Source organism: Penicillium nucicola (assembly GCF_028828085.1).
Source record: "Penicillium nucicola strain IBT 29836 chromosome Unknown utg000002l, whole genome shotgun sequence".
Lineage (NCBI taxonomy): Eukaryota > Fungi > Ascomycota > Eurotiomycetes > Eurotiales > Aspergillaceae > Penicillium > Penicillium nucicola.
In genome coordinates this window covers 11226-869348 of record NW_026643126.1, presented here as the reverse complement: position 1 = coordinate 869348, position 858123 = coordinate 11226, and the positions used below count along the sequence as shown (strand labels likewise).

At 49.6% G+C, this 858123-nt stretch overlaps 312 protein-coding genes across 312 annotated transcripts; 171 read left to right on the top strand and 141 right to left on the bottom strand.

The window, feature by feature from the left end:
* Positions 1-709: 709 nt before the first annotated feature.
* Positions 710-2684, bottom strand: N7511_002080 (gamma-glutamyltransferase family protein; the record flags this gene model as incomplete). The annotated part of the gene is made up of 4 exons (XM_057124505.1): positions 710-1987; positions 2039-2388; positions 2444-2462; positions 2520-2684. 4 exons carry the CDS (start codon positions 2682-2684, stop codon positions 710-712), a joined length of 1812 nt encoding a protein of 603 aa, XP_056986664.1.
* A 431-nt stretch (positions 2685-3115) lies between these two features.
* N7511_002079 (uncharacterized protein) lies at positions 3116-4461 on the top strand (the record flags this gene model as incomplete). Its single annotated transcript, XM_057124504.1, has 3 exons — positions 3116-3312; positions 3373-3691; positions 3748-4461. 3 exons carry the CDS (start codon positions 3116-3118, stop codon positions 4459-4461), a joined length of 1230 nt encoding a protein of 409 aa, XP_056986663.1.
* A 778-nt stretch (positions 4462-5239) lies between these two features.
* On the bottom strand, positions 5240-9333 carry N7511_002078 (PE repeat family protein; the record flags this gene model as incomplete). The annotated part of the gene is made up of 3 exons (XM_057124503.1): positions 5240-8670; positions 8724-8987; positions 9078-9333. 3 exons carry the CDS (start codon positions 9331-9333, stop codon positions 5240-5242), a joined length of 3951 nt encoding a protein of 1316 aa, XP_056986662.1.
* A 4600-nt stretch (positions 9334-13933) lies between these two features.
* Positions 13934-14497, bottom strand: N7511_002077 (uncharacterized protein; the record flags this gene model as incomplete). The annotated part of the gene is made up of 1 exon (XM_057124502.1): positions 13934-14497. The coding sequence occupies one exon, from the start codon at positions 14495-14497 to the stop codon at positions 13934-13936; it is 564 nt and encodes a 187-aa protein (XP_056986661.1).
* A 611-nt stretch (positions 14498-15108) lies between these two features.
* N7511_002076 (uncharacterized protein) lies at positions 15109-15396 on the bottom strand (the record flags this gene model as incomplete). Its single annotated transcript, XM_057124501.1, has 1 exon — positions 15109-15396. One exon carries the CDS (start codon positions 15394-15396, stop codon positions 15109-15111), a length of 288 nt encoding a protein of 95 aa, XP_056986660.1.
* Positions 15397-15769: 373 nt separating this feature from the next.
* N7511_002075 (thioesterase family protein) lies at positions 15770-16700 on the top strand (the record flags this gene model as incomplete). Its single annotated transcript, XM_057124500.1, has 2 exons — positions 15770-15883; positions 15936-16700. 2 exons carry the CDS (start codon positions 15770-15772, stop codon positions 16698-16700), a joined length of 879 nt encoding a protein of 292 aa, XP_056986659.1.
* A 294-nt stretch (positions 16701-16994) lies between these two features.
* On the bottom strand, positions 16995-18199 carry N7511_002074 (RTA1 domain-containing protein; the record flags this gene model as incomplete). Its single annotated transcript, XM_057124499.1, has 2 exons — positions 16995-17090; positions 17114-18199. The coding sequence occupies 2 exons, from the start codon at positions 18197-18199 to the stop codon at positions 16995-16997; spliced, it is 1182 nt and encodes a 393-aa protein (XP_056986658.1).
* A 1407-nt stretch (positions 18200-19606) lies between these two features.
* Positions 19607-23581, top strand: N7511_002073 (uncharacterized protein; the record flags this gene model as incomplete). Its single annotated transcript, XM_057124498.1, has 7 exons — positions 19607-20084; positions 20147-20380; positions 20440-21158; positions 21211-21373; positions 21427-21754; positions 21991-22881; positions 22945-23581. 7 exons carry the CDS (start codon positions 19607-19609, stop codon positions 23579-23581), a joined length of 3450 nt encoding a protein of 1149 aa, XP_056986657.1.
* A 593-nt stretch (positions 23582-24174) lies between these two features.
* Positions 24175-25487, bottom strand: N7511_002072 (fatty acid desaturase; the record flags this gene model as incomplete). The annotated part of the gene is made up of 2 exons (XM_057124497.1): positions 24175-24498; positions 24561-25487. 2 exons carry the CDS (start codon positions 25485-25487, stop codon positions 24175-24177), a joined length of 1251 nt encoding a protein of 416 aa, XP_056986656.1.
* Positions 25488-26212: 725 nt separating this feature from the next.
* Positions 26213-44941, bottom strand: N7511_002071 (uncharacterized protein; the record flags this gene model as incomplete). Its single annotated transcript, XM_057124496.1, has 5 exons — positions 26213-33142; positions 33199-36696; positions 36746-41122; positions 41221-44481; positions 44537-44941. The coding sequence occupies 5 exons, from the start codon at positions 44939-44941 to the stop codon at positions 26213-26215; spliced, it is 18471 nt and encodes a 6156-aa protein (XP_056986655.1).
* Positions 44942-45976: 1035 nt separating this feature from the next.
* N7511_002070 (cytochrome P450) lies at positions 45977-47275 on the bottom strand (the record flags this gene model as incomplete). The annotated part of the gene is made up of 2 exons (XM_057124495.1): positions 45977-46629; positions 46687-47275. 2 exons carry the CDS (start codon positions 47273-47275, stop codon positions 45977-45979), a joined length of 1242 nt encoding a protein of 413 aa, XP_056986654.1.
* A 2273-nt stretch (positions 47276-49548) lies between these two features.
* N7511_002069 (uncharacterized protein) lies at positions 49549-55937 on the bottom strand (the record flags this gene model as incomplete). The annotated part of the gene is made up of 4 exons (XM_057124494.1): positions 49549-49602; positions 49664-50053; positions 50104-50708; positions 50762-55937. The coding sequence occupies 4 exons, from the start codon at positions 55935-55937 to the stop codon at positions 49549-49551; spliced, it is 6225 nt and encodes a 2074-aa protein (XP_056986653.1).
* A 929-nt stretch (positions 55938-56866) lies between these two features.
* Positions 56867-58242, top strand: N7511_002068 (uncharacterized protein; the record flags this gene model as incomplete). Its single annotated transcript, XM_057124493.1, has 6 exons — positions 56867-56903; positions 56971-57003; positions 57058-57171; positions 57226-57252; positions 57310-57929; positions 58000-58242. 6 exons carry the CDS (start codon positions 56867-56869, stop codon positions 58240-58242), a joined length of 1074 nt encoding a protein of 357 aa, XP_056986652.1.
* An 834-nt stretch (positions 58243-59076) lies between these two features.
* Positions 59077-64101, top strand: N7511_002067 (uncharacterized protein; the record flags this gene model as incomplete). Its single annotated transcript, XM_057124492.1, has 3 exons — positions 59077-59135; positions 59195-59697; positions 59762-64101. 3 exons carry the CDS (start codon positions 59077-59079, stop codon positions 64099-64101), a joined length of 4902 nt encoding a protein of 1633 aa, XP_056986651.1.
* Positions 64102-65765: 1664 nt separating this feature from the next.
* On the bottom strand, positions 65766-79847 carry N7511_002066 (uncharacterized protein; the record flags this gene model as incomplete). Its single annotated transcript, XM_057124491.1, has 1 exon — positions 65766-79847. One exon carries the CDS (start codon positions 79845-79847, stop codon positions 65766-65768), a length of 14082 nt encoding a protein of 4693 aa, XP_056986650.1.
* A 4571-nt stretch (positions 79848-84418) lies between these two features.
* N7511_002065 (uncharacterized protein) lies at positions 84419-84841 on the top strand (the record flags this gene model as incomplete). Its single annotated transcript, XM_057124490.1, has 3 exons — positions 84419-84470; positions 84532-84687; positions 84744-84841. 3 exons carry the CDS (start codon positions 84419-84421, stop codon positions 84839-84841), a joined length of 306 nt encoding a protein of 101 aa, XP_056986649.1.
* Positions 84842-85306: 465 nt separating this feature from the next.
* N7511_002064 (uncharacterized protein) lies at positions 85307-86703 on the top strand (the record flags this gene model as incomplete). The annotated part of the gene is made up of 2 exons (XM_057124489.1): positions 85307-85677; positions 85731-86703. 2 exons carry the CDS (start codon positions 85307-85309, stop codon positions 86701-86703), a joined length of 1344 nt encoding a protein of 447 aa, XP_056986648.1.
* Positions 86704-86979: 276 nt separating this feature from the next.
* Positions 86980-88789, bottom strand: N7511_002063 (MFS transporter; the record flags this gene model as incomplete). The annotated part of the gene is made up of 3 exons (XM_057124488.1): positions 86980-87276; positions 87338-88347; positions 88402-88789. 3 exons carry the CDS (start codon positions 88787-88789, stop codon positions 86980-86982), a joined length of 1695 nt encoding a protein of 564 aa, XP_056986647.1.
* Positions 88790-89761: 972 nt separating this feature from the next.
* On the top strand, positions 89762-90667 carry N7511_002062 (putative thiol methyltransferase; the record flags this gene model as incomplete). The annotated part of the gene is made up of 2 exons (XM_057124487.1): positions 89762-90259; positions 90308-90667. The coding sequence occupies 2 exons, from the start codon at positions 89762-89764 to the stop codon at positions 90665-90667; spliced, it is 858 nt and encodes a 285-aa protein (XP_056986646.1).
* A 131-nt stretch (positions 90668-90798) lies between these two features.
* Positions 90799-91758, bottom strand: N7511_002061 (deubiquitinase OTU2; the record flags this gene model as incomplete). Its single annotated transcript, XM_057124486.1, has 1 exon — positions 90799-91758. One exon carries the CDS (start codon positions 91756-91758, stop codon positions 90799-90801), a length of 960 nt encoding a protein of 319 aa, XP_056986645.1.
* A 301-nt stretch (positions 91759-92059) lies between these two features.
* N7511_002060 (short chain dehydrogenase/reductase family) lies at positions 92060-92961 on the top strand (the record flags this gene model as incomplete). The annotated part of the gene is made up of 3 exons (XM_057124485.1): positions 92060-92089; positions 92142-92376; positions 92438-92961. The coding sequence occupies 3 exons, from the start codon at positions 92060-92062 to the stop codon at positions 92959-92961; spliced, it is 789 nt and encodes a 262-aa protein (XP_056986644.1).
* Positions 92962-93675: 714 nt separating this feature from the next.
* On the top strand, positions 93676-96093 carry N7511_002059 (alpha,alpha-trehalase; the record flags this gene model as incomplete). Its single annotated transcript, XM_057124484.1, has 5 exons — positions 93676-93798; positions 93857-93929; positions 93990-94111; positions 94160-95901; positions 95964-96093. 5 exons carry the CDS (start codon positions 93676-93678, stop codon positions 96091-96093), a joined length of 2190 nt encoding a protein of 729 aa, XP_056986643.1.
* A 2534-nt stretch (positions 96094-98627) lies between these two features.
* On the top strand, positions 98628-100401 carry N7511_002058 (isocitrate lyase 1; the record flags this gene model as incomplete). Its single annotated transcript, XM_057124483.1, has 4 exons — positions 98628-98831; positions 98886-99041; positions 99093-99435; positions 99488-100401. The coding sequence occupies 4 exons, from the start codon at positions 98628-98630 to the stop codon at positions 100399-100401; spliced, it is 1617 nt and encodes a 538-aa protein (XP_056986642.1).
* Positions 100402-101229: 828 nt separating this feature from the next.
* On the top strand, positions 101230-102956 carry N7511_002057 (hexadecenal dehydrogenase; the record flags this gene model as incomplete). Its single annotated transcript, XM_057124482.1, has 4 exons — positions 101230-101372; positions 101422-101652; positions 101721-102520; positions 102562-102956. The coding sequence occupies 4 exons, from the start codon at positions 101230-101232 to the stop codon at positions 102954-102956; spliced, it is 1569 nt and encodes a 522-aa protein (XP_056986641.1).
* Positions 102957-104082: 1126 nt separating this feature from the next.
* On the bottom strand, positions 104083-106091 carry N7511_002056 (putative AP-3 adaptor complex subunit mu; the record flags this gene model as incomplete). Its single annotated transcript, XM_057124481.1, has 3 exons — positions 104083-105523; positions 105581-106000; positions 106048-106091. 3 exons carry the CDS (start codon positions 106089-106091, stop codon positions 104083-104085), a joined length of 1905 nt encoding a protein of 634 aa, XP_056986640.1.
* A 195-nt stretch (positions 106092-106286) lies between these two features.
* N7511_002055 (uncharacterized protein) lies at positions 106287-106637 on the top strand (the record flags this gene model as incomplete). Its single annotated transcript, XM_057124480.1, has 2 exons — positions 106287-106389; positions 106456-106637. The coding sequence occupies 2 exons, from the start codon at positions 106287-106289 to the stop codon at positions 106635-106637; spliced, it is 285 nt and encodes a 94-aa protein (XP_056986639.1).
* Positions 106638-107042: 405 nt separating this feature from the next.
* N7511_002054 (uncharacterized protein) lies at positions 107043-107828 on the bottom strand (the record flags this gene model as incomplete). Its single annotated transcript, XM_057124479.1, has 1 exon — positions 107043-107828. The coding sequence occupies one exon, from the start codon at positions 107826-107828 to the stop codon at positions 107043-107045; it is 786 nt and encodes a 261-aa protein (XP_056986638.1).
* A 648-nt stretch (positions 107829-108476) lies between these two features.
* On the top strand, positions 108477-112062 carry N7511_002053 (uncharacterized protein; the record flags this gene model as incomplete). Its single annotated transcript, XM_057124478.1, has 4 exons — positions 108477-108587; positions 108778-108912; positions 108968-111910; positions 111961-112062. The coding sequence occupies 4 exons, from the start codon at positions 108477-108479 to the stop codon at positions 112060-112062; spliced, it is 3291 nt and encodes a 1096-aa protein (XP_056986637.1).
* Positions 112063-112578: 516 nt separating this feature from the next.
* N7511_002052 (pepsin-like aspartic protease) lies at positions 112579-113981 on the top strand (the record flags this gene model as incomplete). The annotated part of the gene is made up of 3 exons (XM_057124477.1): positions 112579-112923; positions 112981-113853; positions 113901-113981. 3 exons carry the CDS (start codon positions 112579-112581, stop codon positions 113979-113981), a joined length of 1299 nt encoding a protein of 432 aa, XP_056986636.1.
* A 154-nt stretch (positions 113982-114135) lies between these two features.
* N7511_002051 (NAD(P)-dependent alcohol dehydrogenase) lies at positions 114136-115494 on the bottom strand (the record flags this gene model as incomplete). Its single annotated transcript, XM_057124476.1, is given in 5 exon segments — positions 114136-114168; positions 114220-114336; positions 114397-114879; positions 114894-115268; positions 115318-115494. The coding sequence occupies 5 exon segments, from the start codon at positions 115492-115494 to the stop codon at positions 114136-114138; spliced, it is 1185 nt and encodes a 394-aa protein (XP_056986635.1).
* A 426-nt stretch (positions 115495-115920) lies between these two features.
* Positions 115921-117696, bottom strand: N7511_002050 (RNA methyltransferase, TrmH family; the record flags this gene model as incomplete). Its single annotated transcript, XM_057124475.1, has 1 exon — positions 115921-117696. The coding sequence occupies one exon, from the start codon at positions 117694-117696 to the stop codon at positions 115921-115923; it is 1776 nt and encodes a 591-aa protein (XP_056986634.1).
* Positions 117697-117932: 236 nt separating this feature from the next.
* On the top strand, positions 117933-122542 carry N7511_002049 (uncharacterized protein; the record flags this gene model as incomplete). The annotated part of the gene is made up of 3 exons (XM_057124474.1): positions 117933-118253; positions 118308-121989; positions 122085-122542. 3 exons carry the CDS (start codon positions 117933-117935, stop codon positions 122540-122542), a joined length of 4461 nt encoding a protein of 1486 aa, XP_056986633.1.
* A 2639-nt stretch (positions 122543-125181) lies between these two features.
* On the top strand, positions 125182-126859 carry N7511_002048 (uncharacterized protein; the record flags this gene model as incomplete). Its single annotated transcript, XM_057124473.1, has 3 exons — positions 125182-125625; positions 125684-125753; positions 125811-126859. The coding sequence occupies 3 exons, from the start codon at positions 125182-125184 to the stop codon at positions 126857-126859; spliced, it is 1563 nt and encodes a 520-aa protein (XP_056986632.1).
* A 2031-nt stretch (positions 126860-128890) lies between these two features.
* N7511_002047 (mitochondrial 37S ribosomal protein mS35) lies at positions 128891-130116 on the bottom strand (the record flags this gene model as incomplete). Its single annotated transcript, XM_057124472.1, has 2 exons — positions 128891-129495; positions 129552-130116. 2 exons carry the CDS (start codon positions 130114-130116, stop codon positions 128891-128893), a joined length of 1170 nt encoding a protein of 389 aa, XP_056986631.1.
* Positions 130117-130336: 220 nt separating this feature from the next.
* alg13 (N-acetylglucosaminyldiphosphodolichol N-acetylglucosaminyltransferase catalytic subunit ALG13) lies at positions 130337-131025 on the top strand (the record flags this gene model as incomplete). The annotated part of the gene is made up of 3 exons (XM_057124471.1): positions 130337-130625; positions 130713-130851; positions 130902-131025. 3 exons carry the CDS (start codon positions 130337-130339, stop codon positions 131023-131025), a joined length of 552 nt encoding a protein of 183 aa, XP_056986630.1.
* A 465-nt stretch (positions 131026-131490) lies between these two features.
* Positions 131491-132751, top strand: N7511_002045 (actin-related protein ArpA; the record flags this gene model as incomplete). The annotated part of the gene is made up of 3 exons (XM_057124470.1): positions 131491-132258; positions 132318-132632; positions 132689-132751. 3 exons carry the CDS (start codon positions 131491-131493, stop codon positions 132749-132751), a joined length of 1146 nt encoding a protein of 381 aa, XP_056986629.1.
* Positions 132752-135428: 2677 nt separating this feature from the next.
* On the bottom strand, positions 135429-135917 carry N7511_002044 (DUF3602 domain-containing protein; the record flags this gene model as incomplete). The annotated part of the gene is made up of 1 exon (XM_057124469.1): positions 135429-135917. The coding sequence occupies one exon, from the start codon at positions 135915-135917 to the stop codon at positions 135429-135431; it is 489 nt and encodes a 162-aa protein (XP_056986628.1).
* A 2334-nt stretch (positions 135918-138251) lies between these two features.
* N7511_002043 (uncharacterized protein) lies at positions 138252-138467 on the bottom strand (the record flags this gene model as incomplete). The annotated part of the gene is given in 2 exon segments (XM_057124468.1): positions 138252-138307; positions 138326-138467. 2 exon segments carry the CDS (start codon positions 138465-138467, stop codon positions 138252-138254), a joined length of 198 nt encoding a protein of 65 aa, XP_056986627.1.
* Positions 138468-138955: 488 nt separating this feature from the next.
* Positions 138956-139870, bottom strand: N7511_002042 (ATPase AAA-type core; the record flags this gene model as incomplete). Its single annotated transcript, XM_057124467.1, has 3 exons — positions 138956-139006; positions 139458-139712; positions 139781-139870. 3 exons carry the CDS (start codon positions 139868-139870, stop codon positions 138956-138958), a joined length of 396 nt encoding a protein of 131 aa, XP_056986626.1.
* An 89-nt stretch (positions 139871-139959) lies between these two features.
* Positions 139960-140172, bottom strand: N7511_002041 (uncharacterized protein; the record flags this gene model as incomplete). Its single annotated transcript, XM_057124466.1, has 1 exon — positions 139960-140172. One exon carries the CDS (start codon positions 140170-140172, stop codon positions 139960-139962), a length of 213 nt encoding a protein of 70 aa, XP_056986625.1.
* A 306-nt stretch (positions 140173-140478) lies between these two features.
* Positions 140479-141325, bottom strand: N7511_002040 (uncharacterized protein; the record flags this gene model as incomplete). The annotated part of the gene is made up of 2 exons (XM_057124465.1): positions 140479-141009; positions 141065-141325. The coding sequence occupies 2 exons, from the start codon at positions 141323-141325 to the stop codon at positions 140479-140481; spliced, it is 792 nt and encodes a 263-aa protein (XP_056986624.1).
* Positions 141326-141640: 315 nt separating this feature from the next.
* Positions 141641-142255, top strand: N7511_002039 (uncharacterized protein; the record flags this gene model as incomplete). The annotated part of the gene is made up of 2 exons (XM_057124464.1): positions 141641-141860; positions 141900-142255. The coding sequence occupies 2 exons, from the start codon at positions 141641-141643 to the stop codon at positions 142253-142255; spliced, it is 576 nt and encodes a 191-aa protein (XP_056986623.1).
* Positions 142256-142313: 58 nt separating this feature from the next.
* Positions 142314-142931, top strand: N7511_002038 (uncharacterized protein; the record flags this gene model as incomplete). Its single annotated transcript, XM_057124463.1, has 1 exon — positions 142314-142931. The coding sequence occupies one exon, from the start codon at positions 142314-142316 to the stop codon at positions 142929-142931; it is 618 nt and encodes a 205-aa protein (XP_056986622.1).
* A 777-nt stretch (positions 142932-143708) lies between these two features.
* On the top strand, positions 143709-145593 carry N7511_002037 (cytochrome P450; the record flags this gene model as incomplete). The annotated part of the gene is made up of 8 exons (XM_057124462.1): positions 143709-143814; positions 143867-143911; positions 143964-144050; positions 144095-144217; positions 144271-144689; positions 144740-144812; positions 144870-145326; positions 145386-145593. The coding sequence occupies 8 exons, from the start codon at positions 143709-143711 to the stop codon at positions 145591-145593; spliced, it is 1518 nt and encodes a 505-aa protein (XP_056986621.1).
* A 274-nt stretch (positions 145594-145867) lies between these two features.
* On the top strand, positions 145868-147162 carry N7511_002036 (putative U1 snRNP complex component Yhc1; the record flags this gene model as incomplete). The annotated part of the gene is made up of 4 exons (XM_057124461.1): positions 145868-146135; positions 146360-146461; positions 146524-146781; positions 146861-147162. 4 exons carry the CDS (start codon positions 145868-145870, stop codon positions 147160-147162), a joined length of 930 nt encoding a protein of 309 aa, XP_056986620.1.
* A 1052-nt stretch (positions 147163-148214) lies between these two features.
* On the bottom strand, positions 148215-150518 carry N7511_002035 (transient receptor potential ion channel family protein; the record flags this gene model as incomplete). Its single annotated transcript, XM_057124460.1, has 2 exons — positions 148215-150091; positions 150152-150518. The coding sequence occupies 2 exons, from the start codon at positions 150516-150518 to the stop codon at positions 148215-148217; spliced, it is 2244 nt and encodes a 747-aa protein (XP_056986619.1).
* Positions 150519-153195: 2677 nt separating this feature from the next.
* On the top strand, positions 153196-155081 carry has1 (ATP-dependent RNA helicase HAS1; the record flags this gene model as incomplete). Its single annotated transcript, XM_057124459.1, has 2 exons — positions 153196-154755; positions 154827-155081. 2 exons carry the CDS (start codon positions 153196-153198, stop codon positions 155079-155081), a joined length of 1815 nt encoding a protein of 604 aa, XP_056986618.1.
* A 1692-nt stretch (positions 155082-156773) lies between these two features.
* Positions 156774-161593, top strand: N7511_002033 (uncharacterized protein; the record flags this gene model as incomplete). Its single annotated transcript, XM_057124458.1, has 3 exons — positions 156774-160968; positions 161000-161388; positions 161450-161593. The coding sequence occupies 3 exons, from the start codon at positions 156774-156776 to the stop codon at positions 161591-161593; spliced, it is 4728 nt and encodes a 1575-aa protein (XP_056986617.1).
* A 2593-nt stretch (positions 161594-164186) lies between these two features.
* On the top strand, positions 164187-166245 carry N7511_002032 (uncharacterized protein; the record flags this gene model as incomplete). The annotated part of the gene is made up of 2 exons (XM_057124457.1): positions 164187-165149; positions 165208-166245. The coding sequence occupies 2 exons, from the start codon at positions 164187-164189 to the stop codon at positions 166243-166245; spliced, it is 2001 nt and encodes a 666-aa protein (XP_056986616.1).
* Positions 166246-167194: 949 nt separating this feature from the next.
* N7511_002031 (uncharacterized protein) lies at positions 167195-168193 on the top strand (the record flags this gene model as incomplete). Its single annotated transcript, XM_057124456.1, has 1 exon — positions 167195-168193. One exon carries the CDS (start codon positions 167195-167197, stop codon positions 168191-168193), a length of 999 nt encoding a protein of 332 aa, XP_056986615.1.
* Positions 168194-168766: 573 nt separating this feature from the next.
* On the top strand, positions 168767-170018 carry N7511_002030 (putative haloacid dehalogenase-like hydrolase; the record flags this gene model as incomplete). The annotated part of the gene is made up of 5 exons (XM_057124455.1): positions 168767-168915; positions 169225-169257; positions 169324-169533; positions 169590-169752; positions 169824-170018. The coding sequence occupies 5 exons, from the start codon at positions 168767-168769 to the stop codon at positions 170016-170018; spliced, it is 750 nt and encodes a 249-aa protein (XP_056986614.1).
* A 244-nt stretch (positions 170019-170262) lies between these two features.
* N7511_002029 (zinc knuckle domain protein) lies at positions 170263-172065 on the bottom strand (the record flags this gene model as incomplete). The annotated part of the gene is made up of 2 exons (XM_057124454.1): positions 170263-171075; positions 171136-172065. 2 exons carry the CDS (start codon positions 172063-172065, stop codon positions 170263-170265), a joined length of 1743 nt encoding a protein of 580 aa, XP_056986613.1.
* Positions 172066-173219: 1154 nt separating this feature from the next.
* Positions 173220-174054, top strand: N7511_002028 (ORMDL family protein; the record flags this gene model as incomplete). Its single annotated transcript, XM_057124453.1, has 3 exons — positions 173220-173526; positions 173587-173945; positions 174004-174054. 3 exons carry the CDS (start codon positions 173220-173222, stop codon positions 174052-174054), a joined length of 717 nt encoding a protein of 238 aa, XP_056986612.1.
* Positions 174055-174895: 841 nt separating this feature from the next.
* N7511_002027 (uncharacterized protein) lies at positions 174896-176718 on the top strand (the record flags this gene model as incomplete). The annotated part of the gene is made up of 2 exons (XM_057124452.1): positions 174896-175022; positions 175097-176718. Coding segments are annotated over 2 exons (1749 nt in total), but the record flags the coding sequence as incomplete, so codon positions are not given.
* Positions 176719-177223: 505 nt separating this feature from the next.
* Positions 177224-179234, bottom strand: N7511_002026 (calponin homology domain protein; the record flags this gene model as incomplete). The annotated part of the gene is made up of 2 exons (XM_057124451.1): positions 177224-179009; positions 179068-179234. The coding sequence occupies 2 exons, from the start codon at positions 179232-179234 to the stop codon at positions 177224-177226; spliced, it is 1953 nt and encodes a 650-aa protein (XP_056986610.1).
* Positions 179235-179556: 322 nt separating this feature from the next.
* Positions 179557-180294, top strand: N7511_002025 (uncharacterized protein; the record flags this gene model as incomplete). Its single annotated transcript, XM_057124450.1, has 3 exons — positions 179557-179623; positions 179672-179788; positions 179903-180294. The coding sequence occupies 3 exons, from the start codon at positions 179557-179559 to the stop codon at positions 180292-180294; spliced, it is 576 nt and encodes a 191-aa protein (XP_056986609.1).
* A 1123-nt stretch (positions 180295-181417) lies between these two features.
* On the bottom strand, positions 181418-184496 carry N7511_002024 (argonaute family protein; the record flags this gene model as incomplete). The annotated part of the gene is made up of 3 exons (XM_057124449.1): positions 181418-183087; positions 183153-184282; positions 184333-184496. The coding sequence occupies 3 exons, from the start codon at positions 184494-184496 to the stop codon at positions 181418-181420; spliced, it is 2964 nt and encodes a 987-aa protein (XP_056986608.1).
* Positions 184497-185408: 912 nt separating this feature from the next.
* On the top strand, positions 185409-185668 carry N7511_002023 (uncharacterized protein; the record flags this gene model as incomplete). The annotated part of the gene is made up of 2 exons (XM_057124448.1): positions 185409-185526; positions 185586-185668. 2 exons carry the CDS (start codon positions 185409-185411, stop codon positions 185666-185668), a joined length of 201 nt encoding a protein of 66 aa, XP_056986607.1.
* Positions 185669-186128: 460 nt separating this feature from the next.
* Positions 186129-187664, bottom strand: wetA (developmental regulatory protein WetA; the record flags this gene model as incomplete). Its single annotated transcript, XM_057124447.1, has 1 exon — positions 186129-187664. The coding sequence occupies one exon, from the start codon at positions 187662-187664 to the stop codon at positions 186129-186131; it is 1536 nt and encodes a 511-aa protein (XP_056986606.1).
* An 870-nt stretch (positions 187665-188534) lies between these two features.
* N7511_002021 (uncharacterized protein) lies at positions 188535-188774 on the bottom strand (the record flags this gene model as incomplete). The annotated part of the gene is made up of 1 exon (XM_057124446.1): positions 188535-188774. One exon carries the CDS (start codon positions 188772-188774, stop codon positions 188535-188537), a length of 240 nt encoding a protein of 79 aa, XP_056986605.1.
* A 2022-nt stretch (positions 188775-190796) lies between these two features.
* Positions 190797-191930, top strand: N7511_002020 (uncharacterized protein; the record flags this gene model as incomplete). Its single annotated transcript, XM_057124445.1, has 1 exon — positions 190797-191930. The coding sequence occupies one exon, from the start codon at positions 190797-190799 to the stop codon at positions 191928-191930; it is 1134 nt and encodes a 377-aa protein (XP_056986604.1).
* Positions 191931-195901: 3971 nt separating this feature from the next.
* On the top strand, positions 195902-199627 carry N7511_002019 (uncharacterized protein; the record flags this gene model as incomplete). The annotated part of the gene is made up of 1 exon (XM_057124444.1): positions 195902-199627. One exon carries the CDS (start codon positions 195902-195904, stop codon positions 199625-199627), a length of 3726 nt encoding a protein of 1241 aa, XP_056986603.1.
* A 723-nt stretch (positions 199628-200350) lies between these two features.
* On the top strand, positions 200351-202660 carry N7511_002018 (WD40 repeat-like protein; the record flags this gene model as incomplete). The annotated part of the gene is made up of 5 exons (XM_057124443.1): positions 200351-200563; positions 200664-200790; positions 200861-201106; positions 201681-202154; positions 202233-202660. 5 exons carry the CDS (start codon positions 200351-200353, stop codon positions 202658-202660), a joined length of 1488 nt encoding a protein of 495 aa, XP_056986602.1.
* Positions 202661-203039: 379 nt separating this feature from the next.
* On the top strand, positions 203040-204578 carry cpcB (40S ribosomal protein RACK1). Its single transcript, XM_057124442.1, has 4 exons — positions 203040-203154; positions 203229-203355; positions 203496-203813; positions 204076-204578. Exons 1-4 carry the CDS (start codon positions 203075-203077, stop codon positions 204499-204501), a joined length of 951 nt encoding a protein of 316 aa, XP_056986601.1. The 5' UTR covers positions 203040-203074; the 3' UTR covers positions 204502-204578.
* A 403-nt stretch (positions 204579-204981) lies between these two features.
* N7511_002016 (TPR domain protein) lies at positions 204982-206460 on the bottom strand (the record flags this gene model as incomplete). The annotated part of the gene is made up of 1 exon (XM_057124441.1): positions 204982-206460. The coding sequence occupies one exon, from the start codon at positions 206458-206460 to the stop codon at positions 204982-204984; it is 1479 nt and encodes a 492-aa protein (XP_056986600.1).
* A 270-nt stretch (positions 206461-206730) lies between these two features.
* Positions 206731-208061, top strand: N7511_002015 (SOS response-associated peptidase; the record flags this gene model as incomplete). Its single annotated transcript, XM_057124440.1, has 3 exons — positions 206731-206757; positions 206804-207338; positions 207400-208061. The coding sequence occupies 3 exons, from the start codon at positions 206731-206733 to the stop codon at positions 208059-208061; spliced, it is 1224 nt and encodes a 407-aa protein (XP_056986599.1).
* A 1147-nt stretch (positions 208062-209208) lies between these two features.
* N7511_002014 (uncharacterized protein) lies at positions 209209-210144 on the bottom strand (the record flags this gene model as incomplete). Its single annotated transcript, XM_057124439.1, has 5 exons — positions 209209-209284; positions 209347-209377; positions 209429-209508; positions 209573-209991; positions 210049-210144. 5 exons carry the CDS (start codon positions 210142-210144, stop codon positions 209209-209211), a joined length of 702 nt encoding a protein of 233 aa, XP_056986598.1.
* A 463-nt stretch (positions 210145-210607) lies between these two features.
* N7511_002013 (RNA polymerase II mediator complex middle subunit MED1) lies at positions 210608-212885 on the top strand (the record flags this gene model as incomplete). The annotated part of the gene is made up of 2 exons (XM_057124438.1): positions 210608-212215; positions 212265-212885. 2 exons carry the CDS (start codon positions 210608-210610, stop codon positions 212883-212885), a joined length of 2229 nt encoding a protein of 742 aa, XP_056986597.1.
* A 3921-nt stretch (positions 212886-216806) lies between these two features.
* Positions 216807-218218, top strand: glnA (glutamate--ammonia ligase; the record flags this gene model as incomplete). The annotated part of the gene is made up of 5 exons (XM_057124437.1): positions 216807-216809; positions 216860-216898; positions 216991-217083; positions 217220-217724; positions 217779-218218. 5 exons carry the CDS (start codon positions 216807-216809, stop codon positions 218216-218218), a joined length of 1080 nt encoding a protein of 359 aa, XP_056986596.1.
* A 693-nt stretch (positions 218219-218911) lies between these two features.
* On the bottom strand, positions 218912-220776 carry N7511_002011 (putative MFS transporter; the record flags this gene model as incomplete). Its single annotated transcript, XM_057124436.1, has 4 exons — positions 218912-219505; positions 219613-220207; positions 220269-220580; positions 220670-220776. The coding sequence occupies 4 exons, from the start codon at positions 220774-220776 to the stop codon at positions 218912-218914; spliced, it is 1608 nt and encodes a 535-aa protein (XP_056986595.1).
* A 1929-nt stretch (positions 220777-222705) lies between these two features.
* On the top strand, positions 222706-223107 carry N7511_002010 (uncharacterized protein; the record flags this gene model as incomplete). The annotated part of the gene is made up of 1 exon (XM_057124435.1): positions 222706-223107. The coding sequence occupies one exon, from the start codon at positions 222706-222708 to the stop codon at positions 223105-223107; it is 402 nt and encodes a 133-aa protein (XP_056986594.1).
* An 874-nt stretch (positions 223108-223981) lies between these two features.
* N7511_002009 (uncharacterized protein) lies at positions 223982-225047 on the top strand (the record flags this gene model as incomplete). Its single annotated transcript, XM_057124434.1, has 2 exons — positions 223982-224586; positions 224654-225047. 2 exons carry the CDS (start codon positions 223982-223984, stop codon positions 225045-225047), a joined length of 999 nt encoding a protein of 332 aa, XP_056986593.1.
* Positions 225048-225304: 257 nt separating this feature from the next.
* N7511_002008 (sugar porter family MFS transporter) lies at positions 225305-227224 on the bottom strand (the record flags this gene model as incomplete). Its single annotated transcript, XM_057124433.1, has 6 exons — positions 225305-225617; positions 225689-225825; positions 225873-226633; positions 226686-227023; positions 227080-227097; positions 227151-227224. The coding sequence occupies 6 exons, from the start codon at positions 227222-227224 to the stop codon at positions 225305-225307; spliced, it is 1641 nt and encodes a 546-aa protein (XP_056986592.1).
* Positions 227225-229003: 1779 nt separating this feature from the next.
* N7511_002007 (uncharacterized protein) lies at positions 229004-231095 on the bottom strand (the record flags this gene model as incomplete). Its single annotated transcript, XM_057124432.1, has 12 exons — positions 229004-229173; positions 229228-229376; positions 229430-229490; positions 229544-229620; positions 229676-229826; positions 229881-230088; positions 230146-230244; positions 230296-230557; positions 230613-230681; positions 230745-230819; positions 230903-230974; positions 231034-231095. The coding sequence occupies 12 exons, from the start codon at positions 231093-231095 to the stop codon at positions 229004-229006; spliced, it is 1455 nt and encodes a 484-aa protein (XP_056986591.1).
* Positions 231096-232022: 927 nt separating this feature from the next.
* On the bottom strand, positions 232023-232763 carry N7511_002006 (DUF846 domain-containing protein; the record flags this gene model as incomplete). Its single annotated transcript, XM_057124431.1, has 4 exons — positions 232023-232171; positions 232225-232511; positions 232579-232624; positions 232676-232763. 4 exons carry the CDS (start codon positions 232761-232763, stop codon positions 232023-232025), a joined length of 570 nt encoding a protein of 189 aa, XP_056986590.1.
* Positions 232764-233405: 642 nt separating this feature from the next.
* Positions 233406-234532, top strand: N7511_002005 (HpcH/HpaI aldolase/citrate lyase family protein; the record flags this gene model as incomplete). The annotated part of the gene is made up of 3 exons (XM_057124430.1): positions 233406-233445; positions 233526-233746; positions 233822-234532. The coding sequence occupies 3 exons, from the start codon at positions 233406-233408 to the stop codon at positions 234530-234532; spliced, it is 972 nt and encodes a 323-aa protein (XP_056986589.1).
* A 334-nt stretch (positions 234533-234866) lies between these two features.
* N7511_002004 (CCCH zinc finger and SMR domain protein) lies at positions 234867-237177 on the bottom strand (the record flags this gene model as incomplete). The annotated part of the gene is made up of 3 exons (XM_057124429.1): positions 234867-235422; positions 235473-236201; positions 236249-237177. 3 exons carry the CDS (start codon positions 237175-237177, stop codon positions 234867-234869), a joined length of 2214 nt encoding a protein of 737 aa, XP_056986588.1.
* Positions 237178-238400: 1223 nt separating this feature from the next.
* N7511_002003 (TVP38/TMEM64 family protein) lies at positions 238401-239743 on the top strand (the record flags this gene model as incomplete). Its single annotated transcript, XM_057124428.1, has 3 exons — positions 238401-238861; positions 238917-239336; positions 239401-239743. The coding sequence occupies 3 exons, from the start codon at positions 238401-238403 to the stop codon at positions 239741-239743; spliced, it is 1224 nt and encodes a 407-aa protein (XP_056986587.1).
* Positions 239744-240333: 590 nt separating this feature from the next.
* Positions 240334-243639, top strand: aof2 (putative lysine-specific histone demethylase Aof2; the record flags this gene model as incomplete). The annotated part of the gene is made up of 1 exon (XM_057124427.1): positions 240334-243639. One exon carries the CDS (start codon positions 240334-240336, stop codon positions 243637-243639), a length of 3306 nt encoding a protein of 1101 aa, XP_056986586.1.
* A 603-nt stretch (positions 243640-244242) lies between these two features.
* trr1 (thioredoxin-disulfide reductase TRR1) lies at positions 244243-245457 on the bottom strand (the record flags this gene model as incomplete). The annotated part of the gene is made up of 3 exons (XM_057124426.1): positions 244243-244370; positions 244431-245330; positions 245436-245457. The coding sequence occupies 3 exons, from the start codon at positions 245455-245457 to the stop codon at positions 244243-244245; spliced, it is 1050 nt and encodes a 349-aa protein (XP_056986585.1).
* Positions 245458-246673: 1216 nt separating this feature from the next.
* Positions 246674-250949, bottom strand: N7511_002000 (uncharacterized protein; the record flags this gene model as incomplete). The annotated part of the gene is made up of 3 exons (XM_057124425.1): positions 246674-247889; positions 247950-249555; positions 249620-250949. 3 exons carry the CDS (start codon positions 250947-250949, stop codon positions 246674-246676), a joined length of 4152 nt encoding a protein of 1383 aa, XP_056986584.1.
* Positions 250950-252221: 1272 nt separating this feature from the next.
* On the top strand, positions 252222-254785 carry kexB (kexin kexB; the record flags this gene model as incomplete). Its single annotated transcript, XM_057124424.1, has 2 exons — positions 252222-253984; positions 254035-254785. 2 exons carry the CDS (start codon positions 252222-252224, stop codon positions 254783-254785), a joined length of 2514 nt encoding a protein of 837 aa, XP_056986583.1.
* Positions 254786-255161: 376 nt separating this feature from the next.
* On the top strand, positions 255162-256759 carry N7511_001998 (sorting nexin-4; the record flags this gene model as incomplete). Its single annotated transcript, XM_057124423.1, has 2 exons — positions 255162-255455; positions 255572-256759. 2 exons carry the CDS (start codon positions 255162-255164, stop codon positions 256757-256759), a joined length of 1482 nt encoding a protein of 493 aa, XP_056986582.1.
* Positions 256760-257023: 264 nt separating this feature from the next.
* N7511_001997 (putative ubiquinone biosynthesis monooxgenase (Coq6)) lies at positions 257024-258609 on the top strand (the record flags this gene model as incomplete). Its single annotated transcript, XM_057124422.1, has 3 exons — positions 257024-257189; positions 257245-258156; positions 258200-258609. The coding sequence occupies 3 exons, from the start codon at positions 257024-257026 to the stop codon at positions 258607-258609; spliced, it is 1488 nt and encodes a 495-aa protein (XP_056986581.1).
* A 633-nt stretch (positions 258610-259242) lies between these two features.
* On the bottom strand, positions 259243-261059 carry N7511_001996 (histidine--tRNA ligase; the record flags this gene model as incomplete). The annotated part of the gene is made up of 2 exons (XM_057124421.1): positions 259243-259518; positions 259578-261059. 2 exons carry the CDS (start codon positions 261057-261059, stop codon positions 259243-259245), a joined length of 1758 nt encoding a protein of 585 aa, XP_056986580.1.
* Positions 261060-263414: 2355 nt separating this feature from the next.
* Positions 263415-265890, top strand: creB (uncharacterized protein; the record flags this gene model as incomplete). The annotated part of the gene is made up of 3 exons (XM_057124420.1): positions 263415-263453; positions 263521-263658; positions 263716-265890. 3 exons carry the CDS (start codon positions 263415-263417, stop codon positions 265888-265890), a joined length of 2352 nt encoding a protein of 783 aa, XP_056986579.1.
* Positions 265891-267133: 1243 nt separating this feature from the next.
* N7511_001994 (YOS1 family protein) lies at positions 267134-267692 on the bottom strand (the record flags this gene model as incomplete). Its single annotated transcript, XM_057124419.1, has 3 exons — positions 267134-267447; positions 267550-267609; positions 267659-267692. 3 exons carry the CDS (start codon positions 267690-267692, stop codon positions 267134-267136), a joined length of 408 nt encoding a protein of 135 aa, XP_056986578.1.
* A 36-nt stretch (positions 267693-267728) lies between these two features.
* Positions 267729-269578, top strand: N7511_001993 (dolichyl-P-Man:Man(7)GlcNAc(2)-PP-dolichol alpha-1,6-mannosyltransferase; the record flags this gene model as incomplete). The annotated part of the gene is made up of 3 exons (XM_057124418.1): positions 267729-267783; positions 267831-268106; positions 268173-269578. 3 exons carry the CDS (start codon positions 267729-267731, stop codon positions 269576-269578), a joined length of 1737 nt encoding a protein of 578 aa, XP_056986577.1.
* Positions 269579-269815: 237 nt separating this feature from the next.
* N7511_001992 (uncharacterized protein) lies at positions 269816-271379 on the bottom strand (the record flags this gene model as incomplete). Its single annotated transcript, XM_057124417.1, has 3 exons — positions 269816-271165; positions 271228-271287; positions 271341-271379. The coding sequence occupies 3 exons, from the start codon at positions 271377-271379 to the stop codon at positions 269816-269818; spliced, it is 1449 nt and encodes a 482-aa protein (XP_056986576.1).
* A 315-nt stretch (positions 271380-271694) lies between these two features.
* On the top strand, positions 271695-272610 carry N7511_001991 (uncharacterized protein; the record flags this gene model as incomplete). Its single annotated transcript, XM_057124416.1, has 3 exons — positions 271695-271748; positions 271804-271845; positions 272047-272610. The coding sequence occupies 3 exons, from the start codon at positions 271695-271697 to the stop codon at positions 272608-272610; spliced, it is 660 nt and encodes a 219-aa protein (XP_056986575.1).
* A 307-nt stretch (positions 272611-272917) lies between these two features.
* N7511_001990 (CoA-acylating methylmalonate-semialdehyde dehydrogenase) lies at positions 272918-274786 on the bottom strand (the record flags this gene model as incomplete). Its single annotated transcript, XM_057124415.1, has 3 exons — positions 272918-273334; positions 273388-274025; positions 274075-274786. 3 exons carry the CDS (start codon positions 274784-274786, stop codon positions 272918-272920), a joined length of 1767 nt encoding a protein of 588 aa, XP_056986574.1.
* Positions 274787-275771: 985 nt separating this feature from the next.
* N7511_001989 (NuoB/complex I 20 kDa subunit family protein) lies at positions 275772-276449 on the top strand (the record flags this gene model as incomplete). Its single annotated transcript, XM_057124414.1, has 2 exons — positions 275772-275944; positions 275999-276449. The coding sequence occupies 2 exons, from the start codon at positions 275772-275774 to the stop codon at positions 276447-276449; spliced, it is 624 nt and encodes a 207-aa protein (XP_056986573.1).
* A 467-nt stretch (positions 276450-276916) lies between these two features.
* Positions 276917-279548, top strand: N7511_001988 (uncharacterized protein; the record flags this gene model as incomplete). Its single annotated transcript, XM_057124413.1, has 10 exons — positions 276917-276969; positions 277019-277064; positions 277115-277265; positions 277319-277520; positions 277572-278142; positions 278201-278239; positions 278293-278361; positions 278423-278682; positions 278736-279382; positions 279430-279548. The coding sequence occupies 10 exons, from the start codon at positions 276917-276919 to the stop codon at positions 279546-279548; spliced, it is 2157 nt and encodes a 718-aa protein (XP_056986572.1).
* A 604-nt stretch (positions 279549-280152) lies between these two features.
* N7511_001987 (uncharacterized protein) lies at positions 280153-280468 on the top strand (the record flags this gene model as incomplete). The annotated part of the gene is made up of 3 exons (XM_057124412.1): positions 280153-280167; positions 280218-280401; positions 280452-280468. The coding sequence occupies 3 exons, from the start codon at positions 280153-280155 to the stop codon at positions 280466-280468; spliced, it is 216 nt and encodes a 71-aa protein (XP_056986571.1).
* A 564-nt stretch (positions 280469-281032) lies between these two features.
* N7511_001986 (uncharacterized protein) lies at positions 281033-283322 on the top strand (the record flags this gene model as incomplete). The annotated part of the gene is made up of 5 exons (XM_057124411.1): positions 281033-281046; positions 281106-281198; positions 281303-281854; positions 281910-282964; positions 283024-283322. The coding sequence occupies 5 exons, from the start codon at positions 281033-281035 to the stop codon at positions 283320-283322; spliced, it is 2013 nt and encodes a 670-aa protein (XP_056986570.1).
* Positions 283323-283861: 539 nt separating this feature from the next.
* Positions 283862-284162, bottom strand: N7511_001985 (uncharacterized protein; the record flags this gene model as incomplete). Its single annotated transcript, XM_057124410.1, has 2 exons — positions 283862-284070; positions 284153-284162. 2 exons carry the CDS (start codon positions 284160-284162, stop codon positions 283862-283864), a joined length of 219 nt encoding a protein of 72 aa, XP_056986569.1.
* Positions 284163-284269: 107 nt separating this feature from the next.
* On the bottom strand, positions 284270-286120 carry N7511_001984 (uncharacterized protein; the record flags this gene model as incomplete). Its single annotated transcript, XM_057124409.1, has 1 exon — positions 284270-286120. The coding sequence occupies one exon, from the start codon at positions 286118-286120 to the stop codon at positions 284270-284272; it is 1851 nt and encodes a 616-aa protein (XP_056986568.1).
* Positions 286121-286351: 231 nt separating this feature from the next.
* Positions 286352-287069, bottom strand: N7511_001983 (uncharacterized protein; the record flags this gene model as incomplete). The annotated part of the gene is made up of 2 exons (XM_057124408.1): positions 286352-286675; positions 286785-287069. The coding sequence occupies 2 exons, from the start codon at positions 287067-287069 to the stop codon at positions 286352-286354; spliced, it is 609 nt and encodes a 202-aa protein (XP_056986567.1).
* A 389-nt stretch (positions 287070-287458) lies between these two features.
* Positions 287459-289347, bottom strand: N7511_001982 (uncharacterized protein; the record flags this gene model as incomplete). Its single annotated transcript, XM_057124407.1, has 8 exons — positions 287459-287677; positions 287739-288146; positions 288198-288461; positions 288520-288778; positions 288827-288951; positions 289007-289053; positions 289109-289155; positions 289208-289347. The coding sequence occupies 8 exons, from the start codon at positions 289345-289347 to the stop codon at positions 287459-287461; spliced, it is 1509 nt and encodes a 502-aa protein (XP_056986566.1).
* A 546-nt stretch (positions 289348-289893) lies between these two features.
* Positions 289894-290854, bottom strand: N7511_001981 (uncharacterized protein; the record flags this gene model as incomplete). The annotated part of the gene is made up of 2 exons (XM_057124406.1): positions 289894-290349; positions 290396-290854. 2 exons carry the CDS (start codon positions 290852-290854, stop codon positions 289894-289896), a joined length of 915 nt encoding a protein of 304 aa, XP_056986565.1.
* N7511_001980 (Zn(II)2Cys6 transcription factor domain-containing protein) lies at positions 290855-291795 on the bottom strand (the record flags this gene model as incomplete). Its single annotated transcript, XM_057124405.1, has 2 exons — positions 290855-291675; positions 291735-291795. The coding sequence occupies 2 exons, from the start codon at positions 291793-291795 to the stop codon at positions 290855-290857; spliced, it is 882 nt and encodes a 293-aa protein (XP_056986564.1).
* Positions 291796-292065: 270 nt separating this feature from the next.
* N7511_001979 (uncharacterized protein) lies at positions 292066-293729 on the top strand (the record flags this gene model as incomplete). Its single annotated transcript, XM_057124404.1, has 2 exons — positions 292066-293453; positions 293513-293729. 2 exons carry the CDS (start codon positions 292066-292068, stop codon positions 293727-293729), a joined length of 1605 nt encoding a protein of 534 aa, XP_056986563.1.
* Positions 293730-294154: 425 nt separating this feature from the next.
* clxA (calnexin) lies at positions 294155-296001 on the bottom strand (the record flags this gene model as incomplete). Its single annotated transcript, XM_057124403.1, has 4 exons — positions 294155-295303; positions 295355-295485; positions 295548-295827; positions 295885-296001. 4 exons carry the CDS (start codon positions 295999-296001, stop codon positions 294155-294157), a joined length of 1677 nt encoding a protein of 558 aa, XP_056986562.1.
* Positions 296002-296509: 508 nt separating this feature from the next.
* On the top strand, positions 296510-297361 carry mde1 (methylthioribulose 1-phosphate dehydratase MDE1; the record flags this gene model as incomplete). Its single annotated transcript, XM_057124402.1, has 3 exons — positions 296510-296656; positions 296711-297186; positions 297250-297361. 3 exons carry the CDS (start codon positions 296510-296512, stop codon positions 297359-297361), a joined length of 735 nt encoding a protein of 244 aa, XP_056986561.1.
* Positions 297362-297785: 424 nt separating this feature from the next.
* On the top strand, positions 297786-299808 carry N7511_001976 (sorting nexin 1; the record flags this gene model as incomplete). The annotated part of the gene is made up of 5 exons (XM_057124401.1): positions 297786-297819; positions 297874-298484; positions 298551-298931; positions 298988-299590; positions 299653-299808. The coding sequence occupies 5 exons, from the start codon at positions 297786-297788 to the stop codon at positions 299806-299808; spliced, it is 1785 nt and encodes a 594-aa protein (XP_056986560.1).
* A 1019-nt stretch (positions 299809-300827) lies between these two features.
* N7511_001975 (uncharacterized protein) lies at positions 300828-301811 on the top strand (the record flags this gene model as incomplete). Its single annotated transcript, XM_057124400.1, has 4 exons — positions 300828-300897; positions 300969-301110; positions 301159-301376; positions 301444-301811. 4 exons carry the CDS (start codon positions 300828-300830, stop codon positions 301809-301811), a joined length of 798 nt encoding a protein of 265 aa, XP_056986559.1.
* Positions 301812-302267: 456 nt separating this feature from the next.
* On the bottom strand, positions 302268-303000 carry N7511_001974 (mitochondrial 54S ribosomal protein bL31m; the record flags this gene model as incomplete). The annotated part of the gene is made up of 2 exons (XM_057124399.1): positions 302268-302918; positions 302980-303000. 2 exons carry the CDS (start codon positions 302998-303000, stop codon positions 302268-302270), a joined length of 672 nt encoding a protein of 223 aa, XP_056986558.1.
* Positions 303001-303127: 127 nt separating this feature from the next.
* N7511_001973 (flavin reductase family protein) lies at positions 303128-304054 on the top strand (the record flags this gene model as incomplete). Its single annotated transcript, XM_057124398.1, has 2 exons — positions 303128-303182; positions 303243-304054. The coding sequence occupies 2 exons, from the start codon at positions 303128-303130 to the stop codon at positions 304052-304054; spliced, it is 867 nt and encodes a 288-aa protein (XP_056986557.1).
* Positions 304055-304557: 503 nt separating this feature from the next.
* N7511_001972 (uncharacterized protein) lies at positions 304558-307609 on the bottom strand (the record flags this gene model as incomplete). Its single annotated transcript, XM_057124397.1, has 3 exons — positions 304558-305864; positions 305927-306807; positions 306858-307609. The coding sequence occupies 3 exons, from the start codon at positions 307607-307609 to the stop codon at positions 304558-304560; spliced, it is 2940 nt and encodes a 979-aa protein (XP_056986556.1).
* A 3457-nt stretch (positions 307610-311066) lies between these two features.
* Positions 311067-311438, top strand: N7511_001971 (uncharacterized protein; the record flags this gene model as incomplete). The annotated part of the gene is made up of 1 exon (XM_057124396.1): positions 311067-311438. One exon carries the CDS (start codon positions 311067-311069, stop codon positions 311436-311438), a length of 372 nt encoding a protein of 123 aa, XP_056986555.1.
* A 568-nt stretch (positions 311439-312006) lies between these two features.
* N7511_001970 (uncharacterized protein) lies at positions 312007-312678 on the top strand (the record flags this gene model as incomplete). Its single annotated transcript, XM_057124395.1, has 1 exon — positions 312007-312678. The coding sequence occupies one exon, from the start codon at positions 312007-312009 to the stop codon at positions 312676-312678; it is 672 nt and encodes a 223-aa protein (XP_056986554.1).
* Positions 312679-313386: 708 nt separating this feature from the next.
* N7511_001969 (glyoxalase family protein) lies at positions 313387-313839 on the bottom strand (the record flags this gene model as incomplete). The annotated part of the gene is made up of 1 exon (XM_057124394.1): positions 313387-313839. One exon carries the CDS (start codon positions 313837-313839, stop codon positions 313387-313389), a length of 453 nt encoding a protein of 150 aa, XP_056986553.1.
* Positions 313840-314134: 295 nt separating this feature from the next.
* N7511_001968 (uncharacterized protein) lies at positions 314135-314575 on the bottom strand (the record flags this gene model as incomplete). The annotated part of the gene is made up of 1 exon (XM_057124393.1): positions 314135-314575. One exon carries the CDS (start codon positions 314573-314575, stop codon positions 314135-314137), a length of 441 nt encoding a protein of 146 aa, XP_056986552.1.
* A 381-nt stretch (positions 314576-314956) lies between these two features.
* N7511_001967 (uncharacterized protein) lies at positions 314957-315740 on the top strand (the record flags this gene model as incomplete). Its single annotated transcript, XM_057124392.1, has 4 exons — positions 314957-314998; positions 315053-315145; positions 315199-315439; positions 315502-315740. 4 exons carry the CDS (start codon positions 314957-314959, stop codon positions 315738-315740), a joined length of 615 nt encoding a protein of 204 aa, XP_056986551.1.
* Positions 315741-316125: 385 nt separating this feature from the next.
* On the bottom strand, positions 316126-317293 carry N7511_001966 (thioesterase family protein; the record flags this gene model as incomplete). The annotated part of the gene is made up of 3 exons (XM_057124391.1): positions 316126-316479; positions 316538-316707; positions 316981-317293. 3 exons carry the CDS (start codon positions 317291-317293, stop codon positions 316126-316128), a joined length of 837 nt encoding a protein of 278 aa, XP_056986550.1.
* Positions 317294-317638: 345 nt separating this feature from the next.
* On the top strand, positions 317639-318002 carry N7511_001965 (electron transfer flavoprotein regulatory factor 1; the record flags this gene model as incomplete). The annotated part of the gene is made up of 2 exons (XM_057124390.1): positions 317639-317903; positions 317986-318002. The coding sequence occupies 2 exons, from the start codon at positions 317639-317641 to the stop codon at positions 318000-318002; spliced, it is 282 nt and encodes a 93-aa protein (XP_056986549.1).
* A 474-nt stretch (positions 318003-318476) lies between these two features.
* On the bottom strand, positions 318477-319646 carry N7511_001964 (class I SAM-dependent methyltransferase; the record flags this gene model as incomplete). The annotated part of the gene is made up of 1 exon (XM_057124389.1): positions 318477-319646. The coding sequence occupies one exon, from the start codon at positions 319644-319646 to the stop codon at positions 318477-318479; it is 1170 nt and encodes a 389-aa protein (XP_056986548.1).
* Positions 319647-322078: 2432 nt separating this feature from the next.
* Positions 322079-324387, top strand: N7511_001963 (CCR4-Not complex 3'-5'-exoribonuclease subunit Ccr4; the record flags this gene model as incomplete). The annotated part of the gene is made up of 2 exons (XM_057124388.1): positions 322079-323139; positions 323199-324387. The coding sequence occupies 2 exons, from the start codon at positions 322079-322081 to the stop codon at positions 324385-324387; spliced, it is 2250 nt and encodes a 749-aa protein (XP_056986547.1).
* A 1135-nt stretch (positions 324388-325522) lies between these two features.
* N7511_001962 (acylglycerol lipase) lies at positions 325523-326781 on the top strand (the record flags this gene model as incomplete). The annotated part of the gene is made up of 4 exons (XM_057124387.1): positions 325523-325582; positions 325690-325744; positions 325810-325879; positions 326007-326781. The coding sequence occupies 4 exons, from the start codon at positions 325523-325525 to the stop codon at positions 326779-326781; spliced, it is 960 nt and encodes a 319-aa protein (XP_056986546.1).
* A 147-nt stretch (positions 326782-326928) lies between these two features.
* Positions 326929-328402, bottom strand: N7511_001961 (tRNA (adenine-N(1)-)-methyltransferase; the record flags this gene model as incomplete). Its single annotated transcript, XM_057124386.1, has 4 exons — positions 326929-327912; positions 327976-328046; positions 328106-328252; positions 328303-328402. The coding sequence occupies 4 exons, from the start codon at positions 328400-328402 to the stop codon at positions 326929-326931; spliced, it is 1302 nt and encodes a 433-aa protein (XP_056986545.1).
* A 182-nt stretch (positions 328403-328584) lies between these two features.
* N7511_001960 (putative Phosphoserine phosphatase) lies at positions 328585-329652 on the top strand (the record flags this gene model as incomplete). Its single annotated transcript, XM_057124385.1, has 6 exons — positions 328585-328672; positions 328719-328732; positions 328782-328858; positions 328928-329230; positions 329288-329436; positions 329501-329652. 6 exons carry the CDS (start codon positions 328585-328587, stop codon positions 329650-329652), a joined length of 783 nt encoding a protein of 260 aa, XP_056986544.1.
* A 390-nt stretch (positions 329653-330042) lies between these two features.
* Positions 330043-331808, top strand: N7511_001959 (metallophosphoesterase family protein; the record flags this gene model as incomplete). Its single annotated transcript, XM_057124384.1, has 3 exons — positions 330043-330057; positions 330110-331491; positions 331544-331808. 3 exons carry the CDS (start codon positions 330043-330045, stop codon positions 331806-331808), a joined length of 1662 nt encoding a protein of 553 aa, XP_056986543.1.
* A 294-nt stretch (positions 331809-332102) lies between these two features.
* N7511_001958 (FAD-dependent oxidoreductase) lies at positions 332103-333523 on the bottom strand (the record flags this gene model as incomplete). The annotated part of the gene is made up of 3 exons (XM_057124383.1): positions 332103-332568; positions 332651-333036; positions 333263-333523. 3 exons carry the CDS (start codon positions 333521-333523, stop codon positions 332103-332105), a joined length of 1113 nt encoding a protein of 370 aa, XP_056986542.1.
* Positions 333524-334373: 850 nt separating this feature from the next.
* Positions 334374-335450, top strand: N7511_001957 (uncharacterized protein; the record flags this gene model as incomplete). Its single annotated transcript, XM_057124382.1, has 3 exons — positions 334374-334612; positions 334663-334962; positions 335021-335450. 3 exons carry the CDS (start codon positions 334374-334376, stop codon positions 335448-335450), a joined length of 969 nt encoding a protein of 322 aa, XP_056986541.1.
* A 594-nt stretch (positions 335451-336044) lies between these two features.
* Positions 336045-337238, bottom strand: N7511_001956 (GATA transcription factor LreB; the record flags this gene model as incomplete). The annotated part of the gene is made up of 1 exon (XM_057124381.1): positions 336045-337238. The coding sequence occupies one exon, from the start codon at positions 337236-337238 to the stop codon at positions 336045-336047; it is 1194 nt and encodes a 397-aa protein (XP_056986540.1).
* Positions 337239-337722: 484 nt separating this feature from the next.
* Positions 337723-341955, top strand: N7511_001955 (MRX complex DNA-binding subunit; the record flags this gene model as incomplete). The annotated part of the gene is made up of 4 exons (XM_057124380.1): positions 337723-337775; positions 337949-338039; positions 338122-341895; positions 341947-341955. The coding sequence occupies 4 exons, from the start codon at positions 337723-337725 to the stop codon at positions 341953-341955; spliced, it is 3927 nt and encodes a 1308-aa protein (XP_056986539.1).
* Positions 341956-342311: 356 nt separating this feature from the next.
* On the bottom strand, positions 342312-343133 carry N7511_001954 (mitochondrial 54S ribosomal protein mL61; the record flags this gene model as incomplete). The annotated part of the gene is made up of 2 exons (XM_057124379.1): positions 342312-342893; positions 343095-343133. 2 exons carry the CDS (start codon positions 343131-343133, stop codon positions 342312-342314), a joined length of 621 nt encoding a protein of 206 aa, XP_056986538.1.
* Positions 343134-343643: 510 nt separating this feature from the next.
* N7511_001953 (leucine--tRNA ligase CDC60) lies at positions 343644-347196 on the top strand (the record flags this gene model as incomplete). Its single annotated transcript, XM_057124378.1, has 4 exons — positions 343644-343727; positions 343788-346291; positions 346341-346539; positions 346594-347196. Exons 1-4 carry the CDS (start codon positions 343653-343655, stop codon positions 347194-347196), a joined length of 3381 nt encoding a protein of 1126 aa, XP_056986537.1. The 5' UTR covers positions 343644-343652.
* A 617-nt stretch (positions 347197-347813) lies between these two features.
* N7511_001952 (uncharacterized protein) lies at positions 347814-348662 on the bottom strand (the record flags this gene model as incomplete). The annotated part of the gene is made up of 1 exon (XM_057124377.1): positions 347814-348662. The coding sequence occupies one exon, from the start codon at positions 348660-348662 to the stop codon at positions 347814-347816; it is 849 nt and encodes a 282-aa protein (XP_056986536.1).
* Positions 348663-349584: 922 nt separating this feature from the next.
* Positions 349585-352111, bottom strand: N7511_001951 (beta-glucosidase; the record flags this gene model as incomplete). Its single annotated transcript, XM_057124376.1, has 2 exons — positions 349585-351869; positions 351940-352111. 2 exons carry the CDS (start codon positions 352109-352111, stop codon positions 349585-349587), a joined length of 2457 nt encoding a protein of 818 aa, XP_056986535.1.
* A 1026-nt stretch (positions 352112-353137) lies between these two features.
* Positions 353138-353923, top strand: N7511_001950 (DUF3632 domain-containing protein; the record flags this gene model as incomplete). Its single annotated transcript, XM_057124375.1, has 1 exon — positions 353138-353923. The coding sequence occupies one exon, from the start codon at positions 353138-353140 to the stop codon at positions 353921-353923; it is 786 nt and encodes a 261-aa protein (XP_056986534.1).
* Positions 353924-354023: 100 nt separating this feature from the next.
* Positions 354024-355958, bottom strand: N7511_001949 (uncharacterized protein; the record flags this gene model as incomplete). Its single annotated transcript, XM_057124374.1, has 1 exon — positions 354024-355958. The coding sequence occupies one exon, from the start codon at positions 355956-355958 to the stop codon at positions 354024-354026; it is 1935 nt and encodes a 644-aa protein (XP_056986533.1).
* A 297-nt stretch (positions 355959-356255) lies between these two features.
* Positions 356256-357158, bottom strand: N7511_001948 (telomere maintenance SDE2 family protein; the record flags this gene model as incomplete). The annotated part of the gene is made up of 1 exon (XM_057124373.1): positions 356256-357158. One exon carries the CDS (start codon positions 357156-357158, stop codon positions 356256-356258), a length of 903 nt encoding a protein of 300 aa, XP_056986532.1.
* A 158-nt stretch (positions 357159-357316) lies between these two features.
* N7511_001947 (40S ribosomal protein eS10) lies at positions 357317-358159 on the top strand (the record flags this gene model as incomplete). The annotated part of the gene is made up of 5 exons (XM_057124372.1): positions 357317-357501; positions 357558-357607; positions 357678-357838; positions 357895-357914; positions 357967-358159. The coding sequence occupies 5 exons, from the start codon at positions 357317-357319 to the stop codon at positions 358157-358159; spliced, it is 609 nt and encodes a 202-aa protein (XP_056986531.1).
* Positions 358160-358503: 344 nt separating this feature from the next.
* N7511_001946 (M20 family metallo-hydrolase) lies at positions 358504-359985 on the bottom strand (the record flags this gene model as incomplete). Its single annotated transcript, XM_057124371.1, has 3 exons — positions 358504-359443; positions 359500-359814; positions 359870-359985. The coding sequence occupies 3 exons, from the start codon at positions 359983-359985 to the stop codon at positions 358504-358506; spliced, it is 1371 nt and encodes a 456-aa protein (XP_056986530.1).
* Positions 359986-360739: 754 nt separating this feature from the next.
* Positions 360740-361500, bottom strand: N7511_001945 (uncharacterized protein; the record flags this gene model as incomplete). The annotated part of the gene is made up of 3 exons (XM_057124370.1): positions 360740-361176; positions 361228-361330; positions 361384-361500. The coding sequence occupies 3 exons, from the start codon at positions 361498-361500 to the stop codon at positions 360740-360742; spliced, it is 657 nt and encodes a 218-aa protein (XP_056986529.1).
* Positions 361501-362578: 1078 nt separating this feature from the next.
* N7511_001944 (uncharacterized protein) lies at positions 362579-362947 on the top strand (the record flags this gene model as incomplete). The annotated part of the gene is made up of 1 exon (XM_057124369.1): positions 362579-362947. The coding sequence occupies one exon, from the start codon at positions 362579-362581 to the stop codon at positions 362945-362947; it is 369 nt and encodes a 122-aa protein (XP_056986528.1).
* Positions 362948-364812: 1865 nt separating this feature from the next.
* N7511_001943 (uncharacterized protein) lies at positions 364813-365829 on the top strand (the record flags this gene model as incomplete). Its single annotated transcript, XM_057124368.1, has 1 exon — positions 364813-365829. One exon carries the CDS (start codon positions 364813-364815, stop codon positions 365827-365829), a length of 1017 nt encoding a protein of 338 aa, XP_056986527.1.
* A 554-nt stretch (positions 365830-366383) lies between these two features.
* N7511_001942 (oxidoreductase, short-chain dehydrogenase/reductase family) lies at positions 366384-368132 on the bottom strand (the record flags this gene model as incomplete). The annotated part of the gene is made up of 3 exons (XM_057124367.1): positions 366384-367616; positions 367665-367747; positions 367808-368132. The coding sequence occupies 3 exons, from the start codon at positions 368130-368132 to the stop codon at positions 366384-366386; spliced, it is 1641 nt and encodes a 546-aa protein (XP_056986526.1).
* A 1926-nt stretch (positions 368133-370058) lies between these two features.
* Positions 370059-376638, bottom strand: atg2 (uncharacterized protein; the record flags this gene model as incomplete). The annotated part of the gene is made up of 3 exons (XM_057124366.1): positions 370059-371063; positions 371114-376336; positions 376477-376638. The coding sequence occupies 3 exons, from the start codon at positions 376636-376638 to the stop codon at positions 370059-370061; spliced, it is 6390 nt and encodes a 2129-aa protein (XP_056986525.1).
* Positions 376639-376953: 315 nt separating this feature from the next.
* N7511_001940 (putative CECR1 family adenosine deaminase) lies at positions 376954-378726 on the bottom strand (the record flags this gene model as incomplete). The annotated part of the gene is made up of 2 exons (XM_057124365.1): positions 376954-378554; positions 378612-378726. The coding sequence occupies 2 exons, from the start codon at positions 378724-378726 to the stop codon at positions 376954-376956; spliced, it is 1716 nt and encodes a 571-aa protein (XP_056986524.1).
* A 1169-nt stretch (positions 378727-379895) lies between these two features.
* Positions 379896-381912, top strand: N7511_001939 (NupC/NupG family nucleoside CNT transporter; the record flags this gene model as incomplete). The annotated part of the gene is made up of 3 exons (XM_057124364.1): positions 379896-380215; positions 380296-381562; positions 381628-381912. 3 exons carry the CDS (start codon positions 379896-379898, stop codon positions 381910-381912), a joined length of 1872 nt encoding a protein of 623 aa, XP_056986523.1.
* A 589-nt stretch (positions 381913-382501) lies between these two features.
* N7511_001938 (putative ubiquitin conjugating enzyme (UbcK)) lies at positions 382502-383160 on the bottom strand (the record flags this gene model as incomplete). Its single annotated transcript, XM_057124363.1, has 3 exons — positions 382502-382601; positions 382654-382986; positions 383054-383160. The coding sequence occupies 3 exons, from the start codon at positions 383158-383160 to the stop codon at positions 382502-382504; spliced, it is 540 nt and encodes a 179-aa protein (XP_056986522.1).
* A 756-nt stretch (positions 383161-383916) lies between these two features.
* Positions 383917-385578, top strand: N7511_001937 (uncharacterized protein; the record flags this gene model as incomplete). Its single annotated transcript, XM_057124362.1, has 2 exons — positions 383917-384002; positions 384060-385578. 2 exons carry the CDS (start codon positions 383917-383919, stop codon positions 385576-385578), a joined length of 1605 nt encoding a protein of 534 aa, XP_056986521.1.
* Positions 385579-386097: 519 nt separating this feature from the next.
* On the top strand, positions 386098-388153 carry N7511_001936 (uncharacterized protein; the record flags this gene model as incomplete). Its single annotated transcript, XM_057124361.1, has 2 exons — positions 386098-386140; positions 386190-388153. 2 exons carry the CDS (start codon positions 386098-386100, stop codon positions 388151-388153), a joined length of 2007 nt encoding a protein of 668 aa, XP_056986520.1.
* Positions 388154-388738: 585 nt separating this feature from the next.
* N7511_001935 (3,4-dihydroxy-2-butanone-4-phosphate synthase RIB3) lies at positions 388739-389688 on the top strand (the record flags this gene model as incomplete). The annotated part of the gene is made up of 3 exons (XM_057124360.1): positions 388739-388802; positions 388906-389023; positions 389169-389688. The coding sequence occupies 3 exons, from the start codon at positions 388739-388741 to the stop codon at positions 389686-389688; spliced, it is 702 nt and encodes a 233-aa protein (XP_056986519.1).
* Positions 389689-390138: 450 nt separating this feature from the next.
* Positions 390139-391020, bottom strand: N7511_001934 (transcription factor TFIIE subunit TFA2; the record flags this gene model as incomplete). The annotated part of the gene is made up of 1 exon (XM_057124359.1): positions 390139-391020. The coding sequence occupies one exon, from the start codon at positions 391018-391020 to the stop codon at positions 390139-390141; it is 882 nt and encodes a 293-aa protein (XP_056986518.1).
* Positions 391021-391569: 549 nt separating this feature from the next.
* On the top strand, positions 391570-397597 carry N7511_001933 (putative filament-forming protein (Tpr/p270); the record flags this gene model as incomplete). The annotated part of the gene is made up of 2 exons (XM_057124358.1): positions 391570-391861; positions 391914-397597. 2 exons carry the CDS (start codon positions 391570-391572, stop codon positions 397595-397597), a joined length of 5976 nt encoding a protein of 1991 aa, XP_056986517.1.
* Positions 397598-397921: 324 nt separating this feature from the next.
* Positions 397922-398668, bottom strand: N7511_001932 (transferase hexapeptide domain protein; the record flags this gene model as incomplete). Its single annotated transcript, XM_057124357.1, has 1 exon — positions 397922-398668. The coding sequence occupies one exon, from the start codon at positions 398666-398668 to the stop codon at positions 397922-397924; it is 747 nt and encodes a 248-aa protein (XP_056986516.1).
* Positions 398669-399120: 452 nt separating this feature from the next.
* N7511_001931 (Mg-dependent acid phosphatase) lies at positions 399121-399850 on the bottom strand (the record flags this gene model as incomplete). The annotated part of the gene is made up of 2 exons (XM_057124356.1): positions 399121-399568; positions 399657-399850. The coding sequence occupies 2 exons, from the start codon at positions 399848-399850 to the stop codon at positions 399121-399123; spliced, it is 642 nt and encodes a 213-aa protein (XP_056986515.1).
* A 712-nt stretch (positions 399851-400562) lies between these two features.
* N7511_001930 (WD40 repeat domain-containing protein) lies at positions 400563-402065 on the bottom strand (the record flags this gene model as incomplete). Its single annotated transcript, XM_057124355.1, has 3 exons — positions 400563-401738; positions 401800-401965; positions 402028-402065. 3 exons carry the CDS (start codon positions 402063-402065, stop codon positions 400563-400565), a joined length of 1380 nt encoding a protein of 459 aa, XP_056986514.1.
* Positions 402066-402652: 587 nt separating this feature from the next.
* N7511_001929 (putative spindle pole body component) lies at positions 402653-405553 on the top strand (the record flags this gene model as incomplete). The annotated part of the gene is made up of 4 exons (XM_057124354.1): positions 402653-402712; positions 402779-402987; positions 403058-405455; positions 405515-405553. 4 exons carry the CDS (start codon positions 402653-402655, stop codon positions 405551-405553), a joined length of 2706 nt encoding a protein of 901 aa, XP_056986513.1.
* A 1458-nt stretch (positions 405554-407011) lies between these two features.
* Positions 407012-407836, bottom strand: N7511_001928 (60S ribosomal protein eL8; the record flags this gene model as incomplete). Its single annotated transcript, XM_057124353.1, has 2 exons — positions 407012-407722; positions 407789-407836. 2 exons carry the CDS (start codon positions 407834-407836, stop codon positions 407012-407014), a joined length of 759 nt encoding a protein of 252 aa, XP_056986512.1.
* A 745-nt stretch (positions 407837-408581) lies between these two features.
* On the bottom strand, positions 408582-409217 carry N7511_001927 (putative AP-3 adaptor complex subunit sigma; the record flags this gene model as incomplete). The annotated part of the gene is made up of 2 exons (XM_057124352.1): positions 408582-409067; positions 409149-409217. The coding sequence occupies 2 exons, from the start codon at positions 409215-409217 to the stop codon at positions 408582-408584; spliced, it is 555 nt and encodes a 184-aa protein (XP_056986511.1).
* A 5-nt stretch (positions 409218-409222) lies between these two features.
* Positions 409223-410397, top strand: N7511_001926 (translation initiation/elongation factor MRX8; the record flags this gene model as incomplete). Its single annotated transcript, XM_057124351.1, has 3 exons — positions 409223-409225; positions 409274-409878; positions 409968-410397. The coding sequence occupies 3 exons, from the start codon at positions 409223-409225 to the stop codon at positions 410395-410397; spliced, it is 1038 nt and encodes a 345-aa protein (XP_056986510.1).
* A 605-nt stretch (positions 410398-411002) lies between these two features.
* N7511_001925 (F-box/WD repeat-containing protein) lies at positions 411003-414330 on the bottom strand (the record flags this gene model as incomplete). The annotated part of the gene is made up of 3 exons (XM_057124350.1): positions 411003-411125; positions 411178-413859; positions 413920-414330. 3 exons carry the CDS (start codon positions 414328-414330, stop codon positions 411003-411005), a joined length of 3216 nt encoding a protein of 1071 aa, XP_056986509.1.
* Positions 414331-415747: 1417 nt separating this feature from the next.
* On the top strand, positions 415748-416149 carry N7511_001924 (uncharacterized protein; the record flags this gene model as incomplete). The annotated part of the gene is made up of 1 exon (XM_057124349.1): positions 415748-416149. The coding sequence occupies one exon, from the start codon at positions 415748-415750 to the stop codon at positions 416147-416149; it is 402 nt and encodes a 133-aa protein (XP_056986508.1).
* Positions 416150-416605: 456 nt separating this feature from the next.
* On the top strand, positions 416606-419613 carry N7511_001923 (uncharacterized protein; the record flags this gene model as incomplete). The annotated part of the gene is made up of 12 exons (XM_057124348.1): positions 416606-416761; positions 416829-416870; positions 416936-416958; positions 417009-417535; positions 417593-417764; positions 417836-417910; positions 418052-418109; positions 418312-418705; positions 418755-419033; positions 419082-419275; positions 419333-419537; positions 419591-419613. 12 exons carry the CDS (start codon positions 416606-416608, stop codon positions 419611-419613), a joined length of 2148 nt encoding a protein of 715 aa, XP_056986507.1.
* Positions 419614-422043: 2430 nt separating this feature from the next.
* On the top strand, positions 422044-424469 carry N7511_001922 (uncharacterized protein; the record flags this gene model as incomplete). The annotated part of the gene is made up of 2 exons (XM_057124347.1): positions 422044-422562; positions 422637-424469. The coding sequence occupies 2 exons, from the start codon at positions 422044-422046 to the stop codon at positions 424467-424469; spliced, it is 2352 nt and encodes a 783-aa protein (XP_056986506.1).
* Positions 424470-425667: 1198 nt separating this feature from the next.
* Positions 425668-432708, top strand: N7511_001921 (uncharacterized protein; the record flags this gene model as incomplete). The annotated part of the gene is made up of 14 exons (XM_057124346.1): positions 425668-425736; positions 425811-425840; positions 425918-426907; positions 426983-427231; positions 427318-427414; positions 427642-427989; positions 428037-428171; positions 428236-429235; positions 429293-429474; positions 429526-430214; positions 430265-430840; positions 430894-431143; positions 431190-431721; positions 431769-432708. The coding sequence occupies 14 exons, from the start codon at positions 425668-425670 to the stop codon at positions 432706-432708; spliced, it is 6087 nt and encodes a 2028-aa protein (XP_056986505.1).
* A 687-nt stretch (positions 432709-433395) lies between these two features.
* N7511_001920 (uS17 family ribosomal protein) lies at positions 433396-434112 on the bottom strand (the record flags this gene model as incomplete). The annotated part of the gene is made up of 1 exon (XM_057124345.1): positions 433396-434112. The coding sequence occupies one exon, from the start codon at positions 434110-434112 to the stop codon at positions 433396-433398; it is 717 nt and encodes a 238-aa protein (XP_056986504.1).
* A 744-nt stretch (positions 434113-434856) lies between these two features.
* N7511_001919 (glycosyltransferase family 20 protein) lies at positions 434857-436559 on the bottom strand (the record flags this gene model as incomplete). Its single annotated transcript, XM_057124344.1, has 5 exons — positions 434857-434956; positions 435014-435353; positions 435401-435771; positions 435820-436192; positions 436253-436559. 5 exons carry the CDS (start codon positions 436557-436559, stop codon positions 434857-434859), a joined length of 1491 nt encoding a protein of 496 aa, XP_056986503.1.
* A 709-nt stretch (positions 436560-437268) lies between these two features.
* On the bottom strand, positions 437269-438338 carry N7511_001918 (uncharacterized protein; the record flags this gene model as incomplete). Its single annotated transcript, XM_057124343.1, has 4 exons — positions 437269-437705; positions 437771-438130; positions 438188-438200; positions 438255-438338. 4 exons carry the CDS (start codon positions 438336-438338, stop codon positions 437269-437271), a joined length of 894 nt encoding a protein of 297 aa, XP_056986502.1.
* Positions 438339-438999: 661 nt separating this feature from the next.
* On the bottom strand, positions 439000-441618 carry acoA (aconitate hydratase ACO1; the record flags this gene model as incomplete). The annotated part of the gene is made up of 4 exons (XM_057124342.1): positions 439000-441222; positions 441272-441349; positions 441444-441461; positions 441583-441618. 4 exons carry the CDS (start codon positions 441616-441618, stop codon positions 439000-439002), a joined length of 2355 nt encoding a protein of 784 aa, XP_056986501.1.
* Positions 441619-442505: 887 nt separating this feature from the next.
* Positions 442506-443001, top strand: N7511_001916 (putative C2H2 finger domain protein; the record flags this gene model as incomplete). Its single annotated transcript, XM_057124341.1, has 3 exons — positions 442506-442546; positions 442624-442803; positions 442884-443001. The coding sequence occupies 3 exons, from the start codon at positions 442506-442508 to the stop codon at positions 442999-443001; spliced, it is 339 nt and encodes a 112-aa protein (XP_056986500.1).
* Positions 443002-443390: 389 nt separating this feature from the next.
* N7511_001915 (uncharacterized protein) lies at positions 443391-444537 on the bottom strand (the record flags this gene model as incomplete). Its single annotated transcript, XM_057124340.1, has 4 exons — positions 443391-443474; positions 443529-443856; positions 443972-444311; positions 444375-444537. 4 exons carry the CDS (start codon positions 444535-444537, stop codon positions 443391-443393), a joined length of 915 nt encoding a protein of 304 aa, XP_056986499.1.
* A 239-nt stretch (positions 444538-444776) lies between these two features.
* On the top strand, positions 444777-447343 carry N7511_001914 (DNA-dependent ATPase RAD54; the record flags this gene model as incomplete). Its single annotated transcript, XM_057124339.1, has 4 exons — positions 444777-444808; positions 444835-445492; positions 445542-445625; positions 445673-447343. The coding sequence occupies 4 exons, from the start codon at positions 444777-444779 to the stop codon at positions 447341-447343; spliced, it is 2445 nt and encodes an 814-aa protein (XP_056986498.1).
* Positions 447344-448400: 1057 nt separating this feature from the next.
* Positions 448401-451644, top strand: N7511_001913 (VAC14 family protein; the record flags this gene model as incomplete). The annotated part of the gene is made up of 8 exons (XM_057124338.1): positions 448401-448468; positions 448541-448703; positions 448757-448927; positions 448978-450462; positions 450509-450613; positions 450667-450785; positions 450842-450921; positions 450971-451644. The coding sequence occupies 8 exons, from the start codon at positions 448401-448403 to the stop codon at positions 451642-451644; spliced, it is 2865 nt and encodes a 954-aa protein (XP_056986497.1).
* A 722-nt stretch (positions 451645-452366) lies between these two features.
* Positions 452367-452776, bottom strand: N7511_001912 (uncharacterized protein; the record flags this gene model as incomplete). Its single annotated transcript, XM_057124337.1, has 2 exons — positions 452367-452566; positions 452749-452776. The coding sequence occupies 2 exons, from the start codon at positions 452774-452776 to the stop codon at positions 452367-452369; spliced, it is 228 nt and encodes a 75-aa protein (XP_056986496.1).
* A 1064-nt stretch (positions 452777-453840) lies between these two features.
* Positions 453841-456294, bottom strand: atm1 (ATP-binding cassette Fe/S cluster precursor transporter ATM1; the record flags this gene model as incomplete). Its single annotated transcript, XM_057124336.1, has 7 exons — positions 453841-453917; positions 453975-454209; positions 454241-455287; positions 455334-455602; positions 455653-455767; positions 455824-455883; positions 455935-456294. 7 exons carry the CDS (start codon positions 456292-456294, stop codon positions 453841-453843), a joined length of 2163 nt encoding a protein of 720 aa, XP_056986495.1.
* Positions 456295-456660: 366 nt separating this feature from the next.
* N7511_001910 (AIM24 family protein) lies at positions 456661-458162 on the top strand (the record flags this gene model as incomplete). The annotated part of the gene is made up of 7 exons (XM_057124335.1): positions 456661-456823; positions 456891-457009; positions 457071-457142; positions 457205-457375; positions 457424-457542; positions 457593-457812; positions 457866-458162. 7 exons carry the CDS (start codon positions 456661-456663, stop codon positions 458160-458162), a joined length of 1161 nt encoding a protein of 386 aa, XP_056986494.1.
* An 809-nt stretch (positions 458163-458971) lies between these two features.
* On the top strand, positions 458972-465122 carry N7511_001909 (uncharacterized protein; the record flags this gene model as incomplete). The annotated part of the gene is made up of 4 exons (XM_057124334.1): positions 458972-460992; positions 461047-463339; positions 463476-464939; positions 465000-465122. The coding sequence occupies 4 exons, from the start codon at positions 458972-458974 to the stop codon at positions 465120-465122; spliced, it is 5901 nt and encodes a 1966-aa protein (XP_056986493.1).
* A 258-nt stretch (positions 465123-465380) lies between these two features.
* N7511_001908 (alpha/beta fold hydrolase) lies at positions 465381-466118 on the bottom strand (the record flags this gene model as incomplete). The annotated part of the gene is made up of 1 exon (XM_057124333.1): positions 465381-466118. One exon carries the CDS (start codon positions 466116-466118, stop codon positions 465381-465383), a length of 738 nt encoding a protein of 245 aa, XP_056986492.1.
* An 807-nt stretch (positions 466119-466925) lies between these two features.
* On the top strand, positions 466926-468496 carry N7511_001907 (MCT family MFS transporter; the record flags this gene model as incomplete). The annotated part of the gene is made up of 4 exons (XM_057124332.1): positions 466926-467211; positions 467262-467368; positions 467420-468003; positions 468064-468496. 4 exons carry the CDS (start codon positions 466926-466928, stop codon positions 468494-468496), a joined length of 1410 nt encoding a protein of 469 aa, XP_056986491.1.
* An 894-nt stretch (positions 468497-469390) lies between these two features.
* N7511_001906 (uncharacterized protein) lies at positions 469391-471236 on the top strand (the record flags this gene model as incomplete). Its single annotated transcript, XM_057124331.1, has 10 exons — positions 469391-469518; positions 469576-469589; positions 469651-469723; positions 469781-470112; positions 470171-470314; positions 470367-470581; positions 470634-470831; positions 470887-470914; positions 470985-471100; positions 471153-471236. The coding sequence occupies 10 exons, from the start codon at positions 469391-469393 to the stop codon at positions 471234-471236; spliced, it is 1332 nt and encodes a 443-aa protein (XP_056986490.1).
* A 317-nt stretch (positions 471237-471553) lies between these two features.
* On the bottom strand, positions 471554-473916 carry N7511_001905 (kinesin family protein; the record flags this gene model as incomplete). The annotated part of the gene is made up of 3 exons (XM_057124330.1): positions 471554-473116; positions 473172-473581; positions 473640-473916. The coding sequence occupies 3 exons, from the start codon at positions 473914-473916 to the stop codon at positions 471554-471556; spliced, it is 2250 nt and encodes a 749-aa protein (XP_056986489.1).
* Positions 473917-475134: 1218 nt separating this feature from the next.
* On the top strand, positions 475135-477992 carry N7511_001904 (COPII subunit SEC24; the record flags this gene model as incomplete). The annotated part of the gene is made up of 3 exons (XM_057124329.1): positions 475135-475662; positions 475718-477364; positions 477417-477992. 3 exons carry the CDS (start codon positions 475135-475137, stop codon positions 477990-477992), a joined length of 2751 nt encoding a protein of 916 aa, XP_056986488.1.
* Positions 477993-479519: 1527 nt separating this feature from the next.
* Positions 479520-480821, top strand: N7511_001903 (mitogen-activated protein kinase; the record flags this gene model as incomplete). Its single annotated transcript, XM_057124328.1, has 5 exons — positions 479520-479659; positions 479705-479900; positions 479962-480343; positions 480398-480745; positions 480793-480821. 5 exons carry the CDS (start codon positions 479520-479522, stop codon positions 480819-480821), a joined length of 1095 nt encoding a protein of 364 aa, XP_056986487.1.
* A 255-nt stretch (positions 480822-481076) lies between these two features.
* On the bottom strand, positions 481077-482187 carry N7511_001902 (uroporphyrinogen-III synthase HEM4; the record flags this gene model as incomplete). The annotated part of the gene is made up of 2 exons (XM_057124327.1): positions 481077-481762; positions 481881-482187. 2 exons carry the CDS (start codon positions 482185-482187, stop codon positions 481077-481079), a joined length of 993 nt encoding a protein of 330 aa, XP_056986486.1.
* A 389-nt stretch (positions 482188-482576) lies between these two features.
* On the bottom strand, positions 482577-484195 carry N7511_001901 (complex I NDUFA9 subunit family protein; the record flags this gene model as incomplete). Its single annotated transcript, XM_057124326.1, has 8 exons — positions 482577-483014; positions 483065-483223; positions 483274-483415; positions 483466-483557; positions 483612-483706; positions 483757-483819; positions 483870-483883; positions 483942-484195. Coding segments are annotated over 8 exons (1257 nt in total), but the record flags the coding sequence as incomplete, so codon positions are not given.
* A 1014-nt stretch (positions 484196-485209) lies between these two features.
* On the top strand, positions 485210-486236 carry N7511_001900 (HIT family protein; the record flags this gene model as incomplete). The annotated part of the gene is made up of 6 exons (XM_057124325.1): positions 485210-485249; positions 485391-485473; positions 485611-485679; positions 485878-485970; positions 486024-486038; positions 486120-486236. The coding sequence occupies 6 exons, from the start codon at positions 485210-485212 to the stop codon at positions 486234-486236; spliced, it is 417 nt and encodes a 138-aa protein (XP_056986484.1).
* Positions 486237-486491: 255 nt separating this feature from the next.
* Positions 486492-488207, bottom strand: N7511_001899 (CRAL-TRIO domain-containing protein; the record flags this gene model as incomplete). Its single annotated transcript, XM_057124324.1, has 3 exons — positions 486492-486958; positions 487009-487108; positions 487164-488207. 3 exons carry the CDS (start codon positions 488205-488207, stop codon positions 486492-486494), a joined length of 1611 nt encoding a protein of 536 aa, XP_056986483.1.
* Positions 488208-488541: 334 nt separating this feature from the next.
* On the top strand, positions 488542-489348 carry N7511_001898 (DASH complex subunit DAM1; the record flags this gene model as incomplete). The annotated part of the gene is made up of 4 exons (XM_057124323.1): positions 488542-488853; positions 488909-488960; positions 489016-489067; positions 489135-489348. The coding sequence occupies 4 exons, from the start codon at positions 488542-488544 to the stop codon at positions 489346-489348; spliced, it is 630 nt and encodes a 209-aa protein (XP_056986482.1).
* Positions 489349-490248: 900 nt separating this feature from the next.
* N7511_001897 (uncharacterized protein) lies at positions 490249-492070 on the top strand (the record flags this gene model as incomplete). The annotated part of the gene is made up of 7 exons (XM_057124322.1): positions 490249-490300; positions 490349-490585; positions 490634-490741; positions 490809-491131; positions 491186-491614; positions 491675-491884; positions 491954-492070. The coding sequence occupies 7 exons, from the start codon at positions 490249-490251 to the stop codon at positions 492068-492070; spliced, it is 1476 nt and encodes a 491-aa protein (XP_056986481.1).
* Positions 492071-492933: 863 nt separating this feature from the next.
* On the bottom strand, positions 492934-493602 carry N7511_001896 (40S ribosomal protein uS14; the record flags this gene model as incomplete). Its single annotated transcript, XM_057124321.1, has 4 exons — positions 493490-493602; positions 493390-493413; positions 493232-493274; positions 492934-493155 (listed from the first exon to the last, which is right to left on the bottom strand). Exons 1-4 carry the CDS (start codon positions 493525-493527, stop codon positions 492934-492936), a joined length of 327 nt encoding a protein of 108 aa, XP_056986480.1. The 5' UTR covers positions 493528-493602.
* A 635-nt stretch (positions 493603-494237) lies between these two features.
* On the top strand, positions 494238-494423 carry N7511_001895 (uncharacterized protein; the record flags this gene model as incomplete). Its single annotated transcript, XM_057124320.1, has 1 exon — positions 494238-494423. One exon carries the CDS (start codon positions 494238-494240, stop codon positions 494421-494423), a length of 186 nt encoding a protein of 61 aa, XP_056986479.1.
* Positions 494424-496478: 2055 nt separating this feature from the next.
* N7511_001894 (Ytp1 family protein) lies at positions 496479-498420 on the top strand (the record flags this gene model as incomplete). The annotated part of the gene is made up of 4 exons (XM_057124319.1): positions 496479-496737; positions 496798-497759; positions 497815-498183; positions 498247-498420. 4 exons carry the CDS (start codon positions 496479-496481, stop codon positions 498418-498420), a joined length of 1764 nt encoding a protein of 587 aa, XP_056986478.1.
* Positions 498421-499627: 1207 nt separating this feature from the next.
* On the top strand, positions 499628-500573 carry N7511_001893 (dienelactone hydrolase family protein; the record flags this gene model as incomplete). Its single annotated transcript, XM_057124318.1, has 4 exons — positions 499628-499715; positions 499786-500114; positions 500199-500316; positions 500371-500573. The coding sequence occupies 4 exons, from the start codon at positions 499628-499630 to the stop codon at positions 500571-500573; spliced, it is 738 nt and encodes a 245-aa protein (XP_056986477.1).
* A 533-nt stretch (positions 500574-501106) lies between these two features.
* On the top strand, positions 501107-502171 carry rbd2 (rhomboid protease family protein RBD2; the record flags this gene model as incomplete). Its single annotated transcript, XM_057124317.1, has 6 exons — positions 501107-501299; positions 501353-501490; positions 501547-501628; positions 501678-501743; positions 501793-501914; positions 501963-502171. The coding sequence occupies 6 exons, from the start codon at positions 501107-501109 to the stop codon at positions 502169-502171; spliced, it is 810 nt and encodes a 269-aa protein (XP_056986476.1).
* Positions 502172-502842: 671 nt separating this feature from the next.
* N7511_001891 (GPI-anchored transamidase subunit GAA1) lies at positions 502843-504513 on the top strand (the record flags this gene model as incomplete). The annotated part of the gene is made up of 3 exons (XM_057124316.1): positions 502843-503092; positions 503142-503962; positions 504028-504513. 3 exons carry the CDS (start codon positions 502843-502845, stop codon positions 504511-504513), a joined length of 1557 nt encoding a protein of 518 aa, XP_056986475.1.
* A 307-nt stretch (positions 504514-504820) lies between these two features.
* On the bottom strand, positions 504821-506094 carry N7511_001890 (proteasome regulatory particle lid subunit RPN9; the record flags this gene model as incomplete). The annotated part of the gene is made up of 3 exons (XM_057124315.1): positions 504821-505462; positions 505516-505751; positions 505830-506094. 3 exons carry the CDS (start codon positions 506092-506094, stop codon positions 504821-504823), a joined length of 1143 nt encoding a protein of 380 aa, XP_056986474.1.
* A 983-nt stretch (positions 506095-507077) lies between these two features.
* Positions 507078-507921, top strand: N7511_001889 (class I SAM-dependent DNA methyltransferase; the record flags this gene model as incomplete). The annotated part of the gene is made up of 3 exons (XM_057124314.1): positions 507078-507121; positions 507189-507375; positions 507430-507921. 3 exons carry the CDS (start codon positions 507078-507080, stop codon positions 507919-507921), a joined length of 723 nt encoding a protein of 240 aa, XP_056986473.1.
* A 632-nt stretch (positions 507922-508553) lies between these two features.
* On the top strand, positions 508554-509183 carry N7511_001888 (putative cell surface protein; the record flags this gene model as incomplete). Its single annotated transcript, XM_057124313.1, has 1 exon — positions 508554-509183. One exon carries the CDS (start codon positions 508554-508556, stop codon positions 509181-509183), a length of 630 nt encoding a protein of 209 aa, XP_056986472.1.
* A 771-nt stretch (positions 509184-509954) lies between these two features.
* N7511_001887 (Zn(II)2Cys6 transcription factor) lies at positions 509955-511919 on the bottom strand (the record flags this gene model as incomplete). Its single annotated transcript, XM_057124312.1, has 5 exons — positions 509955-510541; positions 510593-510876; positions 510927-511637; positions 511698-511778; positions 511825-511919. The coding sequence occupies 5 exons, from the start codon at positions 511917-511919 to the stop codon at positions 509955-509957; spliced, it is 1758 nt and encodes a 585-aa protein (XP_056986471.1).
* Positions 511920-512517: 598 nt separating this feature from the next.
* On the top strand, positions 512518-514725 carry N7511_001886 (uncharacterized protein; the record flags this gene model as incomplete). Its single annotated transcript, XM_057124311.1, has 6 exons — positions 512518-512572; positions 512630-513435; positions 513657-513753; positions 513804-513889; positions 514375-514449; positions 514519-514725. The coding sequence occupies 6 exons, from the start codon at positions 512518-512520 to the stop codon at positions 514723-514725; spliced, it is 1326 nt and encodes a 441-aa protein (XP_056986470.1).
* A 917-nt stretch (positions 514726-515642) lies between these two features.
* Positions 515643-519820, bottom strand: N7511_001885 (uncharacterized protein; the record flags this gene model as incomplete). Its single annotated transcript, XM_057124310.1, has 3 exons — positions 515643-516432; positions 516598-519636; positions 519702-519820. The coding sequence occupies 3 exons, from the start codon at positions 519818-519820 to the stop codon at positions 515643-515645; spliced, it is 3948 nt and encodes a 1315-aa protein (XP_056986469.1).
* A 1897-nt stretch (positions 519821-521717) lies between these two features.
* N7511_001884 (glycoside hydrolase family 55 protein) lies at positions 521718-524404 on the top strand (the record flags this gene model as incomplete). The annotated part of the gene is made up of 5 exons (XM_057124309.1): positions 521718-522057; positions 522117-522575; positions 522628-523813; positions 523872-523964; positions 524023-524404. 5 exons carry the CDS (start codon positions 521718-521720, stop codon positions 524402-524404), a joined length of 2460 nt encoding a protein of 819 aa, XP_056986468.1.
* Positions 524405-524672: 268 nt separating this feature from the next.
* Positions 524673-525816, top strand: N7511_001883 (uncharacterized protein; the record flags this gene model as incomplete). Its single annotated transcript, XM_057124308.1, has 4 exons — positions 524673-525006; positions 525068-525145; positions 525205-525719; positions 525769-525816. 4 exons carry the CDS (start codon positions 524673-524675, stop codon positions 525814-525816), a joined length of 975 nt encoding a protein of 324 aa, XP_056986467.1.
* Positions 525817-526172: 356 nt separating this feature from the next.
* Positions 526173-526973, top strand: N7511_001882 (SDR family oxidoreductase; the record flags this gene model as incomplete). The annotated part of the gene is made up of 1 exon (XM_057124307.1): positions 526173-526973. The coding sequence occupies one exon, from the start codon at positions 526173-526175 to the stop codon at positions 526971-526973; it is 801 nt and encodes a 266-aa protein (XP_056986466.1).
* Positions 526974-527579: 606 nt separating this feature from the next.
* Positions 527580-528500, top strand: N7511_001881 (oxidoreductase, short chain dehydrogenase/reductase family; the record flags this gene model as incomplete). The annotated part of the gene is made up of 1 exon (XM_057124306.1): positions 527580-528500. The coding sequence occupies one exon, from the start codon at positions 527580-527582 to the stop codon at positions 528498-528500; it is 921 nt and encodes a 306-aa protein (XP_056986465.1).
* A 361-nt stretch (positions 528501-528861) lies between these two features.
* N7511_001880 (uncharacterized protein) lies at positions 528862-530988 on the top strand (the record flags this gene model as incomplete). The annotated part of the gene is made up of 5 exons (XM_057124305.1): positions 528862-528911; positions 528961-529050; positions 529101-530108; positions 530161-530727; positions 530787-530988. 5 exons carry the CDS (start codon positions 528862-528864, stop codon positions 530986-530988), a joined length of 1917 nt encoding a protein of 638 aa, XP_056986464.1.
* A 421-nt stretch (positions 530989-531409) lies between these two features.
* Positions 531410-536086, top strand: N7511_001879 (uncharacterized protein; the record flags this gene model as incomplete). Its single annotated transcript, XM_057124304.1, has 5 exons — positions 531410-531472; positions 531522-531827; positions 531875-532388; positions 532440-534707; positions 534756-536086. The coding sequence occupies 5 exons, from the start codon at positions 531410-531412 to the stop codon at positions 536084-536086; spliced, it is 4482 nt and encodes a 1493-aa protein (XP_056986463.1).
* A 196-nt stretch (positions 536087-536282) lies between these two features.
* N7511_001878 (SCP2 sterol-binding domain-containing protein) lies at positions 536283-536818 on the bottom strand (the record flags this gene model as incomplete). The annotated part of the gene is made up of 3 exons (XM_057124303.1): positions 536283-536446; positions 536544-536753; positions 536803-536818. The coding sequence occupies 3 exons, from the start codon at positions 536816-536818 to the stop codon at positions 536283-536285; spliced, it is 390 nt and encodes a 129-aa protein (XP_056986462.1).
* Positions 536819-538259: 1441 nt separating this feature from the next.
* On the top strand, positions 538260-541879 carry N7511_001877 (DEAD/DEAH box helicase; the record flags this gene model as incomplete). Its single annotated transcript, XM_057124302.1, has 4 exons — positions 538260-539506; positions 539560-540316; positions 540376-541788; positions 541859-541879. 4 exons carry the CDS (start codon positions 538260-538262, stop codon positions 541877-541879), a joined length of 3438 nt encoding a protein of 1145 aa, XP_056986461.1.
* Positions 541880-542716: 837 nt separating this feature from the next.
* On the bottom strand, positions 542717-543769 carry N7511_001876 (Ran family GTP-binding nuclear protein; the record flags this gene model as incomplete). The annotated part of the gene is made up of 5 exons (XM_057124301.1): positions 542717-542848; positions 542914-543119; positions 543172-543325; positions 543398-543490; positions 543710-543769. The coding sequence occupies 5 exons, from the start codon at positions 543767-543769 to the stop codon at positions 542717-542719; spliced, it is 645 nt and encodes a 214-aa protein (XP_056986460.1).
* Positions 543770-544292: 523 nt separating this feature from the next.
* On the bottom strand, positions 544293-545197 carry N7511_001875 (putative 26S proteasome non-ATPase regulatory subunit Nas2; the record flags this gene model as incomplete). Its single annotated transcript, XM_057124300.1, has 4 exons — positions 544293-544424; positions 544482-544849; positions 544906-544978; positions 545036-545197. 4 exons carry the CDS (start codon positions 545195-545197, stop codon positions 544293-544295), a joined length of 735 nt encoding a protein of 244 aa, XP_056986459.1.
* A 380-nt stretch (positions 545198-545577) lies between these two features.
* N7511_001874 (putative Rho guanyl nucleotide exchange factor) lies at positions 545578-548269 on the top strand (the record flags this gene model as incomplete). Its single annotated transcript, XM_057124299.1, has 6 exons — positions 545578-546078; positions 546138-546455; positions 546508-546708; positions 546757-546975; positions 547030-547255; positions 547305-548269. 6 exons carry the CDS (start codon positions 545578-545580, stop codon positions 548267-548269), a joined length of 2430 nt encoding a protein of 809 aa, XP_056986458.1.
* A 509-nt stretch (positions 548270-548778) lies between these two features.
* N7511_001873 (SBDS family protein) lies at positions 548779-549240 on the top strand (the record flags this gene model as incomplete). Its single annotated transcript, XM_057124298.1, has 3 exons — positions 548779-548942; positions 549001-549124; positions 549184-549240. The coding sequence occupies 3 exons, from the start codon at positions 548779-548781 to the stop codon at positions 549238-549240; spliced, it is 345 nt and encodes a 114-aa protein (XP_056986457.1).
* A 461-nt stretch (positions 549241-549701) lies between these two features.
* N7511_001872 (mismatch-specific DNA-glycosylase) lies at positions 549702-550679 on the bottom strand (the record flags this gene model as incomplete). The annotated part of the gene is made up of 1 exon (XM_057124297.1): positions 549702-550679. The coding sequence occupies one exon, from the start codon at positions 550677-550679 to the stop codon at positions 549702-549704; it is 978 nt and encodes a 325-aa protein (XP_056986456.1).
* A 512-nt stretch (positions 550680-551191) lies between these two features.
* N7511_001871 (uncharacterized protein) lies at positions 551192-551734 on the bottom strand (the record flags this gene model as incomplete). Its single annotated transcript, XM_057124296.1, has 3 exons — positions 551192-551248; positions 551305-551621; positions 551677-551734. 3 exons carry the CDS (start codon positions 551732-551734, stop codon positions 551192-551194), a joined length of 432 nt encoding a protein of 143 aa, XP_056986455.1.
* Positions 551735-553973: 2239 nt separating this feature from the next.
* Positions 553974-555795, top strand: N7511_001870 (putative NADPH oxidase (NoxA); the record flags this gene model as incomplete). Its single annotated transcript, XM_057124295.1, has 4 exons — positions 553974-554086; positions 554137-554391; positions 554446-554855; positions 554906-555795. The coding sequence occupies 4 exons, from the start codon at positions 553974-553976 to the stop codon at positions 555793-555795; spliced, it is 1668 nt and encodes a 555-aa protein (XP_056986454.1).
* A 608-nt stretch (positions 555796-556403) lies between these two features.
* N7511_001869 (uncharacterized protein) lies at positions 556404-559873 on the bottom strand (the record flags this gene model as incomplete). Its single annotated transcript, XM_057124294.1, has 2 exons — positions 556404-557516; positions 557570-559873. The coding sequence occupies 2 exons, from the start codon at positions 559871-559873 to the stop codon at positions 556404-556406; spliced, it is 3417 nt and encodes a 1138-aa protein (XP_056986453.1).
* Positions 559874-560238: 365 nt separating this feature from the next.
* On the top strand, positions 560239-565776 carry utp10 (snoRNA-binding rRNA-processing protein UTP10; the record flags this gene model as incomplete). The annotated part of the gene is made up of 3 exons (XM_057124293.1): positions 560239-560615; positions 560679-565273; positions 565334-565776. The coding sequence occupies 3 exons, from the start codon at positions 560239-560241 to the stop codon at positions 565774-565776; spliced, it is 5415 nt and encodes a 1804-aa protein (XP_056986452.1).
* A 498-nt stretch (positions 565777-566274) lies between these two features.
* On the top strand, positions 566275-567006 carry N7511_001867 (uncharacterized protein; the record flags this gene model as incomplete). The annotated part of the gene is made up of 2 exons (XM_057124292.1): positions 566275-566805; positions 566866-567006. The coding sequence occupies 2 exons, from the start codon at positions 566275-566277 to the stop codon at positions 567004-567006; spliced, it is 672 nt and encodes a 223-aa protein (XP_056986451.1).
* A 2018-nt stretch (positions 567007-569024) lies between these two features.
* Positions 569025-570578, top strand: N7511_001866 (glycoside hydrolase family 18 protein; the record flags this gene model as incomplete). The annotated part of the gene is made up of 6 exons (XM_057124291.1): positions 569025-569168; positions 569233-569604; positions 569658-569717; positions 569766-569835; positions 569883-570418; positions 570480-570578. The coding sequence occupies 6 exons, from the start codon at positions 569025-569027 to the stop codon at positions 570576-570578; spliced, it is 1281 nt and encodes a 426-aa protein (XP_056986450.1).
* A 363-nt stretch (positions 570579-570941) lies between these two features.
* N7511_001865 (sodium:solute symporter family protein) lies at positions 570942-573626 on the bottom strand (the record flags this gene model as incomplete). The annotated part of the gene is made up of 12 exons (XM_057124290.1): positions 570942-571190; positions 571244-571752; positions 571812-572130; positions 572193-572363; positions 572411-572461; positions 572516-572702; positions 572750-572833; positions 572885-572984; positions 573040-573226; positions 573285-573342; positions 573408-573471; positions 573521-573626. 12 exons carry the CDS (start codon positions 573624-573626, stop codon positions 570942-570944), a joined length of 2085 nt encoding a protein of 694 aa, XP_056986449.1.
* A 705-nt stretch (positions 573627-574331) lies between these two features.
* Positions 574332-576176, top strand: N7511_001864 (LLM class flavin-dependent oxidoreductase; the record flags this gene model as incomplete). Its single annotated transcript, XM_057124289.1, has 8 exons — positions 574332-574392; positions 574455-574595; positions 574658-574868; positions 574924-574936; positions 574998-575057; positions 575111-575667; positions 575718-575895; positions 575949-576176. The coding sequence occupies 8 exons, from the start codon at positions 574332-574334 to the stop codon at positions 576174-576176; spliced, it is 1449 nt and encodes a 482-aa protein (XP_056986448.1).
* A 396-nt stretch (positions 576177-576572) lies between these two features.
* N7511_001863 (arrestin (or S-antigen), N-terminal domain protein) lies at positions 576573-578149 on the bottom strand (the record flags this gene model as incomplete). Its single annotated transcript, XM_057124288.1, has 2 exons — positions 576573-577891; positions 577945-578149. 2 exons carry the CDS (start codon positions 578147-578149, stop codon positions 576573-576575), a joined length of 1524 nt encoding a protein of 507 aa, XP_056986447.1.
* A 1548-nt stretch (positions 578150-579697) lies between these two features.
* N7511_001862 (DDB1/RSE1 family protein) lies at positions 579698-583744 on the bottom strand (the record flags this gene model as incomplete). Its single annotated transcript, XM_057124287.1, has 4 exons — positions 579698-579724; positions 579780-581064; positions 581255-583328; positions 583501-583744. 4 exons carry the CDS (start codon positions 583742-583744, stop codon positions 579698-579700), a joined length of 3630 nt encoding a protein of 1209 aa, XP_056986446.1.
* A 472-nt stretch (positions 583745-584216) lies between these two features.
* Positions 584217-585608, top strand: N7511_001861 (ubiquitin domain-containing protein DSK2; the record flags this gene model as incomplete). The annotated part of the gene is made up of 2 exons (XM_057124286.1): positions 584217-584675; positions 584730-585608. 2 exons carry the CDS (start codon positions 584217-584219, stop codon positions 585606-585608), a joined length of 1338 nt encoding a protein of 445 aa, XP_056986445.1.
* An 842-nt stretch (positions 585609-586450) lies between these two features.
* Positions 586451-588687, top strand: N7511_001860 (transmembrane 9 family protein; the record flags this gene model as incomplete). Its single annotated transcript, XM_057124285.1, has 4 exons — positions 586451-586484; positions 586556-587904; positions 587950-588402; positions 588448-588687. The coding sequence occupies 4 exons, from the start codon at positions 586451-586453 to the stop codon at positions 588685-588687; spliced, it is 2076 nt and encodes a 691-aa protein (XP_056986444.1).
* A 2712-nt stretch (positions 588688-591399) lies between these two features.
* Positions 591400-593223, top strand: N7511_001859 (putative choline sulfatase; the record flags this gene model as incomplete). The annotated part of the gene is made up of 2 exons (XM_057124284.1): positions 591400-591810; positions 591868-593223. The coding sequence occupies 2 exons, from the start codon at positions 591400-591402 to the stop codon at positions 593221-593223; spliced, it is 1767 nt and encodes a 588-aa protein (XP_056986443.1).
* A 1265-nt stretch (positions 593224-594488) lies between these two features.
* Positions 594489-596297, bottom strand: N7511_001858 (uncharacterized protein; the record flags this gene model as incomplete). The annotated part of the gene is made up of 2 exons (XM_057124283.1): positions 594489-595555; positions 595601-596297. 2 exons carry the CDS (start codon positions 596295-596297, stop codon positions 594489-594491), a joined length of 1764 nt encoding a protein of 587 aa, XP_056986442.1.
* Positions 596298-597003: 706 nt separating this feature from the next.
* On the bottom strand, positions 597004-598226 carry N7511_001857 (MBL fold metallo-hydrolase; the record flags this gene model as incomplete). The annotated part of the gene is made up of 5 exons (XM_057124282.1): positions 597004-597450; positions 597505-597757; positions 597805-597935; positions 597989-598019; positions 598066-598226. 5 exons carry the CDS (start codon positions 598224-598226, stop codon positions 597004-597006), a joined length of 1023 nt encoding a protein of 340 aa, XP_056986441.1.
* Positions 598227-599221: 995 nt separating this feature from the next.
* On the top strand, positions 599222-600259 carry N7511_001856 (zinc-binding alcohol dehydrogenase family protein; the record flags this gene model as incomplete). The annotated part of the gene is made up of 1 exon (XM_057124281.1): positions 599222-600259. One exon carries the CDS (start codon positions 599222-599224, stop codon positions 600257-600259), a length of 1038 nt encoding a protein of 345 aa, XP_056986440.1.
* Positions 600260-600745: 486 nt separating this feature from the next.
* N7511_001855 (peroxiredoxin) lies at positions 600746-601418 on the bottom strand (the record flags this gene model as incomplete). Its single annotated transcript, XM_057124280.1, has 2 exons — positions 600746-601317; positions 601415-601418. 2 exons carry the CDS (start codon positions 601416-601418, stop codon positions 600746-600748), a joined length of 576 nt encoding a protein of 191 aa, XP_056986439.1.
* A 1476-nt stretch (positions 601419-602894) lies between these two features.
* Positions 602895-605072, top strand: N7511_001854 (acetoacetyl-CoA synthase; the record flags this gene model as incomplete). The annotated part of the gene is made up of 3 exons (XM_057124279.1): positions 602895-602999; positions 603050-604517; positions 604582-605072. 3 exons carry the CDS (start codon positions 602895-602897, stop codon positions 605070-605072), a joined length of 2064 nt encoding a protein of 687 aa, XP_056986438.1.
* Positions 605073-605498: 426 nt separating this feature from the next.
* Positions 605499-607411, top strand: N7511_001853 (glutamate decarboxylase; the record flags this gene model as incomplete). The annotated part of the gene is made up of 7 exons (XM_057124278.1): positions 605499-605718; positions 605770-605820; positions 605883-606170; positions 606253-606263; positions 606321-606364; positions 606417-607247; positions 607303-607411. The coding sequence occupies 7 exons, from the start codon at positions 605499-605501 to the stop codon at positions 607409-607411; spliced, it is 1554 nt and encodes a 517-aa protein (XP_056986437.1).
* Positions 607412-607927: 516 nt separating this feature from the next.
* Positions 607928-609118, bottom strand: N7511_001852 (RNA-binding protein; the record flags this gene model as incomplete). The annotated part of the gene is made up of 4 exons (XM_057124277.1): positions 607928-608573; positions 608629-608800; positions 608850-609006; positions 609050-609118. 4 exons carry the CDS (start codon positions 609116-609118, stop codon positions 607928-607930), a joined length of 1044 nt encoding a protein of 347 aa, XP_056986436.1.
* A 2542-nt stretch (positions 609119-611660) lies between these two features.
* Positions 611661-612461, top strand: N7511_001851 (6-phosphogluconolactonase; the record flags this gene model as incomplete). Its single annotated transcript, XM_057124276.1, has 1 exon — positions 611661-612461. One exon carries the CDS (start codon positions 611661-611663, stop codon positions 612459-612461), a length of 801 nt encoding a protein of 266 aa, XP_056986435.1.
* Positions 612462-612829: 368 nt separating this feature from the next.
* N7511_001850 (uncharacterized protein) lies at positions 612830-614389 on the top strand (the record flags this gene model as incomplete). The annotated part of the gene is made up of 2 exons (XM_057124275.1): positions 612830-612877; positions 612923-614389. The coding sequence occupies 2 exons, from the start codon at positions 612830-612832 to the stop codon at positions 614387-614389; spliced, it is 1515 nt and encodes a 504-aa protein (XP_056986434.1).
* Positions 614390-614936: 547 nt separating this feature from the next.
* On the top strand, positions 614937-618274 carry N7511_001849 (WD repeat-containing protein; the record flags this gene model as incomplete). Its single annotated transcript, XM_057124274.1, has 5 exons — positions 614937-615094; positions 615141-617743; positions 617790-618040; positions 618092-618211; positions 618266-618274. The coding sequence occupies 5 exons, from the start codon at positions 614937-614939 to the stop codon at positions 618272-618274; spliced, it is 3141 nt and encodes a 1046-aa protein (XP_056986433.1).
* Positions 618275-618675: 401 nt separating this feature from the next.
* N7511_001848 (putative MYND domain protein) lies at positions 618676-620340 on the top strand (the record flags this gene model as incomplete). Its single annotated transcript, XM_057124273.1, has 1 exon — positions 618676-620340. The coding sequence occupies one exon, from the start codon at positions 618676-618678 to the stop codon at positions 620338-620340; it is 1665 nt and encodes a 554-aa protein (XP_056986432.1).
* Positions 620341-621287: 947 nt separating this feature from the next.
* On the top strand, positions 621288-622070 carry N7511_001847 (uncharacterized protein; the record flags this gene model as incomplete). The annotated part of the gene is made up of 1 exon (XM_057124272.1): positions 621288-622070. The coding sequence occupies one exon, from the start codon at positions 621288-621290 to the stop codon at positions 622068-622070; it is 783 nt and encodes a 260-aa protein (XP_056986431.1).
* A 273-nt stretch (positions 622071-622343) lies between these two features.
* N7511_001846 (pre-mRNA-splicing factor CWC22) lies at positions 622344-624921 on the bottom strand (the record flags this gene model as incomplete). Its single annotated transcript, XM_057124271.1, has 2 exons — positions 622344-622949; positions 623044-624921. 2 exons carry the CDS (start codon positions 624919-624921, stop codon positions 622344-622346), a joined length of 2484 nt encoding a protein of 827 aa, XP_056986430.1.
* Positions 624922-625173: 252 nt separating this feature from the next.
* On the top strand, positions 625174-625533 carry N7511_001845 (dolichol phosphate-mannose biosynthesis regulatory protein; the record flags this gene model as incomplete). The annotated part of the gene is made up of 3 exons (XM_057124270.1): positions 625174-625176; positions 625225-625305; positions 625351-625533. 3 exons carry the CDS (start codon positions 625174-625176, stop codon positions 625531-625533), a joined length of 267 nt encoding a protein of 88 aa, XP_056986429.1.
* A 1169-nt stretch (positions 625534-626702) lies between these two features.
* N7511_001844 (uncharacterized protein) lies at positions 626703-630035 on the top strand (the record flags this gene model as incomplete). The annotated part of the gene is made up of 1 exon (XM_057124269.1): positions 626703-630035. One exon carries the CDS (start codon positions 626703-626705, stop codon positions 630033-630035), a length of 3333 nt encoding a protein of 1110 aa, XP_056986428.1.
* A 583-nt stretch (positions 630036-630618) lies between these two features.
* On the bottom strand, positions 630619-631308 carry N7511_001843 (HD domain-containing protein; the record flags this gene model as incomplete). Its single annotated transcript, XM_057124268.1, has 1 exon — positions 630619-631308. The coding sequence occupies one exon, from the start codon at positions 631306-631308 to the stop codon at positions 630619-630621; it is 690 nt and encodes a 229-aa protein (XP_056986427.1).
* Positions 631309-631812: 504 nt separating this feature from the next.
* N7511_001842 (uncharacterized protein) lies at positions 631813-632478 on the bottom strand (the record flags this gene model as incomplete). Its single annotated transcript, XM_057124267.1, has 3 exons — positions 631813-631973; positions 632030-632311; positions 632364-632478. The coding sequence occupies 3 exons, from the start codon at positions 632476-632478 to the stop codon at positions 631813-631815; spliced, it is 558 nt and encodes a 185-aa protein (XP_056986426.1).
* An 842-nt stretch (positions 632479-633320) lies between these two features.
* mph1 (3'-5' DNA helicase) lies at positions 633321-636632 on the top strand (the record flags this gene model as incomplete). Its single annotated transcript, XM_057124266.1, has 1 exon — positions 633321-636632. The coding sequence occupies one exon, from the start codon at positions 633321-633323 to the stop codon at positions 636630-636632; it is 3312 nt and encodes a 1103-aa protein (XP_056986425.1).
* Positions 636633-636865: 233 nt separating this feature from the next.
* On the top strand, positions 636866-637993 carry cap2 (F-actin-capping protein subunit beta; the record flags this gene model as incomplete). The annotated part of the gene is made up of 5 exons (XM_057124265.1): positions 636866-636894; positions 637037-637416; positions 637496-637765; positions 637820-637867; positions 637920-637993. 5 exons carry the CDS (start codon positions 636866-636868, stop codon positions 637991-637993), a joined length of 801 nt encoding a protein of 266 aa, XP_056986424.1.
* Positions 637994-638256: 263 nt separating this feature from the next.
* On the bottom strand, positions 638257-638830 carry N7511_001839 (mediator of RNA polymerase II transcription subunit 11; the record flags this gene model as incomplete). The annotated part of the gene is made up of 2 exons (XM_057124264.1): positions 638257-638697; positions 638753-638830. 2 exons carry the CDS (start codon positions 638828-638830, stop codon positions 638257-638259), a joined length of 519 nt encoding a protein of 172 aa, XP_056986423.1.
* Positions 638831-639167: 337 nt separating this feature from the next.
* On the top strand, positions 639168-639374 carry N7511_001838 (uncharacterized protein; the record flags this gene model as incomplete). Its single annotated transcript, XM_057124263.1, has 1 exon — positions 639168-639374. The coding sequence occupies one exon, from the start codon at positions 639168-639170 to the stop codon at positions 639372-639374; it is 207 nt and encodes a 68-aa protein (XP_056986422.1).
* A 783-nt stretch (positions 639375-640157) lies between these two features.
* Positions 640158-643045, top strand: N7511_001837 (WD repeat TAF5 family protein; the record flags this gene model as incomplete). The annotated part of the gene is made up of 5 exons (XM_057124262.1): positions 640158-640688; positions 640858-640996; positions 641052-641095; positions 641145-641959; positions 642010-643045. The coding sequence occupies 5 exons, from the start codon at positions 640158-640160 to the stop codon at positions 643043-643045; spliced, it is 2565 nt and encodes an 854-aa protein (XP_056986421.1).
* A 743-nt stretch (positions 643046-643788) lies between these two features.
* On the bottom strand, positions 643789-645268 carry ppe1 (putative ribosomal protein/carboxylic ester hydrolase (Ppe1); the record flags this gene model as incomplete). The annotated part of the gene is made up of 5 exons (XM_057124261.1): positions 643789-643970; positions 644034-644287; positions 644335-644425; positions 644478-645016; positions 645087-645268. 5 exons carry the CDS (start codon positions 645266-645268, stop codon positions 643789-643791), a joined length of 1248 nt encoding a protein of 415 aa, XP_056986420.1.
* A 547-nt stretch (positions 645269-645815) lies between these two features.
* N7511_001835 (uncharacterized protein) lies at positions 645816-647060 on the bottom strand (the record flags this gene model as incomplete). The annotated part of the gene is made up of 2 exons (XM_057124260.1): positions 645816-646832; positions 646893-647060. The coding sequence occupies 2 exons, from the start codon at positions 647058-647060 to the stop codon at positions 645816-645818; spliced, it is 1185 nt and encodes a 394-aa protein (XP_056986419.1).
* A 578-nt stretch (positions 647061-647638) lies between these two features.
* Positions 647639-648522, top strand: N7511_001834 (uncharacterized protein; the record flags this gene model as incomplete). The annotated part of the gene is made up of 3 exons (XM_057124259.1): positions 647639-647688; positions 647739-647973; positions 648034-648522. The coding sequence occupies 3 exons, from the start codon at positions 647639-647641 to the stop codon at positions 648520-648522; spliced, it is 774 nt and encodes a 257-aa protein (XP_056986418.1).
* A 1069-nt stretch (positions 648523-649591) lies between these two features.
* N7511_001833 (NAD(P)/FAD-dependent oxidoreductase) lies at positions 649592-650851 on the top strand (the record flags this gene model as incomplete). The annotated part of the gene is made up of 2 exons (XM_057124258.1): positions 649592-649820; positions 649869-650851. The coding sequence occupies 2 exons, from the start codon at positions 649592-649594 to the stop codon at positions 650849-650851; spliced, it is 1212 nt and encodes a 403-aa protein (XP_056986417.1).
* Positions 650852-651709: 858 nt separating this feature from the next.
* On the top strand, positions 651710-653366 carry N7511_001832 (uncharacterized protein; the record flags this gene model as incomplete). The annotated part of the gene is made up of 3 exons (XM_057124257.1): positions 651710-651765; positions 651817-651858; positions 651908-653366. The coding sequence occupies 3 exons, from the start codon at positions 651710-651712 to the stop codon at positions 653364-653366; spliced, it is 1557 nt and encodes a 518-aa protein (XP_056986416.1).
* Positions 653367-653627: 261 nt separating this feature from the next.
* On the top strand, positions 653628-655276 carry N7511_001831 (DUF2417 domain-containing alpha/beta hydrolase; the record flags this gene model as incomplete). Its single annotated transcript, XM_057124256.1, has 2 exons — positions 653628-653786; positions 653849-655276. The coding sequence occupies 2 exons, from the start codon at positions 653628-653630 to the stop codon at positions 655274-655276; spliced, it is 1587 nt and encodes a 528-aa protein (XP_056986415.1).
* Positions 655277-655600: 324 nt separating this feature from the next.
* On the top strand, positions 655601-655921 carry N7511_001830 (uncharacterized protein; the record flags this gene model as incomplete). Its single annotated transcript, XM_057124255.1, has 1 exon — positions 655601-655921. The coding sequence occupies one exon, from the start codon at positions 655601-655603 to the stop codon at positions 655919-655921; it is 321 nt and encodes a 106-aa protein (XP_056986414.1).
* A 387-nt stretch (positions 655922-656308) lies between these two features.
* npl4 (nuclear protein localization protein 4) lies at positions 656309-658450 on the bottom strand (the record flags this gene model as incomplete). The annotated part of the gene is made up of 4 exons (XM_057124254.1): positions 656309-656590; positions 656644-658099; positions 658152-658282; positions 658352-658450. 4 exons carry the CDS (start codon positions 658448-658450, stop codon positions 656309-656311), a joined length of 1968 nt encoding a protein of 655 aa, XP_056986413.1.
* A 280-nt stretch (positions 658451-658730) lies between these two features.
* Positions 658731-660866, bottom strand: N7511_001828 (uncharacterized protein; the record flags this gene model as incomplete). Its single annotated transcript, XM_057124253.1, has 3 exons — positions 658731-659169; positions 659229-660235; positions 660309-660866. 3 exons carry the CDS (start codon positions 660864-660866, stop codon positions 658731-658733), a joined length of 2004 nt encoding a protein of 667 aa, XP_056986412.1.
* Positions 660867-661178: 312 nt separating this feature from the next.
* N7511_001827 (uncharacterized protein) lies at positions 661179-663289 on the top strand (the record flags this gene model as incomplete). Its single annotated transcript, XM_057124252.1, has 5 exons — positions 661179-661287; positions 661343-661559; positions 661609-661671; positions 661716-662671; positions 662727-663289. The coding sequence occupies 5 exons, from the start codon at positions 661179-661181 to the stop codon at positions 663287-663289; spliced, it is 1908 nt and encodes a 635-aa protein (XP_056986411.1).
* A 192-nt stretch (positions 663290-663481) lies between these two features.
* Positions 663482-667198, bottom strand: N7511_001826 (uncharacterized protein; the record flags this gene model as incomplete). Its single annotated transcript, XM_057124251.1, has 8 exons — positions 663482-664997; positions 665051-665113; positions 665166-665349; positions 665494-665633; positions 666025-666559; positions 666635-666869; positions 666918-666942; positions 667017-667198. The coding sequence occupies 8 exons, from the start codon at positions 667196-667198 to the stop codon at positions 663482-663484; spliced, it is 2880 nt and encodes a 959-aa protein (XP_056986410.1).
* Positions 667199-669061: 1863 nt separating this feature from the next.
* N7511_001825 (uncharacterized protein) lies at positions 669062-670115 on the top strand (the record flags this gene model as incomplete). Its single annotated transcript, XM_057124250.1, has 2 exons — positions 669062-669476; positions 669538-670115. 2 exons carry the CDS (start codon positions 669062-669064, stop codon positions 670113-670115), a joined length of 993 nt encoding a protein of 330 aa, XP_056986409.1.
* Positions 670116-670611: 496 nt separating this feature from the next.
* Positions 670612-671373, top strand: yth1 (cleavage polyadenylation factor RNA-binding subunit YTH1; the record flags this gene model as incomplete). The annotated part of the gene is made up of 1 exon (XM_057124249.1): positions 670612-671373. The coding sequence occupies one exon, from the start codon at positions 670612-670614 to the stop codon at positions 671371-671373; it is 762 nt and encodes a 253-aa protein (XP_056986408.1).
* Positions 671374-672181: 808 nt separating this feature from the next.
* N7511_001823 (Flavodoxin/nitric oxide synthase) lies at positions 672182-673039 on the top strand (the record flags this gene model as incomplete). Its single annotated transcript, XM_057124248.1, has 5 exons — positions 672182-672208; positions 672266-672351; positions 672409-672698; positions 672778-672884; positions 672944-673039. The coding sequence occupies 5 exons, from the start codon at positions 672182-672184 to the stop codon at positions 673037-673039; spliced, it is 606 nt and encodes a 201-aa protein (XP_056986407.1).
* A 973-nt stretch (positions 673040-674012) lies between these two features.
* On the bottom strand, positions 674013-675955 carry N7511_001822 (transcription factor domain-containing protein; the record flags this gene model as incomplete). Its single annotated transcript, XM_057124247.1, has 3 exons — positions 674013-674987; positions 675038-675799; positions 675866-675955. The coding sequence occupies 3 exons, from the start codon at positions 675953-675955 to the stop codon at positions 674013-674015; spliced, it is 1827 nt and encodes a 608-aa protein (XP_056986406.1).
* Positions 675956-676167: 212 nt separating this feature from the next.
* On the top strand, positions 676168-676968 carry N7511_001821 (enoyl-CoA hydratase/isomerase family protein; the record flags this gene model as incomplete). Its single annotated transcript, XM_057124246.1, has 1 exon — positions 676168-676968. One exon carries the CDS (start codon positions 676168-676170, stop codon positions 676966-676968), a length of 801 nt encoding a protein of 266 aa, XP_056986405.1.
* Positions 676969-677121: 153 nt separating this feature from the next.
* N7511_001820 (PIG-F family protein) lies at positions 677122-678071 on the bottom strand (the record flags this gene model as incomplete). Its single annotated transcript, XM_057124245.1, has 3 exons — positions 677122-677278; positions 677330-677616; positions 677667-678071. 3 exons carry the CDS (start codon positions 678069-678071, stop codon positions 677122-677124), a joined length of 849 nt encoding a protein of 282 aa, XP_056986404.1.
* Positions 678072-678807: 736 nt separating this feature from the next.
* N7511_001819 (uncharacterized protein) lies at positions 678808-681717 on the bottom strand (the record flags this gene model as incomplete). The annotated part of the gene is made up of 3 exons (XM_057124244.1): positions 678808-681107; positions 681166-681318; positions 681567-681717. 3 exons carry the CDS (start codon positions 681715-681717, stop codon positions 678808-678810), a joined length of 2604 nt encoding a protein of 867 aa, XP_056986403.1.
* A 782-nt stretch (positions 681718-682499) lies between these two features.
* On the top strand, positions 682500-682951 carry tim9 (protein transporter TIM9; the record flags this gene model as incomplete). The annotated part of the gene is made up of 3 exons (XM_057124243.1): positions 682500-682507; positions 682592-682661; positions 682757-682951. 3 exons carry the CDS (start codon positions 682500-682502, stop codon positions 682949-682951), a joined length of 273 nt encoding a protein of 90 aa, XP_056986402.1.
* Positions 682952-684518: 1567 nt separating this feature from the next.
* Positions 684519-686048, top strand: N7511_001817 (bifunctional alcohol dehydrogenase/S-(hydroxymethyl)glutathione dehydrogenase; the record flags this gene model as incomplete). The annotated part of the gene is made up of 5 exons (XM_057124242.1): positions 684519-684539; positions 684696-684710; positions 684772-684886; positions 685006-685141; positions 685196-686048. The coding sequence occupies 5 exons, from the start codon at positions 684519-684521 to the stop codon at positions 686046-686048; spliced, it is 1140 nt and encodes a 379-aa protein (XP_056986401.1).
* A 581-nt stretch (positions 686049-686629) lies between these two features.
* N7511_001816 (putative 1-aminocyclopropane-1-carboxylate deaminase) lies at positions 686630-687700 on the top strand (the record flags this gene model as incomplete). Its single annotated transcript, XM_057124241.1, has 1 exon — positions 686630-687700. The coding sequence occupies one exon, from the start codon at positions 686630-686632 to the stop codon at positions 687698-687700; it is 1071 nt and encodes a 356-aa protein (XP_056986400.1).
* Positions 687701-687831: 131 nt separating this feature from the next.
* On the bottom strand, positions 687832-689433 carry N7511_001815 (inositol-3-phosphate synthase INO1; the record flags this gene model as incomplete). The annotated part of the gene is made up of 1 exon (XM_057124240.1): positions 687832-689433. One exon carries the CDS (start codon positions 689431-689433, stop codon positions 687832-687834), a length of 1602 nt encoding a protein of 533 aa, XP_056986399.1.
* Positions 689434-690817: 1384 nt separating this feature from the next.
* On the top strand, positions 690818-692801 carry N7511_001814 (uncharacterized protein; the record flags this gene model as incomplete). The annotated part of the gene is made up of 6 exons (XM_057124239.1): positions 690818-691477; positions 691540-691801; positions 691860-692297; positions 692366-692472; positions 692521-692620; positions 692671-692801. The coding sequence occupies 6 exons, from the start codon at positions 690818-690820 to the stop codon at positions 692799-692801; spliced, it is 1698 nt and encodes a 565-aa protein (XP_056986398.1).
* An 863-nt stretch (positions 692802-693664) lies between these two features.
* Positions 693665-695878, top strand: N7511_001813 (LIM domain-containing protein; the record flags this gene model as incomplete). Its single annotated transcript, XM_057124238.1, has 3 exons — positions 693665-693764; positions 693819-693917; positions 693969-695878. 3 exons carry the CDS (start codon positions 693665-693667, stop codon positions 695876-695878), a joined length of 2109 nt encoding a protein of 702 aa, XP_056986397.1.
* A 502-nt stretch (positions 695879-696380) lies between these two features.
* Positions 696381-697546, bottom strand: N7511_001812 (glycerophosphodiester phosphodiesterase; the record flags this gene model as incomplete). The annotated part of the gene is made up of 4 exons (XM_057124237.1): positions 696381-696974; positions 697029-697208; positions 697256-697443; positions 697492-697546. 4 exons carry the CDS (start codon positions 697544-697546, stop codon positions 696381-696383), a joined length of 1017 nt encoding a protein of 338 aa, XP_056986396.1.
* Positions 697547-697941: 395 nt separating this feature from the next.
* On the top strand, positions 697942-699112 carry N7511_001811 (zinc-dependent alcohol dehydrogenase family protein; the record flags this gene model as incomplete). The annotated part of the gene is made up of 3 exons (XM_057124236.1): positions 697942-698080; positions 698138-698593; positions 698643-699112. 3 exons carry the CDS (start codon positions 697942-697944, stop codon positions 699110-699112), a joined length of 1065 nt encoding a protein of 354 aa, XP_056986395.1.
* A 265-nt stretch (positions 699113-699377) lies between these two features.
* N7511_001810 (cupin domain-containing protein) lies at positions 699378-699941 on the bottom strand (the record flags this gene model as incomplete). Its single annotated transcript, XM_057124235.1, has 1 exon — positions 699378-699941. One exon carries the CDS (start codon positions 699939-699941, stop codon positions 699378-699380), a length of 564 nt encoding a protein of 187 aa, XP_056986394.1.
* A 724-nt stretch (positions 699942-700665) lies between these two features.
* N7511_001809 (putative MFS transporter) lies at positions 700666-702290 on the bottom strand (the record flags this gene model as incomplete). The annotated part of the gene is made up of 4 exons (XM_057124234.1): positions 700666-701461; positions 701509-701923; positions 701986-702048; positions 702095-702290. 4 exons carry the CDS (start codon positions 702288-702290, stop codon positions 700666-700668), a joined length of 1470 nt encoding a protein of 489 aa, XP_056986393.1.
* A 707-nt stretch (positions 702291-702997) lies between these two features.
* N7511_001808 (SDR family NAD(P)-dependent oxidoreductase) lies at positions 702998-703960 on the bottom strand (the record flags this gene model as incomplete). Its single annotated transcript, XM_057124233.1, has 2 exons — positions 702998-703552; positions 703601-703960. 2 exons carry the CDS (start codon positions 703958-703960, stop codon positions 702998-703000), a joined length of 915 nt encoding a protein of 304 aa, XP_056986392.1.
* A 486-nt stretch (positions 703961-704446) lies between these two features.
* On the top strand, positions 704447-705918 carry N7511_001807 (SGNH/GDSL hydrolase family protein; the record flags this gene model as incomplete). Its single annotated transcript, XM_057124232.1, has 4 exons — positions 704447-704626; positions 704685-705121; positions 705169-705279; positions 705333-705918. The coding sequence occupies 4 exons, from the start codon at positions 704447-704449 to the stop codon at positions 705916-705918; spliced, it is 1314 nt and encodes a 437-aa protein (XP_056986391.1).
* A 244-nt stretch (positions 705919-706162) lies between these two features.
* N7511_001806 (purine-nucleoside phosphorylase) lies at positions 706163-707407 on the bottom strand (the record flags this gene model as incomplete). The annotated part of the gene is made up of 2 exons (XM_057124231.1): positions 706163-707242; positions 707291-707407. 2 exons carry the CDS (start codon positions 707405-707407, stop codon positions 706163-706165), a joined length of 1197 nt encoding a protein of 398 aa, XP_056986390.1.
* Positions 707408-708532: 1125 nt separating this feature from the next.
* N7511_001805 (nuclear transport factor 2 family protein) lies at positions 708533-708919 on the top strand (the record flags this gene model as incomplete). The annotated part of the gene is made up of 1 exon (XM_057124230.1): positions 708533-708919. One exon carries the CDS (start codon positions 708533-708535, stop codon positions 708917-708919), a length of 387 nt encoding a protein of 128 aa, XP_056986389.1.
* Positions 708920-709758: 839 nt separating this feature from the next.
* Positions 709759-711237, top strand: N7511_001804 (uncharacterized protein; the record flags this gene model as incomplete). The annotated part of the gene is made up of 4 exons (XM_057124229.1): positions 709759-709849; positions 709902-710147; positions 710210-711010; positions 711059-711237. 4 exons carry the CDS (start codon positions 709759-709761, stop codon positions 711235-711237), a joined length of 1317 nt encoding a protein of 438 aa, XP_056986388.1.
* Positions 711238-712135: 898 nt separating this feature from the next.
* On the top strand, positions 712136-713529 carry N7511_001803 (FAD-dependent oxidoreductase; the record flags this gene model as incomplete). The annotated part of the gene is made up of 2 exons (XM_057124228.1): positions 712136-713122; positions 713170-713529. The coding sequence occupies 2 exons, from the start codon at positions 712136-712138 to the stop codon at positions 713527-713529; spliced, it is 1347 nt and encodes a 448-aa protein (XP_056986387.1).
* Positions 713530-713828: 299 nt separating this feature from the next.
* Positions 713829-715035, bottom strand: N7511_001802 (pectate lyase family protein; the record flags this gene model as incomplete). Its single annotated transcript, XM_057124227.1, has 5 exons — positions 713829-714293; positions 714346-714431; positions 714485-714570; positions 714618-714844; positions 714925-715035. The coding sequence occupies 5 exons, from the start codon at positions 715033-715035 to the stop codon at positions 713829-713831; spliced, it is 975 nt and encodes a 324-aa protein (XP_056986386.1).
* A 1553-nt stretch (positions 715036-716588) lies between these two features.
* N7511_001801 (FAD-binding oxidoreductase) lies at positions 716589-718091 on the top strand (the record flags this gene model as incomplete). Its single annotated transcript, XM_057124226.1, has 3 exons — positions 716589-716708; positions 716766-717921; positions 717973-718091. 3 exons carry the CDS (start codon positions 716589-716591, stop codon positions 718089-718091), a joined length of 1395 nt encoding a protein of 464 aa, XP_056986385.1.
* Positions 718092-718177: 86 nt separating this feature from the next.
* N7511_001800 (putative aldehyde dehydrogenase) lies at positions 718178-719840 on the bottom strand (the record flags this gene model as incomplete). Its single annotated transcript, XM_057124225.1, has 4 exons — positions 718178-718462; positions 718529-719234; positions 719289-719739; positions 719786-719840. The coding sequence occupies 4 exons, from the start codon at positions 719838-719840 to the stop codon at positions 718178-718180; spliced, it is 1497 nt and encodes a 498-aa protein (XP_056986384.1).
* Positions 719841-720237: 397 nt separating this feature from the next.
* Positions 720238-720476, top strand: N7511_001799 (uncharacterized protein; the record flags this gene model as incomplete). Its single annotated transcript, XM_057124224.1, has 2 exons — positions 720238-720259; positions 720310-720476. 2 exons carry the CDS (start codon positions 720238-720240, stop codon positions 720474-720476), a joined length of 189 nt encoding a protein of 62 aa, XP_056986383.1.
* A 218-nt stretch (positions 720477-720694) lies between these two features.
* Positions 720695-721568, bottom strand: N7511_001798 (YoaK family protein; the record flags this gene model as incomplete). Its single annotated transcript, XM_057124223.1, has 3 exons — positions 720695-721281; positions 721333-721362; positions 721418-721568. 3 exons carry the CDS (start codon positions 721566-721568, stop codon positions 720695-720697), a joined length of 768 nt encoding a protein of 255 aa, XP_056986382.1.
* A 1456-nt stretch (positions 721569-723024) lies between these two features.
* On the top strand, positions 723025-724116 carry N7511_001797 (isocitrate lyase/PEP mutase family protein; the record flags this gene model as incomplete). The annotated part of the gene is made up of 3 exons (XM_057124222.1): positions 723025-723234; positions 723288-723435; positions 723494-724116. The coding sequence occupies 3 exons, from the start codon at positions 723025-723027 to the stop codon at positions 724114-724116; spliced, it is 981 nt and encodes a 326-aa protein (XP_056986381.1).
* A 79-nt stretch (positions 724117-724195) lies between these two features.
* N7511_001796 (uncharacterized protein) lies at positions 724196-724903 on the bottom strand (the record flags this gene model as incomplete). Its single annotated transcript, XM_057124221.1, has 2 exons — positions 724196-724620; positions 724723-724903. The coding sequence occupies 2 exons, from the start codon at positions 724901-724903 to the stop codon at positions 724196-724198; spliced, it is 606 nt and encodes a 201-aa protein (XP_056986380.1).
* A 1239-nt stretch (positions 724904-726142) lies between these two features.
* N7511_001795 (beta-N-acetylhexosaminidase) lies at positions 726143-728251 on the bottom strand (the record flags this gene model as incomplete). The annotated part of the gene is made up of 1 exon (XM_057124220.1): positions 726143-728251. One exon carries the CDS (start codon positions 728249-728251, stop codon positions 726143-726145), a length of 2109 nt encoding a protein of 702 aa, XP_056986379.1.
* Positions 728252-728605: 354 nt separating this feature from the next.
* On the bottom strand, positions 728606-730841 carry N7511_001794 (uncharacterized protein; the record flags this gene model as incomplete). Its single annotated transcript, XM_057124219.1, has 4 exons — positions 728606-728862; positions 728920-729395; positions 729453-730127; positions 730183-730841. The coding sequence occupies 4 exons, from the start codon at positions 730839-730841 to the stop codon at positions 728606-728608; spliced, it is 2067 nt and encodes a 688-aa protein (XP_056986378.1).
* A 287-nt stretch (positions 730842-731128) lies between these two features.
* On the top strand, positions 731129-733877 carry N7511_001793 (acyl--CoA ligase; the record flags this gene model as incomplete). Its single annotated transcript, XM_057124218.1, has 7 exons — positions 731129-731247; positions 731296-731406; positions 731949-732075; positions 732134-732271; positions 732326-732760; positions 732838-733262; positions 733319-733877. The coding sequence occupies 7 exons, from the start codon at positions 731129-731131 to the stop codon at positions 733875-733877; spliced, it is 1914 nt and encodes a 637-aa protein (XP_056986377.1).
* A 1866-nt stretch (positions 733878-735743) lies between these two features.
* N7511_001792 (fungal specific transcription factor domain-containing protein) lies at positions 735744-738482 on the top strand (the record flags this gene model as incomplete). The annotated part of the gene is given in 7 exon segments (XM_057124217.1): positions 735744-735848; positions 735873-735923; positions 735941-736366; positions 736418-736498; positions 736560-737176; positions 737237-737425; positions 737504-738482. The coding sequence occupies 7 exon segments, from the start codon at positions 735744-735746 to the stop codon at positions 738480-738482; spliced, it is 2448 nt and encodes an 815-aa protein (XP_056986376.1).
* A 72-nt stretch (positions 738483-738554) lies between these two features.
* Positions 738555-739988, bottom strand: N7511_001791 (uncharacterized protein; the record flags this gene model as incomplete). Its single annotated transcript, XM_057124216.1, has 1 exon — positions 738555-739988. The coding sequence occupies one exon, from the start codon at positions 739986-739988 to the stop codon at positions 738555-738557; it is 1434 nt and encodes a 477-aa protein (XP_056986375.1).
* A 414-nt stretch (positions 739989-740402) lies between these two features.
* N7511_001790 (GNAT family N-acetyltransferase) lies at positions 740403-741119 on the bottom strand (the record flags this gene model as incomplete). The annotated part of the gene is made up of 1 exon (XM_057124215.1): positions 740403-741119. One exon carries the CDS (start codon positions 741117-741119, stop codon positions 740403-740405), a length of 717 nt encoding a protein of 238 aa, XP_056986374.1.
* A 1888-nt stretch (positions 741120-743007) lies between these two features.
* N7511_001789 (oleate delta-12 desaturase) lies at positions 743008-744349 on the top strand (the record flags this gene model as incomplete). The annotated part of the gene is made up of 3 exons (XM_057124214.1): positions 743008-743049; positions 743128-743893; positions 743979-744349. 3 exons carry the CDS (start codon positions 743008-743010, stop codon positions 744347-744349), a joined length of 1179 nt encoding a protein of 392 aa, XP_056986373.1.
* Positions 744350-744973: 624 nt separating this feature from the next.
* On the bottom strand, positions 744974-746010 carry N7511_001788 (YoaK family protein; the record flags this gene model as incomplete). The annotated part of the gene is made up of 3 exons (XM_057124213.1): positions 744974-745581; positions 745644-745748; positions 745797-746010. 3 exons carry the CDS (start codon positions 746008-746010, stop codon positions 744974-744976), a joined length of 927 nt encoding a protein of 308 aa, XP_056986372.1.
* Positions 746011-748543: 2533 nt separating this feature from the next.
* Positions 748544-751635, top strand: N7511_001787 (hybrid sensor histidine kinase/response regulator; the record flags this gene model as incomplete). The annotated part of the gene is made up of 2 exons (XM_057124212.1): positions 748544-749053; positions 749110-751635. 2 exons carry the CDS (start codon positions 748544-748546, stop codon positions 751633-751635), a joined length of 3036 nt encoding a protein of 1011 aa, XP_056986371.1.
* A 6919-nt stretch (positions 751636-758554) lies between these two features.
* Positions 758555-761101, top strand: N7511_001786 (DUF3435 domain-containing protein; the record flags this gene model as incomplete). The annotated part of the gene is made up of 5 exons (XM_057124211.1): positions 758555-758850; positions 758946-759180; positions 759255-759577; positions 759628-760016; positions 760068-761101. 5 exons carry the CDS (start codon positions 758555-758557, stop codon positions 761099-761101), a joined length of 2277 nt encoding a protein of 758 aa, XP_056986370.1.
* Positions 761102-762474: 1373 nt separating this feature from the next.
* N7511_001785 (uncharacterized protein) lies at positions 762475-763594 on the bottom strand (the record flags this gene model as incomplete). Its single annotated transcript, XM_057124210.1, has 4 exons — positions 762475-762591; positions 762636-762850; positions 762898-762997; positions 763043-763594. 4 exons carry the CDS (start codon positions 763592-763594, stop codon positions 762475-762477), a joined length of 984 nt encoding a protein of 327 aa, XP_056986369.1.
* Positions 763595-764408: 814 nt separating this feature from the next.
* N7511_001784 (uncharacterized protein) lies at positions 764409-764912 on the bottom strand (the record flags this gene model as incomplete). Its single annotated transcript, XM_057124209.1, has 1 exon — positions 764409-764912. The coding sequence occupies one exon, from the start codon at positions 764910-764912 to the stop codon at positions 764409-764411; it is 504 nt and encodes a 167-aa protein (XP_056986368.1).
* Positions 764913-766702: 1790 nt separating this feature from the next.
* N7511_001783 (uncharacterized protein) lies at positions 766703-767235 on the top strand (the record flags this gene model as incomplete). The annotated part of the gene is made up of 2 exons (XM_057124208.1): positions 766703-766840; positions 766894-767235. 2 exons carry the CDS (start codon positions 766703-766705, stop codon positions 767233-767235), a joined length of 480 nt encoding a protein of 159 aa, XP_056986367.1.
* A 1535-nt stretch (positions 767236-768770) lies between these two features.
* Positions 768771-769821, bottom strand: N7511_001782 (hemolysin III family protein; the record flags this gene model as incomplete). Its single annotated transcript, XM_057124207.1, has 3 exons — positions 768771-768941; positions 769008-769238; positions 769324-769821. 3 exons carry the CDS (start codon positions 769819-769821, stop codon positions 768771-768773), a joined length of 900 nt encoding a protein of 299 aa, XP_056986366.1.
* Positions 769822-775389: 5568 nt separating this feature from the next.
* On the bottom strand, positions 775390-776425 carry N7511_001781 (uncharacterized protein; the record flags this gene model as incomplete). The annotated part of the gene is made up of 3 exons (XM_057124206.1): positions 775390-775731; positions 775790-776130; positions 776179-776425. 3 exons carry the CDS (start codon positions 776423-776425, stop codon positions 775390-775392), a joined length of 930 nt encoding a protein of 309 aa, XP_056986365.1.
* Positions 776426-777265: 840 nt separating this feature from the next.
* Positions 777266-777643, top strand: N7511_001780 (uncharacterized protein; the record flags this gene model as incomplete). Its single annotated transcript, XM_057124205.1, has 2 exons — positions 777266-777402; positions 777466-777643. The coding sequence occupies 2 exons, from the start codon at positions 777266-777268 to the stop codon at positions 777641-777643; spliced, it is 315 nt and encodes a 104-aa protein (XP_056986364.1).
* Positions 777644-779348: 1705 nt separating this feature from the next.
* N7511_001779 (DUF2841 domain-containing protein) lies at positions 779349-780151 on the bottom strand (the record flags this gene model as incomplete). Its single annotated transcript, XM_057124204.1, has 2 exons — positions 779349-779533; positions 779587-780151. Coding segments are annotated over 2 exons (750 nt in total), but the record flags the coding sequence as incomplete, so codon positions are not given.
* Positions 780152-796255: 16104 nt separating this feature from the next.
* N7511_001778 (uncharacterized protein) lies at positions 796256-797112 on the bottom strand (the record flags this gene model as incomplete). Its single annotated transcript, XM_057124203.1, has 2 exons — positions 796256-796834; positions 796930-797112. 2 exons carry the CDS (start codon positions 797110-797112, stop codon positions 796256-796258), a joined length of 762 nt encoding a protein of 253 aa, XP_056986362.1.
* Positions 797113-799220: 2108 nt separating this feature from the next.
* N7511_001777 (uncharacterized protein) lies at positions 799221-800321 on the top strand (the record flags this gene model as incomplete). Its single annotated transcript, XM_057124202.1, has 1 exon — positions 799221-800321. One exon carries the CDS (start codon positions 799221-799223, stop codon positions 800319-800321), a length of 1101 nt encoding a protein of 366 aa, XP_056986361.1.
* A 1764-nt stretch (positions 800322-802085) lies between these two features.
* Positions 802086-803137, bottom strand: N7511_001776 (uncharacterized protein; the record flags this gene model as incomplete). The annotated part of the gene is made up of 4 exons (XM_057124201.1): positions 802086-802190; positions 802244-802425; positions 802481-802580; positions 802631-803137. The coding sequence occupies 4 exons, from the start codon at positions 803135-803137 to the stop codon at positions 802086-802088; spliced, it is 894 nt and encodes a 297-aa protein (XP_056986360.1).
* Positions 803138-804012: 875 nt separating this feature from the next.
* N7511_001775 (uncharacterized protein) lies at positions 804013-804920 on the top strand (the record flags this gene model as incomplete). Its single annotated transcript, XM_057124200.1, has 3 exons — positions 804013-804044; positions 804091-804514; positions 804567-804920. The coding sequence occupies 3 exons, from the start codon at positions 804013-804015 to the stop codon at positions 804918-804920; spliced, it is 810 nt and encodes a 269-aa protein (XP_056986359.1).
* A 1682-nt stretch (positions 804921-806602) lies between these two features.
* On the top strand, positions 806603-807317 carry N7511_001774 (uncharacterized protein; the record flags this gene model as incomplete). The annotated part of the gene is made up of 2 exons (XM_057124199.1): positions 806603-806800; positions 806856-807317. 2 exons carry the CDS (start codon positions 806603-806605, stop codon positions 807315-807317), a joined length of 660 nt encoding a protein of 219 aa, XP_056986358.1.
* Positions 807318-808353: 1036 nt separating this feature from the next.
* On the bottom strand, positions 808354-809095 carry N7511_001773 (uncharacterized protein; the record flags this gene model as incomplete). Its single annotated transcript, XM_057124198.1, has 2 exons — positions 808354-808585; positions 808647-809095. The coding sequence occupies 2 exons, from the start codon at positions 809093-809095 to the stop codon at positions 808354-808356; spliced, it is 681 nt and encodes a 226-aa protein (XP_056986357.1).
* A 443-nt stretch (positions 809096-809538) lies between these two features.
* Positions 809539-812315, top strand: N7511_001772 (uncharacterized protein; the record flags this gene model as incomplete). The annotated part of the gene is made up of 5 exons (XM_057124197.1): positions 809539-810538; positions 810584-810672; positions 810695-811112; positions 811173-811567; positions 811716-812315. The coding sequence occupies 5 exons, from the start codon at positions 809539-809541 to the stop codon at positions 812313-812315; spliced, it is 2502 nt and encodes an 833-aa protein (XP_056986356.1).
* A 1049-nt stretch (positions 812316-813364) lies between these two features.
* Positions 813365-813736, top strand: N7511_001771 (uncharacterized protein; the record flags this gene model as incomplete). The annotated part of the gene is made up of 1 exon (XM_057124196.1): positions 813365-813736. The coding sequence occupies one exon, from the start codon at positions 813365-813367 to the stop codon at positions 813734-813736; it is 372 nt and encodes a 123-aa protein (XP_056986355.1).
* A 210-nt stretch (positions 813737-813946) lies between these two features.
* N7511_001770 (uncharacterized protein) lies at positions 813947-814672 on the bottom strand (the record flags this gene model as incomplete). Its single annotated transcript, XM_057124195.1, has 3 exons — positions 813947-814447; positions 814485-814585; positions 814645-814672. 3 exons carry the CDS (start codon positions 814670-814672, stop codon positions 813947-813949), a joined length of 630 nt encoding a protein of 209 aa, XP_056986354.1.
* A 40435-nt stretch (positions 814673-855107) lies between these two features.
* N7511_001769 (uncharacterized protein) lies at positions 855108-857913 on the bottom strand (the record flags this gene model as incomplete). The annotated part of the gene is made up of 5 exons (XM_057124194.1): positions 855108-855622; positions 855674-856427; positions 856481-857608; positions 857660-857720; positions 857870-857913. The coding sequence occupies 5 exons, from the start codon at positions 857911-857913 to the stop codon at positions 855108-855110; spliced, it is 2502 nt and encodes an 833-aa protein (XP_056986353.1).
* Between the last annotated feature and the right edge of the window lie 210 nt (positions 857914-858123).

The following is an 858123-nucleotide window of genomic DNA, read 5'->3' as shown; positions in this document are numbered from 1 at the left end:
CCTCATGCAGGTCGATATCTAAATTTATTAGCTGATATTCTTCCATTAAAAACTTATCTAGTGGTCGGGGATTGAATACATTGCCAAAGGGAGTTGATCTTCGCTTGAGATATCGAATGGTTGGACTGTTGGGTCGATAAATAGCTGCCTAGCTTGTCTGAAATTGATGATATAGTGACAATGACTTCAGTGGCTTCTGCTAAATCCTTTTGTGTCTTTCCTGATGTCATGGACTTTGAAGAGATAGGAACGGTGACACTGCACTCTTTACGATGGGTGGTATTCGAGAGGTTTTGGTCCGCGAAATTTTACTTTGAGGGAATTAGAGTCGGCAGATTGACTCGAAATTCTGGAATTTTGTGTAGTATCTTATTTTTTTGACCGTTGTGATGGTCTTCGGGTTTATTTGTTCCCTTCAGGGTCTCCAGGACGTTTTCAATCACTATCCACCACCTTAAACCAAAGCAATCGATATAATGTAGACATCAAAACTTGATACATAGTTCTGCAGGGCTTTAATAGTCTGCGTAAACTTATGTTGTCGGGTATCGTGATTGCACGGTTGGAAGTAGTGATACCAAACTGGCGATATATATTCTTGCAATGGTATCGAAAGCCACCGCGATATAACGTTATGGAGTGGAGGGAGTCGAAGACGGAAATAATTGATAATCAAGATTAAAGCACCAAGAGATTACTATGGAGATATTCAAAGTAAAGGGTACGCCATTCCATCACCTCTCATATCACTGCCAGCGCCATAAACAAGCTTGCCATCATCATAGTACGAGCGAATGATCTGCCCCCGACCAAACGCAGCACGCTCCCAGCCAGTGAGAATCTGAATCTTGTGACCAAGGCGACGCAGACCCTCCACAGCCTCATTGCTAATACCCTCCTCCACCCATACGGTGCGGTCAGTACTCTCGTCTGTCGGGGCAGCAAGACAGAAGCGAGGCGAGTCCAGTGCAGCCTGAGGGTGGTATCCAAAGGCAAGCATATTCAGCATGACTTGCACATGGCCCTGAGGCTGCATGAATCCACCCATAACACCATAAACAGAGTGCAAAGAACCATCTGAAATATTGGTTATCAGGGCGGGAATGATTGTGTGATAAGGGCGCTTGCGAGGTGCAAGGGCATTTGGATGTCCCTCTTGTAGCGAGAAGTTGGCACCGCGATTTTGCAGAGTAAAGCCACAACCTGCGGGGATGATGGCTGTACCGAAGCCAGCATAGTTACTGTTAATAAAGGAGATTCCATTACCCTCACTGTCTGTCACGGCGAAGTAAACGGTATCGCAGTGGTTGTGAGCGGGGCTGCCATGGTCCATAATATCTGCGGCGCGGTCTGGCTGGAAGAGCTTCGCTCTTTCGGCAAGGTATTCACGTGCGAGCAGACCTTGTGAAGGCACGCGCTCTACATCTGGGTCTGTCACCCACCAGGCCGCATCGGCAAAGGCAATCCGCAGACTCTCAATCACGGCGTGCAGATACTCTGCCGAGTTGTGCTGAGCTTCGGTGAACTTGGGGATCTTGCCTGCCTTTTCAAGTTCCTCCATGATACCGAGTGCAATGAGTGCCACAATTCCCTGTCCGTTTGGCGGGTGCTCCCAAATTGTGACACCCTGGTTGGCCTCGCCGTCTGTACCAGGTGTTGCCTTGGAGACGATATCCTGGCCAGTAAAATCAAGTGAGATTGCATCAACCTCTTGGGTTCCTACTTTGGAGTGATAGGCAAGATCCTCGAGTGTCATGTAGCCACCTAGATCCTGTACTACTTTGACGATCTGCTCAGCAACTCGGCCCTCGTAAAATCCTTTCTTGCCCTCGGCAGCCAAAACACGGAATGTTTTTGCCAGGGTGGGATTCTTCATAATCTCACCCGGAAGAGGGCTGCGCACACCGTCTTTTGCGGAAGGGTCAACCTTGAGCATCTCTCGGAAGTTGGGAGATGCATTGCGGATGTCTTCTTCAGCCCCAACCCACTGTCTTTTGTTAGCTCCTCGAACAATTCAAATTGAGAGCTAGAGACTCACGCCGTGCGAGGAGAGTTCGGACACAGGGAAGCCCTCCTCACCTAGCTCAATAGCAGGCTGTAGAACTTGTTCTAGGGAGAGCTTGCCGCTACCAAACTTCTCAATAGTATCGACCCACCCAGCGGCCGCACCAGGCGTAGTAGCGGCCAAGGCATTCATCATAGGCATGTTTCCCGATGCACCAGGAGCAAGCCCCAAATCCTCGCGTACCTTATTCAGCGTTGCTTCTCCGGGATACCGACCCGAACCGTTCAGGGCATGCACCTTCTTGGTTTTGGCATTATAGAAAAGACAGAACATATCACCTCCAATGCCAGTAGAGCAAGGCTCGGTCATGTTCAGTCCAGCGGCTGTTCATACAATCAGTCTGTTGCTCTGCCCGTTGTTTCTGAATCCGGTACATACCTACGGCAACTGCGGCATCCTGTGAAAATCATCATCGGTTAGTAACATCTGATACAACAGAGATTGGGCGACATACAGCAGCATTTCCACCTTGACTCAGGATCCGATGACCGGCGGCGGCAGCCAATGGCTGCGAGCATGACACAATACCCTTCGTGCTGTGAACGGTACTTCGTCGGCTGGGGAATGGGACGTAATCCGCATTTCCGCGAGAGTAAACGGCTTTGGCGTTCAGTGGCATTTTGACGCAGACGTTGAATATTAGATCAAGTGAGAATACGGGGAATTCGAGTAGTTATAAACCCCCACCGAAGGGCGTGGGATATCGCGAGAAAGACGGGCTACCCCGCCGCTATATTGGAGAAATTGGAGTCTATCTTATCGGAGTGTGAATTGACCTCCCCGTCGGCCGAGGTTAGCCGTTAGATTGGCTGTGGGAAAGTGGTCAAGATATCTTCAAGTCTGCAACTATTCAGAGGTTGACATCTGGAAAGTCGAAGTAAACTGTTCCAACACTCAAACCGTGGCTCTCACCGCCCCGGAGGGTCCATTCCCGCCATCATCCCACCTCGGGACCTCACATTCTCTCCAATAGCAGGCCCCGGAGGTATAAAAAGGGTCTCTCCCTGATCTTATCTGATGTGCTGATTTATCTAGGCCTCTGATGGCAGAATGGTGGTTTTTGTCGACTTGGACGATGCCTTCGAGCACGGATCGACACTGGAGAAGCCCTTCCCCCAGTTGAACCCCATCGCGTCGGAGCCGGCCGACTTGACCCCATCCTCTGTCTCATCTTCCCGTGAAGAACCGGATGAAGGGAACTCCAACCTCAACCGAAACGGATTCTCGGCGGCTTTGAGTTGTTATCCGTACGTCTGAGTCAACTTTGATGGCAAGACGATCTCTGGCTAATTACCCCTGCTTTCTAGTATCGTCAAGGAGATCGCTCGAGCCGTTGACCTCAACACCCTTTACTCCCTCTCGACTACGTGCCGCCAGTTCCATGTGAACTTGGCACCGTTTCGTCACCAACTCGTGCGGGAGACCCTCCGGTGCGAGAATGAATATGTCGAAACATTAGCAGAAATGCTCCACAGCGGTGCTGTCCTCCCAAGTAGCGTGAAGTCAGTCCTGCAGCTATTAAGTCGCGGTAGCGGTGAGCCAGGACGCATGACCCGCGGAAAAGTGGCCAAATGCGCGCGCGACATGGTGGCGGAATGTCGACGCTGCGCGAAAGTTGTGTGCAGAGTATGAGCTTCCGTACCCGCAACTCATTGGTTATGTCCCTAATGCCGAGTCTTTAGAATTGCACCATCAAACCACCTTCCCAAACAACTCTTAAAAATCGCATTCGTCGCCTCTGCCGTACCTGCGGCACTGCACCTCTATCCTCCCACCTCTCCGCAGATCCACACAGCCCAGCCCCCGACCCGGACAGTGTCGCTGCAACTGCATTTGCACACAGCCCATGTACATGTACTGAATCTGTATGGCTTTGTACGCAATGCGGGCAAACCCTGCGCAGCAATGACACGACATACAGACGCGTCTGGGCCTGGCGGACGAGGTATAGTACATACCTTGGCGGCGGGTTAGGCACCGGTATTGGTGAGGGCTGTCAAGGCGTGAAGTGTGGGCGTGGAGAGAGGTGTCTTGCGGCACAGGGTATCGAGCTTGAGGTTGATTGTGAGGCGGATGAAAGCTCCAGTGATACTAGCAGCAGCCATAGCGCTGGGCATAGTCCTGCGAGCCATTCGTCCAACTATAATGAAGCGGCCATATTGACCGACAGTCATGATGACGAAGAGCCTGGATATTTCCGGCAGGAGGTCATCGGGCTTGGTGGGGTTGTCAAGCATAAGGCCAAGAAAAGAGTCAATGTTGGCGCCTGCGTCGTTGAATATGAGGATGAAAGAGAGACCGGAAACTATCTTGTCCGGGAAGAAGATGGGTTACATCGTGCCTGGTGTGGATGGTGCTCTAGAGTGATTCCTTCGAAGAGTGAGGCTGGCTGTTAAACCCCTCGAGTAAGCTTTTGCTTTTCTGAATTAGCATTGGGAATTGGTGTTTGCATTCGCTGTGGCTGGTTTCCATTTTGTTTGCTTTATATCATACTAACTACACGATTTTGACAAAGTATTCACCTAGGCAGGTAAATACGTTTATGCAAAAGTGTGCATAACCACTCTGATGACGACGGCAAGGAAGAGGTCAGAAGAAGCTTATTTTCAGAGTTGTCGCTACCGAACTGTCTAAATCGACCACACCCCGAGGTCCTTTCTTCTTCTTTGTAGGATACATATGCCTGTCGAGAAGATTATGTCTAGAATTCCGAATCGAACATCTCGACGAGCATGTCTGTGTAGCACCTGGGATTTTGCACAGACCTGACAATTATACGATGATATTGTGGACTATTTTCATTACTCAGTTCCCCAAGAGTCAAAGTAGTACTGATTCCTAATGGAAATAAGAAGAGCTTTGAATAGCATGGAATAGTCTCAAATGAGTTATGTGATTGTGACATTCCGAAACACGATGTCAAAATCCTAGATACTTGTCTTGTATAAATGCACATCTTGTCAAATTCTGGCCATAAACAACATATTTCAAATACTCCTGCAATGAATCGCTCCCCAATGCAACAAATTCGTCGTCAAGCATACACTGTCATATCATATCGGGCATTCTGTCAAACCACAAACCACCCATTCAAAGTAAAAGACAAGGTTGAAAGTGAAGAGAAAGTTAAAAACAAGCAAAACAGAAAAGGAAAAATGAGCTATCTCAGACATTTCAATGGACCCCAATGGCCCTGAAAAGGCTCTTCAGTTTCGACTCCTGAGGGGGAGGGGTCTCTTCACGTTTGTGACGGCGATGAGAGCGGCCATCACGAGTTTCAGCGCGAGTCTCACGGGAGCTCTGGTAGCGACGAGAAGACCCTTCAGTCTTCGCCGCGTCCCGTTCCCGCTCCTTCTCCTTTGCGCGTTCTCGTGACTTGGCTCGATCTCTCCGCTCGTCCTTCTCCTCCCTGGGCCGATGTTCAGCCGTCGACGAGCGCCGCAACCTTCTCCCTTCGGATCGAGGAGCCTCCTCTTCACGTCGTGCTTCGCGCCGCTCTTCACGGCGGTCATCACGGCGGGAACGGGAGCCTCCTGATCCAGTGGATTGGGCACTTGAATGTCTCTCGTCATGCGATGTTCGTCCCTGGCTGCTGCCGTGGCTGTGGCTTGTCGAAGATCGGCGCAAAGGCTTCTCAACTGGCGGAGCCGCCTTGGTGGCATTCACACGCATTATGTGATTAGGACCAGATTGGCCCTCAGTCATGTAACGCAGAAAGGCACGAGGCTTAGCAGTTGGGGCTGAAGTTGCCTGTGACGAAGATGTCTTGGTTGAGCGAGATCGCTCAAGAGGTTGATCAGATGGCGTCTCAGAGGTGCGTCGTTCAGATGGACGACGTCTGGGTCTGCCTTCGACAGGAACAGGTATGGCAACTGGAATGGCGACAGGCGCGGGGGCAGGAACTGCAATTGGTTCCATCGCCCTGGCCTTCTCCTTGTCCTTCGAAGAGCGTCTAGGCTTTTCAGAAGACGGGATACCACTTCGCTCTCGCTCCTCAACAAGGGCACGCTGCCTCCGTTGGATCTGTGCTTTCTCGTCGTGCTGTCGCCGAGCTTCTTCGAGAGCTTTAGCCCAACGGTTAGTCAAGACATTCCGCTCGCTCTTCTGACGCTGGAGGCTGTCTTTGGGCGAATCAGATAACGTCTTGGAGTAACCAGGGTCTCGTGTTCTAGAAGACTCGTAGTCCTGTGTCCTGGAAGACTCCCGTTCTCGTGTCTCTGGCGAGCGCTTCTTCCGGCGTCGTGAACCGTGTCGGGTGGTTGGGGGCTCGTCACCCTCAACTGGTTCATCACGGGGAGCCGCATCAATCATGATAGGATCCGGCGATGTATCCGCTACGGGTGGCACAATCTCATCGGGCGCAACGTCCTCATCAACATGGGCTGATTCGGTTAAAGCTTCAGGTGCTGCTGGGGCAGCATCAGTGGCCGGTGGATCCTCCATAGGGATATCTCTTGCAACCTCTGCGTCAGGGGCAGGTTCATCTGGAAGAGTTTCAGCCGGGGCCTCTTCCGGCGTTGGAGTCTCGGCTGGAGCTGCAGCTACATCGGGCTCGGGTGTCTCAGCTGGAGTATTCGGAACTGGTGGTTCAGCCGGAGGCTCTTCGGGTGGAGGAGTGTTGACTTCAGGCTCTTCCATTGGGGCTGGCTCTTCAACTGGAGCTGGCTCTTCAATTGGGGCTGGCTCTTCAACTGGAGCTGGCTCTTCAACTGGAGCTGGCTCTTCAACTGGAGCTGACTCTTCAACTGGAGCTGGCTCTTCAACTGGAGCTGGCTCTTCAACTGGAGCTGGCTCTTCAACTGGAGCTGGCTCTTCAATTGGGGCTGGCTCTTCTGGAGTCACCTCAACAGGTGCCATTTCAACAGGTGGTTCAGCCGCGGAAGGCTCAGGCTCATCAGTAGCAGGTGACTCGGGCACAGGAAGCCCGGACTCTTCGGCGGGATCAGGCGCAACTTCAGATGGGGTTGGCTCAGGTGCCGCAGGTTCAGCAACTAGCTCAACAGCCGGCTCAGGTTCATCCGTAGGGACTTCCTCAACTAGGAGGTCCTGAACAGCGGTCTCTTCAACTTGTGCTTCTTCAGGAGGCACATCTTTCGGCGATTCCTCGACAGCAGGCTCAGAAACAGGCTCAGAGATAGGTTCAGGAGCAGGGGTTTCCTCAGCAGACGCTTCCAGTACCGGCTCCTCGACCACAACGGGTGATGTAGGGGCATCAGCAGCAGGCTCAGGCTCAGCAGCGGGTTCCGGAGCGGGTTCAATAACAGGCTCAGACTCAGCAGCGGGCTCAGGCTCAGCAGCAGGCTCAGGCTCAGCAGCAGGCTCAGGCTCAGCAGCAGGCTCAGGCTCAGCAGCAGGCTCAGGTTCAGTAGCGGGTTCCGGAGCGGGTTCAGCAACAGGCTCTGGCTCAGCAGCGGGCTCAGGCTCAGCAGCAGGCTCAGGCTCAGCAGCAGGCTCAGGTTCAGCAGCGGGTTCCGGAGCGGGTTCAGCAACAGGCTCTGGCTCAGCAGCGGGCTCAGACTCAGCAGCAGGCTCAGGTTCAGCGGCGGGTTCCGGAGCGGGTTCCGGAGCGGGTTCAACAACAGGCTCAGGCTCAGCAGCAGGCTCAGGCTCAGCAGCGGGTTCCGGAGCGGGTTCCGGAGCGGGTTCAACAACAGGCTCAGGCTCAGCAGCAGGCTCAGGCTCAGCAGCGGGTTCCGGAGCGGGTTCAGCAACAGGCTCAGGCTCAGCAGCGGGCTCAGCAGCGGGTTCAACAACAGGCTCAGGCTCGGCATTCGGTGCAGGTTCGGGTTCTGCGGCCGCGGCCGCACCCTTACCCTTCTTGCCCTTCTTGCCCTTCTTCTTTTTCCCGGTTTCTTTGGGTGTCTCTGCAACATGCTCGGGTTCAGCTACTGGCTCCGGAGCAGGTTCTGGCTCCACTGGGGGTTCAGGCTCTGACGCAGGTGACTCCTCAGGCGTATCTGCAGCAGGTTCGTCTGCCGGCTGCTCGGGCTGAGGTTCAGGATTCGCTGTTGGTTCGGCTGGCGGCTCTGGCTCTGATGGTGCCTCTGGCTCGGCTGGCGCCTCTTCGGCTGGCGTCTCTGGCTCCGCTGGCGTCTCTGGTTCGGCTGGCGGCTCTGGCTCCGCTGGCGTCTCTGGTTCGGCTGGCGGCTCTGGTTCTGCTGGCGTCTCTGGTTCGGCTGGCGTCTGTGGTTCGGCTGGCGTCTCTGGCTCCGCTGGCGTCTCTGGTTCTGCTGGCGTCTCTAGCTCTGCTGTCGCCTCTGGCTCTGCTGCAGCGGCCTTGTTTTTCTTATCTTTCTTCTTCTTGCCCTTCTTGCCCTTTTTGCCGGTAGGTTCTTCGGCAGGTGGCTCGGGTGCTGCTGGTTCCTCCGGAATGGAAATTTCTTCAACAGGGGCTGCTGCTTCTGGTTCTAGAGGAATATCCACAGCATCTGCCGCATCCGACTTGTCTGAGACAGGCTCTTCAGCAACAGGATCATCTGTCGGTGGACTACCCTCGCTTTCCTCGGCCTGGGCGGCCTCTTTAGCAGCCTCCTCAGCAGCAGCCGCTTTCTCGGCTTCTACTTTGTCAAGGTCCGCCTCTGGATCGCAATCTGGAAATTCGTCATCTACATCGAGAATTAGCGACGTGGTCAACATTCAACCCACTAGAGATACTTACCATTCTGGGCGTTTTCGTCGTTAGCCTTTGTGTCCTCACCTGCGGGTGTTGTTTCCGTGTTTTCTTCGGGAGTTGCGCCTTCTTCTACTGCATCTTTCGGAGCTTCATCTGGGCTAGTTTCGGCTTCTCCTTCTGGCGCAGGCTCATCGGCGGCGGGTGCCTCTGCTCCAGCCGGGGCCTCTTCTTTTGAGTCTGGCGCGGCATCAGGTGCTGGCTCCTCACCTGTAGCAGCTTCATCCGGAGGCGTTACAGCCTCTGCATTTTCTGGAATTGTGTATCAATACATAACCGCAGAGGTAGTACGAATATAGTGCTTGACGATAAACCTCATCGTCTATGAAAATAACTACTTACCTGCAACTTCAGGGGCTGGAGCGTCATCTGGTGAGCTACTTGGTTCAGCTGGCGTAGCTTCATCGGGAGCAGCGCTCTTCTCGGGTTCGGCACTGGGCTCATTGTTGTCCTGGTTTTGGCCCTCGGTCAGATCGGTCGATGAATAGGTGACGGGGTAATTCTTGAATTCAGAAGTGGCATAATCGAAAGTTTGGTAACTTCTTTGAACTTTCTGATAACAAAAATCTGGGACCGATGCATACGTGTAAGAAGACATCTTGAGCAGCTCCTGCCGCCTCGTCGGGAGAAGGCTCGTTGATGTGGTTTGTGCTCTCAGAATCTGGAGGATTTTCTGAACCAACGGGAAGGCGGTTGTTGGCGTTATTCTTATTCTTCGCCTTGGACTTTTTCTTAGCCATTATCCTCGATCAATGACGTATCATATATCGAGGCGTGGGCAATGCTGACTGGCGCGTGATGCGACAACAGTGGAACAATCGGAGATTGACAAGCCTCTTGTCAGGCTTGCAATGCAAGGGAAGTACCGGATACCGGGGCGACAGGGCAAATAAAAAGAACAAAAAGATACAAAGATTGGAGAATTGAGGAGTATGAAACTGGGCGAAGTACTGATGTATTAGAAAACCGAAAGGGAAAGAAGGATATGCTTGTTCCTCTGGAGACACCGCATTGGACCGCCATGGTGAGGCAGCGTATAATCGTTCGACTGGGACAACAAACTGCACTACGGGCCTTGGGCCCTGAACGTCATCAATGAACTGCCCGATGTCGCCAATTGTCATTGGGCCACGTCGGTCCTTGGGTCTCCATTTCCGTTACCGATATGGGGGATAGCGAGGCCGGGTGCTTGATTAGGGCCGGGTGAGAGCAGCAGAATCCCCACCCGCAGGAATAGCTGCAGTAACCGGCAGAAATGGAGGATTTGGATTGGAGATCGGGAGACACATCGGTCAAGAAAGGAAAGGCCAGCGCTGCACCGACATGGAGAAGATGGGTCTGTTGAGGTGGGGGTGCCTCGGGTTTGAAATTTCTTTATTGGGTTTGTTTAAGATTCGTGTCCAGTACGGGGGTACGGGAATAACTACACAATTGGCGAGGCAACTGAAGTTGGGACAAAAGAATTCGACTTTGGAACACACGGTCACCGCCAGTAGAGGATGATCCTGTGTCTCAGTTGCAGGGAGTCGAAGCGTGCACACGAAGGGATGCAGTCGAACTGCCCATTTGTGCCCAACGTCCGGCAACAGCGGCAAATGAGACGTCTGCAGGGAGTGGGGAGACCAGGGCTATTCCTGTCCCTTTCAACGTATAGACCGAATACTTTTCGGTCACAATTTGCCTTCAATTTTGCGCCCGGAGTGCGTCCAACGAGGCGAAACGAGTGGATTTAGTGTCTGGTGTGGATGAATGAAATGGAGTCGTGGGCCTGTCCCAGTGTGAAGGTCCACTTTTTTCGACACCGACACTTCAGTCGCCCAACCTTTCTGTAACCTCAGTGTAAGGAGTTGGACAAAGACAGTTGGACAGGACGGTTGGGTTGGTGATGTAATGCATGGTCCTGCCTCGTCGCAGGGCGTCGTGCGTGGAGAGGAAGAGGGACCGAATTCGAGTCGGTCAGGTGATTGGGCTTCGATCTCCCGTGGACATTCATGATCTTCCCAGCCACTTGAAAATCACCACGTCCATGAACAAGTGGCTTGGATTATCTGATGAGTCGCTTGTCTTTAGTCACTATCACTAGGGTTCATCCCCCAAAGTAACGTTCGAGTCCAAAAAGAGATGCATGCATGTCCATTGGTGCTAACGGAACAACTCGGTGACAGTTCCATATGCTGTACTCCGTACTCATTCTTGATTCCAAATTGGGTCACTGAATATTCCCCCAATTCTATGCAACGGGCCGAGCATCCATGTCATAGTTGGTCGCTTCTGGTTGGCGAATGGCTCAACTGGTCAGACTGGTCAATTTGATTGGTGGCACTGATACTATCCTTGGGTGTCGGCAAGCCTGGGCTACCATGGATCCCCAGGAATGTGTTGTAAGAAGCATGAAGATCAACGACATCGGGTAAGCGATATGACCACGCTTGGAACACTTGGCTGCCTCCTGATGATTGATCAACGATGTGACCGACCAAGCAATGAAACCAAATATTACAGCAATGTCATGCCCAACGAAACCTCTTTTTGAATCGTTAAAGGGGATCACTGAAAGAAATACCACCTGTCGATCGGAGGGTTAATAATACTACGATTGAAGAGTCTCGCCAGGGATTACGCGTCTACATAGTAGACCAATTCAATATTCGCGTGGTTCTACTGTACTGTATCAGGACCCAATCAATCCAAGCCTTGATGGTCCCGGAAAAGACGTGCCGGGAGCCAAAGGAGTGTCCGTGTCAACCAAGCAGTGAAACACACCCTTGATCGCGATCCCGCGACAATCGCCTCTAACAGGAGATCGGTACCTTCCAGTACTTATAGCCCTGAGCCCCGAGGAACCCCTCTCCCCCTCACAAGAACGCCATCGAAGGCGTATAGAAGCGCCCGTGATGTGTCTCTTATTGGCTGGCCTGCTTGTGCATGCAAGCTAGTTAATACCTGCATCACTAGATATGAATTTGACTTTCGTATGTCTACGGCCAATGGAATGCGTAGCTTCGGAGTGTCTCAGTCCGGATGTCGATGTATGTGAGTCGTCTTTTAGCCGGATATCTGATGTGTAAGTAAGTGAAGGAGAGTACAGTAACTAGCAGCTGCACATACATTTGTAGAGGTCATATATTAAGATCCGATATTTACATGCTGGGAAATACGGTTGATACTCAAATCTCGTGAAGTGTCCCGGAATACCGATAAGCCGGGTCTCCCCGATACATCATGCAACTGCTCTAAGCTATTCACGGAGAGGGAGGGGTTTGAGACAGTAGAACACCTTTGGAGATATGTGCCGTCGACATTGAGATTGACTTGGATCATTGGTGCATCAGACCCTGATAGAATATTGACCAATTGACTGCTTGCACATCAAAGGAGCTTTTCACAGAATCAATAGTGAGAACGGACTGAAAAACACTACTTGAGTCAGATTGTTCACCTGATAGGATTTATCGAGGAGAACCTCCGGTTATAGTCAATGGGCTCACTCTACCGGCTCACATGCAGGGCGATCATTGCAATCAAGTACAGTTTTATCTGATCGGGCATTACTGAGCTCACCGGACTTCTTGTTCTTTGTATGCAGCTCCTGAAGAGCCTACCGCGGTTGACTTGGGTGACCGAATTGCTCCATTCAACACCTTGGCCGATTGATTGATCCAAGAATTTAGGGAACAGAAAGTTGGGAAAATGATTAGGCAATGATAGGGGAACTTCAGGCTTAAAGCAGGCATAAGACCAAGACCAGTTGACGGGCTTGGACATGAAATACCAGAAAGCAATCAAATGGCACATCACAGGAGGCTTGAAATCATGGCAAAGTGGTATCCAGTCCCCTTCATGCTCAATATCTGAGCACACAAGGTCTTGAACATAGATACATACATTCACATCGCTATACCGAATCCGACATAAGATTTCAATTATAAGTATGGAACACCAAACTACGAAGAACTGTATCCTTAGTGATCTAGAGCCACAGAGAGCTTCGACGTAGACAATTCAACCATTTTCCTTTCTCATCCTTGATCACTGGAGTGTTTCCTCACGAAGGAAATTAAGCAATATATTAACCAGATCAAAATACGAAGTTTTGACATCATCCGATCTTTGTTCTATATTGTTGGCCTTGAGTTACTTGAACATGTTATGATTTTGAAAGAGGCACAAGAACAACAAACAGAAAAGTAAATGAGCACAGAGTAGCTGATAGAATATACCGAGAAAGTATGGGTAGCTGTAGAAAACCAGCCTATAGATTCTTGATCTCCCCCGAGAGTTGAATCAAATTTGTTAATTTTCTTGTAGACTTCGGTAGATAAATTCAACTTTCATCTTTTCGAAATTCAATCATACTCTTTTAGCGCCTGCCAATATTGACGATGGATGCCCTCGAATCCCATCGTCGTTGCCATCCATGCTTTCGTAATATCTTCTATCGCCCGGGGCCATATACAATCTACCCTCACTGTGGTTACCTATATTGATCTCGGAGACAGAGATGTGATAACTATGGTATATTTTCTTTGAAATCTCTTTATGGAAGAAAATTCTATATTTCCCTGGAGAGGCGTTTGCTGAAAGCAATAGAGGTGATGTGTTTAACTGACAAATCATCTTGTACAAGTCAGCTCAATAATTTTAGGGATCTTGAAATCATATTATCTGGACATGAGTACTCTGAAAATGTATTCTATTGCTGTTTTTTGGCCTGTAGCGCAATATAAGCGGATAGATGGCCGATGGATGTGATTAGGGCTTCCTACCTGAAGGCAAGTTCTACTTTGATTTTATCTTTGACGTGGATAATATTGACCAAACACCATTGATCATTTGGACAAGTGCAATTCAATTTGATTAATCTTAAAATTCTAGATCTAGTGGGCGATTTACATTTATTTAATACATGTAATTGACCCGAAACGACTGCTTCTCTAGTCGAGAGAAAGGTCTAGTCAATCATTGAAGCTGGACCAAATGATGGGAATAAATCAATAGAATAGCATACCAGGCAAAAGGTTGCAAGTCATAGTTTCAGACTTGGACGTAATTGTTCAGGGGTCCAACAGAGACATCAAAAATTGAGTAAATAAATCGTCAAATCCCTGCGAACACCAGTATACTTCTTCAATGATCGAATTTTGATACCGGTAATAGAAGACCGTATATTGAGTGAGAACTCTTCATTACAAGCAAGCTCACTGCAGCATCAGATCTCTCACTAAGTATACCAGTCGCGACATTGAGCCTCCCCACGGGAGTGCGTTTGAAACCCGTGCTGCTCTCATCGCATCACTTTTGTAAATGAGCTGCCGAATTATATTTCCCAAGGTTGCTATGACAGCGTCAAGCCAAACCTCTTCAAACAGAATATCCAACAAAGACAATTGCACTGTCAGACAACCGTCTCCGCCAATAGTCAATGTAGCTGACAGATGAGCACTAGGTTCAACGCCAGTGTTCCTTTGATGAATATTCTCAGTTTGCCAGCCTTGCGACTGCTGGGAATCGAGTTGCTTTTTGTCTCGGAAGTCCCCCATATTTGACAGCATCAAGTTGATTCCCTGGGTCTTCTTTGATGAGTCTTTTGTATCAGCCTTTTTGTGACCTCTCCGGTTCTGAGCAGATTCCATCTTAGTGTTGATTTTCGTCCGAGTCAGCTCTGCCTGAATGGCTGAGTGCATATTCTGAGCCTCGTGCCAGACAGAAGCTGTCGTGAACTCCTGCCTTGAATAAATTCCACAGTATGTGAATCCGGGCATGCTGTTGGAATCTACCATTGCCCCGCCAACGGATTGGAACTCTTGGCGTGAAATGCGGCTTTCGACATTGAGAGTTATGATTTCTGAGGGTAGATTGGCAAATAATGACGCCACAAGAGCCGCTTGACAGATAAATGTCAAATTTGTCCTATTTGAGGAGGAAACATCTAGAAGGCGGGTGGTTTCCGCGGCTCCAAGTGCTAGAAATTTGATTGAAGGTTGACATGTTAAAGCTCCGGTGGTAAATGTGGACATCTTAAACAAAGATGACATTTAGCTGAAGTAAATGTGATATTGAGATTGCTGATATGATGAGTTGACCTCATTGACAAAAGACAATGCAGCCAAGAACAATAGACGAAAGGCGAATCCCCCGCAAAATTCGATGTCCAAAATCCTCGAAGAAAAAAATGCCGCGTCAGATAAAGTGCCTGGCTACATGCGTATGCAATAAGCAGCGGCCAAAATAGGTCAGATGGCCGCTCAAACCCATATTCGGTTGTTCCTTACGAGCGTGTCCACCTGTTCATCTCGACCGTCCTGCAGCCGAACAAAACAAATCTTTCTTTCTAGAGTGGGACCCATTTGTGGATGTTGTAATGTCGCTTGGGTTACAGTTTCAGGGACCAAACGGTCCAGCCCTTCGAGCCGGAATCCCGTCGAATAGTGCCGATTAGCGTCAGTGACGAATTTGCCTGAACAGTCAAGCGGATAGCAGGCTGTGCCTTCAGCTGAGTCCATTGGGATTGAGTTCCCATGATGAGATCAGACAAACTCAGACTGCTGATCTCGCTAGCGCTTTTCATTGCACGCACCCCAAAGCATGATGCTACCCAGTCATCAATTGTAACCTTGGCAAGACGCCCAGTACGGCCAGACTTTTGAAGATGCAAGGTCATCGGGGCTCGTGAGATTTCTGCTCCACTGATTGCTGTTATTTCCTGCACGAGACTATATCGCATCATTTGAATTTAGACGACGTTAAGATACATCCATACACTCGATACGAACATTACATACAAAGATACCGTTACATGCTGGTACGCCATACTTTAAAATACGCTACTAGAAAACGTCGAAATATTACTAGCTGTACCTGCCTCCCAAAACCAAGAGACTTCTACAAATTACTTGTATTTTAAAGATTGCAACCGGAGGTTGTCCGGTTTAATAAGCCAGGCGCCTACCTAGCCTAGATCCCTACAAGTGTTCGTTAGTTGCTTGTGATCTAGCAATTTTTCCAGTTTCAGCTCCTGAGTTGGTGAAGTTTCAATGACTGTCTTGAGCACACTTGGAGTGGATGATGGCTACATGCAGTATGCCCTTCTCGCTGCCATTGCAGGAGTCCTCTTTGTTAATCTCAAAGCACTTCCGTTTGTGTGGCATGTAAGTAGGAATCCTCTTATTCTGTGCAATCGGCTAATGCGGACTTTTCCAGTTACGAGTGATCAAGGGTCTCTCTACTCAATTTTTCGGATCCCGACTTTATCCCCGTCAACTTACTTCTAATGGAGTGCTCGTCGACGATGTATCTGGGGGAATACCTCTCATCTTTTCCTACATGGTGACATCGCACCAAAACGCTCTCATGGAATGCGACTACAATATGCACAAGTCGAACAGTACCTTCTTCTCCGACATGGACATCAACCGCGCGCAACTTCTCCTGAGCCTGTTCCCTCGTCTGCCACGCTGGGCACCTGAAGTTGAGACGGATAAACTCAACACCAAAAAGGCTGAAAGAGTCGTTAGCGTTGCGCTAGGTGGAACGTCTTGTGTATTCAAGCGTGAGATTAAACCTTTGCAGAAATATGAGATCTGGTCCCGGGTATTATCATGGGACTCCAAGTGGCTCGTGCTAGTTACCTACTTTGTCAAGGCTGGAACACATAAGAGGGTGATGAAAGGCTTGCGAAAGGGGGAGGAAACGAAGGACGGATCTGAAGCTCAGAAAGCAATTCTTGCTGTCGGTGTGAGCCGGTATGTGTTCAAGGATGGGCGGCGGACGGCACCTCCGGAGGAGGTTTTGAAGCACATGGGCCTGTATCCTTCTACTACTGCAGAGGGTGACGAGCATGATATATACTCCACCTTGAGACAACCGGGGTCAGATGCGGTTGGGTTCTTTGGTTCTTTAGATTCGCTGCCCTCGCATTTCGGCGATGCCAGTTCATCAATCCTGGGACACTACAGTGATCTTTAGAGGTGTGATTAGAGTTGAAAGCTTATAGATTTAAATCTCTTGGCGCGATTTGCTATATTGAATTTTCAAATTGGAAGTGATAGAATGATTGCTAGCTCAATTCGGTATATTTTCGAGCTTTCTGAATAGCCCGAAAGTCATCTAGTTCTCCCAGAACGCCTCTTCCCCATGCTTATTCACAAAATGGCTTATTTGATCAAGAAAGGAACCAAATGAAGACGAGGAAGTATATACAAATAAAGAATGGAATCATGAGAATGTAAAAAAACTCGTAACAAAGATTGAACCCCATTTTCACCGACCCGAAGAGTATCCCGTGTCTCTATATGGTGATGCATCTCGTTGGTGGAGTGGAACATCATCTCCGTAGAAGTCGTTATCGGGTAGTCTCTGCATGTCCTTCTTCCCTTTACCGCGCTTCCGACAAGTTCGACAGCAACAACCTCCACAGCAGCCACAGCCGTTACAACAGAGAAACCTGCCAATTCCACTGGAGGGCATCTTTGCATCTGGACCTTGAAGAACAGCCCCAGGGGGGCAAAGTTCCAGACGAGAACAGCAAAGGCCATTGGAATGCCGTCAAACACGTACATATACCATTCGTGGTATGGAATAGGATTGTTCTCCCCGTAGCCAGATGAGAACTCAATTAAGCGGTAGAAGATACGCACGGTAATGAAAAGCAGACTGGCATACAGAACGTAAAGAAGTTTCCTCCAGTTCTGCTTATCGCCGAATAGTCGACCAGCTCGATCGAGCTTCAGCATCAGTCGATGGAATTGGAAGGCCAGCACTAAAAAGCAGACAATGAAGAATTGTTGAATGCCAATCCCAGCCATGTAGACGTGAATACCGTTCATTTGCTGTTCGGAGGTCCCGGTTGCCATGAATCCTCCAATCATTTGGATCACGAAGGAGCCAAAGTCGAGAATCACGAAGATTTTGGCCAGCAATGAAGGCTTGAAAATGCCAATGCGACGTTCGGGAACGAAGAAATTGATCATTCGAGATAAAACAATATAGTCAAAGGCGTTGACCCATAATGGGGCCAACAGAATAAACATCTGCGTGACGGTCGCGATTGTGTTGTCTTGTTGCTTGCGAGTACTCAAGGCGCGGGTTGCATAGCCCACAGTCTCCCATGCGGTTCCCATGAGTACAACCCAGACAAAGCCAGCTTTGTAAATCGTTGCTTGCACGAAATGTGTCACTAGGATGAGCCCAAAAATCACGGTGGCGGCGATCGCAGCTTTGAAAGACGGGTAATAGAGGTATAAGGCGTCACACTCTGATGGCGGTACATAGCCGTTTTTGTCTGGCGCTATAGTTGGCGTACAGGTGTCGGAAGGCAGATCCAAAGTTAACGACAATTGAAACTCTGTCGCTGTTGTGGTGGTCGCCGTAGTGGCTTCGGCATTTGTCGCCGACGTTGTGGTGGCTTCCCGTCGGACTACTCCTGCCTGAGGAACAGCTGTTTGGACTGGAGTTGCCCTAGCCATCATGGCGGACAAAAGCACCAAAAATAGGGCTAGAAACTTCATTGTCGTGAAAGGGGGCACACTGTGAAGAGAAAAAGAGTGTATCAGACCACACAATGAAGAAGAACGTAAAAAGAAAAGCTCCCACTCGATAATTTTATTCCTAAACACGAATCAAGAGTGGAAATCCAGTTTGTTTAAATCCAAGTCTGGCGCCTAAACAATATCCCTGCTATTATGGTTGCCTGTACGGAGAGATGAACAGTGTAGTTACAGACCACAATTTAAAAATAGCCCCCAACAAAAAGAGACTAGATGAAACAGATGTGTACAGTGAGTACAGTGAGTACAGTATAGCGACAGGCTCTCGTCTCATAGCCTAAACCCCTTTAGGTATCTGCACTAATACACCAAATACGGGCTGACTTACGCCTAGTCCACTCGTCGGGCGAGTAATAATACGCTACAGCTGCAAGTGAACTAAAAACCCGCCGACCCGCCCACTTTCTTTGTTCAGCACAAAGGAAAAAGAAGGCAGCAATGTGTGATATCGCTGTACAGGACGTTTTTGGTCCTACAGTTAGCGCTGGCTGTCGCAATGGCTTCGATTTCACTCTGTTGTTCGAAGAGTCGTTCTTTACTATTCTGCCTTGTTCACTGTTCTTGTTATGTCTGCCTCTGCAGCTGTATCGGAATCGCACCCCTCAATCGAGTCGCCGGGGGCTTCTGTTCCCGGGGAAACTGGTATACCAACCTCCCCTGTTTCGATCGTGCAGGACTGACTGGCGTCTAGATTGCCCATGTTTTATCGATCTGCGTGAAGATTACGTTATTGGTATTGGTGCTGCTTCCCCAGTTGCAGATCCCTAAAACACGTACCACAGTCGCAGCAGTGGCTCTAGATGCTGCGACCACACTGTTGATGGTCGTCATCTCCTATAGCCAGCACTACCGCTCTCCGCGACCATCAACACTGCTTCTCTTGTTTCTGAGCATATCACTGCCACTGAATGGGATCCGGGCCCGGACAATATGGGCGGCACAGACGCATTTATTCTGTGCCGTCTACATCGCCGGTCTCGGCTTGGACCTTGTGAAGCTCCTGCTTGAATCGGTGGAACAGAAACCCTTCCTCACCGATGAAGCGATAAAGTCACCCCGAGAGACCATTGCAAATGTATTCAACCGAAGTCTTTTCTGGTGGTTGAATCCTCTTTTGATCGAGGGATTCAAAGACGTTCTTCAAGCGGACAAACTTCTATCCATTGATGAGCGTGTCAATGATGCGGCTGGCGGAGACCTATTTACACGGAAATGGGATGCAGGTATTCATGCCCTGTCATCTGAATTGACCCCTATTGTATGATGTATACTGACTGTCTCTTGTCGCATGATGCAGTCCAGTCCAAGTCATCCTCTGCGTTGACAATGCTGTTGATGGTTCACCATCGATGGGCTATTGCCTCCGCTTTTCTACCTCGACTTTGCATGTCAGGATTCACGTTCGCGCAGCCCTTCCTCCTCACGCGCGTGGTAAGCTTTGTCTCCGAGGCGAGTGATCCTGTCAGCCGGAACTATGGATACGGGCTTATTGTCGCCGCCATGTTGATCTACTTGGGGCTGGCTATCACAACTGCTAAGAGTCAGCACAAGACATTCCGTCTGATTACTATGATTCGTGGTAGCATCGTGCCACTGGTATACCGATACACCATGCGCTTGGATGCCGGTGTGGCACGGGACTCGGCTGCATTGACTCTCATGAGTGTGGATGTCGAGCGTATTAGCTCTGGTCTCCAGTATGTTCACGAGGTTTGGGCCAGTCCAATCGATATTGGCCTAGCCCTCTGGTTGCTAGAGCGACAGTTGGGTCTTGCCGTCGTCGCATTTGCTTCTGTCTTCTTGTGTAAGTCAATTGGGTGGCTGAAACTTGTTGAGTTGCATTTTTACTTACAATCAACGTTCTAGTTTGCACCCTTCTTGGTCTTGGGGTGGCTAGCACCATGGGTGGTCGACAGCAAAGGTGGCTTCAAGCCATTCAAAATCGAGTGCAAGCTACATCAGAAATGCTCAAAAGCATGAAAGAGGTGAGACTAGGTGGTTTGCAGAATCTGATGGCCGACAAGCTCCGCGGACTGCGAACAGTAGAGATTTCAGAGTCGACGCCGTTCAAACGAGCCTTAACATTGATCGTTACTTTGTGTTAGTACTACTACATAAAATTCCTTATTCTGCAAGAATATATGACTGACTATTTACAGCTTATACTACAACATCCACGGGCCCGCTGCTCGCGTTTACAATGTACAGTCTCTTGGCAAAACGAAATGGCTCCACCATGCTCAACTATGACAAGGCCTATACCGCGCTATCGCTCTTTGCACTCCTGCAAGCGCCTATGGCTTTGATCTTGGATGCTATTGCGGGACTAGTCTCTGCATTGGGGGCATTAGCTCGCATAAGCGAGTACTTGTCGAAACCCACGGGCAAGTTTGGCGAGAAGGGCAAATTTGACCACTCTCAAGTCTCTGGTGTTCTTGAGTATCCCGTCTTCGATGAAAAGAAATCTCCTGTTATGGTAGTGGCAGAGCAATACAGCGCTGGGTGGGATCCTGAAGGCTCAATGGTGATCAAGGATCTCAGCTTCGAGATCCGACCATCAAGTATCAACTTTGTAGTTGGGCCAGTTGCGTGTGGTAAGACAACTTTGTTACTAGCCATACTCGGTGAAGTCAACCACCATGAAGGCCGCCTGGAAGTGGCAGTGCCTCGAGTGGGATACTGCAGTCAAACTCCGTGGATAACTAATGGTACAATTCAGCGAAACATCCTCGGCACTACAATGTATGATCAAACATGGTATGACAAGGTTGTGGAGATGTGTCTCCTAAAGGATGACATTTCCAGCTTCCCTCGTGGACATCAAGAATGGGTTGGAAACAGTGGTATGACTTTGAGCGGGGGTCAGAAATCGCGACTGGTATGTAGAAGCCTGAAGCTGAGTGATTAAGGCGTGTTAACTCTCTTCATAGGCCATTGCACGAGCTGTGTACGCCAAAGAAAAGATTCTTCTTCTCGACGATGTCTTCAGTGGTCTCGACGGGAACACAGAAGAAAGCTTGTTCCACAACCTGTTCGGTCCAGATGGGCTTCTGAAGGAGTCAGAGGTCACCGTGATACTTGCTACTCATGCAGGTAAGCCAAGGGTGACTATGCAATTGCATCAGCTGGAATACTAAAATCGACAGTGCAACGTCTTGTCTATGCAGACAATGTTATCATCCTGGACTCGGAAGGTCACATTGCGGATGAGGGTACTACAAACGAAGTGATTGCAACCGCTAAAGAAGTGATTTTCAGCCCATCGAAAGTCGCAAAAATTGGTGAACCTTCCGATAAGGCAGAGGAAGAGCTTACAAGGATTCTCTCGACCGAAGAAGCGCCCACAGGGGAAGACCGTCGTACTGGGGATACAGCAGTTTACAAATACTATATACAGACGGTTCATCCCCTCAGCACAGCGATATTTTTCGTTGCGTGCTCTGTTTTTGTCGTGGGACTAACCTTGCCGCGTGAGTACTATATTCCTTTCTAGAATCTTCTTATTAACAGATTTACCATGCAGAATTCCTGGTTAAATGGTGGCTGGCACGAAGTGATGAGTACACTGTTTCCCATATGAGACTGTATCTCGGCGTGTACGGGGGTCTATCAGCAATGGCAATTCTTGCACTTCCTTTCGCAGTTTGGTAAAAAACTCCTCATGTCATCTGCTCAATTGCAAAATCAACTCTGCTAACTTTCATCTACAGGCACCTTACCGAACGTATGTTGCCACGAGCGTCGATTAAATTCCATGCGTCTCTCCTCACCACCATTATTCATGCTCCATTGCAGTTTTTCTCAACGACTGATGTCGGTACTACCCTAAATCGTTTTGCTCAAGACCTTCAATTGTCCGACATGGAATTGCCGCTTGCCCTGTTCAACACTTCAGTGGAGTTGTTGCTCTGCACAGCACAGTTGATAATCATTGCGATTTCCTCAAAGTGGATTGGCATCGCTCTACCAGCACTCATGGCGGTCTTTTACTTGATCCAGAAATTCTACTTGCGAACCGCCCGACAGCTTCGTCTTCTTGATATTGAAGCTAAAGCACCTTTGTTTTCCACATTTTTGGAGCTGATTGCTGGTCTTACTACCATCCGAGCTTTTGGTTGGCAGACTGAATTCGACAATCGCAACCGTGAAGTGTTTGATCGATCCCAAAAGCCATTCTACTTGCTCTATTGTGTGCAACGCTGGCTAAACCTAGTTCTGGATTTGGTGGTCGCAGCCGTGGCTATCATGGTCGTGACCATCGGTGTTCAAACTCAAGGAGAGGTTGATGCAGGATTTATGGGAATCGCCTTGGTGAACATTGTGCAACTAAGTATAAGCATCAAAGCTTTCCTTTCAAATTGGACTCAGCTAGAGATATCAATCGGTGCCGTGTCTCGCATTCGGGCATTTGTTTTGGATGCACCTTCATCCGATTACAATGAGACTGAGAGTGCTCTTCCCTCAGAATGGCCCGAGAGAGGGCAGATTGAATTTCGAAACGTTACTGCCCAGTATGAAGGCTCCCCCCAGCCGGTCATTCGAGATCTCAATCTGTCGATTGCACCGGGGGAGAAAATTGCCCTCTGTGGACCAAGTGGAAGGTACACACACTATCTGCTTTCTTGTGGAAACACGTTTGGCTAATTCATAACGTTTGTTTACAGTGGCAAATCATCCATCGCTTCCAGTCTGTTCCGTCTTCTCACTCCAAGTGAGGGCACTATTACGATCGATGATGTCGACATCTCTACAATCGCTCGCGACACACTTTACAGTCGGCTAATCTGCGTGACACAATCACCTCATTTAATCTCCGGTTCGATTCGAGAAAATGTTGACCCCTTCAATGCAACAAGGGATGACCCAACAATCGAGCAGGCGCTAAAGGAGGTGCATCTTTGGGACACGGTAGCCTCAAGGGGGGGAATTCATGCTCAACTTTCGGAAGGCATGCTGAGTGTTGGACAACAGCAGCTACTATGTCTAGCCCGTGCCATGATTCGTACCGGCTCAGTGGTTGTGTTGGACGAAGTCACAGCCAGTGTGGATCAGGAGACTGACCGCCTGATGCAAGAAATTATTCGCCGTCACTTTGCATCACGTACAGTGATTACAATTGCGCATCGCATTTCCACCATCCTCGATGCGGACCGAGTCGCCGTGGTCTCGGATGGGCTCATTGTCGAGCTGGGCCCTCCAGCGGAACTCTTGGCTCGTGAGCCTCGCAGTCTGTTCCGTGGCCTTTTTGAGGCAACCACAGCCTCCAATCTATCCTGTGAAACACTGCTAGAGGTGCAGTAGCGGATTTAATTGGCCATCTCCAATATCTGCGCATCTCCGTCGGTTATACGTTTTCATTTGTCACGGAAAATTGTAATGCATTCTGCATAAATTACTGCGCATGATTCAGATTTTAATAATAATATATCATTTTTATTGTCATAGAAATAAGCAGTAATATAGAAGATGGCACCATTGCAACGTCAATCAACCTAATAGGGGGATGTCAGCACTAAGGTTGGGGCTACTTACCACTAATGCGAGTAAGCATGGATCTCCTAATACACCCCTGGTCAAACCCCGGTATCGGGTATTTTACGGGGTATGCTTGGTATTGTAATCTATGCTGACAATGCTTTGCGTGTCCTGGAAATACATGAAATATGACTGATTACTTCAAAACTCACGTTCCAAAAGCGACATACGGCCGGTACGCCAGTAATTTAGCCACGAAGATGCTTGTCATTACCGTGTACGTATGAATGTTTGTCACACATACTCGATCTGTATCAATAAACAACTTAAATTAGAGAGAGGCGTACTCTCTGCATCGGTCGATAGTATGCACCGGATACCCCGAGACAAAGAAACCTATTACTCCACTCGGCTAAGCCTCATCGCTTTTTCAAACTGTGTTTCTTCAAGTATGCATCGGGCAAGCGTCGGGTCCGACTCCGTAGCATATTTGCGCGTTCCTCTAAACTCATCTTTCTCTGTTCGGGACCAATCGGGACCATGCATCGAGCCAGGTGCAGGTAGTCCTTCTGCAGCAATTTCACCGTCAGCATCATGTAATCCACATTTCGAAATACCAGCGCCCGCTCGTCCGCATATCGTTCTTGGTCTCGCAGAAGCGCTAGTGGGTGTTCCCTCCAATGGCGACGAGGATGGAGATGATGAGAGGTATGGTATCCGTCGTTGAAGCAAAATCGATTGCTCTAGAAAGCGATCAGTAATGCGACTTCTTCTGAATTGAATGACGCGGACAAGGTAGACCTACAGCTACATCAATCAAGGTCACACTGGATCGGAAATCGGACGAAGGATCGCTAGGATCCACAAATGCGTGCTGGCCCCAGTTTCCAGCCATTAGTCCTGCGCGAAGCGTCAAGAGTGGCAGGACAAAGACACAAAACGTGGCCTGCGCATGCCCGTATTGGTACAACAGAGCAACGGCGGTGTAATTGCTGATTTCCCAGAAAGCGGTCCTGAAGGCAGTGAAGTATTGCCCCTTCCCTAGGAAATAAATCGGAAGATCAAGCCAGATCAGAAAGAAAAAGCGGCCAACATAACGGGCAAAGTCGGCTATCGAGTCTCGATCATACCACATTGTTGAATTGAGATCTCGAGGTCCATTTCCTTCAACATGGTGCATCTTCACATGGTGGTAGTAGTAAGAATTCCACGTGTGGCCGACAAAGGGATCAACGACATACGGAAAGAGCGTGTCGATCAGACCATATTGAGGCGCCAAAACGCCTTTCATGTGGACATATTGATGTTTCATGAGCGTGTAGCTGCCTGCATACCAGACATGCACAATCCAGTGGAGAAGACCATGGATCCAGCTAAAGTGGTAGCAATAGAGGTAAAGTGCACTGGGGATCGAAGTCGTCAGGTAGAGCAGAAGATGTGTGATCATCACTACGTCAGCTGGAAAACGTGCGACTTGCTGAGCCCAGCGAATATAGGGCTCTAACAAGTACTGTCGGATGGGACGAGGCAACTTCTGGCGAAGGAGGTGTGTCTCCCAGAACTGAAAGACCGTAGGATCAAAGTCTGGGTCCGTGACATCGTTCAGAGCCTTCAGTCTTTTGATAGCTTCTTTGCCGCTGCTATTCTCTTGGGGGTGCTCATTTTGTCGGAGGAGTTCTTGAGCTACCAAAAGATCCGGGGTAGTCAATTGAGGATCCAGGGGGAGATCCATGGCCAAATTTAAACAATTGCAGAGCGGTTGGATTTCTGATGTGATATTTTCTCAATTTCAGATAGGCCAAGGCTATATATAACCTAAGACAAGGCATGTCAACAGCTGCTAAACTAGGGAGCATAGGGTACTAGATTGAGAATTTTTTAGGCAGTCAAATTTTAGTGTGTTTGTGCGCTATACCGACCAGGATTAGACCAACTATAATAGGTAGACATGTTTCAGGTAGATCTAAGCTTCATGCCGCGGGTCAGTGTTTAAAGCTGGAAATCAGAGGCATGCTGAACTCGACACGAACGGTGGATGTGTAGGCGTCAAAAGGAGATGATATATTCCGAGAAAAGCTTGGCGTCGCTTTGACCCAAATAAAGGATTGCCGCTCGGCTTGCCATTTGAAGTTTGGATTTTGACCCAAAGGTTTGCAGAATTCATATACTTTGACGTTCCAATGCTAACGCTAAGAATAGCCAATGGGTCAAAATACCACCTGAGAGAGTATCAGAGAGATCACCCAACAGCGCATGAAAGAACAAAAAAGTGTATGGTCATAAGCGAACCGATTCGATGGAGTTGAGAGTAAAAGATAGCAAGATGAATTCGACAAATTACATACATCCATTCTAACAAAAGTAAAGAATATAACTAGACACAAAAAACATAGTAAAAACAGCCGATGAACTCCAGGAAACGCCTAGAAACCATCCAAAATGAGCAGAAAAGAAAAATCAGCAACGCGCTTGAGTCAACACTTCCAGCATTCCACGAACAGATGGATGATTCCAGAGATTTTCCACCGTAATCTGGTAGCCCCGACGTTGCCACACCGCGGTCAACAATGCAATGGAGACCAGGTCACCACCGACAGCAAAGAAGTCGGTATCCAGGTCCAATGACAGTTCAGGACTGCTCAGAACCTCTCGCCAGCTGTCATACATGACAGAAAGCAAGTTGAGGTCCGCAGCTGTACCAGCGGAGTCAACTGCGAAGTGACCGTTCACGCGGTCAGAATCTGAAGGACTCTGCAAGGGGAGAATAGATGTAGAGTGAATGAACTGCGACAAAGGCATTTGGGCGTGTGTAGAGTCAGAAATAGCCTGAATCGTAGTACAGAGTCGATCCAAAAGAGTACTTGCAATGGGCTCCCCAACAGAGCGCGACGAGCTGATGAAAAGAACATCAATCTCGTTGTTATCCAAGGGTGTAGTTTTGATAGCAATGTCTGCTTCGTCGGCCGCAGGACAGAAATCACCAATAAGGTAGTTCTGTTTGTTGAGGGTCACGGTCGCATCTTGTTCAATATTCTGATGTTGAACAATACTGCTCATGCGAGTAGACGGTCGCCAAGGGCTACACTTTTGAACGATTGTGCGGGTGCCCAGCGATTCATAGGCCATGTGAGAAATATGCTGGGCTTGAACGGTTTCAAGAAGATGGCTTAGAATCGTAGTCGGTTCAATAATCACTCGAGTCGGAAGCAAGTTTAGACAGGGACCAATGACCTCGTCTATGTTAGCCTGGGGTAGATTGCGACCGGAAACAACATGTCCAAAGACCACATCGTAACTGTCAGAGCATGAGGAGAGGACAAGAGCCCAGGCAGCCTTTAGAATGGTGGCAAAAGTAATTCCAGAGCCAGTTTGCGGGGCGATGCTGATTTTTCGTGTCATGTGCAAATCATACACGTTACGGTGTTGTGGTGCCGGGTGTGCGACAATCTCAGTCATACTAGACCCTGATAGGACGCTCCGCCAGTGTGCTTGAGCACCCTGGCTAGCAGGATAGATACCGGCGATGAAGTGGGAGAATGGAACCTCTGGGGCAGGTGTACGACCGGAGAATGCATCTTGGAAACTCTGCCAGATCCGCGGGAGACAGACACCGTCATATTGAGCGTGTGAGATTCGTAGAACGAGTCGATGGTTGTTCTCATTGGTTATGACCGACAACTGGGTGAGTACACTACCCAAGGGAAGGTCAGATTCGACGTCCTCGTTGCATAATTTGAGACAGAATGAGTCAATCTCTTCATCCGTCCGATACCATGCGACCTGCTGCGGAGTGTCTTTGAGTACTACTTGATAGAAGCGGTCTCCATACGCAGCAAATACAGTCCGGAGAATTCCATGGGTTTGGAGGAAACAAGTCCATGCTGTCTGAGCATGGGCCAGAGTCCACGGAACCTCACCTTCGGCATCAAGGAAGAGATAATTGACCATACCGTGAGTCTTGAGCATGGAATGGGCAATGGCGGAGGATTGGAAGTCTGATGCAGGAAGAATGTCTTCGATATTTGCAGACGGTGTTTGTGCAACCGAGGCTACCAATGGAAGCAAATTGGCAATGTCGTCGACAAGTGAGAAGGGAGAATAGGGCAGAGAGACCGGCTGGGCAAGGTCTTGCTCTGAGTTACGGATTATAGCAGCGGCCATTTCCTCCAATACAGGAGCCTTGAAGATATCCTGGACTGTCAAAGTCAAACCAGCCGATCGGGCATGACTAGTGAGCTTCATTGCGCTGATCGAATCACCTCCGGAGCGTAGGAAATGGTGATTCTTGCCCAAAGTATCTTCTTCAACATGCAAGACCTTGGCCCATAAAGCGCGAAGCTGTATTTGCATTGGCGTGGTTGGCTCCAGCTTGATACTACTGGACAAGGAAAATGCCAGAGCATCTTCCCTCGAGAGAGAAGTAACCAGTTCACGTAGTTGACGACGGTCAGACTTGCCATTCATAGTCAAAGGTACTCGAGATAGGGGAATGAACATGGATGGGATCATGTAAGACGGAAGCTGCTGACTGAGGGTTTGTTGCAGGGCAGCCAACTCATCATGCACATCGGAAGACATCTCCCTGATCTCGACTGGACCACTGCGGTTGCTATAGTGTAGGAATGCAACAACGACCTGGCGAAGGTGGGTGGGATCTTGGACGGCATCTACACTCACATGGGAAAGGGTAGGCATTGCAAGTCGAATGGCATGCTCGATCTCGCCAAGCTCTACACGCTGACCACGGACCTTTACTTGAGTGTCCTTGCGTCCCACAAATCGAATCGTGCCATCCTGGTTGTAGCGAACCAGATCACCGGTACGGTAAAATCGGGAACCCGGACGCGTTGTCCAGACAGGGTTCGTGATAAAGGCTTGTGCTGTTTTTTCAGCATCATGAAGGTATTCACGCGCAATTGTTGGACCTTCCAGAAGAAGCTCTCCAACACATCCCAGAGGTGTAAGACGGTTGAAATCTTGAGGGTCGGCGATCCAGTACAGGGCTCCAATAGCCGGGCCTAGGTTCGCAGGATCACTGGTGGCAGTAGCTGGAGGAGCACCGCTACAGTACACGGTTGTTTCGGCCGGGCCGTAGCAGACAATGAGATCGAGCATATTGTGCCATTTGGCAATGGTGTCGCGCGTAGACGCCTCACCTCCGAGTACAAGCTTCTTCAGGGAGGGTAAACCATCTGCTGGTAGTAGAGCTGCAACAGTGGGAGTCATAAAAGCCCAGTTACACTGGAACCTGTTGATTGCTCCAGATAGATCGTTCATACGCTGCTCTTCCGATGGTACACAGATACACCCACCACGCTGTAACGTGGTGAATATATCGGCACAGCTCACATCGAATGTATAAGCGGCGAACTGTAGCAATCTTGTCCCGGGACCAATCCCCCACCGTGTTCCATGTGCCTTTGAGCTTGAACAAAGAGATCCATGCTGAATAACGATGCCCTTCGACTTGCCCGAAGTTCCCGAAGTAAAGAGCACGTAGGCCGCATTCTGGGGAGTGAGAGTCGGCAGATCAAATGTTATTCCTGCGAGACTGGATATGAAGTCCTCTGTCACCATGACTGTCCGTAAATGAACTGAACTGGCAAGGATGTTGGCATGCCGTGGATTAGTAAGAAGTACTGTTGCTTGCGTATCTTTGACAATAGTCTCGAGGCGAGCTTGGGGGTGGGCAGGGTCAAGATTGACACAAGCACCACCGGCCTTCATGACGGACATTTGTGCTACAACAGCCCATCTGGACTTGTCAAAGCACATAGGGACCCGGGTCTCAGGAACCACCCCTAGCGAGACAAGGTGGCGAGCAAGAGTGGTCGAGAGCTGGTCAAGTTGATCGTAGGTGAGCTGACCGTCCCAAGCATCGACAGCTAACGCGTCCGGCCGTTGTGATACTTGATCAGCGAAGATAGTCGGTACAGTTGACTCAACGGTTTCCGGATACTCTCGGTTCCATTGGATAATTTGCTGCAGATCTTTATCACCGAATAGTTCGACAGAATTGATTTCAGATCCTAGGTGTTTTGCCGATGCAATTTGCTTTAGAATATGCTCGAAATGGTGCATCATAGTCTGCACCCGCCAGGCTGAGAGGACAGTTTCATCGTGGCGTGCTTCAATGACAATTTTATCGTCCGCCATGAAGCATTCAACAACCAGTGGATAGCTATCGAAGTCTTCGAGTGGCATTTCGACCTCTTCCACACCAGGTAGAAGGTCTCCAGCTGCATTGGCCTCTGACACCGGCTGGATGACGAACAAGTTCTGGAATTCGATTGCCCGGGAACAATCCGAATTGATGCCGGCAATATTCTGCAAACCGAAATGCTCATGTAGAATCATATCTGTCGACTGTTGCTGTACTGTCGCCAAGAATTCACCTACTGTAAACCTCGAAGACATTCTCATTCGCACAGGCACGGTTGTGATGGTTGGACCAACTATGGCATCGATACCAGCCACCGCACTGTTGCGACCAGAAAGAGTCATTCCAAATACCACATCCTCACTGTCTGCATAGCGAGAGAGAAGCAGACCCCAAGCAGCTCTCAAAATTGTAGTTCGGAGAATTGTTGAGTCTTTAAGGTTGGGAAGGGGAACTTGATGCTGCACTCTACCGCGGACAGATGGCCGATATGACGGCGAGGGGAGTTCGGGGAATGTGGATGGCCGGGGTCCGGAGAGCTGATCTTCCCAGAAGGATTGAGAAGATTGGGCGTCGGTAGATTGCAGATGTTTGATAAATGCATGGAATGGAGTCGAATCAACACAACGGCCATGCTCATAAGCAAAGCGGACATGGTTTAAGATTAACGGTAGCGACCAACCATCATAAGTAGCGTGATGCGCAGTAAAGATGAAATGACGGTCTTCAGTAAGCCCGAAACGCAACGGCGAAGCGCCGTAAACCAGTCCTTCATTCGAGTCGTGCTCCAGATACTGCGTCAGATCCACTGCAGTTCTCCAGTTGATACTGTCTTTGACCACAACTTGAACAAATCCGGCGTCAGGAGTTGGTACAAAGCGCGTGCGCAGGATGGGATTGGTTTGGACAACCAACTGCCAAGCTGATCTGAACCGAGTGACATCCACGGTCGGTCCCAGACTGAGAATCTTTCGTAGCATGTAGGACTTGGGATTTATCATTGAAATGGCGATCATGCCCTCTTGAAGAGGACTAGCAGGGAGCACATCTTCGATTGAATCCGGAGGGATTGAATATTGATGGCTAATGCCATCCAATAACACAGAAACATCTGAGACTTTGTTAAGCAATTCAAACGGCACCTGAGGCAGATCAGTCTGACCGGTGATTGAGGTTTTGTTAGTCATCGCGGCGGCCAAGTCACACAGCACTGGATGCTGGAAAATATCAACGACAGTGACGGGGAAGTCCTCCGGCGTGGTAGCAGCCATCTTCATCGCTGAAAGTGAGTCACCTCCGATTTGGAAGAAATTGTCATCGGCTCGGATTTCATCCATGGAAATCCTGAGGATGCGATGCCAGAGCTCTTGTACCCTCTTTTCCAGGATGCCGTGTGGTACACGGCGACTATCTTCCCGAAGCGAGTAAACTTTGAGCTGCGTCTCGCTCAGTATTGCCACTGAGTCTCGTAGCAATTTCCGGTCAAGCTTTTGTGCGGAAGTTGTGGGCATCCAGTTTGTGGGAATATACAGCGATGGTTGCATATATGTCGGGAGAACTTTAGCCAGGTGGGACTTGAGATCCAAGGCCCAGGCTGTGGACTCTTTTGTCACTTCCCCAAGAAGGTCACTACTGGCTAGTCTGACAGGATTAAAGACAAAGACCGCGAGAAGGGCCTGCTCTTGCTTTCCATGGGGGAGTACAACCTCAACTGCAATTTGTTGATCAGAGCTCAAATGGCGGTTTACTTGATGCTCAATCTCCGAGAGCTCAAGTCTTTGACCGCGCAGCTTGATTTGTGTGTCTCTGCGACCCAAGTATGTGATCGTTCCGTCGAAGTTGTAACGAACCAGATCTCCAGTTTTGTAGAATCGCTGGATGGCACCCTCGTCTGTAGGATTGAACCCTGGATTGTGAATGAAAACTTCATCAGTCTTCACATCGTCGTGAAGATAACCTCGTGCCAATGTGCTTCCCTGAATCAAAAGTTCGCCGATAGCACCAATAGGAGCTAGCTGGTCATGTGCGTTTGGGCGTGTGATCCAGGCAAGGGAGCTCACAGCACGACCAAGAATATTGCATCGATCATTTTCGCTTTCAAATGTCTTCATGATCGCAAAGACACAGGTTTCAGTGGGTCCATACCCATTCATGAGACGTAGACTTCCTGCCCAAGTTCGGATATTATCTTCATGCAATGCCTCGCCTCCCAGTATGAGAGTTTTGAGAGTAGGGACTTGCTGTGGCTTGAGGAGACGCACGACTGAGGGAGTCAAGAAGGAAGTATTGGCCGCCAATCGAGTCATTGAGCCGGCAATATCACTCATTCGCTCAGTATCGGATGGAAGACAGATGCATCCACCGTAGGTGAGGGTTGTGAAAATCTCAAGAATGCATGCATCAAACGTGAATGCTGCGAATTGATACATCCGCGTCGCAGAGCTACATCCGATGTCTTGTCCATGGTGAGTGACACTAGTGCTCGCTGCTGTATGTTCCATTACCACGCCCTTCGGGGTTCCTGTTGAACCAGAGGTGAACAGAACATAGGCAACACTGTGGGGAGATATCGGGGTACTAAGCGCATGTGTCATCCTATCATTCCAGGCATTGGTAGATTCCGAAACCACCAGGACCTTGGGTACTAGCTCAGTGAACAAAGTCAGCTTCTCCTGAGAAGCCAACACCAATGACGATGATGTCTGCTGAATGATCAACTCCAGTCTGTTGGCAGGACTAGAAGGATCCAAAGGAACAAAGCCTGCTCCAGCTTTCAAAATAGCAAGCATTGAAATGATGGCCCAAGATGATTTTCCAAAGCAAATCGGAATCAGGTCACCAGTGGTTACACCCATTTTAACCAAAGCATTGGCGAGCTGAGAGGCTTTCTGTTCGAGCTGCGAGTAGCTCATTTGTCCATCCCAGGAAGCAATGGCTGGTGCATCTGGGAAGCATGTTGCATTTTGATCAAATGCTGCCTGGAGGGGCTCACAAACAGCTGGAGGCATGGATGAATTCCACTTGAGGACTTGATCCTTGGCTAAATCGCCGAAAAGATCAATCGAATTCACTGTGGCGGAAGGATGCGAAATGATGCCATCCAACGCTGCTGTGAGACTTCCTGCAACGTGAGCCGCATATTCTGGGGACAACTGTGAAGTCAAATAGCCTATATCAATGCTGAAACCGTGAGAGTCGGTGTCTGCAACATTTACAGTGATGTCGTACTATGAAACATATACCGTATTAGTGATCAGAAAGTTCTCAGTGTGAGTAAACTTACCTCCGTCGGATCGAGTCCATCTAGGTACGTCATCTGCAAATCACCCACCACCAATCTCTCGACATCACGACGCTGGAAGCTTACAACAGAGTTGAATAATGGCTTGCCTGTCACGCCTAACGCATGATGAATTTCTGCCAGCCCAACATGTTGATACGGAAGCATCTTGAGATACTCATGATGCAGGTCCTGCAACTCAGCAACTACAGACTTCTTGCCAACTTGCGTCAAGTTGGTCGCACACACCAGCATGTTGATGAAAGGACCAACGGCGCTCTCCAACCCCTCAATTGGAACCTCTCGTCCAGCCGTTAGATATCCAAAACAAACATGATCTTCACCGGAGTATGCCTGGAGAACCAAGGACCATGCCAAGCGAATGACATTGGCGAGAGTTATGTTATTCTCTTGACAGAATGTGCGAACCTGTCCACTGTCGGGGACAAGCACACCTATACTCTTCAACTCCGCTTCGGCCGCACTTGAGACCACCAGCGTAGGGAAATGACAGGGCTTCACATCAACAAGGTGCTTCGACCAAAAGTCCAGCCCCTCAGCAGCCGGCTGCGATTGGATATAGGCAATGTAGTCACTGTATGGAATGGCTGGTAGGACTGAGAGTTGATTGCCGTATGCAGACACGAGATCATTGATAAGTACCGTCATTGCAGTCCCATCCATCAGAGCATGACTTATGTCAAGCCTGAAGTAGAGCGATCCGTCATCACAATGAACCACGAGTAGTCGATGGGGCGGCTCAGTTGTCGATGGTTCCAGGTTATCGAAGTATTGAAGGAGTTCAATAGCCTTACCAGCCGACGCGGCTTGGAGAATCTGGACAGCTGCATGATGGCGACCAAGGACCATCTGATCAAACGGTCGCTGGGAGATACCTTTGAGAAAGACTGTCCGTAGAATGGTGTGGCGGTCAACGACTTGCTGCCATGCTGTAGACAGGCGCTTAGCGTCTAGAGAGACACCTCCACAGGAGTCAATCCGCATGATGGCGTGATAGAGATAAGCATCCTCAAGACGAAGTTGACTAAGTAAGATACCCTCTTGAAGTGGTGAACAGGGGTAGAGATCTTCGATGTCATCAAGAGTCAACTGGAGGTCAGGCAGTATCGAATTCTGCAACTTGTCCAATTCGGGATAAGAGATTTCAAGGAGGGGATAGTCGCTTCTCGTGAGAGTCTGTTTCGTGCTAACCAATCCCTTGGAAATATTCTTGAGAGAAGTTGCGTAGTTCTCGACCCACTTGTGAATAAGGTCAACATGCTTCATATGACGATTGAACGTGAAAGAGATGTGGGTGGATCCGTTGATCACATAGACATTTATCTCGAACAGAGCATAGCGTCGAACAGCCCGTCCAACGTCTCCCTTGTTGAACGGAACTAGGTGGAACATGCCATCCGAGCGCTCTAACCCTTGATACAAGCCAAGATAGTTGAACACGATCTCAACGGGCATATGATCAGCGAAGGCTTTCATACCCTCTTCGTTCAAGTACCTCGATGTGAAGTAAGACCACCCGTTTGAGGGAAGCGCGCGTCTCTGGTCTTTCACACCACGAACAGCATCTACGGAGGAAGTCTTTGAGTCCAGATCTGATAAGTAGAAGGGAAAAACGGTGGTAAACCAGCCGACTGAGTCGGACAGATCGATATCGCTGGTCCAAGGCTCACGACCGTGTCCTTCGTTGAAAATCGCAGGCGGGGCTCTTTGGAACGTTTGTGCATAAGATGTAAACAGAGCTGCAATGAGTATATCAAGTGGTTCTGTTCCCATTGCTCGATGACAACCGGTGAGCAAGGCTTCGCTCTCTTGCGGCAAGAGTACGACATTGATTTGCTCGGTGTCACCAGCGAAGTTGGGAGTATCTTCCATTTCCCAATAGCCATAGTCTGCTTTAGGGATGGTATAGGGCAAGGCCTGGCTTGGCGGGAGATGCTTGGCGGCGTATTCTGCTTGTACTTGCTGCCACTGCTGGAATGAGAATGGCGGGGTTTGGGGGGTTTTTCCTGCAATTGAGTCTTCCAGTTCTTGGAAGATAATTCTCCAGGATACCAGGTCAATGACAAGGTGATGAGCCACTAGGAAGAAAAGAGATTGCTGTCTGGGAATCGTGAAGTGCTCTACAGCAAACACAGGGCCCATCTGGATGTCGAGCTCCTCTTGCGCATCTTGCGCTAGCTGGAGAGCATGTTCTTCACCCTCCACCACACGTTCTCTGAACCGATAAGCAGAGGCACTATGCCCGATGACAATTTGCTTCCATTGTGAGTTGTGTGACTGGCGGAACCGTGCACGTAGACTAGAATGACGCTGGACAACCTTGTCCACAGCGTCTCTCAACTGTTTCACTGGTACCTCCGATGCCAAGCGGAACAAGAAACTCTGGTTGAACTGATTGGACGACGCGTCTAGTTTACCTTGGGATATATTTTGGAAGTAGAACTGCTGAATCGGAGTCAAGTCAAAGGGAGTATCCAATCGATCAGGCCGCTGATAGATATTGCTCTCGATCACCGCTTCCGCAAACTCGGCCAAAGCTGCAATGCTGGTGCTGCGCATCACATCCTTGAAGAGAAGCTTCAGGCCTTCGTTTCGACAGGTGACTACCAGCTGCATCGCAGTGATGGAATCGCCACCAAGCTTAAAGAATGATGACTGGAGAGCGACCTTGCTGATTGGTAGATTCAAAACGCGACCAACAATGATCTGGAAGCGCTCTGTTGCATCGGATTTGCACTCTTCGGTGGGATCGGCCTCGTCCTGCTTTTCGGCCAGGGCATCAAAGTAGGTTTCTTGCTGCAGGCCTTCAACCCATCCCGTGACCTGACGCCTGTCAAGCTTTCGTGACAATGTCAATGGAAGCTTATGACACAAGAGCCAGACTGATGGTATCATGTAGTTAGGGAACATCTCCGCCAGGTGATCACGAATGGATGTGATCTCCTTGATAGCCTGATCCTTGTCGGTGTCCTTCCCGAACGGAATAACCCCTTCTTCAGAGATAGTCTGAGTTGAAAGATTCTCAAATGCTACTAGAGCAACGAGCTTCTTCTTGCAGAGACCATGGCTGGGGAAAGCAAGTGCTGTCTGAAGGACAGCAGGATTTCGGCCAATTTCCTCTTCAATGTCCCATGTGGGCACACGTTGTCCGTTCAATTTGATCTGTCCATCGGCGCGCCCGAGGAACAACATGTTTCCATCCACTAGAAGCCTGACAAGGTCTCCCGTCCTGTACAATCGGGTCCCCTCTTTCACATCTCCCCTCCACCTCGGGGGATAAATGAATGATTTGGCGGTCAGCTTCGGATCTAGATACCCGCGCGTGACTAGAGGGCCTTCAATCAACAACTCTCCAGGGCAGCCGATAGGAACCAGTCTTTGGCTGTCTTCGGGATCAACAACCCAGAAAAGACAACCGTGAGCACGTCCAATGCTGTTTGCTGGCATAGAACCTCCTAAGTCAGCGAATGAGGCCATGACCTAAACTCATCAGTAACATATCATCATTTGCGTAAGATTGAGTACCCACAGTAGTCTCAGATGGCCCATACGAGTTGATTATCCGAACGTGGTTTTCCCATCTACCTGGAAGATCAGTAGGAATTGCCTCACCAACAAGCGCCAAGGTCCTCAAGGTTGGTAGCGCCTGTGGAGAGAGAGAGAGGGCGAGAGAAGGGGTGAGGAAGGCATAAGTGACCCGGAGTCGAGTCATTGCGCCCGCAAGATCATTGACACGCTCTTCCTCTGAAGGAATACAAACACATCCTCCGACACATAGAGATAAGAAGATCTCCCCGTTGCTGGTGTCGAATGTGTAAGCCGAGAACTGTAGGACACGGGAAGATTGGTCGATTCCCATATCTGCATTGTGAGCTACCAAGGAGCGGACTCCGCTGTGCTTTACAACAATACCCTTGGGAGTTCCAGTCGAGCCGGAGGTAAAGTTCACCATTGCTGCGTTGTCCGGCGAGACCTTTCCGAAGGGTTCTAGACTGTCGGCAGGTAAGGAAGAAAAAAGGGCGGACTCAACGACAATGACATTGTCAACCAGATCGCCTACCAGCTTGCCATGTTCCTGCGATCCTGCCAGAATGACCCGGCAGTTGGTGGCCAAGATGACTTGTTGAAGGTGCGATCTTGGATGAGTGGGACCCATTGACGTATAAGCACCGCCAGCCTTGAGGACTGCCAACATTGCCACTATGGTCCATGCAGATTTATCAAAGCAAAGAGCAACTATCTGCTCTGGTCCAACCCCAATGTTGGCGAGTCTGACGGCCAATCTGTTGGATAACGAATCCAGCTCCGAGTACGTGAATGACGCGTCCCAGGCTTCAACCGCGGGTGCAGATGGATTTGCCAAAGCCTGCCGACGTACTTCGTCATGAATGCATCCTGAGATGGTCTCTGGAACAGTTCCATTGTTGTTAAGAGCCATCAGGTACTGATATTGCTGATCATCGAGCAAGTCGAAGTCGCGGAGGTCTTTGGTCGGCGATGCCAGCAAGTTGGTGAGAATCGTCTTGAAGGTTGAGCCCAACATGTTGGCCTTCTCGTCAGACATAAAGGTAGTCCAATAGTTGATGTCAACATCAATGTCGCTGTCGCCGACTGTAATGCTGACGCTAATGTCATATTCGGTGGGATCAGCACCCCCCATGTACTGGACCGAAATGCTACTGCTTCTCTCATCTGATTCGATCATTGACCGTTGCAAAGAAAGTGTAGTATTGAACAAGCGCTCCCCGGAGAGGCGCAAATGATGCTGAATCTCTGCCAAAGAGGTATGTTGATATGGCAGAGAGTCGAGGAAGTCGTTGTTTATCTGTCGCATAATGTCAATCAACTTGGAAGAGTCGTTAACTTCAATGCGACAGGGCAGCATATTGATAAATGGGCCAACGGCATGATCCAAATCAAGGTCTTCGGCATCGCGTCCCGAAGAAAGGTAGCCAAAGGAGACGTCCGAGCTTCTGGTGTATAATCGTAAGACGAGAGCCCATGCAGTCTGGAAGACGTTCGCAATGGTCAATTCGTTGTCCTTGCAGAAGAGTTGGAGAGCAGAGATCATATCTGAGACTGGTATATTGACCACGCGTAGCTCTTTCTTGCATGCTAATTCGTGCAACAGTGAGGGGAACATGACTGGCTGCATGTTATACAAGTATTTTGCCCAAAATGATGTGGTTTCCTCGCGAGGCTGGCGCTGCCAAAAAGCGATGTAGTCACTGTATAGAGGCCCAAGGGGGATCGGATTGTCATATGCCGCTCTGATATCACCAAGAAGCAAGGGCATCGATGCGCCGTCAATTAAAGTATGACTGAGCTCCAGATTGAAGTACAGTACATCCTTGTCCTCAAACACAGTCATTCGATGTGGAGGAACAGGTTCATTGTAGTCGACAGGATGTTCCTGATCATATTGAAGCAGACTTTCGAGGGTCATTGCTCTCTCAACTCGAGGTTCATGCTTTTTGAGTACAACCTGACTGTACAAAGCATCCCCAGAGAGTCCTTCAATGAAGAAAGTACGCAAAACAGGATGACTTGCCACAACACGACTCCAAGCCTGGAGCAGCTTGTTCAAGTTGAGTGACTGTGACGTGTCTACTGTGCGAATGGCACAAACAGCCGAAAATTTGTACGTCTCTGGGGCTTGAGCTTGGCTGATTAGGATACCGGCCTGCATCGGCGAGATAGGGTACGCGTCTTCGATGCTAGACAGGCCCGCATATCCCAGTTTCTTTACATGCTGATCAAGATCAGATGGATGCATATTCGGTAGCAGACGGAAAGCTGACCCCTCGGTTTTGGCCAAAGAAGCGGAGTTCGTGATGACTTTTGCTTCTTTTGCAATCTGACGAAGTGATTTGCTCTTCAAAATGCTCTTCACTGCGCATTGAATGCCACGGGATCGAGACCGCGATGAGGTTTGCATTGCAGTGATACTGTCTCCTCCTAATGACAGAAAGGAAGAGTTCATGAGTACTTGGGATACTGGAATATTGAGGACTGAGCTAACAATCTCTCTAATTCCTGTCTCCATCGAATCCATCGGTAGATTGTCGGTGTCATTGACAGAAACGGTTGACTCGAAGTTATCCGCGGTCTGTTCCAACTGTTGAACCCAATTGACAACCGACGGGCGATCTGATTTGCCATTTCTTGTTACAGGAATGGAGTGAACGATAAGCCAAGTTGAAGGTATCATGTAGGAAGGCAATCTTGTTGTAAGCCATTCTCGGATGGGGGATATATCAGCATCAATATCATCCCGCAACTCAATACTTGTCTTGGACATATCATGGATCTTGTCATTCAGGCTTAGCACCGCAACGAGCTTCCCAGCAAAGCGGCCCTTTATAGGGACTATCGCCAGTGCATTCTGAACCTGCTCATGCATCAGGATTGTTCGGTCAATCTCACCCATCTCTACACGTTGGCCATGCAGCTTCACTTGGTGATCCCGACGTCCAATAAAATGACAGGATCCATCCGAATTGTAGCGCACGAGATCTCCAGTACGGTAAATTTTGAATTGTCGAGCTGAATCAGACTGGTATTGCGAGAGCCATGCTGGGGCATCAATGAATGCCCCCTGTGTTTTTTCCTCGTCTTTCAAATAGCCTCTGGCAACGATTGGACCTTCTATCAGCAGCTCGCCCACAGCGCCAACTGAGCAAAGCTTGTCTGGGTTCTCCGCGTGCGTGATCCACATCCTGGCACCGAGTCCATATCCAATGTTGCGCGGTGAAAATGAGGATTGAACATTTTGAAGCCCAGTGCTCCATACCGAGCATTCTGCAGGGCCATATATGTTGACAAGGTTGGTGTGATCGGCCCAAGTTGCGATGTTATCTTCTCTCACGGCCTCACCCCCCAATGCCAAGGTCGAAATACCAGGAACATCAGACGGATGTAGCAGGCTAACCACCGAAGGTGTTAGATAAACTACTTTCGCGTTCATTCGGTTAATGGCACCAGCGAGATCATTCATTCGCTCTTCCTCGCTTGGAATACAAAGCGTTCCACCGCTCATTAAGCAGGTGAAGGTCTCACCAATACTGACATCGAATGTATACGACGCAAACTGAAAGACTCGAGATCCCGCGTAGTTCATTGCAGGGCCGTGAGCTCTGGCACTGCTGCAGATTGCGTGATGTTCTAAGCAAATTCCCTTTGGTCTTCCCGTCGAGCCGGACGTGAAGACGACGAATGCGGGATTGGAGGGCTTGACTGTGGATGAAGAGGAGAGGCCCAGTGTTACTTTTCGGCGCTGAAGCAAGGCACCAATAGTGTTTGGTCCGAGAACGATCACATCTGGCACAAGTCCTTCGAACAGCAATTCGTACCCCTCGGCAACAATAGCAGTTTGGGCCTCACACTGATGTACCATCTGCTCACGGCGGCTCCGAGGATGCTCAGGGTCAAACGCGACACATGCACCGCCGGCCTTTAGCGTGGCCAGCTGGGCAACGACTGTCCAACGTGATTTAGAAAAGCCAATTGGTATGTAGGACTCTGGTTTCACGCCCATCTGAATCAGCAGTTCTGCCAGGTGGTTGGTCATTGTATCCAGCTCCTGATAGCTCAAAGTGCCATCCCAAGCATCAATAGCGATTGCCTGTGGCTGACTGATAGCTTGTTCAGAAATCAAGTCATGAACACATGCCTCAATGTCATCCCACTGCTTATTGTTCCAACGTGCAATTTGTGATTGATCACGATCACTTGTCATTGTCACATTGGCTAGTTTGGATGAATGGCTGTGAATCACAGTATTGATAGCCTGACGGAAGGTGGCAAGCACGTTCTCTGCCATTCCGTCACTGAGGGATGCCCGATAATGGCGAAGATTAACTGAAACCCGTGCCGGGGAGACGAAAATGTTTACAGAGACATCATACTAAAAGAGGTTAGTGGGTCCAATATTGGGAGAAGTGCTGCGAAAAAGGACATATGTAAAGCCCCGAGCAAAGATGAGAAATGAACAGTGAAATTTACCTCTGTTGGATCCAATTCCGCAACAACCCTGAAGCCAATGCCGCCTTCGGCGCTTTCGCTAAATATATCCTCGCCCAGGGCACTTTGGAGTGACATTATGGTGTTGAACAACGGCTTCGAAGTACCAATCGCATGTTGAATCTCTGCGACAGAACAGTGTTGATGAGGAAGACCGTTCAAGAAGCTCTGTTGGGTTGCTTGTGTGATAGAGGCTATAGTGGCTTCAGGAGACAGCTGCATCCTATAGATCATCATGTTGATGAATACACCAACTGCGTCACTGATTTCAGCCACAGGCATCTCACGACCTGCGGTCAAGTATCCAAAGAGCACATCATCTTGCCCCGTATAGGCCTGAAGGACCAAGGCCCATGCTGCTTGAAAAATGGTGGCTGGTGTGAAGTTCTCAGCAGCACATAGGGTATATAGAGCATCAACTTCCTCAATATCCATTTTGACTTCGCCCTGCTGACCCTCAAGCGCTAGATCGTCGTTCAGAATGGGTAAGTGACAGGGTGTCGCATCCTCCAGGTTCTGAGTCCAATATTTCAAGGAAGAATCCACAGTAAGTTGCTGAACGTAGTCGATGTAGGGAGAGAATGCAACCGAACGGTTCCTTGGAAGACTGCCATCATATGCTTGACAGAGATCACGTAGCAGAATCAAGATGGATAATCCATCGACTAGTGCATGGCTAATGTCAATAGTAATGAACCATTTGCCCGTATTCGTGGTGGACACCACGAAGATTACTGGTGGCTCGAGGGCATTGTCTTTCCGAGTGAACTCCTGTTGCGCTTGCCAAAATGCATCTTCACTGCTCGTTTTCCATTTTTCAATCCGAGGATTGCTTTCCTTGAGAACAAGCTGGTCGAAAAGTCCATCCTCTGTCTCACTCTCAATCATAATGGTCCGCAGCGCAGGGTGCCGGGCAGTGACATGCTTCCAGGCATCCAACAACCGCTGCCCATCAATCTCTAATCCTGGAGAGGACAGCACCTCGCATGTGATCCGAAGCTGATAGCTTTCGGGGTTCAGCTGTTGGCTTAGAAGAGTTCCTCGTTGTACAGCAGAAAGTCCGTACACATCCTCCACCAAGTTGATATCGAGGCCGACTCGTGATAGTCTTGCCTGGTCTGACGCAGGCGAATATTTCCGAACCGCATGACTAGCGAGGGGGGTAACTGAACCTCGAGTCTCAATTGTCTCAGCGAGCTCAATCAAGGTCGCACTTTGCATGATGTCTGTGAAGACAACGGAAACACCCTGTCGACGCAACTTGTCCAGAAGCTGTGTGGCCTTGATCGAGTCACCCCCATTTTGAATCCAGGATCTATTCAACCACAGGTCCTCGGACTTGCTGAAGCCTAGAATGGAATAGCAAAGCTGTTCCATCTCATGCTCTCGGTCGTTGGATGGGCCAACTCTCTCAAGGTTATGGTCTTTTCCCATGAGGAAGTTATATGTTTCTATGGACATGTTCTGGATGTACTTGGCAACTGCCACGCCATTCTGCTTGCCAGAGACGGTCAAAGGAATTGACCAGACCGGCACCCACACCGTTGGAATCATATAATTTGGCAGTTGCTTGGAAACCGCTTCTGCCACTGCTTCGAGTTGTTCTTTGGCAACGCGATAGTGTTCCTCGGCGAGCAATTCAAGTCCCAATGTCTGAGATACGAAGTCCTTCAATGAAACCACAGCTGTCAATGTGGCCTTGCAGGGGCCATCCTTCGCGAGTATGACAGACACTTGGCCGACCAATGAATGACCAGCGATACGATGTTCGATATCTCCTAGCTCGATTCGAAGTCCACGCAACTTGACCTGGCTATCCTTTCGTCCTATGAAATGGATAGTGCCATCTGGATTGAAGCGAGCCAGATCGCCAGTCTTGTACATTCGTGAAAATGGTGTGGGACTAGCTGTCATCCATTTGGTCGAGTCCAGGAAGGCTGCTTTTGTCTTTTCGGGCTCATGGAAGTAGCCCCTCGCAACGATAGCACCCTGGATCACCAACTCGCCAGGAGCGCCAATTGGAACGAGGGTATCATGATCATGAGAGCTCACAATCCAACACGAACCTCCCAACGGGTATCCAATATTCATTGGATGGGTATCCAGTGATAGTGGGACATTGGCTGTAGCTGCAATGGAGGCCTCGGAAGGACCGTACCCGTTTGCTAGACGCACATGTGGCGCCCAAGTCTTGATGTTCTCTTCCAAAACGGCCTCGCCGCCGAGTACCAAAAACTTGAGGGTTGGAACTTGACTCGGATGCATCGATTTTACCAGTGACGGGGTGAGGAAAGCCCAGGTAATGTGAAACTGCTGAATGCAGAAAGCAGGCCCCTGGGATCGCTGTTGGTCGTTTGGAATACACACGCAGGCACCAGCAATCAGTGAGGTAATAATCTCAAGGATGCTCACGTCAAATGTGAATGATGCGAGTTGCAACACCCGGTCATTGGAATCCATGCCTGAAGCTTTCTGCTGCGCACGAGAGCCAGTCAGGAACTGTTGATGTTCAATGACGCAACCCTTTGACTTTCCGGTTGATCCAGATGTGAAAATGATGTACAATGTGTTTGAGGGACTGGCTGTTGAGACTAAAGTCTGTCCTTGGACAATTGGCCCGAGACTGTCCACAAAGTCACGGTTGATACCAATAATCTCACCCTCGAACCACTCCATTTGCGCAGCGTACTCTGGCGTGGTCAAAATCCATTTTGTGTTCACTTGGTCCGCAATTTCTTGGTGCCGAGCAGTGGGATGTGAAGGATCCAGAAACAATATAGCGCCACCAGCACGTATGACAGCCATCATGGCCACAATGGCCCAGGCAGACTTTGGGAAACATAAGATTACGACGCTTTCCGGTTCTACTGCCAGAGTCTGCAGGTAGATAGCAAGACGTTCAGTGAGGCGATCCAAGTCTTCATAAGTCAAGACGACCTCGGCTGTCCGCACTGCCTCATTCAACGGTCTTTGTTGAATTGTCTCTTCAAATAGATGACCCACACAGTCTTCTGCTGCTTTAGGAAGGTTGCTGCCCCAGGTCTGGAGTTGCTTTCCAGTCTCCGGGTGGATGAGATTGATCTGCGATATTTGTCTGCTCGCATCAAGCTCAAGCTCGCAAAGCAGCTGGCTGACTGCGTAGGCAACATGCCTTGCAAATGATGGTGCAATATGAGATATTTCGTGAACGAGAGACAGTTCTATCCCATCACGCCCATCCACGACTTGCAAAGATACTTGAAACTAGCACGCAACGTTAGTTTCTAGCCTTGATCAACAGAATTGTAGCCGTACTAACTTTTTGAGCAATGTTGAAGTTTACTTCGCTGGTACATGCGAAGTAGACGGCCGAGTTGCAGGGAAGCTCCGACGTGCAATCTTTAATGGGCTGCTTTCCATCTGCGAACAAGCGAACCAATTGGATCATTGTGAAATCCCCGTCTACATCTCCAAATACCAGGTCAGAATCATTCTGGTCGACTATGGAAGCCATGCAAACAGCTCCATTTCCAGTGAAAGTTTTCAGAATTAGGCCCCATAAGGCAAGAAAAATGTCGGGCAGAGTGACATTATGGTTGCGACTGAATTCGTGCAGCCACTTTTGGAAATCTTTCGATGGCAGATCGATGGAAATATTTGCATTCACAATTGGGGATCCATCTCCAAGATCCTCTGAATGCAGTGCAGGAAACTTGCATTCCATGGCTGAAAAGTCGACTGTGTTGATCATGGTAACCGATGTTGTGAATGTCGGTTCAGCTCAGGATGTCTAGATACAACAGCACTTTTTCTCACTGGCTTCGCCCTTGGAGATTGTAGTCTGTCTCAAGCGAGGGATGTATATAGAAAATGTGGAACTAGTTCCATAAGCCTCTCTCCTTCGGTCTCTGACCTCGTGGTCGCTTGCCTGTCAATCTGGCTAATTCTAATTTTCCCTTAGTTCCATTTACCTTGCATTAGTGTGATTGAAATTCGCCGCGTCCGAAATGAATTGTCCCCATTGCACTCCCACTAGGTGGTCAAAGTAAGCAGCAGACAGTCACAATGGCTGTTATGTATGGGTATTTGTGCCGACTAGTTGAAACTTATTACATGTAATTGATACGCGTATGAAAACGTATTTTAATCTCTTGTTTTGATCTCTTGTTTACCACTAGTATTATTGCTCGTATTGTGTATTTTATAACCATTAATGTTACGTTGGGTAACCATGCTATAACTTACGGTCATAATAAGCTAGTGCAGTAATGCAATATGCACAGTGCCTCAATAAAAAATAAACTGATTACGTGATTCAGTGCAGCAGCTGGAACAGTGGAAGCGGCAAGTCTGACTGCATGGAAACCTCGGAAAGCCCTGGCACGGACTTAATTGAGATGAAGTATTCACTATCCACAGCAACAGTAGCTCTGGGTCTTCTGTTTGACTGTTGAACGCAATACACGCTCCGGGCATTTTTTATTTGTCCTGAAATCTTGAACTACAGTGGGACTTATTTGGCTTATATAACCTCTTCTTTTTCTGAAGGAGGAAAAGAAAGTAGCGTACTGTAGAGTTTAAAAGTCTAGAAATTTCAGTACAATTTTATCGATAAGCTGTACAACCGGCCTCAATCTGGCTGTTTAATGATGCTGCACTTCTCAACCACTTCAAGCAGAAACAACAATCTTTCTGAGCATTTGATGACGGCCTTAAAATGACGCGACGGTAGCCAGGGAGCTCGTTTGACCTGCGCCACCTATACACGGGGTTTGAACTGCAGGAATGGTCCTATCTTGGCAGCTGTTAGATGATCGAACAGCTGGAACTCATTGACCCTTTGTCGCCCAATAGGACCATTTTCTTTGCCCTCGCCAACCTGACCCAACTCCCCTGGTGCGCGGCGTACATCAAATGCCCAGAGAACATGAGATAGTACTAGATGCAGTTCCACATACGCCAGCCCTTTGCCAATGCAGCTCCGGGGTCCAATAGAAAAAGGATTAAAGGCTGACCGGGCCAGCTCAACGTCGCTCTGGATGAGCTGGGCTTCCTTGGGAATCCATCTCTCAGGGCAAAATGTGAAAGGCCTAGGATAGTAGACGGGATTGTGATGAATACTGTAAATGCAGGTACCCACGTCTACTCCGGGTGGAAGATATTCACCGTCCACCTCAGCGCCATTATCGGTCACCTCTCGCCACAAAGCACTCGCTGCTGAGGGAGATAGACGCATACTCTCCTCGATACAAGCACGCAGGAACACACATTGATGCATTTTCGTGCCCATAACAATCTCATCCGGAGCGTTGAATACGCTGCGGACTTCGGCCATGGCCCGTGTAAGTGCATCGGGGTGGTGTGTCAAATAGAAGAAGCAAGCAGCCAAGGCTGTTGAGGTCGTATCAGTGCCTATTTTTTAGAACTTGATTAGCAAAAGATTCAATGATATCCCTGCTTTTTGCTTACCAGCAACGATGAGAGTGGCACTTTCTCCTGCTAGTTCCTTCATCCGAAGAGGCAGGCCAGTCTCGGGGTCGATCGCTTTGCTCAATGTTGCGAAAGCCCCTTTTCCCGACTTTGTTGCTGCTTGAATTCCCTGGCGAAGCATTTCTTCAACAAAATGAATGAACTTATCCCGGGCTTTGATTGCCTCTGGAAATAAGTACTTATCAAGTCTCAGAATGGCTAGCTCGGGCGCCTGGGACAATGCGCCGACGCGCACGTTAGATTTCTCAATAACATCTGGAACAAATCGATATCTCGGATCTCGCTGAGAACTCCAAGGAACTCCGAAGATCACATTGCTCATCACATCAAAGGTGAAATAATCGCTCAGGTGGCCAAGATCCTTCACGGGCGAAAATGAGCCAACTGAAACTGGTTGACTATCACTGCCCTTTCGCAACGCGTTACACAAATGTTGAACTTGCTCAAGGATTACACCCTCGTATGATTTGAGTGTGTTATCCGAGAAGGCCTGGCTAATGACTCGTCTTTTCTTGCCGTGCTTCTTCTTGTCAATCACCGTCAACGTATTGGGTGCTCGATGAACCATCGCTGCATATTTCTGAGACTTTTGGAAATTTTTGCCATGGCCGTATACATCTAATTGTTTCCACTTTGATTAACATACAGTCTTCATTTCCCAAATCAAAGTACATACCATGGAGTCCTTTGGCTGTATTGACCAAAATGCCATTTGGTGCATATCGAACAAATTCACCATATTCCTCGTGACATCTTAGCATGTCCACATGAAGGTCACCTCTCCATGAGTGATATCCGGCGTAAAGATTGCTAATCTTCGCCAGCTTTGGTCCTGGATACTTTGCCAAAGGGTGAAAGAATATTCGATAAGTTATCACAACCACGACCTAAATGAACATATTAGTCCTGGTCAATATAGCAGCGGAGAGACAAATCTGAGGGAAGTTTACATGAATTATCAGTGCCGCCAGCCCCAGGACCAGGATCCGGATGGCAAGCTGGGAGATCCATTGAGGAAAGACCATCATGAGGACCAGTACAGACAGTAAATGACTATGATCGTCAAAGGCTCGGAGAATAAATAAAAAGCGAGGGGAAGATCGAATGCACGCGGGCCTCTACTTGGTTCATGCGCACACAATGCAGGTCAATTAGAAATACAGTCCATAATACTACTCTCTCTCCACGTGGATCGGTCTAACCGATGGCTACAGGGATATAAGTTAGTCAATTCGTTCTTTTATTTAATAATTCTTTCTTTTTTTTTGGCTTCGGATCATACTACTTCTCAAATCAATGGTTAATACCCACATAGTTAGCTTACGACGAGCGAATACACATGGTATTGTCCACGGTACACAAATTCTACGGTATATAATACACATTATGGTACCACAATACATCCAATACGATTGATACAACTGTATATCAAAAAATATATCGTGGAAGATAGTTTATGTCAGATTGTTAGAACCGTAATCAAGCCAACATACCCAAGCGTGCGAGGCTGAAACATATCAGAAAGGCCAACGTACCATTCATTGTGGAACGATCTATATGAATGGCGAATGTATCCAGAATCCAATTAAGGCGGCCCTGGTATAAGCACTAACTCTTCAGCAAGGCGCATTTAGCAGCTTTAGATTGCTCTGCTCGTCTGAACTATACGTTATAGGAAAGAGCAGCCTCGTATCGGCTTGCGAAATGCCGCATACTCCAGGTGACTCACTAAACTCATCCACTGTCCTGCATATGGTCTATCCACTTTCTAGAACCCGATCATGCAATGCCATATGGAATGCCGTATGCAATCAAACTACGCCCCCCTTCCCACGAGCCAGATCGTTGGCATCACTGAGCCGATGTCACCCAGAAGAACCACCTCGTGTTCTAAGTGGGGAACGCGAAACGAATGAGTCTTACGAGAGCCGGGCAACAGTTCCCAGGAATCTGGCTATCTGCATTGCATTTGTCTCAGCTCGGGCTTCTTCGGAATATGGTAGGGTGTAAGACTTAGGAGCGAGATGTCAAAGGGATTTGTGGGTCTTGTTAGATTGAAAGCTTTTTGCTGCTAACTTCTGGGGGCTGTAGCTTCTTAGGCCCTGGAAGCAATAATGGATTGGACTTCGATGTTCGGAGGTTGAACACGTAAGTTTTATTGAAGCATTATTTTTTGTGTCCGATGGAGTTATGCTAATGATACGGCTACTGGTATGACCTGCTGTTGTTAAGGTTGAAAAGCTCCTACTGTATGTAGATCTCCAAAATCTATACCTTCAGAGTAGCTCTCGGAATTTATTCATCGGTTTTTGGAAGCCAAAGGAGCGTTGATAATAATAATGGAGATATATTTTGGTAGCCCGAAAGCTCGAGAACGTAATGTCCTGGTCCTAGATGAAAATCAAAGTTGACTTTGAATGTCCTGAACACCGGAAAAGTATCATTTGAATGAACTTGTGAAATTTGAAGAAATATATATCGGGCCTAACCAATGATAAGGACGTGGCAGGCAACCAGGTGACTCTTCACGTATATCCCGCGGTGGCAGAGTCATTCTCAAGATCCATATAAGGATAATTATAAAATGTCTAATATTTCTTTGTACACATCACTGATGTTTGGTCTACCATTTCATGCCTGATTTTCGATTTAGTTCAATTTCTGTGTCGAACGCTCCTTTTGCCCATCCTTAAGTAGCTTCAATTTCAACCAAGGTAACAGTGTTTACGCTGTATGGATAGCTATACGTTTCCTACAGGAACAATAAGATGGATTTTAGATTCAATTTTTATTATATCGCATGTGCACTAATAACAGGAAAAAGAACACATATGTTAACTTCTACCAAGGAAATAGAGACTTTTTATCGTATTTTCCATCAATCATGGATTCCCACTACAAGTTGAAATCGTTAGCAACAAGAAGAGAGAGCTGTGGCAGAATAGAGAAAACTCACATTGCAGACGAGATTCTCCAACACAGGACTGTCAGTGAGAGCAAGTACACTTTCAACGTACGGTTTGGACAGTTCAAACGGTTTCGCAGTGAGATTAGGAATGTACTTATTTACCAGTCGCTCAGGCTCGATGGAAGACTCGGCCAGATTGCGACTCAAGAACTGTCGGAAAGACTGGACACCAGGGCGAAGAAGGCTGCTGTGGAATGGTACGTTCACCTTGAGGGGAATAGTTGCCCGACCTCGTTGGAGAATCACTGGTCCTGTTCGGCTGTCCAATACTTCTAGGGATTGCTGGATGAAGTGCTGTAATTCCGGCTTTGACTGTGTACTCATCGAATGCGACGCCAATGCATCCATGAGCTGTGTCAACGTTGCCAGTCCCCGGAGCTTTTGAATTGTTAGCCGACGTAGAAAAATGACAAGGAGTAAAATCTTACATCACCGGCACATACATACTGGAGGTGACTGACATTGTAATTCACAATCTCCAGTAGCCCTCCAGTCTGTCGCGCAATTTCTGCCACGCACCATGTAAGGTCATTCTGGGTAAATGTCTTCGACACTCGAGTGGGGTTAACAGCACACATAGAGTATTGAGTGGCTCCTTGTGAGTCCTGCTGGACAGCATTTTGCATGGTGAGACCCCGATAAAAGACCAAGCCAGCAACCTTTTGGATCGAGAAAATACGTCCCATGGCCGTTAGAGCTACATATTCACCTAGCGAGTGACCGGCAAAATGACTCCTTTCTTCAATCACTCCTCGGCTTCGCATGTCTTCGAAACGTGCAATCTCCATCAAGGCCAGCGCTGGCTGTGTGAATTGAGTTTCATGGAGCAGACCATCGACTGACCGGAAGCAATGGGAACGAGTTGCTCGGGTAATATTGGGGAAGACGGGCTTGCACGTAGTCTTGCCGTCATCATCTACCGCATCGAACGTGAGGGAAATATAGTTTTCTCGAATTGCGCGGCCTCGTGATCCACCGAAGTGTACAGTTAGAGTTTTAGGGTTGTTGCGCACAATGTGTGTGATAGAAAAGCCTGGTAATTTCTCAGTGGTGAAAAACACAAAACAGGTTTCCATTGCAGCTTACCATAGATATTCTCAAAGAACTCGTCGGCCGTCCTCCAAATCTCTTGTGCCGCCAGGCTGCTGTCATTCAAAGCCATACCCATGTTTGGCTGCTGACTGCCCTGTCCTGTAAAGACATATGCTGTCTTTGGTTGCTCAATGGCGGCTTGCGCGGAGAGTACTTTGATCCCAGTGAGCACATTATGCACCTGGATACTCAAGAGCATCTTTCCTTCGTACATTCCAGTGTGGTTCATTCCAATAGATAACTGATCCCCAGCACAGACCTTGCTATCAAATGTGCACGACCAGGATCGCATGCGGGAAACATCGTTACGGGCGAGATGCGATTCAACAAGACTGCGCACATACCCACTAGTGAACATTCCATGGGTAACTCGTGAGTCGTGGCCTGCATAGCTAGCAAGCAAGCTGGACAGATGAATAGGATTGCAATCACCAGATGCCTGGGCATACTGGACGCCAGCGTCAGGAATGGTGACCAAAATGTTTTCCATCAGAGCTTGAGGTGAATCAAAGAGACATTCCTTGTTTGAAGTCGAGGACCCATGTCGTTCGAAGTAGTCTGTGACGGGGTTTCGGGAACCCATGGCCGGAGCAGAAAAATTGATCGAACCGAGAATTTCAACTTCCGATGTTGAACCTGATTTCCAGATTATCTGACCCTCAACCTCGAGCCGAGGGGCGGAGTCAGCGGCTGTATAGCAAATGCGGCTCGTTGTATGAACATCCAACGTGTGGTGGACATGATCCAGCAAATCGACTCTGCCTTCCGCGTGGAACCAGGGTCTTGATTGAAGAAGAGCTACATGCTTCTTCAAATCTAAAGGCAGCCGCCACTTTTCCTCTCGAATTTCGAAGGTTTCTTCATTTTCGGGGTAGGACCCAAGTAAAATGAATTTGCTCTTCAAGCGGACTACCGGTATGCATTCACGGTAGATGGTTGCTTCTGCCTCCACGACCTTACCAGATCCTGCTTTCACCATCACAGAGACGAGACGACCGTCTGATGAAAGACGATCTCCCTCCTGCAATGGCGCGACTCCATCACAAAGCTCAAACCCTGCACTGAGGTGAAGCAAGCGAAGGAAATCCCCGGAAGCGACATCAGGGAACACGCTGCTCATGAGGGGCTTCCAAGCTACTGCAATAGCTAGGTCCAGTGGAGCCATAATTAAACCATTTGAGCGAGAGTTGTAATAGACAGGGTTTCGATTTGATACGCTTTGTGCAAATCGACAAATTGTCTTCCGGTCTAGAACAATGTCTTCACCCCGGAATACAAAGTCGGAAGTAACCGGTAGCTCATGCTTTCCAATCCAAATTGACTGATAAAATTGCTTGATACGCCGGTTTCGATCCGACGTCACCTCATGAATAGCGAGGGCACCACCGCAAGGCTGGTAGTTGAACATGAAGACCAGATCAATCGGCATTCTACCGGAAACCGTTCGATCAGACAGAGTCAAAATAATCAGGCCCTCATGGTTACAGCGAAGTGACGCAACTGCTAGCAAGTTCTCTGCTCCATTGACATCAGTCTGAACCTCTTTGAGCAGAATTTCAGTTTCTCTTGGGGATTGTAGGTTGCGAAACTCAACAACCAAACCTGATTTTGCCGCAAATAATCTCAAGAGAGGATTCTGCACTACTGTTCTGTCCTGGACAATATTCCGGTCGGTGAGTATAGCACGACACCATGGCGAAGCAGCGGTATCGGCCAGCAATTCCAGCCAAGTCTCTGAAGCTGGCGGATTGTTGGTGACGATGAATTTCACTGTCTTTCCATCCGGCTCTGCATCCAAATGAACACCTGCAATAGGCCAGCAAGGGCTGTTAGGGTGCTCTGCCAAGGGAATCCGTGCAAGATCCCCCAAATATTTGTCGCGAAGGACCCAAGAAATGTGCTTGTCGTGAATGCCATCGAGAATAGCTTTGACAGGCTCATCGACAGACTGCGTGTATTGAGCAGCCACTGGCCCATGCAATATACAAACGCGACCGACATCCTGTTCAACGACAGCTTCCAAGCGCTCCGACTGCCATAGGGAGTCTTTCTTAAACCAGTATTCAAAGTCTTCGTCGAAAAGTGTGATAAATGGCACTGGTTTCTGCCCTCGTCGACGAGAAAGCAAGTGGATGTACTCCACATCGGCGGTTGTCAACACGTCGACACACGCCTGAGGATACTGGGCGAAAAGGACTTCCCGGAATTGTTCTGGATCGTCCAGCTGCTCTAGACGGCGGAGAAGGCCAGGCTGGTCCTTTCCTCCAAGTCTTTCCTCCAGCCGGTGAGTGTAATCCCATACCAAGGTTTTCCATGAGAGATCGATGTATTGTTGAGACACCCTGAGGTACAGCAACTCGATCATGCGTGAAAAGACTTCAGCGTAGGTCATTTCGTGCAGATCGATCACTTCACCATGGAGATTTCTGCCAAACCACACCTTTTGGAAATCTTCATTGAGACACTTGATGTAGTAGGATTTGCGGGCAAGCAGAGCGGCCTTCTGTTCGTTTCGTGGCAGAGAGAATACCGACTTATCCAATTCGGCCCACAACATGACGCCGCGGGTTGCCAGCTTGTGAATTGGCTCGCCCATCTCAGAGCGAACGCTGATAATTCCACCGGCATTTCCCTGGTAAGTCTTTTGCCAGTCTTCATTCGCAATACCGGGGGTGGCTGCAATAGCTTCTTTCACGGCCGCGCTGGTTTGTGCTTCCTTCGCGGCCATAACACGGCTACCCAGCAAGATGCCATCAACCGGCATGGATGCACACCCGAATTTTTGGGACCAGGAACCGGTCAAGTAGGGATAAGTCTGATCGGCGTCACCGAAGCCACTTCCCACAACGAGAATCACGTTGTGATGCGTGCGGATCTGTGCGTATCGGTCCAAGAGCGGTTCATGGAAGTCTTCAGATGAATGATGACCACCACCCCGACCGCCTGTCCACTGCAAGATAATTGGGAATGTGGGATTTGCCCGGGCAATGGCCAAAACACCATCAATGCCTTCTTTGGAACCTGGCTTGAGGGCCAAATGCTTCAATGATAGATCGGCCAAATATCCTTCAATAACCTCCACTGAGGGAATTCCTGCACCGATGGTCAATCCCGTGATAGGAACACCAGAATGGCTGAGCTCCACTAGAAGGGGGATCTGCCAGGACATGGCTCGAGGGTTGGCGTATATGACATTGCAAGTGATATCGCGGCCGGGGACAATCGCAGCTGCCGTGGCTAAGATCCCACGACGCATGCTGTCGGGGTCTGGGAATCCTCCGCAAGCCAACTCAACGTGATATCCAGCGTTCATAACAGCTGCTGCAAATTCCGAGGAAGTCGTTGTCGGGGTCATGCCGGCAACCATAACAGGTGGAACTCCTAATAGCCGACTGAAATTGGTGTCGACCAAGTGAGATCCACCAGTAAGCTGCATCAGGCGCGGCGAATAGTCGTCTCCCCACACAGAGTTGAAGATAGTTGGTTTGTTGTGGGCATACAGCTCACTTGCAAATCCCACAACAGAAGAGTCACCGTGAGTGACTCCTCGGGCCGCACTCAGAACCAGAGTTCGTAGTCCCGTGCCCTCTCGCTGGTAGTTCACTAGACTTCCCATGCCAATCTCTCCACCTGGACCAAAGTCAAGGACATGTGTTACTCCGGTCAAGTTGTTGTTGATGACCTTTTCAAATTGAACTCGCTGGGTACAAATCATCTTGATTAAGTGGGGAACAATATTATCAAACGTCTGCAGGTTCTCTGCAGTTTCGGTGTGGAACACAGGGAACGCCAGCTGTGAGCCAGATAATGAGAATTCAGCAAGGTCAGTCTGAAGCTGAGTCTCCGCTCCTTGGAGATAAGGTGAATGAAAGGGAGCCGTGATGGCCAGAAGTTTAGTGTGTACTACCGGTCGAAGTTTGCTAGAGGCAATTGGCTTCACAGCCTTGGCTTGTTGTTGGCCTGAGCTGATCTTCTGCTCCAAGGCGCGCAATGAGTGAGGTAATCCAGCGACAACGAACTGTTCTGGTCCATTTACCAAGGCCAGGTAGACTGCCTCTTCATTTGGCAAATGAAGGTTGAGTTGATCTAGGTGACGCTGAAGATCAACTTCAGAGAGACCCTTGACGCTGAGCATGCAGCTGGATGGAATCAGAACAGGACATACACCCTGCAACTGCTGCTGGCATCGAGAGCCAATCCAGAAGAGTAACTCCACCGCCTGTTGGGCTGCATTGCAGAGTGAATCCCAGGAATCGGCAGCGGCAATGAAAGACGAAACCACAATTCCTTGAGAGTGACCAATAGCGCCGGAAAAGATATGGCGTAATTCTGCCGGTGACTGATCCAGGTTGACACATGCAATAGCATACTGCAGGAATTGAGAGAGCCCAATCAGCGGAAAACTCACGGAGGCACTGGTGAGGTAAGAAGAACTTGGACGAGATTCCGGTTCTCGAAGCCATTGCTCTACATCTAATCCGTGTGGGAACAAAGCATTGAATCGAGCATCACGGGCCAGATGTATGAGTGGATTGGAAACCGTGTGAATGAAAGAAGCTAGCTGGGGTTGATAGACGTCGTAAGCCGCCAGCAGCTCGTCAAAATAAGACTCGACGCCCTGTCCGTTGAACAGAGCAAAGATCTGCGCACTCCCGCGATCGACATCGGCCAGGAGACTACTGATCCCCACAGCACAAGGTGACCTTGTTTCCCTGCATGCTTGGAAATAAGCCTTCAAGATGAGTCGATCTCGGCTCTTGTCCTGCTTCATCAACGCAAGGAAGGTGTGGATATTCTCATTCTGCAGGAGATCGACATGCACCGTGTTTAAAGCTTGGTGGAGAACAGATATGTCCAGATCTCCGTGTCTGCCCTGCGTGATACCTTGCATGATGAATTGCATGAACAGGCAGCACAATTCCAAAGTAGACAAGGGATCCAGAGCGGCCGTCGTTGAAACGAACTGCTGCACGAGCTCCTGGCCCCTGCGAGCAACCCCTCGGGGCATTTTTAAAGCACATACGATGTTATCCACGTGGAGAATGACATCCTCAAACACCGGGCAACATGGCTCGACTTCTTCCCATGGGGTTGGCGGAGTCGATGCCGGCGACACTGAGGCTGATGCAGACCATTGGCACTGCGTAGCTTCAAGCTGGGGTGCATCCATTTGAGGTATGAATGGGGCTTTGGAATTGAAAAAAAAGACAGAATGGCCCAAGGAAGTGATATTGAAGAGATATTTCGAGTGCTCCAGTGCAATTTACTACCACAGTAGGGCGAAATGGGGATGGATATGTCTTACTGTGCATGGATCTCCGGCTCCCCCAGCTCGATTTCTCACCCTGCACGCCGTTACAGGGCTGGGAATACTAAATTAAAATTTCTGCCCCCATCTGACCTTCTCCTTGTCTGATGCTGTTTCTCCTGTCCTGCTTACGTCCTGTGTACTCTGTAAGTGTACCGTCAAGTTAAACACGTACAAATGAAATAAACGGCATACGCTCGATCAGCAATCCTGTATGTATCGAAATGTGTATGGTAAGCAAAGAGAGTCATACGAATACCTTCATCTATTTTTTTTTTCTCTTTTAATTATTTCAAAACAAAAGTTCCATGTACGCTTGGCTTTTTAGGGCTGATTCATATTGCTTACGGAATTCTCAGCCTCAAGCTGCAAAGCCCGAAGGTATTGACTGGTGGAATAAAATACAACCCAAGAAGAGTCTCCACTGCATAATTGCAGATGGTATTCTCGTGCCATGTCAGCTTAATGATCCAACTCCAAATGTAATTCTTAGCGCTTCAATCAAGATGTAGCGATGTAACATTGGCTGGGGCTGTGCATTAGACTATCGTAGATGGAGCGGCGCGAATATCTTCATGATGTGCTAGACCGAGCTAACACCGAGCAGGCGAATATACGCGAATATACGCAATTGATTCTAGAATAGGAAAATGGACCATAAGCAAACAGATATACGGACAGTCACGTCTTCCTATTGCGAACTGTAAGTATAATCGGCATCTTCGTCCTCATATTCTTGAGCCTCCTTATTCCTTTTTATCCCAATTTTGCTTGACCAGCATATCGTTTCAATGGCATCTTTTCCCCCACCCCCTCTTGCATCCATAGGTACGTTTCTATTTGGTGTAGATGCACTCTGGGTTGTCGTTGGTACTAAGTTGCTCGGACGTTGCAGAATGGAACAAGCTGGGTGTTGCTCCCATGGACGGTTCGTCACTCAACTGATTCTCCCTTTGTGATCTTTACTGACCCCGAACTCAAGTCTATGGTCATGTTGAGTCAGAGTATTCAATCGCAACTGGAGAATGGTCAAAGCCACATTTCGTGGAAGATCCATTTATCAAAGTCCATGGGCTCGCACCAGGTCTCAATTACGGTAATTGCCCGACTGCAAAGACCACATTTTCGGTAACTAACTATTTTGATGAAGGCCAACAAGCCTTTGAAGGCATGAAAGGTTTGATTTTTCACATTCCGTGCTTTCCATTTCATCGCTGATGCTTCCTCCCTGCAGCATACCGTGACCCTAAAGGCCAGATCCAAATTTTTCGACCGAAGGATCATGCAGCTCGTCTAGCTCTGTCTTGTTCGACCATCGCCATTCCCACAATCCCCGAAGATGTTTTTCTTGCTAGCATTAACCTAGCGGTCGCCCGCAATGCCGAGTATGTTCCTCCTCATGACTCTGATGCCGCGTTATACATCCGACCCTTAGTCTTTGGCTCTGAAGCCTTCTTTGCCGTGTCTGCGGGTACCGGTTATCGGTTCTGTGTGTATGTGCAGCCATACAAGGCGTATCACGGAGTCCAACCATTGCCTGCGCTTGTGCTGGAAGAACTAGATCGAGCTGCACCTCAAGGTGTTGGTCACGTTAAGGTCGGAGGCAACTATGCGCCTGTGTTGAAGTGGAGTGACAAAGCCCGCGCAGAAGGGTTCCACATCACCTTGCACCTCGACAGCCGAACGCAATCGCAGATTGATGAATTCAGCACTTCAGGATTTCTGGGACTGAAAAAGACTGGAGACTCATTCACTCTGGTCGTCCCCAGCTCTCCATCCATTCTGAAGAGTGTCACCAGTACATCGTGCGTGGAATTGGCACGGTCATTTGGGTGGGCTGTAGAGTTGCGACCGGTATGTTGTTATATCTCCCTGCTAAAATTGAAAATTTTCCATGAGTTACTAAATCCTGTCTTTTGTGCAGATTCCATACCTTGAATTGCCACATTTCATAGAAATATTGGCTGCAGGAACAGCGGCGATGGTGGTTCCAATCAAATCGATCACCCGGAGATCTACCGGAGATGTATTCACTTACTCTGTGGACGGACCTGGTGAGGCTTGCCAACGTCTTTCAAGTGCGTTATTGTCGGTGCAAAAGGGATTGACTACCAATGATAATGACTGGCTTTGGCCCGTGGCGCCAGTGGCCGATGCTGAGGAATGAGATCGGGGGTAAAAATGCTCGGGCCTTTCGCTTACATACTGTCCACTGGTCAGGGGGTTAATTTAGAAAGAAAACAAAAGGATTTACACGTTTATGCTTATGTCCGCGATGTAAGCTGCAAAATCTGCACTCTGCGTGCTTTAGCGCAAAGCCACGATAAAGCATTAGTATATTTTAGATGACACGATTGTTCCTTCGGGCGTTGAAAAAGAGAATTTAAGGGAAAACGATATGACCATCATAGATTCTCGCAATTGATCTGACATAAGTGGGACCTTTGTTTGATTTCAGAATTCAGCATAATCCCTCAAAGGAAGAAGGGGAAGTCAGAGTACACTTGCGGGCGGCCCGCTAGCGCTTTTCTTGGCTTTTTGGCCCAATGCTCTAGCTTAAACCGGAATCACTCCGGATTCCCGAAGAGTCCACCATGGCTTATAGGCGGAATCACTAGAATACGGTGCTAACCGTATCAGGTAAAAGAAGACTTTTTCGTTGATAATACACAACTATCGATACATGAGTATAATACATGTTTTGTTACATATGTACCGTATAGGATTTTATTACATACTTACCTTACACTTGCGTCAAGTAACAATACACATGATACCGCAGCTGGAGGAACAATGGCTGTTTCCATGTGGAATACTTTGGCCAGAATTATAGATTAATACTCGGCTCTAAACAGTATTTGGACCAGCTGTCCATGCGTAAGCCGCAGATAGCTTGCAGCAAAAGAAGAGGCTCTCCCAACGAACTTTGACGACAGGTTCCCTCCGCAGTGTTTGCAGTCCAGTCTCTGGAACGAAGGAAAAGGAAGGCAGATCTACGAATATGATTGACGCCGATACAGAGCGAAAGCTCGCCCGCACACTTCTGATGGAGTTGATGGTGTGAGTAGTTTTGGTTCACCAGTAGACAGAGTTGGCTAACCGGTAAATCACCTCATCAGGTACCAATTTGCCTCTCCTGTGCGATGGATCGAAACTCAAGATGTGATTTTATCTCGAAATGAAGGCGAACGCATCATTGAAGTTGGTCCCAGTGCAACACTGCTCGGCATGTTCCGCAAAACCATCGACACAATTTATCCAACACAAGAATGCGCTTTGCCAGCTCCGCGACAGCTTCTTCATTCTGAGAAAGATATAGAGGACATCTATTACAATGAAAAAATGGATCAAGCTACACCAGTACAGACACAGACACAGCCAGAAGCGCAAACGCAAACGCAAACGCAAACCCTCTCACCCACACTAGGAGAACCAGCCCCCACGGTCACTGTGGAGGTGACAACAACAGCTCTACCGGCACCAAGGGTTCACGTTGAAGTTGTGAGCATTGAAGACCAAAGTATTCAAGTCCAGGATATTATTTTCGCAATTGTTGCCAGGGCATTGAAGCGAGCGGCATCTGATATTGACGGGAGCAAGTCCATCAAGGCTTTAGCCGAAGGTATATTGCTGAAAACTTGTCCATTTGCAATCGAAATGCTAATCAATATATGCTTTCAATTTAGGCAGGTCGACTCTGGAAAATGAAATCATTGGCGATTTGCATAGCGAATTTGGCAACTTGCCAGATCGTGCCGAGGACCTGCCCCTAGGTCAAGTTGGACCAGAAATTCAGTCCAGCCACAAGGGTGTCCTGGGAAAGGTCACATCTGCCATGATCAATAACCTTTTTACTACTAAAATGCCTAGTAACTTTACTGCGGCTACTGCTAGGGAACAGCTGGGCACCCAGTGGGGACTGCAATCAGGTCGCCAGGATGCCTGCTTGCTCTGTGCCGTCACCTTGCAACCCACAAACCGGATTGCCACTGATTCCGAAGCGCGCGATTTTATTTCCAATGTTGCTCAAACATATGCTAAACGACAAGGTTTGACTCTGGTCCAGCCTGATGCATCGCATGTCGTCAGCGCCGGCAGTGGCGTCATGATGGACTCAGAAGCGGTCCGGGCCGTGACCGAGTCCCAAGAAACTTTGTCAAGACGCTTGCTCGAGACGTATGCGAAGCACTTGGGAATTGATCTAGAGGCAGACCAACAGGCGCTGGAAACCTTGCGCGAAGAAGTCGTTACCGGATTACAAGCCGACCTTGATCTCTGGAACACAGAGCACGGTTCAGACTATGCGAATGGTATTCGACCACGTTTTGATGCTAAAAGGATCCGAAGCTATGACTCTGCTTGGAACTGGGCACGACAGAGCTTACTGGAGCTCTTTGAATATACAACAACCATCGAAGATTCTAGTACGCTGGATCATGATGCTGTAGTAAAGCGGTGCTATCATATCGCCAATGCTGCTGACAAGACCATTTTGCCAATGTTGGATGAGATGATCTTTCGATTGGAAGATCGCCGCCTCACACAATCAATCTTTGAGACATTGAAAGTCGATTGTACAAGTAACTTACTGTCAGGCCCGACATTCAAAGGCGCCCCTCGGCAGCTGGTCCCGTTCACAACCGTCGATAATCAGGGAAAGCTTCAGTACACAGAAAGACCACGACAAGATTCGTCCCATTTTGCCAATCTTGCTCTTCCCAGGTCGGGACTCGTCAAAAGCCCTTTGGTGAATTCTGAGCCATACCTCCATCTAAAACAAAGAAGTGCCTCTCAATGGGACTACTCCGAAGGTCTTACTCGTCACCTTTACCAGGTCCTTCATGATGTAGAGATACAGGGCGACACTTTTAGTGGTCAAACGGTCTTGATCACAGGTGCTGGCATTGGCTCCATCGGAGCCGCCATGATTGTTCATTTCCTCCAAGGAGGAGCTCGGGTGCTTGTCACGACTTCGTCCATGTCTTCACATGTAGCGGCAAAGTATCAAGCGTTGTACACTGAACATGGAGCACGTGGATCAGAGCTTGTTGTTGTGCCATTCAATCAGGGAAGTTCCCAGGACATCTCTGCCTTGGTAGAGTATGTATACGACGAGAAAAGTGGACTTGGTTGGGATTTGGACTATCTTATCCCTTTTGCGGCTATCAGTGAGGCTGGCCGGACGTTGGACTCAATCGACTCCAAGTCCGAACTAGCGCATCGCATCATGTTGACCAATCTGTTGCGGTTGCTGGGCACTGTAAAGACCAACAAAGAGACCCTCGGTCATCGCACCCATCCCACCCAAGTGCTATTACCGCTGTCCCCCAACCACGGCACGTTCGGAGGAGATGGTCTCTATAGCGAATCAAAAGTGGCTTTGGAAACCCTCTTTAACCGCTGGCATTCCGAGGATTGGCAGGATTATCTCTCCATCTGTGGAGCAGTGATCGGCTGGACTCGGGGCACGGGACTCATGAACCAAAATGATCTCGTGGCAGCAGGAATCGAAAAGGCTGGCATGCGCACATTTTCTCAAGAGGAAATGGCCTATGCCCTCGTTTGCTTGTGCGTTGGTGATATGTACGATCTCTGTCAGCAGGCTCCGGTCTACGCTGATCTGACAGGTGGTATGGCTCAGGTTGCCAACTTGCCAGAAGCTTTAGGCAAGCTGCGACGGGAGATGAAGGAGGAAAGCGAGATTAAGATTGCTATGCTTCAAGAAGATCTCATCGAATCTCAGTGGTCAACCCCAGGAGAGCAAGCTGAACCTGTGTCTGAGTTAGAGGAGCGAGCGCATGTTCGGCTCGACTTCCCTCAAGTCCTCGACTATGATCGCGATATAGCGCCCCTAGGTGATGATCTACGGGGAATGATCGATCTTCACCGAACAGTCGTCATCACGGGTTTTGCAGAGCTAGGACCGCATGGCAATGCCAGGACACGATGGGAAATGGAAGCTCACGGAAAGTTTTCGCTAGAAGGTGCCGTAGAAATGGCCTGGCTGATGGGCTTCATTCGTCACTTCTCTGGTACTATTGACAACCAACCATATTCGGGCTGGGTTGATGCCAAAACCAAACAACCGGTAGCTGACAGCGCGATCAAAACAACTTACGAAGAGAAGATCCTGGCTCATTCTGGAATTCGTTTCATTGAGCCTGAGCTTTGTGACGGATACGACCCTAATAAAAAGCAATTCCTGCATGAGATCATCCTACAGGCAGACCTCGAGCCTCTCTGTGTACCGGAGGCGCTTGCTGACCAAATGCGTCGCGAACATGGCGCACTTGTCACGGTGCAAAAGACATCGACTGCTGATCTGTATCAAGTTCAGTTACGTAAGGGAGCTCGACTGTTCGTTCCTCGTGCGATGCAGTTTGACCGTACTGTCGCCGGTCTTATTCCTACTGGCTGGGATCCTCGAACCTATGGTTTGCCAGATCAAATCATATCCGAGGTGGACCGACTGACGCTATACACACTCGTTTGTACGGTGGAAGCGTTGCTCTCGTCGGGTATCACGGATCCTTACGAGCTCTATCAGTATATCCACGTCTCTGATGTTGGCAACTGCATTGGGTCCGGCATGGGAGGTAGTACCTCTCTAGGCAAGATGTTCAACGACCGATTTACGGGGCAAGAAGTGCAAAGTGACATCCTTCAAGAGACCTTCGTCAACACGATCAGTGCCTGGGTCAATATGCTTCTGCTTTCGGCTAGCGGTCCTATTCGAACACCTGTGGGCGCCTGCGCAACAGCTGTTGAGTCTGTTGAGCTTGGTTATGACACAATTGTGACCGGAAAAGCCAAATTTTGTTTAGTGGGAGGATGTGACGATTTCACGTCGGAGACTTCGTATGAGTTTGCCAGTATGAAAGCAACAACCAATTCACTTGATGAGACCGCACGAGGGCGTGCACCTAGTGAGATGTCGAGGCCAACTACCACAACTCGCAATGGCTTCATGGAATCCCAGGGTTGTGGCCTGCAAGTCTTGACCACCGCGGATTTAGCACTGAAGATGGGGCTGCCAATCCGTGGTATTGTTGCCTTTGTTAGCACCTCCAGTGATAAGGCAAGTCGCTCGGTCCCGGCCCCTGGACAGGGCGTACTTGTAAACGCTCGACGCACTCCGACAGCTTCAAATGTTGCGTCTCCTTTGTTGAAGTTGGCCAATCGTCGACGCCGCCTCGATTTCCGACGCAGACAGATCGCCGAGGCCCGATCAGTGGCATTTGAGCAGCTAGACTTTGAAGTTGATACTGTACTGGAGCAAGATCCGGACGTGGACGTGACTGCGTATCGCAAAGAGCGCCATGAACAGATTCTAGCAGACTTTGTTCAGGAAGAACGAGATGCTCAATACGCTTTGGGCAATGATTTCTGGCGCCATGATTCATCAATTGCACCGCTCACTGGAGCTCTCGCCACCTGGGGTTTGACTATTGATGACCTCCAAGTCGCTTCGTTCCATGGAACTTCGACGGTGATGAATGACAAAAATGAATCCAGTGTTTTGCAGCAGCAATTGAATGCGCTAGGGCGACGCAAGGGCAACGTCCTTCTTGGTGTCTTCCAGAAGTACCTCACCGGGCACTCCAAAGGTGCCGCTGGAGCCTGGATGGTCAACGGGGCATTGCAAATGATGGATTCGGGTCTAGTCCCAGGCAATCGCAATGCAGATAACATCGACCCAGCGCTTCAGAAGTTCGAGTTAATCGCCTATCTGAGTCGGCCGGTGCGCGTGCCCGACCTCAAAGCTGTATCCATCACGTCCTTCGGTTTTGGCCAAAAGGGCGCGCAGGCTATTTGTGTGCATCCGCGGCATGTCTTCGCCACCTTGACACGACAAGAGTATGAGGCTTATATGGCTCTTCGTATGTCTCGCCAACAGCGTGCTGATGCCTATTTCTACGAGGGGATGAGTTCCAACTCGTTGTTCCGAGCCAAAACTGCTCCGCCATTCCCGACCGCTCAAGAGAATGAAACATATCTCAACGCGTCTGCTCGTTTTACTCCGTAATTTAGTGTCAGGTTTTCTTGTTTCGTCGCGTTCTTACCAAGGGCATTATGTCATGCATTATTTATATTTCAATTGGCTCTTTTCTCGCCTTCCTTTGGTGCCTTTCTTCTAATCTTGAGTTACGGTCATTTCAGAATACAATCGGTTGTGTATACAAAGTAGGCAACAAGATCTGACGGTATGCATATAAACTTGTATATAGTATCAAACGTTATATAAAGCACATTGCGACAATTAGAAGCGTTCAAAAGAAACCTTTAGCCAGTAAGCTTCTTGCCAGTCAAACACCTACACTATATGTAGTGAAGTGCTACAAAGCCACCCCTCCATAATTAAATCCAACTTTGGCGCTTTTTGGGTATTGGAATTTACATCAAATTTTACCTCAAATATGGCACCAAGCTCTTGGCATTTCAATAAATCGGTTAAATCATTGGGGGTGGCTTTTCAGCAATTTGCCTAACATTGCCATCACCGGCCCAGAAACCCCGCGGGGCTCTGCGGAGCCAACGCCTACGTTTTCCAGCTGGAAACCAACAATGCGCTCACTGTTATAGAGCGGTTGCTATTCAACTTTGGAGAGTGATAATTCTCATGGTCGTTTTCATACTAGGCCTGTCATCATTGCTATGCTATCGCTAGGTTGCGAAAACCACGGATAGGAAGAAGCAAGAGTCCTTTGTTCCTAGGTAAGTGGAATATCATCATTCCCCCAGATCGCTTTTCAGAGGGTCTTCAGGCGATTTGGCTAAAACGTTTTGACATAGGGATTTACAGGCCTCTCTAACGAGACGCTGGTTAGACAACCGCCAGCCTGCGGGTAGGTCGTTTATAGAGATCTCTCATTGTTCCAAACGGCTTACAATTTTGGATCATATAGATGAACAAACACCCCTGCCAATAATCCTAGAGAAACTTCCAGTCATTGAAGGCGAAGAGCCACAACCAATATCACCGACTGAATTAACCGTCGGCAATGCTGTTCGGTTCGTTCTTCCTCTCATTGGCACTAAAATCAAGGACCCTCCCATCAATACGACATAGAACAGCGGCGGCGAAAAGCTCGTCAGTAGCCAACATGACCCATAACGTATCGAGCTATCTGCTGTCGGCTGTCAACCCGGGGTCAACTTGATTTATCGGCGGCGCTCCTCTTGTTTTGTTCTTTTCTTCTGCCTGAGAACCTTAGCAAGGCGAGTAGAACGAAAACGGACAGACGAATCCAGTATTCGCTATAGTGATTCTATTATCTTACCCGGCTGTGCCGTATAATAACCTCAGCGAGGTGATCGGTGCTGTGTTCTACATTATGTGCTCTGTGGTAAAAAAAGCATCAGGAGTATCCAACTGTGCAGTGTTATGATTATATATCCGTCAACATCCTCTCCACGGCTAAATATTCATAAACTACTGAGCGGCTCAGGGGTCTATATTCTTCTAATCTTGACAGTACATCAACACAGACCCCACAATAAGAACAAAGATTTGGTTATAAGAAATTAAGGAAAACCAGATAATTTACGACATGGAAATTATGGGTCTTGGCGATCGAGATATAAATTAAAGAAAGTAAAAACTCAATCAATTTAAAGGATAACAAGCCAATCAAGATGTCCTTGGACATATGGAACTGTGTAAACAAACTTTGACGGTTGTGTCAATCATTATGTGCGAGTCCTTCCACCGCCGCGAGCGAAGACAAGGTCTGTTTGCACAAAGGATTTACCGCCAGTACTGGCACTCGATAAATACCCAACATCTCTCAAATAGGCAATGCTTCTTCTCATAGAAGCCTTCACTTCATCGCTATGCTCGTCCTGCCGCAGATCGACCGGCAAAGGCATACCCAAGCTTCCACCAGTAGCTTGGAGAAGGTGGAAAACTGGCCACAGAGAATGGTTCTCCCCTTTTAACTCCACCTGCGCTCTTAACCGGGCCAGCCATTCTGTGCCATCAATGGCTTCTAGCTGGTAGCCGAAATCATCACGCAAGATGTTCCATAGGTCCTCGACGGGGATTCCGTACCGGATCGTTGTCTCAATGCTTTGTTGTGCGTGCGGCTGGGGGGAAAGAGAATCTGCCAAAATAGCGCTGGCAACCTGGTGAGAACCAGAAACCAGGATATAGTTGTCTAGTCCTGTGCTGTTGAAGGCGCCGATGTCGATGACGCTTGCCACCACTCGCCACAAAAAGTCATCGGTATTCGACACACCGGAGTCTGCTGTTCCGACAATCAATCCTGGTTTCACAATGGTTGCAATGGATGTGGTGTATCGCCGAGCAAACTCCTTCACGACCTGATCGGCCACATACTTGGTTTGTGCGTAACCGCCAGCTGTTTTCATCATCTCAGTGAAGGCTTCTACTTCATCAATGTTACTGTCATCCCCAAAGAACAGCTGGCCACCTGAAATGAATGTGAAACGAGGCGGTCTTGGTGAGCGGGTGAGAGAGGCAAGGAGCGATACGGTACTGGTGACGTTCACAGCTTCAAGCCCCCGGTAGTCATATCCCCAATGAACAGCGGCTCCATTGTGAATTATTGCATCTATGCAAAATGATGATTCCGGCTGACCCTCGATGCAGCGCCATTGAGCGGCATCCAGTCGTAGGTCGGGCTGTGACAAGTCGCCGACCCAGACCTCGAGTTTCGAGGCAAAGATATCCCGCCACCATTTGCTTTTCTTGGCAGAGTCAATCACTTTGAAAGTAGCTTGTTGATGATCTGAAGCGCGCACAAGGGTAACCACTCGTTTTATATGAGAAAGTTCCAACAGTTGTCTGAGAATTTGACTACCCAAGAACCCTGTAGCACCGGTCAACAGGACTGTTTGGGGATGCTGCGGTATAGTTGTTTGGAGAATCTGGACTGGCCCCGGACTGGCTTTTTGATCAAAGTCCGCAAGCGCTTTGCCAATCTCCACAGACAAGTCCAAAACGGAGGTTGCGTTAGAAACAGCAGCGTCACCCCTGGCACAGTCGATCATGCGAGCCACACCACATACTGTCATTGATTCCTCTAGCAGACTACCAATTGACACACCAATATCGAATTCCCTTTTCAAGTAGGCTGCTAGGGAGACAGCACTGATAGAGTTCAAGCCTGCAGGTGCCAATGCAATGTCTCGGTCGCGGATGGCCATCGCATAATCCTCGTCGTCCTTTGCAATAAGCTGCGTAATCTTTTTGCTCAAGTTAAGGGCAGTTTCCTGATCGTCAGGAATCAGAGATGCGGTATGTGCCGCCGGTATGTAGACCTGAGCAGAGACCCGGTCCTGCATGTCAGCACTCATATGATCCAGCCACGTTTTGATTTTGGTGCGATTGATTTTGCCTGAGCTCAGTAGTGGAAGATTTTCGAGCACGATGAAAAAGCTGGGTAGCATGTAGGGTGGCAGATGATGATTGAGGTATGAACGGATCTCTGGAATAGATTGACGGACTCCATCCAGGTGTTCGCCAGAGGCCGGTACAAGCTCATTGTCTAGATCACCAGAAGAAGAAGAGACTATCCCACGCAGTGAGATTACAGCGACGAGGCTATCTCGGAACCTGCCAGATCTGGAAAGTTCAACTGCAGCATGCTTGACGGACGGGTGGGCAGATGTGTGATGTTCAATGTCGCCCAGCTCGATTCGCTGCCCGCGTAGTTTGACCTGTGTGTCTTTGCGTCCAACAAAATGCAAGGTTCCGTCATCATTATATCTAACCAAGTCTCCAGTCAGGTAAAGTCGATCTTGTGAGCTGAAATTTGAACCGAAACGATCAAGCCACACAGGTGAGTTGATAAAGACAGCATCGGTCTTCTCTGGCTCATTAAGATATCCACGACAGACAACAGGCCCTTGGATCAGAAGCTCACCCACCGCTCCAATCGGCAAGAGAGAATTAGAATCGTCCGAATCCACCACCCAGGCATTGCAGCACATCGTACTCCCGATGTTGGCCGGATCAGTATCCACAGTGATGTTTATGTTGGCTGTACAGGCAACAGAACATTCACTTGGCCCGTACCCATTACAAAGATGGACGTCTCCGGCCCATGTCTCTATATCAACGCGTGAGAGAGACTCTCCACCGAGAATGAGAGTCTTCAGACTGGGACAGTCCTTGGGGCTGATTGTTCGGGCGACCGAAGGTGTCAAGAAGCTCCATGTGATCTTCAAATCATTGATGATTTGGGAAACCGGAGCATTTTGATGCTCCGCCCTCGGTAGACAGACACAAGCACCAGAGATAAGTCCTGTGAGTGTTTCCAATATACTCACATCGAATGTGTATGGTGCTATCTGTAGCACCCGAGCTTTTGAACTCAATCTACTCTGTCGAGCATGCTGAACAGCGCCACTGAGGAAAGATGCGTGTTGGACAACGCAACCCTTGGGCGTCCCGCTTGAGCCAGATGTAAAGATCACGTAAAGTACGTTGTATGGCTTCACATCAGTCAACAGTAAATGTTGCGGCATGGCAAGGTCTTCCATAAACCTTTCCGTGATTTGAAGTGTTCTCAGAGATGTGGGATTCCATGTGGATGATAGTTCCGGGGTTGTGATAATGAAGGTTGCGTTGACTTGCCGGGAAATAAACATCAAACGGTCCATTGGATGTGCAGGGTCCAGGAAAACAAAAGCTCCTCCAGCCTTCGTGACGGCGAGAATTGAAATTATGGCCCAAGCTGACTTGCGAAAGAAAAGAGGAACGATTATCTCTGGACCGACCTGATGACACTCTTGGAGATAATAAGCAAGCTTGGTGGAAAGAGTATCCAGTTGAGCGTATGTGAATTGGCCTTCCTCTGAATCAATAGCTATTGATTCAGGTTGAATCAGTGCGCGCTTTTGTATCAAATCATGCGCACATTTGTCGATGCGCTCCGTGTTCCGTGGTCGATTCCAAACCATCAGTTGTCGCAAATCGTGCTCCCCTACCAACTGGAGGTCTTTCAATTGAACAAGAGCACACTTTGGATCTTTAAGCTGTGTGAAAAAGTGGCTAAACTGCGCCAACAAAGTGTTCATCGACTTTTTGGATATTACTTTGGGGTCAAAGGCAGCCTGGAGCATGACTGCGCTCTCAGTGAGGTCGCACACCAGGACAATTCCGTAGGATAGAACATCATTCTCTACCACATCAAGACGTTTGAGGTCCAGCGGGAGCTTTCCCTGTTGCTGATGCTGCTGCGACTGGATCACGAGCAAGTTCTGAAACTTGGATGCAGATTGGCAGTCGGCATTGAGCTGCGCAATATGTTGAAGACCAGCATGCTCGTGGGGGATCATGGCAATAGTTTCTTGATGGACGTTCTGTAGAAAGTTGGCGACCCGGCTCTGCTTCTCTACCACGACTTTGAAAGGCACGACGGTAATCAGTGGTGCCACAATATCCGTAATATCGGGTACAGGGGCGTTGCGACCTGTCTGAGTCATTCCGAATAGTACATCCTCTGAGCCGCTATTTAGGCTGATGGTGACAGCCCACGCTGCTCTGAGGAGGGTTGAAATGGTGATATCACTGGAGCTCCTCGTTGGGGATATCAAAATCGAGTGCTTTGCAACTGCCGTGGCTCGAGAACGATGTCCTGGCACAGAGCGAGGGAATTCCATGGCCCCCAAGCCTTCAAAACGCGACTTCCAATAATTGTCAGAGGCTGTCGTATCGAGAGAACACATCCATTTGATAAATTCTCTGAACGGCGGCGTAGGAGGTGGCTTTTGCAACAGATAGTGAGACGACATGCGGTCCATCATCAAAGAGATAGACCAACGATCTAGGATCGCATGATGGGCGCTGGAGATACAGTATACTTTGGACCCTTGTTTGGCGATGGCAAAGCGATACAAAGGTGTCCCATACCCAAACGGTAGTTCCTTGTCTTGGCTCAGGTAGTCCTCCAGTGAATCAGCATGGTTCCACTGAATAGAACTATGCTCTGGTCTGACAATGATTTGATAGGTGCCGTGGTGGTCCATTTCAATCAATCTTGTGCGCATGATGTCTAGCTCGTCCACCACCGCTTGCCATGCTGCACAAAATCGATCCAAATCGACAGTTGCAGGAATTTCGAGAACGTCTTGCCAACCATAGGATCCCGCATCCCGTGTTGTCAGTGCCATCATACCCTCTTGTAATGGTGTGCAAGGGTATGCGTCTTGAATCCAGTCAACATGCATTTTGGCCTTCTCAGCGGCAGATTTCAGAAACTGCGAGCAGTCTATTCCGGGCCTTAAAAGGCTAAAGTTCATCACAAGCTCTGGACGAAGAGTACCCTTTTTCATCTCCGAAATGGGAATATTGGCAGCCATGTCAAGCAGGTTGGGATTGTGGAAGATATCGGCAACCGAAAGTCGAATTCCTGCTTTGTGTGCTGCTGAGGCAAGTTGCATTGCTGAAATGCTGTCACCGCCGAGCCTGAAAAAGCTATCTTCTCGACCGATAGAAGAAATGTTGAGTACTCGTTGCCAGAGATTTGCTAGATTGCGTTCTGTCTCAGTCGATGGTTCTGCTTTGGATCCATTGCTCAATGCATATTGGCTAATCTGGCCTTCTGAGAGTGATGCACCCCACGATCTTAACACCTTGCGTTCTGTTTTTCCAGATGTTGACAAAGGCATCTGGCTGATTGGAAACCACAGTCGAGGAATCATGTATGACGGCATAGCCTTCGTCAGAACCGTTTCCATCTCAACCATTGTCTCGTAGCGGCTTTCTGTCATAGGCAAAATATTTTCAATTGCATCCTGAGTCAGGTTTTCAGATTTCTCCAAATTGACGAACACCGAAAGTAATGACCGCCCACCGAGGTACTCTGGACTCACCACATCAGCAGCAACCTGCAGGGCTCCCGGGAAAGAGGCTTTAATATGGTGCTCTATCTCAGTGAACTCAACGCGCTGTCCGTTGATTTTGAACTGCGTATCTTTCCTTCCGATAATCATGATGCTACCGTCTGAATTTAGACGGCCCAGGTCACCAGTCTTGTATAGACGATGCTGGAAGCTGCCATTGTACTCCGACAACCACGTGGTGTGCGACAAAAAGCTTGCCTCTGTGCGTGATGAATCGTTGAGATAGCCTCTACCCACGATTGGACCCTGCACTATTAGTTCTCCCACGGCGCCTACTGGGACTAGTCTGTCATGATTGTTTGGATCTGCAAGCCAGACCACTGAGCCCACGGGATACCCGATAACCTCTGGCCGGAAGTCATTGGTGCTCAAGGCGTTGTAGGTCGAATAAACGGTGCATTCACATGGCCCATAGACATTAAAGAGATTCACCTTGCTTCTCCATATATCCGTGGTGCCAGTGCCTACGAGCTCACCGCCAACCATCAGGGTCCTTAGCAAGGGTACATCCTCTGGTTTGAACAGTTGAGCCAAGGTCGGGGTCGTAAACATCATGTTCACACGCATCTTTCGCATGGTATCCGTCATACGGCTCATTCGATCATCGTCCGACGGTATGCAAACGCATCCACCGTGATAAAGGGTTGTGAAGATTTCGAGAATGACGGCATCAAAGGTGTAGGAGGCGAATTGGAATGTGCGAGTCGCGGGACCGAATCCCATCACTGAGCCGTGGTAGTAAACCGAGGAGCACGCAGCGGAGTGATCAATTGCCACACCCTTCGGTACTCCGCTCGACCCAGATGTAAATTGAACATACATGATGTTCTGAGGAGTGACTGCGGGGGATCTTGCAAGTTCACTGGGATCACCATCTGACAAGGAGTCCAGCATTGCCGGAGATACGACAACAACTTGCTCAATCAACGTTGCACAGTACTCTTGCGTAAGTTCCGATGCAATTATGAACCGTGCGTTCAGATCTTTCAACAATCCTCTGAGGCGGTCAGCTGGATGCTTCGGATCAAGCAACACAAAGGCTCCGCCAGCTTTGAGAACAGCGAGCAGTGCAATAACAGTGTAAAGAGACTTTTCAAAACACAGCGGGATGCAGTCATCTGGTTTGATGCCATAAATAGCCATGTGTCGAGCTAGAAGAGTTGATGCGCAGTCCAACTCGGCATATGTATAATCACCTTCCCAAGAATGTAGAGCTGGTGTATCTGGTGTACTGCGGGCTTGCTCCGATATGACATCGTGCATGCATGAATTGATCGTGGGAGGTACTTTTGCTGTCCACTGCTGTATATTGCGTTGGCTTTCAGTGCTCATCACGTTCAGTTCTGATATCAGCTTTTGCGGGCTGGTCAAAATTGAGGCAATCACTGTTCGAAAGACACTTGAGATGTTATGGGCCTGTCCACTCGAGATTCTAGAGGTCTGATGGGTAAGATGGATTTCTGTATGACCAGGGCCCATGAGTACATTTGCAGAAAGGTCAAACTCGGACGGGTCATATTCATAGACGGAAGTCAGTGTAAGCTCCATTGGCTCGTTGGGTGAAGACCGCCGTTGGAAGGAAATGGCTGTATTGAAAAGCGGCTGGCCTGCCATTCCAATGGCATGTTGGATATCCCCAAGTGAAACGTATTGATGGGGGATACCTTGCAAGTAATCGTCCTGGAAGGTCTGTAGAGCATCCAGTGCGGAGGTTGAATCGTCAAGGTCGATTCTGCAAACCATCATGTTGATGAAGGTCCCTACGGCAGTTTCAATGCCTTCTAGTGGAGCATCACGACCAGATGTCAGATATCCATAAGCAACGTTGTTTGTGTTTGTGAATGTTCGCAGAACCATCGCCCAAGCAACTTGCACAACGTTGGCAAGTGTCATGCCGTAGGCATCTGAGAATCGGCGTACAGCAGACTCAGTCACTTCCGGCACTTGCATCTTAACGGTCTGCCACTGGTGGATCTGAGAGCGGCCATCATCCAGGACAGGAAATTGACATGGATGAACTTCCTGTAGATATTTTTTCCAATATTGCAGAGATGCTCGCTTTCGTTGATGCTGAAGAAAAGTCACATAATCTATGTAAAAGAGCGGCGACGAAATCTGCCCGAGTCGCCCGCTGAACGCAAGTTTCATCTCCTTGAGGATGATTTGCATAGATGTACCATCAACCAGTGCATGGCTGACTTCGAGCTTGAAAAACAATGCGCCTTTGGTGCCGCAGCACAAGGTGAGACGGTGTGGAGGGACACCTTCTATGGGTCTCATTGGCTCGATGTTCTTCAAAACCGAGACTGGATCTTCACTGATACCAGTGATGTGACAGACCGATGCTTTCACCTGCCTCAAAACAAGCTGTCCCCATTGGGCATCGGACTCACTCCCCCGAATGAAAACTGTTCTCAAAGTCGCATGACGGTCCACAACCTTTTGCCATGCCTCGAAGACCTTTGCAGCATCATCGTTGGAATACCCAGCCCACTCTGCTTTCTGGATAGTAAAGAGTTCATATGCACCGGGTGACTTCATTTGGCCCAGCAATATTCCGAGTTGCATGGGTGAACAGGAGCCGACACTCTCCACTTGTTCAATGTCTGGGACGTTGATAGAAGGCAAGATCTCGTCCACCAGTCTGCGAACACCTGAAGAGGTCCTCAACAATGTATGGAACTCATCAAGATTCACTGCTTCAGGTTGCATCAATTGATCAATGCCGTCCGCTAAATCACGGTAGCACTGCGTCACCCAACGCTGAATATTGGGCTGATGTTGCATATGCCTGTTGATTGCAAAGTCAAATTGCAAGCAACCATCATGGACAGCTGCTGAGATTTCAAACAATGCATAGCGCTCCATAGCCGGGCTGAAATCCTGGAGAGCTTGGCCGGAAATGCCTGACGGCTGAAACAATGAGTCAGGCCTCTGAAATTGCTGATACAGCCCAATATAATTGAACAAAATTTCCATGTCGGAGGTTTCAACAAGATTCGATGCCTGAGGATTGAGATGCCTGGCTGTGAAGTATGACCAGCCGTTGTGAGCTAGCCTTCGACGGGTATCTCTAGTTTTCTTCACGGTCTGGAACCAGTCATCGTTATCTTCAATCTCAACACTGACCGGATACATGGTTGTGAACCATCCCACTGTACGTGTGATGTCAATGGCTGGATTCCAAGACTCACGACCGTGGCCCTCCATGAACACTGCTGGGACCTGTCTATCATGGAAGACCTTGCTAAAGGATTGAATGAGGGCTGCTACCATCACTTCAACTGGCTGAGTGCCTAGAGTCTCCTGGCTGTCTCCTAGCAAAAGACCGGTTCTTTCCTTATCCAACACAAACGACGTCTCGATAGCATCAGCTACAAGGTTCGGTTGCGTCAGCATACCCCAGTAGTCAAAGTCGGCGATCAGAGCATCTGCTTGTAGTACATCCTCTGGGGAGAGGTTGCTTCTAGCATATTGCGCCTGTAGACTTGCCCAGTTCGCATAGCTGATGCTAGGCTCTGAGTGAACCGCCCCGTGAGTCAACAACTCTTCCAGCTCTTCCAGTATGACACGCCATGATACAAGGTCAACCACCAGATGGTGTATTGTCAAGAAAAGGTATTGTTCCTCGCCTACATGGCACATCATCCCAGCAAAAACTGGTCCTTTCTCTATATCCAGCAACTTTTGCATGCCACGGAATTTCTCTGCCATCTCATCATACTTGAGTTGTTGCGAGGGTAGCAAAAGTAGTGATTTTTTCGGGTCAGATGAAATCTTCTGTCGCCAAATTCCATCTGGATCGCCTTTGGTGTATCGACAGCGAAGCATGGGGTGTCGGTCAACAAGAGTCCACAATGCCCGGTCAAGCTTGTTCTGCGAAAGGAATTCTCTTGGGCCATTTCTCAGATTGAGTTTTGAGTCATGTTGTGTTGCAAGCTTGAGCGCAAAGCTCTGGTTGAAATGGTTCTGGCCATTGGGCTGTTTCTCGAAGAACATTTTTTGAATCGGAGTGAGGTCAAACCAATCATCAATTTCTTCAAAGACCAGCTCATTATCATGTATGTCTTGAGCTATGTGTGCATGAGATGCTAGTGCCTCCACAGTCCGAAAGCGCAGAATGTCCTGCACGCTTAGGCGTATGTTGTGTTTGGTGCGAAGGCGTGACATGAGTTGCATTGCTGAGATAGAGTCGCCACCCAGCCCCAAGAAGCTGTGTTCTAACCCAATGGATTCAACTGGTAACGCTAGTATGATGCTGATTGTATCGCAGATAAGTTTTTCCAATGAGTTTGTTGGTTGTCTGGTTGCCTTGACATTGGACACATCGGCAATGGAGCGATATGTACTTTCATCAACTGTCTCGAGCCATGTCTTTAAAATCTTTCGGTCCAACTTGCGAGAGGCATTCATGGGAATGAGTTTTAAGACAGCCCAGATTGCAGGAATCATATATCGGGGCAGCTTTTTCTCCAGGTAATTGCGCGTGTTTCCAACAACTTCAATGGCTGCGGCTTTCCGAGAACCATCAATCAGTTCAATATCATTCGATCGTCTGCATGTCTCAATTCCTATTGGCTCATGAAGTGACAACACGCAAACAAGCCGTCCAGAGTAAAGCCCCGATCTGGGAACCGCCAATAGCGCATTCTTAATCTCTGAGCTGTGGGAGAGATGGGCCTCGATTTCCTCAAGCTCAACCCGTTGTCCATGCACCTTTACTTGAGTATCCTTGCGTCCAATGAAGCTTGTGGTTCCATCTGAATTGTACACAACAAGATCCCCGGTCTTGTAAAGTCTTTGGTGCTCTTCAGGATACCCCATCGGTAGCCACGCTGGATTTTCGATGAATGCAGCTTTCGTTTTTTCTTGGTCGTTGAGATACCCGCGAGAGACGATTGGACCTTGGACCACGAGCTCTCCAATGCAGCCGACAGGACTTAGCTTGTTATCATCAGATGGGTTGACCACCCAATTTATCGATCCAACAGCGTGGCCTAATATGGCTGGATCACTGTCGGAGTTCTCAAGACGATATGCGGTGCAGTACACGGAGCACTCAGATGGCCCATATGTATTCCAAAGTATGACACGATCTGCCCAAACTCGAACATTTTCTCGTGTCAAAGGCTCTCCTCCAAGTATGAGTGACTTCAGGGTTGGAACTTGATCAGGGGTAAACATGGCGGCGACAGTCGGAGTAAGAACGGCAGAATTTGCTCTCGTTCGGTTGATTGCTCCTGTAATGTCATTCATTCTTTCCACTTCAGACGGAATACAGATGCAAGACCCTCGAATTAAAGAAGTAAAAATGTCTGCAAAGTTCACATCGAAGGTATACGCAGCAAACTGGAAGACTCTCGAGTGTGTTCCAAGTCCTAGAAGCTCACCATGAGCTGCGGCACTGGTAGCAAACATGCTATGCGATAAGACTGAGGCCTTCGGTTTACCCGTACTGCCGGAGGTGAAAGGAATATAGAGTGCATTCCCAGGTTGAGCTCGATGAGGTGAAATCGGATCTTCTTTGGTGATTTCTCTCAAGAGGACTTCGCTCAGAGGCACGATATTGGGTACAATTCCTTTGAATTTGGTGTTTAGGTCGGTGGTGGTGACGACGACTGTTGCTCCGACATCTGCAATAATGCCCATAGTTCTTTCAGGAGGGTACTCGGGATCTAATGGCACACCGGCACCTCCAGCCTTCATGATGGCCAGCATGGCAATAATTGTCATGGCCGATTTGGGGAAGCAATATGGCACGAAGACTTCCGGTCCGATTCCCAAACCAATCAAATGGTGAGCAAGACGAGTTGACAGTCTATCAAGCTCCTGATATGTCAGATCCCTATCCCAGGAGCATACTGCCGGGGCGTGCGGCTGTTCGCGCATTTGGACATCAATCAGGGCAGTCACAGTCTGAGTCTCGATCTTTGGGAATCGGCGGTTCCAGTCCAACACTGTCATCATGTCTAGCTCACTGATGGCATTTATCTCTCTCACTGAACGTGATCCATCCTGACAGAGCTGGGTCAAGATAGTTTCAAACTGGCTGCAAATGTGTTGCACCTGAAATGAGTTGATCAGAGAATTATCAAACTCAACCTGCATCTTTATCTTGTCGGTACTTAGAAAGCACTGTATACTAAGCGCATAGGCATGAAGCTCAGTGGCTTGAACTGATGATATTCCGGGGAAGATCTCTTCGGTGTCATATCGTTGCTCTGGTTGGATAACAAGGACATGTTGGAATTCACAAGCGAGACGACATTCAAGGTTTATCTTTGAAATCGTTTGCAACCCAGCCTGTTCGAACGGAATCATATTTATTGCTTGGGTTTGCAGTCTATGAAGGAAATCTTCCACAGACTCATCAGGATCTATCCGCACGCGGAACGGCACTGTGGTGATTGTGGGCGCCATCATCTCGCCAATGCCGAGAACATCGGCGTTTCGTCCGCTTGTCGTTAATCCATAGGTAACATCGTTGCAGCCCTCATGGTACTCATTCATCAGGATCGCCCAAGCAGCCCGGATAATTGTGGACCGTGTTACTGCATCTCGGCCGAAGGCTGAGCATTGATGTATAAAAGTCTCGTTCACCTGCGGCCGATAACCCATAAGATATTTGTGAGGAAATCTTGACGGCGTGGAGCCTGACAGCTGCGTTGTCCAGAACTCATCCACCAATGATTTGTCCATTGTTTGTATGTGTCGAATGAAACGGCTGAATGGAACAGTTGGCAATACTCTTTGAGATAATTGAACACCGGATTGATAATGGCGTTGAACCCTCTTCCAGATCAAAGGTCGAGACCATCCATCATACAAACTATGATGTGCCGTCCAGATGAATTGCATGGATCCATCGGTCCCTTTGAAGAGAGCATATCGCGCGAGAGGGCCGCCATAGGCCACACCCTTCTCCAAGTCAGATTCCAGGTATGTCTGCAGATCAGATGGGAACTGCCAGTGGATTTCTCGTGTCGTCACAATTTGACAGGTGCCTGCAAATCGAGTTGGAACAATGGTTGTCCGTAGAATTGCGGTGTCCTTCACGGTGAGGTCCCATGACTTGCAAAACCTCTCGACATCAATGTTTGGTGATAATTTATACACGTTCTGGGAGATGTAGGTACGCGGGTTACTTTGGCTGATCACCATGAGGCCCTCCTGCAAGGGGGTGCAGGGATACACATCTTCGATCTCCGAGGCCTTGACCGCCCAGTCGCGCGGAATCTCTGCCAGGAGTTCTGAGACTTCAACCTCGACCAGTGAAAATGGATCAATCTGTATGTCTTCTTTGTCAACAAATGCGATGGCTGTCTGTGCCATGTCAACCAGCCTGGGGTGACCAAGAATCTCCGACACTGGGAGAAGCAATCCTGCTTGCCTCGCCGCCGAGGAAACCTTCACGGCCAGAACAGAATCACCCCCGAGGCTGAAGAAGTTGGAATTGATATCAAGCAACTCGTCGTGAACTTCAAAGATGTTGCACATTACACGATGAAGAATCATTTCATTTTCTCCTTTTGGTTTCTGTCCTTTGGCATTGATGATCGGAGGACCTCTCAATTCTCCCCATTTTCGGTCAGGCTGCGAGAATTTCGATGGGCTCCGGGTTGTTAGGTCTGTGTCTTGCTCCCTTACTGACAGTTTTTTATTGAAGGTAGAGTGTTCTGGTCCATCAAATATCCAGTTCGGAACTTTTGCCAGGACTTGTGAATCGGTCGCTGGAATCGCTAGCTGGGGGCTCACCAAGACTCCTTCAAGGAACAAGATCCTCAAACTATCAAGCAAACACGCCTCGGCATCGAATCCTCTTCTCAGAGTTCCAGTATAGGCTATCTCAAGGCTGTTACTGGAAGAAACCTGGAGAGTCTGCTTGATAGGTTTGTCGAGTTGAGAATGAGGACCAATCTCCAATAACACATCAACTTGATCCAAATCGTGATCTCGTTGGCACAGTGTCTTAGTTGCCTCCATGAATTGGACAGGAGAGATTAAGCTTTTCACCCAATGGTCTTTCCCCAGTATCATTTCTCCAGTATCGTCCCCTGTCAAGCACGAAATCATTGTAACAGAAGCATCAGCCCGAGTTCCCCTGATATTTTCCAACTCCTGTGATAACTCAGTTGCAATCTGAGTCATTTGGTGCGAATGATACGCTGCACCACCTGTGTGCAACTTTTGATTGAAAATTCCCTGTTTTTCCAATTCCTGCTGCATGTCTAGAATTGCAGTGTTGTCGCCAGAAACCGTGACACTCAGAGGACTGTTGATGCAAGCTATCTGAATCGTCCCACTTGTGGCTGCATTGGCGGCAGGTTTCATCAAAGCGCTGACCACATCGTAGGAAGCGCCAACGGCAAGCATCCCACCAGGGGGCTGAGTTCCTTTCACTTGCATCTTACTGACCAGGCGACCAGTTTGATATGCCACCGTCACTGCATCCTCAAATGATAATGCCTTTGCACAGTACGCAGCCGCCAATTCACCACTCGAATGTCCCAAAGCAAAAGATGGATGTACTCCAAGTTTGGTAAAGGTGTCTATGAGGGCGAGCTGCATAGCTACAGTCATAGGATATGAGAACTCTGGCTCATTCACCTGAGAGCTTTGGGGGTGCTTGGTAATTTCAGTCACCAGGTCCCACGGGCAGCCGATTGTCGCCAGATGCTGAGCAGCACGAGCGATTGAATGTGCGTACTCGGGACATACATCGATCAATGCTTGGCTCATCTGTGGATGCTGTCCACCCTGACCGCTGAAAATGAAGGCCACATGGACAGCATCCTTTTTGTTTTGTCGAGCTATAGGTACTTGGTCCAGTGTCTGAAGTTGTGCCACCAAATCATCCAATGCATACGCCAGAAATGCCACCCGATATTGGAAGACAGGCATCTGGCTCAGTTTTCCAGATAGCTGATCGAGCAAAGTGTCGCCATGGGCAGATTCACCTTTCTCGGTGACATAAATTTCGATCCTCTTAGCCAATTTCCTGCAATCATCTTCACTCTTAGCACTTAGAAGAAAGAGTCTGGGCCGCAGAGCTCTTTCTTCCGTGGTAACTGGTGATGCATGGATTTTGGCCGAGTCTACTGGATCAGATGATATGTTGCCTTTTCCCTCATCTGCTTCATGATTAACCAAAAGAAGCTTTAGACTTCAGGTCATTGACATACCATTTGGTTTAGCCATTGATGCTACCATTTCGATATCATTTATCCCCTGTTGGGTGTCTTTCTGAACTCTCGACGACATATCAATAATAATGATGAATCTTTCAACCGTTTGCAGCAATAATTGAAGGAAGAAGCTCGGTTTAATATATCCAAAACAACAAGAGAATCTCTTTCAATTGATGAGTCTATAAACCGAATGGAAATCCTGTTGAGACAGGCTACAGCAATACCTTCATCTATCTCCCATCTTCCCTGCAATGTACCACATTTCGAGTCAGCATTTAGGCCTCTGTGTTTCTCGTACACATTTTCTGCGTTTACTAAATTCCACTTTGACTCTAGTCAGATGTGTGGTAGTACCAATCACCCACAAAATCAGCAATGCTTCCTCGCTGCATAGCCAAGAGAAACAACGATCCACTTTACCGTCCATTTAAAGTGGTGATGAAGCATCGTGAGCATCGTACAGTATGCTAGTTGTTTGCTGAGGCAGAAATTCCAAACACCGGCCTCATGCGGTCAAAACTTAGCCCCGTGGTGCAAGGCGATTTTACGGGCGTTGATTAGCCAAGCGAGTATGATGTTCTAATTATTCGTATTACATCTTCTATTTTGAACATGTACTGCATTTAATTCTTCTTGTCCTCAGACTCAGCTAAATCCCGTCTTACTCGTGGCTGTCCCAGTGCATGATGCAGTGGATCGCGCAATGAACATCGTGATCTAGCCCTCTGCATTGCTTATACAATGGCGCTATTACGTTACACTTTTAGCTATGTAAATCCCTCAAGCCAAATCAAAGCCATCAGCACTAGAAAATTAGCTCAAATTTGATCTGGAATTAAAAATACTAACAGCGGATGGCTCCGGTACGCTGCATCATTCACCATTCTGTATGTATGGACGTATGCATGTATGGTAAAGTACGGGTACACATTATCGTTACTTGAGCTGTTACCATACATACATAACGTGGTAGTCCCATACGACGTATTGTGTATTGGCTGGTATTTTCAAATATTGAACACGATTCACTCTCCACGGAAGCGTCTCACACGTATTTGGTATAATTACTTGCTGGTATGTACACCAATACTACATTACGCATACGACATCAAGTTGGATACATATACCGTATCCAAAACCGTGTACACTTCCGAAATACAGATTAAATGTCTCACCTCACTCCTCAGGACGCGGATGTGGATTGTCCAAGCATTGGAGGCGAAACGTGGCACCCTCAAGGTTTGATTCGCATCTAGCCCAATGGGTGGCTTAGTGAATCTTACATGCCCAGGTATGTACTTGCGGAGAATCTCCCGTTGCAGAATATGGTCAATCCTTCTGCAGTGTTTCAGTGGTTAACGCTCCTTTGCCCCACAATTCAGCACACTAGTCAATAAACAGATTCAATTTCTTGCTAGTTCGCTAGCGAAGCGATCATGCAGTATGATTTACCTTACTGTGCCTGTCAGCTGAAGGAGTGGCTTTCTGTAATATACTTTACTTTTGACTCGCGGGTCCCCACATAAGCCAAAAAAAAAAAGGCTTGCGGAAAAAATATTGGCCAACCATGCGTGTTCTACATCGACAAAACTGCCTAGATCGAGCCAAGGGGTTTCATTTCCCTTTTCATTTTAAGGAACACCGACGGGTTCTTCGATTAAGAACAGCATAGCGTCTATAAAATACGCTAGAAAACTCTAGTTTCGCCCCCAATATCGAAGTCTCACTCTGGGTACCTTGCCGGTGGCATGAGGCCTAACGCTGAATTTTCAAAATAATCATGAGGCTCGAGCGGCTTTTTCGTGAGAGATCAATCTTCGATGGTCTAGTCTTTTTGCTGAAGTTTCTGCTGGCCAGCTGACTTGCCACGCAGCTGCGGAATGGCGGACCCATCTACGGCATGGTCTTCCTACTCTGATGTCCAGAACTCCATGGTTTATCGGAATTAATTTGGCCGACGGACAAGCGGAAGAAATGTCTGTCTCGCCTTTTCTGTGGCACATGTTCACTATACTCAGTCCACGTCAGATCATACCATTTACTCTTTATGGTTGATATATTGAGCATTGGAAAGTCTTACCAAAGGGAGGAGAGTAATCATTGATGTTTACCCTGTCTAAGTGTGCTCTAATTCATGAATACGTACCATTTTGGCCCAAACTACGTTACCTAGCTATCTTATAGATTAGGCTGGTCAATACTTGGATTCTTGAAATACAAGATATTCTATTGGGCGAACTACTTACTGCATAAAATGTGCTCATGTCAATGGTCCGCGGTTCATTCAGCATTTACAATGTAGTCTAGGTGACGGTAAAATTGCCGCCTCGGGAAGTGATCGACGGCTCCCAGAGCATCTGCTGAGTTAGTCACGGTGCCACACTAAGCAGCTCACTGAGCAACCTGATCGCTCATCCCGAGGCTCAGGCTGGTTGGTCCATTCAATCCCGTCTTGCCTCTGTATCCATTCGATTGACCCGATAATAACCAACCTACTACCTACTGATCCCTAGGAGCGCAAGCTAGAAAATGACATGTCCTCGCGTTGCTATAGTGTAGCTATCAATAGCGAAGGGTCTAAATAGGGCTATTCCTCTCAAAGAAAATGTAGTAGCCTCGCCTTTTCCTTCTTAAACGCCTCTCTTTCTAAGGCAGTTAACTCCTATCATTCTTCCTCGGTGACCGGAGTATTATTGGTTATAAGGACTAGGTTAGTTCCTATACCCTCTTAAGGAGGAAGTATAGTTAATTATTCAACTAGCATAGTTGATAGATCTTCGCTAGACAAATTACGAACGGAGCGGCGAGGTATCGGCGATAGTAGGCTCTATCGGGCAAACCCTAGTTAGTAGAGCGTTTAGAATTATAAGACTACGGTAGTCTTAGGGTAGTAATTACGTAAGCAAGATAGATACCCAAGTTGACGTTAGTATAGAGTATATGATAGGAAGAATATATATTGTAAAAAGTGGTCTAAACGCTGATTCCTAGTCAGCGTAGGCTTACTATTTATCCCCTAAGTTTATATGACCCTATTAGGTGGTAATCATGTGAGTAAACATAGCATCATCTTGACATTATCTCGAGGGACTGGCCTAGTCCCTCGAGTCTTCTGATACTCAACCAGATACCTCTTCATTACTGGATCTCGACAGCCTCAGCTGGTCGTGGTCCTGGCATGAGGCTTTGCAGCAGGATACTCATTCGGAGAGACTGGCTCGGTGGTGAAACAATGTCCTCTAGAGTTGACATGATTCTCTACGAATTAATTTAATATATGACGGAATATGACACGTTTCTCTGGATTTACCAATCAAGTGGCTACCAAAGTCTGCTTTGGCGTGAGTCGATTCGTGTAAGAAGGTAGCTTCGGGCGAAACAGACAGCAAAGCGTCCAACTTTCTCTCCAATCCAGCCATTGCTTCGGCCTTCATCCATCGAGGGAAGACGATCCTTCTAAACTTATCCTCCGGTAGCGTAACCTGCTATAAAGTCTTTATCATTCTTCAGGGAATCTGTCATAATGGCTGCCAGGGTTAATACATCTAAAAGGCCACCTCACAGTGAGGATCTAGCACGGCAATTCTCTACCGAAAGCAACAACGTGACCTTGATTCAGTTCCTAACATGGAATCCTAGCATTCTGGGGTCACACGGCTTTCTTAATGATATCCAGCGATTCTGCAAAATGTGAGTTCTATTTTCGTTCAGGTCTACCATATTGAGGTGAGAAGCTGTTTCTGGTGCCATATACAGCCCGCCTGGAGGCCACTTCTCGGGCACTGGCGTTATCTATGCTCCTACTACGGCAGGCCCATACTATTCAACCGGTAATTACCCTTGTACCCTTTCAACTTTATCGCTTTCGAGTACGGACTCTGACGAAATGGGCATATTATTAGCTACCCCTGCCGAGCCAACCCAGCCAGGAACTACAGTCTATACTATGATGTCGTGTCGGGGGACACTGCAAGTCAAATTACATGGTGCAGATATTCAAGAAGGCTAATACTACTGTAGTGTAACTCCATCGCTCTACATTTGTAATTACTTTCTGTTTTATCCATCCCTTCACCTCTCTGATTTTGACTAACGCCTTTTTTTTGTGAGATCACAGTGGCTAAGCTCCAAACACTGAACACTTTCGTTAGTATCGCCACATAGGGTTTCAAGAAGAGAAGACATTTCTAAAACTCGGACTCTAGCTATGTGCTAATTGCACAAATCTCTGGCTCGACAACTCAGTCTGCGTTGCGGAAGTGACGACAGTGCATGTTTTGACTAATGGTGCGTGCGGTCCCACAAATTGGAACGCGGTTTGTGAAGGATCAGACAGGTATGCAGAAACCTCATATAATCTAAATCGGGACTGTGCTGATTTTCAATCCTTGAAACAGTTGCTGTTCAATCAGCGGATACTGCGGTACAACATCTGAATACTGCAGCGCAGGAAACTGCATCTCTGGTTCTTGCGAAACGACTGTCACCACGACAAATGGTACTCGTGGTCCAAGCTGGGGTGAAACAACATGCACAAATCCACGCTTTGGCTCGTAAGTCATCGAGATCCATCCTTGTTTGCCTGGACACTGATTCGAATGATGTTTAGATGCTGCTCGATCCATGGTTTCTGTGGCTGTACGACCAATTATTGCGGTCCAGGGCATTGTTACTCCGGAGACTGCGACGGTGCCAACGGAGTACTAAGTATCAATGGACAATGTGGTCCTAGTTTCGATGGTAACAAAACTTGTGTGGGCACGCAGTTTGGTGATTGTTGCTCTACCTCGGGCTATTGCGGAAATATGGCAGATTACTGTGGCTCCGGAAACTGTTATTCGGGGGCGTGTTTGTAAACTGATTGTTGATATTCAGCGTACAGCATAGATCGGATAGACTGTCTGCATACGTACCCTACATTTAATTAACTATAGGTGGCTCTCAACTTTCATTTACCAGAACTGTTGGTTATTTTTTTTTCGCTATATAGTCAGATGTTCAGAGATATCATTTAGTCCATGCCTGATAGATAGACGCTGAACTTTGTCAGATCCTGGCTCGGGGCTCTGGCCCGGCTTGTGCTGCAGATTGTCCAAGGCTTCCAAGGACGCTAAGTTGCCCACCCAAATCCCGAATGTTTTTTTACTCCCCCATGACCGAGTTGAGTCCTGCATGTCGTACTCAACTTTCGACCCTCAGCGATCGGCTGAACTTCATGATGAAATCCTGCGGTATGCATGGACTGGTGCCGGTCATGATATTGATTCGCTCCCGTCCACAACTTGGTGGGAGGAGTGTCGCCCAGTCGGCCTCGAGTCACGCTTAACTTCCAAACTCGCTCAGTTCCTCCGTTCAGCTAGATCTACTCCATCACGGGCATGGTCAGACAATGATCCTGGGTTTCACTTGTTCTACTTTCTTAGGGGGCTACAGATCGGCGACAATATGCTCCGGTACCCTTTGCTCGATGATGAGAATGACCGATTCGTGTATCTATATGAATCTACAGGCTGTTACAGTTGTGGTGAGGAAGTTGGCATAGTGTGAGCCCTTCTCTAGAAAAGGAAATATAACCAAATACTAATTCTCACGCTAGATTTGACCAAAAAACTGAGCTAGCTGCCTATATCCCTGACTGGCAATTTAGTAGACTTGTCATCGATAATGCAGGATGCTGGATGCCACTCCAACAAATACTCGGGGCTTACCTAGAGATGATTGAAGAGGGAAAAGTGAAGACGTCTACTGAAATAAAGGAGGCATTTTCCCAATTCTTCCCATGGGAGTATCATCAATACACGCAGCGAGATGTCGACAAGTCAGTCACTGCGTTCACTCGCCTCCTCGATGCAATTGAATGCAGAATGCCATTTCAGTCGGACAAAATAGATATCAAGTATCCGCAGTCTGTGCTTGATGAAGCTTTCACTCCCCAAAGGTCCTTCGTCAGGTCATTTCTCTCTGCACTTCCTCCGCGTCAGGTTCATTTTCGCTTTATTGCTCCAGGAATTTGGTTACAGTCTATCGACGAATTAAAGATTCAGCCCTTTGCAGTTCACAATGCTGGCAGTCAACGTGGGTTGGACGACGAAGATGAGCATAATAACGAAGACGAGGAAATCCCATTCCTTCTCTTTCGAGCAGATGGATCCAATGTTTCACCATGGGATCATCCATTCAACAACGTTGATTGCCCCGCTGGTTTATACATTGAAGGAATCCAGAAAGATAGAGCACAGGACTTCGGGAATATGTCTAGACTGCTTCTTCCTTTTGGTATTGGATCGAAAGGACACGCTCGAGATAGCACGGGGAGGCAGATTGGATTCTACGGAAGTCCGATAAAACTCAAAGACAACTCCCATGAGCTTTATCAGGTTTGCGATTCAAATGGATTTTTGGAAAATCATGGTGTCCAGCTTCATAAAGTGCTAGTGAATTGGGCGGAAAGAGTTGAGTCGGGCGATTGGGAGGTGGACGAGAATGGGGTTGCGGGCGAGATTGAGAAGTTCAAGGATGCTGATACGCCTGAAAATTGGGAGAAGTATCAAATTCTGCTGTCGTGGTGAAATTACCTACTTCTACCTATAGGTCATAGTGCACTTTTAAGCAAGGTATCATTTTCAACTATATAGAGGATTGGGCCTACGAACTGGGAACAGCCGACTGGAAAAGCTGTGAGCAAAAAGAAGGTTCAGGTCCTAATGTTATGAGAAACACGTACTGTGCAGAGAAACCAGGCCATGGTAGCAGCATGTCCTAGAATAATCCAGATATCTTGGGAATGCATAATTATAAGTTTGGAACGCCGGGTTTTGAATGCGAGATGAAAGGTATAAAGCGCATCAGCGTATGTGTTCATCCATAGTCTTTCGCCAGCGAGGACCGTAGATTCGCATTAGGTAGATAACAGAGCTGCTTGCAAAGCCAACAATACCAAGAATGGTAAAGAGCCAACCGTTACCTATGGCACTGATAATTGGGGCAGTGACAAGAGATCCCACGCACGAGAAGATATTTCGCACGAAATTGTTGAGGGCAACACCCTCGGAAGATTTCTTTGGCATGAACTCTGTGAGCATAGTTGTGACCATACTGAAGATGAGCATGGAGCCCACGCCGAAGAAAAAGTTGGCGATCATCTATAGAATGGTTGTTAGGAAATTCTGAGAAGCAACGCGCTTGGAGTCGGGCCTGACATACCGGAACCAGCCAGAAAACACCTTTTTCCGCCGCCCATCCATACCAGAGAAATGCCGCAGGGTATAAAAACGCACCAAGCCAGGCATTTTCACGCATGCGATCCTCTGGGCGAAAAATTAGTCTACCCTTTTCATCGTATCGGTTTGCCTTCTTCGCCTCGCGTTGCATGATTTTATCGGTCCATTTTCCACCGAAGGTACTAGTGACCATGTATCCCAGTGAGTTCGGGATGTAAAGTAAGCCAACGATGATGGTAGGGAAATTATACGGCTCCTTGCCGAATGTTTCTTCGATGCTAACATTGAGAACATAAAGAGAGCCGAATGTGATACTAGCATAGTAGACAGTCAGGAGCACAGGAAGGAACCGTAAGTAGAGAATGATTTTGAGTGGGTCAATGAAGACCATCTTCAGCATCTTTAGCCAGCGAGTAGTAGACCTAACTACTTGTCGTGACGACACCCGACTGAGCGGACGACTAATACTTGGGTCTTCGTTGTCGTCCAATGCAGGCAAAACGGGCTTCTGTATCACCAAGGTTTCTGGAAGCGCGAAGAGGATGAAAATGAGAGTCACCGCACCGAAGACTGCACTGAACCACATGGTACTGCGCCAGCCCCAGCGCTGGGCCAAGAGACCACCGATGATAGGTGCCAGCAAAGGACCACATAGCGGGCCCAGGTAGAAAATTCCCATGGCTCGCCCTCTCTCCCGTGGCTCCCATAGATCAGCGATGGTACCAGCACCGACTGCCTGAACGGACGCAGAAGCACCACCACTTAGCATACGCATGACAATTAGCATCGCAATAGAGCCAGATATGGCACAGAGACAGTTGAACACCGCGAATAAAGTGAAGGAAACCAAGTAGATTGTCCGTCGCCCGAGTCGCTCACTGAAAGAGGACCACCAGAGAGGAAATATAGCCATGGCCAGCATATAAAGCGCGATTGTAAGGTTTGCGATTGTAGTTGTCGTCTTCAATTCATGGGTTACTTGTGATAGTGATGCTGATTGATTGATTAGATATGATCCATGGACCCTGGACAAAGTGGAGAACTTACGAAAGAAAATCGCGCTGCCCAGCGGCGCAGTAGATCCAGCCAAAGCGACAATGAATGTGATAAACCATTTCATCCTGCGGGTATATGTCTTTGGGTTTTCAACCTCAGCCACCAGGGCAAGTTGGCCGAACAATCCGCGACGCTTCCAACGCGCGACTTTGATAGCTGGACCAAGCTTCGTTGAGTGGCGTTGGAGACGAGGAAGTGATTCCTCCGGGTCGTCATCTCTTGGTCCATCATGAAAGCTGGACTTTTCCGATCGAGAATGAGGGTCATGCTTGAATTCGGATTCGGGTCCGGCTGATATGATTGAATGTTCCCCACTACCCGCTGAGGATGTCGGCAAAGTCGAAGCAACAGTGCTTTCCTTCTCGGAATGCACATGCATATTGAGTGGGTGTCTTGGTGGACGATACTGTTCAATTTTCCAGGCCGATGCCGCGATTCAAATAGGAAATCCCCGGGGGCGAAATCGGAGGCATCAACCAAAGGAGAAATAGGGTCCTGACGATCACTTGTCTGAAACGTCGCGAGCTGCGATCAACAGCAACAAATCTGAAGTTTGCTTGAGTGAGGGGTGATTTTGATGCAAGATCAAAACGAGTCTGGGTTGACAAGAGAGCAAGAGCCACTTTGCGAGCCTTGGAAAGCTGAATCCTCGTGGATTCTTCTCCTGAAATGCGCCCGACTGAATATCAGAACTGCAAATTAGGCGATGATGATCGGCAGGATAGGTTCAAGAAGAAGTTTCTTGGCTTTCCTAGAGACATCAGAAATGCCTTTGTCTGCATGCGGAGCGAAACGCAAGACCAGCACCGGTAACGAGCTAGAGAAGTACCTAGGCATTTTGGGCTGGATTCTTATCCGTTCACACTTCTAGACTCCATGTCGCAGTGTCGATTGACCAGGGCCAGTCAACGTGGAGAGCTTGCGTGCCGTTCTTCCGTCGGCAAATATGAAGCGGACCATGCCGCCTTGGGGGATCTTGAAGAACCCCGCGAGCAGAGCAGAGATGGCAATTCAAGTCATAGACTGGAGCTTTGGACAGCTATGGAGGGAGATTCTATCGTCCCTTGATTGAACATAGATGCTCCGCCCCTCGTTGGCCTCTCCCTTGATAGCTTGGCAGGGTCCAAGACAAGAGGGAAACACCATTTTATACATCACAGACCTTCGACCTTTTTCATTCGCACACTGACAGTCCGTGACAGTTACTGACAGTTACTGACAGACACTGACAGACCTGTAAGGCGGTGATGAATCATCCTAAAGACGGTGTAAACTCCAACCCCTTGAATCCACTCAAATCTCCCCCGACACCTCTCCCCGCACACAATCAGTTATCTCAACATCCCACAATATGACCGCCCCAACACCAAAAGATCCAAAAGAGATGCAGGCTCACCTTGCACAGCCCCAATTCGAGGGTGACAAATATATCGAAGGTTGGGCGGCCCTCTGGGATAAGGGTGACAACCTTCCGTGGGATAGAGGCTTCCCCAACCCAGCTCTGGACGACACCCTCGTGAAGCAGCGGGGGACTATTGGTGGACCCTTGGCTACAGATGCAAAGGGCGAGTCGTACAGACGCAAGGCTTTAGTTCCGGGCTGTGGGCGCGGGGTGGATGTCCTCCTACTCGCCAGCTTTGGCTTTGATGCGTATGGCCTGGAGTATAGCGCAGCAGCAATTGAGGCGTGCAAGAAGGAAGAACAAGAGAATGCCAATTGGTATAGGGTTCGTGATCAGACGGTTGGGGCTGGCAAGGTGACTTGGCTTCAAGGTGATTTCTTCGATGACGCTTGGTTGCAGAAGGCCGGGGTGGCATTAAATGGGTTTGATATCGTTTATGATTATACAGTAGGTCCTTTGATCCGTATTTTCTGCTCTCTTCTGACTAGTATCTAGTTCTTTTGTGCGCTTTCCCCATCACTTCGTCCTAAATGGGCACTCCGTCACACCCAGCTTCTGGCTCCCTCGCCATCGGGCAACCTGATCTGTCTGGAGTTCCCCCGCCACAAGGATCCTCAGGCTGCCGGTCCCCCATTTGCTTCCCCTTCGGAGGCATATATGGCGCACCTGAGTCACCCAGGTGAGGAGGTGCCCTATGATGCCAAGGGTGCCGTCAAGTACAACCCCCTGCAGCCCAGCAGCGCAAGAGGCCTGGAAAGAGTAGCATACTGGCAACCTGAGCGCACGCACGAGATGGGCCAGGGTGAGAACGGAGTGATCCACGATCGAGTATCAATCTGGCGCCGCCGTAACTAGAACCTGCGCACATTCCACCACTCCACCAAAACATATTATAGAACCAGATCTGCGTGTGACAAACCTCCATAATCAGACCGCGCACAAAGGACCAAGACGAAATGCAATGACATTATGAGTTTCCTCGTGACCTATCCCTGTTTCGTCAAGGCGTTATAGTGCTCCCCAAGGCCGTATGAATGTATGTAATAAGCCAACCAAAGAACCCTCTTCGCCTTCTCCGCCTCGTCAAGACTTTTCATATCATCCCCAGATTCAATCTTCTCCATCCGCCCATCGCTTTGTACAATATTGATCTCGACCCCATACGCGCGTGCAATAGCTTGCAACTCCAAATGCCCACCCCACTCAGCAGTCAATTTTATCTTGCGCGTATATGAATCAATCGGCTCCTCCATGAATGCCTCGAAATCCTCTTTGTGTTCGTTGATGAAATCTGCCGTTACGGCCCGTACTGCTCGATAGCCGTCATGTTGTGGCGATGCAACTGTCTCGATGCGCGATTGTGTTGAGGGCTGCAGAGTCATGCGACTTGCGTCAGGGCGTAGTCCTAGTCCGGATTCGTCGAGTTGTTTCGCGATTGCTGAGTAGAGGCAGTGCCCGTCCGGAGTGACTTCTACTTCCTTCAACTTGAGCTTTTTGAATGCGGCGTCCATTACTTCTTGTTCGTTACCGCGGTAGTTGACTTGGGTTTTGGCTTCTTCTGCGGCGGCAGCTGAGGCGGCTTCTTGCTCTGCGGCGCGTCGAGCGAGGCGGGCTTTTTGGCGATTTGGTTTCTTGCCATTTGAGGGGGCAGTGGGTTCCGGTGTTGGTTCGGGAATTGCTTCTTTCTTTTGGGGGCCTTGGTCTTCAGTAGGCTCTTCACCTGTTGTTTGATCGTCTTCCAGGTTGAGCTCTTCAAGTCCTTCGACTGGATCTCCGTTCAGCTGGGCGATCTCTGTCTTGTGTTTCTCGGACAGCTCCTGCTGCATTCGGTCGCATTCATCGTTGACGCCCTTGCGAGTTTTCTTGGTGGCGGACTTTTTCTTTTGCGTGATCTTTCCCTGAAGATCTTTTTGCTCTTTGCGGTGCTTGAATAGGAGTTCATCCATGTTGAGGAACGAGAACAGCAAACAAAAACTTCAAACACGTCTATCGGGGTATATACAATGACAATGGACGACAACAAGAGCAACTCGAGACCCCGCGAAACCCTGACTTTCCTGCCCTAAATTACGCCCATAATAGGACTAGTGTATTTGGATCGGTATCACTATATTCCGATCCCGGGAGCCTCGGCTGATCGAGCTCGGCCTTCGGGTATGTCCAACAAGAGCTCCAAGTCCGTTGATATATTAAAAGTAGCATCTGTTCTTTCGTACTGACTATATTTCAAATCAAAGCACACTAACCATGGATTCTCAAAGTCTTTTCAACGTCAAGGTTAGATTTTTGCGTACTGTACTCTATCCCGGCAACCACTAACACGGTGCAGGGCAAAGTGGTGCTGGTCACCGGCGGAGCCAAGGGCATCGGGCGCATGATCTCTGAGGGCTATGTGACAAACGGTGCCACGGTTTATATCTCGTCCAGAGACTCCAAGGCCTGCGAGCAAGCGGCCAGCGAACTCAATGCTCTGGGCAAGGGCAAGGCCTATGCCATCCCTGCCGACTTTTATAAGTATGAAGACGTGAAGAAGCTAGCCGAGGAGTTGGGCAAGCGCGAGAGCAGTAAGAGATGACCTGGCTAGTTGAATTGCGCACGTGAACTAAACTCCTTTGTTTCCTGCAGAGCTCCATGTCCTAGTCAACAACTCTGGCTCCAACTGGGGTGCTCCCTACGACGAATATCCTTCCGAAGCCTTCACCCGTGTTCTCACCCTTAATCTGCACCGCGTGTTTGACCTTACTCAGCTCGTGACACCATTGCTGGAGAAGGCCTCTGCGCCACATGATCCCGCCCGCATTATCAATATTGGCAGCATTGACGGACTCCGTGTTCCCTCGCTCGAGACCTTCGCCTATAGTTCCAGCAAGGCCGGTCTGCACCACCTCAGCCGCGTCCTTGCCAATCATCTCGGCAAGCGTAATGTCACCTCGAATACCCTGGCCTGTGGTCCTTTCGAAAGTAAGATGATGGCTGCTACGCTCAAGTCCTTCGGCGAGACAATCAAGGCCGGTGTGCCTCTGGGGCGTATTGGAACCCCACAGGATGTGGCAGGTGCTTGCTTGTTCTTGAGTAGCCGTGCCGGAGCATACATCAATGGCGCGACCATTCCAGTTGATGGTGGTAGCGCTATTGCCGCCAAGCTGTAGATAGTAGCTTGTGGCGTTTTCCCCTTTTCTTTATTGCAGATAGTTTGTAAATAGGAGTATGTGTATATATATATTTCTCTCGGTCCCATGACCTCTTCAAAATCTCCCTTTTCGGATACCAGATATTCCAATCCCATCTGATTCGTGGGGTGCATATCGGAATCGAATCCCTCACATTCCACCGCATGGCCGGGCGGCACATCGACCGCAGTAAGAACCCCCTTGAACTTGAGTCATTCCTAGACGGCATCCGGGGTAATTTGTAGAGAGTATATGTCAATAAAGAATAAGGGAGAGCCACAGTCCATCGAGCTTCAGTAGAATTCTGGTCTTATCACCTTATCGGCGGCAAAAACAGTGGAGCGGCGACATCATCGGTCTTGCCGTCATTGTCCCACTTCTTCTGCCAGGTTCATACTTTCATACTCGACTCTTTCTTTATTTTCATCTTCACATCTGGCATCTTTCAAGGTTACAACTACAGCTTATCATTGTTATATACTGTCAAAACTGGACTAGACAGCAACCCCCCTGACTGTGATCCAGACCGCACGGTACACAACAGCCACATCCCCCCCACCACATACCCTGTACGTGGCTGTCCTAAGCTTACAGCTCGAGCCTCCAGCGGTGTGAACGCTTTCTTGCGTGACGCACAATCTCGGATTTTTGCCTTTTGACTTTTGCCCTCTTTTTATCATTACTTCATTCACCATGAGCTCGCCAGAGGACCGCCCCCGGACTGGCTCCGTTGACCCTTTTGCCAACCCGGATGTTTATTACGGAAAGGAAGACCAAGTCGATCGTTTCAAGTCCCGCAGACGTGCTTTCTCTGCTGTAGGTGACTGTTGTATACCCTAAGGAGGTGCATCCGGCTTATTTCGGTATTCTGCAGAGCTTGAACAATTATACTCGTGACGATATTAATCAATTCTTTGGCAATATTCCCTCGCGGCGAGGTAGTCACGGTACGTCAACCACTTCTGTATGATGATTGTGTTTGTTCTAGCAGCTAAGTTCGAGAACAGATGAGGCGTCGGGACAGCCTAGAAAATTCCTTATTAATGTGGAGGAGACGCTCGAGGCATTGCTGAAGCAGGAGGATACAGACAGCAATATGCAGATCACAATTGAGGACTTGGGACCTAAGGTGCGCTACTTGATCTCACTGATCGAGAACAATCGCTGACAGCTGCAGGTACTCTCCGTCGGAACTGCGGCATCATCCGGATACAATCGAGTTGATGTGCGAGGCACATACATGCTCTCCAACCTTCTACAAGAGCTTACAATTGCTAAAGACTACGGTCGGAAGCGTCTCATTCTGGACGAAGCACGTCTCAGCGAGAACCCAGTCTCACGGCTCTCGCGTATGATTAAGAACTCTTTCTGGGATGCGCTTACTCGACGGATCGATGGTCATAACATTGAAGTAGCTGGCAAGGATCCGAAGGACTGGACTTCGGATCCTCGTCCTCGGGTCTATGTCCCGCCAGGTGCTCCAGAACAATTCGAATATTATCAAAACATTGCCAAGAATCACCCCGAGCTACGTCTCGATGTCCAGCTCCTACCTGCTGAGATCACCCCAGACTATGTGATGAAACTCAATGACAAGCCCGGCCTCTTGGCGCTGGCTATGGAGAAAAAGTTGAACGAATCAACTATGAAGGAAGAGCTTGTGGGCGTGCCGTTCGTTGTGCCAGGTGGTCGGTTTAACGAGCTTTACAACTGGGATAGTTATATGATGGCTTTGGGACTGCTTTCTAATGATCGTGTTGATCTTGCCAAGGGAATGGTAGTCAACTTCTGCTTCGAGATCAAACACTATGGAAAGATCCTGAACGCCAACCGATCTTACTACCTGACTCGTTCACAACCTCCATTCTTAACAGACATGGCCTTGCGCGTGTATGAGAGAATCAAAACGGAGCCCGACTCGAAGGAATTCCTGCGCAACTCCGTTCTTGCCGGTATTAAGGACTACAACAGCGTCTGGGTTTCCGCGCCTCGCTTGGACCCCGAAAGCGGTCTTTCACGCTATCGCCCTGAAGGCTGGGGAGTGCCACCAGAGACCGAGCCATCTCACTTCTTGCACATCCTTGAACCCTATGCTGAGAAACACGGCATGACATTTGAAGCATTTGTCAGGGCATACAACCACAGAGAAATTGTGGAGCCCGAGTTGGACGAGTACTTCTTGCATGACCGAGCGGTCCGTGAGTCCGGCCACGACACCAGCTACAGACTCGAGGGTGTATGCGCCAATCTTGCGACAGTCGACCTCAACTCTCTCCTGTACAAATACGAAGTGGATATTGCGCGTATCATCCGTGTTCACTTCAACGACCGACTCGAAATTCCCCACGAATTCCGCACACCCCTCACAAGAGACATCGAATTCGAGACTTCCGCAGTATGGGATAGGCGTGCACGCAAGCGCAAGGCGCGTATGGATCAACTCTGCTGGGATGCTGAAAAGGGCATGTACTTTGACTACGACACTGTCAAGAAAGAACGCACAAACTACGAGTCCGCAACCACCTTCTGGGCAATGTGGGCCGGTCTCGCATCCCCAGCCCAAGCCGCAGCCCTCGTTTCCAAGGCTCTGCCACGCTTTGAGGCATTCGGCGGTCTTGTCTCCGGTACGGAGGAGTCTCGCGGTGCTACCAGTTTGAAGCGCCCAAACCGACAGTGGGATTATCCCTACGGCTGGGCGCCGCAGCAAATCCTTGCCTGGACTGGTCTTCTCCGCTACGGGTACCAGGAAGATGCTGAGCGGTTGGCGTATAAATGGGTGTTCATGATCACTAAGGCCTTTGTTGATTTCAACGGCGTTGTCGTCGAGAAGTATGACGTCACCAGGCCTATTGACCCGCACCGGGTTGATGCCGAGTATGGTAACCAGGGCACAGACTTCAAGGGCGCTCCCCGTGAAGGGTAAGTTTCTACAACAATGACACCTCATTGATTCTTCTGGACTGGTTGCTAATTGTTTACAGGTTCGGCTGGGTCAACGCCAGTTACGTCTACGGATTGGAAATTCTCAATGCCCATATGAGGCGCTCTCTGGGAACCATCACTCCGTATGAGACGTACCACAAGGCAGTTGTGGCTCAGGATGCCTACTAGTTGAGCAATTGATCTTCCATGACATTTGGCGTTTGGCTTTTTCGCACAGAAAAGTGTGGGGTTAATGAAAATAAAATGCAAGTAGATGCACAATTACATGATGATCTGTGATTCCGAGAATACATTGTTATCATGGGCATGGTAGCTAATTGTTTAGGTGTAGATTTTCATGGTGTAGATAGTATGTGGGCAAGCTCGTGTTCAAAGTAAGAGAGAACACGGCTTGCAATGATAGCTCTGTTGATAGTTGACTGGTCTCATAAGCAAGAGCTTATTTGGACCTCTCTGTCCTCTTACTATAAGAAAGACCTACCGCTATTCATTGTGGCGTGAATTGCAAAGAGAAAAGGTCAAGATGGCATTAAAGGTCCGGATATAGCAGATGCATTTCTTAACAATGTCGTTATTCATCCTTCGGTAGGATCTTGCTTGATATCTTGCACGGCTAACTGAACCTCAGTGAATAAGTGTGAGATCGCGTGCAGTCCCTAATTTCCAATAGCTAAGCGAGATAGAAGCGTTAACATTATCACGCGAAATATCACCTTGGAACATAGGTCATATTATATAATAAGGCTAAACGCTAGTCCCTCCAACGAACTAGCAGGGATCCTCTCCTGTATCTAGTAGTCAACCCTGTTATAGGTCGAGCTGAGCTTATTATCTGATCTGGGTCAGGCAGTGGTCCTGACGGTCCTGGGTAGCAGCTATGCCATCAGGTGTCTCATGTCAAGCGATTCGAAAATTTTCGAAACCCACAGGGGACACCTGGTTCGATCGAAAGTGAGGCAGGGACTGCCACCAACTTTGGAAAAAGTAAAGGGGAGGAAGAAGAAGGGAAAGGTATCTTGTTCTGATTATCCGCTGGCTAAAGGAGCACCCGCGCCTCACGTGTGTGACGCGCGAAAATAACTCGGCGCACGCCTCGGCAGAGCAACCAGTTCGCTCCGAGGGGATCCCGACTTGCATACAAGTCGTCATTGCAAGACTCTCCACGGGTTGCGCTTCTTGTTACTTGGAACTGGAGACGGACTGGAACTCTGTCGAGAATTTGACGGGTGGGGTTTGTTCCTGGTTTTCCCGAGACGTTCTCGGGCTTGATACTGCCCAGCAGTATAGTCAGACTGAGTCGTTGTGATCTATCGAACACTATAACAAGGTGCTCATTCAATTCAGTAAGTTGCGCATTTTATTTCAAGTGGACGTGTATCTATGGGGTTTGTAGAAAGTGGAATACTGTAAACATAGACCACGCGACAATTAGCCTTGGGGAAGGGGTCAGGCACCGGAGATATTTCCACTCGATACAAGGACGAGTCAGCTGGTCCCAGGTTCCAGACTGCCGTTTCAGGTCTGAGATCTCAGACGAATCTCTAATCTATAGAATTATCCCTAATACAGTTAGATTGAGAGAGCTGAGTTGTGCCGAGGTTCAGCTTCGCGGCGGTTTTGAGTCATTTTCTGGAATTTGATCGCTGAGTGAATCACTGTCATTGGATAGATGCATGTGCTGGTCTTCATTTGTCGCTTTTGTTCCGGTCTGATTTCGTGCTTGGATTCAGGGTGGCCTTGTACGGAGTATTGTATGCTTATGATACACGGACAAACAGATTCGGCAAATGGATTATGATTCTGCAAAAACAGTGGCATGAATCAAGGAGTGAGCTACTTGTAGTGTATGGTGATACCGCGGCCAATCCTGGATCTATATCTGCATCTCTGATTCTCTGTAGAACAACGATCCAAATGGCGAGGGTGGAGATCCGAATACCGGGGCATGACAGAACGCCTTGATGACTCAGGCATCCAAAGTTTAATTTCATGTGTCTGTACCTCTCAGTTTTAGCGAGTATAAGCCAGGAAAGTGAGATCAAACGGTTGCACAGATATGAAACTAGCGTGGTCGTCTGACATGAGAGATATCTTGTAAATCCAACCCCATTGTGGCCTACTACCAAAGAATGTGTGTTATGCACGTGAAAATTACTGGTATTTGTGTATTGTCATGTGCGTTCATCGACGTCACCGGCTTCCCGGTAGTTTCCCTCCATATGTTTTTCCTTCGCTTCACGGCGCTGTTAAAATGTGGAAGATGAAGATTGAAAATTGAAGTGATGAACTGCATCCTGTGTTCCCTTGAGCTACCGAGAGTTTCTACTGTAACCCAAGATGCTTGCAAAGAGCAACAAATCAGCCGTGGCAAAGCGTCCATTAGACCGAGGATCTCCAGTCTCCCGAACCAATGTACCCGCCTTCCGCCTTTCGGAGCGATTACCCCGTGGTCCATAGAGGATTCGCAGCAGAATATGCCTAGGCAGTCGACATTGGCTCAGTATTGTCCCGCCGAGCCGAGCGTTTACCGAACAGCTGTGACGCATTCGAAAGAATAAGTACCCCGGGTTTCCTGGCTTGTGATAATCTTGGACTGCACAAACTTTCTTTTCTTTCCTCTCCTCTCCTCTCGTCCTGGTCTATATTCTGGGACAATATATTTCATTTCCTCTCTTAATTTGTATTATACCACAAAAGTCATCATGGGTCTACACGAAGATGAAGACCGCAAGTACGCCGAGGAGGTTCAGGCTGTCCAGACCTGGTGGAATGACTCCCGGTGGCGCTACACCAAGCGACCCTTCACTGCAGAGCAGATTGTGGCCAAGCGCGGTAATTTGAAGATCGATTACCCGTCCAATGTGCAGGCAAAGAAGCTGTGGGGCATCGTGGAGTCGAACTTCCAGGTATGCCAGACAAGAATTACTGCCAGTTGATAGATACTGACTATATGGGGACAGAACAAGCAAGCTAGCTTCACCTACGGTTGTCTCGAGCCTACAATGATCACCCAGATGTGCAAGTTCCTCGACACTATCTATGTTTCTGGATGGCAGAGCTCCTCCACCGCGTCATCTACTGACGAGCCTTCTCCCGATCTTGCCGATTACCCTATGGTACGTGGATTCATGGAAAGATACTCTAGCGCCTACTAACAATTCACAAAGGATACCGTTCCTCGAAAGGTCAACCAATTGTTCATGGCACAGCTATTCCACGACCGGAAACAGCGCGAGGAGCGCGTCACTACACCCGCTGGCCAGCGTGGGAACGTTGCCAACGTTGACTACCTGCGTCCTATTATTGCGGATGCCGATACCGGTCACGGCGGTTTGACTGCTGTCATGAAGCTGACCAAGCTGTTCGTCGAGCGTGGTGCTGCTGGTATTCATATCGAGGACCAGGCCCCTGGAACTAAGAAGTGCGGCCACATGGCCGGTAAGGTACTTGTTCCTATCAGCGAGCACATCAACCGTCTGGTTGCCATCCGTGCTCAGGCCGATATTATGGGTAAGTCAATGAAACTAAGTATCTATTGTGAACCAATTCTAATACCAACCAGGCTCCGACCTCTTGGCTATTGCCCGTACCGACTCTGAAGCCGCTACCCTCATCACCTCCACTATCGACCACCGCGATCACGCCTTCATCGTTGGTTCCACCAACCCCAACTTGCAGCCCCTCAACGACCTCATGGTTGCTGCCGAGCAAGCCGGCAAGAACGGCGCTGACTTGCAGGCCATTGAGGACCAGTGGACCAACCAGGCCGGCCTCAAGCTCTTCAACGAGGCCGTCATCGATGCCATCAATTCAGGCTCCCACGCCAACAAGAAGGGTTTGGTCGACCAGTACCTCACCTCTGTCAAGGGCAAGAACAACAACGAGGCCCGCGCCATCGCCAAGGGCATCACCGGTACCGACGTCTACTGGAACTGGGATTCTCCCCGCACCCGCGAGGGCTACTACCGCTACCAGGGCGGCACCCAGTGCGCCGTCAACCGCGCCGTGGCCTACGCCCCCTTTGCCGATCTCATCTGGATGGAGAGCAAGATGCCCGACTACAAGCAGGCGAAGGAGTTCGCCGATGGAGTGCACGCCGTCTGGCCCGAGCAGAAGCTCGCCTACAACCTCTCCCCCTCCTTTAACTGGAAGAAGGCCATGCCCCGCGACGAACAAGAGACCTACATCAAGCGTCTCGGCGCCCTGGGCTACTCATGGCAATTCATCACCTTGGCCGGTCTCCACACCACCGCCCTTATCTCCCACCAGTTCGCCAAGGCGTACGCCCAAAACGGGATGCGTGCCTACGGCGAGCTGGTTCAGGAACCGGAGATGGAGCAGGGTGTCGACGTTGTCACCCACCAGAAATGGAGTGGTGCCAACTACGTCGATAACTTGCTCAAGATGGTTTCTGGTGGTGTGAGCAGTACTGCTGCTATGGGTAAGGGTGTTACCGAGGATCAGTTCAAGCATTAAGGGTTGAACCTTTTCGCTTGATATATACCCTTCTTATGATGAATTTGTTTTCTGCTCCCTTCCTGCTGTGATATATCTTGATTGTACTGGCGTTTTCGAGTTTCTTTCTTTCGTCTCCTTGTGACATTTGCAACCTTGATTTGGATTCCCTGTTCTTTTTGTCCGATAGGGCAGGAGGACCGCATTAGCATTTTGGACGTCACCGCAGCTTTGAATTCCATGAATTGACAAATTGCTGATCATTGTATTGTTTCCTCCCATAAGCAGACTCTGCTACTTTCCAAGGTTCTCATCCAACACTGCCAACACTGCGGGCTTACTGTATTGTCGAAGTCTGCATTAGTCATCTGCTTCCCTTCTCCACCTGCCTGTGACAGCAGAACAAACTTGGTCGGCCTGCGCTCGGCCACTCATACGCCGCTAGCATAAAACCTATTGGCCCACCTTTGTCCGAATGCTGCTCTAACCGTAAGGAATCCCTGCGAGCGCCGATCTTTCTCACAAGCGGGGCCTGCAGATCGTGTGAAGCCGCGGCTTTTGGAGTCAGGGATACCATGTACAGTAGAAAGATAAGTCTACAGTGGGAGGGTAAGGAGCTGTAATGACTGCTAGAAAATGCCAGAGAGTACTCTCGAACGATATGGCTCATACTATCAAGCCAAAACTGCTGGGAAAATCAAAGTAGAAGCGAAGAAAGGGGAAAAGTAAACGGACTTCAAGCCCAAACCAGAAGAGGCCGAAAGCTCGGAACATGTGGATGCGACGTTCCCCTTATTCTTTAACCTCGCGCCCTTTGTCCTTGTAATAAATCTCCTACACACATTGAAAATGGGCGTTGAACTACCAGAACTGCAATTTACCTCGCTGGACGAAATCCCTGCGCGCATCTCCACTGCGCGCAAGGCGTTCTTGGAGCACAAGACTCGTGACGTCGAGTTCCGTCTGGTCCAGCTCCGCAAGCTCTACTGGGCGTAAGTGGCCGTCGAGTCTATAACTCAACCCATACTGACAGCATCACAGCATCAAGGACCATGAGGAGGAGATCTTCGAGGCCTGCACTCGCGACTTGCACAAGCCTCGGTTCGAGACCGAGCTCGCGGAGCTCGGATGGATCTTGAACGACATCGTGTTCACCACGCGCAACCTGCACAAATGGGTCAAGGACGAGAAGGCCCCCGATATCGATCTCACTTTTAAGTTCATGAACCCCAAGATCAGAAAGGATCCGCTGGGATGCGTGTTGGTCATCGGGTATGCAAATGCAATGCACCTCGTGCGTTGCGCAAAGACGGATACGCTAACATCTGATTCCCTGACAGTGCCTTTAACTTCCCCTTCCAGTTGACTCTTGGCCCTGTCATTGGCGCTATTGCTGCCGGTAACACAGTTGTGATCAAGCCTAGTGAGAATGCGCCCTATAGCGCGGTCGTGATGCAGAGGATCATCGAGGCTAGTCTCGATCCCTCCTGCTACAGTATTGTCCAGGGAGGAGTCTCCGAGACGCAAGCTCTCCTGACCGAACGGTGGGACAAGATCTTCTTCACCGGCGGCGCCAACGTCGGCCGCATCATCGCCAAGGCGGCTGCCCCGCATTTGACTCCTGTGGTGCTCGAGCTGGGTGGTATCAACCCAGCTATCGTGACCAAGTCCGCCGACCCGCGTCTGGTCGCTCGCCGCATGCTGTGGGGTAAGCTCGTGAATGCTGGTCAGCTCTGCACATCGCAGAACTACTTGCTTGTTGACAAGGCGCTGGTCGGCCCTGTTATCGAGGAGTTCAAGAAGGCCTACAAGGAGTTCTATCCTAATGGAGCCAAGGGCTCTGAGGACTACTCCAAGATCATTAACGAGGCCCACTTCCACCGTCTCAAGACTATGCTTGATAACACCAAGGGTAAGATCCTAATGGGTGGTACTATGGACGAGAAGGAGCTCTTCATTGAGCCAACCGTTGTTCAAGTGGAGTCTGTCGATGACTCGCTCTGCACAGCGGAGAGCTTCGGTCCTTTCATCCCTATCCTTGCTGTTGATAACTTGGATGAGGCCATCCAACTGGCCAATGGTGTGCAGAGCACCCCTCTTGGCCTCTACCCATTCGGAAACAAGGCCGATGTCCAGAAGAGTAAGTTCAACCCCCATCCCCCTTCATGCATCTGTAGTCAGCACAATATGATACTAATGGCGCTTCAGTCCTCGCCTCCACCCGTTCCGGTGGTGTCTCCGTCAACGACGCCGCTCTTCACATCCCTACCCTACCCTTCGGTGGTGTCGGTGAAAGTGGCAACGGCGCCTACCGTGGCCGTGCCAGCTTCGACGTCTGGGTCCATCGTCGTACCATTACTACCAGCCCTAGCTGGCTCGAGGCTATCCTCGGTATCCGTTACCCGCCCTACGGCAACAAGATCAAGACCTTCAAGGCTGCCAGCGCACTCACACCAGACTTCGACCGTAGCGGTCGTAAGTTGACCTTCGGCTGGCTGCGCTATTTCTTCACCCTTGGTGGTGGAACCGCCACAGCCGGTGCCGGTCGTGCTGTGGCCGTGGCTGCCAGTGAGTAGATCCTTTCTTCCCTTTCCTGGTTGATATATGAGTGGAATGGTGGATCCACATAATCATGCCCTCGATTCCCAATGCCTATACCCCATATACCCCCATCTTCATTTCAACTGGTTTAAACCTATTACATTCTCTATGACCTTTTCTTTTCATACCGTTACACGGAATTCTCCCTCTATTTGTTTCCTTTACTTCCTACAAATCCCTTCATTTTCACGAAAAAGACTGGCGAAAGTCAAGTACCCTGTCCCTTATTTTGTGAATATTTATGAATCAGGCCTCTTGATCCTTTCTTATTCTGTCCCGTCTGATTTGATTTCCCCAACTCCTATTCCATCCACAAATCAAACCAAACGAAAACCAAATATCCAAAAAGAAACCCCCTCTAACACGTAACGATAGTGGCCTACATCGTCATCCAAGTCCTCGAACGCCGAGCCAAACTGTGAAACCCGCAAATCAAACAGAAACGTGAATATGCCCCATTTATTGGAAACGCTAAAATGAAAATTTGGTCAGATCTACACACTCCCGAACCAGTCAGCCTCGTTTACGTTGACCTCGTGCTGATCACCCCCCTGTCTCTTACCTTTTGGGTAACCTGGTTGGTTGATCTTTTGCATTTTATGGTTTGCTCTTCGGGGCTTGGCTCGGTTTGGGTTGGGTTTGGTATTGATTTTTGGGATTTATTGCGATTTACTCCGTGCAATACTTTGCTACATATGTAGCTTTTATTTGGCTTGATAGTGTACATGTAATTGACTTGAGCCTTGAACGCTTTAATTTTGCTCGTATTCTATTTATTCCCTCTTTCGACTTGTCATATTAGTTTATATCGTGTGTATTTCGCTGCCGCCGCGGTCTCTCTTCACATTCTGTCCATGTCTTTAGTCGGGGCTCCGAAACCGGCCACATTTCAATAGGCTATGTCATCTTCAACAGTCTTATGCTACGGTATACAAGTTATACCGTTCTTGTGAGAAGTAACAATTGGGGAGTTGCAAAATGTACGTATGTCATGATTCATATTCATGCTATCAAATGCAAAGTTCATCGAACACGCTATCCAACCCAGGCATATGCATCGATTCTCAGTCCAGAGAAAGCCAAAAAGGAAAGTTACATTGATCAACAGCGTCGTTCAACTCCGCGTTTACTCACACACAGATACTTGACGCCCTTGTACGGCTTGACACTCTCGCCCAAGCCCCGACTGCGGCGCTGGTCAATGTTCAAACTATCAACCTTGATACCGGACGGAAGCCAGCCTCGCACAGAGAAAGAAACCGACGCTGAGTTTGGCATTAGGCTTGCGTTCAGTTGGGCTTTGGTTCTGCGGGTAGGACGGGATGTAGAGGATGGGTCGAAGAAGGTGGGGAGGGCAGATGCGTCTGCTTGTAGTCGAGGTGAAGGTTGGGGCTTCGGTGTGGGCGTTGCGGGTTTGGAGTGGTCTGGCGATGGGGTAGTAGCAGTAGCTGTAACCACAGTCGAGTCTTCGGTATCCTCGGATTTTAAAGCGGTTGAGCGGGATGATTTCTTTGATGACTTCTCCTTGTCCTTCTTCTTCTTCTTTTTGCGTTTCGATGGGTCGGAGGACCGGGTTTTCTTGGTTGTGCTGACTGAAGGGTCATTGTATGATGCAGGGGCCTCATAGTAGCCTTGCAGGAGAGTAGCATTCGCGTCCTCATCTGCATCCTCGAGGCTGTCATCGAAGTCGTCGTCAGCCGACGGATAGCCTGATACACTACAACGTAGCGTAGCAGTACCCGACAATGTGCCAGCGTCCTTGCCAGTCGGAACCCGCCATTCCAGAAGTCCGGTTGAGTGAGTGAATTGGGCATCACCACGGCTGGCCTGCATGTCCGTGATGTGCCTGACGGATTTTGATATCGGTACAGTGACGACGACTTCTTCTAGAGCTGGCGCATTTGATCCGCTGCCGCTGCCACCGAGGAATGATGGTGTTGATGAACCGGACCCATTCCGGCCAACCCCAGGCCGTGATGAAGAGCTTTGACCGGGGAAATTCGTGTTCAAAGTCAAACGGACCTCAAATTCAGAGCCCGATGTTCCTAGTGATTTGCGAATATCCACAATGGCAGGTAAGAAGAGCTTTTCCATGTGGCTTGGTGGCTCATCCAAGTCAGGATCAATGGGAAGGAGGTCGACATCGTATCCAGCCAAAATGAATCGTCCATCCGGAGGAATGAAGCTTAGTTCTCCGGGCCTCTCTTTCCACTTAGCCAGTCTGACACACGGGTGGAATACTGGTAGCTCAATCTTGTGGCCAATGGTATGCTGTCCACCCGGAGTCGATAGTGATAGTAGCAAGTCCGGGACACCTGATATCTTTGCGGTAAAAGCAATTGTTCCGGAGACTAATGCCGAGAGAAGTCGACCAGAAGGCGCCATAGTCACTGAGAGAGACTCGATAATATCCACATATAGTTCATTTGAGGTGTGCCGTACACCGGGCCGTCGCCAGGGAATGGCAGGGCCCTGGGATGCGCTGGCAGCTGGCAGTGATTGCTTCAGAGAGTTTGTAGATCCCAAAGTCGGCGTCGAAGTTCTAGTACCAGGCCAGTTGATTAGTACCGTATCACCAATGGAGCCAATAATCACTCACCCAGGTACTCCGATTCCGCCGAGCAGCTTATCCACCCACCCCGGAACCTCCACAACCTCCTGCAATGCATTTGGCTCGGTATTGCATACCACCCCACCATCGCACATCTCATTCAGTAGCTGCGCGACAACATCGTAATTGGCATTGATCTTGCTCGAGAGTAGCGGCGCTCCAACAAACTCCTCGAGAACATCAACCACGCGATGCAGGAACTCAAGTGCTAGTAGCGGTTCGGTGTCGACTTCACTGATAGCGAGGAACAGCAGATTTGACTCAACAGTCGAGAATACTGTCACCGGCGGTGAAGCGGTAGCTATGTACAGCAAGGAGGGACGTGGGGCCGCATGAGCAAGGTAGAGGGGCAGGATGGCGGAGGCCGAAGGCGGGCGGGATCGGTATACATGCTCGACAAGAGGGGCACTGATGAAGATTAGTTTGCTGTCGAAAGTCCAAATGGGGCATCCTACTTTTGCTCGTCATATATGTAGACGGCATTAATCTCGCCGCTCATGGTGGCAGTTGGTCTGATGATAGGAACGTTCGGCGGTGATTGCATAGCTATCAAGCTGTGTTTTGCCGCCGATTCCCGCCTTATGTTGACTTTGGACGACGGGCATCTCTCAACTCGGGATATTGCTCGGATACAGGGATTCTGTGCGCATTTGCTTCTCTATCGCTACCCTCTATTGACCGCATCAAATACACAATGGCCTCACCTGAGAACCGTGTCGCAGATATCCCGACAAAGAATGCCAAACAGGCCTTGGCCGAGGATGGGTTTGACGACTGCATGTCCTGCAGAGTGACTGGTAAGTCCTTTATTTCGATATCCCGGCGCTGTACGAACTGAAACTTACACTGATACTGCCCGTCAGGATCTGCCGCTTTCGTTGGCCTCGGTGTCTACAGCTACTACACGGGAATGAGCAATCTTCGCAAACAAGAAAAGGCAATCATGGCTGGCCCTTCGAAATATAAGATGGGTTCAAGACAATTGGGAATTGCAACGATATCTGCAACTCTGGTCGGCATGGGATTGTGGCGGGCATTCAACTGAGTGCATAATCTAATGAAGTCTAGCAACACAGCTGTTGACTAGACTAGATGGAATCATACTGTAAAGAGCAAGATGTATGTAAGATAATTGGTCATTAATCACAAGCCAATGACAGCTGCCACTCCGGGTATCGGGTATCACCACCAGGCATATCCGTCTATATGCTAATTCACAAGGGTAAGGAAAAATAAAGATAAAAAAGAAGAAAACCCAGTGAAACAGAATAGAAAAGGGAGAAAGAAGAAGAAAGAGAAAAACGCAAAAACAAAGCCATATGCAATCCTTTCCTTGTTATGCATCCGAAAAGCTCCTCCATACCCGAAAGCTCACTCAACCGCTGTGACAATCAGAATGGAGGATTCGTCACGTCGTCGTTATCATATCCATAACCAAAGGGCCAGAGACCTATGTAAAGCGGCCACGTTTCCCTCCGCCTCCTCCAAATGAATCTCGTCCGTTGTTGAGTCCCGATAAGTCGAAGAAGTCCGGGAACGTGAATTTCCGCTTCGAGCCAACAGTAGCAGGTGACTCCCGCGCTGCGGGTCTAACGTTAGGTCTTCCGTGGTTGTTGTGGCGGTGATGAGGTCGGGGGTTGCGAGACATCACCGAGACGCTGACGGGGGCACCGTCTTGTGTTGGTGCAGATGAATGGTCGGGGGATTGGACATCCATGTCGAGCTCTTGGGGATAGTTCGGACCAGCGGAGAATGTGAAGATTGCGGGGGTGCTGAGAGGGCTTGGTTCGGTAGGTTGTGTGGGAAGAGCGGTGGTGTCTGGCTTGGACGTAGGGACAGGTGCCGAGGTGGGGGGCTGACGGACAGTATGTTCAGGTGCCTCTTTGCGGACAGTGGAGGGGGTGGCACTTCGACCACGGTGGTCGGATTCAGCTCGATCATCCTCGTCGTTGCTCTGAGATGCAGTCCCATCACACCTTTCAGTTGCCCATTGGCGAACTTTCCACCCCTCTCCGTCTCCGAGGCCGAGATTCTCACGGTCAAGGAAGTGAAGGAGATCCTCTACCGCTTCCTGGTAGCCAGCCTGCTTTGCTGAAGCTTGCTCACAAACGGCATTTTTGTACAGGTTGGTAACGGACAACGCGGCCGCCTTGAATTGTTGGAGGAGTTGTTCCGGAGGTTGCGGGCGGGGTGTTGAGCTCGGCAAAGAGGTGTTCAGAGATCTCATAGAGTCCATGGCAGAAGGTGCGTGAGACACCTTGTCAGGTGACCTTCTCAATGAAGAAAAAGAAGTTGTTTGCTACAGCTTCCGTGCTGCGCGGTGATCCTTGTTGGACAGGACAAAGGTGATGAAGAAGGGATCGTTAAAAGAGACTTAGGAAAAGTGCTAAATATAGTGGCAGCAAACAGGCAAAAGCTCTTGTAAGGCGAGGGCTCCCCAAGAAAGTGACGCCGCTCGTATAGGCAGGGGCAACGATATGATTCAACTCGGTCAGGTTGGTGCAGATGATCTTCTTTTGCATCTTTGCGTTTGGCCCGGTAACGTGACCCCACTTTGCGGGGGAACTGAATATCCGAGCTGACTGAGATCTTATGTAAGGCTTGCTACCGCGTTCCCATTTGCCCTCCCGCGCGTGGATGGCCTCCATCCTAACTAATTATTCAATCCCGGTCATTCAATGGGTTTAGTTCATTGAAAGAATTGTGATATTTTGGAATCCTGTCAGCCCATATCTGCTTCTCTACTGCTCTCATCACACTTCTCATACAAAGATCAGCTCGCTCTATATCGCCAGTACGCGATTAACCCAGTCGCGAGTTCTGATACAGCTTTAACGTGATCAGCATCCGACCGCGCTTGCGCTTTGTGCGCTGAGGACTGACGATGGCTCCTGTCCTCGCGTCTGACCCTGTGTCGCAGGCCGATACACCTATGACTGATGCAAATGACGACACTATGCCTTCGGTGCCCGTGGATAGTGCCGATGCGCAGACGGTAAGTGATCATAGCTTGACTCCCGATCATTAGCATTTTTATGTTAAGACCAGGTTGAAGTAACTTTTCGCTTTGAGCTCATATCAAGTGCTAACCTTTTCTTGCAATTAGAGCTATCAGGACACCCCGGACTATACTGTACATGCCCTTTCGAAATATCTTCCAATATCAGTCGCTAACTTAGTTCAAGGACTCCGATACAAACCCGAATACTACAGCGAGCAGCGTTGCTGGTGACGTGGATGGCCGCCGGCGTAGGTCAGAGGCGAATACCCTGAGAAAAAGCATTTTGGGCAAGAAGCACGGCCGTCTAGATGAATCGAAGGTATGGATAACTGCTTGGTTTCCACGAATTACTTATTGATACCAAAGGTCTATAGGAGAATGACTCAATTCGCCGATTCCGATACCTTCTCGGTCTGACAGATCTATTCCGCCACTTCATCGAGACCAACCCCAACCCGCAGATCAAGGAGATTATGGCGGAGATTGACCGACAGAATGCAGAGAGCGAAGAGAAGGCCCGCAAGGGATCTTCACGCTCAGGTGGTGCGGGTGGGGAGCGTCGCCGCCGGACAGAGCAAGAGGAGGACGCCGAGCTTCTCAGAGATGAAAAACATGGCGGAGGTACAACTACTGTTTTCCGAGAGTCGCCCGGTTATGTTCATGGTCAGCTGCGTGATTACCAGATTGCTGGCTTGAACTGGCTTGTTTCGTTACACGAGAACGGTATCTCGGGAATCTTGGCTGATGAGATGGGTCTCGGAAAGACACTACAAACCATCTCTTTCTTGGGTTATCTGCGGTTTGTTATGGAAATTACCGGTCCCCACCTTGTCGTTGTGCCGAAGTCAACACTCGATAACTGGAAGCGCGAGTTCGCACGCTGGATTCCTGACATTAATGTTCTTGTCCTCCAGGGCAACAAGGAGGAGAGGCAACGTTTGATCAACGAGGAGCTGCTCGAGGAAAACTTTGACGTGTGTATCACGAGTTATGAAATGATTCTTCGTGAAAAGTCGCACTTGAAGAAGTTCGCCTGGGAGTATATCATCATCGACGAGGCGCATCGGATTAAGAACGAAGAATCATCTTTGTCACAAATCATTCGTCTCTTTAACTCCCGCAACCGATTGTTGATTACCGGTACCCCGCTGCAAAACAACCTTCATGAACTGTGGGCCTTGCTCAACTTCCTTCTGCCAGATGTCTTTGGCGATTCTGAGGCATTCGATCAATGGTTCTCCAACCAGGATTCCGATCAGGACACTGTGATCCAACAACTCCACCGTGTCCTCCGTCCTTTCTTGCTTCGCCGCGTCAAAAGTGATGTCGAAAAAAGTTTACTGCCAAAGAAGGAACTCAATCTGTATGTTCCTATGTCTGAGATGCAAGTGAAATGGTACCAAAAGATTCTGGAGAAGGACATCGATGCTGTCAATGGTGCTGCAGGAAAGCGCGAGTCCAAGACTCGGCTGCTGAACATTGTCATGCAGCTGCGGAAGTGTTGCAACCACCCTTATCTGTTCGAAGGAGCTGAGCCAGGTCCTCCATACACTACTGATGAGCACCTTGTCTTCAACTCTGGAAAGATGGCAATTCTAGACAAGCTTCTGAAACGCATGAAGGCAGATGGCAGTCGTGTGCTTATCTTTTCCCAGATGAGCCGTGTTCTGGATATTTTGGAAGATTACTGTGTGTTCCGCGACTACAACTACTGCCGTATCGATGGTACCACGGCTCACGAGGACCGAATTGCCGCCATCGACGACTACAACAAACCAGAATCTGACAAGTTTGTTTTCCTTCTCACCACCCGTGCAGGTGGTCTTGGTATCAACTTGACCTCGGCCGATATTGTGGTGCTGTTTGACAGTGACTGGAACCCGCAGGCCGATCTGCAGGCAATGGATCGTGCGCATCGTATTGGACAAACTAAGCAAGTTAAGGTCTTCCGATTCGTCACGGAGAATGCTATTGAAGAGAAGGTTCTCGAACGTGCAGCTCAGAAACTGCGGTTGGATCAACTTGTCATTCAACAAGGTCGGGCTCAACAGCAAGCTGGCAAAGCCGCTTCCAAGGACGATCTTCTTGGCATGATTCAACATGGTGCTGCAAACGTCTTTGGCACTAAGAGCACGGGTGGTGCTGGGGATGGTGTCTCTGAAGATGACATCGAGACTATTCTGCGCAAGGGAGAAGAACGAACTCAGGAGCTGAGCAAGAAGTACGAAACGCTCGGCATTGATGATTTGCAGAAGTTCTCGTCCGAGAGTGCTTATGAATGGAACGGAAAGGATTTCACCGAGCGCAAGAAAGACATCGGCGTCAGCTGGATCAACCCAGCCAAGCGTGAGCGCAAAGAACAGTTTTACTCGATTGACAAGTACTACCGGCAGGCTTTGGCCACTGGAGGCCGAACTGCCGACACAAGGCCCAAGGTCCCGCGGGCTCCCAAGCAAATCACTGTTCACGACTGGCAATTCTTCCCACCAGGCCTCTCAGATCTCCAGGATAAAGAGACCGCTTGGTTCCATAAGGAGATTGGATACAAGGCTCAACTTCCCGAGACAACCGCCGCTGGCTCCACAGAACTCAGTGACCGAGAGGCTGACCAAGCTCTTGAGCAACACGCCATCGATAATGCTGTCCCTCTCACCGAGGAGGAGCAAGAGGAGAAGGCTCGCATGTCCGAGGAGGGCTTTGCAAGCTGGAACCGACGTGATTTCCAGCAATTTGTCAACGGATCTGCCAAGTTCGGTCGTACAGACTACGTCGGTATTGCTACTGAGATTGACAGCAAAGAGCCAGATGAAATTGAAGAATACGCCGAGGTATTCTGGCGCCGGTACACTGAGATCAATGACTACACCAAATACCTGCGAGTCATCGATCAAGGTGAGGAGAAGGTGCGCAAGATGAATCACCAGCGGAAGATGCTTCGCAAGAAGCTAGAGATGTACCGTGTGCCCCTCCAACAGCTCAAGATCAACTACACTGTGTCTACCACCAACAAGAAGGTCTACACTGAGGAGGAGGATCGATTTTTATTGGTCATGTTGGACAAGTACGGTGTCGAAGGTGAAGGACTATATGAGAAGATCCGTGAAGAGATTCGGGATTCGCCTTTGTTCCGTTTCGATTGGTTCTTCCTCAGCCGTACGCCCGTGGAGGTCGGTCGGCGCTGTACCACCTTGTTGAATACTGTTGCGAAGGAGTTCGAGACCAACGGTGAAGGCAAGAGCCGTGGTCGTGATCGAGAGGAGGACGAGGAAGTCGAAGATGCTGCGCCTGCCAAGAAGAAGGCCAAGAATGGGGCTGCTGTAAGTACCCGTCGATCAGGTGCGGTTCCATGATTCTAACCTTGTCGCAGCAAAATAAGCAAGTCAAGGCTACCAAGGGTGGCAAGACTGGCTCCAACGCAAGCTCCCGTGCCAGCACTACAGCGCCCAAGTCCAAGAGTCGGAAGAAGTAATGTGGCTTGTGGCTTGACAGGGGTGTGTACGTTTCCCAGTTTGTGTTTCTCGGAGATTCGGATTATGGAGGGGTTTCGTCAGGATCGGCGTTAGCAGATGATCGCAATGTACTTTTGTAATTCAAAATAAAGTTCCTTTTCTCTTTTTTTAAAATGCTTATCATCGACCCCTGCAGACTTATGCAGAACCCCCTCTCGTGATAACCGGACATGACCGCAGCGGATGCCACCTCGAAACAACACTAACCCTAAGTCGTCCGCCTATGACGAAAGACACACCATCTAGATTGCGACCCGATAGCACATGCACTAAATGACTTGTCCAGCCCAGTCAAAGCTAGTGAGGATATATAAACCACCATGACGACGCGTGCTTCAGCCGCCCCACCAGATTCCCCATTGCATGGCACCATCCTGCAATCATCACAAACATAAATAACACCAGAGACCCTGCGGACAGATATGTCAATTTTGAAACTCCTCAGATCGAAACTCTCCCGCAAACCACCACCCAACATGACGTCCAGAATCAAGATTACAGCTAACCCGCGCTACCAGAAGTCCGGCACGAAGTCGTACTTGTATGCCATGCGCAAGTACCGCTTCACCCCGACACAGGGTGGGCCATACACGTATGGAACGACCATGCATCAGACTGGCAGACAGTACACCGATAAGCCTGTCGGAGGCCGTGCCCATTTGCAGCAGGTCATGCAGAAGAAGAGCGTTGACAGTGACCAGGTTGGTCAAGTTGGCGCTGATGATGTTCAGAATGATGCCATGTATTTGGCGGAAGTTGGTATTGGAAGTCCGGCTCAGACCTTGAGTTTGGACTTTGATACTGGGTCCGCAGATCTCTGGGTGAGTGTACATTCAGGCTGTGAGGCGTGGGGAAGTTGGACTAATTTGGGCTTGTAGGTCTGGTCGACGAAATTACCTTCTCAGACCCTGTCGCAATACACGAATCATACTGTCTTTGATCCGAGCAAGTCGAGTACCTACAAAGTGAAGGATGGTTCTACTTGGCAAATCTCGTATGGTGATGGCTCTTCTGCGTCTGGTTTAGTTGGCAACGATGATGTCAACATCGGTGGACTGGTTGTGAAAGGCCAGGCTATTGAATTAGCTGAGAAGCTGTCTACTCAGTTTGCACAAGGCGCCGGCGACGGACTTCTCGGACTCGCTTTTGGAAATATCAACACCGTCCAGCCCAAGGCTGTCAAGACACCCGTGGAGAACATGATCACCCAATCCGATATCCCTAAGTCGGCTGAACTGTTTACGGCTAAGCTGGGATCCTGGCGAGACTCTGATGAGCCGGATAAGGGCGAGTCATTCTATACATTTGGATATATTGACCAGGATACCGTCAAGGCGTCTGAGGCCGATATCTATTACACGCCCGTCGATAACAGCCAAGGTTTCTGGACCTTTGACTCTACTTCGGCAACTGTGAATGGAAAATCTATTGCTCGGTCCGGAAACACCGCCATTGCTGATACTGGTACTACTTTGGCGCTGGTTGATGATGACACTTGTCAAGCCATCTACAACGCCATTGAAGGAGCGGTGTATGATAATGACAGCCAGGGTTGGATCTACCCGTCTAACACCACGGCTGATAATCTGCCTGTTGTCTCCTTTGCTGTTGGCGATCAGCAGTTTGTTGTGCAGAAGGAGGATCTTGGCTTCGCTGAGGCTAAATCTGGTTATGTCTATGGCGGTATCCAGAGTCGAGGTACTATGACTATAGATATTCTTGGTGATACATTCTTGAAGGGTGTCTATGCAGTAAGTCTCACTTTTCATTCCGTGGTCGCCTTGACTTACGCTTTTAGGTCTTCGATGTGGGCAATATGCGCTTTGGTGCCGTGCAACGAAAGGAGCTGCACCAGAATCTGTCCGTGCCTTCTTCTTGATATTTAGACATGACAACTGGTTGCTTTAAGATTATTTGAAACTATAAGAGGCTCATGATGCTATGTTACAATTGAAATTTCGTGGTTAAATTAAATGTTTTACTTGCTTGATCATCTCATAGCGACTTCATTTACTACGTTCTTAAATAAATTACTAGTCAGCCCACTTGATGATGGGCTTGATCACCTGGAAGAGTATGTCAGCATGGCCTTGAACAAATGTAATCGGCATACATACAGTGCCAGCGTGTAAATCATGTATGGCTTCGTCGAAGTTATCCGTTGTATAAATCTTGGCAAGCTTGTCGATGGGGAATTTTCCTTGTTTGTATAGATCAACCAGCTGAGGAAGAAGCTAACCACACACAAAAACGTTAGTCGAAGCACATATAGGCAATCATGAGAAGGTAATTACCTGAGCAGGATCTGCGCTGCCTTCGATGGCACCAACAATCTTCTTGCAGCCCATCATAAAGGACAGGGGGTCGATATTGAGATTTGAACCAGGACGAGCCACGCCCACAATGGCCAAAGTACCCTCATGGCCAAGCGAGTCAATTCCTGCCTGAAGCAGTGCGATCACACCAGTTGTATCCAACACACATTGAACCCCCTGAGGGAAGAGCTCAAGCAAATGATCCTTCAGATTGGAGATGTTCTTTGTGTTCAAGGTATGCGATGCACCCAGAGACTTGGCCAACTCAAGCTTAGCATCAACGATATCAACCGCGATAATATTCTCCACGCCCTGAGATTTTGCAGCCAGCAAAGCCGCCAAGCCAACAGCGCCCATACCAAAAATGACAAATTCACTCTTCGGCCTCGGTTTGAGAACATTGAACACCGTGCCAGCACCAGTGAGATATCCACATCCCAGGGGAGCCAGGACAGCCATATCCTCAATGGTAACACCGGAACTAGGGGGGCCTTGACAACAGATCTCTCAGCAACAATGGCCAACTTGCTCATAGATGATTGACCGAAGAATTGGCCGCGCAGTGGGCCCTTGCCACCCGGAAAGGCGATAGGTGAGTCGGCGGCATTGGGGCCTCGAACGCCAGCAAAGTTGAGAATCGTCATTTGATCACAGAAGCCATTTCTACCGTCATTGCAGGGATTGCATGTTTCCCCGTGGCAGGAAGTGAAACTTAGGAAGACAAGGTCGCCTTCGCGGAGGGACTTGTCTTTGACTTGACTCCCGACGCGACGCACGACTCCTGCGCCTTCATGGCCTAGCACCGCTGGGAAGTCACCAACTGGTATAGTGCCTTGTTGGACGACGATATCCTATTCATTTTAGTATGTCGAAGGGGCATTTCGTGTGGCTCGTACTTACTGTGTGGCACAGGCCTGTATACTTCATCTCAACAAGAACTTCATTTGATCGCACTTCGTCTAGAACCACATCTTGAAGTATGAAGGGGGCACCGGCTTCTTTGACCACGAACGCCTTTGTCGGAATTTGCTTCTGTGGGATCGTGGAAGCCAAAGGAGTGGTTGCCACAGGGCTCATTGTGGAAATAAAATATACAGTTGATGTGTAGCTGATTGATTTCAAAAATGCCCCAGTATCGAAACAGAAACCAACGTTGCAAGTGAGTAGTTGAAAGAGATCATATCCGGGGAAACCCAGGGTGTTTTATGGACAAAGACCCAAAGTTGAGATCGGATTTGCGCCCCCCCCCCGCAAGTCCGATCTGATCCCCACAAAGTTTCTCTTCGGCGACGAATCTCGGTATATCGAAGTCGAACCCCCTGAATCTGGTTCTACTTCATTTCATTAAGGGCTTACCTTTGAATAGGTGGTTAGAGTACCAGGGGCTCTAGAAGTGGATAGTAACATGACCAAAAAATCAGACTCCATGCAAATGTAGAGGTATCTCGTGTAAATGCTAGTTTTAACTTATAGTACAGGATAATTATTACAATGGTCACCACATCACCACATCTTAACAGTCTCCTTCTTCTCTTTCTTTGGGGTTTCCGCCACTGCGAGTGGAGTTCGTAGGAACTTCTCCATCAGGAGTGCCGCTGCAACACTCACATTCAGACTGTCGATACGGGCTGGGTCGGACTGAACGCCAAGCACAGGGCTATGACGAGCCCCCGGAATGCTAACTGTCGCATCGGCATGCGACTTGATATGCGAGCTTAATCCAGACCCCTCACTGCCCATCATCACCACGCTGGGGGAGGTCATGATTGGCAGATTGCCATCGGCCCCATCCAGATAGACAGAGCCGGGCCCGGGCGCATCAGCGGCGTAGAATTTCCAGCCATTCTTCTGCGACCGTTGAATGAAATCGACTTCGTTTCTCACGTGTAGAATGGGCATATTCTCGGCTGCACCGGCAGACGCCTTGATGGTCACAGGGGACAAAGGCGCGGAGTTTCGGCCCGCCAAGACAATAGCATCGATCCCCAGGAAATATGACGAGCGTATGATAGCACCCATATTACCAGGATCGACGACTCCATCTAGCAGAAGTGCAACGGGGTATCGCCGATCTTCATGCGGGGGTGAAGGTTGATGAATCGGGACGCGATCATCGGTGCCATTTACCGCAGCTTCTTCCCGAGTTTGGGGTGCCAGCTCGACTCGGAAGCTCTCTTCGGATATAGAGTCGACGGCCTGGAAACCACGCACGGGCAGCTTGGGCAGGGGTGATGCCTCTAGAATGCATCCATTGTGGGGTCGTCCTGCGCTCATCTTGTCCATGAGGCGATCCCATCCTGCAAATGCCATCTTGACTTCAACGTTCTTGGATAGTGCCAGTTTGCGGATTGTGACCTTTCCTGCGCTCAGCTCTTCCTCTACCGCTTGGTAGATGTAGAGTTTGTACAGTTGACGTCGGCTACAACGCAGTGCTGCTTCCACGGCACTGGTTCCATAGATGAACTCGGACGCTGGTGTAGTATAGGGAATCGTGTCCGGAACCTTGACGTTCTCCTTGACTCGTTCAGGCATACCGCGAGTCACCTTGTGCGCTCGCGACTTGGATTCTTTCTCCTTGGGTTCTTCGGGCTTGACTCGTGATAGTCTTTCGAAGTCTGTATCTTGACGCCGGTCGAATCTTGGCTCACGGTCACGAACCGAGTATTCACGTTCTCGGAAATTAGGCTTGCGTTCACCAAATGGGGTATCACGGTCACGGCGGGGTTCGCGCTCGCGGAATCTTGGCTCGCGGTCATGAAATGGGTTTCCATGTTCTCGGAATGTAGGCTTGCGGTCACCGAATGAGGTATCACGGTCACGACGGGGCTCGCGCTCGCGGAATTGTGACTGGTGTTCACGAGGTAGGGCTTGGAAACTGCCAGTTCGAATAAACTTGTCTTCATCGAACTCAGTGTAAGCAGGCCTGTCTTGGCGCACAAATCGTCGACCTTGATTAGATGAATCGGGGAACGGCTCAGATTGTGCTCTTGGTGTGAAAGGGGAATCATTGGATTTCCGGAAATTTTGCCTGCGATTGGAGTGTGCATCATTTGATTCCCTTGATTGTCGTTTCCCATATTGTCGTGGCTCGTACTGATCTTTTGAGAATCGGGAATCGCGGCCTCTTCTTTCGTTCTCTCTTCCATCCCTCTCATCTGAGTACCCTGCTTCCCGGCGGATTCCTCTTCCAATAGCCGAATTCAAAGACACATATCGTACAGACGGACTGAGTGTCCGCAAGGGTGATTTCCATCCCAATCTCGCGATACTGGACAACATCTTCGTTTGTTTCTTGAGACTCGTGAACTTTTTCGGAGATATCAAGTGCGGTGTAACGTTTGTCCGCTTATCGTTATCGTGTCGCGCGGCGCGCTCTTCTTTCCAAGGTTCTTGAAGACACACAGCTCGCTCTTCGTGTATGTTACTGATGCATCAATCTACTCTCTTACAGTCTTGCTTGAGCCGCTCAGCGGCTCCTGTAGCATTCTGAGGCTCTGTGAGCCATACACTTCACAATGTCTTCTGTCGACAGATCCGCTTCTTCGGATCCCGAAGCGACTACTGCTGAATTGCTGGGTCCTTTTGGCGACTCCGCATCCCTTACTCCCGCAATCGCTCTCAATGACAAGCAGACCGATCTCACGGCAGAGCTCGCCGGAAGCTCAGCCAACGACAATACAAAGATGTCTTTTGAAATTGTCCCCCCTAAAGTTGACCATCCCGAGCAGTATGAGCACTTGCCTGGTCACTTCATCGCGCACCGCATTCTCGAAATTGACACAAGTTTGAGCGAGCAAAGGCTCACAGTGCGGATGAAAAGTGGCGAGCGTCTGACGGTTTGTTTCAAGTATGCTTGCTTGAATTACATTGACTGACCTTTAATCTCATAGATGACCCTCGATCGTCTCATGAGTCAAAGCAATGGCTTTAAAGCATTGCGCGACTTCCAACAAACGTTGCGCGAATTCAGACATGCATTGCGCGAATCACCCGATCCTCTTTCAATGGAGGAACCACGCACCTTGAGTCACTTTGGCGGTGATGCAGCAGATGATGATCGTGATTCTGGCATAGATTGGTCGATGGGCTTCGGATCCAGTGCAAGTGACAGGCCCCGGCGAGCGGCAACAGAAGCCTCGTTCGCGGCATACTATCGCAGCGATGATGACGATAACGACGAAGCGGACAGATATTCTACCGAGACTGGCTTTGAATCAGATCAAATATCAGATGACGGTGATGACGAAGATCGAGAACCAAGTGATAGTCGTCGCCACAGGCTGAAACGGCGCGCAAAGAAAAAAGCTTCTATCCGGTACTCTTCCGAAGAGTCAATCGTCTCCGCGAATGGAACACGGGTCTCAAGTCGAGTGCGAAAGTCCACCCGGCGCAATTTACAAGAACGAGGCGAAAATGACGACTATTCAGAGTTCGAAGAAACACCAAAGGCCCAAAAGTACTCCGGCGCGAAGGAAACCTTCCATGCACTTCCGGAACACGCAGAATTTAGAGTTCGGCATAATGAAGCCTGCAAGCATTGCCATGGTTATGATGATGACTCCGAGAAAGGCCCATTGGTGTTCTGCCAGGGTTGCACCTCCACCTTTCATCATAGTTGTCTCGGACCTCGATCAATGAGGGCCCATTTGGTGACCAAGGTGGACGAGGGCGTATTCGTTCTTCAATGCCGCTACTGTGTGGGAGCTGTCACAGAACGACATGACCTCTATCCTCACTTGGGTCACTGTGCTGTTTGCAGGAAGGCAGGTCCCATGTCAAAACCTTTGCGGGAGCGGCGTACGCCTAAGGAAGAGCAAGAATTGCGGCAAGCCAATGGTGGCAACGATCCAATCACCCCCCTCGATATGTCCCGTGTGAACAACATTGACAATATCTTGGTCAGATGCACCACATGCGAGAGAGCGTTCCATTTCGACCACCTTCCAGGTGATGGTGCGCAGAATCAAAACCAATTTCCTAGTGATGGCTGGAAATGCAAGCATTGTTCTGATGCCCCTGCTGAGATTGGTACTTTGGTCGCGTGGCGGCCCATTGACCCCAATTCCAAGAACAACCAGGTCGAAATGAACGCAGAGATTGATAAAGAATACCTAGTCAAGTGGAAAAGCAAGTCCTATTTCCGGGTCACTTGGATGCCCGGAGACTGGGTCTGGAAATTGTCCCCTTCTACAATGCTCAGCTCATTTTACCGGAATGCCAGGTCAACCAAGCCCAGGTGGACCACCGAAGAGGCTGTTCCTGAAGACAATTTACGGGTTGACATCATTTTTGAAGTGAATTACTTGGGTGAGGCCAGCCTCCCTGAAGATGCTACAAATCCCAAAATGATCAAGTCTGCATATGTCAAGTACAAAGGGTTGCCTTATGAAGATTCGGTTTGGGAAATCCCCCCAACTGATGCGGAACAGTTGGAAGACTTCAAAGCTGCTCTCGTTGACTGGGCTCTCCGCGATGAGATTCGTCCTCCAAAGCCAAACGAGCTCAAGAAGCGACTCTCGATTGCCCGTTCCAAGAACTTTGAAGAAAGTCTCGTTTTGCGAACACAGCCAGCGCTTGTTGTCGGTGGTGAACTCATGGAGTATCAAATGGATGGTGTGAACTGGCTTTACTACATGTTCCTTCGACAGACAAATGCCATTCTTGCTGATGACATGGGACTTGGAAAAACCATCCAAGTCTTGACTTTCTTTGCGGCGTTAATTGAAAACCATGAATGCTGGCCATTTTTGGTCGTCGTCCCCAATTCAACGGTCCCGAATTGGCGGCGCGAAATCAAGGCGTGGTCGCCCAAGGTTCGAGTTGTCGCTTGGTACGGATCTGCAATTTCTCGGAACACCACCCGGGACTTTGAGATGTTCAACGATAAAAAGGAACTGTGTTGCCACATCGTCATTGCATCATACGAAAGTATGATTGATGATGATGCAAAGCGTGTTCTTGGAAAGGTCAATTGGGCCGGTCTCGTAGTTGATGAAGGACAACGACTCAAGAGCGATAAAACCATACTCTATGATCGCCTTTCCAGAATGAAGTTCACCTTCAAGGCTCTTCTTACCGGAACACCCCTTCAGAACAACATTCGCGAATTATTCAATCTGTTGCAATTCCTCGATAGCAGCAAAGATGCTGAAGAGCTAGAAGATCAATATGGAGAAAACCTCGACCAGGCGGCCATTAGGGAGCTACATAGCATGATTCGACCGTGTTTCCTGCGTCGCACCAAAGCAGAGGTCTTGCCTTTCCTCCCTCCAATGGTACAGATCATCATTCCAATTTCCACGTCGGTTGTCCAGAAGAAGCTCTACAAGTCGATTCTTGAGAAGAATCCGCTACTCATTAAAGCCATCTGCAAGAGACAATCTGGTCCAGTTCCTAAGAAAGACCGACAGAACCTGAACAACATCTTGATGCAGTTGCGAAAGTGCCTCTGTCATCCCTTCGTGTATAACGAAGATATTGAGGAACAAAGCCATGATGCCGAAAACACCCACAAACATTTAGTCGAAGCGTCCGGCAAGCTTAAATTGTTGAGTATAATGCTTCCTCAGCTTCAGAAACGTGGAAATCGAGTCCTCCTCTTCAGTCAGTTCTTGCGGAACTTGGACATCGTTGAAGATTTTCTCAATGGCCTTGGGCTTAAATACCGTCGTCTGGATGGACGCATGGCCTCGAGAGACAAGCAGAAGCAGATTGATGATTTCAACGCACCTTATTCCCCCTATTTTGCTTTCCTGCTCTCCACGCGTTCTGGTGGTGTTGGTATCAACCTCGCCACCGCAGATACTGTTATCATCATGGATCCTGATTTCAACCCGAAGCAAGACATGCAAGCTTTGTCGCGTGCCCACCGAATTGGACAGAAGAATACGGTTCTTGTATTCCATTTGGTGATGCGTGCGACTGTGGAAGAGAAAATCATGCAAAAGGGCAAGAACAAGATGGCCCTCGACCACGTACTCATCGAACGTATGGACGTTGATGACGAAGAGGAAGACCTAGAATCTATCTTGAAACACGGTGCTCAAGCTTTGTTTAGTGATGACAATTCTGCCGACATTCAATACGACGCAGACTCTATTGACAAGCTTTTGGACCGAAGCCAGGCTGAACAGACAGAAGAAATTGCTGATGAGGCAAATTCAAATTCCGATGCAAGGGAACAGCCACAATTCAGTTTTGCTCGTGTCTGGCAAAAGGACGGCGGAACTTTAGATGAAGTGGTTGAGACGGAAGATCTGCCTGTGGATACCACAGCATGGGAAAAAATTCTTCAGGAGCGAGAGCGTGAAGCTCAAGAGGAAATCAATCGTCAAGCTGAGGGGCTCGGTCGAGGTAAACGAAAACGTGCCAAAATCAGTTACAGCAATCGTCGGGAGGACGAAGACTTCCGGGGAAGCTCCAGCCCTCCTCCTGCGCCACCCTCCAAAATGCGCAAGTCTACCGTCGAGGAAGACACTGATTTCCAGGCACACGACAACGAGAGTGACTCTGATGTAGGCATGGACTCGGTTCCCGACGCTAACGATCTGGATGTTGCTCCAAAGATGCCATGTAAGAACCTCCTTCTCCCTTTATGCATATCTTTCAAACTTTGCCTCATTTGTCTACCTATTGAATACATCTTGCTCACAAATTTGACCATCCAGCCCGCAAATTTTGCCGCGTCGAATCACCTCCCGTTTCGATGGCTACCGATGGTGCATCGAGTCCATACCACTTATGCGTTGCCTGCAAGCAGAGCCACGCCCCCGGATATTGTCCACTGCGCCGAGCAGGCTTTGAATACTGTGGACTGTGCGGGGTGGCGCACTTCTCGTTCCGGCGGGTGTGCCCGCATCTGCAGTCCAATATCCAGGTCGAGCGAATGATGACCGCATTGAAAGCCAGCAACGAAGATCCGAGCCTTGTCAGTCTTGCTCGAAATTACCTCGCTGGGATTATAAACTCCAACGCGCAAAAGAATCGTATCAAAGCGAAGATGAGCAAGACTCAAGCTGCTGGGCTTCCAAGCCCTCGGTCAACGATCAATCCTACCGTTCCTCGTCCAGAGGTCGGGTCACAGGTTATTGACCTAACCGACCAGGGTACTACCTTCAACAATTGAATGGTAAGGCTCGTTTTTTTTTTTTTTTTTGGTTTGTCTTTCTGGGAGGGTTCTGTGTTCACTTCGGTTATGAAGCTCTATCTCAACCGGTGTCGATTCGTTGGAAATTGGACCGGGTGAAGGGATCAGCGAACAAATTGAATGCCCTAGTGGGGGTGGAGGTGCAGCGTTCGGGGCAGATATGCCCTATTCAAGATACCCCATTGTTTTCGAGTAATGAAATGTTCAAATGCCCAGTTCAATATTCCAGGTCCACCTGATAAGTCAGTTCTTGTACTGTCAAAGTTTGTTGTTGGGCAAATTTGACCAATAGCCCAGTAAGGAGCCCGGTCTAATATATAAACTTGGCTACGTAGCGGGTGGCCTACGGGTCGGTCACAAGCGTGTCGTAGTCGGTTGAGCAGTCCTCTCGCTTACCCACTATTTCTCCCACCGCTCCTGAATACGCGCTGGAACCGTACGCATGGCGGCTGTGGCGAGCCGGATGGTCGGTCGATCCGTTCCGGGGCTGCAACCCTCACTGATCGCACCTCCCGCATGTTGAGAGCCGCGCACTTTGCACTGCTATCAGCAGCTTCGTGGCCCGGCACACCGACATGAGCAGGGATCCAGCAGAGGGTGATGTTAGTTGGTCTTTGTGGGCCGGACCGAAGAGCCCGTACGTGATCATAATTGTGACTGAGGAAGTACTGGCCCGATGGCCGCTGTGGGTTTTGGACTGCCTGGATAGCAGCCTCGCTATCAGAGAGACTGGTCATCTCTTGAGCCGTATCGTGGGCCACATTGTGGAACCCCTCTGCCAAGTCGGCACGTCCGAGACAAGGATGGAGTTCATACTAGCCAGCTAGCTTGAAGCTCTCAAATTATATCTCAGGATGATCATGATGCCTATTTCTCTTCTTCTGTGGGATTTAAATGGGGTCAAAGTGCCTTGTTTCCTACGTTGTGCGATTGTTGGCTTCTGAGAGCACGGAAATTAGGTCAAGGCAGATCACGTGATATTGGGCTACGACCTCACTGTTTCCAGTGCGTCAATAACAGTGGGAAAGAGTAGTATGAAATGGATTTTGTAACCTCTTTGTGTCTTCTTACCAGTCAATGTGTGTTTGGTATGAGTTTGGATGTATATAAGGAGAGAATTCTGGGGTTTCGGCAGAATGGTTGCTTTGGTATGGTATGGTATGGCATCTATTATCTTCCGGCGGCAGCTGGGCACCAAATTGGCTGCTTGTAGCCTCTGTTGGAATATGCAGATGTGCCGAGCTAGGTATTTATGTAACTGTGCTACCTGCGAAATCAAATCTAGCTCAAAACGTGCGGCAGGTCGCCAGTTGACTGTGCGTCAAAGAGAGACTAGTTACTAGCTCGACATGAATGAAAATCTCACGACCCAAAACATACAAGTCTGGTGTCATAGGCATCCATGTACAAAGAGCGCAGGCAGATGCATAATCTTCCCTTCCAATCCTCCATGTGATCCCGATCTCTCCCTCATCGTCGAAGGGTCTTTGACCAGCTGTAAAAGTCGGGGTGAAATCAGACAGTTGGCATGCCTTTCCTTTTTCTTCTTTCCATCTGTCAGTGTGAATCTCACAGCCGTGTTGGTTCCTATCCGCGCACAACACACAATTGAAACTACTCAACTTCGCAGTCTGCGGAACCTGGGTATGTCTTTTGTCTGCCAATTTAGAATATTTGAGATGGTTTTCTTCCTGTTGGAAGCAGGAATAGATATTCAAACCTGTCTTTTGTGGAACTAGTCAGCAAAACAGGAATGTATGCTACTTCAGCGGACTTTCAAAGGCATAAAAGATCTCGACTTTCTATCTAAGCCCTAGAGATACTACCGGCATATCCAGGTCAATGTTGCTGCTTGGAAGCATCTCGGTTCCATCTTTCTCGTTATACTCGGTTGCTTTGCCGGGAAATGAATAGTGCTCATATCAGCTCAAGACCAATCTGATACAAAGGAAGACCAAAATACAATGGGGATAACGCACACATATATCCCAGCACTGACCGGGGTCGGCCCTGCGAGCAAGATCTCATTGGCGGAATTAAATCGCTCATATCACTGCCCCGGCAAATCCGGGGTTAATCGGAAGTCCGGGGGGAATTAAGCAGCTTGGGTTGAGATTAAGGTTTCCAAAATGTGAACTCGAGAACTGCAGTCAGGAATCCATGGGCCAATGAGAAAGCCTGCTGGTATATCAAGGTTCAAAAATGTGAACTTTATTTGCGCGGTGGCGAATTAATCCGAAACCTTCGGAGATTAAGCTCATCAACCCTGGTATTGTTGGAATCTGGAGAAGCAGCCTCACCTTATATTGACCGTCTCCGTCGCGCATGTCAATTGCGATATACATTCGCCGGCTATGTCGGCTTTTTGGGTAATTTAGAAAATGTCAACTAAACTTAAATTGCGGTCCATCATCGTGTTGCTGCCTTCTATAATCTCTCACCAAATTGTTTTGACATAAATATCCTCTTCTCGTCTACAATCTCTCTTTCTTTCCTTCTTCTCCATCCCTCTCTCTTTCATCGTCTGTCTCCTTTCGTAACTCGCACTTCACGCGAAGGGCGTTGTTTTGCTTCGTTTTCCTTGCATTTTTTGTTAGCTACTTTTTATCTACTTCATCATGATGCCTCTCACTGCACTCGCCCAGCACTTCGTCACCCGCGGGGACGGAACTGCGGCGTTGATGATTCCAGCAGATGAGCTCCCTACTCATCTGTCTATCCGTGGCGTTCCTCGCACCCTGCAGGCAAGTGACACCCAAGGCATGATCAGCTGTGGTGTAGCTCCTCGTCGAGCTGAACCATGGATCATTGATGGGACCGTAGCTGGACTCCCTTTCGTCAAGACTCCAGAAGACCTTGCTGAGTTGACTGCGACTCTGGGTCGCATCGTCAACGATGAGACTGTTTCAGCCGACTTGCGCAAGTCGGTTCAGGAAGTCCTCTACAAGGGTCTTGCTCTGGCTGACCAGGCCCCCGCTCCCACTAACGCCATGGTCCCACACGTTCTGATGGCATCGGCCCCTGCCTTCCTGCCTAAGAATCGAACATCGGGTAAAGTCAATGTATGTTCAAACTCTGATCTGCGAGTGAGCGCTCAAATTGCTGACATCTCTCAATTAGCACCCAATCAGGAAGAAGGTGTACTGCTCTTACTGGGTACGCCACGGAGAGTGTGACTACTCCCAGCAAGGTATATCAACTCGCACACATGGTATCTCAAATTCGAGACTGACTCTTTATATCTTAGGCTGCTTGTACAAGCATGAGATGCCTGAGGACATGGAGATCCTCCACCGGATTGGGCTCCGCACTTACCCAAACTGGTGGCTTGAGCACCTGGGACTGCCCGTCCCGAAGAATAACCAGCGCGGCCAACAGCGCATTGCGGCAGCTCCTTATGCCATCGGGGCATCCGCCCATGACACTGCCACCGTGGCTCAGCCCACCGTCGCCTCGAGCACTGTCGGCTCCCGCGGCCCACGCGGCAACTTGGGTTGGAAGGACCGCACTGCCAAGGAAAAGAACTTGGCTTCCACCGAGAGTGGACCCGTACGCAGCCCGTCGGTGTACGGTCGTCCAACCCAAGAGGGTTTCGCTGGGTCCGCTGCCTTTCCCCAGCGCCAGGCTATGGGAAGCCCAATGGCTCCCGCGATTACCACTACGCAGTCGGTCACACGCACTGCTTCCAACAACAGTGCCGACCTTGTGAACACTGGTAGCTCTGGCGCGTTCACATCTACAGCTGCTGATAACCGGGCTATGGCCAAAGGTCCTTTTGAACACGGATTTTTCGGTGCAGCCAACACCGTTGACAAGACTCATCTGAAGTCTAAGTCTCGTCTTGCTCACCAACGCCACAAGGCAAACGACTCCTCCATCGATGGTGGAGTTAGACTTCCCACGGACCTGTTCAGCCACTTTGGCACATACTCTGTTCTTGCCGACATGGATGACAATGAAGACTTCACTGCTGATACTGAAGCTTCTTCTCAGAGCAACATCGCAGCTCGCTCAACCTCCAAGTCCCCTTTGAGTGAGATTCTGTCTGAAAGTGACCCCCTGGAGGGTGATAACATCCGCGACGCCTGGGGCCCTGTTGGTACCCCTGTCAGCCCACACGCTGTGCGAGCCACTGAGTCTCAGACTGGCTCTCCTGTTCCTGTCGTTCAGTCCGCCAACCATCCCGCCCCCGTCCAGGCTGCCACCCCTGATTCTGACGGCTACCAACACCAGCGAAATGTCACCGCTATCCGTGGGTTTCCCACTGTCTTCTCCAACGTCCCACGCCCGAACTAAATGATACCATCACTGCATTCACATGGGCAATGACTTCACTACTACTTCGTCATGTGAAGCGACTTTATTGTCCACGATAATGGGTACATATCAAAGTCATACTATTTTTAAAATGGGTGTTCTTTTGACACATGTATTCCTTTATCGAGTGAGACATGGTTGGCATCGATCAACCATGATGTGACTATCTATCGGGATAGGTGAACAACGGTGTCATGTTTCTAGGGTTGTGTTTTTCTTTTCTTCATATTTTTAGTTTCTTTTTTGTTGGGCTGCCATGTACCCAACCCTGTGTTAGCAAGGATATGTTTCTGTTGTTTGTTTTTGTACTGGGTGGTAATACCCCCAAGTCTGCGAGTGCTCTAGTGGCATGTGTTTTTTTGTTTTCTGTTTTTTTTCTTGCGTTATTGTACTGGGCGATGATACCCCAAGTCTGCAAGTGTTTCAGCGACAAATCTGTCGCTTTCTGTATCAATGGTTGCACGGAGGTGATGGAACTGGCCGTGGGTAAGGAGGTGAAATGCCCCGGTCTTCGTGCAGAAACCAAATGATAAATTTTTATCTATTATTAATTTTCTCGCCTGGCTTGTAGAGGTGTTTTGCGCCGTTGTAAGAATGAGGTAGCAGTCATTCGGGAATATTAAACGATATGATATCTACCTTATAAGGATCCATGACGAATAATAGATGGTAGGCGTGGCCAATTCCAGGAAGAGCATCGTTGCCTGCATTGAAAGCCACAACTAGGCTTCCATCGCCATGGATGTATCCATAATCTCTAGTTATAATCTCTAGTTCATATGCCTTTCTTCCTACTGAATCAATCAATCAAAGTTCAATTAACCTGTTGCATCCTAACTAGTGTTGCAATGGCCATGCAGTTGCTTATCCAATTAAAGCAAGAACTTGCCGTACGCCTGATAAAGTTAATAACAGTACAGAAATGGGCTGGTCCTCAGCGAGAGACTAGGTACTAGCTCGACATGGATACAAATCCCATAACCCAAAACACAAAAAAACCGGCCTTTAAGTTGGCTAAAGTGGTAGTGTAGGGAGACTTTTGCAACGATATATACACCGTCTATCTTTCTAACCTCCCACTTCTATATCATCCACCTCTCCCCTACAAATCCTACATCGTTATCAATAGAATCCGTTCTCTATCCTCACATCGGCCTCAATTGCTATTCTAATTGTTCATAGCTGAAGTAATTTTGTCCAATTCGGCACCGTGGATTCGAAGAACGAATCGAGGGTCTCTCTACCCTTGACCGTTCTCGTAAGTAGTGGTGAGTGTCCAGCGTCTTCAGGACTCTGCTCCCTAGCCTCTTAGTCTTCTGTTTCGTCGTCGGATTCTAGCTCAGCGTGTTAGAACTAAGCAAGGAGGCCGGTTTGGTGCATAAACTTGGCCACGTAGTTAAGAAGCCGTTTGCGCGCAGATCCCCGTACGTTTCACATTGGAGCAAAACGAGTTTGAGGGTTTAACAGCCCTCTCTGTAGGGGCTTCGGTCAGTTTCTGATTCCTTGATTTTAATCAAGAAGTGCCGAAGCGCAATACGCATCGACCGCATCTTAAATTAAGATCGAGGATCTCGACCTCGAGAGGCATTCATATAGCCATAATACCCTCTTTTTCGGCCAATCCAGTGGGCTGAACAGCCTCCTCACTTTCCCACTGCTTCTTCCACCTGAGGTTTGACCAGATCTGAAATGCATTAGCTGCATGTCTCTTACAGGCTGTAGTCGTCCGTTTCTTGCCTTTTGGTTGATGTCATTGAATTGTGGATCATAGCGCTGGAGCAAACACATCCTGTACGCCTTTCAAGAGGCGGCCTGAAGCCGTCATTCTCAACATAGATCAGCTACAATGGATGGGTAATACAGCGAGTCGCCAATGCATGGAATAAAATGACTATAGTACATTTGAATAAATAATGGATGCCAAAGATCCGAAATATGCGCCCGCGCCTCGCAAATGTCTGCCAACAGCTTTTCAAACACACCCAATATACAGTCTACAGTGTGGTTCTCCTATCGACGACCCACCACCTTCTTGCGGGCACCGGCACCAACCTTGACGGCGACGCGTTCCCGATCTTCCGTGGCCTTAGCGGTGAGTGCGGGGTTAAGCGAAGGCAAGACCTTGATAGCATCGGAGACGATGCTGTTACCATCAACGAGGGCCTCACGGGTCTTCTCGGCAGCAAGACGATCCCTGCGGCGAGCGGCGAGTTGCTCCCGACGGGCATCATTCATTTTCCATGACTCCGGGAACTGGAGACGGACCTTGGGCTTGTGGTGACGGAGGTCGAGGGGAATATCAGTGAAGGCGTCACCTTCCTTGGCCTCCTTGATCAGGGAGTTGACCAGATCGGCTAGGTAGCGCTTGTTCTGGGCGCGCGAAACGTACTTCTCACTGGACATGCGGACGATGTCAGTCTGCGGGTTGTACCGCGTGCCGGCCAGCTTGAGGAATGTTTGGCGCTGAGCTTCGGTGAGGTACTTGGGAGTCAAATCTTGGGAGGCGAGTTCCATGACAACCTTAGGCTCGGCTGGGTGCTGTTCGCCCATGTAGGTGGTGTAGCGGAATCGGAGGATGTGGTTGGAAGGAGGCAGGGAGAAGGGCTTGGCGAGCTCTGTATTCAACATTAGAGGGCGGAAAGACAGGGCTGTCCAAGAAAATGTAACTTACTGCTCAACATGGGCATATCCCATGCCGTAATGCGTGCATACTCTCGCATCTCGCGGTGCAACTCTAGCTCTGTGTATGCCATCGATGTAATTTCATCATCGTTGACTTCCTCGTCACCATCTTCGACCTGGGCGAATTCATCGGGATCATCCTCAGCCCAGAACCCAGCCCTTCGGGGGTGAATATCCTCGAAGCGCATGTCGTCGCGCTTTTCGAGTTGCTGCAATTCCTTCTCAATCAGCGCAAAAGCTGCCGATCGCTTCGCAGGGTCATTGAACTCGGCGGCCATGCGAGCGTTCTCCGCATCGAATTCCGTACGCTCCTCGGGCGACATCAAGTCGTACATGGATTGAAGCTCTTTGGGCATCGTACTGGGCGAATATTCCGGCACTGGTGGCAACTCGTCCAGTGTGAGGTCTTTCGGCGGAGGAGGTGGCACAGGGTCTTCCTGGGCGCGCCTGAATGGCGAAACCGAAAAGTGTCGGATGGGGGAAATTGAAGGGGCAATGAGGCCCCTTCGCACCATGAGTCGGGCAGGCTGAGCCATTGACCGGATTGAAGCCATTGTTGCGGGGATACAGTGGATTAAGAGTTGTCGACCTGTGATGTTTTTTGCGAGGTTCGGCGGCGCAGGATGCACTAGCCAAATCGGGTTAGCTCGTAAACGATCACGTGACGCCGTCCTCATATTGACGTTGCGATATGTAAACGAACTACACTTTCTCTCCAGACATGTTTTGTTTACTGTTAGGTTAAGACCCCTTGGATCTTTAGGAGTCGTCTCCATGAAGCTGTGCTTTGTTACTGTGGGGGCTACGGCTCCATTCGAGAAGCTCGTTGAGCAGGTACTGTCTCCACAGTTCCTGGAGACTTTGGCCCAGCGCCATTACACCCATCTTCTTATTCAATACGGAAAACATGGCAGTGAAGCGTTCCATTCATTTGCTATTGGCAATCAATCAGACTATGGTCTCACCGTCGGAGGCTTCGACTCCAAGCCCAGCATTGACCAAGAGCTATTGATGACAACTGAACGAGGTCCTCAAGACCGGGGTCTCATCATCAGTCATGCCGGTATGTCAGTCGTTTTACACGGATGTCGTTTGAAGATATCGTTGCTTTGTTGTTCGAATGTATGACCGGTCACTGACATTACGATAGGCACTGGGTCTGTTCTTTCAGCCCTACGTTTGGGCACGCCTTTAATCGTTGTTCCCAACCCTGATCTCGCGGATAATCACCAGGAGCAGCTTGGTCAAATTCTGCAGAAGTACAAATATGTGATTTGCAGCTCTGTTCAGTAAGTCACAACTTTGTATACTTTTGTTCCATTTACTAATAATGGGCCAGGGAACTTGGAGTATTGACCGTTCAGCGTGCTGAGCTTCAAAAAGCCGAGGCTTACGATTCACGTTATGGAAGAAAGGACGGATTTGTGGACTGCATGGCTGATGAGCTGGGGTTCCTTGATTAGGTATTGCTTCAATCGATTTTCCGTGGCCTGAATTGCGATATTGTCTTTTTCTTACGCATGGCGTTGTGGTTTCATGATTCATGACGGAATTCGTTTGGGCGTTTGATAGCAAATTCAATTACTGAATTACTCTTGATCATAAAATTGACTTGTAAACCAATTTCATAATAAAAAGGTCAACTCGAGTGCCCATAATTACTGTGAGCTCAGTTCTCGAGGTCGTTATACTCCGAACTACTAAGCATGGCCAAGTGGCCCAAGCTCCTTGTTGACTCCCGACGCGAAGCCGCAAAACCTCCCTGAATCAGAAACACGAACTACGACGCCCAACCACCAACCTCATTAAATACGCTAATCCACCAATTCGACTCCGCTGATCCCTCCCGAGTCGTTCATTCTAGGCCGAGGGGCCGTGACACTTTCGCCTCCTTACCCGACTTCACCCTCCCCCAAACACTCCCCGCAATGACAGAGGCCACTCTCCACAACGTGCCAATTGTCATCGACAATGGCAGTGGCACAATCCGAGCTGGATTCGCTGGCGAAGAAATTCCGTCATGTTACTTTCCCTCATTCGTCGGCCGTCCCAAGCATCCACGGGTGATGGCCGGTGGTCTGGAAGGAGACTCGTTCATCGGTTCACGCGCACAAGAACTCCGCGGCCTCTTGAAGATCCGCTACCCACTGGAACATGGCATCGTCACAAATTGGGAAGACATGGAATCAATCTGGCACTACGTCTACGAAAACGAACTCAAGACCCTCCCCGAAGAACACCCCGTCCTCCTCACGGAACCGCCGCTGAATCCACGCGCCAACCGTGATATCGCTGCCCAGCTCATGTTTGAGGCTTTCAACGTGCCGGCTCTGTATATGTCTATTCAGGCTGTGTTGTCGCTGTATGCGTCTGGTCGCACTACAGGTGTGGTCTTAGACTCTGGAGATGGCGTTTCTCATGCCGTCCCTGTCTTCGAGGGTTTTGCCATTCCAAACAGTATTCGGAGAATCGATGTCGCTGGTCGCGATGTTACAGAACAGATGCAGTTGCTGCTGCGGAAGGCTGGCCATGTCTTGCACACCAGTGCTGAAAAGGAGGTCGTGCGTATGATCAAGGAGAAGGTCTGCTATGTGTCCTTGGATCCCAAGCGAGAAGAGAAGGAGTGGATGAACAGTTACCACAAGTCGGATGCAAAGGCCGTTGACTACACTCTTCCGGATGGACACAAGATCAAGGTGAGTTGAGACAGGTCACTCGTCGCAAGGATCGTGACAATACTGACATTTTCCTATAGATCGGTCAGGAACGCTACCGCGCGCCTGAAATTCTCTTTGATCCTGAACTTATTGGTCTTGAGTATCCGGGTGTCCACCAGATCGTTCAAGATGCCATTACTCGCACAGATCTTGATTTGCGCAAGTCGTTATACCTCAACATTGTTCTTTCTGGTGGTTCAACATTGTGCAAGAACTTCCCTGATCGACTGATGCGTGAGATCAAGAGATTGGCCGTTGAAGACATGAAGATTCGAATCTCCGCGCCAGCAGAGCGCAAATATACCACGTGGATTGGTGGTAGCATTCTTGCCGGACTAAGCACGTTTAGAAAGGTATGTTGATCCCCCTAGATCACGATCAACCCGTCCAACTAACCCGATACCTGTAGATGTGGGTCAGCGCAGACGAATGGCACGAGGACCCCGAAGTCATCTTCAAGCGATTCGCATAAGAAACCAGTCCCGACCAAGGTCCTCTATGCCACAGTCACCATCATTCCACGGGCAGCCATATTGGCTGTCGTGGCGTGGGTAAAGGTCCATCTCCGAATCTCGAAACAAGCATTCCTCCACGATACAGCGAAATCCGTCCACATCCTGTCAATATGATTCGATCATCATGGATTGCAATTGCAATCGGTAGTCCATGCTAGAAATGATCGACCAATCCGAGTCCCGTGTTCACGCGACTTTTGATACCCCCGTCTCTATTTACCTCTGCAGTTCATGTCGTCTTGGCATTGGTTCTGACCTTATCTGTGCAAATACATACTCTTCTTCTTGGGACTCTGCTTAACACTTGCAACTCGTAAGTTGTATGGAGCATATCATCTATCATCCTTCACCTCGTAGGATATAAATTATTGCGTTGAATCAAGTGACATCGTACTATCAATAAAACTTCTAAATCACGAACAAGTAATCCATTCCAATTTCCAAGTTGCCATGGCCACCCAGCATCCCTCCATGACATCCTGACCAGCCACTCACTAAGACACCGTCATGAAGCAGACCTTCAACCGAGCCAGCTCAAAGATAAAGAATAAAGTCGGCACAAGTGCAGCCACACCCCAGATGCACATCAATTGCGATCGATTGCCCCGCACATTTCCGTACTTCTGCCACACCAAATATGCAGGAAGACATTAGCGCAATGCTCTAATTTGAAGACACCATGAAACCGCAACATACAAATGGCGACACGGCATCACCGAGAAGTGTATTTACCACATGATCCAAGTACAGCCGAGATCCCATCCAGACACTGTACAGTACATCCCGCAGAAGTCGACATCCGCCCTATGAGAGTCTCCAGATACTTCACATGGACAGTACACACCGAGCACGGGCGTGTACAGTCCAGTAGAAACAGACATACAGTACAGTACAGCGAACCTACAATCATACATCCTCGCCTTGTCTTCGCCAGCACATGTGTAGATCGCACTGTACCTGCGAGTTCTATAGTACCCTATGGCAGTCTCCAAGCTCTCCACATGCGACACGTGAAGCAACACGTCCGATCTACTGTAAGCTGGCAGTACCCCGTGTCCTTCGTACGTGGATTTACGTGTCAATCGTACAGTAGATGTGGACCGGTCCCTGGACCTGGACTTGAAGGTGGAACTTGTGGGTTTCCATTTGGATTCTGATGCTGTTGATGTGGGTCGTGGCACGTTTCGGGCGTGCGGGTTGCGACTGGTTCGACGGGTCGGTTGAGTGTTGAGCGTGTTGGGTTTTTATTTGGACATGTGTGCGTGATTTTTGAATTGAATGGGGAGGTGGGAGTGGCTTTGTGGTGGCTTTATAGAGTAGGTTGAGGGTTTGGTAAGTTGACTTGACTTATTGGGAAGTATACTTCTATGGTGTAGTTGAGATTCGGGGAATACAGGAGTACTGCGGTTGCCTCGGATACACGTATATTGTCAAGAGTCATAATGATCATACTATTCGCAATGGACTGGTACGTCTACAGTATGCAAGTCTTTGGCAAGATGACATCTGGACCTAAATATCTCCAGGGCTGGCTCCGACTTATCCGGAGAAAGGGTTAAGCGAATTGAACAAGAGCCCCAAAGTCTAGACCAGAATATACGAATAATCAAACCTGAATACGAAAATAACCAGAATAAAAACAGAATTAAAACCAGAATTCACTAAGAAAAAAACAAGAAAAAAAAAGTGAAACCAAACGTGAAAATTTTCAAGGTCGACCGACTGGTTCACCGACGCGGCTGGAGTCGCCTACCCGCGGCCGGCGGCGTGACCCAACAATGCTACAAGGCGATGGCGATGGCAATGTCGCCATGAGTCAAAACGGCCGAGCACGAAACTTGAAATTGGCGTCATTTACAATGTACCAATAAAAATTTACAGGCAATTTACAGAAGAAAATAATGGAAAGACCAAATCGGCCTAGGCAAAGCCCAGACATGTGTTCATTGTAAAAGTCGACTATAAAAAAGTAGACCGACCAGCGCGAGATTGGGGGGAATATGTATGTTGAGACACAAAAAGCAGCTAGACAAAGAGACTGGTTGACTCGATGATGAGACAGACACATAGGAAATGAAACAGAAATCTCAAATCAAATCAAGTCACAAACTCCCGAGAATGATGTTGCCAGACCCGTGGGTGCGATGGCGCGAGATCAATTCTTGAACAGCGTGCATGTGAATATGATGTATGGATGTTGAAAGGTGACCACCCGGGTTCCAGAACCTGGCGATATGCTGGTATGGAAGGTCTTGCTTTATTGCAAGGGATCCGAGGATCCGAAACAAAGAACGCCGGTTGTCCATGATGTGAGAAACAGGTCTCGGTGTAAGAAAAGAAAAAACGTGTTGGAAGATGGAACACGGAACATTGAAGATTGTTGAGGTCGCGGGAATTGGGTATCGGCGACTCAGAAAGAAACAAACGGGTATCAAATGTCTTGTAGAAGACTGAACTTTTGGATGTGATTGAAGACTCGTGTTTCGGTCTGGGTCATCGGTGGACGTCCCGCTTTGTTGATATTAAAAAGGGAAATGGATTCAAAAGGAAACAGAAAGACAAGAACTTTTTTTGGGGTTGTCGTAATTTCATAATCTCGTCCAGGACGAGTGTCGTGGTGTTGATGCAATGCATCTAGGCAGTGCCCTTGAGCTTGCCCCAGCCCTTCTCCAGGCCACGGCGAGCGATGTCACGAGCACGGTCAGCGACAGAGCCCGTGCTGGAGTTGGTTGCTGTGCTGGCAGCCGAGTACTTGCGGCTCAGGCTGGCGCTGCTGGAGTCGTCGCTGCACATGGTGTTACCGGCGCCGCCACGGCCAACGTGGTAGACGGGGGCGGCGCGGCGCAAGTCGCGCTCGAGCTCTTCGTCGAAGCTGAAGATGGCGCGCTCGCTGCTGCTGTGGACGTTGCCGGCGCCTCCGCGGCCGGCCATGAAGGTTGTCGGTACGCGAGAGTCGAGACGGGTCAACGAAGCTGGACCGGTGGCAGTATGCGAAGGCGTTGTCTTGGTGTTCTTGAGGCTGACAATGTTGCCAGCACCACCACGGCCGGCGTAGACTGCTGGGCGGCCTGCGCGCGGGACCGAGGGGTGCGGTTCAATAACGTGGTAATTTGAGCCCGGCATGATGAATAGTTGTGAAAGCTGGAAAGTTGTAGAATTAAAGGTTGTAGTGAGTTGAAGGTGCAGATGTATGAATCAGACTAGCTGCGAATGCTATAATGGCAAGTCCATGTGAGGCTGGCAAGATTTTCAGTGTGAAATACTATGGGGCTCTCCCTAGCAACAGCGGGGGGCAGAGAATTATATAGTCCAAAGGCCCAAGAGTCACGATGTTCCACCAGGGACCATCCACGGGTCACAAGGTGCCTGTGGAGTATTTTTCGTTTTTTTTTTTAATGACCCAAAGCCTTTCGTCATCGAGTTTACAGCGGCCAGATGTGTTGCCTCCTTGGGTGCTGTGTCAGCCCCTTGTGACCAGTTCAGGGTCGATCATTGGCTGTGCACCTCTCCACCTGGCAGCCCTACCCATTCTAGTGCCTGCCGCTTTAATCCTCTTGCCGCCCCAGCTGGGCAGTTCCAAGTCATCTGACTGGGGCGACTCCACCAGTCCCAAGTGGCAACACGTAAAAGAAACTTCACCATCCAATCATCATTTCCATTACCCCCAGGAAATGCGAAAAAAAAAAACCTCTCATTTCTGGGTCGACGTCCAGATCGTAACATTCTTTCACCGCATTCTACTCGACCTGGAATCACGTCAGGTGTTGCGATTCTCTGCAATAGATTGTATAACGTTATATGGTAGATATTGTACATCCGATGCCAAGCCTGATACTGCCCTATGCACTCAATGTCTATAGCGTGATATATTTCCCCCCTGATAATCCAGTAGTTGCAATATTTTCAAAGTATGTACTCCGTATTCTGTATTTAGACCTGACTCACATAAAATACCAGAGAACCGGTGACTGTATTTTACTGCTCCAACCCATTGCATCATTTGCCGAGGTTCCACTTTCTATTTCCAAATTTGTACACAGCTTATGAAGCCATGTCTATTATAGTCCACGGGGATGGCGATGCTACGGATCTGGCGGGCTGTGGCCTGCCGTGTAAAGTAGCGCGATATCGAAACTCCTGGCCTCGAAGGCGCATCGCAACAGTTCATGACTAGGATATATGCAGGCCGGTGTTCAAGGAGTCGCAGATCGCAGCACAATGACTCCATCGCACTGAAATTTTGCGGGATAACTCCCCCTTAGCGCATCGTCGATCCGGTCTAGTTCGCGCTTCGGTACCTGAAGAGGGCAGATCATTCAACCTTTGCAAGAATTCACGCAATCCCTGCCCAGACCGCCGAGAAAATGGTGATACAGCAATAGCGTGCTACCATTATAGTTCAGTGCCATTCTCACGCCACTCAGAATGTTCTTGAAGTCAGGAGAGCCGAGTAATCCGAGGACGCCATACTAAACAAAAAAACGGTCAGGGGACATGACGACAAGCCAAGGCCAACAGAGAAAAGGAAAAAAAAAAGGAGAAAAAGAAAAAAATTTTCCCCCCCGTGTGATGTGAATGGCCGAGAGATCCGACGCGGCGTCTCAGGCAAATGAAACGCCACAGTCTGTGCGGTTTCCCCAGATTTTCGGCCCCAGACTGCATCTTCTTTTTTCCGCTGGGACCTGCCGCTCGGGCTTTGTCATGTCGCTCAGACCCGTGACCCCCAGACTCACCAGCCTCGGCTTCCCTGTCGAAGGAACCATCCTGGGATCCTCACGTGGGGGGAAAACGCCTCGTCTACGTGGCTTTGCGGGGGAGTTGTTCTTCTCCTGCGTTACACCAGGTCAGGTACAGACCCTAGAAGACAGACAGCAACATCCCGACATCCCAATTGGAAGAACAGAGAATAGACTTGTCAGCACCTGACAGGCCACACCCCTGCGTCATACTCATGACACCACAGTAGACCGTACGTGTCCCTCACGATCCCTCGCATAATGCGCGATTAAACCATACATCCGAGCACGTAATCCGCCAGTGCGTCGCCCAGGTGTATACACTGTACTGCCTATTGTCTACTGTCTACATTATTGCCGACTTCTACTGTCTACGGTACTATGTGGTCTACCCCAAATTGTATCAAACATGCATACACTAGCATCTCCCCCCTCCCCCGCTCTTCCTAGGGTTCCCCATCGTATTATCTAATGGTGCAGACTGATGACACATGAATATCACGGCCGCCAGGTCTCGACCGGCAAAAGAAACCGGTTACTGGTCGGATCAGGGGAACGAGTTGACGGATCAAGATGGATTACATTATGATACATGGCTGTGTGGTTAGGGTCTAGATGCAAAGTAAGTTTATACCTGTAGCCTGTCTACAACTATGATATAGAATACGGAGTACATAGGTTAACTCTCATGTCTAGGGTTACCGTTGTAGGGTCAAATTACCTAATTGGGGTTGGGGTCGGGGTTGGGGTTCTGGTTCTGGTTACCCACGGATTGGCCTGGGAATAAGTTCCTACGTATCCGATCCGGCTTAGGGTCGGATGTCAGCCCGGGTGGGCGGACCGGCACGGATTGAGCTGGGGTGTCAAGGGCAGCAAGTCCTTCAGCTTTGGAGGCACTTTGTCTGCGTTGTTTTTGTACTGGTCGTGGGTTGGACATTATGTTATGGATTGCATTCCCGGAACTGTATCTTGCATATTTGGCTCGTCAGCTGTGTTACACTGACAGTCGATGCGTTGTTGGGGTTGGAGCTGATTGGCAGCGTAGGCTCTTGGTGCATGTTGGGTTGAGTTGAGGAATCTGGAGGCCTGATGTTGTCTATGTCGTGCTTGATGATCAATTTTTCGTATGTTACTCGATTCGGTGTTAGGCTTGTGTTGGGTTGTTTCTTTGTTCCTTTGTCCGACTGTGTCCGTGGCACATCATCTATTATAGATTCCTCCAAGGTTCCGTGTTCAGCTCCGATACTGATATCCTGTCTCCCTAAATCGAAAACACCTTTCCCGGTCGTGTGGTACAGAGCAGAAAAACAAGAGTTTTGAACCTGGCTACCAGTCATTCCTAGAATGCTTGTTTGAAATTTGTGAGACTTCAGTGTCCTTGTAGAACCCCGTGAGAAGTTATTCTTAGCTTCGAGCGCGACAATGTCATGCGGCAGCATCCAAGATAGACATGGATGTCGACAAGTAAGCGGGAAACTGATATATAGTAACGCAATATTTCCAGAACAGAGGTGCGCATCCATGCTCAGCCCTAAGGGGAGCCACAGTCTTGGCAGGACCTCAGAACTTGGGGGAGATGAGATGCTTGCAATACCGAGGAAATGCTGCATAAGGGTAGCTAGAGCCAAAAATTGTAGCATTAAACACGTTTGATTGATGATTTATCCGATATATTAAAATTTCAAGAATTTGATGCCCTTAGGGGTACACTTGGATGTAAACATATCATCCCTAAAAACGCTTACATATTAAAGGTTTATTAGAGGCATTCTATTATGGGGGACTCGACTTTTCAGGTCCGTATTACCTCTGTGTCAGGGATGCTAAGTCAATAATTTCCGAGCTGGGCATCGGAAACCCAGTGACTCCCACCAACACATCGATACCCGCCGCTTTGATGTATGCATGGGTAACCTTGAACACAAACTCCCATTTTCTGCAGCTTCGCTTGATGAGCCTGTTCCTTCTGTCGTGCCTCATTCTCAGCCTCTCTTTTCCTCTGAAATTCATCCAGCAGGGCTTCTTGCAGTCTTTGTTCAAATTCGTGTTGCAGTCGAGCTTGCTCGAGGCGTTCTCTCGCATCGTAATCAGACTTCTGTTTTGCATATTCTAGCTCTTTGGCAGCTTTGCTCTCTGCCTCTTTCAATGCCGATATAACCTTCTGTTGGGCCTCTTCTTCCTGCTGCAATCGCAAATATTCATTCTCTTAGTCTCTGCCAAGGCTCTGTCCTTCTCAAGCTGATTCCATACCACATCTTCGACGCCAAAGTCACGCTGAGTGATAGCTCTGCTCTCCTCTGCAAGGGTCTTGGTGACTGCATCCTTGCCAGGGTTTGCCATTTTTTCTTGTGACAAAACTCGGCCTTCCGCTGACGACACTGGCTTGCTAAGAGCCTTAGTGCAAGCTGCGCCTTTTTCTGTTTCTTAACTCAAGTGGAGGTCTTTTTTAGAACATTTGCTCGACGGGTCCGTTCAAGTATCATGGAATCAATGGCCTCAAGCATCGTTGTTTGGCTCAACTGCATCTCTCGTCCACCGGATCGCTCAATTGTCTTCTCAAAGATCGTCTTTGTCAAAGTTCCGACGTCTCGGGCATTTGCCCAGCCTTCAGTTTGTGTGAGGGCATCAAAGCGTTCAACCATGGCTTTCGTGAAGCCAGATTCAGGGCTTTGCAGGCACGTGATAGTAACCTCACTTGAGATTTCTCAAGAAGCTTCTTTTCCTCTTTTGATAAAAGCTCCAAAATCAGCAGAACACAATCATTTGGTGACATGGAGGCAAATTTTAGAGACTCGGGGAAGCGACTTGTCAGACCAGGATTCACAGACATGAGGCGGTTGATACCCTTTCAAGGCCCGACTTGCAAGTGACACCGACAGCACACGGCTGAAAACGCTTTCTTTCATTTATCAATGAAGAGCATTCAATCTGAACTAGGGAAAGACCTTTCAAGCGAAGGGCTGGCCGTTTCCCTTTTTGGTTCCTTGTGCAATTTGAAAATCATCACGAAGTCCCGAAAGTATGTCCTCTCGCAAAAGTCGAAACTGGTTGTCAATATGACCTGCAATACGCTGGGTACCCGTAATCTGCGTCAGGATCTCTGCTTGTCGGTAGAAGGGTTTCTCGGGGCATCCTATCTCGTCTGCTGTGGGAAGAATAGCTATCGAACTAAAACCCGCAAAATCATTGTCGTGACGACCGCCAACTGTGTGCTCGGAATCAAAAGTCGTTTGGGGTGACGATTTCATCTCCAAAAGGTGCTTGATCTTGTGTCCTAGCTTGCGAATTTCAAGCAAAGGAGACGAGAAGATTGAATCATCGCTTAGCATGAGTTGAGCATCCGCTCGAACATCCACACCAGAAGAGTTAGGCAATGCCAGCAACTCAGACATCGTCCAACACAACGCAAAAATTGCATGGTCTTCCAATTTCCGGGCACGAAAATGCCTCCAAGAATGAGTTCCACAGTGTTCGAGGCTCTAGGATAATGATCAAAAGTTCCTCAAGGAATGATCCATGACAAAGAAGCTTCACTTCGCGATGGTTCAAGTAGAGAATGAACTTCGCTGTGTATTGATTGATGAATTCAGGGGTGATGTTGAAACTGATACCGTTTCGCAGCGCCTTCAATGCATTTCCACTAGCTATGACTCGCTCGACCGAAGTGCAGGGGTCTGACTGGGCCAAAATTGCCTCCACAAAGCGCTTGAAGTTGCTGAGGTCTTGGACTTCTTGTTTTCCATATACCACAGAACCAAAGTATCGTGCGAGTCTATCTAATCTAGCATCTGACATAATCGAGTGGTGTTGGAATTATCTGTAGACTCTTGTAGTATGGGAAGTGTAGACAAGGAATAATTGGCAGGGGCTGGCGTTGGCTTAAGAAAAAGTTGGCAAACGCGGTGATGTGGTGATGCAGTGTTTGATCAAATAGCCAAGCAGCAAATAAGGTACAGGCTTTGTTCACCGCGTTATATTCTTTGAGACTCACATAATTACATTCTGACTGCAGCGTAATTGGAACAAGCAATTCTTTGTTTCTGACTAACTGCGGCCAGATAGTTCATCATCTCCTCTACTCGTAGGGATTGACCAGTCAAGCTACCGGCCATGTATTGTCGAAGAAAAGAAGCAACTGCAGTGACGACGACTCCATCTCCACCACTGGGAGATCTCCTCGCAGCTGTTCAGCTTGACGACCTTCAAGAGCCTACAGATCAGACGGATGGCCTTGCAATCATCGCTGATAGTCAGTATCTTACGTCCTACAACTGGCTCTACAGTGTAGAGCATCAGATCTTCGTTCCAAATAGGAGTGTTTTCATATACAGTAATTCTCTATGATCATGAACTGATGCATTCCTGCAAGGTGAGCCACCGGCCTGGACACCTCCCTCCAAGCATCCCAAGCTTCAGGAAGACTCCGGTCAATACTATCGTGATTTGAACGCTGCAAGATCTCCCATCTACCCAGTGGACCCAATGATCCAAGCAGTCTTGACAGATAAATCCGAGTTTTATTTGGACAGCTTGGACATTGTTGGGTGTAGTAGCATGATGGGTAATCTCCCTCGCTTTGTGCGTGAGCAAAACAGACCTTTCAGAATGCTTGTGGGGGTCATTGGGAACACCGTCTTCTTGATCTGGAGAGAGAACTCACCCACCGAAAAGATCATCGGGGTGTTTGGATATGGATATGCCTTTCCCGAGGCAAATACCACATGAAGAAAAGAGGTCAAGGGATATGTCTCATCAACGCTTGATACAATACAATTTTGCGGGAATGAAATGTTTGATCAGGTTTGAAGCAGATGGATATTTACCAGATATCTCCAAAAGTCGAATTTCCGAGCCGGCTCATGATGATATGGAAAGCATCTCAGCTTCCATCGGAGAAGCTAGTATCTCAGACATCCCACTATCCGCCACACCTCATGATGGGGGCAGGCTTTGCATCGAGAAAAGGGGTCGTTATATCCCACACGCCGCGGTCTATGACTTGAAGACTCGCTCTATCAATAAGAAAGGTGTTTCTGATACCCTAGGGGAGGAACTGGCTCGATTGTGGATTGCACAGATCCCTAACTTCATTCTTGCGTACCACAAGTTTGGCAAGTTCGAAGATATCCAGGTTCAGGACGTGAGCGAGAAAGTGAAGCAGTGGGAGACAGATCACCAATCAGAATTGGTCAAATTTTCCCGCCTTCTACAAACTATACTGTCTTTCGCTCGAAGCAGCGAAAGTGGTCGGTTTGAGATCGAGCGCGAAGAGGGCGGAAAGTGCTTGAATCTGAGAGAGCAAGGTGGAGTTGTCAATAGGGTATTATCCCCTGCTCTGAGAAAGAAATGTGATTTGGGACATCACTGGAATGATATTGAGAGTATTCATTCTTCGGAATGATCGGTAAACAGGTAGAAACTAGCAAGAACATTGTTCGATTTACTGGTGGATAAAAGTCTCCGATCTAACTTAAATTAATCAAACTCCAGTACTAAAAAATTCAATTTCTCTAGTAATTTCGAGTAGCTACTAACTCTAACCATATTTTACCTAGCGACTAGATGGTGATCTCCCGCCCGGACAAGGAAATATCACAAATTCGATATTGGGCTCGACATAGTTCGGAATTCAAAGTAGATAGCTGCAATCACCTATGACATACTCTCAATTTCGTATATCTCCAATACGCACTTCCTACGTCATGACTCTGAACTCCTTGGGCTCCTCAAATGGTGATCTTGGACGAAACAGGAACTAGGGCAACGGACTGTCCCGCCCATGCAGCTTACATACATTAGGGCCGTGATGTTGGCGACAGATCTCCCCTTCGATCGTATATCGAGCCTATCATTGCCTACCGATTATGAAGTTCCACTTCGAGGTCCTATGCTGCAGACTCATGGCGTAGGTACGAGGGTATCATTCGAGCGCTAATTCCACTTGAACGTGACATGTGAAAGTGCTCGAGCAATCTCGCTAATACAGTACTTATGTGTAAGGATTATTGTAGATCAGTCCAAGGATTCTCTGGTTGCCTATGTGAAGATCTTTATGCAATCCATCCTCGTGGTGGGTTGAAATCAGTTATGGAGTGAGGGGGGGTCGGGGATACTTAAATGCTCGTCTTTCATCTCGGAATAATTGACCCTGATAGTTCCAGGCTACAAAACGAGTATCATGTTCTTTTCCCTTACTTCAGTGCCAGGATGGCTGAATATCAGTCCTGTTGTCCTTCTTCTCTTGGGATATAGTGCCTATCTTGTCGCACTGGGTATCTATCGAGGTAAGAAAGCGCATTGCTGTAATACATTGGACACCACTTACTCTTTTTGCAGTCTATTTCAGTCCTTTGGCAAAATTCCCAGGTCCCAAGCTAGCTGGTATGTAACTTATAAAGCATTCGTGATGTTAGCTATCTACTAATCCATATAGGCCTAACGACTCTTTACCAGGCGTACTATGATATTTATCATGGCGGAAAATTTTTCAAGAAGCTAGAGCAGCTACATGAAGTTTATGGTCGGTTCTCCCCTGCAAGGGTTAACAGACACTTATCAAATCAGGCCCAATTGTTCGCGTCAACCCACACGAACTCCACATCATCGATCCGGACTTTATTGAGGTTCTTTTCACCGGAGCCACCAAAAAGCGTGAAAAGTACAAATGGCTCGGACGAGCTCTCTTGGGTGAGGTCCCTGGCTGATAGAAGAAGCATATCAAAGCAACTAACACACTGTAGCACCAGATTCTGTTGCTAGTACCACCGGCCATGATTGTCATCGCATGCGCCGGTCTGTGTTGAACCCCTTCTTTTCCAAATTAAGCATTCGTCGCCTCGAAAACCGCATTCAAAATACAGCGGAGAAGCTCATGGATCGCCTTTTGAAAGCGGGTAAAACTGGTGAAATCTTGCCGATAAAACTTCCTTTCATGGCGGCAACCTGTGATATTATCAGTGAGTATTGTTTTGGTGTGTCTACAAACTATGTGGAACAAGATGATTACAATCGCGGGTGGTTCGATGCCGCTGATCTCATGTTCAATATGGCATGGCCGATGACTTATATCTCCTGGCTGGGACCATTGATGGAGAGAGTTCCACAGTCTGTCTTGAGCATAATAAATCCTGGTCTCAAGTCTTTTCAGGATATGCATACTGTACGTTTCGATATTCTCTGACCTGTACACTTGCTTACTTCATGATTTAGCGATGGATCGACCAAATTGAAACAACTCGGAGGAGTGGAAAGCCTGACGATGTAGATGTTACCTTGTTTCACGGTATTCTAAACAGTAAACTCCCTCCAGCTGAAAAATCTACCGACTGATTGCGACAAGAGGCACAAGTAATGGTTCTAGGAGGACAGGATACCACTTCATACATCCTCACGTGCACTATTTTCCAGCTTCTATCTCATCCAGACATGCTTAGACGGGTCAAGGCAGAGCTGGAAACTGTATTGCCAGATTCAAACAGCCCACCTTCACTGGTTATTGTTGAGAAACTTCCTTACCTTTCCGCTGTCATTGCGGAGAGCCTGCGTGTGTATCCAGCATCTCTGGTTCGGATGACTCGTGTGGCCCCGGAGGATACTATGGTCTATCATGACAAGACTTCTGGCAAATATTGGGTCATCGAACCTGGGACTCCTGTCACGATGACTGCTCTGGACAACAATATGGATCCTGGCAAGTTCCCAGATCCATATAAATTCGACCCCGAGCGATTCATTGAGAACCCGCGTCTGGATAAATACGTCTTGACATTTTCCAGAGGAACAAGGATTTGTCTTGGGTCAGTATTGAGAGATTCGCCTATACCATGATGTTACATTCGCTGACAGTATTCTGCAGATTGAATCTTGCATATGCGGAGCTCTACATCATTTTGGCCAGAATCTTCCGCAAGTTTGACCTTGACGACGGCACGAACACGCAATGTGGCCCAACTATGGCTTTATATGACACTAATCGAGAGCGAGATATCGATCCACAGAAAGATCAGTTCCTACCTATCCCCTCCAAGGGTAGCAAAGGTGTACGGGTGCAGATTAAGGCGTAATATGACAGCTTGTATCCAAACACACACATGTCAATAGTTAGAGGGGACATTCATGGCTGTGAATTTTGGGAAAGATATAGACGCCATCGTAGCCAGATGAAATTTCAAGACGTTTGTGTATACTTAAGCTGTGCGAGATACCTCCTCGTAGATACAGCGCTTTCGTCTCGTATCTTGGGTGATACACCGTTGCGAACTATGATATCTAGATAATATCAGAGTTCAATTATGTTACTTTCAGTTCGTTCCCAATATATCTTCACGAGATCAAAGGATGTGTGCACTGTTAGGAAACCCTGAAAGCAGATGCGATAACACTATTCTGCCATGCTTGACCGCCCGTACCTCCCTCGCCATCGAGCTCCGAGACCTGCCAGTCTTGCTCGGTCACTTCCTCCTAACTGACGAAAGCTTTACATACCCCGAGATTCATCTCAAACTTGCATTGGAGGCCCAGATAGCCTCTGTCACCCAAAGCTCTCGCCCCTTGAGCAACACCCATCCCGAACGGGAATTTTCGTCTTTCGCGCGACAACGGCAAAGTACTTGCTGAAGAACCTGCCAGAATGCCCAAATATAAGTACACCTTGAATCGGTTCAGTTGGACTGGAAGCTAACTGCTATGTACTCTTCTGTAGGTATCACTCAGACCTGAAGTGCAAGTGGACAACGCCGAGTTATATCGAGCTATTTCCGGGCGCGCTTCGACTCCCACGATAACTCCCAAAATCATGGCCAGATTGCTGATCCAGCTCTCATTACACAGGCGATTACTGCGATGTCTACCTCACCCACGACTCGATGAGCGTGCGCAAGGCGCACAACTCAGGCCGTAACCACCTGAGAAACGTCGTCGAATACTATCAACGTACGCTCGCAAGACAAATCAGCAACAGATGACAGAATAGCTAACGATAGGAACGCATACAGAAATTGGTCAAGAGAAAGCCCAATCCGTCATTGACTCGATCACCTCATCCTACGCCGCTGAGGGCCAACCTCTCCCCAATCCCGCAATGGTCCCTGGTGCTTTCCCGCCGCCCTTCGGCTTCCCTGGTATGGAGCTACACTCTCACTTCACTCACCAACCCATGACTTACAATATTCAAGGTCGACCGGGACAAATGCCCCCTCCTCCCTTCGGAATCCCACCTCCAGGAGCCCCCGGCGCACCTGGCATGCTACCTCGTACGTGTACCCATACCCTAACCCCAGGTCAACCCCCTCAATTCAAGGTCCAGAACTAAACTAACGTTATGAACAATAGCCCCCGGCGCCCACGGTGGCCTCCCCTTCCCGCCACCCTTCAACGCAGCAGGTACACCCCCAACAGGCGGCTTCCCCCCGCCTCTCCCCAACATGCCCCAAGGCGCAGGCCTGCCCCCTCCACCTCCAGGCGGCTTCCCCAACATGCCTTTCCCACCTCCTGGTGGAGCAGGATTCCCGCCTATGCCGGGTGCCCCGATGGGAGCTACGCATTCGCCTATTCCCACTGGCCCCCGTGGCTCCGAGGGGTACCCTCCTCCCTCCGGTGGTGGGCCTCCTTCTGGCATGGATTCTAGGTGGTGATTCTGTGAATTTGGGGTTTATTGAACTGATACCTTTCTATGCTTTCTCTGCTTTGGTTTGTTGCGAGTGAAGTTAAGGTTGGGTGTTATCGAATGTGATGCTTTGCGTTGAGTTGCATTGCAGTCAGTATCTCCGGTATATTGGCATCCCCTGTCCTCTCTCTCTTCATGGGTCTTTGTCTTGTGTTTTTTTTTTCTTTTCATTTATGCTGTTAATGTAAAATAGCGCTTTTCTTCTTATTTCTCTGCTTTTTTTTATTCATATGAAACACTACGGTTACAACAAGCCCCGCTGGCTGTTGTTAGATCATGAAATTGAATTGTCACGAAATCCTCAAGACTACGTCTATCTAAACACATAAGGAACCAACTCCAGTTAAGAAATGGAAGATCAAGAATCGGCAGGCTCATCGTAATCGTAGATTGAAGTGCGTTTTTCGAGGGTACACAGTACACAAGACAAAATTGCAGGCAAGGAATTCTCGTTTTAGACACTAGGATTACTTTCCAACAGGTACAGAGAATCAAAAACCCAAAAAATGAAAAAAACGGAATTGAAACTTCGCAGACAGAAGCCAACGAACACCACAAAAATAAAAGAGGAAAAAAGATTCAAACACGAAACCGGTGTCACCATATCCAGAATGCATCAAACGCCGAACAAACAGTCCAAGATAAGGAAAATACAAGTCGATTGCGGTGTCTCGACTAGAGAGAGAAAGATAAAGAGATCAAGTGTAGGCAAGAAAAAGAAGATGGAAAAGGAAGGAAGGGACAGAAGAAAAGAAGTGAATATCACACCGGTTATGCACCGTGAGGTAAATAGGTAGGTGGATTGAGACCAAAAAAGAATAGTCAAGGTAAAATACAAGTCGCCAGCGAGGAGTGTATAGCGGACTTGGGAAAGAAGCAGAAGAAAACCAAACAGAAACAGAAAAGAACCGAACCCAGAGGATGGCGATTGGAAAAAGATCAAAGACCATCGGTATCCCGCGCTAATAAAAATCACATATCTTCATCTCGGAAGCGAACAAAATAAGAGCACTGGCTTTTTTAATGATCGTAACCAGCTCCTCTTTGCCATGGACTGGCGTTATTTTGGGCTCGGTAGGTGGTCGACAAAGCAGATTGGCCAATTGGGGCGTTGTCATAGCCCCGGGCGGCGGGCGAGGGAGACCGACCGAATTGGTCGTATCCGGGTGGTGGACCGCTGTGTCCTGTGTTGGTAGGGAATAGTGGCACTGAGGGGTCGACTGGTGAGGCGGGAGCCTGGCGGACACTGGGGTGGTGCTGGTTGGTGGATTCCATCTGTTGGTGGTGTCCGATACTGGCGCCATTTCCGCTTGAGATGGAGATAGCATCGTCGTCGAAGGGGTTGTTGTGGTACTGTCCAGACTTGACATCACCGCGGGCGGTGGCACCGAGAGCGTCCAGCTCGGTGGTCAGCTGGGTCTGAGACTTGATGAAGGAGCCACGGTCGTCACGCATGGGCTGGTAGCGGGTATCGGGGTTCTTTGACACGATGGCGTACACTGAGGCAATCAGTACGAGGATCAGAAGAACCAAGGCGAAGACGGCGTTGTAAACGAAGAAGATGACACCCATGACACCAATCATCAGACCAGGAGGGTTGAACACATCGGAGAAGACCAGCAGGAAGATTGAGTTGAGGAAGTTGATGACCGCAATGGAGATGTTGTAGATGTTGGTCTTCTTGTCCATCCAGGGACGAAGGACGCAAACAGCGATCAGCATAGCGAGTTCAAGGACCACAAGAGCCACGGTCTGCACGACTGGTGCAGGTTGGCTCAGACCAATGAACATACTCTTGATCAGTGTGTAAATCAGGACAGGAACAACGAAGTAGTATGCGGTGGCGCGGTACTGCACGTATAGGAAACCCCACTTGTTTAGACATGAGGGATCGGAGTAAAGGATGTAAGCGGGGTTCTTGTGCATAGTGACTGAGCGCTTTGCCAGACGAATAACCTTCTGCGCGGCCCATCCAAGAGAGACGAGCATGGAGAGAATCATAACTACAGCCAGAACCACTTCAGCCGCGGAGTCGCGCTGAGTAAATTCCCAAAGACACAGAACACACATCTGAGGGAAACCAATCAAAATGAGACGGAAGAGGATTCCACGAAGAACAACCTTCCATCCGTTGCGGAAGTCCTGGAAACGGTCACTCTTCATTTTGCCGTTCTTGACGAGCAACTCGGTAATACCCTTGAATGTTGCGACAATGATGACGACGAAAACAACGAATACCGCGAAGAAAATCAAACCAGTGAGGAAGATGTTGGTTTCTTCAATGCTGGAACGGAAGCCGACACGTTCAATACCGCGCACAACAACAAGCTTTTGGCTTGAGCTGTCTCGCTTGAGCAGACTAGCTGCGCGCTTCATAATTGTCGAGTTGGAGGCTCTCTTCAGCAAATTGATTGCGGAGTCGGGAAGGTCACGCTTGCGACGCTTGAGGACTTCAACGGAAGTATCACCAAGCTGGGACAGGAGGGTCGAGGGGGTTCCACCGGTTGCTCGCTGATACCAGGTCGCAATGGTCTGGATGAATCCTACGCGGATAATGCCCATACTCCATTGGAAGTTCTGAGTCCATGCCTCCACAATAGGGGGCATATGGACAGAGGTCATACCAATCATCGCTTGCGATTGCATAAATCCGAAGAGAGAGAGCGCATTTGCTGCAACGTGCGCCGCAGTATTCGAATGACCAAGACCCGAAGTAATAGCTGATGCGGCAAGACCTAGACCGGATATCACAGCAGTTGTCCAAGCGACTCCGACTTGGTCCACTGTTTTACCGTTTGAAAGTGAGGCTTCGACACAAGCAATCTTTTCCTTCGTTTCCTTTGTCTTAATAACAATGCGGACTGTGGCGTCAAGATCTGGAACGGTGTAGGCGATACCTAAGTCGATTCGTTTAGCAAATCGAACATCTCTGTCATCGATCGCATCGGATTACTCACCTGGAATGTTCGCGGCAGTGTCCGAGGGTAGATCAAGAGACAGGGGACCCAAGTCCATCGGCCCAGCAGCCATAGGACACATTCCCATGCCCGAAATGGAACAAGGATCAAGAGTCTTGGTCATGATCTCGTAACCATAGGCGGTAATAATCAGATCTGCAGTCACTTTGCCGGTGATGTATGAAACACCATCAAATCCGATTGTTAGAGAGTTGTTACCCGGGTAGAATACAACGTTCAGGTATGTTGCCGTGAAGTTACTAGACTCCATGCACACGTTCAGAGCATTAGATTCAAGGAGCTTGACAGCGGAAGCCAACGGCGCCACGAAGGCGACGAGGCATGTCAGAAGCGATATTAGTCGCATGTTGGCGTATAGATGTCAATGAGAGATTTTGCAACAATGGGAGATAATCGGAAAAGATAAGGGAAGTGACAGCGGTTGTGTCAGCGGCACTCCAGAGTACCACGTTGCCAGCCGCCGGATGCGGAAGTCTTCAGACGGTCAAGTCGTTCGCCGTGGGGCCGAAGTATGTCCCAATGGATGCCAATGCTGTCACTGCACCGGCTGTTTGTCGTAAGTTGTTTGAACGAGAGATCTGCGATATGGCGATCGAGCGTTTACTGGTTCATTTGAAGGTCGGAGAAGCGGAGGGCGAAAGCGGAGTTAAAGGTCGCAGTCGAAGTCGAAGTCAGAGGCGCAGAGGCGCAGAGACGCGGATATATTGATTTAGAGAGGTTGAAAGTAGACACAGAGTGATAGTCGCAGAGGTGACCAAGTGAGGTCAAAGAAGGAAAGTTGGTAGGTGCGGACCTGAAGGAGTGAATAGAGCGGACTCAAAAGGCAAAAGAAGTCGAGGAGCGAATGAACTGGCGATACACAGTATTACCGGGAAAGAAAGGAGAATAGAGCTCGAAATCAAGGGCAATAGAAAGGGAGATTGAGCACCGATTCCCGTGAGAAAGAGAGAATGGAAGAGAGGGAGTCTTGTCTCAGGGAGAGAAGAGATGGCGACGGTCAGGTATGTGGTAATTACGGTAAAATGACAGGGGCGGTTAGTGTGGGACCAATTAGACGTCTGTATTTCTGTTTGGACTCGTACCCCTTTCCCCGTGATGGCAATGACATTCTCTTCTGTGTATCTGAACTCACATCTCTTCCTTGTTATAGTCTCTGTTTCCACTGTGCATTGCTCTGCTCACCATTCTACACCTGGTGTTGTGGCCAGAACCAGCCGTCATATTTATGGCCTTTGTTAGCAATTTACTGAACCAAAGGAACTGTTGCCCCCAGCTGTGGAGTGCCACCCGAAAGTGCCATCCGCTGTGGACCGTTACTGCATGTACGTGAACGGAGGCACATGGTTAGATTTCGTCTGCCTGATCCATGGACTAACTGAAATTAGGTCATTCTTGGGTATAACTCCCTCAAACGAAAGACCAAGGGGCCAGAATACTGTACTATTGTATAGGTCCACCCTCCTGGACTATGTTCCTTGGCTAACCCTTCTTTATTCGGGTGCCTGTCGAAAAATAGTCTATAGATCCGGGGGTATTTCTTCCCGAGCTAGACGCCTGGTCTGACTGGGTCTAGAGCGGGAATTCGTCTTCGGATGTGTCTGTAGACAGTGATCTGGATCAGATTCTCATCAGCATACTTGTGTCTGGACAAAGCCATACCAAAATCTGGTAGTGTACGTGTTTGCACAATAAACTTCCACTGTATAAGGATCGCCAAGTCCCCCCCCCCTTGGCGTTCGATTGCACAGCCTCAATAATAGATAGTCATCCATCGCACACTCTGGATCAGACATGTTTCAGAAATAACAGAACCTCTAGCATAGACCATTTCTGGGCTTGACACAGTTGACCCCCCCCCCTATTCACTTGACGTCGTGTCCAGTACTATATACCCTGTACAGCATATAGCCCCTGATCATCGTGGAGAGTGATGATCAGGACGATCCCTCACTCGCGTGCTATGATGACGTTTTATTGTGCCGTCTTTATAGAAGCAGTTGCGCACACTTTGCACTTTACAATATTAAAATTCTCGTTGGTGTGCGTAGTAAAAAGGGGTCCGTATTCGTGTATGCGACCCGGTATTTCTCTCTTCGGGTTAATTTTGGCTATTTTTGGCTCAGGGTTTTCACGGATTGCCTGTTTATTGGCCCATCCCTTTCTACACTTGCTGTTCTTCAATGTGATTGGCAAGAAATCTCTGTCTCTGCAACAGTCTACATTGTCTTCATTGATATGTATTGTATTTTGACTGAGAGCTCGACGTCTACAGTATAATTTAATTATATTTGATCAGGGTTAAATATTCAGAATGAAGCAAAGATAGAATATTCTCCGTGACGCCATCTCAGGAAGAAAAGTCCGGTCTGAACACAAATTGCACTGCTTCACTCCGTACTGTAGTCACGGAATATGTTCGCATCGCCTATAGATTATATCTAGCTAATATCTGTGTTTCTAGTAAAGGAATCCTTGGTATTAAACAACTTGAAAGCTTTGCGCTTACACAGCCACCAATGCACCTGTCAATCTGCAAGTCATCGGTAAGATTGTGTCTGCCTAAGTCAGGCCAAGATCGCGGCGCTTGCGTAACTTGTCTTCTAGTATACATCCAGACCGAGTGGGTAAAGCAGGAACCCACTGCAGTGCAGGTAGACAGAGTACTGTACTGTATGCCGTCTGCTGGTAAGCTGTGTGGTCAAATGACAGCGTTCAAGACCCAAATCCTGAAACATAGGTTGGTCTCCATGATCGTCAATTATACAACTGAGCAAAAGCACAGCCCACCTTCAGTTATCACCTGGGAGTTTTAAAGTGATTTGGTGCCTGAGGCCACAAGTGCCTTGATAATATGGCAATAATCAGACTATCAGCACGTGATCTTGATGTGGAGTTCTGCCCTGTCTCACCGACCAGAAAAAAAAAAGATGCAGAATGATTTCCGCTCGCCGACCATAATAATCTAGACCTACAAACTCAAGGTCCAAGTGATACCAAAAAAATCCCAATCGGGTTCCACCAAAATGCCAGGCCCCGTGGACACCGCAAAGTCCATCAACAAGCGGAAGAGAAAGCACGGCTCCCGCGCAGAGAAAGAAGATGCCGTCAAGCCCGTCGAAGCCAAGTCCCCTTCAGTGACCCCGAAAAAGAGCAAGAGTGCTGCCTCAACCAAGTCTCCCGCTGAAAAGTCGACCAAGAAGCGCAAGGTCAGCCCTTCGCCCAGCGCCGAGGAAAGCGCCTCTGAGGAGGAGGTCGAGGATGTCGAGGTGGATGCACAGGAAGACAGCGATGCTGAAGAATCAGAGGAAGCCGAGGTCAAGGATGCTGGCGCAGATCTCCCAACCATGGACGATGTCCGTTTGCCACAGACTGAGGGTGAGCTCCAGAAATTCACTGAGCTCAACCTCTCCGACAAGACTATGCAGGCGATCAAGGAAATGGGCTTCGAGACCATGACCGAAATTCAACAGCGTACCATCCCTGCTCTGCTTGCTGGACGGGATGTGCTTGGTGCTGCGAAGACTGGTTCCGGAAAAACCCTGTCCTTCTTGATCCCCGCTATCGAGATGCTGAGCGCTCTGCGCTTCAAGCCCAGAAACGGTACCGGTGTTCTCGTCGTGTCCCCTACTCGTGAGCTCGCGTTGCAAATCTTCGGTGTAGCACGCGAGTTGATGCAATTCCACTCGCAAACATATGGTATTGTCATTGGAGGAGCCAACCGCCGCGCCGAGGCGGACAAGTTGATGAAGGGTGTCAACCTGCTCATTGCGACCCCCGGTCGTCTTTTGGATCACCTGCAGAACACGCAAGGATTCATCTTCAAAAACCTGAAGACCCTAATCATTGACGAGGCTGACCGTATTCTGGAAGTCGGATTCGAGGATGAAATGCGTCAAATCGTCAAGATCCTGCCCAAGGAAGAGCGTCAGACCATGCTCTTCTCCGCCACACAAACCACCAAGGTTGAGGACCTGGCCCGTATATCGCTGCGCCCTGGACCTCTGTACATTAATGTTGATCATCGGAAAGAGCACAGTACCGTCGCCGGTCTCGAGCAGGGCTACGTTCTCTGTGAAGCCGACAAGCGTTTCCTACTTCTCTTCTCGTTCCTCAAGCGCAACCTCAAGAAGAAGATTATTGTCTTCTTCTCCAGCTGCAACTGTGTCAAGTACCACGCTGAGCTGCTGAACTACATCGATCTCCCCGTTCTCGAGCTTCACGGAAAGCAGAAGCAGCAGAAGCGCACCAACACCTTCTTCGAGTTCTGCAATGCCAAGCAGGGCACCCTGATCTGTACCGACGTTGCTGCTCGTGGCTTGGATATCCCCGCCGTCGACTGGATTATCCAGTTCGATCCCCCCGATGATCCCCGTGACTACATTCACCGTGTCGGACGTACCGCCCGTGGTGCCGATGGCAAGGGTCGCAGTCTGATGTTCCTCCAGCCTTCCGAGGTCGGCTTCTTGAAGCACTTGAAGGAGGCCCGCGTGCCTGTCGTCGAATTCGAGTTCCCAGCCTCCAAGATTGTCAATGTGCAGTCCCAGCTCGAGAAGCTCATCGGCCAAAACTACTACCTCAACAAGGTTCGTTCCATTCCTCCTCTCCCTATCTCTCACGCCCTCTTTTGGCGACCTCCATACTAACTCCTTTACAGTCCGCCAAGGATGGTTACCGGTCCTACCTCCAGGCCTATGCCTCCCACTCCCTTCGTTCCGTCTTCGACGTGAACAAGCTGGACCTCGTCAAGGTCGCCAAGGGCTTCGGTTTCTCTGCGCCTCCCCGTATCGATATCCAGCTGGGCGCCAGCCTGAGCCGGGATAAGAAGCAGGAGCAGCAGGGCCGTCGCACCTACGGCAGCCAGCCTAAGAACGGTGCCGGTCTGAAGTTCAAGCGCAAGCACGATGATTAAGAGGATTCTGTATGAACATCAAAAGCGATCGATTGTCTCTGCATGTCTATTTTAGGGACTGGAGTTCAGCAATGTGGATATATCTATTTGGGTTTCAAGATGATCTCGTAATTTTAATCCGTATCCGTTGACCCCCAGTAGTTTGCAGAGAGTTTCCTAAGGTTCCTTCTGTATGCTTAGATCCCTTGCCATCATCATCATCATCACTATACCGTCGATTCTCATCTTCCGCAGTCCCCAAGGGACTGATCTCGCATTCCACGTGTCAACCATGTGGAAATGGCGTAGGTGATAGAAACCGCCCGCCAAAGAATGCCAATGACACCTCATCGAACCGGCGCAGCCTGAATTGGATTCCGAAAGCAAAATCCCTTGTTGCAGATTACCGGTAGGATTTTAACCTTCTACAGGGTTCCATGCACAATGCACAATCGCCCGGAAGACAGGTTTCCAGTACGAAGTACAGCGTTTGGGCCTCACCAGAGGCAGTAGTGTTTGACACGCATGCTGTACCGCCAGTATTGTATAGTACAGTATACTGTACCTGCCATGCAACTCCCCACCCCTAATACAACGGTAGATCGGTAAGGGAAGAGCCCTCTGGATCTGTATGAGTAGCCTCAATAGGAATGGAGAATAGCCCCTTGCTACAATGGTGCGTGTCACCCGGTCGTCATAGCCACAGCCATAGATCCTCCGCTGCCGTAGTCTACGGTAGGGGCGTGGAGGGATCTGAGAACCATCGGTGAACACCTCAACTCTCAAGGCGGACATTTTACCAGCCCGACAACTGGCCGGTATATGTCAGTCAATTATAAATGGACATGTATGCCCAATCCAATCTGAGCCCCCGACCAATAATCAGCCCCAGGTGGGAGATGGCCACAAGTACGAGTGTGATGAGCTGGCAGGGAACCAATCCGATTTCTAGGGTTTGCTGTCGTCCAGGCGACGGGTGTTTTTTGGGGGATGTCTGTCCGTTTCGTCTTTTTTTTTTTCCTTCTTTTTTTCTGATTTTGGGTTTCTCCCTTCAGCTTTTCCAGCTGGGTGTTTTTCCTCGACGGGGGACTGCAGGTTATGTGCGTTTGTTCTGTGTGACTGGGAGGGCTTACCGCAGATTGTAGCAGTTGGAGGTGGGGAGGGGTTAGAAGGGAACTTAGTGTAGGATAGAAGTTAACTTATATGCTCAATAAGCAGACAAGAACAGAGAATGGATACCGTAAAAAAACCCCATGTATAGAGCCTCCGATGAAGTCGAAATAAAAAACCCCAAGAACCAGAGGATCCCGAGCGGATCCGTTCCAAGGTTTCGTTTGTTGTTCTGCTCCAGCCTCTTCTCTTTTGTCCGGAGGCTGGGCATTTTCAACTCTTATTACCCCGGCTCGACCCTTTCACCCTTGGGATTCTCTCCCTTCTTTCAAACCCAATCATATTCCCTGGGATTCTTGAGATCGACCCCCCTCCCCCAATATCTCCCTCTTCTTCCACTCGAGTGGTTTGCGCTGGTACGCTTTTACTCCTAATATCTATTCCCTGGGAACTGCTTTCGACCCCCTCCCCACCCCAAAAGTGTCCCAAGTGTTCCATGGTCTTGTATCAACAGCACCAACAGTGACACAACTCCTCCCCCAACAGTCTCATCTGATCCTATCACCTAGAGCATGCGATTGGGTTGACGGACACCGCTCCATCATGGGGGTCGACACCCGCAGACCGATTCTTCCCGCCCCCACAGAGTCCATCATCGATACGGAGAGCGCGCTGGGGACAGATTTGGCAACTGACATTTCTCGCCGAACAGACAAAACGTCGTACTCGATCCCAGACGACGGAAGCCCGGTGACTGTCTCTACCAGGGATCGCGACGGGAAATCATATTCACACTCCCGCCACGACTCTCACACCTCGCTTCTCATCGAGTACTTCGAAGGGGAAAAAGGCCCCGGCGTCACCTCTCGCCCCAGCGTGCGAGTCCGCGTCACCCCCTCGTCGGCGAGAAAGTCCAAACGGGACCGAGACCACGTTCAGATCACCGAGTCCAGTGGCAGTAGTCGCAAGCCGTCCTATACACACCGCATCTCCCTCCCATCGCCATCCTCCAAATCCAATCGGTTGGAAACGGGGGCGACGGATGATCAAAGCCTCGATTCAGGTTCAGCGGAGGAGGGCCACCATTCCTCTAGTCGCCGTCCGGTAGAAATCGACTTTCCTGGCTTCCCTAGCAGTGAAATGTCGACCCTGTCATATGATACCCGGTATATGCCTGTATCCTCCGACATTTCATCCATGCCCGCCGACAGTATGATCAACGCGTCATCGGCAGGGCCGCGGCGAAAACGCAGCCAAAGTCTGGAGCGCGGGTCGCCTCGTGAAGACAAGGATTTGCTAAAGACACCACGTCGACAGCGAAGTCGCAGCCTAAGCACCGAGCGAATCGCGCATCGTGTGGCCGAGAAGCTGACCGAACCAGCCAAGGAATCGTCGGGCAGAAATCGAAGCAAGTCTGGCAAGGATTACCTCGATGCCGAGCCCAAGTCCTCTCGCCGACGGAAGCATAAGTACGCCGAGGATGACTATATCAGCCCCGAGTCGAGTCTCCTCAGTACCTCGGCGGTTTCTTCAAACCGTAAGTCGGATCAGTACTCAATTCGGTCGGGTGCATCCAAGTCCTCCATCAACAACCCGAAATTATTGGAGACTGTCGAGGATGCCATTCGGCGGTTGATACTCCCCGAGCTCAAGGAGCTCAAGAAAGACCAAAAGGTGATGACCAACACAGGCAAATTTGAACGGGACATAGCACGAGACATGGCATCTTATTCATCCGGGACAAGCTCTCGGGATGAGCTCCGTCGAAGTCTGTCCAAGCACGCCAGTGCACCCGATATCATCAAGCCCAAGGTTGTGTTGAACAAGGACAGCAAAGATGAAGGAATTGTTCTCTCCGGAGGGTCGGGTCCGCAAAACAAGGAGCGCAAGTCCAGCAAAAGCAGTGAAGTATCCGAGGCAGCCATTCGTTGGGGCAACCGACCCGACTACTCTGAGCAAGACAAGATCCGAAGGCAAAAGAGCAAGGGTCTGCGCGATGCTCATGCTGCTGCACGAGTGGGTTCTGCTCTCACCGCCGCTTCCTTGAAGCACCATGATTCCAATTCCAGTCTTGGCAAGTCAGAGCATCGTCGCCGTAAGAGTGGCTCTCGGAAGAGTACTGAGAGCATCAAGTACAACGAAACCGAACTTGTTTTCCAAAGGCATAACGTTGCCCCCATGCCAATGCGTAGCGAGATCGATTCCGAGTTGACCAGAAACTCGTTGCTCTCTGAACGCACGGCTAGCCCCCCTCCACAGAAGAAGAGCTCCCAGGCGGAATTCTCTCGTGGATCTCCCAGGCAGCTTGTATCTCCCACCTCTCGCACTCCTACTCGCAACTCTGTTGACTCCCTCGGCATGCGTCACGCCAACAAGTCACAGCATAATATCTCCCTGCACAGCACCTCGGACCGTGATCTACGGGCCAAAAGCCAATCTCCCGGAACTGACACGGGCGATTGGGCTATCGCTGCCGCGGCCGCTGCCAACCTTCTTGATGCCGCCCACCCTACTCAATACCGTGACGAACTGCATGATCGCGGTCTGAGCCCTATTCAAAGTGTTGCTAGCGACAACACCGAGACCCACCACGCCCAATACCCAATCCATGAGGGCCATGTCCAAGGCAAGCACGAGATGGAGCCTCGTCTCTCCATTGACTCCCTTTCATCCGCACCCAGCACCAACCTCGCCAGATCTACCCGCCAAGGTACCACCCACAGCCACAGCCAGAGTGCACTTTCCCAGCAGCTTAGCGAGGATTCGCCCGAGCTCGGCTACGAACGGTCGCGCCAGCTCGAAGGAGATGAGATCTCCTATGGATACGATATAGAGAGCAGGTTGACTGCCGGCGATGATAACAGCGATATCGATTACATGGAGAAAGTCAAAGAAGGCCAGCATGTGGGATATGGTGTCGCTGCTAACCCTCAATTCCACCACCCAATGGGCGTTGAATCCAATGTTGCCTCCTTGATGGACCCGTCTGTCCTTGAATCACAGATCGAATCCCAGCTTTCTTCCATGAACCGCTCCCAAACCGATCTAGGTCAACGATCTGAAAGTCGCAGTCCTGAGAAGCAGGTCGGTGAGGCCTACCGTGGAAGTCCCCTTAAGCAAAGACAGGATGCTTCCACTGCGGATGAAACTTCGTTCCCTCGACGCATGGGTGCGACGTCGCCTCCTCAGAGTGTTGCTCAGTCTTACGACGAGCTGGACGACTCGGCTATCATGGGCGCCAGTGCTCCGCGTGGACTGGAGAGTCCCATGGCCGATGCGGAGAGTCAAGAATCCGAATCTGAGATCAATACCAATCCCTCGATCATCCAGGGCCCTGCCGGCGGTGTTGCTCAAGGAGACCACTGGGCTTACAGCTCGCGCTCTCCTCCCGTTGATCAATATTATGATGATGATGCTGCTTTATCTCAGGGTCTCAATGATGACCAGCAGCGTGGACTTGATGCCGAATACTACCAGACTGCCAAAAACATCTTTGGCGGTGACGACGTTTATAATGCCTCCGTCGACAACCAAGCTCGCCAGCTGTTCGGCACGCCTCCTGGAGCCAAGGACGAGGGCTATGTCTCCGCTGCCAACCCCATGTCTCCCAGTATTGGAACTCCGAAGCAAGGGAGCCGAAGTCTCGCGGGCCCAGATGCCGCAGGTGCTGCTGCTTTTGATGGTCCTTCTCCGGATGATCCTTTCGGGCCCGGTCACCAGCGTCACTTCAGTGGCTATTCTCACGGCGTCGGATCACCACTCTACGACAGTGCCACCGGCCGGGGCATCGAGAGAATTCAGTCCCAAGACATCGTGGCTCTTATGGACCACCTGACTGTACGCGACGCCCAACGAAATGCCCGAGATACTGAGATTTTGGTTACTCTGGTTCGCAGTGCAGCAGAGATGCGCACCTCTTTCGAGCAAATGAAAAAGTTCATTGCCGATCAAGATGACCTCATTATGGACAACACTGACAGGGGACATGAGCGCACCCACAAGGCGCTCGGTGGACCCCGGCCTCTGCCCCCCAGTACTTCTCGCAACCGTCAATTGAATACGGCTGAGGAAGACGACAAGCGCAAGAACATCTTCAAGCGCGCTCTTAAGGGCTTAAGTTTGAAGTCAGGCAACGATCTTACCAAGATTGAGGGCATGCTCGAGCAGCTTCTTGAAGAGGTTGAATATCTGCGCTCTGGTCAGGACGGCGTGAGCCCACAACGCCTTACGCGACCTGCAAGCATTGATTCAGCCTATGAGCCAACTCAACACGGTACACCCGTCGAGAACAGCAACGCTGCGTTTATTCCTGCTCCCCATCAGCGCAGAAACTCCGATCAGCGGGTAAGTACCGTGCACGAAGTGGACGAGGAAGATCTCGAGCTCGACGAAGGTGATGATTTTATGACTGGACATCTCCCTGTGCGCGAGCTTCCTCATCACGAGCGCGCTGGCTCTTTGCCCCTTTCCACGCCTCCTCGCAAGCCAGTTGCAGCAGGTGCTCGCAGCACCGAAACAACCCCCAAGGCCGACAAGAATGAAAAGGCTCGCAAGCACAAGTCGAGCAGCTCCTCCATCTTCCCCAAGATCTCTCGCTGGTCCAAGTCTACTGCGACCTCCATGGGCGACAACATCCGTAACAGCATCCAGCCCAACCGCAAAGAGCGCCCAACTTCAGACCTCTCCCGCTCGGGTTCCGATCTCGCTGAAGGCGCCTACAAGGGCGACTACTACGACCCCCAGGGCGACGACAGAATCCGCTCCACCTTCACCTTGGATGACCCCCAACGGGAGAACCGTCCGCCTTCCCCCCCTTATCCCATCTCAAGTCTCTGAAGCCCCCAAGTACCGAGGCCACCGCGGAAGTCTTGAGCTTCAACACCCCCAGCCTCGCCAGGGTCCCACAGGCCGCTACCAGTCCCGCCTCGAAACAGAGGCCCAAACCTACGGCGGTCCAGTCTCCCCCACAGGCTCAGACCAGTGGGAATCAAACCCCAGCCTATCTGCCGTGAACCCCAACCAACAACGCTTCAGTGGTGCCAGCCGGCTATCTCCCATCTCCGACGCGGGCTACTCGCAGACCAGCTCCCGAACTCCAGGCCCGCCGCGTCCTCCCAAGGTCAAAGATGAGGGTCCTCTGATCCCAGAGCGTCCTCAGAAGGTGCCAGAGGATGAAGAACCCACCTATGGCGCCGGTGCTGACCGTGCCGTTTCAAGGGTATGTACAAAACCAATCCCGATTCCATTAATGAATGATCAATCACTAACAAAGTCTATAGAGCTCCGCAATCCGCTCCCCACCCACACGCAAACCAACAGGCCCGCGTCCCCTCACCTCCGGCGGCGCCTACAGCCCTGGTAAAGTCAACCGAACTCGCTACAGAGGCAGTCCCATGCAGGTCGACTATGATGATGAGTATTGAGAATGGAATGCCATGCTGCTTTGATCCCCAGGGTCAGCTTTACAATTACGCTGGGGTGTAGGCTTGGGTTGGATCCTTTTTCCCTTTTCCTATCTAGCGTGCTTCTTGTCTGGTACATTTTGCGTGTCTTCCCTTTCCCATGTTTTTTTTTTTTCTGCTTTCGATTCCCTGACGAACGTTATGACTTCAATCAATGTCTTGATTTGATATCCCCCTTTGTTTGGCCATTACATGTCCTCCCTACTTGCTACTACTATTATTATTATCTATGAGAAATATGTGTTTCGAAGCTGAAATCTTCTTTTTCCTTCTCTTGTCTACTTGCTTTGTTGTTTATGACTTGTGGTTTCGGCGGTGAAAACATGCTGGAGGTTTTATGACTTGTTGGTTCATTTGTGAGGATACTGCTTATCTTCTTTCTCTTGTGTTTTTATTGCGTTCATTCTTGAAAATATAATGGGCTTTGGATGTTCTGTGATTCGTGATCATAGTTGTGACCATTATGTGATGTAGATACAAAGATGAGGCTAGTATAATACCGTTCTTATTGCTTCCATGGTTCTAGTCTTTTGTCTTTTTCATTTTTCTTCTCTGTGGTGGGGATGTTCTGTATATGCTCTTTGCCAGTCTCGTGTAGATGATTCTAGTTCACAGGGTAGGTGGCAGTGATCTTCCTGGACTGTCTGTCTCCTTCGGGTGTCTATAATCCCTGGGTCACTCGACGAATATAGAAGCCACTACCAAATATCGTTTCTCGGGTCTCTGTAATCTAACTGCATGTTATTCTAGACAGCATCTAGATGTCCCTCGTGTGGTATTCCCTAAAAGCTACCTTGACTTAGCCACAATTCTTTGTCGGCTGAGTGCTTTTGATTCCTCGTTTGTATACTTTGCTGCGTACTGTTCCTTCTATGTATTATCAAATTCTTCTTTGGTCGGTCCGAGGTTTCGTCGTTGAGCGAGTACTTAAATTGGGCAGTTGATTTTAGCTTCGGGGAGGGATATATATCTATGCTCGAGACATGGTTTCGGGCTCCTTGTTCGGAATTTCCCTTGTGATTTTAATTCAAATCGATATTCTTTCTACAAATTTAACCATTGGAAGCCGCTGAAACAAGAGGCCCCTGTCAAGACCATGTATGGATGTAAATGTTGCGTCGAAACTAAGTCCGATGAGGCTCAAAATAACCTTAATTTGCAACTGAGTTCTTGGACGAAGGTGGTCCAGCATGACTCATCAAACACGGTTGTGTAGTGTAATGGTTCATCACTCCAGATTCTGATTCTGGCGATCCCGGTTCGATCCCGGGCACGACCTTTCCCTTTTTGTGTTTTGTATAGTCCATACTATACAAAATCTTGCATATTTTTCGATTTTTTGTATTGTTTCCTGATGATACTCTTGCAGAAATAGCTACTGATCACGTATCACTGGCCTAAGTTATCCATAAGTCAGGCTTTATCCCAATAAGCCGAAATCCTGCTGGAGCTTAATAAGACATGCAATTGTTCCGAGGTCTAGTGTACCCGGGAATATCTATAGTCCGCCCACGTAGTTAGGGCCGTAGCCCAGAGCAGACCTAGCAAAAAGTGGAGAATGTGGACTACCAAAATATATCATTTGAACCATGTAAAAAGTAATATCAAAATCGCAAAAAGAAAAGGTCGTGCCCGGGATCGAACCGGGATCGCCAGAATCAGAATCTGGAGTGATGAACCATTACACTACACAACCAATTGATGTTGTGAGCGGGATTAGTAGCATCTAAGATCTGTGAAGGGAAAAAATTATGATATTTTTTAGCGTACCGGCTGGTTTATACCAAGCAATTTGATTGATATCTCATCAATCGTACTCGGAGTTCAGCGGAATACAATACGTAGTCATTTGTTACATAACTGTTGGCCCTAATTAGCACTTCGAACATCAGCAAAGCATACTTACAGATTTAATGCCTGTTATTGCTGTTTCTACTTCAAGCATCGAGTTATCCTGTGAAAGGAAACTTAGAGACGTGTCTAGGCTTTGGGCTTAGAACTTCTCCCTGGCGAGGAAAACATTACCTAGTCTACCTTCTCAAGTGCTCTACAGTGCTTAGATAGATTTACGGGAGTCCTAGAAATTGTACCAATCCTATTACAGATACGAGTCTACTCCGAACATGCGTATGCTATGGGAAAATCTCCTAGTTGTGTTGTGTGGGACAACGTTTGCTTGAATTAATCCATGGATGCATTAGATTAATTAGACATCAAGGTGACCGGTGCGACTTGGCTTCCTTCGGGTCAAAATATCCTCCATAGAACCTCGTTTGTGGTTTACACCAGACCACCGCTCGACTTTCCAATCACTTCTTATTACGACAGGGCTACCTTCCCACGGCATTCAAAACACACCTTGAACCGTCTGTTTCAATTCAATGAGATACAAGGCTCCATAATGCTTCGACTGTTTGGAAATTTATGGCTGGATGACCCACCAGATGGTATGTTGGCGACACTCGACGGTATACTACCACTTGTCCAGAAGTTGGAGCAAAGCATCACCCACAGTAAGGAACTCTGAAGATACCCAAGATCAACATAAAAATCCATGACCAACATCACATTAGGTATGCACCAACCTTCTACCTGGTCTATGGATGCTGCTTTCGAGCATTACCGGGAGGAAGAAGATGCCTGGTGGAAGTCACGCAACGTCAAGCGTCCTCTCCATAATTTTGTCCGCCCATCTGGCCACCTTGATGCCACAGTTGCATGCCATCTTTTCAATCCAACATTTTCAGTGGATGACCCCCGTGATGGCGAGATAGATGACCCATCGAATCCGTGTATAGCACAGCTTCACGACGTGGGCCTTTCGGCCGACAACTGTCTGATGTTCGACCACTCAGCTCGAAGAGAGGACAGCAGGCATTGCAGAGTGCTCTATCCACCGGAACTCTGGGATATTCATGAAGCATTCGTGTCAGCCCTTCGCTCCAATATGAAAGCAGTAGTGGAAATCTGCTGGGGGGTGAATGTACGCGAGCGAATGCTTATGTGTCTACAGAATAAACTACGCAGCTTACCTCTGTGGGGTCGATACGAAGGTGTCACTCTGTACCTGGAGCTTGACGAGGACAATAATGCTGTGCGGCGCTTCATCATCTTTGTCAACCATCCGCAATTTTTCATGTTCATGAAAGGAACAAATGTTCGGGCCCAGGCGTTCCGAGCAGAGCAAGGAGGAAGACAGGACCTCCAGCTGGAGGTAGCTTCTTACCTAGGTAACATTGTTATCAATGAAGACTTTTACAGACTAAGCCCTCGACTACTTCGACCATTTCGGCCAACCAAAGCTATTCGTGAGCTAAGAGACACCTGGAAAGGGCAGGCCTGCGAGGAGCTCAAAGCTGCTTTTCCAGGGGCGGCACTCATCTCAGTCAAGGGAACTTTAAATCTCTCTCGAAAAGACCACAACGACCTACAGGGTACCGAGTTGCCCGTGATCAAATATTCTTCGAAGGTACATGATACAGTGATCGATGATGATATTGCAGCTGACAAGGCTCTGGTATGAAATTCTATTTTACTTTAAAGTCACTAGTGTTTCTGTTATTAACATTGCACAGGAGCAGACTCGTCTTCAGACTGTTACCCGCTTATGGAAAGAGTTGCATGACATAGCTGTTATTCTTATGCCTGAAACATCCTTCAATTTTGCCGACAAGGTCAAATGCGAGAAGCTGATTAACACCATTGAAGCATCAGAAGGGGAACTTTATCACTGGGAAGAACTTCCAGTCAGCCTAGCTGCGTTCATTCAAGCCCAAGACGGACTTCGAATTGACCGTCACCCGATAGGCTCACGCAAAGAAGCTGAGACTGCTTATCGCCTTCTTCATTGCAAAGGCGATCCAGAAATACTCAGCATTGTTGGGCTTGCCTTCTCTATCCTGATCGCATACGCTTGGAATGTCCGTCGCACACCCAGAGATACCGTTAACGACTTAATGGTTCTGAGAGCATCACCCAACCGCATTATTCCTCGAGCATGCTCTTCCTGTAAAGGAAGAGTTTTAGATGACCCTTTTGCGTATTACGCTAAGAAGAACCAGACATATTATGTCGTCAAAAGTTCTCAGACAGGCTGTGGGCTCATTGACTGTACGGGAGGTCGTGTTCTTCTTCATCCTATGGAGAGATATCAAAACTACGTGCGTGCACTGAAGAAGAACTTGGAAGCCATCCCCAATCCACGTGTTCGTGGGGGTGCTGAATGGGAAAAATATTTTCTTCGTCATGGTGAAGCTGAGCTTGGAGATATCCCCCGGACCATTGAGCTCCAATGTCCACACGAAGGGTGCAAAGCGATTCTAGAGGACGTCATTCCAAGGTGGACTATTCATCCAGTTCCGACGGTCGTGCTTCGCCAGTTTAAGTGCCACAATTGCCAGCGCAAGGGCGACTGGACGCCTGTGAATACCGCGATCAAGTACATTACAAGTGAAAGTCTAAGCCGCACCTGGGGCCGGTTCAAGAAGAAAGGATGCGATTTAGCGAAGTACCCCCGACGAGCAGATGTGTACTTTGCTCAGAGCCACATAGCTATTAGAATTGCTCAACTTCAGGAGGCTAAGAGGCTTGCAGATGAGAGTAATGCAAATTAGCCAGCTCTAGGCCAAATGCCTTTCACCTTTTGTTGTTTCTTGTTGAGATCCTTGTCAGTTGGATTCATATGCATAATTGTCAAAAAATCGGGCCTGCATTATTTTTCTTCAACAAGAATGAAAATTATTCAAGTTGTAGATAGACTGGTCAAAAAGCAAAAAGATAGGTCGTGCCCGGGATCGAACCGGGATCGCCAGAATCAGAATCTGGAGTGATGAACCATTACACTACACAACCGTGCTTGTTGAATGGAGCCAAATATTAGTAAACTTGAGCCTACAGTAGATTGCTGTATATTATTTTTTCTCCATGTTCATACCATTCTAGTCAATATGAGAAGAATACACCACTATCACTGATATCGGAACATCCATGGATGTTATAGTCTGGTGACTAAGTTAGTTTATAATGTATCCGTATATCTAAAGAAACACCCAAAAAAACTAGGTCTCTCTCTCTCGTTTAGAAAGACAAATTTCAGCTAAGTTACGGTAATAGGGTAACAACTAAGACCTAGGACAGTGTCCAATCTTTGGAACATCAACTTAAACTATTATAGCATTAGCAGTAGATGTACTCCAACAAGCACGGTTGTGTAGTGTAATGGTTCATCACTCCAGATTCTGATTCTGGCGATCCCGGTTCGATCCCGGGCACGACCTATCTTTTTGCTTTTTGGCAATTTTTATCGAGATTCTTATACTTCCATGTCATGTCACCAGGTGAGATGAGATATATATTTTTCGAGTCAATCGCCCATTCTTTTTTTTAAACCAGTGGTTTTATGTCTGTCTACTGCCACAAGAGTGGAAGAAGCAACAAGTCGGCGTAACGCCGTGTATCTAGATCTATAGGAAAGGGCTATCAACGCCCTTTCCCACAATATTACCCTCGTCCCCTCTTCTCACCTCAATGTGAACACTTGAACATCTTCTAATTGATGGCGACATGGACCACAAGCCAATGTCAGCGGGATGCTTCCCAATATCCCTCTCCCAAACGCTCCAACTCATTGGTGCTTTAGTTTACCTCCAGCTGCTCTACTTGGTCTCCTTCCTCGCGCGGCCACTTGCAAATTCTCGACACGAGTTTCCACCATTCAGACGACCTATCGATCGTATTGAAGCTGCGATTATCGAATCCCTCATTGGTGCCGTCCCGCTGTCAGCCTACAGCTCCGCCACAGCTACAGTGCAACCGTCGCGTTTCTCTCAAGGAAACGGCCTAATGGGCCAAACAGATGGGCGCGACTCAACCTATCTTGCTCCTTCCTGGCTAAGGGTTATTCCACCTGATAGATACAATTTCTCTACCCACGAGCCCAATAATCCAACTCTACCCCCTCAGACCCATCCACGACCTGGCTCCTCAGTCTACGACACTGTACGCAAAATCGGCTCTAGCGCCCGTGGCAGTATTTCCTCCATCGCTAGTTCGACAATGGGACGGATCTTCCGTTACCCAGCCCCAGCTGCGGCACCGCAGCAGATGTCTAGTGTTGCGCAGAACCGGAATCTGGATGGCCCGCATTCGGATGTCGAGAATCAGATGCCCCAAGAACATTTGGCCCAGCCTGTGCGGACATTGAATCCATTCGTACGCATGGAAGAGAGAATAGCCTTTCCAGTATCTTCGTCTGCGCCTGCTCGCATCGCTGATCATTTTAGCGATCCTGGTCCAGCGCCAGCTATGGGCTTGGGTGGGCGATGGAAGGGCAAGGGTAGGGCTGTACATGCTGATTCTGCTCGTCTTCCTGTTCCGTTCGGTCAACTTGACGAAGCAGACTTGGACACTGTGCAGATGAATCGCTCGCCGAAGTATCACTCTATTGAGAGCTATCCTGGGAAGTTTCCGGTCAGTGATCATTTGAATTACAGTTCTCTTGCTACTGCTTATGCTGTTCGTGGCCGTGGGACTACAACTGTTCGGCCTTTTTCTGATTATTAGGGAGTTGTTGATACTTTGGGCTTTGGATGGGGGACTGCATGTTCCTGGGCCATCGAAGGTGTTTCTTGGGAAGATCTCGGGAATAAGATGACTGCTTTGGCTTCGATGATAAGATGATTCATGTTTTGATTGAACTCTACGAGTTCTTTGTTGTTGTGCTGTTGATTCATTCTGCGTTGGGTATCGGACATTGGGGGTTATTATATTGGATTCTTTTATGTATTACAACCAAGCCTGTCATTCATGGATTTTGATATTTGAGGGAATGGATGACGCTGAGCGTTATATTTCATAGCAGTGCTACTAATGCAGTCATACTCCATGAGTTCTTCGTCCTCACTTTGATACAATGTAGAGGACTTGGCAGGCCCTGGAAGCAGCCTCTACAGAACACAGAAATTATAAATCAAATTGTATTTACCAAGGCTCTAGAATTTCTTAGTAAATGTTGTTTTCTTGCAAGGCTGGCCAACCTACATAGAGCTTGGTTGGGGTGAAATTGCCCGGCCCACGGCTCGGCCCACCCTTGAACTCCGTCTCCATCTCCACGTCAACTCCAACTTCATCTCTTCCATGTCTCTGCCCCGTGCTACTCGGTCCATCATGTCTGCCATTGAATGTATGCATCTTCGCCCGCGCAGGTTTGCACCTCTGGATCCAGCCCGAACATCAAATGCCCCGCTCTTGAAGGGAATCGTGTTTGATGTGGATGGTACGCTGTGGTAAGTGGTCTATATCACAGGTTGTTCATTTTGGTGGATTGTACTGCTTTGCGTTGTCATTTCTACGACATCTCTGCCTTGCCCGATCCTACTGCTGTGGTTTTCCTGCAGATTGATGCTGCAGTGGCAGTCTACGACTGGATATTCAGGCACTAACTGGATATCCACACGTGATGTACACGGGATCTTCCTGATCGGGAAGTATACTACCATGCAGCTCATGTATCGCCTTTTGGAGACAACAAGAGCACTGCCCGTCGATGTATAACTTTGTTCGACGTTGGATGGTCCTCGCTAACACCACAAAAGTCTACCACAGCACCACATGTTCAATGAGATGAGGTAGGCACATCGAATATCAACATTAGTCACCACAACAACCCAACCCAAACTAACACGTGCTCAAAGGGAAGCGCTAGGAATCGACCGCTCAATTGACATCCTTCATCACATCCGAGAACTCCCAACACCAGAAGACCGTGCAGCGGCAGTATCAAAAGTCCAAGATGTAGAACGGCGAGCAATGGTAGACCAACAACCGCAGCCCGGTCTCCTCCGACTTATGGACTACCTTGAATCACGCGGCCTGCGACGAGCCCTTTGCACACGGAATTTCGAGTATGTGGAACTTCACTGCAGCCTCTACATCAGATATATACTAACAGTTACACTAGAGCACCCGTCAAGAACCTGGTAGACAATCATCTCCCAACGCACATTTTCTTGCCGATCATCACGCGTGACACGCCCAATCTCCTGCCAAAACCTGATCCCGCTGGTATATTGCATATTGCGAGTGAATGGGGATTGGGCAATCGGGCTGAGAGTATGATCATGGTGAGTTTGACTGCTCTGTCGTTGTAGATTGTGAATCGTGTATATATGCTGATTGTTGGGATGTTTATTAGGTCGGTGATAGTATTGATGATATGACGTCTGGGCATATGGCTGGCGCGGCCACGGTCTTGCTTGTCAATGAGCGTAATGTGCATTTGAAGGAGCATGCCCATACTGATCTTTGTATTTCGCGATTGGATGATTTGGTGGATATTCTGGAGCAAGGATTCTTGGGGACTCGGGAAAATGATGATTCTCCCCAGTAGTGGTGCTGCATGTGCTGTTTCTGTCTAGTGGAATAAGTGATAAAACTTATGCTTCTCCCAGATAGCGGAGAATGTGTCATACGAGGTCTCTTGAAATATTCAATTAGAGATATGTGTAGCAAATTTCTTCTCATCGTAAAGGCGTGTTCAGCTTGTTGCTGCTGACCACAATTGATCAATTGGTATTTCCTTGCGCAAATGTATTGACAGTTCGCTTCTCCCCACTCAAATGCAATTTCATCCATTACCGTCCTCGACCTCTGCCACCACCGCGTGACCCACGAGAACGTCCAGGACCTCTCGGGGGCCCACGACCCCGGCTACCACCCCGTGATGGAGGCGGATTCCTTGCACGTGGCGAAGGCGAGCGACGTCGATTTCCGTTTCCAGGAAATGGGGGGCGACCACGAGGGGCTGGAGGCGGCCCACGAGGAGCTGGAGGTGGTCCCCGAGACGCACCACGACCAGTGCCAACATTATTGCCGAATTTAATATGGCCACGGCTGTTGTTGCCACGGTGGACGGGGGCAGGACGGCCTCGTCCTCTTGAAACGCGGGACATTATGTCATTTTCATCGGAGGACGAAGAGCGGGACCACTCTGCACCACGAGAACCAGGTTTGCCAGCATTGCCGTGAGAACGCGGCGGTGGCGGCGGTGGTCCTTGACGACCGGTGCGTCGAGGTCCATCGGCTGTGTTGAGGTTTGTAATCATATCCGGATCCAGGCCTTTCGTAGTAAATGATGATGTGCCGAGTTGGAGATATGGATCCGGACAGTCTCCTACTAGGTGCTTTGGGCTGGAACAGTTGGCGCAGGAGATTGATACGGAGACTTGGTTTGAGTGTAGGTCGCGCGATGGGAACTTCCAGAGGAAGTCGCATTCTGATTCAAGGTGCTCGTGGCCGCACATATCGCATGGCACTTCTGACGCATGGCTTCGTAGCTTGGATATGCACTGTGGCTCGTCATGGCCTCGTTCGCGACATTTTTGGCATCTTCGCCATGTTGGGCAGACGACGCTTGCATGTTTATTCCAAGCACCACAGTGTGAGCACTAAACGAAAGTTAGTACAAGTTTTAAAAAAAAATCTACGTGCAGCCTCGAGAATCTTACCTCTTTTGTAGGGCAGATGTCGGCCATGTGACCCTCAGTCTGACACTCAACGCAAGAAACGGGAAGTTTCAAGTCAAGGTCATGGATATTGCGGTCGAAGTATACGTAAAGAGACTGAGTTTCGAGATCTTTCTTGTTCAAGTCCACCAGAGACGTAGGCGCAGAGGGGTACTTGAGTGCGAAGCGGCGGAAAGCGTCTTCTTTGGATTGAGAGCCAGATGTCAATTCGATCCCGCTCGAATTCGATGGGGCCGTTGCACTCTGTATTCCGTTCTCGGGCATCAAACGTTCTGGGTCGTAATCTTCGCCCTCCAATCCATCCTCTTTAGACCCGATATTCAATAGGATAGAATCATCGGCTTCCGAGTCAAGTGAATCTGAATCGTCGGATTCGCTCTTGGAGTCTATTTCTCCCTCTTCCAAATCTTCTTGGGTTCGAGGTTGTTTTCGTGCTCGAGCCTCACTCCCAGCCGATGAGGCCGAGTCACTGCGACTGCGCCAGTACTTGTCATTCACAGCATTGAATTTCTCAGAATTCTCGGTGCTATTCTCGATTGGTGGGGATCGCTTCCCTCCCAGAGTTGTACGGATTGCCTTTTTCTTTGCTTGGTTCCAGCTAATGGCAGGCGCAGTGCTTCCAGCGTGTGGGTTCGCCGCATCGTTCGCGTTGGAGGCCGAGTCGGAGTCGGAGTCTGAGGAACCAGAGCTGGAGGTGGCATCGGAGTCTGTCTCAAGGGGAGTAGCAGTAAATGCACCGCCTCGGGGGACGAAGTCCGCATGGTCAGGCGCATCCTGACTCTTGTATTGGCGCTGTCGCTTTGCTGGCCGCGTGCTATCGCGCGAGGCGGAGCGCGTGGAACGAGGGTTCTTTGCACGCTGTGCGCCCACCGATGCAGTCCGTGAATCGGCTTCTTCGTCGGAGTTTCCCATTGTTTCTGTCCGTAATGGGTGTGGGCGAATTAATCGGTCGGAATGGAGAGATCTTCAGTAGAATTCGGATCAAATTAATTCACGGTGGCCGATATTGACCATTCGCGCAACTATCGCGTAACCATCGTGAGAGGATATAGATCGGCCCTTGGTAATGGCCATTTTGGCCATGTCTTGCTGATTTGGTATTTTGAATGTGTTTCAGACGGTAATAACGTTCACCTCGCTCTCAAAATCCCTTATAGAAGAACTACAATTATGTTCTGGTGAAAATATGTGGGGATCGCGCCGAGTCGCGCGTTGACATAGATCAAGTTGTAGATGTTAGAAACGCTGTCAGGGATGCTTTGACAACATCAGATAGCTATATGCTGGTAAGTCTTTGACATTACAGGTGCTACTGTCTATGATAATTCCAGCATATCAGTCTGTGATGATATATTCAAAGTACAAAGTATCCAGGTCTATGGCCATGATTTAATGCAAACATAATTACAAAATTTAGCGAGAGTAACCAAATATTCTGAGTACCAAACATCTCACAAGTCTCTGTTTGATGCTCGATCTGTTCTCCCAACCTGGTACGATCACAACATAAGTTTCAAGTATTTCAGAGTCTGAAACGACTGTACAGAGTAAATTTATATAGAAACGGGCTGATGAAGCCATTCTGAATCTGTTGGAGAATGATCTATTGTATTCCAAAAAGGCATGATATAAATAAAGGGGCAACTTTTCGGAGATAATGCTGGCTGTAGAGTAGCCAAGTCTGTGGCGGCTATCGCTATAGTAGCGTCGGAAATATTTCCACTCACCGTGAGCAAACCCGGTGTCAAAATAAGTCTAGAAGAAGGGGACAGTATACTGTACCATATTGTGATTCAATAGTAAGACGGAGAGCATTCCAGTTCAATATGAGCATAGAACTAGACAAGACGGTATGGAAATGACCCCTTTGCGCCCTATTGGTAACTTGCAATTAGGTTCCGCACCTGCAAAAGACCAGCATAAACCCCCAAACCCTCCAATAGCCAGTTAAAAAAGCCACCTTCCAGTATAAAAAAAAATCTAATTTTAGTGGAAGAATAAAGTCGTGAATCAGAGAGCTCTTCCGCACCCCGTGACCCAAGCCGATCCGACCGGCAAACTCCAGTCTGGGCCGTGCCACCTCATCCCCACGCTCCTTTTCCTCTCTCTTTCTCTTCCATCTTCATTTCTTTTTAGCAACCGACAAGCTGGCGTCCAATTCAAAAGTTTCTTCCCTGCTGGCCCCCCGTGGCATCTCCTTTCCTCCGGATGTTGACACGGCGCCGCAGCGGCTATCTCCAAGCATGAACCAAAAACAAGGCCGACGGAGGCGATCCAGCAGTCTGATCTACCAGGAGCCAGCTGAATCAATCGAGCGCACAAGTGATCAGGCAGCTTTGCCAAACCTCAACGCAGATTGGGTGAACGCCAAGGGTAAGTGGCGAGCTGAGACCACGCAGCAGAGATCGGGGGCTGACTTCATTCGCTTTCTAGGTGCTTGGACTATTCACTTTGTCTGTATCGCTGCCCTCAAGATTTTCTACGATATCATTCCTGGTGTCTCACAGGAGACATCGTGGACCCTCACCAACATCAGCTACATGTTCGGATCCTTCCTCATGTTTCACTGGGTGCGGGGCATCCCATTCGAATTCAACGCCGGGGCCTATGATAACCTCAATATGTGGGAGCAAATCGACAATGGTGACCAATATACGCCTGCCAAAAAGTTCCTACTCAGCGTCCCTGTTGTACTCTTCCTCATCAGCACCCACTACACCCACTATGACATGACCTACTTTACCATCAATTTCCTCGCCACATTGGGAGTGGTTATTCCCAAGTTGCCCTTTGTACGTCTTCAAATATTTGCCAAGTGATTTGGATTTCTTGCTAACATTTTGTCTACAGTGGCATCGATTGCGGATAGGCCTCTTTTCCGAGATACCCGAGGAGTCATAGTGCCTCCCAACATTTCCTTTCTTATCCAATTGCTATCCATGTTGGCGTCTTTCCGGCCCTTTTGATTTCCCAATCTCTCTCTCCTCCCCCAGGGCCTTTGCATTGCGAACTTGATTGACGGAATTTGACCCGTTATTGGCTATCGCGTGATTCTCCTTTCTTTGGCAAATATGAAAACGCAGAAGTAACTGCCAGTCCAAATTCCTATCTTTTTTTTTTCCGGTGCTTTGTCTAGATTTTCTATGAGACCCTTGCATCAACACGTTTCTAGGGGACCAAGAGCCTGATAAACCCGAATAGAGTGAGTGCATAGAATCTCCACAGGTAGGGCTGCAAGTTGATCTCTTGGCTGGGTCCAAGCGGGGCTTGCATGTGAAGTTAAAGCAACTTGAGTTTGATCTTGACTCTTCTGTTATATAACATTGCTTGATTGGAAGTTGAGATTTGAATGCGATATTTCAAGATCTTGAACCTCGTTAGCCTACCTATACTCACATTACCCGGGTTGGCCACCGTAAGCGCAACATAATACAGTCGAACCCATTGTAGTTTACTAGATCTATACAGTATTTGCGGACTAATAAGTAGGATCTCATTCGCGTGCATTTTTCTTCCTGGAAGATCTATGGCGCGCTAATGAACAGGCTATAGACTACGCTCTCTCTACTTTGTTGCTATATTCTTTGTTGAATCCAGTTCTGAATTTCAAATCGAATTATCATAAAATACCATACTTAGTAGCTTCTTTCATACAACAAGTCTGGTCTCTTTGTTCCGAGTTGATCTATTCTGCCGGACATACTCCGGATCCCAATGGCATCTCCCCCGCTTATCGATAAGCGCGTCGACATCAACTTCCTTTTCGCAAACATTCCACATGGCGACAGACGAGATTCCCTACCGTTCACCGGTGCCGCTGGCATTTGAGTTAGTCCAGCATGTTGGTATATTCTTTGAAGAAAACCTCTGTACGTCCTTCCACCTCGCACGACGCGTCTCAACTATGAAACAAGAAACTAACATTCCAATTGATCCATGCTAGACACACAAGCACTTAGTCTGCTCTACAACACCCTTGCCTCTGGCACAGTATCCTCGGCCCAAGCAGTGATCCCTCAGCCGCAACATTTAGCCGTCGCTGCCACTATCCTCGTTCATCCCTCCACGACAACACGCGCCAAATCGGCAGAAGAGAAAGAAGCCGCCAATGCATCGCTCCGTCTCCTTCGACTGACAAACTCGCTGATTGGCCCTATTGATGCAAAGTTTAATAAGGCTTTTGCATTTACGCATTTCGAATCCTCGCGCCAGGGCTTACGGCGCCAGGATAGCCCAGAGGCTACTGGGCTAAAGAACAGCGACACAAACCTTTTGAAAACAGCCATCGGTGACTCAGACTCGGTATGGCAGCGAGCAGAGGACTTCTGGCATGCTGTCGGGTGGGCTTTTCGTTGCTCAGTGCTTCACCCAGAGCGATGGGAGCGCTGGCAGATCTGGCTGCAGTTCATGTGCAACGTTCTCGAAGATGACTGGAAAGAGCGCGAGAGGAAATGGCTAGAGGCGAAGCAAAACGAACCCAAAATTTCACCGGACGCCGAGCCTAAAACGAGAGGAACACGCAAAAATGCTCATAAACTGGACGACCTCGAGATTTTTCGCGAGAGTTTGATCTTTCAATATATTAGCTCGAATACTACCCACGGAGGGAACCGTCGAATCCTGCGTGCTATATTTGCGAATGGCCTGCGAGAGGAGTTCAAGGAGGTATTCAAAAAAAGGGAAACTGCCAAGATCTCGAAAGCAACCCAGAATACCAAGAAGAGAGAAGTCGAAGTCAACATCGAAAAGAATGAATACGGCGACTATCTAGACGACTCAGACGAAGAACCTTCCGGCGCAATCGACACAAACTCATCCTCATCCAAAGCAACCGCCAAAGAAACAAAGTCCCGCCGCAGCAAACGCACAAGACGAGGCACAAAAACCGACCTGGACCAATCCACAACCACGAACCCCATCAGTCAGCTACAAAAGAAGACCAAAGCCCGGGATTCAGAAAGCGATCTTTCTTCGCTGGGCGGCTACGACTCCCTCGCCCTCCGCCAACAACTCCTAAGCATCCTCTCCAGCGTCTCCCACCGCCTCCCAAAAGACTTCATCCCCCTTGATGAGCTCTACCACATGTTCGTCGAAAACATCCGCGACCTCCCCCTCCCAATCTTCCAACACTTCATCAGCCCCTCAATCCTTCCACACATGAGTCCAGCCGCGCAAACAACCCTCTGCGAACTTCTCCTCTTTGTCATGCAGGAGAGTTCGGCGCCAAGGTCTGACAATGACTGTCTCCACCAAGATAAGCTGGAGGAGTGTTTCTTACCCTATGCAGCGGCGAATCCTAGTATTGAGAATAATGCCAAGGTTTCGATCCTACTAGAGGCGCTTATGGCTTTGTTGCACAAGAGTGACATGTTGTTTGTTACACCGAGGCTAAGGGAGGTTGTTGAGCGTGGGGTTCTCAAACGTGGGGAAAGGGCAGAGGAGGAGAGGAAGAGGGCCTTGGATAAGAGGGTGAAGGTTTCTGTTGAGTGTTGTTATTTGCGTGAGAGTGGATTCAGGTTGTTGTTTATGGTTCAGCATCTTTTGCCAGTGGCAGATGGTAGTTAGTTGTGATGTATTTAGGTTGTTTTTACGATGTTCATGATTGTTATGATGAAATGATAAAGTTGCATTAGGCAGTTTGTTTAGATGCGGCTCTGTGTTTCGGATTTAGCCCTAATATCGTTCGGACCGAATCGTAGTCGGGAAACTGGAGCCTGTTCATATTGGCAAGTACTGGGAAACAGATCTCAATCTATTGAAGATTTTTATTTCTCTTGTAGATTTTTATTGATAACGATGCACCAGTTGCTATCTACAGTTGCAAAAACATTCTCAAGGACAAAAGAAGACAAAAAGGCCTTGAACGGGAATCATAGAACGCAAGGAAAGAATTAAACCACAGACGGCATGCAAAAAAGGAGATACTTCTGCTCCAGTGATGATACATGATAGAGCAGCAATAAAGAAAGGGAAGTAAACAGCAATGAGAGGGCAAAAAAAGTAAGTAACAATCCTAGGTTGAATAGACACCAGCTTCAACAAGCCAGCAGAAGCCAAGTTGCGAAGCAACTCACCGAGGCGGCCGGGGCCCAATAATCTGACGCCTGGCACCACCAACACCAAGTCCAACACCGCCGCGGTTCTGATTATCACCACCCATGTACCCATACTGGTGAACATCCCATGACTGACCGGGTCCGGAGCCATGAGTGGGATCGTTAGCACCACGCTCGGCAGCGGCGACAGTCTGTTTCTGGTTTTCTTCCCACTCTTCCTGGCGGGCACGTTCACGCTCCATCTCGCGCTCAAGCAGGGACTTTGATGCCCATCCGCCAGCCTTGGTCTTTTGCTGCGAGGCTAAGCGCCGGGCGTTCTCTTCGTCGACTTCGGAGGTTGTGCTGTAGTCCTGGGGCCTGTGTGCGGCTGGAGCTGCGGGGGCAGGGGCTGGGTTTGAAGAGAGGAAGTTGTCTACGCGGCTTTGGCGGTTGCGGTTGGCGTTGTAGGCGACTGGGTCTGGGAGGGGACGAGGGGGTTGAGGGAGGTCTCGGGGTGGGAGTGTTGGCTGCATAGAGAGGGATGATGGCTTTGGCTCTGGGAGAGGGCGAGGAGCTGGGGGTGGTGCTTGTTGCTCGGCGGCTTCGGGTTCTTCTGAAGTGACTGGCATTTCTTGGTTGTTCTGCCATTCGCCGCGAAGCAGTAGTCGTTCTTGCTCAAGCGACGAGAGACTGTAACTTGGCTTAGGAGGCACGGGGCGTGGACGGCTGTGAGACCGGGCTTCACCAGTGGGTTGAGGAGACTGCATCTCCTGGCGTCCAGTCTCGTACTGGCGCTCCCGCTCCTTCGCTTGCTGAAGCTCCCGCTCGAGCTCTTTGATACGTCGGCTTTCGGGTGTCTCCTCGGCGGATCTTACTCCGCTGGAAGCATCGCTAGTTTGAGTAGCCTGGTATTGGCTCAAGAATTGACCATTAAGACGGTTGTCGTTCTGACTGCGTCTGCGTTGACGTTCCTCCTCCAGGCGCGCCTCGACGTCTTTCTCTTCCGCGGCGCGGCGCGCCTCGTCTTCTTCCCACTGACGCTTCTCCTCGTCCCAACGCTTCCTCTCCGTCTCCATCTTGATCCGCTCTTCCTCTCTCACGCGGGCAGTTTCTTCTTCCCATCGTCGCTTCTCTTCCGCCTTGGCCCGAGCCTCCTCTTCTTCGATCTGATGCTGACGAGCACGCTCAGCCTCGTCCCTCTCTGTATTCTCTTGACGGATTCGGTCTTCTTCCTCACGCCTGCGCTTTTCCTTCTCCGCAAGACTTGGAACAGCAGGTCCGGGTGTCGTGATCTGTCGGCGAGCACCAAACGCAATTCCTTGGTTGCCTTGACTAGCCCCACCAATGTAGCCATATTGGTGGATATTCCAGGCCGGGGTAGTTGCCTGTTCATCTCCCTTCTTGGCCCAAGTACTATAGGACCCGGAAGACTTTGTCGGAGTGCCTGCCCGAGCGGGCAAGGGAGGATTTGCGTCCCCTACATTGCTAGAAGAGCGTGCTGACCGGGGAGTATATCCCCCGCCGGAGGATCCCGTCGCATTGGGGCTGATCACATTGCGCTTGCTTTGGGGGCCAACTGTACGAGGGAACTTGCCGGGCTCAAGGGCATTAGCCCGGCGACTGAATGCTGCCAAACATTGTAGGACTTGCGCGGGATCCTTGGCCTCGTAGAGATCCACCGTCAAGAAGACGTCGTGCGGAGGGAGATTGAGAGGTGGCAGTTGGCATGCGCGCAAGAAATGCGAGATGTTCTCCATCTGTACAAAGGGTGCAGGCAACGATTTATACTTCACCCCCGGTGACACGGCGAGGTTTACTAGTCTAGATAGGAGTCAATCAGGGGTCCAGAGTTTGAGAATCCAATATGACCACAACTTACTTGCAGAGAGCAACACCGCTCTTCAGACCTTCGAGCAAGTCTTGCGACGGCAGCTTCTCATGAAGCATTTCCTCAATCCAGTCTTGCACCTCCGCGGCTGCCTGCGGGGTATAGCGGGACAGGCGCATATTGCGCAAGTCTTTATCGAGAGAAGTCACTGAAGCCATGGTGTGTAGTGTACTTCAGTTGGAGTGTAGAGAGCAGTAAAAGTGTTTGGCCACTGCCTGGGGCTATGTATCCCTTTGCCGCCTAATCGGCCCCTATGGTGGCGGAGGGGTTGGGTAGCGGAGGAGGATATTCCGTGATGCAATTGGAAATAGTCAGTGAAAATGCACCGAGAGCTGGAAATCACAAAGCCTGGGAAAATTGGAGGAAGAAAAGAAGAAGGTTGCAAGAGAAGAGGGAGAGAGGATGGAATGCTCGGCGATGTTTATCCCCGATGACGTTCCGCCTCACAATTCTTTTCTCTCTTCTCCTTGCATCGCAACTATGGTGAACAGCTTATGGTTCAAGTGGAAGGCTCTGCGTCTACCCTGGAGGAAATCTATCCTGGTCGGTCAGTATCTGCTTTTTCTGCATCGCAACTGGCGCTAACTGCTCCCAGGTCAGGATCTCGCCGGCAACACCTTCTGGGAGTTCAAAGATGTCTTGAACGCAGCCCGCTACCGCCGAATCGTCCGATTTGATCCCAAAACACATTTCAGTGATGTTCAAGTGACACGTGAGTCTTATTGGATGCAGGGAACATGCAGGCTCGGTTTGGTCGGGCTGGCTTCATGCCCGGTAACCCGACCAGAATGCGACAGAACTGAGACTAACACTCTACGCAATCTAGCACAATGGCACCAATGGCTACGGCATGTCCGACAAAACCCTCCGAGTATCGAAGAACAGAAGCAGGATCTCGTCCGCCAAGCGCAAATGAAAGAACTCGCTCGACTCGCCGACGAACGCTGGGCCAGCAAAGCCTCAGTGCTGGATAAGCCCAACACGCAACCTGGAACAGCGAATCAGCATGGTGGGCCCAGTTTGAACTATCCTACTGCCAACAGCCAAGCTACACAGGATGCGCCGGCACCCGCCACCTCACCCAATCTGCCACAGCCAGAGACTGCCTCTACACAGCCAGAGACGAAAAAGGAAGAGAACCCATGGGCCAAGGCCAGCAGGAATAACCCAGGCGAGGAATGGCAGCCGGAAGCATGGTCTCCTAGTTCCAAGCGGTAAATAATGATATCGACATATCGGTCAATTGTCGCAAAGGAATATAACCACGGGGTTAAGGAAATTGGAACTCGAATTGCAGGATATCGTTTGGGTACTCCATATCTTGATTTCGGTCTATTGGGAATACACTACAGGGACACCCTGGGGCCATGATTGTATCAGACAGATCACACGCCAAGTCCTGTCTCTAAACCTTTCTTTGATTTGGTGCATAGAGACAGAGGTTCTTACACACTCGGTCTCTTTCGTATGGGATTGAGACTATTGACTGTCCTGTCATTTCAAGAAATGTTGTCCTCTCTGTCGAAAAGCCAAAAGAGCCACGGCTCATTAAACCCAACTGTATAATATGTTATCTGGGGCTCGAGAATACAGTGTTTAATTTTCTCCTCTCATATTTTAGCTTCCCTAATGTTCTTCTTTTTTGGGTATTGCAATGGCATGCTGAAGAAGTCCAATAGATCCCGAGTCATGTTTTTCTATTACAACATGGCTCGTAAATATCTATACCGTCCCATGAAAATATGAGATCATCGACACAATAGCCCCGAGCAAGTGTCCTGTTCGATCAGTATCATTCTATTTTGCTTTGGCTTCTCTGTCGCGAAGTCTTCTAAGACTATTGTTGAGTTTCTTGCGTTGATCAAGTAGTCTATCATATTGGAGGGATGAAAGAGTTAACGACTTACAACTATAGAAATAGAGAGGAGTTTTTTCTTTTCCACATTCTGTATTTGAATAATAATAAAGCAAATGGAAAAGAAAGAAATAAGCAAAAAAAAAATAGCTAAGTCAAGCAAAGCAAAGCAACACGCAATGGGGGTATCATCAATTTCAAAAACCAACCATCGCGAAACACCATGTAAGAAAGCAATTTGATAAAACATAAAAAAAGATAAAGGTATTTGCCCACCCACCCACCCTCACCTTTATCCTTTTTTTTTTTTTTGATGTTTTGCGTTATTTTTCAGCAAACGAAATATCATTGATGTCGGCAAATTTGAGAGCAACCGATCGAAAAGCAACTCAAAGATTCCTAAAGGAGCAAAAAGCCAGCAACGCGTCGGGGGTATCCGTAAGAAACATCAGTAAAGGTATTTCCAGAAAACTGTAAGTGTGAAAATCAGATGTAAGCCATTCTGGAGGGGATTGCCCGATGCAGTTGCCCAGTATCAGCCGGGGGTGGTGGAAACTTTCCATCACTGCCAGGCCCAGCTGGTTGCGTTTCAGAGAAATAGTGTGCCAGCATGTACTTGCGTCCACGATCGCACATCTTATCAGCAAGGAATGCGGGCGTGGCGTAACTGATTGACCGAGTGGCACGGCCCATCATGTAACAAATGTTGTGAGTCAACTCCTGCAGCGTATCGGCAGCCTTTCCTTCAGGGTTAGTCTTGGGGTTCTTGAAGATCTCGTCATAGATGACAATGTAGTGAGCTGGACGAGCGGAGCCTTGGAGAGGTGCCTGAGCCTGCAAGTAGAAGTCCCAGAAGATAGGGCGAGTGACAATACGATCAACGACGCATCCATTGATGGGATTCTGGGTACGGTCTTGATCCTTGTCAGTCGTGGGGTAGAAGCGCACATTGTGACGTTTTCCGCAAACAACAATGGTGATGTTCGGCTCAGTATTGTCGTAAAACCTCTTGCACGCTTCCTTGACCAGGGGGAGTTCATATTTGAGAACCATGTCGTACTGGCTTTCGCTGACACCATCACGGTAGACAAGAATGTTCATTGGCAACTTTCCATTGACTTCCTTCCACAATCTCAGTCGTCTTTCCATCAGAGTCTGGAGAACCTCGACATGCTCCACACGGCGGCCTTGAATCATGATCTCGCCAGGCCATTGAGCCATACGACCATCAATCGAGGCGACAATTCCTGCAACACTTGGCCAATTCATGTGATCTGTGGTAGTTGGATGAGTGACATCCAAGCCAACGACCATGGTGTTTCCTTGTCCGACGAACTTGGAGTGGGATCCGTCAAGTACTTGATTAGTGCCACCGAACTTCAGATTGATCTTCATAGCATTGTTGCTAAGGTATTGGTCTTCAACCTTGCCCAGTTTCGCAGCCAGCATGCAGTGGGTAAGGATGCCGGTTCTGACATCTCCCCAATACTTGATCCAGTCGAACACGCCACTGTTTGAATCGGGGAGGAGAACGACTGCAAACTTGACATTCCCATTTGAAATACGGGAAAACAAATCCTTGATCTTCTCGCGGTTCTCGACCTCGGTGTTGGGACCCGTAGAAAGTGATGTCTGCAAGTTCATCGTAGAATCTGGCAACTTCAGACCGTGGTCTCGGAGCTTCCTAGTGAACCTGGCCATGCACACACCGGGGTTTTCGAACGGGTCTCGACCCTTCCGAAGCCAGACACAAGCCCAAGTTGGAATGGTGGCACCGCTGCAGAATTTGGTGTTTACCAAATTCCAAGAGCCAAACCGGGGAGTGGTCTTTTGAGTACCATACTTCAACATGGGGGTGTTCAGGATCCGAGCTGGGACAGTGATCATATTAGGAGCGACCTTGATTCCTCTTTCCAGGGTCTTGCCGCCAGTGATTCCCATGATATCAAGACCATCGTTGGTGATCGAGTCGTAGTTCATAGGTGGTCTGCGGCAACTGTATTTGATCATTGCTTGTCGCTGAGAACTGGACAGCTCTCCGTTAAACCCTTGACCAGGAACAACTTCACAGACATCGAGCGGTAGATAATTGGGATGTGCCAAGTTACCGACGTTCACAACGGGCATATCATGGAATTTGATCTTCATGTTGTAGGCTGGGTATCTGGTTAGCATATTCTGAAAAGCAAAAGAAAAGAAAAAGTGAGAAAAAAGGACACACTTTTCTCAAAGTACTCAAGCACTGTGATATACCGTGAAGGTCTATCTGTTTGCTTCAAGAAGAATTCAACGTTACCCGGCGAGGAAGCAGGACGTTTGACACGGGGAACCTCCTTGGGATCGGCGCCTTTGAATTTTCCATCCTGCGGAGTAGCAACACCAGAAATCGACTTTATGACATACTGTAGCTGACCGAAAGCATCCTCACGCTTGGGAAGATGAGTGACGTAGATTTTCAGCCCCTTGAGGTAGCGTCCAAGGCGGTCTCGATCCTGACCAAAGACAGTCATGAAATCCTTGATCAGTGTGCTCAAAGGAACGGGCATGTAGAAAGAGCCATGGTTGACATTCAGGTTCAACAGAATCCTGCCTGTGCCAATGCGAACACTGGAGAAGTAGCCACGAGCAGCCTCAATACCACCACCCATTATCTCAGAGTCTTTGCCTGGGCCCATCCGGAAGAACTTGGTACGTCCTCTACCAGAAATGTAAATGCCAGAGTCCTTGTACGGGTGCGCACTCATCACAATGTTCAAGACACGCAGCATCATGGTTTCGTTCTCCATCGTTCCCCGTTGCTTAGGATCGTGCAATAGGTTCACAAAGTCAATCGGCTTCAGGAAACCTTGGTAGATGAGGGTGAGTTTGTAAACCGGCCGTTTGTCGTCAACAGAGATAGCCCTGTCACCAATGCGGCGATAGAAGGTCGAAGTATCTTTCAATGGTGCGTTCACAACAATCTCAGTGGTTCCATCTGTGGCAGTACCAGTCTTTCCCTGAAAGCGTGGTTCTTGCAAGAGAGCGTCCATCAAAAATTGGCGATGCGCCTTGGGGAGCTTTTCAGCATGCTTGAAAGAGGGGTCATTGTCATCGAACTTCTTTCTGTCGCCCATGTTGTCGATGTCCTTTTTAACAGCAATGTCCACGCGGTAAGAGTGATACTCCTGCTTCGGGTTGAATGTCATTTCAAAAAAGTTGGCCCGGAACACCATGGCTTTGCCTGCGGTTCCATAGCCGGGGCGTCGAGCAAGTTGACCAGCCTTCTGGGTATCCTTTGCGGTGTCCTTGGCATACTGATTCTCGAAATTGATGCAGTTGAGATCAGGAGGCGGTGCCGGAGTGGTGGTCATCCTTTCCACAACTGTTAGAAGATGCTTTCCTTGTAGATCATATCAACTTACTTGGATGGGCCAGATTGGTGTCCGCCACGACCGCCACGACCACCACGGCTGCTGTAGTCACTGCCAGAACCACGATCACCGCTGAAACCACGTCCGCCACGAGAGCCACGGTCTCCTCCACCACCCCCGCCACGATCACGATAAGGGATATTATGGCCAGACATTTTAGCGAATGTTCTGGTTAGAAATGTGGGATTCGAATGCAAGGGTAAATTGATCAGGTGCTCTGCTGGCACCTGAAACGTAATCCAAGGTTAACTGTCCGGCGTTGGAACTATAGAATTCCAATGCACCAACACGAAAGCGGAAAGAATGAGGACCTGAACCAGAAATTGCTTTTCCTAGGACAGCGGAGGTAATTGAACAGGCAACGACACCGGGGGAATGCTTCAAAGGGAGGGTGTGAAGTATGGGAGTAGCCAAGTTCTTCGGTCTTGGACTTGGGTGGAAATTCGGACGCTTTCGTCCGAAGAAAGGAGGGTGAAAAGAGAAGGGGCTCAGGATCTTTGATCCTCAAGCCGAGAGAAAGGAGTGAGTGGCTGTTGAGGGGGCGTGCTTCGCCCGGTGTTGGAAGAAGAAAATCTTGAGACACGTAACAGCAACACGTCAGCAATGGATCGAAAAGATGGTTCAAATGTAAGAGGACAAACTCGAAGAAACAGAGGAGATGTTACGGGAAGAACGAGATAATGCAGGTGTAAGTAAGATAAGATGAAGAAATTACAGGAATGCGTGGTGAGACGAAAGGCTCACTGGGGATAGGCAATTGTAAGATGATGAGGAGATGAATAAGAAAGAAGATAGGGTTGTAGTAATAGGTATTAATGCGAGGATGACAAACGGGAAACAAACAGTGTGGTTGTGGAATGAAGTCCGGAGTAAGATTGAAACGAGAGTCAAAGTGAGATATGAACAAGGAGTCAAGTGAGAGATTGGTGAAAGCCCATAGAGTTTTAAGATCCATGTGAGGCTAGGGTGATGGGTAATCCAACCAGGAACTCACGGTAATGCTGTTGGAGAGCAGGCGGTGCAAAAAAGTGAGACAGCTAAAATGATAGATTAGTAGGTGTAGACAGATGAAGAAGATGAAGATGATGAAGAAGAAGAAGAAGAAGAAGAAGAAGAAGAAGAAGAAGAAGAAGAAGAAGAAGAAGAAGAAGAAGAAGAAGAAGAAGAAGAGGAGGAAAAGGATGAGTAATGCATACATGATTTCAATGGCTACGAGCTAGAATAAGGCTCAACGTAGAATGCAGAGGGATGTCGTATGAGAGAGGAAAAAAAGAATGACGAGAATAATGATGAGAAGAAGGATGAGGAGAAGGGTGAGGGAGAGTAGTGCACAAGTTATATGATGAAGTGCAAAGGCGATCATGGGTTGAATTCGAGAATGAGACAGCACCAAGTTACAACCTGAAGACTGTATACTGGCAAGTAAAAAAATGATCTGGGATGATGGAGTTAGTACTGCAGAGTATGGAAATGTTCAGACTCGGACTCACCAGCTTGAAGAGACGGAAGAACAATACAAGAGAACCAAATTTACAGCAGAAGCCCAAGAGTCAAGTAAATAGTATGGAATTATATGTCCACAAAAGAGTCTAAACATTAGAAATATCTAATATTTTGGAGGGTGTGTCGGTCACCCCGGCCATACGGCCTAAAACAAAACCAAACACCTTTAGCAATCCAGATATTCCCAATGATATAAGCCAAAAACACCGGCTCAAGAACGCAGACAAAAAAAAAAGATAAAACAAAAAAACAGGCAAATAGATCAAAACAAATTAATATTAAGTTTAACATAGAACGGCTTCGAGGGCTTCGACGTCACCGCCGGCGCTGCGCACTGCCCGAAGTGCGGCCTCGCTCAGCTTGCGACGTCGATCACGAGCCTCTTGCTCACGACGAGCCTTGGTTTTGGAGCTACCAGAAGGAGCAACTCCAGTCAGAATCTTTTTGCTGTCATGAGCGGTAAAGTTGACAAACGATACGCTGACAGACTTGTTTGAGCCTCGGGGAGAGGAGCCCGATGTCTTGGCCGGCTTGGGGCCGGTCACACTCTGGCCTGAGAGCTTGCGGCTGTGGGGGCGGCGGTTGTTGGCCCTTTTAGGTGATGTGTCGGCCTTGGGAGAGAGAGATGGGGAGCGGGATGTGTTGTGGACCTGAGAGGTTGTGAAGGGAGTAGTGAACTTTTGTGTGGGCATCATGTTAGATGATGAGAATGAAGAATCCGCTGACATGTCAAAGGAAGGATCGAATTGGATCATGAGACCGCCTTGCATCATGTCACTTTGGCTTCCGACACTTTGCATGGGGCGGTGGGGGGTGGGAGATGCGAGGTAGGCAGCTTGTTGCTGAGAAACTCGAGTAGGCATAGGAGACCACCAGCTTGAAGCATCTTGGCTCTGAAGTTCTGGGGTAAATGTGAGAGAGGAAGCGTGCATAGCGTCGGAGTGCCACGAGGAGAGAGATTGAGGATCAGACGAGTGGGATGAAGAGAAGATATCATCTGCAGAAGGAGGGCTGGAGTTGATCAAGGTTGAAGAGCTGGGGTGACCCATGTATTGCGGGGGTTGGCGCATGGCGGAGTTTGGTGAGGGCATGGAGACAGCAGGAGAAGGCTGGATCATCCGTGTGTCAAACTGAGGAGGCATCTCAGCGGAGTGTCTGGGTTGGTTCATAGCTTGTTCGGTAGACAAGTTCTCGTGCTTAATAAGAACATCTGATGGAGGAGGGGACAGCGGAAGACGATCGTCTGAACCATGAAGAGCGAAGTTCTGGATGCGCTGGGCCCAAGCTTCGGGATATGCCATTCTTCCTTTGGAAAGGTTTGAAGAACGCATCAAACTAGGAGAGAAACTTTGCTTGCGCAAAAGTGCGCGGCGGTCGTTAGGGCTGCGATGGCGGATAGATTTGGGAGTAATAATAGCGCTCTGAGTGGTCTTGCGTCTTGGAGTAGCCGGGGGAGTGGATGGTGAGGTAGAGGCACCGATGGTAGTTGTAGGGCGAGAGGAGACCTCAAAGTTGTTCTGTCCAAGATCTGAGATGGCAGAAGGGTGGACGGTGTCATGAAGAGTAGCAAAATGATCGACGGCAGCTCCGTCATCCTGCAGGGACCACTCTTGGCCCCAAGGTTGCGGTGATTGATGGCGCTTGAAAGTGGAGACAGTGGGTGAGAGATCGCCACTTTCACTTGATAGTGAGTCCAGTGCGAAGAGCTGCTCGAAATCGCCGGACAGCGAGTCTTTGTTGCCATCAGCGGCAGAAGTATCCATGTTCACGTATTGGTTGAACAAGTCATTGAACGAATGATCGTACTGTTGAGCGAACATCTTGCGGGATTTCCGTTTGCGGCGAAGAAGTGAAGTGTAGTCAGCGACTCGAAGTAAAGTCAAGACGTGATTGGACAACCACAAAGAAGGTAGCAGATAGAGATGGGAAGGTTTGGAATAGTTCGGGGGATCGACCCGGGGATCCGAAGAGTGCAAATGGTGCAAAGAGTGTTTGATGTTTGATGTTTGATGGATTGTCAATCAAAGAAAACACTGCAGATGATGCAAAGAAAGCAAAGCAAACAAACAGGCGCAAGCCCTATTTGAATGGCTGCTGGGTTACCAGCCTCATTATTTCTCGAGGCATTCCAGTGCTCTAAAGATGGCTAAGGAATGTGCTGCTAGAGACCCGGTTGGCCCAAGGGAGCTCCACCAGCCTCCCGAAAGAATGATTCAAGACTCCGCAGAGCTTCCCGGCCAATTGTACGCTGTGGAGACATGACTGGGTGTCAAATCCCCAAGAGGCTTCGTGCCGGACAGTCACCCAGTGGAATGTAACCCTCCATCATTAAGCCAGAAGCAGCGGGTCAGGTATCAGGTGAGCTAGCAGAGCGGGTCTGGGGAGATCCCGAGCATGTCGAATCGATACCCTTGGTTGGAGATCGGCATACCCCCAAGGAGCAAGACCGTTAGGGAGGCTGGTCATGGATCGGTACGCATGCCGGGACGTCAAGGATTGGTCAAGGAACCAGGACAATCCATAGAGCGAGACCGACACTGACCACCTATCAAGCTTGTAGCTTCAGTGTAAGCGTCATGCTAGATGTAATTCGATCATTGACCACCCAAAGAAGACATGGTTTGGGCGACAGTAGGATTGGCGGTAGACTTGGCCACTCTTTCCCTCTCCCATCACTTTAGCATTATTTGTCAATACACCTCAATTGGAGTGGGGATGATAGCACTGAATTGGCCAATGTCCTGGACGTGATAAGGCGCTGGAATGTGGTCCGGAATGTAGAGGCTGGGCAGAATGTCAAGCCCGCCGCAGCAATGCACGGAATAATTTTTGACATTCGAGAAGGACAGATCTGCCCTAGACGCCGTGGAAGCATCGGGGATCAGGGTCGGAAGTTTAGAAACCTTGACCTGCAGGAGATCGTCGATCATTGTTTGGTGTGTTTGGCTTGACCCCATGTTCTATATTTGGACGCATCAAGGAAGTCGATCATGATAAGGATTTGGTTGAATGCGGACAGGAACAGTCTTTGTTTCTATCTGTGGAGAGGATCTGACACTCTGACACTTTGTTCCCCTATTGGAACCCTCTGGAAGTCGTTGACTTGTCAAAGATGATTGTCGCCCCAATGACGTGCAGCTAGTCCCTTTGTCTCTATAATAAAAGCATTAGCCAAGTGCGTCTCAGGTATTATTCAGTTCACAGGCCCAGAGTCCACTGTGGAGGTACTCTGATCCTCCTTTGTTGGTTGCTGATAGCCGGATTTGGACCTAAGTGGCCTTGGGTCACAACAAAGCCATAAGCTATCGGCCATTGAGACAGCAGTATCATAGTAAATTATAGCCCTAATAGCCTGAGTAGAGGAAATTTTCAGGTGACGTTTTTGCACAGCCGAGGTTCAAATTGGTATTTTGGATGGCCTCTGATAGGCATGGTGTCTGTCAGCTGGCAACTGTCACTGGGCAGGTATCCATGCCTAGTCCTTGAATCAGGAACTAAGGCGCTCATGCATGAGCGCAATCGGCCGTCCAAAATTCAATGAATCAAATGAGAAAGATGAGGAAATGAGCAAGGCATTGAATGACGCTCTTGCTGCCCTGATCCGAACCAGTTTCAGGGATGACGCAACTAATGTTAAGCCCAAGGCGCCCAACTTGATCTCCTAGACTGCAGCAAAAGGTGAGTATTCAGTAGTCAGCAGATATCTATTTCAAGGTTGTCACGATACTGCATGTTAGTAAATCACATTGTTCGTATTGGAAGTGGCACAAAGCCAGGACCAATGTGGTCCGCTGACTATTCTTCGGCCATCTGGCTTAAGCCGACATTATCAGCAATAGAATCATGAAGACAATAGTCAATAGAGATTGGAAATACTCTAGTTCGAAAGCCATTCAAAGGCTTTGAATGTTTCGAATCATCTGGAAATCAAAGAGGAACAGCATGGAACAGTACGAAGCCATTATTCAGACACCCGATTAGGCTTAGCTCGTCCACATTGGGCTGAGTCAGGATGACGGCGAGAAACCCGACTCTTCACTTCTTCCCTTTTCTCTCCACAAAGGGCTCCAGACGGTGACCTGAAATACTCCAGCTCTCCTCTCTCTCTGCACTCACACAGTGCCCAAATTTTACATCACTTCGCCTTTCGTGTTGCCGTCACTTTTACACCGACGTCGACGTGACTCAACCCGGATTTGCCCCTCGTCACACCCCGCGCAACGTGGGTAACGTTTCTCCTCTCTCCTCACCTGTCCTCGTTTACGTCTCTCCGGAGATCTTCGTCTCGACTTAAACCTGCGACATATCCCTCACTCGAAGCTTTTGGCTAGTCGCGACATATTAGGATTCCGCAACATTCCGGAGCCGTTTGCATCGCGTCGCGCCAATACCACAATTATCCCGAGAACTTCGCCTCGATTTCCTCCATACCCTACATGCATCTCGACAAGACCTGCTGCTTCTCTACAATTTGCGACCGAAATCGGATCCCAACCTATCACCACAGCAACCAGCTCCTCTTGACCTGTCACTTCGCACCTCAGATTGGAAACAAAGGACAACTCAACATTTAAACTGCAAGCCTACCGTGAAACATGTCTTCTTACTACATTCTTGCTGGGGACGCCCCCGTCAAGTGTGTTTAAATCCTACACGTTTCACGTGTGTCTGTTATCATGGACTTCCTTCTGTGCTTTGCAGGCCTTCGATGCCCTTGCCCCATTTCTAACTCACTTTCGATCCACTGATCGATCTTCGACTGATTGCTTCTGCACTTTCGAATACCCACAATCCGCGACTGATCGCAACTCACCCGATCGTACCTCTCTATCTTCGTTCTCACGCTCTCATCCCGCCCAAGAGTTCCCGGTTACGGGTACACCAAAGTTTTCAGAACTTGCCAGCTTGGGCAAATTGCAATACTACAACGATCAAATTCTCTTGCTGTGAAGATGGACACCACAGACGTCCCTCGAATGGGAAACCCAACACCCCACAGAGATTCGTGGGGCTCTGCATCGTCCACTTGCTCCCATCTCGAAATGTCTTTTTCTCATGATAGTTGCTATGGCTCGGACGAAGTCTCAGTCACGTCCGCCGGTACCAATCCTGCGCAATCTAGCACCTCAACATTTCCCGCCAAGCCACCACTTCATCCTTTCTTGAAATCTATCCTCAAGAACTCCTCTACCGCCATTGAATCCGACGAAGAGTCGGACTCGGAGTCTGGGTACAGCTCCGAAGGTGATTTCGAGTATGATGCGCTTTCCGACGAAGAATATGACGATGAGGATGATGGGGATGCATCTGACTTCTCAATCTGGGATGAGACATGTCGTGATGCCCCCGAGACTCATGAGGATCACACCGAGTCTTTTGACGATGCATTCATCTCCTTTGAAGAGAATGCGGTGCGATTTGCCGCCGATGTGCAGTACATTGACTCGACCGAAGTCTCCGACGACGAGGAGACTCTTGATACCGAGATGACGTGCCATGAGATGATGCTGCTAGCTCTCAAGTCCAAGCCAGAACATCCTCTGGAAGACTTCGACAGCATGGATATCAATGATTCCGATGACGATGAGGATCCACATGAGTTCCTGAACAAAGTCGCCACTAGGCCAGAAGAGTTCTCACGCGATGCCGTGGAGCTGGACAGAAGTCTTTTCGTTGCCTACATCAATGGCATGCATGGCATTGCCGACAAGAACTTCCGGTCCTACCTTCGAACTCAGGTTGACCACATTCGTCTAGGCCAGGAGGCGGACACCATGGGTCCTGACGGATCGTCCTCTTTGTATCTTGACATGATCTCAAGCCACGTTATCGGCACCTTTGGCAATCTTCTCACTCCCGACGAGTTGAATGAGTTGATTCTCTTCCGTGCGGAAGAGGAGCCCAGCAAGACACATCATTCGGCCATGGACCTGGACCACCACAATGTACTCCTGGACCGAATTGAGAAGATCCTTCTGGATAGACTCACCAATGGTCGCGTTGATGTTGGTCCCGATGAACTCAGCTTCTTTGCCGGCGTGATTGCCCACGACCTCGGCACCAAACCTCTGCCCGCGCAAACCTAAGTCACCCTTTGCGCCTCGACGGCAACACTTCTACGATTTATGATTACGACAAAGTTTATATTTCGGAGTCGCCCAGGGTTGGGCGACGAGCACCACCGAACGGCTCTTCAGCCAGGAAAAGTTCTCAAATTTCTCTCGAGTATTACGAGTCGGCATTCGACCGTTATGTACCTTCCCGATCTAGCACTTGAATTTCAAAAACAGTTTCAAAGTTTGAAGTGGTTCCAGTTGTAAATGACGTAGCGTGCCCACGCAGCTCTCGATATTCGTATATGCCCCCAGGCAGCCCGTCGCCCGATCAGTCCTCCAGCTGCTACCCAAGTCCCGCCTAAGCAAGACAACCCACAACTCGCAGCCATAGCCCCCAAAATAGAAATAAGCACCCGACCTCGACACCCTGTGGCCTATACCACAACCCTCCATGACAATGCAGTACTCCCAATAACAATCTAGATCCTTCGGGACGTTACACCACACAGCTCTCTACCCGAGTCTAGTGCAACATGCTCATACCCAAAGCACGGAAAGCCCCAAATCCAGACCCATACCGTACAGCCAGCACCCAAATGACACAGCCAGCCCAGTGTTTCATCCATTCCCGTCTTTCTCGCCCCTACCCCAACTAACCCAACATGAATGAATCGTGAAACAGAATGCTCTTCCTTCCTTGTCCATTTGCATCGGCAGTGCATAAAGCATAATCTTAATCTCCCGTGCATGGTTTCCTTCTCTTCACGTCGCACCACTTATTCAATTCTACAGTACTTTATTTGCCCAGTCATTCACTCTACACATAACTTAACACATCTGATACCGGACTTGCCGATGTCTCGTTTCCTGTCGGGGACGTGCAGAGTTCGAGGCCTGAATCGAGATCTAGACTCTATATTGATTCAGCCGGTCTCGTCTATAGTAGATGCATGATCAGGATGGAGACTGTGTCCGTGTCTGTGCCCGTGCTCTTAGTGTAGGCTTGTTCGTGCACGTTACAGGTAAGTTGTATTTGTTCTCCGGGTACCTTAACTTATACCACGGGCTAACAGCCCGGACTCCGTTTTGCTTCGTTTTGTTACTTTCCGTGTCGGGTAGGGATGGACTGTGGCGTTGCCTGTGCCGCTTTTCAATTGCGTTGGTGTAAGATTGATGTTGGAAGGTAGTTTTGGCTAAAACATACGGCAATGGGTATTGGGCTTTCCCGTGGCTATGATTGTAGACGTGTCGTGTGCTTCGATCTGTGATTGTTATACAGTACTGCAGAATATTACTTGCAGACTTGAAAGGTTCCGCCTTACTCCATTTTGTATATAGTTTGTGGGACTGCTTCTATAGCGGGGAAACTATTCTGTATCCACTGCGGTCTGTCAGAAGATGGACATTCTGTGCAGTTTGTGGCTGCGATGGAGAATTCAGGGCCATCGGGTTATCTCCGGATTGGATTCTGTTTGACATGGCCCACGCACTGGACAATACTACAGTACAGTATTCTAGTACTGTAGAAGGGACAACAGTGCTGGTGCAAGTTATCCATCACAATATGACTTGGATCTATAGCAAAACACACTCCATCATCGATGCATGATAAATCCACTACTCCGTACATGATACAGTACATGGAACTATCACAGACCAAGCAAGCTAAACCTGCACGATTTTCACACAGATATCTCCCCCGCAGGGGAGAGAACCGCACGACCCAAATGACAGATCATAATACCTGTACCTCGTGCAGGACCAAGAATCGAGGCGTCAACAATCGCCGTTTTTAATTAACACGTCGATCCCCAACGGCGTGTGCACAGACAGGTACGAAATGGATGTGCGCATCTCCAGCCCATACACCTCGAGTTGGACAGGTCCGACTATCGACCACGGGGTAAAGTTTAACGGGGACTGCTGGAAGAGGCGTGTGCACATGCGGTGAGAGCGAGAGAGTCATGGAAACTGAATTTTGGAGTGCCAGGTTTCGTTTTAGAGTCAGTTTCTTCCAGGTTCTTGTTCTGTGTTCCCCGTGCATTGCCCAGTACCGATACTGGAATGATGGGTGGATCTGTCGATCTGGGTTTCTATCTTTGGGACTGTAAGGGGCTGCTGTTGTCAGTAATTTAGCGTCATTGCATAGGACTTCATACAGTACTATACTAGAGTACTCTATCCTACAAGCAATCGAAGCCGAAAAGAAATTCCATAGAAACGCCAACGGCACCAAAACCCGCACACGCCGGAGACATTCGGCCAATCCACCTCGCGCCCGATGAACAAGCGAGACGATCACGGCTGAAATCCGTGGTTGGAGAAAGTCCCCGTACACTAGTGCGTGGAGCCGAACAGCAATGCCATGAGGCTTTTGACAGCCAGGGACGGAGTGGACCGTCCTTCTTGCCGCATGGGGAGAAGATCGGACTGGATCCGAGTCATGATGAGAAATGGAGTTTGGGTAGGGGGGAAATCCGTCAGGGGGGGCGTTGATATTCGAGGATTTTGTCGATCCTGCCACGCGTGCTGCGATGTGTGGGGTACTGTCCTCGTATGTACAGTGGTGTAGACGTGAATTGGGGGGGGGGGGGGGTATGTTGCGAGGTTGTATCCCAGGAGATTTTAATGTTAGGGGGACAATGAGACTCGTCTCAGAGGAGATGAGATGAGATTCAGTGTACGGAGTAATCTACTCGAGAATGTTGCATATCGGACTAGCAGACAATACCAATAACATCACGGCCAGCCCCCCAGTGCCAAGAAAGCACAATCGCCATTATATCCAGTGCGGAGTACAGTAGCCGGTGAACATCGCGCTTCACGCCACATGGCCCCGTCGAATAGATTGCCCAAGTTCAGCTGTGAACGCGAGATGGCCGTATAAGCTTCCTATTGGAGCAGCGGCGGGAACCAAGGAAGTCGATTTGGTGGGAACCACGGGAAGGCCACTTCTGGTTCAGATCCAGGTACACGGGCACAGTCAAAGAATCAGGGAATATATTAACCACTCCATCGATGTCTCAGATGATTCGATTCTTTCCCTACCAGTGTGCTTAAACACCCGAAAACTCGAAAATAGGGACCGGCCGTTCCGTAGTAAAAGAGGCGTTTTTGCCTTGCCTCGTGGGAACCCTCCCCCCCCCCCCTGGACCCATGGAACGGGATCAAAAGAAATGCATTTGCGCTAAAAACTACACTACACAGCGCCCCGTGCGGGTCAATCAGGATAGTCGGGATGCTATTAGAAATACTCAGAACAGGGGTATAAGGCACAGAAACCCGTGAAACAACTCATTCATCGTGTGTGCAGAATTCCAACAAGCGGCAAAAATCAATAATTATACCAAAGCGGCAAAGCGTCAAAGACTAACTGAGTAGGGATCCACTGGGACTTGGCTGTGATTGGCTGACAGCAGTCAATTGGGCCTGAAACGAGGGTGTGGGGCCATTTTAGCGTGTCGATCGAATGTTCTGTTCGGCCAGGGGAGAGAGAGAGTATACAGTAGAGAGATGAACAGAGAGAAAGAGAGAGTGTGTGTGGGTGAGAGTTGATGTATGGGTAGAAAGGAAAATGCACAGTACATACCATATACATATACAAAGTCAGAGATCTACACCCCATTCCTCTGGTTCTTCTTATACAATTGTTATCCGTTCGGTAGTGGCCTCCCGAATGATCCAAGTTCCCCACTGTTGCCGATGAGATAATTACTCCTGATCCCTACTTTTCTTTTGCAAGCTCTTTCTCTCACACACACACCTTCTCTCGCTCGCTTGCTACACTCCCGGATGCTCCCAGATATTCAAACGGGTAAGTTGGAAATCCACCGATTCTGCAGAGGACGTTGCGCGTTGCACGAAATGGCCCCCATCCAGCTGATCAGGCTGACTCTCGGGCGTACAGGATGATTTAGAAATTCCAGTTCAACCCAGCTTCCCTTGATCGAGGGTCAAGGACACATACAAGGCAGCGCCTGTAACCGACAGATCGTTCAACAATGCAGTCCGTCAAAGCACCCGACTTCCTGGATGCCGGGGCAGTGTCCCGTTCTCGCAGCCCCAGTGTCGTCTCGACCGATTCGCAGTTTTCTCGAGTCAACCTCATGTCCCCACCGTCGGTGATGCCGGTGCCGGCGTTCATTTCCTCTTCCGCCGCCACGGACATCATCTCCGCCGACCAGGAATTCAATGCCGCCGATTTTGTCGCCGAGGATGAATCGGGGTCCAGCGCCGCGCTGGTGACCCCAGCCGCGCTCTCTCTACTGAACGCATTCCTGGATAACCTGCTGTTCAACATTCTCGCATCCTCCAAATCTACGCAACTGGCAAGCATTCGACCCGCCATGGCCGAAGTACTGAAGCCCCGCCTGGCGAAAGAAGTCGTGGCGGCGGCCGAGGAGGAACTCAGTGAATACATGGGGGGCGCGGATGACGAGCAGACCGAGTTCCGGGGAGGCCAAGAGCCCGGCGGCGACTTTGATCTCGTTCGTTCGTGGAAGTTAACCCGTCTACGATGCATGGTCTACACCCGACTGGGCGACATGGAAGAAGACGACGAGGATGAGTTTATTGCGCAGGATGGCCTTGGCGAGAGCGATGGGGCCCCGCGCAGATTTACGAGTCATGTCGACAACATCACCCCGGCCGCCTCCATTTTCCTCACCTCAATTATCGAATGTATTGGAGAACGGGCGCTCGTCATTGCCGGCGAGACGGCGCGCTCGCGACTGCTCTCAAAGCTGAACGATGGCGATGAACTCCATGAAGCCGGCGATGAGCGCAAGAGGATCGATCGCCTCGTGGTGGAGGATCTCGATATGGAGAAGCTAGCCCTGAATCCGACCTTGGGCCGACTGTGGCGAACGTGGAGGAAGCGCAGACGCGGAACCACCCTTACGCGCACCATGTCTCGCGAATCTTTCAGCCGTCGTGGACACCCTGGCATCAGTCGCAAGAGCAGTGTTGCCACTATCGAAGAACCGATGACGCCTCATGAACCTCTCCCTCAATCCCCGCCACTCGACCCCGCCTCGGTCCCCCTGCCAATGAGCGACTACGATGTCCAGGAGATTGAAGTTCCGGGTTACACTGGCGATTTGGAGGGTGAGGTGCAGACGATGCAGGCCGTTGTTGCCCACAAGGTGCGACCGCGCAGTCTCATGGTGTTCTCCTCGCCTTCACTCGCACCCAGATCTCCTGGCGGCGATAACTCTCCCGTGAGCGCATCAGCCATTGACCCTCCCAAGTTGGTCCGTCATATTCGCTCCTGGTCCCTACCATCTGCGGCAACCAATGATCCAGCGGAAGCGGAAGCGGAAGTCATACTGGACCAACCCTCGCCCACTGCCTCGGAGAAAAAGAAATTGGAGACTATGTATGAGGATGACGAGTCCGCAGAGTATGTGGATGCAGCCGAGACTGCCCCTGGCGTTGCGATCACCACACCTCACGAGACGTCACAATTGCCGGAACATGCAGTCGAAGATTCTGAGAAGGCGAAGATGTCTGTCTTGCATGAGGAAGAGGAGGCGCCTTTGGCGGTTAACGAGATGGTCGCGTCCTTGCGCGCTGGCAATGACGAGGATCTGACCGATCAATCCAATAGTGCTCGGGTCTCTGTCGCATCCCTGGGCGATCGATCGAATCAGCAAGATCCGGAAGTCATCGAAGGCCATGGCTTGTGCGAAAAGCCTAAATGGACCTCGTCGATTAATCGACCCAAACGGAAATCATCTAGGGATGTCAGTCTACTGAATGCAAGGTCGATCTCTGCACAAACTAGTGGATCTGAAATGCAAGCCGTTGCGGAGAATCAGCCTCCAACGCAAGGGGTGGAGGCCGCTCAACCCGAGGCACCCAAAACACCCGTCGAGGCTATCGATTCTTCTACTGATCAAGATGCAACCGATGGCGATCAAAATCAAACTACCATGGCTTCTACACCCCCAACCCTGAATTCTGACGGCGTTGAAGTCGACAAGTACCAAGCCTTCCTCTCATCTCCCGATACATCTCGCCCTACTTCTGCTGATAGTGAGCGCTCTCAAACCTCGAAAGCTCGCCCTAGACCTGCGCCATTATTGGTACAGACCAGCAACCGAAGTCCGACCGCCAGTGAACGGGCCGCTGTTCAGCGCATGAGCACCCGGCCATCGACATCCGTTATTGCCTCCGTTCAGCCCAAAACCCGCCGCTCTTCAAGCTTTGGAAGCGCACGCGAAGTCAAGCGCCCAGTGACTGCTGGATCTACTACATCCCAGGTGTCAACAAAGTTGAAGGGTCTCATGGGCCGACCACAAGGCGACTCTCCGTCGCTTCGCCTGCGCAGCTCGTCTGAAACGAGCCGGGCATCTGGCGGAAGCGGAGATTCTGACAACGAAATTGCCGATTTGGACAAGTTGATCAACAGCGACGAGACTATTCACTTCACCCTCACTCCCCGAAGCGTGAGGGAGATGACCTTCCCTGATATTCCCAATCGACCAATTCCTCGTTCAGAAACAACAGACACCTCCGACCTGGCTGATTTCCTGAAAACTACATCTCCGCCAGGCGAAGAGAAGCACCGTTCTCGCGCGTCTGTTTCTTCCAAGACCACTGGTGAAATGATTCCGGTCTCCCGAACCAAGTCTACTGAGTCGTCCAAGCACATCCCACTTTCCACTCGCCTGACCAACCGCCCAGCGAAGCTTAGCAAGACAGCCCAAGCTGCACAAACGCGGGATGCGCGGGCTCCTGCGGATACCACGCGCGACTTTGCGGACTTTATCAAGGCACCAGGTGCCCCAAGCTCACCACCTACAAGTGCGCCAGCTCAGCCGAAGACTTCTATATCTATGGAGCGCCCGCAACCTGTCCGCCCTCCATCCAGTTTGTCGACTGCTTCTCGCGGAAACCGGCCTAGACTCGAGGCTCGCTCTGCTGATACCAGCAGCTCTCAAACATCCGAGCTCATTGACTTCATTCGCGAGGGTCCTGCCACGCCAGGTGCTCATCGCATTCCTCGAACGGTGGCTCCTTTCCGGGACACCATTGACTCGGATGATCTCCAGATGGATAACACTCCGGAGCACACTACCTCGAGCTCAATTGCCAGCACCAGCAATGGCTCTGTTCCCAACAAGTCCATGACCTCTCTTGGCTCCCGCACAGCGTTGGTCGATTCAAGCCGACCCAAGGCCTCCGCATCAGGAAGCGCAACGGCGTTCGAGGATCCCGCTCCTCAGCGCAAGCAACGTCGTATCAGGGACCCGTATGCCATCGACGACGACGATGATGACGAGTACCTCGAAGAGCTCCTAGAATTGGAAAACAAGCCCAAGCCCAAGCGTGAGGAAGAAAGTCTTATGGATTTCCTCCGCAGCGCCCCTCCTCCCCCAGAATCCGATAAATCCCCTGTACCATTCACCGTGAACACTGCCGCTGCCAATGCGCGCGTGAGATCGGGTATGGTTCGCTCCTCCCAGAGCTCTTTGCGCTCCCAGGGCAGTGTCCCAGGCAAGGTCGTGAACAACTACGCCACCAAGGTCGGCATGGAGCGGAACAACGGCAGCATCCCATCTGCTTCCAACCGCAAGACCGAAACTGGTGACCTGGCTGACTTCCTGCGCAACACTGGACCCCCAGAACCGTCCCCTCGAGCTGTGTCCTCTCCGACAACCTCGAAGATGAGCAGCGGGGGCTTCTCCCGCTTCTTCACACGCCGAAAGAAGGTCGAGTCGTAGGGATTTGATGTTCAATTCCCGACGACTTTGACTAATGAATTGCTTTGCTAAGCGTTTCTATCTAACGATACACATATCATGCCCACCACTTTGATTTTATCTTGTCTGTGCACAAACTAGCACTGCCCTCGTTCACAATTTCTTTTTTCAATCTGTCAAAATCTTTGTATAGAGTCATGTATTCTCATATTCTCTTTCCTCCTTTGCCTTCTCCATTGTTTCTGGAGCTACGATCAAGTGGCTTATTCCTTTTACATTTCCTCGCACTTGACATGCGTCACTTTCTTTCCTTGCCTTTTTATATGGCAGTGAATGATTAATATGGGATTCGACCTTCTCTTTCTCAGAATCTTCTTATTTTATTGACTCGGACGTCTATTGATTGTTTTCGTGGATTTCGAGATACCATGCTTTTCTGTACTTGTGCCATTGTTCAAAGACTTCACGCGAAGACATTATTTTCTAGCTTTCCAAATGCAAGTAACATATATCCTCGCTTCAATCATCACAATTAAGCACACAAAACATAAAAGATAAACACATAACTTAGCTTGATAATTATCGTGATCCCCCGCCCAAGTGTAAACACAGCTCGGCCGAACTCATAGTTACCACGAATACAACCGGAACAACTATATTCCATCCCCCTTACCAGGTGTCATCAAACAACACCGCGACAACCAACCCCAATCCCAGCACCGTTCACCAATTCCACACGGCGCAATGCCCACCTCAACCTTCACAATGAGGACCATGCTAGCCATGGTCTTCATGTTCGTGCAGCTGGCCACCGCGCTGAAATTTGACCTCGTTGCTACCTCCGGCCACGGCAAGAATGAGCGCTGTATTCGCAACTTCGTTGGCAAGGATCAGCTTGTTGTTGTTACTGCTATTGTTGGAGGCACCAAGGGAGATGGCCAGAAGGTCAATATTCATGTATGTGTTGTTCTATCCCTGGTGGTGGTGGTTTGGATTGAATGAAGTGGATTCGATGATCTGAATACAGTGCATTATGGCTAACCTATTGTTGGAATAGATCAAGGACTCCATGGGCAACGACCACGGCCGGCCAAGAGACGTTGTCGGCGAAACGCGCCAGATCTTCACTTCGCCTGCCGATACTGCTTTCGACGTCTGCTTCGAGAACCAGCTTACTGGCCACAGTAAGTCAAGCTAGCTCCCGACGCAAACCTTCGTCTCAATTGAACACACACTAATATCACCACTCCACAGACGGCATGTCAAACCCCTCCCGCCCAATCGAACTAGACGTCGACATTGGCGCCGATGCCCGCGACTGGAACAGCATTCAGAGCCAGGAGAAGCTCAAGCCTGTCGAGACAGACCTCCGCCGCATCGAGGAGATGGTCACCGACATCGTTACCGAGATGGAGTATCTGCGTGCGCGTGAGCAGCGTCTGCGCGATACCAACGAGAGCACCAATGAACGTGTCAAGTGGTTTGCTTTCGGCACTATGGGTATGCTTGTTGGGCTTGGGGCTTGGCAGGTCGTTTACCTGAGAGCTTATTTCAGATCCAAGCACCTTATCTAGATACTTTGCTTTACGGTACTCGGATAGGTCCCACGGTATGGATGATATGAATATGGCTTGCATCGTGGACGATTTGTTACCTTTTTTTTGGTTTTTGAAGCCCTTGCATTGCAATGTTTCTTTTTCTGCTTGTGTCGACTGGCATTCTGTTTTAACAGTCATGATCTCAATGATATAAAATGTACACCATGCTTTCTGCAGCTTGGCGCTAATAATATTTGGTCGTTTCGACCCTAGTTCTTTGTCAGTGGGGTCACTTACCACTGGTAAGAATGATCTAGTGTTTGTGTAAACCAGTGCCAGAGCTAGTGGGCCATAGAAGAGAAACACTTAGCAAAAGGCCGAAACATTAACTGTGTAATGGAAGGCCTTCCAGTGGAATGTTGGTTGCAAACACTGCAAACTCCACGGGCATTGCAGGAGCTTCGGTTCCCCGGGATGACCACCGGATGATGTCAAGGCCGGCAACAGTCTCAACCTCCTCACATCTACCTGAACAGTCGCAAGATTTCGGAGGGACAATTATAGCAAGATGACCATGGCACGCAGCATCCATCGCCTTGCGCGACCTATGCCAACCTCTTTGAGCTCGATCTCAAGAGTAAACGGTCAATTCAGCACATCAGCTCTACGCCTCAAAGATCGCAGCACCTCCACAACAGATGAATACCGCGCGAAGCAGTCTCAGAAGCCGTCCAACCCGTTCGTGCCCAACACTACTTCCACAATGACAAAGGATTTCCCCAATGTCGGCGAAAAGCCTGCGCCTCCCGAGATGCTGAACTCTGTCAACCCTAACTACCGGCCTGCGGATCCCTATCCCGGACGGATTGAACATTTCACCGGCGGACGTCAAGACAATGGTGCGCAGAAGCCCGAGCTTGGTGTTGGTGAGATGGAGGGTATCACCTTCAAGGTTGAGCCGTTGAAGAGGACCGGGGAGGAAGTCGCGACAAAAAGAGCGCGTTTATTATGTTTGTCACCCCATGCATTCAATCAACATGATATCTCGGATACATCACATTGAACAAACCCAAGCTAACAAGCTCCAGACCAAAGCCGCAAGCGTGGAATTCTCGAGTCAGACTTGCTCTTGTCAACCTTTGCCGACGCCAACCTGGCAAATATGGACCACGACCAGCTTGTCGAGTACGACCGATTCCTGGACGAGAACGACTGGGATATCTACTACTGGGCGACACAGGATGCCCCCATTGAATCCACTCCTAAAGAGGATCAAGTCACCGAGAACTGGAAAGAGACTGGTGCTAAGAGTGGTGAATGGGCGCAGACTATTGGCGCTTTCAGAGCTGCTTACCGGCCTGTTCCTCAGCGTTGGCAGGAGTCTCAGGTGCTGGAGTTGCTTAGAGAGCATGTTCGTGATAAGAGTGCCACTGGCTTTGAGAAGGCCAAGAATAAGAAGACTGGAGGTGGTCAGGGTTTGGGCAGAATGCCCAATGTTCAGGTGTTCAAGTCTTAACTTCTGGGTATGGAATTGAGCTTGAGAGGCTGAAAGACTGAAGAACTATTTGGTCTGATCTGTACTATAGTCACATTGTCCGGCAGGACACATCTATTAGAATGTATATTGGGTGCTGCATTGATGTAGAAAATGAGTGGAATTAAATAAAATCACCCAGACGTTCTCAATAACCCTTGAAAACCCTTTCAACTCATCCAGTCGTTGTCTATTGCAATGGACAAGTCCTCCGTAGTATAGATTCACGTGATCTTCGCTTAGTGTTAGGGCTGCGCGGAACCACACAAGGGCAGCGACAAAGCGGCTTAGGGCTTGAGCGGGCACGTCTGCCTCCCATCTCGATTTTACTCCCCCCCAGAGTCAACGACAATCTCCGCCCATCCTCCTCTCTCCTTCCCATCACTCATTCCCATCATGGCTGAGCAGCTGGTTCTTCGCGGCACCCTTGAGGGCCACAATGGCTGGGTTACTTCCCTTGCCACCTCCCTGGAGAAGTAAGAGACGACCTATCCCGATCGGGGATTGAATTTTTGAAGAACCAATTTCTGACTTTGATGCGTGATGATAGCCCCAACATGCTGCTGTCGGCATCCCGCGACAAGACCCTGATCATCTGGAACCTTACCCGTGATGAGCAGGCCTACGGTTACCCCAAGCGCAGCCTCGAGGGTCACTCCCACATCGTCTCTGACTGTGTACGCTTTCCCCCTCCCGAATGAACTACACCAAGAATCCACTGGATGCGACAGATGGTGCAATTGGATGGTGCAATTGGAATATGAAAAAAAGAAGTGTTGGAATGGTTTGGCTGACCGTCGGTCTTGTCTGCGTATAGGTGATCTCCTCCGACGGTGCCTACGCTCTGTCCGCCTCGTGGGATAAGTCTCTCCGTCTCTGGGAGCTGTCCACCGGTAACACCACCCGCACCTTTGTCGGCCACAACAACGACGTCCTGTCCGTCTCTTTCTCCGCCGACAACCGTCAGATCGTTTCCGGTTCCCGTGACCGCACCATCAAGCTGTGGAACACCCTCGGTGACTGCAAGTTCACCATCACCGACAAGGGCCACACCGAGTGGGTTTCCTGCGTTCGCTTCAGCCCCAACCCCCAGAACCCCGTGATTGTCTCCGCTGGTTGGGACAAGCTCGTCAAGGTACGCTCGATTCCCAATTTTTTCTTTCTCACAATCCTCCCTTACTCCACATTGTTATTCCCGCGTGATGTTTGCATAAACGTATTTGCTACTTCAGAGCCCTTACCGGCCATGAGACAATTTTCACCCATTTTGCCTGATGGGCATAACAATATCTTGTTTTCTTGTTTTGTTGGAGAAAAGGAGGATTTGAAAAATTTTCAATCCTCATATCACTTGACCCTTTTACGTGGAACATGACGCTGACATATCCGCGTTACAGGTTTGGGAGCTCGCTTCCTGCCGTCTCCAGACCGACCACATCGGTCACACCGGCTACATCAACACCGTCACCATCTCTCCCGATGGATCCCTCTGCGCCTCCGGTGGCAAGGACGGTACCACCATGCTCTGGGACCTTAACGAGTCCAAGCACCTCTACTCCCTCCACGCCGGCGATGAGATCCACGCTCTCGTCTTCTCCCCCAACCGCTACTGGCTGTGCGCTGCCACCTCCAGCAGCATCACCATCTTCGACCTCGAGAAGAAGAGCAAGGTTGACGAGCTCAAGCCCGAGTTCGTTGAGAAGGGCAAGAAGAGCCGTGACCCCGAGTGCATCAGCTTGGCCTGGTCCGCTGACGGCCAGACCCTGTTCGCCGGTTACACCGACAACAAGATCCGTGCCTGGGGTGTTATGTCGCGCGCATAGATGATTTGTGTGTAAACGGAGCCGGAGGAGCCTCTTTTTGATCTATTGACAAGGGAATTGAAAAAAAGTTTCAAAAAAGGCCAGAAGAGCATTGGTTTGGGATGTATGAGCCACGAGCAATGAAGCACTTCGAGCCGGGACCGAAAAGTCCCTGGCCTGGAGGTTTTCTGACATGTCTAGCTTACTTGATCCGCTTTTAAATATGATGGATTCTTGTGAACGGCGTGTGATGTTCTAATACCAGTTAAGGCATCAAAATGTTTCCTATTTTTCATATATATCTTCTCCTGTAAATCAACCCCGTAAATCGTGTAGTCGTTCTGTTTCGCTGTCGTCTGTTACAGTATAAGAGATGCCATATTCGACTAGTTGACTCGAAATGTCTGGCACCGTGGTAGTTCAATGATATACAGAGTAGGTTGAAATTTTCGTCATAATGTACAGGAGGCTGCATGCCCTAGTCTTACAGTGGATCCATCCTTATTTCTTGCCGAGTCTCTTCAAAGCCTCCTTGGCCATTAAACTCCCCTCCTCATATCCAATGCCATCAGCCAACGACTTGGCCTCGGTGTACCGCTGCTTGGCAACCTGCGGCTTCTTCTGTAATTCAGCCAGTTCACCCAGGTTATACGTAGCAACGACACAAGTAATATCGCACTCCTCGTCTCGCACAGGAGGCTGAATATGCGCCGCAACATCAATGGCCTTTTGCGCCCACTGCCGCGCAGCCTCGACAGTCTGGTCAGTCGCAACGGGCTGCTGTGGCTGGGACTTGACTGGCAATTGGGCATGTCCAACCATAGCAGTGGCGACATCGTTCAATAGCACGACCTGCTTGCAGGAAGGACTGTCGCCCTCTGCATTGCGGATCAGATCCAATGCCCGAAGGTACAGTGGCATGGCAAGCTCGAATCGCTCCTTGGCAATATAGGTATTAGCCAGATCGGCCAAAGCAGTAGCAATCTCCGTCAGATTCAGCCACGCCTCGCCATTCTCCTCACTGCCACTGCCCGAACTGCCAACGGGCAGACCCAGTCTCTGGCGACGGTGCATCTCCTTCAAACAGAGCTCCACAGCAGCGACCTGCGCCTCCTCTGCCTTTTTATCTTCCTGGATATGATCACTGGAATAGAGCTCGCCAAGCTTCATCTGTATCCCAATAACCTTCTTGAGCGCCTTGTCCTGCAGAAGAACCTCATTCTCAGCCCGCGCTTTCAAATCCTCCTCTGTCTCTTGCATAACATCGGTATTGATCTGGACATTCTCCGCGGCGATCTTCGCCTGCGTGGATGCAGACTGGGGAGCCTCCTTCACGGGCCCAGCTCCAGCCCCAACCCCAGCACTGGGCACACCCTCCATAGCCCGCCCCTTCTCAATCCAAACAAGAGTCTCGCTCTTCGTCCGCTCCAAAACATCAATGGCAGGCTTGACAAGCCCGGCCTTCTCAAGCATCATAGCAACCTGAATCTTAATACCAAGCACCTCGTCCGAGAACGGATGAACACCCAGCTCAGAGGCAATCTTCAACGCATTCTTATAAGCCTGCAGCGCCTTGGGCGGGTTGAGGTCAATCTCGGTGTAGTACACCGCTGTGCGGAGCGCATCAGCCACCGGCGCCGGGAACTTGTGGTACTGCGGTGCAACGCGGGTCAATTCCACGTAGGAGATGAAGGCGAAGGAGATGGCTCCGCCGACTATGGAGGCTATTGCTAGTGGTAGGAGGATTGGGTTCTTGCGCCAGATTCCTTTTGATGCTTCGCGATACTTGCGTCGGATCTTTTCTGCTGTACTGAGGTTTCGGGCGCCGCTTGTATATGGCGTTACGAGGGGTTTGGCATTGCTGATGCGTGGTCGGGGGGTAGGTCGGGTGGTGTTGTGTATTGAGCGGGTGAGCCTTTGCCGTTGTGCTTGGAAGAGAGTTGCGACGCGAGCGCTTGTGCGTGATGCTGCGCGGAACATTTGGGTTGGATTGTGGTTATTGGATTGTCTGGGGTATTTCAATGGACTTGTGGCTAGGATGCAATGTCATATAAAGAGTACTTCAAGAGTCGAGTTTGGCGATGACAGACGAGAGCCTCGTTTTTCTGCTGGTCCCGAGCTCCGCTCCGCCTTATGACGTCGCCCGTTCTACATCTGAGCCAGTCACTCTCTCTCTTCTTCTTATTTCTGTAAGATACAGATTCACATCTAGTACTAGTACGATAGGAGTTTATCTGGTTTCTGTTGACAATGTGTGGCCGGTACGCCCTGGGCGTGGTATGTTCTGATTCCCCGATCTAGAGGTCTAACTAACGATTCGAAGCGCTTGGCGTACATCCGGCAACGCATACAAGAGCAAGGCATGCAAGTGGACGAAGCACCAGATGACGATGAAGTCAGAGAGACATATAACTTCGCACCAGGAAATATTGGTGCTGTCTATCGTGCCGATATCCCGGACCAAGGGCGCTCCCATGTTGCCGCGCATGAAGACCAAAATAAAGACGTGGAGAAGTCCAATGATGATCATGATGAGATGCATAAGCCTGCAGACAAGAAGGCAATTCGATATAAGCTTCAAAGCATGAAATGGGGTCTCATCCCATTCTGGACCAAGCGGCAACCAGATTATGGATCCATGATGCGCACGATCAACTGCCGTGACGACTCACTGATCGAAGACCGTGGGATGTGGACAACTATGAAGCGACGCAAAAGATGCATCGTCATCTGCCAAGGGTTTTATGAATGGCTGAAGAAAGGCCCCGGAGGCAAGGAGAAGGTGCCGCACTTTGTCCGGCGCAAAGACGGGGAGCTGATGTGTTTTGCGGGGCTTTGGGACTGTGTGTCCTATGAAGGTAAATCATGACTTATATTTGGTCTTTGAGCAAGACTCAGACTGGAACTGACATTGCAAAGGCTCGGATCAGAAACTGTACACCTACACTGTTATCACGACTTCGTCCAATCCATACCTGAAGTTCTTACATGAGCGAATGCCAGTTATCCTCGAGCCGGGGAGCGAGGAAATGAAGAAGTGGCTGGATCCTAATACAACGACTTGGTCGAGGGATCTCCAGTCCATGCTGAAACCATACGAGGGTGATTTGGAGTGCTATCCTGTCCCCAAGGAGGTTGGTAAGGTGGGAAATAACTCCCCGGACTTTATCGTGCCAGTCAACAGCAAGGAGAACAAAAGTAACATTGCGAACTTCTTTGACAATGCTAAGAAGAAGGAAGAGAAGCCAACAGCTACATCTAAGACATCTGGGCCTGCTCCGAAGTTGGAACCTGTGTCTCCAGAATCAAAGGCTGCTACAGAGGAGCGTCCTACCTTTGATGATGAGTGGAGCGAGGATAATGCTCCAAAGCCATTGCCTGTTGCCAAGAGAGAGTATAGTCCAGAGAGTCCGAGCATAGCAGAGGAACACAAAAAACAAAAGATTGACTTGAAGCCTGGAGCGCCATTGCCACAGAAGAAAAAGTTACGAAGTGCTACCCATAACAGCCCTACGAAGAGATCCAGTGGGATCAAGACAAAGGATGGCTCGCAGAGGATTACCAATTTCTTTAAGAAGTAATGAGAAACAATGAGTTATGTCCCTACATCTATCATTTATCCTTGTGATCAAGCCACAGAGGCCAAGGCCAACATGATGTGGTATTTCATTTGGAGATATATCCATGTTCGAGATAGAAAAATGTACATCATGGATCACCAACAGAGGCCGGGGGCATAATGGTAACTCGCACAGTGTTGCCGGAGCTCGCTCTCGGCCATCAACTGAACCATCAAGGATGTGCTTGAGATCCGTAGTGAAAGCCTGTGAAAGGGAAGGGGAAGGGGAAGGGGTAATGTACACCGTGGATCACCAACAGAGGCCGGGGGCTTAATGGTAACTCGCATAGTGTTGCCGAAGCTCGCTCTCGGCCACCACACCTGAACCATCAAGGATATGCTTGAGGTCCGCGGTGAGAGAGCCTGTGAAAGGAAAGGGAAAGGGATAATGTACACCATGGATCACTAACAGAGGCCGGGGGCGTAATGGTAACTCGCACAGTGTTGCCGAAGCTCGCTCTCGGCCACCACCTGAACCATCAAGGATGTGCTTGAGATCCGCAGTGAGAGCCATCTGAACCCCACGTAGCCAACAGCCATCATCAGCAGATCCCACGGACCGCTAATGTATCCTGCGGTGGCTCTGTGAGCAGACTCCAGGAGCTACTCTGAAAGGCTCCTTCACTCACTCACACAGTATGGGGTAAGGGGAATGGTTTAACCTGGATCAAGTCATCTGGACCATGAAGGATTGAAGCCTAGAGGGTTTCAGTGGCAGACCACGGGGGCAGTCCCCAAAGAGAGGGGGGGAGAGAGGGAAAGAAGAAAGCGAAGAAGGAAAAGAGAGAAAGTTGGGGTGATTTATACCCAGAGGGCAGGCGTCCCAATTAGGAAGATCAACCCAGCAGTCATTGGTCGATCTGGAGGTGTTTGCTTCTCATTGCGCTACAGCGTCATGTGTTCTTGGTGATTCTGAACATCCCTTTGTTGACATCCCAACATGAACAGGCTGACGGCACATCCTAAGCTGAAAGCTAATCCTGATGGACTGCTTCATATTCTACATGTTACGATAGCGATGAGGGTCATTTGAGATACAAGTTGGCTTTGAGTAGAGCTGTACAGATCAATGAAATTGGATTAATATACAAGAAGATCGGATCATGATCTTAAGAGGACTGTTTGGTCTCCAGCTCCCGTAGTCTCTTAATCAACTTTTCTCTAAGGAAAGGGCTCAGCCCGAAGCTATATCAGGAGTCAGCATGAAACCATCCACGAGTATTAATCACTGCCTCATGAACACTTACATTCCGTCTCGGGTCACCATGCGGTAAGTACCTATGATGTGTCAGCTTGGGGTGTCAAGTCTCATCTCTTTGGAAACCATACCGCTAGGCTGATAATTGCCGTTGTCGCCGACGAACTGGCCATTTCCATCCACCTCAAGACTACCAAACATATCCTCTGGCCTGCGAACTGTCAGTTGTCATCCCGTACGAAGCGATGATACCATCCGTGCACCAAGACACCTACCATGCAATACGTCCATAGTCAGGAGGCCGTCGGCTATCTGACACATGAATCCAGCCACCACGACCACCAGATCCAGCACCGCCTTGGCCACTAGCACCACTGTTAGAATCACCAGCTTCTCCCCGACGTTTCCTTCCTCGCTGGCGATTTCCAGACAACAGCACGCCGCCTGAGTTCAGGTTCGCCCCGGCCATGGAAACCATGACCTGTGCTTGAGACATGGCATCGGGATCTTCGTGAGCATGCTCTGAACACACTTCCTGGACTATATCCAAGAACTTGGGGTTTTCCCTGAAAGAGTCTGTTGTCGGTGGCAGTTGACTGGACAGTCCGATGGCTAAATCTGGGTTGACTGGCTCTGATGGCAGCAGTGACAGTATGTGTGACCCAGCTGTTGGTCCAGCATTCGGGAACACGTACTATCAAGCTGTCAGTATTCGACCAGGCTAGGGCCGAGAGCAATCAAGATCACATACAATATACGGGTTCCCTTCTAGGGTGGAAACATAACGGAATTGTGTCCACTTGGGGAGACTCCGGGCCTGTCGGCCAATAACTCGTGCTGCAAACATTGCCACGGTCTTTGGATGGGCCACTTGGGGACTTTCTTGATATAAATCTAGCTCGGGAGCTGTGAAGCAACTGGATCATGACCAGCAGAAAAGGCAGGCGGTGTTGAAGGCGGTGGAGATGTGCTATGACGATGCGGACAAACAGTGTAAACTCACCTGATCGACCCAATCTTTGACGGCTGCTCGGATTGCTTCGAGCAACTTTTTTGTTTTGGTATTGTCAATTGCTGTGTTCAACGGGAACGGGGAAGCTTTAGATGGATCAGGATACTGGCTTGTGAATTCAATTTACTGTTTTGCCCTTGCGCATCCTCTCAGCTGGCACTCAGCGGCGGCGCATTCAGAGATACCCGACGACCCTGCGTGTTGTGCATCAATCTATTTGATACCGTTTCTCGAACAGAGTTGAATAATCTTGATTCTTCATAGCCTCACGTCGCTTCTTACTATCTTTCTTCTCACCATGGCGACGCCCTCAGCCAAACCTGGCACTACACCAACCCATCTCTCCTCACCTCACCCAACCTCAGCTCCTCTCTCTCGCTCAATTGCCCATAAATCGCCTTCCATGAGGACACCAACAGCTTCAGGATCGGCGCATGCGCCACATGCCAGCGTTTCCTCTCATCAATACTCTACACCCCTCGCCGTAACTAGTGGGGTCGACGACGCGGTTAATTTCAGCTCCCCTTCAGCTCTTCTAGCACTCGGTGGATACACGGGTATTAGCCCATCTTCTGCGGTACATGATGGTCTAGGATCTGGAATGAACGAAAGCGATATCCAAAACCTCGGCATGCAGGGCATCAAGCTTGGAGTCGCACGAGACAATGACGAAGAGCAAAGACACCGCATCAAAGAAGTCGTTCAGCTTCTACGTGCGCGAGTTGCTGGCAGAGGCGTGTCTCGGGAAAGCATCGAAAGATTAAGTCGCCTTGAAGGATTCGAATCGATTTGGGAAGATGACAACCTCAACATTGCTGGTAACTTTGTCGACCTGGAAATCGACTTCCACGATGGACATGATGTTGTCAAGGATGTCAGTCTGCGATATGCTACTCCAGAATACACAGAAGGCGTGCGACGAGAAGAAGCAACTGCGGTTCTGAAACGTACCCTCGCCCAGGACCCTGAGGATGCTTTGAGTGGAAATTGGAGATCACTTCAACGTTTCCGCGAAAACTTACATTGGCTTGCGAAACTTGATAAGCTTAGCCAAGAAGTCAACTGTTTTGAGGCACTGGAAAACCTCGAAGAGAACTTCAAGCGCATCTGGATTGAAGAAGGGAAGAATGGGAAGTACGGCGGCGACTACCAGCATCTTTGCGCAGGTGTGATTGGCCGCCCCAGCATGCACAAGGGAACTAGAATTGGCCTCGGCTTGGAATACTGGGTTGAACAGGCTATGGTCTTGGATGCCAAGAAGCAACAGGCTTCTCCAGATGATATGGAAGTTGACCGACAAGACTCGCTTTCAGATGATGAGATAGATGATCAACGCAGAGTGTGGACTGTCATGATTGAATGTGAAGAGGGATATCCGTCACTACGCATTTCGAAAGAGTGGGTTGGAGCAGAAGCCTTTCCTGCCGGTGAAAGCAATGAGTCGCTACCTTCAGATAATGCCGTGGGATCTGTGAATTGGCTTGATCCTCCTCAGACCATGCGCTTGACGCACGGAAACCATGATCCCATGGCGTTGGACTCCAGTATGCTTGAATCATCGCCACCGAATCGCCGCTTCGTCGCAAAGCTGGAGCCCGGGCTCGATGTTCCGATTTTCGCTGCCTCTGAGATCTACCGCCATCTTGGTATGCAACTATCGCAAGAATTTAAGGTTGACACCTATGACATGCTGTTGGTCTCAGAAAGGTCGGCTGTGACATCCCCAGACCCTGCCCCTCAGATTGGCCGTCGGAAGCGTCGAACTTCAGTGTCTGCTGTTGACTCCAAGGGCGAGTCATATACAAAGCACCACAACTACACATTCCAAGCATTCGAGTCTACTACCGGCCGAACCATTCGTGATCTGCCATTCTCTCATCCCCGGCAGCTTGCAGACATTCTTCCGGTATGTATTTTGGCCGGGGTTTTTTTTGGTTCTGTACTAAACAACTCAGATTCTCCGACAATACGCCCTGTTAGCCAATCTGGTCCGGAAGACCTTCCACATTCCTTCAAACGAAACCGACAACACATCTCAGCCTCCCAAGACCAATCCCCAAAACGCCCCTTCTGATAATCTCCACGATCTATTTGCCAACCAAGATGGACTCGTCATTTTAAACAACGACGATCCAAATGAAACCCGTCTAAACCTACTCCTAGGAATGAACGGCAACGGCCAAACTGAACCGGGTCACTTGACATCTTTCACCGATGGTCATAGTTCACAGGAACTCTCCGTGACCGACGTCAAGGTAGACGTCACACTACGTACTCCCCTTGGCCAAGCACCCGCTCTCATGCTGCTTATCACCGAACCCCAGCACCAACGAGAACCAAAGCAAATTTCACTATGTTTTGAAGTCGGGCTCAATGGTCATGTTTCCGTTGTTGAGACCGCTGGATTATCGAAGGAGAACAGTGCCGATACTGAAATGCAAGGGGCTGATGGCTCTGACTCTGGAATACGGGATGTACATAAGAAGATTTCTAGGGTGCTGGAGGTCTCTCAAGACCTTGGGATTCTAGTTGAGTGGGTCTTGCGTTGGTTGCAGCAGCGGGCTGGTCATGCGTGAGAACCTAGTGTTTGGGATACTTGCGATATCATTACATACCCCCATCTAAGCCAACACTTCTCCAGTTTTATTCCCACGTCATAGTCTATTTCTTGATCATCAGGTGGTCGTGGTATAAGTTACTCGATACAATACTGACGTTTCAGTAGAGTATCTGGAGGGTTGCATGTCGGCTTTCCTAAACCAGCTAGTTCGGTTATGATTATGTCTTCCAGAAGCACAGCCAGGTTTACTCCACCAACAAACACGTGGGAAACAGCTTCCCATGACTTGGGCGTCTACTTCAGATCTGCCCGAAGTAGGGACCGTATATCACTACTGCACACATCATGATCCACCAATTAGCCATTTACTTCACCAAGAGTCAATATATATTACCTAAAACCCTTAGCACATAACCCCCCTTAACAGACATTCTCAAACACTAAACCCACAGCTCCAATGCAAGAGCACCCAAATAGACACTTTTGCATACATCAAGCCCCGTTCCAAGTCGATCAGATAAGTCCAGGCCCGAAGATGAATGCGGGGTCGCGGACCGTGCTAGAGATGTGCGTCATATCCGAAACAGAAGGTTGCATACATCTAGCCAAGCAGGGTTACGATTGGATATATGACTGCATAGGTCAGGTGAAAACCGGGCAGAGTCTGTACCATGTAGGCGCGTTGGCGGTTGTTCCACGATCTAACAGGCACATCTACGTCTTCTATGACCGGTCGGGCACAGAAAGGGCCAAGTGGACGAGACACGAAATGTCGATCTGACATAGCATTTTCATATTATTTATTATTTATTTTATTTCATTGTATTCAAAAATTCCTCTCTTGATCATGTTGTGTTATTTGCTTTCGCGTCTACGGTGTGCTCTAAGTAAATAATTTATCTTTGATACGGCACCGGGCCGGGACCGGTTATGGACTGGATACTGGATGTGTACAATGAGAGAGGCATTATAGATCATTTACCCGGCCAACGGATCTGTCATGCGTAAGGGATATCATGCCAGTACCATACAGTATTGTTCAGTATATGAGTCACATACAGCAGTGAACATTCGTAATGATCAAAGGTTAGTATGAGCCTTTATCAGAGCCATTCATTTTCCAGACCCAAATAGTAGGTATGCCCCTCTATTGTATGGAGCTATGTATGTCATAGTGCGACTAGTCCACTAGAACAAGGAATCACATCACGTTTCTGCCCCTCCTTCCTCTTCTCGACACTATTCAGAGAGACTTGTCTCTGTACTGTATTTTGGCTGAAAATGTAGTCTGGTTGCGGGATTTATTCAGTGCCTCCTAACCTTTAGATGCAGATGTGCCGTGAAGTCGGCGTTCGAGATGTCAAAATAAAGTCTTGGCGCATGACTCTAGTCCCCGTGAAATACTGTCGGTGCCTGATCTGTATCATACCCGAATTTCGAGCCTGAAGATCCAAGGTATGTGTCATGTTTACAATACTCACATTCTGAGGGATTTTGCAGCATTCTGGCGGACAGACTGCAGATCAGGGACTCGGCCTTGGTCTTTGAAACCGACTGAACAAATGGGAAGAATTCAATTACGTGAATATCAGTGGCATCGGTGCCTTTTCAGTCAGCGTCGTTAGTCACTTGAGCCATGGGCCAATGAGGCAATGGCGATAAGAATGGATGATCTATGGCTTCTGATCTTGCTTTTTTTATGTGTGCGTTTTGGGGCTTTGCCATTCCACCCTTTGCACTGGACTCTTGACGTGGATTTGAGCAGGACTGGACTGAGCTGAAACCGAGACTGAAACTCAGGAGTCTCACTGTGATCGAGACACAGCCCCGGACTTGACCGGTGACTAAGCCCGCATCCGGATGTCTCATGCTATTAATACACGAGAGACCCTTCCAGTTGCTAGTTGCTCGCTAATAATTCGGAGCTATATCCCACGAAAACGAAAACCTGGAGAAAAGAGCTTAGACACAGGGCTGAAGATCGGAACATCAGCCACTCACTGTGATTCCTGAAACTCCCGAATTTCGACGACCTACGGAGAAAATACGGGGGACAGATCTGGTCGCCACTTTTCGTCTGGAGAATCCCTGTCTCTTGAAAATTTCCATATCAAAATTGACTTTGAGATCCTTACCTAACGCACAAAGCAAAAAAAAAAAAAGAAGCCAGACGCGTGACTCTTACAATACATAATCAAAACTCAACAGATGAATAACATCCAGCCCAACAGCCGAGCAGTCGAATCATTTCCTTATCCATGGCCGACACCGGGGGTGGTACCAGCGGGTCTGATTGGTGAATCACCGGGGGTTTCGAGAACGTTTTGCCACGTCCCCACCGGAATGACTCTGAGTGATCGATCCCAGTTGCGGCGTGGCGGGCTTCTCCATTCACAATGGGGAAGGCGGAGCTGGTGGTATTACACTGGTATATCCTTCGTACCGGTTGGACATCGCGGTACCTGTCTATCCTATCTGGATGCATTTGGTCTACAGTACTGTACATCCCCCTTGGGATCTAACGTTGTCCTGCAGGAACAGAGACTAGCATTCAGCTCAATCGGTACTGTATCGTACTTTGGTCGTGTTCTAGACATCTCGATAACGAATTGCGCCATTATCATTTATAGCTCCGCCGCGGAGTCCTTAGCCGGTGCATCCACACCGAGTTTTTTTTTTTTTTTAGGGATGGGTTCGCGACGCGCGCGTGATTCAATATATATAATTTCCGTAAATAAGTTACCGTGATAGCGAGAGATAGGTTCGGATGGAGTATAGATAAAACAGGTAAGATTCATATTGCTTTTGCGGTAATAAAGTATATGCCACTTGCATACACATTGACGGTGGTATCTGTTGGCCCTGGCGGTACTGCAAGTGGCACTGATATGCCACCAGTTCCCTGTCGGATATTTCTACAGTCCAGTGTAGTTGCAGATGGGCTAGCTGACTAGTATGGGCCCGGTGGCACGGGGCATATGTTTCTATACGCTATGCACAGGGTTTGATATCCATATCAGGGGGGCTGCACCGATAAGACTTTCTTATACCGAATGTGACCGGGGAGAAGGCCGGATAAGCCCAGAAGTGGGATGGGCGCTCTGTATTAGCTCTCTACTATAATATACTACTGCGTAGAGCCCTGTGATCCCAGTTGACCTCGTTATCGGCCCAACGGGAGTGAAGGGATTGATCATACTATTGGGGGCGATTACAAGGTCCGAGTGCTGATTGGACTTGGGGTTATCATGAACACTGATCCAGGCATGATCAAGCGCATCGTTCGTATTTGATACATGTCGCCGTCGAAAGTCTGGAGAAACAGATTATACTTCACATGTCCGGTGCATCACTCTTAGTGCTCGACCCGGGACCTTGGATCCCACATCACCAAGATCAACATAGATCAGTCGGCGGAGACCGGGCCTGCCAAGTATGAGAGTCTGGATGATGCGACGATGATGACACGGAAGCGAGTGGCGTGAAAACATGAATAGGCGCTTCCCTCGGCTGTTTCGATGAAGCCCAAAAAAAGACTCTCCAGATCAAAAAGGGGATGCAAGTGCACAGTCCAAAGCTATAAAAAAAAAGCATGAGCTATTTACAGCGAAAGATTAAAATAGCGTGAGGCCTTTTTCGGATTTCCACGTAATGTAAAATTGTTCGTATCGGGAGGGGCTTACCATACCAATACCAGGCTAGGCCTCTTTCGGAGTGGCTGATCCGCGCCTGCCTCTTTCCCATTTTTTCCCATTTAAATCTTTATTCCCTTAAAACCTCGCATCTCTCCCCTCCTTCTTTCTCCATCCACTTTTGCTTCGTTTTCTCTGTTTCCTTCCTTCGGGAATCCTTTGAAAAAAAAACCTCTAAAATCCATTCTTTGCTCTCTCGAGCTTGTTCTTTTTTTCCCGTCAATACACACACACCCATATTCACTATGGTATGTCACTCTGCTACTATGACTCAGAACGTCCCACTAATGATCTCTAGGCTGCTGAAACATCAACTGTCGTCTCCAACACGGAGAATGTGCGTTTGATTCTTGATTGATTGGATTTCCGCAATGGCCTTAGAGCCAGCGAGGAAAGACATTTATACTGACTTGACATGGGGATGAATAGCTCATGAAGTACATGAACCTTGACCAGCGTGGTCGTGTTCAGGCCGAGTACGTGTGGATTGACTCCTGCGGTGGCACTCGCTCCAAGACAAAGGTATGATGAATATGCTCCCTTCTCCCCACACTCGACTCCATACACACGACACACGCCCCCGCCACTGTTATCGTTGCCCCTCGTCTTATCGAGGCCATTCACACATCACGTGAGATCCCGACTAACATCCACACAGACTCTGTCCAAGCCCGTGACAAGTGTTGACGAGCTCCCCGAGTGGAACTTCGACGGTTCCTCCACCTCCCAGGCCCCCGGTGACAACTCCGATGTCTACCTCCGCCCCGTCGCTTTCTACCCCGACCCCTTCCGCCAGGGTGACAACATCCTTGTCCTCTGTGAGACCTGGGATTCCGATGGAAGCCCCAACAAGTACAACTACCGTCACGACGCCAACCGTCTGATGGAGACCAACGCCCACGAGGGCTTCTGGTTCGGTCTGGAGCAGGAGTACACCCTCCTCGGAACCGATGGATGGCCTTACGGCTGGCCCCGTGGCGGTTTCCCCGGTGCCCAGGGTCCTTACTACTGTGGTGTTGGTACCGGCAAGGTCTACTGCCGTGACATCGTCGAGGCTCACTACCGTGCTTGCTTGTACGCCGGCATCAACATCTCCGGTATCAACGCCGAGGTCATGCCCTCCCAGTGGGAGTACCAGGTTGGCCCCTGTGCCGGCATTGAGAGTAAGTGAAGTTGCGCATTCTTCTCAGCTTTTGATCTTGACTAACCGAAACCAGTGGGTGACCACCTCTGGATGTCCCGTTTCCTCCTCCACCGTGTCGCCGAAGAGTTTGGTGTCCGCATCTCTTTCGAGCCCAAGCCCATCAAGGGTGAGTGGAACGGTGCCGGTCTCCACTCCAACGTTTCCACCAACGGTACCCGTGCCGAGGGTGGTATGAAGGTCATCGAGGCCGCTATGAAGAAGCTCGAGGCCCGTCACGCTGAGCACATCGCCGTCTACGGTGAGGGCAATGAGGAGCGTCTCACTGGTCGCCACGAGACCGGTAACATCGATAAGTTCTCTTACGGTGTCGCCGACCGTGGTGGCTCCATCCGTATTCCCCGCCAGTGCGCCAAGGACGGCAAGGGTTACTTCGAGGACCGTCGTCCCGCCTCCAACGCTGATCCTTACCAGATCACCGGTATCATCGTCGAGACTCTGTGTGGTGGCCTCTAGATGGATACGAATCATTTGGTCTTAGCGCTCCGATACCCTTCGGCATCAACCTGGGAGTCGGTCCAGAGCCTGACTCTGGTGTGAGGGAGCTTCCCATAGATGTTCCAGTCTTTCTCTCTCTCCTGCGTTCCTATTCGATCTTTTCCGGTATGAGTGCCTCGCGTGACTCTGCCACTCCCTCGTTGCACTAGCCGCCCTCACCTTTTTTTTTTTTTTTTTTCTCTCTTGACTACCCAATGTTGGGTAATGTGACACGTACAATAGCATAGAATTATTATGGATGGGAAAATCATACCATCGTTTATCGAGAGATATCATTTTGATATCATTCTTCTGGAGAATCGACAACTAATTCCTGAAAAGTGTGCACTGATCTTCCAGAGTAATACCAGTATTCCATACGTCGTTCTGGTTCTAGATCTGGCCATTTGTTAGATCTGACAGATGGTTAGATCTTGAACTTAATCTTGTCAGACATGAGTGTCCAATAATTGTATGCCCACACTCCATCACACTCCATTACAGTAAAGCGCCGTTTCAGCCTCATTTGCTTGATGTACAGAATGCCATACTCAATACGAACAGAGCTGCATATAGCATGAAATCTTAAAGAGCCATTATGCAAAGAAGCATTCCATCTCATTATCTTTAGAAAACATCATTAACCAGACACATTACCGCAACAGCCAACCCCTAAGCACCTCCCCTCAACCCAAACCTCTTAAATCTGCGTCCGAGCCCATCCAAACCCCTCTGCCGCACTTCTCTCCGTCCAGCCCCATCAACCTCCTCATTGCCATTGCCCTTCCCATTATCATTCTTATACCGCCCATCAACAACCCTCAACATAACCTCCATCAGAGCAGCAGCAAGAATACTCCCAATCAAAATCCCCACCATCACAAGATTACTCTTGCGATACTTCTGCCGTCCAGGAGCCTCGTAATCACTCTTCCACCCAGAATAAAGCGCATAAGTAGTCAAAATCGACCCCAGATTCCCCAACCCAGATACCACAGCTGAGGCAGCAGCTACGCCGACTTCGCCATGGCGCGGCTGGAAGATCTCCGTCGTCCAGGTCATGGTGATTGGCACCGTCGGCCCAAGACCAAAGCCTACGATCAACAAGCCGCCGTAGCGAGGCCACGGGTTTGCATCGCTGCCGGCGTAGCTCGTTAACAACAGACCCAAGATCTGGAGGAGAACAGGCACCGAGAAGAAGATTGCTCGGTGGCGATGGAACCGGTCCGAGAGCGGTGTCACGAGGAGGATTGCGATGAGATCCATCTAAGAAGGGAGCATTAGCAGGGACATTTCAATGATAACCGAACCACGCATGGTCTTTCGCAACAAGACTGAAACATGACAATAAGGAGGGAGAGGAGAAACCATACAATCCAAATAGGCGCAGTCAAAAGACTCAGATCAACACCACTCAGCGTTGGGTTAATAGCCTGAATAATCAAGTTCGCATACAGCTGCACTCCAATGCCGACGCCCACAACGCCGAAATACATCACGAGCAACGGCCACAGACGCCAGTCCGCAAAGACCCGACCCAAGTCCCTGAGCGTCCAAGCAGGCGAATGATAAACGCGTTTCATATCGCGATAATGGACGCGCGCATCGCGACCACTCAGCGCGGGCGGGGACCGCGGAAGCCAGCTGAGGAGCTTGGGGCGTGGGGGGAGGGCCTCGTCCGGTGGGGTGGGCCGGTCTGGGAGCCACCAGAGGAGGGCGAAGCCTAGGGCTACGGTGATCACGCCGTAGACTAGGAACATCCATTGGAAGCCGACGAGGCCGTGCAGTCCGTCCATTTGTTGGAAGCCGGCGGAGACGAGTCCGACGACTGCGGCGGAGACTTGCGATGCGGTGAAGTATTGGCCAATTCTTTTGCCGATTCGGCTGGGTGGGTAGAAGAGGGTTAGGTAGTAGGTCATTCCGGGCCACATTCCTGCTGTTACGATTCCTAGGAGGAGGCGGAGGAGACTGCGGTGCGTTGGGTTAGGGTTGGGAACTTTTGGGCTGGATGGTCTGGGTGGGGACGTACTAGAAACTCCAGGCTGCTTTCATGGCTGCTAGACAGGAGCCGATGAGACCGACGCTGATGACGATTCGGCTCATCCATACGTGTGGACTGAGCCGGGTCATGATCAGGTTCGAGGGTAGATCGAAGACCACGTAGCAGACGTAGAAGAGGGCTAGGCCGGTTGAGATTTGGTGGGGGGTTAGGTGGAGGACATCTGCTAGGTTGTGGCCTGTGTCTTCGTTCATGGTCTGCGCCAATCCTACGTTGGAGCGGATGGCCGAGCAGAGGAAGTAGAGGACCCAGAATGCGGAGATGATACGTCGGTCCAGTTTCCTGTATACTGGTTAGATTTGGTATGGCTTTGTTGGTGGTGGACTTGCCTGTAGATGCGTTCAATGTTGGCTACGCTTTGCTCGCCGGACTCCACGTCTTCCAGGGCTATTTGGTCTTGTGGTGTCTCTGTTTGCTCGGAAACATCCTGGGATGCTGAGTGCTTGTCGCCGTGCGAGACGACGTGAGCATCACTCATTTTGACGTATTACTATTATATAGTTTTCTTCTCTCTGGAGATTCACGCCAGTGCTCGAGGCAGAAATCAATTGGCATCAATTGTCCAGTATATTAATACTGATGAAGCGTCGCCTGCAGATTCTGAGTCAGTGGAGTTCATCATCTTCCAAGGTTATATCGGAAGCTAAACCGTGCAAGGCGAGAGTAGCCGCTTTACCGAGGTCATAGATCCCGTAGTCGCACGAAAGGAACAGACACGAAAACTTACCTCGAGTCTAGATTTCTCTCCGTCTAACCCCTATCTATTTTCTGGTCTTTCTGGTCGTCAGGAGAAAGAAAGCGGAAAAAGAGTTGCCCGTTTGCGGATCTGATAAAGCTGAAGGGGAAATCTTGGCGGAAAAAAACACAGACCTCCGATCGGCACAACACTGACACGACGAACTAAATACTCCCAGTGTAGACCAGGTTGATATCGCGTGACTCACACAGCTGAAGTTCCGAGGAAATGGGTGAGCCGTTGAGCGGAAAAACCTGCCGTTTCCCAACGCGAGGTTCACCGAGGACAACCTTATTTTCTCCGTTTCCACTTTCGCACTATGTTTGCTGGAGACCGGAATATGCCAATCTTCTCTTTTCCTCGAATGTTTGAATACGCGATAATCAGGTGGACTGCCACTCTTTATTTTCCCGCATTCAGCCTTCGGTATCCAGCAGGGAACTCATTTGTTCACCGATTCCTCGTTTTGCATGCCAAGTTGTTTAGCTTCTTCAGGGCCAGCCTGATCACTGGATCGCCGATTTCGGGCATATCACGTGTCGGCCTATCAGATCAAGTATTCCAAAGTAAAGAAGCCCTTGGGAACAGGCAGCTATCAGATCTCGGGGGAGGCAGAAATCTTGGTCATGTCAAATCCCAACCACTTCAGCCCCAACAGTATACCGGAACTCTACTCTCCATCTCTCGGAACCCTTGCCGTTGGATTCCCAATTCCTGCCCAAGTGCAATTCCATGGGAATAATGGGCTTATTGGATCAACACGATGAATGTATCCGTAGAAATTTGGTACGAGGTCGCTTCATAAGATTAGCGAGGGGTTTGGTGTATAGATTGAAGTCGCAGTGAAAGTGGGATATAGTAGGCTTCTTCGTATAGCCAGGCAACAGTATCTACTCCGATCAATAAAGATAAACCGATTGCGATGTTTCTCCCATGGTATTGATTTTAACAGAATCCAGATCCGTCAAGGGAGCTCTGGCTAATGGCATTGATTTCTTGGGAAGTCATCTGTATCGACGGGGTTGGAATATTGGCAAGAATGATGCTATGGCTTTCAGGTGACTTGTATGGCCATGATACGTCGATGAATGTATTTTTTGTCTTTTTGATGCTCGAGACTTGCCTCTCTTTTTCTGTGTCCATTGAAACCCCTTGACTATGTGTAGTTCTGGATCATGCCCCTGTTCCAAGCTCAGAAGTCTCCTACTGCCAGATATCAGATAGATAATGTCAACTCTGTACACTGGTAACTTAACTGAACCGATTCCAGGAACCAATACGGAGAGGATGGTCTGGTCTCACACGAACTAATGAAATTGCGTTATCTCTGCCTGTATTGTCAGCACGGCTTCTTTCTCTAGAGTTGGTGTCTCTTCACAATGTCAGACGCCTGATTTTTTTATGTATACCTTATGGAGAAGACAAGGACCTAGCTGGACAGTGCTGAGCCTATTTGACGTATGTAAAACAACAACCCAAGGTCATTTGCCGCCGAATGAACTCGATCAAACGCGACAAACGTTTGAGATCGAACCCGGACAGTCTCACCAACCTTTGACACCCTTTCATCCCAAATGTCAACAGGACCTTTCCTATCTTCTATTCCAATCGCAAGACCTGCGTGGGCCCCAAACAACGACAAGTTTGTCACCTTCTGCGATTGAATACACCATGGACAGACAGCCAGCTGATGACGCTCACACCAAGACAACGGAGAATTGGACACCTGCATCCGTTCGCTCCGATGGTTCGGTTCGCAAATCAATCCGTATGCGCCATGGGGACAGATATATGCATCCCCGAGCTCGTGAAAGCGATACAATTCAGACCAATTCTCCCCTCCCTGAGTCTGCCGACTTGATGGACTGTACCAGCGAGCCTTTGACCGCCGAAATGACCGACTTGATCTCTTCTAACAACAACATCACTGAGAACACCAAGTGCCATGATGATGCCCAGGAAGGCAATGGCTATAAGAAGGCGACCAAGCGTGAAATAGAACTCTCCCTCGTGGAGCTTAAACGGATCAAGCCTGAGAATGAGGCAGACCTCATGGATCTTGATGGTCCATAGGAGGCTGAGAAGACCAAGCGTGGGATTTTGTGATTATATCCAGAAGTATATTCACTCAGACGCTAATATGATGCAGAGTCTGTGAAGCCTCACAATCGCTAAGAGAAATGAATGCCCTGGGCCGGAGGTACAAATGTGCAAGTGGACGATCACACTTGCCAAGCAAAGTGACGATAGGAGTGAGGCCAGCCAACAAGCATTCAATCAATGCGGTGGCATCAAGTTTGTCTCGGATGGGGGAGACCAGATACAACAAGGAGGGAGGGCGGACATCGATCTCAGAAGGGCCTAGGGGTCTCAGGCGAGGATAATGGAGACTAGCAAAAGAAGAAAGAATGAACAAGGCTACATGAGCCATTCCTTTCTAAGCAATTCTCCCCTCCATCCATAGCGGTGAGGTAAAAATTCAAACAGCAGCCTGCCCGAAGCCGTTGCCGCTGGTCACGGGGGCCTCGAGCCCTAAGCCAAGCCGCACCTGCGCCCAATATCCTACAATAGCTTGATCTGCACCAATTGAGAAGACATCCAAAAGGCTAGCTAGCCCGAATAGATCATAGCTTCCCAGAAACATCGTATCCAAATCTTGGATAACCCAAAAAAGCGGCTCGAGTCCACGCCAAGCACAACAACCTCGTATTACCAGCGACTGCGACCGCCACCGAATATCTCCTCACCCAAACCCCCCTAATACCACCCAAGGAGAATGCCCCGAATACGAAGCGCCCAGGTGATTTCTCGCATGGAACTTTGATATGTGGTTGAGCCGCAGGGGCACGGGAGGGGCGGCGGGTATATAAACCCGTCCCCACCCTCGACCAGATCGCAGTGACCCCAGGAGGCAGACAAGAACGACCAGAAACCCAATTAACCCAAGATGAAGACCCTAGTTCTACCAACCCTCCTGCTACTGAGCAGCCTGGGCACAGCAACCAGCCTCCAAGACGAACCGCAGCTCTTCTCAAATGTCTCCGTCGACCTGGCCTCGGAGAGAATGCTCTCAACCCGAGACCTAGGACTAGGCTCCGACTTCCATATCCTCGACGCGCGCGCCAGCGAGTGCCGCGTCGGCTACAGCGAGTGCCCGAATGATCCAAACTACTGCTGCCAAACGGGCAAATCGTGCTGCAGCGGCACCAGCTACTGCGCCAGTCCGGGTTCAGTCTGCTGCGCGGACTATGGCACCTGTCGTAGTGGGTGGAAGTGCTGTACTGGGACTGGTTGTGCACCTATTGGTGGAGAGTGTTGCAGTGGGGGCTATTATTGTCCGGCTGGGAAGCAGTGTCGGATTTGGAAAGGCGAGAACGTCTGTTGTCCTTCCACGGGCTGTATTGGCGAGTTTGATACTGGTGGTGATGAAAACACTGTTGGTGGCTCGGAGGCTACCGAGACAGAGACGGAGACGGCGACTATTACGAGTGTCTATAATGCGCCGACGATTACTGCTCTTGATTATGAGTATTACTATACGACTGTTTATTGGTACGTTGGTTTCGAGAGTTGGTGATTGGTGGCTGTTGACCAGGGACTGTTTGCTGATACTTGATAGGACTTATTGGTTCTATTTCTGGACTTCTTTCTCGCCTTATACTGTCCGGACGGTTACTTCGACTACCACGACTACTCATACTGTCTGGTCGGTGTACATGACGGATAGTGAGGAGGCAAGTGCCTCACTGTCGTCCAAGTCCTCACGCTATTCCTTCTCTACGCCGTATTCGGCCACCTCTTTGAAAAGTTCATCGGACCCTGTCACAATTTCCACGGCTGATTCTACCCCGAGTGCTACTTCTGTCTCATCAGATGGCACTAGTGGTTCATCTGGCTCGGATGTCACGTCTCCATTCGGTGGCTCGGCCATTGCTAGTGTCAGTGTTAGTATCACTGGAGTCATGGCTGCTTTCTTGGCTGCTGCTATTGGTGGACTGGCTTTTGGGCTGTGAGTTCTTCGATAGTTATGCCTTTGAAGAAAATGTGCGTCGCAGTATTCCCAATGATAATGAAGACCTTTTTTTTTTTTACTTTGACACTCTTGATTACAACATTCCTATTCTATATTTGAAATTAAAACGGACTACTATGATTATGTCCCATGTCAGTATGTGCTTGAAAGTAGTATAGATTTGGGACTTAAGATAGGAAGGAAGCCATAAGTAACCAGTGAATATATTCAAAATTCAAAATCCCGAGTCCCAACTTCTCAGTTACTATCTGAAGAACTATCCTTCCGATGTTCAAGGTGCGTCCCCTTCCCAGTCTCCAGATCAGCAACATTCTTAACCTTACCCGTCTGCTTATCCGAAACAAAGCTAGCACGACGAAGATGCTCCTCGGTATCTTGGTAGTTGATAAGAAGCTCGCCGTTCTTTCCGTAGCGGTGGGGCTCGTTGCGGGCGACAGAGACGGCGTCGAAGATGCTGGATGTCTTGTGGAAGATTGTGTCCATTTCTTCAAGGGATCTGTAGGCTGTTTCTGGGTAGAAGAAGTAAACAACTGGGAAGATGAATGCGTTGCTATTTGTTTTTGTCAGTAAGAAAGATGCGATATATTTGATATTGGATTGGATCGGTGCAGTGTTACTCACATGACAGCAAAGATAATGTAAGTTCTGTACTTGATCGAGTCGAATGCGACAGGTGTGATCATCACAACTAAGAAGTTGAAGATCCAGTTACCGGAAGTTGCCAAGGCGTTAGCAGGGGCGCGAATACGCAGAGGAACCTGTGCTTGTCAGCAGATGCATCACTCCATCGAGGCGAAAGACTTACAATCTCAGCGGGATACAGCCAAGTCATGCCCAACCAGCCCAAAGCAAAGAAAGTGTTGAAAACAAATAAGAACACTGCTGCCGCAATGCCGGTCTGGGTATTGCCCTCGAAGCTAGTGGTGACAGCCAAGACAATCATCGACATAGACATGCCGGCAGCACCAATCAACATGAGTGGCCGACGTCCAACCTTCTCAATGATGAATATGGGAATGAGAGAGGCGAGGAAATACTCCGTTCCATTGCAGGCTGCCAGGATGCGAGACGTCAGACTGTCCATTCCAATGGACTCGTAGATTGTAGCAGCGTAGTATGTAATCAGATTGATACCGGAGATCTGTTGGAACATCTGGTTGACATATGCCAGGACGACACGGTGGAAGTGGCGGTCTTCATCCATTGTGAACAGGTCGCGCATGCTGACGCTCGAGGCTTCCATGACGGCATCTTTTATGGCGGAGAACTCGGAGAGGACATATGGGTCAGTTTCTTCCTTGTCGAGAATTGCAGCGAGGACTTCTAGGGATTCTTCTTCGCGGCCCTTGAGAATGAGCCAGCGGGGCGATTCGGGTAGAGGAAGGACGAAAAAGAGGATTATCAAGGCGAAGATGTTTTGGAAGGCAATTGGGAACCGCCATGCTACCGAGCTGGGGTCTAGGAAAGAGAATCCAAGATCGATCCAGTAGCTGATTGTGATTCCACCGGCAATCAAGGCACCTTCGAGCATGACTAGCTGGCCGCGGTGGTGGGACTTGGAGCATTCTACTATTATTAGTATTTTTTTCCATTCCATATCAAGTGGTTGAATACTCACCAGATTGCCATGTAGGAACAGTAGATGTGTTCATACCATTGCCGATACCAGTTACGATACGACCGACAATAAGGTGTGGCAGGGAGTAAGCGCAGGCCTGTAGAGTAGCGCCAATGACCATGATGATCGAGCCGGTGAAGATAGTCTTGCGACGTCCGAGGTAGTTTCCGATCCAGATACAGAAGATTGCGCCGCAGAAACAACCCAAGTTGTATGAAGCAACAGTAATGCCCTGTGTAGTGGAGTTGTTACTTGTTGACGAGCTGGATTTGGTAGTGTCGATTTCCGGGAAAGTTTTAACGAAGGAGTTCAAGGTCAATAGACCTCCCATAACACCTCTGTGAGATTTTAGTAAGGGACACGGGGTTGATGTTATGAGATCGCGGTGGCATACTGGTCGTATCCGAACAACCTGAAGAGTAGTATTAGTACCTAGTGTATCTTGAAGTGATGTATCCAACGTACAAGAAATCAAGACCAGCAATTATACTGATCATAATATTGAGGTTCGTACCTCGAAGTCCAAAGTATGACTTCATGATGGCGGCTTGGGATGCGATGAACAAGACGGGATCAATTTGTAGTTCAAGCCAAGATGTATATATAGTCTAATCTGGCCCCAGTCCAGATAAGACAGTTCAAGCACAAAAAGCCAAGACCAAAGAGTGGCTATTATACTCCAAGAAACAAAACCAAGCACATCCAAGCCAGGGCAATGACTCGGGTTTATGAATCCCAGGGCCAACCTGGGAACTCAACGCTATCTCGGGATCCACTGCCAGGTTTTCGACACAAACCGGAGTCCAGAGCGAGTCAGTTGCAGGGTGACATCGGCACGATCAAAGCCGGATTGAGGGAATAAGAGGCACTGCAACCCCTTCGGGATTAGGGCCCTCAGGGCCGAGACAAGACGGGGACTGGTGTCGAGTCGGCATGACTTCGGGCCCACCGAATCTATCGGCTTCAACAAGTAATGGGAAACTGTTTCCGTCGATCACTTGGAGTATATGACGAGTATGTGGCTCGCGTGGGGGAAGTCTGGAGACCCCAGTTCCCTCCCCCAGAGTCTCCATTTTTCTGGACTTCAATCCACATTGCTCAGTGAGACATGGACGATACAATTCATGGGCACGCGATATCTTCTGAGCTTGATGTTACTCGGACTGCCAAGCTCGGGATAAGTCCAGCCACAGCATCGGCTTCTAGGAATGACGATTTTCCCGAGCGTAAAAAGCCTCCGGGTTCCTGGTGAGCAGACCGAAAACCGGCTTAGGGCAAAGGAGTGATTGCCCCGATGACGTCATGAATATATGACTACTCTCACGATTACTATCACTAGAACTAGTAGAATGAGAGTGAGAATGAGAATGTCTAATGTGTAGAATATGAACACACAACAGCAGCCCGGTCCTGTACTCGGCTTGGGCCGAATCATGGGGTTTGTGGCTGATCTCTAACACCAGGGCCTCGACTCTCATGCCAAATGCGGAAGCGCGGTTATCAACTGCAACTCTGAGTCAATGCTACTTGATTAGGTACAAGATCTGAATTTAATAGGATTTCCCACATTTAGAAGCGGAGACTTCTTATTGGTGAATGAATTTCGTAGTCTATAGTCCAAGGGGTGTACATTACCGCGCGAATGCAGACCCGATTAGGGTACTGGGGGCCGGATTGATAGTGCATCTGATTCCTCTCGTTCGTTCAATTTAAATGGCAATTTAGAACCCGTTCATGGGATATATATATCCATACGCATTCACTATGCACGTATAAACTTAACCAATCCCGTAACATCTTCATTGCCATCTTATCGCCTGGTGCTACTCCTTTAAGATCTAGTGCCGGCGATCAAATTTACAATCTACCATAGAATATCGTGCATCAAATAAAAATGGACTGAGTTGAGATTTCCACTGAAACAACAATGAAGATCACCAGGAACATAATCAAGATCCGTACTTTCCATGCGTCACCCATCGTCTGGAGGCAAGAGAGAACAAGTAATTCGTATTCACTTCCTCTTTCAACTGCGTCGGTCAAGCATGTACAGCACATTCCCTGAACATGGTCCCGGCACAACTTTCAGAAAAACAAAAAAGAAATCAACAGATAAGAAATAGAAGTTGGTATGCGCACGGCACCATGTAAGACCCTCCAGATTGCACCACGTTGAATCACCATGAGCTTATTAGAAAGAGGTCAACAACCGAAAGAAAGTCTTGTATGGTGCTGAAGAAAAGGGAACAATTAAAAATATGTCATTGTGTTGTGTTGCTGTATCCGGGTTCCCTTTTCTTGTATCGCGGCGTGGTTCTCTACCAGCCGTAGTCCGTGGCCCGCGAAGGCTCGGCGTCGAAGTTGGAAATATCGGCGCTTTGGTCGACAAAGTCACCGGGGACTGGAGTACCAGAGGGCGAGTGGTGAGCATAATCATCGTCTCCAGATGCCCGGGGAGCCTGGGTGCAGCGACGGATGGTGTGTCCCACTGTAAGGTAATTAGTTCGATGCAACAAATTAGGCACGCAAATGATTCGCTCACTCTCTCCACAGTTGTTGCACTGAACCTTGGACCAGTCCTTTGGCTGGTCACAGTCACGAGAGAAGTGGCCGACTTGGTTACAGTTGCGGCAAGTGATAGTAGAAGGATTACGGGGCTCGGTACATTCACGCGCCTGATGATCCTCCGAACTGTATACAAATTAGCATATCTCTTGCTAGGTCAGTGACAGTTGAATACTTACCCGCAGTTGTGACAAGTACGAGCGCCTCCACCAGTGGGGCAGTCCTTTGCAAAGTGGCCGACTTCAGCAACTCGGTTAGTGTGTTTAATAATTATCAATCGCAGATTGACATACCTTGGTTGCACTTGCGGCATTCAACAGTTTCGGCAGATCGAGGCTCGGGGCAGTCGGCAGCCTGGTGATCGCCGGCACTTCAGAAAGTTAGCTTTCTCCGTTTCGAGCTTCTTCGGAATAGAAGTGGCATACCCGCAGTTGCGACATCCATGCCTGTGCTTGCGCTTCTGGGTACAGTCACGGACACGGTGGCCAACCTCCTCACAGTTGCTGCACTTGATTTCAACGCGGTCAGGGTTCTCAACGCGCTCGGCCTTGCAGTACTTGGCGATGTGGCCCATTTCTAAAACACGGAATTAGCAGATCACCGGTTAGTAAAGCAATCTTCAGTGCTTACCTTCACAGTTGTGGCATCTGGGAATCTTGCGTTCGAAGGGCAAACCAGCATTGGCAAGACGTTCAATATTCTCTTCGGGGGACTCAGGCCAACGGTCACGAAGACGACCACGCGAAGCCTTGGGGCTGTAGTAAAAGCCCACTTGGAACTCCCGGTCCAGAACCCCTTGAAGATCAATCAGGGTCATCACATCGTCGACTTCGGTTTGCTGGAGTTGAAAACATGTGAGCCGTTGACAGCTGAGGCACCTAAGCAGACCACTTACCAAGCCAATGATGAAGATGTTGAATCCCTCTTCACGCATCTTGTTCTCAATATCGGAAAAGGTGGCATCAGGAACGGCCTTGGAATAAATCTTGAGAGCCTGAAGCGGGATCAGCCCAAGTCAGCCATTGCATAGTGCGGCGTCACTCACATCACGGAAGTCCTCAAGATCCTTCTCGTCGCTAGCAGCCTTCATGCGAGCCCAGGCCTCCCCAGGAAGCATATCGGCAACGATGTTCAAGTCAAACTTGCGGTTACCCTTGCAATCAATGGTCTTGTGGCCTTCGAGGCAGCAATTCTTGCAAACATCCGGAGCACGATCGGGGCACTCAGCAGCAGGGTGGCCCTCCTTCTCACAGATGCGGCATGTACCAGTGAAGATACGGGGGTTGGGACAGTTAACCTTGGAGTGTCTGTTCAAATCAGCGTGATCAGCAATCAATGATAAAAAAAGGGATAGCCACTCACCCCTCCTGGCCACAGTTGAAGCAAGCTCCCATACTTTGACGGGACTCGGGGCATGTTGCCTTGTTGTGGCTTTATTATAGGTATTGCCATGTCAGTCATTATACCTGGACCTGGAAGTCAACAATAGCATACCCTTCCTGGCCACAGGTGAAGCAAGCACGATTCTCGCTTGAGCCGCCGTAATCAATGAGATCGCCAAAGGTGTCGCTGTCGATGCGAGATGGGTGCTGTGTGAGAAGAAGAACTTGCAAGACACCAAGATGGTGTATTTTGACCACCGAAAAACTTACTTTGTTCCCATGGACTTCAGAGCAGTACCATCGTTAGGGCATTGGCGGGTCATATGGCCCGAGTCACCACAGCTTTGTCACGGTTAGTGACTGAGATCCCGGACTATATGTTGGAAAAAGAAGGAACTTACTTGCCACAGGCAAATGCATCTCCCCCGACCTCGGGTGGGCTGCCAGTCTCCCAACCGGACATGTTGGACGTTAGATGGCTGCTCCCTTAGTCAGTCAGGCGTCGTGATGTTGAGGAGCAGGAACGAGAGAGGAATGAGAGAACGAGTCAGACACAGAGTGCGAAAAGCGCCCAAGGGTACCACGTCTATACATCACCAGGATCGTGGTACCAGACCTATGGCCATTGGCATTCTGAATGATACTCACCGAAATGGAAAAGAAGAGCGAACGAACGAGTGATGAAATTGAGCTGGAAAGAGAACAAGAGGAGGAAGGGGACAAGAGAGAAAAAGAAAGATAAACAAAGTGCGAAGCCTCAGAAAAGCGAGCCCGAACAGGCAACTCCCAGTCAACCCTCGCTTTGCAAACAAATCAGGTCCTTTCTCTCATCTTGACCTTCATCGCTGCTGTCAAAGGATAGGATTGATGGCTACTTATATGCTCTTGCTTCAATACGTCTATGTTGTCAAGGGTTCCACTCTGCAAACAATCTGGATTGCGAATCATGCTCACGAATGGACGTCTAATGATGATTATGAGGGCTCTTATATTTCACAAGGTGGCATGTTTATATCATATGAAATGAGTTGTTTACAGCACGAAAAAGCAAAGATATCGACACAGGCTTATATTGTTACTGCCCAGGTCAATAGCATCATATGTATGTTTCAGTAGAAATCCTTAGACTGGACAGTCCAGACACCAGGCTGGTAGGCAAGACAGGGAAGCCCATACATCAAAGTCAAATTTAAGCCTAGAGGCCACAGTAAATGCCCAGCATAAATCCACCAAAGAAGTATGGTGCCATATAGCACATAGTCATAAGCTGTCCTGGGAATAAATTCATGTATTTCAAAAAATGGTTAAGAGTCTCCGCTATAGATACAGCACCCAGAGTACAAAATAGCCCATGCAGGGTACTCAATCTAGTCACCAAATCCCAGCCGCATTACCGGAATAGCCTGCCCAGCAGGCCACCAGCGATATTGTTCACAATACCACCACCCAGCGCAGAGTTAGCAAAGGTCGAGGCCTGACCAAACTTGTCACAGCGAGAGAAAGCCATAGTGTTGGTGATGGTCAGAACCAAAGCAATAACTAAATCCAGTCAATATCCAGCGCCGCAACAATTGGAGTATAGAGGAACTCACCAATCAGACTCAGCCAGATTGGGCTAGCCAATCTCACAATGGCGAGAATTGCAAGACCAACCCACAGAGCGGGTGTCACGTACAAGCTGAGCCAGAAGAAACGCTTGTCGGTGGCTGTCACGGTGCGGACATTGGGGTCGGAGGATTCGAAGACCCAGTGCGAGTCGCCGGATGTCGAGTTCACTTCGTTCCACCAGCGGAGACCGACCAGCCGGCGTCCAGCAATGTTCTTGAGGTAGTAGAAGTCCGCAGAGAGAAGGAGAAGTGTAAGGATGAAGACGAGGATACTTTGTGTTTGTTAGTTGGAGTTGGAGCTGGAGCTGAGCAGTGGGTAGTCCATTGCAGGGTCCATACAAGTTAGAGATAAACAGGAGACCAAACAGGTACATCATTAGCGCGCCTGTTCCTTGTGTTAGTGACATATTCCTGCAGCTCGAGGGGCAGCACAAACCGATCCGAATGCCCAAGAAGACAAGTAGCGTGATCGGGTGGGCACTGAGGCGCCAGTTCAATTCGCCTTGGGTGTTGCCTTGATCCATGATGTGCAAGGTGAAGACTCCAATGCGATCTGGATATTGCGACCACTATGCTTGCGCTGGCTTGATCCAGGTATGTTGTTGACTGGCGATGATCCCTATGTGGCCGAAACACGGGTTGGGGCGGTGTCTGTGGGCAGAATAATTGGAGATGACGCGGGCTGCACGTTGCGCATTGAAGTCGACTGGCTGCTGATTTGGGCTTGGCATATAATGGAGGCTGCATGTTAGGTAGTGTGGGAAGAGTTGGTTGAGTTTTGCACACTCATTTGGTAGGTAGTTGGAACAATGTTGTTACTAGCTCTACCATATTTAACGTTCATATAGAATTCAACTTATAGTTTTGGCCTTTCATAGCTAACTTATATGAATAAGATAACTCAGCCTAATGGAACATGGAAACCATACAAGAGCATCTAGCAGCAATACTAAAATAAGAGACTAATATAAGTTGAGACCCAATGCGCGCAAAGAAGACGAGATAGATCGGCCAAACGCAGCTCCGCGGCTCTACGGATAGCCGAGTCGGCTTCTTCACGGAGACAACTTCACTTCATAAATTCCTCCTCTCGACCTCCCTCTACACAGGTCACCAACATACCCATAGCTGGAGAACCCACACCATAACGCCCGAGCTACTCAACAATGGCAGCCCGCAACACCCTCCGCCGTTCCCTCCTCTACGGTCCGCTCCTCCCTTCCCCGCATTGCATCCGCAAGCTCCAACAGACCAAAAAGAATTCACATATACTAACAACCCCCCAGTCCCGGGCTCATCCCAGCGCTTCCTGGACAAGTCGCGCTCACTCACAGCCGACTGTGTCGCCTACGATCTCGAAGATAGCGTCACACCTCACATGAAAGCAGAAGCCCGCGGCCTAGTGCGGAGAGCACTCGACCAAACAGCACCAGCAGGAATCCGCGAACGAGCCGTCCGAATCAACTCTGTAGACAGTGGTCTCGCCCTGGGCGATTTGACGGAAGTCGTACGTCTATAATCCCTGCTCTCCCCATGTCGGCGCATAAGTGAATCGTGAATATACGTTACTAACAAAGTACAGCTCCAATCCCCAAACCTGTCAACAATCGTCATTCCAAAAGTCAACTCCGCTTCAGACCTCACCTTTGTCTCGGATGTGATAACCCACACCCTCTCTCAACAATCCGCTGCACAGAACCAAACACCCAGGCCACCAATCTCCCTGCTAGCGTTAGTAGAGTCCGCCAAGTCATTGACAAACTTATCCCAAATCTGCGCCGCAACGCCCCTGCTTCAAGGTCTGATCTTCGCAGCTGAAGACTTTGCCCTGGATCTAAGTATAACACGCACACCATCACTTCGAGAGTTCCTCTTCGCGCGCTCTGCAATTGCAACGGCGGCACGGGCTGCCGAACTGCCTTCTACCATTGACTTGGTCTGCACTGCATTCAAGTCGGAGAGTGCCGATGGGAGTCCGCCGGCTGTGTTGAGGGAGGAATGTCTAGATGGGCGGCGGCTTGGGTTTAATGGGAAGCAGTGTATTCACCCTAGTCAGGTGAAGGTTGCGGATGAGATTTTTGGGCCGGATATGGCTGAGACGGAGTGGGCTGTTCGCGTTGTTGTTGCTGATGAGAAGGCTGCTAGGGCGGGACGGGGTGCTTGGACGCTTGATGGCAAGATGATTGATGTTCCTGTTGCTATGAAGGCTAAGGCTATTGTTAAGAAGGCCGAGGAGTGTGGGGTTAATGTTGGGGAATTGAGAGGGAAGTGGGAGCATCAGGAGCCCGAATAGGTCTATATTGTTCTAGTCATGCATGATATTGGGCTCTTATGTGTAGCTTGGCCTCACGTATTTGTAAGATTGAGTAGAGAGCTGTCTCAATAGGCTGAATTCAGTTCTTTTTGTTTTCTTGCTATTAGAGATACTTGAGCATGTTATGCTTGAATAGTGGCAATGAAGCATTGGCTAAACAATGATTACCTGACTTATGCTGCGTGTTTGAGCCATTTAAATCAAAGTTGAGATTGAATATCCAAAAAGTTCTTATTTCAATAGAAAGATAGGTACTGATGGGTATCATGCCGCTTGGACGCATCGAATCGAATGGCATGCCAGGCCATCGATCTTAAGTTTCTATGTCTTCGCGTTTGAGTAATTGAATCTTGCCCATAGTCAGAGTAGGAGGATCCCCGCCAGCGTTTGCCTCCAATTCTTCCCTGGCCAGATCCTTGGCTAGTGACTTGTCATAGCTGGTGGGATCTATGCCGAGGATGCCTCCAACATAACCGCCACGTTCACCGGGGACGCTGAACTCCCGGAAGAGATACCGCCACTCATTGAGCCATGCTTTGACCGCTTTCCCAATTTTATCTTTGCCGTTCTTTGAGTGATGCCCTGTGCCCGTGATGGCATAGACGACCTGAAGACCCTCTCTTGCGTGTTTGAGGAGGATTTTCTCTAGGTATTCGATAGCTTCTTCTGGATGGAGACCATGCAGATCAACATAGAGTTCTTCGGAAGATCCATCAAGGCCCTTGTTGGTGAGATGCGCATTGCGCTCCTCGTAAAGCTGACGTGCAGCCTCGCGATGGCACCTGCGCATCGCATCATTCTCCGCTTGACCTCGTAGCGACAACGCTTTTGCAGCTCGTGCATCGTTTCTATTCCACGCCTGAGCAGCACTAGTAGATGTCAGTCAAGGCGCAAGGACAAGTGGAACTGTCAGACTTACCTCTGGAGGAACTTGTTTCGCACAGTGCCATGGCGAATTGCCTCTGTTCGATACTTGATGTATTGCTGATTGGCCCGACTACCAGTCTCAAGCCACGGGATGTTCTGCGGAGGCAGAATCGACTGAGCTGCGGCGCTGTTCTCACGGCCTTTTAAGTCTTTATTTCTGTTGCCGGATTTCTTCCCTGGGACAGGAGAGGGGATCATGCGAACAACGTCGGCCAAGGAAGAGGGAACGTTTTCTTTGGTAGAATTGGCATCGCGGTTATGGCCTCCTCGCTTACCGTGGTGTTTCTTTCCGGCATTCTTTACACTGCCGGCGGCAAGCGTTGGGAACGCATCCGGGTCGTCTACAGATGGAGCTGCAGGATTCAATTCCCGGTGCTGATGACGACTATTTGGACGAGAGCTGGGGCGACCAAGGTGGGTTGCGCTTCCAGTTCTTCTGCCCATTCCGGGCAGTAAGCCTGGCGGAGCATATTTGTTTGCCTGATAAGCCGAAAGATGATTGGGATATCTTCCGATATACTGGTTCGCCCACTGATCGCCTGAATCTGCAGGCCCCAGGGGCGGAAATGCATCAGAGCCGCTGTCTACCTGGAATGGTGAGCCATTGAGTGGCGAACTGGGCCGACTGCCATCTGTGACGCTGAGATTGGTGATGAGCGCCGAAGGATCGTGCGAAAAGGGACAGCCATCACCAGCCAGACAATTTCCCATGACCCAATATCTAGTACTGTTAGCTCAAGAAACAATCATCATTGATCCAAAACTTACTTGCACACATGAGTGGTCAAGTCATGGCTGAACCGGCAATCTGCTCGTAGGCACTGGCCTGTGGATAGCCAGTACTTACAGACAACAGGACTGCGACTACCACCTAATGGAGTGACTGGACGTACTTGCTCCATCGTCATGGACTTGCCAACCAAGACACGGCCATCCTCATGCTGCTTTGCGATTGCTTCAGTTTCCAAGTCCTGCGAAAGGGACGCAATAGTGGCTCCGAGATCATAGCTATTGGCTTCCAGGGCCGCTTCGATTTCATCGTTTGATCGCTTGTCGCCGAGCACGGTACGCAGGATATCATGCGGGCTCATATCGGGCACGAACTCAACTGCAGTGGCACTGAGGGCCCCAGGTGTGCTGAGACCACCCGCTGAAGAGGTCGTGCTGTGGGCATCATCAGCGACTAGCCAGTCAATATTGCTATCGCTCCCGAGATCACCGTAGAAATCGGAAATCTGACTTTGGTCGGAAAACTCGTAGGCATTTAGACTTGGTGAGTGAGGTATGGGCTGCGCAAGGGCAAGCCGGGGTGATGGTCGTGGGGAAGTAAACGGAGAAACCGTGGAGGAGAGCGGGGGCCGCGCAAATGCCCCGCGCGAGCTTTGCACCCACGAGGTACTCCCAGGACTCGTTCCGAGGTTTGAATGAGGCGATAACGGCGTCGATGCTCGCGCCATCTGCCATGGAGCAGGTGATGAGCGGCGAATGACTGTATGCCGAGCGGGTGGTGATGAATCTGGCTGGTTGCGATTCCGATGCCGCCAGAGAATGTCCAATACCGCGTTCTCCAAGGGCGGACCTGACAGTGTTGTGTTGGCGCGCAAAAAGTCCTCCACTTTTTCAACCTGTTCTTCTTCATCTAGATTCAGATCCTGGAGGATTGGGAGACATTTCTCCAGTAGCTCATCGGAGACCATGGTGTGTATATTGTGCTGATGCGAGCCAGCGAGGTCTAGTAAGCCGGGGATTCCAAGCGGAGGGGAAAAGTCCTGGAGGGGAAGCACAAAGCGCAGTGCGAATTGGTGAGCTTATTGACGAAACTGGGATAAAATGTCAGAGGCCCAGCCCCATGCTCTGATAAGCTGACTTTGTTGTGGTGATAAGGGGGGGGTTAATATCCGGCTGACGAGTCGCGAAAGAAATACAGGGCGATGTCAGGCATTACATCGCATCGCGACCCACAGATCTCCGATGAAATGGAGTTGTCGTGGACGTGCAAAAGTGGCTGAAATCCAAACAAAGGAGGGGGGAAAGTGAGGGCGGAGAAAGGGATCAACACTGGGGATGCACCTGAGCTTAGCTTAGCTTCATCTTCGCTACTAAGAGTTCGGTGGTAGTGCCACTTATGCCACTCTTCCACTATGTCACTCTAAGCATCTGATACACCTGATATAACGGGATCTGCTTGTCAGGTTAAAACAGGAAATAATCACTTCATTGGCTGTTAATAAATTCTGCATAGGTGTCATGTTTAGCCTCCGGTCACACCCAACGTGGATGATAAAACTCGATTTGGCCAGAAGCATTGAAGCTGAATAGTTGAAACATACTAGAATCTGCCGAAACCCCTGAACTCTCCAATTTTGGGACCGCAGAGTCTATTGTAACTCATAAGAAGCTTACAAATCTGAATCACTATGGATATTGCCAGCAGAAACTACGGACCCTTGGCTTGGCATCGCTGAGGGAGAGGAGCAGTAAGAGGACTGTGGAAAATACCAAGGGTCCAGATATTGTGCAAGTAGCTTAATAAGAACATAAGAACAAGTATCAATCACAAAACCGAGCCCAGACAAGGTGAGAAAGGGAATCCTGGTGCCTGAAGCTGGGCCTGGATATTCCTAATCAGGAGGCGGTGAATCCATAGATTGGGCGGTGGGGGCCCTATGAGATACTGCGTGTCGATCAGGGTAAACACCCGAGTCCGGCGGATCCGTTTGGAAACTGGTCTTGAACTGTCAGCCTTGGCTTTTTCTGCTTTTCTTCTTTTCTTCCATTTTCTCTTCATGTTTGGTCCTAGTCTGAGGGCATCATAACGCCCTTTTTCTTTGTTGGGCTTTTGGAATTGTGCCGGTCGCCTATTTCCCCTCCCCGGATTCAGATCGTCCCGAAACCCAGATAATCAGTTACACGCTTCACCATGCCTGCAGACTACCAGTCCACCGTGAGAGCATTGTCTCTGTCGCCTAATTCTCCAGACCCGATAGCGTCCCCCAGCAGCGATGTCCATCCGCCTTGGAGCCGCGCTGGCAGGCACACTTCGGGCAGATCCAATGCTCAGCCTGCAAGCGCTTGGGGCCAAATTGTCCATCGTGGAACAGAGCTGTATCAACGTATGAATACAATGTGGGAAGAGATGAGTCTGCCGAAGAAGATTGCCACCGTTGTCGCATCATTGTTCGTCGGCGCATCAGGTATTGCCTTCTTGGTCTTATCAGGGAAGCTGTTCGTCTGGCTTGGCTCGGTCGCGGAAGAGTGGGAGAAATCTTGGCTCGCGGCCTTCGTTCTATGGCTATGTGTCTTTTTTGTCTCTTTCCCCCCGTTGGTGGGTTGGTCGACTTTTGGAACAGCGGCTGGTTTAATCTTTGGTGTATGGAAAGGGTAAGAGGCGCTCTCTTCACAGGAAAGACTAAAGGCTAACTTGCGATTTTGATAGATGGCTTATCTATGCCTCCGCATCAATTCTCGGATCAACTGCCTCCTTTTATGTTTCGCGGACCATCCTATCTGGATTCGTCAATCGCCTTATGGAACGCGACAAAAGATTTGCTGCGCTATCCCTGACACTGAAGTATGATGGTCTCAAGCTCCTTTGTATGATTCGTTTATGTCCCCTGCCATATTCAATTTGCAACGGAGCTGTGTCCACATTCCCCACAGTGCAGCCTTTGATGTACGGGCTTGCCACAGCGATCATCTCTCCCAAGTTGTTGGTTCCTACGTTCATTGGAAGTCGGATTCGTTTGCTCTCTGAAAAGGGCGAAGAGATGAGCGCGGGATCGAAGGCCATAAATATCTGCAGTATTATCGTTACAGTCAGTATTGGAATATTTACCGGCTGGTACATCTACCAAAGGTTGGCATCCCTCCATCAGTTATTCTCGAGACCCATGCTGACTCTCTGTTTCCTTTTCCATTAGAACTTTGGCTCGTGCCAAGGAGCTCGAAGCCAAGGAGCGCGAAGATATTCGCAATTCTCTTGAAGCTGACCACGCAGCACATCGCCCGCATCACGCATTCTCTGAAGATCCTGATGTGAACAAAGCGGCCACTACCCTTGCGCTCGACGAGGAAGAACGCATTGGATTCACCGATGACGACAATGTCGATTTGGTTTTGGGTGACGATAGTGATAGCGACCAACCGGGTTGGAAGAGCTCGAACAGGCGGTCATACCACGACGAGTTCACTGATAATGACTCGGATGGATTTGCCGAAGGAAACGAGACGTATGGTCTGCACACTCATGTCCGATCTAGCTGAACATTAGTAAAGAAATAAATGGCTATAGAATGAAGTTTGTAAAGTGTGAAGAAGTGTGAAGTTGCCCGGACTGAGAAATACGCCCCGCTCCCGAGTCAAGCCAGGGTTTTCTACTCTGTCATCACTGCGCTTCATCAGGTCTTGCGATTCAATTCATACAGAGCGCCGTGTTTCATATCGTTTATAACGTTTGATGCGCTTCGATCCTTCTCCTTCGCTGGGTAGGGTTTGTGGGAAGGGGTAAATGTATGTCCGGGCTTCGATCTTCATCTTCATACCTCCATACCTGCATACCTCCATACCTCCATACCACGCATCCCCCCTCATTGATCCTAAGATCTAATGCATTTCTAGTCGTCTGTCCAGCCCTGTCAGTGCAACTCCAGCCTGCATAGATCGTATTCCTTTACGGACCACATCATGGGTGTCAGCCTCAACGTATGATATCAACGCAGTCTACGGGATAGCACGATCTACGAGTGGACAATTGCGCCTTGTGGGCGTAATTCTTTCCTTCCTCTCTTTGTTTCAATTTTAATCGACACACTCCTTTGAAAAGGGAGTGGCTCTACAGATATTCGTGTATGAACATGCATGGTGCGGAGATGCCGTTTCATTCAGCCGGAATGCCTTCGGAGCAAGATCCATACATGAATCAATATGTTCCAGCTCCTGTGAACACACTACAAGACCAAAAAATCTGGACTTCTGCTCATTCAAGTTCCCAATCGTCCGTGAAGCGGCCGCGGCTTATACACAAAACCCTCGAAGCGGATGCTCCAACTATCGGCTGGGGTAATCTGGCACAAACTGATCCAAACACACCCTCATTGCTATCCGATGGCACTCAAAACCCAGGTGCGGCGGAGAGGTTATATACTGGAGGCAGTAGCACCACGCCGAATGATTCGACCACCTCTACCGATGCAACATCTTCATTTGAACCGAAGACATCAGTGTCTCCTCCTCCTGTGTCCTTACGATCAATTCCCAATACTTCGGTTATTTTTGGGCCGAACGTGTTAGAAAGCGGGAAAGTCGATTTATCTAAATGTCGACCTCGAGCGTCCATTCCTCCCAAAATCCACCCCTCGGTGTACGGCAGGCAGTGTATTCAAGCGGCTTATGCATCTCGGCTCAATCCTTATGCCCTTCATCAAAAAGAACAAGAATTCTTACAAGACCACCTTTGTCACGTTCATGTCACAATTTACCTCAACTTACGAAATGGAATATTACTGCTGTGGGGAAGAAATCCAATGGTGGCCGTTACAAGGGAAGAAGCACTCGGATGTGCAAAAGATTATCGTTGGATGAACCTAGCATCGTTTGCTTACGACTGGCTTGTTCGGAACGGATACATCAACTTCGGTTGCGTAGAGGTACCGTTGGCCCCAATTAAGCCCAAGCGTGGAAGACGAAAGGAGGGACCGACAATTGTTGTAATTGGCGCTGGAATGTCTGGGCTGGGATGTGCGCGCCAACTGCAAAGTCTTTTCCGGCAATATCGCAATGAAAATGGGCTACCTCGAGTTATTGTCCTCGAGGGACGTCGCAGAGTTGGCGGTCGCATTTACTCACACCCGTTACGCAGTCTAGAGTCAAGTACTCTGCCCGATGAGCTTGTTCCCAAGGCGGAAATGGGCGCACAGATTATTGTTGGTTTCGATCACGGCAACCCATTGGATGCGATCGTTCGTGGCCAGCTTGCTCTTCATTACCACAAAATTCGAGATGTTTCAACGATTTACGATACCGATGGAACACCTGTGGATGAAGTACAAGATGCAATGGCAGAAAAGCTCTATAATGATGTACTGGAAAGAACCGGGGTCTATCGCCGTAAGGCAGTGATTATGCCAACTGCCGAAGGCGATCGTGACATGATTGATACGGGTCGCGAGTCAGTGGTGGATGACGGACTCACTGTTAGACAATGGGAAGAAGCAAGGGCAGCCGGAACAACCGACCTTCTCGTGCCCACCAAGCGAGTTCGCCGCGGGCTAAAACACAAAACTGCAGATATCAAACCAATGACTGACCTAGCTGCTGATCTTGTGGGACTTTCCGACGAGAATCCAGCGGCTTTAACCTGTCAGCTTACTGGATGGAATTTAAACCCTGGCTACACCGTGAATGATACCCTTGAATTGGATGAAATTGCCAAGCAGAAGCCTGAGCAGACGCTGGGTGCCGTTATGGACGAGGGCATTAAGCAATATGAGCGCATGCTTCCGGTGACACCCAAGGATATGCGTTTAATGAACTGGCATTTCGCCAATCTCGAGTACGCCAATGCATCCAATGTCCACAAGCTCAGTCTATCGAGTTGGGACCAAGATATAGGAAATGAGTTTGAGGGTGAACATTCACAGGTTGTCGGTGGGTACCAAGAACTACCATTTGGACTGTACATGCTCCCCGACAAACTTGATGTCCGCACCAATAAGACTGTTACCGACATCTCCTATAATGAGCATGGTTCCGGTAACAAAAAAGCAGTCGTTCAGTGTGCGGACGGTGAGAGCTTCACGGCAGATCACGTTGTGTTTTCAGGCTCCCTCGGTGTGCTGAAACAGCAAAAAATCAATTTCCAACCTCCTCTTCCAGACTGGAAGCGCGGTGCAATTGACAGACTGGGATTCGGAGTCATGAACAAGGTTATCTTGGTGTTCGAGAAGCCGTTCTGGGACACGAAGCGAGACATGTTCGGCCTTCTACGTGAACCAAACAATTCCGGCAGTATGATCCAAGAAGACTACGCAGCAAATCGAGGCCGCTTCTACATGTTCTGGAACGTCATGAAAACCACAGGTCTCCCAGTCTTGATTGCTTTGATGACCGGTGATGCAGCCCACCAGGCCGAAGCCACACCAGACGAAGAAATAATCAGCGAAGTCACCAGCCAACTTCGAAACGTCTTCACACATACTTTCGTACCCGATCCTCTCGAGACAATCGTCACACGCTGGGGCCAGGACCCTTTCACCTACGGCAGTTATTCATACGTCGCCGCCGCAGCCTTCCCAGAAGACTACGACCTAATGGCCAAACAAATCGGCAACCTCCACTTCGCCGGAGAAGCCACCTGCGGCACACACCCGGCAACCGTCCACGGAGCCTACCTCTCAGGAATCCGCGCAGCCTCAGAAATAGTCGAGACAATAGCAGGCCCAATCGAAATGGCACACCCACTAGTCCCAGACAAAACCGACAAAACAAAACCAGCCCGCAGCAAATCCTCCTCACCAAACGGCGGCACAACATCAGCAACCAGAAAACGAAAAGGAACCTCCTCAATTTCCTCCACCGAAGCACAACCAAACCCATCAACCACAAGCCAAGCAAAACCCTCAACCTCCTCCTTCAGAAAACCAATCCCAGTAGAGAAATCCCGCAAAGACGCCTATGATCAGGCCCTCTGGATTACCATCTACTCGGAACTCGGACCCGCACCACCACGCCCTACAAAGTCAGGCTTAAATCCCTTCCTCTTCTACCAAAAGGATTACTGGACCGAATGCCGCGAGAGCTGCGACCAAGCCCGACGCACATCGTCGAAGAATCCAAACGCCAAGGCTCCGCGCGACGAGATCCGCGCTGCGTTGGGCCATATGTGGCGTACTGCCAGTGTCGAGGTTAAACAGCCGTACCTTGATCAAGTGGAGGCTAATCGTCGTGGAAATGCCGAGGCGTGGGAGAACTGGAAGGTTACTGTTGCTGAATGGGAGAAGAGGACGTTCGAGGTTAAGGACCGGTGGTGTAGGGCTAATCCGTTTGAGGGATGGGTTGTTCCTCGGGGGTTGGGGGAAGAGGGTTCTGTCCCTGTTCTTGCGACTGCTTTCTCAAACGACTCTTCTGCTGCTGGAGCTGCTGCTGATGGCGGTGAACGCTAGCAGGCTAGCTGGCTCGTCGTTTGTTTCCTCATTCCCTTTATTTTTATTATTACGATACGATTTATTTGGCGGTGCTCTGTTTAGACAGAGGAGTTTGGGTTTCGAGTATGTTCAAGTTCGCTCCTGTGCAGACTACTTGGCTGTATTCATTCATTTAGCCTCAATGTTAATGAATGAGAAATGTTATAAAGTAGATGCTATTCTCAACCTGCTACCACGAACCTGACACGTGGCTCTGTAGATGGCTCTGTAGGAGATGGAGACTCACAAGTGAAAAGGATATATTTCATCTATATCTATCTCTATGGATGATAAACAACCGGTTGACTTCTCGCTCCAAGATGTTATGCATGGTATGCGCAAAGAACGGAGGGAACATAAGCAACATAGGAAGAGTGATATAACAGAGTGTAAATCCCATAATCTAAGCAAGATCAAAATGTATTGTGCATGGGGAATTTAATATGAGAGTATCGCATAAACAATAAGTCTAGAACAAGGGGAAACCCCATCAAGTTGATGAATCATGGTTCATGTATCATGACAATGGAAGGGAGGAAAAAGGTGGAAATGGAGTATATGGATGTGAATAGGCAGGGTGTTTTAAAGCAGAGGGTTGGACTTGTACTCGGCAGGAGCATCGGCAGGAGCGTCGGTTTCCACGGCAGGAGCGTGAGTCTCGGTCTCTGAGAGGAATTTCTCGGCCTCCAGAGCGGCGACACAGCCAGATCCTGTGAGAGAAGTTAGCAACTGCATTTTTGGAAGTATTCGGAATTTAGAGAATAACATACCGGCACTGGTAATGGCCTGGCGGTAACGCTTGTCCTGGACATCACCGCAAGCAAAGACACCCTCCACGCTGGTGAAGCTGGTGCCGGGCTGGGTCACAACGTATCCATCCTCGTCGAGGTTGACCTGGCCCTTGACAAGGGCATTGGCGGGGTCGTGGCCAACGGCGTAGAACAAACCGTTAGCATCAACGACCTCCTCCTCGTTGGAGACAATGTTCTTGACACGGAGGTGGGTCATGAGGCCGTTAGGCTTGTTCTCACCGAGAACCTCAGTGGCAACGGTGTTAAAGCGAACCTTACACTTGGGGTGAGCGAGCAGACGCTCGGCCATAACCTTGGAAGCGCGGAGCTTGTCCTTGCGGACGAGGACAGTCACGTCGCTACCGTACTTGGCGAGGAACATGGCCTCCTCAGCGGCGGAGTCACCACCACCAATCACGTAGAGGGGCTTGTTACGGAAGATGGGCACGGCACCATCACAGACGGCACAGGCACTGATTCCGTTCTGCCAGTAGGTCTCTTCACCGGGCAGGTTCAGGCGACGGGCGTTGGCGCCGGTAGCGATGATGACAGCGTCGGCGGTGCGGGCGGGTGCGTCGTTGGGGCCGTCGCTCCACTCGGTCCACATCTTGAAGGGCCGTTGGGAGAGGTCCAGCTTGGAGATGGTCTCAGTGATGATCTCGGTGCCGAAGCGCTCAGACTGAGCGCGCATGTTGTCCATCAACTCGGCGCCGCCGATGCCACTGGGGAATCCGGGGAAGTTCTCGACGTCAGTGGTGGTCGTGAGCTGACCACCGGCCGCGGTGCCGTTGGCGAGCATACCCTCGTAAAGGACGGGCTGAAGCTCGGCGCGGGAAAGGTAAATGGCGGCGGTGTGCGCACCAGGGCCGGAGCCGATAACTGTAGAAAGTTGTTAGACTTCCGGAGGATCTTGGAAGGCATTGGAGAGGGGTGATGAATCGAGGAATTGAGATGATTCGTTTTCCCCCTCGTCATGGTACTTACTAACTACTTTAGAGTGCACCATTCTGGCGGAGTGTGTGGAATTGACGCGCAACGGCGTCGGAAGAGACTTGGAAAAGACCGAGGCCGAAGGAGGAGATTGTTGGTGTAGAGTAGTAGCGGCGGCGGCAGTCAATCCGATAGAACGGAGGGCGGACGGGAATCGACGAAAAGTTGAGGAAAACAGCTTGGGTGGTTGGAATGCGAAGAGGGAGGGGAGGATCTAATATCTTTTTTCGGAGGGGCAGTGGAGACTTGGATTAGGTGATGAACGATTGATAACCAAGTGCAACCAGACTCTTTGGACCAGTACTGGAGAGACAAGAAGAGACAAGAAGAGGCAAGAGACCAATGGAGAGCAGAGGACGAATGGATTCTGTGGGCTTCCGAGGTATCCAGACCACGCGAACTGAGTAACAGGATATGCGATCACTGGGTGAATTCGGCTTAATCAGGACTTTGCGTCCAGACTCGCTTTCTAAGCAGAAGGGCACGTGAGTGGCCGAGACCGCTGATGTCAGCATCAGTTCACTCTGCCGAGTTGTTTCCGTTGCCGAACTTTATCCCGCGAGGTGTGTATAGTTGACTAGTAGATAGTGTATCTACGAGCGCTCGTAGATAGTGTATCTACGAGCGCTCGTAGATACCTTTTTATATTTTAGGCTATACGATTTATATCTATGTCGAGCTGGTCTCTCTGTTATGGACCAGCTCATTTTCTATATTGGCCTTATCAGGCGTGTGGACAAGTTGTTTTTGCAACTAGATGAAGCGCCTATATAGCCATTCCGATACTAGTTAATTTGCAGTAGATCAATTGAACTTGGATTGATTGATATTGAACTCAATAGCGATGATTGTAAAAGCCAAGTTTGACGGTATTGATACTGTAGTCTCTTTCCACCCCCGATGTTAGTCGCCAAAAATATGATGTAAATTACATTACTCAAAATGCGCTACAAATCGACTAACTTAGTAGCGCTGATAATATGTTGGAGGGTGGCTTTTTAGCAATTCACTTAACTTATCTCGTATTCGCTCAGTTTGACCTGATTTTACAGTAGTCGTTGTCTTCTGGCACTAGACGAAAACGCTCATGAATTCGGGGAATCATCTAACAAACATCTTCAAGAGTCATTCGAAATCTTGAAGTTATAAGAAAAAAAAAATCATAATAACAAAAGAAAATGCCTCCACAAATAGCCCATCATGGGTCAATATAGTACATCCCAATTTGAAGGTTATATCACCCCAAACCACTTTTTCTTCTTAGGACGCTGCTTCATCTCTTCTTCCTCTTCGTCTTCTTCTTCTTCTTCCTCATCATCCTCCTCCACCTCGGGCGACCGCGAAGTCGTCTGCGGCGGCGCCATCATCTGCGCAGGTAACCGCTGAGGAACCTCGTCCTCAGAATCCTCCTCTTCACTTCCTGGATAACCGTCGTACTGCTGGTGTGGGTGTGGGTACTGCGGATGACTAGTAGCAGCATTGGCACGTGTATTATTGATAAGATCATGGTCCTCGTAATCATCTTGTTCATCATCATCGCTGATATCGTCGTTGTCGTGTTCATCGCCATCGGCGCGCTTCTCGGTGTCGCGCTTGTTTCGTCTGGGTAGGAACTTGCGCCATCCCTTGACGATTTGGGTTGGTGGGGGGTCGTATTCGGTGCCGTTGTACCGGAGTGCTGGCACGAGTAGTTTGTACGGTGCTGTGATGCCTGCTGGGTCTGCTGGGCTGATTTCCAGGTTGAGTGTTATAGCTAGTCCGCCTTCGAGGTTGATGAAGGTGCCTGCGCCGTCGTCGCCTGTTTTGGCGGATTTCCTGGCGGCTTTGAGGCTGAGGTTTGTTGGCCTTCGGTGGAAGGTTCCTGGCCGTGGGGGTGGTGCGGAGGGGAAGTAGCTGTCGCCGTTTTCGACGGGTTGGGAGTGGCTGTCCACGCTGGCGCGGCGATTGAAGCCAGCTTCATCGCCACGGTTAAAGCTCATTGTTCGTGTTGGGGGTGGTCCGCGGTTTGAGAGTCGGCGGAGAAGACCTGGCTTTCCAGGCCCAGGTCCTGCTTTATCTCCTCGGCCCAGTGACAGAGTTCGCTTGAGTACACCGGGACGGGACTCGGGGGTTTCTGTCACCTCTGACTCGGGCGTATCGAGGGGAGTAGAGCCGGGCTTATACTCGCGGATTGAGCACCAGTTTCGACGGGGGAGTAGTCGCTTGTTGTTTCGAGGCTTGCCATTCACATCCTGGGTGAAGATGGGAATGATGTCCTCATTTGTGTTGGAGTCCATGTGGTGAACTGTGTTCCGCTTGTTGAGCATGTCCGCAATGAGATCAGTTTCAGGAATGTCTGCAATGGCAGAGGAGATGACATTGGGCATATAACGGTAATCCTGGTCCTTGGGAACATCCATCTTGGGATTCGAGTAGAACTGTCCAATGGCAGCAAGATGAACATCACCACTGAAGGGTATCAGGTTAGCGTAAGTTTTCCAACATGCAGGGAGGGGAGGCAAGTCTTACCTTAGAATCGTCACCCGGATGGACTTCTCTGCAGCCAAATCCTGGAGGTCCTCGACCAACCACGTTCTTTCCGACTTCAAATGTTTGCCAGCCCAGTGATCATCGAAGACCTCCACATTTCCGCCAGATCGATTGACAAGCCCACCGAGAACACCAGACTTGCCAAGAGATTTGCGACTGTTCATATAGCTCTTGAGCATTGCCACCCGAGGGTACGCAACAGGAACACTCGAAAGCACAATCAAATGCTTCGTCTCGCCCTTCATAATCTCTCTGTGGCACCGATCCCACAGAAGATCACAGGTCTCTTCACTGAGAACCTCATTGCTCCGCCGCTCAGTACGACAGTCAAGGCCAAGGAATGCAACACCCTGACCAAGAGACATGAACAGATTCCTGCTCCTCTGCTCAATATACGGACCAGGATGCGCGCCAAGAAGCCAGCTAGGCTCGTCCATCTCGGTCTCATCAGGGACACTGTGATGCTGGAAAAGCAAATAATACTTAAAAGCAATCTTGCCTAGTCCAGAAATGACAGAAGTCTGCATGAAATCATCATGATAAGATCCAAAGCCCTCAAATATTTCATGGTCATTCCAAATATTGACCATGGGAATCTGAGAGCTAGCTAAAGAAAACAGACCCTGCGAGAACCACGCCGCATACCGGTCAAGATAGAACTGTTCAATTTCAGCGCGGAACTCAGGTGTGAACGGCGCGCCGTATCGCTCAGCAGCATTCTTGATCTTAATCCATTCTTGGAAGAACGCGGACTCAGTGATGACGGAGTCATTGAAGATCTGATCTCCGCCTCCGATCATAACATGGAACGGGCGGGTCTGGTGTTCGTTGAGGATATCTCGCCATAGGGGATCAGGACCGCAGACGCGGTCTGAGTCTGCATTTGGACCGAATCCATTGCCGCTGTGGAACATTATGTTCATTGATTCCCCGGCGGGTGGGACCCAGAAGCCTAAGGCTGGGCCTTGGTTGATGCGGTAGGCGATTCGTTGTTGGCTTGCGGCTTGTTCAACTTCTAGGTTGAAGCGCCAGAATGTCACGTCTCTTGCGGTATCGGCGTATAGACGAACTCCTGGGATATCTCGGTGTAGTCCTGCTGTCTCGCCATCTAGTGGGTGCATTCGGTTTGAGGGGATGGGCTGCTTCATGCCCTCGCTTGTGTAATCGATTAGGCTGGGTGAAAGTTCGTAGATGCCGTCGTCGTTTTCGACGAATGAGAGATCGGCTTGTTCTTCGATGTGCTCGACTGGCTTGACGTAGAGAGGTCGTCCATCTCGGCCGACTTTCATGAGACCGGCGGTTGGGTCCACGTATTCGGGGGCTAATTGGACACCGTCTTCGCGGCTGATTTCCACTGGTGGAGGGGGGAGGAGATCCATCGGTTGGGAGAATAGTCGCAGTGTTGGTGGAGTGTCATAGGAGGAGCGGGAATCTTTGGTTACTATCATTATAGAGCCTCGCCAGATATGCTTGAAGATAGGACCACTGGCTCCATCTATTGGAACCTTGTGGATGCCGGTGTATCGAAGCAAAGGACCACATCGTAAGAAGAGACGCGGTTCAAAGGTCTTGTGCCCAGTTACTCCTGCTGTTCGTTAGTAAACCCACTTCATCTACTGGGGAAAGTATCAATAAAGGAATTTTCTTACCGGTCAACTTCTGAGCAGGAGTCTGGTAATTCTTAGGAAGAGCTCTGCTCTTCCGGCGATCTTTATTACCACCACCTTCCCACCACGCCTTACCACGTTCCATATCAACATGTTGGAAATCAAAGTCAGAGGCCTCAAGCCGACCGGGCTGTGCGTTCCTCCATTCGAAGATAGGCGGGGGTGTAGGTGGCGGGACATCAAATGACACAGATGCCTTCTTTGGCTTGGTCTGTGACTCAGCGCTCTCTTGAGGTGTTTCGGACGCTGTGAGAAGCTCATCTGTTCTCTCAGCTCTTAGAGTGGGTGGCATTGGCCGAGGACCTGCTTGAGACACTGAGCGGCTATGGCTCATAGTGTTTGCAGGTGCCGGGTTTGGTGCAGGTTTCGCCGCAGGTCCGCTCACTGTGACCGATCTCTTAGGCACGTTTCCCATCTTTACTGCTGCTGGGATCGCAGCTTCTGCACGAGCAAATTGGGGATCTTCAGGACGGCGAATTGCTGCATATTGCGGATTTGAGGAAACCGCTCTATTATGGCGCACTGCGGTGTTTCCGGGCTGAGGCTGTCTTTGTGGTGCCGGTGCTGCCATGGCAGCAGCTGGAGTGCGCACAGGCTCCTGCACTGGGATATCCCTGTGCTCTCCTCTCCTGCCAGGGCCAGAAACTGGTTTGGGCTCTGGCTGCGGACGTTGCGCTGGGACATCTCGAGTCACGGCGGCTGCTGAGTCGGCTTTCTCCTTTTCAGCTTTCTGTCGCGCAATGCGTTCCCGGACTTTCGCCTCAGCCTCTTGAACCCTCAATCGCTTTTCTTCTTTGCTGATTCCGGTCAAGGTCACTTCCAGCCTTTGGAGCGGTGAACGGTCTGGTGCCCAATCTGTTGAGGTTTTGGTTGAACGAGTTGTGTTTGACCTTTTCGGGGCTGGACCCAAGCCTTGAGCCGGCGGCGAGACTGGTTGCTGAATCTGGATCTCTGGCATACCAGCGCTCAGCCCTGGGTGATACTCTCCAGTCGGGAGATTCCGTGGTGTCGTGGATTCTTCAAGTTCTTCTGATGCCGAAGAAGGAACTGGTTTGCGAGTAGTATAATTCAAATTCCCCTCAGGGTAATCTTGGGCTCTGGTAGAGAATGATCTGCCTGGCCCTGGTGCACCGGGATCTTTCGTGCTCTTGTAGTGTGTGTCTGGGTCCCCTTGCTCATCGTATTCATAGTTCTCGTCGGAGGGGGTCGCCGTTCTGTTTTTGCGGCTTCCGGGGGCTCTTCGTTTCCCGTTGGCCCTGTGAGATGAATTGGAGCCATTCGCCATGTCGGGTGATTCGCGCATTGTCGCCATCTTTCGATGTCTTTGCGCCCTAGATCAAGGCAGGATGGAACGAAAGGTGCCCAGTACGAGATGCAATTGTAAACCCAACCGATGAAATCTGTTCAACTGTTGGTTGTACAGGCAGTTGCGCACGTTGGGAGTCGCGGTCTAGGGTCGAGATCGCATGGATTGAGTCTGATGCCTGACGCAAGTCACAGCCACCGCATTTCCCACGCAGGCAACAGGTTTATTTAGGCTGAAAGACGACGGTGACGGTGACGGTGAAAATGAAAGGGAAAGGGTATACTCGAAACAACCAAAAGTGTATCAGAGAAGAAAGAGATTTTAAGGTGAGGTCTATACAATAACCCGGTGGCTGGTGTCCCCAGCCTTCGTGGGGCCGAGCATTAACTTACGAGGTTAGGCTTACATTACAGTAATGTGAAGATAGATTACTAGTTGTTAGTTGTTAGTTGCTAGCTGCTCCAATTAAACTTAGTCCTGGAATAGTCGACTGTTAACTGTAAAGAAAACAAGATCACTTCACGTTACCCGCTTGGGATAAGTTAGTTGCCGTGAAATGGTCTTCAGCGTCCCTTTTCTTCACCATTTCAGATCCCGTCAAGACTCAGTTTCAGGACTCGATCAGTCATGGTTTCGATCGGGTTATGCAAGGACTGCTTATATTGATTGGGTTGGATTGGCGCCTTTGACAGTTGATTCCCAGGGCTGTCAACGTTGCCTGCAGTGGCCTGGGCCTCAGCAGTCCATAGCAAAGTAGCCTATCTTTCTCCTGTGTTCTCCTTTCCATCATCTTAGCACTCACGTTCCAGGGTGAAGAAATGTTTCTGGGTGAAACACCCGCGACTTTAACTACCGGAGACGTCGATCCCGAGACCTTAGCCCCCAACTGGAGTCTGACGTAGGGTACGTAAGCCAGCCTGGAGAAACCGTGGCCTTAATAGCTTAGCCTCAACAAAGAAGACCTGGGGATTAAATTTTGCATAGGTGTCAAAGAGAGAGAGAAACAAGAGAGTGTGGAACACGGTGAATAGGCGCTCAATAAGATCCCGTGGCCTCTGACGATCCTCCTATTCATCGAACTCTCCTCGACTCTCAATTCTCATCTCGCCACTGATTCACTCCGTCAACGGCTACTATTTGTTGGAGCATTGTGACATTTCCTAATACGAACCGCCTAATTACTTCGGTTCATCCATGGCAGCCGCTTGCTAGGGACACTGACACCTCGATCTCGATAGTCCCCTCGACCTCCGCAATACTCCCTTCATCCGGTCCACCATGCGCATTGTCGGTGGCATTGCGGCCACCCTGGGGTTGATAGGCGCAGTCGCTGGAAGCCTGCACCCACGATCCCAAGAAACCCGCGACTTCTTTGCTCTCCACCTCGATGAGACCGCGTCGCCCTCCCAGGTCGCCCGAGCTCTCGGTGCTCGCCACGAAGGCCAGATCGGCGAACTCGACGGTCATCACACATTTTCCCTACCACGAGAACAAGCTGCACAATTTGATACCGTGTTGGATGATTTACGGAGCAAGAGGAAGCTCCGGCGGCGTTCGGACAATGACGTCGGCTCCGAGGGGACGAGTGATGACCCCTTAGATGGGGTTTTGTGGTCGCACAAGCTGGCGCCGGCGAGACAGCGGCTGCAGAAGCGAATTCCGCCGGTCTCGGTGCCTTATTCTTCACAGGGAAAACGGGTGAAGAAACCGGCGAATGCGAAGATCGTGGACGTCCAGAATAATGTCATGTCAACTCTAGGCATCAAGGATCCGATCTTCCGGGAACAGTGGCATCTGATGAATACCGTGCACCCCGGTCATGACATCAATGTGACCGGAGTGTGGTTGGAGGGTATCACCGGTGCTGGAATTGCCACCGCGGTGGTCGACGACGGGCTGGATATGGATAGCAAGGATCTCAAGCCCAATTACTTCCCAGAGGGCTCATTCGATTTCAATGAAGGCACCCCGGAGCCCCGTCCAAGACTATATGACGATAAGCACGGTACTCGATGCTGCGGCGAGATTGCAGCCGCCAAAAATGACGCCTGTGGTGTTGGCGTTGCATACGATAGCAAAATTGCCGGTATCCGCATTCTATCCAAGCCCATTGACGATGTCGATGAAGCCGCGGCTATCAACTACGCTTACCAAAAGAACGATATATACTCCTGTTCATGGGGACCGCCGGATGACGGTGCCACCATGGATGCTCCTGGAATCCTGATCAAACGAGCCATGACCAACGGTGTCCAAAAGGGCAGAGACGGGAAGGGCTCTATCTTCGTTTTTGCTGCCGGTAACGGTGCCCAATTCGGTGATAACTGCAACTTCGATGGCTACACCAACAGCATTTACAGTATCACCGTTGGTGCAATTGATCATGAAGGCAACCACCCGACTTACTCCGAATCATGCTCTGCTCAACTTGTTGTCGCGTACAGCAGCGGCTCGGGTGAAGCGATTCATACCACCGACGTTGGCTCCGATAAGTGCTATGACGGACATGGTGGTACCTCAGCAGCCGGTCCACTCGCTGCGGGCAGTGTGGCTCTTGCTCTCAGCGCACGTCCCGAGCTGACTTGGCGTGATTTGCAGTACCTTATGGTGGAGACCGCAATTCCTGTGAGCGAGGACGACAACAGTTGGCAGAAACTGCCATCTGGTCGCAAGTTCAGCCACAACTGGGGATTTGGAAAGGTTGATACATACAGCTTGGTGCAGCGTGCTCGGACCTGGGACCTGGTCAAGCCACAGGCGTGGTTCAACTCACCATGGCTACGAGTCCACCATGAAATTCCTCAAGGCGACAAGGGTCTTCTCAGTCGTTACACCGTGACCAAAGAGCAGGTCAAAGCCGCCAATATGGCTCAACTTGAGCATGTCACAGTGACTATGAATGTAAATCACACTCGCCGCGGCGATATCAGTGTTGAGCTGCGCAGTCCTGCTGGCATTGTCAGCTACCTTAGTGTTGCCCGCGACCAAGATGAGCACCCGGGTGGCTATGAGGATTGGACTTTCATGTCTGTTGCTCACTGGTATGGATTTCTCCGTTCTGCATGTGGTTTGTTTGCTAACTCGTTCCTAGGGGTGAATCTGCCATAGGCGAATGGTCAGTGATTGTGAAAGACACCAATGTGAACGATTTCTCGGGCACATTCATCGATTGGCGACTCAATCTCTGGAGTGAGGCCATCGACGGAGGCAAGCAACCGCTCCACCCTCTACCAGACGAACACGACGACGATCATCCTTACGAAGATGCTCACGTTGCCACGACCATAGTCGAGGCCGCACCTACAAAGACCGAGGCACCTTCCAACGTGGATGATCACCATGACAGACCCGTGAATGCGAAGCCGCAAGAAACAGGCACAGAGTCGACTCCGGAGCCTGTCGAAGATGAAAAGGAACCAACCACTACCGGAGAACCTGCCTCTCCGACTTCCACCTCATCTTCTAATTATTTGTCCTCCTATCTACCTACTTTTGGTGCGTCAAAGCGTACTCAAATCTGGATCTACGCCTCTTTGACCATGATCATCGTCTTCTTCATTGGATTGGGTGTTTACTTCCAGCTCCAGCGAGTCAAACGTCGTCGCACCACTGCACACGATGACTATGAATTTGAAATGATTGAAGATGAGGATGAGGCTCAACCTATGACTGGATCATATGGTCGCACACAGCGTCGTGGCGGTGAGCTTTATAATGCATTTGCCGGTGAAAGTGACGAGGAAATGTTCAGTGATGATGATGAGTCGTATCGTGATCGCTTGGCCAATATCTCTGAGAAGGATGGCGAGGATGAACCTCTCCATGGCCGTGAAAAGCCCTGATCCTGTGTTGATAGTTTGCATTCGCTCGGTGTCAATAAGCTATGTTGTTTCGGGAGGATTTAGAAGGGTAATTACGATAGACGGAATATCATGCTCTTTTGTATATCTACAGCTAGATTAACAATCAAGAAGTAATGGGGACGAGAGTACTACTGTAGTATAAAATGCGCAAACAAAGCGAAGAATCTCCGATAAAGCGATGACGTCCCGCTTCGGGTCTCCGCCTTGACGATCTCCCCAACCTCTCCCCTCCACTCCACCTCTATTGGCGCCTTGATCACTTTTACGCATCTTCTGCAAATACCCCCTACTTAATATAGCTGGTGCTAAACAAGTGTCAGCGGGGCGACCACAGCCGACCAACACCATATCCACGATGGATCAACATGACGACTTTGATAATGTTTCCTGGAAGCACGATCCAGAGAGCGATGTCTCACGACCGACAACAGCTGGCACTGATGCCGAGGAGCCCCGTGAACAAGGACATGACTCCAATGGCAAGCGGAGAATGAGCTCTGCTCAAGAGGAACCCCAGGCCGGCCCGCTGGCCGATGCCGTCGACTTGGCGGGTATCGGTGACGGAGTTCTGGAGTGCCAGGTTGACACCCCGCTAAAGGAGAACGATGGAACAAAGGACGCTTATATCTCATATCTCGTTACTACACACGTATGTAGATGTACTCTCGTTGACTCCGTGGCCACTGACTCAGAGCTTGGGGGCCTACTGCTGCCTGGCATCCGAGCCCTGAGCATCCGGGACATGCAATAACTAACACCTCATAGACGGATTTCAAATCCTTCCAAAGACCCGAATTTACTGTTCGCCGGCGATTCACCGACTTCTACTTCCTATACAAGACTCTCTATCGCGAATACCCAGCATGCGCGGTTCCGCCCCTCCCGGACAAGCACAAGATGGAGTACGTGCGCGGAGACCGATTCGGACCTGAATTCACTTCGCGACGAGCTTGGTCGCTGCATCGCTTTTTGAAGCGCCTCACGCTCCATCCCGTGCTGCGACGGGCACCGCTTCTCACTATCTTCTTGGAATCGGCTGATTGGAACGCTCACATGCGTCTCCATGGGACACGAGTCACGACGAATGCCGGATCGGATGGTGCTGCCACGGGGATCTTTGATAACTTCACCGATACTTTTGTCAACGCTTTCTCCAAAGTGCACAAGCCGGATCGGCGATTTATTGAGGTGCGCGAGAAGGCTGACAAGCTAGACGAAGATCTGTCGCATGTGGAGAAGACGGTTGCGCGTGTAGCACGCCGGGAATCGGATCTGGAGACGGACTATTCCGAGCTAGCCATGCAGTTCCGCAAGCTTGTGCCATTAGAGCCAGCTGTTGAGGCGCCGCTACAGATGTTTGCGGCTTCGGTGGAAGAGACTGCGTTCGGAGTGCGCGGGCTGAAGGAACACACTGACCAGAACTATCTTGGTTCGTTGCGTGACACAGAAGCATACATCTTGTCACTCAAGTCGCTGCTCAAGACTCGCGAGCAGAAGCAGCTCGACTTCGAGGCTTTGGTCGAATATCGTAATAAAGCTGTCACTGAGCGTGACTCGCTGGCTTCGAACCCAGCTGCCTACTATGCTTCCAACCCGCTCACCTCCTCTCCTGCCTCCTTCATTCGCTCCAAAATGGAGGACATGCGTGGTGTCGACCATGAACAGTCTCGCCGAGAACGTGTTCGGAAACTGGAACTTCGCATTGACGAGTTGACCCGCGAGGTTGAGTCTGCCAAGACCACATCTGAGATGTTTGACGAAGAGGTCGTCCGTGAAGTGGCTGACTTTGAACGCATCAAGGCGGTCGAGTTCCGCGATAGCCTCGGTTCATTTGCCGATTCGCATATTGAGTTCTATCAGAATGTGCTCTCTACATGGGAGAGATTTGTAGCCGAAATGGAAGATACAGAGACCAACCGAGAGGAAGATTCGGCTGCTCTTGGGGCTGTTTAAGCAGCTTTCGTGAAATAATCCACGCTATTCTCGGAACTGGGCTTGGTATAGCAGTTGGTTTCATTATTTGCTGGCTGGTTTTCATTTTTCATACCCGCAATACCATCATATCTTTTTATTTGGTTCATAATGATCATATACACTTACCTGTTCGAATATGAGTAACTAGTAGATCCATAACAAAGTAAATGTTGCTGTTTGTCTTGTTTGCACCGCGCATGTCTATCTTCGATCATCCGATTGAACCTCCAAGAATTATACACAATGCGTCCAATCTCCAAAGCCGCTCTCCGGCCATACGTCTGCCCATCCTGCCGGCATGTTGGTGCCGGTCAGCGCAGATTCAGCTCTAAGCCATCTGCCCCCGAGCTCTATGATGTCGTTTGTGTTGGCGGCGGACCTGCCGGTTTAGGTTTACTGGCAGCACTCCGTATGTAGCTCGCAATGCATGCAAAGAACCAATTGGCTGACAATATACATATCAGGAGCGAACCCTGTCACATCAAAGCTCAAAGTTGCTCTCGTCGAGACCCAGGACCTTCGCAAGGCCCAGTCGTGGAACCTCGAACCAACTCAGTTCTCAAACCGAGTCAGCAGCCTGACTCCCTCATCTGTGTCCTTCCTGCGCAGCATTGGCGCCTACGACCACCTCGATGTCACCCGCGTTCAAGACTACCAGGACATGCAGGTGTGGGACGGCCAAACCGGATCCCGAATATCGTTTGACTGGTCCATGGAGACCTCCCCATTCGAAGATATGCGCACGGTAGCAACAATGACTGAGAACGCGAACCTAGTGCGCGCCCTCCTCCGCCGCATCACCGAGTCCGGAGACGAGAATCTCTCCCTCTTCTCCAACTCGACCGTCGCCTCCATCGACAATGGTTCCGATCTCCAACCCGAAGGCCCGGACCTCTCAGCCTGGCCCGTCCTCTCCGTCAAGCCAACAGACCCGGCCTCCACAACACCCCCAAAGCAAATCGCAGCCCGTCTCCTCGTCGGCGCAGACGGGATCAACAGCCCCGTCCGCTCGTTCGCAGACATTCCCACCCACGGCTGGGATTACGGCCGCCATGGCATCGTCGCAACCCTCGCCCTAGACAGCCCAGCAACCCCACCTTTCCCAGCCTCAACGCGAACAGCCTACCAACGCTTCCTCCCAGCCCTAGGCGGCCCAATTGCCCTCCTCCCACTACCAAACAACCACGCAACCCTCGTCTGGTCCACAACCCCAGAGCACGCAGCCTACCTCAAGTCCCTCCCAACCAAGTCCTTCCTGGCAATGGTCAACGCAGCCTTCCGTCTGGACATGACAGACCTAACTTACATGATGGGCATGGACACCCCATCCTCCACCACCGCCTCGGACTCGTCCCACGAAGACGAGCTCACCTGGCGTATCAAGCACACCCCCATCCCAGCACACATCCCCCCCACCAGCAACAGCCCTCCAAGAAGGCACAGTCGCCTCCTTTCCCCTGCGCTTCCGCCATGCGGCGCAGTATATCTCGCCGCGCGTCGCACTCGTCGGCGATGCAGCACACGTCATCCACCCGCTCGCAGGCCAAGGATTGAACCTGGGCTTGGCGGATGTGGCGTCTCTCGCGCGCACCATCCAGTATGCTGTCTCGCATGGCATGGATGTGGGCGACTTGCTCACGCTGGAACGTTATTCGTCGGAGAGATACCTGCCCAATGCTAAGATTGGTGGGGCTTGTGATCTCTTGCATAAGATGTATACTGTTCCGGGGTCTGGGCCTGTTGCTTGGGCTAGGAGTTTGGGCTTGGAGACTATCCAACGATTGCCTTTCGTGAAGGGCTTCCTCATGAAGAACGCTGAGGGGTATTAGGTGGGTGTTGCTATGTGCGTCAGGTGGGCAGTGAAGGGAAGTGTATATGTATCTATTCTTTTATTTTGTTTCGTGTATTTCTAGTCTTGAATGGCTTTGAGCCTTTTCCTCTACCTTTACCTCTCCACTCGCTCGGCGGGTTTGGATCACTACAGCACAGCAATGCTCATGGATCCTTTCATGTCCCAGCTTTAGCATCATTTTATTGATTTGTTCAATATACTCGGAAATGAACAGAAAGAATATAGATAAAGATAGGCATAGTGGGAGCATGGAAGATACATGGCATGATATTCATTACGAGCATCTCGTATAGTTGTATAATCCTTCATAGGACTGCAAGCAAATCTATGGGACCTACAGAAGGGAAGCCATTCTACTTAGAATGCACCGAGATCAAAATGCAATAGATGGGTATTGTATAAGCGACTCCAACTCACAGCAAAAAGCCGAAAGCCAAAGTCGAATCTTTTTCTCAAAACAGAACAAGACAAGAAATCCTTTTTGTAGGCCATCGAGTATTCCACTCGAAAATGCAAGATCTATTTATTTTGGAAAACAGAAAAAAACCCTCTGAAAAACACGCTCACAGATAAGGAAATAGACAAAATATATAAACCCAAACACATCTTTTTAGACGGAAGCACCCTGCAGCTGCTGGGCCAGAGAGGTAATAGAGCCGTCGGACTTCTTAGCAAGGCGGGTCTTCAGCTCTGAGACCAGAGAGTCAATCGTAACTTCGACACCCTCCTTCTCGGCGTGGCCCTCGGGCAGACCCATCTCCTTGATGCGGCACTTGCCCGCGGCGAGCTCTTCCTCGCCGAGAATGATGGCGAAGGGGATGGCACCTTGCTCAGCGGCCTTGAACTGCTGAGGAAGCTTGGGCTTCAGCTTGTAGTTGAATTCGGCCTGGAAGATGATGTTAGTAGGTGTTTCATGTGCGAATACAGTGGCGGTGGAAGTCATACCCGGATACCAGCGCTCCACAGCTTCTGGCAAATTTCCATTCGCTCCTTGAGCATGCCGGTGAAGCCCTTTCCACCGAAAGCCATGACATAGGCATCGACCTCACTGCTGCGGAGGGCATCGTTATTCTGCTCGCGCTCGATACGGGCCTTGGTGATGGAGAAGATACGGTCGACACCGAAGGAGATACCGACGCAGGGAATCTGAGCCTTGGGGAGGAACATGCCAACAAGGTTATCGTAGCGACCACCAGCAGCGACACTACCAACACCGAGAGTGGGGTCGTTGGAGCGGTCGTCATCCTCGGAGTTCTTGGGCTTCTTGCTGGACTTCTTTGCGTTCTGGGCCTCGGGGGCATCGGCCTGCACACCAGCAGAGCCCTCGGTGACAACCTCGTAGATGACACCGGTGTAATAGTCCAGACCACGGGCCAGGGACATGTCGAAGGAGACCTTGTCCAGGACGCCAAACGCCTCCAGGTAGTCCATCATCAGGGCCATGTCCTCGAGACCAGCCTTGGCAGTGGCATTGGCGTTGAGAGTCTCGTCCTTGAGCAGGGTGTCGAGGAGCTCGCGCGAGCCCTTGTTCATAACGTACTTCTCGATCCGGTCCGCAACCTCACCATCAAGACCCTTGTCATTCACCATCTCCTTGCGCACATCGGCCCATGGCATCTTGTCCAGCTTGTCGACGGCACTGGAGATGGGGCGAATCTTGTCCTCCGGCACACCACAGACGGCAAAGACACCATCCAGGATCTTGCGGTGGTTGAGCTTGATAGTGTAGCGGCCAGTCCAACCCAGCTCCTCAAAGACCTCGCTGACAATGCGCAAGATCTCGGCGTCGGGCACCATCGGGTCGAAGGTACCGGCGATATCGAAGTCACACTGGTAGAACTCGCGCATGCGGCCCTTGCTGACGGCGGGCTGGTCACGACGGTAAACCTTGGCGATGTGATAACGCTTGATGTTGCGGACATCGCTGTTCATAGCGAGCCAGCGCGCAAAGGGGACTGTCAGGTCGTAACGCAGCGAGCAGATCTCGCCGCCCTGGTCCTGCAGGTCGTAGATGAGCTTGGAGTCCTCGCCATACTTGCCAGCTAGGATTTCGCGCAACTCAAAGACTGGGGTGTCGAGGGCAGTACCACCGTGGCGCTTGAAGACATTCGAGATGGTGGTGAAGATGCGGTCCCGGAGGAGGGCGTCAGACCCGGACCAGTCCTTGGTGCCCTTGGGGGTCTTGAGTGTGAAAGTAGGTCCTTTGTCCTTGCCCATTGTGTTTATCGAATCGGAGTGTAGGGAGGAAAAGTGAGTGCGGCGGGGATAGATTTCGTGGTGGGGGATGGTGGGGGCACGGCAATTATTTTTATTCGAGGTGACCAGAGGTCTGAAGGGATGACTCAGATAACAACAACGGCGAATTTGGCCAATGGATCTGGCAATTGCTCGTTGTGTAGAGCTTGACGAAGCAGAAACGAACGTCATAAAACAAGAAGGCCCTCGGCGCAAGAAATTCTCGAAAACTGTCACGAGGTGTGTCGTTCTGTCCTGAGCCCGGAATTTCCAGGCGTTTAGGGTTTATCCGGTAGTCCGAAGTTTATCCGAAGTATCAGACTGGGCTCTCGATGTTATTCGGACTATTCTAGGACTCTATGGCACCCAATGCAGTGGCATGGATATGACAAGTCAAGCCACAGACATGAGCAATAGATATAAGCATAAGTGACTACCTTTAGGAGCCCGAAAATACTGTTGGTGTACAGTGTGAATCAAAGACTCCCCCTTCACCAGATCACGACGACCACCAGATCAACACATGTCATGGCATTCAGTCTATATTCTTGCAAACGATCAGAAATCTATATAATTATCCGCCGCCGGGAACGTTCATCCCTTCTCCGCCCAGGGTGGAATTCTTGGCGCAATTCTAGGTGCCTGAGATCCAAACCTATCTTTAGGACCAGGACGATGACTTTCAGGAATATCAGTACTGTAACACTCCCTATGGATTACAAAAATGTCTATTATGGAGTTGAGCCTCAAGTTTTCGGAGGCGCTGCGTGATTGCTGCGTGATTTCAGCACCAGAAGTCTGATGAAACGGTACTGCACTCCACATAGATATAGCCACCCGCTGAGAAGTAACGTCAGTTACAGTAATGTCCTTCCCGAGAACACATCAAGTGCTCGAACTTCTCTACAATATGATCCATTCAATTTGGAATGAGCGGAACAAGCCCGTGTCCCTTTCCGAGAGCTGAACGTCATACATTGCGCATTGACGCGCAACCCACCTTTGCATACCACATATTTCGAGACAAATGTGAGCCCAATGCCCCTGTTCATGAGCCTTGAAGAGGTCAGCCTCCAAGGAGGCGACTGATATGATGACCCCGATGCGATTGTAATAACGATAACCAGGGGAGCGATACGGTGAGACTTGTGGATATTCATGTGTTAAGGTTGCCTTTCAAAAGAGCCAGGGAGTGCATCTCCACTGTGTTGCCGAGTAGAATGGGGACTCAAGGTAGCTGCTATATTGAACCTTATATCTCTATGGAGCCGTGACCGCCTGGCCATAGTAGACTTGCCTCAATAGCCGACCATAGGGGGAAGAATTGAGATTCACGTTGGAAGCAGTCATTTGGAGGGCAACCTGTGATTATCGCATATTCCAGTCCCTGCGAACCGTCCATACTGTAAGTTATGGTAGAGCAGAACATGATTCAAGCGTGTAAATGGCTCACTTGTCGACCCATCTCCACTAGTCAGAAACAGGTAGGTCGCTTTGAAATGCCGGTAAACTTAACGGTGAACTTAACATGCGCCTTTTTTTGCTTCCCCCCATGTCTCGCCACCCCCACCATGTGTTGGTGTACTGTTCACACTGTCTCTCTAATTGGGGCGGTTAGCTTATGAATGCCATGCGCGGAGGCACCGGCTAAAGCGCCCCCAACCAATGGGGGAACGAGTTCCATATTAACATCTGTGCTTAATATCCTGATCTATACAGTTACAGGATGTACATAGGATTGGAAGCGGTACATGGCGCATGTCCACGGGTATGCCATGGAATCCCTTGCTTCATACTTGATCTGTACTCCATACTCCCCATAACTCGACGTAAGGAACATTCGAAGGGGGGGCAGATTACCCCACAAGTTAGACGATCATTGGCCGTTAAGGTACGCCATGCGAGGGACACATGGCCCGTGAGGGAAACCGACCAATCGTAGTTCCTCGGGGGGCGTTTTATGGCCCAGCCCCAGCCTCCGGAGAGGAGAGCCTTGGGGGAGACTCCCTCCGCTTGGGGGGGAATGGACTGGCCAATGGGTGTCTCTAAGGGGGGGGGGCCTTACCCAGTTGGGAACTCCGGTACGCCCGGCACACACAATGAAGCTGAATTCAAGAGATACAGATGGGTAGAAATGAGTAGAGATGAGACAAGAAATGTAGATGTAAGAAGTGAAGTTAAGAAAGAAAGAAAAGAAAGTAGAAAATCGGCGATTGGACGAGTACCTGCCTTAGGTCTCCACGTGGAAGATGACTGTTATCTGCCCTTGACTCGTATTCCACTCTTCTGACCTTTCGACTGTCTGCCTTCGACCTGCTACCCTCTGCTGTCTGCTATCTTCTGCCTTCTACTCTCTCACTTCGCTCTTTCACCATTCACAGTCCACAGTCCACAGTCCACAGTCCACCACCTCTTCCCCTCTCGCCCTCTCTCCCTCGGTCTCTCCGCTCTCCGCCCGGACCCCAGAAACCTTAGTGCCTACCCCGGACCTCTGCCTTTCTCCTCTTTGCCTCCAATGCAGAGTGTGACCGACAAGCCTCAGCCATCATGAAGGGGCTCTTTTCCAAGGGCTCCAAGAGCAATGGGGTGAGTAGTAACACTGCATTCTCTCGTGAGATCATTCCGATTAGGACTGTGACTGACGCTCGCGCAGGCTGCCACCGCCCCCTCGACCACTGCGGTGCCCGTCAAGAAAGAGCTGATTCCCCAGATCTCCCCGTTGGAGAAGCGGTTGCAAGATATGGGTTCGATCCGCGACGATGGCAGTGACAAGTTCTTTGGCATGGAAAACGTGAGTCTAGCTCGGAACAGCCGCGCAACTCGACCGACTGACACTCACACGCTGTAGTACGGAAACACATGTTACTGCAATTCGATTTTACAATGTCTTTACTACTCCGTTCCCTTTCGCGAAGCCGTGATTAACTACCCGCAACGAACGCCACTGGACAGCCTCGAAGCCGCACTCGCCACCAACCTCCGATACCAGAACCCTAACGCACACCTGGAAGCGGAGGCACTTGCTGCCAAGCAGAAGGCTTCGTCGCCACCATCAGCACGTCAGGCTGGTGTTCCTCCGAACCAACCTCAGAAGCCCGAAGACAAGGACTCGCCGGAATATAAGAAGAAGGTCGCCCTCCAGACCCTTCCGATCCTGGAGACAAAGAATAATGCGACCAGCTATGGAATGTCCGAGTCGCTCTTCACCTCGCTCAAGGACATCTTCGAGTCGGTGGTGGGCAGTCAGTCGCGAATCGGAGTGATACGGCCTCAGCAGTTCCTGGATGTACTGCGGCGGGAACACGAAATGTTCCGGACTGCCATGCATCAAGATGCGCATGAGTTCTTGAACTTGCTACTCAATGAAGTGGTGGCCAATGTCGAAACTGAAGCAACCAAGCAGGCTTTCTCTGAGAAGGCTTTGCCACCTACAGAAAGTGCCGACTCGCTGGGAATGTTAACATCCAGCACCGGATCTAAATCACCAAATACAACGCGATGGGTTCACGAGCTGTTTGAGGGAACTTTGACATCTGAAACCAAGTGTCTTACATGTGAAAAGGTCTCACAACGAGACGAGGTATTTTTGGATTTGTCTGTGGATCTGGAGCAGCATTCATCTGTCACATCGTGTCTTCGGAAATTCTCCGCAGAAGAGATGCTGTGCGAGCGAAACAAATTTCACTGCGACAACTGCGGTGGACTTCAAGAAGCTGAGAAGCGTATGAAGATTAAGCGCCTGCCTCGTGTGCTGGCTTTGCATTTGAAGCGGTTTAAGTACACGGAGGACCTGCAGCGATTGCAAAAGTTGTTCCATCGTGTTGTCTATCCCTACCATCTTCGTTTGTTCAACACTACAGATGATGCCGAAGACCCAGACCGATTGTATGAATTGTATGCAGTTGTCGTTCACATCGGCGGTGGACCATATCACGGCCATTATGTCGCTATCATCAAAACAGAGGACCGTGGCTGGTTGCTGTTCGATGATGAGCTGGTTGAGCCAGTTGACAAGAGCTACGTCCGCAACTTCTTCGGCGATCGCCCGGGACTGGCATGTGCCTATGTTCTGTTTTACCAAGAGACCACCATCGAAGCTGTTATGCGTGAGCAGGCTGAGGAGGATCTGGCCTCCGCTACTGGCGCCGCTGAGACTGGTGAAGCGAAACAGAATGGCTCGTCCATGTCACCACCTCTGGCGCACGTTCAAAGCGCCAGCCAAGTACCTTCTCATGACACGCCTCTCTCGCCTATCAACCGAATCCCAACGGCTCCTCAGTTGTCCACCCACAACGAAGCCCCAGAGCATGAAACCCCTCCACCCCTACCAGTTCAATCACCAGCTCAACCACCTCTTCCTTCGATCCCCGATGAACCTATCCCTTCGTTAAGCCCGAAGAAGAGTGACTTCCAGCTTCGGCGGGAAAAGGCGAAAGAAGAAAAGGAACGTGAGAAGGAACGCCGTGCTGCGGAGAAGGAAAAGGACAAGAATGAGAAGCTTCGCCAAAAGGAACAGGACCAGCATAACCGAGAAATGCACAAACGCGAGGCCGAGGAGCTGGAAAAAGCCCTCAAGGCTAGCAAGCTCGAGATCAACGAACTCGGCGCTGAAAATGGATCGCCTAGGAAGTCAGGCTTCGGTTTCCTCCGACGAGGCAGTCGCAGCATCAGCCAACGCCTGAACAAGGAGAAGGAGCCTCGTGTCTCGACGTCAGATATCTCAGTTACAGCACCTGTTCCAGATTCAGTCCCAGAAGCCCCAGAGGTACCCCGGAAAGAGGTCCCTCGCAAGGACGTGCCCGTACCACGCAAGTCGGAATCACTTCAGTCACCGATATCTCCAATGTCCCCCATGTCCTCAATGTCCTCAGTGTCTCCCAAAGACATCCCGCTATCCAACAAGCAACCACTCCGGGGGCCAGATCCCCTAACCAAAGACCACAACGTCAGCCACGAGAAGACCGGTTCTACCCACCGGTGGAGGTCCTTCAGTTTCAAAAAGAACGTCAACGGCGTCTCTTAAGCGCCGAGCAGTCTTTTGCTTTGCGTCCACTACCTTACGGAGATACCCCCTGCACATACGATTGCAACATTTTGCTCCTGCACATACTTACTCGGATGTACCATCACGTTCTCACGATCTGATCTGCGCCCTTTTTTTTCCCATTCTCCTGTGGATGTCCTGTTTTCGACTGGACAATCCACAGATGTCTTTCTAGACTCTTGGATCATTTGTTTCTCATGCTTTCGGATCAATTTCCGAAATCTTTTCCCCATACCTTTTATTCTTTTCGTCGCTGCCACTCCATTTGTATCATGTACAGCGGGAATGACACGTCTGCCATCACAAATTCGGCAGTCCAGCGGAAAGAGGCGTTAAGGATTCCATTCTACTTGCTATTCCCGCTATCTCCATTTTCAATTTTCTACTTCTGCTATTGCTTTACTGCCAAGCGTGGGAATCTGTCGGTCTGGGCGTTTCATTCCAAATCTGTTCCATTTCATCCACTTCATTTCTAGCTCGATCTGTCGCGTGTTTTATCTCATCTCTCTGAAGTTATGAGCGAATCGTCTTTTCAGACTCTCTTTCCTGTTTCTTTGCATGTGCATTTTCTGTGTCCAGCCGAGTATTTCTCTTGGCTTTGCTCTGCCGCTAAACTCACTCCGCCGCCTCGCTGTCGTACATATCTTGTTTTTGACTCGGTGTTTTATGTCTCGTCGTTTCTATCATGTTACGCGCGATAGACTTCGCTGTTTCTAATTGCGATGCATGGAGGCAGCTTGTGAAAGGATTTGGGTCCTGGGTTCTGGCTGCAGTATGGATGTAATCTGAGGTACATGTACTCTTAGTCCTAGTCTCATATGCTTTCTCTCATCTGTGTCTGAGGTATACCCAAGAACACGCAGAGTATGCCGTAGAGATGAAATCCATCTTTTCAACCAATTTCTGTTGGCTACTGTCCCATCCTCCACGCTCAAACCCAAACCAACTCTCATATTCAGCCTCATTTTCAGCTTCATATGCAACCCAACACTCGCAGGCCAAACATCACATCCTATGATCCCATTTACCCATCGTAGCATACACCTCTCCCCTAAGACCAGCAACGGGTATCCAAATATTTCATTTTGATAGCAGTGTAATACATGTATAAATCGTGAAATAGCGCGCACCTCTCCGAGAAGCAGACACGCCCCCATCCATCGCATCCAATCCATGACATCGAAATCAACCAGAGCCGTTAAAACGCAAGGATGGAATGTGTTTATCCGAGGATCAGTTCGTACACAATAATGACTGTGTTTATGACGATCAAGGGTACTAAATTGGAGGGACTGTTAGCTAGTGAACTTCCTCGCCGGGATCGGGATAGCATGTCGCGCGGCGCTGGGACTGCTCGACCGAGGAATATAGCTTGAATTGGAGTCGGAGGCGGGACTGGGAATGGCGCTGGCGGGGTGTACGTACTTCGCATGACTGTTCGCACACTGGCGATCAGGTTGATGGTCTTGGCCTTGACGCTTGTGCTATCGTGGGCCGAGCCAAAGGCTGGCTCTGCTTGTGTGCGACCCCATCCGACTGGTTTCTCTGGTGATTAGCTTTCTTTCTTGGGTTCTTGAGTTCTTGTGTCTTCTTTGTAGATGGTGGGTGGTATGTGGTGGGTGGATTGGAGGGACGTACTGCGAGCTAGGAAGCGATCCTCGGAGAGGACGGCGATGGCGTTGATGATCAGGATGATCACTGGGAGAATCAGTATTTTTCACCGAAGAGAGTGTAGGACAGGACTCACCGTAGACCAGCTTCCCCAGACCGAAGAGAAACATTGCGTGTCGAGGGGTTGAGGAAGTTCAAAGGCGAAGATGCGGGAAGCGCCAGATCTCCGGATCAACACACTCTCGGCAGCCATGAGATATGGTGAGTTCACCACCCAAACACGAGAACCACAAGCTGACTTGGGATAGAATTGGCGCTTCTCATTCCACTGGGCTTGATAGTCCTACATCTCCTCGCTTCGCCCTATACCAAGGTCGAGGAGTCGTTCCATGTTCAGGCCGTACATGACATCCTAGCCCATGGCTTGCCATGGGGATTCAAGGACCCGACTCTCAATCGCACAAACTATGATCATTTCAAATTCCCAGGTGCTGTGCCCAGGAGCGCTGTTGGTGCTGCGTTTCTCGCGCTGCTCTCCAAGCCGGTGACGTTGGTCCAGGATGGGATCAATCAACAGCTATTAGGTACGGCGCAGAGCTGAACATCCCTCTTCAAATCAATAGCCACAGCGAGCTCACATCCTTCTCCAGCTCGAGGCATTCTCGGCCTTCTCAACGCCGCCGCCATAGCATACTATGCAACCGGCCTCCGCCGCGCCTTTGGCAAGACAGTCGCGATATGGTACATCCTCCTCCAGAGCAGCCAATTCCACCTGATCTACTACGCCTCACGACCGCTGTCAAACATGTTCGCCTTCCCCCTAACAACAACAGCACTGCGCCTACTCCTCCCATCCCCAACCCCAACCAACAAAACAACCAACCAAAATACAGGCAAAGCCCTAGTCCTCCTCACCTTCGCCGGCGTGATCTTCCGCTCCGAACTCGCCCTGCTAGTAGCAACACAAACCCTCTTCTCTCTAATAACCCAAAAGATCACCCTCAAGACGACAATCCTCTCCGGCCTAACAGGTGCCCTAACAGCCCTGACCCTAACCCTCCTCCTAGACGGCGCCTTCTGGCAACGCTTCCCCCTCTGGCCCGAACTCGAAGCCTTCCTATTCAACGTCCTGGACGGGAAATCCGCAGACTGGGGCACAGAGCCCTGGCCGTGGTATTTCACCAATGCCCTGCCGCGCCTGCTTCTCAATCCGCTCGTGTATCTCCTCGCTATCCCCGTTGCGTTGCGGCAGCCTGCGACCCGGACGTCGGCGCTGGGCTTGCTGATGCCGGGTCTGACGTTCGTGGCCTTGTACAGCTTCATGCCGCATAAGGAGTGGCGGTTCATTGTGTATATCATCCCTTCGGTGACGGCTGCTGCGGCGCTTGGGGCGGGTTACTTGTGGACGCATCGGGATCGGTCGGTGTTGATGGGTGTGGCTGCGAGGGGGTTGTCTCTTTCGGTTCTGATTACGGCTTGTTTGTCGAGTTTCGTGCTGCTTCCTGCTTCGACTGTGAATTATCCGGGTGGGAGGGCGCTTGATGCTTTGCATTCTTACCATGTCCGGTCTGGATTGGGCATGGAGGGTGTGAATGTCTATCTTGGTAATTTGGCTTGTCAAACGGGTGTTACTCGTTTTGTGCAATTGTCTGATGAGTCTGGCTGGGTTTATGACAAGACTGAGGATGAGGCTGTCAAGTCTACTGGTGACTTTTGGGATCGATTTGATTATGTCCTGGTTGAGGCTTCGGGGGAGACTGGGTATATGGACAGTGATGAGATGAGGTTTAGGACCATTCTTCCTTCTTCTTTGTGGGAGAGTGTTTACGTTGCTGATTCGTTTGCTGGTATCTCTATTCTGAGACCAGGGACTCCTGCTACCGGAGCTGCTGAGAAGCGTATTATAAGCGCTGTTGGAGGATCTAAAGCTGTTGATGTTTTTGAGAGTGTGCGCGAACGTGTGAGAGGAAATTTGTTGCGTGGGTGGTGGGTTGAGCTTAAGATGAAGCCTAGGGTTCAGGTCTTAAGGAGGCTTAGAAGCGGAGTAAAAGGCTAATATTGCAATAGATCTATAGTCTGAAATGTGCGAAATATATGAAATATGTATTGTATTAATAGTCTTAGGACCATCTGGTGGAACTGATATTGACATTGACATTGGAATATCGACTCCAAAAAACTAACTACAGAATGCCCAACATTCGACAAGAAGGTACAACGTACATCACAGATGCAACTGGGTATTATTCATCAAAGCACTGCCAGGGGCAGTCAAAAGGTAACAAGCAAACGGCTACAGTCCACCAGGCGGACCTTCAAGACGCCCAAGACGAGCCTCCAAGTCCCGCACCCAAGGCTCGACAGTCTCGACGTTTGAGCGGAGGGCCCCTTCGCCCTGGCGCATCTTCTCCTCGACAGTTGTCAGGCCTTCGCGCCACTGCTCGATCTCAGAGGCCATTTCGGCATGACGCTTTTCGAGCTCGTTCAGAGAGTCTGCGGCGTGGGCTGCGCCTGCGTGACATGCGCGCAGAGAGCGTAGACGCTCAAGAACACTGGGAAGGAGAGGGTGGAGGGATTGGATGGTGGGAAGGGTGGCGTATAGGGCTTGGATCTTAGCTGCGTGCTCATCATCCGCGGCCGGGACAGGCTCCGAGGCGGGTGCGTCGGTTTCGGAGCTTGCCGAGGTGATTCGCGCGTTGTGAGCGGCCTTTGCGGCGTCTACTGCGCGTCTGCGAGCCGTTGTCAGGGCCTCGGCGTCTGTGGTTAACTTCCGTACCCGTGCAGACAGCGCTTCAAGGTGTGGGGTTGTCAGGCCTGCCACTGAGCCAGGTGTAGCTGAATTTCCGGATGATGGGTTGCCCACAAGGAGGCCTGTCAATGCTGAGAGACGGGAGGTGAGCTGGTCCAGGGATGGGAGGACGGGCTGCAAAGCTGTCTGGCTGAAGCCGTCTGCGACGAATGGGTTGGAGGAACTAGAAATTCCCATGGATGATTCGAGAAGAGCGAGACGACTGTCGAACGCTGCGGCGTGGGAGAGAATCCCTGACGAAGATGCAGCCGCTGCCGGTACTGTGGAGACTGCCATTGTCGAGGCATTGGCCGCTTGTGTCTTTCCATCTGCAGGCGCAGCAGAACTGGGATCGGATACCAGCTTCTGGGTGAGTGCTGCTGCAGCCGAGTGCGACGGAGTCACTACACCCCGCGAGGCGTGGAGATTATCCAAAGCGCGACTCAGCTCCGCAACACCATCACCCAGGCTCTCTTCTGGCTTGTCTGTGGATGTACCCCGTGGCTCATCGCCGTTCTCCTGGCCCTCGGGCCGGTTGGCCATTTCCACCTTGAGCTCCTCGACCTCTCTGCGCAGCCGTGCAAGTCTCCGCTCCACCGACTCATCCTCGCTATCGCTTAAGTCGCCGACCTCCTCGGTGCCATCTTCACGTCTGCGTCGGTGACGACGATGCTTATCTTTGCTTCGGTATGCCTGCCGCTTCATGGAAATGCTATCTGAGAAATTCGCATCGCGGGCATCCACAGTGGCGCCCATGAAATGCATACGGGCCTGATCCGCGTTGACGCCTTCACGGTCAATGTCCGAGCTGGAACCGGCATCATCATGATCGGAGTCTGTGCGAAGAGTGGTAGGCTAATCTGGATCAGTGTCTAGACTCAATGCCGTTTCTATTCTCGTAAATTGAGCGGACTTACAGGGACAGTGGATGCTTCGTCGGTCAAGTCGGGGGTCTCATAGATATCCGGGGAAGGGTCCTATATTAAAGTCAGTGGAATCATCGATCAACATCAGCAATGCTCAGACCCACCAGGTCAGGAAGACCGGCGTATTTCTTATTGAAAGCCATAGTGGACTGGGGTAGCTCCGATAGTAAACACAGGAGTTGATAGACTGATCACGTGTGATTAGCTCAGCAGAAGCACGTGTAAGCCTCGGACGAACACATGCAACGCCGTTGAAGCTCATCAAACCCGGGGTATATATTCAACTGCAAGGGACGTCTTTTTCCTTTCTTGCTTTCTTCCTCTACAATCGAGTCAATTCAGTTCTCACGTTTGCCCCCTCGACGCTCCCGAGCTCCTACATCTTATACTTCCCCCCACCACCCCGCATTCTACTTGATCATCTCCAACTTCAACTTCATCTGCTACCAACAGTCAAGATGGCCGCCCCAGCTGATATCACTATCAAAAACCTTAGTGGTGAATGGGTGATGGTAAGTTCATATACTGAAATGAACCAAAGAAGTAATACTTACAACGGTGTAACAGGATTCTACTCTGTCCAACCCAACAGACCCCATTCTAGCTCTGGTATGTACTGGAGTTCTCAAAAGTCCCAAGCCCAAGCCTCAATCATACCCAACGCTCCATAGTACCAATAGCTTCAAGAAATCCAAATTCGAAGCACACCTACCCTATTCCCTATCTACCCGATACCCCCAATAGCCAAAATCGTACCATAGCTATCATTACCCACCACCACCACAGAACCCCCAACTAACCAACAAACAGCAAGGAATGGGCTGGCTCCTCCGCAAAACCCTCGGCTACGCAACCGTAACCCTCTACATCCACAGCTACCCAGACACCGAAACCCCCACCATCCACCACGTGGACATCCAGCAAGTAGTCACCGGCGGAATCCAAGGAACAAAGGAGTGCCGCGTAACCGACTGGACAGAACGCGACCACACCGACAACATCTTCGGCACATTGCACGGCCGATCCCGTCTACTAGAGGGTAAGAGTGAGGAGGGTGCCTTGCGCCCTACTCTCGAAGTGCAGACTGTGGTTGGGGAGGCGGAGGCCGATGCCAAGAATGGGAAGTTCTTGCGTGGTGAGGTTCTCGTGGATGGATCTAAGAGTGAGGGATTCTCTGGGGAGGATGGGGAGGGGGTTTTCTTGCAGAGCTTTGTGAGGAATGATGAGGCTGGTTGGACTGCTGAGCAGGTTTGGGGATTTGAGCTTGTGGAGGGCGAGCGTCGTCATACCCGTCGTGTTGTTGTTACCAAGGATGGCAAGGTTGAGATGGCTCGACTTGTTTACTCTTTTAATGCTCGACGTGTCGAGGAGTAGGTGTTGCTACATGTCCTATCAGGAGCTGGTTTTATTTGGGCTTGCTATTATTACCCCTAGATTAATCTAGCGTTTGCTTTATTGGGTTGTTTGTAGGATATTGTAAGTGGAATATATTTGGAATCGTCCAGCTTGCATACACGTTCCAATTTGGAGATCAATGTTTAGAGTAATGTCGTATGAACATCAAGAATATGTTTGGGATAAAATCATGAGACATGACGCAAATTTTTGTCGAGCACAAACAAAAATCAACAGGTCAATGATGGCTAAAAGGAAGAAAGAAATCATTATAGTCACCCAAGGATTAATGGTGAGTGGGCATCACCACGCTAGCCTTGGTGCTGGTGGCATCCTCGCTCTTCCATAGACTGGTGACAGTCTTCTGCTGGGTATAGAATTGCAAGCCGGGCTTGCCGTAGAAGGTGTTGGCACCACCGCCGGCAATACTCTTCTTGTTACCGGTGAAGGAGAACATGGGGAGTGGGACGGGAATAGGGACGTTAATTCCGAGCTGACCAGCCTCAATCTCCTTCTGGAACTTGGAGGCGGTTGAGCCGGAGCGGGTGAATACAGCAGCACCGTTGCCGTACTCGTTGGCGTTAATGGTGCTGATAGCATCGTCAAGAGTCTCAACGTTCAGGCAGACAAGGACGGGGCCGAAGATCTCCTCCTTGTAGCACTTCATATCGGGGGTAACATTGGTGATGATAGTAGGGCCAACCTGTCAGATAGGGTTAGTTTGTGAAAGGATGTCATCATTGTAGGAAGACTTACGAAGTTGCCGTTGGGGTAGTTGGCGGGCTTGTATCCACGACCATCCAGAAGGATGGTAGCACCCTCCTCCTCGGCACTAGCAATCAGGTCCTCAATGCGCTTCTTGCTTTCGGGGCTGATGACAGGGCCAAGATCGGCACCCTCTTCAAAGCCACCGTTGACCTTCAGGGCCTTGGCACGTTCAGCGATCTCGGGCAGCCACTCCTTGGTCTCGCCAACCATAACACAAGTGCTCAAAGCCATGCAGCGCTGTCCGGCAGCACCAAAGGCAGCACCGACAATGGCGTTGAGAGACTGGTTCTTGTTGCAGTCGGGCAAGACGGCGGCGTGGTTCTTGGCACCGAGGTTGGCCTGAACACGCTTGCCATTGGCAGAACCGCGGGTGTAGATGTATTCACCAGCACGGTTGCTTCCAACGAAGCTGATAGCCTTGATGGCAGGCTCATCAAGAATGAAGTCCACAGTGGGAGCGGAGCCGTGGATGATGTTAATGACACCGGGAGGGAAGCCGGCCTCCTGGGCGAGCTCAGCCAGAATCATTGCGGCACCGGGATCACGCTCAGATGGCTTCATAACCAGACAGTTACCGGTAGCAGTAGCAATGGGAATACACCAAAGAGGAATCATGGCAGGGAAATCTAGTGGGGGTCAGCATTGAGCGTGGAAACACATCTTAGTTCAACTTACTGAAGGGGCAGATGGCAGCAACGACACCGAGAGGCTCACGGTAGCTTCGTGTCTCCATATCCTTGGCTACCTCCAGGACCTCGCCGGTCATCTGGGTGGTGATGCCACAGGCAGTCTCCGCGACCTGGAGACCACGGAGAACATCACCCTTGGCATCTGCGAAGGTCTTACCCTGCTCCAGGGTAATGGAGGCAGCCAATCGGTCCCAGTGGGTGCGAATGAGAGCAGTAAACTTGAACAGAATCTGCTGTCTAGCAATGATGCTGGTGTTCTTCCAGGCAGGGAAGGCCTTCTCGGCCGACTCCACGGCGGCCTTCAACTCCTCATTGGTGCTCTGGGGGACACGAGTCACCAGGTTGTTGGTGGCCGGGTCATGGAGATCGATCCACTTGGTTGCCTTGGATGAAACAAACTCGTTGTTGATGAAGTTTGCCGTGTCAATGGGGTTGGCAATCTTCTGGTGGTTAGTCGGGTATTCGGTAGCTGTGGAGTTGGCCGAGGTTGTTGCAGGGGTGAATTTGCCCGCGGTAGCGTGCAAGGCACGAGTAGCAGTGAGAGAAGGAGCAGCAGATCTAAGGGAGGCCATTCTCGCGATGGGTGTAGAGGTTGTGAGAAGGGATCGAGTCTGAGATGCAGCTCTGGCGGTCACCGTCACCGTGCGGGGAGCGCGGAGAGCGGGGATGGATCGGGCAACAGACCGACAAGCGGCCATAATGAATTGCAAAGATAGGAAACGAAAAGGCGGATGTCTCAGACAATACGTGTCACCAATCAAGAGAGGAAGGACAAGATGCAGTCGAAACAGGAGGGGAATGGAAGTACAAGTAGTTTACCCCAGCCCGAGGTCAACCGCCTTAGTCAGTTTCCCCATACAACCGATATTCCGATAAGATATGCTCGGCGATTTGAACCAATCAGAGGGGACGGATCCCCTGGAGTGCCGAACCCTATCACTCGCGGGTTAGGAAGGGCTTTCCGAGGAGAAAGCTGGGGCTGTGAAGGTGTGGGAAAGGGAATGGGTTATGAGCAATGCCAGTGGTCAATTCAATCTGCCAGTGCACGCTAGCATTGTCTCTCTTGGACTTTGGAGGTGCTGCGTCTTGGCTGGATAGAACCGTCGGAACCCTTCCCGATCTATACAAATCCAGATGGTGAGATGCCTCACGAAGAGTTGATATTGCCGTATGCTTCATCTGAAGGTGATTGTTCACCGTATACCCTAGGGCCGAAGCTACGATTAGTCATGCTAAACAGTACCCTACCCTAGAGTAGAACATGAGAGTTCTGTGTCTATTGCGAGTGTTGAAGTGTCTTCCATTATTACCGGTTGACAACTGAGAAGAATAACCCGATGGGTATTCGCTGTCTGGTCTAAAAGTTTAGTCCAAATTATTATAGAGACTCTGGCCCAGTGGTCAGGTCCACCTTACAGTCAGGAATTACGGCACTTGGAGCACACGACACTTTGACTGCGATGGTATCTGACCTGTGACCGAGATGAGGGACAACTGTGACTTGATTGTGTAGCAGAAATTGCAAAGGTTGATGGTTTCAAGTTCGGCAGGGCATGTGATTGGTTCGAATATAGATGTGTCCCAACTGGCAAGAGCTGAATATCATCGACAGAAACGACAGAACTTGCGATGGAACTAACTCTCTTCTACGCCTACTCATGCCCAATATCTTCGCCATTCATGATGATGTTTCGGAAAGCCTTTCCCATGTTTCGCCGCGCCAACCCAAATTGGCTACAGTCTCCATCCTCGCCCACGCTTGCGATGACCCGATGCCTGCCTCGAGTCTCCAAGAACAGCCCTCCTGCGCCCAAGCGGCCCCAAAACCAGAAAACTGGAAAGACTGGCTATATTGTGTATGTTACCAGTACAATGTGATTGTATCAGTTTTAACTTGTTGTGCTACTCAGGGCCAAAGCCGACGAGCTTGTCAACTGGGCACGGCAGGGGTCCCTCTGGCCATTGACCTTCGCCACTGCCTGCTGTGGAGTTGAGATGATGCACACTTCCATGCCTCGTTATGATCAAGACCAACTGGGCATCTTTTTCCGAAGCTCGCCACGACAGGCTGATGTGATGATTGTAGCCGGCACAATTGTGAACAAGATGGCCCCGGCTTTGAGACAGCTGTACGACCAGATGCCTGACCCTAAGTGGGTGGTTAGCATGGGTAGTTGCGCCAATGGTGGAGGGTATTACCACCACAGCTACAGTGTGGTTCGTGGTGTGGACCGTCTTGTACCAGTTGATGTTTATGTCCCTGGATGCCCACCAACTGCAGAGGCTCTTCTTTATGGCATTTTCCTTCTTAAGAGAAAGATGCGGCGCACACAGATTGTCAGGATGTGGTATCGACGCTGATGAAATGGGAGAGCTTCTTTGCTCATGTTCGTGGTGTTTCTCATTTTTTATGGATCGTGATACTTAGGGTTGACACAGTCAATATCAAATTACTCCACTTTTACTATACCCTTTCATAGAACTCTTTCATTGTGTAATTCTAGAAAGGCATTCCATATTCTCATGTATGTTGGCCGCGATAAGGTGTTCAATGGAAAGCCACTATAAACAAGACACTCCAACAGGTAACGAGGTATAGAGCAACCCCACAAGTACCATCTTGGCGATAAAACGTTATCCATAGCGATCGCTTTCACTAGATTATCTCATTAGTCCATGAGTGGGTAGAAATTCCAACTTGACAAATCGACGTCATGATCCCAGGGGGCGGATAAGCTTAGTTTTAGCCTCCCCCACTCTGACTGTGGCATGATTCACCCAAATGACTCGCCTTTGCTGTGGTTGTCGAACCATCTGCGCTCCACACTATGCTGGGGAGGAAGTTTGCCAAACCACCGGTCAAGGTGGCCTGTCTGAATTGGTAAGTGTCCAGTCTCACTGTCTCTCCCATGGCTAAACTCAAAACACAGTCGGGTTTCGAGGATCCGATGCGACGGGCGGAAGCCCTGTAGCCTTGTAGGTGGATCAATCCCCCTGTATCGTGTCGACAACTCACATGAGTCCAGTGTACATCCAAAGGCAAAGAATGCTCGTACGTTCCCAGCAGACGTGGAGGCCCCCGCAAAAAAAGGCCTCAAAGCCATTCTCCCGAACATTACACACCTCACGATGATGCGCATCACCCAGAATCGGTGTTTGACACCGGCTTGGAGAAAGGTATGACTTTTCTCTCCAGAAATCTTTTCAATGCATCACTCTGATCGCTCAAGGCTTCATGTTTGACCAATTCGATTTCTTATCTGTACCAGCGGCGGGCTTGCACGCTTTGGATCCAATGGATCTCTCTCCCCCTTCTCAGCCCTCCGACACTGCCGAAAGTGATCAACTTCTGATGCAAACTGATTCAGTAGCATCACACTATAGCAATTTTCCGAAGTTCCTGGTAAGAACTTACGGGAGTGAGCCACAGATGTAAGATCCTCTGTCTCGTAGATTTCCACGGTATTCTAACATCCAAAACAGACTCAACGCGTATTACGACTTCATCCATAACTACTTCCCTATTTTACCACCCAGGGTGTCACCACCCATGCCTGATCAGCCAATTGAAGACCATACTCCGTATACTGTATTCCCCCCTAAAAGCCCAGCAATGCTCTATGTGCCTCAATCCCCCTTGAGCCTCGCTATATCAGCAATTCTAGCTTTGATTCCGCACCCTGAGGACCCGGAGCCACTCTCTGAGAGCTCCGTTATTCAACGAAGGGCATATGCACACACATTTGCTACTCTTGCAAGCTCGAAAGCAGAAGAAGATTTGGACTATGAGTCCTCATGCGATCTAAGCCAAGCGCTACCCAACCAACAGCCCTCGATTCCTCGGGGAAGATTCCATGATCACACATCGGTGGAACTTGAAAGTCTTTTGGCTTTGCTAGTACTTTCGGTGTACGAATATGCGCAGAGAGGAAATGTCTTGAAGATGAAGTCTCGCGCTGGCCAAGCCTTGTCTATTGCCATGGGTAAATCCCTTGATCGTTGGATGGTCGAAGATGGAGATTCAGAAGCTCGAAGAAGAGCTTGGTGGATGACGGTTCGAACTTTCAATTTCTTTTGCATTGTTGACAACACAATCCTAACAATTCTCGTAGTACTACTGCTTCGTCCAATGCTCCATTGTCAACGCTACTGTGAGTATTGCTCTGGAAAGCGAGCAATCCGTGTCATATGACTGACAGAACAGCCTCTTACCATCACGATCAACGACCCTGAATTCAAAACTCCATATCCAACGTTTTCGTCAGATAAAGAGGTCAGTCACTCTTCCGGGTCAGTTCCAGCCATCTTTGACATGACTTGCCAACTATTTCTAGGGTTGGTCAATCCTGATACAAACACAACAACTGCTGGTCTCTGCCACTCAGTACATCACCGACCTCGACAGAGCAATTTCGTTCCGAACAAGCCTCAACCCTGTCTTCCAGGAAATGCAAAGACTTGATACCTGGGCAAAATCCCTACTCGTGCAAGTCGACCAGCTTCCAACTCTCGCAGACAAGCCCGACGGAAGCGAATACCACGAGATCATCACAGCCAAAAGCGTTCGCGCGATGTCTCGAATCAAATTAAGCAGGTATGCACGCACGACATAAACCACGCTGAGTTCAGATCTGACCAGTCCAACAGTGCCCATATCAAGATCCACCGATTCCGAGCCTTCTCTGATATCCCAATTTTCATCAAGAAGCACTGCGATCTCGCAGTCGCTTACACAGACGATTCAAACACCCAAACAGATGGAAACGCTGTGGTATCTCAGGCCGAGACAGAAAACCCGTCATGCTCATGCAGCAGTTTGAAGCCATTCCAAAATGCCTCTTCTGTCGAGTCATCCTTCCAGTCTGTCCATTCGAACCCGGTTTCTTCGACTATACGGGGGCCTTTCCTGCCAGAGTTCCCTTACAGCGTCCAGGAATCCACGAGGATCTGTTATCGAGCTGCAATTACCATTTCGAAAATGTTTGAGAGTCTGCCCATCCCACATCCTTTGCAGAAGTCTTATCGGCAACAGCTCATTGGCGGGATGCTTCCTCGAACAATGCCGTCTTTTGCCTGTTGTCTCATGCAAAGCAGCTACGCAATGCTCATGTTGTTCTATAAAGCTCGTGTGGGGTTGGGTGTGAATTTCGGTTCAGGATCAGATCAAGGAAGTACCGTCCCTTCACATGCAGAACACATAACTGAGCTTCGGAATGGTCTGCGGCGGACGATCACTGCGGCTGCGAATTACTCGCAAGCCTTTGAGGCGTTGAATGGAATGAAAGGCAAGTTGGGTTATGGCGGGACAATTTATCTATTGTTGTTACTAACAGCTAAGCAGATGAAATTCGGGGCGCATATGAGACTGCTTTCCCTGAAGACTTTGTGGACGAAAGAGATGCTGGTGCTATTTCTGCGAATAGTAGTACAGTGGCATGGGTGTCAGGAGCTATTGGATAAGGCAATGGACAGTGACCTCATTATTATTCAAATTGCCTTGCTTTGTATCTATTCAGTCACAAAATCAAGTTTCGATCTTATCGGGGATGCCAACTGAACAATCTTGGCCTCGGGTTATGCTACTGACCCTCGGCTATGGACTCTCTAATCATGAGTAACTTGCCCATATAGAATGATCTAGACACATATACCGTACAGTACTGTCCATTGAAGATCATATCATGGTCATTGGTGAATAATCAGTTAATTTAGGGCAGAGTTGAGAGTTGGATAACTTATGTCATCTGTAGAAAGTTGGAAGTTTACTACAGTATGAGGAACAAACATTGGTTATTCTTGACATGACCAGTGAATGTAAACCAGAACATGCTGTCATTATTATATCACAGCCTTGAAAACATGTTACTATTCCTGACTTCCAGCCATAGGGGCCGGTTGTGGGGGAACTGGGTATGACGATCCAGGATGACGTCGTGTGCTGTCCAACCTTTGGGAACATCCTTCGACAACATAAATAGAGCCACTTCCCAGCAGATTAATTCTATACAAACAAACAAGCTATCCACTCATATTACCACTTCATCTTTACTTTTCACTCATCACAATGGAGACCGTCAAGGTTCGTGGCCGCCATTCCCCCTGTCTTGACCTTAACTGACCTGACTCCAGAACGCCGCCAACTACGTTGCCGAGACCGTGCAGGGCACTGGTGCTGAGGCCTCCAAGGAGACCAACAAGCACGTCGCAAAGAACGACGATGCCAAGATTTCCACTCGTGCCACCGCAGCCAAGGATGCCCTCGTCGACAAGAAGGACGAGACAGTGCACGACACCAAGGCCGATGTCCACAAGGGTACGTTGATCATCCTACACCCAATTGACCAATGGCTAACAATCCTGCAGAACAGGCTAAGCAGTGAACTTCACCATGACGGACATGATATCATTTGGGTTGTCGCAATGGCTTGATGTCCCCGCCGGTCGGGCATAGGTTCACGATTTGTCCATATACGTATATATATACCACACACTTGTCTACAGTATTAGTTCAATTAAGATCTATTTCTCCAGAACTGCGCGACCAAGTGCTTCAAAGAAATCCAAGACAAACTATATGACGTCACGACGGTCGGTGATAAATCGGCGACCAGTCACAACCGTTGACTGGCCCGTCAAATCTCCACCGATGTCACATCAGGGGAAGTTTCGAAGAACGAACACCACCGAGCATCGATGAAGTGGAGAAAAGTACCGTACTTTGGGCCTCCGACAGTTCCATTGGACTTATTAGACTTGCCCAAGGGGTAAAACACGCCCCACCAAGCTTTAACTGGTGGGTGTGACTACCGATGTCCCCGTTTATGGAGCGGCAGTCTATGCAGCTGCTCAATTTTGGTATACTCGGGACAGACGCGTAGACTGCCCCTCGTCTACTCTACTCTTTGGAATTCTTCTAGTCCTGCGTTTCGATTTCACAGTAACAAATGTTCGGCAATAGGTACGATATCCTGGACATCACAGGAGAGCGCAAAACGATATACTAATTATTCGATGCAGGCGGAATTCCCAGAAGCCCGACGAGGGCCTTATTAACAAGTTCCAGGCAACATTTTCTGACATTGTGCGGCCGACCAGATGTGATCCTCCTGGGTATGTTTCATGCTGTGTGATATCGACTACATCTTTTCCCATGATTTCATCACACCCCTGGACTCCCAACATTCATGGGAATCAGCTGACATGCCGTGTCTCAGACCCACGGAGAACAATGAGAATTCAAATTATCGGTCTGCTCGGGGCACTCCTGGTCTGCGCTTTACGCCCTTGTTGAACGACCAGTCTGGTCTTCGATTCTCGCCGTTTCTGGATGATCAGTTCCTTCTCACGCCAAATGCAAATCACACTTACCAAAATTACAATCCGAGCAGTTCCAATACCGTCTTTCATGGCCCCGCCGGCGACTTGCACACGCCCCTCGTGGACTCCAGCTTGATGACCCCAAAAACGCTTCTTGAACAATTCGCGGTCACTCCACTACATAGAAATAACATCGATCCATTTCAGGATGTTGCAAATACGCATTCCGTGGCGCAAGAGCCTCAAACCATCGCTCCTGTGTATCAGCACGATGCATATCCGCCCTCCGCATTTGATCACTCCCACTTAGCCCATAGTACTCTCGATGGAACGGAGGAGGCGATGTTTCCCAGTGCTGTCAATAATCAGCAGACACGGAATCCCCAGCTTGTCACCCCGCAAGATAGCCATTCACCGGATACGAACCACTCAAGCCATAACGACCAGCAGTAAGACTTATATCCTGATTTGCCGGGTAGCGGGGACGAGCTGACTGTTCACTAGATTCAGGTATCAGGTGACATTGAATACGCCCACGGCCATGATGAATGATCCCAAACATCCGCCTATCACCTATCTCAACAAAGCCCAAATATACCCTCTATCGATTGTGGATTCTGCCCCACCGTTGACCAACGACATTGTCAGATATAAAAGCTGGATCCGGGTCACCTTTGACGACGACGAGCAGGCATCGAATCCGGCCGCTTCTTGGGCGTTATGGAAGGAGGCTCGAGGGCATGAGGCATATCAGAAAGATGGAAACTTATATGCTATTGAGTTTGTGGGCTTGTTCCCAGAGAAGGAAGGCCAAACCTGCGATCATATCCAACTGGAAAGCATTGCTCTGGATGGATTTTGCGTGTCATGGTACTCGGACCCAGCTTCCGGGAGGCGAGGTTGCTCGATGGGGGTCCGCTTCCACTTCCTTTCAACGGATTTCAGTCACATAAAGGGTGTGAAGGGAGCTTCTATCAAATTATGTGCTAAGACCGAGACTATCGGCAAAGAACCTGCCGAGCTAAGCTGTTGCAAGGTGAAACTATTCCGTGAGCATGGAGCGGAACGAAAAATGTTCAATGATGTCTCCCAGCTGAAGCGGGCCATTGAACGACGGAGACATGATTTTGGAAAAGTCGAAAACGGAGGTGATAGCCTTGGAAAGCGAAAGCGAGGAAGTCGGTTTGCGAGTTATAAGAGCGACAAAGAGCTCGAGGAGGAGAGGAGAGATCAGCTGCAAAAAAGCTTGGATGATGAGTTGGCCATGATGCAAAAGCGATTCTATTCCAACCGGCCTGTGACTGTTTTCCATCTGCCGGGCAACAGAAAGGATGACCCGGAGCTGTTTCCGATCAACATGGCCGACAACGTGAAGCAAGAAGATGATAACAAGGTGAACTTGCAGGCATCAACTGTGGGCAACATGTCGAGCAAGCTGTCAATCAACTCGACAGATCACCGAACACCAGGACTCCAAAAGGATGCAATTCCACCAATTCCAGAACCAACTACCGGGCAAGCTGACTCGAAGCCTGCCGCTAGCGTGCATAAAGCACCTGGTAAGCCCATGTCCCATGTCCCATATCCCTCATAGAACCTATTCTGACTCTCCAACCAGTTGCTTGTTTCTATCTTCGATTCCAGAAAAGCTACACGCAGCAGGATGATTACCACACAGCGGTATATCTGACGGAGCGTACCGCAAAGGAACTGATGACGAAAATATCCCAAAAGCAACGCTTCACCCAGGATCACATTCTGCATCTATTCCAGGTCAAAAATGGAATGAAAGTCATCATTGACGACGATGTAGTCCAGCGAATCCCGGATGGTCAGGACATGATTGCTGAGATTTCCGAGATCAACAACACAGCCAGTGGTGGAGGTTCAACTGTCGAGGTCAGGCTCGACTTCTGATGTCAACCTCCTATTTGTCAGTTAGCGCATTTTGTTTTGTTTTTATTTTCAGCCTCCATGGTAGAAATGATGGTTTTCTAGCGCTTGGCCTATTGTCGATTAACGATTTGATACTGGTCGAACTGTCGATTGTTACGATCATCCTAGATGCATTATATATAACAGCTATATATCAGGTCTCAGGTGGTTACACATGGATTGACTGAGTAACATGACTCGGCTACTGGTTCGAACACCAATATTATCTATGATATTTGACAGCAGATGCCCACGTTTCAAAGCCCTTCTTACACTTCTAGTACCAACAATAATCGCTTAACCCTTCCTCGAATGCCCATGAACGACGCAATATCTGCCATTCCCTTCTCAAGTAACCCGTTAGCATGGGAGCCTACTAGTACCAAAGACAGATCAAGAATTACTGGGAGCATGTATCACAGCAGCACGTAGGTAATGTACGGAATAAAATATATTTCCCGATCGTTAGGTTTCCAAGTTGGAGACAATTGGACTTGATAAGTATATATCCATAGTAGCCTCTATGTTTTTATCAACCAGCCAAGTGGTCGAGCAGTAACTCGGTCATTCAATCTTCCTTGGTCTAGTGGTGATGATTTCCGCTTGTCATTAATACCGATAAGCGCGGGAGACCGGGGTTCGATTCCCCGAGGGAGAGTTTCTTTTTTGCTTTTGCTTTTTTGGGGCTTGTAAGGACCGCCTAATAGTGGGGTCTCATTGCTACAGTAGACTTGAAATAGGATGTGCTATGGGCTGTATCGCTGCAGAAGCAATATAGTGACTAACATATAAGTTATATGTGAAGCCCTAACTCTGGGACATCAGAACCAGGGACCGCTGAAAATATGCCGAACTTTGGTCTCCACCGGAGTGTTATATAGAAAGCTTAAATCGATATCTCGACGTGAATGTATGTATGTAAAACATACTTATTTGCCATCGACGGAACTAGAAATATAAGGCTTGTTATCGGCGAAGCAATGAACTTCCTGCTCCTCAGGAAGAGTGCCATCTAGAATGTAAGCTTTGGCGATTTGATCCGTGCACTCGGAGCCATCACGCCTAGAGCTATGCCCGTAAGCATTATGGACAATGAGACGGGCATTGTGGCCCATCTCCGCTAGGAGTCTTCTTCCATTGCGCAGGGGTGTTGCAGGGTCATATGGAGAAGCGATCAGTAGGGTGGGTGTCTTGAGCGTGTTGTTCAGATCCCCGCGGTACACTTCCGACGGGCGATCCCAATACTCTCGGTAATGTCGACAAGGGAGAACGGCGAAGAAGCGAGAATTTCCGGCGATCCAGCTGCGATCGGTCATGCTTCCCCACAGTCTATCCCACCAGTCGAGGCCATCGGGAAGAGGTGCATCATATGCATCGGAACATATCACGAGAAGTTCTAGTTCACTAGATGCTGGGTTGTGGGGATCGGATGGCTTATCAGGGTGGTCACTCCATGTGAGGTCTAGCCACTTCGCTGCCAAAGTTGCATTCCCTGCTTCGAGCTCAGCGAGGATTTGCGCCGTCCGGGGCCATTCCATCGGCCTGTACATAGCCGGGTAGAGGATCCGGTCCACGAGCGCTGAATACGTGACCAAGGACGGACCGCTCAATTCCGTGTAGGCAGACTGAGGACGGACTTTGAGCGACTCGAGCAGCTGGTTCATGCGCGCTTCCAGCTGGGTCAGTGTGACGGGGTCATCCTGGCTTGAAACTGGTTTGGCCAACGCACACCATTCCGGACCGGCGTTGATACATTCCCCTAGGAATCCATCATTCCAAGCATCCGTCGTATTGTCCAGAGCTGTCCAGCCGAAACCGCCTAGGAGGCGATGGTCCCTGACATATTCTGTGCCATCGAGGATTATGCGACCAGCTCGGTTGGGAAACATGTTGACATAGGTCTGCCCAATTCCTGTGCCGTAACTGACTAAATATCCGGTGACTTCGTCTTCACCAAGTGCTTTTCGGATCTCGTCTAGGTCGCGGGCCACCGACGCCGTGCTGACGAAGCGACCGAAATCACCCAGGCGTTGCTGGCAGGCAAAGAATGTGGCATTATTTATGGCATCCACCGTCTCTAGCTGGGACTTTGGGGCTTCCTCGCGGTACCAGAGTGATAGGAGGGACCACCTGTCTCGCAGGCTATCCTGAGGGAAACATGCCGCGGCGGGGAGAGAGAAATTCACCCCGCGAGGGTCCCATCCCAGCACATCCAATTGACCGTCACTGAAGCGGTTGGTCATCTCCTCTGCCGTGTCCCACAGGAAGGAAGTTCCACTACCTCCTGGGCCTCCCGGATTGATAATGATAGTGCGCTCACTTTTGCGGCTGTTTGGTGACAAGCCGGCATCGCTGATAGGGGCCAGCCCGGCGACCTGAAACTTGGTCACGGCGAGGCGGACAATGCGATGGTCTGACGCGTTGTGGTAATCCAGAGGGAGGTCAAGATACCCGCACAGGTAGATTCCGTTCGTGCTGCCCCAGCTCCAGTGATTGGGATTGGGATCGAACAGAGCGGCCCATGATTGCGCTGCAGCAGGGTCGTCAAGTGGCGGTGGCCGACTGGTGTCGGTACATGGAATGAAGTGGAACGGATCGTTTTCTTGTGGAAATCTTCCGTAGGGCAACTTTGGGGCTTGATGATCCGGGCAGGTCCAGCGCCCCAGGGGTCGAAATGCACCGAACTGCCAGAGGCCCACGCCAATGACAGCTGCCCAGAAGATGGTTCTCCAGGGCGATGCTCTCTTCTGATATGACATGGGTTGTCTCTTTTCCTCCATTGCTGAGATAGGGAGATGAAAAGTTGAAGTTCCCACTGACGCGATCACGCTGGCTGTGCCACTGAGCAGCTTAGTGCTTAGGGCCGGGGATGTCGGACTCCGATGCGCTTACTTATGAAGATATCGTCACTTTCCGAGGTTATGAGGGGATTCAATTCTAGGTTGAAGCATATTCTCATGACTCACTGATTGAGGTGCCTACTTTGACTTCACATAGAATATATCCTCCCCTCACAGGGATTCTTCACTCCGTATCTGCTTGACTTCCACCCCTTTAATCAAGCCCTCAATCTCCCTAAATCCCTTCAATCCCTCAGAATCTACAATTCCAAAGTAATCATCAACTTCCTTCCAGCCGCTAAAAAGCACAAATTCCTCATCCTCGCCATCCCGATCAATACGCCATCCACCACAGCAGGGAAACGGCGTAGATACAACCAGATTAGACCCTCCCGCCCGTAAGATATTTTCAAACTCTTCTTTGTTCAGTGAATCAACAAAGTACCTGCTTATAGCCAGCATCGGAGCGTCGAGGGGGATCTGCGATGTTGATGGCTTGGACTGTTAGCTTGTGCGCTACTCCATTACACCCTATGATCTCTTCCAAGTATGAAGACCCGTGGACCTCGAAAGAGGGACTTGCGAGATCAGAAATTGGACTCACATCCAGATCCAGATGGAACATCCACTTCACCTCAAGGTCCCCTTGCAGTTGCTGAAGCAAGCGTTGATTGGTCGCGGACGGAATCCAATCGTTCATGTGTTTTTCAATCGACTCCCATCCGCCTAGCAAGTATATGCATGCTGCATCCTCTACCTGGCGCAGAAGATGTACTTTGTGATTGGATTGTTCGGACTGTGCCTGCTGGGCTTCTAGGAGTCCTGCTTTGGTGGATGGGAGGAGACCCTCGGTTTTCAAGCGGAGGAGGGCGATCTCCGTGACTGGCATCGTGAATGAGTGTAAAAGATGGACTTGAAACGATATAAATGACGAAAGTTAAGATCTCATAAGTTTCGTGTTGGAAACTCGGGGGTGAAGGTCGAGGGGGCTTTTCAAGGATGTTTGGGGGATTGAACTCGTCAGCAGCTGCCTAAAGTCTGACTTGGATAGTGGAAGATCCCTAACTTCTGAACTAAGACCCTCAGAAGCAACACTGGCAATATTTCCAATTGTATGCTCTTTAAATTCTTGCTTTACGCAGTGAATCATGCAATGATCGAACTACTGCTTCCTATCTGAAACCGTGCTATTCTCACTATCCTTGGAGAGCACCCAAGAAACAAAGTAAAGAAGATACATGTATAACATGAAAAATACGTTTCACTTGTCCTAAACACTTAAAGGATGTATCTGAAACTCCGATTCTGAATGTCTGTTTCGTCCACAGTAAGCACATCCTCATCCTGACTTGGCCTGATATGACGAACTTCTTCAGGATCAATCTTCACTCCCTGCTCCCTATCCCGGCGAGCGTTCTCCCGCATAAGATAGAATCTAAACCCGATGAGGAGACCGATGGTAATTGCGTAGCAGACCAAAATTGTAGTATAAGCCGTCTAGGGAAACAGATTGTTAACGATGAACGGAACAATGCAACCGGGAACGACTATTCCATACTTTATAATTGGGAGCTTCCGTTGAAATAAAGAACTGCGGGCCACTTAAATTTCCGGCACAGTATCCCAAGAAAATAAAAGCCATAACGGTCGACTTTTTGGTGAAGCCGGCAATGTTACTGGCTGCCAACGACAGCATCAAAGGGAATGCCGGAGCGACCGCTGTGACAAGCCAGAAACCAGCAAGGCGGGAAATCTTCTCATCGGCAGGCAAGAGCTTCACCATGAGGATGCCGGTCATGGCCACCAAAAAAATGCCGATGAGCGTCACCAGCCGGGATTTTCGAATCGCCGATGTGAGAACGGCTGATAAGATGACCGTGACTAGTTGAAACCCAGATGCTGGCAGTCCCATGAGAATAGTTTGGAATTTATCGTATCCGAAGCCGTTGATGATCAGAGTACTAAACTGTGGATTTTGTCAGTTGTGAATCCCCCATGTGCAAGGAGTGAGTCTCACGCTCGTTGTACCTCCATTTGGCACGCAAATGACAAACGAGAAAAAGAAGAACCACCAGGACTTGATATCCGTCAGGCTCTCAATGAATTGTGCGCGATCCCACGACTTGGTCTGGGTAGTCCTTTGGAACTTGTACGGACGTAGCGCTGCGAACTCGCGCTCGGAGGGCGAGAGGAATTTGGCAGTTTGGGGAGAGTCAGGCAGATAGAAGAATGTCACGACCGACCACGCGATTGTTATCAGGCCGAATAGAAGGAAGAGAAGCTAGGATTGTGAGTCTTCAAATCGTCTTATACAGTTGAACTTCGGGATGATATCGAACCTTCCACTGAGATATGCTTCCCTCATAATTGAGCAGACCGTACGCAATGAGGGAGCCAATGATACTGGCAATCGCGTTTCCTGCAAACCAGATGGAGTGTCGCGAAACATGCTCGCGGGGGGTATACCACATTCCTGTTATGAGAGAGAACCCAGGACTGATGGCACTCTCGAAGATACCCAGAAGTGTTCGGAGTGCCATGAGGCTTGCGTAATTAGTGGTCACGGCATGAAGTGTCAGGACAATGCCCCAAAGGAAGCTGTACTTGTGAGCTTCGCGGAACTCAATGGTCAAGATGTGGACTTACATTAGTACGCTGAGGTATTTGCCAAGTGGGAATCGGACAAACCCCAACGAAATGGGATAGGAGGCCACTAGGTAGCCGATGTAAAAAATGCTGGATGTCCAACTATACTGTTGCCCGACGAGACTCTGTTCGGAGTTAGCTCGTAGCCATGGGGGCTTTCTTCATTGTAGATGAACGAACTAGGTCTTCTCGAACTCCGAGGATGGCACTGTATGCGAGGCTGGTCTCTGTTTTGCGTAAGTCAACTTTTCTCTACAAACACCCGGTGAGAATTGGACATACTATCAAGGTACTGAAGACCATAAGCGGTGATCAAGATCGGCATAAGGCTATAGGCCAAGTCAGTTTGGGTTCCATGCAGAGTAAGAGGGATCGAATCACTGGAGATCAATCTTCCTGATCAACTTCTTCTCTGCTGCCAGATCAAGAGCGTCTGTGGTGCCGGATTCCACAGCGGATACATTCTCCTTTGCTATATCCGATTTGGTCTCACTTTCATTGCGGGGCTCCTTTGCGCCCATGATGAAGAATAAGAGTATAATTCAAAGTCACACCAGAAGTAGCAAACAAGCAACAAAGGACCGAGGCAGATCAATTGTGATGGTAAGCAAGGGGTGGCATGCAAATCTTATAAGAACCCGGGGAACACCACAGGAGCCAGATAACGGGGAAAGCATTCACAACCAACGACTCCTAAGAACAGATCGGCTGGTAAATCTGGACTCCGCACTTGGTTTGTCGGGGATCTGGTCTTGATAAATCGAACTCAGTGATTGGTCACATTAATCGAGTGCCAAGAGGACCTAAAAAGCAAGTAGACCATATCGAGTAAGTATTGGGTTCATTAGTGGCCAAGTGCTTGAAACCTAGACACGGCCATTGTACATAGTAGCTATTTGGTAGCAAGTCTAGGCACTGGCAACTATGCGTGTATCGGGTTTCGGGTCGAGCCCCTTGTACTCTATACGAGTGCGGCGAGGCAAAGATAGACCTAATCCCTCGAGCTTGGACTGTCAAGCCCCAAATATCGATTGATTCTCTTGGCAGCCGCATAAAGTATCCTATCCCTAAATTACAGGCATTTCAAGGCTGCCTTCAAAATGTTTGTGGGACATTGTGCCGATGAGATGCCTTATTTCCTCCATCGAGACGCTGTGTAACTTCTGCATCTCCTTAACCAGGATGAAAATATTACTCAAAACAGGATCTGAGATGTTTGTCGAAATCCAATCAAGATGGACTGGATCGTGAGTCTCAAGTCCAGCTACGAGAAGAGACCATTGGAACCGCTCAAGAAGCTGTACTGGCCCTGCCGCGACAGTATAGTAGGCTGCTGCGATCAGCTCTGATAAGATGCAGTGAAGTTCAGCTGTGATAGGGAGCTGGCCAAAGCATGATTCACGGCTGCGATAGAAGTATACTTGAATGGCATGGAAGAACGTCACCGTGACCAGAGCCATGAGAGGAGGCGAAGACCTTTCTCTCCTACAGCTTGGAATGAGATGCCGCAGAAACTTATGTTGCTAGATCACATTAGAAATGAGCCTCGGTTGAGAAGTCAGAACTTACTTCTTGAATCCAGGCAAGGTTTTGTTTGATTTTTCTCAATACCTCAGGTGTTTGGGCCTCAGCGGCCTGGCTATATCGGTTAATGTCATGGTGTACGGCAATCAACTCGAAATAAACGCTCAAAACGTCGGATTTCGGGGGATCTTGGATGCCAGGCATGCGTAGAGAAATTGTTTGCTCATTCGGTGGTGTGAAGATGGATCTCGACAATTGCCAGATCCTCCATCGTTTGTTAAAATTCTCACTAACATAGCTGGCGAAAAAGCCCCCGCAACCGAAAAATCCACAGAATCCATCTCGGTCGTAGAGATACGTGAGGATCCGTGACAGTAGCATGGCATCAGGTACTAAGGAGCCGGGAGCTGCGCATAATCCATCTAGATTGTAGCTCTTGACATAGGCTAGAACCGAAGCACTCAGTTCCTGTAGCTTTTGCAAGTGAAGGGGGTTGCGGCGCATTCAGAACATGTACATGTATAGGAAAGACAACAGGGTGCCTACATGGTTCAAGGGAGCCAAAGGGTTGAGAGCCTGTAGAAAGATCCTTGAGCCGTGTTGCAGATGATTCCATGCCTCTTGAGGCGGTTGCCTGTAGGATCCTAGATGTAAAGCCAGCTCGTTATGGGATACGGCGAGAAGAAAGTGAAGGCTCATGGCATTTCGTAGTGCGAGGCTAAGGAACAGACAGTGTGCCGATGAAGTGGCTTTTCGGGTGGACTTAAGAGCCGCGAACACGGTGCGATGGAAAAGTAGAGCTTGTGAATCACTAATACCGAGAGAAGGGGCGTGATTGACTGCTCCGTGACTAGGAAGAAGAACAGCACCCGCACCTGCTAGGAAATGGTGCAATGGAAGTGACTGTATAGGAAACACGATTGGGTATTCCGCATACTGGTCATGTATAGCCGTAGCTATGGGTGTGCTCAAGAAATTTGGTTGATCAATACCACTTTCAACTGGATCAGGTGAAGATGGATTTGCCGGATTGAAAAACAGGTCTCGACGTTGACATTGGGTAGTTGCCAGTGGTGTAGATGTGTCACCGCTCGTCTCATCAGCCTGAGGGAAGTGGCTTAAGCTACTTTGATTGGGTGATTTTGGAAGGATTGTTTGAGGAGCCCAAGCATCTCTAGTCTTGATAGGGCCGAGGCCCCGTCTCCTAGAAGATAGGGAAGGCGGCTGGATGGGCCATTCACACTCTAGTTGGAGGCGCACGCAGCGATGACATTGCGGACGATTCTCATCACATTTGACCTTCTTCAATATGCATGTACGGCAACCTGAGGTAAACAGTCAGACACAACTGTGACGAGGTGTGCGGGGAAGAATCCATACATACCGCTTTTGGACCGTGGTCCACGCTCAGTTCGACGACGACGGACTTGAGCAATCTCAAACATGAGCTGGCAGTGATAATGGCAGTACAAATTCCATGGTCAATCTTATCATGTTTCGCCTCCGTGTCAATGTTATCAAAAGATGAAAAGAAGTGCGGAGTCACTTGATTTATCTCGTCGATTAATCTGACCAGTCACACGTGGTATCCACTTTACCCTCTTCGGAGTTAGCCCTAACTAGTCACTTGGTGAGTGATATTGTGTTTTCTTATGTAGAAGACAGTCCCCTATCATATCTCTGCTCTTCTCTTCTTTCTATATACAGCTGCTATCATGGGAAATTCCATCTCTTACACCACCACGGACTGTCAAGTCGTCATACCCAACCGAGGGTGTATCAAAGGCCTTCAGTTTGATGACAAGTCACGGAGATTTGCAGGTATCCCGTACGCAAAGCCCCCAATTGGTGATCTGAGATGGAAAAAGCCGCAGCCTTTGGCGGACACCTATAGCTACTCATCATCTGATGGGGTCAACCCGTACGATGCCACAGTATTTGGTCCTGTGTGCCCTCAACCAAATTATTCAAAAGTGGTCAGCGAACATGTCCCGGAGCATGTCTATGATGAGAACTGTCTTCGAGTCAACATCTGGACCCCGGTTGCTGATCCTTCCGATCCAGACAAAAAATGGCCAGTCATGATCTGGTTCCATGGGGGGTGGTTCCAGGTCGGAGACCCTAGCCAGGAGGCCAGCATGGATCCGACGGAGCTTATTTCTACTGGAAAGCTCCAGGCCGTCTTTGTTGCGGTGGGATACCGACTCAATATCTTTGGTTTCCTGGCGGGCCATGCTCTTCTTGAAGAGTCAAATGGGGAATCAACGGGCAACTATGGACTGTGGGATCAACGTCTAGCTATCGACTGGGTCCATAAGCACATTGAAGCTTTTGGGGGAGATGCCAGCAAAATGCATTTGACAGGGCGTAGCGCAGGCGCTTATTCAGTTCTCACTCAGGCTTTGTATGATTTCAGGTCTGCTGGAAGTGATCACTTTCGATCTCTGGTTGTGTATTCCAATGCCATTCCAACGCAGCCAAAAACCATCGCAGAATCCGACTCCCAGTTTGAGGAGGTTTGTCGGCACTTTGGAGTGCCTCCCAGTTTGAACACAGTTGAAAAGCTCCAATTTCTGCGTAAGATAAGTGCCAAGGATCTCTGCACCGGAATAATGGACCTTGACAACCACACCTTCCGTCCTGTGACAGACAATATCTTCGTTCAACCTGGAATCTTTGAATACTACCGAGATGGCTCTTTTGCGGAAGTGTTTAAAAAACGCAACCTGCGCTTATTAATTGGTGAGGTGCTCAATGAAGATACCCTGTACGCAGTCACGAACGGCCCAGAGCCAAATTTGGCATCCCTCCAACAGCAAATATCAAACTACTACCCTCCCTCAACGACTCAACGTCTCCTTCAGCATTATCAGCCTCCAACCTCAGAGAGCAAAGAAGACTGGGGGAAGCTATTTGGCAAGATAATTGCCGATGGCCAGGTCAGGGCTCCATCGCGTTACCTGGTCAAAATACTTACAGACAATGGGGTTGATATGGCAAATATCTGGCGCTACAGGATCGCCTACCGACTTTCATTTATCACGGACAAGGTCGCCCCGGCTTCCTTTGGAGTCACTCATGCTATGGATCGCCCTATCTGGAAGTAAGTTCTTGATCAATCATCCCATTTTGTCTTTCTGTCTTCTGACATCTACGGCATAGCTACTCTCTCACGCATGGCCCAACTCCAGCGGAGCGGAACTTGATGTCGGAATGGATAGGGGATCTTTGTGCTTTCATTCATGGCACAGAGGGGCATTCATATGGAACCTCTTCTCCCGATGAATACAAGGTCATGACCGGGGAAGGGAGGATAGATGTTCAGAAAGATCCCTTGTGGGACGAGTTGACAAGGGCAATGGAGTTATTTTCGGGGTAATGAAATCACCATGTCCCGCTGTCATGAGAAAGTTCGTGGACTATACAGCATGAGCAAAGCATCTGGGTTACCGTGTTTATATGTTGTCCACCAATCTATGTTTTCAATACAGGTTTGCTCGATATGATCTAGATAGAAGCATTGAAGATCGTCATCGATTCAACCTTGGAAGGTTACCTACTGACATACCAAGTTGAAAAACAAAACAGTAGCAATTGTTTCCGAAAGCTGACTAGAAAAATAGAAAGATGGATAGAAGTATACAAATCGGGCCTCCATTTAGTTTCCTCCGTAAACTTTGAAAGTACAACGGCCAAGAAACAAGGGGATCACTGCGGCTAAATGCAAATATCATTCGCTGATTGGGCTATGGAGGGACAAAGTCCTTATCTCCGGGTAATTGGGTTCGTTTTCCATTCTCGCATTTACTCAGCAGAGGAGCGGGTGGTGCGCTTGGTGGCACCGCCCTTGCCGGTGTCGGCAGAGGAGCTGGAGGCCTCTTCCTTCTTCTCCTTGGGAGCAGCAGCGGCGGCCTTGCCCTTCTTCTCGGGGGCAGGGGCGGGGCTGCTGGCACCAATGGCACCGAAGATGATGAGAATCATGGTCAAGAGGAGAGCACCAAGGCCACCGGCAACCTCAGGGAGAGCCTTAATGGCGTTGATGGGGTCCTCCTTGGCCAGGTCAACAAACTGGTTGACCTTCTGGCGAACGAATTCGACGGGATCCTCCTGGAAGGTGACGGTGGGGCCATCCTCCTTAACCTCGGGCTTGGGCTTAGAAGCCTCCTCCTCAGCCTCCTCGACAGGGAACTTAACATCGAAGGTCTCCTTGCGGAGCTTCTCGGCATCCTCAACGGAGTGACCAATGTAGACGTTGTCGAACAGAATGTCGCTCTGCATAGTCCAGATCTCGAAACCAATAGCGCCCATAGGCTCAAGGTTGGAGGGGGTCTTGTCCTCGAAATAAGCGGGGTTGTTGATCTTACGGGGAGCCCAGACGCCCTTGTAGGCAGGGTTGTCGATAAGAGGAGCCTCCCACTTGCCCTTGTAGGCGGGGTTCTTGATCATGGGGCGAGTCCACTCGCCGCAGCCAGAAACCTCAGCGCACTTGGCGTTGGGAACAGTAGGGGCAAGCCAGTCTCCATCCTCCTCCTCATCCCAGTCCTCGGGCTTCTCGGCCTCGGGGTCAGGAATGCTGGTGGGCTCATCCTCGAGCCAGTCGGCGGGCTGAGTGGCCTCCTCGTCGAGGATCTCGAAGGGAGCCTCCTCATCCCAGTCAGCAGGCTTGGCAGCCTCGGGGTCGGCGATCTGGACCTCGTCAACCCAATCGGTGGGCTTCTTGTCCTTGGGATCGTCAATCTCCTTCTCGGGGTTGACGGAGGGGCTGAAATCCTCGAGAAGGCTGCCGGCCTTGGCAGACTCGCCGTTGATGAGGATCTCGAAGGTCTGATCGGGCTTCACGATCAGGGTGTAGAGGGAGGTGACCTTGTTGGTACGGGCCACGGGAGGAGTCTTGAGGTGCTTCTCCTCGTATTCGCCAGTCTTGGGGTTCTTGTGGCGGAAGATAAAGTGAACCTAGCAGCAATTAATATCTGATTTGAAGCTCAAGGGTATAGATCATCGTACCTTGTTGGTGGCACCGCACTTATCAGGGCCAAACATGATCACGTAGGGAGTGCCGTTAGAGAACTCCTCCTGGTGGAGCTTCTTGTTCTCTTGCAGAAGCTTGAGGTATGCACCGCCGCAAACAAGAGAGTCTAGAAGAGACAATGGATTTAGTGCATGCTAATACAAGCAGATTCTCATGTCAATGACTTACTCTGTGGCTTGACCTCGTATTGAACAACCAGAGTCTTGCCCTTGTTGTCAATCTTCTTGGGGAACTTGGCGGAGATGGCGTGGTGGGCAGCGGCGTTCTTCACGACCAAACCCTTGTCACCATCGATACCCTTGAAGACGGAGGGCTCCTCAACAGCCCACTCGCCAACGTAGGCCCACTCGTCCTCCGACTTGTCATCCTTCTTCGCGTGGGAAGGCTTCCACCGCGACTCCCAGTCGTCCGTGAATTGCTCCAGGAAGGGGGCCTTGAGGCTGGTAGGCTACAATGAAGTCACATCGGTTAGTAGTGGACAGATAGGAATGCATTGACGACCTACAGTGAAGGTAGGCTTCTCAACAGCGACGGTGGCATCAGCTTCCTCCTCCGCATGGGCGTAGCCCATGAGGCTGGCGGAGGAGACCAAAGCCGAAGTGAGCGCGGTGTTAAAGCGCATGATTGCAGACGATAACAAAACAAAGAATGAGAAGTGGAGAGTAAAAGAGGAGAAGGTTTTATAGAAGCGGACAGTTCTGGGGGAAGGTCCAGGTGGCCTCTTCACTAAGCTACCCAATCGGGACTAGGGCGCGTACACATGGGGTTCGATGTTGTTCTATACTTCATTTTCGACGGACTGGCAGGGTTTGCATGCTGTTTGATTGATTGTTTCAAGTCTAGTTAGCTAGTTCGACAATAAAACGAATTTGTCTTCTATTCGGTTTGGCTCCCAAATTCAATTGTTCCCCATTTGCGCGCAGATCCCGACTCCCCGCCCAATTTTGTGAGTGGAACCTCATCGCAAACCTCGTCCAGCCCTCCGCAGCGAGTCCAGTCCATAGCAGAAGACATCCCAAGTCTGAGGTGAGTCTGTCGGTCGCCAATGGTTGCACATTGCATTGCAGGGCCTAATTTGCTCCCCTTGCATTCCTGAGCTTGGCTAATTCGTCGTAGTCCTCCAGCCCACCATGTGCCCTACCGACAAGGCTGTTGCGCCGGCCGACAACAACGACCACCTGGTCCAGTCAGAGGACCCCGAGCACCCTGCAAACCTCATCCCCACTCTTTGCCGCAACTTTTACAACTGGGGATGGGTCACTGGCACTGGAGGTGGTGTAAGCTTTGACCCGATCCCCCCGCGCATCGGTGCCCCGCTGATTGAAAAGTAGGCTTCGATCCGTGAGGGCGACCACATCTACATCGCTCCGTCTGGAGTTCAGAAGGAATTGATCCAGCCGCACAACATCTTCGTACTGGAATGGCCCACCCCGAAGTATCCCGCTTCGGACCGCAACTATATCCGCAAGCCCCTCAAGCTTAACCCCTCCGCCTGCACCCCGCTGTTCCTTACAGCCTTTGAACAGGGAGCTGGGTGCTGCATTCACACCCACTCGCAATGGGCCGTCCTGGTGACTCTGTTGGTGGAGCGCGAGAAGGGCCCCGACGCTTGCTTCGAGATCAACAACATTGAGCAGATCAAGGGTATTCCTCGTGGCAAAGGAAAGGGTATGCTTGGGTTCTTCGACACTCTCAGCATTCCCATCATTGAGAACACCGCATTCGAGGAGGACTTGACCAGTGGCCTAGAGGCAGCGATGAACAAATACCCCGACACATATGCCGTGCTCGTGCGCAGACACGGAATGTAAGTGATAACCACTCATAGATGCGGAATTTCGATCAATATGCTAACGCGCTGTTCCTGCAGCTATGTCTGGGGAGACAATGTTGCCAAGGCTAAGACCCAGTGTGAGAGTCTGGACTACCTGTTCAAGCTTGCTGTGGAAATGCACAAGCTGGGTCTTCCCTGGATCAAATAGATCTGCGGATGTTAATGACGCTTCGTGTTTACTGTATGTGTGATATGAGGCAACACTGTGTATAGCGCAGCAGTAGGAGGCTTCAAATAGATATGATGTGACGTATTGCCGGGGCATTAGGAACGTGGGGACTGTAGATTGACCTCGAGCCGAAGTATAACCCAGGTAAATATGTAGTCCAGCATTGTCAACAGTCATCAATGCCAACATAGGGAAAGGTGAGATGTCAACAGAGAGGACGGGACACCTTGTGGGCTGGGGATCCCGTGAGTGACTAAGGGATCGCCCTCTCCACCTCCAACTACCACAGCTCCCTCTCCAACTACAAATTGGGAACTTCAATCCAACATTGACGCCAGTTTTTTGAACACTCCTTTGGCTATTAATTCGTTCCTTTTGCGCTTCCATCATATTACCGGTTTCAATGGATCTCGACTCGGGAGACTCCCCGTGGGGCGGTAGGCAGTCATGATACCACAGCTCTTTGGATTGCGGTCTGATTTAGCATGCAGATGAGCCCTCACAGTTCAAGCCCACCCAAGATGCAGCCAAGAAGGATACCCAGGATGATGGTATGCCTCCCTCTCAGCTACCTCAGTCTCTCCGTGACCCCTCATTAAGCGCAGTCCATTCTACAGCAGCCGCACAACCCGCCGCAACAACCAGCTCCCCCACTGTCCGCACACCAGGACGACGAGGCCCCCGAGGCACCCGCAAGATTAGTGCGCAAGCCACAAAACTCGAATCCGTTGATGATTCTATCGATCCTCTCGGTCCATTAGGTGAAGCCCCAGCCGAGGCTTCCCCGACACCCGCGGAGGAGGCCCCCGTGCCGCCTCAAAAAGAGCCATTCGCTGGACGCAGTGCGCGCCCGCTCTCTTCGCCCTCTCAAGTCAGCGAGTCAGGATTAGATCAATCCGCCAATCTCGAAGATGAAGCTCTGGGCTTCCGGGGTCCCCCGCCGGTACAGCCACCGGTGGAATCGGACGGACCTCAGAGACAGACGCAGCCTAGCATGAGCGTGGAGCAAGCTGCCAAACCGACTTTCGAGATTCATGTGGGAGACCCACACAAAGTAGGAGATCTGACGAGCAGTCACATTGTTTATGCCGTCCGGACAAAGGTAATTGGACATCGAGATTAGTGCTTTCGAGAAGCGATAAATGCTGACAACAATTGACATAATTAGACATCATCCAAAGCTTACCGCCAACCCGAGTTTACTGTTAGCCGTCGATACCGTGATTTCCTTTGGCTTTATAATTCCATGCACAGCAATAACCCGGGAGTGGTTGTTGCCCCTCCACCTGAGAAGCAAGCCGTTGGCAGATTTGATACAAACTTTGTGGAGTCACGAAGAGCTGCTCTGGAACGCATGCTCAACAAGATTGCCGGTCATCCCATTCTTCAACACGACGGAGACCTGAAAATCTTCCTTGAAAGTGAAGCTTTTAATGTCGATGTCAAGAACAAGGAAAACCGAGAGCCAGATATTGGTCAAAGCAAAGGAATGTTGAGCTCTTTTGGTATCTCAGTCGGTGGTGGAAGCAAATTCGTGGAGCATGACGATGTGAGTACTTTGCTTTGGTTTTATTCCAATGACTGCACCTGCTAACATGAGTACAGTGGTTCCATGACCGCAAAGTCTACTTGGATGCATTGGAGAATCAACTGAAGGCATTGATGAAATCAATGGACACCGTGGTCCTGCAAAGAAAGGGTCTTGCCGATGCTGCAGGTGACTTTTCTAGCTCACTACATGCTTTATCTGCTGTTGAGCTATCTCCAGCTCTTTCATCTCCATTGGATGGCTTGTCGGAACTTCAACTGCGCATTCGAGAACTCTATGATCGCCAAGCGCAACAGGACGTTCTGACGCTGGGGATTACAATCGACGAATACATCCGTCTAATTGGCAGTGTCAAGATGGCCTTCACACAACGGCAAAAGGCCTTCCACACCTGGCATGCCGCCGAGTCCGATTTACAGAAGCGCAAGAATACGCAGGACAAGCTCCTCCGCCAGGGCAAGACCCAGCAAGACCGCTTGAACCAGGCCAACGCCGATGTCGCAGACGCCGAGCGCAAGGTCCACCAAACACGACTTCTTTTCGAGGACATGGGCCGTCTCATGCGAAATGAGCTGCAAAGATTTGAGAAAGAGAAGGTGGAGGATTTCAAGTCTGGCGTTGAGACTTTCCTTGAGAGTGCTGTCGAGGGCCAGAAAGAGGTAAGATCTCTCCCATCAATATGCGATTATTCAAGTTCGACTTGCTCACTAATGGCTCACAGTTGATTGAACTATGGGAAACTTTCCTACTCCGTCTAGACGCTGGCGAGGAAGGCCTTCCATATTACGTCCCTCAATCCGAGACCGAAACAGGCGACGCAGCTCCCCCAACGGAGAACACAGAATCGACCCCACTGATGGCCGAGGATAACGCTTGATATCAGCCACCTGTTTCCGATATTTGAATGCTTGTGTAAAAAATCGAAACTCGTCCCCGCGTTACCTAGTCTCGTCTTGGATTCCTGGCGGAACAACTCTTGATTTTTATCGTTTTTATTTCATGTTGCAACTGATGATGGTCCTCAGCGAGCTTGATGGGCTTTGTGTTTATTTCTTGTTTTATGTTCGCTTCATCCGAATACCACTGTTCGCGTATTGTAGCAGATATAATTCATTCAGTCAGCTGCATTGTTTTGATTTGGCAGGTCACTTTAGATGACAACACCATATATGCCTTCCAATTGCGAAGATGCAAGATAAACCACGTTGAGCAACCTAGACAGTCCCCTCTACCAGATCGATTTACCACTGCATCACTTATTCTCGAATACCTTATTGCAACTGCAGCAATCACTTTTTATATTTCGCTACCAGGCCATAAAGAAACAATACAGCGGATCAGTCAAATGCAAAGTGACCGGACTTCTTACATCAAGGCGATTGTGCAGAAAGGGTGCAGGGTAATACATCTACAACGGACCGCAGACGAAAGGTCCAACAGTCACGCTACTGCAAAACCCTAACCTGAAACAAGCCAGGACCCCAAACAGAGAGGACCGAATGGGCGCTTCATTGGCCATGCCGGTTGCATCCTTGCCACAGGGGTATTCACTACCGCTTGAGGCTTATTTCGAACGTATCAAGTCCTAACGAAGGCGTGTACAATTGCCATACACACTCCGAGAGTGAGATTTGCTTACTTTCGGCCCCCAATCTCTAATTTTAAGTGCCCGTGCTTTCAGCAGTGCTTACTCGTATCAGGGCGGCTTCGCACTTTTAATAGGTCTACCAAGCCCAGTTATCTAAAATGGCTTAAAGCCAGTGGAAAATAACTGGTAATTCTGCCTTGCCCCCGCTGACAGGAAACTGCTGTGAGATTCATAATCTGTCGCACTAAAATCTCCGACTTTGGCTTCTGTTGTGTTGCATCCAGCCCTACATTGTGAACTCGATCAGGATGACTTCCACCAACTATGGGAGCTATTCAACCGGCACCGATTTTATAGGATGGTATATTGCAGCAACGCGTACGTCTCGGACTTCAGGCATAGCGGAAAAGGAGATATCTCTGACCTTCTGGCTAACTTCCATGTCACAGCCGAACCAATTATCTGTACGTCAAACGGCGCGTTCACGACGAGTGGCACTATCGGTGACTGTAGCGAGTCGTCCGGAGATCGTCTAGCCACAGGGTGCTATGCCGGTTCAAGTATTCTGAGAGGCTCTTCCACCCAAGCTTGGTATGTCTTGTTGCGAACCAGATCGGTCACTGGCTGACGAGAATCCAGTGGGACCGGCTCGACGTGCGACTACTACCGAATCTTTAACACTGTCGGTCAAGATGGTCTAGGTGCCTTGACGAGATATGCATGTGTGGACAATTGGGCTGCCAACAGTCTCTATCGAACACTGCCGGCGGAATACCTGGCTACTACTACATCAACGTCGGCTGCATCGACTTCTGCTACAACTACTACCAACACAAAAACCACACACACTTCATTCTGTATGGATCCCCCATGATCGGAATAGTTTCAGGGCGTGCGTGCTAATCTTGTTTCGCTATGACCCAGCTACCTCCGCTTCCTCAGGCACAACATCTTCAACTCCAACACCAACCAACGGCGCCGGCTCGTCTGATTCTTCCAGTTCTGGTCTTAGCAGCGGCGCAATTGCTGGAATTGTCGTAGGATGTGTGGCAGCTGGTGCTATTCTGGCCTTGATCATCTTCCGCCGGAGGCTCATGGGCTGCCTTGGATATCACAAGACAACGGATTCCCACGGACCCTGGTCTCCTGTCTACATGCCACCGCAGACGCAGTCGGTGTCCCAGTCGAACGCTCAATCTCAGCAGATCTCAGAACTCTCTGCGCAGCGAAATGTTTATGAGATTGGATCTTCGCAGGTTGGGGCTGATGCTGTCCCTGAGATGAGGTCTTGATGCTTTGTAAACTTTGATCGATATACCCATTTTCTGCTGATTTCTGTTGATTTCTGATGCATAAAGCTTTGATATACGTATAACCTGCTAATTAATCTATTTTTTCGTTGTTGGCTGTTCTTAATAGCAAGTGTTGACACGCATAGGCAAACTATACGTATTTATGATGCCGAACGAGCAGCGTAGACAGAAGGCTGCATATCGAGCCGCGAATATCTAGAAGAAACAAATATAGGTCATATGGACTAGAAATAAGATGAATTCTTGGTATACAGCAGGCTCATACCAGACAAATGTATATTGTACAAGATCAATGCAACAGAAAATATAAAAAAGACAAGAGAAGAATCCCAACTCCACCCAAGCAGCAAAGAAGACCCGACACAGAAAGTCCAGTCCCCAAACCGAAGGGAATAATCAATCACAACATCCTCCGACCATTTCTGGCAGAGAAGCCTATTTCTTGAAAGGCTTCTTCTCAGGCGGAGGAGCCTCATTCTGACCGAAAGAGCTAATCAAATCAAGCAGATTATCTTCTTCCTCCTGCTCAGCATCAGCCTGGGCCTTGGCAGCAGCCTCCTTCTCCTTGACCGCAGCGGCATCCTTGGGATCGACCGGCTCAGCGGGCGTGTTGACATCGTACCCGCGACCGAAACGGGCACGGAAAGCGGCCAGACGACCGGCCTCATCGTCTTCGACATTCATCAGCTTGCTGCTGGAGGGGTTCCACAGGAGCGAGTTGCGTGTGTCGCGTGTGGAGCGGTAGATGGGGGCCGGGGAGGTCGTGCGGTGCGTGAATGTGCTGCCATCGCTGAGAGTGATCAATTGTGTGAAGGTGTAGGGGCGCTTAGGACGGCGGAGAAGGGTGGCGTGTCGACATTGAGAGCAGATGAAGGTTGTTGCCGTGGGTTGGGTTGGGAGTCTTGGGAGGATAGTAGTTGTTGAGTTGGTTATTGTGGCCGCGGTGCGGCGGAGGAGAGGTGTGCATTGCCATTTTAGAAGGATAGAAAGAATACTGATGGGAGGATTGCACGGGAGGATTGAGCCGAGCGGGAATTGACTGGTGCGCAATGCGTTCGGGGAGGATGCGGAGGTTGGAAGTTGATGCTATACGCAGGAGAAATTATCGCGGATTATGTAAGCAGGATGTTATTTTCCGGATGTTCACTTCTCGGCCAAACGATTGCATATTGTCGCTGTGTCCGGTGTCTTGAATTGCTTTGCTGGCTTGCTGGGAATACCTTTAAAGTGGTCAGTTAGCTCCGATCGTGTACACCGAACCCCTGAACGCCGTTTAATCGCAACTTCCAGGCGGGATGAAGCTCGCATTTCCACAAGTAGCCCATGCAGCTACTCGAACAAGCTTAGGAGGTAAGGCTGTCTCAATCCAGCCTCAATGCGTCTATCCAGAATACTAATGGCTCCAATCAGAATCACTATGCAATAAGAACTATACAGCACGATCCCTAGGGACGTCCCTCCTCCGAAGATCTCCGCTTGTATCATATCACCAGCATCGATCCCGGTCACTATGCGCCAAACGACACAGCAGCAATGCAGCAGCACCTCAGCTAAAGAAATCCAACACAAATACAAATGAACCCCAAAAATCAACACCCATCTCTATATCCGATCAAGTCCGTCTCCTCATGCGACGAGTCCCCTACCCAGTCGCCATCATAACAGCAACAGACCCCTCTGGTCCGGCTGATACCTCCTCTTTCCGTGGAATGACAGTCTCATCTTTCAGTACTGTCACTCTCACACCACACCCTGTCATATCGTTTAATGTGCGCCGGCCGTCAGAGACGCTAAATGCCCTGCTTGCCTCGGGCCGGTTCCTGGTTCACTTACTAGCTCCAGGTCCTGCCACAGCAACACTAGCGAGGGACTTTTCCAAGGGGAATACTACGCTGGCTGCTATGTTGAGTGGACATGGGGAGTTTGAGTTTGTGGCTTTGGATGCTGGGGCTGAAGGAGACCAGAGACCACTTCCTGTTCTAAGGCGGAGGGGCGAGGCGCTGGCATTCGAGCAGAAAAGTGCTGATTTCCCTTTTGTTTTCGAGTGTGAGCTTCATCCTAGTAAGATTGAGGTTCATGATCACTCTATTGTGCTCGGCACTATTGTGAGAACGATTGAGGGTTCGGATTCTGTTGCTTCGGACTTGGATGAGCAGTCGCCTGACCGGCTGTGTCTGACTTATGCCAACACTAAGTTTTGGAAGATGGGAAGTGAGGTTTGAATTGGGAAAATACATAGATTTTCTAACCTGTTGCAGAGCATGTGTCCGAGAGCATGCCATTGTATATAAATCGGAGAATTGGGTGTCTGTCCCATACATACTTAATTAGACCCACGCTATGCCTAGTGACGATATATCCCAAGAAGTAAAATGGAAAGTCCGAGATGACAATGCTTTGATGGTAATAATGCGTCTACGGCTTGTCAGAAGAGTATATAGAACACTTTTGTTGTTTTGGTGTTAAGCACGGAACTGCCATCCATCTTCAATCGGACCAATCCCCTGATCTCATTGCGAGATCCTTGCACTCCACCACAATGATTCAAGAATATGAGCCATCACAGCATATGCCAATGAGGAGAACCTTTGACTCAAGGCGAAGATCCAACCAGACGAGAATGAAAGTACGAACGTAAACCCCAAGACCATAGAAGACGGACACCGAAGACGTAACATGCATGCAACGCAGGCACTCGGCATAATCAAAGTCCCGCGGCGGGGGTTCAATCGCGCGAAGAGTGTGGACTGCCGGTTCCACTTCCACTGCCACCGCTACCACTACCAGTCCCACTGCCTCGACTTGCTGCTCGCTGGAACGGACTCAGAACAGGACGGGCGCCTTGGTGAAGGAAACCATTCCCTGGAGAGCCAGGCCGCGGCTTGTCAGATAGTAGCTCAGATAGGTCAAGCTGGAGAGGCGGCATGCGGTTCAAGTCCAAGAAATCAGAGCCGTACTGGCTGCTGCGAGTGGAGCGATTGGAGAATGAACGATCTCGGTGATTGATGTCTGAGCCGAAATAAGAGCCCCCAACTCCAGCCGGAGAATTCGGAAACTGTGGAAGGAATGGAATGTCCTGAGACGGGCTTGTTGGATGAGAAGCGGAATCATGGACTGGAGAAGACGAGATCTGCAGTGGACTGGACCTCGCAGGAGGAAAGCTCAGACCCAACAGAGCCCGGGCGCTGGGTGCAGTGGATATCGATGTGTTCAATGGCATTCCGCTGATCTCGGAGAGAGGATTGGTACCGGGTAGGTTGCCTTCTGGTGTCAGAGGACCGGAATCAATGAGCATTTGTTGCTGTTGCTGTTGGATAGACTGTTCAATCGCAGACGCCTGCTGCCAGAGTTGACTGGTGCGCAGCTGGAAATCCTGCACGGATTGACTGATGCTCCCGAATTGCTCATGGAAATTGGCTTCCATTTTCGACTGATCCTGTTCCCTGGCAAACTGTTCAGCTGCGCGGCGTTCTCTCTCGTTCAATCCTTGGGCATTGGCTGAAATGATGCGCTCGTACTGCTCATTCACCCGAGTGCGGCGACTCTGGAGACGCTCGCGCTTCTGGATAGCCTGAGTCAATTCCAAATCAAGGGTGGCCACATCTTGAGCTCCAGTTGCACGAGCAGCTGTTACCTCCTCCTTGACAGCGTTGAACAATTCCAACTCATGCTCAAAGTCCTTCTTGTGTGCGTCCCATTCTTCCATCTCCTCCTCTGGGACAGTTTCCATGCTGTCTAATTGTGTTTCCAGAGCCGCGGTGGCTTCCTCGGTTTGGCGAATGTTTCGTTCTAGCTGGAACGAACGCTGCTTTTGCCGATTCTCGTCTGTTCCGCTGTGAAGGCGTTGGTTGAAATTGTCGAGCTCTTTCCGGATTTTCGAGATGACAACTTTGTGGTCGTTCTTTGTCTTCTTGAGGCGTGAGCGTTTTTCGTTTAGCTTAGATTCCGCATTGACAATGGAGTTCTTGAGCGTGGTTGTGGGGGACGATGGTCGATATGGCGGTTGCGGGGGAGTCGATACCGCGGATATAACTATTAATTTAATGAGATACGTGAACAATAGTAAATGGAAAACGCGGTCTGCGTTAACTTACCTTGTTCTGTGTCAGTCGTTGCAGGCGTCTTGACACTCATGACACATATTTCCTCGTCGGTATTGCTTCGCACAAATGCACATGTATAGGCGCAATTCGGAGCAAGTCCGGAGATTTCACCCCGCCAGTGAACCGCGTTTGGTCCTTTGACATCCGAAACCCTGTATATAGTGGCAGTAGCCCAGAGTGCACCGTTGACACAGACGTAGAATGGTTCCACGTCTCCATCCAAGCGGCCTCCTTCAAATGATCCCGATATAGCGGGGTCATCGGTAAACTCACCCGCCGCATATTTGATTGAAGAGCTGTCCACATCCGTAATCCATACTAGTCCATCGTCGAGAGAAGCACCCTGGAGGTCTTCCTCCGTCATAGTAAGGTTTCGTGCCGTTTTAGATATAGCCCGTGAATGCTCATATTCCCGCATAACCGTAACCTTTGTACTCGCAAGTGCGGCCCAAAATGGCTGCCGACTCCGAACTTGATTTGCCTGCCTTCTGCGTTTCTTAGCCGAAGTAAATCGGTCCTTCCCATCCTTCAGTTGACCATCAGGTCCAACAAAAGAAGATGAAACGCTGGCAGCAGATTCAAGAGCGGAATCGGCTTGGCCCTGGGACCCCGCGGAAGCTTCTGTATCCCCGCGTTTTCCCGTCCGTAATGGGGTGGGTGACCTATTCTTGGCCATAGATCGTCGAGCCATGGCGGTTCCTGCCTGTGCCAAAATATGTACAGCAAGAAGGCTGCGGAGCCAACTAGGGGATGTTTGTGTTTCTGTTCGTCGGAACTCGGCGGGTAGCAGGTGCGAATATTGAGAGAGAGCGTCGGGACTGATAAGTTTAGTAGAAACGAGATGACCCAGGACAAAATCCTGTATGCCTTTGCTGCGAACAAGATGAAGAAGCAGAACAATCCCGACACAGAGGCCATTGACCCCGCCGTTCTTCCCAGACCCCCGCCACCCAAGGTGATAGCAACCTGGACATGCGCGAGGTCGATGGCAAAATTCTGCGCCCAGGTCCACATAAAGAGGCCCCAGAGAAGTATACAGAAACCATCCATCGCAATCATCGTCCCGAGCGACGGGGTTCCGGCCGGACCCTGAAAGATATCAAAATTTGACGACAGAGAACCGGCCGCAGCGCCGCTGGGAGGCATGAAAGTCAAGGAAGCGAATAAGAACTGAACCAGAGTCAAGACCATCGGAGGAAGTTGAAGCAGAAAAATCAAGATGGCGATTGTATCGTACATCGGGCACGATTTCAGAATGGTAGAGGCGAGTTGGAGCGGATTAATTGACGCATTGGATCCGGATCGTTTCGAGTTTCCATTGCGAGAGCCATGAGCTGCCACGGCCCCATTCTGGGGCACAGCACCATTTGACTGATCACACGCCATCTCCTCACCCTTGCTGTGTCCATTCACCGCATGCACATTGCCATCCGCCTTGATCGTCTCCCCTTTACCCGCAACAATCGGAGAGGTCAGGGCCGTGTCGCTTGTAAGACGTACGGAGGATAGATCGAAGTGAGCGGACGCGCCCGGACCGGTAGCAGAGCCGTTGCCCGAGTTGCCGTTGAGTTGACTGCTGGATTTTTGTTTGGTTACTTTCTTGCCGGGACCGACGAGGCCATTCTCCTGCCGATTGCTCTGGTTCTTCCTAGCCGCAGCTGATGAGCGTGGCATGGACGGAGCCCAAAACCCAGGTCCGAGTCAGCTTGGCAGGATAAAGCCAAGGACTGGGACCAGGAGAAAAGGGAAATTGAGAGATTATAAAAGGAAATTGATGTAAAGAGTGAGAGATATAGAAAAGTGGGAAGGAATGAGCGGCGGGACGTGAAGGGGAGGAAGAGGAAAAGAGAATAGAAAGAAACGAGTTGGTACGGTACGGTAATATGCCGTCGATCATTGTTGCCTTTTGGGTAGGCGGTACCTTTTGCAATACCATGTATTATATTCTTTTACTTCCTTTCGATATCTTCATTCCTGTCTTTCTTCTTTGGCTTCTACTCTGTTCTCTATTCTTCTGGCTGCTGATGTCGTACTCGTATGTCTGACCACAGAGGGCTTTCAAACTCTGCCAAGTCATGCAATGCGGATACCTACACGTCAACCTCTTTGCCTAGCTACATGTTAGGAGGTTTCGGCTGAGTCGGCCTAATGCAGTCATTCTTCGAACCGGAGGCTAAGTTGCTTCCACTAGGCTGGCGCAATTGTGATCCCGGCCCAGGTCAACTTCCAATACTCCGGTCCTTCGCTCCTATTTGTTCCCGTCTCAGACCGACTAGATGTACTCCGTAACTGGATTGACGATCGACCGTTGTTTAGCCCATTTACTGCGGGGTCATCCTTACCTCTAATTGTGCGGTGCGACACAAATCCCCAGAATTTAGAAGGGAGGACTCCATTGAGGGGGGAAGCCACCTGCAGGCTTGACCACGCCACACAAGACAAAGTGCGTGTAGACGGAAGATCACCAAGCTTGTTATGTGTCAAAATTGTTCACATTCTTTCCAGGAGCATCACATGCTCGGCTATCTCGTGCATCGTGAAGGCTCCGCACAATATATCGGATGATCCACCGATTTCCTGTGAGTATGGGCCTGTGGATCCGCCAAACAGAGACCATCTAGAGCCAGTTTCTGCAGGGCCTTCAAGACAAATTGAATACACAGATCCCAGGAGACAATACCCAATCCTGGTGTAGAAGCCAAGATAGACACTACAAACCCCCTCTTGTACCCAGTCTTGGCAGGGTTTCGTCGATCCGCCACAAAGTTAGTTAAGATCGGCACAGGCTTAGTTATGGCTTGGTGATTTTGATGCATGCGGTGAGCCCTACGATCATACCCAACTGCTCATCTTGAACGTGGGGTTAGTTTTCGAGTCACTAGTTCTTTTCAATGTGTTTCACTTTCTTGTAATTGAATAGGTGGCTTTTTTCCCTTTTTTTTTTAGCCTGACGATCATTGCGCTTTTCCTACTTGATCCGGCCCCTCAGAGCCTAATTCAGTAAGGCGTCCGAAGTCTTCCTATGCCTAATTTAGGGCAATCTTCTCGGACACGGAAACACACGAAGCTTCCTGTCTTCAGGCCTGATAAAGTCTGATGGGGCTTGGATTTGGTTCCTGAGGCCCACGTGCAACCAATCTGATCTCCAAGGTGGTTTTGCTTGGTCGATGGTAGAACTCGGTTTGACTGTCGCATTGCCCCGAAATTGCCCTTCGATCCGTTGGACACCTAAGAGATACGCCACACTATTGAGAACCCCGCTTATTCAGCATCGGTCATTGTATTCCTAGCAGAGAGCAGAAGACAAAGCAAATGTCGATGGTGCGAGATCCATGTAGTGATTTGAAGTAGTCGAAAGATTGTCATAGCCACAAGGCATTGGCATCGCTGCGATGGTGTTGAGATCAGGCCATGAGGGGGGAACATATGAAGGTTGCTCAGACCCCACCAGAGAAGAACATTGCGGTTTGTTCCGATTAATGTGTCCTGTTCTATCAATTATAAAAGAATGCTGGTCTTCCATCCATTTCATCCAGTGTGGGCGTTGAGAAGCGGGACCAGGTTGGATCCAGCACATGGCTGCACATGGCTCCAACGGGACAAGGACTCCGTGACGGACAGTATGCTAGTCAATAGTTGCCGGGAGAGTGGCGGCTCGATGTCCCAGTTCTGTTGTCAAAGATGATAAGGCGGATAGGGTTTCGGAGGTTCCTCTCATACCTTTCAACAGGGCCACCATTCTTGGGCCTAGCAAACTACCGTGTGTGGGCAGTAGGAGTGTTGCACAACGATTGCAATCATATTGAAATGGGGACATTCGGGGTTGTATAATGTTATTCACATCCTGTCGCTCATTGATCAACGCTGAAGCTAAAACCAATACTGGCTGGAATTTTGGGATATTTGCGGTACTCTGCCGCGCTTAATGAGTTTCATCGACTGGTTACAATACTTCGTTGCCTTGATAATCGTCATCTGCTCCAAACCGTGAAATGGAGGTAACTTTCAATGTGAGATCTTGCTGAAGCAAAGACTCCTTCCAACGCCAAGAAATACGGCTGGCGATCAAAAAGACGATAGGCAAGGCCCGTAATAAATTTAAGAACTTGGGGTTTTTTTACAGGAATTGTATGCCTCAACCTACTCTTCATGTCTTGGGAGCCCTGACGGATAATTGTGCTATTGTCGCCAATGGCCGACTATGCTTGTGTACTTGAGCTCAGATTTATCTTGCCGGATGTTCACATTGATGACGGCGCCATCACTCTCAGACTCCCTGCTGCTCCATTGGAAGCGGTACATAAGACATCTAGAACACATTCTGGCTATTTTTAGGATTCAATTTCATGTTGCATTGCGGTGGATCTTAAGGAACATTTCTCCCTCTCCTTCCTTAGACTTGAATAGTCCCAGCATACTTTGCCCTTCTTTTGAGTTCTTCATCCCGGCACAATATTGCCATTCATTCCTTTATATATTATACAAGCTTTCTAGTCGTAAATGATGCTCTCGCCAAGTAAGCCCTGGAGATGTCGATGTCATGATGAAGATCTAGAACGGCCCCTGGTGGGACCCACCACCCGAGGAGCCGCAACGCCCAAAGCCCTAGTTGGGTCTAGCACTGGTCAACTAGCCTGTAACCTCGCATCTGGGTAATTCATCCGCCTGTCATCTCATGGCAAAATAATAGGCAAATAATCAGACCTCAATCACTCATGATGGTGATGCGGTCGACCCCAAGAATCTGGCCAGATCTAGTAAGCCGACCGGCTCCAATTGACATTCCATCCCGACATTCCGTCCAGTCAATTTGCAACGCCAATTGGACGTTAATTGAACCTCGTATTCCTGCTCATGACTTTCGATAAACTACCAAATGCGGCGAATTTTCAAGATCCAGGGTGATGGCTCCCATGGTAGTTCTGTTGTTCTATGCTAGGACCAACACAGATCAATCCGCACTTGGAACGATCTTCGCAGTCTTGAAAACTGAATGACAAGCTCTAACTACCAAGGTGTTGCGGATTCAAAGTATTTAAAGGGCCTTGATACTTTACATTTCTGATCAGTTTCAACAATCAGACTCATCCTCCAAACAATCTCCCAATAATCTTCTACCATACCATTCAAAATGAAGGTCTCAGGACTCGCTGTCTTCGTTCTCTCCTACCTCTCCACCGCGGCCCTCGCCGATCCCAACTCCGGTCAAACAGTTACTGTCCAACTGTCCAACGACCAATCTGGCGCAAATGCCAACGCTGCTGTCCCTGCCGATGGCCAAAAGCACTCCGTCGAGTCCATCTGGGGTCATACATCCGTCGCAAAGGATGGCTGTATTTACGTTTCCAGCGCCCAGCTTGTTGCATTCCAACAAAATACTGTGTGTGTTCTCTTCGGTGAAGGTGATCACGCTATTTTGACTTCCCGTCAAACTTGGGTCTCGCTGAAGGGCGGCAAAGTTGTCAACTTGAAAGACTCGTGGATTGTCTGCGATAATATCTAGATTTATGTACTAGCATATCACTAGCTGGCAAGCTTTTGGTGACTTTGCACGTCTTCAGAAGCTATGGCTTAGTGTCAATGATGGTATTTCGATATCGTGTTTGTGACTATAACTTTATATAAAAAGTAGAGAAAATTATAACTCTTTTCCGTATATTCATTCTTGACATATCAAATGTGTATATTATCGAACGTTCATTGATATCTAGCGCCCAGCTAGACGATATGTAGCCTTAAAATTGCACTCCCTCATTGACGGGAACAAAAATAGGACTTTTGTTCTGCTTGCATTATGTTTTACTCGACAAAGCGAACAATGAACTCAACAAAGCTTTTTCTTAGGTCTCGCTGATACTTCTTTCACTTATTGTCTTCGGTTATCGTTTTCTTTTTACTGTATGCCCTTGTCCTCCCGGTGGCATCTAGTATATAAAGTGGACGCATCCAACGAGTCATATCCTCAACCCACACTCCATCCTTACAATCTTCTACAGAATCACTTACAAATCTAGCAACAAAGCCACGCGCAACATTCCACTCATACTTGAAATCTCATTTGACTCATAACCATGCCGCAAGATTTACATCCATGGGAAGAAAAGGGAAAGACACTCCAGAACTGGCTTGAAGGTTCAGGTGAAACCAAATGCCCCTACCCCAAATCCACCCTCGATTTAACATGGCGTAGTCACCAGCAGGACTTTCTTGTCAAGCAAAAGCCGAAACCTCTCAAATTAGCACTGCGTAATGCTCTTGAGATCAGCGAGCCATATTCCACATTTCAGTCCATCGAGATCAACCAGCGCAACGAAGGGCCCGCAATCTGGTGGATCGGACGCGTTGGACAAGGAATGATCATTGTTGACGAAATGTTCCGATCTACCAGGTCTGAAGACCCGTTCATGTCAGAACTCACCAAGGCTGCCTATCAGCGGGCATTTTCTCTGGACACTCTCAAGTCGGTTGTCGTGGCTGAAATTAACCAACGGGATACCCTGCAGGCTGTCAATCATGTTTACAAGTCCCAGCGGCTTTCGAATCCGTCTGATGTACAGCATACTTGGTACCCGTCTTCACCGGAATATCAGATTCTTCTAGGTACTGGTGTTGGTAGAGTCGTTGCTGCCTTTGTTCTGTGTGCATATGGCCAACGCGCCAAGAAGATCGTCAGCATTGTTACTTTTTTTATGAGTTCTGATGTTCATAAACTCTATATTCGGTTTGAGGTGGATGAGATTTGAAAAATAAGGTTCGTAATAGCATTGTTTGCATTGATTTAGAGCTGATGTTGATTACTTGAAATTATCGGTAGATGTGACGGAAATAACAGAATCTGACAAGTTGGTCCAATATGACCTAGTTATCTTTAATATTTTGAAGGACAAAATTATTAGTGCAAGAAGATTCATGATAGTGATACTGTAAATATAAGTAACAAAGGCGACAGAGGTGAGCATGCCCAGTCGTTACATTGGGCTTATAAAACAACACCTTGGATATTGATACCAAATAGTCAAGTGGCTTGAATGTAGTCCAATAAGAGGTTCACAATATTCATGATTTGAGTGTGAGCCATTCAATCGCGATCATGCTGATAGTAATTCGTTATTAATTCCCCGTGAATTCTCCAACAGAAAACGACCGGTCTTTCCATTGTGGTCAAGCTAGCCGTGAAATACCTGCAAACGAGCTCTGATAATTTCCAGAGTGGCAGAATCAACACAGCACTTGGCTATTTGGGGCTTTGGCCAAGTAAGTGCTGCTTGACCTTAGCCCCGCGTCGGAAAAGATCATGGGCTGCTACAATCACAGTAAATTTAGAAAATTCCAGAATATAGGAAGAGTATGCCATACCTTCTGGAGGAGGCTCCATAGGCTCACCAACCGGGACTTTGGCGTATGCTAGACACCCAGAAGGGATGGAAATCTTTTCAAAATTGAGTATCAGCTCATGATTCCCGTGGGGGGAAGTGCTTTACATTGTGAGCCTGAAGCTCTGCATGAACCAATTCTGCAGTACTCTCGATGTGCTTCAACTGACTCTGCAGGTCGGCCGTTTGTGATGACATGGAGAAAAGTGGGAGACGGTATTTGGAGGCGAACTGCTTTAAGCTGTACCATTTCACCGACGTTGCTGGAATGGTGTAGTTGTTTCGTGATAGCCACGATATAAACTCCATATGAGTATAAGCTAAAAATAGGCCACGGTTGAGCGCTTGCGAGTTTTGTCTCGATGCGTAGATCAGGTGGCCATCTGACGTTGCTCGATGGGAGTAATCGAGAAGGAGTTTTTGAAATTTAGTGCGATCGAGTCGATTCGCTCGAAGATTGGTTGCGATGGTTTGTATTATTTCTCCTAGTTCTGTCAAGACTTCCACTGCGGTGACTTCATTATCAGACATTATGAAAGATATGGGATATTTGCACTGTCAAACTAAGGGAATTCGGAAGCTTGAAAGAAAAAGAAATTCCCAGTCAAGTCTTAATAGGTGAACTGGAGCTATCGGAGGACTCACCGGGTTGAGACATCAGGCGACCAAAGAATGAATCATCATCGAAGAACTCTACTTGGCTATCAGACATTTCCCTCGGTCTCCGCACCAGCGATCCATGGCACACCAGGGAGCCATGTGACTTGCAATTCCAAATGGAGTCAAAGGTCAATCTGATCTCTTACTTTGCTCATGCCTCACTTCTTCATTGCCTCTGGTTTGGACTATCAAACAGTACAGGCTGCCGAAACAGGGGGAAAGCCATCAAAACACCCTCTGAGACCCAGGTATACTTTTGCGGTGGACCTTTGAAGAACCCAAACTTGATAGCCTGCTCCAAGTCTACAGGCTGCTCCAGTTTCCATATCTTGAGGATTTCATATGCGTAGTTGGAGTTCTTCATGCCCGCGTTGAACTCTGCATTTCCGATACCGCCATCTTCTGGAACTTGGCCAGGCACTTTCCCCCGTGAAATATAGACAACATATTCAATTCGCTGGATTGGTTTTGTAGTGTAGAACCAGATTCGTTGCACATCAGATGGCAGGAGGTAACTGCGATATTCATGGTTCTTTGTAAGGGAGACGATGTTGTTCATATGTTCGGGCTTGATGCTCATGAAGACATCCATACATGATTTCTCCATGGCTTTCAGTTGCGCTGGACCCTGTACAGGCTTCGTAAAGAGATTGGTGAGAAAGAAGAAGATCAACGCAGAGTTCGAAGTCGACAGACCGCAGGATGAGCGGTGAAAGCAAGCGGTTTCTCTCACGTGTCTCCAATATCGGCCTGCCCCAGTCGCAACTAAGCGAGATTGAGCATTTGGAATCCTAGATTGCGTAGCAGTGAGATTAACTAAATTGCCAGTATCAACAGTTGCAAGCCCCAAGCTGTATAAACTGCCCAGATTTCGGTGATAAATTAGTCATCCGCGTTCCCGCAGTTCCAACATTCCAACCTTGGAAGCTTGAGACCAAGATCCGATATCAACTCGGAAATTCTGACTGTTCATTCGATCATTTCAAATATGCCACAGCTTCAGTCCAAATTTCTCTCGAGGGAACCCCTGGTAAGCAAAGCTGACCAACATCTGACTCATCATGCTTATCGCTCTGAATTCCAGGATTCCAAAGACGCTCGCTGGAAGCGCTTAGTTAAAACACATTACAGTGACCCCAATGGAGTACAACGGGACTGGGAGTCAGCCGAGCGTCAGGTAAAGAGATGTCAACAACTCACAAACAATCAGTTTTCTGATCAATCACGCAGACAAGACCTAAAGACTCCCTTGTGGACGGAGTCAACATCGTAGCCTTCTTGAATAAATCCACTGGCTCGGAACTACTTCTCGAAAAGCAATACCGACCACCAATTGATCAAGTTGTCATTGAGCTTCCGGCGGGTCTGATAGATGCTGGGGAAACCGCCGAACAAACGGCAGTTCGGGAACTCAGAGAGGAGACTGGGTTTGTTGGTGTTGCTACGAAATGTACTGGGATCATGTATAATGGTTGGTATACATCTAGAGCGTATATTATCCAGATCTAGATACTTACTGACATTGATCTCTAGATCCTGGGTTCTGCAATGCTAATTTCAACATGGTATATATCCAGGTTGACATGTCGCTTCCGGAAAACCAGAATCCGAAGCCCAATCTTGAGGATAACGAGTTTATTGAATGTTTTACGGTCCCGGTTGAGCGGCTGAGTATGGAGCTTAAGAAGCTTGAGAAGGAAGGTTATGCTATTGATGCCCGTGTTGGATCTATAGCTGAAGGGATTGAGATTGCGAGGAGTTTCAAGTTTTGATTTCTTGCTGACGAAGTTAGAAAATGGGTCTTTTGTTTTTCTTAGGATGCTTTCTAGGTGGTATATAGATCATAGAATAATGTTTGATGACATTTTTCCTTCTTAAAGACTGCAATACATACGATCGTGGTTTTTCCTTGTTCCGATAATTTGTTAGCATCTTCATTTTTGAGAGCGGATGGAAAGTCAGGTCTAAATCACCAGCCTGTATTATCGCAATGCTTCTTCGTTTTGGGATGCATTCTCCAAGACCATAATTCCACTCGCCAAGTAACCCCGCGGCGAGCCATATCGACAATATGTACAAAGCCGACAACTCAATACAAACGAGTACGGTACTCGTAATTTTCAAATTCAATACTACCTCAGGACACTGGAGCTTCAGTTAAGAAGACCCATTATCCTCAACGGCATCCACGCGGTCCCAGCTCTCAAGCTCAAGAGTCCGCACGCGGTTCTCAATCTCAACAATCTGCTGCTGCCATTCCTTCTGGGCCTGTTCCTGCAGTTCATAGATTACTTTGAACTGGTCCTTAATAAAAGGAGGGAGATGATGCGTCTTCTGGTTCTTCTTGTAATCATATGTCACGATATCCTCGTGGCAACGGGCAGCGGGACGCTGTTTTGCTTCTGAAAGAATCAAGACCTGCAGCTGGAATGCAGATTGTCTGGCGAGGAATGAGTTTGAGTCGGGGACTAGCCTTTGGTAGACGGTTATCTTGTCCGGTGATGTCATAGGCTGCTTGATGGTTAGCTATCGAAGGATTGAAGAGAGCTTTGCTTCGGAGTTGCTGTACAAATTTATAGTCCACCTTGATGCTTCGCAAGATGAGTCCAATTCCTGTGGAGCCAACCAGATTATTCCATTCCTTCTTATTTGCGGGATCGATATGAGTTCCGATGTTTCGTGTCCAGTTTACTCGAGCTGTCTCGGCATATCGAACGTAGGTGACATTGTTCACATGGCCTATGAGCCCGTTAGGTTAGTACATGGACCTTCAAGTACTGGAAACCATCCAGAATTAAAGTTAGAACATACCCTACCACCACTGTCAGTTGTTTCTCAGATATAGCATAGCCAATGCAGCATGACACGTGAAGACAGAGGATCTTACCATGATGTCCTATTGAACCACCAAAGACAAGAAGTCAGCAGCAATCCAAATTTACTCTCTAGATCTCAAGTATAGACAATATATCCATACCTGTTCCCCCCAGACAACATTATGCCGGAACAAACCACGCCGTTTATGATCGGTCAAAAAACCCTCACTGCCAGCAATCAATTCACGCCAATCCTTGGCCAATTGCTGCAGAATTTTCCCTCCCTCATCGATCTGATCTGCTTTCAATCCAAACATCATGCACTTTCCGATCCGTCGCTTGATCATTGTCAGCCATCGCGGGTCGATGCGATGTGGCTTTGCCGGCGCATTTTCCGAGGTCGAGGTGCGGGGTTCCTGTGTGGGAGAAGTAGTCGACAGTAGACGAGGCGCAGGAACCAGGGAGACAGTTGGCGCAGCGAGCGGCGTTCGAAGGACTGGTCGTAACATGGTGTGTGTATGTGTGGAGAAGAGGAAGCTACAAGGCGGAGATCGAGTTATGTCCAGAGCTTGGGCCAGTTCGGACTGAACCCCGATGATTCAGGTCATTTATATGTGTGAGTATGGCATTCTAATGATGTGGGTAGAATTGATTCTGGCTGGTTTTGTTTTAGAATAAGAAACAGATTGTGTAGAGAGAATTTGGGCTTGAAGCTCTTTCGACAACTTCATACTCGCAGTATCTCCGGGCGACGTCACCGATAACACCCGAAGCATTTCAGCTTTCTGCGCCTCCTCACTTCCTCAACACCCAGCACCAACTACCTCCCCATTTTATATATATATGGAGCAGCTATGGTCAATCCAGAGCTGCGCCGGCAAGTCATAAATGTCTACAAGGGTATGTCGGCACACTCAGGAGTGACGTTGAGTGTGTTGGAATGGTCTCGTGAGCCTCGGGCTAACAACAGCAAAGAACTCTTATTCCTAGGGCGTGAATATCCTCTAGGGTATCAGTACTTCAGAGATCGATTGCACCGCGCATTTACGAGCCAAGCTCAGATTACGGACGATGAGCAGATCCGCAAGGGAATCGCGAGAGCGGAGTTCGTGAAGAAAGGTAAGCTTTGTCTTGTTTCTCATCTCCATCGAGACAATACTTGACTCCACTGCCATAGCATGTTGCTAACTGCATTTTACAGAAGTTGAAGCACTGTAAGATTATCCCTTTATACCCACTCCATCTTTATTTCTCCGCATATCGCATAAATCGTCTTCCTCGGTGTTCCCAATCTACAATTCAATGACTACACAACGGATGCGGGTTATTCATACAAGTCATTCTTCTATACATTTTGCGCATATGGCGGCAGAGTCTGGCTAGATACACCATGCATCCACTCCTCATTATACATCATACCATCATGCAAGCACAATTTTGAACTCGTTAGACCTTTTGCAACGATGACCAACTGACACGATAAAAAAAAACAGGTACTATTTGAAGCGGTACCGGACGCTGAAAAAGCGGTATGAAAGTAGCTGAGGTCTTCTTTGGCGCTCAACTCCAAAATGTTCAGATATAGAAACCCAGAAAGACAGAAAATAAAATCGGGGTATCATCAATACGAAGTGCAGAATGGTCTCTGCTTGATTTTCGTTCGCCAGAACTCCAAATTGACTCGAGAGGGCTTCATTTTTTGCGTCCCCACCAGGCACTCACTTCAAGACATTCGCCGCTAGCAAGTCCACCTTTTTGCAGGAGGTCGGCGGTCATCGCGGCCCACCATCGGTCCCATTCATCGCGGCCCTTTCCGCTAGATTCCATGAGCATGGGCTCGAGGCCCTCGATCATCTGGATCGTCGTGAGAAGCGCCGTTCGTCGAATGGAGATTTGCTCTGGGGTCAAGGCTTTTCGGGGACGGCCCTTGGAGTCCTTGCCTTGGCCCTCGCGCTCCCATCGCAGTTCACCCAGTGGGATGGCGACGCGGCGACTGTCGACATTTTCCAACAAGTCGACCTCGGAATTGAACGATAAGCCGATTGTGGCGCACGGAAGCGCTGTCAGCTTGCGCTGGTCGAACGACTTCTCCACCCACGAGTTATAGTCCACCAAGTATTTATTCTGCGCTCGTGTGAATGGCGTCGCCGAGGAAAAGGTGTAAGTGGCCGTCGTATCGGCATTCTCCTGTTCCTTCGAGGAGGTTTTGCGGGCCGGGGCTGGATTAGGGAGCAGTGACCGGAAACTCCAATCGGAATCCCAGACTTCCAGAATGCCCCCGGATTTTAACACCCGCAGAGGCTCGCTCAACCCGGACGCTGATTGCGCCGGGCTGGAGGGACACATGCCGGCATCTTTGATAAACACGAAATCGAAATAGTCGTCCGGGAAGGGGAGGCGGGGTCGGCGTAGGTCATGACGTTTGAACTGCCAATTCATGCCCTGCTTGCGCAGATCGGGCGCAATAGAGACGACATCAATTCCCGCAAAGGCGACGTTGGGGTGGCCGCGGCGAGTGAAGTATTCGTGGCATAGACCGGACCATAAGCCGGACCCGCATGCGATCTCCAGGATGCGTTTGGGCGGGCGATTGGCCAAGTGGGGATTGCAAAACGGGCCGCCTAAGACGCGCAGTAGCATCAACGTGCGCAGGCTCTGGCGGTGGATCTCGGGCAGGTCGCAGGGCAAAGGGTAGGTGTTCTCCGGGTCGCGGAAATAGGTGCGGTCGCCGTGACGGACCAGAGGGTATGTTGCATAGTCCGTGAGGGAACTCAGGGAGGAGGAGGAAGCTGCCAGTGTCGAACTCAAATTGGAGTGCAGGTCGGTCCCGGAGGCCGTTGGTGTGGTGAAACCGAGTGCCATTGTGTCCATCACTCTCACGTTGTCGCCTTATACTGGATCGGTCGCATTCTCGGCGCGAAACAGGAGCTTCATGAGCAGCGAGACATGGCAAGCAGGGAAGTCCGAATTTCAAGGAATTAAAATTAGAGTCGGCACAATGACGGCAGTAAAGCGGGTTCGGAAAATATCCTGAGTGCAGATGTGCAGAGATTTTGATCCACGTCCCAATTCCGCGAACCCTTGAAGAGATTCACGAGTAAAAAGAAGAAGAAGAAGAGAAGGGGAAGAGAGAAAGCAGGTCGACCCCTGGATCAAAGTGGCATATTGTATCCACTCAAGTCTAGTTTCTCTTCACGTAAGGTCAGTATAGTCATATGGGGTAACAGTACGGAGTACTCCAATACTACAATCCTATAACTTCCGGTAACTGTTTAACTACTGTATCAAGATGTCCGCTTCACATATGGTTGACATCATGAGTCCCGCCAGAGCCATGGCTGCAATGACCGGAAAGGGAAATGCTGGAAAATATGGCAACCCCCCAATTGATTCAATAGATCATGAACTATAAACTTTATTCCCCTTTGCTTCTGCGGACATGCAACATACCAATTTTCAGCCCAGTGTTCCTCCTATACAGTTGGCAGGGTTCTCTGCCCGGTGCGTGCGTACGTATGAAACCGGGGTGAACTGATCTATAGACCCTCAGACACACTACTTTGGGGAGATACGTCTCACACAAAAGTACATGTACTCGGTGCCTCTCGTTTATTGACCCAATCGTATCTAATAGCACTCCAGTACGGAGTACATTCAGGGTAACTCCAACGGCTGTAAAACTGAATACAGAAACGCCGGAGATCCTTGCCCGCCATGTCCATAGCGTCCATTGTCCACCCGCCAGGTACCGGGTCTGGCCATGAGAAAGAAAAAAAAAACACTAAAAAAAAAACTAGAACAAAACTAGAAAACCTGAGACGGTAGTCTGTCTTTCTATCTGATACTTGCCCCGTGCCCTAACCCGAGTCCCAAACACCTGGTTCAGCGGCTTAAGATACGAGAAATTCCGGACTTGTTCTGGGACCTGGTTGTGATCTGTGCCCCCTGATGTTTCCACTTGTTCGGTACATAAAAATGAGACTAAGCGACTGACCCCCCTGCAGGATACACCTAGTGGATTGAGACCATATAGTCTCTGCCACGTACTTTGGTCGTGGAGGTGTCGGATTGTGTGATTTTGAGACATTTGGAGAGGCAATTAATGGCGATAGGAATGTGGGAATGTGGCCAAAGGGGGAGGGGGCGAATCACTATTGCCATGTGTTGTAAAGTCGCCTTGTGTGATTATGCATGTATGGTGGGCCTGTCCTACCGGTTATACATGCTCATGTCTGCAGTTGACGTGAACGTGAAGTTAAGTATCAAAGACTAGGGGGCTGTACGAAGTATAAGTTATGCAGCAAATAAGCAAGGAACTAGAAGTCCGAGAGCCAGGGGTTAGAAGGATATGTGGCTCTTCAGGCTTACTTGATTTCGGATCAATGGTTCCAATCAGGGCATGTCTTATCTTATTTGACTACACGATCTCAAGAGACTAAATAGCCTGGGAGACCAAGTCGGATGTTCGTTGAACTCGCTTGAATCTTAAGGTGTTTTTTCTCTTCCCCTCTTGTTCTCTCCTGATCTCATTCTTTCATTTTCTCCCTCTCCCCCTACCGTCTTCTACTGTTTCCTTGTCATTCATATAAACTTTGAGACATTGATAGTTCTACCTTCCGTTCATGACTAGGGTCAAATGCTTTACCCAAGGGAGGTTTAGCAGTTCCAACCCTTCTCAGACAGTTACATGAACCTGCACTGGAAGTGAACATCTGGCAGCATATCTTCCCATAGACCTAACTCAACACTCACCATACACAGATATCTCCAGACACCTGTCATACCCTCCGTATCGTGTAGAACATAAAGACTGCGATCTCTTGGCGCAAAGCTGCAAGCTAGAGACTTGGCATCACGTGAACCCTGGACACGTGACGACCGCCTTCGATGCAGACCACCAGTGTCATCTCAGATCCCGTCCTCATCGACCTAGAGACAATCGTGTGATTTGCCCCATCTTTGCGACCTCAATCTTTGCCCTCGGGCTCCCCTCGACCTGTTGGCTCCTGATCAATTTGAACTCTTCAATCTCACCTCCTTTTGACGTTTCCGATCCAACTCTCCGCCCTTTAGGTCCTCCGGTTCCCAACTGCTGCCAAGGCTGTAGTGACCCCCCCAATCCTGCTCTGATTTAAGAGCTTTCACGAAAGGTCTCTATGTGGAAGAAGAGAAGAGACCGTCTCCGATCCTCTACTCCTCTCCTTGTTCTCGCGGTCGACCTCCATCTAGCGCCGCTCGCCCACCAACCGGTTTTCCACCAGGGAAACAACACACGGTCTCGTCTGCCACGTTAAATGGCAGATGGTACCTACAGGTTCCAGCAGCCTGGGGCCGGGCAGTTCTACTTCCAAACTCAAGCGCAACAGAACCCTCATCAGCGACACATTGTTCGAAACGGGACCAATTCTCCGACGGGTCGACTGAAATTCAACCCCGACACCCCCTCCCCCTCTCGTTCCCCTGCCCTGAACCCAGCTGCTGCTCTCGGTTCTTTCAACATGTATGGTCAAACTCATCAGGGCCAGCATGTCATGATGAATGGCGGTCAAGCCCACCAGCGGTTTGGCATGCAGATCCCCAAATTCCAATCGCAAACCCACCACTCCCATCACGCACAACAGCCGCACCACCATGCCCACCACACACAAGCCACTCACAACCTCACCCACCAACACAATTTTGCTAGCGGCGCACTGGCCTCAACTACGACCTCCCATTTCACTTCGACTCATTTGCAGAATGGTGTACCGGCTGCCGTTGACGACGACATGGACGAATCGATGAACGAACATTGGCAACAACAACTTCAGCTGGCAGCTGAATCGAGACAGGCCACTTCCCCACATTACTACGCCCGCGTCATTGCACAACAGTCGAAAGGGATCCAAATCATCAGTCAGAACGAGGATGCTGGGGCAGAAGGACGTAATGGTACACCCGGGTCAAAGCCAGCCAGTCGACAAGGCTGGAATGCGCTTGATTTCGGTGGCCAAGGACTACGCGCTTTAACTACGTCTTTGTTCAGTTATGACTTCATCGAGAAGCTTTACCTTAACTCCAACAAGCTCAAGGCGTTGCCTTCAGCGATTGGTCAACTTCGGAAGCTGAGCCACCTGGATCTTTCAGGCAACGACTTGACGGAGCTGCCAGAAGAGATTGGCATGCTTTCAAACTTGAAGAAGCTATATCTCTTTGATAACAACATTCGCAACCTTCCTTACGAGATGGGCTACTTATACCGACTCGATACTCTGGGTGTTGAGGGCAACCCCCTCAACGATGTTCTCAAGTCCCAGATCATGAAAGATGGCACAAAGGCTCTCATCAAGTATCTAAAGGAAGAGATGCCAGGTGTGTCAATGATGTCCTCAACGTGAATTTGTGAGAACATGCTCGCTAACCTTGACTTTCTAGTTCACCCCCCCCCCCCGATCGCGATTGGGTCATTCTTGACGAAACCTCCAGCTCGAGCAACAGTCCCACGGAAAAGATCACCGTTCTGTCGTACAACACTCTGTGCGACTCTTCTGCCACCCAATCGCACTATGGCTACGTTCCTTCCCGCGTGCTGGCTTGGGAGTACCGTCGCGAGCTTATCATCAACGAATTACGATCTCACAGCTCCGACATCATCTGCCTCCAGGAGGTGGACCAGGGCAGCTACAACAACTACTTCCGAGAGCAGCTTGCCTACAATGATTACAAGGGTGTTTATTGGCCAAGAGGACGTGCAATGGGAATGCAGGAGGAAGATGCCCGGTCGGTTGATGGCTGTGCTACTTTCTTCAAGGGAAGCAAGTACATCCTGTTGGACAAGCAATTGATCAACTTCGGCCAGACCGCTGTCCGACGTCCTGATGCAAAGGGCCAGGATGATATCTACAACCGACTGTGGCAGAAGGACCACATCGCTGTTGTGATCTTCCTAGAGAACCGCCAGACCGGTGCCCGATTCATTAGTGTCAACGCCCATCTGTATTGGGATCCCGCCTTCAAGGATGTCAAGCTCATCCAGACCGCTATCCTGATGGAGGAAATCACCAAGCTCTCAGACAAGTACTCGAAGTGGCCTGCTTGCACAGATAAGACCGCTTTCCGCTTCTCGGAGGCCGAGAGTGGCTCCGAGAACGCTCCCGTGGTAGAACCGGCTCCGTCGATGGAGTACTCCAGCGGAGATCAGATTCCTGTTCTCATGTGCGGTGATTTCAATTCTTCGCCCGGTTCCGCGGCTTACAACCTGATTTCCACTGGTCGACTGCCCGAAGAACACCCTGATCTCGAGAAGCGACTGTACGGAAACCTCAGTAAGGTGGGAATGACTCATCCCTTCAAGCTGAAGTCGGCGTACGCCTCGATGGGGGAGCTCAGCTTCACCAACTACACTTCGGACTTCACGGCCATCCTCGATTACGTTTGGTACTCGTCCAACACACTCCATGTGTCGGCATTGCTCGGCGAAGTCGACAAGGAATACCTACGCCGTGTCCCCGGATTCCCCAACTTCCACTTCCCGAGTGACCACGTCGCATTGCTTGCGGAGTTTACGGTGAAGGGAAAGAAGGGCAAGGTGGTGGAGGCAGACTTCGGACCGCAACGGCACTAACGAATTGGAGCATTTGAAGATGGGTGTTTGTGCAATCGGTTTCCTTTCTTGTTGTTTGTTATCTCGGAATCTTTTTGGGTGGTGGCCTTGCAGCCAACCGTCTTATGGTGTTTTTACGTATCTCTTTTATTCCGTTCTCTGTGTTCTCTCTCCTGTTTATGAACGTCCTTGATCCTCTCTCGTGTTCCTTCTCTCTCACTCTTATCTACTCCCTCTCCCTTGATTTGCGAGCGGAGCATTCGTTCCACGCGAACAATGCCCCTGGCCTTGTGCCTCGTGTCCCTTGGATGTAGTCTTTGGCACGGCAATCTTGCATCTCTTCTTCCACTCTCCTGTATCTTCCGCGTTCCCTCTTTCCTCCTGCCCCTCCCTCTCTGTCTCTCTCTATCTCCTGTGTCTTTATGTTTCCTGATTTATCTCGGTTTCATCTCACCTAATCTCTAACGTCATCTGAGACGGCTTCACGACGCTTAGGATGGGAGGGTGGTTGGTGTTCGGGTGGAACAGGTGGCTGAAGGGTATGGTTTTTTGCCCTGTGACGAGGTTGCTTTTTTGTCTTCTGTTTGGGCGAAGGGCGTTGTCTATTCCATGTACGTTTGTTGATTTCATCTGTCCTACGCGAGGGACCATCGAGAATAGAGCATGGCCTTGTTCCTTTCTCCTTTTCATTTTGGTTCTCTTTTCCACCCGTAGAAATGTATAAAGAGGCGTGCCGTAGGGCTAGATCCTGGTTCCTAGTTCATTGTGGCACAACAGGAATGTCCACTTGGCTCCTTGCATTACTTGCACTGCATGTACGATCACATAGCCCAAGCGTGGAAGCCTTATCGTCGAAATGGAAACTTTGGTGGTACCGTCGGAATTTTGTTGTCGTCCAAGGTTGAGGCATCACTTGGTTCCTATAGCCCTCTCATACCCGCGGTATAAAGTGCAAGAGCAGCCACAAAGGGTTATATAGCTCTAGATCTGGAATGGATTGTTTCCTCAATATCAACTGTTGTAGAAAATCCATACCTGATTGATCTATATTCGCATATCCGAAGTGCTCGGTGCAAACATCGTCCGTGCACCGATCACATGTCGGTAAGATCGACTCGACTTCACTTCTCCCTTCAGTTTCTCAGCATTTCACAAGATGACTGAGGGAACACTCTCCTTACCCGACGGCCTTGAGCTGTACACCAAGACATGGCAGGTGAGTTGACTGAAACCTAGTCCGGGTTGAGCTTCGATCGAGCTTGCCTCGAGCTATACGAGCTTGTCTCTCTCGACGTCTTTCGCGCAAATATTGACAGATCCTAGACCAGCGAATCTCCGCGTGCCATCTTGGCCTTTATTCATGGCTTCAGTGATCACTGTAAGCTCCCACACTGGATGAGCCGGCAGAGCAAATCTTTTTTACAAGTCAATAACACATGCTAGGCAATGCATACTACGACATGTTCCCGAACCTGGCGATTGCAGGAATCGAGGTTAGGTCTTTCGATCAGAGGTACGTAGATCTTGATCAGAACTGTCTATTTCAAGTCATCAACATCGACCCTTTCCACAAGATCATTCACGAAACCCCATGTCATTATCAAAAAGAAACAACAAACAACAAACTAACATGACAACAGAGGCTGGGGCCGCAACGTCAAAAAGTCAAGCGACAAGGGAAACACAGGCCCAACAAGCCAAGTCCTCGCAGACATGCACTCCTTCCTACTCACTCTCCCATCAGAGTCCAGCGTCCCCATCTTCCTAATGGGTCACAGCATGGGCGGTGGCCAAACCCTCAATTACATCTTCCATCCCGAATCCCCATACAACAAAGACTCCAACCGGCCCAAGCTAACCGGAGTCATGTTATCCTCCCCACTCATTGCCCTCGATCCAGCCTCGCGCCCGTCAAAGTTGACCGTCTCCGCGGGCCGCCTTGTTGCCAAGCTCCTCCCGCACAAGCAGCGGTATTCCCCACTTGACTATAACCTCTTGTCTCGAGTTCCGTCTGTTGTGGAGGATTGCATGGCTGACAAGTTGTGCCACGATACCGGCACCCTGGAGGGTCTGGCGGGCATGCTGGATCGGGGATTGTGGCTTGAGGCGATGTTTGAGACGGATGCTTCGTCTGGTATGTGGGTTGATAGTTCATTGCCTTTCTGGTTTGGTCATGGTGATGGGGATCGCATTACTAGCTATCCTGCTACTAAGGCGTTTGCTGGGGAGTTGACGAAACGCGGGAAGGATGCTACTCTTGTTACTTATGATGGGGCTTATCATATTTTGCATGCTGAATTGCCTGAGACTACCACCAAGTTTGTTGCTGATATCAGGGATTGGATCTTAACCAAGGCGGGTGGCGTGTCTGCTCAGGGTGAGGATGTTGCTGAGGCCAACAAGGCGAAGCTTTGAGGTGTGTTAGTGTTTTTTTGTTTTTGTTTTCAATATCCTTTCGGTTCCTTCTTATTATTATGTTAGTGTTCTATCAGATATGCAATAGTATACAGACGCTCTATGTTACAGGGACGGGTATGTTTTCAATATACACGGAGTAGCGGGTCACCGAGAAGAATCTTCGATACGCCGCCAGATCCCTACGAAGCCGCCGCCCTGGATGCGAACTCCAACCTTGGGCCGGCAGACCAGAACAGATTCTCCCCCTCTCGGGGATTCCTCCGTAGACACCTCAGAAGCAGCATCGCTAGCGCTGGCTTCTTCGGCATCAGCAGCAGGGCTAGCGCCCTCCGCATCAGACGAAACAGCCCAAGACGATGGATCCGCGCCGGACTTCTTAGTCGCGAACCGCACATCCCATAGGCGACCACCGCTGATGCCGTTACCAAGCTCAACGACGCGCTCTTGGACAAGAGGCAACCGCTGGTCCTTGATCAATTGCAGACACTCGCCAATTTGGGTGATACTGGGCATGAAGACCACGAGGTATCCATTGCGCTTCAAGGCCGGTGTAACGTGCGGAATTCTGAGGTTCGAAGAAGGCATGTCCAGAATAACGTGGGACAAAAATGGCTCAACAGTGCCGTTCCCAGTCAATGCAGCCAGCCCGGTCTTTTTCCGCTGCTGCATCTGCTGCGCAATCCACTTCTCAACAGGTCCAACGTAGAAGTCGGTGTCGCCGGCGTAGATTCCACGGCGGAAGCCTCGCACGTTCTTCTCGGCCAATGCTGAGAACTTGGGCGAGACGTCCACCGTGTGAATCACAGCATTGCGTTGCGCTCGCCACGCATCCCATTCTTCCTGTACCGGGTCCACAGCTGTCTCGGCTTCTTTCTCTTTGGATTGGCCCGATTCCGTCTCTCCTGGCCTGTTGACTCGACCCTCTAGGTAGGTGATCTGCGATCGGGATGGGTGAGGTGGCGGTGTGCTGTTGGCTGCATGAATGGCACGCGCCAGATGTAATGTCAAAGACCCATGGCCAGTTCCGGACTCGAGAATCTCCAATGAGGGTTGGTTTTCGCCCGCAGCAGGGGTATTGGGATGGACGTCGAGGAGGGAAGCAATCAAATTGGCATCCTGGGGGTAGATCTACGAGGATAGCATGAGTCCAAGGCATCTTTCCATGCGTGGCTGAGACAGGGATTCGCATACCGGCGTGACCAGACGAGGAGTCAGGGCGACGTATTCTTCCAGTGTGGGGAGGCTAACTCGAATCGAAGCACCTGTGAATAGCATTGAGGTCAGTGGCAGCTTGCAATGAAGGACCGGCGTGTTTATTGACCTTTGCTTGACTGTACCGTATCCCAGATACGTTTGCTGAGGATCGTGTCATGGCTCACAGTTCCCCGATGGGTCTGTAGCTTCTCGCCCTTCTTCAATGGCTTCGACAATGAGGGCTGCTTGCCATGTAGGACAATTCGGTCTCCCTCTGCGCGAAATGTTACTGTAAGGTCGGGGAAGTGACAGGGAGGCACTTACCTCTGAAGACGGAGAAATTGGTGTCAATGGCTCGAGACCGTAGACCAGGTGACGGGGCAGCCCCTAGGAATCTCTGAAGGACCTGACGCAAACGAGACATGATGCAAAACCCAAGTCGGAGCTCAGAGCGGAAGGAAAATCTTGCTCCAGATAAAGCCGATAACCCAGATGAACCCGCACTGACCCACCCCCAGTTCGAGGGGTCAAATCTTTCTTTCTTCATTCTTCGTGCTTTGCTTGTGCTTCTCAGTTGTTCTATATATCTTCTGCATTGCTCTCACAATGGGGTCACACTCGCTTCCGTATATGGAGACCAAGCCTAAGCTCATCTTCTTCACCGACTTTGATGGCACAATTACCGTCGACGACAGTAGGTGCTTCCCCGCAAAGCGCCACTTCAAGGCTGACTAGAACAGGCAATGACTTCATGGTATATCGCATTGATGGTCCTTGTGTGGCTCACTCCTGACATTCTCTAGATCGACAACCTTGGCTTCGGCAAGGCAAACCGCCTTGTTCTGAACGACCAGGTCCTGGACGAGACCCTGAGCTTCCGGTACGTCGATCATGTCGAGACCCATTTCTTTTCGGAGAACACAATCTAATCGGCCTTTTATGCCTGCAGTGATGCTTTCCGCGAAATGCTTGGATCTATCAAGACCCCCTACAACCAATGTATCGAGATCTTGCTCAAGAACATGAAGCTGGACCCGGGCTTCGAGGCGTTCTACTACTGGGCTCGTGATAACAACGTCCCTATTGTCATCTTGTCTTCTGGCATGCGCCCTATCATCAGCGCCCTGCTGGAGAAGTTCCTCGGCCACAAGCCCGCCGAGCACCTGACCATCATCTCGAACGAGCCCGTGGGCCGCGACGGCAAGGATATCAACGAGGAGGGTGGCTGGGGTATTGAATACCATGACGACAGGTAAACTAATACAAATCAATCATTGGAAAACCAGCGTTACTAATAACCCTGTCCCAGCCACTTTGGTCATGACAAGTCTTTGGAGATCAAGCCTTACGCCGCATTGCCTGAAGGCGAGCGACCAATTCTTCTCTATGCCGGAGACGGTGTTTCAGACTTGTCTGCGGCGGCGGAAACTGATCTCCTCTTTGCTAAGGAGGGCAAAGGTAATGATTTACTTCCACTTCGTTGGACTTGAGCCACTGATACTAAGCTTACCTCTTCTTGCAGATTTGGTTACCTACTGCCAGCGCAGACAGATGCCTTACACAACCTTCAAGGACTGGCGTAGCATTCTCGAGACTTCTCAAGCCATTTTGAGTGGCAAGGCAACTACCAAGGATGTCTACGAGGGACGTTATAAGCCTACCAACTCCGAATAGATATAGAAGAAATAGAGGATAGAGCGAGATATGGATGATGATATTTCGGGTATATTAGACACGGAGATATTTGACAATAATGAAAACTGCCCTATATTTCATACATGAAAAATAAGCATAAACGACTAGTTACCTGGTAGGCTTCCTCAGCCCCTCGAGTAAGCATTCAGAAAGAGAGGGCTGGACCCCGTCAGGAGTCGAAAAGTCAGTGACCGCCTTCAGGGTCCAAGCGTGGCCACCTTCGTCCTTCAAACATTCCCTCCCTATATATATTCCTCTAGAGCTGAACGGTGTTCTTCTCTACATCCTCCTTTTTTCGGCTCGTGGGCACCATGCGACACTGCGCCACGCCTTTTTTCAAGTCCTTACCAGGGTGATCTCCATCTCATTATGGCTCGCCGACTAGTATGACACGACACATTGACTGGTGTGAAACGTTTGGCTAACATCTTGATAGGTCCGAGCGAGCGTACAGCTCGGTCTAGTCGCTACATTCATACTACTCGTGATAGTCGTTCTCGATAACCGATTTCGTGTCCTTCCTTCCTCTATTCACGGCCACCTCCCGTCGCATTACTCTGGCTACGTGATCACCGACGTAACCGTCACCACATGTAACTCAATCAATCCTTTCTCCAGTTGTAAACTGGATCCAGATCACTGGTATCGCATCGACAAAGATCTTTACCTGCGCACGGGCTGGACCTCGAGCGCCTACGTCCAATTCAGGCGAAAGAAGGAGGAGGAACTCGGTCCTGATGACAAGGTGGTCGTCGACTTGAAGATCAGCCGTATGACGCCGCCATCCGACTATGTTGCGAAACAAGAAGCAGACATTGGGGCTTGGGAGCCCCGACCGGGCGGCCTCTGGCTTAGGCGCTCGTCTTCCCGTCATGCCAGTGACTCTGAAAGTGCTGTCACATATGTCGATGTTCTCTATGGTGCAGATGCTGTCGACCCTCGTCCAAATTGGGAAGTCAAAGACACTCCCATTCTTCTGGATAGTCGGACGGAGCAGCTGGAGACCCGCCTGAGCATTCGAAGAGGCCACCCGACCAAACCCAAGAGACCGACCCCCAGAATCAACGAGAACGGAAAGTTCAAGGTGATGCAGCTGGCAGATCTTCACTTGAGCACCGGTCTTGGCCTATGCCGTGACCCTGTTCCAGCGGAATTGGTCCCTGGTCAGAAATGTGAAGCCGATCCTCGAACCTTGGAGTTTGTTGAGCGACTTCTCGACGAAGAGAAGCCTGACATGGTCGTTTTCTCCGGTGACCAGGTCAACGGCGAAACCGCCCCCGATGCACAAAGCGCTCTTTTCAAATCCGTGAAGCTTTTGGTCGACCGCAAAATTCCCTACGCAGCTATCTTTGGAAACCATGACGACGAGGGCGACTTGACCCGCGCACAACTCATGACCATATATGAAGAACTTCCCTATTCGCTTTCAGCCGCCGGCCCCGAAGACATCGACGGAGTCGGAAATTACATCGTCGAAATCCTCGACCGGGGCAAGAGCACCCATTCTGCTCTCACCTTCTATCTCCTTGACACACACTCTTACTCCCCTGACGAACGTCAGTTCCGTGGCTATGACTGGATCAAGCCAAGCCAAACGCGGTGGTTCAAGAACACTGCACAGAGTCTTAGAAGAAAACATCTCGAATACTCGCATATCCACATGAATGTGGCATTCATCCACATCCCGCTTCCTGAGTATCGTACTGCAGGAAAATATTTCAAGGGTGCTTGGATGGAAGCCCCGACCGCACCGGGGTTCAACTCTGGCTTCAAAGACGCTCTCGAAGAAGAAGGTGTCTTGTTCGTCAGCTGTGGACAGTAAGATGCTTTATACCCAACTTCTGTTCTCGCAAAGCTAATTTCTCACTAGTGACCATGTCAACGATTATTGCATGCTCGAGCAGGACGCTAACGAAAAGCCCTCGCTCTGGATGTGCTACGGTGGCGGCGTCGGTATGGGCGGGTACGGAGGCTACGATGACTTCGTCCGCCGCGTACGATTCTTCGACTTCGACATGGGCCCCGGGCGAGTCTCCACATATAAGCGCCTTGAATGGGGCCAGACCGAAGCCAAGATTGACGAGATGATGATCGTGGATGGCGGCACTGTCAACAGCCCGAGTGAAGCTTCCTAACAAAGTCCGACTTCGACTCCTTTTTTCCCTTTTTCTCCATACTCCATTGGGATGCAAGTATCACTGTACTTTGCTCTTCTCACATACTGTCATTTCCGTTGGCAGCAGCGGCTTTTTCTTCATCTAACTGTATATATATCTTTCTTTCTGCGCCTTGCCTGCAACAGGTCGGCGTCTTGGGGGAGTTTCCTTAATTGAATACTCAAGCATTTCTCATATGCTCATATCTCAACTCAAAACTGTCGTAGAAATGCTTTTGGATATGTGGTCAGACTGCGTTCAGCAACTATTCTATCACCACCATTTCTCAAAGAAAATCCTCTTCTCCCTTCCCTCCCCAAGCATGCCGCCCAATACCTCGACTATTGAATCGGTCATAGCAGGTGGCCCACAAACGTAGCATACTGTATCTCCCAAATCTTTCGCCTCACTCGAATTAACTACCACATCATGCAAATAAGACTCGCTGATCCGCCCCCTATTAATAGAAAGACCTGCCTCATGAAGCTCAGACCAGTCCGATTCCACAGATAGGCCGGTCAAAAAGAGATGTAAGTGGATTTCGGTTCGCCGGGATTGTAGTTGGGACAGCATGATCTGCCGTAATCGAGGCAGGAAAAGAATCTGCTCGAGTTTTTCCTCCAGTGAGAGGTCACCATGGCCTTTTGGTAGTCGCGTTGAGTAAAGGATATGAAGTTTATGTGGCAATGTCGTGTTTGGGTCGTTATTGTTTAGGTGGGATATGATGGAGATTAGTGGACTGGGATTTGTTAGTCTTCGTTGGAATGAAATGATTGTACTGTCCAGTAGATGTGATAGGCTCAGGAAAGACAGCCACTTACTTGATACCAACGCCCCCGGCAATAAAGACAGCATTTTTCACATCTTTGCTATCTACCCCGGTAGGCGGCCAGGTGAAGCTCCCGCCTACACGGATACTCAGCTCTTTGCCTAGTATATCTTCTTTGGGTCTCCATAGCCATGCAGCGGCTGGATTCCCTGGCGAGTCTTGCACGGCTAATTCCACGTACGGTAACCGGCCTTGGATATCAATAAAAGAGGCCAGGGGTTCCCCAGTCTGCGAGACTGCGGATGCCTCGGGTGATGGCAGTACTTGTGCATCTGCTGGGGTGGAGGTGATGGTGAACCCACCCGCTTTGGGGATGGAGGGGATATGAACATCTAGCCATTGTCCTGGAAGGAAACTGAATGCATGCTGGTTACTATTCTGTAGATTTGTTAGTCATAAACATTTAGAGGGAATGTGTAGGTTGAGGGATATTGGAATCCGTAGCCGCGGAGCATATGCTCCGATGGCATGGGGACATCCAACCGGATGGTAGCCGGGCTCGATATCTGGTTACTGGTGTGGCGGTAGGTGCAGTAGATCCAGAGACTATTTTCAAGGAATACTGTACTCCAAAGTATCAAGAGTATTGAGAAGAGTATCATACATTATTCTCTTGGGTGGGCAGGGCCAACTGCAGCAGTCGCACAGAGGGATTGACCTGCTCGACATGCGATAGCCGCACACGATGGAGTCTGTTCTGCCGGGGTTCTGCAGCTGTGCGGAGCTCATGGGGAATTGAATCCTCTTTTTGGGAACTCATTTGGCTGCTGGCCCTGGACATCGACCGTAGTTGGTTAGCCCGCGTGATGAACGGGGATGTGATGGGTAGCCGAGGGATGGACGAGTAGAGGCGGAAGCACTTCATCAGATAAAGACGCTACGAGGTTGGATTTGAGTGAGTTGGAGATCAATTCACGTTGAAGAAGCAGTTGTAGTCTGAACAATTGAAGCAGTGATCTTTGCTGTAGTTGACTCCCGACCACATGACCATGACTTCCTCTCTACGACTTCCTCTTTACAACCATCAACTTACGGTTCGCTCGACTCGGCAACTGGACAAAGTACGACCCTGGAGAATATGACTTAGTGCTGTAAAATAACTCGATTTCTCCTCTTTGTGATGGGATCCAACATGGGAATCAACATGGGTATATGTACTCTGCAAACCCAGTCACAGCGACATCCATCAATTCAGCATTTCGCCAGGCGCTAAAAGCTGCAAGTTTCCAGCCAAAGCGCCAAGAGCAGGACGAACGAGTGAGTTCTGTGATGGCTATGGTGCAGATCTGCCAACCCCATCACACCTAGTGTGTGACCGGCAGCCAACCCTCGATCCTGGCCATTTTATTGGTGTGATGACCCTGGGTTACGACTTGCGGCGCTTTGCCGCCCTCAAGCATTGGTCAAATGCAACTCTCAAACACACATGAGCTGCCATGCATGTCCCATGCTGATTCGTGCCCCTCTCTGCATTGCCATGGAGCCTGCCACTCGGCCTGGAGCTCATATCTAACGCTCGTCGTCCGGATTGCCCAGACTTGTGCTTTTCTGACTCTTTGAAACTCCCCAAGTTCAAGCATCTGCTCTCCTGCGCCTATGCCAGCCGGTCTGGCAGAGTTGTATTGTACACCTCTTTAATCCCCCGGCGCTTCGACTGAACGGTCATCCTCAGTTTTCAGTATCAGCTACCTCAGCGCACCGCATCTACCGCCACAATGCCGTTCTTTTTCCCTAAGAAGCATAAGCATCATAAGATCACTCTTTATTTGATGCTGGCCGAGTTTCCGATCACTATTGTCATGCTCACTTTGACTGGTATTGCTTCACATAATCTATACCGGACATTACTATGGCAAGACGGTGCAGACAATGGGTTCAACAGCGCTCCAAACGAGGCGCTCTACGCAGCATCAAATTATAGGCCATACACCACCCCGATGGTATGGTCTGGATTGTAGGTTGTCCAATATTCCCATATCAAAAAGGCAAACTAACTGAAAGCAGCATTACCAACTACAACCTTGTCCTCGGAGTGCTAAGCACATTCTTCCTGATCGTTAAGCTGCCTGTCCACTGGATGAACCTACTCTACCCTCCTGTCGCAACTGGCATCCATCTGTCCCTCATCGTCCTCTACATCGTGGCAGCTCGGTTCCAAGGTGGCTCTGACATGTCGGATCCAAGTCACCCCCAACCAGGAGCGCCATGGTACATTGCGAAGAGTTGCAGTGTGGCCGCTCATAAATCCAATATCCCATACTGTATGCAAGCGAAAGCGCTGTTCGCCATTACGGTCATCATCATGTTCGTAGACCTCCTCCCCTTGATTTTGTGAAGACACAATCCGTTAACATACTCACAGTATTTACTACTGCGTGATCCTCGGCTTCAATATTCATTCGTGCTTCATCACACGCGAGGAACGTGAGGAGGTTCTGGAACGCAGGGAGGAGCGCCGAATCGAAAAGGAGTTCGAAGAAGAGATCATGAAGTCTCCAAGCATGATCCCCATGACTCCGGGCTCCATGCCCCGAGGCCCAGGCATGGTCCCTCGCACCCCTGGTATCCCGCCAATGGCGGTCGGAGGAAACATCTCGCCATTTGCTCCGCGCCATCTGGCTTTCAACCGTCTTGGGAATGGAAGCACTTCCTCAGACTTGCCCCTGCGAAACAATTCTCAGTCCCACGACCAATATCCATCGCCGCCCCTACAGTCGCAGGCAGTGAGCCCGGAGAGTCAGGTCGGTTCACCGATGTATTTCCCACCTCCACCGAAGAAGGCTAAGACTTGATTGGTGTGCGAGGAATCGTTTGTTGCTTTTTGTGATACCATTTTTTGTCACTCCTCATGTCGCGTTCATTGAGGAGCAGAACGGTGTTCAGCGGGTTGAATTTCCTTTCCACTCATATTTTTTCCAGGCTCATTCCGACATCTTATGGATTCGGGCCGATACGTTTGTTCTCACACAAAATCCCCCCCCTGCAAGTACAGTCAGTACTCAGTACTAAGTACATATTACCCTCATCTTTGGCGTTGGGCTCTAAGTTACACCGACTATATGCACGGTCGAGAATCGTTTAATTCCCCATAAATCAAGTCATTTCAGGTATCAAAGAAAATAATGTTGCATGTTCATGTAGAGCATGCGCAAGGTAGATTACAGCCCAAAAAAAAGATCAACTATTTACATTGAACCAAAGAAAGCTTAGAACCATAGGGCATAAATCATCACCCATGCAGATGTTCATGGGGCTTTAAAATCAAAAACTCAACCTAGAAGCCCTTACCCCAAAATACGAGCGCTAGCAAAGAAAGAAGCATAAGAGAAGCACACAAAAGGATCAAGTCGACTCCTGACGTTTCTTTTCCTTCTTGGACCAACGCACTAAAAGATGACAGGATTAGCTTGTGCGCCAAGAGTGGATAGGTAAAGCGAGTCAACAAGCGGTGGGAACTTACAGCCACAGGCATTACATAGAGTCTTAGGCCCATTGGGCCCTTTTCTCCATTCTGGCGAATCAGCCGTTCCGCAATCACCGCAGACATGCTGGCTTTTGAGTCGCTTGCGGCGGTCGCCTTCCTGTGCGTTGCGCTCCTGGTCCGCTGCGGTTGTTATATCGATATCACAGTGGACGAGACGACCGCGACTGGTTCCTGTACTCAAACCTTGGGACCTCTCGCCTTCGCCGTAGTAAAGACCTGTCATGACTTCGATACCGTCAATGTGCGAAGGGTACTCGCTGTGGTTGTTCTCTGGGTAGTACTCGACTGATGGGTTTGCATCAGAGTCATCGGATGTCTGGGCGACGGTGTCTGTGGATTCCTGGTCGCTGGATCCGCCTTCATGTGCCGATGTTTGACTGTGAGATTCGGATATCTGGGCTGGATCCTGCGTCTGCGGGGGAGGTCGACTCGTGCTCGCCTCTTCGTCTTCTTCTTTCTTCAACTGGGCAATCTGTTGAATCAGACGCGCATTTTCAATCTTGTGTTCCAGGAAAGAGTCGAGGAGTTGCGAGATCTTGTTGGGGTACGGTCGGCACATTAAGAAGAAGCCCGTGCAGCGCGCCGCGGTAGGTGATGTTCTTCCAGTCTGGCGCTCGCCTTGGTTGGCAATATGTGGGTGTCCGCATGCCTCTATGAGGCAGTATGTGCTGTTTGTCTTTTGGAATCGTAAATGGGTGCGGAATGACTGGTTCGAGTCGACAGCATCATCCATATCTTTCTGGAAGATTGCCTGGTCGTCCTCGTGGATGAACCGTGTTAAGAGGCTTCCCTCAAGTTGTGTTGGGGCACGGCCGGTAATATTCTTGCACGATGGACTGGCATAGGAGATCCGACCCTGTGGGGTAAGGAGAAGAAGCATGTCCTTCATCTCATCGAGAACTCGCTCTGTCCATCCTGGTTCGTTTCGTGCTTGGTTACCACCATACTGGGGACCTTGCATTCCATAGTTTCCACCATAGGAGACGGGCATATTTTGCTGATCCATTGCGTAAATCGGAGGTCCCTCATTCGGAGCGGAGTAGACTTGTGCAGGAGCGGGCCTGCTCTCATATGGTTGTGGGCGACTTAGAGCCATATCGGGTCAAGTAGAACTGGTGATCGTACTTCGTGATGCGCGTATTCGGTGATAGTCATAAAGAGAAATCGCATTCCCTCAAGAGGTGTTCGGAGATATGTTTATAGAGCGGGAGAGGGAGTGGGAATGACCATGATCCAGTACAAAAGACTGGAATTCAAGGGGTCAGGGGGTGTCAACGCATACGCATTGCCAGCCTGGATCTTGTCCACAAGAGCAAAAGGACTAAAGGACAAAAGGACAAAAGTTCAGGAAACTGGCCTCGGTTGACGCCGCTGATCCCAGTGGAACTCTCATTCGGACCCTCCACGTGACTTCGTGTTGCCTCAACGCGGGACTATGTGATCCATCACAAACGGGCCAGGCGATCTGAGCACTTTCACTCTCTTCTCTCTCATCAGTTCGCTAGTGGATGTCAACTTCCTTTCTGGGACTGAGTTAACGGGCGTCACCGCACCTACCGCAGCTCTCCACTCAAAATGTAATGTGCGGATCGTTCCCCGAGCCCGTGTCGCGATGGCTAACTCGCTTCCAGGTGTAAGTGCAACCATTTGCATTCTCGGCATGAACAAAAGTCCCAACGGTCAACTAACATGTCGCAGCGAAGATCGATAAGCTATCGATCCTGGGGTACGTCTCAACGCTTATGATCCGCGTGCAACTTCCGCGGAGGACTATTGCAAATGCTAATCAAAAGAATCATGTTCTAGAGTTCGCTCCTTCGATAATACGCGCAGCGAGACAATTCAATTTCATACCCCTCTCACGTTGATTGTCGGGTACAATGGTTCAGGAAAGACGGTACGAGGCCACCAAGCGGTCACGCTGAAAGCTCTAGACAACTAGCTCAGACCCCACGATGGTGTGCTAATGTTTGATATAGACCATCATTGAGTGTCTTAAATATGCTACGACAGGTGATCTTCCGCCAAATAGCAAAGGTGGTGCTTTTATCCACGATCCGAAGCTATGCGGTGAGAAAGAGGTTCTAGCCCAAGTGAAGCTCTCGTTCAAAAGCACTTCCGGGGCTAAAATGGTTGCCACGCGCAGTCTGCAGCTCACAGTGAAGAAGACAACCCGGCAACAGAAAACGTTGGAAGGACAGTTGCTCATGGTGAAGAATGGTGAGCGTACCGCTATCTCATCACGGGTAGCTGAACTCGATCAAATTATGCCACAGTATCTGGGTGTGTCGAAGGCCGTATTGGATTCGGTCATTTTCTGCCACCAAGATGAAAGTTTATGGCCCATGAGTGAACCTTCCGTGTTGAAAAAGCGCTTCGACGAGATATTCGAGGCTATGAAGTACACCAAGGCCATTGATAACATCAAAGCTTTGCGAAAAAAGCAGAACGAGGAGCTTGGAAAGTACAAGATTATGGAACAGCATTCAAAGGAGGACAAAGACAAGGCAGACCGTGCCGAAAAACGATCCGTCAAGCTTCAAGATGAGATTGAAGCCCTGCGCGAGGAAACCCAGCAGATGTCGAAGGAGATGAGACGGGTTGCTGAACTTGCCGATAAGGCCTGGACACAATCAGAAAGTTATGCGCAGGTTCTTGGTGCTCTTGAGGGAAAGCGGATCGAAGTCAAGAGTGTAAAAACTACTATTGACAACCTTAAGAGGCATCTTGTTGAGCTTGAGGAGTCTGACGAATGGCTGGAATCTACTTTGGAGCAATTTGAGATGAAGCAGATTCAATACCAGCAGCAAGAGGAGGCCGAGAAGGAAAATTACATGGAGATCAAGGAACGCATCGAGCAGACTCGACACCGGCTGGGTCTGAAGCAGGCCGAATACGGAAAATTCGAGAATGACAAAGCCAATTTCGAGCGTCAGGTTCAAAGACGTCAGAATATGATCAACGATATTGGTCGTGGGAACAACATTCGAGGCATCGACGAAACAATGGATCAAGCCGAAATTGATGCCTTTATGCAAAAGATCAAACGCCTTCTACGGGAGCAAAACCAGTCGCTCGATCGCGTCAAGCGTGAAGCGCAGAAGGAGCTGCGCGAGATCCAAGATATCTTGAATGAGATCGGGCAACGCAAGTCTGCACTCCAGGAGAGCAAGAACTCATCTAAACGTCAGATTACGGCCAATGACAAGGAAGCTTCCAATTACCAAGGAAAACTCAATGCCATTGAGGTTGATGAGGGCTTCCAGGCTACTCTTGAGTCGAATGTTGAAGATATTACCTCGAACCTAGAGAAAGCAAAAGAGAGAGCCAACAATGCTTCCTGGGACCAAGAAATTCAGGATACTAACACGGAAATCCGTCGTCTCGAAGATGAAAGTTCCAGGTTGAATGCCGAGTTGATTGAGTCGACGAAGATGGCTGGTGAATTGGCTCGCTTGGACCACCTCAAGAAAGAATCCAAGGACCGAGAACGCAGTCTACAGACGATGAAAGGTGCTCATGGCGATCGCCTTCAGAAGGTCATTGGCGTAGACTGGCAGCCAGAGACACTGGAGCGTGGGTTCCAACAAGCCCTTGATACCGAATCAAAACAGGTGTCCGATGCTGAACGAGACCGTGACGGCGTCAGTAGAGAACTCGAGCATGTCGAGTTCAAACTTAAAACCGCTAAGAAAACCATTAAGCAACGCCAGAAGGAACTTGATGAATGCGTCAAGGAACTACACGAAGCAGTTGATGCTGAACCATCCGAGTACCCTGAAATTGTTCAAGAACGACAAGCACAATATGACCTTGCTCGCAAGGATGCTGATCAATATGCTGGAATGGGAGAGTATCTCACCAAATGTCTTGACGCTGCTAAGCGGACTAAGTTGTGCCGGACATGCCAGCGGTCATTCAAGAATGAAAACGAACTCCAAACATTCACCAGGAAGCTTGAGGCTTTGGTGAAGAAGGCTGGTCTCGATGCCGAGGATGAGACTTTGAAGAGTCTAGAAGAAGACCTTGAGACTGCTCGCAGTGCCAGTGCATCCTACGATACCTGGGTTCGTCTGTCAGAGACGGACATTCCAGAATTGGAAAAGGAAGAGCAGGCATGCGAAGCGCAACGTGATCAACTCATGGATAAACTGGAAGCCCATGATGGAACGGTCAGTGCGAAGACGGAAACAAAGCGTGAGGTTGAAGGACTTGCAAAGACCGTCAATACCATTGCCCGTTATGACGCTGAGATAAAAACCATCAAGCTTCAAATCCAAGAGCTTTCCTCTAAACAGCAAGATACAGCCAGTGCCCGCACCCTGCAGGACATCCAAGATGAGATTGCCGCGATCGGTGAAAGGTCCCGGGAGTTGAAAAAGGTTCTAGCTAAGGCAACGAATGAGAAGGACCAGACCCGTTCTGAAATCAATCAGCTGGAGCTTGAGTTCAGAGACGCGAAGAGCAACTTGGACAATGCCAAATTCCAACTCGAAAAGAAGGCTGACCTCACTCTTCGGATGGAGGAGTACAAGAGGCTCAACACCCAACAGCGAGAAGCAATCGAAAAGGCAGATCGAGATATCGAAGCCCTTACACCAGAATTGCTCCAAGCTCAAGCCCGTTATGATGATATTACCCAACGGGCCGACGATCGTGAACGGGATCTGCAGCATGAAATCACTCGCCTGTCTGAGAACATTCATCAACTTGACCTCGCCAATGATGACATCAACTCGTACAATGAACGAGGAGGTCCGAATCAGCTTGAACAAAGCAAGCAAGAGCTTGACACGATCGAAGCAGAGATCGGTCAGCTTGAGTCTAAACAAAGCGAGATTACAAAGCATATCAACAAAATTTCGACTCAACTCAAGGATAGTGAGAACACAAAGCGGCAATACTCGGACAATTTGACATATCGCCAAGCCACTCGATCTCTAGACACAGTCTTGGAAGAGGTTGAGCAACTAGAGGCACAGAATGCCGAAGTCGATCGTGGCCGTTTCAAGCAAGAGTCGGAGCGCTGGACTCGCGAGCACAATGCCCTGGCTGCTAAACAGGCGAGCAAAATGGGTGAAATGAAGTCCAAGGACGACCAATTGATGCAACTACTGGCCGACTGGAACACAGACTACAAGGATGCGGCTTCTAAATACAAGGAGTCACACATCAAGGTCGAAACCACCAAAGCTGCAGTCGAAGATCTGGCTCGGTATGGCGGGGCCCTTGATAAAGCAATTATGCGCTACCACGGGTTGAAGATGGAAGAAATTAACGCCATCGTTGGCGAGCTGTGGCAGAAGACCTATCGCGGAACGGATGTTGACACAATCCTCATTCGGTCCGACAACGAGAACGCTAAGGGCAACCGATCCTACAACTACCGCGTGTGTATGGTTAAGTCAGGCGCAGAGATGGATATGCGAGGTCGTTGCAGTGCAGGCCAAAAAGTTCTGGCTAGTATCATCATCCGTCTTGCCCTTGCTGAGTGTTTCGGCGTCAATTGTGGTCTTATCGCTCTCGATGAACCCACCACAAATCTGGATCGAGACAATATCCGCTCTCTGGCTGAGTCTCTGCATGATATTATTCGTACTCGCCAGCAGCAGGCTAATTTCCAATTGATCGTCATTACCCACGACGAGGAATTCCTGCGTCATATGCAATGTGGTGACTTTAGTGACTATTACTACCGGGTTTCACGCAATGAGAGACAGAAGTCAATTATTGAGCGACAATCTATTGCTGAGGTATGTTTTTGCTGAGTTTGCAGATTTGTCTTCATACTAACTGCGGTCTAGGTCATGTAATTCAAAAATCCGTCATTTGTCTTTTTCCCAGATATCCTTTTCATAGCTTTGCGTGGAGTGATTTCTTTCTCCAAAACTTCTATTGCCCGAGCGTCTAACCAAGCATATCTAGCGTTGCTATCACGGGAGTATTTATCTATATTTTACTTATATTGTTACTTAATTAAGCTCAATCTAAGCGTTCCTGGGGTAGGAAGAAGATGCGATGAGCGCATTATAAATATTCTCAAGAAATACATAGTTGTAGGAAAAGAAAGATGCTATGCTACAGACAGCCGGTTCCTCGAAATGAAGAAGAAACCAGAAGGATCAATCACTCGACTCCAAAGACAAACCCAGACCAAAACTGCTCTATCTTACACTTGCTTAGCCTTGTCCACCTCACCACGAGCCACGGCAAGCATGCGCTCCTGGTCCTTCTTCGCCTGGCGAAGAGCGTTCACACGGTCCCTATCCTGGCCAGACTTGTCTTGGATAGCCTTCCACCGCTTCAACTGCTCCTGATCCTCCGCGGAGCCAGAAACTTGCTGCGCATTGGTAATCGCCCTCACGCGTTCCCAGATTTGTTTGTATGGAATATCTTTGATGTCCAGAACAATGGCTTCCTCGCTGGTCTCGGCAGCGGGTGCATGAGAGTCTTCGATTCTCTTTTTGTTTGCGACGACTTTAGCGGCCTCACTGGCCTGCTGGGCAAAGTAGATTGACAACGCGGCGGGTCCTTGTTGATCGGTCGTCTGTCGTACTGTCATCGGCACACCCGGGTTGTGATACTTCAGTCGTGGGAGGCACTTGCGCCAGAACTGCCGTGCGCCCTGGTGGCCGCCTTGGATGCTTTGCGCATATGTGAGGTGAAGTCGGGTAACGGCTGGGAATTCTTTTGATGCGGAGGCAATGGTAGGGAAGATTGCAGCACCGGTACCGAGTCTTGTGTCAAGGAGCTGGAAGAAAGGAAAAGGTTAGTATATCCTTTATACCTCGATAAAGTTCTTGAGATGGCCGACGTTCGGCTTCGGAGCTCGAAGGGTCGGATATCTCAATCAGGAACCAAGGGTGGGCTTACTCTCTATTGGCAAGAAGATGTATGTCAGTCGATCAATTCCAAAACAATTCAAAGCTGAAGATTAATGTGCTTGACGTACAGTTTGCAACTTGCGGAGCCGCTTCATCAGGTTGACCATGGTGCAAGGCTGTTTCGCACAGGGACTGGCCCTTGTGCAATTATGTGTTGGCGATAGGGAGCAAGGTGAGAGTGCGAGGTCAATTGACAACGCTGATACCGACAGACAGGTGAAAATAGGCCCGAAATGTGAGTTTGATAATTGGGTAAATTTATCGCGGATGCTCTGGTCGGCGAAGAAGTTGCTCCGTGATGTGTCACGTGAGCCATGATCTATAGAGGTAATTTATACTACAGACGAATGATGCTATATCTCGGAGGGAACACCCTGAGAGTATCTAGTCATATGGTGTAAGATTTGGCTATATCTATCCTCCGCAGTATCATGACAGCCATCACCTTGGTATCATGCTGTCTCGTACTTTTTACTGCAAAGTGCAAAATTACCAGTGGAGCTGGCCATTACCATACCATACTTGACTCACAAACCGAACAAACATCGATTTTATATCTCGCCCCGCCATCTTTTGTTCCCCTCCGATATCCAAGGGCAATTCCGGTCAATTCTGTATCAGAAATCATGGCCGCTGCCGCTGCTTCCGCAGCTGCGCTCGATCCGAGCAACAGCACGAAGAACACCCTCAAACTCGAAAACGTTGATCTGCCCCTCCCCCTCCATCGAATTTCTCTTGCTAATTGATTGTCCACCCACCAGACCGAAAAGCGTGACACCTTGATCGCCATCGAGAAGAAGTACCAGGCGCAATGGAAGGAGAACAAGGTCTTCGAGGTCGATGCGCCCTCGTTCGAGGAAGCCCCCCAGGGCTCCATGACCCCCGCCGAGCTCCGTGAGAAGTACCCCAAGTTCTTCGGTACTATGGCCTACCCTTACATGAACGGTACCTTGCACGCCGGTCACAGTTTCACTGCCAGTAAGGTTGAATTCATGGCTGGTTTTGCTCGCATGGAGGGCAAGCGTGCTCTGTTCCCTCTGGGTTTCCACTGCACTGGTATGCCAATCAAGGCCTGTGCCGATAAGCTCGCCAACGAGGTCAAGAAGTTTGGTCAGAACTTTGAAAGATATGACGAGGAGGCTGAGAATGCTGAGGCTGAGGGCAGCGCCCCAGCTCCTACACAAGAAGTCAAGGCTGAGGCCGAGAAGTTCTCCGGCAAGAAGAGCAAGGCCGCCGCTAAGACCGTCAAGATGAAGTACCAGTTCCAGATCATGCTGGCCATTGGTGTTCCCATTACCGAAATTTCCAAGTTCGCCGACGCTAGCCACTGGTTAGATCACTTCCCCCCTCTTGCCATCCGTGATCTTGACAGCATGGGTGCCCGCGTCGACTGGCGCCGTCAATTCGTCACCACTGACGCTAACCCCTATTACGATGCTTTCGTTCGCTGGCAGATGAACCGCCTGCACGAGCTCGGCAAGATTATGTACGGTAACCGTTACACAATCTACTCTCCCAAGGACGGCCAGCCTTGCATGGACCACGATCGTACCGAAGGTGAGGGCATTGGCCCCCAGGAGTACACCGCCATGAAGCTTCAGGTCAAGGAATGGTCTCCCAAGATGGAGGAGCTTGTGAAGGGTAAGATTGAAGACGACGCTAAGGTCTACTTCGTTCCCGCTACTCTGCGTCCCGAGACCATGTACGGCCAGAACAGCTGCTTCCTCGGCCCCAAGATCAACTACGGTCTCTTCAAGCTCAAGGAGAAGGAGTATGTTGTCGTTACCAAGCGCGGTGCCTGGAACATGGCCTTCCAGGGCCACTTCTTCGGCGACAAGTTCCCCAAGAGCCAGGATGAGCTCCCCCAGGTTCTGGAGGCACCTGGTTCCGCTTTCGTTGGAACTCTTGTCAACGCCCCTCTCTCGTTCCACACCGAGGGTATCCGTATCTTGCCTATGGACAGCGTCTCTGCTTCCAAGGGTACTGGTGTTGTCACCTCTGTGCCTTCCGACAGCCCCGACGACTACGCCACCCTGATGGATTTGGCTAAGAAGGCCGACTACTATGGTATCAAGAAGGAGTGGGCTGAGTTGGAGATTTACCCTCTTATCGACACTCCCACCTACGGAAACCTCACTGCTCCTGCCCTAGTAAAGGAACTCAAGATCAACTCTCCTAAGGACACCGTTCCCCTTGCCAAGGCCAAGGAATTGGCCTACTCGGAAGCCTTCTACAAGGGTACCATGCTGGTTGGTGAGTACAAGGGTGAGCCCGTTAGCGCTGCCAAGGAGAAGGTCCGCAAGGCTCTCTACGACAGCGGCGATGCTTTCCCCTTCGCCGATCCCATGGGCAAGGTCGTTAGCCGCAGTGGCGACGACTGTGTTGTCGCCTACCTTGGCCAGTGGTTCCTGAACTACGGCGAGAACGACGCCGAGTGGCAGCAGGAGACCCTCAACCACGTTGTCAACAACCTCAACACCTACTCTAACGAGTGTAAGCACGGTTTCGAGAAGAACCTTTCTTGGCTCAACCGCTGGGCTTGTGCTCGTACCTACGGTCTTGGATCCAAGCTGCCATGGGACAAACAGTTCCTGGTTGAGAGTCTGAGTGACAGTACCGTTTACATGGCATACTACACCATTGCTCATCTGCTTCACGGTGACCGCTACGGAAAGACCACTGGCTCCTTGAACATCACAGCCGACCAGATGACCGATGAGGTCTGGGACTACATTTTCACGAGACGTGAGATCAGCGACGAGCTTGTTTCCAGCACCGGAATCAACAAGGATGCTCTGCTGAAGATGCGCCGTGAATTCGAATACTGGTACCCTCTGGATGTCCGTGTCTCCGGAAAGGATCTGATCCAGAACCACTTGACCTTCTTCCTGTACATCCACATTGCGCTCTTCCCCAAGGAGTACTGGCCTCGTGGTGTCCGTGCCAACGGTCACCTGCTTCTCAACGGTGAGAAGATGAGTAAGAGTACTGGAAACTTCCTAACTCTGAAGGATGCTGTTGACAAGTTCGGTGCTGATGCTACCCGCATTGCATTCGCCGATGCTGGTGACAGCATTGAGGATGCTAACTTCGAGGAGTCTGTTGCCAACAGCAACATTCTTCGTCTGCACACCCTGAAGGACTGGGTCGAGGAGATTGCCAAGGACGAGACTCTTCGTACCGGCCCTGCCGATGCTTTCGCTGACAAGATTTTCGTCAACGAGATTAACAGCCTCGTTCGCGAGACCCAGAAGCACTACCAGGAGTAAGTCTCGATCACCTTTCATTGATACCGGTATCTAACTTTTATCTAGCACCGACTTCAAGCTTGCCCTGAAGTCCGGCCTGTACGACTTCACCAGCGCCCGTGACAGCTACCGTGAAGCTTCCAATGCCGCTGGTGTTGCCATGCACAAGGAAACTATTCTGCGCTACATTGAGCTGCAGACCCTCATGCTGGCCCCTATCACTCCTCACTGGTCTGAGCACGTCTGGCTCGAGGTTCTCAAGAAGGTCAGTGATTTCACCCGAGTATTTTTTTTCCCTCCATAATCTAACCCCATGCAGCCCGAGTCGGTTCACTTTGCCCAGTTCCCCACTGTGCCCGAGCCCTCCCCCGAGCTCACCGCCGCTCAGAACTACGTCCGCAGCATTGCGTCCAACATTCTGTCCTCAGAGGCCAACTTCGGCAAGAAGCTTTCCAAGGGCAAGGCTGCTGCCTTCGACCCTCGCAAGCCCAAGAAGCTCACTATCTACGCTGCTAAGAAGTACCCCGTCTGGCAGGAGAAGTACATCGACCTTGTTCGCGATGCCTTTGACTCTCTGAACATCTCCATCAACGACAAGGAGCTCAGCGCCAAGGTCGGCAAGCTCGGCGAGATGAAGAAGGCCATGCCCTTCATCCAGACTCTCAAGCGCCGTCTGATTCAGACCCGCGAGGCTCCCGAGACTGTCTTTGACCGCAAGCTGCCCTTCGATGAGTTGTCTGTTCTGTCTGAGATGACCGTTGGTCTCATTCGCACTGCTGGCTTCAGAGAGATTGAGGTCATCGCTGTCAACGAGGGTGGCAAGACTGGTGAGGTTGTTGGCTCTGGTGAGACCCGTGAGGGTTTGAACGCTGAGAACGCCGTCCCCGGTCAGCCTACATTCCTGTTCACCAATGTTGAGTAGATGACATCTTGTCGTTTATCGAAAATTCTTTTCATTTGCTGGTTTAAGAATCATGTTTGATGAGTTTATGTTGGAATATAAAAAAATAAAGCATGAAGCATTTGTTGATTCACACGTCTTCTGGTCTATAATCCTTAGGTTTGTCGTTCCAAGCAGGCTTTCTCTTCATTCCAAATAGAAAGTATTACGTGCCCTGTACCTGAATTACTGTATCCGGTTGGGTCTGCCTTTTGGATTTAGCCCTAACATACTTTCACGTTACCTCCCTTCCATCTCCGACATGAAAGACCCGTCTTCACTGCTCTTCCCCTTCTCTCACTTTTTTATTCTTCCTACCCTCTATCTTGCCCTCACCGCCGCCTCTTTTCTTCTACTATAGCTGGATCAGGGTGCCCTCTACGTAGACACATGAATCAAGTGCAAAGTGCAATAATGCTCTCCAGAACCCTTAAATATTGATGCAAAGTCACTATATAAAACCTCACATAGCCTCTACAATAATAGAGGATATACGGAGAGAAGTGACCTCATGCAATTTTCATAAATAACATTATATACTATATCCTTTCCAGTAGCTTGGTCAGCCGAGCAAACAACCGATACAAACAAGGGTATCATCAAAGGGCATGCCACATTAAAGCAGCGGCGCCTAGAGCCAATGGATTAGCGAGCGAGGGGCCGGTAGGCGCAGAGTTCTTACTGCTAGTAGATGAGGCCGAAGCCGCGCTAGTAGTGAAGCCCGAAGTAGTGGCTGCAGTTCCAGTGGCACTGGGGCGTCCCGTAGCCGACGATGAAGAAGAGGACTTGGGACACGGGTTCTTATACACATACTGCTTAGGAGCGCCAGTACAAGTGGTCGCAGACGCAGCGTTGTAGGTGCCATTAGGAAAGACCCAGCAATTGCCCGCGCCATACGGCGAGCTTGTATCCGCCGGGTTAAAGACCGCATAGCTGCAGGCATCGGCACTGGCACATTCGCTCAGGCAGTTCGAGGGACCCGTGCTGGCAATGCAATCGTCAAAGCAGTCTTCAGGCGCTGGGTACCCGCAGACCGAGGCAATGGCAGAGGGAGTGCGGGTGGCGGCGCAGGCACCGGAAGTGGTGGTTGCGCTGCTGCCAGCACATACGGGCTCGGCGTAGACGGTCAGGTAGGGATCCGAGCAGTTCGAGCTACCTTTGCTCGCATCAAAGGTTTGCCCTGGGTACAGCCAGCAGGTGCCGTCGCCTAGGGTAGGGTTGCCGGGAACGAAGATTTCAAAGCTGCAGGGAGGGTGGGCGTTACAGTAGTCCCAGCAAGATGCCCTACTGTCGATGGCGACGGCAAACTCGGTAGGCTCTGGGTAGCTGCAGAGACTGGTGATGACGGAAGCTGTACAGCTTGGTGTGGCAGTAGTTGTAGTGGGCGTAGCCGCTATGGCCCGTGGAACTAACAGGGCGATAGACACCCCAAAAGATGCGATCTTCATGGTAGCGAGCGTAAGGAAACGAGTGTGTTTAGTGGGAGAAGTATGAAGATTTAGAATTACTCAGGAGTCATTTGTACGAGCCTGCTTATTTATAGGCTGCGCGAAAGACAGCCCCCAAACAACATAAGGCCGCTAATGAATTAGCGGCTTGTTAGCGTTCCAGAAATATTTTATTTTCCAGTCTTGAATACTAAAATGGCATTAGATGCGAAGCAATTTGAAGTCGAGGAACAATATTCACTCGTTCAGCAGCACATAAAAACGTGTTCCAAATGAATACGGGTACCTCCGCTTACTATGTCAACCCCTAGTTACATAAAGTACTATCTAACTCAAGTTATAACTTAAGTTATGCATAACGTGTTCGATGAACAAGAAGCAAAAATGTACAGTGGGGTTTTCAGTAATTGTATGAAAAAAGCTTCTATTGATTCCATCTGCTACTGTAAACTAGACTGCCGAATGAGAAAATACTGGAATGACTCTAAGATGGGCTAATTCTTAAGCGACGCATTCATTTGTGGGGTTTGGTTTAGTCAATTGCCGATGTATGGACAGAAAGGTATAAGATTATTACTTAGACAGAATTAGTCAAGCCGAATCCAGCCCAGGTGGAGGGTTAGCGTGTTTTATGGACACGACGAGTCTTCATCACTTTACTATCTTGGGAATAGCTTAAGCACACGCCTGGTTCTGGGTGGGTCTTACCGCGAGGGAGTTCTCAGAGGAAACCCAAGTCCGCGGAAAGTACTCTATATGCATCCTAGAGATTGCATTTGACTGGTGATCCATTTCACATTATTGCAGTCATGAAATATCGTGTGGTTCGGTCTTGAAAAAGAAAAATAAAATCGTAATTTGACATTGCTAACGTAAAGTAAAAATTGCTTTTATACCAGACTGCTTTCAAGTCATCTCAAAATCATGCCTTGATCAGCGTCGCAGATTTCTTCGCGTGGAAGTCGCGGCTACTGAACCCGGCCTTGAAAGTGAAAGATCCGGTAGGAATACGCCAGTCCTGAGCAGTCACATCCCAGTAACTGAGATCCCGACGCATCAGGTCAAACGTGACAGTCTTCTTCTCGCCAGCTGTGAGGTGGATCTTGTCAAATCCACGGAGCTGGTTTGGTGGGGTGCCAGCCGGTGTCGAGGCAGGGAATTCAATATATAATTGCGGCACAGCGAAGCCATCGATGTCGCCGGAGTTCGAGACCTCCGCCTCGAGGGTCACGACTGTCTCCCAGAGGGCAGGGTTACCGCCTGGCTGGGTAGCCTGCTTAGCAGGGAGAGCAGTCAGATTAGAGGGGGCGGAGCTCTTGGCCTTGAGATTCTTCAGGTCGAAGGTGGTATAACTCAAACCGAAACCAAACTCATAGCGGACGGAGATATTGTTGGCATCGAAGTAACGGTATCCCACTTCGAGTTCCTCGTCGAACCAGCTCTGCCAATCCCAGGTGCCGTTGGTCTCCACGGCGGTGGTTAAAGGAGCATTGTAGTCTGTCTCGTTGTAGGCAATAACATATGGCAACTTGCCAGATGGGTTGACATCACCGTAGAGGACATCAGCGATGGCATTGCCAGACTCCTCTCCGGCGTAATGCTGAGCCAGAATAGCAGTCACATTAGGGTGATCGGCGAAGGGCATCACGTTGATACCACCAGAGTTTGTGACAACAACGGTGTTATTGCAGACGTTGGCGACCGCTTCCACAACGGCATTTCCGTTCCAATCGAGGTCCAATGAAGTCCGGTCCTCACCCTCAGCAGCGAAAGACTTGAGGAAAACAAGGCAGACGTCGGGCTGTTGGGGAATCCATAATGGAGGTTCTAAGGTCTCTGTGGTGAGGAGAGTGTTGTTCAAGTAGGATTGGACTAGAGAGCCGTCCTTGCGGGCTCGGGCGTTAATTGCGTCAAGAGGAGTTGACAGGAATGAGAATCGACAGGAGCCGGAGCCTGAAGAGCCTGCCAGGTGACCGTATTCGAAGTCGGCCTGGAGGTTAGGACCTTGGGTGAGGGGGCCGGCATCGTTACCGGCAATCACGATGTTGCGAGGCTTGCGAAGGGGCAATGCATTGCGTTCATTCTTGAGCAGGACTGTGGAGGATGCACCGTGCTCGCGGATCATAGCACTGTGGTTAGCCCGAACGTCACGGTTGGTCTCGCCGGTGAACTTCCAGTCATAGAGCCATGTATCAGGAGCCGAGTCCACGTTGAGCGGGCCCACCGAAGCATCAACGCTGGGGTAATTCTTTTCTTGTCCCAGCCAAAAGTACGGGGTCATGATGCGTACGATCATGTCATTGAGACGAGATACTTCAACGGTGCCATTTTTAATGGCCGAGGTCAGGTTCTTGCCTAAGAAAGATCCTTCGGTCCATTCCTCGCCATAGAGGGTGAAACCTCCGGGCATGGTCATGTCCATTCCGCTTTCAACAGAAGCCACGCCACTGTGGGTAGCACCCCAATCGGACATGACATAACCCTGGAAGCCAAGCTCGCCCTTGAGAAGATGATTCAGAAGGTAAGAGTTCTGGCACGAGTGGGAGCCATTGACACGGTTGTACGAGCACATAGCGCTAGCCACCTTAGCACGGACGGCATTCGCAAAGGGCCACATGTAGATCTCATGGAGAGTACGGTCATTGATGTTTGCCGAGACGGAATCCTGGATGTAGGTGGTCTCATTGGCATCCGGGGCATAAGAGGGGTTTCGTTGGGTTTCTTGCTCGTTGGCAATGAAGTGCTTGGCGTTGGCCTGTACACCCGCGTCTTGCATGCCGTTGATCGTCTCTTCCATGCAGACACCGGTGAGGTATGGGTCTGCCGCAAAGCCTTCCCAGGTGCGAGAATCATAGGGACTGCGGCCCAGTGGTCCACCAATAGGTCCCAAGATGACATGGGAGCCCTTGGCCTTGTGTTCCTTGGCCATGGCATTGCCTCTATCGTACAACAATTGACGATCCCAGCTTGCGGCAGCTGAGACACCACTAACAAAGATACTGGAATAGTCACCTTGCTGGACACATTGAGGGCCATTCTGGAGACAAAGACCAGTGAAGTTGAGACGCGGAATGGGAAGAACATTTCCAACACAAGGACCAGGCTGACCCGTTGCCATCCAGGACTTTTCTTCAAGGGTGAGCTTGTTCACGAATCTCTTGGCCTTTACCACAGCTGCTTCCCAGCCACCATTGCCCGTTATATTTGCTGTCTAGTGTCAGCGGCTGAAGGTTTCATGATTCAAAAACCGATATATCATTGGACAAGCATCACTCACGCGAAGGAAACACAGCTGGAGAGTGACCATCAGCCAGAATAGTCGTATTGCGAGGCTGAACATAGCTATAAGGCTCTCCCGGGTGGTTAATGGGTGCCTTGCACGTATCAGCCAGGGCCGAGGGCACAGCTGAGAGCAGCAGTGCTCCTACAAGAGCTTGTGGCGACAACATAATGAAGTCAAATATAGAGAGAAGATGGTTGAATCAGCCAAGCGAAGCCAAGATGTCGTCTGGATCTTCCGGATGGCAAGATCTCTCCCTTTTATAGCTTGAGTAGGAGCATTCCTTGGACATGCCACCCCGCATACTCCCCGGGAAGAGACTCGGTTGAACTCATGGATCCACTCGCGGAGGGCTTTGGCCTCGCAACGAGGGAAGAATACCCAAGTGGAGTCCGTATTGACAATCCCCGAAGTCAGCATACGGAAAGTCGCCGGATCGACGCAGTGTACGGTATGCCGATATGCCGAAAAGCGTGTTTTTGTCATTTCTGTTTGCCCATTGCATGTTGCTCGTTGTTCTGGGGCAATCAAGCAGTATTGCTGAATCGGCATAGATGGAATGTGAGCCCCCATATCAGGAAACTTGGAATAGTTCGGTCCAACTTCGGCTAAACCCCCACACATCGGCCCATCGTCATGTCCGGGACTCCACGGGGAATTCGGCATGATGCCAATGCGGTTCTCCACAGAAGCATTGCCAAGAGAAAGAGAGAGAGAGAAGCTCTTTGGCCTCTTCCCACCTTCCATTTCGGGGTTTGTATGGCATCATAGCCCGACAAACTTGCCTCGGTGGGCAGTGATCGTCTTCGTGAAAAACAGGGTGTTTCGGCGTTCAACGGACTCGTTCGGCTTCGGCTTTCTTTCTGTGTTTCTGGCTCCGGGTGTGGAATTGTCCGGTTGCTGGAGTCTGCCCGACTCCACGATATAACGTTCTCGCGGACATGAGGCAATTCGCACGCCCTGAAACATGTTGATTTTCACTCCTCAAAAGCTTTGGAAAGTTTGCAGAGAAGAACCGAATATAAAAAACTTGCTTTGTGTCCAACTGATTAAGTCGCGCCAATGATATCACCAAGTAAAGGCCACATGGGCACTAAGCCGAGGGGTAGGGACTGAAACCCGACTAGTTCAGTGTGAAGATACACCTTTCCTCACAGTACAATTGCTTCCATTGAATCAAATCAACCAACTCAAAATGTCCGTGACGACCGATGATATGCACACAGCCGAGCTTGCCGTTCTGAAAGACCTCTTCAGCGACAAGATATCTGCCCAGAATGCAGCTGAATCCTTGGCCTCAATCCAGCTATCAAGCACAGATCTTGAATCCAACGTATCCTCTCTATGGTCCTTCATCATCAAATGCGCATATGAATTCCCGGATCACCAGCCTCAACTGGTCGATTCGCTGGTACAGCTGTCCAAACTCCCAGACGCAAAGGCACCCAACGGAGACCCGATTCGCCTGTATGATATGTGCGTTTGGAAGGATCTCCCGATGCTAGGTTGGCAATTTCGAGAGGAATGGAATCTATCTATACCGACTGAGCCCACTGATCGACGAGTCTCGGCCATCGCGCAGATGATCAACCGGGATAAGTTGGCGGCGCTTTTGATGGCGACCCAGGAACCGGTGTTTGACTACTCGTGGTTTGCACTGGTGACTTTACGGGAGGCGTTGGAGGACGGTGGAAGTCAGAAAGTAGGGCCCTTGAATGGTCTGATTCCCGCTGCTGCGATCTGGATTGAACTCCTTGGCGTGGAGATGTATGGGTGGGATCAAAATTTTGGCCGCAAGGGTAAAGGTGGAACACTGTGGGAAGGAAAAGAGGGCTTTTGCGTGGAACGCTGGCACCTTTGGCGGGAGAGATTTGGAGAGATGGCTGAAATGGAGGGATTAGATGATAGTGCGAGAAGGGCAGCAGGGGAGGCTGAGCAGATGATGCGGAAGATTGAGAGTCAGTCTCAAAGTCAGTATTAACTTATAACGTTATATGGAATATACATAGAGCGGAGTAACGCCTGGCCGCAATGCTGAATAGAATAGTGTACATGTTTGGATGTGGCTATTAAGAGCCCGATCATTGGTGTCTGGTGCGTGTGCGTGGGTGTTTCCGCTTGTCCTTTTTTTGCTTATCCGCAATGAATTGCCAACACTCCATCGGACGTCGGATTCCAATGTGTTTGCCTTTCGGGGTGAACACTTCGATCTGTGGATAGGATGCTTCGTCCGACTCAGTATCACGCTTGCTGCGAATTTGAATGCTCAGCTCGATCCAACCACAGCCTTCAACGAGGATATCGGCCGACATCACTCGATAGGGCAATGAAGGAATTGGAATACCCTTGTCCGCAACTGCCTTGGCGAGGGATGTTGGTAGGTGTGACTTGGTAACATCCCACTTGATATCAAATTTGCCAGCGGAAGCCATCGTGCTGCCTGTGCCTTCTTTCATGAGAACGGTTCCCCGGTATGGTCGCTCCTCTGCCTGTATTTCGATTGCTTTCTGTGTATTGGTGATGTGGGACTCGATAGGTAGGAAGCTGGCGACCATGACCGTGTCTTGAGGGTTAGTGGGAGTGATTCGAATGAGACCACCGCCAAGCAAGAGAGACTGGCCTGGTTTGACGGTGGAACGCTCTGGTTTGATCCGCTTGGTCATGATCAGATCCCGCTTATGCTCATCTTTGACGTAGTCTTCCAACAGACCACGCTCGAGACCCGGAAGGTCAATAACCTCGCCCCTTCCGCGACCAAATGGAATGCGGATAGGCGAGACAGTAGTACCTGGCAGTGAGGAAACGACTGGGAGGACAGGATACAAATCTTCTTCCGGAGCAGGGGGTAGAAGACTGTTGGGATCATCCAGAGAGGCTTGCCGTTTGTTCGGAATCTCTTCCTCCCGACGGCTTCCAATGTACTCCTCGATTTTCTCCAAACTCTTTGTATCCTTCGGGAAACAAGCTTCGATGAAACTACTTTTTCCAACATTGGCTTTGCCAACAACCCAGATGCCGCCACCGTGATCTCTAATCTCTTCCTTGACGTCTTTAGTCCACCAACCACGGTGTGCACTAATCATATGCACGCCACCAAGGCGGGCATCTTTCCCGGTCCTCCCCAGGGCTGCGCGAAGCTCTGTGCGAATGTACTCCATCTTGGAGTCAACTTGTTCCTTGGTTGCTGCCAAAAGATCCGAGCGCGTAATAATAAACGAGATAGTTGGTAGTCTCTTTCCACGCAAATATGACTCATGTGTGGCTCGTCGGTTCTGCGAACGCTGCTGCAATGACAATGCCCAGTGAATCCGTGGCACGAGGGACATAGGAAAATCGGCGGCATCAATGATGTGATATACACGGTTCCATTTATAGGGTGACTCTTCCAGGTAGTTTCGTATCGACAAGATTGTTGGTTTAGGCGAAGCAACTGCTTTGTTATGATGTATCAAATCGTGACAACGATCGCATATATGGACGATGCGTTTAGATGAGTTAAGATAGTCGTCGGCGGGTGCAATGGCGTTATCTGGGAAGGCTCCAACTTTTTGTTTCATTAGCGAATGTCGTATACCTACTCGATCAGATTTCTTACCTGCGATGGGACGCGGAGGTTCTGAATCGGGAATGTTGTCATTTTCATATCCCTCCACAATGTCATTGTTATCAGGTTCGGGTGTTTTCTTGCTTGCGGCCAGTAGCTTCCGTGTCTGTTTGCGTGATGCACTATAATATCCTGGTTCGTCTGCTTCAATCGTTTGCGAGAATGCGCCGCAGCCTGGACAGCATACGGGTAGGACCTCAGTCACTGGATCAACTGGTGGTTCCACTGATTGGTACCGTGTGGTTGAGAAGGTGCAACATTGGCTGCGAAGGTTCGGTACGATGAGCTGCGGCGCGACAGGAGCTCGGGAAAATAGCGTACGGGTTCGCAATCGAGGGGTCGCTTTCGAGGTCAGGCGTAGCAAATTCAGCCTCGGGCCTCTGAGTATTGCGCCCCGGGAGCAGAGCGACATGATGGGCGTGTAGCTTTGCGGAGTCTCGGGGCTTTTTTTCTTGGGAAATGTGTTATCGATAGCGTCCATGGTACTTTCCGGTCGCCGTAGAAGTATATGATGCCCGACTACTTTTTTTATTTGTTTCAGACAGACGATACGCTATTTTGGAATTGATCGCAATATTTTTGCATTACTATTGTGGGATGCTGGAGCGATTTGACAATGTTGGAAACCAGATGCGCTAGAAAACTTCAAAAGGATATCGCAGATGAACGCCGTCATGAACCGTGAGATGAAACATATTAATGTACAAGCTCAAGCACGAGCCTTTCCTTTGCCCTTGTTGGTGACTTCCGCCTCCTCGTCTTCGGATGAGCTCATAAAGTCATCGTCATCATCGAATCCAATGAACTTCCGGGGCGCTGCCTTTTGGGACGCAGATGGGCCCGCAGCAGATGAGGACTCGCCGTTTCCTTCACTCTCATCCTCAGAACTGGATGAACCATCGTCCTCACTGCCCTCACTGGCACTGGTACTGGATCCACCGAGAATAGCGTCGCGGAGGCTATCCGTCCATTGGCCATCCTTCATGGCCTGCAAGACTGCTTCGCGAGCCTTTTCGTTCATTTCATCCTTATCTTCCATCCACTGACCATCGATCTTTGCCTTGCCAGTGCCGTTCTTTAATTCTTCTTGGCGCTTTTCCGCGATGTCAACGACGGCCTGCCATCTTTTCTGGCGTTCTTCTTTCTCCTTCTTATCCATATCTGGCTTCACGGCAAGATATTCCGCGAGGGCCTTCGCCTCGTTGACGGTGCGCAGTCGACGGCCGTCCAAGTTTCGGCTGGAGCTGTTGTTATCCCCTTGGTTGCGCTTGCGCTTGCTGGACATGCGGCCACCTGCGGCACGCAGCTGAGATCCGAAACCACCCTTACCACCTCGCACTGGTGCGGTGAGACGGAGGGGAAGGAGAGTAGAAGTAGACAGGCCATCGCAGATAGAGAGTATCGATTTCGCGGATTCTGAGGGTGCGATTTGCTTGTTGCTTGTGGTGGTAATGGAAAGAGACTCTAGTGGGATCGATGATGGAAGGTATGAGGCGACTTTCTCTGTCAAGTCGAAGATACTGGATGTCGAGGGGAGCGTAAATGACAGGGTCGATGGAAGAGACAGTCCCGGAAAAGACGTCAATAGGACGTTGATATTGGAAGAGGCCATCTTGAATGAGCTCTGAGGATTCGATCGGCAGATTTTGGTATTTGGGTATGAGAACGAAGCTATCGTAGCTGATTGAGGCCTCGCAGAGATGTTGCGATAAGATGGCGAAGTGAGTTACGTGATCCACGTGATGACCCGAAAATTGAGCTCAGCCATGGATGACTCAGCAAGACCTATCACATGACCCGACCCAGACTCTGGTTAGGGCTCAAACCCTGCGCTCGAAGTGGCCGGTCGCACTTTTCCGCAGCGAAGCTCCACTTTCAATCCATCATTTAAATCTACCATTATTCCGGCCGTTGTCAAAGCGATTCCCCGAATTGCAACAGGAACTCGCGACAATGTGAGTATACATGTCTATCGCGCTTATTTTGGACCCTTTTACTGACAATGACGCAGGCTTATCCCCAAGGACGACCGCAAGAAGATCCACGAGTACCTCTTCCGTGGTATGTAGCGAGAACCCTCGTCGACGCCTCGCGCAATTCACATGGACGGATTTACTAACCTGCCTCTTAGAGGGTGTTCTCGTGGCCAAGAAGGACTACAACCTTCCCAAGCACGGTGACATTGACACCAAGAACCTCTTCGTCATCAAGGCCCTCCAGTCCCTGGACTCCCGCGGCTATGTCAAGACCCAGTTCTCGTGGCAGTACTACTACTACACCCTCACCCCCGAGGTACGAACCATCCCAACATGATACACAATCCAAACAGCATACTAATCGAACATCAGGGTCTGGACTACCTCCGTGAGTGGCTCCACCTCCCCGCCGAGGTTGTCCCCGCCACCCACATCAAGCAGCAGCGTTCCCACGCTCCCCCCCCGCGGCATGATGGGCGGTGAGGAGCAGCGCGGTGAGCGTCGTCCCCGTGCTCCCCGTGAGGGCGGCTACCGCCGTCGCGAGGAGGGTGGCAAGGAGGGCGGTGCCCCCGGCGAGTTCGCTCCCTCTTTCCGCGGTGGCTTCGGCCGTGGCCGTGGTGCTGCTCCCCAGCAGTAAATGCTGAGACAAGAGGTCTTGGTGTCCTGTCATCCACTTCTCGGTCTTCCTAGGGGCTTGTTGGTGTGATCGGTTTCGGTTCGGAGTAAGATTCCTTGAAACGAACTGATCCTCGGTACATCATGATCCCGTCCCAGCTTTGCTGGGACTTGGGGATACAGGAAACAAAATAAAAATACAAATCTTTGATTCCATATCTTTTCATTGTAGATCCTGCCAGGGCAAACTCTGCCTTACTTTTATGTCGATTTTTTACGTAGTTTTGAAATCCTTGATGTCTTTTACGGTTGTTATATTGATCTTGCAGCCAACTAACTTATATACAATCCTGTTGGTTTAACCAGCTACATGAACCTCTTCCGGTCGTAACGAACCACAGCCTGCAAGATTACAGAAGCTCCAGTGGCACAGTCCTCAGCAGTGGAGAATTCCTCGGGGTGATGGCTCAGACCATCCTTGCAAGGAATAAAAATCATACTCGTGGGAACACGCTTTGAGGTGAACACACTATCATGGCCAGCACCGCTCATGATAGATCGCACAAGCGATTTGGTGTCAGCAACAGGCGCATCGGCAACAACTGCATGTGCCGACTGCTGCACGCAGTCGATACAGTCTTTGTGGAACTTGACAGCTGGCGAATCGAAGTCAAGAGTCCACTCAACACGGCAAGGTTTGCCAATGCCAGCGCCCTCAGCTGCTGCGATAGCATCAAAGTCGGACCTCAGCTCTTTCTCAACCTCGCTAACAAGTGCTGTTTCGGGGCCACGGATGTCTAAACTGAAGCTCACCAACCCAGGAACTGTGTTTACACTACCAGGCTTGGCCTCGACGATACCAACGCTAGCTAGACAGCCCTTGGCTGCTGCGACCTCGCGTGCTCGCACCATCATACGGGAAAATGCGTATAGGGCATCTGCGCGGTGTTCAAATGCCGTCGTGCCGGTGTGTGTATCACGTCCGATAACGTTGAGTCTGAACCATTTGTATGCCTGCACAGCTGTCACCACTCCCACACGTTGACCTGCAGAAACAAGATGTGGGCCTTGTTCAATGTGCAATTCAAAGTGGGCTGCCATTGGTGTCGACCTGTATGAGCATGGAACATCGCCTAGGAAGTCGATCTTCTCCAAGGCGCTCTTCATGGTCTCGGGTGCAGATGCTGCTGTCGGCAGCGAAGCAACGGTTGGTACCTCCTGGAGAGCATGCGCTTGCTCCAATGGAATACTCTCAGCCCACACACCACTTGCAATCATACTGATTGGGAATCGAGCTCCCTCCTCACTGTGGCAATATCGTTAGCTCGCCGATTGAAGAACATGTGCTGGTGTGGATCTCACTTGGTCCAGTTAACCACACCAACTCCACCTTCTGTTTCCAGGCCCATATCATTCATAGTCTTGAGAGTTTCAATTCCAGATAGAACACCCAAGATTCCATCGTACCGTCCACCAGTGGGCTGTGTGTCCAGGTGGCTGCCGATGAAAGTTGGAGGTACATCGGCTCTCCGGCCAGGGCGCACAGCAAAGATGTTTCCCATTTGATCCACCGTGACATTACATTTGAGATCTTGCATGGTCTTGATGAACCAGTTGCGGACACTCTTGTCTTCTTCCGAGAGCGCTAAACGCTGCATACCTGTATCAGTAGGACCTCTATCAACCGCCTTAATTAGCGGCCATATCCCAACAAGAATTTTTAATCACTTACTCTCCCCATCTGATTCCATATCCCCATTGACAGGAGTGGTGCAGGTCTTCTGCTAGTCTCTCTTTGTTGGCTCTGAGGGCAGAGACCTCCGCCTCGGAAAGCTCCGTGGTCAGCATAGCTTGAGCTTTTGATGTAGAGAAAGTGCGAATAGGCTGGAAAATGGCAGAGTTCGGGAGCTGAATGCAAGGTCGGATATTACTGCGTAAATTGCGAGGCCACATCATGCTGTCAAGTCTGAGCCCTTTATAGAGGGGAAGAGCGTTGATAAGAGCATCGGACTTTGGTCCGCCAAGTCTGCGATAGTCGACTCCAACCCCGCATGGAACGTCGGCAATTCTTCGACTTCTCCAACCGGCTTTGACTTGCTCGATTTGCTATCTTCATTGCTCGCATGTTTGATGCTTTTGTTTCGAGGTCGGCTAGTTGTTCATATGGCTCGTTGATCCAAGTTTACTTTGGTTCATACTGACTTCCAAGACCTCATTTCCAATGATAGTCTCTGGCTCGCGAACTCCAGATTAATGCAGATTCTGGAGTCTTGAGATTAGCGGTTGGGGTAAATATAGTGCCTTTGATTTTGGAGTCGTCTAGTGGCTCAAGCGGTGTTATCGGGAACTACATGCTGAGTTTTGCTTCATAGCCCTTCAGAATGTAACTATTCATAATAATTTCCTTCCAATATTACAATAAGCTGGAATGAACAGAAATGAACAGGAGAATGATCGTAACAGAAGCTTAGGCAAGATTAAGATCGCCAGCTAGGGCCTCGTTTATCACGTGATTGACATGGACCAAGATGGCTTGAAAAGAAGGCCTTGTGCCCGAAGTGTAAGAATATGAATGTATTCCAATTGACAGGGTTTGCAAGGTCTATCTCTGTGCTTGATTTTGATTTTCCTTCATCTTGCCGTCAAAATCCCGGTTCCAATCCTGTAGTTGAGATTCCCACTCATAGTCTGCGGACGAAAAAATAGACTCCTGGGGCTCGCGGACAGACAAATGACTAGACAGGGCATCAACCGTATTTGAAGGGTGGTTATCGCGCGAACCCAGTGTGGGTGAAACCGAAGCAATCACGGAATCAGAGGTGGTTAGAGTGGTGAAGGCCATAGATGGCTGTGTAGTAGGGATGACAGCGGCATCAGAGCTTCCAGAAACAGGCAATGCTGGGAGAGTGGGAGTACTAGTACAATGGGCTTCATCAGGTTGTTTGAACGAGGGCGCAAGCTCGTACTCCGAAGGGCTCCCCTCAGCAATACCGGTGGCCGCATCGACACGCTGGTCAGCCGTCGAACTAGCAGTAACCTCTTCCAAAATATCAGCATCCGTCCAATGTTAAGTAGAACAATCTCACGTACTATTTTTCTTCTTTGCGCTTTGCTTGCTGGGGTCTTGCGGGCCCGCTTCTTTTTGGGTGCTAGCACTGCATCTTGGGTCTGCTGGGGCACCAACAGCTATGAGCTTCAGTATCCAATCTTCTAGGGATTGAATCAAATGGGATATGGTTTACTTACAGCCCGTTCCTCCTGGCCGCAGAATACCTCGCGTGTTTTGAGACTCTGTTTCTTCTTCTTCGAAGTACTTATCGCAGGTGCAGGATCCTCGGAGACCTTAGTGACTGATTCAGTCATGTCGAAGGATTGAGGAATTGCATCTTGATGGGGAGAGCTGTGGTGAGAAGACAAAGTGAGGTGAGAAGACAGAGTGAGGTGAGAAGACAGAGTGAGGTGAGAAGACAGAGTAAAGCAAAGGAAAATAGCAGAGATGCTCATGTGAGGATTCTTGATGCTTGACCTAATGAGCCGCTTCAAATAAGCAAAATGCCTTCCCGGCTACGCTCCATGTTAATTCTACTGATACCTACTATCGTCTCTAGCCAACGATATTCTGTCGCATCGTAGTTAATGATAGAGAGTGGATCATTCCAATGCACGTGATGCACCTTATTGACCCGCTAACCCTTTTTGGTCTCTTGGCACAAATATATACTTGCGATGTATCCTTCTATCTTGTATTTTAAACGTTTAACGGATACCATGCTGATCGAATCGTTTATTGAGCAGCTCCTCTAACACTGCAGAAGATGGCCGGAGCTTGAGGTCATCCTCTCAGATCTTGAGGTCGCCGCGGTTAGACGTTTAGATCACCTCGCTATTGCAGACACTATGATTGGATCAACTTTTTGGAGGAAAGCCCCGCTTTCATATATAACATTGCCCCAAAAAGTTGAGCCTGAGTCTCAACTTTATTACCCCTTTGGGAGAAATTGGGATACCGTGTAACGTGGAGGGGCCCCCGACGATAGGAGGATTGCGCGCTAGCGCACCCGAAGGGGTTAGTACCGGGTAACGGTACAGTATTGCCGCTCGTATGAGCGCGGTCAGAAACTGACCGCCCACTAATCAGGCGATTCTTGGCAAAAGCCTGTGAGTCTGGTATAATTACCAGAAGCAGTAATTCTTGGCATTTTGTGCCAGATTGACATCAGCACACATATGTGCCATTGATTCTTTAGTGTACTTGGATACGCCACGTTACTAGATGGTGATGTATAAAGTCTGCGTGGTCTCCTCCGTAGGGTAGGAGTCTGTTTGTTTTCAGGCTTTACTGCTGAAATTCTCGACATTGCCCGCCGACTGAAGGACAACAGTTTGTGCACTGTTGAGGCTTTTTGTTTTCTCATATCGAGATCGGATTGTGAGCCTCACAATGTCGTGTAGAGGCACGAGCGGTGGGGAAGAGACCAAGCGGAAGAATTCTGGTGAAGTCGATCTTGATATAGAAGCTTTGGCTCAGGAACTTTCAAGATTGTCTCTTGATGATACCAAGCTTGATAGTACCCAGCTTGGTAGTTCTAATGTGGTGGTCGACTTCAGTCAACAGCAACAGCAGGAAGTGCAGCAGCAACAACCTCAGTCTGTGTTTTCGACCGCACCGGCAGATCACAGAGCTACAGGCTATGTGTTGGAGAACTCCATCATTTTCAACGATCGTCGTGTTGACTTAAATCTTGAATGGATTGGTGGAGTCGGAATCAGTTCAGTGCTTAAGGCACCGGTTTCGAGGATTGATCCGTGATTTCAGGATATCAATTTTGAGGATAGTAAGCTCACTTATGAGTGGCAACATTAGTCTCTATGCTAACGGACTGTAGGTTGTAAAAACAAGGAAGGACTATCCATTCCAACGAGAAGAGCAATCCTGAGGATTTATTTTAATTGCGAAGTGGATTACTTGGTCGAATTGCACAGTCAATTTGCGATGATGCTGGACTTAGCTCTTGATTAAGGTCCGCACTGTGTTCCTATGTCACATTTGTCGTTGTGTGACGATCAAGGTATTGATAGGCATCGTTAGAAAAAAAACTATTGGTCATTGTGATTAATGGGTGTGACCTGGGTAATACTGTAAGGCGTTGGCCAATCAATCATGGCATCTAACAGTATCCGAAACCATAGTATACGTGACTTTAAGGTGTCAAAGAACAGAGAAATAGATAGTAGGCATATTTGGATTTTCTAATACCTGCAATCCACCAAAATCGACGAACAGCACGGATATCTTAGCCTCGAATCTATCTAATATATAGTGCAATCACGACTGACCATCAGCTCTACAGGTCTCTAGATCTATGCAAGTATCTAAAGGAGATGGAAAAATATCAAGAGTAAGTTAACGATCTGTTTGCCTCAAAAGATACCCACCAACTGGCGGGCTGGTAGCTAGGCCCGTGTTTCAAAGATTTCGGACTGGACAATACTCTGATTTGAGAGAGCTCTTTGAAGACCAGGGTAGACAGTTTGAAAGTGGTGTGAAAAAATGTGTAAATCAAGCGTTGACATAGAGACACGAGGATAAGCAAGAGATCTTTCCTAGCACAGCCTGGTGCTAAGTCCAATTCAGGCCTGGGATCATGAAAGAAGTATCTCTAAGAAGTTCTAACCATATTACCCGATCTATCTAGTCTTATTTACTGTGCTGGCCTCCTCAGTCACGCGAGATTGATCTGCCTATCCAACTCTAGTCAGGTCCATTATTGGCACCTAAATAGTATTCATTTGGGTAATTATTATCAGTTCCAGTCGTTGGCAATGATGATAGAATTCGTTGGCTCCTCGTTACAGAAAGCTCTAAAGACGATTGCATTAAAGAGAACCTGGTCTTGATACTTCGCTGAAACCCCAGAAGAAGTCTTTTGTAGGATATGTCATATCTTGAGTCAAATTGGACTGACTAGATATAGTTCAACGCTGGACGTTATGATATATAACTGATGATATATCTGCTGAATGTGCATGCAGTCAGAAGCGTGGTAGAACAGAAGCCTGCATGTCAGATAAATCCATCAAACAAATTACCGAGACATTGAATGATATGTTTCAGCCTCAATTCAATATCCAGCCAATTGGTCCAGTAGTTCACACTAATTTCACCCCATGCCTCGCCTGGAATGCAGATCAACCTAGGGCTTAGGGATCCACTCAGGGGATCGACATGCACTCTAGAAATGGGGATTACAGGATATGCTAGGGGATTCCTAAAAAAGGATTCTCTGTGATCAAACCCAATCATTTCAAAATAAATCAGTAGAACATAGTCATGAAAGATCAAAACAAAGGATGATAGACTATAGTATGTGGCACAGTCTGGTGCCGATCACGTGCAATTGCCTCCCCGACCACTGGTCGACACTTGATTTTTTTTCGCCGGAGGCAAAATAATCTGCATGAGATCTTTGTTTAAGAAATAGAGAAACAGGCCTGCCAGCACCCGCAATACCTTGCACCAGTGCATTCTAGCCCGGCACGAAACCCTCGACACCCTCCGCACCAAGCCGCCTCAGCCTCCGGTCTCCGTTCTTCATTCGCAGATCCTCGACAACTCTATAACAACCACATAGACCAATCCGTCTGAAAGTCCAGCTATTTCAACTCAGAGCCACCATGTTTGAAAACTTCTCTTTCACATCACCGTCTTCACGGCCTGCCCGACTAGCCCTGGACCCAGACGACCGCCTGATGGTCGACGGCGACAGCAACCTCATCTCGCCTCTTTCCTCCCGCTGCCCATCACCGCAATCGCACCGCTTCCGCAATATATCGCGCTCGCGCTCGTCGCACTTCCACCGCTCCCAACAACCCCCCACCTCCGTCCCCTTCCCCTATGACGCAGACCACAAGCGGCTGTCCATCTCGACACTGACTCAGAAATTGCACGAGCATACCCTCGCTACGCCGACTAGCGACAGCTACTCGTTTCAAACCCCCAATCAGCGCTTTGCTCAGGGTCCAGGACAGGGTGGTGGGGGCTACGGCTACGACGGACGATATACGCCCCGCTCCCGGTATGGCGGCTACAGCCACGGACTCGTCCTCACTCCACCGGAAACAGACCATTCAGATGACTCTGGTGTAGACGGCTTCTCATCGCCATCTGCGTCGTCAAACCCAAGTCCGACATTTATGCCGCCGGATCTCCTGTCCGATCTGCCCGAGTTCGGGCTGGATAGTCACCCACACCCGCTCCCGGGTCCGGGCCATGGTCAGAGTCAGAGCCAGAGTCAGAGTCAGGATATCAGGATGCAACGGCAGCAGATTTCCAGGTTACAGTGTAACCAATCTGAAGTGGAAGCCATGCAGCGGAGTCTATTAGCAGAGGAAGGGACTGTAGGAGGTGGCGATCCATCGCGTGAAGAAGACGATTGCCACCCGAGTGATTTACCGCCACGATTGTCGCCGCGGCGGAGGGCTGTTACGCTTGCCCGATCGAGGTTTGGACCGGAGACGGCGTCGGATGCGAGGGCTAGGAGGAAGAGTAGTTGTGGGGCCCTTTTGTCGAGTCGTGTTGATAAGACTCATTTGAGTGGGTATGCTGGGATTGGGAAAAAGAGGAGTGATAATGGGCTTCGACGCAAGAGCCTTGTTAGTGCTGCTTTGGCTTCTATGGTTGAGAGGGAGTGAGGATGTTGTTTATATCTTTGTCGAGTGATACCCTTTTCTTTTTCTGGATATTGAATATATTATAACCTTAATGCCAGAGATATGTACAACTTCTGCGCATTGTCTTTTTTGTAAGCAGCGAGCAAACATCCATGGATTGCCCAGACCTGATCACATAAGATGATCAAGTTCTGTTGGAATGGAATCAATCTTTAGGGACGTTGAGTCAAATATATGAAGCAAGTAATATTTTTAAGGAAGAGAGCAAGTGATATATGTATACAACCTGAGTCTCAGACTCGGGCAAGAAGTAATAAAAAGTGTCTCGTAGAAACAACAAACAAGAAGAAGAAGAAGAAGAAGAAGAAGAAGAAAACAAAGGAAAAGAGTCCAGTCCAGTCCATCAATCCAAACAATCTGCGCCATATCCATATCCCTCTCCAACCCCCATTCATAAGTCATGCATTCGCAAAAACGCAAGTAATGAACCAAGAGACTCCCAGAGCCAAGTAATCGAATTCCCAGAATCCGATAAAATCCAACAAAACCCAAACACCAGCAGCAAAGAAGCCGATCTAATTCCCAGACCTCCAACTGAAGAACTTCCTCAGCCCCTTCCTCTGCGACAAAGACGTTTTCCGCTCATCGCTCTTCCGTCTCTGAAACTCAAACCGGGGACTCAAGTCCCGATCCCGCTCCCCAGTCCTGCGCTGCAGTTCTTCCAGAGCGCGCGCGGATCCACTCGCACTCCTCAGCCCCATGGTGTCTGCATTGGCGGCTGCGAGGACAGACTGCACGTGCGGGTCTAGGTAGATGGGGTCGTAGCTGTATGGGTCTGAGGGGGAGGGAGGGTGTGAATAGGAGGTTGGGGTCGAGGGTGTTGAGTAGTGGTTGGTGTGAGTGAAGGGGTGGGGCTTAGGGTACGGGTATGCGGACATGGTCGAGGGGTTGGTTGAGTCGAAGGGGGAGTAGAGGGGGGAGTTGATTGGTGTGGCCAGGGGTGTTTCTTGTGGAGTGTTGAAATCTTGTTCGAGTTCGTAGAAGATGCCTCTATCGCGCTCGTTTACTTGGGCCCATTCGCCGTTGGCGTAGACTGGGGAGCCTGGTTCGCCGATCTCGCTTTCTTCTGAGAAGGTTTGTTGGGAAGGGGAGACGGGGCGGGAGTCGGTTTCTGTGTGTGAGAGGGCTGGTGGGTTGGTTTCTGAAGATGGGGTGGTTGTTGAGCCTTCGGTGTATGTGGTTGAGTGGTGGGTTTGGTAGTCGTCGTTGTCGGCGTTGGTGTCGTTGTCTGTGTCGGCGTCTGTATCTTGGATTAAGTCGATGTATGAGGCGGGCTCATCTTGTACAGATTGGCTCCAGTGGCTGAAGTGTGGGTTGTAGGGGAATTCTGATAGAGAGCGGACGTGGTCGCGGATCCCAGGCGAAGACGAGGGGATATCCGTTGCCTGGGGTTTGGGGGTAGAGCAATCCGGTTGCATAGAAGCGTATAGCGAGTTGGTAGAGTAAAAGGATGGCAATGAAGCATCCGTGAGCTGGGACAGGGACACCCGGTCGAGTCCTTGCTCAAGAGAGAATGCCGAGTCTCGGTTGTCGAACGGGGCGTGTACATCGACATCTTCAATGTATGAGACGATCCGAGCAAGATCCAGCGACTTGCGCGGATTCAAGATCTCAAAGCAGGCACCACCGTGCGAGACGGTGGGAGCGGCCTGCGTGTGAGCCAGCATTGAGTCTGACTTTTGCTGATCTCTGGCTTTCGCTTCAGCCTGGGCCAGGGCGTTCTTTTGAAGCTTCTCTCGAAAAGTGTTCTGTTCTTGTTAGCTCGTTGCCTTGTTATGGTGTTTCAGGCCACTCACCAATCGCTTCCTATTATTAGGCCGGACACGAGTCCCGTTCTCTGAGACAACCGTCACTCGTGGGGATTGCGGCTGGAAGTGAACTGCGTAGGGATGTCAATAAATAAACCAAAGTCAAAATTCCCTGTGATCAATCCACTAACCTGGCTGAGCTTTGCCGATTTCGGGCTCTTCACTCCAGGTTGAGATCACACTGTGCGAGTAGGAAGGCGACAGTGGAGGAGTCGATGCGCCGGAGGAGATAGAGACAGAAGAAGGAATAAGAGCAGGCGAGCTATTCAAATGCAACGCCGCGGTCTTTCGCTTCAATTTCCCACTTGCATGATCGACGGGATCCGCAGAAAGTAACTTGCGGCAATCATGGAGTGATAATGACCCCGTGATAGATCTGATGGGTCTCCTCGCATCCAGGGGCGTACATGCATGCACATAGCTGTCCGGCAGCTCCCAGTTTTCAATCTCGTTCATGATCTGACGAGTCTTTCTTTTCTTTTTTAATCGTACTCCTAATAGCGCTTGTTCTCTGGAGGTGTTCGTCGCTTAGACTAACATATCGTAGATCGAACCCACTTCTCCACACTAGAAGTGATTCGTCAGATTGGGGCTGCAAGGGGAGGGAGGGGGAATTCTTACCGGTCACAAAATGCAAGGTACAGAGATTTGAAATGAAGAGATTCACGAGGAGAAACAGGATAATTAAAGTCTGAGAATCACAGAATGCGGGATGAACGGAAGTGCCTGGCTTCACCATGTCCACCTTATCCACGTTACCCAAAACCCACATGGAAAGACCAGAACTAGAAGCCGACAGACCCAATCAGGCCACAAGGGTTTCCCGATCAGGACGAGTCCAGACTCACTCAGGAACACTGGGTCTGGCGAACCGTGGTTGACTTCTTCATGTAGACGTCATGATGTGAAAATTCAGAAGAGAGAGAAAATCGAGATCCGAGTTATCAAATAGTGGAAAAGTCGGTGAAACGGGGATATCCAAGCACACGAGAAAAAAACAATGATAATAGTCCAGAAGAACAAAGAATAGCTTTGTACGGTCCGTACGGAGTCCACAGCTCACACATCACCTGCATGGATCTAAGATCTCCCTCCAAAAGGATTTAGTGCGCCCCTAACCCTCTTAGTGCCACACCCTCCCGCAGTCCTCCCCCCAATCACCGTCCACAGACACCACATTGACATGAACGACGACAGAATTCCATGATCCAGTCGGCGTCCAGAGCGAGCACCTGTCTGACCAGGCTGAAAGCGAGGCAAGAGGCGAGCAATTGGGCAAAAACCAACTTAGCCACCCTGATTGGCCACACCCTCGAGGACGGATGATGAAACTACTCTATTTGTCTCGGGCACTGGGCCCAGTGGCGAATGGGAATTTTCTGCAAATACGCGCACTCGATCCAGTTCCCAGCCTCGGAGCCTGGGACAAGGGTGTTGGGATGCAGGCTCTGGAGTACGGAGTACGGCATGTACGCATCATACCCTAACTTGCTCGCTGCATGGTACTTGCATGAGGTCCATATCGTGAAACTTGGTACCTGAGTCGGAGGTAAGGGTTAGACTTTTTTCCCTCTCGTCTCGTTCGTGGTTTCCTGGCGGTGTTGTCCGCCGATGCCCTATGGGGTATGCTCGCATCTTTTCATGAATCGGCGATCCCGTTCATCCAGACTTGTTTCATGATTCATGTCCGCTACCGCCTGGTTGGTTCGGAGGGGTTTGGATCGGTGGTACGGGCTTTGGAATTGGCAACTGGTCCTCACAGAGGTCTTCGGTCCCTTGTTCCTTGGGTAGGCACAAGGCACTCATGCATATCCTCAAGCCATTCGCAATGGTAGTACGACTGCATCCCCCAGTTGAGAGATCGTCACACATGCAGAGACGTTCTTCGTTTTAACGGGTGGGTTTGGTGATCGCCCAAAGTTACTTCTATACACAGTCCACACCCTCTTCTCGCAACACGAAGTGGCAAAGTGCCCCGTTCCGTGACCATGCGATCGGGTTCAGTTTCTATTTCTGTAGATTGATCGTTGGTCATTATAGGGCGGTTGACTTTGATGTCCGAGTTTAAACAAGTTTATTCAAGTTTATTCACAACACTCCGGGACTCCTCAGTCATGCAGACTAAAAACCGAGAGAACAAGCAATTTACAAACGTCAGTGTGGTATCGATGCGAATAAGCAACGCAATAAAGAAATCAAAGATCAAAAATAAGAAATAAGAAATAAGCACGCGAAGAATCAAACTCAAATCGGTCAGCATCGGCCGAGATGCTTCATGTAGGGGTTCCTCGATCCGACAAGGGCAAGCCCAGCCACCTTCGCCGGCACTCAGTGACGCTTATACTTCTGTGGGGGTGAAAAAAAAAGATCAGCCACATACTCTTAACTCGTAACCGTTAGGAACACCCCTGCCAGCCCCGGAGTCGGGACCAGTCGGGACGGTCGGGAGTTCGTGAAACCACTTACATCTTCCATTTTGCGCCGATTACTCGGGTCCAAAGTATTGCCCGCACCAAGCAGAGTTTGTCCCACAGCCCTGGAAACGCCGATGGCTGGTCTGAGAATGACCGTCGGTGCCCGTTTCAAGACTGCTTTTGCTGCTGCCTTGGCACTGCCGCTTTCGACTACTTCGCCTGGTACGGCGACGATGGCGTCGCGTGCGAGGAGGAGATCGCGCTCTAGTCCGCTGAATGCTCCCCGTAGACCTTGTACCACTCCGACCGGTTGATCCGCGTACAGGGAGATCTTCTTCGCTTCGTCCTCGTCGGTGTTGTCATCTTCGGGTAGGGCGGATGGGGTCGTGAGGAGGTCCTCGGCGCCTTGAAGGACGGTCTGGGTGCCTATGGCTAGTTTGGCGCCGAGTTTGACCAGCTCATTAGAGGTGGTCTTGGCGAAGGCTAGGGCGCCCTTTTGGAAACTGCGGACTATCCGGCCATCCTTTTTGTACTCGCGCATTGGGACCACGACTAGATCACGGACGCCGCTGCCGACGTTTACCAGGGACCGGATTGGGGCGAGACCGGCTAGAACGCCTGGGAGTTGGTTCTGCTTCACGTCTGGCATCCAGATGTCGTTGAGGGTTTGGCCCATTCGGTCGAAACCGGAGATTCCGTAGATGATCACATGTCGTAGAACCATGTCGGCGCCGTCTAACACAAAGAAGTTCATGAATTCGGTTGTGCGGCCGGATCGGAGGCCTGCATAGTCAACCCGCTTGGGTTTGAAGTCTAGTTTGACTTGCACGGCGTTGATTTCAACGCGCTGGAGGAATGGAACGTCGCCGGGTGTGCTATTCTCTTCGATGCCTTCATCTCTGAACTCGAAAAATCTGCTCATGAAGTCGAGCGCATCTTGATCGACATGTAATCGGAGTGGGAGAACGGTAGCCTGTTAAAATGAGCCGTTGGTCTGGACAGTAAATGCTTTATGTAACTTACCTTTAGAACGATTTCAGACGCAGCTAGCTCTGGAATTGGTTTCACTGTTAGGATTTCAAGGTGAACCATACTCATTCCGCTCTCCTTCTCCCCAGCTTCATGCATGTAGGTGGCAAATTTCTTCCACGTCGAGGTTGGAACATGATCGTATATCTCCAAGTCCTTGACGCGGACATCCAGTGAGCTTTGTGTTTCCTCTGAGTCTGGCGGAAAGAGAACTAGATCGGCACAGACACCTTTCAACTCGAACGTCATCTTATGGTGTTTGCTCCGGTGCAGACGCAGCTTTTTCTCCCTCTTGGAATTTGTTCGACCCTGGCGGCTGGAAGCGCCAGTGATCGTGGTGGATGTTGCATAACTGCCAGTTTCGCTTGTCAGATCATCAATGTCGTTGTTGATCTCTCGGTGAAGTTCCCGTGGATCTTTGTTTGCAGGAATGCCGATATATATCGAGTTGAAGAGGAAGTCACCGATGACAGACTCCTCTTCATCGTCCATTGAAGGTGATACCCGAGAACCCCTGGCACGCCGCTCTGTAGCCTTGGTCTCCACATCTTTGACAGCTTTGGAGATTGTATCGCGGGTGCGTTGCCAGTCATATCCATCAAAGAGATTCCAAATGACATGCACATCTCGTACTCTGACTCGAAGTGGACTCCGCTGGAGCTTGGTGTCGTTGGAAAGACCGTATGTATTCTGGGTGGAATCCCATCGATGCGCAGTTCCACCGACAGCGGACTTCTTTGCAAAGTGATCATCTTGGAAATCTAATTCCCCAATGCTTGAAGAGACTTGGTACTGGGAATGGAAGCTGTCCAGAAGCTCATGTGAACTCGTCTCCATGCTTCCACCGGCAACAGCAAAGTCCCGCTTGACTGGATAGAAATCGCTGACGTATTCAATCTCATCATTTAATTCATCTTCCTGGTATGGCTCTTCAGAGATGGTTGTCAGGTCATCATGGTCATTATCGGGATGAGGATCAGCCGCGAAAGCATCCCCAGTAAAGGAAGCAAACATGTCTTGAATAGGCATGACTTCTGTTCGATATTTGACATTGACGTTGGGTGGTGTCGGAGGCTGAAGTCCATTGATAATACTGATGAGCGTCTGGGTTGAATCTGCACATGTCTCTAAAATCAAGAGATCATCTCTCAACTCAACATCGAGTGACTTCGTACCATCCTCGCCAAGACGAGCCAACTTCACGCCAGCTGTTGCTGATGAAATGGACGAAACAGGAACGTAGCCATTGTCTATATACGCCTGGGCCTGACTGCTTTGAGATACAGCAGATTCACGCTGGTGGAGATTCCCAGCGTTTCCGTTGTTGGATACATCATCAATTATCATCAATGATGCCTTCCGGATATCCAACGATGCTTCGGCAGATTCCTCTCCATGCATGCTGCCTCCGAATTTGGCGTTGGTAAGGACAGCAAGACCCTTCGCAGGGGAGTTACGAGGATTCAGGCCGAGGACGCAATCTCTGAAGACGACGGAGAGTTTTAGCGGCTTTACTGGTGACTTGGATTTGCCACTCATGGGTGACCCTGACAATGGCGATGGCATAGAATGCTCCGCGAGATTGGCAATAGAGTTGGCCATATCACTAGCCAGGTCTCCACTTGTTTTGTCATTGCCGAGTCCGAGGAAGGCCACGACAGATGGTATCCTGTACTCGACAAGCAGATTGTGCAACTTGATCCGGTACGTAGGATCCATCTCATCAGGTATGAAACGTGCCATAAGAACAGGCGGTCGTGATTTGAGTGCCGCTTCAAAATTGCTTGGTGGCCACAGTGCCTCTCCAACCAGCTCTTCGTCGTCGTTCCGCTTCACGGTAATTGTTCCGACTTGAGCTGCTGTCAACGATGGCATGGTAATAATTGCCACTTCAGCGTCAGTAAGGTGACAGTTAATGTCACCGACCTCGCCACCAATGTGCACATGCCCAGTCAACTCGCGAATCAACACGAGGGTAAGAATACCAGGACGGTCATCTTCTGGGAGATATTTGGTAACATTCGAAAGACGGCTCAGCTCAACGCCGAGGGATGAGAGAGGCTCTAAACCGCTGACATCAGAGATCACAGCCTTGACTCCTGTCACTGTGACACGAAGAACAGAGCCTTGTCGTCGCTGTCGTAATAGAGTATCCAGCATGATATCGTCTTCTTCCTCATATTTATCCTTTGACGGAGTAATCAACTTCAAAAGACGATCAAGATCAGGCTCCTTTGGTGCAAAGAGGAACTCAACGCGAATGTTGTTAAGGGTAATCTTGGCCGGAGCGTCTGCTGAGTCGTTCAGGAGAAGCGGTCCAAACAATTTCGCCTTGTCTACTTGAATGCCAATGCCTTCAAATCTGCTAACGACTTTAACAGCGGTCGTGGTTAGTTGAAGACAATGTGTTTCCCCAATAACGTCCAGCAATATCCCACCGACTCTAGCGTTGACCTTCCATAGCGGTGAATCACTCTTCACTTTGTCAGGAGCAGGAGCAGGTGTTTCGAAATGTACGCCACGTCTCTTCGGAGGTGGCTGACCACCCTTGACAGTTGAGACCGATGAGATGGAACTTCCAAGCTCAAGAATTGTACTCAGGCCACCCATCCATCCCAAGACTTCTTCCAGGCGCTGCAAATTCAGATTTACATGGAGCGGCAGTGTCGAAATATCAACCTTGGCCAGGTTGGGTGACTTGACTAGAGAGATCGTGATGTCGCCTGAAGAAGCCGCAGTATCACGAGTAGATTCACGCATCTTTAATGTCTCGTTGAAAGAGATGAGGTCTTCAGAGGCAAATCCAAACGCAAACTTCCACACATCAATTTTCAACTTCAAGGCAGAGTTTTGAGATTGAATTCGACCATTAAGACCGGATGCTGTGATACGAAGGATGACATCTTCCATGCTGTACGGAAGCGGCAGAGGTGAGCCACTTCTCCCCGGCGAATGGACATACCCGGTGACATGTTCAAGAAACTTGACTGAAATATTATGGATGACCAGATGTAGAGGCGGCATGGGTAGTGGGTTTTCGGGCAACTGCTTCTCAGAAAGGTCATTTTCAGCCGGGCTAAAAGCATGCAAGACCTTTTGCCCTATCTTTGATACGAGCCAGCCAGTTGCAATATCAAAGTGCACAGAGGCTGAAAACACTTCAACGGCGATTTCATGAAGACTCGTGCTAGAGCTCGTTTGATGTGTCTCTGGGGTCTGATGATCTCTTCCAGATGCGGGCGAATCGGTCGATCGCCTCTCGGCCCTGGTAGAGGCATATGCCTTGGAAGCGAATAGGCTATCTTCCACTGCAGAATCACGGAAGCTGACGGTGGAATCAGTAAGATCGCTATCTGCTCTCTGTCTGGATGGATTGGGTGAATGATAACTGGACACATCTTCCTCGGGAGGATCGAAAGTAGATGGCACCCAGACCAATATTCTGTCAAGACTGAAGACTTGTTTGTTGGTTTCATTGATGCGGTGGATTTCAGGTGAAGATGGAGTTGATGCTCTATCTCGGTGCACAAAGGTCTGCTCTTGGTGCTCTAGAGCTTGGTCGACAAAGTACTCCTGTGACGGAACGGCGATCTTCGGGGTATCTGAATCATTGGGCTTTGGAATTGATTTCGTATTGCCTGAGCCAATGTTCATAGAGTGATAGCCAGATGCGCTGCTCTGGTCTCCTGCGGAGTTGTATGATTCCCATGCTCCAGGCATGTTTGGCATGAAACTCTCACTCGGCTCTTGTCTGTTGGGTTCCTGACTAATTGCACTCATATAGAGACTCTGTGCTTCATCATGAGAGAAGTACTTAGACTCCATGAGGTCGGCATTAGGTGTGACATCTTGTGAATCTGTACTGCCACGTTCAGAGATTGGAGAAGAGGTATGAGAAGGCTGTGGCGCTGCGCTAATATGAGATCTTTCATTATATTCGTTGTCGTCGTAATCGTTGAGATCGTGCACGGGCTGCACTGTTTCGTGAGGGTTTGACCCCGTCTGGCTCTGACCTGAGTCATAAAGATGGCGCACGTGAAGACTCTCTGGTCGAAGTGAAGCTTGTGAATAGTGTTCGGCATCGTAGCTCAGATTCATGCTTTCCGGTCTGGGGAACGAGTCACTTCTTGCGCTTTGTGCTAGTACATCTTCGCGGGGTTGTATAAACGGCGGCTGCCCGTCGTTAAAGTCATCGAATTGATTGTCAATGACCGAGTCAAGATACCCCGGATTGTCTTTGAATGGATCGTCTCCAAAAATCTGGGAGTCGTCAGCATATCCACCATGCTGGCTACCCTCGGAATCTGCATCGGAGAAACGGCCATGGGAGAAAGTAGATGCTTCCAAGCTATGTCCAGTAACATTTGAACGATAAAGATCTTGCGGTGGTTCAAATATAGTGGATTGCGTCATGGATAGGGGTTCCGGGTCCGACTGATCCAGTAAAGGATGTGATGGTGATGGCGCTCTGCTTGACGGCTGACTCTCCTTTGAACGCGTTGTCATCGGCGATGGGGGTGCTGCAAATCGGGAGTAATTCGAAAATACCATCGGGTCCGAAATCAACCCAAAATTTATGCCCGAGATCGATATGAGTCGTTTCCCTTCTCGTAAAGGAAGTCCCTCCTCCGGACTGGCTGTGTGCTCAGATACCCCGTGGACATCGAGTTCTCCGACACTCAACAGACACGCAACGGGGTCTGGTTTGTTTTCCGGTTGTCTTTTAGACATCCCGTCCTGTTTCAGCTCCATATCCACCCGGACAGCAATATTCTTAATCGAGAGCTGTAACCGGTCCACAACGCCCTTAACAAAACCGGCGACAAAGCTCGGTAACGATGTCGTCTCACTTCCGAGGCCAAGCTCATCCTCATCGTCATCACCGTAAGCCAGGGGGTCATGCTGTAATACTTGAGACTGTGACGAAATAGCAGCCTTCAACTCATCCCGCTCCTCCTTCGGCTCAGACTCAAGGAACGACTGGGCCAGATCAGTCGCCGTAGGCACAGCCGCCGAAGCAGACTTGGATCCTCTCTCCTTCCCGTGTTTCCCGAGACTCGACTCGTCTGATAATAACCGAATATGCACGTCGATACCACTGGCTTCGCAAATGACCCCGCTGCTGTAGATATCGGCCGGGATGGTTATTCTTAGGAGCTGGATTCTCGCCTGGAGCATTTCACACGATGGCGGAAGGTTTAGAAGCGAGGCTAGTTTCTATTCAAGACAGAGTCAAACGTCAGTCCACGCGTTTTCCACTTCATAGTTGATGGTCAACAAATGGGTCCTCCTCCCCGCGGCCCGCACCCGACATCGAACACCACTCCAAGCTCTTCAACTTGTGACTTCACACTCACCTCTACTTTAAGCCCAACATCTCGGAGCTCGACTGTACTTCTTTGGCCCCAGCGGATGCCCAAGTTGTCCAAGTCCAACGCCTCGGTGTCAACCAGTCCGACGCGGGAGAGGGCATACTTGAGCAGCCGCTTCTGAAAGAACGACGGTAGGAAGTAGCCCATCGTATGTGAAGAGCCTTGAACTGGCTTCAAAGGTTGGAGGAGATCATCGAAGAAAAGAAGCCCCGAGGGGAGTGAAGGGAGGAGAGTTCGATGACGTTCCGGGCAGCTGATAAAGGCGATAAGTGACCCGAGTCAGGCGGCGACCGTTTGTTGACCCAATTTCTCTCTATCTTGGCCGCTTTTCTTACTTGTTCAACTATTTGCAGGTTTAAAGTCCAAGACTGTCAAATGAATAACGCCATTCATGTCTGTTCTTAGGTGACTAGATATATGTTGTCTTCACATCCCGTGATCGCCGTGATCACCGTGCTCAAGCTAATCGTCGGCATCAAACTCCGCAAACTCCAAGACAATCCACTCGCAGAACTTCTCAAATTCAGAGCCAAAGTCCCGCAGTCGCTCAGATTTTAGTCCCTTGCCCATAACCCCATTCTGAATGCCAGCCTTCCACTCAGCTGCCGATTGATCTTCGTAGCAGCTCCACCGGATGGAGTTCTGGGCCATCATCGATAAGCCAACCAAATCCACATTTTCCAGTCCCTGCAACGCTTGCCAGAAATCATGAGTCAGTCCGTTCCGCCCATGGCCAAGAATAGCGGGATCGTCGTTGCATAGTGAAACGGGGACACCTCTAGACAGTAATGCGGGGAGAGGGTGGGATTTGATCGAGCTGGCGAGGCGGAGGACTTCGTTGGAAATTGGGCAGCACTCAACCAGGATTTTCTTCTCTTTGACTAGGTCAATGAGCAGAGGGTGTTTGTAGAGGGAGAAGCCATGGCCGATGCGTCGCGTGCCGAGGAGAATAGCATCGAATAGGTTGTGATCGGTGTCATCACCATCACCTAGACATTCACCGGCATGGAAGAAATAGGGGATATCAACCCCTTCTTCTGCACATTGTTTTCTGAACCAAAATAGGATAGGGACCAGGTCAACAAGGGGTCGTCCTGCATCTTCCTGTCCGACGAGATCGAACCCGCAGAACAAGTCGGGGAATGCCTGTTTTGTCTCAATGCACTGCTTCATACTCTGGACAATGAGATCATTGGAAAAGCGCCGGAGCGTAGTCCAGATCAGTCGAGCGTCGTAAAAGTCCTTTCCTTCCTCGGACTCCTTGAACTGATCTACCACCTCCTCCACCACGCGAGACCATTCAAAGAAGTCCGTGTCAGGCTCATCGTTGCCTTGTCTTCTGTACTTGAAGTTGAACCCAATGCGGAACTCCACGTATCGGATCCCATCTGCAGCCAATTGTCCCAGCATACGGGCAAAACAGACTCGGAAAATAGGCTCATACATAAGCAGGGAGTCGATGATGGGGAAAGTCTTCTGAAACAGACCCCAGATCGCATCTACGCCATGATGGTGGTGATATGAGTGCTCGGGCATGAGCACACAGCGACTAGTCAGCCAATCCCGGAAACCCTTCTCTCCTCCATTCGGGAACGACGACGCAGCCTTCTGGATTGAGATCAAGGACGCCGGCTCATATGTCTGGGTCCAGATACTGGGCTTTTCCTCTGAAGCACTTGGTGGCTGCGATGAATACTGGAACGTGAGGGGCGCCGAGTCCAAGTCTTTTTGAGTGACCAATGGACCCGGGGCCGTCATGTGTATCCCTGGCGTGGAGAAAGCCTGGTCCAGCAAGAATTCAATGTCGAACATGGCATCCATGTGCGCGTGGAGAAGGGAGCCTTTCGGCATCTTCTCCACGATCTTCCACAGCTTGGTTTTTTCCATGCGCCCTTTGGCCAGGTTAAACATCACGCCCGGGTAGAGGATCTCATCTGACTGGTGGGCGGCATCTTCGTCCAATCCACTCGTCCATAGTTCGTTCTGCTCCTGAGCTCGGATCTGCGAAACGATCTTCGATGCCCGGGCGGCGATAGGCGATAGTGATTTGCGGAGGTTTGCATCTAGGGGAGATCAGTTTGGGCGTGCACGAGGGGCACTCAGAGGGAACGGAGCACTACCATGACGTCTTTTGTGCTCTTCCGCAATCAGAGCATCGCGACCGTTGAGATATTGCTGAATAAACGGGTCGCCAAACTGGGGAATCCCCTCTTCGATTTCCCATTCGTTCTCCATGTTGTTTGTTAAGAAGAAGTTCGGAGGTGGAGGGGGCAGAGACTCCCCGCCTTTCCCTTTCCGAGTGTCTGAGTCTTCTTTGTTCTCTACTTCACCTCCTGTTGGCTGTTTGGACTCTATTTTCTGTGGCGGTTTTGTGGTTTCTGTGTTTATTTTTTTGATTGGACGGATTTACAGCAGTCAGCCTCATTGAACCCTGTTATAGTTCATTCCGCTGACCGACGGTCTACGAGAGAGATTGACCCCGGGGCTCGCCGCTGATCTAGAGGTATCAACATCATGGTATCAACTGCTCAATTCTGATATCCTGTGCTGGCGAGTTGAAGATAACCCAAGTGGATGCCAAGCCAAGCGTGGATATCAAGTGGACTCTCGGCCCTTTACCGCTTATCGAGGCTCCAGTTGCTAAATGTTAATTGCGAGATTCACCCAGAGAATCTTCTCTACTTTCCAGGCTCTCCTTTTCCCCCGGAGTTTCAGTTCGAAGAATCGGCTCTAGTGACCTCGGTCTAAATACACTGCAGCGCACACTCCGCAAACGCGCAGATTCACCAGTGCGGAGACACTTTCTCACTGTTTAGTCTGATCTACACGCGACCAATCACCCATCTCGACATGGGTCGACATGGGTCGACATGGGTCCAACTGGGTCCAACTGGGTCGGTGGCAAGATATCTCGACCTCAATAGAGCTAGGCCACCGAGATAGTGCAACACTCTTATCAACAGGCTTTACATCTACGGTTACATGTGGCTCCTGGTGGCACTAAGATGCTTGGAATGGCTCTGTATGGCTCGAGGTGAGACGGGAGCCCCGTCGGCCTGTCCGTTCATTGGCGTGCAGACCCCAGCCCTGGACGAGAATGGGTGAGGTCTCCGACGGCTAGTGCACCTTTTGACCTACTTTATTTACTTGGACTATAATCGGTTTTTTTTTTCCAGAATCCCCGCACAGAGAAATGCCTCGTGTGGTAAAAAAAAAATAGAAATAAAAAATCAGTCATGAGAATGATAGGTGCGAGATAACGTGGGCACTGAACTTCTCTTATAAAACCCGGTTCTCGCAGATCTTCCCTTGCTGTTTGGGCGGGTCTTTGCTTTGGCAGTCTTGAACTCTTTTTCTAAATAAGATTGTGTGTGTGTGTGTCTGTTGTTGAGTTCCTCTGGACAATGGAGAAAACACCAGAGGCTACGACAGCCCCGACTGTCCCTCATGATCCTGTGTTGGATCCAGAGCACCAACATCACCATACCCATCAACACCATACTACCTTCGCCGAGGAGGGTCGCACAGATGAAGTCGTCTATTCCAATGATGTCCAGTTCGAGAAAGGCGTGGTCCCCGAACCAACACCACTAGACCACGGCAGCAAGTCGAGCTCAAGGGATGAAGAAGCGGGCGAGAACTATCCCCAGCGAACATGGTATCGACGCGCGATGAAGCAATGGAGACATGCCGTCCATCTAGTGATCTGGCTTCTGTTTACCGGGTGAGTTCATCGAGTCTAACTGGAATCGGGAAATACGGGTATCAACACCCTGGAAAACAGAGACTCATGCTTCTTTTTAGCTGGTGGATCGCGGGTTTGATCTTGCATCGACATGACCTCGGATGGCTCATCCCATTCCTGCTCTGGCTTGCTATTACCCTACGCATGATCTTCTTTTATGTTCCCATCACCATCGTGACGAAGCCGATGAGCTTCGTATGGACACACACGGCCCGTGTGATCGTGCGTGCTATCCCAGAGAAACTGAGGACGCCCGCCGGCGCCCTGGTATGCATTGCAGTCATCATCATTGGAGCATTCGCCTCCCCAGAGACCGAAGACAACACACGAGCCAGCCGTGCCGTCAGTCTCTTCGGTATGGTAGTCTTCATTTTCGGTCTGTGGCTCACCTCCCGCAACCGTAAGAAGATCGTCTGGCACACCGTCATCGTCGGCATGCTGTCGCAGTTCATCGTGGCCCTCTTCGTGCTCCGCTCTGGCGCCGGCTACGACATCTTCAACTTCATCTCCGAGCTTGCTCGTGACCTCCTCGGCTTCGCCATTGACGGTGTCACCTTCCTGACCAGCGATGACTTCTACGCAACCACGACGCCCTTTGCCCCGGCAAACTTCTTCCTGATCAGCGTCATCCCAGCCATCGTCTTCTTCGTCTCCATTGTCCAGCTCTTGTACTACACCAGCATCCTGCAATGGTTCATCGGAAAGTTTGCCGTCTTCTTCTTCTGGAGCATGCGCGTTTCCGGCGCCGAAGCCGTCGTCGCAGCCGCATCCCCCTTCATCGGCCAGGGAGAATCAGCCATGCTGATCCGCCCCTTCATCGCCCATCTCACAATGGCCGAATTGCACCAAGTCATGTGCTCGGGTTTCGCTACAATCGCCGGAAGTGTCCTGATCGCTTACATTAGTATGGGTGTGAACCCACAGGCCCTAGTCAGTTCCTGTGTCATGAGTATCCCCGCTTCGCTGGCCGTCTCGAAGCTGCGCTGGCCAGAAGAGGAAGAAACCCTCACCGCTGGCCGTGTCGTCGTCCCCGATAACGAAGAGCACAAGTCTTCCAACGCCCTGCACGCTTTCTCCAGCGGTGCCTGGCTCGGTCTGAAAATCGCTGCGATGATCGGTGCCACCCTGCTCTGTATCATCTCCCTCGTCGGTCTGGTCAACGGTCTCCTCACCTGGTGGGGCAGGTATCTAAATATCAACGATCCCCCTCTGACCCTGGAATTGATCGTCGGCTACATCTGCTACCCCATTGCCTTCCTGCTGGGAGTTTCCCGTAACGGGGATCTCTTGAAGGTCGGCCAGTTGATCGGTCTGAAGCTCGTTACCGTATGTCCCCACTCCCATCCCAACTTAGTCCTCGTTGTTCCTTGATCATCATCTAACTAATACAGAATGAATTTGTCGCCTACAACGCCCTCCAAAATGACGCCGCTTACGCTGATCTCACGGATCGCTCCCGTCTCATTGCCACCTATGCGCTTTGCGGTTTCGCCAATATTGGATCCCTGGGTAACCAGATTGGTGTGCTGGCGCAGATCTCGCCCGGTCGTGGTGGTGATGTGTCGCGTGTTGCATTCAGTGCTATGATTACTGGTGCCATTAGTACTTTTACTAGTGCTACTATTGCTGGTCTGCTTATCACTAATGAGCAGCAGTACTTTAGTAAAGCTACTTAAGTGGTTTGGTTGAGTCTAATGAGCTAGTTGTCGATCTTGTATTTGTTACAATCCAATAATATATCTTTGAGCAAGTGGTATATGCTGAGACTTGATTCAATCTGGATGACAGTAGATCTGTTGGTCTTAATGGCACACTTAAGGTTAATTTTAGGGTCAAGTGCTTACCTTCACACCAGTTGGTCTATATCAGCTCTGCGTGAAACGGATAGGAGTATTTATTACAAGATATGCATAATAACACAATTGTACACCTCCCTTCAACAATACATTACACTAAGCTAACAAATCCAAGACAAGAGGGCAAACCATTGACCAAAAAAAAAAAACAAAACTCAACATAACCCGGCATCGAATGTTCGAGTCACGGGCTTCTAAGAACATGCCATGCCTGTGATTGAATGCATAACCCAAGCGAGTCAGGGAATAGGCATAGAAAAGACATAACAACCGAAAACACAAAACTCCCAGGCCCATGGATGTGACCGTTATGCATGTGCAGCACGTTCCCAGACCCCCGGATGGGTACCTGGACCAACCGACGCCAATGCAGAATGAAAAGAAAAGGACATGCTATGCAATGTTCAATTTACTCGTCCAGATCGCGGTGGCGGGCCAGGACGTGGCGCTTGAATTCTTCCTGGTCTGAGTCCCAGAGCTCGGCGGCTTGGGCGTTCAAGGGGCTCGCGCTGGGGTTGTTAGTATGTCTAGTGCAGTGAAAAGGGTAAATTATATGCTTACTTGTTAGGTTCCCCCAGAAGGCTCTGCAAACTGAGTAGCACACTCTGGACATTGTAGACGGCACTCCACTTGTCCTTGAGAATATCGAGACAGATACGACCGGAGAAGTCAAAGTTGGGGTGGTAGATTGGGGTCTTGAAAAGGACGGTGGGGGGCGAGTATGGGTAGTTGTTAGGGAAAGCGAAGGAGAGCTTGAGGGTCAGGCCTTCGTAGGGTGTCTCAGTTGGGCCGGTGATTGTTGCTGTCCACGAGAGGAGGTTGCCATCTGCGTCTGGGAAGGCGGATATACCGGGTGATGGAGAGAGCATAAGCTGCATCAGTTCGGCCTGGAGACTATACATTTGACAGGGATCTTGTCAGTATATTAGGTTTGCAGCCCATGTGTGTGGAGGAGACGAACCGCTTGGTCACGCTTGGCGTGTCGCTTCTCTGGCCGGTGGTGTTGAGCTTGGATTGCTCCAACGCGTCGGGTGTCGAGTTCTGAGTGTCTTCCATGCTGTAGTCCATGTTGAAGGTTGAGAGAGTCTAGGATTGGAGGTGGTATTAAGGTAGCCTGTGGAATGCTAGAGTAGCGAGGTTGGAATGACGCCGGATCCGTCAAGTGATCCGCTCGAGAACGTCGGGGACAAGTAAAGCCTGAGAGACTGAGACACCAAGAGACCGAGAAGAGGTGAGGAGGCGATGATATAGGAGATTATCGAATGCAGGAGTGTAGTTCAAGGGTTCAAGTCCGAGTCAAGAAAGAAGTCAAAGAAAAGCCCAAGTGGATTTGTTTACTGCTAAGCGCCCCAGCAACGAGACCCCGCTACGAACTTGGTAAGCACAATATAAGGCACGCTCATTCAGAGTCCATATCGTCACGACTTTCTATATAATAAGGTCAGGTAGACCAGCTTGAAGGGTTTTTATATATATCGAAATCGGTTTCAACGTGACCAGCAGGGAAATGCAGGGCGATCTGGCAGTTAGTGCGATCGGAGTCCATGGTCTGTGCAGTTTCAAATCTATAAATCGAGAAATGAACTAATTCAGGTCATGCAGAAGATACAGAAGAAACATATCCAGAGACCAGGGAGGCTCACGTCTGCTAACACAACATGGACTGGCTCTTGGCCGGTCAACACACTTCCCGATCAGGATAAAGTGGCCCGCGTATCCCGCGTCCCTTGCGCGTTCAGCCTCATCCCTGCTCCAACCTCTCAGGCCCTTTTAGTCTTGAGTTTCCCCGAGCTCATCCTAAGCTAATGGTGAGCTTCCTTCACAATGCAGCATTCGCAGCTTGCTCCGCTCCCAAACGATGTGCCGTTTCGCATCGTGTCCAAGACCATTGGCCAAGGTGCCTATGCGTGGTAAGGCATCTTCTCTTCGTCGCAAAACAGTTCTAACATGTATTTGCACCTTCATAGCATCAAGAAAGCATGCCCGCTCGATTCGGATAACCCCGTCTTCGCAGTCAAGTACATTCACAAGGATTACGCCGCACGCCACGGGAAGATCAGTGCAAGACAACTACAGTTGGAAGTGACGGTTCACAAACATGTCTCCGGCCATGGGAATATTATCAACTTCTATCAGACAGGCGAAGACAGCGTGTGGCGTTGGATTGCGATGGAGTTGGCCGAAGGCGGGGATCTCTTCGATAAGATCGAGGCCGACGAGGGCGTTGGCGAGGACATCGCCCACGTCTATTTCTCGCAGCTCGTCAGTGCGGTGAGCTTCATGCACTCCAAGGGAGTAGGGCACCGCGACATTAAGCCCGAGAACATGCTGTTGACGGGAGACGGCAACCTGAAGATTGCGGACTTTGGGTTGGCTGCGCTGTTCGAGTACAAAGGGACGCGCAAACTCTCCACTACATTTTGTGGGAGTCCTCCGTACATTGCGCCTGAGGTGATTACTTGCAGTACTCGGGGCCAGAACAAGGGAGCTGGGTATCATCCTGATTTGGTTGACATTTGGTCTTGTGGGATTGTCCTGTTCGTTCTCTTGGCGGGCAATACACCTTGGGACAGTCCCACGGACGATAGCTTCGAGTATCACGAGTATGTAGCGACAAATGCACGAACAACAGACGAGCTTTGGCAGAAGTTACCATCCGCCACACTATCACTACTGCGAGGCATGCTGACAGTTGACCCTAAAAGTCGATTCTCGCTGGAGGATGTGCGAAGACATCCTTGGTATACACGTGCGAACAAGTTCCTTTCTGCCGATGGCAAACTAAGGGACCCCATCAATCTTGCTACGTCCATGTTCGAGTCGCTTCACATTGACTTCAGCCAGGATCCTCTTTCCCAACCGCGGAAGGGCGCTAGTCGCAGCTTTGACCAGATGGATATGGATATGGATGACGGTGTAAATGCGGGAGGATTGTCCTCAACGCAGCCGGAGATGCTAGGAGGTGGTATGCTGATGGACTGGGACAATCCCCAGGAGCCCGATGTCTTCTCTTCAACCCAGCCTGCCGGGAAACAGTTCGCTTCGCAAGATGCAGCCATGGCCGGCCATCTTGAGGACGAGCCTTCCATGTCTCAATTCTCACAGCAACCTTCAGTGCCAGTGAGTCGCACTCAAAATGCACAGAAGTTCCAGGATATTGTCCCCTCGCGCCCAATGACCCGGTTCTACTCTGCATGGGAGCTCAAACTTCTCGTACCTCTCATCTGTGAAGCACTTCATCGTCTCGGAGTCCCCGTTCCGAGTATTCCTGCTGTTACTGCTGGGGACTGTTCTGCCATGATCCGGGTGATTGCCAAGGATGGCAGGATGTGTCCGCTGCAGGGTAAGGTGCTCATTGAGTGTGTCTCAGAGGGCCTGTTCGAGGTCGAATTCATCAAAATTAAGGGTGATCCTCTTGAATGGCGACGCTTCTTCAAAAAAGTGGCCATTCTCTGCAAAGAAGCTGTCTTCCGGCCCGATGAGTGACCAGTGTTGCTATGATACAATATACTGTCACCTTGTGATCTCGCTCTTTTGTTTCTTTTACCCGATGTGGATTTACTGTTGCTCTAATGTACGAATTATGACTGATTGATGGTGGGAATATTGGGACAGGCTGGAGTCTGTAGGAAAGGAACACCTGATGTCTGTTTATGTTAAATATATGCACATAGCTTTGAATCATAGACTTGATTTCCTCTGTGAGCCATTTGCGCCATTTGAGTTGCGGCTCAAAACAGTAGTTCGACCCAGAGTTGAGCAGGAGCTTAATCTACTACCTACAACGTCTGTTTACTTCCATGCACTTATCCTCACGAATCGGATAAATCATCCGAGCTGACTCTGTCTCACATCCCAAAACGTCACTAGCCCATCAGCTTGTATGCTCAAGCCCATACATCCACGTGACGGTCTCGACTCGCAGATCATCGCGGGGGAGGCAAACACAACCTCATCAAAGAACAATCCACCCCCCCTTATCCCCAATGCACTTGTCCCCTCGGCATGGATAAGCTGCCGGTAGAGATTCTATCCAAAATCATCGACCGTAGGAAACCTCCCTGAACTTCCCCGGCGCAGAGCTGATCGGAAATCAGTCCTCACTCCGCGAGAAAAGGTCCAGCTCCAATGCATCAATAAGACATTCTTTGACCTTGCTCGCGATAATAGCCAGTGGCGACTACACTGCTATGATCAGTCTTTGGCTGCCCGCCGGGCTTCCCGCCCGGCTCCGGTGCCCGAGAGTTTGCTTTCCGATGCCACGGCGTCGCTGACGAACTTGGGCCAGGACTCGCTGCGTGATCTGATTCAGCCCTCTGGTTCAGGATCGAATGATCTGGAAGATCGCGACTGGTCTTGGAGTGAGAGGGCCCGCGCCGCAACTGATTGGGATTCTTCCGCGAGGGGGGAGCATGTCGATTGGTATTCCGAGTTCATTGCTCGGCAGGGTCCTATCTCGTTAACATGGACTCAGCAGCCGTTGGTGTGCAATAGTGATGGAAAGAATGGGCAGGCCTGCGAGGTTAAGGGTATGGGCCTGCTGAAGGATTGGAGTTCTGCCAGACAGAATAAGATCGTCGCTCCGCTTGACGACGGCAGTGTTTGCATTTGGGATTTAAACCATTCGCATTCTGCTGACTCGCAGGCAAGCAAAGGCAAAATTTTGGGGATGAGCGAGCCCGGATTGCTGATGAAGAATCTATCTGGGCGTCGTGATCATGCTCCTTCGAAGTCTTCGTTGGACTTTATCAACTTGGGAGAAGGCGTTAGTGTTGATTCACTACGGCAAAGAGCATACCTTGCAATTGGAAATATCCTGAATGAGGTCGACCTGGAGACATTGAAGATAATATCTCAGCAACGCTACCCATGGTCAATCTTCGCACTTTCACAGGAAACTGATTACTCCGTGCCTCTCACACTAGCCACAACTCTGAGTCTACAAATATACGACGCCAGATTATCAGCCGTCGAGGAAGAAGAAGCAATCAGCTTGCGATGTGAAAAGGACATCCGTCCAAGTGTCCTGAATTCAGGCATTTTTGCTCACTCCGATTCGCCATTACTCCAACTCCAACCCAATGGACAACCACCTAGACGCATTCGCAGTCCGGAACCCTCAGAACCAGGAGCCAACTATGCTCCCCTCTTCCAGCCAGGTCCTCTTTCCATCCTGCATCCGCCAGCTCCTCATGTAAATACCATTCTCCTGGCAGGTCGCTTCCCCAGCATATTATGCTACGATCGCCGTTTCTTCCCGCGCCTGCAGACCACAGTCCACTCCGGAGGGCGATTATGTGGTCTTGCTTCTGTTCCAGCGCCACGGTTCCCTGTCTTCTCGGATACCACTTACCCAGAATCCCACTCCGTGGTGGCATGTGGTGAATATAATGGCCGCGGCTCATTAGAGCTATACAGCCTGGAGTCAGAATTAGAAAAGAATAACAGCCCTTCAGACATGAGATCAAATCTCAACTCAGAGCACAAAAACAGGCAGAGCGCTGCCAGTTCCAAATTGCTTTCTGTTGGCTCGCACGGGAATCGCATCGTCTTCTCTGATGCCGAGGGCAATATCAAATGGACTGAACGGGATGGCCGCTCAGAGGTTCGTCGGTGGAATATCAACACTTCCCACCCTCAAATTCCATTCTGTCGTCGCAGTCGACAACCAACATCCGGACAAAATGATCAAGACGATGAAGCCCATGGTCTCTGGCCGGGCTCCAACTCCCCAGGCAATAATGAGGTCGCCCGAAAGGTTCTACCGACGGGTGGTAATCTCACCGGAGATGAACTGCTCATATGGACCGGCGAGCGTATTGGCCGACTCAAATTCTCAATCCCGGCGGACTATGAGATGGGGCTTGATGACGGCTACGCGTCCGACGACGATGTATTCATGCATGCCGAAGTCGACGAGGCTACTCGGGAAGCTATGCGACACAAGCGTCGTGATGATTGGGAAAAAGAACAAAGATATGAACATGCTATGCGGCGTGCACTTGAGAGACAGGCAGATGAGGTGCGCTGGATGGGCACTCGGGGATTGGGGCTTGGTTGATGCTACGTCCTTCAATTTATTCTAATACCCTACATTCTGATTTTCCCCTCTTTTTTCGTGTTTCATACTAGTTAAATGATCTTGTAGGTTGGAACATGTATACCGTAGTGGTTCAACCTTTTGAAACACCGGTTACTTAGACCGACAGTTCTTGTGGGCTAGGTACGTATCCCGCACATGTTATGAACCAACCTTGGAAGTCCTGAGAACTACACTGTGAATAGTTCCATTACCTGAAATCGAGCCCCAAAAAACACCCAAGACCCCAAATGGACCTTATAGACCTCGGAGGAAGAGATTTCCCCATTCGGTCCCGAGGTTTAACAATTCGCCGGGTCTCCCGGCATTCGCGGGCGCATCACGAGCATTTCTAATGCGCTGTCATCCGTTGACTCAGCGAGTCTTCTTTCTATTTCCTAGGGTTTCACACTTCGCCATTTGCTTTTCTTCCAGTTCTTAATTTAAAGTCTCGGTTTACAGTTGCACTTTGCGTCGTTTTTGTGCCATTCCCTTCGGTACTATCTATCTATCATCCTTGCAATTGCGCAGTGAGGGGCGAAAGTGTCAATCCATACACCGATCATAATGCCTTCCCCCGTGGACATCGCACACCAATTCGACTCAATTGAAGACACAATTGCAGCCTTTAGTGAGTGCTTTGTCTCCTGGGACAACTTCCTCCCCTTTCGCGGGCTAAAATCCGCTGGCGGGGTACTCCAATTCGACCGGAACACTGACTGTGACGCATATAGAGAATGGAGAGTTCATCATTGTCCTTGACTCGCAAGATCGCGAGAATGAAGGTGACCTGATCATCGCCGCGGAGTCCATCACAGCCGCGCAAATGGCCTTTTTGGTCCGCTATACGAGGTAAGAGCGCCACCCACCATCGAGATGTGAGCGGGATGCCTCATAAACACAACCCCTCCTACTCATTTCGCTCCCCGCAATGACACCCAAGCACTATAAATGCAGCGCTTCAGTTACACCAGATTAGAGGAACTAACCTGTGCAGTGGTTTAATATGCGCTCCCATCACCCCAGACCTTGCCACCCGCCTCGCCCTCCCGCAGATGGTCATTGAAAACGCCGACCCAAAGTGCACAGCCTACACAATTACAATTGACTCCAGCGACGACTCCGTAACAACAGGAATCTCTGCCGAAGACCGCGCATTGACATGCCGAACACTCGCCTCGCCCACCGCGCAAATCGACTCCTTCCGCCGGCCGGGCCATATCATCCCGCTGCAGGCGCGTCCTGGCGGTGTGCGCGAGCGTACGGGCCACACCGAGGCTGCGGTTGACTTCTGCAAGCTTGCTGGAAAGGCGCCTGCTGGTGTTATTGCTGAGCTTGTTGAGGATGGGGAGGTTGTTGAGGGGGTTCCTGAAGTTGGTGGAAATAACGGTATGATGCGTCGCGACGGATGCTTGCGATTTGGTAAGAAGTGGGGTATTAAGGTGTGTACTATCGAGGATTTGGTGGACTACTTGGTCAAGACTGAAGGGCCTGGCGCTGCTAATGGGAAGCATTGAGGGTGAAGCTCTTGTCTATTGAATTTGGACTGCCCTTTGCTTTGGGGGTGTCGTGTGTTTGGGTACCATGTACATCATTCTGCCTTCTCCTTGATACATTTCGACGAATAAATGCATATACATAGAGTCGTGCTTCATATTCATGTAGGTTGTAGAACGGGCAGTGGTTGATCGCAGAAATGGCATTTACTGAGTTATTTGGGTATCTATCATTTTCGGCGTGTAATGTACAAAAGGGTGAATGCCAGCCAGATCAGAAGTGTAAATGTCAAAACTGAGATACCATGCGGGGGCAGCAGTCACGCATGTTCTCTTCGAACGCCAATACAATGCAATAGGCCCACGTTGATCGGGGGTTGCTTCCCTAGAATAGAGGAGCAATGGAACAGGCTGGGGCTGGGGGAGCAAACGAGGCAGACATGGGCCTTGTAGCTATCTGGGCTAGGTCCACTATCGCTTGAGGTGCGAGTAGTCTCTGAGGATGCCCATCATGTGAGTGTTGGTCGTCTTGCCGCTGCGTCGCGGCTTCTTGACCTTTTTATTTGATACTGCGACTCGAGGTCCAACTACCTTGTTTTTGTTGGTGGGCGTGATGCCCGCCTTTTCGAGTTCCTCCTTGACGGCTGTCGCATCAGGAACCCTGATCTTGTACCAGATTTGTTTGAACTCATCATCAAAGTGCTCGATCAAGGACGGGTCGTTAGCCCAGACCATCTTGGGATGATCGTCCTTCTTGTTGCGAGTCACGAGTAGTTTCCCTTCTTTCTCCAGTTGATTGATTTCCTCTTCGACGGTTGGCCATCCCTCCTTGAGCTCCTTAACACTCATTCCGGCGGCGGTAGTTTGGGTCTGAAGTTTCTGAAGCAGTTGCTCGGCGTTTCGGATGTTATGGAGAGGACGGAATCTGTAGGTGCCTTCGCCGTTTGCACCGCTAGGGTCAAACTCAACCTTTTCGTGATTCGAGAGAATGCGCCGAAGAGCATGAACGTAGCCTTGATCATGCGCACGGTGCTGAAGAGAAAGATACGATACAATATCACCAAACTTGAGTGGGATATTCTTAGACTTCATATGCTCGATCGCAAATAGCACCTGGGTCATGATATCCTTTCCCGTACCGGTGTTCGCTGGCTGAGAGTAGACGATGTCCACATCGTGGCGCTTCTTTTTGACTTCGCTAGAGGACGAGGGAGTCGGCGTAGATGATGGGACCTGGGAGCTGCCGCCAGAGGCTGGCTGGTTATTGACCACACGTCGCTGCTGAGGCATCCTGTTCGCCGACTCCATCACACTGGCGTTGAAGTTCTTCAACTGATTCTGAAGGTAGGACATGGCGGCGATGGGTGATCGGAGATCAGCAAGACCGTGAAGAGGAAATCAAGGGAGATTGGCTAGCGGCCAAGATTGCCTCGGGTTGACCTAGATCAATATCGAGGATTTAAAGAAATTCCAGCATAGGAGAAGGACCTATGAGTTACGTCCAAGGATTGGAGGACAAGGAGACACAAGATTGAACCAGGCGCAAAGAACCCTGTTAGACCAGAACTGACTAGAAGTCGAGGCAGAAGGCAGACAAAGAGAGTCACGTGATCTGAATGGCGCTAACCTCCTTTGACGGACGCAACCAAAGCGCGGAACTGGACGCCCTTGGCCCATCTTTCACATCACCCTTTCATTCAATTCCCTCAACTCTTAGTCGTGCGGTCCAACTTTCTTTTGGATCGTCATGACCTGAGGTTTCTCTCGAAGCGCTGTGTGTACTTGTCTCTAAACGGTACACAGCGCGTCCATTGTCGGAGGCTCAGCTGTAGCTTGCGCTGCGTCTTCATCGTTCTTGATTTCGCCACTACAACAGCTGGTTGCTGTTAAAACTTCGACACCATGGCTGACACCGCCATTCAATTGCCATATTTGGCATCTCACTACTCAGTTCCCGAAAGCACGCTTACAAGCTTGACAGAAGCCCCAACGGTGGAGCTTGTCAATCAGCTTCTGCAGTCCATCACCAAAAAGGCCCATGAATACGATGAGCTCAAGTCCGATAAGGAGAGCTTGAGTGTTGAGCATGACACTTTCAAACGCAACACCGAGTTGAAGGTTACTGCTCTCAAATCCAGCGTTGACAAGGAACACAAGGAAGTCGAGGATCTTCGCGAGAAACTACGTGACTCTGGTATGAATGTCTTCTCACGGTGTCTCAGAAGCTGTTTGCTGACATTGCACAGAAACCACCCGCGCTTCATTGGAGAAGGAAATCTCGACACTCACATCTTCATCCACCTCGAACGAATCCGACATTACGTCCCTCAAATCTCGCATCTCGACCCTTGAAACCTCGAACAGAAAATTACTTGAACAATTCGAATCCAAATCTTCTGCCTATGACGAATTGGCACGGGAGCTTTCAGTTCAGCATGAGCAGACCATCGAGCTCCGACGCTCACTCTCTAAGGCGGAGCAAAAGGTCCAGACTCATAATTCGGATTCAAGTCATGCACGTTTCCGCGAACAAAGTCTTCAGCAAGAACTGGATCTCATCACCAAGAACAACGAATGGTTTGAGACAGAATTGAAGACGAAATCTGCCGAGTACATCAACTTCCGCAAAGAAAAGACTGCTCGGATCTCGGAGCTCCAACGTGAAAACGAGGAGGCAAACACCACTATCGACCAGCTCAGACGCAGCGAAAATTCACTCAAGAGTCGTCTGGATGAAACAGAGCAGCGGTATGATGAGTCTCTTGCTACCATCCAGAAGTTGGAGGAAGAGGCGATCCAAGCAACCGAGTCCTTCCGCATCGAGCTCGATAGCTCCAATCGACTTGCTGAGTTGCAAGGATCTGCTGCTCAGATGGCCAAGCAACGGGCGCAAGAGTGTCAGCTCAACCTGGAGAAAGCGAAACATGCCGCAGCTCAAGAAGTCTCTCGTCTTCGTGTGGAGCTTGAGACCGAGACAAACGAGAAAAGCACTGCGGAGGCTCGTATTTCTGAGCTTGAGGAGGTGATTGCGCAGATCGAGTCTGAGACAGCAAGAGGCAGATCTGCAAGCCCTGCTCGTTCTTTGAATGGAGCTGGACCTAGCACACCGATGCGTTCCAGCACCATGCGGTTCGGCACCCCAGGTAGCACATTCTCACCTCGCGCCTCGCGAGGCAAGGGTGGTTTGACAGTCACCCAAATGTACTCTGAGTACGACAAGATGCGAGCTGCCTTGGCTGCGGCGGAGAGGAACAATCAAGAGTACCGGGCAACCATTGACGAAATGGTGTTAGAGCTGGATTCCACTAGCCCTGACATCGCGCAAAAGGATGCAGAAATCAACCGTCTGAACCAGGCTGTTGTGGATATGTCCACACTGAACGATGCAGCCAACAGAGAAAAGGATCAGTCGCTGAAGGAGGCACGGAAGTGGCAAGGCCAGGTCGAGGGCTTGGCTCGTGATGGCGATATCCTTCGCCGTCAGCTTCGGGATCTAGGCTCTGAAGTCAAGGTTCTTCTTTTGGAAATTGCTCTTTTACAAAAGGGCGAAGAATATGACCGCGAGGAGCTTGAGAGAATCGCACGTGGTCAAATTGAGGAATCCGATGCAGACCTCAATGCCACTGGCCGCTTTATCAGCCAGAATCTGACAACTTTCAAGAATCTCCACGAACTTCAAGCGCAAAACGTCAAGCTACGACAAATGTTGCGAGACCTTGGTGACCGACTGGAAGGCGAAGAAGCACGTGAGAAGGAGGCTACGAGATTGAACGAAATCGATGAGCTCAAAGAACTTCGGGTCCGAGCCCAGACGAACTCAGATGAGATTGCCAACCTGACCGCGCAAATGCAAAGCTATGTGAAGGAGCGAGACACCTTCCGCAGCATGCTTATGCACAGGCAGAACGCCACCGAACAGTCTGTATTTTCACAGTCAATGCCGCTCGGCGCTGCTCCCGGTGCTGGTGACTTGGGACAAGATAATGCCGAGATGCTTAACAAGGTCCAAGCTCAGTTCGATGCCTACCGCGAAGACACCAACACAGAGCATACTAAACTTCGCCAACAGGTCAATGAACTTGCTCATGAGAAGAGTAAGCTCCTGTCTGAGATCAGTCGTCTCAATGGCGCAATTACTGCCTCCTCACGCCGCGAAGAGCTACTTCGAAGTGAGACGAACATGCACCAAAGCGAAAAGGCTATACTACAGGAGCGCAATTCTCAGCTCTCTGAAAATGCCATCCGCCAAGGAAACCAAATTCGCGAAGCTGCCGAGAATCTCATTGTTGCCGACGGCAAACAAGAGGAACTTCAGAAACAGTGCACGCAACTGAAATCTGAAAAGGATCGTTTGGAAATGACTGAGAAGAGGTACAAAGAGGAGGTGGAAAATCTCTGGGCTCAGAAGGATGCTTTGCAATCATCGAACACCGAGCTTCAAGTTCACATCGCTGAACTCAAACAAACGGAGCAAAGATTCGAGGCCCTTGAATCGAAGTTGAAGGAAACCAAGCTCAAGCTGAAGAACAAAGAGGAGGAGTACGAAAAGCATAATCTCCGCAGGGATTACGAGCAAGAACAATCCCAGAAGCAAATCAACGACCTAGTGACTAGCCTGAGCTCCGTCCGTGAACAACTCGTTGCTACAAAGACAACGAGAGATCATCTGCAAGCCCGCGTCAACGAGCTCACCGTCGAGTTGAAGAGTGCTGAGGAGCGCGCGCGAGTGTTGCCGGCACAACCTGCAGGCCCCGCCGAGCCTCCCGTCGTCGTCCCAGAATCCGGCGAAGGCAACGACCTGACCCCAGAGGAGGAGCTTTCGCTTGAAGTTTCCAAGCTCAAACGTGAACTAGAGTTAACAAAGGCCGAACTTGATCACGCCAACCAATTGGCTCAAGATTACCAGGCGATCAGTCAAGAGACCGAGGAACGCCTGGAGTCTGTTACTGAGACACAGGAGCAGTATCGCCAGGAAACCGATGCTCTTATCAAGGAGAAAGATGAGACGATTCAAAGTCTCAAAACCCGAATTGAGGAGATCTCGGTTGAGTTGACGAACGCCAATTCCGAGATTTCTCAGCTCAAGGAAAAGGAAGGCGAGGCCACTCGTCACCAAGAAGAACGAGAGGCGCACTTCGAATCGGAGATGAGTCGCCTGAACCAGACCATTGAGAGCCATGCTGCTGCAGTACAATGTCACGAAGAGGACATGAAAGCGCAAGCAGAAATCTCCAACCTTGCCCAGCGAAACTACGACCAGGCTCAGCAAAATTACGATCGAGAATTCCTCGAACATGCCAAAGCCGTTGAGAACCTCCAAGCAGTTCGTAACGAGGTCAACGATTTGAAGATTCAAATTGTGACATTGACAACGCAAACCGAAGCCTACAAGAATGGCCTTGATCAACAGGTTGAGACTATGAAGGAAGAACGGGCCAAGCACGAGGTTGATGTTCATGAGCTCAAAAAGCGTCGCGATGAGATGCAGAAGGAGAACGACCACCTTTACACGCTGATTGAAAATCACAAGAGCCAGAACTTGGCACTGCGGCGTCGGACTGAAAGTTCGGATGAGGTGTTGGAGGGCAATGATGTAGCCCCCGATTCCCAAGCTGAAGAAGACATCATTGCCTCTTTGCGGAATCAGCTGAAGATCGTTCAAAACGAATTTGAAGTTGCTGCCTTGGCAAAGGGCCGACTTGAAAAGGAGATCGGAAGAGTCAATTCCAGATTCCTTGCTCTGCAGTCTTCATATGACACAGCACGCGAGGATCTCGAAAAGTTCCGCTCCGAATCTGACACTCAGGCTCGAGAGGCGAATGAAAAGCGTCAAAGAAGTATTGATGAGCTGAAAGAGTCCTGCGACAAAACCACCCGCCTCTTCCAAGATCAGGTGAAGGAGAAGGAAAACACTCTTCAACAAAAGTCAGCTCAGGTGGTTGAACTTTCGACGCAAATCGCACGCCATGAGTCCAGGATTGGCGAGTTGGAGGATGAGGCCGAGGCCAAGAACAGAGAGCTACAATTGCTACAAGAAAGCCACGATCATTATGCAAAACTCGTGCAGAACAACTCTAACGGCGAACTGGAGCAAACGCTCGCCACCCTTGAAAATGAGAAAAACACAGCTGTATCTGAACGAGATGCGCTCATTGCTGAACGCACTGGCCTTCAGGCCCAGCTAGCCGAGTCATCTCAGAAGTTTGATCAGGCCCAAGAGCAGTGGAAGAGCAGACGAAACGATCTTATTGAACAGGCCAAGGCGCGTTCCAAGGACCAAACGAATCGTATCAACAATATCTCAGCCGAACTCAAGATGGCCTTGGAGAGCAAGGAAGTCATTCAGCAGGAACTTCAGATCACCAAGGATGAACTGGAGAAAGTTAAGGCTAAGGCCTCAGTTGCGTCACCCGCATCTGCATCTGCATCCGCGCCTGCTGAAGCAACGGCACCTGCTGAAGTAACAACACCTGCTGAAGTAACAACACCTGCTGCCGCCACTGTCAACCCTACTCCAGCTTCACAGTTCCCCACCGCCACTGTATCAGTCCCCGTTCCCGTTGATCACCAACGGGTCCAGGCCCTCGAACAGAAAATTCAAAGCCTCGAGCAGAAGATCCAACGCCTTGAAGCTGCCCTTGCCGAGAAGGAACGCGAGCACGATGCTAAGATCCAAGAATACAAGACTCAGCTTGATAATGCCGTTGCCGCTCATCGACAGGAGGTTGAAAAAATGGCTAATGGTGAACAGCCTGTTCCGGATGTGGCTGGTGGTGTTCCTGATCAAACACCTGCAACGCCCTCCAAGCCAGTGGAAACTCCCGATATTACCTCCGCCCAAATGACCGAGGCCTTGGCCCAAGTGACTGAGGCTCAAGCGAAGCAGATCTGTCAAAACACCAAACCCTTCCGTGAAGTCCTCGTTAAATTCCTCCGCAACAAGGTCGACCAGAAGGACAAGGAACATACACAAATCCTCAGCCAAAAGGACGCGGAATTCACACAACAGCTTAAGAAGAAAGACAATGAAGTCAAGCTGGCTGGACAGAAGCCACTCGTGCAGATAAGCATGCTCGAGAAAAGACTCAGCAATGCGAATGCCAAGATCGAGGTTGTGAAGATAGCTGCTACAGAAACCCCAGAAAAGGCCGTAGCTCAAGTCTGGGAGGTCGCACAGAAAGCCCAGCCTGTACCTACTGTCAAACCAACAGCAACTACACCCTCGGCCCAACCTGCCTCTCCAGCACCAGTCCCGGTCCAACAAGCGCCGGTGGCCCCTTCTTCGGCTGCTCCTGCCCCTGTCCCTGTTGCATCCGTTCCCGCTGTCGTTCCAACTGTTGTTCCAGCTGTCGCCCCAGCTTCTGCAGTTCAAGTCTCCCCTAGTCCTGCATCCGAACAGGGACAGGTTCAGCCCCCCCAGAACCCTCCCGCTCAATTCGGTCAATCGCAACACGACCAGAGCCAGCAAGCTTCCAATCTGCCAAACAAACCTCCTGCAGGCAATCCACCAGGATTGATGCGCGCTCTGCAATCAGGACTTCCAATTGCCAGAGGTGGACGTGGGGTCCGCGGTGGCGGTCAGCAATTTGGCCACGCTCAACAAAATGACCAGCAAGGTCAAAATCAAGCTCAAGTCCAACGTGGCGGGGGAGCTCAACGAGGAAGAGGTGGCCGTGGAGGACAAGGTCGTGGTGGTAACCAAAACACCAACGCCCAGTCCCAAACACAAGCCCAACCCCAACACCAACACCCAAATCAACCGGTGAATGCCAACCGGGGTAACCTCAGCGCCTCGGCTCGCCAGTTCATTCCGCAGGGCAACAAGCGCTCTCGTGATGAAGGCTCTGACAATGCAAATGAGGCCGCAAACGCTGGCAAGCGACAGAGAGGTGGCGGTGGACAACAGCCTCGCGGTGGAGGCTCCTCTTAAGCAACCCCTTTACGTTCCATTTTGCACTTGCCATTTGTTCCTATCTCCTTTCTGATCAATGCCGCATGAACGCTGGGCTTCCTGTGCTTTCCATAGTCGGTGTTGTGTTGCAAAGAGCACAATCTTTCCTTTTGTCATGTATCTACTCCAGTGTATGGCGGCGTTAATTGGACTTTACTTTTTAAATATAGTTCTCAAGGAATCGCTAAATCCTTGTAGACAGCCACAGGCGTGATAATTGTAACGTAACAGGGGTATCATTCTCTCGCAGACAAATAAGTTATACCTTGACGAAGTCAAGATCCAACAACACCCAACAACACCTCATTTCTTTCTTCCCCCAGCCGCAGGAACAAGCATCCTCCCCAGAACCTCCCTCTCTTTCTGCAATACCATCAACCTCGCATCCTCAATAACCCTTCCTTCTGGTGCAGGCGCAGGAAGAGGCGTCTGTGTGATCTGTGACGCGCCAACCACAGCAGGACTCATAGCTTTTACGCCACGCGCTCTCTTCCTCCGCTGTCCAGGCCCAGAGCCCCAGACCACAACCCATTCACCGACAGGACCGCTAGCAGCAACTTCAACACCTGAACACACCTTCGCGTGAGACCCAATCTCGGCACCACGGCGGATTATCGCGAGAGCCTCAATGGTCGCAGCAGAATGAACATGCGCACCCGGTTCGACGGTCGACAACGGTCCAACCGTCACGAAATATGAGATCCGCGTCGCTGTTTCCTTCTTCGGGTCCGTTCCTGTTGTTGTGTTTGGATCAGCGGTTCTGGACGGCGACGCCGATCGACTCGACGGACTCGGCGCTGCTCCAATTACGGCTTTTTCGCAGATGATGCAGCTGTCGCCGACATAGATCGGTCCCTCATAGGCGTAGAATCGTGCGCGCGGGTGTACCACTGTCCCTGCGCCGATGATCACTGGATGCGTGCCCTGGAAGACGACTGTGTCGGCGATTGTGGCGGTTGCGTCGGCTTTTACGGGGGCTTTGGGTGGGCCGGAGCTGTGGGATGATGACGAGGAGCGATGTGTGTTTGTTGGTGGTTTGAGTGTTGCCATTGTGGTTGTGGGGAGAAATGTGTTTCTGTTGTGTTTCGGCGGAGTTCACGATAGGATAGCTCCTGACGTCCCCTGGGGATCATTTAGTCAGCTCTATCGCGGTCTCCCTAGGTAGTTAGTTTGCACCCATTCCATATGCAAGTGTTGGTAGGCAGCATCTACTGTGTCATTTCTTGTCTATTGGTGGGAAGGGGAAGTCCTATTGAATACCAAATGGAGTTGGTCAACTGTAAGCAACTAATCAGCCTCGTTCACTACTGCGGCTATTAAAGATCAGCGAGATCTCTATTCACAGAGCTTCAATGTAAGTATGTATTGGCCTGTTCCCGTTATGCGAACAGTAAGCGCCGTATATCTACTCAAATTCAGGCTGGGTATCCAAATCTAAACGCGACATCTATAAATACAACGCTAACACAGCCTCATGTATAGAACCTCCTGGGACAAGACCGTCACTCATCCTCCACAATCTTGTTCTTGATGCCATTCCGTTTCCTCCAAGCTCTCACTCCACGATCGACCTCTTCTCTTGTCATCCCATCCCTCACCAAGCAAAACGTAACCCCTAACTCCGTTTCCACATTCCGGTTCCGCGCCTCATCATCAAAGAACAGCATCTCCTCATAAGCAACCCCACTCGTCTGATGGATGCGTGCAAAGTGCGAGGTCTTATTCCCCGGAAAGATTTGGATATGATCGAAGTAATCCAGTGCGCGGATGGTTTTGGCGTTGGCGGCGGGGTTATCGGAGAAAGTGGGGATGACGTGCAGGGCTTTGAGCATATCGCGTGCCAGATCAGGGGCATGTGTCCGAGATGCCAGGGCTAATGGGATTGAACGGTGTTTACAGGCGTAGATTATCGACGAGACTGCTGGATAGAAGGCAAATGACTCCCCCCATCTGTTGGATGTGAAATGCGCGGGGTTAAAAGTTGGTTCCGGGATTGGGAGATCGTTGTGAAAAGAAGAGCTAGGTGTATCAAGCATACCGGTCCACTGTGCGTGAGTTGTTGTCTCGTGCCTTTACCGGGGCACTGACGTGTGTATCTACCCAGAAGGGCCAAAGTGTGTAGTCGAGGTCAAAGGCAATCAGTTTCGGCAGTGGGAGGCCATCGGTGAAAGTTTCGGGCGCCACAGAGGAATCCTCTAGAGGCTGGGTGTTTTGGCGCTTTGCTCGGAGCATTATGTGAGTGTAGAAAGAAGATTCAGAAACCGAAGAGGGATGAACCATGGCGTTGGACGCGGGCCGGGGTTGAGGCTCGGGTAGCACGTGCTATGATATCATGTAGTATACTATCAACTTACATCCATGGATTGCCTCAAGACTTTTAAGCTGGTCTATGCTAACTTAGATTATAGTATACAGTACATGAACTGTGGCACAGATTGTTCATGTTCGGGTCGACTGTACAATAGGCTATAGGGCACTCCCACGTTGGTGACAAACACCCCTTCAAGACTGTCAAATAACTAGAAGATCAAATATGAGTCCTTATTTTTGATTGTTTCCATTAGGATACTTGTGCCCCTTGGCTATCTTGGAGCAGAGGTCAGTGTAAAGCATGTACGAGAAGAGAACAAGAGAAAGATCACTCGTGAGTGTCAAGATACAAAGTTGCCAGCGGCGTATTCGTCCAACAGGCGCTAAAATGAGACGCAGTTGTCCTGCTCAGTGCCCAAAGAACTTGCAAAAGAGAAGAATGTTATTGATATCAAAAATGAAAACCCAACTCCTTTACCCAGAATTGACAGACCGCGTCGGTCACACTCTCGAAGCCTACCCATCAGTTCGAAATATGGTGGCGTTCCATGAGGAATTCGACTGGACGCAGGCTCCCTTGAAAAGCAACCGCTTCCACCTCACTTGACTTGGGTCCATTCATATTTTCGGTACCTCATGATGCAAAGACACGGACTTTGAGATCAACGCTACCAGTCGCCAGCACGCATCTGATAGACATTTTGGTTGCATTGGGGTCTTCTTTTGCACTTGATTTGCCAGTCTCCGTGCCGTTGGCATCCTCGGATCCGGTGTCCTTGATTAACGGGGGTGCCCATCGAATCGAGCTGACGAAATGGTCGTGAGCAGGAATGGTGCGCACACACTTGCATTCTTGTGTAAGATCCCAGCAGCGCAAGGTCTTGTCATCGGAGACAGAGAGAAGGTACTTTCCACCAGGGTGGAAAACCAATGCCCGAACCCAGTTGTCGTGTCCAACAAGAGTTTTGATTAGATTTCCACGGGCGTCCCAAAGGCGAATGCTCTTGTCACGAGATCCTGTGGCCACGAATTCGGCAGATGACGATGCGGCAGGGGGCTTTTTCAGTCCTGCAAGAGGGGCGAGGTGGGGATAACTCGTTGTCGGGGCAAAGGCAACACATTCGATAACATGCTCGTGGCCTAGGAAGGTAGATTTAGTTTCACCGGAAGAAACATCCCACAGGCGGGGGACTTGGTCATCTCCAGCTGAGAAGAGGAAGCGACCGTCGGGGGAGGGTGCAACATCTCGAACCCACGATGCGTGACCTTGTAGGGTCTTGACACAATATCCAGTTGTGACATCCCAGATCCGTAGAGTGTGATCGCGAGACGCTGAGACTAGCAGGTTTCCTGACATTGGAGATCCCGCGGCACCAGATGGAATGAACCTCACTGCTGACACGCTGTGGTCATGTCCTGGGAGGGTTCGGATATTCTTGTATTCGTCGGCAGGATCCCATAGCTTAATCGTTAAATCCGAAGAACAGGACGCAAGAAGGGTTCCTCCACGTGGTCCTCCATAGTCAACGTCTAAAACTGCCCTCGTATGTCCTTTGATGGTCCTCTCAAGCTCACCCAATTCCCAGTCCCAAATCTTGATTGTGGTATCTTCTGAACCGGACGCGAGGGAGGAAAATATGGGGTGAAAAGCGACACATGTGATTGGCGAGCGATGTGATTCGAGATCATGGCGCGCTGGGGCTCGGGGCAGCCAGGATGCTGGGTCTTGATTTCGTCGAGAGAGAGATGTGGGGGTCGCCGTGTCTAATTCGGCCTGCAGTGAGGCGCATCGTGATTCTAAATCCATGATCTATACTAGAATGTATCATTAATAAACCGACGTTCTTGTCCTTTGTGGTCTTCACACGCACCTTCTTTTGTAGGCGGACCACGCTCGTCCACTTCTTCTCCAGCAGACCCTCATACTTCTTGAGTGTGCTGTCGTCCACGGTAATCGAGTCGCCGAGCTCTTCTCGTAGAGCAACCGAGCTCTGAGGCAAATTCGCCGATGCTAGATATGCGATGATACCTTTGTGCCTGTCGCAAGAAGCGAACATCAGCAATCAGAACCCCTAAATGAGCCGAGATGGGTCACCTGCAGCTCCTCCGCCTGGCGCGAAGTGAGAAATTGGCTCATAATTGCAGCGCCTGTATGTATATTCCAAGCGATGTGCGCCAATTTCCCCGCGCATGTAATTCAGGCGTTGTGTCTGTATTCGAGATCGGAAAAGTGCGAATTGGGGGGGGGGGGGGTTGGAAGCGGTGTCGGAGACGGAGGGCGAATTGGGATGTTGGGCACGAACAAAAGGCAACAAGCTCAGTAGGCGGACCAGTCCAAAGACAACTTCGACCAAATCATTCAACAAGACCAGTAGTAAGAGAAGAGGAAAGAGAGAAGAAAAGAAGAAGCCGATCCACCGCGGGGTCACAACAAACCCGTGCCAAGCCGCTTGTTTACTTCCCGATCTCCAACTGTTTATTTCTTCTCTCCACCTCCCTTTGATGCTCTCATCGCCAGCCTGAGACAATTCGATCATTCCCTTTATTCAAGTGTAGGCTGCTCCCTGATATCTCTGATACACTGGTGCGCCTGAGTTCTCGTTCGTCTTTCTTCTCTTTCCGACACCTTCTAGTTGAAGCGCAGGACACCCGCAGCAGCGCTGACATACGTCCGGTTTCCAGAGATCGCAGTGCCTTTGCAGCCGCCTAATAATTGACGCCAGGATGGCTGACGGCGAAGAGGACTTCTCCTCCTTGCCTCTGGAGGAGCGCTTCGCTCATAAGGTTAGACACATGCTCCGTCTCCAGGTTGTTTGAACCCCATGACAAGACTAACGGCGTGCTATATAGATCTGGAAAGTTCGCAAGGAAGCATACGGGGTTGCTAAAACAACATTCGAAAACACCGCCGATGAATCAGACCCGGCCTTCGTGCCATTCCTACAAAACCCCGACTTGTGGAAAGGGGTGGTCACAGATTCCCATGTCGCCGCACAAGCCGATGGTCTTGCAGCATACTGCGCGTTCCTCAAGTTTGGAGGAGCCCAGGCGTGTATAAGGTACGTGCCATGTTCTTTCTCTGCGGGACGGATCAGTTCGAGCCGGGTTTTACTGACAATACACAATCAGGACCCGTGGATCTACGATTAATTCAATCGGCGAGAAATGTCTGCCCGCGCCAAAAGCCAAACCCGGTGCTATAGAGGCGATCTTGTTATTCGTGAAATTCGACAAGGCCGATCCCGTGTTCGAGGCATTCGTGCCCCAAGTCTCACACAAACTGCCTAAAATGGTCGCCGCTACATTCTCTGCCTTCACTGCCATACATCACAACTATGGATGCAAGACCGTCGACCCGAAGCAGACATTAAAGACGCTACCAATCGGATTTGCCCATGCCGATAAGAATGTCCGTGCTGAAGTACAAAACCTTGCAGTTGAGCTTTACCGGTGGCTCGGAGAGGCCATCAAGTCTTTCTTCTGGGCTGGCCTTAAGCCCTCTCAGCAAGCCGATTTGGAAAAGCTGTTCGAGAAGGTGAAACAGGATCCATCACCGCAGCAAATAATGCTCACCGCAGCACAAGAATATGCCTTGGCCAGCGCACCTGCCGCCGAAGAAGGTGGAGACGCTACCGGCGAGGGCTTTGATGATGAGGCCGAGGAAGAAGAGGTTGATGGATACAATTTAGCAGATCCGGTCGATGTTATGCCGAAAATTCCCAAGGACTTCCAGGACCAAATGGCCTCCAAGAAATGGCAAGAACGCGTGGAAGCGTTGGAAGCTCTTCACAAGGCTATCGATGTTTTCAGGATCAAACCAGGTCCCTTCGATGACATTGTGCAGACCTTGGCCGCGAATGTCAGCAACGTCAATATCAAAGTCATGAGTGGAGCTGCGAACTGTATCAGCAAATTGGCCAGTGGTCTCCGCGGTGGCTTCCTCGCAAAGTACCGTGGTGAGGTCATGAAGCCTCTCTTTTCTCGTCTGAAGGAAGTAGGTGAAAAAGCAAAGCCTTGTTTTGGCGCTTTGGTAGCCGTCTTCGAAACTGCCACGCTTTCGGATTGTTTAGAAACAATTCTTGAATACATCAAGGATAAGAATCCACGAATCAAGCAGGGTACAGCCGACTTCCTGGTTCACTGCTTGGAAAAAACCAAAACCGTACCATCCAAGGCAGAACAGAAAGAGATCGCCGACGCAGGCGGAAAACTCCTGACTGATTCGGCTCCGGCAACCCGTGAAGGAGCTGCTAAAATTTTGGGCACTTTAATGAAGATCGCGGGCGAACGAGCTACCTACGCGTATCTTACCGGCGTGGACAAGCTTGACAAGTACAAACCGAAGATCGCCGAATACCATGAAACTGCAAAGGTGCTTGCCAAAGAGCGCCCCAAGCCTATAGTGGCACCCCCAAAGCCTGCGGCTCCAGCTGGCAAAAAGGTTGTTGGCAAGAAGCCAGCCTTGGGAATGAAGAAACCGGCTCCTGCGGCTGCTGCACCTCCAGCACCCGAGTCTCCAGCTAAGCCTGCGCCCAGAGCTTTACCTTCGAAGCTCGGCGGTGTCCCCAAACCTGGCGGCCTCCCTACTCCTGGGGCTGGTCTCAAGCTTCAAAGAAAGTTGGCTGGCCCAGGAAGCACTGCTTCGCCATCGAGACGACTCGCTGAGCCCCCATCAGAAGATAGCGCACCCCCGCCAGCTGCCCCCAAATTTGGCCTTGGTCGCGGTCTAGCTGGACGCCCCATTGCGAAGCCTTCAGCCCCTGCTGAGCCCGCCCCAAGTCCAGTTTCCCCCGCAATGAACGCAATGGCTGCCGCTGACCGTGCTGAGCTGGAGGAACTTCGTATGGAGAAGGAGAACTCTAGCCGAACAATCGAAGATATGATGTCAGAGCGCTCGAGGCTTAATTCAACAATCACTGAGTTGCAAAACCAGAATGCACAGCTAATCGAAGACCACACGCGAGATGTTCTGGGTATCAAGGCCAAGGAAACTCAGTTGGTCCGGGCACGAAGTGATGCTGAAGCTGCAGAGGCGAACGTCCAAAAACAACAAAGAGAGATCGAACGCCTGAAGCGTGAATTGGCACGAGCACTTCGTTCATCTGCCATGAGCCCACCAAACGCAACATCTGAAAATGGCAGCATTGGTATTCCAGAGACCTCTTCGATTTACCAAGAACCCATGGGAAGCGCACACACCTTTGCACGAAACGGGCTTCACGCCGGATCCCGCTTCGAAAGCGCCCGCTCTCGCAGCATCGTATCTGCTAGTCCAAGCGAAGAGAAAGAGAACACTGGCCTAGAGTCCCCCGGGTTTGGCAGTCGAGAAGGCCTCGGCCGACGCAAGTTGAGCCCTACATATGGCTACTCGGGCATCGGCAGTCCGACACGCTCGTCCGCCCGGAACTCCAATACCAATATCGCAGAAGATGACCAATACCAACCCAGGTCTTCTGAGCCTGCTGAGAACTGGAAGCGTGCGGCTGAAGTCACCAGCCAACTTAAGGCGAGAATTGAACAAATGAAGGTAAGCATGTATCCTTTGTCCTTGGTGATGTACAAGACTGGTATCTAATTTGAATCCAGGTACGACAAGGGCTTTCACGACAACCCGCCCAACGTTAATGACCGAATGACCTTGATCACGTTTATGCCTCTTGTCATTTTTATACACCCTTGTTTTCGCCTGTCTTGATTTGCTTCAACTTGTGTTTTTAGACGGGCTCTCTTGATGCTATCGTCTCTTTTGCTAAAACCGGCGATGAGTATTGTTTCTTCTATGGTCGTCTGGGAGCACAGGGTCGGATTTCTGGGTTTCTTTCTTTACTTTTCTGCGTCTGCATTACTCATGGACTTTTGATCCCTGTAATTTCATCCTAAAACCCCTGCCTTCGTCGTTTATTCTTACTCTGATCCTGGTCGCTGGGACAGAGTATCCGTCTGACGGGATACGAAGACCTTGGTTCGCCATTGTTATGTTTCTGTTATCACTTTCCATCCGTTCTTCAATCTTGATATGTACAAATCTCGTCCTGTAATATTGTTAGTCGCTTCTTTGATTGTCTTACGGTCACTGTCTGTCTGGCATTGACTTGGGTCCTCTTTCATCACTCCCTATGGGGGCTTGTGGTTAAAAGGATGGTTGCATTATGTGTCTTTGAATACCCGGTTTGGGCAGTATGGGTTTCGGTTAAGACGAGCGATAAGAAAAATGATTTTTGAACAAATAATTCTGTTTCTTTTGCTGGTTTATATATGGTGGATGTATATATCCGCTATCTCATCGACGTATAAAACCCATATTTTTATACCATCGAAGTAGCCAGATGAAAGATAATCACAGGTAATTGATCGTTTTTGCCTGAATAAATCCATACGACATATATATCACCTTTAAGCGTGGTGCTTGATACTACAAGTAATCTTTGAACAGCGAAGCTTCGGTTATTGAGAGCGTCAAGCTTGCCAATGGAGGAAAGACATGAGCTCTTAGCGTTACAGAAAAGAATAGATATCGTCAAGGGACCTGCTTCGCAAAGCTCTGTATATAGTATGTATTTTGTGAGTGTACCAAGACGTCTTGATATATGGGGATGTCTAACAGAACGGGCCTGGCCTGGGCTGATAGTGCTTCAGGATTGGACCAAGACCCGCCCAGAAAATCGCACGAAACTTGAAAAATTTGCACCAGTTGGCAATGTGCCCCAAGGACAAACAGGTTACATTTACAACTACACATACGAAGCAGACGACATGAATGCCTAATTCAGATGGGACTGTAGAAGCCATCGATAGAATTGAACAGGTAAAAATGCATTCATGGGTATCTGCAGAAAGTTGGTACATGGGGGCCATTGGAGTTCGTAAGAGAAAATATTTGTCTTTTTTGTTAGAACAGGATCCCAAAAAGGCCCAAGGGCTCTTTCGCACCCATCTAAAGCTAAAAAAAATCGGCCGTCAATAAGTCACCTGGAGCCTTGAACACCTTAATAGTTTCCCATTAAACTTTTATGAGAGCCGAGCGCTTTTTGAAAAACGATCCCGTCAAACAGACATCTCGGATCAAGCTGTAGTTACACGAGCTTAGACCTTGATGGCAGCATCGATAGCCTTCTGCTTCTTCTCAATGCGGGCGTTGGCCTTGGCACCCATGATACCACCACCCCAGTGGCGGCGGGAGTCCTCGTACTTGTCGGTGTAACCCTCCTTGATGGCGGAGAGGAGCTTGGCGAACTCGGCCTTGTCCTCGGAGCGGGTCTCGGTGAGGGCCAGGACGGCGGAGGTCTTCTTGTGGACGACTGTGCCGAGACGGGCCTTACCCTTGACAATGGCGTAGGGGACACCCATCTTGCGGCAGAGAGCGGGGAGGAAGACAACCAACTCAATGGGGTCAACATCGTGAGCGATCAGGACGAGGGAAGCCTTCTTGTTCTCAACGAGTCCGACGACGTGGTTGAGACCGTACTTGACGTGGTAGGGCTTCTTGGAGACATCCTCCTTCTTCTTGCCCTCGGAGACGGCGGTAGCCTCCTGGACGAGACGCTCCTTCTTCTCGGCCTTGGTCTCAGGGCGGTACTTGGAGAGGAGCTTGAAGGTCTGGGCAGCGGTGTTGCGGTCCAGAGTGGCCTGGAACTGAGCGATGGAAGGAGGAACCTTCAGACGCATGTTCAGGATCTTCTTCTGGCGCTGAAGACGAACATACTCGGGCCACTTGACGAAGCGGGACAGGTTGCGCTTGGGCTGGATGTCCTGGCCGATACCGAAGTTGCGGGTACGCTTCTCGATGAGAGGGTTCTGTGGTGGGGAGGGGGTTAGCGTCTTCGAAACTCAATGCGCTCCTAGTGGAAAGAGAAAACTAACCTTGGCGGCCTTCTTGCCAGTGCCAGCCTTGCCCTGGGGGTAGGGCATAGCGGCGGTCTTCTTTCCGGACTTAGGAGGCTATCATTGAGAAAAGAAGATCAGCGTGCTGTCCACCGAATGCTGCATCTTCTTTGAACTCTAAGGAGAGCGATGAGCCAAGCCGTGTTACGGGCATTGGACTCATGCTTCCAGCCAAATCATCACACGATGCAACACATCTCTTTCGAGGCTGTGAGCGATCGGCGGAATTGCTTAGATATCAAATCTGAAGCAGTGCAAATGTGTTTTACGACATTGCAGGAACTAGAATCTCTGATAAAACATCAAGAGATAATCAGGTACTCACCACCATGTTGTCGACTGGGATCGTTGCGCTGGTTGACGATTGACGGATGAGAAAAGGAAAAAGTTCGTGTGGATGCAACTTATGCATTTGTCGTGGGTCGCGCTAGCGCAGTCAGGTGACAGGGTTAGGGTTAGCGCTTAGGGCAGATCCACTTAGTCCGGTCGGGGTCACCTGATATCAAATTGGCAATTCCTCTCCGGGGAACAACGGAGGAATACAGTTGTTATCTGGGTATTTGATTACTCTCCCTCTTGAAGGATCTTTGTCTCCATTGTGCCATATGATCACAGCAGACAAAAATCGACCCCTAAGCCACAATCCCCCCGAGTCACGCTAAATCAAGTCTAATTACATACAACTAAACGCCAAAGATAAACCAAATCAAATCAAATGATCATCAAAGTTTACATATGCAACAAATCCACATCTAATTCCAGGGTCTTCAAATCACCGCCAAGCCCCCAGTCCGGGCAAAGCACCCCGTCCCAAACCAGCGCTAGCAGCTTGAACAGCCTTCTTCTTACCCAGCGAACCCTCCTGGGCCCGAACACCAGCAATGATCTTTTCAATATGCGTCTCAACAACAACACCACCCACAATCATTTCACCCAACACAGCATGTAGCGTCTCATATCCAAAGATCAGATCCAATTCGCAGACATTTTCAAACATCCGGTCTAATGACTCGACAAACACCTGGATCAAATCAATAAGAGCAAGTGGTGACTCTGTAGAGGTAGAAATCATAATAAATGACAGTGTTGCGTAGGTGCGGTACGTGATCTGAGTGGGGGTATCAGAGGGACCGGTGGCGGAGGAGCTGGCGCCTTGGGAGAGGAGAGGAGGGAGCGGAAGGAAGTTGCATGCGCTTGCTGGACGCTGTGCGACGAGACGATATATTTGCGCGATGAGGGATTGCTGGGTTTGCGTGTCCTGGAGGGGGCGATGGTACTATGTCAGTTGGGTGCTTGGCGCGGAATGCGCAGAGTCGCAGGTGTCAACTCGAGGACTTACCAGCTGTGTGTAAAACTTGGTCAGCCGAGGCTGGCCATTGTTGTTGAAGACCAGGACTGCGTTGATCATCTTGAATGGTGAGGGAGAGAAGTGGTAGCTCTGATGCGAGAGTGGCTTATCGATAGCTGCGGGCTTGGCTCGACTTGCCCCGTGCGCCGATCTGGAGAAATCGACTTCTTTTTTTTGTTCCGAGTCTTGTTTGCAGCGCAAGAACAGACATGATGAATTCAATATCGCTATGCAGGCGATCTGCGCCCCAGAAAACAATCTATACGACCTTACGAGCGCTGTCCTCGACCTCGAATACACAGAAACGCGAGCTCAAAGACCTCACCCCGTCCGACCTCTGCTACTATTGGGATACGCAGCCTCCCCGGCCTGATCAACTAGCCTTCGCCGACAAGGTCTTCACTCCATCCCGTCATTCTCCTTTAAAACTATGGTCTGCGGCCAAGTTCCGCACGACACCACTGTCATCGACAGACCCCGAAGTCGCATTCCTTGGCCGGTCAAATGTCGGCAAGAGCTCACTCTTGAACGCAATAATGGGACAGGAGGTCTGTTGGACGTCGTCGAAACCAGGACGGACGAGGGAAATGAATGCGTTTGGAATTGGCGGCACAAAAGGTGGCGAACATAAGGTTGTCTTGCTTGATATGCCGGGTTATGGAAAGGCCAGTCGAGCTGAGTGGGGAGCGGAGATTATGAAGTATCTCCAGGGACGAAAGCAGTATGTCATACTTCCCATTGATCTGGTTGTACGAAAAGCATACGACAATCAGGATATGTTGTTCACCGGTTAATATTCACTCCCTACAGACTTCGTCGAGCATTCATCCTCATCGACAGCACACACGGCATAAAACAAACGGACGCCGATATTCTCCAAATGTTCCGACACTACGCAATTCCACACCAAATAATTCTATCCAAAGTCGACAAGTTCCTTGCGAAAAAGATCAAATTGATGAAGTGCGGCGTATCACCATACAGCCTCGAACGACTTCGAGTTTTGTTACAGGGCGTCAAACCGATCATTCAACCTGATGCTCGAGTTTCCGAAGGGCCTGGCGCCCTGGGGGAGATCTTGACTTGCAGTTCTGAGGTGCAGGTTGGTCCTGGTCGAATGTTGGGAATCGATGCTATTCGCTGGTCGATATTGTCTGCTGCTGGTATTGATGGAAGTTTAGAAGGGGTTCGGCCTGCTGAGCCGGTGGCTGCTGAGGACAAGTCAAGTTCTATTTGGTGAATACCTCAAAGTTCTTGCTAGTCGTTCAGGATCTAGGCCATCGCTTGGCTACCATAGGCATTGAAATACCTTGTACAATATTTATTTACCTACTGGAGGAACATAACATACAATATACCCAAGATACAGTCTGCAAAATAAAGATCATAATCAATCTATTACAGTCCAATGGAGACAAAGCAGAGCATAAAAATATGTAAAAGAATCCACCGGGCTCATCATACCGACAATGCTGCCGTTATGGCGAAAATATGACAAGTCACATACGCATCAGGGAAAGACAAAAAAAAAACGTATCGTGGCAGATGCAAGGGTAAGAGATGATATTTGAGGAAAGACAAGGATAGAAACCCTCAAATAAGATAAGGTTGACATGAGAAAAGGAAAAAAAAATATAACGCCTGGCCCCCATCATAATGCTGCAAGACCAAAGAATGCCGACCACGCTATGCAAAGGTTTGTTCCGATGGAAGACGAGAGCTGTAAGGATGGGTATCGTGAATTGAGAGTTTGGGGTATTGAGAGAGCACAGAGGAAAGTAGGAAACGTAGAAAGGATAGTTTGTCGAATGTGGTTATGTGTCAATCTTGGAATGCAAGTCTGCTTCAGTCGGACAAGTCGTCATCGTCGTCGAGATTTTGAACCTCATGTCCACGGGCGTTCACAACAATGCGGGAAGCGAGTTTGCTTTCTGGCACTCCATCACGCGCGGCGCCAAAATCAAGTACCTGGTGAATGATGTTAGCAAGAGAGCGTCGAAAGATAAAATTTGTAACTTACTTCAATGTAAGTCAAGCTGTCACGCTGCACTGCAGCGACGCATCGTCGGTCATTGAATTTGACCTGCCACACGCCACTGAGATCAGATAGAAGATCTCGCACGCAGTCGCCTGTTGTCACATCCCACATTTTCAAGGTGCGATCGGATCCGGAAATGACCTTCTGTCCGTCGTGTTGGAAGCAAGTGATGGCGCCAGTATGTGCAGTCAGCGTGTTTTTGCAGTGACCGTGGACAGAGTCCCAAATTCGCAGAGTAGAGTCTGCGGCCGCGGAGACAAGGAAATCGTTCTGCAAAGCAAGTAGACCAACAAGAGAGGTGTGACCTTCTAGGTTATAAAGAACAGATCCATCTTCAAGGGACCACACCTTGACCATATGATCCATTGCTCCGCTGATACAACGATTGCGTTTGTGGTCAAGAACAACACTGTATACCTTCATGGAATGCCCCTGCAGGGTATGCAATGTTTGCCCGGTGGAGATCTTCCAGACCTTCACGGTGCAATCATAGCTACCACTCACAAGGGTATCACCATGGGCTGCAATAGCACGAACAGAATGTTGATGTCCAGTGAGAACCCGGAGGAAGTAGGGGCAGTCGGTGTCATCGACAAGAGGACCACCTTGGTAATAGACTGGGTCTCCAGACTTTGGGAGTTTCCAAACCCGCAGGTTTGAATCACGAGACCCAGTGATAATCAATGGCTCTTTCGGCATCATTTCAGGCTGGCCATGTATGTTTTTGCCCACCTCAGTTGGAAGGACGATCTGCAAGCACCGAACGGTGGATGTGTGACCGTGGAAGATCTGAGTACATCTGGCCTGCTCGATATCCCAGACGCGAACTGAGCGATCTGTGGAGCCGGACACCAGTGTGTTACCATAATATTCAAGAGCCCAAACACCACCTTCGTGGCCCTCCAGGGTTGCCTTCAACGCGCCTGTTTTAGTATCATAGACGTTGATGTTGGTATCATCACTTCCAGTAAGAACCTTGTCGGCATCAAACTGCAAGCAGGTGACAACATGACGGTCATGGGCCCGGAAAGCTATGTGTTGTGGCTTTACTTCCGGTCTCATCCAGCCCTTGCGAATAGCATCGTGGCGACGGTAGAGGACTTTATAAAGATAAAGCCCCCGAAGGGAGGGGCTGCCAACTTCCGCGTAAGGCACCGCAGCGGCTGCAGCACTGGCGGCGGCATAAGGAGCCTCAGAAGCGGCAAGGTCTTTTTTCCAACACGGATCAGTGCAATCTCCCCCACTGGATGAAATCTTGCGTTTAGCCAGCTTGCGGCTTGTGGCACGCGTGTTGGCCTTGCGCTTGGGTCGTCGCAACGAAGAAGAAATGGATGGATAAGAAGATCGACTGCTTGAATCTACGGCCAATGGAACAGGAGAGACCTCTCTATCAGCCCTGAAGAATGCCATGAGACTGAGATCTTGCTCAGGCTCTTCAGGGCTGTGAGGAAGCTGCCATCCCCATCCCTGTCTGATGGCCCGCTCCAATTCACCATCCGAAAGAGAATATCCATCCTGGTCAATGAGATGCTTCCAGGATTTTTCGTCTGAATTAGTGATGTGTCTCCACCGCTTAGACACCTGCGCCGCACGGCACATGCTTTGAACGTCGAGGTATTTGGTGATGTTGAGACTGAGCTCAAGAGGGAGGAGAGCGAGAAAGTCGCACTTCAACGTTGGGTTCACCACATCTGCTACAAAATGCAGGGTGGGTTTAGGGCATCGTCGAAGGAACTGGTACATAAGATAGGTCTTCATTTCCTCGGGCACCGAATCAAAGAATTCAAGTACTTTGGGCATATCCAAAAGAGAGGGAGGCGACCGTGATTTTGGCCCATTAGCTGCATCCTGAAGCCGCATGGCCTTGGAAAAACGGGACACGTTGTGATCAAGGCTAGAATCTGTGTCAACGTCGGGTTCTTCCGAGTCAAATGAGGACTCGCCATGGAGAGCGTTCATTGCGGCAACCGGAGAGAGGCTAGGGCTGGGCAGGCACATATCTTGTGCCATGGCATTATCAATTGCGGAGAGTTGGGAGAGGTGTTCCGGTCTGCTCTGTGATGCGGATTCTTGTGTTCCATATGTTGTATCCTGACTGAAAGAAGATGATTCATGTGCATGTGCATTGGAGCAAATCTGGTTCGCCTCAGCTACTTGAGGCTCCTGCGTTCCCGAACTAGAGCGAAGGCCCAGTAGTCCATTTTGTTGTCCAGCATCTTGATTGACTTGCTGCGGACCTTTGGCTTCGATTTCAGAAGACAGAGGAGACGGCAAAGGAGGCTCTCTGCGAGGGAACACTGCACTATGGATTCTTTGTCTCGGCGCTACTAGCTCGCCAGACCCACCGAAGTTCGCCTCAGTATCGGGCGTGGCCAGGCCAGCGGCAAGATGAGTTGGTGCCACGCCACTTTGACGGGTGCGGCGTGTAATGGGCTCAGAGGGAACGCGAGATGAACGAGTACGGGGGAGAGTCGAGGATCGTGGCTCGGGAATCGAAACGGGGGATACGGCGCGACGACGGGGATTGAAAGGATGGCTGGAGGGTTGGCTCGCAATCCTATGAGGGGCCAGCCGCCGGGTGGGGTTATCACCCTCAGATATGAACGAGCTCACAGAGCGCAGCTGGCCGTTGGCCGCCCTCAACGCCTCATTCTTCTCCTTTGTCTACAAGATGTTAGTATTCCAGTACCCTCCCAAAAAAAATCCGACGACGAAAAACCTTACCTCGTTAGCAGCAGTTTTCGTGTCCTCGGGTTCGTTGAAGACTATAGATCTGTCGCCAATCTTGAACTTGAGATTCCTCAAAGATGCTGGAGTCGGGGCTGAGGCGAGAGGGTATTGTCTGGAGTCCAAATCCTTGACAGAGCGCGGGGGTTTGATGACCAAAGGAGGAAAGGAGGTAGTCGTCGTAGTGGTAGTGGTCACCACAGTGGTTCGAGTCGCTGGAGCGAACGAAAACTGCCCGAGGGCATCATCGGATGGCCCTGGAGCCGGTTCATCTCTTTCCGGCTCGTCCATTCTATATCGTGGAGCAGATCGTGTGTCTGGAGAATGGGCGACATGTGATGAAAGTATCGAGTTGTTGTGATCGGCGTATGTCAAATCAGGGATTTGGGCAGTAGTGTTCGAGGACATGGTGCCTCAAGAGGGGAGCATCGAGTACGAAAGAAATCACCACGATGTCCAGGTGTCAGGAAGTCGCCCTTGCAAACCATGAGAAAAAGATCAGAGCATAACGGGGACCAAGTGTAAAGGGGATAGAAAGATGCAAGGAAGTCAAAGGAAGGGGAGAAACAGTGGCGGCTGACAAGGAGTTGGGGCGGAGAACAACAATTATTCCGACGATGTCATGGCCCAACCTTCATTTTTGCACCCTTCTTTGTTGGCTTGGATTTCTCTCTCACAGAGGCTGTTTGGATATGTTCTACTCCTCTTTGTAATCCTATGATTCCTCTTGACTTGTCTATCTCTTATTTTTCTTCTATTTGCCTCTTATCTCGACGGTTAGACGGAAAAAACATCAACCCTGTTAGCCTCTAGGCCTAACCAGTGGGACTGGGCACGTCTGAGCCGTTACATCCAGTCTAGCCTTTTGGCCACTTTGCCTGCACCTAGCCTGTACTTGGCCTGCACTGGGCCTACTTTGCCTGCACCGGGGGGGGGGGGGATATTTGCCCTTGAAACCCATGATCTTTTCTTCCCGGTTTCTCCAGTCTCGCCACATATCACGTGAAGTGGGGGCGCCTCTATAGTTTTCGGTTAACTGGAATTTTAGAAGATTGACAAGGAAGAATGCCTTGGAGGTGTGATTCGTCCCCCTATCATCTTCCTTGAATGCTTTACTTGGTCGATCTCTGCAACTTCCAAGGCGGAGACTTCCCCACAATTCTTTGTGAGGCTTGGCCCACCTCTGGTTACTGTGGAGGTTTTTATAGAAATTAATGTCCACACGGGGCTTGTCAAATTAATATGATAGTGCTCAGTGAGGACACGGCAGGTACAGTATCGCCATGCATATAATCCTGCTATATATTTTGCCGTAGCGTGGCTGATCAGCCACGCTAGAGATCAAAATGGCACTAAACACTTGTCATGATTTGTTGGACGATGATGAAGCTATGATTTGCTTTTAATTAGTTCTTAACCTTGCGTGGTCTTTTCTGTTGACAAGCGGGCCACAGAACTGCAATTTGGCCGACGATAGTATTGTAAAAATTAATTATACCTAAATGATACAGTTATTCGACGATTTGAGCAATATACATGTGTTCATCAGGGCAGATTCATCTATACTCATAGTCGAATGACTATTATTTCTGCCACAATACTGTCCATCTTATGTTGCATGAGTTACAAACATAATAAAGGTTATTGTTTGAATCGCCTCCTTGTTTCCTGTTTCACATCCTTTGATTCCTTCTTTGGTGGCGCAGCTTCATCAAAGGAATGGCGGACCCAGCTCATCTTGGTTTATCATCAGTATATATTTATATATAGAAACCGTATCGTGCCCTTGGTCTAATCCCCACAAGCTTATTGTCAACACTAAAGCATGGCCGAACGCAGCTCGTTTGAAGTTTTTGTAGAAGCTCGCTTCAAGCTCCAGGATCTCATTCAACGGATAATCTTTGACCTCAGAAACCACTACCCATTGCTTCGCAGGGAAATCAAGGCAGGCTTAGCTTTCATATGCATCTATGTGGATATTATCCGAGGACTCGAGCGTTTAATGGCTCCCGAGTCTCTGAGTTGCAAGGCCGTCTATACCCCTGATACCTGCAAAGACGCTCAGACTGATCTTGAGCGAACTTGTCGTTTGACCGATGAAATGGTTCACGTACTATCGCAGGACCTAGAATTCGGTAGAAATATCGACCCCGTTGTTCATAGCCTGGAGCTTCTGAACCACCGCTGGAGTTTGAATGTTTCCTTCCTTTATGAACATATATTCTAGAGACTTTCAAGACTCGGAAAAAGAAGTTCCCCAACTATTGCTAGATTGCGAACTAAAGATATTCATCGTGGTGTTTTGGCTCTATGGGGGCAACAGCACCCTTGCGTATCTCCTGGATACATTTGGAACTTTCTTATACAATGAATTTTGTTTTCTAGTGAAATATTTTCAAGGCTGACTATAATGCATCCGCTGCTGTAACTTAGTATTCAAATTCCGTGGAACTATTGATCTTAAGCTTTCTTTGAATACTCTGATCCCTAACAATTTGAACAAGCATACTTTCTGAGTCAAATCCAAAGAGCACCTTTCCAAATGACTTAACACAAAGAGAAACCCTACTCGCCGGCATATTTAATGCTTTGAAATTCCCAAACCCGACCTTCTTTGTTTGCTCAACCTTCATATTTTTATCTTAGTCCCCAAAACAATTTACAAATCTCACCAACCTCGAAAATGATCAATCTCGCCAAAGCTATCCTAGGGCTTGCTACAGATACTTCAGCTGCTCCAGTGGCAAGCAAGCCTGAAGTTGTCAATGTCGCTGTAACCACTGAAAACAAATCAATCTCCAAACCTCCCATCGAGGAAATTTTTAGATTTCCCGTTGTCGTGAGTAGCGACCAAAAGTGCTCCAGAATATAATCAAACAGCTCAAGACTTCCTCACACCATTGTAGGCACATAGCTTTGATTTGACGAAGATCATGCTGCACATGACGGTAAGTCCATTCAGTCTCCAGGATCCTTGCTCTCTGCATTCAGTAACAGTCATCCATGTAAACAGATCGCGACACTATTCTACATGCGGTTCGAGATACCGTATCATCTTCCCTCTCCACAGAACTGACCATGAATAGCGCCTTATTACCAGATACCGTCTTCAGCGAGCGAAACCTCCGAGGAGCATCTTTTGAAAAAGGCTACATCTATTCCCAGATAATAAACGGCAAAGGCGTCGGGAAACTCAGATCCCACCGAGCAGACTACGTTCCAACAAGGATCATCGAGAGAAACATGAACGACGTAGCAGATCACTTTCTCAAGCTCCTAGTAAGATGCAGAATATACCTGTCTACTATGCAATATCACACTAATACCTCTCAAGAAAATGGAATCTTCGAAGCTATTCGTCAAGGAAACCTTCATGCCGTCCAGTTCACTATCTTCGACAAAGCAGATAAGCCCGAGGAAGCCCTGGAATCCTATACATTCACCTTTGACTACAATGGCAATCGGGGCCCAGCAGACCGCAGAAAATTGTATAGCAGGATTGACATTGTGGATATAGTGGGAGACAAGAAGGCGTGGCGGGATGTGATTAGGAGCGGAGAGGCGCTCATTCGACAACTGATCACGATGTGCGCGAGATTTCCCACTTTGCCTAGTATGTCTACTGTGGTGATCAGGATTGGTATGGTGTAAGTGCTAACAGGAGAGGTAGATGAACGATTCATGGGCATACATGTCTTCTACAAGGATGAATGCGATGATTCCAATGAGATTCCTGGTTTCTCTCGTACTGCTGTTCATGATGAGCATATCGGATACCCTTCTACTGAGAATTGGAAGAAAGTGTCGCAGTTCTGTGGGACCCTTGATAGTGGTTACCATACGTATGTTCTCGATCTGTTTGTCGTTAGGCTACTGTGGCTATGTCTTGAGAACTCAGGCTGACTTGATGAAGTTCCGGATTGCGAGTGAGCCATCTCACACCCCAGATTATTGACCTGGAAACTCCCCTGGAACTGCTAGATGCGAGGTACAATGACCAAGTATCTCGTGTGGGCGACCTGGGATTCAAGAGGCCCCGATTTCGAATATGAGAGATGAGCTTTTCTCCACGGATGAAAGTACTTGCAGTGAAGGCTCTCTCGACCCTTCTTTGGTTACATATCCACAGCAAGACCAAGACGAAAGTGAAGATCAAGACGGAAGTGAAGATGACCAAGGACATGTCGGTATGTATATCATGAAACCAAGCCTATTTCTGATTTTATGAACGCAAGCTAATATGTCGGTACGATAAAGTATGGACTTACTACCACAACACCGAGCGGCTGCGCACCCTGGAAAAAATAAAGAAAAACCATAAGAGAGGGCGTCCAGTAAGCTGTGCTTTTATATACAAGAGAGTTCGAACCGCTAATAATCCAACCATAGAAAATCATGGCAAACGAAAAGCCAGGGATCCTAACCCCTTCAGCGAGAGGGCTCTCCGCTCAACGCAGAGCTTACAGAGCGGCGCTTCGGTTGGCAAATAATATTGACGACGAAGAAGTTGATATATCAGTTGCACGAGCCAAGTTAAAGAGGAACTCACAGACGCCTGAGCCAAATGAGCCCGCAGACCGCATATTGGCTCGCAAGGCTGCTGGCCAGCGGGCTTTGGAAGAGATCCTGAAAATGCAAGAAGCAGGACAACGACCTACTGTCTGTAAGCGGACGGTGCATTATGTTGAAAACCGAGCAGTGCCGATTGTCAAGCGCCCTGATCTGAGTCCCAACGGGGAGAGTTCGTCGCATCACGCCGTGGATCAGATCGATGATACCCGGTGTGAGTGTAATACCCATAATGAATATAAGCCTAACCTTATGGTATTAAGTTGCGAAGATTGTCACCCGATATTCGACGCTGATTGAATCGTTACAGATCAAATGTGTCGGCTGCAACTTCACTCAGCACGCCGAGTGCTACGGCTACCGAGACGCCAAAGACAATCGCCTTCCCAAGATACGCTACTGCTATAGCTGTCTGATAGGTGACTCCTTTGACAGTGAGCTAATGGAGAAGTTGAAAAAGCTCATCAGGATGCGGAGAGCAGTGAAAACAATTCTCTTCGAGGGTATCCCGCCATCGAACGCCATCCTGGCTGCTCATCTTGGTAAGACCTTATCAGACAATCTCGAATGCCCGATCTAATTTGACACAGACTGCACTAGAGACGAAGCCCGAGATCTCGTACATAGTTTTCGGAAACTCGGTCTTCTGACCAGTGGTCGTGGAGGGAAAGCCCAAGGATTCTACAAGGGCAATGATCCCGAGTTCACGTTTGCTACTCAAGGATCTAGTGTTCGAACTCTGGTCAATGAAGTGCTTAATCCGATGTTGTTGATTTGTCAATATGTACGTGTTCACGCCTACGCCTAGGAGTGTGGGTATGGTCTACTAACTGCTCAGTAGTATTACATCCCCATTCGCGTGCCTCCTTTGCCTTTCGGTTCGACTTTCTTTAGGACAAGTATCCCTTACGGTCCATCTGGTCCATCTGGGATGAAGCGTCGGGCTATGGCTTTACCTGAACCAAGCAAGAAGCGCAAGATTGGGAACGGGGTTATGTTTCAGCAGTCTGATGATGGTGATGATGAGCATGCAATGGAGACGAAGCGTAAGTCTAGAAGGGCTAAAAAGTTTGAAAGGCTAAGAAAGTTAAAGTCACAGAAGAAGAAAGAAGGGAGGATTGACAGGAGTGTTTGAGATACTTGGAGTATGTTGCTTTTTCTCGAGTCTGAAACTCCCTACGAGCAGTGTTTACAGCGCAGTCCACAATCTCAAAATTTGGATTTGGTCATGTTCCAAAATCTGCCCTAGGTATGATTCTTTCTTGGTACCATTCTGGGCGCTGGACATGTCCAATTCGTCTCTTGAATCTCTTCTCCTTTTCCATTGGGCTTGAACTACTCGAGTGCCTAAATTAAAAAGCGTATTTGAGCTTCAAAATTTTAGCTATGATCGACACACCTGGGGAGATCATCAAAGAATAACGCGTTTCAGAACCTTGGTAGGGCACCAAGCTATTGGAGTGGACTATTGGCCACCATCAGGGGTTACCCGCGACTATTTCGCAGGACGCACCTGTCAAACCAAATGTTTGGGTTCAATAGTGTTTCCAGTTGGCTGTTTCCAGAGAGGTGGGAATGTCCAACACAATTGACTAGAATATGAGGACCCATGGAATCGACGAAAGTGACCACTTTCGAGGCTAGTAATAGTCGCCTTTCCACTCTCGGCCACCAAGATTAATTCTCGGCTCCGGAGATGTACGGGAGAATAGCGGCCAATCTTTCGTTTCTATGGAGTATTTGAATGCGCAGACTGTAGAGCAAGTGTGGGATAAGCTGGAACCTAATAACCGCGTGTAGGTAATAAATAGGTGACACTGCACAAGATCCTATACTGTATATGACAGGGCATTCCACGTCGAATCTATGTCCGAAGCAGGGTTTTAGGTCATGAGATGTTGAAATCAAAGCAGCGATGTAACTTATTGCAATTTGATGTCTTCTCGGCATCGCGTAAAATCAGTACGGCGTCGGAATATCATACCGTATTCAATAACAATGGAAAGGAGAAATCCCGTAGCGAATATCTCCACCTTCAGTGATGGGACGGAATCTTAGGATCAAAGGGGTTGGGGCTGCGACCGGTCGAAGTACCGTACTGTACTCTGCTTGCATTGGCTGGTTAGACCAGGTGTTCGATCCAGACAGGCTTCAGCGTCATCGCTTGTCCACGGGCGCTGGAGCACGGGCTGGCGCCATGATTTCCCGATCCCAGATCTTCTGGACTATTGACTCGATTGGGCATTGAACACCGTGCCGTGCAAGATAATGCACGATATATGTCCGTGCCTCCGTCTGAAACGCTCCTCTCCAGGCCGAGAGTCCAAGCCAGTCTCCGCACCTCGAGGCTGTCAACCTGTCAGCTCCATCCTTGGACCCGTGTCTCAAGCGGCCCTGCGCGAGACATGCCGCATTGCAGCACTGCAGCGTCGCCGGATCGGAGTTATTTCTTTGACTGGTGTGATGGCCATCTGCATATCACACATGGACCGCGTCGATCGTTGCCAGTTCCTGTCTGTTCCGTCGACGTACGTTTAGGCGACACTTCCACAGGATCCAGGACGGGATGCGGGACGTGTATTTGTCACAGCCCGCAGGTGGAGTGAATCTGTACGCCTGAAGCCACGATCGAAAGCCGAGCTGCCCGACACGCTGGGTCGATGTGAGATCGATGTGCCGATCTGCTCTCGGACGCGACTGTGTGTAATTTTCATGGTCATGGCTCTCTCTTAGTGGATGCTCCATAGATCCTGGAACCCACACGCGGCTAACGCACGATTTGCAGAAGAGCACATCCGGCGTACATGTACAGTACGCACGGAGTACCTGGACATGGAGAATCAGATCCAGGAGATCCCCGGGCCAAGGGAGGTGGGCTTGGGGCGGAAGATAATTCCAATTAGCCCGGGACATACAGGATTGGCGTCAATAGCCTCGTCTTTAGTGTAAGTTTTCTGCACCCCGGTTTCCAGAAGACCTTCACGTGTATTTTTAGGTTCAGGGGTAAATATATTCGTACTCGGCTTTAGGAGTGAGAGTATATTAAGTGATCTCTGAAGTATGGGGGCCGATGGGCGACAGTCAATGACAGTCAATGAGAGTGGCTGATAGTAGACGACCATAGACAACAGTAGTGCACCGTAGTAAATAGTAGCGAATAGTGTGCATGTGCAGTATCATACAACTCCGTCACCTCTCCATCTCCAATGCCTCGTCGATCCCTACTAGCTTCTCTCCCAGCTACCGATCCACAATTAATGAAATGGAAATAAATGAAATGGAAATAAATGAAATGGAAATAAATGAAACGTGCCACTCTCGCGCAGCCTATGAGATGTCATCTTTCCACGAAGCCTACAATCCACTGCGCTGTGGAACTCTTTCCCCCTTTAAGGCCCTCTAAACCAATGATCTAAACTCTCTCGCTCTCTACAAAAACAATTCATACCCTGCAATTCTCTCTCCCCCCCCCAATCTGGATTTCTTTACGTCCTCCACCTCTAACCTCCCCTCCAAGTTTGATCGGATTACTGTGGTATGTGCATATAAATCATGAACACACCATTTCAATTTCACACCATTGACTTGTGGAGTAGATCGACCCCGGAAGCGAAGACTCGAACCCACTCAGCCCGCAGTTCACACGCCGAGCTCAAGAGCTCAGTCCATGCGCTGGAGCAATTAAACGTGTATCCGAGGCTGGCCAGAGAACGCTCCCCAGTCCACATACCATTGCGCACATCAAGTCGCCAAATGGAGAGCCAGGAAGACCTCGGGATGGACCGCAAAGCGTCGAAAGCGCAGCGGTTCTTTGGAACAGAGCTGTCACTGCCCGAACATACACAAACATGGGAATCGAAGAAACAACGCCGACCGAGCTATAAAACACCGCCCAGCAGCTCCCGCAGCGGCCCGAGACAGAGCATGGGCTTAACGCCATTTCCCTCGAATACGCCCCTCCCGGATCAGAACTTGCGCGTGCGAGCCTCATCGCCTCTGCTGGGCGTGGACTACCGATCGCAAGAGGAGGTACCACCGCTGCCCAAGCCGTCGAAAAAGTCCATCACTCCGGTTCGTCGTCGACGCTGTTTTCATACTTCAGTTCCAAGGATTCGTCCAAGTCGGTCAAGACCGAATCACTGCAGCCCAGAGTGCGGAATGGCTTGGGTCTGGAACCGCAAGTGACGTTCAGTGAGGTGCCGAATCCGCCCAAGGAATCGAAGCGGAAGATGCGTCCTCCCCGGATTGACCTCTCGGTGTTGTTCCCCAAGCCTCGAAATTCTAGTGCGCCTGGCGGTCTGTTGTCTCCACAACGCATGACCAATTCTCCTTCCCCTGTTTCCACTGTGGTGCCGGATTCCCCTGTCAATCCCATCATCCAGCATCAGCATCTTCCGAGTTCAATTCCCAGCAAGACAGAAAGGACGACTGGGCATTCAAGCATGAGATATCCGGAAGCACCCCCTCGTCGGTCGTCCCTGCAAAAGAACGAGTCCCACAAGCACGAGTCCCACCAGAGCCAGTCATCCAAAAAACAAGTTGACAACTCGGATCTGCCATCGATCGCTGAGACGAAGAATAGCGAGTGGTATGACCAACCGTTCGGCCGGGTGGTAGGAACTAGCGAGATCGACCTGGCCTTGGACAGATACGCAGGCCGGCGTTCGCTCTTCAGTCGCTCCAGTGTGTATTCCAACAGTCGGGAGAATTTGCCATTAGAACGGCAACGAACCCCAGAGGCTAAACCGCCTACGAGGCGTGCTCACAGTCCCTCTACCAGGACAAAAGATATGTACTTGAGCCCGAATGCTCGTTCAGAGACGGTCCGCCCTCGGGGTATGAGTGCCTCGCAGGAATCCGGGAAGACCAAGAGGAGCGAAAAGAGCTCGACCTCGAAGAAGAGCAACAGAAGTACTTTGAAGAACAAGGACCTGCAGAACTCCAGTGTTCTTTGCCTTTCCTCGTCATCTGAAGATGAGGATGAAGAAATCACTCCAACCGAGCCAAAGCGCCATGGAAAGAAGAACTACAGTGACAGTGTCGCCACCTTTGACGACGATGAATCCGAGATCTTCATAGCTTCTACCGCCAAGGCGGCCACAGTCACAACTCCCACTCTACGGCACTTTGATCGTCAGCCATCAACTGGCAGTCTCAAGTCGCAACCTGAAAAGGCCCCGGTTCGTCGCAAGGCTTCGCACTCCTCCACTGGCAAGTCTTCTACGGGCAAGTCTTCTCAGACAACCCGCCGCACTACCCAGACTCGTCGCTCGAGTGCGGTCCCCACCATCGAGGCAGACCTTCTTGCACAATTCCCCCAGCAGCCTCTTCGCTCTCCTGCAGAGCTGAAGGAGCTGAACCGAAGAAGTCGCGTCATTGCTGTAACCCGACAAGAACAAGACCTTCTCGAGGCCATGCGCATCCGCAAGGGCAAAGTCACCCCGAGCCTTTTCAACTATGGAAATCTCCCCGAAGCAGACCGACGCTCAATCCTCTCTGGGCCCTCCCGTGATTCCTTCTGTGGATCTGATACCTCCTTCCTACGTCTCAGCAACGTTTTCCCGCCATTTAATACTCCATCAGTAAAAGGTGCAGCCCACCCATACAAAGACGGCACACCCTCCCAAAGCTCAGGCTCTGATACTGAACAGAAAACCGGTAACTCTGTTGTCTCTCCAGGCTTCAGTGCCAATTACTCCGAAAGCCTACCCTCTCCCGCCACCAGTGGTGCCTCGCCCCTCACTCCCACCCTGCCAATTCATCGCTTCTCGCCGCTTCCGTCCCCCAAGCCGCCCCCAAGAGGACCTCCGCCTGCCATCCCCGAGGATCAGAAGCGACACTCGCGCCGCCGCACTGATAGCAGCGGAGCTATCATGCTGGACGAGAGCTGCGACCCCAAGGGCAACGGGGGCATGCCTCTCTGGTCATTCAATTTCGATTGGGATCAGGAGCACGCCGGTATTGCTACTGTGCACTGAATCGTGATCTGACCTGGAATTGCTCGTCCACATTCACTCGAAACACATTTCCTAATTTCCACTCGCACTTTTGTATATCTACACGTCTTCACTTTCCCAGCGATTTCCTTGCCTCATTTGCATCTCGGGTTTCTTATCTCGGGCTTTCACCACACAACCACACAGACTTCCTGTCTCTTTCTTACACCTTTCTATGATCTTCTCACTCATGTCTTCTTATCGCGTTCCAGTTTGAGTTAGCGTCAAACTGGTTGACAAAACCTGCTTTCATGTTTCACCCAGAGTTGTTTCAGTACTCAACATTCATGTCTACATATCTTACCATAATATTCCTCGATTGATCCACTCTCATTTACAACTGATCTTTCAATTCTCCACGTAAACCCATAGAAGGACGCTCCAGCTTCACCGATGTTGCACAGGGGATGTACAAGTTGACAGAATGTGGCTGATATACTGCAGCAAGCCCAATCAGACGGTGGCTGGCTGGACCACTGCCGACTGGACCAACACGCAATGCAGCAACTAGGCTGTACAGTACAGTACAGTTAGGTGAACATCATACATGTACCCCGTAGCAGATGGAGATATACGAGAATACGAACGAATGGCAAGCTCTTAACAACGAGGGGGCAATCAGACGTGGGCCCGACGGCAGATTTTGACGTCACATAAGGCCATTGGGGCTGGGGGGCAAACGAAGATCGAGTATTTGAAGAATGCCCAAACGAAACTAACGAAGCTTGCCCAGTTTATACCCAAGTCGAAGATCTCCAAGTCCAAGTCACTGGGGGAGAAAGAGAAGAAAGCTCAAGCTGAACTCAACCTTGGTCTGGACCTGTGACCCACACCGCCCAATCTCTATAACCCCGGATTGACTACTTGGCTTTGTTATTGTGACGCTCTCTTGCTCTCTCTTCACCTTCCAAGTATTGACCGCCTATTCTCTCCTTTCTTCTCTTCCGTGATCGTCCTCTGGAGCCCTGACATCAGGCCCAAAGGGGAAATCCTCAAAATTAGCCCCTGGTTCGCAGATCGCAGCTTGCTCGATACCTTGCCCCCCCTCCGGTTCCCTCAGTTTGTCACGAGTCTCACTTTGGCGACATATCTGGAACTTCTCTATACCTTTCCCTCGAAACATAACCTCCGCCACGGTTTATAGCCCCGGAACTTGCGATCGCGATCTACGATTTTCGTCATGGCGGATCGCGCACAACGTCAGGCCTCTGGGCTACGGGCTGTGGCTAATAACGCGCCTTGGGTTCTGGTATGGGATATCCAGTAGCATCGCACTGGTGCAGTCCTGGATCTATGTTCGTCGCTAACCTGATATTCTTATAGCTGACCGCGGAGTCTACAGTATTTGTGCTGGTAAGTGGTTTGTTTGCGCGCCGACGGGATTCTTGTAAAAGCATCAATGACTGACCTCTATTTTTACGGTCCTACAGCTGGCCCATTATTCTCGAGTCATGCCCCCCGCCGGTGGAAAACGGTACCTTACATCCACGGCTGTCTTCCTTGTCGAGGTCGTCAAGCTGGCCATCTCCCTCACAATGGCCCTCTATAACGTTTCGAAAAGCGCTCCTCCCTCCATGCCCGCCACATCCCTATTCTTCTCCCTAACTAGCGCGGTATTCTCGGGAGACAGCTGGAAAATGGCTATCCCGGCTAGTCTAGACGTCTTGTCTAACTCGCTGCTCTACATCGCGCTCTCGAACCTGCGTGCTGCGACCTTCCAGGTTACCTACCAGCTGAAGTTCCTGACAACGGCCATATTTGGTCTGATGCTTCTGAGACGGAGCATCCCAGCCCGGAAGTGGGGCCTGCTCCTCTTACTCGTGGTTGGCGTGGCTTTGGTGCAGATCCCCGATGCAAGCACTGAGAAGATGCTGCAGGATGACCATGCCAATCACTACTTCCCTCGTTCGCTCGAGGAGTGGAAGGCTGTCAAGCAAGGCTCTGGATCTGGCAGCTCTGGCAGTAGTCTACACAAGCGGTCTGCGACGTATGAGGGTATCGAAGAGGATATCCTTACTGCTGACCCGCATCTGAACCCAATTATCGGCCTCCTTGCGACTATCGGTGCGGCTTTGGTCTCTGGGCTGGCTAGCACTTACTTTGAAAAAGTACTCAAGGATAGCTCGAGCCACATCTCGTTGTGGGTTCGCAACGTGCAACTGGCTATTTACTCTATCTTCCCTGCTCTCTTCATTGGAATTGTTTTCCGTGATGGCGAGAAAATCGCCGAAAATGGCTTCTTCCAGGGTTACAATTGGGCGGTGTGGTCTACTATTGTTATCCAGGCTCTTGGTGGCATTGTCTCAGCCTTCTACGTCAGCCATGCACAGAAAGATGCAAGGAGTCTGGCCACGACCGTCAATATTATCTTGAGTACCATCGGAAGTATCTGGCTCTTTGAATTTGAGCTTACTGCAAGTGTGAGTTCTTTACCTATTCAGTTTCTTGGTTTTTGCAAGGCCTCACATTTGACCATCAAATACTGACTGTATTAGTTCCTTCTGGGCTCGGCTGTAGTCCTGGTAGCAACCCACTACTACGGAAACCCAAGTTTCACCTCTGCAATTAGTGGCTCTCGCCCACCTCCAATCCGCGTCGACAGCTACGAAAAGGATGCCGAAGGACCCGACGGCTCGCCAGTGGTTCCGTCCAACGATTTCTCTATCAAGCTTCCCACCTCTCCATTCCTATCAGACGGCATGTCATCATCTCGTCCGACTTCCCCAGCGCCAGGCCACGCTAGGGTAAGCTCCAGCCGGAATGTAAGCACAAGCACTTATTTCGACGAGAAATAACTGTTTGAACCTACATAACTGGTTTTTGAGATCAGAGTGACATGTCTCTTTTCTTCACGGGCAATGAAATTGGATACCCGATAGAAGCAGAATCAAACGCGGTGCTCCTTCAATCGCTACAAAACCACCCTTGTAACATTCCTTGGTGTTCTGTGCTGGCCCTCTTGGAGCTGGCTGCTTGCTCTTTGCTAGCCTTTTGCATGTTCTCTCGCCGTCCATAACTACGATTTTTTTTTCTAGGTCGGTTTAGCTCATGTATGCATATATACGAAGCAATGAAATTCTTTCATATACCCCAGGCCTTGCACAGTTCTCACATGGCAGATGTCCTGTTGAACCTGTCAGTAACGTGAAAATAGGGATGCGTCCACGTGCCATCACATGGTCACCTCCCACAGACCAGCCTTACAGCCCTACGCCCTCCGTAGTCCAAGTTCACCTCATCAAAATTACCCCCCATTATCCAGAGATAGTCACAATGCGAAGGAACCATCAGCCGCAACCCTTTAAATCTTTCCGTGTACCCTCCCAACGAATCCCAGCTATATCTGATCAATCCTCCCCCTCCCAGAGTAGAACAGAAGCCATCGACCACAGACTCATTGAAGGCTCTCAGCAACAATACTACAACAGTCCATCTCCTCGACAGTCTTTCGGTGCCCTGGAATTGCCTGCTCAAAACCAAGACCCGGAATTGGATGCTTTTGGTAGGTCTTTTATCTGAACTCTACATCAGCTACTGATATATTTCAAGATCTGGAATTACTAGCCCAGAATGACCGAGAGATGGGCGTGAAGAGTGCAGATCTAGGATTTCGACCGGCCTCTTCCTTTCAAATGCATTTCCAACGTGATCCTCATCCGGAGAATATCTCTCGTTTCTTTCTACGTGAGTTTGGTTGAATTGACTGCGAGTTGAGCTTTGGCGTTCGTGAGATATTGACAGACAATAGCGACTTCGAGTAATTCTCCTCACAGTGGTGATGCATCTACTTCATCGGATCTCAGTTCGAGATTACTGTCGAGCCCTTCAGTGTTGTTCCAGCAAAGAAAGGAGGCCAGACATGAACAACGAAGTCTTCACATCAACAATGGTTCGTACCATGAGGATGCTACAGAATCCTCGGCCCGGGCTTTATCTACCCTTCCAGGCCCTGGAACGGTGACTATAAACCGGCAACAAGGGCCTTTTAGTCATATTCCACCGTCTGTTCGAGGCATCATACTCGTTTCAGTGAATGATATACCAGATAATTATCGCTCAATGTTCCCCTTCCCGCTGTTCAATGCCATTCAATCCAAATCCTTCCACGCTGTCTACAACAGCAACGAAAACATTGTCCTCTCGGCACCAACGGGCAGTGGCAAGACAGTGATAATGGAGTTGGCAATCTGCAGACTCCTCAACACCCTCAAAGACGAACGATTCAAGGTCGTCTACCAAGCGCCTACAAAATCCCTATGTGCAGAACGATTCAGAGACTGGCACTCCAAATTCTCAGCCCTGAAGCTCAAATGCGCAGAATTAACCGGTGACACAGATCATATGCAACTGCGTGCTGTGCAGGGTAGCCAGATCATAATTACAACACCAGAGAAATGGGATAGCATGACACGGAAATGGAAAGACCATGGGAAATTGATGCAGCTCGTGAAATTATTCCTCATTGACGAGGTTCACATTCTCAAGGAAACGCGCGGTGCAACACTTGAGGCGGTGGTATCCCGCATGAAAAATATCGGGTCCAATGTTCGCTTTGTGGCGCTCAGTGCTACTGTTCCCAATTCAGAGGATATCGCTACTTGGCTTGGGAAGGATGCCACGAATCAACATGTTCCTGCGCACAGAGAGCATTTCGGGGAGGAATTTCGTCCTGTCATATTGAAGAAAGTTGTTTATGGGTACCAGTCTACTTTGAATGACTTTGCTTTTGATAAAGTCTGCGGGTCAAAGTAAATTTCGTTTTTTCTGAGTTGAGGGTGCTTCACTATACTGACGAGCTTTGAAAGGTTGCCCGAGGTCATTAGGATGCACTCTTGCCAAAAGCCCATTATGATTTTCTGTTGTACACGAAACTCGTCCCTTTCAACGGCGAAGGAGCTGGCTCGTCTTTGGACGATGACGAATCCGCCAGCTAGGCTTTGGAAAGGACCCGTGAGACCTTTTGATGCTCATAACGATGATTTGAGGAGTATGTCTCTCTTTCCATTGAATTTTCTATTCCATATCTAATGTCAAACAGCAACCATCGCGGCCGGCGTCGCATTCCACCACGCTGGCTTAGGACCTGCAGACCGCCACACAGTTGAAGCAGGGTTCCGAGATGGTCACATCAGCGTGATATGCTGCACATCGACCCTCGCAGTGGGCGTAAATCTACCATGTCATCTGGTGATTATGAAGAACACTGTCAGCTGGCAAGAAGGTGGCTGCAAGGAATACTCCGATCTGGAGATGATGCAAATGCTCGGCCGCGCAGGACGCCCTCAATTCGATGACAGTGCAACGGCAGTCATCCTCACCCGAAAGGAGCGCGTGAACCACTACGAGAAACTTGTTTCTGGGTCTGAGAGCTTGGAGAGCTGCCTGCATCTGAATCTGATTGATCATCTCAACGCTGAAATTGGGCTGGGGAATATCTCTGACCTTGACTCCGCTGTTAAATGGCTTGCTGGGACTTTTTTGTTTGTCAGGCTTCGTCGAAATCCTACGCATTACAAGCTCAAGGAGGGCGCAAACCAGGAGGATGAAGATGAGCTCTTGCGACAAATTTGTGAGAAGGACATCCAGCTCTTGAGAGATGTTGGGCTTGTTGAAACTGATACCCTCTGTTCGACTCAATTCGGTAATGCCATGGCTCGGTACTATATTCATTTTGAGACTATGAAAGTCTTGTTATCGCTGAAGCCACAGGCTACACTTTCGGAGACCGTACGATTCATCTCTTCCCGGTTGGTTCCATACTGACAATAACATACTAGCTAGCCGTGATCTCTCAAGGCGACGAATTCCGCGAAATCCGCCTGAAAGGAAGTGAAAAGTCTCTTTACCGCGAAATAAATCGAGACCCTGCCATCCGCTTCCCGATAAACGTCGACATAGCGCTCCCATGCCACAAAACATCCCTCCTCCTCCAATCAGAACTCGGCGCCATCGACTACCCAGACATTGATCAACTACAGAGACACAAGTTCGCCTTCAACCAAGACAAAACCCTAGTCTTTGCCCATGCAAACCGACTAGTACGTTGCTTGATCGACTGTCAGATCGCGCGTGGCGATTCAATCGCCATTCTCAATGCCTTAGAACTTGCACGAAGCTTTGGTGCTAAGGTCTGGGATCATTCTCCTCTCCAGATGAAGCAGGTTGAACAAATTGGCGTCGTGGCTGTTCGTAAATTAGCTGCTGCCGGTATTACCAGCCTCGAAGCTCTGGGGGAAACCGAGGCTTATCGGATTGACATGGTTCTCAGCAAGAATCCGCCTTTTGGGGCGAAGTTGTTGTCGCGATTAAAGGAATTCCCTCAGTTGAGGGTTTCAACTAAGATGTTTGGAAAGGTTTGTGAATGACTCCGGATCATGCTTTGTCTCTCTCTGATGTTTTGACGCAGGAGGTCAAGAATGGAGGTGTGGCTCTTCAATTCAGAGTCGAGGTTGCATTTATAAATGACAAGGTTCCGACAGTCTTTCAGCGCCGGTCTATCTATGTTTGCTGTTTGACTGAGACATCTGATGGCCGCTTAATTGATTTTCGACGGACTGGTGCAAGCAAGCTCCAGGAACAGCTGGAGATTGATCTTTCTGTGGATTTGGCTAGTGCTGAGCAGTTCGTTGTTTGCCATGTTATGTGTGATGATATTGGTATGATTGTTCTCCGATATGCGGATTTCGGGCTAATTATTCAAAGCTGGAACGGAGAGGATGGCTGAGCTTCGACCTAAACTTTCGCCTTCGTTATTTGCCCCGATTCGAGAAGGGGGCTTGGTTTCTACGGGTTCTGGTCGCCGAACAGGAGATGTCCAAGAGATGGTTGATAGCAGCACGATGAGACCTCACCGAGTTGCACAGGAACATTGTCAAGAGCAACCCACTCCCACGAATGCCTCAGTTGTGGTGAAGAATGCTCCCAAATCCAACCGAGACGTTGACGATCCCGATTTCGATGGTGATGATCTCCAGCTGGCAGACTTCTTGACCGTCAGTGGTCGCCCAACCAAGCCAAAGCATCCTTCCAAGCCAATGTTTTCACCAAATGATGAGATTGACTGGTTCTCGATTGACACAACCCCAAGTCCATTGGAGCGAGGGATGAAGGCCTCAAAGCCCCGAGAAGGTGAATGGATCGCTGACATGGGTGAACAAGAAGGCGAGAACCCGGAGCCAATTCGACTTGCTAATGGAAAATGGGCATGCAACCACCGGTGCAAAGACAAAACAAGGTTTGAAGCTTCCATTGTTGTAGCCAAGTTTAGACTGACTGTCTCAGTTGCAAGCACTTCTGTTGCCGTGATGGCCTGGACAAGCCTCCTAAGCCTGCCAAAAAGCGGGCTATCCCTGCGACTCAAAAGGATGATGACCTTGGCCAATTGAAAATTTCAGACAGTATCACGAAGATTAATCCTGGGATCAATGGCAATACAGGGAGGAAATTGTCGAAGCAGCACACCATTGAAGCCAAAAGAATTGACAGTTCCTCGAAGGCAAAGAGCCTCACGTCTCAGGTCGAAAAAAAGGCTTCAAAGTTCGCCCTATCAGACAGAAGCAGAAGCATATTTTCAACCAAGACCAAGAAATTGTTGAGTCCAATGATAGCCCATTCAAGTGACTATGGTGAAGAGGACTTCAGCGATCTAATCTCCCCATCACTCCTTCTTGAAGAACCAGGCACCGATCTCACAGGAATAGACTCTCCAATGACATTCAAACAAACACAAAGTACCTTCACAGCTATGAATGATACCACAAAGAAGTATTCAACAAGCTCAGTGCCCTCTGTTCCCCAAGCTGAGTCGTCCCTTGGAAGCCAGACCAAACCATCAACCCCCCAGACTCAACACGAGGTAATCGAAATACAGGACGACACATCCCAAGATTCTGCAAAACAGCCATCATTATCACAGCGGAGATCTGCAAAGCAGAGTAAACTGCCAACAACACTGGAAAGAAGTGTGGCTCACCTAAAACGAAAGGCAAGTCAAATCGAACCCCGAAACGAAGGATCCCCAAATTACTCCAGGAGCAATTCTTCCATCACTTCTTTCATGATGCAGCCTCTGAAATACATGGGTATTCAAACCCCGGTCCCACCCCGGAGGGAAGTGTCTTCTTTCCCTATGGATGAAGCTAGCACGAATCTCCTGGTTGCACGGCAGGATGATACTTCTGATTTGCCCAATATCTTCAGGGATATCATTGATTTTGACTAAGTGATGCATGGCTTGTTTCTTTCTATCTTTCCTGTTTTATTGCAAGGGAATCTGTTGTACGGTTTTATGGACTATGGCTGGGATTAATTCTGTAGAGATCACTCGTATAGTGTTAGTATATCATAGACATGAGTTGAGGTAGACACGCAATTATCTGTTTACCAACTGGATTGATTCCTTTCCATCTTTGCTTTTTCATATGACGTTTCACTCTTCATATCGATTCCTGAAACTTGGTCGTCGTCTTGGTCAGCTACGTGTTTTAGTCTTAGCAACTGAACATGAAGGTAACAAAAAGAAGATCTTGTTATTTATGCAGTCTCATGTAGCGGGAATAGCTAAATGCTCAACGCTTGTATCATCAATATAACTCTTGTCTCCTGGATGCTAGTATATCTTATTGAACAAGGACCGCTGCGATATACCCCGGGTAAGCAGCCCTAAATCTACATAAATGACACCAAAACCAGCGCAGGATTCAACCAATGACGACAATGCAAAGAAATAAGTTAAAGCGGTATAGTACAGTACATTGAATCCGACATGCAACCCCAAGACGGAACACAAACGAGATATGACCACAAGGGACACCCATGGACATCTCCAATACAGATATAGAACAAGCCCAGAATCAAATGAGCAGCAAGCACCAAGCCCCAAGGGAAGAGAAAAAAAAGAAGAAATAGTCTACTCCATCTCCATTCTCTCCCTTACAAGCTTCTTAATCTTTCCAACACGCTCCTGATCCCCATGATACTCGCGAATCAACTGAGCTTTCGACAACTCCCCGAAAGCAGCCTCATCGACAGCCTCTCCCCTCTTAGCCAACATCTCCAAGACCTCAGCCCGGAGATCAACCTCGCGACCGAGAATCCGCTCCTCCCGTCGCAGGTACTTCTCGGCCCAGCGCGCCTCACGCTCAGCTTCACGTTCAGCACGGGACATCACAGTCGGCCGCTCGGAGATAGCACTGCCGAACGGGGTGATGATTCGCTCGACGACGTGGTGGACGTGTTTGCTCTTTGGCGCGCCGGACGAGAACTCGATGACATCGCCGTCGCGGAGACTGTTGCGCGGGTCCGAGACTAGGTAGTTCGTTTCCTTCGGATAGTACTTGCCGATGTGGCGGTCGTAGGTGTTGTGTCTGTGGCAGACGCGGACGGTGCGGTCCATTCGGCCGACGGAGACGACTGTGCCTGTCTTCAGGACCGAGGCGTAGTTGCGCAGGCGGGACGGCAGGGTGAGGGTTTGCGGGGTGTTTTCTGGCTTTGGTTGTGTGCTTGTTGTTTTTTGGCGGTGGGGGACTGTGATCTTGGAGGTTTGGAAGAGGACTGGGCGCGTCAGGGCCAGTGGTGTCATTGTTCGGAGTGGCATCACGGCCCGGAGGAGGTGGTTTGGTGCCATTGTGTTTGGCTGGGCGCCTGGGTGGCTGCTCTATCGATGGATTTGGGTTGGAATGGAAAGGGAGGTTGGATTGAGGAGGCGGAACACTCGGGAATGGTTATGGCGGTGATGGATGGTCTCCCAATGGTTGTGAACTTGAGGTGTTTGCAGTTGAGATTTCGAGAATTTCTCGGGGAAAGCATGTTTGCAGTGTTTGCACGGGAGTATACAGCTCTGGAACTTCGATCAACATGGTGAATTGGATTCTAAATTGGATTCTGAATTGTTCTGTTAAATTATTCTATGGCTATAACTCTCTAGTGTTTCTTGTGAGTTTTATTTGAAATTAATTAGTCTTCCTAGGCTGTCCAAGCCATCGAATAGTGTCAACGTCAATAAGACGGCAACGCCAATCTAAACTAACTTACAAGGAATAACACAGAAACTAAACTCAAATCAAGTCAATGGAGTAGTAGAGAGCCTGAAAATGCATACAAGTGTAAAGTAAAGTCTAAACCGAGCAACCTAAACAGTATAGGCAATTATTCCTAGAGACCCAATTCAGAGCCGAAACCCCAATGCATCCCGTACAAAAAATAAAGTAAAAGTAAAAAAGTAACATAAAATAAAGCGCAGGACAGATAAAGGAGTCAAGAAAACCCCCAAGAAAATAGCATTCGCCTCATCCATGTTCGTGTATCTAAAAGTTCGAAGAATCGTTTCAATGGCCAGAAAACCGGTACTGGCACAGGAAACGATGAACTATTACGTGGCCTCGTTGACATTGTTCTTCACATGAAATTTATCGGCGGAATGGATGGAGATGCGGGTGAGTTCGGTGACGAAGGATTGGCCCCAGAAGGCACTGGGGATGGTGGGTTAGTCAAGTTTAGAATACAGACTGTGGCTAGGAACAACAAACCTGGTGTACTTGGACACGTATCTGTCCAGCTTGGCGAAATTTAGAGCTCGCTGTTCGTCACTCATAGTCACAGCTTCTTGGTAGGCACCTGCAAGCTCTTCGGTGTTCCAGGGGTTGACAATGATGCTGCCGTTCAGACTTTGGGCTGCCCCAGCAAACTCGGAAAGGACTAGGACTCCGTGGCGCTTTTGTTGTGTTGCGATGTATTCATATGCCACCAGGTTCATACCATCCCGAGTAGATGATACAATGCAGGCATCTGATACGGCGTAAAGAGCAATAAGTTCATCAAAGTTGACTGACTTGTGCAGGAAATGGATAGGTTGGAATTCGACCGTGCCTGGTTCAATTAGTAGTTGTTCAAGCTTGAATTAACAGAGTACTCACCAAACTTTCCGTTGATCCGACCAACCAGCTCATTTACTACGGCTCTCAGATTCTGGTATTCTTCGACATCCTGTCGACTGGGAACAGCCACTTGTACCAGAACAACCTTTCCAACCCATTCTGGGTGGTCGCTGAGGAATACCTCAAGCGCGTGAAGTTTCTGGGGTACACCCTTGATGTAATCCAGACGATCAACACCGACCATCAACTTGACGCCCTGGAATTTCTGTTCGAGGGTGGCAATGCGCTTTTGGACCTTCTCTTTCTTTAACCCCTCCTTGAACTTCTCCGGATCAATGCCAATGGGGAAAGCACCGCAGGTGATTATCTTGCCCTGGAATTCAATTCCATTAGGTGTCGTCGCAAGCCCACTACTTCGGTTAGTCACAGCCTCCATAGATCCGCAAGGATATACTTACAGCAGGCGCGAACAACTGCTCAAGAAATGACGGGTATAGTCGTAAGTGTGGAAGCCGATAAGATCGCAATGTAAAACACCCAGAAGCAATTCATTGCGCACGGGTAGAATTCGATAGATCTCACTACTAGGGAACGGAGTATGTAAGAAGAAGCCGATTTTGACATTCTTCTTGCTGTCCCCGATCTCCTCGCGCAGCATCTCAGGAAGCAGCATGAGGTGGTAATCATGAACCCAGATCAGATCGCCATCCTCCACTTCCTTGGCGATGGCTTTTGCGAACAGCCGATTGGCTTCTTTGTAGGCCTCCCAGGCAGATTCGTCAAAGGTGATTTCACCGGGGTGGTAGTGGAATAGCGGCCAAAGAATGGAGTCTATGGAAAAGTTGGAGTATCAGTATCTATGCGGCTAGCTCTGCGGGGATCAGCACTCACTTGAGAATCCATTGTAGTGGCGGTCTGCGAGTTCATCATCAATGAAGACGGGAACAGCTCCATATTCTTCCTTCAGACGCTGTTTAACCTCTGGGATTTCCGGCTCGGGGACCTCCAAGCCAGGCCAGCCATACCACTGGAAAGTGGTGGATTTGGATAGGCCGCTCAGGCCGCTGACCAGACCCCCAGAGGACATGGAGAAGTCATACTTTCCATCCTCAGATCGCTTGATGGTGATCGGCAGGCGGTTGGATACTAGAAGCAAACGAGCCTCATTCTGTTTCGGTTCTTGCTCAATGGAAGTCATGACGGAACTTGGGGGGGAGGGGGGAAATGCGAATACGAAGAGATGAGTCGGAGCCGGTGAACCGGTGAACAGGTGAACAGTTGCCAGGTCAAGCGAGACTGGACTGCTAAGAACGATCAAACCCTTTGAGTGCTCAACAATGAAGAAAGATCCAGCTATCCGTAGCCTCAAAAAAAGTCTTGGAGGGGAAAGGCGGAAAGTCAGCAAGGGCGGGGAGCCGAGTGAGGTCACCCCGAATAAACTGGGAAATACGGTGGAGATTCTTCAATAACGATCACATTAGAAAGTAGAGAGAAAGCAGGGAAAAGAGACACATGAATACGGTCTGGTCCTTTTCGTTCTGACCATTTCAGGGCAACTCAGCCCAACCAGTCACAGGTCACCTGCTCTCTTCCAATGACCGAGCGCTGACGTCGCCGACCTTAGGTAAGCCGATCTATAAGATCATTCCTAAGCTTGATGATCGGACTTCAAAGGATGAGGGTACAGATGGAGGCATAAACAGTTAAGATCAGATCAGGCAGGGCAGATCCAGGGTCCAAGAGTCTATTTTTGGCCAAAGAAAAACAACATTCGCCTATCAACAAAGAGTGGCTAAACGTCATGATTCAGAGGCTGAGGCCCTCGAGAACCAGACCTATACAGTATACACACACACACACACACATGTGATGGCCATGAACCAAGGGTCTCGAAAAACAATCCAAATCTACAAAGCAGACCTCTCACTTAATCTCCACCCCTCATCACCAGCATCAATAACCTTCCCCTCTCCCTCCAACTTCCCAAGAACCTGCAACACACCCCCAGAAGCAGGCAAATGCAAACTCTCAGAGACATCCCGGTATATCACCTTGACTAGCTCAATAGGCGTCCACGCCTGCTTCCGCTCGCCCTCATTCTCACTCCCACTCCCACTTTCCCCATCTGAAACATCAAGCTTGCCATACCTTAGGACACGCAATACTTCATCTTCCCGCTGCTGTCGATGCTTGATATACTCCGTAATGCGAGAGCCGGTGTTTTCCAGAACAGCGCCGTGTCCAGGATATCCGCGACCACCGGAGACGCGCTCGCGCATTCGGTGGAGACTTGATAGGTAGGTTTTAAGATCTTGGAAGACGGCTGTGCCGTGACCGAGGACGTCTGGTTCTTGTTAGAGAGACATTCTAGAAGATCCATAAATTGGCATTTGACAATTGGTCACTTACTATCACCAGTAAACATAGCCGCCTCCTCTTCAAACCAAAAAACCATATGATCAGTCGTATGGCCGGGCGTATGAATCGCCCTTAGGGTAACGCCGTCAACGGAAAAGACTTGGCCATCGGTTATATCGGCTTGGTCGGTGTTTGGATCGTTTTTGAAGATCTGTGCATTGGGACAGATCTTTCGGAGGTTCTGTACGCCATTTACGTGATCGGGGTGCCAGTGTGTTAGGAGGGTTTGGGTGACTGTGGCTTTTTCTGTTGCTAAGAGGTTTTGGAGGGTTGCAGCCCAGCTTGGTTTGCCTTCGCCTGTGTCTATTAGGATTCGTTGGGGGCCATGGCCTAACAGATATGTGTTTGTTCCTATATTATATTAGGATTGGATTACAGAGGTGCTGGATGGTTGATGTTGGTTGATACCTTGGAGGGTAAACTGCAGTCGTGGTAAGCTTGGGTCCAAGTAGTCTATGTACGTATATCTACTCACCTTCCCCGGGTTGCCACCTAGGATTCGAATGACTGAGGCACTGAGACGCTCCACTTCGGGAAGCTGGACGAGTTGCGTGGCCATGTTTGATATCAATGAGAGCCTGTATACCCTGGTCAAGTGGCGAGTAACAAGGACCAATAGTGGACTAGATTTTAGTCAAGCTGTCCAACGAGACTGTCAGGACTGTCAGAACAATGAACGAATATAACGAGACTATTTCTGCCGATGGCTCCGTTTCTGGGTTTATATGAGTGCAGCGCGGGGTGTGATGAGCCTCGGCAGCTTATCTCAGCTTGTCCGAGGCACCTGGGCTTAAGTTGCAAGTTGGCCGGATATGTCGTTATGAACAAAATACAATCTACTGTACTTTAAAAATCTAATTACAGTTGCAGATAAGTTACGGTTGCGAAGAGTGAACAGAAAATTGTGTTGCATGCCATTCCTAACATACAAAAACTGAAATCAGAGTATATCCATTGAACCCACCCAAATATCGGGAATCAACGCAGAAAACACAGGATCATTCATAATTTTTCCCAGAGCGCAACTCCTCATACCGTGCTCGAAAAGGGACACGCGAACCACAGGCAGCCCATGATAATGGACCGCCGCGTCACACCGTATTTCTCGAAGCATGTATCTGAATCGTTCAACACACAAGAGAAATGTAGTTTACACAGGTACCGGGGTAATAACCCAGGTACTTGAAGGTTTTATTGTTGAGTCATGAAAGATAAACCATTTAAGCCTTGCGGGCCATGGTGTTAAGGGCAGAGCCGTCGTGGAACCACTCCATCTGAGATTCGTTGAAGGTGTGGCTGAGGGAGATGTCGAAGGCGGGAGCGCCGGACTTGGGGTGGACACGGAGAGTCATGGGCTTGCCAACCTCGAGCTGGGTGCACATGAGATCGACCTTGTCCTCAGGCTTGATCTTCTCGTAGTCGGCGGGGTCGGAGAAGGTGAGAGGGAGCATACCCTGCTTCTTCAAGTTGGTCTCGTGGATACGAGCGAAGGAGCGGGTGATGATGGCGAGACCACCAAGGTGGCGGGGCTCAAGAGCAGCGTGCTCACGGGAAGAACCCTCACCGTAGTTCCAGTCACCAATGACAACCCACTTGATGCCGCGGGCCTTGTAGTCACGGGCAGTGGCGGGGACAGCGTCGTATTCACCAGTGAAGGCGTTCTTGACCTTGTTGGCCTCACCGTTCTCCTCGTTGATGGCACCGATCAGCATGTTGTTGGAGATGTTGTCCAAGTGACCACGGTACTTCAACCAGGGGCCAGCCATGGAGATGTGATCAGTGGTGGTCTTGCCCTGGCACTTGATGAGAATGGGGATGTCAGTGGCGTCCTTGCGGTCCCAAGCGCTGAAGCCAGCGAGGATCTGAAGACGGTCACTGGAGGGGGAGACAGCGACGTTGACGGAGGCACGGTCAGCGGGAGGAGCCTGGTAGGTGTCACGGCCGGCATCGTAGCCACGGCTGGGGAGACCGTCACCGGTGGGAGCCTTGAGCATGAAGTCGTTGCCATCCTTGTCCTTGAGGGAGTCGGTGATGGGGTTGAAGTTGAGGGTACCAGCAACGGTCATGGCGACGACGAGGTCGGGGGAGGCGACGAAGGCGTGGGTGGCGGGGTTGGCGTCGTTACGACCAGTGAAGTTACGGTTGTAGGAGGAGATGATGGAGTTGGCCTCGCCCTTCTTCACGTCCTTACGGTCCCACTGTCCAATGCAAGGACCACAGGCGTTGGCAAGGATAACACCGCCGTACTCCTCGAGGGTCTGGAGCTGACCGTCACGCTCAATGGTAGCGCGAATCTGCTCGGAACCGGGGGTGATGGTGAAGAGAGACTTGGACTTGAGACCGTGGTCAAGGGCATCGCGGGCGATGGAGGCAGCACGGGACATATCCTCGTAGGAAGAGTTGGTGCAAGATCCGATCAGACCAACCTTGAGCTCCTCGGGCCACTTGTTGGCCTTGACAGCCTCCTTGAACTTGGACAGAGGGGTGGCAAGATCGGGAGTGAAAGGACCGTTGACGTGGGGCTCGAGCTCAGACAGGTTGATCTCAACGAGCTGGTCGTACTGGGCACCCTCATCCTCACGGAGCTGGGCGGCGTACTCGCGGGAGAAGTCACCAATGTGCTGACGCTTGGTGGCCTTCAGGTAGTCGTACATGCGGTCGTTGAAGGGGAACATGGAGGTGGTGGCACCAATCTCGGCACCCATGTTACAGATGGTACCCATACCAGTGCAGGACAGGGAGTCGACACCGGGACCGTGGTACTCAATGATGGCACCGGTACCACCCTTGACGGTGAGGAGACCAGCGACCTTCAGGATAATATCCTTGGGAGTAGTCCAGCCAGACATCTGGCCAGTAAGACGGACACCAATGACGTTGGGGGCCTTCAACTCCCAGGGGAGACCAGCCATGACGTCGACGGCATCAGCACCACCGACACCGATGGCAGCGGTAGCGAGACCACCAGCGTTGGGGGTGTGAGAGTCAGTACCGATGATCAGACCACCGGGGAAAGCGTAGTTCTCGAGAACAATCTGGTGAATGATACCGGAACCGGGCTTCCAGAAACCGATGTTGTACTTGGCAGTAGCGGAGGCAAGAAAGTCGTAGACCTCCTTGTTGATCTCGTTGGCACGAGCAAGATCCTTGTCACCACCAATCTGGGCCTCAATCAAGTGGTCACAGTGGACGGTGGTGGGGGTCTGGACGGAGTCCATACCAGCGGACATGAACTGGAGAATGGCCATCTGGGCGGTGGCGTCCTGGCAAGCAACGCGGTCGGGGCGGAGCTTGAGGTAGGAGGCACCACGCTGGATGTCCTGCCCATGGGGATCGTCAAGGTGAGAGTAGAGGACCTTCTCGGCGTAGGTGAGAGGGCGCTGAAGACGGGAACGGACAATCTCGAGGTTCTCGGACATCTTCTTGTAGTTGATGTAGTGGCCCTATATTGGGTTAGTCGATTGATAGTGGAACTTCCGGATAGCCACTCACAGTTTCCTGGTTGGTCATCTCGACCTTCTTGTCGAGGGGGTCATTGCCAATGGTAGCGTAGGCCCGGCTCCCGAAAAGCTATTCCGACTGTTAGTATCTGCAGGGTTGAGACAATCTTATGCCGACAGCTGTGCGTGCCACGTGCAGCTGGGAGCTTCTTGATAAAACTTACAAGACGGGACTTGGGGGCCTATTCAAAAAGCGAGTTAGTTTGATTTTGATCCAAAAAGGAGTTTCAAGGTCGATCGAGGTTGACAGATGCCAGCCTCGCCGCGATGAGCCGAGGATATAGGGATATAGGGTAGACTTACCAGCGCACCGGCGCGCGCGAGGCGGGTAGTGATCATGATGGAAGCTCTAACAGATGATATAGTACATCCAAGAGCTAGTTACCACCTTCAAAGTGAGAGTGGAGAGTGAAGAGGGAAAGAAAGGAAGGAAGAAATGGATAAAAGCTTGCTTTTGAGTGGGAGAAAGATTCTACGGGGTCCGAGACAAGAGCCGTAACCGCTTGTTACCCCGGCGATACAGTACGGTATTGGAGCTAAACCCGCATGCGACGGCAAAAGGATTACAAGGAGTATGGCTGTTTCCGACAATTCTTGAGTTGAGGAATGGACAATTCCTAATCCAGCTATTTGATTTCTCTACTCATTCAGCTCTTATTCTCACCAACATACGCGCCAGTATCTCGAAAGATAAATTGAATATACTCCCATGTGAATGTAATGGCGATACCAGACATGTGACGGGTATAATTCGGCCACCAATCAAATGATTTCCAATTACATCCCCAGTTCGGACCAAAGGCGAAGGTCTAAACTCGGCCTGTTACCCCGGCATGTGGATTCATCTGATACACGTGTACCCTAGCTCTCTCTGCCACTCACAATACAGCTATATCCAAATCTAGAACATAAGAATAATGAATATAGGATCTAGGATAGGATATTCGGAGCATCATACCGCATGCAGACGTCATCCAATACAGCGTAAACCGGTGACGCTGAGCCGAGGCGTGCCGACGGCAATCCCGCATCGTCGCCGCCTTTGTCAACCAGCCAATCACAGCCCAGGCGTTTCAATCGGGCCCCGTGACCCACAGTCAGCGGAAATTTCATCGCTCAAACTGAACAAATGGGACCCGCTTCGCTTTCTTTCACTCCGGAAATCGGTAGTATCTTTTTTTTCACTTGCATCTACGCTGATCGGCTATCCGAGGTTATCGGCAACAATGGGTGCTCTCAGAAGAATCAAGACCAAGCGTCGCACCAGGTATGTCTCGATGCACAGTATCTGGTGTCCCTTAGTATCGAGTCAAACGATGTGTGGTGTGCTAACTTACCCTCCAGAGACTACGACCAAGTCCTGCGCGATATCGACTCTCCCCGTCACCTTGAGCTTTTCAAGGAGTCCAAGGATGTTGAGGACCTCCCTGGTCTAGGCAAGCACTACTGCTTGGAGTGCGCCAAGTGGTTTGAGAGTGATTACAACCTCAAGTCTCACACCAAGGGCAAGAACCACAAGAAGAGGTGAGTACATATATTGCGGTCGCATGCTACATATCTTGCGTCACGATCCCAGATCGCATATCTAACGCGTCATTTCCCAGACTCAAAATTCTCAAGGAGGAGCCTCACAGCCAGGAACTCGCCGAACGTGCCATTGGACTCGGTGTCACCGACAACGGCAAGCGATCCAAAGAGAACCCCGACGCGATGGAGGATTAAACAAGTTTGACTTCGACCGGGAAAGAAATAAAAGAAGCAAAAGAAGCAAAGAGCTACCTCTGCTACGCGACCACGACTCTCAATTCAGCACTGAACACCGAACAACAGTTTCCATCTCTAGATTGTTGATCTAGAGTCACGTGCGGCACTTTTTTTTATATTGCCGATGCTCGCCGGGTTTCCACTCTTCCGGTTTGCGGGTGACATGAAACCGCCGACGGTCGGCGAAAACGGCCTGGAAATTTACCCCTTGGCAATACTTCCGAGTAATTCCAATAGAAATCCCTCAATACCAAATAGAAACTAACCTGAATGGGCCTTCGGTATGTTCGTGTAGTCTTCACATTGTGTGGGGGTTCTAAATTATTCATGGATGTACACCGCTAGCTTCAACCTTGGGACATCCCCGATTGTAACTTCGCTTGTGTGCCCAATTGGTTAAAGTTCTTCATTAACCATTCATATGTCGCCCACTGTATCACATTAGTTCCGTGTCACATATGCCAGGGGCAAGAAAAGGACCCTACCTGTACAGCATTCACAATGAATGCCCGAGCACTGCAAACCCCCAGACCACGGTAGAATGCCTTGAGACCCTCGGCCCGATATGTCTCCTTGGCAATCTGGCAAGAGCTCAGTGTCCGATGTCCTAGCAAAGCCTGGCTCTCAGATATCCGGCCATGATCCCCAATAGTTTGCGCCTGCAACCTCGTCTTAATCACGTCCAGAGGGAACACCGAACCCCAGGTAACAACCCCAGCAATCCCCCCACATAGCAAAATATTCATGGCAGATTGATATGCGCCGTCATTATCAGAAATCATAAATCGCTTGCATAGTTCATAGGACCAGAAACTGTCAAATATTAGTATATCAACCAAACCCATACATCAAGGTATAGAATATATGAAATATGGAATATATATTTCACCGGGAGAAGGGTTCAGATCCGGGGGTGGCGTGGACATACTAGAACCCATAGCCAATTGCATCCCTAGCGCTAGTAATACCTCCACCGAAATAGAGACCCCTCCAGCCGCGCGTGCGGATGATATCCTTAGCCACGGCCCACGACGATGCCTCGGCTCGTGGATCCAGCTGCGCGCGACATTTGATGAATTCTGTGGGCGAGGAGATCGTCCAGCTGGCCAGTCCGCCGGCGGCTCCGGCTAGCCAGATCTTGTATGCTGAGACGTTGACGGGGTTTGTTGGATCTGTTATGGAATTGTCTAGGATTGTGAGAGTGCGGTTGTAGGCCACGAAGAGAATGGCGTTTAGGGCTCCATAGCCTAGGATCGGGGCTGCAGCGCCTATATACAATTGAATATTAATTGTGGTGCTTGAGGGTCATAGTAAGGTTGTGTATCACAGACCTCGGACTAGGGAGGTTGCTTTATCCAGGCGGCTTAAATGTATCGGTGATGCAGCTGCATGCACATCCCCCGCCTGCAGCCGGACTTTGATCACATCCAGTGGGTTGCCGATTATTATTCCTAGTGCACCACTTAGGTAGCCAGCCCAGAAGTCGGAACCCATGGGATAAGACGCTGAATATAGATCTGAAGAGGAATGTCCACAGTTCCAAGTCCAAGTTCATGCCCGAAGCTCCCCCGGCTTTCTAGCGGGGCTGCCCCTCGGCATATCACGTGGGGCCGTGTCGATTTGGTGTAGGCAGACGCGAGGATCGCGTCGACTTTGACTCATCAACAACAATCGACTTTGGGGGCCGTGTACAGCTGATTTTGACTTGTTGGGTTCTTTGTTTGGGTCAATGTATGGCTAGGCCGATATTTATTGACTTCTTTTGGTTCACTGCTAATGCTGACATCCCAGGTATCGACCACGACCCGCCGGTGAGGGCACGCCCAAAACACCCCTACAACCCAAATCTGTGAATTCGATCGATCGTCTCGCAAGGCCCTTCAAATGTCCCGGCTCGGCAACACCGACGCGCGCATCTGAGAAACCGTCTAGGAAGAGGCGGAAGGTGAATTATGCCAATGCTGATGGGAGTGTCGAAGATGGGGCAGAGAAACCATACACGAACGAGGATCGGCTCGCGTTGGCGACAAGAGAGGTCAATAAGTTCCCTGTGTTTAAGCCGCGGGACAAGGATATGGCATTTCGGTCGCGATTTCAAATTCCGTTTATCAACAAAGCTGGAGATGGATACAACGCTGGCCGAGCTGCTCCAACGTTGGGCATGAGGCAGGGTGCGACGTTTGTGGTGAAGCCACTACATGATCCCAGTGGAGAGTTTGCAATTGTTCTATACGATCCAACGGTTGACGATGTTCCTGCTGAGCCTGAGCCTAAGGCTTTGGAGGCCCCGACCGAAGAGAAGCCGGAATTGGACGAACCCATTGTACACAAGAGCTTAGCAGATATCCTTGGACTGAAGAAAGATGTGGATGAGCGACCAAAGGTGCCTGTTGTCATTGATCCGAGACTTTGCAAAGTGCTACGGCCACATCAAGTGGAGGGTGTAAAGGTAAGGTTTCATTCAGGTCATGCCAGATGAGAAAGCTGACACGTTGTAGTTTCTTTATCGATGTACCACTGGGCTGGTGGATAAGAACGCAAATGGATGCATTATGGCAGACGGTATGGGTCTTGGAAAAACAGTACGTTTTGATCGCTTGATTTCCTTGTCTAGTACTAATCGATACAGCTGCAATGTATTGCATTGATGTGGACACTTTTGAAGCAGTCCTCTGAAGCTGGCAAAACAACAATTCAGAAATGCGTCATTGCATGCCCGTCGAGTTTGGTCGGCAATTGGGCCAACGAGTTGACAAAATGGCTTGGAAAGGACGCTACAACTCCTTTTGCAGTGGATGGAAAGGCTTCAAAGACCGAGCTAACTGCCCAGATCAAGCAGTGGGCCATTGCATCAGGACGTGGAATAGTCAGGCCTTGTCTCATTGTGTCTTACGAGACGCTCCGAATGTATGTCGATGCATTGAAAGATGCACCAATTGGACTTCTATTATGTGACGAAGGCCATCGGCTCAAGAACAAAGAAAGCTTGACATGGACTGCTTTGAACAGCTTGAACGTTACTCGCCGAGTGATCCTTTCTGGAACGCCCATTCAGAATGACTTGTCAGAGTATTTTGCTCTACTTCACTTTGCCAACCCGAATCTTCTCGGCTCACAAGCCGACTTCCGCAAGAGATTTGAGCTGCCAATTTTGCGAGGTCGAGACGCAGCAGGTACCGACGAAGAAAAGAAATTGGGCGATGAACGACTCTCAGAGCTATCCGGCGTTGTCAATAAGTTCATTATTCGCCGAACGAATGAGCTGCTTTCCAAATACTTGCCAGTCAAGTACGAGCATGTCGTGTTCTGCAATATGTCCCAGTTCCAACGTGGTCTATACGACCATTTTATCCAGAGTCCTGAGATTCGAAGCCTGCTCCGTGGAAAGGGTAGTCAACCGTTGAAAGCAATTGGCCTTTTGAAAAAGCTTTGCAACCACCCTGATCTTCTTGACCTTCAGAAGGATCTTCCAGGGTGCGAGCATACATTCCCCGAAGACTATAGCCCTCCAGATTCCCGTGGCCGTGATCGAGAGATCAAAAGTTGGTATTCTGGAAAGATGATGGTCCTAGATCGTATGTTGGCACGGATCCGACAGGATACAAACGACAAGATTGTTCTCATCAGCAACTACACTCAGACGCTGGATCTGTTTGAAAAGCTTTGTCGATCGCGTGCATACGGTTGCCTGCGACTTGATGGAACCATGAACATCAAGAAACGCTCGAAGCTAGTGGACAAATTCAATGACCCCGATGGTCCAGAATTTGTGTTCCTCTTGAGTAGTAAGGCTGGTGGGTGTGGTCTGAACTTGATCGGCGCCAACCGCCTGGTACTGTTCGATCCTGACTGGAACCCAGCTGCTGATCAGCAAGCGCTGGCTCGAGTGTGGCGTGACGGACAGAAGAAGGACTGTTTCGTGTACCGTTTCATTGCAACCGGCTCTATTGAAGAGAAGATATTCCAGCGCCAGTCCCACAAGCAATCGCTATCATCATGTGTCGTCGACTCCGCAGAGGACGTTGAGCGCCACTTCTCTTTGGATTCCCTACGTGAACTCTTCCAGTTCAAACCCGACACGCGTAGCGACACCCACGATACATTCAAATGCAAACGATGTCGACCAGACGGAACACAATACATCAAGGCCCCAGCTATGCTATATGGTGATACGAGCTCGTGGAATCATTTGATCAATACTGGAGAGAAGGGTCCTCTCAATCAGATCCAGGATCTGTTGTTAAGACAGGAGACCGGGGAACAGGATGTCTCTGCTGTTTTCCAATACATCAGTCATTAATAGTCTAATCAGCATACTCGGCAGTTTGGAGATTTTGTCACAGTTATTGGCATTTGAACTTTCTATATCTTTTGGAGCGTATCACTTGGAGCGAGCAATCATGATCATACACGACTTCGAGTTATTATCTCAATGAATTTTCATTATGTGTACGTGGTTTCGACTAGTCCGGAGATATCAACACCGAAATCTTCGTCAGTCATACAACCAATGGGTAACAAAGCCGTAAGCTAATGTATCCACACTCGATACCACTACTTCTGGCATGATCGATGAGGCACAAGAAAAACAAGCTACCGGCAAAACATCGGACGCAGGGCCACGTTTTGCGTATAGGAAGATTTGTTCTTCGCCGATAGCTTCTTTTCTGTAAGCTTCATCACCACAGCGAGAGGCAAGCGCCTTGAGTGTGTACGCATTAGATTTCCAAAGTTATTGCGGAATGATTATGGCTTTGTAACTCTGCTGCTTCACGACAGACGTGAAGGTTTCGTTGTAGTTGATATTCTCGACTCGTTCCAATCCACATATCACCATTGTATTGCTCATTTCGCCTCCCGTCCCTCTCTTGATCTTGTAAACTCTTCGCAGATTTTTCTGTGGCGGTGAAGGTCAAGGGGCTGAAAGAAAAGCTAAGTGGACCTTGCTGTCCGATAGCTTGCATACGTGGCGGTCGAGTTAAGTCAACATTCTAGCTTGTTGAATGACTCGAGAATGTAGCGAAGAGTTCGTCAAGACCCTCAGAGGATCCTGATGAAGGACTAGTGCCCATGAGGAAAAAAACAAAGGTCTGGGTTGAAGGTAAAAGTGAAAGGGAAAGAAGAGGCAGCTGTCAGAAGATAAACAAAGGCGGTCAATGCAGCTAAAGTCAGGGCTAGACCCACTGCTGACATCACAATCTCCGCGTTGACAACGCATCTGTCTTCAAACACTTTGACCTCACTCCTCAATTTTGGCTTCTGGGCTTCGTGGCAGTAAAATCTCAGAGTGTCTCTTCGCTATGATAATTGCTTAGCCTTAGCTGGAGGAGAACCCGTGTCACACGCGATTCGGAGCGATGGATCAAACAATCCAGCGGTTGCTGAACGATAAGCTCTACGACAAGAGGAAACAAGGAGCTCTAGAGTATGCCACTTCTGAGACCCTCCCATCCATGGCGATGATCCTGAACGTATACTGACCGATTATTTTTGACAGGCTAGAGAAAATCGTCCGCGATGCCGTTTTTCAAGCGGACCAGGAGAAAATCCAGAAGATCGTTGAACAGCTTTGTCACGACTACGCCTATGCTGTACACCAACCCCACGCTCGGAATGGAGGGTTGATCGGTTTGGCGGCTGCCTCGATCGCCCTGGGGTCGGTGAGTTCGAGATAACCGTGCACTGCGGGGAAATGTGCTGATAATGGGTTCAGGAAGGGGTTGCCCCGTACCTGGGAGAGATTGTTCCGCCTGTGCTGGCGTGCTTCTCGGACCAGGATGCGCGAGTTCGGTACTATGCTTGCGAGAGCATGTACAATATTGCCAAGGTCGCCAAGGGAGAAATCCTGCTTTTCTTCAATGAGATATTTGATGCCCTAGCTAAGGTGAGTACCGATATGTGAAGTGGGGTTCGCAGGGCTAACAGGTGGTGTAGCTTGCGTCAGACTCGGAGTTGTCAGTTAAGAATGGCGCGGAGCTGTTGGATCGACTGGTGAAAGATATTGTGGCTGAATCGGCTGCTTCCTATGTTTCCATTTTACAGCTGTCCGAGAAAGATCGAATGGATCCGGATGCTTTGGATGACCCAGAGCTTCCGACTGCTTTCTCTCTCGCGAGATTTATTCCCTTGCTTCAGGACCGCATCCATGTGATCCAGCCGTTCACTCGCAACTTCTTGGTCTCATGGCTTACTCTTCTAGATACCATTCCTGATTTAGAGCTCGTCAGCTATTTGCCGGATTTCCTGGAGGGCTTGATAAAATTCCTTGGCGGTCCCAACAAAGATGTTAATGTTGCGACTCAGAACCTTCTCGATCGATTCTTGGCGGAGATCAAGAGGATTACAAGGCTGAAGAAGGGAATTGAAGAAAGCCGGAAAGGGCAGAAAAGCAACAGAAACTCGACCGCAAGTGACGGCATGAGCGTCTCGACCGAGCAGAATGTCAACGCCGATGGTGCAAGTGATGACAAGGGTGATATCGCAGTTGGGGACTCAGACTCAGATTCAAATTTCGACGGAGAAATCATCCAAGCTGACGGAGACTGGATCCCCGGACAGGATGTACAAATCGATCACCCCAAGATTCTTGGTATTCTTGTTGGCTTTGTCAACACCACTTATGAGGAGGAAATGCAATTGACAGCCCTTCGTTGGATTGATGCTTTCTTTGAGATCAGCCCAGAGGATATTCTGCCTTTTGTTCCGCGTCTTCTGACCCAGGTGCTCCCAGCTATGTCGAGTGGCTCGGACGGAGTACGACAAGCCGCAAACCAAGTCAACAAATCACTTCTCGAGTACATATACTCTTTATCGGATGATACAACGGAGGAAACCTTAGCCTCTTCGAAGCTTCCATCCAACACCCCTAGCAAAGAGATCATAGAGCGCAGATCCTCTACTCCCGGAATCAGGCCCTCGACGGAGACGGCGAGCTTTGACGCCAGAAAGCAGTCAGCGCAAGACGCTTCCGTTGCAGCAACACCACGAAGTAGTGTTGTCTCCACGCCTTTGCCTACTGCCGATCTTGATTACGCCGCTGCTGTCAACTCCCTCACCCTGCAATTTCTCAACGAGAACGAAGCCACACGAGTGGCAGCTCTTTCGTGGCTCATTATGCTGCACCACAAAGCACCACGGAAAGTCGTCGCGTTCAATGATGGCACCTTCCCGGCACTGCTGAAAACGCTATCAGACCCTGCGGAGGCTGTTGTGACCAAGGATTTGCAGCTTCTTTCACAGATTTCCAGAAATAGCGAAGATAGCTACTTCACATCCTTCATGGTGAATCTACTGCAGCTGTTTTCTACGGACAGGCATTTGCTTGAAGTACGTGGAAACTTGATTATCAGACAGTTGTGTTTGAATTTGAGTCCGGAACGTATCTACCGAACGCTGGCAGATTGTCTTGAGAAAGAAGAAGTAAGTGCGCTGACCTCATTTCAACGCTTTATGCTAACATTTTCAGGATCTTGAATTTGCCAGTATCATGGTGCAGAACTTGAACAACAATCTTATCACTGCGCCAGAATTATCAGAGCTAAGAAAGCGCTTGAGAAATCTCGATTCAAGAGTAAATTTCCCGATGTGTTGTTAATTTGTGCAAAAGGCTTACCCAATTTTCAGGATGGACAAATGTTCTTTGTTGCTTTGTTCAGGTCATGGTGCCACAATGCTGTGTCCACCTTTTCTCTATGTCTTCTCGCTCAAGCCTATGAGCAGGCTTACAACCTACTTCAGATCTTGTCAGTGCATCAAATCTCGAATATGGTCTTTTGTGGTCCTACTAACACTACCATAGTGCCGAACTTGAGATGACAGTCAATATGTTGATTCAAATCGACAAGCTGGTTCAACTACTCGAATCGCCAGTTTTCACATGTATGTCTCTTGTACGCTTTGAAGAAATCCAAAACTAATAGCCACAAAGACCTCCGCCTACAACTCTTGGAACCCGAAAAATATCCTTACCTCTACAAATGTCTCTATGGTGTCCTCATGCTCCTCCCCCAGAGCTCCGCGTTCGCAGCCCTCAAGAACCGCCTGAACAGTGTCAGCAACATCGGATTTCTCCACAGTGGCCCCCGCAGGTATGGATCCCAGGGCGTTCTACGCTCCCCTCTGTCCCCCACGAGACTGACCGAGTTTCAACCCAGCACCGCTCAAACCGCCCCAGCCTCATCCTCTTTTGACCGATCCTCCGGTCCGCGCCTCAAACCCCGCGATGAGAATACCATCCGCTGGGTTGACCTCCTTGACAAGTTCAAATCCGTCCAGGAACGTGCTCGTCGTTCCCAAGCTTCACATCGCCATTCCCTCAACCCCTCGGATACCCTGCTTAACCCTACCCTCACGGCTGCCCTTTCTGCTGCCGCCGCTGACAGATCCAAGGATCGACCCGGTCTCCCTGACGCACCACGCGGTACCCCGGCCATGCACCAAACTGGCAACGCCGGAGCTAGTGGCCCTGGAATTGGCAATGCTGCCGGTCGTGGGCTGGAAAGTGGAGTGACGAAGTCTGTTATTCCGGGTCCATCCCATAAGCACAAGTCGAGTCTTCCGAATCTAGGACGATTGGGTATTGGAGGCCGGAAGAAGAAATAAGAGGATAGCGGGTGCTTTCTTGTGCATAGCTTCCTTGTGTCTTGTACTTACTTAACTGGATATACCCAGCATCCGAGGTTTCTTTGGACAATGGAATCATTTTTTGAAGGAATGCTTGTATTAGATCTAAGCTGTAGCCGTGTTTGATGTCTACGCCCTCGAGAAACAGAAGGTCAACTTATAGATAAAATATATCATAGATATTGCAAACATAAAGTCCTAAACAGACTATAGACGAAGGGAAATTCAAAGTATAAATGCAATGTGAACCAAAAGCACATCCAACCCAAGCGTGACAGTTCTTGACTTGCCACTTGGGAAGGAAGAGAACGCTTTTTTTTCAATTCGGTTTCCTGGCACATGGAGCACATGAGACAGACCATAAACAGTCCCAACTGGTGAGAAAGAAAGAAGCAAACAGACATGGAGACTATACAAGAACCCAGGATTCGTCGAGACTCCGCGGAAGCATCACGCGAAGAGCGAAAGGAGCAAGAAAAGAAGCAAAGAAGCAAAAAATGAAGAAAGAGAAAGAGAAAGGAAAGAGGCAAATGCTAAAAACCAAAACAGAAACGCAAAAAGACGGCGCCAATAACCCCGCGCAAATCGAACTGGCCCAGGCAGTTCACAGAATAGAGGTCCAGAGAGAGAGAAAAGAGTGTCACGTTATCAAAAGCCCAGCTCAACTCCGCTCAACTCCGCTCATCTCCGCTCAATTCCGCTTACCGTGAGGATTGGCTGCTGCCACTCCCCCACCCCGAGGGCCGCCAGCTGCCCGTCGAATGTTTGGAGACAGTACTGGTGGGTGAGTTTGCACCGGTGGAGTAGACATATTCGCCGTCGACGTATTGTGCGCCCGTGGAGAATGTGCTGCGGTGCTTACGGCGAGCGTAGCGTTGTTCGAGGCGGTAGAGCTCAAGTTCTGTTGTTTGTTAGTTCGATTTTTTCCAACTGTGTTCTGGTAGAAGATTGGCGACCGAGCCTCAAGGGTTCTGGTCGTTCTGCGGGTTTTGGTGTTTGTGCATTGACCGAGTTCGAGGTTTGTTGTGTTTCAGGGTTGTGGGGAGGGGAACTTCGCGAGGCGGGGATGGGAGAGGCACGTACTGGCTTGTAGCTTGTCCATGAGACCCATTGTGAATTGTGTAGAGATCAGAATTGATCGGATGAAAATTCTGGGTTTGCGATATTGGAGGTTCAGAACGTGCGGAAACGGAAATTTGTTGGCGACAATCGTTCCCCGATGTAGCAATTGGGAACGTGAGCGGTTGGTACCGGAAGTTGACGTCGCTGAGGAGTTGTTAGTTACTGCTATGCATAAAGCCACTGTTTTGCGTCGGACTGTTCGGATGGTCTGGATTGTCTGGATTGTCTGGATCTGATCGGGGCTGATCTGATCCGGATCTCGGTCCCTTACCTTGTTTCAGGAGGCGCTGGGCTGTCCGGAGAATATACGCGTGGAATGATTCTGGAAGGAATGTGTGAAAGAGAGAGGAAGGGGGTACTGGTCCCCGGTAAAGAGTGAATAGCGATTGGATCGAGAAGATAGAAGCAGAGAAGAAGAGAAAGGGGTGGGGAGAGAACGTGGGTTGTGGAGTTCTGGAGTTCACTAGTCAGGGCCGATGACACCGCGTCGTCGTTTCAGATTTATCACTTGGAGCTCCTATACAGTACAAGGTTCTAATGGGAAAGAAAAGAAGCTCACTATCCAGTAGAACAGGGTAGTTCTAGAAGTATTCTCTTCCGTCTTCTGAGGATTCTGATCTCCGATATATCACATCTATAGCTTGAGACATCCAAGTCTAGCCCGCGCACGGATAGCACTAGATTAATCGCGCATGGGCTAAAACCGGTTTAGGGCGAAGGAACTATTGAGCTTTGTTCAGAGCCAATAGGTTAGCGCTAGTTGTGTATCAATCTGAACGTAGTATAAGGAACTCCTATCTTTCCGCGTGTTTAGGGTTTGGACTGCTCAGGTGCGTTGGAGGGCAGCAAAGGACATTACATAAGCTGGAGCAAGGGTCATGTCACGTGCCTCATATGGGAGATGGCCCGATTAGGCATATGGCCCACTGGACCTGGTCTGGGGATAACTACCAAGCTGTGTTCGCTGCAAAAATATATGACTTGACAGTGCGTCAGAAATGTACCTCTATCCTTGGAATCCTATGTACTCCTATCAACCATAACTTGTATCGTTCACGGCTTCGTTTCAATCTCATCTTCGCCTTGGTTCCGCTCGAACTCCAAATCCTGAGCCATGGACAGTTCCTGAGCTGCAAAAAAGTTAGCAATCAATAACTCAAACAAGGAAGACTGCTTGGAGTATTTACCATTCCAGAGTTCTGCATAGATTCCATCACGATCCAGTAGTTCACGGTGCGAGCCCGTCTCTGATACGTGACCGTCCTTCAGGACCAGGATCTGGTCACTATCACAGATAGTGCGCAGACGGTGCGCCACAAATACACTAGTGCGTCTCCGTTCCTTGAGGATGCTGTTGATATTCTGGAGGAGGGCCTGCTCTGTGTAGGTGTCGAGGGCGGATGTCTTGGTATAGGTGAGTTGCTGTTCACGTAGTGGGGAAATAAGTACTTACTGCCTCGTCGAAGAAGAATAATTGAGGGTCCTTCAGAATCAAGCGAGAGATTGCCAGTCGCTGCTTCTCACCACCAGAGATCATCATGCCGCGCTCGCCAACGGCGGTCTCGTAGCCGTCCGGTAGACCTTCGATCAGCTTGTGGATGTGGGCCCGCTCCGCAGCACGGCGCACTTCTTCGTCAGATGCATCGATTCGCCCGTAGCGAATGTTATGGGCAATTGTGTCATTGAACAAGGGTGTATCCTGTGGGACCACGCCAATGATCTTGCGGAGACTGTCAAGGCTCACATCCCGGATGTCTTGGCCATCAATGAGGATGCGGCCAGATTGGACATCGTAGAAGCGGAACAGGAGACGCAGAATTGTAGACTTGCCGCAGCCGCTAGGGCCAACAATGGCAAACTTCTGTCCGGCGGGAATAGTGAAGGTGGCATTCTTCAGAATTGGGCGCTCAGGGTGATAGCCAAAAGTGACATTCTCAAAGCGGATCTCGCCGCCCTGAATAAGTTGAAGAGGTCTGGCGTTGGGGCGTTCGGTGATTGTGACATTGACCTTTTGCAAGTTGAAGAGAGTCTCCATATCCAACAGGGACTGACGCAACTCGCGGTAGACAGAGCCCAGGAAGTTGAGGGGGACAGAGAGCTGGAAGACCAGCTGGTTCACCATGACCAGGTCACCGACAGTCATGGCGCCGGTTGCAACTCCATCGCAGGCCAGGTACATCATTGCGGCCAGCGCAGAGGAGAAGATCATATTCTGACCAGAGTTGAGGAATGCCAAGGAGGTGGTGACCTTGATAGATGCGTCTTCATAGTTCTTCAAGGCCTTTCCGTATCGCGCAACTTCAAATTTCTCGTTATTGAAGTACTTGACAGCCTCATAGTTAATAAGTGAGTCTACAGCAACAGTTGCACCGCGGTTGTCGGCTGCGTTAGCCTGCCGACGGAACTTGGTTCGCCACGCAGTGGTAGTGATAGTGAATGCCGTGTATGCAATCATGGTTGTAGTAGTGATTGCAGCAAATTGGAGACCATATTGATAAGTCTACAACGTTAGTGGATTCCGCGTGAATTTCAGCGTCAAAACATACCAGAATACCGCAGACAAGTGAGATTTCCAGTGCAGTCGGTACCACGTGAAAGACCATCGATGTCAAGAGGAAGCTGATGCCTTTAGTACCACGATCAATCGCACGGGTTAGACCACCAGTCTGTCGAGAGAGGTGGAAGTTGAGATCCAATCGCAAAAGATGTTCAAAGACATTTGAGGCCACTTTTCGAATTGCTTTCTGCGCAACACTAGCAAAGACTGCATTGCGAAGTTCCTGAAACACTGTAGCTCCAATTCGTGTCACACCATCTAGGTAACAGGTTAGCCATGAGTCTTTTCTTGAATAGAACTTCTCTCACAAGCAATGATCATCGACCCAGCTACAGTGTAGGCGGTACCGCCAACGGAAGCAAAATCCACGTTCATCGAGTCGACAATGCTCTTAAAGTAGAAGGGAATCTCCACATTGAGAATCTGGATAAATTATATTAGTATAGCCGAACGCATTTCCATCTCCAGACAGAACAAACCTTTGCACCAACAAGCAACGATAGTGCGGATCCAACGCGGAGCTTCGTGCCCCAATCGTCCTATAGCTAATCAATACCCGATCATTGTATACAACAGCACTCGGGTATTACCTTTGGCCACAGATACTTGGCCATTTCCCTCATGATCGCCCAATCTGCCTTTCGTTGGTCCTTGGCTGCAGCCATCGGCTCACTCAGCAAGTCCTTCTTTGGTGTCTTCGCAGCGCCATCTTTCGGCGTTTGGACAATGTTGACGCTAGCTAATTGCGACGGGGCCGGGGTAACAGTACCATCTTTCGTAGATACCTGATCTTTTTTCTCGGTAGATTTGTTCTGCAATGGGCTGCCATCCGATGTGAATACACGCAGTTGCGTTCCATTAAGTCGCGTGCAGCGTGGCCGGCCGGCGAAGCTCGGATATGCGAATTGCGCCGTGCGCCAGCACGGCAAACGTGCGGCTCTGAGCAGCATGGCTGCTTGGTCAAATATGGATCAGTCTCTGGGAGAAGTTTAAGTCACTGGAGAACCCAGGGGAGCATAGTGAGGACAAGTGAGGTTGTCGGTAGCTGTCCCGATAGCTCGTGGGGGGAAAGCCGCCGGGTTCGGAGAAAACTATCGGGGTCCCCAAAGCCGGAATAGTATGAGCAGAGCAGAGCAGAGTAAAGATGAGAAACGCAGAAATTGGGAACTCCTGCGCCACTTTATCTAGAAGTCGTCCAATGTCGCAAATCGGAGGATCAGTTGCGTACTTCGTAGGTGTTCGGCGCCAAGATTTCCCGACTCTCGCAGTTTCCTGACGTAAACTTCGCACTTCCTCCGTCTGCGCCCATACACAACATGCGTCCTTCTCTACAGCAGGGCGTTCGGCCTTTGTCCTGGACACGAGTCATTCCTCGTAGGCAAACGCGCTATGTTCAGATTCGCGCTGCGCCTTCCGGGGTGCCTTCGGTGAACGACCACCTGCCCCTCGCTAACACGCCCAGCTCTGTTGAATCACGAGGTAATTGAGCTTCTCTCGTCGTCAAATGATGAACATGGAGGCATAAGCTAACAGCCATGAGAAATAGATGCGCGATTCGATGTTGTTGGTGCTCCATATTCGCTCCTTTCGGTTTCGCTTTCGGCGTCGCAAAACTTGTACACACGACGAGGAACACTGGTTGGCTTGAGTGGAAAGGCGGACAATGTGAGCCATGATTCCAGTGTGATGTCCTAGGGAACAGCATGTGCTAATGCGACATTTTCAGGTGATTTCGACATTGAGCGTTCTAGAACCTTTCCGTAGGGCTATCGTTGGAGTGCCCTTCCTTTACCAAAAGGTATATTGAGCCTTTTAAAGCACGCGGAAGTCAATGAGCCAGCGACTCACATATAGACATAGGTCTCCTCCGCAACTCCAGTCACTGCCCTCGTCTCCGTTCGGTCACCCAACACCTCCTTCGCCGTTGTGAATGTCAATGGATCCGTGGACTGGATGGTTGCCCAAAGACGGGCTTTGCTTGCATGGACCGGCCGGTCTCTGTCTATCAAGCCGACTATCAATGCCAACATGGTTAGTGGAACATGGCTTGCCCGCGAAACACGAGGCTAATTGACGCAGAGCTTGTCACATTGGGGTAGCTCCGAAGTCACCGGTCGAGGTTTAATAGCCCTGGTTGGTAACGGACAGCTCTATTCGGTTGAGTTGAAGGAGGGCGAGCAGTACATTGCGCATCCCAGGTATGTTTCGATTCTAAATGTATGCGTTGCACATCGCTAATCTTTCCTAGCAATGTCGTCGCCTACACCATGTCCTCTAACCCGCCCCGTCCCTATCGCTTCAAATCCACAACCCTTAGCTTCCAAGTCCCCGGACTGAAGGCTCTGCCTAGCCTCTTCCAAAAAGCCAAGTTCGTGCGTGATATGTCCGATTCGAAGGCATACAAGACCTCTATGGCATGGTTCCACAAGCTGCGTACCTGGTCTCGCATGACCATCTGGGGAGACAGAGTATGTAAAACCCTGCTTTTATCGAGGTTCATCAACTCACTTTCTCAATTTAGCTCTTTATGCAGTTCGATGGACCAACAACCATCCTTATCCAATCTCGCGGTCCTCGTCTCAATGACGTCTTGTCAGGACAGGAAGTCAACGAGATCGCCGGCACCCCTCGGGGTCTGACCTCCGCCCCTTACCAGGCCAACGAGACCGAAAAGACCAACTCCCAGTCCACCGGCAATGCCTCGGATCTTGAGCGCTCGTTCGATCAACTGGAGCAGGAAATCCGGGGAACCAGCGAGAGCGTTGCCAAGGCCCGCAAAGATGGCAAAGCGGACACCGAGGAAGCTGGTCGTGCCTAGATATAGACCATAGTCTAGAGGAGTTCTTCGCATTGGGTTCTGTAGGGCTAGGGCGGTCTCCATTGAGGATAGGTATTACGTTGCATCCTGTACAGTATGGGCATTTCTTTTCTCTTGGTGCCACTTGATTTGATCAATCTCAATTTCTTTGCTTCTAGGCATCATTCTTTATTATCGCGACAGTAGTCTACGGCGCAGCGATATCTCCCTGCGCCCCCCGTACAGTACTTTTGGCTGGCATCCATCGGCCACTGTCTATTCTCTGGACTTGGTACCGCTTGTCTCTCGTGCCTTCTATCTCAAGAATAATTAAAAAGGGTCTTCTGTTAAGCTCAACCCGATTTGGTATCAGGGGTAATGCGAACTGATGGTTCTTTATCTCTTACGCGCCTCACAATGCACGAATGGTCTCACGATGAGTTAGCCTCGACAAGGCTGACTTTGGCGCAGGAGGTACTTTTGGCGGGGTGTTCATAGGTCAGAGTCGATTCTTTGGACTCATTTCTGCTTATCTATTTTGCCTTCTATGGATGATGGGCTTCATCCCTCCAGGTAACCTGGATTCACTGGCTGCAAGTTCACTTCGCTCATTGTGGCTTTGCACCACCATGATGCTTGCATATGGCAATCCCTTGTATGAAGCTGTTGCCTCCTTGTGCTTAGCAAACATGAACACTCTACTATAAATGGACATCTTACCCAACTCTTCTCTCATCAGATATACGACCAGCAAACCTCTCATTGTCTATACATTATATTTTTCATCTACCTCTCATCTTGATATCATCTACATATCTGGATACTTCGCAATGTCTGGTCGTGGGAACCGAAACTGGCAGTCTCGAAGAACAAGTAACAGCATCAGCTTCGGAAGACACCCACAGTCGGACAAGATATGTATGCACTTCCAACGTGGAACTTGTCGTTATGGCTCAGCTTGCAAATTCTCCCACAACCTTAACTCTTCCGATGGTTCTCAACTCCATCCAAGAACAAGAAAAGACAATCCCATGGACAGCCAGGATGCTCAGCGATACCTTGACTGGAGGCGAATCCTCAGAAATGGAACTTCTGGGTCATGGCTGTTTGCTGAACATATTCTCCAATTATGGAAAGGCGCTCTTGATATTCTTGACAGTGAGAACAGCGAGAATCATCAGCGTCTCGCAAAGGACCTGGTAGATGACAATCTTCAAGGTCAGAAGTTCATACTGGCAAGTACTCAAAACATGAACCTGAATGCGTCTGGCGCTATTCCTCTCTATGTCGAGCCGTTTCTCCAAGTCATCACTCATCTGTCCCTCCTGAACTGTCTTAGTGTTGATTCGTTTGTCGGGACCATGTACTCATCCTTCAGTGGCCCGAATGGAGATCGAGCCATTGACTTTCTCAAATGCGTTTGTCAGACCCTGGGACAAAAATTTGAGCAGCAAAGCAAGGACGAGACATCTTTCAAGACAAATATCATGAAGCTGTTGGTCAATGCTCTTTATCAGCTTCTATATCGAATTCGCCAAGCGCGATTGAATGATGGCCTTCCTTTACTTCTTGACTTATTGGATGAGCTGGTCGGCACACATCTCAAAGCATGTTCCGTCGCTGATCTGGATGCTTTTTCTAGCAGGTTGGAGATCATGCGAAACTTGGTCACAGCTGCAAACGACAGCCTTGTTCCAGTCCTGCAAACTGAGAGCCCGCAAGGTACTAGGGTAGTCGAATCATCTTTCCCCCTGGATATGGAGCTTCCTGGAGGTAGACACGACAATGATCTCGCCGACATCTCGATGATCAGACTGATTCCGACCTACGGAGAGATCGTTAGCGACAACGCGGAATATCTACCATCCACTAACTTCTCTCGGTCTCAATTCTTGCAAGATCCATTGCTCAGATACATTGACTCTACATTTCGACTGTTACGCCATGATATTTTTGGGTCTGTCAAAGATGTACTTCGAGATTTGATACAGCAAGATGACTTCACACGCCCTTACCTATCCGACAAATCGAGCCAGACACATCTCTATACGGAGTCACGGATTGGACATGTTTTTATCAACGAGAAACATGAGCTTGAAGCAACACTTTGCTTCTCAACCCCGCCGCAGATCCGCAAGAAATCAACTGCCGAGAAATGCAAATGGTGGCAAGATTCCAATCGATTTGAAGAGGGTTCTCTGGTGTGTTTCTTGGCTTTTGACGGTAGACAAAAGCATGTTCTCTTCCTTGAAGTGACCGCCAAAATAGCATCCAAGGATCAAGCAAACAAAAGCAAGAGCAGTCTTATCTCCGACAAGCATCAACCTAGCATTACGGTCAAACTTGCAGCAAGCTTACCAAAAGAGCTGAGATTGCTGCTCCAGCTATATTGCGAAGAGGTTTCTGGTGTTCTAGTTGACTTCCATGGCCTGATCCCTGCCACATTTGTCCCCATTCTCAAGAACCTACAGCGAACTCAGCAAGAACGAGAACTGGCATTTCAACAATGGATCTTACCTGCTCGCTACCATGAGTATGACAGCTCCAACATGCCACCGCCTGCATATGCCCGGCACCCAGGATTCGTCTTTCCGCTTTCATCAATTACAAAGCATGGTGCTCACAATCTCACCTTGAATCCCAATGCCCCAGAGTCTATTGATATCTTGGAGATGGAGACTCTGACCGGCCTCGACCGCGGCCAGTGCCAGGGACTGATTTCTGCTCTGACACGAGAATATTCTCTTATTCAAGGCCCCCCAGGGACCGGGAAATCGTACTTGGGTGTCAGACTTGTTCAGGTTCTGTTGGCTATCAAGAAGAAAGCAAAGCTAGGCCCGATACTTGTAATGTGAGTACTCAGTGGCCCCTATTTTCAGAGTTCATGTCACTGACAAAGTCAAAGATGCTATACAAACCATGCTCTGGATCAATTCTTGAAGTCTCTTCTCGCTAGCGGCATCGAAAAGATCATACGTGCTGGCGGACGCAGCCAGGCCCCCGAGCTCGAAGGAAAGAATCTTCGTGTGGTAAGCAAGGACATCGGCAAGACGGGCGTGGAATCTCGAACTCTTGGTGCATCGTACGGCAAGATCGAAGAGTATATGAAATTAGCCACTCGTTCCTTGAAGCCTCTTCACCAGGCCCGAAAGGGTCTTATTTGGGACCGAATTCAGTTGTTCCTCAGTCGCAATTGGCCTGAAATTCACAGACAGTTGGAAGGATGTGATGCGGAAGGATACACAAAGGTCAGCAAGGAGAGCGACCCTCTATTTGATTGGCTAGAGACAACATCGAGAGATTTCTGGAAACCGAGGAAGGAGAAAGAGGCTGAAAATGTCCAATTGAGCGAACTGACACGCATTGCGAAGCGAAATATCTTCCACCTCGAGATATCACAGCGTCGAGCTCTAGCGAAGAGCTGGTTTAAGCAGTGGTATGAGGAAGAGATTGCCTCACTCTTTGAAGCGGTCGATAGCGCTGAAGGCCTTCGGAAAGACATAGGTGCCGTTTATGAAGATATCAACCGCAGAACCTTGGCTCAAGCTGATGTGATAGGTATCACGACCACTGGTCTTGCAAGGCATGTCGAGACATTACGTCGTGTCGGCGCAAAGGTCGTCATATGCGAGGAGGCTGCTGAGGTTATGGAAGCTCATGTCATCTCAGCCCTCATGCCAGGTGTTGAACACTTCATCCAAATAGGTGATCATCGTCAACTACGGCCTCAAATTCAAAATCACTCGCTTAGCCTTGAGACAGCATCTGGCATGGCCTGGCAACTGGACCGAAGCCAGTTTGAGAGAAGAGCTGTCGGAGAGCCGGGTCTTCGTGCCATTTCTGTTGCGCAACTCAATGTTCAACGAAGAATGAGACCTGAGATCTCGCGGCTTATTGGAAGGGTCTATCCAAAGCTCGAGGACCATGAAAGTGTCCTAAAACTGCCTGATGTGGTCGGAATGCAAAACAACCTGTTTTGGCTAGATCATCGACACAATGAAGATGGAAGAGATGATGGCAGTAGGGTGAAATCACACAGCAATCAGTGGGAGGTCGACATGGCCACTTCTCTTGTGCGTCATCTTGTTCGGCAGGGCGAGTATAAACCTGAAGATATTGCTCTTCTAACCCCCTATACCGGTCAACTCCGAAACCTCAGGGCATCTCTCAGCAAGTTTTTCGAAGTTTGCCTTAGCGAGCGGGACTTGGAGACCTTGGTAGCTGATGGCTTTGAGGAGAGTCCCGATGAGTCTTTGACATCCAATTCTCAGAAGCCAATTGAGAAAAAAGCACTGCTCCAGACACTCCGCCTGGCAACCGTGGACAACTTCCAAGGCGAAGAGGCGAAAGTCATCATCGTCTCCCTAGTTCGCAGCAACTCAAACCGCAAAGTTGGCTTCCTCCGCACGGAGAACAGAGTCAATGTCCTTCTCAGTCGAGCGCAACATGGGATGTACCTGATTGGAAACTCGGAGACGTATCTCAATGTTCCGATGTGGGCTGATGTTCATGCTCAACTTGCCAACAGAAACGCGGTGGGTACAGAGCTAGCCCTCTGTTGTCCCCGTCACACAGCGGTACCTATTCTCTGCTCTGAGCCTCATGATTTCGAGAAGAAGAGCCCTGAAGGCGGCTGTGATCTCCCGTGTACTCGTCGACTTGAGCCATGCGGACACCAATGCCAAGCCAAATGTCATGCATCGGTTCTGCATGACGCTTTCTCTTGTTGCAAGCCTTGCCCTCGGATTCGAAAGAGCTGTGATCATGTCTGTCCCAAGTTCTGTGGTGAGAAGTGCGGTCTTTGTTTGGTCAAAATTTCCGATGTGACGCTTCCCTGCGGTCATGTCAAAGAAAAGGTGTCTTGTCATCAGATGGACAATCTAGCAGCCATCAAGTGCGACGTGAAGGTTGAGAAAACCGTTCCGAGGTGTGGCCACACCCTTCAAATCGGGTGTTTTGCAGACGTCACATCTGAAATCTTCCGCTGTCCAACGCCATGCACTCAAATGCTCGGCTGTGGACATAAATGTGAGAGCTCATGTGGGAGATGTCTTCAAAAGAGCGATGGCGAGGAGAAACTGTTCGATCATCCTGTCTGCAAGAGGAAATGTGACCGACCATATGGGACATGCAATCACAAGTGCCTCAAGGTGTGCCATGATGGTAAAAGCTGCGACAGCTGTGAGGCAAAATGCGAGGTGAGTTGTACATTTCTCTTGTTCTCGGTTACCCTCACTTCATCTTTACTTCCTCACCTGACATATCCTTGGCCTTAACCTCCCAACATGTCTTCTGTCTTCTCCTTGTACATGTTGGTATACTAATAATATCCAGGTTCGATGTTCGCACTCTGCATGTAAGTCCTTGTGTGCAATTGCATGCGCACCATGTATCGAAAAATGCACCTGGTCCTGCCCTCACCAAGGCTCCTGCTCTATGCCTTGCGCAGCGCTCTGCGATCGACTTCCTTGCGATGAACGATGTGATAATATTCTCGGCTGTGGACATCAGTGTCCAAGCCTTTGCGGAGAAGATTGTCCAATTGATCTCTGTCAAGAATGTGGCAACAAGGGAGATGCTCGTGTGGACTTCTTCGAGTCAAAACTCTACTCCGAGATCAACCTTAACGAGACTCCAATTGTACGGCTTGGGTGTGGCCACTTCTTCACTAGTGAGTCTGTTGATGGCGTGGCTGGTCTAGATGGTGTGTATACCAGAGACAAAGCTGGCAAGTTTAACGGCCTTCGGGATGTGTCTACTTCACTTGCGAGCACCATGCCCTCGTGCCCTGACTGCAGAGTTCCTATTCGTCAATTTGTGACAAAACGGTACAATCGAGTCATCAATCGTGCGGTTATGGACGAAACATCGAAACGTTTCCTTACCAAGGGACAACTTGATCTTAGAACCCTTCAATCTCGTCTCAACGATATTGAAAATCAACTTTCCTTGTCTCTACTGAAAGAACAAGAAGCGACAATTCCAGGGCGCCGCTTACAGCCCAACTCTATTTATACGAAGGGTGTCCAACTTTCGAAAGATGCAACAGCCCTAAGCCAAAGAATGGGTGCAGAACATCAGCCAATAAAGCGACTTACGGACGCCATGGCTCTATCTCAGAAGCCTCAGACTGATAGCATCATACCACTGTCGAGTCAGATGATGAAACTGAAGATAGCCACCCCCGAACCTGACAACCGGATCTCTCTCGGGGCACGATTGATCAATATCAAGGCCCGGGGTGTTATTCTTCAGCATAAATTTGGTTTCAGTCAAATGTCAAAACAGGAGCCAAATAAGATGCCTCTAATGCGGCTCGTGCAGAAAATTGGGCTTCTGCCTCACGACCTCAGTCAAGATACTGATCGCTTCCTCAGAGACTGTCAAAGTCTGATCAATCAGGCTCGGGATGCGAGCCTCTCCCGTATTGTTGTCAATGCAACGCTCGTGTTTGCCATGGTGGTCCAATTGAAGGGATGGTCTGACCGTGGCTCTTTAGAGACCACCAAAGATATTTCTGGTAAGGGAGAATTGAAAGGCACCGGCTTGGAAACGGCTGCAGATCGCATCAATATCACGCGGGTCTTGCTAGAAGATGCCCTACATCGATGTCAGGAACTAGGGAATTGCGAGGAGCTTCAGGAGAAGACCAAAGAGATGACTCGCTTATTTGAGGGTCCTCGCTATGAGAATGTGACTCCAGAGGAGCTTGCGTCTATCAAGATAGCCATGGTTGGTGGGCCAGGCGGAATAGCTACTAACTCTGGGCACTGGTACAATTGTATCAATGGGCATCCAGTGAGTGCTCTCTTGGCTTTGAGACTCTTTCTTTGTGGAGCATGAGACTAATTTCAACAGTTTGCCATTGGAGAATGCGGGATGCCGATGGAGCTTGCTAAATGTCCTGAGTGCGGAGCGGGCATTGGAGGAGAGCGTCACCAGGCTGTAGCGGGCGTATCTCGTGCAGAACAGATGGAGTAAGGGTGTGAAGTCACGATTTCACTCTGGACAGTTGGTTTTCTATTTCATTGGCTCAGCCGTAGAAATGATCAATTTGGAATAATGGTTCTCTGTCGTGTTGTCTTCCGCTGCTGTTCCAGCTCTATACCAAAAGTCTATATTTCCAATCGAGGCTCTTGATTACGGTCAAAAGGGAGTCGTGAAATGGAGAAAGTGGAACCAAACAACGCATAAAGGATTAGACTTAAACTTGCTCGTCGTGTCTTTATCAATGCACATCTATAAGTTCTCAAATCCTGCGGGCACTTCAAACCCTCCAATCCAAGCCTGAATCATCGAAACAAACAGATCCGGATCTTGCTGATGCCAAGGATGTCTCATCTGAGGATGCACAACAGCAAGCGTTTTATCATTCATCTCACGGCCAATGGACGCCAATTTCCGCGCATCTTCCGGGTGATCATACGAGGGAATCACTCCTCCCCGACCAGCAGCGACGACGAGTGTCGGTGCAGGCCAGGGCGCGGGGAACGTGGCCGAATTCATCGCCTCTGCGACTTCTCTGCATGTCTTCATGGTCGGATAAGATCGGCCGATTGGTGTGCCGTCCATCAACCACCTGATTGCCGGGCGAGGAATGAGGCTTTCCACGCGATTCATGGTCCACAAGGCTCTAGCTAGCCAGGGGGTCGATGGCAATGAAGGGTAGATTTCAAATCCTGATACTATCAGGGTTTTGATAACGTCGGGGTACTTTTCCGCTAGTCGGATCGCGACTTGAGCCCCCAGACTATGGCCGACGATATGGGCCTTGCCGCCTGTTGCGGACTTTTGGATCAATGTCTGAACTGAATCAGCGGCAGTTTCCATGGTGAATCTTGTTGCTTTGGCGTCCCCATGGCCAGGTAGGTCTGGGGTTAGGACGTGGAAGGATTGGTCCAGATCTGAAGCTATCTGCTGCCAATCGTTGGACGTCGTGAAGGCGCCATGGATGAGAAGGATCGTCTCCTTTTCCATCTTCTATGAGGCTATCTTGTTGTTCTGGTCGCTTTGGGTGTAAGGGAGAAGAGGGACAACTTCAATACATTAGGATCAGACTTCATCACGGGGTTGTTCACACCATTCAGTTCCTATCGAAGCTTTTCACTCGGACTTGTCCTCGCTGAAACTCGTCCCGTGACCCCCTAAGCCCCCTCTGAGAACGAATACTATGAGCGCCCCCCACTAACACATACCATATGCTCTCTCTTACCTGAAATTTATCTCTTTGTCATGATATCGAGAAAAAAACAGGAACGTCAGCTCGGCCTTGCGGACTCAACCAGAAACATCCTCGGACTCTCCTCGGACCAGGGTTCAGACCCGCACACCGTGGGCCAATAACTGTGAAGGCGCTGGCGGATTATGGCTTAGCTCCAAATACAAGCCTGGCATTAAGCACAGCTCGGACTTAGGGAGACGCGATGGCCGAGATTACTTATATTGGGTCTTTCTTGCTTTTTTCCCTGGGTTTCATCTCCACTTTCTGGATACGTGAAGGGTTAGGGCTTGCTTCGCTATCAAACCCTCGAATCTCGGGATCTATGCGCCCAGACTGAAATTTCCCCGTTTGCCAGTTTCAAGTGAGTCGCATTGCATTTCGATTGAGGCTATTGCTTGGTCACACGCCGTGTCTGCATTTTATACTTCTTGCATCTATCAGTTTCCTTGAATAGCTCAGCATTCTAATGCGACTGATCAAACAGCTCTCGATCTCTCTTGTATACTCGCGCAACCCGTTTCAGGCACAATCATATAAATCTCACGGAAGCGCTCCTAAGAATAATGGCCAACGCGCGCTCGGTTGATAGTGCCACTACTGATACACCCCCATCCGTCAATTCAACCCCCGACATGAGTGTCCAAGGAAATGAGGACCCCGAAAAGGGAATCCAAGGACCAGAAAATACAGAGCAGACAATCGACACACAACCGTCTGAAAAGTCCATCGCTGCTGGTCCAGCACCCGCAACACCAGCAATTGGCCCACCGCCGGATGGAGGTGCAGAGGCATGGCTTGTTGTTCTGGGAGCATTTTCCGGACTGTTCGTTAGCTTTGGCTGGATCAATTGTACGTGGCACTTGCTTATACAACTTGAAGTCACGCTAATCTCTCATCAGGTATCGGAGTCTTCCAGACATACTACGAAAGTCACCAATTGAGCGAGTTCTCCACTAGCACAGTGACTTGGATCACATCTCTCGAGACATTTATGATGTTCGTCTGTGTACGTATAATATCCATTGCCAACCCACCTCAACAGCTAACAATCTCATAGGGCCCAATCTTTGGGACACTGTTTGACAGCTATGGTCCTCGTTGGATCCTCCTGGCAGGCACATTACTCCATGTTTTCGGTCTGATGATGGCCTCCCTCTCAACAGAATACTACCAATTCATTTTAGCTCAAGGAATCTGCAGTCCAATCGGCGCCAGTGCAATCTTCAACGCCTCCGTCAACGCTGTCAGCACATGGTTCGCCAAACGCCGCGCCTTCGCTTTGGGAGTGACAGCCTCCGGATCGAGTCTGGGGGGTGTCATTTTCCCCATCATGGTAACCCGTCTGATTCCTGAAGTCGGATTCCCTTGGGCTATGCGTATCTGCGCATTCCTCATTCTGTTCATGTTGGTAATTGCCAATGTGACCCTCAAGTCCAGACTGCCGCACCGTCCCAAGCCTTTCGACATCCTCAGTTTCGTGCGGCCATTGGCAGAGTTAAAGTTCTCGCTGACGCTTGCGGGCGCTTTCTGTTTCTTCTGGGGAATGTTCTTGCCTTTTACTTTTGTGATTACTCAGGCAGAGAGATATGGCATGTCCCCTGGTCTGGCGGGATACTTAATTCCCATCCTGAACGCCGCGAGGTAAGTGCCAGTTTCTCTACTTTACCGATTGTGATTTCTCGATCTAACCAAATCAATTAGTATCGTCGGTCGTACCCTCCCGGGCTACTTCGCCGATAAAGTCGGCCGTTATAACATGATGGTCGTCACAACCTTCTTCTCTGCAATTCTCGTTCTCGCTCTCTGGCTTCCATCGCGAGGAAATGTTCCTGCCATTATTTTCAGTGCTTTGTATGGTTTCGGCTCCGGTGCTTTTGTCTCTCTTGCCCCCGCGTGCATCGCGCAGATTTCGGACCTCCGCCAGGTCGGCGTGCGGAACGGTACTTTCTTTGCTATCATCTCCTTCGCGGCTTTGACTGGTACTCCTATTGGCGGTGCTCTTGTTCCGGATGTGCTTCATGGCTCTTATACAAAACTGCAAATCTTCTGTGGTGTTGTGATGATTGCTGGGTCCATACTATTTGTGTTGGCGAGAGTTGTCGTTGGTGGTGGGTTCAAGCTGAACAAAGTGTGAGATGGGGAAGCGAACTCCCTTGGATGACATTAGAGTACATTATATCATAGCAAAGCTAATTAGTGGATAATTTAATACTTACATATCTCCTCTCCATGCTCTCCGGAGATGCAAAAGAAAGCTTTGCTTAGAGTTGGAAGGTGGCAGCACCAAGGCGACCAGGAAGTAGGAAGAGTATAGGGCACATTTTAGATCACCAGTGAATATCTTCTGCTTCTTGGAATTGAGTCATATTCAATTTATCATATTCAATTTCCAAACTGGGCGTCCATTGCGATTGAGTCCGGTAAACACCATTGTAATTTCCAAGTTGAGATCTATAAAATAATGGTGGCCCGATATTTCAGGTGTCAATTCTACCAACAATCAACATGGACTGGTCACGGCTTGATCTGTGCTTTCAACTATAACACTATTTCCCTGTCCACAGTGTCAACAGCCTCAATATGATTCATATCCAAATTTGTTTGTTTTCATCAAGAAGACCCAAATCGGGAAACTGGCGGGAAACTTCGGCATGCCGAAAACGGAATCTTCATCGTTCCCGCTACTTTTTTTTCACCCACCTCCTTGTCAGGCATAAATACACGGTCATTTATTGTACATCCCTTGGTCTGCAACAATTCACAATAGCTTCAATCCGAATATCAAACGAGGTGCAAGTCAATTACCGGTTTCGGCCGACATTAGACACGGGAAAATCTCAACGGCTCCACTCAGTTCCCCGGGCTTCAGATTTTTTCTTGGCTTTGGGGTAAATTTGCAGTTACGAAAATCTGATCTCTGAATCATCTGCGCTATCAAGGCTGTCACTGTTGCTTTGGCTTTTCCTTCGGCCTGCTTTTATCCCTGATCTTTCGGGAAAGGCGCCGAGTAGGACAAAATCTGCCCGTCATGACTGTTCAAGACAAGGTTATTGATGAACCTTTTCAAAATGACGAGAAGCCTTTTGACGCCAAGGACCTGGAGCCTTTTGGCAATGAGGAGACTGCGGAGGTCAAGTATCGGACTATGAAGTGGTGGTAGGTTCTTCTTTCTGAACTTGGATCTCAGATGACATGGCTAATACTTCTTATTAGGCATTGTGGCATGTGTGAGTATCCAAATCGACATGCATCAACCTTTCAGCGTTGACATCTAACATGGACGTGCAGTGATGATTGCTGAGAATGTCTCAGTTGGTATTCTCTCTCTTCCGTCTGCTGTGGCCACCCTGGGAATGGTTCCGTATGTATCAATATCCTCCATTGTCCTTCAATGGTCCCGTGAACTAACTTCAAACAGAGCTGCTATCATGATTTTGTTCATCTCTGCTCTTTCATGGTATACGGGCTATGCCATTGGCCAGTTCAAGCTCCGTCATCCTGCCATTCACAGCATGGGAGATGCCGGTGAGATCTTGATGGGCCGTTTCGGCCGCGAGCTACTCGGTATCGGTCAGCTTTTGCTGCTGATTTTCCTCATGGCTAGCAACATCCTCATGTTCAACATCTTGATGAATGCATTGACTAACCACGGCACCTGTACACTGGTCTTTGGTGTCGTTGGTCTGATTATCTGCTTCTTGGGCGCTCTGCCTCGCACAATGGACAAGGTCTACTGGATGTCTGTTGCTTGTGAGTATTCATAGCGTCTATTTGCCTGTCACTGCGACTGAGACTGACGACTTTCTAGCATTCCTGAGTGTGCTCATTGCCACCATCATTACCATGATCACCGTGGGTGTCGAGAGTGAGGGCTGGGTCCCTAACGAAGTCACCACGACTGTCAGCTTCCGTGAAGGTTTCCTGGCTGTGACCAACATCATTTTCGCCTACCGTAAGTTACCAAAGGATGAGATATTCAAGGCACGAGCTAAATTGAGATATAGTCGCTCATGTTGCATACTTTGGATTCATGTCTGAGACAGAGGACCCAAGAACCTTCAACAAGTCCCTAGCCATGCTTCAGATCGTCGACACGGTCCTCTACCTGGTCAGCGCGCTGATTATCTATCACTACGTGGGCCCCGATGTCAAGTCACCTGCCATTTCATCTCTGAGTCCCCTTATGAGAAAGATCGCCTGGGGTATGGCAATTCCAACCGTGAGTCTATCATTCCCTTTATATTTCAATCACACCTACTCATCATAAATAGACGATCCTGTCCGGTGTCGTCTTGGGTCATGTCGCCTGCAAGTACATCTACGTCCGCATGTTCCGTGGATCCGACAACATGCACAGCCGAAGCTTCCTGTCAATCGGCTCCTGGGTTGGTATCTGTCTTGGAGTCTGGGTTATCTCGTGGGTTGTGGCTGAGTCCATTCCCGTCTTCAACGACTTGCTCAGTCTGATCGTAAGTTTCCAGATCTATCTTGGTGCAAGGGAATTCTCACTAACCCTGTTTTCAGAGTGCATTGTTCGGCAGTTGGTTTAGCTGTATGATCTCCTTCTTCCCTGATATATATGTTTTGTGCTATGGAAGGAATGCTAACTCCAGATTGAACAGTCGGTCTCCCTGCTATCTTCTGGTTGCACATGAACAAGGGTCAATACTTCAAGAACTGGAAGAAGATTTCTCTGACCATCATCAACATCGGTATTTTAGCTATTGCCTGTGCTATTGTGAGTCTCTTCCATGGTTCCAGCCTTTCAATCCAAAACTAATATCATCTAGTGTGGATTGGGTCTCTGGGTTTCGGGTGTTGCGATTCACGAAGACTCAAGCAGTGCCAGCTGGTCTTGCGCCAACACTACCTAATCCTTTAAACATCTGTCCCCAAAAAAAAGTTTGCAATCTGTCAACTATGTTCGACCAAATTAACGTTTAGCATCAAGCGTCATAATGTCTTAATGTCTGGGACAGGAATTATATCATTGAACGGAAGAATATAATGTATCATGTACTCCAAAAGATCATCAATTCACCAATGCCAAAAGAGCTATCAAAAGTACACTTGGAAGTAAAAAATGTATAAACACGAAAACGCCATAGCACCGTCGCTGAAGAATGGATGATGCATGAAAAGACCCCCATTATGCTCGAGTATATGCCCAAGGGCTCAAAAAATGCAGCAATCAAGCCAAAACTCCCTGTCTCATGTTCTCCACTGTCTTGACTCCGACACCCCTCAGCTGGCTCAGCTGTGCCAGGCTGTTTACCTGGAACTGGGGCTGGTCTGAGATCGTCTCACTGTCGTTTTCATCGGTTGTCGTTTGGTCCATCTCGCAGAGACAGTCTACAAGTGCCTCTGCTTTCTTAGCTCCTACTCCCTTGAGCAGCTTGATCTGACTGACGTCCCTTGAGTTGATGATGGACAGCAGATGCATCGTACGAGGAGAGACGGACGGATCTTGGTTGTCAAGGAAAGTGATTTCCTCATTTTCGCTAGGACGGGCCTTAGCTGGAGCACGCTTCTTGTGTCGCGGACGTGTGATATCTTCGTCGTCGGAGAAGGCAGCGCCTGTCTGGTCCATGTAATCATCGTCATCGTCGGCATGGCGTTTCCCGAGGGTCTTGGTGGTCTCCTTTCTAAGAGAAAGCATGCTACCAAGTCTACCTTTGGGTGGGGAAGGTGCTTGCTTCTCCCAGGCCTTAGCATGAACACGGTCCTTCAGAGCGGCAATCTTGCCGGCTAGTTTCTCGTTGTGTGGGAAGTGAGGAGCTGCCAGCTGGTACATTCTCAGTGCCGAGCCGTCCTCGCCGCGTGCTTGGTGTTGTTTAGCCATGAGTAAGTACGAAAGACCCTCGGCTCGCGCATCCTCGGTACCCTCAATACGCTGCTCTAGCTGTTCTAGTCGTCGTTGCAATTGCTCATTGAGCTCGCGGACTTGTGATTGCTTTGATTGCTCGCTCACAGCGCGTGACGCCAAAATCTCTTCGACCTTCTTCTCCACCATCTCTTCGATTCGAGCAGCTGAGAGATCAGCTGTTCGCGCAGAAGCCTGTGCACCTAATGGCTGACGAGTTGGCTTTAATGGAAGAGCTGAAGGGGCGTTAGAGAGAGAGGTCCGCTTAGGTGCTTCCGGTTTCCGCAGCTGGCTAATGAGCTTGGTTTGTGGCTTGTCGGAATATACACTGAATGCCTTCACAGGCTTGGTGTCATCTTTCTCTGCTGGGTCCTTAGCAGCAGGGGCTGGCATATTAACATTGACAGAGGCCGTAAGTGGGCGCAAGGGTTGGCGTGCACTTGCAAGAGAGGGCCGAAGAGCAGGTCTTGCTGGGCCCTTGAACATAGGGTCATTCTCTACTTCCCGAACCTCGATTTTCCGGGTGCGGTTCGCGACATTCAAAGAGCTGATGGTGTCCAAGTGATAAGATCGAACTGGAGCGAGGTTCAGAATCATAACAGTCAACCCGTTATTTTGTCCCAGTGACAAAATTCTGGTCATCTTCGACTCGCGGTATGGGATGCGGTTCTGTTTCTTATTGATGGCCTCGACACACTGCGCCAGGACGAAAAGACTTTTGTTTATACTGGCTGATTCCACCATGCGCTCCTTGTCGTTCTCCGTCCGCCGATTGTCTTCGGAGCCTGCAAGATCAATAGCGGAAGCGGTGCTCACGCGCGTATGCTCAGGCGTGCAAATGGTAACCTTGACGCCAAGAACAGCGTGTGATCGTGAGGAGTGTGCATTGAGCTGCAAATAAGTTCAGCAACAGATTCTACTGCTTGTCTTTGTATCGCGATCTTACCTTGGTGGCGGAAGTCGACCGATTGGTATTGGCCTGGTCATAGAGCTGCTCAAACTCCTTCAAAGTTGTACATGGCTTTTCGCTCAATCCGCACACGACAGTCTTTCCTCCATTGTCGCGAAGGGGAAGACCAGCCAATGTGCGCTTCTCAGGTGGTTCGAACAAGTCGTACACCTTGTCGTTGTAAATCTCATAATAGCTCAGATCTACCCGCACCGTTGTCTCTCCTTCACTATCTTTTTCAATCTTCTTAGCCCGTCTGTAAATACCACTGAGTAGTCGAGGGATCACACCCCTGTCTGCTAGGGTTTTGCCGCCGCGCATAGTGTGTGTTTTGCCAGTGCCGGTGACACCGTACGCGAATAATGTCACATCGAAGCCATTTAACAGATGCTTGATTGTCGGCGCCACTATCACGCGAGTCAATATGTTTACCCATGCTGGTTCCCGGATCAGCACGCGACTCACCCTCGGCATCGAACAGCTCCTGCTGTGAAACTTCCGCATCGTACACCCCATTGAATTGAAATGCGTATTCCTCGCCCTCATTCTTGGGGTTCGGAATCCGCACAACGTTGTCCCTATCCCTCAAAGCTGCCAATTTCTTGTCGCTCTTGTCACTTTTTTCGCCGATGGTGGAAAGACGCGATTTGTCCGAGGCAGATGATCCTGTACGCAGGATCACATCAAGATCCCGTTCGGACTTGAGAAGAGGGCGGACACGTGCGACGACTCGGACACTCATTGTGGCGTGGTGGTCATTCAATCCTTTGTTGATAATAATCCAGTGCGAGGCAGGAAAGGACAGACGGTAAAGACAAATCAAAAAGAGAACAATCGAATCCCCCAAAGCAAAGAAACGAAACTACCTACTTGTCGACGGTGAATGCAGAACTTGAGATTGGGGAACGTGTGGAGGAGTTCTCTTGTGGTGTGTGTTGTTGGCAGGGCAACCATTGGTGTCGTCCTTGGTGGGCATTCTAGAGTACCACCTCGGATTATATATGACTGGAGATCAGCTTTGAGGAACAAATACCGCCGAGTCAATTCAATGCATTGCGGTTCTTCAATTGGCCACGGAGTATCGATCCAGTTCGGTGCGTAGGGCTTTATGAACCAATTCTAGTACAGGCGACCAGACCGTATCTACTACAGAAGTGTGTGTATCCTTGTTCTTGCACACATCTCAATCAAATATTTTAATTGGTGTTCACCAGTACACAAGTGTTGCTTTTTGAGACATTTTGGTTGCCAGGTTGGTATCAAAATGAAGCGTAGTCTTTGGGGTAACTGGTTGGAACCGAGTCGAGATATATATCAGTAAGGAACATCTGTTTCGGTTCCAATTTGCTCCAGTCAGGCTCAAAAATCAGACCTAAGACAAAAGAGAAACCCTACTAGCCATTCCGTGACAGTTGCAGCAAGATATGCATAGATGCATGGTTACTTGTAACTCAAATCCACCCAGGTAGCCTCTAGGAGGAGCCTGCCAACAGATCATATCGAGACCAAGCTCTCTCTATTGGACCAACTCTTGACAATCCACCCCTTTCCACCTGCAAGACCATCCTCAATTGCATCTACTCAGTCTCCAGCACAGTGGCACCCAATCGAAGTATAAAAAACAAGTCGCCAACCCCTCGTCACATGGTATCTGGCCTCTGATTGGCTGGAGCAACACAACCTAAAGGCCACCGTAGACCATCACCGCCTCTCCCACACTCCCTTGGCTTCTTTTAGTGAGCCTCTAGTCACGTCTTTTTTTGATCCCTGATTTCGTTGGTGTAGCTTTCACTGTGCGTAAGCTCTTCACTTCCCCAGGGCTGTTTGGTTGACCAAAAACTGATTGTGGGGGTCCAGGAGCTGTAACCACCTCGTATCAACACCCCCGAGTCCGTGCCGGGTGCGATCTCTCCTTCTCCCAAAACTACCAGTCTACCTTCACACACCCTACCCGAACTCGATGGCAGCACCACAAGGGGGTTACCCTCCCCAGGAAGGGTATGGCCAACCCGCCTACGGTACCCCGGAACCCACACAGTCCCCCGTCCCTGCGCAAGATGCACCTCAACCAGCAGCCGGTGGAAAGAAGAAGAGAACCTATGCTGGCGAAGCCTTTGACTTTGGCTCCGGAGCCAATGCCGCACTTGGTGGACAGCAGACGGCTGGGGGTGCTTACGGAGCTTATCCCCAGCAGCCACAGGCCGCAGGATACCAGCAACCCGTCTACGGTGCGGACCCCAGTCAGATGCAGGCCGCAGCCCCAGCATATGGTGCGCCTGCTGTTCCCGATGTCTCGCAGATGACACAGCAGTTTGGCGCGATGGGTATGAGCGAACCGCACCACATGCCACCCCCGCAACCCGTGGCCCAAGCCCCTATGCGCCCTCAAGTCCAGCTCAACCAGCTCTACCCGACAGACCTTCGGTCTCAGCCTTTCAACGTTGCTGAACTGGACTACCCTCCCCCACCAATCATCCTGCCTCCGGGAGTATGTTCTGTGTCCTGCGCCCAGTGCAAAAGATCGAGATGCTGACAATTGACAGACCAGTGTTTACCCGTCTCCCGAGGCTAACTGCCCTACGAAATATATGCGCTCTACACTGAACGCAGTGCCAACAACTAATTCACTCCTGAAGAAATCCAAGTTGCCTTTCGCTCTCGTCATCCAACCCTATGCTTCTCTTCACGACGCCGAGGACCCTATTCCTGTGATTCCCGACCAAGTGATCTCACGATGCCGCCGCTGCCGTTCTTACATCAACCCCTTCGTTACGTTCCTCGACCATGGTCACCGCTGGCGCTGTAACATGTGTAACCTGACAAACGATGTGCCCCAGGCCTTTGATTGGGATTCTACACTGCAGAAGCCTGCTGATCGTGCGCTGCGCGCCGACCTCAACCACAGCATGGTCGAATTCGTTGCGCCGCAAGAGTATATGGTTCGCCCACCGCAGCCTCTCGTCTATCTTTTCCTGATCGATGTGAGCTATTCAGCTGTGACAAATGGTCTTTTGGCCACCACCGCACGCACTATTAAGGAGAGTCTCGACCGCATTCCCAACGCTGACCGACGGACACGCCTTGGCTTCATTGCAGTGGACTCAAGCTTGCACTACTTCAGCATCCCCCGAGACAACTCAGAGACTTCAGACCCCCGCATGCTGGTTGTCAGTGACTTGGATGAGCCTTTCCTCCCTATCCCCGGCGATCTCCTGGTGACACTGAGTGAGTGTCGGGAAAACATCGACGTTTTCCTTGATAAGCTGCAGGAAATGTTCCAGAACACCCAGAACAACAGCTGCGCCATGGGTTCGGCCTTGCGCGCCGGTTACAAGTTGATCTCTCCCGTTGGAGGAAAGATGACTGTTTTGAGTGCGTCATTGCCTAACATTGGCCATGGAGCACTCACCATGAGAGAAGATAAGAAGGTGCTTGGCACTAGCAAAGAGTCCGGTCTGCTTCAGACAGGAAACTCCTTCTACAAGAGCTTTGCAGTCGAATGTTCCAAGGCACAAGTTTCCGTGGACATGTTCCTCTTCTCGTCCCAATACCAGGATGTGGCGTCTCTAAGCAACTTGCCTCGCTACACCGGTGGTCAAACCTACTTCTACCCTGGCTGGAGCGGTGCACGGACAGAGGATGCTATGAAGTTCTACCGTGAATTCTCTGATTACCTGTCTTCAGAGATCGGCTTGGAGGCTGTTCTCCGTGTGCGTGCCACTACCGGTCTACGCATGAGCACTTTCTACGGTAACTTCTTTAACCGCAGCTCAGATCTCTGTGCCTTCCCGGCCTTCCCTCGTGACCAGGCCTACGTCGTCGAAGTGGCCATTGACGAGACTGTCACCAAGCCTGTCGTTTGCATGCAGGCCGCTGTGCTCCACACGACCTGCAACGGTGAACGTCGTATCCGTGTTCTGACCCTTGCCCTGCCCACTACCACCACTTTAGCGGACATCTACGCCTCGGCCGATCAACAGGCCATCGCTACCTTCTTCAGTCACAAGGCTGTCGAGCGCACATTGAGCAGTGGCCTCGAGCCCGCTCGTGAAGCTCTCCAAGCTAAGATGGTGGAGCTCTTGCAGACCTACCGCAAGGAGCTCGCCGGTGGCAGCGTCAGCGGTGGTGGCCTCCAGTTCCCTGCCAACTTGCGAGCCTTGCCTGTCCTGTTCCTTGCCATGATGAAGAACGTGAGTTTCTCGTCCAGTCTCTCGTTTCAATCCATATACTGACTTTCTTTAGCTTGGTCTTCGCAAGTCCGCTCAGATCCCCACCGACATGCGTTCCGCCGCACTCTGTCTCTTGTCGACGTTGCCTTTGCCGCTCCTCATTCAATACATATACCCTCGGATGTACTCTCTCCATGACATGCCTGACACCGCCGGTGTGCCCGACGAGCAGACCGGGCAGATCGTCCTCCCCCCTGCCGTCAATCTGTCTTCCGGCCGCATTGTCCCCTATGGTCTCTATCTCATCGACGATGGCCAGACCCAGTTCCTCTGGGTTGGTCGCGATGCCGTTCCCCAGCTCATCGAGGACGTCTTCGGTGTGCCCGATAAGACGCAGGTTATGGTGGGCAAGCAGATTCTTCCCGATCTGGACAACGAGTTCAACCAGCGCGTGCGGGCCGTGGTGGAGAAGAGTCGGGATCACCGGGCCAAGGGCGTCGGTAGCATGATTGTGCCGCACCTTTACGTGGTGCGGGAAGACGGCGAGCCGGGCCTGCGCCTCTGGGCCCTGACCATGCTGGTCGAGGACCGTGCCGACCAGAGCGTCAGCCTGGACCAGTGGATGGGTACTTTGCAAGAGAAGGTTTGAGTCTTTTCTTTTGCTCTGGCGGTTTCAGCCAGCACTGACGATGACATCAGGTCGTGCAGTAATGTCCGCCCTATGCTCTGTCGCTGCATCCCTGTACCATCACCTTTGGGGGAAAATTGAGTGGTCTGTTTGGATTTATCTAGTAGATGGGGGGAGAGTTCCTGCTGTCCACGCTCTGGTCTTATCTAAGAGTCTAAGAATCAATGAGTTTTCATGAGATTTCAGTCCCCGTGTCCTGTGTGTATTGTGTAGTATTTGGTTCATAGATCAGTGGATCAGTGGAGATGATACCAGATCCAGCCTCTGCACCCTTAGGTAATCAACCCTAAAATACAAAATGTCTCTATTCTGGCCAGTGTGACCGAGTGGTTTAAGGTGCCAGATTTAAGATTCCTCCGAGAATAAAACCCTGGTGGGGCAACCCGCGCGAGTTCGAACCTCGTCGCTGGCATTTTTTTATTTCTCTCAGATATAAGTCATGTTATAAGTGATCAATATAAATATAGATCTCTCTCTACCTCCCCCCTATACCTATCCGTAACCTAGACTGTTTGACCAGGATCCTAGTGTCTCCCAGTGGCTCTACAGTGGCCCAATCAGTGGGGTTCCCCTTGAGACTAGTGAAACGACTTGGGTCTCCAATCAGAAACCCACCAAGGTTGTGATTGTGACCAGTTTCGTCTCCCACGCAGTAGCGCCCTGAAACCGAGCCATATGGAATGCGACAGGAAGAGTTGACGCTGTGGCGGGGATGACTGGCAGGCTACCTGCAGGGTACCCCAAGGTGTGGTCTGGATGGTCGGTCCCGTCAGGTTCCCCTCAGGTACCCCTCAAGTACCAAACACCCGGCGGAGGTGATCCAAGGTTCAGGGGGAGACCAGATCGATCATTCTTTCTTGAGCATCACAAAGCATCTCTCTATCTTCATCTTCATCTCTCTATCTAGTACTCCCTCTCTCTCTCTCTTCCCCCTGCCCTACTAGTACTCTTCTGGTTAATTCCAAATTGTCTTAGCCTCCACAGCTATTGCCCCACTATCTCTCCCGTGAGTTGTTTCTCCAGCTTCACTTCCTTTCTTCTCTGTCTCTCCCTCTCCCTCTCCTGTCTCTCTGCCTTGCCCACATAGTAAGGATTCCTGCATGAACCCCCCGCTTTGAAGCGTTTGGGCTGAATCGCACTAACCCTGCCACGTTGGTAGACCTGCGAGCTTGTCGGTCTGCACCTGGACACTACCCGGTATCTGCCTCTACAGCTGTCGAAACTATCATCCTAGCCTGTGAGCGTCAATTCACCTGCGCAAACAAATGTAAGATCTGTCCCTCGGTGACTGCTGCGGTTGCGCAACCGAGCTCGGGAAGTAAGCTCGGGACTGTCTATCAGTGCTTGAAGTTCTTTGCGACGGCCCTGTTCGTGTGCTCCGCGTGCACCTTGTTTCTCTTGCCCCGGTCCCGGTCGTTTCCCATGGATTTTCTGCGTTCCCTTCGATTCCCGTGGATATGTCCTCAAGACCCCAAAGCTAATACGGATATGCCTCAGTCGCAGTACAACCCAGTCGATATGGGTCAGCAGAACCCTCCCGCGGGAGGATCGCGAAAGATCTCTTTCAATGTGTCCGATCAATATGAAATTCAAGATGTCATTGGCGAAGGCGCCTACGGAGTTGTCTGGTAAGTGGTGCGAGTCTCTCTCCGGAGCTCCTCTGACATATGCAGCTCTGCCATTCACAAGCCCTCGGGTCAGAAGGTCGCTATCAAGAAGATCACACCATTTGACCACTCTATGTTCTGTCTGCGAACACTCCGTGAGATGAAGCTACTGCGATACTTTAACCACGAAAACATCATCTCCATCCTGGATATTCAACGACCCCGCAACTACGAGGGATTCAACGAAGTTTATCTGATCCAAGTACGTTGAGCGAGGAGGATCAGAGGCATGCATGAAACTGGGTACTAATGATCCACTGCAGGAGTTGATGGAAACGGATATGCATCGCGTTATTCGTACACAAGATCTTTCCGACGACCACTGCCAATACTTCATCTACCAGACCCTGCGAGCTCTCAAGGCGATGCACTCCGCCAACGTCCTCCACCGAGACCTCAAGCCCTCCAACCTCCTGCTCAACGCCAACTGCGATCTGAAAGTCTGCGACTTTGGTCTGGCACGTTCAGCCGCCTCCACCGATGACAACTCCGGATTCATGACAGAATATGTGGCTACGCGCTGGTACCGTGCGCCCGAAATCATGTTGACATTCAAGGAATACACCAAGGCCATTGATGTGTGGAGTGTCGGCTGTATATTGGCCGAGATGCTGAGCGGGAAGCCTCTATTCCCTGGAAAGGATTGTACGCTTGACTGACCCTTTGCTGCGCTGAAGTGGAACTAACCACCCCTTCCAGATCACCACCAATTGACCCTCATCCTGGACGTCCTCGGCACACCCACGATGGAAGATTACTACGGCATCAAATCCCGCCGTGCCCGTGAATACATCCGCTCCCTCCCCTTTAAGAAGAAGATCCCCTTCCGCGCCCTCTTCCCCAAGAGCAACGACCTCGCTCTGGACTTGCTCGAAAAGCTCCTCGCGTTCAACCCCGCCAAGCGTATTACCGTCGAAGATGCCCTGCGCCACCCGTACCTCGAGCCTTACCACGATCCCGATGATGAGCCAACTGCGCCACCTATTCCCGATGGTTTCTTTGATTTCGACAAGAACAAGGATGCGCTAAGCAAGGAGCAGTTGAAGGGTGGGTCGTCCATTTTCTATATCTGCAGCATATACTGACCGATTTAGTTTTGATCTACGAAGAAATCATGCGGTAAATTCCGATATCCGACGATCTATCGAGAATGTCAGTGTATTTCCATTTTCTTCTGCACGCACTTGAACTTGATAGCGTGTGATTTGATATCATGTTAGAGGTAGCAGGGCCACTCCAAATATGATCATTGAAATAACTTCCCGTGCAGAGTATGATGTCCATCCTTAAACCAAGCCCAAGGGACATCTTACTCACACAGTTTAAATGTTCTATTGTTTTTGCATCTACTATACAACCCAACCCTTAATCTCAACCCTCACAATCCACTCATAAACTTCTCAATCCCCTCCACAACACCTTCCGGGCTAGGCTTGGGAGCACAGACGTGCGCCTCAAACCTGAATTCCAATCGCAGATGATCCCTAGTCGTCGGTCCAATCGTAGCAATAAAGACTCGCCGTGCAGTCTTGCTTCCCACACCCACATCTACACCTACATGTCCCGATCCAGATCCAGAAGAAAAAGGCCCTAACCCCAAAACTCGCAACATAGCCTCACACCCCGTCGGCGAGAACACAACCACCCAAACTACCTCTTCTTGAATCCGCTGTAAACAACCTCTAAAATCGCCCTCGAAAGAAGCCATGACACCTGTTTCATACACAACCAATTCTTCCACTTCGATCAGTTTACTGCCTAGAGTGGGATCCATCAGTGTTTTGGGGATGATATCCCTCCGAACATCGCCGACGAGGAAGAGTAGTGCTGGTTTGGAAGTGGAAGTGGAGGTGGAGGTAGGATATATAGAGTTGTAATGCTCCAAAATCATCCGTGCGAGATTCTCGCCTGTGCCTGCATCTGCGCCGTAGATCGTTGCGTGGGGGAGGTGTTTGTTTCGAAGGGTTGTTAGGCTGCGGGCTGTTGCTGGTCCGACTGTGTAGAGGAGTAATGGGGGTGATGTTGGGGTTTGGGGATTGCATTCGGTTGGGATGTCGAAGTTGGCTTTTGGGTTGTTAGTATTCATATCGATATATATAGACAGACAGATATAGATGAAGATATAGTTGGGCTGGATATTGTTTGGGGTATTGGGTAGGGTAGGTCGGTATCGTAGTCTTACCATCCTTTTCGGCTTCAATCATCTTCGCGAACCCTTCTACGGCGCGCTGACTGGTGAAGATTAGACCGCCGTATTTGCGAGCTTGGTTTCCATTTCCAGTTTCATTTTGCTCGCCATTGGATGGGGAGGCGGAGGTGGTATTTCCAAAGGCTCCGGAGATGAACAGGTCCCGCACTTGGTTCAAATTCTCGGTGTGGAAGCGATGTTCGAGGACGGGGACGAAGGTTGGATCGTAGTTTTGCGAAAAGAGGTCTTGATACCCATCGTGAGGAGTGGATTTCGTCTTGAGGAGGAGGATTGGAGCCATGGTGGGTGCTGGAGTGAAGTTGGAATTGGGAAGTTGGATATCTTATCGGCTGCGGGGAGACTTGAGGCTCTTTTCTGTTTTTGATATTGGGCTTGTTTGTGCTTGTTATGCTCGATTCTGTTGGGGGTTTCTTTTTCAATTGGTTTAGGCATTTAAATGGGATAGATTCGCTCTGTTCTTCTGTTCTTCTTGTCTTCTTGTTTTCTTGTTCAACTTGCGTCGAGTAGTTTTACTAGGAGGACCAGCTAGACTCCCACCTAGTCTTCCCAGATGCTATTGATGCAATTGACCTTACAGTTTAGGGCTCACTACTCAGTTTTCAAACACCAAACACAAGGAAATCAGATTGAGTCTAGGAATCGGCTTATATACACATTAAAAAACACAGACTACTGATCGTCCAGCACGTGCAGGTACTTCTTCTCCTCGCGAGTCTCACGCTCCGTGGCAGGAGGAAGATCGTAGTAGGAAGCACTGCGGTAGCCCTGCAGGTAGTGGAAGGTCAGGTTGGCCAGATCGGCGGTCTCCTCCATGCCCAAGTCCTGGAAGGTCTTGGCGGTGGGGTCGATCACCTGGTCGAGGAACTCGCGCTCGATCTCGTCGGCGGACATGGTGTGCCACCAGAGGTACTTGTTGAGGTAGTGGGCAAAGGGCTTGAGAACGGACTTGGGGACGTTGATGTGACGGCGCTTCTTGATGATTTCGCGGTCGACCAGCTCGGCGATCTCGGCGGTGGAGTAGTTCTTGGGACCGTACAGCTCGAATGTTTGGCCGGCGGTGGTGTCGTCGTGCAGCATGCGCTCCAGGGCGGTTCCCACTTCAATGGCCTAGGGTATGTTAGTAGACCTTTCGGTGCTGTTCGGGCGGGTTGTCTTACGTGGACGGGCCAGTAGCGCTCCTGCATGTGGTTGGCAGTGAGAACGTTGCCAACCTTGGCCAGCTTGTGGAGGAGGTTGTCCTCGAAACCGAACATGGGGGCGGGACGGACAATGGTGGTCTCGGGGTAGATCTTGCGGGCGATCTCCTCACCCCAGGCCTGGATGGATCAGCACTATTTCTATTCCAGTGTTTCTGGTAATCACGGACCTTGGTAGCAAAGTACTCGGAGGGCGAGTCCCGGCGGGCATTGTAGGAGGAAACGTGAACAAAACGGTCGACATCGTACTTGGCAACAGCATCCGCGATGCGCTCAACACCGTCGACGTGGACATCCTCATAGGTGAAGTTCCTGTTCTGGTCAGCATTGCTCCACAATACAATACAGATCAATTCACTCACTTGGTGGGGTATTGACGGCCGACCAGGTTGTAGACAATGTCAGAGTGACGAACGCTCTCCTCGATGGACTGGGTGTTGCGCAAGTCGTATTCCTACACCAATCAGACACTTCTCTCTCTCTCTCTCTCTCGCACAATTAAACTTACCATGAACACAACACGGCCGAGATCACCAGTGACCTTCAAGTGTCTCTTTGCCATCTCCTCACGGTAAGGAATGACGACAGTGCATCCCTGGCGAGCTGCGGGCCATCAGTCATGATCCAATTGCGATCTTGTAGCTTCCACCTACCGAGCTTGTTGACAATGTAACGACCGAGGAAACCAGTAGCACCGAAGACGGTCGCGGTGTGACCTAGAAACGAGTGAGCAAAGAGCCGAGGATCACAGTGGAAGACTAGCTACCTCCAAGCGAGGAACTATACGCGCGTTAGTAGGCACGAACTGCAGGCATCTGAGCTTCAATTGATCACTTACCGGCCACCCTGGACCTTCACCAGAGGCTTGCCAGTGCGGGTGATGGCCACATCCTGGAGGCTGCGGCGCTGAAACTGAACCTGGACCCGGGGCGCGAAGGGCCGGGCGAGGGCAGAGTTGATGGTACGTGATTTCTGCATGGTCTCTGGTGGAATATATCTCTCGAGACCAGCGAATTGGAGCGGAGTGTTGCCAAGAAGGGCGTGGTGATGTGCGATGGGCTTTCGCAGCGTCGAGTCGGAAGAACCGCACGGGACTATTACGCTAGTCCAGATTCGGAATGCACACTTGGTGTCGAATCGTGAGACTCTGTCAATTCGGCTTCAATTGATTTGATATGTGGTCTGGGGCTTACTGACTGTATTGGAAATTGGTTGAGTCTGGTTTATCTTTGCAAATATTTCCTGTGATGTCCTGAGTAGTAAAATCACCGTTTTGATCTGACAACACGAGGCCTGTGATTGGATGTTCCCCAGCTTTACATACTCTGCGGTATATAAGATGGCTTTTTCGTCCACATTATTGATCAGATAGGTATATATATATATAATCTCAACAAGATTAGTGATATAGTAGTCGTTTGAATTCAAATATTTACCTATATTTAACATCCATATGGGTTGACATAGAAATTTGGCCATTGACGCACTAAGAAGTTCAGTGTCTACAAGGCCATGACCATATATGCCAGGCCAAAGTCCAGACTATGCAGGTTGTATATTTCAATAATGTATTATTAGACCACTGGTATACCCAGCTGGAGCACCATCAAACACCTTTCGAATCCAGTGTAGCCGAGTCTTGGGAGACCATCCATCCTTTAGGGACACATCCATTTCCTAAGTCCACGCACATGGTACTCTCTCTTTTACCTTGTTACAGGCAATAAAAACACACAAAAAACTGTAGAGCATATAGCGAGGGCAGTCTCATGTCATCCCTACCTTCAAAACCAAAAAACAAACGACTGCTGTGTCGCGTTGTGGTTCCAAAGATTGAGAAGAGGAGTTTTGTGGGCAAACCACGGTCATCTCTGGTAAAAGGCAAGAAATGAGTTCTGAACTAGCTTGTCCCACTCCTCAAATGCGCTTCCCCATTGCGTTGCTTATACATAAAAAGGTCCCGTTTGGTCAGTTCCGGTTCACTTGGAGGTCCGGGGTTCGAACTCGAGCTCCGGCGGTTATTTTATTTTAGTCGACCCCGCATAACCAGCTTCACCCCCAACACAGACAGTTCAATCTCGCAATTCATTCCCCCTCCATTCCATCATGGCTTCTGCTGCTTGTATCTTTTGCAAAATCATCAAGGGTAGGGTCATCTCATCACTGCTGCCATCACTCCGCCCCCTTCCTACTCGGTGTTCGCGCATTCGCCGTGAAGAAACCAGACGTCATCGATTGCAGTCTTTGAATTGATTGAATTGACTCGACTGACACGCCCATTGAATAGGTGATATCCCTTCCTTCAAGCTCTTCGAGAGCGACAAGGTTTTTGCCTTCCTTGATATCCAGCCCTTGAGCCGTGGCCATGCGGTACGCATTTTCTCCCTCTCCCCGCATTCACTGTCCATGGTGAAGTTGAAGCTGTTTCTTATCCGACTCGACGACAAACATTTTCCATTGGTGGATATCGGGTCAAGACGAGGATGATTTCACTGACAGGATCTTAGCTCGTCATCCCCAAGTACCACGGCGCCAAGTTGACTGATATCCCCGACGAGGACCTGCTTGAGATTCTGGTAAGTGGTTCGAATCATAACCCCACAGAGTGAGAGGGATAGATATTCGCGGAATGAAGGCGTATAGGAAAGGAACAAACAGAAAGAGAATATATATTGCCCACTCGGCTTGTGATCGACGCGGGGTTGTATCACTGGGGACCTTGACCTCCAAGGTCCCTGGGCTATGAAGAAAGTGACTAACCAGATGGTGTTCAGCCCGTTGCAAAGAAGATTGCCCAGGCCACTGGTGCTACGGATTTCAACATCCTTCAGAACAATGGCCGCATTGCGCACCAGGTTGTTGACCATGTATGTTTGAATCCCGTCATCTGATGTTGTGCTCTACTGACGCCTTTATGTAGGTTCATTTCCACATGGTATGTCATATATATACTGAATCAAAGAATCCTACGAGGCCCTGTGATCAATGTTGGGTTGCATACTAACGAAGTATATAGATCCCCAAGCCCAACGAGGAGGAGGGTATGTCCATTGGCTGGCCTACCCAGGCAACCGACATGGACAAGCTCAAGGCTCTTCACGAGGAGATCAAGTCCAAGATTGAAGCTCTGTGAATTTCGGATTAAAAGCCAATGAATGACAGACTGGAAGTTTGAAATCCCAGTTCGGTTATACCCATTCAAGTCGCAGTGTAGACAATGTCTTACTCGTAAACAACACCAATTAAAACCATGTATATTCTCTAGTCACCCAGAAATCATATCTGTATCTGTATATACTACAAAAATGCCATACTAGATTCTAAATATCCAACATAACAAAAATCCAAGACATCAACATAGCATCAACCAAAGCCAATCTCGACCCAACTATGCAGATGCATCCTTCTTAGCATCAGGATAGAACTCGATCTTCCCATCTCCCTTCACAATCCCAGTTCGGTCATACAACGAGCGAGCACGCACATACGGGTCAATCACCCAGTACTGCTTCCGGAGCTTCTCAACCAACTCATTACGCTTTTCCTCGGCAGCCGAGACAGCAGCAGTCTCCTTTTTGAAGCTGGCGCGGATCCATTCGATGGTGATGTCCTGAATCTCCTTGGCCAGCTGTTGACGCTCGGCTTGCAGGGTGTCGTGGGTTTCCTTGTCGGCCATCTTGGGGTTCTCATCACCCTGGATCTCGACGTACTTGTATTCCCAGTCTTCGTCGCCTTCGAGTTCCTTCATGATTTGGCTAGGGTGGATGAACTTTTCGAGATCTTGGCGGTTCTTCGTGAAGTGGATTTTGGCTGCGACTACTGGGTCGAGCCAGCCTTTGATCACGCTCCAGATGCCTGCGTAACAGTTAGAATAGGACTGGGTTGGATGGAGTGGAGGAACGAACTCGAGAAGAGCCAGGGTGCCTTGTGGATGAGGACGGCACCAAGGGATTCGGGGTAGTTGGCCTCGAAGCACTTGATCATGAACTTGACAGGAGCATAGTCCTAGGGGATGTCAGTATCATTGCCATACCAAACAAGGGCAACGTAGGAATCATACCATGTTAGCAAGACCAAAGTCCGTCATATCAAAGACAATCGTAGCAGTCTCAATCGGCGGCGCAAGCAACAAGCGCGCAGTCTCGATCGTGTAAACCGTGAATCGCTCCAGACCCTCATTATCCTGATCACCAGCCTTATGCAACCGGACCCTGACAACACAAATAGGTCGACCAGCCCGATCAACCCCATGCAAGAAACTCTTTCCAAGACGCATCTGCGTTAGGAAATCCTCTCCCATCTTCTTCTCCTTCGGGTTCGAGCCCTGTGCTTGCTTCAGCGCAAGCGCCTCGCCGTTGAGCATGATATCATCGTCGACGTGCATCTCCTGCAGGCGCCAGCGCATCGTCGAGATCAGCATCACGAGCGCCTTCTTCGTGTCCCACTTGCGCGCGCGCAGGAAGCGCAGCAGCAGGCTGTCGGGGTTGTCGCCTTTCACCATGCTCCAGAAGGCTGTCCGGATTTCCTCTGGCTTCATGTCTTCCAGGGCTTGCTTGTACTCCTTTGACTGACCGTACTTGTCCTCGCCTTCGGGTGTGGCGATTGGCGAGCCGCCAGCACTGTCATCTTCATCTTTGCTGCCCCAGATTGACCACTTGCCCTTGGACTTCTTCTTGTCTTGTGCAGCCGGGGCGGCGGCTTCGCTGGTCGATTGACGGCTGGGGGCTTCGATGTCGCTGAGGCTGAGGCCAAAGACTTTCAGTGCGAGGACCCAGAATTCTTTCAACTTGATCTCTTGTTCCGGGGTGAGGTTTCCCACTGTTCCGGGGGCTGGTTCGGCGGGCATCGTGAGGGTATCAATTACGCCAAGGAAGTTCTGGGATTGTTCTTGTCGAGGGAGTCTAGGCGATGGAGCGTCGACTGTCTTGGGGTTGTAGTATCTGTCCTGGAGCCAGGCGCCTCCTCCAACTGCAAGAAGGGTGAATGAGATGGTCCAAAAAGACGAGGCCTTCCTTGGTTCTGGATAGGTGGAGAGTCGAAAAGAACGTCGAGGGAAGGGTTTGGCCGAGGAATAAAAACGGCAGAGAGTCGAACCAGCACGCATATGCAGGGTGAGGGTGTGGCTGCGGTGTAGTGTATAAGTGAAGAAAGTCCGGGATCGAAGGAGGCAAATCAAGAAGATGACGATGCGGGGGAAGATCTTGATGAAGTACGGACAATGACTTGGAATTCCTGTATAGAAAGATCCACGGGGAAACTTCCTTAACAAAAATACAGATAGACTCGACTTCAACACCGAATCCTACTCAGTTTGATGGTGTCGTGTGTGCCCCGATTACTTGATCGTCCCCTCCGCAACTCACCCCCAAGTTTGACGAAATTCGTCGCGTTCTACACTCTGGCCTTCAACCAACTCACAATTTCTCAACCCATACAACATGGACCGACCACGATCAACCTCACGCCCTCGACCCTCCTCACGACCAACAACACCCCTCCGCCCAAGCTCGCGCTCATCACTACGAGAAGCTCACGGCTATGGAAGCAACATCGGCTCTGCAGGATACACACAACCAGCCATTAACGCCTTGGAACCTCAATTTGCCGAGCTGGCCGACTCCATGGCCGATCTAGAGGCCAATTTCATGCACCTACAGCTGATGCACGAGAGCTTGACGCGTTTCAGCGAGAGCTTTGCGAGTTTCCTCTACGGATTGAATATGAATGCGTTCTGTGTGGATTTTCCTGAGGTATGAGCGAGGCTTGGCTGGACAATGCGCGACGTGGTACTGATGCTTTGGGTAGGCACCTATTGGTGATTCGTTCAAGAGAGCCCAGCAGCAAGAGGAAGAGAAAGGTAAGCAGGGCATTAGAACCTTGTCACGGTGAAGTCTTGCTCATTAGTTCTACAGAGGAGAGAGAAGAACCGGTGCGACCGATTGATGACGGCGAGATGACTTTCATGTGAGTTGGCCGTTGAACTAGACGAGGGAATAAGTGACTCTTGCTGACTGCTGGTCATCTTCGACAGGACTACCGATACTACCTTTGTTGAGAATCCCCCCACCACCGTGTCGAAACCCACTTCCAAGTACAGTGCAGGCGGGCGCGTCGCAACGCGCGGTACTGGTAGTGCTCGCGGCGGCGCGACTAGTCGGTACACAACCCGAGGGACAGCACGCGGGGCTGCGCGCGGTGCTCGGCCAAGTGCGCTGCCTCGGGGCAGAGGAATTGGGACGAGGTAAAACAGCTACCTTTACGATGTGACGAGATGTGACCGTACCATAGATGTCGGAGCATAGCGCAAGTCATCCATATGACAGGCCATGCGCATGATCCAGTGATAGTCTATGTGATGTTGCGAGAGATGCGATAGATCACCTATACTGGACTTGAGCTTTGCTTCTATGCCTTGTGCCCTCTGCCCTATGCCCTCTGTCCTCTAGAGACCATGTATCTACAAACTTATGATTCCCGCTTAGCCAGCATTATTTAGCCCTATATCAGTAACTGCAGCAGGCTGTACAGCATAAGAAGAGACTATTAGCGAGTCAAATCCATCTGCGAGTCGAGAGTATGCACGACTCTTCTACTGCCTGTCGACTGGGCTTCTGCCAATCTCCGGCGGTAAATCGGAGGGGCGAAAAACCACCGCCCGCAACCTCCGACAACCCCAGACATCAGACCTCCATTGTGTTGTCCATTGGCATAGATTGTAATTTGTTTGTGGACGAGACTGCTATTCACCGGGATCGGATGTCCATTACGACAACTGGACTCTATTCATCCGGCTATTGTCTCTCCTGTCGTTTGGCCATTGTGAGCCCTTTGGTCTATATTGTATGAATCGCAGCTGACATTCTCTAGTTGCAATGCTGGCCCTATTCAGGGGGAGTCCTTGAGACCGTACTGGGTTGCTTTTGATCCCTCTCCCTTGGATCTGGTATCGTCGCATTAAGCCTCTGAATAGCGGGAGCTTGGATTGGCCCTATTCGCATGCCATTGCATATCACTTGTTTGCTACATCTGATTCTATCCCTATCATCTGTTTCTCTCCGTCCTTTCATCTTTTCATACTTCTATCTTTTCTTTTTTGCCTACGGTTTTTCCTCCTGCCCCTCGATTGCCTGCGCCGTATCTCCAATATGGCGACTCTCGATTCGGTGCAAATTCTCTCCGAGGCGGCATTCGGCTGTGGTCAGTACTAGATTTGGTCTTGATTCACTTTCAAGCTGACTGTTATAGAACATCTTGCTGCATTTCTCTCCAAGGACGAGAAGACTGCTGGCCAGTTCAAGAATGAGTTTCGCAAGCATGACAGGATGCTGGCCCCGTACTCCAAGACCGAGACGGTTGCCGTTCCAACTACCGGCCTCCGAACAGTCGAGTCCTTGAAGCCAAAGTATCACTGCCTGAGCTGCTCAGAAATTTGCTTGAGTACAAAACGAAAGGCTCATACCTCGGAGACCGGACATCAGTTTTGTATGCTAGCACCACTCTTCACGGCTGTTCTTTACTAACGCACAGCAGATATGGAATCACGCAGCCGCTATCTCTTCTGTGAAAGCTGCAAAGATTTCATTTATGACCATGGTCTGGACAGAATCCGCGGTCCATCAGGAAAGTTTGAAATCGGTGGTGAGTTCAGACAATCCCACAATGTTCAATATACGGGGTTTCTCAGCAACTGACTTTCAATTCCAAGGTCGAGCTATTTGGGCCGAGGACTCGGCCTCCGAGGTGTATGTCAAAAACAACGCTTACAAGAACCCATGCATGAAACGAGGCGCTCGTGGCGTCTGGAACATGGGTCAGACCTGCTACCAAGCCGTCATTCTCCAAGCCCTCCTCCATGATCCAAGTCTCAATGCCTATTTCCTAGCGGGTGGACATGACGTCCACACATGCCAGAGGCCATCTTGTCTTGCCTGTGCGACCGCCGAGGTATTCACCGATTTCAATAGCGGCGAGAGAGCCGAGGCCGTATCAGCTGCCACCCTTCTTTACTATGGTTGGGATATGTCCAAGGTATGTAACATCGGATGAACAGATAGAGTAAGCAGCTGATCTCTTTCTTCCCAGGAAATGGCTGGATACCGCCAGCAAGATGCACACGAATACTTCCAGTTCCTAGTCAATGGTCTCCACTCCTGCACGCCCGGCCACGCCGAGAGCTACGACAAGAAATGCACCTGTTTCTTCCATCAGATGTTCTACGGCGAGCTGCGCAGCAGCGTCATGTGCCACAAATGCGGCCAGACAACTAATACCCACGACCCAATGGCCGACCTAAGTCTGGACGTCCAGCTCCAGACTAAGAAGCGCAAGCTGGGTCGTGCCACTGCTGCTTCTACTGCTACTTTGATAGGATGCCTCGAGAGCTTCACGGCGGCTGAAGATCTCCACGCCGATGCACCATATCACTGCGAGAAGTGTGGCAACACTCCCCAGCGCGCTTCGAAGCGTTTGCAGATCCGCAAGTTGCCTGTCATACTGTGCATGCAGTTGAAGGTTCGTGCTATATCAATGTAATTCAGTCTCGTTTCTTTTCATGCTGACTTGCTTCCACAGCGCTATGAACACACTTCAGCCTCGTCCGAGAAGATGGATGGCCATATTGATTTCCCTCTGACAGTCAACATGCTACCTTATACCGTGAAGAAGGATAACCAGCCTGTTGACATGTCCAAATACATTTACGACCTCTCGACCGTCATCGTTCATCAAGGAACTATGGACACCGGTCATTACTTTGCCTATACTCGTCTTGGCAGCGACAAGGTTTGTCACACGCCCCCTTTTTTTCTCCTCACATCTATCGAGGGCATATACTAATATTCTCTGCTCCAGTGGGTACTGATGGATGACAACAAAGTCACTGTCGCCAGCGTTGCGGATGTCCTTCGCCAGGACGCTTATCTCTTGTTTTATAGCATTCGTTCTGTTCGCTCTGAAGGGCGACGGTAGGCGCTGCTTTGACAAGAGGCATACTAACAGATCCCTGCAAGGCTGGAAAAGGGAAAAAGAAACCCCCAGGAGAATAATTATCATCAATATGGAACTAAGGGATGGCGTTTTTTGGCTTCAAGTTGCATTGTACAGCTTTAGAACCTGGGGTTTATTTTCGATGAAATTGATTATGCTTTTATCATTTGATTTAGTGGTGAGCATTCGTGGCGTAGTCCGACAGTGTAGTAAACCAAAGTCTTGACAGTTGTGTCTGGAGAGCATTGAGGCGTACTGCAGTATATAGACCCACGGACGCTTACAGCCCTACGAAGTGGCATGCACGGACACAAGGCACAATCCTATGGAATGTCCATCCGATGCGAGCCAGTATCTACAATCAAAGACCAGGGTGAGGCAGAGAAGTAGAGCATCACTCCATCCTCCCAAATCCAGACCCCTGCAATCTCTCATCTCAAATCGAGCCAAGTGAATATATCAGAAATGGAAGAAATCCCAGAGAAAATTCCGTCATTGAAATAGGATAAGGAAAAAAAACCAGGATTCGGGAATAACATGACATCCTCGTTTTTCACGACTCTTGACAACAACCCCCAAAACCTCCACTCGAGCCAAATGTGAATTTAAAAAAACGAAAATCCACATCCGAGACATCGTCTCCGACATCTTTCCATTGCATCAAAACATCAAAGAAACATCAAAGACGCCATTTTTGAGCTCGTCTGAAACATTCCTCCACACTGGACGTTTTCCCGTTGTCGACCCGGGCACGTAGATGATTTCGTGGATGTGAACGGTTCGAGAGGAGGGTGTCGGTGGACATGGTTTTTTGGTGCACTTAGCGGAACTGTTGGGGTACATTATTAGTTTTGGTCCTTTGTGAACATGTGTGGACATGGATTTGTGTGTAGTGGAGGGCGATATGGTTGGATTCCACGGTCGAAGTCTCGGGTCGGGGACTTGTGTAATGTGTATTCGAAAAGGGATTGGGATTGTAATTGGAATTGTCGAATGGAGGGTAAACGAACCTTGGTGAAACCGATGTCTGTGGACTTCTCACGGAAGCACTGACGGCAGATGTTCATCTTGAATCCATGTTAGTCACTGGGCCCCAATGCCACATCAGACATTCAAATTGAATGTCGGGAAGGGTATGCATACACCGTACTTGCGGATGAGACCGGCGCGGTGGGTGCAGACACGGCTGTTCATCGAACACAAGTTAGCAAATCCCATTCCATATCCTTGTTCGCTTCGTCCATTCTCTTTCGGTGTCGTGTCTATTTCCATGCTCGGGGATTTATATAGGGTGAACGAACCACTCGCGGGAGCCCTTGCCGTACCTATCGGGAACCAGTCAGCTTGATCTTTTTTTTTTCGAGATTGGGAGTGCCTGTGTGCGCTTGAGGGTTGACTTACTTGCGGGGGCGGCTGTACCAAACGCTGTCGTGAGTCATCTTGAGGTTTTGAAGGCGGGACCTGGGAGTTGACGGGGTTGTTGACGAGACGAGAGTCGGCGGCGCTGGGTGTTGAAGAGTCGAAGGCTTAGATTCAATTTTGCGTTGTGTGCTTCCCGAACGGGGAGGGCACGGGCCACCCGGACTCGCTTATGGGGGTGATCATGTAATCATGTGCCTCAGGCAGGATTTGTATACTTCGCATGATGAAGTTTTGCTTTGAACCTCTTTTTCTCTCTCATTTTATTCTTGAAATCACTCTTGGATGTAACAATTAGCCAGAGGAACATAACAGACTGAAAAAAAAAAAAAAAACCTATCAACTGAACTGCTTTGAAGGATCGCCCCTTTCGATGCAAGGTCGACCAGGTTCAATGAAACATCTCAAGAAAAATAAAACAAAAGAAAAGCACCAATCTTTTGTCCAGTATAATTTCATCTTTCTGTACACTCAACTTCAAGGTAGGGACAGACTCGGTCGACAATCTCAGGTTCTATTGCCCGTGCGATACCCTGTCCTATGTTGAAACAATGGGAAGATGGATGATCCTCTAGACAACCAATCGTCTTGCATTTAATGCCCCTAAACAAAGTACAGAGTCCAAGTAAATTTCCGGACATCCAGTCTAGTGACTAGTCAATTACAAGTATCCGGGGTAAACAAGCCATTCTTGAAAATCACAATTATGCACATAATAGCATTCATAACCATGCCGAAATGCACCGGTGCTGATCAACACGTTCAGGCGATGCTTTGGGCGCCAATTACCCCTGGCGAACGGCTTGACAAAACCCGAGACTCGGAAGTCGTAGTGCCGGGCTTCCGTAGCTATGCCCTTCATGGAGATATCCTTCGAATCTGTGGGGATGTCGATCGTTTGATGTTGAAAGTATAGCGGCTTGGGATCGCTCTCCGTGACAAGTCGGATTCCGTATTTCTCACTGGTGCTATTCTACTGTACATTTACATGGAGTGCTGTAGGATGTTGATCTTGGGTGTAAATATCGGGTACCTCTGGTCTGATACCGTGTACTGTAAGTCCGTACACGTCCGGTAGTCATCAGTGACTGCAAGCTAGCCACAGTGCAGTTCCATGTGCTTACTACCTCGAAGCCATTGGGGACAAACAACATGGATGACAATGCAAGGCATGCAGAGTGGCTTTAGGTCACACCGTATGATCTATAGCGCTATCCGTGCAGAGCAAGTCTACCGTGCCCGCAGACCAGTCGAGTAGGCCGTCGCCAGCCACTCCTGAAGCAGCGTGAGTCATATGACAGCTCAAAAACACGAGGCATTCGGAAACTGGTCGGTCTTAGCCAGCTTAGTTGCAGATCCGGTGCGTGGCTATACCAGCCTTTCCAGTTCTAGAGCCGGATGCCCGCGGATGCCGATCGCCAAGACCCGCGGGTTCGGATTCGGGCTTGGCCTCGACTGTACGAGATCTCTTCAGGGAAAAAAGTCGTGGATTTGGCACTGCGATGCACGCTCGCACAGGCCATGAGCGCGCTTATTGAGGTGATCTGGTATCGATGAATGCCACCTGATGCGATGCACATGCCCGAATGTGCAGCTATTGAATTTGTCATCCATGCTGATGGTGAAGGATTCACTTTCCCGCTACAGTATATAGAGTATCCCACAGGTGCGAGCTCCAGCTAAACCCGAACTGACTAACAGGTTCGCGAATGGACTCCGTCTTGGGTAATTATCGTAGTGCCATCCTGCCGACGTCCTGCCGTTCTGCCGTGAGGTCCGTCCAATTTCCGAGTTTGTCGTTGATATATCCGGAGAGACCGGTTCCTTCCATGTCCACTAGTCTGGAACTTCAAAAGTGCGGCTCGGAGGGCTGAGAGCGAGGGCCGAGACAGGGATGTGAAAGGAGCAGCTGACAAGGGGGTGTGATTCATACGCTAGGAATCTCTCGCTCCATGCTGATTGGGGGAACAGATCCCTACATTCTGGTGCCTTGAACGTCATGGGTGGTTAGTTCGATTATCGGATTGTGTAGGGCTAGAACTGGACGTTGCATGAACTAGGTTCAACCAAGTTTAGGGGCTATCCACGTCGATCCACGCAAATCCACGCCAATCCGCCCGGACGAGAGAGGGAAAATCCGTCAAGCGGTGAATCCAAGTTCTTTCGGGGGATCGACTACGTCACAGTCCGATACAAAGGACAAGGGTAGCGTCTACTGCACAGTAGACTTGGACCAGTGGTCAATGCAGTCATGCAATCAGGATGAAGTCAGAGAGGCTCCCGACGCTCCCGAAGCTAAAATGATGAGTAAATTCTATCGAGACGTTATCGTGTCCAGCCCTGTACATTCTTGTGGTTTCATTCTACACTTCAAATTGTAAGGGGGAGAGGAGGGGGAGGAACTAAGATCACTCTGGCCGTTTCAAACCGCCTCCGAATAAGCTGGAGATATTCAATAGCGAAAGATAGTCACTGAAGATATAGAATCACGGATCCAGGTATGGAGACAGCGAACTGCGGGTGCGTGGAAAAAACGCACCCTTTAAATCCGAAGCATTGGAAATCAGCTTTTTTTCTGATTAATTTTTAAACTATTTACCTGGGTTCTGCATTGCTTTATATGTATAAGCCCCCTCCCCTCCCCACCTATCTTTGTAGACCTCGCATTCCCTCTCGGACCCCGTCGCTGTATACTTCTCAGCCCTACCAGTACAACTCCATCTTCCAGCTCTAGCTCCAGCTCCCAGCTCTAGCTCTAGCTTCACCAACATACGTGCATGACATCAAGTCCGTCATAGAGCACTATACAAATAATCATAATTGCGGGCCCTGTGACCGGGTTTGGCAGCATCTTTACGTCACGATTCAATAGAGCTTCGACCCTCTGGTTGGAGCTCTACCTCCCTGATCTTGCATTTCTGCACATAGCAGTCGAGCGGTCTTATTCTCCCCTGCATATACAATCTTCTCGATGCGGCACATAGCTCCTCGAGTCGCCTGGGCGGCTATTTGCCTCGCTGCACTTGCGACCGCGATCCCTCATGGGGACGATGAATCAACGGATATGGGAATGGACATGGGTGCCAGCACGGCCGTGCCACAGTCTTCTCCGACGGCACATGTCACCTCCAGTGGTCCGATGAGCTATTTTGCGTATGGAAAGCACTCCAGCTCGATTATTGCGCATATTGCTTTGATGGTTGTGGCCTGGTGCTTTGTTCTTCCAGTTGGTAAGTCGCTTGCGAACCCGGGATAACGAGATGAAGATGAGACTGATTTTCGGGGTCTAGCGGTGATGCTCAGTATTGCGCGCTCTCGCATAGCGCTTCCGTCTCAGCTCCTCTTCCTGGTGTTCAACGCGTTCGGTCTCTTGTTCGGCATCATCTATAACGACCAGACACCCGACCTTTACGAAAATAACGCTCATCACAAGATTGGGTGGGTTATTACATCAGTGATCACAGTGCAGGTCATCCTGGCGTTGATCTTCACTTGTGCTGGTCGGGGGCAGTCCACTGTTGCCAAGTATGAGCATGCTAATTTCCTGCCGGTTTCGACTGACGAACACGAACACGAACACGAACACGTTTACCCCAACGGTGCTGTGCACGAATACCGCTGGTCTCGTGACAGTGGCCAGGGAACGGACAGCAATTCACCTTCCATTCGGGGTCCCGGGTCGCCGTCTTGTGAATGGTCTGGGTATGATGATGGGTTCGAGAAGCCCGAAGAGCTGCCTCCAAAGCCCTCGAAATCAGGTCACTGGTTCCAAAAGACCAATGTTGGCCGTTTCCTCACTGAACATGTGCCTGATATGATGTCCAGCCGCGCTCTCCGTGGCTTGAACGTCGTGTACAATATTATTGATCGTATCATTCTTCCCTTTGGCTTTGCCACTCTGGCAACTGGCGCAATTGCTTACAGTGGTATCATGAGAGGCCATGAGATCTTCAACGGACTTGCTCACTGGATCAAGGGTGGCATTTTCTTTTGGTACGGCCTTCTCACTCTTGGACGTTATGTCGGCTGCTGGGCGGATCTGGGCTGGGCCTGGAACGAGAAGCCCTCGGCGTCTGTTATCGGTGCCTGGAAGGCTAGAATCCCCACTGGCGAGGCAACGGAGTCTTTTGTCATTTTCCTCTATGGAGTGACCAATGTCTTCTTGGAACATATGTCCAATGCTGGTGGTGAATGGTCTCCTACTGATCTCGAACACGTTTCGATTTCCGTGCTTTTCTTCGGTGGTGGTCTGGTAAGTTCTTGGCCGATCTCTTTTACATAGCGACAAACAACTCACACAATCATAGCTTGGTATGCTCTTCGAGTCAAACACCATCCGCGACTGGCTCAACGCTACCATTCTTCAAATCCCCCGCGGTTCATCGGATGAAGCCTGGCAAGCACCGAAGACTCAGCGTGTCTCCCTGAACCCAATGCCAGCCCTTGTCATTATGCTGCTCGGTATGATGATGGGCTCACATCATCAAACCAGCATGACCTCGACAATGGTGCACAAGCAATGGGGCAACTTGTTAGTCGGTTTCGCGATAGCCCGTGGCATGACATACGTCCTCATGTTCCTCAAGCCACCAACTTCATACCTCCCCGCTCGACCCCCAACAGAAATCATCGCATCTTTCTGTCTGATCTCGGGGGGTCTCATTTTCATGATGAGCGTAAGCCACTCTTTCTCTCTCCCTACCTCCATTTTGCACGGTGATACTAACCAATCCCCCCAGACTCGCAATGTCATTGAAGCAATGGAGTACTACTCGATAGACGCAATGTTCACCTTCACCGTCGGCCTGGGCTTCAGCGCCTTCATCATGGCCTACGGTGTTCTCTGCATTGCTCTCAAAGCCTGGGCCATGACGCGTACCCAGCGCTCACAGCCCACTTTCCGCTTCCCGTGAATAATCTGCCCTGGCTTTCGTTTGATACCCCTGTTCCAATGAGGTTTTTGTTTTTGTTTTTCTTTTGTTCTCTTGTCCGGGGAATACGGAGTCCGTGCGTATGATTTTGCATATGTTTCCTGTCCCTGATGATATCATGTTTGTTTCAGACATGACAGTCGACGTGATATGTTTGATGGTCTAATGTGGTAATAAGAGGGGCTTTCCCCTATATATGTGGTACAGATGTTGAAAAATAATGCAATGTCACGTTTATTTATCTGAAGAATGCCGTCTATTGGATGTGGATTGATCCACTTGGACGTATAGTTTGACTCCGCTGTCTTTGACTTGCATGGGCTTGGCAGTCCGCCCGAATCATATACCTTCTATAGGGCTACTGTATATCCAGGATGTATATGACTATCGCAAGTCATCAGAGCATTTCTTGAGCTCTGCGGTATTACCAACTTCACCAGCAGTTTACAAACTCGACTATGAAGTAAGTTCATTGGCAAGAAAGAGTATGGTTTATAATGAATGTCAATGTGAAAGGCCCAAAAGGGTTCAAGAGAATAAGATCCTCGGGGGGGAGTTTGGTGGCAACAAGTACGTCTCCGTGGCGCAATTGGTTAGCGCGTCTGACTGTTAATCAGGAGGTTGGAAGTTCGAGCCTTCCCGGGGACGTTTCTTTTTTGTTTTTATTCAAGATGATTTTGGAATACGAGATGTAACTGTCATTTTGGATTTAACCGTGGTCCTCAATACGAGAATACGAAATTACGAGAGCTTCTTTCATTCCGGTCCCTCAGTATGCCACATTTGGGCTGAAATTTTAAAGATGCGGAGTTAAAGCTTAACGCCGTGCCGACTGCCGACCAGTAACTTAACTTAATCAGGGCTAATCAAGGCTTACGGCTCAGGCACAGACACAGTGGGACGCCATTGACCTAGCTTGGTATTGCTTGCTCGTGTTCAAAATTGAGTACGAGAATAACATTCCAAATCTTCAGCATGACTATATCTTGTCCAACTCTGCAATGAAAAGTGTTTACTTAGGGTTAATCTAGGAACGTTGAATGGTTTCTAAGACTTAGTCATGCTACGAGGGGCAAGTGGAGCCCCAATGATGAAATGCTGCAATGCGACGGCTAAGCGTTTATAGGAGGGGCTGTCCTACTTTAGTTTCTGATTCTTCTAATCTCTTACTCCCCATACAGATTTCAAAATGGCCTCCAACCCCCCTAGCACCTGCTGCGCCTCTGGCTTCAAGCACGAGGGTACTCCCGTCGGCGAGACCAAGAACATTGACGGCGGTAAGAGACCTCCCTCCAATGCAGAGTGCCGATGTCGGGTCTTTTCCAAACAGTCACTGATGGTCCGCAGTCGACACCTACGTGGTCTACCCCAAGGACAACAAGACCCCCGAGAAGGCCATTGTCTTCCTGACTGATATCTTCGGTATCTTCAGCAACTCCCAGCTCCTCGCTGACGAGTTCGCCAACAATGGCTTCCTCACCGTGATCCCGGATCTTTTCAACGGTGACCAGATCAGCGTTGCCGACATGGACTCTGGCAAGGTTGACTTCCCCAGCTGGCTGCCTAAGCACCAGCCTGAGGTCGTGGGCCCTATTGTGGAGAAGACCCTCAAGTACGTCCGTGAGACTCTCGGCGTGAAGAAGATCGCCGCTGTTGGTTACTGCTTCGGTGGTAAGGTATGTGTAGTCGAAATCTGAAGATCCAATTTCTGAGCATTGAAATGCGAATCCGTGAGTTGTGGTCGCTAATCTCATTGTTAGTACGTCGCCCGCTACCTGAAGCCCAACCAGATCGACGTTGGTTTCTCTGCCCACCCCTCTTTCGTGACCCGCGAGGAGCTCGGCGCTATCCAGGGCCCCTTCTCCATTGCTGCTGCTGGTAAGTTTTTGTGTTTGAATTCACAAGAGAAGCACCCGCTAACTTGTTGAACAGAGGTCGACTCCATCTTCACCACCGAACTCCGTCACGAGTCCGAGGGAATCCTCATCAAGGCTGCCCAGCCTTGGCAGATCAACCTGTTCAGCGGTGTCAGCCACGGCTTCGCTGTGCGCGCCGATCTGAGCGACCCCAAGCAGAAGTGGGCTAAGGAGCAGGCCTTTGGACAGTCTGTCGCTTGGTTCAACCAGTACCTGTAAAGAGAGAACACATAGTGAAACTCCAATAGCATACTCCGTACAGTACGAAGCAAGAATTCTCGAGGCTGCATAACTTCCCCATTTGATGTACTGTAGATCAACACGTGACCGACGCTCGCGTCCGAAGAACAAGTCATTCGAATTGGCCCGACATCCTCGACCTTGTCCTCGCCAGTCTTTTTGAAGGCTGCCAAATCCAAGTTTTATTCGGTTTTGCTTCGTTTCAGTCTCCTTTCCTTTTGACAGCCTCCGATTTTAGAGATCGTGTGCGCTTCGTGAGTTATCCCTAGGATCTCCGCATGTCGACCGCTGGCGTGCGACCTGTGAAAGCAACGAAAATTCTAACAAGCGACACATCTGACAGACATCGTTTGAATCAGGAGTCAATTTGTGAACCATTGCCCTCTTACATTTCCCGATCGCGATCGTTTCACTCCAATCGCGCCAACTTGCCACTTCCGCGTGTATCAAACTCGTTCGTCAGTTTGGACCGGATAGACTATATCTCATTTTAATTGCAGTCTTCAAACAACATGGTGACTCCGGCCGCTTTGCCCCCGCTTCCCTTTAATCCGGGTCGGGTCCGAACCTATCTCGTCCGGTTGCCGCTGTTCACTCGACTGGTGTTGCTGATCATCCTAGCCTTCTGGGTGCTCGAGTTGCAAACTATGTGGAGTGTTGTGCAATGGGGAGCTTTGATACCGGATGAAATCAACCTTGGGACCAGTATGTTTGCTCAGAGCTTGAGGGCGCATTGGATCCATACTGACTGACCGAAGTGTACCGACTTAATACCTACCCTTTCATCCATACCGGATTCTTCCACGCTCTGTTTAATGCTCTCGCTGTTGCCCCTTTGTTGGAGCGCTTCGAGGCTGAGCATGGAACTCTGACTGCCATTGCTTTGTTTGTTGGACGTGAGTGCTTCAGAAAAGCAATTATAAAGTTAAGGTGCTAATGCTGGGTTATTTAGCTCTGTCGACGGTTCCCGCTGGTCTTTATATCTTGATTGAGAAGGTTCTACTGCACAGGAATACCTCGGTAGTCGGCGCCAGGTAGGCTTTGTTTGCTCCTCCTGAGGTTTCCTCGACTAATGATGATTAGTATTTGGGTTTTCCTGCTTTTGGGTTCCGAGGCCATCAAGACCTACAAGTCTAACCCCAACTTCAGGTACAGTCTGCCGACCAACAATTGCAGAATTACCACTAACAATAATCAGTCTCGGTCCCTACAAGATCCCCACCTGGACTACACCTCTGTTGGCCTGTGTCGTTGTGTCAATCCTGGTGTCTAACGTGAGCTTCCTCGGCCATCTCTGCGCAATTCTCGTCGGCTATTTACGTGAGTTTCTTCTCCTGTCCATTCTACCCCCATCACTGACAGCCTCAGTCGGTCTTGGGTACCTCAAGATCTTCGTTCCCCCAGAGAAGGTTCTTCGCTGGATCGAAGGCAAGCTGAACCTTCTTGGACGTCTTCCTCACTACGTCTCCGTCGACCAAAAGACCTATGGCCGCTACGGAGTCCTTCCTACCACTAACCCAGCTGGCGAGCAAACACCTCTGAGCTACCTGGGCCCATCGCAACGTCTTGGAGCTTAATCTTTTATTCTTGTATATATTTTTTCACCATAGTCTTTTTATTTACAGGATCTGGGGGGGGAGGCATTGGATAATAGCATAGCGTGTGCACAGTCCAGTCCATAACTGCGCAGTTGGGTTCTGCCGTCGTCCGTAAATTCCCCTTCTCCATAAACATCGGAGCTCCAGGTATCTCCACCCGGTGGCTTCCAAGGTTATACCCTCAAACATTCAATTTGCTTTATCGGGCTTGCCTTCGTGGCACAGAGATCCCCCGATGTTCAGAAGCCAATGGCGTTGAAATGTGAGTCCTGCAGCTAGGATACCACCTGTCCTCCGCGGCAACCAGCTAACACCGTGCCAGCCGCAATCCGCAATCTGCGGAATAACCCTCACACTCTCTTCGTTCGCCTGCCGAATATACTTTCTTTCCTTTGCATAATTGTCGGCGTGGTCTGGCTACTTCTTCTACCTCTGAACGAGTACTCCCGAAACACCTACATCTCCGAGAATGCGCTCCTACCAGGCCAGGTACATGCCTATTTTACCGGCAGCGAGCAGAATGTCTTTCGTGGATATAAGCGGGAGCTGGAGGGATTGTTGAATGAAGGACAGAACCGGGGTGGGTCAAAGGATGAGGCAGAAGTGACCGCGGCGTAGGTTGATCGCATTGGGGGGTTGAACAACTGCTGATGCTGGATAGGGTCTCGGATAAAGTGCAGTCTATCTTTCAAGCGGCTGGACTCAAGGTTGCGACGCAAAAGTACGAGTATACTTCTGCTGGTATCACGCACCAAGGAGAGAACGCCTATGCTATTATCCATGCGCCGCGTGGTGATGCCACAGAGGCCATTGTTTTGGTTGCAGCATGGCAGACGGCAGACGACGAGCTGAATCTGAATGGTGTCACTTTGGCCTTGACATTGGCGAGATACTTCAAGAGTAGGTTCTATGCATATGCGCCTCGGTTACAAATGCTAACAGCTCTCAGGATGGTCATTGTGGTCAAAGGATATCATTTTCCTCATTACTCCCGACAGCAAGAGCGGCACGCAGGCCTGGATCGATGCCTACCATGACATGCACCCAGCATCGGTGCAGCCTCTTCCCTTGAAAAGTGGAGCGTTACAGGGAGCTCTGGTAATCGAATACCCATTCGAGCACCGATTCAAGTCCCTTCATATCGTCTACGACGGTGTCAACGGCCAACTACCCAATCTCGACGTGTTCAACACCGCCGTCGCCATTGCAGGAGGTCAGATGGGCATCGGGGCTAATTTGCAAGAGATGTGGACCCACGACGACAGCTATGAGCATCGCCTACAGACCATGTTCCGCGGTATGACCAAGCAGGGCCTTGGGTATGCCACTGGCGCACATAGTAGCTTCATGCCATATCATATTGATGCTATCACCTTACAGACCAAAGGTGAGGGCTGGGAAGACGAAATGGCTCTGGGCCGCACGATCGAGAGTCTCTGTCGCAGTCTGAACAACTTGCTTGAGCATCTGCACCAGAGTTTCTTCTTCTACTTGCTCATGGCTTCTCAGCGTTTTGTCAGTATTGGAACTTACCTTCCAAGTGCCATGCTCATCGCTGGCAACTTCACTATTATGGCTATTGCCTTGTGGATGCGCACTGGCTACTACCCTGAGACCAAATCCAAGATCGAGACCAAGAAGTCTTCAGATGAGAAGGTCAAGCCCACTGCCATTGCAGAACGCAAACTGGCTCTTCCCCTGTCACTCGTCGTTGGTCTCCATCTTCTTGGTCTTGCTCCCCTTTGGATCTTCAACAATATCTTCCACCAGGTGAGTCTTCCCAAACCCACTTCATACGAATACTGTCCCAACCACTAACACTACCACTACCGCAGTACTTCAAAACAACAACCTACATCTTCATGATAGTAGACATCACCCTCCCATTCCTCCTGTCCACCCTTCTCTCCACCTCCCTTGCCCTCAAATCCCCAATAATCCCCCAACAATATCACCTCATCAAATCCTTCTCCCTCCTTCTCCTAGGCCTCTCCCTCTCAACCCTCGCAACCCTCAATTTCTCCCTCTCCTTCATGATCGGCCTCATCTGCGCCCCGCTCACCTTCGTGTCCCGCATCCAGGGCTCAGGCCCTTTCCGCCGCGTTACCGCCGCGCTTGGCTTGGTGCTTCTTAACCTGCTTTCTCCACCGACGGTGTTAGTCGGTGTTTGTTGGTATGCTGGTGTTGACGTTGAGACTGTTCTTACACAGGCGGCGTTTGGTTGGGATGTCTGGGGGATGTGGACTCAGGTCGTTATTTGGTGTGTTTGGTGGCCTGCTTGGTTGATTGGTTGTGTGCATCTGGGGTCGTCGATGTTTTGATTTGCATTTTGATCCCTAGGTCGACTTGTGTCGGTGGACTTTGGCACGATGCTCATCATCCTATAGTACAACAATATCATTTCAATTGATCTTCTTTCTATTGACTACATGTACCAGCCCTGGAACCTATCTACCATGACCGGTGACATTATCACCAAGTATATATACTCTACTCATTCGTTTCATACTGCTAGCATGGTTACATCAATTTTCATGATATCTAGCAATCGTCAAGTACTGATAAAAACCATAGACTACACCATTGTATTCATTATAATAGTAATGTAATGGTTCACAAATCAAAGATCTATGCAGCCCAAACATCCTTTCCAACACCCTCGATCCAGTGACCAAGCTGGTTAACACCAGCATCCCAGTCCTTAAGACGGTTACGCATACCATCAATCTGCTTCATATCCAAAACCTTAGGCTGGACCCAATGGATCTGTGCGACACCAGCAACCTGGTCAATTGATCCACGCAGCAAACCAAGCGACAGAGCCTTCATGACCAAGTGCTCGATCTCATCAGGCTGAACCTTCGTCTCGGAGGCAATAGCCTGGAAGGAGAGCGAGCGGTCGTGTGGTGGGCGGCGGAAGACCATCTCCGTCAGTGCAGACAGGGAGATCTTTTGGTAAAGGAATACGCGGTGCTCTTCCAGCAGCTTGTTCTTGCTGATGTTTCCGGCTAGAACGTCGTAGGCTGTGAGGTCACCCCGGTTGAAGGCGAAGAGGAGCTCGCGGAGCCAGTTATGAGGGGTCTCGGTCAAGGAATCCAGGATCGGGTGCAGGAGTAGTTCGCCAAAGTTGTAAATGGTTTCGGAGACTAGAGCTGCCACACTGAGGTGGTAAGCCCGTGATGCGCGCTCTTCCTCGGTGAGTTCTTCCAGGTCTATGCAGGCAAGGTAGAGAAGGGCGTTTTTGTAGAAGGAGGCGAATTCTTGTTTGGCCTAATGAGCTGGGTTAGCTACGCATGTTTCGACCAGGTGGTGGCTTCACGTACGTTGTAGTAGTCCGCGTTCACTTTGTAGAATGAGGCGTGCACGACGGTCTCCACGGAGTCGAAAGTGTCCAGCACCCGCTGGCAGGTTGCCAGGTCCTTCTGTGCTCCTTCCAAATCCTTCAATGACAACTTGACATTGGCCACGTCGGCGAGCGCATAGACGTATGCATCTTGTGTATCGGCTGTGTCCACCTTGCTGGCGAGGGATGTGAGGAAGCTAAGTCGTTCTTGGTCATCTGAAGAATGGTCAGTATTAACACGATCAAAGCGGTTTATCGATAACCGGCTTCCGAGAGACTCTGAGAAAAACCGACCTGCGCATTCTGTTGCGGTCATCAAACCCAACGACACAAACTTGAGCTGGTTGATCCGGTCGGCAAAGCTGAGCACGAAGGTCTTAAAGATGGCTAACCGCTGAGGACCACTCTCTGGCATGCGGAAGAACTTGACCAACAAGTCTGTGAGCTGATGCCATAGCTTGCGATCCCAGAGGTCTTCAAAGGTGAGGAAGTAGGGTTGCGTCTCCGGGCTGCCTTGTGCTTGCTGCTCAGCCAGGAAATCGGGGATCTTGGACTCCATAGCGGAGAGCTGAACTGTTCGTAGAGTCACGGATAAAGTTTGATGGATTGAAGCTCGCGAAAAAGTCGGGGAGAATCTCGGGGGATGCGGGAATTGAGGTGTTGATGCTGGAGAGCTGATATGATGTCCTCACCTGGGCAGTTTGGGAAGCTCACTCACCGCCCCAGGCGCTTGGCTTCGACGGCCTTCGACGACTTTACGTCTGTCTATTTATTACATTCGGTATTTTACAGCGGATTCTTTTGTCTTTGGGTGTCTGACTGCTCATTGCTGGAGCTTTGGACCGTTGGAAATACAAAAGTGATTATAAGTTAGCTTATGGAACCGATATATATCTGCGTGCTGGGAAGTATATGCTATGACATTGATCATGCCTAGGTCAAATAGTAAGACCTCTAACAAAAGAGTCAAGGCTTTGACCTCAGAGATTTGAGAGCAGGTCACCTTGTTGAGGTCAGGACATATCGCGCGTGGGGGGTGAATGCTGCATGCTCGCGCTTGCGACGAGTTGTGCATGGCTGAGAAGGCGAGTCGTGATATTCCAGGCAAAATCAGTCCAAGCTGTCACATGTAATTAGTATCTTAGAGATGAAGTTGACCTACATATACTTTGCTATACGCACTGGGGTGGCGTGGGCTGTCCGTTTCAACGTCTAGACCCTAAACAATCTCTATGAACAAATATCCACGCAAGCGAGTTGACTCATAACCTGCATGTAACTCTACAAGATACAACATGACTCCGTGTCTGACCACTAACATAGATCAGGAATGCCCATGGTCTAGCCCAGTCGTCAAGTTAGACAATTTGCGCAGTCGTCGGTTAGGGCCAAAAAAGTATCCGAGTATGTCGCCGAGCCACATATAAAACGAGACACTCGACCAGGACTACTCTTTTAATCCCAATCACTCATCAACTCCTATATTTCAAGCTTGCTCTTGCTATTTCACTTCTCCCATCGACTTGACAATCTCGCGCCATCATGTCTGATACATTCCAAGAAGACGTGATGCAAAAGTACTTCGAGTAAGGCCCAGATCCCATTCAGAACCCGTTGCATCCAAGAAATCTTACACAATCTTGCTACTTACAGAGATCTGGCCCCCATGTACAAGGAACGTTTTGCCGAAGGTCTGCGAGTCCTTACTGAGCAACTTGTACTGAACCGCATGTGGCTCAGCCAAAAATGGACCGACACCCAGGCCGGTTCGGCTGACAAGAAAGACGGAGAGGGAGTGAGTATGCTCGATTATGCCTGTGGAACTGGGGCAGTCTCACTAGTAAGCACATCCATCATCACTGTGCTCAACAAAGCCTGACAAACCAAACCCTAGGCACTGGCTCCGTTCCTCACGCATATCACGGGGATGGATACATCTCCAAGTATGATTGTGGAATATGAGAAGAATGCCCAAGCCGCTCATCTCAGCGAGAAGATAGTCGGCCGTACAGGGGATTTGCTCGCCCCTGTTGTCGAAGAGAGTTTATCGGATTTGCCCAAGTTCGATATTGTTGCTGTCAGCATGGCATTACACCATTTTGAAGATCCCGCACTGGGCGTTCGACAACTGGCGAGGTATATCAAGATGGGTGGTGTCTTTGTGGCCATTGATCTTGTTGTCCAGGAACGTGGTCCTCATGGGTTTGGAGGAGCTGAGGGGACAGTTAGTACCCATGGCTTTTCGCGCGCGGATATAAAGAGGATCTTCGAAGAGGCTGGATTGAGTAACTTTGATTACAAGGTCATTCCCAAACCTGTCAAGTTTGTTCATGGTGGGAAGGCTATTGAGAAGACAGTGTTCATTGCTCGAGCCCAGCTGGTTTGATGGATATGCCAGTAATTGATACCTCATCGAATCAGTGACTGTATGACACCAGGACAATTAGCATGTTAGTGTTTAGTTTGAAATCATGAGTTCTGCTTGCGATCAATGAAAGATGCTTTAGATCTCACTTAATTGGCTCAAATTCTACCAGTCAAGCGATACCACAATACCACACCCTTTTCTTGTTCAATCAAGCCTTCAAAATACCAGATCTACTCAAAGTTGCTTCAGAAAAGCACACTCTTCATACAAAACGTCGAAAAAGGGGGCTATTTTTAGGCCTCGGAAACATCGGCGACAGTTCCAGGGGCTCCAAAAGCCCAGTGCAACACGCTAAATACGCTAAATCTGCTAAATCTGCTAGAAACCACCCAAGATCCACTAAAATCCACTCAATCGAGCTAGCAAACCATAACAAAAACCCTGCGGCTCTTCTCCGTCTAGGGCTAATTTCCCCCCCAGGCAGCTCAAAGCCGGTGGCGTTGGACTAAAAAAACAAGGGACCCTACAAAAGCCATGGCGTTCCCTGCTCCCCTGTCAGCTTGTAAACTCCTTCTTTTCCTCTTCGCTCGTTAATTATTTGGACTGGTGATCACTCGTTTTCAATACCAGTCCCTCTGTATCTCCCCAAAATGAAGTCCTTCACCCTGTCCTTCCTTCTAGGCCTAACCAGCCTCACCAACCTCGCAACAGCCCGCACTGACCTGGAAGGCTGCGTTTCCTCGGAAATCGTGATTGACTACTACGCCAGTTACCTCTGGTACGTCCAAGACACTGGCGAAATCTGCTCGTTTCTCGACTGTGGTGGTGGTCGCGCGCCTCCGAAGACCGACAAGCCCGGTTGTGGAGGATACCACGGCACCGCTACGGTCACGCCGGATTATATTTCGGGCTGGGGTCCCAATGGCAAGCAGGCTGCTTCTACGACGACTGTTGCCGCGACAACTTCTGCTTCTGCTGTGACTGCGACTGCGATTACGACTTCTGCTTCTCAGTCGGAGGAGTCGGACTCTTCGTCCTCTTCGTCTGGTTCTTCGGCTGCCTCTGCTTCCGCTACTGGTTCGGAGACTCCTGGTATCACTGCTGCGCCATCTAGCTCGACTGCTGCTTCGATGACCACTGCTTTGTCTAGCTCGGATGCGAACTCGACTTCTGCCGCGGCGAGCAGCACTCCTACTGGCAATGCTGCTGTCATGCCTGCATCCAATGTGCTTGGCGTTGTTGCTGGCATGGCCGCTATGGTCGGAGCTATGGCTCTGTAATTTGAAGCGTGCAAATACGTTGGGGGATTTGAATGGATGTCATGTGCAATATCAACTACATACTGTAATAAAACCATGTCCAGTCAGTTCCAGTCCCCCACCCAAGCTCAATCTCTTCGCCTCGTTCCTGAGCGCCCAGCACTTCATCAATGGTCCATGTTTTGAAGATATGCCCAGGAGGGATGTTGGAATTGGAGAATGGTGCACCTTCAACCAAATGGGCAAGTGCTTTCTCGTAGTTTTCGATCACGTAGCGTTCCGGATCATGCCCCCAGATCCAAGCAGCGAGCAAACGCTTAGATTTCGAGTGTGAAACGTTTCCCGTCAGTTGATAGATCTGATGATAGGGCCATGGACTCAACTTGCCTCATAGTAGGCGTGTAGAACTTTTCTCAATGATTCGGACTTCATGTCCCTTGCGCCAGCATTCTAGGCTGGCCATAAGGCCCGCCACGCCGGCGCCGACAATCAAGACAGAAATTCCTGATGGAGATGATCTTGTTGGGATTCTACCCTGCAAGATATTGATATCGGTGGCATCATTTGAGGTGAAGTGTGAGCTACTTTGATGGATAGTCATGATGAGAGATGTAAATTGTATTGCACGCAATGGTTGATGATACCTTGAGAGAATTGATCGTATTAGAAAAGCATAGTGCCCTGGTCCCGAGTCACCTTTATAGATCGAGATAGAGGAAAGAGGCTTATATATACATGCGGACGGAGTGGAGGGTGAACAGAGTCCGTTTGGTCCGCTCAAGGCATCGAAATTCAATCAATTTGCGTATAGACCGGCATCTCACCAAACGGGAATAGGATATCAAAAGGTGCATCCAGCATGAAGTTGAAATCGATAGGATTCATAATTTCTGGGGGCGTGGTTTGCTCTAGCGTGTCCTTTCTTTTCTGATGCATTGACTTCATCATGCGCCCTCGAAGTGACATTCTTTCGAAAATTTCGGGTAGTTCAGTTGAACCAGACTTCTTAGCTAGAACCTCCTCGAAGAAACTTCGACTAGCTTTCAATTTTTCTCCTATTGCGTTGACCATTTGATTGAAGTCCACCGTGCTTTCGACATAGGTTCGGTCCCAACCTGGATGATCAAAAAGGGAGAGCTGGGACAGTGTGATCATTGCCTTTCCAAATTGACTCATTATTGTGAATGGGAGGTATGGGAAAAAGGACGCGGGGACAGAGAAGACGCTTTTGAAGAAGGAACTTGTTGCTTCCAGGGTGCGGTACAGGAGATCCAATCTTGCTAGAGGATAGTCACCGTAGTGCGAGTCGGACTGATTGGGACTCAGGGCTATCCGATAAAGGTGGATCTCCAGTGTGTTGCAGTGAAACGAGATAATGGCTATTATACCCATTAATCTTTGCCCAGCTGGCTCATGCTGATATCACTTACTCGAGTATAGTTCCTCGGAGGGCATGCGAGCTCTGAGTTGTTTAAGCTCAGCCTCGAGCCACCGTATGCTCAATCCAAGAGGCGTGGATGGGGCCGATGAGAGATGAAATTCGGTCCGATACAAAGTGTTTTGAATCTTTTCAGCAAGATTCATAATTCGAACCAATTGAACTAAATAAGCGTCGGAGGGATATTCTGAAGCCTGCTCCAGAACATTGCAACAATCTTCGGTATATTTTGTAAAGCGAATGATTGTACCCAAGTCTTTCGCACACGCAGAGAGCCTTGAGTGGATTAGCATAAATTTAGCCTGGTTAGGTGGTTAGGAACATACATCGTCGTCATATAAAAGCATCCCAGGTAAGTTCGACGCTCTTCTAATGTGCGTATGGGATTGTGATTATCCCCCTGTATAGTGTCTTTTATATAAGCCAATGGATAGTTGAGTGGTCTCTGAGAGGCAGGTTCCTGGTTTAACCCCAAGCCCACTGACTGAGCCACAAGGAGATGCACAAAATTATCAATCTGAGAAGTGTTGCGCATAACATGGCGAGCATCTAGCTCAAATTTCAGCCCATCAGGATTATTTTCACAGCAAGCAGCGTTTCGCGGAAAACGGCTGACAGTTGTGAACCAGGTCACGTTGAGAAGAAGACCTTGTAGTAGATCTAGATTTTGTTCTCCTTTGATTATGATGTGCTTGGCTACATATTCTTGTATTGAGTCAGCGATTTCCCGTTGACGTGAGGCATTTGGACACGCAATCATTGAGATATTCATGCACAGAAATGGTTTGTCTCGGCGTAGGTCTTCCACGGTGATATGTGCGGGGATGACCAGGAAAGGGAAAAGAGGAAGCATTCTATTGATGAACACTTCCACGAAAAGCTGGTCGTCGACATCACTGGGAGACGCGGCCCTATCTTCCCTAGCAGAATAAGAACTTGGAGTCGAAGCTGCCTCAACCCGTTCTCGAGCAGTTTGTTCCGAGGCGGCCAGCATAGCGACCATGCGGTCAAGTTTCGCTTCCAGTACAGCAACATCACTAATTTGCTGTCAGATGTTGTCGATCATTAGCATTCCACATGCTCCTAAATTAACTCACGAGCTGCTCGTTTTTGATTGTTTTGTGCGCCGATGAGCACCAGGGAGTTGATTCCCACATTCTTTACCCAAGCGACGGCACCTGAGAGGCTTTAGTATATGCACTAGTAACACGCCACTTGACTGACCGTTGACACGGCCCGTTGGCCTCTGGAGAACATCGGACTTTGGCCTTGGCGCAGGTCAAACATGCTGTCGGATGGCGGCCAACCGAGTCTTCCATGGTGGAGTCTTGGCAATATACTCCACAGATCGGAGGAGATGCATGTAGTATTGGCTCTAAAATAAGTTATAAGCTGGTGGCTGCTCGAGTGACTCGGAGAAAGAGAGAAAGGAAGCGGAGTCCGTTCTTGATCTTTTGGCCCCAATCATGTGATGAGATTATCTACTTGTTTCAAGTCGAATTGATTCAGTTAACTTATACAAGGAACTGCTGTGGAATAGCGAGGACAATTCGGATGCTCTGATATTTGGATCAATTCTACAATTCACCTAACGTTAGCGGAAATTCATTGAACAAGTCTATAGAGTGCTTTGCATTCGTATGCCAGTGGAAACCTGTCTCAACAGGCAATGCCTGAACCAAGACATAAAATCCATACATAACATTCAATCAAATATTTCGCCTCAAACACAATTACAATCATAAGATCATCCAACTAGAAAATGAGCCCCAACCTCGGGAGAGTTGCTGGAGATTTGTAATCTGTTGGAGTATCGGAACGGCGAGTCGGAGTAAGCTTATCGGCGCGATGACCGCCCCCCGCAGCCGCATTGATATCCGACTCTCCTCAACTTCTCTCCTTCATATCCCCCCAACAATGGCTACATTCTTGAAGCAGCCCCTTAAGCTGGCTCTAGTGCAGCTTGCATCAGGTATTCTTCCTAGACTCTGGGTTAGCACGGTACTGTTTGGCTAATTGAGATATGTAGGAGCGGACAAGGCCGTGAACCTGTTGCATGCCCGGAGCAAAGTCCTAGAAGCCGCGAAAGCTGGCGCACGATTGATAGTCCTTCCCGAGTGCTTCAACTCGCCTTATGGCACGGGCTTCTTCCCTAAATATGCCGAGACTCTTGACCCTTCTCCTCCCACGAAAGAGCAATCGCCCTCGTTCCATGCGTTGTCTGCGATCGCCATCGAGGCAAATGCATACTTAGTTGGAGGAAGTATCCCCGAGCTGGAGCCGTCAACTAAGAAATATTACAACACCTCGCTGGTCTTCTCTCCATCGGGTGAGCTGATCGGCACCCACCGCAAGACCCATCTGTTCGATATTGACATCCCGGGCAAGATCCAGTTCAAGGAGAGTGATGTACTGTCACCTGGAAACCAATTGACCGTCATTGATCTCCCGGATTACGGCAAGATTGGGTTGGCCATCTGCTACGATATTCGATTCCCAGAAGCTGCCATGATCGCCGCTCGCAAGGGCGCTTTCCTGCTCGTCTACCCCGGCGCCTTCAACACCACCACGGGTCCCCTCCACTGGTCTCTGCTTGGTCGTGCCCGCGCTGTTGACAACCAGTCATATGTGGCGCTGTGCAGTCCGGCGCGTGACCTGGATGCTTCCTATCATGCCTATGGCCACAGCTTGGTCGCCGACCCCAGTGCGAACATCCTCTCCGAGGCTGAAGAGAAAGAGACCATTGTCTATGCTGACTTGACCAATGATGCTGTTGCCAACATCCGGAGTAGCATTCCAATCTACACTCAGCGACGATTTGATCTTTACCCGGATGTGAGTGCCGGCCAAGAATAAATTTGATGAACGATAGGACGTGGGATATACTATCAACGAGCCCAACGAGATCAGTATATAGACTTTTACAATGAATGGGGATCTACGATTCGAACATATCACCACAGTAGTATACGGCACGTGATGACGTAGTAAGGTGATCTGTGCCTTAATTTACAGGCAAAAAATGAATTAAGTGGACCCAAGTCCGCCAATCACAGCCCACCACCGGTAAGCGAGAGCCACACAACGACAGAAGAAAATCGACCAGCGAACTTTTGCTTTCGATCATCCACCCTACGTCGACCAACCCCTTCAGTCAGTCTCTCTCAACTCAGCCTCCGTCAACTCGTCTAACCTCATCGCAGAGATGTCCAACGTCAAGACCGGTAACAAGCGCTCGGCCATCGCCGACGTGGTGTCGCGCGAGTACACCATCAACCTCCACAAGCGTGTATGTTGAAACCCTCCCCCCCAAGTCTACCTGCGAACGATTCGAATGAGAATGCGTCCCTGGAGGCATAATGGACAGAGAACAAGACCTTTTTCCTGAAACATGGAATTTGTTACGGATCAGAATGTGTGTGTGTGGTGTGGTATGAGTGTGTGTGGGGAGAGAGAGAGGGGACAACCCCCTCAATCTCAATCGACACTATTCAGCCTCGCTATCATCTGCGGAGAAATACTGCAGTGAAGTCATGACTCTCGACTTGGCTACGTTGTTATTTGTCCTTGACAATACAGACAAGCACTAGAGAGAAGAACTTGAAAAAGCCTTCGCTCGCATCCACACATATCCGACCCGGGAACACAAAAGAAGAATTAGTTTTATGAAGTCCACTATGGCCGAAAGACCACAAACATTCATCGCGCAGAGTTTTCTCTTGCAGATGGCATTCGGGCGGAAGACTGATTGCAACTTCTTTTCCGGAATTATAGTGCCACGGTGTCTCCTTCAAGAAGCGTGCTCCTCGTGCCATCAAGGAGATCCGCGCCTTTGCCGAGCAGGCTATGGTAAGTTTTCAATTTACCCCATCTCTTATCATTTGGTGAGAGACAGATCGCTTACATCGTTTGATATAGGGCACCAAGGACGTCCGCGTTGACCCCCAGCTGAACAAGAAGGTCTGGGAGGCCGGCATCAAGGGTGTCCCCTTCCGTCTCCGTGTTCGCATCTCCCGTAAGCGTAACGACGAGGAGAACGCCAAGGAGCGCCTCTACTCCCACGTCCAGGCCGTCAACGTCAAGGACCCCAAGGGTCTCCACACCACCACCGTCGACGACGCTTAAATGTGTGCATGTCCGTTGCATCTATGATTCCATGTTCCCAGCTGGGGTTTGGTCGGGGTTTTACAAAATAAAAATACCTTTTACCCTTTGGGGCATCCTTGAATCTATTCTATATTGTAATTGTCGTAGACATGTGTGAATAGGAGACAGAACGTCATCGGACTTATTGGATTGTCTAGAACGTGGTCATTTGGTCCAGAACCACAGTAGTTTCGAAATGGCACCAGAAAACCCTCGGTGCTGATACTTGCATAAGTTTTGAGAGCGGTAGGCAGGATCAACCATGACCACAATCATCTTTGATACTTACACAGCCCAATTTTCGCATCTGATCATCATGAATCCATCGCGCGATGAAGTACAACACAACCTTCTACAAAAAAAGCTTCGAAAAGAGTGTACCATTTCATGCATTATCCGTTGCTTTAGCGGTGTGAGCAGAGGACTTAAAAACCGCTACCTCGAGTAACTATGGGAGGAATGGAAGCCATCTTCTACGTGCCGGCGAGTGTTTGGGCGGAGGGCTTGAATTTGTTAGGATCAAAGCTGGAAGCGGAGGGCGTGTAGGTCTGAGTGTCAGACAAAGATGTAGCAAGGGGAAGAGCTAGTAGAGCTACAACTGAGGAAAAATTTAGGCTTGGCCAGGTAGTTGAACATAAAAACTGGCAAGATACTTTCCCATTTCTTTTTAAACTTTTTCTTAAGCCTCAGTTGAAGTCTCAGTTGAAGATGAAACTGGCCTTAGGAACGGAAGTTGATCTGACTACAGCAAGAAGCGAGGAGAGCACGAAGAAAAGAAGATAGAAATACAACATTTTTAATGATAATGTGAGAGGCAAATTAAACCAGGGCCATGCTTGGACATAAACATACACTCCCTTTCGGGAGGACAAGATAATAGTGAGATACTAAGAGATCTAGTTCTTGATCTCTTGCACTAGATTGAAAAACTCATTGAGTTTCTCTCGCTTTACGCGGACAGCCCATTGTGTGGCCTTGCCACCCTCGACTGGCACCATCAACTGAACACTGTTAGTGGTCATTGAGTAGACCAACTCCTTCTTCAGGAGGGTGTTCAGCACCACGTTTCCGCTGGGCTCGGCACGGATAACAATGCGGGCACGCCCGGTGACGGGGTGCTTGAGCAGGCGGACAGGCCCAGTGGCCTGGGATGTCCAGCCAGTAGTGAGCTTGAAAGCTCGGCATTTCTCCTCGAAGACGACGGTCTCATCTTCTTCACCGCCGTTGCCCTGCGCAAGGTCGAAAATTTCACCAGGCTCACCCTCTTCGTCATCAGCGGCGGCAGTGGCGAGCTGCGGTGCAGCGGGAGCGGGAGTAGCAGCGGGAGCGCCATTTGCAGGCTGTGAGTTGCCAAACTGAATTGGCGTGTTAGGCTTCCATGTGAGGTTTTGACCCGTGCTTGATGGAGGTGGCGCTGAGATGCGACCAAAGAGACTGCCAGCAGGAGGAGCAGTAGGAGCAGAAGGAGGCGAAGGCTTGGGCTTCTTGGCCGGGGAGTCATCCTCGCTGTCGCTATCGTCGGCCTTGCGCTTGGGTGATGTAGGCTTCAGTCCGCCGAAGATGTTCTGAGTAGAAGGAACTGGCTTGGTAGAGCCGCCAAAGATGGACGAGGTTGAGCTGGAAGGAGCATTGCCAAATATGGACGAGCCAGCGGAACTGTCGCCGCTAGCAGGGACGCCAAAGAGACTAGAAGCCGCAGCATTGGGAGGTCTTCCGAACAGCGAAGAAGAAGGAGCGGGACTCGCAGGGGGAGCAGAAGCGGGAGCAGAAGCGGAAGCAGGCGCAGCGGAAACAGTTGAAGCAGTGGGGACAGCAGAGGCAGCAGGGGCAGCATTGGGAGGTCTTCCGAACAGCGAAGAAGAAGGAGCGGGACTCGCAGGGGGAGCAGAAGCGGGAGCAGGCGCAGCGGAAACAGTTGAAGCAGCAGGGGCAGCAGGAGCAGCTTCATCAGCTGGGACGGTCTTGAAGCCCTCACCAGGAACATAGATAGTGCGCATCTTGGACTGAGCAGCTACCTTAGCTTTGAAAGCAAGATCATCTTCATCTTCAGAGTCGGAGACTTCAGAGTCGGAGTTTTCAGACATGGGATCGTTGGGCATTTCCGAGATTTTTTGGGAATCGGCAAGGGCCTGGGCGGAGGGTCGGAAGCCGCCAGCACCGAAGCTAGGAGCCGAGGCAGTAGCTGGAGTTGGGGCAAGACCGTTAGCGGAAGCAGAAATGGCCGGGGTGGCAGAGGTAGAAGAAGTGGCAGTAGGAGCAGTGAAAGCCGCAGCAGAGGCAGAGGGTCTGAAGCCACCAGCACCGAAGCTAGGAGCCGAGGTAGTAGCTGGAGTCGAGGCAAGCCCGTTAACGGAGGCAGACATGGCTGGAGTGGCAGAGGTGGAAGCAGTGGCAGTAGGAGCAGTGGCGGGAACAGGAGATGAGAAAGATCGGGCGAAAGCATCGACAGTGCTGGAGGTATCATTCACAGGCTGAGGCATAGCCGGAGGAGCAGTTGAGGCAGCAACAGGAGAACCAGCCCGTGAGGTGGTAGTGGCAGTGACAGGAGCAGCATCCTGAGCGGCGGTGGCAGCAACAGAAGAACCAGTCTGTGAAGTGGTGGTGGCAGTCACAGGAGCAGCATCCTGAGCGGAGGCGGCAGCGGCACGCTCAGCCGCAGATTTGATGTTTTCAGGGTGAGTAGGGTCGGGACGTATCGAGCCAAAGGTAAGCTCATGTTCAATCAGGTCACTGGAGCCAATTGGGACACCAATGTTACGGCGCATTTCAGCGTAAAGCATGATGATATCATCGGGACAGTCCTGTTCAGGATCAAGCTTCGCGATTTCAGCCTTGAAGGCATGGGTCATGTAACGACAGTAAACAAGGTTGTTGATACGCTTGTGGTCACCCCACTGGGAGTGTCCGAGAGGCATGTCTGCGTTGAGATCAGGAAGATCAGAGGTAACAGGTGTGTCAGGTTTTGGTAAAAGACTGTCTGGGTTGGAGAAGTCCAGTGGAGCAGAAAGAATATCTGGTGGAAGAATGTATGGCGGGAGAGAAGAGGAAGAGGAAGAAGAAGAAGGAAAGATTGATGTTGGGGTTCCAGGTAAACAAGACGTGGACGCGCTCTGTTTGGAAGAAGAGGAGGAAGGAACACCGGAAGCTGTCACGGAGGAAGGAGCGGCTGGAGCTGAAGTTGTGTTCTGCGACACAGGACCAGTGTTGTTTGGGGTCTTCTTCTCTGCATTTACAGTATCATTGCCCTCTACACCTGTTTCCTTTGTCACCGGCTTTGCAACCGAACTTGACCCGAAGAGAGATTTGAATGGAGATGGTTCGGGGGTTTCAGCTGAAGTTTGCTCCGAAGATACTGACTTAGGCGCAAATGGATTCCCAGCAGGTGTTTGTCCCGACAAGTTCGCAAATGGATTGCTAGGCTTGACTGGAGTTGTCTGTCCCTCCTCAGGCTTCGACAAGCTGGAAGACGCACCGAACAATGACCCGAACGATGGAGTCGCTGCAGGCTTTGAGGCAAACAAATTACTGGATGCTGGCTTTTCCTTCTCGCCCTCTGAAGGCTTCGGCGTCGCAGACGCACCAAACGTGAAGGGTGTCTGCTCAGCAGGCCTGTCAGCCGTATCAGCAGCCGGTTTGGGCGCAAACATATTGCCAAATGCCGACTGACTTGGCTTTTCTTTTTCAGCATCCGCAGGCTTCGATGTTGCAGGCGCACCAAACATTGACTTGAATGGACTCTCAGCCACAGGCTTTGCAGCACTCTCAGACCCATTGACCTTTGGTGAGGACAGACCACTCAATGAACTCTGACCTGATAGGTTCGCAAATGGATTGCTAGGTGCCAATCCGTCACCAGCAGGTTTGGATGCAAATAAGTTGCCAACAGGCTCTGAGGCCTTCGGCGTTGTGGTTGCCCCGAATAAGGACCCGAAAGGCTTAGCTGCCTCTGTGGGCTTTGCGGGTGTTTCTTCTGTCGGTGTCTTCCCGCCAAATAGGTTGGTGCTGGTTGAGGCCTGAGCCGAAATATTCGCGAATGGATTGCTCGCTGTCGGTTTCTCCTTCTCTCCCTGCGAGGAATTCGATGCTGCAGCACCAAAGAGAGGCTTGAAAGCCGGAGTTTCAGCAGGCTTGGTAGCCGTCTCAGCTGTGGTGGTTGTCTTGGGCGCAAAGATATTCACTGCCGGTGTCTCTTTCTCTCCTGTTGAAGGATTCGATGCTGCAGCACCAAAGAGAGGTTTGAAGGCTGGTGCTTCGGCGGGCTTGGAGGCCGTCCCTTCTGTGGTGGTTGTCTTGGGCGCGAAAATGTTGGATGCTCCCTGACCTGAGAGAGTTGCGAATGGATTGGTAGGGGCTGTTCCTCCGACAGCTGGCTGAGATGCGAACATCGACTTTGGCTTGGCATCCGGTGAGGTTTGCATGCTGTCATCGGCAGGGGAAGCAGCAGTCTGCTGCCCGAACATCCCAGATTTCGTTGGCGTGCTTGTGTTCTGTTGAGCACCGAAACCGGGGAAGGACTGAGAGCCCTGACCGCCAGCATTGAACCCCCCGAAACTGAACCCATTGGTGCTCGGCTGAGTGTTTCCTCCAAATGATGTGCTCACAGAGAACGGATTGCTCGGTGGCGGGGAACCGAAAGAGGTAGGACCAGAGCCGAAGCTGAAGCCAGATGAGCCGTTCGCCCCCGATGAGAACATGCCACTCTGAGTAGGCGCAGGCGCTGCGCTTGCGCCGGGGAAGCTCTGACTTTGTTGACCAAATGTGAATCCCGCGGATGAAGGAGCCGAGGCTGCCGGCGCAGCTGGAGCAGTGGAGGCGAAGGGGTTGAATGAACCTGTATCAGATGCGCCTCCGCTTGGCGTGGGAGCGCGACGTTTACGGACATCTTTGATCCTACAAAGCGCAAGTACGTCTTTGGTCAGCTTGTGGTATTTGCTTGGCAAGGCCGTTTCACTCACTTTCTACTCGCCAGCTGGGCTGCAGTCGCCCTGGAGGGCTTGTCATCTGGCGTGCCCATCCCAAATCCACCGTCACCATCCTTGGACCCCTGAGGCCCCTGGGCATTGCGTTTCAACATCTTCCAGATGTGTTAATCGTCACTGACAATGTCCGGCAAGATGAAAATGACACACAACTTCAATATCCTGGATCTTGATACTGTTCGTGATAAACGAGCGCAATGCAAGTTGATTTCCGATGGAATCTCGTGAGGACTTTCCTCACTTATGCTCACTTCTTGCCTCGGCGGGATGATTTCGGTTACCGCGCCAACTAAAAAGCAACCCACGCGATGCCGAATAACCTCTAGGTGATCATTCACAATCTTCCAGAGTACGAATCTCAATTTATCTCTGAGACTCTTCGATGCGGTTGCACGGTGATCTTCGCGGTTCCGTGATACGTTCGCGAGCCGTCGCGCAGGAAGCTGACAGTAAAGGAGCGTTGAAGTCTGATGATGGTGATCCGAGGATAGAATGAGGATCTCACTTGAACGCCTTGTTAATACAAGTCTCGAATGTCGAAACACCGCGATGGAGTTCTGTTATTTTTTTCCGAGTGTCGCAAGGCGGTAAAAATGCGGTGGTCACGTGTCGTGTTCTTGGCTCAAGCTCCGTACTATGAAGACGATCCAATACGTGTATTATGGGAGGGTTAACCCTTACTGAACCCTAATACGTGTATCGTATGGAAAGCAGCAAACATCATCCCGGGGCAACCAAATAACGTTGTCACTTCTAACTTATATACTTCGGACGACCTTGCATCACCTCCTATTCTGGCAGCTACCAGAGGAAGTCAGTTCTTGAGGAATATTTAATTTATCATCTGTGTTTTGGGCCAGCGTATCTCAAATAGTGTGTGTTTTTTGCGCGGATTTCCACGGTCTTCATATGCATCATCCTTCCAAGTGTAAGGCAAGAGCGCAAATGTATCTACATCTCTTCAACTTGTGGAGATGACAATCACAGAAGCAAGCTGTTCAGTGTTTCCTTGGCAAAAACATGGTTTACATCGGATCCTGAACCCCTTAATGCTGCTTAGCGCGAGACGATCAGGAATTTATATGGACCGAAGCAAGGAACTCATCCAAAGAGCTGATCAAAACGCCCTGAAGAGTCGCACCATTCACATCAGATTCAAGAAAGTCCGAGTGTGACCTGAAATGAATGATTTGATTGGCGAGAGGCTCATGGATTTCCCCGCATGGCATTTCCACGGGTCTCCTGACCTTAAAGCCTTTTAGGTTAATCAGAGTTACTTGAGTCAACGTCTGCACATCAACATCCCTCTCCTGTGTATGTTGCCGATGATCAAAAGTATACATGAATTGGGAAGATCAGAGTCCCTGTCTGTCACACGGGATATAACCCCTGAGTCACATTTCTTTAAATGTGGCTGCAATAACTCCTGCAACTAGTCACATTCCATTCCTATTCGGAAATGTCCCGCCCAACTAACAATTTAGCTCGATCTGCTGCACAATGTGATGTGTGGTCTTGAATTGACTATTGGTTGACATGCAGCTATAGACAGGGCCCGATCTCTCTTGGGGTGAAGATCGGCGCCATTCATTCACTACTCATTTCCACCTGCGCATCATGAGGCAAGTAGAGGGCGTGACAACTCTAGCACTTCATCAAAAAGGGGTGCTCTGCCAATTATGAACCCTGTATACAGTCACTCGCAATTTATTTCACTGGCTCGAGTGGTATTTCGGGGTGGGATCTCATCCCTCGGCATCGATGTCTTCAGCTGAGCGGGCTGCAGGGACGAGGATCCACCTCTTTTGTCTTGTCATGCGTGGTGCATTCCAGATTGAAGTCTCCGAGTGAGTCTGATCTAGCCAGTCCGAGATATGGCCATACATAAGGGGCCAGCTGTGCCTGGCGATTTCCCCTACGCTCCCTCCTTAGTGGCCCACATTCGATCTCTCTCACTGACTTGCACGCACTTTTCAGTGCTTCAAAGTCGAGATGTACTTTTCCAAGGTAACGACCCTGGTGTCTTTGCTGGCATGTGCCAGCGCTCAGCTGCTAGATATCCCCGAGATGGACGATATAATCAGCGAGGCTATGCAACCCTTTGAACAGTATACCTCTGTTGATTTACCTACGGAGGTTGCGTCTGGTTCTGCAGCTGTGGAGACAGATGTCGATGTCAATATCAATACCGATCAAAATGTTCTTGCGCAAGCCGCAGCTGCAGATACTACATACTGGTTGGCAGACATTGCTCACCAAGGGAAAGCGGCTTTCAACGCAAACCCTTCTACCTATACGGTGTTCCGCAACGTGAAGGATTACGGAGCCAAGGGTGAGAGCTCTATGGCTAAAAATACAGCAAAATCTACCGAAATCTAACTACTATCATAGGTGATGGAGTCACCGACGATACTGCAGCCATTAACGCAGCCATAAGCGCTGGTGGACGTTTCGGTCCAGCAGGCAAACAGACATCGACTACAACACCTGCGATAGTCTACTTCCCCTCTGGAACCTATATCATCTCAACATCGATTATTGATTACTATTTCACCCAGCTTATTGGCAATGCGAATGCCATGCCGGTTCTAAAGGCAACTGCAGGTTTCACCGGGTTGGGCCTGATTGATGGTGACCAATACCAAAGCGATGGGAACCAGGGTTGGACATCGACCAATGTGTTTTTCAGACAGATTCGAAACTTGAAACTGGACTTGACTTCAATCCCTGCTGGTACCGCTGCAACTGGTATCCACTGGCCTACTGGCCAAGCCACTAGCATTCAAAATGTTCAAATTGTGATGAGCTCGGCTTCTGGAACTCAACACCAGGGTATATTCATTGAAAATGGTATGTATAAGAAAGAAAATAACGTGACTTGAAGCTGTCTAACATCAAGCAGGCTCCGGGGGTTTCTTGACGGATATCACTATCACTGGTGGTCTCTATGGAGCCAATGTTGGAAACCAGCAGTTCACCATGAAGAACCTGGTCATCCAGAATGCAGTGACTGCAATCTCCCAGATTTGGGACTGGGGATGGACATACCAAGGTCTCGTCATCATCAACTGCGGAACTGCCATTTCAATGAACAATGGTGGGGTTGGGAACCAACTAGTTGGCTCAGTTGTTGTCATTGACAGTACTATTCAAAACACTCCAACTTTCGTGACCACCGCTTGGCAAAGCTCGACCAACTCTACTGGAAGTCTCATTCTAGAGAATATTGTTTTGAACAATGTCCCTGTTGCAGTCAAGGGCGCAAGCGGTACCGTTCTTGCTGGAACCACCGGCTCAACTACTATCGCTGCCTGGGGTCAAGGACACAAGTATACTCCTAATGGGCCGACTAATTTCCAGGGCTCCTTTACACCACCAACACGTCCGAGTGCTTTGCTTGCCAGTGGGTCGACCAAGTACTACAGCAAGACCAAGCCTCAGTATTCCCAATCACCAGTTGCTTCTTTTGTTAGCATCAGAAGCTCTGGTGCTACGGGAGATGGCTCGACCGATGATACAGCCGCCATCCAATCGGCCCTGACATCTGCTGCATCTTCTGGCAAGATTCTCTTCTTTGACCAGGGAACCTATAAAGTCACCAAGACACTCTACGTCCCTCCAGGCTCTAAGATTGTTGGCGAGGCATACCCGGTCATCATGGCCAGCGGCAGCACCTGGTCCAGTATCACCAACCCTGTGCCTGTGATCCAAGTTGGCAAGGCTGGAGAATCTGGCTCAGTGGAATGGTCTGATATGATCCTCAGCACCCAGGGCTCAACGCCAGGCGCCAAACTTGTCGAGTGGAATTTGGCCGCCACATCGGGATCTGGAATGTGGGATGTTCACACCCGTATTGGTGGCTTCAAGGGTTCTCAGCAGCAGGTACCTCAGTGTCCTACTTCGGCTGCAGTCTCTGCCGCCTGTGAGGCCGCGTACATGTCTATGCATATTACCAGTGTTGCAAGTGGTGTCTACCTGGAGAATGTGTGGTTCTGGACTGCCGACCATGACCTTGATACAGGAAATGATATCCAGATCTCGATTTATACAGGACGTGGTTTGTTAGTAGAAGGCAAGAATGTTTGGCTGTAAGTGGTTTCCGTGAAGCCTGCGATCTTCGAGTATCATTACTAACCACGTCAAAAGATATGGCACTGCTTCCGAGCATCACTCGCTGTATCAGTATCAATTCTCAGGCGCAACATCTATCATGGCCGGGTTTATTCAGACAGAGACACCGTGAGTACCTTCTATCCAGTCTGTCTGAAGACCATCGAATATCGTGCTGATGAAACAGGTACTACCAACCAAACCCCAACGCCGCCAACAGTCCATACCCCACCAACACTGCACTCAAAGATCCTACTTTTGGCTCATGCCTCGGTGGGAACTGCAATGCTCTCGGCCTCCGGGTTCTAAGCAGCAATAGTGTCATCGTTTACGGAGCCGGTCTGTACAGTTTCTTCAACAACTACAGTACCACATGCTCCACATTCCCCTTGCCCGAAAACTGCCAGAGCATGATTTTCAGCATCGAGGGTACTACGAGTGGACTGGTGGTATATGCACTGAGTACTGTCGGCACCCAGTACATGATTGTGAAGGATGGCGTAGCACTAGCCAAGGTCAGTGATAATCTGGCTACGTATGCTGCCACAATAGCATACTTTACTTTGTAGAGTTACTATTTATCTAGTGTCTCATTCTAAATATGACATGAGATTGCCAATGCCTACCATCCACGGATAGTCTATAGTCTAAAATGCTTAAATCAACGGAGCATCGGATATTTATCCGACTGCGGAGATCCGGGGGTGGGGGGGGGGGGGGGCATAAAGACACGAGGCCCTGCATGCCGAGGATAGTTCGAGTTCATCTAAATCACTCTGTCTTTTCTCCCACTGGAAACCCCCGAAATCAGTCTTCACGCGTCTCTAAACCAACACCATGGCCGAAACAAATGATACATCAATCCCCTTCGAAGCTCTCCCACTCGACCCCCACGGCCCTCGGGGAAATGCCTGGGGTCGATTTGGCAAAGATGACCAGCTGGGAACACTGAATCTGCTCACACCCCAGCGAGTAGTGAAAGCGGCGACAGAGATCCGTACAGGTGTCCGCATCTCCCTCGACTGGCCGCTGAGCATGCCTTCGCATCCCAGCTTCAATCGCGATCCATTCAAGCAGGAGATTGTGCTTCGGACTCCGAATTGTATCTTTGATGATATCTTGACCTTTAACAGCCAGGGATCTACCCAATGGGATGGATTCAGGCATTATGGTTTGTTGCTCTTGCTGATCTATGACTGTTGTTGCGGGTGTTGACTGAATTGGTCATATAGCGAACCAGCAGTCGCGACAGTTCTACAACGGACATACCGCTGAAGAAATCCAACACTCGGATACTATTGGTATTCACTGTATGCACTACGTCCTCACCAGCCGCTCAACTTACCTGCTAACATCCCTATCCACACAGCCATCTGTGAACACGGCGGTATCACAGGCCGCGGCATCCTCCTCGACTACGCAGAGTGGGCTTCTCAAAATTCAATCTCTGTCTCAGCCCTCACCTCTGAAGCCATCACGCTAGAGAATCTGCAAAAAGCCGCACAGCACTACAACCTCGACTTCCAAACGGGTGACATCCTCTTCATCCGTAGTGGTTTCACGGAAGCCTATAACAAACTAAATGACGATCAACGCAAAGAGCTGGCACTCCGCCCATCGCCGGATTTCAGTGGCGTTGAGGCAACGGAGGAGATGGTGCGCTGGCTATGGGAGAAGCAATTTGCTGCTGTGGCGGGGGATGCGCCTAGTTTTGAACGGGCGCCTATTCGAGGTGCCCATGCTGATAAGGGATTCAATCTGCATGAGTGGGTTCTGGCGGGTTGGGGGACTCCCATTGGGGAAATGTTTGATCTGGAGGGGTTGTCTAGGCACTGCCAGGCGGCTGGGCGGTATAGTTTCTTCTTGTCGAGTATGCCTCTTAAGGTGGGTTCTCTTAGTTTTGGGAGTCTGGGCTTTGCTAATGGATTTTTAGGTTGTTGGTGGTGTTGCTAGTCCGCCTAATGCTTTTGCTATATTCTAATTTATTTGGTTTCATATCATACCACTCTCATTATTGAGGTCTCCCGCCTGTAGGATGTGTTTCCGTTCGACTGCCACGCGAGTGGGGGTATTACGGGGTTATGGTCTCATGCCAGTTGTCGAAGCAAGTGACGGCCATTCCATGACTGGGTTTGATTGGTCGAGTGATAGTACTGGAGACCCGGGGTGGATATCTGGCGGCTTTCTCCCGCCAGTCTTCCGCCGAGGGGGACAATGAGGTCGATTCTCCCCTCCGCCATTGAAAGCTATAAAAAGGTATGTAAACTCCTTCCTGTATAGACAATAACATATCACAACCTTTATTTTCTTCATTTGTTCTCTCTCTCTCTCTCCATCATGCCTATCGAAATCCCCGCAGCCAATTCCCTCATGGACCTCTTTAGTCTCAAAGACAAAGTCGTGGTCGTAACAGGTGCTTCTGGTCCCCGAGGAATCGGACTTGAAGCAGCTCGTGGCTGTGCTGAGATGGGTGCCGACATTGCAATTACATACTTCTCCCGTCGCGAAGGCGCAGAAGCCAACGCCAAAGCCTTGCAAGAAGAATACGGCGTCAAGGCCAAAGCCTACAAATGCGACACTGCCAAATGGGAGGAAGTACAAGACTTTGTCGCCAAGGTCATTGCCGACTTTGGAAAGATCGACTCGTTCATCGCCAATGCCGGTCGCACTGCTGATGCCGGTGTTCTCGAGGGCTCGGTGGAAGACTGGGAGAACGTCATCCAGGCAGATCTCAACTCGGTCTTTTATTGTGCCAAGGCTGTTGGTCAGCACTTTAAAGCGCGTGGCAAGGGTAGCTTTGTCATTACTGCTTCCATGTCCGGCCACATTGCCAATTTCCCTCAGGAGCAGACCTCATATAATGTTGCCAAGGCTGGCTGCATTCATATGGCTCGCTCTTTGGCCAATGAGTGGAGGGACTTTGCTCGCGTCAATACTATCTCACCTGGTTATATTGAAACCGGTCTTGGGGACTTTTGCCCGGCTGAAATGCAAGAGACTTGGAGGGGATTGATTCCAATGGGACGGCAAAGTCATCCCAAAGAGTTGAAGGGTGCTTATGTATACTTTGCTAGCGATGCCAGCACTTACACGACTGGTGCGGATCTGAAGATTGACGGTGGTTATACTTGCCGTTAGAACGAGGTTCATTTTGGGAGCTGAGGAGCTTGAGATTGATCAGCTTTGAATTTAGACTTAGACTTTGCTTATATTGCATACTACAATGAAATCATGATTTTTTTTTTTTTTACAGCGCTTTCACGTAGATAATATACTAAATCCTCGCAGCTTGTGTCGGGCCACTACGCTCCGATCTACAGTAGAGAGGGGAAAGTGTCAACTCCCCGCATGAAAGGCATCTCTCTGCCCGGCTGCGTGTGCTCCGCTGAGTCCTCTTTTATATCATTTCCATCCTATGTGAGTCTCTATTCGTCGGCTGACAGAGACCCGAATATCCCACAGTACTCGTGGTAGTAAGATTCTATGTTAAACACGAAGCAATACTTTGAAGCTGTCTAGCTCCAAGCGTCAGCACAATTCTATAGCTGCTTTAATTGCTGCTTGTTATTTTTCACTTGATCCCTGCAGATATATCAACTACTGCCAGGTCGGTTATCCTAATCAAAGCGGCACCCAGGAATCCTATACAGGAAGCCCCACCAGGTCAACTTATATAGAGCTTCCCCTCTGTTCAACCTTTGATATTCTTCACCCCTCGCCTCCTCTTCGAACAAACCCGCATTCATGTCTGCCCAAGCTTCTCCTGGAGAGGATCGAGCCTCACTAACATCACGAGTCATCCCGACGATGACTTTGTCAGAAAGCTCCAACCCGCTGACTCGTCCCCTTGATCGGGTTCCATTCACATCCGCACAAGAGCGCGCAGCAGCTCGATTTCAGGTCAACGGCAAAGCAGTCGTTACAGGTGGAGCTGGCGCTCTGGGGTTGATCTCCGCGCAAGCGCTCCTCGAGCACGGATTGTCGTCACTATGCCTCATGGATCTCCCAGGTACACTTGACACATCCGACCAGCAAATCCAGGAGCTTGTGTCAAAGTTCCCCTCCTCCAGCATCAGCAAGATCCCTCTAGATGTGACCTCCATGGAATCCATCGAAGCCGCCTTCGAGTTAGCAAACAAAACCATGGACGGAATTGACATTCTCTGCTGTTTCGCCGGAATCCCAGGCTGTCAGCCATCACTTACTGTGACGCCCGGTCAATTCAACCGGGTGATGGACGTCAATTTGAATGGTTCATTTTTCTGCGCCCAGGCCGCTGCAAAGCGCATGGAAGCCTCGGGAACAGGTGGATGCATCTTGTTCACTGCTTCCATGTCGGCCCACTACACCAACTTCCCCCAGCCACAGGCTGCCTACAATGCAAGCAAAGCTGGGGTCGCACATCTGACTCGGAATCTGTCTGCTGAGTGGGCGGTGCATGGAATCAGAGTGAACAGCATCAGCCCTGGGTATATGGATACCATTCTCAATGCTGGTGATGGACTTGCAGACATTCGGAAGATTTGGGATAGTCGCTGTCCTATGGGTCGGATGGGCGATCCTGAGGAGATTACTGGGGCTGTTGTTCTTCTCTGCAGCAAGCGTGCTGGTCGGTATATCACTGGTGCTGATATTATCATTGATGGTGGCACTTTGACCTTGTGAGACTATGCACGTTTGGGATTTGAGGAACGCGTCACTGTCTGGATCCAGGACGATATGCTGTTCATGGAACGCCTGGTTGTTTACACAACGTTAATGTCTACAGCATATGCTCCGTTTCAGTGACGATATCTTGTTTTTGAACTCTGCCCCAAAGTTAGATCAATGACAAAGGTTTCACATGATGGGATCTTCTGAAAGGGACGCATTTTAGTCTTCCAATAAATAACATGCTTCATTCTATAACTTGCATGAAGAACAAGAACGCCCCCAAATCCATCGAGTGGAGATTACGTTAGCGGAAGCCAGGCGGATCCATCCGACTCGGACCTCATCCTACTTGACGTTTATCTGCTGGGCTCATATGGATCGCCGTAAGCGTGCTTCTCTGGCTTGCAACCATTGTCGGAAGAGGTAAGACTAAAATTTTTGGTTTAATATTTAAATACTGAAGCAAAAGCAGAAAACGCCGCTGCAATGGCGGGATCCCTTCGTGTGCCCTCTGTGAGGGCTCAGGTGTGGAGTGCGTCTACAATGAAGTTGAGTCATCAAAGTCAGTATTCATACCTCGAAAGAACGGAGAGAAGTGCTGAATATTTTCAGAGCAAGAGGAGAAACCTCGTCATCGCAGTTCTTTGGACGTCTTGATGCAATTGAGAATTTCCTGTGGAATCAACCTCGTCTCCCTGCAACACCCCAAACTAGCGAATCAAGAAACAATGGCTTCAGCTTTCCTTCGGTGACTTCCGAACACAACCGGACTGAATTTTCTCAGTCTTCAATAATGATATCCTCTCCATCCAGGGCAAATCCCGATATTTCGCGACTGATCGGTACTAACCAGCCTTCGTTTATGCCACCTGAACATGACATTCCGCCCATGAGCATTCCTATTGGACACACAACGACAACAGAGTATATGCTGCATATGAATAAGATGAAGGCTTTATTCGGAGAATTCCCACCAGACCTGTTCATACGCGCAGAGTCAAACCGAGAGATCCCCTATCAACTTTCCTTTGTTCCAGGCACCATTACTGAGAGCCAGCTGCCGGTACTGGATGAGCTGAGCTCTTACGCTCTAGTGGAAGCATACTTCAGACATGTACATGTTGAAATGCCAATCCTTGACAAGCCAGAATTTATGGATCTTTATCACCACCATGTTCGAGCTGGGCTCAAGGTTGATTGTGATTCTGCCCTTTGTCTTGCAGTGCTGGCTTTGGGATCTGCGGCGCTTGAACAGGTAGATCCAGCAAAGTCCAGGTCTCCTCGATGGGTGCCCGGAGCAACTTTCATCTCGCCCGCACTGCAGATATTGATGAATGAATACTTGCTTTCATTTTGCCCTACAATCACTCTTCCTCAAAGCTTGATACTGGTCTCAAAATACTTCGGATTTCTTTTGCGCCCACTACAGTCGTGGAAGTTAATCCACATGGCTTCTACTAGTATCCAATATCTCAATAGCCGGTATGTTTCCCTTCCTGCTCTGTTAATTTACTACGCTAACCGGTTTATCACCACCGAAAGTAGCCAGGCTTCGCCAGATAATCTCGGACTCAAGTCCAGCATCATTCTACTATCTTGGGCAGCATTTGATACCGAGTGGTTAGTTTCTAACTATATTCAAAAGATGAATTATATTGACAAAATCCGGCAGCGATCTGATAGCAGAGCATCATTTACCACGAAGTGGCATTGAACATGTCATTGATCTGACCCCTTTCCCAAGCTTTGCGAATCAAGAAACTGAAGACACACATCTATTTCTCGCTGAGCTTTCCGTTCGTCGCTTGCTGAACCGAGTACACCACACCATGTATGGAAGTGATTGGACGAGACGCAGCCTCGGTCTCCAGCCTGCATCTAGTGACAGTCCACCGTATGACTTTCAATCCTTATCCAACATCCTGAGTGTCTCTCAGGAACTTGACCGCCAACTGAATAATTGGTTTGACCTGCTGCCGCGAAATATCAAACCCGACATGAATGACCCATCGCGATGCAGTGGTCTTCAGCTCAATATGCTGCACCGCTTCCACTCCGCCAAAGATATCATTACGAGACCATTCCTACTTTGCGCTATTGACTGCTCTCCAGAAAATGATCTTCCTCCAATGGTACTCAAGCAATGTGAGGCTAGCTTAGCCAATTGCCGAACATACCTAGATGCTTCCACCCGAAGGTTGATGAACCCATCAGTCTGTGCAGAAATCATCATCCATACGTATGTCACTATTATCATTAACTTTTTCGCGCTTGAAAGAGCTAACTTCTCGGGTACAGAATGTTTTCCTCCATTCTTCTCCTTACTTTGGGTTCTCTGTCGCCAGCTTTGGCGCACCTTGTCCCCGATATCAATATTTTACAAAAGCAAACGATAAGCACGCTAGATCGATTTGCTGTGGAGGGCTCTTCGATTGAAGAAATTCATGGGGTAATTGTTTTATTGCATAGCAAGACGAGAGTACTCAAACGAGCCATGTAGCAGATCTAATCATCTGTTTCCGATGACCAATTTTGTAACTTGAATGAGACAATTGAGTACAGAACCGACCAATTAACATTCCATACCCTCAAAATTAGAGACAATCCCACAACTGGGCTGTGAATGATCAAAATAGCTCTACAGTACGCGGTGTAGCTGCACGCCAAGAAATGCCAGTCGAGGCGGGATGAGGTCCCGCATTGATCGACATGGAACTTGACGTCGCATTCAGCCATTCAAGTTGGAGCCAGGGAGCACCACAGTGAACGACACAGCAATAAGATACCAGCGGCCTCTACTTCACACTTATCGAAGAATGCAGACAAAAGCTTCAAGTCCATAGGAGGCGGTCGGAGCAAATTGATCCCGCCCCACGGTAGCATCGAGATCGCCAACATACGAGCTCCCATACAAGCTCCCAATGCTCGGATCAAGTATGGATCAGATCCCTCTCACGACAAGCGATAGGTGTGGTGAATTCTGGGTAAGCTGGGAACCCCTTGCTTCGGCGCGTATCAGGCTGACCAATATAGGACTCGCAAAATGCGTGGCTATCACCTTGTGCCTTGCCGTACCTGGCCTGCATCCCGGCAATCTTTGTATTGATTGTGGCGTTAAACCATTCACTTGGATACTTTTTAAGGTGGCGCCCGAAGTGGACAGTTCCTTTTATTTCAGAGCTTCGTGATACTTGTGACTTTTCATTAGAGGCGCCTAAACAGCCGCTGCGATGGACTGTTGTCCTTCTTTTCTGTTCGGTTGTTGGTCTCTTAGCTGAGACTGTTCAATTCGTGCCTCCGCATATCGATGCGTCAGCTTTTGTCCTTGTTATTTCATGGGTATGTAGAAGAACCCCTTTGAATTTCAGCCACTGACTCTCCTCCAGGCTACTGCAACGATTCTGATCGCCACCAAGCGACCGAGGTCATGTCCAATTTCAATGCTTGTATATTACGTCTTTGCATTTGCAATTGAGCTTTCGTTGGCTGCTCGCCCGGAGGTGTACTCAAAATTCAAGACCGTCGCTAGGTTCATTGCCGCCGGCGCAGCGGCTACAGCTTGCCTGACTATCCTGTTGATGCCATTCCGAGAGCAATCCCTTCAGCGATGTGATATCAGCGCTGTTGGTCAACAGCCCTCTAGTGAATTCCGCACGCCGGAGGATAATCTGAAACTTTGGCAGTTCTTGACTGTGTCTTGGATGGCACCACTCATTTCGACTGGAGGCAAAAGACAACTCAATGAACAGGATGTCTGGCAACTTGGATTTGAATTTCAGCATAGACGGCTGCATGAGAAATTTCGCCGTCTTAGGGGGTCTGTCGTTAGTCGATTGCTGAGAGCAAATGGAATTGATGTCTTTATCATCTCTACCATTTCAACCATTCAGATGATATGTGGTAAGTGAAGCCTGATTTCTCTTAGGCACTTGATGCTGACAGCATGCACAGAATTTTCTACCCCAGTGCTGTTGCAGCAACTGCTACAAGCTATGAGTGATCCCCGGCGACCAAAGCGTGTACCTTTGACCTATGCGCTTTTGTCATTTGCTCTGAGGCTAGTTGCAGCGCAATCGCAGGTACTCCTTCTGTGGTATGGTCGACGATGCTATGAGAGATCGCGTGGTGAAATGATCATGATGGTCTATGAAAAGGCCTTATCAAGGAAGAATGTTGTGGGACTGATGGTTGAAGGCAAGCCAGAGGACCTCAATGGAGAGGCGAATGAAGCTGGAGATGAAACTTCTCTCCAAGAGGAACAAACATCTCCAACCAAAGAAGGGACAAGCTTTTGGCAACGCCTCATAAAAAAGAGAGTCAAAAAAGATGAGCCGAAGAAAAGCAAGGAAGCAACCTCCCTGGGAAAGATTTTCAATCTTTTACGAGGAGATGTCTACGAGGTCGCACAAAGATTCTGGGAGGTCGACTCCTTGATAGACAAGCCACTAGGACTTGTGATTGCCACAGTCCTTGTATGGAAACTCTTCGGTCCATCTTGTTTCCTAGGCATTTTGGCCGTTCTAGTTGCGCAGGCGGTAAACGCTTTAATAACCAGGGCACTGCTACGATGGGAGCGAGTCAGGCGAACAGCGACAGATAGCAGACTTCAAATCACCTCTCAATTTGTCGAAGCGATTCGTCACTTACGGTGGTATGGATGGCAAAACCATTGGCTTCAGCAAGTTATGGAAGCTCGGCAACACGAACTGAATATTCGTATCGTGACCAGTCTATGGAGTATTTTGATTCGCTTTGTCAATGCTTTTGCTAGTGGTGTTTTCCCAGTTGTTGCGCTGTACGCGTACACTTTTTTGGCTGGGCGTGAGTTGCGGATTGATATCATCTTCCCTGCATTGCAGTTGTTCACGATGCTGGAATCTCGCCTGCGAGACATCCCCGGACTTATCACATCGCTTATCAATGCATTTATTGCTCTAGGACGCATTGAAGATTTCATGTCAGAGCCGGATAAAGAAAGAGTGCCTTCTGAGCAGTTGGACACCACTCCCATTTCAATGCAGTCATGCTCTTTTTCTTGGCCCGGGAAAGCTTCACCTGTTCTAATTGACCTCAACATTACTATTCCTCGGGGATTGACTGTTGTTACCGGAAAGGTTGGAGCAGGAAAGACTGCGCTCTTACAGGCTCTTCTAGGAGAGCTTGACAAACTCAAAGGGTCATCCTATATCACGAACGAAATGGTAGGATACTGTGCTCAGACACCATGGCTGCAAAGCATGAGCATCCGTGACAACATTCTGTTTTCCGCTCCCTACCATGATCAACGCTACAAGAAAACATTGGAAGCATGTGCCTTACTTCCTGATCTCGCTCAATTCAAACACGGAGATTTGTCTTTTGTTGGGGAAAATGGTATCGGTCTTTCTGGTGGGCAGAAGGCAAGAGTGGCTCTGGCGCGGGCTGTTTACAGTGCATCCCGTATTCTGCTTTTGGATGATCCCCTATCCGCACTTGATCACAATACGGCTGAGTTAATAGTGCGCAGGTGTCTCTTAGGGCCGTTGTTGAAAGATCGCACTGTTGTTCTTGTGACGCATCGCACCGCATTGGTTCGCCAGATTGCAGATCAGATTGTCGATATTCGAGACGGACATGCGACTGTTTATGATAAAGAGGCACTCCGGGCAGACGGCATTGAATCTTCACTGCAGTTTTCTGACTCTGAAAGTGATACAGAAACAGAACCAACAGCGGACGAAGAGACCGCTGCAGTTCCTGATAAATTTATCGAGGATGAGCACCGTGCTGAAGGAGGTGTCAAGGCTCGCGTATATTGGAACTATATCAGGGCCGGAAAATACAGATGGTGGCTTGCTCTCGTCCTGGTTCTAGCCATATACCGATTGCTGGCCGTTGGGCAATCCTGGTTCCTCAAAGGATGGGGAGAGGCTTATGAGCAGTCCGCCGTATTCAGCACAAGCTCTTTCGGTTTTGACGGTAGATATCCCCAAAGCTCATCCTTGGTGTCAACATCAAAGATAGACACATTTTTCATGCCTCAGAATCCGATGATCCGACTTCCGTCTCCGCGCGAGGATGTGCGTCCATGGCTACGGGCCTTCTTTGGCATCATATGTTTCCAAGCAGCGACGCTGCTCATTGCTCAACTGCTCATGCTGGTCATCGTCTACTGCGCCGGGCAGTCGTTGTTCCGGCAAGTCCTTGTTCGTGTCAGCCACGCGACCTTCCGATACCTGGGTATGTTCTATACAGCCGAACGTGAAAGTATATGACTGACAATCGAAGATACAATCCCTCTTGGACGCCTGATGAACCGTCTAACCTCTGATATTGGGGTCGTGGACGGCAACATCAGTGAGCAGTTCCAAGTGATCGCATTCCAAGTCATCACCTGGGTGTCATCCGTGTTGGTAATCGCAACTGCAACGCCAATTTTCCTAACATTCTCCCTCGCTCTTACAGTGGCATTCGTTTTAGTCTTTTTGCGCTTCCTTCCAACCTCACAAAGTCTCCGCAGACTCGAAATGGTCTCCCTAAGCCCACTAATATCCAACTTCGGCGAGCTACTCCACGGTCTAACAACCGTCCGAGCTTTCCACGCAGAATCACGCTTCCAAGATCGAGTCATGTCCGTCGTTGACAAATTCCAAGGGATGGATCATTTCTATTGGTCCCTACAAAGCTGGTTGATGTACCGTTTCGAGGGCCTCTCCGCAATTTCAACATTTTGCCTCACAGCTCTGGCTCTATACACCAATACCTCACCAGGTCTAGTGGCATTCGTACTCATAGCCGCCAACAACTTTGTTGAATCAACTCACTCCCTATGCAAGCAATACGGTCAACTCCAAATGGATTTTGTATCTGTCGAGCGAATCGACGAGCTTCTTCACATCGAAGAGGAAACACCAGGAACGACCAACCCGCCAGCATCGTGGCCAAAATACAGCAGCGACATCATTTTCGAGAGCGCCACTTTCCGATACGCACCCCATCTCGATCCCTCCCTCAAGGACATATCCCTCCGCATTCCCGGCGGCTCAACAACCGCCGTCATCGGCCGTACAGGAAGCGGCAAATCAACACTGGCTATGTCCCTCCTCAGCGTTATAAGACCCGAGTCCGGCCGCATCCTCGTCGACGGTCTGAACATAGCAGATGTCAATACCCAAGCCCTCCGCACGCGCGTTACCTTCGTCGCACAGGATCCAGTGCTGTTTCCCGGCAGCATTCGACTTAATCTAGATCCCACAAGCGAATACTCCGATGAGCAATGTACGGACATCCTACAGCGTCTGTGTAGTCGACATGGTTGGCATCTCGATACATACATTGAAGGCGGAGGTCGGAATCTAAGCCAGGGTCAGCGTCAACTTATCGCGCTCACGCGGGCTGTTCTGCGACGGAGCGCAATTGTCATTTTGGATGAAGCGACGGCGTCTGTTGATCAGGAGACTTCGCTTGAGATTCAGCAGATTATTCGGGAGGAGTTGCACCTCTCGACTGTCATCACTATTGCGCATCGGATTGAGGCGGTGAAGGATGCGGATTACTTTGTGGTTTTGGATCAGGGTCGTGTTTCGAGACAGGGACATGTACGGGATCTCGAGATGTGATTGATAGATTTCAGGGTTTACTACAGTACACATGGACATGTGCATGTACGAAGCAATAGATGAACGTTAATTGTATTGATCGCAGTGGAAGATCATTCACTCGTGTATATTGATTGGCACAGATGCAGGAATAATGGAGATGAATCAACCCATCGGGGGAATCTTATACAATTTGTCACAAATGGGTATCTAATCTTCACAGCTTGGCTCCACCCTGGGCCTTCTTCAGGATAGGCTCCATCTTGGTTGCCTTCATGATGTTGCCCTTGATCTTGAGCTTGCCGCCCATGAACAGACGCTGGGCATTGGCCTTGCCGGCGACGAGCTGGGCGAAATCATCGTCGGAGAGGGAGAGGGTGACTAGACACACAAAGGATATCAGGATCTGTGTTGAAAATATAACGGGACCGAATGTAATGGTTCCGCGCGCTCTCGGGGATTTTGTCTTTCCACTCACCATCCGCCTTGCTGCCTTTCGGGGCGAGTCCGTGGCCGACTTCACCGTTCTGCTTGAGGTCGAGGTACCATGCTTCTTCTTTGCCGTCCTTGTTCTTGATATTGAAGGCGACGATCGCCTTGGCCTTGTCGAGGGCGTCCTTGCGGTCAGCCTCGTTGGCTTGGAGCGTCTGGTTGATGACGTCGAAGGCGGCGGAGGAAGGGTGGGAATCTGGATTGTTGAGCATCAAACAGCAAGTAGGAATAGGAGAATGGCATACCTTTCTTGAGAGACATATTGGATGGTTAAGGAGAAGGAACAAAAGGCCCGAAAGTGAAGTTCATATAGGACCAAGTCCGCATGTGAAGTGGTCAGCCCGTGCCGAGGCCCCCCGTGATTCCACGTCTTCCCCAGTCCTTCCCCGACCTTTTTCTACTCGGATTTTCTTGACCTTGTGCTTCCACATTCCTCACTGGCTCTATTGTAGATCGGCATGTCTATGTCATTTCCGCATCCTTCGCTTTCCCACTCTCCACATGTGTACCGCGGTGCCTGGGGTTGCACCCAATACGATATTCACCGCCACACTAGCCGATGCAAATCCTGTCTACTGTAGAAAACCATAGTCGCGTGTCCCCCACGTCATCGCTGGAAATTCGATGAACCTCGAGTCGGCGTTTGATACGATCGGGTGCCGTCGCCAGTGGTTTGCGAGTCTGGATTCTAGAGGTCAGGTACCATTTTCTTTTGGCTGAGGAACCTAGTTTAAGTTATCTGCTCTAACTGAACAGCTTTTAGCAATCTTGTCTTGTCCCTGCTTTTATGCCGGTGGAATCAGTTTCATCGCTGCTTGCCCAGTTTGTTTCTTTTGCGCTGTTTGCGCTGTTTGCTTTGTTTGTCTCATAGTGATAGGCGGGTCACGTGCTGATAAGAGTGCGCTAACATCGAGCTGCAGAAGAGTTGCCAAATTCAATTAAAGAGTAGAAGTACGCTATAGTTGGGATAAATAGAGAAAGGCTGGATTTTAGATGGAAGTCACTTTGAGATACATGCCTTGCAACCCAATTTTAGTCCACGTGCCCCCGTGGCCCTTTGTAGCAAAACATACCCCTGCACATCCTTGGTCAACTGCTCACGATGATCTTGTCAGAACATCAACACCCCACCAGGCAGACTCGGATCAGCCCGCAGGCCTGATGAAGAGTTGAAAATAGGATCCCCATCTGGCCAAGCTCGTGCTCTTGCTCGTCGAACCCATTTTTTTATCTTCTTTCAAACGAGACCTATCCGTTCCTCATAGCCCCGAAATATCCTGTGCTCTCAGCCTCTCACAATTTACCCGGTCGAACAGTCGATCGTACTCGGCAGCCTGCACTGTGAGTCTGATCCCTGCCAGGCCCCAATCTCATGAAACCAGAGATGCGATCTATCATACCCATGATTCGCTTTGTCGTCTTATGCGACCGCCATCTGCCAGCACCCGCTCCTCCTTCCAATTCGCTTATGAAGGCCTCACTGACGCCCTTTCAGGTCACCTGTCCCCCATTTCAACTGTTCTTTGGGCCTTGGCTTGAGACCGTTACTGGGACTTGATTTTGCATCATTTTGTTGGCGTCATTTGTTTTGTTGTATTGCGCCTTGTATTTTGCCTACGCTAGGCCAGGCTCATCGCGTTGCGTCTTCACTGTGCATGAACATCTTTTAGCCATCAGGATCGTGATTCGTTAAATCTCGGCCATGGCAACCGAAATGGATCAGTCCAAAGAGGACAAAATCAAAGATCTCCTCGAAGACATTGACTTGCATAAATTCCTCTATGAGGACCTCCTGGCAAGCAGGGGCGACGGGGAAAGTGCCGCTGAAATGAAGGCGACTATCAAGTCGTTGGAGTCCCAGGTCGCTCGGCTCCTTGGTGAAAGCGTACCAGAAGAACCGGCTTCGTCAAAGCCTGCGCCGACACAAAGAACACAGCCTCAGACGGCCCCAACTCAAAGTCAGCTCACACCTTCTCCAAACCCCCCGCCAATGCCGGCAACCGCCTTTCCTGGAGATTCAAGGAGTGTTGAACCAACACCGTATCGTGCTCCTTTCCCCTCTGCTTTCTCGCCTGCATCTCGGCAGGTAGCACTACAATCATCCCCAATGTCCTCTCCTGGATCACCTCCGCTGGAAAGCTCTCGCAAACGTCCGCGTACGCTTTCTAGTAGCTCGCCCACTCTGCGCGGACCATCTAAGAGGACTGTCCCACCGCAACCTGACTCTCGCAGATTTAAACTAGACGATCTCATTGCTTCCCAAGAACGCATGCTCGCCGAAAACCGGCGCACTTTCCAGGAAATGATGGATCCTGAGCAGTTGAGATTAGAGTCTGAAATCACAGAAACGCCCGTAGCCACACTGCTGAAGGATATCCAAGAAGATTTCGAAGATTCAGAACGGTCAATGAAGAAGGAATTTCAAATGGCGCGCGATGCGGAAATGGCTCGAATGCTGCAAGCTCAGGAGAATGAATATCAAGCCATGCCTAGCCCTCAGCGTCGGCCTTCGTGGATTCTTCCTGATCGCAGTCACCCGACGAAAGTGAAATTGGAGCCTCCTGCGAATCCCTTTGCCCCTTCTCCCCGTGTACCTGGTGGTTACCCTTCGTATGGATCCGATGATGATCTTCAAGAAATTACGGCCGATTCATTCAATTCTCGACCTGGTGCGCCGCCGCCATTTCGTGACTCTGGTTTCTTGAGCACTCTCAATAGCCTCCACTCGGTATATCCCCCCAATCCGTTTCTCCCCCGGAATCGCATCAACCCTGGGTATCCTTTCCAACCGCCTCATATTCAATCGCCATACGCCCCTCTTTCTCCCAGGCCTCTTCCTTGGCTGGACGAGTCACGATACCTTCCACCACGTGGCACAGAGCCCTTTGAGAAGGCCTTTGATGTGGTCCGCAATCAAGACGAAATATTCGACGACCAGATTAACGTAGAGTATGTTCTTGTTTCTATCAAAGCGAGTGCATTTAACACTGACACGACTACAGGGCTTACAACGAGAATGAGTTCCCTGAAGATATCAAGAACTTGCTCACGGGCATCAAGGACATTAACGAAGCAACCCAAGCAGATCAAGAAGATATGCCGGGTGCACTTCGGGTCACGTTGATGAAGCACCAGACGATTGGCTTGAATTGGATGAAGGCAAAGGAGGAAAGCAATCACAAAGGGGGAATCCTCGCGGATGATATGGGTCTCGGCAAGACCATCCAGGCGATCGCACTTATGGTCTCTCGCCCATTCGACGATCCCGAACGACGTCCCAACTTGATCATTGCGCCTAAGTCTCTCATGGATCAATGGAGACTTGAGATCGAGCGTCATGTCAAGCCAGGCCCGCATAAGTTGTCGGTTCTGATATATCATGGAGTGAAGAAGCCTTGGCGAGAGCTAAATAAGTACGACGTCGTTATCACAACGTATGGTACTCTCACTGCCAACTACAAGACTTTACTTAAAGCCGAAGAGATGGCAACGCAGGGCAAGGATCAAGACTTGATTAGACAAATCAAGAATAAGGCTGGTCCCCTGAGTCCCCCCTGCCAGTGGCATCGAGTCATTATCGACGAGGCACACAATATCAAGAATCCTAATGCCAAATCTAACGCGGCATGCTGTCGTCTCAATGCCACTTATCGCTGGTGCTTGACTGGCACGCCAATGATGAACCGACTTGAAGACTTTCAATCGCTGTTGGGCTTCCTGAGGATCAAGCCCTACAGCAATGCGAACAAGTTCAAAACGGTAAGTATTCGCAAACCCAATCGCGTACTAGGCTGGCTTTTGCTGACTTAATTGTGCAGGACTTCACGAAACGCATTAAACAAGGCTGGGGCGGCGAAGACGTCATGAAGCAACTTCGTGTTTTGGTCAAGTCTGTCTGCCTTCGGCGCACAAAATCCTCCAAAATTGACGGCCAACCCATCCTGCAACTCCCGCCAAAGGTCACAGAAAAGATCCATGTGCTGTTCGGTGAAAAGGAGCGTGAGGTCTATGACGAACTCAATGCAAACACTCAACGCACGATTAACCGATATCTGGATGCCGGTACCCTTGGAAGGAACTACGGCCAAGTTCTAGCTCTTCTTCTTCGTCTTCGACAGGCATGCTGCCATCCACTTCTTATCAAGGAGTTCCGAACGAATGCGCCCGCAGCCAGCGATCCCGCGGTAGACAAAATCGCCAATGCTAAACTACTGGCTGCGGCTGTTATTGAGCGTATCAAATCAAATGACGACGAAGAAAACGGAACCTGTCCTGTCTGCATGGACAGTGTTGGAAATGCCACAATCTACATTCCCTGCGGACACCACGTATGCTCTGAGTGTTGGATTCGCATCATGGATAATGCAGCCGCGAACCCAGCCGCACTAACCGATGACGATGTTTCTCCTATGATTAAGTGTCAAAATTGTCGAGGTCCGGTCGACCCCAACAAGCTCACAGATACAATTTCTTTCCAAAAAGTCCATGACCCCAGCTCGTTGCCAGAATCCGAATCCACCGAAGATACCAATGCAACCAAAGACACCGAAGACGATGAGGCCACAGCAAGCAGTTCATCAGAATCCGAGAGTGATACTGAGGAAGAGGATACATCCGCAAAGAAAAAATCACTTTCCCAGATGCGTATCGCAGCTCACAGAAACAAGAACGAGAGGAAGAAATACCTCCGTCGACTTGAAAAGGGCTGGTTCCCTAGTACAAAGATCGAGAAGACGATTGAAATTCTTCAAGCCAACGAAGACCGCGGTCTGAGCGAGAAGACCATCATCTTCAGTCAATTCACATCCCTTCTCGACCTACTTGAAGTCCCCATCTCCCGTCGTGGCTGGAACCACACCCGCTTCGATGGCAGCATGGGACTAAAAGAACGCAACAGTGCCGTGACAGCCTTTACTAATGACCCTAACTGCCGGGTCATGCTTGTTTCCTTGAAAGCCGGAAACTCAGGTCTGAATCTCGTCGCCGCTTCGCATATCATCATGTTCGACCCATTTTGGAATCCTTATATCGAAGATCAGGCTGTTGATCGCGCTCATCGTATTGGACAGGTCCGCGAGGTCTTCGTCCACCGCTTGCTGATTGAGAATACCGTTGAGGATCGAATTGTCTTTCTTCAAGATCAGAAGCGCGAGTTGATTAGTGGTGCCCTTGATGAGGGTGGTACTATGAATGTTTCCCGTTTGGATGCTAGGGAGCTGGCTTATCTCTTTGTATGTCTTATTTTTCTTTGCCTTAATGTCTTTATTAGATACCTTGCTAACGGTTCGATTTTCTCTACAGGGCGTGCGGGAATTAAACTAGACAACAGTGCCATTGCGAATTACTTGGTTGTCTTTGCCTTTAACTCCTCTGGGTATGGCTATGACTTGAAGAGATTGGAGAGATATGGCCGTTGGTCAACACGGTTCTTTCTTCTATACTACTTGTCTTATTTTGATTGTTGGTCTCTTGCCTAGGGTTGGTTGATACCCCCATTCTATGCCCATCCATCTAGAAGGCGCCCAGGGGTTCGCTCCTTGTCCTTGATTGTTTTTCTTTTGTTATTTTTTTTTCCTGTCAATTTTTTTTATACCCTTGCGTTGTTGTCGATTAGAAAGAAAGGCCTTTGAGATTCATGTTATCTGCTACAGACTTGCCCATTTCACTATTCCTCATTTTTCTTGCTGTGCAATCGTTGATCAAAATGTTCCCACAGGTCTAAATCTATTTGTTTTGAGTAGAGTAGTCTTGCAAAAGGAGAGAAAAAAAATTTATGTTTTGAAAGAGGACATGTTTTTGTGCTGCAGTGTGCTCGTTTCGGGGAGAGGAAAAAAAGGACTTGGGATGTAGGAGTCTAAACTACTAGGGGGAGGAGATTCGGAATTAAAAAAAGAACAAAGATGCATGATCGTGCCGCCCGTGTCTTCAAACCACGACTATCCCCCATCCGCTTTCATTGTATCGTGATTCGGAGAACAGACTTTGCTTTTTGCAAGGCAAACCCCAAACTAAAAAAAGGAAACCCCGGGAGTCGTGTACTTCGTGCCTCCCACTGGCTAAAGTTCAAGCTTAAACTCAGGCTTGAGAGGGGGAACTGGGTAAGGCGACTCCCAACATTCGTGTCGGAAACTTCGTAGACCCATTGCTGAGTGCACCGCTTTACAGGTCGGCATCGTCCTCATCGGGGAGGGGCTGGTTCTGGGCCTCCTCCATCTCGCGGCGGTAAGCCTCGAGCTGGGCCTCATCGACGGTGACTTCAGGGGGAGCAAGAGCAATACCAGCGACGAAGTCCTGTAAGAAAAAGTAATTGGTTAATTTTGACTGGCAGAATGAGACAGAACGGAGAAATGACGTACGAGCTGGGGGTTGCCAACGAGCTTGCGGGCGAGCCAGAGGAAGGGCTTCTCAAAGTTGTAGTTGGACTTGGCGGAGATATCGTAGTACTGGAGGTTCTTCTTGCGGTGGAAGGTGATGGTCTTGGCCTTGACCTTGCGCTCCTTCACATCGACCTTGTTACCGGTGAGGACGATGGGGATGTTCTCGCAGACACGGACGAGGTCACCTAATTTGAGTCAATAATTGAATCGTCGCAATCGATTTGCAGAGGTACTCACGGTGCCAGTTGGGAACGTTCTTGTAGGTGATACGGGAGGTAACATCGAACATGATGATACCGCACTGGCCGTTGATGTAGTATCCATCACGGAGACCACCGAACTTCTCCTGACCAGCGGTATCCCAGACATCGAACTGGATAGCACCGAAGTTCTATATGGGTCGGGGTTAGTTGACGCAATCCAACGGCGAAACGGCTGCGGGGCTCTTCGGCGGGGCACATACGGTGTTGAAGTTGAGAGGGTGAACCTCGACACCAAGGGTGGCAATGTACTTCTTCTCGAATTCACCAGTCAAGTGACGCTTGACGAAAGTGGTCTGCGGTGGACTGCGTTAGTAATTGAAGTCGCGGTGAGGCGGGGTTGGGCAGGGATTCGAATTCATCGTTGACAGTCGCGGGGCAAAGAGGAAATCCATGCGAATCGGGTGAATCGAAGTGCGTCGTGCGAAAACTTCATCGACAGGATCGACTATCATCACCGCCTCGATGACCTCTTTGAACCCTCACTCTCATCAACAAAACAAGGATGCGCTTACCTTTCCGGTACCACCGTCACCGACCAAGACGAGCTTGAAAGTGGGAGTCTGAGCAGCCATTTTGAAATGCGACGTTTAAAGGAAACCCAAAAGGTTGAGGAGTTCGTGTAGAGATGGTTGATGGGGGGGGGGTGGAGGAAGGGGCCTCAGTGAATAATAACGAAATTTTGCCGGGTCACGTGAACTAGTGCCTAAGGCCTGCTGACGTAGTGTCAACAGTTCGGACTATAAAACTCCCCTTGCTGGCATTGACATGATTGCTGCCTTTGTTACTTATTCTTAACTTTGGTTGCCTGTTTGTTACTAGAGCATCTTTGTTGCATATCATATTTGTCATCTCTGGTCTCACTGGTCTATTTCTCTCGGTTGGTCTTCCATGCGCAGTGAGGCGGGTTTACCCAACATCTGATACAACATCTGAACCAATATATTTTACCTTGCTGGAATTCCTTGCAAGGATTTTAAACTTGCTTACAAACTGGGCAGCAAAGCTTGGAGACATTTCACATTAATCATGAACTATACACATCGTAGGGTGGTCGGGTCAATCTGGTCCGGATGGGTGCCTTGAACCTCGAGCCTCTCATAATGGCACTAGATGACATCCCAGCATTCCACGGCCCCCCCAATTTTGTCGAGGTGTGAGTTGGAGGTCCAGCTCAAGAGGACTAGATCCGATTGGGCCCGTCCGGCTGACTTTGACTGATACCGGGCGCTATAATTCAAAGTTAGACACCTGCATATGCCAAAGTCCCAGAATTCTTGAACATACCCCTTGATTCTGCTGGACTGTCTCGGAAACCTTGGAGAGACGTTCATGATTCAACCAATTGACGCTTCCAAAGCTTCGGATGGCATCTCCCGCCCTCAACCCTGCCTGATCTGCTGGACTTCCAGGGACCACGGAATTGACCTTGGCAAATGCTGTCCCCGGTGTAGCGCTCGCGACTGTTGCTGGTTGCGCTGTTGGTTGCTCTGTCGGTTGGGCGGATGGAGTAGCGCTAGTGCCATTTGTGGTTGGTTGTGCGTCAGGGGTGTTCTGTAAGTTGGCGAAATGGGCGTGGATGCCCTTCTCAAGAAGTTGCATCACTGCCTTATGGTCATTTCGTAGGTGGATAATGCGCACGCGGGTTGTTCGGACTGAAGCTTTGCTTTAGCTATATGTTATGGATAGGCGGGGGGATGGTGGGGTGCACCTTGAGCGATGTCGATATCATCGCGTGGGTAGCCATCGAAGGTAGTAAGGGACGAGGTCATGCGAACACCATGCTAGAAAAACAGGGAGTGGGTTAGTAGCCACGACAGAAGAAAGCTAGGGAGTCTAACCGAGTCGAGCACAGCGCTCAGAGCTTGGAGCTCATCCTCCAGGCGTTGCTTCTCCTGCATCAGATCGGTCATCGACAGCTTAGACAAGTCGCGAGGGGCAGCCCCGGACGAAGGTCCGGAGGCGACAGTAGGTGCGTGGATGTCGTCCATGACTATTCCCATAACAAGAGGAAGAGAGCGAAGTGGCAGATCTCTGGGCGTCCAGGTGGGTCTGAGGCTTTTATATAAGCGCGAATGCTTGGCACTCGAAGTATACAAACTTCACCACTTCCAGCCTTTATTTCCTTCTGAAAAGGAAACCGGAGACACTTGCCAATTATATATGATGGAAGTGTTTGTAGATTGCAATCTCAACCATATCCCCATGACGTACATGGATGGGATTCAAATCTGCGATTTCCTTCTTTCTCTCCACGCTAACGATGTAGGGCAAGAACATCTGTGGTCTTTCCCGCCATGCTTGCGTCTGTCTTGAGGTCTTTTGCACTGTACTGTCTGCATGTAAATTTTAGAATATACTTGATCTAGCTCCACGATTCATCATGGAGGATGAGATCGAGGTCGAGATCGAGAAGCAAGCACTGCTCGATGGATCCGCGAAGAGGCTCCAAGACACTGAGCTAGTGAATCCAACCGAAAGACAGTCTCGTCCGTTCAAAAAATGGATGGATAGCTTCAAAGGGCGCAGACATGGATCCCCGACCTTCAAGCGACGATACGTGGAAGGCTGGTCGGAAACATCATCTCATGGCTCGCAGAGCCAACAGTCGAATGTGTCCGACTTGTCGCAACTTGGAACCGTGAAGACCACAACAACAAGCATCGAGAGCCAGAGTCTGGCCAGGTCCAGAGGAGGCACACCGAGTGTAGCGAACCAGAGCCTGATGTCCGATGTGCGTGATTCCGACGAAAGCCCGCGACCAGTCTCCAGTCTATACGTCGATGAAGCTTCCGAGGCACGGGCAATCAAACGACGCCATGTTCTGCGAGAGGTAATTGTTACAGAGTCTGACTATGTGCAGGGTCTTAAAGCCCTTGTGGGAGTAAGTGGATGTGGACATATATATTAGAATTAAGGCTAATGTGCTCTATGCCTAAACAGGTTCTTACAATCTTTAGCGCACGGCATGAGATATCTCACAACATCCAAGAGATACTTGGATTGCATGAGCAATTCTTGATCCAGCTTCAAACGATCTCGCCCATGTCGGAGCCTCATGTCGAACAGGCTGGTCTGTCAGAGCTTGCATCCCGAGGAATTTCAAAGCGCCTTGGGACCATTGACTTGGGTAGTTTGAAGGGACTACAGCACCGATCATTGAGAGCTCGAACACTCAAAGCATCTATCAGCCAGCGCCTCAAGGTGCTCACTGCAGAGCCAAGAGAAGCACTTGAAGTTGCACGGGTAATCGAACATTTGGTGAGCCTCTCAAAATACAATCTTTTTGGTGGTACTGATCCTTCCAATACAGTCCCTCTCATTCTCTGCATATGACAGATTTTGCAGCAACTATGAGCTTCTTACACAGGACGTTGCTCTTCTACGTCGGTCAATTGCCAATTGGACAGTTTATGACCAGGGGATCGAGGCACTATCCAAATCAGTTGCGTCTACGGACCGACGGAGACAGGAGGAGAAAAGATCAATGACTTTGAATGATTTGTTGATAAAGGTATGCACTCCTGGTACTCAATTGACATATATACTGACACGGAAATAGCCTATTCAACGTATCTGCAAATATCCCCTCATGCTACAAGATCTGCTCAGAGCCACACCAGTCGGTGATTGTCCGTCTTCGCATGATGGGATTCGACAGATTTTGGAGAGTTTGCGCACGTTAGTTACAAAGATCAATTCCGCGACTGGAAATCCGGTAAATAAAGATCGCATTCACAAAACGCTAATTCTCCAGCGCAAAGTGGAGATTCCACCGTCGGTAGGTAATCAAAGTCCTCACAGTGCAAGGGTTCAGCTAACGGGCTCCTGGCAGAGCGCTCTTGATGGTATATACAAGGACCTCGGCCCTATGATACTCTGTGGTGTTCTGCATGTTACATACCAAACACCTGAAACGACCACTGGTGATTTCATGGTTTGCATTCTTTTCAATCACTATCTTCTTCTGGCCAAAGGAATTGATGACCTGCATAGACTGGAAGCAGTGGCTTGTGTTTCTCTAGACTACGTCAAGATTGATACAGTTCAGAATGGGCAAGGTGAGCATGATTCAGTAAACCGATCATAAGATATCAGCTAACTCAACAGGTCTGTATTGCTATGGATGTCTTTTTTCATGGAAGTTACAGTTTCAAGAAAAAGATAACTACGAATTTGTCCTCAGTGCATCATCGGCTGTGGAAGAAAAGCAGTGGAATACCGAGATTCTCAAGGCCTCGGCCGCTTTGGTTGAACCGGGCCAACATGGCACGAGAGAGGCCAATAAATACTCTTTCTTGGCCCTTCGTTTAGCACCTCTCAATCGTGTCCAGTACGCAGTCTCATCTCTGGCTCGAAGATCCTCCATGGACTCCATGTCACTTGCACGCAGGTCCCATGTTCGGCATGTGATCATCAAAAAAACGCACCGTCCGCGCAACGCTGAAGAGACAGCTGCACCAGTCGAGGGTGAGATTGAACGGCCCCTGATTCCAGTTTCGCCTACCGCGATAGTTTTCACAGCTCGACGCATTGATCGTATCCGATTGGAGCGTCTGATTGCAGACGTTTACACCAAGGACCTTCTCCCATTGCCCGGAATGGTTCTCGGGCGAGGCGATCTCTTTCGACGTGGATCGATCATGAGACGACTGAGTCTTCATACTGGGTTCACCAAGCGGTCGAATTCTGTCAGAACCTCACGTTCGGGGCTTGCTACCAGTGATTTCGATTCGAACGATGAGGAGGAAGGGAAAGATGTTGCAGGCAGCAGCGAAGCTTTTGATGACAAGGATATCGAGTTCAAATCACTCCCGGCACCTGTAACTCCGCGACGATCGAGAACACTCCGGTTCAGAGGGTCGCCTAAAAAGTCCCCCAAGCCTCCCAAGTCGCCCAAATCGCTCAAGTCACCCAAGTCCCCTATGTCGAGTCCATCCTCTCACAGTGAAAAGCGATGGAGCCAAGATGCGAGCTCCGAGGCCCCATCTTCACCCAAGAAATGGTCGACTCCGATGAATTTGTTCAGTATCTTGGCGCCAAAGAAGTCACGCAAGCCCCACTTCCATGAGTGAAGCGATCATTGTTAGGCAGTAAGGATCGTGGTGTTGAGGATCCAGGGATACAGTATTGTTAACCTGACTCTAATGGTGGCTTGCATACTATACCTTATTAGAATGCATGCCCTTGAGCCTTGCAACTTGCCACCTTGCTTCGCAATGGAGTATCCCCACGTTTAGCGTCACAGCGGATCCGGCAACGGGCGTAGAGGGTACTATGACGTAGACAGCTGCAATAGTTGGCAGTTCACCGTGCAACAACTGTAGAATAGTAACTCATTGGTAACAAAGCCCCATAATTAACTTATCCACTGCGTTTGCTAGCTGTGAAGGGGATAAACAGGGGACAAATTGAAGTCCCCAAGTGACACGCGAGCTATAGATCAGCCCCGTGACGTCACCAGTCATCATCACCTGAGCTCAGCTATTAAACCTCACTTTTCTCCCTGTATCTCCCCCTCTTCTTTCTCTACAACCTTTCTACACCTCTCTCTCTTCTCACAACTTCATTACACACATTCACAATGGCTCGTGGCAACGATACCGCATCCAAGATCTTCTACAAGGGCAAGTCCGAAGACTTCATTGTCTTCGTCGACGACCTTGAGATCCTTCAGAAGTGGAAGAACGACCGTAGCATCGCTCTTGTTGATGTTCTTAACGGCTGGAAGATCTTCGTCACCCACTCGTAGGTCTATCCTCGCTCGGCACAGCTACCATGCAGACAATTGCTAACCTCTCATCAGCCACGGAGCCCAGGGTGTCCTTGACACTGCTAGCAAGAACATGCTGCAGAACGAGTTTGGCACAGACAACGAAGACGCCTGCATGGTAAAAATCCTCGAGGGCGGCGAGTTCCAGGCTACCTCGGTAAGAGCCACGTCTACCATTCACTTAAGAGAACTTTTATTAACATGTCTCTGATGCAGGCCCGGGAACGTGAGGGTGCCAAGAACGACTCCAAGGGATCTATGGTCGGTCACTAAATCCGGCATTTTTCTTCTTGCTTTGGTCAATGATAGACCATGCGGGCAGGGTGTCTTGAAGCATCACCCCGGACTCATCTCATCCTACCCCACCTTGATTTTCTACTGAGATATCCATATCCTCTACCTTGCCTATTCGATGCATCGGTTCCTTTGAACCGTCTTTTCGTCACTCCCCCATACTTCTATGAGCATCCGCCCTGGAATGGGCTTGGGAGTGGTCGTTTGCAGTGTCCGGATTTGCATCCCAAGACTCACAGGCTTCTGTACCTGATATCATGAGATAATGATTGATGAGCGACTTGACTCGTCACACAAATTACAAACATTTTGAAACTTCAAAGCCAATCCAATCGTAGATTCATTTCGTATTCGTTAAACAAGCCAGTCGTTATAAGACCTTGACTTCTATAATAGCAAACAAACCACAACAAGAGTTCCGGATTATCTATAACTACAAGTCACAGCTCCGATTCCACTTTCAGCCTCTTTCTTTCCTCCCTCCTCAAAACAACCCACTCCCCTAGCTCCGCCCAAACAGCCTCCTTCTCGGCAGGCTTCATCCCAGCCGCGAGTCCACTGGTAGTAGTCGCTACAAACACCGGCGCACCAGCCCATCCGCCCTCCTCCTCAACACGACCCATATTCTCCCCGACCCCCTGCCACCCATATCGAAACTCCTCCTTCCGAATCCCTCTTCCGTGCCTAACCCTCCAAACAGCCTCCCAAATACTCTTCCCAACAAGACAAACAGCCTCGGGTCTTTGTGCAGCAACCTTAGCTTCAAGAACCGGCACGCCCGCGTCCATCTCCGCACGCGTGAGCATGCTCGCGTCCCGTGTGGGTCTTTCCACGATATTCGTGTTGCCCACGCTGTATAGTTCCGGTAGTTTATAGGTGTCTGCTGGGATGTGGCGAATGCGTGTGATTCCCGAGGAATAGAGCAGTTTCCAAAATAGGTTGGAGGGGTGGGCGTAGGCGTATCCCGTTATTCCTGTCATTATGCCTGGGTTTACCCCTACTAGGAGGAGGATCAGGTTGGAGGGGATTGTGTCACGGAGTGCAGATTCGGTTGCTGTGGGACCCGTGATTGGGATTGCTGGTTGGGGGATGTTTCGCCGGCGTTTGGGAGGGGATTCGGTTGGGTTTGAAGATGATCTAGTGCGGGATATTTTGGCTGTGCTTGTCTTTTTGACTGTCTGTCTGAGCCTAGGTCTGGATGTTGTCCTTGCTGGGATGTCAATTGTTGATGTCGTTTGTTCGTCTGTAGTGGTCTCGGTGCGCTGGTTCGATGTACTCGTGCTCTGTGTCTCTGTGGATTCTTGCATTGCATTAATCCCGTGCAGATATTGCTGTAGTCTGTCATTGAAGCTACTGATCCTATTGACTGGTACGTCCTCCAGCTTAGGCTCAAAGTCGGTCTGGTTTGGTGGAGGCATTGTGATGTCTTGCGCGTTCAGGTTGAAACTAGTGTCAGTCACAACGGTTAGTTCTCAAATTTGAGAGTAGATATAGAGTATAGCCAAAGAGACTGCTTGAGCATCGAAGTGCAGCTGGTTTGCCGTGTCTTTTCAAGACGTCGAACTGGAATTGTTGTTCCGATGACCGCTTGAATGCGCGGGGAGAAGTATTACATAATGTTTATGCCGTGGTGCCTTACTGACGCAGTATGCAACTATGGAGTAAAGCCTTTCTTCTACAAGAATGCGACACATGGATTGTTTTTTTTTTTTTGAGGCATTCTAGCTTATGACATTTTCCAAGGTTTCGTAATTCCAATTTAGTGGCAGGGTGTTATCGGGAATCTACTAGCTGACTTCGTTGATATATACTTCAGTTTTTGTCTACAATCTCGACATTTGGCCAATTGATCATGTTCGTTAACGTTATGCATTAATTATATACGTGTGCTGCGTCTGATACATTCAATGCATCTAAGTAAATCCTGTCGCTATGCTTTAAGTAACCCAGGGCGCTTCGGTAATGTCCAAGGTTCCGGACACACAACCTATGCAATCTCTAATTAGCATGGAACCGCCTGAGTCGGCACAATGAAAAGCATACCTCGCCCTCACTATAGGCCCAGAAATAAACACCAATTCCAATGAGATAATACAAAGCTGGATCAGTGCCTTGGTAGAGTAAAGCAGCCAGCAGAGCGCTGAGGGGGTATATGATGAGACGAATTTCAATGCTGCGGTGGGGTATTGATCCTGCGAGAGGTTTGAGTGGCCATTCCCAGGCAATGCCAACGAGGCCCATTATGAGATTGAGAATTTGGAGGACGGGGACTGGAGCGACTGCGGCATCAAGGTTCTTAGAGACAAAGTCCCAGAACACCTTGGGCCAGATGAAGCCTTCGATCGCACTGGCAACTTGATCTGAATAAAATTGTTAGCTTTGCTCCGGGGTGGATTTGGTTTAGTAGGGGCGTACAAGCTGCCGCAGTCAGAATTATTAACCGCCCCCAGTGGTTTTTAATGAGTCTGCCCATCTTGTCGGAGTATGAAATAAGCCGTAAGGATTGGTATTCGGAGCTTCGTCCAGCGAAGATCTCGGAGGCAATCGTGCGGTAGTCACTTGGTATAAGGTGTAAAGCTAATCTGAGGGTCAAGCGTCGCGAGCTCGAAGATTGCGATAAATTATGTGACCAAATTTAGTTCACTTCAGAACCAAGGTAGCCATGGAGAAGATGTTGTTCAGTTTAGTGTCGTAGAGGGCATGGATCGTAATGTGTTGGTCGCAATGTGTTATCATGCCATGACTGCGTTGATCTGAAGAAGAAAAATCATGTCCCGAGTGGCATGGTTGCAGGCGAGTCAAAGTATAAGAATCTATACTTAGAAGACCATGCAACCCCTCTCATAACCTAGAGTATCCGGTACATATTACCAGGATGTGATGGACAAGCGCCAAAAAGTGATCGCTGCACGTCCTGGGTTGCTGTAAGGCGAGAGAGAGAGTACTCCGTAATAGGGCCAGTGATCCGCACAGATGCAATATTGTGCCCTCCGCCAATCATCCAGGCGAGAGTGGTCTGTTCCCTGACATCCCCCTCTCTCAGCAATTCTTCAAGAGTAGACATGCCTGTGTGATTGGTGGCGGGGATGTGACCGGGCGGATCGTGAAGCAGCCATGGGCGAATCAGAGTCCACACCGCTGACCTTGGCGTGATAAGCTGCAGCTCGTAGCACGCGGCTTCAGGGCATTGGATTCCAATGTTTTAAGGATATTCGGATTGTGTCTTCAGTTCTAGGAACCAGGAGAGCTTTGTGGTCGAGACATACGAAGTTTGGAATTCACCGGATCAGATGACCAACCCAGCCCTGATTGCAATCCGCGATTAACGTTACCACCCACAGCGACAAGTGAAGTTGTGATGCTCATACAGTAATTTTTGGAGAGCGGAAAACGGTGAAATCAAGAGAGCCGATTCACATTCTATATTTGGGCCAAACTCAAGCCTGCACTACTGCTCACTAACGATGCTGATACGAATGACGGGCGTGTTCACCGACTCCCTGTACCCTCGGAGCTCCCGTGTGACGAAAAGCAGCGCTTGCAGGAGAAGTGTGATAGGCCAGTCTCTCTGTAACCGTTGTGTTCTTGCTTGATCTGGCAATCTCCAGCCTCTCTGCCGCCTCGGACCAATTTCTATTCAAGTTGGGCTTCGACCCGTCCAAGTTCACGTGGCGTTAAAATGCGAGGAAGATCAGATTGGATCAGACCTGCCCTCGTTATATTTCGACTCTCTACTAAGCTCGCTTGGGCAAGTGGCGCGGGGAACATGGAGCGATAGTCTCTCGACACACAATATGCGTATCGTGATTGGTGTGCCTGCTGCGAACGGTCAGTAAAAATAGCAAAGTGATATATTGACAAAGCCCACAAAGGAATCTTAAAGCCTTGGATGTAAAAGCCAAGACTAGTTGAGATAGGAGAATAGGCAAAAATTGACGAAGGTCCTTCTCAAAAGCCCGAGAAACTCGGGAGATTCCTCCAGATTGAGACCTTGAATACCTATCACACTGGGCATTGTCCTCGAGGAGAATTTATAGATGCACAGACACAGAATTCCTAAATAGTCCATTGGGTAAGAACCCACCTTTGGTTTTGCGCGCTGGAAGCGATGTAATTATAGATCGGCCCCCCCCCCCCTCACCCCTGCAGCTAAAACCACAACACTGGGATTTCTGAACCTCCAACTCTTCTCGGTTTTGTCTTTGTCAATCGGTTGACGTCAACTATGCTTGAAACAACCTGAATTAATCTGCAAAATCTCGAATTTTCTCCTCAGTGCCCGGAGACCCCTTGTATTTGACCACCAGGCCACTTACAAGGCATTCCGTGAAAAGCCAACCGGCGCTTTTACGACAGGTACTGCGCGACTCTGCTTCAGTATCAAGACCACCATATATTGACTTAACGATAGCTGGGTCTGTGACATCTCTGCAACAAAAGCAAGACGCACTTTTTGCGAGGTGTGCCCTCACGGTCGTCATTTGGATCAAGTTCATGGAGGACCAACAACGCCGACGAAATCCGAAGCCACTTAATCCACAGTATTGATACCGAAGTCTTGACTTGAAAAGGTATCTATTGACTTCACTTTTTGACAAAACTTCAATTTTCATTTCCGGGTTGCTGGTCAACTGTCCGGGCCTGTCACTCCTTTGATTGCTATCATCACTTGAATCTTTTGTCGCTGGTCGATATATTCCAAGAACTTGAAAATGGACGCCAAATCAGCCTATTCATGGGCTAAACGCGTGGATTTGACCGTCGGCAAGGCTCTGTTCCATCTGTTCTTTTGGGGTTTGCATATTGGTCTGTTTGCCGTGGGATGGTATGTGGTCTAGCCTCAACGCTGTTTCAACGATAGCTGACTATTCATAGGTACTTACAAGTATCAGACCCAAGACTAGCCGCTCTTAATGTTTTACAGTACTCAGTATGGATATCACGAGGTGCAGGCCTTGTTCTTTCCGTTGATTGCACTTTGATCCTCTTACCTATGTGCCGGAATCTTCTGCGATGGCTCAGACCTCAGATCAGATGGCTTCCTTTGGATGAGTCGGCATGGTTCCATCGCCAAGTAGCCTATTCCATTCTTGTTTTCACCGCTATTCACACAGCTGCTCACTACGTTAAGTAAGTCGATCAATCGCGCATCCACTCATGTTTTTTTTTGCTAATATAAGATAGCTTCTACAACGTCGAAAAAAACCAAATCCGTCCTGAGCGGGCCGTTGAAATTCACTTTGCTCAAGCAGGGGGCATCACTGGGCATGTAATGCTTCTGTGCATGATGCTCATGTATACCACCGCACACCACCGCATTCGCCAGCAAGCCTATGAGACTTTCTGGTATGCGCACCACTTGTTTGTTCCCTTCATGCTGGCTCTCTACACGCATGCCACTGGATGCTTTGTGCGAGATACCGTGAATCCCTTTTCTCCCTTTGCCGGCGAGCAATTTTGGGACCATTGTCTTGGGTATGAAGGATGGAGGTGGGAGATAGTGGTTGGCGCTCTTTATCTCTTCGAGAGAGTCTACAGGGAGATTCGTGCTCGACGTGAGACGGTGATCACAAAGGTGATCCGCCATCCCTATGGTTAGTCCACTCCTCAGCATTGACTTTTTCCACAACTAACCAAAGTATAGCCGCGATGGAGATCCAGTTCCATAAATCCAGCATGAAGTACAAGGCCGGGCAATGGCTATTCATTCAAGTGCCCGATGTTTCAAGCACTCAATGGCACCCATTCACCATCACATCCTGTCCCTTTGACCCCTACCTCAGTATTCACGTTCGCCAAGTGGGTGATTTCACTCGAGCCCTGGGAGACGCTCTCGGCTGCGGTCCTGCTCAAGCCAAAGACCTCGAAGGTCTCGACCCAAATGGTATGTACGAGGTCGCTCTGCAAAACGGACAAACAATGCCTGCGATTCGTGTCGACGGACCATATGGTGCGCCTGCCGAGGATGTGTTTGAAAACGAAATTGCTGTCTTGATCGGCACCGGCATCGGCGTCACCCCTTGGGCATCAATCCTCAAGAACATCTGGCATCTCCGTTCAAGCCCCAACCCACCTCGACGACTGCGTCGTGTCGAGTTCATCTGGATCTGTAAAGACACCTCATCCTTTGAATGGTTCCAAGCTCTCCTTTCTTCCCTCGAGGATCAGTCTGCAAACGCGGCGGTCAACGAGGGAGGAACCGAGTTCTTGCGTATTCACACATACCTCACTCAGCGTCTCGACGCCAATACCGCTGCAAATATCTATCTCAATTCCGTTGGCCAGGATCTTGATCCTCTCACTGAATTGCGCAGTCGGACCAACTTCGGTCGTCCGGACTTCAAGCGCCTTTTCACGGCGATGCGGCATGGCTTGCTAAATCAATCCTATATGACCGGGTTGCAAAGTGCGTCCACCACAGAGATCGGAGTGTACTTCTGTGGTCCCAATACTGCTGCCAGACAGATTAGTGATGCTGCAAAGTCTTCATCGACGAGAGACGTCAAATTCAAGTTCTGGAAGGAACACTTTTGATTGTATTTTCTGGTGCTTTTGCCTTGTTTTCTCCTTTCTTCTTTCTCATTATACGATTGACACGACTCACGAATTTCTCTTTCTGTTTTCAGATGGGCTTCTGGTGACCCATTTTGCGTTGAAGTTAGTTTGAACAGGAGCATCATAATGTTTGCTCATTCAATACGGGTTGGATCGAGAGATATACCGATTTGGTTGTGGTTGAACAAGGTTGCGATGGGAGAGGTGTAGGAATATGTGCCAATAGACTTGATAATCCCCTAGCTGGAAGAATTCCTATATGGTCACCGATCAACTTTCGAAATTGTGCGCCAGAAGACGAGGCTCGTTGGGGTTTATTAGAAAAGAAACCCTTACCGTAAATTGCCAAAAGAGCTTGCCTTGGTTTATAGTCAATAGAGCAGACTGCTTCACAAGACCGGAAAGGGGCATGTACACTAAAAGCAAACATTACAAAAGGCCTCGCAGCATAAGAATATCATAGCCACGGTGGATTTCTTGAACATATTTCTTGGTAATTTTACATGTGCAGAATTCTCAGATCTGCCCTCTGCTTACTGGTTTCCCTTCACTTCCACCGTAGGCATAATAACAGCAATGAAAATCACTTAAGCGTCCATCTCAACCAGAAGAGAATCTTCTTCCACAACAGTAGGAAGATGGTGGAATTCTCCACAGTGACTCATACGTCGGCGTATCTTCTTAGGCGGTTGGTCGGTTTCATCGTCAGAGGCATCGGAAAATTGGTCTTCCTGGCTAGTACCACCTTCTTCATTTTTGGGGTAGAAGTATCCGCTGATATTGTGGTGAATTCTGATGCCTCGCATCTGAGTATCTGAATACAAGGCCTTGAGCTCGGCAAAATCAAATCCTGGAGGGTTGGGCTCATCTTGTTTATTGTTCCGAGACGGAGAGAGCTGGCTTGTTGTGTCGACACGCAAGCGCTCACAGGCGATCATAAAAAGCTCCTTAGACCAGGGGCACGCGCGGAAAGCGCGCAGGAAGATTTCTCGAGCACGAGAGATATTGTGCTCTGTGTACAGTTCGAAGAATATGTAGAGCTTCCAGACAGTAATGTTGGACTGAGCTCGACTGGAGCTGGAGAGATCGTAAAGGCCCCGTCTGGGGGGCGTTTTGCCCATTGGAGTGGAACCATTGCCAAGTGCTCTTTCGAACGCCGCACGAATAGAGTGGGCAGTTGAGCCGAAAACGAGAGGGCGCCCGATCTCGGTGTAAATACTCAACAGGTGAGTTGTAATTGGGACACGGTGTATCTGAGTAGGCCCATTACTCTCATAGGAGGCGCCGCTCTCCGCTAGACGAGCAATATCGAGGATGTCGCGAGTACGATCCATGAGGCGCAAGCGAGCATCATTCCATTTGAACAGTGACAAAAACATGGTGTTATGAGGCCAGAGCTGCAGGCTGTTCAGAAGTCTCTCGCGGACCTCAGCAGGTTTAAATTGCCCGGTTCGATTCTCCACATAGTAGTAAATGATTCTCGTGCGAGCTTGGTGAAGAAGCTCCGCGGCAAAAACCTTGGTGGTTTCTTCGCTTTGGGGAAGAGTCATAGAATGAGAACCGGCCTCCTCGTAGACATCTAGGACCTGTTCTAGTGATTGACCTACGAAGAAACGGAGGATCGCAAGACAATCAGCGTAAGCCGCAAATGTCTGAGGCTTTCTGTGCGCAAGGGCATAGTGTTGCCCCGCCAGCAAGAACTAGAAACAGTTAAGTTAGCGTGGATGTGACATGCTGAGTAGGAGGCACTTACTTGATGAATTCGTAGAAACTTAGTCGCATTGAGTTCGCTTTCATCGGCGGTGTCGTATGAGAACATCTCAACCTTTTGATACTGTATAGCTTGCAACAGATACCCTACACGGAACATGTCCCGCTCATGTAGCATCTCCCATATCCAGGAATTCCAGAGAAGAATAGAGTCGATACGTTCGGCCTCCTCGAACGTTTTGCTCATCGACAAAGCGGTTGACCAGATGCTATGAGCCACATCACGATGACTTGTTCGCCAGTGCATCAGCGCAACAGCATTGTAAAGTCTCAATTTCGACGATCGTTGTTTCAGCAGTTGCTTGCCATACTTTTTGCCCATGGTTTTGTCACATGCAAAATACACAGCGATGGAATATTCGGCCAATTGATCATCTTCCGGAAATTCGTCCACTAGAACATGAAGAGTCGAACGTACAAATGCGGGATCAATCAGTGAGGTGTCACTGGTAGTTGTCGCACCCCATTTCTCCAGAGCCGAAAACCACAATTTCGGATCCGCAAATAGCGTCTCCGTGGCGTGAAGAAAATTGTGATGAGGGAAAGCAAAGGGCGCGATTGAAGCCGTTTCAGCATTTAGCTGAGGGATGATCCAATCATCAAGTGTGCTTCGAGGATTGTCCATGAATTCATTTCGTAGGAAATTGTCGCCGCTCCACAACCGTGTTGTTAGCATGTTTTCAGGGACGGTCAGATGAGGCAAATGGCAGAAAGATAGGAATCCATCAATGATATCGTCCATATTGTCTTTGAAACCCCAGAAGTACGGCAGTATCTGCTTGCAATCTTCGACAAGGACTACTCGGAAAGCTTCGTCCTCTTTGGATGAATTGAGGCTGCGTGTAGGCATGCGACTCCTTGCGATGCTTTTTCTTTCTGCAGATGCCCAGGTTGAAAACAAGTTTGGCAGGGCAGCTTGAAAGTCATCAGTTGAGTCTTCAAGCCCGGTAGCCAAGGAAGGACCATTTCGCCAGCCCTTGGCGTTTGGCTCCCCGATCCGCGGAATATCAGAGTCCCAGAACACTTGGAACTCCTCTAATGCCTTTGCCTTGTCAGAAAGATGAGAGGGTCGAAAGCACGTAAACTCGAGCAGCGCTTGCCATAAACCAACGGCTAGTTCCAAAAACCCTGCTTCTCGGAGAAACAGTGTCAGGCGCAGAAAGATATACGTCTGAATGTGATTGTTATGAAGGCCAAAACCAACGTTTGAATGGAGTTTCAGGCAGTACACGTAGGAGGTGAAACAACGATCGAAGTCGAAATTATCGAAATCTGTCTGACAGAAGTTCAGATACTCAACCCATAGGCTGATAAACTCAGAATTATGACTTAGGATTGCTTCCCACTCCTTAGAAAGCTTGTTAGAGTCCCAAACCTTCGCACCCTCTTCCATGCGAGCGAGCAGAAGGTGATCGCGCATGGGATTCTCACGATTCACTTTCAAGGCTCGTTCATAAACTGAGAGCTTAGCCTCTGCGACAAGCTTTGTTTCGCCATAATTGAAAGGCTGATCGTGGTATCTCGTCGGAACAATGATGCGCTCTTGATGCTCAGCGAGATGGAGCCAGGCAGTTACATTTTCCGGCTCACGCTCGGTGTGGCGACTCAACTCAGTGTTGCGATTCAGGATCTCCTCCTCCAAAGCAGCTCGCGTGAAATGATCGCCATTGTAGTCATCCGTGATGACATCCTCCTCGGACTTGCTGGGGCCAAGAATGGAGCGATACGACCTACTCTCATCAGTGGCCTCAATGTCACCTGCAGATGGTCTCCGAGGTGGATTTTCGAGTGAGACAAAGTCGCTTTGGTCTGTGATTCCTGAAGCTGTGTCGGGGCGTGTGCGAAACACGAGAGAATCAGACAATGGAGGTAGCTTGGCGGAGGAGAGGAGCTTAGGGGCGGACACCCCAGAGTCAGAGCGGAGGACCAAGGTATCACTGTCCCGGGTTGCAAGTTCGATGCGCTTGCCAGGAGCACCCATCACGAGCCCGCCACCAACACGACGATAGTTCGGGACAGCATAACGATGTGTCGTGCCGTACACGAGATTTTGTCGATCACCTCGTGTATCGACAACCCAATCGACGTTTTCATCGAGTTTATCAACGTCGGTATCTTTTACCGGCTTGGAGGGGCGATCATCTCGGCGGCTGTGCTGAGGCTGCGGAGACCCAATGTGACTTGCGCGCCGGCGATGGCGCCGGCGGTGTTCCCTGCCGGTGGGGGCATCCGGAGGAGGTGGGGGTGGAGGTTGGAAGCTCGAGAAGCGCGGGACATTGTCCTTCATAAGCAATCAGTACAGAAACAAGGTTAGAACGAGGGTTGACTGACCTGCGAGCTCATTGTGGTCAACTCGATCTTCTTATCGCGCGGCGGCCGGGGCTGATAACCCGGAGAAACGTAAGGCCGGCGGGCGGTCGGTCTGGGCGGCAGAAAAAAAAGTCAATCATTTGCTCCAGGCCGCTTGACTCTGCCATTAAACACAGCTCAGACTTACCTATCTCGACCCGCTGTCTTTCGGAGGACAGGAAGGCCACACAATAATTGACAAGGGAAATGGGCCCCTGTTGTTTTGTGTAAGAAACCAGACATAAAACAAAACGCCAAAGACTCCGAAACCCGTCGCAAAGCAACAAGAAAAAAGACACCACAATGGCGTCCTCTCTCGCCGCTCAGCTGTCGCAGATTGCGTCAAAGTCGTCGCACGAGCTTGACCTGAAGGCACAGAGGATATCACACTCACAGTCTCTGATTTTTGACCGGAAAGTCGCTGGATCGCAAGACTTCGACACGATCTATGATATTTGTTATGATGGTTACCAAGAATTGTGCTCGCTGGACCCACGGTTCACGGAGTTTGAGCGCACAATCTTCAGTGAACAGAGCAAGGCGGAGGATCGCACTCAGATGAACGTTTCTCAGAACCAGGAACTGGACACTGTGATTGAAGCTTTCCTCGCTCTGGTTGGCGGAAGACTGCAGTTAAGCCCTGCAGTCAAGGCTGTGGATTGGCTAGTGCGTCGGTTCAGGTAAGAAAAAGTGACGGGGGAAGATTCGAATTGTGAATATGGATTGCTAACAGATTATTGCAGAATTCATGAGCACAATACGCACGCCGTATTATTGACATTTTTGCCATACCATACGACACCTCTCTTCTTGAACCTTCTATCAATTCTTCCAGACGACCTTACACCGACATTCAAAGTCCTCAACCCATACAAAAATAGCCTCATCAACCCGCCGAGACATCCGCTGGTTCATAGCGCGGCTACGAATAAGGCTTTCTTTGCTGCATTAAACAACTACGTTCTGAAAGTTTGCCAACATCAAGCGCAGAGCCATGCATTGCTTGCTTTCTGGGCCGGTATTGTTACGGAGGCTGTTTCAGCAATGTTCGACGCCTCCCGCTCAGGAAGGAGGGAAGTTGAGCAGCAAAAGCATGAGGATATCCTTTTGCGAATTCTTCCTGTACTCAGCTCTGCTTTTACCATGAAGAAGGTTTCAGAGCTGATTGTCAGCTGCTATATGATCTGTGTTGTTCTAGCCCAGAAGGCCTTGCTTTCAAACCAGGTTATTGATGGTTTGATGGAAAGTATTGTTGGTTCTTGGACTGAGGATACCAAGAACTCTGGTCTCATCTGTCTATCATTCCTAGCTCAACAGAAGGAAACTGTTGGCCTTTCCAAGAAGGTGTTCAAGAGTATGCTGCGCCTGGAGAACTCTATGAACCAGCTTGCTGAAGTGGCTACACAATGCCCGACATCAAACTTCTTGCTCGGAATTGTTGCCGGGTGCTTGAATGATCTTGACAAGGAAGATAACACTCACCTTGTGCTATTGTCCTCTATCTTTGAGCGTAACATGCTCGGCGAGAATGAAGTCGGCAAGGCTATGAGCATGGTTCTCGAAGCAGCCTCTAGTTCAGATGAGACCCGTGGGATGTCTATGGATGCACAGACACAACTCGCGGAGCTAGTCCAAGCATTCAACCGGTCTGATTCCCTCCGACCTATCTTCCAGAAGACTCTGACTTCCTCCCCATTCAATATTTCTGCACTCGAGCACAACTTGCAAACTGTCGTGGAAGCGTCTGTTGCGACACCAGCCATTGAAGACATTGAGATGGCGGATGCGGATGAGCAATCCGATGTGGATGCCTTTACTCCAGCTCTGGAGTCTTTGACACGCGAGCCCTTGTATCCATCTTCTTTCCTTTGCAAGCAATCTATCATTGAATTTGATAACCTTGTTCGAGTCTTCGCTTTGGCTGTTGAGTCGGAGGAAAAGGTTGAGCTGTTTACCAACTTGCCGATCTTGGGCAAGTCCCAAGCAACCAAGGCTCCTCAATTCCTTTCTTTCTTCATCCGCGTTGTCGCCGGTCACTACCCAATTGGCACAAAGATCGGTGCATTGAACGTCATCTCCTCCGTTCTCTCGTCCGCTCCCGCAGACTTCGATCCCCAGGCGCTTTTGCCATTCCTCTTTGTTGCCCTTTCGGATGCTTCCGAGCGTATCCGCCGCGAAACTTCCGGTGTCCTTGTTGCTATTGGTTCGTTGTACAAGAAGAACTTGAAGCCCAGTGATAGCTCTAAACCTTGGGCCCACGACACGATCTTTGGCCAGGGCAAGCCATCCTCGGGCCTTGCATGGCTTCCTGTCAAGGACTCCCAAAAAGTCCTGGAGCGTGCTTTGCTCCCCGGGCTGGAGGAGTCTGTGCTTGATTCGAACCATGTCTCTCGGGCTATCGAAGCCACACTTCGTGGAAACGTTTTGTCTGAAGCTTCAGGTGCATCCGAGCTGAAGAAGTCTCTGCGCATCAGCTTCTTCAGCTTCATGTGCTCTCAAATTGTTAAATTGCCTGTTTTCGCTCCCAAGTTCGGGTTGCTCAAGCTTGTCAACAGTGTGGAGAAGGTCTCTACCGTTACACTTACCCAACAGCTTCTCCCTGTTCTTGAGGAATGGCGTCGCTTCAGCGCGAAGGAGGTGGAAGAAATTTGTGGCAAAGAACATATTTCCGTCCCTGAGACAGAACAGCTGGTCGCTGCTATTGTTACCCCAAGGGCACAAGATGCCGTCGATATTCTTCTCTCCAACGTCAGCTCTGGCACCGACTCATTGCGATCAGCCTTTGTTGCGGCTTGCTTTGCCCAGATTAAGCACCTTTGGGCTAAGATCCCCGAAGACTGTCAGCTCTCAGCTTCTGAGAAGTTGCTCGACAACTCTCTTGGTCAATCAGCCAGCTCTCTCGGAAACAACTGCCGCGACGTTCTGCGCAGTGTTGAGCTTCCGGGTGCTGTCCTTCAGCAATTCGTTCAGAAGATCCCCGAGTCTCTCACTGAAGTGGAGTCTATTGGGCCTGCACCAAAGCGTCGCCGCACCAGCCAAAACAACATGATCGCCATGACTGTTAAGGATGAAGCCGAGCTCAGCAAGTTGATGGATAAGATGACTTTCATCCTGGAAGTTGTGGACAGCTCTTCCCCTGAAACCCACCCCGAGTTGGTTGATGGTCTGTTCCAGACACTTGCTGCCCTTCATCACTTCAAGGCTCAGATCCAGAGTGGTATGAGCTATCTGCTCAGCTTGACCCTGGGAAGTCTCCTGGCCATCGTGAACAAGTCCAAGGGATCTGCAAAGCCACAGTTCGACACCTCTGTCATCCGGGCTGATTTGGTTGTGGATTGTGTGCGCACCACCGACAGCCCGCAGGTTCAAAACGTGGCTCTCCTTCTCGTGGGTAGCCTCTCCGTCATTGCCCCTGAATTGGTCCTCCATAGTGTCATGCCTATCTTCACCTTCATGGGCACCAGCGTTCTTCGCAAGGATGATGACTACTCCGTCTCGGTCATTGATCAGACCATTGACCAGGTTGTTCCTGCTCTCATTCAATCTCTGCGTAGCCAGAAGCGTGACGTTGTTTCCGGAACCTCGGAGCTGCTGCTCAGCTTCACTGCTGCCTTTGAGCACATTCCATCGCACCGTCGTCTCAGACTCTTCCATGCTCTCATCACCAAGCTTGGAACACAGGACTTCCTGTTCGCTGTTCTGGCCATGCTTGCCAATCGCTACTCTATTGACAAGGATGTCTTGACTTTGATGACCGGCTTGGTGTCTGACGCTTCTCCTGTTGTGGAATTGACCACTTACAGCAAATACCTCAACCTGGTTACCGACTCTTTCAAGACCAAGCCAGGCATTTCTCAGGTTCTTCTGGGTATTGGCAGCGAAGATGGACGTGACCCCCAGACGGTCTCTGTTGATCTTCTCCGTGACCTTGCCCATCTACTGAAGCACTCCAGTCTAAAGTCTAAGCTTGAGACTGCTTTCGAGTCAGAGGGCCAGGATGCCGATATGTCCCGCGCATGCTTCTCCCGTGTTCTCGAGCAGGTCCTAAGTATCGGCGAGGCTGTGCAGAGCATGAAGCCCGTCAGTCAGGCTTGTGGCGAGGTGCTCGGTTCCTTGTTCAGCACCCTGTCTCTTGTCGACTTCTTGGATACCATTGACGTTCTGCTCCAAGGCCCCAACGATGAGCTCCGACGCAAGGTTCTTCGCCTGCTCGAGACTCGTCTTCGCCAGACTCCTGAGCGTGACAACTTGTCGCAGATCCGCGTTCTTGACTTTATTCCAAACTTGGTTGGTATTGTCGAGTCCTCTCCGGATACGCTTCTCAAGCACGCTGCAGTTTCCTGCATCGACCGGATTACCGACAAGTATGGTCGTAAGGATCCCTCCAAGATCATTCCTGCTGCTAGAGTCGTTGCCAGCGAGTCCTGCATTGGTCAAACTGACGATCGTATCCGCTACATGGGTATCCTGTGCCTTGCGTCTATGGCCGAGGTTTTGGGCCAGTCTTTGATTCCTGCACTTCCCGATACTCTGAAGCGCTCCGTGGAGCTGCTCGAGTTGAGTTTGACACCTGGAAAGGAGAACTCGCGACTCCATGATGCTGTCTACACTCTCTTCTCCGCTCTCTTCGTCCACCTTCCCTTCATGATCTCCGCTGCTCATCTGGACAAGGTCATCCTCCTGTCATTCAAGTCTGCCAACGCGGACATTGAAGAGAGCAGTGATGACAGCCGCCAAGAGACTCTGCGCTTGATGGCTCGCAAGGTTGATGTCGGTGCCACTCTCGGCGCTGTCGACCGCAACTGGCAGAAGGCTGTTGAGACCGGTCCCGCCGCCGTCAACGAGATCCTGCAAGTTGTTACATTGGCTGTGGAGAAACACCCCAAGTCGACCATTGCCAAGAACATCACTGTTCTCACAAAGATCATCTTCAAGGCGTTTGATCTGCGCCGTGAACAAGTTGCCCTTGGTGATGCCGCCATCTTTGAGGCCTCTGATATTGACGAAGCTGAGACTGCGGTTAACGACGTCACCATTAAGATGATCTACAAGCTGAATGATAGCACCTTCCGTCCTATCTTCCTCAAGTTCGTTGAGTGGGCTACCACTGGCGCCCCCAAGAAGGATGAGCAAGCTCAGGTGTCGCGTCTTACGACTTTCTACAAGTTCCTCGAGGTCTTCTTCGGTACTCTCCAGTCCATTGTCACAGGATACTCCAGCTACATTATGGACAGTGTGGTCCAAGTCCTCAGCACCGTTGGTCCTTCCAAGACCCACAAGTCGCTTTGGTTGGCGGTTCTTCGCATGCTCCGCAATGCTTTCGAGCATGATCAGGATGGTACGTCTTACCCTACACATTGGCTCTAATGGATATGAATATCGCTAACAAATCATACAGAATTCTGGCAGAGCCCCTCCCACCTGGCCAGCATTTCCGGTCCTCTGATCGCCCAACTCGGCCACGCCACTAGCACCACTACTTCAAACATGGTCATCGCCGATGTTGTCCCTACCATCACAGAGCTTGCTATCGCTGCCGACTCTACCGATAACCACAAGGAGCTCAACTCCGCCTTGATGAAGTACCTCCGTCCCTCATCTGCTCCTAACGCCCGCTCCGCTGGTGGTGACAGCCCGCACACGCGTCTCGCAGCCCTCAAGACCGAACAGGCTCTTACCGAACAGTTGGGTGAAGAGTGGCTTGCACTCCTTCCCGAGATGCTGCCTTACATTAGTGAGTTGATGGAGGATGAGGATGAGAATGTTGAAAGAGAGGTTCGGAGATGGGTTAAGCAGATTGAGAAGGTTCTTGGCGAGCGCCTTGACGATATGTTGACTTAAGAGGCTGTGTTATGATTGTGTATAAAACTCGCATTTCTTTGGCGTCCATAGATGAAGCCCGTGGAGGGCTTGCAGACAGCAATCTACGGATGGTCTGTACAAAAGATTGATTGCTTCAATAATGTATTTTTGCATCTTATAATCAATTGCCCCGATAGACCTCTACGAGACAAGGCTCTTTTCTTCAATATTTACACGCCTGGGCACAAACTGCAAGTGGTTTAAACAATCAACAAGGTGCTTTACAGCTGTAGTTGGTCGAGAGCCTCAAATATCAATCGCGACGAGCTCCTGCCTGGTATTTGCAGTTGCTGTCCCGATCACTCAGTTTCCCTTCTGTTGCTCGTTGTTCACATATCGCATCTAAAGACTCTCCCTGCATCCCCTCATCTCGTCTTCAGTCCGATTACTCGAAGTCGAACTCGAGGTATGAATCCCTTGCTCTCGACTCAACCTCCAAACAGCAAGACATGCGCGACTGAGCCTATAACTCTCGAAATGGAAACGAGCAACCACACTTCCGCCAGCCAGCGTGCGCTGGCTACCATCGAGATCCTCTCGATCATCTTATTCTCCTTTACGCCTGACCAGCATCGCCCAGTGGGCGAGCAAGTCTCCACTCGAGGACGAAGTCCCTTGCTGAGTTGCACTCTCGTCAACAGAACCTGGTATTCTGAAGCAATCCGAGCTCTATGGTTTGAGCCCACTGCATGGTCAAGGCATGCACTGGCTCGAATCTTTGACTGGATTCCTGTACGTCGCCGACAGATGTTTGCAGATAATATACGAAAGGCAACTATCCTTACTGTCGTCCGCATCGGTATGACCAAACACTTCGATGGGGCTGATTTACACAGACTTCAGTCTCTGACGCTGTTGATTCACACACCTGCGCACATTGCTATATCGATCCCCCTTCTCGCAAGTCCTTCTGTCAGACATTTGTCAATTGGATCTAAGGAAGGGTATTTTGACCAAAACCAAAAAATGGTGATGGAGATGTGGCTCAGACTTTTCAAGAGCATTGCAGTACGTTGTCTATTTGATCCTTTTGATCCTTACGGTCAAATGCTAACTCGTCCTTGATAGGAGCTTTTCCCCAACCTGGAAAGCCTTTATTTTCAAGACCGAGTTTTTAAAGACCTCAGGGTTCTGGTCAAGCTCAAGCAGGACCTGGGATTGAAATCCTTGAAGCAAAAGGCATGGAATGCACCAACCGTTGATGTTTGACTGCCCATGTCCTGTTGTCGGCCATATTTACTCATATTTGTAGGTGCCGTTTTTGAATCGCTAGCACGTTTGATACTTGGATTCGGTCATATTCAATGTACTCATGACACGCAAGACGCCTTCTCGTTATAAGATGCACATGTACTTCACTTTTCTATGCTGGGGTGAATGACTTTGTCCACATAAGACAGCCAAATCATTGCCACGCCTGTTATGTCTTGAATATTCACAGTTCCATGTCTCTATCTGGTTCGCACATAGAATTTTCCCAGATGCGAGTGTCAGCAGTCATTGGCTCATACGTTCAAGTCCTGGAAACATGCTTTGTGTCACAACTCATCACTCGTTGCTTTTTATGCGAGGGCCAATCCTAAAACGAGAACGCTTCTCTCAGGAAATCAATTACTCTTGTTCACGTTCTCCTTCGGGCATATCAAATTTATATCGCAAACACAACCAGTCTAATCTGCATGCAACTGTGAGTCGACATCACCGGAACTATGCCCATCAGAGCCCTCCTTTACGTCTATCGCAAACCCAGCATCTCGCCAGAAGACTTCCAACAGCACTATGAAGCGCACGTGAAGCTAGTCCAGCAACTCGCAGGGGACAATTTTCCTCTTTTGCACAAACGGAACTACATCGCCCGCACTAGAGTCACAACCCCTCCTGACGACGCCACCACACACGCAACTCACTCACTCCGGCCACTATCTTGCGCGGGCAGCAGACAGACTTTGATTTTGATGTCTATGCGGAGCTAACCTTTGCCGATCAGGCTGCTTTTGCAGCTTTCCATGCTAGGGTCACGGCCGCGGGTGCTGCCGCGCAGATCGCGGCGGATGAGGAAAGGTTCTTGGACCGTTCGAGAATGGTAAACGCTATGGTTGGCGATGTGCTCGAGACAACATCTTGAGTGCTGTCGGAGTTTCTCTATGGAGCCTCATTCGGGGGGATGTGCGATATCGATCTTTTGTCGGGGTGCATGTACATCTGAATGTCGCATCTTTCACGTTGTCGAGCGAAGACTATTAGATCTGCATCTTGGTCAGTTGGATTCAGCCCAGTCCTTCAAATGGACGATCTTCGCCATATCTTGTCTTTGGTCACATTCGGAGGACAATACTCCCTATCTACATCGCATACATCGCATACATTGTCTACACTTCCTGCATCACCGGGTTTTGTATCTTCACATTTGCCCATGGCACATGTCCCGGTCGCATGGTTTGAGTGTTACATTGGCTTATCTGGTGGACCTGGTTCCTGCATGAAACTTGGCCCTTTTCCCTGTAATTTGGCATATTTGGTTTAGCCCCCTAAGCGCTAACTCATTGGCATCAATTTATGTGGCCTCTGAATGCTACCTCTTAGTTACATTCACCCCCTAACAGGGACCACAGAGTTTGGCTTCACTCTTCCAGCCTGGCGCCAACAGATATCTCCCGAGTTATTGGCGAAATGTGCAGGTGACAATGTCACCCCATCCCCAGACAGGCAGTTGGCCGATTGGCTGGCATCTATCTCTTCACCCTCCACGCGGGCAGAGATTTGAGTCGGCGGAAAGGACCAAACCCTGATTCTCTGGTGATACGCACATTTCCATGCTGTCCATACTGTTCATGCGGTTGAGGATCGTCGAATACGCAGTTGCTCGGGGGTGGTGGAAGATTCATTAGTGGCACTACCTCATTTCCACTGATACTCCGAGGCAACATGTGGACTAGACTAAATAATGTAACAGAATGCATTGTGATCTATTGAATCAATGGCGTAGTGATGCATTGGTTTATTGTCGTTACGCTGCAGGGTCTCGTCTGAGATGTGTGTATTGGGGAATAATGCCCTTTGCCCTATTGTATGTCACAATGATCAAGACAACCTCAGATTGGTTTGTCGACCTCGACTACAAATAGTTTGATTTCTCAGTTCCTCGTCTTCATCTTCGACAACCAACTCTTCTCAACGCTCGCTGGACCGAGTCTTCTCCTTCCATACCATCGTGACATTCCTTCACTATGCAATTTGTTCTTCCTTTCATGCTAGGCCTGGCGTGGCTGGCCAACGCGGCCTACATCCCTTCCTTGAATAAGACCAATGTGAACGAGCTTGCTGCTCGTGATGTCAGTGGATATCGCTCTGTGGCCTACTTTGTCAACTGGGTATGCATTTCCTCCATCCGAGGTATATCGTCTCTTCTCAATTAGACTAACCAAATCCTATCAGGGCATTTATGCTCGCAACTTCCAGCCTCAGGATATCCCTGCTGAGAAACTGACTCACATTCTCTACGCATTTGCTAACATCCAAAACGATGGTACTGTGGTTCTGTCGGACACATGGTCTGATACTGACAAGCACTACTCCACTGATTCCTGGGCTGATACCGGAAACAATGTCTATGGCTGTGTCAAACAGCTCTTCCTTCTTAAGAAGCGAAACCGCAACCTCAAGGTCCTTCTGTCGATTGGAGGATGGACCTACTCTCCTCAATTTGCCCCTGCCTTTGATACTGACGCTGGACGCCAGAAGTTCGCTGATAGCTCTGTCGAGTTACTCAAGAACTTGGGTTTTGACGGACTAGATGTTGATTATGAGGTGATTCTGCTACTGCGTCTTGTCTTATGGTTCAATATGCTGATATTAGATAGTACCCTGCGAACGATGATCAGGCGGACAAGTTTGTCGATGCCCTTCGCCGTACTCGTCTGGTAATTTCATGCTTCAGTCATTGAAGGCTCTACTCACACTATACTCAGGCATTGGACTCGTACAGCTCAGCCAACGCAGGCGGCTATCACTTCTTGTTGACCACCGCATCCCCTGCCGGTATGTATATCGACTGTCATATCAAGAAGCAAAGCTAACCAATCCAGGCCCTGCCAACTACCAGAGAGAGCACCTCTCCCAGATGGACCAGTACCTGGACTTCTGGAACCTGATGGCCTATGACTATGCCGGAAGCTGGGACACGATCTCTGGACACGACGCTAACCTCCACGCATCCAGCAGCAACCCGGCTAGCACTCCCTTTAACACGGACCAAGCCATCGACTACTACACTTCGCACGGAGTCGCTTCTGACAAGATTGTTCTGGGGATGCCGCTGTACGGTCGTGCATTCGCTGATACTAACGGCCCCGGTCAATCTTACAATGGTGTTGGTGGTGGCAGCTGGGAGAATGGTATTTGGGACTACAAGGTCCTCCCCCAATCTGGCTGTGCAGTCACAAACCTGAACCAGGAGGGTGCTAGCTATTGCTACAACTCGGGTTCTCGGTTGTTCATCAGTTATGATACCCCCGACATTGCCCGTCAAAAGGGGGAATACATCAAGTCCAAGGGTCTTGGTGGTGGGATGTGGTGGGAGCTCAGCGGTGACAAAACTGATGGTGACAGCTTGATCTCTACGGTATGTTGAACTGACAGTTCAGTCTCTATTGGACCACTGTGCTGACCGGTCCAATTTGCAGGTTGTCGACACTGTCGGTGGCACTGGCGCTCTGGACAAGACCCAGAATCAGCTGGGCTACCCTGCTTCCAAGTATGATAACCTGAAGGCTGGTTTCTGATGGATTTCTGCCTATCATCTATTCTATCTCTTCGATGTTGATATTTCAGTCCTCCGGACATACTTTCGCTAACACATGGAATGGGATTTGTGGCTTTTTGTATTTTGCGGGCTATCCATCATCTTGATGATCAGATAGGTTCCTAGCATTTGTATCTAGCTTCACATGATGAGTTTACTGAATAAGAAGAAAATTTCACTCGTTTGAAAGACCAGAATAGCTGCTAGTAAAACTTGAAACGTCTGAAAATATATTCAATCCATGTAATCTGATCCAACTGGAGATTTAGGATATTGTAGAGCTCAATCGCCAGAAATACCAATACCTTTATCTGCTCAGCTGTCATATCCGCAATGTTGTATATCACCCCTTGATCTCTTGGGGATCCCCAGTGCGTGTGGCAGCATCACTGAGAGACCCTGCAGAAGGAGAAGTACTTTTTCCATCCTTTTCGTGATTCGGGACAGCTCCAGTAATATTATTCCGTCCTCTTAATCCTAGATAGACATCTCGAATCTGCTGAATGCCGCCATCAAAGATAGGATAGAAAATGGCGACGAGCATACTAAGCCAAAGCCAGATAATGCCAACAACAACCCAAGCAGTATAAAACTGCATTTTAGTTAGCAACTTCAACCAAACAAAACACGATGAATAGAACATACCTTTTTATTAAACACATAGCCGGAGCCATACATCGGCAAAGGCCAAATCACCCAATGGCCCAAGAACGTCGCCACAGCCCAGATAGCGGCAATGCGTCCCCACCGCTTCAACTCTTTACTCTCGGCATTACCGCCGTCTTCAAGGCTTTCGTTCCCAGTCTGAGGGACGGGATCATGCTGCACATGAGTCAAATCACTCTCAACCTTCTCAAGAGCGAGTTTCTCCTTCTTGAAGTCATCCCAATTATAATTTTGCGGCCTGACCAGTGTGATCAAGACGGAATATACGATTGGCGACATGCATGATGCCACGGTTCCATATAGACAGGGAAGGACTTGACCTGTTGATGCGACGGTGACTTCTCCGCTGAAACGTGAGGCTGTTCCTAGCCAGACTGCTAGTCCTGTTGCGAGTCCTAGGACCGGAGAGAGGATCGCTGCTGCTTTGCTTTGGCGTCGCCAGAGGATAGTGAAAATCATGGGGAAGATTCCTGGGCAAGTCACCACGCCTGTTAAAAAGAAATGTAAGTATAAATATCATGTTGAAGGGTACGTTTCGGCGACATACCGAGCATGTATAGAGTCCAACCTAGATCAATCCCCACATAGTGAAGCATAGTACTAAAGCCGGCGGAGAAAGCCGCGAAGAAAATGACGCCAAAGTGACTGGATCGGATCAAGTCACGGTCTGTTGCCTTTTTGTTGAAATACTCGCGATACACATCGAAGCTGAGAATGGAGCTGACGGCGATTACCTGAGCCGAGAGGGTTGATGTGCATGCCATGAATGTCATCAGGAGCACTGCTGCTGCTCCGCCTTTGCCTGCCATTGTTATGGCGGCGTAGGGAAGAACGAGGCCTCCAGATACTTCTGATGTTGTCATTCTCTATTTACAGTTGATATGATTAGACATTCTCACTTTGTATAGGGATGTGCTGGGCTGCTTACCCTGGGGAAAGTTGGGAAGCTGGGCTGGTTCTCGAGCCCTAGGGCGATAGAGCTCATCACTGTTCCAAGGCCCCACGGAATGGCAAAGTATGCAATTCCACCAATAGTGTAACCGGGGACTACTGCAGCTGGCGAGGCAGAGAATGCTTTGATAAAGTAGCTGGTGTCCATCTAGAGGATGTTAGAGATGTTGACGACAGGAGACACCTACTACTCACGATGACTAGACCAAAGTTGCCGAGCGTGTGCAGAATTCCAAATAAAATCGCCTAGTAAATAGTCAGTCTGGTTGCCTTGGCTGTGATATTGTACGTTGAACTTACACTCTTGGATGTCATGGTCAAATAAGTCCCATCCTGGTTACCAGAAACAGGATGACGCTGTGCAGCTGCCTGAACAAGTTCGAAGAGATTACCTATAGATCCCACTTCTTCGATGGAGAAAGCCTTGACCGAGAAGTAGCAGGCGATGATCATGATAATTGCCGTGTGGAAGTAGTCAGTCAAGAAGCTATCGCCGTGTTAGTAAATCCATAGTCGAGGGCGCAGCTCACTCACGTTGCCTTGATTCCGCCAACAAAGGTATATACTGTCACTCCGACCGGCAGTAAGAATGTTGCGGCAATGATATGCATTCCGGTCCTAAGATTCTGAGTTAGCAGGGCGACAAACCGCGGACGTGGTGATTCATACACGGCCGTAATCACCGCAGCGGCACCAAGCAACATGTTTGCGCAAGCAAAGATGTTGTTTACCAAGCACAAAATCATAAAAACGACATGCGCCACCCGTCCTAGAACCCACGTGTCAGTTACTTTGAACCAAGCAGAATTCAAGGGACAAAGTACCATATCGAATCCGAACAACCTCCAGCGAGGTATGTGCTTCTGGGATCTTCCGTTTACAAGAGATTCCCAGTAACGCAAAGAACACAATCATCGGACTGCATCCAGCGGCAAACCAGAAGGGACCAGCGACCCCGTAATCATATCCGACAAACGAGGAGCCGAGTAAGGCTGTTGACCAGAGCCATGACTAGATCGATGGGGGTTGTTAGGATGTCAGTTGGCGACAGTTCTGGGGAATGGCATACGGATATCACGGCTGATGCAGTCAGACCGGTGCGAACTGTCCGATTCGCCGTCATGAACCTGTTTTTCGAGTCACTATCTGTTGACCTGTTGGGTGGATATAACATGGGGGAGGTCAATCATACATTTCCGTTTTCTTATTGTCCTCTCCAGTGGTATTCTTCAATATCTTTGTGATGAGCATCATGACTGGTCACTATTAGCTTGGACGACACGATCCCGGGTTGAAGACATCTACCGAGGGCAATGATGATGCCAATCACGACGACAACAACATATCCCACGGCCTGCGATAGAGGAGGCTGGACACTCGAAATGCCATCGCGAACGAACAAATTTGGCATTCTGTAGTATAGGGCTCACCGGTCAAGGTCGATCCGAAATCAAATGTGCCAGGCCAGAAGCTGCGATATGGAATGCTATATAAAGGCCGGGCTCAGGAGATGAACCGTGAATGGTACCGAGGGCATGGACCTGGGGCTACCTGGGCTCCATAGGGTCTGCGATATGCATAATTTAGTCTCGGGTTAGTCTCTGTTCAGTCCCGGGGACGGCGGCAAAGTCGGTCGTTCGTCAAAAGTGAGCCCGATCGAGTCCACAATGGCTTGATTCCGGCGGGCGATGAGGTGCTGGCCCAGGGGGTTGGAGCTCTGCGGTCATCAAGAGACCCTTTTTTAGGGTTATACGGCTCGACATGGGGACTGGAGTGGTATTCCACGATAGAAATCCAAGTCGGACCGCTACCAGATATGTTGGGGTTCCCTCAGTCCAGTCCTGTACTGTCCTTGCAGGGCATCTCCCAAGAGCTCCGAATCTCCAACCCAAACATGAGCAAATCACCTCATCCCCATTGAATCTCTCGGGCGAGAGACGAAGATCTGGGGAGGAAGTCGCCTGAGCCAATCAAAGCCGCGCATTTGCTGCGATCTCCATCGCGCCATCCCAGCCCACGGTGATGCTATGAGAGCACGAGTTGAGCCGACTTAAATGCCATCGCAGCAACGCTTCTCAGGCTGCATCACATTTCAATTCCAAATCGAATATCCAGAATGGCTACTACAGACGCAAAGCCGCGCAAGTCACTGATCCTCAATGCCTTTGTGGAAATGTGTATGCTAGCCCTACCCTGACACCGGAATCTACAGAGAACCCATGCTGAACCATTGATGTAGGCAGTGGCCATCAATCCCCAGGACTCTGGCGGCACCCCGAGGATGAATCCCATCGGTTCAACGATGTAGAACACTGGACGGAGCTGGCACAGCTCCTCGAATCAGCCAAATTCCACGGCATTTTCATTGCAGATGTTCTAGGTGAGCTATCATCCGCGCATCGTCCATAGTGGACAGGTCAAGTCCTAATCCGAGCGGTGCAGGAGGATACGATGTCTACAAGGGACCACGCAATCTCGATCCGGCAGTCATCTCGGGTGCGCAGTGGCCAGTCAATGAACCATTGGCGGTGGTCCCGGCCATGGCGGCTGTCACGAAGAACATTGGATTTGGAGTGACGGTGACGACGACGTATGAACAGCCATATCATCTTGCTCGGCGGTTGTCGACGGTGGATCATTTGACCAAGGGACGGTATGTAAATTCCCAGTGATACTTTTCTGACATGGGCTAATCAGTGCTCATCCAGTCTGGGATGGAACGTGAGTATCACACACACAGTCCAGTCCACCCAAGGAACAGCAAGCAGACTAACAACACCAGGTTGTAACTGGATATCTCGATTCCGCCGCGCGAAACATGGGTCAAGCCGAACAGCCACACGTACGTGCACCGCGTAGAACTACTACTACAGCAATCCAACTAATGAAATCCAGCACGATGACCGCTACGCCGTAGCAGAAGAATACATCAAAGTAACCTACAAGCTCTGGGAATCCTCCTGGCGTCAAGATGCCGTGATCCGCGATCGCGAGCGAGGCATCTACACAGACCCCAAGGGCGTGCGCCAAATCAACCACCAAGGCAAATACTTCACGGTGCCAGGCCCACATCTCACGCAGCCCAGTCCGCAGCGGACGCCGGTCATCCTCCAGGCGGGCACGTCTAAGGCCGGGAAGACCTTTGCTGCGCAGCATGCCGAGGCCATTTTTGTGGCGGGACACAGTCCAGCGGTGGTAGCAAAGAATGTCAAGGAGATTCGGGAGCTGGCGGCGAGTGAGTATGGGAGGGATCCGCAAAGTATCAAGTTCCTTGCGTTGCTTTGTCCGGTTCTGGGCAGAACAGAGAGTGAGGCAAAGGACAAGTTCGAGTCTTATCGTAGCCTGGGGTCGATTGATGGGGCTTTGGCGCTGTTTGGGGGGTGGACTGGGATTGACTTGGATAAGTATGGGGATGATGAGGAGTTGAGGCATGTGGAGAGTAATGCCATTCGGTAAGTGTTCTTCTTCTCGGGTCATTTATATGAGACTGATGCATCTGTAGCTCTGCGGTGGAGGGTTGGTCCAAGGCTACTCCAGAAGTTGCAAAATGGACCAAAGCCACTGTTGGACAGCATATCACCGTCGGTGGCCTGGGTGCCACCCCCGTTGGCACCGCTGCTCAGGTTGCCGATTATATGGAGCGCTGGGTGGAAGAAGCCGATGTGGATGGATTCAACTTGGTAAGTTCTGACTCAGGGACATGCTCCTATCATGGCTAACTCATGTTGAAAAGGCATATGTTGTCAAACCTGGCTCATTCAAAGATATCATTGACCTTTTGATACCCGAGTTGCGTCGACGAGGCCTCTTCTGGGATGATTATGCAGTCCCCAAGGGAACCTATCGGGAGAACTTGTACGCTCAGCCTGGTCAGTCTGGGCCGCGTGAGGACCATCCGGCTTCGAAGTATCGGTGGAATGCTGGTGTTGATGCGTCAGATGCAGCGATTCCCGAGAACTGAATCTTATTCTACTAGGTAAATAGTCGGTTCAGTAAATAGATCTACGACATTCTTGATGATGAATATGATGCTCGAAAGAATGCTCTTTACTGTAAAGTTCAGGTATAAAGAATGAACGGAAGACGTCATTGTTGGATGAGAACAAGTAAGAATGAGATATCTAAGAATAGAGACCAGAAAAACATAAGAAACATGCTGTAGGGCAAAGTTTAAACACAGAATGAAAATGGGTATAATCAAGCAGAAGCCAAGGATGGCAAAAAGAAAGGCCAAAATCTGCTAGAAACAATCGTACAGTATATGCTGCAAACGCCATGCCGACAAAAAAAAAAGAAACTTTTCATAAGCCAATCAGATTAGGGGTATCAATCGGCATTGCAAAACTTGAGAATGGATCTAATTGGTAGCTCGCACACTCCGCGACATCGGAGCACCAATTCTCTCCGAGTATTCGGGTGGGGCGAGCTCCAAATTCACAACAACATCCCTGACCGGACTATCAGTGAGATTTGCTAGAGAGGTGACGTTGCGAGGGTGGAAGAATTCATCCACTTCTTCTTGCGTGACTGTCACACCGAGAGATGACTTGAGAGACTCGGCATATTTGCTTTGGCTGGTGAATTGCACCGGGAGGCTGAGGGAGATGGTTGGTGTGATCACATTGGTCGCGGGTGTATGATAGGATATAGAGATATCCAAGGCGTAGGTACGGGACATGAGACAGGAGTGGAAGGTTGGGACGAAAGCTTTAGCTTTGGGGAGGGTGACTGGAATGACGACTGATGCGGTGTAATAAGTGTTTCCGTTGAAATCAGAGGATGGACCCGCTGAGTCTACTGATCCAGCTGAAGAGGAAGAAGCGTCAGAATCGCGGCGGAGTGATTGATCTGTTGATTGCTTGGTCCACTGTGCGGATTCCACGCACAAGGTGGAGAGGTGCACGTTCTCGCTGTACAGACCACGGCCGATTTGGGCAAAAGGCATGCCAGTCGAGCTGGGGAAATCTTCCCATGGCGAGGAGCTGAAGAAAGTGTTTGCGCGGAGCTTGCTGGTCAATGATCCGAGGCGGGGTGGTTTCTCGTCTGCGATGGGATCAAAGCGCAAGTTCACGGTGGCCACGGTACTGACAGTATCCTTGGGCTGACAGCTTGGAGGAAGCAATTGGATAGGCTTTGGCTGCGATGATGCAGCGACAAGACGGCCAAGTTTGCCGCGCAAGGTTCCCCGCTTCACGCTCTTCTCTTTGCGTGTGCACAAGGAAGAGTTGGGGGGAATCTCCACGGGTGGCTCTTCATCGACAGTTGGGATCACACGGATCTTCTTGGCCACGGTGCTGAGGGACTTGAGTGCGTTTCCCACTTGCTGCTTCTTCAGCACGGCCACACGAATAATGTACGCAATCTGTGCCATGTCCGGTGCCATATCATCCAATAGTGTCTTGCCATTGCTGGCGAGCATGGGATCTCCCAATGTCGGTGGGAGCAAAGTGTGGGATTGTTCAATGTGGGCATTGCTCTTGGCGTGCGTGCAGACCTGGGGAAGCAAGCGATCTGGGACAACGAAGGTGAAGGGAAATTGGTATGAACGGCCGGCCTCGAGCATACGAGGGGCGGGATATTCAGTCTCATCAATCGGTTGGCGCAACTTGAGGAACATCTGTTGAGATCCTGTACGGCCGGGGCATGATGCACGCTCCACTGTGGTTCGCGACATGCCTGATACAGTATTAGCTTCATGACTGATTGGCCAGATCTCGTGTTGTGTGTACCTTCAAAGATGATTTCAATTTCATCAAAACGCGTGTCATGGTCACTACTGATAGTAACCGTCCCATCAATGCTTTCGCCCGTGGTGTATGAATTGACCATGCCTGACTTTTGTCCAGCCAAGTCAATCATGACTTTGGGCGGCGAGCGACGAGTCCACGCATCCAGGGTCTCAGAGCCCGAACTGATAATGGAAGTGGCCGACATCGTGTCACAGGTCAGCCGGACGAGTGTTTGATGTCGAAGCGCAGTATCACGAAGAATAAAAGAGGAACCAAATGCTAATGTCCAGTCTGGGGCTCGGAGTATAAGTAGAAGGGAAAAAAGTAGCCAGTGGAGCCGTCGACAACCGCGATGGAGAACAATGTGGAGGACCCCGTTTTTTATATCGAAAATGCCAGATGAACATTCACATCTTCACTTCTTTTCCAGTCTTACAAATCGAATCATGAGTCACAAGCCACAAGTTTAAAGATCTAAACTGGACACTAGATGACGTCCACGTGTAGCCCAAGTGAGCTCGTGTAGCGATCAGTATAAGGAAAGCCGAGCCTGAGAGTCATCGGAGATGGCAGGACGATGGAAATGATTGGCTGCACGGATGTTCGTATCCTCGCGCCCTTGGATTGACATTCTCCAGTTCGATTCCAGTTGGACTCGTAAGTTTTGAGTTCTGTTGACGTTGATCCTCTGCCCAAGGCCATCAAGATAGAGAGTTGGTTATTCCACTCTGTTCTATGCACTGTCTTTCCCCCGGTCACTGGGTGCTTTGCTCACTCTGGCCTCCGACCATACCCTGTAAAAAGAGGATACAGGAAGTGAGCTAGTCGAGTGGAGCGCGCCTTGCAGCGACATGCACGCCCTTCGAGTCCCCACTCGGCATACCAACGCCAAAAGGCGTTCGACTTGTGCTTGAAGTGGCCAATGATCATGCATGTCGGCTGAATGAAATTTGGCCGACCGGCATCGATTTCAAAGCATCTCAATATCTGATCTGCATACACAGGACAAGGGACAGAATGCATATGACATTGTGGATTGAAGCGATGAACTTCAACATCGTCACTCAGGTTTCCCTCGGGAAACCAACGGGGTTCTCGGCCTTGTTTTCGGGCCCCAGAAATTTCCGACCATAACCGAGTCCATGGCAGCATTCGGCGTGTCGGAGTGGAATGCCGGCATAAAAGGAGAGAAAAAAAAAACCCTGCGATCGCACGCCATTCTTGTTGCGAGACGCTTGGAAGGCCGTTGTCTTTCCACCCCGGGATCAGCTGACTTGCGCCATAATGTGGGGGATTAGATACTGGAGAACAAGAGAACAGGATTTGAAGCGAAAGAGAATGGATTGATTGATTAACAAAATGATGGACTATTGACTGTTTACTGTTTATGGATGTCCCGACTGATAAATTACGACGTAGATCCGTAGTGCAATGCGAATCATATCGTACTCAAAAAGCGTCGACGCGTTTTCACGCTTCTTCTTGTCTCGTACAAACCGGCACTGATAGTGACCGGGATGCATCCAGCTCAAGATTAGCCGATGGGAGCGGCAGACCGAGCGAGGCAAGAGACGACTTCTAAATGGCCACGGCCAGGGAGAGCGTTTAGGGGGAAACGAGGGGAGCCTCGGGTTGGGTATCAGTCGCATGCGGTCAGAGCCGCATGTCGGTATCATTAACAAGTACTTAGGTATCTGAAGCCCGTACAAGGGCAGCAAAAAGAACGCCATCGTGGAGGCCAGCCAGCCAGAAATCAATACGCCACCCGGGTTCGCATGTCCTGGATCGAGGTTAGTAAAACGATATGCGAGTGGGGGAGGTGTCAAAAGTCTTACAGAAATCTTACGCTCGATCTCGCGGACAGAGCGATCAAGTTCACCGGCCATCATCATCTTCGTGTCATTAGGCAGTAAGAGATACTGCTCACACAGGTCTCCATCGATAACGCCCTTGACGGGCGCATAGTAACTGCGATACATCATGTGGTCGCGTCCAGCCAGAGGTGGGGTCTGAGAGGCCAACAAGGTCTCCAGACTCTGGAAGAAGTCGACATCCTCGCGACTGACAAAGGGAACAAACATTCCGATGGTGCCGTGGAAGCCAGTCCAGAGAATAATGTCACGACCACCAGCCACCAATTGAGTCTTGTGCAAGCTAGTGGGGATGTCTTGAGCATAGTAGTGGATCATCAACTCGAGACGGTGGGGAGTTCCATGTAGATAGCCCTTTTCGTGCACAAGGTGGGCACCAGATCCATCCTCATCGGCTTCCTCGGAGATTTTGCTGGGGCAACGCAGGAGCCACAGGTTTCCAAACTTGTCACCACCGGCAGTGGTTTCGTAATCAACCATGGCAGTGGACGAGGTCCAGCGCGCGACGGCATCATCCGCGAAAGGAATGAGGATGTTCTCTTGGTACTTGTAGACCACGTACGTAACACTCTCGCGAACGTCACTGACGACAATGCGGCTGCCCTGTGTCTGAAGACCGACAATGGTCTTGGGAACGACAGGAGCCTGACATTTGCGGAGAAGTTGCTTCATTCCCAGATCGTAGACGCGGAGAACAGGGCCAATGCCTGCCAGAAGACGGCCCTGGAAGCCGAGGAGAGCGAGAGGAGGCTCATCGACCTTGGTCTTGTGGATGAATTCCAACTCCCGACCATCCTCCTGGAATCTGTAGATATGGATGAAACCACAAGCAGACGAGGGAGGACTGACTACCATGTCCTTGGCGGTTCCGACCACAAGGAAGGTTTCGTCGTCCTGGCTGGAGAACTGGACTGCGGCAACGCTGACAGCCGCCTCATTGTCTTCGAGGTCAAGGGTGTGGACAACAGATTTGGAGGTGATCGGATCCACTACCTGAATGCAAGAAGCCCAATGTCCACTGCCTCGGGGGTAGCCAAACTCAGTAGGGGGGAGCTCTGTGGTTTCGCCATTGCGACCCTGAGAATCCTCGATAAGTCTCTGGCGTGTAGCTGGCGAGAGTACATTGTTGTCGGATTCAATAACGTAAAACAGAGGTTGTTCGGGGTGTTTCACAAAACGACGAGGAGTATAAGAGAGAGGAATAGACTCTTGGAGCATGTTGTTGTCGAGCTTCTCGACGGAGAAAATTCTATTTCAGTCAGCATCATGTCACAATCTAATATTTAGATGTCATGAGGGATGAAGGGTTCGATCTCAGCAGGAACAATTGGAAAAATATTTTTAAAAGAATTTGATCCACATGGTTGTTCGGAAATCCGTTCTCATCATATGATCGAATGTTTTGGGAATGGTGAATGGAGTAGAGATAGATTACGTACCGTAGGTTGCGTCCTTGAATGCCGATCATTCCCTCCACACACTGCTCACTAGAGAAGTTCCACCCCCATTCAAGACCGACATAGTCCAAAGGTGTGAGCATGAAACTCTTGGTTTGGACATCGGAGTATCCCAGCCAGGGGCGGGCGCTGAGCGCCAGTACGGCGGTTTGGCCCTTGACCGAGACTTGAGAGAGTTTCACAGGCTTGGCACCAATGAAACGAGTTCGGGTATCTGACAGCTCGCCGGTGACTTCGTCCAAGACGGTGCGAAGATAAACACCGGAGTAAAGACCGATGTGGAGATACAAAGTGTTACCTCCAGAGCTGGAGTCGGCCATAGCCATGATATTGAGAGCCGAAGGTGCCGAAGTCAAGGCTTGCACGGACTTGTTCTCAAGCGTTGAGTCGGGGTCTAGGCTGAGAATGCGGACAGTGGAGTCATCACAGCCAACGGCGAGGAAAGAGCTTCGCATGCGGCCCTCGGGAACCTCACCCAGACTAAGACAGGTGACTGTGCCAGACATTTGTCGGCGCTCGTCATACTCAGCCAATGTTCCATCTGCATCCAGCTCGAAGTAGACGATTTCGCCAGAGCTGAGCGCTACAGCAACTTGACGTTCGTTAGTAGCAGCTGCGACAATAGACCGATGTTGAGGAGCAGGCCATTCATTGACTCGGCGGTCGGCAAGGATGTGACGGATTCCGCGGGGATGGACTTGAAGAAGGGTGTCTTCACCAAGCTGTTGAACAGCCAGTGTTGGTGCTGTAGACAGGAATCCAGTGTCCGAAACCTCTTCGACAATCTCTCCAATGCTCAACACGAGAGTTCCATTGGCAAAGGAGAGGATAATGTAGGTGTCGAATTCATCAGATCGCGTCAATTTGGTAGTCCAGACAGCAGAAGGTACTTGCTGAAGGTCGGATTCCACAATCTCCGACACCTCAAGTCCATGCTTGAGAGTTCGGAATGAGCTTCGGGCGCCAGAGCCACAGATTGTGTATATCTGAGGAGCATCATCTTCACTGAGGTTGACAACCTTACTGTCAATGAGAGGTGTCAGAGAGTTCATACTCTCCATGAGGTTGACGTTCTCTGCGCCGCGAGGTTGGAAGTAAATGGGGGCGCAAGGAATTGTTGGGTCGGCAGAGAAGGAGTCGCTAGAGAACTCGGTCTCTTCGTCGTCATCTCCAAGTTTCTCGAACTGGTAGAAATTGTGATTGCCAGATTCACTTCCAACGTAAAGGAAACCACTCTTAAGGATCAAAAGACTGGTTGCGACGGGGACGGTATCAAAGTATTTAATCTTCAAGCTCTTCACTTCACCGGAAGGTTGACCGTTGTCGTCCTCGACCATTTCCAAGGTCAACTTGAACAGGTCACCATCTTCGGTCTGAAGAAGGAAGAAGAAAGCTCCTCTCATTCTGTGCATGACACCGGAGACGATCGAACGCTTACGTTCGGGGTTTTCTGTGGCTCCGGTGCGACGGGGAATGGGCACGCGGAACGCGTCCTGGTTGGAGTGCCGGTAGGTGATGTTGTCCTCGGCACACACCAGAACACCGCTAGGGCCGTCAGCTCCGCCAGGAACTTGGAAGAGCATAGATGCTGTGCGGTCAACTGGATCAGACCACTTGCGAACAACATGGTTCAGGCCAAGATCAAGTTCATAGTAAACCAAGACCTTTTCGACTTCTTCGAATGCTTGACCAGTTGGGTCCTGGTCCGATTCGGAATAATCCACCTCAAGAGCGGCGAAGACAGGGTTTTCGTAGCCGACATCTAATGAAATCATGGCAAATACCAAGGTTTGGGGCTTGTGAGCTTCCAGCGGCGAAGAGATTGTAAGCTCTGCCTGCGAATTTCGGTTCAGAACATAGACCAGCTTGTTCTTCTCCACGGAAGCAATGAGACAAGCACGTCCCTTGGGGTCCACGGCGAGATATTGTCCTGGAATCACCCGACGAACTCCAGACTTTCCAAATGTCTCCAAATGGATGCGGTTGAAGCGGTTCTGGGACGGGACGTATTCAATGATAGTGATGCGACCCGAGTCCGAGCCGATAATGATGTAATCTAGAATGTCTCAGCACAATCCGAAAGAGAGCGTTGATCAACATCGCTGTCCAGGGCAGGTTTCCACCCTCGTTCAAGGGGTTGGTTCGGAGGAGGACCGTGCTGCCCGGGGAGCTTGAAGAATCACTAAGTTGAACTCGTAAGATGACGAGGGATAATAAAATGAACATACCTTTGTTGCTACCAGCGATGCGGAAAGCTGCCAGAGAGCGGATGATGCCAAAGACATCTTGTGAAAAGATTGGTGTGATCTTGCCCTGTGCCGGGTCAGGCCGATGGATGGTCAATTTCGAACCTGACGCGGTGACGATCTGCTGTTCCTTGGTGCCTGCAAACTGGCCCAGAATGGCTTGAGTGATTGCAGTTGGGGGCTGGATCGTCAGGGAGTACATAAACATATGCGAGGTGGTAGCCATAGTGGGCGACTAGCTATCGGTTTCCCGGTAGAAAAGACGCGAAGCTTTGTACATGCAATTGCAGTCAAGGGGGTATGAATATTACATCAGTCCCATCGCTGCTGGGTGGAGTCAAGGTAGAGAAATACTCCTCAAATCCACTGGCCACGGAGGAGAGATGATGCCGTGTGTTCGAATGGGGAAAAGAAGAGGGAAAAACTCACTTTGTGGTGTGGTAGCTCCTCCACGTGACGGATCACGTGCGATGGCTGCAGGCAGAAGGCGGTCGAACCGAACGGGAATCGGTTGGCGCATCTCCGTATAGAAGGTCGCCTTGTCTTCATTTGCCTGGACTCTTCCCCTTCAATTCGTGCGCATTTGAGATCTCTTCTATCGCCTACTGTGTTGCCTTCAGTATTTGATCTCCCTTATTTATCATCGCCTGATCACCTCCCCCCTCTCCCCCACCTTTATCATCATACATACCTCAATCATGGCCGATGATACGGCTGCCACAGAGGCGGCACCTGTCAGCTTTACCGTTAAGTCATCGACAGATGCCAAGTATAACTTGACTCTTCCTCTCACCACTTTGGTGTCGGAGCTCAAACAGAAACTCTCGACCTCCGAATACGCCGATACCCCCGCAGACCGACAGCGCCTGATCTACTCCGGTCGGGTTCTGAAAGATAACGAGACTTTGGAGACCTACAAGATCAAGGATAGCCACACTATTCATTTGGTGAAGAGTGCTCAGAGCAATCAACAACGCCAGAATGCAGCTGCTCAGCCCGCGACTGCCGCTGCGGGTACCCCGAACCCCGCTGCAGCTGGTGTCCCAACAAACCTCGCCGCTGGTACTGGAAACAACCCACTCGCTGGTTTGACCGGTGCACGCTACGCTGGTTTCGCCCAGCTTCCTAATCAAGGCCTTTTTGGTCCTGATGGTGGGGTGAGTGACATCACTCTGTTTGAGAATAGCAAATGCTGATTTGAATCATTGCAGATGGGACCTCCTCCTGATACTGATACGATGCTCAACATGCTCGAAAACCCTCAATTCCAATCGAGCATCAATGAAGCCCTGCAGAACCCCGCTATGATTGATATGATGATCCAGCAGAACCCCATGCTTCGCGACATGGGACCTGGAGTGCGCCAAATGTTTGAAAGCCCCGAGTTCCGCCGAATGTTGACCGACCCCAGTATGCTCCGTCAGATGACACAAATGCAACGGGCCATGGGTGGTGGAATGGGTGGTGGTGAAAGCGCATTCCCCGCCCCGGGAGTGACCAACACGACTGCTTCGGAAAACCAAGGCTCTCAGCAAAATGCCCCAGCCAATCCATTTGGACAGATGCCTCAGAACCCCCTCGGTAACCCTTTCGCTTCTCTGTTTGGAGCCGGAGGTAACCCCTTTGCCGCTCCTCCAGCTGCTCCAGGCGCCACTCCGTCAGAGGGTGCAGAAGGCACGGATCGATCCACTACCGAGGGACAGACCCAGCAGCCTCCGAATCCATTCGCTTCGCTACTTAACCCAGCTATCTTTGGTAACGCGGGTGCCGCTGGTGCCGGTCCAGGTGCGAACATGTTCAACCCCCAGACAAATCCTTTCCTGCGCGATCCTGCGCTCCTGTCTCAGATGATGCAGGGTATGGGGCAAGGCGGAGAAGGTGCCGGAGCAAACCCTTTGGCTGCGATGTTTGGTGGTGGTGGCATGGGCGCATCTCAGCCTCCAGACAACCGACCTCCAGAGGAGCGCTACGCCGACCAGCTCCGTCAGTTGAATGATATGGGTTTCTTTGAGTTCGAGAGGAATATCCAGGCATTACGCCGTTCTGGCGGTAGTGTGCAAGGAGCTGTGGAGTACCTCCTCAGCGGTTGATTGATGTTTTCGAACAGCTCCTGCGACGCGGGTATTCTCTTTTTAGCACAGCCTTGCGATTTTTAACTTGATGTATTGAACTACCTGTCTTTGAGCTTAGTCCCTCTGGGTAGCGTCTCGGGACCAATGATATGGAATAATGATTAAACTTCTATTTCCAGACCTTGGCATGCATTGGTGGGACTCCAGTAGGTCCAAGTATGAACTATCTCCACTTGTACTAAGTGTTAGCTTGTCGACGCCAGACAACTTATATACCTTTAGCTCCGAAGTGGATTCACCAACATGTGTATCAGCAAACACTGATAGGGTTACAATTTAATTTACTTCTCATTCAAATAACGTCAGCCAGAACAGTGCACAATCTCGAGAATACTATCCCAATAACATTAATATTATGGAGTTGTATGCCCTCATTGTTAACCAGAACATGCCGAGCATTAGGTAATCTCAGTGTTGACACGCTGGACCCCCAGGGCAACTTAATCTCCCTTGCTCTGCCCCTTTCTCAACAGCTCGAAGTTCTTTCACTGTGGCATTAAGTGCCGGTTTCATTCGTTAGCATCTTCACTTGAGAGCTATTCGGTGATCCTTGGCATACTTGCAGCCGCCCGTCCCGCACCATCTACTCCGCGTTAAGCTGTCATCTCCAACTCGGAGTAATCGAGGGATACGCGCTATTGACTCGCGCTGATTTAACTTTGCGATCGACACTCTCCAGGCCGACCTACGCCATTCCCCCATACCTTGGTGCATGCTGTTTCGATAGCTGCCCGTTGACTCCGGGAGGGCATCGTTCTGAATATATTGAAAATGACTTTTGAGCCACTGCTTTCCCATCAATGGGTGGTGCAGTTGCTGCTGCTCGTATCCTGCGTCAGCGCGTTCTACATTCCAGGTAATACTCAGGTGCATTGGTTGATCTAGATCGATGCTGACACCGCTAGGATACTCGGTTACTCGATACAACGACAATGATCCGATCCCTCTCCTCGTGAACAAGATCTTCTCCGACAATACCCAGCTGCAATATGCCTATTACGACCTCCCGTTCGTTTGCCCGCCGAGTGGCAAGTCACATGGTGGATCGCCCTTTGGTTCTGGCCAGAGTATCTCGCTCAACCTAGGGGAAGTACTGCGTGGTGACCGCATCATGACCTCTGACTTTGAGCTTTCAATGGGCAAAGATATCGAATGTGAAGCGCTTTGCACCATCGGCGTGACCCGATCAGATGTGAAATGGGCTCGTCAGCTCGTCAAGGAGGGTTATGTGATTGAGTGGATTGCGGATAACTTGCCAGGAGCAACCAGCTTTGTGACAGTCGATCGCAGTCGCAAGTATTATGCGTCTGGATTTAAGCTTGGTTACCGTGACATCTCTCCGGCCACTGGCCAGTCCCGATACTTTATCAACAACCACTTCACGATTGTCATCCGCTGGCGGAGCGCACCCGAAGGCGGAAAGGTGATTGTTGGATTCGAGGTGTACCCGAAGAGTATCACTGCCAAGGATCGTAAGGAAGGCGGTTGCCCCAAGGCTGTTCACAAGGACAATGAAGGACAGCCGCTGTACATTGCGCCGAACTTGTCGCGCATGCAAGAGAAGTACTCAGGACTGTCATATATCCCCGAGGATGATGACGATGATGACGGTGCCAAACTTCAGATTCCCTACACCTACTCAGTCTACTTCCGAGAGGAGAACAAGGTTGAATGGAACAGCCGCTGGGATTTGTACTTCACCAACCAGGGAGAAAGTTCCATGACCCATTGGTTGGCAATTATCAACTCCTTAACAATATGTGCAGTTCTGGGAGTGACTGTATTCGTTATCTGGAGCCGTACTATACAAGGCGACATCAAGGGCCGCGGAGACGGTGCAATGAACGATCAAAAGGCCAAGGTCCGCTCTCGCCGCAGGAGTGGAAAACCCGAGAAAAAGCGAGAAAATCTCTTGGACGGCGAAGCAGATGTGGAGCATGATGCGGACTTCTCTTCGGAAGATGAGGGTCTGGAAGACACCAGTGGTTGGAAGCTTCTTCACGGTGACGTTTTCCGTATCCCCGCGTACAGTGGCCTTCTTGCTCCGTTGGTCGGATCAGGTATGCAGCTGTTGTTTATGGCTTCAGGTCTGTTACTCCTCAGCTGCTTGGGTATATTGAATCCGAGCTTCCGCGGTGGCTTCGTCAGTGTTGGTATGGGTCTGTTTGTGTTTGCTGGTCTTTTCTCGGGGTATTTCAGCGGCCGACTATACAAGACGTTTGGCGGCCAAGCTTGGCGGAAGAACACTTTGATCGTATGTAACTAACACACTATTGACGTGCCCTGCTAACTTTTCTAGACTGCTTTGCTTTTCCCTGGGTTGGCCTTTTCCCTGATCTTGATTTTAAACCTGTTTGTTTGGGCTCAAGCATCCAGCACTGCAATTCCATTCAGCACTTTGATTGGTCTTCTAGCACTTTGGCTGCTCATTCAAGTTCCCTTGGTTTATCTTGGAAGCTGGGCTGGATATGTGCGTGCCACCCCTTGGGAGCATCCTCTGAAGACCAATGCAATTCCCCGTCAAATTCCAATCCAGCCTTGGTATTTGCGCAGCCCAATTGGTCCCCTGTTGACTGGTCTCGTTCCATTTGCCGTTCTGTTTATCGAGTTGCTGTTCGTGTTTAAGAATTTGTGGCAGGATAAGACTGGATACTATTATGTCTTTGGGTTCTTGAGTGCTGTGTCGACCGTTCTAATGGTCACGGTTGTCGAAGTCACTGTCATCGCAACATACAGCCAGCTTTGCTCCGAGGTAAGAAGCCTGCGACTTTTGATGAAGTTTATGCTAACTCTTTAGAACTACCATTGGTGGTGGCAAAGCTTCCTCACTGGCGGTAGTAGCGCGTTTTGGATATTCGCCTACTGTGTCTGGTATTACCTGTTCAAGCTCCACGTCACCGGATTTGTTTCCAGCTTGCTCTTCTTTAGCTATAGCTTCCTTGCATGTGCCGTTTACGGTCTCTTGACAGGTACTGTTGGATTCTTGGCCGCTTATGCGTTTGTTCGACGTGTTTATAGTGCGATCAAGGTCGACTGATCTCCTCTATCTTGATCTTGACAATCCAACTTCTTACATCTATCTTGACGATTTGATCTTTCAAGCATAGGTGACGTTACGACGACGGCGTGTAGTGTTCTTTTTCCATTCCCCAGCGCGCCAAGCTTGAGCTTTGCTTCCAATTTCGCCTCAAGCAAGTCTGTTCTTCTAGTGAGCGGTTTTAGGGTGCGCGTTCATTTCTCGCCCTATCTTCCAGTTTCGTATAAACCTACAGAGTGGGGTTGATAATATACGTCTACTTCTCATTCGTATTCCTCGCACCAATGTGTTACGGCATGTGTGCAGTACTGTAGGCCACTAAGCTGCATCTGCACCTGGACAGTGTTCACTTGCTTACCAAGGACTGCCGATTCAATTTCCATCACACATGCAGAGGAATCTGCAGGCACATGCCTTACGCTGACACTTTCCCTGACAATTCCATGCAGCAAGTTGACTTGTGTGATCAGTCACAATTTCTGTTGCCTTTCAGTACTGGGCTGACCTGCATTGATTGTTTATTTGTTACATTGAGATCTAGAGATACGCGGCGCATCCGAATGATCCAGGCCTTTTGCCCCAGAATCATCACAACAACATAACGTTCAGCTTTTTCAGCCGAAGAACCAGATTTACTGTAATGTATATCCATCAGTTTCCGAGGTCCCATGATTGCGGATACGCGTAGATCGGTGGCAATTGCTAGAAGAAACGGCCCACTTTCTACTGGGACGGTTTGGGTTGACTGTGGATACATCCATACTCGTGCGTATCTGATCCGAATGGACCAAGACGCTACAGTATCTGATCGTTGAAGATGGCCAGGCTGCGTAGAATTCACTTGGTAAGCATGACATCCGTCGGGGGTGATGCGTACCATCTAGGCCAGAAGCTTCCAGAGACACTACAGTACTCGAGCGACACGAAGAACTCTCTCGCTCTGTGGCGATTGTTTGTGCAATGATCATTACTCCGGTAAGCGAACACCCGATTTAGCTGTACTGTACTCGTAGACTTCGGATTCAAGGGGTGGAGATGACGAAATAGAGCACGTCCATTCCAGTGGCAGCAGCTGAACATGCTCAAATCTGGACATGAAATCCATCGGCTGCACTGAACCACCCATCTTGTTGGCTACGCCATGACCTGTTGCATATCACCTGTGACCTCGGGGAAATGATACCGATCAAGGCTTGCATACTGTACGTACTGTGTGGAAGATTGATTACGCCATCCTGCATCGGGCCAAACAATCCCGTGTCGAATCCTGTAGACGTGGCATGTGGAGTACTGTAGAAAGGACGTCGAAAGCTAAGAAACGGCGGTGACTGTTTCGCCTCCTTAGTCAACCACACCGTGGAAGATCTGGGGATCGTAAAGTGCTCCGCATGGCGTGCTCGGAAAGGGGGATTGCTCATTGTGGATCGATGATTCCTTACATTCTCCTGTTTCATATTCGATCTCATCTGGTTTATGTGTTCTACTGTCTCGCAGGGTCAAAGCCGTGCTTCATGCTTGTGTTTGGAGAGAAAACTGGCGGTCTACTCCGTCTCGCACTTTTTGCGACGTCTCGTTTTCCTCTTCGGAGGCTGTTGTGATTGGATGTCGAGATAAGCAAGTGGATCTGCTGCCCCTAAGCCTCCATTCTAACTTGATTGGGCTATCCCAGGGGAAACGTCTCGATGCTGATTGGCTCAAAAGGCGATGACACGATCCAGTGGAGTCCAGAGTTTAGCTGGTTGTCGGCTTTGGGATACGCTAGGCTCTAATCGGCTAGCCAGTACCAGGGTCTGTCACGCTGGAAACGCGGCCATGGAGCTGGGCTGTCTCTGCCGTTATCCACTCCGGGGTCGAGTGCAAGTGTGAACTGCACTGAAGCTAGGCTCCATAGAAAAACCCTCAGCGTGCACAAGTTGTCAGTTAATTGGCATGATTGGTTTCAGGGGGGTGAGTTGGATCATTCCATTACATCCACTGCTGGTATTGCGGTGGTAATGTAATATTTCAATGTAACACCTGGCCCCTAAAGTGGCGACCCGACGCTTGTGCCGGCCTCCGGCTTGGACACAATTTCCTACAATCGATAATGTTCACTGGTCGTGTGACTATCTATCTGACGCCAAGCGCTATTCTACAGTCCATGTACTCGTTGCGAGAGTTCCGCACATTTCGGTGTAGATCATCTACTTCGGTATTGAAACTTTGGAAACCGTGAAAGATTACGAACCACATTCCCCCTAATCACACCATCGTCGACACAGATGATGCCTTCCCTTCTTCGCCTTTCGACGTCAGCACTCAGTCATTCCCCTGATCTTCGCTGCAGACGGGAACTATCATAGTCTGTTCTAGCTCTGGGGAGTCGTGGGTAGTCTAGTCTGCAGTCGGCTGCAGTGGTGTGAGTAGTGTGTGTCCTGTTCATGTAATTTACTTCCCTTCATAGATTACCTTTTCCGGCTCATGGGGGGAATTTTGGTTCTTTCAGCCCCGACATCCCCGACATTACTTTCTTTTTTTTTCCCTTTTCTGGACAAGTCTTTTTTTCTTTTCTTCGTTTTTATTTTGTATTGAATTTGTGGACTCTTTGTTCCCCACATACCTCGGATTTTATATAACAACCCTTTTGCCCCCCCTCCGACAGTTCCGTTTCCTTCGTACGATTCAGTTCAAGCGTCTTCTTCCTACTCTTGTAACTTACCGCACATATTCATCATGGCGACCAAGAAGCCTAACATCCTCTACATCATGGCCGACCAGATGGCCGCGCCCTTATTGTCACTACATGACAAGACCTCCCGGATTAAGACTCCCAACCTAGACCGCCTCGCAGAAGGGGGTGTCGTCTTTGACTCGGCCTATTGCAACTCACCGCTGTGTGCTCCATCGCGGTTCGTCATGGTCAGCGGTCAATTGCCCTCGAAGATCGGTGCCTACGATAACGCGGCGGACTTACCCGCCGATACCCCAACTTATGCCCATTACCTTCGCAATGAGGGCTATCATACCGCGTTGGCCGGAAAGATGCATTTCTGTGGCCCGGACCAGCTCCACGGTTATGAACAGCGTCTGACTAGTGATATCTACCCCGGTGACTACGGCTGGTCCGTCAACTGGGACGAACCTGTAAGTCCATTCTAGGATGTCTCTCACCTGGCTGTGAAACCATGCTAATTGATGTAGGACATCCGGGCCGATTGGTATCACAACATGTCTTCAGTCATGGAAGCGGGTCCAGTGGTCCGGACCAACCAATTGGACTTTGACGAGGAGGTGATCTATAAGTCGCAGCAATACTTGTATGATCACGTGCGTCAGCGTACCGAGCAGCCATTCTGTCTCACAGTCTCAATGACGCACCCTCACGATCCCTATGCCATGACCAAGGAGTTCTGGGACTTGTACAACGACGTCGAGATCCCACTGCCCAAGAATGGAGCTATCCCACATGACCAACAGGATGCTCATTCCCAGCGTGTGCTGAAGTGCATCGATTTGTTTAATAAGGAGATGCCGGATGACCGTATCCGTGCTGCTCGTCGTGCATACTACGCTGCTTGTACATATGTCGATACCAACATCGGCAAGCTGCTCAAGGTTCTCGACAACACTGGCCTTGCTGATGACACTATTATTGTTTTCACTGGTGACCACGGTGATATGCTGGGCGAGCGTGGTTTGTGGTACAAGATGACCTGGTTCGAGAATTCAGCTCGCGTGCCTTTCCTCGTCCATTCTCCCAAGCATTTCTCTCCGAAACGTGTCTCCGAGAATGTCTCCACCATGGATCTGCTTCCCACATTCGCCGATCTCGCAGGTGCCAAGCTGATCCCTGGACTGCCGCTCGATGGTGTCTCTCTGATGCCATATTTGACTGGCGGGGAGGGTCTCCGCACAGATACAGTCTATGGTGAATACATGGGAGAGGGCACCCAGGCCCCTCTTATGATGATCCGTCGTGGCCGCTGGAAGTTCATCTACTCTGCCATCGACCCGCCCATGCTATATGACCTGGCCACCGATCCAGAAGAGAAGATTAACTTGGCAGCCGGTCTGCCCATTCCAACCCCCTCCTCCCGCAATTTAGTCGCCAAGCCAACCAGTCTGGCAGGCTTGAATCTGCCAACTCCCATCGAGACCCCGCACGCATCGCCAATTCCTCAGCGTGTTACCCCGGCAGACTACGCGTTCCCTACGCCCACTCCCCCTCGCACCCCGAGCCCAGCCAAACTGGCCCCAGCGTTGCCTAATACCACCGAGCCTGCTAAGATCTTGGCGTTCTTCATTGAAGAAACGCACAGCCGTTGGGATCTAGAGAAGATCCGCCAGGATGTCCTCATCTCACAGCGTCGCCGTCGTCTCGTCTACTCCGCCTTGATCAAGGGAACGCCGTCGCTATGGGACTTCCAGCCGCACGTCGATGCATCCGCTCAATACATCCGCAACCAAGGCAAGGGCGCTCTCGACGATGTGGAGCTCATCTCGCGCTGGCCTCGTGTGCTGCAGCAGGCCGCCACCACCAACGGAATGACCGCTTAAATTTGAGACCATCTGTAATACTTTGGTCCATAATTGGTTTCATGTCTCTACATTTCGCGTTTCAGCATTTTTCTTTCTGCTTCCTTCATTGTGGCATTGCCAACACTTCTCTTCCTCATTTCCGCATTTTCGGCTTTCATTCTTTTCTGTTCCTGGTTATGTTCTTGTTCCGTTTCACATTGCGAGGCGCTATACCTGGGATTACTTGTTTCCCCAATTTGCATATGGATTCATCTTTGTACATAATTATGCTCTTGGATTCCCGGGTTGGGTGTCATTGCCCTGTATATTGTTGGGCTCCGTTCGGAGTGGTCAATACGATCAGACTGTCATGAAGTTACATCTATTTCTGATACAAATTCGAGACATGTAGCTTGTAGTGTAGCACAATGTTTATATCTCGGCTGTTCAAGCTAGAGCACAACATAGGGTCAAGTTCAAACTCGGAGCGTTCAAAGTTGCAGTATCATATATCATTTAAGCATATCTCCGGTATACAGTAGAGAAAAGTCAATATACATGTAAATCTTGCATAAAATCTGCAAAACACAAAGTATATGCACTGGTCTCCCAATATCACTGGATATGCTTGCAGGTCACGGGCTACTACAGTGTAGGGATCGTTACATCTAGATACTACCCAATCATCATATTGTCTAGTTATGCCGTCTTCCAGACTACCCTGGTCTCAACTTCAGACCAGCTTTCGACTTGATCATAGTTTAACATTTTATACTTCGGATCCATTTCCCCACACGACCCCGGTTTCCCCTCACACTAAGCATTGCCTGTCGTCATACGACCCATCGTCTCTCCACTCAAGAACTAGAGGTTCTTTTTACATTACAGTTGGAGTTCTTCGTTGAAATGGAGGCTGGAAACCCTCGAGGCGAAGCGTGGAGTAGCTTGAAGTTTCGTTGTAGGAGGTAAGAACCGACCACTGCTACTTTTACGAATCAAACTCTTCACATCGACTACAGATATACTGAACTTACAGGTACATATATGAGAAACACGAATGAGTATTCAAATATCAAGTCGCGAACGCTATCTCAACCATTCATAGCAGTCATGAGTCCACAGAAATCCATGGACATTGATTAAAGCAAAACTCGCCAATCAAACCCAGTGGCAAACGAATCGGGATATCAAAGGATATAGACAGTCATGATCATAGTCGCCATGCCAGCATGTGACAGCTCCGTTCTGTATATACAACTTCCACCCTCGCTATCTCCGGCACTATGTACCTCTATGGTAGTGCTCTACTCCACCAGCCAGACGGGCGCCTTGACCAATACCGTTGCAGGGCCCTTTCCGCGAACTTCAACCGCTAGGAATGCTGCAAAGCGGATGCGTGGGCTGCTGGATGCTGCCTCTGTTGGCTCGTTCTTCTCTTCTGGACCGGGTATCGGGGAACGGCTTGTATCAATGGCTGCGGGCTTACGGCCCATCAGGGCACCAAACATCGACTTTTTGTGCGACTTTGGTGCTGGGGAGACGTTCTCTGAGGGTGCCGCTGTAGATCCCGATGAGGCCTCACCTTCTATGGGGTCGTCGATTTCAGGATCTGCCAGTGGCGGGGGTGGGTTATTGAGGTGAGGGAGTTGGCCTTCCACCTTCATGTATTGTTCGGCGAGCGAGACGCCCGGTGGGAAATAATCGACGCAGACATCGCGGGCCTCGAGAGGGACTTTCTCGACAATGTTAATTGAGTTTTCGATGATCATACGCACGCCTGCTTCCAGGCCAGGTTGTGCGTGTTCGTGCAGTTGAGATCCCATGAACGTGGCAAGTTCCATAATCAGACGTTCGACTAGCCCAGTGCGGTTCTCATCGGCAGCAGGCCCGATGATAGAATCCCCCAGTCCATCGAGGGTTGTGCGCCGCCAGTAGGAAAGCCTGGCAGAGGCGTTCTCGCGATCTTCCTCGGATGACGGTCGCTGCCGTCGCAGGTTCATCTCAATACTCTTCAGTTGCACACTAAAGACCGGATCTAACCCCGGGTGGAAGTGGCGCTGGAACACTTCCTCTACCAGCCATCGGCTGATCACTGCTCGTCCGACCGCGGTCATTTCTTTCATGCCGACCTCCAATGCATCATCCGTCACCATCCCCTTCAGCCATTGAGGAAGACCCTTCCAATCCTTTCGCACTGAGAAAGCTAGATCTTTGATCGCTCCGTCCAGTCGCCCGAAGCGATTCTGGTATTCCGAGTCGTCTAAGATAGTGCGGGACACCGCCATGCGTTGGTGTGCCACCGTGTTCTGGAGATGCTGAACCTGCGCATCCTTCTCGAAGTAATAGCGTTTCACCTTGGAATATTTGGCCTCTGTTATGGTTAGCGTTGTCCTTGTCTCCGCTGTGCAGCACTCACGGAGCTCATCGTGTTTCTGAATCAGGGCGCGAACATCAAAGTCGCGCCCGTCGATTTCCCCAGAATCCTCGCGGCGTTGTGTCGGCGTGCCTCGACCGGGCTCGGGCATGATGTCACTATCCCGCCGACTCGAGTCTGGGGCTGGGTTTTCTGGGAATTGGGCCTGGGCTTGTGTAGACTGCATGGCATCAGGATCTGTCTCTGGAGAAAGCGGCTCGTAACGAGATGGGGGCCGGGAGTGCAATACCGTTTCCTGGGGGGTGAAGGGTCGATAGGTCTGGTATCGCGGAGACTCCAAGTCGGTTGTCGATCGCTGGAGAGCAGGCTGGCTGGCCAGTTGGGTCGACCAGTCGTGATCTTGATGGGCTGGATGCGTTGGTCGTGGACCTCGCTGCACTGGTTGGATTGCAATCGACGCCGGGCGCTCAAAGGCCACTGGGGAGGGGTTGTCGGAGTGCGGGAAATGGACCCCTTCGGTCTCGGAAGCGCGTCGCGGCGAACTGGGATTCGAAACTGGATTGGATATGGAGTTCCCTTTGAAAGACGAGGGAGGTCGTAAAGTCACAGACGGTCGGTCGCGCGAGTGTTTCTGCGTGTTGGAGCGGCCGAGGGAGAAAGATGGGGGCTCGGCCAGGTGTTCGGTACTGCGCACTGCGTGGTGAGTGCGAGCATGAGGTTTCTTTTTGAATAACTGCATTGCTGTCAAACACGAAGAGGAGAGAGAGTGAGGCTGCTGGGTCGATCCCACCACAGAGTGATTGGCTGCTATATATAGGCGTCAACAAATGCGCCACTATGCCACTCTGCCAGTATGGACAAAGGATGTCTACTTCAACTGTGACTGACAAGGATCATAGTGGACTACGATCTGAAAGGAGATCATCCTTCATAGATTAGGAAGTTTACAAGTGTACAGAACTTGCTGTTGGCATATCTGCCACTATAAGCCCGCGAGCCTCAGACAAGCATGCGCCTACAGATGGCCCCCAATTCGAAGATTTCCAGGTTTCAAGACCCAAGAGAGAGTGGAGTCAAGCTGATTCCTGGCAGTCAGAGCTCCATTTCACAGCCCCTTCATGGTTCGCCGGTGCGGATTCCGCAAAGCAAGCTCGAAGATCGTACGTATTGGGCAGTTCCTTACTCGCCCTTGCGTTGGGGGCTGAAATGATAGACGCTCAAGTCTTTGACCTGCATACTGTACAAGATCACTTACCAAGTATAACGATCGGTGGGCTTAATCATGTGCGCTTTGCCTGCCAGTAGCATTACCACAACCTGCTCTTTATACAGAGCTGGTAGAATGAAACAGGGTAGTAACCACTTGTCTACCAGATGATGTTATTATTTCATAAGGTTCAAATTTCTCTTTACTTATTGAAGTCTGCAAGGTGATACATCGTGTGTCAATCTTCAGGTTCGTCTCTCACATAAAAGCGATACTCGTCACCCCGGTCTAGATACAGCACTTTGTCAGACAAACTGACCGCCTCAACTAGGCGCTGAAAATCTTCCAACGAGCTTCTGAATACCTCAAAGTCATCATAGTGGATTGGGATCGTGAGCTCGGGTTTGATCAATTGCATGAGATGTATTCCATCCTCGGCATCCATAGTGACGGTCGATGCTAGCGGCTCCATGATTCGTCCTACCAGGAACGAGGGAAGAATCGTACCCCCGAGACGAGGGAGCATCAGGTCAATGGGCTGTCCTTCATAGCGGTGGGTAACTTCGTGTAGCGCCTTGGTAGCCAAGGTGTCTCCAGACACGTATATGCGATAGCTGCAAGTGAAGTCAGGTTTCTTGTGAGTACCATAGCCCAGCTCAAGCATCCATCCATTAGTTGGCGGAGCCTTCAGGTTGTTAAACCGGATCTAATTGAATCAAAAAGCAGGAAAATAACCTACGGCATGAGTCAATGTCTGCAACATCCGTTTTGATGCCACGTTCTTTCCTGGCATTCCTGTTATCCGTATTCGAGGCTGCCTTGATTTTTCCGTGTCTGCAATGTGAATATCAATATGCTCGAAGGGGCGTAGTGCAGAAACCGAAGTAAATGGTTCCTCTCGTTTCGCGATGAGACGCGTCTTGACTTGGGGAGTCGTAACAATCGGAATATCACGCCTGAGAGAAGCCTCCAGCTTTGGATCAAAGTAGCCCCTGCAGATGTCAGACATCCGTTATGTTGAAAGCGGGTCTTGGCCTACTCCTGGAAATGCGAGAGAAGAACGAGATCAATTCGAGGCAGATTGTGTAGATCAACGGCTGGATTGGTGAGACATTTACTACTGATACCTCGATCAAGGTGGACCTTTTCTCCTTCTCTCGCGAAGTTGGGCTACGCTGGTCAGTCTGGAAGTATGAACTGGGCACCCCAGATGGGGAACTGACATCAGTGATTAACCGAGTACCGTGCCATTCTCTACCGCAATTAGCCTATGTCCCCGAATCATGTTCGCTGAACCAACATGATAACACAAGCCTTGCCCACAAAAAAGAGAGAGGCATTTTCCGAGCCTGGTTTGGATGGATGGAGCTTGGTCTTTTGAGCTGGAGGGAGCTCGGCCGGCGATGAAAACTGCCGCGTGGAGGGAACTGGATCCCGCGGGCTCACATGGATTTCCTGCATGATGAACTCAAGTCGTATCTTTGTAGTGAAAACGAATGTCTGAATTGCACTTGAACTCTCGGGGTTCGAGGTTCAAGCCAGACAGGCGGAAGAGTTGATTTTAACGCAGACAGGGTGCCTGAATCGTTTATTGCCTCATTTGAGCTGTTGAGAATGAAACAGGGCTCGCCGTAACTCGTGACTTGATTCTCGAGTTCGTATAAATGACGTCACAATCGAACGATTTGGGGATGGGAACCCAGTTCTAGTTATTTCAAAAGCAGCCAGAGTAACCTGGAAGGCCATAATCACATAGCTAGGCTCCAAGGTCATATTAACCTTTTATATTAGGCTGTAGGCTTGGTGGGCATTACGGAAGTCTAGAATCAACAACGCCGAGAGAGTTCCCCAGTAAAGGAGACCAACAAACACAGAGCCCTCCTAAGAGGGCAAATTAGGAACCACCGAGCCTATTTTCAGTAAATCCGGGCAGGTGATGTGAGTGAAGAGGAAAACGAATGCATAGATTCGCGCTAGAAAAGTACGCTAACCACCCTTCGTATTCGTCCCTATCCTCCAACCATCGGACATCAGACTAACCACGGCTCGTTCTCAATTTCAAAGCATTCGGATTTAATAGCGTATTGCTTTAACACCGGAGTCGCAATGAGAAGTCAAAACAGATGAGGAGATGAATTGCATAATCTGATTCGTCCGTGGCCATGTTTATTGCCTACTATCACAGTATCACCGGACAAGCTCCCTCGTCAACAGAAACAAGCAAAATACCCCTCTCCCAAGATCGGGGTTTGAGGAGGTATCGGGTTTAAACCAAGGCGACGAAATGATCTACAGGTACCTCGCAGCGGAAATTGAGAAATATAAACCCACCATTGTTGTATACCATCTTCATCATCCATCCCTCCTACATGCTTCGTCTCCTCAGATTGAATCGTACATTCAGCAACAAGGCATCTACAGTGTCACTGATATCATCTCCTCGTCCGAAATCGACTATGGCCGCGCAACATGAAGCTGCCATCCTCCCCCAACAGGGCGGTCCCTTGTCTCTGGGCAAGCGGAACACCCCAGAGCCCGGCCCAAACGATGTTCTCATCGAAGTCAAAGCTGTTGCTTTGAACCCTTGCGATCATTTCCAGCGTGATTATGGCATGCCTCCTGTACCTTTCTACCCTGCCATCATTGGATCTGATACTGCTGGTGTGGTCGCCAAACTGGGATCGAATGTCACCACGGCCCCTAGTCCAGGAAGCCGAGTCATTGCATTTGCCTCATCCTTTTATCAGAATGGTTCCCCAAACCACGGTTCCTTTCAAAAGTACACTTTGGCACAATCTGAGGCCGTCATCCCACTCCCAGACCATCTCTCCTTCGAGGAAGGAGCTGTCTTCCCCCTGGCCGTCTTGACTGCCTTGACTGCCTGGACGACAATTGGGATTCCGCTCGACACAAAGTATACTCCGGCGGACAAACAAGCGGTCCTGATCTGGGGCGCCTCGAGCAGTGTAGGCACTTTTGCCGTTCAATCGGCAAAGACACTCGGTTTCACTGTCTACGCCACTGCCAGTCCCAAGCACCATAACCTCGTCAAGAAGCTCGGAGCGCAAGCGGTTTTCGATTACAAGTCAAGCGATGTTGTCTCCCAGATCATCAGCACCGTGAAAAAGGATGGTGTCAAGCTGCACACCGCGCACTGCGTTGTTGATGGAGCTCTGCAGCCCACACTGGACATTCTCAAGGAAACCAAGGGCGATGCACATGGTAAGGTCGCACACTCGCCTCTTCTCCCAGAAGGTCATCCTACCCTCGAGAACACGCAGATTACATTCAACTTCCCATCTATGGACGAAGCTGCGAGGAACAAGCATGTTAACGAAGTCTTCAATGGGTGGCTGAAGCCAGGACTGGAGTCTGGTGAGGTGATCCCTAGCCCTGCTGTTCAGGTTGAGGGTGGTGGCCTGGGTGGAATGAATGCAGCACTAGACAAGCTCAAGGCTGGTGTTAGTGGCACTAAGATTGTCGTGCCACTCTAGCGGACTGCCCTTTGCCCCCTGTGGACACTACTATCTCACAGACCAAGACCAAGAGTGCCAAAGAGAGGGCTTGTTAGTTACCTGGTTTCAATACATATCTTCATCGCTACGCAAATTGAAGATGGAGATTGTTCCCAAACCATAAACATTTCTATGGAGCCGCTATGCTGCCTAGCATGTACTTTCTGGGCCACTGAGACAATGAACACGGATATCCGACATTTCCAATAACGAGCTAGTTGGAGTTGTTTTAACAGCTTGTGTGCGTGTGTTGCTGGGAAATGGATGTCGTTAGGCCTAGAGGCTTAAGGGGGGTTCCTCGTACTCTGCCTCACTCGTTCTGCTTTTCTAGAGAAATGCTAATGATGTACCTACGATATAACATCCATCGCCTGCTATTCCCGCATCGCGACAAAACGGAAATATCATGATATTACTCCTAAATGGCAAGTAGTAAATTATTTCTAGTACTTCCCTATTCAGATCTCAATCCGATAGGGCGCTCGATGGATTCTCGCGCAGCCACTCCAACACGAAATCCACATTCTTATGAGAAGGGAAGATCGGGTACCAATGGTGAATGACTTTGCCATTCCGGATCGCCAGCGTTATGCGTTTGACCAATTTCATTTCGTTCCAATTGAATACCGGCAACGATAGACTCGACACGAATTCCAGCTTGGAATCACTTAGCAGTGGGTATGCAAGGTGCAACCGCTCGTGCACCTCTTTCTGTTCCTCGGTTGACTGGGTGCTCAGCCCGAAGAGATGATTCACGCCTAGTTTCTTCAGCTCCGGGAGATTGTCTCGAAAGGAGCACGCCTGGGGTGTGCAGCCTCGAGCCCCGGGAATGTTGTTCCACGAATCCGGAATTTCTTCGTTGGCTTGAGCGGTACGGGGATAGCAAAAAACTATGGTCAACCCATCTAGGGTGGAGATGTTGACATTGGTCTCCTCTGTGCTGGGTAAAGCAATCGATGACAGGGAGGGATGAGCGGATAAATGGTCGCAGGCGCCGTCATCCTGAGGAACGGGAAGATGCGGGGGCGGTTGAAGGTCTAGCATTCATGTTAGTTATATCAGTCACTGATTTGATACTTGGGCGCATTGTTCTGGGCCTCTGTTCGTCCACTTTTCCCAAGCTGAGAGACTTACTCATGGTGTAGCGGGAAGAGGGCTAAGGCGGGGGCGGATTTGTTGCTGGGAGTTCTGTTGATCGCGCTTCTTCTATGCGGCGTTGAACTTATAGGCGATTCAACTAACTTTCTCTTGGTAGTGACGAGCCTAATGCTTTGCGATATCGGCCGAGTCACTGCACTCGAACCCCACATTAGTGCCAGGCCCTTATCTCTTTGGTGCAATATTCTATTTGTCTGCATATATGCGTCATTGCTTGCCGCTTGTGACTTTTCCTATCCGTCTGCCAAAGCCAACTGGCCAGAATCCGGCTTAGGATGTGAATTTTGTCATGAGGCCCGGCGAGTACTTTACGGATGTCTCTCCAATACTCGTTACGCACGACGTTATCCGCTCCTCGACGTGAAAGTCCGGACTCGTTCGCAATTACCTCTAGTGCTTCGGTGTGATCCTTGAAGTAACGAACCAGCCCCCTTGCAGTCGAAGGATTAGCACCAATTATACCGAGAAATACCACAATCCGTTCAATGTATGCAGAAGGGCCCACCAGACCCAAGCTTCCTATATCACCAGGCAACTAATTGGTGGAAATCTCCTAGCGTGTTCGCAACCCTCCGTTTGTAAGATCGCCAGTGCTAAGCTTATCTTTGCCGAGTTCCTGTAGAATACCATTGAATCAAAGCTAGACTCCAAGTCTATTAAAGCATAATCCCCCGAGCCCTAAGCTCTTATAAGAATAGAATGGGGTAGGAGTGTCTACGGCAGTGTGCAGTCGCCATCGGCTTAGTAGGCCCGTGTCCCTATACCGCCGCGTATACCGCCCTCCAAGGTTTCTACATTACCTATTACCACTTCGTACGAATAGCCCCTAGGAGATCCATGGATATTATCTATAGTTATTACCTTTCTTTCACCTTTTAGCGAAAGGATCGTTTATATTAATCAGAAAATAGGGAGAACTGAGAGAGAACTGAGAGAGAGCTTAGAGAGTGCTACTTCTTTATTATATCTTAAAGTCGAAGACATTTTTAGAAATCCTGTATGGTTTTATATAGTTCTATACCTTTTTATAGAAAACTCTATTCCCTTATAAACTCTTATACGATGTCTATTTTTGTATATTTACTTGATTCATAAGTCAGTTCCTTAAAATCTTTCTTAGTATATATGTTTAAGAGCGACATGCGACAACAATAGACCGAGCACCAGGTGTCATACAATGACGCGGTCAAAAATGCACGCACTGTTTGTCGAGTCACATAAGTCCTAACTCCGACCTCCTTGATAACCAGCCAATAAAGTTGAGGGGAGCAGCCTTAGAACGAGAGCCAAGGTAAGCAACCTGCAAGAGCAGCCAAGGCAAACCGAAAAAGGCGGCAAAAACCAAAGCTCTCCGCTTATCATTTCGGGCCTCGGCTTAGTGCGAAATTGATAAGAAGACCCTCCCCCGCAAAATGTGGAGGACTTATACTCCATGCCCTCTTCTGTATACACAATCATGGCTTCAGTTCCTCGCAAGTTATGGGAACACCCAGACCCGGATTCGACCAAGATGGGTCAATTTCGGCGACAGCTGGAGAAGTCAACTGGCCAGAAATTGGAGGTAAGGCTCATACTCCGACTATACATCTAATGACTAATGGTATGGATCAGTCCTTCCATGACATGTATCTCTATTCCGTGAACAACAGGTCTCAATTCTGGGACTTTTGCTGGAAATCTTTCCGACTCATTCACGAGGGATCCTACACCCAAGTGGTGGACGAATCTGCCCGCATGGATACCATACCGGCATGGTTTGAAGGGATCCGGTTGAATTTTGCAGAAAATTTACTCTTCTCCCAAGCTGTCGGAGATACGACTGGAAAGGAAGATGGCAAGATTGCCGTGACCGAAGTCAGAGAAGGCGCGGCACATGAATCGGTCCAGGTGACTTGGGGAGAGCTGAGACGTCGCACTGGAGTCTTGATCCAAGCGATGAAGGCCAATGGTGTCGTCCGAGGAGATCGGATTGCTATTTGTGCGGCCAATAGCATCGACACGTTACTTGTATTCCTGGCGTCGACTGCTTTGGGTGCGATCTTCTCATCCAGCTCGACAGATATGGGCGTCAAGGGCATCTTAGACCGCTTACTCCAGATTAAGCCTCGTTTCCTTTTCATGGACGACTGTGCGGTGTACAATGGGAAGACCGTTGATTTGCGACCAAAGATCCGAGACATAGTCCAAGGCATGGAGTCCATTTCCGAATTCCAGGGTGTCATCTCGCAGCCCCGGTTCTCTGCGAAGCCAGCGGATATAACTTCCATACCACGAACCCACACTTTGAGCAGCTATATCTCAAAAAGAAGAGGTGACAAGCTGGAGTTTGAAAGAGTCTCCTTCAAGGATCCATTCCTGATTGCCTATAGCAGTGGGACTACCGGTCAGCCGAAGTGTATAGTTCATTCGGTGGGAGGAGTGCTTATCAACGCATCCAAAGAAGGCGGCTTGCACAGTGAACTGGGGCCTGACAGTGTCTGCTTACAATACACGACTACCGGTTGGATTATGTACATGTCGTGTGTCCAGACTCTTCTCTTCGGGTCAAGAGTTGTGCTCTACGATGGAAGTCCATTTGTCCCCGACGTCACAGCCCTGGTCCGTCTGGCGGCACAAGAGAAAGTGACCCATCTTGGCATATCTCCTCGGTGGATGCATGAGCTCAAGATGGCTAAGATCAAACCTCGAGATTTGGTCGATCTATCTCATCTGCAAGTCGTGACTAGCACTGGAATGGTCCTGCGGGAGGAGTTATTCGAGTGGTTCTACGATGAAGGCTTCCCTTCGATTGCTCGCCTGAACAACATTTCTGGTGGTACTGATATTGCGGGTTGTTTTGGATCCGGTAATCCACTGGTTCCTGTCTATGTAGGCGGGTGTGCTGAACGCAGCCTGGGGGTTCCTGTGGAGGTTTATGATTCTACGATCGAAGGAGGCGACGGTATCAAAGGAACCCGAGTAGAGAAAGGAGTACCTGGTGAACTAGTTGCCACAGCTGCCTTCCCCAATATGCCAGTGAAGTTTTGGGGTGATGAGAGTGGAATCAAGTATCGAAACTCTTATTTCGCCAAGTTTGACAGTACGGGGTTCCTCTTTCTTTCCAATTTCTTGTCTTGCATACCACAATTACTGACTATCGCTAGATGTGTGGGTTCATGGAGACTTTGTTTCTATTCATCCGATCACCCATCAGCTGATGTTCCATGGTCGCGCTGATGGGGTGCTCAATCCCTCGGGTGTGCGGTTTGGAAGCGCCGAGATCTACAGAGTTATTGAAGCCCTGTTTGCCAATGAGATTGCGGATTCCATTTGCGTGGGGCAGAAGAGGCCCACTGATATTGATGAGCGGGTCGTTCTGTTCCTGCTCATGAAACCAGGTGTGGCCTTCTCACCCGACCTGGTGGGTAGAGTGAAGACTGCGATTCGCTCCGAGCTCAGCCCCCGCCATGTGCCTAGCTTCATTTGGGAAACACCTGAGATCCCAACCACCGTCAATCTCAAGAAGGTCGAACTACCGGTGAAGCAGATAGTATCAGGGAAGCGGGTCAAGCCCAGTGGGACTCTATTGAATCCAGGCAGCCTGGAATTCTACTATCAGTTTGCCGAAGCCGAAGCTCGTGAGAGCAAGCTCTGAGTGGACTCTTGGACCCCCTCGTGTGTGTACTGTATCCACTGTGATTCATGACGTGGCAATCTTCATTCGGAGACTGACGGATCTCTCTGCCAAGCTTTGACCAAGCTTTAGTGAAATCAGGGATCGCCCGTGGGAATGTAAGGAGGTTAGGGTGGTCAATATGCTCGAGAGAAATCCATGTGGCAGATCTAGGAGATATAGAGATGTAACTAGCATAGCAGTAGGGAAGAAGCAAACAACGAAGCTGTTGATTGGGGGAGTTGACAGTGGGAAGTTGAGGGAGTTCCAAAAAGTCCAGTGGTTCGATGCTGCGTCATGCCCCCGCACTTCCATCACTACTCTCTTTATACCAGGCATTTTCCCTCTTCTCTCTTCTCATATCTCTTCAATTCGTCTTCATCTCATCTTGGCCAATTTATTGTAGATATGGTTCATCTTTCGACTGTCCAGAGGGACCAGGACCTTGCTCCTCCATCTTCCCGCAAGCTTGAGGACATCGACACTATCCCAGCATTGGAAGATGCTCAGGCTGATACCTACACGAGCAATGTTTATGGCTCCCACTTTGCTGCCGAGCATCTGCCTCAGCACCGCATGCCCGAGAACGAAATGCCTCGTCAGGTTGCCGCTCGTATGATCAAGGATGGTCAGTCTGACATGCAACCAGTGTTATCTTCCCATTCTAACATCCTCCTAGGGCTTTCTCTTGACGGTAACCCACGATTGAACCTTGCCTCATTCTGCTCCAGTAAGCGCCCCAAATGAAGATTGATAGCACTTTGCGTTGTGCTAACTTTTTGATCTTTATAGCGTACATGGAAGAGGAAATCGAGGAGATCATGGCCGACGCGTTTAACAAAAACTTCATCGATTACGAGGAATACCCTCACACTGTTGAGCTGCACAACCGCTGTGTCAACATGATTGCTCGCCTTTACAATGCACCCACGGACTCCGACTGTGACAATGCAATGGGTACCTCAACAATCGGGTCTTCGGAGGCTATTATGCTGTGCACCTTGGCAATGAAGAAGCGTTGGCAAAACAAGCGCAAGGCAGAAGGAAAAGATATTTCGAACCCAAATCTCGTCATGTCCAGTATGTTTTGGCTGTCTCATTGCACTCTTTCTTCTCCCCTCAGCCCATCACTAAATTTATATTCCCGTCTAACACATGATAGGTGCCGTTCAGGTTTGCAACCCGACCTCTTGTTTATGATCATTTCTAACAAAATTGCTAAATTTGAAGGTCTGCTGGGAAAAAGCTTGCAGATACTTTGACGTTGAGGAAAAGTTTGTAATTCTGCTCTATATCATAACGAAAGTACTAAACGTTTCCCAACAGCTTTATCTACTGCACTGAAACCCGTTTCGTGATGGATCCTAAAGAAGCTGTCGACCGCGTTGATGAGAACACAATCGGCATTTGCGCCATTCTTGGCACTACTTACACTGGGGAGTATGAAGATGTCAAAGCAATCAACGATCTGCTGGTCGAGCGCAACATTGACTGCCCAATTCACGTCGATGCGGCCAGTGGTGGCTTTGTGGCCCCGTTCATATATCCGGAGCTGGAATGGGACTTCCGGCTGCCAAAGGTCATCTCTATTAACGTCTCAGGTCACAAGTACGGTCTAGTCTACCCCGGTGTGGGTTGGGCTATCTGGCGCTCTCCAGCCTACCTCCCCCAAGAATTGGTTTTCAACATCAACTACCTGGGTGCCGATCAGTCCAGCTTTACATTGAACTTCTCCAAGGGCGCATCTCACGTCATTGGCCAGTATTACCAACTTATCCGCCTGGGTAAGCATGGCTACCGTTCAATCATGACCAATCTCACTCGCGTCAGCGACTACATGGCGTCTGAACTGGAAAAGATGGGCATGGTTATCATGAGCCAGACTCGCGGCCGTGGCCTGCCTCTGGTGGCCTTCCATCTTCCTAAGAATCCCGATCGCGTTTATGATGAATTTGCGATCGCACACCAGCTGCGTGAGCGGGGTTGGATTGTCCCTGCCTACACCATGGCCCCTCATTGCGAACAGATGCGCATGATGCGTGTCGTTGTCCGCGAAGATTTCTCCATGGACCGCTGTGATTCTCTTTTGATTGATTTCAAGCTGGCTATCCAGACCCTAGACTGTATGGATCAAGCTATGCTTGCCAAGTACCAGAGGTATGTATCCCCGAATGGCTCAAAACTCGCCTGCTGGTTGTTAACCGTTACAAAGTCATATGAAGAGCCACCGTGAGCACGCTCGCCATAAGACCCACGCCCACTACAAAGGGGAGAGTCACTCGTTGCAGGGAAAGACTGGCAAGACACACCCAGTTTGTTAAATACGGCTACCTCGTATAACAGTGTCATATCCACGGCAAATAGTTTGAATGCCAACAGGATTTCTGATGTTTTGTATCAGATTGACCTTGAATGTTTAGCTTCAATATGACTGTCAATACTTCTTTGCTTCATTTTATGCATATTGTCAAGCTGAATAAGAGGCCTGACATTAGATGTGTATAAATGTCTGTATTTTGGTCAATGGGATCATGCCATTACCAGACTCAGGTCTGTATCATAGGACGGTTGTTCATTCTACCTAAGGCCAACTTTGGCATGTACTACCTGTTAAAGGGTACGATGAATTAGACAGAAAGTGAACTAGCATGGAACTGAAAATCGACAGATGCATATTAAGAAAGGGATCTAATTGCGTCGTAGTAAGTATCAAAAAGACTGGTGATAGGCCAAATAGCAAAGTATGAGATCAAATAATAACACATTCTTGTTGAAAAGATTAATTTTTAAATGCTTAGGGCGCAACTGTCGATATGCAGACGAATAACTCCCATAACCTATGTCGGGGCAGAAGTAGACAACATCTCAAATCGACTCGCAAGACCCGATCCATCCACCACAAGTGGACTGCAAGTGTCAGCACGACTTTTGACTGGTGTGAAGCTCCCATTCCAACTTTCTCTTCCAAATTCCGAATCAGCATCCGAGCTGTCGAGACTGTCCCGTCGGTCGAACCGGGCATAAACGCGCGAGTTCATGAAGACGATGTTGTTGAACATTGATATCGCGCGCTGTGCCTCTTCCGCTGTCCGCATAGTGATGAGACCCTGCGCTTGGCCTTGATCATTCGTCACCCGGATCTGCTCGACAGCCCCGGCTGTGTGGAGCAGGCTTTCCAGATCGGCGCCTTTAGTAGATGGGTTCAAATTCTCCAGGATGATTCCTCGGTATCCGGTGTGGGCGTGAGACTCTGGAGTAGGCGGAGACCTGTGATATCGGTACGAATCGAAGCTTCCCTGGTCTGGCGACATTGGATATCCGGGCATGCTCCAGTATGGCGGTTCATAGCCACCCGTTACTGGCGACGGAGGGAATTGCATAGGGATAAGTTCAGGCATCATGGGCATGTACGGGGTCATGGGCATTGTCGGCATCATTCCACCGTACTCGGGATATGAGAATGTCGGACTAGTATGAGTCGATCTGAGTGGTGAAATGGTCAGTCTAGTATTAATGAAAGGTGGTCGGGGCAACATACTCGGGTAGAACGGGCGATGGGGGGAATTTCAGATTTCTATGCGGCGGCGTGCAATGACCAGAGTAATGCATTGGGCTTCGGGTTGGTCCTGCGATGGGCTTGGTGGGTGTACTGGTTCGCGCGAGCGTCACAATCAAACTCTGGCCATCCCATCCGTTGGTGGAAAGCCGGTCTGCTATGTTAGAGTGAGATCGAATTCGGGAGGAAAATGGAAGACATACGATATGTTTTCCAAGCTTCATCCTCATTTTTGACTATAATCTGACCGAGTCCGGTGGGAAAGCCGTGGCTATCATCGTATACAACAGCCTGGCGGATATGTAAAGCCGTCTGACGCACTAAATCCTTCAGTTCCTGCCAACGACAATGTGACGGAATCTAAATGGTGAGCCTTGCCCGTGGTAGTATTCGGGGGACTTACTCCTTGGAGAAAGACGACGAATTCATCGTCAGATCTGCGCTTCGGGCGAGGTTTTTCACGGACAGGCATGGTGTCTAAATAATGCACGTCGGGAAGTCTGTTTCTGCCGCTAACTCCGAGGATCGATGTTTTGGAGATCTCGTCGTCTGCAAACCTCCGAAGCTTTCGTTGAAGAATCGACTTGTCCGACCAGGTGTTGGTTCGGTTCGAAATGTGAGGAGTGGGCTAGCTCATTAGTTATACATAGAGAATCGAGCATCATAGGATCTCGCACTCACCGATGCAAGACAACGAATTGGTCTGACAACATGCAGAAAGAATCCAGCTGAGGATGGATCGCCAAATTATAAAGCTTGGAAAAGCCTGGAGAAAAGAGAAAAAAAGAGAGAGCGATGTTTCACAAGAGCTGCCATGGTGACAATAAATTCCACAGGTAGGATACTAGTAATTCCCACACGATAGTCTTCTTGCAAGCAGACCCAAGCTGCATATCTGGACGAATGGTAACGCCAGACGAGGAGCAGCCACCAGTCAGATCTGCCAGATTCCCCTCTTAGTGCAAAGATATGTCATTTGCCTCTACTGGACTATGCAGTAGCGAGCTACAGGGATGGTGTCATGTTGAAATAGGTGAAATAGTCCAGGCATTAGATCTGTGGATTCTTTGCTTCTTGCTGCTCCCTCTGAATGCCCGGGTAGACCCGTACACCCTGAGGAGGGGAGAAAGGCGATCTTCGAGTTGCAGTGAGCAAAGCGCGTTACACCGCTAGATCCGGATCGGACGTGCAGGGTGGACCTGCGCGCGCCTGTATTCATCACATTGGCTGCATATTCATCAGATCGGACTACTGGAGAAAGAAGCAACGAACGACCCTCGGGGACGATCAAGCGGGGCAAGTAGATTGCCGCTTATTGGATTTGCTTTTGGGATTCATCCATTGTGGAATTCAAGCCGTTCGTGAGTGCCTGCAGAGACATGGTCAGTGATGGCTGGCTGAGCTGCACTGAAGCCCTAAAAGGCGCACGGACGAGGTATTTACGGGTTACACTGCAGCCTTTGATAAACTGGCAGATATGGCAGATGGGGCAGATATTGAAGACGATCTTTTTATGCACACTATATGAAGCATGGCTTGCAGCAAGATACCAGTCAAATGACCATTGCAATTCCACACGGTGTGTGTGTGTGTATGTGGCACAACCTAAAGAATGAACGATGACCACACGCGATCAAAGCACGAGATTTCCCTGTTATGACCGCTACGTCATGAGAGTACTCCCAGATGTAAGTCAACATCCGTTAAATCTCGGCAGAATCAGGATATATGGTTCCAAATAGGCTAACGAATACAGTCGCTCCAAAGAAGAAAAAAAAAGGGGGTACAGGTAGGCTGCGCCGAGAAAAGATAGGTCATAAACACCCATGTGCTCGGCATAGGACTGCATATGTTGCAATACCGACCGGGGAATGTCCTCCAAGTACGATTTCCGGTGCCCATCTCACAGTGTGTTGGGATCACTTGGGGGCGGTCTCCGATCCGACTGTATTAGACTGGATTGGACTAGGTCTGCCGTGACTTCGAAGAAAATCGAAGTCCAAGTCAAAAGTCGACGTCGACGTCGACGTCGAAGAATAATATATGTGGGTCGCGTTCGAGAGGGAACAAGATAGCCTCATTTAGGGGGCGATCTTTTTTCATCGTCCGAAGCCAACTTTGGAGGCACATCGGTTGCAATAATAGGAGTTCATGCCGAACTGAACCGCTGATCCCGAGTGACCCGCCAGGCTGAGAGATTGTTGACATCTGCTACACCGGACAACATCCAGCACTGGGGGAGAAGTAGCCCCGGTAGGCCTGGGGAGCGGCGAAAGCTGAAGAGGAGAAGTCATGTTTGGAAGAAGAGAAGAAGAGACGCTCTCCGTGTTGACTCTGATACTGTTCCCAAAAGATCTGGGGAAGAAAACGATCGGAATCTCGAGACTCGGGACTCCACGCATTTATATAACCTGAAGATCGGTTGGCCTGATCCCCTCATGCGTGTGTGTTGGCGCTAAACCGATCCCTTTTCCCCAACCCAGGGAATTTTCACCTGGACAGAGGACCAGTTCCATGGGTTGAGTCCACCCATTTGAATCGTCGTGATCCCTCAGAAGCTCCCCATCTCTCATGATCTTCAATCTTTCCGAAGATCATTGATGCCTTCAACGGTTGCCTCTCTTGGCTCTGGAGGGGATGCACCATGCCGTCATTGGCTTAGATTGCGGGTATGCAGCAGGCCCAAAGAGGGACAATACGTAGACACCTATGCGAGAGCCGTCCACTGCCAATGTGCCGTCCGGGCAAGGTCGAATAAGGTGTGGCGATAACACGGGATCTGGGAGAAACTCGCAGCTCCCGCGAACGGAGGAGTCGCCCACGTCATACCTCTTCATTCCGGCTCTTGGCTTTTCTCTTCTTTTTCTCTTCATCATACCATATCCAATCATCGGATTTCTATTCTATTAAGAGATCGCGATCGTCTATTGTGTCACTTTCGTCACTGTAGTCCCTTTCGTCACTTTCGTCACTTGCACTGCTGTCTTTCTGATCCACCCCCACCATTGCCCCTCATGGCGACCGCTCCTCCCAACCTCTACAGCTTCCCGAACTCGGATGCTTTGGCCCAGCAATTGCGCGTCTATGTGCTTCGTGCGCAAAATGCCGCCTTGAGCCGCCATCACAGTTTCCGCCTCGCTGTGTCGGGTGGTTCCCTGCCTGCCAACCTGGCCAAGGCCCTCCTCGCCCCCAGCAATGGAACCCCCGAAGACACCCCTCAGTTCGATAAGTGGCACATTTTCTTCGCTGATGAGCGTGCCGTGCCTCTCGACCACGAAGAGAGCAACTACCGCCTCGTGAAGGAAGAGCTCGTTGCAAAGATCCCCGCGGAGCTCGGTACTCCGGTCATCCACCCCATCGACGAGAAGCACGTCCACGACGACGACCCCCAGGAGCTGGCCGACCTGTACCAGGAGGATCTGATGCGTGAATTTGCCGCCAAGGATAGCGTCAAATTACCCGTGTTCGACCTCATCTTGCTCGGCTGTGGTCCCGATGGCCACACCTGCTCGCTGTTCCCTGGCCACGAGCTGCTCCGCGAAAAGGACGCCTGGGTTGCTGCTGAGACCAACTCTCCCAAGCCTCCCCCCAAACGTATCACTCTCACTCTGCCTGTCGTGACGCATGCCATCAACATTGCCTTTGTCGCCACTGGTGCGGGTAAGAAGGAAATCCTGAAGCAGATCTTCGATCTGGAGGAGGGCAGCAACCTACCCTCTGCTCTGGTCAACCAGGGTGCCGGTCAGAAGGTCAGCTGGTTCACTGATCACCCGGCAGTGGACGGAGTTGCTTTCGCTCGTCGTGGAAGCCTTTGAGAGATCAAAAGTGAATTTACCAACTTGGCTATTTACGGTAGACAAAATATAGAATGAATCTCCATGACCCGTTTGTCTTTGATATGACATAGAATTCTCCTCGTGTTTCCAATACAGCTGAACAGCGCCTGGGTGAAGAGGCCGAAAAGAAAACGTCGACTGATAAGACCTTTCGATAGCCAATAGTTAAGAGCATCTAAAATGTCACTATGAGACTCTCTAACACAATACCTTGTAAGCTAGTTGTGTTCTTATGTTTCTTTGCTGGGCTTGAATATCGATGGCCTGAAAACTAAGGCTGCGCACGGACCAGAGTGGTTCCCCAAACAACACTCGAATCCCTCAACACATACCTTTATGGCTTGACAATGCCTATTCCTACGCGATCGGCCTCGCTGCGCGAGCCACGTAAACAGGTTGGCAGTCCTGCCAATGTCTATGAATCCTAACTAATTGCGCAGACCTCCAATATTGCACGACCTACCACGAAACCTTTACCCACAACTGGAAGAGAAACCACACAGAATGAGAAGAGTCGCTCACCATCTACCTCCTCGCTGGTCGAGGGTCCAAATGACAATGGAGCCCGCGGCAGGACTCAGCTCCCTCAACGCAGTACCCTGACAGACCGTCCCACCCGGCCGCTTCAGGCCAGCAAGCTCCCACGTGGGGATCCCTCGCCGACAAGACGAGAGAGATCACCGGACAAGAAGTCGGAACAACCAGAAGCTTCGACTACCAAGCTTACGACACTACTGAGCCGCCGGCAAAGCATAATGAGACCTACGTTGAAGATGCCTGCGAAACCCCTTGTGCCGTTAAAGAGCTCAGCAACACCCCCGTCACCTCGTAAGCCACCAACGCGAGCTCCTGTCCAGCCTCCTATAACCAGAAGACCTCCATCGCCCAAGAAAACGGATATGCCGCCTCCACCGCGACCAACTCGCTCTTCTTCCCTCAGACAACCTGTCACCGCCACCAAGGCACTGCCTACTGTCAGAGGCCATACCAGACATCGAAGTCAGATGGTGCTGAATACAAAGACCGAGCCAAGACCAACATCTCCTTTGAAGCCACGAGCTCAATATTCCACTTATCAACAACATGCCCCCAAGAAAACATCCAAACCCCCGACTCCGGTTGCGGGTCAAGCGGATACAAGCAATCTCTTGATTCCTTCATCATGGCCTGATATCACAGCTCTACAGACTGAACTACTCCAACTCAGTTTGTTCCATTCTAGCGCATTACAGAGGCAGGCTGAGTGGAAGTCCGATGCGGAGACCCGTCTCCGCAAAAAGTATGACGGAGTTTCTGGCCAGTACCGTTCTTTGATAATAGATGAAACGCGACGGCAATGTGAGCTCAACGCAAAGGCTCTTGGTCTCTGGCTGTCTAACTGCCAGGAGCATCATAGTCTGCATGATTTCCCTGAGCAGATTCAAATCCTATCGCGAGTTATCCAGGAAGTCTTTGATATGATTTCCTTGAACAGTTCGGACAGGGGAGGGAAATATACCTCTGCGGTAGCAGACTTTGAGGAATGGATCGAGCAAGCCGATGTGATCCATCAAACCCGCGGAGGAAACAGAACTGATGTTGCGACCTTCATTGACCAATTACCCCGTAGCTGGAAGGATACATTGCAAGAACTGAGTCTCAAATTGGAGCTCTGTGCACGGCATCTACAATCCCTTGACGTTCTGGGCTTCGGTGAAATCGAGCAACTGGGGAGTGCTGCCCTCACTAGTTTAATTACGAAGCTAGGTGAATTGATGCAGCTTATGACACAGGAGATCCGTGTGATGCGAGCACTCGAGGCAGAGATTGTGCGCATCGAGAGAGATTCTATTGCTCACCTTGCCACACAGCTCACCGAGTCTTCAAGGGGCATGCAAGCCCCCCGTGTCGGGGTGTGGAGCAGGTAAATGTACCATTTATGGTACAAGTTTTTTTTTTTGATTAGCCACTGAATTAGCAAGGAATTAGCAATGCAGACACGACGTTTGGAATCACTGGAGAAAAGCGTGGTCTCGGACACTGTCGTTGAATGGGCGATTGCCCATCAATCTTTGTGCCAGTGGTTCGAGCTTGAAGACTATAATCTAACGTATAAATCCCACCTTAGATGTAAGCCAGCTTGATGTTGATGTCAATGTCGGATATAAACTTGAGGTTCCACCTGGGCAGACAACTGCGGAGATAAAAATGCTGAGTCATCTGCAGACCCCCGGATGACGCTCGATAACGTGAAGCTCCACTGGTTCCTGTGAGATCTTCCTTTCTTCCTTTCTTCATCGTCTGGTCCTCTCGAATTTTCAGAGCTCGCTTTGATTGTATCGCACTCATCTTCACTTACCCGTGATGTGAATATCGCCCTGACGTCATCTATAGCTCTGTTCACTGTAACCAAAGAGGTCCCCACTTCCTCATAATGGTCGATCATACCTAACAGATCTTGACTTTTCCCACATCATGAAAGACTCGCTCTATGATCGCCTTTGGCGCCGGGAATGCGGGGAGCGATCAGCGTATTCCGGGCTTCGAGGTATATATGGCTCTAAGGAATGGGTCAGTGATCTTGACATCGTGAATGAGCTCGGCGGACATACGGGATGTGTCAATGCATTGAGGTATGTCGAAACTATCTCGGATTATGTATTGGGCTAACAGCTGTAGTTGGTCGCGGTCAGGTCAGCTCCTTGCATCCGGCTCGGATGATCAGCATCTCAATATCTATTCCTACCAACCTGAATCCTCCAACGCTCCGTTTGCGCTCAATACCACCGTCTTCACTGGACACAAAGCCAACATCTTCTCTGTCAAATTTATGCCACAATCAAACGATGGGACTGTGATTACATGCGCTGGGGACTCGCAAGTGCGCGTGTTCGACATTGAATACTCCAGCGGGAGCAGAAATACTGCCGCTACGTCCGCATTTGAGGCCTCCGCTCGCAGTCGGCGATTCAATGAGTTTTTCAGTGGTGCTCGGTATCTAAGCGATGGCAATACCAATGCGAGGATCTATCGGAGTCATGCCGATCGTGTGAAGCGCATCGTAACCGAGTCTTCGCCGTATCTATTCCTCACTTGCTCTGAAGATGGCGAGGTGAGACAGTGGGATCTACGCCTTCCTTCTAGCGCATATCCTCCACCTCGAGGTGGCCAGGGCTTCATGGCATACCGCCCCGGTTTGAACCATGATGACTCCAATGTGCCGCCTCCTCTCATTTCCTACAAGCCATATAGCCTGGATCTAAATACTATCTCCTGCTCCCCCAGTCAACCTCACTACATTGCTCTGGGTGGTGCCCACCTTCACTGCTTCCTACATGACAGGCGGATGCTTGGTCGCGACAAATCCGCTGAGAAGGGTGCTATCGGCGGTGATGACGAGGAGATGGGGAAAGCGACCCGCTGTGTGCGGAGATTCGCACCAGGCGGTAAACGTCGCATGAGACATCTCGATGACGGGCACATCACCGCATGTAAAATTAGTGATGCAAACCCAGATGAGATGATTGTCAGTTGGTCCGGAGATCATATCTACAGCTTCGATCTTATTCGCAGTCCAGATGCGGGCGAAACGAAGGACAAAAAGTCTGGCATAGGCAAAGGCGGACGGTCTCGCCGTAGCTCACAAGTCCGCAAGCGAAAGCGTCAGAAGCCTGCTACGCCTGACTCCCAGGGAAGCGGTGGGCGGCATGAATCGCGTCGTCGTTCTGCCGAGCCAGATACTTTTAGGATTCAATATGAAAATGGCGAAGCTGAAGATGTTTCTTTTCCATCGCTTGCGGATAGTGCCACTGAGACCCCGGAAGATATACTCGAACGGGCTCGGTATACCGTGTTGAGCGATGCTCAGCGACTAAGCATGGAAATTGCAAAAGGATTGGTAAAACTTCGAAAGACTTTGTTCTCTTTGGAAGCAACTGCAAGGGAGGCTTTAGCCTCTGACGGCGATGAGTCTGACCTTTACCAGGAAGCTTTCTCTTCTGCTTCAAATATTGCTACTACGTGCCTTTCCCAGATGAACAACGTCATGTCCGAATGGAGATATCCTCTGAATCCGACCGCCGAGACAGTTGCCTTTCAGCAGTCTCTTCGGCGGAACCGGGAGTCATCATGGAGATTTACCTTGGCTGCTGGCAACCTCGCTCAGGAATTAGGAAACTTTGATCCGTCTCACGGACTTGACATCGGAATGATCCGGCCTGCACCTGGAGAGGAAACGCATATCGATCGACAAGCTCAATTTGGCTATGATTTCCTCCGGGCAATCGTTCTCTGGATGCGGGGCGGTAGATCAAGTGTTTTGGAAGGATTCCGCCGTCGCAGTGGGCCTCGTCGAGGGCGAGCTCATGACCGGTATCCAATTCCGGATGAATACGAAGGCGATGCTATCGACGAGGTGTTGATTCCCTACCTTCTCGAATTGGCCAGTGACACACCTATTGTAAATGTGGACGCGTCGCGGTTCGAGCATGACAGTACTCGATTTCTGTTCCAGAGTCAGCGGGCCGCCGTCATTGCATTTGGTAATGCTGTGAAATTACCTCTGGAAGACCTTGAAGGCTCGGCAGCTCAATTTGACAGACGCCGGGTCTCCAATCCTTCCTCGCACGTACGGTCTCTCGATCGCGCCTCGGCAAGAAGATTCTGGCTTCTTCGTGTGGGCAGAGGAATCTTGATGGAGGCTGGCAGTGGAGTAAACTACACCTTCGTGAACAATGCGTTTGGTGGATTACATACTATAACAGACTCTGACAGTGATTCGGATTCGGAAAGAAATCAAGAGGATATCGATCCTCTGGAGGAAGAACAAGTCATCCGACAGATTGAACTAGTGTCGGCTGGTCCTTCACGACAAGCCAATCCAGACGTCGATACAAATTCCGAGGCAAGCCAGAGCGACAGCGCTGAAGATTCGACTGACGATGACGAGGGTGAAAGGGCCATAGACTCATCGGACGAAGAAGATGAAAACGAGGAAGGCAGTGATGACGACGATGACGACGACGAGTCCACCACTCGCAGATATGCCATTCGCAGGTCCCGGCAAGAAAAGGTCGAGATGAACACACCATGCTCGTCTCACATGCGAAGTTACCGTGGTCATTGCAATATCAAGACAGTCAAGGATGTCAACTTCTTTGGCTTGGATGATGAGTATGTGGTCAGTGGCAGCGATTCCGGTCATATCTTCATTTGGGATCGCAAAACCTCGCACCTAGTGAATATCTTAGAAGGTGACAGTGAGGTTGTCAACGTTGTGCAAGGTATGTTTTTTCTCTCCGGGCACTGAGTGAGTATTAACACAGACAGGCCACCCGTACGAACCGTTGATTGCCGCTTCGGGAATAGACAATACCATCAAAATATTCTCGGCAGACCGCACCGCTCAAGCCAATGCTAGCCAAGGTATCAATATCCTTGATCCCGATTTCAGAGGCAACAGACCCGGAATCACCCATATCGGCGGTCTCGAAAGTCGCAAGCGAATTCATGACAGCTACCGCATCATGAATGAAAATGATGTGGAACGTCGTGGAGGCATGAGTGAGGCCTACATTACTGTATGTTTCTTACTTTCCGTTGAATGTTGTACATTCTGACACTCTATACAGCGAAGCATGCTTGCTCGTCTAGCTGCTACTCTACGGGGCCGACAAGGCGGCGTCGGTGGAATGGAAGGTCTGGGTGCACATGACGGGGATACACCTGTTGTTTTGGATGATAATTGTTCGGTGAGTCCATCTTCCGATCCTCGGTCCTCTTTTGCTAATACTGACATGCGGTAGGTGATGTGAGCTGGATTTGCATTTGCAGAACATGGCACAATTGAATGTGGGTTTTCTTTCTTTCTATTCAATCGAATGACTCGGCGTGGACTTGATTCCCTTGATTCGTGTATCTTTACTGCTGTCAGGAATAAATTGGCCTGAGGTGTCTGTGGTATACTACCACGTGATCCTTATCGTAGAAATTTCCCGATAAGAAAATCTGCCCGCACTGGAACTACAGAGGGGCAGACATCTATTTGAACAGCGTTTGAGTCGAGGGGTTGGATCAATTACTTTGCCCTGGTTTCTACTCAGTTGAAGTGTCTAGTCCCAAGTTGGATTTCAATTTGTGAAATTGAAGATACACCTCCTCAGTCACCCAATATAAAAACAGGTCCTCCAGCCGCTTCAGGACAAAGTCTACCAAGATGTCTGCTTCACAAGTCTTGGAGTCTCGCAATGAGGTGACAACCAAGCTCTATGCAGACCCGCATAACCCACACATTCACTTGGAACGAGGCCTCATCTATGAAAAGCTAGGCTTCCCAGATTTAGCAGCAGCAGACGCCTACCGAGCATTATCATTACTAGAATCAGTGATTGAGCCAGATGGATTCGAGTACCACGCAAAGAAGAAGGTTGATCCTTCAGCGCCAGCATCAGAAAAGCCGGAGGACTCCGATGACGAGGACGAGGAAGACACCATTCCCGTCACCGAAGAAGAGTACGATGCCCTGATTGACATGGTCTACGTGCTCCTCGTGCGAAGTCTTGTCCGCTGCGGCTGCTACCGTGATGCATTTGAATTTGGCATGCGTGGGTTGGGCCTTCTTCGTGAAAAGGAGTCTGCTGCTGCTTCAGTCGCTGCTCTTACCGAGCAGATGGATCGCATCAAGCAGATCTATCAATCCCGCACCGGCTCTGATACCGATTTGGAATTGATTGATCCCAGTGTTCTCCCCGCACAGGGTTTTGCTCACCGTGTTCTTTATCCTTGGAATGAGCATGAGCCTGATCGCAAGGCACCAGAGACCTTGAATTTGTTGAATGATCGACTGGCGGTCATTGCGCCTAAGTGTGAGGTTCGGGCTGTGGCATTGCCTGTTCTCCATGATACAAAGGATGATTCCAGCATGGAAGTCTCTGTGCAGCTTGGTCTCTTCGCTAAAGAAGATATTGCTCCTGATGAGATTATCCTCCGTGAATCATCCCTCCTCACCGCTACCAACCGTCTCCACGATGACCTCTGCGATGCATGCAATGCACCTCTCCCTGAACTATCGGCTGCTGAGCCTCCTATTGCCTGTGAAGGCGGATGTGCAGACACCATCTTCTGTAGCCAGGCTTGCCATGATACAGCACAACACGTGTACCACGGCGCAATCTGCGGTTTGGAAGACGGTCTCGAATCTATCGGAAAGGATATCCCCGATCCAAAGGACAAGGCAGACTACTTGTATCTCCTGCTTCTGGGTCGAGCGCTCGCCATGTCCGCCACACAGGACAAGCACGCCCTCGAAATGCCCGAAGTGAAATACATCTGGGGTGATTTCCACGACTTTGATATCAACACCATTGCAATTGAAAAGGAGTTAACTCCCGAATCCGATGACACCGCCACCCTCCCCTTCTCCTTTCAACTCAATATCCTGCAGCCAACTCGCTTCTTGGAGGAAATGGAAATTGACCCCTATGCCAACCTCCACCGTTATGATACCTGGATTCTGAATACGCTGTACGCTAAGTTCCGGGGTACTGCATCTGGTCGGTTGTCTACCTGGGACGGCGGCCCTGAACTCTGTGCTGTGCATCCATTGTGGTGTCTTGCGAACCACTCGTGTGATCCTAATGTGTGCTGGGAATGGGGTGGTGAGATCACCTTCCGCGCACGACGAGACGATGAAACGGCCGTCTGGTCTCGTGAAAATGAGGTAAAGGAGCTCAAGCCTGGTGGCATTGCTAAGGATAGTGAAATTTGGAATCATTATTGTGATATTGGGTTGCCGGTGCAGAAGCGGCGGGAGTGGGCTTCTGGTGCATTGGGTGGCACTTGTCTATGCGATAGGTGTGTCTGGGAGGCTGGCGAAGTGTAGATCAATAAGTCTACTTGTATCTTTGTCACTTATAGAACTACATTTGTCCACCATCTATTGTGTGCTGCCTAGGGGCTTAGGATATACGTACGTCGGTATATATGATGTTGCCGCCGTGACAAGTCTTTCAACAGACGACTTTACCACTCGACTAACCGCAACGATCATGAATCGCAGGCTCAACTTATATCTCAGCATCTCAGTTATTCAAGTTATGTCTTTTTTGGTCCTAAGTTGTGCGTGTCTGACTAGTTTGCTCCGTAATAGTTAAGTCACATTATTCGGACTCTATAGATCCACCCTGTCGATCAGAATGTTCGATACCTCATCTCTCTTTCCTTCTGGCAATTCCTCATCTCATCACAAGGAATTGCCCTCAAAGCACAAGATTTATCTACTTTCACCCCGGGGGTTGAAAGTCCTAATCACAATATGATCCCAGAGGTCTCCGACTTAGATGCGATGCTGGCGCACCATTCATCAAAGCTACTCCACCATCAACACCGCCTGGCTTTCCAAGTTGAAAAGTCGTTTCGATGAACACAAAGTGTGGTTCGCCTACTCGCCACATAAGCTTATCGCGGCAACCACGTATCTTTCGCCTGATTTACTACACGCATGATCTGCCTATAAGAGGAACTGCGAGAGACCCCCATCATGGGCGCTTTCCGAGAAATGGAGCCGAAGCCTGGTTGATACTCGTCAAATTGTAGTTCATATAGTCTACAGACAAAGCCGCGTCAATTTTGCTCCTAGGATATTAGCCTCATCTGATGAACATACAAGTGAAGAGAGTTTTGTTGCATTCTTTCGACCAAGAAGCCACTCAAGCCACTCAAGCCACTGAATGTGGGGCTTTGATAGCTCGTCACATGATATCGAAATGACTTCGAAGATTGTTATGCCCTTTTCGAGGACTCTCGATGATGTCGACTCATTCAGAAGACATGTCTGATTCCACAGGACTACCCGGATCTCTTCCAGGCTCTACCCAAGATATTATCAATCAGCAAGAAAATCGAGTCGACGAAGCAACCGCCAGACGCCAGGAGCTCCTGAACCAACTCTCAGAAGCTCGTGAAAAGCAACGCAAACTTCAGGAGAAACTCGCATACCTATCCTCCAGCAATGAACTGGAGCTTGCACAAAAGAATATCAAGACCCCACCGCCGAGTAAGGGCCTCCCTACTTTCCAGGGGCGCACCACCAGTGAACTCAATGTCTTCGTTGATCACTTGAATATTCACTTCGACGAGTATCCAGACTGGTTCGCATACTCTCCAAATAAGGTGACTTGCGCTGTGAACCACCTGTCTGAAGAAAGACTCAAGCAATGGAAAATCCACGTACAAGACCTGGATACCGTTCCCCCATGGTCTGATTTCCTAAAATTCTGTCTGCGGGTGATACACGAGGATTCTGAAAATATCGATCGTGACTTTGAGGCATCATCTCATTATGAAAGCATACGTCAGATTCATACCCAGTCTGTCCGTGACCTTGCTGCCGAGCTGGAGCATCAGCATCAGCAACTACTGGTGCCTTATGACAACACGCAGCGAAAGGAGCGCTTGAGGGGTGCTGTGCTTGTTGCTGTTTTAATAGAAGCCGACCAAAATCCAAAAGAGCCCGAGGATTATGCTGGCTACGTTGAATACCTTCACAATGCCGAAATGAACATTCCAGCTCGACAACAGGCATTGCGAGAGGCGGAGGTGGTATCAAACTAGACGAAAAACATTTTCTACCATGCTCTACTCCCTGTACAGGGACTGTAAAATTCGACTGTACTATGACTAGAATCAGGGAACCGAGCATCAGGTAAAAAGTAAATTGTAAGAATTGACTACAGTACATCCCATATCCGGTTCTGGCACTATATCAAATAAGAAAAAAATACAGCCTCATGATCTTTTTCCGTTCCAGATTGCGCTATTTCATTATCAACACAGGAGGAGAGATATTAACCACCAGCCAATACCCACAATATCCAGGATAGACCATCACATTACAACCACCCGTTTATCGACGACGAGGAGGCGTCCTAGAGTAGCTTCGACCCCGTGACTCTGCACGACGTTTGGGAATAGGAGAACGAGGAACCGAAATATCACGTTTGCGGGGTGGAGGCGATACAGAGTTAGAAACTGACCGCGTGTAGCTTCGATTTCTTCTGCCAGAGCTTTGACCGCGACGTACGGGCGTGACCGATCGGGAAATTGATCTGGTGTAGCTGCGGTTCCTCTTGGAACGGGTTTTGTCGTCTGGTGTAGCAGAGCGGGTGATGGAACGACGGGACCGATATGGGCTGCGACTGCGACTACGACTGCGGCTTCGAATGGGGCTTCGTGAATCCGAGCGGGCTCGGCTGCGCTTCGCTGGTGTGCGAGAGACAGATCGGGATCGGGATCGGGATCGAGATCGGTCTGAAGGAGTCCGAGATCGACTGTAGGATGCGCCACGACGGCGGCCTGCGGACCGAGAGCGGGAAGGCGTGTAGCTTCGGCCACGAGAAGATGGGGTGATAGAGCGAGAGTTGGAGCGGCCACGATCTCTGGAAGGAGAGCGCGAATATGAGTTTGACCGGGAACGGCGGGAGTGTGGAGATCCTGTGCAGGTAGAGCACATGGATCGAGATCGAGATCGGTCGGATGGAGTGCGGGAGAGAGAACGAGAAGACGCCCGTATAGGTAAAGCCGGTACTGTGGGACGAGGAAGATTTTTGAGGTGCTCGCGCATGTCCTCTGTCAACGCACCCATACCAATACTGGTGAAGTAGTTGACCGAGAAACGGGTGTGACGAGGGTTCTCTGTAGGGAAGAGACCCTCAAAGCTTGGCCGGAGAACCTCATCTCTGAAGCGGGTCTGCAATCCAGACACACCAAGATTTTCTGCCAAGTTTTGAAACAGAATCTTAACGAAGATACGGCTGCTGGATGTAGTCTCCTCTTCGTTGAGGTGAATCACCGACAAGACATGCCAGCCGATAGCATCATTGCTGATCAAGTGGCCAAAGAACTGTGCGATGTTGCGGAGGCGATTCGTTTCATAACGATGAATAGTATCATAGTATTTGGCAAAGGCAGCCTCAAAAAGGTCAGACCACATTCGGTTGATCTTGGCAAAGCGCTCTCCAATCAAACCATAGAACTTGGAGTATGTTCGCTCCTGAGAACAACATTCAATGATCATAGATGGTAGCTCAGGCTCCAACCCGACCGGCAGGTTGATCTTCATCAGCTTGTGGCAGCATTCTTCGAAATCAATACTGGACATTATCGTAAGGTAGATGGTTCGTCGAAGATTAACCAGGTTAGTGTTGCTCTGGTCCTTGATATCCATCTGCTGTTCTTCAGTGTCCGACTCTTCTTCTTCGCTTTCATCGGACCCATCCTCATCATCCTCGTCACTATCCTCACCCAAGATTTCAGCCTTCAATTTCTTGTAGGCCTCCTCGTGCTCCTCCCACTCCGCATCAAACTTGAAGATGTTGAGATTGTCTTGCGTTTCCAACTCGTCGTCCAGGCCAGCACGATGCGTAATCTGATCCTCCTCCTCGACAAGATCCAACTCCTCCTTAATCGCAGGGTTGTCCTTGTATCGGTCCTTGCGCACTTGGAAAAGCACTTCGATCATATATTGCACACGCTTATCAATGTCGGCCTCGTGTAGAATGTTGCGGAATTGGTCGAATACAGCGAGTGCGATCGGGGCGTTCATTTCCTCCAAATGCTGCCCGACCTCTCGAGTCAGTCCGACCGCGATCTCCACACTGTCGTCTGTTGGCTTATGCAGAAGTAGCAACAAAACCTGAGCAGCCAGCATCTCATGGGCGACCTGCTGATTGCAGAGGTGAGCAATGAATGTCGTGGAAGAAATGCACACTGCCTTGTCATTTCGCTTGAATGCTTTTCGGAATTGAACAATTAGCCGGGAAAGCAGCAAGTCTCCAACCTGTGGCAGTTTTGTGTTCACGATCGAGGCCATTGCCGCATAAATCGGGGTAAACGGCAAGCTGGCGGCTTGCGCTTTCATAATGGATCGACAGAACAAGCCACGGCCTCGGACCAAGTTCTCGCTAAAGAGCTCTGGCACAATAAACTTAATGTTGGAAACGTTGACTTTGTTGATCAAACCGTTGATCGATTTCTTCAATGCTTCCCAAGCCATGCGTTGATATTCTTTGCTCGTCTTGTCTGTAATTTGCGCCTGCAGCGCGCGGAGTCGAGCCGGAGGGATGTAGGTACCACCCGATCGCATGTTGAGCAATTTTTCGTATTCAACCTTTGCCGATGCCTGTTTTTCCTCTTCGCTCAGAGGCTTCCGGGCAGCTTCGCGCTTCTCATGTTCGCGAACGCGCTCAGCGAGCTGGCGCTCTCTGTCGATGGCACGGTCTGCGTCGAGCTTGGGCGCCTCGGGGCCATCTCTGGCTGAATCACCGGGGGGCGACCGTCGACGATTGGGAGAGGGAGAACGAGACGGAGGCGAGCGCTTCCGAGAAGCTGCGGCTGGCGAATATGACACGCCTGGGGGCGGCGTGGGCACGCGAACCGCAGACTGGAGCAGATCAGAATCTGACATTCTCAAACTGCCAGCTTTTCCTCCAGGATATGAGAAAAGATCGGGATACGCCGGAGAGACGGTGGTTGCGAAGCTCGACGGAGGTTGCAAAAGATTCAAGGACAGGAGAAAGCTCTAGCGCGCCGGCACGTGACCAGAGGCCAGACAGCGGGAGGAGCTCCTGAGATCCTCGTTGTTTCTGTCAAGCTCAGGTTTCATCGACGTTCATTCCTTTCCTTTCTCTGATCTTTCTGATCATCACTCCTTATCAGAATGGTAACCTGTCATCTCATTCAATGGTTTGTCCCCGCTAACCGCATCTAGCTGGGCCAACTCGTAGGATCCGTCATGCTCTTGGTCGCAACCGCGATCTTTCTCTACTACACCGCGTGGACCCTGTTGATGGTATGTGGTTTAACCTTCATTGTCTACGTCTGCTCACCTCTACAGCCCTTTGTCGACCCCGGCCACCCCCTCCATGAGATCTTCCCACCCCGTGTTTGGGCCATCCGCATCCCCGTTATCCTCACTCTCTTGGGTTCTGCTGTGGTTGGCACCTTTATTGGAATTGTGATGGTCAACAGCAACAAGAAGAAGGCAGCCAAGGCCAAGGCCGCTAAGAAGAAGACCTAAGCGCACCATAGGACGTCACATCGGGGAGGATTGCTGTACCACCATGCCAGAAGGATCTCAAAACATCTCAGTTACTTAATCAGCTTTGAGCGCTTTGTCCATGTTCTGATCGTCAGATGGTCAAGCCTCAAGGCTCAGCAAATGACAAGTTATTCTTTTTTTCGTTCCCTCGTCATTTTGCGATGCCTCGTGACCTTAGATCCGCGATGACGCCCGTCAACAAACAGGGAAGAAGAATGAGACGGTTGGACTCGGCTTCCTCTCTTGATCGTTCCTTGGATTTCCTCGAGGGTTTCCCTTGGAATTCCATGGATCCCATGGAACCCTTGGAAGCAGCAAGGAGGCGCAGAACGAGGTCAAAGGGACGTACCCTTAGGGTATGCCTCAGCTGCCGTAGAGCTGACTAAGCCCTTATCGTAGTTTCCATGGTTTGCAATGTTTGCCTTCCCCTCACCACAAGGGCCTTTGTAGCGCGCGGATTGGAGGGCGAATCCAGTTGAAGGCAGAGATTCATGACTCTAGAACCCCTCGATCATGCTCCTTTCGGGAATGACAGCATCAGCCCTGACTTGCTGATTTCCGGACTTTCTGACTTTCTGACTTTCGGGTTTTCTGACTCAGGCACCCCCTTCTTCCCTGTAACTGGTGACCCCTCCCCCTCTCTTATCGCAAACCATAACATCATCTTCCCCATCTTGACTCATCTTCCTCTTTACATACTTGTGCTCTTCTGCGCAAACCAAACCCATACTTGTCGACTTGCTGAGATTTGGCTTTACCTTGTGCACAGCTTGGATTCCAGCTGTACGCGTATCTTATCGAAGCTTCCCTTCCCCGCGTCTCTAGGGTGATCTCCGCTCTAGACACGCTGTACCCCAGGTAACACCTCACTTCCCCCCTGGGACTTCGTTGACCTGTCCATATTGGACAGTGGAAACATAGGTATGGATCCGGTGATAGTAACATGGCTGAACTGTGACTGATTTCTAAAGTTACTCTTTTAGTGTCCCCCCAAGGTCCCGGTCCGGTGTGTTGATCCGGTACGGCCTTCAGGAGTCACTCAAGCAGAGCGTATACTCTGACCCCCGTTCTCAGGCCTCAGTTCAGGTCCTGAGAGCGGTCTTCCTCCTTGTTCTCCTATCGCCTCCCTTTGAGGCATCATCATTTGAATGCTCCCGGCAGCACCTGACGATATCATCCGCCAGCATAGCCGGTCTCTTGAAGACGACAGTTCCTTCACTCCGGATACCAACCGAATTTCAGAGCATGAGCCAAGTGGAAAGAAAAAGAAGAAAGCAAAAAGGGCCAAGGCCAAGGCAGTGACAGAGTCACCACCGGATGAGACGTACGTAACCGATAAATGTTGTGTTCCGGAGCATGCGCCGTTAACACCAGAAACCATGTGTAGCATCCAACCATCGGCTCCACCTGCGGAGCCTTCCTCCTGTCCAGACCCACCCCTGGAGCACCATGTAAAACCATCTGTGATGTTGCCGGCTCTCGATGCTTTCGATTCGCTCGATGAACCCGCAGATAACGATCTCACCTCGCGAACAGACACCTGGGCTCAATCAGTACCATATGGAAAGAGTCCTCCCACTGATCTGATGGATGGAGATATTCCCAATGCATCGCCCCTCAGCTTTCCCACTATTCAGGAAAGGGGGGGGTTCAGTGATCTCTCCTCGGCGTCTCCCCCACCTCGAACCCAACCATCCAGCTATGGCAACGGGTATCGGAGCAATTTGCAATCGCGGCAGCAGTCTGCAGATAGAAGGAAGAGCAATTCTTATGGCAGCCCAATGAGCAATCATGCCCCTCTGCCTCACCTCCCTCAGCCACATTTCTTCGGGGCCCCGGAGATCGATATCCATCCAGCTCAGAAGCGATCTTCCACCGACGGTAGTTACTCCTTCTGCAGTTTTGATACACTGCCTACTCTGTCTTCCAAGGCTTCACGGACCGGAATGAACGTCTTGCTCGTTGGGACTGATGGTGCCGTGGAGATCCTCGCTATTGAAGATCGTCGAACTCGGCTCGTAGGGCAGATCACAGGGCTGAACGGCCGTGTGATCGAAGCCAAGATTTTATCTGGTCATTCATCCAATGATCCTTTTGCGTCATCTCGACCCCACGTTGCTGTCATTGTCCATGGACCGTTGGGCCCAAATGAAGAAGAAGGCCGTATCTCTTCAGCAACCTCGGATGCAAACGATATCCCTCCTTCGACGGCCCGTGGCCACTCAGGTGACAGACGGCAACATGAAACCCCTCAGTTTTACCAGACCCGAGTCGAGGTCTTTTCTTTCCGGACGGGCGAACATGTTGCCACTCTGTTTGCAAGCAAGCCCGTCCCATGTTTGGACAGCCTTCCGGGCATGCCTTCTTTTGCACCGCCACCTGTCGGCAGCTTGAAGCTTTTTACAGCTGGGGCTTATCTCATCTTGGCATCTGGTATCAGTGGCGAAGTCTATATTTATAGACACGCCTTGTCTTTAGACCCAGGTCAAAGTGCCTATCAGTGCTTGGGTAAAACATGGACTGGTATCCAGGTCAAAGAAGCTCGTCGTTATTCCACATCTTCGAGTTCAACCACTGATCCAGAGGGTACTCGCAACGAGCCTCCTCATACTGCTGCTGTCTTCGAAAGGCCCATCTTGGCCGCACAGGGAAGATGGCTGGCATTTGTTCCTCCATCCTCGGCTTATCGAGGCTCTATTCATGGGACTGTGCCGCAAAGTCTGATACAAGGCAAGGTTCCTGGACTTGAAACCCGCAATCCTCCTACTATTCCATCAGTGTCTTGTGTGACAGATGTTGGGGAGGGGGAGAGTCTCTTCGATAAGGTGGCAAGAGGTGTTGCCCAAGAACTTGTTCGCGGCGCCCGCTGGATGGGTGACCAGGGTATGCAGGCATGGAATAACTACTGGAATACTCAGCAACCGGGAGGCACCTCTCCACGCCGATCAGTTCCGGGGGTCGATAGTCCAGCACAAGGGTATGGATTATTCCCGCCAACTCATGGCCACGATACGCAAGCATCCTCGGCTGTCGAACCCGATACTGTATCCATAATTGACTTGAAGCGATTCGAGGATGGCTCAGATATAAGAAATGTGTTTACTCATCCCCTGTCAACATTCCAAGTTCCCAACGGCTGCAGCTTCTTATCACTGTCGCCAAATGGCCTTATGCTATTCACGGCGAGTAAAAAGGGTGATGTGCAATATGTCTGGGATCTGATGCAACTCAAGCATTGTCGATCCATGGCTTTCATGGCTGATGACCAGGTGGGACAGAATCCTAACGTGCGACAGATTGCACGATATGCCCGCTTGACCACTTCGAGCATCGTTGATGTGATTTGGACTGCACCGGTGGGTGATCGACTGGCAGTCATTACACGCAAAGGCACTATCCACGTCTTCGACCTACCTCGAAGTGCATTCCAATGGCCACCCTTTCGGCGTGCACGACCTTCTATTAGCAAATCGCCGGCCGTTGACACTATGTCGGAAGAGGTAGGCCAAACATCGGGTGGCAACCCCTTGTCAGCAGCCATGAAGTTGGTGGGCGGTAAAACGCAGCCTTTCTTCTCTGCCGTTCGGGGTCGTGTTCCTTCTGGAGGTGCTGCATTCCCGAATATGAGTGGATTTGCATTACCCTCGGCCGCGAGCGTGAAGAGTGGAAAGGTTGTCGCGGCCGGTCTCAGCAAGTCCATGGGTGCTGCAACGGGTACTGTCAATACCCTTCGACATGTAGGCGAGAACCGTCTACATCTTCCCGGGCTGGCTCGAGACCCTGCGCCATCTCGAGTGACTTGGATATGTACTAAGGGTCTCATCTTCCTAGGAGTGGTGGATGGCGGATACTTTAAACTGTATCGCCTGAAACGTGCTGTGTCTGGTCATAAGAACCGACAGCCGCACTCCGTCGTTGGTCCTAGAGAGTCCCAGGTTAAGTTGCCCGAGAATTTGCAGAGCCCTTGTGGCCCGGCTCCTGTAGCTACATTTGACCCGGACCTTACGGTCCACGCTTCTCTTGTTCTTCCTTCGGCTACTTCCCAACCTAGTGCTGGCAGACCGCTCTGTCAGCCTCTCTCACAGGCAGAGATTGAGACCAATACTCCATATCAGCCGTTCCATACGGATCAGCGAGTTGGCTTGAGCGTCTTCTCTTTTGGTAGCGATGCCAGCGAGCCTAGTGGTCAGTGGGTTTTTGGAAACGACATTCCCATGACCAAAGTACACCTGCGATCTTTCAACAGTTCCAGTGACGACCATGGAGATGACGAAGACGAGAATGCCGCTATTCACGGACACTCGCTTGGCGCTGGTGGGGATATGGAGAACCTCATCACCCTTGGGAACAGCATTGGCAATGTCGAAGAAGTTGTCATCACCACCCGCCGGAAAAAGAAACATTCAGCCCCATTGAAAGCCGATGACGGTTTCTTCGAAGATGACTGCGAGGTCCTTGACTTCGCCCGGGATCGCGTCTGACTCGACATTTTACACTTGCATTGACTTAGAAATTCCCTTGACGCAGCCAGCGTCCTTGATCGGAATCGGAGTTTTGTGCTTCTATTTGCTTTTGTTCGTACATACTAAACTTTTGCATAAACCCATACTACCCTTTTTCGGCGAGTTAAGGTGGTTCTTTCGGCCCTTTGATTTATATTCTATCTCGGATTGACGTTCGCCGCTTGATATTCATTCACAAACCCAAATACCCCGATTCTCGATCGAACACTCTGTCTAGCTGATATTCTGCTTTCGGCGTTTGTCTTTTTTTTTTTTTTTTTTTGTTCTTTCATAGAAGGGAGGCTTTCTGATTTAGGTTATTTGCTTCCGGCGATGGATGGGCTACTCTACCCGTCAACAGCCCTGGCTAGAATGGAATACAGTCACTGTGTCTCAAGAAGAAAACAGCTGCAAAGCACCAAAAAAAGAATACAATCGGTTCGATGAATACTTCAGTTCAGGTTCAGTTCATGTCGGTGCGCTCTTAAAAAATAACAAGTAAAAAAAACAACAATCAAGATATATTCTTCGCTATGAACATATATTCTCTGCTATATAAACCTCATATTTCCATCTCCTCCTCCCACCAACCCTTGAAGATCCTTAGCCTTTCTGTCCTGACTTTAGCCATCTCTCTACCAGTCTGAGTCTTCATCATTCCCTCCAGCTTTTCCAACTTGTCCCCAAAATGCTCAATTGAGTTCCCCATCTCCCACTTTCCCTCGTCACAATACTTCTTTCCAACAGCACCAAGGAACGTAAAACACCGTCCAATTCCAATAGCCCCAATCGCATCCAGCCGATCAGCATCCTGCACGATCGCCAGCTCGCCATACCCCTCGTCAATAAGTCTCTTGATCACCGATGGATCTTTGCATTCGGTCGTGTATGAGACGTGTGAGACAATGGTTTGGACTCGTGCTGCAAGATCTGCACTTGCGCCTTGAGCTAGCAGTGCGTGTTTCACCATGGTCGTTGGGTCTACGACTTCGGTTCCAGATGTGGTCTCAAGCTTGGAGATGTATTTCCTGTCGCCAATGTCGTGGAGTAGGGCCGCCAATCTGACTTCAGCTGCATTGAATTGTTTTGTTGGATTCATGCTTTGCTCTGAGGCGAGGATCTTCTCTGCCAATCCTACTACCCGGTGGACGTGGGCTGGGTTGTGAGATGGGTCGTGACCAGACATGCATTCTGTGACAAAGGCTGACATTGCGCTGTACAGCTTTTGGAATTCAGGGCTTGAAGTATCCATTGTGGAATGTTTGGATTGGAGGTCTGGTAAGTAATTGAGGGTAAAGAGGCGCGTCGCGTCGAAGCTATTAATCCTCCCCGCAGTTTAACTTGGGCGGTGAAGTATAGCTGCCTACAGCAAGTGTGCAGTCTTAGCTGCAGATTAAACTTCACTGACTCACTCTTGACTCACAGCTGCCTCTAGGCAGCAGGTCTGCTGTACGGAAAGACTCAGCCTGTGTTGGGGTCTATATGAGGTATGCGGGGGTGATCAACGCTACATCGTGCGAGGGTACAGGTATATTCCCCGAAGAATGCAGTTAATACAACCACGCACATAAAGAGGAAGGGACTGTCAATCTCGAAACAATTTTCATTCACAAGGCTCCAGAACCGTATCCTAAAAACATTACAAGTGGAAGAAAGTACAAAACAGGTTCACAGCTACCCTCGAACGATCCAGATCCGAGGGAGTGATCTGCGCCCATACATTACAAGATTTAAACCCAATACATCGGGGAGGTGCTCACAGAGCAAAGGCAGCAACAATCAAACCGATCAGACCAGCGGCGGAGGCGCCGACCTTGACGGCAGCGTTGGTGGTATGCTGTGCGAAGCCGGAAGAGCTGGTGGCTGTGCCATCCGACGAGCTGTCGGTGGAACTGGAGTCATTGTTGTTCTCCGAGGCTGCAGATTGTTAGCAGGGGACTTGCAGCCTGTCTGAATATGACCGAGGAACATACACTTGGAAGAGTCGGTGCTGGATGAGTCAGTGCTGGTCGCGGTAGCAGTGGCATCTGTGGCAGAGCCAGTCGCGGCAGCCTGGGTGGCTGTGGGCCCGCTGCCACCCCAGAAGTGAGAGCTGTAGCAGGATTGCTCGCAGTTGGCGTACTTCTGGGCGTCGGCGGGCGAACCGGTACCTTGAGGGCAGGCGGCGACACAGCTGTTGGTATCGTTGGCCTGGTTGTCGCTAGGGCAGGGGACGTTCCAGCACTTGGCGATACAGCAGGTGTTGGTGGATTCACCTAGGGAAGTGTCAGTTGGGGTAAACACGTTGGCTCTGTATATTGAACATACACTGCTTAGCACACTCGACTGACGGGTTGCTAGTTGTGGTAGATGCATCCGCAGTAGAAGTCTCAGCGGCAGCGACGGCCAGCAGGGCAGAGAGGGCAAGGACGTTGAACTTCATTGTGAATGGAAATCGACGGATTGACTTAAGAAATCAGAAGGTATAGAAAAGGACAGTACAGTAGCGAGTGACAGATACAGAGAAAGTGCAGGGAGTACAAATGATTAAATATAGCAAACAGACCCTTGGAGGGTTTGCCCCAGATAAACCCCAGAAACCAAATACGATCCAAAAAAAGGACAAAGAAAGACATAGCGCAGGTTTCCATTCGACATGTCTCAGCTTTGATTCGAGGGTTGCGGTCATTGGACCTCATTGGCAATAAACCAAGTCTCTGTAGCCGATGCACGGGAATTACCTTGCTTCCCCAGAGGCAATCGAGGTCGATCGCCCCTTTCCAGCAGGATCTTGTCCTTGTTAACCCTAGTATGAGTGGATCTGTCAGATGCAGGGCGTTAGCGGCCGAGCAAGGGACTGCGCTAGCTATTTACTCTCCACTTTCAGTTGGTCAAAGGTATTGTTACAGTCGGATTATTCCTTGAAATCCTGAGACGATATGGGTTTCATTGGGATGATGCTTGATGTGTACTTCGTACAGTCGCAGTAGTTCATGAATAGTCTTCTTCGAAACTCCAGGATAGACGTTGAAAACCATATGCATTGAGCTAGATAGGTCACCAGTACAGTGTGACTAAGATTCAGGGGCAACTTGCAGGAGATGCAGCTTGGCGAAGTGCTTCCGACGTTGCTCGGCATTGTTCAGGGGTGGTCAGAAGTAAAGTCGTGAAGGTCGAGTGACCTTGTTGCAGGGTCCAGTGCAAACCAGACAAACAGTCACCTGATTTCGCGTCGCGTCGCGCCTGACGAGGGCACTTGGTCTTGACATAGGCTGGATATATGCAATGTCTGCGACGGACTCCGAGTCAGATTATTTCGACGATGATTTTATAGTTCCCGATGAACCCACATCGCGCCCTACCAAACGTCGCCGCGTTGAAGCTCCGAAGCGGGGAGAACGCGATCACCATGATGGTTCCTCAATCGACTCGTTCTCTGATATGGACGACTTGCCACCCCAACGAGGAGGCTCTGCTGGATTCGATGAACATCAAGATCGCCCTAAGAACAAGAGCTATGTGTTGAAACAAAATAATTTCCAAGAGAACATGTTTGTCACACAACTCACGCAACCATCTTCGAGCCCGGAACGTATACGAGGTCCACGATGGCAGAAACCAGCTGCCAAACCTCCTCCGCCGAAGTTTGAAGCAGTTCGACAAGCCAATGAACGAGAAAATGGACCGGGGACTGAGCAAACTGCGCAGCAAGCGCATGATTACAACCAAGACGACGAATTGATGGCAGCGATTACTGCTTCGTTGGACTCATTCGAGGAGGAGAAAGAGATCAGACGAGCGTGTAGCCCACGCAGTATAGCACGGAACACTCCTCCCAGAATTCTTGCTCCCCCACAACAGACAGGCACGCATGGCTCAACGGACATGTCGTTTGAACTAGACCACATACCCGAGGACGCATTTGATACATCACCTTCATTATCACCGGTAGCACGACCGGCGCAAGCCCCACAACCGACTTTTGCCAGAGCACCAGTTCGACAAGCTCATATGCGCCAGACAACATTATTCGGCATGACTGCTGCGCAAGACCCAGTTCCGCGTGAGCAAGACTGGGCCCCGCCAGACAAAGTTGAACCTCCCACTCAGCACAAATTAGTCCAAGATGCTTTGGATACCTGGGTTTACCCCACCAACTTGGGTCGCACCCGAGATTACCAATTCAATATCACACAGCGAGGGCTCTTTCACAACCTGCTCGTGGCCTTGCCAACCGGCCTGGGAAAGACGTTTATTGCTGCTACAGTCATGCTCAATTGGTTCCGCTGGACGAAAGACTCGCAGATTATCTTTGTTGCCCCAACCAAGCCTCTGGTTTCTCAACAGGTCACGGCATGTTTGGATATTGCTGGAATTCCTCGATCCCAGACAACTATGCTTACTGGAGGTGCCTCGCCTGGGATTCGTGCAGAGGAGTGGAAGGCGAAGCGGGTGTTTTTCATGACTCCTCAAACCTTGATCAACGACTTGAAGACTGGGATTGCTGATCCAAAGCGGATCGTTCTTCTGGTCGTTGATGAAGCCCACCGTGCCACCGGTGCATATGCCTACGTGGAAGTAGTCAAATTTCTGCGGCGGTTCAACAACAGTTTCCGTGTTCTCGCATTGACAGCTACTCCTGGTTCAACAGTTGAGTCTGTACAGGCAGTCATCGATGGATTGGACATCTCACGAGTTGAGATTCGTACTGAGAACTCGATTGATATACGCAACTACGTTCATGCTCGCAACATTGAGATCGAAACATTCGAAAACTCGGATGAGATGGTCTTCTGCATGGACTTAATGTCAGAGGCATTGCGCCCCTTGCTGGATCAGCTTCGCACACTCAACGCCTACTGGGGTAAAGACCCCATGGGTCTAACCGCCTACGGTCTCACGAAAGCTAGACAACAATGGATGCTGTCCGATGCGGGTAGAAATGCCAATTTTGGGCTCAAAGGCAAGGTCAATGCCATTTTTTCTGTTCTTGCCAGTCTGGCCCACGGCATCGACTTGCTCAAGTTCCATGGTATTGTGCCATTCTACCGCCATGTCCTTCACTTCAAGTCAGGCTCAGAAGGACAAAAGGGCGGAGGCGGTAAATGGCAGAAGCAGATCGTCCAAGATGAGAATTTCAAGAAATTGATGAGCCATGTTGAACCGTGGTCCAAGAATCCCGAGTTCATTGGTCATCCCAAGTTGGAGTATCTAAAATCCGTGATCTTGAATCATTTTATGGACCGAGGCGAAGGAAAGGAGTCCACTGAAGGAAACGTTGAAAGCGCAACCCGTGTCATGATCTTTGTGCACTTCCGAGATAGTGCAGAAGAGGTTACGCGAGTTTTAAAAAGATACGAACCCATGATTCGACCTCACGTTTTTGTCGGCCAATCGAGTGCCAAAGGTTCTGAAGGCATGGACCAGAAGACGCAGCTTTCGATTATCAAAGAATTCAAGAAAGGCACGTACAATACGATCGTGGCCACATCGATTGGTGAAGAGGGTCTGGATATTGGCGAAGTCGACCTTATTGTGTGCTACGACTCGTCGGCATCCCCAATTCGTATGCTCCAGCGAATGGGTCGAACTGGTCGTAAACGGGCTGGTAACATCACCTTGCTGTTGATGAAAGGAAAAGAAGAAGACTCTTACGTCAAGGCCAAAGACAATTACGAGAAGATGCAACAAATGATTGCCAGCGGCTCCCGCTTCACCTTCCATGACGATCGATCTGCTCGAATCTTGCCTGCAGGGATCCGTCCAGTGGCCGATAAACGACAAATTGACATCCCCCCGGAGAACTCTGAACAAGACCTACCGGAACCGAAACGCAAAGGACGAGCGCCGAAACGACCGCCCAAAGTCTTTCATATGCCAGAAAACGTGGAAACCGGATTCACTCGAGCTTCAGCTTTCACGGGTGACAACCCCAAGCCCGCGAAAAAGAAAGCTGCCATTCCGAAAAAGCGGCCACGAACACCTACACCTGAGCCTGTGGAGGTCCCCTCATTGGATGATGTTACCTTGACTGCCAAGGAGCAGAAGCAACTTGAAAGCCATTATCAGAACATCGGAGCCACCTCTCCCCAGTTCATTCGGTTCCCTCGCAACGATGCTTTCCCTCGTCTGCAACTTGTTCCCAGGCCCACAAAGCTTGTTAAGCATGGAGCTCTCACCAAGCGCATGATCTCAGCTTTACAGAAAATGGATCAAGCGGGACCTGACTGTGATCGCCGATTCAAAGACATTCTGGCCTTTCAACCACTTTCTTCTGACGAGTCCAGTCCACCACAACCGAAAGCAATGAAGAAATCTGGAAGCAAGAAGAAAGACTTGAAGACCCCATCAAAGCCTGCTTCTCGGAAGTCGTCCAAAAAATCCGCGACACCAGCTGACCGAGACGTTCGATCCTTGTTGTCTTCCAATCAGCCGGATAGCGCACAGCGGAAGCTGGACCCCCTCGACTTTTTGGATGATGACTTTGATGACGATTATGACGACCTTCCGGATCCAAGTGTACTCCTTAGCAGCGTATCAAAGCCTGGCAATTCCCGAAAGCAGAGCCAGGCGTTTGTTGACAGTGACGATTTATGACCTTAGCGACAGGCGTTGGATATGGATTCAATTTGAATCCTTGAATGAACATAATAAGACCTCCCTTTTTGTACAAATTCTCAGTGAATAAGGTGTAGTTTCTTTGGAGAGTTGTCGATGAAGAGTAGAAAGTTGGTAATTCCACGAACAACATGAAACCTGCACGCACCTCCGCCTCAGATCACCGCCATCCCGCATCGCAACAGAGCTATAGACAACCACCCACCGCAACCATGGCCGATGCTCAATTTGACAGCGCGCTGTGAGTAAAACCTTTCATACTGCCCAAACAAGATTACAATGATCTCCCCTCCCCCGCCTCTATGTCACCAAACCCCATCGACATCCCCGACCCAACCCCGCCCCATGCACGGGGAACAACCAAGCTGACCACCACCCTCTAGCGATCTCCTTCGACGCCTAAACCCGCGCGATACCAAGAAGAATCTGCAAGCAATTACCTCAATTGTTCCTGACCTCACCGAAGACCTCCTCTCCTCCGTCGACCAGCCCTTGGAGATCCGCCGCTGTCCCAAGACGAACAGAGACTACCTGCTCTGCGACTACAATCGCGACGGTGACAGCTACCGTTCACCATGGAGTAATGAGTTTGATCCTCCACTCGAGGATGGGACTGTTCCTAGCGAGCGTGTGCGCAAGCTTGAGGTTGCTGCTAATGAGTCGTTTGATGTTTACCGTGAGCTGTACTATGAGGGTGGTGTTGGGAGTGTTTACTTTTGGGATTTGGATGATGGCTTTGCCGGTGTGATCCTGCTGAAGAAAGGTATGTCAAAGTGATGAGAGGGAGGGAAATTGAAATTGGGTGTCTTCTTGGAATTTCGACTGACGGTTGCTGTGTACAGGTGTCACACCCGGTGCTTCAAGTTCTGGGGAATGGGACAGCATCCACGTTTTCGAGGCCACTGATCGCGCTCGTATGTCGCACTATAAGCTTACCAGCACGGTGATCCTCCACCTTGCCAACAAAACCGAGGCGCTAGGTGATATGGACCTAAGCGGAAACATGACTCGACAGGTTGAGGTTGATCTGCCTGTTGAGTCGGATGGTAGCCATGTTGCCAACGTTGGCAGGCTAGTCGAGGATATGGAACTGAAGATGCGGAACTTGCTACGTATGTCCCCATCACATTGGTGGCTCTGGGGTATATGCTAATCTTGACTCACAGAGGAGGTCTACTTTGGCAAGGCAAAGGATGTGGTTGGTGAGCTTCGAAGTAAGTTGCCTTATCCTCTGTTGATTGAACAACTATTCTAACTCATAGCCAGGCCTGGGACCTCTGTCCGACGCAAACAGAGATCGTGCGACACAGCGGGAGATGATCGCTTCTATGCAGAAGTAGAAGCAGTCCCTTTTTTTGTCCGAAAATCGACACTCAGCTGGGTCGATGACTTCGGAACTAGATTTATTGCGTTCTCGTTTTGCATAGCTTAGTTCTGCGAACATGCTAGAATACTGGTTCATACAATTGTCAATACTTGTAATTGCTCCCTGAAAGGAAGTCAATGTATTCTGGGGTCTCAATGGCTGCGGCTACAGAGAGCCTGGGGTATCACATAAAAGCATAAATCAACCATTATCTGCGCGTAGAGCGCCATTGTCCTTTCAATCCACCTGCATCTTCTCCAGATCATTGGCCTTGTCCTGATCGTGTGGATTCGGAATGCTATCAACAAACTGCCGAGCGGCGGCCCAGACCTCTGCCTCCTTGTCCATTCCAGTTGTGTCCTTCCGGCTGTTAAGCCGACTGATATCCATTGGGTTCGCAGAATTCGATGCCCCAGTGCTGGCTTCGGTCCTGGCGCTCTTGCCCGTGTCGGTATCTGGTCCGAGGGAACCGGCCTCCTCTAGTGCATAGACTTGGCGACGTAGACGAACATCGATCGAGGATAGTAGCGCAAAGTATTGACTAGTCGCCTCTTTGAACCTGGCTTTGTGAGAGTCAAGCGAGCCATCTGGTGTCGGGGAGGAATCCGTGGGGACAGGCTTGGAGTTGGTCAACGCTTGAATGGCGAGGCCAGCTGAATGAATTAACTTGGTCACATCCTACGAGACTATCATTAGCAGTGGTTTCCTGCCATCAAAAACTTGAGAGAAATACTTGGTCCACTTCATTGAGCTGTTGAATGCGATCCGAATACGTGAAGACCTCTGGCTCTGATGGGGCTTTGTCGCTCATTTTGGCTGATATGAATGACCACAAAGAGGTATCAAGGCTTAGGGGTGGAATTATAATCGTAAACACAAGCTCATCGGTGCAGTCTAAGCAGAGAATCAAAAGTTGAGATCGTGAACGGAATCACGTGTTGAATCCGGGGCAGCTTCATAGGCGGTGAGGCGCGCTTGAAGTCGCGATAGCAATTTCCACTTCATCGCCGTCATCACTAGGCCGACATCGTTGCAATTGACGCCAACCATATCAGTCCTGATCTTGCCGGCCACTCTCGTCGCTTTGTCACTCGTCGCTCCTTGTCCGGAAACAATAGCGAGACAGACCCGACCACCTTTCGTCCAAAATGTCCGCCCCAGGCGGGGCCCCGAGCCCTGCTCCTCGCAGTGGGAGTATGGGACCAGGTGCTAATGGCACCGGCATGTCAATGGCTTCCCAGCAGCCCTTGTCTGGTACACCCGTTCATCAACCTCCCACGCCGGGACCAGGACCGTCGGCTCCACCCAGCGGTGCCATGTCGCAACAGAACTTGAATCAAATTGTAGGTGTTTGAGTCTTTCCTTGTCCATATTGCCTTGTTCTTGGTTGTTTTCGATGGAGGATTTGGATCGAACAGATGTCATTATTCTCAGCAGCCTATGCTGTCAGGCTGTAGAGCAACCTCGGTGGTGCACATTCTTGATATTGGACAACGACACTCTGTTTCAGTGTCCGCCATATGGATAGTGTGGGCTGCATATGGGAAGCTGATACATGGTCACCCATTTCGGAGATCAACGTGTTGTTGAAATCACAAGCTCTGTTGGAAAGCGCAATTAGTGATGGTTCAATTGAGATGCGCAGTGGAAGGCACCCTGTGGCCATGACTGTGTCTGCAGGCCACGCTTGTTGTTTCCAGAAAGCTTAGGCATGTCCAAGTTCAGAGAGGAAATCATCCAAAGTCATCTTGCTTCCATTGGGCTTTATTCTTGCTCCTCCCTCGACTCATCGTTTGTCGAAAATCTTGATTTGTCTCAAGGTTCTTTCTCAAATCACTCGTACGCACGTTCGGCATTGCCTCTTCGAATCTACCCTGCATCTTTCACATTGTTATTCTGCGTCTGACTTCCTTTGATCATCTTTACTTTGCCCTCCTGGTTTATCAAATCCAGAACTCATCCTCCTGGCCTCGATAATTTTGCCTGTCCTGTCCCTTCACTCCTCTCCATTCGCATCCGTCTCGAGATATCAAAAGATTTCGCCATGGTCAGAAATAAGCGAGCTGCTTTTGCAGCCAGTGAAAAAAAGACGAGGGAAATGATACAGTCTTCGCCCGAACTCGAAATTGCGCATCCCAATGACCTCTCAGGGCCTCAAGCTATGGCGTCACCAGCTCCAGCTGGTACCAGAGGACGTCGGGCTTCCGCTACTTCTCCACGCACTTCGGGGGTATCTGATGTTTCTGTGCGGTCTACTTCGAGAGGATCTTCTGCGCGAACACCTCGGGCTTCAGCTACTTCTCCACGCGCTTCAACGATATCTGATTTTTCTGCACGGTCTACCGCGAGAGGATCTTCTGCGCGAACACCTCGGGCTTCAGCTACTTATCCACGCGTTTCAACGATATCTGATGGTTCTGCACGGTCTACCGCGAGAGTATCTTCTTCGCGAACACCTCGGGATCCTTCCCGGCCTACCCACAAAAATAATGTCGGTGCTAGTAGTAGAGCCGGGGCGCCAACACCGTCGTCGTCACCGCCAGCCCCTCGAACTACCTGCAATGCTCCCAACCGTTCTTCGAGACGACCTGAAATTGACCGAACGGGTCCATCGCCTGCCAGCACTTCCTCACATCTTGAACACTCAGTGGAAACTCGCCCTATCCGGGGTACTTCAGAGCGCTCTGAAGTTCGTAGGACAGAAGCTGTTTGTTTCCCACTGAGACTACTGCCCTTTCGCGATACATTTTATCTTTCTTTCTGCTTTTTCTTTCTGCTTTTTCTTTCTGCTTTTTCTTTTTCTCTGTCAAATGTTTACTAATGTGCAAACTTTTGCAGGTCATTGATTACCTGGCCAAGAAAGGCTACAGCCGAACGGAAGCTATGCTGCGGATGGAATCTGCCAATCAGGAGATTGATGGTCGCCCTCTTCCCCAGCTGGGAGAGGACTCCCGCCCCAAGACCCGACAAGGATTTGGTATGTCCATCATTATACAAAGCTTCTATAGAATGCTCACTGATCCCTCGTCCAGATTTACTCAAGAACTGGGTCGAGGAAAACCTCGATCTGTACAAGGTGAGGCAAACAGGAAGCATCCTAACGACCACATGATAACCTTTTACAGCCTGAATTGCGTCGTGTTTTGTGGCCGCTCTTTGTTTACTCGTTCTTCAACATGGTGACATCCTTCTACCCCCAAGATGCCAAGAACTTCTTCGAGGCCAACAAGAATATGTTCCTGCCTGAGCATACAGATGATGTCCGTCACTTCGAGCCTATCAGCTTGCCAGAGCATTTGCAGGACAACAGTGTTGCCAAACTCTACCGCAACAACAAGTACCGCGTCGTCCTGAGTAACCCCGCATACACAAACCTGCTCCAGTTCCTCGAGAGCAAGGACAAGGAGGGTGGCTCTGTGATGAATGCAATTCTCAGCAGCTTCTGCTCCGTGAAGACCATGGACCGTGCAGCCGATGATCGTTTTAGCTTTGCCTCCATGTTGAACCAGATGGCCCCCGGACAAAGCTCACCTGCCGAGGATGAAGGTATCCCTGGTCACCACCCTGGCTCCGCTTACACCGGTGACAACCCTGCTATGGCTGGAACACTTCCACGTCTGAGGCTCGGAAAGCTCCCAATGGAACAGACACTGGAGGAAGATGTGCGCGCTGAACTTGCAGAGGTAGATGCGAAAGAGCCCCCAATCGCTGGCCGCAACACTCTCTCCCAGGAGTTTGAACACATGATCAAGAAAGAAGATGAGGATGAGGCTCCTTCTCGCGCCGATATTCCATTCCCGCCCTCCAATGCCCGTGACGTGGAACTTGAAGTCAGACGGGTTATGGAGCACCGTGATCGGTTTGAGATCAAGGGTCGCACGGGGGGTGTAGGCCCTGGCGTCAGCGTTTGCATGTTCACATTCCACAATACCTTGGACAAGTAAGCATTTTTGATGACCATTTTCTATAGCTTCACTAACACTTCGACAGTATCAACTGCATGGACTTTTCCGACGACAACCAGCTCGTCGCTTGCGGCTTTGCCCAATCCTACATTCGTGTTTGGAGTCTTGATGGAAAAAACATTCAAGGGGCCCTTCCGGAAATTGACGACTTCGCGCCCGCCAACTCTCGCCGTCTGATTGGCCACTCAGGTCCTGTCTACGCTGTCGCTTTCCCTCCGTGTGCCTCTGCTCGCGAGGATGTCTCAGAAGGAGATGCTGTTCCCACCAATGCTCGCTGGTTGCTCTCCTCATCTGCCGACAAGACCGTTCGTCTATGGTCTTTGGACACTTGGCAATGTATGGTTGTTTACAAGGGCCACGATCGCCCCATCTGGGATCTCCGCTGGGGACCTTTCGGTCAATACTTTGTGACCGGTGGATCGGATCGTACTGCCCGCCTGTGGGTGACTGACCACATTCGTCAGCAGCGTATCTTTGTTGGCCACGATCAAGATGTGGACTGTGTGTGTTTCCACCCCAACTCGGCTTATGTTTTCACCGCCAGTTCTGACCACACTGTCCGCATGTGGGCTGTCACTACTGGTAATGCTGTCCGTATGTTCACTGGCCATGCCGGAAATGTCACCGCCATGGAGTGCAGCCGCGACGGCAAGCTCTTGGCTACTGCTGATGACCAAGGTACCATCATTTTGTGGGATCTAGCTCCTGGACGACTCCTGAAACGCATGCGTGGCCATGGTAAAGGTGGCATCTGGTCTCTCAGCTGGAGTGTTGAGTCTACTGTTCTTGTCTCCGGTGGAGCTGATGGCACCGTCCGTGTCTGGGACGTTGCTGAATCTCAGGAAAACACCCAGGGCCGCGTTATTGGCGAAGGTGGTGCTGGATCCAAGCTCGATGCTGGTACTACGTCTACCACTCAGAATAAGAAGAAAAAGGGCAAGGATGTTGTCGTCACTGCAGATCAGATCAGTGCTTTCCCGACCAAAAAGAGTCCTGTTTACAAGGTCAAGTTCACAAACATGAACTTGGTCATTGCGGGTGGTGCCTATCTTCCCATGTAGATGGCATTTCGTCTGTGTTTCTTGATGACCTTTTCTTTTTTGCCATTTCTCAGACAACACAATACCCCAATTTCTACATTTCAAATTTGTTTTACTAAGCTCGTCTTTTAACCTCGCTCATCATCAGCGGGACCCTGGTGGCGTTCGGAATTTCAACTTCATCTACGGTGTTTTACGGTGGAGTGGTATGAAATCTTTTTTCGTGCTTGTTACTCAAGCCCTTCGTTTGTTATCTTTTTCAGTCTACCGTCACAGTCGATGAGACGTGTTCCTGGTTAATTGCTGGTGGAACCACCGAGTACATCTCTTGGTTCTGCTTCTCTGAGCCAGGATCATTGTTTTTCGCAGAGGACAAATTTTTCTGCCAGATGGATCAAGAATCCCACCCTCCAGAGGTGCGGCTTCAATGGACCAGAGCCAGGAGAGTGTGCTGACTGAATTTATTCCTATTTGTTAATAGTGGACAGCTTTTCTTCCTTGTTGCATGTACTCACCATTGATACTTATGCTTTGGATGAGGTGAGACCTAGGAAGACCTGTATGCCTGCAAAGAATGAAATATCTTTATCAGAAAATATTTACTCCAGGCCTCAACCAGTAAACTTTTTTACATACTGCAACTCTAAGAGTTGATAATAGTCAATTACACCAACATAAAGTTAAGTAGATACATCCATGGATGCCACTACAGACATGAAATGGTTGGAAGCGCCTTTACCTCAGTCTAAATTTCCTGTCCCGCCTCAAGCGCCAGTTCCTTTCTTCATTGCGGCTGATGCCTGCATATCAGCAACCTTCGGTGGAAGCACTAATGCACTCCGATCATTCCGTCTATAGAAGTCCGCCAATATTTGTGCAGTCTTTGTAGGCTGGTCCTCATGCACGAAATGTCCAGCTTCGGGGAATACCTGCAGTTGATATTTACCTGCAAGTGAAAGACACCTTAGTACTGTTTTTACTGGCGTTGACTGGCTGAACGAGTGCTTACCTTGCATCTGGCCAATCATCAACTCTTTGTCTAAGCGGTCGGTTCCAGCAAGCAATAGTAGTTTTCCACCGCGCGCATCAAGAAACTTTCGACTCAAGCCAACAAACCAGTTCTCCCAAAAGGGCTTCGTTGCAGAGAGATTTGTGCGCCATAGCCAAGGACGAGCAGGGTCGGTGGGCTCGGTTTCTTCATATAGAAGTGACGGAACGGAAGCCCGCGCGGACGTCGTATTGCGGATTGTACGAGAGCGAGTACTGCATTGTCAGCATAAGGAAGTAATAACAGGATCGAAGATACATACTGCCATTCAATTCCTGACGATAATGATGGGAACCGGACCGGCCGTGTAGAGAGGTACATTTCCATGCTCTGGAGAGCGTCCATTGCAGATCCTGGGCATAGCAGTGAGTATATGTCTATAGGGATGACTAGGAAGAATAGTACCTTCGACAACATCCAACACAGCATATGCTAGCAGATGAGGGCCTAATTCTCCGCTCTTCGCGACATCCGTGATCACCGCACCACCCAGGCTGTGCCCGACAAGTATGATATCCGGAAGTGTTTCCCAATTCATCTTCGCTTGTGTCTGGCGGATTACGTAGACCAAGTCTCGGCTCAATGTCTCCAGGCTGAGATCAAGTTTCGTCTCCCCTGAGGCTTCAATGTGAGCAGCAGCAGCAGTAGACGGGGCTTTGTCGTCTGTATTGCTGTCTCTCGGGGTCATAACAGTGCGACCATGGCTTCGAGCATCTAGCGACAAAACCCCCGCCTTTGGAAGAATCTTCCGAAGCTCCTCTGTACATGTGGCAAAGGAAAGACCTGATGAGCCAGCTCCATGGTGCATCACAAAGAGAGGACCCTTATCAGTTGGTGGAGTGAGATATACATGGTGGGTGATGTGAATGTTGCCCACTTCTTCGGACAAGAATAGCTCTTGGTTGAAGAAATCTGTCCATGAGAGAGATGCATGGGATGATTGCCTGTGATTCAATGTTAGTCCAAGACAAGCTGGGTAGATGATCGGGTCCGGAGTAACAGAAGTAAACGAACCGTCGGCCTGCTCGGGCAAACAGCTGCCGTGTCGGGGACGGGACAAGTGTACCCGTAGAGGAAACTGAAGAGGTAGAGGATTCTTCCTCCCATGCATCCTCGTTCATTGATTCCGGCATTGGGGCCTCGGATGGAAGTTTGGCCAATTTGGCTTTGGCGAAGGATCTCTGGAGTTCGCTCATTGACTCGTCGATCCAATAACAAGAAACAGAAAAGCCAAAAAGCGTCAATTGGATACCCTGACAGCAAGTCCCAGCCTTCAAAGATCCGAACGAATCAACGAGTAGCGAAGCAGAGCTGGTTGTTGTCGTCAAGATGCGATGCTGACTAATATCCCACCTGCCCAACCTTGGAAGTGCATGCTCAGTGGGCGATGCGTTCTGCATTCACCAGTCACAATGGGAGTCTTTGGTTCTTTCAGCCGATGACAGCAGGCTTAGCAGTGGTTTGATAACGGTGACAGACTTGCTCGCTGCAGTCGATTTCATGCCGCTTAATGTTTGCTCAAAGCGGTTGATGCGATCACGGTACATTTGCCAACTACAATGTTTTATCATCTTCTCTACGTTATACTACTGAAGGTAAAACTCGAGGTCATTTTTAAAGCTGTCAGATCCCTGAATTTCAAACCAGATCACAGGGTCGGGGCTATACCATACTTGACACCCATACAGAACTATGATCGTGGTGGAAAGAGGTTATATTGTTGAACAGACAGCCATCAACATACTAGTTTCCATTTTCCTCAACAAGAGTCCGCAGACCATTCTGTAGGTCCTTTTGCAGGTCCTCAAAAGTCTCGATGCCCACACTGACCCGCATGATATTCGCTCCAGCCGTAGGATCGGTCATGTTTCGCCATTCGATCAAACTCTCCACACCACCGAGACTTGTCGCATGCTGGAAGACACGCAACTTGCTCGGTAATCGCCGAGCCTGGAGAGGATCCTTCATGATCATCATGAAAACCGGACCAAAGCCATTCGGCATCTGATGTTCAAGCCAGTCCATATCATTCTTTTGTAGACTGGCATGTTTCAGACTTTCAACTGTGGCATTGACTTCATTCGGGGCTGGAGAGTTGACCATCTCGGACAGCCAACTCACGAGCGCCGTGCAGTTCTGACTTTGTCGGATGCAACGAATGTCTAGTGTCCGCAAACTGCGAAGACCGAGCCAGGACTCAAATCCCCCCATGATGTTCCCAAGCGCACATCGGTCCTCCCATAACTTCATAAACAGCTCTGGCTGCTGCGGAGATGTGCTGATTACACCACACATGATATCGCTGTGGCCGCCGATATACTTGGTTCCACTGTGAATGATGAGATCGGCGCCCCAGAGGAATGGTTCTTGCAATGATGGTGGCCCGAATGTGGAATCAACAACAAGATATAGTCCTTTGTCCTTGGCGATTTTAGAATATGCGGCAATGTTTCGTGCCTCGCCGGTCGGGTTCAGAGGTGTTTCAAGATGAATCACGTCTCCTTTCTCGAGTTGATCCGTCTCGTGTAATCCGACCTTTTTGACCCCCGTCAACCGCTCCTGGATCCGGAGCACATCGTGCGCACCATGATAACCACCCGTTATGGCAACCTTCTTCGGGGTGAGACAGGTCAGATAAGCGTGGATAGCAGCGAGTCCTGTTGCATATGTCAAACATTCTCCTTTAAGTATTGTCGACAGCACAAGCTCCAATCGGGAACTAGTTGGCCGTGCGACTCTAGCATATACGTGCTTTGTTTTCTAAGACATCAGCCTGGTCAGACTTGCTTTTACGCTGAAGAGGTCAAGATTCGAACTCACCGATAGAGCTTGCTGGGGCTCTAGTTCATCGGGATCATACGGGTATCGGAAAGTGGTTGTTGGATGCATTGCAGGCGCCAACTCTGGCCCGGCATATCGATCGTCGATATGAATGGAATTTGTGGCAATGGAGAACTGTTTCTCCAGGTCAGAAATAGAAATCGACATGGTTCTAGAGTATCCCGCAATTCCCAAGGCTTGGATTTACTCGTCGCAACATACAGTGGGATCGGGGGAATCCGTCTACTTTATAATACGGACAGTACAACCAGACAGAATCCAGAACTGTAGGCTTACAATGACCCTCAGGTGAGTTTGTTGCTGTTTGTTGTGCGAATTGAGCTCCAGTATACAATTTCCGCTCAGCTGAGCGGAGCGGGTCTCCGCCTCGGGATCGGAGTTGCGCCGTGAGGAGATGGTTGCAATGGCCAATTTCGTCGCACAATCTTATGGATCAGCGGGATATCGAAAGGGGGCAATAATGCCATGTATTATCATCTCTCCAATAAGGCGATGGATTTGGTTGATCCAAGCAATCAGTTAAAGGTTGGCCATATATCGAATGCATTGGTCTCGATGGCAAACTTCATACCCCACGCGGGGTGTAGATCGGAGTCGGATCGTTGACAATCAAGCTGGCATTTTCTCTATGAATATGCGATCACCTGATCGGTTGGCTCTTGTGCTTTTATGTCAAAATTGGTGCTGTGGACGTCTTTCAATCTGGACGTAGCGGAAAAAATACAATGACAGCCAAGCGCAAGTCACGGCAAATGGACGAAGATATTGAGATCAAGTCAGCTTTTGAGACTGGTATCTGCCTGAGTATGATTTAACCAGAAACAGGAAACTGCGCAACCGAACATCTCAACAGGCTTTTCGTCGTCGACAGTCGGACTATATAAAACAGCTCGAGCGGAAAGCCAAGGCCTGCAAATCGGACAACGAGCGCATTATCGAGCTCGAAGAAGAAAACACCTCGCTGCGGGAAAGCTTGATCCAATGCCATACAAAATTAGAGAGTCTGCGCACGACAATATGCACTCTTAGTGACGGTCTTGCTCGCACTTTGGATGACCCTGTAAGACCTTGTTGCAGCCTCTCCCGAGCGATATATGCCGTGCTTATTATGTTTTTTTAGCACAGAATTACGAAAACGACACCGAAAAGCAGGCAGATAAGTAATTTACGAGAGAAAAAGTCTTCTCATGAGCTCTTGCACATTTCTACGAATAATGAAATTGCGAACCCTGGGGAAAAGGTGCAAGATATATCATTAGACATTCCCCAGTTGTTCAGCAGTGACAAATCAAACACTCTGAATACTCCCGTCGACATCGATATCACCGCTGAATCTAACACCTCTGAATTCGCTTGTTCTGGATTAGTTCAAGAGCAAGAGCCGACCATGAAGGCTCCCTTATCAAATATTTGGCCTCACGAGTACCAGATGGAACCAGCTTGGTATGTTGACTGTTCAGCTGCCAATGATGCGATCAGCCAACAACTGAAGATTGAGTGGAGTCCGTCCAATACGCCCTTTTCTGAGGAGGTTGATGCTTTGAGGAGCATTCTCAAAGCAAAATGGGATGGGATGGAGCGGGACCCCGAATGTTATTCCCATCTATAAGCAGCAAGATGCCATCGCAGAGGCTTGTCGATATTGTTTGTTCCACGAGCGGTTACCAGCAGGGCACCGTGGATAACTAAGATCCTACTCAGATCATTGAACCGGATCCAGCGATATGTTACTATTTGAGACAAGACCCTGTGCGATGAAACCACGGGACTCTACTTCTGCCGACTACGCTGCATGATTTCGAGATCATCCGACCCAAACTAAATATTTCAACTCTCACATCATTTCAGGCTAGTCAAAGCATTCTCCGAAATCAAATGCCCCTCTATTCGAAACAGAAACTAGAGCGTGACTTGATCAAGTAACAGACGCATATAACTTAACAATTTGCCAACTCCTCAGGTATGAGAATCGACTTGGGCCACTGGAGGAATGTAAGGGCCACTGAAACGAGAACCAAATGATGATGTCGGTGTAAAATTCAACAGCTGAAAGACCAAGATGTGGATCGTCCAGAGAGCTGCCGACCTTGCAGACTGCAGATTTTCAAGCTGCACGTTTAATGATATGAACCGAGGTCAGAATCTCACGCTGGCAGATTTCGCCGGAATGTCTCTCATTGATGCAAATTCGAGATTTGGATCTTGCACGCGAGTCTCGAAGAATTTTTAATCACAAGAATCTTTTCGATATCCTCTATTGCAACGTGAATATGGTCTGGATCCAGCACCTTGAGGTTGCATCTCGACATACTCCGGACCTTGTTGCTAGAGAACAAAGTTCAGTTATGACAGCGACTTTTACTGTCGGGACAAGTTCATTTCCAAGTCTGCATTGTGATACGTGGACTGCAGAATGCATGAGCTGATCTTCAAGTTCCATCCAATCAAATCAAGTCACAAAGACAGTGGGGACTGTGCCGTCTGCTTCATGCAATGAGCATGCAAGGGGATGGGCGATCGCAAGGATCGTCTCAGCTCAATTCTCAGACGCACGAAGTAATAGTTTCCCCACACGGGTTAACCCGTGAAATGCGGATCAAAACACTCGGGAAAGGCTATATAAAGCCCCTGGTTGACGGAGTAGACATCCACCGCACTCTGAGTTCCAAGCCGCAATCATGGTCAAGTCTACTACTCTGGTCTCTGCCTTCTTCTCGCTGTTGGCTTCCACTGCCGCAGTGACGATCCCCGACACTGACTACGAGGTCATTGTTGTGGGTGGTGGCCCTGCCGGTCTCAGTGCCCTCAGTGGTGTCTCTCGTGTGCGTCGAAAGGCGTTGATGATTGACAGTGGTCACTATCGCAATGATCCCACCCGTGAGATGCACGATGTGATTGGAAATGATGGTAAGAATTGATCGGTCGAAAGTGTCATCACATAACTAATAATCGCAGGCACTCCCCCTGCCAACTTCCGAAAGCTTGCCCGTGAGCAGATCCTGAAGTATGACACTGCCACCATTGAAGATGAGACTGTGGATTCCATCGATCCCATCAAGGGAGACTTCACCTCCTTCAATGTCAAGATCTCCAACGGAACAACCTATACTGCGCGTAAGATTGTTCTCGGAACTGGTGTCTATGACGTCCTCCCCGATACTCCTGGTCTGAAAGAGGGCTTCGGAAAGGGAATCTGGTGGTGCCCCTGGTGTGATGGCTATGAGCACCGTGACCAGCCTCTCGGCATGATCGGTGATATCAGCGAGCAGCTCTCCAACGTCCTCGAGGTGCACACTCTGTACAGCGACATGATTGCCTTTGTCAACGGCACCCAAACCCCCGAAGGCGAGGCCAAGGCTACTGCCAAGGTTGCCGACTGGAAGGAGCAGCTCGCGGCCTGGGGCACCAAGATTGACAACCGCACCATTGCCTCTATTGAGCGTCTCCAGGACGGTGGTCAGAACCGCAGTGAGACCGAGCACGCCCAATACGATAAGTTCCGTGTCCATTTCACTACTGGCGAGCCTGTCGAGCGTAGTGCTTTCATCATCAACGTCCCCACAGATCAGTACTCGTCATTGCCTGCCAAGATGAGTCTGGACATGGACGGCAAAAAGATCAATGTCACCAGCGCCATGCGCACCAGCGAGAGCGGCGTCTTTGCTGTTGGTGACGCCAACAGTGATGGCAGCACCAACGTGCCTCACGCTATGTTCAGTGGCAAAAAGGCTGCTGTCTACCTCCACGGTAAGTTTCGATTCTACACACTCGAGTTTCTCTTTCTAACAGACCTGGTTTTAGTTGAACTTTCTCGCGAAGAGTCCAAGTCCAAGGTTTCCAAGCGTGAAGGTCTTTCTCGCCGTGAGCTTGAGAAGGAGGCTGACCGTGCCATTGGTGAGAACCTTGAGAAAGAGTGGCAGCGTGCTATGCGCATGTAATCATTTCCCGACCCTGTTAAGATTCATGCCACTTTGATCTGATGAAAATCTGAGAGACATGGATGTCTCGGCTTTCAAGCCTTTTATTCGCCCGCTATTTCTAGCCGTCCCCTTCTGGGACTTATTTAATCTGCCTTGCTCTCATCGAGCATATTCGGCTTCAATCTCCTTCTTCTCTCCCTATTCATAGATCACCAGTAGACGGCTAGTTGTGGGTCGGCGCCTCGGCCCGTAACTGGTGCAGCCGAACATTCTTATCCTTTGTGTCGGTTCTACGGCACTTGGTTTCCGTTGGGCATTCTTCAGACACGTCCATTGGGACAGGAATGTTCGGGTTATGCAAGGTGAAGTGGAATGTGATCACTTCCGAGCAAGCAAAGGTCGAAGAGGCTCTGAGCTTCATTACGGAGCTCGCGAGCTCCGGTATTGTCTTATTCACGACCGGTGACTGTGAAGATCGTAGAGTCATTCCAGTTCCGCTTCAGGATAGAATCATCTTGTGAGGGAGGGTCCTCTGTTGGTCGCCAATACAGGAGTTCTTCTTCTGCTATATGCTCTTGGGAGATCGCGATAGGATGTGCGATCGTCTTGATGGTGTTGGGAATCCATGTGTGATGTATACGTATCAACACACTAGACTATGTGACTGAGACCGAGACTCATTGAGCAGACTGGATGAACCGACACTGATCCTCCGGTCGAAGAGGAAGAAGCAGAGATTTGATGGCTGTCGGAGTATCACAGCGGAATCCGGGCAAACCCCTCCTTCCCCTCCCGATAAGCAACTTGGCTTCTTTCTTCTTCCTTTTCACCTCCTCACGGCTGTTTTGGACCATTGAACAATTCTATTTGGGCGTCATGGATCTCTATCTTTTGTGGGTAGCTGGTCAAGAGCAGGAAGGACACGCAGACATGTGGGTAGACAGAGAGCTGTTGACACGGACCAGAGACTGACCAGAACATAGTATTCCCATCGAAGACCCAGCAACGGGAGAAATATTTGCACAGTGAGACTAGATCCTCGAACAACGGACAACAGAATCTAAGAAATCAAAGTTGCCATTCTGCCTCGCCGGAGGATATAGAAACCGCCATCTCAGCCGCCCACGCCGTGTACAAGTCGGGTATTTGGTCGCGAGCCAGTCGTCATCATCGTGCAGATGTACTCGAGAAATGTGCAACACTTCTCTCCGATGCTCTCCCCGAACTGATAGCCCTCGAATCGAAACAAACCGGTCGAGTGATTCGAGAGATGAATGCGCAGGTTCCGTCGTTAACAAGATGGTTCAAATACTATGCGTCGCTGCTACGGGTGGAAGAACGATCGGTTCTTCCTACTATGGGCAAATTGCATAACTTTGTCGATCGCGTGCCGCTGGGCGTTGTTGTTCAGATTACTCCGTTCAATCATCCGCTGTTGATTGCTGTAAAGAAATTGGCTCCTGCGCTTGCGGCTGGTAATAGTGTTGTGATTAAGCCGAGTGAGCTCACACCGTTGACTACTTTGTTGCTGGCGAAGATCCTGGGTAAGGCGGGTATTCCTAATGGAGTTTTAAGCGTCCTACCTGGATATGGTGCCATTACTGGCAAAGCGCTTGTGGAACATCCCCTGGTTAGAAAGGTTGATGTAACTGGGGGTACTGAATCTGGGAAGGCAATTGGAAAGATTGTAGGAGGAAACTTGGCCAAATATACCGCAGAGTTAGGCGGCAAGGCGCCTCTGATCGTGTTCAAGGATGCCAACATTGATGCTGCGGTCAACGGAATTGCGTTTGGAAGTTTTATCGCCAGTGGACAGACTTGCGTCGCTAGCACCAGAATCATCGTGGAGAACACCGTCATGGAAGAAGTGCTACAGAAACTCACCGCGAAGATCGAGGGAATCACGCGACGCATCGGGTCTCCAATCAACCCAGAATCAATGATGGGGCCTCTCGTCTCTGAAAAGCAATTGCGACATGTCGAAGATCTAGTCGAAAAGGCTCTCAGCGGAGGAAACGCGATCCCCCTTGCCGGCGCAAATCGCATGGCTGGTCGCAGTTCTCTGGACGAATTCAATTTCGACCGCGGGTATTTCTACCAGCCGACCTTATTAGTATCCCAAAGCAAGGAGAATAACAGCATCGTGAAGACCTCTATCTGGCGCGAAGAAGCCTTTGGTCCAGTCATTGTCGTGGCTGGGTTTGACACTGAAGCCCAAGCCATCGCTCTTGCGAATGACACCGAGTTTGGACTGGGGGCTGGCATATGGACAACCAACCTCTCTCAATCGTTCCGAGTGTCAGACCAGATCAACGCTGGCATCACTTGGGTCAATACCCATCATCGCAATGACCCTAGCAGCCCCTGGGGAGGAGCAACCAGTGCAAGTGGGGTTGGGAGTGAGAATGGCATTGAGGCATATCAGGCGTATACAACCACCAAAAGTGTCATCATCAATTATGCAGAGCCAGAGGAGTCTTTGGCTCTGGATGACTGGTTTGGAGATGGATCACAGAAGGTCCGATATGGCTGATTTCAGAAACAACATAGAACATTCTCTCTATATAAGTTCAGCCAGTTGAAGTAAAAGTTAAGCCAGAGTTGCAGCTCCAAATGCGATCGACTGTTATACTTCAGGGAATGTATGATGTCATTCCCGCAAGGTGGGCCTGCCTTGCTTTTTCACGAACCCGATCTGCTTGATCTGCTTGATCTGCTTAATTTACTTGATTTGCGTATCTTGGACCTTTTGTACTTCATTTGTGAATCGAAGAATTCATACCTATTCATCAAGATGTCGTCTCTGTGGGGTCGCAAAGACCCAGGGAGCGAAGGACTCTCTAATCAAGATGGAGAACACCAAGATGCGCCAGAGAGAGCCCAAGAGCCTACCGAGCGAACAAGACTTCTCCCTGAACATAATGAGGGATATTTGAGTCCTGACGATCCAGCAGTAAGTCTCATCTATCCAGAGCAAAAAAGAAATAGTAATCAATATGCCAACCGCCGAAACAGGTATCGCCGTACAATCTATGGAGTGTCCGCGCTCTGCGCGCCCTCTCAGTCCTAGCATTAGGACTCAGTTTCGTCTGGTGGACTTTCCTGTTAGTATCTATCTTTGTCAGTCCCCCTATGATCCATCCGCGAGGATCGGGCTTCTTCGCGTTTTCATACACCACCCTCGCGACTGGATATCTAGTCCTGGGACTGCTTTTCTTTGCGGTACCCTCCAAGCCGATGACCATCTGGGGTATCTTTATTGCTGTACTCCTTCTAGTGAACATGTTTATCATACTGGGCGTGGCGCAGATCCGCCTGGAAGAAGGCTGGGTCGGGATTGCCTCGGTCGTTTGGGTCGCTGTCATCTCTCTTTGGCAGGTTCTTTTGAATCGGATCGTTGCCTGGGGGAAGAAAGAAGAGGAGGAACGTCTGACTGGTCGGGAGGAGACTCGTCGCTCAATTTTGGAGTGGACGGCTGTCGTTGCTGAGACGGTCCTCCTTGCTATCATGGCCATCGCTGTCGTCTTGTTCACGTCGACACTTATTATTCGTGCTCGCGACGTTTCCCTTTCTCCACCAGGTGAGCGTTATCTAGTTCATGGCGATTCATACCAAGTACATCTTGCCTGTGTTGGAAACAAGACTACCGATCACGACTTGCCGACAATCCTCCTTGAAGGTGGCACTGGCCCCGTCGAACATACACTGCAGCCATTTATCGATGACCTATACCGCCGGGGCTCTATTGACCGGTACTGCTACTGGGATAGACCAGGGTTCGGCTGGTCAGATAACGCCCCATCCCCACATTCAGCAGGGATGGCGGCAGATGTGCTAGCAGAGGCGCTGGCTCTCGCCGACGAGACTGGTCCCTGGGTGGTCGTTTCGGCAGGCGTTGGAAGCCTCTATTCCAGACTCTTTGCGAGTCGCAACCTTCTTGAAGTGCGTGGTATTTTCATGATTGATCCGCTTCACGAGGACTACCTGGACGAACTCGGCAAGCCAGGCAAGGGCTTTGTGCTCTGGTTCCGTGGTGTTCTGTCCCCACTCGGACTAGACCGACTTGCTGGGGCATTGATTCGGGGCCGCACACGCCTGGATCGCATTGCTGGCCGTTCGGCATATCAGACTGGAAAGTTCATTAAGGCGAAGCTACAAGAGAGTCTCGTTGCAGTTACTATGACTGCCGCTGAGGTGCAGTCTGCCCGTCATGTCCAGATGGGCCATGCTCCGGTTGTCGTTGTCAGTTCTGGCCAAGAGGTCCGCAAAGATTCCCGTTGGGCAGATCGCCAAGAGGATCTGTCTCATATCACGGATAATCTTCATTCCTGGGACGTGGTCTCCGATGCGCCACACGATGTATGGATGACTGGCGAAGGGCGGACGGTGATTGAGAAACGGCTCAAGGAGCTTATTGAAGCAGGCCAGGCAATTGGCCAATGAGCCATTGATTTTGATCGGAGTTAGGCGGGAAAGTTTGGGAAACTGGTTTAATTTAGTCCATACTTCAGAATGAACTTGTACGAATTGAGAGATCGGCGTCAACCATGGAACGTTTCGGCTCACCCATGGATGCCATGGCCCGATTCGTGCAGATCTGGAGCGTTTTTGGATGTATAAGGCTGTGTATTGCCCGATTTGTCCACTGTACGTCATGTCCAATAGGACCCGAATAACACTTCTATAAGAGGGCTTCAACCACCGATGGACCACTGTTCTATTAGGATCCTGACACTGATAGTTTCACTCCATACTTTCTGCGTCCCCATGAACGACACCCCAGTCATCAGCTACAGCGCACTTGCTCCTGGTGCTTCACGATCTGGGGGATTGGAAGCAGTCGCTGATCGAGCTCGAGCACGGATGAAGCGACAAGCCTCGGAACGAGAATCCAACGATGATTTTGACGAGATAACCTCGTTTGAGCACCAGGTCAACAAATATGAATCTAATGAGGCACTCGCCCCGAAGTCGACCGAGGCCAAAGCAGAGGCATTGCTGACAGAGGCTGATTTGATCAAATCTGAGAAACCAGGCTTCTGGAATGCAGTGAAGAGAAGGATGAGTCGAGGTGACCATAAGTCATAGGCAAGTTGTGAGTGCAAGTTGTTTGTTGCGTAGAGTATTCTATTGACGAGAGAAATAGGCTTGAAAAATCCGGTGTTATCATTTCAATGCTCAAGACTGCATAAAAAATACTGCGCTTTGCATCGCAAACAATTACTGGTAGTCCTATGAATGTAGATACAATGCAGGTCATTGGATCTCAATGCAGTAAAATTAAGCCTACTCCTAGGCCATATAACCCTCGCCCAATCCAGTTAAACTCCACCGCAGACGTGGGGATCATTGGTACACTGAGGCGAAATTGAGGTGAAATTTCCTCCACTTCACAGTTCCCAGATAACACGATGGGAAGACGATCGAATGGAGGGGGACTAATGAAAAACCGAGCGGTCATAAGACGAAGTGAAATCACTCTAGACTAGCTCCCTTAAACCTCTTAGCAAGCTGTTCACCATCCGCAGTAGGAGTATTGGAGCGTGATGTATGGGAAGAAGGGGGGTTGCGACGTCCTCGGGGTTGGGGATCCGGGCGAGAAGACTCAACCGCGGTGGGCCAGGGGCGCTTAGGGGGGCGCTCACCACTCTCCTCAAGGATAGTCATCAACGTCGCCCATCCTGAGGTATTCAACAGTTGCATTCCTTCGGCCGGTGATTGTGTTTTCGAGACACGGCAGAGGAGGGATTCCTCGTCCTGTGAAATTCGGTTAGTATCTGAGGTTGAGTCGCGCAAGGAAGGGAACAGACCTTGTTGAAGGTGCTGAGTCCGTGCAAGAAGCAGAGCAGGTGGAAGTCAGATACCCCTTGGATGGCCTTTTGGGGGTCTCCAAGCATAAGTTTCTGAGCAACATGTCGTAGCTCTTGGCTTTCGCCGATGATTTCGCGGTTTTCGATGGGGAAGCGACTGTTGGTGAACAATGGGGATGACTCTGTGGGGAATCCATGAGTCAGAGTAACTAAAAGGAAGTCCACTGGGAAGCTTGGCGAGGCGTTCTCTTGAACACTGGCACCGTACTCGTTAATACGGCGATAGAAAACCTCGGGGATATATCGAGTTCTGGCGCCAACATCCTCGTCGGTCTCGGATTGTACCAGCATCACAGACGGGTCAGCGGAGGGCTCAATGATATCTCCACGAACCATCTCGACCGCAGAAACAGAGGCTTGGTAGGAGCTGATGCTAATAGCACCTGTTTCATCACCGCTGAGCACACATGTGACAAAGTCGGAACCAAAGCGTCCCGTGCGACTCCATTTGGTTGATTTGGGATTTTGTGCCTGAAGGCGTGCGGCAAAGGCAATTTCCAGCGATGACAGGAAGTATGAGTCGATGTGGCGCTTGCATACCACCGAACCGTCTCCTTGGCCGCCATCGAGAAGATCAGTAAATATAACACCAACCTTTTGCAATCCGCAAAGACTGGCCACCTCATCCACTTCCTTTTCGTTGTGCCAATCGTGAAGTGTTACGCCATCGACTTCGCCCATTTGTGGGGGTTCGTAGATTGCTTGTACAACAGCCTTGACACCCAGCGGTACTTCCGTGTACTCCTCATAGGTTCCGTATAAAAAGCCGAGGCGCTGGGCACCAGATTTTCGCCAAAAGTCAAGAAGAGAATTGATGAGGTCGGGAGAGGAGAACTCTACGTGGTCGACCGTGCGAAACTCCTGGGGTTGCAGACTGATAGCACTGGGTTGACACTTTGTGCAAATACCCTCCGGCCATGGCGAATGCCCCGATGGACAATCAGTTCGCACTCGGTAGTATGGTTCATTGAGCGGTGGCATGAAGGAGGTTCCCATCTCGGGCTTATTGGTTGCAGCGTTGATCTTCCGCAGATATGAGTGGAAAGAAAGATGCTTGATCTTCTTCTCCGCCATGTATTTTGTGTCGTATGGTTCGAGCGGCATGCAGTAATCACACATGCCTCGAGGGCCATGCTTACACATTTTGTGATCCATGTTCCGCTTGATTTTGCCATCTTTCTTATCCAAAAGGTCATCTAGTGGGGATTGCTTCACCACGTCCCACGGGTTCTTGATTGTTGCGGAAGAGGATGGCTGAGGACGAATCGGAACAGTCTCTTGCTGGGGGATCGGAGCTCCATTTAATCGTCGCTCCGGAGCGGTAGGTGTGTCACCATTCGATAGTCCATTCTGTTGTGTCTGTTCCTGGTACCCAATGAAGAGCTTATCGCCATGTCTTTGGGAGCATAAGCAACTTCCGGGCAATCTCGGCAAAAATCTATACTTACTTGAGTCCGACTTGTTGAATTGAGACACCTTGTAGGCCTTCCAATTCTCTCTCTTCGCCGCCTGTGCCGATGGGTTTGTTCGAGATGACGATGGAGGAGGAATCGACGTTTGCCGGAAGCTGTTCCAGGATCTATCGCACGCAGTAAGATCAGCTCCTGCACTGAGCCATGCATTTATGAGAAGACAGCGACAACAATACCTTTTGATGGAGGGACGGGAAGAGTTCCTGCGGGCTAACTGAGAATCGGAACTGCCCATTACGGCTCTCAAACCGTAAAATAATCGGCTGTGATGCCATGACTGAGAAATCCAGGATCTCGAGAAGAGTTGATAAAGGATGGAGTCGCCGATACGGAAGAGCTCAACACGAAGCTTCCCTGGTCACGTCACAAGTCGGGCGGTGGGCCATCTGCCCATTCTCAGGGCGGTGAACAACCCCACGCTGCCAACTCTTGATCTTAGTTCCCTCGTGAGAAGTCATCGGGTTGTTGTTCATCTTGAAGTCAATTTGATTGCTATTTCTAGAAATATCTCTATGGTCACTTGGGTCCTTCTGCTATGTGACTATATTATCCCGACTATAGCTTGCCTCTGTTGGCACTTTGTACCTCAAGCTCATAATACTGCCTGAAATGATCGAGACACCCTGGATTCGCCACGGTGCTACTGATAGTTTTTGGCAATTGACCAGAAGAGATGACCTGTTTGATCAAGGTCTCAACTTTCTTGCCATTTACCGTCATGGGAATTTCTTTCACTCCAATGACGAAGCGAGGAACATGTTTACCGCTCAACCCATTACGAATTGCATCCTTCAGCTCGACTGCTAGTTGGCCTGTAAATGAGTTGCCAGACTGCATGACCACAAACAGAAAGACCACTTCATCTGAATCATGAGGTCTTCTCCGACCAACGCATAGAGTGGCAGAGATCACCGAGTTGAAAGGGGCAGACTCGGTGATTGAGTAGATATCAGAGCTTCCGAATCGAATCCCTTGTGGGTTCAGAACACCATCGCTGTAGAATGCTGTGAGTATGTGACCTACCACACGAAAACTTGACGGGGACAATCATACCTCCTGCCATGGATCTGCCAGCCCTTTGTTTGCGGGTTATAGCTAGCCCAGTCATGCTGGGCCCAGCAGTTCTCAAACTTGTCAAAATAAGTAGCCTTGTATCTTGCTCCATTTTCATCGCCCCAGAAAAAGACAGGCATGGATGGGAATGGCTTGCGACAAACAAACTCTCCATGTCTACCGGACTCTTTGATCGATTCTCCAGTGACAGGATCCGCAATATCTACATCCTGTCCCAACATCGGCAGCTGGATTTCTCCCGAATACAACGGACCAGCGGGGTCAGTCCCGATCCAAGAAGTCACCAGATCAGTGCCTCCAGTAACACTAGTCAGATGGACAGTGGGCGGGAATGCACGGTAAAACCATTGATATTGATCTTCACCAAGATGCGAGCCTCCCGTTTGAACCATACGGAGAGATGACAGATCAAACTCACTCTTTGGAACACACCCGGTCATCTCCAGTTCCTGCAGGTAGCGAGGCGAGCAACCCCAGTAAGTGACCCGATGATACTCCACGATCTTTGCCATTTCTTTCGCGCTGGGCCACAAAGGCGATCCATCGTACAGAATCAACGTTGGGCCTACTGAGAGATGGCCAATCATAATGTTCCACAATACCCACGAGGTACTGCTATATTGGAAGACGACATCTTCGGGCACGAGCGAGTTGTGCAGCACAGACGTCTTCTTGTGTTGTAGAATGACACTGTGGCTATGGACCAGACACTTTGGCTGGCCAGTAGTACCGCTCGTATAGAGGATATAGAGGGGATGAGAATAGGATACTCTTTTAAAGTCAATTGGTTCTTCTTGTAGTGACTTCGCGAGGAACGTGTCAAGGCTTGGGAAAGCCGGTTCATGAGCGCCAGTGATAGGAATTAAGAATACCTGTGGCTTGACTTTCATGGCCGTGAAGATGTTATGTATCTTGAGAACATTTGATCTCATTTTTCCCTTGTATGTTGACTCGCCATCAGCAAATAGAATCCGAGGAGTCACTTGCTGCAATCGGGATATACAGCCCTGTCATCTTGGATTAGCCCCCAAATGTGCGTATGTTTGGTGACCAACTTACTTCGTTGCCCAAATCCGGCGCAATACTAGTCCAAATGGCTCCAATGCTTGCTGTCGCCAGGAAAAGGCCCACTGACCAAACGCTTGTGGATATAATTGCAGCCACCCGGTCACCTTCCTTGATTCCAAGTTGAAGCAGAGCACTCCTCGCCTTTCGAACATTCTCCCTCAACAATCCCCACGTCCAAACCTCGCCGTTCAAGTCATGGCCCTCGCGAACTCCAACAAGCGCAGTCTTATCCAAGTCCCGGCCCGAGAGCACATTCTCAGCATAGTTGACACATGCTCCACGGAAGAACTCTGGCACAGTTTCCATAGGCGCACTATCATCAAAAGCAGATGTCATCGTCGGAGGCAAGGATGGAATAATGCCCGTATACTGATGAAGATCGAGCCAGAAATCTTGCAAATTGTCGACAGACCATTGATGCAGTTCCTGAGAGGAGCTCAGTCGCTGCTTGAACTTTTGGTTGACATGCGCTCGATAGATGTTCATCGGAATCTGATGCTGGGGCAAGGTAGGTTGCCAAATAGGCTTCATTTTCGATGATTCGGTCATGGTTCTTGGGAGATGATTTCCAATAACAGTCACCAAATGTGAATGAGAGCAAATGCAGGCTTCGAACAGTCACATTAATAGTCCATCGGCAGTCGGCACATACCAATGCAACCCCAGATCGATCTCTCCAGACTCCCTTAACGGTACTCTTCGGCGATTGTCGGTGCATCGGTAACGGTTCTCGGCTTGTGTTGTAGATCAAGATCAATCCCCGCACGGGGGAGACGAACAGATGTGAGAGATGAAGTATAAAATTGTACTTGTGGAAGCCTGTGTTCCATAAGACTGCTTCCTTTGCCTATTGTTATAGACATGACGATCTCGTTCAAGCCCTCTACTGTGGACCAGGGATTCATTCTCTCGACGCCAGCGTTGAAGAATCCAGGTGTCTCGGATGAGGCTTTTCTTCGAATCCTCCAATGTCTGTTTCTTAATGATCATTTTGACAAGTATGATACACTGACATGGTCAAATAGGGCATCTACCCCGTGAGGTCTTATCGAAGATCTTGCCTGACCTGCAAACCTTTGGATGCGAGGCAATTTCCGATGATACCAACCGTTTGATTGGAAATGCAGAGACACAGTTGCCATACATCAAGACTCGTAATGTGTGGGGAGCGCGGTATGATACCGACTACCTGATAACTAGCGATGGTTGGAAAAAGCTGGGACAATGGGGGATTAAGAACGGGTGAGATTGCTTCACACTTTTCTGCTTCATACACTGACAGTTGGTATAGTGTAGTTGGTCTCGGATATGAAGAGGAGTTTGGGCCATATCGCAGAGTCGTGCAGCATGCATAGTATGTCATCCAATGACGATGAATGGACGATACTGACAGTCCAGTAACTATATCTTTTCGGCGTCCTCTGCTGCCTATTCATGTCCTGTCTCAATGACCTCGGGGGCTGCACGTCTAGTTCGACATGAGATTCAAGATCTGCCTTCCGATCATCCATTTCATGAACTCTACGCACGTCTGATTGCTCGCAAGAACAACTGGATATCCGCGCAATGGATGACCGAGCGTCCAGGTGGCAGCGATGTGCGAAACAGCGAGACGGTCGCGGTCTATTCTCCACTGCAATCGAAGACTGGTCGCTTTGGTAACATGGAAGAAGGAGATTACCTCGTGTCGGGGTTCAAATTCTTCTGCAGCGCAACCGATTGTAATATTGTTTTGCTTCTTGCGAAGACCGAGTCCGGGGAGTTGTCCCTATTCGTGGCACCAACATCTGTCACAGTCACTGATGCCAGTGGGAAGAAGAAGCAAGTATCAAATGGAATCCGCATCCATCGTCTGAAGACCAAGATGGGCACAAAAGAGCTGCCCACAGCTGAGATTGAGCTCCAAGACGTCCGCGCCCATTTAATCGGCAAGAAAGATCGCGGCATCGCAACGATTGCCTTGCTACTGAACACGACACGCACTCATAACTTTATCACGGCTGTTTCTTGTCTGCGTCGCGCCATGGATATTGCCAAAGCCTTTGCCCTTGCTCGCAAGACCATTGATCAGCCACTGTGGACGTTCCCAATGCATTTGAATGTGCTTGCTCAGCTGGAAGTAAAGCATAGAGGCTGGCTCCAGTTAGCTTTCTTCACATCATCGCTGCTCGGATTTGTGGACAACGGGTTTCCTACGCCGCTGCCTGCACATTACAATGTTCTCGCTAGATCTCCCGCCACAGCAACAATTGTTCTGCGGGCTCTGACGTCTACATCCAAAGCCGTGATCTGCAAATCATCCACATTAGCATTCCAAGAATGCCAGGAAGCAATGGGGGGTGTTGGATATATGGGTGAGTCTTTCTACTCTACATACAATCCTTCATTCAGTTACTGACCAGTCCGCAGATGAGCCTGAAGAACCTGAGTTGAATGTGAGCCGGCTATGGCGCGACACAGCTAGCAACAGTGTCTGGGAGGGAACCACGAATGTTCTCGCCAGCGAGACAGTGAGGCACCTGACGAATCACCGCAACTTGGATGCCTTCAGTGCCTGGGTCAACGATTCTCTCGACCATATAACTGACAATAAACTAAGAACCACTCTACAGAATGTCTGGGTAGCTCTAGAGAAAAAGCTCGCAGCTGGTCAAGATAGTCGTCGCCTGGCAGGTGTTCTCGGAGTTGGTCGTCAGATAATGTTCACTCTTGCGTGGGTGATCAGTGGTGTATTGCTCGCCATGGATGCTCAACGAGATGGTGACGAGATTGCCTCTGAGGTAGCTCAAAGATGGGTCCTTGATGGCCAAGGTGTACCAGCAGAATTCGCATTTGCGGAACTTCTATATCAGCGCCCTGCAGCCCAGCCTCGGGTTACGAGTGACCAATGCCGGACTATTTGGGACTGTCGCATTGTTTGGGGAACTGACCTTCCGATGGACTCGTCGACAGGATATCGGGCTAAGATTTGATTCAAGCTATGTAAATAGGGGGTTTGAGTGGCAAATAACAAGATAGCAATCTGAAGTTCAAGATGCAAATATGGCAATGATGGAAACTATGAATTGGCTATTCTGATGGGGATGAATAATAGAACAAGAAATTAGGCAAGAGAGTGTGGCAACATTTAGATGCTTGGTTTGGTTGGATCCTGGCTTTCCTGGTTAAAGCTTTGCACTTGAATTTTGCAACGATCTATGCCCAGACGCACGATTGACCGGCAACTCAACTCCCCAGGCAATGCGGCAGTCCCACTGTAGATGCTCCTCACCCGAAGAAGCAGTGCTAGCAGCATCATGGGCTGTAACAATGTCATGGAATACCATGTCACCCACGCCACCCTCGGCACTCAGGATCCAGCGACGGGCAATCTCTGTGGTTACAGAGTCACGGTCACGTTCAGAGTCCAGTGCTAGAAGTGCTCCCGAAATGATCCACGCAAGTGTGAACATGTACCGACGCGCATCAGCGACTATCGCAGCAGGATCGTTATTTGAAAACCTAGCGCGAAGTGCAAACCAGGCAGAAGTTAAAGTATCGCGTAGAGCAGGTGTTTGAATCAAGGCCAAAGTACGATCAAACCACACTCTGAAGAGGTTCAAGTTGTCCTTCTTGAGAAGGAATCGAACCATCTCACTGGCGAGCACATTGGTAGTCCCTTCCCAGATTGAGTTCACCGTTGTATTCCGCAAAATGCGAGAGATGTTGAACTCGGGCTCATCAGCCTCGTCCATGTAACCGACTCCACCCATGGACTCCTGGCATTCGATGATGCCGAGAGTAGCCATCTTGCTTACAACGGCCTTTGCGGTGGCGGTCAAAGTACGAAAGACTACCTCGGCTTCCTTCCCAGGCTGTGGAAGATGCGCCAGTTTCGTAGAAGCCGTCGATCTGTTCTCCACAATACCGAACAAAGCGACCGTGAACCAGGATAGTGCCATGCCACCGCGATGTTTCACTTCCAAGTCCGCCAACAGTCGCAAATGCATGGGAATGAGCCAGAGAGGCTCCCCGACGGTCGTCCGGGCCTTGGCGAAGCTTTTCGTAATACTGATAGCCCGACGCCAGCCGGCGAGGGACCCGACAAAGGTATGAATGCGGGTCACATTGAGCAGGGGGGCGATGGTGACAATACCCTGGTCCAACTCCCCAACCAGATGAGCCCGCATACCCTTGAGCTCCAATTCCGCAGTTGGTAGCTCTTTTGTTCCTAATTTGTTCTTCAGACGGTGGATCCTGACTCCATTTGATACGATCTTAGAGACACCATCGGGTCCAACAACAGTTCGTCGAAGTGGTGCGAGGAATGTACTCAGATTTCCAGAGGGAGTTTTGGCCAGCAGAAGAGCCAGGTTGGCATCTGTCGCCGATGAAAAGAATTTAAATCCATCGATAAGATAGTCTCCATCACCAAGAGGATCAACACCTACATCCTTGGCTAGTGGGGAGTATGAAGCCCAGGTCTCGGTGTTCTGTACGTCACTTCCACCAGCTCTCTCGGTCATCCACTGGCCAGAAGTCCAATGATCATCGCCCTCCGAAGTCAGCCCTTGAAAGGCAGCATGAAAGGGGTGATTGGCTGGAAGCTTTCCGATTCTAGAAGATAGAATAAAAGCAGCCCCATCAGTCATACTCATTGGACACGAGTAGAGACCCGAAGAAGGAGAGTAAAGATAATTCCTATCGTCGATAGTCAGTGGCCACGGTTTCAAATATCAAGAGATAGTACTCACAGTGCATATTGAACCGTTCGTCTATCCACCCCCAAGGCTGGATCATAGCCTGCAGAAACAATTCTAATGGAACCCAGTCAGACAACAGCTTCGTAGTCTGATTTATAGTCCATACTTATTCCGAGCGCCCCATTTGCCGAGTTGTTTCCAACCATTAGTGGTCACCAATCGATCATAGTCATATCGTTTACCCCAAACATTATGACTCTTCACGTAGGGTTGATTGCGCTCAGCATCTGCACTCCACTCGCGGATCTGATCCGAGATAGCCTCGGCACCGAGCTTGGTGAAATGTGGCTCTACTGATTTTAGTGTAGTGGATGGAAGATACCCTGCAAGAGTTAATCCTACATCTTATTGTGTAGGAAAGTAAGAAAAGGAGTACCAACATGAAAGTGCCCGGTGAAGACTTGTATCCGAAGTATATGAATTTTCCAGCTTACCAGGCTCGGTGATAGAGCCGATATCTGCAGTCGCCGGCTGAGGGACCGAGGGAGACATGTTCAGGCGAGATTGTTGAGGAACTATGGAAGTGATATCGTATGGGATGTTCGCAGCCTCAAAACGCGGGGGAGGAAGCTTACTTAAACGGTTCCATGTTGGACCTCGGTTCCCCCTTGATGCTTGTGTAGACTCCGAAAAAGCGCCGAATATGCATGGAATACTGGGATTTTTCGGATATATTAGATGTATTCCTGGGCTAGAAATCCAGAATTCATTGGTCCCATCGATCCCATCGGTATTAAGTCGTCCTAGACCTCTTTGCAGGCTTGCCGGTCTACATAATGGACCATCTTCAATAGAATAATTATTTTCTCCACCTAAAACGCAGACTTTTGTTTTGCTGGGGATCGGATGGCATTCACATATCGTGGAGTGTGTTGTAACCGGTTTCGATCAGACTTCTTGGTCCACGAGCGTCAGAGCAGACATGCCAATAAAACAGTCCGCCTAGCTTCGACAAGGTCACATACTTTGCTTTCTGCTGCACGGTCTCCGGAGAATCATAGGTCACAAATCCTCCATCGGCTCCAACACAGAACGAGGCAGCAGCCTGCTTGTCGTGGCATTCTTGGGTTCCGGGCCGCGGCAAATCGCGATAATCAAAGACGCCTTCCTCTCCTCCGTGACCAGTGTATCGTTGACCCGGTCCAGTGCTACCTAAGAAAGATCGCCCATAGACTGGAACACCGAGGATCACATTTCGACGAGGTACTCCTTGGGAAACTACATAGTCCACAGCCGACTCTCCCGATACTCCAGGACCGGAGAGCTTGGCGTGATGGCCGGTTTCAGGGTCCCATGGACCAGCAAAATCATATGCCATCAGGTTCAACATATCCAAATATTTGGATGCCGCGCGAAGATCGATGTTCCGCAGAGCCCACTGACCAGCAGGAAGACAGGTAGCGAGGACGTATCGCGGGGCAGGAAGCACTTCGCGTAGGCGTGCAAGCATACGGACATAATCTTTTCCTTGTTTGGAGTCCGCCGGGTGCTCCCAGTCAACTGCACAGCAACCACATCATCAGCTAGCTCTCCAAATCACCGGCAAGTCCTCGAAGGACAACAGAGGGAGCTTACCGTCGATACCGTCAAGTCCAAACTGATCCACTAGTCCTCGCGCGGTACTCACAAACGTCTCCAGTGTAGCTTTATTGCGGGCAACTGAAGCAAAGTTCTCACTGCCTTTGCCCCCTCCACCAACCGAGAGGATGACTCTCATCTGAGAATACTGCTGCTTCAGCTGGACGAAAGCCCGCAGACATCCCTCGGTGCCGTCCACCGGCATCTGGGTATCTGCCCACTCATCACTCAACTGCACTGCATCAGCAATTATTCAACGAGGAAGCAATTCTTGACCTACATAAACCGTGCCGTCTTCTTTCACCCTGCAGGGGACCAGTTCGAGGTTAGCGCGTCAGCCAATCTCGCACACGGGGTCAGCATGATTGGCTGTTCATACCAAGCAAATGCATAGAACACATGTGATATAAACCCCAGTCTCAATGACGAGGGAGGCTCCTTTCGATAGATTCTCCAATTTGGATAGTATGCCGCATTTGTGTAAAAGGGCACCTCATAGGCACTCTCCGAGGTGGGGTTGCGATCCCGTCGACGAAACAGTGCACTGGCAGCCGAGAACATGGTGTGCTCCCCGATTGTCTGTGAATCGAAAGAAATGAAGAAGAGAATCTGTGGGGGAATGGGCTTTCCTGTTTTGGCACCTGTCACGTGGACTGTAAACAGATACGCCGTGAACCGATGCACATCTCATCTTGCCCCTTGGCGTGAATAGTCGATCAGTATTGGATACAATGTGCGGGGTGTTGCGGCAGGAGTCCCGCCTGAGATTTCCAAAGTACCCAAACGGCTGATCCTTGCATTCCTCTCGGCTCTCGTGATGCCTCATACCTCTCTACGTGCTGGTGTCTATTGTATACTGGGGGAACGCCCAGGTCTCCAAGCGCCCACGGGGAACCGGTAGACATCCGCCCCGGGTTCCCTCATCTGAACAGCGTCGTGGAATCAGGAAATCCAATTGGCTTGATCTGCATAAGCAGGAATGCACCCCGTGATACTCGCAGAGTTTTCTCAGCCGATCACCCTCGTATGCTCGACGCCTCGCGCATCCTGCGTCATGTTTGCCCCGGTGGACAGGAACGGCACATCGCTACGATTTGGCTTGGGACCCAGGTTTGCTTTTTTCTTCGATCTGTCCGAAGATCGTTGATCGTCAAATCGGTTAACGGCGGGGTTGATTGGCTGGGATTGAGCTTATTATATGAGGCTAGAGGCTAGGTAACTTATACTCTACTGTAAGCAGGGATGTTTAGATGTCTTTGGCCCCCAAGGCAATTCGCTTTTCCGCCCCTGGTCTTGGATTCCAGAGCGCTGACCTCTGCAGGCTTCTCTCATTTTACTCTTCGGTTCAACGGTGCGAACCATGCTCAAGCTATTAGCTTTTGAGCAATGGAGGCGATCCCCAATTCATGCCAGCCGGACACTGGACGCTTCTTTTTTGAAACACTAGCTCGGTCTAGAGGCGATGATCAGGAGACGATCGGCCAATATGTCCATGCTAATGTATACCACGCTTCTCCGTGGTCACTACAGCTTTGGTCGCTACAGCGTCACGGACCCTTCCTTCCGGGGAGTCATCAAAGCTTTGGCGATGAAAGATTTGGATTCCATTCTCGTGCCTCAAACACTGGATCCAGATTATTTACAATGAGAATATAATCAATGCCGGTCCCTGTCGAGAAGCTCGGTTGGCTTGGTAAGCACGAACGACGTCGAAACTCGTCCAGGCGGCAGAATTTTGGTTGCCTTTCGCCGCTGATTGAAAATCTGCCGAGGACATCCGGGATGAAGTAGGCCCTGGATGGAGAAAACAGTTTGCTCGTAGGATACGGGAAATTTGATCATTGACTTGGTCGTTTTTTCTCAGGAGTAATAGTCTTCGGACTACGTTTGATGTATCTCACAGCATTTTGAGGCTTGTTGGTTATGTCACCGGCTAGTTTCTGTGGAATAGCTCTTATAGTCTTGGAAAGAGCAGCCCTTTTACAAAACATTACAGACAGGATGATCGCTCAGAAATGCATTGGCTATGCATGGCTATACATGACTTCACAGAAAACTCCGTACGATATAAAATTGTGCATTTCATTGACGACGCAATGAAGTGGCATTGATCGGATTTGATCATTTCATCAACCTCGGTCGAGCTTCAGATTACAATATCAAGCAATTTCTGTGGAGAGTCTAACCAGCAAATAATGAGCTGCAATGATCTTGGATGTCTTAATGCGTCACGCCACCATCTATCAAATTCTCGGGTCCGCCCCGATCGGGGCTTAATTGCACCGTTCTCCATTATCGCGATGAACAATCCATAAGCTCAATCGATGCATATATAAGTGAGGGGCAGAACGGCCCCAGAACTTATTCTGTTAGTTTCTTAGTCTCTTCTTATACCCCGCAGCACGCAAAAAAGCACACATCACCATGTCGAAGGGATTGATCTTCATCACCGGGGCCACTGGCTTCATTGGCAGCGCCGTGGCTCTCGAAGCTGTCAAGGCCGGTCATCAACTGCGAGTTTGTCTGCGCAAGCCCTCGGAACAGCTGCAGTCCGTCCTTTCCGAATACAGCGATCAAGTCGAATATGTTATCATTCCAGATCTCACCAGTGAAACGGCATTCGATGGCAAGCTAGAAGGAGTGGATTTTGTCTTTCATCTGGCATCCCCTCTAACTCATGGAACCAACAAGGAGACGTACTTCACGCCGGCTGTGAAAGGTACGACTTCCTTGCTGGAGTCAGCAGCCAAGGTTCCAAGCATCAAAAAGGTGGTCGTGACTTCCTCTGTTGCTGCTTTGGTGCCCTTGAATGGCATTCCGGCTGGAGGAGTAGTCAAAGGTAAGATGGTCTTGGGGCTGCCCCCGAATCCCCTACCAGCAGGATGTTAATGAGATTCTAGAGGACAATGACTGGGACTTCTCCGTCGACGAGAACGGGTCATTTGAAGATCCCGAAAACCCAGCAGCAACACCCATGCTTCTATACCGGGCTTCCAAGCTCCTTGCCAACAAAGCAACCTGGGATTTCCGGGCAGCAGCTAAGCCGCATTATGCATTGGTCACTCTGCACCCAGTATTTGTCTGGGGACACAACCTTGTGCAGACCTCGGCCGAGCAAGTTTTATCGGGATCCAATGGTCTTCTCTGGAGTCTGATGATGCGAAACAATCCCAGTGGAAGCGGTGGTGTTCATGTCCAGGACGTGGCCGAGGTGCACGTCAAAGTGTTGGACCCGAAAATTCCTGATGGCTCGAAGTATTTGCTGGCTGCGCCCATCGACCCTGTTCCTGAATTTGCAAGCATTGCGAAGAGATTGTATCCTGATTCTGGAGCCCAGGTCACCGAGGATATTCGAATTGCCTGGCAACCACTCGATACCACCAAGGCGGAAACCGAGCTTGGGATTAAATGGCGCTCACATGAGATGATGATCAAGGAAGTGATGGATCAGCAGCTTGGATTTTATCAGAAAGAATAGGTTTAGAGCATTTGCTAGTTCTAGAAAGTCGAATTTCATATCGGTATAGAGTTATATATAGCACTGCTAGGAGTTGATTCGAAAATGAAAGTGTAGTTCAAATTTAAGATGACGACCATATCTCATAGGCCTAGATAGCATGAGACAACAGTATTGATTGTAAATAGCAGTAAACTGAATCAAAAAGAAAGAAAAGGAAGTAAGTACTCTCGAAGGTTGGCCAATGACAAATGCAAACCAGTCAAACGTTTGCCACCTGATTTCTAAGGCGAGAACCAGAGATCATCCTGGACAGCTCTTTTACAACACAGAACATTACTCACACCTTTGCACCTCTCCCTGCTTCCTCGATATCAATTCTCCTCACAACAGAACTCATCCGCCGGGTGCAATATCTTCTCGCTGAAATTTTGAACCCAAGAGTGTCGTGATCGCGTCGAGCACGTCCACCTGCGCACCCTGCCTACGTGAGCTTTAGCTCAAGCTCCGAAACATCATGGCCGATACACAGAGTGCTGCGATGCATTTCATCTCCGCCGAACCGACGCGCGATCCCAACTACAACGACTTCACATTCACACCCTTCCTCCGCAAAAGCTTTGGCTTCGGACTGGCCAGCGATGTACCTGTCTGCAAAGCCTACAGTGAAGGCCACTGTCCACTGGGGCCTGCCTGTCCCGATCGCCATCCCACCCCATCTCGCGTGACGACCTCGACGACGACGGCATCCGGCATGGCCCCCTCGACCACCCACGGATCCTTGGTCTGCAAACATTTCCTCAAGGGGCTGTGTAAGAAAGGACTGAAATGCGAATATCTTCACGAATACAACCTGCGGCGAATGCCCGAATGCCAGTCTTTTTCCCGATCGGGATATTGTACCAACGGCGACGACTGTCTTTACCAACATGTCCGTGAAGAGGCCCGCCTGCCCCCCTGTGAACACTACGATCAGGGCTACTGTGAACTAGGACCGCTCTGTGCCAAGCGCCACGTCCGCCGACGCTTGTGTCTCTTCTATCTGGCTGGCTTCTGTCCTGATGGCAAAGGCTGTGCCGATGCCCACCCCCGGTGGACCGAAAATCTCCCCCGCCCCACGATGCGCACGGAGAAGACCGAGGAAGAATTGGAACATGAAAAAGCCCTTATCCGGGAAGAACAAGAACGAGAGAAAGAACGAGAACGGGAATGGCGCAGCGAGAGGGGGCGGGGCGGTGGTTTCGGCCGTGGGCGCTTTCGTGGGCGCGGCAGGGGCTAGCTGGGCTGCTCTGTTCTGTTTTCTGGGCCACATTGCATGGCATGGAGAGTGTGTCCCCCGGCAAGGGGGGAGTTCGACGGTTTTCGTTGGACCAGTACTGTACTGTAGATACCCCGATTTGGATTTAACCCTTCCACACTTTTCCCAATAATGATCACTGAGATGACTCCACCGATTCACCGCCAACCCCGTCGATCACGATAAGGGAAGATTGTGTGTACTGTATGTGTATGTGTATAGTGTGTGTGTGTATATTTCAGCGTCTGGACACCAATCTCCTCTTTAGGAAGGCCCCCACCGGCGATAGTCAGCCCGAGTCAGCTGACCCAAAGTCGTCCAAAAGGGAATTCAACTGGGAAGAAACATTCGAAGACATCTGGAACATCATGACCGGGGTGCATGACATCATGACCATCGTCTCGAGGGTTGAGGCTAGCAAAGCTGATCCTGCCCTTCTCAGGGTTGAGGCATTCATTTCGTGATGCTTAGCAAGGGTCTCCGAGCTGCTCTCCACGAGGAGCATCACCGCCCATGCCCGCAGATTTTTCATTTGTCAGTTCTCAGTCAGAATCGTCTAAACATGAGCTATATCCGGGTGGAGCAGACAACAGCCAATCAGAGCGATCAATTGCTCTGTCATCGATGACTGATTTGCTATGTAACACTGCGGACACTGCGGGCACTGCGGGCACCTTTGGCGTTGGGTTCGAACGGGCTTAGAAGGAGAGACTTTCTATAAAGTGCTCATCCCCCCTCCCCTCTTTTCCTATCCCTTCATTCAATTCATACACTTGAAACATCATTCATCATGGCTCCCAAGATCGCAATTGTCTACGTATGCACTCCTGGAAGCTTTCCCAAGGTTGCGATGGTGGTTACTAACGCCGTCTAGTACTCGATGTACGGCCACATCAAGGCCCTGGCCGAGGCTGAGAAGAAGGGTATTGAGTCCGCCGGTGGCTCCGCCGATATCTTCCAGTGAGTCGATCAGTCTACTATAGATGACTGGACCCGGGGACTAACCCATGGCTTCAGGATCGCCGAGACCCTCACCGAGGATGTGCTCTCCAAGATGCACGCTCCCGCCAAGTCTGATGTGCCCATTGCCGAGCCCGCTGACCTCCTCGCCTACGATGCCGTTCTCTTCGGTATCCCTACCCGCTACGGTAACTTCCCTGCTCAGTGGAAGGCCTTCTGGGACAAGACTGGTGGAATCTGGGCCACCGGTGGCTACTGGGGCAAGTACGCTGGTCTCTTCGTCTCCACCGGCACCCAGGGTGGTGGCCAGGAGTCCACCTGCATTGCCGCCATGAGCACTCTCGCTCGTAAGTGCACCCCGAAGCTCTCCGGAGCGTATTGCTCTTTCTTCTCGGGAGCCTCCATGACTGATCATCTATATACTAGACCACGGTTTCATCTACACCCCTCTGGGTTACAAGACCGTCTTCCCTCTGCTCGCCAACCTCGAGGAGGTCCACGGTGGTAGCGCCTGGGGTGCCGGTACTTTCGCCGTACGTGAACTATCCACTTCCAATACCATGAAGATCTAGACACTAACAACATTCCACAGGGTGCCGATGGTTCTCGCCAGCCCTCCGCTCTTGAGCTCGAGATTGCCACTGCCCAGGGTAAGGCCTTCTACGAGACCGTCTCTCGGGTCCAATGACTGCATGGCAGTACCGAGTCGAAGCCGGTGAGCTCGACCCCTGCTGCGGCAGCGCCCCGGGAGACCGAGGCGCCCAAGCAACAGGGCTCTCAGGAGGCAAATAAGAAGGAGAAGGACAGTGAAGGACCTTGCGGTCTGCCTAAGAAGTGTACTATTCAGTGATATTGCACCTTGTCTTTCTTTGTTTTCTTAGTTGTTCTCTCTGGGGCGTTCACTAGGCGTTACGATTTAATCATAATATATGACCCCTCAATTCCTGGTCATCTTATACCGAATGGAAGATGATTGAACCATTACAGTATCTACTGTTGCATTTCACTTGTATTTTCGTATTTTCGTAGTGCTCCTATTCCGTCCACTATATCTTCATTTCCAGCTACAGAGAATGCTACATTAGATACTATCGAAACTGAAGAGTGACCAGATAGAGATATCATTATGTTAGACTGCATTGTTAGACCCCCCAGGTTGGGTACTTTCAGTCTTGACGTCAGCCCGATAAGACAATAACTCACAAAGCCCGTCCTCAAACGACTGATTGGAATGGCAGGTGTGCCGATCATAACACACAAGAGCCTACATGAAGTCTCTAGATGTCACCGCATGAAAGAGGGTTATGTTAGTAACAGGTATTTATACTCTCCTTGGAAGTGACTACGGGCAATGATGAGAACAGCCGCGTGGGGGTCTTCTTGGCAGCTGGACCACATGTCGGCCTTGGGCTCCTCTCATTTGGCGAAGATTGCCGTGGGGGAGACGATTCATACAAAATTGAATAGAAGGCGGATTTGGAAAGTGGGAAGAAAAAAAGTATGAGAACGCTCAACCCTCCGATCTAAGAGGCGGGAAAAAGGTCGATGGAAGATCATCTGACATGATATTTAGAGACGCCGATGAAGCAAAGAAGAAACAAGACCGAGACATCAACTCCAGATGGGCCAAACTTTTCCAGAAACGCCAATCGCTGTATTCATCAAACACTGAGGAGCCAAGAACCACTCCAATCAAATCCGGCTCCTTCCCAATTATTGCTGAAAGGATCGAGGCTAACATCAAGAGCAGAAAGATCATAACTTTCTTGTCCCGGTTGGTCATCGAGAGACCGAAGGGTCTCGTTGGAATCTTGGATGTCGGCTAAAGAGCACGTTGGCTCAATGCCCATGTCTCCATTGGCCGGTGCCGGTGATTGACCGATGAGCCGCCACTGTTTGCACAGTTTCTTGTCAAAGCCTTCGAAGAAAGAGGCGGCGTCCGAGTCAACTGTAGGCGAGGGGCCTTCGAATGGACCCAGTTCTCGCACCTTTTCGGTGAGTTTGTTCAAAGCGCGTAGAGGGCCGACTGCGGAGAGCCACCGCTCGGAAAGCTTTTGGAGGGCGAGCTTCATGACGGTTAATTCATGTTCTGCTATACTTTGGAGATGGGCATAGCGACAGCTGGATAGGAGCGAGAGTCCGGCGCAGAGAGGATAGAATGCGAAAACAGGGCCTAAATATCGGAGTTCGTCGCGAAGGAGGAACTCTTCGTATATTCCGGCAATGAATGAAGATGCAACCAACGATGCTGCCGGGGGTACGCTGTTCGGTGTCGGCGAGCGATGTAAGATCGTTAGTACCACAAAGTACATCACCAATAGTTGGTAGACTTCCAGATTGCAAATGTCGGCATCTTCCTGGACCGCGACACTTGATTGCAGCTTGGGAATCACCTGTTTCGCCCATCTGTAGACCGCATTCTCGAGATCGACTTGTCTTTGACGGGAGATTTCTTGCCGGAGATGAGATTCGACAGTGTCTCCCAGAAGACGAGCTATTGCGCAGTAAGCCAGAAATAGTTGGGCCTTGAAATTGTTCACGGGGAAATCATTCAAGGACGGAGGAAGCACGTCGCTGTCGCGAAGATTGATAGTTCGCGGTCGGCCAACGCCAACCGAAATAATATTATCTCGAACCTGAGGACATCAGCTTATGAGATAAATCCAGATCACGGAGGAGTACTCACTACTAAAGACCACCACAACCTCCGGCGAAGACCCCGATCGCGAGAGTTGGGCGGCGGCTCTTTATGCAGTCCGATTTGAAACGCCATCGCACCAGCTGTTCGAATCCAAAAGCCACTGGTATCAGTGGACACATCTTCGGGTCCAACAGGATTGTACCAGTGCAAGAGACAGGCAGCGACAATAGAAATGAGTGGATGGTCGCATCCACCAAAAAAGAAAAGCAATTTAGCGCGTCGATAGAACACCTCGCTAGATCCATAGTCCAAATGGGCTTTGGATACTCTGCTGCCGGCTAAGAAGATCGCTTGAAGGAGCAGCATCGAAGGAGGCGTGCTCTCGTCCAGCCATTTCGGGTCGACCACGGGTGTCCAGGGTGCACAGTGTGCATGAAAACTGGCCATTAACTCATTCTGGACCGATAAAGGTGGGAGTTCAAATGCTCCTTGGTTGCGCAGCATTTGCAGGTCTATTGTTGAGGCTTTGGGGTTGGTGTATGTAGTCTCGCGACCAGGTTTGACCATATTTTCATCGAAGGGGACGCTGCCACCTAGATATTCACTGCGACCGCGATAGCTCTCTTCCTTGATGAATGGCTCATTAGTAGGAAGGCCTGCATTGTGAATTGGCTCCGCAGGCCTGCTTGATGATATGCGCCGTGACGTTGGGTCTGAGTCGACGGGCTGTGAGCTCCGGGGAGTCTGACTCAATGCAGAGATTGAAGCATTCCGTCCTGGCGACAGGCTATTGGTGAATCTCTTGCGCTTTCGTGTGTATTGCCTGCGCCAGATCAATATTCTGTCTATACCCTCCTCTCGAGATTCTCTTACCGGCACTCCACATCGGACTTTTTGCAGTTGGTGCATGGGTCCTGGGTCGCGAAGTCGCATTTGACCTAAGCCAGTCAGCAACTTGAACATCCCTGACCACTCCAGGAGATGCACTACCTTTCTCTTATGACATATGATACATGCCGAGGACATGGCGCTCCGATTGACAGCTCAGAGCCGAGTGACGGAGAGAAACTTGGAGATCAAGCGGGGGTGTGCCGAGGCGAGTATAAAAGTCTCCCCAACTTCAACTTGACTCAACAACAGACAACCTTTCTTTTCACAAATCTCGAGATTCGGGAATGGAGTTGGTCACAGCTAATGTCTCCTATCCTGGTATCGCGGTAATTACCATCAATCGCCCTGAAAGAAAGAATGCCGTCGACCCTCCAACTGCCAAAGCACTCTATGAAGCCATATGCGCCTTTGAAGATGACCCACGCCAGAAAGTGTGTGTCTTGACTGGCGCTGGCAGTTCATTCTGTGCGGGAGCCGATCTTCACAGTATTGGCCAGAACACCTCAGGTGAGAACCTGCAGCTGGTGAAAGGTCGGAATTTAGGGCCCATGGGTCCTTCCAGGCTCACCGTTCGAAAGCCTGTGATATGCGCGGTGTCTGGATACGCTGTTGCAGGAGGACTTGAATTGAGTCTACTAGCAGATCTACGTGTTGTAGAAGAAGATGCGGTGTTTGGTGTCTTCTGTCGACGCTGGGGTGTGCCTCTGATAGACGGAGGCACAGTTCGTCTGCAAGCCATTGTTGGTCTCGGTCGTGCGCTAGATATGATCTTGACTGGTCGACCTGTCACTGCCCAGGAGGCGCTTGCAATGGGACTTGCCAGTCGTGTGGTTCGGAAAGGAGAATCATTAAGGGTCGCTATTGAGCTAGCACAGCAGCTCATCGCATTCCCAGAGCTTTGTCTCAACACAGACCGGCAGTCATGCTACTACAGTGCTTTCGATGCTACCTCTTTCCAAGATGCCATGTCGCAGGAGTTCAAGTCTGGGAGCAAAGTGATTACAGCAGAGGCCATTGCGGGTGCAGCCAAGTTCAGCAAAGGCGCAGGGCGACATGGCAGCTTCCAAGATTCCAGCAAGCTGTAGATCACAGTTCGTAGTAATAAATTTTATTGTTTGAATAAGTTGCCAAGTCAGCAATTACAGTTGTCCAAGGGCTTTGTATTAATACAGGCCGAACGATTATCAGAAAATGTTCATATGGCACGAATATAATATAATCACCGTGCATAAACGGCTTTAGTTGGTTTTCTTCTCCTTGTTACCCAGCTCTTCTGCTGTGAATTGCACTCGCTTTCCATAAAGCAATGGAGTGCGAGACAAAAGAGAGCCGAATGCGTATCCAATGTAAGCTCCAACGAGGATTGTGATGGGGAATGCCTGCCATGGTCGGTCCCTGGAATTCAACATTAGTCAAGTCTCGGTATAGATACAGCGCCAGACTCACCAGTCAAGGGGAATCGGGATGGCGCCAAACCATGCTCCCAGGCCAGAGCCGAGTGCACCACCCCAGACCGCGTCAGCTGGACGGGCAATGCCCCAGACCTCATTCCACGCCCCGCGGTCTGTACCGTGGACATAGATCAGAGATGTGGCGCTAAGAACGGCCATGTGGGCTGCACACAAGACGGTTTCGCTATTGTGTGTTGTGAGCGGGGCACCGAAGAGAACAAGAACGAGGGCCAGCACTGGAGTGGCCAGAAGGAAGGTCAGGGCAAGCGAGAGCGTGGCCGGCTGATCAAAGAGTTAGCATTACGCGCTCCATCTAGTTGAGCTATCCATACCAATAACCGGGACCAGATGCACACCCAGCTGTTAGTGTGCTTGCGCTTGCTGGGCTTTCCATGGCGACCGCCACTAGGTCCAGATGGTATCCGAGGGCTGGTCTTGCCGTCGGCAGCGGCGGACGCACTCGACTCTGTTGATGTCGACCCGGCGGGCGGGAGACAGATCACCGCGTATGACAGTTGAATGGCAGTGAGCCATGGCAAGGTTGACAGAAGCTCTTTGGTTGGGTTCTCCACCAACCCTTCAAATCGCGCAGCACATAGTGCAAGGAGGAGTGCTGGGTGCACAACGGAATAGATGCGCGCAACGGGCGAGGAAAGGATATGAACGGGAGGAGCGGAAGGTTTTTCAGCAGGGCCCATCGGTGTTGGGGGCCCTGATACAGAAGTATCTGACGCCATTGCGCAATGTTTGTTGAGGCCTGAAGAGTTCCGGCTTGTTCGGGATGGAAGAAGGTCTGTTTTGGCGTGTTGGCCGTGGTGGGCCTTGATGCCTTATCGCCTCATCCACCAGGCACCACTTTCTTGACTGCACAGGCCAAAAACCAAGGTTACGAGCATAGGGATTGAGATATTCGGGCCGTCTACGAATATTGACAGGAATAATGAAATCCAAGTTTTAAAATGCAAGTTTTGAGATCCAATTCATACCAATAAATACCAGAGCGATATCATAGCGGAGCCTCAGATTGAGAATAAATAGAAACGCGGCAAAAGATCAAAACAGACCGGCTGCAAAGCGCAGAGACAAAACGTACATTCATACCACATGGCAACATGATCAACTGAAGCCCGGGGCAAACTATGAGACCCGGGTCTCCACAAAAAGGGGAAAGACGTCAAAGTAGAAGAACAGGGGGTGTAAAGAATACAAGGGGTCATAGGGAAGGCATCAACTCGATATCCGTGAACGTAGAACAGGTGGTGGAGAAATTCAAGGTCTCAATTCCCGAGATCCCGTCTCGAAAAAGGCAAAACGAAGAGACCTTGCACAAGAACGCCAACGGCCTGAGCGGTGCACTGAAAATGAGCCACTCCTGGGCAAATGCTCAGAGATCTATTGTACCATGGCGTATGACAATTCAATCCAGAAACTCCTGCTAATGTGCATAGAACGAAAGGACAGCTTTCAAGAAACCTAGGCGGTCGATGAAGACGGTCCAGCTGCCTCTTTCGGGGCCTCCTGAGGTATCGTGGACTCAGGAACAGACACAGATTCACTGCCGGGTAATTGAGCGGATTCGAACTTTTCGACTGGCGCAGCCATCGTCGCCACTGGACTATGCGGCTCCTCTGGGATTGGGGGTGGGAGACCGGCACCAGGTAGCGGGGACACAGGCGATCGAACAGGCTCCTCTTTAGGCTGTTCTCGTGGTACTTCAATCGAAGCAGGCTTGCTGTTTGTTGGTTCGGGGGTTGCAGCGGCGACGGGAGACAATGGTTGACTGATAAGCGAAGGATCAGTATCCGATCGGGTTGGGCTCTTTGTGCGTTCACGCTCATCCTTGACACCGTCTCGAACTTGGGCAACCTTGGCCCTGAATTTTCCGAACAAACTCTTCTTCTCGCCATCCGATCCAGCAGAGGTACTGGGCTGGATGCCAGCATCCAAGCTTAGTGGCTGACTGGGGGGATCTGAGACAAGGTTTTGTCCACTTCCAATTGAACTGGTGCTCATCCCGGCGCCAGGGTGGGTTGCTACCAGGGGCGGAGAGGCGAGACCAAGGCCAAGTTGTTCACTGGTGCGTTTTGATGATCGCGGGAACCGCCAACTCCGCCGGTTTTCTCGACGCTCTTGACGAGAAGCGTCATCGGGCTGATCCAGATCGGACTGGTCAGTGAAAGAAGAGCGAGAGTTCATTGAGGGTGTGCGTGATTGGTGGGGTTTGAGGGAATTATCATGATGTTGGAGATTGCCCTCTACCAAAGCAAGGTGTGAGTCGGTCGGATTGTCTCGATTGGCAAGCGTGGCGGAAGTGGGTGGCCTGGGAGTAGTATCACCAATGGTAGCATCAACTGGCTGGTTCTCATGCTTCGGCTCGAGGTCTGCACTGTGATCAAAGCTGTGGCCATGAAGGGAGTTGGTCGAACTTTGGGCGCTGATGCTTGCGCTACCAGGAATCCGCTTCTTTCTCAACCTGTTTGGCTGTCGGGGCTCTTTCTCGGTCTCCGGGGGTGGGGATTTGGTGAAGAAATTCGAAAGCTTGCGTTCACGGCTGGGGGTGACAACTGCTGGGGGCGGAGAAACGGGGGTTTGCAGATTCTCCTGAGATCTTGGGGCCTCGCTGAGACTCAGACGCTCCGCAGTTGCCGGGGGTACGGGGCCGTGGGTTGTTGTATGAACATAAGCATTGCCTCCAGGAGGTGAGACGGAAGTGGGTTGACTAGGTTTCCGCTCCTCCTGCTGTGTCGCAGGTTGTGTCGCAGGTTGTGCCACAGGTTGTGCCACAGGTTGTGCCACAGGTTGTTCCACGGGCTTTTGTTCAGGCGTGGGCTCAGGTTCCTCACGAACCGAGGGTGTACGGCTGGTAGATCGAGAGCTCTGGTGAGAAACAACTAGCCCAGAGGGGTTGCTGGCAGCAGTCTCGTTGGCCCGGGCATAGCGCGCAGAGGTAAGAACGGGTCCCATCTTGGATGGAAGAGTATTGCTTCGGTGAACACCACCGCCGCCACCAGTCATTGATGTAGGGGTCCCCACAGGGCTGGGAGCGTTGTTCGAGTGGCGAGAGTTGCGAGAGGAAACGGAGACATTCCTTCGAAGATTGTCCAGCTTGCGATGGCTTTCGGTGTTGGCACTGGCATTGGAAACCGATCGTCGGACGGTTGAATGGGACGGGCGCGAGGGAATTCCGGCTTCAACTTCCTTCATGGTCTGCTCGTCGGCCGCCGTGCCGCTCATGCCGAAGAGGAAATGATCCTGGTTCTCGATCAGGAAAATCAAAACATCCTGGCTCAATTTGTACTCCTCGGGCGACATATCGTGCTGGGGGTGCGACAGCATGCCGGGCTGGAAGATTGCCGAGAGATTGCCCGATGGCATACGGTTTTGATCCGACTTGGAAGCAAAGACCGCAAGAAGATCGAGAATGTAGAGCAGCAATTGTTTATTCAACGGAGGGAGTTCGATGATGAGTCGTTGATAAGTCTCCACGGCTTTTGCGTGGTCGAACTTCTCCGCATCTGGTGTTTCCTTGTCCCCCTGCACTTGTCTCTGATAGATTCGCAGCGGCTCGCGGAAGCGTTCGTAGAATTCCAAAGGCACGATGGGCTCCGGAAGCTGGTTCAAGTATCGGCGAAGCACATTTGCGGCATCGTGAACTGTATAGCCGGACCAGTCTAATCCTTTTCCGTAGCGCTCGGGGGAATCAAAGACCTCCTGGAGGTCCTTGATGCGTTTGGCGGATCCGTTCAGGCGAAAAATGCCCTCCACGTCGGTTGCTATTGAAATCAAGATTAGGGCCTCTTCCTCAACTCTGACCAGGAAATATTTGCGAACCTTTCTCTTTGAGAAAAACGCCACATTTGGCGACGACAATCGGTACATAGCCATAAATGAAGCTTTCGCCGTGGTCGTTTGTCAAGGAGATAGCCACATTCGCATACTTGATGCTGACATTGAGTGGAATGCCGAAGATTCCACGGGGAGGTTCTATCGCGACCATCCAGTCAGCTGATCGTGTCCAAGATATGACAGCACGCCTTCATGCAAGGAGGGCTAGCGGGTAGTTTGCCAATCTGCCATGAGCGACAGCCGCCGCTTCCCCATGCGATGCGAGACCTATGCCCGGAAGCTCAGGGTCGCGAAACACCGCGTATGGAAGGAAGTCCACCGAGAACATTTAGGCGGGCGCCTTGGCCGGCAGGTCCCCGATACCAATGGGGGGATGGGGTACGTACCTTTTAGGTCATCCTTCCTAGTACTCCGCTTGAACTGTTTCCACCATGAGGCCAAATCTCGTTTCGAGGGCGGGGAGTTGGAACCCGGCTCGGGGGAGGTAGGAAGGGGAACATGCTCAGCGCCCGAGTGCGACTTGCTGACGGTCACCATGGCGAATCCGAGGGGGGTGGGACTCGAAAGGTATTTCGAAGAGGTCGAGGAATCGAGTTGAGGCTGGGTCACCGCCTAAGAAATGAAGGGGGGCTGGGCCCAAGAATAACAACACAGAGGCCGAAAAGAAAGAGAATATGAAGAGGGAAGAAAAGGGCAAGTTGAGAGTTATGGCGGGGAAGGGATGCGAAAGGGGAAATGTCAGGGTTTCGAAAGGGGGCACGAGCCAAGTGAGCCCTGAGGACTTGGGTCTAAGTGATATACGGGAGTTTGCGCCCATTGTCCATTGCCCATTGACCCGCTGGTCTGGATGTTCTACTGTCTTTCTATATCTCGCTTCAGATCAGTTGGATTTATTGTTTGGGAGGACCTCTATATCAAAGTATATCTCTCGCTACAGATTCAGGACAAAGAAATTCCAGAATTCGGGAAATCGAAGTGGAGTGGAACGTGTCTGGGCCCTGGTAGGGTCTGGGATGATGTAATCGGTTCTATTCATGGATTGCAAGTCTGCCTCTTCCGATGGTTCAACCCTCACAATCCAAGGAGTCCTGTCCCAACTGGTACATCGTCTGAGAACTGCCTGGTCAGAGCACCTGTTGACTCATAAAGTTGGGCTTTCGATACACGTGATGTCATCGGGCCTCAAGTCACGTGGGTGGTCATCACATGACCTAGGTCACGGGGTCGGAACAACATTACTACGACACAGCTTCGGAGCTGGACGCTTAAGTGAACCCGTGTTTTAAAGCATCTTCCAACAATCATCCCCATCTATCACAATGGAAGGGTGAGTATTCTCCAGAGCTTTCTTTGGCAATGGAATCATGCCTCGTGATCTTGGGATTTTGATTTGCCACTAACACCAATGCAGCCTTAACGCATCGGAACAGCGCGAGTTCGCTTCCCGCATGGAGCGGAAGCAGATGAAGGAGTTCATGACCGTATGTGATCACCCATGTCCAACAGCTACCTCCACCCTCCATCCAGGAATCCTGGTGATGTCCCTTACCCAATCCTAACGTTGCTTTTCATCCAGATGTACTCCAAGATGGTTCAGCGCTGCTTCGACGACTGTGTCAACGACTTCACCACCAAGTCTCTCATCAACCGCGAGGAGACCTGCGTCATGCGCTGTGTTGACAAGAACCTCAAGAGCTCTGCCCGCCTCAACGAACGATTCCAGGAGCAGAACGCTGCCATGATGCAGAGTGGCCAGATGGGTGGTAACTAAGGGGTTTGATAACCCTAGGAAGCATTGTTGATGACCTTTCCACGTGTGGGCATATCTTGAGTGCCCGTCTCCCGGTCAACTGCATTGAGGATGAAACGGTCGATGACCGATTGGCAAGGAAGCAGGCAGGATTCGGCTTCTTTGCGTGTACCATAGTGATTAGCATGGGATCATTACCTCTCCCTGCTCAAAATACCACAATCTTGATGCCAATATGTCAATTTCGAGCCACTGGGCTATGAACTGAATGTATGGATGCCGCTAGCCTTGGGAGTTGCTCGCTTGTCTCATCAAAGAGAAGGTATCTACCTCCACGGGTTAGCCCCTCTGACTGCCCACCTCAAGGCCAATTCAACAGAAAAGTAGGCATCAGTCTCCCAAGCATCACGTGTCAATCCATCGTAGACGTTCAAGGTCAAGGTGTCTTGTGTTTGATCCAATGCCAACAGCACTCTTTGGTATCAACAAGACCATCCTTCACATACACGGCCTAAGCAGTTCTGGGTTCCTTGAGATTAAGTCAACCCACTGCTGTTAATCATCAAGTACATCTAGAGACGGGGAACATCCAGTATCAGAGGTCGCATACAGCTCTTCGCCAACGACTCCGCTAGGAATTCAACATAAAATCCCCGCTGACACCAAACCACAGCTGAAAGGCTTGGCAATATAACCGTCGGAGCACACCCGCATCAGATGTGAATTAAAATACCGAATTACCTCCTAGATAGGACCCTTCATCGTGGTATGGCCAGCATTGGGGGGGGGGGGGGGGGGGGGGGGGGCCCTTGACTCCAATTTGCCGAACGGATCTTGTACTAGCAAGGCGAGCTCCCAATCTCGAGTCCGCACTGAGCCACTGCTGCCGACTGAGACTAGACTCATGATTTGCCCGAGATATACCCGGCTCCTAGGGTTTGGCACATCGATCCAGGACTACAGAGCCTCATGTCTAGCAAAACGACACTTGAATCTTCAGTTCTGGGACCACGGATGAACTATTCTAGTAGAATATATATTTGGCCTTTAACCCCCCAACATGAAAACGATATTTCTACTCTGAAGACAACATTTCTCCAACTTTTTCTCCCCATCTGGTGTCTCAATCCTCCTCTCACACACTTTTCTCGGCCGCCATACAGGTAGAAACGTGGTCCAGCTCCGCCCACGGGCCGTGTTCTATTTGTAAGCATACCGAGATATGTCCGAACATCATAGATCAGGGCTGAAGAAACAGACGACACTCCATGATCGAATGTGAGAAGAACAAGATATTTGGGTCACCTATGCTATACCTTATAACGTGCAGTGAAGCCGAGGAGTGAAACGTCATGACATAAGACGGGCGAGTCGGGACAGTAGCCGGTCAGGAGTCGGAAGAGATTCCCTTATCTGTGGGGGGGAGTGAGGGGAATCAGCGTCTTGGAGCTGAGTTGGAGACTTGCAACTCTGCTCCCCTCGCCGTTTCCGAACTCCACACGTTAGCCCCCTCTCTCGGACTCTCATATTTCTTGGGGAGTGCCACTTGTGACTTTTCTTCTTTTCAACTTTGTCTCGACTTTTCATCATGGCCGACACAGTAGGAAAGGTAAGCTACTACTCTGCCCTTACCCGATCTAACCTATCCTACCTACCCTACCCTACCCTACCCTACCTTACACATGAACCGTCTGATTCAGATCCGAGTCATACCATACTCAATTGCGCCTCTCCCAATGTTGAACATGGCTAACTGAAAATCCAGACAATCACTTGCAAGGTGAGACCCGAGAACCCCGCGCCTATGACGCCACCACAGCTCGAAACTAACAGCAGTGTAGGCTGCCATCGCCTGGGAAGCTGGTCAGCCCCTGTCCATTGAGGATATCGAGGTTGCTCCCCCCAAAGCGGGCGAAGTGCGCATTAAGATTAACCACACTGGTGTCTGCCATACCGGTAAGCTCCGATCTCCCCCTCCTTGTGCCCCGCCAAGTCCCCTCCAAAAGAGGAAAAAAAAAAAAACCACAACACGGCATGGACGGACCGTTCCCGGGCAACGCGTTAACACACCTCAGATGCCTACACTCTCTCTGGCAAGGATCCCGAGGGTGCTTTCCCCGTGGTCCTCGGTCACGAGGGTGCCGGTGTGGTCGAGTCGATTGGTGAAGGTGTCACCTCCGTCAAGGTCGGCGACTACGTGATCGCCCTCTAGTATGTACCCTGGACCTCATCCGGCCCCGAAGCTCCAACTGACGACCCCTCTAGTACCCCCGAATGCCGTGAATGCAAGTTCTGCAAGTCGGGCAAGACTAACCTCTGTGGTAAGATCCGTGCCACTCAGGGTAAGGGTGTGATGCCGGATGGCACCTCCCGCTTCAAGGCCCGTGGCAAGGATCTCCTCCACTTCATGGGCACCTCCACCTTCTCTCAGTACACGGTTGTGGCCGATATCTCCGTGGTCGCCGTCACCCCCAAGATTCCCACCGATCGGTCCTGTCTGCTCGGCTGTGGTATCACCACTGGTTACGGTGCCGCCGTCGAGACCGCCAAGGTCGAGGAAGGCTCCAACGTCGCTGTCTTCGGTGTTGGCTGTGTCGGTCTCTCTGTTCTGCAGGGTGCTGTCAAGAACAAGGCTGGCAAGATCATTGCCGTGGATGTGAACGATGGCAAAGAGGAGTGGGCCCGCAAGTTCGGTGCTACTCACTTCGTCAACCCGACTAAGCTCCAGGGCAAGACTATCCAGGAGCACTTGATTGAGATGACGGACGGTGGTTGTGACTACACCTTCGACTGCACTGGTAACGTTGGTGTGATGCGTGCCGCTCTCGAGGCCTGCCACAAGGGCTGGGGTGAGAGTATCGTCATTGGTGTTGCTGCTGCTGGCCAGGAGATCTCCACCCGTCCATTCCAGCTGGTCACCGGCCGGGTCTGGAAGGGATGTGCCTTTGGTGGTATCAAGGGTCGTACCCAGCTCCCCGGTCTCGTGGACGACTACCTCAACGGCAAGCTCAAGGTGGATGAGTTCATCACTCACCGTCAGCCTCTGGACGGCATCAACAAGGCATTCGACCAGATGAAGGAGGGCGACTGTGTCCGTTGCGTTGTTGACATGAAATAGATAGCCGACTTAAAAGTGATGTGAAATATGACTCAACTATGTGAAGTATTCAAAGGATCCAGACCTCGGGCGTAGCTTTTAAATGGAAGAGAAGCTTTAGTTATACGCGAACATCCCAAGGTCCTCAGCCCCGCAACACCTTGAGGACCCGATCATCAAATTATTTCCAGTAACTATCCAGGTGGTAGGGAGATCGATTGAAACCATTGATCCCAGGATGTATGCCCAACCCATATCATATCATCAATATCATATCATCCTACAAACATCCGTCCACGGTGAGATTCCGAAACTTCCCCTCCTCAACTAAAGCAAAGCCATACGATACCAGATCCCACTACGGATCGACCCCGGGAGAATACTTCTCTGCCCTCTCTGATAGGTCTACACAGGGCTATCTCCAACACTGGACTAACATCAATCCACTTGGGATCCCGCTGCCCGCGGGAATCGCCGCGGCGTGAAGTATAGAGATCGGTATAAAGAAGCCAACACCAACAAGCAGCATTGATCGATTATCTCCTCTACTTTCATCTTTCTATCTCTTTCTTTACACCAAACAACCAGAAGAACAAATCGAAATGTCCAACCTCACCCTCCCCGAACCCTTCGCCTCCATCCCCCGAACATCTCTCCTCCTCGGCCCCTCACCAATCCACCCCCTCCCCCGCATCACCGCAGATTTGGCCAAGTCTTCTCCCCACCACGTCGCCATCTATGCCAAGCGGGATGATTTGAATTCCGCCTATGCCTATGGCGGCAATAAGACCCGCAAGTTGGAATATCTCCTGGCTGACGCCCAGGCTCAAGGGTGTGATACCCTGGTTTCCATTGGTGGGGTGCAGAGCAACCATACACGACAGGTTGCTGCTGTTGCTGCACGGTCTGGGATGAAGGCGAGACTCGTGCAAGAGCATTGGGTTGATTGGGTTGATCCTGGCTATGAGACTACTGGTAATATCCAGTTGTCCAAGTTGATGGGTGCTGATGTGAGGCTGGATCCTTCTACCTTTGGCATTGAGCACAAGTCTACGGCTCAGGCCGTGGTGGAGGAGTCCAAGAAGAATGGAGAAAAGCCTTATTATATCCCGGCGGGGGCTTCTGATCATCCGCTGGGTGGGTTGGGCTTTGCACGTTGGGCCCTGGAGGTGAAGGAGCAGGAGAAGGAGATGGGCATCTTCTTTGATACGGTGTTGGTGTGTGCTGTGACTGGATCGACTTTTGCTGGCATGATTGCTGGCTTCAAGTTGTTGGAGCGCTTATACCCCGAAGACCCCAAGCGCAAGGTGATTGGTATTGATGCCTCGGCCACCGTGGAGGCCACTCGTGCCCAGGTGCTGCGCATCGCCCAAAACACGGCTTCCAAGATTGGTCTCACGGCGGATGATATCACGGACGAGGATATCATACTTGACGACCGATACCACGCGGGTATCTATGGTATCCCCGATAAGCAGACTTGGGATGCCATTGAGTATGCTGCTCGCATGGAGGCCTTTATTACCGACCCGGTGTATGAGGGCAAGAGTTTTGCCGGCATGGTGGATATGATTCGTCGTGGTGAGATCAAGGCTGGCAACATTTTGTACGCCCACCTCGGTGGGCAATTGGCTCTCAACGCTTACTCGGAGCTTGGCCGGACCAGCGAGTAGACCATGGGATACTAGTTAACTTAAATATTTATGTGGATAGAATGAATTTAGCGATAGCATATTATGTTGCATTCAAGGAGTGACTATAGTTGGACGTAAAGATAACTAGGTTGAGAGTGTGTCTAAACTGTCTAGAACAGCTTGTGCTCAAGAGTCATCTCCGACTCGGGTTGGAGACCAACACAGGCACGGAAGATGTTGATCAGAGCAGAGCGCTGCTTGCCAAGGGCGTTGACCACGGGGGTACCAGGGGGTGTCAGAGGAGCCTTGAGCATGTAGCTGAGCACGCTCAGCACGCTGTGGAAGCCCTTGTAGTCGGCACCCTCGCTGTCAGCCTGCCAGCTGATACGGGTCATCATTTCGGCGAGCACAACAAGATCAATAATCAAGGGCGAGGCCAGCAGGGAGTCCTCACAGATGTTGAACAAGCTGATGGTCTGGTGGCCACCCATGAAGATCTCGGCATAGTACTCGTCAAGAGCACGCTTGTTGTCTCCAACAGCGGGCATGTACTTGATAACCACGGTGTGGTCAGGGTGCTCGTCCTTCTCATAGAGAATGTGATTGGCCGCAACCATGTCATCCACAACATTGGACTTGGAGATCTCCTTGGAGCGGAACTGCTTCTGGGAGCTCAAGTTCTTGCCGTCGTTGTTGCCCAGGTGGTTGTAACTGGCAATCGATGTAAGCTTGATACCGGCGTTGATCAGGAAGTCAACCAGAGCCGACTTCATCTTGGTCTGACCAGACTTGAAGTCATCACCGCCGATGAACGCATTATGCTGCTCAGCCAACTGGAGGGCACCGGGAACAAAAGTGTTCTGGGGCGAACCGTTGATGAACGGAGTGTTCTCGAGGATCGAGGCCACGGCAAACACGGTGGAGGGAGAGACTTCCAGGTGACCAGCCTTGATCGAGGCGATCAAGTTATCGGCAGTGTCGTTGACACCAGGGATAATGTCGGCATACCGCTCAGTGTTGGCAGTCCACATGATGATCACCTTATCCAAACCATTCTGGGCCTTGAAGTCACGGATATCCTGCTGGATCTTCTCCACGTGAGCCCAGCAAGCCTTCTCTCCCTCGAGGACATTGTCTGCCCGATCCTCCTGGTTGGCAGCGATGAAGTCGGGATAGTAAATACTGGGTAGCGGCTTCATCTCGGCCATCTCCTTGCGGACCAAGTTCTTGAGGGTGGGCTCCAGCACCTGAGCACGGTCCATGGACTCGGACAGGTTCAGGCTGCTGATGTCCCAACCTCCAATGGCAAGATCATTGGGATGGACCATGGGGAGCAGGTCGTGGAAGGGGATGTTGATCTCTTCTCCGGTCTTGGCGTCCGAGCCCAGCTTGACAGTCGAGCTCATGACGATGGAACCGTAGTAGTTGGAAGCCTGCTTTCCCTCCCGGGTTTCCCACGAGAGGTTCCGGCGGTTGGCCAAGATACCCGCGGTGACGGTGGAACCGTTGTTTCCACCCCAGCCGACCAGCATCATACCGACCTTGCCGACCTTGCGGTCGACCTTGAAGTTGTAGTTGGTGGCCTTGGGAACAGCCACCAGCTTGTTGTCCGCAGTGCGGGTGATCTCAGTCGTCTGGTAGGCGTACCGACTCTTGATCTCGTCTGGGGTGTAGACGACATTGGGAGACTGAACCGTAAACAGAGGCGAGGACTCTTGGCGAGCCGACCCGTTCAGGGCACCATTGGCATCCGAGCTAGCGTGAGGGGCCATTGCGTTCACACGAGAGTGGGATGCGTTGAGGATGTTAGATGTGATAGCGCTTTAGCTTTAACGGATAAAGGGTGCTGCGTCCGATGCTCCTCCACGGTTGGATGAGCGTCGGCCGTTGAACGGGTGGTGCCGCCTGCGTGTGAGTTAGCAATTGCTCCGAGGAGTCGAGGATGAAGACGACTTACGAGTTAAGACTTGTGGCGAAAATTGTGGCGGTTGTATGTGACCACTGTCTCTGCGAGAAGTGATCTGACCTGCTGACAAGGTTTATACGAACCTAAGGTAAACGAAGAAGGGGATATGAAGTAGAGATGGAGCAAAGAAGAAAGAGAAAGAGGAACGAGAAAGGGCGGGATTTATATGGTACGACACGTGCCCGGGGAACGGGGCCCCGGCTTCCCCTTTTTTTGGGCGTTTTAGGATTGTTGGCCTTTCTCTGGCTTTTAGTAGCCCTAATACGCTAATCTATTTCTTTCTACAGAGTGCAGTACACTCGTTGATTTGCCCTTGGGTTCACCGTATCCTCCCGATTGATAGTCCGGCACTTGATCTGATCATCTTTCTGTGCCGAACCACTACCGTGGGTTCCGCTTCCGGCCCTCCGGGGAACTCTGGTGCCTGGCCCCTTTTTCGTTTCCTCGAAGGCATTAGATGTCCACCTCTCCATCGCGGTCGACCTGTCTCAATATAGCATTGCGTACCGTAGTACTATCCGCATCTCTCCGGGGATCATCTCCGATTGACAGCTGGACCGTGCGGAGGGGCACGCGGGGCAGAAATGGCGGTGAACACTGGGGTTGCTGGAGATGGGCAAATGGGCAGATGGGAGGTGGGATTGCTTAGGGTTAGGGGGTGTTGGATTGTTGAATTTCCCAGACTGGGCTCACCATTGGCTACCACAGCGTCGAATCAGCCAGCACAGGACAATATTGAACCATAAACCCTAAGCGAACCCTAATGGCGTACCACGCCATCCCGTATGGGCCAAGGTACGGCACGGTCGACGCAAGCTTAATCTATGCTGTGAGATGTGGAAAGATCATTTTATTGCACTGCAGATGTATACCCAAGGACCAACCAACCCCATTATAGTAGCGAATGGTGTTTGTTCCTAGACTCGGATGGATGGACTGCAAACCCACGCATATAAGCATATAAACACAGAAAGGATATAAGCATATCTGCATACCTGCATATCAGCATATCAATGTCTACGTATTTCAACATAAAAACTCCTAATTGAGCTTTGGAAAGGACAAAAGAAAGGTCAATGGGTTCAAGTGTGAAGCCAAGGCCCATGAGATCACCGCGGCTATGCGGGGAAACTTCCTCAGTCAATATTTGCGAAAAACATCGTCGCTATGCCAGGGACTAAAAAGTCTCAATGCTGGTAAGGGGAAAGCTGGAAAACCGAGAGAACCTCAAACTCATGACTTCTAGTGATCCATGTCGAGACCTACATCACAAATGTGCGCCCATCCCTTCCTCCGACCCGTTCATCACTAATGACCTGCAGGTGACGGGATTGTACCAAATTGCAGCCGATGCGCTCGTACGGGACGAGCATGTACACGCGGTCGACGAGAGACCAGATTTCGACAGGCGAAGGGTCGATCTACTCGCGAACGTTTTCCCAGCAATCAGGTGTGGCTACGGCCGCCACCCAGAGGTGGGAGCGCCATGCGGAATGTGCACGATAGGATCTGACCGACCGGATTTGATAGTTGACTTCGTGCTCGAATCTGGTAGCGGAGAGCCGGACGATGGGATCGAGAGACCGCCTGATATTTCCGCACAGCAGAGGGAAACACTGGGGGACGCCGATGCCGATGCCGAATCGATGCCTCTGCCGGAGAGGCAAGCCACAACTCCACCGCAATGCCATGGTCCCAAACTCCAAAGACACAATGGGAGAAGCAGTCGACTCTCATCCGTGTCGGTAAGCGACGTACTGGAACGGCCTCGCCAACCGCGATCCTGGCCATTGAGAGATCCGCAAGAGGCCTACCTCCTGCAACATTTTGTGGATAAGATCGCACCATTTGTGAGTAGTGGTCTCTCAAAATCCTGGCTACGGCCTTATATACTGACAAGGACACGATACAGTTCGATTGCACCGATCGCCAGCAGCACTTTGCCGTCTACATCCCGTATCGCGCCCGTCGATGTGAGACACTATTCAATGCAATGCTCGCCATGTCGGCTCGTCATTTGAATCGTACCGCCTCGTTTGATCCTTTCGTCTCAGATCATTATTATCAAGCATGTTTGGAGAAATTGATACCCGCGCTGGATGATCACGGCGTCACGATGGATGATGATTTGCTTGCTGCGACAGTCATCTTACGCTTGCTGGAAGAATTTGATGGTGCGTAGTGGATCATGTCACCGTTATATATCCAGAATTCCACTAATGGTAATCGCAGTTCCATTGGCTGGGTCTGATCTTCGTGGACACTCCTTTGGAACAAAAGCGTTTATCCAGGGACCATCGTCGATGACCACGACGCCAAGTCTACGGCAGGCTGTTTATTGGAGCGGTCTTCGCCAGGAGATTTACAATGCACTCTGCCTCCAACAAGCGCCTGATATCGACATGAGCTCCCTGAATTCACACTTCGGCCCCTTGGGGCCAGATGCCGGCGACTGCGCATGGGCCAACCAGGCAATTGCGCATTGTGCAGAGGTGTTGGTTTTTTGTTTTGGGCCAGCCCATCGCTCGGCTATTGTGCATGAAGAGCTGAAAGCCCAGAATCAACAGTGGAACGAAACACGTCCGTCTACCTTCGACCCATATTTTGTCGGCGGCGAGGTGGAGGTGGGCACCAGCTTTCCTGACATTCGATTCGGATGTGCCTGGCATGGTAAGTGACCCCAGTGTGAAACCTGGATTCCATGAGTCTAACTCAAATGGGCTGACTTCTGATGCTAGCAATTGGAAATCAGTACAACGATCTTGCGCGGATTCTCCTGTCTGTGCACGACCCCAATCTGCCGACGGTTGGACCTTTGCGCAGACGTCTAGTTCAGGAGGCAGATGTAAGCTGGAATCCTTTGCTTCATACAGCAGAGACTGATAGGAAACAGGAGCAAATTCGCCAAAAAGTTTGGGCAGTATGCGGCGCTGCATTATCTAATGCCTCTATAGCCCCCGCCATGGTGGTTGGATGTCTGGCGATTCACCTTTGTGAGCATGAATCATAAACGTGTAAGCAGCTGAAGCTAATCAGCTCACAGGCGGTGATCGGTTCACGGACCCACAGCAACAGGACCATTTGATCCATGTTCTTCTTCAAATGGATGCACTTCATGGTTGGCCAACTGATGCGCTCCAGCGAGAGCTTCGGGAGACCTGGGTCGTGCGTTGACATCTCAGGAGAACCGAAAGATTGCTCCGAGCATGATACGACGCGGTTCTTTCTTGCGTCATGCCAATCAACCTTGAGCCCTCATCACTCCAGCCGGTATATTTGGATTCTGTTCAGGATCCAAGGCAATCGAAAATGCTGGGTTGTGCTACTCTCTACATGTATGTGACCCAGTGTCAGGGTCGTGAGCGAATTGACACGGAGCTCGGGAGAAATACAGGCCCCGTAGATCGTCAAGCAACACGGGGACACAGTACAGACACCAAGGGCGATCTGCTGGTTCTAAGAATATCCGTCTCGCCACCTGAGCTGGTATATGACCAATTGCCAGGGAGACCGAGTGTGAAGAAGCAAAGACAGATCGAGACAGACTCTCCGCACCGATTGCAAAGCCCCGAAACTGGGCTGCATCCTTTGATTGGCCCTGAGAGGGGCGAGGCCCAAGAGCAGGCACCAGAAATGGACCAGTCACAGTGCAAGCTGATGTTGTTTGCGGTGATCAATTGTATGCAGAGGCTCCAGGGGACCCTGTGCTTTCTCCACTGTAAATGCGGTGCTGTAGTGTAAATATTGTAGTGAGTCTTGACTCTGAAGACACTGTGTGAATAGTCCAATGGACTCCAGAGAAGCCATTGAGGAATACGATCGAATTCCATGCCTTTTCTTTCTTCTCTTTATGCTCCGACCAAGAGTTGAAAGGGAAAACCCCCCCTGAGCCAACACGTACGCACCCCTTTCCGCACTGGAGCCGCTACGCTCACTAGCGCTGGACTTTCCTCCTTTCGGTTTTACGATCGTCTCTCTCCTGGGGGGGTTCAACTCTGACTTCTATCTTGACTTCGGTGAAATGTCTGAGGTTTGAGATGGCGTCTATGATCTTGCCTAGCATCAAGTGTTCGGATTGCGGCTGCAATGTCGAGATCTCGGCCCTGGGGGATCATGTCTGCGTGCAGACGGGTTATCGTGAGTGTTCAGAGCCAATACATATCTTCTCCTGCATGCTAATGCTGCCAGTAGCCCCTGCGCTCCCATCACCTCCTCCCTCTGCTGGGCTAGAGTCACCCGGACTATCGAAACAGAGAGGGCCTCCTCCGCGGATTGATCCTTCGGTTGCCAGTAGGTCTCCAACCCCCCCAGGTGATACCTGTCAACTAACCCGCCCACTAGATCAAGCATTTCTGCAGCCGAATGTGCCTACGCCCGCCAGCATTGTCGGTCTATCGCCCATGTCAGTCAGCCCGGCACCGAAATCTCCAATGCCGCGCAGCCCGGCCGATAACAACGCCGTGATTGAGTTGGATTCAGTCTTCTCGTTTCCAATGCCGGGCAACAGGTCACCGACTCATGTGCGGACACCCAGTCCAATGACTGGAGGTGTGGCCAAATCACTCCCACTCATTCCGCTCACGACCTTCGGCCTGGGCATGGTGCCGGAGAACATCCAGCTGCCTCCCAGCCCACTTCCACCACAGTCACCAGCCTCGGAGCCAGCCCCAGAGCCAGCCCCAGAACCAAAGCATTCAAGGGGGGAGTCGGTGGCTAGCCGCAGCAGCTACGGATCGTCTTTTGCCAGCAGTCGCTATGGTGACTCGACTGCGCGATCATCTACAAATAGCTTTACTCGGGGCTTCAGAACTTTTATGGACGACACACCGCCAGTACCGCCAGCTCCTCTTCGCACTCCACACAAGAACTCTTTCTCGCGCGATTCAAACATGTCCGTTGTTTCATCCCGGGTTTCATCGCGAAGTGATCGAGAGGAGATCCACGGCGGGTTCGACTTTGGCATTCCGACAGATCAGACCTCGACACTACACGAACTACCGGAAGAGTCCCCCTCCGACGAACAAAAGGACCAACACGACTACGAATTCCAGTCCTCGACGCAGAACCATCTGCACCCGGCGGCAGCAGCCGAGCCGGGTAGTGATGCCCCTAGAAAAAACTCCGACGCAAGCACAGCCAGTGCGTTGTCCGTGACGAGCTTTGCTCGTGCTCTTGGTCTGGAGGACCAGATGAATCATGACGGCTCGACCTCGTCGGATTCCTCTCCGTCAGACGCCCGAAGTGGTAGTTCCATGTCCAGCCTTCCATCCGATGCCAGCTTGAACCGACACAAGCCAATTGATCCTCTCAACCTCGGACCATTGGTCGAGGAATTACCTGCACGAACCCGACAGACCATCTTGGAGATCCCTGGCCGTCAACGCAGTCCTATGGAGGATGTCCCTACCATTCCTGCCGCGTACTTCAGTCCAGATTCGCCTACCGATCCTGCCATCGGCCAAGGAGGTTTGTCCTTGATCGCATCCAAGGCAGAGGTGATCCCAACCCCAACTGGTCTAACACCGACAACCCAATCAAGAGAACCTTCTCCCATGCCACCACCTCAGCGATCTTTCACAGCCCCGATCCCCGGGCCACCGACTCGATCGCCGACAAGTCGATCAGCGGGTCGCTCAAAAGGAACCTGCAAGGGATGTAACGAGGTCATCACAGGAAAATCGATATCCTCTTCTGACGGTCGTTTAACTGGTCGCTACCATCGTGGTTGCTTCGTCTGCTTCGAGTGTCACTCACCTTTCCAGACTGCCGATTTCTACGTTCTCAACAACCGTCCGTTCTGCGCACAACACTACCACGAGCGCAACGGTTCACTTTGCGCCGGCTGTCATACCGGTATCGAGGGTCACTACCTAGAGACCGTCGAGCGGAACCCTGCACGACCAGATCGTCGTCGATTCCACACCGAGTGTCTGCAGTGTCGCACGTGTCACATCCTCCTCAAGGGCGACTATTTTGAGTGGAATGGCGAAGTCTACTGCGAACGCGACGCTCGTCGTGCCGCTGGCTACCATCAACCACATGGTCCCCCCGGCCCTCCTGGTCCTGGTGGACGTGCTGGCCGCTCTCGTCCTACTCTCGGATCATCTCCATTGTCTCAGTCTCGTGAATTCCCTCCGAGCGGATACCCTTCGCCCATGCCAGGACAGGGGCTGCGTCCCGGTGCGCGTCTCACCCCTGGCGGTGGAGGGCGTTTCCCCGAACGACGAACCACCCGGCTCATGATGATCTGAACAATGCTCTATTTCTTTTCTCCCAGGCAAGCCTTGGGTTACACATCCTTCGTTTCAGCACAGCGACAGACTCCTTGTCTTCTTTCATTCCCTTCTTAGACCGCGATATACCCTCTGTGCTATCTCTGACCCATTAGGCTTTTTCTGAAATCACGGCGTTGACCGTCTATTTTCATCCCATGTTTCATATTTTGTCCTGTTCATGGTCTTCCCTTCATCTATATCCAGTGGACCTTTGGTTAGCACATTTTTTTGTTCTCTGCTCTTTGGGTGTTATCATGCAGCCCGGTGTTCTTTTGATTTTGTTATGCCGACATGTTTCTAATGCATTTCTTCTCTATCGGCTTGGTATATGGTTGGCGGTTATCTACTTGATGTTTTTGCACAGGATCGACAGGCTTAATGGACATAATGTTTTGTTTCGTTGCAATAATAACCCGAAATTGTAGTCATGATCTCGTAACTCGTTTCGTCGCTATATACGGTGGAATAGTATGGGGGACTATTCCAACTTATTTTCTTCGAAATGCACCTGCTCAAGAGGAGGGAAGTACTTGCGTTTGACTAACCAGCCAAACACAACAACATAAACCGTCACGGCGTACATCTCCACCCGCTGTCTCAAGGTAATCCGATCCAGCTTGGGGTCTGGCAGACCAAGTCCGCCCGACTGTTCCTTCTCCCACTCGGCGCAGACTTGTCGGAATCGACCTGGTTCGTCGGATATTACACCGTCGATCTTATGTCGGATACACCAACGCATCAGGTTCGGGGCGTTGACCGTCCAGACATACACTCGGCGCCGAGCTGCTTGGGCTTCCTCTAGGAATCCTCGACCTAGCGGGCCCATCAAGGCCATCTGATTGATGTTGAAGGATAGCCGCGGGACTTGGAGGAATTGCCTGGCATAGCCCACATCGACACACACCAGTGAGACGGCATAGCGAGGCAGATATTTTGTTCGGGCGGGTAGGTAGCGTGATGACCAACAACCGAGGACGACTCGTCTGTGCCAGTCGGGGCCGATCCGAGGAATGGGTACTGTCTCGATCGTTTGGGCAATTCGTTGCATTATCTCGGCAGGTTCATTCGTGAGCTGAGAGTGGTTGTTTAGCTGCCATTTTAATAGGATTATGGGGATAATTCTCACTTTGATATCTAGCATGACCCAGATATGCTCACGGCCCGCCTGTCTCAGGTATTCCAACACATCGACTAGACGGGGCATGGGCTCATGGGGAGCCTGAACAGTACGTAGGGTGTTGAGATACTCCCAGTCACATTCAGCAACTTTCTTCTTCACTCCAAAGCAGCGCTTGAGGGAAGCATCCTTTGACGTGTAAGTATAGTACTGATTCAGAGAGCGTAGGGACTCACGTGCGACAGCACCACTTCTCCATCCCGGGAGATGTGAAGATCGAGCTCGAGAGCTTGTGTTCCAGCTTTAATGGCTTCATCGATTGCAAGAAGGGTGTTTTCGGGATATTGCCCTTTGAACCCTCGGTGGGAAATGGCATTAGGCAGGTGTGTGGACTCGCGGTCAACCGGTGAGTGGAGGAAATGCGCTTCAAGCGGTCAGTTATACGGTCAACCGTCGAGGAAGGGTCACCAACCTGGAATATCGTGGACAGGGCCTCCTTGGGCCATGGTGGAGGAGGAGCTAGACATGACTGTATATGTCAAAGTTGAGTTCTTGAGAAGAGTCGAACAAGCTGAAAGAACCGCCCTCGGAGTTTGGCGGAGATACTGACTCCCACCCCGGCCAGACAAATGCCACATCTCACATCCTGTCCCGTCCTGCATGCATGCACGAGGCCAAAACAGTCAACCGAGTGGCAACCAACGGCCGGACATCGAGTTGAGATCTCCACGTTCTGTGGAGGTTGGAGGAGAGAGAAAGAGAACTGCCGTCAACTGGAATCTATGATGTTCCCCCCCCCCATGATTACTCATCACCTCCATCACCTCCAACTCCAGCGGGGCTGTCTCCAACTATTTGAGACAGAGCTTCAGGTTTTGTTCTCATTTTGACCTGCCAATTGACCGATTTGACCGATTTGAAAATGGCCGTTCAACAATGGATCACGCCCTTAAAGGGCATCAGCAGTCTCACCCGCACCGAAGCTTCAATGCCTGTGGCAGGTAAAGGTGAAGTTCTGGTGGAGATCCGCGCTGTGTCCTTGAACTACCGCGACGTCGAAGGTCAATAATTTGTCCAGCTGAATACAAACAGACACATCCTAACTAATTGCTCTATAGTGACCAATGGCGAATACAAGCACCACAGGACTGCCGAACAAGATGCCACCATTGTGCCGTGCTCAGACATGTGCGGAGTAGTGACGCAGGTTGGCCCTGAGGTGACGAAGTGGACCATCGGTGACCGAGTCCTCTCGACCTTCCTGCCTACCCATCAAACTGGCCAAGTGACCGAGAAGATGCTTGCAGGAAGTGTCGGGCTCCCTAATGATGGAGTCCTGGCTACGCATCGCGTCTTTCCCGAGGATGGCCTGGTGGAAGCTCCGACGTTCATGTCCGATGTCGAGGCTGCTACACTTCCTATCGCTTCCGTCACCGCTTGGATGTCTATCAATGGAATGCGACCAATGTCACTCAATGGCGGCAGTGGTGGGAAGGACGAGTATGTTCTGCTTCAGGGAACTGGTGGCGTGGCGATTGCTGGACTACAGATTGCCAAAGCTGCTGGCGCCAAGGGTAAGTTACATCCAGTCATGTGCACTGTCTGTTTCTCATTATGATTTAGTGATTATCACCTCCTCGTCTGATGAGAAATTGGACCAGGCGAAGAAGCTTGGTGCCGATTTCACTATCAACTACCGCACTACCCCCAACTGGGAAGAAGAGGTCAACAAGTTCACTGAGGGCCGGGGCGTTGACATTATTCTAGAGGTTGGTGGTGCCAAAACTCTGCGAAAGAGCTTCGATTGCATCGCCTTTGGTGGACTGATTAACTGCATCGGCTACGTTTCGGGCAAGATGGATACGGACGAGGATCGTCTTAACATCAATCTCCTTACCCTCCGTCGTACAGTCACCCTCAAAGGTATCATCAACGGCCCCAAGGATCGCTTCGAGGAGATGATTCGTTTCTATCAGGCGCACCAGATCCACCCGGTCGTCAACCGGGTCTTTTCGTTTGAAGAGGCCAAGGAAGCTTTCAAATTCCTAGAGAGCAGCAACCACTTTGGTAAAGTGGTTATCAAGGTCCAATAAAGACGGCAGTATGAAAATGGAACTCCTATATTATAGGAGCTCATGGCTCTTTTCCTACTAGCAGTTGATATGTACAATATAGGTATTTCAAAAAGTATTTCAGCAGTTAAGCAAACCTCACCTACGTTGAAAGTACAATTCCTGCGGCTGGCCGTATCGGGGGTGCCAATAACCTAATGGGGGGTTTATTTAACACAAGCTAATAAAAATGTGTATCATAAATAACATGAGTTGGGATTGGACATCCAAAACGCAAGGTCCTAGACTAGCTATTTCCACTGGGAGGAATAATGCCGGCCGCAATGCCCAGTTCCTCGGCCATTTCCTTGCCGGCCACGGTCAATTTCTGGCAGTCCTGCAGCACGAAGAGCATGCGAGTCCACTCCGTTTCGCTGGGGTTTCGCCAGCCGTGCATCGTAGCCCGCTGCACTGCTACATCACCACGCTGCATAAGCGTCGGTTCGCCCTCTTCCAAGATCATTTCTACTTGGCCTTCGAGCACCACGCCATAGTCCAGACTCTGAGTCCTATGAACGACGGCTGAGTTATTGGGGGCGAAGTCGACAATGCGGCATACGGTGCCGCCGGGGTTGACTAGACCCATAGTCTTTGAGCGCGCCTCGTGTGCCTTGAGGTCCGCATCATTGTTGAGGTCCGCGGGGAATTGCGAGGTGGTGTACATAACGTTGAAGGCCATGGAGCTTTCTTCCAGCGATTCCCACTTCCCCGAGTCCGATGAGTGGAGCACTGCTTTGCCGTTGGCATTGTGGCCAGTAATGTGCCGAGTGATACCGCGAAGAGGCGAGATCTGACCAGGGTTGGATGCCATTTTGCAAAGACAACGGCAGAGAAAGGGATTGAGACAGAGACAGAGAGGTGGGGACGGAGGAAAGAGGAGAGAAGAGCAACTTTAAGACCGGTGGGAGACATCACCCACCACCCCTCGATTTTGTAGTTGACTGATCAACATGCCGGGCCCACCGGATATCAGCGGTGAGCCCAACTAAGGCGATTATGCATCGCCGTCTGCGTGTTCTTTGTTACTGTGGCCGTGTTCGCAAGCTGCATGTCAGAAGTCCGATTGACAGATTGGCGACTGGATTTCCCCCATTGGGGCATGGTGGGGGGACTTGCAAGTGGGTTTTGGAAGACAATCTGAAGATGGGCGAGTGAATTTACTCTGCAGAGAGAGAGAAAGAGAGAGAAAGAGAGAAAGGAACAGAGGAATGGTCAAGTGTGAAAGATGGAAAGAGAAAGGAAGAGATCACCTGCCCAGGGCAGACTTGGTCATCCCACCCTAACCCCAACTTCTGTCATTCCGCTGAAGATCGGAAGATCGATTACATCTAGTCGGAACACTCATTATTCATCGTTCCTCGTTCCTCAATGGATCAATTAATCAATTTACCCCAGACATCCCACGCTCGCTTGGACTTGCGGGGGAAACTGGGGGAAATGAGCGTGGGGGCAGAGAACCGGCAGTCGGCCAAGGACAGTATAGACAGATCTTCATTGGCTAACATCGCTAATGACAGCACGGAGGCTATATTTTTCTACAAAAACCAGCGGAATTCAGCGGACGAAGGTCCGTCTCTCAGTCGGTCAGTCGGGATATCCCGTGCTTGGATCGTCACTCCGTCTCGGCGATCACGTCGCTTGTTGTCCATCCACATGAAGAAGCCCAGGCAGGCCGCTAGACAGGCACCAGCAGCGCCGAAGGCAGCGACGCTGATCAACGCGGGCAGGTACTTGGGGGCATCTTGCTCGCGGAAGAGATTGCTGCTCACCAAACCCATCAGGTTGGCCAAGGGCACTCCGATACTGGTCAGTAGCACACGGCGGCCTTCGTGGGCGATGTTGTTGTTATACCAGGTGCTGAGTAGAACCGATGGGGCCGAGGTGCCCCAAGTCATCATGAAGGTGGCAAAGTAGGCCACTTGGAGATTATTCTGAACGTCGTCGATGGATGCATAGATCATGAATCCGGAGAATGTGAGGAGGAAACCCAACACGATAAACGGCGACCGCAGCTTGACCCAATCCGAGGTAAAGGCCAGAACTAGCAGCATCACTGCTCCACTGACATTCGGGGCCACGGTGTATAGGTTCGTCTTGACAGTGGAATAGCCCAATCCTCCAACAATCTGAGGCATGAACAATGCGACACCCTGCAAGGGTACACCGAGGCAGATTTCAATGCACAAGAAGACATAGGTGGTGGGTTGTTTGAAGATCCCAAGGGCTTCCCGAATGCTGAACTCTTCGTTGACCACCGCACTGGAGTCGACTTGGATCCGGTGGAAAGCCAAAGCCTTCTCCTCCTCGGACAGAAACTTGGCCTCGGCTGCACTGCGTGGTAGATAGAAGAATGCAAAGGTCGCAAAGAGCACCGTCACTCCCCCTCAATGATAAACAGGTATCGCCAATTGGGCAGGCTCGAGCCTTTGATTTGGAACACACCAAACGCAATCAGTCCGGAGAAAGCATTGGCGATGTTCGAGGCGGCGTAGAACACCGCTAGACGACGAGCCAGCTCGCCCCGACGGTAAAAGGTAGTCAGATAGTAAATCACCAATGGGAAAAAGGCCGCCTCGGACATGCCCAGGAACCAGCGCAGCGCAAACATGCCGCCGAAGTTGTGGGCAGCCGAGGACAGCATGGTGAATGAACCAAAGGAGAACATCAGAATTGGTAGCACCCGGGCTGGACTGAACTTCTTTCCAAGCATGGAGAATGGTGGTGCGAATATCACAAAGGGCACAAAGAAGATTGATAGCAGGAGATTGTATTCATTGGGCTTGAAGTTGAGGTCTGTAGGGCATGGGTTAGGAAACAGAACTCCCCCGGTGCAGCATGCGTTAGATATCACCTACCATCGGTCATTCCATCCGTCTTTGCATTTCCCAGGTTACCCTTGTCCAGGGCATTGAACAGGTCTATTCCGTCAGCGATCGTTCCGATCCCAGGGTCGAGCGAGCTTACACATGATGGCCAGTATCGGTAGAAGGCGATAGTCAAACTTCCGACAGAGACGGCGCTCAGCTTTGTGATCCACCACTCGAGTGACTTCGTCCATGACTCCTGGCGCGGAGGCATAGCCTTGGAGCTTATTGGGCTCGTCCAGCGTGCCCATGGTATCGGTTTTGGTCATGCCCTCTGGTTTGAGACTGGAGGCCATATTGAAGGAAGAATGCGAAATCAGTTCTGAACAAGTCCAAAGTGAAACTGCCAGTGCCAGACGGCGCAGAGCGTCTTATCAAGGTCGCATCCCCCTTGATGTATTAGATAAGACGTTGCATGGAGATGTCACCCCCACGCTTTTCTCCGCATCGCAAGAGTTAGGGCTGGAAGGGAAAAGATCGCCCAGTTCAGTTGAGTTGCATCCGACCCTTTTGATATCGGCCTGAGCCCTGATATCCTGATTCCCTATCACTTGGCTCGGGTTTCTGCAGAGTGCGAGATAAGCCTTCTCTGTCCCCTGTCTCCGTGCCTCTCCTCCCCCTTTCCCGGTTCATCGTTCTCCCTTGATTATCCCCTGCTGATCCTGGGTTGTGTGTCCTTTCCATTCCTTCTAGACTTGCCGTGTGGCCTATAGGCCGTGGGGAAAGCTTGTTCCGTGAGGTTGCATTGCATGACCTCACCACCCAACGCCGGATTGAGGGGAAACCAGCCGTTGCCCGGACAGGAACAACCCTAAGAGACCTCTAACAACTCGGATAACTAATAATGACCAACATCTCGTGTTTCCCCGGGAATCCATTATTTGCTTGCTTTGATTGGGTCGAGCGGTGTCACACCGTGGACACGAGATGATACTAGGATGTGCCTGGTTATAGGCAATCTAGGCTTAATTCTCAGTAGAAATGTAAATCTCCTATCAATAAATCAAGCTCTGCGAGCCTTTGCATCGGCCTGGATCGCATGGTCGGCACGGTCTTTCCAGCTCTCCGCCCAGCGAGACAACGCAGGTCGCTCTTCGTAAACATCAGCACTTCCCCATTTCATCCGAGCTTGATCCAACGCCCGGTCAGTCTCTCCATCTGGGCATACAATGTAGAAGGACCCCTTTTCCAGGCCCGTATACATCTCCTCGGCTACTTGGCTTGGATACCAGGCTCCGGCGGGCTTCTTCAGGTCAGACTCGGCGGTTGGGCCCACATTGCCCATCATACCGGTCCATGTCCAGCCGGGAATGAGCAGGTGGGCGGTAATATGTGCGGTGTTTGGGTCGGAGCGGAGGTCGTGCGCCAGATGCTCTGTCAGGCTCTTGATCGCGGCTTTGGAGGCATTGTAAGCGGGATTGGTCCCGGGGGGATTGGTGATGCCTTGTTTGGAGCCCGTCACCACAATCGACTTGGCTGATCGAGAGGTTGAGGAGAGCAGCAATGGCAGAATAGCATTCAGTCCATTCAATGGACCAAATACGTTCGTATCAAACGTCTACTGGCGTGAGCCCTTGCTTTCGTACGCGGAACCCGAGCCTCTCACCTTGGTCCAATATTCCTGATCTAACCACGCGTTCATGCGACCTTGATCTGTTGTTTGCGGCTTATACCCTTTGCCGGCGTTCAACACGACCAGATCAATATTCGCAAATGTTGCCGCAATTTGCCCCGCGATCTGTTTCCAGGCGACGCGATCAGCGACATCTAACACAAAGGCTTCAGTTTGAAGACTGGGATCTATCTCGGCCAGAACGTCTTTTGTTTTCATCAGATTATCTTGATCGATGTCGAGGAGAGCCAAGTGCATCCCTTTGCTCCGGCAGAGCTTAGCAATAGCATAACCAACGCCAGACGCAGCGCCCGTGATCAGGGCCGTCTTTTGGGATTGAATGATATGACTCATGATGAGGAGGATTGATCGAACTTGGCAACGACCGAGAAGGAAGCGGATGAAGAGAATCCAAAAGGATCAAGAGGAGACCTGGAGATATTTACCTCAAGGTACAGCAAGTGCTTAATAATTGGGATGTCATCGCGGGGCTATCGGAGTTAACTTCGCAATTGAGACGCGACAATCCCTTCACGTTGTCAGTGACACCAGTGAAGATGGAATATAGCCGTCAGCCATATTCACACCGGCAAAGGAGTATTCGTATACCCCTGCTAGCCCTGCTAGCCCTGTTAGTCCCGTCGACTCAACCACCTGCTCCCCCGCAAGTTTAACCGGTGAGCAGGGGATACGCGGGGTACAGGAAGGATAATAGTGATGAATATCCATCTTACCCGGACATGTTGGTCATTCCAGGGGAGATCTTCTTATAAAGCAGAGGGTGATTCTCTGGGGAGACATGAAGGTTAGGTAAGGGCTTGAATTTGGCCTATCTTGACCATGAATCAACTCTTCAGGGCTACTTCTTTAGTACTTGTCTTGCTGGCTCAATTGGTGCTTGCTGTGCCGATATCCCCTCAACATGGCCTTGGGAACGATGATAAAGATTCGCATTGGGTGAACATATGGACGACCATGCCCCAACTAGTCGAACCAGCCAATCTTCCTCCTACTCCCTTTGTGTGTCCTATATGTGATCTCCTAGATCGTCATGTCTCGAGACTGATCGTGAATATAGAATGGATCCATATCCGTCTTCCCCAATACCACCATTCGCCAGACAATTCAGGTTTCAGCAGGAGCCCAAGAGTTTCGTCTTCGTCTATCTAATGCCTTTGGTGTCAATCAACTCAATATCACGAATGTGACTGTCGCATTACCAGCAACACAGCAGGCAGGCACTAGTGCGGTGCAGATCAAGTCCCTGAAAGCTGTTCAATTTGATGGAAGTCCTAGTGTTCAGATTGCCAATGGGGGCCTGGCAGTGTCTGACCCAATCCAACTGCCCGTCAAGGCCCAGTCCATTCTCACGATCAGTATCTATCTGGAGAACGGACAGGGAGGCTTTGCTATCACCGGGCATCCGGGAAGTAGAACTTCCTCATATCTCGCCTTTGGGGATTGGACTGGTGCACAGAATATCACGGACTCCTCCGTTCAAATCACAGATCATTGGTGAGGAATCAACTCTCCAACCGAATTCAAGACCTCACATATTTCAGGTACCTTATCAGTGGGGTCGAGGCTTGGTTGCCTGCTTCATCCAGTGGCTTCGTGATCATCGGAGACAGTATCACCGATGGCCGGGGAAGCACAACCAATGCAAATAACCGGTATGAATCTTCCTAAGCCTGCATCCATTTCCAAATTGACCGAGAAAAAACAGTTGGCCGGACCTGCTTTTGAAGAAAATGCAAAACCATGCCTCTACATCGAATATTGCAACTCTCAACCAAGCAGCCGGAGGAAACCGCATTCTTCAAGACGGCCTCGGTCCCAGTGTACTCAGTCGCATTGACCGAGATGTGCTAGCACAGTCGGGCGTACGGTACGCCATGATTTTCGAAGGCGTCAACGACATTGGTGTCGCGCAGAACGATACTGTCACCCAGGCCGAGATAGAGACACAGCTCTTGGCGGCATATAAACAAATCGCGAAACGAATCCATGCCCAAGGTATCCCTGTATTCGGTGCTACCATTACGCCGTTCGGCTCGCCCTCTTCCTCTGATTATGTACAGCCCTATTCCGATCCGGTACGTGAGCAGACTCGTCAACGAATCAACACCTTTATCCGGGAAAGTGGTGTATTCGATGCCGTGGTTGATTTCGATCAAGTCTTGAGAGATCCACAGGCTACATCTCAGCTGCTCGCAAAGTATGACTCGGGTGATCATCTGCATCCCAATGTTGCTGGGTATCAAGCATTGGCGGATTTCTTCCCTTTGGATATCTTCACGGAATCAGATTGATGCCAGAACGGTAGATCTGTGGTCTATGCACAGTTTACTCCGATCATGGTTATATGCACAATGCGCGACGGAATATATACTTGTTGAGATAGCCCATAAGCTGAATAATATTGTTCATTTTGTACAGATATAGAACTATCACGACATAAATCATGAAATTCGATATCAAGTCAAATCATAAGTACATAATGGTTTACAGTGAACACAATGAATGGATGATCACTCCGAGAACAGCGACGATACCTTAACCGCGGCGTGCGAGACGCTGGCGTTTCGAGAGGCTGCGCTTCTTGAATGCACCGCTGTTCACGAGAGCCTCCTGGCGTCCGGGGCCAAAGTCGGGAGTACCACCAAGAGTGCCAAAGATATCTCCAATGTAGTTGGTAGGCTCGACTCCGGCGGCAAAGGTAGTGTTCCAGCCATCGAGGATACCCTCAACGACCTTGATACCAGCCACGTAGAGGTTCTCGATAGCGGGGGTAAAGCCACCCTGATCGGCATAGAGTAGGTTGTAAACCGCCGACGAGCCGGGGTAGGGGCGGTCAAAGTCAGACGCGGTGCGCATCACGATGATACGGGAGAAGTCAGTGAGTTTGCGGGCCGAGGAGCGGAGCAGAACTTCAAGAGTTGCGTTGTCCTCCTGGGCACTAGCACAATAGTCTCCAGTGCCGTTGGTCCAACTCTTGGTGGTGTTTTCGAAAGTCGAGCCAAGGATGTTTCCGCTGTAGTAAACATCCGAGGTAGCGACATCGCACTCAAGAACACTCGGGGGCAAGGTAGCAGCCTTGAATTTTCCGCTGGGGGTGGCAAAGTGCTTGCGGTAAGCCTGAGCGGTGGCCGAGTCGGAAAGATTGGCCTTGCGCGCAAATTCAACCGCCATGGTACGCAGATCAGCGTTGACCTCGAACACCTCCGTTCCATAGATGCTGGTGGGGTACTGGTCCGGGTAGTATGCGCCCTGGGGAATATATCCGGTGGTATAGTTGCTGCCGAGCTCACGGATATCAATCTCATACTGCAATGCCACCTGCACTGCGTACCGCGCAAAGGTCACTGATCCAGTGGTAGTCTTCTTGGGGTTCACACCAGCGATACCAGCAATGAAGAAGTATGTCTGAGTGAGGTCGAAGACGGGAGAAAAGGCAACGGCGGTGACGGTGGTGGCAGCATTGATTTCCGACTCGCCGGTGATCAATTGGCAGATCTCGTAGTCCTCGGTACAGTGGACGTCGGGGTACACGGGCGACAGACCAGGGAGAGTGATGTTGTGAGCCAATAGGTCGAATTCGGGGATGTTCCACCAGGCTTCAGCCTCGGGTTCGAACTATAACACGTTAATCCTGCGACATGAAGCTCGAGTGAAGGCGCATACCATGGACACGATGAAGACCTTGGGCGCAATGGGCTTCGCGGCCTGGTGTGTGCCGGTCGCTCCGACCAGGGAGCTACCCAGCAGGACCGAGGCTGCCACAGTCTGGAGGAGATGCATGGTGAATTGGTAGTAAAGCTTAATGCCTAGCTTTCCGGGGGGGGAATTGCGCCTTTTGTATCAACAAATTGTGAAGAATCTGTAATGCGCCTTTCGCGCTAGTGAGACACCATTTGGTTGCGAGTGGGCATTTCTGGACCAAAGATAGTTATGATCTGCGCCAGACCGTGAGCCGCGATGAGAGCACAAGCTGGCCGAATCTCTGATTGGCGTTTTTTCCAGCGGGGACTCCATTGCTTAGCTTAAGATCCAGTGACCGATATAATATAGAGTGGCCAATGGAGAGGGCATATCCTTATCACGATATCAGAGGTGACGAATTCAAGTCGGAGGTTGCCGAGGATACTGTAGTGTAAGACATATTCGAGAATGTCTGAGAATAAGCATGCCGATATGCCGATATGCCAATATTACACAATGTAGATATTGCAGATACTGCAGCAGATTGCAGAAGATTGTCGATATCAGAGGGTGGGTTAGTTCCAGGGTTCCGACCGCATCATCTTATGACATTGAAGTTGATCTGGATTTGGCTTTAGTCTTGGCTTCTCCCTCTGTCCTCGTCTTTTCTCTCTTTGGTCTTGAGTGCGAGTCATTCGAATAAAGGGTAAGTTGCCCAACACAGATGGGACACGAGATCTATGGGATGACCATTGGTAGGAGTGGTCCAGGCACCGACATCCAGATAGAAACCACGCGGATGCGTACCGGTGGATGCGTACCGATGGATGCTGGATGCTGGGTGCTGAATGATGGATGATGGATGATGGATGCTGATGCCCTCCAGGGCTGTGAGGCACGGTCATGTGACACCAGTGATGTCGGGGGCTTCAAGCCACCAAATGACGGGGGGACCGTTGAACGTGGGGCATGACGCATGTCAAGTGCGCGAGTTGACCAGAATAGACTGACAAACGTGCGATGCCCATGGAAAAAGTGCTGATCTTCGGAGATTAACTCCAACGTCATCTGACGTCATGTGCATCTATATAAAATCAGGGCCTTTCCTGTTGGCCTCTCTTGTCTTTGTTTCCCTGGCGATCCTCTACACTCTACTCCTCTACACACCTATACACCTCTATACTCCTATACTCCTATCCTCCTATACTCTCATACTTCTCCATCATGCCACCGATCCACGAACGCATTCGCGAAGAACTTCTCCACAAGGAGCGCGCCCTCTGGACGGCCCTCACATCTGCCGATCCACCACCGGCCGTCTTCAAACTCAGCAACCCAGAAGCCAATTTTATGTTTCCCAAAATGGAAATCCTCACACTGCAAGACGAGGAAACCTTTAAGAAAGCCCTGCGCCCGCCCTTCCACCGGTTCGACGGATACCAGTTTGAAGAAGTACGAACCATCATTGTGGATTTGATGGCCGGCGTCGTGACATACAAGATTCGGGCTGTCCGAGGGAAGAGAGAATACACCGCGACGGGATCAACAACTTGGAGTCAAGGTTCTGATGGCGAGTGGACGATTGCTTGCCACAGTGAAACTTTGCTGTAATGGGGGTTTGTTTTCTATTTGGGTTCTGAATTTTGGACTGGGGATCTAGGCGATGGGTGAACGTGTATTTAAGTGATATATTGCTATGCATCACGAGTCAACGACCTTTAATGTCAATGTCAGGTGAATTAAATCATGTTGACAGTATCAAGAGCGGGACCATCTGTAAATGTTGTCGATCAACCGCTTTTATATATCTGGTCGATCAAGATATCGTTAGTGATCTACAAGTACATAACGCCTTGCCATTTTTATCTAATTGGGGGATTTTAACGCTCAGTCAACGCTAAATATACGGAGTACATGTACAAACGGTACTGACTAACATGGCATAACCCCCAATGACAGGTTCATCACTTTTTCGAGTGGGTCAAGTTATCATTGGATTATTGAGTGACCAGTATGCGGGATTTCAATAGCGCAATGCAAGGGTTTCCTGGTAGACAAACTGTGCTCTACTGTATAACACAGTCCAGGGCAACTCGACCGACTGTATGTCAGAGAGCAGAGGAATAACAGCAATTCCAGTAAACTAAAGAGGGGGGGGGGGGCATAATATGCTTCTCCCCGTCTTGGTCCATGTTCCGGATAGCGATAATCATAGGTACTGACATGGACTCCCTTTGAATGCTTTGAACCAGAGCACGAAAGCTGCTGCATAAAAATCTGCATCAGGAGATCCATCGAATAATTTGAATTGATCCCTGAGTCAGCCCCAAAAGAGTGCAGGTTGTCCCAAGGGTGAGTGAAGGAACTGTCTTTCATGCACTTGAACATAGTTTGTCTGGTGCCAAAACCCATCGTGCTCTCAATCCAGGACTACTCAGAGACAGGCAGGTATGGCCCTAGATCATGACGAGCCATGGGGCCTGCGGTGGCGATCATCTCCATACTTCATTGTCACAGCCCTCGCGGTGGCCTTGCTCACAGGTAAGTTTAGCAATGGAACACGACTGACCGGCAAACTTGACTGAATATGTAGATGAATATCTATATGGATTCCTCGTTCCCATCCTCCCTTTTATCGTGGAGACTCGTTTGGGCATTGACGCGTCGCTCACCCAGCGGATTAGCCTGGCGTTGCTGTCCGAGAGTGCGCTTGTCAGTGTGATCGCAAGTCCAATCATTGGACACTATGCCGATCGCTCGCCTGCAAAACGGGCTTGGCTCTTGTCTGGACTGGTGATTGCCTTATTGGGCTCGTTGATTCTTGCCTTGGCCAATTCATGTAGGGGACCTGTATTCTCTTCCACGGTGGCATTCTCCTGGATGTGCTAATGCGACATATAGTAATTATTCTCTTCGCCGGGCGTTTGATGCAAGCCCTTGGGAGCGCCTGTGTTTGGGTGATCGGGTTCGCAACTATTGCCGATCAGGTGCCCGCAGAAGACCTGGGTAAAGTCTATGGCTTCGTGGCGATTGCAATTTCCGCTGGCACGTCCGGGGGTCCGCTTGTCGCGGGTATCCTGTTTGACATGGGAGGCTATTGGATTGCCTGGTCTAGTGTCCTCGTGGTTATTGTGTTTGATATTGTTCTCCGGGGGTTGATGCTAGAGAATACGCAGCCTGGCCCAGCTCCATCCAAGGTCGCCAACGATACCGAGAGAGATGCTCTCATTCCTCCACCGACAAGCTTGGAGAATCAGCAAGATGGACATCCGGACGAGATGACCGGAATCGCAATGTATCTCTCTTTGTTTCGCAACGGTCGCTTCCTCGGGGGAGTGGTCAGCTATTTCTGCTTCGCGGTTCTCACTGCCAGTTTTGATACGACTCTCCCACTTCATGTGCGTGACACGTTTCACTGGAACAGCCTCCCCGCAGGTCTATTGTTTGCCGCTTTTCAAGGTCCTGCCATCTTCCTTGCGGTTCCTGTCGGCTGGCTGAAAGATCAGGTGGGCACGCGACACCCAACCACCAATGGGTTTCTTCTTCTTGCTCCTCTCTTGTGGGTGATTGGCATCCCTGGCGATGCACGATTCCCATGGGCCACGCACGGCGACCTTGGCCAGATCATATACAGCGTTGCGGTCACCTGTACCGGGGTTGTCATCTGTCTGTTGAACGGGGTCGGGATGATTGAAGCCACTCGTCAGTGTTGCCCCGCTGCAACTCTATCTTGGTACTAATGCACTGCAGAGGCGGTTGATGAGATGCAAGACGCGAATCCGGGGATTTTCGGGCGCCATGGAGGATATTCCCGAGCGATCTCGGTGGTCAGCGTGAGCTGGACTCTGGGGATGTTCTTCGGTCCCATTCTGTCGGGGTATGCCACGGAGCAAATCGGATACTATGCAATGAACTGTTGGTTAGGTTAGTCGCCCCCTGTCCGAATTCTTCAGCCTACGCTAATTACGCATCACCCATAGCGGGGATGTGTGCTTTCTGCTCTGGCGTGGCCTTCTGGAACTTGAAGTCTGTGCCTCAACGGTCGAGTCTGTGAGTGGCGGGTTCACGTCCTGAATCAGGCGATATGGGCCCTCCGGTGTTTGGACTTTTAGCTCGAGTCTCGAACACGACCCACCGTGGGTTTCTTTGCTTTTCCTTTTCTCCATTTCCTCTTAGCGTGAAGAGAATCCAGAGTGCCGAGAAAAGGGGGTACAGAAGGAACCTAGGTAGCGGCTGCAGCGCTCAGGGCTTCGGGAATCCTCAGTCCAGAGCTGTCATATTTCGCCGTTGACATCTTCAACAGACGACCCCACTATGAACTGGGGCGAATAGGAAGCATGGCAGAGATGAAGTGCAGTAGTGCCGCAGTGCTGCAGTGCTGAAGAGCAAAAGTCCCCCGTTCTTTTCCCCGAGTCTCGAAATCCCGACTCTTGCCTGATCCGGTCTCAGCTTTCTTTGTTGGTAAGCGCTCTCTCTCCAGACTGGACGCCTCAACGCCTCGGCTGGCCATTGACCACTCATCACTCACCACTCACCACTGATCACTCATCATTGAAACCACATCCATCGGTTAAAGTTTGGATACATCGGCTTTGGGATCAACTCCACAATCGGATCAACTCGTGAAATGCCGAACCATCGCCTGTCCCGGCCGAACCCAGGAAACTTGTGTTTTTCTTCTTCCCCTTTCGCAAGGAGATCTTATAACAGGAGCGTAGGGGTGATTCAGCCTCAAGCCAGTCACTGTCCATATCCCTCCAGCTCTGGAGCGTCTGTCAAGTACACGTGAGAGAACGGCGAACTTGGCCGATCATTCACTCCCTTCCAATGGAGCCCATTCAACCGCCACGTCAGATTCTCATCGCTGGGGCTGGGATTGCTGGGATTGCCTGTGCACTCGCATTGTCACGAGAGTTGTCCCCGTTTGTGCCCGAGTTGAAGATCACAATCTATGAGCGACACGATGTATTATCCACATCGGGCGGTGCCATCAATCTCACCCCCGTGGCGCAGCGCCATCTGGCTCAGCTGGGGGTCCTAGAGGAGTTGGATCGCATGGGAGCCGAAGGAGGTGCGGACGTGGATGCCATTGAGCTATTTGCTATGCGGTCCGGTCGATCGATCGGCTCGATCGACTTTACGGATCACAACGGTAAGGGATTCGGGGGATACAAGGGCCGACGAGTGATGCGCATCATTCTTTCGATTGCCTTGTTGTCGGTCGTGGAGCGAACGCCCAATGTGGAAATGGTCTTTGGCAAGCGAATCGTGGGTGCCGAGGAAGACGAGAACACAGCCACCTTGCAGTTCCAAGATGGAACAACCGCCGTGGGGGATCTGATCATTGGCTGCGATGGGGTGCACTCGGCAGTTCGTACAAAGTTCGTCGATCGGGAGCGACAGTCGGAATATACAGGGATCTCATTCCTACAAGCCACGATTCGGACCGATACGATTGCCTCGCGCATCCATTTCCAATCTTCCGCCTTGAATATTTCCCGACATGGCTCCATGCTGACCAGCTATTGCGACCGTGATCATGATCAGATATTTGCCGCCGCTATCGTCCAGTTCGACCAAGAAGATCTGAGCCGGTATCGACTAGAACCGGGCCAAGATTGGGCGACACAGGACAGAATTCGCTGTGCCCTGCGGGCGGAGATGAGAGATCGCTTCGGCAAATCGGCCATCTCATGCGTCCGAGAAATGATCGATAGCAAGGCCGACTGGATGCTCTATCCCGTTTTCCAAGTTCGCCCAGGAGGGCCCTGGTGCACGGAGAGATCAATTCTGCTGGGTGACGCAGCGCATGCAGTAGGTGTCCGCAACACGATGGACTGGAAATATGCTAACCGCAATAGATGCCTCCACGGGATGAATCCGCGGCATATGCCCTGGACGACGCCATTCTATTTGCTCGAATCCTGGTCCGCTATCGCTCCGAACCGCTGTCGGAGGTTTTTGATGCATATGAAACTCTTCGCCGCGACACAATCAATCGCGCATTCAAGGAATCCCACCGCATGTGGGAACGGAATCGAGACATGGGACTGTTAGAAGGACGACTGAAGGAATGGATGATGCCGTTCATCCTCCGCAACAATCGTGACCAACGAGAAGCAGCGTGGCAATTTGACGCAGCTAAAATTGCACTTCCCACGCCAGCTCCCAGTGAAGATTTAGTGTCGCTCAACTCATTCTTGAAAGATCGCTCGGTATGAAGGGAAAGAAATCGCATTAGAAAGGGACATGGGGGTTTAGGCTGTTTGCATGAGCCGGGGCGTTTGAATTTTTGAATCAATGGATACCCGTGAAGTAATTACATCTATAGCCAGATATTGACATTTGCTACTGGGACAAGGCTCGAAGGATCAATCCAATTGATAGATAGAGTAAAACACAGCAACTAACTCACAAAGAAGTAAAGCAAGTAAACGAGTGTGATTCGGTCCAAAGAAAGTACAGTCACTTGGGTCCAGAAACCAGCAACCCGAGGGATAACTCCAACGAGTTGGCGCACTTAGAAGGTCAGGGTTTGACCAGCAGTGCCAACAACACCGGCCTGCACTTTGCCAGAGCCAAGAAGGGTGTAGCTATAGGGCACTGAGGTCAGAGAGCCAGCCAGAGCAGCGTTTGAGCCACTGCCAAAGTCGTTGTCCTTGGCCACGGCATAGCCTTCATCAGTGGAGTAGAGTGGCTTCTTGCTGCCGCTGAAGACATTGGACTCAACAAGGATCTGAGCACCGTCCCGAGTGTTGATGCCATCGCTCACATCCAGGAAGTAGCTGTTGTAGACGTGACCTGTGCCGAAGCGGAAAGAAGGAGCGCGAGAGTTGATATTGTACCAGTAGTTGTTGTTCTGGGTGACGTGAAGATAGCCAGTATCCTCGTCGCCGTTGCTGTCCGAATGTCCGATGAGGGACGCTTTGTAGTGGTCGTGAAGGAAAGTGTTGGAGACTGTGACATAGTCGGCGGCGTGGGTGATCTATCACAATTTAGTATATGGTCTGCTGTTTATAGCCAAGGGTCGTACTCACATCAATCAGGCCATCATAATAGTCCTTGCCATTGTTCTGGTCCGAAGAGACATCACAGTGGTCGACCCAGACATTAGTGGATTTTTCTGGAGCAGGTCAGTATATCCAACATCCGACAAAGAACCATGTTTGCACTTACGAATGCCAATGGCATCACCGTTGGCGGCAAGAACTTTCTTAACACCCAAGTTACGAATGATGACGTTGGATTCCTCCTTGACCAAGCTAAATAGGGTCAGTATTGCTGCTGCAGACAGGCCTGTTCAACATACATTCCAAAGCCAGTCAGTATGGCAGTATAGTCCTTGCCAATGATGCTCGTGTTGCTTCCAACGCGAACCTGATCGGCTGTCTTGGTGATAGGCCCGCTAACGTAGACAACCTTGCTGGAATCGCCGGAGACTGCTGCAGTAAAGGCAGCGTAGGAGGAGACGGTGGTAGTAGTACCGCCAGCACCACCTGTGGTGCCTCCATTTTGGCTAGCATAGCCAGTGGCAGCCTAGAAGATTGTCGTGAGTTAGTATTTCTATATCACAAAGCCAGCTATCCAGCGGACAGAACCAAGAATATGATACTCACATCATTGGCGCTGGCACGCTTGTTCAAGTTTGGGTTGGTAGAGGTAGGAACTCCAACTGCCAGAGTGGAGAGACCAGCCAGCACAGCTGTGATTAGTTTAAAAGAAGCCATGGTCAGAGAGAGGATAAAGATTGTAAGGTTCCGGAGGATTGAGAGAGAGAGTGTGTGTGTGATTCTGAGGATGATAACTTGAAAGAAGCGGTCTTTGAATGCCTTTATATACCACCGAAGAATGCCTGCACAAGTTGAGCTTGCTGCACAGCCCCCGAATATTATCGTTGATATAGAATATTTCCTTGCTGGATCATCTAGTGCAGTCCATTCCACGCGATATTCCACCAACGTGGACAAACGGGTGTTAATTCTCCGACAGCCCAAGTCTCAACCTGATACTTCAGGGGTGGTTAGAGTGAGCCGGACTGCACTTAGTCTGGGTTTTCTTCGAGTATCAGACTTGGCACTGCCGAACAAGCCATGTTCCGCCACGGAGTCAAGAGTTGCCGAGACATAGAGTGCATTGGCATTGGATCCTCTCCCCCACCTGAACAAGACGCCTTTGAACAGGAAGAATATTTCAGGAACTCAGCATCCCCAAATTTCCACAAACCAAGTGAAACATGTGGCGATGGAGAGGTGACGACGATTGCCAAGATTGCCGTGGTTTCAGCGCCGCGCTTCGATCTTGGCAACCAGGACGATTCAGGACGGAGATGAAGTGGAACGACGAAATTCCCTCCATTGGGATTTTTTTCCACTGATAGAGACATGGCCGTGGATGGTCCCGCTGGCTGTTTGAAGCAGTCTATAGACGCTGTGTGTAGATAGTACTAACCACACTCTTGCCTTTAATGTTCCCAGGTGATATGTCGAAAAGCGAGAGTCAATAGAAGTCATGTGTAAGCTTTTCCTCGACGCGATCTGGGAGTAATTTGATGTGATGGTGCGGTTCTGACAAGCCCAACTACTCACGTCTGCTTGCTTTGCCCATTCGTTGGCGGAGTCTCTCCCGTATGCAAGTGAGCAAACTTCATCCGCACGAGCTGGGAGCAATCCCTGCCATTTGCGGGGAAATTGGGAGCATCAGATCATTTGCATCAGCTCTCCTCGTGTCAAGCAGAATATCATAGGAGGAATAGCAGAGATCCTTTCCTCCGTGCCGGGAGTTCATTTTACCTGGACCCTGTGACGAAATATGAGGAACTTGGGCAGCTTCGTGATGCTACATTCATCATTGAGCTTCTCTGAGTGACAAAGATTGGGACGGAGATCGGGGAAGTCTTTCGTTTGATGGAGAAATTTACTCCCTCAGCAGGGCGGAGTCTGCAGCGCTGTTCACATTCGTATCCCACAGAAATCAAGGAAACGTCGGCTGATCTGAAGAAATGGCCTCGAGGTGAATGTGTGATTCCTCGAGGGCAGTCTAGTAGTCAATGGCCAGCTGGGATTCGAAGCAATGATTGTATCTGGATGGCCACCCTGGGACCCGTCATGTATATGTCGGCCATGGTGATATGAAGGAGATGCCCCCAAAACACGAGCAATAGTGCGCCAGGCCCGAGTATGAATCAGCTTACAGTCGATGGCCAAGTGGAGAGATCTCCCATGCGCGGGGTTTTCTCTTCCACATCCATTTCCATTCGCATCCAGTCGCATCCGTGGTCGAAATGTTCGCAGCTATCCAAGATCTCCAGAGTCGCTTAACATCTTCTAGCGTATATACGCCGGATTCCGAAAAGTATCAGGAGAGTCTTGTCCGCTGGTCGGACACGGGAATCAAAGCTGCGGTAGGAGAGACGATCTTCGGGTCAGATGCCAGACTGATCGACTGACACACGATACAGGGGGTGGTAGTGCAACCAACCGAGGCAACAGATATCTCCATCGCCCTTTTGTGGGCTCAGGAAAACAATGTTGATCTCGCGGTCAAGGGCGGCGGCCATTCCACTGCCGGCACCAGCTCAAGTGACGGTGGCTTGGTCATTGACCTGTCGCGCATGAAACAAGTCACGGTGGACACCACACTAAAGACTATCACGGTCCAAGGTGGCGCGACCTGGAAAGAGGTTGATGAGGCCGGGGCAGCTCATGGATTGGCCGCTGTCGGGGGAACAGTGAATCACACAGGCGTCGGGGGACTCACATTGGGAGGAGGTTACGGATGGTTGAGTGGCCAATATGGTCTCACCATTGACAATCTGCTATCGGCGACCGTAGTCTTAGCCGATGGCAGTATTAAGAGAGCCTCGACGAGTGAAAATCCCGACTTATTCTGGGGGTTACGAGGTGCGGGCTACAATTTTGGGGTTGTGGTGGACTTCACCTACCAGGCCTATGATCAGAGCGCGCCCGTGTTCTCGGGCGTCTTAGGATTCTCCCCTGAAAAGCTGGAGAGAATCATTGAGCAGCTGAATCTCTCTCTGGCGCAACCGGACGCGCGCTCCGGAGCCATGTGCTTCTTTGCGCTGTCGCCCGATGGCGCGCCAATGATTATTGTCATTTGCTTCTTTAACGGCACTCGCGAAGAAGGCCAGACACGATTTGCTGGATTAACCGTCCTCGAGCCACTGCTGAACACGCTTGAAATGACCCCGTACGCGGTGGTCAACACCCTGCAAAATCCTCAGGCAACGTACGGCGATCGGAAATCCTTCAAGGGAGTGTTCTTTGAGCCTCCATTAGATCCCCAATTCGCCCGGGTTGTTTTCGAGGATTTTATGGTCAAAATTCAATCCGATGCGGATCTGAAGAGTTCTGCGATCATTCTGGAGTTCACTGATATGCGCAAGATTTGCGAAGTGCCCCTGGACGCAACAGCGCTGGCCAGTCGCAGTTCAACTCAGAATGGTATTGTTTGTCTGAGATGGACAGACGCCGCCAAGGACTTGGAGCACCGAACTTGGGCTCGCCAAGTGCAATCCAAGTGGAAATCCGAGTTGGATGCCAGGGCCGGCCCAAGTGCACGATCGAGTGTGCCTCAATACATCAACTACGCGGAGCGTGAGTACCGTTGCCTCACTGACACATGATGTTTGCTAATTTTCTACGCAGCTGGTGATGCTGCGGTGGCGAACATTTACGGCGAGAATCTTGGCCGATTACAACAAGTCAAGGCCAAGTATGATCCCAAAAATGTTTTCCACAAGATGCAACCCATTCCGAGTCCCTAGAGGTGTGCATGTTGTGCATATATAGCAGGTTAAGATGGAGAGCAGATACACTCAATGAAATTCGTTATACGATTCACGTCCATGGCTCAAAGCTTTGGAAGAATGTGGTACTTGATAGCCTTTACTGCAGTCCAACTTTCCAAGGCTTCCTCGCCCATATCTCGACCAAATCCGCTTTCTTTGACTCCGCCAAATGGTACATTGGGACTCAGCATTGCCCAAGCGTTAACAGTAACCTGACCTGACTCGATTGCCCTTGTGACGCGATGCGCACGACTGATATCATTGGTAAAGATGGCAGCACTGAGTCCGTGGTGGGAGTCATTGGCCTTGTAGATAACTTCATCTTCGGTGTCGAATTTGGCGATGCTCTGTGGTTTCATCTAGCATTAGGATTCAAATCAAACCAAAAAACGAATATGGTATGAGTAACTTACCGCGACAGGTCCGAAGATCTCTTCCCGCATGATTGTAGCATTGTCGCCAACGTCCGCAAATGCAGTGTTCTCTACGAAATATCCCTTGTCGCCAATTCGACCACCACCAAATAGAAGCTTAGCTCCTGACTCGTTGCCTTGACGGATGAAGTCAAGAATCTTTTGATGCTGGGTGTTGCTGACCACAGGGCCCTTGGTAGTTGAAGAATCCAAGGGATTGCCAGCAACGACCGGGGCATTGGCGGCGGCTTGCCTGTAGGCCTCGATGAACCGGTCATAAATTGAAGCCTGCACGTAGATGCGTGAACCGGCGGCACAGATCTGTCCGTTGTTCGCTGTGATTCCAATTCGAGTCCAAAGCAATGCATTCTCTAGATCACAGTCATCAAAGACAATTGATGGACCCTTGCCACCGAGTTCCAGACTAACTTTCTTCAGGTTGGTTCGGGATGCCGTTTGCATAATTTTACGTCCTGCGAGAGTACTACCGGTAAAGGCGATTTTGCGTACCTCCATATGCTCCGAAAGTGCCTGGCCAGCAATGGCGCCTTCGCCAGTGACAACGTTGACAACACCGGGAGGGATACCGGCTTCCTTCACCAGTTCTGCAAGCTTCAAGGCATAGAGCGGAGACAGCTCGGATGACTTGATGATTAAAACATTACCAGTCACCAAGGCAGGAGCCAGTTTCCAGATAGTAATCATCCTGTTCACAATTAGCTCTTGCTGTTGATATTGGGCTTCAGGCATAGAGGCTTACAGCGGAGCATTCCACGGCACAATGGCGCCACACACACCCAAAGGCTCACGGTACGTGTAAGCAATTCCGCCGTCTAGTTCGAGTGTTTTTCCATCAATCTTGTCTGCCCAACCCGCGTAGTATCGGAGGCAGCCGATCGCCTGAGGAATGTTCATCCCGATCGAATCAGTATATAGAATACCTGCATCGACCGCCTCCAGAGATGCAAGATCCTGGGCATCACGTTCGATCAAGTCTGCCAGTTTAAGAAGACACTGGGCCTTGACATGACCAGGAACTGCCCTCCACGCGCTGAAACTGGCCTTGGCACATGCAACTGCGATGTCGATATCCTGAGGACTTGCAGCAGAGATTGTTCCAAGTTTATCCCCCGTTGATGGGTTCTCTACTACAAGTATTTGGCCTGTGGATGAAGGTACAAATTCATTGTTGATGAACAGTCCAGTCGGAACTGATAGGTGAGCTGGGAACAACGAAATGAGCCACACAGAGCCTACCTGTAATTTGTCGGCCTTCAAAGCCAGCAATTTTCAATGTTGCCAATGTTGCCATGATCAAGGATGGTCAGTATAGGGAGTTGAGGGAGGAATGAAGCATCTTTAGTATGTGGAAGCTCGGAAATCATTCCGGTCGTGCGGAACTGGGGTCAGAAACCCCGCGATTCCCGAGGTCTAAAATATTGGGGAGAGAGAGAGAGAGAGAGAGAGAGAGAAACAGAGAGACGGAACAGATCAAGTGATATGAGGTCCATAGTGATGGCAAGGGAAAAGAAAGTGCAGTCAATGGCCTCGACCTCGACATGATTATGTCATCTCGTTCTTTCCCCGTCACCAGTTGACCTCCAGGACACTTTCGTTTTCGATGTTCCCACCTCACTTGCCTTCAAACCCTGGAACATAACCAGAAGACACACCTGTTGCTATTCTGATCTAAATATCTTCTGCCAAAAATGCCTTCTACTGATGCCCTTCGTAGGAGTTCCCCTGGTATTCATCACCTGGGAACATACTGACTTGGACAGAACCACCTCTCCCTCCTGCGGAGCGCGCCATTGTCAAAAGTTATGGCGGGTGGACACAGTTCCTGCTTTCTTTTGGTCTCAAGCCTTGGGACGACGAAGATGCAGAGGAGGGAAAGAGAATTCTAGAGGCATTTGCCGCCGATTCTGCGGAAGAGGACTCGAACTAGTGTTGCTGTGAGCCACAAGGGGGATGAGATATGCTTCTATGCCAGCGACTAAACACTATATTCTGTTATGAAATTGCTTCAATCATAAATGGACTTAATGAACTACCTATTGTCCTGCTGTGCACCTCAAAACTGTAAACATCAATAATGCAAGGCATCTACACGCCCTTGACTCGACAGAACATCCAGTCAGACTGGAAACCTGCGAATTGCAACATCTACTTTGCTTTCCATAGCCCCCAGGCCACAACTACCACGACTTTGATCCCTGCCGACAGCCATAGAGTGGGCGAAATGGCCTGTGTGGCTTTCGTCACCCATCCACCAATGATGGCCCCGAGGAGCGTCAGCACAAATGCGATGACCCGACGGTCACGCTTTTGGTTGCGGATGAGGAACAGCTTCGGGTCAGATACAAGATCACAGAGAAGACTGGTAATCACCACGGTCGGAATCTCATTGAAACCTAACGCGCGACTCGCCACAATTTGACCGGCGGACTGGATGCTCAGAAGAACAATCGGGACTTCTTGATCCCACGGTGGCGCGGCTTGCGACAGTCGGTCCCCGAGGGCACTAGAGATGGCGCCGCCTTCCACCAGAGCCGCGGTTATGATGATGATGCTGGCTTGTAACAGGAAAGAAACCATCAGCGATACCCGCCGTTGAGCACCCAACGCGCGGTGTAAGTGTGCGAAGAGGAAACATCCTAGAACGAAACATCCGATTGAGGTGAGCGAACGTGCCCAACCATACGGACGCGCATTTTGATTTGAGGCTCCTAATCCCACGAAGATTGTGTTTCCTGTGGTCGGGTCAGATTATGATTTGATTTCTTCTGGGGTTGAGGTCATACCAGTTTGCATGGACACAAAGGTGTTGTAAGCTGGAAAAGTTAGTCTGCCCCAGATAGCACGAACAGGGATCAACGTGGTTCTCACCATTGTAGATTGTACTGTCTACAAGACCCGATGTCAAACAGCACGCAAAGAGCAGAATATCGGCATGTTGAGGCTCGACTTCCGCCCGCAGAGAGGCTGCAAGTCCTGCGAATGCACCTTTTTCCGTGTCGGTGGAGGAATCGGAGTGCATTGGGAGGACAAAGAGAGCAAGCAGAGTTTACTCAGAGACCACCAAGGGATCTCGAAAGACAAAATAATAAAGCTGCACTCCACGGGGCTTTGCCTGAGGGACCCTTCTTAGCCCTACAACCCCTTTCTCCTCTCTCTCTTTCTCCTCCCAACCCTGTCGAATGCATCATTATCGTCACGCCCGCCAAATGCACCCCAAGACGGAGCCAAGCATGTCCTGCAATCCCGCGGACTTCAGGATATATTGGCGATCTGCAGGTTTCGACGCATGATAAGGGGGATCATTACCGCATGTAGTGGATTATATGCCTCTATTCGCTCCTCGGCGGCCTGTGAACTGGCCGGGCCGTAGTCGCTACGAATTTCTTTCAACGAGTATAGTCTCCGATGCGTGCCTAGAGCGCCAAGGATTACTCTCGGTGGAATCATTCATGGCGCCGAGCAGCTTGGCGCCGACTTTCTTGTCCTGAACTCCACCCCGGAACTTGCTTCGGTGTCACTTGAGGATTTTCACTGAGGGGTTGATGTACAACATGGGTTGTTGGTTCTGATGGCCAAGAAACTTGGCTGGTCAAAGGCCCCAGCCTTGGGGGACGAGGGACCAGTGAAGAGTGAAGGGTGAAGGGTGAAGGGTGAAAGACGCAATCTGTCTTCTGTGGGCCATGATACACCACCCAACGGTTGAGCAGAAGACGGTTGGCTGGTGATCTCCCGCCCGAACGATAGTGTGAGCAGCTTGGCGAACTAGGGTTCTTGTGAAACAATGTCTGTGGCCAAGCGTTTTCGTCTGCTCGACATATTGCCACCAACATATAGATCTTCGCTTATGCAAGAGCGACGAAGAGGGCACGCGTCTGCAGTATGCAGTCATTCCGCCAAGAGACCCAATATTGATTAATTCCCCTTGCTCAATCCAGCAATTTGGATAGACAATCCTCCTCGGGGTAGCCGTCGCCGACCACCCTGGAGACATCTAGATCGACAGGGTACTCCGGTGTATGGGTTTGACCCTGGTCCCTGCCGATATTTACCACGACTTCAAGGCCATTGAGACTAGTGATTGATGGGATAAGTCTGAACAATTGCCCGAGCGGCTAGCACTGTACATCGCGCAATATATCTCTCTTCTGGTCTAACTGCGCGAGACTGAGGTCATCTGGTTTCTGGAGCATGGCCAGTACGACGCGAAGGCGAGATAAGGCCATGAGGAGCCCTTGGCAATTCGGGGAATGTTGCATTCCCGAGCACCTCCAGAGTTCTCGGCTTGGTGGAAGTGTACTTTCTCGAACATCAGGCAGACGCTTTTGATCCCGATTCAGTCACTCGATGTTGAGCCGTATCACTCCGAAGCCATTGCGCCAAAAGGTATAAAGAGGGGGATCTATCTCGGCCATGAGAGTGTATCACAAGAATCATCGAACAAGCCAGAGGAGCAATTCGTCAATCAATCCCCCGAGATGACTATCACAATCACTGTTGAGAAGGATGGGTACTATGAGGTCAATGGCACACGCCAGGAGCCCACTGTTTCTCTTTACGTTATTCCCGCAGCTTCCAAGCTACGCCGGATGCTGAAAGATACCAAAGACCTTATTGTGTGCCCGGGTGTTTATGACGGTCTCTCCGCTCGTGTGGCCATGGAAGTTGGATTCAAAGGACTCTACATGGTATGAAGACTTGCCCGATGATGAAGATGCACCTATACTAACACTATTCACAGACGGGTGCTGGAACCACCGCCTCGCGCCTGGGGATGGCAGATCTGGGGTTAGCTCAGCTCCACGACATGAAGACCAACGCAGAAATGATTGCCAACCTGGACCCATTTGGTCCCCCATTGATAGCAGACATGGATACCGGCTATGGAGGTATGCATGATCTACACTCGATGAGCATCTTTTGGCCCGCATGCTAATTGCCTTGTAGGTCCATTGATGGTATCAAAGTCCGTTCAACAATACATCCAAGCAGGTGTCGCTGGATTTCACATTGAGGACCAAATCTCCAACAAGCGATGTGGCCATCTGGCAGGCAAGAAGGTAGTCGGCTTAGATGAATACCTAATGCGGATTCGAGCCGCCAAGTTGACGAAAGATCGTCTTCACTCGGACATTGTTTTGATTGCACGAACGGACGCACTCCAGCAACATGGCTACGAGGAATGCATTCGTAGGCTCAGAGCTGCGCGAGACATTGGAGCCGACGTTGGTCTTCTTGAAGGCTTCACCTCTAAAGACCAAGCTCGACAGGCGGTTCAGGACCTCGCTCCTTGGCCCCTTCTCCTGAACATGGTAGAGAATGGAGCGACGCCGCTCATCACTACAAAGGAAGCAGAAGATATGGGATTCCGAATCATGATATTCTCCTTCGCTACCATTACTCCTGCTTATCTAGGTATCAAGGCGACCCTGGAGCGCCTGAAGTCTGAAGGAATCGTTGGTGTCCCCGATGGAGTTGGACCGCGAAAGCTGTTTGAGGTCTGTGGATTGATGGACTCGATGAAGATTGACACGGAATCTGGGAACGATGGCTTTTCGGAAGGTGTTTGATGGGATTTCTTTAGCAAGATGTTCAAATTGCACCTCTTTCCGGTCCCCTAGAAAGGCTCATCGGAGGTGTTCTTTTCCATTATAGTTCTAGCAATTGATCTTCCGTTTGCCCTTCAGAATCATCTGTGATAGATACTATGTCAGTTGCCGCGGATATCTTGACAATCTCTTTTTCTATAACCACCCAGTTCCCCGGCTGTTGAATTTTGTAAAGACCCGGCCACACACTGTAGTCTATCGTCTCATCTAGGCCAACCTCCTCAATGAGAATCCGCATCTTCTCATCCCGATAGGGCATTCGAGGATGACTTCGCCGAAATATATAGATGCCTTCCTGGCACTCCAGGTTTTGTTTCAGCTGGACACACCGTTGGATCAGATCACTTAGTTGACTGGCTCGCTGCAGTGTATCAGTGATCGAGTAATCAGCAAACCACTCTTCCACCTGATCAACAATTTTCTGTTGCTGATTCTGCAAATTCAGTGCTTCTTGTGATGCGATAGCTGTACTCATTGCGCACCTCCACTGGCGAGGTATGTGATTCTCGGGGTCTATCAAGGTCAGCCTGCACGACAATGGGCTACGGTCGAGCTGCTTGCACTTACATATGTCCCTGACTTGTTTGTCTAGGTCCCAGAGATAGTTGTTCCACGAAGCTTCATAGCCCACCATGAATCGGACCCAAAATGTCACAAAGATCAGACCCGAAATTTGGGACTGGATGCTCTCGACAGTCAAGGCAAGCGTGTCCTGATGAGATAGAATGTGGTGTCGCCCTTGGCTCATTATATATTCACCAAAATGAAGAAATATCCAGCCTCGAAGGTCATGATAGAGATGGCCAATAGAATGACAGGCATCTTCCTCACTAAAAAACTTGATTTCCGATTGCGAGATTGCCAGTTGTGTTGCAAGGAGGTGGTTTTCTTCTCGGCTGGCGTTTAACTTCTCTATAGTGGCATCAAGTAATTCGGCTCGTTGACGTGCTTGATCTTCCGCTACGAGAACGCGTCTTCGCATTGATTCAGCATGTTTCTCTATAAAAATGATCCTCTATATGTGCGGTTAGGGACAGCTCATGGGAATTTCATCTCAAACGAACCTGATGCAGGCTTTCGACTTCCATGCACATGTCTTCAAGTTCCGTAGTTTCTGGTCAAATCAGCCACTTTGAATGTAGCCTTCAGAGATGTGAGTTACCTGAGCCAGAACCCAGCTGATTGGGTCTCAACTCGGGCGAGTTGGCTGGTGTTTTGTTCCGATCCATGAAGCTCTTTGTCCGTAGCAGATAATCCATCCGTAATGACAGACAGCATGAGGAGAAAAGAAATCAGACTCTCAATATGCTGAGAGATAATCAGTCATGACCACTTCATTACCATTACTCTACGACAAGGTTTTACTGCCCGACACCCATCTTAGCACTATAGTCAAGTCAACGATCTCACTCAAACGAGAGCATTATTCTTTTTCTTTTGCTCCGAATTTATCTATATAATATGAGTCGTCAGGCCTCCTTTAGTGTAGATATCAATTTGATGCAAATCGGATCTACAGTCAAGGTAATTGCCAAAATATAATTTGAAGCCGCGCCTGATTGTCACTTTTAGCGGATATTCAAATCACGTTTGCCTGAGAAAGACCTACTAAAATGCATACTTCCGTTTGGAGCCTGTAAATATTGTCTGGAAGACACTGAGATCGGATATGGCCAATGGCTGGAAATAGTGGATTTCGCCCTCTTGGACGGTTTCTAAGGCTGATAACTCCCCAGCTACTACTTCTTAAAATGTTTATAGTTACTGTAGCCATAATAACGTTATGAATTCAACCGACCGATCTTCACAGGACATCATCCGCTGCCGAGCGAAGCAGACCAATCTTGCCGTCGTTGAAGAAGTAGCGAAGGGCATGGGCATTTCGACAAGCCAGGGAAATTTAAAGTTCGAATATTGAGTAAATTTTGTAACATTCACGTTATATAGTTGAGCAGACTAAGCCTGAGTTAAGGACTAACTATATTGGCTATGACATATGTCTGCCTCTATGACGGAGAGTCAAGTTATGCAAGCCCGAGCCTTGCAAAGTTTCTAGTGGTGCAACAAAGGCCATTTGACTCCAAGAAAAGACCTTATTTTTGCCTCCGTAGACAAACACTTCAAAGCGGCCGGCAAAAGCACCATTTACCCACACACGACTGCCAGTAGTCTGGTTGGTGGAGATCGTGAGTCGGGATTGTGGAGGAACTTTCACCACCTCATGGGTCGATGTGGTCTTGTTGGCCCAAATTCGCCCCAATTGTGTCTGGTCGAATCCGTCAGTCTCTGAGACGGAACGCAGAGGGTACGGCCATCCGTCAGAGGTAAAAGTCAGTTCGCCTTCCGGAGATAGAGTAAGAATGGCATCTGAAGAGCACAAAGAGAATGGACCAGTAACCTCGAGATCAAGCGTATAGTCCATGCCCTTGCTACCGTGGCCCAAGTGGTGTCCAGAGGAATTCAGTTGGGAATCGGAGGTCCACGAAATCAGAGTGCCTGACTTGTTCTGCGATTCCCCAATTAATCTGCGATCTAGATTCTGGCCAACGGCTCGAGAAGTTAACAAGGACATGGATGTGCCCAACTTTGCGTGTTCCAAGCGGGGGCCACGGTTGCCAGACCAGGCTCGAGATGCAACAACTGGAATACCGTCACGAATCGCGTAATAAGCCTCAAGCTGGGTAGTCGCGTCCGGTCCATTGTCATTCCAAGCAGCCAAGATGGCACCTTGTACCGCCTTCGCATCCGGTTGTTCTGTGACATTGACTGAATTGAACAACTGTGGGGTCCACTCCCATCCATCACGACCAGCGAAGTTAAGCACACGAGTGTTGTTGAAGGCTTGAGGGTACGGAGCTGGCGTGATAGGGACATGGTCGTTTTTCAGAGACATGTAGGCCCAGGTATCTTCAGAGTTGATGATTTGGTACCCTTTCCGAGCCAAATCTACCGGATCTGATTGACCATACTGCCAGTGTTGGATCGTGATATCTTTGTTGATTGTGAGATTTGATGGCTCGTATGTTCCCCAGATGCGGACGCGCTTTCCAGATGACTTTTGAACGAATTGAGACATTTCATTAACAAATTTCACATAGTCGTCGGCCAGCGTGGAGTCATATTCGTCAGCACCGATGTTGACTTCCTTTGTGTGAAACCAAGGTAGAAACTCGGTCCAGATGGACTTCATCAAGGGAATGGTATCCGGGTGGGAGAGATTGAGCAGATCTCTGGAGTCTAATGACAACTCGGGTTTCCATTTGGTGACACTGAGACAGTGACCAGGGCTTTCGATCTCCGGGATGACTGTCACGCCTCTCTGGGCACAATGTTGTTGGAAATCCTCAAATTCGGCGCGGGATAGCGTCTCGTTCGGTCGTTGGACAAGGGGCTGAAGATTTGGGTTTTCAGGACGCAGCGCGAACTGTGAGTATACCTTGTTCCAAGTGACATTAGGACCGCGACTCAGAGGGTAGTTGTCAGTCGCGTGGTAATGAAATTCGGACATCTTGAAGAATGACGCATAGGTACACAGATCCTTCAAGAACTCAGATGAATACCACTTGCGACCTGCGTCAAGCAGGAAGCCTCGAGTGCTATATGCCGGCGCATCTTCAATACGACCGGCCGGAATAGCAGAGCTTGTCAAGATGAGCTCCTGAAGAAGCGTCCGCGTCCCCCACCACATGCCGCGCGCACCGGATCCCCGGATCAACACACTGCCTTCCTGTACCTCCAGCTCATATCCCTCTTCATTCTCGCCGCCATGTTCATATTTGAAACGGTCGGAATGCGATGCGCGACCCAGAAATACGCCTGACGCGTTGGGAAATCGGTCAACGGTTTGGAGGTCCCAGGAGCTGTTCGTCAGCTCCTGCAGGTCGTCGCGGAACGTGTTCGCAAACTCGAGGGCTGAAGGAGGGATCAATGTAAGACCATTCTGATCTCTCAATGATGCAAAGTCAGCCTGGAGGTAGATAGTCCGGTTGACTGAGTCTAGAGAGAAGCCCTTGCCAGAGACAGGGTCAAGGCGCACAGGGGGCAGCGTCTGCAGCGCGTAAGCGACAGCGGCGAAGGAGAGAATAATCCACTGCATGATGCATGATGAATATCGAGAGGGCGCACATGGTATAAATACTCCAATATTCAACCAGCGTTACATTCCGGGGAAGTTGAGATGTTGACAAGACAACAATGCAAAGCGTGGGGGGACGGGATGAAGTGGAGAGAGGTGCCATTTCCCCCTCGCGACTCCCACGTCTCTAGTTACGCTATGGTCTGGTTGCATTCGTTGATTCCGGGGTTTTCTGTCTTATGGTTGGAGAGTTAAAAAAAAAAATAAGACCATGTATAGAAAATGGACAGAACCCACCAAGAGGGCGGCAGGAGACAGGAACGGTGAGTAGTATCGTTATAGTTACGAAACACCGTGAAGGTTGCAATTTCCATTCTACGATATCTCTGGATTGACTATGGCCTCTTGGACATGCAAAGGCAATACAAAGGTATTGCTTAGTCCTGCCCAATGAAGTGCATCAAGACGAGCAAGGCCGAGTTTGACCAGCGAAAAGCTCTGGCTTTGGCATCGCAGAACATGTAACCATGAATCTACAAGATGCTTTGCTCGTACAGCATGAGCCTCATTCGGGGCTTGTACAAGCAACAACATCAGGTAGTTGGAAATGGTCGCAAACCCGATTCGTGACCCTAAAAAGTTTAGCTATTGAGTTGTGCGAAAGATAAAGAGCGACAGCAACAACTTACAGGAATACCAGAACCCCGTGAAATCACTTGAAGTTAGTCGTCGTGTAAAATTCACTAAGATGGACGCACACTTCTCTGCCGCATGTAGAGTAGCCTCACCCGTCCCAAATTCGTCGGATATCTCGATTTCCGGTAAGGATTCGATTTCAGGGAGACCCATGAAGTCAAGCATGGATTCATTGACAGGCAAGGGTGACGTAGCCGACATATCTTCCAGATCAAAAATGAGCGGCGGAGTGGAGGATCTTGCCATTGGCCTTAACATAGCACGGTACACATAAACAACGAGTAAGAGGTAAGCAAAGTGAATCGAGGTGGGATATGGGGCAAGACCATTGACAGATTTGCTCCAATTAGGAAGTCGAAAGGTCTCCGGTAGGGAAGAATACCAATCATTCAGCCTTTCCAGCAGGCCACGACCCAATTCAGCCGAAGTACTGAAATTTGCATTCAGAATTTGCGAGGCTCGTAGCGTGCTGCGAATGACCATCAGTAAACCATGTTATCGCCGACAGTAGAAGGGAAAGCCTCACTAAAATGTATCATGAATTTCTTCGCCGATGCGTGTCAGATTGACGAGGTATCGGAAAGGGATCTCAGTATCACAAGACAGTGTTGAGAACCCTTGTCGAGGTCCCACCAGGAAGTCTCCTTCATCCAATTCACTCACGTCCCATTCGGCAGGGTGGATATAGGGCGGCCGGCCCATCAACAAACTCCGCCATTTGTCTTCGGTGTAGACAGCCCACCACAACCGCCGACGCAGGCGCTTCTCCCATGCCGGGATGCCCCACATACGGCACTCAATGTGAAGGCCGAGCGAACAAGCCAGCCCAACAATTTGGCCGACAAAAGACCACAAAAACGGTGTGTCGGCCGTCGTGAGGCGGGTCTCATCCCGTGGATGCTGATGAATGTACAGCAAGGCTGCCTGTAGGACTGCTAGACGTGGGCTGTGGATCTCTTCGGAGATCAATTCATAGACCATCCGCCATAGCGTGTCCACGGGAGATGTGTGGTAAGTGCTCAGGACACAAAGATAATCATCATGGGCCACGAATGGGAACGCCGCTGCATAGATAGCCGCCAGCAAGTGAATAGGGACCTTTTCTACTGCAGATAGCTCTGGCAGTTGGTATGACGCTGTAGTCAACCCCAACTGAGAACGAGAGATGACCGGCAGAGCAGGAAAAATATACTTGACAAACCTGAACACTTGTTAGCTTGGGGCGTTCTGTTTCCCAAACAAATGTCCATACTTACAACCCGACCAGCCTTCTCCCATACTCTGGGGGCACGAGATGATTCAGACGCTCGCGGGTTATATCGCCCGAACCAGCCCGGGTCTCCAGCTTGGTCGCTTCTGCGAGCTCGTTCGCCGAGATCATGAAATGTACTGGGATTCTTTGGATAGTCGGCACGCCCCCGGCATTGCGAAAGTGGACCTTATAAAAGTGCTTCATGCCGGAATCATCAAAGGAACAGTGCCTCAATAACCACGGATCTGATTCGGCGGATGCGCCGAACAGCTGAGCATGGCCGTTTTCCAGCTGATCAATACTCTGTACAAATTGGGCCGGGGGACGTCCGGTTGGTAGAATACCGGAGCCTGGAGACAGGCCATTACTTCGATCCAAACCCAGGGAAGGAAATTGCGGTTCTGGGGATCCACCCACACTGGAATTGTGCGTCAAATCCCGGTTGGGTGTCGAAGCCAGCGAGGTTTCGACACTTGGAAAGGGAAGAGCCGAGTGACGGGCCCTTTTCGGGGGAGGTTTCTCAAAAGTACAGTTCAATTTGGCCGAACGGCATCGTTGACAAGCTTCGCCATCCGTTTGACATCCCAGCTTGCGCGCCCGACATTGATCGCAGGGTCGCTGACGTTTTGACCGATATGGCCGAGTCGAGGGAGGAGAAGACATTGAGTCGGTGGAAAATGCAGGGCAAAGTGCATTTTATCAGCGCGGACCAGTTGGCCGAGATGAAGTTGGCCGCGGTGGAGCGATTTCGACCAAACGGCGGAGGTCGTTGACGTCATCCGCCGCAACTATACGCTGCGGCGAAGTTTGTGATATTCAACTCAACCGGAGAGGAGAGAGAGATAGAGAGAGAAGATATATAGATGTGTCTGTCTCATGGAGTGGAAGAGAAATATCCTCTTGTATCCACTGTCTTCTAACAGTACCATCACTCAGTTCTCAGTCTCAAAATGCCAGAAAGCAGTCGACCAAGCCGAGCCTCTACCCTCAAGTCTCTGTTCTCATGGCGACGCAGCCAGAACACGGAGATCAAAGATGATGCGAGGTCTGAAATTACACTTGTTGCAAAGTATGAAATCCTCCGACCATCCAAAATTTGCGGGCTGACTTTACTTAGCGAAAGATATAAACGACCAGGAGCGCCTGAGGTTGCCCCGAACTTTAACCGTGAGCTTCTTGAATCCTCAATTGACTGGAACAATGCTGATCAAGCTATAGCAGCCGATATGTGCTTCGGCTCGTGTTGCAGAAATAGATAAATATATGTCGGATTGTCTGATCACTATACCATCTTATGCCGAAACACGCTGGAAGTAGTAGGAAACACGGTTCTCAACACCAAACAAACCTTGATGCTCGAGGGATCAAGAAGCCCATCAAGTAACAGATATGTTATAACTCAACGTCAACTGGCCAGGCGGAGTGGCTTGGCACTTGAGGGCTTCCTCTCCTCTCTCGCGGTGGCCACACATGGACTTCCTCGTTCCGATCGGCTCCAAGAATGTGGGGGGGGGGGGGACTGCACGGACTTATGAAAAGGTCGTGCATGATTTGTGCACTTGTATACGATATGTGTCCAGCTACAGTAGGTTCATGGTCTGCGCCCTCGCGATCATCATGCCTCATTTCGTTTAACCGACTACCGAGCTTCCCACGCGAGGGGCTCAGCTAAAGCGGGGACTGGAATGACATCAAAACATTCAAAAAGTAACTTAGTGTTCCCCCGTTGTAAGTTGTCAAAGAATCTTTATTCTCACGCGTGCTATTTAGTGTTTTTCTAGGCAAACCCTTCGTTGCCCACAATATGATTTTTGAACCAGCAGAGCGGACTTTGCTCCCAACAAAGGACCTCTTGTCGTATATTTTTGACGAGCCACTGTACGATCAAAATCAGCCAGTAAGTGGGGGTTGGTGGAATTCGACTCCAATGCTTTCAATCCTGACGTCTTGCATAGATATATATTGATGTTCATGACCCGTCGCGGTCTATCTCCTGTAATCAGGCGCGCAAACTAGTCCGCCAGCTGGTCGCAGGCCTACGAAAATCAGGTCTCCAGCCAGGCGACTGCGTCCTGATTCATTCTTTCAATGATGCACGAGCGCCGCGTATTCCTCGTGAATCCGACTGCAGCTAACTTCTTTTGCAGATTAACTATAGCATTCTTGTGTTGGCTATCATCGGCGCGGGAGGAATCTTCACAGGATCCAATCCGTCTTATACCATCCATGAGCTAACTCATCATATTAAAGCTTCCCAAAGCAAATTCCTCATCTCGGAACCGGAGATTCTGGACTCGCTCCTGGGCGCGGCCAAGCAGACCAAGATATCCACTGAGAAGATCTGGGTCTTTGATAACCGTGGCCAGTCTATTCCCAATGGAATGAAATCATGGAAAGCCCTGTTCGAGGTCGGCGAAGAAGACTGGTTGCGATTTAATAGCCTCAAGGTGGCCCAGGAAACTACAGCAGCTAGGCTATTTAGCAGCGGAACTACGGGACTCCCCAAAGCTGTGACAATCACTCATCACAATCTCATTGCACAACACGAACTTGTGCTGGGAGCCAATCCGCGACCATATCCGGTGAGTCCCCAAATCCTATCTACCGACCACCTTGATCGAGCGCAGCCACAGGGTTGCTAAATGCACATGATTGATAGATCTCGCGTATTATCGCTGTGCCCGTCTTCCATGCATCGGCAGCTCCTGTCACTCATATCTCCACATTGAAAGCTGGATCGGTTGCTTACATGATGCGTCGCTTTGATCTCGAAGAGTTTCTGAACACGGCTGAGAGATATAACGTGACGGATCTCGCGATGGTACCTCCCATTGTGATTGCGATTCTCATGTCGCCTCTTTGCCAACAGCGACCATTCCTCAAGGGGGTACGGCTAGCATCTTGTGGAGCTGCTCCTTTGGACAAGGGGATCCAAGGCAGATTTAAATCACTGATGGGTGATGGAAGCCCATTCACCCAAGTATGGGGTATGACGGAGACTTCCTGTGTTGCGACCATGTTTCCCTACCCAGAGCATGATGATACGGGGTCTGTTGGGCGACTTATACCAAATCTGGAGGCCAAGTATGTTATGTCAACCGAGATCCGGACAACTTAGAGCTCACTAATATCGCTCGCAGGCTTATTGATGAAGATGGCAACAATATCTCGGCATACGGTGTTCGTGGTGAGCTCTGTGTTCGCGGACCTACAGTGACACCGGGTTACTTTAACAATCCCGAGGCCAACGCTCACGCGTTCGACTCGGAGGGGTGGTTTAAAACCGGTGATATCGCTTTCTGTGACCAGACAACCAGGAAGTGGTATATTGTCGATCGAAGAAAGGAATTGATCAAAGTACGGGGCTTTCAGGTAGCGCCGCCCGAGCTCGAAGCTGTTCTTCTGTCCCATCCACAGATCGTGGATGCTGCAGTCATTGGAATCAGCTATCCAAATGCGAATACTGAATTCCCTCGGGCTTATGTGGTTCGACGGTCGGGTGACGCTGGATCAAAACTGAGCGAGCAAGACGTTCAACAATATGTTTTGGGGCGGCTTTCCAAATACAAAGCCCTTACTGGGGGTGTCAAATTTGTGGGTGCCATTGCAAGAAACCCCAGTGGAAAGATTCTGAAGCGAGTCTTGAGGGAAGATGCCAAGAAGGAAATTGAAGCTGGGCTTCTCAGTCCAAAGCTTTAGTTTTTCGTTAAGCCAATAGCTTCACTATTTGGCTTCAGTTTGGGCCCAAAAAATCGCGCATTCTCTTCGTAGGCTGAAACTGTTCCGATGTAAACGGCGGACCTGTGAATTACGTCGTCACGTAACCTCTGCTCAATGCTCCCGACTTCAAGACCCAATCTCACCCTCTTTCGGTTCTCCATCCTCTCGGCTTCATTATGTACTGTGCACATCATCTGAATCCCAATTAGAATATACAGTATCATGAACAACTCAGGAGACAAAAGCTCTGATCATAGTCAGCAAGGAGTATTCAAAGGAGTCTTCTACCACCTCGACGTGATAGATCCTCTAGGGAATTCGGTAACTGTTCGAGCTCTTTCAGAAGCACATCTTGGTCGCCACACTGCCGTGCCGAGTCGAAATCGATTAAAACAGCCCGTGAACCACGAATAAGAAAGTTTAATCGGTTTGTATCTTCATGGAAGATCCCTAGGCGATGTAATTGAGACAATTTCTTCTGACAGAACTCAAGGTCCCGAGGGCAAGCATGCCTGGCATCCTTGATGCGTTCCATTAAGAATCCGATCACATGGCCATTCTTCCGTCAAATGGCCAAGGAATCGTGGACCGATATTAGAGCCCTCAATCCATTGGTAAGCCGTGGCCTCAGTCTCTAGATATGTGATCTCCCAATCAAAGCGAGCGATTTTGGTCACAACCACATCATCGAACAAATTGCATCTGACTTCATAAATGCCTGTTCATAACTTTTCTCCAACCACGATCTCCATATAATCAACAGACGTTTCATTCCAGGTGTTTTTAACGCCAGGGAAAGCGGTCCGAATAGCACGGGCACAGTGAGGTTGGCCATTGACTTCATTTTTGATCACCAGTCCATCGTTCCAATCTCCAACGGGAAGAGGGGGTAGAAGTGACATCAGCGAGGGGCCGAAACACATATCGTCCGCACTATAGAGACCAAGGTTTATAGTGACATATTTTATGTGCCGACTGTTGACCAGGAGGTGAAAGAAACTCTGATCATGTTCGTCGACTTCTGCTTGAAGCAATTCGAGTTTCATTTGATTGGGGGTCATATTGTCGCGCAAGCCTTGGACAGAGAAAGGGGGATATGAACGTGACGGGGTAATCCGAGCAATATCGCGTTCGAGATCTATGGACCACTATTTCTATGTCAGTCATGGATTATTAAAAAAACAAAGAAGCCAGGAGAACACCCCCGGATCCATTGCGCCAAAAAAATATATGATTGGTCTTTCAGCCCTGGCAATACCTTACCTCGCTGACAACGCATCCTCGTTCAATAGAGCCCCAAAGTTTCCCTCTTCATGGAGTAACGGGCAGGCGCAAGTTACTCTCGGATTTGGAAATAGTTCAAATTAAAGAAAATCTCAAGTTACGGGTGGAAAGGTAGCCGTTTCTGGCTTCCAAAGCGGTCATATTCGGCGTCACTCCCATAGGTCCTTATATTCTAGCTGTCAACCTTAGCATGAATTGCTCTCGCTCAAATTCTGGAAATCGAATGACTAGCTTGCTGCATTCACCTTGTTTCAGTAGCATACCCGTTGTTTCGCAAATGCCGTAGCTGGAACAGACTATCAGCTGCACTGCGGCGATCACAGTCGAGAAGCCGAGTTCCGCGGTTATCCTTTGCGGGGGGAAATAGGGCTGACTGTGAAACGTTGTCCAGGGTAGTTTGCTAGTGATTATGGACATTTTATCGTTGTCTTCCCCCCGAAGACATCAAAATACCAGTCAGTGACGGTGCTGATACTCCCTACGCATTCTTGAGCCAAAGATCACCAGGCCATACTTTGTGAATACGCCCTGTGATGTTGCGACGAACACGAAGAGCACCAAATGCATGCTCGTGGTGTCATTATCGCAAAGTTCGGTGCGATGCCTCGATTCTTGGATCTCCATGCACTCGATGTCGACAGGACGGTCGTCCAGACTGTATTCGTCGTTTGAAAACAACCAAACAGTCAGACTTGCCCTCGGATTCTTTTGCGATGCCATGTTGACGCGGTTTCGGCAGATGTAAATCCCCAGAGCAGCCAGAAACTCGTGAACCTAAGGGAGGTCCGAGTGAAGAGATATCCAGTCCCCCTGCCGACCAGAACTGCTCAGCTCCCTCAAGGTCGTTGCCATCGACGGAATCCCAATATGAGAGCTGGCATCGGCTCCACCACAATGACCCTTCAGGATATTCGAGCGTGTCATATGAAGACTACGAGTTCATTGATTCCGACCAGTTGTTAGTACTGTCGTCCTCGGAAACAATGATTCTTGATCGTCAGGGTTGTTTAAGCCTACCGGATCCAAAGGCAACAGATGAATTCGTGAAGCATTACTTCAAAAGAATCCATCCACTCGTTCCTGTGCTTGACGAAGCCGAGTTTTGGCGCTCCTATCTTGATCCCAGTACCGGTCGGAAATTGTCACTTTTTGTGTTTCAGGCAATGCTTTTTGCAAGCTGTCCGGTACGTGAGATCCCCGTTAAGTAATTTTACACGATACTCACAGCAAATCAGTTGGTTGGTTCGGGAATTTTGCGTCGGTGTGGATTCAATAATAGGAGAGATGCCCGTGAGGAACTCTACAACCGAGCCAAGGTGGGTGTTTTCCTGTCAGCCTCCGAGGAACGGGCGATTGATCCAGAGATCTCGAGTATAGTTACTATTTGAGCTAGGAACCGAAAAGACTTGTCATGCAACCGCACAAGGGGCTGTTCTGCTCTCACATTACACTTCGGCAGAACACCCTTGGGCCGGGAGTCTATGGTTAACGAGAGCCATCGAAAACACCCTCCGGATTGATGCTCGACCATCACAGCCGGAAATTGTGGGCGAATCTTTAAAAAAGCGCCTCTGGTGGTCAATTCTGCTTCGCGACCGAAGTATTTGTATTGGCCTTCACCGTCGTCCACAGATCACGTCGAGCATCCTTCTTGGGACGGGTTTGCCAGACCAAAAGGACTTTGAAGATGAGATGCAAAATTCTCTGGTCTATAATTATGAGACCAAGCAGAGCCTACTCATAGCGTTCCGGCGACAATGTAACTTAGCAGCGCTTCTGACCAACCTGTTTTGTCTCATATTTGACACGTCACAGACCAGAAAGTCTTTGCTTTCCTCTATTGAGTTTCAAAGATTGATGTTAGATATCAAAGCCATCAAAGAGTCGCTCAGCACTTGGAAAAAATCCATGCCATTCGCCATCCCCGGGGGCCTAACACCTGAAGGCGACGACCCAACCGCGACATTAATAAATTTGACCGTCATGTACTATCAGTTCGTGGCCTCCGCATCGTCCTACTATGTCAGACCCTAACTTTCAGTTCTCGCATTTAGCGCTGCCCGAGTTGATTTGGCTCAATACGAGGCCCTGGTAATAGAAGAGAATCTATTCTACGCGAAAGAGAACTATACAGACTGGGTTCAAGAAATCAGCAACGATCTGAGTGTGGCCATTGCAGGTCTGACGACCGTAGTGGAATACTTTGGTATGAACAACGATGCTTATAGTCTTCCGTTGAGCGTGTTAGTGGACTTTCGTTTCCTATATCTCCATTTCTTTTCTTCTGTCAATATATAGGGCTCCGCTAACAACACTCCCAGCCTTGTGTATGTGAGCATGCCACTTGTCCTAGCTGCTATAGACTTGAAATTGTCCCCTTCTCGCGGAGAAATGGAACTGAGGCAAAAGCGCCTAGAATCCATTAGCCTGATTATTCGTCGATCGGAAATGCTTTACAACGTCACCGACTTTGTCGCGGTCGGAACGAACCATATCCTTCAGCTGGCCTATACCACGACACACCATCTCTTCTCAGGCGAAACACGCTCGCAGACGCCAAAGAACATGGCTGCAATAACAACACTCTCACCTCAACACCATCCTAATATCACATCACAACCAAGGGAACCTGAACAGCCACAGAGCTGGCAGGATACCTTTGTCCGCTGCCCAAGAGCATACCTTTTAATATCAACATCGGTCGACTATAGCCTTTCTTTCGGAAAATTGCCATCTGCTCATAACCTTCCTGGAGTAGTTCGTGATTTGCCTGCCATGGGGGGTATTACTAGACTTCCTTGGACCCTTGAAGTTTGTCCATCCATAGATGTGACAAACTCTATGCGTCAGATAAAATCACTTGAACACTTATCGTTGGGGTCTGTTTCAGCTGAAATGCCGCGTGTCCTGGATTCTTTTCCATTGGCAGGCGAGGGAGAATCACTACAGGAACAGAACAATCATGGCATTTGGTTCACAACACTTAATCGGCCTCGTCATGCAGATATTTCTCAAAAAGCTTACCTGAAGCAACCAGCTCAAAGTGACCATCTTGGAACGAATTTGGACTACATGGAGTTGGAAGATCTTTCAAGATATCCAGGAGCTATGAACAAAAGCGAATTCTCTGATATAGAACTATCAAGTGCCGACCTTCAGCACACAGGTGTTGTGGGTTGGTCAAAGGAAGTGCAGGCTGACAACTACGAAGTCAACCCACATCCGCCAGTGGGTGCCATTGGATTATCAGTCTTTGACGCATTTTTCTATGAAGCTTTTGAAGGGACATGGGCGTGGTGATATTGCTTGAAAGTGGTAGATGAAACAATACCGACAAGGAAAACACGCCACTATCCGCCACGAAACCCAGGATTATAGCTTTGACGCCGTCTGCACTGCACCGGTTCCCCTTTGAAGTGATTTCCAGTACTTTTCTTTGAGTTGGAGAATCTCAAAAGCCTGTTCCGCCCATAGATCCTCCCAAGGAGGAAGCGTGTAGCTGTTGCTTTCCACTGCGGCTGTTCCTGCTAGCTCGGTCAAAAAAGCAAAGTAGTCGCTGAAGTCAGGCTTGATTTCATGAAACAAAGCTGTATGTCCTTTGTATTGAAGCCGTTGGGTTTCCCAAAGATCCTGCTGTGCTGGTGTCGGCAAAGGCGCAGCATTCCTTCCGGCAAAGTATCGGGCAACTGCAACAGCCTGGTATTCATACACTCGAAAGCTGATCCCAGCGCGGACCTGGCCAACCAAAGCCAAGGAAGGATCACCTATTTTGAAAATGTGCTGGTAGAATCCTACCAGCCTGTTGTTGGGACTGACCGGGTTCGGTACGATAAAAGGATAGGACAAGGTGTACCCCGTAGCGAAAATAATTTTGTCGACCTTCTCTACGATCGTGTTGTCAGAAAACTTCACGACCAATCCCTCCTTGTGTGCCAGTATCTCTTTAATTGTCGGCCTTTGTCGGACATTGGGCAATTCCCACGCAGATTGAAGGGCTTCGTTTTGTCCTCTGCGGGACAGCTCTAGTGGACTTTTGACAACGGCATGGAGATCCGCGACAAGATCGGCGGATGATACACTGCCTCCGACAACAACAACACGTTTGTCAACATAGTTGTCTGCGTTCCGGAATGCCTTAGAATGCTCGAATGCCGTTGGATGGAGTGCAAGAGCGGCCGTTAACCCTGGAATATCCGGGATGAAAGGCACGCTATAATGCCCGGATGCAACAATCACGGCATCAAACTGCTCTTCCCACCAATAATCAGCGAGAGAGTTGTTATCCAAGTGGCCTGACTGTCGAAGGGTCAGGGTCCATTTCCCATCCCTCTTCTCCACTTGTTCCACGGTCGTATTGAAAGATGCAAGATGAGTGTAATCTTTGAATATATCCTGCAGGTACTTTCTCACCACCCGAAATGGTCTCGTTGGATTGCGAGGTCCGAGATTCCTGGTAGACGATGCAGAATTGTGCTGGGGAAAGGGCGTGTGGGTGAATGCCATAGCCTTTGCACCAACATTACTGTCAAGACCATCATAAATTGCCGTACGAGAACTGAGATCGTCAGCGGCCGGTGCCAGTAGCTGTGGGAGTCGCGATGGCTTTTTGACCGGTGCTTGTGTCGGTGATCCTGGAGCCACAAAGGGCTCGGGCGTGGAGTCATAGTGCCAGATTCCTCCACTCTCTTTGCGTCTCTCGAAGACGCGTATCCTTCGAAAAACACCTTCTTCTTGTAGAGCTTTCACGGCCGATATGCCTGATGGGCCTGCGCCAATAACCGCCACGGTTGAAAAGCGCGGGGACATAATGTGATATTCCTTCCAAGAAGTCTTTCTGAGGAAATGCGACAGAAGATGATCAGTTTCGACGGGGATCACAATACTCCAGAGTCTACTAGGCTTGTGTTATAGCTTGGCTCGAGCCATAACGCCTCTTTATAGGCAAGTAGTCCCATGGTGTCACCTCACTTGATTCTGTCGGGATCGTGGCTCGGAGTGTTTTGAAATGCCTTTTGGGGTTAGTTTTCGTGGGAATCATCCTCTCATTTGCTGCAGATCAAAGGCAGAACCCCCACTGACATTGACGCAATTCAGGCGTTGCATGCCAACACGAATGAGAACGCCAATAGTCCGACTCGGTTGAAACATGGTTATATTTAATTCGAGGGATACAATCACCACAGCGAGATAACAGTCAAAAGGACGACGGGGCATTTGGATTTATTTAGCAGTACAATGCCATTCAAGCTCACTGGGTTCTTTCCAATAGTTCGTTTCACTCAAAGTAAATCCAAGTTTCTGCAAAAGGCCTGCACTTCGCGTGTTTTCCTTCTCTGTTTCGGCGATAAATCTTTTCACCCCTGTAGTGGCAGCCCACTGCATGATCGCCTGTGATGCTTCCTTTGCGATTCCCTTGCCCCAGTGACTTGGAGAGACGCCGTAGCGTATTTCGATCATCTCGACCCAGGGTGGCAGATCGGCGTCGCCAGGTTCCCGTGGTGGCATTGACGTGGTTGTTGCATCCCGAACGCCGGCATACCCTGCCCATTCCACCTCCGCTAGGTCAGATTTACTCAACCCAGCAAGACGCAAAGATTCTTGATCTTTGACTAATTGAACCCCGGTGGGTTCTGCTTCTGGCAAATGGTTGGCGTTTAGCTTGGAGGGGCGGAACCCCACAGCGAAATCCCCCAGCCCTCGAACTTTCCAACATCGGTCGATGTCGCGTGTTTGAATCACATCGCGGGTCTCTTGGTCCGACCATTTTCGAGGTAGGAAATGATGACCAAAGCCCATCTCACAGAATGCTGCATCTGCATGGAGTTTGGAGTAGAGGGCTCTGTATGAGCTCAGATCCACTGCAACAGGGGTGGGAACGAGGATCAGTCTTGGAGTTAAGATCACAAAGTGACTGGCAGCCACGTCTGAGTGATCCATGACAGATGACTTGGGCATGAAGTTGAAGAGAGACCAGCGAGTCGAGAACGGAGAAATGGGGGTGGGTCACGTGGGGGCCAATTCGACCATTTTGGCAACTAAGAGGCGTTTGGTCTTCATATTTGGGGAAATATATTCCTACGCATTGGATTACAGGTATGATTCAACTACGCGATTTGATGTGTGTGATCTGCAAAAGTCCCCCTGCAGATGGTGGGCTAGATCCATCAACCCTACAGAGTAGATGCATTAAAAACCACCTTCTAACACACTACAAAGCGCCATCGGACGGATCTAATGGATAAATGTCCATCATTCCTTACATTGCATTATCAGACATAATCTGCTCATTGTGTTCAGCGAAGATACACTCCGTACATCGTGACCGATGTTGTTAGGGCAGTCATGATTGGGCACTTTGAACCCTCTGACTGGGCAAACTTGCGGCTTTTTTGCCTTAAATTGTGCAGCCGTTGCGATGCCGTATGGTTAGGACACCAACCTAGGGAGCTTCTTTCGGCAATGTCTTGGTTTTATCTCCTTTGCAGCTTCAACGGTGCCATTAGCTCAGTAGCCTTCTGTTCAGGGGCCCCGGGGGGCACCTATCATTACTAATAGCGAGCGAGTAATTTGCTAAACAGGTTTAGTGCGCTGAGTCTCATCGTCGCGATCCCTTGACTGACTTTCCTGACTTTTACGATCGACCCGAAGCCGAACTGCCATGAAATCCACGTGGGACCACACCGCATTTGGTCCTTTTCCGGCCTCGGTTTCTGGCATTAATAGCAACTATCAGTACAGTAGCCAGTCTACTTGCGAATTGGGATGCCTCCAATTTGCCGCCTAATATGAAAATCGTTGCGATTGTATCGTTCACGAGAACTTTCTTGAACATCGTGCATCGTGGGCAACATTTGAATATCCTGAACCGAAGACTGCTGGATCCTATGACTTTGGGGCGAACAATTGCGTTAGCAGTTCAAACTATTGTCTACTGGCTCCGAATCCGAGGTTCGAACAACGAACACATGTCCGGCTCGGGTCACGGAAATAAAAGAATACGAGAACCACTGGTTCAGTATCCGAGGGCCTAAGCGCTTCGCGATGTCAATCACTTGCGAATTTCTCTTGAATTTTGGTCTCTTTGATTGCTTTTGGTGTTTGGCAGTTGAATGGTTCCTATCCCTCATGGAATCACGCCGACTACATAGAGAAATCACTAACGTTATCATATTCAATGGAAGATCCCCTACTGCCCCCTTCAGTCCAGGGGCAATTAATTGGTCGCCAAGAAATCAACGTTTGACTTTTCCCAACTGTGGCCAAGTGGATCCTGATCCAAGTCGCCTCTCTTTGAAAAGGGGCAGCGGGCTGTGCTGTCGGGCCAAATCCAGAATATATAGAATCAATCTGTAACAGGAAAGTCCAGGTATCGCTTCGCAATCCCATGCGCAGCAGGCTCTGTGTCCGAGAGGGGATATACTATAGCTAACAAAAAAAAACAGCCAGAAATCTGTTGGGGCCGATCTCGGAAAAACGTTGAAAAAAAAAACTGGCTAGTGCACAGTAAATCCATGGACTAACACGTCCACCCGAGAACCGATCAGCCAATCAGAATATAAATCTCCTGTCTGTGCATCAACTTTGACAGTTTTCTGGAACAAAATTGGAAAATAGGAGTTGGGATGGTAAGGTAAATCTAGCCCCTTTGCTCTTTTTGAGATTAGTGCTGCGTTTCACGGGAGAGGGAAAACTTTTCTAGTTGATAAAAAAAAAAAATAGTGGAAATATTAAAAAAAAAGAAAGGGAAAAGGATGACTACAAAGTCTAATGGATTCCCTCCGTATACTGTGTAGCTTTCTGTGATCTTTTGTCCTTCATTTTCGAAATGGCTGAGTTCAACACTGAACCTGCCAAGCAGGCAGATGAGGTATGTCGCATTGCTGTCTTGGGGCTTTTCCAGGCAATCTTGCTATACACTGGCTAACTTCTGGTATCATCTTCGCAGAACGTTCCAACCTTGAAAGCTCTCAAAGATGCGATCCCAAAGGAGTGCTTTGAATCGTCTCTTTCTACTTCGCTTCTTTACCTGGTCCGAGACATAATCTACTGCGCGACTCTCATTTATGCCGCCTCATTCATTCATTTGATCCCTTCCTTGCCTCTTCGCATCGTCGCATGGGCTACCTACGGATTCTTCCAGGGTTGTGTTGGAACAGGACTGTGGATCCTGGCGCACGAATGTGGCCACGGTGCTTTCTCGAAATATCAGAACCTCAATGACTTCATTGGATGGGCTACCCATTCATTCCTGATGGTTCCCTACTATTCATGGAAGATTACCCACGCTCGGCATCATCGGTATACGGGTCATATGGAAAAGGACACAGTTTTTGTTCCCTGGACAGACAAAGATCTTGCAACCAAGAAGAACGTCCAGATTGAGAAATTGAAGCACCTTGCCGAAGAAACTCCCATTGTTTCTTTCATGCAGCTTATTGGACACCAGCTGATGGGATGGCAACTCTATCTCTTCTTGAATGTGACTGCTGGCACAAAGAGCGGACCCGAAGGTAAAGACAAGATCGAGTTTGCCAGTCATTACAATCCCTCGAGTGCACTCTTCGCGCCATTCCAGTGGAAATATATTGCCTTGTCCGATCTCGGACTCATGATAATGGGCTCTATTCTATATTACACCGCATCTATTATTGGCGCATGGAATGTCGTACTCCTGTACGTCATTCCCTACCTATGGGTGCACCACTGGCTGAGTATGTATTCCTTCTCTAATAATATAAAACTCACGTCAGAGCATGGGGCGATATTCCAAGAATGAACCACTAACTCGATTCACAGTTGCCATCACATATCTTCAGCATACCCATCCTGATGTTCCACACTATACCGCAGAGGCTTGGACTTACACGAAAGGCGCACTAGCAACCATCGATCGTACGACCGGTTTCATTGGTCGTCATTTCTTCCACGAAATCATTGACTACCACGTCGTCCACCACCTCTTCAGTCGCATCCCCTTCTACAAGGCGGAACAGGCCACCAAGGCAATTCAGCCTCTGCTGGGAGAAAATTACCATGAAGAAAAGGAGCAAGGCTTCTTATACTCATTAATGATGACTTTCCGAAAGTGCATCTATGTATCGGAGAAAAAGGGAGAAAGTGTTCAGCCCGGCGTCTTGCATTTTGTGCTGGCGGATGACAGGAGATGAAATAGAATACCCTTAGATGCTACTTATATAGACAGGAGTACTAGATTTTGATTAGACTTGAGACGAGATGGCAAAAAATACATTAAGTTCCTTGGCCTACTATTTATCACCTGTTTCACGCAAATTTATATTGACAGTTCCTGCTGATTTAGCGGGGTTTCATCGACAATATGAAAGTTATGTAGAAGCAAATAAGGTTATATTATCTTACCTTTGCCCAATGATACCTTTCAGCGAGCACCCAGTACGTTTCGGGCGACTTTATAGCTGCTATTGAATGATATGCATTATTTTTGAAGGATGTTGTTGTCTTCATCAATGTTATTGGTCTCTTCGGGGGAGACGACTTTGATACAGAGTCTGACAACATGATATTTATTTCTTAACACTCATAGCTAGAGCCCAGTCGACATTTCACGCGAAATGTCATAGAAATAAGAAAGGCTCGAATGAAAATGCAATGGTTCTAAGGGGATAGTCCCGACATAATATCGTTGGAGGTTCAAAAATGCGACCAGGTCATGTCAGGGCATGATACGTCTCGGTGAAAAACAGGGTGCAAAACAAAACAATGAAAAACAGGACTTTATTTGGAAATTAGATCAAGGTTGGTCTCACCATATATCAGACCTCCACGCTGCTCTTATTTCTCCCTTCTGGCTTCCAGACAGCCCATCCCAACGTGATTGCTAGCTTCAACCCCATTGCAAACCATATACTTGAAGCCATACCGGTGACCTTCGAAAGCCCACCTGCAGTCATTGCACCAAGAAATAAGGCCAGAAAAGCACCAATCCTTCGATTGCGCTTTGGGTTCACTTTCGCTGTGAGTTTTGGATCGACAAGCAAGTCGCATAGAAGTGTCGTCAACACCACTGTAGGGATCTCATCCAGCGCAAGAATTCGGGATGCGCATATCTGCCCTCCCGCCTGAAAAGACAAAAGGGAAATCGGGAGAACTTGCATCCATTCAATAGGGGCACGTGGATCTTCCGGCTTAGGGGATATCACACCGAGCTCAATGAGGACTGCTGTCGCCAGAAGAGCCAATGTCTGAATAGTGAACGATAAAACCATTGTTGAACGACGTCGTGGAGTTAGGATTCGATGAAGGTGAATGAAGAAAATGTTGCTTGTAATAAAGACACTCAGTGCGATGAGGGACTTGGCCCATAGATACGCCGGGTAGGCAGGCTGACCGGAAGGACCTAGAGCTAGAAAAACAGTGTTTCCTGGGTACATTATTATCTGTTCGAGACTTTTGTATGAACATTTGAAGATAGAGAAAACTAACCTGTTTGCATACTCGAAAAGCTGCCCCACGCGTTGAATGACAACCCATCGACCAGGCCGCCAACAAATCCACATATTATGAGGACTATATCGGTATGCTTGGTATCTATATTGGTCCGAAAGTGACGGCTTATGGTTGAACGCACTGTCATACTTTCCGCAATTTGGTTGCTAGAAAGAGAGACTGTTGTGCTGCCTCCAGACGACCAATGCCTTGGTGTATACTTTGATTCTTCACCGGTAGCATTCATATCGGAGGACAGTGTAGGGTTGGCATCCTGGAATATGTTCTGACTTCCACGATTGGCACCCCCTGCGGAAGCTGGTCGCTCTATGTTCCCTGGGGAAGAAGAGGATTGCTGCTGCATTTTGAAGTTTATCTTGATATAAGTAATGTAGCCGATCAACTCCAAGTAGAGACCGAGGTTATGTGTGTTTATGAGAAGCTAAAAGCCCGGCGAATTGGCCGGTATATATATGAATATGGCGTTTCCAATAATTATTTCTTTTTGTGCTGTCTCTTTCTTGGTACAGACCCTGTTTTCGTGCGGCTTCCGATCCTTCCCATCTAAGGAATAAATAGGGTCGCTGCCAAGATAAGAGCGAACCTACTGTACACGAGGTGAAACAGGGCTTCTCGTCTTATCCTTACGCTGCACGCATACGCGTGGCCCTAGTATTAGATATACAGTGAATCTGACAGCGTAAATGCATTGAGAAGGTCTAGACCACCTGAATTCGCCCACCAAATGTGAGCAGCTACTATCTAGGAACGAAGGGCTTACGGTAAAGGATGGTTCTTTGTTCAATTGGGAAGCCTAATCTCTTGCTCTAGACATGATATGGATCCATCGCGCATTTACAACCTTGGCAGAGCCTCGGCGAGGTCTTGGCCCACCGATCATCATTGCTGCATGCGAGTTCCGCGTTTGATCTTGAAGATGGATGGAACTCTATGACGCTCGGAGGGTTTCTCTTCCCCAGTTTGCATTTGCCGGCGGGGGTGTGGCAAGACTCGGTTTCGTCACTTGGCTAGGTTTGAGTATACTCATTGTAGCTAACTGAGGACCTGCACGCTGTGGGCACTGAACAATGCTTGCGGCGAGCTTATAGCCTGGTTGGAAATTGGGCGCCAATGCTCTGGGTCCGAATTCCCAAGCCTGTGGATATGATCTATTTGAATGATCCTTGCACGTCGTTGTTCAATAGGTTTGCTGTGCAAACATACATGTGATCTAAGCTGGTAAGCTAACTTCTGTCTTGGAATGCACCGCCAGTCGCTCTTTTTTTTTTCGCCAAGGGATCGACACGTCCACGTTACCTAGTCCGGTTGTGGCTCTTAAGCACCGACCGAAATCTTGCCAAGAATGATCTTCAGCGGCGGTCTTCAGTAGTTCCTCAGCTAGTCTGATCTTTGAACGCTAAAAATGACCCTTTGATAGCACAGCCTCGATTTCCATGTTTCGGGATGATTGGGCCGCACCCCTTGGAGAGATGCCGAGCCTTGCTGACCACCTTCAGACCTTGGCATTCTGTGGATGAGGTCGAAATCGGCGGAGTTCCGCCGTTCAACTTTCTTCTGGCACAGCTGCCTGATACGCCTCTTCATCCTGTACGTCTGCTGCACTGGATGCGCCGACCCATAACACGTGGTTCATCACTGCAGTCCATGTTTTCTCCAGGGCCAACCTTCGAATAACTTTAGCAGAGCCGAAACACCTCATCAAACCGTGTAATGGCTAGATCAGACACTGCCAAGGTGGGGTTCTTTTTTTCTTTCCACTCAAGTGGGGTTGAGACTCAGCCATCCCCATGGGCACGTCAATCCTCCTGGAGAAGCGGAGTCTGACATCACTACATGCGGCAATAGCGGCGGGAGACGGAGTCATCCTATACAGACTGGTATAGAGGCTGTCCTATGAATGAAACCATTCTTAGTTATAAGATCGAGTGGGAAGTGACCGTTGGTCTTGTGTGCACCGGGGGCAACTCGGGTCAACCAGTGTCAGTCAGGATCAACCAGGATCAGTCAATATTGAAGCGAGGGGCCTTTTGTGCACCATGGTTAATGTCACTGCTTTTTGTCAATCTTCTTATCGGACACGCAGATCCTAACTATATCCATTCTCTAAACGCTCAACGTCTACCCTGTTGAGGCTAGGTTGAAGTATATCGGCTCATGTCGATCTCAGGGTGTTGATCCCCCGAGAATCCGCCTGGAACTCTCCGCTGATAAGAATCTCGGCGTGGGATGGTCCTGGCTTGGTAAGTTCCATCCTGACAGTTTCCATGTCGATCCAACATCTGGCTTGCTACGGCGTGCTGTAGGCCGGTCCGGAGAAAGCCCACGACAGCAAACTAGAACGACCAAGACCTTGTAGAGAAGAGCACGACCAACAACGCCTTCACAGGAAATACACAAGTGCGTGGGGAACGTGGTGATTGATATATCCGAGACAGACTCTGCTGCGTCTTCGATTTACATGCTTCCGTGCCAACGATGGGGCAACAAGGATTCACCAGGCTCAGTCGTTCTTCTGAAGTTCCCAGCAAACCAGATCCCTGACCTTGGCCAGAATTTGCTTTAGACCGCAAATTCCCCCGCCATGCCTGAGTCTCCCCCTCCCTGACACCATCGAGAGCATCTCTCGAGGCCCTCTCGAGACCCTCTCAAGACCCTCTCAAGACCCTCGAGAAACCCTCGACTGCGTCCAACTCCCCTGATCGGAGTTCACCATGTCCTGTGGCAATTCGCGCTGATGCGGAAGCGCATTCCACCAGTCAACGTTGATCTGCCGATTTCACCTGCACCCACCGCTTTCCCGTGCTTGGCGGAATCTGCACCGCTGAATCTTTTTCTCTCATCCATTAAAGCCCCACGGTATCTCCGGTGAATACTGTATGGATGAGACCCCTTACCTACCGGGGGTGCCCTATTTCCCCAAGGCGGATGCCCCCATCTTAGCCTCCAGCCGCCCTTCACCGATACGACCGCGGATCGTTGGCCCCATTCTCGACCCCTCAAGATTCGATGAACCAATTAAACCGGCTTCCTCCGAAGTAGAAACATCTTTATATCCCCCAAACCCGGAGCCTTATGCGCCGTCAACAGTGTCCAACCGGCCGTCGTGCTTCTCAGATCCATATCCCCGACCTTATCTGGCCCACAATGAAAGGCTTCGGCTCTCGATGCTGTGGTACTACACCCGCGATATAGAACAACAAAGCGACCTACTCGCTGGACTCCAGGAGAAGGCATGCTTTGCTCAGGAATCGATCGGATGGGAATTTGCGGTGATCGGCATTCAAGATGTCAATTTCTACATTCGCTTATCCACCGTTGGACTGCCGCTTGGCATTCTTCCCCGCGGGGAGACGATATGCGCCCACACGGTCACTCAGCCCCCGAGCGTAAGTTGCGAGATTTTGGATCTCTGATCTCAAAGTTGCTTACCCGCTTTTTCTAGAGTGTCTTCCTCTTGCCGAATCTGATGGAGGACTGGCGATTTCAACAGTCCCCATACCTCGAGTCGGGCGGGTTACGAGCATATGCAGGTGCACCACTTCGTTTGCAAGATGAATCAGGAGAATGCGTTTCACTCGGTTCCCTTTGCGTAGCCTCCTCCACGGCCCAGGAGACTTTGACCAAAGCCCAACAACAGACACTCGTCAGACTGGCAGACTGGGTCGTTTCCGATATAGTCCATTATGCCAAAGCCAGGAGGCAAAGAGAACGGCGTCAAATGATTGAACTACTCTCTGCAATACAACGTGACGTGGAAGCCCCGGTCTCCGAGAAGGCCGTTCTCGAGATTCTACGGGTCGCATACCCAGATGCAGTCATCACGATGCAATCTTCCAAGGCCGCACGTATTGAGTTAGAAGGGCAGAGTTCGATTACACCGTCTTGCCTTGAAAATGGCCTGTGGGAAGACACCGAATACATCGATGACTTTATCGTGAACTCAAACAACCAAGAGCTCCCATGCACTCGGGCAGTGCGAGCGATCGCTGCTCCATGCAATACCGTGTCAGGATCATCCCTGCTCATTGTAGCATCCAAAGACTTTCGGTTTATATTTGATGATGTTGATTCTTGGTTCCTTCACACCACCGCAGGTATTATCTCTCAGATGTGGCAAAAACGTCTTCTGGCGGATGTTATGACAACGAAAGAGAAGTTTCTTCGAGGATTTTCCCATCAACTTCGGACGCCTCTTCATGGAATTCTGGGTTCCGTGGAACTCCTCACCGAAGAGCTGTCTTTGCGCGAGACAGGTGACGCTTCTTACCCCGGACCTATAGCATCGGAAACAACTCAGGCGCACCCTCTTGGACCCTCCATTCATCTAAACACCATCAGAACTGCCAGTCGAGATCTGAATGCGATTGTGAACAGCATAATAACACTGAATCGCTGGACTGACACTGCCATGGGAGATCGCCGTCATTTCGTCCACACAATTCACGAACTCGAACAGGGTCTAGCAGATGAAGTGCTCAAGGCTTTTTCTGGTGATACACGCTACAATGCGTCTTTGATCTTCAATCATGACCTGCCAGAGCGCTGCGACCGTCTTCGAATTGACCTCAATCTGCTTCGCGACAGCCTACTTCCTCTACTGTTGAACGCCATTCAAAGCACGCCCGAGGGTATGGTTGTCGTATCTGTCTCTATAACGCCAGAAAGCAAGTCGCTCGTTGTCGACATTAAGGACACTGGTTGTGGAATTCATCCCGATTACCAGCAACGTATATTTGAACCATACGAAAAGGCTGGCGTACACTCACCGGGTGCTGGCTTAGGCCTAACTTTGGCAACGAAATTTGCAACACTTCTGCACGGGTCTATAGAATTGATATCTTCCTCACTCAATCACGGTTCACATTTCAGAGCCACCTTTCGGGAAGTTGAGTACCTTTGTTCAAATTCATCAGCCCAGTCATTGGTCTCTCGATTGGAACACTTACCTTCCAGATTTCACATCATGGCGCCTCATGCGGATTGCAAATCTTTATGCAATGCCTTCGCCAATTATCTATTACATCTTGGATTGAACGACTCTAACATCATCGAAGACAGTTTTGCCGTCCTACAATTGACGCCTGATTTAGCACAACACCGCGCGGAGTTGTCAAGCCTTTCCAAAAATCGAGTCGCCATCTGTCTGGTTCCAGCATCACAGAAGTCTTGCGTTGTCCACATGCCTGATAATGTAGTCTATGTGAACGGACCTTTTTTGACTTCGACAATGAGTCAAGCTCTTCAAGACGCCGATAAACTATTTTCGAGAATTGAAAACTCACAAGAAAGTCGTTCCCAAAATTTGGAGACTCTGCACACTCCGTTGAAGTCACCGACAGAAGAGCAAATCCAGGATAGAAACGAAGGTGTGAAACCTCGAGATGTGAAATGTTCCACGGAAACCTGGACGGCTCAGCTACCACTTCAAACAACAGTCGGTTTCAAGATGTCTTCTCCATCATCAGCGCAGAATAAAGCCGAGCCCAGGCTTGATAGTCTGTCACACCCGGGAATTTTGTCACCAGTTTTAAGCCCGTCCAAAAAGTCTCTCAAGCCTACAGCCTTGCTTGTCGACGATAACGCGGTCAACCTGCGCATACTGGAGATGTATTGTACTAAGCGTGGATTCTCATACTGCTGTGCAGCCGACGGCCTTCAGGCTGTGGAAATATTCTCCCAGCATCAATCATCACAGGCAAGCTTTGAGCGACCTGCGATTCAATTGGTCGTAATGGACCTTCAAATGCCAATTTGTGATGGGATTGAAGCCACAAGGCGAATTAGGTTACTGGAAAAGCGACACCGATGGAAGGAGAGTGCGATTTTCATTGTGACTGGCCAGGATGGCCCTTCCGATAGGACAGAGGCACACGGCGCTGGCGCCGACGAGTTCTTTGTGAAGCCTGTTGGAATCAAGCTTTTGGATCGTAGTGTTGAGCAATATTTTCCCGCGATTGATATCAAGTAGGAAATTTATATATTCCCCATTTCTTATGACAAGAATTCCAATGCAGGTACAGAAAGGAAAATGGCAGCTGGTCCAAGAAGCACGTACGTACTAAGCTCTCAAAACACCGACGATCCAGCGAACTCAACTCTGTTCCGGACCTTTACCAGGGTAGCAACGTCGAACCATGGCCTCTGGTTAGTGGTTCGTAGAAGTGTTTGCTTTGTAATGACCGGGATTTCATTATGGTAGGGCGCTCGCCTTCAGCGTTCGGGCGCCTGTATGTGTGAACAACTCGAATAGTGTCAGCCGGAAATAACCCCTATTGACGCATCCACTTATCTTATTCTGACGGTCTTAAAAACATGGATTCTATCTTGGTGGGCTGGAAAAGTATCTAACAATCTTCTTACTAGGCATAGGGAAGTATTTCTGTCTGTTCGTTCGATGAAAGTAGGCTTCCAAAAGGCTTAATCTCGGTAAGTAAGCCCTTGCCCTTTGCAATAGCATAGGTATAGTACTTTATGATAGGTGAAATCGTAGCAAAGATTCTATTTGGTTCCCCTAGTTGGATGTTTTAGCAGTATTGCGGGACATAATAAACAACCAGTCGAATGATATTCTGCTAGCTAGCCCGCATCAAAGAAAAGAGCTTGTTATATCACATCAGGGGACTGATGTTCAATGTAGAATGATTCAAAGGAGTGGTGGCTAAAGGCGGCTGTAGGTGCCTAGTGAAGATGATGGGTGGAAATAATCGAGAATCTCCGATTGAAGTATAAAAATAGACAGATTCCTCGACTTAGGAATGACTAACGCATCCGCACACTGACAGTCATTACGAACAATTGGTAACTTCTTCTACTAAACTATGAAATGTCGTTATAGCAACCAGTGGGGGTGGTTCTGACAGAGGTAAAATACAATACAGAAAATGTGATAGTCATGACCTTAATTTGAATTGCATCTATTGTTTTCAAACTTTCTTGCTCAACATAAGTGCCTGGTTTATCGCCGAGCATGGAAATTCGATATATTATAGCAAATTTCATGCGGACGCTCATATAGCCGTTCCCACTCCCCACCCTCCCCCATCTTTTGATACCCCTCCAGCCCCGCGTCACACAAGGCCACTTTCATCCACCCGACATCCTTCAAAGTGCACCCTTCGATAGATTCATAGCCATCGTCAAGCAAGTCTTCTGGCTGATCAACATCCTCAAGATCTTCTTGACTTAAATCTTCAATAGACTCTGGCTTCCACCAACCATACAACATATTCACAAATGCATCCTTATTGATACAGTCATCAATCGGCGCTCGGAGAACACTCTGCAAAGACTCTTCGTTCACAAAAAGGCAGAATCGATAACGCGGAACACTAACATTAAACGCCCGGATCATTCCAGGTGATCCCCCTAACTCCTGAATAGCATTCGTTGACCATTTTTGAAAATGCTCTCGGATGGTTGCTATTTTCGCATCTTCAAAAAGGGATTTGTCTTCAAAGATGGTTATCTGATGACTATCAAGCATATCTAGGCCATTATAGTATTTGAGCGAGTGAGAGACATGCCATTGATACCTGCGTAAAAGCTCGGCCCAGTCGGCGTCACTTTTGTAGGTACATCGGTAAATAGGGAATCCCCAAGTGTGTAGGCCAGCTTCTTGTTGAGCTTTCTCGATGCAATCAGCGAGGTTATTACGAGATTCCTTGTTCGGGGTCCGTTTAGACGGATTTCGAGGTTGATCGCGCCTAGTCAACCTCGCTAGTGCCGCTAGTACTTTTTCATGTGTGCTTGCCGAGGAGTTTGATGAAGCCATTCTTCGAAATTGCCAGTGGTATCTCTGTGTAAAGCGTTGAGAAGGTTGGACTAGGGAGCTGGCAGTGATGTGCAAGTTTGCAATATAGATTGCCGAGTTGAGGAGCATTCTATTTGTTCTGAGGAATTTTGTAGTGGTGGACAGCATAGTTTGTCCAAATGGCATGCGGTGGTGATATATTTGGAAGGGGAAAGTGTCGGATTTTGTTGTTTTAGCTTTTGGCTGCAGGCAACTTACATACTACAATTTCTTAGTCAGCCGCCCCACAGGGCCAAGCCATTCATAAAATACCGCGTGTCACGTATTGTAATTAGGAGTGTCTTGGCTGCAGGTTTCCAAGCGATGCACTCCTCCATATTGGGCACCTTATTAGACCACTGGACATATGCTGATTTACAAGCTGGATGTGGAATTAGTAGTTTACTGAAATGTTTCTATATGACTGGCTACTGCTGCACTCTTAGGATAGTACACATCGGTCGGCCTGTCTTCCAGTCTACTCCGGCATAGACAGGCTAATTGCTCCTCGTCTGCGGAGTGAGTTCGCTCCAATGTTCTTATCTTTTTTGCCTCTTCTTCCTCTCCTATGCATGTAACGCCCATTCAACCATATACTCGGACCTCAGTAGTTAGTCTACTGTGGGTCGATCCCCGGGTTCAAATGCCACCATAGCTCTGAGCAGATCCTCTATCCCACGGGGGGTGGTGAACTCTGGCAGAGTTCAGGTTAGGGTTTCTCCTTCACTATGGGAGAAAAAAAGTGGGTCCCGCCAGGGTTCAGGTTTAGTCTAACGTCCAATCGACCTCAAACTTTGGCAAGTTATAATAGATATAGTTTAATATCTCCCATTTAAATCTTAGATCATATAGTCCTCTATCCCACGGGGGTGGTGCAGTCTGGCAGACTGCAGGTTAGGGTTTTTCCTTAACTATGGGAGCAAAAGCTTGGCGTTACCCAGACTGCAGGTTCTTTTTCGACGCCAGACTGCAGGTTTAATTTGACGTCCGATCAATCTAAAAACTTAGGAAGTTATAATAGACGTAGTAAAATATCCCCTATTTCAATTTCAGATTACGCAGTCATATAGTTATTGAGTAATTCGCGGTTGAAAATCGGAGATCGTTTTGATAGGGTGCGGCCAATAAGGCTAGTTAGGGTTACGACCGGAGCCTAAGGCGTCATTATCAATATTATGATATCAATATTATCAATATATAACAAAACAAGATTTAACAAAAGAATAAGAACATGAAGAAACACATAAAGAAAACTTAACACAAGAAAAAAGAGACGTAACAGAAGTTACAAACATAAGTACCATATAACACAAGAACTTGAACACAAGTTCAAATAGAAAAACAATATATGCAAACACCATACTCAAGAATTCCATGAAGACTCTAAAACAAGCAAGCATACAAAAAGGAACAAGACAATAGAAAATATGGAATATCTAAGAATTCCAAAGAAGAGCAAAGAACTATAGAAAAACATGGAAGAATTACGAACACAGAAAAATGCATGATAAACCGCTTTTAGGAAAACTGTATCCGGAAATCCGAGGAAACCTCAAAATACAACAATAAGAATATAAATCTAGGATTCCTACGAATGCAGCAAATAAGCCGAAAGCATCAAAAAGGAAGAATAGAGAAATTTAACTTAAATTGAGCAGGATTACCTAGCAAAAAAGAATTATCTATTTTTCTCTGATTTATCTATCTTCAATCTTAATCTCACTTTGTTTTTATCATTTCTTTAAATGATCCCTACCCTAATAACCTAAAATATAGGACCCTCTTTTATCCTAAAGAGATAATATTCTAGCGGCGGTAGTCTTATTAGGTATATTTAAAGTAAGTTAATTACTAATTTCTCTAGCTTTATATATTACTCTACTAATAGAAGCTAAACTTAGGTTATGACCTACACTAATAATTCTTTTATTGACCGTTAGATAAAGTATATAGAAGGTACTGCCAAAATTATCGAATATCGAGGATTAGAATAACTTACCCGACGTGAAGGTACTGTCAAAATTATCGAATATCGAGGATTAGAATAACTTACCCGACGTAAAGGCCTTAACTTATTTACTAATCTACGAGTATAAATTGTGAGTCCCTTTATACTATAATTATACCTTGACTACCGAGGTATTGTCTATAAAATAGTTATACTAATTAATATCGGTCTAGAGTATTAGCACTATTTACTAAGAGAAATATAACGCTCTAATCATGAAATAACTCTTAGAAGACGTAAAGCAGTACCGAGAGCCCGACGACTAGATTGTCGATAATATTGGATTAGTCGTGATTCGTCTTAACGACCTCTATACGGCACTAAAAGACGGAACTCTTATATAACCGAGCGAAATCATTCGCTAGACTCTGAGTCTTGATATAGAACTAATATTATTATTGCTTACGGCGCCTCCCGTATAGAGTTACACTGCCGTTAAAGTACCGCTGATAGATAGAGACCTTATCACTAATATCGTGTGGGGTGATACTTACTACGTTTATGTTACGGACATACCAGGCACCAATCAGTATGGGACCGCAACTTGTTGATGGGCGGTCATGGACCAGTCGATCAACCAACCCACCAGGATCACGTGACGAACAGTCAGGAAGGTTACACCACAACGCTAGGTGCCGATAGGGCCACTTACGGCCCCCTCAGCACAAACACATATTCTCCCCCATGAGAATATCGGAATTACGTCAGCCTAACCACGTGATCATGCAAGTAGTAGATGGGTATGGTGGTTTACAAGTAGATCCTGCCAAGGCGCATCTACCAGTCTACCATCTACCATTCTACCAAGAAAGAACTAGGGATATATAGGACCTCATGTATCTAGTTTAGTTCTTCGTGTTCAATCATCCATTGTTACTTGTGTCTACCTTTGGAAACCTTCGTGACTCGTACAACTTAGTTATCACTTGACAACACTACGATCTAAGCCAATACTTCGGTATAGACTTGATCGGCGCTCTACTTGGCATCGCTCCTCGATACCCTCAAAAGGACTTAGCCCGTATAAGGCCTGTTAGGCAACGGTACGGTTGAGAGACAGATCGTTGAGGTTGGAAGTCAGCAACCAGGCAAGTATAATCCAGCAAGTCTTCTAACATAGCGACGACCCGGAAGCAAGTGCGTAACAGTTTACCGTAATCTTGCCGTAAGTAGTATATAGAATAACGCCCGGTCGGCTCGGATATTGATATACGAGATGATCCTTGAAGCTATAAAAGTACTCGAGGAAATATCGCCTATAAATAGCGCGCTTCGTTACTCCTAGACGCTAGTAAATCAAAGCCGCGATATTGCGCGCAATCTGGTGGATGAAATCTATTGTAGCGTTCCGTTCTATATAGGAATAGGCGTAGATAGTAACTATGACTCCTCGAATGTACCTCCTAGTTTCGAGATATTAGGAGCGGGAGGTATCACCTTAATATGGCCTTTATTGATTGCGGCTAATTGCGGACTTACCTCTCTTGAAATTCGGCAATAGATCATAAAGTGTTTGGATAAGATTGGTCATTTAATGGGTATAAACTAGGCGCTAGCTATGGCATAGCTTCTACGGGACGGGATATATTCGCGGGCGTGGATCTTACCGGAAAGCTCACCTAGCGAGTCTGCTTCGACCGAATATTTATAATGATAGGATAAGGATTTTACTAGATTGCGGTTTAGATTCATGTGCCAAGTTGATTTCACGATTTTTGACTTCAGTTCAACAATATACCGAGCAATATACATACCGTTATCGAATCTGTCCCTACACTCCCCATTTCCCTACCACGAGTTAGCTTTTTAACTATGATATTCAATCAATCTTCCTACTAGAAAGTCAGGATATACGCAGGGATTTAATTTGAAACCCTAGAATTCAATACAAGAAGCAATCTATTTAACTGATGATTCCCATATTCTATTTACCTCTAGCCAAAGCTCCGACGGTATCATCGCTGTGGGTATCAGGCATACTTCCATGGTAATAGACTCTATGGTAACTCGTGAATAGCCAGGATATTCTCTATCTACGGTCAAAAGTCTCGTCGTCGAATGACAAGTCAAAGTAATTTATTTACGGCTTATAGTTTTTTTAGTCTAGGACCGCTAAATCGACAACTAGAAATATCCCGGTGTTAAGACCCGGAGAAAAACCTTTCGTCTCTGCTGCATTCCCCATCGTGATAGTTACTAAAAAGCTAGCTCTCTCTATTTAGGCCTTAATTATGGGGTAGAAGTCTTTATGTCACTGCTAGCGTTCTTCGTTCAAGTAATTGGCTCGGAATGCAATAGGCCTAAAGTCGTGGAAACCTTCTCTTTCTACTACTTCCACTTAAATCGTCATTATTTTTGTGAATAGTGGGAGTATGAGAATAAGGAAAGTTGAGACAAAAACTGGTTAGCGACAGTTTTCCTGGACCCGTTCAACTGGACCCCGCAAAATCACGACCTTTAATTTTTAATGATGCATAGAGAAAGAAAGCCGATTTATCAAATTTTTGAATGACGAAATAAAAAGATCTAGAAGGATCTTGTTCGTTATAAAATTGTTAAGGTAAGCTAGGTGTCGAAAACTGGCTTTGAAGTTCATGAAAAGAGCAGTGTAGGGAGGCTTTCTCAATAGTGTGTACTTAAAAACAGCCACATAGATACTACTTAAAACTAGATGACGGCAAATGGACGGCCAGAAATGGCCGCTTCGGGGGCCGTTTTTGGCCGCCCATTTGCCAACCGTTCTGCCACTCACCTCGCATTTGCACCCACGCACCCTCGGAGCGGGTTGGTTCGCGCCCTGATCTACTCCACCCCCCTTCTTTACTACCTCCCCCTGTCTACCAAAACTTCCAGTCGTCTTTAAGGGCGCCAAAAATGATTTCCCGAAGAATCGTGCCATTTAAAATGGCAGTGATCCCTCCCCCGTTTTTTTCTTCTCTCGTTCCATTGAGCCCCCCCAAAGTCTCATCAACGATCTTTTGATCGAATCTTACTTTGAAAACCATTTGTCCATCAAGACTCAGACCCTGCTTCAGAACCTCCAGCGGCACGGTCTTGTCCGCACTGCCGCGACCCCCATTCCTTCTCATCATGGCCCGTCGGTCACGTAAAGCGAGGTGTCAGTCACAGTCATCTAGCGACAGCGACGAATCCGAGAGAGAAGGCATCGAAGACGGTGGATCTGACACTGATCTGACAGAACCTGAGGATGAATCAGATGAAGCATTCAATGCTGACGATGCGAGCTTACTCTTCGCCGACAATGAGTACACACCGGAGTACTACATCCAACAGCTTCAAAACTTTGATGAGACAGTCTACACACAGGAAGACTATGCCAAAGGCACTACCGCTCTTCTCGACCGCATTGAGGAAAAATGGTCCCAGTTAGTGTAGCTTTTCATTTACCCCCCCCTCCTTGCTACTGGAGGGTCTTGGTCTCACTCATGGTCTTACTAATGGTCTCATTATTACCACCAAGATTCTGCTATTTCATTCGGAAAGATCCCAACCAGGAGTACCATCACTTATCCATTCCGATCTTATACAACTTTCTTGAATGGGCTCTTAATTTAAGAAGGGGTAAAAATGGGAGAAGGCTTCCAGGGATCAAGTGCAAAAGCTCCTTGAACACGTTCTGGAAAGTGTTTCGGCTAGTTTACGAAAGGTCCATTTCAAAGAAGATCGGAAATCAGATGAACCGTCGGATGCGTCGAGTACGAGAGGCCCTTTTTACCCCTGCATAGCTGGCCTAGTCCCCTTTTCAAGGCTGACCCGGTTCTGGATTTAGGTAATTCGACGTTTGGCTAAAAAGTACAAGTTGTCAATCAAAGGACGAGACAAGCCTCCTATGGATGTTCAGGACCTGGCGAAAGTCGTAGAGACCACCGTCAGCACAACAAAGAAAAAGTTCGGACATGGCCGCCACCGCATAGAGCTCGGGCTCTTCTTGCAGCTCGCAGGGCTCACGACTAACCGTCCGCAAGCCATCCTCGATCTGCGATATCGTCACATCCAAGTCAGTCTTCTCCGTGACCCGCAGGGCGGTCCACATCGAATTGTGATTGAGTTTACTTTTGAGTTCACAAAGGAGTGGCTAGGTGCTAAAGACGCGTGAGTACACTCAAATCTGCGCCGTCGTCTGTTACTGACAACTCCTTCAGAAACACTTACATTCTCCCCGAAATCATCTTCGATCCTTCGTTGGTTCTGAGTCCCCATGTATTCCTGCTGGGCCTTCTTTTTGCAGACCGTGCATTTGCCCGTGTTGATGGCGAAGAGGTCCTGGTTCTTGCAAATCAGCTTCCTCGGCTTCGAATTCGTGACGAGTGTAACGAACTTCGGCTACAGCTTGACCCGGCAATGGGTGACGTGCCAGTATTTCGGATGTCGGAACGGACTTTGAACGGGATCGGCATTTCACCCCACAAACCTCTCCCTTACTCAACCTTGGAACCATGGGTCAAGAAGATGGGCGTAATTACAGGGATTCGGCAAGTTACACGGCCCTACAGCTTACGCTATGGAGCAGGCACAGCTTTGGACAATAGTGGTACGTTGCACTGTTCTCTCTTGCAAGATGGATCAACTGATATAGCTCCAGGTTCCGTCAGCGACTCCCTCCGCAATCTTGTGATGCATCACGCTGATACACGGACATTCTTGAAATTCTACCTTAGTAGAAGAATCTCTAAGAACCTGCCCGCCATAATTCGTGGCCTGGACCCAGAAGAAGATATAATGCGCGCTGCTTGCCGAATGAGCCGAACTATCGACCCAGACCGCCCGCAGGAGCTAACAACGGAACAATCCTGCTCCGTGAATCAAGAGCCGGAAATCGTCCGCTTGACGCGCCAGCGCGATGAGATCAGACGATCTCTAGAGCGTCCCTTGTCAAAACACAAAGGGACACCGGACTACGATATGTACAGGAAATTGAATCAGGAATTGGCGGGAGCCAGGAAGCGCGCACAGGATACACTTCTTGCGCAGATTCAAAACAACTATGACCGAGAACAGCCTATGCTAGAGATCAAGCGCCAATTGTCCGGGATTGCGCCAACTGAATCCTCAAGTAAGCGGCTGAAGTGCTCCGTCGAGGTCCCGGTACCTCAACAGCGGTTGATCAAGAGTCTTTTGACTCTGCCACGCCCAACGATAGAAGAGGAGATGACTAGGAGAACCGAAGCAATTGATTCAGTGGCGGCTTATTGTCAATTTCAGGAGGGCGACACCTGCCGTTTACCGCGGAACAAAAGATCAGAAGGGACCAGGAAAAACATCGAGATCCATGGTCAACGCCAGCTGGAAAGTAAAGTGCTGGACAGCAGCTGTCAACGAGACACTCCCCTCGAACTTGCCCTTCGATCTGCTATGAAGGATCATCGACCCTTATTCTGCTTCATTTGTGTGGGTCAGCCAGACCTGGACCCTACGAAGCGAGCTCAGCAATTTGCTTCTCATGGGGATGTCACCAAACACATCAAAAGAAAACACCTTAAAAAAATGATGTCAAGCCAGTCGATTGCGTGCAACATTTGCGACAAAAATTTCACAGAAATCATGCATTTTCAGCGGCATGCCAATGATTCTCACAAAACTGTGACGGGACCTCTGTGGTGCGCAGTCTCTAGCTGATGATTGATTTTGCTGGTGTTTCGGTGTAGACTACTCTGAGGTTTGAGTTTGATTCATGGACCGTGTCGTTTCTGCTGCAATCTGGCCATATAGTTTAATATACAGTGGTTTGCATGGTAAATACTTTAAAGCTCAGCAAACCTTGCCAATTGCCGTGGTTTGGGGTTAACAGATGTCCGAAGGAGACGAAAACGCCAAGACAGCTCCCTATTTTCAATGAAATTCACCAAGGCCAAAGTTTATGTCGCAGCAAAATTGCTGCAAATCGAGGAAGAATGAAAGGGGCGCTTTTGGACTGCTTCCCGTTGTATGGATGATCGTTGAGTTCGCATCCTTGATTGTGGAAGGATGGTTCAGAGCAGACCGCTATAAGCTAGTCGATTATTGTTTGTTATGACCAAGGCGCACCATCGGAAATAGTTCCCGAGGTTTGTATTGCATTAAAATTCTGTAGTCTAAAAGGAGTCGTGAATTACGAGTCAGAATCATGAACTTGTAGTTAGTACGGTGTCACAGCCAAGGACTATAATGCAAGCGACAAGTAAGACGGGCATTGGTCTATAATCGCGCTAGGCCTATCAATCCCCTCCCGGTATTGAAAACTCTGCTGGTCGGGGTGGAACGATTACTGTGTGTTACAGCATAGTTCTTCCGGGATGTTGCGAATTACCATACAAAACACAAATCGATATTTGACGGGTAAGAATGACCAAGTGTGACAATACCGTGCGGGGAACAGACAGAATTCCCCCTCATCGGAATTGGCACCCGGTTCTGCCACCGCTGGACCAACCATGAGCCACCCCTGAGCCTACTCTGAGCCTTCCCTGAGCCTACTCTGAGCCACCCTGAGCCTACTCTGAGCCTTCCCTGAGCCTACTCTGAGCCTTCCCTGAGCCTACCCTGAGCCTTCCCTGAGCCTACCCTGAGCCTACCCTGAGCCTACCCTGAGCCTACTCTGAGCCACCCCGAGCCTACCCTGAGCCTTCCCTGAGCCTACCCTGAGCCTACCCTGAGCCTACCCTGAGCCTTCCCTGAGCCTTCCCTGAGCCTCCGCTTATCCCGAACCCCACCGCAAATAAGGCATCTACAAAACCGAGTTCTACTAGCTCCGTGTTCAAGGAACAACACATAGTAATCAAAAATCGCTACGTACTTAGTATTACATCAACTATACTTTTTTAAACTCTGGCTGAAGTTGGCTTGTCATTTTACTGCATTTTGTCCCTATCGAAAGTGAACCTTTCTTTGATCTCATTTTGCGTAACTTCAAGCGGCCCTACAAAATGATGCTCCTTACAATATAAGCCCCAAAGAGCTGCGAGGAAGAGACAAGGTCACGCTTGTAAAAGATTGTTTGCTACTCTAACTCCCTAATGCTTGTCAGATTCGAGGTTATAAATGCAATTCACACTACAAGAGAGCAGAGCGGCTCTTGCGAGGAGAACCAGATCATCCTTCGGGCGATGCTTGGCTGCCACAAGTGGTTGCTACTATATGTTAGCAAAGTTCGATACGTTGTAGAAAACCTTACATCTCTTAGACAATCAATAGATCTTGCCGTCTCAGTGGCGGACAGGAAATCCACCGCCGCGGAACCAATTGGCCAGCGCTCTAGATCATTTACCCCAACAACGCCGTCATCTTTGTCAAATTTCTGCATGAGCCGCATTGTGATTGACGGAAGAGCGGCAATATATGCAGCTTCAGATTGCTGTGACGTGCAATCTACACAAAGTTCTAAACAAGCTGCCAATTGTTAGCCAGACGAAGCAGAGAAAGGTACACCAACAGACCTATTTTGAGGGACCCGTCAATCCCAAACAATATCTCGTCACAGGCTAAAGACTGATGCGCAAGGCCAAATAATGATAGGTAGCAGGCACCGTCGAGGATCTAAAAAGTCAGGACAGCTCATCAAAAGGGCTACGGCAGGCAAACCTGACACATGATGGATCCCAATTCCGCTTCGTTGGGATAAATTGTCGGAGAAACCACAACAAACGCGAGAGTCAACGGCAAGTCATCAACCAAAAAGTACGCGAGCTCGCCGTGCATGTAGCATTCATGCAAGGAGAGGACATTCAAGTGCTCGAGACGCCCGAATTTACAGATTAATCTTTGAGCATTCTGCCTCTGATATCTCCGAATGGCAACCATGCGAGATGGACGTGTACGGCGCGTGGCAATTGTGACTTTTCCCGCAATCTCATATGTAAGTACCCCTCGATATGTATCCCATGGTGATTCTTGTCTTACAATGAAGACGGAAGCAATGTCTCCAAGACCGCACAGTAGTGGAAGGCAAAGGCTTTTGCGAGGCCCAGTGACAACCTTGGGTTGACTACTGCAGCGTAGTCTGGCTGCTTTCGTGGCAGCAACCGTCTGTGTCTCCCAGGTGGTGGATGTAAACATTGACGCGGGGATTTGGGATTGGGCTTTGATAGTGTCAAGGTCACATATCATGTTGTCTATGTATAGCTTGCTTGACATGATTGGAGAATCTTATCACTTCCGGATTGATAAGAACAAGAATTCAACGGAGATTGTGGTCCTATTTATTTATATACGTAGTGGTATGAATTGGTATTTGCAGAGTTCCAATGTCTTTTTCGAATCTTAAATATTCTTTCTTTCCTCTTTTCAAAAATATGAGATCACAGCCATGACTAACCGCCATAAGATAAGGCTGCCGAGCCATAGACCCTATCTATACTACTACCGGGATATATTGTGTGAATAACCGATAATCAGACGCTAGCCCTCATTAACAAGGCGACTCGTAAACTGCAGCAATTTCTCATATATATCGATAATTACTCAGTATATTAGTCCCATCGATTACCTCAATATTGCTATTGACAGTTATATATACGACAGGAATGTGATCTTCGAGCAAAGTCCAGGTTTTCTATGAGCAAAAAGGTCAACATAGACTAAACGACTGACTTACTCGCGGACTAAAATTTCCTCTCCACTTTCAGACTTACCAGATACAATTTGAGGGCTTGATACTGTCTGCCTCTGGTTATGGAGTGTTCAGATATGTCAGGCAACAAGATACATCATGATTCCACTTTGCCTATTCCTATTCATATCACCGAACGAAACTCAAGTTAATGCTAGCTTACTGAGAGATATAAGTCATCTACAATAGATTGTTCATTCCATTATCAGGTCTGAATATTGATATTCCGCTGATAAGATCCCCAATCAAGAAGCCTAAATAACATATCCAACCGGGTACAATAGCTAGCTCTTCTAGAAAAATGGCCAAAAGTCAGATACAAGAAGAACAAGCGGTGTGTTAATCATACAGCCGCTCTTCATCCGCAGCAGCACACTTCTCGCACTTAAGCTCTGGCTGTGTCTGTGCAGCATGAAAATCGGATGGAGCATTTGCTTGAATGTTCTCCCCCGCGACATGATCTTCGTATCTGCTCTGCAGCAGCTGGGTGGCGAGGTGCATCGTGGCCCACTCCCTGGAGGAAATTTTGTCGAAAGATGAGATGTGATCAGATACCACTTGCAAATATTGAATTGTTTCGTGTATCAACTTTGTGGTGATTTCTGTAGCTCTTGTAACTCCGTGATGCATCTCTTGGGTTCTCAATTCTCGGGATTGGACCGCTCTCCTTTTCCGGTTCAGTAGACATGGGCGTTGATTCTCAGCAGAGGCAGCTACAGACGGAGCCAGGTACCAGTTAGCAGACGGCTGCAAAGCCTGGCTTGCGTTGCCAGAATCGGCATGGATGAATCGCCCGACGATCTGGCGGAAGTTTGCACTGGAGTCATAGCCTCCAGGAAACATTTTTGTTAGCGGGTTGAATCAATTAAAGAGTATTCAGAAGTAAGATACCAGTTTGCGATATATTTCCCTTTTGCCGTTCTATATCTAGGGTAATAGGCGTCTTGGGTGCATTTGGGATCTCGTGATCCATAATCGCTTATGTCTTGTGGTGCTAATGAACAGTGTACTGTAATCAGAAGTTCTTGTCGAAATGCTTGAGGGAATCGACCTTAAGGAAAACCATGGCCTTAAAAGTTGTGAGTGAAGCGGCCATGTGCATTTAAACCTCAAAATCTCGATCACCTTTTTCTTTTTGCGAATACTTTTCAATGATGGCTCCTAGGAGTACTGTGGATAAAGATTTGTTGCCTTAGACGCAGCAAATACAAAAACGTGCTAATTGAATCGGGGATAACCCTTTTAAGCTGGAGCCTAGGATTTTAAAGTCACTCCCAGGAGTAAGAGGGTTGCCAAGTTAATTTTGGCTTTTAATATGAAGATGCGGAAGCGAGATACACTGTGAACGCCTGAAGAATTAATGCCTTATCATTCTCGGCCGCGTCGAAAGCTACCGCAATAGAATTGGCCGAGCAAGAGGTTGTTTCGTAGTCAAAGAGGCTCTAGAGCTTTCTTACAGATCAATATCAATGCCGAGGATGCTTTATTGAGCAACAGCGTGTAGGTTCTCGGTCTTCTCCATAATATGGCTGTCCAAGACATTGACTGGACTTCTTCACTAGCAAATATTGGCTGAATTCGATCGATTTATTCATTCCACGCCCGGAATCTATCGCAGGAATCCAACGGGAAGTGAAGGCTGTCTCAGGCCCCGAAGACACACTGTCTCACAACTATCGTATGTCGTATGTTTTGCTGACAGCGGTCATCCAAGACGGTTTTTCTTTCATAACTGGCGTTCGCAGCCTGTTATTCTCCGTGTAAGGCTCTGAGTTGGAGGAATAGCTGAGTCTGATTCTGTTTTAAAATTTCTGTGGCAATAGATTGCAATTCAATCGAGGTGTCGGTATTTATTTTTCATGGAATTTTATGTTCCTTGAGATAAATCTGGGGATGGGGCCGCTGATCGTCGTGTGCGTTCTAATTCAGATGAGGCGGCAGGTATATCCGGCAGACACTTTGATCCACTAGGAGAAAACACTTTGACGGAATTTCGAAGCTTTCGCTTGAGCCTTTGGAAACGAGAGAATAACATTTGTTTGATGAGCTTGAATTCTATTCTCGCTTGTAGTGTAAAGACAACTGATGGTAGTTTGACGAGACTTTTAGGATTAGTAAGTGAATATGCCATCCAAATGATCATGAGGAACAGGACAGAAGCCCATAACTCTGGTCAAACGATTTTACCCTGTTGACATGAAGACGCATAATTGTTGCCTGTAAAAGCGAACGATTCTTAGGTTAGGTGACTATCGTGATATGAAGCAGTCATCACCACTATCAGATGGTTCGTAATCACAAAAACGTCACCAATAACTTCAACAACTTTGCTCGGCCAATAGAATCCAATGCATCAGGAGTCCAATTAAATATGCCCATTGTTTTATATCATTTGTAATGCCTGCTTTAATAATTCACCTGTTGCGAAATTTCTCATATAATTGAGAATTTGAGTGAACAGCAGGTGAGATCGAGCATCAACGGTTGAGATAGTTGTTTACTAAACAACGAAATTCTCTCTAAAGTCAGAACCAGGAGGCTATGAGTGCAATTATAGCAAACTTGGTGTGATTTTAATGGTCTATAAAAGGCTCTCAAGCAGAACATCTCTTTTTTCTATTTCTTCAGTCACGATGGACCATCCGACTTCGCCTTCCCCAATTGGCCGGGCAGCCAAGAGACAGTGTCGGGAATCCCAAGGAGCAGAAGATGAACCAAATTTGGAGAACCACCCACAGGAATCTTCAAACTGCACGATCATTGAACCCAAGGTCGGTCATGCCATCTTCGGCAGAAAACGAACAAGAACACTAACACTTTGCAGATCGCAGTGGCATCCGGTGCTCTTACGGCGGAGTTTATGAAGATACTGCAAGACCATGATACCCTCGCTTCCCCAGCACTCAAGCAGCTCGACTTGTATTTTTGCCTTTGGGAATGCTACGTTGTCAAATCTGCCGAGAAATTGCGACTCGAGGATGAGCAGCGACAGCTTCGGGAGTTCAATGAGTGGCTGACAAGCGACAGAGACGTTCTTCTGGAGCTTTGTGAGGAACAGGCACTGGTACTGTGGGATCGAAAGCGTGCTGTTCAGGCCCTTTGTAACGGAGTCGTTTCAGCCTTGCAAGCGAGTGATCCTCAAGCCTGCCATGTTGATGGGGCTTGATGAAGTCTTGGCATGAACAAGAACTACATTCGGATATCTCTACTACTCTAGACGATTTTGGTTCTCTTCCGACCATTATCGCTGATTGAAGAGGCCCATACAGCAGCCTATATATCTTTGTTAGTCTTGGTGGCGGAATCTCAACATTTCACGGCTCTTAATATAGGCGACGCTTGATTTTCAACAACTTGGCATCTGAGCAAGAAACGATCTCAATTCATCTGGACGATTTACTGTACTATGAAAGATATATGAAGCCTTTTCCCAAACTCTAGAATCCATTCATTAACGCCGTCACATTACTCTTTTGTACACTTTGATTTTTACATTAAAGCCTTCGATGGCGAAGCTTGACGAAAATAAACAAGAATAGTCTGCGCAAATAATTGAGCTTCCATCGATGATATGTGCTGATATTAGACTGTGATTTGGGTATAGATTTTCAAGACATGAGCAAGAGTTCTTCGGTCCAGTATTACCCAAAGGTTACCCGTAGGCGGTCTAGAAGGCGAGCCTGCAAAATATGAAATATAACGCGGTTTCTTGATGCAATGCTACCCACACTTCGCTAACGCAAATTGTCGGCGTTCGATTACACGGATGTATAGCCCGCGAAACGCAGAGTCCCGGAAAATCAACTTTATAGTAGCCTGTAGGTCTGCCATCTTCACTATCATCGGTCACGCTTCTGCTGATAGCTCTATCAATGCCAGGAACGCATCTTGACCCTAGGGGCTCTCTTGCTCCCAGGAGCTGTTCAGAGGTCTCTAGGGGCAAAACAGCAGCTTCCAGGAGTCGCGTGGCCCTAGGAAACCTGTTATGGCTCCTGGGGTCTAACACCATCGCCTCGAGGAAACAAAGCCACGTTTCTGTTGACGACTTGTTGATTCCTAGAGGCGTAAGTGGCGCTCCTGGGGCTATAGCTCAGCCTTCTAGGACCCACTCAATTGCGCAGATTTATGCGCAGATTTATGCGCAGGATTGGTGAAGGTGTTTGTTGAGGGCTTTCCACAAAGTCAAAAGGATACTATGATCCCTCTGGGATCCCACAGTATGCTCCCAGGGGCTCTCCAGCTCCTGGATCTGGATGGTGTATTCCCAGGGCCATTTAGATATTCCGCCAGGAGCATAGATTAAACATCCCAGGAGCAGATTTTGTATTCCTGGAGCTTAGAATAGCCCTAGAAGCTAAAAAGCATTTCCTAGGGGTGCAAAGCTTCTAGAAACGCTTTGCGATCCCCAGAGCCGATGTTCTGATTTCCAGACTCAAGCCGACAATGACAGGATACACGGCTTACTAAAGATCAGATCAAGCTTCTGAGGGATTTTGGGCCCCATTATGGCATTAGACAGACACCTGTGCCCGTAATGTGGAAATTCTCAATTCGGATTCCTCTTCTCGTTGTACGCTATTAAGCGACTTTAGCAGCCACCCCTATCCCTATCCGCACACAGATAATTCACGACTGGAAATGCTTATAGAACGTATATCTCACAATTTGAGCAGTCCAGCCCTAGTAAAAGTTTCATACTGCTCAACGGACACCCTGAAGCTGACACACATCCATTGTATGACAGGTTGTAAAACCCTGCAGAAGAGCAGTCTCGTGTGTGCACATTGCGCATAAGATCGCGACGTGAAAGATCTGGTGCGAGCTTCCCCAAATATCAAATTTACCCGGTGCCAAACGCTCCGGAATTCGAAACTGCAGATGTTCGTCAGAATTGTCGTTTTTCTGGGAATGGAACACGGGGTGAGCGTGCAGACATACCGCGTATAGGCTGACTCCGGTGAAATAGAAAGTAAGCTCGAGCAGATACAGTTTCATTCCCGAGTATTGAAGCATGTATTCGAGCCCGTATCGCTGAACTCCATGCAGGAGGGGTATGAACGACGAAGCGCCAAAAATAACGAAGGCGCCCACCTTCACCTTCCGCCAGCGCGGCGTTTCAAGCAAGGGATTCAAGATAAGAACACCGGTGACAGTACCCGTAGTTAAGATCTAGAATCGAAGTCAGTGTATCATTGGATGGACCCGGCTGCCAGGCCAGGAGGGTGGGGTGCGACGATCGCTCGGAGAGACTCACAAGAGCCCAGTGCAAGTTTTGCAAGCTAGGTTCACAGAAGAATACATAGTAGATACCGGAAGAGAACGTGCCCACTGTCACAACAACAATACCAAGCAGATCCATTCCATGCCAGAATTGTTCTACGTGATGCGAGTGGGGTTGCATCAGGTGGTAAGTTGCGCTAAGGACCAGACAGGTCTCCGCACACCAGAAGTAGATTCCAAACATAGCGTAGTCCATTGAAGAGACATTCAGAAATTGGGGCTCGGCCAGGTAGCGCAAGAGGGCAGTTGCAACGAGTGGTAGGAGCAGAGCCCCGACCAGATGAATGTACACATTGCAAGACTCGTTGTGCAAAAAGGTCAGGCTGGTAAAGATCTCCAGATAGTCTGCTTTCGCTGGTCGATAGCCACTCAAGATATAATTGTTGTCAAACTGCCATTCAGGAATCTCCTGCCGCGTTATGGTTCGCGCTTTAGCCTTTGGCTGGTTTGTGAGGTCGTTCGTTATGCTCATATTGACTTTCGCTTTTTGGGTTCTGCTCCTGGCATGATCCTTCTCCCGAGATATCTGTGCTGCGCTGAATATGAAGCACAAGAGGAGTAGATGACTGAGACGAGATGAAAGATACTAAAGGACTGGGTTGCTGAAAGAAGGGCCGAGAAACAATTGAACGTCGCAAAGAAGCTGCGATGCAATAGCAAAGAGTTCGCTAGACCCGCAAAAAAGTGATTGTCGAGGTACTTAAGCGCAGAAAGATAGTGCCTTGAATTATTTACTCAAGGCAATAATATTAGGCACGAGGGAAAATTCGACGTCAAGGCCAAATTGGCACCAAAGCCCGGTTTAATTTTCACACTGAATTCCCTTGAGGATTGTTATCACCGTCGACACCAACTATAGTCATGAGAACTCGCCTTTGGAACGTCGCGTATTGGTTTGAAACGCGTATTGACCAATAATTTCTAGCTTGGGATTGGATCTTGATCAACGCAGGCCATGGAACTAATGGATTCTCAGGCAAAGGCAACGGCTTTCAGTAGTCCGAAACAAGTGGCTTTGGTGGATGGCTCGGTAAGACCCCTCCATTGTTGCTCTTCTCCAGAAGATGATCTAGTCCTCACATTTGACAGTTTACGACTGTTACTGTATCATAACGTGTCTCAGCTTTTCTACTTGAACCGCAATCATGATACCAATATTCTTGACAGTTGCAGCAAGATTCAATTGATGGTGGAGTATATCAGATAGACGCAGTGTCGTTGGATTTGATCACTTTCAAGCGCTACATGTGATGATTCTTTGATAAGTTGTATTACCCTATGGTGTTGTAAATTTTTAAAGGTGTGATTGTTTCAAAGGTGAATAAAATTTGTTTCTGCACTATCAATATATTCGTTTATATTGGGAAATCAAATCAAACGCAATGAATTGTGACTCGCGAGGTATCACTTCTAAAAGCAAGTCATCTCCCAATCGCGGTAAGTGCGCCAACCGGACAACCAAATTAAGTATGTCTAAATCATTTGCCATGTCCATACCGTATGGTACCTGATACATGAACTTATTTCAAATTCGTTTTTAGGAGCTACACTGCTGCTAGAGCGTATTGGTTTATGAAAAGGAGCGCTTGGAAGGGTGTGGAAATCTCGAGCCTCGAAGGTCACGTCCTGATTCAGCTGTGACGAAAGCTACAATGATAACTAATTCATAAGCCGATTCCAGTATTGAGTTCAGCAGCACTGGACACTTCAGTTTCGTCGATCATAATCCACTGATATGACAGTATCTGTTGAGTATTCTCTTTCTAGCAGTTTTCCCGATGAAAGAGTGTTGACTCACCAAATACCAACATCAATTGCACGCTTTGAAAGATTTTAGACTGTTTGGTCAAAGCAATCTCGGCCGATAACGCAGATAATAGGTGGCTACAATTTCCTGAGGACTGTCTAGGGAGTTTGTCAATCAACAGCAAAGCATGACTTCCTCGTCTCACGACTTGACCAAGCAGTGCTTCAACGTCATGGTCATCGAGATTGCTACTAAGGCAGCAGGTAATAAGAAAGCTTCTGAGGCCGCTCAGTATAGGTATCAGCTGCGCTACCCTGTCTCAAGGCGGTCTTTGTGTGAATACCATATCGAACATACAATCCTCACGGGCCCGAGAATATTTATATGCTTCATCTTTTTGCTGCTCTATCTATTTTTAAATAATATTTCACCAAACGAGATTTTTCTGAGCTTCTGAAGTGCGGTGTATCTATTCCTACAGAACACGATTGCCTCAAAATAGTACCGGAGCCGTGATGCAGATGAGTCTCCTCATTTTCTTCCTTTCTGTCATCTGGCTGGCCTTCGCCTGTCCAAGCTCGACCATTGTACATTTTGCGGTAGTTTTAAGAGAACGATCAAGTTTCAACCTTGGAATCCCTGTCGACACTAGTTTGGACACCAAATTCCAAAATCTTATGGACACCCTGGTTGACGACATTATTCTTATGACCCTAATCTCAGCCTTATTCTCCATCTTTTGGGGTTTTCTTACTATCCACCCAAGTGACAAAGACCTACAGCATTCTATTATACTGTAGTGTATTCCTGGAGCCTAGAATATCCCTAGAAACTAAAAAGTATTTCCTAGGGGTGCAAAGCGCCTAGAAACGCTTTGCGATCCCCAGAGCCGATTCTCTTATTTGCAGACCCAAGCTTACAAGCACAAGATATATGGCTCACCACGAATCGGATCAGTTCCCCAAGAATTCTGGACCCATTGTGGCATTAGACAGACACCTTTGAGGGAATTAGATAAAGCATTCAATACTATCAACATAAAAGTCATTCAACGCAGTCAAACTTTGCCTAGCATCCGAGGGCTTTTAGCGCTCTGTCAAAGACTGGTGATGATAGTGGTGTAAACCTCGTGGTGATTGTGGTGGGTGAATGCACCTCAGGTTTTAGTTCTCGCTGGGATGAACGCGCCAAAAGACATATATTGAATCACAAAACTCTACTCACACTCGTTAGACTCATGAACTCCAGCAGTAGAAAATATAAAAGTGAGGTTAAAAAAACATAGTGAAGAACGCATCTCAACATCGGTCATAAGTTCAAAAGTTGACACCGTCAACGACGGTCACATTTCAACGGGACGGGTCGAGCACCCGCTCGCGTGTCGCCTGACGCTTCCGCAATCCAGAGTCTTGACGGATGGAACACTACACACAACTCAGACAACCAACATTCAAGCGACGCCCAAAAATCACACAATCCATGATGCGGAGTGATGAAAATGTGGGCACTATTGGGAAAATTAAAAAATGAATCACTTTCATTGCCTCAATATAGAAGACCGAATATTCAACACTTGGCCAACGTTTCTTAACCGACTCAACTTCACTGATTTTCAACATGACAGCATTTTCGCTCGGCGGACATCTCAAACAGCTCTGACGATGTCGCTGCAGATAGTTGCGGTATTAGAATCTGCCTCACTTAGGATAGGCATCGTGTCCTTCAACGTTTGCTTCCCAGCAGAGCACTTACGCGACTGGAGCTGAGGAGCCTATAAATACGTCCACCTCCCCAAGCAATTTGTTCTGCTGTACTTTTCCTTGGCTTACAGAGTCGAGCAGGCCTTCCTTTTGAGGCACCGGATAAGTTCTTCCGTCTGGCTATACTGGAACTTCAATGCACTGACATCTATGGTTACGTTGTGGACCGCCACGGGAGTGCGAATGAGAATGTGATTCCCACCAAGTCCATTTGCTACAGTACCCATGCCAGCCCGCCAACCAAGGTCATGGGCCAAGAACATGATGCATAAATTCTAGACGTTCGTCGTCCACGATAAGGTGAGTTGAATATCGCGCCGCTGGCCGCGTCAAGTCCGATGCCTTGTGCCAAGTTTGTGCCACAGACACGAATATCACTGACAGTAGCATGCCATTGTAGCAGCCCATCACCAACTGCGGAAACTCTTGTCACGAGAAAAGCTATTCCCGCCAAGTCAGATAAAACTGCGGGCCGACGCGCTCCATCGCGTCTCCACCTCACCGCCTTCGCACACGACGCAGTGTCTCTACAAGGAGTCCTCCAATACGACTGTACGATCATAACGCAGAGAGGTCCGTCGCCCGCGATTTCCATCTTGCGAACCTGCTCTGCGCACCGGCGTGGCTTTCTCGCACAACCGGTAGGTGACGAACCTGGATGCAAGATGGCATATTGATGACAGCATTGCACAAGAGACATAGTGGTCTCGCTGGTAGGCTGGTATGACGGCGATCCTTATTGTCAGACTGTCTGAAGCATCCCATCGATGATCAGGGCCGTCTTCATCAACAGCGTAAAGCACATTGCCTCGTCCAACTGAATCAAAACTAGCTGACTCCGATCTCATTACAGGCAACCCTCGGATTCCCATGACTCGAATGCGAAGTGAGGAAATTGCGTGTCTGTTCGGCCTTGTCGGTACCATTACATGGCCTGTGCCTTCTACAAGACTATTCCTGGCACCAAGGAGTTGCCAACTCGACCTTTGAGGCGATTGATCCGTCAGGTCAGTTGTTATGCCTATCTGATCTAGACCCGAAGGAGTGTATAGTGGTCTGTCTCTCTGAATTTGAAGATTTACAGGGGATAGCCGATAGCCTTGTGGCGTGGGTATTTGTTCCGCCTGATGGTATGGATATCTACTGCAGTAGATGCTGTCTCCATACCCCGACTGAACTCCGTGATCGAGACGAGGCGATACAGTAATATTCGAAATCAGATTTAACCCCACACTCTCACATGTTAATTCTGAAGCCCTATTTGAAAACACGCTAACCTTGATCCGGTATGGTGGTCGATCCCTAATTTCCCAGAATAGAAATTGTATTTTACATAACGCTGGTGGGACGTACATTGACGTATTTTACACGAAATCGCTATACGCATGCCATCTCTGTGCCCCTCTTCTCTCATGCAACAGGCTTCTTCATCTCTGAATTACTCTTGAGCGTCACCCCGCGTAACTCCTTGCAATATGGCTCCAAGACTTCCCCTGTCAAAGTTACATCTCATCCGTGATATGATAGAGAGCCAGTCACTAAGCACGTCTCAAATGGCTGAAGAAGCTGAATGCAGCAAGGTTACGATCATCAATATTCGCAGGAACTTACGGCAGTTTGGAACTGTCCACGCACCACCAAATCGAATAGGCCGGAGACGGACCGTAACACCGCCGATGATCGAGGCCCTCTGCGACCACCTGTCTGAAAAGCCTGGTCTCTACCTAGATGAGATGGCTGTCTTCCTCTGGGATGAGTTCCACACCCTAGCCACAACCTCCAGCATCAGAAGAGCCCTTGTCGCCAGAGGTTGGTCGAAAAAGACTGCTCGGCAGCAAGCTAGGGAGCGAAATGGTGACTTACGAGAGTATTATTTGCACAATTTATCAGACTTTCAATCATATCACCTAGTGTACGTTGATGAATCTGGGTGCGATAAAAGGGTTGGATTCAGGCGAACAGGCTGGTCACCCCTTGGCGTGGCGCCCATACAAGTATCGCAGTTCCACCGCGACCAGCGATATCAGATATTGCCTGCGTATGCCCAAGATGGGATCGTGCTCTCGCGTGTCTTTCGCGGTTCAACGGATGCTACTATGTTTGAAGACTTCATAGCCCAGCTTCTTCAGCACTGCGGAAAATGGCCCGAGCCTAAATCTGTTGTGATTATGGACAATGCATCGTTTCATCATTCAGAACGGATTGCGCAGATGTGTGCGGACGCGGGGGTGATATTGATTTATCTACCGCCCTACTCACCGGACTTAAATCCGATTGAGGAGTTTTTCGCTGAGCTAAAAGCTTTCATTAAACGTAACTGGGGCTACTATGAAGCAGATCCTGATCAAGGATTTGATGCCTTCCTCACATGGTGTATTGATATTGTCGGTGCAAAAGAAGAAAGCGCTAAAGGTCATTTTCGACACGCAGGCTTAAAGATCGAAGAAATATTAGAAAGGTCCTAGGTGCAGACTCGGTTGAAACTGAGTTCCCGCGCAGACTCTCGACAGAACGACCGCTTGCCGTGGATCATTTACTCATTAAACCAAGGGTCATCTAGAACTTGTCTAGCTGACGCCCTTGCTGACGGTTCAAACTGCAATAACTTTCCGATGATTTGCCCCAGCCTCGTGATATCTTCTCTGGTGAGATCGGGACTCTGTGGGCTATCAAAGTACACTTCTTCTAGCCATTCCTGCAAGTTGGGCCCCGTGCTTTCTATGACTCTGCCGTCTCCTGCGTTCATCGTATCCCATATCTCATGCCACCTTTCAGGTAGGTCGTCACTTGCCATCTCTCGCATTTGGCTAACGAGGATCTTAGGCGTTATCAAGAAGGTGTCGAAAGGTGGTTGTCCCACGAAAAGTTCAAAGAGCTGTCATACTTATCAGTTTACTGTTGTTCAACGTTTGGCCCTAGTTGAGTTCACCCACCATGCATCCCATGCTCCACAAATCAACACGATAATCAATGCGATCTTGAAATATAACTTCAGGTGCCCGAATAGCTAGAGGTGTGTGTAGTGTTCGAGGAACTGCCGTGGGTAAGAATGATTCACCGAAGTCGATTATCTTGATCGACTGGGCCGAATTCCAAGAATGCGTCCGATATGAGGTAGGCCTAACGATATACTCGGGTATGCCAGGCTCCAGTTCCCTCCCGTCGCTCCTACGGACATAGCCAATTTCTGGTTTTCCTAACATCTCAGTAAATTTCTGTTCGGTTACATTGTCCACGTAAGGCATAGTAAAGGCCAAATTGCGGGTATGCAGATCTATATTATGTGAGAATAGTTCAAGGTATTCCCAACAGAGTGACCTACCACCATGTCCAATATTTTGTTGGTGCAAGCTATCAAGCCCAATAAGACTTTGCTTCGCAATAACTTTGGCGAGCTTCCCAGGGAGTCTCCCATCGGGAAAGTGTGCATCAATTGTGTCCGGGATGTTAGGCCCTAGAAGCTCATAAACTAGGCAGTTATGATGTCCATTGGGGCCCGTTAAATCGAAGTTATCAAGCATGCACAGCGTATGTTTGAGAGGAGGACGATGAGATGCCAACTTCTTCATAGTTTGGAGCTCTCGCGTTTCCCCATCATGTTCCTTTTCTGCAACAGAAATCTTGACAGCAACATAAATCCCTTTCCTGCAATCAGGTAGAACTTTATGTTAGCTAGAATTACCATGAGTCGCATAATTTTGTACAACCTTTGATCTCTCGCCGCCCAAACTGTTGAGTAACCTCCCCATCCTAATTTATGCAACACCTTATACCTTCCAGCTTTCAGGTGCTCACCCAGGACGACTGGATGGTAACCGCCTTGTCGGTAGCGATCGAGTGGTTCCGCATCAACGGGGGAAATATATAGGGGCTGGTCCATCTGACTTTTGTCTGGATAGGTAGACATAGACTTAGAAATAACACGAAGCCGTGGGTTGCTCCTCAAGGGGACAGTGCGTCGCGAAAGTATACAAGCAAGTTTCATTAGATAAAACAAACTTGTCTGTGGCTATCGGGTAGATATTATCAAGAATACAGACTGTGATCGGATGTCCGAACCGCCTAGGGATAGATGACGTGGCAACAAGCTCGCATACGATAGCCAATCACATGATCTGTTTTAACGCTTGAGCCTTTTGGCGGCAAATGATTGGTCATTGGTACACCACCACAAAGCAATGAATCGGGCGCTTATGCATTCTCAAAAGACACCGTAATTATTGGAGCACAACGCAAGCTCAAGAAACCCTACGCAAGTTGACGGCGGTAAAAGCAGACTCAAACAATCTCAGGGCAAATATATAAATCAGCAAGATTCTGTTCCCCAAGACGTATCTAGGGCTAAAGAGATTATTTCCCGTTGATATTCTATACAACCTACGATTCGTATAAGAGACTTGAAGCCCACCATGTCTCCTATCCCCCGGCATGCCGTCAAGCTGACGCAGAGGATTCGCAATTCTGATTTGCGCAATCTCACGCTCAACCTCATCGAAGACGCTACTCAGAAGCCTGACTTAGCACACTTCACCATAGCCATCCTCAAGTAAGGACTATATTAATGTTATGTTTAACTGAAATTGCCGTACTGAAAATCTAACCACCACAGAAACCCATCGCACACGAGTCATACCGACCTCAGGCCGCATGCCACAGCACTGTTTGCAACCGAGGAACAATTCAAAAACAACAAGGCTCAGACAGCACATATCTACCACGATGAACATGGGAGCTATACTGGTCATATTCTGTATCAGGAAAGAGAGAACAAATCGTCGGATGAATGAAGCGCTCTGAGTGATACTTGGGCACCTAGTCGCCGCGTCGTTATGTTTAGAATAAGAACTACAGTGGCTAGAACAGAATCGAACCACTGCCCAGCGGCACATATCAACAGTAGCCTGTTTTTGCAACACCCCTGGGGTGCAACTATGTCATTCAACGCAGTTTTTGTACGGTAAGGGAAAACAATCGCCGTGTCATCGACCCTGACCCTCTTGTTGCGGGGGACTTTCTCTCCGAGGACAGTTTGTAGCTTCTTTTCCAGGTATAACCGCCAGTAGGCGCTCGGTGCGAATACCAGGTCTTCTTCCGTGTCCCTTACCACGGCTTTGTTGTTGAGGGTGACACGCCATTCTATGAAGTAGTGGATACAGCTTGGCGGATCCTCGTAGTAGATCTTGTCCGCGTCCAACTCAGATTCCTGGAGCAGCGGTATAGTATTTGGTTGAGGTCGGTCTGCGGGGTTGGGCTCATCTTCGAGCGAGATAGACGGTGAGGGACTACAGTCGGACTGTCTAGCATAAGGGCTCCGGAAGTTCCCTGGGGTAGGGGCATATTGTGAATCTTGTTCCCATAGTTCGAGCTCTTGGGGCTGAGACACGTAATCATCGTGGTATGGGCTGCCGTTCATATCTACACGCGATCAAGGCCCTGGAGGTCTGTCAGCATAAGTGGGCGGTACCAGCTGTGGGTAGACGCCCAATGACGAATGAAAGCGACGAAAGTGAGCAGGAGTCATGGGAGGCATGAACGAGAACCATATTAGCCTACTGGGCTTAGTCTTTTACAGTAGAGCAGGGGTACAGCTTTCGACATATAAAAGGTACAGTAGATGAAGATGAAGACTACGGGGAAAAGGAAGAAGGGAGTGGACTTGGATCAAGCCAGATTGCCAGATCTCCCTCCTCTAGATCTGTCCCTAGAACCTTCCATGGATGAATACGGTAATTTACAATGTCACATTGGACATTACGGCCAAATACGTTATATACCACTATACTGCTAAGCAGTGGTTGTTTTGGTAGTAACCTCATATGACGTAGCGTCATTTCGGCTACGGGCCGAGAAGCCACACTAACCTATACTGGCGAAGGCGTCAAGAATCATTTTCTATAAATAGACTCAGAGTTAACAGTAATTTCGGACCTGGTCTTTATGTATAATACCTGTATATTACACGAAATTCCTGACACCTCCAGCTCAGTGCCCCACCCAAGTATCCCATGATATCCAATCTCCCTGTTGTTGGAACTCTGGCATATTCATGAAGGTATCTTGTAATAAAGAGTGACGCGCAATGGGAAAAGAGAAGGAGTGGTTCATGGAAGTAGACCTCGTGGGAGGCTTGCCGTCCTCAGCACACAGACGCTTTCGTTTTAGGTCTCGAGGGGACACAGACGACGATGAAGAATTGAAGCCAGATTTAATGAGAAGATGTCGCTCAAGAGGGGTGTTCAAGATAGCATATGGGGCCACAGGCACATTCAATGGAATCATCTCTTGACCAGGTCGGATGTATATCGACAAGTTCTGGATTGGCAGCTCGCATTTCGGCTTTTGTTCACCCCGAGACCTCTCATTGCCCGGGTAGTTCTGTCTGCAGGCAACTTCCATGCAGTCAGGTAGGTTCGCTCGCGAAATCGAGACTCTTGCACTCCCATCTGCACCTCATTAGCCCACAGCTTGCAGGTAATTGCAAGAACCTACCGGTCACTGCATCCAGGAATTTTCCTCCTCCTCCTCTTTAACGCGGTATATCTCGTCCAGTAATTGCAATCGTTCGATTGGAGAAATGTGTTGTTGAATAGGCTGCCCTGCATCTTTCAACTTCTGCGCGGTGATTCTGTGGCTGGTGCGCAATTCGCAAAGGATATGGACGAGGAGCGCGATGCGCTCTGATTCAAAGGTCAGTTGTGTCAATAGCAGGGAGAAGAGCTGGTCTACTTACCAGCTTTAGGAAGGTGGTCCGGTTCCCGGTGGCTCACACCAGGCGGCCACCATGGCGGTTTGGTCTCTTCAGGACTGAGTTGCTGTGTCTTGCCTGCCACAGTCTTCCTTCCATTGTAGGGATATTGAGCTTGCTTGCGTGGCTCGACGAGTCTTACATAGGCTTTGGCAATAACTCGGCAATTCGTTTGCTGTAAATTCTGAAAGACCTTTTCATAGTATTTACGGAGAAGACTCTTGTTATTGACGGCGATCGTGGCCGTTTGGGCAGCCAAACTATGTTCCCCAGTCCACGATTTCCTTCTGCGTTGCAAATTTGCCCTTATTTTTGCTGTTCCAGGCACAAGAGGCGCTAGCGATGATGTCTGCGGAATGAGAGGCTGGCTGTCAGGCAGAGCAGGCGTTGAAAAGCCCCTTTCACTTGATTCTGCCACCGCTTGCAGAAACTCCCCTATAACTCGAGGGGACAGAATAGCCTGGGCACTATCGGAGATGGAAGTAGACGTCTCGTGGCGAAGGTTTCCCTCTCTGTCAATGTAAATGAGGGCAAAATGCTGATCAAATTCCCTATCGTGTTGATGTTGTTGCGGCATGCTAGTAGTTCTAATCCAGCCAAACTTCTCCTGGAGCGGTGGCGGAACTTATACCTTTTAACGGCAAGATCAATCGACTGTGTAGATTTAGCTTTGCTGGGATATAGCGTCAATTTAAGGACTCTTTAGTGCACTGAGTGCATAGCGGGGAAGACCCAATGTCAGCGCTAATAACATAGACGCACGCTACTATCCAGAACATTGTGATCGACCTATTAAGGCTCGAGGCGCACCAAGTGGCTGGGCTATTGAAAGTGGAGCCACGACCCACTCAGGAATGCCCAGACTTGCAACAAAGATTGTCAAGTGATCAATACCAGTCAAGGATGGCCCTCTACAGACCGCAAATGCTCTGCCATGGCTCCAGAAGAACGTTTCGTAGGTCCCTGGAAATGAACCATAACGTTAAGGTGATACACATTCGCGCAATGGCAGCGGTGGCGCGATGTGTAGCTGTATTGGGCCCGAAAGCTACTCAAACCAGTGTGCCCCAGCTGCTGCAAGGATTCCCCCAATTCATGAAATTCAATCCTGCTGGACATGGAACGCAGATCAATGCCCATAACAGAGACACCGCCCCTCCGGCAACAACAAGTCATGTAGGTTTCCTCGTATTCCATTCCCCTGGCTTTAGTCGAAGTCTGCTTCGTCCAGTCGATGAGCAGAGCAGACCCACCTTGACATTTCAAACAGGACTACCTATTTAGATTAGAAAATTACCTAGATAGGTAACTTGTCAAAGTCTTGGCATTTATTCCGAAATTTTAAGTCCCGCGGCCCCCATGGGACTAAAAACTCCCATTTGTCCAGGTCTAGCTCGGCAGAAAAGGGTGAGCAGGTGTCCTGTAGGAGGCTCCCACGGAACTAATTTTGTTGCGGGGTTGGTCTCATCTTCGAGCAAGATAGACGGCATCCGAACACAGTTAGTGTTGTGACCTTACATGCAACGTTTAGACGGAAAGCTACTCAGTACTCGGATGATCCACTACCTCAAAATATTGGTATAAATTGGCTCCACCTGCGGTGGACATTCAGCCCAGGTCCGTCGATATGCACATATTTGATGTGTTGAATATCCACGACGGTCTTACACACGTTCAGCTCTTTTTCTTAGCTCTTTTCCCCCGGGGCTTCCATTACGGCATGGGGCCATTGAACAGCAATCTGGTTATACAAATCAACGACACCCGGAAAACCATTCAAAAATTGAGCTCACGTTCAAAGGCACTACTCAATGTTGCCATATAATCTATTTAAACCTTTCAAACTCCACGTGAACCAACGCCAAGCAGGTTGTACCTAAAGTATTTCATGAATAGGGATTGCTTTCTTCACGTTTTCAACCCAGCGCCGAATGTCTTCTACGAAACGTCGAGCAATGCCCATCTTTATTCCCTTGCCGATGAAAAATCCCGGGTCTTGATCCTTGTAGACCTGCTCAAGGTCAAGACCATCCTCGAGCATCAAGTCGCAGACTTGTCGAAATGCAGCCTTGAGAGTGTCATCAGTGACATTTGACACCTGCCACTCACTGTATTCTTTGACCGCTTCGTCTCTAGATCCAGGAATCTCGAGCGGGCTTAAAGACTTCAAGTCAACAGCTTGGGCAGCCGAAATGTCTGATCCAGAGACCGAAGACTGCGAGGGCAAGACATTGATATTGATAGGAGGGTACGGTACACCATTTCCAATGATATGTCCACCTTTGCGATGGCTCTTCTCCAGTCTCTGTTGCTCTTCCATAAATAATTCCTCGCGTACCGTTTCCGGCACATCCTTGTGACCATCCAAGACACCACCTTTTTCGACATAGGTGACTAGGCGCCTCAGATGATGAGTTTTCAGTTGATAGTGCTTTTTTCCCATTGGATCCACCCAACAATAGGGGCCACCGGGGCATGTCGACGAAGCGCATCGCATCAGATTATAAACGCTGCGCCAGACTGGTTTTTGTCCCGAGGCATCCTCCTCCGCATCCAGCTGGGCATCTCTTTCATCGAGCATCCTGCTTGTGACAGAGGATTTTCCTCTTTTCTCCACTTTCCGACCAACGGCTGCAGGGGAATGACGATTGTCTACGTAGTTGAAACAGATCTTCAGTGTGAGTTCCTTACCCCTGGAGAACAGACCCGACCACATCAGGAGCTGCTTTTCGATGGCAGTCCAAATGATTTCGGTGTCGTCAAATCGTTTAGTCAGATTGCGCTGTGTGCGATCATTCACTGAAACGACAATGGCAGTGTCATCAGCTCTTACCATGCGATGGCGGGCAATTTTACGCCGAAGGACCTTCTCTAGCTTCTTCTCTAAGAACAGCTGCCAGTAGGCACTAGGAGCCAAAACGAGGTCTTCCTCCGTGTCCTTAGACACCTCCCGGTTGTTAACGGTCACTCGCCACTCTATACGGTAGTGAATACAGGTCGGCGGGTCCTGGTTGTAATCTCTTCCATCCTCCCATTCGGACAACTGGAGCAGCCTGAGAGTATCTGGTTGTGACTGATTCTCAAGCCCACCAGGCCAGGAGGGACTGTAGTTGGACCGCGTTGCGTAGGGACTGCCAATGTATCCAGGGGTTGGAGCGTACAGCGAATTGTGTTCCCATGGCTCAAACACTTCGGGTTGAGATATGGAACCGACGTGATATGGGCTCTGCGACATCTCTACACACGATTACAGCCTTGAAAGACCCACGTCAGCTTCTCCGGTACCAGCTTCCAATATACGCTGGTAACGAACGAAAATCGCAGTAGATAACAGAAATCATGGAAATGAAGAAGCATGTTTGCCTACCGGGGTTATCTCTATATGGTGCCACCGCAGCCTTCTATGGGTGTCAAATGAGCGTAGGCGAAGGCTGCCTGTGATGAGTAGACCGACGTGTGGGAGAGTGGGGGATGAATCTTGCCAGAATGTTAGGATTCACCTTTTGTGTTTGATTTGTTTGCATGGAAAGATTCGAATTGATTCTACAGGAAATTACGGTACTAAAACAATGACTTATTTAATATTACCGACGAATACAATACCGTCCTGCAGGGATTACTGGGGGAGATCTAAAATTAGATTAGCGTGTTTCGAGTCAGGGTTTGGGAATGGATTCGAGACAGTGTAGTGGTAAAGCTGATTTCGAATATTGCTGTACCAAGAGACTGTACATGGTGAACTGCGATATAAAATTTGCAGTGTTGTGTACCGAGCGGGAACTAACCCCGGACCGATGGCGGACCCACCTTTGGGGGCCTCCGAGCCCCCTCCCACAAACACCCAAGAAACCAACACCAGCTTCTCAGTTGAGGACTTCCAGCCTCGTGTCCCGACCGAGCCGCTTCCTCAATCCCGTAAGAGAACACGGAGCGGTGATGCTTTCGCACCATCGGATGGCACGGGCCGCGTTACCACCAGGGAAGTGTGGAAACTCATCGACAGCCTGAAATTAATCATACACCACCAAACCGCACTCATCGAATCCACTAAAACCGAGATCGAGGAGGTCAGACACGACCAGAATGTCCTTCGTGATCAGAATGATAAGCTCCACGAGGAAATCAGAGCTCTGCGAGCACAAATCGAAACCCACCCACCAGCACCTCCGTCCAGATCATGGGCCGCAGTTGCGGCAAGCGGCAGCGGTGCTTCCCCCCACCGACCCACCAACGCCCCAACAAGGACCAGAACTGCGTCCGTATCAGCACCCAGCGATCGTTCGTAGACCCAGAGGACAACAATAACAGCGATGGAAACATCTTCGGCCGATACCTCCCCACAGATTCCGCTAATACCCACATCCGCTCCGCGCTAATGAACGCCCCATCAACCCAGGATGCGCAGGTCGCTGGAATTGGCACCACCAAGACGGGCTATGTGATTCGATTCAAGGACCCCGAGTCGGCCGAAGTGGCCCGCAACAACACTGAATGGTTGAATGAACTAGGAAATAGTACGAAACTGGTGAAACCGCGGTTCGGCGTCGTCGTGCACCGCACCCCAACAGAGGACTTTGATTTGGAGAATGCAAACGCCCGAGCTATTGAGAAAATCACGGAAGAAAACGACCTATCGGGACAGGGCTTCCGGATCGAAGAGGTGGCATGGCTCAAGAGGAAGGACAAGCCATTAGGAAAGTTTGCATCACTTGGGATATGGTTCGATTCTACGGAAGGAGCCGATTGCATCCTTAACAATGGCCTCTTAGTCGGCCAGAGATACATTGGTAGTGTAGAACGCCGCGAGATCAAGAAAAAGAGATGTTTTCGATGCCAGCGGTTCGGACACTTGGCGTGGTCGTGCAAGGAGACACCACGGTGCGGCCATTGTGCGGGCCAACACGAACGGCAACGATGCCCCCCAGGGGTCAGAGCCCGATGCCTCGACTGCAGCGGCGAACACCCAACTAGTGATCGACAGTGCCCTACCCCCGCAACTTCCAACCCCCGTCAATGCTAGAGACGAACCTACAAGTGCTACAGTTGAACATCATGAAATCGGGACCAAGGATGGAAGCGCTTATCAACGACCACCAAAGCCAAAACCTGGACGTACTCTTAATCCAGGAACCATCCATCACCGCCTACCAAACACACGTCAACCATAGCGCCTGGCGACTATATCGACCAACTGCCGAGACCGAGGGAGCTCGGTTTCGGAGTCTAGTCTATGTTAACCAGAGGGTCTCAACATCCTCACACCGACAGATCCCCTGTGACCATCCAGATGTTGCTGCCATCAAGATCTGGACGGCCGACTCTCAACTTCTTCTCTTTTCTGTTTACATCCCATGCGTCCCACTATATACGCCTGACAACGCGTCGGCGGAGCCAGCACTCACAGCAATCCAAGACACGATCACAGCTACTTTACGGGACGACCGACGGTCTACAAGCGTCGTCCTCGCGGGAGACTTCAACCGCCACCACCCAACATGGGGCGGTAACAGTATCCAACCGCGATTCATTGAAGACGCAAGCGAGTTGATCAACTTCTTTCAAGCGCACGGCCTACATAGCTGCCTCCCCCGGGGGACGGCGACCTATTGGTCTCTGAACGACCCGGGGAGACACTCTACTATTGACCAGACGGTAACGAATCGACCGGATCTGCTTATCAAATGCCATCTCTACCACGAAAATTACGGATCGGACCACCGTGCAACGTACTCCGAATGGAACCTCAGAGCTCAGCGCCAACCCGTCGCTAAGGCAAAGAAAGCCTACGACCGTGCGAACTGGAGCAAGATAGCCGAAGACGTGCTTCAACAAATGGGCCCATGGAAGGAAGTGAAAACGAGACCGGCGCTAGATGAAGTAGTTAGAAGGCTCACAGAGGCAACCGCAACAGCGGCGGATAGGCACACTCCCGACCTGCGACCAACTCCATACTCCAAACGCTGGTTTACCCCAGCCCTCAAAATACAGCAAACCGAAGTCAATCAACTACGTCGGATATGGCAAGAGAGCTGTGCGGAACTTGGGCGACACGACGCCCGCTCCATAACGCATTTTCAAGAGATGCAGCGCAAACGACGGTTATGGACCCGGACTATCGAGAAGGTGAAGGCGTCACATTGGAAACAGTTCCTTGACGAAGCTGGGGAAGGGAAACTCTGGAAAGCTGCCACCTACATGAAACCACGAGAAGCCTGGGGATGTGTGCCGGCATTGCACATCGGCACCAACGAGCTCATAGAAAACAAGGACAAAGCGCAGGCCTTCTTAGATACTTTCTTCCCGCAGATGGACGAACCTCACGAGGACTTGCCCGCCCAAGCACCTCTAGCACTTCCATGGCAACCTATCACTGAGCTTGAGATTCAACGTTCTCTCAAAGCCGCAAAAGGATCTACCGCACCCGGGGAAGACGGCCTGCCGACGCTAGTATGGAAACAGCTGTGGAGACACCTCAAGGTCTACATCACAGGGATCTTCACCGCGTCAGTCAATCTAGGATACCACCCGAAGCGATGGCGAAGCGCGAAGATTGTGGTGCTGCGAAAACCTAAGAAATCTGACTATTCAGTACCTGGGGCCTATCGCCCGATCTCGCTGCTTAACACTCTCGGCAAACTCCTTGAAGCGGTGATGGCACGACGACTGTCGTACCTCGCTGAAAAGCACGGCCTGCTACCTGACACCCAGTTTGGAGGACGACCAGGCAGAACGACCGAACAGGCCCTGTTGGTCCTCTCTAATGCCATTGACCGAGCGTGGTATAAACACAAAGTGATCACGCTAGTGGCTTTCGACCTGAAAGGTGCCTTTAACGGAGTCAACAAAGTGAGCTTAGACGCCTGCCTCCGGGCAAGAAGAATCCCAACCGTGGCGAGAAAATGGATTGTGAGCTTTATGAGCGACCGCCACGCCAGCATAGGATTTGACGACTTCCGCACCGAGGCCACACCACTAGCGAACGCGGGACTAGCACAGGGATCGCCTCTCTCCCCCATTCTGTTCACATTCTTCAACTCCGACCTGGTCGACCAACCTGTCGACTCTCACGGCGGTGCATCCGCCTTTATCGATGACTACTTCCGCTGGCGAGTGGGACGCTCAGCCGAAGAGAACCTAGCCAAGATCCAATCGGAAGACATTCCCCGCATTGAAGCATGGGCCCGTCGAACTGGGTCTTGTTTCGCAGCCGAGAAAACCGAACTGATTCACATCACCAGGAAAAGACACGAACAGCTTCAGGGTCGAGTAGTTATGAATGGGAAGACGATCGAACCGTCGCCCACGGCCAAGCTTCTAGGGGTGGTGTTCGACCAGGAGCTTCGCTGGAAAGAACACGTCCAGCAAGCGATTAAACGGGCAATCAAGGTCAGTATTGCTCTGGGCGGGCTGCGGCATCTACGCCCAGAACAGATGAGACAGCTCTACCAAGCCTGCGTATCGCCGGTCATGGACTACGCGTCGACGGTCTGGCACGACCCGTTGCGAGACAAGACTCACCTACGACACTTGAACACAGTCCAGAGAACCGTATTAGTACGGATCCTGTCAGCTTTCAGGACAGTGGCCACCACGACTCTGGAAGTAGAAGCACATATTGTGCCAACGCACCTCCGCCTCCGTCGCCGAGCGCAGAACACCATCGCAAGCCTTCACACTCTGCCGCGCGATCATCCGATCTGGGATACACTACGGCGAGCCCAGAAACGTAGGAACAATGTCGGGTCATACGCTCGCTTCCCACTGGCGGAAGCCCTGAAGACCATGAACCTAGAAAGATTAGATGAGCTAGAGACGATCGACCCACGTCCGCTACCACCATGGCGAACCGAGCCCTTCACGGAGATCGAGATCGGGTCAGACCGAGAGACGGCAAGAGAGCGGGCGGAGTCCGTGCGGACCACATCCGCTATCGTGGTCTACTCTGATGCCTCGGGACGCGAAGGCCACCTAGGCGCCGCTGCCGTAGCACTCGACAATGACCTACAAGTTGTCGAATCGAAACAGGCCCAAGTGGGACCGATGGACCGGTGGTCGGTTCACGTAGCAGAGCTGATAGGCATTTTCTACGCTGTCAGTATAGTGTTCAAGATCAGCCATCAGCGGCCAAGAACGGAACATAATGGAACAACAACGGCAACGATCCTCTGCGACAGCAAGTCGGCGTTGCAGGCGATCGAGAACCCAGGAAACAAGTCAGGACAACGCATCATCCACGCGATCCTCCAGGCGGCTGCAGAGGTCCAAGCAAAGGGAATTGCGCTTTGTCTCCAATGGATACCCGGACACTGCGACGATCCAGGGAACGACGCAGCAGATCGGTTGGCCAAAGACGCGGCAAGCCCGGGCAAAACACACCCCTTCCGCCCTTTGCTAACAAGGAAGAGAGCGCTTATCCGAGACATGATCCGCGCTCAATGGGAGCGGGAATGGAAAGCATCAACTAAAGGCGGTCACCTGCGTAGAATTGATAGCACCCTACCGGCGGCCTACACCAGGAAGTTGTATGGGAACCTGCCAAGGGGGCGGGCGTACCTGCTGACGCAGCTACGCACGGGCCACAATTGGTTATCCACCTATGCCAAGACCTTCGGCTTCCGCGACAACAATCAGTGCGTGTGCGGCGCGCAAGAAACAGTTACCCACGTGCTGGTGGACTGCCCAAATCTGAGGGAAATCCGACGGAAGCTAAGGATTGAAGTTGGGGACGCGTTTAATAGCGTATCGAGTCTGCTGGGAGGCTCAACTGAAGGTGAGAGAGGTAAACCAGACACCGTCTCGCGGGCTAGGACGGTCAAGGCCGTACTAGACTTCGCTGAGGCGTCACAAAAATTCCAAAGTCGCGCGCCATGAGGGCAGCCTAATTACTTGAACGGCACCTGGGCCACGATAGGCCTTGACGAGGCTCCAAGTTCGTTTTCAGGAAGTGGGACATTACACTTGAACATACCAAGATATATATAGTTGCTGTATCCTGTATATCGCCAAAAGCGAGAGGTCAGGGTAAATGATATCATCCATCCATCCATCCATCCATCCATGCTGTACCAAGACCGTAAGGAGATTATGCAGGACAAATACTTGCACATCCAGCGAGGCATACGGTGATCACCTCAACCTTGATGGGCCCGCTGAGAATTCAAGGCATACGAGCATGGAGACTAAATGCGGGTTCAGTCACGCTTCGTCGACGCATGGACTTCGGAATTTCGGCCCTCAAGATCGAGAGGTAAATCATATGACTGCTCATCTCGTTCAGAAAGCTCAGAATTTGCTGTGTAGCGGCCGTGAAATTTACAACGCTGTGGAGACCCCGTTCTTTGTGAGAGGGGTTGCAGCGAATATTCTGGTTCAGCTTTAACGCGCCCTCGAGCCGGGGGGCGGGGTCCCCCAGAGACCCCCTTTATGGGGGTCGGCGAGGCAATTTCCAATTGCCGGGGGTGCCCCCCAAGGCGACGGGCAAGACTCGAATCCCAGCCGTTTTATTGTCACGTCTCTCAACTCGCTCCCGCCTCGCCTGATTTCATACTTTATGATTGGGATTCGAGTCTTATCCTATCGCGTCCATTTGCATGATTCACTTGTTCGCGACCCGTGACACACCTCTTCCTGTCCGTTGATATCCCGTCGTTCACACTGTCATGTGATCCTAGTGCGTGTAAAGTTTGGACGCCTTCCCATCTCTTGTATGATACACGAAAAATACTATCGCCTTCCTCCCTCAATACGTCCAGCTGTCGTTGACGCGGGACGGTTTGACTCACTTCAAGGCTCTCCTCCGTGGCAACCACTACGGGATACTCAGATCGTTCATGACAATGGTGTCTGCGCCATGATACTGTAGAACCAGGCGTGAAATGGCGGTAGACCTAGCCCGTCCCAAGGAACTATCATGCCACTACATTGTTTGTGATATCTCATTCTGTGGATCACTCTGCACTGGGTATGCCGCTGAGAGCAAAGCATAGAGCATGACGTGCAGCGTATAAGCCTCGAATCTGGTTTGTGCTATAGTGTTAGGTCGCGTATTGTTTGATGATGTATATCCTATAATATTGATAAGTAGGCCGGCCATCAGAATCCGTCGGCAATAAAAGGAGTGTCTGGGACCAGGAACAACGACGGCGGTGTATTGAATGCTCAGTGCACCGCATGGGCACAATACGGCCTCCCATTGTTGACAAAACAGAAAGGTCTCATGCTAAAATTGAAATTGAGTCCACTTTTCTGACCAGTGTCAAGCAAATGTGAACGGTCGGTGCGAGAAACTAGTCCATGGGTAAGCGCATCTTGCCCGTCGCCTTGGGGGGCACCCCCGGCAATTGGAAATTGCCTCGCCGACCCCCATAAAGGGGGTCTCTGGGGGACCCCTCCCCCCGGCTCGAGGGCGCTTTGAAACGGAATCAGAGCATGCGCTTGTGTGCCTTTCAGGTAGGACATGGCCTTTCTGTACATCAAAATCAAACCTACATGACATACAGACGTGGGTCGTAAAGATTAAACGGCTAGAGACCCGCATCCTCGCAGCGGCGTGGAGATTAGAACGCAAATCAATACTCTTGGCCTCACATGTCACAGCCCGACTATGAGCTCAACTGGCATGGCCAATTGTGTGATAGGCACATCATGTAGGTCGTTTACAAAGGCTCGTGCAGGAACCAGCGCTGCGTCATTTATCGGGCATCGGAGCTTCATAGCCGGCAAAGCGCGTAGCCGGATCTTCAAGTATTATTTTATTTGACAAGAGTATACTCATGAAGGCAATCTCTGCGACTATTGACGAGGCTGATTGACTTCGTTATGTCATACATACGTACTGTAGTCTCAGCAAGACATCAATGATATATATCCGCATCTGCCCTTGGCTCCCTACTAGTAGCCCATAAATCATAGAACGACGCCCAGAAATAGATCTGAGAGCTGAGAATGGCATATGTAAAGCGAATGCACAGTACAAAGGTTTCGCTTCGAATACTTGCAGTAAATACTAGAGATAGGTTTCAATAGGCATCAATTAAGATGTGACTAAGAAACTGCTCATTAATGAGAAACCTCACCGCCTTCGCACACTGAACGACGGAGTCCTCCAATACGATTACAATCATAAAACAGATAGGTTCGTCGCCCGCGTTTTCCGTCTTTCGAACTTGCCCTACGCACCAGTGTGGCTTTCTCGAACAAGCGGATGGTGACGAACCTGCAAGTGCGTTGATCACCGGTCCCTTCACCGCCCGATTACTGCACGATTACTGCACATTTCACCACGCCGACATCAACATCAACACGTCAAAACGTCAACACGTCAACACGTCAACACACCAGCTCGAAATCTCTACTTTCACTTCTGGCATAACAAACATCCTACCGAAACAGCATCACAACACAACATCGCTATGTGTGCTACACCCAAATCATGCGATTTTACGTTACAGCAAAAGGATCATCCACTGCAGAAAAGACATACAGAGTGGGAATACGGGTCGCCAACGAGAAATCCCAGCTTGGATTGAGCTGGTGATTGATTTTCTATGCTATGGTGCTTTGCGACACGAAACAGATTATGAAGATGTTGGGCAGGTCTTGGCTTCATCGAATGCTGTTGCAAATTCGAATACTAGTCTCAGACACCACGAAGAGGTGCCTGCACATTGTCAGAGGATCAGGACTGGCACCGCGGCGCCACGGGACGCCTAAAAAAGCACAAATTTGATACTGTAACGCAGGGCTCAAGGCTGCATGGAAGCTCAAGATTATACAGTCACAGGGCTCAAGGCTGTGAGGGAGAACTTGGTATCGCAGCGGTCTCCTGCGGAGACTCTTGGTGTCGCAGATGTCCCTGCGGAGGTCCTTGTTCACGCAGCGCTCCCCTGCGAGGATTGTTGTTGACGCAGACCTATCCTGCGGGGTACTCCTGTTGACGCAGCACCCCCCTGCGAGGCATATTGATGACGCAGACCTATCCTGCGAGGTAGTCTTGTTGACGCAGCACCCCTCTGCGAGGATTGTTGTTGACGCAGACCTATCCTGCGAAGCACATTTTTACAGTCACAGGGCTCATTGGCTGTGAGGGAGCACATTTTTACAGTCACAGGGCTCATTGGCTGTGAGGGAGCACATTTTTACAGTCACAGGGCTCATTGGCTGTGAGGGAGCACATTTTTACAGTCACAGGGCTCATTGGCTGTGAGGGAGCACATTTTTACAGTCACAGGGCTCATTGGCTGCGAGGGAGCACAAGTCTTACATCGCTGGGCTCGTGGCAGCGAAAGCCGTGGTCATGGAGACCCTCAAGCCCGTAGGCAAGAGGGACACCGTGACACATCGGAGTGTGAGGACTGAAGTCCTGATTTTTTTGGGCTGGGAATTGGGCCTTATTTATAACTTTTCGGCTACGTCTCTTCCAAAGAACCACATGCGCAGATGGTAACGAGAATGGCGCATTTGATAGGTGTTGACGCAATATGAACGACGTTGAAAGGGGTTTTCGAGACTTTGTGGCCTACAGAGTCAAGAGTTGTCCTGCAATCATGTCTCTCAAAATTCTGCGTTGAGTGTGGTGAACAACGTTCATCAACTGTTGAGAAGAGAGCCACACCGCAAGAATATCAGTCTTACACATCGTTGAAATTGCAATTAAATCGCTCAACAGGGTGGCACCTAGTCCGGCTATGAGTCAGAGTCTTGTGGAAGATGATTGAAACTTTCGATAATGGTAAAATAATGTTCTGGACTTTCTGAGCGATGTTCACGCTTGGCCGTGCCCATGGTGGGCTTACTTCGCCATGAAGTAACATACTCGGTTCCAATAGACACACATACGTGGGATTGGTCTTCTGTGTTCAAACGCTTTCCGCAATTGTTGGACCAATAGTGGCACAAAGACAACGTTTCTATGGCTTAGCAATCCTTTTGATCAACTCCCTAACACGATTGAGGTACAAATAGAATTTGGCTTTCTGTCAAAGTTCATCCACCCATGAAAAGGTTTGTTGCAAACTCTGACGAATTCCTAGGACTATTGTCTTGCTGCATGCGGATCATCGAAGTCCTCCGCACCCTCGGAAGAACGGAATCTTCGCTATCGGACTGGGAATAAACGCCAATCCGAATCCGCTGCCTCCATGCAGATGAAAACTGAGGGAGTGCCAGCCGGCAGAGAGAATCAACTTCATACTATGCGCCGCATCGGCGAGCCAATCGAACATAGTCAAGAGTCAGTGATAGTCGATCATCCATCGGGCAGCCACCACAGCCGCGCGTATTCCATCACGCAGTAAGCAACCACCTCCATTATGGTGTCCTTCGTCGACTCCAATCTTCTAACGAACCATTTTCAGCTCTGCCAGGCGACTGAAGTCGGTACACCGTCCTTGCATGCTTTCTGCCTATCCTGCCTCATTTATTCCGATCTAGATTGTACAATTTGATTACATATACAAGAGACTCGCTGACAGATGGATACAGGGCGAGAAAGAACAAGGATCTGCGGCGCTCAATCACGCCGAAAAGTCTCACTGCACACTTGGACGTTCTCAAGCGTGAGTTGCAATCCTCCAGAACGTGCTTGTCTCGTCCCTTTACGGACCGAAAGAACGGTGTCACAAAAAGCGCGTCTCTTTTGAAGGCCCTGTCAGCGAAATGATCTACATATGATGTGAGAAGCCGGAAAGCGTTTTGTCTTCTTGTGATGTCTACACGTCAACAATGATTTCTATCTTGCTTGCTGAAGTACTTAATGCTTGCTTTGAATTGTCCCTGCCATGTGGGTTGGTCTGTGGAAAGCCAGATACCACCCTGCTAGAACGTACATATCAATCAGCCATGTAGGCTTTGGGGACAATAATCAAAGTCTTGGCCGTATTCACGAGCACACAAATGAAACAGTGCCTATGCTCCAGGACAACCACGTACACTCTTTCAACCAAGGCTCACCGCGAAGCTCTCGTGATCGCCACCTGTCGCACGATTGCAACGCTATTATCACATTGTTGGGACCCTGAAGATGAACAGCACCAGACGGACCAATCAAACAGCGCACACGGATTTAGACAGACGCAGGTATGGTTCTGCGATATAATCCCAGTGATGAGCCACGGGACGGTCGATCAAGGCGGTTTTATTCGTGGTCTGGAGAAGACGTTGGGAGGATCTGCCAAAGTCTAGACACGATCCACAGGCCCAAATCTGGCGGCCGTCAGCGCCCGACGGAACCAAGGTTTGTTGCTTAGTGGGTGCAATTGAGGAGCCGTCAAGGGAGGAGTATTTGGAATATTACAAGAATTCTGGTTAAATCAGACACGTGGTCATGTTTTCCTGGTTGCTGTCACAGGAGAATAAACTCTCCAGTCAAGTGGTAAGTTGCTACTTGTCTATCTGGTCTGTAGAATGTTCTAGAAGCTATGTATCCGTCCTGCCCTTCCTCTGATTCTCATACGCTCACCAAGCCCGATCCACCCTCTCCATCTACCCAATTGTGTCGTCAATCTGATATCTTCCCACGAGTTTATGTAAGGATGTCTCCGGTTTTGCACCGAAAAGCAGGGAACCGATTGGCCCTTGGCGTTATGAGCTCTCTTACGGGCCCGAAACTTTATTTCAAGCACTCTGCGCATCTCGATCATGACGCTAGTTAGAGACTCCTGTTGATACAGCAATGCGTTTTACAAAAAGCACTATTATATGCAAAGGCAATGAGAAATTCTTAGCATTCCCCAGTTCTCGATCCCTCTCTCTCGGGCTGCAAGGCTTGACCACAGCAACTGAGAAAGCAAGTGGGGCAACAGCACACAAGCTTGAATTCTGCATGACAACCGTATTTCATCTCCGAGTGAGCGTTTCCATGGTTCATCGAAATTCGACTTAGGGTTCCGCGATTTATTGAAGATCCCGCTCATGTTCCGCGGTCAAGAGACCCTTTGACACAATGACTCGATTTGGACTCCCCATGGGTGGGAAATGTAAGCCATAATCTCTTGCAGGGCCCAGTTACTGTAACAGCTGAGATAGTACTCTTGGTTCATCAAAAACCTTCTAAAGCTTGTAAAATAAACCCATGGACTACCTACTCTGAAAGCCGATTCGGTCATTCTGAGTTCTGACGCATTGACTCTGTATTTCACAATCAGTCAGACCCCCAGCGTTCGACGAATATCGCTCTATTAAGGCGACTACATTCTATCGTTATATTGTTAGAGGTTTTTTTTTGAAATTTGTGACTGTATGAATGAAGATAGTAATAATCAGACCCAGCCCCACCGGCTATTGAGCAATGTAACATCAAATAGACTTTGTAGACAAATAATTTGCCTTCAGATAAAGTCATATCCCCTAGAGTCTATTGTCTTTCGATAATGATTGGGTGGAAACATTCCAAATCAAATGAGAACTACGGTAAAGACGGATATAGATCTTGGGCTTTGCAAATCCAATCGCAAAGTCCGTTTTGAAGAACAAACTCCTCATGAAAGTCTATAAAACCTTCCATAACATACTACCAGGAACACTTATCTCGCCTTAAGGTTGTATCCAGCATGGGTAGAACTCGAAAACTTCCTTTCATCGATCAACCACAAAGCTTTCGGAAACGATTACAGCGTGCGCTGTCCCTGTCATCCACCGAATCAGAAGATATCTGGAGTCTGCCCAGATCTGCGGCAGGGGACACGACGGAGGACGAGTGTTCTCAGGAGGATGACTCCCCTCACAATCACCGTAACGAAACCACAGCGGATGATAGCCAGGAAAGTCCTCTGCACACCTGGAAGACGGACCCGACACCAGAAGAAGAACTAGAACAGCCCGGACAGGGACTCTCCGAGGACTCTGACCTGATCGCCTTCCAATGTCTCGCAGAGTGAGTCATCATCCGCTTCCCTGAAATGCTACTCGTGATATGTCTGCTCACACCGTTTAGACTAGATGCCCGAACAAAGTCAGTCGTGCGATCTACTAGATACGCAACAAACGCTGATTATTTCCAGATCCATGCAGAACTCATTGAATAACCAGAACAGCTGGATTGCAACCATTCGCAGTGACCTAGAGGATACCATCCGTCGATTGGCGGTTGTGGAGATGGCTATTGGAATGAGGGCCAAAGAAGGAGAGAAGCAGGCCACGGAGGGTGATACAACTAGCCGAACACTTCGGTCACAGCAGTGATTCCCACTTGAATGTGATGGAATTAGGTCTATTGCCTTGAGTCACATGTTAGTCTTTGTTGGCGGATTATTATGTCGCTGTGCTTTGCGAGTAATTATATTTTACCCCTGCAGAGTCGTAACTTGATATAGTTTAACATATTAAGATTTTCGAAAGTTAAATGGCCTGGCGATCATTTCCAGTCGTACCGGCCGATCATGGCCCACCAGGGCTGTGGGTCCTGCTGGTAACCAAATTTAGCGCCCCGCGCATTCTTTTCCAACCGGCAGAGCAAAAGTCTGAACAGCTAATTTTGTTCTTGAACTAAAATTCGCTCTACTGTAGCAATATCAATGTATGGATCTGTTTTCGATTGGAATGGCGGTGGTGTTGCTAAAGATTATCCACTGAGCTATCTGTCTGCGTGGTGGTTATCTGAATTGACTATCCAGTTCCGCCGCAGCCAAGACTGTCCAAGCCATTCATCTACCATGATTCACACAATAGATTCATACTGGTTGGCTGGTATTGCCACTTGCTGAGTAAATGGGTAGTTACTCGATGTGGAGAACCCTGGTAGAGCATTGTGCCCCAAATTCTCAAGCGTGGCGTTCTGGTTGGGCCAAGTTACGTGCATTACTTCAGAGCTAGGCAACAAAGGCACCGGTCTTCCACTCTGCAGAGCATCGATGGTGTTCCAGAGCTGTGTGGTGGCCGATAGCAGCTCACCATGCGTCTGACGCAGGACCGGCTGAATATCGTTCCACGAGACCTGATCCTGTCTGGTGGCCTCAAGCGACTCCTGCTGCTGCTTCATTCGGCAGAGTTCTTTTTCAAGCCTCTGATTCTCCTCCAAGATTTTGTCTTTTGCCGTGATAGCCTGCTGCAGTTTTGAAGTCTCCCGAGCTTTTTCTTCATGTAGACGCTGCATTGCCTGGAACTCATGGGCTCTCTCGTCGTCCATCTTCTGGAGAGCTTGTTCAAACTCTTTTTGAACTTGGTCCATCACATCCAAACATTGGCCATGTATCGCCACATGATCTTTCTTACGGGTGGTTTTCGTCATAGAATGTCCCTGCAAAGCTTCTCAGCCAAAAGAACATGATACAAGACAGATCACAGAGTTTCTGTACAAAAAGATACAAAACGAGCGATAGAAGAATGACACACCTGGGCTTTGTGTAGCTTCGCTACTGGGCTGACTGGGCTACGGCCCAGCTTGGACGTGGTAGTTGTCGACCAAACAGAGCCGGGCGAGCCAACGCGCGAACCGACAACACGAGGCTTTGCTTTGGTAGCACCACGACCTGCACCACGACCAGTACCCCGAGAAGATTTCGAGTCATTCGTCATGATAAGTTCTTGTGTTTGAGGGATTATTGTAACCTCAAGCAAAATTCGGGCAGATTGAAGAACCTGAATGTTCGCAGTAATGTTTACAGAATGGGGAATAAAGACTTTAAAGGTTTTGGTGGAACCAGAAGCAAAAGATCTGAAACAAGATGAAAATGCTGTGCCCTTGGGGAAACTTTATTTGCCAGCATCTGGACCCTGAGCAGGGAAGGCCAGGTGATCATTGTGCACACCGGACCCCACGGGATCCTAGCGCGATCCTAGCGCGAAGTGAAGAAAAGAAATTAAGATTCAAAAAGACGAGAAAAGGGACAAGAGAAACCACTGCCAGTCCATTGTGGATATGTGATCGGCCGGCCCGCATTACTCTATGCAATCAGTGGTGTTTCAATACCGGCTTGGAGTCTCCTTGCACTTTAATATACTTTCATTAATATGTCTTGCACAAATTTACATCAACGTCGATGTCTGATTGATAAAAGCAATCCTGTGTCTTGATGGCCGTGGTTGATATACGCTGTTATAGCAGAGGGGGTCAAGTTCTTAGCAGTTCCAACGTCGACAGAACCAAAGCCTGATCTACAGGATACTCGTATAATCTATTTGAGCTACCACGGCTCACGATTGGCCCCCTTGTCGATCGCCACCCGTCCAGGAGATTGCAACGCTATTATCATGTTCCCGAGGAGACCATGGACAAAAGAAAAACTCAACGGACCAATCAACAATTGGCATGGATGTGGACGGATGCTGGTACAGTTCGAAAAGAAAAATACCGGGAATGACCCATGGGACAGTAAATTAAGGAGGTGCTAACTGTGGCTTTCTGAAGAAATTCGAAGGACCTGTAAAAGTCCAGACACGATCCACAGGCCCCGAAATTGATGGGCTGCTGCCGTGCGGGTGAAGGCCTTTGTTGCTCCGTAGGTAAGATTTGGGCAGATGAGCTACTCGGAGTATTACGCGGTGTTTCCAGAAGGGAAGTATATGCCAAAGAATATGTGGTCATAGTTTCCTTGAACCCTTCGGTCATCTATCGATTGCCAAGCTTCCACCCCGTCGTCTGTCTGATCTCTCAAGTATTCCAGCAAATACTTCTTTCTGTCGGCACCGGCCATCCTAAATACGTATATTCCTCACTGCTGGGTAGATCCTCTCCTACCATGGCCCCAATTTCCTGGCTGATCCAGTAGCACTAATATAGCATAGATGTGGTTATGCTAATACAAGACGGACCAGAAACGTCTATGTAGACATATAGTCCGGGTCTTGTTCTAAAAGCCGATGAACCGATAGACTTTAGAACTGGCACCAGCCGGCGTTGTGGGCCCGAACTTCATATGGTCCGAAAGCTTACTTTTTGAGCATCCTTCTTATCTTCCGTTATACGCGTGGTTGCGCGGCCAACAATCTTCAAAAAAACACGATTGTGGTCCTTAAACCGTAGAATATGCGATTATAGCCGAAGTTTTCATAAGCGTGGATTTTTTTCCTCAGTAAATCCATTTAGACTGTAGTGACAGCCATATTCATAATAGATCTGGAAAGTGGAGCAGAAGAAGAGAGACAATCTGACTAGGAGGAAGCTTAAATCCTAAATTCCATGAATCATTGCTGACTACCACCGAACGCACCCTTCCGTGATTCACTCAAAGAATTTGTCACGATATTTGACATTCGCCACTGACCATGGATCCTGCTCTGCGTTCCACGGTCGTCATAAAACTAACCTTCGGTTTGACTTGAATGGAAAGGAACCTTTGTTCCAGCTGCGCGAGATCCTGCCATTATAGTACTGGCTGGAACAAATACTCTCCCATCAAAACGACTGGACGAGGATCGAGGATCAATCATGCCTGGAGCTACGGCGTAGATAACTTTGCTGTGGACCTACCCATCCAATTCAAAGTACCCAGGGGTGTAGAGTTATAACTCATACTGTGCGGGTTCTAAGATCTTTAGAACTTTCCAGGATATGACTTGCTACAGTGTGATGATTTCATTGCAAGGATATTCACATGCTGGGTCCAAAATGAAGCTATTTAAGCCCGCCACCGATCCCATCCATAATATTTTCTACAGTATACTCTTTGTACACTGAGAAGACCATGGACACAGTCATAACCAGCCTGCCCCCAACAGTGGGCACTATCCTGATGGATAATATCTCAATCATCCAGATCGTGTCCATGTTCTCAATCGGCGCGTACAATGGTCTAGAAACAGGAATCGTCGCGTTTGATGCGTTCAAAGGCTACCGCAGCCTGTATTTCTGGAGTATCCAGGTCGCATCCTGGGGGATCGTTCTGCATGCTCTTCCTGCCATGGCTCGCTTTCTAACACAAGCATCCAACATCGCGACGTCAGTCCCCTTCGTGATCGGATGGTATGCTATGGTCACCGGCCAAGCCATTGTACTGTACTCGCGTCTGCACTTTGTTGTCTCCAACGTGAGGACGCGGCGTTGCGTTTTGTGGATGATCATTATCAACGCCTGCATCCTACACATTCCAATGACCGTTCTCTTCTTCGGCCTCACCAACGGCGACGCACGTCTCGCTCGCCCTGCCGCAATCTTCGACCGAATCCAGCTGACGGCCTTTTGTGTGCAAGATTCCATCATCTGCAGCATTTATGTATACGAATCAGCTCTTACTTTCAAGAAGATCAGCACCATTCGTGGTCAGAACAGTCGCAGTGCCATCATTCATTTACTTTGGATCAACATTCTTGTCGTGTTTCTCAATGTCCTGCTCCTCGTCACAGAATACAAGCTTCACTACATTCAAGTGAGCTTCAAGATGGTGGTATACAGCATCAAGCTGAAGTTGGAGTTTTCTGTACTCAACCGTCTTACTTCATTGCTTCGCTCCTGTACCTGTCAGCGTGAATCCGGGGAGCGGCGGCGATCGAGTGGACGGAACCTGTTTAATAAGCTTCTTCCGCAGTCAGCTACGGCATCGACGACGGAATTGCGGCCTGCAGCCCAGGGAGAGGTACCAGATCGTCGCATATTCCCGACATGCTTCCAAAGAAAGCAGGGAGCGCGACGCGAGACGTCCAGCGAGTGTATGACACCCCCAGGAAACACGTCGTACTCACGGCGTACTTCCGAGTGTCAGACAGACACACATCAAGCTGGATCATCCGAAACTTTGCCGGCGCTAGAATTGACTTTATCTGAGTTTTCCCCAAAGTTTGACGTTTGAGCATTCCGACAACGAAGAATGCCAGGTCAATGTGACCTCATCGACGATGGAGCAGCGAGCTTGGATTCCGTGACGGACAGGTATGATCGCAACTACCAGGCCAGTCTGTTAGCGACAGGTTAACTATGATGCGTTCCCCTCAGACCATGTTGGATGGTGTCTTCGTTGAGCTATGGTAGGGGAATGGTGGTTCCACGCTTGTGAAGTGAACCCATGGATTTAAATATGGCACAGCAATAGATTGAATTAAGACTTGCAGATCGTTATAGAGTATTATCAAAACTACGACATAGTACAGCGCTATAAAGAATATGTCTTTTTGCTCATTTCAAACTATTTGCAGCTAAGACTGCCGCCAAAAGGCGCCTTCCTGTTTCAGTCCACCCCATAATCGTCACTGACATTTGTTGAAAAAAGCAGAAAGTCCTACACCTTGGATTCTGAGTTACTCAACATTTTTTGAACTGGTGCAGGATGATGAGAGTTCTTGGCCGGGTCAATACCTTCATAGAGATGAAAGGGATAACGACGGGAACTTACTAAGTGGTCTTGTGAAAGAGGCCAATGTTTAGAATTGGAAGTCAAGATGAATATCTTCCCCGATTGTCTCATTCGAATAATAAGATGGATGTCGGCATCGCATTCCGAGCTGTACTCAGACGCCTTTTTGAAAAGGGTCTTTCTCCTCCTGCGGGCTTTTTGGTGAACTGGGCGTCCGACTCTGCTTTTGAGCTTTGGCTGCAGGCTCATATTAACCGTGACTGCCGGTATGAGAAAAGGAAAGGCAAGTAGTAGGATGTTAAGTAATCAAGAGGCCGGATAGGAAAGAAGGCTGAATGGGAAAGAAAGGCAGGATGGTAAAAACAGATCGCATGGGGGCTGCGTTTCGATAAAGGAATGTTCGTCTCCAGTCAGTCTGATATCTGTGTGACAAGAAATTCAGGACAATGGTAGTACATTGGCAACGTTGATCTGAGCAAGATTGTTCACCAACGGTATAGTCCGGTGAGTCTGATAGTTAGGTTGAATTTCGAGCGAATGGAGTAGTTTGTTTGCAATGCACCGTGTTTTCTAGATGGATGCATATACTCAGAAGCTCCGTGGTCTGAAGAATGTTTCACATCTGTACCCTGGCGGTGTAAAGCTGCAGACATTTGGGGTTTTCTATTGTTGAAGAATGCTGAACACTTGCATAGTAGAAATGAGAGAGTCCTTCAACGATTGAGGCACTACGTTGAATAATCTGGCATGATTATGAACCATTTTCATCGAGATCCGTTCGGCTCCATGCAGATTGTACACCCAGTACGAAGTCTGCGCTACTAGTGGATCTGCGACAAGCCTTTTTATCTCGCTAGTTCAATTATAATAAAATTTACCACAGCACTCAGTATTATTGACACTGGCGATGCTAAGATACGACAAGACTTTCACCTACAGATGGAGCGAAATCAAATGTGGCATTCATTTGACATATGAGGTCCGACTAAAGCAATATGCATTTACTGATAATATTGAAGCACATATATTCTACTCAAGAATCGACGAAGAAAGGACAATGAATGAAGGCAGAGCGAGCCATTGGCAGTCAGTGTGAACAGCTGCTTAAAACAGTTCCCAAGCCTGCTCCGCATGTACCTACCTTGTCTGTCAATATACTGCACGTATTCTTCCTTATTCGGCAAACCAAATTGAAACGCATTGTGACAGCTTCCCGACCTGATAGAAAACGAAAAGGCAAGCCGCATTCAATGCGTAGTTACTTCAACGAGCGTAGTAAGACTGGACACCGTGATAGGCGGTCTTGTTGGTCACACTAACCAGTAGCTTTAGCTCCTCTTTGGATGACTCTCGATTAAATATCTCATTCTGGTAAAAATATTAGGCAAGAGCATGATGCGTATCGGGGTGATCTTTCTCACCTGCAGGAGCTTCTCCAAGGGAACATTCTCCAGCTGGTATGGCAAGTTTTGGATCTCGAGTTCCCATTCGTAGTTTAAATTCTTCAGCATCAATTTTTTAACAATATCAGCTAAAGCACATAATTTGATCGTTGCGGAATTCATTTCGGATTCATGGATTTTGCAGCTATTCTCGACGCCCACTACGGAAGGTTAGTTTCAATCCCTCTATACTCGCCAAATGTGGGGATATCTCACCAATCTTTACATCACCAGAATGTGTGACTAAAACTGTTCCCGGGCTCAGAGTGGCGAGCGCTCTTCCAAGCCGACGAAGATGTAAAATTCCCTCCAGTATCTGTGAAAGGTGAGTTCGAGCTCGTCGCGAATTTCATATGACTGACATACCGGCTTCACAATGGAAAGGATTTCATCCGCGGTGATCAAGCAACTGGAGGCTAAAATCTGATCAACTGACACCTCGGTTGGCTCCCAAATTAGCATACAGGACGTGTCATATTGGTAGCATTCGAGCAATTTGAGGAAACTTGGATGGGCAACTTGGTCCATCATCTCCAGAAGAGCTGTAGCATCAGGCATTTGTTGTTGGAGCTGTTGGACATGCACTACTGCTCCTTTATTTGTCCGACGCCGAGCAAAGATCCATGACTGATCTTGCAATCTGGCAACTGGTTCGAAAGTATCCCATGGATTCGCATAGAGTTGCGGAATCTTTGCGACCGAGCAATCCAGGCGTGGTTTTCTTGATGAAGAGGTGACTCCTTCGATGGCTTCTTTCCGGGTTTGCGAGGGTTTCAAATCAGTGAAAGAAATTGGGTTTGAGGCCAGCTCACGGTGAAGAGACTCATCAACCCATACGGTTCGGCGGTGGGTGTCCTTATGATTCTTCATCATTTTTTGTGGATTTGGCAAGTATGAAACGATACAGCGACAAAGCTAGAGGGCAGAAGAGCTTTATAGCTACAGACCTTTCTTTCGGCATAGATCTTTAGCCTCCCCATAGTATCTGGGTCACGATGTCATGTTATTACTTCACCGCAAAGTAAAGGTGATGTACCTCAATTAAACAGGGTGCTATTAATTTTTGATCTCTTTTCTTCTGACGACTCAATTATGATCTTTTGAGACATTCGATGCTCGCAATAAACTACTTGTCAATCAAATATCATGCACTCTGTCAAAAATTTTCCGGAAGGGCAGGGCTACGCTTATTTAGGATTATTCCTGCGCTGTATCTTACAAGCCGTGAATGTAATCATGTAAGTACTCGAAACGGAAACAAGAAGCTTGCGGGATCAATCAGATCAAGCTAGGCCATCGCACTAGTATATTGATGGACTCTGAAAACGCGAGCACCGTCTCAGGAATTGTTCCATATATACTACGATTAATGCGGAACTGGGGTTTTGTGACTTGCTCATTTCCATCGGCATCATTGCGAGAATAACAGTATCACGTTTTCAGATACGGTGATCATATTATGTAACCAATGTTCGTAATCATCTGCGCGGTCTGTCATGGCATGACCATAAAGTTATCCAAGTCCTATATACATAATCTGGCTTGAGTAAAGATTTGGAGATGAAGACCAGACTTTCTCTACTCCCAGGAGTACCTTATGAGCTTGGCCTATGCGTGGCCCTTGTCTAGAGCTCTGTGGAATGTTAGTCGTGTGTAGCATGTCTTGCAAATTGCAGCATAAATATAGCTCTCTTGCTCTGAATGAGCCATTAATCTCATACACTCAGCAGCAATTTGACTCCTGCAAAATGATACCCAACCGGTTCAACTCTCGAGCACTGTCAGTTCATACCAAAAAATACCGAATTCCCTCTAATATTTGATAGCTCTATAAAAGACCTACTGCTGCCTCCAGAATCTGCCACACAGCAGCAATTGAACGCGGTGTCACCAGGATCTACTGAAGAAGCCATTGTGACTCGAAGCACGGATCCTGAAGAAGTGAACACATCCCCTTCCGCTAATGCAGCTGATGCGAAAAGAATTCCTTGTCAATGGGACTTTTCTGGCTCCACGGCCGCAGCTCGTAAGCGGAAATATCAGGCTCAGGCATCACAAAGACATCGCGATCAGATCAAGCAGAAGCAGAGCTTGATGGCCAATGTCGCTGCCTACTCGGGCGAGGTTGACAAGCTTTCGTATTTGGTGTCACAGCAAAGAGCGCAATTGCATATGCTGAATAATTTCAAAGAACTTGTGTGGGCCAAGGATACAGATCGTGCCCTGGCATTTCTCGGTCGTCATCCACAGGTACTTCCCATCTATTTTCTTGAACTCCAACATCGACTAATCACCTCCGTAGCCACTCCTGTTAGATTCTCGTACATACAGGTCTATCAAACATTTTGTTAGATACTGTGGCAGCTACCTTGCCTCAATGCCGTGGAGCAACCCTTGCATGGATTTTGAAGTGCAATTCAACGACGGAACAGCAGGGCAGGTGAGATGGCAAGTGAAAGTGCCATTGCGGTTGCAGGCTGCGCCCGATTTCCAAATCCAGGAGGAAGAAGAAAAAGCCGAGTTTGCTAAGAGTCTGTTGCCTACGGTAGAGTGGGTGTTCTTCGAAAGTTTGAATATCGCCAAAGAAAATTCTATGCAGTTGGTTCCGGATAGGATGAACACGAGTTTGGTTATTCTAGAGAATGCGGTTTTTTAAATTGCATGTATCTTTCAGGTGTGTCAAGAATGTTTAGTGTCTCAAATCAGGCACCATCGCAATGAATTGCACCAGTATATGCCAACCCCCCAGATTGATGAAAGATTTAACATAATCATGTATTTCCACAAATGACTACTGCCATGAGTAGAGAGAAATAAAAAAAGCCCAGTCCTCGAATTGCCCCCGAAGATGCCAAATTTTCAGAGGCCTCGGCAGATCTCGTAGGTCCAAGCTGTGTAGGACCAGGCAAGTCAGACACTGATGTAACACCCACTGTATTAGCAGTTGGCAGTGTGAATGTCGGAATTATCAAAGTCAAGGGCACAAATTCATTATTCCAAGCGATTCTTCCCCTTGTGTGCGTACTTTGAGCGGTCGGCATTTTGTCCCTGGCCTGCTAACTTTGGATAATATAATTTGTCAACCTTGAAACATAGCGATTCGATTGGCCTCCAGTAACTTACTGATATGGACTCGTGATGCTGGACAAAACGTTGCGGGGGCCGTTTAGACTTGAATCGACGTAGCAGTTGCGCCCGGTAAATTTGATTCAGCTATTCAGTGACAGAGCCACCCTAGCTAGAACATATGTTAGCTATCAGGGTTGGGGAATATCACCTAGAGAACTTCCTCACCTGTGCCTAGTGGTAGAAAGGTACCGTTTCTTGTGATCGAAAAGAAGATAGAGGAGTTATATTGAATTTAGGATCAGAGACTTGAGAAGGTGATTGTGCTCATATTTATGTTGTCGGTTCTGTGTTTCGCGTGGACCTGGTGACCATATCCACAGAAACTGCTTGGGCCACCGTTGAAGCCATTAGATTTTCTAATGAATTATCAAAGACTCCCTGGGCATCAAATCGCGTTATAGCTCGTTGAGGACCTCAAAATGATGGGCTTAAAGGATACACGCTGTTATGAGGTTGAAAGGTCAGGCGCTGATTACGAGCCCTTCTCCTGAATAGCATACAGGCTTAAATGTCGAGTCACCCCTCATTCAAACGTGAAATGAAGCCTGCGTTCTACGGACCAAGATTCACCAGTCGATTTATAAAACGCTTAGCATTCTTATCTCTTACGGGATGGATCGAAATCAGTTTCACCACTTGCACACAGAGATTATTTCCCGAAGTCTCTATTGAAACATACTATGCATATTACAGTTCCTCTGCCCCTGGCTCTTTTTCTTGGCAGTACTCCAATACATTCCTATATAATGCTACAAAAGTGAACTCTGTAGTACTCTTGTGTGGCGTTAGGGGATTCTAAGTCGGGCCTGCATAAAAGGCAAACAGATAGGAGATCTCCTTACTCTGGCTGCCAGACTTCGGATGACAGTCTGTAGTCCACTCAACTTCAGAGTTTTTGTATGAATAAGGTGTGAGTTATACGATACAAGCGGCTTTTTTTTTTAATCTTTTGTGTTCTCCTGTTCTGCTCCTAGGATCCTGTTGTCTCCAGGAGTCACACCAAGCGACTGAGCTACTAGCTAAGAAAGGATGTCGGCTGCTGTAAGTCTGACATCCGACGTCCTGAACATAAAAAGCCCCATGCCCACTCTTCTACTTGGATTCGTATCGAACTTTCTCGCGTCTTTCGAAAAGCCGAGCCTCTCACTAGCCGTTGTATGTGACTCGAACTTTTACTTCACAATGGTTTCTCACTCAGCTCCGGTTTCAATGCCCTTCAATGGCCCTGATCTATTGCAACTTTTTTTTGGAGAGTTCGACGATGTCCAAAGTGTGATGAAGCAGACAGATGCTCTGCTGGCTGTTGAGCCTATAATGCAGAAACGATCTACTGTATACATTTCATCTCCAGTCTCCTCCTTTCTTTGGCACAACCTTTTGATGAGGGCCTCCTATGAATCTATGGATGTATGGAAGATAATCTTGGCAATTCCTTTTCGTTTCCGCTAATGAGATGCTATAGCAGGATTTTGGGTCGTCGTATCGGAGACTCACAGACGGAAAGAGCGTCACTATCAAGCCTCTCGGTGATGGCACGCTTAATTTCTATGCCACCCATGAGATATGTCTTATCGACTTGAGGGGTTTCTACTTCCCTTTTGCTTCTACCTCAGATGCAAAGAACACAATTGTCTTTGGTCCCCTGAAAGGGCGCTGGCAGGTCGATGAGCTTAACACCCTCAGACTCCGTGGATGGACTGTGGATTACTACGCCGCTAGTCGGTTGCTTGATGAAACTTCAGGTTTGAAGTTGGAGGGGGAGCTATCCCTAGAAAATGGCCGACAATTCCTCGAATACAGCAAAGCGATCGAGTACAACACTGAGGACGACGGACTGATCTCTACGAGTACAACGCTGACCGTGAAAGACGACACGGGAATTGTAGTGGATCTATTTGGGCTTGGATTGGTGATGGAAGATTAGGAATGTTTTGAGGATTGAAGAGGTTTGTAGAACTCGATCAATTTATTGGCCTGCAATTATGCCTTTCAAAGTGCCTCTGGGAGAAATTCCAGCCATATTGTTAATGCTCAATTGTTCTTGATCTCAATGTGGCTGGTTAGGCGAGACTAATATTAGACACATCATCCTGTATCTAAAGTCTACTAACTAAACACTACCCCACAAGGAACCGCTAAGATATTGACAGCCAAATTGACATACACTGAAAGGAATCTTGTATGGGCTCCAAGGAGGCACAACATTAGCTGAAGCATGTACATTTAGATCAGTGATAGTTACCCTTTCGGTTCAGCCGCCGGGCGATAACAAATTGTGTGTGTGTTTGTGTGTGTGTGCGTGTGTATCTAAACTTCATTTGCGGCAACGTTCAGTAGATTATTGGCGGACAAGCATATATTAACCACATGAGCTCATTCATTGATTATTTCCCTTCCAACTTGGGTAATGAAGGGCGCGAAATGAACAGTTTCCAATTTGTGACGTCTATCTGAATTTCTGGGTCTGCGATTGATCCAACAGTACAGTATCAGGTCGCGCATATACCTCGGCGTTCTGTAACTTCTACTAGTTTGGCCTAAGCTTCATCCACCCTTACATCATTGCGTTCTACTCTTGAAAGATGGTGGCATCACAGAGACTTTTTCAGCGGATCTTCAACTTATCGATCATGAGGTTCAGATCCTGTGTTACGTTATGCTTTATACAATTCGTTCTCAGACTCATATTTTTGATAACAAGTGTACTAACTAGATAGAGGGTGGGAGTTCGAAGTCCAAAGAAACTTTTTGACGATGAGCGAAAGAGCAACTGGGTGATACATATCAATCCACTTGCAGATTCAGAGTAGGTAAAGTTTCGCTGCTTGACTCTAAAAATGAACATCTGCTGCGGTACAAAAATTAGGGGCAGAATCAGAACGAAAACAAATGGAGAAGAAAAATTTCAATCTCACAGTGAACCTTTGGAAATGCCCTTTTGGGATCGAAAAGCTCTGATCTCACGTATCAGACATGACTGAGCCTCGGGCACGCCGGATATACTCGTCCTCATTTCGGAGTAGCTCTAATTTGTAGAACTTGTAAAGCGCGAGAAGTGCTGAACAAATCACTAGAGTTGCTCCAGTAACAGAAGTTGTTATAATAGCCATTACTGACCAATTCCCACTTTGAGACGTGCAAACGTTGATGACGGTGGTCAGCAGCCCCGCAGCGGCATGCAGACACAGGGGTCTAGTTCAATGTTAGACTTGGATCTGGCTTTTCAGCCCTTTCCGGTAATTCGCCGACTTACAGAAACACTTGATTGTTCAACCAGACGTAATTTCCTCTAAGCTTTGGGAAATGCATAAGCCACATGAGAGCTGCAGCTCCACCAACAAAAAGCAAGCACGCAATCACGAGTAACGGAGGGTTTTGGATCATATGTAGAGCGGTACGACCGGCTTTGTTGGTTTGCAACGTCTTTTCAACCTGGCTCGAGGTCTGTAGTGATGTGAACGTGCCAGGTACGACTAGATAGCCAGCCAGCAGTGCCCAGTTAGCCGCACTAGCCGTAATGTTGAAAAGGAGATCCATTTGTGCTTCTTCTCTGAGCATTCTGGCATAGTTGGTTTCATTGGCGGTGCGAATCGCTTTCACGCTTCGTAGCTCTGGAATTCCCCTCGAAGCTGAACCCGATGAAATAAGCGCAGGCTTCAGTCCAAGAACAGGACTCTTTGTGGATCGAATCTGAGTCAGCATTCTTGTATGATAGCCTGCAGCCAATAGTATGTATGAAATGAAGCAGAAAGTCAATATGAAGAAGGCAAGTCCGTTTGAGGACTTTGGGCGCTTTGTATTGTTCATGCTGAAAGCACACTACGGCCAATCGACACCCTTAACACTAAGAAAAATCGCATTTTTCACTTGCGTTGAGGCTGACATGGTTTAATTTCCAAGTCAAAAATGAATGGCTACTCACCAAGTACAAAAGTTGCTGCATGCCTGATTTGGCAATGAGCATCTTTAAACATGTAGCTAGAAGAAATTTGCCGCTTGACAGTTTTGCGCATATCAGATTATGAGGCGGGACAAGATGCCAGCTTCAATCTGAGTATCGAAGTATTACCACTGCTTGTCACGGGTCATAGTCCTTATATAACCTCCACAGGAGACTGTTTTTCTCGAATCAGCCAACATTTCTAATGGCTGCCTGGCTCGATCTCGTCAGAGAAAACGAAGCATGGAATTTAGTTGATACCAACCGCCTGGAAGAATTAGTGCAGGAATTGCCCTATCCGAAATGTCAATATCCGTCTCTGCTGTACTTTTCCGGAAACGCAAATCGCATGAAAGCCTTACGGGCTCTCTTTCCCTACAATAACATCACACGTAAAGGCCCCGCAGGATTAGTCCGTCTCCATCTCAGCACCACGACCGCTCATACACAGAATCCCATATTATTTGCCGAAAGCAGTCTTGGCCTTGAACGAAGCATGGGCGACTCAAAATGGCTCAAGCATTCAATGACAAAACATCGAGCCTTCTCGGTGGTGGCTGCCAAAGCTACGATGTTGCCTGCAAAGCTACAGCAAGAAGTCAAGAGACACTTTGTATTGCCATGGAGCCAAATCCTGTGTTTATTTCTCGATTCCATGTCAGACGTGCAAGCTGCAAAAGAATTGTTACAGCAACCATGTCAACAGCTGACCATTGGTGGCGAAGCGATTCCTTCTCACCCCCAGATAGCCATTGTTATGACCAACAGTCAAAAAGCAACAAAAGCTTTCACCCAAGAATGCGCACAGCTTCAAAGGCTGACTGAGACTAGAACAATCACGATTCTCGATCTAGGTCCACGAAGCGGACTCTCAGATATCACGGCGTTCGAGCCACTGCAAGCCTGGATCCTGAAACAGCTTAATACAGTTCAAGCGGAGCAAGTGTCAGCTCACCAAAAGTTCTCAGCATCTCATCTCGGTACTTTCTGGAGCAGCCGCTTGCAAAGTCACGAATGGACCTTGGACGCAGCGCCATGCGATCTTTTAGCAACAGCCCGAAGGGACTTGACGAGGAGTGAAACGATGGGCGATTGTCTGCAAGAAATGACGCGGAATGCAATATCCACCGGTTGTTCAAAGAGAGATTTCGAACATCTGATAGCGTCGGCTTTCCTGATGGAGGCTTATCCTCCGGGAATGCATCGTACGTCCACTTTCTCTAACTTGGTTCTTTTGCTAATTTTGCTAGAATTCTCTCCGACTGTGATGTTCAAGGCATTGTACGAGAAGCTGTGTGTTCGCATCTGGGACGGGGACTTGTACCACCATGTTGGTGGCGTATCTATACTGTTTCGTCCAGTGTTTTGAGCAGCTGAGCCCTCCCAAGACATCGGCATTGATCCGAAAAGAGACCTTGCACCGTATATATCGCCAATGGGGCGGACTCCGCTCTACCACGACTTGTTTTGTCTGTCTATGCCGCCCTCCAGAGCACATGCTCCCTTGCAAACATACACTGTGTGACACGTGTGTCGTGATTTTCGGGCATCCAAGTGTGCTTGGAGAGTATCACTTCGAGATTGCACAATGCCCCATCTGCGATGAAAGGTCCCATGTCACGATACGCCAGCTACCTCCGACGAAGCACCCGGTGATTCTCAGTCTCGATGGCGGAGGTGTACGCGGCCTTATTCAATTAGGGCTATTACAGGCGTTAGAGAAGCGCATTGGGGTTTCAATCACGTCTCTGCCAGATCTGTGTATGGGAACGAGTGTGGGTACGTACAACTAATGGCATCGTTCATCATGTGTTTGGATAGACTGACCAGCCTCTGTAGGAGCATTGTCAGCGATTGATCTTTTTCTCAATCAATCCTCGGTTACGCAGTGTTTCCACGCATTCCCGGACCTGGCGCGAAACATTTTTCGTCGTTCATCGAAATTCCCGATTCCCCGTGGTATCCGGTGGCTTGCCTCGGCGTTCAACTTGACCACAAATGGTTTGTATGATTCCGATGGGCTGTCGGAAATCATCAACGCAGCAGTTGGCCCATCTCGTCGCATGTTCGATGTTGCCACGGCCAGCCCTGCGGGTTGCCGACTCGCGGTTGTAGCAAGTCGCACCTCTGATGGCAAAGCCTGCGTATTGGCCAATTATCGAGGAATCGGCCCGCGCACTATTGATACCGCCTATCAGTTCTTGGCGCCACGTGACGACCGCGAGAATCCTCTTGTACGGGACGCGTAGGTCCCCACGGTCTTTTCCCAACCTGAATCGGCCCTGTTGCTAACGCTTTATTTCTGGCAGTGCAATATGTAGCGTTGCGGCACCCTTGTGAGTACATTACTGACGTATATGGAAGCTCGCTGACACTGTCCAGTTATTTCCAGACCAAGACTTTGCCGGGCCTGGGGCTCTTGCAAGATGGGGGGTTCGTGCAAACAATCCGCTCGCCATTGCGTTGCGAGAGTCAGGCATCATCTGGCCCATGGCGAAACGACCCGACCTTGTTCTTTCTGTCGGAACAGGCTTCTCCACACCTACCTCGAGTGATGCAACGGGGTTTCTGGGTCGAATCTGGGAAGGTGCTCTTCCTCGATTGTTTCGGGCCATGATGTCGTCCCCATCCATGGACGGCAAGCAAGGCTTCTTGGAAGCCCTGAATTATGTCCCGCATCCGTTGGCCCCCAACATTTTCCGACTAGATCAGGCAATCAACGGAACACTCCCTGAATTAGACGATGTGCGCTCGTTGGAATCGATGTCCACCATGGATTTTGTGATACCAGATGGGCTTGTCAGAACGATTCTCGCTTCGGCCTTGTTTTTCTTCGAGTTAGACGAGACGCCTACTCCGCACAATGCGTCCTTTCAATGTCGAGGATCTATTCTCTGTTCGCGTCCACATCCTGCCGAGATCGTGCAGCGTATTCTTGTCGAGTTCTCCCGGCGCAAGGTTTCAGTCCAGTCCGGACCATAATTTAGGAAGCATAGACCCAGTTGACATGTGTCAATTTTGTGGATACTTCAGAAAGCGCATTACTTTTCGCGTCGCCAGCCTTGACGAGAGGGTCTCTATCGAAATTGCCAACGATACCTTTCGCGAAAGAATTGGTGGTTTCCCAAAGTCGGCGCAAGAATTTCTTGACGAGCAAAAGGCCTACGCTCAGTTCGGTCGCACGGATCATCAAACTTTGGAATGGCCACGGCGGAGATCTTGTTACTGCCATCGTGGATCGAAGCGACTCGTCCACTTTCTAGAACCCACTTTGACGCAGAAAAGACGACGGTTATGAGCTGGGTGTAGCTGTAGTTCCGGACGGGGTTAGATAATCAATGTAAACAAAAATTTATGTCTCGGCGGGGTATCCGATGAAATGCAAGACGGGTGGAGAATAGGTCTGCTCTGGTTTTGAACAACAGGAATAATTAAATAGGTAGTCTGCATTCGAACAAGACTTCATCACCTCACTCACTGGTTTTTACCTACGCATGATTACAACCGTTTATAAGTGTTGGAAAGCGCGATTAAGGGCGTCAAAGAATACCAAACTGTGGGAAGTCATTCGACAACAAAGAATATGCGCCGTCTCCAATCTAGAGTCTGTTGGGATTGCGGTAAGGATGACCCCGAAAATTGGGTCAATCATGAGCAAACTAGCTTGGCAGTATGCTGGTGCTAATCTTCGACTCAGGAATCGACCGTCAACGGTGGTGATAATGTGATGAAAGCCGTTCACAAACTGTTCAGCACAACTACTGCCGTTGCGCATGGACTGAATTTGCCTTCTTATAGACCTGCCCCGAGCCCAACTTCAGTTTCATTGAGGCATATTCAGTATGAACCTTTTTCGAAAGCAAAGTCCCCATCACCCTAGTGACAATACTTCTAGCATCTATAGTCGATCCACCGACACGGCCAAAGATGTTATACCCATGACCTCCATACCAACTACCATACAAATCAAGCCATCTCTCCCTGAGATCAATCTGCTAGACCACCAAATCTCGATGGCTTGCGGATCTACCATGGCCTTGGAAACCACCCGCCCGCGACTGAGAAAATCCAAAACACAACTCGAGATGTCGATTGCAGAGTTGAAGGCCGAACGACTGCAGCAGCATAGGCAACAAGGGCTTGAGAATGATTTTTATTGCAAGTGTTTTGAGAGCTTCCACAAACTTGTCAGCACCACAATGGACGCAACACAGAGTCTGGCTCTGCAGTACCATTTCAACCCTGCAAATAGTCCTTCAAGGGATCCACGATTGATTCGAGCTATCGTTTCCTTGAGAGTGGCTCTTGACAAATCACAGGCCGAGGAAACAAACGCAGAACGGGAATGGAAGCGGCAGTGGAAGGACTCTTCTGCTAGGCAGTCGTCACTCCAATGGCTTTAAATGTTGAGATATTTTGTGTACCTGTAGCATCTATATAGATAATCTAGGACATATCAAGTTGGGAGTAAGGGATTCCAAGACGAAGTTTCTGAGATAAGACCAAGAGAATCTTCAGGGCATCGGGAATTTACTTGATATCTTACCTCATCAACCACAGCAGAGATACGTGCAGTTGTCCATGCGATTGTCTCCGTAGGAATTTACCGACCCCTAAGAATTTTTGAATTCGGCGCGTAAAAACTGTTCCACGTTAAAGACGAAGTCATCTTCAACACCTTGGAGGACTTGGATCACAGCTTCTGGAAGCAAGGCCAACCGTCGACCCAGATGATGTGGGCGGGCTTCACACAGAGAGATTTGGAGGGTGGCTTTCTGCCTTAGCTGAGCTGTCCGCTGGTCGAACTCCGAAAGTCCGGTCTTCACGAACACTTGAAGTCGACAAAGACTTTTAGAGTCTTCCAGGCCAACAGTGCATTGCGAAAAGTTGATGGCAACGCGAATTAGCTCCAGTAGTGATTTTCGATGCTGTGAAATGCGATGAACAGCCGCGTGGCGGATACTAGTGATCACGCCACGCCATCCGATCAACGCACTTAGAGTTGACTGATAAAATTCGTCCTTGACTTTTTCTCGATGAGCTTGTAAGAAAACGGAAGACTTTGTGTAACTCCAAGGCTTGCGGGCATGTCCATCCGACCGCAAGCGATTCTGCTAACAGCCATTTCTGAATGAAGCAGAAAGCACAAACTTCAAGTTGTTGTTGCATGACCTGCAAGATCTGGTGCTGGGCGCGAAAGGGAATGTATTCAGCGGAAAACCCAGGTAATGAACCTATGCTTTTTATCACCCCTGTCCAACATAGTTAGTTTATAGCCTCTGAAGTGTCAGTCTTGGAGTATCCGACTTACCCTCATGTTGCAAAATGTTCTGGGGCATAGCCAATTAGAGCTTCTATGTAGTCCAGCCCTTGAAAGTAAAATGGCGTTAAAATCCACGAAAATATGTGGAGCCTGCGGGTGAGAGATACTGACGGAAAGATATATCTTTAGAGAAACACGACGTACACGACGAACCCGTCGGACAGACTTTCAGAGTCGCCATGACTTTATCGACTGTATAAGACCTGTCTCATTTTTTATTCGCATCAGGTTCCTGCAACTGTTCAACTCTGGGTGGAAACTTTACAGCGGTTCCATAACGGTCTGTCGCTCTTTCATGCTGTAACACCATCTTGCTTGTTTTCTTAAATTAGCCCACAGCACCGCTTATATAGCAGTCGACTTTTCCTGTATTGGCTATGCAACGCTCGAGAACTTGACGAATCAAAAAAATGATCGCGCTAGTAATTCTAAGCTTGAGCGTCTTGATCGTCGCGATTCCAGTGGTATGACCCTTCCTATACAGTGCAATTTTGCGAAATGCTGAGTCTTGACAGGCTTCCCGGCCTCTCAGGGCAATCATGTTCAACACAGCAATGGTCAGTAATACTCTTTTGGTAGTATTGTATCGCGAGGATTTGCCCTGATAATTCTGTCGATGCAGACGCCTCTCCCACTACCAGCACAAAGCGCGAGACGCAACCACGTCCTGTCCAGTGGACTGATCGGTAACGATTGCACCCATCTCCAAAATATCGACTCACGTATGACATCCCACATTTCTCTTGATCCAAGCGCGAAGCACGGTCGACTCCACCGACATCGCCGCAGGCAGGTGGCACGGAGGTAGGGGCGCATACGGGATAATGATTCTTCCGTCTGTGATTGTCACTTTTGTCCGAGCGTCGGAAATTTACTAGTGCGCCCGAGGAATTCAGCATTCCGGCCTGTTGAACAAAAATGAGGGCGCCCCGTGTCATAACACACGGTAAAACAGCGGTATGAGGTGCAGGACTATTTAGGTGCTCCAACACTGCCGTATGATTGTCAAGCTATCGACAGCCTGACAAGGCTCTGAATCTGTATCAAATCCGCAGCTACAGTATAGTAACTAGACTGCAATTATACGTACTCAATTGGCTTTGTTCGTAGTCGTCGACATTGTCACGGCCGTGCTCCAACATAGCTAGCTATAGCTTTTTAGTAAGTTACATATACCGTTAGGAGGTTAGTAGTGTTGGTCTTTGAGGTTCATCATACAGGGGCGGTCAGTGACGGAGGATAGCACATCCGTCCCCGTTTAATACTATACCCGCAGACTAGATGTACAGCAAATAGCAGAGTGCTAAGCAATGAAGCAAAAGGGCCGAAAATAGCAAAGTGTCATTTTATTTAGCGGAGCTCCGTGGGTCTGATGGCTATGCCTGTTCTGCTATTTCCCGGAATGAGCCATGATCCCCTAGGTGACCCTCCTCAATAAAGTATGGATATAACTACGAGACCATGCGAGAATTATACTCCAAGTGCTGCGCTAGAGCGTTCCATCTTTTTTTTTCGCGTATTGGTCCAGAGTAGACAGGGAGGTTTTTGCCGGCCGACTGATCAATGGTGGAACTGTAATCGCGAGGTGTCCGAATGACAGCCGGCTTGGAGCGTGTGTTCTTTCACCAATCAGCGGTCAAATACTAAATCCTCATGTGATTATCATCTTACCATATCTTCCTTGGAAGGTGGAAGAACATCGGGATGAGAGTGATACGTGAAGATCTGGCCATCAGGCAGTTCCATGATGAGCCAGCTTTTCATTCCATACAGAAGCCAAAATTCGTTATGGCGTCGTAAGAGATTATTGCGGCGCTTGCGAAGTTGCTCTCGCTTGACTCGACTGAGGGTATGCGTCATTTCTAGACCAATTTGCTGTAATCAAGTAGTCACCCGCCGGCTACCGCATTGATTTATGTCGGAGATCTGGTATGGCCGAATTGCCAGAGCCAGCTTCTTCAACGATAAACATTGCATCTCTGGGGGTTTTCAACAATCTTCAACTGTACCGACTTAAAGTGCGGTAAAAGTATTAAAAGATGAGACTGGAACTTGACGCCCCAAGATGCGAATGCTCTTCGCCAAATGAGACACAATAGTGGTATTTCATGAGTCCTTTCGTTTACCGCAGTTCCTGAATTGAATCAAAAGCTTACTATAGACCTGATACTAGCCTGTTCAACAAATTATGGCGTGGAAACGACCTCATCTGACTAAACGGGCTTTGAGGGTGGCAATGAAAATTTGAGAATGAAGATGCAGACAATTTATGCGGCGAACTTCAGTTTTATCATGCATCCAGGATGTGAGTTCATGCTCACGTTTTCCTAGCATGAGTTCGAATCATGGAGAGCTGTGCCATCCTAGTGGATGAGCTATTTCGGATCTACACATGGTTGGCATGGAGACCTTTAATAGTGATTAAAATAAGCTCGGAACTTTGCAAAAGTCCTCAAAACTGGAAAATTGTTACCGATATGGCTCACTAAATTGATACATTATCGTGTTGTCGTGGCATATTCAGAGACCATTTAAGATTAATACTCCCGTGCATAAATCGAGTTACATCCAATAAACACGCTCGAATCCAACTTTGACAATCCGCGGCAAGTGTGGAAGATCCGATATATGTGCCGACCGGATCATGGCTTCCGAGAATAGATTGGTCAGACACAGTTACGACAGCATTTTACAAGCAACAGAGCTACCAGAAAAGCGAAATCAACTCTCCGATGAATATTACATCAGGTGCATGATCCTGTTATTCTTATTCTTTCAACAAAGCACCCAAGAAGATCTAACAGCTTTCTTCACGAATCGGGCTGAGAGTTTGGAGAATAAACTGACAGCCAACCTGCCCAAAACTCAGAATTCGTCCGCGAAGCCTCGACTAGCTCCGAAAACCCTGGTATCGGGTTCTAGCACCCCAAAGCAGCTTGGAACCTATCTGCAGCGAAGGATGGGACATGAAACACAGACGCTGAAACGATATCGGATGCGACTATTCAATTTTGCGGTTTCCAATCAGGTTTTGATGAAAGTACAGCGGTTCAAAAGACGAAGTTGGCCAAAACTGAAGCGACTGAGTCGAGCTGTCCACCGCGGTTCAACACAAATTTCTCTCTTGCGTGCACATCTGTCGGCATTACAATCAGAGCTCGAAGATCAGACATCATCTGGAACCAGCTCACTCCAAACTGTTATGCACAGGCAAAGACCCACAGAATTAGAATTCATCCCAGATAATTTGTATCAAGTTGGATTGATTTTAATCCAACACTATTTTCGAAAGTGGAACGCAACGGCGGCTGGAAATCGGATAGATATTCCAGAGTTGGCCATTGTTAATTGACGAAACCCCTTGTCTACCGGCCTCATACTATAGATTCGGTGGATTGAATCGTATTGCGTGTTCTAAGTGGCCTTCTGATACATCCCTGTTTTTGGCTGGCAGACCCTTTGGTGGATGTACGGGGACTATACATTCTTCATTTGTCGCTCCTTGACCACTCTATGAGCTTCTCGTATTGCAAGTTTCACTTACCAAGTGTGGGTGACTATGAAATTTGAAGCATTGTTCTTCCGTAATTGATATAGATGATAGCACGACTGGTCATCTTATGCGAAAGTGTCGGAGCCTGTGGCCAGGATGACGGTCTCTGCGCTAGGTAGTTCAAGCTTCGTTCTAGATTGGAAATTAAAAAATTGATAACATGTATCTAACTCATGAAATAAATTGTGTATCTGCGTTGTGGTTTTCTTCGAACATTTGCCTGTCTAGGCCCGGATATCGGTCTTGTTCTTCAAAGCTCGCCCTCATCAATGCCATGCAGATGAGACAACCTGTCAATTTGCTCTTGTACCCAGACTTCTGCGTCATTTCGGAGCCTGTCTCGAACACCCCTCTTTCTTTTGCTTCCAGCACCCGTTTGCGATGGTGCATCATGGTGAATAGCTTGCGTGTCATCTCTAGCCTCGGCATAAAGAACCGACGAAGGATGAGTCAGGTAGTGCGAATAGCAGTTCTCTGGGAGAATAAAGCGTCGATCCTCACCAACCCAGACTCGGAAGTGGTGATCAGATAAACCTTGCAGGAAATCTTTCATAAAGGCTTCATGCGCTGGCAGATCTAATATCCGTCCAGTCGATCCAACTGTGATGTTCATGACATAGAAAGACGGGGGCAGATCATGAGCTGGGGCCGCAACTAGGGCATCAGACGTCTGAGCTGTTGTAGTGGCGAGACTGTTCGGCCTGTGACTCCCAGGATCTATGTCCATCCCGTCTGTGTTCGTCATGTCCACAGCAACAACTGCTCCAGTCAGCCCTTCCTCGACGGTTTGATGTTCCAGATCATCTCCAGCACGGGGAGGATCAGATGTTTGACCATTGCTATTCCAAAGATAGCCAAAGAACGCCTTGAAAACAGATTGTCGGAGAAAGCCCGCTGTCACGCGCACTGGGAGGCGGCCTTGTTGCAACGACTCTGCCGACAGCGCGAATCGATCTGCCTCGATGGTGTTTGAGTACGGTTTCCCACACCTTTTCGTGACTTCTATCTCTTCTTCTATGTTGTCTGGATAGTCACACGGCCTAGGGGAGGGTAGCTCCCCCGTTGCAAATGATGTGTTGTCTGTGACCGGGGCTTGGAATGCCCTAGCCCTCAAGAGTGTAAAGAAATGGCGCCAGATTTCTTGTTTGGAGGGAAAAGAAGCATCGGGGGTCTGCTGACCAAACAAGTCTTCCGGCTCAGCGTCCTTGGACCACTTGAGGCGTTGGTGATTGGTCATTTCAAATCCGTACTGGAAACTGAAGCGCCAAAATTCGAGCAGATCGTCTCCCAGCCATTGATGTCTCATCTCCATCGAGATGGGGACTGAACTTTCATATTTCCCGTACACTCCCTGGTCAATTGTAATCATTTCGTCACGCAGCTGCGGCTGGACAAACAGTTGCTTCATGACGCTCTGAGCGACCTCAAGATAGAGTCGGTCCTTGAAAAATGTCCTCAAGGTCGGAATTGGATAATCAATTGTCTTCAAACGCGCCCAGATTTCTGCTCGAGCTGCTTCGGGAAAGTTCGAAAACAGCCTGCCTTCATCCCATTCGAATTTCAAGAACTGTAAATCCGCGCTGGAGATTTTAGGAACGCGAGACTGAAGTAGATCGACCGTGACTCCGTCAATTAGTGGTAAAAGCTCGTCTCTCCCTCCGACCAATCTTGAAAACGTCCTGTAGATCAATTCCCAGTAGCATGCGATTGGCTAGAATTGCAATTATATTAGTTGAGATGAGTCCGGCGACATTGGGTTCCGTGTCACTTACTTCGTCACAATGCATGGCTGTCACTTTATGAAGTAGCCCAATCCGCATACCTCCCCAGAGACCCGGAATAGCGAGCAAAACGTTTAGCTTCCGGTGCAAGGTGTCATGTTTGAAGAATTGCTTCAAGTACTTTCCCTTCTTGCTCCCCTCAAGGGCCTTCAGTACAGCCCACCAATTGTTCGCAGCGAGTGGATCCCGCGGCGTATTGAGGTGGCCCTCGTAGTAGTTGATCCGCTCGTAAATCAGTCCATCGGCGGGACGATTGTCATTTGGGTATCGCTCCTTCAGCGATTGAATGAACTTGTGGCGCACAGACTCCACGTCATTGCTGTCGTTTTCGGTCGAGACTAGACAATTGTTAACGGGGGTCCTCCCAGCGAGAGATGAGAAAACGCACCTTCGTCATTATCTGTTAGATACACATCTACGATCCACCACTGGTTGTCGTAGTCGAGGACGTGTTTGGCTGCCGTGATGAGATTTTCGTGATCGTACGCGCACAATCGGTAATCTAGTCCAATCTCCAAGCTAGGAATGACTCCATTGCCACTTCGCGGACGAACGCGATCTTGCCAATGCGCCCTGGGAACTATCACCGGTACATGATTGTCCCGCATCAAGCGTTGGCACCCTTGAATCTTCATCATTTGTTTCAATCGGCGCATGTTCTGTCGGTTGTCCATTCGTCCTTTGAACCCGGTTTCGAAGAAGAGGTAAGAAATGTGCACTCTAGCAGATAGCTCGAAATGACTCTTCTTATAGTCGTATAGCTTTCGTTCCCAATGTTCAACTTCTGACTGCCTGGAACGTGACATGATGGTATTCAAAGAAGGTGACTTGTGATCGAAGATGAGACAACATTCTATATACCGAGTCGCACTCTCTGCGGTAGTCTTTATAGCTTGGGAATTGATTATATTTCAGAAGAGTGATGAGTTAATGACTTGACTTGACGATCGATCACTTCAAATTGCATGCCCTCCTTTTCCAGCGGTCGATGCAGTCAAAACTGCCTCCCATTGATTAAGCCGTTGATTTTGGGAGGCAAATTTCTGCTCTGCCACGCTTTCTACTCCCCAAGGGTGAGTTGAAAATTGCGCCGGCCTCAATTCTCTAACTTGCCTAGTTCTATAAAATTGGATCAAGCTGAATGTCTTGAAGCTATATATAAAAGCTATCTGGTATTGTGAGAAGTTGGTTATCAAGTATTACGCGGATGTGAGGTTCATCATCGTCAGTCTCTCGCTTGGAACCATGAAGCTTTCCACCAAGAGCACATTGGATTGTCTGGTCTCAACCACGGCATTGTCATTTTCCGTCGCGGCTCTAGTCTGTCTATCATTCATCTTTGTCGGATGTTCGTCATCTTCCTCACCGTGGGATCTATACTTTTTAAAAGTAGGATAAACCCAAAAATCTTCAATCATAATGACTTCGCTAAACAATGGGTAGTTAGACTTGAAAGACTTTCCAAAGCTTGGTGATTTGCAGATTCGGGACTCATTCCACATGGACCGTGCGCGTATACATCGTGGGGGAAACAACACCGTCGAAGCGGTGGCCTCTAGCCTCGATACAGTCGCAAACGAAGCACTGACTGGGGCAACTTCGGCTTCCAGCAGAAGGCTTCAAGCCCAAATAGAGGCTTTAAAATCACACTTGCCACGATACTATTTCGTTGGTCTCTGGGGTTACTGTGAGTCCAGGGATGGCTCGGAGATGGTGTGCTCCGACCCCAGCACATCTTTTTCTTTCAATCTATCTTCACTGCTTGACTCTACCGCGGTCAAAGTCAGCAATTTACTTCCAGAGATCGATCAGAGTTCAATTTCTGGCCACCATCAACTCTCCCTTAGTGTGATCCGATTGTATATTTCCGGTTTTGTGGCAACCACGTTGACAATCATCTTAGCTGGGCGTAAGTATTTCTTCTCCAGTAGTAGCAGGTTACTGGCCATATTCTGCACGGTATGTAATACTTGGGAAAACATTGACTAAACACGCTGACACACTAAGCTTTCCTCGATACTCATTACGACCGCCACAGTCTTGGTCTCGCTGCTGTATGCGCTTTTTGCTACTGTCGTCAAGAACAACTTCAAGAACTATGGAGTCCAGGTCAACTTGGGAGCAAAGATGTTGATGACAGCATGGTTGGCCTTGTTTCTCTCCATTGCCAGTGCGATTATATGGCTGACACAACTTTTCTGTTGCTGCATCTGAATGGTGAGCCCATTGCGGGTCTTCATTCTGTTTTTACGCAGTGGAGAAAAATGGGGAATTATATATGTCCTCCATTTTAAATGGTTGACGAGGTATTGCATTGCTTGCTTCTGTAGATTACTACCATGTAACTGGGGATGCTTTTTAAATATCCTATTCGTCAATCTTTGCACCGGTATTTGTTGAGCTCTCCAGTCTTCCAACAAATGGATGTGATGAAATGATACTTTGGGTTGCCTTAATCTGTAGTGTGCAGAAATGGGAAAAAGAACACGAGAAGCTCACCAAAGCAGAACAGCCAATTCTTGCCGTGATGATTGCTTCGATATGCTCAAGTGTGACAGCGCTTTTTTGCTGTTATTTGAGATCTGGATCTGTGTACATCCTTCTGATGGGCTCAAGAATTGCACGTGCCGAAACTGATGCATTCACGGGACACAACTCCTCACATGCCGCTTGAGCTTCGCATGCCCTTTCCACCAGGGTGCAAATTGTATTTTGAAAAGTTTGAAGTACTTGGTGCACAGAATTGTTCGAGTTTTCGGCACCGAATCTGTAGAGTGTTTGTAGCTCGTGCAAAGTGTGTTCGGTGAGGTCTTGGAGTAGCTTGAAGAGAGCATAACAATCACGGTAGTACGCATTATGTGCTTGCTGTTGCCCGATCTGTCGTACAAGAGGCACAATCTGTTCCATGTCCTTGGATTGCGTGAAGGCTTATTGGGTAGCTGAATGCGAACTAGGAGGTTTGACGCCCATAGCATACATTTACCGAGAAACATGTCGTGCTCTTATCGACAGCCGTAATTGCTCAAATAAAGATCGCTTTAATAGCCAGAAAGAAGTTATGTCCAGAGCAAAATATGTCGAGAGAGTTCAACATGAGCGCGCTCATTTGTGAGGGTCCGGCTTTTGCGTTGCTCCCTGTTGATGTGATGGTTCTTCACTCACCGTTCTGGTGATCACCACCGCGTTAGTGTCACTTCAGCGCCTCCCCTTGTGTGATTCAACTTACAACAACTTTCGGCGAAAGAATATTGCCTGAGCTCCTCGTTTTGCTATAAAGGCATCTCCCGTCCAGAAGATTCTCCTGAATCTAGTCAAAATAATCGCTTCGACATTCAAAATGGACACACGCGATTATCCAAACCTGCGCAGCTGTGCCATTGATATCATAATTGCCATGCTTGGATTCTCCTATTTTGTCGTCTATCTTTTACTTTTTTTGATCTTCCATTTCCCTTCAGCTCAAGAGTCAATCCCATCTGCTCTAGTGGTCATCGCCTTTGGTGGGGGAATCGCTTTGTGGTATCTAGGTGTTGTCATCCAGAATGGCCGGCACGTACTCCAAACTGAAAAAACAACCAAAGAGGGAGATTCGTTGCGGGCTTCCAGCCTGTTTCTCATCTGGACCGCTGCTCTTCCGACTATTGCTTTTCTCTTCCCGGCTCAGCCTTTGCTACAGCTTGGATACGCGTCAGCCTTCACCATGATCGTTATTGGAAGTCTCCCTGAGGGTCAACTCAAAGAAGACACAGAGTTGTTGTGTGGTCGGTTTTCCCTCCGATTTGCATCAGTGGGCCTCTTGGCGTTGGTGCCTGCCATTCACGCATTGGCCCAACCGCTTCACGATCCTTCCCCACTGGCCTCTGCATTCGGTCGGCTGCTTCTCCTCAATTTCTTTGGCTCTGCTTTTTACTTCTTCCGTCCTCTGGAGAGATTTCGAATGGGGCAGTCTTGCAAGCCCAGTCTACGCATTATGTACTTGGTTTTGACATACAGCCTCATCGAGTACTCTAAAGTAGTCTTGCAAGTAGCGATTCCTTACATGTCTTGATGCCGAGAGGACGCCGGCAATCGCAAGGAATTGGCAGACTTCAGAGACGATCACGTGGAAAATATTGTCCTGAGGTCTGTTATGACGGTCACTGTGTGTGAAGTATCCAAGTGGATGTTTCGACACCAAACGTATAAATCACTAAGGGGATGCTTGCTATATGATGATCCACCATTGGTTTGATTTTGGTCCTGTGTCTTGTATCTTTGGAAGTTGTTCAAGCAGTGCTGTATGTAGCCATGATGCAGAACCCGATGAACAAAGATCTGCAATTTGAGAAAATGAAACGATAAATAAGACAGCAAAAATATCTTCGTAGAACATCTCCTCCAGAAATTATCGTCTACAATGGTCCGACTCACGTGGGTAGTCCAAAGATATGATTTCCAGGAAACAAAAGTTCCTGGATATGGGCAACGTATGTAGCGGCCCGATAGCCGTTCAGTAATGTACCTCTTCTGAGTTGTCTCTGAAAAAGCCACACCCGCCAAATAATCAGCAATGCTTCCCGGACAGAGCTATTTTCCATCCGAGCTTGCGAGATATTCAATTATTTGTAGCAAACGTGCAATGCTATACGCCTCCACCAAGAAATGAGCCACATGGTCATATCCCAATTATTGTTGCAGTCCTCTGTGTACTGCATGTATCGATATCTTGCATCTTATCGATATTGAAAGACAAAATACATTAAGATGAGCTGACTAAGAAAACCTCAAGTACAACATGCCCGTGCAATGTTTTCGATCGCGTCGATCATAAAAATACTATAACCAGCGCCGCAGACCTCAAGAAGCGCGATATTACCTGGTTCAGGAACTGTATTTCAGACTGCCGAGCCAGGCTTGTTCTTGAGTGCGAAAATAATAGGGAAAGTTTGCGACAAATCTTTACTTGATGACCTCAATTCTTCGGCAATGCCAGAAAGTGAAGTGAAAGGCAGAAGGTGGAGTATGTTGTCTGTCGATAGGGCGCTGGGACCAGATGAAGAGCTCCTGGGATCTATTTCTGATTGAAAGCAATTTCTTTGACTATAAATCTACGTCTCTTATCCCTCCAAATGTGTCTGCTGCTAAGAATCTCGGGCCATGATTTCAGAAGATATTATCGGATCTGTTCTAGTGACTATCCTTCTATTTCTACATGTTGGAAGGCTAGCTCTCTTGTGTTATTTTCCATCGAAGTGGTGTTGGTATAAATTTGATGTGGGTCTGTGTGCCCTCTCATGTGTTTCATTTGCTGTTCTTACCGGGTTGTTCTGGGGCAAAGTATTCCCAAGATGGGGCCAAGTGCTACTCTGGGCTACTCCATTATTGTCACCGCTACAGGCAGTAGGTCTTCAACACATAAGTAACCAAATTGACTGCTGGCTAACTGTACCGTAGTACCTTCATCTCATCTTTCAACAGCGTGAGAATCCATTCACGCCTCGATTACTACGCATTGTGTACCCTCCATTTGCCGTGCTTTCTGCGCTGGCCAAGGTAGCATTCGCTCTCACTGGAACCTTCCTCCTGGCCTACGTTCATCTAGGAGGTCTCTTTATTATCTTCATCGACTATGTTGGCGTCGCTGCATGGTTTTGGTGGATGGTTGGACAGTCAACCTTAGCTCGAACTAAGCTGCAATACGCCGCATGGTATCTCTCTGTCACGGCAGTACTTGTACTTGCGGCTGCAATCGCAGGCACGTTAGCCGAGTTATGGGTTATTGCTCTGGAGGTAATCTCAATGCCCCAGATAAAATGAACATCACTGACTGTTGAAAGATCCAGCTATTGATCGTCGCCTTGTCGACGTTCTCTTTGCAATCAGCCTTCTAAACTGCATGAATGTACTCACGTTCTATATGATACGCGTTCTTCAGCAAAGAACCCATGTCCATGATTCCGAGCTTCGGGCTGTGTAACTTCTATGACTGCACAAGGGCTGGACAAGGAAGGCAAGAAGAGCTTTTGAAAGCTGATTCTGGTTATCGTCTAGTAATAAGTTATTGTGGGCTTCAAACTACACCAGTGCGAATTGTTCAAAGCGGTCTGATTATATTGCATGGTCCATAAACTGTTCGTATTGAAAGAAAATATAAGTTCTAATTCTAGTATTCACGGCCTAGAAAATTACATCGCTTCACAAAGAAACCTGTTTGATAGAGACTTGTATTTAGGCTGTTAATTCTGAGCTTCGAAAACATGGGTTCTTGCACTTAGTTGCTCGTTGGTTCAAACTATTTAACGACACAACAAAGAGATTGGATATTTCCATACACCAGATGCTGAGCCTGAATAATTGGCTAGTCATTGTTCGGCCTAGAAACACCTATGAGGCTTAGGGCGAAGTCGCCGCATCCAATCCAGTCGTGTTGTCTCTTGCTCAGAAACTGCTCGTTTCTTGCGCATGTTTCTATTGCTGCCCTTTCTTCGGGATATACCTGACGACCGTGGGAGTGGTGGGACACGTGAAACACGATATCGATATTGAACGCTCGTCTGCATTGCCTTTGCTGGTGAGGGTGTCAAGTTCGCCGAGTCCGGGCGGATGTTGCGACCGGCAGAGGGACCACGGCGAGTGACCATCTTTATAAGTGGAGGCTTGGGAGAGTCACACTGCAGCTGTAGCGTGTCGCAATACGTCGCTAGTTTCAGGCATGGAGAACGGCGAGTTTTTGGAGCCATTTCGATTACAGTAACACAATTGCTTACCGGACGGGACATTGAAATAGCTTGACATAGCCCCTTTTATATGTTACTTAGATGGATGGAATCACCATGCAGTATGCGATCGATCTTGACTTTCTGCTCAATGCATCTTTTTGACACTCTATCAATTTTTGCGTCTTCTGCGGCCCGTAATGAAGTGCAAAATGCGCCGCATACGCCGCATAGTGAGCCCTTCCAAGTAGAGTCCTGTACTCTCGCCAAACAATGTTATCATGGGATTACACCTATATAGTGAGGATTGCAGTATTCAAACTTTCCTCACGCATCCAGTACCAAATATGAGGGCTCGGTGAGCGAAACTTTTACAGGAATTTCTGTCAGAAAAATCGACGCCAAGGGTGGGGCCCCTACCCATGGGCCGTGCTTCTACCTGGGCAGAGAACGAATCATCGACCCAGTATTAAGTTGGCATTGCGCAAGTCTTCACTTTTTCATTGATTCAGGAATCATCCCCCGCGTGTCTTTTTCCAATTTCTCTAAGTGGCAAAGTTCACCATGTCTAAGAGCAGCAACCAAAAGCGCTTTCAATTGAGTAAACAATGTCGAGAAGCCTTGGCAGCTCATATATGTATGTACATGTATTCCCTTTCTTTTGTTCACAAAAATTCATACAGCTAGATCAACGACTTCAGCTCGTCGTCGCTCCCGATCGTGTCCGTCTCCAACCGCGTCCCGAAGATGGATACGCTTGGTCTGTCACGAAAGCGAATGCTGCTTTGCTCAAATCAAACCTCAGTAGTGGCAAGATAAATCTTTACCGGAAAATATTAACGGAACTTGGTACCTCACTTGAAGCTGTCAGCCCGCAATCGTTAGATATGTCGCAGTCTAATGCATGCGGCCTTCCAGAGGTGAGTCTTTTTCATGCCCTCATGTATTTAGCTCTTCTCACCCGGAATAAATACGCAGAGCTACAGGGAAGGATTGATGGATAATTCTTTCACGGCGGAGATCTGCGAGCTCAAGGCGGCCAAAAGCCGCGTAGAGGTGGAACTAGCACGCACTCGTTGTGAACTTGATGTCCAAGTTCATGAAAGTCATGCGCTCCGAGATGAGGCCAGTCAACTCCGCCACGACAAGCATATTCTTGAGTTGCAGAATGGAGAATTGCGTGATATGCTGATGAAAACGAGAAGGAGCATCGCTGGAGCAATGCAGACACTGGGCTCACTGCAATCAGAGGAAATGGAAATCGGAAATCGAACTTGATGACAAGAACAACAGCCAATCATCAACCATTGACATCCACGCGGTATCCAGTGAGCTCTCAAGTTGCCGAGAAACACCCCAAATTTGAAGCATCTGGAAGGCGCTGAGCTGCCACCTTATATTCTAGTCCTCATGTTACGGATCGCAAAGGATATAAACTGCTGGTGAAAAGTGTCTCAACCCTTCTCTGAAAAGCCGAAACTGATTATTAATTTGTCATTTATGGGCTGGACCTCTTGTTTCAATGCACTTAATTCTAGTTGAGCACGGCAGTCAAGATGGGACGCGAGGCACGTAGACTAAGGCGTAATGGTAATCACAGCATTTTCAAACATCCATACCTATTAGGACTCGGCCTATGTTGACTAAAAACTTGATCCAGTCTGAATGTGAGGTGTATTCTAAAATTGCACTGGTTGTAGCAATTCCTAAGGGCCTACATCGCAGATTCACAGCCGCCGGTTTGATTACTCAATAAAGCAAAAAAGGTGCTCAGAGCTTCCACAGTGGAAGCGACACCTCACTATACGTCGTCAGATATCCCTTTTATTGGTTCTTACTGAGTCTATAGCTTGAGTTGGATTGGTTCTGTCAAGTCAAAGTGATTTATGTCTTACATTACTAGAATCCATATGAAGCTGGCCCTTCTTATGCTGTGAGATCTTAGTGTCTGGGGACATGCATCTTTGTGCGAGCGATTGCTTGTGACCCGCAGCTAAAATTGAAAGGCAGGTGTTGACTGCACTCATGATCATGCTGCATGAAATCCAGCATAGCTGCCGTCCTTAATATTTTGAGGCCTAGTTCTCCTCCCGATACAGTTGCTTGAGGGTTTCTCTGTGAGATCTTAAAATTGAAGCCTCCCGGGCTCTATATAAGATCAGCTTCTCAAAGCGACACTGCTGATACCTTTCTTGTTACTTTAGTACCTCGTTGGTTCACTTTTGACTGAGGGAACAGAAACTTCGAACATGCCCAAGAATCTCGAGCTTGCCCCGGGCAGCAGACACCTCAGGTCAGATGGAGTACACCGGCGTGCTGTACCATCATCCTGTTCCTCTGTCTCTGCTGGTTTTAACTTCAAGGATCAACGAATTTCCTGCAAGCCGGGAACTAGATCAAGCCGGAATTCGGTATGAGAACGCTTCCCTTTTTTGCACTTGCTTTTCTATGAAAAGAGCAGCCCAGTGGCACAGCTTCTCTCAATTTGCTGCTTACTGACTATTACAGGCATCCTCCATTACGAAGAATTCCAAGAGGAAAAATGACAAATCGATGCATGGAAAGTGTCTCCGCATGATGAGCAACATTGAAAAGGAATTTCAACAGGAGCTTGAAGAGAGAGACGGAGGAAATAGCGATCTTTCTCAGTTGCTCGACCAGGTCAAAGCCGAGAAAATACAAAACGATTCGGAATTGAAAATCGCTGTAGCGGCAAAGGATACTGCATTAGCCAGGCAGCAGAGGCTTCAGTGGGAGATATCCCAATTGCAGCAGCAGGTAGATTTCACGAATACTGCTCTACAAGACCAGGTGCCGTGGAATGACATACAGCTGGTGTTGGATCAGGCACACGCAGATCTGATATCTGCGACTACTCGATTTTGGAGCACGATTGAAGCCTTTCAGAACAGACGACTTGCATCCTATTTGCCAGGCTCCGGGACGATCCAGACAGAATGGCCTGACCAGGGCGGTTCGGGCACGCTTGGTCACGATATAATCCCTATCGATTCCCAACTAAACAATGGCGATGTCCCGCTTGGCACTCCACATGAGATACGTGCGAGCAACGGAGATGAAGCTCTTGTCTGATCATTGCAGTGCGTTTATCTGGCTAAGTTGTAGGTTTTTTGCAGATGAGTTTCTTTCATTGTAGCCTACACGCAAATAGTTCATACAACAGCATTTGGCTGCAGTCACATTATATCAATAACACGTCGAACAATGTTTATTCGAATCGTTCTCAGGGGTACAGCTTTGTGTTTTGTACTGTAAGAAATCCGGGAACGGGTGAAAACATGCCCGTCGACGCAGTATTCGGTGTAATATGCGACAGAGTCCACCACAATCTCCATGGTCAATTATCTATGCCATGGGAGTATAGGGAAGAAATGGGCGACGGAACCGACGGAACCAGGACCTGTTTCACAGTATCTCACCTCACTATCCGCAACTGAGCTTTGATAATATCGAATATGGCGTAGGTTCTTGAGTATTACTGTATCTCTGGGTTTCTAGAGAATTCTCTTCTTTATATAATCAATTAGGCAAATCAATTGTACAGTCAAGATTATCTTCAACTCTGAAACTAATGAAAAGGTCAATTCACTCCGTTAAACTTGACGGCTGGAACTACAGCCTGTTCATTCACAGCCATCTCCGTCAGTCATACGTTGTCTTATGCATGACCCAGGGAGTCATTAGTACAAGAAGATCGCATGAAACGAAAGATGACATTGTACGTCGCCACAGTATCAAATGCCAATAAAGTCAATCGAGCCGTGTACAGTAAACGTGTGATTTAGAATTGAAGACGAGTGCGTCACTCTTCCTTGAGCTTGTTTTCATACTGCAAGATCGATACAAGCTAACTTCTTGATCTGAAGTACATCGATGGATATCAAGGTAGGACTTGGGTTGTATTACTGCTGTGAACGAGCCGATCGCCGACTGTTCTGACCTTCTGTAGCTTTGCTTGAATTCCGTCTGGTCACTGTCTGGATCTCAGTTTCGACAATTGCCAATCGACCAAGGATGTCGGACAGATCGTTTCGAATGGTGTCGTTCCAGTTGACTTGGTCATGTGATGAGCGCTCAATCGACCTGTGAAGAGGTTAGTACTTTTGTTCTGGCGTGGGATAGTTTACAACTGACTCCATTCGTTTGTCCAGTCTACATGTTGTTAGCAGGTGAATCATAATCCTGTTCTTGATGGCTTTGTACTTACTCTGTCAGGCATTCCAGAGCAACTGCATTGCTGTCTGCGGATATCTGAGTTTGCCCGCGTATTTTGGATTCCTTTTTGTGTCTGGGCACACTTCTCCGCGGCTGCCCAGCTTCTTGGTCACTCTCATCCGCTGAGGTGCTATTGTCCTGGTCGCCAGAGTCCTGTTCATCCTGGTATGATGAGTCATCGTCTGTGGTATCTCCTCTAGCGGGATTGGACGGACTGCCGGTATCGGTAGACTCAGAGGATGATAAAGACAATGCACGTTGCAATCTTTTCCGAAAGTTTGGTCGTCGATGAACGTGCGAGGCTTTCCGAATGCCACCCATACTTTCTGAGTTACGGTCAGCTGGCGAGTGATCCCAGTTCTGATAGAATGTAAAAGGTGGGGGTGCACCGACTTTATACTAGCGAGGAGCCGGAATTGAGTGTTGCTTGCCAGTAAAGGCGACCTTTGCAAGCGCATCCATCTATGACCCATACATTGTGCTCATAGGTATCGATTGAAAATGCTACACATTCAAGAATATGAGTCATATTATATGACTCGCAACATGAATTTCAACCGTTTACTTCCGAGACTACTACACCTTGTTGCTTGTTGAAACATATTGATAGATGATCATCTTGTATGATGAGAGCTTGAACCTACCTGGACAGTGATCAACATGCGATCGACCTTGAATGAAAACAGAAAAGAAATCAAGAGAGGCGAAAACGTTCAACGAAGTGGTGAGACTGGGAATTGTCAACAAAATGGTGTCTCATTGCTGTTTTTAGTGTCAACAGTTCTCAACGAACTGCAACGCCTCTGAAAATGACTAGTGGGCATCCAGAGCCTTGGATCGGTGCGAGTCGTGAGAGTCTGGTTTTGCTCACCAAGCTTATACCTGCGGCTGTGTGATTTTTCAAATAATAACCCGGTTATTCGACCTTTTTTCCACTGCATTTCACCCGTCTTTACCACTCCTGCCATTTTCCGACCATCACCATGTCCACACGTAGCACATGCGGCTGGCCAGAATGGGAAGAAAAAAATCTGCTCTCTTGGCTAGAAGCCCATCGGGCACTATCTTGGAAAGCCATCTCCGACGCATATTACAAAGAGTTTCGGGTGCACAGAAGCGTTGAGTCTCTACGAGGGAAGAAGTATCATATCTTGCGGAAGCAGAGTCGCAGAGGTATCGCATCCGGAAGGTTAAACAAACAGAAGACACCAGCCGCCCTACGGTGCTCGGCAATTGATAGCGTTTCACACGCGACCGTTTCAGCGAAGACCCCTGCCCAAAGGAACATTGAAAAATGGTTTGAAACAATTCTGGCGCCTGATCCTGGCGAGCTTGACATCAACAATGGACCAATATACACAAAACGCAAAATCTCAGGTACGAAAGACTTTTTCTTCTCATATCACAAGCTAAATCTCTGCCACAGACCACATGATGCCAGCAGCGATTCCGTACCACCCTAAAAGAACACGATCGTCCTGGAGGTGGGACTATGTACATCGTGTCTGTGCAACCCGGAGGATGAGACCTTGGCGAAAAGAATGTCCAATCTAGTAGCATTTCTTTGCCTGAAATGCTGGATTGCCATGTCGGAGTAAATTGTGGCCGCGATTTCGATAAATTAATTCTGATACATTTTCCTATAATAAAGCCAGTGAGGGCTCAGCAGTGAAGCCTCAGCATTACCAATATCCACATTGTAGATCTCACTCCGTGTTCCCCGTATAGGAACAAAGAAAGACGATTATCTGTAACCAAAGCAATAGTGATGAGGTGCCTGAGAAAAGGGGAAGGATTTCAGCAGGGTTTTCGTGTCTTCGGAATAGACCCGTCTACAAGTATTCATACTTACGATGGAAAAAGTGCCATGCGGCCCGCAAATACCGTACAGCGTAGGGATTCACGATGCTACGAGTCACCCCGGAGCGGGATAGATAGGACATGTAGCCAGGGGACAACGCAAACCCGGATATCTGAAGTATTGTCAGCTCAGGAAAGCGTGTCTGGTTAGATTTGATTGAATCAGTGGTAGACAGTAGAGTGCTTTTCGGAATCAAGCGAACACGTTGCCGTCGACAGCCCCAGTCCCAACGGAATGAAGTTTGCCACAAACCGTGGTTCAACGAGCGGAACCGCAAATCATTGGGGGAGCTGAACCTGGATGAACCATGGAGACTGTTCGGTGGGAGAATGCGGTCGTCCTGGAGAATTGAAGTTTGGGCTTCTGCCCCACTGGCGTCCCATGTTACTCGTAATCAAGCCCTACGGCCGAAAAGAGAAGTAAAGAGAATTGCGGCATATTCACCAAGCCTCGGTCTACACTACTATGGGAAGCTGGAAAAAACCAATACTGTCTTAGAAAGATTCTTTATCGCCAGAGTCATGATCAAGATGCGCAGGGTGATTGAAATAAAGTTTAGGGCCGCAGGAGGGCCGGCCCACAACGTCGACTCATGTCCGGGAGCCAATCGGTTCCTCGGGTTTAGTGCAAAAACCGGAGATACATTTCCATGAGCGCATGTGGTCTGTTCATGATTGGCATGGTTTCTACAAGCCATCTGCTAGACAAGTCAGACTGGCGATCAAACTGGGTAGTGGAGATAGGCTCAAGGAGAGTTCAAGCATCAGGGGAAGGTGCAGGACAGAAGACAGCTTCTAGAACGTTATACAGACTAGATAGACGAAGAGCAACTTGCCACTTGACAGGAGAACACAACCACGGATTGGATTTTGGTGCTAGAAGGGAATTCCAAATACCTCACCTGCCTCGACCATACCTCGTCTGTACATCAACAACGACCCACGGCCATCAGGCTTGGGCTTGTGGACCGTGTCTGGGCCTTTGCAAATCCTTCCAATCTCTTCTCCGGGGCACAGACAGAATCTCCTTGATCTACTGTCCCGTGGATCGTCGCTGGGATCTGCATCATAGAACCGTACCTTCTTGTGTCTAAATTCGCGCATGGTGTTTGATTGGTCCGTCGGATGCTATTTGTATCCAGGGTTTTATCAAAGTAATAAAAGCGTTGCAATCTCGCGAGGTGGGTGGCGATCACGAGAACCCAGCTCGTCAGCCTTGGTAGCTGCAACATCTCACATGGTTGTCCGGAAACCAGGCTCAGGATCTTATTGTAACTTACTGCTCTCTGTCTTCTCTTTTCCTTCGAAAATGCCAAATCGTATCGTTTCTCGATACTAGCGAGGCACACTCACTGCCCAGTTTCGAAAGATGCTGGAGCAAGATAGGAGCGGAGAGAGCTCCAGTCATGAAGATGCGATCGTATCTTGTTCTAGAGCAAAAGTCTCCAACTATGCCGACGATGACCGTGTAGTATCCCACCAAGACCGACTTAAGAACGATGTTCGTATTTCTAAGGAAGCTCTGGAACTTTCAAGTCTCTTATTTGCTCGAGACCTGCCTGATTGGAAGTCTGGGCCGAAAGCAGTGCGATCAAGTAATGCAGCTGATCGGCAAGTTTCATCTGGCTAGAGTGCAGCCTTTTTTGACTCAGTATACAGCAATATCGTATACCCTTCTACCCAAGGCATGGAAACGGATATTACCAAGGCCGTGGATTATTGGACAGGAAAGTTAATCATAGGCCAACCCCATGTTATCTCGACAAATGAGATTCGATGAGCCATGGAAACGCTCGGTCTGGGAGAATGCGGCATGAAGCATGGACTTCGTGGAAGGCTTCTTCACCTTACGAGACGCTGAATTGACTCACTTACTTGTCCTGAAATCTGGACTCGAGTTCCGATTCTGGCTTGACGACAAGGACGAGAAATTTGGATTTTGCGTCAAAGGAACGCAACAAATACCCTGGACTTCTTAGCGTGTTCGAATGTGTGCCTACGAGCATCAGAAGTTCTCGAGTCCTGCAATAGTTGAAACAATAGTCGGCTGTGTGCAACACAGAAAACCCCCAATCGAGTAGCACGGGACTAGGAGATGCACACAATAAATTTCAATGGGTTCAATGGGACTCACTTGGCGAAGAAGCCCACCACGGGTACAATCAAGCGTGACTATCTGCCACAAATTTCAGAACAATTTTCAGCGGGGGAGAAAGATTTCAGACTATGAATGACTCATAGCTGTACTAGGTGCCGCCCTGTTGAGCGATTTAATTGCAAATTCAACGATGTGTAAGGATCATATTCTTGCGGTTTGGATCTCTTCTCAACAATTGATGAACGTTGTTCACCACACTCAACGCAGAATTTTGAGAGACATGATTCCAGGACAACAGTCGACACTGTAGGCCACAAAGTCTCGAAAACCCCTTTCAACGTCGTTTATATTGCGTCAACACCTATCAAATGCGCCATTCTCGTTACCATCTGCGCATGTGGTTCCTTGGAAGAGACGTAGCCGAAAAGTTATAAATAAGGCCCAATTCCCAGCCCAAAAAAATCAGGACTTCAGTCCTCACACTCCGATGTGTCACGGTGTCCCTCTTGCCTACGGGCTTGAGGGTCTCCATGACCACGGCTTTCGCTGCCACGAGCCCAGCGATGTAAGACTTGTGCTCCCTCGCAGCCAATGAGCCCTGTGACTGTAAAAATGTGCTCCCTCACAGCCAATGAGCCCTGTGATTGTAAAAATGTGCTCCCTCACAGCCAATGAGCCCTGTGACTGTAAAAATGTGCTCCCTCACAGCCAATGAGCCCTGTGATTGTAAAAATGTGCTCCCTCACAGCCAATGAGCCCTGTGACTGTAAAAATGTGCTCCCTCGCTGCCCTGAGCCCCGCGAGTGTAAAAATGTGCTTCGCAGGATAGGTCTGCGTCAACAACAATCCTCGCAGGGGGTGCTGCGAAAACAAGACTACCTCGCAGGATAGGTCTGCGTCAACAACAATCCTCGCAGGGGAGCGCTGCGTGAACAAGGACCTCCGCAGGGACATCTGCGACACCAAGAGTCTCCGTAGGGACATCTACGACACCAAGAGTCTCCGTAGGGACATCTACGACACCAAAAGTCTCCGCAGGAGACCGCTGCGATACCAAGTTCTCCCTCACAGCCTTGAGCCCTGTGACTGTAAAAAGGTGCTCCCTCGTTGCCCTGAGCCCCGCGAGTGTAAAAATGTGCTCCCTCGTTGCCCTGAGCCCCGCGAGTGTAAAAATGTGCTCCCTCGTTGCCCTGAGCCCTGTGACTGTAAAAAGGTGCTCCCTCGTTGCCCTGAGCCCCGCGAGTGTGAAAATGTGCTCCCTCGTTGCCCTGAGCCCCGCGAGTGTAAAAATGTGCTCCCTCACAGCCTTGAGCCCTGTGACTGTATAATCTTGAGCTTCCATGCAGCCTTGAGCCCTGCGTTATCAAATTTGTGCTTGTTTAGGCGGCCCGTGGCGCCGCTGTGCCAGTCCTGATCCTCTGACCATGTGCAGGCACCTCTTCGTGGTGTCAGAGACTAGTATTCGAATTTGCAACAGCATTCGATGAAGCCAAGACCTGCTCAGTATCTTCATACTGTATCGTGCTGCAGAGCACCATAGCATAGACAATCAATCACCAACTCAATCCAAGCAAGGATTCATGTTTAGCAACCCGTATTCCCACTCTGTATGCCTTTCCGCAGTCGATGATCCGTTTGCTACAACGTAAAATCGCATGATTTGGGTGTAGAACACATAGCGATGTTGTGTTGTGATGCTGTTCCGGTAGGATGTTTGTTACAGTATGCCAGTGTGAAGTGAAAGTCGAAATTTAGAGCTTGTGTGTTGACGACGTGTTGATGTCGGTGTGGTGAAATATGCAGTAATCGGGCGGTGAAGGGACTGGTGATCAACGCTCATGCAGGTTCGTCATCCTCCGCTTGTTTGAGAAAGCCGCACTGGTGCGCAGGGCAAGTTCGCAAGACGGAAAACGCGGGCGACGAACCCATCCGTGTTAGGGTTGTACAGTCGTATTGGAGGACTCCGTCGTTCAGTGTGCGAAGGCGGTGAGGTTTCTCATGAATGAAAGGTTCGTTAGTCACATCTTAATTGAGGCCAATTGAAACCCATCTCTACTATTTACTGCAAGTACAGTATTCGAAGCGAAATTTTTGTACTGTGCATTCGCTTTACATATGTCATTCTCAGCTCTCATACATATCTTCTGGGGGTCGTTTTTTGATTTATGGGCTACTAGTAAAGACGCGGATATATATCATTGATGTTTTGCTGAGACTACAGTACGCATGTATGACATAACGAAGTCAATCAGCCTCGTCAATAGTCGCAGAGATTGCCTTCATGAGTATACTCTTGTCAAGTAAAATAATACTTGAAGATCCGACTACCCGCTCTGCCGGCTATGAAGCTCTGATGCGCGATAAATGACGCAGCGCCGGTTCCTGCACGAGCCTTTGTAGACGACCTATATGATCTGCCTATCACGCAATTGGCCATGCCAGTCTAGCTCATAGCCGGACTGTGACACGTGAGACCAAGAGTATTGATTTGCGTTCTAGTCCCCACGCCGCTGCCAGCATGCGGGTCCCTAGCCGATTAATCTCTACGAACCACGTCTGTATGCCATGTAGGTTTTATTTTGATTTACAAAGGCTTTATCCTACCAAAAAGGCACAAGCGCATGTTCTGATTCCGTTCCAGAGCGCCCTCGAGCCGGGGGGCGGGGTCCCCCAGAGACCCCCTTTATGGGGGTCGGCGAGGCAATTTCCAATTGCCGGGGGTGCCCCCCAAGGCGACGGGCAAGATGCGTTGACCCATTGACTAGTTTGTCGCACCGACCGTTCAAATTTGCATGACACTGCTTTAGAATAGTGGACTCAATTTCAATTCCAGCACCAGCAGAATTTTCTGTTTTATCAACAATTGTAGGCCGTATTGTGCCCATTGAGTGCACTGAGCACGATCAACACACCGACGGCCTCGTTTCTAGTACGAGACACTCCTCACATTTGCTTCTATTGCCGACAAGTCCCGTTGTAAGGCTTACTGAACCATTATTAAAGGACATAACTTATCAGAGAAAAGGTGGCCCTAAGATCCTAGCTCAAACCAGATTCAAGGCGCCATACGCTGCACGTCATGCTCGATGCTTTGCTCAAGGCAGCACACCCAGTGCAGAGTAATCCACAGAATGAGATATCACAAACCATTGTAGTGGCATGATGGTTTGTTGGGACGGGCTAGGTCTACCGCCATTTCACGCCTGGTTCTACAGTATCATGGCGCAGACACCAATATCATGAACGATCTGAGTATCCCGTAGTGGTTGTCACGGAGGAGAGCCTTGAAGTGAGTCAAAGCGTCCAGCGTCAACGACAGCTCGTCGTACTGAGAGAGGAGGGCGATAGTACTTCTCGTGTAGCATAAAAGAGATGGGAATGCGTCCACGATTTACACGCACTAGGATCACATGGCAGAGTGAATGACGGGATATCAAGGGACAGGAAGAGGAGCGTCACGGGCTGCGAAGATGTGATTCATGCAAATGGACGCGATGGAAAAAGACTGGAATCCCAATAATAAAGGGTGAAATTAGCCGAGGGGTGAGCGATTTGAGAGGTGACAATAAAACGGCTGGGATAGGGGTCTTGCCCGTCGCCTTGGGGGCACCCCCGGCAATTGGGAATTGCCTCGCCGACCCCCATAAAGGGGGTCTCTGGGGGACCCCGCCCCCCGGCTCGAGGGCGCGTTAAAGCTGAACCAGAATATTCGCTGTAACGCCTTTCACAAAGAACGGGGTCTGTCCTCACAGCTTGAGAATTTCATGGCCGCTCCATAGAGCAAACTGTGAGCTTTCCGAACGGGATGAGCAGTCATATGATTTACCTCTCGAACTTAAGGGTCGGATATTCCGAAGTCCATGCGTCGACGGAGCTTAGCTGAACCTGCATTTGGGCTCCACGCTCGTATGCCTTCGGCTTCACGGACGATTTGTAGGGCCCATCAAGGCTGAGATGATCACCGTATGCCTCGCTGGATGTGCAGGTATCTGTCCTGCATAATCTCCTTATGGTCTTGGTATCGCCTCGTCTCGATCACGGAGTTCAGTCGGGGTTTGCAGACAGCATCTACTGCAGTAGGTATCAATACCATCAGGCGGAACAAATACCCACGCCACAAGGCTATCAGCTATCCCTGTAGGTCTTCATATTCCGAGAGACAGACTGCTACGCACTCCTTCGGGTCTACATCAGATAGGCATACCAACTGATCGATGGATTAATCGACTCAAAGGTCGAGTTGGGGACTCATTGGTGCCAGCAGTAGTCTTGTAGAAGACACAGGCCATGTAATGGTGCCGGCAAGGCCGAACAGACACGCAATTTCCTCACTTCGCATTCGAGTCAGGGGAATCCGAGGGTTGCCTGTAATCAGATCAGAGTCAGCCATTGATGATTCAGTTGGACGAGGCAATGTACTTTAGGTTATTGATTGACTTCCCCGGTGATCGATGGTATGCTTCAGACAGTCGGTCAATCAGGATCGTCGTCATACCGGCCTACCAGCGAGACCACTATGTCTCTTGTTTAACGGTGTCATCCATGTGCCGCGTTTTATGCAATCAGCTTGTTCGGGAAAGCCACGCTGGGTGCGCATGGCAAGTTCGGGACCTATCTGTGTTACGCTTGTACAGTCGTGATGGAGGACTCCTTTTAGAGACACGACGTCGTGCAGGGTGCGAAGCCGATGAGGTGGAGACAATAGAGCGCGGCCCGCAGTTTTATCCGACTTGGCGGGAATAGCTTTTCTCGCGCAAGAGCGTCCGCGGTTGATGATAGGCTGCTATAACGGGCATGATAATGTCGATGATTTTCCAGTTTGTGGCACAACGCATCGGACTTGACGCGGCCAGCGGCGCGATATTCCTCTCAGCTCACCATAGACGACGAACGTCTGGAATTGATTCATCATGACCTTGGCCCGCGACCTTGGTTGGCGGTATCTCATGCAGGACACACTGCGTGGTTTGGAGTGAGAGAGCCAGAAATGGTGCGTAAGTAATGACCCTTCGCGGAGCACTGACGGAGTGCTACTTCGGAGTCAAATTGGAGTGTATCACGGTTTCCTGTCCATCATTAGCTTTTGAATAGCGGGACACTGCATGACTCACATAGCCTGCATAAAGACACGGGAAAGGGCTCCGTGGCTGGTGTAATCCGGGCGAATGCACGTAGTATTATTTTGCATCGTCTATAGGGTCAGCTGAATTTGGACAGTATGGTGCTGGCAGTGACCCGTATAACCGATCTGTTACATCGATGTATTCAGCGGACAGTGGCCGGCTGCCATGGTAGATGTTTGAGTAGAAACTCTAACCAGCTGAACCAAACTTGCTTCTTGATCGGCTGGCATGGATACTGTAGCAAAGTGAACTTGGTGGGCACCACATTCTCACTCACATCTCCTTTGCGGCCCAAGATGTAATTATAGATCTCAGTGCATTGAAATTCTAGTGTGGTCAGACAGAAGAACTTATCTGGTGCTTCAAAAGGACTGCTCGACTCTGTGTAGCCAAGTGAGAATATTGTAGAGCAAATTGCTTCGGGAGGACGTATTTATAGGCTTTTCGGCTCCAGTCGTGTAAGTGCTCTGCTCGATTCTAGACGTTGAGGGACACAGTGCCTGTCCTAAGTGAGGCAGGTTCTAATACCGCAACTATCTGCAGCGACATCGTCGGGGCTGTTTAAGATGCCCGCCGAGCAAAAATGCTGGTCATGTTGAAAAACAGTGAAGTTGAGTCAGTTGAAAATGTTGGCTCACTGTTGAAACTACAGTCCGCGGTCGCGCGAGCACACCCCTTGAAACCTATCCTTCTTCTTCGGCTTGAATCAACTTCTGGACTAGTGACTACTGTTGACATATTTTGAATTTTTACGGCTTTTGTTCAATGTGGATTCTATCTGTCTGCCTTCAAGATTTCTGAGTCTTCCAAGAATGTGAAAATAATGATGCGATTGAATATTTATGTCTCGGACAGTTCATCCTTGGTGATCAACTATATATGAGATACACTCATCAACCAACACAACGAGGCTTGATTACCAGCACTAGTGTCAAATAGAATGCCAAGTCTGTATCTCCGGTCTATAAAAGAAATCATGGATTGATGAACGAGCTATTTGTCCCACATTCGACTTCCTCTAATGGAAAAATGGATGCCCCGACTAGCACACCAGACCAGGAAAGAGAGCAAGAAGAGCAGCTCACCGCATTGCCAATCGTTTCCGAAAGACTCAATTCACTTGACGCTTCTGATCATGCACCAATGGTAAGTGGAACAACTCAACTCCGAATTTCTTTGCTGACCATTGCAGCGCTCTCTCTCGCAACAAGAAGAAGAAGTAAGACATGCTTTGGCTACCGAGCCATTTCAGCCTATTCTGAAGGTGATAGCAGACCTTGAACGCGACAACACGAAGTCCGCCTTTCCCGCAGCTCGACTGGTCGGTATCTATCGACGCCTGTGGGAGTCATGCGTGTCCAAGCATATCGATAGCCAGAAGCTAGAGCTGAGCAATCGGATCTTGAAGGAGGATGGTAGGCAATTGAAAGAAAAGAGAGATGGTCTTCAGCTCCGCCACGACAAGCAGCTATCCCGGCTGCGCTTCTTTGAGCAGGCACTGCAATCATCCCGGGGTGGACTGATTAGGGTACTTGATAACTGGAATCACCCTGCTAGTCTGAATCCAGCTAGGCCGTCAAATGTTGCAAGAGAAGAGTGAAGGATTGTATATTCTTGCTTGTCTGATATTATATGGCCTCAACATAAGATAATACGACGACGTTGAAATTGAAAGTAGTTTGCTGCATGGAAAGCGGATTATATCTTCTAAGCGTTTATATAAGGTCATAGAATAGACTGTATCCGCGGATGTTCCCGCACATCATGAGATTCTTCCAAATCAACCGAAAATATCACAATCAAATTACTGACCTGGCAACAGTGGACAGTGTAGCCAGCGGAGAGGTGTCGATTGACCTACCGTCCCGCATTGCAAAGTGGGGGCCACCGTGCCTAAAGCAGAGTCTCCGGCTCCGACAGACCGCCAAACATTTTCGGAGACCGCTTCAACAATGTCTGACCAGTCTTGTGTTTAACCATTCTGCTTCGAATGGCTTTTTGGACGTATTCATTGCTTGCCAAAACCAGAGATCTCTTCAAACTAAATTCATTCAGTCCGGGATTGGCCAAAATGGATTCAACAACCGAAAAATGTTCCCCCTTGACCGCCAACATCAATGGATCCTCGGTCCGCAAATTTCTGAGATTGACATCAATTTGATCATGGTCTAGGAGTACCTGGACTAACTCCCAGTTGCCAACACGGGCGGCCAAGCAGAGAGCAGTGTCGTGAGCTGCAATCGTGCTTTCATTGATGTTTAGACGTGCACCTTGTTGTACGAAGAGTCGTACCACATCGAGATGACCGTGTGCAACCGCTCGACAAATTGGCGGATCTATGGAGCCCCGTCCATTGATCTCTACACCTTGCACACTCAAAAGACAAGCAACCGTATTCACACGTCCGTGATACGCGGCCACGGAAATTGGAGTCTGGCCTGCAACGCAGAGATTCAGAGCGATCCCCGGTATTGCAAGTAGCCGTTTTAGGAGGACGGTGTCCAATCTGATTGCGGCGTGGTGAAGAGACGTAGACGACGTTTGGAATCTCCTTCCGCCACCAACAAAATTAATGTTGACGTCTTTCTCCGCCAACAGCCTGTCGGTTATCTCGTCGCATGACAAGTAAGTCGACAGCCACAGTGGCGTGTTGCCATTCTTGTCTTTGCAGTTCACGTTGGCACGGGGGTGACTGAGGAGTATATTGACCATCTCCAGGCGTCTGCTTTGAATGGCAAGATGGAGCGGCGGATAGCCTTTCCGGTCCTGGAGTTCCAAATTCAGACCCTTGTGTCTGAAAAGCTGTTTGACAGCTCCTACCGACCCATAGGACACTGCTTGGTGAAGAGGTAGCTCAGCATCTTGTGATGATTGTGTACCAATATATGCCTCAGACTGCGGATTGTTTGAAAATATCAGTTCCATCACGGGCCGATTGAAGCGACATGCCCAGTCCCATGGTGAATGACCTGAATCGTCCCGTATATCAGGGTCGCTGCCATTCGAAAGTAGCAAATGCACGACCCCTATTCTGCCTGCCAAGACTGCTGAGTGGAGCGCCGTTCGGCCGTGTTTGTGCTTGACGTCCACTCTAACACTGGGTTGTTCTAGAACGCGCTTGACGATGGAAAAGGTTCCGTATTGGAGGGCATACGACAAGGCGTTCTCCCGTGCGTGGTTTTGAATGTTGATGTCTAGGTCTTGCCGATTGAGTAGGAAGTCACGCACAGCAGCGGAAGAGTACTGGAGCGCCCGCATCAAAGAAGTTTTGCCGCGGTAGAATGCATTGATGTTGGCGTTATATTGGAGCACAGCCTTGAAAAGGTGAACATTGTCGTCCTTGGTGGCCAGATGCAACAGATTGCTGTTCTGAAATTTGGCATTGTACTTCCAGATGCTGGGCTGCAGTCTGAAATTGAGGTCGGTGCATGAATTTGCGAGCGAAAATAATGCAGTGCCATCCAAATGCGACACAATCCACAGCAAGAGCTCGTTGGGCAGGTCTCTGATGTTTGGCTGTAATGTGTTAGCTTATCAGTAGACCCAGGAAGAGCCAATTGAGACAGACCATGATTGGACAGATTCAAGCGAGGAAGCATGGGAACTGCAGAGGGTGTAGTGAGAGACTCGAACACTGGATATAGCAGGCCTCTTTATACTGACCTTTACTCTCACCTAGGAGTGTAGCCTCTCACTCCTCCGAGAGATGTAGCAACTACACGGCAGCATCAAAGCCTTGACAACAATGTTCAGGTGGTGTTAGAGAATCTGGAGTCCAGCTCCCGGGAACGCCAAATGAGTTCCTGGCAGTGTCAATGGCCCCGGGAGCCCGAATTTATCTACGTACCCACATCTGCATCTAGTGACATAGAGATAAATCACAACCTACCACGCACTTCGAAATTTCAATAGGCAACCCAGAATGTGTCGACTATGCTGCCTACCGCAGTAGCCACTCCTTGTACCAATGCATGGTCATCATAATTTACAGCCACAAGTGCAGCTGATTGCGCAGCAGTGATATGGAATGACATGCCTTCTCGCAGGCTGCTGATCGGCCGTATACCGACGCATACTGCATGCGAATGCATTTCTCGACGTATCGTCTGTTCCAAGGAAGGCGTTGCATGCCAGAAGGCACGCAGACATGCAGGGCAAGAGCCTACGGAGATGGTATATAAGCTGACGAGGGGACGCTGCAGAGATTGCCCAACACCACCAACAATCCAAAGCATTTTCTGCCTTTGTCGAGCACATCACGACCACATCAATGACTACCATGCCTTGGAACCCATTTTCCGTCTGCGAAATCCCTCACAGTGGTCCTGGCTCCTGTTGCGGCATGACGAAAAAAGGCGAGCCGTGCAAGAACTCGATCAAAGTTGGGGACACCAAGATAGGGCATCAAAAGTTGGCCACTCTCGCGAGAGAGTCGTTTGACCTGTCAAATTTGCAATCGAAGCTCTGCGACATTGCCAGAGACTTTCTCTGCGCGAGATGGCATCGGCAACGACAGACCGAACAACTTGGCCAGCAGTGGTATGACGCCGCCGTCCGCAACCAGACACAAGTACCACATGGCTCCAGAACAGCCTGTTCATCAGCTGTTGAGCACTCGGGCCAGCGTGAGACATTGTCAGTCTCTCAAAGACGCACGCCACAGTCCGACGAAACTGACCGATCATCGCGCGGGCTCAGACAAGACACGCAGGTACTGCCAACAAACCCCAAGCCAGTGCTGCCATCGAATCCATATGTGACTTCCACAACGCTGCGGACCGACAGTGTCCCGTGGCAAGTGTCGCCGGCCCGACCAGCTGTTCTCCTTTCAGCAACCAATCTCCTGGCCGGGTTCCAGAGTTTGACGTTCCAGCGTATCACGCCCAGCGATGAGGTCAACAGCATTCACTGTGTGTTCTGCCTGGCCGAGGATGAAGAACATGCGAACGAGTCCGTGATCTTGTGTTGCCCACAGTGTCAAACACATTCTCATCTATCCTGCGCGGAAGAGTGGTTGGACAAGCGAGATACGGGCTTTGGCACGTCATGCTGTGTGTGGTAAGTGTCGATGATTTGTTTCTGCGACGACCAGGATACTGATGACTACAGTCGAAACGAAGGAGCCTTGGACGCCTTGATTCGCCCTTTACCAGCCCCTTCTTCTAATGCCGAGACACATTTTGTCAACACGGCCAGCCAATCGTCGCCCAATGGAGGACTTGCAGCCGTCAGAATGTTTTCAGCGAACGATCCTCAGAGTCAGTCGCGTCAGCGGTCGGAGGGATTGCCGGCAGCAATCGAGCGAAGTGGTCTCCGTCGCTCCGCCAGACTATCAGGGGCCCATCCACCACGAGCCACGTCTACTGCACCGCTCCGTCGGTCGGCACGACTGACTTGGACTCGGTAGGTGAGATCAGCGAAATATGTTACGGGGATTTCAGCAAAATGGGTCTCAATCATATCCGGTAATGCTTGATTAGACGCTCGGAATTGTGACGGAATTGTGATCAGCAACGGGCATCATACCTGTGGTTGATTTTTGGAATAAACTTAGTAGAAAATGCAATTTTGATTTTTCGACTCAAGAATAAAGTAAAACGCAAGCGACCTTACCATTACATCGTAATCAAAGGCTGCAAACTGCTTCGCGTATGACGAAATGACTAAGCGCTGAGCTGAGCTGTGCTGGCAGGCTGTTCTGTCGACCAAAGGGAGCCGCAATGTTTAGCGCGCCCGAAGAATATCCAGCCTGACGATCGTAAGGGACTTAACAACCATACTAAGCTGATCCCCCATCCATTTTGCACTTCCATAGTATAGAAAACCACACCCTGAAGTACTCGATTGGCTATGCCCGTACTAGTCTGTAATCTAACAACCACGTCACGAAATGCTTTTATATCCTACAGTACCGAACAGCGCGATGAAACAGAAAGATACATCTTAGAGTTGCGTCACGTGGGAACGGAGACTGTTGGCGGAAAACACACCTCTCAAAGTTGGCAGCAGACTAACACACTCTTGTGCTTATCGATTTGACTTTGAAAATCAATATAATGACTCTCGGACTCAGTGTCATCTTCAGAAGGTGATCCCATACACTTTAGCTCCTGGGGCTATTCTAGGTTCCAGGAAGACGAGATCTGCCCCTGGGACCATTACTCTATGTTCCTGACTGAATAAGACAATGGCTCTGGGAATACACCAAGCAGACCCAGGAGCTAGAAAGCCCCTGGGAGCATATTTTGGAATCCTAGAGCCACCATACTACCATCTGAGTTTGTGAAAAGCCCTGACAAAACACCTTCATCAGTCCTGCGCCCAAACCTGCGCCATTAAATAATTCCTTGAAGACCCACAGGTAGTCCAAGAAGTCTCGCCTACGCCTCTAGAAACCACAAAGTTGCCAACAGGTATGCGGCTTTGATTCGGGGTGTGTCAGGAGATATACAGGACGGATGGAGATACGATCTGCGCGGAACCCACTTGGTGAGTCTGGATTCACCTACACGCGACAGTCAATCTTGCATCTAGAGTCGACTACAGCTGCTCTCAATATTGATTACTCACCTACAATGTCATCTCGCATCTGTACATACGTGAGACCATCACGCCGACGTTTCGGAGTTCACTGCGACGGCGCGGCTTAGTTCCTGATCTGCACCCGTCTGATATTACAACACAGAATCATGATGGAGTCAAGATGAGTATGCCTAAAGTAAATATCTAACTAACTAATCTTTTTTTTTGTGATTTTTCTCTTTCATTTTTTGCAATCCAAGCAGGTACTGTAAAAGCAGTGAAATCAGCGCGTAAATTGGACGTGCTTGTTCCCCAATCAGCAATCAAAGTTCCTCCACACTGTCGGCCGTCCCCAAATTGTGGACCTCTCTTGCGTTATTCTGTAGCATCGTCGCTTTGTAAATTTCAAAAAGAGCCTCAGCCTTGATTTGCAGTACTTCCCTTTCCGAGGGAGTTTTCTGTTCCCACTGACCCTCTGTGGCTTTTCTTTTCATGAAATCCGCCTTGCTGAATTCAACAATAGGAGTCTCCCATCGAGATTCCGAGGCAGTTCGATTGTATGACTCGTTTGACATAGCATTGGCAGACGCTGATTCTGACCAGGTAGGAGAATTGATGTTCTCCGTTTTCACGTCATGGCTGACAGGATTGAATCTGATGCCCGCCACATCATGGTGCCGAGACGGCGGAGGGCTACCGTCAGGATCGTAAGCTGGATAGAACGTCCTGACAGCAGGTGTTCTCAAGCGAGAAGTGGCTCTTTGTTGCTGAAGCCGGCTCAACGATTCGTTCAATGGACATGGCGTGGTGGAACGATTACCATTCCCCCTTCCAGATTCCTGGGCCCAGGCCATGTATTGCCGCTCCTGGGTATCCCAAACTTGCTTGATCTTTGCCACGGTTGCCTCTGACCTCTTGAAGAATCGTTCGAAACTGGCTCTTGGAATCCATGAATACCCCTGCGAAATTTTGCACATCTCTTGGTCTTCTTTTCTCAAACCCTGCCATTGAACTCTCACGTATGAGCATGTGTCACGTGTCGAGAACCTCGCATCCAGGTTTTCGAATGTTGCTCCGGAGAAGCAGACGACGTTTTCGCTCGAATACCGATAAATCTTTTTTCCATTAACAGCTCGGTCTCTTATATCAGAAATTCGAAAATCTCGGTCGGAAATGTTGGCGGTACGATCATTGGTGTAGTCTTTCTTATACCTGAATCTGTATGTGGCTGCGTGGGGTGGGCCCTCTTGCACGATCACGAAGGACGAATTTCTCAAAGTACCCCATCCATCCACAATGACATCGGATTCGAAATCTTGATCCTGCGTGAGGCGATCTTTCTTGGGTTTCTTAGGCGGATCGAGGATCGCTAGACATCTCAAACCCTCAACCAGTTTATCGGTATTCTGCTCGTGCGATGATGACACACTTGGACGGTTCGGACCACTCTGTACGTCCAGTGGGCCCATTTGCGTGGATTGTTGCTGGTTTTCGATCTTGCGACTTGCAGAAAGATCCTGCATCTCGATCTCATCTGATTCTACTGATTCGATGATCGCATTACTTTGTGATGTTGGGCCGTTGTCCGCAGGGGCATTCTGCTGCGCCTGATCAGGATGATCTTCGTCCCGGGAGGGCTGGTTTCTGCCATTCGAATTCGTATGCGATACCGATGCTTGTTGCATTCCACTTTCCAATTTTTGTTGAGAGAGTGACCCGCTATCGGCCATCCTCAGTGCCTTTTCGACGCTGGAAACAGACTTTGAGTCCGAGTTTTTGGAAATACCATTGGATGGCATATTGGCAAGTCAGAGCAATGATCGTTCTGAGATGAATTGATGTGTGACCAGTGGGAGATATTTATGCCTTTTCATCCATGACAAAGAGAACCACATAGGCCATAAGCATTCATACGTATGAACTAGAAATTGAGGTTACATCATTTTTAGGACCCTGGGTTTTCTCGCCCGACGGTATCGAAAATGCGGTGTCATGACATTGAGATGCAATCAAGATTTAGTAAAGGAATGAGAATTAGACATGTTGACCCCAGTGATGGATTTTGGGATGCACCAACATCATGTTCTTGAGGATAACTCCAAAGTGACAATGCCAGACGTGAGAACAAGGTCCGCGCAAGTGAGGGACTCAGAAACTGAATCTATCATATTGAATGATGGAATATGCAGAGGGCTTACGGCCACAATCAGGGCTAGCAATAGAATGAAGATGCCGGCGGCCGGTTCTGCATTTCCTGCGGGCTCGTGCTTCCGCTACAGGTCATCTCGCGATGCAAAACTACGGTTGTTGCGGGATCACTAGGCAATGAGCTAAACAATATGCATCTTTTTTGTAATTGGCACTTTTGTCAATTGATATGCGCTTTTACAGGCTTGAGACATCTGCGCAATTTTTAGCACCATTCAAAGTTCTCGTACCACGATATCCTTGGCATCACTTTCCTAGTACAGTGGTAGGATCTGTCTTCTGGTGTTTAACGAGAATAACACCTTAGCAATACCGGGCTGTTACATTGATCTTTACATGATCGCTTGGTACAGCTTTTGTGGTATTCTAATGTTCTCCAGGTGATTATCAGAGCTAAAAAATTGTTCACGTGGTTGTTGTACTGTAGTTTGCAGTGGCTGTGGCGTTCCCTAGCCAGCTTCATATGCCATTGCTGTAACTTACCAACGCCACAGTTGGCTTCTTGATCTCTGTGAGATTTCTAGGCTGCTATCTCTATGGCTGTGTGGCTGCTCGCATGCAATGTTTTCTTGAGCAGACAATGCGTCGAATCAAGCACCCGGGTGCAGTATGCGCCGTATACGCCTGATCAGTGGCCTGCGTGACGGGCCACCATTCCAGACCACGGTTCAATTTAGCTATACTAGTCGGTGCATAGTATGGTAACGATGTATTGACACAGGGATTCGTCTTCAATGTTTTTGAAGCTCATAAATATGTGTCCAAGTTCTAAAACATGTAGTAGCTTGGGGATCGCTGACCAGGCACAGTAACTTTTGGCCAAATAGCGTAGTGATAAAATCCAAGCACCCATAAGATGTCACACCATCCCCAGGAGATATTCGTGAGCAACATATAGAGAACAAGCGCTTCGCCAATTGCTTCTCGTTACAGTATTAGGGTGACCTGCGGTATGTGATTCATCGATTCAAGTAGTAGCAAAGAAAATTGATCAACCTAGTCTTGCCTGATTATCAAAGCAAAAAATATGCCTTGAGTCTGTCGGTTGCATGTGCAGTATCCAGGCTCCCGTGTGTTTGTTTTCGAGCTCGAATGTTATCGAGAAACTCGACACCGGCAATGGTTGGATTTTCTCTGGGCTGAGAATTATAGTCATCTTAATGGGACAGCCTCAAGATTTTATTCAATTTCCAATGACGCAATCGTCCCCGAAGATGGGATACTGACGCTAACATGCGAAGCGGCCGGAATACCGGTTTACGTTTATTCCGTGACGTTGCTGCGACACATTTCTCTCTACTTTGCCCTTGATTCATGAGAATCTCGAGAAAACAGTAAATTCAAGCATTGGCAACATATATTTAACTAAGAAAGACAGAAATAACATGTGACGGTAAAGTCGTGAAGGGTATGCCCGGTACATGCTGGGAAGGAGGCCATTTTCCCATCTGCACTTAGCGTTTCAAACATTGGAACAGCTAGGAGAAGATGATGTCTGAAATGTTGTCGAAGATGAGTCCAAAATTTTTGACGCAGATTTCTCTGTGGTCAAAGCCGACAACGTCTTGGTAGAAGATTCCGAATCTGTAGCATCGCACCGACTGCCATGCTTGAGTCCATTTTCGAAGGCACAGGTCGATGTAGATCCTTGGTAATTGAAGAATTTCACCAGGCCAGAGTCTTCCACTTCAATCCATGCAGCTGACGAATGCTCTTCTGCGCCACAAGCCTCTACCCCGTGAACGGGGTAGCGATTAGTGCCGTTTGTGACTTCCTCCGCTGCCCGTGCGTTAGTCTCTCGTCCTTAACTCTCCTGATAAGAATCCACTTACTTGAACATGTCTCTCCCTTGAGTCGGCCAAAATATGCTGAAGACCCTGTGCAGCCATGGTTGTCATATGACCATATCGCGCATTGACCATCAATATCAATGATCTCTAGAGTGCCACCGAGCGAGCCGCTTGCATAGGCACTAGCGAGAATCATGATGACGGAGAACCGCATCTTGTTTATCTTCAGGCGAGGTGAATAGGCTTGAAATCTGAAGATGTCTTGTGTGCTACGGCCAGTCCTGTGTTGTGTAGTCAAGTATCTGGGGAAAGGCGGTAGAGACTTTTATAGACTTACCTTGAGAGATCTAGGGGCTGCATGTTGTCTGTGGCAAATTATGAAAACGCTGTCTGTTTTCTGAACAAAGATGAGGCGCATTCAACATCATGACCTTAGTACGTTGCATATATTGAGTCCGACTACGAGCAACAGAGTTCAGGGTCAAGAAACGAGTTCCTGGAACTTATCAAACGTCAACAGCAGCGTGACCAACTATTTGATGACGATGGTTTTCATTCTGCATTTGGTTGAAAACCGCAAAAATAGACTATGAGAGACTTCGTAAGCGGAACTTTGAATGTACCCGAGCCGTCCTACAATTTCCCGATTAAACACTAAAGCGTAGGCTGGTAGATTTCGACGCTACATTTTTCATATTATAGCCTTGATGAACTAAAGGGCCCTTCAAGCCCCAAATTTACAACGAGATTCCGTTCCCAGCAAAAGATGTGCCTCTGGTTTCATGCGCGTAAATCCAACTTGAAATGCTTCTTTGCTCCGCATATTGAAACCTTACCCGTCCCAGGAGCCGTCAACCGAATACAAGCAATGTTGGCTATACGAATGCATGGCTTACAACAGGCCTCAACTAGGCACCGGTGTCTTTTATTTCCTGCTCGGCATCAAAGTTGATTGTTGAGTAATGATCCAAAAATATAAATACCTCGACTCCCTGCGTCTTTGCTTTCCACGATAGCTATCCAACCACTTTGGAGTCGATTATTCCTCACGCTCGGAGTGACCTGATATCTCTTTCTCTTCATCCAAGGGCACTTTGACAAATATATGAGAATTTTCCATTGAGTTCTGAACAATTCCGTTTAAAGTCTCTTTTACATTCTTTCGAGCTCTACTCCTCACGCTCAATTGCCTCATTGAGAATGAAAGCCAGTCATAGCTATTTCGACACTGAATCCGAGTTTGACCGCCTGAAACTCGTCGTGGAGATTGCTCTTCAGGACGATCTAGTGGCATTTGTGGAAGAAGCTCATTCGTCGCTTCAGTCGCGAGGATGTTTCAAGAAACGGGATCGCTTCAAGAGGTCTCTCCTACATTATGCTGCCATGGGAAATTGCACAAATCTCCTTCTCTATCTCCTAAAGAGGAAGCCCAATGTGGATTCCCGTGACCAGTGGGGGCGCACTCCCCTCTCCTGGGCTGCCCAGTACGGCTCATTGACTGTTGCAAAACTCCTCCTAGCGCAAGGAGCAAATATCAATGCCTCAGATTATGAGAGTGGCACGCCATTGACCTGGCTGTTACACGGCGGAGACCCTGATGTGACAAGCCTAGCGGCGACCGAAGCTTATCTCAGAGAGATGGGCGCGACGGAAATGAAATTGAGAGGTATCAAGCTGGCCTGGATTTGGGTTTTGACTTATACGCGCTTACTCCGATACATTCGCCCTCATATCTAAGAATCTCGACAAAGTGGAGCTGGTCTGGTGCGAGAATAGTACGGACATCAGATGGTGGGCATACGGAGGCAGTACTATGCACTGTGGTGCGAGATTAGGCCAAATGTCTTAACACCGATACTCGTTGCTCTTTCTATGCTGCTCAATTTGTGTCGTTGGAATGGAAATAAGAAACAAACAAGTGAATTTTCAAACATAAATATCATAAGAACTTTGGTTAGAGGAGACATTTATCTTGCTTGGCCGTGTAGCATCGTAGACAAGGTATTTGTACGTTTTCCCTTTCCGTGCACTACTAGACTGGTGCATTGGACCCAAGTGTATTGCAAGTATTTTATGATTCTTTTAATTGGCCAGAGTTTTGAGCGTATGGACTACGTCTTAGTACTGGGTCTTGTCAATTGTGTTGTGATATGAGGCTGGTGCAGATCAGGAAGCAAGCCGCACTATCCAATTAGCTCCGAGATATCTATACAGACAACCAGGTTGATTCCTAATCAGATTGGCTCCTACTTGTATATATAATCACATATTTTCCGTCACAATCAGGAACCAGGTATATACCTCTGAACTACAATAGAGCGCCTTGTCTCACGATGATTCTTTCCTGGCAAAGGCTAGTCTAGCAATACATAAGAAATAGAGGGTTGCTGTTGATGCAATGGCCACACCACATGAAATGGAAACGATACAGGAGTGAAAAGACAAATCATGGAATACTAAATGTTTGCTCGCCTAGTTCGTCGGACTTGCGGAAAATGAAGACCTAAAACTAATCTGTATTCTGACCGTCCTATAAGTCGATCATTTTGGCAGTCTCAACCATTTTCCCTTTGGCCTATTGTACTTCTCCATTAAGCTTGATGTTCGGGAATTTAACTAAGAAGGTAGCTACAGTAGAACTTGACCGCATCAACAAAGGTTATGATTGATTGGAGACCGATAAGGAATGATTGGATTGCAGATTCGCCGTCTTCTAAAACAGACAATTTGAGCACTGTGAACAATACAAGGAGTCGGGAGATCCCTTCAGCCAGGTCACAGATCAAACAGCCTCCTCACAACCAAGAAAGGTAATACAACAGTGTCTAGGAAAACATTCTCGTAGTCTTTCTCTTGATCAAAGCTCGTGTAGCTCCCTTCTTCGTGGCACCATGCTTCGTCAGATAATTTATCATGGCTGATCGGTTAGGGCCCTGACCCGCACGTATCAGCCATGTCAAGGGTGTTGTGTACATATCATCCATGGAATTGATGTCCGCTCCGTTTTCGAGCAAGATCTTCATAGCATCCCATGCTCCATATTCTACAGCCCAGGAGAGAGGCGTACGTTTGTTCTGGTCGATGTCGTCTTTCGCGGTGCCATCTTGTAGAAGATAAAGGAGCAGCTCGGTGCAGTTACCCATTGCCGCGTAATGGATCAGGGACCGTTTAAAAGGTCCTCGCGGGTTGTGCAGTCCTTTGTATGCGAGTGTTGACTGGGCTTCCTGGAGAAATGCCAAAACATGATCATCTAGGTCAATCTCTCGAATGCATTTCAAGCGTCGGAATTCATCCTCTATGATGGTCATAGATCGAGGAGGAATTGTCATGTTCCTTACGGGTGTTTCAGAGTATAACGATCTATACTTTTGCGAGAACCGAACGATTGGTTGCTTGCTAATAAAATAAAAATTGCACTCCAAGTCTGAGCATCGTGCTTCTCTTGATATAGCAGGCCCCAAAGGTGTACAACTTTCAAATGTGATGGTATGTGCTTTTTCACTGGCTACAATTGCGTGCGAAGAATTGTTGCATCTGATGTTTGTTGATTTCGGGGTTGGAAGGTAGATTAGATTCCATTTCAGCGTCGGATCATTTACTGAGGGTCATCGTTTGTTTATAATCCAGATGATAACTGGACAGAACATGCGCTGGTGTCGGCTGCGGTGCGCAGTATTTGGGTATGCTAATTTATGCATTCAAGCCATTTATAAGCACTTGTTCATCCCCTTTTGCGCGCGCTATGCTGGTCATATGAGGGGTTGAGGTGAGATTGTCGAATTTTCCTCACAATAATTCGGGTGATAGATCCAATTCTTCGTGCATTGCTGGTGTCCATCGAAATTTCGACCTTTATATTTCATTCAAGAATCCAACACATGTACTTGAACACATTCCCGTTATCAGATATGAAAAAGCGACCCAACATCGTTTGAGAACCACATGAGGCTTTAAAACCACGTGGCAGCAGCAGGAACGGAAAGCTCCCTCGAGCTACCAGGGCCATAATAGATACATGTACCGGAAGCAGCATAGATCTTTCCTCGATGAGAGTACAATAGAGTAGATTGATGTGGTGTCGTGGCCCGGTCTTCACTGATGCTAAGGGTCCAAAATCTGGTGCTTGTAGGATAGAGTCTGAACGTGCGCTATTGGTGGATATCCTGTACTGATGGTATTGACCTGTCAGCCTGATACGCACTACTACTTCATTACGCACATGACTCCACCAATAATACAATTCACATACACATGCTACAAGTGCTATCTACACTTTTCGAACTTGCAAGATATGAAGCGATGAAAATTGTACCGAAAGAGTTGCGAGTAATCACCAAGATCTACCAAGCGCAGGGCGCTTGCCCATTGCAACCATGTCTGTCACAACTCCAGTAAGACTGACCATGCTGAAGTTGAGAATTATGATATGAACCGAGCTGCAAATGCTGTATCCACTCATGTCCTTGACTTCGGCGTGGCTCAATGCGAACCAGCGGCAATTACTTCGCAATGCGAGTGCTATGTTGCAGAAAAGGCGGAACGGCGCATTTTTTTTGAATCATACTGGCAAATCATACTACCAACTCTATGTCACAGTTATTCTGTTTGAAAACCTTCTTCGCACACTATTGATGAACCATGTGACAGGCTGGAGCAGAAATGAGCTTTCTTCCCTTGCATCCGCATCCATAGGTGAGTCTTCCAGAATCACTGTGTCTACCTCGCTGTTTTCGTCATCCCCCGAGGGCTCGCAGATATCTTCCTGGACTGAGTCCCATTCATCATCGCTGATCGGGCTTGGTCTATGCGTCTCTACTTCAAAGTGCCCCCATTCTTCGTCAGCCGTATCATGATCCAACCGGTCGACCAATATGTGACCTTTTTCTGATCCCTGTGAATACACATACATCACCCAGTCTTGCATAGCAGAGTCATCCAAATACCCCCCACGTGCATGGACATATTCTATAACGGTGAAAAGACGTTCCGTACCAGCGCCTGTAGCTGGAATAGAGAGTAGATCTCGGGCCAATCGACTGAGAACTGGCCACTCGTGTTGACGATCTTTCCAGTACGAGCATGGCGAGATATTGACAGCCCCTGCAGTGGGTCAGTGTCGAATAGAACATGCACTGGACAGTATAGACAGACCTTCTTGGAGATATTGATCAACTTCATCTGGCTCACCTCTCGAACTATGGAACGGACCAGCTAGTGGGTGTAGAAGCCGCTCAAGCCCTAACAACTGCGGGGAACAAGATAGTCCATTTGCACAGGACAGGCTCGTGGGCATTTGGGGTGAATATTGTAGATGAAAGATTCTCAAAAGTTCGATGTAGCGCCCAGCAGAGCCCAAGCCCTGTGATGACGTGGCGTCATCAAATGCGGACACTTTGTATTGGGGCGCAACGAATGTTCCAGTGCCATACATGACCTCAAACTTTTGGAATGTGTTTTCATAGACTTCTGCAAGCTCCATCCGTAGGCGCAGGAATGCCTTTAATAAGGTCCGCTTCCACGGTGCTGACTTTCTTCTTAATATCCCAGCTGACTCGTCGATATGCTTCATCAGTGCCTTGAACACGAAAGAGACGTTGTGGACTGTCGCCTCTTTCGATGCCAATAGAGCTGTGGTAAATTCAATGAATGGTGTTATCAGCTGCACCAGGTAATCGACCTTCCGCCAGTCATTATCTGTTAATTTATGCTGTAAATTCCCACTTTCATAACAATATTGGTCAATAAATTTTCTCAAGCTGCTGGCTCGCTTCAGCATCAAAAACAACGATTTCCAGCCGTCTTCTGCATCATCTAATGGTAACAGTCGAACCAAAGAGGACTGGAGAGATAAGAATGCATTCCGCTTCTGGTTGGTCTCGTTGACGTACTTTGCAAATGACCGAATCTACAAGGCACAACAGTCAAAATGTTTCTCGTCAATGGATGGAGGGGATGTACCTTTTCCAAGACAATCATAATTTCGTCGCCGTTCGAGGGGTCAGTCCAACCATTGACGTGTGATATTGCTCGCACATTTTGAACCTTTTCTGGTAAGTTTGTAATGTTTTCAGAAAAATGCCGAAGAGAGAGCTGTATGGCTTGCACTGTGCCAGGAACGCCAAAAAAGCACTGAAGATGGCTGATACCGCCAGAAGAAACAAGTTTCTCTTGTAGTGACAGCGCCAAGTTAGCATCGACCCTATAGTCGATAATCACGCTGAATATCCGACGGAGGAGCCCTTTCTTCCTGATCAGTGCCAATATTTGATCCCCCGGGTCAGTCCCTGTCTCATTCCTGCAAAGCATCTCGAGCCCAAGCAGGGCCTCTCGGTACCTCCATTCTGTATCAAAGTAATACGCTATCATAGCCAGACAATCTTGTCCCAATGAACTTTTCCAGCAACACAAGGCGATTGACACTTTCGAGTCCCCGGGCAGATCCTGCAATTGCGACTCTTGATAGCTACTTGCCACATCGTGCATATGCTGGCGGAGTTGCTTTGACGAGGGAAGCTCCAAACCGTGGGGTCCGGCATAGACCAGGTTCAACAATTCCTTGAATGTGGGTTCTTCTGTCACTCCAAATGAAAGGTTTGCGGTTGTAATTGTCCGCAGAAGCTGATCTTTCAGCTGCGCCTGGTCGAATCTGCTCCTTGGGGGGACCGATCCCGCACGGGCCACCTGGATTGGGCCTGAGGTGACAGCAGAAACGGCCACCTTCTCCTTGCTTCTGCGACAAGACGTAGATTTCAGATGCTTGCCCATTGTGCTGGTCCCATGAGATTTGTGATGTGGGTGATGAGGGTGATTCAGCGGCGCCAGGCAAGACCGACACACGACCTTGGGTCGACCAGACCCGACCTCTGCCACCTGGTCAAAGTGCCTCCACACCTTCGAAGAACGCGACTCAGTCGACCATCTGAAATTGTATTGTCCATTTTTGGTCAGTTGTTGTCCATATTCGGTCTCCAGCCACCAGGATAAGAAGTCGTTCTCCTGGGCGGTCTCGTAGAGTACCCAGTGTCGGCGGTCAGGTGCGAATCGCGTGAGATTGGCCGAGGGGGTTCTCGGTTGGCCAGCGGAAGGCTGTAAGTCGTTAAGTAAGAACCACTTCACTGACTCCGGGTGAAGACATACCGAACACCGCGATACCGGGGTAGGTGACGAGTCTATGTCTACCCCAATCGAACACATCGCGCTAGAAGGTGTTTCACCTGCGAGAAGACCAGCCGGTTTAAATGAGAGGAAACCAAGCGAGATCGATGTGAGAATTTTATTTCAGAGTAACCGCTGGGTCCCAGGAATCAGTGTTCGCGTCAGATATTATATATGGCTGTCCTGACGAACCCATCCATTCCTGCCTTGGTGCTGAGTTCGGTGAATTTCGTCATTGTTGAGTCAACGCGGGTACACGTTGCAAAATCTCTTACTGCAACCCTGTTGATCATGGGTTCATCAGGTGAATCAACTGACCACTGGTCTTGTACCATAAGCCGGGTGAAGCACCCCTACATTTCTTTGGCCCTTGCTCGCCTGTTGAAACACTGGCTATAGTTATAAGTGCGAAGATCGAATAGACCCGTGGTTATAAAACTGGGCGT

Excerpts from the sequence above, each read along its gene's own strand:
- cpcB (XM_057124442.1), top strand. The coding sequence starts at position 203,075 with ATGGCTGAGCAGCTGGTTCTTCGCGGCACCCTTGAGGGCCACAATGGC. Across the intron at positions 203,155-203,228 it reads CTTGCCACCTCCCTGGAGAA|CCCCAACATGCTGCTGTCGG; the intron begins GTAAGAGACGAC and ends GCGTGATGATAG. Across the intron at positions 203,814-204,075 it reads GTTGGGACAAGCTCGTCAAG|GTTTGGGAGCTCGCTTCCTG; the intron begins GTACGCTCGATT and ends TCCGCGTTACAG.